This window comes from Odocoileus virginianus, chromosome X (assembly GCF_023699985.2).
Source record: "Odocoileus virginianus isolate 20LAN1187 ecotype Illinois chromosome X, Ovbor_1.2, whole genome shotgun sequence".
NCBI lineage: Eukaryota > Metazoa > Chordata > Mammalia > Artiodactyla > Cervidae > Odocoileus > Odocoileus virginianus.
The window spans coordinates 24,831,979-25,985,411 of record NC_069708.1 but is presented as its reverse complement, the minus strand read 5'-3'; the positions used below and the strand labels follow the sequence as shown (position 1 = coordinate 25,985,411).

General features: G+C 39.5%; 5 protein-coding genes, 2 long non-coding RNA genes, 2 other non-coding genes and 3 pseudogenes across 21 annotated transcripts; 3 read left to right on the top strand and 9 right to left on the bottom strand.

Moving 5' to 3' along the window:
• Nucleotides 1–19,828: 19,828 nt before the first annotated feature.
• EFNB1 (ephrin B1) lies at nucleotides 19,829–32,666 on the bottom strand. The gene is made up of 5 exons (XM_020876587.2): nucleotides 31,753–32,666; nucleotides 23,024–23,301; nucleotides 22,185–22,277; nucleotides 21,842–21,970; nucleotides 19,829–21,688 (listed from the first exon to the last, which is right to left on the bottom strand). The coding sequence occupies exons 1-5, from the start codon at nucleotides 31,878–31,880 to the stop codon at nucleotides 21,276–21,278; spliced, it is 1,041 nt and encodes a 346-aa protein (XP_020732246.1). The 5' UTR covers nucleotides 31,881–32,666; the 3' UTR covers nucleotides 19,829–21,275.
• Nucleotides 32,667–69,849: 37,183 nt separating this feature from the next.
• On the bottom strand, nucleotides 69,850–89,835 carry LOC139033097 (uncharacterized). Its single transcript, XR_011485721.1, has 2 exons — nucleotides 86,287–89,835; nucleotides 69,850–70,913 (listed from the first exon to the last, which is right to left on the bottom strand). It is a non-coding gene; the product is annotated as an uncharacterized lncRNA (long non-coding RNA).
• Nucleotides 89,836–108,465: 18,630 nt separating this feature from the next.
• STARD8 (StAR related lipid transfer domain containing 8) lies at nucleotides 108,466–186,963 on the bottom strand. Of its 6 annotated transcripts, XM_020876589.2 has the most exons (15): nucleotides 186,799–186,963; nucleotides 171,854–171,887; nucleotides 121,560–121,631; nucleotides 119,366–119,447; nucleotides 118,322–118,385; nucleotides 115,534–116,936; nucleotides 114,665–114,838; nucleotides 113,560–113,719; nucleotides 112,910–113,108; nucleotides 112,294–112,504; nucleotides 111,922–112,036; nucleotides 111,416–111,640; nucleotides 110,215–110,432; nucleotides 109,938–110,114; nucleotides 108,466–109,791 (listed from the first exon to the last, which is right to left on the bottom strand). In XM_020876589.2, exons 1-15 carry the CDS (start codon nucleotides 186,841–186,843, stop codon nucleotides 109,674–109,676), a joined length of 3,297 nt encoding a protein of 1,098 aa, XP_020732248.2. In that variant the 5' UTR covers nucleotides 186,844–186,963; the 3' UTR covers nucleotides 108,466–109,673. The 6 variants fall into 6 exon arrangements, with proteins under 6 accessions (XP_020732248.2, XP_070318122.1, XP_020732251.2 ...); XM_070462021.1 differs by lacking the exons at nucleotides 171,854–171,887; nucleotides 186,799–186,963 and adding an exon at nucleotides 148,423–148,437; XM_020876592.2 differs by lacking the exons at nucleotides 171,854–171,887; nucleotides 186,799–186,963 and adding an exon at nucleotides 141,468–141,502.
• A 112,748-nt stretch (nucleotides 186,964–299,711) lies between these two features.
• Nucleotides 299,712–333,203, bottom strand: YIPF6 (Yip1 domain family member 6). 2 transcript variants are annotated; one of them, XM_020876588.2, is made up of 7 exons: nucleotides 333,057–333,203; nucleotides 315,395–315,523; nucleotides 314,292–314,370; nucleotides 311,582–311,624; nucleotides 309,252–309,377; nucleotides 308,458–308,615; nucleotides 299,712–306,512 (listed from the first exon to the last, which is right to left on the bottom strand). In XM_020876588.2, the coding sequence occupies exons 1-7, from the start codon at nucleotides 333,111–333,113 to the stop codon at nucleotides 306,394–306,396; spliced, it is 711 nt and encodes a 236-aa protein (XP_020732247.1). In that variant the 5' UTR covers nucleotides 333,114–333,203; the 3' UTR covers nucleotides 299,712–306,393. The 2 variants fall into 2 exon arrangements, with proteins under 2 accessions (XP_020732247.1, XP_070318019.1); XM_070461918.1 differs by lacking the exon at nucleotides 309,252–309,377.
• A 35-nt stretch (nucleotides 333,204–333,238) lies between these two features.
• On the top strand, nucleotides 333,239–333,685 carry LOC139033151 (uncharacterized). The gene is made up of 2 exons (XR_011485762.1): nucleotides 333,239–333,326; nucleotides 333,416–333,685. It is a non-coding gene; the product is annotated as an uncharacterized lncRNA (long non-coding RNA).
• A 6,818-nt stretch (nucleotides 333,686–340,503) lies between these two features.
• On the bottom strand, nucleotides 340,504–340,606 carry LOC139033235 (U6 spliceosomal RNA). Its single transcript, XR_011485857.1, has one exon. It is a non-coding gene; the product is annotated as a U6 spliceosomal RNA (small nuclear RNA).
• A 27,410-nt stretch (nucleotides 340,607–368,016) lies between these two features.
• Nucleotides 368,017–368,088, top strand: TRNAE-CUC (transfer RNA glutamic acid (anticodon CUC)). Its single transcript has one exon. It is a non-coding gene; the product is annotated as a tRNA-Glu (tRNA).
• Nucleotides 368,089–389,136: 21,048 nt separating this feature from the next.
• OPHN1 (oligophrenin 1) lies at nucleotides 389,137–1,012,870 on the top strand. 7 transcript variants are annotated; one of them, XM_070461909.1, is made up of 25 exons: nucleotides 389,142–389,892; nucleotides 390,034–390,191; nucleotides 565,878–565,973; nucleotides 617,905–617,966; nucleotides 641,109–641,180; nucleotides 679,657–679,758; nucleotides 691,235–691,345; nucleotides 696,413–696,517; nucleotides 698,278–698,407; nucleotides 700,897–701,000; nucleotides 719,748–719,839; nucleotides 724,362–724,440; nucleotides 726,806–726,839; nucleotides 727,380–727,442; nucleotides 730,610–730,684; nucleotides 865,898–865,982; nucleotides 871,285–871,343; nucleotides 872,502–872,607; nucleotides 898,197–898,356; nucleotides 949,936–950,083; nucleotides 966,856–967,179; nucleotides 986,615–986,780; nucleotides 987,856–987,906; nucleotides 992,088–992,129; nucleotides 1,012,598–1,012,870. In XM_070461909.1, the coding sequence occupies exons 2-24, from the start codon at nucleotides 390,038–390,040 to the stop codon at nucleotides 992,119–992,121; spliced, it is 2,412 nt and encodes an 803-aa protein (XP_070318010.1). In that variant the 5' UTR covers nucleotides 389,142–389,892; nucleotides 390,034–390,037; the 3' UTR covers nucleotides 992,122–992,129; nucleotides 1,012,598–1,012,870. The 7 variants fall into 7 exon arrangements, with proteins under 7 accessions (XP_070318014.1, XP_070318013.1, XP_070318012.1 ...); XM_070461908.1 differs by lacking the exon at nucleotides 1,012,598–1,012,870 and adding an exon at nucleotides 993,353–997,557 and having other exon boundaries at nucleotides 389,142–389,417; XM_070461907.1 differs by lacking the exon at nucleotides 1,012,598–1,012,870 and adding an exon at nucleotides 993,353–997,557.
• LOC110126732 (large ribosomal subunit protein eL8 pseudogene) lies at nucleotides 422,711–423,616 on the bottom strand (annotated as a pseudogene).
• Nucleotides 423,974–424,814, bottom strand: LOC139033164 (large ribosomal subunit protein uL30 pseudogene; annotated as a pseudogene).
• Nucleotides 1,012,871–1,077,803: 64,933 nt separating the features above from the next.
• On the bottom strand, nucleotides 1,077,804–1,079,172 carry LOC110141529 (G2/mitotic-specific cyclin-B2 pseudogene; annotated as a pseudogene).
• Nucleotides 1,079,173–1,134,870: 55,698 nt separating this feature from the next.
• Nucleotides 1,134,871–1,136,490, bottom strand: LOC110130937 (endogenous retrovirus group K member 10 Gag polyprotein-like). The gene has a single exon (XM_020883227.2). It carries the CDS (start codon nucleotides 1,136,488–1,136,490, stop codon nucleotides 1,134,871–1,134,873), a length of 1,620 nt encoding a protein of 539 aa, XP_020738886.2.
• Nucleotides 1,136,491–1,153,433: the final 16,943 nt, after the last annotated feature.

Sequence of the window (1,153,433 nt, the reverse complement as noted above, 5' to 3'; positions counted from 1 at the left end):
ATTCTAAATCCTAAAAGATGATGCTGTGAAAGTGCTGCACTCAATATGCCAGCAAATTGGGAAAACTCAGCAGTGGCCACAGGACTGGAAAAGGTCAGTTTTCATTCCAATTCCTAAGAAAGGCAATGCCAAAGAATGCTCAAACTACCGCACAATTGCATTCATCTCACACGCTGGCAAATTAATGCTCAAAATTCTTCAAGCCAGGCTTCAACAGTACATGAACCATGAACTTCCAGATATTCAAGCTGGATTTAGAAAGGCAGAGGAACCAGAGATCAAAGTGCCAACATCCACTGGATCACTGAAAAAGCAAGAGACTTCCAGAAAAACATCTACTTCTGCTTTATTGACTATGCCAAAGCCTTTGACTGTGTGGATCACAACAAACTGTGGAAAATTCTTAAAGAGATGGGAATACCAGACCACCTGACCTGCCTCCTGAGAAATCTGTATGCAAGTCAAGAAGCAACAGTTAGAACTGGACATGGAACAACAGACTGGTTCCAAACCGGGAAAGGAGTACATCAAGGTTGTATATTGTCACCCTGCTTATTTAACTTACATGCAGAGTACATCAAGAAATGCTGGACTGGATGAAGCTGGAATCAAGATTGCTGGCAGAAATATCAATAACCTCAGATAAGCAGGTTACACCACCCTTATGGCAGAAAGCAAAGAAGAACTAAAGAGCCTCTTGATGAAAGTGAAAGAGGAGAGTAAAAAATTTGGCTTAAAGCTATTGTAAAGTAATTAGCCTCCAACTAATATAGATAAATGAAAAAAATTCAACATTCAGAAAACTAAGATCATGGCATCTGGTCCCATCACTTCATGGCAAATAGATGGGGAAGCAGTGACAAACTTTCTTTTTTGGGGCTCCAAAATCACTGCAGATGGTCACTGCAGCCATGACATTAAAAGATGCTTGCTCCTTGGAAGAAAAGTTATGACTGACCTAGACAGCATATTGAAAAGCAGAGACATTACTTTGCCAACAAAGGTCTGTCTAGTCAAAGCTATGGTTTTTCCAGTAGTCATGTATGGATGTGAGAGTTGGACCATAAAGAAAGCTGAGCGCCAGTGAATTGACGCTTTTGAACTGTGGTGTTGGAGAAGACTCTTGAGAATCCCTTGGACTGCAAAGAGATCCAAACAGCCCATCCTAAAGGAAATCAACCCTGAGTATTCATTGGAAGGACTGATGCTGGAGCTGAAACTCCAATACTTTGGCCACCTGATGTGAAGAACTGACTCACTGGAAAAGACTCTGATGCTGGGAAAGATTGAAAGCAGGAGGAGAAGGGGATGACAGAGGATGAGATGGTTGGATGGTATCACCGACTCAACGAACATAAGTTTGAGTAAACTCTGGGAGTTGGTGATGGACAGGGAGGCTTGGTGTGCTGCAGTCCATGGGGTCACAAAGAGACGGACATGACTGAGCAACTGAACTGAACTGAACTGATTGTATGTACAACTTACTTCCTTGGATGCAGGTATCCCCTCTATCCCTGTCCCTTCCTGTCACTCCCAGCTCTTCTGGCAAGCTAGATAGGCCCCTCACTTCCCTGCCAGGGCCCCCAGAGCATCTGTGTTGTAGGAGAGGAAGACAGGCCTGGACAGGAGTTGGCTTTCACCCTGCCCTGGGACTGGTCAGCCCCAGTGGAGCTCCCATATTCAGCAGAGGAAATGGACAGGGGACTCTAAGCCCCAAACTTCTGCTGCCCCAGATCCACTTCTAGGTATCTACTAGAAAACAGCTGTTGGGTCCCTGGAGCTTCTCCTCCTTCCATGGATGCCTCTCTACTGCCTTGCCAGGTGAACTCACCTGGGGAAGAAGGAACTTGTTCTACAGGTGCTGCAGACTGGAGGGAGGGGGTGAGGAGTGGAGCAGAATGGGCAAGAAGCCAAGGACGGCCATCACTCTATTGTCTCTTTTCTCTGAGAGGCTGTGGTGGGCAGGGGGTGCCCTAGACCAGCATAGGGGCAGGGGTGGGAAGATCTAAGATAGGCACTGGGTACCAGGTGGAAGACTGCCAGGCTTGGTGTCTGTCAGTGACCAACTGCAGTATGACCTCACCTCCCTGGATGTCAGTTTACTCATCTGGGAAGTGGGCGGGATCCCCATTCTTGAGGAGATCGGAAGAAGTTATGGGGGAGAAAGCCCTTTGCAGACTGTAAATTGCTGTGCCCTGAGCACATGCATACATGTACATGGAAGCAGGCACCCCAACATGCTTTGGGCCCCTCTCATCTGTCCTAAAGCTCATGCTTGAGCATGCATCAGAATTACCTGGAGGGCTTGTTAAAACACAGATGGCTGGGCCCCACCCTGACTGTCTGATTCAGTGTAACTAGGGTGGGGCCCAGGAATTTGCATTTCTGACAAGTTCCCAGGTGATGCCGAGGCTGCTGATCCTGAGACCACAGTTGGAGAACCATGTGCAAACGGTGTCTTCTATAAATGCTAACTGTGCATGTTCTCACTGTGTGTGTTGTTCTAAGTCATGGTTCATGTGAGCCACAGGCACCCCCATCCAGCTCCCACAGGGGCCTGCCAGGGAAATATCTCTTAGCTAGCTTGCCCTGTCCCCCAGGCAACCCCTGTGCAGAGCGTGAGTGAGCAATCAAGAGTTAGCCAGGAACCCCTCCTAACACACTTTCAAACATCTTCACACACACAACCATCATGTACACACACACTCATCTCACACCTGCATAAGCTAATGGCTAAATAACAAAGACTCTGAATGGAACTGCCCAAATCAGCCAGCTCCCTTGTTTCCTAATGTGTGACCTTGGACAAGTCACTTAACCTGCCTGTGCTTCAGTCTCCTCACCAATAAGAAGAGAGGTAAGAAGAGTGCTTCGTAGGGTTGTTGAGAGACTCAATGAGATAATGAGTGAAATTTTCTTGGAAGAATGTTAAATGTTAGCTATTTTTAGCAGTGGGCGCCAAGCCCCTAAAGGAAGCCTCGGTAGGAGAAAAAAATCCAGGGTAATCCATAACCATGAACAAACTCACTTGGGTCAAAGCAGTCTCCTGGCTCTACCTCAATCCACATGGGAGCTAGGAGACCTAGACCCCAAGGCCAGGTGTTTCTAAATCACTCAGTGTGTGCCTGTGAGTCAGTCTCTTGCCCTCCCTGGCCTCAGCATTCCCATCTGTCCCATAGGGGCTGAGCTGGATCATTTGTCAGAGCTTTCTTCCAGCTCTGCCACATGGTGGGTTCATGCCCAGTGGTGCATGGTAGAGGCAACAGCCGCAATGCCACAGGCCCAGCCCATGGCCCAGTTTCAGCCTTTCTGGAGCTGAGAGAAGCTGCTCACCCTCCCTGGAGCAAGAGACAGTCAGCAACTCTCCCACGGCTGTCTCTTCCACTGGCTCCTCAGGTGCAAAGAGCCTTGGGGTCACCAGAGGCCTGGGAAGGGACGCTGGAGAGAAGATTCGTGATAACCACTTTACTTCTGGGCCCTGCCTGTGTCAGACTACAAAGTACTGTTGTGCCCATCATGTCACGCAAGGCAAGGAGCACAGGAGAAAATGGAAATTCTGAGAGGTGGTTTCCTGCCCAGCATAACAGGACTTGAACCCAGGACTGCTAAAGCCCAAGTCCACTGGCCTGGGCAGTGAACGTCTGTGGGAATCAGACACAGAAAGAGTCCCCATATGACCTCTGCTTTCTGTCTTCACGTTTTTAGTGAAATATCACGTTCTCGATAAGGCCTGAAGCCAGCCCCACCATGACAATCTTGAACCTCCTAATTGTGCTCTATTTTCTCTTTTCCTATAACTCAAATCACCTTCTAATATAATATATAGATTACTTATTTATTATATCTAGTGTTTATTGTGTGTCTCCGAGGGCATAGACAACATTTGTCTATGTTGTTTACTGAGATCTCTCCAGTGCCCACAACGGTGCTTGGCACTTAATAGGTGCTCAATAAATATTGGCTGAGAGAGTGGCACATCTAATAAGTAGCTCAGAATGGGACAGTGGAAACTACATCTTAGCTGTTCTCCTCGCCTTGACCCCTTCCCCCTCTGCTCTGAGGATGTGGATGACTTTCTAAAACAACAAGCTGATCAGGTCCCTTCCCTGACTCTAACCTTTTCAGGACTCCTCATCAGTTCTGAAGTGAACTCCAAATGCCTTGACCCTTCATAATTTGGCCTCCTGACTCCTCTAGCTTCATCTCTTAGGCCACCTGAAATACCCTCTGCCTTCCAACCAGAATAGATTATTTGCAGCTTCTCCAAAGTGCCCTGGTCTCACCCACTTTTGTGCCTTTCCCATGTGATTCTGTCTGCCCTCTGGCACTTCTGTAGCCTAGCAAACTCTTAATCATCCTCTACCCTTAGCTCAACTCCTCATCTTGGAAGCATTTCTCAATGAGATGATGACTTAAATCATTTCCTGACTCTCACTGACTTCCTGCTCCCCATCCCTGGCTACCTTTTTACTTCCCAAACACTCTGGAGAGGCCTGGGTTTCAGCAATTGTACCGTGATTTCTAGTTGTCGTATATGTCTATCTCAGTGAGTCAGGAGCCCTTTGAGGATGGGGACCCATCATGCCTTATTTATGTCTGTGTCCCCAGTGCCCAGCCACAGAGTAGCTGCACAATGGATACACGCATGAATGAAGTGGGGTCCGCAAAGGTGTTAATGAACAGCCACGAGTATCTCAATTTTTGAAAGCTCTAAGGGAAAATTAACATTTCTTTATGGTAGGATTATTTAGGCTAAGACATCAAGTTCTTTTTGCATTGGGCTAGAATTATATCACCTCCATAAGGCAACCCTAGTTATCTTATGGAAAAACTAATCATATCTTTCATCTTACTGTCTGCCACCTATGCCTACCTTACCTGCCTATACCTATTTATCTAACCTGTCTTCTATACACATACATCCCATAGAAACCTGCCTACTTATCAGAGGCACACAGCAGAGTGATGGTATAGCTCTGGACTCAGACAGTAGAAATTGCTTCCCAGGTCTACCAAGCCGTGTGACCTAGAGTGAGTAACTTGGCCTTCTGAACCTCAGTTCTCTCACTTATGAAAGAGAAATGATAATAATTGTACCTTTCTGATAGGGTGATTGTGAGATTAAATAATTTAATTCTTGGTAAGCACTGGTAACAGAAAACGTTCAGCAAATGATGGTGCCTTTTAGAACATTAATTTATATCCCAAGTTATTCATCAAAAGATTTGGGACAGCTGAATAAATGTCATAAAATAGAAAATGATAAAATATGTACTTGAGAGAAATCAAGATAAAGAAAAATGAGGTAGGAAAATAGTAAAGCCGGAAGTAAAATTGCCACACGCACAAAATGCCTTCTCTAAAGTTCTATAGTTACTAGAGTCTGCATTTGGCTCTCAGCTCTCCTGGTAGCCACATTAAAGAGGCAAACATCATCAATTATGAGCTTCACAGCATCTGTAACATAAAAATAAACCAAGTGTTCCAGGGAAGCATGGCTTTCCCTGGTCAGAAAGGAAATCACATCTTTCCCTTAACCCTTCACAAAGAGGACCCTGAGAGAAGCTACCATGCAGTGTCTTCAGTAACATCCCTGCAGCTAGCAATGACCAGGCTGACCTTCTCACAATATTCCCTCCAGCTACCTGCTACAAGGACCCAGGGCAATTCTCCAAGAATAAAAATAAACAATAATAGCCACCATTTACTATGTGCCAGGCACAGATCCCCCCAAATCAACTCAGGAGGTGAGCATTATTTTTTATTGTTGTTATTAATTATTAATATGTTTCTTATTGGTTTTTATTATTGTTATTAATAGCTATTTCCCACTTTATAGATGAGGAAACTGAGCATCAGGTGAAATCACTTGCCCAAGGACACACAGGCCAAAAGTGGTAGGGCTAGATGCAAACCCAGGTCTCTCTGTTACCAGAACCAAACTAATAATCACTTTTCTGCCTCTGGCAAGACCACAGTGTTGCACTCCAAATACCCAGCTCACTGAGGAACTGCCTTAAACTAAGAATAATAAAAGACTCCAGGAGATAGGTGGAGAGTCTGCTTTGTAGACAGCCTACCATAAATATTAATTCTCTGGAATGAGCTCTTGATAAGGCTGGGGCATCAGGGGCTTCAAGGTTAAGTTATCCAGAGGGATCCCAGAGTGTCGCTGTGGTGAGTCACTGATGCTGGGCAGAGCCGTGTGCTTAACTGGAGAGCCTGGCAGAGGGGAGGGCTTCGATGGGTCAAGAGGGCCTAAGTGAAATTCTCACAGAAAGGCCCAGAAGGTTCCCATGGATGAGGACACCATTCCCCTGAAAAGAGTTCTGAATTCCCTCCAACATACAAAGTTCTCCACCATGGAGTCAGGCCTGCAGCCATCTCTGTCTGGAACATTTTCAAAGCGGGCGTTACCAATTGCCACTGTGGCCATTTAAAAACTCTCAAAAACTCTCAATAAAACACCCCAAGAACATCTAATTTAGGCAATATAGCTTCCTGGTGAACCCTCCAAAATGAATTGGTTGCAAATTGCACCCCCAGGTAACTGAATGATTTGACCTGTTGTATTAAATTGTTGGAGAGAAACCAATTGAATGCTGGGGGCTGTCCGCCAATGCTGATGATCTGAGTTTTCAGGTAGTTGATCTCAAGGACTGCTTTCTGACAATAATTGGGCAGTAGGATCAATTGCCTGTTGCAGTTAGTCCTAGACCATGACAATAAAATCACACCAACAGCAGAGAGAAAAAGACTGATCTTTCTTTTCTCATTTGCAGGGGCCCAGCCCCAGCAACTGGTTTGCCCAGAAGTCGCATCATGTCATTCAAACTCAAGTTCAGAAGAAGCAGGGTAGGGAGAGAAGGTAAAATCCATACACCTCTCAAATGTGGTATCTGATTTGCCAGGAGACCAGCCTTCCCTGCTGGTTCTGCTTTGTATTTTTCAAATGCAGTTTTTGATAGACAAGATCTTTAAAGCCTTTGGATTGAGCACAAGGGGAAGAGAAGAATGGGGAGGAATAATTAAAAAGGACAGTCCTAGGTGGTGAAATGGTTAAGAACCAGTGGCTCATGGCACCTCTAAGGTCTCATATAGCCTCATGAGGGTGGTCAAGCTTGAAATATCCCTCTAAACTTCCCCTCTCCCCCAAACCACCCCCCACCTCCACCCTCACCCCACACAAACATACACAAACCCCACCATTCCAGGTGTTTACTTTGAACCCATTGGCTTTGGAGATGAGTTAAACCTGGAGAGACTGGATTTGTATCTGTGTGGACATCCATGACTTCCCAGATGGCGCTAGTGGTAAAGAACCTGCCTGCCAGTGCAGGAGACATAAAAGACCAGGGTTCAGTCCCTGGGTCGGCAAGATCTCCTGGAGGATGGTATAGCAACCCACTGCAGTATTCTTGCCTGGAGAATCCCATGGACAGAGCAGCCTGGTGGGCTACAGTCCATAGGGTCACACAGAGTCAGACACAACTGAAGTGACTTAGCATGCACACACATGTGACATACAGGGACTTTGTGTGTGTGTGTGTGTGTGTGTGTGTGTGTGTGGTGATGGTGGGAAGAGGCCATTCCAAGTGGGGGAAACTGCCTAAACCGGGGCTTGGAAGCAAGTGAGTACCCTTGGTGTTCAGTTCTCAAGGTGATTTACAGTGTGTGTGTCGGGAGGAGAGCCTTGAGTGGCAGCTTAAAGAATTTAGACTTTATCCTGTAAGTACTGCGGAGGTATGGACTGTTTCTTAGGAGGCAAAATGGCTCAGTGGGTGAGGTCAAACTCTGGATTCAGACTACATGGGTTCAAATGCTTGCTTGACAGAGTACTAGCAAAGGTGAGCTTTGGCACATTGTATAACACCTGTGTACCTTAGCATATCCATCTTTGAAATGGGAATGATAGCACTTACCGTGGAAAACTGCACTAGAGATTAAATAAACTCTCATACGTGAAATGCTTAAAACAATGCCTGGCACAGAGCAACCCCTCACTTGGTATTAGCTTTTATCATTATTACCAGATTGGATGATGACAGGGGCTTCCTCCACTCCAGGAATGGTCCTACATGCTTTATGTGCATGCTCTCAGCTTGTCCTCACAGCCCTATGAGATAGACCTGATTTTTATTCCCACCTTAAGAGGAAGAAGCTGAGGCATAGAGACGCTCTGTTACTACCCTGGATCTGGAACTGAAGGTCAGGCTTCCCTCAGTGTAGAGGACAAAGGTAATGTCGGACCATGGAGGAGGCAGGAGTCTGAGATGAGAGGCTGGGGCGCTAGGGCACTAAGAGCAGAGGCAGGGAGATAGCAGAGATGGAGAGATGACATGGGCCCCTACTGCACAGGGAGGGCTCAAGATCTCTCAAGTCCCATCTGGGCCTCTATTAATCTTGAGTAGTTATGTCCCAGAAGCCTCACAACTCACAACAAAATACAGTAGGTCTCAGACCCCACCATGGGGCGGGATGTGAGGATGGACCCGCCCCAAGTGTTAGCCCTCTGGCCAGGACTGTCCAGCTGGGAGATGGAGGGGATGGAAAGAGCTCTTGGATCCTGGGGACAATGACTGAGTCAAAGCCTTAGTCAGTCACCTTATCCAAGGCCCTCGGTTTACCCAGTGATGAATTGGAAAGGTGGTTCCAGGGTGTTTCTGGACAGCAGGGAATGAAGGTGTATGCCAGGGGAGCTAAGAGAGAGGAGAGAGGCAGAGGAATGGGCCAGGTTAGGGAGCAAAGGGAAGGAGACATACTTCACTGGCCTGCCCCTCCTCAACAAAGTCAAACTGCTGTAAGGCACTTATCAAGCTTGCGTCCCACCACTGGGAAGGGGAACAGAAAATGGGTGTCCTGGACACCCCCAGGACTGCCCTTCCTCCTGGCTACTGAGAATCCACAGAAGAGGAGGAAGCAGCGACCAGAGGGCCACACAACTTTCCCTAAGGTAGGGCTGAATTCACTCAGTCGTTTCCGACTCTTTGCTACCCCATGGACTGTAGCCTACCAGGCTCCTCCATCCAGGGATTCTCCAGGCAAGAGTACTGGAGTGGGTTGCCATTTCCTTCTCCAGGGGATCTTCCTGACCCAGGGATAAACCCAGGTCTCCCACATTGCAGGCAGACACTTTACCATCTGAGCCACCTGGAAAGCCCAAGGTAGAGCTGGCTCAGGGCAAATCCTTTCTGTTCCCCAGTATCTATACCAACCCCGAGCCCTGCCAACCCCAACCCAGCTCTAGGCAGAGAACTCTTTCTGCCCAGCTCCCCAGTGAAGACTGAACAAACTCAAGCAGCTGTGCCCTATGCAAGTCTCTGCAGATAAGGTGGAAGGAAGGTGGCATCTAGCAGTCCCTTGCATGTAGCTGTGGTGCAAAAGCTGTCCACAAAATGACAAATGGAAGGGGTTTTCATCTGAGGGTTAGAAAACTTGGGGTCATGTCCCATATTCAGTGCTACCTTCCCACATGGATGTGGCCAAGTCTTTTCTCCTCTCTGGACTATGAAATTCAACTAAAAAAATCTCAGCTCATTTTTGCCTAAAAATCCATCACACTGATTATGCCCTATTTGTTGGTCACATCTCCATCTGGACATCCAGGGATGGACACTGTCCTCAGAAGATCAGGGGGAGGGGTGGAGAGAAGAGGACCCTTGGAAGCAGAAAGCCTTGCGTTTGAAACCCCAGTGCTGTCACTTAAAGCCTGTGACACTGGACAAGTCCTGTGGCTTCTCAGATGTACCACACCCCATCAATAAACAGGGATAACACCACCTCCTCGTAGGACGATGGTAATGAGGACTTGATGAGACGATACATTCGGAGAACCCGTAATCCCTCAGCAATGACCCTACCTGCTCAGCCTGCCACATCTCAGTGTAAAACACTCCTGGGCCAAAGAGCCAAGCTAGCAAAGCAGAAGCTGGTAATGGCCAGGAGGCTGCCCAAGACTGGGGAGGTGGGCAGAGGGCAAAGCACAGAGCTTGGATGGGGATCGAGAGGGGCAGACAGGCCTGGCGAGTGGGAGGTAGAGGAAAAGGGGAGCCTCTGAAGGAGAAGGAAAGGAAAAGGGGGGCAGGAGAAAGAGAGTTTATTATTCTTCCTGCAGACCAATCACGGAACTCCTGGAGTGTCGAATTCCAGCTCCTGCAGCCAGATGTGACCTGTTCCTGTTATCATGGAATATTAATCAGAGGGGCCCTTGGGTAATTGGGAAGTTTTGATTAGAGAAATAGCCCTTACAATAATAAGCAGGCAGAAGCCTAGGGAAACCCACCCCCACTCCTGGTCACCTACCTCTTAGGCTCCATACTTCAGAGGCTCAGGGACCAGCACTGAAGGGTTGGGGAGTTCAGGGAGGGGTACCAGGTACCAAAACTGGTCATGAGGACCAAGATTGGACCTGCCTGGTAGAGAGAGGGTATGCAAGGATAGGTGGCTACAAAGGGGACTAGAGACTGAGAGATCTGGGGCCTGGCACTGGCCTGGCTTCACTCACCTTCCCATCAATCATCACATTAGCTGTTCCTGGGGATTCCCCCTTCCCAGACCCCCTCCTAGTCAACCCTCAGCCAGCACCACTGCCTCAGGCTCTGGCCCCAGCTCTGTTGCAGGCTGCACATGGCCCCTGGGTTCTGTATATTTAGACAGTTAATGAATCTTCCTGTTTGACTGGGCCAGGCTAGAGCCTGAGATGGAGGAAATGAGGGCAAGAATGGGGAGGGGGGAGGGACTGCACAACTGCTCCAGTCCTGGAGATCCTCAGACCACAGGGACCCCAGACCCAAAGTACAGAAAAAAAAAACCCAGGCAGTTCAGCTCAAGGAATCTGGGTGGTTGCCCCAATCCCCACCTGTACCCCCAAGTCTCCAAGAGACCACAATTTGAAGACAGAAGACCTGAATTCTAGGCCCAACTCCTGACTTGCCCTCTCCTGGACCTCAGGTGCCTCTTCTTCATGTTGAGGGCTTTGTTCTTTTTACCAAACTCAGCATCTACTATGTGCCAAGCTCTATACTGGGCCCTGGAGATTCAGAAAGAAAAAAAAAAATAGAGCATAGTTCTTACCCTTCAAGAGATCGTATTCTAATGACAGAGGCAGTTATGCAACTATATCACACAGGGAGATAGTAATTGTAATAATAGTGTTGACTGAGTGGTCATGATATGTTCAGCCCTATGCTAAGGGCTTTCCATGTCTTATCTTCTCAATGTCTTTTCCATGTCTTCATCTTCTCAATGACCCAATGCCACTGGTAGTATCAGCAGCCCTATTTTACAGATGAGGAAACTGAGTTACTAAGAGGTGATGAACACAGTAAAAGGATAACGTTTTAGACGTCATATATATATATATATGTAAAAGGATAACAGTTTAGACTTTTGAGATACATATATATATATATGTAAGTGAGTAAGTGTTAGTCGCTCAGTTGTGCCCAACTCTTTGTGACCCCATGGACTGCAGCCCACCAGGCTGCTGCTCCTCTGTCCATGAGATTTTCCAGGCAAGGATACTGGAGTGGGTTGCCATTTCCTTCTGGGGGATCTTCCCAACCCAGGGATTGAACCCAGTTCTCCTGCACTGCAGGCAGATTCTTTACCGACTGAGCCACACACATAATTTTTATGTATGATGTATATCATATATTTGGGCTTCCCTGATAGCTCAGTTGGTAAAGAATCCACCTTCAATGCAGGAGACCCCTGCTCGATTCCTGGGTCAGGAAGATCCGCTGGAGAAGGGATAGGCTACCCACTCCAGTATTCTTGGGCTTCCCTTGTGGCTCAGCTGGTAAAAAATTCACCTACAATGCATGAGACCTGGGTTCAATCCCTGGGTTGGGAAGATCCCCTGGAGAAGTGAAAGGCTACCCACTCCGGTACTCTGGCCTGGAGAATTCCATTGACTGTATAGTCCATGGGGTCGCAAAGAGTCAGACACAACTGAACGACTTTGATGAATATCATATATCTGTCATATATGAATGATAAAATATGATATATAATTTACATATATACATATATATATTACCTAAGTAGCCTTCCAGAAAGGCTGTACTAGATTAAACATCACCAGCCTAATGACTGTAGAAAAAAAGCCATTTAGTATCGCATCTTTCTTTCCAACTGTACCTGGAAGCTCTGGTGTCTCTGCTTCAGATCTGGGCCTCTGGCTGCTGGAGCCTGGCTGAGGATGAGCATGGATTCTGGTGGGAGATACTCACTGATTCATGAGTTCACCAGCTTTTAACTGAGCACCAGGTTCACTGCCCTAAAGGAACACACATTCTGATGGGAAGTGATAGCTCCTTGCATTGAGGTATATTTGCTGCTTTTTACAAAGCAGTTTTGCTGACATCACTCCATTCTCAACAAATGAAGAAGAAACCCAAGCCTCAAGAGAAGAGATGACTTATTCAAGTATGAGTGCCAGAGTCAGGCCTCAAATGAAGGCCTTCCAACTCTGACTGCAAATTCCTCTGGGGGCACAGCAAACTGGGTGTTCCTCCCCTTGGGCTTTCAGGAGTCGAGATCAGGCCAGCCAAGCCCCGGGGCCTTGAGTTTGAGAGGGAAGTGATGAGGGTATGAATGGAGAGGAGGGGTAGCACAACTCTCATGGTTCTGAAGATCCACGTACTGAGCAATCACCAGGACCCTGTTCTTGGGGCTTCCTGTGTGCACATTCACTCTACCCTCATTGCAGTCTCATGAGATGACTGCTACTCTCAGCCCCACCTTATGGAAGAAAAAACCAGGAACACAGAGGGGGTTAAGTAACTTGTTCAAGAATTCATAGCTAGAAAGTGGCAAAGCTGGGATGTAACCCTGGCAGCCTGATCCCAGAGTGTGGGATCTGGAGCCCCGTAATAGGAGGCCTCTGAAGCCACATGGCTGACATCAAGGCTTCAGACTACAGGACTCCAGCTCACTCTCTCCCCATGCCGGCACTGCCACCTCACTCCTCTCAAGTGGCAAAGTACTTAAGCGTGTGGACTCTGGATTCTGGCTTCTTCATTTCAAACCCTGCTCTACAACTTCCTAGCCGTGTGCCCCCGAGCAAGGTACTTTCCCTGTCTGAGCCTCCATTTCCTCATCTGTAAGACAGGGCTAATCATGGTTCTACCTCAGATAGGGACCTCCCTGAGACCTCACTGAAACATAAGGTGCCCATGGAACAATGCATGTGACTAAGTGTTGAGCATGGTGCCTGGCCCGTAGTAAGTACTCAATAAATGTTTGCTTTTATTGTAGGGTAATATAATAAGGCATTGACTGCAGATTGGCTGGATAGTAATGTGAGCAGATAGAGAGGGCAGAGACAGCCCAGCCAAGCCCATTCAATTGGACAAATGTTTCAAAGTTTCATTGATATTGCTCTGTCCTCAGCTCTGTTCTGGGTCACACTTTAAATGAGACACAGAGACAAATGAGACACAGCTCCTGCTCTTCAGAAACTCAAAATATATTGGGGAAACAGACACAGGCTACATAGTGTAAGCAGAAGCACCACAGAAGCTGAGAAGAGAGTACCAACTTTGCCTGGATTTGGGGGTTGGGAGTGTACATGAAGGATGCATAGGAGTTGCAGGCCAGGAGCAAGGGGATGGGCATTTCTTGCTGATGGAAGTACGCATGGAAAGACTCAGAGGTTTAAGGGTCTCTGTCCTGCTCAGGGACCTGTGAATAGACTTGTGTTATTGGAATGTGAGGTGAATGCAGTGTGGAGGGGTTGAGGTGAGAAACAAGAGGTAGGCAGGGGCCAGATCACCCAGGGCCTCAACCGCCGTGCTACGGGGTTAAGGGATGATTGACAAACGTGAAATGTTGAAATGGAAACTGAAGTTGACAAGACAGGATAGAGTTTGGGAAAAATCACTTTGGCTGCTGTTTGCAAGAGAGAGGGCTAGATGGAGGCAGGGATTGTAGTTGCAAGGCGCCATAATCCATAATCCAGGCAGGAGAACCAGTGTGGCAGCATTGGGGGTGATAAGAAGTGAGCAGAGTTAAGAGATGCTGAAGAGGCAGAACTAAAGGATAACCCAGAAGTTTCTACTCAGACCCATCTGTGGCAAGACCTCATCTGAGCTGGGAACAGTCACCTGTGCTCTTATAAACTGGTCTCGTCCCCCTCTTTGGTGTTTATTTTCATTTCCTTGTAAAGTTCGATTCAGAAAATTCTGATCTTGTTTCAGCTGAACAGCAGAGAAAGGAGATTTTTCCATACCCTAGCTGGGATCTGGGTTCCCAGGGCCTCCCAGGGTCTTCCAGTGTCCAGGCTTTGCTGGTGGCAACTCCAGCAGCATGATGACACACAAAGCTTGGGAGATCTGTGGGGCTAGAGCCCAGGAAAAGGCTTGGCATGGCTTGGCAGGCCTGCTGTGGGGGACAAGAGCAGTTTGGCCAGGATCAGGGTACTGGAGGTGGGGCGTACACAGAGAGAGAAGTGAGCAAATCCTGCCTGTTGCCTGTTTGAAAGGAGAAAGTCTCCCTTCCCTGGGCGGTGCCCTAAGTCATGGGCACCTCTGGCCTTTTCTTTTCTAGATTCTATGCTCCCAGGCTCCACTGAGAGGGCCCTGGATGAGTGGCTGTGCTAAAGGGAGGGATCCCAGAGCCCACAATTAACAGCCGTGGGTGGGGGTGGGGTGGGAGAAGAGGGATTGGGAAGCTGTGCGGTGATATGAAGGGGCAATGGGCTGAAAGTCACAAGACCTGGGTGAGGGCCAGTCCTAGTAAACTCCCTGTGTGACTCTGGGCAATTCCTTCTTCCCTTCTCTGGACCTCAGTTTTCCCATCCATCCAACTAGGGGGCTGGACTAGTAGGTCTCTAAACGCCCAAACAGCTTGAAAGATTCCATTCTCTTCTCTGAATCTGCCCAGGGGGAGGCCTTGGGGGCTGGGGCACAGGCAGGGGCTGAGAATTCCATAGCAATTTGCATGTGAAAGCATGTTACTGCCATGGCTATTAGTGTGTGCAGGGGGCCTGAAGACAGGGCAAGGACAGCTAACAGTCAGGCTGTCCAGAAAGGCCTGTTGCCCAGGTAGGGGAGGGAGGGAGGGAGGTCCTAGAGGTGTGCAAGGGAGGTTGGACCACTGTCTTGGGTTCCCAGGGAAGGATGAATCCTGAGACATTTAGGGCCCCATGCAGCCTCGAGATGCCCAATCCTTGGTCTGGCCACTACAGAGACCTCCAGGCTGTCAGGCTGTCCTTGTCAAGGAGTGACTTCAGAGCTGCGTGAGGTGCCACAAGAGAGGGGCCCAGGGAGGGGGCAAACTGTTAGTGCATTTGCTTTTCCAGATCTGCTTTGACCAGGCATAAACCTCCCAGGGCCATATTTCCCTCAGGATTATGTGTCCTTTTGGTAATTGCCTTGTATAAACTTACATAGTTTGTCAATATAAATATTGTGTATATACAGGTTTGTTTGGTTCACTCAAATGGGCTCCTGGGGATTCAGGGAGAACAAAACAGCTGTGTGCAAAGAGGGCCCACAGCTGTAACCTGTGAGGGAAAAGAGGTGGCCCTATCAGCACTCTTCATAGGCCTCTCAGTAAGTCCCTTCTGGTATTCGGGTCTCAGTTTCCCCATGACACATTTGATCTAGAAAGGACTCTCAGGAAAGTCCTAGCTCTACCATTTCCTGGCCTCTGACCTCTCAGATTCTACTGAATAAGCATGAGGGCAGTGAGGGAGGCAACCCACCGGTCCCCCCAAGAACAAGGGCTCTGTCCATCAGAATCCAACCAGCAGACAGGCCCCAGTGCAGGGTGGCTCCCAGTCTCCTCGGCTGCTCCTGGTACCCTGGGAGCAAAGGAGCCACCTGGAGCTTCTCCCTAGGGCCCTGGCCAGAATCCAGGTATTTACCTACTGCTCCTGGGAAAGGCTGGTAGAGACTAGCCCATGGAGCCACAGCAGTAGGTAAGGGCTGAGGGCACACATCTTTTCTACTTTGGCTTTGGGACGTATTAATCATGGGTATATTTTGCTTAGCCCCCAGCCCAGGTGGGATTGGGGATAGGGGATGCAGATTGGGAGTGAGACCTCAAGATAACTTCTGATGATGATGTTTAGGAACTTTGCAAAAGGCCAGCTTTGGTCAATGAAGATGGGACTAGCCAGAGCTTGGGGGCCACTCTCAAAGCAAGAATGATCCCTGGGAAGCGCAGTCCTAGAGCTTAACTGGCCACTCCATGCCTCGTAGGAGAAGCAACAGCTACTCTTTATTGGTGCCAGGCATTCAATACTTGTTAAAAAATGGATGAATGAACACATGGAAGGCTAACTTTAGTACCCAAGCTTTTAATCTGTGTATCCTCCATTCTGCCTCTCACATCACCACAGAAGCACTTTAAGAGCTAACCAGACACTTAAAGGTCATTCTAGAATGTGAGGTCCTTGGGGGCAGAGATGACTATCCTGTTCATCACCGTACCCTAGTGCCCAGATTGCTGACTGGCATATAGTAGGTGCTCAGTAAATATTCTCTGAATAACTGAAGAAATGTAATCCCACTCCTCATTACCCAGACAGGGAAGTTGAGGCCCAAAGAGGCAGGGACCTGCTTGCCCCTAGTCAGAAAGAGTCATGGTAGATCTGGACAGGCCCTGGACTCCAGCCTCTCAGCTCAGGGCTCTTTCCCCTATATCAAAAGGCCCCAGGGCAAACTCTTCCTGCCCTTCCCTATCCATTCACACATTCCTTATCCCCGCCCCCCCCCCCCAGCTTTCCCTCTTTCCTTTCTCTTTGCCAGCTACATAATTAACCATTGGAAACAGAACCTATAATTACCATCTCCCCCATGCCCTTAAATTGCTTTCAGTTTGGGTTCTATGACCCCTGTCCTGGATGGGGGTTGGTTTCCCCCTCAGCAGCCTCCCAAAGGGGAGCCAACCTAACAAGCACCAGCTGAGGCCCTCACTCCCCAGATCTGATGGCCAGCTGTACAGGAGGCTGGCAGCAGATGGGCGAGGAGGGTCTCCCCAGCAGGCTGGGCCTGACTCAGCTAGGGTGTCAGTGGGACTGTGACGTGCCTGGGCAGGACAGGAGACCAGGCAGGCAGGCAGGCAGGCAGGCAGGCCGGATTTCCGAGAGTGATTGATGCCAGGTGGCCAAAGTGCCGCTTTCTCAGCAGGGCCCAACCTAGGATGGTCCCAGTAGAGCCGGGTCTTTTCTTGGGTCCTTTGGTTCATGCTCCTGTCCCTGCCTAGAGGGTGCCAGGCCATCCACATCCCTGGTGCCTCAGGGAGGCTGGGAGCTTAAAATGGACCAGTGCAGTAAGTCCCAAGAGCCCTGGCCTTTCAGCCCCACAAGGCCTAGCCATTAAGGGAAACTGAGGCCTGAATGGCACCTGCTCAGCTTGGCTTCATTGGTGATCTGGACTCAGCGTGTGGAGGAAGCCAAGCAGCCCCACCCTCACCTGGGAAGCATCCTCTATCCCTGACTCACCGGGAGGGAGTTTAGGCCCAGCTGGAACAGGAAGGAGAGCTGAGGGTGGGGCTGGTCTGGGGCCCTACCACAGAAAGCTCACACCCCCTGCCTCCAGCTAGCTAGGCATGGTCCCTCCCTGACCCACACAGACAGTAAGGGAATGAGGAGGGAATGGCTCCCCTTCTCCAAGAGCCACAAGGAAGCACACTTCCTCAGTGTCACCCAAGGAGGGCAAGGAGAGTGTGTGTGTGTGTGTGTGTAAGGGTGGGGTGGAGGAGAATCACCCTTTAGCAACTTCTGTTTGCTCACAGTATAGTAAAAAGACCTGGGCTTGAAGCCTCGCACTTGCGTTCACTTGATGTGTGTTCTTGCAATAGGTCTGTTTCCTCATTTCAAATATGAGGCCAAGAATTCTTCACCTCCTACCCTCACAGGGAAGTTTAGGAAATTCAATGAGATAACACGTGTAAAAGTGCATTTCTACCCTCACAGGGAAGTTTAGGAAATTCAATGAGATAACACGTGTAAAAGTGCATTTTTTTTTTCAGTGACAGGCATTGTCCAGGTGAAGGACACTCTGCTACAAAGGGCTACAGAGTGGTGCTGTGTGGCTGGCAAAGCACAGATGTGGAGTTCAGACCAACAGCAGCCTCGGCTCCCAGGCCAGAGCAACAGAGGTCACAAACCTTCTAGGCTGTTGGAGAAGCTGCCCCATACTTTGCTTCGCCCTCTCCCAGAGATTTTACTTCACATTCCCCACAGCTACTTCCAACAGGCCCCCAGAAACTCGATCCCCCACTGAGACGTTGGGGGTAGCCAGTGTCCCAGGCTGGGTGGTGAGGCACCCAAGGACACTCAGTTGGTGACGTGTGGGAAGGGCTCTACCCAATCCAGATCCCCCTCAGTTAGAGAAATCAATCTGGCCTAAACCAGCCTTGGGTAGAGACCCCTGGCCCAGGCAGGGGCCCTGCTCTGGGCAGGCAGTCAAGCAGCAGAGGCCCCATCTGATCCAGGCACTTCCTTTGGTTAATGAGAAACCAAATAAACAGCCTCTGCCCCAGCTGGCTTCAGGAGCACCCCAGCCAGGCCCAGCCCTGCCTGCTCCAGCCAGCCTCCCTCCCCTTCACCGTGCAGGTCCCGTGATTCTCCTCCCCTAGCCTTCTCTGTGCGCTTCCCACTTCCCTCACAGCCCTGCCTACTCCTTGGCTGGTGTGCTGGGGCTTCCTGCTCTGGATCACTAACGAACCCTCCCCTTCCTTCCTCCTCCTCCTTTCCTCTAGTTCCTTCTTACCCATTTTTAGCTGCTGGGATCCCACTTGTTCTCCTCTCCCGATATCTGTCTCAGCCATCTCGATAGCTAATCCCCTACCAAGAAGACTGTGGGCTGCTCCAGGCCCTGCCAGCCTGCGTCTCTGCTGTGGGACTGAAGCCAAACCCTATTCAGGGTACTCACTCCACTCTCAGACCCTCAGCCTGTGGGAGGGAGACTGGGTGCTCAGGGCTTTAACTGTCAGCCAGAACCCCCCAAGTATGCCATGCTGAGAACTCTGGTGTGCAGCAGAGAGAAGACTCTTCTGGCTAAGAAGCGAATGGGGAAGCCTAAAGCAGCCTCGTTACCCAGTGGGTCAAAGCTGAGACCCAGCTCTTGGGAAGTTAGTTCCATCCACCTCCAGGTGTCTTGAGGCAGGGCAGGGCTGGGCCTGTCAGCAGGTTCCAGATCTAGCCCCAGCCAGGTGGTGGCAGTACTTGTGGACACACCCAGGTCCCCATGGGAACAGCCCCTCCCCCATCTACTCTCTCAGTTCAGTTCAGTCGCTCAATCGTGTCCGACTCTTTGCAACCCCATGAATCGCAGCACACCAGGCCTCCCTGTCCATCACCAACTCCCAGAGTCTACCCAAACCCATGTCCATCGAGTCGGTGATGCCATCCAGCCATCTCATCCTCTGTCGTCCCCTTCTCCTTCTGCCCCCAATCCTTTCGAGCATTAGGCTGAGCCTAATGCCAGATTGGGCAGATGCCCGTGGCCTATGCCACAGTGGTGACAGGATGGAGAGGGAGATATGGTCACAGTATCTAGCAGAACAAGAGGGCAGAGGAACTTGTCATGAGGAAGGGCACAGAACACTTGCAGCATCTTGCTCCACTAGGATAGTCACCATCTTCCCACACCTGCCCAGATCACCAGTGTTTTGGTCAGGTGAAAATCATACACACACACACACACACACACACACACACACACACAACTCAATCTCTCTCTGTGTCTCATTCATATATGCACTCATACACTCACACTTCATTCCCCAAACATCACGACATCATTTAACACCCATTTCTCCATGTGTTTTTTTTTTTAGTTCTCATTTTTTTCTAAGAAAAAAGCAACAAGAAAATAATTCAGAGTTTATACAAAACATCTTTACATTATTTTTTTTTCAAAAAGACTAGTATTTACACAAATGGCAATAGAAACAAAAACAAAAAAACCCTTTTGACTGCCACCTGGAAGGGGCTGGCTGTTCTGCTCCCTCTCCCACCTGGCTCTGGAGTGGGCAGCTGGCCCGGAGGCAGTGTGGAGGTGGATGGTGGAAGGCCCAGCTCCTTCCATGGCCACTCTGGGAGTGCCTGCAAGGCGCTTGCAAGTGGCAGTCTGTTAGCAGCCGTGCTGGCAAGGAGCCGGGGTCAAAGTGCACGGCGTGCTGGCCCAGCCCTGGGCAAGCCTCTCCCTCTTTCTAAGCCCCAGACCAAGATAGGGGGGCTAGTGGGAGCTGGGTTAAGGGGACACCCACCTGTGATAGAGCCCAGAAAAGGAGCAGGCCACCTGGCCTTATACCCGCTTAGTTCTCCAGCCTGGGCTTCTGTTTCCCCACCAGGCCAAAGGATGCCAAAGGTGAGGGGAGAACAGGGCAGAGGGGAGAGGGGGGAACTCCCAGCTCTGCAGGGCAAATAGCCACCTGGGCACCTCACCTCCCTCCACCCCCCATGAGGTCATCTGCCTGCAGCAGCTCTCCTGTTCCCCAGGCAACAGCCAATTAAGACGTTAATTACCGTGAGAGTGAGGGAGGCAGGAGATGCCCAAGAATCCCACAAGGAAGGGATTTTTTTTTGGTGGAAGGGTGGCAGCCACTACCCCATTACCAAGATCAGCACTGTAGAAGGGAGGTCAGTGGGGGAGGGTAAGACACCTTGCCCAATGGCACTCTTGTCTTCCCTCATGGGCAAGAATAGCCCTGGCCTGCCTCCCCCGCCACCCCCCGCAAAAAAAAAAAAAAAAAATGTCAAGGAGTTTACAAAAGAAATGCCACCCTAGGCTTCCTGACTGGTCACAACCTGCCCCAGGCCCCTGATACTGGGGTAGGCCAGGCTCAAAAAACCTGGGGAGGGGCTGCCTTTTCCATTTTTCCATTTTTCTTAAAAAAAAAAAAAAACAGATGAAAATGAGTTGACAGCTAAAAAATGAACACAAAAACATTAAAAACAGTGATGATAGAGGACAAGCAGTCCTGGGAAGGGAGAAAGGGGGCAAAGTGGGGCAGGGCCGGGGGGGGCGTCTCCCTGCCTGCTGTCCATCAGCGTCCGACCCTGCCCTCCAAGAAGGGGCACCCCCGCAGAGCCCAGAGGCCTGGCCAGAGGGGGAAGGCACAAGAGCATGGGGGCTGGGGGCACAAGCACCCCCCTCCGAAGCCCAGAGGGTGCGGCAAAAGGGGGATTATAAAAGCCAAGAAACTACAAAACTAAATACAAAGGTGGGCACAGCTGGCAAAGGGAGGGATGTAGGTGAGGAAGGAGAGGTGCAGTCCCAGCCGACTGTCCCTCGGGACCGAGGCTGCTCAGGCCCTCAGACCTTGTAGTAGATGTTCGCTGGGCTCTGGGGCGGCATCTCCTGGACGATGTAGACGGGGTGCCCGTAGTCCCCACTCACCTTCTCGTAGTGGGGGCAGTAGTTGTTCTCTGTAGTCCGTAAGGGGATGATGATGTCGCTGGGTTCGGTGCCCGCTGTGCCACTGCCCCCCTTGGGACTGGCCAGGGTGCTGAGCGAGAGGGCGGGCGCCCGCTGCTGCGTGTGCTTGCGGTGCCGCTTGCGCAACTTCAGTAGCAGGATGGTCAGGAAGATGATGATGAGCAGGAAGATGACGCAGCCGGCGCCCACAGCTGCAAACAATGCCACCTTGGAGTTGAAGAAGCTGTCGGGGTCCCCGCTGCTGCCTCCATTCCCACCAGAGCCACTTTTCTCATCCTGGTTCACAGTCTCTGTGGATGGGGGAGGGAGGGGAGAAAGGTCAGCCAGGGGTCCCAGGGATACATGGCAGATCCTGGGCTATGCCCTGCCTTCCTTCAGAGCTAGCGCCTAAACGGGCAGCCAAGCGATGGCTTCTGCCCTCTGGGAAACTCCCATACGCTCACCATGCTTGCCGTCAGAGTCACCCATGGAACTCCGACCACCGGGGGCCTGCGTGGCCATCTTGATAGTGTTGTCTGCCTCCTTGCTGGGCCGGCTGGTAGTCAGCTGCTCAGGTGTCACAGCATTGGGGTCTGGAGGTGGGGAGAGGGCAAGTAAGCCAGGGAAACTCCAGAAGCACAGGTGCCTTGGTTATGTAGCACCTCCCAGCCAAGAATGGTCCGGATACTGGACCTCAGATACTCTATCCCTGCTACCCCCTCTGCCACTATTTTCCATGCCCCCACACCCAATCAGGAGCATCTGTTGCAAAAGCCCAGCTGGGGAGCCCTTGGCCTGGATGCTCACCTTGCCCAACTTTCATGACGATCTTCATGGTGCGTGTGCGGCACACACCTCCCTCCCGGTTCTCCAGTCCCTCCAGACTCCCATTGGATGTAGCTGCAGCGAGAGGCCAGAGCAGTCAGGGGGAGGAGGGGTCTGCCAGCATTACCTAGAAGCCCTAGAGATGCCTGAGTCCATAAGAATAGAACTGGGAACTTGGGAGTTACAAGCAGTCCCACCCACCTGTGAACCTTTCTACTTCACTCCCACTAGGAAGAGTCTGGGACCTAGCCCCTCCCACAAAGATGCTGCTCCTCTATCATGACCAGGCCTTGGCCCTTCTTTCTTAGTTGAAACTATGTGTGTCTTCTCACTGGGTGATGTGGCTCAGAGGCCAAGCAATTAGAACTCGCAAGGTGAGGGAGGCTTCTCTACAGACTGGAAGGAATCCTAGATTGGAGGTCAGGAGAACTAGATTGGAAACCCAATCCTCTCTCTCCCTGTGTGATCTAGAGCAAGAAGCCCCTTCACCTCTTGGGGCCTCAGTTCCCATAAAGAGAAAGGCTGAAGGTCTGCCAATTCTGCCATTCCCAAGATTAGATCTTAGGTGGGCAAAGAAAATAAGAGAGAGAGCACCATGGATCGGAGTCCTCTCCCAACTCTTAAGAGCCAGGGCGAGCTGGCAGCAGACTCCATGGTAATCGTTGGGGCCAGAATTCCAATACCAGGCTAGGAGGAGAACATGCCAGTCCTCAAGGGGACTGGATCAGGCTGGGCCTGAAATATGTGTAGTCTCCTTGCACTACTCAAAAGCTCCCACCACTACAGGACAAGACAGAACCACATGGTGGGTAGGGACTCACAGGTAATATAGTAGTCATGGTGCTTCTTGAACTCCAGGCCCATGTAGTTGGGGCTGAACTCCTGGAACTTGATGGTGAAGCGGATTTCCTGCTCTGGCCTATTGCAAGTGACTAGCACATTGGGGTCAAGCACGGTGCTACAGGCCGCTGCCTGCTCAGGCCGCACCAGGTACAGCTTGTAGTACTCATAGGGCCTCCCAGCTTCTGCTCGGGGGCAGATGATGTCCAGCTTGTCTCCAATCTTTGGGTAAATCACCAGCCCCTTCCCGCTCAGGAACCTGCCCAAAAAGAAAGAGAGATGGTTAGCCTTAAGATTGGGGGTCTCTGGCCATTCCCAGAACCAGGAGAGCCGACAATGAGGACCAGGCTAGGCCCACTGGATGGAGATGGAGAGGACAGACATTCTGTTCCTTCAACCTTATGCTGTGGGTGGGGAAAGAGAACCACACTGCCAGCAGGGCGTGGAAGGGGTGGCCCATGGGCAAGGCTGCCAGGCTTTGACTGTTTGGCAGGGTAGGGCACTACCTAGCTGGGAGAGCCCTTTGTCCTAATGTGGCATTTCCGCAGGGGGCTGACGTGGCAGATGGGCTGGGCACCAAGGTGTCGGGTTTGGGCTGCCTGGAGGTGGTGGCCCTGTCCTCCTCTCACCCGCAACACACTCACATTCCTTCATAGCCACTGCTACCAGCTCCTCAGCACACACACATGTGTATGCACTTATGTGCACAGAACACAGAAACACACACAGAACAAGCCCACGCATGCCCTAAAAACCACCCCCGCAGCTCCCAGTCAAAAGCTGGGGGTGCACAACCTATCTGAGACCCATGTCTTCTCCCCCATTGGTGCTAATCTTGGACATGATAAGGAGATAGGAACAAACCGTGCCTAGAGCCAAGGGATAATGGGCACAGTCTCCAGCCAGGTAAAGCTCCACACAGCTCTCTCCAATCCCTACTCCCACTGTCTGGCATCCTACCAGGACTCATCCCACCCCCATAATGCAAGAGCCAAAATCCCCAAATCTGACCAGTCTCACTGCTAAGAAGAACAGAGAAAGGGGAGAAGAGGACCAAGCAGGAATGATAGATGATATAGGACAGGGCCCCAAGAACCTTGCTCACCTGCCTTTTATTGACCACACACACACACACACACACACACACACACACTGCCTCTGCTCCCAATCCTGAGAGAAAATGGATAAATGCCTCCTGAGCCAGGTTCATCTTCTGATCCAGAAGGCCAGGCACTGGGAAATAGCAAGGGGATGGCAGCTGCCTGGGGCCACGGATTCATATCATCCTGTCTTTGCCTAAGCACACAGTAAGTTCTCTCAGCCATTTCTGAGCCTGGAAAATGTAGGAGAAAGAAGACATGCTTTGGAATCAGCCAGACAGTGGCCCTTACAAGCTCTGCGACCTTGGATGAGCTACCTGATCTCCTTAGGCTTCTGTGTCCTCTATAAACTGGGAGTGGTAAGAGTCCCACCTCTAAGGATGGTGGAGGGGAGACATGATGGCATGTACAGAGCACACAGTTGGCACTCAACCATTTGATTCCTGCTCAGAAATAGTCTGGTCTGCCAAGAGGTAGGAAACCAGACACTAACACCAAGGACCTATGAGCCCAGTCTTGTTTCTTGGGTGGGAAAGAGGAAAAGATGATACAGCTCCATCCACAAGGACTTTACTGTCTAATGTGGGTCGGAAAAATAAATGGTTCATGTGGCAGCAATGGACAGCACCAGGCTATCTGGAGGCTATATGCAAGGATGGTGGCTCAAAAGGCAAGGGCTGGATGCAGAGAGAGGAAGGAGACAGCTCATCTGACAGGACAGTCAGAAATGGTCCCACAGATGGCTTCTTGGCCTTTTGGCTAAGATGAAGTGTAGAAATGGTCCCACAGGGGAGGAATAAGAAGTCAACACCCAGCAAGAATAGACAGTAGTGGCTGGGACACAAAACCTAGGCCAGGGATTGTCCCAGTGATGGGTAGAGAAGAGCAGAAGAGGCAGAAAAGCTCAGCTGGGGTCAGACTGAAAGGCGAGGATTACAACAGTGTGGGTTTCATCCAGTTGGGGACAGACTCTCCAGCAGGAAGGGCAATGAAGAGCTGAAAGTAGTGCATCAACGGAATGAAGTTGATAGTGGAAAAACATGATTCCACTCCCCAAGGACCCATTCCACAGGGACTACAAGGGAGCTCAGTATCCTCAGTATCCTCACCTGATGGAGGGAAATGATATCCAAGGAGGTAAAGGAACTAGACCAAGCAGATGAAGTAGATGAAGAACAGCAGCCCTCTCTCCATGTCCAGGGAGGCTCCACTAAGCTGGAATCTGCCATCCTGCTATGCAGGAGGGTAAAAGTCACAACGAGAAGGTCTCCCCACTTAGTACCTGGCTTTATCAAACTCCAGAGGGCCAGCAAGGAAGCAGGCATGGGATGGAGGCTCACACAAACATTTGAGAGAAAATACCTCCAACTCCATACACCACAAAAAGCCAAGAAGTTTCACCAAAGTCTTCATAATTCCCAAGGCATTTTTCACTTTCTAATCCTCATACTGGTTCCAGCCAGGCAGTAGGATTAGATCTAACAACTAGAAGGAACCTTTGAGAGCCACTGAGTCCAAGCTCCTCATGTGAGGGAATGAGCAACCAGATGAATGTTCCTATTGAGGGGTGCTCAAAGCCAAGCCAGGGAGCCTAAACTCACCCAGGATGTTATTCCCCAGAGGTCTAAGAGTACCTGAAACATTGGCTGAATCCTTGTACAGCTTCTCCTCCACAAGACCCTACCTGGAGATGACAGCAGGTAGACAGAGAGCACATATAGGGGTACAGGCCAGCTCTCTTTTCTAACCACTTGGCCCGCCTTACCCATCAGGGGCTTTTGTTAGCTCTGAGCAGTCTCCCATCACCCCTTAGGTTCTGGAGCCCTGGAACCCAGACACAACCAAGGAAACAGATGTCTATATAGTGGGTAGGGGAATGGGAAAGAGAGAGGACTATTGCCCCCAGTACCCCCTCAGACTCTCATCAACCTCAGCGAACAGGATTCATGAATATGCATGAGTTTATTTGCATAGCAGCTGGCAGAGGGAAACTCACCTTCCCCTAAAGCGCAGAAGGGAGCAGAGCCTGATGAGACCTGCCTTCCCTGACCCTGGTGCACCACGATGGTGCCTTCTCAGCCTCTTTCTTCCCCACCACTGAGAAAAGTGCATCTGGGCCTGTGAGAAGCCCCAGAAAGTGGCAAGGGGCCATGAGGGGTGGTTATGCAGCCTGTGAGAGTGAAGCCTGAGGTCAGGTAATATGCTATGCATCCTCTACAGCAGGGACCCTGCAGGTCTCCCTTTATATCCACCAGGAGAAGGGGCTGAGAGGAAGAGGAAGAGAGTGCCTAGTTAAACTGTTTACCCTCCAGTTTTCAAAAACTAGTACTCCCTCCATCATCAAACCAAGCTTTTTTGTCTGGGGCCACCCCCAGACAAAGCCCTTTTCTGGAAAATAAGGGGATTGACATGGCCCAGCAGGAAGCCTGCAGCAGGTCACCATGGTAACCCCTGAGGCCTTCCCTCCTTAGCCTCTGATAGCCCCTGGGACCCCAGAGAGCCACTCCAGGGAGTAGAAGGACTTTCGGGAGGTGGTCTGAGCATTCAGGCTCCTATCTGTGGCCTGCCTCTTCCCCTCCACCCTAACCCGAGTCTCTTCCCCAGGCTGCCTACTGAGCTTAAAGAATTCTAGAAGGGGAGAAACCTGAGGGTCTGGCGCAGTAGTCAGTACTGGTCAGAGGCCAATTACCCCCTTGCTTCTTTGTCCAGCTAAGCCCCTATTCACCCAAAAACCAACAATCGACAGCAGGGAGAGTTTTGGATCTGTGGGGGTCGTGTCTAGAAACCTGCCCACATTCCACCAGCTCTACATTTCTGTCCCTCTCACCCTTCCCTCAGGCCCTAGGAACTTGTGGTCAGAGACTGGCCAAAAGGACAGTCCGGTCCTAGGCCACACCACCACAGGTTTGGTAGAAGACTCTAGCCACAGCTTTGATTCAGTGACTCCGGCACCCCCAAGGGTGGCAGGACCAGTGGAGGACAGACCCCAAGCCAGAGCTCAAGTCTACACTCATTCCAGCAAGGGTGGAGAGTCCCCAAATTAAAGGCTCCTCTTTCACTCCCCCAGCTCCACCCAGCCCCCGAGGCAGCAGGAGCAGGCCTGGCGTGTCCCAGCAGTGCCCGCCCAGGCGTGGGTGGGCAGGAACAGCAGCTGGGTCCTGGCACACACACAGTGCTGTCAGAGGCAGGGAAGCCAGGAGAGCCCCAGAGGAAGTCACCCCTCAAACACACACCTACACTAAACCATGCCTCCCCTCTGCCCCACCTGGCCAACACTAGGGCCCACTGGGGGCTCAACAGCCCTTTCCTTGTTGTCTGCTTTCTGTGGGGTCCCTAAAAGGCAGTGAGACTCCTGGCCCAGAGAGGAACTAAGGCTGCTGTTTAGAGCTCAGGAAGAAGTGTGCCAGTCATGGAGCAGCCTGCCCTCAGATGGTGGCCTAGGAAAGTCAAATGAGGAAGCTGGAGCACTGCTCATCCCACGTGGGCAGGGCCTGAGTCACAAGGACAGATGCACATACACCTGTGAAGTGAGAGGGGAAGCCGGCGGCTAGAGCCAGCGCCTCTTCCCAAACCCTGTCTCTCCCATACCCCAAGGCAGCAGGATGGTGTGGAAAGAACAGCACAAGGTGGCTCTCCCTGCTAGGAGCTGACTGGCTTGAAACAAGTCACTTTCCTTTTCTGGGCAAATGCCTCCTCATCTGCAAAATAGGGGCAATTCTAACTTCCCAGGGCTTTTGGGAACATCCGATGAGCTCACAAATGAAGATGCTTTGGAAGTAGCAAGGTACTGCCCAACTGTTAGTTAGCACACCAAATACCATTTAGAAGAAACTGAAGAAGCTTACTACACTCCTGACTGCCAGTGCCCCTACCCAAAATGACTACCATGAAAATCCACCCAGGAGGGGCTGTCACAGCGTCCAGGGCAATTAACCCCATATATGGCTGGTGAGCATCCCCCTACCTCAGCTCCCCTAATAATCATAGGGTGGATCCTCCCCCTAAACCTACTGTTCCCATGGCAACCAGCAGCCTCCTGGCTGGCCCACCCGCTCCATAATCCCAACACCAAAAAACAGTGATGCACAGTAGTATCCAGGGCCCACCCATCCCCACCCACCACAGTTGCTGAGGCAGTGGAGAGCCTGAGAGGAGAAAGGGAACCCTAGATTCAGCTCCTGGCCCAGCCTCACCAGGCCCTTCTTGCCCTGGCCTGAATGCCTGGGGATGCGGGAGGGAGGGAGGGGAACAGGGAACTTTAGGAGCTGCTGGGTTCCCATCGCTTTCAGGCCCCCACCTGTGGCCAATCAGCCACAGAGTAAAAGAGGTCAGGTCCCTAGCCGCCCCGGAAAGGGGCCCCCTGAGCTGGCCTCCCCAGGACTGTGAGCTGGAACAGCTGTGAGGGGGCTGGGACCAACACTTTGGCTTACAGCAGGCAAGCCTGGGTTGGGGTCTGCAGCTGCCCCCACCCATGCTGGATGGAGTCAAGGGTCCTGGATGCCAAGCTGAAACCCCCACCCCCACCCCTTGCAGGGAAGGTGTAATATGATCTCAGGCACATTCCCACTCCCTGGAGGTGGGGGAACCTGAGTGGGGGGCAGGAAAGGGTCAGAACGGGACTGAGAGACTGAACTGCAGCAGCTGGACTTGGCTGAGGACTCAAGTATGAGGCCTGCCGGCTGCCCCAAGCTCTCAGGGGAGGAGGCTGAGGGAGGGGGCTGCCCTGGGACCTTCCATCACAGCCCCCCACCCCCACCGATCCAAGCATGCTCACGCACTCTGGTTCCTCCCAACCTCTAGCGGGCCCAGACCCATCTTCTCACACTGCACTCATTGGGCAAATCTGACAAGAGGGGCCAAGGAGGCAGATGCTCTTGCTACCAGAGACTATCACCCTGGAAGGCCCCAGCACCAACTGGGGTAAGATGCTGAGAGTCTGGAGCCAGCCCTTCCAGCTCTCTTCTGGTCAGAGCTGGGGCTCCCTGTACCCTGGAACCTGGAAACATACCCCCAGCCCCACCACTTCTTTATTTTGATTTTTTTCCCAAGGAGGAAGCAATTAAGCAGGGTTTATAGGCACTGGGAGAATTTTTTTGGGGGGGAGGGGGGTTGCCAGCCCCTGACAGGACTGAGGAGAGAAACCAAAAGCCGGGAGGAAGAGGGGAGGGAAGAGAGAAAATGAGCCTGTGAGGGAGAGCACGGGCATGTGCGAGAAACAAAAGGACTTGAGAAAAAGAGGCAGAGAGTGACTAAGAGTGAGAGGGAGTGTGAGAAAGAGGGAGAGCCGGGCAAGTCGAGCTGGAGAGGGGAGGTGAACGCGGCTCACACAGGGTGTGAGAGGGTGAAACAACAAGGGCCTGAGACGGAGAAGTCAGGCAAGAGGCAAAGAGGGAGACACGGATAGAAAGAGACTGTTGATTTGAAAGACTGTGGGAGCTCAAGGCTTGGGCGCGGTGGCAGAGGCAGCCCCCAGAGCTCAGAGTGAAGCTGAGGGCAGTGCCTTCCTCTTGTCCTCCTGCACCCCGCCCCCCACAACCCGTGCCAACACACACAGACAGGCTGCATTCCAGACCCCGGAGTATAGACGGAACATGGATTGGGGGGGCTTAGGGGCACCAGGATCAGTCCCCCACTGTTCCTAGAATCTGCTCAATTACAGGATGGAATTCGTGCAGGTCCTACTGAGGCCCCAGCTACCACCCCCACCACCCCCAGGATGCCTGCCCTCAGCCTGAAGTGGATCTAGGAGGGGGGCAGATCTCAAAAACCTGTAAACTGGTCCAGAGCACTCAAGGCTCAAAACACAAAAAGGGTGAAGCTCAGGGAGATCTTGTTTCTCCCAGTTCCACCCCCCGCACTCTGCAGGAGGGCTTCCTTCCAGCTGTGGAGCAGCCTGCTATCTCTGGTTAGAGACCCGAGAGAGCAATTAGGTCACTCCCATGAGCCCCTATGATGGGATACCCCAGGCGGATTTCAGCTCTCCATACTCAAGAGAGCATTTCCAGCCTCCACCTTTACAGGACAGAACTGGAAGCTTCACAACCTTTCTCCTTGGGCTGAGCAGCCCCAGGCCCCAAGACCATTTTGAGTCCCTGCTGTTAGCAGAGCACTGTGCCCAGTTCGGCTTCTGAGTAAAGAAGAAATTCTTGTCAATCCCTTTCCTTGTACCCTGACCCTGGTTTAGACATCCCACTAACTGATAAATAGGACCCTACCTTAACTCAAGGAGAAGAGAACTAAATAAGCTGCCCTCTTCCACTCCAGAGCTGAGAGATGCAGTGCCCCTGGAACCTAAGAGGCCAAGGCAGACAGGAGCTCGGGAAGTTAGCGGGGAGCCCAGGAGAGTGGACAGAAAGAGATTCCAGATATAGGAATCATACAGATAGGGCAGGCTTAGGGACCCCAGTTTCCCACTAAGTGAGGTGTCCACACACTGCTGGGCCCTCCAGAAAACAGGAAGGAAAAGCAATTTTGACCCTGGGTTCCAACCTAAGTCCTGGATGCCAAAAGAGAAAAAGGTCCAGAGGTCACTACACAACCCAGCGACTCCCCACTAACAGCCCAGAAACCATTGAGCCACCGCCCTGAAAGGTGTGTGGTTGGGGGGGGGGGGGGTTGGGCGAGGATTGTGAAAGGGAAGAATAGAGAAAAGAAAGGATCTTCTCTACATAAACTGCCTCCCCAACCCCTTTGAGAAAGCTAAGCACAACTCCCCAATCTGAGGGACGGGGAAGATGGGGAGGAGCAATGGGACCAGCCTGGGCAGGAATCTTTCATTTGCCACCCACCTCCCTCGCCAGCTCGGCCGCCACACTCCACCCCGGCCAGCCCTGGAAGCTCTGCTGTCGGCTCCATTGGACCCCCGACGGGCGATGGATCGAACCCCCCCCCCCTCCAACAAAACCCCTTTCCCACTCCGCCCCTCTCCACCCGCCGCCTTTGTGAGCCTGGGAGCGGCGCCCGCCCTTCCACGGCCCCAGCAGGGAGAAAGGTGGCGGCGGGGGGGTGGGGGGGCGCGAGGGCTGGAAGAGGCAGCAAAACGAAAAGCCAGGGAGGCGAACTGGGAAGAAAGAAATGAAAATGGGAGAAGCCTGAATCAGGATACAGGCGCTGCCACCCGCTCAAAGCGCGAAGTCCCGCGCCGCGGTCCCTTCACTGCTAAACAAACGGGGAACCAGTGTTTTGGCCTCTTCCCCTGCCCAGGTCAAGCTCGCCCCCACTCCCCAACCCCGCCAGCGGCTCTCCGCGAAAACCGCCACGTTCCCAGGGGCCCTAAAGGGGGGCTGCTTTCTATCCCCCACCCAGCTCTCCGGTGCGCTCTAGAGCGCTCCGACTCCCAGCTCTGCCCGGCGCGACAATCTTGACTTGATTTGGGACGTGCGGAGGAGAGAGCCGAGAAGCCGAGGGGTCACAATCCAGCCAAGTGCCCCCACCCAACCCCGCCGCACCCTTCCCCGCCCGTCCGCAGGGAAACACACTCGAAAAAGCCAGAGACAAAATAGGGCGCCGCTCCTCCTCTGAACACCTTCCCACAGGCGCTCGGGGGCGCGCGGCCTCACCCCGAAGGAGTGCCTCCCACCCTCAGGGACCAGAAGAGATAAGTTACTCACTTGGGGTTGAGAGAGCTCCAGGACACGGGCTCCAGATTCTTGGCCAACGGCGTGGCGAGCCGGCATAGCGCCAACACGACCATCGCGACAAGCCACTTGCCGAGCCAACGCTGGCCAGGACGGGCCATCTTCCCGGGGGCAGGCTGCACTTCGGGATCCCCTGGCACCTCCTCAGCAAAGCTGGCCTCGCCTTCCCGTGCCGCGCTGCGCTCCGAACCTCTCAGGCGCCCATCCTCCGCAGCCGCCGGCCTTGAAGTGCTCCCCTCCCGCCGGCTTTGGTGTCTTTCTTCTCCGCCCCGCCGGCCAGGACTCACTGGGCAGCCGCCCCCAACTCCGGCATGAGCTGCGGCCTCCGAGGGCTCGCTCCCCTGGCCTCTCTGCCACACGAAGCACGACGGGGGCTCTGCCCCCCACCGGAGGATCCCTTTCGATTCCACTCGGCTCCCTGAGACCGTTTGGGACTGTGTGCCCTCTCCCCGACGGGGTCTCCCCGCTGGGGACTTGGTGGCCGCCCCGACGCCTCAACCGTCCTGGAATCGGCACCCCTGGGAAGAAGTGGGAGTCTCCCCACCACAAGAGCTCGATCCGGGGGCTCCCGACCGGGCCGCCCTTGCACGGGCTCCGTTCCTCCAGGCCACACTGGAACTCCGGGCTGGGCGCCCCCCGACAGCTTCGACTTCAGCGCGGGCCCCGCTTAGTGTATTTAGAAGAGCGGGGAGAAGCTGCCGAGCAAGCCAGTCCCATCAGTTTGCGCCTCTGAAGCCTAGGCGTTTGGCCTGGCAGCCCAGTCGCCGAGTCCTAGCTTCCCGGCGACTGCGCCCGAGGGTCTGCGTTCAGCGCGAGGCTCACACACCTCCCACTGCTGTCCAGCACGCATAGACTCCCTCCGCTGCTGCTGAGCTGTCTACTCCCCTGCTCAGGCGTACGCAAGGCCAACCCTACTCGTTTTAGCCAATAGCAAGCTCCGTAACGGGGTCCTTGCCCCGTACCACGCCCCTAGAAGAGGAAGGGGGCGGGGTTTCGGGAACTCTTAAGGACGCCGCACTCTAGATGGCACTAATCTGAGTGTGCGGCTCGTGCGGTTAGGGATGGGTCCCGCCTAGTCCTGTTCTCAGAGCGCTCTGCCCGTGGGAAGTTGGCGCTTCTCTAGAGCTGTTGGCCTGCTCTGCTCCCTGCGCGCCTGTTCAACACTCCGGCCCACTGCCCTGGGCCAGACAGGTCCTGTCACGAGCATCCCGGGAAAGTACTGCCATTCTTGTTACACACACGAGCCCTGAAGTTTTTGCTCCATGCCCACCACTGTGGCAAAGATGACTTGTTTACTGCCTGTCCCTTCTCTCACAGGACTCTGGTAGGCTTTCCTCCTTTCACCTTCGCAATGCAGTCGACACTTGCACATGGACCCGGAGTCCTGAACAAACAAATGGATATCGGTGGGTGCTGGAATCTCAGGGGGGTCAAGTAGGGGAAAGAGGAGGGTGGGGGAGAATTTCTTCGCTCCTGGGGACTAGGCCTTGGAAATCTCAACTTTGGAGAAGAGCCTTGTGGGACACTAGGAACCCAGATTTCGAGTCTTGTCCTGTCTGAAGGTATGGGCAAGGCCCCGAGATAGGCCAGCGGGAATGAGAGGGCACCTCTATAAAGAATGACGCAAAGAGGAAAGGTTATAGGGCAGAGGCACCTTTAGAAAATGCAAAAGCAGATGCCCTGGCCCCAGCACACCAGACTCCAGCGCCTCCCAGGCTCGCCATCTGGGTCTTTGTCTCCCAGCCCTGGCCTGTTCTCCCCGCCCCTCCTCGCTTCTTTGCTTATAACTTTGGCTCAATCCCATAGCTCAGACCCTCCAGGTCCGACCCACTCTCCCTCGTCGGACCTCAACAGATGTACCCACATGCTAATGTCTCCCCCTACTGGACTTTTATAACACTGCCGGCGCCTGGGACCGACTGAGAGTGCCCACTCCAACAGGAGCGTGGCACACACGAGCCTGGCACACGCGCTCTAGCGCAAGACCCAGGACAGGGTAGTGGCCTTGGCTAGAACCGCGGTCCCCTATGGGGAGGAAGAGAGAGCACTAGGAGGAAGATCTGAGTTTGAAGTTGGCTCAGGGATTGCCGAGGACTTAAAACCCCTTTGCTGCTGCTTTATGGAGATAATTAGCAACACTCCCGAAGTGCTCTGCCATTTACATAGTTTCCTGTCCTTCTCTCACTTAAAGAGAAGGCTGAGTTACTGACTTTCTCACTGGATCCTCTGATGACCTCTTTGGTTCATAGAGTGGACCTATATTTGGGGGAAACAAAGAGAGGGAAGTGGGTTATTCTCACTTCCAGGAGAGGAAGTGGGTTACTCTCACTTTCAGGAACAGGGCCTAGAGGATGAGAAGGATATGGGTAGAAATAGAAAAGAAGGAGCTGTTTAGGGTCTCTCACCTCCCTCCTGGATTCCTTATTAGGGTGTGAGCAAGGAGAGACAAGAACAAGGTGCAGGGACACACCAATAGACCAAGTTGGAGACTAGGATTGTCCAAAGGGCATGGAAGGACAGCAAAACCTGAGGATGGAAAACAACCTGCCACTTACTGAGTGCCTACTATGTTCTAGGAACCATGGTAGAGGCATTTACCTTCACAATCCTTTGAGATGAGTTCCACAATCCCTATTTTACGTAAGAGGGAAAACTAAGGCTCAAGGGGAAGTGACTCATTTGAGGTCATGGAGCTGATTGATGGTAGAAGCAGAATTTGGCCCCAGACTTCTCTGTCTCCTAAGCCTGTGCCCAGTTTCCTATACCATACTGAGTCACCACATTTCTAGCCCCTCTTCTTGCTTACTTGCTTACTTACTTCATTCCTGATTAAAAGCTGGTTCATGCCTGGAAAGCAAGAACCTTCAGGATGGCCAGGACTCCACTCTTCACTCACAGTCCTCTGAGGGGTTTCTAGGACTGGGGAAGTTCATCTATGTCCCTGGCCACATCCCCAAGTTCCCAGCTAAAGTCACCCACCGTCAATCCCAGAACCAGCCTCAGATTCCACTGCTAATATGCCCAGTGCCCTTCGGGAGGTGAGCCCAGGTGGGGGGCTGATCAGGTGGGGGATGGGGCAGATGAAGCTATGCTGCCAGACTTGGGAAGCCTGGGAAGACAGCAGCAGCTCCTGAGTGTGCTAACACCTCATCCTGGGTGGGGAGGGCACAGAGGAAAGAAGAGAGGACTCTGTGTCTAGGCCTGCTCCACACACTGGTCACCGCTGGTCATGGTGCAGCCTTTCTGCCTCAACCTGCCTATTGGAGCCTCAGTAGCAGGGCTGGGCCTATTCCATGCTGCAGCCAGGGCCAATGACTCCAGGATCCCAGCTCCTGCCCTACCCTAGCAGGGCCTCTTATGTAGTGATTCATGCCCCCTAAGGTAGGGAAAATTACTCCCCAGGGAAGCTGAAAAGGAAGTCAGGATCTGGGGGATGTGGACTCTCTTACCCAAGCTCACTGTCCTAGTGGCAGTCACACACCTTCCCAAGCCTCCCAGATCAATATTCCCGAACACACACACCCCTCAGGGTTAAAGTCAACCAGGGTTTCCTGAGCACTGATCCTGTGATTACCTCTGAGCTGAGATCCAAAGAGGAATCCCGCCAAGCCCTGCCTTCAAGAATCTCCAAGCAGATGGAAATCTGTGTGTAGGGGCCTTCTGAACCCAGGGGTGCCAAAAAACATCTGGCAGCTGCAGGAGGCCTCAGGTATCATAACAGCCCCCCCAAGAGAGCTTCAGAACTCAGCTTCCCACACCCATGGGAGGCATGGAGTTATGGACTTCAGAGCCATAGAGTTCACTGCTTATCAGTTGTATCTCCTTGGTCAAGTCGCTTCCCCTGTGTGCTTTAGGTAACTCTTCTGTAACCTGGAGATCATCTCTCCTTCATGGAACTGTGCTGAGTGGGGAGTGAGATAATGCACAGGAAGGTCTAAACATCACAGCCAGCCCACCATGGGGCTTACTAAATGGAAACTATTATTCCTCCACAGGGCCTCCCACAGAGACACCCTCATTCCCAGTCACACATGTTCTCACCCGTTCACACATGCTTTATGTGCCACACGCACATTTTTTAGCTCTTCTCATATTCTCACACATGTACATATTCATATATGAACTCACTGTCTTTCTTGCCTATCGATTCACACAGCACCAACTGACAGGCCTGGTTCCTACCCCTATGGGACATAGAGTCTAGCCTCCACATTTTTCTCATGGGGCTGTCCTGTCCATGTGCATGAACATTCACACCCCCTCTCTTATTACCATGGCCCTTGTCCTTGACCCTTCCTTGTCATTTTTGTACTCTGAGACAAGAGAAGTGAACTTCCTCACCTAAAGCCACACAACCAGGGAGAAGAGTCAGGATTCAAACCTGGGCCATAGAGTTGTGTAACTTGAGCTTAGACACATGACTCTACTCAGATACTCCAGGGCCCTGGAAAGGAATATGTGTCAAAGTGTGGACTTTGTACAGTGAAGGGTCAGAGGGCAGGAAGCTTGCCTTGAGGCCTGGGGCGATGCCAGCTGGGACTACTCCATGAGGCTAGCAGCCCTCTCTCCTGTCTACAGTCATCTCTGGCCTACCCTAATCCTCCTGTCTGTCCCCTTGAAGACCCACAGCCTCTGCCTGCATCTTCTTCACAGATATACACAACTGATCCCTACAGGGAGAGGGAGAGTTGTGTTTCTTGAACCCCATCTGTATGCCAGACACTGTAGCTGGGCACTCTCACCCTTGGTGCTATGCTATCTTTGTTTAATTCTCACAACATCCCTGAGATTGGTACTGATAGGCCTATTTTAGAGAAGAGAAAACTGAGGCTCCAGGCTCAATCAGGCTGCATCCCCTGCCCCTACCACCCTCAGCCTGCAGAGCTCTTTCTTACCTAGCCAACTTCTTTGTCCCACTAGCCGCTTCTCTCCTGGTCTTCCTCTGCCTTCACTGCCCTCTAGCAGAGACCACCTGGTGTCTGTGTTGAGCTCAGGCTGTCCTCCCTGCCAGGGTGGGAGCCTTCCTACTCTTCCTCCCACCCCTCTCCTGGCTGAACCACACCCCAAACCAAGTCCCAGGTGGGTAAGCCCTGCTAGTCTAGTTTCCCTGTAGCCATGGCAATTCCCAGTGGCTGGGGAAAGAGGAGGTGGTCCTAGAAGCCAAGAGTTCAACCAGACATTCAATCCCTGGTCCTTGCCCCAGCTTCAAGCCTGGTTTATGGGTGTGTGCACTGAGATTACCTTGATCTTCCAGGTGTCAGCCTGGCTCCAGATTATGCTGTTGGCAGGATGACACCAGAGATAAGAGACCTTCTCTTCCTGAGATGGGCCTACCCTCTCCCTCCCTCTCTCTTTATCCCCTCCTTGCACCTCATTATCCTACCTTGAACTCCTAGAAATCTGTCCAAAGCCCTTGGGCCCACACAGGCAAATGGCCTTCCCCTGTGCCTGAAAAGAGCCTAGAACAGGGGATCTGAGGGCCAGCGCATGGCTACGGGTGGCACGGCGGGGAGAACAGGCTCTGGACTGCAGCTGGAACCCTTGGCTCCTTAGAGGCCTCATCTTTGGATATACCTAACCTCCTGTGTGTTACTGATCTGGGTTCAGTTTACTCTAACAGTCCCTCCTGTCCTTGCTTTCTGGCCCCAGGGAGGGCAGCTATGGGGGAAACTGCAGCACTCCAGCCTGGCCCACCTGTCACTCCCTCACTCCAGTTACCTGGGGAATGTGCAAAGAGGGGCTGGGCCATTCATCACTGTCAGGGGCTCAGGAATTCAGGGTGGGGAGCAGCCATTGTCCCCATCTGTCACTAAGCAGCTTAGTTCCCCATCTCAGAGAACTAGTAAGCCCAGAGGAGGACAATGCTGGCTGCAGACATGGCATCTTTGCCCAATCCTGCTCCTGGCTCCTTAGAGAACACACTGGACTTGTCAGGCCCCATAAACACAGGGAATAAAATTCCCTTGGAGGAACACCCAAAGCAGAGCAAATATTTGAACAACCTGAGGAACCAAGGGAAGAGGCAGTGCTTCCTCCTCTCTCCAGCCCTCCTAGTTCTGACCCCTCACTAGCCTATGAACTAACTTCCTATCTCCCAACCTACCATAAAGGTTAAAGGGTCAGCAATACGTAATCATAGTTTTTCAGTGAAGTAAAAAAAAAATGGTTAAAGGGTCAGGTCTGAGCTTTCTTGACTGATAAACCCAAGCCTACTGGTAGAAAGGTCATGAGCCCATGGGCCATCCTGAGGCTAGATAAGGGACTGGACACAACTGGCCAGATAACCAAAGGCAAATATATGGCACCCAGGCCCACCGCCCTCCAGCTGCCCCTGAGCCAACCAAGCCAGGATCTCTGACATTGAAACCTCTGCTCCCCACTCTCTACTTAGTTCAGCTTGGTTTAGAGACCTTCCTTCTCATCTTTAATCATCAAGACCCCAGTGCCCAGGCTCAATGTACCTCCCAGGGAAGGTCCAATTTCTTTCTAAGCCTTTAGTCTCCCAACCAACCTCCCCCACCCCACCCCTACCATACCTCCACCTCCCAAGTGCTGACCAAGTTGGGGCTGGGTGAAGCCTCAGTTGACAAACCACCCACAATCTTCCTCACAGTGAAGCCACCCCCTCCTCAGAGGAACATAAATCTCCCTGGCCTGGCTTGTTTTTCTTTCACAGCTGCTCTCCTGGACACAAAGCAGAGACTATGGGAGCCCCAGGCCTTAGCCAGAAGAACTGGAGATGGGGGTAGGGATGTGGAGAGGAAGGGAATTTTCCTCCTTGGGTTGGTGTTCTGGGCAGGGGTGGGGAAGTCAGGAAGCTCTGGGGCTTCTGAACTAAGAGTGTCTCGGGGGATTAGGGCTCTATAGACAGCGGAGGAAGGAGGAGGGAATTTCAGAGGAAGGGAAATGAGATATTAGGCAGGTTGTTCAATCACAGAGGTAGTCTCTAAGGAAATCTCCTCTCCCAAGTAGCCTCCCTATTCCTCAATCTCTGTCGACCCCCAGTGGCCAGCCCAGTATTTGCAGTACTGGGCCTGGCCCCCAACAGCCTGAAGGAAGATGGAAGATACTGCCAGCTTTAGGTGCTGGCCTGGGCTGAGCTAAGCCAGGAACCCCTTTATTCTCTTCCCCTTCCTCTTCTAAGTACTAGAGATTCAATCTATCCAGGCCTACCATAGCACTTGCCTCCTCTGGGCAGCCTTCCTAGAAGCCCTGAGCCCGCAGATCTGTTCTCTCCTTTGATCTCCATATCCTGATTGTGTGCCTCTGATCAGCACTTGGATTTACAATATTACTGTGTATCTGAGCTCTCCCACTACATGCTAACCTGGGGCAGAAATCACTGACTGCTTTTCCTTTATCTTCTGCATCAAAGCCAAGCATCAGGACTGACATGCAGTGGGTGCACAATAAATTCTAATGGTTTTGGTGATGACGATAGTGGTGATGGTGGTGACAGGTACCATCTACTGAGCACCTACTACATTCCAGGTACTTTGTATCTAATCTCTCATTCAAAGTCATTTTATATTCCAGTGAGAAAACTGGCATTCTCAGAAATTAAGTGACCCAAACAGCATCTTATGTCTAGTATTTGACAGACCCTGAAGTTTGATGCAGATCTCTCTGGCTCAAAGCTACAGGTGCCTCCATCTCCTACATACTAGACACTGCCTTTATTCCTGTAAGGGACACAGGGATGACTATGGTGCAGTCCCTGACAACATGGCATGGTGTGGGCAGAGCAAAGATTGTAACTCTGTGGAACATGGAGAAACTGGCTTTGCATCTATCCTCCTTGTTCTCTCTCTTGTCTTGGGGGCACTTCTCCAGTTTGCTCATTTGGCAGAGGGACAGACAGCTCAGCCAAGATGGGCAATCTCTCAGCAACTGTCACCTAAGGAGCCTGGAGCCAACTAGGAGACTCCTATAGACACCCGAAAAAGTGAAGAAACCAGGCCCGCAGAAGGAGGGTCCATCAGAGGTTGCTATCTGTAAAATAGACCTTCTCAGGAACAAACATGGATCAGTCAGTTCACAAACACTGCTGGGCCCCTCCCCTGGGACCCTACAAGGTGCTAGAATCTGATAGCAAACCATCCCAGGTCAACACGCACCCTTGAGTAGAGGGCCCATCAACCTGAACCTTACTCTTGTCTGTGGCCTCCCTGAGCCATTTTGCCTTTCTCCAGCCTGGTGATGTTGGAAATCAAGGCACTCTATCCTCTTCCCTTCCCCACGTAAGCCACTCACCTGAGACTCTCTTTTAGTCACTTAGTTCTTAGTAGTCCTTGGTGTGAAGAATACCTGCCCAGACTGAAAAGGAAAAGAACCTATTGTGGGGGTCTGAGGTGATTCAACCCCCCTCCCTTACCTGCACCCACCACTAGGGTTCTCCCAAGGCCCTGACTTGGAACTGACAACTCTGGAAAGCAGATAGCCTATTCCATTTCCCAGGCACATTCTCCAAGGTGCAGAGCTTGCAGGTGTCTTCCAAGGGCCCTTCATGAGGGGATTATGACTAAAGTGGATTGGCAACACCTGCTTTTAAAATGGTCCAGACTGAAATGACTACAGCCAGGCAATAAGGTACAGGCTTCTATGACTCTGATTACCCATTTTCCTCATATTAGAGCTGAATAGAACTGCTTCCTGCAGGAAATCTCAGCCCTACCAGAAGAGCCTCCCAGGGCCCACTTCTGGGCAGAAGCACAGTGGTCTTCCTCTAGAAGCAGACATGCCCTCGCAAGGCAACCCACCCACCACTTGTCTACTTGGCACCCATATTCATCTCTAAACCATACTTAATCTCCAGATAAAGATAACAACAAGGCCATATTTCTGCCAACATAATACAACTATCCTGCCTACCACCCAAAGCGCACTGACCCCTTCTGCAGAGGAGGATATAAAGTTCTTGAAAGCTATTTACTCTTTTCCTTGATATCCCATTAATTAAATACTATAATAGGAAGTTAACAATACTTAAATACTGATACCCATATTTCCCTTTGCCTCTCTCTTATAAGAATACTTGTCATTGAATTTAGAATGTACCCATATAATCCAGGACGATCTCCTCATCTCAGGATCATTAAACTTAATCACATCTACAAAGATAGATCTTTTTTTCCAAATAAGACAATATTCATCGGTTCTAACTATTAGGACATGGACATGGTGGTGGCCACATTCAGCCCAGTACAGCGAATAAAGGGGTAGAAGGAATGCAGTAAGGAACAAGACAGAGAGAAGGTGCTAGAAGGGGCTGTCATGTTGTGTTTGTCTCAGGCACCATCATAAACATTTTTTGAGTAATTACCATATACCAAGCTCCATGCTAGGCCCTTTATGTATATTATCTCATTAAAGCAGCCCAACCCTCTGGTTGTTACTACTATTATCCCCATTTGCCAATAGGGAAGCTGCAGTACAGAGAAGTCAAGCAATTTGCCCACACTCACAGAACAAGGAAGTGGTGGTGCCTGCTTACTAGCTGTGTAACTTTACGGGATGGGGAACACATGTAAATCCATGGCTGATTCATGTCAGTGTATGGCAAAAACCACTACAATATTGTAAAGTAATTAGCCTCCAACTAATAAAAATAAATGAAAAAAAATACAGTATCCCTAACCACATCCATCAGCTTCTCCCTCAAACAGGCTTGTGAACTGGAATTCATGGTGTTTTAGTTGTTTTAGAAGCATCCTGATATGACTGTTGGGAGCCAGGCTTTGAGGTCAGTTAGGCTTGAGTTTCAATTCTGTTTCTGACCCATTACTTCTATAACTTCCCTAAGCTTCTGTTGGCCCTATGATGAATTGGGGAGAAACCATTAATTCGTTCCCAAGTGCCTATCATGTACCGAGAAACTATCACTTACCTATCAGGGTGCTGTGAAGCTTGAACTAGCTGATGAATATAAACCCCTGGCCCATATTACATGCTTGCCAAAAAGTGGCTATTATTATTGTGTAGTTGCAGTTGTTGAGTTTCCTAGGTAGCTCAGCTGATAAAGAATCTGCCCGCAATGCAGGAGACCTGGTTTGATTCCTGGGTCGGGAAGATCCCCTGGAGAAGGGATAGGCTACCCATTCCAGTATTCTTGGGCTTCCCTGGTGGCTCAGATGGTAAAAAATCCACCTGCAATGTGGGAGACCTGGGTTGGATCTCTGGGTTTGGAAGACCCCCTGGAGGAGGCGTGGCAACCCACTCCAATATTCTTGCCTGGAGAATCCCCAGGGACAGAGGAGCCTGGGGTGGCAAAGAGTCGGACATGACTGAGCGACTAAGCACAGCACAGTTACAGTTGTTAGAGAGAGAAAAAGGAAAACAACCAGGAGGTGTTCCATTTGGAGTGAGACCAGATGGAGTCCCCAAGACCTAGACTGATTCAAACGCCTGGGAGGCATTGGCATAGGCAGGGCAGAGAAAGGCTAGGATCCTTGGCCAGGTCAGCGAAAGAGGGCTCTGCCAGCAGGGCCTTAGGTTGTAATCTCAGGCTGAATTTATGTAAGGCGAACACACGAGGGCGTGCGCCCCTCATAATGCGGTGGTTCAGAGATTCCCAAATCCTGGGCTCCTGCTCCCTGTTTTCACCTCTAGGGCAGCCGGTCATAGCTGAAACTGAAAAGGAGGCTGAGGGAGGGAAGAGATATAGGAGATTAACAGGTTCCTCTCTGAGGCACAAAAGAGCAGATACCGGTGTTGACCCCCTGAAGAAAGTAAAAGGGGAAATAGAACAGACTCAGCAGATTTAAGGATTGGGTTGTGGGTAGAAGAAGTCACAATATAGGGATCAAAATGATCTCTTAGCCTGGGCACCAGGCAAGTAAAGAGCATCAGTCTGTTACTCTCTGTCTTTCTCTCTGTCTCTCTCTCACACAGGGTTTATGAGGGAGTCCCAGATTTAGAGAAAGGAGCCTGAGTGAGGCATGAGACTGTCCAGCCAGGAACATTTGGGGTCGGACATGATCTCAGTCTTCATGTAATGATTACAAAAAATAAAGACAGTAAACCTTGGTGTCTCTAAAGGGTCAGTTGATGGAAAAGGTTAACTTGATATCTCTAGTGAGATAGCTCCAATGAAATCAAGCCAATCCTGAAGTTAGGAATCTCAAAGCCTGAACAAGATAGTTTAAACTTCAGAATAATGGGAGAGCAAGAGATAAGAGCAAGGTGCACCAGTCTTGGTGTTAGGCACATTCACTACACACTTGCTGGCAGTGTGACGTTGGGCAAGTTACATAAACTCTCTGAGTTTGCTTCATCTTTCAAATTGGAATAATAATAGTAGTACTACTAGGCAAGAGGTAAGTAAGATACTGGGTATGGAAGTGTCTGGCACACAAAAGGTGCCGAGAAAATGTTGGTTAGATAGCTATTCATAAGGGTGTCTGAAGAACCAACTGAAGTGGGAAACTTTGGGGGCCTTGAGACAGGTTACCCTACCTGGGAGCAGCAACTTACTATCAGGAGATGAAACCCATGTAAGATTGCACCTGGACTAGAGAACCTTTAGGAAACTTCCACTCCTGACACTCTATGGTCTGTCAGTCAGAAAATGCAATATATAGGGCATTGTGGGAGATACAGAAAGATTCAAGTCAAATCTCAGCTCAATTGTCACTTCCTCAGAGAAATTTCTCCAACCATTCAGATGAAATTAGTGCCATTCCTCCAACCGTTTTCATCATCTTACCTTTTTTTTTTTTCCATTTATTTTTATTAGTTGGAGGCTAATTACTTTACAACATTGCAGTGGTTTTTGTCATACATTGAAATGAATTAGCCATGGATTTACATGTATTCCCCATCCCGGTCCCTCCTCCCACCTCCCTCTCCACCCGATCCCTCTGGGTCTTCCCAGTGCACCAGGTCCTAGCACTTGTCTCATGCATCCAGCCTGGGCTGGTGATCTGTTTCACCCTAGATAATATACATGTTTCGATGCTGTTCTCTCTAAACATCACACCCTCGCCTTCTCCCAGAGTCCAAAAGTCTGTTCTGTACATCTGTGTCTCTTTTTGTTTTGCATATAGGGTTATTGTTACCATCTTTCTAAATTCCATATATATCTGTTAGTATACTGTATTGGTCTGTATCTTTCTGGCTTACTTCACTCTGTATAATGGGCTCCAGTTTCATCCATCTCATTAGAACTGATTCAAATGAATTCTTTTTAATGGCTGAGTAATATTCCATGGTGTATATGTACCACAGCTTCCTTATCCATTCGTCTGCTGATGGGCGTCTAGGTTGCTTCCATGTCCTGGCTATTATAAATAGTGCTGTGATGAACATTGGGGTTCATAAAGCTGTAGGATACAAAATTAACACAAAATTGTGTTAATTTTGTATCCTACAGCTTTATGAATTCATTGATGAGCTTTAGTAGTTTTTGGTGGCATCTTTAGGATTTTCATGTAGAGTATCATCATCTGCAAATAGTGACAGTTTTACTTCTTCCTTTTCAATTTGGATCACATTTATTTCTTTTTCTTGTCTGATTACTGTGGCCAAGACTTCCAATACTATGTTGAATAAAAGTGATGAGAGTAGAATTAAAATTTTTTTAATTATTTAAAAAGTAAACAGACAAACAAAAAAAATGGTGACAGTGGGCATCCTTTTCTTGATCTGGATCACAGAGGAAGTGCTTTCAGCTTGTTATCATTGAGTGGAGAAGGAAATAACAACCCACTCCAGTACTCTTGCCTGGAAAATCCCATGGATGGAGGACACTGGTAGGCTTATAGTTCATGGGGTCACAAAGAGTTGGACACGACCGAGCGACTTCACTAGTTCACTATGCTGTTGCCTATAGACTTGTAATATATGGCCTTTATTATATTGATGTGTGTTCCCTCTTTTACCCACTATGTTGAGTTTTTTTTTTTTTTACCATAAATGAATGTTGAATTTTGTGAAATACTTTTTCTGCACCTATTGAGGTAATCGTATATTTTTATTCTTCAATTTTTAATGTGGTATATCATATTGATTGATTTGTGGATGTTGAACCAGGGATAAATACCACTTAATCATGGTTTATGATCATTTAAATGTATTGTTGAATTTGCTTTGTAACATTTTGTAGAGGATATTTGTATCTGTGTTCATCAGAGAGAGTGGCCTGTAATTTTCCTTTTTGTGTGTGGTATCTTTGTTAGGTTTTGGTATCAGGGTGATGCTGGCCTCAAAGTATGAGTTTGGAAGTGTTTCTTCCCCTGCAATTTTTTGAAATATTTTGAGAAGGATAGGTGTTAACACGTCTCTAAATGTTTGGTGGAATTTACCTGTGAAGCCATCTGGTCATAGACTTCTTTGTTGGTAATTTTTTTTTTGCTGTTGTTGTTTTGTTTGTTTGTTTTTAATGGTTCAGTTTCATTCCTGGGAATCAGTCTGTTCATATATTATATTTCTTCTTGACTCAGTCTTGAGGGAATATACATTTCTAGAAATTTGTCCATTTCTTCTAGGTTGTCCATTTTGTTGCTGTTTGTTGTTGTTTAGTCACTAAGTCATGTCCAGCTCTTTAGCAACCCCATGGACTGCAGCCTGCCAGTCTACTCAGGCAAGAATACTGGAGTGGGTTGCCATTTCCTTTGCCAGGGGATATTCCCAACCCAGGGACTGAACCTGCATCTCTGCGTTGGCAGGTGCATTCTTTACAGTCTGAGCAACCAGGGAAGCCCTATCCATTTTATTGGTGTATAATTTTTTTATAGAAATCTCTTATGATCTTTTGTATTTCTGTGGTGTCAGGTGTAACTCTTTTTTTATTTATGTTTTTATTTATTTGGGCCTTCTGTTTTTTTCCTGATGTTTCTGGATAAAAGTTTACGAATTTTTAAAATCTTTTTAAAAATGGACTCTTGGTTTCATTGATCTTTTATATTTTTTATTCTCTATTTTATTTATTTTTGCTCTAATCTTTATTATTTCTTTCCTTCTACTAAATTTGGTTTTGTTTGGTTTTTTAAATTTTATTTTTATTTATTTATTTAATTTGAGGCTAATTACTTTACAATATTGCGGTGGTTTTTGCCATACATTGACTTGAATCAGCCATGGGTATGCATGTGTCCCCCATCCTGAACCCCCCTCCCACCTCCCTCTCCATCCCATCCCTCAGGGTTGTCCCACTGCACCGACTTTGAGTGCCCTGTTTCATGCATCAAACTTAGATTGGTGATCTATTTCACATATGGTAATATACATGTTTTAATGCTATTCTCTAAAATCATCCCACCCTCGCCTTCTCCCACAGAGTCCAAAAGTCTGTTCTTTATATCTGTGTCTCTTTTGCTGTCTCACATATAGGAACATCATTAGCATCTTTCTAAATTGCATATATATGTGCTAATATACTGTATTGGTGTTTTTCTTTCTGACTGACTTCACTCTATATAGTAGGCTCCAGTTTCATCCACCTCATTAGAACTGATTCAAATGCATTCTTTTTAATAGCTGAGTAATATTCCATTGTGTACCACAGCTTTCTTATCCATTAGTCTGCTGATAGACATCTAGGTTGCTTCCATGTCCTAGCTATTGTAAATAGTGCTGCAATGAACATTGGGGTACACATGTCTCTTTCAATTCTGGTTTCCTCAGTGTGTATCCCCAGTAGTGGGATTCCTGGGTCATTTGGCAGTCCTGTTTCCAGTTTTCTAAGGAATCTCCACAGTGTTCTCGATAGTGGCTATACTACTTTGCATTCCCACCAACAGTGTAAGAGGGTTCCCTTTTCTCCTCACCCTTTCTAGCATTTACTCTTTGTAGACTTTTGGATAGCAGCCATCCTGACTGGTGTGTAATGGTACCTCACTGTGGTTTTGATTTGCATTTCTTTGATAATGAATGATGTTGAGCATCTTTTCATGTGTTTGTTAGCTATCTGTATGTCTTCTTTGGAGAAATGTCTGTTTAGTTCTTTGGCCCATTTTTTGATTGGGTCATTTATTTTTCTAGTATTGAGTTGCATGAGCTGCTTGTACATTTTTGAGATTAATTCTTTGTCAGTTGCTTCATTTGCTATTATTTTCTCCCATTGTGAAGGCTGTATTTTCACCTTGCTTATAGTTTCCTTCGTTGTGCAAAAGCTTTTAAGTTTAATTAGGTCCCATTTGTTTATTTTTGCTTTATTTCCATTACTCTGGGAGGTGGATCATAGCGGATCCTGCTGTGATTTATGTCAGAGAGTGTTTTGCCTGTTTTCCACTAGGAGTTTTATAGTTTCTGGTCTTACATTTAGATCTTTAATCCATTTTGAGTTTATTTTTGTGTATGGTGTTAGAAAGTGTTCTAGTTTCATTCTTTTACAAGTGGTTGACCAGTTTTCCCAGCACCACTTCTTAAAGAGATTGTCTTTTTTCCATTGTATATTCTTGCCTCCTTTGTCAAAGATAAGGTGTCCATAGGTGTGTGGATTTATCTCTGGGCTTTCTATTTTGTTCCATGGATCTATATTTCTGTCTTTGTACCAGTGCCATATTGTCTTGATGACTGTGGCTTTGTAGTATAGTCTGAAGTCAGGCAGGTTGATTCCTCCAGTTCCATTCTTCTTTCTCAAGATTGCTTTGGCTATTTGAGGTTTTTTGTATTTACATAAAAATTGTGAAATTATTTGTTCTAGTTCTGTGAAAAATACCGTTGGTAGCTTGATAGGGATTGCATTGAATCTATAGATTCCTTTGGGTAGTATACTCATTTTCACTGTATTGATTCTTCCAATCCATGAACACGGTATATTCCTTCATCTATTTGTGTCCTCTTTGATTTCTTTCACCAGTGTTTATAATTTTCTATATATAGGTCTTTTGTTTCTTTAGGTAGGTATATTCCTAAGTATTTTATTCTTTTCGTTGCAATGGTGAATGGAATTGTTTCCTTAATTTCTCTTTCTGTTTTCTCATTGTTAGTGTATAGGAATGCAAGGAATTTCTGTGTGTTAATTTTATATCCTGCAACTTTACTATATTCATTGATTAGCTCTAGTAATATTCTGGTGGAGTCTTTAGGATCTTTAGGACATGTAGAGATCTTTAGTCTTTAGGACATGTAGAGGATCATGTCATCTGCAAACAGTGAGAGTTTTACTTCTTCTTTTCCAATCTGGATTCCTTTTATTTCTTTTTCTGCTCTGATTGCTGTCACTAAAACTTCCAAAACTATGTTGAATAGTAGTGGTGAGAGTGGCACCCTTGTCTTGTTCCTGACTTTAGGGGGAAATGCTTTCAATTTTTCACCATTGAGGACAATGTTTGCTGTGGGTTTGTCACATATGGCTTTTAGTATGTCGAGGTATGTTCCTTCTATGCCTGCTTTCTGGAGGGTTTTTTAAATCATAAATGGATGTTGAATTTTGTCAAAGGCTTTCTCTGCACCTATTGAGATAATCATATGGTTTTTAATCTTTCAATTTGTTAATGTGGTGTATCACATTGATTGATTTGTGAATATTGAAGAATCCTTGCATCCCTGGGATAAAGCCCACTTGGTCATGATGTATGATCTTTTTAATATGTCGTTGAATTCTGTTTGCTAGAATTTTGTTGAGGATCTTTGCATCTATGTTCATCAGTGATATTGGCCTGTAGTTTTCTTTTTGTGGCATCTTTGTCTGGTTTTGGTATCAGAGTGATGGTGGCCTAATAGAATGAGTTTAGCAGTTTACCTTGCTCTGGAATTTTCTGGAAGAGTTTGAGTAGGATAGGTGTTAGCTCCTCTCTAAATTTTTGATAGAACTCACCTGTGAAGCCATCTGGTCCTGGGCTTTTTTTGTTGGAAATTTTTGATTTCAGTTTTGATTTCCATGCTTGTGATGTGTCTGTTAAGACTTTCTATTTCTTCCTGGTTCAGTTTTGGAAGGTTATACTTTTCTGAGAATTTGTCCATTTTGTTGTCATACAGTTGCTGATAGTAGCCTCTTATGATCCTTTGTATTTCTGTGTTGTTTGCTGTGATTTCTCCATTTTCATTTCTAATTTTGTTGATTTGATTCTTCTCCCTTTTTTTCTTGATGAGTCTGGCTAATAGTTTGTCTATTTTATTTATCTTCTCAAAGAACCAGCTTTTAGTTTTGTTGATTTTTGCTATAGTCTCCTTTGTTTCTTTTTCATTTATTTCTGCCCTACTTTTTATGATTTCATTCCTTCTACTAACCCTAGGGTTCTTAATTTCTTCTTTTCTAGTTGGCTTAGGTGTAAAGCTGGGTTATTTATTTGATTTTTCTCTTGTTTCTTGAGGTAAGCTTGTATTGCTCTGAACCTTCCCCTTAGCACTGCTTTTACTGAATCCCATAGGTTTTGTGGTGTCGTGTTTTTGTTTTCATTTTCATTTGTTTCTATGCATATTTTGATTTTTTTATTTTCTTTAAGTATAAAGTTAGGTTGTTGATTTGCGATTTCTCTTGATTACTGACATAGGCTTGTAGTGCTAAAAACTTTTCTCTTAGAACTACTTTTGCTGTGTCTCATAGATTTTTTAATTGTTGTATTTTTGTTTTCCTTTGCCTCCAGGTATTTTTTCATTTCTTTTTTGATTTCCTCAGTGATTCATTGATTGTTTAGCATTGTATTTTTTAGTTTCCATGTTTTTATGTTTTATACACTTTTTTCTTGTAGTTGATTTCTAGCCTTATAATCTTCTGGTCAGAATAGATGCTTGACATGATTTTAACCTTTTTTAATTTACTGAGACTTGTTTTGTGGCTTAACATGTGACAAAATCTTGAAGAATGTTCTTTGTGAACTTGCAATGATGTGTAGTTGCTGCTTTTGGATGGGATATATAGATATAGATATAGATATAGATATAGATATAGATAGATATAGATATTATGAGTATGTATGTTAAGGTTTTTTTAATCATGAAAGGGTGCTGGATTTTGTCAAAATCTTTCTCAGCATCAGTTGAGATGACTGTGTGGATTTTTTCCTTTGTTCCATTAATATAATTTATCATGTTGATTGCTTTTTATATGGTGAAACATCCTTGCACACTTGGCATAAATCACTTGATCTTGGTGTATAATACTTCTAATATACTGCTGATTTCAGTTTGCTGGTACTGTGTTGAGAAATTTGGGATATATATCCATAAATAATATTGATCTATGACTTTCTTTTAATGTGATATATTGGTCTACCTTTAGTATCAGGGTAATGGTGACCTCACAGAATGACTTACAAAGTGTTCTCTCATCTTCTTTGGGAAGATTTTGAGAATTGGTGTTAACTTATTGTTAGATGTTTGGCAGAATTGATCCTGACATTTTCTTGCCTGGAAATTTTTTGATTACTGATACAATCTCATTACTTGTTATTGCTCTAATCACATTTTCAATATAATATAACAATTATGAACACATGCACCCAACCAAAGATTCCCATAGATATGAAGCAAAAATTAACAGAATCAAAGGCAGGAATAAGCAATTCTATACTAATAGTTGGAGATTTCAATATCCTACTTTTAATAATGGAGAGAAAAATTAGATAGAAGATCATTGAGAAGACATAGAATTTAAATAACACTATAAACCAGCCAGACCTAACAGACATACACAGAGTTCTCTATAGAATTCAACAACAGTAGAATGCATATTTTTCTTCCAATTGCATATAGGACACTCTCCATAATAGAACATATGTTAGGCCACAAATCAGGTCTTAATAAGTTCAAAAAGATTGAAACCATATCAAAGATATGCTCTGAACACAAAGAAATGAAACTAGAAATCAATAACATTAGGAGAACTGGAAAGTTCCAAATATGTGGAAATAAAGCCATACCTTAAATAGCCAATGAGTGAAAGAGAAAAAATCAGAAAGGAAATCATAAAGTACTCTGATACAAATCAAAATGAAAACACAATATACCAAAACTTATAAGATGAAATGAAAGTCATGCTCAGATAGAGTTTTATAGCTATAAATAAGCAACTTATTGTCATACCTTAAGGAAGTAAAAAAAGAAAAGCAAATTCAACAAAAACTATCATAAAGGAATAAATAACAAAGATTAGAACTGAGGAAAATAAAATAGAAAATAAAAACATAATAGAGACAGTCAATGAAACCAAAAGCTCTTTCTTTTTAAAGATCATTAAAACTGACTAATATTTATCTATACTTACCAAAGAAAGAGAGGGAGAGAGAAAGAAGGGGAGGAAGACATAGATTTCTAAAATCACAAGTGAAAGTAGGGACGTTGCTATTATACCTTACACACACACACACACACACACACACACACACACAAACTTACAGGAAAATACTATGAAACATTGTATGCCAACAAATTAGATAACCTAGATGAAATAGATGAATTTTTAGATACACACAAACTACCAAAACTGACTAAAGAATAAATAAATTAACATCTTAAATTTGTACCAACTAGTTTGAAGTAATACCAGCTTAGCTTTATTAGTGTACAAAAACATTGCTGTTATGCAGCTCCAGCCCATGTTCCTTATAATGTTATTTTCACTAATAACATTTTTATACATTGTATACCTATTAACATAGATTTGTAACTATTGTTTTGTGTGTTTTTCTTTTAAATCGTATATGAAAAAAAAAGAATTTATGAAGCAGAAATCAATAACACTGGCTTTTATGTTTACCTATGCAGCTTTGTTCTTATTTCTTTATATGGCTTTGATTTACTATTTAATGTTCTTTTATTTCAGCCTGAATTACTACTGTTAACATTTCTCATAATACAGGTCTATCAGTGAAAAACTTCCTCAGCAGGAATGTCTGGGAATGTCTTAATTTCTCCTTCATTTTTGAATAGTTTTGTTGAGTATAAAATTCTTAGGTGACTTTTTTTTTCTGTCAACACTTTCAATATGTCATTCTACCATTTACTAGCTTCCATGATTTTTTTAATGAAAATATATATTCTTCTCAAGTACACCTGGAACAGTTTCTGTGATAGACTAGTAGGCCATAGAACAAACCTCAGCACATTTTAAAGAATAGAAATCACAGAAATTATTTTCACTCACCACAATGGATTGAATTAAGAAATCAAAATGGAAAGATATTTTGGGAACTCACAAATATGTGGAAATTAAAAAAAAAAACCCTAAATAACCATTTGGTGAAAGAAAAAAAATCAAAGGAAAAATTAGAAAATGCTGAAGACAAAGACAAAACATTACAAAAGTTAAGAAGTGGCTAAAGCAGTGTTTTGGGGGGAATTTATAGCTGTAAATACTTACATTATAAAAGAGGAAATATTCCAAATCAACAACCTAATATCCATCTTAAAGCTCTGGGGGGAAAAAAGCAAACTAAATATAAAACAAGCAGAAGGAAAGAAGCAATGAAATGCAGATTAATCAAATAGAGTAGAAAATAGAGAAAATCAATGACACCAAAAGCTGAATCTTTGAAATGATTAACAAAATTGACAAACTTATAGTTATATTCACAAAGAAAAAAAAAGCATAGATGACTCAAATTACTAAATCAGAAACTAAAAGAGAAGGCATTACTACAGATATTACAGAAGTACAAAAAGGAATACTAGGAATGATTGTGTCAATAAATTAGATAGTTCAGATTAAATGGAAAGATTCCTAGAAAGATACAGACCACCAAAGCTGATTAAATAGGAAATAGTAAGAATGTATCTATAACATGAATTGAATTGGTATTTTTTTTTAAAGCTACAAAGAAAGTATCAACACAGATGGATCCATTGGTGAATCACACAAACATTCAAAACAGAACTAATACCACTTCTTCAGACACTCTTCCAAAAAATAGAAAAGGAAGCAATATTTCCCAATATCCCAACTCATTCTTTGAGGCCAGTATTACCCTGATACTAAAATAAGACAAAGATATCTCAGGAAAAGAAACCTAAAGACTAGCATCTCATAGAAATAAAGATGCAAAAATCTTCAACAAGATATTAGAAAACAGACATCTATAGAACATTTCATCCAACAATAGAATATACATTCTTCCCAAAAGCATATGGAACTTTCTCCGTGACAGACTATAGGTTAAGCCATAAAAAAAAATACTAACAAATCAAATTCAGCAACATAAAATGATTTATACTCCATGGCCAAGTGTGATTTATCACAGAAAAGCAAGGATGGTTTAAAATCTGAAAAACAATTAATACACCATATCAATAGAATAGAAAATGAAAAGAAAATCATTTCAGTGGACACAGAAAAAAAATATTTGACAAAATATAACACCCTTTCATGACAAAAGCACTCAATGAATTAGGAATACAAAATAATTTTCTTAACTATATAGAAGACATATAAGCTATACCCACCTGCCAATGCAGGAGACATGGATTCAATCCCCCTGTTGAAAAGATCCCTTGGAAAAGGAAATGGCAACCCACTCCATCCAGTATTCTTGCCTGGGAAATTCCATGGACAGAGGAACTTGATGGGCTACAGGCCAGGGGGTCACAAAAAAGTTGAACACAACTTAGCAACTAAACAACAGCAAGATATACTCACATCTAACATTCACAAGATCAGTTACAAGACAAAAATATCTGTTCTTACCACTTCTGTTCAGCATGGTAGTAAAGGTTCCAGCCTGGGTAATTGGGCACCAAAAAAGCAATAAAAGGCATCCAAAATGGAAAGAAGAATAAACCCATTTTTATCCACAGATGACAAGATCTTATACAGAGATCATCCTAATAAATCCACTAAATACCTGTTAGAATTAATAAATTCAGTAAGGTTGCAAAATATAAGATGGATATTAAATGGTATTTCTATATACTTGCAATGAACAATCTAAAAATGAAATGAAATTAAGAAAACAATTGCATTTATAATAGCAGCAAAAAGAGTAAAATATTTAAGAATAACTAATAAAAGGAGTGTAAACCTTATACATGCTCTGAACATTACAAAATTTTGTTGGAAGAGATTAAAGGTCTAAATACACATAAAAACACCCTGTGTTCACAGATTAGAAGACTTAACATTTTTAAGATGGCAAAACTCCACAAATTGATCTACAGATTCAATGCAACTCCAATCAAAATCCTCGCTGCCTTGTTTGCAGAAATTGACAAACTAATCCTAACATTCATATGGAAATGGAAGGGACCCAGAATAGTCAAAACATTCTAGAAAAAAGAAGGAGGACTCACACTTTTTGATTTCAAAACTTACTACAAAGTTTTAGTATTAAGTTATAGTATTAAGAGCATATGGTACTGGCATAAGGGGGGACATATAGATCAATGGAATGGAACTGAACTCAGACATGAACTTATGTGTCTATGGTTAACTGGTTTTTCAACAAGTATGTCAAGGTCATTAAATGGTGAAAGAATAGTCTTTTCAATAAATTGTACCATGACAACTGAATAGACATATGCAAAAGAATGAAATGGAACACTTACCTCACACCATATACAAAAATTAACTCAAATGTATCAAAGACCTAACTATAAGAGCTAAAATTATAAAATGCTTTAAATAAAACATGGAGGTCAATCTGCTTGACCTTAGGTTTGGCAATAGAACCTCATATATGATACCAAAGCATGAGAAACACAATCAAATATATAAATTGAACTTTATCAAAATTAAAAATATCCATGCTTTAAAGAACACTATCAAAAAGTGGAGAGACAATCCCCATGATGTGAGAAATATTTTCAAATAACAGGGAACTTGTGTCTAGTATCCACAAACCACTCTTAAAACTTTTTGATTAGTAAAAGACAACCAAATTTTTAAAGCAGGCAAAGTATCTAAATAGACATTTCTCCAAAGAGGAAATACAAATAGTCAATAAGTACATGAAAAGATTCTCAAGGGAATGCATATCAAAACCAATGAAATGTCCACTTCACATCCAATAGGATCACTATAAACAAAAAGCTACATAATAACAAATGTTGACAAGTATGTGGAGAAATCGGAACTCTTATACACTACTGGAAGCAATGTAAATGGTGTAGCCACTTTGAAAACAGTTTGACAGTCCCTCACATGGTTAAACATAGAGCTATAAAGAGTCAAGCATGACTGAGCACACACACACACACACACACATCATATGACCCAGCAATTCCAATCCTAAGCATGTACCCAAAAGAAATTAAAACATAGATACACACAAAAACTTGTTCATGAAAGCTCACAGCAGCATTAATCAAAATAGCCAAAAGGTATAAACAACCCAAATATCTATCAACAAATAAATTAAATGTGCTATATCTGTACAGTGAAAATTTATCCCACAATAAAGGAAATGAAGTGCTAATACATGCTACAACATGGATACATCTTGAAAATATCACATGAAGTGAAAGAAGCAGTCATACAAAGTCATGTATAGTATGATCCCAATTATATGAAAGTTGATTAGTAGTTTCCAAGAGTTGGAGACAGCAGGGAAGGGGAATGCCTGCTAACATGTATAGGACATCTTCTTGAGGTAAAGAAATACTCAAAAGTTGACTGTGATAGCAGTTACACATACACTAAAAACCAGTGAATTGTATGCTTTAAATGGATAAATTGTATGTGAATTATATCTCAATAAAGTTGTTCTTTTTAAAAGAATCAACACTTCGAATATTTTTTTTTTTTTAGAAAAGAAGCTGTGATTTCCTCCTGTAAGAGCACCAAAATTGCAACTAACTGTTGAACAACCATTGACAGGAGGACACTGGAACCCACCAAAAAAAGATACCCTGTGTCCAAAGACAAAGAAGAAGCTGCAACAAGATGGTAGAAAGGTGCAATCACAATAAGTTCAAATCCCATACCTGCTGGGTAGGCAATCCACAAACTGAAGAACAATAATACCAAAGAAGTTCTCCCACTCTTGAGAAGGTTCTGAGCCCCACACCAGGCTTCTGAGCCTGAGAATCCAGCAAAGGGATTAGGAATCCTCAGGGAATCTGACCTTGAAGGCCAGCAGTATTTGATTGCAGGATTTCTGCAGGACTGGGGGAAACAAAGACTCTACTCTTGGAGGGTAAAAACAAAATCTAGTGTGCACCAAGACCCAGGAGAAAGGAACAGTAACCCCACAGAAGACTGAACCAGACCTACCTGCTAGTGTTGGAGGGTTTCCTGTGAAAGTGTGGGTCAGAAGTGGCTCACCACAGGGACGGGGGCACTGTCAACAGCAGTCCTGGAAGATTCCCCTTGGAGTAAGCCCTCTTGGAGGTCACCATTAACCCTACCATAGAGCCTGCAGACCCAGGGCTGGGTCACCTCAGGCCAAACAACTAACAGGGAGGAAGAGCAACCCCATCCATTAGCAGGTAATTGGGTTAAAGTTTTACTGAGCATGACTCTGCCCACCAGAGAAAGATTCCGTTTTTTCTTCCAATCCCTCCCATCAGGAAGCTTAGACAAGCCTCTTAGCCTCATCCACCAGAGGGCAGATAAAAGAAGCAAGAACCACAATCAGCTGCCAGAATGAAAACCATATCACAGAAAGTTAATCAGAAAAAGCAGAGAGTTTTGTCCCAGATGAAGTGACAAGATAAAGTCCCAGAAAGACAACTAAATGAAGTAGAGATCGGCAACTTTCCAGAAAAAAAGAATTTGGAAGAGTGATAGTGAAGATAATCCAGAATCTCTGAAAAAGAAGAGAGAAGTTTCAGGAAATGTTTACCAAAGACCTAGAAGAACTAAAGAACAAACAAACAGAGATGAACAATACACTAGAAGGAATTAATAGCAGAACAGCTGAGGCAGAAGAACAAATAACTGACCTAGAAGACCAAAAGGAAGGTGGAAATCACTGTCACAGAATAGACTATAGAAAAAAGAACGGGAAAAAAAATGAAGACCTCCTAAGAGACCTCTGGGACAACATTAAACCGACCAACATTCACATTATAAGGGTCCAGAGAGAGAGGAGTAGAGAAGGAAATGGTTACCCACTCCAGTATTCTTGCCTAGAGAATTCAGTGGACAGAGGAGCCTGGTGGGCTGTTGTCCATACGGTCGCACAGAGTCGGACATGACTTAAGTGACTTAGCATGCATGCATGCATTCAAGAAGGAAATGGCAATCCAGTCCAGTATTCTTGCCTGGAGAATCCCAGGGACAGAGGAGCTTGGTGGGCTGCCGTCTATGGGGTCACACAGAGTAGGACACGACTGAAGTGACTTAGCAGCAGCAGCAGCAGAGAGAGAGGAGAGAGAGAAAGGACTCGAGAAAATATCTGAAGAGAAATAGCTGAAAATTTCCCTAACATGGGAAAGGAAATGGTCAACCAAGTCCAGGAAGTGCAGAGAGTCCCAGGCAGGATAAACCCAAGGAGGAACACATTGAGACACATTCGAATTATAGGGGTCCCAGAAGAAGAAGAGGAAAAAGAAAGGGTATGAGAAAGTTTTTTAAGAGATTATAGTTGAAAATTTCCCAACATGGAAAAGGAAATAGTCAATGAAGTCTAAGAGGCACAAAGAGTCCCATACAGGATAAACCCAAGGAAAAACACATCAAGACACATATTAATCAAACTAACAAAGACTAAACACAAAGAAAGAATATTAAAGCAGCAAGAGAGAAGCAACAAGTAACATACAAGGGAAACTCCATACACTTAACAGCTGACCTTTCAGCAGAAACTCTGCAGGCCAGAAGGGAATAGCAGGATATATTTAAAGTACTGAAAGGGAAAAATCTACAACCAAGATTACTGTACCCAACAATGATCTCATTCAAAATTGATGGAGAAATAAAAAGCTTTTCAGACAGGCAAAAATTAAGAGAATTCAGTACCACCAAATCTGCTTTACAAGAAATGTTAAAGGGACTTATATAGTCAAGAAATACAAGAGAAGAAAAAAGATCTACAAAATCAACCACAAACAATTAAGAAAATGGTAATAGGAACATACATATAAATACTTACTTTAAATGGAAATGGATTAAATGCTCCAACCAAGAGACACAGACTGGCTGAATGGATACAAAAACAAGACCCACATATATGCTGTCTACAAGATACCCACTTCAGACCTCAAAACACATATAGACTGGAAGTGAGAGGATGGAAAAATATATTCCATGTAAATGGGAAGCAAAAGAAAGCTGGAGTCACAATCCTCATATCAGACAAAATAGACCTTAAAATAAAGATTACAAGAGATAAGGAAGGACACTACATAATGATCAAGGGATCAATCCAAGAGGAAGACATAACAATTGTTAATATCTATGCACCCAAGATAGGAGTACCTGACTACATAAGACAAACACTAACAGACATAAAAGGAGAAACTGACAGTAACACAATAACAGTAGGAGACTTTAACACCCCACTCATACCAATGGACAGATCATCAAAACAGAAAAATTAATAAGGAAATAGAAGTCTTAAATGATATATTAGATGAGATGGATCTCATTAATATCTTCAGTACATTCCATCCAAATGCAGAAGAATACACCTTTTTCTCAAGTGCACATGGAAAATTCTCCAGTATGGACCACATCTTGTGTCACAAATGAAACCTCAGTAAATTTAAGAAAATTGAAATGCTATCAAGCATCTTCTCTGATCACAATGATATGAGACTAGATATCAATTACAAGAAAAAAACGGTAAGAAACCCAAACACATGGAGATTAAACAACATGTTTCTAAATAACCAGCAGGTTACTGAAGAAATCAAAAGGGAAATGAAAAAATTTCTAGAGACAAATGACAATGAAAACACAACAACTCAAAAGCTATGGGATGCAGCAAAAGCAATTCTAAGTGGGAGGTTTATAGCAATACAATCTTACCTCAAGAAACAAGAAAAAGATCGAATAGACAACCTAAGTTTATGCCTAAAGCAATTGGAAAAATAAGAAAAAAAAACCCTAACATTAGTAGAAGGAAAGAAATCATAAAGATCTGAGCAGAAATAAATGAAAATGAAATGAAAGAAACAATAGTAAAGATTAATAAAACTAAAAGCTTGTTCTTTGAGAAGATAAACAAAATTGACAAACCTTTATCCAGACTCATCTAGAAGAAAAGAGAGAAGAATCAAATCAACAAAATTAGAAATGAAAAAGGAGAGGTTACAACAGACAATGCAGAAATACAAACGATTATAAGGGACTATTATGAACAACTATATGGCAATAAAATAGACAACCTGGAAGAAATGGACAGATTCTTAGAAATGCTCAATCTTCCAAAACTTAACCAGGAAGAAATAGAAATTATGAACAACCCAATTGCAAGCACTGAGATTGAAGCTGTGGTCAAAAATCTCCCCCCCCCCAAAAAAAACCCCAGGACCAGATGGCTTCAAAGGAGAATTCTATCAAACATTTAGAGAAGAGCTAATGCCTATCCTTCTAAAACTCTTTCAAAAAATTGCAGAGGAAGGAACACTTTCAAACTCCTTCTACACGAGGCCACCATCACCCTGATGCCAAAACCAGAAAAAGACAACACAAAAAAAGAAAACTACAGGCCAATATCACTGATGAACATAGATGCAAAAATCCTCAACAAAATTTTAGCTAACAGAGTTCAGCAACACATCAAAAAGCTCATACACCATGATCAAGTTGGGTTTATTCCAGGGATCCAAGGATTCTTCAATATATGGAAATCAATAAATGTGATACACCATATTAACAAATTGAAAGATAAAAACCATATGATAATCTCAATATATGCAGAAAAAGCCTTTGACAAAGTTCAGCACCCATTTATGATTAAAACTCTTCAAAAGATGGACATAGAAGGAACCTACCTCAACATAGTAAAGGCCATAAATGATAAGCCTACAGCACACATTATTCTCAGTGGTGGAAAACCTAAAAGCATTCCCCCTAAGATCAGGAACAAGACAAGGGTGTCCACTTTCACTACTATTATTCAATATAGTTCTGGAAGTCCTAGCTACAACAATCAGAGAAGAAAAAGAAATAAAAGGAACCCATATCAGAAAAGAAGCAGTAAAGCTCTCACTGTTTGCAGATGACATGATCCTGTATGTAGAAAACCCTAAAGATAGTATCAGAAAATTACTAGAGCTAATAACTGAATTTAGCAAAGTTGCAGGACACAAAATCAATACACAGAAATCACTTGCATTTCTACATACTAACAATGAAAAATCAGAAAGAGAAATTTAGGAATCAATCCTGTTCACCATTGCAACAAAAAGAATTAAATATCTAGGAATAAACCTACCTAAGGAGACAAAAGAACTGCACACAGAAAATTATAAGACAACAATGAAAGAAATCAAAGATGACATAAACAGATGGAGAGGTATTCCATGTTCCTGGGTAGGAAGAATCAATATTGTGAAAATGACTATACTACCAAATGCAATCTACAGATTCAACGTGATCCCTATCAAATTACCAATGGCATTTTTCACAGAACTAGAACAAAAAATTTCACAATTCATATGGACACAAAAGACCCTGAATAGCCAAAGCAGTCTTGAAAAAGAAGAATGGAGCTGGAGGACTCAACCTTCTTGACTTCAGATTATACTACAAAGCTACAGACATCAAGGCAGTATAGTACTGGCACAAAAACAGAAATATAGACCAACGGAGCAAGATAGAAACTCCAGAAATAAACCCATGCCCCTATGGGTACCTTATTTTTGACAAAGGAGGCAAGAATATACAATGGGGCAAAGACAGCCTCTTCAATAAATGGTGCTAGGAAACCTGGACAACTACATGTAAAAGAATGAAATCAGAACACTTTCTAACAAGAACACTTTCTAATACCATACACAAAGATAAACTCAAAGTGGATTAAAGACCTAAATGTAAGATCAGAAACTATAAAACTCTTAGAGGAAAACATAAGCAGAACACTCGATGACACAAATCAAAGCAAGATCCTTTATGATATACCTCCTAGAGTAATGGAAAAAAAAACAAAAGTAAACAGGTGAGGCCTGGTTAAACCTAAAAGTTTTTACACAGCAAAGGAAACTATAAGCAAGGTGAAAAGACAGCCCTCAGAATGGGAGAAAACAACAGCAAATGAAACAACTGACAAGGAATTACTTTCCAAAATATATAAGTGGCTTATACGACTCAATACCAGAAAAACAACAACCCAATCAAAAAGTGGGAAAAAGACACAAACAGACATTTCTCCAGGGAAGACATACAGATAGCTAACAAACACATGAAAAGATGCTCAACATCTGTCATTATTAGAGAAATGCAAATCAAAACTACAATGAGATATCACTTCACACCAGTCAGAATGGCCCTCATCAAAAAGTCTACAAACTAAATGCTGGAGAGGATGTGGAGAAAAGGGAATACTCTTGCACTGTTGGTGGGTATGTAAATTGATACAGCCACTATGGAAGACGGTATCAAGATTCCTTAAAAAACTAGGAATAAAACCACCATATGACACAGTAATCTCACTCCTAGGCATATATCCTGAGGAAACAAAAATTGAAAGAGACACATGTGTCCTATTGTTCATTGCAGCACTATTTACAATAGCTTGAACATGGAAGCAGCCTAGATGTCCATTGACAGATGAATGAATAAAGAAGTTGTGGTACATATACACAATGGAATATTACTCAGCCATAAAAAGGAACACATTTGAGTCAATTCTAATGAGGTGGATGAACCTAGAACTTATTGTACAAAGTGAAGTGAGCCAGAAAGACTAAAATAAATACCATATTCTAACACATATATATGGAATCTAGAAACACGGTACTGAAAAATTTATTTACAGGGCAACGATGGAGAAATAGACAAATGGACATGGGGAGAAGGGAGGAGAGTGTGAGATGTACAGAAAGAGTAACATAGAAATTTGCATTACCATGTGTAAAATAGATAACTAACAGGAATTTTCTGTATGGCTGAGGAAACTCAAATAGGGGCTCTGTATCAACCTAGAAGGGTGGGATGGGGAGGGAGATGAGACGGAGGTTCAAATGGGAGGGGATATATGTATACCTATGGCTTATTCACATTGAGGTTTGACAGAAAACAACAGAATTCTGTAAAGCAATATTCCTTCAATAAAAAATAAATTAATTTTAAAAAACTTAAAAAAAGAATAAATGGATCAACACACAGGGGGCATAGAAGAGTTTGGGGCTTATAATATTAATATTTTCAATTGATGTTAGATTTATTATTATTATCTCCACCTGGAAAATCTCAAAACTTGACCAATCAAGTTGATCAGAGGTACAGAATGAATATAGGAGCCTAGTGGGCTACAGTCCATGGGGTCACAAAGAGTCAGACACGACTGAGCAACTAAGCGTATTGCCTTGTGTTAAGTTGCAAAGAACACAGGAGGCTACTTCCTGGCTCCAGCCATGTTGAAAAATCTGGACAACTGTCCTTGAAGCCCAGTTCTGAGTTTCTCTTCACTGGACTTATATGGGGTGCATGTTCAAAATGTAAATTTCTGAGGTGGTCTTGTGGGACTGGTTTTCTGCTATTGGAAGAAGGGCAGCTGGGGGAAGAAGCAAATTTTTATCACACGTCCTTCATCTCCCGCCCTGGAGGCCACCCAGATCCCATATACAACCTCTGCTTGTGACCACACCTTCAAGATCTGAAGACAGAGACTATGTCCAGTTGAGTCTCGATTTTTAAGTAAAAGGAATATGGGAGCTTCACAAGATTCAGGAAGACAATGGTGCTGTTTGGAGGACACCTTATTCTACTATGAAGAAAAAGGACTAGTAAGAGACTATAAACTAAAACTATAGCAAGAGGAGTCAATGCTAGAGGTCAGACAGTAGGAAGAATTCTTGACAATAAAATTTCATCTCATTTTTGCAGAGGTTTATAGTTTATAGAGCTCTTTCGCATCTGTACTCTTCTTTAAGCATCTCACAACAATGTAAGGTGGATACAAATTGCTTCTATTTTACAGAGCTGGCAATTGGGGTTCAGAGAGGTTAGATAAGTTGTCCAAGATCACACAGCTACTGTTGTGTAGGAGAAATTTGACTCCAAGTGTCCTGCCCTGGGTGATAATTGCTAGCAATTCTGTGTGAATTGGATGAACTCTGGAACAGATTCTATGTCTCAGAGAGGCCACCAAGTAGGTTGGAGGCCCCGGGGGTTCCCCCACTCCCATTGTGATGCCTTCCCTCTCCCTAGGGAAAGTCTGGAAGAGATGGACCCTGTCCTTGTGGGTAATTAATCTTCCTTGCTCTTCATAGGGCTCCTGGCTCTCAGAAACTACTGTTTGAACAAGGATGTCAATCCCTAGGTGATCTCTAGACTGGCCAATAAAGCACCCATGTCTCTGCTCAAAGGAGATACTGTTGAAGAAGAAGATGCCTGTCTCCATTCTCCTCCAGTGGGCTGGTCCCAATAGCTCACCTAATACTTGCCAGGTGGCATTCACCCCAGTGAGAACACATGGGGGACAGAGGTCAGCCTAGTACAACCCATATTTTGAGGCAGGAATGCTAGAGTCAACTGAAGAGCAGCTCTGCTGGAGGAGTTTGGAAGAGAAGATTTCCTAACTCCTCTTTATGTCTTCATGGTAAGTGACTGCCCTTGGTGTTTGCTCAGTATCCCAGCATCCTTTTTATGCTAGAAAGAATCCACTCTATGCACTCAAGCACTAGCCTGGGATACAGAAGTACCAGGTTCTAGTCTGTCTCAGCTATGAGCTCACTGTGTGTGACCTTGACAATTTGCTTCCCCTCTCCCGGGTTTACATTCTAAGGACCTTTCTATTTATTAATAGTACCTCAAAATTCTCTGATCAGATGATTCTATGTCAAGAGTTAATGTGCATACCTGCAGTTAAAAATTCACTATGAGAAAGAAAATGACAGAAAAAAGAGTATGTATTAATTAGAAATATGCAGTTGTACTCAGACATATTTAGGGATATTTAGTTGGGGTGGAACAAAGAATAAGGTAATAGGAAGGAGGTGGGCAGACAAGTTGATGGCCTCACAAAGAAGAGGGAAGAGAGGTATGAACAAAGAGATCTGGTAGAAATGACAGGGCTTAGAGGTGAAAATGAGAGGGAGAATCTGAAGATGGGCAGGACAGAGCCACTAGAGGGAAATGTTGACACTCATGAGTCTCATTGTCTGCTGGATATCGCTCCTTGGATATCCCACAAGCACCTCAAAGCCACCATGGTTCTACCCCAGCTCAGCATCTCTCCCTTCCTAAAGCACCCTCTCCCCTCCCCTCTGGCCAACCAGTCCCCAGGTCTAGAGATTTTTCTCTCCTCCTTACCATTCAAGTTTGAGTCTGTCCCCACCTCCGTACCCACACTGCTACCATCATCATCTTTCACCACTCACTTGTCCATATTTTTTATTGAGGTATAATTAATTCATAATGTTGTGCTAATTTCAGGCATATAGCAAAGTGATTCATGTATATATATATATATTCATTTTCATATTCTTTTTCATTATAAGTTGTTACAAGATATTAAGTATAGTTTCTTGTGCTATAAGTATATCCTTGTTGTTTCCCTATTTTATATATTGTAGTGTATATATGTTAATCTCAAAGTCCTAATTTATCTCTCCCCACCCCCTCATTTGGAATAACACAGTGACTTCTGTTTCCCTGAGTTCATGCTTAACTCCTCCAACCCATGCTCCACACTCCCTGAAAAACCCTTCAGGGAGCTCTCTAGTGCCCCCTGGATAAAATCCAAACTCTTCTCCATGGTCTGTAAGGCCTTATGGAGTCTGGGGTCTGCTTCCTCTTCAGCCTCATCTCTTCCATTCCCCATGTATATGGGAACACTCCTGCCTTACAAAACAATTCTTGCCCATCTCCAGATTTTGGCATGTGCTGCCTCCTCTGCCTAAAACATTTTTTTTCTTCCTACTTCATCACTTGGCAAACTCCTTCCCATCCTTCAAACCTCATCCCATACCACCTCTCCTTCTGGGAGCCAGCCTGGGTTGAGGCTCTTCTTCTGGGCTCCCACAACTCTTGAGTGTTTCTTTGTCACTGAACTGATCACACAGACTAGTATTTATCTGCTTACATTCCAGACCCCCACTATACAATACAGACTCCCAATATACAATATACTAGACTGGGAGCTCCTTAATGACAGGAATCCTGTCTTTTTTGTCCTTGTATGTCATCTTATATATGGGTGCCTAATAATTGTGTGTTGAATGAATGTCAAAACAGCTTTGTACTTTGTGCTATAGTAAGCCAATGTTTATTGGCTTGAATTGTCATACAGGAAAAAAGCAGTAGGCGGGGATGTCAATGAAATTGGATGGGACTAGGGAAAAGTTTGAGGTAGTAGAGCAGAGTTTCAACTGGAATTTAAAGTACCTTTGAGGAAGGATTATGTGAGTTGAGAGAAGGGGAAGCTGGCCCAAGTCACAAAAAGTGTGGGTGGATGTGGGGCATGTGACACAGAGACTGGAGGAAGGACACCAGATTTAGCTGTTCAAGCAAACTAGGTGGTTCTCTGTAACAACAGTGCTCAGTCACCACTCTGTGGGCTGGGTGTGTGCTTGTGTGTACTGGGAGGTTTTGCAGGCTTGATGGTTGGCAGAGGATTTGTGAGACCTCATTCATTTCACAAATATTAGTTGAGCACCCATGCTGTGCCAAGCACTATTACAGAGACTGAGGAACTCAGCAGTGAATGTAAGAGGCAAACACATACAAAAATTCCTTCCCTCAGGAGCCCTCCTATACTGTTGGTGGGTAAACTGGTGTAGCCACTATGGAAAACAGTATGGAAGTTTCTTAGAAAACTAAAAGTTACCATATGATCCAGCAATCCCACTTTTGGGTGTATATCCAGAAAAGAGGAAAACTGTAATTAAAAAAGATACACACACCCCAGTGTTCATAGCAGCCCTACTTACAACAGCCAAGACATGGAAGCAACAAAAATGTCCATTGACAGATGAACGGACAGAGAAGACAAGGTATATATACACACACACACACAAATATATATGTAATGGAATATTACTGGAATAATATGTTTCTTTGTCACTGGATATGACACTGGAATGATAATACTGGAATTAATATTCCGTTAATAATATTAATGGAATAATATCTATACACACACACATAGAAATATGTATAATGGAATATTACTCAGCCTATATATATATGTATACACACACACACACAAATATATATAATGGAATGTTACTCAGCCTATATATATATATACATATATATATATATATATACACACACACACACACACATACAAATATATATAATGGAATATTACTCAGCCAAAAAAGAGTGAAGTAACGTTATTTGCAGCAGCATAACATAGATTGTCATAGAAATTATCATACTAAGTAAATTGAGACAGAGAAAGACAAATATATATCATATGTGGAATCTTAAAAATGTTACAAATGAATTTATTTACAAAATGAAAACAGATTGACAGACATAGAAAACAGATTTATGGCTACAAAGGGGAAAGAGGAGGGGAGAGATAGATTAGGAGCTTGGAATTAACAGATATAAAATTACTATACATAAAATAGATAAACAAGAATTTATTGTATAGCACAGGGAACTATATTCAATATCTTATAATAATCTAGAATAGAAAGAGGATCTGATCGGGCCTGGTACACTGGGAAGACCCAGAGGGATCGGGTGGAGAGGGAGGTGGGAGGGGGGACCGGGATGGGGAATACATGTAAATCCATGGCTAATTCATCTCAATGTATGACAAAAACCACTGCAATGATGTAAAGTAATTAGCCTCCAACTAATAAAAATAAATGGAAAAAAAAAGAAAGAGGATCTGAAAAAGTTACACTAGAATCTAGCACAACATTGTAAACCAACTATACTTCAATTGTAAAAAAAAAATCCTTCCTTCGTGGAACTCATGTTATAGTGAAGGGAGACAGACCAAAGGGAAACAAATAAAATTTATAGAATGCTAGATGGTTATAAATCTATTGAGAAAAATCAAGGAGGAAAGGGCATTAAGAAGTTGCTAGAAGGGATATATGTGTCAATTATAAATAGGGGAGTCACAGGACTCCAGGAGGTTAGAAGCCTTTTCTGTGGGGAGGGGACATTGTAGACGGGACTGGCAGTGTGGGTAGTGATAAGCTCCCAACCAGGCTTGCAAGTGGAGGGAAGCTATGATGAGGAGCAAGTGACCAAACGGGCACCCTGGAGTTTGGGTTGATCCTGGAATTTCATGGTGCCTGCAGTCCCATCTCTTCCCATGTCCCACTGAGCCCCCACCCTCACCACATACACACATAGAAATAGCACATCCATTGCCACAGTCCCAGAGCTGCTTCTTGGTGGCTTATGTGTCATGCTTCACCTTACTTCCTTTCAGCCCAGACTGGTGCTCTTCAGTGGTCTGACTAACAAGTCTGATTAACTAATGCAGATTATGTCTGATATTTCAGATCCCTGCACTTATTAGGATGGCAGGAATGTGTGTGAGTGAAACTGCTGCTAATGTACTCACAAGTATGCTCTGCTTTTTCTAATGTTGCTCATCCTTCAAAGCCCCAGTCAAGACCCAGCAACTACTGGAACTCATATCTCTTGGACAGAAGTGAGCCCTTGACTCAACAACTCCCACACTGGTCTCATAAGCTCTTTGACATGAGGGTCCATTTCTTATACATCACAACAACACATTTTACTGAGTTTATTTGTGTGTGTATGCCATAAAATCAACACATGAGAAAAATAGTGTGCATGTGTGTGTTGCAGTTGGGATTCCATGGGCAGCTTTGCTGACTCTGGACATTTCCCTCTCTGAGCCCCCCTTTAAATATGAAGCCCCTGACCTACTTCCCTTATGGGATTCAGTTCAGTTCGGTCGCTCAGCCATGTCCAACTCTGCAACTCCATGGACTGCAGCACGCCAGGCTTCCCTGTCCATCACCAACTCCCAGAGTTTAATCAAACTCATGTCCATTGAGTTGGTGATTCCATCCAACCGTCTCTTCCTCTGTCATCCCCTTCTCCTCCTGCCTTCAATCTTTCCCAGCATTAGGGTCTTTTCCAATGAGTCAGTTCTTCACATCAGGTGGCCAAAATATTGGAGTTTCAGCTTCAGCATCAGTCCTTCCAATGAATATTCAAGAATGATTTCCTTTAGGATGGACTGGTTGGACCTCCTTGCAGTCCAAGGGACTCTCAAGAGTCTTCTCCAACACCACAGTTCAAAAGCATCAATTCACCGGCGCTCAGCTTTCTTTATAGTCCAACTCTCACATCCATACATAACTACTGGAAAAACCATAGCTTTGACTAGACAGACCTTTGTTGGCAAAGTAATGTCTCTGCTTTTTAATATGCTGTCTAGGTCGGTCATAACTTTTCTTCCAATGAGCAAGTGTCGTTTAATTTCATGGCTGCAGTCGCCATCTTCAGAGATTTTGGAGCCCCCCAAAATAAAGTCTGTCACTGTTTCCACTGTTTTCCCATCTATTTGCCATGAAGTGATGGGATCAGATGCCATGATCTTAGTTTTCTGAATGTTGAGCTTTAAGCCAACTTTTTCACTTCCTCTTTCACTTTCATCAAGAGGCTCTTTAGTTCTTCAATTCCTGCCACAAGGGTGGTGTCATCTGCATATTTGAGATTATTGATATTTCTCTTGGCAATCTTGATTCCAGCTTGTGCTTCATCCAGCCCAGTATTTCTCATGATGTACTCTGCATATAAGTTTAATAAGCAGGGTGACAATATACAGCCTTGATGTACTCCTTTGCCGATTTGGAACCAGTCTGTTGTTCCATGTCAGGGTCTAACTGTTGCTTCTTTTTTTGGGGGGGGTTTATACTCAACAGTTTTATTTTTTTGTTGTTGTTTTTTTGTTTCTTTTTCATTTATTTTTATTAATTGGAGGCTAATTCCTTTACAGTATTGTAGTGGTTTTTGCCATACATTGACATGAATCAGCCATGGATTTACATGTGTTCCCCATCCCGATCCTCCCTCCTGCCTCCCTCCCCATCCCATCCCTTTGGGTCTTCCCAGTGCACCAGCCCTAAGCACTTGTCTCATGCATCCAACCTGGGCTGGTGATCTGTCTCACCCTTGATAGTATACTTGTTTCAATGCTATTTAACTGTTGCTTCTTGACCTGCATACAGATTTCTCAGGAGGAAGGTCAGGTGGTCTGGTATTCCCATACCTTGAAGAATTTTCCACAGTTTGTTGTGATCCACACAGTCAAAGACTTTGGCATAGTCAATGAAGCAGAAGTAGATGTTTTTCTAGAACTCTTTTGCTTTTTCGATGATCCAACGGATGCTGGCAATTTTATCTCTGGTTCCTTTGCCTTTTCTAAATCCAGCCTGAATATCTGGAAGTTCATGGTTCCTATACTATTGAAGCCTGGCTTGGAGAATTTTGAGCATTACTTTGCTGATGTGTGAGATGAGTGCAATTATGCGGTAGTTTGAGCATTCTTTGACATTGCCTTTCTTTGGGATTGGAATGAAAACTGACCTTTTCCAGTATATACATATATATATATATATAATACATGATATAATATGTGATATATAATATAATATTTGATATATGGTATAATATAATATATGAATGAAAGCCTGAAAAGAAATACACTAAAGTGTGTGCACTGATTACCCTGGATGGTGGAGTTAAATATGATTTTTAGTATCTTCTCTGAAGTGTCTACTCACCAAATTTTATCCATTAAGTATATGTAATATTGAAGTACCGATCCAAGCTACAACATGAAGGTATCTTGAAAACAACATTTGGGAGAGTGGCTATCAACAAACTACAAAGTAAATACTCAGCAAATCTCTACTGGGTACCTAGGGTGGAAGTAAATTATGAGTCCAGTGCCCCCAGCGGAGCTTGGAAGGGGAAGTGGAAAGCTTATTTGGTAGAGGAATGAGCCCAGTCCCAGCTCTGCCTTGAGATCCCTGAGTGATCTCGGGGGAAAGCACTTGAAAATCCCAAACACTCAGATCTGAAATGGGCTCTTAAATACCCTCTCTACTCATCCACAGCATATATCACTTGTCCAGTCATGGGACTCTTTATTCCTTAGTCCAGATGTCCTCAGAATCTGCCTCCAGACAGTGTTTCAGGTAGTCAGTGCTTATTGTGCACATTTTTATTCTCAATCTATAAAGGAGATATGGTATATATACAGAATGGAATACTACCTAGCCATTAAAAATGAAATCTCACCATTTTCAACAACATGGATGGACTTGGAGGGCATTATGCTAAGTGAAATAAGTCAGATAGACAAAGACAAAAACTGCATGCTATCACTTATATGTGGAATATAAAAATACAACAAACTCTTGAATATAACAAAAAGAAAGGAGACTCACAGACATAGAGAACAAACTAGTGGGTTCCAATGGGTGAGGAGGGGTAATAGAAGGGTAGGAGATTAAGAGGTACAAGCTATTAGATATAAAATAAGCTACAAGGATATATTATACATCACAAGGAATATAGCAAATATTTTGTAAGTGGAGTATTACCTTTAAAATTATGAATCACTACATTGTGCACTTGTAACTTATATAATATTGTACAGCAACTATACTTCAATTAAAAAAAATTTTATCTCCAATTTGATCTAATTCCCTCATTTTATATTTAAGGAGAAAAGTTTCTTGAAACCACAGAATGAGTAAGTAGTCACACCAGGACTTGTACCCAAGACTCCTGCCTCCCTGTCTAATGTGTGTTCCACTTACCGTCTGCCTTTCATGGTACTTCTCTACACAACTGGGTTTGGGACGCAAATAAGATAATTTATCTGAAAGCACTTCCCAAACCATTAAATGTAATACATATATGTGGGTAATGGATAACTGTTATTATAGAAATTGGGTAACTTAGCAGTCTGTATATATTTCAAGTGCCCAGGCTTGTAAGACTTTCTGGAGAATAAGAGAAAAATACAAAGAACACATAATTCCAGGAAAGAAGCTAGTGAGCAGAGGTGGCTAGTGAGAACAGATTCCATTCATGAAAATAAGAACCAGGTACAGGTCTAGGATCCGAAAGAAATCAGGTGGTAGGTGAAGATTTGCTGTGTCTCTGGTTTCTTCTTTGCTTCTGTCTCAGCTTTCCATGGTCATGGCTGCCACAAGCTGGGGACATTCTGGAATTCTGAAAGTATCTGCTATAGGAAATATATGCATAAATTATATACAAATTAATGTCTATATACTTGCAGAGAGATGAATACACAGTCCAACTAAACCACCAGACTTGAGGTTCCCACTCTGAGCCCTATACCCAAGGCCAGCCTCATTTCTCCTGGGCAGGATGCACCACTCCTTTATAAATTGTTTTGAAACATCTTTATCATTCATGACTAGTTGTCTGCATAGGGATCGTCAGTGATATTGTCGGTGGTGTCCACTCAGGAGTGTTTGGTAAGTGGCTGAACCCCAGGTGTGCTTCAAAGGCACATGCAGCCTTTAGGGAAACACTCACCAGACACAGTGGGCACCATCACCCATGCAAGTAGAGGGGGGGACCTTTTCTAGACCAAGACTCTGGCAAGTGGGAGGGCTTAGGCCCTTCTGTGATAATGGAACCACTTCTCCCACAATGTACTGGGGCCAGATTCCCAGGGTGGGAGCCTGAGCCTCAGGTTATCTCCTATTGTGTACCCTCCCTTCCATTACAAAGGCCTTGGCATTCTCATTTGGGACGGGGAATAGTGACACTGCCCCACAGGATAGTTGTGAAGGTCCAAAAGAAAAGCTATCTAGAAACAGAGTATGGAGCTGCCTGTGGAGAGGCTGCAATAATTGACCACTTCCTTACCTTTCTCCAGGGACAGAGCCACTCAAGGGCCTTTGCCTCCCTAACCTGTAGCCTCACTCTCTCAGACAGCCAACCAAATGGCCTGAGGAAACCAGCAAGTCACAGTCAGGTCTTGGTCAAGATATTTTACTTCCATTGCCAGAGGCCTTGGTTTTTTTTGTTCTTGTATTTTTATAAAATTTTCTTCTGAGTTTTTTTTTTTAGGAATGAATGTTGAATGTTTTCAAAGGTTTTTTCAGAACTATTAATGTATTAATATAGCAGCTTATATTAATAGATCTTTGGCTATTGAATCAACTTCCCATTTCTTCATAAACTTTTCTTGGTCATGATGTTTTCTTAACTTGCTGAAATCTGCTTAACTTAACTTGTTGAAATCTGCTCACTAAAATTTAATTTTGGAATTTTTTGTGTCAATATTCATAAGTGATATTCATCTGAAATTTAGTCCTTTTAAAATTATCTTTACCGTATTATAGCATGTACTGTGCTGTGCTTAGTTGCTCAGTCATGTCCAAATTTTTGCGACCTCATGAACTGTAGCTTGCCAGGCTCCTCTGTCCATGGGTATTCTCCAGGCAAGAACTGGAGTAGGTTGCTTTGCCCTCCTCCAGGGGATCTTCCCAACCAGGGGATCGAACCCTGGTCTCCCACATTGCAAGCGGATTCTTTACCATCCGAGCCACCAGGGAAACATATCATAGCATGTATCATATCATATTTAGATATTAGTGTTATACTCACTTTGTAAAAAGAATGTGGAAGTTTTCCTTTATTTTCTCTGAAGCAATTTATATAGCATTAAGGCTACCTGGTGTCTTTTGCAGGATTCCTCTATGATATCATCTGGGCCTACTGAATTTTGTGGGATAATTTCTTAATAATTTCCTTTAATTCTGTTAAAACTGCTCTGCTTATGCTTTCTATCAACATGTTAAAGTTTTATAAATTGTATTTTCCTATGAAATGATGCATTTCATATAGGTTTTCTAATTTATGTACATATATTTATACACAGTAGTCTTTTATTACTTCTTAAACATTTGTTGTGTATTACTAGTTATTTCTTTCCTGTCCTTTTATTTGTGCTTTTTCCTTTTTCAAAATTAAATTTGCTAGTGGTTCATTTCTTTTCTTGATTTGGTTCAAAAAACCAGGATTTTGACTTATTTAATCTACTGTTTTTCTATTTTCTGCAGAGGCCTTGTTTTTATTCACTGCCTCACTCAATCTCTCCAGCTGCCTTTGAGGCAAATGTTATCATTAGCTGCATATTAAGGATGAGATAGCTCAGCAAGGTGAAGTGACTTGCCCATGCCACAGCTATCACAGACAGCTCTGTCTGTCTTGGAAAGCCAAACTTGGTTCATGCTTCATGAGAGTCACAAGAGAGTTCCTGTTCAGTGAACTGCTATGTTCACAGTAGTGTGAATGGGGGTGATCAGGAAAGCCTTCCAGCAAGGCCCTGGATCCTATAGAATTTCAGATAGGTAAAATAAGGGAAAAGAAGTGAAAAGGCAGTTCAAAGATACATGGCTTGATGGGTTGAACACTGAATAAAGCATTAATCATGGATGGAGGCTGTAACTCTTGTCCTTATAGCTGTGTAACCAAGGAAGATTTATCTTTCTTCTCTGGTCTCAATTTCCTCATCTACAAAATGGGGCAGTTATCTGACCTTTGTATAGGGCTACTATGAGAATTTGATGAGTTAATACATGTAGAGCTCTTGAAAGAGTATACAGATGATACTTGAAATCTCAATAAATAGCAATTGTCACTAATATTTAATAGAAAAGGAAAGATCATTCCACTCTTAACTGGAAGCAAAAGCAACAGAATACAAAGGTTAAAGTAATAAATAAACCAGTCTAATATGGAGTCAGATTTATTCTTCCTTACTACCAGACCAGATGGGGAAGAGCCTGGAATTTCTGCCTGAGAAGTGAGGACTTTGTCCTGAAGGTGAAGGTGAGCCCTGGATGCATTTGTAGAGGCAGGGGGTGGTGTGGGTAGTACCTGCAGCATTTAGGAAGATGTGAGCTTCAACAAGGCCCCTCTCTCTGCCTGAGTCCTTGTCTAGTGGAGATGTGGAAAGGGAGTTGCTCTATGAAAGGCTGAGAGCTCCAGGTGAAGTGTCCAGAGCAAAGGTCCATCAGACACCCACACTAGACTTTAATTTCCTTGGGGACACCATCTGGGTCACTGACCACTCCAAAAATTGGGCTTTCAAGCTGGATATTCATTCTGCCTGGGCAGGCAGGCTTCCCTGCTGTCTTCTTCCATCTACGCAAGTGATCAGAGACACTTCAGTGCTCTCTCCACTTCAACACACTGCCTCCCCAGAGAAGCCTGCTCTTCTTGCCCCTCAGTGTCCTCTAACCCTCCTCTAGGGGCCTTATCAGCCACATGTCATTTCTAGGCCATACAACTTGAGGCTGAAAGGGAGTTCACAGATCATCTAAGATTGTGGTCTTCAATCCTGCTTGCATGTTAGAATCACCTGGATAGATTAAAAGGAATATTGATGCCAGAGTTCCATGTCCAGAGGCTCTGATATCATTGGTCTGGGGTGTGACCTGGGCATCTGATGATTCTGATGTGCAACCACGGCTAAGAAGCCCTGATCCGGGGTTTCTTAAACATCCCTGGTGATAAGAATCATTACCTGGGGTACTTGTTAAACATTCACATTTCGGGGTTCTACCCTATCTAGTTGGGCCTCTTTCTGACTGAATGTAGGATTAATGTTACTTCTCTCTGCTCCTTCTATTCTCCCCACTAGAGATGAGCCTCATGGAAAGCTCTGTGTGCAGGTTGTGGTGAAGAGCTGTTGTGGGGGCATCTCACAGAGCCATTTGCCCTGGACCATTATATGATAGAATGTTACTTGAGCAAGTAGCAGATATTCAAAGCCTTGACAACCATTAAGTATAGATGAGGCCTCAGCCCTGGGGGATGCTCCTTCTACTTTTTTAACAGCTGCTAATCCCAGAATAACCTGGGGAGAGAAATAGGAGAATGGAGTTGGAATGAACCTTCCAATAAGTCTAGCTTTCCCCTCATGCCTTGGAAGAGACAGTGCTGGGCAGACAAGCAAGAGTTTGGGTGTAGGGGTAGAGAAGCAAGGAAGAGGGAGTGGCAAGAGGACAGTTAGCTGTAAGGTGTGGGTTGGGCACTGGATTGTGTCCCCATAGGGCAGATATCGAAGACACAGAGCCACAGACACAAATGCCAGAGTCTGAATCTGTAACATATCTCTTTAATATCCAGTGCCACAGAGAATGGCAGAGCAGCAACTTTAAGGCCAGCCATAGTAGATTCTCAAAAAATATTAATTCAATAAATGAATATGCCAAGTTTCAGGGTTCTGAGGACACACCTCAGGGCCAGCTGTTGAGAGGCAGACTGGCTGAGCTGAGCAGGCACTCCCCCTTCACCAGAGGCCATCTGCTTTGATTTGCTTCATTTTTTTTTCCTGAGTTAGATTTCATTGGACCATAGGATTCTTTTAAGTGTAGAAACCGCAGATGTGTTCCAATGTTTTCATATTATAGATAAGAAGAAGTTGAAACTTAGGAGAAAGGACTTGCCTTGGTCATACACATGCATGCTGCATACTAAGTCGCTCCAGTCTTGTCTGACTTTGTGACCCTATGGACTGTAGCCCGCATGGTTCCTCTGTCCATGGGATTCTCCAAGCAGGAATACTGGAGTGGGTTGCCATGCCCTTCTACAGGGGATCTTCCTGACCCAGGGATCGAACCTTTGTCTCTTATGTCTCCTGCATTAGCAGGCGAGTTCTTTACCACTAGCGCCACCTGTGAGAGAACAGGCACTGGGGTCATGTCTGTGTGAGGCCTAGATTTCAGGCTCCCTAAAGTTGTCTGGGGGTGACCTTGAGCAGCTCAAGCTCCCTCACCCAAACCTCTGTTCCTCCACCTTCAGTCTACTTAGCCTGGAGATTGCGAAGAAAGCATAACGGAAAGGAAATAGGGGTAGAGGAGGAAAAGAAGGAAGAAAGAAAGGGTTTGCTGAACCGTATGTTCAGAAAGAAGGGAAATTTGGGAGTAGAGAATATTAGAAAAGCAGGGTTGCCTTGAAGAATAGCATATTTCTGGGAGAAACTTCCCAGAGTGTGGGGTGAGAGCGAATTAGCAAAAATGGCATTATCAGGCTCTCTCGCCCCAATCAAGTGTGTCTGCCGCTATGGCTGCTGCATCAGCCAGGAGAGAGGCTGAGTTATGGCTGCTGGCCAGCAGGAGAGAATAAATGTGTCTGCAGTTCCTACGGCTCCTTGAGTCTCCTTCCAGCCTCTTAGCTTGCACTTTCTCTACCATGGATTCAGCAAACAGTGCACACAGTGAGACACAGTGAGACAATTGATGCTGTGAGCAGGGTCAGCAATACACAGAGAAATACTGCTCTTTAAGGCTGGACTAGAGAGTGAAATAAGGTGAGACTCTCAAGAGAGAGGGAATATATATATATATATACACACGTAGCTGATACACTTTGTTGTATAGCAGAAACTAACACAACATTGTAAAGCAATTATACTCCAATAAAAATAAATTAAATTTTAAAAAATAAGGTGAGACTGAGAAAAAAAGAATCAAACTTAACCCCAAAGGGTCCCAGTCTGAACTCCATAATGGCTCAGGGCACTTGGTGGTGCCTCTCTTACAATGTGCCAGAGTCAGAAGCCTTGCACGTCTATGGTCAAATAAGTCCATCTACAGACACAGATAAATTGGACTTCATCAAAATTAAACACCTTTGCACTTCAAAGAACATTAACAGTTAAATGAACAGATATCTTACAGAATGGGAGAAATAGTTGCAAATCATATGTCTGATAACAGTTTCATACTCAAAATAGAATGCTTACAGCTCAAAGACAAAAAGTCAAATAAGCCAATTCAAAAATGGGCAAAGGACTTGAACAGATATGTCCCTAAAGAAGATACACAAAGGGCAAACAAGCACAGGAAAAGACATTCAACACCACCGATCACTAAAGAAATGCAAATCACTAAGGAAATACAAATCCACAGTAGCATACAAATTCCCACCCACTAGGATGACTATAATTTTTTTTAAAGAGGAAAACAGCACCTGTGACAAGCATGTGGAGAAATAGGAATCCCTGTACACACCATTGGTGGGAATGTAAAATGGTGCAGCCTCTATTGAAAACACCTTGCTGCTTCCTCAAAAAGTTAAACATAGAGTTAACATAAGACTCAGCAATTCCACTCCTAGATATATACCCAGAAGAGTTAAAGCCGGTTTTCAAATAAATACTTTTTCACAAATGTCCATGGCAGCACTATTCATAACAGGCAAAGGGTTGAAACAACTAGAGTATTTATTAATAGATAAAAGAATAAACAAGTTGTGGTCTATCCATACAATGAATTACTATTCAGAGATAATAATGGAATGAAGCACTGAGCTATCTATCTATCTAGGAAACTTGGATGAACTTTGAAAGCATAAGCTGAGTGAAAGAAGCCAGACTAAAAGTCACATAATTTATGGTTCCTTTTATATGAAACATCCAGAATAGGTAAATCCATAGAGACAGAAAATAGATTACTGGTTGTCAGAGAATGTAGGGAAGGGTGAATGAAGAGTGAATATTTAATGTATATGGGGTGTTCTTCTGGGGTGATAAAATTTTGAATTGACAGAGAGGTAGTGGTTGCACAACACTGTGAATGCATAAAATGATACTGAATTGTACATTTAAAGTGGTTAATTGTATATTATGTGAATTTCACTTCAATAAAAAAAATCATGATAGATCACAGCTGCCCTCTGTGAATAGGAGATATGCCATCTGAGCAGTAATTTCCTTAAATCTAGTATTGCATAGCCTTCTGAAGTCTGAGCAAAACATTTTCTACACACTTCAAACTTAGCTTGATAAGCAATAGCAGCTACAGATGCACATAGTGTTCCATAGTTAATCTATCTGGTTATATACAATTCAAAGTATGAAAACTAGGGCCATCCATACCTTTCTCTTTCTTATTGGAACCTTGATTTTGTTCACAGTACCTACATCCCTCTGCATGATCATATGCTTCAAGAGATGGGTCTGATTGGTCTAAACCTATCACACAGGTATCAACCCATGGCCTATGATTGGCTTAGCCATGGGCATGTGACATAGTTCAGACTAGTGAGATGCTTTGGGGAGCCTATGGAGGGCCCTTCTGGGATCTTCTTGCTTTATAACAGAGCAACATGGGAAAAGATGATCTCTCTTGTCTTCTGTAGGATGTTGTTCTACTGAAAAGGATATCCAAAGCAGTGCCAGCCATCTTGCAACAAGACTCAGCATGAAGCCACCATATGGATCAGAGAAGAGCCATAGAGAACCAAGAAACCACAGGGAGGTAAGTCCTGAAATCATCTTGATACATATCCTCATTCTCTGTTGTTCAGTCACTAAGTCTTGTCTGACTCTTTGCCACCCCATGGACTGCAGCATGCCAGCCTCCTCTGTCCTTCACTATCTCCCAGAGTTTGCTCAAATTCATGTCCATTGAATCAGTGATGATATATAATCTTTTTTTTTGCCTTCAATTTTTCCCAGCATCAGCATCAGGGTCTTTTCCAGTGAGTCAGTTCTTCACATCAGGTGGCCAAAGTATTGGAGCTTCAGCTTCAGCATCAGTACTTCCAATGAAGGACTGGATTCTGGGTTGATTTCCTTGAGGATTGACTGGTTTGATCTACTTTCAATCAAAGAGACTCTCAAGAGTATTCTATAGCAAGACAATTCAAAAGAATCAATTTTGGGGCTCTTAACCTTCTTTATGGTCCAACTCTCACATTCATACACGACAACTGGAAACTATATGGACTTTGTCAGCAAAGTGATGACTCTGCTTTATAATATGCTGTCTAGATTTGTCATAGCTTTCCTTCCAAGAAGCAAGTGTCTTTTAATTTCATGGCTGCAGTCCCTGTCCGCAGTGATTATGGAGCCCAAGGAAATAAAATCTGTCACTGTTTCCAATTTTTCCCCATCTGTTTGCCATGAAGTGATGGGACTGAATGCCATAATCTTAGTTTTCTGAATGTTGAGTTTTAAGCCAGTTTTTAAATTTTTCTCATTCACACTCATAAAGAGGTCCTTTAGTTTCTCTTCCTTTTCTGCCATTAGAGTGGTGCCATCTGCATATCTGAGGTTGTTGATATTTCTCCTGGCAGTCGTGATTCCAGATTGTGAGTCATCCAGCCATGCATTTCACATGAAGTACTCTGCATGTAAGTTAAATAAACAGGGTGACAATATACAGCCTTGTTGCACTCCTTTCCCGATTTTGAACCTGTCCGTTGTTCCATGTCTGGTTCTAACTGTTGCTTCTTGAACTGGCGTACAGATTTCTCAGGAGACAGGTAAGGTGGTCAGGTATTTCCATCTCTTTAAGAATTTTCCATAGTTTGTTGTGAAAAGTTTGTTGTTCCATAGTGTGTTGAAAAGTTCCAAAGTGTGAAAAGTTTGTTGTTCCATAGTGTGTTGTTTCCCACACAGTCAAAGGCTTTAGCATAGTCAGTGTAGCAGAAATAGATGTTTTTCTGAAATTCCCTTGCTTTCTCTGTGATCCATCAGATGTTGGCAATTTGATCTCCAGTTCCTTTGCCTTTTCTAAATCCAGCTTGTACATCTGGAATTTCCTGGTTCACAAACTGCTGAAGACTAACTTGAAGGGTTTTGAGCATAACCTTACTAGCATGTGAAATAAGGGCAAATGTATGGTAGTTTGAATATTCTTTGGCATTGCCCTTCTTTGGGATTGGAATGAAAACTGACTTTTCCTGTCCTCTGGCCACTGCTGTTCAGTTCAGTTGCTCAGTTGGGTCCGACTCTTTGTGACCCCATGGACTGCAGCATACCAGGCTTCCCTGTCCATCACCAACTCCTGGAGTTTATTCAAACACGTGTACATTGAGTTGGTGATGCCATCCAACCATCTCATCCACTGCTGCCCCCTTCTCCTTCCACCTTGAGTCTTTCCCAGCATCAGGCAGGGTCTTTTCAAATGAGTCAGCTCTTCACATCAGATGGCCAAATTATTGGAGTTTCAGCCTCAACATCAGTCTTTCAAATGAACGTTCAGGACTGATTTCCTTTAGGACTGATTGGTTGGACCTCCTTGCAGTTCAAGGGACTCTCAAGAGTCTTCTCCAACACCACAGTTCAAAAGTATCAATTCTTTGGTGCTCAGCTTTCTTTACAGTCCAACACTCACATCCATATATGACCACTGGAAAAACCATAGCCTTGACCAGACGGAACTTTGTTGGCAAAGTAATGTCTTTCCTTCTTAATAAGCTATCTAGGTTGGTCATCACTTTCCTTCCAAAGAGTAATTGTCTTTTAATTTCATGGCTTCAGTCACCATCTGCAGTGATTTTGGAGCCCAAAAAAATAAAGTCTGACTCTGTTTCCACTGTCTCCCCATCTATTTCCCATGAAGTGATGGGACCAGATGTCATGATCTTTGTTTTCTGAATGTTGAGCTTTAAGTCAACTTTTTCACTCTCCTCTTTCACTTTCATCGAGAGGCTCTTTAGTTCTTCTTTGCTTTCTGCCATAAGGGTGGTGACATCTGCATATCTGAGGTTATTGATATTTCTCCCGGCAATCTTGATTCCAGCTTGTGCTTCCTCCAGCCCAGCATTTCTCATGATGTACTCTGCATATAAGTTAAATAGCAGGGTGACAATATACAGCCTTGACATACTCCTTTCCAGATTGGGAACCAGTCTGTTTTTCCATGTCCAGTTCTAACTGTTGCTTCCTGAGCTGCATACAGGTTTCTCCAGAGGCAAGTCAGGTGGTCTGGTATTCCCATCTCTTTCAGAATTTTCCGCAGTTTATTGTGATCCACACAGTCAAAGGCTTTGGCATAGTCAATGAAGCAGAAGTAGATGCTTTTCTGGAACTCTCTTGCTTTTTTGATGATCCAGCAGATGTTGGCAATTTGATCTCTGGTTCCTCTGCCTTTTCTAAATCCAGCTTGAACATCCGGAAGTTCATGGTTCATGTATTGTTGAAGCCTGGCTTGAAGAATTTTGAGCATTACATTGCTAGCATGTGAAATGAGTGCAATTGTGCGATAGTTTGAGCATTCTTTGGCATTGCTTTTCTTTGGGATTGGAATGAAAACTACCTTTTCCAGTCCCGTGGCCACTGCTGAGTTTTCCAAATTTGCTGGCATATTGAGTGCAACACTTTTAGGATTTGAAATAGCTCAACTGGAATTCCTTCACCTCCACTAGCTTTGTTCATAGTGATGCTTCCTAAAGCCCACTTGACTTCGCATTCCAGGATGTCTGGCTATAGGTGAGTAATCAAACCATCGTGATTATCTGGGTCGTGAAGATATTTTTTTTCAATTGATGCTTTTTATTTATTTTTTCCCATTTATTAGTTGGAGGCTAATTACTTTACAATATTGCAGTGGTTTTTGCCATATATTGACATGAATCAACCATGGATTTACATGTGTCCCCCTTCCCTATCCCCCCTCCCACCTCCCTCTCCATCCCATCCCTCTGATCTTTTTTGTACAGTTCTTCCGTGTATTCTTGCCACCTCTTCTTAGTATCTTCTGCTTCTGTTAGGTCCCTACCATTTCTGTCTTTTATTGAGCCCATCTTTGCATGAAATATTCCCTTGGTATCTCTAATTTTCTTGAAGAGATCTCTAGTTTTTCCCATTCTATTGTTTTTCTCTATTTCTTTGCACTGATTGCTGAGGAAGGCTTTCTTATCTCTCCTTGCTATTCTTTGGAACTCTGCATTCAAATGGGTATATCTTTCCTTTTCTCCTTTGCTTTTGACTTCTCTTCTTTTCACAGCTATTTGTAAGGCCTCCTCAGACAGTCATTTTGCTTTCTTGCATTTCTTTTCCTTGGGGATGATCTTGCTCCCTGTCTCCTGTACAATGTCATGAACCTCCGTCCATAGTTCATCAGGCACTCTGTCTATCAGATCTAGTCCCTTAAATCTATTTCTCACTTCCACTCTATAATCGTTAGGGATTTGATTTAGGTCATACCCAAATGGTCTAGTAGTTTTCCCTACTTTCTTCAATTTAAGTCTGAATTTGGCAATAAGGAGCTCATGATCTGAGCCACAGTCAGCTCCCTGTCTTGTTTTTGCTGACTATATTGAGCTTCTCCATCTTCGGCTGCAAAGAATATAATCAGTCTGATTTCAGTATTGACCATCTGGTGATGTCCATGTGTAGAGTCTTCTCTTGTGTTGTTGGAAGAGGATGTTTGCTATGACCAGTGCGTTCTCTTGGCAGAACTCTATTAGCCTTTGCCCTGCTTCATTCTGTACTCCCAGGCCAAATTTGCATGTTACTCCAGGTGTTTCTTGACTTCTTACTTTTGCATTCCAGTCCCGTATAATGAAAAGGACATCTTTTTTGGGGTGTTAATTTTAGAAGGTCTTGTTGGTCTTCATAGACCAGTTTAACATCAGCTTCTTCAGCATTACCAGTTGGGGCATAGATTTGGATTACCGTGATATTGAATGGTTTGCCTTGGAAACGAACAGAGATCATTCTGTCATTTTTGAGACTGCATTTCAGACTCTTTTGTTGACTATGATGGCTACTCCATTTCTTCTAAGGGATTCTTGCCCACAGTAGTAGATATAATGGTTATCTGAGTTAAATTCACCCATCCCAGTCCATTTTAGTTCGCTGATTCCTAAAATGTCGATGTTCACTCTTGCCATCTCCTGGATGACCACTTCCAATTTGCCTTGATTCATGGACTTAACATTCTAGTTTCCTATGCAGTATTGCTCTTTACAGCATTGGACCTTGCTTCCATCACCAGTCACATCCACAACTGGGTACTGTTTTTGCTTTGGCTTCATCTCTTCATTCTTTCTGGAGTTATTTCTTCACTGACCTCCAGTAGCATATTGGGCACCCATTGACTTGGGGAGTTCATCTTTCAGTGTCCTATCTTTTTGCCTTTTCATACTGTTCATGAGGTTCTCAAGGCAGGAATACTGAAGTGGTTTGCCATTTCCTTCTCCAGTGGACCACATTTTGTCAGAATTTTTCAAATTGAGTTTTCCAAATTTGCTGGCCTATTTAGTGCAGCACTTTAACAGCATCATCTTTTAGGATTTTAAATAGCTCAGCTGGAATTCCATCACTTCCACTAGCTTTGTTCATAGTAATGCTTCCTAAAGCTCACTTGACTTCATACGCCAGGGTATCTGGCTCTAGGTGAGTGACCACACTATCGGGGTTATCTGGTCTTTAAGACCAGTTTTTGCATAATTCTTCTGTGTACTTTTGCCACCTCGTCTTAATCTCTTCTGCTTCTGTTAAGTCCTTACTGTTTCTGTCCTTTACTGTGCACATCCTTGCATGAAATATTCTCTTGATATCTCTTGAAGAGATCTCTGGTCTTTCCCATTCTATTCTTTTCCTCTGTTTCTTTGCATTGTTCATATAAGAAAAACTTCTTATCTCTCCTTGCTATTCTCTGGAACTCTGCATTCAGTTGGGTATATCTTTTCCTTTGTCCCTTGCCTTTCACTTCTCTTCTTTCCTCAGCTATTTGTAAAGCCTCCTCAGACAACCATTTTGCCTTCTTGCATTTCTTTTTCTTTGGGATGGTTTTGGTCACTGTCTCCTATAACAAATGTATGAACATCCATCCATAGTTCTTCAGGCACTTTGTCTACAGGATCTTAACCCTTGAATCTATTTGTAACCTTCCCTGTATAACCAAAAGGGATTTTATTTAGGTCATACTTGAATGGCCTAGTGATTTTCCCTACTTTCTTCAATTTCATCCTTTGTAGAAGATTCAATAATGGCCACCCACAGCTGTCTGGTCCTAACCAATAGGAAAAAAAAGAGCTCTGCAGATTAATTAAGTAAAGGATCTTGAGATGAGGTGATTACCCTGGATTATCCAGGTAGGCTCTAGATACAATAATATGTATAAGAGAAAGGCGTAGGCAGTTTTGAGAGATACACAGAGGAGAAAGCAATGTGGAAGCAGAGGCAGAGATTGGACTGATGAGGCTAAAAGCCAAGGAATGGCAACACTTGCCTACAAGTGACCAGAAGCTAGGAGAGAAACATGAACAATTCACCCCTGGAGACTCAGAAGGGAATGTGGCAATACAAACAGTTTAACACTTCTGTCTTACAGAGAATAAATTTCTGTTGGTTTAAGCAACTCAGCTTGTGGTAAATTATTATGGCAGCCCTAAGAAACTAGCAGACATCCCTTTATCCACTCCATGGGTTTCCCAAGTGGCACTAGTGGTAAAGAAGCTGCCTGCCATTTCAGGAGAAGCAAGAGATGTGCATTCAGTCCCTGGGTCAGGAAGATCCCTCAGAGGAGGTCATGACAACTCACTCCAGTATTCTTGCCTGGAGGATCCCATGGACAGAGGAGCCTGGCAGGCTATATAGTCCATAGGGTCAGAAAGAGTCAGACCTGACTGAAGCAACTTAATACGCATACATGCAATCATTCCATACACTTTTTACTTCCCTTGGGCTGATTCTCTATTGACTCATCCCAGCCTCAGTAGAGGTGGCACCCCCATCAATCAATTTCCCTGTGGTTGCCTCCCCCAGCTCCTGCAGTACATGTTGAGCTGGACTGTGTCTATCAGGGCCGATGAGGAGGATTTGGGTGAATTCTTCCTGCCCATTCTACCACGTTTAGCCAACCTACCAACCCAGGAGCCCCTAGTGGCCCCATCATTTTATGTATGTACACACACTCATAAAGGCCTGGTCTTCCATGGCCTCCCATTAACCTCCTGGCACCTGACCCATGGACTATTTCCTTATTCATTCCAAAAGGCCTGCTCCTCTGTTCTCTCCCTCTCCTCATCTTTTACCTCCCCAGAAACACACTTTACCAAATCCCATGCAATAAGTAACTTCCAACAGGAAGGGAGCCATAAGCTTAGCCTCATCCTCTCCCTGGAAGTAATAGTTTATCTTGTGTGTCAGCTTGACTGGGCCACAGGTTGCCCAGCTATGTGGTCAAACATTATTGTGGTGTGTCTGTGAGGGTGTGTTTGGATGAGATTAACATTTGAATCTGTAGACTGAGTAAAGCAGATTGCCTCCCTAATGTGGGTGGGCATCATCCAATCAGTTGAAGGTCTGAATAGACCAATAAGGCTGCCATGTCCCCTCCCCTGTGCTATAAATAAGAGGGAACTCCTGCTCAAATGCTTGAGCTGGGACATCAGTCTGTTCTGGCCTTCAGACTTGAACTGTAACACTGGCTCTTCTTGAGTCTAAAGCCTGCCAGCTTTCAGAGTGGCATTTACATCATCAGTCATCCTGATTCTCAGGCCTTTGGACTTAAACATTAGCTCTCTTGGGTCTCCACCTTGCTGATGGCAGGTCTTGGGACTTTTCAGCCTTCATAATTGTGTGACCTAATTCCTTATGATAAATCTATCTACCTATCTATCTATCTATCTATCTATCTATCTATGCTGTTGGTTCTGTTTCTCCAGAGACCCCTTACTAATATACCAAGTCACCCATTTCCTCCTAGACATTGAGCTCCTTCTACCTTGGGCATCCTAGGATTTAGAATCAGGAGACCTGGGTTCAGATTCTGACTCTACCACTGTTCTGCTATGGTCACTTGGACATTTGTCCATTGATGGCCTCTGTACATTGGTCTGTAAAGATGGGAATAATAATATCTGCCCTGCCACCTTGGTGGGCTACTGATGCAGTCAGCCATAAGACGATGGTGGATCCATAATGATTGGTTCCATGGAGCAATCTCCCAGAGACTTGGGCCCAGATATATTCAAGTTCCAGCTACAAGGACATGATTCTGCTCTGGGTTTGGTAAGCAGGCAGTTCTGACCCTGTTCTCCAAATCAATTCACCCCCCACCCCCGTCTCTCTCCCTTCATCTTTCCCTTCATCCCTCCCTCCTTCAACCTCAAATCTCTTCAGAGATTTGCTCAAGTCTGTCACTCAGAGTGGGCCAGGTTGTCCAGCCTCTTGACTCACAAACCTGTGAATGGAGAGCATTTCCAGGCAGCCTATTTGCATAGGCCTTTTTTGTAAGGTTGTTATTTGCTTCTGATTGCTAAGACTTCTTCCTGTTTCTTACTAAAGAGACATTATTTAACACTCAAAGGGATCTGGGTCCTAGGAGCCCTGCAAGTGTTTCTAAGACTTTGTCCTTCTCATCTTTCCATCTCTCTTCCCCTTTTCTCATTTTACTGGGCTCTCTTTTCTGTTTCTTATAAAAACTACCCTTGGCATCTGTTAAAAAAGAATAAGAAAGCCCAGATGGCTCAGGGTTAGCAGAGGAGGGAGACTCACCTTGGAGACCTCTCATTAATTATTGCTATATCTGGTCTCCCTGGACTTCATACTCACACTGGCAGGACCCAGTTAATGCTTTGGCCTGTGGGGGGACCTAGAACATTTTCCTTCGTTCTCTATCCTCAGTGTAGAAAGTATAGTTAAGGCTTTCCTACAGGTACATGAATAATAGGATAGAAATTTCATAAAATTGCATTATCTGGCTTACAAAAGAAGCTATTCCTGAGGCCCAGGCCAGTCCCATTCCAGCTCCTGGCCTGCCTGCCTTCACAATGCAGGTGCCACCCATGGCATCCATGGATCTGATAGGTCTACAGAGGTTATGTCTTACCAAAGGGCCGTCTCTAGCAGTTTGAGTTTCTGTATCTGGATCTGCCACTTCCCCAGATCAGTAACCCCAGAAGTGTCTTCTTTCTAGGAGAGAACATACCCACAGATGGAATGTCTGCAACATAGTAACCCACCATTCATATATTTGGCACACATTTGGCAGACGGAGATGCTTTTTTACATTTCTTTCCTTTTTCTTTCATCCCTCTCCTCATTGCCATCTTTCTCCTCAGTATAGACCTTGTTTCTTGCATCTCACCCAGAAGAACAAAATCATTCCTGCTTCTGCCTTCTGATGGCCCAGTGCTGGGGTGACAAAGCCTTTCAAAATGTCTTCTCTTGCCTTCAATGGGTGACTCAGTTCAGATGGTTGGCTTGCACCCCTTTCTCTAGAGTCACAGCTCTGCCCTGTTCAGCTGATATTACCAGTCATTTGCTCAAAAGCATGGCCTGAGCTCCCATCAGACCAGGCCCAGGCTAAATGCTGGGGATTTGAGGAACTGAGTCTCTGTCTTTTAATAATCCATAGTTGAGAAGACAGGCACACAAACAGGCCAGCGTCATGTGAAGGAAGCATGGGGAACGTACTCCAGAGTAGAGTTGGGGGGAAGACCAAAGAAGGCTTACAGGAGGAAATGAATTCTGACTTGAGAACTGAGTAAGGAATAAGAGTTAGCCAGGGAAAAGGGAAGAGAAAGGGCTTTCCAGGCAGAAGGACCTGCGTGATCAGAGCCTAGGAAATAAATGAAAGCATGACATATTCCAGGAACTGCAAGAGGTCAAGCATGGCCAGAGCAAAGAACATAAGGGAAAGTAGTGATGGAGGATGAGGCACATGAGCAGGGGCCAGTTGTGGGATAGTTGGTATGCCACATCAGAAATCCGAGATTTTATTCTGAAGGCTTGAGGGAACCACAGAAGGGCTAACATCATGAATCCTTGATTTTGATCCCAAGGCAGAGAAGGTGAGTGCCCCAGAGTTGCACACCTAGCTCACATGGCACAATAGCCTAGAGATGAAACACTAAGGCTCTGGAGCCAGACTGCCTGGATTGTAAACACTGTTCTGCCCCTTAATACATAAATGACCTTGGACAGGTTCTTAAATCTCTATAGACCTCAATTTCTTCATCTTTAAAATGGGGATAATTATAGTACCAACCTCAGAGTTCAGTTGTGAGGATGAAATGAAATAATACATGTAAAGTGCCAAATGCCTATGAAGTACTCGATGCATAGTAGCTATGAGTTTTCATTAACACACATAAATATACTCTCACTATGTGCCAGGCACCGTTCTAATTATTTACTAAATATTCCCTCAGTTAACCCTCACAACAACTCTATGACAGTTGACTAAAAGGAGCTACAAAAGCCTCTGGGAAAGTAAGATAAAACTGATAAGGTCAGAAGTTGGCCTGAAATTGAACAAAGTTCCCATAAGGATGGAAAGTCCCCTCAGAACAGTCCCCTGCCAACAGTCCCCTCAGAAGAGAAGGTCCCCTCAGAACAGAAGATTCTGGCTGGACCGGCATGATGCCTCTGTGTGTGTGTGTGTGTGTGTCTGTGTGTCTGTGTGTATGTGTGTGTGTCTGGGAATGGGGCTGTGGTGAGAGACAGTGCCATGTACCAGGCCAATCCCCTTCAGCTGTAGAGCCAGCTTGGCCTGTAAGTGATAGAACAGTTGTGAAGACTTTTAAGCTCTGGAAAGTAGAGGCCCCTTTCCTCTGTAATCTTGCTGGGTCTCACCCAAGTGAGAGATGAAAGCATATCACTAGCCCTGTCCCCTGTCAATGTAGTCTGTTTAGAAGGCCTGATCTGGGACCTGTCTGGACCAATACCTCATTCAGCCTGAAAAGTACTGCCCTCCTGTCTCCTTCCTCTACACAGTCCTGAGCTGGCCAGAGGCCCAGGCCCCCTCCATTCCCTTTCTCAGATAGGCTGCCTCCTTCCCTGACAGGCAAGTAGTTGCAGACAAGAATATTCCCTGGGCCCTGCAAGGGGCATGCAAAGCACCATCCAACATAAGCCTTGTCACCTCTGTTATCAGTACTGAACACGTATGATTTACTGCTGGGTGAGGGCTACAGGGTGGTCCGTGTCTGGGCCCAGGTCCAGGTCTCCAGCCCTCCTTCAGCCCCACCAGCTCCCAGACAAGCAGTTCATCCAGTATCCGCATTCTGAAGGGGTATAAGAGCTGGCCTGCCTCTGCTATTGCCCTGTGACTGATGTGCCCACCACATAATCTAATGCCAGCAGAGGCACAACAGGATACACCACAACCCAGGGTTGTATAACCCAGTACATGAGAAGGGAAAGGATGCATGTCAGAGACTCATGTGAATTTGTGCAGGGGTATGTGTCTCTCTGTGTGTGCACCTGTGTATCTTTGTGTCTGAAGTTGTTTTTCTGTGCCACTGTGTGAATACGTGCTTATGTTGCCCTGCATCTCCATGCATGGCCATAATCAGCGTATCTTTTCCTTTTTTTTCTCTCTTAAATATAGTTGATACAATGTTGTGCTAGTTTCAGGTGTACAGCAAAGTGACTCACATACACACAGACACATGCATATATATATGAATTATATATTCCTTTTCAGATTATTTTCCATTATAGGTTATTACAAGATATTGAGTATAGTTCCCTTTGCTATACCAAGTAGGGCCTTGTTTTTATCCATTTTAAATATAACAGTATGATCTCTAATCCGAAACTCCTAATTCATCCCTTCTCCCTTTCCCTGCTGGTAACCATAACATTATTTTCTATGTGTGTGAGTCTGTTTCTGTTTTGTAAATAAGTCCATTTGTGTAATTTTTTTAGATTCAACAAATAATGGATATATGATATTAATTTTTCTCTTTCTGACTTACTTCACTCTGTATGACAATGTCTAAGTCCATCCATGTTGCTGCAAATGGCATTATTTTGTTCTATTTATGGCTGTGTAGTATTCCATTCTGTATGTATACCTCATCTTTTACATCCATTCATCTGTTAATGAATACTTAGGTTGCTTCCATGTCTTGACTATCAAAAATGGTGATGCTATGAATATTGAGATGAATATATCTTTTTTCTTTCTTTGTTAAATTATGAAACTATGATAACGCATTTACAGGAGACTGAAAAATATAGAACAAAGTTGTATATAATTCCACTATATATTTTAACTATTTTTAAGTAGTTAAATTCATATTTTTAGTTGAAGTTTCAATATAAAATTCTCAAAAATTAATAGAATGAGTAGACAGAAAAGTAGAAGGATATAGTAGACCTGAAAAGCACTATGAACCAACTCAATGTAATTAAGATTTATACAAATTTCACATAGCAGTAGGATACAAATTCTATTCAAGTTCCCATAGATTATAAACCAGGAGACACTGAAACATATCCAGGGACATAACACAAGGTGCAAAAATTTCATAATCTAAAGGTACTGAAGTCCTAAGTCGGTTCTCTTATCACTGTGGAATTATGTTAGAAATCAATATCAAAAGATATTTGAAAATAACCCACATAATTTCAAGTGCAATGTGACATTTATCAACAAAGATCTTTGACTTTGCCACTGAAAGCCTCAGTAAAGTTGAAAGAATGAAGAAACACAGAGGGTGATTGCAGAGAACAAAGCATTTAAATCAGAAATCAATATCAAAATGAGAGATTAATATCAAAGATACTTTTAAAATCTAAATAAGGATGCAAGTGTCTTTTTGAATTAAAGTTTTCATCTTTTCCAGCTTCATATGGCTGGAAAGTTATATGAGAGCAAGGAGTGGGCTTGCCAGTTCATATAGTAACTATTTTTAGTTTCAGTTTTTTTTTTAAAGCACATTTTAACACACATTTTGAGGAACATTCTGCTGGAGCCATTGAACACATTATGCCCAGACAGCTGCTGGTTTACAACAAAAAAGCACTGTTTTTATCATCAGGCAATGGACTCTTCTGACATCCCTGATCCTCCCTTCACTCCTGAATTCCTTCATTAATCTCCATCACAGCTAGGGTCACCAATAAAGTGAGGTGAAGTGGGTAAGTTCGGGGATGCCCTTTTCTATTTTTTCTAGTAAAACATTAATGTGCATTTATTGCTATTTCTATAGTGCAGGGCCAAGACTTTTACTTGAAGCAAGACAGTTCCAGAAAAACATCTATTTCTGCTTTATTGACTATGCCAAAGCCTTTGACTGTGTGGATCACAATAAACTGTGGAAAATTCTGAAAGAGATGGGAATACCAGACCACCTGACTTGCCTCTTGAGAAACCTGTATGCAGGTCAGGAAGCAATAGTTAGAACTAGACATGAAACAACAGACTGGTTCCAAAGAGGAAAAGGAGTACATCAAGGCTGTATATTGTTACCCTGCTTATTTAACTTATGTTCAGTGTACATCATGAGAAATGCTGGGCTGGAAGAATCACAAGCTAGAATCAAGATGGCAGGGAGAAATATCAATAACCTCAGATATGCAGATGACACCACCCTTATGGCAGAACGTGAAGCAGAATTAAAGAGTCTCTTGATGAAAGTGAAAGAGGAGAGTGAAAAAGTTGGCTTAAAGCTTAACATTCAGAAAACTAAGATCATGGCATCTGGTCCCATCACTTCATGGTAAATAGATGGGGAAACAGTGGAAACAATGGCTGACTTTATTTTTCTGGGCTCCAAAATCACTGCAGATGGTGATTGCCACCATGACATTAAAAGATGCTTACTCCTTGGAAGGAAAGTTATGACCAACCTAGACAGCATATTAAAAAGCAGAGACATTACTTTTCCAACAAAGGTCTGTCTAGTCAAGGCAATGGTTTTTCCAGTGGTCATGTATGGATGTGAGAGTTGGACAGTAAAGAAAGGTGAGTGCTGAAGAACTGATGCTTTTGAACTGTGGTGTTGGAGAACACATTTGAGAGTCCCTCAGACTGCAAGGAGATCCAACCAGTCCATCCTAAAGGAGATCAGTCCTGGGTGTTCATTGGAAGGACTGATGTTGAAGCTGAAACTCCAATACTTTGGTCACCTGATGTGAAGAGCTGACTCATTTGAAAAGACCCTGATGCTGGGAAAGATTAAGGGCAGGAGGAGAAAGGATGACAGAGGATGAGATGTTTGGATGGCATCATCGACTCAATGGACATGGGTTTGGGTAGACTCTGGGAGTTGGTGATGGACAGGGAGGCCTGGCATGCTGCAATTCATGGGGTTGCAAAGAGTCAGACACAACTGAGCGACTGAACTGAACTGAACTGATGGATCTTTTTTGGTGTGCATAAAATACGTCCATAATGCATATTTTATGATTTCCAATTTTTTCAGTTTTATTGAGAAATAATTGACATACATCACTTTATAAGTTTAATGTATACAGCTTATGGTGTGATTTAATTATATTGTGAAATGTTTTCCACAATAGATTCAGCTATCATCCATTATCTCATGTTTTTGTTCAGTTGCACAGTCATGTCCAACTTTTTGTGACCCTATGGACTGCAACACACCAGACTTCCCTGTCCTTCACTATCTCCCGGAGCTTGTTCAAACTCATGTCCATTGAGTTGATGATGCCATCCAACCATCTCATCCTCTGTCACCCCCTTCTCCTGCCTTCAGTTTTCCCCAACATCAGGGTCTTTTACAATGAGTTGGCTCTTCACATCAGGTGGCCAAAGTATTGGAGCTTCAGCTTTAGTATCAGTACTTCCAATGAATATTAAGGGTTGATTTCTTTTAGGATGGACTGGTTTGATCTCCTTGCAGTCCAAGGGACCCTCAAAAGTCTTCTCCAGCACCATAGTTCGAAAGCATCAATTTTTCAGTGCTCAGCCTTCTTTATGATCCAATTCTCACATCCATACATGACTACTGGAAACACCATAGCTTTGACTATATGGACCTTTGTCAGCAAAGTAATGTCTATGCTTTTTAATATGCTGTCTAGGTTTGTCATAGCTTTTCTTCCAAGAAACAAGCATCTTAATTTCATGGCTACAGTTACTGTCTGCAGTGATTTTGAAGCCAAAGAAAATAAAATCTGTCACTGTTTCCATTTTTCCCCCATCTATTTGCCATGAAGTGAGGTCTTAGTTTTTTGAATGTTGAGTTTTAAACCAGCTTTTCACTCTCTTCTTTCACCTTCATCAAGTGGCTCTTTAATTCCTCTTCACTATCTGCCACTAGGTTGGTGTCATCTGCATATCTGAAGTTAATGATATTTCTCCTGGCAATCTTGATTCCAGCTTGAACTTCATCCAGCCTGGTATTTTGCATGATGTACTCTGCATATAAGTTAAATAAGCAGAGTGACAATATACAGCCTTAACGTATTCCTTTCCCAATTTTGAATCAGTTCGTTGTTCCATTTCCAGTTCTGACTGCTACTTTTGACCTGCATACAGGTTTCTTAGGAGGCAGGTAAGGTAGTCTGGTATTCTCATCTGTTTAAGAATTTTCCATAGTTTGTTGTGATCCACACAGTCAAAGGCTTCAGCACAGTCAATGAAGCAAAAATAGACAAGATGGACAGGTCATGGTGGAGAGTTCTGATGAAATATGTTCCACTGGAGGAGGAAATGGTAAATCACTTCAATATTCTTGCCTTAAGAACCCCATGAACAGTATGAAAAAGCAAAAAGATATGACACTGGAAGATGAACCCTCCAGGTTGGTAGGTGCCCAATATGCTACTAGAGAAGAGCAGAGAAACAGCTCCAGAAAGAATGAAGAGACCAAGCCAAAGCAGAAACAATGCCCAGTTGTGGATGTGTCTGGTGGTGAAAGTAAAGTCTGATGCTGTAAAGAACAATATTGCATAGGAAACTGGAATGTTAGGTCCATGAATCAAGGTAAATTGGAAGTGGTCAAACAGGAGATGGCAAGATTGAACATTGACATTTTAGGAATCAGTGAACAAAAATGGAAGGGAATGGGTGAATTTAATTCAAACGACCATTATATTTACTACTGTGGGCAAGGATCCCTTAGAAGAATTGGAGTACCCCTCAGAGTCAACAAAAGTCCCCAAAATGCACTACTTGTGTGCAATCTCAAAAACTCAAAAACTGAATTATCTCAGTTCATTTCCAAGGCAAACCATTCAATATCACAGTAATCCAAGTCTATGCCCCAACCACTAATGCCGAAGAAGCTGAAATTTTATACCAGTACTATAATATTTTGATGATTATAGCTTTACAGCACAACCTGAAACCAGGAAGTATGATGACTCTAACTGTGTTCTTTCTCGGGATTTCTTCAGCTGTTCAGGGTCTTTTGTGGTTCCATATAAATTTTAGGAGTGTTTTTTTTTTTTCTACTTCTGTAAATAGTGTCATTGGAATCTTGATAAATAAGCTTTGAATCTATAGGGTTTTTTTTTTTTTTTTGGCAGTTAGGTAGTATCAACATTTGTTTTTTGGTAGTATTGACATTTTAACAACATTGGTTCTTCCAATCCACGAACCCGGGATACTCTCCCATTTATTTGTGTCCTCTTCAGTTTCTTTCATCAATGTCTTACAGTTTTCAGAGTAGTGAGTGATCTTTCACTTTCTTGGTTAAATTTATTCCTAAGTATTTTGTTGTTTTCAATGTTATTGTAAATGAAATCAACTTCTTTTTCAGAAAATGTGTTTTGTATAGAAATGCTACTGATGTTAATTTTTTATCCTGCAGGGTTAGTGAATCCATCGATTTGATCTAATGGGTTTTTTTTTGGTGAGTCTTTAAGATTTTCTAAATATAAAATTATGTCATCTGTTCTCTTGAAACATCCCACCCTCGCCTTCTCCCAGAGTCCACAAGTCTGTTCTATACATCCCAGAGGGATCGGGTGGAGAGGGAGGTGGGAGGGGGGACTGGGATGGGGAATACATGTAAATCCATGGCTAATTCATTTCAATGTATGACAAAAACTACTGTAATGATGTAAAGTAATTAGCCTCCAACTAATAAAAATAAATGGAAAAAAAAAAGAAATCAGTGAAATAAAAAAAAATTATGTCATCTGCAAATAAACACAATTTTGCTTCTTCTTACACAATTCTAATAACTTTTATTTCTTTTTTTGCCTAATTACTCTAGCTAAGACTTCTTGCATTATGTTGAATATATGTTGAATTGAGTGGTGAGAGTGAACACACTTATCCTGTTCTTTTTTTTTCTTGTTCTTGATCCTAGAGGAAAAGCTCTCAACCTTTTACCATTTAGTAGAATGTTAGCTATGGGCTTTTCATATGTGCGTGCATGCTGAGTCACTTCAGTCGTATCCAATTCTTTGTGACCCTATGAGCTGTAGCCCTCCAGGTTCTTCTGTCTACGGGATTCTCCAGGCAAGGGCACTGGAGGGGAGGTTTCCATGCCCTTCTTCAGGGGAATCTTCCTGACCCAGGGATCAAACCTGTGTCTTTTATGTCTCTTGCATTAGCAGGTGGGATCTTAACCACTAGTGCTACCTGGGAAGCTCTGCAAGCTTTTCATGTACAGCCTTTATGATGTTGAGACTCACTCCTTCTATGCTTAATTTGTTAAAGATTTTTATTATGAATACATGTTGGATTTTGTCAAATGCTTTTTCTGCATCTTGAGATGATTATATGATTATTTCATTCTATTAACATGATGTATCACATTTATTGATTTGTGTATGTTGAGCCATTCTTGCATCCCAAGGATAAATCCCACTTGATCATGTTGCATGATCCTTTGATGTGTTGCTGAATTTGGTTTGCTAGTATTTTATTGAGAAGTTTTGCATCTATATTCATCAGGGGTATTGGCCTATAGTTTTCTTTCCTAGTAGTATCCTTTTCTGGTTTTGGTATTAGGATAATGTTGGCCTTATAAAAGGATTTGGGAAATATTTCTTCCTTTTTGTTTTTTGGGGAAAATTTGAAAAGGGTTAGGGTTAGGGTTAAGGACTAACTGACTGAAAAGGGTTGGTATTAATTCTTCTTTGTTTGGTAAAACTCACCAATGCAGCCATTTGATCCTGGGCTTTTTTCCTTCATTGGGAGATTTTTGATTACAGATTTAATCCCCTTACTAGTAATTAGTCTATTGAAATTTTCTAGTTCATTCTTATTCAATCTTGGTAAGTTATATATTTCTAAAACTTTTTCCATTTCTTTTAGGTTGACCAGTTTATTGGCATATTGCTGTTCATAGCAGCCTCCTATGATCCTTTGTATTTCTGTAATATTAGTTGTAATGTCTCCTTTTTATTTATAATTTTGTTGATTTGGGTCCTATCCCCTTTTTCCTTGATTGTTTAGCTAACAGCTTGTCAACTTTGTCTTTTCAAAGAATCAACTCTTAGTTTGGTTGATCTTTTTTGTTCCCTCTTTTATTTATTTCTTCTCTCATGTATATCAGTTCCTTTCTTCTGCTAACTTTTGGCTCAGTTTGTTTTTCTTTTTCTAGTTCCTTAAGGTGTAGTGTTAGGTTGCTTATGGAATCCTTCCTGTTTCTTAATGTAGATGTTTAATGCTATGAACATCCCTTTCAGAATTGTTTTTACTGCATCCCATAAATTCAGGTCTGTTGTGCTGCAGTTTCCATACATCTCAAGAGAGTCCTTCATTTCTACTTTAATGTCTTCTTTTTATCCCTTTGTTGTTCAGGAGGCTGTTGTTTTATTTCCATGTGTTCATGAATTTTCCAGTTTTCCTGTTAATAATTTCTAGTTTCATTCCACTGTGGTCAAAGAAGATAGTTGGTATGATTTCAATTTTCTTGAACTTGCTAAGAGTGGTTTTGTGGCCTAATATATGGTTTTTCCTCAAAAATTTTCTGTGAGCACTTGAGAAGAGTGCATTCTGATGTGGCTGACTAGAATTTTCTATATATGTATGCTAGATAAATTTTGTCTATAGTGCTGCTCAAATCTGCTTTTTCCTTATTGATTGTCTATCTGGAAGATCTATCCATTGTTGAGAGCAGGGTATTAAAGTCCCCAGTCATTGTTATATTGCTGTTTATTTCTCCTTTTAGCTCTGTTAGTTTTTGTTTTATATATTTAGGTGCTTTGATATGAGGCACATAAATATTTATAATTGTTACATCTTCTTGATGAATTTGACCCCTTTATCATTTTGTCATGACTTTGTCTCTTTTTACTATCTTTAGTTTAAAACCTATTTTGTCTGGTATAATTATAGATATCTTGATTTTTTTAAACTACCATTTATTTGAAGTGACTTTCTCCATCCATTCACTATGTCTATTTGCATCTTTAAGGCTAAAGAAAATTTCTTGTAGGCAGCATATCATTGGATCTTGTTTTTTTTAATCTATTTAGCCATTCTATGTCCTTTGATTGGAGAATTTAATCCATTTATATTTAAAGTAATTATTGATAGGTAAGGACTTACCATTATAATTTTTTAAAGAACTTACTGTTATTTTATTCATTGTTTTCTGGTTGTTTTGAAGATATACTCTTCCTTATTTCTTGTTCTGCTATCTCCTTTTCATGTTTTGATGTATTTTGGTATCAGTATGCTTTGATTTCTTTATCATGTGCTTCTGTTAAATGTTCTTTTTATGTAAAAATCTGTAGAAGTTTTCTTCTTACAGTTACCATGAGGCATACATAAACTATCTTAAAATTGTTACACCTTATTTTAAGCTAATAATAACTTATGGATAACAACTAGCTATGATTATACTTACTACATTCATTTTTTAACTTTTAAACTAGAGTTGTAAGAGAATTATTCACTACCATTACCAAATTACAGGATCTAACTTGGGATGTCCTATTCAAATAGAACTTGATAATAATCATCATTTTTAAGGTGAAAATTTAATGCTTTAATTTTAGGCCTTATAAAAACATCTGTGTCAAATTCACCCCATTAAAGCAGTCAGAACAAAATATTCCTGGTGTCCAAGTGAATTCATATAAGCAATCAAGTCAAGATGTTGTGTGTGTGTGTGTGTGTGTGTGTGTGTGTGTGTGTGTGTGTGTCTGAGTCTCTGAATGAGTATATGAGTGTCATTGGCTACATGTTCTTTTTGTGAACATTGGGCCAGTCCAGGCACCTGTAGGCTGGGGGCCTTGTTCAGTGTATGCAGTGTGTGTCCATGTGGAGAAAGGTGCCCATTGTTATTGCCTACAGCAATAGCCCATTAGAGTGTTCCCACACTTTACCAGGGTGTGGAACTGAGGTTAATCCATGGGAAGATGAGCTACTATTTGTACCTCCATCCTCACTGTTCAGCTAGCCTTCCAAAAATAATCCCTCTAGTGGGAGATCATAAAATGTTTCATAAAAGAGAAGGAAGCCTGGGGCCAGTCGTATTCATACTATAAATTCCATTAGGGAGAAATGGATTTGAGGACTGTGGGTGTTGTGGGAACCCAGTCTTTCAAGATTTTAAGATGGAGAGAAGCCAGAAACCCAACCTCCTCAACTGTCAGCACACTGGCATCCTAAGCAGTCTGGAGGAACTGAGGCTGGAAAGGTGGAATAGGACTGGTCAGGGAGAGTACAGGCAGACTTGAAGTGGGCCTGGCTGACCATGAGGGCTCAGTCCTGGGCTGTGGGCAAGCTTCAGGGCGCATGGACTGGGCCCAATTCAAAGATGAGGCTGGCTCTGATGTCATGAACCATCCCTGCTGTACCTTTGCTATGAGTGGGACTCTTAATTCTCCTGCCTTCATGATTACAGTTATCTCCCCTGATCTCCCTGCAGCTCTTCTTGCCCTCTCATGTCCACAACCCACACAAGCATCCAGAGTGAGCCTTCCAAAAAACAGGCCCAATCTTGTCACTCGCAACCTAAAACCCTCTGCTTGTTCCCTTGAGTCTATGGCAGCAGTCCCCAAATTATGTGGCTTGGGATGATCATTGGGATCTGGAGACAAAAAGGGTTCCAAGGGCAAATAGGTTAGGAAAATGCTTCATTCTTTATTATAGAGCAGATCAGCATCTGTACTATGCTAATATGTATGTCATCTATCCCGTATTTCTCATAGGACATAACACTCAGCAGAACCCAGTTTGAGAAACACTGGCTCTGAATGCCATTTACAATCTGGTGCTTGCTTACACCTCCAGTTCCCTTGTCTTTACTCATGCTGTCCCCTCAACTGTAATACCTTCCTTGGCCTTCCCATTGTCACCTAACTCATACTCACCTTTGAAGACATTTAGATTGTGCCTCCTCTATGAAACCTACTCTGGCTTCCCCCACCCACTCTTCGTCCTTTACTCTCCAGGCTGTGCCTATGTCTGACTTGTGAGTTATTGCCTTGTATTGAACAATTTCCATATTTGCCTCCTGCATGGGATTTTGAACTCCTTTAGGCAGTCTGGGCTTTATTCAACTCTGGGCCCAGAACCCAGTCTTGATGAATGCTAGATGGAGAGATGGGACAGAAAGAGCAATAAAGAAAGGAGAAAGAGAGCTTAAGAGGAGTAGAGAGAGGGAATGAGAGAGAAAAAGCAAATATATGAAAGCTTTGGTCAGGAAGCCCTTGTAGTGCCCCAGTTTCTATGTGCCAAGCTAATGGATTTGAAATAGAAGAACAGAACATTATATAAGATGCTCTATGCAGCTTTCTAGAAATGGTCGATGGCTCTTGGCTTATTGGCATCCAATAAGGCTGCAGCCCACACATGTTTCCACTCAAGCCAGCCCTCATGTGCCCTCCAGCACACCTGCTGCCCACGTAAGCCCTTGCCTCTGGTCTACTCTGGCTTTTGGGCCCTCTTTGGCACCCCTTTCCTGGTTTTTTCAGGACTTTGCCCTAGTGGCTATGAGTAGGTTTCTGTCCTTCTGGGGATGGGAGCAAGATGGAGGGGAGATAAGAAAAGGCTCAGTGAATGTTGGGAAAGGCAGTCTCCTGCAGCTGTCCACCCCCCTACCTGCACTGGGTCTTGTGCTTGGAATGCTGTGCTGGGCTTACAGCCTTGTGAGGGACTCTCTCTCCATTCCAGGCTTTATGTACTTTCCTTTGTTCTGCTTAATCCCCGACATCAGTGACCCTCAAGTATGCCCCCAACTTTCTGTATTTCAGCCCCTGGAGGCAGGGAGGGGAAGAATGGGGTTCTTCTACTGCAGCATGAAGTGTAGCACCTGTAGTCATGCTTCAGAACAGATCCTCCAGCCCTGGGGGACCCACGCTCTGCAAGGGACTGAATCTTGAGAACTCTTTCTCCTCTCTTGCTATAAGTAAAACCTGGCATGCCTGTCCTCTGTTGTCTTACCCTGGTGGCATTTATTTGCTTTTTAACCTTGGCTGCACAGCCTGAGCACCCCATGAACAATGACACGGAGAGACATCTCCATACATTGGTTGCTGGTTTTCACCCCCTGCGTGTAGGCAAACCAGGATAGCACAAGGCTGAGGTCTTGGCAAGAACCCCACTCAGAAAGAGACATCATCTCAGATGTTTACAAACTTCTTGGCCATGTTGTCAGGGCAACTCTGTGACACTTTCCTGGAGGCTGTCTAGGAGGAGGGCTGCAGTCCAAGAAAGGCTGACTGGAGGCCATGCTTCTGACTGTACCCCACCCTAGGGCTGGGCTTCCTGCCTCAGCAATAGCCACCTGCTGCACCCCCTTGCTGAGGTTCACTTCCTTGCAGAAGTCTTGATAGCAGTAAGCTCACCCAGCTGCTTCTGAAACTATCCTGGGGCTAAGATCCTTGCTTTCTGTAAGTTCTTGATCCTATCCATTCTTCTGTTCACATTTGCTTGAGCCAGGGAACAAAGAGTCTGGATTGTGTGTATGACTTTGTGTGTGCACACGTGAGTATGTGTGTGCAACACACATATCCATGGGCACATGTGTATATGCATAGGCCTATCCATACCCAGGAGAGGGCCAGGGGCTTCTTCTCAGGGAACAGGAGCCCAGAAGGCCCCACACCTACCCTCTGATGGAGAGTGTGGAGGGCATACCCTGGTTCAGCCTCCTAGATCCTGTGGGCTTAGAAAAAGAGCTGGTTGTGGAGGTCTTGCTCAGGGTCACATAGTTGAGAAGCAAAAGAGTTGAGTTGAGACCCCCCCACAACTTCATGGCTCCTGACTCATGGAGTAGGGTTTTTTCTACTACCCCAGAGGAGACAAAAGCACCTTCATCCTGCCTATCGCTGAAGCACTGATGAGAACCACAGAAGCCAGTGGACAGAGCAATGCATGCTGACGCTAAGTCACTTCAGTCGTGTCCAACTCTGTGCGACCCCATAGACAGCAGCCCACCAGGCTCCCCTGTCCCTGGGATTCTCCAGGCAAGAACATTGGAGGGGGTTGCCATTTCCTTCTCCAATGCATGAAAGTGAAAAATGGAAGTGAAGTCGCTCAGTTGTGTCCGACTCTTAGCGACCCCATGGACTGCAGCCTACCAGACTCCTCCGTCCATGGGATTTTCCAGGCAAGAGTATTGGAGTGGGGTGCCATTGCCTTCTCCAACAGCAATGCATAGTTGGATGTAAAGGATTGTGTGGCTGTGAGAGATGACTCTTAGATACTGTCCCTCCCTGGGTGTCTGGTGGAGTGTTAAACTCCTGGAGGGCACTCAATCTTGTCTATTTGCTTGCCACTGCCAAGGCACCAGCTTGACAAATCTCTCCTTACATCCTGCTACTTCTCTCTGCACCCAGCTGCCCAAGCTGCAGTGGCTGTGAGGGCTGCTTCTTCAGAGCTCCGAGAGCAGGGCTATGTGGTATTGTCAGTTCCCTGTAGCCCTTCTTTTCTTCCCCCTTTACCTTCTCATTCTTGATCTCCAGACTTCGGTCTTGGCCAGTTAACCCCAATCACAGTTGGAAGGCTTTGGGTTAGACCAGGGGTTCTCAGTCCTGGCACTATAGATGTTTGGGGGTGGGGAAATTCTTTGTTATGGAGCCTGTCCTGTGTTCTAAGCAGCAGCATCCCTGGCCTCTCTGCCATTCCGTGTGCCACTAGCACATGCCCCTCCCTCCCGCCCCCTAGTTGTGACAATCAAAAACATTTCCAGATATTGTCAAATGTCCCCTGGGAGGCAAGACTGCCTTCCATTGAGAAGAACTGGGTTAGACTGAAGGCAGCTACTGTGGTTCTGCTTCCCTTTCCTGGAAAGGCTGCCATGTGGTGGGCTAGTGCAGCTCCAAAGCTCCCAATACCTCTCTGATGGCTTTTCTCTACCACGTTCCTTTCCTGTTTCCACTAAAACCCATAACTCCAAGGCTAACACTTGTTGGCTAGGCCTGGACACTCCCATCCACACAAGACCTCAGGACTCAAGTGGCCTGAGGTGAGAGCTGGTGGGAGGGAAGGGGACAGAGGCTGGCAGAGGACACTGGGACTCACCAGTATATCGGTAGTAAAACTAGATTTTCAATGCCAAGTCTTAGGCCAATGCATCACTTACATTTTGTAACCCAGCTGCATCTTTTCAAGACTTTGCCTGTCTTGCTAGGTGTTCACACCATGGCTGAGCCCCAAGCTCCTAGCTTTCTCCTCTCGAAATTCCTAAAGAATTAAATGAAAAATCTCCCTCTGGGCATGTAGGGGCAAGCGTCTGCTCCAGATCCATCCCTACATGTGTGCTAAGTTGCTTCAGTCATGTCTGACTCTGTGCAACCCTATGGACTACAGTCTGCCAGACCCCTGTGTCCATGGGATTATCCAGGCAAGAATAGTGGAGTGGGTTGCCGTGCCCTCCTCTGGGGGATCTTCCCAACCCAGGGATAAAACCCAGGTCTCCCTCATTGCAGGCAGATTCTCTACCATCTGAGCCACCAGAGGTTTTGTGAGCATCTAATGAGTAAACAGATAGGCAAACTGTGTCAACTACACTGAAGAGGGGCTGGGTTTCATTTCTATGACTCCCCCTCCTTGCCCTGGGCCCTGTCTCCCTTCTCAGCACCCTGCCCCTTCACCCCCCATCTTTGTCTCCCCTCAACTCTGCTTCCCCTCCTCATAAAGCTGTCACAGGCCAGGACATGGCCATTTCCTCTGACTACACCATCAGTGCTTGTTTATGCTGATGTTTTTCTGTGACCTGGACAACATGTCCCACTCCAGGGACAAGCTGGAGCCACTGGTTCAGCTGAACTCCACCCCCTGGGGGAGCTTGTTGGAAGGAGGCCAGTCTTAGGCCAGGCTCAGTTCTTCCCCGGCCCCTCAGAGGAGAAGCTGGGAGCTGGGGGCCCTGCCTCCCATTCAGGAGCTTGGGGCCATAAATCACTGTCATCTGACAGCAAGGAGTTTGTCTGAGGTCATAGAAGCCAGTTAGAGGCCCTGACAGGAACTTGCTTGCCTCTCTGGACTAGGAAGTAAAGCTGGGGTAGAGCTGGGAAATGATAAGGGGTGTCCACATTCTTGTTCAATGCGCCCAAAGGGAAACGTAGAAATGGACACCCGGCTGTGCAGGCCTCAGGACCTCTCTCCCCCTGAGCGGAGGTGTTTTTACTCATTTATAGCTTCTGTGTTACCCTCTGCCAGGTCCAGCTTGTTATTAGTTTTGTAGGCCTAGCATCTAGGGCCCACGAAAAAATTTTAACTTTATTATCAGAAGAGAAAAATGAATATAATGCCAATGGATATATTTATAATGATTAGTCCAGCCCAGACAATATTTATCTTTATATCAATGCAATTTTAAAATATTGCTCAGGAAGGAAGGGCCTATGAAGACAAAAGTAGGCAGGGCCTTGAAAGTCCATATGCTGCCCCAGTCTCTGCTCAATCCCAGGCCTTTTCCATTAGCTTGAGGTAACATCCACCTGTCTAGAGGCTGCAGCAGCCCAAGGCCACCCTATGGCCCTTCTCGGGCAGGGCAGGAATCCTAGGGGCAGGCAGACCAACCGCCAGCAGCCTGTGGAAGTGGCCTGGGGCAGAGGAAAGTAACTTCCAGGACTAGTGTGCATCCATGCAGCCCTACCCCTCTGCCCTCCATTCTGGTTTCAGCTTTCCTCAAATGCTTTTCCCCTCCTTGTTCAATAGCTCTCATGCTTGTGACCACTCCTGGTTCCCTCTCCACCATTCTAGCAGACACACTGACACTACCACCAAGAGGTGGGAGCATCCTCTCACTTCACTCTCAGGGGGTAGTGGGAAGAAGACAACCTTGGGAATCTGGGTGGAAGTCCCAACTGAGCCACTTGCTTGCTGTGAACTCCAGGGTAAGTCTCCTTGCCTCTCAGACTCTCAGATCTCCATCCAGGAAAATGGGATGATAACAATGCACAGGGGACTTTTGAAGTTAAAGGATATCCTGTGTGGGCCTGGTATAGAGTCAGCAATCAGTATCCATGTGCTCCCTCCTGGGTGGAGGAAGTTTGTTGCCGTCCTTACTCAACCTCCCCCAGGTTCCTTCGAGCTCCAGGGCCCCTTCCCATTCCCACAACCCCAATTTCATGTTCTTTCATGTCTCCCTGCTCCTACACACAAACATTCAATTGCATTCAGCACATACTCCCTGAGCTCCCTGACGCTGGCTCTTCTAGACCAGACCCGGTGCTGGCCACTGGAACTACAGAGACACCTCTCACTTGGCCCCTATCCTGGATGTCATAACCTAGATGAAGAGATGAGTTTGTACATTTGAGGTCAGTTTTATGTGATAAAACTCCACTCAAAAAATACTTCATGAGCTCAGAGGCAGGCTGGTTGGGGGAAGCTAGCTGAGCCTGGAAGGGTGTAAACAAGAGAGGATAGAAGAGGGCAAACCAAGTTGCAGGGGGTGGGACTTGGACAGCAAGGCCTTGGAGTAAAGGAGCCTACACAGTAAACACAGGGAAGTGGTCCCTTTCTGCCTAGGACTATACTGGGCACTGTACTGGATATGTGGGTTCCTTGCAACACCCTAGAGAGGTAGGCATTCTTGAACCCATTTTACAGATGAGGCTCAGAGAGTCAAGTTCACACTGCTAACAAGTAGCAGAACCAGGACTTGATCCCACTTCTGTGTCTCCAGATGCCTTCCCTGGACCTCCCAGCTTCCTCAAGCTGGGCACTATGAAGGACTCAGAGATGAATCTCACCAGGATCTGGATCCCAGGTGCTCCCAAACTAATGGGGATACTGGCAACGTGACTGGTGCCCAAAGAATCCTAAGATGAGGCATCAGCAAGATGGAGGTCTTAGATGCAAAGGGCAATGATAACTCAGAGGAGGGACAGAACAAACCTTGCTGGAAGTTCTGGGAATGACTTTATTGTAGAGACATATTGGGCCTGAGTGTTTCCAGACTGGTGAGGTTGGAGGGTGAGAATACCTTGCAATAATCAACCTACCTTGCTAAGTAATTCACACATCTTTCTGAACCTCATTTTAGTTATGTATAGGGAAACTAGGGCCCTGAAAGATTAAATAATTTGTCCACAGCCCCCAGCTAAGAACTGGCAGAGATGAGACTTGAACCTGGGTCTACTGAGTCCAAGATAGTCCTATGTAAAGGAACTAAAGGAGCATGCCCAGGACATGGCTGGAGAACAGAAGTGAAGGGGGAAGAAACTTGGTGGACAGATCAAGGCTGCATTGTGGGGTCCTGAATGCCATAGTTTAGTAGTCAACTGGAGGGGGAGGGAAAGTGGAGGCATTGACAGTTTTTGAGTCAGAAAGATACTCGACTTTAGAAAGATTAACCTGGCACTGGGTATAGGTAGAAAAGGGTGCAAGAGGAGAGACAGGAGGTAAGGACCTCTGCTGAATATCCAGGTAGAAAGAAATGCACAGTGAACTGGGTTGTTGCAGACACTGGGGCAGGGGCTGGAAGGGGGAATGCCATGCAGCAAGACTCAACCAGATGTGGCTACTTCCTCATTAGGCCCACATGATCTGGCCCTACGTCTTTGATCCCACCTTCTCCCACTTTTCCCCACTCCCTGCACCCCTGCCACCCTGACCTGGAAATGTCAACTCTGTCTCCACCCTAAAGTCATGGTACTTGCTCAGTATTTCTTCTGCCCATAACTCTTTACCTTAAATCTTTGCATGGACCATTCCTTCTCCTCAGGTCTTGGCTTCCATATCACCTGCTCAAAAAGGCCCTCTGTGACAACCCTATTGGAGTAAGTGCTCAGTCACTATTACCTCAGCAGGTTTTAATGCCTTCATCACCATTATCATAGCTGAAGTTAGCTTGTCCACCTCCCTCCACCCATCCATCTACTACAATGGGCACTAAAGGCAGGTGAGAATCTTATCAGTCTTGCTAACTGATGTATTCTGTGTGCTTCAGCAGAGTCTGGCAAAAAACTGACATTCCACAACTACATGTCGAATGGCAGAATGGATGAGAATTTGAATGGATGGATGGATGCATTGGTTGAGAAAGAAGAAGGGATCATGGCTGATGTGGGGATCTGAGCTGGGCAGCCAGAAAGAGACAGCACCACAAGTTGAGACAGAGCAGGAAGCAGGGAGCAGACTGTGTGTGGGAAGATGGTGAGTTTGGCTTGCGCCTGTTATGTTTCATGTGCAGGTGGGGCCTCCAGGTGGAAAGTTCCATTTATACAGTGGGAAATACTGGCCAGAGCCAAAAGAAGTGATGGAGCTCTCAGTCATGATGGTAGGGGCATCTGCTCAGAGGTGTAAACTGAAACAATGGATGTTAGCGAGGTCCCTAATGAACAAGGTGATACAGAGAGAACAGGATAAGAAAGGAGGGCATGGAAGGATAAGCAAGAAGATCAGCCCATGGGGCCAAATTCTTCAGGAGGAAGTAGGGTGAAAAACCAATCAGTGGTTAGGATACAAAGAGATCACCAGGATATTTAGAGCCTGGTAAAGAGATGGGTATGCCCAGAATGGTGAAAGCCAAGGTTGTGGGGGTCTGAGAGTCAAAAGGGTAGGTGGGGTATTGGTGAAAGTCAGGAAATCATATGCATATGTAACCCACCCCCACCCAGCCACACACCCAGGCCCAAGCCCTCCACAGAGGTTGACTGGCAGGGAGGAGGCAGGGCAGGGGAGACTATGATTTATTCATGTCTGCCATGTCCTAGGCACTGTGTAGCCATATTCACATTCATTGGTTTACTTAACTATGACAACAACCTTACAAGACACAAACAATCATTAGCCTTGTCTTCTGTGAGGAAAATAAAATCAGAAAGGTTTCATGTGCCACTTAAAGTCACAGAACCTGGTGATGATAGATTTTGTCTGGGTTTGTCTACCATGTACCCTCAGCCACTCTGGCAACAGGGCACTGGAGACTATAGAAAATAAAAAATTGATGCTCACAGATAAGATTGTCCAGTTCCCATGTGGGATTCACCCACAGTCTGGTTTCATTGAAGTAGTGGGTCTGGGGAAGTATATGGGTTGGAAATTTGAAGATGAAAATTCTCTGGCACCAGGGAAAGGCCAACTCAAGGTGGATCAAGATACAAGACTGAGGGTTACAAATGGCCATGGGTGGTGCCTGCCATGTGTGGGAGCGGCCTGGGTGACCCTCATCATCATGACATCTACTCCCATGTCTATAAGCTATGGCAGTCCATTCACAGATTGCATGGTGGGCCAGGCAGAGACGCAGGGATGGAGGAATGGAAGCCTCTGCTTTACACAGGGGAATAACACTAAAGCCCAGAGAAGCTCCCCTGCTTGGTACTACCTCTCTCAGAAAGACAGACATGGAGGAGCCACACCAGGCAACTGGTCCAGGGCCTCAGAATCCAGAGCTGAAAGACTAGGAGAATTCTCTGGCCCTTCTAAGAGCCTCCTTTGTAACTCTTTTCTGTCTCCTAGTGGCCATCACCTGGGAGGTCAATTTCATGCCACCCATGAACAGCATGCTCAACCTCATTCTCTGTTACCATCACCGTGGCCTCCTTCCATGACCAAGTGGGGCAGCACTGTGCCAGAAGGTCCCCTAGCTGCCTGCCTGGAAAAGTACTGGCTTGGGCTTCACACCAGTTATTGCATAACACCAGAGCTGCTTGAGTGATCTCCTATCCTACCATCATACATGGGTTGCCTTATTGTTTTCCCAAAGTCAAGGGGCTAACAGGCCCTCTGCTCCACTCTCTTCCAGGTCTAGCCAAGACCCCCAGGCAGCAGCAGTGAGGAAAGGCCAATGAAATGTATGTATGGCTGAACCCAGAAGAGATTGGAAGAAGGTGACAGACAGAGAAAGGAACTTGACAAGTACCCTGATCTGTTCAAGCTGGGTAAAGGTACAGACTGGGATGGGCCATGTTGAACATTTACCGAGTCAGACTTGTGACAAGGTGATCACTGGCCTGTTTGGCCAAAGAGGAAGCCGAGGTTCCGAGAGAGAGAAGGGGAGAGAGAGAGAGAGAGAGAAACAGAGAGAGAGAGAGAGAGAGAGAGAAAGAGAGAGAGAGAGAGAGAGAGAGAGAGAGAGAGAAAGGACTGTTTTCTCCAGGCTGATCAACAGTATTCAAAGGGTGCAAATAGACTGGTTGGAAAGCCTATACTCTCTCCAGCTTCCCCTCAGAGCTTGGGAATTTTATGGCTACAGCAATGTGACCAAAAAAGTGCTTCCTACAGGAAGTCAATATGAGGAGGCCTCTCTTTGCAGGTCACTGGAGCCAAATCAGGGGCTGCCCTGAGGCACTGAGACATGTCTTGCGGGTAGAACAGGGTCCCCAAGCTTCCTGAGACTGGGTCATAGCTCTTTATCCATCAGCTTGAGCTGTGCGCAACAGAGGAAGAAAGGACAGCATAGCCAAAAGGCATCCCTCCATAAGGCTATCATTAGCATGCATGAGGTCATGCTTGGGAGCTGCTCAGATAGGGGACCTGGTCAAGTCAGGGAATAGGGTTTGTGGCTTCTACTGAAGCCCTGGCTTCTTGGAATCCTACCTCCCCCCAGCCCAAATCAACTCCCAAAGAGAAAGGCTGAGGACTTTCCCCATTTCTCCTGTGGCCTCCCCTGGTGTCCTCTGTTAATGTTCACAACATCTGAACCTGAGGTTGAACTGAACCTGCATCGTAACTTGTCCCTTGTCACTGGCCAATCATCTCTGCAAAGACAACCACACAGCCTAGAGTGCATCTCTAGGAATGCTTTATTGTTGCACTGGGGAGTATCACATGGACTGTGCTCTCCACCTCCCCTGTCTCATCTTAAGTGCCCTGCCCCCCGAGGCTTTCTAGACCTCTGCCCCCACCCACAAATTATGGTACACTCATGATAGAATATGTGTGTGTGTATATATCTATAGATAGATGTGTCTGTATAATATATATATATTTAACTATATGTACATAAACACATTTTTAATATTGATAAAATACTGACTGTACAGTATTTATAGGTACAAATAAAACAGATAGGTTTAAACATTACAACTGGTTGGCTGGAACCCATCCCACTCCAGTTTATTCAGCCAAAAATAACAAAGCACCAGTTGGCGTTTGGCATTTGACTTTGCACGTGAACCAACATGACTGGTAGGTAGGACAGGTCAGGTTTGGATCAAGTCCCAGTGGACTGAGATGACACTAAGCCCTTCCATCTGACAGGCTAGCTGCTTGAACCAGGGACCAGATCTCTGCTGCAGGAAGGGGCTGTCATATCAGCTTGCTACCACAGGCAAGAAGAGCAGGAAAAGTGATGCAAACGCAGATAGTGTCTCCTCGCCACCATCTGCTTTTATTCAGCCTGTGAGGTGTCTGTTTACTTCCTAGACATGGCATTGCATAGCCAATGGCTACATGGGACCCTAGGGAGTTGCAGATAAAGTATGGGGCCCAAGTCAGGGGAGACTGGTTCATTGGTCTCTTCAGATCTGAGAAAGGAAGGTTCTCCCCACTCTCACATCCCAAGCTATCCCAAATCGTCATGTCACCTACTGGGACCCGTCGTTGCCCCCTCCTTAAATCAGCCTCATAAAAATCAGCATCTTATTTATACAAATCAAACAGCTCATGGTGGGTGGGACTGCACTGTGCTCTGCCCCTGTGCCTGTCCACTCCAGTCCAATTTCTCTGCAACAGCCAGTTCAGGATCAATGCTGGGCCCAAAGGCAAGACCAGAACCTCCTGTCCAACCTCAAAGGGACCCTAGCAGCAAACAGGATGACTTAACCTCTCGGAATAGCAGAGAACTGGGAGCACACACTGCTCTCTGTCTCTTCAACCCACAGGCAAGAGAGCTGGGAAGACTTTAGACTGACTGGTCGCTCCATGGACCCAGAGGGTAGTAGCTGTCTTCCTGCTCTGAAAATGACTCCTTTCTCTCAGAAGAGCAGAACACAGGTTCAGGGGTGGAGGTGGAATGGAGACCAGACACTGAAATTCTCTTTTCCTCCCTTGTACATATGGAGGAACTTCAGGAAGTAAGGGGGACTGCATGGACTTGCCTCTACCCTTAGGAGCAGCATCCATCTGGGGGCTCTCTGCTCTCATCCCCCCTCACTGCCTTTGTGCCAGGGGGCCTGGGTAGTGGCATTCTGGGATCAGGCTAAGGCTCACAACTTTGTCTCAGGGCCAGCTGTCTGCAGGGTTGGGAAGGAATCCCGGATCTTTGCCACCTCCATGGCGCACAGGTGTCCGAAGACTTTGTTGTACCAGTCAGGAGAACGGCCCCTGAGGAGGTAGAAGCAGGAAGGCATGAGTTGTGGGTTCTTCCCTTGAGCCCCTGCCAGGGACAAGGAAGATAGGACTTGCCTCCTAGGATCAGGAGCATGGGGCGGGGCGGTGGGGGGGGTACCAGGGCTGAGGGGGCTTTGTACCTGAGGTCAGCACGGCAGATGTGAGTGAGCCGGGAGCGGCCCAGGCCACAGGGTTCCATGAGGTACTGGGACGTGAGCATCAGAGCCCGTACCCCTGACTCCGGCACAGGTTGCTCAGGATCCAGGGACTGAGACACGAGAAGGCAACCCCCACGGGGCAGGTCAGAGCGCCACATCCTGTGGGGAAGGGATGCACACATTCAGCTTCCTGGCATCGGTTTCCTCCCCACCTCCCCAGTCCCCCAAGCACGGAAGCGTGACAGTTCAAGCCCCTCACCGGAGCACCACAAAGTCGCGGCAGGGATGAGGTGCCATGCTGTCAGTGACGTAGTGGTACAGCTCCACACCCGGCATCAGGGCTTCCAACACCTGGGCCCGCAGAAGATCCTCATCCCAGAGGGCCCTCTCCCGCAGGACACGGTGTAGCACCACAGCTGGAGGGGCTGCCACTTCTGTGGATGCCTTCCACACACGCAGTGGGTGCCCGTCTGGTGCCTGTGAGCCACAAGAGTGGGGACAGGGGCAGCTGTCAGGGCTGGAGAACTCCCACTCCACCCCTGGGCACCGGCCTGCCCTCACTCCAGCCCCCAACAAGGGAAGGCTGCAGGGCTACTCTGCTAACCCCAGCCAGATCCAGACAGACCAGCCCTGTGTTTCCTGTCCTCTTTCTCCTTTCCAGATTTCTGCTCCTCTGCCTGCTCAAGAGCACAAAAAGATGACAGGACACATATTCTCCAAGGCCTACTAGGCTCTACCAAGCAATTGGGCACAGTGCTTGGAATTTCTGGAACCGAAGATGGTGGTCATCCTCAATGAACTCCCCCACCTAGCGTGGAAAGTGGAGCACGTGCAAAGCAACAAAAGCTGCCACTCCTGGTGCCTTTTGCATGTACCAGGCCCTATACAAGCCTCTTACCCTGATCCTGTGAGGGGGTTTTTACTATGACCATGGCAAACCTCGGACTTGTGGCCTTACTTATAATCAGAATTGGAGAAAGAACATGGCTCATGTAAAGAAGGACAGAGAAAAGTCACCTCCAGCCTGGAGCATGACTGGAGCCTTTGAGTGGAGGAGGGGGCATATCAAATTGGGGCTGAAAATGGCTGGGGAAATATAATGCTTGGGGCAAGTTCATCCTGGCAGAAGAACAGCAGCGGCAAGAAGCACTAAGGTGGAAATGTAAGGAGCTTGGCATGACTGCGGTGCAGGGAGGGATGGGAGTGAGGCTCTAAAAGTAGTGACCTGTCTGAAGCAGGCCTTTGGGAAGGTAATGCCAGCAGGTGCTCCCCAAGACAGAGCCCTGGTCTCGTTTGCTTCTCACTTCCTTACGGTGCTTGCTCTGCTGCCTGCCATTCTCCATTCTCCGTGCAGAAGCACAGTGAGAGGCGGGGCAGCTCCTTCCTTGGGGATCCTTGCACACAGTCTGTGCTCTGTCCCCTCCTGGTCCCATGGCCAGCCTGGGCAGCAAGGTCCTCACCTTCTTGCAAGCCAGCTCTGTGTGCTGGGGCCCCGGCATGCTCATCCAGCCCTTGAAGCGCTCAGCAGCATTGTGCAGTAGCTCCTGGATGCTCTCTTCCATATAGAGGCTCAGGCTTACACCAGCAGCCCGGGCCTGCCGCAGTTCAGCCAGGGCTGGGCCTGGAGGGCTGAGTTCAGCTGCACTGTAGGAGCCACACAGTTGCAGCACCATGTCTTGGGGCACCTGGGAGAGCATACACAGGCTGGGTTGGGGGCCATGGAGAGTGGCAGAGGGTCAGGGACCCCCAGTCCTAGAGCCTGTGGGGTCTGCCAGGTTCATTTTAAGGGAGCAGAGGTCTGGCTGCTGCAGGGTGGTAGATGAAAAACTGTAGGGGAAGAGCTGAAAGCAGGAGATTGAGGCATAGGTGGTCAAGATTGTCCCTATCCCTGATTTAGGGTGCAAAGGTCAGGTATGTTGGTTCTACTGGGTCTGGGAAGTAGGCACCATGGCCTAGAGTGACTCACCTGGAAAAGTTTCTTGCAGTCACTGATCATGTGTGATAGGCCCTGGGTGGCAGCCATGTTCTCATTCAAGTCCCTAGGGCCTGGCCGGCCAACTAGGCTGCGTTTGCTCTTGATCCTGGAGGGAAGGGCCACGAAGAGAGGATGGCACAAGGGCACAAGACAAGCTCCCCAGAAGCCTGCTTGCCAGTCCTGAACACAAAACAATCTGTTGCCCTTTTCAAGCCCCTGCTTCACAGCATCCAACCAGTCCCAGGCCCCTGAAGAGTCAGACTGACCCCTTGTGGTGGTGCTTGGGAACTGCAGTGCCAGCCAACCAGGGCCAAAAAGCCAATGAGCCCCAAACCCTCCCTGCCATGCCCTGCCCTGTTTCACCTGGGTGAGGGGTTATCCTTCTTGGAGACATTGAGGTGAAAGATAGAAGGTGCCAGGCACACTGCCAAGTTACCGGCTGTCATCTGGTTCTCCTCAGCAGAGGCAATGTCACTTAGGAAATAGAGCAGGGTCTGTAGTACCTCTCGGTTCTCATCGGGGAGCAGCAAGGTGGCGGCTTGTGTGGCTGCCAACCATTGATCCTTGGGGAGGACTGTGAGGAAGGCATGACAGAAGGGCTTCCTTACTCCCCAAGAGCCTCTGCATTCCAGGAATGTAGAAGGCACAGCAGTCCCAAAGTGAAATTGGTAAGGGGGAAGGTGGACTCTGGGGGTGGGGGGGTGGGGGTCTCTGGGTGCTAGATCAAGCCCAGGTCTAATATGAAGTGTACCCTTGTGGAAGTCCCTGCCTTTCTTCAGGGCCTCAGTCTATCCTTCCATATAATGGGTTTGGGGAATAGAATGTGGTCTTTAACAACCTTACAACTTGGCATAGAAAATCGTTCACTGAGCTCATGGGCATGGCTATACTTGCCTGCACAAGGTTTATCTTAGACAAACTCTAGGATTCAGGAAGGCTGAGAACCTGGCAAGTTACTGGGGATAGGTGGGTGACTCACGCTGGTAGATCTGCAGGAAAGTGGTAGTAAGCTTGCTGGTGAAGATGGGCTCGGGCAGGTCCCGGAAATACTGCTTCAGTAAGTCAGCCACATCATAGGCCGACTGGCCCTCATAGCAGACATTGTCAGGGGAGGTCTCATTCATTTGACGCAGGTTCTGGATCCTGGACTTCACCCCAGACTTGCGGAAGATGCCCACCTGGCCCGTGCAGGGGAGGGAAGGAGACTGTGAGGCCAGCCATAGACTGGGTGTCAGGAGTGTAGGCCACCCCAGAGACCCCCAAGCCTGGCAAGCTTCCTGCTAGGCAGGGTAGGAGAGAAGTGGAAAAATCAAAGAGATGGGTTTTTATAGCTTTGGGTTCAAGGAGAGAGATGGCCTTAGGGGAGATGTGTAGGAAAACAAGGTCCTAGCCTAAGGCAGGCTCCTGGTAGATGGGGGCTACTGCACTTGGGTGAGAAAAAAAGCTGGCCAAGAGCCAGGTGAAAGGGAGCTTGAGTCCATCCTTCTTTGGCCTTCATGAGTATAGGAAAAGTCTCCGTTGGGCCAGCCCAACCCAGGGGAAAGGCCAGAGTGGCTCCCCTCCCCAATCCCTCAGCCTTGGACATCTTTTCCATTGCCATCTCTTCTCATGCTCCCTGGAAGGCCTCACCTGGTCCAGGCACTGGCTACGCAGGTAGCGCATGGCTTGCTGAATGCTCTGGGGCAGTGGCTGGCCTGTGCGCTGCACATGAATGAGGGGCGGCACCCCAAATACCTGCTGGCCCCGGTAGTCCGGTGTCTTGTTCCTCTTCATGAACTTGGGGACTGACCTATTCAAGGGAGAGATAAAAGACCAGGAATGGGGACAGGGTAGGCCCAGACACAGCTTGGAGACTGTCTCCAGTCTTGGGGACTCAGGTGGGGTAAGAAACATGCCATCTGCCCAGAGTCAACATTCATTGAGCACCCACCCTAGACCCAGTCCTAGGGAGTCCCAGAGGAACACGAGGAGCTCTCAGTCTGGTCAAGGAGACGACTGCATTGACAGGCAGTGACAATACACATGGCCAGAAGTGAGCCAAGAACTTAAGGAAGACCCACAAGGGAGAGGAACTGTACCTAGCAGGTCAGGGAAGGCTTCATAGGGAAGGTAGAAATTCAGCCAGTTCTTGAGGTATAGGTAATCATTGTCCCAGAGGAGAAATAGGGAAAAGAAGACATTCCAGGCAGAGAGAAGAGCATGGCCAAAGGTAAAGAGGCAGGAACCAGATTCTACATTCAGAGAAGGGTGACTGGTCTGCTGGCCTGAATGGTGGTGTTGTTTGGGTGTGGTAGGGTAAAGACCCTGACAGATGAGGCAGGGTCGAAACGTGAAAGGATCATGATGGGAAGGAAACTGGACCTTGTTCTTTGACAATAGAGAGCCACAGCAGGGTTTTGTCAGGAAAATGACCACCAAAGCTTCATTTCAGGACATTCTCCTTGGTGGCAGCATGGAAATTGGGATAGAAGAGGTACCCCCTTCACCCCCTCCTCATTCATGGCACACACTCATGTAAATCCCACATGCATCTCCCACAGACATACATAAGGCACCCAGAGTCATGCTGGTCTCTCCAGTTTCCCAGCACATCCCACCAGTCCACTGACATAGGGGCTCTGCCTGCCTGACCCACCATCTGAGGGTGACCCTCACAGGACCATGGAGTGGGGCAGGGAGGGATCTAAGACCTGGATAAGCAGCTCAGTGCCCACTCTGGCCCAGGAGGACTCACCAGACCCAGCCCTGTTTATGGGGGATGGTGTACTTCTCCATGAAAGTGGTGAGCCGCAGCAGTGAGCCCTTGTGCAGGAGGTGTATCTGGCTGGCAAACTGCCGGTTGATCTCCAGTGACTCCGAGTTGAGGCTGGGCCTGTGAGAGTTCTGAAAGCTGTGCCAACGGAGCTTCCTAGTGAGGGGCGAGGGGGTAGAGAAGGCTGGAGGAGCAGGTTTCAGCAAACCTTAGGAAAAGTTGTGTTCTTCTGGTCCTTTTCCTCCCCCCGCCAAAGAGAAAATATACAAAGAGATGGGACCACTGTCAGCACTGCTGCAGGGCTCTAGGGTGGAGGAAGCTTAGTCTTGATTTCCAGGGCTGCTCAGAGGCCAAGATGTTGTCAGGGAGGGTGGTACAGAGATCAGGCCCATCTAGTGCCAGCAAGCAGTATGAGCCCCTCTTCCATTCAAGACTGCAGGGGAGGGGCTGCTCTGAGAAACCCAGAATAGTGAAGCTAGGGATCAGTGACCATCTCCTGCAATGCCCTTGATTTACACATGGGCTAACTAAAACCCAAAAGGAGCTACAGTTTGCACAGGCCATAGCAGAGGCAGGTCCTAAAGCTTACATTCTAGATTCCTGAGTCCCGTACTCTTTCGCTTTCTCTTCTGGGACTGGCTGCTGGCAGGCAATCACTCAGCCCCTAAGAACTTTCCCCTGCGCCTTGTGACTAAAAAATTGACAGCAGGAAGGGGGGATATGGAGGGGGGATAAGGAAGGGAGGGGAGAAAAGGGGTAAGGGAAGAGATGAGAGGAGGGGGAGGGAAAGGGAGAAGGGAGAAAGAGAGAGACAACAGAAGCCCTGCCCCACCCTTACCCTGAACTCCCACCTGCAGGGTCTGGTAAGTGAGGCCCCGACACCTGAATCTCGTCGCTCACGGGGTACTGATGTCTGGAGTCCAGTCGGGGACCCTGTAGCCTCAGCCTCGTTCATGGAGTTCCCGCTACTATCCAGCTCACTGGAGGAGGCCACAGTGTCGGAAATGTGTCCTTCTTCCACAGACAGGCTGGAGGAAGAGGTTGGTTCCCCCCCTGAATGTGTCTCCTCCTCATGATCCTGGGCAAAGCTTGGGGCCCCAGCCTCTGTCTGTGCCAGGAACTCAGCCTTGGCGGGGGTCTGAGGCTGAGCCAGGACTCCAAGTTGCACATCCACCTGGCCCAGGGCTAGGGACTCCCTGAGGGCTGGAGCCTCTCCCTGGGTCCGAGCCTCACTGGACTGGCCTTCCACTCCATCGGTGGCTATTTCTACTGTTGAAGTGGCCTCCTCCTCTACTTCCTCCTCCTCTTCTTCTTCCTTATCTCCAGGCCCCAGGTCTGGGCACATGGCCTGAGACCAGAGCTCTACCCGCTGCTGCAACCCCCACACGTGCTGAAGGATGTCATCCAGGTGAGTGTAGCTGTCCCCACCTTCCTCCTCCTCCTCTTCAGCCTCGGCCCCAGCCAGTACAGGCTCAGCTGGATACAGCTCCGGCATGTTGTCATAGATGCTGGTGTGGCTGCCTGTAGAGCCACAGGAGCCCCGGCGCCCTTCATAGCCCCAGTGCCTACCTGGCTGCCAATCTGCCAGGTGGTGTCCATCCTCAGGGCACAGGCTCTCAATGGACAAGGAGCGAGGGAATGTGCCTGGTTTGTGGTCTCTGGGCACATGCACCAGGCAATCACCCCGGCGTGCCCGCTGAGGATGCTGGAACATGGCCACAGGCCAGGCCTTCCAGGCCCTCTGAGTCTCAGCGTCACTGCCACTGGCTGAGGTGGCCGCCCGGTTCTTGGCCCGATAGAGGAAGCCATGGCGACTTCGGAAAGAGGAGGCTTTGGCAACCTTCTCTGAGGTGACTGAGCTGTGCTCCAGATCTGCTTGCCGGCCTCCACCCTTTTCTTTCCACCTCAGAGACTCAAGGTGCTTGAGGAAGCTCTGGGAACGGTGCTTCTTGGTTTTGTCCTGGGGGCCCTTCTGGCCCCGAGTGGGGCTGAGGAAGGGCCAGTGACTTGGGCTGGAAGAACGGCCTAGCAAGGGCAGATCCGCTGGCTCAGGTGGTAGGCTCACAGTGACAGCAGGCAGGGAGGTGGCACTAAGCTCAGTGAGGACGCCCTCACAGCCAGAGGTCACTGGCAGGCCAGGGCTTGGTGGGGCCGACAAGTCAGAGGAACCCACGCGAGACCACTGCTTACTTTCTCGCTCAAAGGTCCAGTGGTTGCTGATGGTACAGTGCTCTTCCTCCTCTGAGTCTTCATTCTGAGAAGGGCATCACAGGGTAGGGTCACAGGTGGCCAGTCCACAAGCCCTTTCTTGGGCTCCATTCTCTGCCTCCAAACTCTTTGGGGACTTGGGGGCAAAGGGCCCTGCTCTCTGACTGAGAACACATCCTCGGAGTGGGAGGCACTCCTCGGCACTCTGGGAGTGCTGGAAGAAGCCAGGAGTCGTGGAGAAAGCCTGGATGCAGGGCAGTGGTCATCTGATCAATCAAATCCCTACACATTTTACAGACAGGGAAACCCAAACAAATGAGAAGCTGCTTGCCCAAGGTCATACAATGTCACAGGAAGATCCTCTGGAGAAGGGCGTGGCAACCCTCTCCAGTATTCTTGCCTGGAGAATCCCATGGACAGAGGAGACTGGAGGGCTATATTCCATGGGGTTGCAAAGAGTCAGACATAACTGAGGGACTAACAATTTCACTTTCAAGTGAGTGACACAGCAGGGCTGGAATCCAAGCATCCTGACATCCTGTCCTCAGCAGCCTCCCAGCGAGTCTTGAGGCTATAGTCTTATATAAGAATCCCAGAATGCCAGAGCTAGAGAGGATATTTTACATTTTCTAGTTTTCTACTTTGCAAAGTGGGGAATCTGAGGCCCAGAGAGGGGAAGAGGCTTGTCTAAAGTCACTGAAAAGTCAGTGCAGAGCTGGGGCTAGGAGCCCAAGGTCTCCCATTTCCCTGGCGACCTGTTGACGGCAGGACTTTGGTGGAAAAATCTCCAGAGAAAACCCATTAAGTCTGACCTCAGGGAAGGACAGGTTCATTTCCCCACCTTCCAGGGCTACATGCAGACCCAGAGCCATCTTAGTTTCTGCAATCCCAGACTAGCAGAGTCAGAAAAGTTTTTGGAGGGTATTAATGCTGCCCTCAATTCATTGTAGAGCTGGAGAAAATGAGGCTTAGTGTGGTAAGACTTCAAGAAGTGAGACTGGACATCCTGACTTCTAAGATCTTCTAAGATCATATGGGCCATGATTTTCCATCACATTATTCTGTCTCTGCCCCCTAGTCAAGGAATTTTTGCCATCACAGAGAAGGCATATAGGCAGATAGACTTCCCTGAGGAATGGCCATCACTAGGTCAAGTTATTAGAAAATCCAGGAGGGAGTAGTGGGCTGATAAGGCTGAGTGATGCCACAGGTCAGGGTACTTTTTCTCACATCCCAACTTTGAGACCAGGCTAGCCGAAACCCAGCAGCCTCATAAAGCCCCCTACATTCTACTCCCAGGCTGGAGCAAGGCACCACACCAGACAGCCCAGACTCCTAGGACACTGGAACTAGTTTCATAAGTGGTTTGTGTATGTTCTGGGTTCCCCATGATGCCACAAGACCACAGACCCTATCCTTGCCCTAACTCACCTGCTTGCATTGAAAATGAACCTCCAGTTTCATCGAGGCACAACTGTTCAAGGTCATCAGCCTCCTGCAAGTAACGTAAAGCAGGGTTCACCCAAGGGTCACAAGCCACTGAGCCTGCAGGGACTAGCCTAGACACTAGGAAGATGCTGTCTACTGCTTCACATATTCAAGACATCAAAACATCTCCCAAGTCCCTGTGTTCATGAAGGTTTCAGTGCTAGACATGATGCTGTAGAGATTATGGGCTCTTGTCTTCTAGAAACTTATAGATGTGAGAAAAAAAAAACAACCACTACAGAGATGGGACACATTCAAGAACAGAATAGACAGAAGGCATAGAGGGCACACAGAGGGTGGGATGAGCAACTTCCATGAAGCAGGGGGGTGCAGTCAGAGATAAGTCTTGCTGGAGAACAGAAATGGGATTTGGATCGAGAGAGAGAAACAGAGACTCCTATCCCAGTCGTCAACCAAAGCCTGTGACAAGGTAGAGAGGGAAATGGTCAGTAAACAGACCAGTGCATGTGTGAGGGGAGGACTGAGGCTGATAAGGTTGGTCAGAACCATGTTGCAAAAGGCCTCAGGTGTCATGCTAAAAATCTTTAGACTTCTTTCTGCAGACAGCGACATATTTCAAGCAGAGGAGCACTCCCTGGGAAGCTGACTCTGGTGGCTCTTGTGGGGTTGGATCAGAGCAAGAAGGGGAACGCAGAGATGGAAGACAGGAAGGCCAGTTAGAAGGATGGATCCAAGAAGTCATGGTTTGGCCTCAAAAAGTAGAGGGGGACAAATTAGAGGAATGTTTGGAGGCTCTAACTGAAGGGAAAAAAGGCCAAAGACCTTGGCTTTCTAGTGCCTGGGGGTGGGTGGTGAGGATATCACAGGCACAGAGACAGAGTGAAGAGTGAAGAGCATGAGAGCAGCAGATGAGCTTTGTTAATAGGCAGGTTACTCTGTCAGGGGGGACAAGGATGGCTTTTTTCCCATGAGGAAGCCCCAAGCCAGGCCCATGACCTCCCAAGGCCTAGCCCTTAGCACCCCTACCTGCACAGGGCCCCCAAAGAGTCCTCGTCCAGAAAACTGTGGTCCTTCTTCACAGAGCCAATATCCACGGGAAACAAACCTTCTGTATGGCAGAGAAAAACAGATGAGTCGAGGGAAGCAGGTTAGAAACTCAGTGCCAGGGACCCTTCAGTGAGAAGAAGGGGGCCCAGGCAGCGGGGAGGCAGGCAGGCGAGAGCTGAGGAGGAAGAGAAAGGATGCAGTGAAGGAGGGACCCAGGGAGCTCATGGTTGGCCGCAGGGGGAAGATCAAGGAGAAGACAGAAAAGTCGAGCTGGACAAGAGGACCCATCAGTCAGTGAGGCAGGTCCATGCGGGAAGCTGCTCAAGACAGAGAACCTCCTCCCTGGCCCAAGGTGAACCAGGGGGACCAGAGAAAGAAGAAGGACACTGTGCAGTCAAACAATAGCTCCCTTTCCCTTCTGCTCAGAGCAAGAGCACCTGCTCTCTAGGGTTTGAGAAGGGAAAGGGAGTGAGGAAGGAGTGAAGGAAGAGGAGAGAATACCTGCAAAATCTCACAGTTCTCTGCCTATTAGCAAAACAAGTCCATGAACTCATTTACAAATGTTAATTGAGCACTAACTTTCTGCTAGGCACTGGACACAACAGTGAATGAGACAAAAATGATCCAAGCTTTCATGGAGTTTGCACTCTCACAGGGGCAACAGATGGTGAACAGTATGTGAGAGAAACAAACTATGCTGTTACAAATGCTAGCAAAGACATGAGCCAGGGTGACGGGGTAAAGAGAGCCCTTACTAAGGCAGTAACTTCTGAGCTGAGCCCTGAAGAGCAAGAAGGGGCCAACTGGGCAAAGAGTCTGGGAGAAAGTCTCCAGCAGGACCAAAACTAAGGTTCCAAGGAGGGCGAGAATCTGGTGTGAGCAAGTGGTAGAAACGAACCCAGAGAGTAGTGAGCAAAGTGGAGAGAAGCATGTGAAAAGTGGGTGATGCAGTTTTGTTGGCTGGAACAAAGGGCTGCCTCTCAGCTCATTTTGGGTGTGCCATGAAGCCCACGGAGGAGTAACAGAGTGGAGTGGGGTATACTGTGGTCAGGCCTGCACTCCTGGGGTATACGGTGGTCAGGCCTGCACTCCCTGGGTCACTCTAGCTGCTGAACATCAGAGTAGAGGACGTAGTGTAGAAAGGAGGCTGTAGCACTACGCTGGGCGAGGTCACACTAATGTGATAGTTAAGGTGGTATGAAGTGGATTGATTCAAGATATAGTCTGGAGGGAGCAGGGTCCTGCTAAAGGGTTAGATACAGGCACAAAGGAAAAGAGAACCAGAGGATGATGCTGGGATGTGAGGCTTAAGTGGTGGTGGCGCCATCAGGTGGTAACATCTGAGCTGTCAGACAGCTGAGTGAAGATACTGAATTGAGAGTTGAAGAGATAAATATGGAGTTTGGGCCTAAGGTCTGGACAGAGAGACATTGGGGAGTCATCAGAATATACATGGTGCTCAGAAAAGGATCTCCTCATAGATAAATGTCCAGAGAGAAGAAGGGCTAGGACAGAGCCCTGGGACATTCTAACAATGAGGAGCAGTTAGAGGAAGCTGAGCCAGCAAAGGAGACTGAGAGTGGCTGCAAGAAAGCTGGGAGAAGAGGGCAGTCCAGGAGCTGGAGTGGCCAACTGCACTGAACGCTATTGAGAGATTAAGTCAGGTCTGAGAAGTGGCCACTGAATTTGACCACATGTAGGTCCCTGGTGAACGTGACAAGGACTGTTTTGTTAGCGAGGTGGGAATGAAGCCAAGGTACAGGCGGGGATGTGGGAAGAATGGAAACAGCAAGTATGAACTAACTCTAGAGAAAAACAGAAAAACGAAGGAAAGCAGAGAAATAAGGCCATTGGGAGGGAAGGTGAAAGCAGTGTTGCTAGAGTGCACCCTCCATGTTACATCTACATAAATACCGTCCTTGGGAGCTGTGCAGTGCAGCGGCCCTGCTTAAGACAAGGCACTTTAACATATTGGAGACCCCAGAACTTGTGAGAGCTGATGAGCAGGCAGGAGAAAAGACAGGAAAGAGGTTGTAACTATGGGAGTAGGCCAGGATAAACAGCTTCTTGTGTGGTGGGAGAAAAAAATTCTTATGGGCCCCATGTTCCAACTGAAAAATGAGGGATAAGGCAACTCTGGGGTGGGGCAGGGGGAACCACTGAGTGACCTTACCTTCAAAAAGCTGAGCATACTTAGGGAATCCTGTTGCTCGGAGCCATCTGCATGCTTTTTTGGCCTCAGCTTCTAAAACAGATGAGAGGAAGAGAGACAAGCAGAGGAAGGTTAGCAGGTGCTGGCGGCAAGCCACCCGGGGTATGCACCCTTGAACCTCCAGCAGGGAGGCACCTATAGCTCTGGTGACCTGGAAATGACAACAGAAGCACAAAGGGGCTAGCACATTTACTCCATGTCACAGCTAGAATTTCCCCTCTGCTCCCCAAACCCTACTCCCTGGATGTGATGGGACACCTCTCTCATACTGTATTCTCTGCCCAAGAAAAGGACCACCACCAGCAACAACTCCAAGTGACATCTGGGGTCAAGGAATACTGCCAGGGGAAGAAAACACCATTGTGTCTACATCCCCTCCTTCCCCCACCACCAGGGAGGCATCCCCTTCCACAGCCCAGGTCCAGCTAGGGATACAAAATGTTCAACAGCATTATTCTGTTCTCCATCATCATACCTAATATTCCCCAGCATTCTGATAACAAATCTCATTAAACACACACCATAAGCTGTATTTTAATATGCTCATTGTACATATATCCAAACAGGTTCAGAAAGGAAGGGCTTATCTACAAGTCTCACACAATAAGGCAGTAGTGCAGAGGCCAGAGTCCAAGCTCAGTGTGACTCCTACTCAAGGTTCCGACCCCTTCTAACAAGGCAGCTCTTCCTCTCCCATCACCAAAGTCCAGGTGGGGATGCCTCTATCCCCATGGGGCTTCCCTGGACTGCTCCAGCCCTCCCCCATGGCTTGGCCTCTTTGTGGCACAACACAATGCTGACTGTCCAGCTGACAGTGCTGGCTTATGGGAGTCTTGGAGGGCAATGGTTGAGTTAGCCTCCCAACTCTGCCCTGGGAGTGTCTGGCACAGGGTGGGGTACCCCTGCTAGCCTCAGTGGAGACTTGCAGGTGGACTAAAGCCACAGTGGAGGGCCTCCTGGCCATGGCAGGCTGAGTACCTGCAGCAGAACCCTGGGACTGCCCAGTTCCCCACCCATGGTACCAGGTTGGGACCATGGGAGCTATCATTGATGTTGGGGCCACAGAGAGGCTGCTGCCTCTGCAGAGCTGTTCGGCCCATGGAGTCCTGCCCCCACATTTCTACCACTTCCTTAGAGACTATAACCAGGAGCCTCCAAGGAGACTGGCGGGGATTTTCCAAGACAGGAAGAGCTCTCTCGCCAGTGCTCTCCCACAGGGAAATCCAAGATGAGATTCTGGCAGCCAGGAATCATAAGGTAAAGGACACAAACATATTTCAGAGATGCTAGATGGGTAGACAAGGGAAGGAAGAATGTGGGAAGGTGGAAGTTGGTTGAAAAAAGATAGGCTCCCCAAGGGTCACTAATGAGGGGTTGTTGCAGAGAAGAAAAGGCTCTGTGGCTTCTGGAGCCCCTGAGGGCTTAATGGGCCAACAGGGAAGGGGTGGGGATGAACACCCTGCATTTCTGAAAGCGTGTGCATTAGCTGCTGCCGTCCCAGTATCTGTCTCTGCAAGTAACCGTAGCCAAGTTTGCTCATGTCTGTGATCCACACAGAACAGTGTGGGACCATGCACCTGGATACACTCCCCCTCAGGCGCCTCAGTCTGTACCCACACCTGCGTCTGTGTGCACAAGTGTTTTACGTCACCATAACCTTCTAACCTACGACAGAGATCTAAGAATCACAAGGACCTCTGAGAGGTACTGGAAAGTGTTTGCTCCCACAGAACCCAGCTAGCAGTACCTCAGCCCCTCTGGCAGGGGGCAATGCAAGACCAGAAAAGGATCTGGATCTCTAGGTCAGTGGTGATCTGGGGACACAGTGAGAACAGCCCTAAGGAACTTCACTCCAGCCCAGGCTGCATTTGACGGACATGGTTTTGCTGGTAGGACAGCTGAGTCAGCTGCCACAGCCACTTCCCTGTCTCTTGCTTCTACCAGCCCCTGGGGAAAAGGACACCCCAGGCAGGGGGACCACCCTTCAGGATCAGGTCTGAATGTCAGGAACACACACTCGAAGACCACTGTAGCCCCTGGTCACTCATGGCTAGAGACAGAACAAGGAGGAGGCGGCAGAGGAAGATGCATCCGGATGCCCTTCCTGAGCCTGGAGGAGGTGGAAGACGGCAGGAACAAAGTCCTGATCTTACACATCTGCACCTTTCACCTGAGTCACAAGGGCCCGTGGGAGAAGGGAAGGCTGCCCACTCCTCTAATGCTTAGCAGTAGCCCTGGCCAGGGTTGGTGGGAAGGGAACCAGCTCACTCAGGTGGGTGCCAAGACTTTTCATTCGTATGTAGAGCCCTCTGTGCTGTGTTGTGCTTAGTCGCTCGGTCTCATCCAACTCTTTCCGATCTCATGGACTGTAGCCCGCCAGGCTCCTCTGTACATGGGGATTCTCCGGGTAAGAATACTGGAGTGGGTTGCCATCCTCCTGGGGATCTTCCCAACCCTGGGATTGAACCCAGGTCTCCCGCATTGGGAAGCCCAAGAATACTGGAGTGGGTAGCCTAGCCCTTCTCCAGAGGATCTTCCTGACTCAGGAATCAAACCAGGGTCTCCTGCATTGCAGGCAGATTCTTTACCAGCTGAGCTACCAGGGAAGCCCTTAGAGCCCTCTAGCTTCCTGCTATTCAAAGTGTGATCATTGGACTAGCAGCATTGGCTTCACCTTGAAACTTGTTAGAAAGGCAGAATCTCAGACTTCCTGAAAGAGAATCTACATTTAAGTCCGTGTTGGGTGATCTGCATGCACATTAGAGTTTGGGAGGCACTGGCACAAATCACCTAGCTAAGGGATTTTCACCCTTGGATGCACATTAGAATCAACTAGGAAGCTTTGTAAAAATACCAATCCCTGGGAGTCCCACCCCCAGAGGCCAATTTAATTGATCTGTGGTTCAGTTCAGTTCAGTCACTCAGTTGTGTCTGACTCTTTGCGACCCCATGAATCGCAGCACGCCAGGCCTCCCTGTCCATCACAAACTGCCAGAGTTTACTCAAACTCATGCCCATCAAGTCGGTGATGCCATCCAGCCATCTCATCCTCTGTCGTCCCCTTCTCCTCCTGCCCCCAATCCCTCCCAGCATCAGGGTCTTTTCCAATGAGTCAACTCTTTGCATGAGGTGGCCAAAGTATTGGAGTTTCAGCTTCAGCATCAGCCCTTCCAATGAACATCCAGGACTTATCTCCCTCAGGATAGACTGGTTGGATCTCCTTGTAGTCCAAGGGACTCTCAAGAGTCTTCTCCAACACCACAGTTTAAAAGTGTCAATTTTTCGGCGCTCAGCTTTCTTCACAGTCCAACTCTCACATCCATACATGACCACTGGAAAAACCATAGCCTTGACCAGACAGACTTTGTTGGAAAAGTAATGTCTCTGCTTTTTAATATGCTATCTAGGTTGGTAATCACTTTCCTTCCAAGGAGTAAGCGTCTTTTAATTTCATGGCTGCAGTCACCATCTGCAGTGATTTTGGAGCCCAGAAAAGTAAAGTCTGACACTGTTTCCACTGTCTCCCCATCTATTTCCCATGAGGTGATGGGACCAGATGCCATGATCTTAGTTTTCTGAATGTTAAGCTTTAAGCCAACTTTTTCACTCTCCTCTTTCACTTTCATCAAGAGGCTTTTTAGTTCCTCTTCACTTTCTGCCGTAAGGGTGGTATCATCTGCATATCTGAGGTTATTGATATTTCTCTTGGCAATCTTGATTCCAGCTTGTGCTTCATCCAGCCCAATGTTTCTCATGATGTACTCTGCATATAAGTTAAATAAGCAGGGTGACAATATACAGCCTTGACATACTCCTTTTCTTATTTGGAACCAGTCTGTTGTTCCATGTCCAGTTCTAACTGTTGCTTCCTGACCTGCATACAGGTTTCTCAAGAGGCGGGTCAGGTGGTCTGGTATTCCCATCTCCAGAATTTTCCACAGTTTATTGTGACCCACACAGTCGAAGGCTTTGGCGTAGTCAAGAAAGCAGAAGTAGATGTTTTTCTGGAACTCTCTTGCTTTTTCGATGATCCAGCGGATGTTGGCAATTTGATCTCTGGTTCCTCTGCCTTTTCTGAAACCAGCTTGAACATCTGGAAGTTCTCAGTTCATGTATTGCTGAAGCCTGGCTTGGAGAATTTTGAGCATTACTTTACTAGCATGTGAGATGAGTGCAATTGTGCAGTAGTTTGAGCATTCTTTGGGATTGCCTTTCTTAGGGATTGGAATGAAAACTGACCTTTTCCAGTCCTGTGGCCACTGCTGAGTTTTCCAAATTTGCTAGCATATTGAGTGCAGCACTTTCACAGCATCATCTTAAGACTCTCCAAATCAGTACTTTTTAAAAGCTACAATTTGGACATACTGGAAATGGTCCAAGGGACTTTACCAAATCACACAGAATTAAGTGTCACAACTGAAATTACTACCATCTTTGAATTCCATGTCCTGTGCTCTTTCCATTGCATTATGGCACCTGCCTTCAGATGCCACATAAACAAAGGGCTTAGATTCAAAGGAACCAACTCCAGGTCCCCATACTTTTTTATGCCCTTCTGATCTAGTGGAGTGACAAGTCTGAGTTCAAATCCTGGTCAGTCACTTGCTCTCTGACTAAGCAGTCTGACTAGCCAATTCTCTAACTTTGGCCAAGTTGTTTAACCTCTCTATGACTCAGTATTCTTTTCTGTAAAATGACAAAAATAGAATCCACCTCTAACAGCTACTGAGAACATTAAATAAAATACCAGGGATAAAAATCACTGGCACATTGTACCGAGCATTCAGCAGAGAGTTCCTACCCAACACTGACAGAAGGGTCCCAAGGAAAAAGAGAAAATGGGAGGAAAAGACCCAACTAGTATTCTTTTCTGGGCCTGGATAGTGGCTGCATATATATCTCTGTCAGAATTGGAACTAGATGGCGCAAGGAAGTGAGATTAGGAGGCAGAATTATCAAAGAGGCCACAATAATTCCAAAAGACAAAGCAGCCAAGGAGTTAGAAGCAGGGTCTGAATGAATCCCCAGCAGCACCTCCTGACAGGAATCTAGAGAATGTAATGGCTTATTACCTGGTAGGATGTCAGGGACATGGGCTCCTGACAATAGACCACCTCACAGAGGCTTGAGAGGCCCTGAGGCTCCCTCCCAGATGGAGCGGTCAGGGACTTTTGTCTTAGTGATTAAGGGCTGAGCTAAGGTGCTTTGCTTTGTCCTTCTCACCAATCCTAGTCTGTCCAGGCTGGGGCCAGGAGTGACCACCCATCCCCAGTAGTCAGTCTCCCTGGGCTGGAGCCTAGGGAGCCCAGACCAAGGATTGCCTTATGTGCCTGGCAGGAAGAGTGACGCTGGGCAGGCTGAGATGAGTGATGGAGGAATGTCTGTGGCCCCTGGTCCTGCCTGTGTCCAGATGTGCAAATTCCAACAGTTTTAACTACTACATTCTGCAGGCTATTTTGCTGGCCAAGACTGGGGTAATATGCCAGGACAGGTCAGGGACAGCATCTGGCTGGCACAAGCTGGATTCCACTAAGATTTAAGCCGAGATTCCCTGGGGAGGGGCCCAGCCGAGCCCCTCAAGGGTTGGGGGAGAGGACATACTAGAATGCTCCAGAGTCAATCATCCCTCAGGGCCATGTTCACAGATCTCCCAGAGGGAATGACAAAGAAGAAATAGCCGAGCAGCAGTGTACTGTCTCAGGGTAAATGACAGTATCTACACCTATACTTCCACAGGCCACATCCAGGGATCCTCTTAGCCCGGCACATTTTTCTATACAGAGAAGGATACAATGAAAAGCAGGGCTTCTGTTTTAGAGAAACTCTACATGAACAAGGGAAGAGTTTATGTACTCAGGAAAAAGGCAGCACTATTTCCCACTGAGGAAATACAATAACACCCAAAGATGATAAATGAGTTGGAGAAAAAGCTTTGTCCAATCAAGCTGACTCTCCCACTTGCTGCCTAAATCATCATATGCAACTTGCTTTACTCTCTAAGCTTTGGTTTCCAAATCTACAATTTGGGGACTAACAACTTTACTGCCTACCTCTGAGGTTACTGTGTGCATCTGACTGAGTTCTGTCTGATTTTGAAAGAGGCTGTATGAAAGTTATCACCAGAGAGGGCTGCTTTTATTAAGACAACTTGAACTTTGTATCCACAGTGTCTTTAAAGTTCAGTTCACATTGTGTCCTAGGTATAAAGAAGTGAGAAAGTGAGCTAGGAGAAGAAAAGACAATCAGCAACTAAGCTGCCAGAGCTCAGGTCTCATCCAGCCACTCTCTTCACTCGCCAGTCGCCCCTCTTCACACCACTGTCGGGGAACTCAAGCCCTTTATGACTTTGGTTACCTTGTGGGCTGTGAGATAGCTGCTGCCCAAGTCCTGGTTCAGCCTTCTCCCTCCCAACCCAAAATCCAGCTCAGGCCTTGAGACTGGGCAAGATCCAGGGCCTAGGACAAGAAAGTGGTAGATGCCACAGAGGCCCAGATCAAAGTGTTATTGTTACTACCAGAGCAGTCCCCTCTCGATTTGGGCTACACATTATAATCTGGAGAACTTGAAAATGCCAGTGCCTGAGGCCCAATTAAATCATGACCAATTAAATCAGACTCTCTGGGGATAGAGTTAGTTTTGTTTTGTTTTCTTTTTGAGAGCTCTCCAGGTGATTTAAAAGCATACCCAGGATTAAGAACCACTGCTCAAAACAGACATAACCTGGTAAAAAGCCACAGCATAGGTGTTCAGAAAGATTCTATCCAGAGGCTACACTCAGGCCTGTTCTCATCACTGGCCCGTGCTCTCTTTGGGGCCAATGAACAGTGATGTGAATGCATGTGATAGACATCTGCGGGTGTCTGTGAAGGCAATTTATTCAGTTAGCTTACTTATTCCATGAGGCAGCTTTCAACAAACTTGGTTTCGTTTCTCTTACTTAGCTGCCTATTTGGAAGGGCATCTCCCCCGTGGCCCTCAATGCAGGATGAGTGATAGTCAGTCAGTCATGTCCGACTCTTTGCGACCCCATAGACTGTAACCCACCAGGCTCCTTTGTCCATGAAATTCTCCAGGCAAGAATACTGGAGTGGGTTGCCATTTCCTTCTCCAGGGTGAACACAGGATGGGTGTCTCCAAAACAAGATTTGTTTCAGCATGGTGTCTCCCACCTCCAGTAAGCCTAGGGGAAAGAGCCACTGTTCAGAGGGGTGAAGAAAGCCCTGGGAGGCTGCTGTCTATGTGACAATTCAAGTTTCCAGGGTGGACTCTGTGAGGCCAAGCTGGTCGCCAAAGTAGGAAGAGGGGCCACCGACCACTCGTCTTTGCTGTTGCACCTGGGAAACGCCAAGTCCCGGCAAAGAGCTTCTCAGATCATTTCTCCTGGTTGATGCACCTCTCAGTTCTTCTGCCTACCTCTACTCCTAGAGAGGGACCTCACTTGAGGAGGAAGTGTTGGCCTTCCAGCAGAGGGCTCAGATCTCAGCTGACCCCAAGTGCTCGTGACCTGCTCCTTCCACTCTCCTATAAGATTACACTAAGGGGCCTTGACCACGAGAAGCGTGTCCACTCAGCCCCGAGGCAGTACTTTATTTGAATTTGCACAAAGGGGTCTGTGGGACTTGCACTGACCCTGGCAAAGGTGCTGCAACAGGTGACCATCCAGATATGCACCTCTCTCTCTGGGAGACTGATGGAGAAGGGCCTTCACAAGGGCCAAGACCAAGAGTTGTCGCGGATGCAGTGACTGTCAAGATTTCCCCTCCTGAGCTTGCAGCAGACATGCCAGGGTCTACCATGCTCTGTCCACTGGGAGGTCAGGTGTACTGGTTGTCTCTCCTGCTCTTAGCTGGAATCACAACTCTAACTAGATTCTTCCAGGGGAGGGGGAAAGAGAGACTGATACCAAAATAGCTCTTAGCCCACATTCCAACCGTTGCAGGAGGGGTGCCACAGCAAGGACTGCTGATGTCAAGCAGCCGGGCTTGATAGTGCTAGACACTGACTGGCCTCTGGTGGCAGGGCAGAACTCGGGGCCCCTGCTGCACCTGCTCGGATGTGAGCCCTGGTCTCAGCTAGAGCTACTGTGGGACTGGGTGGCAACAAAATGAAGCCACGAAATCTACTTGCTGGCCAGTGGCAGGTTCACAGGTGCGGCCCTCCTTCTCTAACACTCCATGTCCATGCCATGGCCTCAGGGCCACAAGAATTCTCAATCAGAGACAATTTAACTCCCCACCCATCACCACCACAGGAGACCTTGGGCAATGTTGGGAGACATTTTTGGTCATCACAACTGGGGAAGGATGCTGCTAATATCTACTGACTAGAGGCCAGGGATGCTACTAAACATCCTACAATGCACAGGACACTTCCCATAATAAAAGAAAGCTTGACTCCAGACCTGAAGTGTAACAGACCAGGAACAACAACTTCCTTCCACCTTACCTGGGGGCCTCAAGCACCTCCAGGCAGCCCCAGCCCACCTTGGGGATGTCCTGAGAAGTGAGGTGAAGAATGAATGCAACGTTCACTGTAGGTCCCTTATCTCTGGACACTGTGGACCCCTTTCAGGGTCAGCCAGGGGAGGTGACAGTTCTCATTTTTGGAGTTTTTATAAATATGGAAGTGATACAAGGAATTTTCAACTGTATTCTGTCTCCACACACATACACAAAGCTATAGCCCAAGCTGCAGTATGCAGCCATTAAGTGGAGGAGGGCCATGAGGACCCTGTGGCTAACCCAGACTTCTGGCCTGCTGGGGCTGCTTGAGAATTCGGGTTCAGAATTGGCCCAGTCTGTGGTCTCCTAGGCAAGCACTTGATGCAGCAGAGCCAAAGCAGACAGCTGACATTTTGCCTGGCACAGGGCTTCCTTGTGAAAGTGAAGGTCAAAGCTGTCACCTGCTCTGCCACAGAGGCTCCATTAGCTTTCTTGCCCTCAGGGGATCCTGTCCCCTACCCCATCCCAGGTGCTCTGACAAGGTCACAGGAGACAAGGAAAGACAGGTGTTTTAATAATCCACGTGCTACTCTATCACTTCCAGTTCCCAGCCTGGAGGCAAGAGATGCCAGCCTAACTGGTATGGGGCAGATGGAACTGCCCTCTACTGTGGTATGGGTGGAAAGAGTACTGAATCCAAAGTCAGGAGAACTACATTCTGATCTTAGCTCCACTAGGAACCTGTCGGATGACCTTGGGCAAGCCAGTACCTCCATCTATCTTTCAATAGCCACTCACCAAAATCTAGACCCAGAACAGAAGTATGTGTGAGGGGAGCCTCCTCTTACATGCTCTCTTCTGGGAGACTCAAGAGAGAACCCTCAATGGGGACCAAGAACAAACCCATCTTTCCCTTCCAATTCAGCTCTCCTGATTTCCAGCCTCCAAAGGCACCAAACAATAAGGCTTAAACCTCCAGTCAGGCTGGTCTGTCCTCTTTCTGCTCATGTATTTAGGCACCAACTTCTGTCCTCTTTCTGCTCATGTATTTAGGCACCAACTTCCATCCATTTTTCCATCCAACAGCCACGATTTCCCATGCCCAATCGTGCTCCAGGTTCTCATGCCTGGATTATTTCAGCCCTGCAAGTTCCCAGCCTCCAGGCTCTCCTTCCAACAGGTCATCCTGCCAGCTTCTTCTCCCAAGAGCCCAACTCTGACCTGGCCACACTCCTAGTCTGCAACCTAATGGGCTCCCCACTGCCCACAGCTGGGGCAGACATCAGACTGATTACCACCTCCACACTCAAGACCCAGCCACACTTGAAGCTGCAAATTCCTATTATTTATCACGACGGAGGTCAGACACCCTATCCCATGAAGACTTCGTTCCCTGATCTCTCACCAACCCCCTACCACCCAGTTAAATTAAGTGCCCCCCGGAATATTTCCATTACCTTCTCGACAGCACATAACTGTGTCCCCCATTCCACTGGAGCTCCAGCAACTGGGTCCTTTGTATCTCAGTCTCCCCAGTGCTATGTGGTGTGGGCTACTGCATGTTCTGGCAACACCTAGATAGGAAGTCCTGTTTCCCAACTAAACATTGTGCAGACCTTCGACTTCACCCCCTCCTCTGGCATCTCCACAGTGAGGACACAGAACTGAGCATGCATCTGCAACTCAGCAGACTGGCTGACTGGCAGCCCACTTTGCCCCAGGGCAGAAACCATACATTCAAGAACCAAGGCCCAAAGATGTGAGAATAGAAGATAAACTGCATGAGGGTGGAGGCATTCTGCCTCAAGGAGCACTTAGCTCTCCCATCCCAAGCTCCTGTGAGCACACAAACTTACTTAAGAGAAGGGACATCCGCCATCTCCTGATTCCCTCTCCTGTTCTGCAAAATGTTGGTGCTCACCTGTTTTGACCCTGTACCACCACTTCTACATCCCGACCCCCCTTCCTAAACCCAACTTCCTTTTCCTCTTGCTGAGGCCAAATATAAACTTTTGGGCAGGAAATGCCTTGAAGGAGCTTGGCCCCACCCTGAGATCCAGAGAAAATTGTCTCTGACAGAAAGGAAATGGGCCTGAGAGAAGTAGCCTCTTCAGGCCAGGTCTGCTCTCCTCTGGAAGCAAACAGACACAAGCCTGCCTTGGAGCCCAGCAGTGGCCAAAGGGAGGGCCGGGACAAGGAGCACAAAGGAGAAGGTAGGGATAGGGGTAATGATGGGTATGCTCAGGCCATGGTGAGGTGAAGGGAAGGAAAACCCCAAAGAGTGGCCTGATGGCCATGTTAGGACTCCAGAGCATACAGGTTCTGCAGTATGGTGAGTGGGAAGAGTAACAAGCTAGCCATCTGAAGACCTGACTTTTAGTCCTAGTTCTGCTACTTCTCAGCTCTGGCTGTGATCATTATTGATAACAATTTTTATGATACTGAATGTAATGATGTTGTATATTAAGAATAATTCATGATAGACACTAATATTTACTTACTATGGGCCAGACCCTGAGCTAAGGACTTTATATAGATCATACTGGATAAAACTTTATTTCTCTATGCCACAGTGTCCTAATCTGTCAAATAGCATTACAATCATAGTGCTGACAACATGAGGTATTTGCAAATATAAAATGAGATAATAATCATAGCAGCCAAAGGGTAACAAGTCATCATTATTATCCCAGGCATTAGATTAGGTACTTTTTATATGATTTATGTTATTGAGCCTTCATAACAACCCTGTGAGGTTAGTGCTCTGATAATATCTCTATTTGATTAATGAGAAAACTGAGGCCCACAGCTACAGAGTAATTTCCCAAGGTCATCAGTGAAGAAATGGTGGTCCAAGATCCACATTGAGGCAGTCTGGCTCCAGAGTCAGAGCCACTACATTAGAATCCTCATTAAACAGGAGAAATCATCTTGGCCATAGACATAAAAAACATATACCAGTTTTTCTGCAGTATGAACCGTTAACATGAAGTAAGTTCTCAGTAGTGGAGAAGCACCTGATCATCCTGTATCTCTTTGGTCTCCACAACAGCCCTGTCCAAGGCAGGCCTGCTGCACAAAAGGGGAACCTAAGGCTATGAAATGTCAATTCAGTTCAGTTGCTCAGTTGTGTCCAACTCTTTGTGACCCCATGGACTACAGCATGCCAGGCTCCCTTGAAAGGTCAAATAGCTTCTATTGGACTACAGATGAAACCAGGAAACTGAGTAAATGCCCACAGACCTCCTGTTGATCTGTTCTCACATCAGCATCCCCAGGCTCTCCCCTCCAAATTCACTCCCCCTTGGTTGTGTATTTATTCAACCAATACTACCCGAGCACCTGCTCTGCACTGGGCCCTATGGTAGGCACCAAGGTCTGAAAACTGAACAAACATTGAACTCTCCTAGAGAACTTGGCCAGAGCTGGTACTAAGCCCTTCCTTCTCAGGGAGGCAGAGGCTAAGATTGACAGTCCTTGAAGCACCCCCTGGAGCTCATTTGGAGGCAAGTAAAGAGAATGAGCTTGAAAGTAATGGAGCTGGGAGCTGGTACAACCTGAGGGAAGGAAGCTCGTAGCACCCGAGAGCCCTGAGGTGGGAACACTGGAGGGAGGACTAGAGCATCTAGACAAAAGCCCCTCACATACATACCCAATTTTAGCATGTGCCATTTTTAGCATTCACAAAAGTGAATCCAGCCAGCCATATACCTGCCCCTAACCACCCACACCTTCTAAATAATACAACCTGGTTGTGAAGATAGCTCACTAAAATGTCTCTTCTCCTGATGCCACCTAGCAGCCTGCTCTCCACCCTCAGAGCTAGAAAGTGCTAATCAGGCAGGCCTGCCACCATCAGAACAATCCCCACTCCCTCCTGCACACCCTCCCCCACCTCAGTGCAGCTCTGCTTTAGAGCATGGATACCCAGCCCTCAGTGTTTGCACTCCTCTCCATCTGTCAACCCTGGGGGGTCTGGAACATGCAAGGACCTGGGGACTGTATGTACAGGAGTCAGTGATTGCTGGTGGGTGTGGGGAGCAGTCAGGCAGGGGTGGGAGACTTGAGATTTAGCTCTTGCCTCCCAGGCAGGCATCTGGGAAAGGGAAGGGGAAAGCATGACACAGTCGCTAAGGATGTGGGTGGTAGACTCAGACTGCCTGTGTCCTGATCCCAGCTCCATCACCCCTGAGCTGTGTGACCTTGGGGAAGTTCTTCTTTTAACCTCTGCCTGACTCAGTTTCTTCCTACTTAATATGGGGATGATTATAGCAGTATCCACCTTACTGAATTGTCATGGGAGCTAAGTAAATTCAAATGTGTCAAGAATTGAGAATTCACTATTGTTCTTGGTGTTATCATTGTTACTATGTCTCTTACAGAGTCATAAATGTCACTAAAGGTGCCTGGAGGAAGGGAGCCCTGGAGGCAGGCACAGTCAGAAAGAGCTTTCCAGGACGAGGCAGAACCTGAAATGACAGAAAAGTCCAGACTTATGCCCAAGAGGTGGCAGGTTTGAGCATAGCATGTCTCCAAGTCAGTGAGAAACAGCAGTGACAAGGTAGAAGAAAGTACTACTAAACAACAATAACAGTTAGAGTGCTATTTATACTATTGGATTTAATATTCAGCAACCCCTGAGGTAAGTACATACCTCCATCTCACAGCTGACAAAATGGAAGCTCACAGAGGTTACAGAATTTGTTTAAAGTCACCTAGTGCTGCATTATACCAGAGTCCCCACTCCTCACAGTGACACTCTCCTGCCCCAGGCATCATGTGTAGACTTCAGGGGGTGTTTTGCTTCAACTCCACTCTGGCCCCTCTCCCACATGATCTTCTCTGTTTGTCCCATTTAGAAGACACTGCTCAGGTGGGGGCTGCTCAGACCAGACGTTTGGGGGCAAGGTGCTTCCCAAGCTTGCTGCCCCTGCCCGCCTGACTTGACTTCAGCCTGGAGCAGAAAAGTTGGGTGCAAGTGCCTCTCTCGCACCTCAGACAGGCCTGCCTTTGGCCAGCCCAGATAAAGGACAGGAAATCCTCAGGCACCTCCCCTAGAGGTTCCTCCCTCTACCATGGGAACAGAACTACAGCCTGGGCAGAGGTTCCTCTGCAGTGGGGAAGCTGCCAAGTCAGCCCCAGCCGCCTTGGCTGCTGGGTGTGGTTTGGGGGAAACAGGGAAGGCTGAGGGTCAGAAGACATGGGTTCCAAATCCTCCCTCCCTGGAGGCTGAGCACTTCCTCTCTCTGGGCCTCAGGTGGGGATCAGCCAGGATCCTGCTGCAGGGATCACATGGTCTATCTGACTGGATTGCTCTGAGAACAGAATGGGATCATGGAACTGAAAGTCCCTTGGAAACTTTAAAGAAATGGTAGGACTCGTCACTGTCATCATCGTCAACTGCTAGAGGCGTGGCTGAGCTGGCGTTTCTCCCCATCTGATTCACACTTCTAGGCCCCACTGTGGGCATGGCTCAGACTCATTTCCAGCTTTGATGCTCCTTAAAATATCTCTTTCCCACACCCCCCACCAGCTCAAGAGACAAAAGCAAGTGGCAGAAAAGCAGGCTATATGGTCAGCCCCCACACAGTACAATGCAATCAGCCCATCCCAGTGAGCACCTCCTCTCCTCAGGCTTGCCCTCAGCTGTGGGGACACCGAGAAGGCCCTACCCTCCCAGGGCACCACAGTCATGGGAGCTGGCTGGACCAGAATGACGAACAAATCAGAGAGAATTGTATGAGGAGTTTGGACCCAGGACTCCTGAGGTTCAGAATTGACCTGCTGGAGTCATCATGAAAAAGTAATGGAGAAGTCTGGAAAAGTTGAGGGTACAAATAAATGGAAGTGAGTGAGGGGCTCCCCAGAGCCACAAATGGTAGAATGTGCAAAGGCCAGTAATGAGGCTGGAAAGTAGACTGGTCCCAGGTCCCCTGAGGAACATTTGGAGGATCTGAGGCTGTTTGGCCTGGGGGAAACACAGAAGGACTCGGGTACTGTCCTCAGACATCCACAGATCAGAGAGAACAGATAGAGCCTAGGTGGTCCCAGGGGGCAGAGCTGGGACCCAGGGGTAAAAGCCATAGGGAGACAGAGTTCAACTCAACATCGGAAAAAAAACTGGAGATTCCATGGATGTAAGCAACTGCCTTGAAACACTGTGCTCCCGCTTATTGAAAATGGGTGACAGGAACTGCTCGAATACTTGGAGGGGAAAACCCGAGCTCTGAAGGAGAGTTAGACTCAGTGCTTTCTAAAGGCCTTTCTTTCCTGAGCTCTGCCTGCTTCCTACCTCTAGTGTATGGCGGGAGAAGCATAAAGGTGACCAGAGCTGGTTAGGCCCTTGGCCGGTTCCCAAGAGACCTGGGATCTCAGGAGCACTGCGGGCTGGTACTACACAGCGGGGAGCAGGTCACTCATTAACTTGTGGCTGAATGGGTTGAGGGTGGCCACCTGGGGCAGATGCAAACATCAGGAGGGGCAAGAGAGCAAACTGCACAAAAGCCCATGCTCGAGGAAAACCCAAGCTGTGGTAGTTCAAGGCCCTGCCAACCCTAACTGACCAGCCAGCTGACAGTATTTAGTGACTAGGCATAGCACAATTTGAAACCAGTTCACCTTTGCTTTGTGGATAAGAAAACGTTCTTGACTGGGAACGCATAGTTTCATGCCTAGAAGGAAGCCTGGGAGACCACCAAGTCTATGCCATGGACCCGAGCTAGGCCCAGAGAAAGCAAATTGTCTTTTCTGAAGTCACTCATGGAGAGGTAGCTAGAGAGAGGCACAACCAGAAGCCAGGTTTCCTGACCCTATCGCAGGCCCATGGGGTTTGCTAAATGTTGGTTCCTTCTTGTCTCACTGAAACTGCAGAAAACTTGTGGCCTAGAGCAGTGGTCCCCAACCTTTTTGGCACCAGGGACCAGTTTTGTGGAAGACAATTTTTCTACAGATGGCGGGGGGAGGTTGGGGTTGGTTTCAGGATGATTCAAGTTCATTACATTTATTGTGTACCTTATTGCCATTATTATTACACTGTGATATATAATGAAATAATTATATGACTTACAATAACACAGAATCAGTGAGAGCCCTGAGATTGTTTTCCTGCAACTAGACAGGCCCATCTGGGGGTGATGGGAGAGTGATGGGGAGCAGCTGTAAAGACAAATGAAGCTTTGCTCACTCACCCACCACACCTCCTGCTGTGTGGCCCGGTTACTAATAGGCCACAGACTGCTCCCGATCTGTGGCCTAAAGGTTGGGAACCCCTGGTCTAGAGCTATCTATATTGGACATGGGTCCTAGCTTGATCCTTCCCAATTCCCACTGCTTGTCAAGATACAGGCTCTCTGAGGAATGCCTCCTCCTCCACTATGGAGGCCTCAGGTCTTATGTTTTAGTCTGGTGTGAAGGGACCCACAACTGGACTGAAAACAGACATACACAGCCCCACCCCACCCCCAGTAATGGCAAACCCTTTGAGTGGGCATTTCTTGCTCTTTTAGACTTTCAAATTGAGATCAGGGATTCAACTGCTCCTGGAAACACCCCTACCTCCTATGACTCTGATGCCTAAAAACAAACAAACAAAAAAACAAAAAACAAAAAAACCCTTACCCCACTGTCCATCTGAATTCCTATTAATTCAACTCCGTGCCTGTCTCTATAATACCATCCAAGATGCGCATGTATCCTTCAAGCAATGTGAATGACTATTTCTGTTTCCCCGAGTGAAAACACAGGGGCAGAAGCTTAATTGGCCCCAGAAGTTCTCATGCCTGAATGTTCATTAATGTCCCCTTGGGGGAAGGTAAGGGCTCAAAACGGGGTCCCTTTAAGGCCTGGGGCGGACAAAGAATTAGTTAATGGCCATCCCTAGAGGTGACTTTCCAAGGTGGTTATTACGTGGCTCAATCATTAACCACGCAGTGGCAGGACCCTGGGTTTGTTGGAAAGGAGCCACTCCTTTTCCAAGGACAGCCCAAGAGCAGGAGGCTCTGGGGTAGCAAGGCGTGGATGAGGGAAACTCTCCCTCAGCTACACAAGGGGGTGGAGGAGGGCTGGCCCGGATATGGAGGAAGTCAGCACACCCTTACTGGGGTGGGAGGGAAAAGCGAGACAGTGAGGGTTTTTATCATGAATGAGAGAGGAAGCTCCAAGCTGGGTCATGGTGATTAGATGACAAGCTGGGAAAGACGCTCATCCTGAATGCATCCTGTTTTGCTCTGAACTGGAACTGGCCTTGGGGGCCAGCGGCAGGGGAAGGCCAGGAGGAGAGAAGCCTCCCAAGAATTCTCCCAGGCCTGCTGACCTCAAGCTCCTGGGTGGCCCTGGAACTGGGGAGGCCAGCAAGAAAGTCAGAACTCTCATTTACCCCTACAGAACTAAGGCACGTACATACTTTCCACAAGAAGCATCCACAAGTCAACCTTGGGAGCCCAAGCCCCAGAGCTGAAGCCTCAGAGACAGCGGCAGGCACTTTAAAACAAGGGGGCTAGGGCGCCATAATCCCTCCAACTCAGACCATTCCTAGGCCTCTCGTTCAAGGTTCAGCTCAAATGTCATTGCCTCTGTCAGTCACCTTCCCATCGGTCAAAACTCACTGTTCCCCAGGTCAGTCTTCCCAGGGCAAAACATCCTCAATAACGGGAAATATGAACTGCTAGAATATTTGATGATATTAAGGAACTGTTTTCAGGTGAGATAGTGGTGCAGTATGTATCATTTGAATCTCTATCATTCATACATATATATGTAATATGACTATTTATAGATAAATTGATAAGGTGTCTGGGATTCATGTCAAAATAACAAGATAGTGAAGTATAAATAGGGAAGGATTGGCCATGTGTGGCTAATGGGACTTTACTCCATCAATCATCTCTACTTTTATGTATGTTAGAAATTCTTCATGATAATTTTTAAAAGCCCTCACCAAGGTAAAGACTTGGTGTGTCATGTATCATCCATGCCACTAACTCCCATCTACTAGATGGCAGATTGCCGGAAGGTGGGGGTTACACTTTGTGTCCTTCACAAGAACTAGTACCAAGAACTTAATGACTAATAATTTATACAGCACTTGGTAGTTTACCAAGCACTTAGCCATGGATCTTCTCATTTAATCTACTGAAGTGGAAAAAGCAGGGAGAAACCATGAATCTAAGAGATCGAATGGAACAGCAGAGACTGAATTAGAACCTCCATGTGTCCTGCTCCCAGTCCCCTGTTCTTCGCCTGACACCACGCTAGAGTCCTGAGGAACTTTACCTCCAGTTCTGCAGTTCCAGCAAGGTCAGGGTAAACAGGGACAGCAACAGTGGGGCATGCAAGTTCCAAAGTGGAAGGCTGGGCAGGAGGAGGCTCAACACACACAGCACTTCAGATTGGTGACAAGGGCCCAGACTGGGGCCTCCTGTCCAATGACTCAAATTTACTAGGACCTGTTCCCCCTTCATACACACACAAAAACCAAGGCCCCAAGTCACAGATGAACAAATAAACACTTGACACCAACAACTATGTGCCCAGCCCTGTGCTCAACTCCTCTGTTAACAGTTGCAGGGTGGAGGAGTTCACACATCCCATCCTAAAGCCCTTGCATCTTTCACATCCCCTCTTTACTTTATCTGATAACAGCCTCCCAAAGGCCATGACACTGGATCTTACCCAAACTGGGAGCCCAAGAAAAAAGTTATCTTTAATCTATTCAAGCCAGAGACAACTCCTCCTTCTAGTGAGAGACCCCATGGCCCACCTTCCCCAAGAAGTAGAGGCACACCCTGCCTTTGTTAAACCTGTCACCTGCTGAACCTTGACATCTGCCACAGCATCCCCATTATAGACTCCATCCTCTCCTCCTTTCGGGACTTTCTGGCTTTTAAGGAACAGAAATTCCAAATCTCAAATCCAGAACATAGTTGGACAAAGGTCAAATCCTGAAAATGAGGACCAGCCCAGAATGTCTAGCAACATGGTAGCTATAGCCTTCGGGTGAGAGTCCCCCACTCCCCAAAATCATCATTTCCATCACACTCTTCTGGGTTACGCTATCAACCACTCAGAAAGCACCTGTAGATGCCACCTCCTCTATTTCTCTGCACTCTTGTGTTGCCTCCTCTCATCCCCAGACAAGAATTGTCTTTTATTCCAGGAGGATGAAAGTGAAGGGAAAATTCAGAGAGCACTAAGAGATGATGGGTGGGGACATCAACCCCTAGAGTGGGGGCAGGAACAGATCCACAGTAGGAGTCAGGGTTTGAAAATAGCCCTTGGTATGATTCATCACCGTCTCCTCCAGCGACCCCCAACATGGGTGCTCTGAGTGAGATGACGACAAGCCAGGGCCCTCCAGCCCAACCTCTGGGGCCCAGGGCTGAGGGTTGGCCCCACTACTCTCCACCTTCGGTCTGGCTGCTGTCTTGGTTGCCTTTTCCAGCACCAATAGTTTTCCAGTTGGCTTAGCTGCATAATCACGACAAGGTTCTCCATCTGCATAGCTCCTGTCACCCCAAGCATCTCAGAAACAGCACTTTACCAGCCAGCTTAAGAGCTTGGGCCCAAGCAGCAAGTCACCAGATGTCAGGGTGGAAGAGACTGGCCCCTTATATACTGAAATCCAGCCCACTAACCAAGATGCAGTTGAAAACACTGGCCCACAGAAGTAGCATGACTCGCCTAAGGTCACATGAATTAGTGGCTGAACTTTGGTTTTCTGAGTTGTAACTCAGTACTTTAAAAAGTCTTGGGAGAACAGAAATGGAGGAGAGAACCTCATGCTATCTAAATGGGGAAATCCCCAAAACTTCCACTAAAAGGCTCACAGGCTCTCTAATCCAAAACCATCTTTGACTTCATGGGGTAAGGAAGCCCTGAAAGACGAGACTTATCCAAAAGATTTCGCTTGATCCCCACCGCTGTCTTAATATCAGGAAAGTCCAGGCGTTTCTCAGAAGGGAAGGCAGTGGCCTGAGGGGAAAGCCCAGGCCGCCCAACCAGGGGCTTCCTGGAAATGCGCTCAACAGAAGAGGAAGGAGAACAGGAGAGGAAAAGCGGCATGACTCGACCACAGAGCCCAAGCCCCGCCACCCCGCTCAGTTTCAGCCTGCCTCCGAAGCCCCAGAGCCACGGCTCTGGGCTCCAACCAGGCCCGGGGGTAATGCGCGGACAAGCTGCCTTCCACCACCCGACTCACGGGACTTTCTCGGGAGAATCGCGGCCGGCGGGCTCCAGGAGTCCCCCAATTTCGGCGACTCGGGCCTCAAATCCCGGGGACGCAAGTGGCTCGGCTCTCTCCTCTTGCGCCTCCTGTGGACGCCGCGCAGCCGAACCGCTAAGAGCGGGGCCGGAGCGCGCTGGAGAGGCGAGGCGAGGGATCCCTGGCGCCTCGCCGGTCCCGATCTCCTCCAGCCGTCGCCCTAACTCCCACCTGAAGGCCGCGTCCGTCGCTTTGGGTTCGAGACTTGACGCAGCTGCCAGAGGGCGGGAGGCACGCGCGGAGCCTGGGATCAGGCGCGGGTAACGGTGCCAGGCAGAAAAGCAGCTGCTGCGGCCGCTTAGCTGTTGTCAATCCGGAGCCACTCTCGGCGCAGGTGGGGACTGAGCAGCGGCGAGTCCGGCGGCGGGGACGCCCCGCCCACCTACGGGACCTTCAACCAATGAGGGCACAGTCCGGCCCACCGAGCTCCCCAGAAAGCGGCCCAAATTGTGGTGGGTGGGGCTCTGCCTTCAAGTTGTTCCAATCCCCGGGCAGCTGCCTCTACCTCTGGTCACACCGCTGAGGGAGAGCGGGGGGGGCACTGAGGGAAGGTACAAACCCTGGGCCAGCAACTAAGAGTGAAGAAGCGGGGTGACTGGCGCGCAGACTAATATCTATTGAGCTCTGTGTCTGGCACTCGTGTGGGGGATTTAAATACTTAGACCATGTGCTCCGGAAGGTTCAGTTGTTTGCTAAGGATAACTTACAGGGAGTTCGGAACACACAACTTTGGTGAGATCCCTGATTAGTTGGGGCAACCAAAAAGAACATTAGGTATTTGGGAAGGAAGTTGCCATTCCCACCTTGTTCAGGCCTCAGCATTCTGCAACTCCCCCACGATTCCCAGCTCTCTGCCCCGAGTCCAAACTCTATTTGTGCAGAGAAATGTAGGGAAATCTTGGGGTATCTGCATTAATCATGTTAAAAGTCCCTCACAGCTCAGTTGGTGAAGAATCTACCTGCAATGCAGGAGACCCCTGTTCGATTCCTGGGTCGGGAAGATCTGCTGGAGAAGGGATAGGCTACCCACTCCAGTATTCTTGGGCTTCCCTTGTGGCTCAGCCGGTAAAGAATCCTCCCACAATGCGGGAGACCTGGGTTTGATCCCTGGGTTGGGAAGATGCACTAATCATGAAACGAGAAGGCTCCCAAGAGTTGTGACAAGTACCACCAGAAAGCCTGTTTAAATTCAGTAAGAAACAGAGTGTAAAGTTTTGATTTCTCTCTTGCCTTTTCTCACAAGGATCCAATACAATTTCACACTTTGATTTCATGGCTGAATCAGGGACTCCTATTAGCCAAGGATGGGAGTACCCAAGACCCCATGCCATCCAATCACTATCCTCCACATTTACAAAATAGAAACTAAGAAGAAATGACTCACTCAGGTTTTCCCAGCAAATCCATGGCAGGAATAATACCTGCACACTAGTTATTTTCTCCTGATAGATGGGAGATTTCATACCTAACAAATGGGAGAAATGAAGCTGAAGTTTTTAGAAAGCAAGGACTGCATCCAACTTGTTGCCCAGAGTACACAACACAGAGGAGAGCAAAACTTAATGTTTTTTAGCACTGCAACTTTCTTAAAGTCGTCTGAGGCAATGGCAGAGCTAGACCTAGCCCCAGGTGCCCCCCTTTTGCCTGGCCTTCAGTATGCTAGGCCAAATTGGGATTCTTCCACCTTCCTTCCCTGCCAGCCCTGATGAGAATGAGGGGAGAAATGGTGAAGCAAGGTGTGTACATCTCTGTTCCTCTCAATGGCAATTCTGCACACAGCTGGCACTTTGTTCCAGATAAGCCATGTCCCCTTGGGTCTTGGGTGTGGATGAAGCCTGAATGCCACAACTTTGGTGAGATCCCTGATTAGTTGGGGCAACCAAAAAGGACATTAACTGAAGCAGATACGGTGGGTTCTGAGACACCCAATTCTTTAAAAAAAAAAAAAAAAAGTTATCAAACCAGAAAACTACAAAAGGGAAAACTACAGGAAGTGAAAAACTACAAAAAGTAGAAAAACTACAAAAGGAGCAATTACTATAAATAATTAGAACAAGAGCTTCACAATGCCTATCATAGACTAGGTACTCAATAAAAACATCTGGTCATGAGTGAACACAATAGTCAACAAAAGCTACAATCCTAATATTTGCGATGCCCATTGTGACATTCTGAAATGGCCCAAGCAGATGTCTAGGCTATTTCTGTGGGTCTTTTTTTTTTTTTAATCTCTTTCCCATGAGCTTCAGAAAAGCAAGGAAAGTTCAGTTTCCTTATAAAAACAAAGATAACTCATCTCCTTCAATCACCAGCATCCCTTGCTCCCCAAGATCCCCAACCTAAGCTAGAGTCTTGCATGAACAGATATTCAGCAACGGTTCCTGGAAGATGAGAACATGGTATCTTTTCACAGGTCTCTTTCTGGGCAGCATCTTGAATGACTTTGGAGATAATGGGAACCTCCAGATTCTTGCCATCCCTTTTCCTATAACCCCTGCCCCCACTTCCTGTGTGTCCTATAGTGCTGCTGCTGCCCTAGATGCCAGCTGAACCATCAGGCAGAGAAGAGTGGTCTTCATGAGGGTAGACTGAGGGCAGGTGACTAAGTCTCAGGGTGCATGCATGTGTTTCTATGCCTGAGGCATGGGGCTGCCCTCATTCTATCACTACCATAGCCCACTGTGTCGTACAAAAGGCAGGACAGTGGATTCTGGAGTCAGACAGCCTGGGTACAGAAATGCAACTCTGCTACTTACTAGCTGTGTCCCTTGGGCAAATTTACTTTCCAGCTTTCTGTGCCTCAGTCTCCTTATCTGTAAAGTGTGGACGATAATCACAGTCCTGACCTTACATTGCTGCTAAGCAGATCCACTAGACTAAATTACCTAGAACAGTGACTGGCACCTAGAATGTGCTTCTAAGTCAGATATGATGATAGAGGCACTGAGCAATGGTGGAGTGAGTCCTGGATCAGGAAGTAGGAGAGTTGGGTGCTAATATCTATGGCTTTCTGTCTGTGTCACCCAGGAAAAGTCATTGTGCCACTCCAACCATCAGTTTCCTCATCTGTAAAATAAGTAGAGAGCACAATCTCTAGTGGGCTGTAAAATGAGTGGAGAGCACAATCTCTAGTGGGCAAAGTTGAGATAATGGATGTGAGTACTGTAAAGGGTGACAGGATGGCACTGAAGGTGTTGCAGAGCTAAGCTTTTGCCAGAGCCAATCAACCCTTTCCTTCTAGGCAGTGGTAGAGAGAAACTCCATACGCTGTTACCCTGAGTCTTACTTTGAGACACTTGTGTCTCAATAAGTGCCTATCTGAGAAATTAACAACAGTCCCTACACCCCTCCCTGTCCAGATGGGAATTCCTCAGGCTGTTGCCGTCAGACCCATAGTCCTACTCCAGAATGGTCCAGGGTGACATCAGGAAAGAACCCAAAAAGCTCTTCCACTACTCTTTCCCATGCAGCTAAAGGAGCAGCAGCAAATAATTCCAGGGAACTCAGTAGGGAAGAAAATAAGGGGAGGAGGAGCTGTGAGGGAAAAATAAATTAGACCAGCCCCACCCAGCACATGACCATGGGTGCCTTGACACATGCACTCACACTTACACACACATTCAAACAGGCCTCATGGAAAGCCCACCAGTCAGGCCTGGGAGGGTAAAGGCCTGCTCCCTAGAGGTTTAGGGCCCCCCAGCCTCATGAAAGGGGGCTTTTGATCAGGTTGCCACAATGTGGGATTGTTACAGCTTGTTAAAAAAAATTCCTGAGGAGCCATGGCCACATCAGGGGGATTTGCACTCAGAGGGGCAGCTGGAGTAAGGCCAGATGTAGGGAGGTGGGAATGTAGTGGGGGGAGTGGCTTCCAAAGGTGAGGGGCACACAGGCACCTCACTGAGCACTGCCAAGTAGAGGTGGGGGACAGAGAGCTATGTCCTTGGAAGAGCACAAAGATCCCCAGGTCAGCCCCACAACCCAGGGGACCACCATGGCTATGCTCACCCCGCATGCCAGAGCACCCTGCAAGGGGGAGCTCTGTGCTGGGCTGGCTGAAAGGGGAGCTTGAGCACTGGCTGAGCCAAGCACAGGCTAGGGGAGTTTCAAGGGTCACTTGCCTTCTCTGAGCTAGGATATAGAGGTGGAGAGTGTTGGGGCAGCTCATGACTGCCTCCGGACACGTGGACTAGGCAACTGGAAGCAGAAAATTCAGGCCCACTTAGTCTCTGTCCTCAGCTCTTCCCCAGACATCCAAGAGCCTGCCCCATCCCAACCCTCAACACCTCCAAACACCAGATAAAAGTGTCAGCTTGAAGGCCTGCAGCATGCACACAACAGACCTAGCAATGAACCCGTTTCACATCCAGGCTGTGTCTCTGGCCTGGCTTTACAGGGCTGTCTCAAAGGAGCTAGAGGTTTTCTGCTGCAAGCCCCCCATCCCTGGCCCACAATACCCCCCCCCCACACTCAGTTCCCTTGGGGAGGTCTGTCTGCCTTGGGTCAAAAAAAAATAGGTGGATTCACACTGGGCACACACTCCCAGAGCAGGATGTCCACCCCCAGCCCCCACGGCCCACGCCATTCCTGTCCTTCAGAGGAAGGTCACAGTGTGCTGAAGGGAAATAAGCAAAAGAAAGCTCACTTCCAGCTAGAGACTGTCACCTTGCCCTGCACCTTCCCCATGCACACAAACAAGCAGTTGAGGTCAGAGGAACCTCCCTCTACCTTCCCCAACAGCCACCTCTGTCCAATCTAGCTTCAGTCCTCAAACTTGCTCCTTCCTGTCTAGGCTCAGTTTCCTCATCTGAAAAAACAGGGTTGGGTCCTGGTTTCTATGGTCCCTTCTTTCCAGATTATTCTCTACTCCTGTGAGTCTCTCCATGTGTTCCTGTGGGAGTAGGACTTCCAGAAAATTACATGCATGGAGCTTCTGTAAAGGAAGGGATGGTGGGGTGTGAGGGTCCTGAGGGCAGGGATTAGCAGGGGGATAGGCAAGAAAGAGCAGATGAAAGTGTGAAAAAAGAATGGGGGGCTGAGATGAAATTCAGAGAAAGGGAAGGGCTGAGGCCAAGCTGGCCCAGAGGACTGGAGACTCGGCCTCTGCCTCCAGTGCTGTCCTCAAGCTCATCCTGCTGCAGTGGACACCCAGAGCCTCTGAACTAAGCTCAAGATCCTGCCCCCTTGCCAGGACCCTTCCACATGTCCCTCCTGGGAAGCAGCTCCCAAGACAAACTCTGGGAGTGTGAGGAGGAGATGAAAGAGGAGGGGTTCTTCTTTTCCACCCACAGTCTCCACCATCAGCCCACCACAGCCTGACCTCATGATGCAGCCCACAAAGTTGGAGAGCTGCTGGGGTGAAGGAGTGAAAGGGGACAGAGAGTAGCTTTTACAGTTCCTGCCCACAGCCTGGCCCAGACCAACCCCGTGATTATGGGTCTCTGGGGTTTGGTAATCTCAACTCAGGCAGACAGTGCCAGACGTGTGGCCACCTATCCACCCTGTCTCCTTCCCTTGAAGGATATCCCTCAGAGGTCCCAGGATGGCATCAGAGAGGGCATGGGATGTGTGATGTGGCTCCAAGGTCACTCAGCAATGGCTTGAATTTTTGGCTTTGGACTCCTGTTTCATCTCAGTGTGCCCTTCAGCAAGCACAGCTCTCCCCCTTCCCCAGTATCCCTACACACACACACACACACACACACGCGCGCACACACACACACACACACACACACACACACACACACATTCTGATTCGACCCTAAGCCAGGGCCAGGGCTCTCCTACACATACACAACAACCTGTCAGTCAACATGGTGGGCATCCAGGCACCCTTAGGGGCTTGGGTAGGGAACAGGGTAGATAGGCCCAACAAGGGTCCCTGCATTCTTGGAACTACCACGCCAGTGCAGAAGGCAACAGCATCCCTAGATGGAGAATGCTCAACCCAGGCAGGCAGGCAGCCAGGTGAGGTCTCGAAGGACAGGGAGAGAAGAAAAGACAGCAAGGTTGGACACGTGATGAGTCTGAATCAAGCAGCCCCCCCTACAAGAAACACCAGGAAAGCTGCTCATGGGTTCCAGTGCCACCAAGACTCCTGGATCAGGGACCAGGACACTGCAACTCTGGCTTCTACTCTGTTTCTACCACAAGCATACTGTGTGACTAGGCTGAGAATCTTGCCCTCTCTGGTCTTCAGTGCCCACATAAGATGGTCTGATCTGAGGATCTCCACAGCCCCTATCCTTCAATGCATTCACACATTCCATGACAAATCTAAACCTGGTTTGCTATTCCTTATGTGGCATTTGAGTGGGAGCAAGGGGGGAAATTACCAGGGGAAAAGAACGGGCAGAACCTGAAAGGTTTTTTTCAGTGCTCAAAGAAATATATATATATATATATTTTCCGTTTTAAAAAAGACGAAGTGCCAGGCACTCTTGGAGACTTTCTGGAGAGGAAAGAGACCATGAGGATGGAGCTTTTAGGCTTTTCTAGCTGACTAAAAAGGTGCTGCCAGGATGGCTGGGCTGTGTCACACAACTATGGGACAGAGTGGGGAAGGAAAGTGCCCTTGGAGTGATAGAGAGTGTAGGGAGCTACGGGTTCGGTAGTAAGACATGGAGACAAAATATGGGATAGGATGGACAGACATTCGAATGAAGAGGTAAAAATACGTATAGTGGAACCGGAAGACATAAAGGAGGGTGCAAATGCCATGCCAGAGGCAGCGACAAAGTGCTAGAGGAATAGGGAGCCGGGAACATACTGTTTATTAAAACTGCCTACTATGTGTTAATAACCATAGTAGGCAGTTTTTGCTCTTTCTAAGAGTAGGATGCCCGCCCAAGGAGAGGTGGGGAGGGAAGAAACCAGACGACTATAGAGATCAAAGTATGGTGTACCCAGGGACAGAGCGAGAGATGGCTAGGAATTATAAGCAAGCAGACTGCAGGGGTGAAAGGTCTGAAACGGGGGTGGCGGGGGGAGGGGGCTGCCAGTCAGGCGCGGGGTTGAGATAGGACAGATGAGGTGGGAGGCGGCGAGGAGACCGGGAGTACGGAGCCGGCGGCGGGCGGCAGTACAGCCGAGCCCTGACTTCCCGCAGGGTCCGCTCGGCTCTGATCACCTGGTTTCCAGCTCTGCTTGTCTCAGCGGGTGCCCTTCATATCCCGCGGCGTCCAACTCCGGAGCTTCAGGATCCGCAAGTCCCGCCCCCAGCCCAGAGCTTGAGCCCTGAGTTCGCGGTGGCGCTTGCGCCTCCGGTGGCGGCAGGGGACTCTGCGCTAGGTTGGCGCCACCGAGGGTGGGAGGAGCCAAGCGAGCTCCGCCCCTCCAGGGGCGACTAAAAAGTTCCACGTCCCCACCGTGAGCAGAAACTCCCACTTCGCCGTCTTACACCGACTTTAAGTCACGTGGCTCCACCACGCTGCCTCGCCAACCGGCCATGTTGTAGTCCCCCTCTGGTCTTCTCCACCGGACCCCCTATTTAAGAAGTGTCTCACTACCACCACTTCTTCTACTCCAGTTCGAGATAGTGAAAGTCTTCTTTGTCAGCAAGTCAGCCCCTCCACCTCCTGTCTACCCCAGATCTCACATGTGGCATGTGGTATGACAGAAGACCTTGTGCAACAGCCAGATGGTCAAGGAAACAATGGCTCCCGCATTCTTGGCTGGCTGACTGACTCACTCCTCAGCCTACTCCACTCCCACACTTCTCACCACTCCTGTTTTCTGTCTGACAAGAGCAACTGGACCCTGGGTTCCGAAAGGTACCCCCTTGAAACTCTCCTAGTGCCAAGAATACCTTGGACCTTATGAGCAGGAGCATTCCTTAAAGACTGTTTTGTGTTACAGTCTCAAAACTGAGATCCAAGAATACAAATGACTCGGCCATCACCTAAGAAAGGAATGATAATCTCTATGTTGCAGGACAGTTATGAGAATCTAAAGGGGCTGATCATTGTACCTGGCGCAGAGTACAGTCTCCATAAAAAAAATTTGCTTTTATTCTCAAAAATATCAGCACTGGGCATCTACTACCAAAAAAAGCCTGGACCCAGGACCCTAAGTTACATAACCCATCCCTTACCTTTAACTTCTATCTACACAAGCAAACTTACATTACCTGATTGGGGATTGTGGGCAGTCCTATCAGCCTTTGTTTACAATGGAGGAAAGGCAGTAAGATGCCAACTCACAGACCTGGCCATTTCTATTCCACTTCTGGTGGTATCTAGTAAGGGGGTAGAGATTTTACCCTAACTGCAGCATAACCTGGGCCATTTTTCCTCTCTGAGCTTCAGTTTCCTCATCTGTAACATGAGGATAATAGTTCCAACATGAAGATAATAATTCCAACATGAGGACAGGTGGTAATAAGGATAAGATACAGACGTGAAGTTCACAGCCCCTCCTTCTACTATCTCTTTCCTTTGCGCCACAAGATGAGAGCTTAGCAAACCCATTTGTGAGGGACAGGCTGGGAAAAGGAAGAGGTTTGTGAATTGATTTGTGCTTATTTGTCTGAAATTTGCACCCATTTTTCGCAGCATCAGTGGCAGAGTTGGAAGGATTGAAAGATTAACATGTTGATGATCATCATGTCATTTGCCCTTTGCCAGGACAGAGCTGGCACAACAGTAGGTGTTCACAAATATTTATTGAATGAATATATTCTTCACATGGGGAAGAGAACTTGCCCAAGGTCACACAGTGAATTCATTTCAGAATTGAAACATCTCCTGTCTACTTTCACTAGGCCATTCTGCCTTGTGGAGTTCTTGTTTATCCCTTGTATGATCACAAATCAGTAAGGAGCCCACTTTTCTCTCCCAGCACCCACTGGCCTATTAGGAGTCCCCGTTCTGGAAAAACAGCCATCAGGAGGGCCCTGTCTGTGGCTAGCTTGGTGCTGCCAAGCCTTTGACTTTTGAGTTTCTGCAGCCCGTACACAGAGCCTGCCACAAGGGCAAGTTCCCTTCTGAGGAAAAGGAGGCCTTGGTCAGCTTCATCCAAGGACAAGAGTTTCCCTTTTGCTCTCTGGTGGGGTTGGCGTGCAGGCAATAGTCCCTTGCAGCAGCAGCCTAGAAGGAAGGATGGCAGCAGTCATTTCCTACCCTGCTAAGGCATCTCTCTCCCTGGCCAGTCCTTGCCCTATTTCCTGAGTTCCACTGCTTGGGCTCTGGCCAGAACAGTAATATGAAAGGGCTGCAAAGTTTAACTTGAATCACAGGACCTAGGGACTGGAAAGGAGCCCCAGAGATCATTTATTCCCATCTACATCCCATTGCAGGAATGCCCTCTGTTAATAAATAGGAGGGGGCATCTGACTTAACCTCTTACAGCTTCAACTTCCTGTCTCGACAAATGGACAGGATGACACCTACTTGACAGTGTTGTTGTGGGAGGAAATGTGAGAATGGATTTAATAAAAGCTAATGTGGGGCATCCCTGGGTTGCTCAGTGGTGAAGAGTCCACCTACCAATGCAGGAGGCATGGCTTTGATACCTGGTCCAGGAGGATCCCACATGCAGGGGGGCAACGAAGCCCATGTGCCACAATTATTGAACCTGTGCTCTAGAGCCTGGATGACTAGAGAAAAGCCTGTGCAACAGTGAAGACCCATCACAACCAAAAATAAATAAATAAATAAAATTTAAAAAACTAAATAGAAGCTAATGTGTATTAAGCACTAACTATAGGATTGGCCAAAAAGTTCTTTCAGTTTTTCTGTAACATCTTATGAATAGACCTGAGTGAACTTTTTGGCCAGCTCGATATATGCCTGGCATTGTTCTAAGTACATTTTGCGTATGAGTCTATTTTCTTACCATAACCAATAAAGCATTTAATTATCATCACCATCCCATTTTATAGATGAGGAAAGTGAGGGCCAACAAAGATAATGTAACTTGCTACGTTCACACAATTAAAAAGTGATGATGGCAGAATTTGAACCCTAAATCTCAGTTTTCACCCATGTGATGTGGAGATCACCCTTACCCCAGAGAATGATCCACTGTAAAAGTTCCATGAGCTCACTTTTGTTTAGCTGGAACTTTTGTACCCAAGGACCTGTAAGGCTGAGAGGGAAGAATGTGTAGAACTCCCAGGGGCTGAAGCTGAAACCCGAAGCTTTGTATCCAAGCAGGGAATGTCTTTAAAATCCCTGCTGTTAAACATCTTCTTGGATTTTCCAGTTAATTCCGGTGTACATCCATATTGTTTTCATATAAAAATGGTGCTTTAATCCTTTAAGCTTTTGAGGAAAGTTGACACTCCAGGAAGATGAGCCACATTGGTCCTGTGCATCCATATGCCTCTAAGCCCCTGCCTTAGACCCCAGGGATACCAAACGCCTGGCACATGGAAGGCCCTCAGTCACTGAGAATAGACAATATCATTTATGAAGCACTTGTTATGTGAGTCAAAGTTATAAATACTTTCCATGTATGATCACACTTGTGGCATTGTGATAGATCTGTGAGGAGGTCAAATTATTATCATTGCCCTCATTTTTGGTGGGAAAATTGGAGCACAAAGAGATTAAGTAATTTGCCCAAGACTACACAGTTGGGAAGTGACCACTGGGCTTTAAACCCAGACAAATCTTTCAGCTTTGGTTAGTAATCACTATACACACTGCCTCTCCAGCCACGACAGAATCTTTCACCCATGCATTGCCACAACTTCAAACCAGGAAAATTAAGTTGGCAGAAGCAGGCCTTATTCCAATGAGATGAGAAGCTCCTTGAGGGCAGAGATGTAGCGTCTTCTCCCCACAACCCAGCCAGGAGCTGGCTCTCCATTCATGTGTGGCAACTGACGGTTTCCTGGCTCCAGCAATCTCTTGGACCCAGCACCTGTTGGGCTGGTGAAAGAGCACTAGCATTTCACACAGGTGTCCTCTGCCAACCTCCATAGCAAAGATCCAGATTCATAAAGGGCTATCCATCACCTACAGGGACAAGTCCACACATCTAAGTTTGACATTTATAGTTCCACACAAGTTCATTCAGCCAAAGCAGCTGGCAGTCCCAGAACACACTAAACTTCATTAACTATCCTAATGTGTTACATGTGTTCTTCTCTCAACACACACACACACACACACACACACACACACACACACACACAAACACACACACACACAAAATGCTTATCCTTATTTCCTTCACTAATTTCACATTTACATGGTGCTTTCAATGTACTTGGCACTAGTGTAAGCTCTTTGTATATTTTAACTCATACAGTCATCACACTAACCCTGTAGGTATTATTATCCCATTTTACAGTTGAGGAAACTGAGGCATAAAGAGGTTAAGGTATTTGCCCTATCTCCTTCACTGGGCAAAGTCCCATAGACCCTGTAGCCCCTCTTATGAATAGAATAAGCCATCCCCTTTCCAGTCACTCCTCCAAGTCAGTTTCATCAGCAATAATTCTATATTGAATTATCTGTATATCTTCCTTGTCCAATAAGAGTTTGAATCATCTGAGGCCTGGGACTGTGTTTTTATTATTTATGGCATATACATTGATCAGGAAGGAGCTTGGCACAGAGTTGGTATTTAGGGAATATTTGTTCAAGGGCTGAATGAATGACTCAGAAGCAGCCTTGCCCAAACTCACTGGTGGCAGAAAGATTTGGGGTCTTCTCTCCCCAACATCACTAGGGTAGAGGAACATCAAGCTGGCTTGGTGACCAAACATGAAATGCAGCCATCTTTGGTGAGAGGAGAAGACAGAGAAGGCCTCTGCCTCCCTTCCTGCCCTTTGTGTGGTTAACTCAAACCTGGCACCCTGACCACAGAGCCATTTGAGCTGATGGGGCATCTACATCTAGCAAGTCATGAAAGCTGGCAGCTCTGGGTTCTGCTCCAGAGAACTGACCTCACTGGTTTCTGTGTTTCCCTCCCAAGGGCCCCACAACTGTCTGCAATTCAGAGGTTCATATGGAAAAGAGCTTAAATGTCATTCCCCCAGGGAGTTGGGGTTTGCTGCTTTAAGGCTCAAATGTTATGCTTCAGTCAACTTGCTCTATCCTTCCCACACTGGCCAAATGCACTCTGTGGACAAGTAGAGGGCAGTATGGGCACAACTCTGGCCTCAAGTGCTGGTTCCACCATTCAGTAGCTGTGTAACCTTTGGCTAGTTACTGAACTAGTTTCTTCATCTAGAAAATGGAAATAATATTTTCCTGCCCCACAGACATTTAGATAATGGATCTGAGAGCACTTTTAAATGGAAATGACCAGACATAGAATTGTGGTGGAGTACTTCTTGGATCAGTATTCTGCCTCCAACTGAAGGCAGAAAGGTGAAAGATGGAACCTGTCTTTCCTGTCTCCTCTAGGCTGTGTCTGACTATGGCCCAATCATTAGCCTTTTCTGGGCCTTAGTAAAATAGAAAGGATCATTCCTAGGTCCTGGAAGCCTAGTCTTATAAGAGTTACTGGATGGGCAGCAACAGTGTATAAGTTGCACAGATTTTATCAGCTCCAGAGAAGAGGTCCCTAAGAACTGCAACTCTCAAAGCAGCCTGGACTTTGAACATCAGCATCAATACTACTTACTAGATGACATGTCATATCACTTTTCTGGGCTTCAGTTTCATCACTATTAAAGGGAGATGTTAACACCTACTTGGACTGCAAGGAGATCAAACCAGTCAGTCCTAAAGGAAATCAGTCCTGAATATTCACTGGAAGGACTGATGCTGAAACTGAAGCTCCAATACTTTGGCCACCTGATGTGACTCATTGGTAAAGACCCTGATGATGGGAAAGATTGAAGGCAGGAGGAGAAGGGGACAACAGAGGATGAGATGGTTGGATGGCATCACCAACTCGATGGACATGAGTTTGAGCAAGCTCTGGGAGTTGGTGATGGACAGGAGGCCTGGTGTGCTGCAGTCCATGGGGTCACAAAGAGTCAGACACAACTGAGTTACTGAACTGAACTGAACTCAACTCAACTCCTACTTTCCCAAACTGTCATGTGACCCAAATGAGATATCATCAATAAGATAAGCTTGTCAGTGGCAAATCCACCCCTTAGCCCTTCACCTGCCTCCTTGCTCCCTTCCTGTACTTCCTTCCTTGTCAGCCTGTGTCATACAGGCTGATCAGTTTAGTGTCCACTAATTCTTTCTGCTTTATGTGGGAAGTAGCTATAGCACCTACCCACAGTTGCACCCACTCCCACTCCCCAACTTTATCACACACAATTTCACCCTGATGGAACTTGCAGACGCCCCTCCTTCTCTCCCCATTACCTGGCAAGATGCAGTACCACCAAACAGGAACAGGGAGCCTGCAGTCTGGCTCAGGAGTCCAGGACTCAGTCCATTTAAGCAGCTGGCCTTGCCATGAATGGCTTTTGTGTTAGGGAAAGAGTTTGCAGTTTGGCGAAGGGATGGGGAAGTCAGTCATCTACATCCTCACCTTTATGTGACTAGCCAGGAGGACTGGCAAGTCATGGCAGTAAACAGACTCTGATTGCATCCGTCACTAGGTGTGTTCTTTTGGGACTCCAGGCCAGTGCGTGAGAGAGCACCCAATGCGCCAGGGCCTCCACCGAAGCCCAGCATGGATTTGGTGTGCCCTCAGAAAGCATCTGCTCCACCCCCTCATTATACAGATGGAGATCCTAGGCCCATCCAGGGAGGGGCAAGCAACTCAGGGCCCTGTACCTAGGCTTTGTCCTTCAGTATTTGCCCTTGCTTTGTCCTGCCCTGCAGATTCTGTCATCCTCCTGAGGTCCTATGGGTCTGAGTGGTTCAAATGATCAGATCAGAAGGGATCCCACATTTCTCTGAGGGGTTGTTGAGTCACTAAACTATATCTGACTCTTTGTGACCACATTGACTGCAGCATGCCAGGCTTCCCTGTCCTTCTATATCTCCCAGAGTTTGCTCAAACTCGTGTCCATTGTGTCAATGAGGCCATCCAACCATCTCATCCTGTCTCCCCTACTCCTCCTGCTCTCAATTTTTCCCAGAATCAGGGTCTTTTCCAGTGAGTCAGCTGTTCACACCAGGTGGCCAAAGTATTGGAGCTTCAGCATCAGTCCTTCCAGTGATTATTCAGGACTGATTTTCTTTAGGATGGACTGGTTTGATCTCCTTGAAGTCTAAGGGACTCTCAAGAGTCTTCTCCAGCACCACAATTTGAAATCAATTTTTCAGTGCTCAACCTTCTTTATGGTCCAAATCTAACATCCATACATGACTGCTGGAAGAGCCATAGCTTTGACTGTATGGACTTTTGTCAGCAAAGTGATGTCTCCACTTTTTAATACATTGTCTAGGTTTGTCAGAGCTTTCCTTCCAAGGAGCAAGCATCTTTTAATTTCGTGGCTGCAGTCACCGTCCGCAATGGTTTTGAAACCCCCCAAAATAAAATTTGTCACTTTTTCCCCATCTATTTGCCATGAAGTGATGGGACCAGATGCCACTGTCTTAGTTTTTGAATGTTGAGTTTTAATCCAGCTTTTTCACTCTCCTCTTTCACCCTCATCAAGAGGCTTTTCAGTTCCTCTTTGCTTTCTGCCATTAGAGTGGTATCATCTGCATATCTGAGGATGTTCATATTTCTCCCAGCAAGCTTTATTTCAGCTTGTGAGTCATCCAGCCTGGCATTTTGCATGATGTATTCTGCATATAAATTAAATAAGCAGGATGACAATATACAGCCTTGACATACTCCTTTCCCAATTTTGAACCAGTCCATTGTTCCATGTCTGGTTCTAACTGTTGCTTCTTGGCCTGCATATGGGTTTCTCAGGAGGCAGGTAAGGTGGTCTGGTATTCCCATCTCTTTAAGAATTTCCCACAGTTTGTCATGATCAACACAGTCAAATGCTTTAGCATTGTCAGTGATGCAGAAGTATATGTTTTTTTTCTAGAATTCTCTTGCTTTTTCTATGATGCAATGGATGTTGGCAATTTGATCTCTGGATCCTCTGCTTTTTCTAAATCCAGCTTGTATATCTGGAAGTCCTCGGTTCATGTACTACCAAAGCTTAGTTTGAAGGATTTTGAGCATTATCTTCCTAGCATGTGAAAGTGAAAGTTGCTCAGTCGTGTCCAACTCTTTGTCCAACTCATAGAATTCTCCATGGAATTCTTGAGGTCAGAATACTAGAGTGGGTAACCTTTCCCTTCTCCAGGGGATCTTCCCAACCCAGGGATCAAATCCAGGTTTCCTGCATTGCAGACGGATTCTTTACCAACTGAGCTATCAGGGAAGCCCCTCCTAGCATGTGAAATGAGCACAATTGCATGATAGTTTGAAAATTCTTTGGCACAGCCCTTCTTTGAGATTGGAATGAAAACTGACATTTTCCAGTCCTGTGGCCACTGCTGAGTTTTCCTTATTTGCTGACATATTGAGTGCAACACTTTAACAGCATCATCTTTTAGGATTTTAAATAGCTGAGATGGAATTCTATCACTAGGCGGGAACATCTCTAAGGGGAACATCTGTAATTTCTCCTCTGTGTGGTATCCTCAGTTAACCCACGCCAAAGTCTGCAAACAAAAGCTGACAAGGTGCAGGTTGTCAGACAAACAATGGTGAGCCTTGAACACCACCTGCAACACAAGTGTAGCAGTGAAAGGAGTGGGAAGCCAGGCTGTCCCTTTGTACTTCCCCAACAACAGTGAGTTGGAAACCAGGCTGCTGTCCCAGAACCCTGAAGGAGGAAGCTCATGAAAATGCTCTCTCATGCCAAGAGTTCAGTCAGAAGGGCTAAATGGCAGGATTTAGCTCCCATGTCTGCTACATCTCCCCAGACTGGAGAGCTCAGGGACAGGGACCACATCCCTTGTCAGAACAAAACCCCAAACCCTGTGTAGTTAGAGGCTCTGTGAGGACAGGGCCTTGTCTTGTTGTCTTAAAGTCTGGGGTGGGCCCAGCCAGATATGAGGGTCCAGAGGGGCTGTTCACACTCAGGGCCCAGAGACAGGGTCTCTGGGTCAGCCTCCCCTCCCCTCCTACTCACTCCTCCTTTCCTGGCTCTTCTCCATCCAAGCCTAGATGGTCTATGTTCTAGTTTAATCAAGGAGGTTGTTCTCTTTGACCAGGTTATTATCCTTCAAGCCCATCTGTGTTCCCTTCAGCCTTTGACCTGCTATATAACCTTTGGGCAGGTTACTTGACCTTTCAGGTCTAATGATACCTTCATCTGATCATAAAAAGGTTAGATGGACTAGATCAGCAGGCTTGCAAATTGTGCCTCACAGTGGCTAGGAAGGAGCCTTAAGGCCTATCATGGGGATGTTGGGGGAAGGGAAAACAAAGGAAGGTTGAGCCTATCCCACCTTGCTTCAATCAGAGTCATGCTGCTTTTTGTTTTATACTTTGAGCTTCCACATAAGATTTAGTTTACACCTAAGAAAAAGCAAATGGACTAGACATGTCCTCACACTTGGGCCTCAGTGCCCTTCTGAGTGATCATTACAGGCCATAATACAAGTCAAACGTTTAGAGCAGTGCCCAGCATGTAACAATGGTGACAATGATAGCTGTTATTTATTAAGCACTGAGTGCCAGGCATTGTTTAAAGGTTGTACCAGAGTCAACTCATTTGCTCCTTCCAAATCTTCTCAAGTGGGTGCAATTGTTATCTTCATTTTACACATAGGACACTGATGCACTGAGAAGTTAAGCAACTTATCCAAGATTGCACAGCTAATGGATGGTGCAAATGGGATTTGAATATAGGCATTTTGACTCTAGGGCCCTCCTTGATCAGTACTAGTATTGGTTCTCAATACATATTTAGTTATTTTTGCCGTTCTTGTGGTTGTTTCCATTGTCATATTCTCTTATCCTTCATCTGCAAAATGGGCTGAGTTCCACCTCTCAGTGTGCCTGCAACCAGACCATAGCTGTAGAGCAGGTACATTCCTGCTCTGGCAGCCAGGCCAGGCTTCAGTATGCCCTCAGGCTAAATCTGCAGAGGTAAAGCCTATGGTTTGAGGCCACTTCCCCAAAAAGTGCACAAAGGGAAAAGGGTGAGTTTGCTAAGAAAATAAGTACTGGCTCACATGCTCAGAGCCTAGAGGAAACCAGAGAGCAGACCAGCGGAAACTTGTAAGGTGGTTGGATGTCCCACAGGCGACGAGGCTCTGCTGACATGCTCAGTTTAGCCCTTACTGACTCAGCACTCTAATTGCCCTCCATTTGCCCAGGTCAGCCTTCCTTCTTCCATTTCATCTCCTTTTCTGGCTTCCTCTGTTTTTCTCTTCCTCTCTCCTCCTTCTCCTTGCTCAGCAAGGCTCATAATAACTTGCCAAACCAGAACTCTCATATTTCTTATATTGCTGCTTGCCAGGGGAATTTCACAGCTGATCCTAACTTCTTCTCCTAAATGATCCCATTCTGGCCATATTCATCTCTTCTCGGGGCTCACTAACCTTCCCCAACTGGTTCCCTCAACTAGAACTCAGAACTCAAAGCCCAAAGCTTTGTCCCTCTGCCTACCTTTGGTTGACTGTCAGAGCCACTAATTCCCTGGGTGCATCCCTTCTCTTTTCTGGGTCTCAGTTTCTCCATCTGATAAAGGTTGAAGGGGAGGTGGTGATTTGACTAAATGATATCTGAGGAGTTTTCTAGCTCTAATTTACAACCATTTTATATCTGATCCATTTAGATAATTGAATTTTCTTGACCACTTCTCTCTCTCTCTCTCTCATTTGTATCTATGTATATGTCTACACACACACATACACACACACACACGTGTGTGTGTGTGTGTATGTGTGTGTGTATGTGTGTGTGTGCTGAGAACCCTGAAAACAGGACTTTGGGCCAGTATCAGAGGAACTGAGAGCTTTGCAAAGTGAATCAGCCTGTTAAAAGCCAAGTGACTTTACAAGTGATTTACAAGCAATAAATGCTGGAGAGGGTGTGGAGAAAAGGGAACCCTCTTACACTGTTGGTGGGAATGCAAACTAGTACAGCCGCTATGGAAAACAGTGTGGAGATTTCTTAAAAAACTGGAAATAGAACTGCCATATGACCCAGCAATCCCACTTCTGGGCATATACACCGGGGAAACCAGATCTGAAAGAGACACGTGCACCCCAGTGTTCATCACAGCACTGTTTATAATAGCCAGGACATGGAAGCAACCTAGATGCCCATCAGCAGACGAATGGATGAGGAAGCCGTGGTACATATACACCATGGAATATTACTCAGCCATTAAAAAGAATTCATTTGAATCCGTTCTAATGAGATGGATGAAACTGGAGCCCATTATACAGAGTGAAGTAAGCCAGAAAGATAAAGACCATTACAGTATACTAACACATATATATGGAATTTAGAAAGATGGTAACGATAACCCTATATGCAAAACAGAAAAAGAGACACAGATGTATAGAACAGACTTTTGGACTCTGTGGGAGAAGGCGAGGGTTGGATGTTTCAAGAGAACAGCATCAAAACATGTATATTATCTAGGGTGAAACAGATCACCAGCCCAGGTGGGATGCATGAGACAAGTGCTCGGACCTGGTGCACTGGGAAGACCCAGAGGGATCGGGTGGAGAGGGAGGTGGGAGGGGGGATCGGGATGGGGAATACATGTATATCTATGGCTGATTCATGTCAATGTATGACAAAAACCACTACAAAATAAAAAGAAAAAAAAATAAAAGCCAAGTGACTTTAGAGAATTGGTTTCCTTGTTTGAGGTTGAGTTTGATTTCCGAGGAAGCTCAGGGAAGTGTGTGTCAGAACCCGGGCAGGAGCAAAGCACCAACTCCTCTAGTTGTAGCACAGGCCCTGGGCTTGAGCTCCATGCCTGACCCCCGTCCCCTCCAAGAGAGACCCCCTGCTTGTTCCAGACAAGTTATCAGAACTAGGGGCAATGGGGACCCAACCCTGGATAGGCCAAGATTTCTGATCTCAATGTGCTGACAGTCAAGTTACAGAGACAAACACGGAGGTAAATAGAGCATCCTTTATAGTTGTCCAAACACTTTTATTTCTTTTGTCTCATTTGGTCCTTAGAACAATGCTGTGAGGTAACAGGAGAGGAACTGTTATCCCATTTTACAGAGCAAAGGACTGAGAGTCAAAGATAGGAGAGAATTCACCCTAGCTGAGTGGAGAGCTGAGAGACAAACCCAGGTGTTTAATCTTCAGAGCCAGTGCTCCCTCCAAAGCCTCATGCTCTCTCACATTTTCAATAACCTTGATAATAGAACCTTTCTGGGAAGCTACTAGAACAACTTCTTAATGGTGGCTAACTTGGAAATTGGGAGTGAAGATTAATGGGACTTTGGCTCTCTATTTCATATCCAGATATTCATTAAGGTTTTTCCTCTGAGAATGATTCTTAATCAGTATGTGAAGGAAATGGGCTTCCCTGGTAGCTCAGCTGGTAAAGACTCTGCCTGCAATGCAGGAGACCCCAGTTCTATTCCTGGGTTGGGAAGATCCCCTGGAGAAGGGATAGACTTCCCATTCCAGTATTCTTGGGCTTCCCTGGTGGCTCAGAAGGTAAAGAATCCACCTGCAATGCTGAAGGAGGGCATGGCAACCCACTCCAGTGTTCTTCCCTAAAGAATCCCCATGGATAGACGAGCCTAGTGGGCTATAGTCCATGGGGTCGCAAAGAGTTGGACATGACTGAGCAACTAAGCACAGCACAGCATGTGAAGGAAATACTCCCGTACAAGGCAGAACATGATTCATTCTCCAAGATAGATATACACGGTATGCAAGAGACTAAAAGGTTGGAGGACATACTATTTGAATTGAGTTTCAAAGAATGGCAAAGATCTGAACAGACTGAGATGGAAGTCTCTGAATCCCAGGGACCCCAGCAACACTCCAGCTCAGCAGCTGTCAGTAACTTCTGAGACAACCACACTGACTAGAAGGAATTCTTCCTGAACAATTAGGTACATAAAATGGGGCAAGATTTCCTGTTTTCTTTCCTTTCTTCATTTTATATTGTGAGGTGCCTAGTCCTGAGTCCCAGCCTTGGGAAACACCTGCTTCACCCACTTGCCCCTCACCTGGAACATGATCACGAATGGCTCTGGGGGTGGGCCAGTCCAGCCAGACCTGAGCAGAAGGAGCCATGGGTACCAGGAGGCTTTACATACAGAAGGGGGCCCAGCCAGGCCTCCCACGCTGCTTTTCCCTAAGGTCCAGGATCAGTGTCAAACTTTCAGATGATCAGATTGCTCACATTTTTGGAAAAACAAGGTCAAACACCTATTCAATTAAGTGTCACACAACCATAGTGTGTAGGAGATGGAAAGGCCTTAGTGGCCACTCTATCCAATTCCTTTATTTTAATGATTGGGAAGTCAGGGCCGAGAAGAAGATAGTTGCCCAAGGTCACAGAGCTGTTAGCCATCAAGCCATCATGCTTTACTGCAACTTTCACCCTACTGACAAATGACCCTTGTGAGCCAGGCCTCCAAGAGAGGCCTGTATGAGAAAGCAAGCTGGTATGAGAAAGCGAGCACATCTGGTCTTTGAAGACCGGGAGGTAAATAGAAGCACATCTGATACTTCCATCACTTTCCCCAAAGTTGCCCTTTGGCCTCTACACACTGGCTTCCTGGAGTGGGGGTGGGGCTCCACAGCAAAGAGTTAACCTGGGCCTTCCCTAACCCAGAGGCTCAGGGGCTCATTCCTGAGGTCTCAGCTCCTGCCTTCTTAATCTCAAATCAGACTTCTGGACTGGAGAAAACATCTCTCCCTTCCCCTACTCTCTTTCTTGGATTGGTCATCGTGGTAATTTTCATAATCAGTTAATAACTATTATTTGTGTATTGCCTGAGAGCAATCCCTGGTTCCAGAAGATCCCTGGAAAAGGGAATGGCTACTCACTCCAGTATTCTTTCCTGGAGAATCCCATAGACAGAGGAGCCTGGCAGGCTATACAGTCTATGGGGTCACAAAGAATCAGACACAACTGAGCGACTAGCACTTTCACTTTGGGATCTTATTGGGCTGTCTCACTCCCACTATCACACTTAGTTTCCACAACAAACCAAGAATTGGGTATTTGGATCTTTACTTTCAAACGGAGAAAACTGAGGCTCAGAAATGTGTTCATAGCTGATAAGTGACAGAGTCAGACATCAGACCCAGAGATGTCCAAATTCTTCAGAAACCAAGCCCTTTTCATCAACCTTAAACTACCTTCTTCACTGGCATCTTAGAAAGGATGCATAAGTGGCTGGGTGGATGGAAGGATGAAGCAAGTAGCTCTTGAACACTGTCTCTGTGGCTGGCTATGTATTCAGTTCAGTTCAGTTCAGTCACTCAGTCATGTCCAACTCTTTGCAACCCCATGGACTCCAGCACGCCAGGCCTCCCTGTCCATCACCAACTCCCGGAGCCTATTCAAACTCACATCCATTGAGTTAGTGATGCCATCCAACCATCTCATCCTCTCTTGTCCTCTTCTCCTCCTACCTTCAATCTTTCCCAGCATCAGGGTCTTTGCAAATGAATCAGTTCTTCGCATCAGGTGGCCAAAGTATTGGAGCTTTGGCTTCAGCATCAGTCCTTCCAATGAATATTCAGGACTGATTTCCTTTAGGATGGGCTGGTTGGATCTCCTTGCTGACCAAGGGACTCTGAAGAGTCTTATCCAACACCACAGTTCAAAAGCATCGATTCTTTGGTGCTCAGCTTTCTTTATAGTCCAACTCTCACATCCATACATGACTACTGGAAAAAACCATAGCTTTGACTAGATGGACCTTTGTTGTCAAAGTAATGTCTCTGCTTTTTAGTAAGGTGTCTAGGTTAGTCATAACTTTTCTTCCAAGGAGCAAGCGTCTTTTAATTTCATGGCTGCAGTCACCATTTGCAGTGATTTTGGAGCCCCCCCAAAATAAAGTCTGTCACTGTTTCCACTGTTTCCCCATCTATTTGCCATGAAGTGATGGGATCAGATGCCACGATCTTAGTTTTCTGAATGTTGAGTTTTAAGCCAACTTTTTCACTCTCCTCTTTCACTTTCATCAAGAGGCTCTTTAGTTCTTCTTTACTTTCTGCTATAAGGGTGGTGTCGTCTGCACATCTGAGGTTATTTATATTTGATATGATATGATATTCATATGATATCTGATATGGTCTCAGATATGATATCTATATCTGAGGCTATGTATTAGGCATGAGGATACAGAGGGGAAGAGACAAAGTTTCTACCCTCAGGGAACCTACCTGCTTAGTGAGTGCTTCTCAGACTTTTGCACCATAGTACCTCCAAACAACTGAACAGGATGAACTCATTCCCTGCACAGCCCCGAGGAGCCAGGGAAGCCCATGTAGCCAGTCACAAGTGAGAAATTTCCTGGACGTCTCTATGTTTATCTTAAAAATTTATGTGAATTTTGCATGCTATTCCATTACCTACATTTATGCTTGTTTTAATTTAAAAATGATGTTTCCTTCCCCTCAGATCTTTTAGGAATGAGCTATTCCAAGCAGATGCTCTTGGAAACATCTTCTGGGAAAAGCTGCTTACCTCTAGCCCAGGGGGACAGAGACACCATTGAAAAGCAACAGACAGTAGTAGGCTTTTGTGTGGTGAAGGTCAAGATTTTGGTAAGGAGGTCATGTGTGTGCCTGCATTCACACACATGACACATGCAGAAGCTCTGTAGCCAGAACTGTTTGCTTTGCAGGACCATGTTTCTTTGGCACCGAGGCGATCCACACTTCAACCCTGCCAACTGGCTGTGAACTAGGCATGTTCCTCAGCCCGGAAACCAGAACTGGAAAGGACACCAGGGATTCTCAAAGGTTTTTTACTTCCTAAATCATCTTTTGGTGACTGTGATTGGGAAACAAGATGGCATCCACATCCCAGGAACAGAGAGCTGAAAGGGGAGAAAATCAGGCAAGCTTACAGCTGCTTATGTAGGTTGATGAAGCAGTTATCCTGTGAGAGATATTTAGGGACTGGCAAAGTGCTTCCCTGTTTTTGGTGGCTTTCTCAAGACAAGAAGCATGTATTTCATAAAGCTTGAATGTTGTTCTGCAATTTGCATGTTCTGTTAATGGATTAATGAACTCATTACTCATTCTCCTTTTTTTCCTTTGTTTTAGAGAAAGGTTCTGAGTGCCAGCCTACTTTGATAATCCTCAAGGAAACAAGAAAAGGTACTTTGACTTTCTCTGGGGCCATAGGTTAAAGGGAGCAGGGCATCTCTGGGGCCCAGATGTGCTGATAACAGCAGTGAGGTCAAAGTATACAGCGCCAAGTGGCAGATGGGGTGGGGGGGAGTGTTGGATATTCTGAAACGATTTCTCCTCTACTCCTTAAGAGTCTCCTTTGGCCTTTTTCTTTTTCCAAACCTTGAAGGGCTTTATGTTTTGTTTTCAGTAAGGAGGTCATTCTCTTCCCTGGTGGAATGTATTCCCTGAAATACCCTGCTCCAGGGTACATGGACATAGAGTTGGAAGCCTCTGTTCTCAGGAACCCTACTTCCTATGTTTTCATTTTTCCTCTTGAAACATAAACCAAACCAACTCTTCCTGTTTCTGGTTTGGGGATGTGGAGAGTCACATAGCAGGGACCCTCTAGCAAACAGGTCAGAAGGGGCCTCTGAAACCTGCCCCTTGGCTGCCCTGCCATGGGAGGAGGGCTGTTGGGATGGAATTTTAGTCCCATGGAAAGAGGAGAACAGCATCCAGGCTGTGATGAGGAAGCAGCCAACTCTGGTTCTGATGCTTGTTTGGTTTGTTCTTCTTTGCCTTTGCCCTTACCCCAGGCTGACCAAAACCAGGTTCCCATGGAGGTTTAATCAGCTGAGCTACTAATCTTCAGCCCTTGGGTATTGTCAATCTGGAGCAAATTTAGGGGAGAATCATCAGGACTGTGAGAAATTGGGAGCTGGTGCTGTTCACTCTCTGGAAAGACAGATTCTAGTAGGACATTATACAAGAGTGGGGACTTGGGTTCTAGTCTCAGTTTTACTACTAAGTACCGTCTTATGTTTTGCAGATGACCTGCCTACTCTGAGCTTCAGTTTCACCAACTGCAGTGGGAGCATTAGACTGTATGCGCTACAAGGTTCCTTCCATCTCAGACTTTGGGAAATTCTAAGTGCCAGCAGATTGGTTATAGAGAGGAGGAATATAACAAATTCCATGAGACTGCAGGGGGTGAAAACAAGACCACTGGGTGGAAGTTGTGAGGAAGATTCTTGTTTCACATAAAGAAGGACTTTCAACTGAGTACAGAATGTAAAGGAATGCTTGACCATACCTGGAGTTTGGACTGAGCCTGAGTGGATACATAGCAGGAATGGTAAAAAGGAAGCCTGTTAGCAATTGACCACTGGACTAGAGCAGTGGTCACCAATATTTACTTTTATGTGAACAACTTCAGTCTCCAAATGAAACCTTTATGGAACCTCCAAGAGGTGAAGTAGATTTGGTTGAGTGAAGCAACCCTGCAGCTCTGTCCTCCCCTCATATCTCCCAGTGAATCTCTGGGAACTCTAGAGTTCCTCAGAACTCGGTTTGTAAGCCACCAATTAATATAAATATGGTCTTTAAGTGCCCTTCTTGCCTTGAGATATAGGCAACCTCCAAGTTTCAGGGGTTTGGTGGAAATGTGTTTTACATGGATCTATACTATTGACTGCAACTCTTAACCCCTCAAAACCCTGTCTCAAGACAATTTGTCATCTGGAGCCAGTGGGGGCTCTGTGTTAATCTGTAATAGCTAGTTCAGAGTTGAAAAGATAGGGAAGAATGTCTGCTGAGAAAGAAGTCACTAGTCTAATTACCAGCAGTTTCTTTCACTATGCCATCAAAAATAAATGGCAGTCCTTGCAGATTCATTGTTTATGTGAGGCCCTGTGCTTACTTAGTTCTGGGAATATAGAGGTCAGTCAGATGTAGCTCTTGTACACCAACAACTCATGATCCATGGGAGATACAGAAAAGAAAAGAAGCAAATGCAGAACAGCATGTTGTGTTATAATAGAGAGATGGTCAAGATGGGCTTGTCCAGAGAACCAGAAGATGGCTTGACAAGCCATGTAGGGGGCTGGCAAAGATACATGCAGTGGAGAGTCCAAAATGAGAGTTCATTGTATGCATGGGAAATACTGTCCCATGGGGCTCAGAAATGTGGGGCTATGGAGGGAGATGAAGAAAGAAAGATAGGTTATTAAGTTGTGAAGAACCTTAGTTGCCAATGCAAAATATCTGGATTTTTGACCAAAGGTAGGGAACAATAAAAGGTTTTTGAGCATGACCAAATTTTTCTTTTAAAGAGAGAACTCTGACAGCAGTATGGGAGGTGGACTGGAAGGGGAAGCAAGCTGTCAGGGAAACCAGTTAGGAACCATAGAAACCATCTATGACAGAGCTCCTAAGGGCCAAAATGGAGGACTATGACAGTGCGGGTGCAAAAGAAGGGACAGATTTGAGAAACATTACAGAGAAGTTTCATGGGCATGGTTTGGTGATTGGATGGTAGCCAGTGAGGGAGGAGCCCAGGCGATTTCCATGATTCTTGCTTGAGTTATAGGGTGGATGATAGTACATTAACCAAGAAAAAGAATCCTAGAGAAGGAGAAGGTTTCCAGGAGAATGATGAAGAACTATGACTTTTAGTGTTGAGTTTGAAGGATTCATGTGACTTCCTGGTGGAAGTTTCCAATAACACTTCTCAGGTCCTTTCCAGATCTGTCATTCCATTTGCAATTCCAATTCCTCCACCCAGCCTGTGGGTAGCTGTCCTGTGCCACACAGCCCTTATTCTGATCTTCTTGATTGGCCCAGGCTGCAAAAATGGTCAACTAAGCTGTGCCTCAGGACATTTGCCTGGCCCATCTGTAAGCCTGGCTTTCTATTTTGCATTCCTGAAGGCAAGCACTGGGGACCTGGAATTCCCATCCCCTTTTGACCCCCAAAGAAGCTATTAGACTCTCCTCTATGGGTCTGGAAATCCTTTCCCTATCCCAAAGAACATCTTGAAATTGCCCTTTCCTCTGACCCTGTCCCCGCCTCTCCCTCCTTTCAGTCTGACTCTGGCAGGAACAAGGGGTGGAGGATGACACAGAGTAGAGTACAGATGATCTTGAGACCTTCTAGTTCAACTTTCTTATTTTTCATACATGGCAATTGTGGCTCAGGAAGGGGAGACAACTAACTCAAGGTCACAGAAGGAGCTAATGTCAGATTTGGGATTAGATCTTGGAATTTTCAGTCCAGTGTTTTTTACCTTGGCTGAATTCACTGTAGACTACAGATGAAAGATTTCCTGTCTCAAATGATAATCAATTCCAGGAACCCTCTAACTCAGTCAATTTTTATACTATTCCAAGTTGCCGGGTAAAATATCTGTCAATTGCTAGATAAGCTATGGCCTGTGAATGTTCTTTATCAAAAGGCAAAAGTTAAATGGCCAGATCTGTCAAGAATTAGTTACAGTAATGATTTGGTCATTTTCAAAAAAGAGGAAGCTAATTATTATTATTATTATAATTTTCATAGGCTCAATGTTTCGGTATACTCTCCTCTTGAGTCTTAGAAGTGATGTTTAATAGCAACTTAAATAAATGCCTTTGTTTCTATTTTCTCCCTTTTAAACTAGTCTCTCTGCTCTCCCAGAGCTGGAGGGAAGGATCTGGAGCAGCTGATGGATGAAGTCTGGTGTGGCCAAACCTGCAGCCAGGCTGAAGCCAGGTGGGTTGGGGAGCCAGGACTTTTGTTACAGGCCAACTATTACCCCCACCCCCTCACCAGGTCACCTCAGCCACTTCAACAGGAGCTTGGAGAGAAGGCCTGAATGGCTACAGGCAACAAAAGAAGTCTTGTGCACTGGGAACAAGGGGCCTCAGGGAGGATTTGGTGTAGGGCAGTGGGAGGGAAGGTCAGCAGGCTTCTCACCTCTGTGGGCTGCTGGGAAGGGGAGCTAATGGGTTAAACAGAAGTATAGGCTCTATAAGTCAAGAAGTCATTGAATTTCATTCAGCGCGGCAAGATACCTTAGAGGTCATTTGGACCAAGCACTTCACTTTATAATTGGAAACACTAGGGCCGAGAGAGGGGAAGGGAAAGACCCATGGTCACACAACTGGTCAAAGACAGAGACAAAATGGGAACCTAGAACTTCTGGTACTCTGGTCAAGTGTTCTCACTTCAGTACTTTTGAGGCAGTTCAGAATGGTTCAGGTCAGAATTTGTTTGGCGGGAAGGGGCTCCTTTTAGGCTCCAGAACTTATTTCCATCTCGGGAGCAATTCATTCTTAAGTAATAGGAATAAGGAGTATGGAGTGCCATAGGGAGCCCGGGAGCATTCAGCAAGTCTTGGAGTGAGCCACAGAGGCCTAAAGGCCCGTTTGACCTGCCAGTTTGTGTAACCACTACCTGTGGTTTCCAATGCTTGGTATATATGCACGGGGTGATCTGGAGTGATACATCAATGTTTTGAATTATGATAGATGTATGTGAATTCATTATGTATTAGGAAAGCTGTAACCAGTACCTCAATCCCTCATTTCATAGGTATTTACAGCTTGGTAGTGGTTTAGTCACTAAGTCATTTCCAACTCTTTTGTGACCTTGTGGACCATAGCCCACCAGGTTCCTCTGTCCATAGGATTTTCCAGGCAAGAATACCGGACTGGGTTGCTGTTTCCTTTTCCAGGGGATCTTCCTGACCCAGGGATCCAGGGTCTCCTACACTGAAGTGAGGTTATAGTTTAAAATCAGGCTGAAGTAAAGAAACATAGTAAAAACATACTGCACAGGATGAAATGATGGCAAAAACTGTGAAGTTGGTTCACCAATAAATGAAATTTGGGGAACATTGTGTTAGTGGATGCTTGGACCATGATAGCAGGATCATCAAAGGTCATTCAAGCCATCCTCCTGGTTCTGGGCAGCATTATATATGTTGAAGCCAGTTAGATGTTCCTAATGTTCTCCTATGCAGATGGTGCCAAAGATTTGCTCCGTCCATGAAACCACTAGGAGAGAAGCAGTAGCATGACAGAGAAACCTTTGATTGACTAATCTTAATAGCAAGAAGATTACATATGCAAAGCATACTAAGTCATCAGCTTTGAGTCAATGTCTTGGCTTTTTCTTCTCTAAAAGGTCCCTGGTCAGCCCTCCCCTTCACCATTTCCATTCTACTCTGGTGGAAACTTGCAAGAATGACATATGAGAACACAACAGGCTCAGTGTACAGATAGAACATTGAGAGTCAGAGAGGGGAAGGTTCTTAAGATCCTTTAACCATGAGTTGTGCAGTCAAGACTAGATCCCAGGCTTCTTGATTCCCAAATGCTTATTCCACATTTCCTGCCCTGAAATTCCTTCTTCATTGCCCTCTATGCACATTCCCTTCAATCTAACCCCAAAGCAGGCTTCTATAGCCTCCACTGAAGTCCTGGCTAATACAGATCACTTTCTTTTAGACCTTCTAAACTCATCAAGGGCCAGGAAGCTGGTAACATTGGTCATATCAGAGAGGATTGCTGAGTGGTGAAGAGACAGGGGTGGGGAGATTTTGTATTTTCATATCTCTTGAATTTTAAAACAGGTGAAAGCATAACCTCATCCCCAAAAATCAATAATAAATCGAGTTCTCTCCCTCCCTGAGCTATATCTCAAAAATAATCACATTTGCTCAGCACTTTGACGTTTTCAATGCACCATTTCTTACAATCCATGCAAGAACCCCATGAAATAAGCTCCATTTTATAGACATGAACACTGGTCCAGAGAGAGGAAGTTCCATGCCTGGGCCCACACAGTGAATTGGTTTTGAAATTTGGACTACAGTCCAGGTCCTTTGATTTTTGGTATCTTGCTGCTTCCACTGCCATATCCACATAAACTCTTAATTTGTTCCAGATTGTCTTTCAATCAGCCTAAGGCAATGTGTTCACATTTGTCCTTAAATAGACATTTTCAAACTTTAACCTAGAGAAGCAGCACAAAAGTCAGTTCTAGCTCAGTTCTGTAGGTGGCAACCTCTTCTGCCTGGCCCTACCCTCTAAAAGACACTCCTCTTTCCTCTAGAAACCACAGACCACTCCAGCCACCTGGTGCCCACCCTCCCAGGATGCAGCCCTGGCAACTCAGCCTGGCAAAATCTAATGAGGCAACCTGGCAACTTCTGCCAGTGCTTTTTTCTGGGAGGGGTCATTATTTCAGGACCTGAGGGTTTCTTTTTAGCCTTTGCAGCTGGTGTCTCTGAAATAAAGAAGTTTATCCTTTCCCCATTATGGGCAGCCCACATATATTGTGCCCCCAGAAATCTCTGTTACAAAGTAGGAACTGTGTTCAGCAAGCAGCCCTGGAAAGAGATGGGGGAGGTTGGGGAGAGGAGGGCAATGGAGAGAAACAGATGTATGCTATATGCTGATCAAAGCAGTGTTCCTGCTCCAAAATGGGTCCCCTCTCATCTGCTGTCAGGGCAATGCAAATAAACACCTCTCCCTGCTGACTTTTCCTTTTGAGCAGCCACCACCAAAGAACTCAGGGTCCTAAGGTGGAAAAGCCCTTAGGAGGTCACCAGATCCCTTCTCTGCCTCCTTGTAATACCAGTGGCCTGGGGAGGTCCTCAGGAGCAAGGGCTCCAGTTGGCTATTCCAACATCTTACCAAGGTGCTCTGCACAGGCTCTTAGCATCCCAGTTCTTAATTGGTGCCTTTCTGTTTCCCTGAGCCCCAACCCTAACTGCCATCTAGCAGCCATGCTCATTCAAGTCCTGAGCTCATCCTGATGAAAAACTGTGGCCAGTGGAAATGGCTGAGGTCAGGTTGGAGCCAAGAGGATGACCTAGATGACCTCAGAGAAGCCCAGTTGATGCCAGGAGTCCAGGCTCTGGCAGCACATTCATTCCTGGCCAATATATTTCTTTCTCTTTCTCCCCAAAGCAGTCATCTCTAAACAACTGTGTCCTCTTCAGTGGAAGGTAGGTGCTCCAGAATGCCACCCACTTGTTCACACCTAAGTGGGACACCAGAGGCAGAAGACAGTTAAGCAATTTGCAGGAGAGGAAAGAGAGGGCTTTTTCTCCCTCAAGGCTATATATATCCCTTCAGTCTTAACTAACTCTCTTGGTAGATTTGCAAATAAAGTAAGCATTGGAAATATCACAGATACTGAACTCCAAATGCCAAGTCTCTTTCCTTCACCTCTTCTTACCTGTTCCCTTTCCCAACATATCTCCCATGACTGATATACTTTCTAGTGAAAAGAAAGCATCTGAGAAAAAGGGAAGCATATGGGTGGCTGCCACTTGCTGATAGCTCTATGGGGAGACCTTCCCCTGGTTCCCTGACTGGAGAAAACCGTCCATCTGAGAAATACAGAAGTTCTGCGTGCTCATTCACCTCAAAAGACCTCGGAAGTGGACCTCGGGAAAGGAGCTTGGGAAATGCCCACTGGAGGGAGACAAAGGACATCTCCAGCTTTGGCACTAGGACATCAGCTCCACAGCCCAGACACCTGATCAGCTAATCTGTGAGGATCTCTGAGAAGCTCAGTGCTATTGCATGCTACGTGTGAACCCCAGCTTACACACTTACCAGCATTCTTCCTCCCCTGCAGCAATGGGAAGCACTGTAAAAGAAAGAGAGAAGAAATTAATGCACTGCAGAACCCCACAAAATATTAGAATCAGAAGGAATCCTTGAAGTCAGCAAGTTCAATCTACCCATTTTACAGAAAAGCACATGGAGGCCCACAGAAAAGGAAAATGAGGTACATGTCAAGAGCAAAGTGGAGCTTAGAAGCTCAGACTCCTGACTGCCCACCCCACACTACTTTCTCCCACTCCACTGACTGACTCCTCTGGTTCATGTCATTCTCATAGAATAAGAGCACCTCCAAGTCAGGAGATTGGAGGCAGTCTGTGCAGGTCACAGTACTGTTCTAAGGCCTGACAATAAGAACTATCATAGAATCAGTCAGTATTTGCTTGGAACATACCATCCTTGGCATAGCATCAGCCAGGTTAGAAGTAAGGTATGTTGGTGGAAAAAGCACTATTTGGAATTGGAAAGCTCAAGTTCCAATAGGGCTCCCTTCCTCTATTTATTGATTATGTAACATTGGACATTACCCATAACTTTTCAAAACTCACTTTCTGTATCCATAAGCTTAGGATAGTAATGATCCCAAGTTCACATATTTTGTAAGAAATTGCAATACACAAAAATATTTTAAATGATAAAGAATATTAAAAATTAATTCATTCAAAATATTTATAGAGCACCCTCTCCTCCGTGGATCACAGTCTTGTCATGGTGAAGGGACTTGTGTAACTCAATGAAGCTATGAGCCATGCTATGCAGAGCCACCCAAGATGGATGGGTCATAGTGAAAAGTTCTGACAAAATGTGGTCTACTGGAGGAGGAAATGGTCACCCGCTGCAATATTCCTGCCAAGAGAACCCCATGAATAGTATGAAAAAGTAAAAAGACATGATACTGGAGGATGAGTCTCCCAGGTCAGAAGTCATCCAATATGCTACTGGGGAAGAGCAAAAAGTAATTATTAATAGCTCCAGAAAGAATGAAGCAGCTGGGCCAAAGCAGAAATGACACACAGTTGTGATATGTCTGGTGGTAAAAGTAAAGCCCGATGCTGTAAAGAACATTATTGCATAGGAACCTGGAATGTTAAGTCCATGAATCAAGGTAAATTTAACATGGTCAAGCAGGAGATGACAAGAGTGAACATCAACAGTGTAGGAATCAGTGAACTAAAATTGATGGGAATGGACGGCTTTAATTCAGATGACCATTATATTTACTACTAAGGGCAAGATTCTCTTAGAAGAAATGGAGTAACTCTTATAGCCAACAAAAGAGTCCAAAATGCAGTACTTGGTGCAATCTCAAAAATGACAGAAAGATCTCAGTTCATTTCCAAGGCAAACCATTCAACATCACAGTAATCCAAGTCTATGCCCCAACCACTGATGGTGAAGAAGTTGAAGTTGACCAGTTCTATGAAGACCCACCACACCTTCTAGAACTAACACACAAAAAAAGATGTCCTTTGCATCATCGGGGATTGGGATGCCAAAGTAGGAAGTCAAGAGATACCCAGGATAAAAGGCAAGTTTGGCCTTGGAGTACAAAATGAAGCAGAGCAAAGATTAACAGAGTTTTGTTAAGAGAACACGCTAGTCATAGCAAACACCCTTTTCCAACAACTCAAGATACGACTCTATATATGGACATCACCAGATGGTCAATATAGAAATCAGATTGATTATGTTATTTGCAGCTGAAGATAGAGAAGCTCTATACAGTCAGCAAAAACAAGACCAGGAGCTGACTGTGGCTCAGATCGTGAGCTACTTACTGAAAAATTCAGGCTTAAATTGAAGAAAGTAGGGAAAACCACTAGACCATTCAGGTATGACCTAAATCAAATCCTTTAAGATTATACAGTGGAAGTGATAAATAGATTCAAGGGATTAGATCTGATAGAGTGCCTGAATAACTATGGACTTAGTTTCATAACATCATATAGGAGGCAGTGACCAAAACCATCCCAAAGAAAGAAAAATGTAAAAAAAAAAAAAGAAAAGAAAAAAATGTAAGAAGGAAAAATGATTGTCTGAAGAGTGCTTGCAAATAGCTGAGGAAAGAAGAGAAGCAAAAAGCAAAGGAGAAAGGGAAAGATATAGCCAACTGAATGCAGAGTCCCAGAGAATAGCAAGGAGAGATAAGAAGGCCTTCTTAAATGAACAGTGCAAAGAAATAGGGGAAAACAATAGGATGCATAAGATGTGAGATCTCTTCGAGAAAACTGGAGACAGCAAAGGAACATTTCACGCAAGGATGGGCACAATAAAGGACAGAAATGGTAGAGACCTAACAGAGGCAGAAGAGATTAAGAAGAGATGGCAGGAAGACACAGAAGTATACAAGAAAGGTCTTAATGACCCAGATAACCATGATGGTGTGGTCACTCACCTAGAACCAGACATCCTGGAGTGTGAAGTCAAGTGGGCCTTAGGAAGCATTACTATGAACAAAGCTAGTGGAGATGATGGAATTCCAGCTGAGCTATTTCAAATCCTAAAAGATGATGCAATTTAAGTGCTACACTCAACGTGTCAGTAAATTTGGAAAACTCAGCAGTGGCCACAAGACTGGAAAAGGTCAGTTTTCATTCCAATTTCAAAGAAGGGCAATGCCAAAGAATGTTCAAACTACCATATAAATGTGCTCATTTTACATGCTAGCAAGGTTATGCTCAAAATTCTTCAACCAAGGCTTCAGCAGTACATGAACCAAAAACTTTCAAATATACAAGCTCCATTTAGAAAAAGTAGAGGAACGAGAGATCAAATTGCCAACATTCATTGGATCACAGAGAATGCAAGGGAATTCCAGGAAAACATCTGCTTCATTGCCTACACTAAAGCCTTTGACTGTATGGATCCCAACAAACTGCGGAAAATTCTTAAAAGAGATGGGAGTACTAGACCACCTTACCTGTCTCCTAGGAAACCTGTATGCGTGTCAAGAAGCAACAGTTAGAACTGGACATGGAACAATGGACTGATTCAAAATTGGGAAAGTAGTATGACAAGGCTGAATATTGTCACTTTGCTTATTTAACTTATATGCAGAGTACATCATGAGAAATGCTGGGCTGAATGAATCATAAGCTAGAATCAAGATTACCAGAAGAAATATCAACAACCTCAGATATGTAGATGATACCACTCTAATGGCAGAAAGTGAAGAGGAACTAAGGAGCCTCTTGATGATGGTAAAATGGCAGGATGAAAATATTGGCTTGAAACTCAACATCAAAAAACTAAGATCATGGCATCCAGTCCCATCATTTCATGGCAAATAGAAGGGGAAAAAGTGGAAGCAGTGACAGATTTTATTTTCTTGGGCTGCAAAATCACTGCAGAAATTCACTGCAGCCTTGGAAGGAAAGCTATGATAAACCTAGATAGCATATTAAAAAGCAGAGACATCAATTTGCTGACAGAAGTCTGTATGGTTCAAGTTAAGGTTTTTCCAGTAGTCATACAGATGTGAGAGTTGACCATAAATTAGGATGAGTGCCAAAAAATTGATGATTTCAAATTGTGGTGCTGGAGAAGACTCTTGAGAGTCCCTTAGACTGCAAGGAGATCAAACCAGTCAGTCCTAAAGGAAATCAGTCCCGAATATTCACTGGAAGGACTGATGATGAAGCTGAAGTTCTAATACTGATGATGAAGCTGAAGTTCTAATACTTTGGCCATCTGATGTGAAGAACTGACTCATTGGAAAAGACCCTGATGCTGGGAAAGATTGAGGGCAGGAAGAGAAGGGGGCGACAGAGGATGATATGGTTGGATGGCCTCATTGACTCAATGGACATGAGTTTGATCTCTGGGAGATAGAGAAGGACAGGGAAGCCTGGCATGCTGCAGTCCATGGGGTTGCAAAGAGTCAGCTACAACTTAGCAACTGAACAATAACAACAACATCAATGCCCTACTACACTATAATAGATGCTAAGGATATAGCATAGATTTAGATAGATAAGGTCCCTGTCCTCATGGAGCAGGGACAAATCATAAATAGGAAAATAAGTCAATAAGTAAATTATAGCTATCAGTAAGATCCAAGAAGGAGAAATCTTAAAACCAGGATGAGGTAGAGAGTGATAGGATAGATGGAATAGGCAGGGATTGCTTTAGAAAAGGTGACCAGAGAGTGTCCTCTCAGGGGTGCTGAACTTTGAGCAGAGGCTTGAATGACAAGAAGGAGCCAACAATGTGACAATCTGTGTACAGAACATTCCAAACAGAGGTTGAAAGAGTCAAGTGCCAAATTATGCAGGGTTTTTAAGGCCAGGGTGAGGATTTTGGCTTTGATTCAAATGATGTTAGGTAGCTATTGGAGGGCGTAGAACAAGAGACTGGCAATAGCTGACTTACATCATAGAGAGATCACTCTGGCTGCTGTGTGCAGAATGGATTGTGGAGATAAAGAGGAAGCAGGGAGTCTCTCTTAGAAGTCCTTTGCAGTAGTGCAGGTAAGCAATGTTGGTGGCTTAGGTTAAAATGATAGTGGTAAAGATGTGAATACAATAGTTAAGGAAATAAAGAAGGGTTCCTCTTAGAGATAGGAGAGATTTCTTGCCTATTCTCCTGCCTTCAAGTAGCTAGTCTCTAAGCCAACCAAAATCTTATAAGGAAATGAGCTTCCATAGTACTCTTCACCTCTCTTATCCCTGCACAGATTGCTATGCCAGGTACAGACACTTGACCACAATGATTTCTAGTCCCTGGAGATTAATATCAGCCCTAGAGACCCTGAAATGAAAACAGGTAGATCTACCTTTGTAGACTGAAAGGCAAAATCTGGTGAATGTCCAACCCACAATTGGCCACAGAAGAGAGTAGGGGTAAGAGGTGTCCCCCTTGAGTGTTCACTGGCAAAATCCTCAAGAGACATTAGTCTCAGGGAGATGGAAAGTTCTAGAATGAGATAGGTATAAAGAGAGGGAAAAGCCAAATTGAGAGAGACTAATGAAATTCTCCTACAAAGCTCCAAAGTGGACCCATGATTAAGCAAGTCAATATAATTTTCAGTGGTGGAATAAAGGGGAGTAAAAAAGAAGGTTGAAGGTGTGGGAGGGAAAGTGGAAGCAGGGCCCTGTGAGATCCTAAATGTGACAGTTCTGGAAAATTAGGAGATGAACTGGTGGGTAGGACATACTGTTACTCTGAAATCGTATTCTATTTATATTAAATTCCCTCCTCTCCTACCCTAACCCACTAAAGTTGTAAGAGAATTAAGGATCATTCAGGAGCTAATTAGGCTTTAAATTTACACAGATATTTGCAGGTTATAAATAAGTAAGCTATCACAAAGTAGACTGTCATAAACAAGGTAGATTTTCTTATGCTTATGTAACACATGAGGAAAATGAGGGCCAGAGAAGAGAAATTACTTATCCAAGGCCACAAAGCAGTAAATGGCAGAACCAAGTTTACAGTTTAGGCTGATGGGACTCCCAGTTTTATTTATCCTATTCTTTTCTCTCTGGGGTCCAGAATAACCTGGCCATGAAACCCACTCTGCTTTGGACCCTGATCCTGGCACTATTTTGGTAGCTGAGAGGCTTACAGGGGAAAATGGGGTATGAAATTTTACATTACAGAGTTTGCTACAGGATGAAAATTCTTTTTGTTTCTTGGTTGTAAAACATATTCTTTTACGTGGAGATTCTGGACAGAGGAACCAGGAGCCCAGCAGTTGTAGAGATAGGCACTCTGGAAGAAGACTCAGGATTGTTGGTAACAATTGGTTCCCATCCAGTTGGTTACCATCCAGTGATTCAGTTATTCATCCATTCATTTACTCACTATGAGCCTCTAAGGGCCAGGCCCTTTGATAGGTACCCAGGGCTTCAGATAAATTAGATATATTCCTTCCCCTTGAGGAATTCATGGTCAAGTGGGGGCAAGAGGTAGGCCACAAGTACAAATCATCACAATTCCATGTAAATACTGGAAAAAAATCATGACAGGAGGAACAGAAATAAAGTCAAGGAGGTGTGGAAGCATGAGATTTGAGGAACAGTGTATATCTGGCTTGAGAGCAGAGTACCAGACAGAGAGTAAGAACTGAGAGCAGTGTGGAGCAGTGGTCAGGGCCAAATCATGAAGAAACTTGTAGGTCAGTGTGTTATAACTTGAACTTTATCCAGAGCCCAGTGGGGAACTCTTGAAGGTGCCTAATCAGAGTTTATGTTTCAGAATGCTACTCTGTTGAGTGAGGAATTGGGAATCCGAGTGGGAGAGGTTAGGTAAAACTTGAGACAGGGAGGATGGAGAAGATTGGGTCAGTGGCCTTTGAGATCAGAAAAGAAGGGACTAATATATGAACTGTCTACATAGTGGGACCACAGTAAGTGACAGGATGTGGGAGGTAAAGAGAAGTTGAGGATGAGTCCAAAGTTTCTGGCCTGGGCAACCAGTTAATAGCACCAGGTGGAGGTGCTATTAACTGGGGTCAGTAACAGAGGGAAAGGCCTGATTGGGGTAAGTGGGAGGGTAATTTTCCTTTGTAATGAATCTCACTCTGAACCTCTCAGATTTGAAGCCTATGTGGAATATCTGCTCAGAACTGTACAGTAGGCCCAGCAGTGGACCTGCAGATACAAATTTACACAGAAGCAGACATGGTTCTTGTGTTTGAGGTGCTTGCCATTTAGTGGGAAACAGAGTATCTAGACAGAAAGAGACAGATACAGAGTTTTTGAGAGAAAAAGAGAATTTTGTTGAAAGAGTATAAAAAAAGAGAGCCAGAGCCCAAAAGGGGATGGATACAGGAAGCTGGTTGCTAAGTGACAAGTCAAGGGGTCTGAGAGAGGTAGTTTGGAGGCCATCCACAAAGGCTACTGACAGGCTTTGTCCAGACCTGAAGAGTTCTCAGCATCATTGGTGGATTCAGAGCTCACCATTCCAGCATCCTCTCTGCTGGGCCTGCAGGCTCTATGCCCAGTCCTTGCCCTGCTATCTGAAGGCAAGTCAGTGGGGACTTTTCGTCTTTTCCTTGCCTGGCTTCCCTGCTCCGCCTCAACCCCTGGCCAGCCCTGTGCCACAGGCCCCAGCCTAGGGCTGGTCATAAGAACACGTTCTTGACATTCCAGCCTCCCCCAGCCTTCTCAGCTGGACCACACAGAGCCCTATTCACAGTCTGAGCCCCCCTCCTTAGTAGGCTATCACCACCCTCAGGCCCAGACTGTGTGTTGCCAAGAAAGACTGTGGCCACTGTGGGAAGCAGACTCCCTGATCCCTCCATAGTTGATTCCTCTGTCTCTTGGGGTCTCTCTGTCAGGAGAGGGTTCAGTGGCATTGGTTACTTGTATGTGCATGAGAGTACATGTGTGTTCTATGCACTCAGCCAACTTCCTTTAGGCTGGGCCTAAAATAGAGGCTGTGTTGGGCTGGACACAGGGGTGGATAAGACACAGGTTGGATCCTTAAAGGAGTTCACAGTCCAGCATGGAGGTAGCTGGGTACATGGAGGGTGGTGTGTATGTGAGGGCTGGATTGAACCTGCCACCAGGTCTTCAGTTGGAGCACTGGTGTCATGGTGTCACTTTTAAACCCCATCCCAGTGGCCTGGGAACATGTGTTCATAGGTAGGGTGTGAAATCTGCTGGGTGTGAGATGGTGTGGTCCTTAGGGATGCCAATTTCTTCTCTGGAAAGAACAGAAGAGACATTTAAAGTGAGAGAGAGATTTAAAGTGGGACTGAGTGATAGCAGGCATTCTGGTCATGTGCCTTTGACCAGTTTTTTGCTAGACCTCAGACTTGTTGCCTATAATGATAGGTGGGTCCCTGATCATTCTAATCCTTTCATCACAAGGAAGAGGGTGAAGGACAGTTCCAGCTGGGAAAAGACACTGTAAGAAAGGATTTCAAGAAGGCCTTTGTAGAACTCAATCTGGGACAGCATTTTGAGGAATCCCAGAGTGTTCTTTTTTCCTTTCTCAGAGGGTGCAAGCTATCGCAGACTAGCTTGAAATGTGTGAGTCTCTCAGAAATTCTGACTCTCCTTTCCTACCCACCAGAACTACCGTGGTCTAATAACCCACCCACCCCTAAAAGGGGATCCAACCTGTAGCCTCAGGGATGCTGATCTGTATTTCATTTTCTAACTCATCCACTGACAGATATCCTGCTGCCTTGGGCTCTTTTTGCCTTAATTCCTTCCTGCCAGTCCTGGTGGAGTGTCTTTTGCTCGTTCCCCATTCTCCACTCCTCACTTGGCCTGCAAGGCCACTCCAGGTCTGGTTCCTTGCCTTTGGGCCTGTATCCCCCCAGGCTTCTCCAGCTTCATGACTTACTGCCCTCCCCACCTCCACAAGAGGCAGAGAGCCGGGCTGGATAGGAGAGACAGCGAGGGGAAAGAGAGAGAGCACAAACAGCTGCAACTCCCAGGGGTTCTCTGGACAATCTCAGGAATGTCACATCCCAAAGATTTGATTTTCCCACCAGCCAACAGGGACCCTCTTTCCTGCCCAGAGCTTGGGAGTCCCTCTGGGAGAGGGGCCTTAGACAGGGTAAGTGCAATAAGGGACTGGAGAGGGGAGATGCAATTGTACCACAGCAGAATGGGGCCTCTTTTCCAGATTCTGAACTAGTTTGACCCAGGGTGGAAGTAAGGGCAGAGATAGGAAGAGCGAGTGAAATGGCCTAAACAACTCACTTCCTGAGCCTGAGGGTAGTAATATCAGTGTCTCCTTCTGTCTTTTTATCTTCACAGTATGTCACCAATTCTAGGCTCTCTTTGGGCAGGTAGAATTTCACCCCATTCTATGGATAAGGAAACTGAGGGCCCAAGTTATGGGCCCAGGATCACAAGAGCAACCCATGAATTATCTTCAAATTTAAGTCAAATTTTCTAAGTACCTACTGTGCAGCAAGCCCTTTCACGTGTCACCTTTGCAATCAGTTTTGAAGTGGGAACTATTATCCCCATATTGTAGATGAGGAAACTGAGGCTCTGAAAGGGGAAGAAAAGGCAGAATCTGGGCTCGCAGTTCCATTTCCAGCAGCTACTACATTGTATCATTATACTGCATTCTTCTCTGAAGCTCCCAGGGGGACCCAGGCCAGATTAGCTTAAAAGGCCAGAGAATTTTAACTCACACCCATTTCCAGGGCCTCAAACCCCACTTCCCAAATGCAGAACTTCCTTTCCTCTGCCCCTTGGCAGTTGCAGCCTTGGAGCTGCTGGTCTAACTGGACTCCAAGGTCCCTAGTGGCAGAGGCTGCTCAGGGGTGGGCCAAAGGGATGGGATCAAGGAGTTCTACTCCCTAACTCCACTGTGAAACCTCTGACCCCACATCCCAGCACAGGCTGCCTGAGCTGTTGCTCCCTGTTATTGTTACTAGTGACTTGGAAATGCAAGCCAGGCCCTGGCTCCCAGAGCTTCTCAGGCTATCCTCCAGCCCTAGGGGCTGCTGGGAGGACTGGCCTCCAGGGCAGGCTCATTTGTCTGAGCCTGGGCTCAGTTCCACTCCCCAGGGAACTTGAGTGGAAATCACTGACATTTGGGGAGCAGATTTTTTTTCACATAGCTTAAAAGTTCAGAGAAGTATATATTGTCAACTTGAAAAAAAAATGCACAACCTAAAACTTTAGAATTACTTGAGAAATTCTCAAGAAAAAGTTGAGAATTTTATTTGACAGCCTTTCTGAGGGCTTCAAGCCCAGAAGACAACCTCTCAGATAGCTCTGAAGGACTGTCCCAAAGATGTAAAGGAAGAGCCAGTATATATGGGGCTTTCAAAGACCAGATAGTTGGAACATCAAAAGATTACTGTTAATTAAATAAAACCAGATATCTCAAGTTAATGAATGTAGCACTTTTCTATGTATGGGAAGATGCAAGAGTCTTGCTTTTTTTTTCAGTCAATGATAGTAAGTATAATGAGAGTATTGAAGCTGGAAGGACTTTCAGAGATAAACCAATCTAACTCTCTCATTTTATAGGTGGAAAAAAACTGAGGCAGAGATTACATAAACATAGTGGAAAGAACATGGATTTTGGACCTTGAGTACCTGGATTTAAAATCCCAAGTTTATCATTTAATAGCTGTGTGACCTTGGATAAATTTCCTAACTGTTCTGTATTTCAGTCAAATGAGAATGATGAGTGTAATAACACCCACCTTGTAGAGTTGATTGTGATAGTGAAATGAGTTAATATTTGTGAAGGACTTGGTACAGTGTCTACCATATACCATGTGCTCTATAAATATAGCTAATCACTTCTTTCTGCAGTGCTTTGGGCTGGGGCGGGGGTGGAGGCACAGTGTAGGGAACTGGAATTGCCAATCTGCAGGTTTTCCCACTTTCTTCTTCCTCCACCAGCCATATCATCAGGTATGTTCTCCACTCCCAATAACTCCCACTCATACTCTTTTTGGTACCAAAGAAGCTGAAGGCAAAGTAAGATGTGTCCAAAACATGAGTAAGAGTCAAAGCTTTGATTCCTATTCCCCATCTTACCTCCTTAGTGCCCATGGGCACTTCTCCCACTCCCCAGAACAAATACTGTCCAATCTCAGATGGTTCTTGAGCAAACTTCACCAACTGTGTTGAAATGAGGTAACTGGAGGAGAAGGGGCAAATTCTGGAGGTCCTCACCCCATCCCTCGATTTTTCCAGCTGTGCTGTTGCAGAAAGTACCCTGGTCTCCAGTTAAGCTTTTCCTTTGCCTTGAGAACTAGGTGGATTTGCACACACAGGAGGGGGTGCTTGAGAGTGTGTTCTTGCGTGAACTTAGGAGAGCCCTCGTGCACATCTGCACTCATAGGCCTGGCTATGTAAGTGTACAGTGACTGGGGAAACGCATGGCATTGTTTGTTGGACCAAAACTGGATGGCCAACCTTGACAAGCTTCCCAGTTTACAAGGGATTTTTCAGTCTGATTTGCTTTGCCTTCCATAGAAGCAGGTAGGTGGGATAAGGATATTACCACATGCGTTAATGTGCATGTGTGTGGCAGTCCTGCCAGAATTGCTGTTATATTCTACCAGAGACAAGCTGTGTTTGGATTTTGCCACAGAGCAAGTAGGAAGACTACAGACTATGTGTGGATCTGGCTGTGTCCTTACCCCATGTGTGACCTTGGGCACATCCCTTCCCCTCTTTGAGCCTCAGTTTCTTCATCCATAGTTTGAAGAGAGGAAAAGGCAGGGAGGAACAGATGACCTCACTGAACCTTGTAATCCTTGATATTGTGTGATAGCTATGTCTGTTCTAAGGGGAAAGAATTGAGGACCAGCAGGGAGTACTGATCCTCTCAAAGTCACCTAGATGTCATGGCTGATATGGAACTCCAGCTGTATTCTCCACCTCCCAGGTCAGTGCCATACAGGACCTAATAAGCTCACCTGATACAAAGAGAGTAACATAAGAGAGGATCCATGTCCTGGGCACTCATGATGTGCATCACACCATGCTTGGTGCTGGAATGGGGCAAAAGGACACATCAGAGAAATGGTCCTGTGTGTGTGCGTGTGAGTATGAGGCTGAGGGGACTCTCATGCATACATGGTGCTGTGTTGAGAGGTCATGGATACCTTCTCAACCTTCACTGGCCTCCAGGGAAGATGCATCAGACATGTATGGAACTATTTACACTGAGTTCATCTCACATCCAAACACCTTACCCCTTGGCTACTCCTAACTCCAGCACAGCTCGAGGCAGTCCTGGACCCTGACCTCTTCCCACCTTCCCAGTAACACTAACTTCTCAAGTATCACCCTTCAGCTCCCAAACAGGTTGTTTCTGGTCCTAGAGTCAGACAGGGCCAGAGGAGAGGGCTGAAGAGGAGTTGTGGCAAAGGAGCCGGTGAGATTTGAGTCCTTAACCCTGGAGTTGCCAAACATGGAATAACCTTTGTTCTTTGCTCTGATGCTCCCAGAGAATAGTTTGGAAATCTACTGCCAATGGGTCATGTGTGTTGACCACTTATTCCATACCAAGCACTTTAAAGACACAACCTTCCAAAATCCTTATAGCATCTCTGTGAGGCAGGCCCTGATTAGTGTTATTTTGTAGATAAGGAAACTGAGGCTCACAGAGGACTTGCTTAAAAGCACACAGCTCATGTGTGTGTGTGTGTGTGTGTGTGTGTGTGTGTGTATGTGTGATGGGGTGGGGGCTGGGATTCTGAGTTTCTTTGCTTCCTCCTTCTTCAACCATCCTCAGCTGATGGAGAGCTCCATGTGGTGCTGGATGCTAGGAGCTCAGTTTCCCGATCAGGACCACAAGAAGGTCAAATGAGACATCTGAGATGGCCCTTTCAGCTACAGCAGGTTCAGGCATGGCCATGCCCCTCCCTGTAGACAGCTTCTGCATCTGCCACAGCTCCCTCCCACACAGCTAAGCAATTGCTCACAAGGGGCCCAGCTCAGAGAGGCAGGGTGGCTCAGGGTGTCCCATACCCCTGACTGGGTTTACAAGCCCAGAAGTCCTGCCTATTTGACTGGGTCTGCAAAGCAGTAGTGCTGGAAAAGGAGACACAAAACTCAAGGTGTACGTAGGTCTGGCAGGCCGCCTCTTATTCTGAGATCTGTGTGTTGATTCATGTTTGCCACAACCCTGTGTGCACACGTGTGTCTTTACACTGTATGCATGCTTCTGTATGTCTCCATAATTATGAGTGTGCTTGCAAGCTCATGCATGGGAGAGTATCTGTTTGTGTGCATGCATGCCTACCTCTGTATGTGCATGTGTGCATGTGTGTGAGCCTACATGCTTGTGGATATGTACTATCTGTGTGTGCATGTGTGATTGTGCATGTATTTGCCTCTATGTGTGTATGTGTATGTGCACACACTTGAATGGTGTGTCTATGCATATGTGTGTGTAGCTGAGAGTATGCAGAAACACATGTATAGGCTCCATCTTTGTGGACATGCACATGAGTCAATGTGTGCATGTGTGCTAGTGTCTGGGACCAGGGGTAGAGGTCCCTGACCCCAACAGTCTCTAAGAGACTGGCATGGCTTGAGAGCATTTGCCTGGAGTCTGACAGATTAGGGTAATGAGTGCAGAGGGATTTAAATCCATGCCAAACACCCAGAATGGTTCTCCAGGGAGTGGACAGTCATACCAGTCTGGTGTCCAACCTCATAGGTACTTTCACTTCCCCCTTGCCCTATTCTTCTCATTAGATCCATCTCTCATCATCTCCTCCCCACTCCTTACTGCCATCGCACCCACCTTCCTATCTTTCACAACACTACTTGGGCCCACACCATTTCTGCCCAAGGCCATTGGAATGATTTTCCTAAAACTGTCCACTTAACTATATCCATACTTTACTGAACTCCTCCATCCCCTAAAACAACAGTCGCCAGATTTTGGAATTTCATGGATGAGGAAGGCAATATTTAAATAAATGAGGAAGGGAACAGTCAGAGGATTGGAAACTCTATTTTCCTGAGGACAGATATTTTAAAAATCTCACACTTCTATTTCATAAAAAGAAATCATTTGAACCCCGCCCCCATAAGAATAATAGTAATCTCTAAATAAAGAATAGTCCCTTTGACTTGAATTAATTTAGCTTTCTGAAAACTGCAATGCATTAGCCCTACCCTTCTCATGTTTTACTGTAGATGAGTGAAAAGCTCATTTGAGAAGATCACTAGGTAAGGGCCAGGAACCCACGGATCAATTCCAAATTCTATGGGAGGTAGACTCTGGTCCTCCATCTCCAGCTCCTCTCCTCAAACCCTGCAATAAGGCACATGATGAAACCAGCCCTTCCTCCAACCCATCACTGCCTCCAGACTCTTGCTGATGAAGTTCCCTCTGCCAGGCATGCCTGGAATGCCCTTCCCCCATTTGGACTGGCAACCTTCTCTTCCTTCAAACTTCAAGCTCGGCCCAAATGTGACCTCCTATGAATCCATTCCAAGCTCCTCCAAGGATGCCAGCTTGACTTTTATCCTGTCTTCTATGTAGTCAGGCTAGTTGTTGAAAGTTCTCCCTACTGGGTGCAGCTATGGGAAGCCATATAGTGTCAATAAGACTATGGACTTAGGAGTTCAGATCCCAACTCTGCCAATCATATCTGAATGATCTTGTAAATATTTCTTGATCATTCATAGTGTCCATTCCCCATCTATAAAAGCAGGAAAACAATGGTTTGCTTATGGTGAAAATCACCATCACAGTTGACAAACAGAAAGTGCCTATGTCTGACACATACCAGATATGAAATAAATATCAGTTCCCTGATTCTTTAAAGCAGAAATCATATCCTCTACATCCTCATGGGTCCTGCTGTGCTTGTGCATCCTGCATGTCCAAGATACTGCAAGCACTGAACAACTATTTATTGGCCAACTAACTATCTAGCATAGCGTCTGGCATATGTCTTAATAAAGATTTAACACTTTTCTTACCTCTTCTTTGAGGACAAAAGCTATTTGGTTTTTTGTGTAATTCCTATGGTGCCTAGCACAGAGTAGGTATTTAATATATGTTGAAGGAAATTAGTAGCAATAATCATAATAATAGTTACCATTACTTGTATGGTATGGATGCTACATGCCAGGCATCATGCTAGGCACTTTACACACATTGTTTCTTATATTTCCATACATTTAATATGTAAACAATAACACTGATCTCACCAGCCTATAAAGTTGGTGTCACTATTGTCTTTATTTTAAAGCTGAGGAAATGGAGGCTCAGAGAGGTTAAGAATCTTGTCTTTGTGGCAAAGCCAGGGAAGCAACAGAGGCAAGTTTTAGAAGAGCCAGCCAGCTGTCTTATTTCTGTGGGAAAGCAGTAGACGATCACAGCTGTTGTCAAAGGTAAGACTTGAACCGAAGCCTTTCTAGCTCCAAGGTAGTCTCAGAAGCCTATCTGCCTTCCAGCCAGCACTCAGTAGTCCCCAGCTGCCTCCTTCAAAGCAGAGCAGTGGAGTGGGCTGCGTCTGGGAAACCTCTTACCTTCACTTTCCTGAAGCAAGCCCAAAACACGTCCAACAGAGGCATGGTGGGGTGATAGGAACTGGCAGGGCCCAGCAGAACTCTGCTGGGCACAGGTCTCTCCCTCTCTGGGGACCAGGCTACCCAGGACCAGGGGCTCAGCCAGAGCTAGCTCTGATCCCGCGCTCCATCAGCAGCTCATCTCAGGAAGAGGCGGAGAGCAGTGGCCTGAGCTCAGCTCGCCTGCACTTTTCTCAGAGGGCCCGAGGGAGGGAAGGAGGGAGGGAGGGAGGAAGAGAGCCTAGCTGAGGAGGAGGGGCCAGGAGGCGGGTCGCTGATTCAAACTCGGCACCGTTAACCAGTTGGCTGGTACTGGACAGCAATGCCAATTGAAATTCCTCGAATTTCAGCTCCCAAGCTTGGAGCATCCAGCCTGCTGCAGCTTACCCGCCAATCCTGCCACCTGCACGCTGGCCTGCTTGGCTCCTGCCACCTGCAAATGACACACCAGCCCTTCCTGGGGGCCTCTGGGTAAAACTGAGACCACACAGGGACACTGGAAAGAGTGCCAAGGAAAAACACCCAGGGAGGAGAGCCCTTGACCTGAGCCGGAATCAGGTTTGTGTGAAGACACAGAATGGGAAAGGCCTTAGAAACCTTTTCTGACAGGAGGCTCTGGGCCCTGGGTCACAGGGTCATCCGCCTCACCCTGCTTTAACGTCAGGAATCATGACTCATGCTGGCATTTTGGGGAGGCCCCATCCTTTCTGGGCCTCAGTTTCCCGACTGTACAACGAGAGGCAGTCTCATAGGTCACTAAGTCTCAAGTCTGTTATATGGCTCCTGTTTGGAGTTAGGCACAGGGCCAGTCTGTGAGAAAATCCTTTCTGGTAATTACTACCCCTCTCAGAACCTCTGTGCTGCCCCTTGGCATCCATAGGAAGTCAGGGACTGCCCCAAAGAGAATCCCAGCTCTCAAAGATCATTTCCTCCATTCCCCTGCCTCAGGGCATCACAGCTTTCTCCCAACTCAGATATCCTGGCTATGTATCCTTTTCTGAACATCGAAGCAGATGACAATTTCCCTTCTTTATCCACTCCCATGCTCAGAACACTCCAGTTCCAGTTTAGCCTGGAATCTAGTCTTGAACGCTCTGGATGCACTGAAGTTAGCTCTTTCCATGGAAACAGAGTTAGCACTAGCCACTTCTAGAGGCTTTTTGGGCAGGAAGCCATTAAGAAATAGTGATTCCCCTCCCCTACTCCAAAGCTTCAGCAGGCAGGGTGCCATGGCTGATGGCCAGAGGGTCCCAGGGATTGACCCCAGACTTGGGTCTCTGGGGGGATATGTCATCACAAGTCCTAGAATAACTTACTCCCTCTGGTCTCACTTCCCTTTCTGAGATTCACGCTGGTCAGGCAAAGGGCCAAATCCTGGGGCCCGAGAAGATCTTAAGCCTATTTTGAGCAAGCCTTTGCCTATCTTTGAGGAATTTCCTCATCTATGGTTTGGTCCAGAGGTTTGTCTTGAGGGTCTCTAAGGATCCCTCCAGCCCTGCTTACAACTTACTCTGTGGCCCTCAGTTTCTTTATTTGTACTCTGGGGAGGTTGTGATAACAGATCTCTCACCTTCTCTGTAGCCTCTGGGCCATCTCAGATGTTTGTTCTGCTGGGCTCTGTCAGAAGGATATTCAGACACAAGGCAAATGGTTCCTTCCCACCCACCTCTAATTTTATGCATGCTCATGAGGGGAAGCCCCTTGCCTGGAGCAGGCAAGTAATACCAGAACCAAGAGTGGAGCAGTGTTTCCTCCTTTGAGTGTATCTCCTCTTCCCCCTCAGCCAGATGTTTGAGGATGGAGAGCCACGGAGGCTGTGCGGCAGGAGTGCAGGCCTCCCAGAATGACCCCCTTCATTAGATTCAGGCCCCTGGGTGGAGGTGCATCAGCTGTGCCTTTGGATATTCATTCAGGAGGCAACAGTGCACAGCATACTGACTTGAGAGACCAGGAGATTTCAGTTCTGGGCCTCTCACATTAGTTTAGTTTTGAGCTTGAGGATAGTAGCATTCAACCACTAAGTCTATGAACTGTGGCTCTGAACTGTCTGAATTCAAATCCAAGTTCTGTTACTAACTAGGTGACTTTGGGCTGCCTTAATTTCCTCATCTGTTAAATGGGGGATAATAATAGTATCTACCTGGTTGGGAGGTTTAAATTAAATGAGTTAGAGCATTTAGTACAAAGCCTGGCATACAGAAAGTTCTCAAGAAATCTTATTTGGTATTTATTGAAAAAGGGAAGGCTTTGGAATTCGACAGACTTAGATTTGAATACTGGTCTGCTGCCTTTTAGCAGTGTGCCCTCAGGAAAGTCACCTCAATTCTGTTTTCTCATCTGTAAACTGAGGATCCTCTGTTTACATGAGGGAACTACTGTTAGGAGTTGATGGAAGAGAACATGCATTTACACTCACCATGCTGGGCACATAGTAAGCATTCAATAGATGTGAGTTTCTTTGCTCCCTCTTCTTTTCCTGGGTGCTCCTGACTCTCCCTGCTCTTGGTAAAGCAGAATGTTAATTTGGCATTCTTTAGACCCAAATTCAAATCCAGGCCCAGCTACTTTGGGGCTATATAACTACCTTAGGCAAGTCATTTTCTCTCTGGGACCTCAGTTTCCCTGGCTGTAACATAGGATGCTGAAGCTGAAGCTCCAATACTTTGGCCACCTGATGCAAAGAGCCAATTCATTGGAAAAGACCCTGGCTGTGAAAGAGTGAAGGCAAAAGGAGAAGGGGGTGCAGAGGATGAGATGGTTAGATAGTATCATCAGCTTAATGTACATGAATTTGAGCAAACTCTGGCAGATAGTGCAGGACAGAGGAGCCTGGCATGCTACAGTCCATGGGGTCACAAACAGTTGGACACAACTTAGTGACTGAACAACAACAACAACAAACATGAAGATGAGGATAAAGATCACTACTTCCCTTCCAGACTTGTCATAAGAATCAACATGAAGAATCTGATGTACAGTGGTTTCTCTCAGTCAACACAGATTCTCCCTCCTTTCTTTCCTACTTCTGTCTTCCTTCCCCACCTCATGGGGGCTGTGAATCTGGGAGGGTCTCCCTTGCCTCATACCCAAGACCTCCCATAATGGGCATAACAGGCTGCTTTTGTTTGGTGGCCAGGGTCCAGAGGGGCCAATTATTGAGGGGGTGAAGAATAGGGCACGGAGAGTATAGCAATTAGGATAGGTGGACCCAGAGGGGCTGGGAACTTGTAGACAGACAAGCAGGGAGGCTATCACATTAACCCTCATGAGGCTAGCTGCTTTCTTCCTCCACTTAGGAACTGGCATTGCCTGCCATAGGGTGTCTTGTCTAAGGCCCAAGTCACCAGTCTGTGCCAAGAAACCCAGGTTAGGGAGATAGTATATTATCTAGTATAGCTTAGATCTGTGAATTTGGAAGAATGGCCTACCTCCCAAGGTCATTGTGTTCTTCCCTCTGTCAGATATTGAGCAGATCATACTTGGAACCACTAAAGTGAAAAGGCTTTATAGAATGAGACAGGAAGTCAGAGACCTTACTAGAACCTTCTTAAACTTTTTGCTCTCAAGATCTCTTTATACTATTAAAGATCTAGGCATTCTTATTTATGTGGGTTGTATCTATGGATATTTATGGTATTAGAAATTAAGACTAAGATGTTTAAAGAGGATTGATGGATTCATTCATTTTAAAAACATGCTTCAAAACTAGACATGTTCACATAACATATTTTATAACATATTTTTAATATATTTTGTGAAGAATAACAACGTTTCCTAAAAGAAATTTACTGAGAAGAGTGGCATGGTGTTACAGTTTCTTGCTGCTCTCTTTAATATCTGGCTTAACAGAAGATAGCTGAACTCTCATGGTTGCTTCTACGTTCAGTCTCTTGTGATAGGTTGTTTTGACTGAAGTATGTGAAGAAAATCCTGCCTCTCAAAGATGCATAATCATGTCAATGTATGACAAAACCCACTACAATATTGTAAAGTAATTAGCCTCCAACTAATAAAAATAAATGAAAAAAAAAGATGCATAATTTGAAAAGGGAGACCTCATTGATCATTGGAAAGGGTCTCAGGGACCTTTAGGGATTCTTGGGCCACACTTTGAGAACCACTGTATTACGAGATCCTAATTAGACCTCATTAGAGAATTCTGATGGGGAAGGCAATGGCACTCCACTCCAGTACTCTTGCCTGGAAAATCCCATGGACAGAAGAGCCTGGTGGGCTGCAGTCCATGGGGTCGCTAAGAGTTGGACACGACTGAGCGACTTCACTTTCACTTTTCACTTTCATGCATTGGAGAAGGAAATGGCAACCCACTCCAATGTTCTTGCCTGGAGAATCCCAGGGAGGGGGGAGCCTGGTGGGCTGCCATCTATGGGGTTGCACAGGGCCGGACACGACTGAAGTGACTTAGCAGCAGCAACAGCAGAGAATTCTCAAACATGTGTGCTGGAAGAGTCTTACAGAGCATTCAGTTTGAAATTTTTCATTGAGCAAAGAGGGAAAGTGAGGCCCACATAAGGAAAGGAACTACCCAACTTCACACAGCAAGCCAATGCTGGAGCTCATACTTGGACCCAGATCTCCTGCTTCCTAGGACAGTTCTTTTCCTACCAACTTTGTTAAATACAGGTTAGTCAGTAAAGAATCTGCCTGCAATGCAGGAAACCCAGGTTTAATTCCTGTGTTGGGAAGATTCCTTACAGAAGGGAATGGCTACCCACTCCAGTATTCCTGCCTGGAGAATCCCTGGACAGAGAGCCTGGTGAACAACAGTCCATGGGATCACAAAGAGTTGGACATGACTGAGCGGCTAACACTTGCTAAATGCAGCTTTATAGTTCCAAGTGTACTATAGTGGAGAGTCTGGGTTATAGGGAGGTTTGGGTTCTAATACTAGGTCTACATCATTGATGCAGCAGTCAAAGCTTTTCTAAGCATTCAAAGATTGTAGCATAGATCAAGGATGTAGTAAAGATTATGAAGTAGTGAGTTCCCCGTCATTAGATGTATACAAGGGAAAGTTGGCCCAACTAACTTCTCATGTTCCTAACATGAGAGCCTAACAGAGGTGACTGTAAATGGTACCTTGCACCAAAGTTCAGGCAGGATTCCTGTGGCAGGGCCTAATCAGTCCTTTTTCCAGGTTGAAACAGGAACATGGTAACCTGAAAGAAGTGTTTGAATAATTATTCCACACTTATTTTATTTAAAAAACTGTTTATGTGTTTATTTGTTTATATTCTACCTTTCATTCACTTATGTCCAGTCATTCATTCAACAAATATTTACTTGACACCTACTATACAGATATCGGCATTTGCATTTTTTTTTATTTTTTCCATTTATTTTTATTAATTGGAGGCTAATTACTTTACATCATTGCAGTGGTTTTTGTCATACATTGAAATGAATTAGCCATGGATTTACATGTATTCCCCATCCCGGTCCCCCCTCCCACCTCCCTCTCCACCCGATCCCTCTGGGTCTTCCCAGTGCACCAGGCCCGAGCACTTATCTCATGCATCCAACCTGGGCTGGTGATCTGTTTCACCCTAGATAATATACATGTTTCGATGCTGTTCTCTTGAAACATCCCACCCTCGCCTTCTCCCAGAGTCCGCAAGTCTGTTCTATAGATCTGAGTCTCTTTTTCTGTTTTGCATATAGGGTTATCATTACCATCTTTCTAAATTCCATATATATGTGTTAGTATACTGGAATGGTCTTTATCTTTCTGGCTTACTTCGCTCTGTATAATGGGCTCCAGTTTCATCCATCTCATTAGAACTGATTCAAATGAATTCTTTTTAATGGCTGAATAATATTCCATGGTGTATATGTACCACAGCTTCCTCATCCATTCGTCTGATGATGGGCATCTAGGTTGCTTCCATGTCCTGGCTATTATAAACAGTGCTGCAATGAACACTGGGGTGCACGTGTCTCTTTCAGATCTGGTTTCCTCGGTGTGTATGCCCAGGAGTGGGATTGCTGGGTCATATGGCAGTTCTATTTCTAGCTTTTTAAGAAATCTCCACACTATTTTCCATAGTGGCTGTACTAATTTGCATTCCCACCAACAGTGTAAGAGGGTTTCCTTTTCTCCACACCCTCTCCAGCATTTATTGCTTGTAGACTTTTGGATAGCAGCCATCCTGACTGGCATGTAATGGTACCTCATTGTGGTTTTGATTTGCATTTCTCTGATAATGAGTGATGTTGAGCATCTTTTCATGTGTTTTTTAGCCATCTGTATGTCTTCTTTGGAGAAATGTCTGTTTAGTTCTTTGGCCCATTTTTTGATTGGGTCATTTATTTTTCTGGAGTTGAGCTGGAGGAGTTGCTTGTGTATTTTTGAGATTAATCCTTTGTCTGTTGCTTCGTTTGCTATTATTTTCTCCCAATCTGAGGGCTGTCTTTTCACCTTGCTTATAGTTTCCTTTGTTGTGCGAAAGCTTTTAAGTTTCATTAGGTCCCGTTTGTTTATTTTTGCTTTTGTTTCTAAAATTCTGGGATGTGGGTCATAGAGGATCCTGCTGTGATTTATGTCGGAGAGTGTTTTGCCTATGTTCTCCTCTAGGAGTTTTATAGTTTCTGGTCTTACATTTAGATCTTTAATCCATTTTGAGTTTATTTTTGTGTATGGTGTTAGAAAGTGTTCGAGTTTCATTCTTTTACAGGTGGTTGACCAGTTTTCCCAGCACCACTTGTTAAAGACGTTGTCTTTTTTCCATTGTACATCCTTGCCTCCTTTGTCGAAGATAAGGTGACCATAGGTTCGTGGATTTATCTCTGGTCTTTCTATTCTGTTCCATTGATCTATATTTCTGTCTTTGTGCCAGTACCATACTGTCTTGATGACTGTGGCTTTGTAGTAGAGTCTGAAGTCAGGCAGGTTGATTCCTCCAGTTCCATTCTTCTTTCTCAAGATTACTTTGGCTATTCAAGGTTTTTTGTATTTCCATACAAATTGTGAAATTATTTGTTCTAGTTCTGTGAAAAATATCGTTGGTAGTTTGATAGGGATTGCATTGAATCTATAGATTCCTTTGGGTAGTATAGCCATTTTGACAATATTGATTCTTCCAATCCATGAACACGGTATATTTCTCCATCTGTTTGTGTCCTCTTTGATTTCTTTCATCAGTGTTTTATAGTTTTCTATGTATAGGTCTTTTGTTTCTTTAGGTAGATATACTCCTAAGTATTTTATTCTTTTTGTTGCAATGGTGAATGGTATTGTTTCCTTAATTTCTCTTTCTGTTTTCTCATTGTTAGTGTATAGGAATGCAAGAGATTTCTGTGTGTTAATTTTATATCCTGAAACTTTACTGTATTCGTTGATTAGCTCTAGTAATTTTCTGGTAGAGTCTTTAGGGTTTTCTATGTAGAGGATCATGTCATCTGCAAACAGAGAGAGTTTCACTTCTTCTTTTCCTATCTGGATTCCTTTTATTTCTTTTTCTGCCCTGATTGCTGTGGCCAAAACTTCCAAAACTATGTTGAATAGTAGTGGTGAGAGTGGGCACCCTTGTCTTGTTCCTGATTTCACGGGAAATGCTTTCAATTTTTCACCATTGAGGGTGATGCTTGCTGTGGGTTTGTCATATATAGGTTTTATTATGTTGAGATATGTTCCTTCTATTCCTGCTTTCTGGAGAGTTTTAATCATAAATGGATGTTGAATTTTGTCAAAGGCTTTTTCTGCATCTATTGAGATAATCATATGGTTTTTATCTTTCAATTTGTTAATGTGGTGTATTACATTGATTGATTTGCGGATATTAAAGAATCCTTGCATTCCTGGGATAAAGCCCACTTGGTCATGATGTATGATTTTTTTAATATGTTGTTGGATTCTGTTTGCTAGAATTTTGTTAAGGATTTTTGCATCTATGTTCATCAGTGATAGTGCCCTGTAGTTTTCTTTTTTTGTGGCATCTTTGTCTGGTTTTGGAATTAGGGTGATGGTGGCCTCATAGAATGAGTTTGGAAGTTTACCTTCTTCTGAAATTTTCTGGAAGAGTTTGTGTAAGATAGGTGTTAGCTATTCTCTAAATTTTTGGTAGAATTCAGCTGTGAAGCCACCTGGTCCTGGGCTTTTGTTTGCTGGAAGATTTCTGATTACAGTTTCAATTTCCTTGCTTGTGATGGGTTTGTTAAGATCTTCTATTTCTGTCTGGTTCAGTTTTGGAAAGTTATACTTCTCTAAGAACTTGTCCATTTCTTCCAAGTTGTCCATTTTATTGGCATAGAGCTGCTGGTAGTAGTCTCTTATGATCCTTTGTATTTCAGTGTTGTCTGTTGTGATCTCTCCATTTTCGTTTCTAATTTTGTTAATTTGGTTCTTCTCCCTTTGTTTCTTAATGAGTCTTGCTAATGGTTTGTCAATTTTGTTTATTTTTTCAAAAAACCAGCTTTTAGCTTTGTTAATTTTTGCTATGATCTCTTTAGTTTCTTTTGCATTTATTTCTGCCCTAATTTTTAAGATTTCTTTCCTTCTACTAACCCTGGGGTTCTTCATTTCTTCCTCCTCTAGTTGCTCAGCATTTGCATTTCATCTTTTTTCCCCCTTGGTCTCTAAATATTTACCAATGTTTCAATCAGTGAAATCTACTATAACAAAGGGAGAGAGCAAAGCCCAGTGGAAATCAAGTTTCCTAGCAGTCAATAGGCAGACAGGAATGGAGTGAAAGGCACAAGTCTAGATTTCCATTTCTAATAATCACAATAGAGAATGGAAGCATAGAAGTGTTTCTATGAGACAAATAGTTGCATTACAATCTCCAGACAATTGTTTACTCCCCTAGAGAGGAAGATGCTATTATATAAGCTCCTGGAGGACAGAAATTTTCTCCCAAGGGAATATGGTTTTCCAATGCTCGTGTATTTTTCAGTACAAAGCCACTCCCTTTGGCATCTAGCACTTTCCATCAGTGGGGCTCAGGATCTTATATCCATGCCTTTTATGCATGTATTCATTCAGTAGATCTTACTGATCACCACACTGTGCTTGGCCCCAAAGATATAAAGATGATGATGTATAACAATAGCTGCCATTTATTGAGCACTTTATGTATACTCACTCTGTTCTAAGCACTCTCAAAGATTTATCACATTTCGTTTTCACAGCAACTCTCTGTAAAAATTACTCTTATAATTCTCATTTTACAGATAAGAAAATGGAGTCTTAAAGAGGTGGAAAATCTTGCCCAAGTTCACACAGTCGGTAATTGGCAGTGCTAAAATTCAAGCAAAACCCATTTGACCTCAGGGCCCATGCCCATACACATTACTCTCTACTTAGATATGGTCCCTGTTCTGGTGGAGGGCTGGTTCATGCTCCATGGAAGAGTTAAGCCAATAGATAAAAGAACTCTGATCCAAGATAGAGCAGAGGAGGTGGAAATAGAGAGACAAGGAAAGTACTATCAAAGGATAGATCAAGGTCAGCTCAAAGGATAAGAATGTTTGAAAGAAGAGATATCTTCAGCTTGAAGAATGCACAGGATTTGGGGAAATAATCGATTGAGTATTCCAGACAGAGGGGCTAGCATAAGCAGAGGCCTAGCAGTAGAAATTCAGAAATTACCTATTAATTACATGTGACAAAGTTCATTCAGGTGGTCTGCTGTGTAGGTTGCATCAAGTTGCCACACTGAGGAAAATATAAATACAAGATGCTCTTAAATTTGGATTTCAAATCAACAATGAATAATTCCTTAGTACAAGTATGTCTGAAATTCAAATTTAACTGGTATCCTGAATCTTAGATATTTTCCATTTTATGCAGTCCTAAGGGGGTATAAATGAGATGCTAGAATAAGGAAAAGTAGATTAGAACCAGATCATAGACAGCCTTCAATGTCAGATTAGGTAGTTGCCATATGACCTTCAAAAATGCCTCACTGAGCTTCAGTTTCCCCATCTGCAATGTGAGGGCACTGAACTATACCAGTAACTCCTAAACCTGGCTACACATCTGATTTTAAAAAGACAGATTGCCAAGCTACTTTCCAGATATCCTGAATCAGAACCTTAAGGAGTAGGGTCCGGTTCTCTGGTGATTCTGATAAATAGCTGGGTTTGGAAACCAATGGGCCAAATGGCTCTAGGGGTCCTCTAGCTCCCATATTTATTATGACCAATCCAATAATTGATTATAATGGAGAAGCAGAATACATCTTTATACCTTTAAATCTCTGAGCTCCTTTGGTCTGATTTTCCTCACCAGGGAGGCCCGACACCAAAGACTTTAAGAATTCCCTATCCATTCCTCTCTCAGAGACAGAAGACTACCATTTTAAATGAGGAGTTCCAGCAGATGAAAAGCAGATAATCATTTCTACAAAATGCCCCTTGCCTTGGCAGGAATTTCCTCATGCCCAAGGGAGGGGCCCAGGTATGGTTGGAAAATGGGATGGAGACTAGGGTTCTGTATGTTACAGGACCATTAAGGCAAGCAGCCAGAGACTGAGGCAGGCCTGAATGTGATCTCCAGAAAAGACATGAGATGTCCCTTGGAGAAGTGAAATTCCTGCTTTTAGAAAGTCTGGTCTCCCAGTCCCCAGGGCCTCAGGTGGGAAATGCAGACTTTCCAGCTTAGGAATGCAGTGTCCCTGCCCACTGCCACAGTGGTTCTGCCCATAAGTAGGTCAGCTCAGCACCTTCTAGCTCCTGTGGCCCTTGGTCCAGCCAACTTGGTAGGCTGAGAGTCAGAGGCAGGGCAGGGGACATGAGATTCCTCAAGGATCAAGCTCTGCTACATTTCTTAGACAGGCCCAGCACCCCTCACCTTGGGCCAACCCACTCCACCTCTCTGGGGAGGCCTTGGGCTTCATTTCTAAGTGTGACAGCCCTGAGGGGTCACCACTGGCTTGGCCTCACAGGAGGTGGTGGTAACCGAAGGCTGAATCCCTTGAGCATCTGACAGCAGGATTGTTGGTCATTATCATCCCAGCACATGAGCAATTTCCTGCATGAAGCAGTGGCTCCAAATGCTCTGACAAAGGGGCTGCTGTCTCAGCCCTCACAGGCCAGAGACATCCTGGCAGGACTAAGTGCAGGGTGAGAAAGCTAGCCAGCAAAGGGGAAGGAAATGGAGACTGAGTCACAGCTGTGAGTAAGAGAACTGAGAAACAGGGCAGGAGAAAAGTGAACTAGCTTGGAACATGTTCTGGGCCAATGACACAGCGGGGACCTCCTCCTCGGACTCCAGAATGGCCTATGGGCATGACTCAGGGAGATTTTGGGTTAGGGTAGCAAATACTTTGGAACTTCTTTGCCAGGCTTGGTGGGTAGAATGAAATTCTTTGTCATAGGATAATGGCTTCAGGAAACCTGGATGCCCTGAGAGATGGGAAGATCTAGGCAGGCACTACAGGGTAAGCCTTGCTACATTTGCAGGAAGGCAGGCAGAATAGGCTCTCTGGAGAGCCGAGGTGACAACCAGGAGTGGGGATGCTCAGGGGAGTATGCATGCTAAGATGCTTCAGTCATGTCTGACTTTCTGCAATGCTATGGACTATAGCTCGCCAGGCTCCTCTGTCCATGGGATTCTCTAGGCAAGAATACTGGAATGGGGTGTCATTTCCTTTTCCAGGGGATTTTCCTGACTCAGAGGTGAAACCAAGGTCTCCTGCATTGCAGGCAGATTCTTTACCACTAGCGCCACCTGGGAAGCCCCATGGGGCAGTGCAGGTCTTCAGTCTCACAATGTCTTGGGGGAAAGTGTGGCAATTGACGAGTCCATGGACAGATAATGCCAAGTACTCTAGGGGGGGTTGGGGATGTGGCACCTGGAGGGTCTCTGTCTGTGGGTGGAAGGATTCCAGCAGGGGGAAAAGGGCCAGATTCTAGTCTATGAGGAGATCAGTAAGGGCAAAGCAGGACACTCAGGTCACCAAGGATGGAACTCGGAATCAAAGTGGGGACTTGGTCACCACTACTTGGTCACTGTTACCAGTCAGAGCCCTATGAACCAGGTTGCAGGGCCAGGGCCACGCCACAACAAGGTTCAGATGTTGAATACAGCAGATGGGCCTGGGCTGCCCAGTGTCAGGATGGATGCCAGAAATGGGGCTGGGCCAGTAGGTAGGATCAAAAGGTCTCAGCTATGTAGGAAAGAGATCAGCAGTAGCTGGGTTCTGGGCAATATTAGATAATAGACTCCACAGCACCAAGTTCAGTGCAGAAGTGTCTGTCTCCTTGAGCTTGACACTACTCAGCTTAAACAACTTGACTCAGTCTGCCACAGTGGCCAAAAGCCTCCCAAAAGGCCTAGACTCAGGAAAAATAAGCCTTGAGCTAAGAAGATGTGACCTTCTTGGTAATTTGGTGAACTCTGAGACAAGCCATTCCTGGGCTTTTGGGTCTTCATTTTTCTATCTACCATTCATCCTTAGGACTGGAGGAAGAAAAATACATACATGGAAGGAGAAGAAACCAAAAGAAGAGTAGTAATAACAGTGATGACAATGATGAAATAAAATATAAAACATTAAGAGGAAAGTATAATGATGAGTTCTGATAAAATAACCACAATCATAGCTAACATGCATTAAGCACTTACTTCGTGCGAGATGCCTCTCTAAATACTTTTCACGGATAGCTTCATTAACCCTCACAGAATTCCTGAGTGGTAGCTAGAAATGAGGAAATCAGTTGCTTTTGCCTGAGGTCCTAACAGTTGTCAAGTGGTAGAGCCAGCTTTCTAATCCTGGCAGGCTGGCTCCTGAGTCTGCATAAGTAACTCTCATACTCAATAGTCTCCAACAAGGAGGCTCATGGGGATAATAATAAAAACATCAACCCCAGTTCCTCCCTGTAGCCCATTTAGTAGGAGTGTCTCCACCAGTGGGCATGGCTTGGTTGTCCTCTATATCTATTTGTCAACAATAAACAAATAAACAAGTAAATAAATGTGCAATAAAATAAAGTGAAATGCCAGGTATTGACCAGAGCTATAAAAATACAACAGGAGAAGAAGATGAAAAATGAGGCCCAAAGGGCAAAAAGTGTTGCCTGGCTGGAACTGGAGCCTTGATCTCTCTATGCCAGGCTTCCTTGCATTGTCCTATTCTGTCTCCTCACCCTCCATCCCACATTTCACCATCTGCCTCATCAAAGCCTTAGACTTTGGCACATCCTACCAAGGCCAGGGCTCAATGCATGTGGTGGGCTGGTTCTTCCCATGGGCAATGGGGCTCCCCTCTCTAGTTATTAGGAAAAGTGAAAGTGAAAGTGTTAGCTGCTCAGTCGTGCCTGGCTCTTTGTGACTCCATGGACTGCAGCCCACCAGGCTCCTCTGTCCATGAGATTTTCCAGGCATGGATATGGGAGTGGTTTGCCATTTCCTTCTCTAGGGGATATTCCTGACCCAGGGATTGAACCCAGGTCTCCTGCACTGCAGGCAGATTCTTTCCTGAACAGAAACTCCAATTTGCCTTTGTCTTTCATTGCCTGCAATGCAGGAGACTTGGGTTCGATCCCTGGGTTGGGAAGATCCCCTGGAGAAGGGAACGGTTACCCATTCCAGTATTCTGGCCTGGAGAATTCCATGGACAAAGAAGCCTGGCAGGCTACAGTCCATGGAGTTGCAAAGAGTCCAACATGACTGGCAACTTTCACTCTCACTATTCACTTTTTCATCACCCTGGACTCTGAGCCCTGAACTCTGGGCTCATGAACATGGACTTAGGGGTAGTGCTGATCTCTGGTAGCAAGGCCGGGCAATGGGTAGAGAGGCTAGTGTTCTAAATTCCTGGAATTCACTAGCAGTGAGCTCCTCAGCTTACAGATAGTGGTGAATCTGTACACTATTCAGAAAGTCAGACAGTCAGCTCTTCTCTGAGCATCAGCCACCACGTGTTTACCCAAGATGAGAAAGACACAATCCTGCCCTCAAAGAGCTTGTCATCTAGTTTTGGGAACAAAACAGACATTTCTACTAGAAGGGAAGGAGCCCTAGACTGGGAGGAAGTAGACATACCTTATATTCCCAAAAAGCTGAGTAATCTTGGGTAAACCTCTGCATGACTCCATGCCTTGGTTTCCCCTTCTGAAAATCTGGATGACAATCTATCTTGCTAGGATTATTTTTAAGATTAAATGATAGGAGGGATGTGAAAGTATTGGGAATCTGTAAATTGAAGGGAGTATTTATCCTGGTCTGAAGAGCTAAGCTTGATGTGGCCAAAGTTAACTTAGACAAGGAGAGTGTTGTACTCTTCAACTCATTTACACTTTCTTTTTTTAAATTTTTTCATTTATTTTTATTATTTGGAGGTTAATTACTTTGACAATATTGTAGTGGTTTTTTGCCATACATTGACATGAATCAGCCATGGATTTACATGTGGTCCCCATCCTGAACCCCCCTCCCACCTCCCTCCTCATCCCATCCCTCTGGGTCATCCAAGTGCACCAGCCCCGAGCACTTATCTCATGCATCCAGCCTGGACTGGCGATCTGTTTCACTCTTGATAATATACATGTTTCGATGCTGTTCTCTCAGATTCCACCCTCGCCTTCTCCCATAGAGTCCAAAAGTCTATTCTATACATCTGTGTCTCTTTTTCTGTCTTGCATATAGGGTTATCGTTTCCATCTTTCTAAATTCCATATATATGCGTTAGTATACTGTATTGGTGTTTATCTTTCTGGCTTACTTCACTCTGTATAATGGGCTCCAGTTTCATCCACCTCATTAGAACTGATTCAAATGTATTCTTTTTACTGGCTGAATAATATTCCATTGTGTATATGTACCACAGCTTCCTTATCCATTCATCTGCTGATGGGCATCTAGGTTGCTTCCATGTCCTGGCTATTATAAACAGTGCTGCAATGAACATTGGGGTGCACGTGTCTCTTTCAGATCTGGTTTCCTCGGTGTGTATGCCCAGGAGTGGGATTGTTGGGTCATATGGCAGTTCTATTTCCAGTTTTTAAAGGAATCTCCACACTGTTCTCCATAGTGGCTGTACTAGTTTGCATTCCCACCAACAGTGTAAGAGGGTTCCCTTTTCTCCACACTCTCTCCAGCATTTATTGCTTGTAGACTTTTGGATAGCAGTCATTCTGACTGGCGTGTAATGGTACCTCATTGTGGTTTTGATTTGCATTTCTCTGATAATGAGTGATGTTGAGCATCTTTTCATGTGTTTTTTAGCCATCTGTATGTCTTCTTTGGAGAAATGTCTGTTTAGTTCTTTGGCTCATTTTTTGATTGGGTCATTTAGTTTTCTGGAATTGAGCTGCAGGAGTTGCTTGGATATTTTTGAGATTAATCCTTTGTCTGTTGCTTCATTTCCTATTATTTTCTCCCATTCTGAGGGCTATCTTTTCACCTTGTTTATAGTTTCCTTTGTTGTGCAAAAGCTTTTAAGTTTCATTAGGTCCCATTTGTTTATTTTTGCTTTTATTTCCAATATTCTGGGAGGTGGGTCATAGAGGATCCTGCTGTGATTTATGTCGGAGAGTGTTTTGCCTATGTTCTCCTCTAGGAGTTTTATAGTTTCTGGTCTTACATTTAGATCTTTAATCCATTTTGAGTTTATTTTTGTGTATGGTGTTAGAAAGTGTTCTAGTTTCATTCTTTTACAAGTGTTTGACCAGTTTTCCCAGCACCACTTTTTAAAGACGTTGTCTTTTTTCCATTGTATATTCTTGCCTCCTTTGTCAAAGATAAGGTGTCCATAGGTTTATGGATTTATCTCTGGTCTTTCTATTCTGTTCCATTGATCTATATTTCTGTCTTTGTGCCAGTACCATACTGTCTTGATGACTGTGGCTTTGTAGTATAGTCTGAAGTCAGGCAGGTTGATTCCTCCAGTTCCATTCTTCTTTCTCAAGATTACTTTGGCTATTCGAGGTTTTTTGTATTTCCATACAAATTGTGAAATTATTTTTTCTAGTTCTGTGAAAAATACCGTTGGTAGCTTGATAGGGATTGCATTGAATCTATAGATTCCTTTGGGTAGTATAGCCATTTTGACAATATTGATTCTTCCAATCCATGTACATGGTATATTTCTCCATCTGTTTGTGTCCTCTTTGATTTCTTTCATCAGCGTTTTATAGTTTTCTATATATAGGTCTTTTGTTTCTTTAGGTAGATATACTCCTAAGTATTTTACTCTTTTTGTTGCAAAGGTGAAGGCTATTGTTTCCTTAATTTCTCTTTCTGTTTTCTCATTGTTAGTGTATAGGAATGCAAGGGATTTCTGTGTGTTAATTTTATATCCTACAACTTTACTATATTCATTGATTAGCTCTAGTAATTTTCTGGTGGAGTCTTTAGGGTTTTCTATGTAGAGGATCATGTCATCTGCAAACAGTGAGAGTTTCACTTCTTATTTTCCAATCTGGATTCCTTTTATTTCTTTTTCTGCTCTGATTGCTGTGGCCAAAACTTCCAAAACTATGTTGAATAGTAGTGGTGAGAGTGGGCACCCTTGTCTTGTTCCTGATTTCACGGGAAATGCTTTCAATTGTTCACCATTGAGGATAATGTTTGCTGTGGGTTTGTCATAGATAGCTTTTATTATGTTGAGGTATGTTCCTTCTATTCCTGCTTTCTGGAGAGTTTTAATCATAAATGGGTGTTGAATTTTGTCAAAGGCTTTTTCTGCATCTATTGAGATAATCATATGGTTTTTATCTTTCAATTTGTTAATGTGGTGTATTACATTGATTGATTTGCAGATGTTAAGGAATCCTTTTATTCCTGGGATAAAGCCCACTTGGTCATGATGTATGATCTTTTTAATATGTTGTTGGATTCTGTTTGCTAGAATTTTGTTAAGGATTTTTGTATCTATGTTCATCAGTGATATTGGCCTGTAGTTTTCTTTTTTTGTGGCATCTTTGTCTGGTTTTGGAATTAGGGCAAACTCTTCCAGAAAATTACAGAAGAAGGTAAACTTCCAAACTCATTGTATGAGGCCACCATTTACACTTTCTTAAGAAGATAAAAATGGAACTCTTTATGAATGCAGATTGACTTTCACAGCAACCTCTACTAAGCTAAATATGTACATCAAATGCACAACTTACACATGATTTTTAAATACACAGATACAATTCCATACTTTTCTCACTGGTTTTCAACTGTTCTTAATCATTAAGATTAAACAAGTAATGCTTATGAAATATTCTTTGTAAATTGGAAAACGCAATGGAAATGTGTTACTACTACCAAATGTAGGCTCTGTTATATTTCCTTCTAGAATCCTCTAATTTTAAATATGGCATTCCAGTAGGGCCTAATTTATCTGGCTGCTGCTGCTAAGTTGCTTCAGTTGTGTCTGACTCTGTGCGACCCCATAGATGACAGCCCACCAGGCTCCCCCTACCCTGGGATTCTCCAGGCAAGAACACTGGAGTGGGTTGCCATTTCCTTCTCCAATGCGTGAAAGTGAAAAGTGAAAGTGAAGTCGCTCAGTCGTGTCCGACTCTTAGAGACCCCATGGACTGCAGCCCACCAGGCCCCTCCGTCCATGGGATTTTCCAGGCAAGTGTACTGGAGTGGGTTGCCATTGCCTTCTCTGATTTATTTGGCAGCTCAGGTCATTTTGGCATCAAAGGTGAGCACATCTCATAATGTTGGGATGGGATGGGTTCCTTGGACCCAGATGAGGTCCACAGAGCTGACCAAGCTGCAGTAGATTTGGCCACTGTGGGGAAAGGGACTGACTTCTTTCCCACAGACAGAAGCCCTCAGGAGGAGACCGATTTTGATCTGGTAGAATAAAGAATGTTAAGACCTTGACATTTGGAGTATAAAGACCAAAGACATAGGGGTAAAGACAGAACCAGCAGGCTTTAGAGACACCACACACTCTCCTGTGCACAGTTTTCTCTTTGGGGAAAAAGATGAGGCAGAAGTAGAAAGAGATAGGTGAAATCTCAGGAGCTCCAAGTCTTCAGGAACTCCTCATTTCCTGCTCTGTTCTCTCTGTTTGCAATTTCCTCACTTCTGAGAAATTCTCCACTCTCAATTTTTAAAAACTGAAATCTGCCTAATTAAAAATTAGATGATTCTAGAAGGAAATGTAAGGGAGTCTACGTTTGATAGCAATAACACATTTCTGTCATATTTTCCAATTTACAAAGAATATTCCACACGTATTAACTTGCTTAATCTTCACAATTAAGAATATCTGAAGGCAGTTCTATTTTCAGTTTTGTAAGGAATCTCCACACTGTTCTCCATAGTGGCTGTACTAATTTGCATTCCCACCAACAGTGTAAGAGGGTTCCTTTTTCTCCACACCCTCTCCAGCATTTATTGTTTATAGAATTTTTGATAGCAGCCATTCTGACCGGCATGAGACGGTACCTCATTGTGGTTTTGATTTGCATTTCTCTGATAATGAGTGATGTTGAGTATCTTTTCATGTGTATGTTAGCCATCTGTATGTCTTCCTTGGAGAAATGTCTGTTTTGTTCTTTGGCCCATTTTTTGATTGGGTCACTTATTTTTCTGGAACTAAGTTGCAGGAGTTACTTGTATATTTTTTAGATTAATTCTTTGTCAGTTGCTTCATTTGCTATTATTTTCTCCCATTCTGAAGGCTGTCTTTTCACCTTGCTTAGTTTCCTTCATTGTGCAAAAGTTTTTAAGTTTAATTCAGTCCTGAATATTCATTGGAAGGACTGATGCTGAAGCTGAAGCTCCAATACTTTGGCCACCTGATGCAAAGAGCCAACTCATTAGAAAAGACCCTGATGCTGGGAAAGACTGAAGGCAGGAGGAGAAGGGGAAGACAGAGGACAAGCTGGTTGAATGGCATCACCAACTCAATGTACATGAGTTTGAACAAGCTCTGGGAGATGGTGAAGGACTGGGAAACCTGTCATGCTGTAGTCTATGGGGTCGCAAAGAGTCGGACATGACTGAGGGACTGAACAACAACAACAAATCTAATTCTACCCTTCAACTTTACTATCCAGAGGGATTCACTCACTCTCAGGTTATGTGAGGCACAGAGGCCATGTTATCATGTGAAGAGGGCCAGTCTTCTGCAGGAGAAACTGAAGATGGCTTGCAGAGAGAAACTGATAGTGAGATAAATCTGGATTCAGGTCCTGGCAGTGTTCAAGGGCTCAGATCCAATGGTTCCTGAGGTCCTGCTATATTCCTATCTCTTGAGTTTGGTTGTTCAACCATACATTACACTAGTTTTGCCTAAGCTACTTTGAACTGAATTGGTCAATTTCTAACAAAATTCTCTATCCTTGGTTTTTCATCCTCAAATCTTTTATAGGCAGTACTGTCAAAGAGAGAAACTGAGGCAACTCATTTTTTGGTCATTTTCTTATTTGACATATTCACTATATTTGACTATTGATTACTTCCTCTCTCTTAAAACACTTCTCTTATGTTGAAGACTCTTCATTCTCCTTAATCTCCTCTTCTGTTTCTGATTCTGCCCTTCCCCATCTCCTTCAGGGAGACATATTTCTCTGCCTATTCCACAACCACTGCTTTTCTCTAAAGTTATATCCTAGGCACACTCTACTCTCCCTAAATGACCTCACTCATTTTCAAGATTTCAACCACATTTTATGTGCTGATGACTCCCAACTTTTGTTTTCAGGCCAGATCTCTCCTCAGCTTCAGACCCATGCATCCAGTTGTCTATTCAACACCTTTTGCTGAATGTGTCACAAGTACCTCAAATGCGACACATCCAACATTGAACTCCTCATTTTGTACTTTCGTTTATTCTTCACCTTAATGAACAGCACTCACACACATTCAGTAACCAAAACCAAAAACCTGGGAATCCTCCGGACTTCCTCTAATTTTCATTCACCATGTTCCGCTGTCCATCAGTCCCACTTGCTCTCTCAGTTTGTCAGTTGTTTTCCTTTACTTAGTGTTACTGGTAAGGGAGTTATTTGTAGCAAACTAGAATTAAAAATGGCTTCCCAAATGCCCTTCTCATTGACAAAATTGTAACGCTTTGTAATTATCTATCTGAGTTTTTATAACAACTAGTCAGTCTAGCAAACATACCACACACACCCAATTCTAGAATCTTCTCATCCTCTCAATCCCTACCATCCCTGGTCTGGATCAGGCCTCAGTTTCTGCCTAGGGTAGGTGTAAGGGTTCAGAATGCTCTGTGGAAGCATATCAGGCCACCATGAGAGGAGAGGGAAAGTGTCAGAAGCTAGGGCTCTAGACCCTACTCCTTCCTCAACAGTGCTTGTAGATGTGTTGATTCCTTGATTTATATACTGGAATACAGGATAATTTCATTGGAATAGACACTGTCTAACCCCTTTTACATATCTTCTGTCACTTGATCTTTACAACATCCCACAAGGCAGAAAATATTCATGTTTTGACAAGTAAATTAAGGCTCAGAAATGTTATGTGGTTTGCTTAAAATCACAACAGCTGAAAAGTAGTGGAGTCCAAATTTGAACCCATCTGTCTGCCTCTCAATTCTGCCTTTCCCCCATCATGCTATAATTCTTCCTCCCTTCTTTGCCTGGACATGCACATACCTCATTTTTCTAAGGTACTAGTTCAGTTTCAAGGACAGGGCATTCACATAATGCCTAGTCGGGGAGCTGTAGAAGGGAACAGGTAGGGAAGAAATGTCTCCTTATATCACATACCAAATGGAAGAACTGGAAGAGACCTCCTATTTTGTAAAAAAGAGACATACTTCTGAGAGGAAAAAGACAGGCTAAGCATGGGCCATAGACCCAGAAAGGACTCAAACTCTTTTAATTAGTTTCACCAGTGGTTTTACATCTACAGAGCATTTAAGACTGGACTGATTTTGAGAGAACTGAAATTGCTTCATTCTGTGGTCCTAAATTTTATGCATGTTAAGTCACTCAGTGGTGTCCGACTCTGTGACCCTATGGACCTTAGCCCGCCAGGCTCCTCTGTCCATAGGATTTTCTAGGCAAGAATACTGGAGTGGGTTGCCATTTCCTACTCCAGGGGATCTTCCTGAAACTGCATCTCTTGTGTCTCCTGCACTGGCTGGATTCTTTACCACTAGCGCCACTGCACTGGCATGGGTTCCTTACCACTAGTGCCAATGGGAAGCTGCTCTAAATTTTATATTCATTATCATTCCTTAAAGTATATCTACATAAATATTTTATGACCAGAAAAAATTTTTTTAAAGATTTAGTTTAACACCTTTTCCTGCCACTCCAATTTTATAAACAAGAAAATAGTGGCCCAGAGAGAACTGACTGGGCTGACAAAGTGAATTAATGACAGAGCTAGGGCTTAAATCCAGGTCACCTTATGGATTCAAGACATGGCTCACTCTAGAATTCCATTCTGATATCCTAGACATTCATTTTACATAACAAAAGAGGAGACCCCATCTATACTATAAGAAACAACTTTAAAAGTAGTCTTGTTCATTGCTCAGCATTAATTGGAAGAGAACACTGCTGAAAAGTTCTTGGCAGGAGGAGAGAAAGAAAGAGAAACACACTTCACAGAACCTTTCACTTTCCAACCCTTTGGAATTTTAAATCCATTTGAGCATGCTTCATTTTTATCATCATCTGGAATTTTCCAAAAGGGCATTACACATTGCAGTCAATTGTATCACATTTAATGCCACTTTGTATAACAATCAGACCATTCCATTTTGCCTACCTGTGGAGAAATGCTGACTCTTGGAGAGCTTGTAGCCTTCTTCCTTGATTTGTTTTTCATTCCTCCTTTTCTATCCTGCTTTCCTTCCCAGTGTGTAAGAGGCAGACCCAGAGTTGATCAAGGGAAAAGAGAAGGAAGGAGGAGGTATACAGATCCACAGACTCAACCTGGAACATTCTTACAGACCCAAGCCCCCTAATCTACATCATAGGATAAGAATTTTCAGATGGAGGAAGCAGCAGGGGCTCACAGGCAGCCGCACAGTATCAATCTCCCTCTAGTTCTGGAATTAAGTTCATATGGCCTTGGAAGTAATATCAGAGCTCTGCCACTCACATTCACCTCTCTGAGCTTCCATTTCATCATGTATAAAATACGAGTAAAAATGTGCATGGGGTTGCCATGTTGAGAAATGGTAATAGCATATGTGAAAAACTATGTAGTGAACAGCATAAAGGAGTCACACTTCTGTAAGATGTGCCACATCTCTTGGTGTATATGTATGTCTGCTCGCAGAGAAGTGGGATGGAACTCGGACAAGATTCAGTGAATCTCTTAGCCCTGTTCCAGGCTGACATAGATACGGAGCAGTACCCTGAAGCCTTACCTTACTGGGGTCGCTGCTGCCCCTAGGGGATCACTCCTAGTCCTCTGAACCAGCTCATCAGGGGTTTACATTTATATTTGGAGGGATGAAGGAGGGAAGGAGAGTCTAGTTAGGAATCCCAGAACCCATTCTGAAACAAACACATACTGAAAAAATGGAGATGGACATTCATTTGGCTAGGTTGAGGGCAAATGTGTGAGTTCTTTTATATCTCTCGGCAGCCTTCTTGTTTCAGGAATTCCTTACCACCCTTCTCCAATCCCCTTTAGGCAGGAAGGAAATAGCACAGGAGATAAGTATATAGAACAAAGTAGATATGATATAAATATTATCAACATGTCAATGTAAAAGTTAAAGTACAGAGAGCAAAGTTTGGAAGGAAATCTGAAGCCAACCATCCATCTCTATAAGAAAATTGATTTTCAGAACTGGTCAACCACCAGTAAAAGAATGAAACTAGAACACTTTCTAACACCATACACAAAAATAAACTCAAAATGGATTAAAGATCTAAATGTAAGACCAGAAACTATAAAACTCCTAGAGGAGAACATAGGCAAAACACTCTCCGACATAAATCACAGCAGGATCCTCTATGACCCACATCCCAGAATTTTAGAAATAAAAGCAAAAATAAACAAATGGGACCTAATGAAACTTAAAAGCTTTTGCACAACAAAGGAAACTATAAGCAAGGTGAAAAGACAGCCCTCAGATTGGGAGAAAATAATAGCAAACGAAGCAACAGACAAAGGATTAATCTCAAAAATACACAAGCAACTCTTGCAGCTCAACTCCAGAAAAATAAATGACCCAATCAAAAAATGGGCCAAAGAACTAAACAGACATTTCTCCAAAGAAGACATACAGATGGCTAAAAAACACATGAAAAGATGCTCAACATCACTCATTATCAGAGAAATGCAAATCAAAACCACAATGAGGTACCATTATACGCCAGTCAGGATGGCTGCTATCCAAAAGTCTACAAGCAATAAATGCTGGAGAGGGTGTGGAGAAAAGGGAACCCTCCTTACACTGTTGGTGGGAATGCAAATTAGTACAGCCCCTATGGAAAACTGTGGAGATTTCTTTAAAAACTGGAAATAGAACTGCCATATGACCCAGCAATCCCACGTCTGGGCATACACACCAAGGAAACCAGAGCTGAAAGAGACACGTGCACCCCAATGTTCATCGCAGCACTGTTTATCATAGCCAGGACATGGAAGCAACCTAGATGCCCATCAGCAGACGAATGGATAAGGAAGCTGTGGTACATATACACCATGGAATATTACTCAGCCATTAAAAAGAATTCATTTGAATCCGTTCTAATGAGATGGATGAAACTGGAGCCCATTATACAGAGCGAAGTAAGTCAGAAAGATAAAGACCATTACAGTATACTAACACATATATACGGAATTTAGAAAGATGGTAATGATAACCCTATATGCAAAAAAAGAAAGGGAGACTCAGATGTATAAAACAGACTTGTGGACTCTGGGAGAAGGCGAGGGTGGGATGTTTCAAGAGAACAGCATTGAAACATGTATATTATCTAGGGTGAAACAGATCACCAGCCCAGGTTGGGTGCATGAGACAAGGGCTCGGGCCTAGTGCACTGGGAAGACCCAGAGGGATCGGGTGGAGAGGGAGGTGGGAGGGGGGACCGGGATGGGGAATACATGTAAATCCATGGCTAATTCATTTCAATGTATGACAAAAACTACTGTAATGATGTAAAGTAATTAGCCTCCAACTAATTAAAAAAAAAAAAGAAAATTGATTTTCAGTAACAAATATGATAATAATGGCCAGAAAGGAGACATAGAGTGAAAGTTTTACTTAACTTTTATTAATAATCACAATGGTATCACTGTTTATTTAAAATACACAGTATGAATTGAGGAATAAACCATAGGAGTTGGAAACACAAACTTCACCTTAAGTGAGCTCAAGCAGCCCTGAATGGTTCTGAACCATTACAAACTTACTTTTGAAGAAATGCATGTGGCTGAACCTGCACGTTGTTGGGGGCTGTCTATGTAAATGGGAACTCCCAAAATTAACTTCCATGTACAACAAAATGTTTATTAAAGGTTAGGTAACAAAATCATGCTAATATGAAAAGTTGTAAAGCAATAAATTTCTTACATCATTGTTTCTTTGTAAATTTTGTTCACTGAAGTCAAGTAGTGTACTATAACACATTTTTTTCTTTATATAACTTTTTGTTTTATCCTAATGCTTGCAATTGACTTTATCTTTCCCTCACCTTTAAAAAACTTATTTTCATAATATTCTCAATTATTTTCTTCAAACTCTCTACCATATTAGGTATTCTAGCCAGTTCCTTTTTGTTCAGAGGTCTCCCCAGCAGAGGTTGTCCTCCTGTTTCTATCTGGGTTGTTTTGTCAGGACAAATGCACATTTCCTATCATCTTGGAACTTCAAGGTTTTCCTGGGGTATGATCTAATGTTTATACTTCCTTGATGTATTCCCACATTTGGTGGGACACATCCTCAAGGGATTTTCCAATAAAAAAGTGGGTGGAACTTCAATTTTATGAGTTCTTATGAGTATGAATTTCAATTCCTGGGTCGGCAAGATCCACTAGAGAAGGGATAAGCTACCCACTCTAGTATTCTTGGGCTTCCCTTGTGGTTTAGCTGGTAAAGAATCTGCTTGCAATTCAGAAGACCTGGGTTCAACCCCTGGGTTGGGAAGATCCCCTGAAGAAGGGAAGGCTACCCACTCTGGTATTCTGGCCTGGAGAATTCCATGGACTCTATAGTCCATGGGATCAGAAAGAGTCAGACACGACTGAGTGACTTTCACTTTATGTGTTTGAAGATCTTTTAAAAATTCTATTATAATACTTAATTTGCAGTTCTGTTAGGTGTAGAATTATTGGTTTAAAACATTGTGCCATAATTATTTCATGATATTGCTTAATTATCTTCTAAAATGCAAAGCTTTTTGATAAGAACCTTAAGGTTAGTCTGATTCTTATTTCTTTGTATGTGACCTGATTTTAACTACCTGAAAGCTTTAAGGATCTCCTTTTTCTCCTTAATATTCTGAAATGATTAGTCATCACAGTATGATATTAGGCTCCTTTTCATTCCTTGGGATAATATTCATTATGCCCTTTCAATTTAGACATTCATGTTTCTTGTTCCTGGGAAAATCTTTTGGGTTATTTCTCTGATGATTTTCTGCCTCTATACTTTCTTTTTTCTTTGTTTATGTTATCCCTAGTACTGGGACAATGAATCTCCTGGATTGATTCTCTTATATCTCTTATCATTTTCCTCCTATATTTTTTTACCTTTGTCTTTTTGTTTTCTTTGCTGGAAGATTTTCTTGATTTATCCACCAAGTCATCCATTGATTTAAAAGAATTTAAGGATAAGTATATTTTTAAATTCCAGTTCTCTTTTGTTCTCTGATTTTTTTTCCTTATCAATCTGCTTTTGTTTTCTAAATCCAGTCTTCTTTTATTTATTTATTTATTTATTTATTTATTTTTAATTTATTTTTATTAGTTGGAGGCTAATTACTTCACAATATTGTAGTGGCTTTTGTCATACATTGACATGAATCAGCCATGGATATACATGTATTCCCCATCCCGATCCACCCTCCCACCTCCCTCTCCACCCGATCCCTCTGGGTCTTCCCAGTGCACCAGGTCCGAGCACTTGTCTCATGCATCCAACCTGGGCTGGTGATCTGTTTCACCCTAGATAATATACATGTTTCGATGCTATTCTCTTGAAACATCCCACCCTCGTCTTCTCCCACAGAGTCCACAAGTCTGTTCTATACATCTGAGTCTCTTTTTCTGTTTTGCATGTAGGGTTATCGTTACCATCTTTCTAAATTCCATATATATGTGTTAGTATACTGTAATGGTCTTTACCTTTCTGGCTTACTTCACTCTGTATAATGGGCTCCAGTTTCATCCATCTCATTAGAACGGATTCAAATGAATTCTTTTTAATGGCTGAGTAATATTCCATGGTGTATATGTACCACAGCTTCCTTATCCATTCGTCTGCTGATGGGCATCTAGGTTGCTTCCATGTCCTGGCTATGATAAACAGTGCTGCGATGAACATTGGGGTGCACGTGTCTCTTTCAGCTCTGGTTTCCTCGGTGTGTATGCCCAGACGTGGGATTGCTGGGTTATATGGCAGTTCTATTTCCAGTTTTTTAAGAAATCTCCACAGTTTTCCATAGGGGCTGTACTAGTTTGCATTCCCACCAACAGTGTAAGAGGGTTCCCTTTTCTCCACACCCTCTCCAGCATTTATTGCTTGTAGACTTTTGGATAGCAGCCATCCTGACTGGCGTATAATGGTACCTCATTGTGGTTTTGATTTGCATTTCTCTGATAATGAGTGATGTTGAGCATCTTTTCATGTGTTTTTTAGCCATCTGTATGTCTTCCTTGGAGAAATGTCTGTTTAGTTCTTTGGCCCATTTTTTGATTGGGTCATTTATTTTTCTGGAGTTGAGCTAAATCCAGTCTTCTTGAGACAAATTAGACTTAATGCACTTCTATTCCCTGAATTTTTACTCTTTCTTCCAAATTAATCTCTTCTTTTATTTATCTGTTCTCTATATTTAGCATTGGAAACAATCACATATCTGGAGATCCTTGACTTTCAATTCATATTTTATTATGAGGCATTAAAATCTGGTTACGAACAAATAAAATCAACAAGGAAGAAGGGAAGCAAAAAATGAAACACAAACAGAAACAAATAAGCCTAACTATATTTCAAATGAATAGCATAACCTCACTGAAAAGAAAAATAAAGTACCTTTTAAACACAGCATTTCACCATATAGCCTCAAGCTAAAGGTAAAAACATATATATAAGCAAATATCAAACTCTAGTTAGTTGAGTTTTTTAAAAATAGAGGTATGATTTATCATTTCCAAAACTAGTTTCATATGTGTTCTAAGATTGAGCAAGAAGTAAATATTTTGCAGAAATGGGAACCATGACTTTCAGTTTTAAAAAAGGGAGTTGTAAAGTGAATCTTTCAGTCATGTCCAACTCTTTGCGACCCTGTAGACTGTATAGTCCACGCAATTCTCCAAGCCAGGATACTGGAGTGGGTAGCCTTTCCCTTCTCCAGGGTATCTTCCCAACCCAGGGATTGAACCCAGGTCTCCCACACTGCAGGCAGATTCTTTACCAGCTGAGCCACAAGGGAAGCCCAAGAATATTGGTGTGGGTAGCGTATCCCTTTTCCAGGGGGTCTTCCTGACCCAGGAATCAAACCGGGGTCTCCTGCATTGCAGGTGGATTCTTTACCAACTGAGCTATCAGGGAAGTTACTAATAGAGAAAAATGGTTAGAATGAACCATGTGGTGTTGGGTTGGAACTGGAAGTATCAGCATGGCTTTTAATATATGTTTATATCTGCATTTATTCTAGCTCATCCTCTGAGAGCTCCATCTGTATTGTTTTCTTGCCATTGCCCATTACAAATGAAGAAAGAGCTAGTTTCAGACTAAAGCTAAGAAAATACAAGATGAGCCTGGAAAATCTTGGTTTTCCAAAAAAATCATGCTAAAAGAATGTTGGGGACATGTCAAAAGTACACAAGAGCCAGTTTGAAGGGACTGAACCAATCAAATCTGGTACAATATGAGTATCAAAACAAAGAAAGTAAGAGACTATAACTCACAGAATAAATAAGAATTCCTGAGTCCATGCAGGTACACATAAATGAATAAATGCATAATGGAGAGAGAAAACACCTCTTTATAGTGGAATGCCAACTAATAAATGTAGAACAAATGCTGGAATTAAGAAATTACCATTTCTCAACCACCATAGTAATGATTGTTTCAGACAAGAATCATCCATGGATGCTAAAACTAATGAGTTAAAGTTTGATGAGAACTAGAATAGTTACACAGTCTCAAAGTATGTCCCTACGAGCCAGGTACTAATTACAAAGAAAATGTAGTAATGTTGTAGTGGATAGACTTGGCAAACAGGTGATTAAATCAGATGGTTAAAGTGAACTTAATCAGGTGAGTAAAGTGGACCTTACCAGTAATGGGACAAATGGATATCACATATCTGATGATATGATGCACTAAGAAAGATAAAGCATCACCTTCGTGAAGTGAAGTGAAGTCGCTCAGTCGTGTCCGACTCTTTGCGGCCCCATGGACTGTAGCCCACCAGGCCCCTCCATCCATGGAATTTTCTAGGCAAGAGTACTGGAGTGGGTTGCCCTTTCCTTCTTCAGGGGATCTTCCCAACGCAGGGATCGAACCCGGGTCTCCCACACTGCGGGCAGACACTTTACCGTCTGAGCCACCAACCTTTGTAGTATGCTTAATAAAAGTGCATAACCTAAATCTAATCCTGAGAAGACATTAGATAAACTCAAAGTGAGGAATATTGGTTCTATAAAATAAATGGCCTATACTCTCCTAAAATGCCAAGATCATGTCAGGAAAGAGAAAGACAGGAAGCATCTAGGTTAAAAGAAACCGGATTGAATTCTGAACTAGAAAAATAATTTATTTTGATTTTGCTATAAATATATTAGTGAGTCGATTGGTGAAATCTGAATAACGTTGATATTAGGTAACAGTTAAGTGTTAGTTGCTCAGTCATGTCCAACTCTTTGTGACACCATGGACTGTAGCCCACCAGTCTCCTCTCTCCATGGGATTTTCCAGCAAGAATATTGGAATGGGTTGCCATTCCCTTCTCCAGGGGATCTTCCTGACCCAGGGATTAAACCCTCATCTCCTGCATTGCAGGCAGATTCTTTACCATCTGAATATTAATTTTGTGATTTTGATATTTATATTGTGGTTATGTAAGAGAATGTCTTCATTATTAGGAAATTGACAGTGATGTATTTAAGAGTAAAGGGGCATCATGCCTGCAACTTCCTCTCGAATGATTTTAAAATAATATATATATAATGATATAGATAGATATAGATAAGTAAATTGAATGAGACAAGCAAATATTGTGAAATGTTAATACTGTTGGGCATGTAGGTGAAGGGTATACAGGAGTTCTTTTAATATTTTTGCAACTTTTCTGTCTTTATGAAGTAATTTAAAAACAAACATTTAAAAAATCTGGTTGGGAACCGGTGAGGGCTTATTGACTGGCAGACTTATTTTTAGGATGACTGGGTGGTAAGCTGGATGATATACTAGGACACTCCAAAGCATTAGAAAACGGGGGTATTTTCTGCAGAGTTTGTCATTTTTGTTTGAGAAAAATCCTTCAATTTTTTGGTCAAAGGATAGACAACTGACTGCTGAGAATGAGAGTGAAGAAGTTGTTAGAGGGTTGATAGGGTGGTTGGGTTCAAATACTAGGCCCTGTCTTCCCTGCCTAAGTTCTGAACAAACTGAGAAATGAGAAAAAGAAGAAAGTCCTATGGATAACAAAATGCAGTCCTTGTATCCATAAAGAATAAGAATACAGCGTATATTAAGACCAAATGGATTTCCTAATACTAAAGCCCAGAACTAGAATAGTTTATCCACTTGTCTGCAGTGCTAGAACATTCCAGGACTCTCCATAAGGCAGGGTGAGGTGTGTTCTGCTAAGGTGGTTGCATCCACTGAGAGTACACACTCTCTATGGGAAGACCACCCCCTCCCCATTCAAGGAGTAGAGAAGAAGGAGCTAGAATTACATGCTGGTTTCTCTTTCTAAACTCAGCAATTAGAGTTATGAGAAGAGGACAGTGTTTAGGAAATTCTTTCTTCCAGAAATCAGGAATGGAGAATTACTGTCTATAGAGAAGAGTTAGCACTTCTCTGCACAGACTTTCAACAACCCTGTCTTCAGTCTCACTTTCTACATCTGCCCAGCATCAAAACAGGCATTTCTAAACAACTACACTGAGGGACAGCAAGAGAAGATCCTAATGAGTACAGAGAATGCATATGCAGAGAAGTGGGAGGAAAGCTCATTAACATGAAGCTGTGCATGTGGCTCACAGAGGAATCAAGTGCCAAGAAAGAAGGAGTTGTCAACAATGTCATGTCAGTGAGAGGCTGTAGGAAGGTGAATATTGGAGAAAAGCCCTTGGATTATAAATCTAAACTAGGGTGTCAATGGCATGTGGAGAGAGGTGAAGGCACAAGTCCCATCGCAAGGGGTCAAAAGGGGTTGAACATTTCTCTCCTTGTGCTACAAAAACATCCTTAAAAATGACCTGCCTTCTCCCACCAAAGGTACAGACTTTTCTATCCTGGCCAGCACACAGTGTTTAGCTTTCCTCTCATTTCTGGCTCTGACTGTGTCCCAGTGTGATGATACAGAGGAAGAATGTGGTAAGAGGCTGGCTCTCACTTCAGTGCTAGTCACATGCCAGCTTTTCCCAGGCAGGATTATTCCCATCCTGAGTGCTAAGGAAACCTGAAAACTGCTTTACCCAAGCCAGGATACCATTCCCCCTCTTCCAGAGAGTCAGGTTTGAGTTCATAAGGATGTGCCATCCACCAATCCAATAGAGGCCACGTAGAAAAAAACAGGCCACATAGAAGTACAGGGCTTCCCAGGTGGCACTAGCAATAAAGAACCCACTTGCCGATGTAGGAGACCTAAGAGACACAGGTTCAATCCCTGGGTCAGGAAGATCCCCTGAAGGAGGGCATGGCAACCCACTCCAGTATTCTTGCCTGGAGAATCCCATGGACAGAGGAGCCTGGTGGGCTACAGTCCATAGGGTCACAGAGAGTTGGACACAACTGAAGGCAGCTTAGCATGGCACGGCAAAGTTAAGTTAAACTAATCTGAAGTGGATTGTCTTAAATTGAGATGTGAATTATAATCCCCATGGGGAAAAAGTAAGAAAACAACCAAAAACTACAGTAAAAAAGATTACAAAGAAATTAAAATAGTACACTGAAAATATATATTTAACGTAAAAGAAGCAATAGAGAACTATTAATGGAGGATAGCAGTTCATGGGGTCGCAGAGTCGGACACGACTGAGCAACTGAACTAAACTGAATGGAGGATAAGTAAAAGTCGCTCAGTCATGTCCAACTCTTTGCAGCCCCATGGACTGTAGCCCACCAGACTCCTCTGTATGTGGGGATTCTCCAGGAAAGAATACTGGACTAGGTTGCCATGCCCTCCTCCAAGGGATCTTCCCAACCCAGGGATCGAACCCAGGTCTCCTGCATTGCAGGCATATTCTTTACTGTCTGAGCCACCTGGTATCAGTACTCACATTGAATGCAAATGATTAAAGCACTACAATCAAAGGCAGAGATTTGAAGAATGGATATCATGTAAGTATGTGCTATTAATAAGAGATATTCTTTTTCTCAAAAACACAAATAAATTGAAAGCAAAATGATGGGAAAAGGGGACTTCCCTGGTGGTCCAGTGGCTAAGACTTCCTGCTTCCAATGCTGGAGGCCTGGGTTTGATCTCTTCTCAGGGAGCTAGATCCCACATGTTGCAACTAAGAGTTCACATGCCACAGCAAAGATGAAAGAGCCCTCATGCCACAATTAAGACCCAGCACAACCAAATAAATAATTTTTTTTAAAAAAATTCACTTCAGTTGGATTTTTCAACTCTGTCACTTCACTGAAAGCATTGTTTTAATACTAATAAATATAATAAAATACTGGGAAAAGATATACCATACAAACAGTAATCAAAAGAGAGCTGGAGTGGCTATATTAATATCAAACAAAATAGATAAGATAAAATTTGTTCAGTTCCGTTCAGCCACTCATTCGTGTCTGACTTTTTGCCACCCCATGGACCAGAGCATGCCAGGCCTCCCTGTCCATCACCAACTCCCAGAGTTTACTCAAGCTCATATCCATTGATTGGTGATGCCATTCAACCATCTCATCCTGTCATCCCCTTCTCCTCCTGCCTTCAATCTTTCCCCTCATCAGGGTCTTTGCAAATGAGTCTGCTCTTCGCATCAGGTGGCTAAAGTATTGGAGTTTCAGCTTCAGCATCAGTCCTTCCAATGAATATTCAGGACAGATTTCCTTTAGGATGGACTGGTTGGATCTCCTTGCAGTCCAAGGGACTCTCAAGAGTCTTCTCCAACATCACAGTTCAAAAGCATCAGTTCTTCGGTGCTCAGCTTTCTTTATAGTCCAACTCTCACATCCATACATGAGCACTGGAAAAACCATAGCTTTGACTAGAATTTGTTACTAAAGGCAAATATATTGTAATGATAGAAGAGTTATCTATCAAGAAGATATAATTATAAATGTATATGAACCAAAAAATGAAGCCCACAGAACACATGAAGTAAAAACAGAAATGAAGAAATAGACAATTCAACAATACTTGATGGAGACTTCAATGATTCCACTTTCAATTACACATAGAACAGCTAGATAGAAGATCAACAAGGCCTTAGAAGACTTGAACAATATTATATACCAACTATACAGCTCATAGAACACTCCATACAACAACAGCAGAATACAGGTTTACCTCAAGTACACATGGAACATTCACCAGGATAGATCATAATGTTATGATATAGGAAGTCTCAATCAATTTGAAAGCATAGAAATTATACATAGTATGTTCTACAACTACAATAGAATAAAATTAGTAATTGATAACAGAAAGAACTTTTGGAAATTCATAAATATGTGCAAATTAAGTAACATGATTGCAAATAACCAATGGACCAAAGAATAAATCATAAGAGAAATGAAAAAAAAAAACTTTGAGATGCATGAAAAAATACTAAACACAAAACTTATGAGATATCCTCTCTGGGGTTTCTTTTACAAGAACACTAATCTCATTCAGGAAGGCTTCACCCTCATGACCTAATTACCTCCCAAAGGACCCACATCTGAAGACCATCACATTGGGGGGTTAAGATTTCAACATATGCATTTTGAGGGGATACAAATACTTAGTCTGTAGCATGAAATGAAGCTAAAGTAGTGCTTAGAAGGAAATCTATAGCTGCACAAGTCTATATCTAAAAAATAACACAAATCAGTAATCTAAAGTTCTACTTTAGGAAACTAGAAAAAGAAGAGCAAACTAAGATCTGGCCAGCAGAAGAAGAAAATAAATATTTGATAGAAACTAAATGTTATAAAGAATAGAAAAACAATAGAAAAAAAATCAGTAAACCCTATAGTTGATCCTTTGCAAATGCCAAAAATATTCACAGACCTTTTACTAGACAGATGAGAGAGAGAAATTAAAATCATTAAAAATCAGAAATGAGTCTTGCATGTTATTTTTCACTTTTTCCTTGCTGCAAATGGGACCTAATTAAGCTTAAACACTTTTGCACAGCCAGGGAAACCATAAATAAGACAAAAAGACGATCCTAAGCATGGGAGAATATATTTGCAAATGGAGCAATGGACAAAGGATTAATCTCCCAAATATATAAACAGCTCATGCAGCTCAAAAAAAAAAAATGGGTACAGGACCTAAACAGACATCTCTCCAAGGAAGATATACAGAAGGTCAACAAACACAGGAAAAGATGCTCAACATCACTAATTATTAGAGAAATTCAAACCAAAGCTACAGCACCTCATGCTGGTCAGGATGAACTATGCATGTGTCAACATCACTAATTATTAGAGAAATTCAAACCAAAGCTACAGCACCTCATGCTGGTCAGGATGAACTATGCATGTGTGCTCAATTGTGTCTGGCTGTTCGTGACCCTATGAACTGTAGCCCACCAGGCTCCTGTGTCCATGGGATTTTCCCTGCAAGAATACTGGAGTGGGTTGCCATTTCCTACTCCTGGGGGTCTTCCCGACCTAGGGATTGGTCAGAATGGCCATCATCAAAAAGTCTACAAACAATAAATTCTGGAGAGGGTATGGAGAAAAGGGAACCCTCATGCACTGTTGGTGGGAATGTAAACTGATACAGCCACTGTGGAGAACAGTATGAGGTTCCTTAGAAAACTAAAATTAGAGTTACTGTATCACCTCCAAATCCTACTACTGGATATATACCCTGAGAAAATCATAATTCAAAAGGACACTTGTACCCCAATGTTCATTGAGGCACTATAATAGCCAGAACATGGAAACAACCTAAATGTCCATCAACAGATGAATGGATAAACAAGATGTGGTACATATATACAATGAACATTACTCAGCCATAAAAAGAAACACAATTGTGTCATTCTCAGAGACATGGATGGACCTAGAGACTGTCATGCAGAGTGAAGTAAGTCAGAAAGAGAAAAACAAATATTGTATGTTAAGGCATACATGTGGAATCTAGAAAAATGGTATATATGATCTTACTTGCAAAGCAGAAATAGAGACACAGACACAGAAAACAAACTTGTGGATACTACAGAGGAAGGAAGAGTGGGATGAATTAGGAGATAGGGATTGACATATATATACTACTATGTATAAAACAGATAATTAATGAGAATCTAGAAAAAATTATGCTTCTCCAACAAGAAACCAGAAGAGCAAAATAATTCCAAAACAGGGCAAAGTAAGGAACTAATAAAGAGTATAAATCAATGAAAATGAAAACAGAAAATCAATAGAGAAAATCAATGAAACTGTGCATGAATGCTCAGTTGTGTCCAACTCTTTGAGTCCCTATGGACTGTAGCCCCCCAGACTCCTGTGTCCATGGGGTTTTCCTGGCAAGAATACTGGAGTGAGTTGCCATTTCCACCTCCAGGGGATCTTTCTGACCCAGGGGTTGAACCCAGTTCTCCTGCATTGGCAGGAGGATTCTTTTTCCACTGAGCCATGGAGAAAGCCCAACAATGAAACCAAGAGCCGCTATATTTTAAGTCCAATACAATTATGAATACTTTGCTGAGACTGACAAAGGAAAAAACACACACACACAAATTACCAATATTAGGAATTGAACAGAGGGTATTAATACAAACCCTGGGACACCAAAAGGATAATAAAAGAACACTACAAGCAACTCTACACACATCAATTTGATAACTTAAGTGAAATTGACCAGTTGGAAAAGAAATTACTGCAACTCATCTAATATGAAATAGATAATTGGTTTTTCCAGTGGTCATGTATGGATGTGAGAGTTGGACTGTGAAGAAAGCTTAGCGCCGAAAAAATGATGCTTTTGAACTGTGGTGTTATAGAAGACTCTTGAGAGTCCCTTGGACTGCAAAGAGATCCAACCAGTCCATCCTAAAGGAGATAAGTCCTGGGTGTTCATTGGAAGGACTGATGCTGAAGCTGAAACTCCAATACTTTGGCCACCTGATGTGAAGAGTTGACTCGCTGGAAAAGACCCTGATGCTGGGAAGGATTGGGGGCAGGAGGAGAAGGGGACGCCAGAGGATGAGATGGCTGGATGGCATCACTGACTCAATGGACATGACTTTGAGTAAACTCTGGGAGTTGGTGATGGACAGGGAGGCCTGGCGTGCTGCGGTTCATGGGGTCGCAAAGAGTCGGACACGACTGAGCGACTGAACTGAACTGAACTGATAACTATTAAAGTAACTGAAATCATAATTTTAAAACTCAAGCTCAGATTGTTTAACTTGAGAATTCTACCAAATACTTAAAGAATTAACAAGTCTACACGACATCTTCCAATAAATAGAAAACAATTTCCAACTCATTTACGAGGGCAGCATTACCCTGAATACAAAACCAGACAAAGTACAAAAAGGAAAACTATAGACTGGTATCCCTCATAAACATATACACAAAAATTCTTAATAACATATTTGCAAATACAATTCAGTGGTATATAATAGAAATTATGCACCTTGACAATATGAAGTTTAATTAAGGGCCACAGGGATACAAGATTGGTTCAGTATTTGAAAATAAAATAATTTAATTCACCTCTTTAACAGGCTAAAGAAGAAAAATCACAGAATCTGAATAGCTGATGCATAAAAATCATTTGACAAAATTCAGCATGCATTCTTGATTTAAAAAAAAAACTCTCAGAAAAATAAGAATAAAGGGCAACTTCCTCAATTTGATACACATTTTCTGTAAAAAACCTAAAGCTAACATTATACTTAATGATGAGATCTTAAATGTTATCCCTCTAAGATCAGGAAAATTCTTACCACTTAGTCAACATAGTTCTAGAAGTCCTACCAATAAGGCAAGAAAGAAACAAAAGATGTACTGATTACCAAGGAGAAATTAAACTGTCCCTGTTTTCAGGTGGCATGATTGTCTACACAGAAAATCTCAAAGGATCTAAAAAAAAATTCCTAGAACTAATGAGTTCAGTATGGTCATAGGACACAAGATAAACATAAAAATCAGTTATGCATCTGTATACTTGCAATGAACACATGGAAACCAAAACTGAAAAATACAATACCATCTACAATTACTCAAAATATGAAATAAATAATCCAACAATGCATGCCTTTTGTATAATTTTTCCCCTATTCATCACATTATATAGATTTATCCATGTTGTTACATATAAAATTTCATTCTGTTTTGTTGTTGAGTAGTGTATTATTGTTCACTGTCTGTTAATCATTTCTCATGTTACAGACATATGGATTGTTTCCAGATTGGAGCTACTATGAATAAGGCTACTGTGAGCATTCATGTTCATGTCTTTGTGTGAATATGTTTCAATTCTTCTTGAATACATACTTAGGTGTGGAATTGTTGTGTCACAGGGAATGCATGTTTAAAAGAACTGCCTGTGTGTGCTAAATCGCTTCAGTTGATTTCAACTCTTTGCAACCCTAGGGACAGTAGCCCTCCAGCTCCTATGTCCATGGGATACTCCACGCAAGACTACTGCAGTGGGTTGCCATGCCCTCCTCCAGAGGAAAGAACTGCCTAACTGTTTTTAAGATGGTTATAACATTTTCACTACCCATTTATAAGATTTATGGTTGTTTTACATCCTTCAAAAGATTTGGTATTGCAGTGTTTTTAATAATAAATATTCTGGAGGGTATGTAAAGCTGTCTCGTTGTTGTTGTTTTTCTCTGAGACATAATTGACATATCTGGGGCCACTGGAGAAGGGAATGGCAAACCACTTCAGCATTCTTGCCTTGACAACGCCATGAACAGTATGAAAAGGCCAAAAGTTAGGACACTGAAAGATGAACCCCCCAGGTTGTTAGGGGTCAAATATGCTACTGGAGAAGAACAGAGAAATAGCTCCAGAAAGAATGAAGAGGCTGAGCCAAAGCAGAAATGACACACAGTTGTGGGTGTGTCTGATGGTGAATGTAAAGTCCGATGCTGCAAAGAACAATATTGCACAGGACTCTAGAATGTTAGATTCATGAATCAAGGTAAATTGGAAGTGGTCAAACAGTAGATGGCAAGAGTGAACATCGACATTTTAAGAATCAGTGAACTAAAATGGACCTGAATGGGCAAATTTAATTCAGATGATCATTATATCTACTACTGTGGGCAAGAATCCCTTAGAAGAAATGGAGTAGCCCTCATAGTCAACAAAAGAGTCCAAAATGCAGTACTTGGATGCAACTGCAAAAATGACAGAATGATCTGTTTGTTTCCAAGGCAAACAATTCAACATCACAGTAATCCAAGTCTATGCCCCATTCACGAATGCAGGAGAAGTTGAATGGTTCTATGAAGACCTACAATACCTTCTAGAATTAACACCAAAAGAAATGTCCTTCTCATCATAGGGGACTGGAATACATAAGTAGGAAGTCAAGCGATACCTGGAGTAACAGGCAAATTTGTCCTTGGAGTATAAAATGAAGCAGGGCAAAGGCTAACAGAGTTTTGCCAAGAAAATGCACTGGTTATAGAAAACACCCTCTTCCAACAACACAAGAGACAACTCTACACATGGACGTCACCAGATGGTCAATATCAAAATCAGAATGATTATATTCTTTCTCACTGAAGATGGAGAAGCTCTATACAGTCAGTAAGAACAAGACCCGGAGCTGACTGTGACTCAGATCATGAGCTCCTTATTGCAAAATTCAGATTTAAATTGAAGAAGTAGGGAAAACCACTAGGCCATTCAGGTATGACCTAAATCAAATCCCTTATGATTATACGGTGGAAGTGACAAATAGATTCAAAGGATTAGATCTGATAGACAGAGCGCCTGAAGAACAGAGGTTTATAACACTGTAGAGGAGGCAGTGATCAAAACCATCCCCAAGAAAAAGAAATGCAAAAGGGCAAAATGGTTATCTGAGGAGGCCTTACAAACAGCTGAGAATGAAAAATGCTGGCTTAAAACTCAACATTTAAAAAACTAAGATCAGGGGCTGTCCTAAGATAGCGGAGGAATAGGATGGGGAGACCACTTTCTCCCCCACAAATTCATTGAAAGAACGTTTGAACGCTGAGCAAATTCTACAAAACAACTTATGAATGCTGGCAGAGGACATCAGGCACCCAGAAAGGCAGCCCATCGTCTTTGAAAGGAGGTAGGAAAAAATATAAAAATAAAAAGAGAGACAAAAGAGGGAGGGAAGGAGATCCGTCCCGGGAAGGGAGTCTTAAAAAAGAGAGAAGATTCCAAACACCAGGAAACACTCCCACCTGCGAGTCTGTGGCAAGCCTTGGAACCTCAGAGGGCAACAAAACCAGGAGGAAAATAAATAAATAATTAAACCCCACAGATTATGTGCCTAACAGCAACTCCCAGCGGAGCAGCAGCCCAGACGCTCGCATCCTCGACTAGCAAGCAGGGGAGTGACAGGCAAGCGCGGGCTGCACTGCTTAGGGTAAGGACTGGGCAAATACCCCGAAGGCAATCTGAGGGCACTAATTTGAGATAGCAACCCAGATTGTGGGATAGCTATCCTGTGAAAAGCCCTAACCTAAGACACCGCCAGGCCGGCTCACAAAACAAAGGACTGAGCAGAGCTAGCCGGCTGCGGACCTGCCCATCCCCCGCCGGAGACAGGCAGGCGAGGGCAGTCAGAGCCGGAAGGGGACATTTGGCCCCAGAGAGGCACCCTACACCAAAATGCAAGCAGACTTCTCTGCTAACCAAGACTTCTTGGGACTCTGGATGGTCGACACCCGACAGGAGGGTCGCAGCCAGAGATCAGCTTCCCAGAATAGACACACGGCACACCTGGAAAACGGAGCGGCTGGGACGGGGGCGGGGGAGGGACGATAAGACGCATTCCCCAACTGGGGGCAACTGCCCTCGCCAAGCACCTGGTCACCTGAGCTGCTCGGACCTGGGAAAGGCACAAAACGCAGGGCCAACCGAGTCTGTGCCTTTGTGGAGTACCTGAGAACCTGAACCCGAGTGGCTTAGACCTGGGAAGTGCATGCAACCCAGGACCCACTGCAGACAGTTCCCCGCAGAGCAACCTAGAGCCTGAAGAGTGTAGACTGGGAAAGCACACACGACGTGAGTGGGGGCAAACCCAGTGTGGCCAAGACACTGTGAGCACTCCCTACACACACCAGTGATATTTGCTTGCAGTGTTCCTCCCTCCCCAGAGCATGACTGAACAAGTAAGCCTAAAAAACTGATCACCACCGCCCCCTTGTGTCAGGGTAGAAATTAGACACTGAAGAGACCAGCAAACAGAAGGCAGCTAAAATAAACAGAGGGAACTGCTTTGGAAGTGACAGGTGCAATAGATTAAAACCCTGCAGTTAGCACCAACTACATAGGAAGGGGCCTATAGATCTTGAGAAGTATAAGCTGGATCAAGGAACTATCTGAAAATGAACTGACCCCACACTGTCCACAACAACACCAGAGAAAGTCCTAGATATATTTTTACTATTATCATTTTTAAATTAATTTTTTTTATTTTTAAGTCCTCTACTAATTTAATTTTCGTTTTTATAGCCTACTATTACTTTACAAAAAAACTCCATTTTTAAAGCAAACTTCATATATATATATTATAATTTTTGTGACTTTGTTTTTTTCTTTAATATTGTATTTTTGAGAATCTAACCTCTACTCTAGATTTTTAATCTTTGCTTTTTGGTATTTGTTATCAATTTTGTACCCTTAAGAACCCAATCTTCAGTACCCATTTTTACTTGGGAGCGAGATTACTGGATTGATCACTCTCTCCCCTTTTTGACTCTCCTTTTTCTCTACCAGGTCGCCTCTATCTCCTTCCTTCCCCTTCTCTTCTCTACCCAACTCTGTGAATCTCTTTGTGTGTTCCGGGCTGTGGAGAACACTTAGGGAACTTATTACTGGTTAGATCTGTCTCTCTCCTTTTGATTCCCCCTTTTATCCTCTTGGCAACCTCTGTCTCCTTCCTCCCTCTTCTCTTCTCTGTGTAACTCCGTGAACCTCTCTGAGGGGTCCTTACTGTGGACAGCACACAGGGAAGTGATTACTGGCTAGCTTGCTCTCTCCCCTTTTGATTCCCCCTCTTCTGGTCACCTCTATCTCCTTCCTCCCTCTTCTCTGTTCCATGTAACTCTGTGTACCTCTCCAGGTGTCCCTCACTGTGAAGAAACTTTTCATCATTAACCTAGATGTTTTATCATCAGTGCTGTATAGGTAGAGAAGTCTTGAGGCTACTGGAAGAACAAGACTGAAATCCAGAGGCAGGAGGCTTAGGTCCAAATCCTGAGAACACCAGAGAACTCCTGACTCCAGTGAACATTAATCGATAGGAGCTCATCAAACACCTCTATACCTGCACTGAAACCAAGCACCACCCAAGGGCCAAGAAGTTCCAGAGCAAGACATACCATGCAAATTATCCAGCAACACAGGAACATAGCCCTGACCTTCAATATACAGGCTGCCTAAAGTCACACCAAATCCAGTGACATCTCAAAACTCATTACTGGACACTTCATTGCACTCCAGAGAGAAGAAATCCAGCTCCACCCACCAGAACACCTACACAAGCTTCCCTAACCAGGAAACCTTGACAAGCCACCCATCCAACCCCACCCACAGTGAGGAACCTCCACAATAAAGAGGAACCACAAACTGCCAGAATATGGAAAGGCCACCCCAAACACAGCAATATAAACAAAATTAAAAGGCAGAGAAATACCCAACAGGTAAAGGAACAGGATAAGTGCCCACCAAATCAAACAAAAAAGGAAGACATATGGGAATCTACCTGATAAAGAATTCTGAATAATGATAGTGAAAATGATCTAAAATCTTGAAAACGAAATGGAGTTACAGATAAATAGCCTGGAGACAAGGATCGAGAAGATGCAAGAAAGGTTTAACAAGGACCTAAAAGAAATAGAAAAGAGTCAGTATATAATGAATAATGCAATAAATGAGATCAAAACCACTCTGGAGGGAACCAACAGTAGAATAACAGAGGCAGAAGATAGGATAAGTGAGGTAGAAGACAGAATGGTAGAAATAAATGAAACAGAGAGGAAAAAGGAAAGAAGAGTTCAAAGAAATGAGGACAACCTCAGAGACCTCTGGAACAATGTTAAATGCCCCAATATTCGAATCATAGGAGTCTCAGAAGAAGACAAAAAGAAAGACCATGAGAAAATACCTGAGGAGATAATAGTTGAAAACTTCCCTAAAATGGGGAAGAAAATAATCACCCAAGTCCAAGAAACCCAGAGAGTCCCCAAAAAGATAAAACCAAGGTGAAACACTTCAAGACACATATTAATAAAGTTAACAAAGATCAAACACAAAGAAAAAATATTAAAAGCAGCAAGGGAAAGACAACAAATAACACACAAGGGGATTCCCATGAGGATAACAGCTGATCTTTCAATAGAAACTCTTCAGGCCAGAAGGGAATGGCAGGACATACTTAAAGCAATGAAAGAAAAAACCTACAGCCCAGATTACTGTACCCAGCAAGGATCTCATTCAAATATGAAGGAGAAATCAAAAGCTTTACAGACAAGCAAAAGCTGAGAGAATTCAGCACCACCAAACCAGCTCTCCAACAAATGCTAAAGGATCTTCTCTAGACAGGAAACACAGAAAGGGTGTATAAACTCGAACCCAAAACAATAAAGTAAATGGCAACAGGATCATACTTATCAATAATAACCTTAAATGTAAATGGGTTGAATGCCCCAACCAAAAGACAATGACTGGCTGAATGGATACAAAAACAAGATCCCTATATATGTTGTCTAGAAGAGACCCATCTCCAAACAAGGGACACACACAGACTGAAAGTGAAGGGCTGGAAAAAAATATTCCACGCAAATAGAGACCAAAAGAAAGCAGGAATAGCAATACTCATATCAGATAAAATAGACTTTAAAACAAAGGCTGTGAAAAGAGACAAAGACGGACACTACATAATGATCAAAGGATCAATCCAAGAAGAAGATATAACAATCATAAATATATATGCACCCAAAATAGGAGCACTGCAATATGTAAGACAAATGCTAACAAGTATGAAAGGGGAAATTAACAAAAACACAATAATAGCGAGAGACTTTAATACCCCACTCACACCTATGGATAGATCAACTAAACAGAAAACAAGGAAACACAAACTTTAAATGATACAATAGACCAGTTAGACCCAATTGATATCTATAGGACATTTCACCCCCCAAAAATGAATTTCACCTTCTTCTCAAGTGCACATGGAACCTTCTCCAGGATAGATCACATCCTGGGCCATAAATGTAGCCTTGGTAAATTCAAAAAAATTGATATCATTACAGGCATCTTTTCTGACCACAATGCAGTAAGATTAGATGCCAATTACAGGGGAAAAACTATTAAAAATTCCAAAATATGGAGGCTGAACAACACCCTGCTGAATAACCAAAAAATCACAGAATAAAAAAAGAAATCAAAATTTGCATAGAAATGAATGAAAATGAAAACTCAACAACTCAAAACCTATGGGACACTGTAAAAGCAGTGCTAAGGGGAAGGTTCATAGCAATAGAGGCTTACCTCAAGAAATAAGAAAAAAGTCAAATAAATAAACTAACTCTACACCTAAAGCAACTAGAAAAGGAAAAAATGAAGAACCCCAGGGTTAGTAGAAGGAAAGAAATCTTAAAAATTAGGGCAGAAATAAATGCAAAAGAAACAAAAGAGACCATAGCAAAAATCAACAAAGCCAAAAGCTGTTTCTTTGAGAAGATAAATTAAATTGACAAACCATTAGCCAGACTCATCAAGAAACAAAGGGATAAAAATCAAATCAACAAAATTAGAAATGAAAATGGAGAGATCACAACAGACAACATAGAAATACAAGGGATCATAAGAGACTACTATCAGCAACTATAAGCCAATAAAATGGACAACTTGGAAGACATGGACAAATTCTTGGAAAACTACAACTTTCCAAAACTGAACCAGGAAGAAATAGAAAATCTTAAGAGATCCATCACAAGCACAGAAATTGAAACTGTAATCAGAAATCTTCCAGCAAACAAAAGCCCAGGACCAGATGGCTTCACAGCCAAATTCTACCAAAAATTTAGAGAAGAGCTAACACCGATCCTACTCAAACTCTTCCAGAAAATTGCAGAGGAAGGTAAACTTCCAAACTCATTCTATGAGGCCACCATCACCCTGATACCAAAACCTGACAAAAAAAGAAAACTACAGGCCAATATAGCTGATGAACATAGATGCAAAAAATCCTGAACAAAATTCTAGCAAACAGAATCCAACAGCATATTGAAAAGATCATACATCATGACCAAGTGGGCTTCATCCCAGGGATGCAAGGATTCTTCAATATCCACAAATCAATCAACGTAATACACCACATTAACAAATTGAAAGATAAAAACCATATGATTATCTCAATAGATGCACAGAAAGCCTTTGACAAAATTCAACATACATTTATGATAAAAAAGAAACCCTCAAGAAAGCAGGAATAGAAGGAACATACCTCAACATAATAAAAGCTATCTATGACAAACCCACAGCAAACATTATCTTCAATGGTGAAAAGTTGGAAGCATTTCCCCTAAAGTCAGGAACAAGACAAGGATGCCCACTCTCACCACTACTATTCAACATAGTTTTGGAAGTTTTGGCCACAGCAATCAGAGAAGAAAAAGAAATAAAAAGAACCCAGACCAGAAAAGAAGAAGTAAAACACTCACTGTTTGCAGATGACATGATCCTCTACATAGAAAACCCTAAAGACTCCACCAGAAAAGTACTAGAGCTAATCAATGAATATAATAATGTTGCAGGATATAAAATCAACACACAGAAATCTCTTGCATTCCTATACACTGAAAATGAGAAAACAGAAAAATTAAGGAAACAATTCCATTCACCATTGTAATGAAAAGAATAAAATACTTAAGAATATATCTACCTAAAGAAACAAAAGACCTATATATAGAAAACTATAAAACACTGGTGAAAGAAATCAAAGAGGACACAAATAGATGGAGAAATATACAGTGTTCATGGATTGGAAGAATCAATATTATGAAAACGAGTATACTCCCCAAAGGAATCTATAGATTCAATGGAATCCCTATCAAGCTACCAAGAATATTTTTCACAGAACTAGAACAAATAATTTCAAAATTTGTATGGAAATACAAAATACCTCGAATAGCCAAAGCAATCTTGAGAAAAAAGAATGGAACTGGAGGAATCAACCTACCTGACTTTAGGCTCTACTACAAAGCCACAGTCATCAAGACAGTATGGTACTGGTACAAAGACAGAAATATAGATCCATGGAACACAATAGAAAGCCCAGGGATAAATGCACACACCTATGGTCACCTTATTTTCGACAAAGGAGGCAAGAATATACAATGGAGAAAAGATGATCTCTTTAACAAGTGGTGCTGGGAAAACTGGTCAACCACTTGTAAAAGAATGAAACTAAAACACTTTCTAACACCATACACAAAAATAAACTCAAAATGGATTAAAGATCTAAATGTAAGACCAGAAACTATAAAACTCCTAGAGGAGAATATAGGCAAAATACTCTCTGACATAAATCACAGCAGGATCCTCTATGACCCTCCTCTCAGAATACTGGAAATAAAAGCAAAAATAACAAATGTGACTTAATTAAAATTAAAAGCTTTTGCACAACAAAGGAAACTATAAGCCAGGTGAAAAGACAGCCTTCAGAATGGGAGAAAATAATAACAAACGAAGCAACTGACAAATAATTAATCTCAAAAATATACAAGCAACTCTTGCAGCTCAATTCCAGAAAAATAAGTGACCCAATCAAAAAATGGGCCAAAGAACTAAACAGACATTTCTGCAAGGAAGACATACAGATGGCTAACAAACACATGAAAAGATGCTCAACATCACTCATTATCAGAAAAATGCAAATCAAAACCACAATTAGGTACCATTTCACACCAGTCAGAATGATTGCTATCAAAAAGTCTACAAGCAATAAATGGTGGAGAGGGTGTGGAGAAAAGGGAACCCTCTTACACTGTTGGTGGGAATGCAAACTAGTACAGCCACTATGGAGAACAGTGTGGAGATTCCTTAAAAAACTGGAAATATAACTGCCATATGATCCAGCAATCCCACTCCTGGGCATACACACCGAGGAAACCAGAATTGAAAGAGACACGTGTACCCCAATGTTCATCATAGCACTGTTTATAATAGCCAGGACATGGAAGCAACCTGGATGTCCATCAGCAGACGAATGGATAAGAAAGCTGTGGTATATATACACAATGGAATATTACTTAGCCATTAAAAAGAATACATTTGAATCCATTTTAATGAGGTGGCTGAAATTGGAGCCTATTATACAGAGTGAAGTAAGCCAGAAATAAAAACCCCAATACAGTATACTAATGCATATATACGGAATTTAGAAAAATGGTAACGATTACCCTATATGTGAGACAATTAAAGAGACACAGATGTATAGAACAATCTTTTGGACTCTGTGGGAGAGGGCAAGGGTGGGATGATTTGGGAGAATGGCATTGTAACATGTATATTATCATATGTGAAATGGATCACCAGTCCATGTTCGATGCATGATGCAGGGTGCTTGGGGCTGGTGCACTGGGATTACCCAGAGGGATGGGATGGGGAGGGAGGTGGGAGGGGGGTTCAGGATGGGGAACACATGTACACCCGGGGCGGATTCATATCAATGTAGGGCAAAACCAATACAGTATTGTAAAGTAATTAGCCTCCAATTAAAATAAAAATATTTAAAAAAAAAAAACTAAGATCATGGCATCCAGTTCCATCACTTCATGGCAAATCGATGAGGAAACGATGGAAACAGTGACAGACTTTATTTTCTTGGACTCCAAAATCACTGTGGCTATTGACTGCAGCAATGAAATTAAAAGACGCTAGCTGCTTTATGACAAACCTTAGACAGCTTATTCAAAATCAAGGATTTCCCTTTGCTGACAAAGGTCCATATAGTCAAAGCCATAGTTTTTCCAGTAGTCATGTACAGATGTGAGAGTTGGAACATAAAGAAGGCTGAGCACTGAAGAACTGATGCTTTCCAACTGTGGTGCTGGAGAAGTCTCTTTAGAGTAATTTGGACTACAAGGAGATCAAACCCGTTAATCCTAAAGGAAATCAACCCTGAATATTCACTGATACTGAAGCTGAAACTCCAATACTTTGGCCACCTGATGCGAAGAGCCAACTCATAGGAAAAGACCCTGAAGCTGGGAAGGATTGAAAGCAAAAGGAGAAGGGGTTGACAGCGGATGAGATGGTTGGATGACATCACCAACTCAATGGAGCTGAGTCTGAGGAAACTCCAGGAGATTGTGAAGGACAGGGAAGCCTGGTGTGCTGTAGTCCATGGGGTCACTAAGAGTTGGACATGGCTGAGAAACTGAAAAACAACAATAATTGACATGATATAAAATTCACAGTCTTGAAGTTTGTACTTCATTGATTTTTAATGTATTCATTATGTGCAACTACCACCACCACTATATATACATAGAACATTTCTATTACCCCATACATGCTAGCAACTAGTCCCAATTTCTCCTCCCTATGTCCCTTGGAAACCACTAATCTGTTTTGTCTTTATGGATTTACCTGTTCTGAATGTTTCATTTGAATGGAATCAAATAATATGTGACCTTTGTAACTGGCTTCTTTTACCTGGCATAAAGTTTTCGGGATTCATCCATGTTGTAGAAAGTAATAATACTTGTTTTTTTTAATGGATGAATAATATTCCATTGTATGGATTTACCACATTTAGTTTATTCATTCATCAGTTCATGGACTTTTTGATTGTTTCCACTTTTTGGCCGTTATAAATATTGATGCTATTAACATTTAAATAAGTTTTGTTTGAGCATATATTTTAAATCCTCTTCATATATATCTAGGAGTGGAACTGTCGGGTCATAAGGTAATTCTGTATTTAATTTTTAAGGAATTGTGAAACTGTTTTACACAGTGACTACACTATTTTACATTCTTTCCAGCAATGTATCAGGGATCTAATTTCTCAGCATTTTCATCAGCATTTATTATTGTCTTTGTTTTTGATGATAGCTATCCTAATGGATATGAAGTAGTGTTTCATTGTGGTTTTTATTTGCATTTCCTTATTGGTTAATTATCTCAAGCACTTTTTAATGCACTTATTGGTCATTTATATATCTTCTTTGGAGAAATGTCTATTCAAATCCTTTACTTAGTTTTATATTGGATTGTCTTTTTATTTATTGTTGAGTTTTAAGTTTTCTTTATATATTTTGGTCACTTGATAATGATATATAATTTGAAAATATTTTCTCCCATTCTTTGGGTTGTCTTTTCACTTTCTCGATAGTTTGCTTTGACACACAAGTTTTTAATATCTATGAAATCTAATTTGTCTTTTTTCTTTGATTGCTTTTACTTTTGGAGGCATACATAAGAAGTAGTTGCCTCAAAGACAGAAATATAGATCAATGGAACAGAATAGAAAGCCCAGAGATAAGTCCACGAACCTATGGTCACCTTATCTTCGACAAAGGAGGCAAGGATATACAATGGAAAAAAGATAACCTCTTTAACAAGTGGTGCTGGGAAAACTGGTCAACCACCTGTAAAAGAATGAAACTAGAACACTTTCTAACACCATACACAAAAATAAACTCAAAATGGATTAAAGATCTAAATGTAAGACCAGAAACTATCAAACTCCTAGAGGAGAACATAGGCAAAACACTCTCCGACATAAATCACAGCAGGATCCTCTATGACCCACATCCCAGAGTTTCAGAAATAAAAGCAAAAATAAACAAATGGGACCTAATGAAACTTAAAAGCTTTTGCACAACAAAGGAAACTATAAGCAAGGTGAAAAGACAGCCCTCAGATTGGGAGAAAATAATAGCAAACGAAGCAACAGACAAAGGATTAATCTCAAAAATATACAAGCAACTCCTCCAGCTCAACTCCAGAAAAATAAATGACCCAATCAAAAAATGGGCCAAAGAACTCAACAGACATTTCTCCAAGGAAGACATACAGATGGCTAACAAACACATGAAAAGATGCTCAACATCACTCATTATCAGAGAAATGCAAATCAAAACCACAATGAGGTACCATTACATGCCAGTCAGGATGGCTGCTATCCAAAAGTCTACAAGCAATAAATGCTGGAGAGGGTGTGGAGAAAAGGGAACCCTCTTACACTGTTGGTGGGAATGCAAATTAGTACAGCCACTATGGAAAACAGTGTGGAGATTTCTTAAAAAGCTGGAAATAGAACTACCATATGACCCAGCAATCCCACTTCTGGGCATACACACCAAGGAAACCAGATCTGAAAGAGACACATGCACCCCAATGTTCATCGCAGCACTGTTTATAATAGCCAGGACATGGAAGCAACCCAGATGCCCATCAGCAGACGAATGGATGAGGAAGCTGTGGTACATATACACCATGGAATATTACTCAGCCATTAAAAAGAATTCATTTGAATCAGTTCTAATGAGATGGATGAAACTGGAGCCCATTATACAGAGTGAAGTAAGCCAGAAAGATAAAGACCATTACAGTATACTAACACATATATATGGACTTTAGAAAGATGGTAACGATAACCCTATATGCAAAACAGAAAAAGAGACTCAGATGTATGGAACAGACTTGTGGACTCTGGGAGAAGGCGAGGGTGGGATGTTTCAGGAGAACAGCATTGAAACATGTATATTATCTAGGGTGAAACGGATAACCAGCTCAGGTTGGGTACATGAGACAAGTGCTCGGGCCTGGTGCACTGGGAAGACCCAGAGGGATCGGGTGGAGAGGGAGGTGGGAGGGGGGACTGGGATGGGGAGTACATGTAAATCCATGGCTAATTCATATCAATGTATAACAAAAACTACTGTAATGATGTAAAGTAATTAGCCTCCAACTAATAAAAATTAAAAAAAAAAAAAGAAGTAGTTGCCTAATCCAAAGTCGCTCAGATTTACACCTATTTTTTAATCTAAGAGTTCTATAGTTTTAAATATTACATTTAGGTCTTTGATACATCATGGGTTAAATATATAGGATGTGAAGTAGGGAACAAAATTCATTCTGGTTATCCATAATATCCATTTTTGTCCACATCATTTGTTGAAAATACTATTCTTTCCCACTGATTGATCTTGGAACTCATTAAAAAAAATCAAAATTTATCTATTAAAGTCCTAACCTCCAGTACTTCAGAATGTGATTGAATTTGGGTTTTTAAAGAAGCAATTATGTTAAAATGAAGTCTAAGGGTGGGCCCTAGCCCAATATAACTGGTGCTCTTATAAGAGATCTGGATACAAACATACACAGCGAGAAGACCATGTGAGGAAATACATTGGAAGTGGCCATCTAAAAGCCAAGGAGAGCAGCCCAGAAGCAATCAATCCTGACAAAACCTTTATTTCAGATATCAAGCATCCATAATCATGAGGAAATAAACTTTAGTTGTTCAATCCATGCTGCTGTCTCTGGTACTTTATTATGGCAGACTAATATTACTATAAATATATTGATTTATTTACAGACTCTCAGTTTTATTTCACTGGTCTATATATATCTTTCTTTTTATTCCAGTACCACAGTCTTGATTATTACAGCTGTGTAGTAAGTCTTGAAATTGGTAAGTCAGAGTGCCTCAACTTTTCAAGATTGTTTGTCTATTTGAAATTCTTTGCTATTCCGTAAAATTTTAACTTTTACAATATTCTGTATATGAAACGTTTTCTTTCTCCATTTATCTGTCAATGGACACTTAGGTTGTTTGCACCTCTTAGTTATTGCCAATAATGCAGCAATGAATATGGAAGAAAAATATATTTAAAAGATCTTGTTTTCATTTCTTTTGGACAAATATGCAGATGGAAGATTGCTGGATCATGTGCTAGTTCTATTTTTATTTTCTTGAGAAGCCTCCATACTGTTTTCCATAGTAGCTGCACCATTTTACATCGCCCACCAACCAATTTCTCTATATCCACCAACACTCATTGTTTTCTGTTTTCTGGTTGTTGTTGTTGTTTTTTTAACATAATGGCCATCATAACAAGTGTGAGATGATATCTTATGGTTTTAATTTGCATTTTTCTAAAGATTAGTGGTATAGAATATTTTCATATAATTATGAAATTATTCATAATTTAAATAATTTCAAGAAATAATTTCATAATTTCAACAGTTATTCATTATTTCATAATTTGGCCATTTGTATATTTTCTTTGGAGAGATGTCTATTTAACTCCCTTGGCCGCTTTTTAATTGGGTTATTTTATTTTTGTGCTATTGAGTTGTAGGAGTTCTTTATATATTTCAGATACTAACCCCTTGTCAGATATATTGTTGCTGATTTTCAGTCGCTAAACTGTGTCGAACTCTTTGTGACCCTGTGGACTACAGCATGCCAGGCTTCTCTGTCCTCCACTATCTCCCAGAGTTTGCTCGAATTCATGTCCATTGAGTCAGTGATGCTATACAACCATCTCTGCTGTCCCCTTCTCCTTTTGCTTTCAATCTTTCCCAGCATCAGGGTCTTTTCCAATGAGTCAGCTCTTTGCATCAAGTGGTCAAAATATTGGAGCTTCTGCATCAGTCCTTCCAATGAATATTCAGGGTTTATTTCATTCAGGATTCACTGCTTTGATCTCCTTGCAGTCCAAAGGACTCTCAAGGGGCTTCTTCAGCACCACAACTCAAAAACATCAATTCTTTGGTGCTTAGAATTCTTTACGGTCCCACTCTCACATCCATACATGACTACTGGAAAAACAATAGCTTTGACTATATGGACCTTTGTCAGCAAAATGATGTCTCTTCCTTTTAATATACTGTCTATGTTTATCATAGCTTTCCTTCCCAGGAGCAAGTGTCTTTTAATTTCATGGCTGCAGTCAATGTCCGCAATGATTTTAGAGCCCAGGAAAATAAAATCTGTCACTGCATTCACTTTTTCCCCTTCTATTTGCCATAGAGTGATGGGATAGGATAGATACCATGATCTTAGTTTTTTTAATGTTGGGTTTCAAGCCAGTGTTTTCACTCTCTTCTTTTATTCTCATCAAAAGGATATGTCAGATATATAGTTGGCAAACGTTTTCTCTCATTTCATAGGTTGTCACTCTGTTGATTATTTTCTTTGCTGTGCAAAAGTTTTTTAATTTGATGTAATCCACTCACCTAACTTTTGCTTTTATCACCTGTGCTTCTCATATCATATCCAAGAAATAATTGCATTAGTAATTGTATTAACCAATGTGGTAGGGCTTTCTCCATTTATTTTAGAATTTTACAGTTTCAGGACTTATGTTTAAGTCTTTACCTCATTTTGAAATATGTCTTAGTCTGCTTGGGCTGCTATAACAAAATACTACAGGCTGGGTGGCTTATAAGTGAAAGTGAAAGTGTAGTCACTCAGTCGTGTCCGACTCTTTGTGACCCCCATGGACTGTAGCTTGCCAGGCTCCTCTGTCCATGGAATTCTCTGGGGTAGAATACTGGAGTGGATTGCCATTTCCTTCACCAAGGGATCTTCCTAGTCCTGGGATCGAACCTGGGTCTCCCACTTTGCAGATAGATTCTTTACCATCTGAGCCACAGGGAAGTCTGGGGTGGCTTATAAGCAACAGAAATTTATTTCTCACAGTTTTAAAGACTGGAAGTCCAAGATCATGGTTCCAGCACAGTCAGTGAAGGCCTCTTCTGGGTTGCAGACTTCTTGTATCCTTCCTGGTAGAAGAGGGCAAGGGAGCCCTCTCAGGCCTCTTTTCTAAGGACACTAATCCCATTCCTGAGGATTCTACACTCACAACCTGAGAACTTTCCAAGGCCCAACTTCCTAATACCATCACACTGGCTACTAAAATTTTAACATATAAATTTCGAGGGGAAACATTCAGTCCAATTATTCTGTTCCTGTTCCCCACCCTCTGCCTGTTCCCCACATGCCATCAATTCAAAACTGTAAATCCAAAGTCTCATCTAAAGCATCTAGAGGAGATATGGGTGAGACTTAAGGTAAAATCCATTCTAGGGGAAATTTCTATCTGGCTATGAACTTATAAAATCAAATAAGTTATGTGCTTTCAAAATACAATGATGAGAAAGGCATAGGATAGACATTCCTATTCTAAGAGGGAGACATAAGAAAGAAGAAAATGGAAACAGGTTCAAAGCAAGTCCAAAATTTTAATGACCACTCAAGTAGAGGAACCTTCTGGACACACTGGAGCAGTGGTCCTTCACAGTTTTTGGTGACCCTGCCCCTACAGCTTTGCTGGCCAAAGCTCATTCTGCAGCTCTAATGGGTTGGAGTCACATGCTTGCCACTCTCCCATGCTAGAATCACACACACACACACACACACACACACACACACACACACATCACCTGCCAGTCTGCAGTTGCAAGGATAGTCTGGCCCTAGAGTTCCATTAGGCATTGCCTTAGCAGAGTCTGTCCACATAGTCCTCTGACTGGGTCATGTATCTGTGGCTAAAAATGACACCATACTTCAAAATCTAGGTGAGGCCACTTCCCTGGTGATCCAGTGATTAAAAATCCACCTTCCAATGCAGGGGACATGAATTCAATCCCTACTCAGGGAACTAGGATCCCACATGCTGTAGGGAAACTAGGCCCTACAGCACAATTAGTGCCACAACTTTCTAGTGCCACAACTAGAGAGGCCCATGTGCTTCAACTAGAGAAAGTCTGCATGCCACAACAAAGACCCAGCAAAGCAAAAAAAAAAAATGGTGGAGGTAACCATGATCCCATGGCTTATGCACTCTACACTGGTAGAGAGAGCACTGCACCTATGCAGCCAAATTACACCATCTGTACCCTTCAGTGGAGAAGAAAATGGCAACCCAAGCCATTACTCTTGCCTGGAAAATCCCATGGATGGAGGAGCCTGGTAGGCTACAGTCCATAGGGTCACACAGAGTCGGACACAACTGAGGGACCTCACTACACTACCACTATGTACCCTTCAAAGGGGTAGATGATTTTAGTACAAGAATGCAAGGAGCAGAGTTGTGAACTCATTCTGCCCCTGGGGCCCTTTCACCATGGGCTTATGATGGGAGAGGCAACCCCAGTGGCCTCTGAAATGCCTTTGAGGACATTTTTTCCAATGTTTTAGACAACAATAAATCCCAATTTCTGTTTAGATGTCTGAGTAATCCCATCACTTTCTTAATGAATAGCACCTGACTTCCATTGATATGGTGATACATACTAATCTCCTTAACAAATTTGGCCTTTGTGTTTTCTCCTGACAAGCTTTCTAATTTCTTTCATCAGGAATAGAGAGATCAGTTTGGGGAGAACCAGCATCTTAACAATATTGAATCTTCCAATCCATAGATGTGGTATATATCACCACTTACTCAGGTCTTCCTTAAGTTTTCTTAGCCATGCCTTGTAGCTTTCAGAGTGAAGATCTTGTATGTTTCTTGCTAAATTTATTCCTAAGGATTTTATGTTTTTGATACTATTGTATAGTTTTGAATTTAATTTTCAAACCTGTACAACTAGTATATAAAATCACATCTGATGTTCTAACATTAAGCTTGCATCCTCCAAACTTGTTAAATTTATTTATTAAGTCTAGTAGTTCTTCTGCAAATTTCTTAGGATTTTCCTTGGAAACAATTATGTAATCTACAAATATAAATAGTTTATTTTTGTTTTATATAATTTTAGTCCCTTTATTTTTCCTGCCCTATTGTACAACACTCAGTTGTGGATGTGACTGGTGGTGGAAATAATGTCTGATGTTCTAAAGAGCAACATTGCATAGGAACCTGGCATGTTGGGTCCATGAATCAAGGCAAATTGGAAGTGGTCAACCAGGAGATGGCAAGAGTGAACATCGACATTTTAGGAATCAGTGAACTAAAATGGACTGGAATGGGTGAATTTAACTTAGACGACCTTATCTACTACTGGGCAAGAATCCCTTAGAAGAAATGGAGTAGCCATCATAGTCAACAAAAGAGTCCAAAATGCAGTACTTGGAAGTGGTCTCAAAAAACACAGAATGATCTCTATTCATTTCCAAGGCAAACCATTCAATATCACAGCAATACAAGTCTATGACCCAACAAGTAATGCTGAAGAAGCTGAAGTTGAACAGTTCAATGAAGAACTACAAGACCTTCTAGAACTAACATTGAAAAAAGATGTCCTTTTCATTATAGGGGATTGGAATGCAAAAGCAGGAAGTCCAGAAATACCTGGAGTAACATGTAAATTTGGCCTTGGAGTACAAAACGAAGCAAGATAAAGGCTAACAGAGTTTTGCAAAGAGAATGCACAGGTCATAGCAAACACCCTCTTCCACAAGAGAAGACTCTACACATGGGCATCACCGGATGGTCAATACTGAAATCAGATTGATTATATTCTTTGCAGCCAACGATGGAGAAGCTCTATACAGTACGGAAAAATAAGACCAGAAGCTGACTATGGCTCAGGTCATGAACTCCTTATTGCCAAATTCAGACTTAAATTGAAAAAAGTAGGGAAAACCACTAGACCATTCAGGTATGAACTAAGCCAAATCCCTTACGATTATACACTGGAAGTTACAAACAGATTCAAGGGATTAGATTTGATAGACAGAGTGCATGATGAACTATGGATAGAGGTCCATGACATTGTACAGGAGGGAGGGATTAAGATCATCCCCAAGAAAAAGAGATGAAAAAAGGGAAAATGTTTGCCTGAAGAAGCCTTACAAATAGTTGCAAAAAGAAGAGAAGTGAAAGGCAAAGGAGAAAAGGAAAGAGATACCCATTTGAATACAGAGTTCCAAAGAATACCAAGGAGCGATAAGAAAGCCTTCCTCAGTGATCAAGGCAAAGAAATAGAGGAAAACAATAGAATGGGAAAGACTAGAGATCTCTTCAAGAAAATTAGAGATACCAAGGGAACATTTCATGTAAAGATGGGCACAATAAAGGACAGAAATGCTGTGGACCTAACAGAAGCAGAAGAGATTAAGAAGAGGCAGCAAGAATACACAGAAAACTATACAAAAAAGATCTTTATGACCCAGATAATCATGATGGTGTGATCACTCACCTAGAGTCAGACATCCTGGAATGTGAAGTCAAGTGGGCCTTCTTAGGAAGCATCACTATAAACAAAGCTAGTGGAGCCGATGGAATTCCACTTGAGCTATTTCAGATCCTAAAAGATGATGCTGTGAAAGTGCTGCACTCAATATGTCAGCAAATTTGGAAAACTCAGCAGTGGCCACAGGACTGGAAATGGTCAGTTTTCATTCCAATCCCAAAGAAAAGCAATGCCAAAGAATGCTCAAACTACTGCACAATTGCACTCATCTCACATGCTAGTAAAGTAATGCTCAAAATTCTTCAAGCCAGGCTTCAAGAAGTATGTGAACCATGAACTTCCAGATGTCCAAGCTGGATTTAGAAACAGCAGAGGAACCAGAGATCAAACTGCCAACATCTGTTGGATCATAGAAAAAGCAAGAGAGTTCCAAAAAACCATCTATTTCTGCTTTATTGACTATGCCAAAGTCTTTGACTGTGTGGATCACAACAAACTGTGGAAAATTCTTAAAGAGATGGGAATACCAGACCACCTGACCTGCCTCCTGAGAAATCTGTATGCAGGTCAGGAAGCAACAGTTAGAACCAGACATGGGACAACATACTGTTTCCAAATAAGAAAAGGAGTATGTCAAGGCTGTATATTGTCACCCTGCTTATTTAACTTATATGCAGAGTACATCATGAGAAATGCTGGTCTGGATGAAGCACAAGCTGGAATCAAGATTGCCAGGAGAAATATCAATAACCTAAGATATGCAGATGACACCTTCCTTATGGCAGAAAGTGAAGAACTAAAGAGCCTCTTGATGAAAGTGAAAGAGGAGAGTGAAAAAGTTGGCTTAAAACTCAGCATTCAGAAAACCAAGATCATGGCATCTGGTCCCATCACTTCCTGGCAAATAGATGGGGAAACAATGGAAAGAGTGAGAGGCTATGTTTGGGCGGGGGGGACTCCAAAATCACTGCAGATGGTGACTGCAGCCATGAAATTAAAAGACCCTTGCTCCTTGGAAGAAAAGCTATGACCGACCTAGACAGCATATTAAAAAGCAGAGACATTACTTTGCCAACAAAGGTCAGGCAAGTCAAAACTATGGTTTTTTCAGTAGTCATGTATGGATGTGAGAGTTGGACTATAAAGAAAACTGAATGCTGGAGAATTGATGCTTTTTAACTGTGGCGTTGGAAAAGACTTTTGAGAGTCTCTTGGACTGCAAGGAGATAAAACCTAAAGGAAATCAACCCTGAATATTCATTGGAAGGAGTGATGCTGAAGCTGAAGCTCCAATACTTTGGCCACCTGATGTGAAGAACTGACTCATTGGAAAATATCTTGGTGCTGGGAAAGATTGAAGGCAGGAGGAGAAGGGGACGACAGAGGGTGAAATGGTTGCATGGCATCACTGACTGGATGGACATGAGTTTGAGCAAGCTCCAGGAGTTGGTAATGGACAGGGAATCCTGGCATGCTGCAGTCCATGGGGTCGCAAAGGGTCAGACACGACTGAGTGACTGAACTGATTGAGATTATTGTGGGGAGAGAGCAAATTAGCCAAGATAGTGTGTTCAGGCTCTCTCACCCCACATTTTGTAAATAATGACTATGTAACAGCTGAGATCCCTTATAGCACTTCGCATCATGAGTTATTTGTTTGGTCACGTGCTACTTTGTGTGGTATGCATATGTGTGAGCTCCATCCAAAAAAGCGGCGGCATTACTGCTGCATCATGGTTGTGTCTGCTGGGTTAGCCACGAGAGGAGAGAATGCATGAATACTGCTAGGGCTGTAGCATCAGCCAGGAAAGAACACTTATGGCTGCTGTGTCAGCCAGGAAAGAGGCTGTGTGTGGTCATGTTGTGTTATGTTATATCTGCTGCTACAGCTGCTGTGCCAGCCAGAAGAGAATAAACATGCCTGAAGTTCCTGTGGCTCCTCACATCTTCTTCTGGCCTCTTTCCTCATGCCTTGCCTATCCTGGCTTCAGCAAACAGTGCAGAGAGTGTGAACAGAGAGACAACTGATGTCAGGAACAGGATGAGAAGCAATACAATTGCCAAATGATTTTTATCTTTTGTTAATTTGTTAATATGGTGTATCACATTGATAGATTTGTATATATTAAAGATCTGTTGCATTCCTTGGATAAATCTGACTCAATCGTGGTGTATGATCCTTTTAAGGTGTTGCTGGGTTCTGTTTGCTAAAATTTTGTTGAGGATTTGAATTTCTGCATCTATGTTCATCAGTGATATTAGCCTGTAAGTTTGTTTTTCTGTGATGTCTCTCTCTGGTTTCAGGGTGATGGTGACCAAATCAACTATTCATGTTCGAGAGAGCTCTCACCCACCAAAATAAACTTTCTTGACTCTTAATTTTGTATTATGGAAAAAAATAAATGTATAAAAACATAGAATAGTGTAATAAACCTCCATGTAATCATTACCCAAAAGCCTGGGAGGAAAAGTTTGAAGAAAGAATGAGAGATAAGAAAGTAGAGCCAGACGGTACAGATAACTCTTCACCATAGGGAACAGCAGAGAATTGGAGAGTAGTTAGAAGTGGATATAGGAGGGAGGCAGAAGGGGGGATCGGGATGGGGAACACATGTAAATCCATGGCTGATTCATGTCAATGTATGGCAAAAACCACTACAATATTGTAAAGTAATTAGCCTCCAATGAATAAAAATAAATGGAAAAAAAATAAAGTAGAAAAAGAAAAAAAAAAGAAGTGGATATAGGGTAGAGAAGCATATTGGTAAGTGATGGAACTGATTCAATGGACAGGAAAATACTGATAATCATAGGAGAAAGAGAGGGTTTATTTACAGGAGAAAAGTCCTGAATAGCCTGGAAGGAATGAATTCCAGTTCACAGTGGAAGGATGGTCCTATGATAAAGGGATAGAGAATTCATCCTTTGTGTTAAGAAGGAAGGCATACAGTACGAGGATGGATGTCTGTAGAAAGACCAATTTGGTTGTGGGAAGGTCAGCTAATTGTCTTCGGATTGTTTCTGTATAGACAAAAAAATAAGAATTGAGGTTATTACTGAGAGTGGGGAGACAGAAAGATGTTGGAGATTTGAGGAGAGAAGAAAAGGTGTGAAATAGCTATCTAGAAGAATGAGAGAGTAAATGGCTAAGAAAATGTATGATTGTTACGAGATTAGGGGCTCAAGTATTGTGGTTATAAACTTAAAGTGATACTTGTCAACATAGTTTTGTTTTGTTTTTAAATTTTCCCTTCAGCCATGTTCAGATGTCTGAATGCAAGCATGGAGAAAGGGGAGAATTTGGTTGAACTAGGGCACAGTGGAGGTTTTATGGGGTCAGAGAGGGATGGGAGCTGGAGTTGGATTAGAGGGTGTACAGAGCCAAGAAAAGAGAATTGTGCAGGTGATAATGGGAAGCTTGAACTTCCTTCTTGTGGCAAATTAAACAGGAATGTAAGGCATGAGTGGTCTGATGGTCTTTTAAAGAGAATGTAACTCTGATCACTCTGACCTTCTTCCTGTTCATCACACACACCACACTTTTTCACATCTCAGGCTGTTTGGCTTGTTGTCCCCTCTCCTAGAACACTTTCTCCATGCCTTGCTACCTTACTGCATTCAGGACTTCATTCAAATGTGAGCATCTCAGAGAAGGCTTCCCTGACCACTCTTCCTAAAAGAGCAACCCCTCTCCTAGTCACTCTTTGTGATTTTACTCTGCTTAATTTTCTTTCCAGCACTTAAACATCCATCTGACACATTTTTGTTTAATGATTTGTTTATTGTATCTATCTCATTACCAGAGTTTCAGCTACATGAGAGATGAGAGAAGGACTTTTTTTTTTATCCACTGTGGTATCCCCAGTGCCTGGCACAGTATCTGCAAAATATTTGGTGCTCAATTAACATCTGTTGAATAAATAAATGATTTAATTCTTGCTATAGCCTCCTTTGGTTTGGTCCTTTGAGGTAGGTAGTATTGTGACAGCAATAAGCCAGGTACCTATCAGGAGCTTAAGGTATCTTGTGGACCACTTTATATCCTGCTGTGAGTAAGGCTGAGGCAGTAGTTCAGTTCAGTAGCTCAATTATGTCCGATTCTTTGCGACCCCATGGGCTGCAGGACGCCAGGCTTCCCTGTCCATCACCAACTCCTGGAGTTTGCTCAAACTCATGTCCATTGAGTCAGTGATGCCATCCTACCCTCTCATCCTTTGCCATCCCCTTCTCTTCTTGCCTTCAATCTTTCCCAGCATCGGGGTCTTTTCTGATGAGTCAGTTCTTCACATCAGGTGGCCAAAGTATTGGAGCTTCAGCTTCAGCATCGGTCCTTCCAATGAATATTCAGGACTGATTTCCTATAGAATAAACTGTTTTGATCTTCTTGCAGTCCAAGGGACTCTCAAGAGTCTTCTCCAACACCCCAGTTCAAAAGCATCAGAAATCTGTGATGGAGCCAGAAAAAAGTCTTCTAGTTTTTATTATGGTCGCTTTGGGAAACGTGAGGTAGGACATGGGACAGGAAGAAAGCAAGATCAGTTTTCTACCATACACCTTCCCCCCCATTCCAGTGAGCAGTATTACTGGTTATAGGCAACCTAGAGTTCTCAAAAACTATAACTTGGAAATACTGGGTGGTGCAGGAAAATAGCAGAGATTGTGTCTTTTTGCTACTTAAATGCTTAGGGGTTCTAGACAGAGGTAGAGATGTATAAGATGTCAAACTTGGTTATCAGGGAGGTCAGAGATCAAGAGTCCTGTGTGTGGAAGGCAGAATGCCAGAGCATATTTCAACTGACAATTTATCTGAAGGAGATGAGCAGTGGATAGGGAGAATAGCAGTTGAAAGCCCTGGGAAAGGCACAAGATAGATGGATTCTTGGTTTAAAAAAATATGGCAGTGCAAGTCAAGGAGTTGGAGTATGTCCTGCAGGCACCAATGAGGCAGCAGATAATGGCACTGAAGTGGCAGGTCAAGAAATAGAATATCTTATTTGGGGCATCTGCCCCATAGCAAATGTGGGATTGTAGCCATAGGAGGGGAGGGATAAAAGCATAAGATAAATCTCAGGCTTTCCTAGTCTATCCTTGGTCCTATATGTTGTTTTCTATGTGTGTCATTCAGAACACTGGGCGTTATGCAGGCCTTCCAAAAGCCTCAACAAACAAGTTGTTTGTCAGGCTGTCTGTCAGGGTAGCAGTAATGCCTCAGCAGAATACCCTTGCTGGGATCTCCCAAAGGCTGTGCTAGTGTAGATGTGCACTGTGAAGTCTGCCAAGGCAGAGTGCTTCTGAGGCTCTGCCAGACTCTGACCACCTCGAGCATTGAATCATTGCTGCTTCCTGATAGAGCCTGTCAGCACAGTAAGAGGTGGGGAATTCAAAATATCACTAAATGAAGAATTTCCTAAGGTGCAAGAGACAGTACCTGATTTCCCTTAGTTTTTTACTTGTACCAGGATTACTCAGCCCAGGGGCTCACTGGAAGCCAGCTTTGAGGGAAACAGTGTCTCAGAGATAGACAGCCACTCCCTGGTCCAAGAGGTCACAGAGGACAATAGCCTCAAGGCCCTAGAATTTGACTGGAGTACTTAACAGGCCAGAAAACATGTATTAATCACTAGCTGCAATAACAAACAACTCCTACATCTCAGGGGCTTAGCACAATGGAAGTTTATTTCTCTTTCAAGTCAATCTGTTGGAGAATCTGTGACACATCTCCAAGTGGTGACTCAATAATTCAGCTATTTCCATCTTGTAGCTCTATCCCACACTGTGGCTTCAAGGCCACCCTAATGTTCCAACAGTAGATAGAAAAATGAGAGTGAAGAATCACCCACTACTTAACCATATTGGCCCTGAAATGATACATATCACACCTACTTATTGTACTGATACGAACTAGTCAAATGGCCTTACCTAGAGGTAGGTGGGGCTGGGAAATGGCTGGGAAGCCTCCTCTCAGAAACAAGTCTACATCATGGAAGGGAAGCTTGGACCTTTGGTCACCAGTTAGTGCTCCCTGCACCAGGACAGCCCTCGGGTACTTGAATTGCCCCAGTTCAACTTAAAATGCTCTCTTTCCCTATTCCTTCTCTAGCATAAAAAGATAAATGGCCCACTGAGTTCAAATTTTGAAAATTCCTGAATCTGCTTGAACTGTTCAGCCGGATGCAATTAAACAGAAGTATTCAGCAAATCTGTCCTCTTCTATAAATAATGGGGGTGCCACCAGAAGAATCTGAGTGCCAGAGGACCCTACACAAAAGTTCTGCTTGATGTATTCCCAGAATCTCAAGATTCTAACTTTGAAACAATACTTCATTTTGCAAGGGTTCATGACCTTTAAGTGAGATCAATTACATTTTTGTGGTTACTGTGTGGAACAGCTATTCTCCATACCTCTCAGGCAGTTCTCTTACAGAATGTCTATTTGCTGGGTAAGGCAGACTGAATATGACCCACAGTTTGCCCTAGGTGAAGGACATGGCAGGGTCTTTCTGAGTCATGGGTGCATGAATGATTGACAGCACCCATGGCCCTGTATAGTCCCTATCCTGACCTGCAAGGGTAAATAGGGTTACATGGGCTCCTTCAAGCAGATTTCTATTTATCTCATCCATTCAGACTTACTGTAGTGTCAGGAAGGTTGCCTAGCTAAGTCTCTTGAAACAAGACTTCATTTAAAAAGTTGTGAAATACCACAGAATCCACCCTTGCCTAGATCCACAGGTGGGCCCCAGACAGAAGTATGCTGGTAAATGTGTAATAAACTGCCCTCCTAAAAAAAACTTTAATGATTTCCATGGTGCAAATATTCACTATGGATGTTTCCAAGCTATCAGTATTATACCACTGAATACAAAGTTGAGGAGAGATGTACAGTATGTCTAACACTAATATATATGTTTAGTATTTCTACCATACAGATTGCATGGATGTAAATAACTTGAGTGTAAATAACAGTAAAAGGTAGTAAAATCATTAGGAAGTGTTTAGTTTTGAGTATTTACTACCTATGTTTTAGTATAACATATTTAATTGTAAGTTTAATGTTTAATAATGGCTGTGATTAATAACCAGCAAGCAAGATTTCTGAAAATTTATCAATCAGCTCTTGTGAACTGGCTTAAGCACATCATTGATCTCAGTCCTCTCACCCCTGTACCATGGTTAACCAATCAGAATAGAGGGAAGAGAGGAAGAGTGAGCCTAGAAATGGACAATTTCTTCTCCCAGTGGACTGAGAAATTTCCCAGCAGTGAAAACAGGGTGCCCAGGACAAACCACATGATCTGTCACAGGGACAGACACAATTGTACATGTTGGTGGCATGTGTGTTTAAAAGCAGATTTTAGGTGGACCCAGCCTACATAGCTTTGTGAGCTCATTTGCAGCCTTGAAGGTGAGTCATGTAAAAGCCTGAGTCACAGGTTGTACTGAATAGCCGCCTATAAACACATTGAGTCACCAGTTTAGCTAGGCTTCCATCCTACTTGTGGAATGGCTTGGAAACTCCTAGGATTGTCCTCCACAGGAGTCATCATTCTAACACAGGAGCTATACTGGTTAATCTATGCCTTACCCTGGAAAAAGTAGAAAATAGATGTCTTGATGCCCTCTACCCAAGATAGCAGAAGTTTGGCCATCACATCCTTGTTCCCCATCACCTTCACACACACAGAACAGACAGAAAGTATATAGAATCTTTGAAGAAAGAGTTGCCAGTCTGCATAGACAGAAATGTCATCTGTCAATTCTGCCACTTGTTCATCCTCTGAAACAGCTGTGAGGCCTAGGTGTCCATGAAGCATTTCAATTGTATGAGAAAGCATGCTTCATTTAAAATCACTTGGGCAGAAGCAGAAAGGTTATGGTGGTAGTGTAGTACCATCTTAAGCATGTATAAGAATTATCCAATACTGCATGTTCTTCTATGCTTGTATAGAAGGTACCTTGGGAATTAAGGGCTCATTGTCTGGCACTCACTTCTTGCTTCTGCATTTTTGATAGTCTTCCATTCTAGCCCACCACCTAAACTCAAGCCCTGTATTAGTTATCTACTGAGTGAGTGAGTGAGTGAAGTAGCTCAATCATGTCCGACTCTTTGTGACTCCATGGACTGTAGCCTGCCGGGCTCCTCCATCCATGGGATTTTCCAGGCAAGAATACTGGAGTAGGTTGCCATTTCCTTCTCCAGCTATCTATCACTGGATAACAACTTACCACCAAAACAAGAAACAAATTGTTTCATGGTTTCTGTGGATCAGAAATTAAGGAGCAACTTATCTGATAACAGATCTGATTTTGCTGTTGACCATCTGGTGATGTCTACGTGTAGAGTCTTCTTTTGTGTTGTTGGAAGAGGGTGTTTGCTATGACAAATGCATTCTCTTGGCAAAACTCTATTAGCCTTTCCCCTGCTTCCTTCTGTACCCCAAGGACAAATTTGCCTGTTACTCCAGGTGTTTCTTGATTTCCTATTTTTGCATTCCAGTCCCCTATAATGAAAAAGACAACTTTTGGGGGTGTTAATTCTATAAGGTCTTGTAGATCTTTACAGAACCATTCAATTTCCACTTCTTCAGCATTACTGGTTGGGGCATAGACTTGTATTACTCTGATATTGAATGGTTTGACTTGGAAACAAACAGAGATCATTCTGTCATTTTTGAGACTGCATCCAAGTACTGTATTTTGGACTCTTTTGTTGACTATGATGGCTACTCCATTTCTTCTAAGGGATTCTTGCCCACAGTAGTAGATAAAATGGTCATCTGAGTTAAATTCACCCATTCCAGTCCATTTTACTTTGTTGATTCCTAAAATGTTGATGTTCATTCTTGCCATCTCCTGGTTGACCACTTCCAATTTGCCTTGATTCATGGACCTAACATTCCAGGTTCCTATGGAATATTGCTCTTTACAGCATTGGACCTTGCTTCCATCACCAGTCACATCCACAACTGGGTGTTGTTTTTGCTTTGGCTTCGTCTCTGTATACTTTCTGGAGTTATTTCTCCACTGATCTCCAGTAGCATATTGGGCACCTACTGACCTGGGGAGTTCATCTTTCACTGTCCTATCTTTTTGCCTTTTCATACTGTTCATGGGGTTCTCAAGGCAAGAATATTGAAGTGGTTTGCCATTCCCTTCTCCAGTGGACCACATTTTGTCAGAACTCCCCACCAAAGATGGAGAAGCCCTATACAGTCAGCAAAAACAAGACCAGGAGCTGACTGTGGCTCAGATCATGAACTTCTTATTGCCAAATTCAGACTTAAGTTGAAAAAAGTAGAGAAAAGCACTAAACCATTCAGGTATGACCTAAAACAAATCCCTTATGATTATACAGTGGCAGTGACAAATAGATTTAAGGGACTAGATCTGATAGACAGAATGCCTGAGAATTATGGATGGAGGCTTGTGACATTGTACAGGAGACAGATCAAGACCATCCCCAAGAAAAAGAAATGCAAAAAAGCAAAATGGTTATCTGAGGAGGCCTTACAAATAGCTGTGAAAAGAAGAGAAGTGAAAAGCAAAGGAGAAGAAGAAAGATATACCCATTTGAATGCAGTGTTCCAAAGAATAGCAAGGAGAGATAAGAAAGCCTTCCTCAGTGATCAGTGCAAAGAGATAGAGGAAACCAATAGAGTAGGAAAGACGAGAGATTGTTTCAAGAAAATTAGAGATACCAAGAGAACATTTCATGTAAAGATGGGCTCACTAAAGGACATAAATGGTATGGACCTAACAAAAGCAGATGATATTAAGAAGAGGTGGCAAGAAAACACAGAAGAATGGTACAAAAAAAAAGATCTTCATGATCCAGATAATCATGATGATGTGATGACTCACCTAGAACAAGACATCCTGGAATGTGAAGTCAAGCGGGCCTTCTTAGGAAGCATCACTAAGAACAAAGCTAGTGGAGCTGATGGAATTCCACTTGAGCTATTTCAGATCCTAAAAGATGATGCTGTGAAAGTGCTGCACTCAATATGCCAGCAAATTTGGAAAACTCAGCAGTGGCCACAGGACTGGAAAAGGTCAGTTTTCATTCCAATCCCTAAGAAAGGCAATGCCAAAGAATGCTCAAAATATCACATAGTTCCACTCATCTCACACGCTAGTAAAGTAATGCTCAAAATTCTCCAAGCCAGGCTTCAACAATACATGAACCATGAATTTCCAGATGTTCAAGCTGGATTTAGAAAAGGTAGAGGGACCAGAGATCAAATTGCCAACATCCACTGGATCATAGAAAAAGCAATAGAGTTCCAAAAAAAAAAAAAAAACACACATGTATTTCTGCTTTATTGACTATGCCAAAGTCTTTGACTGTGTGGATCACAATAAATTGTGGAAAATTCTTAAAGAGATGGGAATACCAGACCACCTGACCTGCCTCCTGAGAAATCTGTATGCAGGTCAGGAAGCAACAGTTAGAACCAGACATGGGACAACAGACTGTTTCCAAATAGGAAAAGGAGTATGTCAAGGCTGTATATTGTCACCCTGTTTATTTAACTTATATGCAGAGTACATCATGAGAAATGCTGGTCTGGATGAAGCACAAGCTGGAATCAAGATTGCCAGGAGAAATATCAATAACCTCAGATATGCAGATGACACCACCCTTATGGCAGAAAGCGAAGAGGAACTAAAAAGCCTCTTGATGAAAGTGAAAGAGGAGAGTGAAAAAGTTGGCTTAAAACTCAACATTCAGAAAACTAAGATCATGGCATCTGGTCCCATCATTTCATGGTAAATAGATGGGGAAACATTGGAAACAGTGACAGACTTTATTTTGGGGGGCTCCAAAATCATTGCAGATGGTGACTGCAGCCATGAAATTAAAAGACGCTTACTCCTTGGAAGGAAAGTTATGACCGACCTAGACAGCATATTAAAAAGCAGAGACATTACTTTGCCAGCAAGTCAAGGCAAACAAGCAACAAGCAAGGCATTACTTTGCCGTCTAGTCAAGGCTATGGTTTTTCCAGTAGTCATGTATGGATGTGAGAGTTGGACTATAAAGAAAGCTGAGTGCCGAAGAATTGATGCTTTTGAACTCAGATGTCGGAGAAGACCTTTGAGAGTCCCTTGGACTGCAAGGAGATCCAACCAGTCCATCCTAAAGGAAATCAGTTCTGAATATTCATTGGAAGGACTGATGCTGAAGCTAAAACTCCAATACTTTGGCCACCTGATGCGAAGAGCTGACTCATTTGCAAAGACCCTGATGCTTGGAGAGTTTGAAGGCAGGAGGAGAAGGGGACGACAGAGGATGAGATGGTTGGATGGCATCACTGACTCAATGGACATGAGTTTGAGTAAACTCTGCAAGTTGGTAATGGACAAGGAGGCCTGGCGTGCTGCAGTCCATGTAGTTGCAAAGAGTCAGACATGGCTTGAGCGACTGAACTGTACTGAACTCTCTGATAAGTTGTGTCTCAAGGTCTCTAATGTAGTTGCACTTAAGATATTGGCAGGGGTTTCAGTCATCTGAAGACTTGCGTAGGGCTGGAAGATTCACTTTTAGGATGGCTCAGTCACTTTGCTTTTGGCAGGAGTCCCCAGTTCCTCACCATGTGGGCCTCTCCATAGGCCATCTGAGTGCCATGAAAATATATCAGTTGACTTAATCCAAAATGAGTGATCCAATATACAAGGAGCTCAGGGGAAGGTACACTGACTTTTTATGACTAATATATGAAATGACACAGTTAATTCTGCTTTATTCTGTTCATTAGAAGCAACTCACTAATGAATACTCATCCTATTCATTGGAAGCAACACATTACTGGCACTTGACCCTTAAGGGGACAGGAATAGGGTCTGCCTTTGAAGGAAAGAGTAGCAAAGAATTGGTGGACATATTTCAAAATTGCCACAGTTTTCCCTCTGTCCACAAATTATTGATATTCCTCCCACATGCAAATTACACTCACCACTCCCAAGGATCCCCAAAGTCTTATCCAATTACAGCATCACCTTGAAGCCCAGAATATCGGGCATACACACCAAGGAAACCAGATCTGAAAGAGACACGTGCACCCCAATGTTCATCGCAGCACTGTTTATAATAGCCAGGACATGGAAGCAACCCAGATGCCCATCAGCAGACGAATGGATGAGGAAGCTGTGGTACATATACACCATGGAATATTACTCAGCCATTAAAAAGAATTCATTTGAATCAGTTCTAATGAGATGGATGAAACTGGAGCCCATTATACAGAGCGAAGTAAGCCAGAAAGATAAAGACCATTACAGTATACTAACACATATATATGGACTTTAGAAAGATGGTAATGATAACCCTATATGCAAAACAGAAAAAGAGACTCAGATATATAGAACAGACTTGTGGACTCTGGGAGAAGGCAAGGGTGGGATGTTTCAAGAGAACAGCGTTGAAAATGTATATTATCTAGGCTGAAACAGATCACCAGCCCAGGTTGGGTGCATGAGACAGGTGCTCGGGCCTGGTGCACTGGGAAGACCCAGAAGGATCGGGTGGAGAGGGAGGTGGGAGGGGGGACTGGGATGGGGAATACATGTAAATCCATGGCTGATTCATTTCAGTGTATGACAAAAACTACTGTAATGATGTAAAGTAATTAGCCTATTAAAAAAAATTAAAAAAAAAAAAGAAGCCCAGAATATCATCTAAATCAGATCTAGGTGTACTTGAAGCTCCCCTCTTGTAGTTCTTTAAATATAGTTTCTCAGTTACTGTTCCTCTCAACTTGGTGACCATGAACTACAGAGACAAACTATCTACCTTCATCCCTCCACCCCACTCCCATCACTCAACATACAATGGTTAGAAAGCACAGGATGACCTATAAAGATATTGCTCTTCAAAAAAGAGAGGAAATAGAAGGCACAAGGGAGTCACTGCTTCATAAGCAATTCTGAAATCTACCTGTGAAAATGTTGGAAGTTTCTTGATTCAGTCCTCCTCCTATCTGGGAATAATTCTCCATGGATCTTGGCTCTATCCCCCTGGAGTCTTGTTTCCACCTTCCAGGTAATCTTTCCTTTTCCTTGAAAGATAGTTTATGTTTACACTTGCAAAGTTTTCTCATATTTTTTCCTGCCAGAAGAGATTTGGGGGTCCAAATGTCTCATTTCATTTTGTACTGTTTCTGCCCCTTTCAGTCCAAACTAATAGTGTTTCTCTAAATACAATTCTGTTTAAAATTTTGCAAGTCTTCTGTGAATCTTATCAATGTTTACTCTATTACATCAAAGACTCTCCCCAAAATATCTGTGAATTAAGTTCTTCCTAGCATTGAACTTCTGAGAGTACTGAAGGAGGGTACCCTTAAGCTTCTTAGAAATTCTATTGCTTGACTGGCCGCTCTTTGAGCCGTGGCCTTGGATCTTTCTGAAGTCTTAATAAAGGACTTTACAGTCAAACTTTACTTAGGCCTTATCTCTAGAACATGCTATCCTGAGAAATTCCTGTTGTAAAGCCATTTCTTAATTTTAGCATTATTTATCACTTAGACAATTAGAAATCTTCAAGAGCAGCAAATCTGGACTCCTTTCACATTTCACTATAAGCAGCATGAAGAAACCATGCAGTGCTTCAATACTTTAGCTTGGAGTTTTCCTAGCTGGACCATCCAGTTCATTGTATAAATTTTCTACTTTCCAAATAAGTTAAGGTGAAAGTGTTGCTAAATTTTCTGCCACTACATAACAAGGATTCCCCCTGCCTTCATTTTTCAGTAACATTCTTTACTTCTATTTAAATTTACATTGGAAGCCTCCTCAAAGTTTTAGATTTCTATTAACAATTGGCCCCCAAAATATTAGCTTCTCCTTCCAGTTTTTGACTGATTCTCAAGTCATTCCCACATTTTTGGATATCTGTTATGTTGGCATCCCACTTCCAGGTATCAAAATCTGTGTTAGTTATCTAAAGCTGCACGACAAATTACTCCAAAACCCAATGACTTAAAACACACAGACACAAAATGTATTATCTTATAATTTCTATAGGTCAGGAATTTGGGGGTGGCTTATCTGAGAACATTGGCTCAGGGTCTTTCACGTGGCTGTAGTTAGGATATAAGCAAGGTTGCAGTTATATGAAGGTTTGAATGGTGACACAGGATTTACTTTGAAAATGATTCACTCACATAGCTGTTGACAAGAGGCCTCAGTTCCTCACCTCATGGGTCTCTTCTTAAGCTCTTTGAGCGTCCTCATGATGTAGCAACTAACTTCACCCAGTGATCGATCGATAAAAGAAAGCTCAGAAAAAGCCACAGTGCCTTTTGCGACCTAGTCTATGAAATGTGACACTGTTACCATTGCTTTACGCCTTTCATTAGGAGCAAATCCTAAAGGAAAGGGTACTTAGGCTTCATCTTTTGAAGAAAAGACTGTCAAAGAATTGTTGACACATTTTAAAATCATATTTTAAATCATCATAATCCTTTGTTCCCAGCGTGTCATGACTGAGACGGGTGGGCAGAATACTCTAACTTAAGCAAGAAAGAAGGAATACTCAGAGAAATTAAGTGTCTTGACTGATACTCCACCATAGTTCTCATTGAACACTCAGTCTAGATACTCAGAGAGACAGCCAAAATAGATGTAAATAAACAGGAATCAGAAAATTCTACATCTTCTGAGAATGATGCTGTATATTTCCTATCTTCTTAGCCAGAAAAATATCTCATCTTTACTATATGCCAGTCTCCATGATCAGTGCTGTACATGCATTAACTTAGTTAAGATTCACAAAACTCTATGAAGTAAACATTTTTATCATATCAGTTTAAAGGTATGAAATCTGTGGTTCAGGTTAAGGAAGAAGGAAGTAACATGACCGCAGAGCTAATGGCACAAAAGCCAAGAATCCAAAGGTTTGTCAAACAACTAGACTGCTTTAAGCAGTACACAAGATGAAAATTTTCCATCTTAAAGCTCCAAGAGAAGTAAAGATGAAGACTATCTGTGATTAGCCTGACTAGCAGTTGTATTATCAATGTATTTTAAGAAAATATGGCTTTAAAAGAATGAAAACTACCATTTATTGAGCACCTGTTATTCTCTAGACGCTTGATTCATGAAAGCTCATTTCATCTTCAAAACAGATGTGTGGGTAGAGTATAAGTAGCCCATTTTACAGAGGAGGAAACACTCTTTACAGATGAGAAAACACAAAGAGATGAAATTACTTGTTTTAAGTAGCACGAATATAGCCAGGTGTGTTTCCAAAGCCTGGGTCCATGACAGTGATTTTTTATGAACTCCATATAGGCTCAATATGGCCGCTAAGGTTTAATGAGGCTGGAAGGTGCTCAACAGAGCCGATTCTTTTGTTTTAATCTAGTTTACATAGTGAGCTTCTGTATATTTGAGTCAAGGGCATCTTGGTTTAAAAATAGGGAAAAAAAACCCACAAAGCCATTGTCAAGTACACCACAAAGCTTTTTTTTTGAGTCTACAGGTTTATGAAAACTTTATATTTATAGTTAATGCACTCTCATCACTTCTAACATCGTCTTTAGGTAGAATCGTGACAAGGTTTCCCAAAGGAAAGACAATAACATGAGTTTAAGGAAGCCTAGGTATTCAGGGAGTAATTCAGATGGTGGTTTGCCAGTAATTTAATAACTTTTAGTCTGTTTATGACATTGTAATAACCATCGTTCTGGAGGAGGAAATGGCAACCTGCTTCAGTATTCTTGCCCGGGAAATCCCATGGACAGAGGAGCCTGGCAAGCTACAGTCCACGGGGGTCACAAAGAGTTGGGCATGACTTAGCAACTGAACACACAATAACCATCACTGTCTATTTCTGAAATAAAATTAATTATTTTAAGTAAAAATCATCTTGAAAAGTAATAATTAGGAATTCTAGTTCTGGGTAAGCACATTTTACAATGTCTCTTCCACTGAATGCAGTTATAAGGCATGGTGGCATGAATGGAGCAGATAATTGAGGACTCTGAAAAGTAAACAGTAACAGGAGGATTGGAGGATTGGAAAAGAAAGTTGGAATTTGAAGTACCACTTCCACTGGCAGTGAGTTTACAGTTTTTTTCCCTTGAGCATTTCCTAACCTGAATTCAGTACAGCTCCAAACCCAGAAGTGGGCATTAGTGAAGATATAGTTCCAGGAAATCTCTAGTTTTAGTGTAAGGAGGTGAAAAGGGATCCCCCTAATGCTTAAAAACAGTGCAAAAATTCCCTATTTTCCTTTTGTGCTTTTTTCTCCATTCTCTTGTGCTCCAGTCTCCTGTTGCAGTACTGATAGTGGTGGTAACAGTAACAAACAGGAGGCAACATATACAGAGTGGGAAATATTCCTCAGGTGGACCCCCTTTGCATGTTTTCCTCTCTGTTCTCCTGTCACTTGGCCCTGGATATGGGCACAGTTGCTGAAAGTGCATGACAGAACAGAGTAACTAAAGCCCTAGTTTAATAGCTAGAGGACCAAAAAGAAGAGCTACAGAAGCAGAAAGTACCAGGAAGGATCATGGAGAGGGAGAAATTCAGAAAAGTGATCTTTAAAACTGTTTAATGAACTCCTAAGCTTGCATTTCCAATTGTATGTGCGTGGACCTGATCCAAAATAACATACATAGATTTTGAAAAGTAAGTTAAGGGATAAAATACTAGCAAAGTTCCAAATTGGTCATTGAGTAGAACACACTTGGGCAGATCTGATTAGAGCTGTAAAATCTTTGAACTAGCAAAAACTAAAATAATACAGCAGTACTAAACCGACTCTAAAATAAATATCAAAAAGTCTCCTTTAAATAGTGGGAGAAGGCGAGGGTGGGATGTTTCGAGAGAACAGCTTCAAAACATTTATATTATCTAGGGTGAAACAGATCACCAGCCCAGGTTGGATGTATGAGACAAGTGCTCGGGCCTGGTGCACTGGGAAGACCCAGAGGGACTGGGTAGAGAGGGAGGTGGGAGGGGGGATCGGGATGGGGAATACATGTAAATCCATGGCTGATTCATGTCAATGTATGACAAAAACCACTACAACATTGTAAAGTAATTAGCCTCCAACTAATAAAAATAAATGAAAAAAAAAAAAAGAAAAGAACCATCAATAGAAAATGTAAAACCACAATAGGAAAGGCTAATATATAAAAGAATTAAAAATCACTTAAATAAGTTAGCACATAGGTTAAAAAACAATGAAAAATTTGTAAAAGCAATTTACAGGAAAAGGATAAGCATGAAGATGTAAAAATAGGACATCAAAACATGTGGGAGGGGAGTATAAAAATGTAGATGTTTTAGAATAAGTTTGAACTTACATGACTATCACATTAAAGCTAGTAGATACAGTTATGGGTCAACATATTTGAATTCCATGGTAACCACAAATAAAAAGCACACAATAGATTCACAAAAACCAAAAAGAAAGGAACTCAAGAATACTACAAAAGAAAATCATCAAACATCAAACAGAAAAACAAAAAGAATTTAAAATGAGCAAAAGTAAATTATTAAAACAATTGGAAAACAAGGTTTAAGATGGAAATAAGTACATACCTATCAAAAATTATTTTAAATGTCAATGGATTGGGTGCTACAATCAAAGATATAGAGTGGCTGAATGGATACAAAAGCATGACCCAAAGGGCTTGCATAACTCAGTGAAGCTATGAGTCATGCCATGCAGGGCCATCCAAGATGAACAGTCATAATGAAGACTTCTGACAAAACATGGTCCACTGGAGAGGGAAATGGCAGCCCACTCCAGTATTCTTGCCTGAAGAATCCCATAGACAGCATGAAAAGGCAAAACGATATGACACGGGAAGATGAGCCCCCCGGGTCAGAAAGTGTCCAATATGCTACTGGGGAAGAGTAAGAGGGCAATTGCTAATAGCTCCAGAAAGAATGAAGCAGGAACAACACTCGGGTGAGGACATGTCTGGTGGTGAAAGTAAAGTCTGATGCTGTAAAGAACAATATTGCATAGGAACCTGGAATGTTAGGTTCACTGAATCAAGGTAAATTGGACATGGTCAAGCAGGAGATGGCAAGAGTGAACACTGACATCTTAGGAATCAGTGAACTAAAATGGACAGGAATGGGTGAATTTAATTCAGATGACCATTATATTTACTACTGTGGGCAAGAATCCCTTAGAAGAAATGGAGTAACCCTCATAGTCAACAGAAGAGTCCTAAATGCAGTACTTGGGTCTAATCCCCAAAACGACAGAATCATCTAGGTTTGTTTCCAAAATCCATTCAACATCACAGCAATCCAAGTCAATGCCCCAACCACTGATGCCAAAGAAGTTGAAGTTGAATGGTTCTATGAAGACTTACAAGACCTTCTAGAACTAACATCAAAGAAGATGTCCTTTTCATCATAAGGGTTTGGAATACAAGTAGGAAGTCGAGATACCCAGAATAACAGGGAAGTTTGGCCTTAGAATACAAAATGAAGCAGGGCAAAGGCTAACAAAGTTTTTGTCAGGAGAAACACACTGGTCAGAGCAAACAGTCTTTTCCGACAACCCAAGAGATGACATGGACATCACCAGATGAAGCAGGGTAAAGGCTAACAGAGTTTAAGTAGATACAGGGTAACAAGAGTTCTGTTGTTGCTGTTGAGTCACTCAAGTCGTGTCCAACTCTTTGAGACCAACTTGGACTGCAGCATGCCAGGCCTCCCTGTCCTTCACCATCTCCCAGAGTTTGCTGAAACTCATGTCCATTGAGTCGGAGATGCCATCTAACCATCTGGTCCTCTGTCACTCCATTCTCCTCCTATATTGAGTTCTATACTGAACTATATTCGAGACTGAAACAAATATTAAGGAAAAAATCTTCTCGGGCTTCTAGCAAGAGGGAAAAAGGAAACATTAAAAAAATAGCCATGGCACTCTGCACTTAGAAAGGCCTGCACTCAGGGGAAAATAGAGCCTGTTGGGGCATTATGAGGGCCCAATTGTCAGAGGGAAGGGAAATACCCAACTCCAGCCAACTGTAACCAACCTGTGCCACCAAAAGGGGGAGGAAAAAACTGAGAAACACTTGTGAAATACATAGTTCAGAGGCACAGGCTCACTTAAAGACTGAGACCTAATCATAGGACTACAGAATGCTTCCCCTCTTCCCTCACTTTCCCACATTACTAAAGGTCTATTTACAGCAATTCTTTTTTATACCTGTTACATCATGTCTGGCTATCAAGAAAAACATATAAGTACACCAAAAGGCAAAAACACAATATGAAGAGACAGCAAGCATGAGAGCCAGACATTGAGGGATGTTGAAATTATCAGATGAGTAATTTAAACAACTATGATTAATATGTTAAGGGTTACACAAAGAGACACATTTCCACTCCACTGATCTGATGCTTTCTACAGACTTGCCAAAGGAGTAAAAGTAACATGTGCCACTTCTAAGAATACTGTTTACCAGGAGCCACTGGGTGATTCATCCCACTTTATCTTTTCCCTTTCACACAAGACCAACAACATTCCACATAAGGAAAGCTCCTTCAGTCTGAGCCCCTAATTAAGATATAGTAGAGAAGTGCCACCAATGGCCTGCAAAGGATATAAGTGTGAGTGAGAAATAAACATTTTTGTGGTAAAAATATATATATTAAGGGTGCTAATGGATAAAATACATAACATGCAAGAACAGATTGGCAATGTAACCTGAGAGATGGAAGTCCTAACAGCCAAAAAGATATCCCAGAGATAAAAAAAAAATCAAAAACAAAAAACACTGTAACATAAATGAAGGATGACTTTTTCCCCCTAGATAATATACATGTTTTGATGCTGTTCTCTTGAAACAGATCACCAGCCCAGGCTGGATGCATGAGACAAGTGCTCGGGCCTGGTGCACTGGGAAGACCCAGAGGAATCAGGTGGAGAGGGAGGTGGGAGGGGGGATCGGGATGGGGAACACATGTAAATCTATGTCAATGTATGACAAAAACCACTACAATATTGTAAAGTAATTAGCCTCCAACTAATAAAAATAAATGGAAAAAAAAAAGAATGACTTTGAGGAACTTATTACTAAACTGGACATGGTTGAGGAAAGAATTTTCTGAGCTAAAGATATATCAATAGAATCCTCAAATACAGAAAAGCAAAGAGAACAAAGACTGACGGAAAAAAGAACAGACCGCCCGAAGACTGTGGGACAATTACAAAATGTGTAACATATGTGTAATGGGAATACCAGAAGGAGAAGAAAGGGGAACAGAAGAAATATTTGAAGCAATAATGCTGACAATTTCAACAAATTAATGCCAGACACCAAATCACAGATTCAGGAAGCTCAGAGAACCCAAGCAAGATAAATGCAATAAACAAGCAAACAAATTACACCTACGCATATCATTTTCAATTTACGGAAAATCAAAGACGAATTTTAAAATCCCAAAAGAAGCTAGAGGAAAAAACCAGCTTGACTACAGAACAAAGAATCATACACAACTTCTCCTCAAAAACCATGCAAGCAAGAAGAGAGTAAAACAAAATATTTAAATATTTAGAGATAAAAAAACACCAACCTATATTTCTGTACCCTGGAAAGCGATCCTTCAAAATGAAAGAAATAAAGGCTTTCTCAGACAAACAAAAATATGATGAAATTTGTTGCCAGGAGAAGTGCCATGCAAGAAATATTAGAAGTTATTTAGAAAGAAAGAAAATAACATAGGTCAGAAATTCAGACCTATGTAAAGAAAGAAAGCAAGCAAGTGTTAGTCGCTCAGTCATGCACGACTCTTGGCGACCCCATGGACTGTAGTCCTCCAGGCTCCTCTGTCCATGAGATTTTCCTGGCAAGGATACTGGAGTTGGTTGCCATTTCCTTCTCCAGGGGATCTTCCCAACCCAGAGATCGAACCCGGGTCTCCTGCACTGTAGGCAGATTCTTTACCGACTGAGCTACAAGGGAAGCCCATGTGACGAAAGGAAGAGCACTGAAAAGCAAAAAAATGACAGTTAAATAAAACTTTTATTTTTCTTATTTTTAATTGATCTAACAGATAACAATATGTTTAATATAATAATAGCAACAATATCCTCTATTATAGATACTGATGTATATGTCTCATGTACATGTACATACATTTATGTATGCTTATATATAATTGAGATAAATGACAGCAATGATACAAGAGATGGAAGAAATTAGGATTATTTTGTAATTCTATGGCATTCACACTACCAGTGAAGTGGTATAATGTTATTTGAAAGTGGAGTTGGATTAGGTATAAACGTATATTGCAAAATCTAGGGCAGTCACTAAGAAAAGTTTAAAAAAGAATTATAACTAATATATTAAGAGGGGAGAGAAAATGGAATCATATAAAATTCTTGATTAAAACCACACATACAAAACAAAACAGAAAAATAGTGTAAGCTAAAATTAAGGGGGGAAAGGGGAAACAAATAGAAAATGGTAATGAAAATGATAGACATTATTCCAACTACATAAATAATCACTTTGAATGTCAATGGTATAAATGCATCAGTTAAAAGATAGATTGTCAGAATAGATCAAAAACCCCAACCCAACCACAAACCCAACAGTTTAAATAAAGACACATACACATTGAAAGTAAATAGAGAAAAATATGCCACAGTAACACTAATCAAAAGAAAGCAGGAATAGCTATATTAATCTCAGGCAGAACACACTTCAAAGTAAGAAAAGTTATCAGGGATGAGAAGAGGCATTATGTAATGATAAAGGAGTCCACTCTCCAAGAACACATAAAATTCTTTACATGGATGTTCCTAACAACAGAACACCAAATTGTTGAGGAGAAAACTGGCAGAACTTCAAGGAGAAATAGATGAATCCACTATCGTAGTTGGATGCTTCAGTATCCTTCTCTCAGTAATGAACAGATACAGCAGACAAAAATCAGTAAGGACATAGTTGAACTCAACAATGAAGTGAAACTGACAGTCGTGTCTGACTCTTTGCAACCTCATGGACCATAAAGGCCATGGAATTCTCCAGGCCAGAATACTGCAGTGGGTAGCCTTTCCCTTCTCCAGGGGATGTTCCCAACCCAGAGATTGAACCCAGGTCTCCAACATTGAAGGAGGATTCTTTTTTTTTTTTAAATACCTATAAGAGAGTTGTTTCTGCAGGAGGATTCTTTACCAGCTGAGCCATAAAGAAGCCTAAGAATACTGGCGTGGGTGGCCTATCCCTTCTCCAGCAGATCTTCCTGACCCAGGAATCGAACCGGGGTCTCCTGCATTGCAGGCGGATTCTTTACCAACTGAGCTATGAATTCAAAAATACCATCAGTCAACTGGCTGTAACTGACATCTATTCACTACTTCATTCAATAACAGCAGAATATACATACTTCTCAAGCTTACATGGAACATTCACTAACACAGACCACAGTCAGTCAGTTCAGTCACTCAGGCATGTCCAACTTTTTGTGACCCCATGGGCTGCAGCACGCCAGGCCTCCCTGTCCATCACCAACTCCCGGAATTTACTCACACTCATGTCCTTTGAGTTGGTGATGCCATCTAACCATCTCATCCTCTATCGTCCCATTCTCCTCCCACCTTCCATCTTTCTAAGCATCAGAGTCTTTGCAAATGAGTCAGCTCTTTGCATCAGGTGGCCAAAGTATTGGAGTTTCAACTTCAGCATCAGTCCTTCCAATGAATATTCAAGACTGATTTCCTTTAGGATGGACTAGTTGGATCTCCTTGCAGTCCAAGGGACTCTCAAGAGTCTTCTCCAATTCAAAAGCATCAATTCTTCAGCACTCAGCTTGCTTTATAGCCCAACTCTCAAATCTGTACATGACTACTGGAAAAACCATAGCTTTGACTAGCCTGACCTTTGTTGGCTTTAATATGCTTTTTAATATGCTGTCTAGGTTGGTCATAACTTTTCTTCCAAGGAGCAAGTATCTTTTAATTTCATGGCTGCAGTCACCATCTGCAGTGATTTTGGCGCCCCCACCCCAAAAAATGTCTGTGACTGTTTCCATTGCTTCCTCATCTATTTGCCATGAAGTGATGGGACCAGATGCCATGATCTTAGTTTTCTGAATGTTGAGTTTTAAGCCAGCTTTTTCACTCTTCTCTTTCACCCTCATCAAGAGGCTTTTTAGTTCCTCTTCACTTTCTGCCATAAGGGTGGTGTCATCTGTGTATCTGAGGTTATTCATATTTCTCTTGGCAATCTTGATTCCAGCTTGTGCTTCATCCAGACCAGCATTTCTCATGATGTACTCTGCATACAAGTTAAATAAACAGGGTGACAATATACAGCCTTGACGTACTCCTTTCCCAATTTGGAACCAGTCTATTGTTCCACATCCAGTTCTAACTGTTGCTTCCTGACCTGCCTACAGGTTTTTCAGGAGGCAGGTCAGGTGGTCTGGTATTCCCATCTCTTTCAGAATTTTCCAGAATTTGTTGTGATCCACACAGTCAAAGGTTTTGGTGTAGTCAATAATGCAGAAGTCGATGTTTTTCTGGAACTCTCTTGCTTTTTCAATGATCCAAAGGATGATAGCAGTTTGATCTCTGGTTCCTCTGCCTTTTCTAAATCCAGCTTGAACATCTGGAAGTTCATGGTTTATGTACTGTTGAAGCTTGATTTGGAGAATTTTGTTTATTACTTTGCAAGCATGTGAGATGAGTGCAATTATGCAATAGTTTGAGCATTCTTTGGCATTGCTTTTCTTTGGGATTGGAATGAAAACTGACCTTTTCCAGTCCTGTAGCCACTACTGAGTTGTTCAAATTTGCTGACATATTGAGTGCAGCACTTTCACAGCATCATCTTTTAGAATTTGAAATAGCTCAACTGGAATTGCATCACCTCCACTAGCTTTCTTCACTGTGATACTTCCTAAGGCCCACTTGATTTCACATTCCAGGATGTCTGGCTCTAGGTGAGTGATCACAACATTGTGATTATCTGGGTCGTGAAGATCTTTTTTGTATAGTTTTCTGTGAATTCTTGCCACCTCTTCTTAATATCTTCTGTTTCTGTTAGGTCCATACAATTTCTGTTCTTTAGGGAGCCCATCTTTATGTGAAATGTTCCCTTGGTATCTCTAATTTTCTTGACGCAGTCTCTAGTTTTTCCTATTCTATTGTTTTCCTTTATTTCTTTCCACTGAGTCAGAGGAGAAACATTTAAAGCTGAGAGTGAAACAGCTGATCTGTGGCAGCCTGAATGCAGTGAGAATCAGACAGTCCTTGCCACAGCCATACATATGCAGGGCAGGAACACAAGTCTCCTGGAAGGGGCAGCAGCTAGGAGCTGGAGTTTAGGAATTGTGGAGCTATCCAAGGGCAAGGGCTGCTGTTGACTGTGGAGAGATGGATCGAGGGGATGTGAGGGAGGGGATTGTGGTAGGAAATGCCTGTGGAGGAAAGCCAGGCAGCCATGGAAGCAAGGCGATACTGCTGAGCCATGCATAGCGGGTGGAGCCATCACCATAGCCTCTCTCTCTCCACACACCAACAAAGGCAGCTGAACAATAGAGAGCTGGCCCATCAAATGCCTGACACACTGAACTACAGAGTAGGACCCCACCCAGGGTGCTCCTTTCAGTGACTGATATGCAGATCTATAGAGTAGGACCCCAGTCAGGAGGGCCACTCTATGTGCCTGACGCACCAAACAGAGAAGTACCCCAGGCAAGGGATTCCTCTAAGTGCCTGAATGTGTGGAGCTACGGAGAAAGACTGGCTAAAGAGGCCTGATAGCCAGCTACAAGAGGCTCGAAAAAAGACACTGATAGGGCCATAACTCCTGCTGTGGAGGAAGTCTGTGTCCCTGAACACTTGGCACCTCCAGGGTCCCCACAAGCCAAGCAGCTGCACCACCTTCACACTCAACTCTCACTGGGGCAGAGCTGCCATAGGCAAAGAAAAAAAGTCTTCCATTTAGGCACACAGTGTTGCTTCAGTCCTGTCTGACTCTTTGAGATTCTGTAGACTGTGGCCTGCCAGGCTTCTGTGTCAGAGAAGGGGTTCTCCAGGCAAGAATACTGGAGCGTATTGGCCAATACTGGTTGCCATACCCTTCTAGAGCAGTATATTTCCTGCTGCCCTACCCGCCAACCCCCCTGAATATCTGGTGCTGCCAGAAACCCTGAGACCAAAGCAGCTGCACTACTTCAACACCTGGCCCTCACAGGGGCAAACTCAAGCCCTCCGGGAAAGCCTCAGGAGCTAAACTCCAGTGGGATGACCCACATGTAGAGGTGGAAATAAAACCACAGTTGAAACCCATGGGCACTGTGGCTAAGGACGAAGACCCAAAACCTTCCCACAAGCTGTACAAACTGCAGATTAAATCCACACAATCGAATAAGACTCTGTGTCTATGGAATATATAAAAGGCCATTGAGAGCTCCCACAAAAGAAAATGCACTAGCTCTGACAGCTATGGACATTGGAAGCAAGAACACACAGGAGTAGGGCCAGATTAGAATCTAAGTAGCCCCCACAGCAGGTCTAGAGATCAGTAAAGTGTTGGAGGGCATCCTAGGGAGGTGAGGTGGACTGTGATTCCCAGTGAGGGAAAGTACTCTGACAGCAGTGACTCAAGAAAAACATTTATTATTCTAACTTTTTGACTTGTTCTGTAGATTCTTTTGGATTTTTTTCTTTTTTTCCCTTGCCCCCTCCCCCCCAGCTCTATTGTAGTCATCAATTTTATTGGCACTAAGAAATCCAATTAAACTTTTGAGCTTTTTATTTTTATTTTCATTTATTTTTATTAGTTGGAGGCTAATTACTTTACAATATTGTAGTGGTTTTTGCCATACATTGACATGAATCAGCCATGGATTTACATGTGTTCCCCATCCCAATTCCCCCTCCCGCCTCCCTCCCCATCCCATCCCTCTGGGTCTTCCCAGTGCACCAGCCCTGAGCACTTGTCTCATGCATTCAACCTGGGCTGGTGATCTGTTTCACCCTTGATCATGTACTTGTTTCAATGCTCTTCTCTCAGAACTTCATTTTTCTTCACTCACTCTTTTTTATTGTCATAAATCTGTGCCTCTACATTGGGCTTTTGCAGTTCTGTGGAGTTTTCCTCTTTTCTTTTCTCTTTTGTAAATTTTAATATTTTAAACCTATTATTATTTTTCTACATTTATTCCTTTGTTTGCTTTTCCTACCATTCTTTTCCCCTTGCAGTTAATCTTTCACATATATAAATCTTCTTTATCTACCTCTATTTAACTTTGCATATCTATTTTTCTTTTCTTTTTCTCCTTTCCTCTCAACATATTTGTTAGTTTTATTTTCATTGCTTTATTCCCCAATTGGCACCTTGCTTTAGTTTTGTTTTCCAGTTTGTGCTTTAATTAGTTTTGTTCTGGTAGATATAATTTTTGGTTTCCTTTGTTTGCTGGGTCAATCTATTGTACTTAATTTTTGTTGGACTGTTTTGATTTTGCTTATGGGTGTATATGTATATGTGTATATTCAGTCACACTTTCTATTGTTGTTATAAACCTCTGCCTCTACATTGGGCTTTTGAAGTCCTGTGGAGTTTTCCTTTTTTTCCCTTTCTTCTTTATTCTTCTGTTTTTTTTTCTCTTTTATCTTTTTTATAATTATAATTTTTAATTTTTAAAAATCTGTTATATTTTTCTACATTTACTCCTTTGTTTTCCTTTCCTACTGTTCTTTTTCCCTTGCAGTTAATCTTTAATGTATATAAATCTTCTTCATCTTCCTCTATTTAACTTTGCATATCTATTCTTTCTTTCTTTTCTTTCTTTCCCTTCCTTGCAACATATTTGTTAGTTTTGTTTTCATTGCTTTATTTCCCAGTTGGTACCTTGCTTTAGTTTTCTTTTCCATTTTGTACTTAAGTTAGTTTTGTTCTTAACTGGTAAATACAATTTTTGATTTCCTTTGTTTGCCAGATTAATCTACTGTACTTTATTTTTGTTGGGCTGTTTTCACTTTGCTCGTGGGTGTATATGTATATGTGCATATTCCACTATTTTAATTATTATTTGCCTGATTTTGTAACCACCATTTATCTGGGGTTCAACTTTGGTTTCTCGTTTTTGGATATTTGCTTTACTCTCCATTAATGCCATAAAAAAACCAGTTGTGGAATCTTTGTTCCTGACCATAGATCAAACCTTGAGCCTTTGGAGTGGAGCACTGACTCCAAGACACTAGACTACAGATAACTCCTAACCCTAGGGAGTATCAAATAGTGAGAAATCCCACAGAGTAAATCACTTGAATATACAAGACACTGCATTACCCAACCACCAGTAGCACCCTGTGCAGGATGCCTCATCTAAACAACAAACAAAACAAAAATACAAAACCAATCATCAGCAGACAGGAGTACCACCACACTCAGCCTTGCCTATCACAGGAAAAACAAACAAACAAAAACTCAGCACAAATCTCACCCTATATGAAGCTCACACAAACCACTGAACCAGACTTAGGAGGGCAGAAACCAAAAGGAAGAAAGAATTCAACCTTCTTCAAGGAAACAATTCAATTTTCCTTGAAACCTGGGAAAAGGAGACTTCAAACACAATAACTTAATGAAAAGGCACAGAAATACTGCACAAATGAAGGAACAAACTAGAAACACAGAAGTCCAAATAAATGAAGAGGAAATAGGAAAATTACCTGGAAAAGAATTCATAATAATGATAGTAATGATGATCAAAAACCTTGAAAACAAAATGGAGAAAATGCAAGAATCAACGAAAAAAGACCTAGAAGAATTAAAGAATAAGCATACAGAAACAAGACAAATACTGAAATTAAAAATACTCTAGAAAGAATCAAAAGCAGAATATCTGGAGCAGAAGAACGAATCAGTGAGCTGGAAGATAAAATGGTGGAAATAACTTCTGAAGAGCAGAATAAAGTAAAAAGAATGAAAAGAGCAGAGGACAGTCTCAGAGACCTCTGGGACCATGTCAAATGCACCAACATTCGAATTATGGGGGGCCCAGAAGAAGAAGAGAAAAAGAAAGCATATGAGAAAATTTTTGAAGAGATTACAGTTGAAAATTTCCTCAACATGGGAAAGGAAACAGCCAATCAAGTCCAAGAAGCACAAAGAGTCCCATACAGGATAAACCCAAGGAAAAACATGCTTACACACACTAATCAAACTAACAAAGACTAAACACAATAAAAGCAGCAAGGGAAAAGGAACAAGTAACATACAAGGAAAACCCCATCAGTTTAACAGCTGATCTTTCAGCAGAAACTCTGCAGGCCAGAAGGGAATGGCAGGATATATTTAAAGTACTAAAAGGGAAAAATCTACAACCAAGATTACTGTACCCAGCAAGGATCTCATTCCAAATTGATGGAGAAATAAAAAGCTTTTTTGACAAGCAAAAGTTAAGAGAATTCAGTACCACCAAACCTGCTTTACAACAAAAGTTACACAGACTTATATAGTTAAGAAATACAAGAGAAGAAAAAAGATCTACAAAATCAACTGTAAACAATTAAGAAAATGGTGATAGGAACATATATATCAATAATTCTTTAAATGGAAATGGATTAAATGCTCCAACCAAAAGACACAGACTGGCTGAATGGATACAAAAACAAGACCCATATATATGCTGTCTATAAGAAACCCACTTCAGAACTCAAGACACATAGACTGAAAGTGAGAGGATGGAAAAATACATTCCATGCAAATGGGAAGCAAAAGAAAGCAAGAGTAGCAATCCTCTATCAGACAAAATACACCTTAACATAAAGAAGATTACAAGAGATACGGAAGGACACTACATAATGATCAAGGGATCAATCCAAGAGGAAGACAAAACAATTGTAAAAAATCTATGCACCCAACATAGGAGGACCTCACTATATAAGACAAACACTAACAGACATAAAAGGAGAAATTGACAATAACACAATAATAGTAGGAGACTTTAACACCCCACTCACACCAATGGACAGATCATCAAAACAGAAGATTAATAAGGAAACACAAGTCTTAAATGATACATTAGATGAGATGGATCTCATTGATATGTTCAGGACATTCCATCCAAATGTAGAAGAATACACCTTCTTCTCGAGTGCACATGGAACATTCTCCAGGATAGACCATATATTGGGTCACAAATCAAACCTCAGTAAATCTAAGAAAATTGAAATTTTATCAAGCATCTTCTCTGACCACAACGCTATGAGACTAGATATCAATTACAAGAAAAAAAAAAACCTGTAAGAAACCCAAACACATGGAGATTAAACAACATGTTTCTAAATAACAAACAGATTACTGAAGAAATCAAAAGGGAAATAAAAAAATTTCTAGAAACAAATGAAAACACAACAACCCAAAACCTATGGGATGCAGCAAAAGCTGTTCTAAGAGGGAAGTTTATAGCAATACAATCCTACCTCAAGAAACAAGATCAGATAGACAACCTAACTTCACACCTGAAGCAACTGGAAAAAGAAGAACAACAACAACAACAAAAAACAACATTAGTAGAAGTAAAGAAATCATAAAGATCAGGGAAGAAATAAATGAAAAAGAAATTAAAGAAACAATAGTAAAGATTGATAAAACTAAAAGCTGGTTGTTTGAGAAGATAAACAAAATTGACAAAACGTTAGCCAGACTCATCAAGAAAAAAAGAGAGAAGAATCAAATCAACAAAATTAGAAATGAAAAAGGAGAGGTTACAACAGACAATGCAGAAATACCAAGGATTATAAGAGACTACTATGAACAATTATATGGGAATAAAATAGATAATCTGGAAGAAATGAACAGATTCTTAGAAAAGTTCAATCTTCCAAGACTGAACCAGGAAGAAATAGAAATTATTAACAACCCAATTACAAGCACTGAAATTGAAGCTGTGGTCAAAAATCTCCCAGAAAACAAAAGCCCAGGACCAGATGGCTTCACAGGAAAATTCATTCAAACATTTAGAGAAGAGCTAGTGTCTATCCTTCTAAAACTCTTTCAAAAAATTGCAGAGGAAGGAACACTTCCAAACTCATTCTATAAGGCCACCACTAACCTGATACCAAAACCGGACAAAGACAACACCAGAAAAGAAAACTAAAGGCCAATATCACTGATGAACATAGATGCAAATATCCTAAACAAAATTTTAGCTGCAAATATTCTAAACAAAATTTTAGCTAACAGAATTCAGCACCACATCAAAAAGCTCATATGCCATGATCAAGTTGGGTTTATTCCGGGGATGTAAGGATTCTTCAATGTACGCAAATCAATCAATGTGATACACCATATTAACAAATTGAAAGATAAAAACCATATGATAATCTCAATAGATGCAGAAAAAGCCTTTGACAAAATTCAGCACCTATTTATGATTAAAACTCTTCAAAAAATGGGCATAGAAGGAATCTACCTTAACATAGTTAAGGCCATATATGATAAGCCTACAGCAAACATTATTCTCAATGGTGAAAAGCTGAAAGCATTTCTCCTAAGATCAGGAACAAGACAAGAGTGTCCACTTTCACTACTATCATTCAACATAGTTCTGAAAGTCCTAGCTATAGCAATCAGAGAAGAAAAAGAAATAAAAGGAATCCAGATGGGAACAGAAGTAAAGATCTCATTGTTTGCAGATGACATGATACTGTACATAGAAAATCCTAAAGATAGTATCAGAAAATTACTAGAGCTAATCAGAGAATTTATCAAAGTTGCAGGATACAAAATCAATACACAGAAATCACTTGCATTTCTATATACTAACAATGAAAAGTCAATTAAGGAATCAATCCCATTCACTACTGCAATAAAAAGAGTTAAATATCTAGGCATAAATTTACCTATGGAGATGAAAGAATTGTACACAGAAAATTATAAGGCACTAATGAAAGAAATCAAAGATGACATAAATGGGTGGAGATATGTTCCATGTTCCTGGGTAGGAAGAATCAATATTGTGAAAATGACTATACTACCAAATGCAATCTACAGATTTAATGCAATCCATATCAAATTACCAATGGCATTTTTCACAGAACTAGAACAAAGAATTTCACAATTCATAGGGAAATACAAAAGACCCCAATAGCCAAAGCAGTCTTGAGAAAGAAGAATGGAGCTGGAGGAATCAAGCTTCATGATTTCGGGTTATACTCCAAAAAAGCTATAGTCATCAACACAGTATGGTACTGGCATGAAAACAGAAATATGGACCAACAGAACAAGTACCCATGTACCTATGGGTATCTTATTTTGGACAAAGGAGGCAAGAATATACAATGGGGCAAAGACAGCCTCTTCAATAAGTGGTGCTAGGAAACCTGGACAGCTACATATAAAAGAATGAAGTTAGAACACTTCCTAACACCATACACAAAGTTAAACTCAAAATCGGTTAAATACCTAAATGTAAGATCAGAAACTATAAAACTCTTAGAGGAAAACCTAGGCAGAACACTCTATGACATTAATCAAAGCAACTAGAGAGAAAGCCCACAAGGCAGCAATGGAGACCCAGCACAACCAAAAATAAATAAAGATTTTAAAACATTATAAAAAAGACTAGTAAACAGAAATCCTCAAGAATATAAAAGAGCTGAATAACATTATCAATCTGCATTTGTTTATTAGCTCAAATAAATTTTTGCTGATTCCTTGTAGTTTCACTTCTTTGATTTCAATCTGGATGTCTTTTCTCTTTTTCTTGCCTAGATTTCCCTGATAGAACCTCCGTACAATGTTGAATAGAAGTGGCAAGAGAAGGGACTTCCCTGGCTTGTCCAGTGGTTAAGATGCCAAGCTTCCAATCCAAGGGTCTCGGGGGTCAATCCCTGACTGGGGGACTAAGATCCTGCATGCTGTGGGTGTGGCCAAAGAAAGTGGCAAGAGCAGAAATCTTTGTTTTGTTCCTAATCTCTAGGGCGGGGAGATGGGAGGGGGCATTCAGTCTTTTATCAGTAAGTAAGAGGCTGGATGGCATCACCAACTCGATGGACATGAGTTTGAGTAAGCTCTGGGAGTTGGTGATGGACAGGGAGGCCTGGTGTGCTGCGATTCATGGGGTCGCAAAGAGTCAGACACAACTGAGCAACTGAACTGAACTGAACTGAACAGGGTAACAGGCAGGAGGGCTAGGGGTCCCCAAACGGAGGAAATAGGCTGCAAGTGTCAGACATTTTTAATCTCTCTTAAGCAGCAAGAGAAAACAAACTACAAGTGTCAGATTTTTTTCCTTTCTCTATACAAATTCAAAAGGGGGTTTCTTTTAAAATTCTGTGTTGCCATGATGACATCTGAACTTTTCTCAAACCTTGGGCTAAGCAATGCATTTTTCTTATGGAAGTGTTCTTCTTAAGCTATGTTAATGAACTACATATTTACCTTAGACTCTGTCTTTCTTCAAGTTGGTCCTGCCTAAGATTCAGAGCTGGCTTGACAAACCAGTATGTTTTACTCAACAAATCAGTATGTTTTACTCACGCAAATGTTCTCTTAAGCTATGTTAATGAGACTATGTATTAGCTTGGAAAACTGCTTTTCTTCAAGATTCATGTCAATCGTTTTATGACCTGAGATGACTCACCTTGTGCCAATGTTATCTCAAAATGCATGTTGTGGGTGTGGAGCCTGGTGCCACTCTCTGAGTTTTGAGACATTTCCTTTCTCTAATTAACAGCATGCTAGTAGGTATATAACCTCCCACTAAAAACTAACAGGGGACACTCTTTCTGCCCCCTTCTGATGTCTATGTCAGAAGCCTTCTCTATCTCTTTTATATTTTAATAAAACTTTATTAAGCAAAAGCTCCTAGTGATCAGGCCTCATCACTGGACACAGATTGAATTCCTCCCCTCTGGAGGTGACACCAAGAATCATGGTGTCTTTCATGGCTCAGCAACAACCTTTCATCTTGGGGGCTCATCCGGAATTCTTCAGGACAAGGTAAGGATGCTTGGAGCTCTAGTTCTTTGTTCTCCTAGTGAACACGTTTTCTGCTGTACTTTAGTAACTCTATGGTGTGCTTGTGTGTGTGATTGAAAGAGACACACATGTGTCAACCAAGTGAAAGTCGTGTCTGACTCTTTGCAACCCCCTGGACTATACAGTCCATGGAATTCTCCATGCCAGAATACTGGAGTGGGTAGCCTTTCCCTTCTCCAGGGGATCTTCCCAAGCCAGGGATCAAACTCAGGTCTCCTGCATTGCAGGCGGATTCTTTACCAGCTGAGCCACAAGGGAAGCCCTGTAGCTGTGTCCTAATCTGGGGTTCAGAGGTGACCTCATATGGCTTATGGCAGAAACCCTGTCGGGGGATTATACCGACCTGATAATGTCAGGAGGTACCCAATGTCACCTCCAGGGGAGTGGCCAGAGATGGACGAAGTGTGTGGACCAACTCTCCTTTCTCAGTCAAACTTTCCAGTCTCTTTGACCATTTCATAACTTTCTGGGAATTAGAACTACTAACCTAATCTGTCAGATCATAGACTTTGAAGGGACTTGTGATCTATGCTGTTACTGTGTACTGTTACTTAGGCCCCAAACTAGATTGGTAGTGAGGAAGCACGTAGCCTCACTAGGAGCTGAAAGTTCCGAAGCTAGATGGAGGTCTAGCTCCAACAGCATCTCTCAGGTTAAAGTTTACTCAGATAGGAAGTACAGCGGGCTTCTTCCTTTAGTAACACTAGCTCTTAGTAGACCAGAGGAGGCTCTACAGTGGTTTTGTCCCAACTCCTTAGATATTGTTTCTGTGGAATTTGTGGGAATGAACTGGAAGGACTGACCCTAATAACTTGAGGACCAATATCACTTTTTCCTCACTGGCCAGCCCTTCACTGTTTCTTTTGCTATCACTTATACTGGTGTAGTAATGCTCAGAAGGAACTTCTATGCTTTATGTTTGTCTCTTTATGATTTACTGGTCTTATTGTGGTCAGGAATATACTCAAGGTTGTGCACAGGCACTCAAGAGACAAATGTTTCACTTAGTGGTCTTAGTTTGGGAGACATTCTGAAAGGTTACTCTGATTGCAACTGGGGTGGCCTCAGAGGCAAGCAAAGGTTTTAATGATGAGGAACTGGACATTAGTCTGGGATGCCATCAGGTCTACCCCTGATGCATCTCCACCCCACCCCGGTGGTATAATGGGGAGGGACAGTAGTGGCATACCTGTGTCAGTAAGAGACAGGTTAACTCTGGCCAGGGAAGGAAGCTTAGGTGGAAGACCTGTCTCCACCCCCATCTAGAGCAGGGAGGGATGACTCCAATAGAAAGATGGCACTGGTCCCTTTTTTTTCTCTCTTACAGATGGGAGCTAACAATTACAGCCTCACTCCTTTGAATTGAATCCTGAAAAACTGGGATAGATTTGATCACCAGAGCTTTAAGAAGACACACTTGATCTTCCTATGTGAAACTGTATGGCCACAGTATTCACTGGAAGATGGCAAACAGTGGCCGGTTGGAGGGTCTCTTAAATATAATACTGTTTTATAATTAGACAGGTTCTGTAGAAAACAAGGGAAATGGGTAGAAGTAGCATATATGTTGCCCTTTTTCTCTCTGTGAGACAAGCCAGATTTACGTCCTAAGGGTATAGATTTGGGTATGAAACTTTCAGCTCCCTACTCTGCTTTATGATCTTACTTGGAGAGAAGTGATGCATATCCTGGGACAGACACTAACTCCTGACTCAAAAAAATCAAATTTGGGGGAAAGCTGTTGCCTATGAAGATGAATGGTTTGGTAATAAATCAGTAGGAAAGAGGGAGGATGAGATAGCCGCCCTCCACCCTGGGAATAAGGTGGTCCCAACTATAGAACCAGATTGGGACAATACCATGGTGAAACGAAGATGGGATCAGAGTCATTTTGTCAGATGTGTTATTGAAAGACTCAGGCAAGCATGTGCTAAGACATTATGCCAAAGTGGCAAACATAGAACAGGAAGAGAAGGAAGCTCCTGATAAATTCCTAGATAGCCTGCTGTTGCTGCTAAGTCACTTCAATTGTTTCTGACTCTGTGTGATCCCATAGGCAGCAACATACCAGGCTCCTCTCTCCCTGGGATTCTCCAGGCAAAAACACTGGAGTGGGTTGCCATTTCCTTCTCCAATGTGTGAAAGTGAAGTCACTTAGTCGTGTCTGACTCTTCGTGACCCCATGGACTGCAGCCTACCAGGCTCCTCTGTCCATGGGATTTTCCAGGCAAGAGTACTGGAGTGGGTTGCCGTTGCCTTCTCCAAGATAGCCTGAGGGAAGCCCTTTGCAGATTCACTGAGACTGATTCCAAAAGTTAAGAGGGAAGAGTGATCTTCAAAGATAGATTTCTCACTCAGTCGGCTCCAGATATCTGCCGTAAGCTACTAAAACGGGCTTATGGACCAAATCAGTCTCTAAATAATCTGCTGCAACTGACTCAGACAGTCTATTACAGCAGGGAATATGAGGAAAAGAAAGAAAGGCAGAGAAAGACCAAGAACAGGCGGAAGCCCTTGTAATGGCGGTCAGAATTGTTCTTAAACAGCCTGAGAAAAAAGGCAGGAGGGACCTAGGTGAAAAGGGATGAGCTTACTATTACTGTGGAAAAGGGGCACTTCAAGTGGGATTGCCCTCAGGCATTTAAGCCGCCACTGGCTCCATGTCCAGTTTGCAAGGGACCACCCTGGATGAGAGACTGTCCCCAGAGGCATAGGTCCTAGGGATTGGACTCTCAAGACAATCAGAACTGAAGGTGCCTGGGGATCCCCACACAAGCTCCTACCCTAATTACACCTGAGGAACCCCAGGTATTAATGACTATGGGGGGGGGGGGCAATCTGTTGATTTCCTTTTGAACACTGGGGCAATTTACTCTGTGCTTACTGGAGCCCCTGGCCCACTTTCTCCCTGATCTGCTTCCATAAGGGGACTGTCTGGGTGAGCCAAACATTATTATGTCAGTCATCCTCTAAGCTGCAACTGGGACTCTGTGCTATTTTTCACACGAGTTTCTGATCTTGCCAGAGTCTCCCTCACCCCTTTTGGGGAGGAATATACTGAGCAAGGTCCATGTCTCTGTTTTCATGAATATGAAACCTTCCCTTTCTCTCTCATTAATTGAACAAAATGTAAATCTTAGAGCATGGGCTAATGAAAAAACTGTGGGCCGAGCACAAAATGCTATTCCTGTAGTTGTCAAGCTCAAAGACCCACACTTATTTAGGCATCAAAAGCAGTATCCTCTGAAACCCGAGGTTAAGGAAGGGTTGAAACCCATCATTGATCATTTAAAGGAGCAGGGGCTATTAATACCCTGTAACAGTCCATGCAACACTCCTATTTTGGGTGTAAAGAAGTCAAATGATAAATGGAGGCTAGTTCAAGATTTACAAATAATAAACGAGGCTGTAGTTCCTTTACACTCAATGGTGCCTAATCCTTATACTCTATTTTCTAAAATTCCTGAATGACCCAAATATTTCTCAGTAATTGATTTAAAAGATGCCTTCTATTCTGTACCATTGGCAGAGGAAAGTCGATTTTTATTTGCCTTTGAAGATCCTACTCAGCCAGCTTCTCAGTTAACCTGGACAGTTTTGTCCCAGGTATTTCAAGACAGCCCCCACCTATTTGGGCAAAGTTTGTCATGGATCTACAAAAGTTTAAAAGTTCCAAGGCAGTGGTGCTACAATATGCAGATGATATTCTGCTCTGTGCTGAGACAGAGGAATCTTGCTCACAAGCCTCAGAAGACTTCCTAAACTTTTTGGCTGGCTGAAGTTAAAAAAGGCTCAGCATTGTCAACAATCTGTTAAATATCTGGGCCTGATCATATCAGAAGGGACTAGGGTCATAGGCCCGAGAGAACTAAACCTATACTAGGTCATCCTCTACTTATGATTCTGAGACCATTGAGAGGGATTTTGGGAGTCACGGGCTACTGCTGCATTTGGATTCTGCGTTATGGAGAAATTGCCTGGTCTTTATATAAACTTATAACTGAAATTCACCAAGCCCAAACTGACAAACTGGTTTGGTCTCCAGATACTCAAAAGGCTCTTGAAGGCTTTTCAGACTGCTCTCCTGCAAGCTCCTGCTTTGAGCTTGCCCATAGGGTCAGAATTTAATTTGTCACTAAAAGAAAAGGTATGGTCTTGGGAGTTTTGACACAACCTCAAGGGCCTCACCAGCAGCCTATTTCCTCTATTTGGGGGTCCTTAGTCTTCCTGCCCAATTGCACTCATCTCACATGCTATTAAAGTAATGCTCAAAATTCTCCAAGCCAGGCTTCAGCAATATGTGAACCGTGAACTTCCAGATGTGCAAGCTGGTTTTAGAAAAGGCAGAGGAACCAGAGATCAAATTGCCAACATCTGCTGGATCATTGAAAAAGCAAGAGAGTTCCAGAAAAACATCTATTTCTGCTTTATTGACTATGCCAAAGCCTTTGACTGTGTGGATCACAATAAACTGTGGAACATTCTGGAAGAGATGGGAATACCAGACCACCTTATCTACCTCTTGAGAAGCCTGTATGCAGGTCAGGAAGCAACAGTTAGAACTGGACATGGAACAACAGGCTGGTTCCAAATAGAAAAAGGAGTATGTTAAGGCTGTATATTGTCACCCTGTTTATTTAACTTATATGCAGAGTACATCATGAGAAATGCTGGGCTGGAAGAAGCACAAGCTGGAATCAAGATTGCCAGGAGAAATATCAATAGCCTCAGATATGCAGATGACACCACCCTTATGGCAGAAAGTGAAGAGGAACTAAAGAGCCTCTTTATGAAAGTGAAAGAGGAGAGTGAAAAAGTTGGCTTAAAGCTCAACATTCAGAAAACTAAGATCATGGCATCTGGTCCCATCACTTCATGGAAAATAGATGGGGAAACAGTGGAAACAGTGGCTGACTTTATTTTTCTGGGATCCAAACTCACTGCAGATGGTGATTGCAGCCATGAAATTAAAAGACACTTACTCCTTAGAAGGAAAGTTATGACCAACCTAGACAGCATATTCAAAAGCAGAGACATTACTTTGCCAACAAAGGTCCATCTAGTCAAAGCTATGGTTTTTCCAGTGGTCATGTATGGATGTGAGAGTTGGACTGTGAAGAAAGCTGAGCACCGAAAAATTGATGCATTAGAACTGTGGTGTTGGAGAAGACTCTTGAGAGTCCCTTGGACTGCAAGGAGATCCAACCAGTTCATCCTAAAGAAGATCAGTTCTGGGTGTTCATTGGAAGGACTGTGACTGAAGCTGAAACTCCAATACTTTGGCCACCTCATGCGAAGAGTTGACTCATTGGAAAAGACTCTGATGCTGGGAGGGATTGGGGGCAGGAGGAGAAGGGGACGACAGAGGATTATATGGCTGGATGGCATCACTGACTCGATGGACATGAGTTTGAGTAAACTCTGGGAGTTGGTGATGGACAGGGAGGCCTGGCGTGCTGTGATTCATGGGGTCGCAAAGAGTCGGACATGACTGAGCAACTGAACTGAACTGAACTGAGTCTTCCTGCCTGTTACCCTCTCATGCATATGGTATTAGCTGTGGATTTCCTGTATATGCCCTTTATCAGGTTGGGGATGTTCCCTTCTACTCCTCATTTATTGGGTTATATTTTTCTTAATCATGGAGTGTTGGGTATGTTTATTGAAATGATTTTTGTTCTTTATTCTTTTAATATGGTACAGTACATTGACTTTTGTATGTTGAATCAACTTGACTGGGATAAATCCCACTTGGTCATGGTCACTCTCCTTAATTTGAGGGTTAAAGTCATGAAATTTGTGTTGTATTAGCAAAAGGAAAGTCACAAAAATCAACAGTACTAAAGTGAGTCCAGAAATAGATGACAGAAATATGGCTGATTAATTTTTGATGAAGTTATAACAGCAATTCCATAAAAGGTAGTCCTTTCAATAAATATATGGAACTATTAGGTATCCATATGCAAAAAACTGAAAATTGACTTAAACTGCCACCTTGTACAAAGTTAATTAACAATTTATAGCCAAATAAAGCTGGGTAAAACAAAATTAACTCAAAATCTATCATAGATATAAATCAAAATTTCGTGAACCACACAAAATTGCTCCTGATTAAGAACCACTGATACAGATATAAAATGTAAAGCAGAAAATACAGGAGTAAATATTCATGACCTGGGGTTATCCAAATAGATCTTAGACATGTCACCAAAAGTATAATCCATAAAATTAAAATCTGATAATTTGGACTTCGTGAAAATTAAAAACCTTTGCTCTGTGAAAAATACTAATAGAATAAAAAAACAGGCTAGAGATCATGATGTAATATTTGCAAATCCTATCAGACAAATGACCTTTGTCTGGTGTATATAAAAAACTCTCAAAACCGAACAGAAAAAAATACAAACACTCCAACTAGAAAATGGGCAAAATACATAAAAAGACATTTCACAGAAGATATATGAGTGGTAAATAACCACATGAAAAGATGTTAAACATCATTTGCTCTTAATGAAATGCAAACAAAGTCACACATGAACTGTAACTACAAACTTACTAGAATGTCTGAAATTCAAAAAATACTGACAACACAGGGTGTTGATAGCATGCAAAGCAACTAGAAATCTCCTATATTGCTGGTCAGAATGCACAATTTTATAGCCATTTTGGAAAACAGTCCAGCAGTTTCTTATAAACTAAACCATACATTTACCATATGATTCATCAATCACTTTCCTACGTAATGCTATAGAATTTAAAACTTATGTTCACATAAAGATTTGCACAGGGATATTCATAGCAGCTCTATTTATAATAGCACAAAACTGGAAACCAACACAAATGTCTTTCATGTGGTGGCTGGATAAACTGTTGTATAGTACTTGCAATGAGGTGGTACTCCACAATGAAAAGGACACATTCACAAAACTTAGATGAATCTAAAATGTATCAATATTATGTTAACACTGATAGAAGTCAGTTTCAAAAGATGATAGGTTGTATGATCCCGTTTACATACTATTCTCTGTAAGACAAACTGTAGCAACAGAAAACAGCTCAGTAGTTGCCAATGTTTGGGTGGGGGGAGGGTATCATAGGCTATAAATGCACAGCACTATGGGGATATATTTTGGTTGAAGGAAATATTCTATATTCTGATAACACAAATTTATTTCTATGTTTACTCATAGAACTGTATACTCCACAAAAAGATCAATTATTACTGTGAGTGAAAAAAAACAAAACAAAACAAATCTGGCAACTGTGAAATATCTGCTCCCATTGTCAAATATCCTAGACAAAGCAATACACTCCAAAATTACATCACAGTTTATTATAAAGTGCTTTCACATAATATAGTCCACTTAACCCTCATGATGAATTCAGAAACAGGGATATTATATTCCCATTTCACATAAGGGGAATATGTGATTTAGTGGAATTGACACCCTCCAAGTTGTTTATATAGTATATATATCTATAATACAATAATATAAACAATTATATATATGTATATATATAGCCAGTCTATATATCAAATATATGTGTGTATACATATACATATATATATATATGTGTGTGTGTGTGTGTACATATACATATATATATGTGTGTGTGTGTATACATATATATATATGACATAGTCAGTGGCCAAAGCCAGGGTGAAATTCAAATCCAGTTTATCTGATCCATAGTCCAGAGCTTTGTCCACTTTTCATGCTGCCTCTTCCAACTCAGACTTCTAACCTTTTAGGTGTGTAATACAGGGCACATCACTTCACCTTAGTGTCTTAATTTGTAAAATGAAGATGATAATGCTTACTTGACATATATGAAGTGATGTCTATTATGTTTTTGATTCCTCACGTCTCTTTCTATTGGGGACCTGTCCCTCATCCACTGTGTGATTGCCGATAGTTATCAATGTGCAGGAGTCCATCTCCACCACCACAGAGAGAGACACTTAAAACAATTAATTGGATTGCTCTATTCCCCTGGACACAGTGTTCCAAGGGAGTGCAAGTTACCCAGGCCAGCTTCATCCTTGTTGCTATGAGAGAAAACACCCGTCCTTCAAAGAGCTTGATTTGGGCCCTAAGGACCATGTACATTGTGAGCAGTTGAAGGCCATATTTGAAATTACACACCGCAGATGGTGATTGCAGCCATGAAATTAAAAGATGCTTACTCCTTGGAAGGAAAGTTATGACCAACCTAGATAGCATATTAAAAAGCAGAGACATTACTTTGTCAACAAAGGTCCATCTAGTCAAGGCTATGGTTTTTCCAGTGGTCACGTATGGATGTGAGAGTTAGACTATAAAGAAAGCTGAGTGCTGAAGAATTGATGCTTTTGAACTGTGGTGTTGAAGACTCTTGAGAGTCCCTTGGACTGCAAGGAGATCCAACCAGTCCATCATAAAGGAAAGCAGTCCTGAATATTCATTGGAAAGACTGATGTTGAAGCTGAAACTCCAATAATTTGGCCACCTGATGCGAAGAGTTGACTCATTTGAAAAGACCCTGATGCTAGGAAAGATTGAGGGCAGGAGAAGAGGACGACAGAGGATGAGATGGTTGGATGGCATCACCAACTCAATGGACATGGGTTTGGGTGGACTCCGGGAGTTGGTGATGGACAGGGAGGCCTGGCATGCTGTGGTTCATGGGGTCGCAAAGAGTTGGACACAACTGAGCAACTGAATTGAACTGAATAGTCATCAGAGAATGAAGCCAATCCCCAGGGCTGACAGATGGGTGAAGACACACAACAAGTCTTAAAGACATTGTTTGAACATGTGGATGATTCAGTTGTGCCAGAAGTTAGACCAGCCCTCTGGACTTCCAGGTAAGTGAATATGTATATAGATTAAGTTAGTTGATTTTCTGTTACTTGCAACCAGTTTATGAATATTGTAAAATCAAAGAGATTATATATATATATATATATAAAATGTCTAGTCCAGTGTCTGGCACATAGCCACCATTGAATAAACATTAATACTGTTATTTAAATCTTCATCCACCCCAACCACCTCCCTATTTTTAAATATACTAAATTAATAAATATAGATCAAATACTATGGAATTTTTTTCTCTTGCTATTCAGCTCATCTGAAGACCATATTTTGCTTATTTTCCCAGCATTCCTGCATGGATTTAGATGAAAGCCTCAAAAAAAAAGGAGGGGGGAGACATGGCAGAGCACGGCAGGTCTTCAGATTCTTGTCCTACCAGGGACCCATTTCCTACAAAAAAATTGCCAACTATTTACTTCATAGAGAGCCAAGGATTTACATATTCTGGATATTTCATGTAAATGGCATCATAATATATTATCTTTTGTGCCTGTTTTCTGTTATTTCATATAACATTTTAAAGTACATGTTCTACCATGTAACAGTACTTCTTTCCTTTCCATGACTGAATAATGTTTCTATTTTTATTTGAGAGTCTTATCTTAGTTATATACTTGTTCATTTACATCTCCATTTATTTAGCATTCCTTACACCATTAATTTCATTCCTTTTTCTACCTAATGACTTAATATTTTTTCTCACGTCTTCCATTCTAGTGCTAGGCATCTCAGATAGTGGAAAAAGCACAGGCTTTTTACTCAGACATGTCTAGGGTCAAACTGTGGTTATGTAAGGGATAAGAAGATGGTAGTCAATGAAACACTGCTACACAAGCACTAGGATAGCTAAAATTATTAACACCAAGTTTATAAAATGAGAAATACCAAGTGTTCAGGAGGATGTAGAACAATGGAACTCTCACACACCCACTTGGGTAAACTACTTGGCAATATTTTACAAAGTTAAAAATACATACACTTACCATGTAACTCAATAATTTCCTTCCTAGGTATTTATCCAAGGTAATTGAAAGAACAGCTCATAAAACAACATGAACAAAAATGATCATAGCTACCCTATTCAAAATAGCCAAACACTGAAAGTCATGGGTGCAAGTCTGAGTCTTCTGATAGGGCTGGGTAAAATGTGCTAGATATGTATCAGGGAAAATCCCAAGAGAAAAAATGAGGACAGAGTTAAGGGAGATTAGAAGAGCCATCAGGTCATCATGCAGGTCTGATATTGACTAAAGAAGAGAGAGAAGGAAAGTTGGCTGAAAGCATTTTTGACTATAGTGCTGTTCTAAGAACAGTATAGTGAGCCAGTCCAGGAGTCCTTAAACCAAAATAGCCCATCAGAAAAATCCCATCGTCCAGGAATGAACCTGTCTTGGTATTCATATCACACTCTCATTGCAGGAAGCACCCTGTGGGAAATGTGGCTTTGGTGACAAATTATAGAGCGCAGATGAAATGTTCCTTAACAGGAGAATGGACTTTACTTATTTTTAATTTGAAAAAAATTTCCACATACAAGAAAGTTCTCTATTTTTTCTATATATGCTAGCTTTTATTATTATTATTTTATTGGAGTATAGTTGTCCAAGTGGATAGTACTGTTGTTTAGTTTCTACTGTACAGCAAAGTGAATCAGTCATACATAAACTTATTGGGTTGACCAAAAAGTTCCTTTGGTTTTTAAGTAAAAATAAGACACATTTTTTTTCATTTTCACCAAGAACTTTATTGAACAACATATTCACCATTTTGTTCCACTACCGTTTGCCATTTTTCAGGCAACTTGATAATTCCATCTTCACAAAACTTTTTATCTTTGTGAGCAAAGAAATGTTCCAGGTGCCTTTTACAGTCTCCCAGGGAGTTGAAATTTTTTCCATTAAGAAAATTTTGTAAAGATCAAAATAAATGGAAATCTGAAGGTGCAATGTCCAGTGAATACAGCAGATGAATCAGTACTTCCCAGACAAGCTTTATCAGTTTTTGCCTGGTCATCAAAGAAACATGAGGTCTTGCATTATCCTCATGGAAGATTATGTGTTTTCTGTTGGCTACCTCCAGACACTTTTCGTCAAGTGCTGCTTTCAGCTGGTCTAATTGCGAGCAGTACTTGTTGCAAATCATCCTTTGGGTTTCTGGAAGGAACTCATAATAGAGGACTCTCTTCCAATCCCACCATGTACACAAATCACTTTCTTTGGATGAAGACCCGTCTTTGGTTCATTTGTCCCACAATCTCTTCTGTTCCACATTATTGTACAGTATCCACTTTTTGTCACCATTTGCTTTTTAGTTACATTTCGGTAGGGAATCGCATTTGGAAGTATGGTAAAGAAGTTTTGTTTTGTTTTTTTCTGCTTATGTGGAACCCAGACATCAAAGTGATTGACATAACCAAGCTGGTGGAAATTACTTCAATGCTTGATTTGGATATTCTGAATATGCCAGTGATCTCCTGCATGACATAACATTGACTGTTCTCGATTAATGTCTTGATCACTATCAACTTCAACTGACCTTCCCAGCCATGGAAAATTGTCACACAAGAAATCTCAGCACAAAACGACATGTTCAATCATACAGAGCACCTTCTCCATACACGGCACATCTTTTTGTGTGTTTCACTTGCATTTTTAACTTTCTTGATATAGTAAAGCATAATATGCCAAAAATGTTGCTTTTTCCTTCCATCTTCAATATTAAATTCACTAAATTTTGTAACTTTTTAAATGCATGGTGACATAACAGCTGCATTCTAACAAAATTGTTAGAATGTTAAAACCAACTAAGCCATACAAGAGACATATTACCAAAAAAAGAGAATGAACTTCTTGGCCTTCTAGAACTCTTTTTTTTTTTTTTTTTAAGATTTCCTTCCCATTTAGGTCACCACAGAGCACCAAGTGATTTATAGTAGGTTCCCTGTGCTTTACAGTAGGTTCTCATTAGTTATCTATTTTATACATAGTAGCTTATATATGTCAATCCCAATCTCCCAGTTCATCTCCACCCTCCCCCCTTTACCCTTGGTATCCATACATTTATCCTTGATGTCTGTGTCTCTATTTATGCTTTGCAAATAAGTTCATCTATACCATTTTTCTAGATTCTACATGTATGGATTAATATAGGATATTTATCTCCTTCTGACTTACCTCATTGTGTATGACACTCCCTAAGTTCACCTATGTCTCTGCAAATGACACGATTTCATTCCTTTTTATGGATGAGTAATATACCATTGTGTATATGTACCACATCTTCTTTATCCATTCCTCTGTTGATGGATACTTAGGTTGCTTCTATGTCCTGGCTATTGGAAATAGTGCTGCACTGAACACTAGGGTGCATGCATCCTTTTGAATTATGGTTTTCTCTAGGTATATGTCAAGCAGTGGGAATCCTAGATGATATGGTAGTTCTTTTTAAGGAACCTACATGATGTTCTCCATAGTGACTCTATCAATTTATACAATTTGTATTCCCATCAACAGTATAAGAAGGTTCCCTTTTCTCCACAACCTCTCCAGCATTTATTTTTTGTAGATATTTTGATGATGGCCACTCTGGCCCATGGATACATCATTGAAATTTTGATTTATATTTCTCTAAAAATTAGTGATGTTGAGCTTTTCATGTGCCTCTTTGCCATCTGTATATCTTCTTTGGAGAGATATCTGCTTATGTCTTCCACCCATTTTTTTGATTGTGTTGTTTGTTTTTTTGGATATTAAGCTGTGTGAACTCTTTGCATATTTTAGAGATTAATCCCTTGTCAGTTGCTTCATCTGTAAATATTTTCTCCCATTCTGAGGGTTGTCTTTTTGTGTTGTTTATGGTTTCTTTTGCTGTGCAAAAGGTTTTGAGTTTTATTAGTTTTGTATTTATCTCATTTGTTTATTTTTGCTATTCTCATTACTCTAGGAGGTGGGTCAAAAAAAGATCTTTATGTGATTTATCAAAGATATTTATCAAAGATTTATCAACACTCTTGCAAATAGTATTCTGCCTATGTTTTCCTTTAAGAGTTTTAGTGTCTGGCCTTCCATTTAGGCCTTTAATCCATTTTGAGTCTATTTTTTTATATGGTGCTAGGGAATGTTCTAATTTCATTCTTCTATATGTAGCTATCTAGTTTTCGCAGCACCACTTATTGAAGACACTCTTTTCTCCATTGTATGTTCTTGCATCCTTTGCTGTAGATTAACTGACTATAGGTGTGTGGGTTCATCTCTGGACTTTATATCCTGTTCCACTGATCTATATATCTGTTTTTGTGCCAGGGCTATACTGTCTTGGTTACTGTAGCTTTGCAGTATAGTCTGAAGTCAGGGAGCCTGATTCTTCCAGCTCTGTTTTTCTTTCTCAACATTGCTTTGGTTATTTGGGGTCTTCACTATTTCCATACAAATTGCAAAAATTTTTTATTCTAATTCTGCGAAAAATGCCATTGGTAATTTGATAGGGATTGCACTGAATCTGTAGATTCCTTTGAGTAGTACAGTCATTTTCACAATATTGATTCTTCTAATCCAAGAAGATGGCATATATCTCCATTTGTTTGTGTCATCTTTTATTTCTTTCATCAGTATCTTCCACTTTTCAGAGTACAGGTATTTTGTCTCCTTAGGTAGGTTTATTTGGAGGTGTTTTATTCTTTTTGTTGTGGTGGTAAATGGGATTGTTTTTTTAATTTGTCTTTCTGACCTCTTGTTGCTAGTGTATAGGAATGCAAGAGATTTCTGAGTTTTAATTTTGTATCCTGCAACTTTACTATATTCAGTGATTAGCTCTAGTAGTTTTCTGGTGGCATCTTTAGGATTTTCTATGTATAGTATCATGCCATCTGCAATCAGTGACAGTTTTACTTCTTCTGTGCCAACTTGGATTCTTTTTCTTTCTTTTTCTTCTCTGTTGTGGCTAAGACTTCCAAGACTATGTTGAATAGTAGAGGTGAGAGTGGACACCCTTGTCTTGCTCCTGATCTTAGAGGAAATGCTTTTAGCTTTTTAACACCGAGAATAATGTTTGCTGTGATTTTCTCATATAAGGCTTTTATTATGTTGAGATAGGTTCCTTCTATGTCCACTTTCTGGAGAGATTTTTTTTTAAAATCATAAATAGGTATTGAATATTGTCAAAAGCTTACCTATTAAAGTGATCATATGGATTTTATTCTTTAATTTGTTAATAAAGTGTATCACATTGATCAATTTGTGTATATTGAAGAATCTTTGCATTCCTGGGATAAATCTCATTTGATCATGGTGTATGATCTTTTTAATGTGTTGCCGGATTCTGTTTGCTAGTATTTTGTTGAGGATTTTTGCATTTATGTTCATCAGTGATATTGGCCTATAATTTGTGATATATTTGTCTAGTTTGGTATCAGGGTGATGGTGTCCTCATAGAATAAGTGTGGGAGTGTCCTTGCTGTAATTTTTTGGGAAGAGTTTGAGGATAGGTAGGTGTTAACTCTTTTCTAAATTTTTGATAGAATTAGCCTGTGAAGTCATCTGGTCCTAGACTTTACTTTGTTGGGAGTTTTTTAATGATGGTTTCAACTTCATTACTTGTGATTGGTCTGTTCATATTTTTTATTTCTTCCTGGTTCAGTCTTAGAAGGTTATACTTTTGTAAGAATTTGCCCAGTTCTTTCATACTGTCCATTTTATTGGCATGTAGTTGTTTGTAGTAGTCTCTTATGATCACTTGTATTTCTGTGATGACAGTTGTAACTTCTCCTTTTTCATTTTTAAGTTTATTGATTTGAGTTTTCTCCCTTTTTTTTTCTTGATGAGTCTAGCTAAAGGTTTATCCATCTTGTTAATCTTCTCAAAGAACTAGCTTTTAGTTTCATTGATCTTTGCTATTGTTTTGTTTTTACTTCATTTATTTCTGTTCTAATTTTTAAGATTTCTTTCCTTCTACTAACTTTGGGTCTTTTGTTCCTCTCTAGTTGATTTAGGTGTAAGGTTGGGTTGTTTATTTTTCTTGTTTCTTGAGGTAGGATTAGATTACTATAAACTAAGAAATGCTTTTGCTGCATCCCATAGGTTTTTAGGTCATTATGTATTGGTTGTCATTTGTTGCTAGGTATTTTTTTATTTCCTTTTTGATTTCATCAACAATCCATTGATTATTTAGTAGCACACCATTTAGCTTCCAAGCATTCCTGTTTTCTATTTTTTTTCCTATAATGTACTTCTAATCTCATTGTACTGTGCTCAGAAAAGATGCTGGATATGATTTCAATTTTCTTATTTTTACCAAGGCTTGATTTGTGACCCAAGATGTGATATATCCTGGAGAATGTTCCATGTTCACTGAAGAAACTATATTCTGCTAATTTTGGATAAAATGTCCTATAAATAGCAATTAAATCTATGGTGTAATGTGTCATTTATGGCTTGTGTTTCCTTACTGGGGCTTCCCTGGTTACTCAATGGTAAAGAATCTGCCTGCAATGCATTTTCTGTCTGAAAGTTCTATCCATTGGAAAATGGGATGTTAAAATCCCCCACTATTGAGTTACTGTCGATTTCCCCTTTTATGGCTGTTACCATTTGCTTTATGTACTGAGGCACTCCTACATTGGGTGGATGAATATTTACTATTATCTTTTTCTTGGATTGAGCCCTTGATGGCTATGCAGTGTTCTTCCTTGCCTATTACAATAGTCTTTAAAGTCTATTTTGCCTGATACAAGTATTGTTACTCCTGCTTTCTTTTGCCCAGAATATCTTTCTATTCCTCCACTTTCAAGCTGTATGTGTCCCTAGGTCTGAAGTGGGTTTCTTGTAGACAGCATATATACTGATGTTGTTTTTGTATCCATTCAGCCAGTCTGTTTCTTTTGGTTGGGGCATGTAATCCACTTACATTTATCAATATGTATGTTGTGATTACCATTTTCTTAATTGTTTTTGGTTTGTTTTTGTATATCCTTTTGTGTTACCTACCTATAGAAGTTCCTTTAACATTTGTTGTAAAGCTGGTTTGGTGGTACTGAATTCTCCGAGCCTTTGCTTGTCTGTAAAGCTTTTGATTTTTCTGTCAAATCTGAATGAGATCCTTGCTGGGTAGAGAATTATTGGTTGTTGGTTTTTACCTTTCATCACTTTAAATACATCAGGCCACTCCCTTCTGGCCTACAGAATTTCTGCTAAAAAAATCTGCTGATAACCTTATTGGGATGGCTTTGTATGTTATTTGTTGCTTTTCTCTTGTTGCTTTTTATGTTTATTCTTTATATTTAACTTTTGATAGTTTGATTTGTGTCTCAGTGTGTTTCCCCTTGGCTTTATCCTGTATAGGACTTTCCTGAACTTGGGTGACTATTTCCTTTCCCATGTTAGTTGTCAACTATAATCTATTCAAATATTTTCTCAGACCATTTCTCTTTCTTTTCTGTTTCTGGGAACCCTATACTTCAAATGTTGGTATATTTAATATTGTCTTATATGTCTCTGAGACTGTCATTTCTTTTCACTCTGTTTATTCTTCTCATCTGCAGTTATTTACACCATTCTATCTTAAAACTCACCTATTTGTTCTTTCTCCTCATTTATTCTCCTACTAATTCCTTCTAGTGTATTTTTCATTTCAGTTATTGTTTGTTCTCTAGTTCTTCTAGATCCTTGTCCCTTTAGGTTTATTGGATCATCTTGATCCATACATCCATTTTATTTCCAAGGTCTTGAGTCATCTTTACTCTCATTACTTTGAATTCTTTTTCAGTTATATTATTTATTTCACCTTCATTTACTTTTTTCTTGTGGGTTTTTACCTTGCTCCTTCATCTGAAACATATTTCTCTGCCATCTTATTTTGTCTAACCTACTGTTCATGATATCCTTTCTGCAAGCTGTAGGGTCATAGTTCCTCTTGCTTCTGTTGTCTGCCCCCTGGTGGGTAAGGTTGGTCCAGAGGCTTGGGTAGGTTTCCTGGTGGGAGGGACTGGTGCCTGCACTCTGGGGGACAGGGCTGCATCAGGTGGTGTTGTGTTCCGGGGTGTCTGTGAGCTTACTACAACTTTAGGTAGCCTGTCTGCTAATGGTTGGGACTGTGTTATTATCTCTATGGTTGCTTGCAGTGAGGTGTCCAGGACTAGGACCTGCAGGCAGTTGGAGCTGGGTGGTGATGTCAAGATAAATACCTCCAGGGAGCACATGCCAATTAATATTCCCTGAGTCAGGGAATTCTCCAGCACTCCAGTATCTTAGACTCAGTGCTCCCACCCTGGAGACCAAGGCCCAACTCCTGTCTGGGGAACCAAGAGCCTGCAAGCTGCATGGCATGGTTAGAGAAAAGGGAAAAAAGTAAATAAAGAAACAAAGCCCAAGACAAATTATAAAAACAATCCCAAACAAACAGAAAAACTCAGCAAACAAACAAAAAAAAAACAACAAGAAAAAACCCAAGAGAACAACCAAAAAAATGACCTCCAAAATGAAAACAATCAATAAAGACTAAGTTAATAAAAACAAAAAATAAAAACATAAAATAACAAAAAAGTAAAAAGAAACATAAAAGACACATTTTAAAAAGACATATTAAATATCTTTAAAAGAATAAATAAGAATAAAACAACTGAATAAGATCAAACAATTGTAAAAGAATAGTAATAATATTTTCCTGTGGCTTCCACTATCAGTGTCCTTGCTCCCTTAGTGAGTCACAGCCAACCCTCATCTCCCCAGGAGGCTCTCCAATACCTCCATCTAGTTCTCTGGACCTGTTGTGGGTATTGTGGGGTAGCTCAGACTCTGAGCCCTAGGCTTATCTTTGGTTTTGGCCTCACCTCTGCATGTGCACTACCCTCAAGTGTCTGTTCCCCATTCAGCTGAGAGGGAGTAAAACCAGGGGCTGATTGGGGCACACTTACTTACTCAGGAGGGGCATGGTACCCACAATTGGGGTATGCACATAGTGCCTATGGCAGCAGACAGCAGCATGCAGTTGCAACAGACTGGGGCATGGTCTCTCTGGTGGAAGTCTCTCCCAGAGCCCACAGAGGCAGGAGCTGGCATGTGGGGGTGGTGGTGGTCTCACTCTTTGTGCACCACTCAACAACAGCTCCTTGTTTCCTAGGCAGACCACACTTCCTCTAGGAGCATTCCTGGCCACGGAGCCCCTCATTCCTGTTCCCTCTGTTTTATCCATGCAGCCAACAGCAGTCTTTTCCCCAGATCTGATCTCCTAACCCCACACTTCAGCACTCAGTCCCCTCCAGCATTGGCTGAGTTTCCCAGGGCTGATCTCTGAGACGTCTTTGGCATGGGTGGTACTCAGGACCTTAGAGCCTACATGGGTAGAGGCCTTGGCTTGAGGGGTGGGTGACTCTGCTCAGATGAGTGCCCTTCCCAGTGCCTGTAGAGGCAGAAGCCAGCAGGTGGGAAAGGGGGTTGCAATGGTGGCTCCAACCCTTGCATGCCACTCAACAATGATGCCTTGGCTCGACGGTGTTCCAGGCATCTTCCACAAACTTCTCCTGTTGTGGAGCTCCTCACTCCTGTCCCTGCAGGCTGTCTTTTCACACCCAACAGTTGTCCCCTCTCTGGATCTGCACTCCCAATCCCACTTTCCAGCACCCAGTCCCCCTCCATAAGAGAAGACACATAACTCAGTCTGGGGTGTGCTGGGCTGTGACCCAGACCATGCACACAGTCCTTACTTTGTTCTGCCTTCCACATACCATTTACTGCATTCCCCTTCAGTCCCCCAAAAGGTCCCAGCAGATTTCCCCACTGTGAGGGAGTTTTTCTGAGTGCAGGGACCTCTCCTCACCTTCAGCTTCCTGCCAGGCATGCTGGTCCCTTCCCAATTCTTTTCTTTTTTTCTTTCATCCTATCTGGTTGCAAAGGGATTTTTCTTATTCTTTGAGGTGTCTGAAGTCTTATGTTAATGTTTAGCAGGTGCTCTGTGAGAATTGTTCCATTTGTATATGTATTCTTGATGTATTTGTAAGGAGAGCTGAATACTGCATCCTTCTATTCTGCCATCTTGACTGAGAATGGGTTTTTAAAACCGTAGGATATTTATACCATATAATACTCTTCAGCCATAAAAAGGAACAGACTATGGATACATATAACAAAAAGAATCAACTTATAAAACATGCAGAGTGAAAGAAATCAGACACAAAAGACTACATGAAATTCTATTCAGTTGGCCAAAAAGTTCACTCAGGTCTTTCCCAAATGAACTTTTTGGCCAACCCAATAGAATGGGAAAAACTAAAGTGACAGCAAATCACTGATTGTCTGGGGCGAGGGATTGGAGGACATTGCTTACAAGGGGACACAAAAGGTCTTTTACAAATGATAAAAAGTATTTAATATTTTGATTGTGGTGCTGATTATACAACTACTTACACTTGTCAAAACTCATCAGCTTGCACATTTAAAATGAGCACTTTATTATATGTAAATTATTCCTAAAATGTACTGAAACAATATTTTTACAGAGACTGCTTGGTGCACTCAATGCCTAGTCCCTCTTTTTCTTTAATAGCAATAGTCCACCTTTATTTGGGGCAGCAAATTCACTTAGCTGAAAGAGTGAATTTCTCCAACCCCCCACCCCCACCCCAGCTATATACGCCTGATATAAGTTTCCTAGCAAGGAGATATAAGCAGAAGTGCTGTGTGTAACTTCCCAGAAGATAGCTTAAAGGGAGCTGATTTGCCTGGGGAAAAAAAAATTACTCTTTTGTTTTCCCCTACTTCTAATTGCTACCTGGTATGCATATATAATAGACTAGGCTCAGCAGCTGTCTTAGACCATGAGGTAACCTCCAGGAAGGAAACTAATACTGAGGATGGTGGCACCAAGAAATTGGAGCTTAGGTCCTAGGTGATGCCAGGGAATCACCATACCAACTCCAGGCCTCCCACCTCTAGACTTTTTTATATAAGAGGGAAATAAATCTCTATCTTATTTAATACATTCTTATCTGGCATTTTTTTCTACTATGTGCAGTTGAACCTAATAATAACTGATTATGCTGTTTAGAATCAGACTTGGGCTCAAGTCTCAGCTCTGCCACTTACTGTGTGGCCTTGGATAAATAATTTAACTTCTGAGTCTCTGCTTTCTCATTAGTAAAATGGTACTAATTATACACAATTTGCAGGGCTAGTGTGAGGGAGGACTCAATGAAAGCATACACTGAACGTCAGCATATAATCTCTCCATTATAGTAGAGCAGCAGGCTTTCCCCTTTCCAGAAAAGATTGCTAACCATACAGAATGAATAGCCTCATGGGTCACCAACTACTTCAATACACTGCATAAAAACACATCTCTGGGCTCCCATAGCCTCTACTAACATGCTTCCCACATTGTAGTCAAATTTATCCCTTTATCTCTCTCTCCAGTCTCTCTTTCCCTGTGCCCCCTGGGATCAGACCTAACCCTACTCCTGTTTCCCTCCTACCCGTCTTATGAAACGACCCTCCTCAGTCTAAATCAACCAACAAATATTGAGTGTCTATCATGTACCAGTTTCCTGGCCAGGTTCTAAGGATAAAAAGTTAAATTAGCCATGATTTTTGTCCTTTTATATCTCATGATCTAGCAGAAAAGTCAAACAGGTGAGTATAATTCAACTTAATTCAGTGTAAAGTGCAGTGACTGATATGAACTTTACCACAAGGCAAGAAAATGTTACCTCCATGAAAGGAGAGGCTATCTTGTTCACTTTAATCAGCACTCATGATGATGGAATGAAGGGTATTATGGTAGCACAGAAGACAATACCTAAACCAGGTGGAATAGGGCAGGAGTTAGAAACTTCCCAGGAGGAGGGCAGTTAACTTCCTGAAGAAGTAAGGCCTGGCTGATTTTTAAAGGAAAAGGCGGGTATGGAGAGGAGAGGAGACAGCATGAGCAATGGCACAGAGGTGAGAAACAGCACAGTGGGTATTTGGGAACAAGTAGATCATTGTTGCAAGAGCACAGAATTTAAGGCCAGGAACTGAAGCTAGAGAGGAAAGCTGGGTCAGATAACAGAAGGCCTTGTAATCCATGCTATAAAGACTTTCAGCTTTAGCCTAGAGAAGATGGGGAGGCAGTGGAGAGATTTAAACTGAGGAGTTGTTGTTCAGTTGCTCAGTCTTATCCGACTCTGCAACCCCATGAACTGCAGCATGCCAGGCTTCCCTGTTCTTCACTATCTCCCGGAGTTTGCTCAAACCCATGTCCATTGACTCGGTGATGCCATCCAACCATCTCATCCTGTCCTCCCCTTCTCCTCCTGCCTTCAATCTTTCCCAGCATCAGGGTCTTTTCCAGTGACTCAGCTCTTAGCATCAGGTTGCCAAAGTATTGGGGCTTCAGCTTCAGCACCAGTCCTTCCAATGAATATTCAGGGTTGATTTCCTTTAGGATTGACTGGTTTGATCTCCTTGTTGTCCAAGGGACTCTCAAGAGTCTTCTCTAGCACCACAGTTCAAAGGCATCAATTCTTTGGCACTCAGCCTTTTTAAAAAATACATATATTTTATTGAAGTATAGTTGACTTACAATGTTTCAGGTGCACAGCAAGGTGATTCAACTATATAAATATACATATATTATTTTTGAAATTATTTTCCATCATAGGTCATTGCAATGTATTGACTACAGTTCCCTATGCTATACAGCAAACCTTTGTTGTTTATTGCATATCTATTTTTCAATTAGAAATCTAGCATTCTATTCATACTAAGTCAAACAAGTGGAATCAAATGTCATAATTTTTTAGTTAGGCAAAAATTCATAAGTTTTCTAAAATATATATTATACATATTTATATCTATGTATACAAAAGCTTTTTTACTACACTTGATAAAGGCTTGAAAAAGAACATCAAAAAAAGAGATGGAGAAATTGGAGAACATAAACTAAATGAAATGGGAGCACTGAATACAAAATAACAAATGTGAAACAAACTAGATAAAAGTAAAAGATCATCATATAGTCCAGTTGTTTTTAAACATGACTATTCAGAAACAACTGAGTGACTGAACTAACTAACTCACTAATTTATTAGAAACATATCTGGAACTCTGGAGGAAAAAAAGCCTTTTTTATTGCCCTGCTCTCACATCTGTACATGATTACTGGGAAAACCATAGCTTAGACTACATGGACCTTTATAGACAAAGTAACATCTCTGCTTTTTAATAAGCTGTCTAGGTTTGTCATTGCTTTTCTTCCAAGGAGCAAGCATCTTTTAAATTCATGGCTGCAGTCACCATCCACAGTGATTTTGGAGCCCAAGAAAATAAAGCCTGTCACTGTTTCCATTGTTTCCCCATCTATTTGCAGGAGAGCTGTGGTCAAATCTATAAAGGAGGTAACTCTGACAACAGTATGACAAATAGACTTGAGCAGGTCATCTACATAGAGGTTCCTTGTTATAGTCCAAACAAGAGAAAATGAGGACTGAAACCAAACTGTAAGTGAGGATAGAGAGGAAGAGATGGAGTTGAGCTGAGTTCAGTGAGTAAAACTAGCAATATTGTTGAGAATAAATATAGGGAAGTAGGAAGAAGTTTAGGGCAAATTTTTAGATTTTTAACTTGGGTAACTGGATATAATGGCAATGATGTTCTCTACAATAAGGAACATAGGAGGAGGAGCAGGCTTTTGGGGGGCCAGTCAAATCCAGTTAAGATATGACAAGCTTAGAGACCATATGGGACTTTCAAGTGACCATCCAGCAGGCAATTATTTCTATGTCATGTTAGATATCATACGTCAAAGTTCTGGATAAGATTTCAAATTTATCAGAGTTCTTCAAACTAATTATTGGCTCATCCATCCAGGAGTAGAGCTTGCTGTGTTTGGACACAGCTAGATTCAGGGCTCAAGCCTCCTGAAGTCTTCCTCAGTTGTCAGATTCTCTTTCTATAACTCATATTCTTTTGCTGTCTTCCTCCAGGTGGAGAAAAAGTTGGCCACTGACCACCCTAGGCCTGTATCTTTACAACTCACTATCCAAAAGGAAGACAGTCTTTCCTACTATTTCTAGCAGAAAAGACTAAGGAGGCCTCTGATTAGGCCAACTTGGACAGATACTCATCCTTTCATTAATTACTGTGTTGAAGAAAAGGAAATAACATGATTGGCTTAATTGGGGCTTCCTAGGTGGTGCTGGTGGTAAAGAATCTGCTTGCCAATGAAGGAGACATAAGAGATGTAGGTTCCATCGTGGGTCAGGAAGATCCCCTGTAGGGTATGGTAACCCACTCCAGTATTCTTGCCTGAAGAATCCCATGGACAGAGGAGCCTGGAGGGCTATAGTCCACAGGGTTACAAAGAGTTGGACACAATTGAAGTGACTTAGCATGTGCACGCAGGTCTCATGTCTACTTCTGTGGCAGGGAGGATATGAGCACCAAAGATGACACCTCACAGTACCAGTAAGGGAGCAATTCTTCAAAAGAACTAGAAAGAGGATGGAAACACACATTGAACAGGCAATAGCCTACTGTAGCAGTTGAAATTATGAGAGTAGATTTCACTGCGTAGGGAGTTTGTAGATTGAGAAGAGCAGGAGGCAGAAAGGAAGAGGAGCCCATTAGTAAGAAATAGATGATTATGAGAACCAGCAGTTTGATATCATGGACAAAAAGAGGAAATTATTTCCAGGAGAAATTAGGAGTGATAGTGTCAATGCAGAATAGTAATGTAAGGACTTGGCAATTAGGAATGAGAACACTAAAGTGAGCATAAAAGCCAGACTGCAGTTAGTTGAGGTGTTAGTTACATGTGAGTGTAGACAAGTTTTTTTGAGAAGTTTGTATGACAAGCTCTAAAGCTTAACCTATCAACTATATTCTGAATCAAAGTCCCTTTCATCTTTGGGGTGTTACTCCCTCAATAAACTCTTTTCCTTGGAGCCTATAACTCTCATGTGCTCCTTGCTATTTCAATGTTAAATACGCACCTATCCATTGACCAAATAAAGTGATGGTTGCCTTTTTTCTTTCTTTTTTGGTATCAGGTTACAGTCCTATTTAGGTATTCTACTCTCTGATGTTATAGAAAGAACAGATGACCAAAAGCAAAGAAAACCAGGTTATATTCTGATTCCTTTCAGTAACGTTGGATAAGTAACTTTCCCTCTCTGGGACTTAGCTTTTCATTGGTAAAATGAGCAAACTGAATCAAAATGAGCAAATTGAATCAGTTACCTCTTAAATTCCTTTCATGTCTAATGTTCTGTGCCTGAAAAGACTCTTCCTTCCTTCTCATCATTCTTTTTGCAGCCCTGCCCTCTATCAACTATGCTTGTCACCAAGAATGAGACAACGCATTCTCTCAACATGCATCACATCTGTCAGCTCAAACCTACGTATCTGTGATTTGTACAACTCTCCAGACTCCTATTTCCAGTTGTCTTTAGGATATAACCATTTTGATAGCCAAACTTGGCACCTCTACAACTGTTCTCAGAAACATGGCATTTCCCCAAACATACAGAAGAGCATCTTTCTTGCTCCTGGCACTTCTTTCTCCCAATCCAATTTCACGTGTTCTCACTTATTCCTTCAAAGTCACTCTCATCAAGACATTACCGTTTCAGAACATTTGGAGATGCCGGATTTCTTACCATGAGACCTAGCTTATGATTTCCTACTTTTCAATACTTTCAATAATTTGGTCTCACCTTATTCCACTAACTTCATTTCCCAAATTCAGTTGAATTCACTTCATTATGTGAGTTATTAGAAAAATCACTGTATTAACAACTTTCCAATTGTGTTCTTAAGAGACTGGCTGGCTTTGTAACCCAAGGCGTACTACTTCATTTCCCAAGCCTATTTCCTTAACTACAAAATAAGCTTAGTTTTACCTACCTCACAGAGTGAAGGAAGATGTATAAAGACAGCTAGAAAACTGTCACAAAGCACTGTGATTGTGTACAGGACAATGTGCCACACTCACACGTGCACACAGATGGCTTTACAGGCTTGCCTGCTCCCGCTCACCTTTGCTCATCAGTATTCTCTGCCATCTGGAATGCTCTTCCTCCTCTCCTCTTGGATGAAATATTCTCAATATTTCAAAGACTTTCTCCTAGTCTTACTGATGACTATGACATCTTATGTGGTACCAAAAATAAGAATCACCATGTATTTCAACTATTATGTGTCAGTGGAGTAAGGACTATAGTTTCTCCACACAGACTGTATACTGAGGGGGGATAGTCTACAGCACAAAGCTGAAAGCTGTTTCTCACCACACTCTTTTAAGCTGCATGACTGATCTGGTTTAGCTTCATTTAAGTGGGTAAGCATGATTTTAGTTTGGCAAGAAACTGATATAGGGGACTATGGAGTCATAAAACATGAGTTTCAATCCTGATTGCACCATTATGTCCCTTTGGGCAACTTTTTTAACCTCCTTGAGTCCCAGTTTCCTCAACTGTGAGATTAACGATAATTCCATCAACCTCAAAAGATTGCTGTGATTAAAGATACTGTTGCAGCAGGCAGGTAGCTAGATATGAGCAGAGAAATGGGGGCAGGAACCAGGGTGCAAAAGATCATGCAGCTTGTAAACAGCAGGGGTCCATGGACAGACAAAGTAAAGCAGACTGACAGGAAACCATACCTTTTGGGTGATAAGTGTTGGAGAAGAAAAGGAAGGTGGGGAATCTCCTATGTTCAAATGTGACCTGTTGCTCATTAGGCTCTCATTACAATAAAATTGGCCTTATATATAAGGACCCATCATGAACCAACACCATGACAATTACAAGCTAAATAAGGACAAAAATCCCTCCTGCCCTCTGAAAGATGAAGCTGGGATGAAAATCAGGGACTACTATCCCGAAACCCCTCCTTCCCCAGTAATTATTCCATCCCTTCATTTTTTTTCCATCCCTGCATTTGTATACCTCTCATAACGGGCTTGCCAAAGAAATCCACAGCAATAGCTCTGTCTGCCCACTCTTCTCCTGAGAGAGTATTCTTGCTCAAAGTCACTTTACTTTCTTAACTTCTCTGCTTGTCTCCTAATTCTTTTGCAATGAGGTAAGAACCTTAACTTCACTGGGAACAATAGTGATTATAAAATAACTATTATGGAACTTTCCTGGTGGTCCAGTGGTTAAGACTCCATGCTTCTAATGCAGGGAACATTGGTTTCATCCCTAGTCAGGGAACTAAAGTCCCACATGCCTGCGGAGTGGCAAAAACATTTAAAAACAAAACAAAACAAAACAACAGCACCTGGTAAATATTCTTTGCTCAGTAAATGTGACTTCCTTTCTAACTTGCTGGCTGTGCAATCCTACACAGCATTCGATATTTTCTGATGACAGTATATCTGAAAATACTATGCAGCAAATATCCCCCTGCCTTTCAGCACAAGAAAGGCAAATGCAAATTCTTTTTCCAGTGTTTTTTATTTGTACATTTAATATTCACAAATCATTTTACAGATTTTTTCTTTTCACAGGTTCTTTATAGGAAAGATGAGGATTAAAACAGCATATTGAAGAGGACCAAGAAATACCAGCAGTGATGATGCAGAGTACAAATGCTCTGAAAGAGAACAGAGTGAACAAGAGCAGCATGTGGCCACTTCCTAAGAGGCTGGAACACTAAATTCATTAAGGCAAAACCTTTATTTACTGTGTTATTTCTCCCTCCCACCTAGTTTACCCAAGTAGAAAAGCATTCTATTCTCATACTACTGCTCTCTGAGGTCTTAGGAATATAGCTGGTACTATATGTGACCAGCGGCATCACTTGACTATAAACACCTGAATAGACAAGTTAAATTTTGATGTGTTAACTATCCCTCTAGAAAAAATAAAACAAAGAGGCAGAAGCTGCTTGATTATTAAGACCTGATTCTTAAGATTCTTAAGATCCCTTAAGGGGGATGGAATGTGTGTCTGGTGGTGTAAGGAGGGGAGGGGCTCAAGGAGTGAGGGCAGCAAACCTAACTTCCCAATGTACAACTGCTCTTGTGTTTTTCTCAGATGCTGCTAAGTGTACTGCTCTAGTACTCAGAAAAAAAAAAGAACAGGTTATTGACCACCTACAGCTGTAGGTTGTAATGGCTAATAATGGGGAACATACCCTGGGGAGGGTTTATTTCATATGCATAACAATGCAATTCAAAACTATTGTCCTACTATGATCTCAGATAATGTGTTTTCCTATTTTAAATCAATTTACTGTGTGACCTCAGATGATTTAATTAATCTTTCTGTGCCTCAATTTTCTACCAGTAAAATGAGGATTTTGGAAAAGACCCTGATGCTGGGAAAGATTGAAGGCAGAAGAAGAGGGCGACTGAGGATGAGATGGCTGGATGGCATCACCAATTCAATGGACATGAACTTGGGCAAACTCCAGGAGACGGTGAGGGACAGGGAAGCCTGGCATGCTGCAGTCCATGGGGTCATGAAGAGTCGAATACTATTTGGTGACTGAACAACAACAACAAAATGAGGATTGTACCACTTTATGTTGAAGATTGGAGGAGATGCACTGGCCAAATCAACAGACACAGAAAGAAGACTGATGGCTGCCAGGGGGTGGGGAAAAGGGGAAAAGGGAGTGACTGCTAATGGATATGGGGTTTCTTTGTGGAATAATAGAATGTTCTAAAATGAGATAATGGTGATAGGTGCACTATTATGTAAATATACTGAAAAATCACTGAACTGTACATTACTTTAAAAGGGTGAATTTTGTGGTAAAGTGTATCCCAATAAAGATGTTATAAAAATTCTTAAAAAAATAGAAGTGTCTGGTACACAGTAAGTGCTCAATAAATGTTAGCTATTATTAGTAGTAATATTATTGTTACATTATTATTTAGCCATCCTATGGCCTAAGTAAATCCCTAGAAATTATTTTTAATAAAAGCCCACAGAATCCAGAAAAGTATTTCTATTTTACATATATGATATATGGATTAACATTCACACATTTATTTCTATCCAAATTGAGAAATGAACAGTTTAAGAATCACAATTTCAGTATTCTAATCTGGAATAAAACAACCGCATGCAATGGATGTCTGATCATATCAGGATAGGTTTTAGGTAAATTTCAATGACTTGATGCTACCCAAGAATCTGAAATGATGGGAGATTTTCATTTTCATCTCCAGGAATAAACAAGAAGTCCAAACACAGTAAGTGCTTAGATTATGCAGTGTACACAGTTAAACTTTCAAATATATGCTTACTAGCCTTCTAATCACTTTTTGGGGGACACTTTATAAAAAAACAACTAAACAGTAAAATGTTTACCATGCCCTGTGATCCCCCTCACCTTGCACAAAAGAAACTCCCCAACACAACAAAAAGATACAACTCAACTCAAGCAATAAGTCACTTAAGAGGCAAAAGGCAAAAGATCTGACAATTAGTGACTGAATTTTAACACTACTGCATAAAGATATTTGCATCAATTGAGTTTTTTATAATCTGAACAGCAATTAAATCCAGTCTTCAACTTTCCTATTGCTAGAAGAATATGACAACAGTCAATCTCAGAAGTAGGAGCAGCAAGTGATAAACCACAATGGCAGTAATGCACCACATTAGGCAATGATGCTCACATGCTTGAATTTCATCTAAAACATGAAACCTTCCAATTCTTGGAACAGAGTTTCCTTTGTTTGAGTCCTTTTCCCTTCTGGTCTTGCTTTCTATAATTAGCCATGTGCCTCTGCAGCAAATCAGGGAAAGTTGTTTTGAGGGTTACGACTTCCAGATACTCAGATCTTCTGTGCCAGAAAGCAATGCACTTTTTTGCATATATTAATATTTATTTATGCCCTCAAACTGACCATTCATTTTCAGAAAGATAATTTCAAATAAAACTATTCCTAAGTCACCCAAAACCAACAGATTAAAACAGAACAAGTTACCTTAACACCCAATATGTGTAATACCCTCCCTCTACCCCCAACCACACACAGACTCCCACCAAAGTTGTAGCCTTAGGAATTTCTGATCAAATATTTAGCCTGAGTAAAATTCAGTAAAGATTTAATTCCCTTTTAAGAAGCATGATTATTTCTTTCATTTTACATTATAATCATTGGGACAGATTACAAAACAACTTTGGAAGAGAGTGTGTTTTGTGAGACGTTAGAAAATTTCAGACAGTGGAAACGGATGACATGTTAGGACCAATTTCAAACTTAGAACCAGTTTCAAAATATTTCAAAATATAAATATTTACCAGTTCAAGAATGAAATATTGGCTCTGTCCTAACAGGATTCATTTTGAAATTGTAAAGGGAAATTGAAACAAATACATAACCAAAATATCTGGACAAGACTGGGACAGAGAGACCCACTTTGCAATGCTCTGTAATTGAATATCATTCCAAGGACTCATTTGTCCTAGTACTGTTCACTTGGTCTTGGTTAATCCAGGGATGGGGAAAATATACTTTTAAAATTACATATCAATGTGTAGGTCATCTTCAAATACAAATGAATAAATATTTAAATTTCATGATAAAGAAAAACGTGGAATAAGAAATTGCTATATTTGTAAGTAACTATATTTACAATGTTTTCTGCCTGACTCCTAATTTTTGTCTATTAAGAGTTCTTCACTGTGCAATTTACAGAAGTCAGCAGCTCATATTAACTTAAAGGAGCCCCAATTAGCTCAGAATCAGCCTGTCTCAGACACTCTGCTCCCTTCAGACTTGTGTGCATAAACAGCTGAGAATACAAGTAGGTGCACATGTGCAAAAAAGTAGCTGTCTAAAAGAAATCTAACTGGCTTTACAAATAGAAGTTTAAAACCAAGAAAATAAACTATTTCCCAACCTGAAAAACGCACCTAATCAAAAAACTGCTAAGCCCATTAGTAGAAAAGGTGGCAGCTGTAAACTCAACTCATCCTATGTAATGCTTTAAGCATGGAGCTGTTCTGTCAATCAGCCATCAGAACACTAAATCCCTCCACGTTCACATGGTTGAATGCAGCCTTCTGATTTAGCTTTACTTTCTAGTTAAGAGGCCAGACTACACAGAACAGCAAGAAATTCCTTCGAGTTATATGTCATTCTACCCTGAATAGAAGGTGCCCACATGATAATATGCATCAGGGACCTACCAATCTAAATTTCTGAGGTCTTCTACTTGGGTAAGTTCAAGCATTGGTCCACTAAGAGCTTCAGTCGAAGAAAAATTACATGTTCACTGCTAATATCTTAGCTTGCAAACGCAGAACTTGGGAGTAAGATTAAAATTAAAGTGTCACTGAGAAAATTAAAGTGTCACTGAGCTGCTATTAAACATGGCAGAGAGGTGACTATACAGAAAGACTAAAAAACCTTATGCTTTAGATGTCCTTTGATTTTTTTTAGGCAACAAGTGCAGAATTGTCTCTAATCAAAATCTGAATTTTGGTTAGTGCATATTTTCTCCTCCCACATCTATGAACCCCCTTCCCAACCTCTGTCATTGTCTTTTTAAGCTTAACAGAAATAAAATAGACAGGCTATCCCTTCTTATTTATGAAAAGAGAGGAATATTCTAATAGTCATAAGGCAATATGTTTAAGAGCTGCACCTGAACTGGTATTCTCAAAACTGAAAATATAGTTACCAACTCTATTCAACTTGCAGAATGAATCCATGTTGCTTTCCAAGTCATTGGCTGTCACCCAAATGAACCACAGTGATCCCATCATGCCTTAGGAAGCATTATATTGTGTGTACTATGCACACATATTTTAAAGAAGTAACATTAAGAGGGAAAGGACAGCTTTTCAAACAGTTCCTTACATAAATGGTGACGGTGCTTTATGGCTCCCTTTTAATCACCTCACACACCCAGTTACCAAGTAACTCCAAAACAGACAAAAGAAGACCAGAGGCAAAGCTTCATGGTGAACTGCATCTTTGAGATGAGTTTTGAATTCCCTGGTTTTTAATTTCCATTTACTGAGGAGTGAAGGTGAGAATCATCCAACTGATGACAAAATAAAACAAGAAAACAGGATAAACGGCAAGGGCTTTGCGGTTTGGAGGCTGGCTATCAGCAAGAAAAGCTGTAGAAGCTAAACAAAACAAAACAAAAGGAATATTTAATACAATACAAGTGTCACAACTATTAACATTTACTAAACTTGAATGTGCTTGGTATAGTCTGGGACACAGACTTATATACTACAAGTTCAGTTATATTTGTGACCTTAAAACTGCATTTGGCAGCAGCTGAGAGCTGCTTGGTTCAAGCATGGAAAGCTTCTTTCCAACCATTTTAGATAGAAACCTTTCTAAAAAGGGGTTTCTTACACTTTTCTGAGAAGCTACTGAACTATGCTAAAAAGGCTTACAAAGCTCCTATGCCAAATGGTCTCACACTGTTGTATTTTTTGAGTAACTGTTCTTATTATCAACTCTTCTATTATTTATCTATTTCTCTGGCTGTGCCAGGTCTTAACTGCAGCACACTGGATCTTCACTGCCACATGTGGGATCTTCACTGTAGCATGTGGGCTCTTTAGTTACGCCATGCAGGCTCTAAGTTGTGGGATGTGGAATTTTGTTCTTTGACCAGGGATCAAACCCCAAGCTCCCTGCATATGGAGCATGGAGTCTTAACCACTGGACCACTAGGGAGGTCCCTATCAGCTCTTTTAGATGCCAACCCTCTTGACCACTCAGGAAATACCTACTCACCTTTTTATTCAATAATGATCCTTCAAGGAAATCTTTCCTGAACAACCATCTGGCATCCTACCACCCCAGGCAGAACCGCCCACTTACCTCTTCTGTGTCCCCACTATACCTGGCACAGACTTCCATTGCCCACCTGGAACACTTCATGGCCCTTAAGTGTTTACATGCCTAAATTGTGAACTCAGAGGATAGACACCATGCCTAGCACAATGCCTGACACATAGTTTGTGCTTAATACACATTAGCTGAATTACAAGTACCTCTCTCTCTTCTAAGATTCTACTTGCTGAACCTCGGTGGGCCTGGACACTGGACAACTAAGCTATTTAGAACTACATGTACAGTAAATTATCAGACTCTAAGTGAGGAAATGAGGGGTTTTTCCATAGGCAGTTGAAGTGCTCAAACTTAATAGTCTTTGGGACAGCAGTTCTGGCATTCTCAAACCTTAGTTTGGATCACTTCTTGGCTTTTAACCATTTTCTAAAACAAAGAGATGTTACTGCACACAAAAATATTGGGCAGCCTATCTATCCCATTAAAAAGAAGCTAGTGAACACTTACAGTTTAAGGTGGGATTTCAAGAGAATTTTAGGGATGTACAAATAATGAATAAATAGCATTCATCGCCACTGCTACAGGCTCTCCTTAATCTTTAGCATAATTTTCTACTGAAGCAGAAACGTACTATGTAATGATATATAACAACCTATACTGGGTGGTGCTATAGTACAGTTCTAAAAAGGTATGTGATCTACTTGGGTTTGACACTTGACTCCCCTATTCTCTAGTTATGTGTCCTAGGGCAAGTTGCTTAACCTCTCTCTGTCTGTTTCTCATCTATAAATATGGGACCAATAATAACACAGTTTTTATTTATTACAGTTGTTGTGAGGGTTAAATGAGATGACATAAATCAAGTACTTATGACAGTTCCTGGCCTATAATAAGTAATCAGTAAATGCTAACTATTATCATGATTAATTTGTCTGGAAAAGGCTCAAGTTATTTCTCAAGTCACCTATGCCTCCTATATGCCAGGACTAAGTTAGTTCTAGTGTAATGTCCTTTCCCAACCCTATCCATTATTTAAAGATTGAAGAAACGAGAAAGATGTGACTCCACATCTCAGAAGTCCAGATAGCCAACTCAGATAAAATGGACGTTATCCCTACTGAGAGCAGATGGTTCTATGGATGACATTAGCAAGAATCATATCATTAATGTGACTTATAAGTTACACTTCTCCTCACCTGGTCTTCATCTCTAACCCATATTTTCAGTCTGCTCTGCTACCACAGACATTAAGTACATTCTTACCTACTATAGACCAGGCAAACATGATGATCACCACAAAAAGCCGGACCATGAAGTTTACTGGTCCTGGCTCAGCCAAAAGTACCAGCCGGCAAACCAGCATTGCCATTGTCAGGGGAAGTATACAGTATCCCAGCACACAAAGGCTCTGAAAAAAAGATCTAGAAAACAACATATATCCATAAAGATCATAAATATAGTTGATCTATATCATGATGCAATTTATTATACAGATTTCTATGTATCATGGATCATTACTTTCCTCCAGATAGATATTACCTATACCCTAATGTTCATTTTATGATAGGCCTCTGTATTAAACATATGCCTTAGTTTTTCTTTCCCCATACTCTCCTCCTCTCCACTTTAACGCCTTAACAGTCAGCCATTTAGGATCTAGATGATCTACTCTAATTCCTAGAGACCTCTTTCTCCCAGTAAACTGCTAAGATTTTGTTTCTTAATCTTTTCTGGTTTATAGACCTATTTGAGCATTTGTTGAAAGCTATGGGGCACTGTTCCCAAAGACAAATGTAATCTTCTAACACAAAATGTTCTGCACATAATTTCAGGGGCTGGAGAGAGAATATCTGAAGCTTATCAAAGGATCCCAGATAATTTAACATAATTTAATTCAACTAGGTTATTTCTGTTCAGTGTCTTTAAGAGAACTTTCTTTTTGCTCTCATTTATTGTGATTTTTCTTTTTGAAAAATACATAACAAGCCAGACTTCCTTAAAAAATCTAAGATATGCAACCTGGAAATGGAAAAAGAATGCATTTTAATAATACTCACATGTTTCCTCCAAGAAGTTTTGAGTTGAGGGTGATGGTAACTGCACCAAACCAGACAATGACAAACACTTCTGCAAACTGGGGCCCTCCATCTTTTTCGCTATCTACAGAGCCTCTTTGAAGCATTCTGTGACAAGGAAATGGCATGAGAATTGCCTAACCTTATTTAGAGCAACACAGTTAAGGTATGGGTTCTCAAACTTTGAATCAGGGTGCTGCTCTATATCTTGCCTGACGATCTCTTATAGGTTGTACAAAAGGAAAATGCCACAAGTATATAGCAAGGCTATAAGGGATGCCCCCTTTGATGCTGTGGGAATGTTTAAATGGATTACTGAAGACCTTTTTTGGTTAAGCAGAGGATATAAACTGAAGGCCTAAGTGTGATTTACGGACACGAGATTGCTGGTCCATATAATACTTTTAAAAGGTCTTAAATTCAAGTTGATGTTATTTTAAAATTGGGAGATTTCACATAAAAATATGTATTTATGGATTTTCTTAAAAAATCAGAAGAGTTTCTATCACCGGGCCTGCATTTCTACATGGCAACAATCAGGTGCAGTTGACACAGCAGCAGATTCCTTCACAAGGGCTTTTGGTCACCAATTTGCAATGCATGCATATACACATTTGATTTTGTAATTCTTGGGTTAAGGTTCTAGTTCTGGCATTTAAAAATGCAAACAGCCTATCTATTTAGTTGTTGATCTTTTAAAAATCAAAACATACAGATTACCACTAAAAGGCTTTCTTTGAAACTGAGTAATTTAACAGTCACTTAAATCTTAAGAATTTAAAACATAAATAAACTGTTTTGAATTTTGGACTTACACTTGTACTCTGTGTCATTATTTTCAGTAACAGAATAAATAACATCACCTCAAAACTTCTTTTTTAACAACCTCTTCTTATTACAAAGTATAGACAAATCACACCGTAAGTCTTGCGCTGCTATGCTATTTGCCAGCACAGGCTTTTGTATTCTGTGGTTCTGCATACTCCATTCCGAGTCCTGACAATTTGATGAGAAGAATGCTAGCCCTGATCACTTGTTCTCTGGAACTCCTATTACTTCAGCATGGTATGATAGAAAGAGGATTAACTGGCCTGGAAGGCAGGAGACACAGATATTGATCCTAATTCTGTCACCAGATATGTAAACTAGAGCAAATCACTTGATGTCTAGGGACTCCGATTTTCTCTGCAAATAAGCAGGATTAAATTCCATAATCTCTAATCTTTCAAAACTGAAAAAGTATATGCTCAGAGCTTTTAATATAAACACTTACATCAAGGCACTGGATTATGTCCCTTGATATGGTTATTAAAAGCACAAGATAGAGCACTCCATGTTTTTACCTAAATTACCAGGCACTTGACTTTACATTTAAAAAGAGTTAGAGAAGCCAATAAGAAATTTGAATCTACAATCACAATAGGTTAGACCTGGAAAGGACCCTCAACCATCTACTTTTATAGATATGGAAAAGGAAACCCAGAGAGGTTAGGTAGGAAGAGATGTGTAATAATCACAGAGGTAGAGAATGGGCAGTCAAGGAAACCTGAAGTGGAATTTCAGCTCTACCACTGATTGATTATGTGGCGTTTAGTTCAGTCCTCAATCTCTTTGAACCTGAGCTTGTCTGTCAAAAGAGGAAAATAATATTCACTTCTTGTTAAGGGTATAAGAGAAGGTATTTAAAAGTTTTTTTCAGAGGTCCAAAGTTACTCTGCTGATAGCAAAGTTAGTATTAGAACCCAGAAATGGATCCTAGTGTAGTATTTTTTCCACTCTACCAGTGGTTTTATTACCCTCTCCAGCAGATCTTTTGCTTTCCTTTTTCTGTCCTCTTCCCCTTTACATACAATGAGTATGAAAAATATAACACTTTGTGAAACATGATCTTGCTTTGAACTCAACCACTTCTAGTTTAATCTCACTTATAGTTTTAGTAAAATTTTAAAAGAATTATGTTTGCAAATAAATACTACTTTAATTGTTTAGTACTTAAACCTTTAAGATACTTAATTCACTTAGCTTAATGATGGGGAGGTAAATGAGTGTGAATAAATATTGAATAGAAATGACTAAAACAGGGTAAGAACTCACTGATAAATGAGGGTGGGCATAATTTTCATATCTTTAATTTCATCACTTTTTGAATTGATCTAGAAAGCTACTTGACTTTTTAGATTTAAATGCATAAGGAGTATAATTTGTCAAAGTCCAAAATGAAAAACTCAGTCAAAATCCCCTTCAGTTTTGAAACTCCATGAAAAAAGCTTAGCCTATCTCAAATGACAAAGAAAGGAAATATAAGTACTTACAATGCAAGCGTCACACAAAGGATCAAAGGGCCCCATAAATCCCCTACAAGAAAAGAAAAGACAGAAAATTGTTAAGACACAGGCATATAGCATTTTCTGTCTTTTATTCTGCCATTCTTGGCATTCAGACATTAAGGCTTTCTCTGTCTGCCCAAAGCTTCCACCTCTCCTATCCCTCTATTGGCCTTCTCTGCTCCCCTATTCTGAATGCCCTTCTTCATATATCCTTTAAACTTTGCTCATTTCATACAACACAAAGCACCCCTCTCCCCAGCTACTATGGTAAAGAATCTGCCTGCAATGCAGGAGACCAGGGTTCAATCCCTGGGTCAGGAAGATCCTCTGGAGAAGAGAATGGCAATTCACTCCAGTATTCTTGCCTGGATAATCCCATGGACAGAGGAGCCTGGTGAGCTACAGTCCATGGGGTTGCAAAGAGTCAGACACGACTGAGTGACTAACACACACACCACATACTAAGCCACATTCCAGCAAGCTATCATTAAAGACCAATAGGCAAGGAGTCAGAAAACTTAAATGCCCCACCCTGCACAGTTGGGAAAAAGACTAAAGCCAAGTCACTTCACCAATCTGAGAGTACGTTAGACAAGGCAAGTATAATCAGGCTCACCTCAAAAATATGAAAAATGAAGTGGAGAAGAAGTGATGTGCCCAAGTTAATATAAACACTTAAGTGTGGGGGTAGGACCAGAACCTAGAAACAAAACCAGAATCTTCTGATTCCTACTACAAAGTCCTTTCTACTCTACAACACAGCTTCCCTTTCATAATTACTACACTGAACTAGTACAGAACTGCTGTTCTCATAAAGTGAGAAAACAGCCCAACATTGGTAATTTCAAAGGGTTAAATGTTAACAAATAACATGAAAACTTTTTGAAAACTATAAAGGCTCTGCCGATATCAGATCTAAGCATGGTGGTTCTCAACCAATAGCTGTTGGATGAGTAATACACCAATAGTTCAGTAACATAAAGCTTAAAGCACAATTATCTTCCTCAAATAATATGAATAAGGGTACATACTACTTCTAACTTTAACTTCACTTGTACATAACTTTACCTGAAAGAGTAATTTTGACACCACTGTGGAATGTTTGTAAAAGATGTAAAAAAAAAAAAAAAAAATCACAATCCTAACACTCTAATAGACTATGTTTACTAGGTAAACAATAAAATTTTCATCTCCCAAACTGAAACTCCAACCTGTTAAACAATAACTTCCCAATACCCCCTCAGTCCCTGACAACCATTTCTATAAATCTCACTATTTTAGGTACCTAACCTAAGCAGAATAATACATATTCTTTTGTGTCTGGCTTATTTTACTTAGCATAAAGTCTTCCAAGGTTCATCAATGTTGTAGCATGTATCAGAATTTCACTCTTTTTAAAGGATAAGTAATATTCCATTCATATATGGTATATACCATGGTGTATATAACATACTTCATTTACTCATCCATCCACTGATGGACGTTTGAGTTGTTTTCATCTGCTGCTATGAACATGGGTATACAAATATCTCTTTGAGTCCCTGCTTTCTATTCTTTTGGGTATATACCCAGAGGTGAATCATGTGGTAATTCTCTACACATTTTTCCAAGGAACCACCATGCTGTTTTTCAGTGGCTGCACCATTTTACATCCCCACCAACAATGCACAAGGGTTCCAATTTCTCTACATCCTTACCAATATTTGTTATTCTCTATTTCTTTGAAAGAGCCATCCTAATGGATCTGAAGTGGCATCTCATTGGATAAGACAGCTTTTATGAGGAAGAAACTTGAACCTCAGAAAAGTTAACTGTCTTATCCAGGACCACACAGCTTGTGATGGAACCACTATCCAAAATCACACAGCTAGTGACGGAATCACTATTCAAAACCCAGATTTGTCCATGCTCTTTCCATTATATACGAGCTGTAGCAAATCATGTGTTAGCTTCAACCCACAATGTACTTTGCTAAAAAAGTATTCTGACACTGCAGCCAATCACCACACAGTGATGGCACATTTGCCACATATTTGACATCCCTATGTTACAGCAGAAATGCTGCCAAAATAGAAGGTACATGCATATCCAACATCATTGTTACTATTCTCAAACAAATGAGTAATTTTTTTTGATAAATGGTACTAAGAAAAACCAAGAATGTTTGAAAAAAAAACTAAAAGTCTAACAATTTTGAGAATAAATTCTAAACAATAGCATAATTTTCTGCAAAAACTGTTTTGAAACTCTTAAACCAGTCAACAATGATCGTTCTGAAAATAGAAATGTCAATAAAGTACTATTAACTTGTTAATCCTTAGTGGGTATTAGCTATTACTCTAATGTAACATTTTAATATTTTGTCTTTCCCTTGGAGATCATTTAAGTTTCTTGGCTGAACAAAGTCACTACTTGTTTGCCATTTACAGAAATACTTTTTGCAGTGTCTATTACAGCAGGTGAAAATATACAGTCTATATTTATTGATGAAGACAATATATTAAGCAAAATCTTCCAATCTCTGAAATTTCATCCTCAATTTTTAACTTTGTTCAAAAACTTCATCTATAATATATTCATTTACATATTTTTCATCCTGCGAAATGTTATCAGTTTTATTACCACAAAGTCTTATAAATGCTTATGATAAGGTATGATGAAAAACAGCAAAGCCTCAAAAACCACACATACTTACAATCTCTCAAAAGAGTATTACTTTTCCTTGGGTACAAAACATGCATGAATTTTTTCCCAACAGCTTTTAGATCACGCATCTGAAAGATAAAAACAATATGCTGTACTGTAATAACCAAGGCTGCTAAGTAGCCCCTTCAATTTGCTCAATTTTTTAATTTCAATCCCCCTAGGAGCCCTTCACTGAATTTTAGAGCCATAACTCCAGCCTAACTCCTTCACCATTCAAACCAGAGAGGTGGGGTTTTTGTATTAACTACTTTTTCTATTAACTTTTCCTTTAACTCCTAAAGCCAACATCTAACTCTACTACATTCATTAGTTCTGCTGATTTTGATTTTTTAAACTCTGCAAAAGAGAAATATAGCCCTCCTAATATGCTACTTAAAGAAATGAAAATAATAGCACTAGTAAAATCTGTTCTGCAAAACACATCATCTAACTTTCAGTTCACACATGATAAGGTCACAAGAGCCAAAGGGCCTGCTCCTAAGCTACCACACTCTTCACAATATGTAAAATCAATTAATTTTCAACATTCCCATTCATTTTGGCAAAAGAATCCTAGAAGTCAGATTTTAAAAAATCAAGACATTTGAAGAAGGGAACAGTCATTTAACGTCTCAAAATATAGTTGAGGTAATTCTGTCCTAATTTTTTCACCTAGAAATTTCTTCACGTCATTAATAGCTCTTTGAAAACATGATTTTTAATGGTTGTTTACCATTCTATCACATAGATGTAACATAATCTACTTAGCCGATTACTCTTCTGTTCAACTTTTCCCCACTATAAAGACTGCTGTAACAAACATCTTTGTATAAATATTTTTCTTTTAAAATTATCTCTGTATTGAATTTTTTCTCCTTGTACTATACAGAATTATCACCTTAAAAAATGTGAACATTTTAAGTTCTTTAATATCCATTACAGCCAAACTGATTTCCAAAAAGGCTGTACCAAATTATTCTCTAGGGGAGAATCTTAAATTTCAATAAATAAAATACACTGAAAATTAGTGAACCAAACAAAAATATTACAAAGTGCTATTAGTTATTTAGCGTATGACACTGAACAGAAATTCTTTCAACTCATCTAACTTACAATGGTATTCTGAACAGACTCATTTAATGTGGAGTTGTCAAATTCCCGAACGCGCGATCTCACAGGAATGGTGATTTCTCCTTCCACAGGGATGTCTTGTGGGATAGATATATCAGAAAGGCCTGCAAACTGAGAAGAGTTAGGGAAAAAAAATTTAAAGTCTGTGAAATACTGCAGGATTCCCCCAAAGACATCATTTCTCAGTGAGCAGGACTATATCTTTTTACAGGGTTTTATACAGTTTTTAAAGTAAGGTGTTAGTTCACCAAGCATTGAACAATACAGTTAATTAAAATTCTCAAATACTTGTTTCTTTTAAAGAAGGAGATGAAATATGATGAAAAAAATTATCAAGTGGCATAGATATTTTATGGGCTTTCCTAGTGGTGCAGTACGTAAAGAATCTGTCTGCCAATGCAGGAGACACAGGTTTGATTCCTCAGTCAGGAAGATACCCTGGAGAAGGAAATGGCAACCCATTCCAGTATTCTTGCCTGAGTAATCCCATGGACAAAGGAACCTGGTAGGGGGTCAGTCCACGGGGCCACAAAAGAATCAGACAAGACTTAGCAACTAAAACAACAACAATAGATATTTTCTTGGCCTCAAATAGTTTCTTTCAAGCATGAAATCTTAACAGGACATAGCTAGTAAGATTGTAGAACTATTGAAAAAAAGTGACCTTTCAGTGATCACATCTTAGCACTGTCATGATTCTTTTACACTTCTGCTCTTTAGTTAGCTCTAGTGGCCTCTGCTGACTAAGAAGGAACATTATGTAAAATCTAAAAGAAAATTGGGAAGAACATAGAAACAGTAAAGCACATTATTTATCTTGTTTTTTAACAAGATTATTGGCAACCACAGATCAAATAACATTTCCAAAGTGAACTGCAAGACTGCAAACTTTTAAACTCTTACATTCATATGCCAAATTTGATTATTGCGATTGAAACCCTAGAATCTTCAAGTTTCTAAGAAAACAGAAGCAAACCCTACTCATATGGCTCTTGGTCCAATGGGTCTAATGTTTAGTGTACAACAGTTGCAGGTAAATGAAAAACAGTACAGTAAAATTCTAGAATGAATGAGGTTGTTCAAAAAATTTATAAAAAAACAACTTTTTGATCACAGTTTTATTAAACGTACTTGAAAATTCTTCACCCATTAGACTGGCAAAAATCCAAGTTTGACAACACACTCTGCAAGTAAAGCTGAGGGGAAAGAGCACTCATGGTTGGTGGGAAGGCAAAATGGTACTAGGCTCTACTGAAGATGAATCTGGCAGTATCTAGCAAATTTACATATGGATTGCTCACCACTTTTAGGAGTCTAAAGCGGTAAATATACAAAAAGACATATATACAAGGCTCCTCATTACAATACTACCTGTAAAAGCAAAAAAACAAAAACCCTGAGAATAGCCCAAATGTCCATCAACAGAGAATTAGTTGAATAAAGCATGGTATGTCATAATGGAATGCTATGCAGCTGTAAGAGGAATGAGGATATCTCTAAAGAACCATCTGGTTGGCCAAAAAGTTCCTTCAGTCTTAAAGTAAAAATAAAAGACACATTTTTCATCTTCACCAAGAACTTTACTGAACAACGTACTCACCATTTGTTCCACTACCTTCTGCGATTCTTCAGGCAACTACGTAATTCCATCTTCCCAAAACTTTTTATCTTTTTGAGCAAATAACTATTCTAGGTGCCTTTTACAATCTCCTAGGGAATTGAATTTTTTTCCCATTAAGAGAATTTTATAAAGACCAAAATAAATGGAAATCTGAAGGTGCAATGTCTGGTGAATACAATGGATGAATCAGAAATTCCCAGCCAAACAATTATGTTTTTGTCAGGTCATCAAAGAAACCTGAGGTCTTGTGTTACCCTGAGGAAGATTATGCATTTTCTGTTGACTAATTCCGGACACTTCGCCAAGTGCTGCTTTCAGTTGGTCTCACTGGGAGCAGTACTTGTTGGAAGTAATCCGTTGGTTTTCCACAAGGAGCTCATAATAGAGGACTCCCTTCCAATCCCACCATGTACACACTGTCTTCTTTGGATGAAGATGCATTTGGTGTGGTTGGTGGTGGTTCATCTCACTTGCCCCATGATCTCTTCTGTTCCACACTGCTGCACAGTATCCACTTTTCATTGCCCAACACAATTTTTTATTTTTTATTTATTTTTTCATTTATATTAGTTGGAGGCTAATTACTTTACAGTATTGTAGTGGTTTTCGCCATACATTGATATGAATCAGCCATGGATTTACATGTGTTCCCCATCGTGAACCCCCATCCCACCTCCCTCCCCATCCCATCCCTCTGGGTCATCCTAGTACACCAGCCCTGAGTACTTGTCTCATGCATCAAACCTGAACTGGCGATCTATTTCACAATTGATAATATACATGTTTCAATGCTATTCTCACAGATCATCCCACCCTCACCTTCTCTCACAGAGTCCAAAAGTCTGTTCTATACATCTGTGTCTCTTTTTCTGTCTTGCATAAAGGGTTATCGTTACCATCTTTCTAAATTCCATATATATGCGTTAGTGTACTGTATTGGTGTTTATCTTTCTGGCTTACTTCACTCTGTATAATGGGCTCCAATTTCATCCGCCTCATTAGAACTGATTCAAAGGCATTAGTTTTACTGGCTGAGTAACATCCCATTGTGTATATGTACCACAGCTTTCTTATCCATTAATCTGCGGATGGGCATCTAGGTTGCTTCCATGTCCTGGCTATGATAAACAGTGTTGCGATGAACATTGGGGTACACGTGTCTCTTTCAGATCTGGTTTCCTCGGTGTGTATGCCCAGGAGTGGGATTGCTGGGTCATATGGCAGTTCTATTTCCAGATTTTTAAGGAATCTCCACACTGTTCTCCATAGTGGCTGTACTAGTTTGCATTCCCACTAACAGTGTAAGAGGGTTTGCTTTTCTCCGCACCCTCTCCAGCATTTATTGCTTGCAGACTTTTGGATAGCTGCCATTCTGACTGGCATGAGATGGCACCTCATTGTGGTTTTGATTTGCATTTCTCTAATAATGAGTGATGTTGCACATTTTTCATGTGTTGGTCAGCCATCTGTACGTCTTCTTTGGAGAAATGTCTGTTTAGTTCTTTGGCCCACTTTTTGACTGGGACATTTATGGACGTTTCTGGAATTGAGCTGCAGGAGTTGCTTGTATATTTTTGAGATTAATCCTTTGTCTGTTGCTTTGTTTGCTATTATTTTCTCCAATTCTGAAGGCTGTCTTTTCACCTTGCTTATAGTTTCCTTTGTTGTGCAAATCTTTTAAGTTTCATTAGGTCCCATTTATTTATTTTTGCTTTTATTACCAATATTCTGGGAGGTGGGTCATAGAGGATCTTGCTGTGATTTATGTCAGAGAGTGTTTTGCCTATGTTTTCCTCTGGTCTTACATTTAGATCTTTAATCCATTTTGAGTTTATTTTTGTGTATGCTGTCAGAAAGTGTTCTAGCTTCATTCTTTTACAAGTGGTTGACCAGTTTTCCTAGCACCACTTATTAAAGAGGTTGTCTTTTCTCCATTGTATATTCTTGCCTCCTTTGTCAAAGATAAGGTGTCCATAGGTATGTGGATTTATCTCTGGGATTTCTATTTTGTTCCATTGATCTATGTTTCTGTCTTTGTGCCAGGACCACACTGTCTTGATGACTGTTGCTATGTAGGATAGCCTGAAGTCAGGTAGGTTGATTCCTCCAGTTCCATTCTTCTTTCTCAAGATTGCTTTGGCTATTTGAGGTTTTTTTGTATTTCCATACAAATTGTGAAATTATTTGTTCTAGTTTTGTGAAAAATAGCATTGGTAGCTTGATAGGGATAGCTGAATCTATAGATTCCTTTGGGTAGTATACTCATGTTCACTATACTGATTCTTTCAATCCATGAACACGGTATATTTCTCCATCTATTTGTGTCCCCTTTGATTTCTTTCATCAGTGTTTTATAATTTTCTATATATAGGTCTTTTGTGTCTTTAGGTAGATATACTCCTAAGTATTTTACTCTTTTCATTGCAATGGTGAATGGAATTGTTTCCTTAATTTCTCTTTCTGTTTTCTCATTGTTAGTGTATAGGAATGCAAGGGATTTCTGTGTGGTAATTTTATATCCTGCAACTTTACTATATTCGTTGATTAGCTCTAGTCATTTTCTGGTAGAGTCTTTAGGGTTTTCTATGTAGAGGATCATGTCATCTGCAAACAGTGAGAGTTTCACTTCTTATTTTCCAATCTGGATTCCTTTTATTTCTTTTTCTGCTCTGATTGCTATGGCCAAAACTTCCAAAACTATGTTGAATAGTAGTGGTGAGTGTGGGCACCCTAGTCTTGTTCCTGATTTTAGGGCAAATGCTTCCAATTTTTCACCATTGAGGATAATGTTTGCTGTGGGTTTGTCATAGATAGCTTTTATTATGTTGAGGTATGTTCCTTCTATTCCTGCTTTCTGGAGAGTCTTTATCATAAATGGATGTTGAATTTTGTCAAAGGCTTTTTCTGCATCTATTGAGATAATCATATGGTTTTTATCTTTCAATTTGTGGTGTATTACATTGATTGATTTGCAGATGTTAAGGAATCCTTGCATTCCTGGGATAAAGCCCACTTGGTCATGATGTATGATCTTTTTAATATGTTGTTGGATTCTGTTTGCTAGAATTTTGTTAAGGATTTTTGCATCTATGTTCATCAGTGATATTGGCCTGTAGTTTTCCTTTTTTGTGGCATCTTTGCCTGGTTTTGGTATTAGGGTGATGGTGGCCTCATAGAATGAGTTTGGAAGTTTACCTTCTTCTGCAATTTTCTGGAAGAGTTTGAGTAAGATAGGTGTTAGCTCTTCTCTAAATTTTTGGTTGAATTCAGCTGTGAAGCCATCTGGTCCTGGGCTTTTGTTTGCTGGAAGATTTCTGATTACAGTTTCAATTTCCGTGCTTGTGATGGGTCTGTTAAGATCTTCTATTTCTTCCTGGTTCAGTTTTAGAAAGTTATACTTTTCTAAGAGAATTTTGTTAAGGATTTTTGCATCTATGTTCATCAGTGATATTGGCCTGTAGTTTTCTTTTTTTGTGGCATCTTTGTCTGGTTTTGGTATTAGGGTGATGGTGGCCTCATAGAATGAGTTTGGAAGTTTACCTTCTGCAATTTTCTGGAAGAGTTTGAGTAAGATAGGTGTTAGCTCTTCTCTAAATTTTTGGTAGAATTCAGCTGTGAAGCCATCCGGTCCTGGGCTTTTGTTTGCTGGAAGATTTCTGATTACAGTTTTAATTTCCGTGCTTGTGATGGGTCTGTTAAGACCTTCTATTTCTTCCTGGTTCAGTTTTGGAAAGTTATACTTTTCTAAGAATTTGTCCATTTCTTCCAAGTTGTCCATTTTATTGGCATATAGCTGCTGGTGGTAGTCTCTTATGATCCTTTGAATTTCTGTGTTGTCTGTTGAGATCTCCCCATTTTCATTTCTAATTTTGTTGATTTGATTTTTCTCCCTTTGTTTCTTGATGAGTCTGGCTAATAGTTTGTCAAAATTTGTTTTTAAAAATGGAATGTTTTCATTATGTTTTAGTAGACAATCACATGTGGAAATATGGTCAACAAGTTTGGGGTTTTTTTCTGCTTAACTTATGTGGAACCCAAACATAAATTAACATAACCAAGCTGGTGGAAATGATTTTCAATGCTTGATATGAATATTTAGAGTAGGTCAGTGCTTTCCCACCTGATAATATAACTTTGATTGCTCTCAATTAATGTCTTGATTTGATCACTTTTGACTTCAAATGTTCTACCCAACCATGGAGCATCAACCAGCGCACGAAACTTCCCAAACCACTTTTGACGTGTTCTATCAGTCACAGCACTTTCTCCATATATGGCACAAATCTTTTTGTGTTTCAGTTGTGTTTTTACCCTTCTTGAAATAATAAAGAATGATATGCCAAAAATGTTGCTTTTTCCCTCCCATCTTCAATTATTAAAATGGCTATACAAAAATTCACCATTTTGGTAAGTTTTTACAAAATGAATGTGATACGACAGCAGTCACAAGCTAACAAAATTGGTTCAAATGAAGTTAAAGACAACTAAGCATTTCTTCTCAGCAATCATCCTCTCTGTTTTTCTTTTTTTTCAGTCTAACCTTATTGAATCTTTTGATGGCTAAGTCTAAGTAATCTCTCTTGGTAAATGTCACAATGCACTTGAAAAATGTGGATTATTTTCAAATATCCTTTGATATTGATTTCTAACATAATTCCACAGTGAATGAAAATGGCAACCCACTCCAGTACTCTTGCCTGGAAAATTCCATGGACAGAGGAGCCTGGAGAGTCCATAGGGTTGCAAAGAGTCAGCCACAACTAAGGGAGCACAAGAGAACAGATTCTGTATAATTTCAATACCTTTAGACCATGAAAATTTTGCACTTTATGTCCCTGATATGTTCCAGTGTCTCTGAGTCTACAGTCTATGGGAATGTGAATAGAATTTGTATCCTACTGTTGTGTGAACTGGTTCACAGTACTTTTCAGATCTACTATATCCTTCTAATTCTCTTACATTCGTTTTTTAATTTTTGAGAGTTTGATATTGAAACTCCAAATAAAAATTGTAGTTTACTTAAAAATAATTGTAATATACAGTGGAACTATATGCCACCTTGTTCTGTATTTTCCAAGTCTCCTATAAATGTGTTATCATACTTTCATAATTAAAAAAATAAAAATGAAAAAAGACAATGAAGCACTCCTTGGGGCCATTTTACAGATAAAACCAAACAAACTTTTTCACCACCTCAATATTATGGCGTGTTAAAGAAGAACGTGAAGAAAAGTTTGTATACATGCTACATCTAAGAAAGGAAGGGATACATACACACACACATATCTGAATGTTACCTTTTAAAAATAAGAAATAAATCATGTAACATGACTTAGAAATGATCCCTTAAAGTATAGTCTTCCCTCGTGGCTCAGACGGTAAAGAATCCGCCTACAATGCAAGAGATCTGGGTTTAATCCCTGGGTTGGAAAGATCCCTTGAAGGAGGAAATGGCAACCCACTCCAGTATTCTCACCTGGAGAAACTCATGGACAGAGGAGCTTGGTAGGCTACAGTCCATGGGATCACAACGAGTCAGAATGACTGAGAGACTGAGCATGAACACACAAAGTGACTTAAGTCACATGTAATGTAAGTAGTATTTATAGATTTTTTTTTAAAGCTTCCTATTTCAGAAAGGAGGGGAAAAGGTGGAGGAAACAAGGAGACAAGTTAGGCTTCTTAGAATACACACTGTTCTGTATTTATGACTTGAAATCATATAGCTACTTCACAAAATTATTAAACAAAATTAAAATTTAAAAGTAGTCCCTAAAACTGAAAGAAAAATGGAACAATGAACCTGATAAATTAAATACATAGCCACACAAAGAGCAACTATCCCAAGTGAGCTTACAACACTGTAGTTTGATTTCTAATCAGGATATAGAAAGCTGGAATAAGCATTCCATCCACTAGAACAATGAGAAAAAGCCAGATTAATTACAAAATCATAATTTTCCTTGAACCCATCTGAGCTGAAGTTTTAGGGCAACTAAGTAGCATGAAAGAAATCTAAGCAAAGACAGGCACTTCCAAGGAGATGGGACATGAACACTGGCTCATCTGCAGCAAAGCATGAGAACAACACTGGGCAACACAGATGGCACTCAGCTTTCTTTATAGTCCAACTCTCACATCCATACCATGACCACTGGAAAAACCATAGCCTTGACTAGATGGACCTTTGTTGGCAAAGTAATGTCTCTGCTTTTTAATATGTTATCTAGGTTGGTCATAACTTTCCTCCCAAGGAATAAGTGTTTTTTAATTTCATTGCTGCAATTACCATCCTGCAGTGATTTTGGAGCCTAGAAAAATAAAGTCAGCCACTGTTTCCACTGTTTCTCCATCTATTTCTCATGAAGTGATGGGACCAGATGCCATGATCTTAGTTTTCTGAATGTTGAGCTTTAAGCCAACTTTTTCACTCTCCTCTTTCACTTTTATCAAGAAACTCTTTAGTTCTTCTTCACTTTCTACCATAAGGGTGGTGTCATCTGCATATCTGAGGTTATTGATCTTTCTCCCGGCAATCTTGATTCCTGACTGTGCTTCTTCCAGCCCAGCATTTCTTATGATGTACTCTGCATATAAGTTAAATAAGCAGGGTGACAATATACAGCCTTGATGTACTTCCTTTTCCTATTTGGAACCAGTCTGTTGGTCCATGTCCAGTTCTAACTGTTGCTTCCTGACCTGCATACAGGCTTCTCAAGAGGCACATCAGGTGGTCTGGTATTCCCATCTCTTCCAGAATTTTCCACAGTTTATTGTGATCCACACAGTCAAAGGCTTTGGCATAGTCAATAAAGCAGAAATAGATGTTTTTCTGGAACTCTCTTGCTTTTTTGATGATCGGGCGGATGTTGGCAATTTGATCTCTGGTTCCTCTGCCTTTTCTAAAACCAGCTTGCACATGTGGAAGTTCACGGTTCACATATTGCTGAAGCCTGGCTTGGAGAATTTTGAGCATTACTTTGCTGGTGTGTGAGATGAGTGCAATTATGTGGTAGTTTGAGCATTCTTTGACATTTCCTTTCTCTGGGGCTGGAATGAAAACTGAACTTTTCCAGTCCTGTGGCCACTGCTGAGTTTTCCAAATTTGCTGGCATATTTAGTGCAGCACTTTCACAGCATCATCTTTCAGGATTTGAAAAAGCTCAACTGGAATTTCATCACCTCCACTAGCTTTGTTCATAGTGATACTTCCTAAGGCCCACTTGACTTCACATTCCAGGATGTCTGGCTCTAAGTGAGTGATCACACCATCATTATTATCTGGGTCGTGAAGATCTTTTTTGTAAATTTCTCCTGTGTATTCTTGCCACCTCTTCTTAATATCTTTTGCTTCTGTTAGGTCCCTACCATTTCTGTAAGAGTCAAATGGCAATGCTAGAAATAAAAGAACACAGTAACAGACTCAACAAGGTCAAATAAAGAAATCAGTGATAGGTCAGTGAAAATTATCTAAACAGAAACAAGAGCTGGAAAAGAAAAAAAAAACATATATCAAGTCATTCTATTGTATACCTTAAATTTATACAATGTTATATGTCAATATTTCAATAAAACAGGAAAAAAAACATAAGACCACCCCAAACAGAATACAGCATGCAAGAACTGTGGGGTTGATATTAATCTAATTTGTATATTATTGAAATCCCACGAGAGAGATAATGGATCTGAAAACATATCTGAAAAGGTAAAGGTTGAATTGTTTTCCAGAATGACGAAGACCTCAAATGATAGATCCAAGTCCAGAAAACCCCAATCAAGATAAATACCTAAAGACAAAACAAAAGCAAAAATCCACAAACCTAGACACATTCACACTACTGAAAACCAAAGATAAAGAGGAAAACCTTAGAGGTAACCAGAAAAAAAAAAGACATTGCGATCAAGAGAAAGACACAATAGACATCTCACTCAAAACAATGCAAGAAAGAAGACAAACACACCTTTAGAGTGCTGAATGAATAAAACTTTCAACCCACAATTCAAAAAACAAGAATAGCTATTAAAAATGAAAGGTAATACATGTTTCAGGTTCATAGGAGACCACCAGCCACATCCATGGACTAAGGGCTCTATGCAAGACATATCTGCCTGTGCCTTTGGCCTCTCCTCCAGAAAGAGGAAAAAAAATGGAGCAGAGGGAAAAGGCCCTGAGGTCATCCATACTAAACTCAAAGGCCCAGAAACTTGGAGCCTTCCAGAATATCCTTGACTTCCTGTTTTTGATGTCCTGTCCCAAGTAACAGGACATCAGTGAAAGTTGAAATGACAGCTGTCTTTTCAGGCATATGTGATTTTGCCATGCAAAGGAACCAGAATCACAGATAACAAAGATGCTTCTCAGGACTGCAAACTCCAAACACTTTTATTCATTCTCCCAGTATGATCTCAGAAACAAGTATGTTTTGAAAACCATCTACATACTTAAAATGGGTGATTTTTACTGAACAGGCATTATACTGGAGTAACATTGATTGAATTAAAAAGCCATTTAAAGAGGGACTAGTTCTAACTTTGAAACGACAATGCTGCCGTAAAGCAATAATTGACTATTTCCTGCCTTGGATGAGGGATAACTGCTTTCCCTGTTCTCAAAGAAAACTGTAAACCTCTCCTGCTCCCTAAAATAAAATGAAATAAAATTAAAGTTTAACAGTATCAAAACATGAATTATGACTTTATACACTTAAAACATATTCTAACCAACTCTCAAGGTAACACTATCTTTGCTGAATAAAAGTCTTACAATAACCCCCTCCCAAAAAAGGGCAGCAAAATAATGACTTTTCTCAGATGAGCAAAAAGCTGAAACATGCATTCCAAGAAATGTTAAACAATAATCTTCAGAAAGGAATATGATATTAGAAGAAGGTTTGTATTTCCACAAGGAAATGAAGATCTCCAGAAGCAGTTTAAATGAAAGTCAATATAAAATGCATTGTTTCTTATTTTTAATCATTCTAAAAGATAACTGCCTAAAGCAGAGGTCACCAAACTTTTTCTATGAAAGATCCAAATGTAAATATTTTAGGTTTTGAGAGCTAAATGGTTTCTGTTGGAACTACTCAACTCTGCTTCTGTAGCATGAAAGAAGTCAAGACAATACATAAAAAAATGAAGTGCAGCTGTGTTCCAATGAAGCTTTATTTATAAAAATAGGTGGTGGGTCAGATTTTAAATTCTAAAAATACAACATTTAGGAGAGAGCTGGAAGTTTGAACACTGACAAGATATTTGATATTAGGGAAGTACTGATTTTTTACATGTGCTAATGATATTGTGGTTATGTTCTTTAAAAACAGAATTCTTATCTTTTAAAGATACATATTAAATATTTATTAATGTAACGATGCTTGGGATTTGTTTTAAAGTAGTATAGAAGGGAGGTGGGTAGGGCTACAGAAGAAAGAAGACTGGCCATAAACTAATAATTATTATTGAAGGTTGGGTACACAAGAGTGCACTTTACTATTCTACTTTTGTGTATGTTTGAAGCTTTTCTCAACAGAAAGTTAAAAAATAAACAAAAAAATCCTAATTTTAGGGGCCACCTAAGTTTGTTTTTCTTTCTGCCTCCCCTACCCAAGCCAAAATGAACCTAAATATAAACAAATCTCTAGATCTTAAGAGTTTACAGGAAATATGTGGACAGAGGCACCTACTAAAAACACAAGGATACAATAGGCCAAATACAGAAAGTGGAGAATTCTATAAGACAAATGACTTTAAACAAATACATTACATCAAAAAGAGGACACATATATTAAAAGAGATTTATTATTCAAATGCAATTTGACCTTGTTTGGATCCTGATTTGCACAAATTGTAAAAACACATTTTTTTTTTAGAAAGTTGGTAGGTTAACTGAGATTAGATGATATTAAGGAGTGATTATTATTATGTTATGTGTGATAACCAAAGAAAACAAACAGTCCTTACCTATTAGAGAAACATACTGAAGTATTTATGGGTAAAGGGATACATCTGGGATTTGCTTTAAAATACTCATAAAAGATCATGAAAGACAAGGAAATACTGAAGAACCATTACAAACTGAAGAAAACTAAAGAAAAATAACAATTAAATGCAATGTGAGATCCTGGACAAGATCCTGGAACAAAAAAGGGCATTTGTGGAAATCCTGATAAAATTCAAATAAGAACTATAGTTTAATAGTGTTGTATAAACATTAGCTTCCTGGTTCTGATCTTTGTACTATGGTTATATACAATGTTACCACTAGAGGAAGCTGAGTGAGGGGTATACAGGAACTCTCTGTGCCATTTTTGCAATTTTTCTATGTCTAAAATTAGCTCAAAATAAAAAGGTTATTTTAGAAAAAATATGGTAAAGGAATAAATGAAATAATAGCAGAATGCTGAAAGTTATATGAGATTTATTATACTACTCTTTATTTTATTTAAATGTTTGAGGAACTCTCCTGGTGGTCCAGTGGCTAAGACTCCCCAAATAGGGAACCCAGCATTCCATTCCTGGTCAGGGAATTAGATCCCACATGCCACAACTAAGACCTGTCACAGCCAAATAAACAAATAAGTAAGCAAATAAACATTTTTAAAAATAAAAGTAAATATATGAAAGCTCACATAATAAAATGGTAAAATATTTCACTTTCTTGCTTCTGTTAGCACCTCAAACTGCTCTCCTTCCTCTCCTCTTCTCTGATCAAACTGCTCTTCACTCTTACTTGCTTAATCCTTTGTAATCTGTACTGGTCTTCCCATAACTTTAGTGACACTGCTAATAGTGACCTCACAATCAAGAAGTATATGAATCCTGGGATTTCCCTGGCAGTCAAGAGGACTCTGTGCTTCCAATGCATGAGGCATGGATTTGATCCCTGGTCAGGGAACTAAGATTCTACACACTACAGGTTGTGGCCAAAATAAATAAATAAACAAAATCTGCAATTAAAAAAAGGGAAATATAAGAATCCTTTCTCAGTTTCGTCTTCTGAATATTCTTCAGCACTTAATGTGTAAACCACCCCATTTTGAAGTCATTATTCTCTCTTCACTACTATGACACCGTCCTTTCAAACTCCAGGATTTCGTGTTTTGAGTTTTCTTGTTGCCTGCTACAGCTAGGGTAGGCAGGGCAGAGCAGAACGAATGGGCTTTGAAGCCGAATGGCCCTTCCTTGGAAACAACATTGCTATAAGAATTAGGTAACACCTGCAAGTCATCTAGCACAAAATCAATGCTCAACATGTGGCATGTGGACAGACTTGGTTAAGGGTGCAATTCTCCTGGAGGCTGCAAGAGTTCAAATCCTAACTTCTTCATTTACTACCCGTGTGACAATGAGCAGGTTCCTTTTCCTCTCTGTGCCTCAGTTTCCTCATCTGTAAAATTGAGATTATGGTACCATCATCACAAGGTTGTCCTGAGGAAGAAATACACTAATAGAAGTAAAGCACTTAAGTAGCAGGCTCACAGCAAGGACTAAATAAACATTAGGAGCTCAGGGTCCCAGGGAGTCAATTCAGGTTCTGTCACTGTTGTAGAATAAAGTATTTGGCTAACCTTTGTTTCCTGTTCCTGGAAGGCAGACTCTAAACTCTTGGGTTTTCCTAAAGGATAGTAATGTTTTCGTTATTCATAATGAGCCTTAACGGTTTAGCTAACAAGTGAGTCCTGGTAGATCCTTACTTTATGCTAATGGATGACTCAGCATAGGGGCTAACCACTCCTAAAAGATCAAATGTAAGATTAGAGGACTGAGGTTAAGTTTGAGTACTGTGAGGACTTCCCTGGTGGCTGAGATGGTAAAGTGTCTGCCTGTAATGTGGGAGACCTGGGTTCGATCCCTGGGTTGGGAAGATCCCCTGGAGAAGGAAATGGCAACCCACTCCAGTACTCTTGCCTGGAAAATTCCATGGATTGAGGAGCCTGGTAGGCTTCAGTCCATGGGGTCACAAAGAGTTGGACACGACTGAGCGGCTTCACTTGAGTACTGTGATACAAACCTGGTCTCTTGGGAGTGGAAGAAAAAACGATCCAGTCAATCACACCTATGTAATGAAACCTCAATAAAAACTCTAGGTATGTGGGTGAGCTTCCCTGGTTGGCAATATTCTACCTACTGTCTGTCATACATCAACGTATCAGGAGGGTGACAAGGTCCTGCCTTTACTCCCCAGAGAGAAGACAAGGAAGCTTTGTGTTACAAACTATCTCAGACCTCAACCTACACATCCCCATCTCTTGCTGGTTTGGATTGTACCGTTTTGCTGTAATAAAAGTGTAATTTTAAGTATACCATTGTCCTGAGTTCTGTGAGTCATTCTAGTGAATTACAGAGCCTGACCATAGGAACCCTTGAACTTGTAGGCAGTAGTTCAGAAGTGAGGGTGGTCCTGGGAACCTCCAAACCTGTGGCTGGTATACGAAGTGGCCAATCTTTTGGAAGACTGGGCCCTTAACTGGGGAAGTTTGGCCTAACTCCAGTTACTTGGTTTTGGAAGTGACTGTAGTCACAAAAGTGCCATGTGATTTCCACTCACCCCTCATCCCAACCCTTCCTCAATATCTCTTCTCCAGCAAATCAGTAACATTGCTCAGTGAACTGAGCCAGGATATGAAGCTCTCCAGCCCCATATGAGACAGTGCTACCAGGCCCCCAGCTACCGGACCTTGCTCTCTGACTAGCCCCTTGGTGAGGATGAAAGGTGACTTGGACCTCAGGTCCTTCCCCTTCCTCTGTGCTGGCAGGCTTGTGCACATACATACATATGTGTATAAACACATGTGCACACTTTGCTGCCTGGCTTGGGCCAATGAGGGGAGCAAGTAAAGGCAGGGCCAAAAACACACAATAAATGTGGGGACTGCAGCCTTAAGAAAGCAGTTGGGAGGAGATGGGTCATACTACTGGACAAAATTCTGAAGAGAAAAAGAAGTCAACAAGGTCAACAAGTGGGCTGGGGCGGATGAAATCAAGCAGGAAACAACTTGGTCCAAGTAGGCGGAAAGGGGCTTAGTGGCATGGTCCACCTGGGACCAACATCCTTCCAGACCCTAGGCTACAGTGATTATTATGGCTCTTTTTTCTGCTCCTTAAACAGATAGGCAATAGATAAGCATTACCCAAGATTCTATATTCTCAACTCTATACAGATGATTCCAAATCAGTCTCTCTAGTCCTGACCTCTTGTGAGCCCTGAAGTCCAGATTTTAGTGTCCAACTACCTGCTGGATATCTATTGGATGGTCTGCCAATATCTGGAACTAAACACTTCCAAAAGTGAATGAATCAACATTTAAGGCCCTCATCCTCTTCTGTATTTCTGTTTAGGGTATCACTTTCCTCCCATTTATCTATAGTCTTGTTTTTCAAAATGTGATATTGGGAGCAGCAGCACCATCTGGGAGCTTATTAGAAACGCAGAATCTTAGGCCTCATCTCAGACCTACTAAAAGAGAATCTGCAATTTAATAAGATTCCCTAGATGATTGCTAGCATGTTAAAGTTTGAAAAACACTAAGACACATTCTCCCTAGCACTGCAAATCCTCGAGGATTCTGCCTTTCTCAAATCTTCACATCTACCGCTGCTATAATCCAGGTAGCCATCACTTCATCCCAGAACTACTGCAACAATTGCACTGGTATTCTAGATTCCACACATTTCCCATGGTAACTTTTTCTTTGTTATGCTGTCAAATTCATGATTTAAAACCCTTCCCTCCTCAAAAATTTCCACTGACTCATTGCCTGTTAAACCTCCCAGCATAGTAATCAATAAAAGGAAATAACACTTATTGCATGATTATTATGTGCCAGGCACTCTACTAAGTGTTTTATGTGTATTAACTTATTCAATCCACAGAACAACCCTGTATTACTTTATCTCCATTTTACAGATAGGGAAACTGAGACATGGAGAGATTTTGGTAATTTCCCCAATATCCCACAGCTAGTTAAATAACAGAGCATAGAACCAAACCTAGACAATTTGACTCCCAGAGCACACAAAGCCACTGTTCTATACTGCTTCTCTACTTCAGTAGCTTTATCTTTTAAGGCTTCTTTTCTAATACTTCCCTGTGCTTCAACTAAAGTAACCTCTCTGTTGTTCTACAAATACATTAGTATCTCCTAACCTCTGTATCTTCGATGAGAGTCTGTGTAGCATCAATAGTAATAGTCTTGGTTTCAGAAGCAGACCCAGGTTCAAATTTCAGCCTGGTCACCCTAGGGAAATCAAATCTCTCTGAATCTCATCTCCTCACGTACAAGTAAAACATAGTCTAAAAACCACCTAACTGAAATAGTTGCTATAAAGTTTATAAAATATGCAAAGGATGTCTAGCACAATCCTGGCACATATCAGGTAGTCAATCATTCATAGCTCTTATGCTCACATCCTACCCATCCTTTGAAGCTCCCTCAAATATAACTTCTACCATGTTGCCTGCTTCATCACCTCAACAAGACATGATAGCATCTTTTAAATTATGTTAAAATGTTATTTGTAACTTTCTTACATACTGTCTTATGTTAGCATTGTATGTTTGTCTTATGTCTAAAATCAGACTGTAAGCACCATAAGGACAGGCCATTTGTATTTCTTAAAGCAACTAGCATAGTGTATTACACTTTGTGGGAGTTCAACAAACACTGCTGAATAGAAGTGTATTAAATACTGAGTAATGAGTAATCAGAACCACTAAAATTAATTGGGGGAAAGCTTCATAAAAGAGAAGTGGGGCAGTTTAGATGAAAAACAGGAACTAAAAACATCTAAACACCTGTAACTATGGCATACCATACCCTATGCTTATATTAGTTCATTCAGTACTCTGACTCTGTGGTGACTTACTATCATTTTCCAAAAGGCAAAACGGGTTCAGAGTGATTTCCTCAAGGTCACAAGTACTCCATGAGAACTTGGACCTACTCACTCTCTTTCACTGTTGTATCCACCATGTCTAAAAGAGTGCCTGGATCATAGTGGATGCTCAATAAATATTTGTCAAAAGAATGAAGAGATGAACAAATAAAGCTAGTAAGCAGAACCATAACCAGAATCAGTTTCACCTGACTCCCAGGTCAGTCCTCTACTATGTTGACAATTTAAAAAAGAGAAAAGGAATGTACCATTTATTGAGCACCTACTCATAAACACTATTTGGGACATGACTAAACGTTGTTTGGGAGGTGGGATGGGGGGTAGAATGTTGAGTTGACACTACTCAGTTATGGTACTAACTTTATTAGACACTTCACATAAATTATGTCATTTCAACTTCCTAAAAACACTTTGAGGCAGGTATTTTTATCTCCATTTTACACATGAAGAAATACTCTCCATTAAATGACTTGCCCAAATTCACACAAGTGCCAGAATGGGTGATTCCAGGCCAAGTAACTTTAACTCCAAACCCTGTGTTCTTAAATACATGTCCAGGCTTTGGACTTGTAGTACTTGCAATAGAAATTCTGTCCTCTGCAAAGACAGGCGCAAGAGATCATCATGAAGAGGACTGCAAGGAGCTGTGACAAGGGAGGGTAGGGATTAAAACAGGACGATTGGGGTTCATTGAGCAAATAAATAATCAAGTTATAATGTCCCATGAGAATCAATCTCTCATTAATCTTAGAATGCTGCTACTCCATCGAGGACTAGTGACAAGTCTCGATAAAATAGGGGACAGCAGATGCAAATACTTAAATCGCCTAAAGCTCAGCATTTAACAAAATGAAGGGGAGGAGGACAAGTGGTGAGAGCCTGCGAAAGGAAAGTGAATGAGAGTTTCACAAGAAGGCGTGTAAAGAAGGAGAGGGGCGGCGGCGAGGGGGATGGGGGGGCAGTTAGCCCAAAGAACAGGTAGAGGGTTGGGACTGGATCTGGCATCTGATACACGAAGGGCCTGTCGGGAGGAAGAATTGCAGTACTCTCAAGTACAAGCCCGTCATCCTACTTCCTTAAGGGGCACTTTGCCTCACCCTCGGTCCCCTTTGTCGCAGATCCCAAGCTCACCAGGGGCCTGGGCGTTGTTGTTCCCGGGTCTCCTGGAGACTCCACCGCTTCTGCCATCCTGGCCCTCCTACCGGTCGCTCCCACAGGCCTTTGCGGAACCTGAGACGTGGAATTCCGTGGCCCGTCACCAAGTCTGCGCGCGGCGGCTGCGTCACCAAAAAGCGCCTAACAGCTGCTGACGGCCCTGGCACTGGTCTCTCGTCTTCTGGGTGTCGGACAGGCGGTTCGTGTCGCCTCAGTTCCATTCTTCGGGGCCAAGAGTGTCGCTAAGTACGCTCCCTTTTTAACATTCAACCCTGATTTTCAGCTGGCTCCGTATGCCAAAAGACTGCTGCTTCCTTCTCTCACTCCTCCCCCAGCTCAGCGCCACTCCCCCTCCAGCGCCTGCTTCCGGCTCTCAGGCGGAGGCTCGGTGTGCCGCCCCCAACCTCACACCACAACTGCACTTTAGGGAAAAACCCTGCCCCTCCCCCAGCGGCTGGGCGGCTGTTTCCCAGCTGCTGAATAAAAGGATGAAGCTTTCCCTACCAACTGCTCCTTCTACTGTTGGCCCTAAGCGATCTGGGGCAAATACTGAAGATGTTCCAGGCTGAAAGAGGGTGAATATTAAAGTAACTTTTTAAAGAATACACCTACATGTCCCTATCTCTTTTTCTGTCTCATCTCGGGATTTTCTCAGTGTTTCAGACTCCAGTTCACCTCGCCCCAGGCTAAAATGAGATCAGGCATCCATTGTTGATGTGAGCAATACGCTAGAGTGCCTCTTGGGGCAAGTAAATACTAGTTTTCCACTTTTAACAAACAGGGTAGGGGATGATGTGAAATAGGGAGTTTTATTTTGGGGGGGCCATCTAGGAAAGCACACAAGTAGTAAACATAAAAGAATGTGGCTGTAGTGTGATGAAATTCCCAAACTAATGAGGGGTGTGTGTGTTGTTCTGTTTTGTTTAAATATTCTTATAATTCACCTTGTAGGACCAAGCACATTTTCAGTACTTGGGCAAATACTGATGGGAATAATATTAAAAATTAGGCCAGTAGATATGAAACTTTAAAAAAATGTTACAAGAGAATATTATGTACAATTCCCCAGGCCCAGCTTCAGCCTCCCATACCTCCTCCACCATCCCTGCCAGTACCATTCTCACTCCCAATGCCATCCCTACCCTGTCCTGACCTCAGCACTCTTATCAGGTTACCAAGTCCCTTCTGGCTTCCCTGAGGCCTTTAATAACCTTTTCTGTTTCCTTGCCAACCTCCAAAGTTAGTTATCTCTCCCCAACTGAAAACCACAACTATAACACCTAACCTTATCTCTCGGCCTCTTTGCCACTGATTTCAAGATGGCCTTGGTTCTGGCTTAAGAGGAGGACAGGCCATACAACAATTGTTGAGAAAGTCAGTGTTTGGCTTACCTAGGTGTTATTTCAGTCTAAAAATGCCAGTGTTCCTCATTTAACTAATAGGGTACAAGTTGAATGTGAGATAATATGCAATGAAGAGAGAAATTCAGGAAAGAAAGTTGAAGAGGAAGGGGGTGGCATAGGGCTACACTCCCAAAATAGTAATTGTTTTATCTTCTTAATTGCAACTATATCTTAACAAAATTTCCAAACTGATTCATTACTCTTTAATATGCTACATTCATTACCCTCTGTTACACTGTGAACATTTACCCTACATCAGGAGTCACAGGACTTGGCCCAAATTGCTTAGAAACTTTCTAAGTGGTGGAAGTGGGATTAACAGACCAATGGGTATGAAGAACTTTGTTAGTTGTTCTAACTCTGAAAACAACTGGAAAATATTGAGGAAACAGGCAGTTTCCTGAAGAAATGGTCAAAATTAACTCAAAAAGGAAGCAGCTTATTTCATTAGGACAAAATTTTGGAAGAAAATAAATTTTAATATTAAAAAACAAGGTGCAGAACAGTTTACATGGTATGCTATCATCTCTGTAAAAAAATAGAAGGGAATGTATATCCATGTATTTGAATATTCAGACTATGTCCCAATGGCTACAAAGAAACTGGTAACAGTGGTTGCCTCTGAGGGAGAAACTGGTGGATTGGCAATAAAGTGGGAGGGATTGTTTATTGACTTTCAAGGGAAGGCTATTCATTGTATGAACTTTCATCCAGTTTGAAATTTTTACTATATACATGTGTTATGTGTTACTTAAAAAAAAAGAGTTGACAAAGAGCTATCCTCCCCTCCCACCCCCAAGGTACTGAATGGATTTGAAGGCTACTGTCAGGGAGGAAGAAATTTTCCTCTATTCATCTACATTCTTCTGGCTTATCTAAGAATTAAATTGACAGGAGAAAGATTAACAGGAGAAAATCAAACAAGGTTTAATAACATTTCTGGGAAGAGACCCAGAAAAACTGGTAACTCACCAAAATGGCCAAAACCATCACCTTAAATATCATCCTCAGCTAAAGACAAAATAGGATTTTGAGGGTGGGGAGAGTCAGTTTTGGGAGGTTACCAGGAAAAGCAACAGTAAACAAGGGTGATTAAGGAAGATTTAAGTAATTCATATTTATGACCATGGTCAGAACAAGTATGATTGGTTGTCCAAGTGAAGGCCTCCAATCTAGCAATATCAAAAGTGGCTCAAACAGAAATATAACTTATTTCTTCTAGAGTAATTTTTCTAAGGGTTGTCCAATTAGAGCCTTGGAGAAACGCACCAAGAAGTTCTTGATGTAGGTAATTGACCATAAATCCAACAATTGGATTAATTTTTAAAATCTACATGGGACTTGTGCCCCTGATAGAAAAACATTTGAGTTATGTGCAAAAGTCAAAGAAATGAAAAAAAAACACTATAAATAATCATGTGGGTCAGATCCAGCATCTGGGCAAAGCTATCTTCTTCTAATGTCTTCTTCTTATCCTGGGGTGGAAGTAGTTTCTCCTCTGAGTATTATTTTAAGGTGAGTTTGAGGTCAGCAGTCCTCTCTATTGACAAGTCCAGTGCAGGGTCCCTTTCTAAGTGGGAAATAGGAATCCAAGAATCAATTCTCTTCAGTTATGCTGTGCATAACTGGGGCTTCCCTGGTGGCTCAGATGATAAAGTGTCTGCCTGCAATGTGGGAGACCTGGGTTCTACCCCTGGGTCAGGAAGATCCCCTGGAGAAGGAAATGACAACGCACTCCAGTACTCTTGCCTGGAAAATCCCATGAACAGAGGAGCCTGGTAGGCTACAGTCCATGGGGTCACATAGAGTCAGACAGGACTGAGCCACTACTTAAGTAAATAAGTAAGTAAGGCTGTGCAAGAGTTAATTAAGAGAATCTGACAAGGGTCCTTTAATCTAGGTTGGAAAGAGTCATTTCAATGATCTCTTTTATATTATACATTATCTCCTGGGTGTAGGCCATAGGTCACCCAGTCTTCATTCAAAAATAGATCCATGTGATAAGCTTCAGAAACAATCTTAGTATATCTTTTTAATAACTGGACTAAACTTTTGTCACAATGCAACATAGTAACAAGGATATCCATGAAGTGAGTCTTGGGCAGTAAATACAAAACCTCAAAGACAATTAACAACATTAGAACTCAGAATTCACAGAAACAATCATTTTCTCTCTAAAATTACCTTCATTTCTGCAAAATATACCCAAATGAAATGAAGACTAACTTGTTTGCAAAAGAAGTCTGGTTTCAGTAAATTTTGCCTGATTATTTGCATAACTAATCATGCAGGCTTTTTTAAGTTGGCTCTGCTGGAACCTTCCATAAGGAATCTCAGATTGAATTTTAATAAAAGGCCTCTCAAGATCAGAAAAGTCATACCAAAGACTTGTCATCAGATCTGCCTGTACTATTTATATGTGTATATATATATATATATATATACATATACATATAGATCAGGTGAATACCCCTCTGCTTGGGGTCCTCAAAATATTTTGAGGTTCTTGGCCTTCAAGGAAGTAACCTTTCTTATTTACCTGGTAAGGCTGCTGGGCCCCCTGTAAGTAAGGTAACAGGTTGTTTTTCCAAAGGGCTTTGTTATGGTTGTTGTTCAGTCACTCAGTCGTGTTCAACTCTTTGCAACCCCATAGACTGCAGCACACCAGGCTTCCCTGTCCTTCACCATCTCCCGGAGTTTGTTCAAACTCATGTCCATTGAGTCACTGATGCCATCCAACTATCTCATCCTCTGTTGCCCTCTTCTCCTGCCCTCAATCTTTCCCAGAATCAGGGTCATTTCCAGTGAGTCAACTTTTCACAGCAGGTGGCCTAAGCATTGGAGCTTCAGCTTCAGCATCAGTCTTTCCAATGAATATTCAGGGTTGACTTCCCTTAGGATTGACTGGTTCAATCTCCCTGCAGTCCAAGGGACTTACAAGAGTCTTCCCCAGTACCACAATTCAAAAGCATCAATTCTTTGACACTAAGCATTTTCCACAGTCCAACTCTCACGTCCCACTGGAAAAAAAGCACATGACCACTGGAAAAAGCACAGCTTTGACCATATGGTCATACTCATTGTTTTTTTCCAGTGAGTTGACCCTTTGCATTGGATGGCTGGCATGTTGGAGCTTCAGCTTTAGCAGTAATCCTTCCAATGAATATTTAGGATTGATTTCTTTTAGGATTGACTGCTTTGCTCTCCTTGAAGTCCAAGGGAATCTCAAGAGTTCCAACACCACAATTAGGGGCATCAATTATTCAGTGTTCAGCCTTCTTTGTGGTCTGGCTCTCACATCTGTACATGACGACTGGAGGAACCACAGCTTTGACTTTTTGGACGTTTGTCAGCGGGGTGATGTCTCTGCTGTCCAGGGAATATAGCTGAAGATGTCAAAGAAATTAGAAGAGTGTGAAAAGAAGTGGAAACAATTTTTTAAATGTGTAGATTGAAACTTTATATAAAAATTTTTAAGTATAATGTGAATTAGCAAACAATAATGGGAATCCTTGTACACTGTTGATGGGAATGTAAATTGGTGCAGCCACTATGGAACACAGTTTGCAGTTTCCTCAAAAGAGGAAAAATGGAACAACCTTATGATCCAGGAAGCCATTCCTGGGTATATATCTAAAGAAAATAAAAACAAATATAAAAAGATATCTGTACTCCCATGTTCATTGTGTGTTCACAACAGCTAACAGAGATTCATAGGTGTAGCAGTGCTGAACTTTCTCTGCTTTCAGTGTAGCAACTTATCTGATTCATAATCCTCAAGATGGCAGAGTAGAAGGATGTGCACTCACCTTCTGTGAGAACACCAAAATTGAAACTAGCTGCTGAACAACCATCAACAAGAGGGTGCTGGAACCCACACAAAAAAAGGACAAAGGAGAAGCCACAATGAGATTGTAGGAGGGGTGCAATCATGTTAAAATCAAATCTCATATCTGCTGGGTGGTAACCCACAAACTGGAGAACAATAATACCAAAGAAGTTCTTGCACTGTTGAGAAAGTTCTAGGCCCCACACTTCAGACTTCCCAACCTGGGGGTCTGGCAAAGGGACTGGGAATCCCCAGGGAACCTGACTTTGATGTACAGTGGAATTTGATTACAGAACTTCCACAGGACTGGGGGAAGCAGAGACTCTTGGAAGGCAAAAACAAAACCTTGTGTTCACCAGGACCCAGGGGAAAGGAACAGTGACTCCACAGGAAACTGAGCCAGACATGCCTGTGAGTGTTTGAGGGTCTCCTGCAAAGGTGTAGGTCAGACTTGGCCTGCTGCAGGGACAGGAACTCTGGCAGCCACAGTCCAGAAAGGTGCATGTTGGCATAAGTCCTTTTGGAATTTGCCTTTAGCCCTACCATAGAGCCTGTCAACTCCAGTACTGGGCACCTCAGCCAAACAACTAACTGGGAGGGAGCACAGCTCCACCCATCAACAGAAAACTGAATTAAAGATTTACTGAACATGGCCCTGCCCACCAGAGCAAGACCCAGTCTTCCCCACAGCCAGTCCCTCCTGTCAGCAAGCTTGCACAATTCTCTTACCTTCTTCTTTCATCAGAGGGCAAACAGAAGAAGCAAGAACTACTGTCCTAATGGGCTTCATGGCTCCATAAAGTTCACCTTAGTTCTTTAAAGCTACCTGGTCATATCTGATTTTATGGATTTTCTCAAATATGACATTCCAGTCAAAACCATGGTAATATAACCCCAATGTTTCCAGTATGTCCTGTTCTAAGAACAGATTCTTATCAAATTTATGCAAATAATTATATTGCCATAAAAATAAGAATCCTCACTAAGAGTTTCTAAATTCTGTAGGAATTTAGACAGAAAAGATGAATGTTACAGTTCTGCTTACAAAGTTAGAATGTATCAATTGCTGTAAGTCCTAGTTAACTTAAGGGGAACAGTTTCCTTATATTTGGACAACAAAGATTAAAAGCTAGTAATATTTCAGACAAAAAGTCATACACACTAACATTCAGCCTATGTAATTAATTCTTGTTGATCATGATCTTCTGTTAACAGTTTTATGAAGTCATCAGTTTCCATTATAATTATTTAATTTCTTAACTAGCTCACTGGTATGAGCTGAAAGTTATCAGAAACCTGATGTGTCAAAAGTTCCTTTCTATGAATATTTTTGAAATGAAGCATTTTTGCAAAAGCATCAGAGTACAAAAATGACTATCTATTGAAGACAAAAGACTTAAAAAGCAAGGTTAAAAACATGTTTACAATGAAATTGTCAAAGAAATTTGCTATTGTAGTGGCATATAATATTAAAATAATAGCTAGAATTATGATTGATGACATCACACTGGGACATATTTAAATTTTAGAAATTTCATTTGATTTCTAGAACATTTATATTAATGACATTTATCTATACAATGCAACCTAAGAAGGTTTATCACTATTCATTTAACAATGCTTCCCATGTAATTTAACTTACCAAATAGGTCTTAATTAGTTTAATGTCTTTCTTTGATAAGCAGAGAAAACATCTTGAAGTGTTCCAGGGGTGTTCTAGAAAACCTCAAAGTTAGCTAGAGGTAAAAAAAAACTTCATTTAGAATTTGATTTGGAGGAAGTTTGTCAATTATATTAAAAGTGTTAAAACAATCAAATAGGGTCATAGGTCACTATGTAACAGTACTTAGTTATCCACCCAAAAGTTATGAAAGATTTCAAATGCAAATACAGAAATTACAACAGTTTACTCAAAAGGTAACAAACAAACAAAAGAAAACTTTACAATCGATTATCAAGAGCATATCAATATCTGTTATCAGTTCAGTCACCCAGTTGTCTCTCTCTCTCTCTCTCTATATATATATATATATATACACACACACACACACACACACACACACACACATACATTCTTTTACATGTTCTTTTTCATTATGGTTTATCACAGGATATTGAATATAGTTCTCTATACTAGACAGTAGGACCCTGTTGTTTACCATTCTATGTATAATAGTTTGCATCTGTTAATAAAAATATAGAATGCTTCTGAAATTTGTTTGTCATCGTTACACAGGGGTCATGCTAATCTTCTCTGTGTGATTCCAATTTTAGTATATGTGCTGCCAAAGCCCGCACTCTCTCTTTCTATTTTAAAACTACCTTTAGGAACTAAACAGATATTTCTCCAAAGAAGACATACAGATGGCTAACAAACACATGAAAAAATGTTCAACATCACTCATTATCAGAGAAATGCAAATCAAAACCACAATGAGGTACCATTACACGCCAGTCAGGATGGCTGCTATCCAAAAGTCTACAAGCAATAAATGCTGGAGAGGGTGTGGAGAAAAGGGAACCCTCTTACACTGTTGGTGGGAATGCAAACTAGTACAGCCGCTATGGAAAACAGTGTGGAGATTTCTTAAAAAACTGGAATTAGAACTGCCATATGACCCAGCAATCCCACTTCTGGGCGTACACACCAAGGAAACCAGATTTGAAAGAGACACGTGCACCCCAATGTTCATCACAGCACTTTTTATAATAGGCAGGACGTGGAAGCAACCTAGATGCCCATCAGCAGATGAATGGATAAGGAAGCTGTGGTACATATACACCATGGAATATTACTCAGCCCTTAAAAAGAATTCATTTGAATCAGTTCTAATGAGATGGATGAAACTGGAGCCCATTATACAGAGTGAAGTAGGCCAGAAAGATAAAGACCAATACAGTATACTAACGCATATATATGGAATTTAGAAAGATGGTAATGATAACCCTATATGCAAAACAGAGAAATAGACTCAGATGTACAGAACAGACTTTTGGACTCTGTGGGAGAAGGTGAGGGTGGGATGTTTCAAGAGAACAGCATTGAAACATGTATATTATCTAGGGTGAAACAGATCACCAGCCCAGGCTGGATGCATGAGACAAGTGCTCAGGCCTAGTGCACTGGGAAGACCCAGAGGAATCGGGTGGAGAGGGAGGTGGGAGGGGGGATCGGAACAGGGAATACGTGTAACTCCATGGCTGATTCATGTCAATATATGACAAAAACCACTACAATATTGTAAAGTAATTAGCCTCCAACTAATACAAATAAATGGGGGAAGAAAAAACTACCTTTAGGACAAAATTACTTTATCTTCCCAGAAATAAATGTGCTTCCATTCCTCATATCTTCTTTTTTCTTGAAAGCAAAAACATTTTCTTTATTAATTTTAGTGGTTATAATAACATATTTTAATTAGAATTCTCAACTCTTAAAAACCTTCATTTCTAACAAAAACTAAGAAGTAAGCCATTATGAATCTTTGCATTCTGTAGATTGGCAAACTTCTAAATACTACTTATGATTTTTTAAAACTATGTGCTTTTTTTATAGAAGATATCTCCATGTGGCACCAAACATATTTACTAAATAGTCCTCAATATCTTTAGTTTCTCTGTAAAAGGAAGCTTATGTTTAGTAATTAATGTTACAGTATCTTATTAGGGGATGATCTAGATAGTCAATAAATTTCTGTCATTTACCTTAAATTAGCAAAACTCTAAAGTTTGAAGTTGCCAAAAAGATTTAGAGAAACTCTTAAGTAGACACACCATAAAACATGATTACTCTTAAAGAGTTTGCTTAAAAACTCTGAACACACACTTAATTTACTATTAAAAATTTTATTATACTAAGTCATTTTTCTGGCTGACAAATTTTCAACAGATTTAATAAGATCTTATTTAACTTCTTATAAATCTAGGTACAACAAAAGTATTATATTTAATGCTGATAACTCTAAAGACATGTCTATATTAATAAAGAACTAAACTATCTAATACCAAACATTAATTCAATACTGAACATTTCCCAAATCTTGTGAAACCGAAATTCATTTTAGTTTTTTTATATTTCTGAGAATTTATTTAAGTGCTTAATTTTCTTTAAACCAACCAAATAGGACTCTTTTACAAATTAATTTTGACTATACCACACATCTACAACATACACATATATGTAGATACACACAAATAGAGATCCCTTTGTTCCAATTCCAAATTTTCAGCCTTGTCAGGTACAATAAAACAATACCCATTCGTTATAGAAAAGGTCAGATTTGAATTGGGTTTCTGGCAGATGGTCACTTATTTAGGTGGCTAAACACCCCCCCCCTTTTTTTTTTTACTAATATTTATTGAGAAGACACTGAAGACTTATATTTGTCCTTGACAAGTCAAGTTCCAAATGACCTATCCCCCTATTCGTTTTCTTTCCATAAAAATTACATTCCTGAAATTTGCACTTTAAAAAGATGGCCTAGATAAAACTTTCTGGAGAAGACCAAGTTTTACATCTCAAAGGCTCAGGGAGAGAAATGCAAGATCCTTCTAGGAGGGCTTTGTTCCCATAAGGCCAGAATTTTTTTTTCTTTTAATACTTACAAATCTCTGAAGATAAATAGGGGAAATTTGGGTTAATTAGTGTTGGTTGTTGCTCCAACCCTTTGTGTCCAACCCTTTGCGATCCCACGGACTGTAGATCACCAGGCTCCTCTACGCATGGCATTCTCCAGGCAAGAATACTGAAATGGGTTGCCATTCCCTTCTCCAGGGGATCTTCCCAACCCAGGAATCAAACCCACGTATCCTGCATTGCAGACCGATTTTTTTTTTTTTTTTTTTACCATCTGAGCCACCAGGGAAGACTAGGGGATGTTTGAGGGAGAGAAAACAAAAACAAACAAACAAAAAAAGATTGATGGGCTTTGAATTGTTTCTCAAGCCTTACCTCTGGTTCTGAAAAGAGTATATCTGTAAATTTGAGTACTGCTGTACTCAAGGAATTGAGTGCATGCATCCTTTGCCCAGCCACTTCAGTTGTATCTGACTCTTTGCAACCCTATGGACTGTAGCCCACCAGGCTCCTCTGTCCATGGGATTCTCTAGGCAAGAATACTGGAGTGGGATGCCATGCCCTCCTGCAGTGGACCTTCTCAACCCGAATCTGCCTGCATCTGCCTGCATCTCCTGCACTGCAGGCAAATTCTTTACCACTGATCCACCTGGAAAGCCCATCAAGGAATTGAGTAGCCACATCCTTAGTGGCTCAGCTGGTAAAGAATCTGCCTACAAATGAGGGAGATTGGATTTGATCCCTGGGTTGGGAAGATCCCCTGGAGAAGGGCACGGCTACCCACTCCAGTATTCTGGCCTGGAGAATGCTATGGACTGTATAATTCATGGGATTGCAAAGAGTCAGACACAACTGAGCAATTTTCACTCACTTTCATAAACATCAAAGGATGGACATACCCGTCCACCTATGTTGGGATGCTTTTCTTTCCCTCTGGGTATGTTTAGCTTGGAGAAGGCCAAAAAGTTCCTTATCAGGCTGTGAATATCAGCTGTGTTCACTAGTTTAATCAGACCAGTGGCCTCCCCTCAAGGGAATCCATTTACAAAAACTTTTGAGGATCCTCTCTGCATTTAAGGAATTCTTTAACTATGGCCCTCAGTTCACCCCTTGACCCAAAGAGGATTGCCTACAGCCTCAAGTGGTCCCATTTCTGACGGTAACTGCTTAACAGTCTCTTCAGAGTGGAAAAGCAATTCACACAGAAGATTATAAGAATGAGTACTCAGATAAAGGAGGATAGAGGGGAGTAGGAGCTATGTCAATCTTGCAGTCTTTTGTTTTAGATACTTTTTATATCTTTAATCATTCATTAGCCTTATACCCACAAATCCTTCAAAGAAGCTGTTTTGGAAATTAGAAGTCTTTGGGGACTTTGCATACCAGTTAAAATAGGTACAAGTGTTTAAGATGAGCACTTTCTAAAATTTTAACAATTTTAAAGTTTTTCAAATTCTGAGGATCCTGTTGTCTATTGATGTTGTTCAGTCAGTAAGTCATGCATGCCAGGCTTCCCTGTCCTTCACTATCTCCCGGAATTTGTTCAATTTCATGTCCATTTAGTTGGTGATGCTATCTAACCATCTCATCCTCTGCCACCCTCTTGTCCTTTTGCCTTCAATCTTTCCCAGCATCAGGAAAATGAATTTTCCATTGAGTTGGCTCTTTGCATCAGGTGGCCAAAGTATTGGAGTTTCAGCTTCAGCATCAGTCCTTCCAATAAACTTTCATGGTTGAGTTCCTTCAGGATTGACTGGTTTGATCTCCTTGCAGTCTAAGGGACTTTCAAGAGTCTTCTCCAGCACCACAAATCAAAAACATCAATTCTTCAGTGCTCAGACTTCTTTATGGTCAAACTTTCATATCCACACCTGACTACTGGAAAATTCATTAACTGTGACTGTACAGACCTTTGTTGGCAAAGTGATGTCTGTTGGAGTAGGATCTTAATAGCGACTCAACTCAATAAGCCTTTTTGTAGCTAAACCAAGTATGTAAGAGGCTTCCTGCAAGAGATCACAAAGGATGCAGCCCTCACAAGATGCAGACATTTCACTCCCAAGGATGTTCTAAGAAAGTAAAGACCTTCATTGTACAAATGGAAACAACAAAATTTGAGATGACAAAGGTTGCTTATGGACTGAGATCCCTTATGACAAACTCCCCTGAGAGCTGACTCTGTCAGACAAAGAATTTCTCAGTTTGGAATTCCAGTATACTGAGTGACTTCCAAATGTACATGCACCTTCTGTATGTTAGAGACAAGTCTTCAGGATATATAACAAGATTAAAGGAAAACCTAATCAGACCAATAATTTTCCTCCATATGACCAAAGACACAAAAGACAGAAACAAAACAAGAAAACCTGACTGTCTGGGAGGAAAAGGATTAACAAACCTAGAATACTCTTCCACATTTCAAACCAAAAGTCACTGAATCCAAGGAGCTAACTCTACAAAAATTTATTCCCACTAACATAATTTTAGAAAAGAGAACTCTTACTACTCTAATTTCCAGCAAACCCTGCAGGCAGAGGTCAAAGAAACTGACAGATATGGTAAGAATTTTTGCCTTCTGCCAGCTTTCTCTAACTGTATGCATAGAAACTAAATTTGGAATGTCAAACGAGTCTCATCTTGGCCATTTCAGGGCAAGAGTTCCTTTAATTCACAGTGTAAAAGGACTTGTGAATGTAAATTCTCTAAACTGGGAAAACCCTCTTCAGTGTCTGTTAACTGAGGAGTCAGGTACCTTTTTATTCACAGCCAAATAAAACTCAGGATTGTCAACCAATAATTGGTAGATCTGAGAATAAGAGACGCTTATTCAATTTCATCTGCACATACATAAACCTGGTTGGGGTATTAAATCAGAGGTTTTCTGACTCCCATCATTTCACTGTTTAGGAAACTCTTACCCACTTTAAAGTTGGTTTGTTGGAATGAAATTGTTAATGAAATTATATGGTGAACCCGTGTGCTGTCTGTGAGTTGAACTCCTCTAGATGTCACCCTAGAGTCTTTTCAGCTGTTTTATGTGTCTCAGCTTCTCCCTCACTCAGTCTAAAGCCACCATGGGGTGCTTAGAGTACTGCTTGGTCAACTTTTACATTATGTGTCACTAGGTGAGCAAGTTTTTAATTAATGAGTAGTTTTACCCATTGGACCACTGCATGGTATGAGGACTTGCCTTCACCAGTCCCATAAATCTCTCAATTTCTGAGAAAACCATAATTGGCCAGAAAGAGCTGTGTCCCTTTTCCTTTTTTTTTTTTTAAAGCAGAGAACTCTCATATGGTGTCTTCACTTTAATTCTGACAAATTCTATTAAGGTAGTCAAATTGAGAAAAGATGTTAGACCTGTCTCCTACCTAATCACCAAGTCCAAACTACTCAGTGTCTTTCAACTGAGCAAATCTTCCCAGTGTTTCTCAACTACGCACTTTTTCCAGTGTCTCTAAACTGGGAAAATCCTCACTGGTCTGGACTTGCTGAGAAGGAGGATGAACATAGGACCAGGGCTCCTAGTATAATATAGTTCAGGTGGGAAGTATGCCTTGGGTCCCTTCATGGTTACCAAAATCATCAACAACCAAAAATCCCCAAACAATGTGAGAACTATAAATTTCAGTTTTATTTTGGAACTTAACTGAGTACTATAGCCTGGGAGAGACAGCCTCCCAGATAGCTGTGAGGAACTGCTCCAAAGAATTAGGGGAGGAGCCAGTATATATATATGATTTGGGGGGAAGGCTGAGAAATGCACATAGCTGTGGTTGTCTGAGGAGGACTTACAAATAGGTGAGAAAAGAAGCGACATGAAAAACAAGGGAGAAAGGGAAAGATATACCCAACTGAATGCAGAGGTTCAGAGAATGCAAGGAGAGATAAGAAAGTTTTCTTAAGTGAACAATGCAAAGAACTAGAAGAAAGCAATGGAATGGAAAAGATGAAAGATCTCTTCAAGAAAATTGGAGATATCAAGGGAACATTTCATGCAAGTCTGGGCATGATAAAGGAAAGAAACAGTAAGAGCCTAACAGGGGCAGAAGAGATTAAGAAGAGGTGGCAAGAATAAACAGAAGAACTATATAAGAAAGATTTTAATGAACCAGATAACCACAATGATGTGGTCAACTTATCTAGAACTGGACATTATAGAGTGTGAAGTCAAGTGGGCCTTAGGAAGCATTGCTATGAGCAAAGCTAGTGGAGGTGATGGAATTTTAGCTGAGGTATTGAAAGTCCTAAATGATGATGCTGTTAAAGTGCTACACATATTGTCATCAAATTTGGAAAACTCAGCAGTGCCCAAAGTACTAGAAAAGGTCAGTTTTCATTCCTATCACAAAGGAGGGCAATGCCAAAAAATGTTCAAACTACCATACAATGTTGCTCATTTTACATGCTAGCAAGATTATACTCAAAAACCTTCATGCTAGTCTTCAACATTACATGAACCAAGAACTTCCAGATGTACAAACTGGGTTTAGAAAAGGCAGAGGAACCAGAGATCAAATTGCCAACATTCGCTGGATCATAGCAAAAGCAACGGAATTCCAAGGAAAATCTAATTCTGCTTCATTGACTATGCTAAATCCTTTGATTGTGTGGATTACAACAAACTGTGGAAAATTCTTCAAGAGATGGGAATACCAGAGCACCTTGCCTGTCTCCCGAGAAACCAGTATGTAGGACAAGAAGCAACAGTTAGAACTGGATGTGTAACAATGGACTGGTTCCAAATTGGGAAAGGAGTACATCAAGGCTTTACATTGTCATCCTGCTCTTTTTTGCAGAGTACATCATGTGAAATGCTGGGCTAGTTGAATCACAAACTGGAATCAAGATTGCTGGGAGAAATAATCAACAACTTCAAAAAAGCAGATGATACCACTCTGGCAGAAAACAAAGAACTAAAAAGCCTCTTGATGAGGGTGAAAGAGGAGAGTGAAGAAGCTGGCTTGAAGCCCAACATTCAAAGAATGAAGATCATGGCATCCAGTCCCATCACTTCATGGCAAATAGATGGGGAAACGATGGAAACAGTGACAGATTTTATTTTCTTGGGCTCCAACATCACTGCAGATGGTGACTGTAGCTACGAAATTAAAAAGACACTTGTTCCTTGTCAGAAAAGCTATGACAAACCGATAGAGTGTATTAAAAAGCAGAGACAATTACTTTGCTGACAAAGGTCCATATAGTTGAAGCTATAGTTTTTCTAGTAGTCATGTATGGATGTGAGAGTTGGACCATAAAAAAGGTTGAGTGCTGAAGAATTGATGCTTTTGAATTGGGGTGCTGGAGAAGACTGTTGGGAGTCCCTTGGGCAGCAAGGAGATGAAACCAGTCAATCTTAAAGGAAATCAACCCTGAATGTTCATTGGAAGGACTGATGCTGATGCTGAAGTGCTGATATTTTGGGCACCTGATGTGAAGGGCTGAATCATTTGAAAAGTCCCTGATGCTGGAAAATTTGAGGTCAAGAGGAGAAGAGGGCAGCATTTGATGAAATGGTTAGATATCACTGACTCAGTGGACGTGAGTTTGAGCAAGTTCTGGGAGAAAAAGAAAGATGGGAAAGCCTGGCATACTGCAGTTCATAGGGTTGCAAAGAGTTGGTCACAACTTAGTGACTGAACTACGAAGCATACAGCTCAGTAAAATGTTACTTCTAGTCGTGAAGTTCAGGTATTTCAATTATTTTAGTGCTTTTTTATGTATGGGAATATTCAAGAATCTGGGGTCAATGAAATTCTTCCTTAGATATGCATTGCATCTTAACTATCTAGGGGCCCATATATGCAAAACACAGAATACTTCATCCTAAATTCCTTTCAGTGTGTGCTGTAAGTCAGTGACTGCAACAGCTAATGACTTGGTACTTGATAACTTGAATGGCGGGTGATTTTCTTTCTTTTTTTTTTCACAAATTAAGTATATTAATAAAGTATGAATAGAAGTGTGCTTACTTAACATGGTAAAGAAATCTGTATCAAACCAAAAGCAACCTCTTGCTATACATGGCATTCCCATGAAACACAAGAACAGGAGAAGAATGCTTATTATCACAACTATTTGATACTGTTCTGGAAGTACTAGGCAATGCAATTAGACTTTCCTCACTTTGGGGCCAAAGCCAGCCTTGCTCATTCTCTCTGAGGCAATTGGTCCCCATGGACATCCTCATCCATTAACCACATCTTAACCCTCTCTCTCTAATGTACAAGCAACCTTCCAGCTCTATAAACTTTAGGCATGTTTCCCACTTTCAGTATTTTCCTTTCTTGGCACTTGCCTCTTCCAAAGTATAGCATTTCTCTGTATAAACACTCCACCCTTCCTAGTGTAAATATAGTTTCTCTTTTCTTCTGTTGTAAAAAATTAGTGATAAACCTTCCCTAACCTCTCTATTTACCTCCACCTCTTTCCCTGTTGCTGTCTTGCCCCAGCCCTTCCCTTATTCCATTCTCTAATCCTTTCCCTCTTCCCTGAGGTTTTTATAACTTCTATCTCTACTCAGTCTCCAAAATAAGTTATCTCTCTAACTTCTCCACCGTATACTTTATCCCTGAGCTTTCCAAGAGCTTCTGACAACTGGGCTAGGAAGAGGTCAGGTTAATAGTGCAGTTGTAGATTTAGTCAGTATTCAGGTTACCTGGCGGGGAAGGAAATGCTACCCCACTCCAGTACTCTTGCCTGGAAAATCCTATGGACGGAGGAGCCTGGTGGGCTGCCGTCTATGGGGTCGCATAGAGTCGGACACAACTGAAGTGACTTAGCAGCAGCAGCAGCAGGTTACCTGGATGCCTTTTCAGGATACACACACCTGTTCCCTGTTTAACAAATATGGTAGAAGACTGGTATAGGTGAAGTGGAGTACTTTATGTTTTTGGATAGGTGATCCTTAAAAAATCCACAGTTACTCTTAAGATAAAAAGTTGTGAAAACATGAACAAACTCATGAAACAGTAATTGACATACTTTTTCAGATAGGAGTATATCTAGCAAAATTTATAATTGTGTATACCTATATTATTTATTTTATTTTATTTTTTTAATTGTGTATACCTATATTAATTATTCTGTTTCAAACCATGTTACTTTTATTAGAACAGTTGATACGTTAATTCTTTAATCCATAAAATTACATTCAGATACTTAGTGTGTGTCTTAGTTGTAATTTTTTTTTTGTAATTTTATATCAAAAGAGATTGTTTCCAATTTATTTTTCATACTTACACATTTTTATATATTATTATTTTTGACTAATACTTTCCCCAGCATTTTACTATGAATATATTCAAATATATAAACATGTTCAAAGCATAATAGAGTAAAATGTGAAAAAATAGTACAGTGAGCAACCATATACACACCACCTGGGTTCTACAATTCACATTTAGCTGTATCTACTTTATCAGATCTCTATCCATATATCCATTTATCAATCCATTCATGCATCATTTATTTATCATATGCTTCAAAGTATGTTTCAGACATTAGTATATTTCATGCCTAAACATTTCTGCTTGCAGTTTTGAAAGGATAAGATGGTTGTTTGTGTATACATGTTTGTGTATATCATGGACATATAAAGATGTCCATGATACAGTAAATTGGAAAAAAAACAGCTTATAAAAAACACTGTTTATGTTAAATGCAAGGATTATGTAGACATAAGAATTTAATTGTCTGAAGAATAGACATTTACACCTTATTCCTTCTTATCAGAACTTCACTTTTGTTCAGTGTGGCAATGTGTCCAGGCCCAAATATTGAATCATCATTGATTCAAGTCAATCATGGCAATCTTATTTTCTAATTTTCCAGCTTCTTTCTTGACAGAGATAGCCATATGATCCAGTTCTGGCCAATGAGAGCAAAAATGGAGTCATCCAGGGAACCTTTTTGGAAAGTGTTTGCTTGATTAGATAAAAGAGGGAAATTCGACTTGCGTGGCTTTCCCCCTTCCCAATAATCTTCTTGCCTTGAATGTAGGCATCATATCTAGAGGTGCAATAACCATCTTGCAACCATGAGAAGAAAAAGATGAGGACAAAAGCCCATGAATGAAGGATAGTCTTCTCATGTTTTCTGTGTAATTTTAAAAATAATCACTCACATACATTATTGTAATATATGAAAAAGAATGTCTTCATTAAAATGGGGATACAATATCAGCACTAACTTAATTCAAAGCCAATTTTAGAGTTTTAACTGAGAAAGTGTGTGAAAAAGTAGTGAAGTGTGAAAAATAAAGTTAACTACATTTTATTGGATTAGTAGTTGGTCTAATCCTGATAAAACAGAGCCTGAGACAAGGACTTTCATATATGTTGATGTTGGGAGGTGGCTGCAAGCAACAGGAGTAGGAAAACAGGAAGAATGAAGCAGAAATGGTAAGAAAGTCATTGTTGTTGTTCAGTTGCTCAGTCATGTCTGACTCTTTGTGACTCCATGGACTGCAGCACGCCAGGCTTCCCTGTCCTTCACTATCTCCCAGAGCTTGTGTTCTGTGTCCTTTGAGTCAGTGATGCCATCCAACTATCTCATCCTCTGTCATCCCTTTCTCCTGGCTTCAATCTTTCCCAGCATCAAGATCTTTTCTAATGAGCTGCCTCGTCTCATCAGGTGGCCAAAATATTGGAGCTTAGAAGGTTATGTTTTCAAGCTGTAAAACTGAGGATAGATCTCACTGAGGAACCACACAGAATGTACATGCAGAATCATCTTTTGGAGGGACAGAAGACTGTAATGTTTCTCTACAACTCCCATATCTCATTGTTCAAGGGTCACTACATAGAGCATTCAACTCATTGCACTTCCAAACCTTTGCATGCTTCAAAATGGCAGAACAGATTCCTACAGGCCTATGACAGAAAGTGAGATACATCACAGAATAGACAAGTGATATCAGGTTTGACATGCTTGTAGAATGTTAGGGTTAGGAGGATGTGAGGCAGGGCATGAAATGTGTTTGATGCCCAGTCCACACACATGATGATAGAGATCTGAAAAATAGTGGTGGCACTGGGAGTGCCAGGGAAGCAAATTTTCTTTCATTTTTCTTTACATTTATAAAAAGAGAGGCAACTTTGTGAAGTGAATAGGCACACGAATTTTGGACCAGAATACCTGCATATGAAACTCAACTCCACCATTTACTTCTCACTTGACTTTTGTCAAGTTACAAAACTTCTCTGTGCCTCAGTTTCATTATTTGTAAAACAGAGACAATAAGAATACCTTCCTTATAGAGTTGTGAGGACTACAGTTAAATGTTAGCTACTAATACTTATAACAGAAATACAGATTTGCTATAAAGAATCAGAATATATAAATATATAAAATACAAAGTTGTGTCCTTTATTTGTTCTGTTGTTTTCAAGTAAGAGAAAATCTACCTACACTGCCACTGAAGCATTGGAGATAAAAAGTCCTATAAATGGGATATTGAGATGGGAGGCTTTGGGCTCACACAGTTGAAGGGGGACATAAAACTATTCTGTCAGCAAAGTCAGGTCAAATGGCCAAGGGAGACTGAGGTGTGAAATGGAACTCAGATAAACTAAATGGTGAATGTTAGTATTTGGCTAGCCAAGGGGAGGTGCTCCTTTCCTTACCTCCTTCTTTTTTTACTTCTGCCTCTTTTTCTGGCACTTTACTATCTTGCTTTTTAGCAGCAATACCTCCTCTTTTGTAACTAGGAAATGGGAGAATATGGGGCTGCTGTAGAAGAATTATTTTGGCTCAGTTGACAAAAAGAACTAAACAAATATGATATCTAGTCAATGTTTGCTCTGAATAAATTCATCTGAAAAGTGCACTTTTGAAAAGAAAACAAAATCTATGCAATTAGATTGTCATTAAAATTACATCGGAACAAAATGTGCCTGTAGGTCTCTGCATTTCTTCCCGCATTTCCCTAACATCTCATTTTAGAAAGGAAGATTGTGAATGAGGAAATGAGGAAGGATAGAAAGGGATACACTGAGGAACAAAAAATAGCACCTCTCCTCTTACTCTAAGTAATCTACAATATGAAAAGCACCATATAGGAATTATTTTAAAGTAAGTTTCCTCTATCAATAAGGTTGGGAAAAGAGAACAGTGTGAGAGGACATAACAAAGGTGGGCAGAGGGCACTAAATTTCCTATACTTTGTTGTCCCTTAGGATGAGTACATGATTAACTAATATCTGAGTTACTTGTGTGTAAATTTAGTCCAGCTCTCCAAATTATTTTCTACCTGTTTGTGTATGAATTATTGTAAAACCTCACTTCTTTAATATATATGAAATGAGTAAGAAATTAAAGCTCAGAAAGAAACAAGACCACCTCACTTCTATGTTTTGATCCTCTTGGGACATAAAATTCATTGATCTACCAATATTTTACTGACTGGCCTTCATCCAACTGATGTCCTCCCTTCCCTCCTTATTCAGTTTAAATTACATTGATAATTGCTAGCCACTCCTTTGCAACACTCTCAACTCACTTGCCCCACTTTTACTTTAACATTGCTGTTGTTGTTCAGTCACTAAGTCATGTCTGACTCTTTGCAACCCCACGAATTGTAGCTCACCAGGCTCCTCGGTCCTCCACTATCTCCCAGAGTTTGCTTAAACTCATGTGAATTGATTTGGTGGTGCTAACTAACCATCCCATCTTCTGCTTGAAAGATTGAAAGATTGAAATCTTTCCCAGCATTAGGGCCTTTTCCAATGAGTGGGCATATAGCATCAGCTGGCCAAAGTATTATTGTAGCTTCAGCTTCAGTAACAGTCCTTCAAAATGAATACTGAGGGGGGATTCAGGAAGATGGCGGAGGAATAGGATGGGGAGACCACTTTCTTCCCCACAGATTCATCAAAAGGTCATTTGAACGCTGAGCAAATACCACAAAACAACTTCTGAAGGCTGGCGGAGGACACCAGGCACCCAGAAAGGCAGCCCATTGTCTTCGAAAGGAGGTAGGACAAAATATAAAAGATAAAAAGAGAGACAAAAGAGTTAGGGATGGAGACCCGTCCCGGGGAGGGAGTCTTAGAAGTTTTCAAACGCCAGGAGGCCCTCTTGCTGGCGGGTCTGTGGGGAGTTTTGGAATTTCAGAGGGCAACATAGCTGGGAGGGATAAATAAATAAATAAAACCCACAGATTATGGGTCTAACTACAACTCCCAGAGGAGAAGAAGTCTAGACACTCGTATCTGTCACCAGCAAGTGGGGGCTGAACAGGGAGACCTATACATAGAAAACTATAAAATACTGATGAAGGAAATGAAAAATGACTCAAATAGATGGAGAAATATACCATGTTCATGGATTGTAAGAATCAATATACTGAAAATGAGTATATTACTGAAAGGAATCTATAGATTCAATGCAATCCCTAGCAAGCTACCAATGGTATTTTTCAAAAAACTAGAACAAATAATTTCACAATTTGTATGGAATTACAAAAAACCTCGAATAGCCAAAGCAATCTTAGAAAGAAGAAGGGACCTGGAGGAATCAACCTACCTGACTTCAGGCTATCCTACATAGCAACAGTCATCAAGATAGTATGGTACTGGCACAAAGACAGAAACATAGATCAATGGAACAAAATAGAAATCCCAGAGATAAATCCACGTACTTATGGACACCTTATCTTTGACAAAGGAGGTAAGAATATACAATGGAGAAAAGACAATCTCTTTAACAAGTGGTGCTGGGAAAACTGGTCAACCACTTGTAAAAGAATGAAACTAGAACACTTTCTAACAGCATACAGAAAAATAAACTCAAAATGGATTAAAGATCTAAATGTAAGACCAGAAACTATAAAACTCCTAGAGGAGAACATAGGCAAACCACTCTGATGTAAATCACAGCAGGATCCTCTATGATCCACCTCCCAGAATATTGGAAATAAAAGCAAAAATATACAAATGGGACCTAATTAAATTTAAAAGTTTTTGTACAACGAAGGAAACTATAAGCAAGGTGAAAAGACAGCCTTCAGAATGGGAGAAAATAATAGCAAACAAAGCAACTGACAAAGGATTAATCTCAATAATATACAAGCAACTCATGCAGCTCAGTTACAGAAAAATAAGCGACCCAATTAAAAAATAGGCCAAAGAACTAAACAGACATTTCTCCAAAGAAGACATACAAATGGCTAGCAAACATATGGAAAAATGCTCACGTTCACTTATTGTCAGAGAAATGCAAATCAAAATCACAATGTGTTACCATCTCTCACTAGTCAGAATGGCTGTTATCCAAAAGTCTACAAATAATAAATGCTGGAGAGGGTGTGGAGAAAAAGGAACCCTCTTACACTGTTGGTGGGAATGCAAATTAGTACAGCCACTCTGGAGAACAGTGTGGAGATTCCTTAAAAACCTGGAAATATAACTGTCATACGACCCAGCAATCCCACTGCTGGGCATACACAGAATTGAAAGAGACACATGTACCCCAATGTTTATTGCTGCACTGTTTACAATAGCCAGGACATGGAAGCAACCTAGATGTCCATCAGCAGACGAATGGATGGGAACGTTGTGGTACATATACACAGTGGAATATTACTCAGCTATTAAAAAGAATGTATTTGAATCAGTTCTGATGAGGTGGATGAAACTGAAGCCTATTATACAGAGCGAAGTAAGTCAGAAAGAAAAGCACCAATACAGTATATTAACACACATATGTGAAATTTATAAAGATGATAACGATGATCCTATATGTGAGACAGCAAAAGAGACACAGATGTAAAGGACAGACTTTTGGACTCTGTGGGAGAAGGTGAGGGTGAGATGATTTAATAGCACTGAAACATGTATATTATCATATGTGAAATAGATCGCCAGTCCAGGTACGATGCATGAGGCAGGGTGCTCAGGGCTGGTGCACTTGGATAACCCTGAGAGATGGGCTGGGGAGGAAAGTGGGAGGGAGGGTCAGGATGGGGAACACATTTACACCCATGGCAGATTCATGTCAATGTATGGCAAGACAAATACAATATTGTAATTAGCCTCCAATTAAAATAAAAATTAAAAAAATTAATACTGAAGGCTTATTTCCTTTAAAATTGACTTGTTTGATCTTCCTGTCCAAGGGACTCTCAAGAATCTTCTCCAGCATCACAGTTCAAAAGCATCAATTATTCAGCACTCAGCCTTCTCTATTGTCCAATTCTCACATCCACACATGACTACTGGAAAAACCATAGCTTTGACTATATGGACATTTGTCAGCAAAATGTCTTTGCTTTTAATAAACTGTCTAGGTTTGTCATAGCTTTCCTTCCAAGAAGCAAGCATCTTTTGATTTCATGGCTGCAGTCACCATATGCAGTAATTTTGGAGCCCAAGAAAATTGACCGAGAGATCAGTCTAAAAAAAAAATTTTCCTGAGATTTTTTATTTATTTATTTATTTATTTTCATTTATTTTTATTAGTTGGAGGCTAATTACTTTACATCATTGCAGTGGTTTTTGTCATACATTGAAATGAATTAGCCATGGATTTACATGTATTCCCCATCCCGGTCCCCCCTCCCACCTCCCTCTCCACCTGATCCCTCTGGGTCTTCCTAGTGCACCAGGCCCGAGCACTTGTCTCATGCACCCAACCTGGGCTGGTGATCTGTTTCATGAGATTTTTGAAACCTTGAATCAAAGCCTGTGTGTTTGAAGCAGAGTCTTGAATTTCTCTCATATGGGCACATGACTACTGCAAAAACCATAGTTTTGACTAACAGACCTTTGTCGATAAAGTGATATCGCTGTTCTTTGTACAGTGTCTAAGTTTGTCTTAGCTTTCCTTCCAAGGGGCAATTGTCTTTTAATCTCATGGCTGCAGTCATTGTCCACAGTAATTTTGGAGCCCAAGAAAAGAAAACCTTTCACTGCTTCCTCTTTTTTCCCCTTCTATTTGCCATGAAGTGATTGGACCAGATGCCATGATCTTAGTTTTTTTTTAATGTTGTATCTCAAGCCGGCTTTTTCACTCTCTTCTTTCTCACTCATTAGGAGGCTATTTAGTTCCTCTTCACTTTCGGTCATTAGAGTGGTGTCACCTCTATATCTGATATTGTTGTTATTTCTCCCAGCAATGTTGAATTCAGCTTGTGGTTCATCCATTTTTATTCAGCCATATATTAGCATTTTGCATAATATACTCTGCATATATGTTAAATCAGCAGGGTGACAATATATAGCCTTGTCATACTCTTTTCCCAATTTTGAACCAGTCAGTTGTTCCATGTCTGGTTCTAACTGTTGCTTATCGACCTGCATACAGGTTTCTCAGAAGACAGGTAAGGTGGTCTAGTACTCCCATCTCTTTAAGAATTTTCCACAGTTTGTTGTGATCCACACAGTCAAAGGCTTTAGTGTAGTCAATGAAACAGAAGTAGATGTTTTTTTTGGAACTCCCTTGCTTTCTCCATGATCAAATGAATGTTATCAAATTTATTTCTGTCTGGTTCCCCCGCCTCTTCAAAACTCAGCTTGTCCATCTGGAAGTACTATGTTCACGTATTTTTGAAGCCTAGCTTGAAGGTTTTTGAGCATAACCTTGATAGCATGTAAAATGAGCACAGTTGTATGGTAGTTTGAACATTATTTGGCATTGCTCATCTTTGGTATTGGAATGAAAATTGACCTTTTCTATTCCTGTGGCCACTGTTGTGTTTTCCAAATTTGCTGGCATATTGAGTGCAGCACTTTCACAGCATCATCTTTTAGGATTTTTCAATAGCTCAACTGGAATTCTGTCCCCTCCACTAGCTTTGTTCAAACTAATGCTTCCTAAGGCCCACTTGACTTCATACTCCAGGAGGTCCAACTGTAGGTGAGTAATCACACCATCATGGTTATCTGGTTCATTAAGTCTTTCTTGTATAGTTCTGTGTATTCTTGCCACCTCTTCTTAATCTCTTCTGCCTGTGTTAGATCCTTATTGTTTCTGTCCTTTATCATGCCCAGCCTTGCATGAAATGTCCCCTTGATATCTCCAATTTTCTTGAAGAGATCTCTTGTCTTTTCCATTTTATTGTTTCCTTCCATTTCTTTGCATTGTTCACTTAAGAAGGCCTTCTTATCTCTCCTTGCTCTTCTCTGGACCTCTACATTCAGTTGGGTATATCTTTCCCTTTCTCTCTAACCTTTTGCTTCTCTTCTTTCCTCAGCTATTTGTAAAGCCTCCTCAGATAACCGCTTTGCCTACTTGCATTTCTTTTTCTTTGGTGTGGTTTTGATCACTGCCTCCTATACAATGTTACAAATCTCTAGTCCATAGTTCTTCAGGCAGTCTGTCTACCAGATCAAGTCCCTTGAATCTATTCATCACCTCCACTGTATAATCATAAGGGGTTTAATTTAGATTAATGTTCAATCTTGACATCTCTTGCTTGACCACATCCAATTTACCTTGATTCATGGACCAAGCATTCCAGGTTCCTATGCAATATTGTTTTTTACAGCATTGGACTTTACTTTAGCAACAGACACATCCACAGTTGAGCGCCATTTCTGCTTTGGCCCAGCTGCTTCATTCTTTCTGGAGTTATTATTAATCACCTTCTGCTCTTCCCAGTAGCATATTGGACACCTTCAGACCTAGGGGGGAAGGGCTCACCTTCTGGCTTCATATATTTTTGCCTTTTTGCACTGTCCATGGTGTTCTCCACCCAAGAAAACTGGAGTGGGTTGTCATTTCCTTCTCCAATGGACCACATTTTGTCAGAACTCTTCACTATGACCTGTCCATCATGGACAGCATTTGCATAGCATGGCCCATAACTTCATTGAATTATACAAGCCCCTTCACTATGACAAGGCAGTGATCCATGAAAAGGTTGCTTTGTCATTCTTACTTGCAAAAGTCCAATCCTAGTTAAGCCCAACACTGGCACAGTAGGCTAATTATGATTAAAGTAAAGCCTAATTGTGCTTTCTGGTCGCACTTGAAATGGCTTCAAAGCTTTATGGACCCTTAATGCTGCCTGGTGATCACACATATTTCACATGTCCAGTCACCCACCCATCACGTAGATCAGACCTTTCTCCTCAAGACTTGACATTTCATTTTCAGTCCTAAATTTCAGATGATGACTTTGCCTTCGACTTGACTGAGAACATGATACCAATCAAAAGAGAACTACAAATTTTCACCACCGTGTCTACCCATTGTGAACATGTGTAATAACATTCTCTGCCTCTGCTCATCCCAGTTGTCTTTACTAAGACTATCACCATCACTTGTGTACAAGGTCCAATCCCTTAACTCAAGAAAAGTCATTATTAGAAGGAAACGTCCACAAAAATAAAATGACCTGATATTAAAACAACCTAGCAAATTAAAAAATAACTATCATCTGCATGCTGCTGGGGCTGCTGCTGCTAAGTCGCTTCAGTCATGTCCAACTCTATGTGACCCCCATAGACGGCAGCCTACCAGGCTCCTCCATCCCTGGGATTATCCAGGCAAGAACACTGGAGTGGGTTGCCATTTCCTTCTCCTCATCTGCATGAGTCCTACTATTTACAAACCAATTTTACATACATTGCATCAGATTCTCACAAAAAGTCTGTTAAGTAAGGTTTAATTATTATTTCCATTTTATAAGAAAATGAGACTCAAACAAGGTAAGTGACTTGCCCCAATTGCCCAGAAATTTTGTTACTGGTAAAGGTGGAATTAAAATTTAGGCCAAGAGTAATAATGAAAAAAAAAATTAAAATTACATAAGAGTACTATGTATGAATCTATGTAGCAAGTTTGAAAACATCAAGGAGTTGGACAAATTCTTAGGAAAATATAAATGATCGAAAACCTCATTAGAACAATAACTGTGTACAAACATATTTTAAACTGTCAGAAAACCACTCCTTTGAACTAGACGTTGAGAACTATTTTCTGTAAGAGGACAGATACCTGTTATCTCTATTGCATATTCAAAAATAATAAAAGTTTTGTTGTTCTTTTTCCTAGTCTTTTAAAAATGTAGTGTCAGTGCATTTGGACTGCTTTAACAAAATACAGTAGACTGGATAGCTTATAAACAACAGGAATTTATTTCTCACAGTTCTGAAGTCTTGAAGTCCAAGATCTGTGCATCAACATGGTTGCAGTGTCTGGTAAAGTCTTCTTTCTGGTTGAAAGCTGGTTCCTTCTCACTATGTCCTCATATATTGGAAGGGACCAGGGAGCTCTGTGGGTTCTCTTTTCTAAGAACACTGAATCATACATGAGGGCTTTACTCTCATGAACTAATCACCTGCCAAAGGGCCCAACAGCTAATCTGATCATCTTTGGAATTAAGGTTTCAATACTTGAAATTGGGGGTGGACACAAATATTCAGAATATACCAAGTAGAAAACATTCTCAACTCAATGGCAATACAGGAGAAGGCTGAATTTTGCTTTCAGGTTGTAGTTTGTCAATCCCTGCTCTACATCAAACTATTAGTTTACAAGAAATACAGAAGACAAAGGGACATATTCTGTGACACCATGGGGATGCAGTGAACAAAATACAAACTGTGAGAAACTAAAGTACAACCATGTTTGTGGAATATCTTCAAAGGGTCAACATTTCCTCTCCAGTTTTGACTTTGCAAATATATTGCAAGGGGGAAGTTTTGACAATAAATTGCAAGGATGAAAATCAATTGAAGAGTACAAATTTTATTTGGACCTTGATCCAAAAAGACAAACAGTTAAAAAAAGTTAAACCAAAACCACATTTGAGACAATCTGGATAATTTGAATACTGATGGTATATTTAATGATATTAAAGAATGGCTTTGTTTCATTTTGGTTTTGGTATAATAACAGCTTGTTTATATCTATAAAATCTGCTGGAATTTTGATTGGAATTGCAGTTAATCTATATTAATCAATTTGGGAAGGGCTGACACTTTAACAATATTGAGGTTTCCAACACCTGAATATACAGTACATATCTATTTATTTATATCTTTGATTTCTTTCATCAATGTTATACAATTTTCAGCAAAATTTATACACAGTTTTTAGACTTATACTTCAATATTTTTAGTTGAAAGTGCTATTGTACATAGTATTTTTTAAATTTCACATTCCACCCCTGCTTGTTAGTATGTATATTCACCTTTTATCTTGCAGTCATTTTTTTTTTCAATTTATCTATTTTTAGTTGAAGGATAATTGCTTTACAATATTGTGTTGGTTTCTACCTTATATCAACATGAATCAGTCATAGGTATATGTATGCCTCCTCCCTCTTGGACCCTCCCTCCCACCTCCCAACCCTTCCCACCCTTCCGGTTGTCACAGAGTACCGGATTTGAGCTCCCTGTGTCATAGAGTAAATTTCCACTGGCTATCTAATTTAACATATTATTATGTATATGCTTCAGTGAAACTCTCTCAATTTGTCCCACCCTCTCCTTCCCCCTTTGTGTCCACAAGTCTGTTCTCAATGTCTGTGTCCCCACGGCTGCCCTGTCGATCAGTACCATCTTTCTAGATTTCATGTATATGTGTTAACAGGCGATACTTGTCTTTCTCTTTTTGACTTACTTCATTCTATATAATAGGCTCTAGGTTCACCTACCTTATAAGAACTGAGTCGAATGTGTTCCCAATTATGACTGAGTAATATTCCACTGTGTATATGTATCACAACTTCTTTATACATTCATAGACATGTAGGTTGCTTCCATGTCCTAGCTATTGTATTATTGATAATAAATAGTACTGCAATGAACATTGGGGAGTATGTGTCTTTTTCAATTGTGGTTTTCTCAGGGTATATGCCCAGTACTGGGATTTTTGGGTCATATGACTGGTTTATTCCTAGTTTTTAAAGGAATCTCCATACTGTTCTCCATAGTGGCTATATCAATTTGCATTCCCACCAACAGTGCAAGAGGTTTCCCTTTCCCCCCTACTCTCTCTCTAGTATTTATTGTTTGTAGATTTTTTGATGATGGTCATTCTGACCCATGTGAGGTGAAACCTTATTGTACTTTTGATTTTCTTTTCCCCAATAATGAGTGATGTTGAGCATCATGTGTTTATTAGCCATCTGTATGTCTTTGTTGGAGAAATGTCTGTTTAGGTCTTCTGCCCACTTTTTAACTGGGTTGCTTGTTTTTCTGGTATTGAGCTGAATGAGCTGCTTGAATATTCTGGAGATTTAATCACTTGTCAGTTGTTTGCTTTGCTATTATTTTCTTCCATGCTGAGGGTTGTCTTTTCACCTTGTTTATAGTTTCCTTCACTGTGCAAAAGCTTTTACATTTAAGTAAGCCCCGTTTGTTTATTTTTTTAAATTTCCATTACTCTAGGAAGTGGGTCAAAGAGGATCTTGCTGTCATTTATGTCAAAAAGTATACTGCCTGTCTATGTTTTCTTCTAAAAGCTTTATAGTTTCTGGCCTTACATTTACGTCTTTAATCCATTTTGAATTTTTTTTGGTATGGTGTTATGAAGTATTCTAGTTTTATTCTTTTACATGTATCTGTCCAGGTGCCCGTATGTGCATGGGTTTATCTCTGGGCTTTCTATCTTGCTCCATTGGTCTACATTTCTGCTTTTGGCCAGTACCATACAGTCTTGATGACTGTAGCTTTGCAGTATAGTCTGAAGTCAGGTAAGTTGATTCTTCCAGCTCCATTTTTCTTTCTCAAGATTTCTTTGGCTATTTGGTGTCTTTTGTGTTTCCATACAAATTGTGAATTTTTTTGTTCTAGTTCTGTGAAAAATACCATTGGTAGTTTGATAGGGATTGCATTGAATCTATAGATCTTCTCTGTTCATTTCTTCTTTTTATTTTCCCTTGTGGTTTGATGATTTATTTTTTTATTAACATGCTCATTTTATTTTCAGAGAAGGCAATGGCAACCCACCCCAGTACTCTTGCCTGCAAAATCCCATGGATGGAGGAGCCTGGTGGGCTGCAGTCCATGGCGTCGCTAAGAGTCGGACATGAGCGACTTCACTTTCACTTTTCACTTTCATGCATTGGAGAAGGAAATAGCAACCCACTCCAGTGTTCTTGCTTTGAGAATCCTAGGGTAGGGGGAGCCTGGTGGGCTGCCGTCTATGGGGTTGCACAGAGTCGGACACGACAGAAGCGACTTAGCAGCAGCAGCAGCAGCAGCATTTTCTTTTCTTCTTAGATTTTGTGTTCTATTATAGTTTTTTATTTGTGCTTACCACAGAGTTCATATATGTTGACCCATAGCTATATCTAGGTTTAAATTGGTAGTCATTTAAGCTAAAATATTTTCTAAAAGATCTATACTTTTTACTTCCTTCATACACATCTTGTGTTTTCAATGTCTTATTTTATATCTTCATGTTTATCACTCCATTGTTTATTCTAGTTATGGTTACAATGACAACTTTCTGTTTTTCGAGCTTTGTACTAGTTTAAGTGGTTGATCCTCAGATTTTACTATATATTTGTCTTTCTTGGTGGTATTTTTCCTTTCCTATGGATTTTTACTTCTTGTTATAACAATATCTTTTCCACTTAAAGAAGATCCTTTAACATTTCATTTAGGGTAGGTTTAGTATTGCTTAATTGTTTTAGTTTTTGCTCATTTGAGAATTTCTTTATCTCACCAATTCTAAATAATACTCTTGCTGGGTAAAGTAACCTAGTTTGCAGTGTTTTTTTTTTTTTTCCTTTTCATCACTTTGAATATATCATGTGACTCCCTTCTGGCCTGAAAATTTTCTGCTGAAAAATCAGCACATAGTCTTATGGAGGTTCCCTTGTATATGACCTTGTTTTTCTTTTCCTGCCTTTATAATTTCTTTTTATCTGTAACTTTTGCCATTATTATGATTTATCTTTGGGTGAGTCTGTTTGGGTTCATCTTGTTTGGGTTCTCTGTGTTTCTGTATCTGGATATGTTTCATTCCTCAAGTTTGGGAAGTTTATAGCCATAATTTCATCCAGTACTTTTGACCCTCCTTTCTCTCTCTTTTCTTTCTGGGACCCCTATAATGTGAATGGTTGTATGCTGCACGTTATCCTAAAGATCTGTTAACTGCTCTCAATTTTTAAAGTTTGTTTTTATTCTTGCTTTACTGATTGGGTAAAATTTTCTACTATTCTATCTTATAGATCACATATGTGTTCTTCTGTGTCACTTAGTTTGCTATTAATTCATACATGACCACTGGAAAAACCATAGCCTTGACTAGACGGACCTTTGTTGCCAAAGTAATGTCTCTGTTTTTTAATATGCTATCTAGGTTGGTCATAACTTTCCTTCCAAGGAGTAAGCGTCTTTTAATTTCATGGCTGCAATCACTATCTGCAGTGATTTTGGAGCCCAAAAAATAGTCTGACACTGTTTCCACTGTTTCCCCACCTATTTGCCATGAAGTGATGGGCCCAGATGCCTTGATCTTAGTTTTATGAATGTTGAGCTTTAAGCCAACTTTTTCACTCTCCTCGTTCATTTTCATCAAGAGGCTTTTTAGTTCCTCTTCACTTTCTGCCATAAGGGTGGTGTCATCTGCATATCTGAGGTTATTGATATTTCTCCTGGCAATCTTGATTCCAGCTTGTGCTTCTTCCAACCCAGCGTTTCTCATGATGTACTCTGCATGTAAGTTAAATAAGCAGGGTGACAATATACAGCCTTGACGTGCTCCTTTTCCTATTTGGAACCAATCTGTTTTTCCATGTCCAGTTCTAACTGTTGCTTCCTGACTTGTGTCCATTTTGTTTAGTTCCTTTTCTTAGCATTTGTCTTTAGCTCTCATTTGGAACATATTGTTTTGTCTCCTCATTTTGCCTAACTCTGTTTCCATGTATAAGGTTTCTGTGTATCTATTTATCTTAGCCTTGAAGGAGTGGCCTTATGTAGAATGTTTCCTGTGTGGTCCAGAAAAGCAGTCTCTTCTGGTCACCAGAGCCAGGCTCTCCCAGTATATCACCTGTGTAGACTGCATGTACCTTCCTATTGTGCTAATCCCACAGTTGCTGCAGGTGCATTTGTGAGTGGGGCTGACAACCAAGCCAGCTGGATGTGAGACTAAACCATGACTATTGTGGATGGACTTGTGGGTGTTACTGCCTCTTGTTTGGAGGGCTTTCTGGCCTGGCCAACAACAGTGCAGGTGTGCTGGTTGGCTGGGCTGGCTCCCTGGGTGGGAACCACTTTGGATGTACACAATTCAAGCTGACTCTGCCCTCCAGGTGTTACAGAGTGAAAGCCACTCTTAGGGGTCACTAGTCTTGGCTGAGTTCACCCAGTAAGTGTGGCATGGTGGGAGTTGCTTTGGGAGTGTGCCATAACTCTTGAGGCTATTCGCTGGGTGCGGTAGCATGAGAGCCTCTTTGAACCCAAATGTGGCTGCCCACCAGGTTTGCTATTATGGTAGCCAATTTGAGAGAGGAGGCGCTGGACCTGACTGAGACTGCTCAGCAAGTGTAGTGAGGTGGGAGCTGCTTTGGAGAAGTATGGGTCCCTATTGAGGCTAACCACCAAATGTGCCAAGGTAGGGATGTTTTGTGCTTTTTAATGTGCTTGTTTCTCATTTCTATATTTGCATTTATAAGTTATCTGTTAAAATATTTTGCATATTTTTATTTAGGTTGTTTTTACTTTATTATTGAGGTTATTACTTCCTTACATAGTCCAGATATCATTCCTTTGTAAGTTTTATGTTTTGTATATATTTTCCCTAGTCTGTGGTTTGTCTTTTTAACTTTCTAATATCTTTTGATGATACCTCTTTATTTTCACTGTAATGACTCTTGTTAATTATTTATTTATTTGTCCTATTTTAGGTTTGTGGGGCCTCCTGAATCTGTTCATTGAATAGTCATCAGTTCTAGTAGATCTCTATTATTATGTCTTTATTGTCGCATTCTGTGTCTTTTCCACTTGTCATCCAATTAAGCATGAGCTAGACATTCTCATTGAGTTCTCCATTCTCTTACTTTCCCTTCTGTCTGACACTTTGGCTCAAATGGTAAAGAATCTGCCTGCAATGCAGGAGACCCAGGTTGGATCCTTGGGTCTAGAAGATCCCCTGGAGAAGGGAATGGCAACCCACTCCAGTATTCTTGTTTGGAGAATTCCGTGGACAGAAGAGCCTGGCATGCTACAGTCAGTCCATGGTGTTGCAAAGAGTCAAACAGGACTGAATGACTAACAATTTTCTGTATCATTTCTTCTAACTTCTCTTCTGGATTACTAATTTTTTCTTAACTCCTTAATCAGTTGTTAAATCTGTTCATGGAGTTATTTTTTCCCTTTCCTTTTTATTTTGAAACAATCTCAATCTCACGTGAAACTTGAAATTACAGTACAAAGATGTTTTTTCTAACCTATTTGAGATCAAGTTGCCAACAAGATGCTTTACCAGCTCTCAATACTTTAATGTGTTTTCATAAAAGCAAAGGGCATTCTTTTATACAAGTACCATTAAAATTAGGGAATCATCTTTAATACATTAATCCTCAGATCCAATTCAAATTTCTCCAGGTTCCTAATATCTTTCTTTAGAGCAAAATGACCCAGTGCAGTATCATGTGCTGAATTATTGGTTTCCTGAGATTTTTTTTTCTGTCTGGAATAGTTTCCCAGTCTCTCCTTGACTTTCATAAGCTTGCTGTATTTGAAGATTAATGAATGGTTATGGTGTAGAATGTTCCCTGATTTGGATTTTTCTATTTTCTTCATGATTAGGTATATATTATGCACCTTTGACAGTAATATCACAGAGATGATGCTGTATTCTGATTGAATCCTATCAGGTGTCACTCAATTTTACTTAACCAAAAATAGAGTTATCCTATGAGCCAACAATCCTACTCCTGGGCATGTATCCTGAAGAGATTAAAACTCTAATTCAAAAAGAGATGAATGGTTGTTGCTGAACCTTGAAAAGATGCCAGGATTCTTGGCCTCCGGAAGAGAAGAATTCAATCTGGGGCCAGAGACGAGGCTTGATGGCTCAGAGCTTTTGTGTAATAAATTTTTATTAAAGTATAAAGGAGATAGAGAAAGCTTCTGACATAGACATCGGAAGGGGACAGAAAGAGTACCCCCTTATTTAGGTTGTTTTTTACTTTATTATTGAGGTTATTACTTCCTTACATAGTCCAGATATCATTCGTTGCTTGTTAGCAATGGAGTTATATACTCTCCAATGAATCCAAAGAGTGTCTGGAGGTTGTAAAGACCTCACCAGACCTACTTTAATAATTTACATTTTAAGATAACAAGATTAGCCAGAAGGTTGAATCCAGAGACTGTCTTCAGGCAGGATACATTATTGTTATATAATCCTTGTAAAGACCAGACCTACTCCCATAATTTACATTTTAAGATAACTGGATTAGCCAGAAGGTTTACTCCAGAGACTATCCTCAGGCAGGATGCATTATTGTTATATAATCCTAAGGAATGTAGAGGAAAGAAAAAAAAAGTTTGTCCTTTCTTCCTCCTTGAGAATTCCAGACCCCTCTCTCCTTGGGGACCCCTAGACTTATCAACCTGCCTAGGAAATGACTCAGATACATATATCCCAATGTTCATTGCAGCATTGTTTACAGTAGCCAAGACACAGAAGTCACCTAAATGTCCATTGACAAGAAGAATGGATAAAGAAGATGTGGTACACATATACAATAGAATAGTACTCAGCCATAAATAATGAAATAATGCCATTTATAGAAACATGGATGGACCTAGAGATTGTCATACTGAATGAAGTAAGCCAGATAGAGAAAGACAAATATATGTTACCACTTATAGGTGGAATCTAAAAACTGATACCAAATGAACTTATTCATGAAACAGAAATAGACTCACAGACATACAAAACAAACTCATGGTTAACAAAGGGGATAATGGTAGTGGGGGAGAGATAAATCAGCAGTTTGGGGTTAACATATACAAACTACTATATATAAAGTAGGTAATCAGCAAGGACCTACTCAATACCTTGTCACAATTTATAATGGAAAAGAATCTGAAAAATCATATATATATATATGTATATATATACATGTAAACGTATGACCGAATTACTTTGTTGTACACTTGAAACTAAGATAACATAGTAAATTAACTATAATTTAAAAATGATACCAGGACTTCCCTGGTGGTCCAGTGGCTAAGACTCTGCACTCTCAATGCAGGGGCCTAGGTTCAATGCCTGGTCAGGGAACTAGAATCCACATGCTGTAATTAAAGATCCTGCATTCATCTATGAAGGCCCAGTGTAGCCAAATAAATAAACAGATAAAAATAAATATAAAAAACTACAAAAAACTTACAAAACTCTCCTAGTATCTCTAATAACTAGTTGTACGTTCTTCAAGATTTGTCTTATAGAGACAAATCATATGAAAATAATGACAGTTTTATGTATTCTTCTGTGCTGTGGTTGTGCTTAGTTGCTCAGTCATGTCTGACTCTTTGCGACCCCATGGACTGTAGCCTGCCAGGCTCCTCTGTCCATGGGGATTCTCCAGGCAAGAATACTAGAGTGGGTTGCCATGCCCTCCTCCTTGGGAAAATTCCCAACTCAGGGATCGAACCCAGGTCTCCCCCATTGCAGGAAGATTCTTTACTGCCTGAGCCACCAGGGAAGCCCTTAGCAAATCATTAACTTTTCTTGTTTTTTGCTGATTTAAACTATGAATAGGAAATGGTGACTGTGGGTCTGTCTCACTGCCTTTTTCTAATTTTAGAGATAATGCTTCCAACATTTCCTCTTTTAAGACACTGTTGTATGATTTTTGTTGTTTCCCTTTTTTCAGATTAAGGAAGTTCCCTTCCAGTCACAGTTTGCTAAAAGTTTTCAATTGAAAAAAAGTTGACTTTTTGTCAAATACTCTTGTATTTATAGTGATAATCTTACGGCTTTTTTCATTTATTCTAATAAGTAGTAAATGTCATGGAGAGATTTCCTACTATGAAATTACCTGCATTGATGGAATAAACCCTGCTTGACAATGGCATATTGGACTTTAGGACACTGTAAGATTTAGTTTTCTACAACTTTGTTTAGACTTGATGTATCTATATTCATAAGTTAAATGGGCTTTTCCTTTTCCTTTCTTGTACTGTTCCTTTGTGCTGTTGATATCAAAACTAGTCTCATAAAATGAGTAACTGGAAGATTTTGCACAAAATTGGAATATTTTCCTGAAGTATTTGGAAGAACTCTTCTATAAAATTATCTGGTTTTGGAAGCACAGAGAAGATGGTGGAGGAGTAAGACAGGGAGATTGCCAGCCTCCCCCAAATACATCAAAAACTCATCAAGATATGGAACAACTTTTAAAATCAACCTCTAGGCGACAGCAGAAGACCGCAGGCCTCCGGGGGGACGGGCTAAGCTCCCTGAAATGAGGTAGGAGAGATGAGGGAGACATAAAAAGGGAAAAGATGGAGAACTTTTGGGCAGTAGCTTGTGCCTCAAGAGAGGGAAGGAACCTTGAAACAGGAGTTCCCACACACAGGGAAACTCCCTAACAGGTAGGCCCAAAGGGGAGCTGGGAAGTCTTTCAAAACCAGGCAAAGCAGGGACTTGAAGGGCAGTAAACAGAGAAAGCTGTACTTCTCAGCCCGTTAACAGCTCATGGACTGTGGCCCCAAACAGACAGTGGGTTCGGGCTCCCGGAACCGAGTGATGTGGCATACAAACCCAACCAGCGCGCACAATCCTTGCAGCACAGAGGGCAGGCCCAGGTAGCCGAGTGTGATGGGGCAGATAACCCTAGCCAGCGCGCACAACCCTTGCAGCACAGAGGGTGGGCCCAGGTAGCCGGCAGACAAACACAGCCAACACAAAGAGTGGGATTGGGGTGCCGATAAGAGGGGAGACATACAAACTTGGGCAGCACACACAACCCTCCCTGCACAGCCGAAAGAAGAACAAATAACCCCCGCGACAAAGAGTGCAGGCAGTGAGACGAAACAAATGCACATAAACCCCGTGATGCAGAGGGCCAGCATGGGGAGCCGAAACAAGTCCACACTAGCCCAGCGATGCAGAGGGTGGACCTCAGGAACTGAGAGTCAAATGCACATAGCCCTGCGATGCAGACGGTGAGCTTAGGGGGCCGAGGGAAGCCCACACAAGTTGCCATGATACCGAAGGATCCACACAAGCCCCTACCTAGCAAGTTTCAGCCAGCAGCACAGGACAGGACAGGGAAACAGAACCAATGGCAATGATCCCAGGAACAAGTAGGGAACTGGTGGCACTGCAGTTATCCTGAGAGAGCCACTTTGAAGCAGCTGCAGAAATAGACTTGCCTAATAACATGAAAGCTAGAACAACTGCCCAAAGGCATGCTGAACCCACAGACACTCCAAAACCTACTACTGGACACTGCGCTGCCCTTCAAGAGATGAGATCCAGCTCCATCAACCAGAATACAGGCACAAGCTCCACCAACCAGGAAAACAACACAAGACACTAACCCAACCCCATCCACAGAGGCAGACTCCACAACCAAGAATTATGACCTTGAAAACCGTTTAAAATTTTTTCCCTTTTTTTCTTTTTTTCTCTTATAAATCATACTGTTTATTCCCCCAACATATCTCCACCTTCACACTAGCATTTAGCTGTGCTGTGGAGTTTTCCTCTTTGTTTCTCTTATATATAAAAAAATTCACTTTAAGATTCTTTCTTCTTATAACTCACACTGCTTATTCCCCAACATATTTCCACCATCACATTAGATTTTTGTGGTGCTGTGGAGTTTTCCTCGTTAAAAAAAAAAAAAATTCATTTAAAGATTTTTTTCTCTTTTTTTCTGATAAATCACACGGTTTATCCCCCCTACATGTTTCCACCTCCATATTAGCCTTTGCAGTGCTGTGGAGTTTTCCTCTTTGTGTTTATTGTCAAAAAAAAAAAAAAAAGGCAAGAAAAAAATTCATATTAGGTTTTTCTTCTTATTTTTTTCTCCTCATTTTCTTTTTCTTTTTCCTTGAGTTTTTTTTATTTTGTTTTGGATATATTCAACTACTTTCCCTACTGTTCTTACCAGCTGTAGCTATTTCTGAATATATAGAAACCCTTTGCACACACATCTATTCATCTTTGCTTTTGTATTTTTCTTTTTCTCTCTCTATTTTTAATTTTTTAATCCTCTTCTCCACCCCTTCCTTTTCTCTTTTCCCTCCCTTCTCCTCTTTCCTTTCTCTCTCTCTTTTTTTATTCTCCTCTTTTCCCTTTATTCTTTCTTCTTTCACCAAGTAAGTTAATTATTGAGCTCTTTATGTTATATTACCCAGTTGGCCTTCTGCTAATGCTCAGATATCCAGATTGAGCATTAGCTAACTCTGCTTTCAAATGGTTGATATCACCTCTGGTTTCCCTTGCTCATCAAGTCAGTCTCCTGTACTCTTTTCTTTAGAATGCTTTGGTTATAACTGTATGTGTGGAAGTGTGTGTGTATATGTCCCAGTATTTCTGTAATTACCTGCTTGATCTCCTCCCACTAGAACACAGGCACAAGTCACCCCCAACAAGAAATCAGCACAAACCCAACCAACATTTCCCTCCAAGGGCAAAAATCAAAAGGAATAAGTAATACAACCCTAAAACCTGGGAAAAGGAGACTTCAGGTGAGGCAGGTTAGAAACAAAAGATGATGAAAAGACAGAGAAATACAACACAAATGAAAGAGCGAGGTATAAACTCACAAGACCAAATAAATGAAGAGGAAATAAGTAATCTCCTTGAAAGAGAATTCAGAATAATGATAGTAAAGATGCTCTGAAGACTTGAAAATAGAATGGAGAAAATGCAAGAAGCATTTAACACAGTTAATACAATCAACAAGGACATAGAAGAAATAAAGAATAAGCAAACAGAGATGAATAACACAATTACTGAAGTTAAAAATACTCTAGAAGGAACCAATAGCAGAACAACTGAAGCAAAGGATCAGAAAAATGAGCTGGAGGATAGAATGGTAGAAATAACTGTTGAAGAGCAAAATAAAGGGAAAGGAATGAAAAGAAATTAGGAAAGCCTCAGAGACCTTTGGGACAATCTTAAATGAACCAATATTCGAGTCATAGGGGTCCCAGAGGAAGAAGAGAAAAAGAAAGGCACTGAGAACATTTTTGAAGATATTATAGTTGAAAACTTTCCAGCATGGGAAAGGAAATAGTCAATCAAGTTCAAGAAGCACAGAGAGTCCACTACAGGATAAATCCAAGGAGAAATTCATTGAAACACATATTAATCAAGCTAACAGAGATTAAATATAAAGAAAGAATATTAAAAGCAACAAAGGACATACAAGGGAAAACCCACACAATCAACAGTGGATCTTTCAGCAGAAACTCTGCAGGCCAGAGAATGGTAGGATATATTTAAAGTACTGAAAGGGAAAAACTGACATCCATGATTACTATACCAGGCAAAGATTTCATTCAAAATTGACAAAGAAATCAAAAGCTTCATGGACAAGAAGAAATTAAGAGAATTCAGCACCAACAAATCAGCCTTGCAACAAATGCTAAGGGACTTACATAGCCAGTAAACACAAGAGAAAGGAAAGACCTACAAAAACAAACCCAAAACAATCAAGAAAATGCCAATAGGAACATATGTATCAATAATTACCTTAAATGTAAATGGATTAAATGCACCAACCAAAAGATACAGACTGACTGAATGGATACAAAAAGAAGACCCATATATATGCTGCCTACAGGAGACCCACTTTAGACCTAGAGACACATACAGACTGAAAGTGAAAGAATGGAAAAAGACACTCCATGTGAATGGAAACCAAAAGAAAGCTGGAGTGGGAATCCTTATTTCAGACAAAGCAGACTTTAAAATAAAGAATGTCATAAGAGATGAAGAAGGACTTTACATAATGATCAAGGGATTAATCCAAGAAAAAGATATAACAATTGTAAATGTCTATACATCCAACATAGGAGCACCTCAATACATAAGGCAAACACTAACAGGCATAAGAGGAAAAATTGACTGCAACACTATAATAGTAGGGGACTTTAACATTCCACTGTCATCAATAGATGGATCATCAAAACAGAGAATCAATTAAACACAAACCTTAAATGAAACATTAGACCAAAGGGACCTAATGATATCTTCAGGACTTTCCATCCAAATGCAGAAGAATAAACTCTCTTCTCAAGCGCACATGGAACATCCTCCAAGATAGACCACATCTTGGGCGACAAGTCAAGCCTCAGTAAATTTAAGAAAATTGAAATTGTATCACATATCTTCTCTGACCACAATGCTATGAGACTAGATATCAACTACAGGGGAAAAAAAAAACAGCAAAACCCACAAAACTCATGGAGATTAAACAATACATTACTGAATAACAAAGAGGTTACTGAAAAAATAAAAAAAGAAATCAAAAGATTCCCAGAATCAAATGACAATGAAAACACGATGATGCAAAGCCTATGGGTCTCAGCAAAAGCAGTTCTAAGAGGGAGGTTTATAGTGATACAATCATACCTCAAGAAGCAAGAAAAGCATCAAATAGACAGCCTAACTCTACATCTAAAGTAACTGGAAAAGGAAGAACAAAAAAACCCTAAAGTCAGCAGAAGGAAGGTGATCATAAAAATCAGAGCAGAAATAAATGAAAAAGAAATGAAGGAAACAATAACAAAGATAAATAAAACTAAAAGCTGGTTCTTTGAGATTAACAAAATTGACAAACCACTAGCCAGACTCATCAAGCAAAAGAGGGAGAAAAATCAAATCAGTAAAATTAGAAATGAAAAAGGAGAGGTTACGACAGACAACACAGAAATACAAAGGATCATAAGAGAATATTATGAGCAACTATATGCTGGTAAAACTGACAGCCTAGAGGAAATGAACAGATACTTAGAAAAGATCAGCCTCCCAAGACTGAATCAGGAAGAAATAGAAAATATGAACAACCCAATTACAAACACTGAAACTGAAACAGTGATCAACAATCTCCCCCAAAACAAAAGCCCAGGGCCAGATGGCTTCACAGGGAATTCTATCAAACATTCAGAGAAGAGCTAATGTCTGTTTTTCTGAAACTCTTCTAAAATATTGCAGAGGAATGGAACACTTGCTAACTCATTCTTCAATGCCACAATCACCCTGATATCAAAACCAGGAAAAATCACGGAAAAAGAAAATTATGGGCAATATCACTGGTGAACATAGATGCAAAACCCCTCAGCAAAATTCTAGCAAACAGAATCAAACAACACGTTAAAAAGCTCATAGTCATATCTGACTCTTTGCGACCCCATAGACTGTAGCCTGCCACGTTCTTCTGTCCACGGGATTTTCCAGGCAAGAGTGCTGGAGTAGGCTGCCATTTCCTTCTCCAGAGGATCTTTCTGACCCAGGGATCGAACCCGGGTCCTGCATTGTAAGCAGACACTTTACTGTCTGAGCCACCAGGGAAGTCCTACACCATGATCAAGTTGGGTATATTCCAGGGATGCAAGGATTCTTCAATATATGCAAATCAATCAACATGATACACCATATCAACAAATTGAAAGATAAAAACCATATGATCATCTCAATAGATGCAGAAAAAGCCTTTGACAAAATCCAGCATCCATTTATGATAAAAACACTTCAAAAAATGGGCATAGAAGGAACCTACTTCAACATAGTAAAGACCATATATGAAAAGCCCACAGCAAACATTATTCTCAATGGTGAAAAACTAAAAGCTTTCCCTCTAAGATCAGGAACAAGACAAGAGTGTCCACTCTCACCACTATTATTCAACATAGTTTTGGAAGTCCTAGCTACAACAATTAGAGAAGAAAAAGAAATAAAAGGAATCCAGATCAGAAAAGAAGAAGTAAAACTCTCACTATTTGCAGATGACATGATACTATACATAGAAAACCAAAAAGAAACTATCAGAAAATTACTAGAGCTAATCAGTGAATTCAGAAAAGTCACAGGATATAAGGTCCATATGCAGAAATCACTTGAATTCTTATATACTAATAATGAAAAATCAGAAAAAGAAATTAAGGAATCAATGACATTCACCAATGCAACAAAAATAATTAAATATCTAGCAATAAACCTAAGGAAACAAAAGACCTGTATACAGAATATTATAAGACACTAATGAAAGAAATCAAAGATAACATAAACAGAGAGACATTCCATGTTCCTGGGCTGGAAGAATCAATATTGTGAAAATGACTATACTACCAAAGGCAATCTATAGATTCAATGCAAGCACTATCAAATTGCCAATGGCATTTTTCACAAAACTAGAACAAAAAATTTCACAATTCATATGGAAACACAAAAGACTCCAAATAGCCAAAGGAGTCTTGAGAAAGAAGAATGGAGCTGAGGGAATCATGCTTCCTGACTTCAGGTTATATTACACAGCTACAGTCATCAAGACAGTATGGTACTGGTACAAAAACAGAAATATAGACCAATGGAACAAGATAGAAAGCCCAGAAATAAACCCACGTACCTATGGGTACCTTATTTTTGACAAAGGAGGCAAGAATATACAATGAGGCAAAGACAGCCTCTTCAATAAGTGGTGCTGGGGAAACTGGACAGCTATGTGAAAAAGAATGAAATTAGATCACTATCTAATGCCATACACAAAAATAAAATCAAAATGGATTAAAGACCTAAATGTAAGACCAGAAACTATTAAACACTCAGAGGAGAACAAAAGCAGAACACTCAATGACATAAATCAAAGCAAGATCTTCTATGACCCACCTCCTAGAGTAATGGAAATTAACATGAAAATAAACAAGTGGGACCTAATTAAACTTAAAGCTTTTGCACAGCAAAGGAAACTACAAACTGGGCAGATCTTTGGTCTTCTTTTAGTGGAAAGATGTGCATATATTAGGAATTCAGAGATCTACATTTCTAATAATGAGAGATGTTGAGCAACTTTTCATGTGTTTGTTAGCCAACTGTATGTCTTCTTTGGAGAAATATCACTTTAGGCATTCTGCACATTTTTTTAAAATTGATTGTTTGTTTTTCTGATTTTGAACTACATGAACTGCTTGTATATTTTGGAGATTAACCTTTGTCAGTTACTTCATTTGCAGTTATTTTCTCCCATTCTGAAGGTTGTCTCTTCATCTTGTTTACAGCTTTCTTTGCTGTTCAAAAGCTTTTAAGTTTAATTAAAACTTCAAGGTCCTATTTGTTTAATTTTGCTTTTATTTCCATTACTCTAGGATGTGGGTCAAAGAGGAATTTGCTGTGATTTATTTATGTCAAAGAGTGTTCTGCCTATGTTTTCATCTAAGAGTTTTATAGTGTTTGGCCTTAGATTTAGGCCTTTAATCCATTTTGAGTTTATTTTTGTGTGTGGTGTTAGACTTGAAGTGTTCTAATCTCATTCTTTTACATGTAGCTATCCAGTTTTCCCAGCGCGATTTACTGAAGATGCTGTCTTTTCTCCACTGTATATTATTGCCTGCTTTGTTAAAGATAGGGTACCCATAGGTAGATTTATCTCTAGGATTTTTATCTTGTTCCATTGGTCTATGTTTCTGTTTTTGTTTCAGTACCATACTGTCTTGGTGACTGTAATTTTGTAGTATAGTCTGAAGTCAGGAAGGTTGATTCCTCCAGCTCCATTTTTCTTTCTCAAGATTGCTTTGTCTATTCAAGGTCTTTTGTGCTTCCATCCAAATTGTGAAATAGTTTGTTCTAGTTCTGTGAAAAATGCTACTGACAATTTGATGGTGAAACTTGCTTGTAAAAGAATATGAACCTAGAGATTTATGAGGGAAAATTTTTACTACTGCTTCTTTGTCTGTATAAGTTATCTTTCTTTTTGTTCCAATTTTGGCATTTTATAGATATATATTTGGTTATCTACTTCATTTATGTTTTCAAATCTATTAGCATATATTACATTTTATTGTTTTTAATCTCTATTGCGTCTTATTTAATCTTCACCTCATTTACCTTATCCTAATCCTTTAAAATATTAATTAGTTTTGCCAATTTCTATCTTCTTTTTTGAGAACCAGTTTTCATTTTGTAAATCTTATCTATTGTCCTTTCTCTTCTCTATTTCATTTTCTCTCATTCTTATTCTTTCTTTACACTTTCTTTATGCACTTTTTTCCAGTTTATGAATTGAATGTTTAACTTTTTTTGTTTTTACCATTTCTTGTTTCCTGATCAACTAATACCATAAATTTTGACCTATATGCCTGTATAACATTTCTGAGTGTGGTCCCCAAATTCTGGCATGTGTAGCTTTATTATCTTTCTATTCTAGCACTTTTAATTTTTTTTACATTTCCTTTTTAAACAATGGGATTATTTTTTAAATTAATTTCTGTTGAAGTATGGTTGATTTACAATGTTGTGTTTCTGCTGTATGGCAAAGTGAATCAGTTACACATATACCCACTTTTTAAAAACTTCTTTTCCCATATGGGTCATTACAGGATGTTGAGCAGAATTCCCTATGCTATACAGTGGATTCTTGTACATTATCTATTTTAAATATGGTAGTGTGTACATGTCAAATACAAATTCCCAATCTATCCTTCCCCTCATGTTTCCCATAACAAAGGAGTTATTTATCAATATGTAAATTCATTCCCAAATATATGTGAAGCTGTTAGCTGTCCTTTTTTTTTCTTAACTAATTTCTCACCTTACTGAATGCATTTTCATAGCAGCCTTCCTCATAATAATCCCAAAGAGGAAGCAATCCAAATGACCATCAACTCATGAATGGAAAAACAAAATGTGATGTATTTATACAATGGACTTTTATTTGGCAAAGAAAAAGGAATAAAATGATGATACATACTATAAAATGGATGCACCTTGAAAACATTATGCTATGTGAAAGAGGTGAGACACAAAAGTTCACATAGTTCATGATTTTACTTATAGGCAATGTCTGGGGTAGGCAAACCTATAGAAGCATGGTAGATTTATGGATGATGGAGGCTGTGAAGTGGTGGGTTTGGAGGATATTTTTTTTGAGATGGTGAAAATATTCTAAAATTTATTGTGATGACAGCTGCTCAATTTTGTGAATATACTGAAATACATTGAATTGTACATTATAAATGTATGGTATGAGAGCAGTGAAAGTGAAAGTCACTCAGTCGTGTCCGACTCTTTGCAACCCCTCTTTGGACTATACAGAATTCTCTAGGCCAGAATACTGGAGTGGGTAGCCTTTCCCTTCTCCAGGGGATCTTCCCGACCCTGGCATCAAACACAGGTCTCCCACATTTCAGGCAGATTCTTTACCATCTGAGACAACCAGGAAGCTGAAACCAAAACTAAAAACAAAAACAAAAACAACCCCCCCCACCCACCCCAAGCTTCCCTAGTGGCTCAGATGGTAAACAATCTGCCTGCAATGCAGGAGACCTATGTTTGATCCCCGGGTCGGGAAAGTCCCCTGGAGAAGGGATTGGCTCCCCACTCCAGTATTCTTGCCCAGAGAATCCCATGGACAGAGGAGCCTGGCAGGCTACAGTCCGTGGAGTTGCCAAGAGTCAGATGCAAATAACACTTTCACTTTTCATGAAATCATTTAAGTGAGTAGTGACAAAAATTTTTAAAACAATGAAATAAAGTAGAATAGGAAATAGTAGGACACAGTTTATGCTGTATTTTGTGAAACTTGTTTTCGTTATTTATATGCATATTCTGATCTCTGATGTACTGTATTTCTTACTGTGTTCATCATAAAAAAAGTTCTAATTGTATTGAATTAAATGATGCTCCTTGAGATTTTGTTTTTCTTTTTTGTCTTAATTTCATTCTTAACGAGATATGCTCATAGTAACAATTCAAACTGTTCAGAAGGGTGTAAAATGAAAGGTCCTCTTTCTCTTGACCCCATTTCCACTTTCACAGATCAAGACCATTAAAATTATTTGTGAATAAATACATATACAAATGTACCCAGTCCCATTTTTATTGATCCAATTTATATATATTACCAATTATAATATATAATATAAAACACACAAAATGATAATCCTTAGATACTAATATGAAACTAGTTTTCACTTTCATTCAGTTATATGCCTTGAACCATACTAAATAAATATTTTTATGTGTGCACAATCTCCCATTGCATGGGTGTACATCTTTTGTATATTCAATTCCATAATTGTCATTTCAGGGATTTCCCAATTAGCTACTACAAAATAACGCTATATTGAATGTGTTTGTCCATATCTTTTCATACTTTGATGAAATCTATAGCACAAATTCCTAAAAGTAGAACTACTTGGTCAAGGGGAATATGCATTTAGAATTGTGGTGGATATTACCAAATTGCTTTCCAAAACATTCATACCAGTTTAAATTTCCACAATCTGTCTGTGAGACCTCTTGTCTCTCCTTGTCAGCATCAGTGTTCTGCAAGACTTTAAAGCTTGCCCAGTGTAATGAAAATGATATCTCAGCACAGATGCAGGCTAGCATAATAGTTAAGAGTGAGGTCCTGGGGTCCCAGCAACTAGATTTAATTCCCAGGTCAACCACTTCCAAGCTGTGTGACTTTGGATGAATTAGTTCATTTTTCTAAGCTTCAGTTTCCTCATCTGGAGAATGAGGAATGGCACTACTACTTCAAAGGATGATTGCTGTTACAATGGTTAGGTAGGTATCTTGGATGGAGAAGGCAATGGCAACCCACTCCAGTACTCTTGCCTGGAAAATCCCATGGATGGAGGAGCCTGGTAGGCTGCAGTCCATGGGGTCATGAAGAGTTGGACACGACTGAGCGACTTCACTTTCACTTTTCACATTCATGCATTGGAGAAGGAAATGGCAACCCACTCCGGTGTTCTTGCCTGGAGAATCCCAGGGATGGTGGAGCCTGATGGGCTGCCATCTATGGGGTCACACAGAGTTGGACATGACTGAAGTGACTTACCAGCAGCAGCAGCAGGTATCTTGGATATAATAAATGTTAATGCTTTCCTCTACCTTTCAGTAATTCACATTAACTTAAAATTCAAAGTTGTTCTTAAGACTAAAAGTAGAGTAGCATAGTGGCCTCATTAAGACTTTTGGAAATTGAAATGTGAATTCACCCACAATTCATTTTTAGTAAGTTTTTGAAACCACTTTCCTTCCTGTGGTAATGTTGGTTTAACAAAGAGAGAAAAAATGATTAGCCTGTACTGGGTCCTTGCTGAGCATTGCCAACATACTGTTGCCTTCTTTAGACAACCATCTTGGTGTCCACTGTGTGCAGTGTCCATTTATAAAATCACTAATATTACATTATTGCTAATTTTTGGAAAAGGACAAATTTATATTGTTTTTGAATACTTTATTATTTTACTTTAAGTATGAATGCATATTCATTTGCAGTCACTGAGAGATTATTCTGAACATTTGTATACTACTTCTTTTTTGATGATAAGATAAGAGATAGAAACATTCAAAAGTATTGCGTGTTTTATCTCACATTGTTTGCTTAAAGAGAAACTAAAAGAACTTTGCTAGGCTTGATTTTCTGAAGGCTTCTTCATGGCATATAACACTTGAGACCAGAAACCTGTTGAAAAAATATTTTAATTGTTTTATTTTTCCTAATTTATCATTCTAGCAATTCTGTTAAAAAGTATGTAACATGCTATGTGCTATGAGCAAAACTGACCACATATAAAATGTTACACAAATACAAGGATCTTACACAAATGCCATAGTTATTTAATCACATTAACTTAAGCATTAGCTTAGAATCAGATGTAAGTGGAATTAGTGTGGAAGCTGGAAAACCTAACTGTTGCCAAAATGTGGAGTAGAAACTTGTACTCATGTTATTAATCAAAATCATTATTGTATGAGGACTCTCATTTCTCAACCAGTGTTTAATAGATAAAACCCCATATCAATGCATAAGATTGGATGACTGTATGTGGACTGCCTGCATCAGAATCAACTGTGGTACTTGTTTAAAATTAAGATTTCTCAAAGATTCACTTATTCCCCCCCCCCCATTTTCTTATTCCTTATTGTTTCTAGGCCTCAGTCTGTATTACCTGGCCTTAGCCCATACCTGAATCTGTATCATGTCATCAGATTCACTGTGAGAGAGGTATAGGAAAATCTACATTTTCAACAAGTACCATAGGTGATTCTTATGCAAGCCAAAATTCAAGGATCTTTAGTAGAACCTTATGATTTAGGTTCCACTATGCGCTAGTCATAGCAAACACCCTCTTCCAACAACACAAGAGAAGATTCTACACATGGACATCATCAAGTGGTCAATACTGAAATTAGATTGATCATATTCTTTGCAGCCAAAGATGGAGAAGCTCTATACAGTCAGCAAAAACAAGACTGGGAGCTGACTGTGGCTCAGATCATAAACTCCTTATTGCCAAATTCAGACTTAAATTGAAGAAAGTAAGGAAAACCACTAGACCATTCAGTTATGACCTAAATCAAATCACTTATGATTATATAGTGGAAGTGACAAATAGAATCAAGGGATTAGATCTGATAGACAGAGTGCCTGAAGAACTATGGATGGAGGCTTGTGACATTGTACAGGAGACAGTGATCAAGACCATTTTCAAGAAAAAGAAATGCAAAAAGGCAAAATGGTTGTTTGAGGAGGCCTTACAAATAGCTGAGAAAAGAAGATAAGTGAAAGGAAAAGGAGAAAAAGAAAGATATACCCATTTGAATGCAGAGTTCCAAAGAACAGCACGGAGAGATAAGAAAGCCTTCCTCAGAGATCAATGCAGAGAAATAGCAGAAAACAATAGAATGGGAAGGACTATAGTTCTCTTTAAGAAAATTAGAGATACCAAGGGAATATTTCTTGTAAAGATGGACACGATAAAGGACAGAAGTGGTAAGGACCTAACAGAAGCAGAAGATATCAAGAAGAGGTGGTAACAATACACGGAAGAACTATACCAAAAAGATCTTCACAACCCAGATAGCCACGATGGTGCGATCACTCACCTAGAGACAGACATCTTGGAATGCAAAGTCAAGTGGGCCTTAGGAAGCATTACTACAAACAAAGCTAGTGGAGGTGATGGAATTCCAGCTGAGCTATTTCAAATCCTAAAGATGATGCTGTTAAAGTGCTGTACTAAATATGCCAGAAAATTTGGAAAATTCAGCAGTGGCCACAGGATTGGAAATGGTCAGTTTTCATTCCAATCCCAAAGAAAGTCAATGCTAAAGAATATTCAATCTACCACACAATTGCACTCATCTCACACACTAGCAAAGTAATGCTCAAAATTCTCCAAGTGAGGCTTCAACAGTACGTGAACAGTGAGCTTCCAGATGTTCAAGCTGGATTTAGAAAAGGTAGTGGAACCAGAGATCAAATTGCCAACACCTGTTGGATCATCAAAAAAGTAAGAGTTCCAGAAAAACATCTACTTCTGCTTTATTGACTACCAAAACCTCTGACTAGTGAATCACAAAATAACTGTGGAAAATTCTTCAAGAGATGGGAATATCAGACCACCTGAGCTGCCTCCTGATAAATCTGTATACAGGTCAAGAATCAACAGTTAGATCTGTACATGGAACAACAGACTGGTTCCAAATCGGGAAAAGGGTACATCAAGGCTGTATATTGTCACCCTGCTTATTTAAGATATGCAGATGACACCACCCTTATGGCAGAAAGTGAAGCAGAACTAAAGGGCCTCTTGATGAATGTGAAAGAGGAGAGTGAATAAGTTGGCTTATTCAACATTCAGAAAACTAAAATCATGGCAAATAGATGGGGTAATAATGGAAACAGTGAGAGACTTTATTTTATCGGGTTTCAAAATCACTGCAGATGGTGACTGCAGCCATGAAATTAAAAGTCACTGCTCCTTGAAAGAAAATCTATGACCAACCTAGACAGCATATTAAAAAGCAGAGACATTTGCCAACAAAGTCAGGCTAGTCAAAGCTATGTTTTTTCCAGTAGTCATGTATGGATGTAAGAGTTGGACTATAAACAAAGCTGAGCACCAAAGAATTGGTGCTTTTCAACTGTGGTGTTAGAGACTACTGAGAGGCCCTTGGAGTTCAAGGATATCAAATCAGACAATCCCAAAAGACATCAGTCCTGAATATTCATTGAAAAGACTGATGCTGAAACTTCAACACTTCACAACCACCTGATGTGAAGAACTCACTCATTTGAGAAGACCCTGATGCTGGGAAAGATTGAAAGCAGGAGAAGGGGTAGACAGAGAATGAGATGGTTGGATGACATCACTGACTCAAGGGACATGAGTTTGAATAAGCTCCGAGAGTTGGCGATGGACAGGGAAGCCTGGCCTGCTGCAGTCCGTGGGGTTGCAAATAATCGGGCATGACTGAGTGACTAAACTGAACTGAGACAATTTTCAAAAGAACTCATTTCACTTTTTCATATGTGGAGAAAAGTAAATGATTAACAAGCATTGTAAAGAAATATTTTAATGAATCTAGCTATGGTCCCACATGGGAGAGATGAAACAGAAACTGGAATATTAAGTTAATACTGGATATTTATTTTGCTTTCTTGGGCAAGTACATTGCCTTTCCTAAAAATCTATAACATCTAATTTCTTTACTTTCCCTTTCTTCTGATTCCCTCTGGTTCTGATTCCAGCATGAAGGATGGACAGACAGACACATCAAACTAATAAGCTCTTATCCTGGATGACCTGAACTGAACATTGTTGGTCCTTACAGCTGTCCTGCAACTCCAGCTTTTGTTATCCACTAAAATGATTAACTCAATTTCATGTTCTAGTTCTTAAACTGTGAGAGTCTTTGCAATGTTACAAAGCTGCAGACCCTGTCAATGTCCTGAAAGTTGAGATAGCATATTAATTACATCACAGATCAGATTAGACTTTCTATGTGAGTTGAAATGTTAATTACTCTGAATGTGCCTCTTTAGTTTCTTATGATGATGATGAACAGGGATAAAGTTCTGTTATTTTACATATGTATACACACACACACACACACACACACACACACACATATATATATATATATAGAGAGAGAGAGATATGTTTTCTAGGAATATCATTGTGAATAATGACTCCTCCCTGCCTCTGATGCTATCCATCAGAGCAAGAACAATGAAGAAGCATTGAATTCAACCAACATTTATAAAGGAGTTATTATGTGCCAGGGACTTCCATATACATTACCATGGTTAATCTTTAGAAGAAGATACTATTCCTAGGACAGTTTACATGAGTTGTTCAAGGTCACAGCATTTCTAAAGAGTGGAGTCAGATTTAACTTCAGGCCTCTGTTACTTGTATTTCTTCAAACTCAGTATTCTTTCTACAGCATCACAGCTGAAATAGGATGATTCTTTAGAGATGAGGTATTGGTTGTGAATTAACACTGTGGAGGTGTTGTTACTTTGACACACAAGATGCATGGGAAATAGGATTTCTGTCCCCTCCACAAAAGTTTAAAGACTTTATTTTTAGGGCAGCTTTAGGGTCACAAAAATTGAGAGGGAGGTACAGAGATTTCCTCTATATTGTTGCCACCAACATATGCATAACTTCCCCTCATTATCAACATCCTCCACCAGAGTGGCACATTTGATGAACTTACATTGAAACTACATCATAATCACTCAAAGTCCAAATTTTACACTAGGGTTCACTCTTGGTGTTGTACATTCTATGGGTTTGGACAAATGCATAATGAAATGTATCCACCATTATGATATCATACACAGCATTTTTACTGCTATAAAAATCCTCTGGTATTCTACCTATTCCTTTCTCTCTCCCCTCCTCACAATCCTGGCAAGAACCGATCTTTTTACTGTCTCAGTTCAGTTGCTCAGTCGTGTCCGACTCTTTGTGACCCCATGAATCGCAGCACGCCAGGCCTCCCTGTCCATCACCAACTCCCGGAGCTTACTCAAACTCATGCCTATCAAGTCGGTGATGCGATCCAGCCATGTCATCCTCTGTCGTCCCCTTCTCCTGCTGCCCCCAATCCCTCCCAGCATCAGGGTCTTTTCCAATGAGTCAACTCTTCACATGAGGTGGCCAAAGTACTGGAGTTTCAGCTTCAGCATCAGTCCTTCCAATGTCTCTGTAGTTTTGCCATTTTCAGAATATCACATAGTTGGCATCATTTAGTATGTAGTCTTTTCAGATTGACTTCTTTCACTTAGTAATATGTGCATGTGTTTCCTCCATGTTTTTTCATGTCTTAATAGCTCATTTCATTTTTTAAAAATTTTTATTGGAGTATAGTTGATTTACATTGCTGTGTTAATTTCTGCTGTACAGCAAAATGGATCAGTTATACATATACATCCACTCTTTTTTATAGATTATTTTCCCATATAAGCTATTACAGAGTACTGATTAGAGTTCCCTGTGCTATATTACATATCCCAGGACAAGTTCTCTGCCCTTATTTTATATATAGTGGTATGTATATGTCAATCCCAATCTTCCAGTTTATTCCCCCTCCTACTTTTCACCCCACCCCTGTAACCATGTTTGTTTTCTACATCTGTGACTCTATTTCTGTTTTGTAAATAAGTTCATTTTTATCATTTTTTTAGATTCCGCATATAAGTGATATCATGATAGCACATTTCTTTTTAGCCCTGAATGATATTCCATTCCATGGATGTATCATAGTTTATTTATCCATTTACAAATTATGAATAAAGTTGAAAGGGGAACAATTTTCAAGTCACTAAATTCATTTAGTACTATTTGCTAAATGATGTTTGCTCAATATTTGCTAAAAATGATTTACCTTTCCCACTTCTTTTCCCCACCTCTTTTTCCCAGTCTTTAAAAAGAAAAGCATACCTTTCAAATGTCAGGAGTCTTACTGTGATACTTTGACTCAGGCTGTATAAACCCTTGGGGCTAAGTAAAACAACAATTCAAATATTCACATCCAGGAATCTTCTTTAACTCAAGACCCTGTAACTTACCTCTTCCTCATCCATCTCTCTAACAGATGCATTTCAAATAAAATTTTATATTTTATGTTTAATAATAATCATGATGTATAATAGCTTCATGCTATTTTTACCTATTATGTATGTATAACAATTGCAACTATAACTCAATCTAGAAGACTTTTTATAATTAGACACTTATGGCTATAAAGAAATAAAAATAATTCAATTTCTATTTATGTACCTATTTTGTTGCAGAAAAATTCAATATGGAGTTCAGTAGAGGACTTTCAACTATAAAAATATATTATGATAGGCTATGATTCTGTAGGAAGAATGTAATGGATATTTGATTTCAAGGAGAAAACAGAAACAATGTATTTTTCCTGATGGTTAAAGAAAAGTTTACACTTTCAAGTTTAATGTTTGATGATAGACATCAATTGCCCTGGTTTCTAGAATCCAATGAATATCTTTAAATATGTAATATAAGTTTTATTTTAAATTGTCAATATCTATAGTATGCTAGAAATTATACCTTTTTCAACTGTTTAAACATGATGAAAAAATTTAGATGTTAACTTAGAAATGAGTGAGGGAGTAAATAGCTTCTCAAAAAACTTTTAGGAATTATGTGAACAAACATTTGAAGATCCCAATACTATACGGGGTGTTGTCAGGTTTAGGTTTAGTGTGTGCAAAGCATATAGAATAAGAATTAATACTGCTATTAACTGAAGGATTAAGTTTTAATTTTAACCCTCTTTCTTCTTCCTTGGTATTCAGTCTAGGACACTTTTATTTCTCTGCACTTTAGCTTCATTGTCTAGGTAAAGGATAACACAGATGACTGTAAAACACTTTGAGTGCAGGGATTAGATGATAGCTAAACATTAGTAATGTTAATGATAATTTTCATCATGATGAAAATATAGGCCTAGGCTCTATAAATCAAGAAATAAAGCAGGTGTTCAATAAATGTTTGTTGAATTAGTTGATGAATGTTATAGGGAATCTTCCTACAATGAAAGACCATTTACCCATTCCTTGGGCATCTTCCCTTAGTATCTGCATTGGTGTTTTTAAAGAAAATGGACGTTTTCTCATAAAGAAAAATGAGTAGGAGATAAAATCCTTTCCTGGGACGTGGCTACCTATTAATTCTCAGAAAGTTTCCTCATTGGACTTTTGTCCATTACTGTGATATAGTGTAGTGGTTAACAGCAAGGTAGGCTCCACATGTAGTACAGATGGCTAGTGGGAAGCTGCTATATAGCACAGGAAGTTCAGTTCGGTGCTCTGTGATGGCCTACAGGGGTGAGATGGGTGATAGGAGGGAAGCTCAAGAGGGAGGGAGTTCAAGAAGGAGTATATATATGTATACATATAGCTGATTCACATTGTTGTACAGCAGAACTGTATACTTGGCACTCTAAAGCAATTATACTCCAATTGAAAAAAATAAATTTTTTTAAAAAAGCAGGGTAGGCTCACATTTAAACTAGCTGAGGTTAAGTCACTTAACGTCTCTTCAACTCAGCTGTGTCATCTTTAAATGGGTATAATAATAATAATAATAACTTCATAAGATTGTTTTGAGGATTCATGAAGTGGGTTATGGGCTTCCCAGGTGGCTCTAGTGGTAAAGAATCTGCCTGCTGATGCAGGAGATGCACGTTTGGTCCCTGGGTGGGGAAGATCCCCTGGAGTAGGAAATGGCAACCCACTCCAGTATTCTTGCCTGGAAAATTCCATGGACAGAGGAGTTTAGTGGGTTACAGTCTATGGGGTCCCAGAGAGTTGGAAACGGCTGAGCCACTGAGCATGCACACCCCCGTACATGTGCAAATTGGGTTATGGAATTATAGACTGTGTGGAAGGTAAAGAATATTTCTCCCATAGACATCAATGTCACAATCCCTAGAATGTGTGACTGTATTGTCTTACATGACAAAAGGACTTTGCAGGCTTGTTAAGTATCTTGAGATGGGGAGATTATCTTGGGTTATTGGTGGGTCCTTAGAAGAGAAAGAGGGAGGCAGGCAGGTCAGTGTCAAAGTGATGCAGTGGGAGAGAGACTTGACTGGCCACTACTGGCTTTAAAGATGGAGGAAGGGGGCTATGAGCCAGGGTATGTGGACAGCTTACAGAGGCTGGAAAAGGCAAGGAAATGGATTCTCTCTTACAGTCTCCAGAAAGGAACACAGCCTATTTGACATCTTGATTTGGCCTACAGAGTTCTATTTTTAATTTCTGACTTTCAAAAGTGTAAGATAATAAATTTTTGCTATTTCAAGTCATCAAGGTTGTGATAATTTGTTACAGCAGCAATAAGATACTAATACAGGTAGGGAAGCTGTTACTACTCTATTTACAATCTCCTTCAGTTCTGGCTTTCTTGGCTTTCTTCACAAGGCAATGTAATCTAAACACTTTCCCAAAATTAAATTCAATCTTTTTGCTTATGTACACACTATTTTCCAGCCCCTAGCTACTGTTAGTCTAAAGGCAGCCACCTGTAAGAGTAGCCCTAATTCTCCTACAATAGACAATGGACAAGAGGCCTCTCAGGGAAGCTGCAAGACAGTTTATAATATCCTCTTTATAGCTTTTCTACTTACACATGGAAAATCACATGCTTTAATCAACAGCCAATGCAATGAGTTGGATCACAAAAACCACACTTTGTGGTCCAATTCAGGAAAAAATGAATTCCTAATTATGGCCTCCTTTTCTCTGGCAGGGGGTTCTGAGCTTAACACAGAGATCCCAGAGCAGAAGTCAACCCTTCAGGTAGAAGGCACATGGGAATTAGAGCTCATAGAAATGGGAAAGGGAGGAGAAATAGAAGTGGGTCAGTCAGAGGGAAGCTGGAAAAAGGAAGGAAAAAAACAACAAACAATCCAGCCAAATAAAGAGAAGTGAGAGACATCATCCCACAGTTGATCTCTCCTGGGTTCTCACTGTCTCCCATTTTGGAAGCTTTCCAGGTATACTCTAGGGGTTTCCCAGGTGGCTTAGTGGTAAAGAATCTGCCTGCTGATGCAGGAGATGGTGGGGAAGATCCTCTGAAAAAGGAAATGGCAACCCACTCCGGTATTCTTGCCTGGGAAAGCCCATGGACAGTGGAGCCTGGTGGGCTACAGTCCATTGAGTCGCAAGGGATTCCCACACGGCTTGGCGACTGAAAAACAACAACTAGTGTGGGCGCACCTGCCCCTGGAGGCTGTGCTAAGACAGCTATTAGCTGGGGTGGGCTGGGAATACTCTTTGTGAGAGCCGGCGCCCTGGCGGGGTAATGCGGAGATCGCAGGAAGGAGTCACAGGGCGCGAAACGGAAAGACTACATCTCCCAAGCCGCCACGCTTTCCAGCTGGAGTCTAGGGAGCTGACTGCTCCCCAGTTTCCGTAGGGAAGCGCCGGGCTACCGCAGCTATTGTGCGTCGCGCTGTTGCCCTCCTCTTCCCGTTCGGGCGTCTTAGGAGGAAGGCTACGTTTCATTGTCGCCCGGCTTAACACCTCTGGCGCTTAGCAGGACAACAGGCCGCTCCCTCGGACCAGGAAGAACTTTAGGAGACGGCAGATTCTGGTAAAGAGACCCTAGGGTGCAAGTAAGATACAGTTTAAGGAACCTGAGTACCCTGCTTCGGTACATGGGCTTTGCCCGGGAAGGGCGGAGGCGCTGGCTTTAAGAAGGGGGAGGGGACAGTGCACTCCGGGTTACCCGCGGAGCTCGGCAAAGGAAATTTTCTGCTGGCTCGGCAGCTGGGAGCAAGGAGAGGCACCTCCCACCCTCAGTGCTCACCCCCGCCTACACCCTGGGCGGGCCGAAGTGTCACGTTTGCAGTTGCTCGGGAAGGATCAGGCCGCTCTCTGGAGAAGAGACGAGTTGGTTTCTGCTGCCTGTCAGGGGAGCGATGACTAGGGGGCATGTTGCTTGTTAAGCAGCACCCCGCTGGGCTCCAACTGCGTTAGTTAGCTCTCCCCGTCACCTGAAGCAATCGCCGGGCCGCCCGTTTCCGGTACAGACCAGCCAGCTGTCCCCAGGAATCTCTTCTGAACAGGTATCTGCCCTCTAAAAGGAGGGAGGCTACAGCTTCCTAAATGGGTCCTGCACTCTGCGCAACCCATCTTTTCCTCGTACTGTGCCACTGATGCTCTTGGTCTTTGTGTCTTTCCTTTCTCCTTCCAATCCCTGTCATCAGAACCATGGGGCATCCCCCGCTGGAGTTCAGCGACTGCTACCTGGACAGTCCTGATTTCCGCGAGAGGCTCAAGTGTTATGAGCAGGAACTGGAGAGGACCAATAAATTCATCAAAGATGTGATCAAAGACGGCAACGCGCTTATCAGCGCAATGAGAAGTAAGTGGAAGACTTCGATGAACAGTTTCTGTGAACCGGTGGCTCTGGCCTTTGGAGATCTTCCACACCCCAGCCCAAGTGTCTGAGGCTCATGGTTTTCCGGATATTTTGGAAGTGGGGTCAGTAGAAGTGGAAGTTGGTGGCTACAACTAGAATTGGGGTTTTCCCCTTTGGTGGTTTTGGTTTTATGAGACAGGATCTGTAGCTGAGGGACTGTCTTGTTCGGCAGCTATCCTTTCTTGTCAGACTCCTGTTCTAAAGGGACAGGCCACTTGTACTGTTGGACATGTTTATACCCATGTATGAAAGGGACATCTAAGCTGACCAAGGAACTGCCCCACAACCTCCTAAAGAATTGGGAATTCAGGCCAGCAGCTTGAGTCAGGGTTTTGTTTCTGCTTGGCCTCTGGTTGCTGCAGATAAATATGGGGGTAGTAAGAAATTGCCAATGGCAAGTTATTTTCTAAGGAAAGCACCTTTGCCTTAGTGTTTTTTTTCTCTTTAAGTTACTGAGTTATGGTTGTGTTCAAGGTTGGTCTAAGTTCAGAATTATTAAATGACCTCATGTGCCACTGAATTCTCCTTGCAGGTGGAACAAAGACCTGCCTAGTCCTTAGAAGGAGGAGCCCAGCTCCCTGGGAGCATAGTAGAGAGCTCAGGTTGGGAGTCACCAGGCTGAAGGAACCTCACCTAGCTTGGCTTTCCAGGTCCTCAGAACTAAGAACTCTTGGACCCTCCCCCGCTTACCCACTGTGTATAGATTTTTTACTTCTGCTAGTTGGCAGAAGGTTTGGAGTAAGAGAAAGAATAATAAACATCCCCAACAAGAGTGCAGGCAGATCAATCCATTGTGCCAAAGTATATACTCAGAAAAATGGAAAATAGGGAATGGGTGGTGATAATTCATTTTTTCTCTTCTTGGTTGAAGGATGATTATGAAAAATAAAGTCAAAGTCACTGGCAAATATATTCTGTATACCTGTAATATTTTTTTTCTGAGTGGATTTATCCCACAAATAGTGTGTCTGGTCCATTGTGGGGACCTTCTTAAGGCAAATACAGCCAACTAAGAGCAAGGAGAAAGACTTGCCAGCCGCAGTGCAGTGGTGTTTGTTGTGTAGCTCTCCTGATTTTCCCCTTGGAGTCTGGGCTTTCCCTGTATATGTTGTCTGCCTACTTTGGTCATAAATGTTGCAAGTTCCTACTTGTTGTTTCATTGAATTGGATCATGTGATGGTGTGTCTTATTTTGGTCTGAACAAGAGTAAACTCTTGGTAGCATCTTAAAGATGGGGTATTTGAAATGCTGATCCTTAGAGACCTTAGCCCAGGGTTTGGGGTGTGTTGCCACTTAATAGACTTCATTGAGAGGTTAAAGATATGCTGGTTGTGCTACCAAAGTAGTTAGAAAGGTGAGGGTTCCTGAAAGGAAAAGCGGGAAATGTTTGGATTTTCTTTTTGTTTACTTGCTCCAGTAAACTACTTAGTGGAATAGTTAAATGAAGCTCATCTAAGCCCCCAGAAGGGACTGACTTTGTGAAGTGTAGGATAAGCTGAAAGTATTTGTGCTAAAAAATGAGTTGTTAAGGCGTATCAGAGAGATTAAGATCCTTAAGAAAAAAATACAGTTCAATAAAATGGTTGAGGAAGGGTGAAAGTTTTCTAGGCAAGTGGTAATTTACGGTTTTTATTCTTTCCTTTTGGGGGATTAAAAGTGGTGAGAGTCGACAATTATGAAGGTTTAAACCTTTGCATATGGGCAGAAGATCCAAGAGTTATTTTGGCTCAGGGGGTTCTTGGTATTTATGGTGGTTTTCCTTTCCTGAGTGTACACAGAAAGCCAAAAATAGGACAGTTAGGAAATAAAACCCAGCAGCTAACCCAGACTCCATTTCTTTTCTTTAAGTTACATGATTCTAAAAACATGATTTGCTAGAGGCAAAGACAGGATGTTTCCCTCTGTCTTGACCACAGTAATGTTTATACTCCCACTCTGCTTCCTCAAAATGGGCTAGCTGGGCAACTTTTTCAGAATATGTGAGGTAGACGCAAAACAAAGGTATACTTTTGCTTTGTATGGAGGAAAAAGGAAGAGAGAACACTGGATTTAGATTAGAAGACCTGTGTTACAATCTTGGCTTCACAATTTTGGGATAGGAAGGCACATATCATATATTTCAGATATAAAATGGGGGTAATTATATGCGCCTCACAGAGTTGCTTTGAGGTTCAAAGGAGTTAATGGATTGTGAAAGTATTTTGTAAGTAGAAATGGCTAAATATTTTAAGTTGTTGATAATACATCTTCAGGTTAATAACATACTGGCTGAATATACTTTTTGGTAGGTTTCTAAAGGGAAATCCATAAACAAAAGTAGTTGGAAACATTTTTTTGCTGTCATCTTGTTGGAAAGTTCATTCCCTATATTGGCGTGGCTCAGTGATTAATTTTGTATATGTGTGTGGATTCATTTTGTCATTTGGAATCTGGCATTAAAAGTAAAGAATTATTGGCACTTTTTCATTTAATTTATTAAATTGACCATCAAATCAACTGGTTAGTGTTTCTAGTAACCAACAAACCTGTTGCTTCATGCTGCAAAAATCAGCTGCAGTTTTTGTTTAAGTTGTTAAGCTAGTTGGAACTTGATTTCCTGCTTGTGTTTGATTTTGTACAGAGCTCTAGATAAGGTTTTAGTCACAGCTGTGTGTGATAATTAGTTTATCAAATATGGATCCTATTTGAATATCTAGATTTCCTTAGATCTGTGCTCAGAGGTAATTGATGTTATGAATGATATTCAGTATGTCTTCTTTGGGAAAGTGACTGATTTGCCCCCTCCCCTTCAATGTGATCTATTCATAATCGTTGGAGTAAAAAATGGTGATTATAATTTAAATCAATGACAAAAACATTGGCGCTCTGAGAGGTGAATATATTGCCCACTTTTCTTTTTGTTCTTTTTCAAAAAATATTTATTTATTTGGTTGCACTGGGCATGTGGGATCTTTTGTTGTGGCTTGCAGGCTCCCCCATGGCATGTGGAATCCTAGTTCCCCCACCATTGTGGAACCCCCACCATGTCCCCTGCATTGCAAGGTGGATTGTTAACCACTGGATCACTAGGGAAGTCCCTGTTCTTTGTTTTTATATTGGCAGCTTTGGTCCCTAATGTTGTATGAGTATTTTCTGTGCACTTAGGCTAGGTATTTACAACAAGTGAACATGATAGACCAAATAAATGTTATATAATTCAGTGAACATGTATCATTCATTCAGTAAATGCTCATTCACGTACTAAATTCAAGCCATTGTTCTCAGGGTTGTTACAAATGTTACAGAGAAAGTCACAGATGGGATCCTGCCCTCAAGGAGGTCCTAGACTGGTAGGGGAGATAAGGTATGTGTAGAGATCACTAAAGTATAAGGTAGTAGATATGGATCAGAGCCATAGAGTGGGACAGGTGGATACCATGGTATACAACATGACAGAGAGGTCATTTCCCTGTGGAAGGATAAGGGAAAGCAAAGGAGAAAGTAGCATTGTAGTTGGGCAGAATTGACTTATCACTTATTTAGCTGTTCCTATATGTTGTTCTTGTTCAGTTGCTCAGCCGTGTCCGACTCTTTGCAATCTCATGGACTGCAGCAGGCCAGGCTTCCCTGTCCTCCACCATCTCCTGGAGCTTGCTCAAACTTGTGTCCATTGAGTCAGTGATGCCATCCAACCATCTCCTCCTCTGTCATTCCCTTCTCCTGCCTTCAATCTTTCCCAGTGTCAGGGTCTTTTCCAATGAGTTGGCTCTTTGCATCAGGTGGCCAAAGTATTGGAGCTTCAGCTTCAGCGACCATTCTTCCGATTAATATTTCCTTTAGGATTGACTGGTTTGATCTTCTTGCAGCCCAAGGAACTCTCAAGAGTCGTCTCCAACACCACAGTTCAAAAGCATCAATTCTTTGGTGCTCAGCCTTCTTTATGGTCCAACTCTCACATCCATACATGACTACTAGAAAAACCATAGCTTTGACTATGTAGACCTTTGTTAACAAAGTAATGTCTCTGCTTTTTAATGTTCCTGTATGCCAAGAATTAAAATCTTATAACAGACTTATGAGGCAAGGATTATTATTTCCACTCTCTATGTGAGAAAACTGAAGTTCAGAGGGATTAAGTAACTTTCTCAGCTGATAGGGGCAGGAGTCTGAATTAGAGCCCAGATCTGACTCTGAGGTCCCTGAATTGCACTATATTCAGGACAGGGAATTTCATGTAGTAGGAATGACATAGAGAATGTAAAGGGAGGGCAAATAATTCAGGCCATCTGGGTTATATGGTGTAAGAAGAGAAGTTTGGGAGATGACCTTGGAATGGAAGGCTGAGGGCCTTGACTGTGCATGACCTGTTAGGTATTTTCGGCTTTTCTTTACAGTCAGGGAGTATTAAAAACATTTTTGGTAGCAGAGAGGCATGGTCTGAACTGTGTTTTAGGAAGATTCATCTGAGAGTGATATAAGATGTTCCAATTCTAAACAAATATTTGTGACTTTTCTGCAGATTATTAGGAACTTTAAATTTTCTTTGATATCACCCAGGGGTCAGCAGACCTCTTCTGTAAAGGGCAATATTTTAGGCTTTGAGGGCATGTAGTCTCTGTGGCAGTTACTTAATTGCCATTGTTGCGAGAAAGCAGCTATAGATAATACGCACATGAAATGAGAGTGGCTGTGTTCTAATAAAACTTTATTTATTGACATTGAAAAGTAAATTTCCCATAATTTTCATGTCACAAAATATTATCTTCCTTTGAATTTTTCAGCTGTTTAAAAATATAAAAACCATTTTCAGCTTAGCTAGAACAGGGGCATACAGAAATAGCTGTGGGCTGGGTTTGATTCAGTGGTTGTAGTTTGCAGAACTTTAATATGACTAGTTAACCTAAGTGGATTTTTTTTATTGGTAAGGCAGTGAATATAGTTATTGGTAAAACACAATGCCATATTTAATATTTTCCATTAGTTTATTTAGTTTAGTTTATTTTAATTTGGTGTGCTGTTAATTATGCCTGCACTGGATTCAGGGTTCACAGGTTCCAGTGCTGTCTTTGTGGCCAAGGAGAAAACAGAAAAGTATGAAGCTATTGGAAGTGGGTTAATAGGACTGGAGTGATTGGGATAAAATGCAGCAGCTTCATCTCATTACAAAAGCCTTCACTTTCTTTAAAACTGTGATAGCTAAATGAAATGTATTCACAGGCTGGATTCAATCAGGTTGCAATTCCTGAGCTAGATGATCTACTTCTAACAGTCTAGGAGTCTTGGAAATGGGCTAAGAAAATGAAAGGTGATAGTCTCCAGAAAGAGATTTCTCTGGGAAAGCCCCACTAGACACTGCAAATGAAGAGAGGCATAATGATGGTATAGTGGGAAAAAACCCTAGATGTGATGGGTATGGTGATGGTTCTGCTACTAATAGGATCTGTGACCTTGGTAAGTCATTTTGCCTTGGTCTGCAGCTTTACATAATTGAGGATGGAGAGGGGATATGTAAGCCCACTTTCAGATCTAACATTCCATGACTTTTTCATTGCATATTATAATTTAATCATTTGGGAAGGGAATGAGTAACTTAATTATAGGATCTTATTTTATACCTACATAAATTTTCACATTATATTAGTATACTGACAGTATTTAATTAAATACAAAAAAATTAACATAAATTTAAAGTAATCATTCAAAAACCAAGGATAACATACTTTATATGTATAAAACAGATGTCAGAAAAAAGAATTATATCATTAAGATCACTCATATACATGCACAAACCACAAACACATAGGCTGTATAGGACTAATGGAAACTTAGGTTTTAAAAGAATGCAAAAATGTCAATTTCTTACATTCTGTACTTTTAAAGATAAAGAGTTTTAGATGTTTACATTAAGGTGACTTTTTGGGGTACCTGTTCAGCTCTTGCTTTGGTCACTGGGACACCTATTTGGTAAGTTTTTGTTTTCCTGAAAGGATGGGTCAGTTCCATCTTTGAGGCAAATTTCGTATTGAATATACTTCGTGGAACCATCTCTAGCTTTACACACAGAGAACCTGGGGGCTGGTTCCAACTGTGCCACCTCCTAGCTGTATGACTCTGAGTAAGTCTTTAGTTTCATGAACCTGAGTTTTCCCATTTCTAAAATTAGAGTTTTGGTCAGTGAGCTTTAGGGTTCCTCCTGGTTTCCTCATTCTGTTTTCTGGGCTGCCACTGTATTGCACAGTCAAGCAACCTAAATTGATTCCATTGTAAACTTTGGAGCAAATTCGCCTTTCCTCTGAGAGAACAGACAAAAGGAAAATCGAACTGATATGTTTGATGTGAATAAATGACATGAATCATGCTAGCCTATTTGGTTATTCTCTCGATGAATGCTTCTTGAGAAGTGCCAACCTGGTGCCTTTCGGTTCTGTCCTGAACAGCCCTATACTGAGGGAGACCAAAACTTTTAATCCCTTTGGAGTGGGTGTAGTGCTATGGTGTGCAGGGAGGAGTTGGTGATGTAAGATACACATTCTCAGTCAGCAGATGTCCTGTCATTATCCTGGTGATAGTTAAAATCAGTGCCTTGGAGGACATGGTGTTGCAGTCGGCTCTGTATCTGCAAGTTTTGCCTCTCTGGATTCAACCAACTGGGGATAGAAAATATTTGGAAAAAAATTCCAGAAAGTTCCCCAAAGCAAAACTTGATTTGCCACATGCTAGCAACTATTTACATAGCATTTACATGAGATATTATAAGTAATAGGAGGATGTGTGTAGATTATATGTAAATACTATTGTATATAAGAGACTTGAATGTTTTGTAGATTTTGGTATCCACAGGGGTTCTGGAACCAATTCCCCACAGATACTGAGGGAAGGACTGTATTTTAGATATTCTGAAGAGTAGCTAAGATCAATGTAATGAATATGTTATATGGTATTGCTCTTAGTAGGTATGAAGCAAAGTCAAATGGAATTTCATAGAAGGCCCTCGGAAGACCACATTCCAAAGTAGCCAGACTGGAGTGCTGTGGGGCTAGGGTAAAAAAGTGAACCAAGCCAGCCTTTCAGTGTGTGACCATTTACAGGAAGCATTTTTTTTTTTAAAATGGATGGTGAATGGTACAGGGAAGATTATGCCTTGATTTGCTTATTAAGAAAAGTTTTTCAGAGTTTAAAGTGATGAAGGAAAATTACTTTTCAACTTCATTTTTACAGCCTTGTTTTGTAAAGCATAATCCAAACCTTTTGTTTAATCTGCCATCTGTTTCTCTAATCAGTTACTATAGAAATTTCCTAAAAGTCCATAATGATCTGGAAAGATACATGCTTTTCCAGAGGAGTTTCCTGGAAATCTTGAGCTGAATTTTTCACCTCCTACCTCCATTGGGTGGAGGGCACTCATGATGCTTTACTGGGCTTGTATCAAGTGCTAAAGCCTTACACAATGTAAAGGTAATTAATTTCAATTCAAAAAGGATTTACAAAGCACCCACTATGTGTCCAGCAACTGGGCAACTGGAGATACAATGGTGAATAAGGCTGATATGGGCTTTGCCCTCTTGGAGCATACATTAAATGTCTGATTACTCACTTACACAATTTAATTACAGTTGTGAGAAGAGCTATGAAGAATTTCAGGATATGATATATATTCTATCACATATTACAAAAGTGGATCATTGTAGGGGAGAAATGAGCTAGACCATGGGGATACAACTGTCCATAGCAAAAATGAATAAACTGAAGGGAAAGAATTCTTAAGTCAAAGATATCTGCTCTACTGCTGTGGTAGTTAATGGTCCTAATAATGAGCAAGACTCTTTAAGTGAATGAAGAGTGCCTCTTAAACTCTCAATAGGGTGCAGTATTATCTCATAGTGTTTTTGGTCACACTGCATGGCTTGTGGGATTTCAGTTCCCTGATCAGGGATTGAACCTGGTCCACAGCAGTGAAAGCATAGAATCCTAACCACTAAGCCACTAGGGAACTCCCCTCCTTCTCCTTTTATAATTATATTAAAAATGTTTTTTGAGTAAGTAACACATGAACATGGTAAAAATTTCAAAAGGTACAAAAGGGTAAGCCTTTTCTTGCCTCCTGTGTCCCAGTTTCCCAGTTCTTCACACTAGAGGTAACAACTGGCAATTTTTTGCTTACCTTTTGTAAAGACTTTTCCTGGTGCTTTTTTCAGCTTCCACCTACTCAGGAATGTGTTCATTGTAGGCAAGTTGTTTGTCATATTGGAGCAAGATTTCTTTAGGATTGTACTTGGAGGGAATGGTAAATTAAAGACCTCATAAAATCAGCCCCTCCATAAAAACAAAAAGGACACTGGCAAAAATTGTTAGAACCAACTTTTTCAGAACTCTGTAAATGAACCAAAAGGCTCATGACAATCTGAAGAGTGTTTATTGATGGAAACACATTGAGCCTTAGTGGCAGCAGATTTTGTGGCATTTTAATTTAACCCTGCCTCTCATTCCCTTCTCCAGAGCTTTGTGATAGCCTTGAAAACTAACAGCCCTTTGACCACAGTAGCTATGGAAACCAGTAACCTTTTAACATCTTAGTGGGGAGACTGGGTTTGTAGTTCCTCAAAAACTCACAAACCTATAGTCTTGTCATTGATGACAAGATGACATATTGTCATCTAATATGTCTTTAAAGCTAGCTAGAGAAGCTTCATTCACACAGCTTCTCATTACTTCACCTGACTTAGAGCTAGCTCAGTGGGAAAAGTTCTATCCCCAAGATGTTTAACATCACAGGTGATTTAGCCTACCTGAAACTAAGTAGGGCAAAGAAAAACCTGGCCAAAACATAAAAGGGGAATGAAACATATACTGGGGGCTTTGAAAAGATTGGACATATTCCTGGGATCTAGATGGCCACATGCATGCCCTGGGCTGTGCATGTACCTAGAAAAGACCCGAGAAGGCCTTTTAATAATTTCTCTCTTATGGCTGAAATTGAGGTGGTTATAAACTGTTTGGCTAAATGTTGAAGAAATGATCCAACATGCAACACAGAGCACCTCAGGAAAAAGTATAAGACTTAATGGTTCAAGACATTTAAGGAGATCTGTGAACAGTTATTAGCTGGCCACTTATCTAACCAGGCAGAGATTTCAGGGGCCACACACTACAAGGAATACAAATATTATAGAATCTGTTTAAGAAATATGTCTAAACAAACAGTGACAATGACAGTGACAAAAACAATAACAACAAAACCTGGGGGAAATCTGATTTCCAGAAGAACCATATTATATTGTCTGTCTAAAACGTCCCATTTTCTACAAAAAATGATCAGATATGCAAAGATACAGAAAAGTATGGTCCATACACAGGAAAAAAGCTGTCAGTAGAAACTGTCCCTGTTGGAGTCTAAATGTTGGAATTTAGACAGAAAAATGAAATCAGCTAATATGTGTGTTAGTCTCTCAGTCATGTCTGACTCTTTGTGACCCCACGGACTCTAGTAACCTGCCAGGCTCCTCTGTCCATGGAGTTCTTCAGGCAAGAATACTGGAGTGGGTAGCCCATTCCCTTCTCCAGGGGATCTTCCTGACCCAGGGATCAAACCCAGGTTGCCTGCATTGCAGGCATATTCTTTGTCATCTGAATCACGAGGGAAAGAACTAAAGGAAACCATGTCTTAAGATTTAAAGAAAAGCCTGAGAACAGTGTTTCACCAAAGAGACAAGGAAAGCCTGAGAACAGTGTTTCACTGATACAATATAAAGAGATGAAAATAATAAGGAAGAGTCAGATAAAAATTCTAGAGTTGAAAAATAAAATAGCTAAAATGAAAAATCCATTAGAGAGGTTCAACAGCGAATTTGAACTAGCAGAAGAGAGTCATAGAACTTGAAGATAATCTAGTCTGAGATTATCCAATCTAAGCAAAAGAAAGAAAAGATGAAAAGAAAATGAACAGAACCCCAGAAATTATGTGACACCATCAGGTGTATCAACATATGTATAATGAGAATCTCATAAGAATATAGAAAAAAAACAGAATATTTGAAGAAATAATGGCCAAAACTCTCCAAATTTGATGAACAACACTAATATCCAGATCCAAGAAGCTCAAAAAACCCAAGTAGGATAAACTCAAGAAGATCCATACCTAAGATACATTATAGTCAAATTGATGAAAACCAAAGGCAAAGAGAGAATCTTAAAAGAAGCAAGAGAAAAATAACTCATCGGGTGAAAAGCACCCTCAATAGGATGGAGAGCTGATTTCCCATTAGCAACCATGGAGACAGGAAGGCAGTGGCTTGGCATATTCAAAATGCTGAAAGAAAAATGATGTAAACTAAGAATTCTTTATCAAAACTATTCTTTTAAAATAAGGGAGAACATTCAGAAAAACATGTACTTCTGCTTTATTGACTATGCCAAAGCCTTTGACTGTGTGGATCACAATAAACTGGAAAATTCTTAAAGAGATGGGAATACCAGACCACCTTACCTGCCTCCTGAGAAATCTGTATGCAGGTCAAGAAGCAACAGTTAGAACCAAACATGGAACTAGGGACTGGTTCCAAATTGGAAAGGAGTATGTCAAGGCTGTCTATTGTCACCCTTCTAATTTAACTTCTATGCAGAGTACATCATGAGAAATGCTGGGCTGGATGAAGGACAAGCTGGAATCAAGACTGCTGGGAGAAATATCAATAGCCTCAGATATGCAGATGACACCACCCTTATGGCAGAAAGCAAAGAGGAAGGAAAGAGCCTCTTGATGAAACTGAAAGAGGAGAGAGAAAAAGCTGACTTAAAACTCAACAGTCAAAAAACTAGGATCATGGCATCTGGTCCCATCACTTCATGGCAAATAGATGAGGAAACAATGGAAACAGTGACAGACTTTATTTTTTTGGGCTCCAAAATCACTGCAGATGATGACTGTAGCCATGAAATTAAAAGACACCTGCTCCTTGGAAGAAAAGTTATGACAAACCTTAACAGCATAGTAACAAGCAGAGACATCACTTTGCTGACAAAGATCCATATAGTCAAAGCCATGGTTTTTAGTCATGTATGGATGTGAGAGTTGGACCATAAGGAATGCTGAATGACGAAGAATTGATGCTTTTGACCTGTGGTGTTGGAGACGACTCTTGAGAGTCTCTTGGACTGCAAGGAGATCAAGCCAGTCCACCCTAAAGGGAATCAGTCCTGAATATTCGTTCGAAGAACTGATACTAAAGCTGAAACTCCAATACTTTGGCCACCTGATGCGAAGAACTAACTCATTTGAAAAGAGCCTGATGCTGGGAAAGTTTGAAGGCAGGAGGAGAAGGGGATGACAGAGGATGAGATGGTTGGATGACATCACTGACTCAATGGACATGAGTTTGAGCAAGCTCTGGGAGATGGTGAAGGACAGGGAGGCCTGACGTGCTGCAGTCCATGGGGTCGCAAAGAGTTGGACAGGACTGAGTGACTGAACTGAACTGAAGACATGCTCAGAACAACAGAAACCAAAACTGAGCTAGCAGAACTGCCTTACAGGAAATACTAATGGGAGTCCTTCAGGATGGATTAAACAATGATGTGTGGTAATTTAAATCTGCACAAAGTAAGAAGAGTATCAGTAAATATAACTACATAGGAATATATGAAAGGCAGTATAACTGTCTTATTTTTTTTTAGTAACTCCTTTCTTCTCCATCTAGTTTAAATGACAACTGCCTTGTGCAGTAGTTAGAAAACTGTTAATCAGCTTACAATATATAAAAACGCAACATGCACAAAGAAGGGGGATTAAACAATTATATTGTAGTAACATTTCTGTTGGGTTCCTCCCTGTAGCTCAGATGGTAAAGAATCTACTCGCAATCGGGGAGATCCCAGTTCAATCTCTGGGTGGGGAAGATCACCTGGAAAAGGGAATGGTAACCCACTCCAGTATCATTGCCTGGAGAATTCCATGGAGAGAGGATCCTGGGGAACTACAGTCCATGGGGTTGCAGAGTCAGACACGAATGAGCGACTAACACTTACTTATGTAACATTTCTGTATGTTTTCTAAGTTAAGTTAAAATTAATTAAACAATATTGTAATTTTAATTCTGAAGTTAGCCACTAAGAAAATAAAAAAATACAGTGAAAGTAGTAATGAGAATCAAAATAGTACAGTAGACAATATTTAACACAAAGTTAATAATGGGAAAGTAGAGGAAAAAAGATGACATATAGAAGACAAACTAAATGGTAGACATAAATCTTATCAGGAAGATAAAATGTAAATGAAATACACACTTTTAGTAGAAAGGTACAGATTGGCAAATTGGATAAACTGATCAAAAATGGATTAATTGATTGAAATACATGCTGTCTTTTAAGATACACATTTTGTGTTCAAAGATACAAATAGGGGGAAAGAAAAAGGATGGAAAAATGTACCAGGGAAACAGTAACCAAAGAGAATTAGAATAACTATATAAACATCAGACAAAATATATTTTAAGACAAAATTTTCATGATATACAGACAAGACATTTTATAATGGTAAAACCATAAATATATCAGGAGGGTATCACTTATAAACATATGTACCTAACAATAGTGCCCCAAAATTCATGTAGCAAAAGTGGACAGAAGTGAAGGGAGAAGTAGATAGTCTAACAGTAATAGTTGGAGACTTCAATACTGTACTTTCAGTAATGGATAGAACTACTAGACAGAGCTCAATGAGTAAATAGAGGAATTGAACAACACTATAAACAAAGTAGATCTTCTATAGACATCTGTAGAATATTTGTACAGCAGCAGAATACACATTTTTCTTAAGAGCACATGAAGTATTTTCCAACACAGACCATCTGATAGGCCATAAAACTTGCCTGAATATATTTCTTTATACAAATTATGTTCTGTAGCCACAGTGGGATGAAATTAGAAATCAATAACAGAAGAACATTTATGCAGTTCATAAATATGTGCAAATTAAATATCACACTCCTGAGTAACCAGTCGGTCAAGGAGGCTATCACAAGGGAAATTAGAAAATATTTTGGAATGAATAAAAAACGAAAATTCAATGTGCCAAAACTGATGGAATGCAGCTAAGCAATGCTTCGGGGAAACTTTTATAGCTTTAAACAACTATATTAGGAAAGAAAAAAGATCATAATTCAATAACCTGACCATTAAGAAACTAGAGAAAAAAAATATGAAAGCAAGTAGAAGGAAAGAAATGATAAAATTACAGCAGAACTAAATGAAATAAAGATTAGGAAGATCTCTTTTCTCTATTTAAAACCAAAAAATTTAAAAATCAATACTTGGTTTTTAAAAACAACAACACTGAGAAACCATTAACTAGACTGACAAGAGAGAAAAGACTCAAAATATTAAAAGCATAAATGAAGGAGACACTATTACCAAACTAAAAAAATAAAAATAAAAAAGAAAAAATGGGAATAGTATAAATAGCGGTATGCTAATAAATTATATAATTTAGATAGAATGGGCAAATTTCTAGGAGGACCCAAACCACCAAAATTGACTCCACAATAAGTGGAAAGTCTGTATAGACTATAACAACTGTAAAAATTAGTGGGTAGTATTTTGAATCAGTAATCAAAATACTACCCACAAAGAAAAGCCCAGGCTTAGATGGCTTCACTGATGAATTTTTCCAACCATTTAAAGGAAAATTAATACCCCATTCTTCTCAAACTTCCAAAAGTTAGCAGTTTCTTAACACATTCTTTGAGGCCACTCTAATCAGGATACCAAAAACTAAAGACATCACAAATAAACTATTGACCTAATTCCCTTAAGAATATATCAGCAGACTTCCCTGGTGGTCCAGTGATTGAGAGTCCAGCTGCTGGTGCAGGAGACATGGATTGAGTCCTTGGTCCAGGAGGATTCCACATGCCATGGGGCAACTGGGCCCAGGCACAACTACCGAGCCTGCACTCTAGGGCCTACCAGCTGCAATTACTGAGACTGTGTGCCACAGCTACTAGAGCCCTTGTGCCCTGGAGCCAGTGCTCTACAACAAGAGGAGCCATAGCAGTGAGAAGCCCACCCACCACAACGAAGAGTAACCCCTGCTCACCACCATTAGAGAAAACTCGAATGCAGCAGTGAAGACCCAGCTCAGTCAAAAATAAATAAATTAAAAAAATATTCAAAAGAATATAGATGCAAAAACTCTCAACAAAATACTAGCCAAACCAAATCCAGCAACATATAAAAAGAATTATACATCATAAGCAAGTTAAATTTATTCTAGGAATGCAAAGTTAGTTTAATATCTGAAAATCTGTGGGTATAATAGTGTAATATTTATATCATACAAAATAACTGGAATAAGGGGAAAACATCATCATATCAACAGATGCAGATATTTTTAAAAGTCCACTACCTTATTATGCTAAAAACATTAAATGAACTATGTATGTTAAGTGACTGGTTGTCTCGGGCTGAGAGAGAGGGTTAGGATTATTTTGACTACTAATGGATAAAGGATTTCTTTTGGGGATTGTGAAATTTTTCTAAAATTAGATTGTGATGATAGTTGCACAACTCTGCGAGTATACTAAAAACCACTTAATTGTACACTGTAATACATGAATTTTATGGTATGTGAGTCATATCTCAAAGCCATTTTTTTTTTAAAGACTGCTTGGAGAAACAGAGGTCCTTGGCTTATGTACCTACATCTTCCTTTGGCTCTTCTTTATAGAACAAAAGACCTGGGAAGTTGCTTAGAAAGCCTCACAACCATTCTGTTGAGTTTATATCTAGAGAAAGGAAGCAAAGAGAGAACTGCCAGGGATCTAGAGCTAGAGTATGAATTGGGACCAGAATCAGGTTTTCTGGTTTCCCATTCCAAGGCTCTTACTGTACTGTACTCTAAAGTAGGTTCAGTTCAGTTGCTCAGTCGTGTCCAACTCTGTGCGACCCCATGAATCGCAGCACGCCAGGCCTCCCTGTCCATCACAAACTCCCAGAGTTTACTCAAACCCATGTCCATCAAGTCAGTGATGTGATCCAGCCATCTTATCCTCTGTCATCCCCTTCTCCTCCTGCCCCCAGTCCCTCTCAGCATCACAGTCTTTTCCAACGAGTCAACTCTTCGCATGAGGTGGCCAAAGTATTGGAGTTTCAGCTTCAGCATCAGTCCTTCCAGTGAACACCCAGGACTGATCTCCTTCAGGATGGACTGGTTGGATCTCCTTGCAGTCCAAGGGACTCTCAAGAGTCTTCTCCAACACCATAGTTCAAAAGCATCAATTTTTCAGCACTCAGTTTTCTTCACAGTCCAACTCTCACATCCATGCATGACCACTGGAAAAACCAGAGCCTTGACCAAATGGACCTTTTTGGCAAAGTAATGTCTCTGCTTTTTAATATGCTATCTAGGTTGGTCATAACTTTCCTTCCAAAGAGTAAGCGTCTTTTAACTTCATGGCTGCAGTCACCATCTGCAGTGATTTTGGAGCCAAAAAGAATGAAGTCTGACACTGTTTCCACTGTCTCCCCATCTATTTCCCATGAGGTGATGGGACCAGATGCCATGATCATAGTTTTCTGAATGTTGAGCTTTAAGCCAACTTTTTCACTCTCCTCTTTCACTTTCATCAAGAGGCTTTTTAGTTCCTCTTCACTCTCTGCCATAAGGTTGGTGTCATCTGCATGTCTGAGGTTATTGATATTTCTCCTGGCCATCTTGATTCCAGCTTGTGCTTCTTTCAGCCCAGCGTTTCTCATGATGTACTCTGCATATAAGTTAAATAAGCAGGGTGACAATATATAGCCTTGATGTACTCCTTTTCTATTTGGAACCAGTCTGTTGTTCCATGTCCAGTTCTAACTGTTGCTTCGTGACCTGCATACAGGTTTCTCAAGAGGCAGATCAGGTGGTCTGGTATTCCCATCTCCTTCAGAATTTTCCAGTTTATTGTGATCCACACAGTCAAGGACTTTGGCGTAGTCAATAAAGCAGAAATAGATGTTTTTCTGGAACTCTCTTGCTTTTTCTATCATCCAGCAGATATTGGCAATTTGATCTCTGGTTCCTCTCCCTTTTCTAAAACCAGCTTGAACATCTGGAAGTTCTCGGTTCATGTATTGCTGAAGCCTGGCTTGGAGAATTTTGAGCATTACTTTACTAGCGTGTGAGATGAGTGCGATTGTGCAGTAGTTTGAGCATTCTTTGGCATTGCCTTTCTTAGGGATTGGAATGAAAACTGACCTTTTCCAGTCCTGTGGCCACTGCTGAGTTTTCCAAATTTGCTGACATATTGAGTGCAGCACTTTCACAGCATCATCTTTCAGGGGTTTGAAATAGCTCACCTGGAATTCCATCACATCCACTAGTATTGATTGTAGTGATTTTTTCCAAGGCCCACTTGACTTCACATTCCAGGATGTCTGGCTATAGGTGAGTGATCACACCATTGTGATTATCTGGGTTGTGAAGATCTTTTTCGTACAGTTCTACTGTGTATTCTTGCCACCTATTCTTTTTTTTTTTTAATAAGAATATAATCATCTATTTGCAGTTCTTTTCATTTATTTTTATTAGTTGGAGGCTAATTACTTTACAATATTGTAGTGGGTTTTGTCATACATTGACATGAATCAGCCATGGAGTTACATGTAATCCCCATCCTGGTCCCCCCTCCCACCTCCCTCTCCACCCGATCCCTCTGGGTCTTCCCAGTGCACCAGGCCCAAGCACTTGTCTCATGCATCCAACCTGGGCTGGTGATCTGTTTCACCATAGATAATATACATGTTTTGATGCTATTCTCTCAAAACATCCCACCCTCGCCTTCTCCCACAGAGTCCAAAAGTCTGTTCTGTACATCTGTGTCTCTTTTTCTGTTTTGCATATAGGGTTATCATTACCATCTTTCTAAATTCCATATATATGTGTTAGTATGCTGTAATGTTCTTTATCTTTCTGGCTTACTTCACTCAGTATAATGGGCTCCAGTTTCATCCATCTCATTAGAACTGATTCAAATGAATTCTTTTTAATGGCTGAGTAATATTCCATGGTGTATATGTACCACAGCTTCCTTATCCATTCGTCTGCTGATAGGTATCTAGGTTGCTTCCATGTCCTGGCTATTATAAACAGTGTTGCGATGAACATTGGGGTGCACGTGTCTCTTTCAGATCTGGTTTCCTTGGTGTGTATGCCCAGAAGTGGGATTGCTGGGTCATATGGCAGTTCTATTTCCAGTTTTTTTAAGGAATCTCCACACTGTTCTCCATAGCGGCTGTACTAGTTTGCATTCCCACCAACAGTGTAAGAGGGTTCCCTTTTCTCCATACCCTCTCCAGCATTTATTGCTTGTAGACTTTTGGATAGCAGACATCCTGACTGGCATGTAATGGTTCCTCGTTGTGGTTCTGATTTGCATTTCTCTGATAATGAGTGATGTTGAGCATCTTTTCATGTGTTTGTTAGCCATCTGTATGTCTTCTTTGGAGAAATGTCTGTTTATTTCTTTGGCCCATTTTTTGATTGGGTCATTATTTTTCTGGAATTGAGCTGCAGGAGTTGCTTGTATATTTTTGAGATTAATCCTTTGTCTGTTGCTTCATTTGCTATTATTTTCTCCCAATCTGAGGGCTGTCTTTTCACCTTGCTTATAGTTTCCTTTGTTGTGCAAAAGCCACCTATTCTTAATATCATCTGCTTCTGCTAGGTCCGTACCATTTCTGTCCTTTATTGAGCCCATTTTTGCATGAAATGTTCCCTTGGTATCTCTAATTTTCTTGAAGAGATCTCTATCTTTCCCATTCTGTTGTTTTCCTCTATTTCTTTGCAGTGATCGCTGAGGAAGGCTTTCTTATCTCTCTTGGCTATTCTTTGGAACTCTGCATTCAAATGGGAATACATTGCATTAAAACTCTGGATGTTCTTTATTGGGGCTGGGGGTGCTTTTATTTGAAGTGACCCAGTTGGCAGTGAAGAACTGTGCTAGTGGAAAGTTTCCTTTCATTTTTTCCCCCTCCATTATCATGGCTGTGATCAGGTGGTGTCCCTGTTGAGCAATCTAGCCCCAATTTAATTAGGGCCTGGTTATGTTTTCTTTTTGTGCCATAAGAATGGCAGTATATTACATCTTGGTGGTGTGCCACCTGTCCCCTTTATTTCCTGCTCCAAGAGCCTATACCAGCTGGTTGGGCAGTTCCAGAGGCCTCTCATCTTCTCTGTTCATCTGTTGGCTTTTTACAGCAAATGCAGCTGCTCTTCATGTAGAACATAGTGTATATTGGGAAGTGTGTGGCGTTACTAAAGGGTGACAAAGTCCTCCCCCCACGTTATTTTTATCCCTAGGCTGCATGGAATTTCTCATGAGAGGCAAGCAGTAGGTCCAGCCCTATAGTACCATATTAGGAATTTCAAGGCAGTTCTTTGCAAAAGGTTTTCATTAAGGACTTCCCAGAAGCAGGAGAGCCACATTTCAGCTTCCAACTCTTTCCAGAGTCAGGCTGTTGTGGAAAGAGCCTTTCCCTGTGATTGAAAAAATATGTATTATGCATGTGGCAGTTGACAGCTGGAGACTAATCCTGAACTCATCCATCCTGAATTCATTAGGTGGGGGGAGGAGGGTGGATAACAAGCCATTGAGGTATTTTATAGCTGCCCCTTACAACTTTTGCTTAGAGCAGGAAAACAAAAAACAAAAAACTTAAAAGAGAGTTCTTAAGAGAATGTCTCTGCCACCATTATCACTATGCTGAATTTCTCTTGCTCTTAACATTGGAAATATTGATATCTTTTCATATTTGGTTTATCTGGAATGATTTGTCTTCTAGATTCTAAGCCCAGTGTTCCAGGGTTTGTGGAAGTGATTGTTCTGTTGTGGTACTAAATGGGAAAGCAGTTGGGTAACAACTCAGTCAGGGAGTATATGGCTGAATCAGCAGAATGAAAGGGGAGGGAAATCTGGGGTTTCTTGGCATTTTGTTTGCATTTCCTTTGTGAAAAGCAGATGTTGTGTAACTGTTCCGTTTTCTTTCTGATTAATGGGCAGTATCTTGCTGGAAATGGACTCATAGAATTCTAAGGGAATTAAGAGAACATTTCGTAGTGTATATGTACCACAGCTTCCTTAACCATTCGTCTGCTGATGGGCATCTAGGTTGCTTCCATGTCCTGGCTATTATAAACAGGGCTGTGATGAACATTGGGGTACACGTGTCTCTTTCAGATCTGGTTTCCTCGGTGTGTATGCCCAGAAGTGGGATTGCTGGGTCATATGGCAGTTCTATTTCCAGTTTTTTTAAGGAATCTCCACACTGTTCTCCATAGCGGCTGTACTAGTTTGCATTCCCACCAACAGTGTAAGAGGGTTCCCTTTTCTCCACACCCTCTCCAGCATTTATTGCTTGTAGACTTTTGGATAGCAGCCATCCTGACTGGCATGTAATGGTTCCTCATTGTGGTTCTGATTTGCATTTCTCTGACAATGAGTGATGTTGAGCATCTTTTCATGTGTTTGTTAGCCATCTGTATGTCTTCTTTGGAGAAATGTCTGTTTAGTTCTTTGGCCCATTTTTTGATTGGGTCATTTATTTTTCTGAAATTGAGGTGCTTGTTTTGTAATTGAGTTGCTTGTATATTTTTGAGATTAATCCAATATTACTCAGCCATTAAAAAGAATTCATTTGAATCAGTTCTAATGAGATGGATGAAACTGAAGCCCATTATACAGAGTGAAGTAGGCCAGAAAGATAAGGACCAATATAGTATACTAATGCATATATATGGAATTTTAAAAGATGGTAATGATAACCCTATATGCAAAACAGAAAAAGAGACACAGATGTACAGAACAGAATTTTAGAGTCTGTGGGAGAAGGTGAGGGTGGGATGTTCTGAGAGAGCAGCACTGAAACAAGTATACTATCAAGGGTGAAACAGATCACGATCCCAGGTTGGATGCATGAGACAAGTGCTCAGGGCTGGTGCGCTGGGAAGTCCCAGAGGGATGGGATGGAGAGGGAGGCGGGAGGGGGGATCGGGATGGAGAACATATGTAAATCCATGGCTGATTCATGTCAATGTATGGCAAAAACCACTACAATATTGTAATTATCCTCCAACTAATAAAAATAAATGGAAAAAAAATTAACAGTGAACATTTCTTGCATGTAAAAAAAAAGAGAACATTTCGTTTAACTCTTCCATATTTCAGATGAGGAAACAAACCTAGGAGGGGATGTTCCTTGTCTAAGGTCACTGAGACAGTTAATCACAAAGTCAGTATGGGAACCCAATTATCAGTTCCACTCTTGGGTTCTGTACAGTGTCACTGTGCCTTTCGAAAACAGTCTCTACCCTTCACCAACCTCCTTTTTGCCGAGGCTGTGATTTTTTTTTTCAGAATCAATTTCAACTTGTGAAAGAAAATAATTATTTCCTCTTCACTGCTTCTTGCCAAGAATGCACCTCCAGTGTTGATCTGAAGGCAGCCAAGCATTTCACAGACCTGCAGGAATGGAGTAGGGGAAGCTCAGGAAATCTGAAGTCACTGATGTACTTTTTCTGGTTCGCCCTTGCTTAGTAGGAATTTGATGAAATAGAAGATAAAAGATAGAACATTTACCCCTAGATATGTGGAATTTAGAGAATCCAATTACAAATGAGGAAGAAGCAACTCTTATACAAATTGAGTTGAGATTTAGGATTGGTCATGTTTGTACTGGGCAACAGCAAGGCCTAGATCCATGAACCTGATCTCACTCAGGTCTACCAATTACCTGGATGTGGGCAATAGATAGAGATATGGGCATAAGCTAATATTTGCAGAGCACTTTATAATGTAGAAGCTACTTCAATATACATTTAACTTAATCTGGGAAGAAAAGTGTTACCTCTGTTTTATAGATGAGGAAACTAAGGCTTACAGAGTTTAAGAACTTCATGCTGCTAGTCAGTAGTAGAACTAAGATTTTCTGAATATTTGCACTGTTCCATTTTTATTTTATTTCCTTTAATAATGAAAGAGAATATAAGTGCTGTTCAGAGGAACATGTGGTTCAGAAAGTAGAGTTATGAAGACGAGACATAAGGCCTTCTGTAGAGAAATGGGAGCAGCCATTAGTACACACCTCTACAGGAAGGCCATTAGGATAGGCTTGGAAGCTGGAGAACAGCAGTAGGTGAATGGTAGTGAACAGGACCAATAGACCAGAGCTTGTGGTAGTTTCTGGCATCATCAAACTTGGGCTATTCTGTGAAGGTTCCTGCCGAGAAGACTGTCTAGAACAAAGTAGAGGCCTTTAAAGGAGAATTCTCTGAAGTTAGTGGAGGTGGTTAAAAGAAATTAGGGAAGCTTCATACTGGATGAGGGAGAGAGTGATTCTAGGCTTTTTTGATTACATCTTTAGGATGGAATATAAACCTAAAATTGTAAATTAGTTAACAAGGAAGAAAAATAGGGACATATTTAATAGGCTGTTTGGTTTTTGATTCTGAAAGTTTCATAGGTGGTACAGACATTTTTTTAGCCAAAGTTATCTGTGAATATTGGATTTTGGGGCTAATATACATCTTGTTTAAAACCAGCTTAATTCTTATGTGAAGTTATTTGTTTGAACTGTTACAATAATTAATGACATTTCATAAAAATAATAAAAGTATATAACATCTTTCTTAATATTTTTCAGTTCACCAAACAGTTTGATCTCTACAACAACCCTGTGAACCAATCAGGCAGGGTACTGTTAATGTTCTTTTTATATAGATAAATTAACAAAGGGAAGATAATGGTTTCACAGTTTTATAGATAAGGAAATTGAAATTCAGGGTAGTTAAGTGATTTGTTTAGAGCTACTCAGCAGTGTGTGGCAAATAAGATCAAAACCCAGATATTCTGGCTCCTAAGGGATGCAAATTTTCTACTATGCTCTGATGTGTGCTCTGTAGAAAGGGGTCAGTACTTATACCTTACAGGATGTGTATGGGAAATTTGTGTCTCTGGCCTTTCCTGTATGGTGCATTCCTGTAATAGTTACCTTGTTGCAGGAACAGAGACCCCTTCCAGGGCTTGAGAGTGCATTCTTGTCTAACACTTGGCAATGAATTGTCTGGGGATGCACATGTGCTGACAAAGCAGGAGACTTTATTGGGAAGGGGTGCCCTGGCAGAGAGTAGTAGGTTAAGGAAATCCTGGAGACTACTCTGTCATGTGGGTCACAGTCTCAGGTTTTTATTTTTTTCCATTTATTTTTATTAGTTGGAGGCTAATTACTTTACAACATTGCAGTGGTTTTTGTCATACATTGAAATGAATTAGCCATGGATTTACATGTATTCCCCATCCCGGTCCCCCCTCCCACCTCCCTCTCCACCCGATCCCTCTGGGTCTTCCCAGTGCACCAGGCCCGAGCACTTGTCTCATGCATCCAACCTGGGCTGGTGATCTGTTTCACCGTAGATAATATACATGTTTCGATGCTGTTCTCTTGAAACATCCCACGCTCGCCTTCTCCCACAGAGTCCACAAGTCTGTTCTATACATCTGAGTCTCTTTTTCTGTTTTGCATATAGGGTTATCGTTACCATCTTTCTAAATTCCATATATATGTGTTAGTATACTGTAATGGTCTTTATCTTTCTGGCTTACTTCACTCTGTATAATGGGCTCCAGTTTCATCCATCTCATTAGAACTGAGTCAAATGAATTCTTTTTAACGGCTGAGTAATATTACATGGTGTATATGTACCACAGCTTCCTCATCCATTCGTCTGCTGATGGGCATCTAGGTTGCTTCCATGTCCTGGCTATGATAAACAGTGCTGTGATGAACATTGGGGTGCACGTGTCTCTTTCAGCTCTGGTTTCCTCGGTGTGTATGCCCAGAAGTGGGATTGCTGGGTCATATGGCAGTTCTATTTCCAGCTTTTTAAGAAATCTCCACACTGTTTTCCATAGTGGCTATACTAATTTGCATTCCCACCAACAGTGTAAGAGGGTTCCCTTTTCTCCACACCCTCTCCAGCATTTATTGCTTGTAGACTTTTGGATAGCAGCCATCCTGACTGGCGTATAATGGTACCTCATTGTGGTTTTGATTTGCATTTCTCTGATAATGAGTGATGTTGAGCATCTTTTCATGTGTTTTTTTGCCATCTGTGTGTCTTCCTTGGAGAAATGTCTGTTTAGTTCTTTGGCCCATTTTTGATTGGGTCATTTATTTTTCTGGAGTTGAGCTGGAGGAGTTGCTTGTATATTTTTGAGATTAATCCTTTGTCTGTTGCTTCATTTGCTATTATTTTCTCCCAATCTGAGGGCTGTCTTTTCACCTTGCTTATAGTTTCCTTTGTTGTGCAAAAGCTTTTAAGTTTCATTAGGTCCCATTTGTTTATTTTTGCTTTTGTTTCTAAAATTCTGGGATGTGGGTCATAGAGGATCCTGCTGTGATTTATGTTGGAGAGTGTTTTGCCTATGTTCTCCTCTAGGAGTTTTATAGTTTCTGGTCTTACATTTAGATCTTTAACCCATTTTGAGTTTATTTTTGTGTATGGTGTTAGAAAGTGTTCTAGTTTCATTCTTTTACAGGTGGTTGACCAGTTTTCCCAGCACCACTTGTTAAAGAGATTGTCTTTTTTCCATTGTATATCCTTGCCTCCTTTGTCGAAGATAAGGTGACTATAGGTTCGTGGATTTATCTCTGGGCTTTCTATTCTGTTCCATTGATCTATATTTCTGTCTTTGTGCCAGTACCGTACTGTCTTGATGACAGTCTCAGATTTTGTGGTGATGGGATTAGTTTCCCGGTTGTCTCTGGCCAATCATTCTGACTCAGGGTCCTTTCTGGTGGCACATGGCTCACTCAGCCAATATCGATGCCAGCGAGGGGGATTCTGGGAGGTAGTAGGACACATGGCATCTCCTTTTGACCTTTCCTGAATTCTTCCATTTGGTGGTGCCTTGTTAGTTCTGTGTTCCTTACCAGGACCTCTTGCCATGAAATAACTCACACAAATGGTTACTGTGGTACCTGGTCAGGGTGGGCGGTTTTAGTCAGTGTGTTCCAGTAACAACTTACCCTTGAGAGACTTCATACTCAGGATACTTCTTGGGAATTGGGGTGGAGGTTTCTTTCATCTGTAACTACTTTCAGCTAAGAGTGGTTGTAGTTCTGCCTAGTAGAGCAGAAGTCTCCCTCTACCTGATCTAAATCAAGGTGTTCTGTGCCTGAAACCAGTATTTACCCTCGTAGTAACAGCAATTTAGTCTGAAACTATTGGACCCTGTCAGAGATGAAACAGGGGCCAAACAGGAGGCCTAACAGGACAGTCATCACCAGGCCTAGAAAAGGAAGACAAAATTTGGAGTGAGGGATGCAGGATATGTGACTTTGTTCTGATTGGTTGGTGGTGAGGTAGCAGGGTAGTACTCCAGGAATCTTGTACTCAGCCTGGTTACCATACTCCACTTGGGTGGGGACTCCAGTTCTGCAATGAAATCAAAGGTATTGCTATGGATATTCCTTGAATAGGAACCAGGACCTTGCCCCAAGGCTGTACCACCACTTTACTGCTCCTCCCCTGTTCCTGTATCCCCTTCCTTCACTGACCAGCAGTGGTTTGAATCTGCCCTTTGGAACTCAGGGAAGGTCAGGAGGTTGAATGAAGCCTATATCCTACAAAAAAAAACTGGGGACACAGAAAGGATTTGTAGTCCAGAGCCCCAGAGTCTTGCTCAGTTTTAATTCGGGGAACTGGACAACTTTGGCTCTGAAAGCTTCCTGTCAAAATGGGGGCATAGTGCTGCCTTCAGTTTGGAGAATAGACACTGAATTGGAAGTATTCGAGTTCCAAGTCCTGGATGTGTGTCTTGTATGATTAAAACCTCAATCCCTTGGTGTGCCATTTTGTTGTAACAGACCCAATTAGAAGTAGTCGGAGGAGCAACAACTAGAATTTTAATAGACAAAATAAATCTCATTTCTTTTCAGAAGAATAAGCCTGAAACCCAGTCTGGACCTGGCATTTTGGGGGGACTTATAGCCAGGTAGCCAGTTGTTTAGTTTTATCTAAGTAGGTTTTAACGTTTAAGGTAGTATTGACATACAGATAACAGGTGCTATTGGTCATCATACATGTCTCTTCTTTTTGTCAATGTATGATCTAAAGCAATTTCCTTGTCCAGAAATGTAATACAAGAAGAAACCTTGAAAAAGTAAGGTTGCAGTTACTGGCTGCCAGCAGACATGGTTTGAGAATATCCAGGGATATCTGGTGGGATCCGCAAGGCGGACACAACTCAGAAAACTCAAGTTCCTGTAAAGAGCTTGTCTGAATTATACCCATAATGTCACCTAGTTATTTCCTTGGACGTCTGAACCATAACTACTCCATTTTTACTTCAATTGTCCTTAGTAGCCAAAGCAGATGTCACCATTAACAATGTTAGTGTTTCTCTAGGTATGAGAAGATGCAAGAATTGGGACTCATCAAATCTCCTGAAAATATCTAACTATCTTAAGGCCTGTTCTGCCAGTATTTCCCAGAGCACAGAGTGCCTCATTTCTGATCTCCACCCTGAACTTCTTTCAGGGAGTGTTGCAGGTCCGAAGCTGCAGTGGGCATGGTCTAATCTTTGTAGAGGTAGGTGGCAAGTGCTAGTTTCCAATTGGCAGGGCTTATTCATGGTCATAAATTTGATCATGGTTTGGGTAGTGCATTTCATGACCATTTCATCCCATGATGCTGGGAATGCTCATTCTCAGGTCTGGCAGAGATTTTGCTGATAGGCTACTCAATATGCTATCACTGGATTAGGCCCTAAAACAGTATCCAAAAATTCTCTGGACCACCTCTCTATATTAGCCTTTTATGTATGAGGAAAATAAGAGTGGGCTCTTGTCTAACATTCAGAAATGATTTGTTCAAGGTGACACATGGGCTGACAAAGCAGGAGACTTTATTGGAAAGGGGCACCTGGGTGGAGAGCAGCAGGGTAAGGAATCCCAGGAGAACTGCTTTGCCACAAGGCTCACAGTCTTGGGTTTTATGATGATGGGATTAGTTTCTGGCCAATCATTTTGATTTATGGATCCTTCTTGGTGGTGCACACATTGTTCAGACAAGATGGATCCCAGCGAGGAGGATTCTGGGAGGTGGTAGGACATATGGCGTCTCTTCTCGACCTTTCCCAAATTCTTCCATTTGGTGGTGCCTTGTTAGTTCTGTGTTCCTTACCAGGAACTCTTGTCATTAAATAACTCATATAGATGGTTACTATGGTGCCAGGGTGGGCGGTTTTAGTCAGTATGTTTCCCCTAACAATCTGATTCTTCCCGATGTCTGTCTCAGCTCTGACTTGGCTTTGCATCCAGCCTTCTGCTGTTCCTTGAACCTTTCCTCCTAACACCATCTCCTATGTAACTCATTCTCTGTAAAACCCTCAGTGTCACCTGTTGCCAGCTGCCATTTCCTTCTCCCTCCCTTTCAGAGACCTTGACTTAATGTTCCTTGTTTTTATGTCTGGTTACCTGTCCTTACTCTGATGTGTCACCTGCCAACCTCCAAATTGTGATTTAAATTCTACTGGACCCTCGCATGCCACATGTTAGCCCCCTTTCAAAGGAGCTCAAAAATATTGGTGTGCTTTGGTGCTATTTAGGACCGATCCTTTTGCCTTTCTTTTAACCCTGTGCCTTTAATCAGCTTCTGCTTCCCTGGCAGTATGGGGATAATTGGCATATTTCTTAGTCAGAGCCCATTGTATAGATTTCTTTGACAGCAGGCAATTTTGCCCTAGTCCATATCTGGCATTGAGTGAAAGTCACTCAATCGTGTCCGCCTCTTTGCGAACACATGGACTATACAGTCCATGGAATTCTCCAGGCCAGAATACTGGAGTGAGTAGCCTCCCTTCTCCAGGAGATCTTCCCAACCCAGGGATCGAACCCAGGTCTCCCACATTGCAGGCGGATTCTTTACAAGCTGAGCCACCAGAGAAGCCCATATCTGGCATTATTACCAATAATTACCATTATTATTGCTATTGTTTTGTTTTATCAAGTCTAATAAGTCCAGCAGGTCTGGCTGATTGAAACATTGCAAGGAGGCACTTGCTTGGCAAGTCTCTCCAGAGAGAATTCTTTTCTTCTGGTAGTGGTCTCACCCTCAAGGAGTTAGTAGCCCCCTTCGGGACTCACTTTCTCAAAGTGTGGCCCTCTAGGAATTTCTAGGTGTTCTGAAGGCTGCTGGCAAGCTGTAGCTTTGATGTTTCTTATGGGATGTTGTCTGAATTTCTGCATCAGGTCGGAATTACTAACATGATATTTAATAAAATCTATGTGTCCTCCCATTGGCACACCAGAGAAGGTAACTTTGATCTGTCCATTGGACCAGAGAAGGTTTTAATTTTCTAATGGTGACAAATACAATTAAGTAGAATGGATACTCACAGGCCTTGTTTACTTTGAAGTATTTTATAGCCTCTAACTTTGAGAATAACTGATTGAGGAACTTTCTAGCCTTGCACCTTTGCTCTTTGTTCCTTCTCAGGAGTTCTGGGCACAAGGGCGAGGGAAAAACAAAGAGTAACTTGATTTCTCAAAGAGGTCTCCTTGCTTAATTTGCACTAAAGCAGGGGTCAGCATACTAGGGCCCGTGAACCAATTCTGCTCACTACCTGTTTCTGTAAATAATGTCTATTTTTGTAATAACATTTTATCAGCACGTAGCCATACTCACTTGTTTACATATTGTCTACAGCTGCTTTTCCTCTAGAATGGCAGAATTGAGGGCCATTATAGTTCTCAAAGACTAAATTAAGCTGTGAATTTATTGGCTATTGTTGTATAGGGCAGGACATTGAGTTTGTTGAGTGTTTCCTGGACCTTCTTATTGTTCTCCATCTTGAGCTGAGTATGTGAAGAGATATATGCAAGGAAGTGGTTTTGGAAATAGCCTACTTCCTCGTAAATAATGAAGATTTTTAGAATCCATATGATATTACTAGGTGTTTTCCTGTTTGAATGGGCAAAATCTCCATTATCAGTGATGCATTCCTAGTACCTACCCCAGGGCCACACAATCTCAGCTCTGGTATCAATAAGCTATCATCCAGGGGTTCTGTTTTCCCCAGTGGCCAATCAGAAACATACTACTTCTCTAGTGTAGAAACAGTTTGCTCTTTTTTGATTGTTGTTATTTCGTCATGATCCCCTATTTCTTTCCCATTATAGACAGTCATTGGATTTTTTACAAAGGCCCTGAATAGCTTGTATACATTTATTGATTTTGAATTTTAAACTGGTCTATTAAATATTAAGCCCTAAGATACATGGTGTATGTATGTGTTACTAGCTCAGTCGTGTTTGACCATTTATGACTCCATTAACTGTAGCCCGCCAGGTTCCTGTGTCCATGGAATTCTACAGGCAAGAATACTGGAGTGAGTAGCCATTCCCTTCTTCAGGAGAACTTCCAGACCTGCGGACTGAGCCCAGGTTTCCCACATTGCAGGCAGATTTTTTACCATCTGAGCCACCAGGGAAGCCCAAGGTATATGAAAGTGAAAGTGAAAGCACTCAGTCAGTGTCTGACTCTTTGTGACCCCATGAACTATATACTCCATGGCATTCTCCAGGCCAGAATACTAGAGTGGGTAGCCTTTCCCTTCTCCAGAGGATCTTCCCCACCCAGGGATCGAACCCAGGTCTCCTGCATTGCAGGCAGATAGATTCTTTACCAGCTGAGCCACAAGGGAAGCCCAGTATATGGTACAACTAAATAATATATAAATAATGTATGGCTCTGCTGGAAGGGAAACCTGTGATTTATGATGTATTATTTATCATAAGAGATAAATTAGATGACAGGAATCTCCTTCTCTCTCTGACAAATTTGGAAATTGCTGGTTCATTAAAGGGGCTAGACCAGCATTTCCCTTTATAGTTAACAATGATGTAATATACCAAGTAGTGAAGGTGACAGGACAGGAACCACAAAAGTCATGTTTTGTGACTAGGGCATGTTGCCTAGTCAGACTTTCTCCACTGGTCAGATAATATTTCACTGAGGTCTAAAGAAATGAAATGCTCTGAACAGGAGTACCTCTCAGTTTCCATGGTATTTATTATCCCTTGTGATTGGTATGATTATGGTATTTTGCTGTGATTATTCTGATATGATTTAAAAGGAATTTTTAAAATGTGACAGTTGCTGGATGCAATTTCATGTTATTGGTGGTACTTTACTAAAATGGACCAATTGGGCATCTAAAACCTGGTTGATTAGACTAACCTATATTTTATTCTCTTACATAAATAGGGCAGAGAGAATAAGAGCTATAGTATTGGGGTGGGGGTCTGGGAGTTCATGGAGTCCACTGGAGTGGGATTACTTTGTTTTCCAGGCATCAAAACCAACCAACATAGGCAAGAGCTAGAGAAGGAATTAGATTGTTGCCTTTGTGGTGTTTTTCATCGTTAATTTCTGTCCTTTGGGAGCACTAGAAACTAGTTTGTTAGGGAAAATATAACTTTTGGGCCCCAGGGATTTATAATTAACTTCTTTTTTTTCAATCTAACATAAATGACATTTGGGACTAAGTGGTCAAAGATACAGTTTTGGTTGAAGTTATGTTACTGAGTTTAGGTATTTCAGCATATTCTCTATCTAGGAAAGAGAGCTAGCTCATCGTAAGGCAGCATGGTGAGGCTTAGCACAGTGGTTGCTCCTGTGGGAGTATTGTCACTGAAGGAACACAGACCTATGTTTGTATTCCATATCTGCCATGGACTAGTTGGGTGACATTTGGCAAGCTACCAACCTCTTAAAGTCTCAGTTTCCTCAACTGTAAATGGAGACAGTAATACCAACATTGGGTCATTGAGTGTATTAATAAAACAACATTTAAAAGTAGCATGCCTTTAATAAATGTTAGTCTCTGTTAGCTAAGAATTTTCTTAAAAAACATTTTTTATTGAAGTGTAGTTGATTTACAATATCATGTTAGTTTCGGGTGAAAAACACAGCAACTCAGTTTTGTACACACACACACACACACACACACACACACACACACACATATTCCTTTTCAGAGTCTTTTTCCTTATATGTTATTGCAAAATATTGAGTATAGTTCTCTGTGTTATACAGTTAAAAAACATTTATGGTTTTATTTGTGGCATAAATAAACTTTAATTTAATTAGCAACTTGGTTGGAGTTTGGATATAGGTCATTTCTCCAGAATTCAAAAACATGTTTTACAAAGAGAAGAGCAAAAAATGTGAGTCATAAATAGCTCTGCAGTTACTTTAGTGACAGTAAAGTAGGGACTGATCAGAAAACCTTCTAGGCTGGCTTATAAAAGCAACTTCATTCACAAAGAAAGTATAGGTATGCCTGGTCTTGGTCTCTTTTTCTATAATAACCATTTGAGTAAGATTAACATTGTTATTTGTAGTGCCCTTGAGTGTGATGTTATATAATACCTTTGCTTTGACTGAGAAAGAGAACACTTGGTAGGTCTGGTCAAAGTGCCTAATCCTTAGTACTCTCTAAATGTTTTATTTGAATTGAATAGTGAGACCTTATTTTACAGCAGATGAATTGAGACACAGGACAGTTAAATGGCTTATCCAGGAATTAACACACAGAGACTGTGGCCTTGTCCATATGGGACCTGGTTTCCTGCCCTGGTTTCTTAACACAAATCCTTCCGTTTCCAGCCTGTCTTTCCTCTTGCTCAAAGCATATTTTGCGGTATAAAGACTTCCTTCCCCTTTCCAGTTGGTGATTTGCTTTTACCTAAATTAGGAGAGTGGGTTAAAAATGCAGACAGAGTGCATATGGCAATTCAAATGTTTTATATAGGATTTTGCAGTTGAAATCACAACAAATAGGGACAACTCTTTTTGTCTGTTTCATCAGAGCTGAGGTTGAACAAAGGGTCTTGGGCGGGGCTGTGGAAAAGGATGGGTGGTCATGGCATAGATTTGTATAGACAGATGGTGTTGGCTTGGAAGAAAAACTAACAATGGTGTGTGTGGGGGGTTATAGAGAGTGTATCTCCTCCTACAGCCTGAATCTTTGAACCTGATTACATTCCCCAGGGACTTCACATTGATTTACTTAAAGTTGCTTATTCTGATAGAGAAAGTCATAGGAGGAAGGCTAATGTACACTAATGGGGCTGTGTGTAGAAATCCTCTCTTTCAATATGCAGACATCCTCTGTCTCTAGAAAACTGGCCTCTGTTTGAACTTATCACTATGCTCCAGTTGTTGCAGAAGTAATTTAGAAGCCCTAGAAGAAATACATAAACGAGGGCACCAGGCTTAAGTTAGAGAGGAATAGTTTCACATTTAATGGCAGACTGTTTGGCCTGTTTGTCTTTCCTCTCCCTTTGCTTCCTGTCTGATGTTGAGTCATTGCAACAGCTCTTTATGATTGTAGGGAGCCTTGGCCAAGGAGGGAATGGAAACCAGGCATTTTGATTTCTGATCTGATATCTGGACTACCTTCAGAATGCTCCTGGAACTTGTATAAATGAAGAAATGCTTTTAGGGTTAATACTAGACAAAAAATTAAATACTTCTATATGAAAAGCCAGCCTTCATTGCTTAGTTGTTTTCTTTCCCTTTCAGGTCCCAAGTACACAGCTGAGATGGGCTTACTATCTTTCTCATGTACTGTTTTAGACAAATTCTTCTCTGTTCATAGAAGCTCCTTCTGATTGTCAGTATGCCTTACAAGGTCAGGAAGGAGATATGTTTAATAGAGTCTGATGAATAATTTAATATTATTTTTAATTATGGTAAAATATACATAACATAAAATTTACCAGTATAACCATTTTAAGTGTTCAATTCAGTGGTTTTAAATAAATTCATATTGTGCAACCATGACCACCATCCATCTCCAAATTAATTTCATCTTTCAAACCTGAAAGTCTATCCTATTAAATAAGAATTCCCATTCCCCTTTGCCTCAGCTCCTGGTAACCATCATTCTGCTTTCTGTCTCTGTGAATTTGACTCTTCTAGGTACTCCATATTATGAACTCACACTATTTGTCTTTTTGTGACTGGCTTATTTCACTTAGCACAATGTCCTTAAGGTTTATTTGTGTTGTAGCATGTATCAGAATTCCCTTTCTTTTTTAAAATTGAAGAATAATTGACTTACAATATTATATTACTTTCAGATATACAGCACAATTATTCAATATTTTTTACACATTACAAAATGATCAGCATAATAAGTCTAGTTGCCATCTGTCACCATAAAAAGTTATCACAATACTATTGACCATATTCCCTATGCAAAACAATAATTACTTCTCTGTGATTTATTTTATAAGTGAAACTTTCTGCTTCTTAATTTCCCTCACCTATTTCACTCATCCTACCCACCCCACTCTCTTCTGTCAACTGCCAGTTTGCTCCATGTATCTATTAATCTTTTGTGTTGTTTTATTATGTTTGTTCATTAGTTTTGTTTTTGAGATTTCTTTTTTTTTTTTTTTTTGCTTGATACCAGCTGAAGCAGCCTTTTTATTACTTTTATGTACAGAAAACTCAATAGTGTACACTCAGCCCAGCTTGGTGGCCAGTTCTTTGGCCTTAGCCTTTTCCAGCTTGGCGATGCGAGCCACTGACTTCGGCCCCAGGACATTGCCTCCCCAGTGATGGCGGATCTCATCGTATCTGTCGTTGTAATTGGTTCTGATGGCTTCCACCAGCTTAGCCAGGGCACTCTTGTCCTCCGAGTTGACTTGTGTGAAGGCTACGGTGGTACATGTCTTCCTGTGGACCAGGCGCCCCAGCCGGGCCTTACCCTTGATGATGCAGTAGGGAACCCCCATCTTGCGGCACAGGGCAGGCAGGAAGACCACGAGCTCGATGGGATCCACATCGTGAGCGATCACCACCAGCTGAGCTTTCTTGTTCTCCACCAGGGTGGTGACAGTGTTGACCCCTGCTCTAAGGACAGGTGGCCTCTTGGTGGGGACGTTGCCTTTGCCGGCGGCTTTCTTCTCAGCGCGGGCCAGCAGCCTCTGCTTCTTCTCCTGCTTTGTCTCTGGTCTGTACTTGTGGGCCAGTTTAAGCAGTTGAGTAGCTGTTTGTCGGTCCAAGGCCTGGGTGAATTGATTAATTGCAGGAGGCACTTTCAGCCGCTTATAGAGAATAGCCCTTTGCCGCTGCAGCCGGATGTAGCGGGGCCATTTGACAAAGCGGGTGAGGTCCCTCTTGGGTTGGATGTCCTGTCCAATGCCAAAATTCTTGGGCCTCTTCTCGAACAGGGGGTTGACCACCTTCTTGGCCTCCTGCTTCTTCACCACGGCCGGGGCCGGGGCCACCTTCTTCCCCTTGGCCTTCTTTCCCTTCGGCATCTTGAAAGGCTGGCGTAGAGAGCTAGTTTTGTTTTTGAGATTTCAACTGTAAGTGAAATCATGTGGTGTTTGTCCTTGTCTGCTTGACTTATTCCACTTAGTATAATACCCTCTGGACCATCCATGTTGTTGCAAATAGCAAAATTTCATTCATATTTATGACTGAGTAATGCTCCACCATATGTATTTATGTATGTATGTTGTTCAGTCATTCAGTCATGTCCGACTCTTCACAACCCCATGGACTGTAGCATGTGTGTATGTATGTATGGATAAAGATATCTTCTTTATCCATTTGTCTGTTGATTGGCACTTGGGTTGCTTCCATATCTTGGCTATTGTAAATAATGCTGCAATAAATAAGGGGTGCATGTAGCTTTTTATTTTTTTTATTTTTTTTTTATTTTTTTTTCAATTTGTTTCAATTGTTTATTAACGGACCAGATTACAAAAATAATCCTGGTAGATACCTTAGTTCATCCTTCTAATAAGCCTGTTGATCTGGTCTTCCCTGTTGCCAGCATCTCCACCTTCTACAAAATGGGTGGTCTTTTTCTTCATTCCACCTCGTGGAGAAGAAAATTTAAAGGGCCACAGGAAGTTGCTTGCTTCTTTGAAACGTTTTCCAACAGTATAGATCTCATGAATCAGATCCTCCATGCAGATGATTCCGTATTTCCCAAGAGATCGAGCAATCAATGCATTGTCTGTCAGGGCAATTCACTTTTTGTTGATTTTGCCATAACCACGCTTGTAAATCAATTCATTTACAGACTTCAGATTTGGGTACCCCCATGCAATGTATGGCTCCACAATTCTCAGCATGTTAATTGATGCCTTGTTGAGCTTCACAAAGGTGCCATTGAAGATCTGCCGGAGGAGAAGGAGCTGCAGCACCTTTCGAACCTTTGGGCTCACACCGTTGATACCTCTGATCCTGATGACAAATGCCAATTTGGGTTCCGCGGGTACATAGAAGTTGCCAGCTTTTCGTGCCATCCTAGCCATTCGAATTTCAGTTCTGTACATCTGCCTGTATTCCTTGTGGTAATGCTTAGCTTTTTCATAAATAAGCTTCCTCCTTGCCTTTCGAAGCATCTTTTGGGCAAACTTCTTTCTCAGGCGCTTGATCTTAAGCTCTGCGAAATTCTTCCGCTTTTTCTTAAGGGTTTATGGCACAGCAGGAACCTTCTTTTTCTTCTCTTCTGCACCCTCCATGGTTCCAGCTGGGAAAGAGGACGCATGTAGCTTTTTAAAAAAATAAATTTATTCATTTTAATTGGAGGCTAATTACTTTACAATATTGTAGTGGTTTTGCCATACATGAATCAGCCACAGGTGTATATGTGTTCCCCATCCTGGATCCCCTCCCACCTCCCTCCCCATCCCATCCCTCTGGGTCATCCCAGTGCACCAGCCCCAAGCACTCTGTCCCATGTATCGAACCTGGGCTGGCGATCCATTTCACATATGATAATATACATGTTTCAATGCCATTCTCCCAAGTCATCCCATCCTCGCCCTCCTCCACAGAGTCCAAAAGACTGTTCTATATATCTGTGTCTCTTTTGCTATCTTGCACATAGGGTTATCGTTACTATCTTTCTAAATTCCATATATATGTGTTAGTATACTGTATTGATGTTTTTCTTTCTGGCTTACTTCACTCTGTATAATGGCTCCAGTTTCATTCACCTCATTAGAAATGATACAAATGTATTCTTTTTAATGACTGACTAATATTCCATTGTGTATATGTACCACAGCTTTCTTATTCATTCATCTGCTGACAGACATCTAGGTTGCTTCCATGTCCTGGCTATTATAAACAGTGCTGTGATGAACATCAGGGTACATGTGTCTCTTTCAATTCTGGTTTCCTTGGTGTGTATGCCCAGCAGTGGGATTGCTGGGTTATATGGCATTTCTATTTCCAGTTATTTAATGAAACTTCACACAGTTCTCCATAGTGGCTGTACTAGTTTGGATTCCCAACAGTGTAAGAGGGTTCCCTTTTCTCCACACCCTCTCCAGCATTTATTGTTTGTAGACTTTTGGATAGCAGCCATTCTGACTGGCGTGAAATGGTACCTCATTGTGGTTTTTATTTGCCTTTCTATGATAATGAGTGATGTTGAGCATCTTGTCATGTGTTTGTTAGCCATCTGCATGTCTTATTTGGAGAAATGTCTGTTTAGATCTTTGGCCCATTTTTTGATTGGGTCATTTATTTTTCTGGAATTGAGCTGCAGGAGTTGCTTGTATATTTTTGAGATTAATTCTTTGTCAGTTTTTTTTGTTTGCTGTTATTTTCTCCCATTCTGAAGGCTGTCTGTTCACCTTGCTTATAGTTTCCTTTGTTGTGCAAAAGCTTTTACATTTCATTAGGTCCCATTTGTTTATTTTTGCTTTTATTTCCTTTACTCTGGGAGGTGGGTCATAGAGGATCCTTCTGTGATTTATGTCATATGTCAGAGAGTGTTTTGCCTATGTTTTCCTCTAGGAGTTTTATAGTTTCTGGTCTAACGTTTAGATCTTTAGTCAATTTTGAGTTTATTTTTGTGTATGGTGTTAGAAAGTGTTCTAGTTTCATTCTTTTACAGGTGGTTGACCAGTTCTCCCAGCACCACTTGTTAAAGAGATTGTCTTTTCTCCGTTGTATATTCTTGCCTCCTTTGTTAAAGATAAGGTGACCATAGGTTCGTGGATTTATCTCTGGGCTTTCTATTCTGTTCCATTGATCTATATTTCTGTCTTTGTGCCAGTACCATACTGTCTTGATGACTGTGGCTTTGTAGTAGAGCCTGAAGTCAGGCAGGTTGATTCCTCCAGTTCCATTCTTCTTTCTCAAGACTGCTTTGGCTATTCGAGGTTTTTTGTATTTCCATACAAATTGTGAAATTATTTGTTCTAGTTTTGTGAAAAATACTGTTGGTAGCTTGATAGGGATTGCATTGAATCTATAGACTGCTTTGGGTAGTATACTCATATTCACTATATTGACTCTTCCAATCCATGAACATGGTGTATTTTTCCATCTGTTTGTGTCCTCTTTGATTTCTTTCATCAGTGTTTTGTAGTTTTCTATACATAGGTCTTTTGTGTCTTTAGGTACATATATTCCTAAGTATTTTATTCTTTTCGTTGCAATGGTGAATGGAATTGTTTCCTTAATTTCTCTTTCTGTTTTCTCATTGTTAGTATATAGGAATGCAAGGAATTTCTGTGTTTTAATTTTATATCCTGCAACATTACTATATTCATTGATTAGCTCTAGTAATTTTCTGGTGGAGTCTTTAGGGTTTTTTGTGTAGAGGATCATGTCATCTTAAAGTTTCACTTCTTCTTTTCCAATCTGGATTCCTTTTATTTCTTTTTCTGCTCTGATTGCTGTGGCCAAAACTTCCAAAACTATGTTGAATAGTAGTGGTGAGAGTGGGCACCCTTGTCTTGTTCCTGACTTTAGGGGAAATGCTTTCAATTTTTCACCATTGAGGATAATGTTTGCTGTGGGTTTGTCATATATAGCTTTTATTATGTTGAGGTATGTTCCTTCTATTCTGCTTTCTGGAGGGTTTTAAATCACAAATTATGTTGAATTTCATCAAAGGCTTTTTCTGCATCTATTGAGATAATCATATGGTTTTTATCTTTCAATTTGTTAATATGTTGTATTATGTTTATTGATTTACTGATATTGAAGAATCCTTGCATCCCTGGGATGAAGCCCACTTGGTCATGATGTATGATCTTTTTAATATGTTATTGGATTCTCTTTGCTAGAATTTTGTTAAGGATTTTTGAATCTGTGTTCATCAGTGATGCCTGTAATTTTCTTTTTTTGTGGCATCTTTCTCTGGTTTTGGTATTAGGGTGATGGTGGCCTCATAGAATGAATTTGAAAGTTTACCTTCCTCTGCAATTTTCCGGAAGAGTTTGAGTAGGATAGGTGTTAACTCTTCTCTAAATTTTTGGTAGAATTCAACTGTGAAGTCGTCTGCTCCTGGCTTTTGTTTGCTGGAAGATTTTTGATTACAGTTTCAATTTCCATGCTTGTGATGGGTTTGTTAAGATTTTCTATTTCTTCCTGGTTCAGTTTTGGAAAGTTATACTTTTCTAAGAATTTGTCCATTTCTTCCAAGGTGTCCATTTTATTGGCATATAATTGCTGTCTCTTATGATCCTTTGTATTTCTGTGTTGTCTGTTGTGATTTCTGCATTTTCATTTCTAATTTTGTTGATCTGATTTTTCTCCCTTTGTTTCTTGATGAGTCTGGCTAATAGTTTGTCTATTGTATTTATACTCTCAAAGAACCAGCTTTCAACTTTGTTGATTTTTGCTATGGTCTCTCTTGTTTCTTTTGCATTTATTTCTGCCCTAATTTTTGTGATTTCTTTTCATCTACTAAGCCTGGGTTCTTCTTTCTTCCTTTCTAGTTGCTATAGGTGTAGCGTTAGGTTATTTATTTGATTTCTCTCCAGTTTTTCGAGGTAGGCTTGTATTGCTATGAACCTTCCCCTTAGCACTGCTTTTACAGCGTCGATAGGTTTTTGGTTGTTGTGTTTTCATTTTCATTTATTTCTATGCATATTTTGATTTCCTCTGTGATTTGTTGATTTTTCAGCAGTGTGTTGTTCAGCCTCCATATGTTGGAAGTTTTAATAGTTTTTCTCCTGTAATTGGCATCTAATCTTACTGCATTTTGGTCAGAAAAGATGCTTGGAATGATTTCAGTTTTTTTGAATTTACCAAGGCTAGATTTATGGCCCAGGATGTGATCTATCCTGGAGAAGGTTCCATATGCACTTGAGAAAAAGGTGAAATTCATTGTTTTGGGGTGAAATGTCCTATAGATTATCAATTAGGTCCAGCTGGTCTATTGTATCATTTAAAGTCTCTGTTTCCTTGTTAATTTTCTGTTTAGTTGATCTATCCTTAGGTGTGAGTGGGGTATTAAAGTCTCCCACTTTTGAAATTAGTGGTTTTTGTTTTTTTTAAAATATTCAGGAATTTCTATATAGTATGGTAGTGCATTTTTAAATTTTTGAGGACTCTCTATATTATTTTCCATAGTGGTTGCGCCAGTTTACATTTCTATTAAAAGTACACGAGGGTTCCTTTTCCAGCACATCCTTGCCAGTACTTGTTTTTTTGTTTTTTGTTGATAGCCCTTCTGACAGGTGTGAGGTGGTATCTCATTGTGGTGTTGAATTGCATTTTGCTGATAATTAGTGATGTTGAGCATTGTTACATGTGTTTGTTGGAAATCTGTATATCTTCCTTGGATAAATGTCTATTCAGGTCCTCTGCCCATTTTTTAATCGTGTTATTTGCAGGTTTGTTGTTGAGTTGTGTTTTTTGTTTATTTTGCATATTATCCCCCATCAGAGTTATTGTCTTCAAATTTCTTCTTCCATTCACTAGGTCAGCTTTTCATTTTGTTATTTCCTTCAATGTGCAAAAACTCTTTAGTTTGGTGTAGTCTCATGTATTTATTTTTGTTTTTGTGTCCTTGCTTGAGGTTTCAGATGTAAAAAAAATTCCTAAGAATGATATAACAAAGTACCCATGCTTTCTTTTAGTTTTATAGTCTCAAGGCTTAAGTTTTTAATCCATTTTGAGTTAGTTTTATAAAGTTGTATTTTATGTATGGTGTAAGATGGTGGTCCAGATTAGTTTTTTTACATGTAGGTATCCATTTTCCCCAACATCATTTTATTGAAGACACTGCCTTTTCCCATTGTATATTCCCGTTTCCTGCGTTACAGATTGACCATATGTGTGAGTGTGTGTAATTTGGGGCTATTTTGTTCCACTGCTACGTGTGGAACAAAATGTGTGTTTTCCCGCCAGTATCATAGTGTTTTCATTATTATAACTTTGCAGTACAGTTTGAAGTGATTCCTCCAGTTTTGTTCTTTCTCAAAATTGCTTTGACTATTCAAGGTTTTTTTTTTTGTGTGTGGTTCTATACAAATTTAGGATTATTTGTTCCAGTTCTGTGAAAAATGCTGTTAGTATTTTGATAGGGATCACATTGAATCTGCAGATTGCTTTGGGCAATATGGACATAATAAAAATATTAATGCTTCTAGTTCATGTGCATGGGATATCTTTTCATTTCTTTGTATCTTCTTTAATTTCTTTCATCAGTATCTTACAGGTTTCAGAGTAAAGGTCTTTAAAAAAAGATGTTAGTCACTCAGTCATGTCCAACTTTTTGCGACTGTAGCCTTCCAGGCTCCTCTGTCCATGGAATTTTCCAGGAAAGAATACTGGAGTGGGTAGCCATTCTCTTCTCCAGAAGAGCTTCCTGACCCAGGGATCTAACTCAGATCTCCTGTATTACTTACTGTCTGAGACATCTCTTCAGTTAAAGAGATTCCTAGGTATATTATCCTTTTTGATGTAATTGTAAATGAATTGCCTTCTTAATTTCTGTTTCTGATAGTTTACTGTTAGTATATAGAAATGCAATAGATTTCTGTATGTTAATTTTATATCCTACAGTTTTACCAAGTTCATTGATGAGTTCTAGTAGTCTTTTTGTGGTATATTTAGGATTTTCTATGTATAGTGTCATCTTCAAACAGAGACAGTTTTACTTCTCCTTTTCCAATTTGGATTTCTCTTTTTCTTGTCTGACTGCCGTGTTTGATTCCAATACTTCCAATACTGTGTTGAATAAAAAGAGTGGTCATCCTTGTCTTATTCTTGATTTTAGAGGACATACTTTCTTCAGTTTTCACTATTGAGTATGAGGTTGGCTGTAGGTTTGTCATATATGGCTTTTATTATGTTGAGATATGTTTCTTCTATACCAATTTTTAAAGAACATTTGTCATGAAAAAGTACTAAATTTTGTCAAATGTTTTATTATGCATCTATCAATAGGATCATGTGATTTTTATCCCCTATTCTATTAATGTGCTAGGTTAGGTTCATTGATTTGCAGGTGTTGAGCCATCCCTGGAATAAATCTTACTTGCTCATCGTGTATGATCCTGTTAATGTGTTGCTCAATTTGTTTTGCTTATCATTTGTTGAGGACTTTTGCATCTATGTTCATCAGGGCTTGCTTGTAATTTTCTTGTAGTAATTGGCCTGTGATGTCCTCGTCTGGTTTTGGTTTGGGTCAGGGTAATGCTGGTGTCATAAAATAAGTTTGGAAGTATTCCCTTCTCTTTAATTTTTTGAAAGAGTTTGAGAAGGACTGGTGTTTTTTCTTCTATAAATGCTTGTTAGAATTCACCAGTGAAGCCACCTGATTCTGCACTTTTGTTTGCTGGGAGATTTTCGATTGCTGATTCAATCTCCTTACTAGTAATCAGTCTATTTAGATTTGCTATTTCTTCAAGATTCAGTCTTGGAAGGTCCTGTGTCTAGGAACTTAAGACACTTTTTTCGGGTTGTCTAATTTTTTGTTATATAATTGTTCATAGTATTCTCTTACTATTTGTGTATTTCTGTAGTGTCAGTTTTTAATGTCTCCTCTTTGATTTCTGACTTTATTTATTTGAGCTATATCTTGATTTCTTGGTGAGTCTACCCAATGGTTTGTCAGCTTTGCTTATCTTTCAGGTCTTGGTTTCATTGATATTTTCTGTTGTCTCTTTAGTCTGTATTTCATTTATTTCCACTCTGTTCTTTTTATTTCCTTCCTTCTACTGACTTTGGGTTTTATTTGTTCTTCTTTTTCTATCCTGGAGGTGTAAAGTTAGCTGTTTAGTTGAACTTTTTTCTTACTTCTTGATGTAGGCATGTATCACTGTGAACTTTGTTCTTAGAACTGCTTGTGTTGTATCCCATAAAATTTTGTATATTTCCATTTTCATTATTCTGAAGATATTTTTTGATTTCCTTGTTGACCCATAGTTTGTTTAGCAGTGTTTTGTTTTGCTCTATGTGTTTCTATTTCTTCCATTTCTCTTATTTTTTTTTAAATGATTTTTAAATTTATTTTTGGTTGTGCTGGGTCTTCGTTGCTACACAGGCTTTTCTCTAGTTGCAGTGAGTGGAGGTTACTCTCTAGTTTCAGTGCACTGGCTTCTTATTGCAGTGGCTTCTCTTGTTGTGGAACAAAGGCTCTAGGATGTGTGGGCTTCAGTAGTTGGGGAAAGTGGGCTCAGTAGTTATGGTTCCTGGGCCTGAGAGCACAAGCTCAGTAGTTGTGGTGCATCAAACCCGGGTCTCCTGCTTGGCAGGCAGAGCCACCAGGGAACCCCCATTAGGTCTGTTAATACTTGTCATATTTAGGTGCTCCTATGTTGGGTGCATATAGAATTGTTAGATTTTCTTCTTGGATTGATACTTTTATCATCATGTAATGTTCCTCCTTGTCTCTTGTTACAGTCTTTGTTTTGAAATTTGTTTTGTCTCATATAAATATAGTGATCCCAACTTTCCTTTAGTTTCCATTTGCATGGCATATCTTTTTTTCCATCCCTTTACTTCATTCTTTGTTTGTCCTTACATCTGAGGTGAGTCTCTGTAAGCAGCATATAGATGGGTCGTTTTTTTATCCATTCAGTCACTATGTCTCTCTCAATTGAAGGATTTTGTTCATTTTCACTTGAAGTAATTTATTGATACACATGTGTGTATTGCTTCCTGGCTGTTTTATAGTTTCTTTCTTTTATTTTCTTCTTCTCTTGTTCCCTTCCTTTGTGGTTTGATGATTTTCTTTAGTGGTATGCTTAGATTCTTTTCTCATGTTTTTTATATGTACTATAGAGTTTGTTTTGTGGTTTTCATAAAGCTTACATATAACAATCTATTTTTATAGCTGCCTGTTTTAAGTTGATAAAATTACATTTGAACACATTCTGAAACTACATTTTTACTTCCCCCAACATATTATGTTTGTGATGTCACATTTTACATCTTTTTATCTTGTGTATCCTTTATTGTACCTGTAGTTATCTTTACTACTTTTGTCCTTTAAAGCTTCATGTGTTGTGCTTAGTCACTCAGTCGTGTCCGACTCTTTGTGACCTCATGAACTGTAGCCTACCAGGCTCCTATGTCAATGGGGATTCTCCAGGCAAGAATACTGGAGTGGGTTGCCATGCCCTCTTCCAGGGGATCTTCCCAAACCAGAGATTGAACCCAGGTCTCCCACATTACTGGAAGATTCTTTATTGTGTGAGCCACCCGGGAAGCACTTAAACCTTCATATTTGGTTTATAAATGATTAATCCACTACTGTGACTATGTTTATCTTTACCAGAGAGATTTATACTTTCATATATTTTCTTGTTAGTAATTAGCACCCCTTTTTCATCTTAAAGGAGTCCCTTTAACATTTCTTATAAGGCCAGTTTAGTGGTGATGAAATCCTTTAGCTTGCTTCTACCATTTGACTATTGTGAATAACACTGCTGTGAACATGGATATACAAATATCTCTTGGAGACCACACTTTCAGTTCTTTTGGACATACACCCCAAAGTGGAATTTCAGAATTATATGATAGTTCTATTTTTATTTTTTGAGGAACTTGATAAATAATTTAAGATTTTTCTTCAGGATCTGTAATATTTGCATGAACTAGTCATAAAAGCATTAGTTACACTGCTTTGATTCAGACCCATGATGTGTTCAACCCAAGGTTTATGGACATTGGACATTTGTTTTGATTTAAACCCATTATAGATGGTTTATGGGCAGAGTGACATCACCTCACAGAGTTATCAGATACTAAAAAAATCTAATTTCTCTGTCTTGATTCCATATTAATTTTTCTTTTAATTGCATTCCACATAACTTGGAGTAAAGAATTCCCTGAGTCTACCACATGAAAATATTACATGAAAATCCTTAAATTGATTATTTGAAGCTTCAACAGGATACCTCCTTAACTTTTGTGTTTTTAGACTTGCTTAAAAAATATATTAACATTTCCTTACCTTGTGTGACTCTAAAGTTTTCTATTTTCAGTCATTAGCCCCTAACTTTTCAGACAAAAGAATTGTAATTTTTCTATTTGCACCTCATTTTAAAATATATTAGTTTCTTGGCCAGTGTTTTTTGGGTCCTATCTCTGGATCATCTCTAGCTCTCATATGACATTCTGAACATTGTCCTTAGCATTCCAGCTCATTGCCATGCCTTGGAAAAATATTTTAGCCTGCAAAGTATATAATCCTCTGCCTGGTGATGATCACCATTTAGTTTGGCTTGTATTTTGGGGGAAGGAGTCCATACCTCCTCTTTTCTAGGACTGTAGCTGATAAAATGTTTTTCAGAGATAACTGCACTTATGGAGATGCTCCAGAGTGCCCATCAGAGTCAGCAGAATGAGCACTGGCCTTGGTTTCCTAGAACCAGAAATCAAGTCCCAAATCTTTGGTAACCAGTTCTTAGGTACAGCTAATCTTTTAGAATCTCAGTTTCCTTATGTGTGAAATGGGATTAAAAACACTTGCACTGTTCACCCCACAAGATTATCCTGAGAATCTAGTGAGATCATAGAAGTTAGAGTATTTTCTTATTAAGTGCTTGTAAGAAATGTTGAATAATTGAGACTTAAATACTGTGTTGTTTAATTGCTAAGTTGTATCTGACTCTTCTGTGGCCCCATGGACAGTAACCTGCCAGGTTCCTCTGTCTATGGGAATTTCCAGGCAAGAATACTGGAGTGGGTTGCCATTTCCTTCTCCAGGGGATCCTCCCAAACTAGGGACTGAACCTGCATCTCTTAGTCTCCTGCATTGGCAGGTGGTTCTTTACCACTAGTGCAGCCTGGGGAGCCCCCTAAAATACTGGAAGGTGTATCAGATAGTTTTGCTTCCCTGGCTTAATTTATTCTGGTCCATGGGCCAGTTGCTAAGAATAACCAGCTTAACACTGATCTCATTGCTTCATTACAGTAATAGCACTATGCATTTGGACGTCATTATTCTAACCTTAACATCTAGAATATAACTGGTACTCTATAGCAGTTAGCCCCCAAAGGCCTCAAATACATAAAGTAATTTTCAATTGGCACTCTAATTCATGGTAGAGGATGTGTTTTCCTACTCCTGGGAAATTTAGAAGTAGAAACTAGGGATGTGAATGTGAAGTGGGAAGAAGTCTAGAAACAGAACTTTGATATGAAAAGTTATTGGCTCCAGTTTCATCCATCTCAGTAGAACTGATTAAAATGAATTCTTTTTAATGGCTGAGTAATATTCCATGGTGTATATGTACCACAGCTTCCTCATCCATTCGTCTGCTGATGGGCATCTAGGTTGCTTCCATGTCCTGGGATGTTTCAAGAGAACAGCATCGAAACATGTATATTATCTATGGTGAAACAGATTACCAGCCCAGGTTGGATGCATGAGACAAGTGTTCGGGTCTGGTGCACTGGGAAGACCCAGAGGGATCGGGTGGAGAGGGAGGTGGGAGGGGGGACCGGGATGGGGAATACATGTAAATCCATGGCTAATTCATTTCAATGTATGACAAAAACCACTGCAATGATGTAAAGTAATTAGCCTCCAACTAATAAAAATAAATGGAAAAAAAAAAAGAAAAATTATTGGCAATTGAAGTGAAATTCAGAAAGAGACTAGAAATATCTGAAAAACAGATATAAAGTCTCTAAATCATTGTGCTTTGGGCACATTTTGTGTAGGAGTCTGTAGTTCTACATACTTGAACACTCAACAAGTGTATGACAAATTCAAATTAATTGTTGATGTCATTATGATGAAATTGAGTTGTGTAAAATGCATTTAAGAAGATAGGAAAGTATTAAATGTTAGCTTCCCATTAAAATGGTTAAAATAAAAAAAATCTCAAAAAAATTCTCAGTGCTTAAAAGGATAAGCTTTATTTATATCAATAATTAGTTTTAAGTTTATTATTTCATAATGCTAAATAAATAGGATATCATTGTATTAATATTTTATTAGTCATTATATTATATGAGTATTTTTATTTCTTACTGTTGGATAATTTTGTATTGTTATCCCTAATGTATAGGTAGAGGGCATTGACAGGGTATTATTATGCCAAACTTATAGCATCACTTGGAGAGGAGAGGAATACATGGTTCTTTCTTCTGGTATATTACCAAGCTCTATAAATTATAAATTCTATAGAACTTTCCTATAGGCATAGTCTCATTTTACCTCCATCGTGATCCATTGAGGTACATGTTGCCACCTCTGTTTTACAAATGAGAATGCTGAGGTTTCTAGGATCAATACAGTCTGATCATATATATGGTAAAGCACTGGATTTAAATTTTGTCTTTGACTCTTAGCTCTTGTTTTTTACCAACTCTTCCATGGGTATCATCTTTTGCTTTGTGTTTTAGAACACTTCTGGAAAGGAAGTTAGGACTTATAGGCATCATTACTCTTATTTTATTGTCTGAGGAGATTGAATGGGAAGATCAATCCATGTGAATTGCCAAGGGTCACATGATGGCTAGAATCCAGGTCTACTGATTTCTGGGACATTAGCTATTTAAAAAATAGTTTATTTTGAATTATCAGTACTTTCAAACTTACAGTAAAGTTTAAAAATAATACAAAGAACTTCAGTACATCATTCATTCAGATTCACTGATTGTTAACATGTTGCTAATTCTGTCTCTGAATATTTCCATATTATTATTTTTTTCTGAACCATTTGAGAATAAGTTGCATACATCATTAGCCTTTCCCTTGAATATTTCAGCATGTATTTCCTAATAACAAGGATGTTTAGAAGGGAATCAAGATGGTGGAGGAGTTGTTGGGTATGGAGTTCATCTCTCTCCATGGGTGCATTACAAATATATCTACAGATATAACAGTTCTCCATAACACTGGCTGAATACTAGTGGGAGTCCCTGACGACTGGAAAGGATTATATGAATCCACGCATGGCTGGATAGGACAAAAGAAAGAAGGAAGAAGGAGGAGGAGAGCAAGTAGGACTGGACTTGCACTTTGGGGTGGGGGAGCTGAAGTAGGGGAGAGACTCCCATAATCAGGGCAATTGGTTGGGACAGAAGCATTTAAGGCTATCAGAGGAAGGTGAAGCAGCTGATCTGTGACGGTCTGAATAGAGTGAGAATCACACAGATAATCTGTGCCATGGTCCTATACACCTCAGACAGAGTTGTGGGTCTACTGATGTATGCAGGGGCTGGGAGCTGGAGTGTGGGGTTTGGAGAGAAATCCTGGGGCAAAGACTGCTGTTGACCTTGGGGAGATGGCTTAAGGGGACTGGAGGGAGGAAATCCGCAACAGGGAATGCCTTTGGAGAGAAACTGGGTAGCCATGGAAGCAGGGAGCTACTTCTGAGTCATATGCAAGGGGTAGATCCACCACTGTAGCCTCTTTCTGTCTACATGCAGGCACCATTAGCTGCGAAATAGAGAAGGATCCCAGCAAGGGAAACCCTTTGAGTGCCTGGAGGCTAGAAAAGGCTCCTAAAAGAGTCATATCTCTTGTGCCTATGGCCACTGGCTTCCCGTGCACCTGGCCTTGCTGAGTTCTCTGCAATTCTAGCAGGCATGCCACCTCCTTGCTGTACCTTCACTACAGCAGACCCAAGTTCTCCAGGGCAGCCTCTTGGAGCAGACTCCTGTGGGTGGTCCACACACAGAGGTGGAGATAAAACCACAATGAGCTCCAGGGGTGGAGCAACTAAGGAAGAGGATTGAAAACTTTTCTATCAGCTGCACAAACTGCAGATTAAATCCACATGATTAACTAGGTAGACTGTATCTATGGAATATATGAAAGGACAATGAGTGTTCCTCAAAAGAAAACACTCTAGCTCTGGAAGCTGTGGATAATGGAGGCAAACACATGTGGAAGTAGGGCCAGATTAGAGTCTGGCTGTCTGTCCCCATGCCTGGAGACCAGCCCTTCCCAGCACTGGAAGGACTCCTAGGGAGACAGAGGTGGGCTATGGGCTCACAGCAGGAGCAAGGACATTGAAAGCTGGGACCTTAGGAAAATACATATTAGTATTTTTTGATTCATTCTGTTGTTGGCTCTTTTTTTTTCTCTTTTTCCTCTGTTGTTCTGGTTGTTGTTTTTATTATTATTATTTAGGCTTTTGGGGTTTTTTAAAAATCATACTTTTTATTTCCTTTATATATTTCTACAACTTTGGCTTTCTGCTGTTCTGGTCTTTAATATATATATATATATATATATATATATATCTATATATCTATATATATATATCTTTTTAAAATATACTTCTGTTTTAACTTTGCTTTTCTATTTGTTTGTTTGCTTGTTTGTTTTTTTTACCATTTTTATCTTTTTGTCTTGTTTGCTTTATTCCTCAGCTGGCACTCTGGTTAGGTTTTGTTTTCTAACTTGTGCTTTAGTAAGATTAGTGTTTAATCACTTGATTTTGTTTTTGGTTTCTTTTGTTCTCCAGGTCTCTCTCTTGTAATTTGTTTTCTTTGGTCTGTTTTGGTTTCTTTTGTGTGTGTATGTTCCTTCATTTTTGTTTCTGTCTGTCTGGTTTTGTTTTTACCATTTGTCTGGGTTTTGTTTTTTTTGTGTGTGTTTTTGGGTTTTTTTTTTTAATATTCTTTATTGAAATGACAAACGGCTGGTGGGGTCTTGGTTCCCTGACCAGAAGTTGGGCCTGAGCCTCTGGTGTGGGAGAACCGAGTCCAGAACTCCTCACCCCAGGGGGTAATGATCACTGAGAACTCCCATGAAGGCCTCCATCCAAATCTAAGACCCAGCACTACCCACCTGCCAGCAGCACCCGGCACTGGATGCCTCACTCAAACAACAAAGAAGACAGCAACACAAACCCAACCATCAGCAAGCGGACAGACTGTCCAGATACGCCAAAACACAGCATGTCACAGGGCTCTGCCCATCAGACAGAAAAAACTCACTTTCACCCACCAGAATGCAGAAAAAAGTCCCTCTCAACATGAACCTACACAAGTCACTGAAACACACTCCTCCACTGGGGCAGAGGCCAGAAACAAGAACTACAACCCTACGGCCTGGGAAAAAGATACCTCACACATAGTAAGTTAGTAAAAATGAAAAGTCAGAGAAATATGATGCAGATGAAAGAACAGGGTAAAAACTAACATGACCAAATAAATGAAGAGGAAATATGCAAATTACCTGAATAAGAATTCAGAGTAATGACAGTAAAGATCATCTAAAATCTTGAAAATAGAATGGAGAAAATGCAAGAAATATTCAACACATTTATCAAGGACCTAGAAGAAATAATGAACAAACAGTGATGAAAAACACACAGTTACTGAAATTAAAAATATTCTAGAAGGAATCAATAGCAGAATAACTGAGTCAGAAGAACAGATAAGTGAGCTGGACGATAGAATGGTGGAAATAACTGCTGAAGAGCAAAATAAAGAAAAAATAATGAAAAGAACTGAGGACAGGCTTAGAGACCTCTAGGACAATATTAAACACACCAGCAGTTGAATTATAAGGATCCCAGAAGAAAAGAAAGAGAAAGGGTTTGAGAGAATATTTGAAGAGATTATAGTCAAAAACTTTCCTAACATGGGAAAGGAAATAGTCAAAGTCCAGGAAGAGCAGAAAGTCCTGATAAACCCAAAGAGAAACACACTGAGACACTTATTTATCAAACTAAGGACATTTATTAAAAACCCACAGTGTATCTATTAAAATCAGGATATTTAACACTGATATAATACTGCTATCTAATATAAAGTGTACACTCAAATTTCACTAATGTTCTAACAATGACCTTTATGGCTGTTTGTCCAGGTCCTAGTATAGGATTATGAATTGCTTTTATTTCTCACTGGATTATTACTCTTTATATAATACCTTGTTGTTCCCCTTAGCCCATTTTCTCCTAAAACTTTATGAAACATTTCTTGGATGAAAGATGTACATAAAATGAATTAAAAGACAATAATGGGAACGTGGACACACTTTACTTTGTACTCACCTCAGGTTGCTTGCATCCTCTCTGAACCTCATCTACCACCTAGATCTGATGAAGATGTTTGTGACATCCCCCCAGTGTTTTTGAGATGTGATTATGGCACTTCTCTTTTAGAATTTTCCTTGATCCTATGTGGTACAGCTGTATCCTTTGTTTAAGAAATGCTCTACTAATCAGGCATTGTTTCTGATACAGTTCCTGATGTCATAGAGGTCAGAATGCTGCTTCAGTTGAGACTTATCACTTCTCCTTTGCATTGTGCTCTTGAGCCTAGGATTGCATAGAGGGCATATATGAGGAAGCTGCCAATTGGCACAGCTCTTTCAGTGATAGGGAGTTTTCCATTTTTAGAGTTAAAAGGCACAATTGGTTTTTGATTTAGCTGCTGAGCACTTAATCTCTCTTTAGATTTTTACAGATTTAAAGCAGATACCATTTCAACATAAATTTCTCCAAATATAACACACTTCTGCACTCATGCAAAATGATTGCTGATCTCTAGAGATGAGTGACAGTTTAAAAAAAAAAAAGCAAATAATTTTTATATTTCAATTGTAACAATAAACACTATCATTTTCTCTAGGATATTTCCTATCAGGAGTTGTTTCTCCCTGATTTGAATTTTTAAAATTTGGTTTCCATTTTATTTGGTGCCTTTTCCTCTTTCCATAAGGATCATCTCAGTAATCTATTGTGTTAAAGTTAAAGGCATTTGACTGTGTTTTTTTTTATTTTTAAACTGGGCTCTGATGCAGTGGTGTGAAAGCTCCTATCATAAGACCTCTGAGTTACAGATTCCTGAATAAAGTGTCCTTTTGGAGTCTGCAAACTTAAAATATTTGGCATTGTTCTTTTCCTATTAAGCACACACGGACAGTTGGCAGCTGGAATTGTGTCTTAATTCTCTGTCCTAGGCTTTGTTTCCTTCATCATCTTTCCAGTTCACCCACTTCATGCTGGCCTGTTCAAGTTCTGTCTTCTAGGAAGTTATCATTTTTTCTAGGCAGAGTATCAAAAGGTTGAATTTTTATTTCAAATACTTCTGTATAACTCTTTGTAGAGTTTTGTGGAAATTCATTTCAATTTTATATTTTAATGTGTGAGTAAGTGCTAATGTATGTTTTTCTCAGGGAACAAGTCTATAGTGTTCAATTCCCAAAGTTTAAAAACTGCTGGCCATATTCAGAAGTGAGTGGTATGATATATGTAAGTGATGAGAGAAAAAACATACAACCAAGAATATGTACCTGGCAAGGTTTTCATTCACTTTTGAAAAAGAAATCAAAAGTTTTACAGGCAAGCTAACATTTTTTTTTTTTTTAGTTTTTTAGAATACTTTATTTATTTTTTTTTAATTTTTATTAGTTGGAGGCTAATTACTTTACATCATTACAGTAGTTTTTGTTATACATTGATATGAATTAGCCATGGATTTACATGTACTCCCCATCCCAGTCCCCCCTCCCACCTCCCTCTCCACCCGATCCCTCTGGGTCTTCCCAGTGCACCAGGCCCGAGCACTTGTCTCATGTACCCAACCTGAGCTGGTTATCCGTTTCACCCTAGATAATATACATGTTTCAATGCTGTTCTCCTGAAACATCCCACCCTCGCCTTCTCCCAGAGTCCACAAGTCTGTTCCATACATCTGAGTCTCTTTTTCTGTTTTGCATATAGGGTTATCGTTACCATCTTTCTAAAGTCCATATATATGTGTTACTATACTGTAATGGTCTTTATCTTTCTGGCTTAGGCCAGTACCATAAGCAGTTTTATAAGAAATGTGAAAGAAATTTTTCTAAGTAGAAATGAAAAGGCCACAACTAGAAATATGAAAATTACAAAAGGAAAAATCTCATTGGTAAAGGCAAATATACAGTAAAGGTAGGACATCAATCACTTGTAAGGGTAGAAGGAAGGTTAAAAGACAAAATTGGTAAAGTCATCTATATCCACAATAAGAAGTTAAGGGATTTATAAAACAGAAAGATGTAAAATATAATGTAAAAAATGTTAAATGTGGTTGAGGGTTGTAAAAATGTAGGGTTATTAAAATGCATTCAAACTTAAGAGATCAGCAACTTAAAATAATCACATATATATAGATTGGTATATGTAAACCTTATGGTAATCATAAACCAAAAATTTATAGTAGATACATATGCATAAAAAGAATAAGGTTTTTAAGTGTAACACTAAAGATAGTCATGAAATCACAAGGGAAGAGAGCAAAAGAAGAAAAAAGGAACAAAAAAGTATCAAAATAATCCTCAAACATAATAAGATGCCAATAAATACATACCTATCAATATTTACTTTAAATGTAAATAGACTAAATGCTATAATCAAAGGACATGTATTCACTGCTATACTTTAAATGGATAACCAGCAATGACCCAGCACAGGAAACTCTGCTAAGTGTTACGTGGCATCCTGGTTGGAAAGGGAGTTTGAAGAAGAAAGGATACATGTATATGTATGGCTGAGTACCTTTGCTCTCCACCTGAAATGACCACAACATTGTTATTTGCCTATACAGCAACATAAAATAAAAAATTTAAAAAAAAAATAGAGTGGCTGAATGGATAAAAAAGCAAGATCCATCTATATGCTGCCTACAAGAGACTTACTTTAGGGCCAAGATACATACAGATTGAAGTAAAGGGATGGAAAAAGACATTCCATGTAAATGCAACTAGAAGAATGTTGGGTTACCATTACTTATATAAGACAAAATGGACTTTTAAACAAAGACCGTAACAAGAGACAAAGAGGGTCACTATAAAACACTAAAAGGATCAATCTTAGAAGATATAACAATTGTAAATATATGTGCACCCAATGTCAGTTCAGTTCAGTTGCTCAGTCGTGTCCGACTCTTTGCGACCCCATGAATTGCAGCATGCCAGGCCTCCCTGTCCACCACCAACTCCCGGAGTTTACTCAAACTCATGCTCATCGAGTCGGTGATGCCATCCAGCCATCTCATCCTCTGTCGTTCCCTCCTCCTCCTGCCTCCAATCCCTCCAAGCATCAGGGTCTTTTCCAATGAGTCAACTCTTCGCATGAGGTGGCCAAAGTACTGGAGTTTCAGCTTCAGCATCAGTCCTTCCAATGAACACCCAGGACTGATCTCCTTCAGGATGGACTTGTTGGATCTCCTTGCAGTCCAAGGGACTCTCAAGAGTCTTCTCCAACACCACAGTTCAAAAGCATCAATGCTTTAGCGCTCAGGTTTCTGCACAGTCCAACTGTCATATCCATACATGACCACTGGAAAAACCATAGCCTTGACCTTACGGACCTTTGTTGGCAAAGTAATGTCTCTGCTTTTTAATATGCTATCTAGGTTAGTCATAACTTTCCTTCCAAGGAGTAAGGGTCTTTTAATTTCATGGCTGCAGTCACAATCTGCAGTGATTTTTGGATTCCCAACAAATAAAGTCTGACACTGTTTCCACTGTCTCCCCATCTATTTCCCATGAGGTGATGGGACCAGATGCCATGATCTTAGTTTTCTGAATGTTGAGCTTTAAGCCAACTTTTTCACTCTCCTCTTTTACTTTCATCAACAGGGTTTTTAGTTCCTCTTCACTCTCTGCCATAAGGATGGTGTCATCTGCACCCAATATAGGAGCACTTAAATGCATAGAACAGCTATTAGTAGATATAAAGGGAGAAAATAAGAGTAACAATAATAGTAGTGGGCTTTAATATTCCACTTACATCAATGGACAGATCATCCAGCTAGAAAATCAGTAGAGAAGTACTGGCCTTAAATGATACACTAGATGAGATAGAATACACAGACACACACACACACACACACACACATAATATTCCATCCCAAAGCAGCAGAATGTACATTCTTTTCAAGTGCACATTGAACTTTCTCAAGGATAGATCACATGCGAGGCCACAAAACAGGGCTCAGTACATTTAAGAGATTGAAATTATATCAAACATCTTTTCTGAACCCAATGTTGTGAGACTAGAAATCAATTATAAGAAAAAACTTGCAAAAATACAAACTTGGAGGCTAAAATATATGCTATTAAACATCCAGTGGGTCACTGAAGAAATCAAAGAAGAAATAAAAAATACATGTAGACAAAAAACAAAATGATCCAACATCTATGGGATGCAGCAAAATCAGCTCTGAAAGGAAAGTTTATGATGATAGTAGCCTAACTCAGAAAAGAAGAAAAAATCCAAATAAAAAACCTAAAGTTACATCTAAAGGAACTAGAAAAAGAAGAACAAAGGAAACCCAAAATTAGTGGAAGGAAATAAATAATAAGATCACAGCAGAAAAAAATGAAATAGAGACTAAAAAAAAGTAAAATCAATGAAACTAAGAGCTTGTTCTTTGAAAGGTAAAATTGAAAGTATTTAATCAGACTTATCAAGGAAAAAAAGAGAGGGCTCAAATCATACTTCAGATGGTATATTTGACAATAGGTTAGCATTCAACATATACAAAAATCTCATATAACTCAACGTTAGAAAACAAGCAACCCAATTAAAAATGGACAGAAGAATTGAACAAACAGTAAATCATTTAGTAAATCCAAATAATTATCACAGGAAGAAATACTTTTTTTCCATTTTAATTTTCTATCTCTATGAAATGATCGATAGTCATTAAACTCATTAAACTTATTATGGTTATCATTTCATGATGTATAAGTCAAATCATTATGCTGTACTGTTAAGCTTATACAGTGCTGCATATCAATTACATTTCTTTAAAACTGGATGAAAATACCATAATAGCAAAAAAAAACAAAACAACAAAACAAAAAAACAAAACCTCCTGGCTATATTTTGAACCTGTCTTGGCTTTTTCATTATGAAAATGTGTGGATTATTTGAAAACTTGATTTTATAAGAACTCATCTGAGTATCTTATCAGGGTTTATTTCTTTGGTCTCTAGTTCTTGGTATAGCACTATATATAACTCTTATTGGGTTTGAAGTTTGAAGAGAATGGATCACGATACCTGTCAAAATAAGATATGCAACAGGATTATTTATACCTGGTTTTTAATGCTTTGATTTATGCTGACATTTAGTTAGCATTTACTTTGTCTTTGTTCTGAGTCAAACCCAGCTATGCATTTTCCCCACATCCTGCTGACTTCCTTATTTGATTCATGGTGTCCCCAATTGTGTGAGTTGGCCAGACTCGAAACCTCAAAGACAGCATCTCTTTCTTTGTGCCAAGAACCTCACATCCAATAAATGGCAAAGCCTGGGAAATTTACCTCCAGCAATGTCTTTTGCATATCGCTCTATCTTTCTTTCGCCTTCCCCCTCACACTGCATTTCAGCCAACCCTTTTTCTTTTTGCCTGAGCAAAAAATGTTCCCCAACTATTCCTCTCTTTTTCATTTAGTTCATCATTTACTAATTCCAGATGAAGTATTCCAAACCAAAGCATCCATAATACCCCTTCCTATGTAGAGAGGCTAAGTGGCTTATCATTCGGTGAACCTCTTTTTTTTTTTTTTAAAGAAATATTCAGCCTGACCTTCAGGAATTTCCAGATTATGCACTCAGCTGTCTTTCTCCGTCTTGTTTTCTGCCACTTCCATTTCTGCCCTTTGCTTCCAAGCTAAATTCGATTCCTCAGTGTTCTCCAAAACTGTGCTCAGCTTTGTTCCACTTCAGTCCTTTTTACTCAAGCCATTTCTTTTTCCTGGAATGCTGTTACCTCCACCCATCTCTGTTTGTTGTAATCCTTCCATCTTGCAAGGCCCATCTCAAATCTCAACTTCTTGTATTCCTCCCAGGTACTCTCAATTGAATGTGATTTCTTCCTCATTTGAATTGTTATCTGTGTCACATGATGCTTGTGTAAGCTTTGGTGTTAGATATTTATACACTCATCTTCACTGCTACATTGGATGCTGTCTTTGGAAGACAAGAGATGTTCCTTAATAATCTTCATGTTATTGAACAATATGAGGCCTCAAACCTTGGGACTATCCAGTTTTCAGTTTATTTGCACAACTGAGTTGTTTTCTTTAGTTTTTTTTTATTGCTCCAAGTTTATTTTGAGTCTTTATAGACCAGTCCCAAATACCACCTTCTGAGTTAGAATTACCACTCCCCACTTGATTGTGACTTATATGTTGTTTATATAGCCATCTATCTTATTAGTCATATTTGTGAATATCTTCCCTACCTTCATGGGAGAGGCATTTGTTCTGACTAATCTTTGTATATCTCATGCCACTTATCACAGTACCTGGCTCACAGAAAACATTCAGTTACCTTTAGATGAGTTGAGTAACTCTTTCAATCTTAAAGTTTCTATGTTGTTTTCACTTTTTTCCAAGGTAGGTATTCTTGTAACCAATGAATTCAGTTGAAAGAGTTATTTATTGTGGTCTTGGTGGTTTGCGCTTAGGTGGGAGCATCGCTATGCAGACTGCACATGCTAGTGCCTATGGTGGGAGAGCTGTATTTGATGAGCACACAAGTCATGTCTTTCTTCAGGGTGTGCTGACAGCTATCACCTTTGTAGGGTGTGGGGCTGAAGATGGAGGGACTATAGCTGGATCTTGGTGTGAAGTGTGATCTCCTCCTCTCTTCTCAGTGACTGTCACCACCCTAGTGGAAGTGCACTATAATCCCAGGTTGCTGGAGCAGTAGTCCTGAGTGGGCTCAGTTTCCTTTACGTGTGTGATTTCTCTGTCTCAGCCCTGGAACTTTTGCCCTAAAGTGAGCAGTGCTGAAGCAAAGGGGACCCAGGTGGGTTCTCCACTTATGTTGTCTGTAGACAGAATTTTGAGATATCTCTGATGTTTTGCCTGTGTAGGCACCAGCAGTTGTTCCCCTCACTCTGTTCAGATTCAGCCTTGAGTCAAAGTTCCCTTTGTCCCTCATGGCCAATCATTGTCCTCAGTTCCTGTCATCCCTGCCCTGTTTTGGAGCCAAACCACAAGGCAGGCAGGTCCTGCGTGGACTCTGGGTATTTAATGGGTCATGAACTGAGGTGACAGGCCACAGCCAGTGTTCTGGGCTATTGTTAGCACTGTTTGAGTATGTGCCAACAATGGCGGCTGCCTCCCCACCCAGATGCTGCCCCAGTACTGACTCGCTCCTGCTTTCAACAGCTGAGATTTTTGCTCAGTCATTGCAGTCTTAGTTCCAGTGTTACGCTGTCTTGTTAAGTAAGTGGGGATGTGTTATTCGCTGGGGTGTGCAGTGAGGCAGTCACAGGTACCCTGGCAGCCAGTAGAGCAGTCTTCAATCTGCCCTCTATGCTCTTCATGGGGAAAGCTAGCATGTGCATGCTCCTCACAAGTGGAGTCCAGTCTTCCACAGCCCTTCTGGTGGTCCCAGTGACTCTTCATCTTCCCTGTGTAGGACCACAGGACTGGGATGCCCAGTTACACCCTAGGGTGTGTCTCTACCTTTTTCTCCCTTTTCCTCCGAGATCCCCCCAGACGGAGTTGCCAACTTGATCACTTTCTTTCTTTTTTTTTTAACTTGATCACTTTCTCTTCCTACCTGATTATGTGTGGATTTTTCTTACAGCCTTGGTTGTACAGGAGTCCTTCTGCCAGTTTCCAGTTAGTTTTCAGTGAGAATTGTTCCACATGTAGATGTATTTTTGATGTGTTTGTGGAGGGAAGTGAGTTCCATATTCTCTTACTCCACTGTTCTTGATAAATCTCCTCAAAGGTTTATTTATATTTTTATTATCATGCATGTCCTTGGAGGTTTGGCTGGGCACTCTACTTATCATAGATTCTCAGACTAAGGTTCATGGTGCTTCATTTTTATGCATGCTTTCATGATCACTGGGGAAGGGGAAAAATAACATGAGGGATTTCTTTGTGGCTCTTAAAGCTTTTATTAGAAATGACACATATCACTTCTGGTCATACTACATTTGCTAAAGTAAGTCACCTGGCCATAGCTGCATTTATAGGAGGTGGGGAGGTGCAACCCTAGTAGATGCCTTGATGGAAGAATCAGCAATATTTGGTGAGCAGCACTAATATTTACCTCGGCTTCCCAGCTGACTCAGTGGGTAAAGAATCTGCCTGCAATGCAGGAGGTACAGGAGCTGCAGGTTCGATCCCTGGGCTGGGAAGATCTGCTGGAGGAGGGCATGGCAACCCACTCCAGTATTCTTGCCTGGAGAATCCCATGGACAGAGGAACCTGGTGGGCTACAGTCCATAGGGTCACAAAGAGTCAGACATGACTGAAGTGACTGAGTATAGCACAGCACAGCCCACTAATATCTACCGCACATGATAGTAACTTCATGAAAGGAATATATCAGCAATCAAATTCAGAATGCTTAGAAAGGGTATGCAAGAGGAATAAGGAAGTGTTCAGCTCAATCAGAACTCAAGTCCTTAAGAAGTAGTTAGCAATCACCATTTATATACTAGACACTGGATAGTGTGGTGAACAAGACTAACATGGTCTCTGCCTTCAGGGAATTTATATTCCAGAGGCAGGCAAACAACAAGTAAGCAGACAAATAAAATGATTATAAGTTGTGATAAAATTATGAGGGGAATAACAAAGCCTGAGAGAATAACAGAGGGAGGGTTTCTTTTGGTAGTGTGGTTACGAAAGTCTTCTTAAAAGAGGTGATATTTCATTTGAGAACTGAATGATAAGAAGGTACCAAACATAAAGATCTAGGTAGGATATTAGGAAGAACATTCCCAGCATAGGGAACAGTGATGCAGAGACCCTAAGCTTGGTTCCCCCCCTTCAAGATACTAAAAGAAGAGCAGTATGGTTGGAAGGTATTGAGTAGTATTGACCAGCAACTGCCTGGTCATTTGGGGCCTATAGGCCTGATAGGGAGATACAGTATGAACCCATCAGAGCATTTAAAGCAGGAATGTTTAAGTGATGTGATTGATATTTTGAGCTTACTCTGGCTGCACTGTGGAGAATTACTTCAGGATGGGCATTAGGTGGTAGCTGCAGTAGAGAGATGATGATGGCTTAGACAAGAAATGGAAAAAAAAAGCATGTTAGAGATATATTTATGAGTTTAAATCAATGGGATTTGGTGATGGATTAGATATGGAAGGTGATGGAGAGAGAGATATCATGGATGATTACCTGGTTTCTAGATGGATGGTGGGACTATTCTATGAGACGAGAGATTCCTGGAGAGGACCAGTTGTGTGAGGGAAGATTGGATGTTTCATTTATATATATTGAAGAGTCTTCAAAACTCGCAGTCTGAGTAAGCATGCTGCCTCTTGGTCAGTGCTTTAGCTCACTGATTCTGTGTAAATGTTACCCTCATTTAAGGCAGAAGTACCAGAGCAAGTGATGTCTTCCTTTTTTTAAAAAGAAAATTATTTATTTTTTAATGGAAAGATAATTGCTTTACAGAATTTGTTTTCAGTCCAACCTCAACATGAATCAGCCATAGGTATACATATATCCCTTCCCTTTTGAAACTGCCTCCCATCTCCCTCCCCATCCCACCCCTCTAGGTTGATACAGAGCCCCTGTTTGAGTTTCCTAAGACATACAGCAAATTCCCATTGCCTGTCTATTTTACATATGGTAATATAAGTTTCCATGTTAGTCTCAACATACATCTCACCCTCTCCTCCCCTCTCCCCATGTCCACAAGTTTATTCTCTATGTCTGTTTCTCCATTGCTGCCCTGCAAATAAATTCTTTGGTGCCATTTTTCTAGATTCCATATATGTGCATTAGTCTATGATATTTATCTTTTGCTTTTTGACTTACTTCACTCTGTATAATAGGCTCTAGGATCATCCACCTCATTAGAACTGACTCAAATGGATTCATTTTTATGGCTGAGTAATATTCCATTGTGTGTATGTACCACAACTTCCTTATCCATTCATCTGTTGATGGACATCTAGGTTGCTTCCATGTTCTATCTATTGTAAATAGTACTGCAGTGAACAATGGGATATATGTGTCTTTTTCAATTTTGGTTTCCTCAGGGTATATGCCTAGGAGTGGGATGGCTGGGTCATATGGTAGTAGGAGACTTTAACACCCCACTCACACCAATGGATACATCATCAAAACAGAAAATTAATAAGGAAGCACAAGTCTTAAATGATACATTAGATGAGATGGCTCTCACTGATATCTTCAGGACATTCCATCCAAATGCAGAATAATACACCTTTTTTCTCAAGTGAACATGGAACATTCTCCAGGATAGACCACATCTTGGGTCACAAATCGAACCTCAGAAACTTTAAGAAAATTGAAATTGTATCAAGCATCTTTTCTGACCACAATGCTATGATAGCAGATATCAATTACAAGAAAAAAAGAGTAAGAAATACAAACACATAGATATTAAACAATACATTTCTAAGTCACCAACAGGTCACTGAAGAAATCAAAAGGGAAATTAAAAAGTTTCTAGAAACAAATGACAATGAAAACATGACAACTCAAAACCTATGGGATGCAGCAAAAGCAGTTCTAAGAGGAAAGCATATAGCATTACAATCCTATCTTAAGAGACAAGAAAAATGTCGAATAAGCAACCTAACTTTATACCTAAAACAACTGGAAAAAAGAAGAACAAAAACCCCCCAAAATTAGGAGAAGGAAAGAAATCATAAAGATCCAAGCAGAAATAAATGGAAAAGAAATGAAAGAAACAATAGTAAAGATTAATAAAACTAAAAGCTGGTTCTTTGAGAAGATAAACAAAATTGACACTTAGCTAGACTCATCAAGAAAAAAAGAGAAGAATCAAATCAACAAAATTAGAAATGAAAAAGGAGAGGTTGCAACAGACAATGCAGGAATACAAAGGATTATAACAGACTATTATGAACAATTATATGGTAATAAAATGGATAACCTGGAAGAAATAGACAGGTTCTTAGAGAAGTTCAATCTTCCAAGAATGAACCAGCAAGAAATAGAAATTATGAACAACACAATTACATGCACTGAAATCGAAACTGTGATCAAAAGTCTCCCAAAAGGCAAAAGTCCAGGACCAGATGGCTTCACAGGAGAATTCTATCAAACATTTAAAGAAGAGCTAATACCTGTCCTTCTAAAACTCTTTCCAAAAATTGCAGAAGAAGGAACACTCCCAAACTCATTCTATGAGGCCACCATCACACTGATACCAAAACCAGACAACACAAAAGAAGACTACAGGCCATTATTACTGATGAACAAGGATGCAAAAATCCTCAACAAAATTTAGCAAACAGAATTCAGCAACACATTGAAAAGCTCATACACCATGATCAAGTTGGGTTTATCCCAGGGATGCAGGGATTCTTCAATATATGCAAATCAATTAGTGTGATACACCATATTAACAAATTGAAAGATAAAAACCATATGATCATCTCAATAGATACAGAAAAAGCCTTTGACAAAATTTAGCAAGTGACTTCTTTACAAGCCTGGCAGCTCTGTGTTCCTATGTGGTTTCTTTTCTGCCATTAAATGCATGGTCAAAAGTGTTGGAGACATTTTTGTGGGTTTGAAAATTTCAAGTGAAAAATGTCTTGGCTTGAAATCTTTGGAAACCATTCCGTAGTGTTGTTATAGGTACAGCTGACATCAATTAATGGAACAGCAAATGAAAATCCAAAACATCCAAAGATTATTCAAATGCTGGGGCACTGTTGAAGAGGATAATCTTTAAGTGGACCTTTCTCCCACTGTATAGAGCATAAGAAGAATGTATACACATGCAGTCATGAGAAACTATTAAAGTGCCTCATAAGAATAATAGCAAATGAAAGCTAGTAAATGGAGGTGGAGAGAAAACATAGGAGGCAACATAAGATCAAAATCAGCTCTGGTTTCTTCGAAGTACCTTGTGTCCCAGTCTGGTAATTTTCCTCCACATGCTCTGGTCTGGATAACAGCTTGCTTCTCTGTCTTTCTTTGAATCCCACTTCCCCCTGCAGCCCCAAACAAAATCATGAAATTCTATTTTTGTTAATGTTACAGGATGGAATAGGAAAGAGCCAGATCTGAGAAGGAAAAAAAAAAATAGCAAGGAGGAACAATGTTAGATATGCCAGTGCTAAAAGAAAGCTGGTGGTAATAATGAAAAAAGTCCTGGGAATTAAGAAAGGGTTAACTAGTTAATCTAACAGAAAAATAAAAAGCCAAAAGAAACAGGCCCTAGGGCTGTGTTGAGGTCACAGTGTGGAGACTGTTCCAGCTACCTGAAAATCTGCAGGTTTGCAGTGAAATGTAATTGGCTTCACTGATAAGAGGCTGGGATACTGGGAGAAGCCTATTTTGTAAGCTTGTTGGGAATCTTTTAGGAAACACCTGTGGTCCCTAGTTTATAGCCAATTAGAAGTTAGGAGCAAATAAAAAAAAAAGAAGCGAAAGGTTGTTATCCTTGCTATCAGTTCAGTTCATTTCAGTCGCTCAGTCGTGTCCAACTCTTGGCGACCCCATGGACTGCAGCATGCCAGGCCTCCCTGTCCATCACCAACTCCCAGAATCCACCCAAACCCATGTCCATTGAGTCAATGATGCCATCCAACCATCTCCTCCTCTGTTGTCCCCTTCTCCTCCTGCTTTCAATCTTTTCCAGCATCAGGTTCCAATGAGTCAGTTCTTTGCATCAGGTGGCCAAAGTATTGCAGTTTCAGCTTCAACATCAGTCCTTCCAATGAACACCCAGGACTGATCTCCTTTAGGATGGACTGGTTGGATCTCTTCGCAGTCCAGGAGACTCTCAAGAGTCTTCTCCAACACCACAGTTCAGAAACATAAATTCTTCTACACTCAGCTTTCTTTATAGTCCAACTCTCACATCCATACATGACCACTGGAAAAACCATAGCCTTGACTAGATGGACCTTTGTTGGCAAAGTAATGTCTCTGCTTTTATGTTGTCTAGGTTGGCCATAACTTTCCTTTCAAGGAGCAAGCGTCTTTTAATTTCATGGCTGCAATCACCATCTGCAGTGATTTTGGAGCCCAGAAAAATAAAGTCAATCACTGTTTCCCCATCTATTTGCCATGAAGTGATGGGATCAGATGCCATGATCTTAGTTTTCTGAATGTTGAACTTTAGGCCAACTTTTTCACTCTCCCCTTTCACTTTCATCAAGAGGCTCTTTAGTTCTTCTTCACTTTCTGCCATAAGGGTGGTGTCATTTGCATGTCTGAGGTTATTGATATTTCTCCCAGCAATCTTGATTCCAGCTTGTGTTTCCTCCAGCCCAGTATTTCTCATGATGTACTCTACATGTAAGTTAAATAAGTAGAGTGACAATATACAGCCTTTACGTACTCCTTTTCCTATTTGGAACCAGTCTGTTGTTCCATTTTATCTAAATAGAACTTACATTGCAGGCTGAAAGGACATTAAAGACAATTGTGTTGAACTGTGCTGGAGGCTATTTCCACACAGCTCCTGCTTAGCAGTCCCAAGGTGAGAGCTATTTACCATGGGGAGATAGTTTTTATTAGCTGCACAGGGAAGATTAGCCCTTCAATCTAGAGACAGCCACATACTTCTGGGGGCAATCTCCTCTGAGAGGGTGGGGAGTGATGCATGACTTTCTAACCAGTTACTACTGACTGGGGCTCAACCTGCAAATAAGAGTATTCATTAGTATTGAGTCAGGAACTCCCTAGCAATGTCAAACTAAGTTTCAAGCCCTAGATATAGGGAGAAGGCATGTGGCTTTACTTAGCTTCCCCAACCTTGATGCTTATTGTCTGTACAGGGAAGTCCTGCCTTGTTCTGTTTCAGGGAGGAGTGGCTGAGAGTCCTACCAGCCAACCTCCACCGTCAGTAATCTCTTGGTCTGAATATGTAAAATGCCTTTGAAGAAGGACCCTAGACTCCTCCAGTATCCTGAAATCATGCTGAAATTGCCTTCATGTAAAATAGTAACAGAACATATAATGGAAAAATGACCCCATTTAATTAGCAACAGAAGAGAGAAATACCTAAGAATAAACAACTAATATACAAGTTGTACATGAAGGAGAGTAAGTATTAGTGAGGAACACCAAAGAAGACTTAGACTAATAGAAAGACACTTCATATTCTTAAATGGAAAGATAATATAAAAATATCAATTCACCTAAGAGTAGGATAAATTAAACTTAGTTCAAATAAAGATACATTTTTTTAAATTAATCTGGTTGTAAAATTCATATGTATAAACAGGGAAGCATGGGACTTCCCTGGTGGTCCAGTGGTTAAGATTCCACACTCCCACTGCAGGGGTCCCCAAGTTTGATCTCTTGTTGGTGAACTAGATCCCACATTCTGCAACTAAGAGTTTGTGTGCTGCAACTAGAAGACCCCACATGCCTCAACTAGAAGATCTCGCATGCCACGACTAAAACAATAATAATAAAAACAAGCAGGCCTGAAAACCCAGAGAAATTAGGAAACGGAATAGTTAGGGGAAATTCGTTTCAGCGGAGATTAAAAGTAAAATGTCATTAAGCTGCAGTAGTTAAAACAGTGTGGTACAGATACATCTGATAAAGATGGCAAAGCAGATTATTGGGGAAAAATGAATTATTTAACAAAGTGGTTGGGACAACTTCTTCAGGAGGAACAGTTATTTCCATACTTCATACTTAACACCCAAGTAAATTACAGATAAATCAAATAATTAAATGTAAATGTAAATCAAATAATTAAATGTAAAATATAGGGCCATTAAACTTCTACAAATAGTGGGAGTGTTTAAAATTAGAGTATGGAAGGATTTTAAAAATAGGACATAAAATTAGGAAGTAATAAAATGAAAAGTTGATATCTCTGAGACCATAAACTCAAACTTCTGCATGGAAAAAGAACATCATATGAAGTCAAAATTGAAATGAGTGTTGTTCATACATTGCTGTAGTAGAAATTGGCAGAACCTCTGTGGAGGGAGTTCAGCAGTTTAAGTCAAAATTTTAAAATGCACATATCTTAACCCAGGAATTCTACTTCTTTGATTTTATTCTATAACTATACCCAATATGTCCATACATGTTCAAAAAGATATATGTGCAGTGATGATCTTCATTGCCAGTGTAATAAATTACCACAAATTTAGTGGACTGAAACAACACAAATTTATTCTCTTATAATTTTGGAGGTCATAAGTCCAAAATCAGTTTCACTTGGCTAAAATCAAGATATAAGCAGGGCTGGATTCTTCTGGAGACTCTGAGGGGAGACTCTGCTTCTTTGCCTTTTTCAACTTCTAAGGCTGCCTGTATTCCTTGGCTTGTGTCCCCTACCTCCATCTTTAAAGAGCATCACTCCAGTCTCTACTTCTGTTGTCACATTGCTCCCTTCTCTCCCATTAACACTCCTGCCTCCCTCTTGTAAAGACCCTTGTGATTGCATCTGGACTTATCCAGACTATTGGTGATAAATGCCCTATCCCCACATCATTGAATTAATCACATCTGTGACATCCGTTTAGGAATGTAAGGTAAGATAATAATAGGTTCTGGGGATTAGGACATGACTATCTTTGAGAGAACTTATGCAGCCTACCATAGACATGTTCTTGTATACCCTATCTCTAGAAGAATAAGAAATTGCTAATGATAAATGTTTTTTGGACAGAGAAACCTGGAGGCTGAGGGACAAGGGACAAAGGACAAAGGGACAAAGGACAAAGACACTACTGCAAACCTCTTGTGCTTTTTGTTTATGTATCTGTAATCTCTGGAGAAGGCAATGGCACCCCACTCCAGTACTCTTGCCTGGAAAATCCCATGGACGGAGGAGCCTGGTAGGCTGCGGTCCATGGGGTCGCTAAGAGTTGGGCACGACTGAGCGACTTCACTTTCACTTTTCACTTTCATGCATTGGAGAAGGAAATGGCAACCCACTCCAGTGTTATTGCCTGGAGAATCCCATGGATGGGGGAGCCTGGTGGGCTGACGTCTGTGGGGTCACACAGAGTCAGACACGACTGAAGTGACTTAGCAGCAGCAGCAGTCTCTATTTTTAAAAATGTGATATATGCTCATTGTAGAAATTTTAGAAATTGCAAAAAAGAAATGTGTAGAATATTAATCATATGTTCTTGGTATATTTCCTTCTATCATTTTTTTCTATTCATAATTATGTTTGTCCAAACCCTAATCTCCAGAATCTGTGAACATGCTGCCACACATGGTTAAAAGGACTTTTGTAATGTAAGTGAGGATTGTGAGATAGGGAGATAATCCTGGATTATCTGGGTGGACTCAATGTAATCACAAGGATCCTTATAAAATGGGGTTGCAAGAAGGTGAGAGAAGGAGAGCAAGTGATGTGTAAAGGAAACTAGTGGTACAGTTATGCAACAAAGAGCCAAGGTTAAGTACAGCCATTAGTAGATGAAAAATGGAATGGCTGAATTCTTGGACTTCTGTCCTCTAGAATTGTAAGAGAATAAACATGTCATTTAAAAATATTGACTGTTTGGTAATTTGTTACATTTAGGAAACTAATGCAATGTCTTTAAATGATAAATATTTCCCCATGTTCTTTAAGATTTTTTGTGCATACTATAATGATCCCTTACTTAATATTATTATTTATGTATTTGCTTTCTCTTCTAGACACTAAATTATACAAGGTCAGGGACCATTTATGTCTTTTCCCCCAACTTTATTAAGATATTATTAACATATATGTATGTTTAGGGTGCACAACATGATGATTTGATATGTGTATATGCATGCATCCTGTCACTTCAGTCATGTCTGACTCTGTGCCACCCCATGGACAGCAGCCCACCAGGTTCCTCTGTCCACAGAATTCTCAGGAAAGAATACTGGAGTGGGTTGCCATTTCCTTCTCCAGATATGTGCATATATTTTGAAATTATTACTGCAATAAGGTTAGTTAACACCTTTGTCTTATCACATACTTATATTGGGTATGTGATGATGACATTTAAGACCTATTCTCCTCAAAACTTTCAACTATCAATATGTAATACTGTACTGTTGCATTCCCACCAACAATGTACTAGGGTTCCCTTTGCTTCACATTCTCACCAACATTTATTATTTGTTGTCTTTTTGACAATAGCCATTCTGACAAATGTGAGGTGATATCTCATTGTGGTATTGATTTGTTTTTTCCTTATGATTTGTGATGTTGAGCATCTTTTCATGTGCCTGTTAGTAATCTGTGTTTATTCTTCAGGGAAATGTCTATTCAGGTCCTTTGCCCATTTTTTAATTGTGTTGCTTGTGTGTGTGTGTTTTCATTTTGAGCTGTATGAGCTCTTTATTTTGGACAAAAGTGAAAGTGTTAGTTGCTTAGTCATGTCTGACTCTTTGTAACCCCATAGACTGTAGCCCACCAGGCTCCTCTGTCCATGGAGTTCTCCAGGCAAGAATACTGGAGTGGGTAGCCATTTCCTCCTTCAGGGTATTCCCGAACCAGGGGTCGAACTCGGGTCTCCTGCATTGCAGGCAGATTCTTTACCATCTGGGCCACCAGGGAAGCCAGCTCTTTAGACATATCACTAGTAAATATTTTCTCTCATTCAGCAGGTTGTCTTTTCATTTGTCAATGGTTTTCTTTACTATGCAATAGCATTTATATTTCTTAGGTTCTGTTTATTTTTGTTTGAATTGACTGAGGAGACAGATCCGAAAAATATATTGATAAAACTTAAGGTCAAACGAGTGTGCTGCCTACATTTTCTTCTATTAATTTTATTGTTTCTGGTCTTATATTTAGATCTTTAATCCATTTTGAATTTCTTTTAGATATGGTGTGAAAAAATGTTGTAATTTCATTTTTTTAAATATAGCTGTTCAGTTTTCCGAACAAAACTTATTGAAGAAAATGTCTTTTCCCCATTGTATATTTTTGCTTCCACTGCCATAGATTAATTGATCATGTATGTATGGATATATTTCTGGACTCTCTATTCTGTTCCATTTGTGTTTCCTAGGTATTTTATTCTTTTGATGTGATTTTAAATGGGATTGTTTTCTTGCTTTCTCTTCCTGATTAGTATATAGAAAAACAACAGATTTCTATATATTAATCTTATATCCTGTAACCTTACTGACTTTATTAGTTCTAATAGAGTCTTTTTGGTGGATACTTTAGGGTTATATAATTGAAATGAATAAGTACTTGCAGATGACATGATGCCTTTTATTTTTCTTTTATGATTGCTGTGGCTAGGACTTCCAATACTGTATTGAATAGAAGTGATGAAAATGGACATTCTTGTCTTGTTCCTGATATTAGAGGAAAAGTTTTCATCTTGTTACCATTGAGTATGATGTTAGCTGTGGGTTTATCATAAATGGTCTTTAGTATGTTGAGGTTATGCATTTTCTGCATTTATTGAGATTGTCTGTGATTTTATTTTGTCTTATCTTTCCTTTTGTTAATATGGTACATCATATTGATTTGTGAATATTGAACCATCCTTAAGTCCCTGGAATAAATCTCATGATCATGGTATATGATTCCTTTTATATATTGTTGAAATTGGTTTGATAAAAGATTTTGTGAAGATTTTTGCTTCTATAGTCATCAGAGATGTGTGTGTGCTGAGTCACTCAATGTGTCCTACTCTTTGTGACTCCATGGACTGCAGCCCGCCAGGCTGCTCTATCCATGGAGTTTTCCAGGCAAGAATACTGGAAATACTCCAGGGGATCTTCTGACCCAGGGAGCGAACCTGCATCTCTTGTATCTCCTGTATTGGCAGGTGAATTCTTTACCACTCTACAATCTGGGAAGCTCCTCCATTCATCAGAGATATTGGCCTAATTTTCTTTTTTGGTAATATCTTTGGTTTTGGTGTCACAGTGATAGTGGCCTCAAAAAATGAATTTGGTAATGTTTCCTCTTCAGGTTTTTTTTTTTTTTTTGGCAGTAGTTTGGGAAGGAGAAGTATTATGTTTTCTTTGTATGCTTGGTATTCAATCGAATTCTCCCATGAAGACTTAATGGTCCTGTACTTTTTTGCGGGGGTGTTCTTTGATTACTGATTCAATTTCAATCCTAGTATTGGTCTGTTCAGGTTATGTCTTTCTTTTTGATTCAGTTTTGGAAGGTTGTATGTTTCTAGTAATTTATCCATATCTTCTTGGTTGTCCAATTTGTTGGCATATAACTGTTTATAGTATTCTCTTATGATTGTATCTCTGTGATATCTGTGGTGAATTCTCCTGTTCCATTTATTATTTTGTTTATTTGGTTCCTTGCTTTTTTCTTATTGAGCCTGGTTAAAGGCTTACCAATTTTGTTTTCAAAAAACCAGTTCTTGGTTTCATTGATCTTTTTTTGTTGTCGTTCTCTATTTCACTTATTTCCACTCTGATGTTTATCATTTCGTTTTTTCTGCTGACTTTGAGTTTTGTTCTTTGTTGCTGATTCCTTTGGATGGTAGTTTAGGTTGTGTATTTGAGATAGGCATGTGCTTACTGCTATTTTGTTACTTGTTTTCTCATTTTTGTAGTTCTCTGTTTTTCTTATTCTTTAGGTGTTGGTCCCCTGTGGTTTGATGATTTTTCTTTGTGTTTTATTGGTGTTCCTTTCTAGTTTTTGTGTATCTATTGTACATTTTTCATTTGTGTTTTAAATTGATAATCCCTTAAGTTCAAACACATTCTAAAAATCTACATTGTTCAGTTTTGCCTCGCATTTTGTGTTTTGGAGGTTGTATTTTACATCCTCATGTCTACCCCTTACCTATTTATTGTAGTTATAGTTGATTTCACAATTTTTGTCTTTTAATCTTTGTACTAGCTTACTTAAGTGATTGGTCCACAGTTCTTTACTATATATTTGCCCTTGCTTATGGGTTATTCCTTTTCTTATAATTTATTTCTTGTAGCCTTTTTCACCCGGAGAAGGCAATGGCACCCTACTCCTGTACTCTTGCCTGGAAAATCACATGGACTGAGGAGCCTTTCACTTTTCACTTTCACTTTTCACTTTCATGCATTGGAGAAAGAAAAGGCAACCCACTCCAGTGTTCTTGCCTGGAGAATCCCAGGGATGGGGGAGCCTGGTGGGCTGCCGTGTATGGGGTCGCACAGAGTCGGACACGACTGCAGCAACTTAGCAGCAACAGCAGCAGCAGCCTTTTTCACTTAATGAAGATCCTTTAACATTTCTTATGAGATGGTTTAGTGTTGATGAACTCTTTTAGTATTTGCTTATCTGAGAAGCTCTTTATCTTTTTCAATTCTAAATGATAACCTTGCTGGGTAGACTGCCCTAGGTTGTAGACTTTTTCCCATTCAGCAGTGAAAATAAATCATGCACTCTCTCTGGCCTGTAAAATTTCTGCTGAAAATTCAGCTGATAGACTTATGAGGATTCTCTTGTATGTGGTTTTTTGTGTTTCTCTTGCTGCCTTTAAAATTCTCCCTTCACTTTTTGCCATTAACATTATGATACTTCTTGGTGTCGGTCTCTTTGTGTTCATCTTGTTTTGGACTGTCTGAATATCTGTACCTGAATATCTGTTTCCTTCTTCCTGTTTGGGAAGTATCCAGCCATAATTTCATTAAATATATTTTCTATCCCTTTCTCTCATCTCCTTCTGGGAATTCTATAATATGAATGTTATTATGCTTGATGTTGTCCCAGAGGTCCCTTAAACTATCCTTTTACAATTATTTTTCCTTTTTAATGTTTTGATTGGGTTATTTCAAATATTCTATCTTCCAGTTCTTTATGCATTATTTGCTATCACCTAATCTGTTAATTCCTTCTAGCGAATTTTAAAATTCAGGTGTTGTATTCTTCAGCTCTGACTGGTTCTTTGCATATTTTCTAGTTTGTTGTTGAAATTCTCACTGTGTTCATCTATTCTTTTCTCAGTTCATTTAGCGTTTTTATTACTATTGCTTTGAACTCTTTATCAGGTAGATTATCTGTATCATTAGGGTTTTTTCAGATATGGCCTTGTTCTTTTGTTTGAAACACATTCCTCTGTCTTTTCCTTTGGTTTAACTTTCTCTGTCTCTATGATGTTAGGTGAAACAGTGACCTATCCTAGTCTTGAAAGGTGTTCTTGTGTGGTAGCTCCCTTACTGCAGTCTACATGTGTCCAGCGGCTTTCATGGGAGAGCTGGATATTAAGTGGGCAATGGCTGCATCTTTGCTTGGGGTGCACTGGCAGCCACCACCTTGGTGGGAGGTAGGGCTGGAGTTGAAGCAGCCAGAGCCAGAGATAGAGCCATGTGTGAGCCAGAGCTTCTCCTATTCTCAGTGGCCATTATTGCCATAATGGGGAAAGTGACAGGACGTGAGAGACTGGAACAGGAGTCCTGAGGGAGTTGGGTTCTCCTGGGTGTAATGGTATTCTTTGCCTTGGTTGGGATCCTGGTTGGGGTTTGGGACTGCAGTTTTGTGCTGGTTTCATTCTGTTGTGTGCATGCCTTGGTTAGAGACTGGTTTGGGGCTAGAGAGGTTGGTACCACACTAATGAGAGGCTTTCCTTCCTGCTGTAGATGGTGGTCTCTACTCTGGAGCTAGGTTTGTTCCTCTGTAATCTTGGTATGGACACGTACACTGGCAGTGACTTCCTCAGCCCTGTTTAGAGGCAAGGCTGTAGTCCAAGCTAGCTCCATTTCCTCTAAGTGTGAGCACACTCATTGACAAAAGCAGCCTCTGCCTTAGTGGGCAGCAGCACTGGAGAAAGAGGAGCTGGAGCAGGATCCTGGTACTGGCTGGGTGTGTGTGGTGGAGCAGTCCTACCAAGCTGGCTAGAGCCCCAGGCAGCTTTGAATATGCTGCCTCTGTATTTGCATTCTTGAAGAGTGGAGTCTTATTTTCTTCCAGGTTTCTGGGAAACCCGACTTATTTTCAAACCAGGTAAGGGGGCTCACCCTCCCAATGTGGAATCATAGGACTGGGGTACCTAATATGTGGCTCAGACTCCTCACTTCCCAGGGAGGATCACAGACTCTTTGATATCTCCTTTCTTTTCTGGGTCTTCCAACATGGGTGCATGACCTGACTAGATCACTTCTCTTTCCTTCCTGTCATACTCTGTGTGGATCTTCCTTTACAGTCTTGGTTGTGAAAGAGCTGTTCTGCCAGGTTATTTTCACATGCAGTTGTGTTTTGGATGTGTTTGTGAGGGGAGGTGAGCTCAGCCTCCTCCTGCTCAGCTATATTTATCTCTCTCCCCTACTCTCTAAATTTATCTTTTTTTTAGATTCTATATATTAAAGGAGAATATATAGAATTTGTTTTCCTTTCTGACTTATTTCACTTAGCATAATGCCTTCATGGTCCATCCATATTGCTGCAAAATGCAGGATTTCATTCTTTTTAAATGGCTGATTAATATATTATGTTATATTTATCCAGGCAACATTATGTTGTTTCCGTGTCTTGGTTATTGTGAATGCAGCAAACATGGGGATATAGGTATCTCTTTCAGACAGAGATTTCATTTCCTTTGGAAAAATGTCTGGCAGTCAAATTGCTGGATTGTATGGTAGTTCTATTTTTAATGTTTTGACAAATTTAAATACTATTTTCCTTAGTGGCTGCACCAATTTACATTCCTATAAACAGTGCACAGGGGTTCTTTTCTCTACATCTCCTCACTAACATTTATTGTATTAAATTTTTTATCCATTCTAATAGGTATGAGGTGATATTTTATTGTGGTATTGATTTCATTTCATGATTAGAGATATGCATTTTTTTCATGAACATGTTGGGCATTTGTATGTCTTCTTTGGAAAAATATATGTTCTGGTCCTTTGCTAATTTTTAAATCAGGTTACATTTTGGCTATTGAGTTGTTTGAATGAATTATATATTTTGGATAATGTCTTATCAGATGTCTAGTTTGCAGATATTTTCTACCATTCTGTATGTTGTCTCGTCACTCTTTTGATTGTTTCTCATGCTTTGCAAAACTTTATTAGTTTGATTTGGTTACATTTGTCTATTTTGCTTTCACTTTTATTGTCATATCAAAAAAATGTTTTAAAGACCAATGTCAAGGAGCTTTTCTCATCTGTTTTCTTCTAGCAGTTTTACACTTTGAAGTCTTACATTCAAATCTTTAAGCCATTTTGAGTTAATTTTTTTTTCAAATTTTAACATGGTAAATATTTTTTGGGTGTTTTTTAAAAATTAATTTATTTTTTATTGAAGGATAATTGCTTTACAGAATTTTGCTGTTTTCTGAGTTAATTTTTGTGAGTGGTTATAAGATACAGGCCCAGTTTCATTCCATTGAATGTGTGTATTTAGTTTTTCCAACACCATTTATTGAAGAGGCTATCCTTTCCCATTGAGTATTGACTCCTTTGTCAAATATTAGTTGACTGTGTATATACATGGGTTTATTTCTGGAGTCTTAATTCTTTTCCATTGTTCTATATGTCTGTTTTTATGCCAGTACCATTCTGATCTGATTACTATAGCTTTGTAATAAAGTTTGAAATCAGGTATTATGATTCCTCCAGCTTTTTTTCTTTTAGCTCAGGTTGCTTTGGCTATGTGGGTCTTTTGTTGTTCCACATGAATTTTAGGATTTTTTTTTCTATTTTTTCTAATATGCCATTGGAATTTTGGTAGAGATTGCATTGATTCTGTCTATGACTTTAGGTAATAATGGATATTTCATAATACTAATTCTTGCAATCTCTGAACAGGAGATATCTTTCTATTTATTTGTGTTTGTCAGTTTTTTCATCAATGTTTATAATTTTCAGTGTATAGATCTTTCATCTTTTTGGTTAAATTTATTTCTAGGTATTTCATTCCTTTTGATGCTATTGTAAATGGGATTGCTTTCTTTATCTTTCTCATTAGTTCATTGTTATTATATATAGATGTAGCTGATTTTTATATAGTGGTGCTATATAAGAAGGTATAACTGCCTTCTCTTTATGTCTTGACCAGTATTAGAATTCCACTGTCTTTTTCACAGTGGGCTCTTACTGGCTACTTATTTAATGTCAATGAATTTTCAATTTGCAATTCTATTATTGCAATTACTATTATTTCATTTTAGATATTAAGATATTAGATATTTCCCCAATGCTTTGCTTTTTTTTAAGTAGCTTTAGCCAAATATAGCTGATACTGCTATTGATATTCCTACTGCTACTACTACTAAGCTCTTAAGTGCTGTAATTACTTTATTTCAACTTAATCTTTATGAAAACCTCATGGGATTGGATGCTGTTATACTCTCCCTTTTTCTGGGTCACAGTAAGTGGCAGAAACCTAGTTCTGTCAGATCTAGCACCAAACTGATTGCTCCATTCTACTGTTGACCCACAAATTGGATCATATTGTATATGCTAATTTTGATAACTTGCTTTTTTACTAAATTAAACATCATAAATATCTCCTCATATGATTGCAAAATTTTTCTATCATATAAAAATGTTGCTTAATGTTCCATTGTATGTATCTATTCTTAATTTATAGGTCCAAGATCTTATTACTAAATATTTTAGATTATTTCCATTGCACATGTAATTAAATTTGTTTCCAGTTTTAACATGGAAAATTTAAATATGCACAAAAGTAGAGAAGATAATATAAAGAGCAGTTATGTACCTATCGTTCAGCTTCAATAATTGTTAATGTATGGCCTATCTGTTTTATCTATAATCCTCATGGAGTATTTTTCCCCTGGGCCTGGATTACTTTGAATCAAAATTTGCAGACTGTCATTTCATCTGTAAATGCTTTATCATTGAACACACTTTTTATACTCTACAGTTATAGTGATAGTATCCTAGCAGCGTACTAATTCAAGTAACCCTAGAAATGAGTATTCAGAGACAACCTGGTAGAGCTAATATCTCACTTTGGTTGGAAAAAGCACAGTTGGATGTCTATCATCCATGATCTGCAAATGAAAATTTTGGGTATTCCAAGAGGGGAAAAAGTTCAGATCTATGGTTCTTAATCTTGGGTGAACATTGGAAATACCTGAGGTTCTTTAAAGGTAGTGATCTCACTCCCAGAGATTCTGATGGAATTGGTCTAGGATGGGGGACTGATAATTTTTTTGTTATTCTGGTAGAATATACATAATATAAAGTGTATCTTTTAAACCATATTTAAGTATACAATTCAGTGGCATTTAATATATTCACAATGTCATACAACCATCACCACCCCACATTTCCAGAACTTTCATTATCTCAAACAGAAACTCTGTACCCATGAAATAATTCCCTGTTTCCCTGTTCCCTCAGCCCCTTGCAATCACCATTATTCTTTTTGTTTGTATGGATTTTCTATTTTAGATATCTAATATAAAGTGGGATCATATTGTATTTGTCCATTTGTGTTAGGCTTCTTTCACTTAGCATAAAATTTTCAAGCCTCATCCATATTGTAGCATGCATCAGAATTTCATTTTTTTTGAGGTGGAGTAATATTGCATTTATGTATCACCATATTTTCTGTATCTGTCAATCTGTTGATAGACATTTACATTTTTTCTGCCCTTTGGTTTGTTGTGAATAATGCTGCTGTGAATGTTGGTGCTTGAATATTGATTATCTGCTTGAATTACTGCTTTCAGTTCTTTTGAGTATAAATCCAGAGTGGAATTATTGCTGGATCATATGGTAGTTCAATATTTAGTTTTTAGAGGACTCTCATCCTGTTTTCTACAGTAGCTGCACCATTTAATTTTACCACCAGCAATACACAAAAGTTCTAATTTCTCCACATCCCTGACAATGCTTTTTCTTTTCTTTTTTTATAGTAACCATCTTAATGGGTGTGAAGTGGTATCTCCTAGTTTTGATTTATGTTTTCCTAAATGGCTAGTGATGTTCAGAGTCTTTTCATTTAGTTATTGACAATTTCTATATGGGAGAAATATCTATTCAAGTCCTATGCCCATTTATGAATTGGATTGTTGTTTTTTGGAAAAATTTTTATTGGAGTATAGTTGATTTACAATGTTGTGTTAGTTTAAGGTGTACAGAAAAGTGAATCAGTTACATATATACGTATATCCATTGTTCTTTTTTTAGGTTATTTTCCCATATCAGCCATTACATAGTATTGAGCAGAGGTCCAGTAGGTTCTTATTAATTATGTATTTTATATATTGTAGTGTGTATATGTCAATCTCATTCTCACAATTTATTCTTTCCCCCCTTATCTCCTGGTAACCATAAGATGGTTTTCTACATCTACATTTGGTTGACTCAAATTCTGTGTTGTAAATTAGTTCATTTGTACCCATTTTTTAGATTCCACATAGAAGTGATATCATATGCAATGGCTTTCTGTGTCTGACTTACTTCACTTGGTATGGCAATCTCTAGGTCCATCCATGTTGCTGCAGATAGCATTATTTCATTCTTTTTAATGGCTGGGTAATATTCCATTGAATATATGTACCACACTTCTATATCCCTTCATCTGTCATTAGACATTTCAGTTGTTTCCATGTCCTGGCTGTTGTAAACAGTGCTGCAGTGAACACTGGGGTGCATGTATCTTTTTGAATTATGGTTTTCTCCAGGTGTATGCCTAGAGGTGGGATTGCTGGATCATATGGTAGTTCTATTTTTAGTTTTTTAAGGAACCTTGATATAGTTCTCCATAGTCTCTATTATCAATTTACATTCCCACCAACAGTGTAGGAGGGTTCCATTTCTCCACACCCTCTCCTGAATTGATTGGTTGTACATTGTTTGATGATGGCCATTCTGCCTGGTGGGAGGTGATACTTCATTGTAGTTTTGATTTGAACTTCTCTAATAATTAGTGATGTTGAACATCTTTTCATGTGCTTTTTGGACATATGTTTGTCTTCTTTTGGAGAAGGAAATGGCAACTCTTTCCAGTATTCTTGCTTGGGAAATCCCATGGACAGAGAAGCCTGGCAGGCTACCATGGGGTCACAAAGAGCTGGACACAGCTAAGCGACTAACACACATGCACACACACACATACACACACCCCTTCTTTGGAGAAATGCCTGTTTAGCTCTTCTATCCATTTTTGATTTGGTTGTTTTCTGATATTGAGCTGCTCTTTTTATATTTGGACATTTTATATTTTGGAGATTTTATTTAAATTTTAATCCATTTTGAGTTTATTTTTGTGTATGGTGTTAGGAAGTGTTTTGATTTCATTCTTTTGAAGTAGCTGTCCAGTTTTCCCACCACCACTAATTGAAGAGAGTATTTTTTCTCCATTGTATATTCTTGTCTCTTTTGTCAGAGATAATGTGCCCATAGGTGTGTGTTTATCTCTGGGCTTTCTATCCTATCCCATTGATTGATCTATATTTCTGTTTTCATGTCAATACTATACTGTCTTGATTGCTGTAGCTTTGTTGTATCATCTGAAGTCAGGGAGCCTGATTCTTCCAGCTCTTTTCTTTTTCAGGATGGCTTTGGATTTTTGAGGTCTTTTGTGTTTCCATAGATATCATAAAATTTTTTGTTTTAATTGTGTAAAAAATCTCATTGGTAATTTGATTAGGATGCACTGAATCTGTTAATTGCTTTGGGCAGTATAGTCATTTGCACAATATTGATTCTTCAAGTCTAAGAATGTGGTATATCTGTTTGTGTCATCTTTGATTTCTTTCATTAGTATCATATATTTTTCTGAGTACAGTTTTGCCTCCTTAGGTAGGTTTATTCCTAGGTTTTTATTCTTTCCATTGCAATGGTAAATGGGATTGTTTCCTTAATTTCTCTTTTTGATCTTATGTTGTTAGTGTAGGGGCATGCAAGAGATTTCTATGTATTGTCTGTATCCTGTGACTTTACTAAATTCATTGATTAGCTCTAGTAGTTTTCTGGTGGCATCTTTAGGATTTTCTGTGTATAGTATCATGATATCTACAAACCGTGACAGTTTTACTTCTTTTCCAGTTTCAATTCCTTTTATTTCTTTTTCTTCTCTGGTTGCTGTGGCTAGGACTTTAGAACTATGGTGAATAATAGTGGCAACAGTGGACACCCTTGTCTTGTTCCTGATTTTAGAGGAAATGCTTTCAGTTTTTCACTATTTAGAACAATGTTTCCTATGGATTTGTCATATAGGGCCTTATTATGTTGAGCTGGGCTCCCTGTATGCCCACTTTCTGGAGAGTTTTTATCATAAATGGGTGTTGTTTTCCCTTGCTGCTTTTAATGTTTGTTCTTTGTGTTTGATCATCATTAATTTGATTAATATATTTCTTGGGTTGTTTCTCCTTCAGTTTATCCTGTTTGGGACTCTCTAGGTTTCTTGGACTTGGATGGCTATTTCCTTCCCCATTTTAGGGAAGTTTTCAACTATTATCTCCTCAAGTATTTTCTCATGGCCTTTCTTTTTGTCTTCTTCTTCTGGAACTCCTATGATTCGAATGTTGTGGTGTTTAACATTGTCCCAGAGGTCTCTGAGATTGTCCTCATTTCTTTTAATTTTTTTTTCTCTCTGCTTCATTTCCACCATTATATCTTCCACTTCACTTATCCTCTCTTCTCCCTCAGTTATTTTACTGTTGGTTCCCTCCAGAGTGTTTTTATTCTCAGTTATTGCATTATTCATTATTGACTGACTCTTTTGTATTTCTTCTAGGTCCTTGTTAAACATTTCTTGTATATTCTTAATCCTTGTCTCCAGTCTATTTATCTGTAACTCTGTTTTGTTTTCAAGATTTTGGATCATCTTTACTATCATCATTATTAATTCTTTCTCAGGTAGACTCCCTATCTCCTTCTCTTTTTTTGGTTTGGTGGGCCATTTATCATGGTTTGGTGGGCATTTCTTTACGTGTTGAATATTTCTCTGCCTTTTCATTTTGTTTAGATTGCTGTATTTGAGGTGGCCTTTCTGTAGGCTGGAAGTTTGTGGTTTCTCTTTATTGTGGAGGTTGTTCCCTGTGGGTGGGCTTGTACTAGTGGTTTTTCAAGGTTTCCTGGTTAGGGAAGCTTGCGCCTGTGTTCTGGTGGGTGGAGCTGGATCTCTTCTCTCTGGAGTGCAATGAAGTGTCCAGTAGTGAGTTTTGTGGTGTCTATGGGTTTGGCATGGCTTTTGGCCACCTGTATTTTAATGCTCAGGGTTGTGTTCCTGCATTGCTGGAGAATTAGCATTGTATGTCTTGCTCTGGAACTTGTTGGCTCTTGGGTGGAGTTTGGTTTCAGTGTAGGTATGGAGGCTTTTGGATGAGCTCTTGTTAATTAATGTTCCCTGGAATCAGGAGCTTTCTGGTGTTCTCAAGTTTTGGATTTAAACCTTCTGCCTCTGGCTTTCAGTCTTGTTCTTACAGTAGCCTCAAGACTTTGCCATCCATGCTGCACCGATGATAAAGCATCTAGGTTAATGGTAAAAAGATTCTCCACATTGAAGGTCACCCAGAGAAGTTCACAGAGTTACATGGAGAAGAGAAGAGGAAGGAGGGAGATAGAGGTGACCAGGAGGAGAAGAGGGGGAGTCAAAAGGGGAGAGACCAGTCTAGCCACTAATCAATTCCCTAAGTGTTCTCCACAGCCCAGGACACCCAGAGAGAGTCACAGAGTTAAGTAGAGAAGAGAAGGGGGAAGGAGGAGATAGAGGTGACCTGGGGGAGAAATGGAAGAGTCAAAACAGGAGAGAGCAATCAAGCCAGTGATCACACCCCTAAGTGAAAATGTATACTGGAGATTAGATTCTTACGGGTACAAAATTGATAACAAATACCAAAAAGCAAAATTTAAAAATCTAGACTAGAGGTTAGACTCTCAAAAATAGAATATTGAAAATACAAAACACAATCAAGCACAAAAGTTATAAACAATATTATATATGAAATTTGCTTTAAAAATAGGGTCTTTTCAACCTCTTTAACAAGTGGTGCTGGGAAAACTGGTCAACCACCTGTAAAAGAATGAAACTAGAACACTTTCTAACACCATACACAAAAATAAACTCAAAATGGATTAAAGATCTAAATGTAAGACCAGAAACTATAAAACTCCTAGAGGAGAACATAGGCAAAACACTCTCCGACATAAATCACAGCAGGATCCTCTATGACCCACATCCCAGAATTTTAGAAACAAAAGCAAAAATAAACAAATGGGACCTAATGAAACTTAAAAGCTTTTGTACAACAAAGGAAACTATAAGCAAGGTGAAAAGACAGCCCTCAGATTGGGAGAAAATAATAGCAAATGAAGCAACAGACAAAGGATTAATTTCAAAAATATACAAGCAACTCCTCCAGCTCAACTCCAGAAAAATAAATGACCCAATCAAAAAATGGGCCAAAGAACTAAACAGACATTTCTCCAAGGAAGACATACAGATGGCTAAAAAACACATGAAAAGATGCTCAACATCACTCATTATCAGAGAAATGCAAATCAAAACCACAATGAGGTACCATTACACACCAATCAGGATGGCTGCTATCCAAAAGTCTACAAGCAATAAATGCTGGAGAGGGTGTGGAGAAAAGGGAACCCTCTTACACTGTTGGTGGGAATGCAAATTAGTATAGCCACTATGGAAAACAGTGTGGAGATTTCTTAAAAAACTGGAAATAGAACTGCCATATGACCCAGCAATACCACTTCTAGGCATATACACCAAGGAAACCAGATCTGAAAGAGACACGTGCACCCCAATGTTTATCGCAGCACTGTTTATAATTGCCAGGACATGGAAGCAACCTAGATGCCCATCAGCAGATGAATGGATGAGGAAGCTGTGGTACATATACACCACGGAATATTACTCAGCCGTTAAAAAGAATTCATTTGAATCAGTTCTAATGAGATGGGTGAAACTGGAGCCCATTATACAGAGCGAAGTAAGCCAGAAAGATAAAGACCATTACAGTATACTAACACATATATATGGAATTTAGAAAGATGGTAACGATAACCCTATATGCAAAAAGAGAAAAAGAGACTCAGATGTATAGAACAGACTTGTGGACTCTATGGGAGAACCTGGGGGTGGGATGTTTCAAGAGAACAGCATTGAAACATGTATATCTAGGGTGAAACAGATCACCAGCCCAGGTTGGATGCATGAGACAAGTGCTCAGGCCTGGTGCACTGGGAGGACCCAGAGGGATGGGGTGGAGAGGGAGGTGGGAGGGGGGACTGGGATGGAGAATACATGTAAATCCATGGCTAATTCAATGTATGACAAAAACCACTGCAATGATGTAAAGTAATTAGCCTCCAACTAATAAAAATAAATGGAAAAAAAAATAGGGTCTTTTTTGGTAAGGTAATAGTAGCTTATAAAAGTGAAAATTAAAGGCATAATAAAGAACTTAAAAATAAAAAAATAAATTGAAAATGATAATAGTAAAAATATATCTAGGAATTTCTCTGGAGCTGTTGTGGGCAGTGTGGGATCAGATAGTTCCTTGTTCCAGCTTGTATTTCTCCAGGTCTATAGGCCCCTTCCCAGAGAAGGCAATGGCACCCCACTCCAGTACTCTTGCCTGGAAAATCCCTTGGATGGATGAGCCTGGTAGGCTGTCGTCCATGGGGTCACATGGAGTCGGACATGACTGAAGTGACTTAGCAGCAGCACAGGCCCCTTCCAATGCTTCATCGATGTTAAGTACAGGGTTTTAATCTGTTGCTCCTGTCACTTCCAGAGTGGTTCCCTCTTCTTTATTTATTTTAGCTTCCTCTGTTTGAAAGTCTCTTCAGTGTTTAATTTCCACCCTGACACAAGGGGGTGAAGGTGGTCACTTATTTAGGCTCACTTGTTCAGTTGTGGTGTGGGGAGGGAGGAACACTGCAAAGAAATATCACTGGCGTGTGTGAAGAGTGCTCACAGTGTATGGACCATATTGGGTTTGCCCCTGCTCATGGTGTTGTGTGCTTTCTGGATCTACACTGCTCAGGCTCCAGGGTGCTCTGCAGGGGTACTGTCCAAAGCGGTCACTGCGTTTTGTGCACTTCCAAGGTCTAAGCTGTTCAGGTTGATTCTTGGGTACTCTGCAAGGGCACAGACTTGATTGGGCATGCGTTTTTTGCTCTTCCCAGGTCTGAGCAGCTCAGGTGACCAGGTGCTTAGTGAGTTCACTGTCCCAGGTGGGCTGTGCATCTTAATCACAACCCTGGTCCCGGCCGCTTGGTTTCCCAGGTGCACCGCAAGAGCACCGTCTCCAGTACGCCCTGTGTCTCTGGGGAGATGATCTCAGGCCGCGACCCTCCTGGCAGATGTAAACCATTCAGGATCCAAGGAAGACTTGGTTATCAACTGGGAGCCTGCTCACAGTTTGGTGAAGGATGCTGGTCTCTGGGGCCAAGATTGCCCTTTGCCTTCTGGCTCTGGCTGTGGCATGCGTGCCTCTGTGCCTCTGGCAGGGGGGAGTGGCCTGTACACAGCTGGCTACCTCTCCTTTGGTGTTTGCTCAATCCTTTGTGCTGTGAGCGGGCCAGGCTGTGGAAAAGTTCGGTTTTTTTTTTTTTTCTCCCTCTGGCTATCCCTCAGTTTGAGTTGCTATCTCCCATTAGCTCCCTCAGATTGTCCTCAGGGCATTCAGGCCTGGTCCTTACCCTAAGCACTGATGATGCAGCCCACGTCTCCCTGTTCAGCACCCCTTGCTGGTGGTGGATGTGAGCATCTGGGCTACTTCTCTGCTGCGAGTTGCGGTTAAGGACGTATTCTCTGTTTTGTTTTTGTTTTTTTTTTCTCCTGGTTATGTTGCCCTCTGAGATTCCAAAATTCCCCACAGACCTGCCGGTAAGAGGGTTTCCTGCTGTTTGGAAACTTCTCCTTCATGACTTCCTCCTCAGGACAGATCTTTACCCTAACTCTTTTGCCTCTCTTTTTGTCTGTTATATTTTGTCCTACCTCCTTCAAAGAGAATTGGCTGCCTTTCTAGGTGCCTGGTGTCCTCTACCAGCATTCAGAAGTTGTTTTGTGGTAGTTTCTCATTCAAATGATCTTTTGATAAATTTGTGGGGGAGAAATTGATCTCCCCGTCCTATTCCTCTGCCGTCTTGGGACTGTTTTTGTAGGTCTTTTGAGTTTGTTTTTGTAGGTCTTTTTCTTCCCCTGCGTTCTGTGTCTGGAGAAATTCCTTTAGCATTTGTTGTAATGCTGGTTTTGTGTTGCTGAATTTTCTTAGCTGTTGTTTTTCTATGAAGCTTTTGATTTCTCAGCCAAATCTGAATGAGATCCTTCCTGTGTAGAATAATCTTGCTTGTAAGTTTTTCCCTTTTATCACTTTAAATATTTAAAGGGATCTTGCCACTCCCTTCTTGCCTGAAGATTTTCTGCTGAGAGATCAGCTGTTAACTTTATGGGATTCCCTTGTATGTTATTTGTTGCTTTCCCTTTACTGCTTTTAATACTTTTTCTTTGTGTTCACTTTTTTGTTACATTGATTTACATGCATCTCTGCATGTTTTTCATTGGGTTTATCCTGTATCGGACTCTCTGAGCTTCCTGGACTGGGCGACTATTTCTTTTCCCATGTTAGGTAAGTTTTCAAATATAATCTTTTCAAATATTTTTCAGAACCTTTCTCTTTGTCTTCTTCTTCCGGGACCACAATAATTTGAATGTTTGTGTGTTTAATGTTGTCCCAGAGGTCTCTGAGACTATCTTCACTTCTTTTCATTTTTTTTTTCTTTTTTCTGGTCTCTGGTATTTATTTCCACCATTCTATCTTCCAGCTCACTTAGCTTATCTTCTGCATCAGTTATTCTGCTTTTGATTCCTTCTAGTGTATTTTTAATTTTAATTATTATGTTGTACATCATTCTTTGTTTCTTCTTTAGTCCTTCTAGTTCCCTGTTAAATGTTTCTTGTATATTTGCCATTCTATTTTCAGTATTTTATATCATCTTTACTATCATTACTTTGAATTCTTTCTCAGGCAGATTGCCTATTCCCTTCTCATTTATTTGGCCTTAAGCATTTTTTTTTTTACCTTGCTCCTCAGAAGCATTGCATTTCTGTGTCTTTTCATTTTTTTTAACTTACTGGATTTGGGATCTCCTTTCCACAGGCTGCAGGTTCTTAGTTCCTCTTTCTTCTGTTGTGTCTTCCCCCAATTGGTAACATTGGTCCAGTGGTTTGGGTAGGCTTCCTGTTGGAGGTCACTGGTGCCTGCATTCTGGTGGCTAGAGATTGATCTTGTCCCTCTGATGGGCAGGGTCATGTCAGGTGGTGTGTCTTGGGTATCTCTGAGCTTTGTATGACTTTAGACAGCCTGTCTGCTAATGCATGGGGTTTTGTTTCTGTCTCACTAGTTGACTGGTGTGAGGCATCCAGCAGTGGAGCTTGCTGCCAGTTGCGTGAGGCTGTGTCTTGGTATTGATATGGAAACCTCTGGGAAATCTCTTGCTGATTAATAGTCCCTGGTGCTGGGAGTTTGCTGGCAGTACAGGGTCTTGCACTTGGCTCGAACAGCTCAGAGGCTCAGGCATGACCTCTGGTCAGAGAACCAAGACCCTGCAAGCATCAAAGCATGCAAGAGGAAGAAAATAATCATTAAAGAAAAAGAAAAAGAAAGCCAACAGACAAGTCCCCCAAGATAAGTGGTAAAAGTAAAACCAAAGAAACAAAAACAAACAAACACCCACAGACACCCAAACTGACAAAAAAGAAAGAAAAAAAGGAAACAAAGAGAGTAAACAAATAAATGAACCCAAAGCCAAAAACAAGCAATAAAAACTACAGTAAGAAAAACAAAGCAGCAAGAAAATTAATTAAAAAAAGATAAAATCAGAACAAATGAAAGAAGGAAACAGCTGCAAAACACAAAACAAAAAAAATGTAAAACTGGAATATTATAGAATATTGTTTAAAAAGGTGATAAAAACAAAAGAAAAAAATGAAAATAAGGAAAAACTGCCATATAGAAAGAAGTAAAGTAGAAAATAAAACAAAATATATATTTTAAAAGTAGAAGCATAAAAAGAAAACATAAATAAAAATAAAAGAATAATAAAGGAAAACAACAGAACAGAATGAAACAAAAAATAGTACTACTACTATTAATATTATTGCCCTCAGTTGTCAGTTTCCTCATCCTCACATTGAGCCACAGCCAATCTTCACCTCCCCAGGAAGTCCTCTGATACTTCTAGGTAGGTCTCTCAACATACTGTGGACACTGTGGTACCAGTTCAGAATCTGACCTAGCCCAATTCCCTCATGTCAGTTAAGTTCAGTCACTCAGTCATGTCCGACTCTTTGCAGCCCTATGAATTGCAGCACGCCAGGCCTCCCTGTCCATCACAAACTCCCAGAGTTTACTCAAACTCATGCCCATCGAGTCGGTGATGCCATCCAGCCATCTCATCCTCTATCGTCCCCTTCTCCTCCTGCCCCCAACCCCTCCAAGCATCAGGGTCTTTTCCAATGAGTCAACTCTTTGCATGAGGTGGCCAAAGTACTGGAGTTTCAGCTTCAGCATCAGTCCTTCCAATGAACACCCAGGACTGATCTCCTTCAGGATGGACTGGTTGGATCTCCTTGCAGTCCAAGGGACAGAGTCTTCTCCAACACCGCAGTTCAAAAGCATCAATTTTTTAGTGCTCAGCTTTCTTTATAGTCCAACTGTCATATCCATACATGTCCACTGGAAAAACCATAGTCTTGACCAGACGAACCTTTGTTGGCAAAGTAATGTCTCTGCTTTTTAATATGCTATCTAGGTTGGTCATAACTTTCCTTCCAAGGAGTAAGCGTCTTTTAATTTCATGGCTGCAGTCACCATCTGCAGTGATTTTGGAGCCCCCCAAAATAAAGTCTGACACTGTTTCCACTGTCTCCCCATCTATTTCCCATGAGGTGATGGGACCAGATGCCATTATCTTAGTTTTCTGAATGTTGAGCTTTAAGCCAACTTTTTCACTCTCTTCTTTCACTTTCATCAAGAGGCTTTTTAGTTCCTCTTCACTTTCTGCCATAAGGTTGGTGTCATCTGCAGATCTAAGGTTACTGATATTTCTCCCAGCAATCTTGATTCCAGCTTGTGCTTCTTCCAGCCCAGCATTTCTCATGATGTACTCTGCATATAAGTTAAATAAGCAGGGTGACAATATACAGCCTTGATGTACTCCTTTTCCTATTTGGAACCAGTCTGTTGTTCCATGTTCAGTTCTAACTGTTGCTTCCTGACCTGCATACAGGTTTCTCAAGAGGCAGATCAGGTGGTCTGGTATTCCCATCTCCTTCAGAATTTTCCACAGTTTATTGTGATCCACAGAGTCGAAGACTTTGGCATAGTCAATAAAGCAGAAATAGATGTTTTTCTGGAACTCTCTTGCTTTTTCAATGATCCCGCAGATATTGGCAATTTGATCTCTGGTTCCTCTGCCTTTTCTAAAACCAGCGTGAACATCTGGAAGTTCTTGTTTCATGTATTGCTGAAGGCTGGCTTGGGGAATTTTGAGCATTACTTTACTAGCGTGTGAGATGAGTGCAATTGTGTGGTAGTTTGAGCATTCTTTTGGATTGCCTTTCTTAGGGATTGGGATGAAAACTGACCATTTCCAGTCCTGTGGCCACTGCTGAGTTTTCCAAATTTGCTGGCATATTAAGTGCAGCACTTTCACAGCATCATCATTTAGGATTTGAAATAGCTCAACTGGAATTCTATCACATCCACTAGCTTTCTTTGTAGTGATGCTTTCCAAGGCCCACTTGACTTCACATTCCTGGATGTTTGGCTCTAGGTGAGTGATCACACCATTGTGATTATCTGGGTCATGGAGATCTTTTTGGTAGAGTTCTTCTTTGTATTCTTGCCACCTGTTCTTAATATCTTCTGCTTCTGTTAGGTGCATACCATTTCTGTCCTTTATTGAGCCCATTTTTGCATGAAATGTTCCCTTGGTATCTCTAATTTTCTTGAAGAGATCTCTAGCCTTTCCCATTCTGTTGTTTTCCTCTATTTCTTTGCATTGATTGCTGAGGAAGGCTTTCTTATCTCTCCTGGCTATTCTTTGGAACTCTGCTTTCAAATGGGAATATCTTTCCTTTTCTCCTTTGCTTTTCACTTCTCTTCTTTTCACAGCTATTTGTAAGGCCCCCTCAGAGAACCATTTTGCCTTTTTGCATTTCTTTTCCATGGGGATGGTCTTGAGCCCTGTCTCCTGTACAATGTCACGAATCTCCATCCATAGTTCATCAGGCTCTCTATCAGATCTAGTCCCTTAAATCTATTTCTCACTTCCACTGTTTTTTTCATGAGGGATTTGATTTAGGTCATACCTGAATGGTCTAGTGGTTATCCCTGCTCTCTTCAGTTTAAGTTTGAATTTGGCAATAAGGAGTTCATGATCTGAGCCACAGTCAGCTCCTGGTCTTGTTTTTGCTGACTGTATAGAGCTTCTCCATCTTTGGCTGCAAAGAATAAAATTAATCTGATTTCGATGTTGGCCATCTGGTGATGTCCATGTGTACTTTCCCCCAAAGTCCACAGTTTTTAACACTCGACCAGCCTCAAATTGTGGGAGCCTTCATTTGTTCATATAGTCCACAGGTGCAGGGTTTATTAAGCTAACTGTGAGGATTTAATCTACTGCACTTGCTGTTCCTGCGCTCTCTTCTCACCGAGAGAATTCCTCCTTTTCTTTGGTTGTACCATCCCTGGGGCTCAGCAGGATGTTTCAGGCACACTTACGCAGGCTGGGTTTAGGGATGGATATGGCAGCCACAGTTGGGATGTGTGGGGAGTGCCTGCAAACCTTTAGAGGATGGCAGGAATTTGCAACAGTCTGGGGCATGCCATGTACTCTCCCGGGGATGATGTCCCTGGATTATGGGACCCTTGGCAGTGGCAGACTGCAAACGCTCCCAGTAAGGTGTAAGCATTGTCTTGTGCTTGCTCACAGGACCCTTGATGGAACTGGTGGCAGCAATAGCAATCCCTATCTTCATTCTTTTGTATGTGGATGTCTAGTTTACCTAGCATCACATGTTGAAAACCGTGTTAGTTCCCCATTGAATGATATTGGCATTTATATTGAAAATCAATTGATCATATATGCAAAGGTTTATTTCTGGGATCTCTATCTATTCCATTGTCCTGTATGTCTGTCCTTATGCCAATACAACATGGTTTTGATGACTATACCTTTGTAGTAAGGTTTGGAATCAAATTATGAGTCCTCCAACTTTATTCTTCTATTTCAAAATTGCTTTGGCCATTTTGGGGTCCAAATTGAGGCCATTCAGATTCCTTATGGGGCTTTTCTGTTTCTGCAGAAACTGTTATTGGCATTTTTATAGGGCTTGCATTTAATCTGTTGAATACTTTGAATAGTATTGTCATTTTAGCGATATTAAGTTTTTCAATCCATGAGCATTGTTATTGGTCTTTAATCTCTTTCAGGAAATTTTAGTTTTCACTGTGGAAATCTTTCACCTCCTTGGTTAGATTTATTCCTAAGTTTTATTATTATTATTATTTCTGATGTTATTGTAAGTGGAATTGTTTTCTTAACTTCCTTTTTGTTTTGTTTATTACTAGTATTTAGAAGTACAACTGAGTTTTGCATGTAGATTTTGTATCCTGCCACTTTGGTGAATTTGTTTATTAAGTTTAACATTTTCTTGTGTGAAATCTTTAGGATTTTCTAGACATAAGATCATGTCGTCTGTGAACAAAGATAATTTTACTTTTCCAGTTTGGATGCTTTTAATTTCTTATTATTCCTTTAATGCTCTGGCTTGAACTTCCAGTATTATGTTGAATGAAGGTAGTGAAAGCAGACATCCTGGTCTTGTTCCTGGTCTTAGAGGAAAAGCTTTTGTGTTTCACCATTTAGTATGATGCTAGATATTGTTCATGGTGAAAGAATACTGAAGTGGTTTGCCATTCCTTTCTCCAGTAGACCACGTTTTGTCAGAACTCTCCATCATGACCCGTCTGTCTTGGGTGGCCCTACATGGCATGGTTCATTGTTTCATTGAGTTAGACAAGGCTGTGATCCATGTGATCAATACATTAGCCATCGTTAATTTTGTTGGAGGTCTGGTTATACATTAGGTAATGCAAGAGGCAACAATCTTATTTTTTTTTCCCATTTATTTTTATTAGTTGGAGGCTAATTACTTTACATCATTGCAGTGGTTTTTGTCATACATTGAATTAGCCATGGATTTACATGTATTCCCCATCCCGGTCCCCCCTCCCACCTCCCTCTCCACCCCATCCCTCTGGGTCCTCCCAGTGCACCAGGCCTGAGCACTTGTCTCATGCATCCAACCTGGGCTGGTGATCTGTTTCACCCTAGATATACATGTTTCGATGCTGTTCTCTTGAAACATCCCACCCCCGGGTTCTCCCATAGAGTCCACAAGTCTGTTCTATACATCTGAGTCTCTTTTTCTTTTTTTGCATATAGGGTTATCGTTACCATCTTTCTAAATTCCATATATATGTGTTAGTATACTGTAATGGTCTTTATCTTTCTGGCTTACTTCGCTCTGTATAATGGGCTCCAGTTTCACCCATCTCATTAGAACTGATTCAAATGAATTCTTTTTAACGGCTGAGTAATATTCCATGGTGTATATGTACCACAGCTTCCTCATCCATTCATCTGCTGATGGGCATCTAGGTTGCTTCCATGTCCTGGCAATTATAAACAGTGCTGCGATGAACATTGGGGTGCACGTGTCTCTTTCAGATCTGGTTTCCTTGGTGTATATGCCTAGAAGTGGTATTGCTGGGTCATATGGCAGTTCTATTTCCAGTTTTTTAAGAAATCTCCACACTGTTTTCCATAGCGGCTGTACTAGTTTGCATTCCCACCAACAGTGTAAGAGGGTTCCCTTTTCTCCACACCCTCTCCAGCATTTATTGCTTGTAGACTTTTGGATAGCAGCCATCCTGACTGGCGTGTAATGGTACCTCATTGTGGTTTTGATTTGCATTTCTCTGATAATGAGTGATGTTGAGCATCTTTTCATGTGTTTTTTTGCCATCCGTATGTCTTCCTTGGAGAAATGTCTGTTTAGTTCTTTGGCCCATTTTTTGATTGGGTCATTTATTTTTCTGGAGTTGAGCTGGAGGAGTTGCTTGTATATTTTTGAAATTAATCCTTTGTCTGTAAGAGGCAACAATCTTAGAAAATAGATATAGGTCATATAGCCAGTAACATTAATAAGATTATCATACAGCAGAGAGACACAAAGCATAAATAATTTGAAAACGACGAAAAGATAACAAATTTTCAATAACTGCTATAGTTAGTTGTAATTTGGTCACAAAGAGTTCCAAAGAGTTGGACATGACTGAGTGACTGAACTGATTATGTTAGATGTGCACTTTTCATATATGACCTATATAATGATGAGAAAGTTTTTGTCTACTCCTATTTCTTTGAATATTTTTATCATGAAAGTGTGCTGAATTTTGTCAAATTTTTTTTGCATTGATTAAGATAATCATGTTTCTATTTATTCTTTCATTGCATTGATTGATTAATTTGTGTGTGTGAGTTTAAATATCCTTTTATTCCAGGAATAAAACTTATTTGGTCATGGTCTATAATCCTTTTAATATGCTGTTGAATTTGGTTTGCTTGTATTTTGTTGAAGAGTTTTGCATCAATATTCATAATGGATATTGGCCTATGGTTTTCTTGTAGTCTTTTTTTAAAAATAATAATTTATTTATTTTAATTGGAGACTAATTACTTTATAATATTGTGATGGTTTTTACCGTGAAGCAGGGCACTCAAAACTGGTGCTCTGGGACAACCCAGAGGGATGGGTTGGAGAGGGAGGTGAAAGGGGACTTCTTGTAGTATTTTTATCTGGGTTTGTATCAGGCTAATGTTGGCGTCATAAAATCAGCTAGGAAGTGTTATCTCCTTTTTTGTTTTTGAAGAGCTTAAAACTGATTGGTCAATGACAATTTTTAAAGCTCCCCAGGTGATTCTATTTGGCAGGCAGCGTTGATAGCCATTGCTCAGCCAAGTGTGATTCCTGTGCCAGCTGCAATGACATCACATGGGGGCTTATTAGAAATGTAGAATATTGGGTTTCTCCCCACACCTACTGACACAGAATCAGCATTTTAAATAAGATCCCTAGTTGACTCCTATACACATTAAATTTTGGGACATGTTGGTTTATATTAGAATTGTGACAAGTGACTGAGATTACTTGATAAGGTTTATCTGGGGTAATTGTTTCCCAGGCTCAGATAAGATCCACTGACTCAAACTCTGGAGGGGAGGAGCCTGTTAAGCTCTCTTGTAAAAAAAAAAAAAAATTACAAGTACCCTAGGCAGTTCTTATTTTCTGTGAAAGTTTTCGAAAACTGCCTAGGAGATGGAGCCAAATAGTGCAGTGATTCTCAACTTTGGGCATTCTGGAGCAAAGGGACCTAGTTGAACAGCAGGGTGGTAGGGGGTCATGGGGGAATGGTTGTAGTCCTTGATGCAGGAGATAGGACAAGAGACTATTTTTAACTCATACCCTTCTGTACAGGTTGAGTTTTTTTTCTCTCACAAACATGTATTGTTTTCAAAGTTAAAAAAAAAAAAAAAGAAATCCTAAAAGGTGATGTTTTTTTATTTACATTCTGAGCGATTTAGATTTACTAGTTCTGGGGTGGGGCTAGGAATCCACGATGTTTAAAAAAAGTCTCCCAGCTGAATTGGTAGCAGCTGCGCTTCCCTTGTGGCTTAACTGGTAAAGGATCTGCTTGCAATGTGGGAGACCTGGGTTCGATCCCCGGGTTGGAAAGATCCCCTGGCAATGGGAAAGGCTACCCACTCCAGTATTCTGGCCTGGAGAATTCCATGGACTGTATAGTCCGTGTAGTCACAAAGAATCAGACACGACTGAGTGACTTTCAATTGCTTTGCCTCTGTCCAGTTTGTTCCCTATTTTAGTGCACTCGTGCCCCTATTGCCTGGGTTATCTTCCTAAAAAACAGATCTGATCAGTAGATATTGCTTGGATGGATGAATCCCTTTTACTCTTTGCTTGTAGTTGACTCAGCCCCCCCGCCCCTGTCTAATGCCAAACTTCTTAATAAGACATGTTTAAGATCCTTTACAATCTGACTGCAGCCCATATCTTCAAGCTTCTTTTTCTATCATTTTCTTCTCTCTATATATGTATATTCTCTATTCCACATACCAAACTAATTACTATTTTTTGAACATAGCTGGAAGTCTTGTGCCCATATCCTTGCTTAAGATGGCATTCTTTGCCTGTGCTGTTTGCTTTGCCTGCCATGCCCTTCACAGATTTTCTCAGTGTGGAAAATGCACTCACTCTTCAGGTTCCAATTCAACTTTATTCTCACCCATGAAGCTTTATGCATCTCACCCAAACATGGTCAGGAGATTACTCTATATTATTCCAGTGACTTTCAGTGATCTATCATTTTTTTAAATTGCATTCACAGCATTGTATTGTAATTATTTAATGTTAAAATCCATCCTATGACTTTTCTGGGTCATGGACTGTATCTTCTCTGTCTCCATTGCACATAACACCTAGCAGAGTTTTGTCAGATAAGGGCTCACTGACAGTTTATTGAATAGTCATTTATTTGTTCATTCTGAAAATATTTATTAAACATATGCTGTATGCCAGGAACAGTTCTAGGTGTTATAGATACAGTAATGAAAGAGACAGACCAAGTCCTTTCTCTATGGATCTTGAATTGGGGAGAGTCATAAAATTCACTAGTAAGCAAGATATTTTCTGATAGTTATTAGTTCTATGAAGAAAACATAACAAGATAACAGGATAGAGAATATTATGTATATTGTATTTTTAAAAGAGAATTCTGGCTTCTGCAAGTTTAATGGATTATAGGAGTAAGGGTGAAAGCAGGGAAGTTATAAGTCTATTGCAATAATCTGGGCAAGAGATGATGATGGCCTGGACTAACATGGTGATGGAGGTGATGAGAAGCACCTTGGGATTCAGGATATACTTAGAAAGTGGAGCCATCATTGCTTATTACTTGTCAATGTATTAGATGGGGGGCGGGGAGGAGAAGGGAGAAAAATCAAGTATGAGTCATAAGTTTATTTGGCTTGAGCACCTGGATCGTGTGTGTGTGTGTGTGTGTGTGTGTGTGTGAGAGAGAGAGAGAGACAGAGACAGAGACAGAGACAGAGACAGAGAGATATTGAGAGTTCTGTTTGGACATAATATTGGATTAACCAAAAGATTCCTTTAGTTTTTAAGTAAAAATAAAAGACATATGTTTTATTTTCAACAAGAACTTTATTGAACAATGTACTCACCATTTGGTTCCATTACCTTCTACCATTTTCCAGACAACTTTCTTAATTCCATCTTCCCAAAACTTTTTATCTTTCTGAGCAAAGAACTGTTCCAGGTGCCTTTTACAGTCTTCTAGGGAATTGAATTTTTTTCCATTCATGAGAATTTTGTAAAGACCAAAATAAATGGAAATTCAAAGGTGCCAGTGTCTGGTGAATATGGTGGATGAATGAGAACTTCACAGCCAATCTGTAACGGTTTTTGTCTGGTCATCAAAGAAACTTGAGGTCGTTATCCTGATGGAAGATTATGTGTTTTCTGTTGATTTATTCCAGTTGACTAATTCCAGATACTTTTCATCAAGTGCTGCTTTCAGCTAGTCTAATTGGGAGCAGTACTTGCTGGAAGTAATCCTTTGGTTATCTGGAAGGAGCTCATAATAGAGGACTCCCTTCCAATCCCACCGTGTACACATCACCTTCTTTGGATGAAGGCCTTTGTGTGGTTGGTGATTTATTTCACTTGCTTCACGATCTCTTCTGTTTCATGTTTTTGTACAGTATCTACTTTTCATCTCCCATCACAATTTGTTTTAAAGGTGGAACATTTTTGTTATGTTTCAGTAGAGAATCACTTGTGGAAATATGGTCAAGAAGTTTTTTTTTTTTTTTTTTTTTTTTTTTTGCTTAAATTACGTGGAACCCAAACATCAAAGTGATGAACACAACCAAGTTGGTGTAAATGATTTTCAGTGCTTGACTTGGAAATTTTCAGTATGTCGGCTATCTCCCATGTAATATAAAAGTTGATTGTTCTCAATTAATGTCTCGATTTGATCCCTATCAATTTCAACTGGTCTATCTGACTGTGGAGCATTTTCCCGTGAAAAATCACTGGCACAAAACTTCCCAAACCACTTTTGGCATGTTCGATCAGTCACAGCACCTTCTCTATACTCCGCACAACATTTTTTTTTTTTTCCTTTTCAGTTGAGTTTTTATCTTTCTTGAGATAATAAAGCATAATATGCTGAAAATCTTTTTTCTTCCATCTTCAGTATTAAAATGGCTACATAAAAATTCACCAATTTTGATAAGTTTCTAATGCATACTGATATGACAGCTATTACAACACAATCTAACAAAATTGTTTCGAATGAAGTTTAAAGACAACTGAGCACTATTATAGGCATCTTACAGAAAAAAAATGGATGAACTTTTGGGCTACCCAATAAAATTTGAGATGCCTATTTGATATGAATAAAGCAAGATTACCTTTCTTCAGTCTAAAATTTCTGAAAATCATTTTGCTGAGGCATGCAAGTTGCTAGAATTTACCCAGGTTTCTTTAATATTGTACACTTTGCAAATGTTAGATGGAGACAAGATGTTGTTTTCCCCTCTCCTTCCTTATTCAGTTTACAAAATAACCTCACTGACACAACTAGCCTTTAACAAGGGCTATGTAGGTCTATATAGGTTGTGGGTAGAATTGGCCAGGATAGGTTAACTTGTCAATGGCAGGGGAAATAGCTGAGTTGTCAGAATCAAATATGGGCATTAGTTTCCCCAGAATAGATGAGAATTTACTGGTAGCAAAATATTCTTAGATGTAAGACACTGCTAAACAGTAAGGATTATTGTTCAGCATTGGGTTTGACCTTATTTGAAACATTAGACCCTAGAGTTTGAACAGCAGCCTCGTGAGGCCACTGGCAAAAACTACTAGCACAGTTTAGGATTTTTATATTTCTGGAATTTGAGGCTACGTTGTAGGAGACTGCTGCCAAGATGGGGCTGGCCATAGAGGTCTGCTTTTTCTCCCAAAGAAAATTACTGCTGTTTGAAATACACCCTTAAAAGGAAAGGGCTTTTTCACTATAGCCACTTGTCTGGTTTTAGGAAAGGGTTAAATTTGGCTTAGATAAGCAGTGGGTTTGGATGGAATTATTACAATTTGTGTCCAGAGAAATCAGAAGAGTAATTTTTTTTCTCAAAGCCATCTTCTCAAAAGATTCTATTTAACAGTTGACCCTTCATTGGGGTGTGAAAGGCTTTGATTTTTTCTCTCTGGCTGCTGGTATTGTATCAGTGAGTTAACTGCCGATTTATAAGTTTGTGGTTAAAACCATGGGATTAGAATTTTTATTCCAACTGATTTACTTTCTGATTGACAAGTAGTAGACACAAAGAGTTCATTGTTTATTATCCATAAGGCAGAGTATACCATGCAGATTTGTGGGAAGAATTTCAGAGCATACATTAAAAATAGGAAATTATATTAATAAGCAAAACCTTTTCAACTCCATCCTCGTAACTCTTGGGATGCAGCTGATAAAGAAGCACTCATGCTTTATTTTTATTTTATTGGGCTGAAACATATGAATCCAGAAGGGTGAACATTTTGCTGTTTTATGAATTCTTTTCCAAACTTCTCTTACTTGCCCCTAACTCAGACTTACTTGGATTTCAAATGTGAACAACAGCCTAGTGGAATTCACTGTTTGTGTTTTTTTTTTTTTTTAACAAATGGTTGTTAAAGAACATCTGGTTACAGTTAATAAAGTTACTTGTGTATGTGTGTGACTGTGTGTAATATGTCTCCAGTTGTAAGGTTCATTTCATTCCCAGATTTAGATCTTCTTATTGCTCTGGGTTCTAGAAAAGATTTTGTTAATTACACGTTTTGTGAAGTTGCTCAGTTGTGTCCGACTCTTTGCAATCCCATGGACTGTAGCCTACTAGGCTTCTCCATCCATGGAATTTTCCAGGCGAGAGTACTGGAGTGGGTTGCCATTTCCTTCTCCAATTTACACGTTTTAGAGCATGATTAAATTCAGGGTAAACTTTTCTATTTTTGACCAAGCAAAAGATGACTGATGTTTCCCCGCTCTTCCGAATTAATAGGACAGTCACAATGTAGCAGTTTTCCTTGGCCGATGGAGTGAAAGATTTTAAGGGCTGATGAGATCTTAATTATTTTATCCAGTTATTTCTGGGAGGGACAAGTAATGTACTCGACATTTTGAGCAGCAGATTCTTCACTGTTTGTCTGTGTTCTGGACATTGCTAGCTCTCTCTCCCTCCCCTGCAAAAAATGCCAGTAGTGTTCTCTGAGTCGTGCCAAACTAAACCACCTGCACACCTTTCCCGATGCCCCATGGAGTAATACTACTTTGAGATTGAGAACTACTGCTTTACTTTAAACCCCTCATCTTTCAGAGGAGGAAAGTGAGGACCAGAGAGACCTGCTCAAGGCATAGAACTATTGAAAAAACTGAAATGAAACCCAGCTCCCTTGAATCTTTGCCTAGTGTCCTTTCTTGCACTTTATTTTGAAGGGCTTATTTAAATACTTCATACTGGTACCTTTAGTGGTTTTAGGGACTTTTTTTTTTTCAACTGCTGGTAAGGTATTCTTAGCATTCATATGGTGAAAGGACAGTAGAGTGGAATTTAATTAAAGAACAGTATGTTGTTGTTCAGTCTCTAAGTTGTGTCTCTGTGACCCCATGGACTGTAGCACACCAGGCCACCCTTTCTTGCACTATCTCCCAGAGTTTGCTCAAATTCATGTCCATTGAATCAGTGATGCCATCCAGCAATCTCATCCTCTGTCATCCCGTTCTCCTCCTGTCCTCAGTCTTTCCCTGTATCAGGGTCTTTACCAATGAGTTGGTGTTCGCATCAGGTGGCCAAAGTATTGGAGCTTCAGCTTCAGCATCAGTCCTTCCAATGAATATTAAGCATTGATTTCCTTTAAGATTGATTGGTTTGATCTCCCTGCACTCCAAGGGCCTCTTCTCCAGCACCACAGTCCATGCAAGGATGGACATGATAAAGGACAGAAATGATTAGGACCTAACTGAAGCAGAAGAGGTTAAGAAGAGGTGGCAAGAATATACAGAACTATCCAAAAAAGATCTTAATGACCCGGATAACTATGATGATGTGGCCATTCACCCAAAGGTAGACATCCTGGAGTGTGAAGTCAAGTGGGCCTTAGGAAGCATTACTATGCACAAAGCTAGTGGAGGTGAAGGAATTCCAGCTGAACTATTTAAAATCCTAAAAGATGATGCTGTTAAAGTGCTGCATGCAGTATGTCAACAAATTTGGGAAACTCAGTAGTGGCCACAGGAGTGGAAAATGTCAACTTTCATTCCAGTCCAAAAGAAGGGCAATGCCAAAGAATGTTCAAACTACTGTACAGCTGTGCTCATTTCACATTCTAGCAAGGTAATGCTGGAAATCCTTCAAGCTAGTCTTCAACAGTGTGTAAACAGAGAACTTCCAGATATACAAGCTGGCTTTAGAAAAGTCAAAGGGACCAGAGATCAAAGAATAGTATATTCTAATCTTATTCAACCAAGAAATTTTGTGCATGTCTGTTGTGTGACAGTTGGAAAAAATGGACCTCTAATTAGCCTCTACTCTTGACATAATATAAATGGAAATGGATGGTGATATGAAAGAAATTCCTTAAGTATCTAGAGAGTGATCTATTTTAAGTTGATATGCAATGAAATGCTTACAATCCATTTTCTCTTTTCCTCTCTATAGTTCCTTCCCAGTATTCAGTAGGAATCACCAGCAGCATTTTTTTCTTCAGTCACTCCTCCTCCATAAGTTGTAGATGATGTACAGATTTCTTCTCATTTTCTAGTTGTTTTGTCCAGATCAGAGTGTAAACTAATCCGGTGCATGGAAAAGACTGTTACTTCTGGGTCTTGGCTTTGTCACCAGTAAAACTAAGGCAAAAGAGAGAAGAAATTGAAAGCACAAATTGGAGCTGTCTGCGGATCCTTGTGCCTTATCCCCTTCTGGATAGCCTATTGTTTTTCCATTTGTTTTTCCCTTGTTTCCATGTTGAGCTTCCCTTTGGAGGACTTTCCCCCAACACTTCTGTTTAGTTACTTTTTGATCATGGCAAAACTTTTTCTGAGTGGACCTTTCCAGTCTGTAGCTGATCTTTTTAAAAATCCTCTTATTAGGGTCTTTCATAGAACAAAATTTTTTACTTTTATAGAGTCCCATTTATTAAAATTTCTTTATAAATCATGCTTATGGAGTAATGTGTAAGATGTCACATAACCCTATGTCACTAAGATATTTTATTTTTTGTAGAAGTTTTATAATTTTAGGTTTTATATTTAGATATATGATCTATTTTTGAGTTTATTTTTGTATAAGTTTGTTGTTCAGTCTCTCAGTTGTGTCTGACTCTTGAGGACTCTATGGACTGCAACACACCAGGCCTCCCTGTTCTTCACCATCTCGTGGAGTTTGCTCAAACTCATGTCCATTGAGTCAATGATGCCATCCAACTATCTCATTCTCTGTTGTCTCCTTCTCCTCCTGCCTTCAGTCTTTCCCAACATCAGGATCTTTTCCAATGAGTCAGCTGTTCACATCAGGTGGCCAAAGTATTAGAGTTTTAGCTTCAGCAGCAGTCCTTCCAGTGAATGTTCATGGTTGATTTCCTTAAGGATTGACTGGTTTGATCTCCTTGCTGTCCAAGGGACTTTCAAAGAGTCTTCTCCAGCACCTCATTTTGAAGGCATCAGTTCTCTGGCTCAGCTTTTTTTATTGTCCAGCTCTCACATTCGTACATGACTACTGGAAAACCATAGCTTTGACTGCGTGAATCTTTGTAGGCAAACTAATGTCTCTGCTTTTTAATACGCTGCCTAGGTTCATCATCATTTTTCTTCCAAGGAGCAAGCTTCTTTTATTTTTAAATTTTTTTTCATTTATTTTTATTAGTTGGAGGCTAATTACTTTACAACATTGCAGTGGTTTTTGTCATACATTGAAATGAATTAGCCATGGATTTACATGTATTCCCCATCCCGGTCCCCCCTCCAACCTCCGTCTCCACCCGATCCCTCTGGGTCTTCCCAGTGCACCAGGTCCGGGCACTTGTCTCATGCATCCAACCTGGGCTGGTGATCTGTTTCACCCTAGATAATATACATGTTTCGATGCTGTTCTCTTGAAACATCCCACCCTCGCCTTCTCCCACAGAGTCCAAAAGTCTGTTCTGTACATCTGAGTCTCTTTTTCTGTTTTGCATATAGGGTTATCGTTACCATCTTTTTAAATTCCATATATATGTGTTAGTATACTGTAATGGTCTTTATCTTTCTGGCTTACTTCACTCTGTATAATGGGCTCCAGTTTCTTCCATCTCATTAGAACTGATTCAAATGAATTCTTTTTAATGGCTGAGTAATATTCCATGGTGTATATGTACCACAGCTTCCTCATCCATTCGTCTGCTGATGGGCATCTAGGTTGCTTCCATGTCCTGGCTATTATAAACATTGCTGCGATGAACATTGCAGTGCATGTGTCTCTTTCAGCTCTGGTTTCCTCGGTGTGTATGCCCAGAAGTGGGATTGCTGGGTCATATGGCAGTTCTATTTCCAGTTTTCTAAGAAATCTCCACACTGTTTTCCATAGCGGCTGTACTAGTTTGCATTACCACCAACAGTGTAAGAGGGTTCCCTTTTCTCCACACCCTCTCCAGCATTTGTTGCTTGTAGACTTTTGGATAGCAGCCATCCTGACTGGCGTGTAATGGTACCTGATTGTGGTTTTGATTTGCATTTCTCTGATAATGAGTGATGTTGAGCATCTTTTCATGTGTTTGTTAGCCATCTGTATGTCTTCTTTGGAGAAATGTCTGTTTAGTTCTTTGGACCATTTTTTGATTGGGTCATTTAATTTTCTGGAGTTGAGCTGCAGGAGTTGCTTGTATATTTTTGAGATTAATCCTTTGTCTGTTGCTTCGTTTGCTATTATTTTCTCCCAATCTGAGGGCTGTCTTTTCACCTTGCTTATAGTTTCCTTTGTTGTGCAAAAGCTTTTACGTTTCATTAGGTCCCAGTTGTTTATTTTTGCTTTTGTTTCTAATAATCTGGGATGTGGGTCATAGAGGATCCTGCTGTGATTTATGTCAGAGAGTGTTTTGCCTATGTTCTCCTCTAGGAGTTTTATAGTTTCTGGTCTTATGTTTAGATCTTTAATCCATTTTGAGTTTATTTTTGTGTATGGTGTTAGAAAGTGTTCTAGTTTCATTCTTTTACAGGTGGTTGACCTGTTTTCCCAGCACCACTTGTTAAAGAGTTTGTCTTTTTTCCATTGTATATCCTTGCCTCCTTTGTCGAAGATAAGGTGACCATAGGTTCGTGGATTTATCTCTGGGCTTTCTATTCTGTTCCATTGATCTATATTTCTGTCTTTGTGCCAGTACCATACTGACTTGATGACTGTGGCTTTGTAGTATAGTCTGAAGTCAGGCAGGTTGATTCCTCCAGTTCCATTCTTCTTTCCCAAGATTACTTTGGCTATTCCAGGATTTTTGTATTTCCATACAAATTGTGAAATTATTTGTTCTAGTTCTGTGAAAAATACCGTTGGTAGCTTGGTAGGGATTGCATTGAATCTATAGATTGCTTTGGGTAGTATAGCCATTTTGACAATATTGATTCTTCCAGTCCATGAACACGGTATATTTCTCCATCTGTTTGTGTCCTCTTTGATTTCTTTCATCAGGGATTTATAGTTTTCTATGTATAAATCTTTTGTTTCTTTAGGTAGATATACTCCTAAGTATTTTATTCTTTTTGTTGCAATGGTGAATGGTATTGTTTCCTTAATTTCTCTTTCTGTTTGCTCATTGCTAGTGTATAGGAATGCAAGAGATTTCTGTGTGTTAATTTTATATCCTGCTACTTTACTATATTTGTTGATTAGCTCTAGTAATTTTATGGTAGAGTCTTTAGGGTTTTCTATGTAGAGGATCATGTCATCTGGAAACAGAGTTTCACTTCTTCTTTTCCTATCTGGATTCCTTTTGCTTCTTTTTCTGCCCTGATTGCTGTGGCCAACACTTCCAAAACTATGTTGAATAGTAGTGGTGAGAGTGGGCACCAGGAAGAAATAGAAGATCTTAACAAACTCATCACAAGCAAGGAAATCGAAACTGTAATCAGAAATCTTCCAGCAAGCAAAAGCCCAGGACCAGATGGCTTCACAGCTGAATTCTACCAAAAATTTAGAGAAGATCTAACACCTGTCTTACTCAAACTCTTCCAGAAAATTGCAGAAGAAGGTAAACTTCCAAACTCATTCTATGAGGCCACTGTCACCCTAATTCCAAAACCAGACAAAGATGCCACAAAAAAAGAAAACTACAGGCCAATATCACTGATGAACATAGATGCAAAAATCCTTAACAAAATTCCAGCAAACAGAATCCAACAACCTAGTAAAAAAAATCATACACCATGACCAAGTGGGCTTTATCCCAGGAATGCAAGGATTCTTTAATATCTGCAAATCAATCAATGTGATACACCACATTAACAAATTGAAAGATAAAAACCATATGATTATCTCAATAGATGCAGAAAAAGCCTTCGACAAAATTCAACATCCATTTATGATTAAAACTCTCCAGAAAGCAGGAATAGCAGGAACATACCTCAACATAATAAAAGCTATATATGACAAACCCACAGCAAGCATCACCCTCAATGGTGAAAAATTGAAAGCATTTCCCCTGAAATCAGGAACAAGACAAGGGTGCCCACTCTCACCACTACTATTCAACATAGTTTTGGAAGTGTTGGCAAGCTTCTTTTAATTTCATGACTGCAGTCACCATCGGCAGTGATTTTGGAGCCCAAGAAAATAAAGTCTGTCACTATTTCCATTTTTTCCCCATTTATTTGCCATGAAGTGATGGGGCTGGATGCCATGATCTTAATTTTTTTGAATGTTGAGGTTTAAGTCAGCTTTTTCATTCTCCTCTTTCACCTTCATCAAGAGGGTCTTTCCTCTTTACTTTCTGCCAAAAGGGTGGTATTCTCTACATATCTGAAGTACAAGGTACAAGGCTTAAGTTGAGCTTTTTTAAAAATTTATTTGGGCTTTTTTTTACCTATGGATGTCCAATTGTTCCACACTATTTTTTGAAAATCTCTGCCACTTCTTAAGTGTAATACCTTGGGAAATGACTTAACCTCTCATGGATTCAGCTTTCTCAAAACTGAGGATACTAATAGGTCCTACCTCCTAAGATTGCAGTGAGGATTTCAGACTATATGTTTGTTTCAGACTATATGTAAACACCTAGTACACAGTAGATAATAGTAGCCATTATATTTATTTTATAGAATTTCAAATTTTGAGATTTTGCTTTATGATTTATAAAATTTGAGAATATATGGTACATTATTCCTTTTAATCCCTTCCAAGGATGTTAGGGTGTATGGATAAGTGCTGAGGTGGTGTTCTGATGGGTTCTATTGAGATGATGACTGAAATCATTTATAGTCAGGAAGTGATAGCAGTTTCCAGTTGGGAAGGGAGCTGATGCCAAGGCCAGTTCAATAAGGCAAGAGTGTGTAGCCAAAAACAGGAAATGAAAAGTGAATTCAGATGCTGTGGAAGTCAAGAAGAATTCAAGAAATTCTTCCTTATTAAATAGGTGAAGACAAAAGAGTTTTGGAGCTCACGTATGACCAAAGTAGAATATTGAGGTATATGGAGTACTTGCCTCATAGCTTTGTTTTATGTATTGGCCTTGGTTTTTCACTTTAGGATGGATTGCACTAGCTGTGTATGAAGTGTTTTGCTCTCTGTTCTCCAAACAGATCTAGTCCAAGACTGTTTTGCTGTGAGCACTGTTGTTTTGGTGCCAATAGCCTGGGGATGTGCCAGGTTTCCTTTGGGTAGTGTTTCTAAAACATACTGCTCAGGAGAGCTGAAAAGGCTGAAGAACCCTCTCAGGAAGCTGATTATGCCTGTGGTAGGTCTTCATCTGGGAACCATTTCACAAGCTGAATATCACTGCCATTTTGTTGTTCCTTACTACCCTCTCTGGCATTTCATGCTGTGTTGGCTCCCCTGGAAGTCTCCTTAGAAAGAGAGAAACAGCTAGCACCTTCAATGTGTGTGTGTGTATTTTACTTCCTTTCTGATCAATGTTATGAGATCCTTAGGTGAATTAATCTTTTGTGACAAGCATGTGTAAGATACCTTAAAAGGCATCTTGTGCTCTTAAATGGAAAAGTTGTAGTCACAACCAGTCTGACCAGAGATCCTTATCAGGCTGGTCAAGTGTAAAGTTTTACCACTTGGAGTGTTGTCGTTGGAAACTTAGAATGCTGTTGAAATTGCCTGAGCTGCAGGATATGACAAAACACGTATGTTTTATTGCACAGTGCTAAAAAGCGACTTAATGTTGTAGTTTAGATATAAATCTTCAAGATAATAATGGCACTTGACTTCAACTCTTTGTAGTTTAGAAATCCCTGTGCTATTCTTTGTTTAATTTGATTCTTACAAAAGTATGAGGGAGAGAGTACAAGAATTATTATTTATATTTTACAGATATAGTGCTGTCAGTGTGTTTCAACTGGCAGGGCCTGGAATATCATCCATGGTAGTCAAGAGCACAGGCTCTGAGGCAGATTGTTTACTTAAAACATTTATTTTCAATTTTGAACAGAAGTGTACAGTTCAGTGGCATTAATTGCATCTGACATGTTGTATAACTATCACCTGTTTCCAATTTTTTTCATCACCTCAAACAGAAACTCTGTAACCATTAAATAATTTCCCATTGCTTTCTCCCCTCAACCAATAATAACCTCTGATATACTTACTGTCTGTATTAATTTTCCTGTTCCAGGTATTTCCTATATGTGGAATCATATGCTATTTGTTTTTTTAATCTGGCTTATTTCACTTAGCATAATGTTTTTAGGGTTCATCCATTTTGTAGCACATATCTTCTTATTGCCAAATAATGGATATTTTATACACACATAACTCACACACCACATTGTTTATTCATTCATCTATTGATAGGTATTTCACATTCTGGCTATTGTGAATGAATAGTGCTTCTATAAACAATCATGTACAAGTTTTTATTTGAATATGTTTTAAGTCCCTTTGGGTATATACCTAGGAGTATATTTGCTGGGTCATATGATAATTCTATGTTTTGCTTTTTTGAGGAAGTTTCAAACTGTTTTCTAAACAGCTCTAACATTTTACACCCCCCAGCAATGTATAAGGTTTCCAACTTCTCAATATTCTCACCAACACTTGTTATTTATTTATTTTATAATAATTGCATTAGTTACACAGGGGGTATATTGTTATAGTTTTAATTTCAGTTTCCTTAATGATTAAAGATGAGTGTTTTTTCATGTTTATTGGCCATTTGTATATGTTTTTTGGAGAAATGTCTATTCAAGTCCTTTGCCCATTTTATTGCAAAATGGAGTTATTTACCTATTTGTTATTGAGTTGTAAGAGTTCTTTATGTATTTTGGATATTAACTGTTACCAGAAACATGATTTCCAAATATTTTCTCCCATTCTGTAGGGGACTTAGTGTACCTATATCCACTCTTTTTTAGATTTCCTTCCTATTTAGGTCACCACAGAGCATTGAGGAGAGTTCCCTGTGCTTAACAGTAGGTTCTTATTAGTTATCTATTTTGTATATAGTAGTGTATATATCTCAACCCCAATCTCCCTGTCCATCCCACCCTCTTTATCACCTTGTTAACCATAAGTTTTTCTCCATCTGCGACTCTATTTCTGATTTGCAAATAACTTCATCTATACTACTTTTCTACATCCCATATATAAGCAATATTAAATGGTGTTTGTCTTTCTCTTTCTAACTTAACCTCACTCTGATGATGTCTAGGTCCAGTCGTGTTGCTGCAAATGGCATTATTCCATCCCTTGTTATGGCTGAGTAATATTCCATTGTATATATGTGCCACATCTTCTTTATTCATTCCTCTGCTGATGGATATTTAAGTTGCTTCCATGTCATGGCTATTGTAAATAGAGATGTAGTGTACATCAGGGTCCATGCATTCTTTCAAATTATGGTTTTCTTTGGATATATGCCCAGGAGTGGTATTCTTGGACCATGGTGGCTCTATTTTAGTTTCTTAAGGAACCTCCATAGTATTTTCCATAGTGACTCTTACCAATTTACATTACCACTGACAGTGTAGGAGAATTCCCTTTTCTCCATACCCTCTCCTGCATTTATCATTTGTATGATGACCATTCTGATTTGTGTGAGGTGATACCTCATTGTAGTTTGGATTTGCATTACACTAATAACTAGTGATGTTGATCATCTTTTCATGCTTTTTTGCTATCTGTATCTTGTTTGGAGAAATGTCTATTTAGGTCTACTGCTATTTTTTTTTTTTTTTGATTGGCTTGTTTGTTTTTTTATATTGAGCTGCATGAGCTGTTTAATCCCTTGTAAGCTGCTTCATTTGCAAATATTTTTCCCATTCTGAGGGTTATCTTTTTGTTTTGCTTATGGTTTACCTTTGCTGTGCAAAAGCTTTTAAGTCCCATTTATTTTTGTTTTTATTTTCAGTACTCAAGGCAGTGGGTCAGAAAAGATTTCGCTGTGATTTAAGTCAAAGAGTGTTCTGCCTATGTTTTCCCCTAAGAGTCTTATAGTATCTGGCCTTACATTTATGTTTTTAATCAATTTTAACACCCAAAATGGTGTTAGGTGTTATGGTGTTAGGGAGTGTTCTAACTTTATTCTTTTACATGTAGTTGTCCAGTTTTTCCAGCATCACTTATTGAAGAGATTGTCTTTCTTCCATTGTATATTTTTGCCTCCTTTGTCATAGATTAGGAAGGCAAGATGCATTGGTTTATCTCTGAACTTTCTATCCTGTTCCACTGATCTATATTTCTGTTTCTGTGCCAGTGCCATACTGTTTTGATTACCAAAGCTTTAAATTGTGAAGTCAGATAGCCTGATTCCTCCAGTTTTGTTTTTCTTTCTCAAAATTGCTTTGGATTATGGGGGTCTTTTGTGTTTTCATATGAATCATAAAAGGGTTTGTTCTAATTGTGTGAGAAATTCCACTGATAGTTTGATAGGAATTGCATTGAATCTGTAGATTGTTTTGGGATAGTATAGTCATTTTCACAATATTGATTCTTCCAATCCAAGAACATGGTATATCTCTCCATCTGTTTGTGTCATCTTTGATTCCTTTAATTCCTTTGATTAGTATCCTACATTAATAGTTTACTGAGTACATGTCTTTTATCTTTTTAGGTAGATTTATTATTAGGTATTGTATTCTTTCTGATGTGATTGTAAATGGAATTGTTTTATAATTTCTCATTCTGATCTTTCATTGTTAGTGTACAGGAATGCAATAGATTTTTGTATATTAATTTTGTATCCTGCAACTTCATCAAATTCATTGATGAGCTCTAGTAGTTTTCTGGTGGTATCTTTAGGATTTTCTGTGTAAGAGTCATGTCATCTGCAACCACTGACAGTTTTATTTCTCTTCCAATTTGGATTCCTTTTAGAGGGTTCTTTTAGCTCTTCACCACTGAGTATGACGTTAGCTGTAGATTTGTCATATATATCCTGTATTTTTATGTTAAGGTTACTTTCCTTTAAGCCTACTTTCTGAAGACTTTAAAAAAAAATCATAAGTAGGTGTTGAATTTTGTCAAAAACTTTTTCTGCCTTTATTGAGATGATCATACAGTTTTTAATCTTCAATTTGTTAATGTCATGGATCACATTGATTGGGCTTCCTCAGTGGCTCAGTGGTAAAGAATCTTCCTGCAATGCAGGAGCCACAGGAGAAGAGACCTTGATCTCTTTGTCATGAGGATCTCCTGGAGGAGGTCATGGCAATCCACTCCAGTATTCTTGCCTAGAGGATCCCATGGACAGAGGAGCCTGGCAGGTTACAGTCCGTGGAGTCACAAAGAGATGGACATGACTGAGCGACCCAGCATAGCAAAGCACTCACAGTATAAATTGTAGCCCTGGTGATATTATTTCTTTGCATAGAGGTTAGGCCTGTGAGAAATGCATGCATAGCAAATTAGTGGGCTCTGCTGATTATCTGAAGAATGCAATGGCACTCCACTCCATTACTCTTGCCTGGAAAAATCCCATGAACGGAGGAGGAGGAGATATTCCCATTTGAATGCAGAGTTCCAAAGAATAGCCAGGAGACATAAGAAAGCCTTCCTCAGCGATCAATGCAAAGAAATAGAGGAAAACAACAGAATGGGACAGACTAGAGATCTCTTAAAGAAAATTAGAGATAACAAGGGAACATTTCAGGGAAAGATGGGTTAGATAAAGGACAGAAATGGTATGCAACAAACAGAAGCAGAAGATATTAAGAAGCGGTGGCAAGAATACACAGAAGAACTGTACAAAAAAGATCTTCAGAACCCAGATAATTACAATGGTGTGAACACTCACCTAGAGCCAGACATCCAGGAATGTGAAGTCAAGTGGGCCTTGGAAAGCATCACTACAAAGAAAGCTAGTGGATGTGATGGAATTCCAGCTGAGCTATTTCAAATCCTGAAAGATGATGCTATGAATGTGCTGCACTCAATATGCCAGCAAATTTGGAAAACTCAGCAGTGGCCACAGGACTGGAAACGGTCTGTTTTCATTCCAATCCCAAAGAAAGGCAATCCCAAAGAATGCTCAAACTACCCCAAAATTGCACTCATCTCAGACGCTAGTGATGTAATGCTTAAAATTCTCCAAGCCAGGCTTCAGCAATACGTGAACCGTGAACTTCCAGATGTTTACGCTGATTTTAGAAAAGGCAGAGGAACCAGAGATCAAATTGCCAATATCTGCTGGAACATCGAAAAAGCAAGAGAGTTCCAGAAAAACATCTATTTCTGCTTTATTGACTATGTCAAAGCCTTCAACTCTGTGGATCACAATAAACTGTGGAAAATTCTGAAAGAGATGTGAATAGCAGAGCACCTGACCTGCCTCTCGAGAAACCTGTATGCAGGTCAGGAAGCAACAGTTAGAACTGGACATGGAGCAACAGACTGGTTCCAAATAGGAAATGGATTACGTCAAGGCTGTATATTGTCACCCTGCTTATTTAACTTACATGCAGAGTACCTCATGAGAAATGCTGGGCTGGAAGAAGCACAAGCTGGAATCAAATTTGCCACGAGAAATATCAATAACCTTAGATCTGCAGATGACACCACCCTTATGGCAGAAAGTGAAGAGGAACTAAAAAGTCTTTTGATGAAAGTGACAGGGGAGAGTGAAAAAGTTGCTTTAAAGCTCAACATTCAGAAAACTAAGATCATGGCATCTGGTCCCATCACTTCATGGGAAATAGATGGGGGACAGTGGAAACAGTGTCAGACTTTACTTTTTTGGGCTCCAAAATCACTGCGGATCGTGACTGCAGTCATGAAATTAAAGGACGCTTACTCCTTGGAAGGAAAGTTATGACCAACCTAGACAGCATATTAAAAAGCAGAGACATTACTTTGCCAACAAAGGTCCATCTGGTCAAGACTATGGTTTTTCCAGTGGTCATCTATGGATGTGAGATTTGGACTGTGAAGAAAGCTGAGCACTGAAAAATGGATGCTTTTGAACTGTGGTGTTGGAGAAGACTCTTGAGAGTCCCTTGGACTGCAAGGAGATCCAACCAGTCCATCCTAAAGGAGATCGGTCCTGGGTGTTCATTGGAAGGACTGATGCTGAAGCTGAAACTCCATTACTTTGGCCACCTCATGCCAAGAGTTGACTCATTGGAAACGACCGTGATGCTGGGAGGGATTGGGGGCAGGAAGAGAAGGGGACGACAGAGGATGAGATGGCTGGATGGTATCACTGACTCGATGGGCATGAATTTGAGTAACCTCCGGGAGTTTGTGATGGACAGGGCGGCCTGGCGTGCTGCGATTCATGGGGTTGCAGAGTCGGACATGACTGAGCGATTGAACTGAACTGAATAACTAATTAGAGACTATATAATTCCATTGCTAACACTAGCAAGGGGGTACTCTCTCTGCCCCCTTCTGATGCCTATGTCAGAAGCTTTCTCTATCTCTTTTATACTTTAATAAAACTTTGTTACACAGAAGCTCTGAGCACTCAAGCCTTGTCTCTGGCCCAAGATTGAATTCTTTTCCTCTGGAGGTTAAGAATCCCCGCGTCTGTGTGTGCTCAACAACAACCTTCAGAATCCGCCTGCAGTGCAGGACACCTGGGTTCGATCTCTGGGTTGTGAAGATCTCCTGGAGAAAGGAAAGGCTACTGACTCCAGTATTCTGGTCTGAAGAATTCCACTGACTGTATAGTCCTTGAGGTTGCAAATAGTCAGACATGACTGAGTGACTAATTTTCACTTTAATCCATAAATGCTGTTTTTGGTTCACTAACAAATCTAGTACTGCAGTGTAACAAACATTTTACATTTCAGGGATATAAAAATATGAACTTTAAAATCTGAACTGTATAGTATGTATATTAATATTTGTACCATTAAACTAGGAATACACTCAAGTCTATGAAGAACTGCATTATAAATAGCAATTTTTTTTCAATCTGTAGTTTGAGCTAATACAATATAATGTTTACTTGGCTAGTGAGGGTTGGAAGGGGATGAGGTGGTTTCACATGATGGGATGCACAGTGTTGGCTGGGTCACATGACTACATGCATGCCACACAACAGAACAAGCCTTTAGTACCTGGACCAACCTGGCACAGATGAATGACAAACACTATTGCTTTACAAAGGCAGCTCAGATTCTCCATTGTCTGAAATCAACACTCCCTTCCAATCACTTCTCAATAGCTTCTTGAGGATCTCTTGAGGGTTGGAGATCAAAGCACCTGTGATGTACCCAACAGGCACAAGAGAGTCTCTTTATCTTTGAAATTACAGCCAGATATAAATCATTAGTTTTTGAAACCTCTCCTATGCCAAAATACTCGCCCTCTTGTTTGTGTTTGTAGCCCTATACCTGTCAGAGTTCCTGACACAAAATAGACGCTGACTAAATCAGCATTTGCATGAGGGTTTTTCTTTTCCCATTATAATAATAATAGTATTTAGTCACTAAGAAAATTTAAAAAATACAGAGGAGTATAAATAAGAAAGTAACACTCATGGACAGTCTCAGTGAAAACCAATTTTTTGACATTTTCCTCCAGTCTTTTTCTCTATGCATAGCATATATTTTGTAGACTGTTGGTGATTGATTTGGTAATGTTTAATAAACTGTTCCTTCTATTCTTTCTTTTCAGTCTCATGTTTCATTATTCCTGTAATAGATTTCTTGCTCTGGTGCTGTTCATGCGGCTACTATGTTTCCTCTCCATCATCCACTTTCACAGTTGCTAGTTCCCTTTTCAAAACTTGATTAGATGCTCTTCTCTCTGCCAGATATGCCCTCCAGTTATAAAACTGCATATAAAGCCAACACTCAGAATATGAGTTTTGCATGACTGAATGCATCTGCTTCTATACTTTGTTTTTTTTTTTTTTTTTGTATTTTATTTTATTTTTGTTTTTAATTTTTATTAGTTGGAGGCTAATTACTTTACATCATTACAGTAGTTTTTGTTATACATTGATATGAATTAGCCCTGGATTTACATGTATTCCCCATCCCAGTCCCCCCTCCCACCTCCCTCTCCACCCGATCCCTCTGGGTCTTCCCAGTGCACCAGGCCCGAGCACTTGTCTCATGTACCCAACCTGAGCTGGTTAACTGGAGCCCATTATACAGAGCGAAGTAAGCCAGAAAGATAAAGACCATTACAATATACTAACACATATATATGGACTTTAGAAAGATGGTAACGATAACCCTATATGCAAAACAGAAAAAGAGACTCAGATGTATGGAACAGACTTGTATACTTTGTTTTAATAGACAAAACGTTTGAATGTTTAAGTTGGAAAAAGTCTTCGGGAAAGTAGTTCTCCCTTGTCATTTTATGTAACTCATATGCCTGGCACATAGTAGATGCTCTGTCAATGTTACTGCCCTCCCTAACCCTAGCCTCTTGTTCCTATTAAAGTCACACAGCTTGTAATTGGCAGCCTCAGAAGTAGACTCCAGATCTACCAATTCCCGGGCCAATGTGTATTTCTTGACAGATTACTCTGTTAAACTGTTGTTTAAGATCTATTTTATCTCTAAATTCACGTCTTCTCCCTCACAAAAATTCTTGCACAATTAGTATTCCTTATATCATAGTTTGGCTGCAAAGAATATAATCAATCTGATTTCAGTGTTGACTATCTGGTGATGTCCATGTGTAAAGTCTTCTCTTGTGTTGTTGGAAGAGGGTGTTTGCTATGACCAGTGCGTTCTCTTGGCAAAACTCTATTAGCCTTTGCCCTGCTTCATTCTGTACTCCAAGGCCAAATTTGCCTGTTATTCCAGGTGTTTCTTGACTTCCTACTTTTGCATTCTAGTCCCCTATAATGAAAAGGACATCTTTTTTGGGTGCTAGTTCTAAAAGGTCTTGTAGGTCTTCATGGAACCATTCAACTTCAGCTTTTTCAGTGTTATTGGTTAGGGCATAGGCTAGGATTACCGTGATATTAAATGGCTTGCCTTGGAAACGAACAGACATCATTCTGTCGTTTTTGAGACTGCATCCAAGTATAGCATTTTGGACTCTTTTGTTGACCATGATGGCTACTCCATTTCTTCTAAGGGATTCCTGCCCACAGTAGTAGATATAATGGTCATCTGAGTTAAATTCACCCATTCCAGTCCATTTTAGTTCACTGATTCCTAGAATGTCGACATTTGCTCTTTCCCTCTCCTGGTTGACCTCTTCTGATTTGCCTTGATTCATGGACCTAACATTCCAGGTTCCTATGTGATATTGCTCTTTACAGCATCAGACCTTGCTTCTATCACCAGTCACATCCACAATTGGGTATTGTTTTTGCTTTGGCTCTATCCCTTCATTCTTTCTGGAGTTATTTCTCCACTGAGCTCCAGTAGCATATTGGGCACCTACTGACCTGGGGAGTTCCTCTTTCAGTTTCCTATCATTTTGCCTTCTCATACTGTTCATGGGGTTCTCAAGGCACAAATACTGAAGTGGTTTGTGATTCCCTTCTCCAGTGGACCACATTCTGTCAGACCTCTCTACCATGACCCGACCTTCATGGGTGGCCCCACATGGCATGGCTTAGTTTCTTTGAGTTAGATACGACTGTGGTCCTGTGATCAAATTGGCTAGTTTTCTGTGATTATGGTTTTAGTGTGTCTGCCCTCTGATGCCCTCTCACAACACCTACTGTCCCAATTGAATTTCTCTTACCTCGGATGTGGGGTATCTCTTCACGGCTGCTCCAGCAAAGTGCAGCCACTGCTCCTTACCTTGGACGATGGGTATCTTCTCACAGCCACCCCTCCTGACCTTGAACATGGAGTAGCTCCTCTCGGCCCTCCTGCGCCAAAAACAAGACCTGGAGCGGACTGTGGCTCAGATCATGAACTCCTTTTGCCAAATTGAGACTTAAATTGAAGAAAGTAGGGAAAACCACTTGACTATTCAGGTATGACCTAAATCAAATCCCTTATGACTATACAGTGGAAGTGAGAAATAGATTTAAGGGACTAGATCTGATAGACAGAGAGCCTGATGAACTATGGACGTAGGTTTGTGACATTGTACAGGAGACAGGGATCAAGACCATCCCCATGGAAAAGAAATGCAAAAAGGCAAAATGGTTTTCTGAGGAGGCCTTACAAATAGCTGTGAAACGAAAAGAAGTGAAAAGCAAAGGAGAAAAGGAAAGATATTCCCATTTGAATGCAGAGTTCCAAGGAAAAACCAGGAGAGATGAGAAAGCCTTCCTCAGCGATCAATGCAAAGAAATAGAGGAAAACAACAGAATGGGACAGACTAGAGATCTCTTCAAGAAAATTAGAGATACCATGGGAACATTTCGGGCAAAGATGGGTTCGAAAAAGGATAGAAATGGTATGGACCTAACAGAAGCAGAAGATATTAAGAGGCGGCAAGAATACACAGAAGAACTGTACAAAAAAGATCTTCACGACCCAGATAATCACAATGGTGTGATCACTCATCTAGAGCCAGACATACTGGTATGTGAAGTTAAGTGGGCCTTGGAAAGCATCACTATGAACAAACCTAGTGGGTGTGATGGAATTCCAGTTGAGCTATTTCAAATCCTGAAAGATGATGCTGTGAAAGTGCTGCACTCAGCACTGTTTATAATAGCCAGGACATGGAAGCAACCTAGATGCCCATCAGCAGACGAATGGATAAGGAAGGTGTGGTACATATACACCATGGAATATTACTCAGCCATTAAAAAGAATTCATTTGAATCAGTTCTAATGAGATGGATGAAACTGGAGCCCATTATACAGAGTGAAGTAAGTCAGAAAGATAAAGAACATTACAGCATACTAACACATATATATGGAATTTAGAAAGATGGTAATGATAACCCTATATGCAAAACAGAAAAAGAGACACAGATGTACAGAACAGACTTGTGGACTCTGTGGGAGAAGGCGAGGGTGGGATGTTTTGAAAGAGCAGCATGTATATTTTCTAGGGTGAAACAGATCACCAGCCCAGGTTGGATGCATGAGACAAGTGCTCGGGCCTGGTGCACTGGGAAAACCCAGAGGAATCCGGTGGAGAGGGAGGTGAAAGGGGGGATCGGGATGGGGAATACATGTAACTCCATAGCTGATTCATGTCAATGTATGACAAAACCCACTGGAATGTTGTAAAATAATTAGCCTCCAACTAATAAAAATAAATGAAGAAATAAAAAAAAAAAGAAACTGCTGCACTCAATATGCCAGCAAATTTGGAAAACTCAGCAGTGGCCACAGGACTGGAAAAGGTCCGTTTTCATTCCATTCCCTAAGAAAGGCAATCCCAAAGAATGCTCAAAGTACCGCACAATTACACTCATCTCACATACTAGTAAAGTAATGCTCAAAATTCTCCAAGCCAGGTTTAAGCAATACATGAACTGCGAACTTCCAGATGTTCACGCTGGTTTTAGAAAAGGCAGAAGAACCAGAGATCAAATTGCCAATATCTGCGGGATCATTGAAAAAGCAAGAGAGTTCCAGAAAAACATCTATTTCTGCTTTATTGACTATGCCACAGCCTTCAGCTGTGTGTATCATAATAAACTGGGCAATTCTGAAAGAGATGGGAATACCAGACCACCTGACCTGCCTCTTGAGAAACCTGTATGCAGGTCAGGAAGCAACAGTTAGAACTGAACATCCAACAGGAGACTAGTTCCAAATAGGAAATGGAGTACGTCAAGACTGTATCTTGTCACCCTGCTTATTTAACTTACATGCAGAGTACATCATGAGAAATGCTGGGCTGGAAGAAGCACAAGCTGGAGTCAAATTTGCCACGAGAAATATCAATAACCTCAAATATGCAGATGACACCACCCTTATGGCAGAAAGTGAAGAGGAACTAAAAAGCCTTTTGATGAAAGTGACAGGGGAGAGTGAAAAAGTTGCTGTAAAGCTTAACATTCAGAAAACTAAGATCATGGCATCTGGTCCCATCACTTCATGGGAAATAGATGGGGAGACAGTGGATACAGTGTCAGACTTTACTTTTTTGGGCTCCAAAATCACTGCAGATCATGACTGCAGTCATGAGATTAAAGGACGCTTACTCCTTGGAAGGAAAGTTATGACCAACCTAGACAGCATATTAAAAAGCAGAGACATTACTTTGCCAACAAAGGTCCATCTGGTCAAGGCTATGGTTTTTCCAGTGGACATGTATGGATGTGAGAGTTGGACTGTGAAGAAAGCCGAGTGCCGAAAAATTGATGCTTTTGAACTGTGGTGTTGGAGAAGACTCTTGAGAGTCCCTTGGACTGTAAGAAGATTCAACCAGTCCATCCTAAAGGAGATAAGTCCTGGGTGTTCTTTGGAAGGACTGATGCTGAAGCTGAAACTCCAATACTTTGGCCACCTCATGTGAAGAGTTCACTCATTGGAAAAGACCCTGATGCTGGGAGGGATTGGGGGCAGGGGGAGAAGGGGACGACAGTGGATTAGATGTTTGGATGGCATCACTGACTCAATGCACATGGGTTTGAGTAGAATCCGGGAGTTTTTGACGGACAGGGAGTCCTTGCATGCTGTGATTCTTGGGGTCGCAAAGATTTGGACATGACTGAGCGACTGAACTGAACTGAACGAAACTGATATCATAGCTTGACTGATCCACTGACCCACGTTAGAATGGCTCCTTCCTTTGGTACATACTCAGGCACATCCAGAGAACTTTTTAGCATAGTTAGTGATAAAATCAATAATTTTGGGCTCTTATGTTTTGAATTTAGACCATTGGACCAACTGGGTTCCCAGAGGAGAGTTCCTATTTTTCTCATTAGGAAATACACATTTGAATATATTCAATATGTTCAAACTCTATATAGGTGTTAGGAGTTTGGTTATGGCAGTGTTAAGTTAGTTTTCACGATATCATAGTATGTTAAATGTGGGAGAGACCTTTGAAGTCTTCTCACTGTAGCCCCCTCATTTACTGATGAAGGAAATTGGATGCAAGATTACTTAGCTGTGAATAGCTGAGACAGTAGTAGGAGATCAGCCTCCTGTCATTTGTTCTAAAAGACACTAGAGGATATGCCAAGTAGGAGCCAGGGGATAGGTGAAAGATATGGGCTTTGGATATGTGTCCTTCCTCTGACATATTATAACAAGTATCATACTGACAAATGTTAAGTGGTCTACAGTTCTGCACTTGCTTCTTATACTCTGGTCCTGTCTTGTATATACATATGAGAGATTATTGAAGGTAGTTAAAGAAATTGGATTGTTTTCCCAGAAGTATTCTCTGGAGAGCAATTGAGATTACACTGCCTGATTTTTTACAATGAACACAATTTGGAATATAATGGTTTGGAAGCTTTTGATTTCCCTTGTAAAAAATAGTAACATTCTAAGCATACAGAGCTTTGAAGAAAACAGTTGGTGTTTGTTGAAAGAGATCTGACCTGGTATTAATTATTAGAACACATTAAGCCAGACCTCTTTGTGGACTTTTCACAAGGTCTTTCTCCTTTTCTTGTCCTAGGTTTCCAACTGTGTAAAATCATAGGTTACGTTGGTTCCTCTCATGGGTCTTCCTGTACTGATATTCTAGGTTCTAGGGGCATTTTTAGCATTCTCCTGAAGCAGCCACTTCTCTCAACCACCTGCTGTATTCCAGGAAGTGTCCCCTTATTGCCTAATTAGATTGTTTCATGTTATAGACTAATGAATATGTTGTGCTTGTCATTTCTTCAGATCTCTTTGTCTTCTCTTGAATCACTGTTGTTTCTTTTCTTGCTCATTTCTCTTCGGACTCTATTGTACTCCTATTAATAATGGTTTGTCTTCTTGGTCACATCTCTGTTCAGGTCTTCAGTTCTGAGATTACACCTTTCATTTAGTGCTCAGGGTACTCCACTCCTTTATTGTTTCAGCTGGTTTGGCTCCAACTATAACAGTATGTGTGTTTCAAGGTCATGCAGTTGGCACTTCTGCTAATAATGGTCTCTATAGCTTCTTTAAAAGAGGTATTTATTTACTATTAAAATACTCTTGTAATAACAGTGAAAATGAATTTTACCCATAAGGTAAGCTTTAAAAAATTTTTATGCACTTATTTTACTCATATGTGTTTATGTATTTGTTTTTGAATTTTTCCCCCCAAATAAGTCAGTGCTGCAACATAAAAGTCGTTGAAATAAAGAAGAGGTAAAGAAATCACCTCAGAATGCCACCACTCTAATTTTCTTGTTAATTAATAACATAATGTTTTATTTACTTCTGATTTTCCCTCCTTCTTTCTTTCATTTTTTTAATTAAGTATTTTAATTGGAGAATGATTATTTTACAATACTGTAGTGGTTTTTTTCATAGATGGACATGAATCAGCCATCGGTGCACATGTGTCCCTCCCATCCTGAAACCCACTCCCACCTCCCTCCCCACGCCACCCCTCTGGGTTGTCCCAGAACACTGGCTTTGGGTGCCCTGCTTCATGCGTCGAACTTGAACTGGACTTCTATTTCACATATGGTAATATATATGTTGCTATACTATTCTCTCAAATCATCTCACCCTCACCTTCTCCCACAGAGTTCAAAAGTCAGTTCTTTACATCTGTGTCTCTTTTGCTGCCTTTCATAAAGGATCCTTGTTACCATCTTTCTAAATTCCATATATATGTGTTAATATACTTTGTTGATGTTTCTCTTTCTGACTTACTTCACTCTGTATAATAGGCTCCAGTTTCATCTACCTCATTAAAACTGATTCAAATGCATTCTTTTTAATAGCTGAGTAACATTCCATTGTGTTTGTACTACAACTTTCTTATCCATTCATTTGCCAATGGACATCTAGTTTGCTTCCATGTCCTAGCTATTGTAAACAGTGCTGCAACGAATATTTGGGTATACTTGTCTCTTTCAATTCTGGTTTCCTTGGTGTGTATGCCCAGCAGTGGGATTTCTGGGTCATATGGCAGTTCTATTTCCAGTTTTTTTTTTTATTTTAAGGAATCTCCACACTGTTTTCCCACAGTGGCTGTACTAGTTTGCATTCCCACCAACAGTGTAAGAAGGTTCCCTTTTCTCCACACCCTCTCCAGCATTTATTGTTTGTAGACTTTTTGGTGCTGGCCATTTTGACTGGTGTGAGACGGTACCTCATTGTGGTTTTGATTTACGTTTCTCTGATAATGAGTGATGTTGAACATCTTTTCATGCGTTTGTTAGCCATCTGTATGTCTTCTTTGGAGAAATGTCTGTTTAGTTCGTTGGCCCACTTTTTGATTGAGTTGTTCATTTTTCTGGTATTGAGCTGTATGAGCTGCTTGTAAATTTTGGAAATTAGTTGTTTCATTTGCTATTATTTTCTCCCATTCTGAAGGTTGCCTTTTCACCTTGCTTATAGTTTCCTTCCTTGTGCAAAAGCTTTTAAGTTTCATTAGGTCCCATTTATTTATTTTTGTTTTTATTTCCACTATTCTGGGAAGTGACTCATAGAGGATCTTGCTATGATTTATGTCAGAGGGTATTCTGTGTATGTTTTCTTCTAAGAGTTTCATAGTTTCTGGTCTTACATTTAGATCTTTAATCCATTTTGAGTTTATTTTTGTGTATGGTGTTAGAAAGTGTTCTAGTTTCATTCCTTTACATGTGATTGACCAGTTTTCCCAGCACCACTTGTTAAAGAGATTGTCTTTTCTCCATTGTATATTCTTGCCTCCTTTGTCAAAGATAAGCTTTCCATAGGTGCATGGATTTGTCTCTGGGCTTTCTATTTTTTGTTTCATTGATCTATATTTCTATATTTGTGCTAGTACCATACTGTCTTGATGACTGTAGCTTTGTAGTATATTCTGAAGTCAGGAAGGTTGATTCCTCAAGTACCATTTTCTTTCTCAAGATTGCTTTGGCTATTCAAGGTTTTTGTGTGTTTCCATACAAACTGTACAATTATTTCCTGTAATTTTGTGAAAAAATACTGCTGGTAGCTTGATAGCAATTGTGTTGACTCTATAGATTGCTTTGGGTAGTATACTCATTTTCTCTACATTTATTCTTCCAATCTAAGAACATGGTATATTTCTACATTTATTTGTGTCATCTTTGCTTTCTTGCATCAGTGTTTTATAGTTTTCTATAGATAGGTCTTTTGTTTCTGTAGGTAAATTTATTCCTAAGTATTTTATTCTTTTTGTTGCAATGGCGAATGAGATTGTTTCCTTTATTTCTCTTTCTGTTTTTCTTTGTTAGTGTATAGGAATGCAAGGGATTCCTGTGCCTTAATTTTATATCCTGCAACTTTACTATATTCATTGATTAACTCTAGTAGTTTTCTGGTGGTATCTGTTGGGTTTTCTATGTAGAGGATCATATCACCTGCAAACTGTGAGAATTTTATTTCTTTCACATCTGAATTCCTCTTATTTCTTTTTCTTCTCTAATTGCTGTAGGTAAGACTTCGAAAACTATGTTGAATAGTAGTGGTGAGAGTGGACACCCTTGTCCTCTTCTGATTTCAGAGGAAATGCTTTCCCTTTTTTGCCATTAAGGATAAAGTTTGTTGTGGGTTTGTCATATATGGCTTTTTTAATGTTCTGGTATGTTCCTTCTATGCCTGCTTTCTGGAGAGTTTTTTAAATCATAAATAGGTGTTGAATGTTGTAAAAATCTTTTTCTGTATCTATCTATCTATCTGAGGTTTCTAGGAATTTTTTGATTTCCCTTTTGATTTCTTCAGCAAGCTATTCATTATTTAGAAATGTATTGTTTAATCTCCCCGTGTTTGTGTTTTTTTACAGTTTTTTTACTTGTCATGAAAATCTAATCCCATAACATCATAACATTGTGGCCATAAAAATGCTTGATATGATTTCAATTTTCTTAAATTTACTGAGGTTTGAGTTGTGCCCCAAGATGTGGTCTTTCCTGGAGAATGCACTTGAGAAGAAGGTGTGTTCTGCATTTAGGTGGAATGTTCTGAAGATATCAATGAGATTCATCTGGTCTAATATATCATTTAAGACTTGTGTTTCCTTATTAATTTTCTGTTTTGATGATCTGCCCATTGTTGTAAGTGGGATGTTAAAGTCTCCTACTATTATTGTGTTACTGTCAGTTTCTCCTTTTATGTCTGTTAGTGTTTGTCTTATGTATTGATGTGTTTCTGATAGCTTATGGTGAACGATGTTGGATTCGTGATCTCTGAAGAAGATTTAGCTTCAGTACCAGGGACCAGGCTTGATCACTCAAGAGCTTTTGTGTAGCAGAATTTTATTAAAGTTTAAAAAAGGACAGAGAAAGCTTCTGACATAGTTATCAGAACTGGGATGGAGAGTGCCCCCTCTATAATGTTAGCAAAAGAGTTATATACTTTTTCTATTGGTTATTGACAATAAATCAAGAGAATGTCTCAAGGTTGTAAAGGTCTTTTGGACCCACTCTCACAACTTACATTTTGTGATGATGGGAGTAGACATAACAATAGAAAGATCTTACTAGTCCTACTCCCACAATATACATATTAAGATGACAGGATTAGTCAGAAAGTTCTTAAGAAGAATAAATATGTCCTAGAGCAGGATACATTGTTGTTATATAATCATTGGTACAGAGTTTAAGGAAAACCATATCCTTGAGCAAGATGAGTTGTTTTGTTGTGTAATCATTAGCTCTGAGCTTAAAGACAAAAACCTTTTATGTGACTAAGAGGAGGGAGTGTAGAAAAAATGTTTGTCCTTTTCTCCTCCTCAAGAGCCCCACACCCCTTTCTCCTCCTTGGGGATCCCGGACTTCTTATCAACCTACCTAAGCATTAAGTCTCATATTCCTCCCATTCCTTTTAGAAGTATGTTGCCAAGGGTTGGCATTTTCATTCTATAACTGCTTCCTGCTGGGATGTGGTGCTGTCCCTAAATTGTTAAGGCAAGATATTTTCCTAACCCTCATATTGAGGGTTTCTGATCCAGGGGCCTCAAGTAATAGTTGGAGAAGGCTGTGGCATTCGTAGAAACCTGGACAACCATTTGGAACTTAAAGCTTTTGGATGGTTCAAAACAAACCCAGTTACACAGTTACAGATGAAGGGAGCAAACAGTTAAAACAGAACAATTAGAATTATTATGATTAAGATAGTTTTCCACCATGGGGAGTTAGTCAATGTTTACCAAAGTGAGGTAACTGAGGTTTCAGGAGTATCTATAGCCTGAATCATCTTGTTCATGTGTTTAGTAAAATGAGTAACACTTGTGCTCATATCTGGTATATATATATACAACATTGCGTATGAATAATGACACAAGTTCCTCCTTGTGCAGCCATTAGAATATCTAAGGTCAATCTGTTTTGTAAAACCACCTTTCTAATTTGTATTTGTTTAGCATTAAGGGCTGAACTAGCTTTTTGAGAATCTTGTAAAGCCTGTTGAGTAAAGTTAGTCAGAGTATCAACTCTGTATAGCATAATATCTGTAGTTCCTAGAGAGGGAGTGAATATTTTGAAATACAGACCTTGCCCAATGAGTTTTAAAGTGTGACACATTAGCAGCCTTCTCTGGAAGCTTTGAAAATATTAGGCCATGAGTAAAAGCTAGACCTAGGGTGGATCTCCCTATCCAGCCAGGGGGAAGCCATGCCCATAGGTAAAAGCCACACATCCAGTAGGTCCTGTTTGGAGCAAGCCAGACTGAGGGATCCAGTCCCAATCAGTGTCTGGCCAGCCAAAAGGAGGAACTGAACTGGGATTGGAAAACAGGAATGATTACATTGCTTATTTCCTGGCAAAAATCTCAATTGCTTCCTGTCATAATTAAGTTGTTGGCTAACTTCTGGGAATGGCTCTATTTGTTCCTAGTATATGGGGGTGATAGATAGTAGGTGTAACTTTTCAGGAGTTAGCCATATGACCTCATCTCTTATTTGATAAACATCAGGTAGAAAACCACCAGATCTAGACCCGTTTACCTTCTTATATGTAGCAAAATAGTCATTAAACCAAGATAATGTATAATTAAAGTTCAAAGTCACATTAAATCCATAGTTAAGGTACAATATGTTATACCAGTCCATCTTAGAATTGTTAGATGTCATCACAGAGTTGAGAAAATTCTTTTCCTTGAAGTAAAGAAACCCACCATGGGAAGCTTTCAACTGATGAAGAGGGGGATGCTCCACAGACCCAGCAACTAGACCAATTGTGGACTGTGGAGTAAGAATGAGCCCAGGACAGGAAGGTGTTGTCTTGAGGGTCAAACGGCAGACTCAGGACTTTTGGAGTCAGTGGAAGCAAGCTCGTATATGTTATCAGACCCATCTCTGTTCCTGGCTCAAACAATGGCTTGTTTGACTTAGCAGCTGGGTCAAGAGTCACCTCCTGGAGTTCCTGTAATGTCTGTTGAAAAGCTAAAAGCTGAGTCACATAGTTATTTTTGAGGCTTCAGGATCTATAACAATATCTGTGCATAAAAACAGTCTGTCACAGAGACAGTCCCTTCTTAGGGGCAGTTCAAGCCCTCATTAAAACTATGGGTAAAACTTTACACCAACTGTCTTGGGTTTCCTTTGTTAGCTTATGCAGATGCCTCTTAATAATGTCATTAACCTTTTCAAGCTTTCCTTAATATTGGCGTCTTCAGGAATAGTGTAAGTGATAATCTGTTCCTAGAGTTTTGACACCCCTTGAGTTACAGCAGCTTTAAAGGCAGAGCCATTGTCACTCTGAACTTTAGAGTTTAAGATTCTGCTCACATGATGAGAAGTCAGAACAATGAGATTTCTCCTGTTAGTAAACTTAAGAGCTTCAGGCACTAGCCTGCCAATAGAAGCTACAGGTTGTCGGTGAGGGCCTTGGGGTTGTGTCATAACTTTTGTTTCAGTAACAAACAGATTAAACTCTGACTCTGTGGGCAGGTTTAAAGCAACCTAGGTCGTCTTTACTATCATTATTCTGAATTATTTTTCAAGTAGTTTGCCTAGTTCATCTTCATTCATTTGGACTTGTGTATTTCTATGTTGTTCCTTCATTTGTGCGGTGTTTCTTTGCCTTTTCATGATTTTTAAAAAACTTATTGTGTTTGAGCTGTCCTGTTCCAGGGTTTGAAGTTGAATTCTTTCTTCCTTTTGGTTTCTGCTCTTGGTGGGTAGGTTGGTCCAGTGGTTTGTGTAAGTTTCTCATGGAATGTGACTTCCTCTGGTGGGAGTAAGTGAGTTTTTTTTCCCCTCTGATGGGCAGGGCTGAGTGAGGTGGTAATATTGTCTACTGATGACTGAGTTTGTAGTTTTGTCTTGTTTGTTGTTTGGATGAGGCATCCTGCACAGGGTGCTACTGGCGGTTGGGTGATGCTGGGTCTTGTATGCAAGTGGTTGCCTTTGTGGGAGTTCTCACTGTTGGATACTTCCTAGGGTTAAGAGTTCTCTGGTAGTCTAGGGCCTTGGAGCCAGTGCTCCCACTCCAAAGGCTCACAGCTTGATCTCTGGTTGTGAATGGAGATTCCACAGGTGGTGTTATGGCATTAAATGAGATTAAAACAAAGACCCAAAAATGAGAAACAATAGACTCACCCCAGACAAATGGCAATTACAAAATCAGGCAAATAATAAGTAAAATAATGGAATATACACAGATACATATACACCCACAAGCGAAATCAAAACAGATAAAAAAAAAAGTACAATAGATTGACCTGGCAAATAAAGGAAACCAAAAATGATATCCACCAGTTAAGAACAAAACTATCTAAAGCACAGATTGTAAAACAAACTAAAGCAATGTGCCAAATGGGGAATAAAGCAACAAAAACAAAACAAACTAACAAATATGGTGAGAAAGACAAAGGAAATAAAGAAAAGAAAGAATAGAAATGCAAAGTTAAATAGAGGTAGATAAGGAAGATTTATATATATTAAAGATTATCTGCAAGGGGAAAAGAACAGTAGTAAAATGAAACAAAGTATTAAATGTAGAAAATTAATAACTTTAAAAATTTAAAAATTAAAATTAAAAAGAGAGAAAAAAAGAAAAAAAAAAGGAAAATTCCACAGAACTTCAAAAGGCCAACTAGAAATAAAAAGTGTGATTGAAAAAAAAAATCTCTAAAGCTCAATTAGACTTGATAATACTAATAAATTCAACAACCACAACAACAGAGGGGGGAAAAATCCAGAATAAATTACAGAACAAGTCAAAATAGAAAAATAATAAATGTTTTTCTTGAGTCTTTGCTGTCAGCATCATTTTCCTTGCTGGGAGTTACAGTCCACCTCATCTCCTTAGAATGCCCTCCAAACTTCTCTGGTCTCTGGATCTACTGTGGGGGCAGCTCAGACTCTAATCTGGTCCTACTCCTGTGTATTCTTGCCTCCAATGTCCACAGTTGTCACCAACTAGTGTGTTTTCTTTTGTGAGAACTCTCATTGTCCTTTTATATATCCCATAGACACAGAGTCTGCCTAGTTGATCGTTTGGATTTAATCTGCAGCTTGTACAGCTGATGGAAAGGTTTTGGATCCTCTTCCTTAGCCACACTGCCCCTGAGTTTCAATTGTGGTTTTATCTCCACCTCTGCATGTGGGTCATCCACAGGGGTTTGCTCCTGAAGCTGCCCTGGAAGACTTGGTTCTGCCCCAGAGAGTGCCAGGTGTGGAGATGGTGCAGCTGCTTGGGTAGTAGGGGCTCTGGCAGCACCAGGTACTCAGGGGAGTTGGTGGCTAGGGCAGCAGGAAATTTGGTTGCTCTAGAAGGATATGGCTACCCATGCCAGTATTGCTGCCTGGAGAATCTGCCAGACAGAGAAGCCTGGCAGACCGTAGTCCACAGGGTTGCAAAGAGTTGGATATGAGCAAAGCAACGCAGAATGCACATAACTTTTTCTCGCCTGAGTCAGCTCTGTCCCAGTGAGGATTGAGTGTGAGGGCGGTGCAGCTGCTTGGGTCATGGGGACCTTGGTGGTGCCAAGTGTGTGGGGACACGGACTGCCTCAGCCACAGGAGCTGTGACCTTATCAGAGTCTTTTTCTAGCCTCTGGCAGCTGGAGATCAGAGGGTCTGTTTGGCTAGTCCTCCATTGTTCTGCCCATTCAGGCATTTAGAGGGCTCCCCTCCCTGCGATCCTTCTCTGTTGCTCAGCACATGAGGCACATAAAGGGGCCCCCTGGTTGGGGTCCTACTCCGCTGGTGTTTGACAAGTCAGGCACTAAAAAGTCTCCCCTGACTGGGGTCCTTCTCTGTGGTTTGGTGCGTCAGGCACTTAAAGGGGCACCCTGGCTGGTGTCCTACTCTGTTGCTTGGGACATGTCAGATGCTTGAATAGTCAGCCTCTGTTGTTCAGCTGTGGATGCTGGTGTGTGAGGAGAGGAGGCTATGGTGATAACTCCACCCCATATGCATAACTCAGTAATATCACCTTGCTTCCTTGGCTGCCTGACTTTCCTCTGTAGGCATTATCTACCACAATCACCTTCCTCATGTCCCCTCAGGCTGTCTTCCTTCAGTCAACAGCAGACCTCACCCTTGGATTTCTCTACAGTCCCTATGCTCCAGCTCCCAATTGATATGCCTTGTATGGGACCTGTGTCCCTGTCCAGGGCATGTATGACTGTGGCAAGGATAGTCTGTGTTATTCTCATTCCGTTTAGGTTGCCACAGATCAGGTGCTTCATTTTCAGCCTCAAATGTTTCTGCTCTGACCAAAACAGTTGCCCCGATGTGGGGATAGGACCCCTGCTTCAGTTCCCCAACCCACCAAGGGCAGGTCCAGTCCTGCTAACTATTTTGTTTTTCCTCCTAATTCCTTCCTCCTACCCAGTTTTAAAAGTGAAAGTTGCTCACTTGTGTCCACCTCTTTGCAATCCCATGGACTATACAGTCCATGGAATTCTCCAGGCCAGAATACTGGAGTGGGTAGCCTATCCCTTCTCCAGCGGATCTTCCTGACCCAGGAATTGAACTGGAGTCTCCAGCATTCCAGGTGGGTTCTTTACCAACTGAGCTATTAGGGAAGCCCACCAAGTTTTGCATGGTTCTATATATTATTTTCTGGTGGCCAGGTACTCCTGACCACTCCCAGCTGGTGTTCTGCAACTTCTGTGTCAGAAGGTGTATTCCTGATGTATCCATGGAAAGAAATGTATTCCACATCCACCTACTCCTCTGCCATCTTGTTCCTCTCCAACTTTTATTCATGAATTGTTTATTTCTCCCTTCAATTTAGTCACTATTTGCTCCATGCATTTTGATGACTCTATTGTTAGGTACACATAGGTTTATAGTTTTTATAACTTCATGATGGATTAGGCCTTTTATCATTGTGTAGTGTTTTTCTGTATTTCCAATATCATTTTTTATGCTTTGAGATATGTTTTATCTGATACTTATATAGCCACTAAAACTTTGGTGTATCTATTGCATCTTTTTACTTTTGACATATTTGTATCTTTGAATGTGATATGTGTGTCCTGTAAAGAGCATATAGATTATTTTTTTTAAATCCATTTTGTCACTCATTATCTTTTATTTTATTTATTGATGTATAGTTGATTTACAATGTTGTGCCTATCTCTGCAGTACAGCAAAGTGACTCAGATATACACATATAAGATGTCCTCTTTTTATATGTCACTCACTCTCTTTTGATTCAGTTATTTAATCAATTTACACTTAATGCTGTTATTGAAATAGTTGGATTTCTATCTGCCATTTTACTTGTTAAATATATTTCATATCTTTTTTGTTCATGTATTTCTCACTTACTGGTTTTTTCTGTTTTAAATGCCATTTTTGATATATGTGTTACATCTGTATGTGTAGAAAACTAAAAATACATGTTATTATTACCTTTTAATTGAGAGAAGAAAAGAGAATAGCCATACATTTATGGAGTTTGCTATATTGACTTTCTTGGGTGTAATTTCTTGTTCTCTTCATTTTTTTTTTAAATTAACATTTTGTGTCACACTCTATTAAAGCTTTGCTTTCACATTCCTTTTCTGTGATTATATTCTAAAAAATATGTTTTTGTATGTTACAGTCCCCGAAATGCAGTCACATGCATAGTTTTATGCAAATGCCTTTCATATAAGTTAAGAGAAGAAAGGAGAAGATATGCATCATAGTTATTGTTTATTTATAAACATTTATAATTGCAAAATTACTATTGCAGGCAATCAGTTTTTCACGTGAATGTTTTTTTTTTCTTTTATTTGTATTAGTTGGAGGCTAATTACTTTACAGTATTGTAGTGGTTTTTGTCATACGCTGATATGAATCAGCCATGGATTTACATGAGTTCCCCATCCTGAACCCCCCTCCCATCTCCCTCCCCATCCCATCCCTCTGGGTCATCCCAGTGCACCAGCCCTGAGCATTTGTCTCATGCATCAAACCTGGACTGGTGATCTGTTTCACAATTGATAATGTACATGTTTCAGTGCTATTCTCTCAGATCATCCCACCCCCGCCTTCTCCCACAGAGTCCAAAAGTCTGTTCTATACATCTGTGTCTCTTTTTCTCTCTTGCATATAGGATTATCATTGCCATCTTTCTAAATTCGATATATATGAGTTAATATACTGTATTGGTTGGAGAAGGAAATGGCAACCCACTCCAGTATTCTTGCCTGGAGAATCCCATGGACGGAGGAGCCTGGTGGGCTACAGTCCACGGGGTTGCAAAGAGTCGAACATGACTGAGCAACTTAACTTTCACTTTCACTGTATTGGTGTTTTTCTTTCTGGCTTACTTCACTCTGTATAATGGGCTCCAGTTTCATCCACCTCATTAGAACTGATTCAAATGTATTCTTTTTAAAGGCTGAGTGATATTCCATTGTGTATATATACCACAGCTTTCTTATCCATTCGTCTGCTGATGGGCATCTAGGTTGCTTCCATGTCCTGGCTATTATAAACAGCGATGCGATGAACACTAGGGTACACGTTTCTCTTTCAGTCCTGGTTTCCTTGGTGTGTATGCCCAGGAGTGAGATTGCTGGGTCATATGGCAGTTCTACTTCCAGTTTTTAAGGAATCTCCACACTGTTCTCCATAGTGGCTGTACTAGTTTTGCATTCCCACCAACAGTGTAAGAGGGTTCCCTTTTCTCCACACCCTCTCCAGCATTTATTGCTTGTAGACTTTTGGATAGCAGCCATTCTGACTGGCGTGAAATGGTACCTCATTGTGGTTTTGATTTGCATTTCTCTGATAAGGAGTGATGTGGAGCATCTTTTCATGTGTTTGTTAGCCATCTGTATGTCTTCTTTGGAGAAATGTCTGTTTAGTTCGTTGGCCCATTTTTTGATTGGGTCATTTATTTTTCTGGAATTGAGCTGCAGGAGTTGCTGGTATATTTTTGAGGTTAATCCTTTGTTGCTACATTTGCTATTATTTTCTCCCATTCTGAAGGCTGTCTTTTCACCTTGCTTACAGTTTCCTTAGTTGTGCAAAAGCTTTTAAGTTTAATTAAGTCCCATTTGTTTATTTTTGCTTTTATTTCCAATATTCTGGGAGGTGGGTCATAGAGGTTCTTGCTGTGATTTATGTTGGAGAGTGTTTTGCCTATGTTCTCCTTTAGGAGTTTTATAGTTTCTGGTCTTACATTTAGATCTTTAATCCATTTTGAGTTTATTTTTGTGTATGGTGTTAGAAAGTGTTCTAGTTTCATTCTTTTACAAGTGGTTTAGATCTTTAATCCATTTTGGGTTTATTTTTGAATTTGGATTACTCTCAATTGTCTATTGTTTTTTTAAATTTTATTTTCTAAAATTCATCTGAAGATGTGTATATATATATTTTTTTCTTCTGGTTTTATTGAGATATAGCACTCTATAAATTTAATGTGTACAGCATAAAATGTGTACATCACTTGCACACATCATGATGTGATGGTCACAGCATGTTTGGTGAATATTTATCATATCATATAGAGGCAAAATTAAATAGTAGAAATCTTTTTTCCTTGTAATGAAAATTCCCAGGATTTGCTCTTTTAACTACTTTCATATATAACATACAGCAGTGTTAATTATATTTATCATCCCACACTTTACATCTCTGGTACTTATTTGTGTGCGTGTGTGTGTTAGTAATTAAAACTTTACTTGTAAAACCATGATTGTTTTATTAATATTACAGTGACAGAGCATGCAGTAAATCGTATTAATTATAGACTAAACATAAAGTATTAGTACTCAGATATAAAATGTCTCCTTGACATATTGTGGAAACTGGCCATGAATCACTTCCCATGGACATAAAAAAATAAGCTCACATTCTTTTATTTTTATTAATTTTATTGGAGTATAGTTGATTTACAATTTTGTATTACTTTTTGCTGTTTAACAAAGTTAATCAGTTATACATATACTCTTTTTATGGCTTGTTTCTCCATATGATCATTATAATGTATTGAGTACAATTCCCTGTGCTATACAGTGGATCCTTACTAGTTTATTTATTTTGTGTGTTTGTGTGTGTGTGTGTGTGTGTGTGTGTGTGTGTGTGTGCTTAGTCACTCAGTAGTGTCTGACTCTTTATGACCCATGGACTATAGCCTGCCAGGCTCCTCTGTCCATGGAGTTTTCCAATTGAGAATACTGGAGTGGGTTGCCATCTCCTACTCCAGTGGGTCATCTTGATCCAGGGATCAAACCCACATCTCTAGCATCTCCTGTATTGGCAGGCAGATTCTTTACCACTGCACCACCTGGGTAGTCTATATATATTAGTGTGTATATGTTGGGATCTCAATCTCCCATTTATCTCTCCCTCCACCTTCCCCTTGGTAAGCATAAGATTGTTTTCTGCATCTTTATTTCTGTTTTATAAATATGTTCATTTGTACCGCTTTTTAAGATTTAACATATAAGTGATATCATGCAATATTTGTCCTTCACTGTATCACTTACTTCACTGAGTACGACAGTCTCTAGGTCCATCTATGTTACTGCAAATGGCATTATTTCATTCTTTTTTTTTTTTTTTTAATGGCTGAGTAATACTGGGCTTCCCTGGTGGCTCAGTAGTAAAGAATGTGCCTGACAATGCAGGAGATGTGGGTTTGATCCCTAGGTTGGAAAGATACCCTGAAGACAGAAATGGCAACCCACTCCAGTATTCTTGCCTGGGAAATCTCATGGACAGAAGAGCCGGGGTCTCAAAAGAGTCAGAGATGACTTAGTGACTAAACAATAACAGCATGTACATTTATAATAATATATGTTTTATATATATATATATATATATATATATGTTGTTCAGCCATAAAATATTACTCCACCATAGAAAAATAATAAAATATTGCCATTTGTAGTAACATGTATGAATTTAGAGATTGTCATACTGAGTGAAATGTCAGACAGAGAAGGACAAATATCATGTGGTAACATATATATATATATATATATATTTATATACTACATCTTTATCTATTTCTCTGTCAATGAACATTTAATTTGCTTCCATGTCCTGGAGATTACAAATACTGCCACAATGAACAGTGGGGCACATATATCTTTTCAAATTGTGGTTTACTCTGGGTATATGCCCAGGACTGAGATTGCTGAATCATAAGGTAACTCTATTTTTAGTTTCTTAAGAATATCCGTACTCTTCTCCATAGTGACTGTATCAATTTCCATTTCCACAAGCAGTGTAGAAGTGGCAACCACTTTTTTGTTCTCTGAATGTATGCCTGTTTCTGTTTTGTAATTTCATTTGTTTTATAGATTCCACATACTGATGAAATCGTATAATATTTGGGTCTCTGCCAAACTTATTTAGTATAATACTTTCCAGGTATATGCATGTTACTGCAAATTGCAAGACTTCATTGTTTTTGTGGCTGAGTAGTGTTCCATTGGATGTATATCCCACATCTTCTTTATCAGTTTACTTAGTGATGGGCACTTAGGTTGCTTCTTTATCTGGGCTATTGTAAATAATGCTTCAGTGAACATAGGGTTGCATATATCTTTTTGAATTAGTGTTTTTGTTTTCTTCAAATAAATTCCCATGATTAGAATTAGATCATATGCTACTTTCATTTTTTGAGGAATACCCATACTTTTTCCATAATGACTGCACCAGTTTACATTCCTACTAAGTTCATGAGACTTCCATTTTTTTCCCACATCATTGCTGACATTTGTTGTTTTTTTGAAAATAGTCATTCTGACAGGTGTGAGGTGTAAGGTGATATCTCAGTTTGGGTTTGAATTGAATTTCCTTAATGATTAGTTATGTTGGGCATCTTTTCATGTGCCTGTTGCCCACCTATATGACTTTGTTAAAATGTCTACTCTTCTGTTTTTAAAATTGGGTAGTATTTTTTTTTTTTTGAGTTGTATGAGTTCTCTGTGTATTTAAGATGTTAGCCCTCAGATTGGTGAGAATGGGGATCTTTGTCTTGATCTTGGAGGAAATGCTTTCAACTTGAATCATTCTTTATGTTGTTATTTGTGGGCATATCATATATGGTCTTTGTTGCATTGCTATATGTTCCTTCTATACCCATTTTGTTGAGAGTTTTTTTTTTTAATCATAAATGAATATTGAATTTTGTCAAAAACTCTTTCAGTGTCTATTGAGATGTTGATATAATTTTTATTCTTCAATTTGTTAATGTGATGTATCACATTTTAATTCGTGGACATTGAACCATCCTTGCATCCTTGGGATAAATCCCGATTTATCATGTTGTATGATCCTCTTAATGTATTGTTGAATTCAGTTTGCTAATATTTTGTTGAGGATTTTGTGCATATGTTCATCAGTGATTTTGACCCCTAAATTTCTTTTTATGTAATATCTTTGTCTGACTTTGATATCAGGATGATGCTGGCTTCATGGAATGATTTCATGAACACTCCTTCCTATGCTTTTTTTGGTAATAATTTCAGATAGGTGTTAACTCTCCTCTAAATGTTTGGTTGAAATTATCTGTATTGAAATTGAGTCAGTAATAAAAACAACTCCCAGCAGACAATAGTGAAAAGTCCTGCACTTTTGCTTGCTGGGAGTTGTTTCATATTACTGTTTCAGCTTCATTACTGGAAATAGGTTATGTTCATATTTTCTGTTTTTCCTGGTTCAGTCTTGGGCTATTGGACATTTCTAGAAATTTGTCCATGTCTTCTATGTTGTCCATTTCGTAGGCCTATAAGTATTGGTAGTTATTGATTATGACCTTATGTATTTATGTGGTGTCGGTTGTAACGTCTCCTTTTTCATTTCTGATTTTACTTATTTGGGCTTTCTCATGTTTTTAGCCCAAAGTTTATTAATTTTGTTTACATTAAAAAAAAAACCACCAGCTTTTAACTTCATTGTTCTTTTCTATTATTTTTTTAGCCTCTATTTTATTTATTTTTATTCTGGCCTTTATGATTTTTTTCCATCTACTGACTTGTGGTTTTGTTAGTTCTTTTTTTCCCCTTGTTCCTTTAGTTATAAGGTTAGATTGTTTATTTCAGCTTTTTCTTGTTTCTTGTGGTAGCCATGGTTTCCTATAAACTATCTTAGAAATAGTTTTTCTGTATCCCATCGATTTTGGACCACTGTGTGTTCCCTTTCACTTGTCTCTAGATATTTTAACTTTTTAATTTCTTCAGTGATCATCAGTTGATTAGTAGCATATTGTTCAACCTCCACATGTTTGTGTTTTCTGCAGATTTTTTCTTCTTGTTGTGTTCTAGTCTCATAAGATTATGGTCAAAGAATATACTTCGTGTGCTTTCAGTTTTCTTAAATTTGTGGAGACTTGTTTTTGGGCATACCATGTGATCTGTTTTGGAAAATGACCCATGTACATTTGAAACGAATGTAAATTCTGCTACTTTTGTATGGAATCTCCTACATATATCTATTGAGTCCAATGGTGTAATGTGTTGTTAGTGAGTTTTTTGTTGTTAATGTTTCATTGTTCATCTTCCGTCTGGATTACCTGTCCATTTGCTATAAGGGGGATGTTAAAATCTCCTATTATGATTTTGTTTCTATAAATATCTCCCTTAGTATCTATTAATATGTGCTTTATGTATTTAGGTGCTTCTATGATGCGTGCATATGTATTTATAATTGTATTTTTTTCTTTGATTAATCCCTTGATTATTATGTAATGCCCTTCTTTTGCTCTTGTTACCTTCTTTGTTTAGAAGTCTTTCTTTATGATAGCATTGTTGCTACTCTGGCTTTATTTTTATTTCCAGTTGCATGTAATTTATTTTTCTATTTTCTCACTTTTAGTCTGTGTGTGTTGTTAGATCTGAAATGAGATTCTTGTAGACAGCATATATAGGAGTCTTGTTTTTGTATCCATATAGATGGACCTTGTTTTTTTATATCCATTCAAGTACTCTTTATCTTTTGATTTGAACATTTAGTCAATTTACATTTAAGGTTGTTTTTCTTATTGCCGTTTTGTTGTTTTCAGTTGCTTTTGAGTTTCTTTTTTGTTTCTTTCTCCTTCTTTCACTATCTTCCCTTATGATTTGATGACTGTCTTTAGTGTTATGGTAGAATTCCTTTCTACCATATTTGTGTATGTATCTGATATGGATTTTTGGTTTATGGGTTTCATGAGGTTTATGTATAACAATCTATAAGTATATCTATACCTATATATGTGATTATTTTAAATTGCTGATATTTTAAAGTCAACTACATATTAATAACTATATCTTTTTGCTCCCCCACCCTGTTTACTTGCCTTACCCAGTGACTCAGTGGTAAAGAATCTGCCTGCTTGTGCAGGAGATGTGAGTTCAACCCCTGGATCAGGAAGGTCCCCCGGAGAAGAAAATGGGAACCCACTCCAATATTCTTGCCTGGGAAATCCAATTGACAGAAGAGCCTGGCAGGCTAGAGTCTATAGGGTTGCATGAGAGTCAAACATGGCTTAGAGACTAAATAACAGCAACCCCATTTACTGTTTTTGACATCATGTTTCGTACCTTTTTCTTTTAGGTTTCCTTTATACATTTATCCTGGATATAGGTTATTTTACTGCTTTTGCTTGTAACTGTCTTACTCGCTTTATACATCCATGATTTACAAACTTTACTGTGTATCTGCCTTTATTAATGAGATTTTTTATTTCATAATTTTCATATTTCAAGTTATGGCTTTTCTATTGCTTGTAGAAATCCCTTTAACGTTTCTTGTAAGGCTGGTATGGTGGTGCTGAAGTCTTTTAACTTTCACTTGTCTGTAAAATTTTTTAATGTCTCCATCAAATGTGAATGAAAGCCTTGCTGGGTAGAGTATTCTCAGTTGTAAATTTCCCCCTTTCATTCCTTTACATATATTGTGTTACTCCCTTCTGAACTGCAGAGTTTCTTTTTAAAAGTTATTGTTGTTCTGTCAATAAGATATGTCCAACTTTTTGTACCCCCATGAATGCAGCATGCCAGGCTTCCCTGCTCTTCACCACCTCTTGAAGTTTGCTCAAACTCATGTCCATTGAGTCAGTGATACTATCTAACCATCTCACCCTCTGTTGCCCCCTTACTCTCTTGCCTTCCATCTTTCCCAGCATCAAGGTCTTTTCCAATGAGTCTGTTCTTTGCATCAGGTGGCCAAAGTATTGGAGCTTGAGCTTCATGCATCAGTCCTTGCAATGAATATTCAGGGTTGATTTCCTTTAGAATTGACTGGTTTGATCTCCTTGGTGTTGAGGGACCCTCAAGAGTCTTCTCCAGCACCACTGTTGGAAAACATCAATTTGTCAGTGCTCAGCCTTCTTTATGGTCTAATTCTCACATCCATACATGACTACTGGAAAAACCATAGCTTTGAATATATGGACATTTGTCACCAAGGTGATGTCTCTGCTTTTCAATACACTGTCTAGGTTTGTCATAACATTCCTCCCAAAGAGCAAGTGTCCTTTAATTTCATGGTTGCAGTCACTATGCTCAGTGATTTTGGAGCCTAAGAAAAGAAATCTGTCACTGTTTCCACTTTTGCCCCATCTATTTGCCATGAAGTGATGGGACCAGAGTCATGATCTTAGTTTGTTGAGTTTTAAGCCAGCTTTTTCACTCTCCTCTTTCAGCCTCATTAAGAAGCTCTCTTCCATATATGTGTATTCATATATGTTATTTATCTTTCTCTTTCTGACTTACTTCACTCTGTATAATAGGCTCTAGGTTAATCCACCTCATTAGAAGTAACTCAAATGCATTCCTTTTTATGGCTGAGTAATATTCCATGGTGAGAAGTCAAGTGGGCTTTAGGAAGCATCACTACGAACAAAGCTAGTGGAGGTGATGGAATTCCAGTTATGCTATTTTAAATCCTAAAAGTGCTACACTCAATATGCCAGCCAATTTGGAAAACTCATCAGTGGCCCCAGGACTGGAAAATGTCATTTTTCATTCTAATCTCAAAGAAGGGCAATGCCAAAGAATGTTCAGACTACCATACACTTGCACTCATTTCACATGCCAGGAAAGTAATGCTCAAAATTCTCCAAGCTAGGCTTCGACAGTACATGAATTGAGAACTTCCAGATGTTCAAGCTGAATTTAGAAAAGGGAGAACCAGAGATCAAATTGCCAACATCCATTGGATCATAGTAAAATCAAGAGAATTCCAGAAGAACATCTACTTCTGCTTCATGACTACACTAAATCCTTTGATTATGTGGATCAGAACCAACTGCGGAGAATTTTTAAAGACATGGGGACTACCGGACCACCTTATCTGCCTCCTGAAAAACCTGTTTACAGGTCAAGAAACAGAACCAGACATGGAAAAATGGACTGGCTCAAAATTGGGAAAGGAGTACATTAGGGCTGTATGTTGTCACCCTGCTTATTTAGCTTATATGCAGAATGCATCATGCAAAATGCCATGCTGGATGAAACACAAGCTGGAATCAAGATTGCAGGGAGAAATATCAATAAGCTCAGATATGCAAAAGACACCATCCTTATGACAGATAGCAAAGAGGAACTAAAGAGTCTCTTGATGAAGGTGAAAGAAGAGAGTGAAAGAACTGGCTTAAAAGTCAACTCTCAAAAAACTAACATAATGGCATCTGATCCCATCACTTCATGGCAAAGAGATGTGGAAAAAATGGAGACAGTGACAGGCTTTATTGTCTTGGGTTTCAAAATCACTGCAGATGGTGACTGTAGCCATGAAGTTAAAAGATGCCTGCTCCTTGAAAGAAAAACTATGACCAATCTAGACAGCATATTAAAAAGCAGAGACATTACTTTGCAGACAAAGGTCCATCTAGCCCAAGCTATGGTTTTTCCAGTAGTCATGAATGGATGTGAGAGTTGTACCATAGGGAAGCTATGCACCAAGAAATTGATGGTTTTGAAGTGCGGTGTTGGGGAAGACTTTTGAGAGTCCCTTGGACTGCAGAGGAGATCTAACCAGGCAATTCTAAAGAAAATCAGTCCTCAATACTCACTGGAAGGACTGATACTGAAGCTCCAATACTTTGGCCACCTGATGTGAAGAGCCAACTCTTAGGAAAAGATCTGATGCTGGGAAAGATTGAAGGCAGGAGGAGAAAGGGATGACAGAGGACAAGATGGTTGGATGCCATCACTGACTCAATGGACATGTGTTTGAGCAAACTCTGGGAGATGTTGAAGGACAGGGAAACCTGGCCTGATATAGTCCATGGGGTTGCAGAGTCGGACACGATTGAGCAAACTGAATAACAATGATATTCCATTTTATATGTAGCAAAGCTTCTTTGTCCATTCATCTGTTGATGGACATCTAGGTTGCTTCCATGTACTACCTATTGTAAATAGTGCTGCATTGAACACTGGTGTATATGTATCTTTTTCAGGTTTGGTTTCCTCAGAATCTCTGTAATGTGTCCATAGTGGCTGTATCAATTTACTTATGCACTAGCAGTACAAGAGGTTCCCTTTTCTCCACACCATCTCTAGCATTTATTATTTGTAGACTTTTAATGTCTGATGTGAGGTGATATTTGATTGTAGTTTTGATGTGCATTTCTGACTGGTGTGAGGTGATATTTGATTGTAGTTTTGATGTGCATTTCTCTAAAAATGAGCAATGTTGAACAACTTTTCATGTGTTTGTTAGCTATCTGTATGTCTTCTTTGGAGAAGTATCTGTTTAGGTCTTTTCCCCACTCTTTGATATGGTTGTTTGCTTTTCTGGTATTGACTTGTATGAGCTGCTTGTATATTTTGGAAATTAATCTGTTGTCAGTTGTTTCATTTCCTATTATTTTCTCCCATTCTGAGGACTGTCTTTTAACCTTGTTTATAGTTTCTTTTACTGTGCCAAAGCTTTTAAGTTTAATTAGGTCCCACTTGTTTATTTCTCCTTTTATTTCCATTACTCTAGGAGGTAGATCATAGAGGATCTTGCTTTGGTTTATGTCATCGTGTGTTCTGGCTATGTTTTCCTCTTAGAATTCTATAGTTTCTGGTCTTACATTTAGGTCTTAATCTATTTTGAGTTCATCTTTGGGTATGATGTTAGAAAGTGTTTTAATTTCATTCTTTTACATGTAGCTGTTTAGTTTTCCTAGCACCACTTATTGAAGAGTCTATCTTTTCCCCATTTTATATTCTTGCCTCTATTTTCAAAAATAAGGTACTCATAGGTGTACGGGTTTATCTCTGGGCTTTCTATCTTGTTCCTTTGGTGTATATTTCTGTTTTTGTGCCAGTACCATACTGTCTTGATGACTGTAGCTTTGTAATATAGTCTGAAGTCAGGAAGGTTAATTCCTCCAGGATCATTCTTCTTTCTCAAGTGTGCTTTGGTTTCTCTGGGTCTTTCATGTATCCATATGAACTGTGAATTTTTTTGTTCTAGTTATGTGAAAAATGTCATTGGTAATTTGATAGGAAACACATTGAATCTGTAGATTGAAATTGGTAGTATAGTCATTTTGACAATATTGATTCTTCTAGCCTAGGAACATGGAATATCTTTTTATGTTATCTTTGATTTCTTTCATTAGTGTCTTATAATTTTCTTTCATACAGTTCTTTCATCTACTTAGGTAGATTTATTCCTAGATATTTTATTATTGTTGCACTGGTGAATGGGATTGATTTTTCATTGTTAGTATATAGGAATACAAGTGATTTCTGTGTATTGAGTTTGTATCCTGCAACTTTCCTAAACACCACAAATATTTTGTATTGGAGTGTAGCCAGTTAACACTGTTGTGATAGTTTCAGTGAACAGTGAAGGTACTCAGTATGGCTGAGGTTGTTGATATTTATGGTTGAGGTTGTTGACTCCATCTTACGATTCATCCATTCTGGCATTTCAAATGATGTACTCAGCAATCAGAGCAAATAAATAGAGGAAAACAATACAATGGGAAAGACTAGAGATCACTTCATGAAAATTAGAGATACCAAGGGAACATTTCGTGCAAAGATGGGCCCAATAAAGGACAGAAATGGTATGGACCTAACAGAAGCAGAAGAGATTAAGAAGAGGTGGCAAGAATACAAAGAAGAACTGTACAAAAAAGATCTTCACAACCCAGATAATCATGATGGTGTGATCACTCACACTCCCCTACAGTCAGACATCTTGGAATAAGAAGTAAAGTGAGCCTTAGGAAGAATCATTATGAACAAAGCTAGTGGGGGTGATTGAATTCCAGTTGAGCTATTTCAAATCCTGAAAGACGATGCTGTGAAAGTGCTGCACTCAATATGCCATCAAATTTGGAAAACTCAACAGTGGCCACAGGACTGGAAAAGGTTAGTTTTCATCCCAATCCCAAAGAAAGACAATGCCAAAGAATGCTCAAACTACTACACAATTGCACTCATCTCACATGCTAGTAAAGTAATGCTTAAAATTCTCCAAGCCAGGCTTCAGCAATATGTGAACCATGAAATTCCAGATGTTCAAGCTGGTTTTAGAAAAGGCAGAGGAACCAGAGATCAAATTGGCAACATCTGCTGGATCATCGAAAGAGCAGGAGAGTTTCAGAAAAACATCTATTTCTGCTTTATTGACTATACCAAAGCCTTTGACTGCGTGGATCACAATAAACTGTGGAACATTCTGGAAGAGATGGGAATACCAGACCACCTGACCTGCCTCTTCAGAAACCTGTATGCAGCTCAGGAAGCAACAGTTAGAACTGGACATGGAACAACAGACTGGTTCCAAATAGGAAAAGGAGTACATTAAGGCTGTATATTGTCACCCTGCTTATTAACTTATATGCAGAGTACATCATGAGAAATGCTGGGCTGGAAGAAGCACAATCTGGAATCAAATTTGCCACGAGAAATATCAATAACCTCAAATATGCAGATGACACCACCCTTATGGCAGAAAGTGAAGAGGAACTAAAAAGCCTCTTGATGAAAGTGAAAGAGGAGAGTGAAAAAGTTGGCTTAAAGCTTAACATTCAGAAAACTAAGATCATGGCATCTGGTCCCATCATTTCATGGCAAATAGATGGAAACAGTGGAAACAGTGGCTGACTTTATTTTTTTAGACTCCCAAATCACTGCAGATAGTGAATGCAGCCATGAAATTAAAAGACAATTACTCCTTGTAAGGAAAGTTATGACCAACCTAGACAGGGTATTAAAAAGCAGAGACATTACTTTGTCAACAAAGGTCCATCTTGTCAAGGCTTTGGTTTTTCCAGTGGTCATGTATGGATGTGAGAGTTGGACTCTAAAGAAAGCTGAGTGCCGAAGAACTGATTCTTTTGAACTGTGGTGTTGGAGAAAACTCTTGAGAGTCCCTTGGACTGCAAGCAGATCCAACCAGTCCATCCTAAAGGAGATCAGTCCTGGGTGTTCATTGGAAGGACTGATGCTGAAGCTGAAACTCCAATACTTTGGCCATATGATGTGAAGAGCTGACTCATTTGAAAAGACCCTGATTCTGGGAAAGATTGAGGGCAGGAAGAGAAGGGGACGACAGAGGATGAGATGGTTGCATGGTATCACTGACTCAATGGGCATGGGTTTGGGTAGACTCTGGGAGTTGGTGATGTACAGGGAGGCCTGGCATGCTGTGGTTCATGGGGTTGCAAAGTGTCAGACACGACTGAGTGACTGAACTGAACTGAACTCTGCATAGATGTTAAATAAGCAGGGTGACAGTATACAACCTTGACATATCTCCCTTTCCCAATTGAACCTGTCCATTATTCCTTGCCCAGTTTTACCTTTTGCTTGTTGACCTGCATACAGGTTCCTCACAAGATAGGTAATATGGGTTGGTATTGCATTCTCTTTTTAAAATTTTTCCACAAATTTTTGTTATCTGCTCATTCAGAAATAGATGCTTTTTTTTTTGTTTTTTTTTGTTGTTTGTTTTTTTTCCCCCTGAAACTCCCTTGCTTTTCCTTTGATTCAACAAATGTTGGCAATTTAATCTCTGGTTCCTCTGCCTTTGCTACATCTATCTTTTACATCTGTAAGTTCTTGGTTCACATACTGTTAAAGTCTGGCTTGAAGGATTTTGAGGATTACCTTGGTAGCATGTGAAAATAACTGCTATTGTATGCTAGATTGGACATTCTTTGGCATCATCTTTCTTTGGGATTGGAATGAAAAATGACATTTTCCATTCCTGTGGACACTATTTAGTTTTCCAAATTTGCTGAAATATTGAGTTCAGCACTGTAAAATTATCAACTTGTACATTTTAGATAGCTCAGCTGGAATTCCATCACCTCCACTAGCTTTGTTTGTTGTAATGCTTCCTAAGGCCCACTTGACTTCACACTCTAGGATGTCTAGGTGAGTGACCACACCATCATGGTTATCTCGGTCAGTAAGACCTTTTTTGGATAGTTCTACTGTGTATTCTTGCCACTTCTTCTTAATCTCTTTTGTTTTTGTTACATCCTTTCCATTTCTGTCCTTTATTGTGCCCATGTTTCCATGAAATTTTCCGTTGATGTCTCTAGTTTTCTTGAAGAGATCTCTACTCTTTCACATTCTAATTTTTTTTCTATATTTCTTTGTATTGTTCACTTAAGAGGGCTATCATATCTCTCCTTGCTATTCTTTATAACTCTGTATTGAATTGAGTATATCTTTATCTTTCTCCTTTGCCTTTTGTTACTCTTCTTTTCTCAGCTATTTTTCAGGCTTCCTCAGAATGCCACTTTCTCTTCTTACATTTTTTTTTTCCTGGGGAATGGTTTTGGTCACCACCTCTTGTACAATGTTATGAACCTCTGAGATTTGTTCTTTTTTAAAATTAATTTACATAATTGAAGGCTAATTACTTTACAGTATTGTGGTGGTTTGACATACATTGACATGAATCAGCCACGGGTGTACATGTGTCTCCCATCCTGAAACCCCCTCCCACTCCCTTTCCCATGCCATCCCTCCGGTTGTCCCGGTTCACAGTCTTTGAGTGCCCTGTTTTATACATCAAACTTGGACTGGTTGGTTATTTCACATATGGTAATGTACAGGTTTCAATGCTATTCACTCAAATCATCCCACCCTCCCCTACTCCTACAGAGTCCAAATATCTGTTCTTTATATCTGTGTCTCTTTTGTTGTCTCACATATAGGGTTATCTTTACCATGTTTCTTTTTTTTCATATTAAAATTTTAATTGGAGGCTAATTACTTTACTATATTGGAGTGGTTTTTGCCATATATTGACATGAATCAGCCATGGGTTTACATGTGTTACCATCTTTCTAAATTCCAAATATATGTGTTAGTATACTGTATTGGTATTTTTTCTTTCTAACTTACTTTACTCTGTATTCATAGGCTCCAGTTTCACCCACCTCATTAGAACTGATTTAAATGTGGTCTTTTTAATAGCTAAGTAATGTTCCACTGTGTATTTATACTACAACTTATCGACTCATCTGCCAGTAGACATTTAGCTTGCTTCCATGTCCTAGCTGTTGTAAACAGTGCTGTGATGAACATTGTGGTACACAAATCTCTTTCAGTTCTTGTTACCTTTGTGTGTATGCCCAGCAGTGGGATTGCTGGGTTGTATGGCCATTCTAGTTCCAGTTTTTTAAGGAATCTCCATACTGTTCTCCATCATGGTTGTACTAGTTTGCATTCCCACCAATACCCTCTCCAGAATTTATTGTTTCTAGACTTTTGGATAGCAGCCATTCTGACCGGTGTGAGATGGTACCTCATTGTGGTTTCAATTTGCATTTCTATGATAATGAGTGATGTTGAGCATCTTTCCATGTGTTTGTTAGCCATCTGTATGTCTTCTTTGGAGAAATGTCTGTTTAGTTCTTTGGCCCATTTTTTGATTGGGTCATTTATTTTTCTGGTATTGAGCTGCATTAGCTGCTTGCATATTTTTGAGATAAATTCTTTTTCAGTTGCTTCATTTGCTATAATGTTCTCCTGTTCTTAAGGCTGTTTTTCACTTTGCTTATAGTTTCCTTCATTGTGCAAAACTTTTTAAGTTTAATTAGGCCCCAGTTGTTTATTTTTGCTTTCATTTCCATGAGTCTGGGAGGTGGGTCATGGAGGATACTGCATTGATTTATGTGAGAGAGTGTTTTGCCTATGTTTTCCTCTAGGAGTTTTATAGTTTCTGGTGTTACATTTAGATCTTTAATCCATTTTGAGTTTATTTTTGTGTATGGTGTTAGAAAATGTTCTAGTTTCATTCTTTTACAAGTGATTGACCAGTTTTCCCAGCACCACTTGTTTTTTTTTTTTTTCTGTTTTCATTTATTTTTATTAGTTGGAGGCTAATTAGTTTACAGTATTGTAGTGGGTTTTGTCATACATTGACATGAATCAGCCATGGATTTACATGTATTCCCCTTCCCGGACCCCCCCCCCACCTCCCTCTCTACCCAATCCCTCTGAGTCTTCCCAGTGCACCAGGCCCAAGCACTTGTCTCATGCATCCAACCTGGACTGATGATCTGTTTCACCTTAGATAATATACATGTTTCGATGCTATTCTCTTGAAACATCCCACCCTCGCCTTCTCCCACAGAGTTCAAAAGTCTGTTCTGTACATCTGTGTCTCTTTTTCTGTTTTGCATATAGGGTTATCATTACCATCTTTCTAAACCAGCACCACTTGTTAAAGAGATTGTCTTTTCTCTTGTGTATATTTCTGTAGGACAAGGTGTCCATAGGTGCATCAGTTTAACTCTGGGCTTTCTATTTTTTCCACTGATCTATATTTCTGTCTTTGTGCCAGTACCATACTGTATTAATGACTGTAGCTTTGTAGTATAATCTGAAATCAGGCAGGTTGATTCCTCCAGTTCTATTCTTTCTCAAGATTGCTTTGGCTATTCAACATTTTTTTTTTTTGTTTTTCCATACAAATTGTGAAATTATTTGTTCTAGTTCTGTGAAAAATACTGTTGGTAGCTTGACAGGGATTGCATTGAATCTGTAGATTGCTTTGGGTTGTATACTCATTTCGCTGTATTGATTTTTCCAGTCCATGAACATGGTATATTTCTCCATCTATTTGAGTCTTCTTTGATTTCTTTCAGCAGTGTTTTATAGTTTTCTATATATAGGTCTTTTGTTTCTTTAGGCAGATATATTCCTAAGTATTTTATTCTTTTCGCTGCAGTGGTGAATTGAAATGTTTCTTTAATTTCTCTTTTTTTTAAAATTATTTTTAGTGTATAGGAATGCAAGGGATTTCTGTTTATTAATTTCATGTCCTGCAATTTTACTATATTCATTGACTAGCTCTAATAATTTTCTAGTTGTGTCTTTAAGGTTTCCTATGTCTAAGATCATGTCATTTGCAAACACTGAGAGTTTTGCTTCTTTACCAATTTGGATTACTTTTATTTCTTTTCCTTCTCTTATTGCTATACCTAAAACTTCCAAAACTATGTTGAATAGTAGTGATGAGAGTGGGCACTTTTGTCTCGTTCCTGACTTTTGGGAAATGCTTTCAATTTTTCAACATTGAGGAGAATGTTTGCTGCAGGTTTTCATATATAACTTTTAGTATGTTGAGGTAGTTTCCTTCTATGCCTGCTTTCTAGAGTTTTGATCATAAATGGTTGTTGAATTTTGTCAATGGCTTTTTATGCATCTATTGAGATAATCATTTTTTTTATGTTTCAATTTGTTGTTGTGTTGTATCACATTGATACAACAATGTTTGGAAATACTGAAGAATCCTTGAATCCCTCAGAAGCCCACTTGATAATGATGTATGATCTTTTTATTGTGTTGTTGGATTCTGTTTGCTAGAATTTTGTTTAGGATTTTTGCGTCTATGTTCATCAGTGATATTGGCCTGTAGTTTTCTCTTTTTGTCTCATCTTTGTCTGGTCTTGGTATTAGGGTGATGGGGGCCTTGTAGAATGAGTTTGGAAGTTTATCTTCCTCTGCAATTTTCTGGAAGAGTTTGAGTAGAATAGATATTAGCTCTTCTCTAAATTTTTGGTACAATTCACCTGTGAAGCCATCTGGTACTGGGCTTTGGTTTACTGTAAGATTTTTGATTACAGTTTGACTTCTGTGCTTGTAATGTGTCTGTTAAGATTTTCTATTTCTTCCTGGTTCAATTTTGGAAGGTTATACTTTTCTAAGAATTCATCCATATCTTCCAAGCTGTTCATTTTATTGTCATATAGTTGTTGTTAGTAGTTTCTTATGATCCTTTCTATTTCTATTTTTTCTGTTTTGATTTTCTAATTTTTATTAGAAAATTTCTAATTTTCATTTCTAATTTTGTTGATTTGATTCTTCTCCCTCTTTTATTTTTTTGATGAGTCTGGCTACTGGTTTGTCTATTTTATTTATCTTCTCAAAGAATCTGCTTTTAATTTTTGTTGATATTTGCTATAGTCTCCTTTGTTTCTTTTTCATTTATTTGCTTTAATTTTTATGATTTCTTACCTTCTGCTAACCCTACGGTTCTTCATTTCTTCTTTTTCTAGTAGCCTCAGGTGTAAAGTTAGGTTATTTATTTGATTTTCCTCTTGTTTCTTGAGGTAAGCATGTATTGCTCTGAACCTTCCCCTTATTACTGCTTTTTCTGAATCCCATAGGTTTTGGGTTGTCGTGTTTTCATTTTTGTTTGTTTCTATGCATATTTTAATTTCCTTTCAGATTTCCTCTGTGATTTGTTGGTTATTCAGAAGCATGTTGTTTAGCCTCCATATCTTTGTATTTTTAATAGTTTTTTTCCTGTTGTTGACATCTAATCTTACTGCATTGTGATCAGAAAAGATACTTGAAATTATTTCATTTTTTTGAAATTTCCAAGGCTAGATTTATGGCCCAGCATGTGGTTTATCCTGAATAATATTCAGTGTGCACTTGAGAAAAAGGTTAAATTCATTGTTTTGTGGTGAAATGTGCTATAGATATCATTTACATCTAACTGGTCCATTGTATCATTTAATGTTTGTGGTTCCTTGCTAATTTTCTGTTTGGTTGACCTATCCATAGTGTGAGTGCGGTATTAAAACCTCCCACTATTGTGTTTCTGTTAATTTCCCCTTTCATACTTTTTAGCATGTGCCTTGCATATTGTGGTGCTCCTATTTTGGGTGCATATATATTTATAATTGTTATAACTTCTGCTTTGATTGATCCTTTGGTCGTGATGTAGTGTCCCTCTTTGTTTCTTTTCATGACCTTTATTTCACAGCCTGTTTTTGTCTGATATGAATATTGCTACTCCTGATTTCTTTTGGTCTCCATTTCCATGAAATATATTTTTCCAGCTCTTCGCTTTAGGTCTGTGTGTGTCCCAAGGTTTGAGATTGGTGTCTTGTAGACAGCATATATAAAGGTCTTGTTTTTGTATTCATTCAGCCAGTCTTTGTCTTTTAGTTGGGGCATTCAGTCCATTTACATTTAAGGTAATTATTGATAAGTATGATCCCATTGCCATTTATTTGTTGTTTTGGGTTCGAGTTTATAAACCGTTTCTGTGTTTCCTGTCTAGAGGATTCTTTTTTTTTTTTTTTTTAAGAGGATTCTTTAGGAATTGTTGAAGAGCTGGTTTGGTGGTGCTGAATTCTCTGAGCTTTTGCTTGTCTGTAAAGCTTTTGATTTCTTCTTCATATTTGAGTGAGATCCTTGCTGGGTTTAGTAATCTGGGTTGTAGGTTTTTCTCTTTCATCACTTTACATATAGCCTGCCATTCCCTTCTGGCCTGAGGAGTCTCTATTGAAAGATCAACTGTTATTTTTATGAGGCTCCCCCTCTGTGTTATTTGTTGCTTTTCCCTTACTGCTTTTGTTTATTTATTTATTTTTCCATTTATTTTTATTAGTTGAAATTAGTTAAATTAGTTAATTTGATTAGTTAAAATTAGTTAAATTTCTAATTAGTTCTAATTAGTTACATTAGTTAAAAGCTAATTACTTTACAATGTTGTAGTGGTTTTTGCCATACATTGACATGAATCAGCCATGGATTTACATCTGTTCCCCATCCCGATCCCCCCTCCTGCCTCCCTCACCATCCCATCCCTCTGGGTCTTCCCAGTGCACCAGCCCTGAGCACTTGTCTCATGCATCCAACCTGGGCTGGTGATCTGTCTCACCCTTGATAGTATACTTGTTTCAATGCTATTCTCTCAGAACATCCCACCCTCGCCTTCTCCCACAGAGTCCCAAAGTCTGTTCTGTACATCTGTGTCTCTTTTTCTGTTTTGCATATAGGGTTATCATTGCCATTTTTAAAAATTCCATATCTATGCATTAGTATACTGTATTGGTCTTTATCTTTCTGGCCTACTTCACTCTGTATAATGGGCTCCAGTTTCATCCATCTCATTAGAACAGATTCAAATGAATTCTTTTTAATGGCTGAGTAATATTCCATTGTGTGTATGTACCATAGCTTCCTTATCCATTCATCTGCTGATGGGCATCTAGGTTGCTTCCATGTCCTGGAAATTATAAACAGTGCCCTTACTGCTTTTAATATTTGCTCTTGGACTTGATCTTCATTAGTTTGATTAATATGTGTCTTGTGGTTCTTGAGAGGGACACCCAGCGAGGGACATCCAGAGAGGTTCACGGAATTACATGGAGATCAGAAGAGGGAGGAGGAAGATAGAGGTGTCCAGGAGGAGAAGAGGGAGATTCAAAAGGGGAGAGACCAATCGAGCCAGTAATCAGTTCCCTAAGTGTTCTTCACCACCCAGAACACCCAGAGAGATACACAGAATTAAGTAAAGAAGAGAAGTGGGAGGGAGGAGATAGAGGTGACCTGGGGGAGAAATGGGAGAGTCAAAAGGGGATAGAGCAATCAATTCAGCAATCACACTCCTAAGTGAAATGGATACTGAAAATTCGATTCTTGAAGGTACAAAATTGATAACAAATACTAAAAATCAAAGATTGAAAATCTAGAGTAGAGGTTTGGCACTCAAAGAAAAATATTAAAAATTCAAAACAAAATCAACCACAAAATTTATTAAAAAAGAATATATATATGAAATTTGCTTAAAAATAGGGTCTTTTTTTTGCAAGGCAATAATAGGTTGTCAAAATGAAAATTAAAGGAGTAATAAAGAACATAAAAAATTAAAAAGTGTTAATAGTAAAAATATACCTAGGAATTTCTGTGGAGCTGTTGTGGGCAGTGTGGGGTCAGTTCAGCTTCAGATAGTTCCTTGTTCCTGCTTGTTCTTGTTCTCAAGGTCTATAGGCCCCCTCCAATGCTTAGTCAATGTTAACTACAGGGTTTTTATCTGTTGCACCTGTCACTTCCAGAGCAGTTCCCTCTCCTTTGTTTACTTTGGCTTCCTCTGTTTGCAGTTCTCTTCAGGGTCTAATTTCAACCCTGACACAAGGGAGCAAAGTGGTCACTTATTTAGCCTCACTTTTTCAGCTGTGTTGGGAGGAGAGAGGGACACTTCAAACAAATATTGCTGGCATGTGTGACGTGTGCTCACAGTGTATGGATCACACTGGGTTTGCCCCAGCTCAAGGTAACTTGTGTTTCCTAGGTATACATTGCTCAGGCTCCAGCGTGCTCTGCAGGGGCACTGCCCAAAATGGCCCTGCATTTTGTGCACTACACAGGTTTAAGCCACTCATGTTCTAGGGTACTTCACAAGGACACAGACTCAGTTGGGCATGCGTTTTGTGCCCTCCCAGGTCTGAACACAACAACAGAACACAAAAGAAGACTCTACACATGGACATCACCAGATGGTCGACACCAAAATCAGATTGATTATATTCTTTGCAGCCAGAGATGGAGAAGCTCCATACAGTCAGCAAAAACAAGACCGGGAGCTGACTTTGGCTTGGATCATGAAATCCTTATTGCTAAATTCATGCTGAAATTGAAGAAAGTGGAGAAAACCACTAGACCATTCAGATATGACCTAAATCAAATCCCTTATGACTATATAGTGGAAGTGAGAAATAGATTTAAGGGACTTGATCTGACAGACAGAGTGCCTGATGAACTATGGATTGAGGTTCATGACATTGTACAGGAGACAGGAATCAAGACCATCCCTAAGAAAAAGAAATGCAAAGAAGCAAAATGGCTGTCTGAGGAGGCCTTACAAATAGCTGTTAAAAGACGGGTAGCGAAAAGCAAAGGAGAAAAGGAAAGATATACCCATTTGAATGCAGCGTCCCAAAGAATAGCAAGGAGAGATAAGAAAGCCTTCCTCAGTGATCAATGCGAAGAAATAGAGGAAAACCATACAATGGGAAAGACTAGAGATCTCTTCAAGAAAATTAGAGATACCAAGGGAACGTTTCATGCAAAGATAGGCTCAATAAGGGACAGAAATGGTAGGGACTTAACAGAAGCAGGAGATATTAAGAAGAGGTGGCAAGAATACACAGAACGCTACAAAGAATCTTCACGACCCAGATAATCACGATGGTGTGATCACTCACCTAGAGCCAGACATCCTGGAATGTGAAGTCAAGTGGGCCTTAGGAAGCATCACTATGAACAAAGCTAGTGGAGGTGATAGAATTCCAGTTGAGCTATCTCAAATCCTGAAAGATGATTCTGTGAAAGTGCTGCACTCAATATGCCAGCAAGTTTGGAAAACTCAGCAGTGGACAGAGGACTGGAAAACGTCATTTTTCATTCCAATCCCAAAGATAGAGAATGCCAAAGAATGCTCAAACTACTGCACAATTGCACTCATCTCACACGCTAGTAAAGTAATGCTTAAAATTCTCCAGGCCAGGCTTTAGCAATACGTGAATTGTGAACTTCCAGATGTTCAAGCTGGTTTTAGAAAAGCCAGAGGAACCAGAGATTAAATTGCCAGCATCTGATGGATGATTGAAAAAGCAAGAGAGTTCCAGAGAAAGATCTATTTCTGCCTTATTGCCTATGCCAAAGCCTTTGACTCTGTGGATCACAATAAACTGTGGAAAATTCTGAAAGAGATGGGCATATCAGACTACCTGACCTGCCTCTTGAGAAACCTATATGAAGGTCAGGAAGCAACAGTTAGAACTGGACATGGAACAACAGACTGGTTCCAAATAGGCAAAGGAGTACATCAAGGCTGTATATTGTCACCCTGCTTATTTAACTTATATGCAGATTACATCGTGAGAAATGCTGGGCTGGAGGAACCACAAGCTGGAATCAAGATTGCTGGGAGAAATATCAATAACCTCAGATATGCTGATGGCACCACCTTTATGGCAGAAAGTGAAGAGGAACTAAAGAGCCTCTTGATGGAAGTGAAAGCGGAGAGTGAAAAAGTTGGCTTACAGCTCAACATTCAGAAAACTAAGATCATGGCATCTGGTCCTATCACTTCATAGCACATACATGGGGAAATAGCAGAAACAGTGGCTGAGTTTGTTTTTTTTTTAGCTCCAAAATCACTGCAGATGGTGATTGCAGCAATGAAATTAAAAGACAATTACTCTTTGGAAGGAAAGTTATGACCAATCTAGAAAGCATATTAAAAAGCAGAGACATTACTTCGTCAACAAAGGTCCATCTACTCAAGGCTGTGGTTTTTCCAGTGGTCATGTATGGATGTGAGAGTTGGACTGTAAAGAAAGTTGAGCACCAAAGAACCGATGGTTTTGAATTGTGGTGTTGGAGAAGACTCTTGAGATCCAACCAGTCCATCCAAAGGAGATCAGTCCTGGGTGTTTATTGGATAGACTGATGTTGAAGCTGAAACTGCACTACTTTGGCCACCTGATGCGAAGTTCTGGCTCATTGGAAAAGACCCTGATGCTGAGAAAGATTGAGGGCAGGAGGAGAAGGGTACAACAGAGGATTAGATGTTTGCATGGCATCATCGACTTGATGGACATGGGTTTGCTCAGACTCTGGGAGTTGGTGACGGACAGAGAGGCCTGGCATGCTGCGGTTCATGGGGTCTCAAAGAGTCAGACTCGGCAGAGCGACTGAACTGAACTGAACTGAAATGAACAGGTCCTAGCACTCTGGCGACTAGGTATTTGGTGAGTTCACGCTCCCAGTTGGACTGTTACTCTTAATCACTTCCCTGGTCCCAGCCACTCAGTTTCTGGGGTGCACCATGAGAGCACTGCCTCATGTGTGCTGTTGTCTCCTCTGGGGAGGTGATTTTAGACTGCGACCCTCCTGGTGGATGTCAACTGTTCAGGATCCCAGGAATACCTGATTAGGAGATGGGAGTCTGCTCAGAGTTTGGTGGAGGATGCTGGTCTCTGGGGCCGAGATTGGAGCAGCCCCTTGTCTTTTGGCTTTAGCTGTGGGGTGCCTGCCTCTGTGCCCCTGGTGGGGTGAGTTGTGCTGTATGGAGTCAGCTACTTCTCCTTCGGTATTTGATGAATCCTTTGTTCTGGTGAGCAGGCGAGGCTGTGCGTTAGAGCCTTTAGTGGGTAAGTTCTGTCTCTCTTTTTTTTTGTCTTTGGCAATCCCACAGTTTGGGTTGTTATCTCATGTTAGCTCCCTCTGATTGTTCTCAGGGCATTCAGGCCCGGTCCTTACCCTAAGGACCGATAATGCAGCCCATTCCTCCTTGTCCAACCCCCACTTGCTGGTGGCAGATGTAAGCGTCTGGGCCACTTCTCCATTGGCAGTTGTGGTTAGGCACATATTTTGTATTGTTGTGTTTTTCTCCTGGTTACGTTGCCCTCTGAGATTCCAAAACTCCCCAAAGTCCCATCTGTGAGAGGGTTTCCTACTGTTTGGAAACTTCTTCATGACTCCACCCCCAGCACAGGTCTCTATCCCTATCTCTTTTTGTCTTTTATATTTTGTCCTACCTCCTTTAAACCCCGAATGCCTTTCTGGGTGCCTGGTGTCCTCTGCCAGCATTCAGAAGTTATTTTATGGAAGTTGCTCAGCATTCAAATGATCTTTTGGTGAATTTGTGGGGGAAAAAGTGGTCTTCCTGTCCTACTCCTCCACCATCTTCTCTACATCTGTCCATTGTTCTTCAGGCAGTCTGTCTACCAAATCTAATCCTTTGAATCTTTTCATCACCTCTATTGTATAATCATAAGAGATTTAATTTAGGTCATATCTGAAAGGTCTAGTAGTGTTCTCTAATTTCTTCAATTTAAGGCAGACTTTTTCAGTATGGAGCTCATGATCTGTGCCACAGCTTAAAAGTTAGCTGATAGCTTAATAAGAGTTTTTTTTGTATTTAATGTGCTGCTTTTCCTTTGCTAATTTTAATATTTTCCCTTTCTCTTTATTGTTTTCAATTTTAATTAAAATGTGTTTTGATTTGGTCACCATTAGCCTGATCCTGTTTTGGACTCTCTAATTTTCTTGCAATTGGATACCTGTTTCCTTTCTCATGTTGGGTACTTTTTTGGCTACTGTGTTTCAAGTATGTTCTTTGCCCCCTTCTTTTTCTGGAACTCTTATAATGCAAATGTTAGCACACTTGATGTTGTCACTGAAGTCTTTTTTATTGTCCTTATTTCTTTTCATTCTTTTTTTCTTTTTCTTTTTCAGCTTCAGTAATTTCCACTACTTTGTTTTCTAGGTTGCTGTTTACTTCCTGTGTCTCATTTAAATGCTGTTTTTTTTCTAGGTTTTTTTTTTTTTAATTTCCATGATTATATTCTTCATCTCTGTTTGGTTCCTCTTTATATTTTTAGCTCTTTGTTAAAACTTCTAACTTCTCCTCTTTTCACCCTGTCTTTTTCACCCTGTCTTCTTCTGAATTCTTTGGATATCTTTATTTTCATGAGTTTGTACTGTATCAGATTGATTACCTATCCCCAGTTCACTTGGTTCTTCTTAAAGGGTTTTATTTTATTCGTTGCTTTTGACATATTCTTTTGTCAATTCATTTTGACAAATTTGTTGTTTTTATTTTTATCTATCTGGTTGTTTGGTTGCATTTTCCACTTTGGAGAAATGGCCTTTTATAGGAGATATCCTGTGTATCCCAGCAGTGCATTTCCCACTCATCACCTGAACTAGATGCTCTAGTGGTGACTTTTATGACATCTGTGTGGATCCTTTGGTTGCGGGGCACTGCCTACTGTGGGCTGTCTAGTAGATGTGATTGGCCCCTGGTATAGTTGATGCCAGGCCCTACCTTGTGTGGAGGCTGAAGGCTACTGGTTGGTCGGATAGGTCATAAACTTTCTTATTGTGAATTCCTTGGTGGGGTAGTGCTGGTCCAGTTTGGGGTGGAGCTGGGTTCTTGGGTGGGTGATTGTGGGTTTGGGGGTTCCAGGACTACTGTCACCCCGCTAGTAAGCAGGCCAATTCCTGATACCACTGATTGTGGTGTTCAGTGTTTCCCAAAACTCATGAGTGCTGTTGGATCCAGGGGCAGCTGACTGAGGGTTCCAGGGTGTTTCACAGTTGATGTTGGCCTGCTAATGCATAGTGCTGGTTTCTGGGACCAGTGACTGAGGGGCCCAAGGTCCAGAGTGTTTCTCTGGTGATTGGTAGTTCCTAGTCTTGGTGAGTCCCTGGGCTGATGCCTGGAGGATGCTGATCCACAGTTCATTGGATCCTGGTGCTGATGCCCATCCAGTGTTATGTAAAGCTGGCCCTGGGGCTCATGTCAGCCAACATTTGGGTAGAGTCAGGTCCTGGGGTCTCTCGTTGCAGGACCCTTGGTTTCCTGGAGTTGTTGCCAGTCTACTTTTGGGTGAGTCCATGTCCCAGTATCTGCCTGCAGATCCTAGGTAGTTGCAGGGATACTGATGGTGCACTGCTGTGTGGACCTCGGTCCTGGGCCTTCTGATCAACAGTGCTAGCTCCTGGTATGACTGTAGGCTGAAAAGGTGTTCAGGCTGGTGGACTGATGGAGAGTTGGGCTGTGTCCCTCTCTGGATAGCTGCTTGAACTCAGGCAGCCAAAGACTCATGTTGAGACACTAGTATGTAGGCCTTTTTCTTTTTCTAATAAGCTAGAGAGAAGTTTTCAAAATAGTGATTGCCAGCACCAGTGTTCTCATGGTAGAATGTGCTACCTCAAATGGCTGCCATCAGTGTCTCTGTTCCCAGGGTTAGCTTCAGTTTCTACCTGCTTATTCAGGAGCCTCTCCAAATCAGCAGTATGTTCCTTTCACATGGCTGCTTTTACCAGGGGGTCCCAGAGTGTGTGAGTTTCTGGCACTCCTTAAGAGGGGAATCTCTATTTCCCACTATCTTTGACATCTCCCAGAAGTATGCCTTGCTGGCCTTGAAAGCAAAATCTCCTGGGTGTTTATCTTTCCCATGCAGAACACCTGAATTAGGGAGCCTGACATGGGATTTGGATCCCTTGCTTCTCGGGGAGAACCTCTGTAATTTAGTTATACTTCCAATTGTTGGTAACCTACCCAGGGTTGTGTGTCTTGAGTATACCTGTCTCTGCCCCTCTTATTCATATCCTTTTGGTTCTTTCTTTTCATCTTTAGTTGCAGAAGGTATTTTTTGCTAGTCTTCAGGTCTTTCTCATGGATAGTTTCTCTGCAAGTCTAATTTTGGTATGCACTATTGTTTCTCATGACTGTTCTTCCTTTGTCTCACATCTCCTACCTTCCCTACTGTTTGAAACTGCCCCTTGGAATTCAGGGTAGGTCATGGAGGCTGTATGAAGCCCATTTTCTGTAATCAAAGAAATGAGGGACAAAGGAATGCTGCTTTTGTGCCTGGGAGCCCCACAGGGTTCTGCTTGGTATCAATATCCCTTTGTAGAATATTGATATTAAGCCTGTATGCATATGTAAGACATCACAGTGAACAAAGGAAACTACAATTTTTGAGCATGTATTCTGAGAAACTGTATATGTTATCTCATTTAGTCCCTAACTATTTTATAAGTAGTGATAGAATAAGTTAGCAACCTATTTTCCAACTCTATTGGAATACAAACATTGAAATCCAACATTAAAAACCAATTATATAAAAATCCAACTACAATGAAATCCATAACTAAATAAAAATTCGATTATATAAAAATCCAATATGAGAGATAGATGAGGCATGGTGTTTATTAAGGGTGTTAATAAGAGCATTTTATTACACTCCTCTACCTCTTCACCAAGAAAAGCACACAATTGTGACTTGTCTTATCATTAGCTAGAGTCTGTTAAAAATTTAGCTATCATACTACACAAATTATGTTTTTAATTTAGGGGAAATCATGCTTCCTTCCTGTACTTCAGTCTTTTCATTTTAAAATAAGCTGTTTTACCAAAAACTCTTTAAAATATCCTTTTTAATTTCATCTGTTAGTTTAAGATGTGCTAAGGTGTGAAATTTAGTGATTATTAAAAGCTATAAGAACTTTTTTCATAGTGAACTTTGAGAATTAGAGAAGCAAGTATCTTTCTGGTATGGATTAACTATCAGCATCAATATCATATTAAGATTTATTGGATTGTATTGGACTGAAGTAGAAAATGACAGCTGAATTAGGGAAAATTTCCTTGTCAAAATTGGGCCTTAGAGTATGATTAGAGGCTCTTACAAGTGAGAGATAAGCCTGAAATTAATGATACTAATTTCATTAATGAATTTAATGATACAGAGTTCAGTAGGTTCAGTCAGTTCAGTTGCCCAGTCTTTTCTGACTCTTTGCGACCCCAGCACTCCAGGCTTCCCTGGCCATCACCAGCTCCTGGAGTTTGCTCAAACTCATGTCCATTGAGTCGGATGACAACATTCTCTGTTGTCCCCTTCTCCTCCTGCCTTCAATCTTTCCCAGCCTCAGGGTCTTTTTCAATAAGTCAGTTCTTCTCAAGAGGTGGCCAAAGTACTGGAGCTTCAACCTCAGCATCAGTCCTTCCAGTGAATATTCAGGACTGATTTCCTTTAGGATGGACTGGTTGGATCTCCTTGCAGTCCAAAGGACTCTCAAGAGGCTTCTCCAACACCACAGTTCAAAAGTATCAATTCTTTGGTGCTGAACTTTCTTTATAGTCCAACTCTCACATTCATACATGACTACTGGAAAAATCATAGCTTTGAGTAGACAGATCTTTGTCAGCAAAGTAATGTCTCTGCTTTTTGATGCGTTGTCTAGGTTCATCATAGCTTTTCTTCCAAGGAGCAAACATCTTTTAATTTCATGGCTGCAGTCACCATCTACAGTGATTCCGGAGCCCAAGAAAATAAAGTCTGTCATGGTTTCCATAGTCTACCCATCTATTTGCCGTGAAGTGATGGGACTGGATGCCATGATCTTTGTTATTTGAATGTTGAGTTTTAAGCCAGCTTTTTCACTCTCCTCTTTCACCATCATCAAGAGGCTGTTTAGTTCCTCTTCACTTCCTACCATAAGGGTGGTATCATCTGCATATCTGAGGATATTGTATTTCTCCCAGCAATCTTGATTCCAGCTTGTGCCTTATCCAGCCTGTTGTCTCACATTATGTACTCTGCATATAAGTTAAATAAACACGGTGACAGTATACTGTCTTGACATACTCCTTTCCCAATTTTGAACCAATTCATTGTTTCATGTCCAGTTCTAACTGTTGCTTCTTGACCTGTATGCAGATTTTCGTGAGGCAGGTGAGGTGGCCTGGTATTCCCATCTCTTGAAGAATTTTCCACAGTGTGTTGTGATCCAAACAGTTAACTGCTTTGTCATAGTCAATAAAACACAAGTAGATGTTTATCTGGAAATCTCTTGCTTTTTCTATGATCCAATGGATAAAGAGTTACTTTTTGTGTGACGAGTTACTGTCAGTGTGATGCTGCTCATTTTCTATATTTTATCACAGCCCTTTGATATATAGGTTGTGTGTATGTGTGTACATGTATATAGATGCTTTGAAGTACCAGTATTATTGGCTGTATATTATAACATTATATGTAGTATTTATATACATTTCTTGGTCACCATTATATATATGGACTGTAATATTGCTTTAATGGGGGCTAGAGTGTGAACTTGGAGCTGCAGCATTTTGGTTCTCTGTAAGTTTGAATAGGCTAGAAACTAGCTGATTGATACAGTAGTCAATCTCTGAAGAAACTGTTTTCCTGTGGTAAAGAAACAAATTGGCCCCTAAGGGACATTTGCTATTGTCCCTGCATTCAGGCAGCAGAATCTGTTCACTTTACCTCCTGTAGCAACAGCCTATGTTTTTATGGTTTGAAGACTTTAATCTTTCTGCTTAAAATAAATTCTACAAATGAAAAGTTAGAGCAGGAAAAATATTGGAGTGGTTATAAAGATTATAAAGATTTCCCCTCTATCCTCTTTGGCCCAGAATTCTCCTCTTTTGTTTTCTCAAAAACGGAATCTTTTGCAGAAGCTTTGCCAAGCAGAATTGGAGTTTTCCCTTGGGAATCAGGAAAGGCGTAGTACTCAGCAAATTTGAAGAAAGAAAAGCTTTTCAAATGTTAATGAGTCTAAGCAGGACCCAGGACTCTTTGTATTCTAGGGGGCAGATTAAATACATAAGCAGTATAACCTTTCCCTGGTGTATAGCCATGTTCTTAGTATTGTTGGTTATAACTGCAGTAAAGGATTACGAAGGTAGAAATCCCCCAGATGGCATCACTCCGAACTTGGAATTCAGTACAACTCCCAAAAGTCACAGTGAGTGAAAAAGTACTGACAATACCAGGCAACTTTTTGGGTGCCAAGTTTTCACATTTTCTTTGGTTTTCTCTATGACCCTAACCTTGGCTGTTAGTGACTGCTGAACTGCCAACTGCTGCCACAAGCATTGTATAGGAAACTTTAGGGGAAAAACTCTGCTTTGGAGAGAGCACAGGAGCTCAGGGAAAACCCAGTTACTTGTGTTATTATTATGATTGCTACTTATACTATTGATGCAAATTTAAAAGCACAAAGAATCATATAAATAAAGGTTTTTGGATCTACCCCTGAAGATGAACACTTTGTCATGTTTGCTTCATTGCTCTCTTTCTCTCAACAAAACATTACAGAGATAGTGAAATATGCTTTTAACTCTATCACCAGTATTCAATAAAAGGAACCACAACCCTGAATTGTGTGTTTATGCTTCTTGGTCATATTCTAGGGGATATATATATATTATATTATATAATATATAATATAATATATATATATTTCTAGGATATACACACATATGTCTAGGATTTCTTTATATATATATTTTTTCCTCATACAACAGGTACCATTGAACTTAATTTTTTTACTTAGCATTATTCCTTTTAGATATTTAGATATTTTAACATTGAGATACATACATACATATATATATATATATACATACATATATATACACACATATATAATCCATTTTCTTTTTATATAATGAAAATAAAACTGTTATGAATGCTCCTGGGGAAAATTAAAAATAAAATTTTCTTCCAATCCAGGAAGTATTTTCATAGATGTAGAAAAGAAAGAAAACCATTTTATGATTAAATAAGCATTAAACCATAAAGAAGAGTTGAACCATGAAGAAGGCTGAGCAGCAAAGAATTGATACTTTCAGACTGTGGTTTTGGAGAAGACTCTTGAGAGTCCCTAACCAGTCAATCGTAAAGGAAATCAACCCTGAATATTTATTGGAAGGTCTGATGCTGAAGCTCAAGCTCCAATACTTTGGCCATCTGATGCAAAGGTGCCAACTCATTAGAAAAGACCCTGGTGCTGGGAAAGATTGAAGTGAGGAGGAGAAGGGAATGACAGAGGATGAGATGGTTGGATGGTATCACTGACTTAGTGCACCTGAGTGTGAGCAAAGTCTGGGAGATGGTGAAGGACAGGGAAGCCTTGCATGCTACAGTCCATTGGGTCACAAAGAGTTGGACATGACTGAGTGACTGAACAACAACAAAACATTAAGCCAAACTGGGTTGCAAGTGACAGGCAATCCAAGAAGACTGCAATGATAAGAAAAAATCTTAACCCTATTAAATAGCTAACCAAATATAATCCATTATGTAGATTTTCCAAGATAAACCATAAACTGACCTCAAGTAAAATGACTTGACAGCACTATTTGCTGCACAGAGTTTAACCAAAGTGCATCTGGCTATTGGGGTGGCCATAAATTAGTTAATTCCCTTTGTCCAAAGGAAGGAAAAAAATGAAACTTTTCTTATCTCTATGATAAGCAGGCAATTAAGATTTAACTAGGGGCCTAGGCGAAGCTTCCAGATTATAGGGAAATAGGACCTGTCTTCCTTGTTGTCACTGTTCAGTCGCTAAGTCATATCCGACTCTTTGTGATCCCATGGATTGCAGTATGGCAGGTTTTCCTGTCCTTCCCTATCTCCCGGAGTTTGCTAAAGTTCATGTCCATTCAGTTGGTGATGCTATCTAGCCATTTCATCCTCTGCCGCTCCCTTCTCCTTTTGCCTTCAATCTTTCCCACCCTCAATGTGTTTTCCAATGACTCGGCTCTTTGCTTCAGGTGGCCAAAGTACTGGAGCTTCAACTTCAGCATCAGTCTTTCCAATGATTATTCAGGGTTGATTTCCTTCAGGATTGAATGGTTTGATCTCCTTGCTGTCCACGGGACTCAGGAGAGTCTTATCCAGCACCACAATTGGGAAGCATCAATTCTGCAATGCTCCATATTCTCTATGGCCCAACTTTCATATCTGTACATGACTCCTGGAAAAACTATAGCTTAGAGCCTGTAGACATATATTGGAAAAGTGATGTTTCTGCTTTTTAATATGCTCTATAGTTTTGTCATAGCTTTCCTTCCAAGAAGCAAGTGTCTTTTAATCTCATGGCAGCAGGTACCATCTGCAGTGATTTTGGAGCCCAAGAAAATAAAATCTGTCACCATTTATACTTTTTCCCCTTCTATTTGACGAGAAATGATGGGACTAGATACCATGATCTTAGAGTTTTGAATGCTGAGTTTTAAGCCAGCTTTTTCACTCTCCTCTTTCACCCTCATCAAAAAGCTCTTTGGTTCCTCTTCACTTTCTGTCATTAGAGTGGTATCATCTGCGTATCTGTGGTTATTGATATTTCTCTCAGCAATCTTGATTCCACCCTGTGCTTCATCCAGCCTGGAATTTCATATGATATACTCTACATAGAAGTTAAATAATCAGGGTGATAGTATGCAGCCTTGTCATACTCCTTTCTCAATTTTGAACCAGTCTGTTTTTCCATGTCTGGTTGTACATGTTGCTTTTTAATCAACATACAAGTTTCTCAGGAGACAGGTACGATGCTCTGATATTGCCATCTCTGTAAGAACTTCCCACAGTTTGTTGTGATCCACACAGTCAAAGGCTGTAGCTGATGAAGCAGAAGTATGTGTTTTTCTAGAATTCCCTTGATTTCTCTATGATCCAGTGAATGTTGGCAATTTGATCTCTGGTTCCTCTGCCTTTTCTAAATCTAGCTTGTACATACTGTCTTGATGACTTGATATCTTGATAAATGTAGCTTTGTAGTATAGCCTGAAGTCAGGAACCTTGATTCCTCCAGCTCTGTTTTTCTTTTTCAATGTTGCTTTGGCTGTTTGGTGACTTTTTGTTTTCATACAAATTGTAAAATTTTTTGTTGTGGTTCTCTGAAAAATGCCATTGTTAATTTGATAGGAATTGTATTGAATCTGTAGATTGCTCTGGGTAGTATAGTCATTTACATGATATTGATTCTCCCAATCCAAGAACAAGGTGTATCTCTCCATCTGTTTATGTTGTCTTTGATTTTTTTCATCAGTATCATACAGTTTTCTGCATGCAGGTCTTTTGTCTCTTTTGGTAGGTTTATTCCTAGGTATTTTATTCTTTTTGTTGTAATTTTGAATGAGATTGCTGTCTTAGTTTCTCTTTCTGATTTTTCATTGTTAGTGTATAGAAATATAAGTGATTTCTATGTATTAATTTTATATCTTGCAACTTTACTATATTCACTGATTGGCTCTATTTTCTGGTGGCTTCTTTAGGGTTTTCTATATATTGTATCATGTTGTCTGCAAATAGTGTGAGTTTTGCTTCTTCTTTTCCAATCTGTATGCCTTTTATTTCTATTTCTTCTCTGATTGCCATGGCTTGGACTTCCAAAACTATGTTGAATGATAGTGGCAAGAGTGGGCACCCTTGGCTGTTCCTGATCTTAGAGGAAATGATTTCAGTTTTTCAACATTGAGAGTAAAGTTTGCTGTGATCTTGTCATATGTGGCCTTTATTATGTTAAGGTAAGTTCCTTCTGCACCAATATTCTGTAGAGTTTTTTTTATCATACATGTGTGCTGAATTTTGTCCAAAGCTTTTATCTGCATCTATTGATATGATCATATGGTTTTTATATCTCACTTTGTTAATGTGGTGTATCACATGTATTAATTTTTGTATATTGAAGAATTAGTACATCTCTGGAATAAATCCCACCAGCCACATGACACAGAAGAGAATGAAAAAGAAACAAAAAGAATGAACAGACAAAACTCCAGGAGAAATGGTAAAAGTAAAACTAAGCAGACAAAAGCACAGAAAGAAGTTCACACACTCACACTCAGTAAAAGACAAGAACTGAAAAAAAAGAGAGAAAAGGAAAAGCACAAAAGGGGAAACAAAAGAGAAGAGAGCAATCAAGCCAATAAGGAAACCCATAAATGAAACAAACACTAAAAACTATAGTAGCAAAAAAACAAATCTGAAATTTAAAGAAATGCAGAAAGCCAACTAAAAAATTTCAGGGAAAGCATAAAACAAAGGCATCAATACAATGATAAGGAAAAATATAGAAATAAAAGAGGGATGAAAACAAAAGGAAAAAGTGTAAAACATCAAAGAATTAAAGATAGCAAAATATAAACTATAGTTAGATAAAAAAGGAAAAAAAAGCAAAAACAGAAAAAATGCAATGTAACAAATATACTGTGGAGTTAAGAAATAAAGTAAATTTATTTAAAAATAAAAGCATAAAAACTGAAAAGGTAAATAAGAAAAATTAAAGAATAATACAACAAAAAAAAGACAATGAAACAAAGGGAACAAAAATGTATATATATAGTGGGCTTCTCTCATAGCTAAGTTGATAAAGAGTCTGCCTGCAATGCAGGAGACCTGGGTTTGATTCCTGGGATGGGAAGATCCCCTGGAGAAGGAAATGACAATCCACTCCAGTATTCTTGCCTGGAAAATCCCATGGACAGAGGAGCCTGGCGCGCTACAGTCCATGGGGTCACAAGAGTCAGACATGACTTAGTGACTAAACCACCACCAAAGTGGTAGTAAAATATTTTCCTATTGCCTCTGTTGTCAGTGTCCTCACCACCACAGTGAGCTCCAGCTAATCTGCCTTCTCAGAGAGTCCTCCAACATTTCTAGGGAAGTCTCTGGACCTGCTGTGAGCACCTTGGGACCAACTCAGACTCAGATCTGACCTTAGGCTTGATTGTAGTTGCTAAGTCCACAATTGCCCCCAATGTCCACAGCCTCAATGTGGGAACCCTCATTATTTATTCTGACAATTCACAGATGCAGGGTTAGGAAGCCAACTGCAGAGATTTAATCTGCTACTCCTGTGGCTACACAAATCAAATTCCTTTCTGTTCTTTGGTCATACAGCTCCTGGTGCTTAGCTTCGGTTTTGGCAGTCTCTTTTTGTATGTTGCCCTCTGGTGTCTGTTTCCCACCCCTCCACCCAGACAAAAGGGGGCTAATGCAGTGGGTGATTAAAGTTTACTTGCTTACTTGGACCAGGGAGAGGGAAGAATATGGTGGACACATGTGGGATGTTTTGGGAGGAATGTCTGTTTCAGTAGAGGCCTGCAGGAATTTGCTATAGACTAGAACGGATTGTGTGCTCTCCCAGGGGAACTGGCCCCGGGTCATGGGTCCCTCAGCAATGTCAGGCTGCACAGGCTCCTAGGTGGGTATGGGCAGTGACCTGTGCTTACTCACCACTCAGTGGGAGTGGCAGGGCTGTTGCTCCCACCTCTAGGTCAGAGACCACAGCCATGGGTCATTCCACATCTGGCACTCTGGAAATCAGTGCCCTGCCATCTGTGAGTGCACAGAGTTAGAACATCCCTGGCTGACCCGCCTTTCTTGCCTACCTGGCATTGAGATCTCTTGCATCTCTGGCACCCCCAGACTTTTTTCAGCACCCTCTCAGCTGTTTCATAATACCCCCTCAGACAGTCTTCATGGCAGTCAACCTTAGTCTTCTCCCTGAGGTCTAACCTCTGAAGCCTGAGCCTCAGGACCGATCCCCCACCAGCCCTGGTGCGCATGCAGACAGTTGTTTCAGAGTGGGGAGTGCTAGTCTGGCACTGGTCTCTGTGCAAAATTCTCTCTGCTTTACCTTCTGCACACATGTTACTGCACTCTCCTCTGAGGTTCTGAAGCTCCTCCATGAGTGGGTTTCCAAGTGTCAGAAAATTTTCCTCTTTCACAGTTCCCTCCCAGGGGTGCAGGTCCCATCCTGATTTATTTGTATTTTTTTCTTATTTCTTTTGCCCTACTCCATTGTGTGGAGATTAGCTTACCTTTTTGGAATTCTGGGGTCTTCTGCCAGCATTCAGTAGGTGTTCTGTAGGAGTTGTTCCACATGCAGATGTATTTTTGATGTATTTGTTGGGGGAAGTTGATCTCCACATCCTACTCCTCTGCCATCTTGAAGGTCCTCCTCTCTTTTTTTTTTTTTTTTACATGTGTTAAAGTTTTGCTTTCCACATTTAGGTTAGAATCCATCTAGTTTTACTTTTGTGTATGATATGAATAGGTATCTAAATTTTTGTATGGATAGATAATTGTCCTAATATATTTTATGTAATAACATATCACTTTTGCACTGGTTTGTCATGTCCTCCATGTCATATACTGTTTTTCCATATATATGTGGATCTGTTTCTGGGATTTCTATTTCTACTCCATCTAGTTATTGCCTCTCCTTGCACTTATACTGTCTTGATTATTATAGCTTATAACAAGTTTAGCTTATTGATAGGGAGAGTCTGACTAACTTGTTCTTAAATATTCTCCTGACTGTTACTGGTTTGGGACTTCTCTATTGAATGAATGCATTTATCAAGTTCAATAAAAATTCTACTCATTATAATTGCATTAAGCTTATAGACTGACCCCTTATTATATCACGTTTCCCCATGTTTGGAAATGGATAATTATTTCCCCAATCAGGGGGCATTTATGTCTTTCAATATTGTTAAAAATTTTTTACATGAAATTCATGCACATCTTGCTTAGATGTATTTCAAGGTAGCTAATTTTTTTAGTTGTTATAATCAATTCCTTTAAATCATGTTTTCTAATAGTTCATTTTTGACATATAGGAATTCTATTGAGTTTTCATGTTTATTTTTAAAATTTCTATTGAAATACAGTTGATTTACAATATTATATTAGTTTCAGGTATACTGCATAGTGATTCAAGTTTTTTTTTTTTTATTTTTAGTTTGTACACCACTAAACATTATCATAAGATCATGGCTGTAATTCCTTGTACTATATAATATACAGTATCTGTAGGTTTTATCTCTTCATATCATGCCTCTAATGGGCCCCTCCAGCTTTCCCTCTTCCTACTGGTAACCCCTAGTATGTTTTCTATAACTGTGAATCTGATTCTGTTTTACTATATATTCATTTTATTATTTTTTATATTCCATGTGTAAGTGGTATCATACAGTATTTGTCTTCTCTGTCTGATTTATTTCATTAAGCATATTGCCTAGGTTCATCCTCATTGCTGCAAATGGCAGAATTTCTTTTTTCTGACTGAGTAATATTTCATTGTGCATATGAATTTTTATACCTACCATATCTTCTGTATAGGTTAGCTTGTTGATGGGCACTTAGATGCTTCCATATCTTGGTTGTTGCTGCTATGTTGTGCATGTGTCTTTTTGAGTTGGTATTTTAGTTTCTTCCAGATATATACCCAGAAGTAGAATTGCTGGGTCATGTGGTACTTCTATTTTTAGTTTTTTTGAGGAACCTCCATACTGTTTTTCATAGGGGCTGTGCCAATTTGCATTCCTACCAACAGTGTACAAGGGTTCCCTTTTCTCCACATCCTCTCCAACATTTGTTATTTGTATATATTTGTAGCCATTCTGACAGGGATGATGTGATATTATTGTTTGGATTTGTATTTCTCTACTAATTAGCAGTGTTAATCATCTTTACATGTGCCTGTTAGCCATCTGTGTGCCTTCTTTGAAAAAGTGTCTGTTCAGGTCTTCTGCCCATTTAATTTGGCTGTTTAGGATTTCTTGGATATTGAATTGTGTGAACTGTTTATATATTTTATATACTAACCCCTTGCCAGGTACATCATTTGTAAATATTTTCTCCCATTCAGTATGTTGTTTTTTTATTTTTTCAGTGGTTTCCTTTGCTGTGCAAAAGCTTTGAATTTTAATTAGGTCCCATTTGTTTATTTTTCTTTGTTCCTTTTGTCTTAGGACACAGATTAAAAAAACATTGCTACCATTTATGTCAGACAGTTCTGCTTATATTCTCTTCAAGGAGTTTTATGGTTTCAGGTATTACATTTACATGTTTAATCCATTTTGAGTGCATATGTGTATATAGTGTGAAGAATGTTCTAATCTTATTCTTTTACACAGAGGTGTCCAGTTTTCCCAGCAGTACTTACTGAAGAGACTATCTTTTCTCAATTGTATATTCTTTTTTCCTTTGTTGTAGTAGACTAGTTGACTAATAGATGCATGACATTATTTCTGGGTTCTCTATTCTGTTCCATTGATGTATGTGTCTGTCTTTGGGCCAGTACTGTGCTGTTTTGATTACTGTAGCTTTGTCATATAGTCTGAAGTTTGGGATTTGTCACATATCTAGATTTTTTCTTTTTTTCTGAAGATTGCCTTGTCAATTGGGGTTTTTAGTGTTTCCATAAGAATTTTAGGATTGTTTGCTCTAGTTCTGTGAAAAATGTCATGGGTACTTTGAAAATGATTGCATTGTCTGTAGATGGCTTTGGGTATTAGGGCTGTTTTAACAGTATTCTTCCAATTCAGGGGCACAGGTTATCTTTTAACTTCTTTGTATCATCTTTAATTTCCTTCATCAGTGTTTTATAGTTTTCAGAGAATTGGTCTTTCTGTTCATTGGTTAAGTTTATTCCTAGATATTTTACTCTTTGATGAATTTTAACTGATATTTTCTTAACTTTCCCTTGCTGATATTGAATTATTAGTGTTTAGAAACAACAGATTTCTGTATGTTAATCTTGTATCCTGTAACCTTCCTGAATTTATTAGTTCTAATTGTTTTTTGGTGGACATTTAGGGTTCTTCATATAATATATCACGTTCTCCTCAAATAGTGAGAATTATTCTTCTTCCCTTCCAATTTGGATAACATTTATTACCTTCTTTACTTTGCTATAGGTAGGACTTCTAATTAATATGAATTTTTCTTGGTTCAACCTTTGCTTGGTTGTTTAACTCAGATGACCATTATATCTATTACTGTGGGCAGGAATCCCTTAGAAGAAATGGAGTAGCCATCATGGTAAACAACAGAGTCTGAAATGCAGTACTTGGATGCAATCTCAAAAATGACAGAATGATCTCTGTTCGTTTTCAAGGCAAACCATTCAATATCACAGGAATCCAAGCCTATGCCCCAACCAGTAATGCTGAAGAAGCTGAATTTGAATGGTTCTATGAAGACCTACAAGACCTTTTAGAACTAGCATCCAAAAAAGATGTCCTTTTCATTATAGGGGACTGTAATTCAAAGTAAGAAACACCTGGAGTAACAGGCAAATATGGCCTTGGAGTATGGAATGAAGCAGGGCAAAGTCTAAAAGAGTTTTGCCAAGACAACGCACTGGTCATAGCAAACACCCTCTTCCAACAACACAAGAAAAGACTCTACACATGGACATCACCAGATGGTCGACACCAAAATCAGATTGATTATATTCTTTGCATCCAAAGATGGAGAAGCTCTATACAGTCAGCAAAAACAAGACCAGGAGCTGACTGTGGCTCAGATCATGAACTCCTTATTGCCAAATTCAGATTGAAATTGAAGAAAGTAGGGAAAACCACTAGACCATTCAGGTATGACCTAAATCAAATCCCTTATGACTATACAGTGGAAGTGAGAAATAGATTTAAGGGACTTGATCTGACAGACAGAGCGCCTGATGAACTATGGATGGAGGTTCATGACATTGTACAGGAGACAGAGATCAAGACCATCCCCATGGAAAAAAAAATGCATAAAGGCAAAATGGTTGTCTGAGGAGGCATTACAAATAGCTGTGAAAAGAAGAGAAGTGAAAAGCAAAGGAGAAAGGAAAGTTATTCCCACTTGAATGCAGACTTGCAAAGAATAGCCAGGAGAGATAAGAAAGCCATCCTCAGAGATCAATGCAAAGAAATAGAGGAAAAGAACAAAATGGGAAAAACTAGAGATCTCTTCAAGAAAATTAGAGATACCAAGGGAGCATTTCATGCAAAAATGGGTTCGATAAAGGACAGAAATGGTATGGACCTAACAGAAGCAGAAGACATTAAGAAGAGGTGGCAAGAATACACAGAAGAACTGTCTGAAAAAGATCTTCACGACCCAGATAATCACAATGGTGTGATCACTCACGTAGAGCCAGACATCCTGGAATGTGAAGTCAGGTGGGCCTTGGAAAGCATTACTGTGAACAAAGCTAGTGGATGTGATGGAATTCCAGTTGAGCTATTTCAAATCCTGAAAGACGATGCTGTGAAAGTGCTGCACTCAATATGCCAGCAAATTTGGAAAACTCAGCAGTGGCTACAGGACTGGAAAAGGTCAGTTTTCATTACAATCCCAAAGAAAGGCAATCCCAAAGAATGCTCAAACTACCACACAGTTGCACTCATCTCACATGCCAGCAAAGTAATGCTCAAAATTCTCCAAGCCAGACTTCAGCAATACGTGAACCATGAACTTCCAGATGTTCAAGCTGGTTTTAGAAAAGGAAGAGAAACCAGAGATGAAATTGCCAAGATCCACTGGATCATTGAAAAAGTAAGAGATTTCCAGGAAAACATTTTTTTCTGCTTTATTGATTATGCCAGAGCCTTTGACTGTGTGGATCACAATAAACTGTGGAAAATTCTGAAAGAGATGGGAATACCAGACCATCTTGAGAAACCTATATGCAGGCCAGGAAGCAACAGTTAGAACTGAACATGGACCAACAGACTGGTTCCAAATTGGAAAAGGAGTACGTCAAGGCTGTATACTGTCACCCTGCTTATTTAACTTATATTCAGAGTACATCATGAGAAATGCTGGGCTGGAAGAAGCACAAGCTCGAATCAGGATAGCCAGGAGAAATATCAATAACCTCAAATATGCATATAATACCAGCCTTATGGTAGAAAGTGAAGAGGAACTAAAAAGCCTCTTGATGAAATTGAAAGAAGAGAGTGAAAAAGTTGGGTTAAAGCTCAACACTCAGAAAACTAAGATCATGGCATCTGGTCCTGTCACTTCATGGGAAATAGATGGGGAAACAATGGAAACAGTGTCAGACTTTATTTTTTTGGGCTCCAAAATCACGGCAGATGGTGACTGCAGCCATGAAATTAAAAGACGCTTACTCCTTGGAAGAAAAGTTATGACTAACCTAGACAGCATATTAAAAAGCAGAGATATTACTTTGTCAACAAAGGTCCGTCTAGTCAAGGCTATGGTTTTTCCAGTGGTCATGTATGGATGTGAGAGTTGGACTGTGAAGAAAGCTGAGTGTTGAAGTATTGATGCTTTTGAACTGTGATGTTGGAGAAGACCCTTGAGCATTTCTTGGACTGCAAGGAGATCCAACCAATTCATCCTAAAGGAGATCAGCCCTGGGTGTTCATTGGAAGGACTGATGCTGAAGCTGAAACTCCAATACTTTGGCCACCTCATGCGAAGAGTTGACTCATTGGAAAAGACCCTGATGCTGGGAGGGATTGGGGACAGGAGCGTTTGGGGATGACTGAGGATGAGATGGCTGGATGGCATCACCGACTCAATGGACATGAGTTTGAGTAAACTCCGGGAGTTGGTGATGGACAGGGAGGCCTGGTGTCGGGCAATTCATGGGGTCACAAAGAGTCAGACACGACTGAGCGACTGAACTGAACTGAACTACATAAACCTTTGACTGTTTCTCAGAGCTTCTACACAGTTGTTTTAGACAGCTTCTGTTTGTTTTTGTTTGTTGGTTTGTTTTGAAGTTCCTCTGGTGGACTAAAACCCTGGAGTTTCCCAGCCTGTCATTTTGTGACCTCTACCCCCATCCCTTTTCCTCTCTTCTTTTGTTATTATTATTAGGGCCTCTGGTCTTTCTGCCTCTTTAATTTTCTTTTATATATTCTTAATGTTTAATTTTCTATGCTGTACTGGGGGTGATATTCGCAGATTTGTTTTCCAGTTCATACCAGTATGTTGATTGTTATTTTCCTTATCATGTTAATAATACTTCATTTTATTATTTTTATTTGTTATTGCTGATGAGAAATGGTATGTTTGATTATTGTCCCTTCTGAGATAATCTGCACATGGATTCTATTTTTTACTTTATCTCTGAATATTATAAATATACCTATTAAAATACCTTTTAGATTGTACTGTAATTCTGGTTGTCTCAGACAATAGTATTCTGATTTATTTTGGCTCTCATGTTAGTTTCCTTGTATCAGTTGTAATTTTTAACTACTGAATTCTCCTGGGTGGGAGTTTGAAATTTCCTCTTGTACCCTGGATTCTTGAGGCATCTTTAATGGGACAGTTATCCTTTTATTTCTTGGAGCTTGCTGGTGCAGGTTCATGATCAATTTTAAAGTTAATTTCTTTTAACCTATTTGCAAAGTACAAATTTGAATCTCAACCAACAAAAAGGTTGTGGTTCTAGATCACTGTTTATTTTACCTCAGTGTTAGACTGACTGTCTGCTGTATTCCCTGCAACATTTTAGGCCAGTGGGTTTCATGCAGAAACTTCATTCTAGCTTTCACCTCCTAAAGAATATTACCCCTGCTTGTTGATAAAATCCCAACTCCCACATACAGTCACTTCTTTTTTTCATGGTAATTATCTTTTTAAAGTCATTAGAAACACTGACTTTGTGGATACTGAAGCATTGCCCCTTGAGGAATTAGAGGTTTCTTTAATCTTCTTGTCACAACATATTTATCAAATGATCAATACATACCTTGCTTTTTGTGTGTTTCCTTTTAAAAAGGTTGAACTCATGACTGCTAACACTCAAACTCATGTCTGATATAAGCTTATCTAATGTGTGAAATTCCTCTGTAAGGCACATCACAACCTTCTTATTTTTACAAAGCTGAGACTACATTTAAGCACTATATTTAGGTGCAAAATTAAACAGCTCAATCACCAAGAAAAAGCAGAAAAAAACATGAAAAGCATGCCAATAAACAGACCACAAAAAGGATACTTGTTTATGATATGAGTGTTGAACAAGAAAGAAGTGTTGACTTTCATGATCTCTGCCAGGAATTGTATGTCAGTAAGTAGGCAAATATGCATTTAGAGAATCTGCAAAAGATGAGAATCAACTGTATCTAGTTCTCATACCCTTCCACTTGCTACTTGGCCTCAGCTTCTGTTCTATGCTGTGGTTCTGAATTTCCTCTTTATTTCTACTATTTGAGAGTTTCTTTTTCTTGCTTTTTAGGTCTATTGGTTATTTTAAAAGACACACAGAGACACTCACTTGTTGCATTTTACTCAGCATTTTTATGTGTTTAGATTAGGAACAGGATTTATTAGTCAACTCATAGAGGATCCTGCTGTGATTTATGTCAGAGAGTGTTTTAGCAAATGAAGCAACAGACAAAGGATAAATCTCAAAAATATACAAGCAACTCCTCCAGCTCAACTCCAGAAAAATAAATGACCCAATCAAAAAATGGGCCAACGAACTAAACAGACATTTCTCCAAAGAAGACATATAGATGGCTAACAAACACATGAAAAGATGCTCAACATCACTCATTATCAGAGAAATGCAAATCAAAACCACAATGAGGTACCATTACACGCCAGTCAGGATGGCTGCTATCCAAAAGTCTACAAGCAATAAATGCTGGAGAGGGTGTGGATTAAAGGGAACCCTCTTACACTGTTGGTGGGAATGCAAACTAGTACAGTCACTATGGAGAACAGTGTGGAGATTTCTAAAAAAACTGGAAATAGAACTGCCATATGACCCAGCAATACCACTTCTGGGCATATACACCAAGGAAACCAGATCTGAAAGAGACTCGTGCACCCCAATGTTCATCACAGCACTGTTTATAATAGCCAGGACATGGAAGCAACCTAGATGCCCATCAGCAGACGAATGGATAAGGAAGCTGTGGTACATATACACCATGGAATATTACTCAGCCATTAAAAAGAATTCATTTGAATCATTTGGGTCATTTGAATCATTTGGATCATTTTATTTTTAATTTATAAATCCATTTTACCACTTCCTGAATTTGGAATTTTTACTACATTCATGTTTAATTTAATATTGACAAGGTGGGATTTACATCTACCATTTGGTACTTATTTTTGCTGTACGTTTCTTATTCTTCTATTCTTTCACTATTGTCTTCTTTTGTGGAAAAAAAATTCCTAGTACACTATTTTAGTTAGTTTGTTGTTCATTATACTATATATTTTCAGCTGTTTACTTATGGGTTGTCCTGGGATATACAATTGCTATCTTAACAATGCAGTATTGATAAATACTAATTCTTTAATCTATAAAAACTTTTCTCCAAAATAGCTATGTTATCTTCTTTTTCTTTTGTACTAGTATTTTCATATAAATTGCAATTTATACATTATAATTACTTCAACATTGTTTTATAATTATTATTATACACAGTTTTATTTTGATTCATACACAAAAAGACAACAGTTACAAACAAAATGCACTTACTCTGTCTTCTATATTTTCATATATTTCCTTTCCAGGTGCCATTTACTGTTTCATATGGATCAAATTACTGTTTAGTGTTCTTTGATTTTCACCTGGAAGACTCCCATTAACACTTATTGTAAGGCTCTTTTGCTTGCAACAGATTCTTTCAGTTTTTGTTAATATGGGAATATCTTAATTTTCTCTTAATTTTTGAAGGTTAATTCTGGTAGACATAGAATATTTTTTGATAGTTTTTTTCCCCAGAACTTTGATTATGTCACTTCACTCTTTGGGAGCCTTCATGATTTTTGATGAAAAGTCAGCTCTTAGTCTTATGGAGGCTCTCTCTTGTGCATGATAAGTAATTTTTTCTTGATTCTTTTTAAACTTCCCTTTCTTCCTCTTTCATTAGTTTGGGTGTGATGTTTCTAGATGTGTATATCTTTAAGTTCATCTTCCTTCAAATGTGGTGAGCTTGTTGGGAGTACAGATTAATAATTTTCATCAAATGTGGCAAATGTTCTTTCTCTCCCTTTCTCTCTCTCCTCTTCTGGGATTCATACTATGTATGTAGTGTCATGCTGGTTGGTGTTACATAGGTCTCTGAGGCTTTGCTGATTTTTCTTCATATTCTTTTCCTTCCCCCAGTTTCCATAAACTGGGTTATCTCACTTGACCTGTCTTCAAGTTCATTGACCCTTTCTTCAGCTCAAATTTAATCTTGAGCCTTTGTAGTAAAATTTTTATTTCAGTTATTGTAGTTTTTAGGTACAGAAATTGTAATTAGTTCTTATAAAATTATCTCCAACTCTCTATTGATATTGTCTATTTGCTAACACATCATTCTCGTTCTTTCCTTTAATTATTTAGGCATGATTTCCTTTAATTCTTTGAATATATTTAAAATAGCTAATTTAAATTCTTTGCTTTTTAGTAAGTCCAATATCTGGGCTTCCTCATAGATAATTTCCCTTGATAACATTATTTTCTTTAAGTACAGGCCAGTGTTCTCTGTGTGTCTAAATTTGAACAGACTTGTGGACTCTGTGGGAGAAGGTGAGGGTGGGATGTTTCAAGAGAACAGCATCGAAATATGTATATTATCTAGGGTGAAACAGATCACCAGCCCAGGTTGGATGCATGAGACAAGTGCTTGGACCTGGTGCACTGGGAAGACCCAGAGGGATCGGGTGGAGAGGGAGGTGGGAGGGGGGATCGGGATGGGGAATACATGTAAATCCATGGCTAATTCATTTCAATGTATGACAAAAACCACTGCAATGTTGTAAAGTAATTAGCCTCCAACTAATTTAAAAAAAATAAATTTTGTGTTGGAAAGGATACATTTAAAGTAATATAGTGTGACAACTCTGAAAGTTAGATCATATCCCAATCCCCAGGGTTTGTTGTAAGTGACTGTTGTTATTTGTTTGTGTTTTGGACTCCTGGACTAATTCTGTGTTCAAGTCTGTAGTTTTTGTTGTGCAAAGCCATTGAAGCCTCTGATAGGTTAACTTAGTGTTCAGCTTATGTTTGGGCAGTGAATTTATGAAATAATTTGAACCTGTAAGTCTCCAGGCTCTGCTGAAGGGCTTTCTGTATGTGTTGAGGCATTTCTTAAATATTCAGCCAGTAAATTTACAACTCTGTCTTACCACTCTCTTCCTGCTTATATAGGGCCTCAAATTCAGGCAGAAGAGAAAGAGAATTCTTCCATGAGCAAACACACAACCCAGAGTGTGCATATTTTTCTTTGCATGAATGTGTCTTTCTAGACTTCTAGAAAGAATTTGCATCTTTGTAAAGACCCCTTTGGATATGTCATTCTCTAATCTGTTACTCCCCATCCCCCCCCTTATTTAACTGTTTTCGTCCGTCTCTTTATCACTCCAATTGTACATTGTCCTAGATCACCATAGTCTTAAACAATTTCAGATGATTGTTTTTGATAAATGCTCCAATGGCAGCATTGTTTACAGAGAATAAACTTTGGATTAAGCCAAGCAAAGATAAACTCTAAGAATGGAGCTTTCTATACCTGTCAAATTGGACAATTAGTGATAGTTTTCTGAGACTGGGGCCTTGTGAACCTCTAACACCCTTCTGCCTTCTCCAGTGGCTGCTAAAACTGTTGATTTCATAGCTACTATAGTTATGAGGCTGTTGGTTTTGAGTCGTTATTACAGAGCTGGAAAGAAGGTGATTTGATTAGAGTAACTTTATATACCAAAAAGTTCACTCGTTTTTTAAATAAAAATTCACTCATTTTTCTTCAATAGACAGTCCTCAGATTGTTAAAACTTGAGTTAATTTAGATAGTATCTGAGATACATATATATGTGTGTGTGTGTGTGTGCGTGTGTACAAAAAACTTATATCCAGAATATATAAAGAAATCTTATAGCTCAATAATAAAACAAGAAACATAAAACAGGCACAAGTTTGAACAGACCCTTCATGAAAAAAATATGACAAATGCTCAATAAGTACATGATAAGATACTCAGCACCATTAGTCATCAGGAAAATGCAAAGTAAAACTTGTTAAATACCACTATATACCCATTAGAATAACTAAAATTAAAATGCAGACGTAACCAGATGCTGGAAAGTATGTGGATCAACTGAAATTCTCATATGTTGTTAATAGGAATACAAAATGGTACAGTTGTTTTTGAAGACAGTTTGACCTTTTCTTGTATAGTTTAATTAATAGGCACTTACCAATTAAGCATTCATTGTGCTCCTAGAGTGCACTCCTTGGGAGAATTGTAAGCATATGAACCAGAAAGACTTTTACATGAGCATTTATAACAGTTTTTATTCACAATTATGAAAAGCTAGAAACACTGCAAATGTCCCTGAATAGGTGAATGAATGAACTATTGTATATTTATACAATGTGATATGACTTAGCAACAAAAAGAATGAATTACTGATTAATAAATTACCAAGACATTGTGCAGACTTAAATAAGTTAGAAATAAAAGAAAATGCTCTGTATCATTCTGTAGAAAAGTATAGTGATAAACAAGTTGTAATCTAACATGAATTAATTATTAACTAATCAATCCCATTTATGTTCTACCTCATTCCCACAAAACTTCAGTTGCCTCATAGGCACTATTCAACTACATTCCTAAATGAATTAGAAAAAGATGAGGGGAAAACATTATAGAAAACACATGAATAAATAAGTAGTTGATGAAGAGAGAACCGACAAAGATAGTTTGAAAAAGAGTGGCTTTGTGTGTGGGGATGGGGAATTATCAGGGAGGATATAAGGGTGAGTTTACATGGTTTGCAGTGATACAGTGAACTTTAGAACAATAAGAAAATAAATGTCCTTTCCATGACAAGCCTTTCTAGGTTATCTGTTGATTTTTTGTAGCCAAGAACTTTCCCAACACTTTTATCTAAAATATACGAGTCTTTCCTGGCACTTCCCTCAGTACAGAGGCCAAATAAATGAGACACTGTTTTCATGAAGAGCTGTTAATTTATGTTTGTATTTTTGTGCATGTGACTTGCTGCATTGTCTCATTTTCTGGGTTTGTTTATAAGGTGAGGATGGTAATACCAATCTTTAGATACTTGGGGACGGTAAATGAAAGGTATCTGTGCAAAGCCTTTCATAAACATTTTCAAGCTCTGTGCAGATGTAAGGGTAATGTTTTGAAGTCCCAGAAATCTGGAGAAGAGTGTTGATGCAAATAATGAAAAGGGGAATGAATGTAACTCCTTTCTCACTCCATGCCTTTACTTACAAAATACTGTAAATGTTGAAAATTATAATATTTGTGGTTTCTGAAATGTTCATATAATTCTAAATGAGAAGTCATTTATAACTGTACTTAGTTTTGTTCAATGTATGAAATCCTGGTATTTATGAAAGAGCAATATAATGAATGTTTTACTTAATTTCCCAGAGTCAAGCAGAGTGCATGGGAACTTCTGGGGTTGCTATTTTTTTTTTTTTTTTTTTTTTTGCTGCTGGCCAAAGAGGCCAAAGAAAAGGTTTTCAGATATGGAACCAGTTTTGTTTTCCCTTTGCTGATGAAATGTGGAAGGCAGTGTATGCATACTCCTCTCATATTTATGTGGGCTGGATTTGAAGTGGAAATGTGATTCTAAAATGTGGAAATTTTAAATGGCATGGTAACCTGGTCTGCGGTCTCCAATCTCTGTGAAGTATTTTTCTTTTTTATTGTTACTGCCATTGATATGTTCAAAGGATCAAGGTTCTAAATAATGAAAATAAGAACTTCTGAAAACAGGACGTAGACAAGATAATAAAACTCTTTGCAGGTTTATCTGTTACAGACAAATGCTTGAGCATGTTTTATTGTGTTTAACCATGATAGTCTAACCATGATAGATTTTCACTGAAAGGGATAGGTACTGTTGTTTGTATTGTCTCTCTTTCTGTTAGGGTGAAAACAAAAACTTTCTGTAGTTTGTATATCTGATAGATAAGAAGCTGGAGGATGGTGAAACTAAGGAGTCAAAGAAGAAATAGGAAAGGGGGAACAAAAATTACAAGAAGCTTGATATTTCCTGGAATATGATCTTAATGTGTTACTTTAGTTGGTGAGAGCAGTGCTCTTCAAACTCTAAAGAGCATGTGAATCCCCTAGGGATTATATAAAAATGCAGTTTCTGATTCAGCAAGTCTGGGGTGTGACCTGGGAATGTGTATTTCCATTAAGCTCCCAAATGATGATGATACTGGTGGCCTGAGAACCACTCTTAGAGTAACAAAGTTGGAGGTTTGACTGGAGATATTTGTGAAGGTGATATTTTAAAATTTTCAATAAGGATAATTTGTCATAATGGTAGCTAATTGTGTTTAATTTTACATCATCAATAAACTTTTATATAATGAAATTTAAAATCATTGACCAAAAATCACATACATATGTCTGGCATACCACCCTCAATTTTTCATCAACTATTTCCTTATTTTAGATCCCTTAGTAAATACTCAGTGAGGAAGTTAAATTTGTGTTTCTGCCAGGTAGTACCTTCACCAAAGCTGCCATCTGATTAATGTGTAAAATGTTAAAGTGTTGTTTATGTGGTCATAGGAAAGGCCCCAGAAAGGCAGACAGACCCCTAGGCTTCTAGTTCCAGCTCTCCCAGCTAGCTCTGGAGCCTGGAGCTATTTTTTTTTTTTCTTTGTAAAATGATTGTGAATATTTGTTTAGTAGACTTGAGAAAGTATCTAGTCCATTGTTCATAATAGGCACTCAAAAAAGCTTAAGGAGACTCTTAAGAGTAGAACTAAGCAGCTTTAGGTCTTACAGGTCACACAGGACAGGGACTGAGGATAAAGCATTGTCCAATAACTTAAATGGAGGACTTCACTAAGCTGCCCTACTTCATCTTTAATGTGTGATTTTAGTTGCTCAAATCTTCCGTAGAAGGTCTGATCTTTTCTTTAACATCTTCCAATGCAATTTGCTACTTGCTGGGAGCACTTCCCTTTGTTTTTCTCCTGTCTGTCCTAACAGAGATAAGGAAATCAGGCAAAAGGCTGCAGCGTTGACCATTTCTCCCATTTCCCTTCCTTTGCAGATTATTCCTCTGCTGTTCAGAAATTTTCTCAGACATTGCAGTCCTTTCAGTTTGATTTCATTGGAGATACTCTGACTGATGACGAGATTAACATTGGTAAGTCTTCAGCTATTTGTGGCCATGTGACTCTCAAAGCAGGTCTGAGAAAAAACAGCCTCCTTGGTGAATATAGAGAACTTGGGCATCTTTTACCCCCCTTTGTCACCTGTTGTCCCAAGTTCCTGGGAGATTGCTCAAGAAATATAAAGTAACATTCCCTCCTAGTCCCATTTCCTCCTCATACAAAATCAATCAAAAGATATCTCTTTGGACTTCCCTGGTGGTACAGTGGATATGAATATGCCTGCCAATGCAGGGAATATGGGTTCAATCCCTGGTCCCAGAAGATTCCACAAGCCTTGGAGCAACAGGGCCATGTGCCACGACTACTGAGCCCATGTTCTAGAGCCTGTGAGCCACAACTACTGAACCCATGTGCTGTACCTACTGAAGCCTGTGCTCCTAGAGCCTGTGCTCCACAACAAGAGAAACCCCCACAATGAGAAACCCATGTACCACAATGAAGAATAGCCCTTGCTCACCACAATGAGAGAAAGCACATACACAGAAAGACCTAGCACAACCAAAAATAAATAAATAAATAAATAAATAAAATATATTTAAAAAATATCCTTTAAGCCTCCATTTAGATCTTTGACTCAGTCTGCAGGCAAATTTTTCTTTAAAAAGATCTAAAACATGAAAATGGGGTTTGCCAGATGGCACAGTGGTAAAGAACCCACTTGCCAAAGCAGGAGATGCAGGTTTGATCCCTGAATCAAGAATATCCCCTGAAGAAGGAAATGTTAAACCATTCCAGTATTCTTACCTGAAAAATGCCATGGACAGAGGAGCCTGGTGGGCTACAGTTCATGGGGTCGCAAAACATTAGATATGACTGAGCAAAATCCATGAAAATAGATATTTTTCGGTGAAGAATGAAAATTAATTTTTTGGTTTATTTTCCAAAATATTTCAGAATAAGGTTCTTCTAAGGAACAAATCCCCTAGAAAGTTTAATATTAGCATTTATGTATGTATGCTTTTCAGGCAACAGGAGATTTGATATCTCCCTTGGGAACTGAATTTAACAACTTGCCTTAGTGTTCTCCTCTGTAAAATGTGGTTAATATGTATCTCTCAAAGATGTTATAATTAGGAAATTGAACAGTGGAAATAGAAAGAGCTTTGTGTTTGTGTCGGTTATGAAGTTAAGTAGTATCAGCAAAGTATAAGTCTTGCCTGGTAAAGAATCTGTAAAGAATCTGCCTGCAATGCAGGAGACTGCCATCATCGGAGATGCAGGTTCAATCCCTGGGTCAGGAAGATCCCTTGGAGAAGGAAATGGCAACCTACTCTAGTATTCTTACTAGAATACTGGAAAATCCCATGGACAGAAGAGCCTGGTGGGCTACAGTCCATGGGGGAAAATATGGCCCACAGATTTAACTGAAACACAGTTAAATATTGTCTATGGGTGGTTTTGTATTATAACAGCATTGAGTAGTAGTTGCAGAGACTACATGGTTTTCAGAGCCTCAAATATTTGCTGTCTGGCCATTTAAAAAAAGTTTTGTAACAACTGAGTTAAAGAGTTACTGTAAAGCATTTGCTAGATGAGAGCACAGAACTATTATGAATGATCTAATGTCACTGAAATAATTATGTGTATGAACCCAAGAAATAAAATATAAAAATGTATTATTATTATATTAGATGCTTGTGCAGTAAGTATGAATAATATATAAGTGTATAAAATATGAAATTAAAGGTATTCCAACATAGAACTGTTTTGTGTGGATGTAATTTAGTTCATACTAAATACATACTTTTATCTAATTTTAACCTAGCATTTCATCAAGCATTTTCTCATATCATTTAAAAATCTTTGAATGCTTCATGGGACTGTGGGACAAGGACATTGTTTTGTTCATTTGTATTTCCCTAGCATGTAGAGGATTACCTAGCATATAGTAGATACTCAATACATGTTTGTTGAATGAATGAGTAATGGATACATTTGAGATTCATTATTACAGGAGCTATACTTTACATGCTGTTCAACTATTGTTAGAAATTTGGCTTATTTCTAATTTTTCATGATTATAAATAACACTGCAATGAATATTTTTATGAGGTTGATGACTAATGTTTTGGATAAATATGGCAGTATAACTAGTGAGGCAGACATTTGTATTTGGATGATTTCTTTACTCATGCCACATCATTCTGCTTCTCCATATCTATATTGGTCTGAGGGCATGGCTTATTTAAAGGTTAATATTGTGAGGGTTAGATAGCCCAAGTTTGAACTCTAGTTTCTCAACGTATTAGCTATGTAATCTTGGCAAGTAACTTCACCTCTATGAGTGTAACATTTCTCATCTGTAAGATGGGAGTGAGGTAATCAATGCCAAGTGTTCACAGTGTCTAAATAAATGTTAGCTATTTAATCATAGTTATTAATATAAGGTTTGATTACTTTATACTTTTTAATGAACTGAATGTTTTTGTATCTCCACAAATTCATATGTTGAAATTCTAACCTCCAATGTGACAGTAGTAGGAGGTGGGTTCTTTGGGAGTTAATTAGGTAATGAAGATGAAGCCGTCATGAGTGGTATTAGTATCCTTATCTCTGTGACAATCTAGGAGGGTGGGATGGGGAGGGGAATGGGAGGGGGGTTTTGGGAGGGAGGGGACATGGGTGTACAGATGGCTGATTCTTGTTGATGTATGACAGAAAACCACAAAATTCTGTAAAGCAATTATCCTTCAATTAATTTTTTTAAAAAAGAGCAAAAAGAAAACGGATTCCAGAGCACTTTCTCACCCAATTTCCATCATGTAAGGATAGAGTGAGAAGCTGGTAGTCTGCAGCCTGGAAGAGAATGCTCATGAGAACCTGACTTTGATCTCAGACTTCTAACCTCCAGAACTGTGTGAAATAAATAAGCCCACCCAGTCAATGGTATTTCCCTACAGCATCCTGAACTAAACAAACAAACAAACAGGAATTTATACTGAGATTTGGAGGGTGCTGCTATAATTAACACCTGAAAATGTGGAAGTGACTTTGGAACTGCATAATGGACAGAGGCTGGGAAAGTTTTGAGGTGCATGATATAGGAAGCCTAGATTGCTGTGAATAGAATTTTAAAGGTGATTCTGGAGAGAACTCTGAAAGAAGAGAGAGGGTAGAGAAAGCTTCAATATTCTTAGAGAATACCTAAGTAATCATGCATGAAATATTGGTAGAATATAGATAGTAGGGTCCATTTTGATGAAGTCTCAGACAAAAATGAGGAACATGTTATTGGACAATGGAGAAAAGTGATCCTTGTTATCAAGAGGCAAATACTAGGCTAAATTGTTTGTTTTCTAGTGTTCTGTGAAAGGCAAAACTTGTAAGCAATGAAACTGAAAATTTGGCTTATGCAATTTCTAAGCAAGTGTTAAAAGAGAGGTTTGGTTTCCCCTGGCTACTTATACTAAAATGTGAGAGGAAAGAAATGAAGAGAAGGTAAAATTTTTAAGCAGAATGTAACCATAGCTTAAAGATTTGTCCATATTACAAAAATTGAGGAAGTTTATTTGGAATAAAGCACTACTGCACTTCCCAGGTTGTGCAGTGGTAAAGAATCTGCCTGTCAATGCAAGAGTCCTGGGTTTGATCCTTGAGTCAGGAAGATTCCATGGGGTATAAAATGGCATCTCATGCCAATATTCTTGCCTGGAAAATTAAATAGACAGAGTGGCCTGGAGGGCTACAGTTCATGGGGTCACAAAGAGTTAGACACTACTGAGCAATTAACTGAGCACACATAAACATGGTTCAGTGCAGTTCAGTTCAGTTCAGTCACTCAGTCGTGTCTGACTCTTTGGGACCCCATGGATTGCAGCATACCAGGCCTCCCTGTCCATCACCAACTCCCGGAGCTTACTCCAACTCATGTCCATCGAGTTGGTGATGCCATACAACCATCTCATCCTCTGTTGTCCCCTTATCCTCCAGCCTTCAATATTTCCCAGCATCAGGGTCTTTTCCAATGAGTAAGTTCTTCACATCAGATGGCCAAAGTATTGGAGTTTCAGCTTCAGCATTAGTCCTTCCAATGAATATTCAGTACTGCTTTCCTTTAGGATGAACTGGTTGGATCTCCTTACAGTCCAAGTGACTCTCAAGAGTCTTCTCCAACACCACAGTTCTAAAGCATAAATTCTTTGGTGCTCAGCTTTCTTTATAGTCCAAATCTCACATCCATACATGACTACTGGAAAAACCATAGGTTTGACTAGATGGACCCTTGCTGGCAAAGTAATGTCTCAGCTTTTTAATATGCAGTCTAGGTTGGTCATAGCTTTTCTTCCAAGGAGCAATCGTCTTTTAATTTCATGGCTGCAATCACCATCTGCAGTGATTTTGGAGCCCAAGAAAATGAAGTCTGTCAATGTTTCCATTTTTCCCCATCTATTTGCCTTGAAATGATGGGACTGGATGCCATGATCTTACTTTTCTGAATGGTGAGTATCCAATACTTTGGACACCTGATGCGAAGAACTGACTCATTTGAAAAGACCCTGATACTGGGAAAGATTGAAGGCGGGAGGAGACGGGGATGACAGAGGATGAGATGTTTGGATGGCATCACCGAATCAATGGACATGAGTTTGAGTAAACTCTGGGAGTTGGTGATGGACAAGGAAGCCTAGTGTGCTGCAATCGATGGGATCACAAGGAGTTGGACAAAACTGAGCGACTGAACTGAACTGAACTTTCAGTCTCCTCTATCATTTTCATCAAGAGGTCCTTTAGTTCTTCTTCACATTCTGTCATAAGATGGTGTCATCTGCATATCTGAGGTTATTGATATTTCTCCCAGCAATCTTGATTTCAGTTTGTGCTTCCTTCAGCCCAGCATGTCTCATGATGTACTCTGCATGTAAGTTAAGTAAGCTGGGTGACAATATACAGCCTTGATGTACTCCTTTCCCAATTTGGAAGCAGTCTGTTGTTCCATGTCCGTTGCTAACTGTTGCTTCTTGACCTGGATGCAGATTTCTCAGGAGGCAGGTCAGGTGTTCTGGTATTCCCATCTCTTTAAGAATTTTCCATAATTTGTTGTGATACACACAGTCAAAGGCTTTGGCGTAGTCAATAAAGTAAAAGTAGATATTTTTCTGGAACTATTTTGCTTTTTTGATGATACAACGTATGTTGGCAATTTGATCTCTGGTTCCTCTAGCTGGCACTAATGGTAGACATATCATTTGATAAGGAGATTATTGTGGGTGTGAACAATGGATTTAATCAACCATTTCAACAAAAACTAGGATGGGGATGGAATTATCCCAGCAGAAATTGTTCCAGCTAGGATGAAAGGAAATAGGGGAAACAGGAAAAAATGGAGGAAAACGTTTTTGGTCCTATAAGTCCAGTCCACTGAGGAATGTGAACCTGCACTATTCTTCAAAACAAGGGAAGAAGGACTCTGAAGGTGATTCAGAGACCATCAGGACTGCCACTCCTACTGCAGCCTAAGAGTATATAGACTCTGGTGGTGCAGGGCTTCATCCACCTAGATTTCAAAGGACAAAGCCAATACCTAGGGAGCCATAGGGATAGGCATGGGGCCATTTTGCAGAACACTGAGGGTACAATATACATCCCACCCCCGCACCAAATACCTCCTTCAGAGAGAGAACCCAAGCATTGGTGAGGCCACTGTAGGGAGCCACAGTGTGGGTTGCCCTCCACTAAAGTGTGGGGGTGGGATTCCCTGTTGGCTCAGACAGTGAAAAATCCACCTGCAATGCAGGAGACGTGGGTTCAATTGCTGGGTTAGGAAGATACCGTGGAGGAGGGCATGGAAATGCATTACAGAATTGTGACCTGGAGAATCCCCATGGACATGGGAGCCTGGCGGGCTACACTCCATGGAGTCACAAACAGTTGGACATGACTGAGCAACTAAGCACAGCAAGCTATGGCGGCATTGTTGCTACTTCAGTGTCTAGAAGGCTGCACTGCTGTCTCTGTGGGTTTAGAAAGCAGAACATTGGGGGCAGTCCTAAGATGGTGAAGGAATAGGACGGGGAGACCACTTTTTCTCCCACAAGTTCATCAAGAGATCATTTGAACGCCCAGGAAATACCACAAAACAACTTCTATACGCTGCTGGTGGACACCAGGTACCCAGAAAGGCAGCCCATTGTCTTTGAAAGGAGGTAGGACAAAATATAAAAGATAAGAGAGACAAAAGAGTTAGGGACAGAGACCCATCCCAGGGAGGGAATCGTAAAGGAGGAGAAGTTTCCAAACACCAGAAAACCCTCTCACTGGCGGGTCTGTGGGGAGTTTTGGAATCTCAGAGGGCAACATAAACCGGGAGGAAAAACATAAATAAGTAAAACCCACAGATTACATGCCTAACTGCAACTCCCTTCAGAGAAGTAGCCCAGGCGCTCACTTTGGCCACCAGCAAGTGGGAGCTGAACAGGGAGGCTTGGGCTGCATTGCTTAGGGTAAGGACTGGGCCTGAATGCTCTGAGGGCAATCTGAGGGAGCTAACATGAGATAGCAACACAAACTGTGGAATAGCCAGAGGGAGAAAAAAGAGGAAAGAGAGAGAGAGAGAGAATTTCCCCACAACAGCTCTAACCTAAGTCACTACCAGGCCCGCTCACAGAACAAAGGACAGCGCAAATACCAGAGGAGAGCTAGCCATCAGTGGACTGGCCCATTCCCCGCCAGAGTCAGGGATGCAGAGGGGTGACAGCCAAAACTGGAAGTCAAGGGGGAAACTCGGCCCCAGAGATGGCATCCTCTACCAAAATGCAAGCAGCCTCCCAGTTGCTAACCAAGTCTTCCTGGGATCCTGAACAGTTGACATCCACCAGTTGGGTCACAGCCAGAGATCAGCTCCCCAGAGGAGACACACTGCACACCTGAGATGGTGCTCCTGCTGCACAACCAGGAATTCGAGCGGCTGGGACCGGAAAGATCATAAGATGCACCACCCCACCTGGGAAGAGTGCACTTGCCAAGCACCTCGTCGCCTGAGCTGCTTGGACATGGGTAGGGCACAAAATCGAGTCTGTGCCTTTCTGGAGTACCTGAGAACCTGAACCTGAGCAGCTCAGACCTAGGAAGTGCATTCAACCCAGGGCCCGGTTTAAACAGTTCCCCTGCAGAGCAACCTGGAGCCTGAGCAGTGTAGACTGGGAAAACACACACACTGTGAGTGGGGGCAAACCCAGTGTGGCCCAGACAATGCAAGCACTCCCTACACACGCCAGTGATATTTGTCTGCAGGGTTCCTCACTTTCCACAGCACAATTGAACAAGTGAGCTTAAATAAATGACCACCTTCGCCCCCTTGTGTCAGAGTGGAAGTTAGATACTGAAGAGACTTGAAAATAGAGGAAGCCAAAATAAACAAAGAAGAGGGAACCACTTTGGAAGTGACAGGTCCAACAGATTAAAATCCTGTAGTCAGCATTGGCTACATTGGAAGGGACCTATAGACCTTGAGAAGTATAAGCTGGAACAAGGAACTATCTGAAACTGAACTGATGCCACACTGCCCTCAACAGCTCCAGAGAAATTTCTAGATATATTTTACTATTATCATTTTTTAATTTTTTTAATGTTTTCTAATTTTAAGTTCTTTATTACTCCTTTAATTTTCATTTTTAAAGCCTACTAATACTTTTTAAAAAAAGACCCTATTTTTAAAGCAAATTTCATATGTATTTTTTATAACTTTTGTGATTTTTTTTAAATATTGTAATTTGAGAGTCTAACTTCTACTCTAGATTTTTAATCTTTGCTTCTTGGTATTTGTTATCAATTTTGTACCTTTAAGAATCCAATCTTCAGTGCCCATTTTTACTTAGGAGTGTAATTACTGGTTTGATTGCTCTCTCCCCTTTTGACTCTGCTTTTTCTCCCCCAGGTCATCTCTATCTCCTCCCTCCCCCATTTGTTCTCTACTTAACCCTGTGAATCTCTTTGGGTGTGCCAGGCTGTGGAGGACACTTAGGGAACTGACCACTGGCTAGTTTCGTCTTTCTCCTTTTGACTCCCCCTCCTCTCCTCCTGGTCACCTTTATCTCCTTCCTCCCTCTTCTCTATGGAATTCCATGAACCTCTCTGAGTGTTGCAGACTGTGGAGAGCAAATAGGGAATTGGTTACTGTCTAGACTGCTCTCTCCCCTTTTGATTCCCCCTCTTATCCTCCTGGTCACCTCTATCTCCCTCCTCCCGCTTCTCTTCTCCATGTAACTCTGTGAACCTCTCTGGATGTCCCTCATTGTGAAGAATCTTTTCACCATTAACCTAGATTGTTTATCATCAGTGCTGTATGGATGGAGAAGTCTTGAGGCTACTATAAGAATAAGACTGAACGCCAGAGGCAGGAGGCTTAAATCCAAAACTTGAGAACACCAAAAAACTCCTGACTCCAGGGAACATTAATCGACAAGAGCTCATGCAAAAGCCTCCATACTTACACTGAAACCAAGCTCCACCCGAGTCAACAAACTTCTGAGCAAGACATACCAAGCTAATTCTCCAACAATGCAGGAACGTAACCCTGAGCACAAAAATACAGGCTGCCAAAAGTCACACCAAATCCATAGACATCTCAAAACTCACTACTGCACACTTCATTGCACCCCAGAGAGAAGAGATCCAGCTCCACCCACCAGAACACCGATGCAAGCTTCCCTAACCAAGAAACCTTGAAAAGCCACTCATCCAACCTCACCCACAGGGAGGAACTTCCACAATAAAGAGGAACCACAAACTTCCAGCTTACAGAAAGGCCACCCCAAACACAGCAACGTAAACAAGATGAAAAGGCAGAGAAATATTCAGCAGGTAAAGGAGCATGATAAAAGCCCACCATACCAAACAAAAGAGGAGGAGATAGGGAGTCTACCTGAAAAATAATTCAGAATACTGATAGTAAAAATTATCCAAAATCTTGAAAACAAAATGGAGTTACAGATAAATTGTCTGGAGACAAAGATTGAGAAGATGCAAGAAAAGTTTAACAAGGATGTAGAAGAAATAAAGAACAGTCAATCAATAATGAATAATGCAATAACTGAGATCAAAAGCACTCTGGAGGGAAGCAACAGGAGAATAACGGAGGTAGAAGATAGGATAAGTGAGGTGCAAGATAGAATGGTGGAAATAAATAAAGCAGAGAGGAAAACAGAGAAAATAATTTTAAAAAATGATGACAACCTGAGACCTTTGGGACAATGTTAAACGTCCCAACATTTAAATCATAGGAGTCCAAGAAGAAGACAAAATGAAAGGCCATGAGAAAATACTTGAAGAGATACTAGTTGAAAACGTCCCTAAAATGGGGAAGGAAATAGCCACCCAAGTCCAAGAAACCTAGAGAGCCCCAAAGAGGATAAACTCAAGACGAAACACCCCAAGACACATATTCATCAAATTAACAAAGATCAAACAAAAAGAGCAAGTATTAAAATCAGCAAGGGAAAATCAACAAATAACTCACAAGAGGATTCCTATGAGGATAACAGCTGATATTTCAATAGAAACTCTTCAGGTCAAAAGGGAATGTCAGGACATACTTAAAGTGATGAAAGAGAAAAACCTACAACCCAGATTACTGTACCCAGCATGGATCTCATTCACATATGAAGGAGAAATCAAAAGCTTTACAGAGAAGCAACAGCTCAGAGAATTCAGCACCACTAAACCAGCTCTTTAACAAATGCTAAAGGATCTTCTCTAGACAGGAAACACAGAAAATGTGTATAAACTCGAACCCAAAGCAAAAAGTAAATGGCAAGGGATCATACTTATCAATAATTACCTCAAATATGAATGGGTTGAATGCTCCAACCAAAAGACAAAGACTGGCTGAATGGATGCAAAAACAAGACCCCTGTATATGCTGTCTACAAGAGACCCAACTCAAACCTAGGGTCCCATACAGACTGAAAGTAAAGGGCTGGAAAAAGATATTTCACACAAATGGAGACCAAAGGAAAGCAGGAGTAGCAATACTCAGATAAAATAGACTTTGAAATAAAGGCCGTGAAAAGAGACAAAGAAGGACACTACACAATGATCAAAGGATCAATCCAAGTAGAAGATATAACAATTATATATGTACCCAACATAGGAGCACTGCAATATGTAAGGCAAATAATAAGCAGTATGAAACAGGAAATTAACAGGAACACACTAATAGTGGGAGACGTTAATACCCCACTCACACCTATGGATAGATCAACTAAATAGAAAATGAGCAAGGAAACACAAACTTTAATTGATACAATGGACCAGTTAGACCTAATTGATATCTATAGGACAATTCACCATAAAACAATGAATGTCACCTTTTGCTCAAGGGCAGACAGAACGTTCTCCAGGATAGATCACATCCTGGGCCATAAATCTAGCCTTGGTAAATTCAAAAAAATTGAAACCATCTCAGGCATCTTTTCTGATCACAATGCAGTAAGATTAGATGTTAAGTACAGGAAAAGAAACTATTAAAAATACAAACATATAGAGGCTAAACAACACACTTCTGAATAACTGACAAATCACAGAAGAAATCAAAACAGAAATCAAAATATGCATAGAAACGAATGAAAATTAAAACAAACAACCCAACATCTATGGGATTCAGTAAAAGCAGTGCTAAGGGGAAGGTTCATAGCAATACAAGCTTACCTGAAGAAACGGGAGAAAAATCAAATAAATAATGTAACTGTACACCTAAAGCATCTAGAAAAAGAAGAAATGAAGTACCCCAGGGTTAGTATAAGGGGAGAAATCATAAAAATTAGGGCAGAAATAAATGCAATAGAAACAAAGGAGGCCATGGCCAAAATGAAGAAAGTTAAATGCTGGTTCTTTGAGAAGATAAATAAAATTGACAAACCATTAGCCAGAGTTATCAAGATAGAAAGGGCGAAGAATCAAATCAACAAAATTAGAAATGAAAATGGAGAAATCACAAGAGACAACGCAGAAATACAAAGGAATATAAGAGACTGCTATCAGCAACTATATGCTAATAAAATGGACAACTTGGAAGAAATGGACAAATTCTTAGAACAGTAAAACTTTCCAAAACTGAACCAGGAAGAATTAGAAAATCTTAACAGACCTATCACAAGCCCAGAAATCGAATCTGTAATCAGAAATCTTACAACAAACACAAGCCCAGGACCAGATGGCTTCATAGCTGAATTCTACCAAAAATTTAGAGAAGCGCTAACACCTATCCTACTCAAACTCTTACAGAAAATTGCAGAAGAAGGTAAACTTCCAAACTCATTCTATGAGGCCACCATCACCCTAATTCCCAAACAAGAAAAAGGTACCACAAAAAAAGGAATCTACAGGTGAATATCACTGATGAACTTAGATGCAAAAATCCTTAACAGAATTCTAGCAAACAGAATCCAACAGCATATTAAAAAGATCATACACCATGACCAAGTGGGCTTTATCCCAGGGATGCAAGGATTCTTCAATATTTGCAAGTCAATCAATGTGATACAGCATATTAACAAATTAAAAGATAAAAACCATATGATTATCTCAATAGATGCAGAGAAAGCCTTTGACAAAATTCAATATCCATTTATGATAAAAACCCTCCAGAAAGCAGGAATAGAAGGAGCATACCTCAACATAATAAAAGGTATATATGAGAAACTCACAGCAAACATTATCCTCAATGGTGAAAAATTGAAAGCATTTCCCATAAACTCAGGAACAAAACAAGGGTGCGCACTCTCACCACTACTATTCAACATAGTTTTGGAAGTTTTAGCCACAGCAGTCAGAGAAGAAAAAGAATTGAATCCAGATTAGAAAAGAAGAAGTAAAACTCTCACTTTGCAGATGACATGATCCTTTACGTAGAAAACCCTGAAGACTCCACGAGAAAATTACTAGAGCTTATCAATGAATGTAGTAAATTTTCAGGATATAAAATTAATGCAGAAAAATCCCTTGCATTCCTATACATTAACAGTGAGAAAACAGAAAGAGAAATTAAGGAAACAATTCCATTCACCATTGCAATGAAAAGAATAAAATACTTAGACATAAATCTACCTAGAGAAACAAAAGACCTATATAGAAAAAAATATAAAACACTGATGGAAGAAATCAAAGATGACACAACCAGATGGAGAAATATACCATGTTCATTGATTGGAAGAATCAATATCGTGCAAATGAGTATACTACCCAAAGCAATCTATAGATTCAATGCACTCCCTATCAAGCTACCAACGGTATTTTTCAGAGAACTAGAACAAATAATTTCACAATTTGTATGGAAATACAAAAAACCTCGAATAGCCAAAGCAATCGTGAGAAAGAAGAATGACACTGGAGGGACCAACCTACCCTACTTAAGGCTATAGTACAAAGCTACAGTCATCAAGCCAGTATGGTACTGGCACAAAGACAGAAACATAGATCAATGGAACAAAATCGAAAGCCCAGCGATAAATCAATGCACCTATGGACACCTTATCTTTGACAAAGGAAGCAAGAATATACAATGGAGAAAAGACAATCTCTAACAAGTGATGCTGGGAAAACTGGTCAACCACTTGTAAAATAATGAGACTAGAACACTTTCTAACACCATATACAAAAATAAACTCAAAATCGATTAAGGGTCTAAATATGAGTCCAGAAACTGTAAAACTCCTAGAGGAAAACATAGGCAAGAACTCCGACATAAACCACAGCAGGGTCCTCTATGACCCACCCTCCCAGAATAATGGAAATGAAAGCAAAAATAAACAAATGGGACCTAGATGAACTTGATAGCTTTTGCACAATGAAGGAAACTATAAGCAAGGCGAAAAGACAGCCTTCAGAATGGGAGAAAATAATAGCAAGCGAAGCAACAGACAAAGGATTAATCTCAAAAACATACAAGCAACACCTGCAGCTCAGTTGCAGAAACATAAGTGACCCAATCAAAAAATGGGCCAAAGAACTAAACAGACATTTCTCCAAAGAAGACATACAGATGGCTAACAAACACATGAAAAAATGCTCAACATCACTCATTATCAGAAAAATGCAAATCTATACCATAATGAGGTAGCATCTCACGCTGGTCAGAATGGCTGCTATCCAAAAGTTTAAAAAAAATAAATGCTGGGAGGGTGTGGAGAAAAAGGAACCCTCTTACATTGTTGGTGGGAATGCAAACTAGTGTAGCCACTATGGAGAACAGTGTGTAGATTCCTTCAAAAACTGGAAGTAGAAATGCCATAGGACCCATCAACCCTACTGCTGGGTATACACACCCAGGAAACAAGAATTGGGAGGAGCCAAGATGGTGTAGGAATAGGACGGGGAGACCACTTTCTCCCCTACAAATTCATCGAAAGAACAATTGAACGCAGAGTAAACTTCACAAAACAAGTTCTGATCGCTAGCTGAGGTCATCAGGCGCCCAGAAAAGCAGCCCATCGTCTTTGAAAGGAGTCCTCTATTACTCCTCTACTATATCTTAATTTTCATTTTCATTTCACTATAATCTTGCAAAAAAAAAAAAAAAAGAGAGAGAGAAGCCCTATTTTTAAACCAAACTTCATATATATTTGTAAAGTTTTTTTGTGTTTTTGTTTTTAATATTGTATTTTTAAGAATCTAACCTCTACTCTAGATTTTTAATCTTTGTTTTTCAGTATGTGATATAAATTTTGGACATTTAAGAATCCAATATTCAGTTCCCATTTTTATTCAGGAGTGTGTTGATTACTCTCTCCCAATTTTGACTGTCCGTTTTCTACCTCAGAACACCTCTATTTCCTCCTTTCCCCTTCTCTTCCCAATCCAATTCTGTGAATTTTTGTGGGTATCTGGGCTACGGAGAACATTCTGGGAGCAGACAACTGTGTAGATCTGTCTCTCTCCTCTTGAGTCCCCCCTTTTCTCCTCCTGCTCATCTCTATCTCACTCCTCCCTCTCCGCGTTTTCATGTAACTCTGTGAACCTCTCCAGGTGTCTCTTACGGGGGAGAATCTTTTCACCATTAACCTAGAAGTTTTATTATCAGTGCTATTTAGTTGGAGAAGTCTTAGACTACTGGAAGAATAAAACTGAAATCCAGAAGCAGGAGACTTAAGCCCAAAACCTGAGAACACCATAAAACTCCTAACTACAAGAAACATTAAGGAATAAGAGACCATCCAAAAGCCTCCATACCTACACTGAAACCAACCACGACCCAAGAGTCAATAAGTTTCAGAGCAAGACATACCACGCAAATTCTCCGGCAATGCAGGAACATAGCCCTGAGCTTCCACATACAGGCTGCCCAAAGTCACACCTAACACATAGACCCATCTCAAATCTCATTACTGGGCACTCCATTGCACTCCAGAGAGAAGAAATCTAGTTCCACACACCAGAACACTGACACAAGATTCCCAAGCCAGGAAACCTTGACAAGCCAGTCGTCCAACCCCACCCACTGGGTAAAACCTCCACAATAAAAAGGAACCACAGACCTCCAGAATACAGAAAGCTCACTCCAGACACAGCAATCTAAACAAGGTGAAAAGGCAGAGAAGTACCCAACAGATAAAGGAACATGAAAAATGCCCACCAAGTCAAACAAAAGAGGAAGAGATAGGGAATATACCTGAAAAAAAATTTCGAATAATGATAATAAAAATGATCCAAAATCTTGAAAACAAAATGGAGTTACAGATAAATAGCCTGGAGACAAAGATTGAGAAGATGCAAGAAATGTTTAATAAAGACCTAGAAGAAATAAAAAAGAGTCAACTAAAAATGAATAATGCAATAAATGATATCAAAAACACTCTGGAGGGAACCAAGAGTAGAATAACAGAGACAGAAGATAGGATAAGTGAGGTAGAAGATAAAATGGTGGAAATAAATGAAGCAGAGAGGAAAAAAGAAAAAAAGAATCAAAAGAAATGAGGACAACCTCAGGGACCTCTGGGACATTGTGAAACGCCCCAACATTCGAATCATAGGAGTCCCAGAAGAAGAAGACAAAAAGAAAGGCCATGAGAAAATACTCGAGGAGATAATAGCTGAAAACTTCCCTAAAATGGGGAAGGAAATAGCCACCCAAGTCCAAGAAACCCAGAGAGTCCCAAACAGGATAAACCCTAGGTGAAACACCCCAAGACACATATTAATCAAATTAACAAATATTAAAAGCAGCATGGGAGAAACAACAAATAACACACAAAGGGATTCCCATAAGGATAACAGCTGATCTATCAATAGAAACCCTCCAGGCCAGAAGGGAATGGCAGGACATACTTAAAGTAATGAAAGAGAATAACCTACAACCCAGATTACTGTACCCAGCAAGGATCTCATTCAGATATGAAGGAGAATTCAAAAGCTTTACAGACAAGCAAATGCTGAGAGAATTCAGCACCACCAAACCAGCTCTTCAACAAATGCTAAAGGATCTTCTCTAGACAGGAAACACAGAAAGGTTGTATAAATGAAAACTCAAAACAACAAAGCAAATGGCAACGGGACCATACCTATCAATAATTACCTTAAATGTAAATGGGTTGAATGCCCCAACCAAAAGACAAAGACTGGGTGAATGGATACAAAAACAAGACCCCTATATATGCTGTCTAGAAGAGACCCACCTCAAAACAAGAGACACATACAGACTAAAAGTGAAGGTCTGGAAAAAAATGTTTCACGCAAACGGAGACCAAAAGAAAGCAGGAGTCGCAATACTCATATCAGATAAAATAGACTTTCAAATAAAGGATGTGAAAAGAGACAAAGAAGGACACTACTTAATGATCAAAGGATCAATCCAAGAAGAAGATATAACAATTATAAATATATATGCACCCAACATAGGAGCACCGCAATATGTATGGCAAACGCTAACGAGTATGAAAGAGGAAATTAATAGTAACACAATAATAGCGGGAGACTTTAATACCCCACTCAAAACTATGGATAGATCAACTAAACAGAAAATTAACAAGGAAACACAAGCTTTAAATGACACAATGGACCAGCTAGACCTAATTGATATCTATAGGACATTTCACCCCAAAACAATCAACTTCACCTTTTTCTCAAGTGCACACGGAACCTTCTCCAGAATAGATCACATCCTGGGCCATAAATCTAGTCTTGGAAAATTCAAAAAAATTGAAATCATTCCAGTCATTTTTTTCTGACCACAGTGCAGTAAGATTAGATCTCAATTATAGGAAAAAAAATTATTAAAAATTCAAACATATGGAGGCTAAATAACACGCTCCTGAATAACCAATAAATCATAGAAGAAATAAAAAAATAGATCAAAATATGCATAGAAATGAATGAAAATGAAAACACAACAACCCAAAACCTATGGGACACTGTAAAATCAGTGCTAAGGGGAAGGTTCATAGCATTACAGGCTTACCTCAGGAAACAAGAAAAAAGTCAAATAAATAACCTAACTAAATAACCTAACTCTACATCTAAAGCAATTAAAGAAGGAAGAAATGAAGAACCCCAGGGTTAGTAGAAGGAAAGAAATCTTAAAAATTAGGGCAGAAATAAATGCAAAAGAAACTAAAGAGACCATACCAAAAATCAACAAAGCTAAAAGCTGGTTTTTTGAAAAAATAAACAAAATTGACAAACCATTAGCAAGACTCATTAAGAAACAAAGAGAGAAGAACCAAATTAAGAAAATTAGAAATGAAAATGGAGAGATCACAACAGACAACACTGAAATACAAAGGATTATAAGAGACTACTACCAGCAGCTCTATGCCAATAAAATGGACAACTTGGAAGAAATGGACAAATTCTTAGAAAAGTATAACTTTCCAAAACTGAACCAGGAAGAAATAGAAGATCTTAACAGATCCATCACAAGCAAGGAAATCGAAACTGTAACCAGAAACCTTTCAGCAAACAAAATCCCAGGACCAGATGGCTTCACAGCTGAATTATACCAAAAATTTAGAGAAGAGCTAACACCTATCTTACTCAAACTCTTCCAGAAAATTGCAGAAGAAGTTAAACTTCCAAACTCGTTCTATGAGGCCACCATCACCCTAATTCCAGAACCAGACAAAGATGCCAAAAACCGAAAACTACAGGCCAATATCACTGATGAACATAGATGCAAAACTCCTTAACAAAATTCTAGCAAACAGAATCCAACAACATAGTAAAAAAATCATACACCATGACCAAGTGGGCTTTATCCCAGGAATGCAAGGATTCTTTAATATCTGCAAATCAATCAATGTAATACACCACATTCACAAATTGAAAGATAAAAACCGTATGGTTATCTCAATAGATGCAGAGAAAGCCTTTGACAAAATTCAACACCCATTTATGGTTAAAACTCTCTAGAAAGCAGGAATAGAAGTAACATAGCTCAACCTAATAAAAGCTGTATGTGACAAACCCACAGCAAGCATCACCCTCAATCGTGAAAAATTGAAAGCATTTCCCCTGAAATCAGGAACAAGACAAGGGTGCCCACTCTCACCACTACTATTTAACATAGTTTTGGAAGTTTTGGCCAAAGCAATCAGAGCAGAAAAAGAAGTAAATGGCATCCACATAGGAAAAGAAGAAGTGAAACTCTCGCTGTTTGCAGATGACATGATCCTCTACATAGAAAACCCTAAAGACTCTACCAGAAAATGACTAGAGCTAATCAACGAATACAGTAAAGTTGCAGGATATAAAATTAACACACAGAAATCCCTTGCATTCCTATACACTAACAAAGAGAAAACAGAAAGAGAAATTAAGGAAACAGTACCATTCACCATTGCAACAAAAAGAATAAAATACTTAGGAGTATATCGACCTAAAGAAACAAAAGACCTATACATAGAAAACTACAAAACACTGATGAAAGAAATCAAAGAGGACACAAACAGATGGAGAAATATACCGTGTTCATGGATTGGAAGAATCAATATTGTCAAAATGGCTATACTACCCAAAGCAATCTATAGATTCAGTGAAATCCCTATCAAACTACCAACGGTATTTTTCACAGAACTAGAACAAATAATTTCACAATTTGTATGGAAATACAAAAAACCTCGAATCGCCAAAGTAATCTTGAGAAAGAAGAATGGAACTGGAGGAATCAACCTGCCTGACTTCAGACTATACTACAAAGCCACAGTCATCAAGACAGTATGGTACTGGCACAAAGACAGAAATATAGATCAATGGAACAGAATAGAAAGCCCAGAGATAAATCTACGAACCTATGGTCACCTTATCTTTGACAAAGGAGGCAAGGATATACAATGGAAAAAAGACAACGTCTTTAACAAGTGGTGCTGGGAAAACTGGTCAAACACTTGTAAAAGAATGAAACTAGAACACTTTCTAACACCATACACAAAAATAAACTCAAAATGGATTAAAGATCTAAATGTAACAGCAGAAACTATAATATTCCTAGAGGAAAACATAGGCAAACACTCTCCGACATGAATCACAGCAGGATCCTCTATGACCCACCTCCCAGAATATTGGAAATAAAAGCAAAAATAAACAAATGGGACCTAATGAAACTTAAAAGCTTTTGCACAACAAAGGAAACTATAAGCAAGGTGAAAAGAGAGCCCTCAGATTGGGAGAAAATAATAGCAAACGAAGCAACAGACAAAGGATTAATCTCAAAAATATCCAAGCAACTCCTGCAGCTCAATTCCAGAAAAATAAATGACCCTATCAAAAAAATGGGCCAAAGAACTAAACAGACATTTCTCCAAGGAAGACATACTGATGGCTAACAAACACATGAAAAGATGCTCAACATCACTCATTATCAAAGAAATGCAAATCAAAACCACAATGAGGTACCATTGCACGCCAGTCAGGATTACTGCTTTGCAAAAGTTTAGAAGCAATAAATGCTGGAGAGGGTGTGGAGAAAAGGGAATCCTCTTACACTGTTGGTGGGAATGCAAACTAGTATAGCCACTATCTAGAACAGTGTGGAGATTTCTTAAAAAACTGGAAATAGAACTGCCATATGACCCAGCAATCCCACTTCTGGGCATACACACCGAGGAAACCAGATCTGAAAGAGACAGGTGCACTCCAATGTTCATCGCAGCACTGTTTATAATAGCCAGGACATGGAAACAACCTAGATGCCCATCAGCAGATGAATGGATAAGGAAGCTGTGGTACATATACGGCATGGAATATTACCCAACCATTGAAAAGAATTCATTTGAATCAGTTCTAATGAGATGGATGAAACTGGAGCCCATTATACAGAGTGAAATAAGCCAGAAAGATAAAGAACATTACAGGATACTAACACATATATATGGAATTTAGAAAGATGGTAATGATAACCCTATATGCAAAACAGAAAAAGAGACGCAGATGTACAGAACAGAATTTTGGACTCTGTGAGAAGGTGAGGGTGGGATGTTTCGAGAGAACAGCATCAAAACATGTATTTTATCTATAGTAAAGCAGATCACCAGCCCCGGTTGGATTCATGAGAGAAGTGCTCAGGCCTGGTGCACTGGGAAGACCCAGAGAAATTGGGTGGAGACGGAGGTGGGAGGGGGGATCGGGATGGGGAATACATGTAACTCCATGGCTGATTCATGTCAATGTATGACAAAACCCACTTCAATATTGTAAAGTAATTAAGACTCCAACTAATAAAAGTAAATGAAAAAAAAAAAAAAGAATTGGAAAAGACATGTGTACCCCAATGTTCATTGCAGCACTAGTTATAATAGCCAGGACATGGAAGCATCCTAGATGTCCATCAGCAGACAAATGTAGAAGAAAGCTGTGTGCATATACACAGTGGAATATTACTCAGCTATGAAAAAGAATGCATTTGACTCAGTTCTAATGAGGTGGATGATACATGAATCTATTATACAGAGTGAAGTACGTCAGAAATGAAAACAGCAATACAGTAGATTAATGTATATATATATATATATATATATATATATATATATATATATATGTATATGGAATTTAGGAAGATGGTAACGGTGACCCTATATGCGAGACAGTTAAAGAGATACAGATGTTAAGAACAGACTTTTGGACTCTGTGGGAGAAGGCAAGGGTGGGATGATTTGAGATAATAGCATTGAAACATGAATATTATCATATGTGAAATAGATCACCAGTCCAGGTTCTATGCATGAGATAAGTTGTGCAGGCCAGGTGCCCTGGGATAACCCGAGGGATGGGATGGGTAGGGAAGTGGGAGGGAGGTTCAGGATGGGGAACACCCGTACTCCCATGGCTGATTCATGTGCATGTATGGCAAAAACCATTAAAGTATTGTAAAGTAATTAGCCTCCAATTAAAATAAAAAAGAAAAAAGAAAACGAAAGCCAAAGAGTCTTATTCTCAAAACTTGAGATCACATGAAATTTGCCTTCTAGATTTTGGGCTTGCTTGGGACCTGTCACTCCGTCCTTCTTTCTTTTTTCCCCTTTGTAGTGGTAATGTCTATCTTATGCATGTCCCATAATTGTATTTTGGAAGCATGTAACTTGTTTGTTTTTACAAGTTGACAGCTAGACAGCAATTTTGCATCTATATAATTTGTACCTTGAGTCTCACCCATATTTGCTTTAAATATTTAGATAAAAGTTTGAACTTTTGACCTTAGAGTTAATGCTGGAATGAGTTAAGACTTATAGAGTTGTGGTAATTTAATTAATATATTTTGCATATAAGAAGGATTTGGATTTTGTCAAGCAGAGGATCAGATGCAAAAGCTGAATGTAACTCCCCCCAAATTCATTTTGAAGCTTATCCTCAATGTGAATTTACCAAGAAGTAGAGCCTTTCAGAAGTGATTAAATCATGAGGGTGGAGCCCTCATGAATTGGATTCAGTTCTGTTCAGTTCATTTGCTCAGTTGCGTCCAACTCTTTGTGACCCCATGAATCGCAGCACTCTAGGCCTCCCCGTCCATCACCAACTCCCGGAGTTTACTCAAATTCATGTCCATTGAGTCGATGATGCCATCCAGCCATCTCATCGTCTGTCATCCCCTTCTCCTCCTGCCCCCAATCTCACCCAGCATCAGGGTATTTTCAAATGAGTCAGCACTTCGCATCAGGTGGCCAAAGTATTGGGGTTTCAGCTTCAGCATCAGTCCTTCTAATGAACACCCAGAATTGACTTCCTTTAGGATGGACTGGTCAAATCTCCTTGCAGTCCAAGGGATTCTCAAGAGTCTTCTCCAACACCACAGTAATCAGTAGCATTAACCCCATTGTAGATAAATCTTAGCAACGGAGCTTAGCAACGGAGATGGTAATTTCTAGGGAAAGTCTAAAGCTTCTCTGAAAAGTTTCTTCTTTTGATGATCAACTTTTAGGTCTTACAGTCTATATATAACAGGAAAAAGTAAGAGGAAGTGTCTGACTGCCCTGACTATGACATTTGTTACTGCTCTAGAGTATGACATCTGTACTTTCAACTGGCATCGGCTGATATTTTCTCTACCTCTATGGGCCAGTAACTAGAGGAAATTCTAAGTATTTAGGTAGTGTGTGTCTGCTTCAGGTTTGAGGTTTAGTTATTGGCTATGAAGTCTTGAAAAAATTACTTGAGTCTCTGTTTTCCTCATTTGTAAAGTAGAGAGTATAATCTACTTCCCAGAATTGTGAGGAATATATTATATAAATAAATATATCAGAGAGTTTATATAAATCCTTGTTCTCAGTGTCTGGTGATCCTACTAGGAAGGTGGAGAACCTAATTTTTGGAGAAGGATGTTAGTTTGAAATTATTGCCTGAGTTAACTACAAAATGAAAAGGTAAAAAAAGTCAATGTTTAAAGGAATCTTAGAAAGCATCTAGTTCAGTTAATCTTAATATAGCTTCGTATCAGAATTACCTGGAAAGCATGTTGATCCAGAGTCTCTGGACCCATCTTAGGTGAAATGAATCAGTTTGTTTATTTATGCCTGGAGAAAGAAAAAGCAGTGTTTTCAAGTCTCAGAGTGCAAATCAAATTTATAATCTCGTCATTGTAATATATTTGACAACAGTCCTTTGTAGACCAAGCAGATTGATTAAAAATCAAACTTGCAAGTATAAGTTCCATCAGCCACCCATTACTGCTTTATAGGAGCAGAGGACTCAGGAAGTTCTACATTGTCTATTCCCCCTTGCCCCCACACTTATATTCAACGTGAATATTATTAATTGCTATCAACTCACAGGTAATCATAAACCTGATTGGGATAAAGCAGGGCTTAGGAAATAGTCTCTTCATGACGTTTGTTAATGTTTTTCTATAAAATTAGAACATCATTTTAGATTGTAAAGGTCAGTTGTTTTAGGGTCCTGAAATTCAGGTATCTTAAAAGAAGAGGGATGCCCTAAATGGAAAAGAAAAATATTAATATAAAAGTTAAAATAATTTAAATTTAAATTTTATTGAAGTATAGTTGATTTACAATGTTGTATTAATTTCTGGTATACAGCAAAGGATTGTGTCATGTATTGTGTATATATATAATCTTTTTCATATTATTTTCCATTATGGTTTATTATAAGAAATTGAATATATTAATAGTTCCCTGTTGTATACAGTAGGACCTTGTTTAATGCAAGAAGACGTGTATTGAAACCCGAGGGTCCAGTGATTTCTAAACGGTCAGTAGTAGAAATTTATTTTTGATTACATAGTGTCACTCATTGGAGTTTCTTGAAGCTCTCAAGGTAGGATGCTAGTCCTCTAGGTGACATTGTCCACAGTCTTGGCAATCTTTCCTATAAGGGCATATATGAATTGAACATTTTACCAGACTTCCTTAATTCAAATAGTGGTTTGTCCAGGGAAAATTTTAGCCCAGAGCATGGTCTGCTATGGTGGCAAGCCCTTAGATTTATATCAAGTCATCATATTTTAGTTCATAGATATTCTTCAGATTTTGCAGAAAGGGTCAATTGCATGGTGACCTGGAATCCTTATAGGGATCTGGATCATCAAGTCTTTGGTCTCTCTGATTCCAGGTCAGGTGAGAAGGGGAAATTTAGGATTGCTAATTTGGAGGATTATAACTAGATTTTGGAAGAAATAGAAGGGATTGAAGATTTGCTAAATATTTATAAATTGGGTAAAGTAACAGGATCCAGTTCAATTTACAGATGGATACCAAAACTGTTGTTTTTTTTTTACAGAAGGGGAGCAAGTCATTTATATCTCAACCAGACAAGACTGAGTGTGCATCCTTATGGGTTACCCTCCACTAACAAGAGGTGCAAATGTTCAGCTAGTTCAAAGACAAAGAATAGGGCAAACCTCTGATAATCCAAAAGGATGTGATCTAGACAATGCATCATTTTCCACTGAAACAAAGGTTCTCTCTTTTGATGAAAGTTAATCTCAAAGAAAAAATATTCTTGATTGAAAAATAAGGCTGGTCTCATTAGATTTGGCCTAATTATTTGTAGTTGCAACAAAGATAATCATTTGCTATATTGGCCTGTTTAAGTTTGCATTACTGAAAGTTTTCAAGAATTGTAGATTGGATTTTTTAAAACTTGGCTGAGAAGTCCAGCTAAGAATTGTCCACCAGATTTCACCTGCAGAACCTAAAAATTTGAGTGAGTTCTTCTCTAGATGGGCAAAATATCCTGAAGTTTTCAGTTCCTCCAGGAAGAGACGTTGCTTACTAAACTATAAGGCCAGGAACTCTGCAAGCCAGGTATTAACCTGGTTTTCCCAAGAGGGCTTTGTAATCATTGTTGGCCCCATAGTCAACCTTGCTCATTAAAAGTATCTGGTCATATCTGCTTCAGTGAACATCATTTCAGATATGTCATTGCAGGTAAGGGCTTGGTTGCATAAACTAATGTTTCCAATAATTTCCTAATAGTAAAGAGGACAGACCTTAACTTAACCTATGTAAATAATTATACTGTTGTGAAAGTGAGAGTATTTAATTTCAGTTTCTGAATCCTGGAGGGGATTTTGCAGAGATAATTTGACTTACAAATGTAATTTACATTTCATTCTCACTTACAATAGCATAATCTAAATTGTTATGAGTTATAATATTTGTAACTTACCAAATCTTTATCTGTAGTTACAGAATAAGAGAAATGGGTTCCTTTATATATCCAAAAATAAAACTCCATAGCATCAGTATTCCCATGGACAGAGGAGCCTGGTGAGCTACAGCCCCATGGGATCACAAGTATGAGACATGACTTAGCAACTAGGTCACAGCCACATCAGTAATATTACAGATGAAACCCTCAATCATCCTTCATTAATTCATTCAGTCCTATGTAGTTCTTGTTTTACTAGACCTTGCATTAGCAAACCCATAAATTCATCTGATCCTCAATTAGAGTTCTCAGAATCCTGACTCAGTTCAGTGGTATGATCTCAAAGTTTTTTAAAGGGTTCTATCAGAAGCCTCAGTTCAGTGGTATGATCTCAAAGTTTTTTTTAAAGGGTTCTATCAGAAGCCTGTACACAAAAGGATTGGTATAGTCTTTTTCTCTGTGGTTCTGAGAAAGTCCTTCCTTGTTAACAGTGAAGTACCCTGGCCTGTAAACAATTGCAAGTGCTTTCAGGGATGCATTAGATTAAAATATAAAGTTCTATCTATAGATGAGGAAAAGGTTCTCATAGCTGTGGCTAACTTTTCACTAGGCATTTTCAAAAGTGAGAGATATGATGAGAGTTCATTATAAGAATAATAATGCAACAGACAAGGACTTGTGGCTATTTCAGTAGTTATATAGAACAAATAAGGTCAATCCAAAAAAAAGTTTTGGTCAAAAGATTTATGAATGTAATGATTTCTATCTCCAAGGGAGAGTGGGTGTTACATCTAATTTATAAAATGGGTGAATATAATCTTTAGAAAAAATATTCAGGTACAAGGTAATAATAATGGCATAATATACCAACCATATAGTTAGAATATACCACAAATACATTAAAAATATCATGTAAAGAGAATCAATAATCTGGGGTAGTCCAAAGCATCTCTATATTAATAAGATTCCAACAGTAAGAGAAATGAGTCCCCAATTAAAACCACTGATTTGAAGACACTAAATTCAAATTAAAGAACATTACATTCAAGTTAACATTAAAAAAATAAATTACAGCTGATAAGATTATACTGTTTTCGAGTATCAGGCAGGGAGAAGGAAATAGCAATCCACTCCAGTATTCTTGCCTGGAGAATCCTGTGGACAGAGAAGCCTGGAGGGCTGCTGTCCATAGGGTCGCATGGAGTCGAACATGACTGAAGCGACTTAGTGTGCATGCCTGCATTGGAGAAGGAAATGGCAACCCACTCCAGTATTCTTGCCTAGAGAATCCCAGGGACGAAGGAGCCTGGTGGGCTGCCGTCTTTGGGGTCACACAGTGTCGGACACGACTGAAGCAACTTAGCAGCAGCAGCAGTATCAGGCAAGGAAGTGCCAAGAAATGTATCATGGGCAATGAGAGCATTGACAATTTTCTAGGAACTTCCTGTACAGCATATAATGTCTGAAATATGTGTATTAAAACATTTTACCCACACACATTTAACCTAGGGAAGGCTAGGCATTTCTTTGATTTGACAGTGCTTCCTATGCAACACAAACGATAAAATCAAAAGTACCCAAACTGTGCACTGGCCAGTTTAAGAAGGTGGTTGCATGCAAACTCTTGTCATAGGGAAAAGCTTCATTAATGAGGAACATTTTAAAGAAAAGGAAGGATACTTGGGAGTATTGTAGAGGCAGGTAAACAAGAAAGTCATCTGTGAGTCTTATGGTAGTCATGAGGAAAGATGGAGATAGGTCTTGTATGTGAGGACAGGATGGTCCTTTGTAATCTGTTGTTTTTCAGAACATGAAAGGGTATTTCTTTTTTCTTTTTCCATTTATTTTTATTAGTTGGAAGCTAATTACTTTACATCATTACAGTAGTTTTTGTCATACATTGAAATGAATTAGCCATGGATTTACATGTATTCCCCATCCCAGTCCCCCCTCCCACCTCCCTCTCCACCCGATCCCTCTGGGTCTTCCCAGTGCACCAGGCCCGAGCACTTGTCTCATGTACCCAACCTGGGCTGGTTATCTGTTTCACCCTAGATAATATACATGTTTCAATGCTGTTCTAAAGAGAACAGCATTGAAAGGGTATTTCTTAATAGTCTCTGCTGTCCTGGAGCCCAGAGTTCAAAATAAGTTCAATGTTGTCTGTGTTCTAGGATTCACAGTGCAGGGCATAAACCAGAGTGCTTTCAAAGGGAAGTGCCAGCTCTCAAGGCCCTCTTAATTCCCATGGTGGTGTTGACTGAAGATGACACCTTTGCAGAACGAGGAGACTGCAAAGCATGAGTGTCACCCTCTTCAATTCTCATGCTATGCTTCTCACCTGACTTATCTATAGACTGCTGTTTAGGTGACAGTTAGGGGTGAGTAAGTGGTCTAAAATAATCCCAACATATCACCGGTTTTGGATGGGGAGATCAGGTGAAGACAAAGTCAGTTTCTCAGGAACATCCTTCAAGAGGCTCAGGCTTCAGGCCTGTCTGCCATTCACTCCTGCCTCATCATAAAAGTCACATAGACTTTTAAAAAATATTTATTTATTTATTTATTTTGCTGCATTGGGTCTTAATTGCAGCATGCAGGACGATCATTGCATCATGTGGGATCTTTCTTTGTGGTGAGCAGGCTCGGTAGTTGTGGTGCATTGGCTTAGTTGCTCTGCAGCATGTGGTACTTTAGTTCCCTGACCAGGGATCAAACCCACATCCCTTGCATTGCAAGGTGGATTCTTAACCACACAACCACCAAGGAAGTCCCCACATAGACTCTTGTAATTGCACACTCTCAACTTTCCTCTCTATCCTGTGCTTGCCACCATCTTATGTCCTTGGTAATAACACTTCTAACACCTTGGCTCACTGGTTCTCAATGGGGAGTTGATAAGAGTTAGGCATATGGGTAAAGACATCCAGCCTTTAGTTGGCTGGATATGGGTAAATATTTTGACCTATCCATTTATTAACTATGTGACCTTAGTTTTCATTTAAAAAATGAAGATTGAATTTACTGGAATTTGTGTATTATAATAGAAATATGGAAATAGAGAAAATTGAATATTAAATGCTTCATTTGCTGAGTACCTACTGTGTATAAAAAGGTTTGCATACATTATCTGATTTTCAGAGCAATTCTTAAGAGATTGAGACTAAGTTAAGGAAATATTTTCGGATGACATGATACTATATGTTGAAAGATGCCACCAGTAAACTACTAGAGCTCATCAAAGAATTTGGTAAACTTGAAGGATACAAAAGTAATATACAGAAATCTGTTATGTTTCCATATACTAACAAACAATTATCAGAAAGAGAAATGAAGGAAATAATCCTACTGAAACCATTGCATCAAAAATAATAAAATACCTAGGGATATAAACCTGTCTAAGGAGGTAAAATTCCTGTACATGGAAGACTCTAAGACACTGATGAAAGAAAATGAAGATGGCATAAACAATTGAAAAGATATGGATTGGAAAAATTAAATAATCAAAATAAGCATAATACCCAAGGCAATCTATAGATTCAATGACATTGCTATTAAAATACCAGGGACATTTTTCAAAGAACTAGAATAAATAATTTTAAAATTTGTATGGAAACACAAAAGATCCCAAATAACCAAAGGAATCTTGAGAAAGAACAAAACTGAAGGAATTGCACTCTCAGACTTCAGACTATATAAAAAACCAGAAGATTGTAGTGCTGCAGTTCATGTGGTCGGAGAGTTGGACATGACTTGATGACTGACCAACAAAAACAGTTATCTGAAAAAAATATGATATTGCACAAAAACAAGCAACTAGATCAACGGACCAGTATAGAGCACCTTGAAACACACACACACACACACACACACACACACACACACTTACGATCAATGAATGTTGTCAAAGAAGGCCAGATATAAAATGAAGAAAAGAAAATCTCTTTACTAAATGGTGCTGGGAAAACTGGACAGCTTCATGTAGATTAATGAAATTCTCTAACACCATGTATAAAAATAGACTCAAAATGGATTAAAGACATAAATGTAAGACAGAAAACATAAAACTACTTGTTCAGTCACTAAGTCTTTTCTGCCTCTTTGAAACCCCATGAACTGCAGCACATCATACTTCCTTGTCCTTTACTATCTCCCAGAGTTTGCTCAGATTCATGTCCATTGAGTCAGTGTTGCCATCGAACTGTCTCATCCTCTGTCGCCCTCTTCTCCTCGGGCCCTCAATCCTTTCCAGCATCAGGGTCTTTACCAAAGAGTCGGCTCTTTACATCAGAAGAACAAAGTATTGGAGCTTCATCATAATTTCAGTTCCGTTCAGTCAGTCAGTCGTGTCCAACTCTTTGAGACCGCATGCACTGCAGCATGCCAGGCCTAGCTGTCACCAACTCCCAGAGCATTTTCAAACTCATGTCCATCGAGTCAGTGATGCCATCCAACCATCTCATACTCTGTCGTCCCTCTCTCCTCCTGCCTTCAATCTTTCCTAGCAGCAGGGTCTTTTCCGATGAATCCGTTCTTCACATCAGGTGGTCAAAGTACTGGCGCTTCAGTTTCAGCATCACTTTCCAATGAATATTCAAGGTTGATTTCTTTTAGGATTGACTGATTTGATCTCCTGGCAGTCCAAGGGACTCTCGAAAGTCTTCTCCAACACCAGAGTTTAAAAGCATCAATTCTTTGGCACTCAGCTTTCTTTATAGTCCAATTTTCACATCCATACATGATTACTGGAAAAACCATAGCTTTGACTAGACAGACTTTTGTCAGCAAAGTAATGTCTCTGCTTTTCATATGCTGTCTCAGATCGTCATAGCTTTTCTTCCAAGCAGCAAGCATCTTTTAATTTCATGGCTGCAGTCACCATCTGCAGTTATTTTGGAGCCCAAGAAATAAAGTCTCTCGCTGTTTCCATTGTTTCCCCATATATTTGCCATGAAGTGATGGGACCGGATGCCATGATCTTAGTTTTTTGAATGTTGTGTTTTAAACCAACATTTTCACTCTCCTCTTTCACTTTCATCAAGAGGGTCTTTAGTTCCTCTTCACTTTCTGTCATAAGGGTGGTGTCATCTGCATATCTGAGGTTATTGATATTTCTCCTGGCAATCTTGATTTCAGCTTGTCCTTCATTCAGCCCGGCATTTCACATGATGTAGTCTACATATAAGTTAAATAAGCAGAGTGACAATGTATAGCCTTGATGTACTCCTTTCCCAATTTTGAACCAGTCTGTTGTTCCATGTCTGGTTCTAAATGTTGCTTCTTGACCTGCATACAGATTTCTCAGGGACAGGTAAGGTGATCTGGTATTCCTATCTCTTGAAGAATTTTTCACAGTTTGTCATGATCTACACAGTCAAAGGCTTTGGTATAGTCAATAAAGCAGAAGTTGATGTTTTTCTGGAACTCTCTTGCTTTTTCAGTGATCCAATGGAAGTTGGCAATTTTATCTCTGGTTCCTCTGCTTTTTCTAAATCCAACTTGAACATCTGGAAGTTCTCGGTTCACGTACTTTTGAAGCCTCACTTGGAGAATTTTGAGCATTATTTTGCTAGCTTGTGAGATGAGTGCAATTGTGCAGTAGTTTGAACATTCTTTGGGATTGGAATGAGAACTGACCTTTTCCAGTCCTATGGCCACTGCTGAGATTTCAAAATTTGCTGGCATATTGAGTGCAGCACTTTATCAGCATCATCTTTTAGGATTTTAAATAGCTCAACTGGAATTCTATCATCACTTCCACTAACTGTGTTCATAGTGATGCTTCCTAATGCCCACTTGACTTCTCATTCCAGGATGTCTGGTTCTAGGTGAGTGATCACACCATCGTGGTTATCTGGGTCATAAAGATCGTTTTTGTATAGATCTTTGGTGTATTCTTTCCACCTCTTCTTAATATCTTCTGCTTCTGTTAGATCCTGACCATTTCTGTCCTTTATTGTGCCCATCTTTACATGAAATTTTCCCTTGATATCTCTAATTTTCTTGAAGAGATCTTTCGTCTTTCCCATTCTATTGTTTTCCTCTATTTCTTTTCTTTGATCACTGAGGAAGGCTTTCTTATCTCTCCTTGCTATTCTTTGGAACTCTGCATTCAGTTGAGTATATCTTTCCTTTTATCCTTTGCCTTTAGATTCTCTTTTTTTCTCAGCTATTTGTATGGTCTCCTTAGATAACCATTTTACCTTTCTTTTTCTTCAGTATCACATCTTCCAGTTCAGGGTTATTTTCCTTTAGGATTGACTGGTTTGATCTCCTGGATGCCCAAGGAACTCTCAAGACTATTCTCCAACACAACGGTTTCAAAGCATCAATTCTTCAGCACTCAATCTTCTTTATGGTCCAACTTCCATGCCCGTACATGATTACTGGAAAAACTGTAGCTTTGACTACATGTACTTTTGTTGGCAAAGTGACTTCTCCGGTTTTAATGTTCTGTATAGGTTTGTCAAAACTTTTCTTCCAAGATCAAGTGTCTTAATTTCATGGCTGCACTCACTGTCCACAGTCATTTTGAAGCCCATTAAAATAAAATTTGTTACTCTTTCTACTTTTTCTCCATCTATTTGCCTTGACGTGATGGGACCAGATGCCACGATCTTAGTGTTTTGAATGTTGAGTTTTATGCCAACTTTTTCACTCTCCTGTTTGACCCTCATCAAGAGACTCCTTAGTTCATCTTCATTTTCTGCCATTAGATTGGTATCATCTGCATATCCTAGGTTTTTGATATTTTTCCCAACAGTCTTGATTGCAGTTTGTGATTCATCCAGCCTGGCCTTTCACATGATGTGCTCTGCAAATAAGTTAAATAAGCAGCCTGACAATATACAGCCTTAATGTATTCCTTTCCCAACTTTGAACCAGTCTGCTGTTCCATGTCCAGTTCTAACTGTGCTTCTTGACCTGCATACAGGTTTCTCATGAGACAGGTAAGGTGATCTGGTATTCCCATCTCTCGAAGAATTTTCTGCAGATTCATTTGCTCCACACTGTTGAAGGCTTTTATGTAGTCAATGAAGCAGAAGTAGATGTTTTCATACAATTCCTTGCTTTTTGTATGATCCAACAAATGTTGGCAATTTGATCGCTGGTTCTTCTGTCCTTTGTAGATCTAGCTTGTATATATGGAAGTTCTCAGTTCACATAATGCTGAAGCCTAGCTTGAAGCATTTTGAGAATTACCTTAGCATGTGAAATGAGTGAAATTGTATGTACTTTGAACATTCTTTGGCATTGCCCTTCTTTGAGATTGGAATAAAAACTGACCTTTTCCATTACTGTGGCCCCTGCTGAGTTTTCCAAATTTGCTGACATATTGAGTGCAGCATTTGAACACTAAGTTTTTTTAGGATTTTAAATAATTGAGCTGGAATTCCATCAGTTCCACTAAATTTGTTCATAGGAATGCTTCCTAAGACCCACTTGACTTTACAGTCCAGAATGTTTGGCTCTATGTGAGTGACCACATCATTGTCATTAAGACCCTTTTTGTTTAGTTCTTCTGTATATTCCTGCCACGTTTTTGAAATCTCTTCTGCTTCTGTTAGGTCCTACTTGTTTCTGTCCTTTATCGTGCCCATCTTTGCACGAAATGTTCCTTTGGTATCTCCGGTTTTCTTGAAGAGATCTCTGGTCTTTCCCATCCTATTGTATTCTTTTATTTCTTTGCATTGTTCACTTAAGTAGGCTTTCCTATCTCTCCTTGCTATTCTCTGGAACTCTGTATTCAGTTGGGTATCTTTCCCTTTCTCCTTTGCCTTTCAATTTTCTTCTTTTCTCACCTATTTGAAAGGCCTTCTCCAACAACCACTTTTCTGTCTTGCATTTCTTTTTCTTTCAGATGGTTTTGGTTACCACACGAACCTCCATCCATAGTTCTTCAGGCACTTTGTCTACCAAATCTAATCCTTTGAATCTATTTTTTACCTCCTCTTTATAATCATAAGGGATTTTATTTTGGTCATACATGGATGGTCTAGTGGTTTTCCCTACTTTCTTCAATTTAAGTCTGAATTTTACAATAAGGAACTCATGATCTGAGCCACAGTCAGCTCCTAGTCTTGTTTTTGCTGATTGTGTAGAGCTTCTCCATCTTCACCTGCAAAGAATATAATCAATCTGATATTTGTATTGACCATCTGGTGGTGTCCATGTATAGAGTCATCTTTTGTGTTGTTGGAAGATGGTGTTTATTTTCTTCAGATTCTTTTCTGATATAGATTATTGCAGTTTATTGAGTAGAGTCCTTGTGCTATACCATAGGTCCTTGTTGATTATTTTACATAGAATAGTGTATATATGTTAATCTCAACCTCCTGTTTTATTCCTCCCCAACTTTCCACTTTGGTAACCATACATACTTTTTTTTCCCCTACGTTTGTGATTCTGTTTCTGTTTTTAAGATAAATTCATTTATATTTTTGGATTCCACATAAGTCACAATGTGGGAGACCTAGGTTCGATTTCTGGGCCGGGAAGATCTGGAGAAGGAAATGGCAATCCACTCCAGTACTCTTGCCTGGAAAATCCAATGGACAGAGGAGCATGGTAGGCTACAGTCCATAGGGTCACAAAGAGTCAGAAACGACTGAGAGACTTAACTAAGTCACATCATATGATATTTGTCTCTCTGTGTCAGATTGCTTCACTTAGTATGATAGTCCCTATGTCCATCCATGCTGCTACAAATGGAAATATTTCATATTTTTATGGCTGAGTAATATTACATTGTATACATATATATACTACATATATAGATAGCATCTCAGACTCAGTGAACATGAATTTGAGAAAACCGTAGGAGATAGTGAAGGACAGGGGAGCCTGGCATGCTGCTGTTTCTGGGGTTGCAAAGAGTCAGTCATGACTTAGCGATTGAACAAAAACAACATTTATGTACCAGATATTCATTATCCATTCATCTGTTGATGGATATCTTGGCTATTGTAAATAGTGTTGAAATGAACATTTTTACACATGTGTCTTTTCAAATTGTGGGGTTTTTTTTTGAATATTTGCTGAAGAATAGGATTGCTGGATCATGTACTGTGCACATTTGTCTACAAAGTCTGCATCTCCATTGCTACTCTGCAGATTGATTCATCACTGCATCTTTCTAGATTCCATATGCATGTGTTAATATACAATATTTGTCTTTCTCTTTCCGACTTGCTTCACCTCATTAAGACTACTCAAATGTGTTCTTTTTTATAGCTGAGTTATATTCCATTATATATATATATATATATCCTATATATATACACACACATACATATATATATTATCCATTCATCTATAAATGGACATTTAGGTTGGTTTCATGTTCTAGCTGTTATAAAAAATGCTTCAACAAACATTTTGGTACATGTGTCTCTTTATGTTATGGTTTTCTCAGAGTATATGCCTTGTAGTGCGATTGTTGCCTTATATGGTAGTTCTAGTCTTAGTTTTTTAGGGAATCTCCATACTGTTCTCCAGAATGGCTGTATCAATTTACATTAAGAAAACTATAAGACACTGATGAAAGAAATCAGAGATGACACAAATGGTGAGATATATCATATTCTTGAATAGGAAGAATCAATATTGTGAAAATTACTATACTGCCCAAAGTAATCTACAGATTCAATGCAGTCTCTATCAATCTATCAATTGTATTTTTCACAGAACTAGAACAATAAATTTCACAATTTTTATGGAAAAACAAAGAGCCTGCATAGCAAAAGCACTTTGAAAAGGGAGAATGGAGCTGGAGGTATCAAGCTTCCTGACTTCAGACTATACTACAAAGCCACAGTCATTAAGACAAAGCCAAAGTGCTTTAAAAAAGAAGAATGGAGCTGGATGAGTCAACCTCCCTTCAGTTCAGTTCAGTTCAGTCGCTCAGTCATGTCCGACTCTTTGCGACCCCATGGACTGCAGCATGCCAGGCCTCCCTATCCATCACCAACTTGCAGAGTTTACTCAGACTAATGTTCATTGAATCAGTGATGCCATCCAACCATCTCCTCCTCTGTTGTCCCCTTCTCCTCCCATCTTAAATCTTTCTCAGCTTCATTGAATCAGTGATGCCATCCAACCATCTCCTCCTCTGTTGTCCCCTTCTCCTCCCATCTTAAATCTTTCTCAGCATTAGCGTCTTTTCCAGTGAGTCAGTTCTTTGAATCAGGTGGCCAAAGTACTGGAGTTTCAGCTTTAGCATCAGTCCTTCCAATGAATATTCAGGACTGATTTCTTTCAGGATGGACTGGTTGAATCTCCTTGAAGTCCAAGGAACTCTCAAGAGTCTTCTCCAACACCACAGTTTAAAAACATCAGTTCTTTGGCACTCAGCTTTCTTTATAGTCCAACTCTCACATCCATACATTACTACTGGAAAAACCATAGCTTTGACTAGATGGACCTTTACTTGCCAACAACTTCTCTTACTTCAGACTATGCTACAAACTACAGTCATTAAGACAGCATGGTATTGACGTAAAACGGAAATATAGAGCAATGGAACAACTTAGAAAGCACCTATGGGCACTTTATCGTTGACAAGGGAGGCAAGAATACACAATGTAGAAAAGACCACATCTTCAATAAGTGGTGCTGGGAAAACTGTACAGCTACATGTTAAAGAATAAAACTAGAATACTTTCTAACACCATACACAGAAATAAACACAAAAGGGTTAAAAGATTTAAATGTGAGACCAGAAATGATCAGACTCTGAGAGGAAATCATGGGCAGTACACTCTTTGACATACATCATGGCAAGATCCTCACTTAGAGTAATGAGACTAAAAAGAAAAGTGTGTAAATGAGACTTAATTAAGCTTAAAAGCTTTTGCATAGCAAAGAAAATAATAAACAAGTTTAAAATACAACCCTCAGATTGGGAGAAAATAATTGCAAGCAAAACAGCTGACAGTGGATTAATTTCCAAAATATACACACAGCTCATGTTGCTCAATACCAGAAAAACAAACAGCCCAATCAAAAATAATGAGTGGAAAACCCAAACAGACATATTCCCAAAGAAGACATACAGAAGGCCAACAAACATGTGAAAAGATGCTCAACATTGCTTGTTACTAGAGAAATGCACATCAAAACTACAACAAGGTATCACATCACACCAGTCAGAATGGCCATCATTTAAAAATCTACAAAAAATTAATGCTGGAGAGGATGTGCAGAAAAGAAAACCTTTTTTCATTGTTGGTGGGAATCCATCATTTATTGTTTGTAGACTTTTTTTGGTGGGTATTCTGACCAATATGAGGTGATATCTCACTGCAGTTTAGATTTTCATTTCTTTAGTAATTAGAGATGTTGTGCATCTTTTCATGTGCTTTTTGGCTATCTGTATGTAGCTCTATTTTTAGTTTCTTAAGTAAACTCCATACCAATTTATATTCCCACCAAGAGTGTAGGAGAGTTCCCTTTTCTCCATATGCTCTCCATCATTGTTATAGACTTTTTGATGATTGCCATTCTGACCAGTGTGAGGTGATACCTCATTGCAAGTTAAATTTGCATTTTTCTAGTAATTAGTGACATTAAACATCTGTTCATGTGTTTTTGGCCATCTGTATGTGTTATTTTGAGAAATGTCTATTGAAATATTCTGCCCATTTTTTGACTGGTTTATTTATTTTTTGATATTTTGCTGCATGAACAGTTTATATATTTTGGACATTAATTCCTTGTGTTGTTTGCAAATCTTTTCTCCCATTCTTTGGGATGTATTTTAACTTTGTTTATGGTTTTCTTTTCTGTGCAACAGCTTTTAAGTTTAATTAGGTTCGATTTGTTTATTTCTTTGCATGGTGTTCGGTTGCTCAGTCATGTCTTACTCTGCGACCCCATGGACTGCAGCACATCAGGCCTCCCTGTCCATCACCAACTCCTGGAGTTTACTCAAACTCATGTCCATTGAGTCGGTGATGCCATCCAACCATTTCATCCTCTGTTGTCCCCTCCTTCTCCTACCATCAATTTTTTCCCAGCATCAGGGTCTTTTCCATTGAGTCAGTTCTTTGCATCCGGTGGCCAAAGTATTGGAGTTTCAGCTTCAGCATCAGTCCTTCCAATGAATATTCAGTATTGATTTTCTTTAGGATTGACTGGTTTTATCTCCCTGCAGTCCAAGGGATTCTCAAGAGTCTTCTCCAACACCATAGTTCAAAAGCATCAATTGAACTTTGAACTGTATGGTGTTAGAATGTCTTAATTTCTTTTACATGTGGCTCTCCAGTTTTCCCAGCACCAATAATGGACAATCCTGTCAATTTTCAATTGTATATTTCTGCCTTCTTTATCTTCGACGAATTGACTAAAGGTATCTGGGTTTCTTTCTGGGCTTTCTATCTTGTTCCATTGATACAGAAGCCTATCTTTGTGCCACTATCATATGTTTTGATTCCTGATTCCTCCAGGCCTGTTTTTTTTTTTTCCTTCTAAATTGCTTTGGCTATTTGGTGTCTTACATGTTTTCATATAAATTTTAAGAATTTTTTCTTCTAGATCAGCAAAAAAATGTTATTTTGATAAGGGTTTCATTCAACCAATAGATTACCTTGGGTATTATAGTCATTTTGACTAAATCAGTTCTTCCAATCGAAGAAAATGGTATATCTTTCCAAATCTGATTGTGTCATCTTCAGTTTCCTTCATTACAGTTTTTGGAGTACTTATGTTTGTCCTCCTTAGGTAAGTTTATGCCTAGGTATTTTATTTTGTTGCTGATGTGATGATTTGGGGTTATTTCCTTAGTTTTTCTTTCTGATGTTTTGTTGTTAGTGTATAGATACTCAACAGATTTTTTTTTGTATTAATTTTGTATCCTGCTATTGTACTGAATTCACTAATGAGCTCTAGTAGTTTTTTGGTAGCATCTTTAGGCTTTTTATTTATAGCATCGTATCATCTGTAGCAGTGAGAGTTTTACTTTTTCTTTTACAATTTAGATTGCTTTATTTCTTTTTCTTTAATTACTGTGGCTAGGACTTCCAGACTATGTTGAATAACAGTGTGAGAATTCAGAGTGGACATCCTTGTATTGTTTCTATTCTTAGAGGAATGTTTTCAGGTTTTTTCTATTAAATTTCTTACAATATTGCTTCTGTTTTGTTTTGGTTTTTTGGTCATGAAGCATGTGGGATCTTAGCTCCCCAGCAAGAGATCAAACTCACAAACCTTAATTGAAAGACAGAGCCTTAACTGGATTGCCAGGGAAATACTGTGGAGAGTTTTGTTTGTTTGTTTTATCATATATGGGTAGTTAATTTTGTCAAAAGATTTTTCTACATCTATTGAGATGATCATATGGTTATTATTCCTCAGTTTGTTGCTGGGGTGTACTGCAGTAATTGATTTGTGGATATTGAAAAAATTTTGTATCCCTGAAATATATCCCATGTGATCATGGTGTATGATCCTTTTAATGTATTTTTGAATTCAGTTTACTATTATTTTGTTGAACATTTTTGCATCTATAGTCATCAGTGATATTGGCCTTTAATATTCTTTTTTGTGGTATATTTTTCTGGTTGTGGTATCAGGGTGATGGTGGACTCATAGAATGAGTTTGACAGTGTTCCTTCCTTTGCAATTTTTTGGCATTGCATTCTGAAAAGAATAGGTTTTAAATCGTCTATAAATATTTGATAGAATTTGCCTGTGAAGCCATCTTGTCTGGACTTTTGACTGTTGGGAGCTTTTAAGTCACAGTTTGAATTTAATTTCTTGTGATTGATTTGTTCTTTTTCTTTTTTTTTATTTATTCCTTCCTGGTTCAGTCTTGGAAGCTTGTACTTTCTAAGAATTTGTCTATTTCTTCCTGGTTTTCCATCTTAATGTCATACAGTTGCTTTTTGTAGTCTTTAATGATTCTTTGCAGTTCTGTGTTGTCAGTTGTAACTTGTTTTTCAATTCTGAATTTACTGACTTGGGCCCTCCTTTTTTTGTGATTCTGGGTAAAGTTTACCCATTTTGTTTATAGTTTCATTGATCTTTACTGTTGTTTTCTTCATCTCTATTTCATTTATTTCTGCTTTGTTCTTTATGATTTATTTCCTTCAACTAACTTTGAGGTATTTTTTTGTTGTTCCTTTAGATATAAAGTGAGTTTGTTTATTTGAAAATTTTCTTGTTTTCTTAGGTAAGGTATTATTGCTATACACTTCCCTCTTAAAACTGCTGTTCCTGTTTGCACAAGTTTTGCATCATCATGTTTTCATTGCTATTTGTCTCTAGATATAGTTTGATTTCCTCTTTGATATCTTCAGCGATACATTCATTGTTTAGTAGAATATTTCTTAGCCTGCACATGTTGATGTTTTTTACAGTTATTTCCTTCTTGTAGTTAATTTCCGGTATCACAGTGCTGTGGTCTGAAAAAATATTTGATATTTCAGTTTTCTTAAGTTTACTGAGGCCTACTTTTTGGCCCAGCATAAGATCTATCCTGTCGAATGTTTCATATGCACTTGAAAAGAATGTGTATTCTGTTGCTTTTGGATGAATAAATATCAATTAAGTCTAATGTGTCATTTAAGGCCTGTTTCCTTATTGATTTTCTGTCTAGATGATCTGTCCATTGCTGCAAGTGAAATGTTAAAGTCCCTCACTATCATTGTGCTACTGTTTCTCCTTTTATGGCTGTTAGCATTTGCATTATGTATTGAGGTGCTCCTTTGTTGAGTGCATGTATATGCTGTGCTAAGTCACTTCAGTCATGTTCCAAGGTGGCACGAGTGGTAAAGAACCTGCCTGCCAATGCAGGAGACATAAGAAATGCAGATTTGATCCCTGGGTCAGGAAGATCCCCTGGAGGAAGAAATGACAACCGACTCCAGTATTCCTGTCTAGAGAATCCCATGGACAGAGGAGCCTGGTGGGCTATAGTCCATGGAGTTGCAAAGAGTACATATATATTTATAATTTTTATACCTTCTCCTTATTGGATTGATCTTGATCATTATGTAGTATCCTTCTTTGTCTCTTTTAACAATCTATTAAGGCCTATTTTATCAGAGATGAATATTGCTACTCCATCTTTGTTTTGATTAAAGATTTCCTGGAATACCCTTTTCCATCCCCTTACTTTCAGTATGTGCCCCTAGATGTGAAATTAATCTCTCTGACAGCATACATACAGGTCTTGTTTTTGTGTTTGTTCAGTCAGTCCATGTCTTTTGGCTGGAACATTTGATCCTGTAACATTTAAGTTAATTACCAGTATGTATGTTCTTATTGCCATTTTGTTAATTGTTTTGGATTGTTTTTTGTAGGTCTATTTTCTTTCTTTTCTCTTTTGTTCTCTTCTCTTAGTTTTTATGACTATCCGTAGTGTTGTGTTTGGATCACTTTTGTGTGTGTGTATATATCTGTTATAGACTTTTGGTTTGCAGTTACCATTAGGTTTTTATATTGCAATCAACATATATATACAAGATTGTTCTAAGTTGCTGGCCTCTTAATTTCAAATGCATTACCAATATCCCGCATTTGTACTCTCCTCAGATTATGTTGTTTGGTTTTGATATCTTATTTGTGTGTGTATGGTTTCCTAACTTTATGTTTACTTTTACTAATGAGCTTTCCCATTCATAATTTTCTTTTTTCTAGTTGTGACCTTTTCTTTTTTGCCTAGAGATGTTCCTTTAGCATTTGTTGTAAAGTTGGTTACCAAACCAACTGAATTCTGTTAGCTGTGCTGAATTCTGTTAGGTTTTGCTTCTCTGTAAGTTTTTTATTTGTCCGTTGAAATTGAATGAGAGCCTTGCTGGATAGAGTATTCTTTGTTGAAGGTCCTTCCATTTTATCACTTTTGTTTAATTATTTATGTTTGCCATGCCATGCAGCATGTGGGAGCCTAGTTCCCTGATGAGAGATTGAATCCATGCCCCCTGCATTGGAAGCACAGAGTCTTAATCACTGAATGACCAGGAAAGTCCCTCATCCTTTTAAATATATCATTCTATTCCTTCTGGCTTGCCAAGTTTCTGATAAAAATCAGCTAATAACTTTATGGAAATTCCCATGTGTTATTTGTTGCTTTTCTCTTGTTTCTTTTAATATTTTCACCTTGTTTTTGTCAATTTGATTACTATGTGTCTGTCTTCCACTTTGTTCTTCTTTCTCAGGACTACTTTGGCTATTAGAGGTCTTTTGTGGTTCCATACAAAGTTTAGAATTATTTTTCTATTACTGAAAACAATGGCAATGGGATCTTGATAGGGATTATATTGTATATACAGATGTCTTTAGGTATTATTGTCATTTTAACAATATTAATTCTTCTAATCGATGAAGAGAAGATATTAGGCCATTTGTAAGTCTTCATTTTCTCTTGAAGGGTTTTTTTTTTTTTTTTTAGTTTTCAGCCTAGCATTTTTTTTGCCTTCCCAGTTAAATTTATTTCTATATATTTTATTGTTTGCTGTTATTGTAAATGGGATCATTTTCTTTCTTTTTCAGCTAATTCACTGTTAGTATATAGAAATTTTTCTGAAGTTTGTATTTTGATTTGTATCCAGTAACTTTATTGGATTTGTTGATTATATATCAGTTTTTTGGTGGAATCATTAGGATTTTTCTGTATACAAAATTATGTTCATAAAGACAATTTAAATTCCTCCTTTCTAATTCTGTTGCATTTTATTTCTTTTTCTTGTCTGATTGCTCTGGCTAGGAATTTTAGTACTCTGTTTAATAAGAGTGTTGAGAATGGGCACACTTGTTCCTCATCCTAGAGGAAAAGCTTTCAGCCTTTTTCCTTGGAGCATGACATTAGCTATAGGCATGTCATATATAGCCTTTATTATGTTCAGGTAAGTTCCTTGTGTACCTAATTTTTTGAGAGTTTTAATGACAAAACAGATTTTTTTTAATGCTTTCCCAACATCTATTAAGATGATCATATAATTTTTATTTTCCATTCTATTAATGTGACATATCACACTTATTGATATGCTTATGTTAAACTCTCTTGGCATCCCAGAGGTGTATCCTACTTGATCATGATGTATGATCCATTTAATGTTCTGCGGAATTCTTCTTACTAGTATATTTTTGAGAATTTTCGCATCTATGTACATCAAGGATATTTGCCTGAAATTTTCTGAGAGTTCTTTTATATCTAATTCATTTAATCCTCACAGTCACCCTTAGGAGTAGCTAGAATTACTTTCATTTCATAGATAAGCAAAGATTGCGGGAGTAATAATGGATATGCTTTCTAAAGGAAAATGGTACAATAATCCTGAGAATTGAGTTTAGTTCCCCACAGTACTCACTGATCTAGAGAAATTTCTCTCAATTTAGCCCTTTCATGCCTCAATTTCCTTGCCCATAAAACAAAGATATTACTAATCTTTACTTCATAGTCATTATAAAAATGGAATGAAACAATTAGTTTCTAACAATTTTTGTAAAACATTGTGTCATTTTTCCTGTGTTAGAAGCACTGTGGTTGAATAGAAAGCACATATGAATTACTAACTCGGTGACCTTTGGCAAGTTACTCAAATTCTCTGAGACCCACGTTTGTTACCTAGAAATAATAATTCCCGTCTCATAGAGTTACTTCATGTTTGTGTTCAATGTGTTAGTCATCCAGTGGTGTCCACTCTTTGCAACTTCTTGAAACCATAGCTTTCTAAGTTCTTCTGTCCATGGGAGTTTTCAAACAAGAACAGTGGAGTGGGTTGCCATTTCCTTCTCCAGGGGATCTTTCCAATCCAGGGATTGAACTCAGTCTCCTGTATTGTAGGTGAATCCTTTAGCATTTGAGCCACCAGGGAAGCTTTGTGATTAAATAAGATAATATATGCATAACTCCAGGTACCCACAAAATTCTTTTTAAAATGTTAGTTTTGCTTCTTCTAGAATGTAAGGCAGATACTCAACCCTGGCTATATGTTAAAATAATCTAGGGAGCAATACTTCATCTTTCCTCATAATAGTTATACCTAGACTCATCTGCTAAGTTTCAAAAAGCCTAGTTTGTGTGAAACAATAGAGAAGTAGAGGTGAGCACCCACAGGTTGAGCCAGGAAATAAAGCTTAGTTACCTGACAGTGTGTTCTTATATTGAAACAAAAAAATGATTGAACAAAATAAAATGACAGCAACAATAAAACTCTATTCTTGTAGTACAGAGAACCATAAATCCCAGGTGGTCTCTTGTTCTTTCTGTGTTTGTTTTTTAATTTTTAACTTTAATTAAAAAAAAGATTACTGATATTTGTCTTTTTCTTATTATACTTAACTATCAACTCCTTGACCCAGTTCTATCAGAATTTGAACAATAGGTCCAAAACAAACCAATATAAATAGTAACAGAGTCTGTCCACAGTAACAATGAGGACTCAGTGGTCTTATTTCTTTTTTTAGTTTATTTTTTAAATTAATTAATTTATTTTAATTGGAGGCTAATTACTTTACAATATTGTAGTGGTTTTTGCCATACATTCACATGAATCAGCCATGGGTGTATATGTGTTCCCCACTCAGATGGTTTTATGTAGCTCTTCATGCAACATCCATTAACAGCCATCCTGATCACACACCTCTAGTGATAATAGTGGTAACAAACTTCTCTAGGTGTTCCCAGGACTATCACAGTTATAAAACTGAGCAACCCACATCTGCGGAAAACCTCTAGTGACAGTTTGACTAGGACAGCTAACCCACCCTTACTGACAAGGTCACATTCTCTCCTGAGGCAGGCCATTTCTCACTTTCAGCATGACTTCACTAAAAGCCCGTTCCTTCATATTAAACCTAAAACCATCTTCCTGCATTCTGCTTTTGTTTTTCCTTGGGTTCCTAAAGAGCTCTTTTGGGACTGTAGATCCAAAAGGCATGTGGTGTGTTAGAAAGAACAAATAGATGTGGTAAGAGATGTGGTAAAAATCAGAGACATTACTTTGCCAACTAAGGTCCATCTAGTCAAAGCTATGGTTTTTCCAGTAGTCATGTATGGATGTGAGAGTTGGACTATAAAGAAAGCTGAGCCCTGAAGAATTGATGCTTTCGAACTGTGGTGTTGGAGAAGACTCTTGAGAGTCCCTTGGACTGCAAGGAGATCCAACCAGTCCATCCTAAAGGAAAGCAGTCCTGAATATTCATTGGAAGGACTGATGCTGAAGCTGAAACTCCAATACTTTGGCCACCTGATGCAAAGAAGTGACTCACTGGAAAAGACCCTGACACTGGGAAAGACTGAAGGCAGGAGGAGGAGGGGAAGACAGAGGATGAGATGATTGGATGGCGTCACTGACTCTATGAACATGAGTTTGAATAAGCTCCAGGAGTTGGTGATGGACAGGGAAGCCTGGTGTGTTGCAGTCCATGGGGTCTCAAAGAGTCGGACATAACTGAGCTACTGCACTGAACTGAAGAGATGAGGAGGATTCTAAGTTAGGGGACAAGATAGAGAAATAGAAGATAAAAACCCAGATAAGTTCAAGACATCAAACAATGGCATTTCTCTATTTTCAGGCTTAAGTTGCTGCACACACCTAAGGAAGTCACCAATGTAAATATGAAAAATTAAATCTCAAGCTGAGCATTAAGAAGAATACGCTAGTCAGAAAGAATAAATAGGAAAAATGAAAATATTCACTGATCTCCTGTATCCAAATACTTTATATTACAAAAGGAATCAGAGAGATATTTTTTTATTCTGGCACTTTTCAAGGGAAGATCAGTTTGCCTACAGAGGAAATGTAGTTATTATCTTTAATATTGGAACATTTAAAGGAAAATTGTAATTTCCTGAAAGGTAATTGTGTCAAGCCATTTGATTCAGAGTTTAATCCCCACAATGAATTTATTAGGTACATGTAACTATCCCTGATTTGAGTGGAAGAAAAGTAAGACTCAGAGAGGCTAAGCAACTTGTTCAAGGGCACAGAAAATAAATGGTAGAACTAGGTTTCAAATTCAGATCCATCTTGCTGCAGAACTAAGTTCTTGCCACTCTCACAATGTCTGCACTGCACCTCCAGGTGGAAATAACCGAAAAATGGCTTACTACATACTATTTGAAGAGATGATTGAAAAGAGTTGGGAGGAGCTGCTACTATCAGTAGCTAGGCTTTTAAAATGAATAAGGCTTCATTATTCATGAATAAAAACTTCAAAATTCAGCCATACTAAGGATGCCTATAAATGAGCTTTGGCTAAATGATTATTTTATAGATCAAGATATTATTTACAAAAAAATGTTCTATTTAAAAGTGTGTAGCTCAATAACTTTTAATATCTGAAGAAAGTTGTACAAACATCATTGTCATAGAATTCCAAATCATTTTCATCACTGCCAAAAGAAGCCACAAACCCTTAGTATCAATCCCCATTACCACCTTCCCCCTACATTCAATGAACCACTGATCTGCTTCCTGTCTCTATGAAGTTGCCTATTCTAGACATTTTATTTAAACAAAAATAATATAATATGTGGCTTTTTCTGACTGACTTCTTTGACCAAGCGTGTTTTCAAGGTTATTTCATGTTATATTGAGTGTCAATCCTTTGTTTCTTTTTACTGCTTCAAATTGTTCCATTGTATAGCTGTGTCACAGCTGTGTAACCATTCAGCTATTGATGAATACTTTCATTCTTTCCATTTACTGGCTATTATGAACAGTGTTCAAACTACCTTATAATTGTGTTCATTTCACATGCTAGCATCTTATGCTCAAAATCCTTCAAGTTAAACTTCAACAGTACGTGAATTCAGAAATTCCAGATGTACAAACTGGATTTAGAAAAGGCAGAAGATCCAGAGATCAAACTGCCAACATTTATTTGATCACAGAGGAAGCAAGGGCGTTCCAAAAAAACGTCTACTTCCGCTTTATTGACTACACTAAAGCCTTTGACTGTGTGGCTGACAGTTCAGTTCAGTTCAGTTGCTCAGTCATGTCCGACTCTTGGAAACCCATGGACTGCAGCATGCCAGGCTTCCCTGTCCATTAACAACTCCTGGAGCTTACTCAAACTCATGTCCATTGAGTTGGTGATGCCATCCAACCATCTCATCCTCTGTCGTCCCCTTCTCCTCCTTCCTTCAATCTTTCCCAGCATCAGGGTCTTTTCCAATGAGTCAGTTCTTCACATCACATGGCCGAAATATTGGCGTTTCAGCTTCAGCATTAGTCCTTCCAATGAATATTTAGGATTGATTTCGTTTAGGATTGATTGGTTTGATCTCCTTTCAGTCCAAGGGACTCTCAAGAGTCTTCACCAACACCACAGTTCAAAAGCATCAATTTTTCAGGGCTCAGCTTTCTTTATAGTCCAACTCTCACATCCATTCCCTTCTCCAGTGGACCACATTCTGTCAGACCTCTCCACCATGACCCGTCCGTCTTGGGTGGCCCCACACAGCATGGCTTACGACTTCAATGTTCTTGCCTTGAGAACCCCATGAACAGTATGAAAAGGCAAAATGATAGGATACTGAAAGAGGAACTTCCCAGGTTGGTAGATGCCCAATATGCTGCTGGAGAGCAGTGGCGAAATAACTCCAGAAAGAATGAATGGATGGAGCCAAAGCAAAAACAATATCCAGTTGTGGATGTGACTGGTGATAGAAGCAAGGTCTGATGCTGTAAAGAGCAATATTGCATAGGAACCTGGAACGTTAGGTCCATGAATCAAGGCAAATTGGAAGTGGTCAACCAAGTGATGGAAAGAGTGAATGTCGACATTCTAGGAACAGCGAACTAAAATGGACTGGAATGGGTGAACTTAACTAAGATGACTATTATATCACTACTGTGGGCAGGAATCCCTTAGAAGAAATGGAGTAGCCATCATGGTCAACAGAAGAGTCTGAAATTCAGTACTTGGATGCAATCTCAAAAATGACAGAATGATCTCTGTTCGTTTCCAAGGCAAACCATTCAATATCACCATAATCCAAGCCTATGCCCCAAGGAGTAATGCTGAAGAAGCTGAAGTTGAATGGTTCTGTGAAGACCTACAAGACCTTTTAGAACTAACACCCAAAAAAGATGTCCTTTTCATTATGGGGGACTGGAATGCAAAAGTAGGAAATCAAGAAACACTTGGAGTAACAGGCAATTTGGCATTGGAGTATGGAATAAAGTAGTGCAAAGGCTAATAGAGTTTTGCCAAGAGAACGCACTGGTCATAGCAAACACCTTCTTCCAACAACACAAGGGAAGACTACATATGGATATCACCTGATGGTCAACACCAAAATCACATTGATTATATTCTTTGCAGCCAAAGATGGAGAAGCTCTATACAGTCAGCAAAAACAAGACCAGGAACTGACTGTTGTTCAGATAATAAACTCCTTATTGCCAAATTGAGAATTAAATTGAAGAAAGTATAGAAAACCACTAGACCATTCAGGTATGACCTAAATCAAATCCCTTATGACTATACAGTGGAAGTGAGAAATAGATTTAAGGGACTAGGTCTGATAGAGTGTCTGATGAACTATGGATGGAGGTTCGTGACATTGTGCAGGAGACAGGGATCAAGACCATCCCCATGGAAAAGAAATGCAAAAAGGCAAAATGGTCGTCTGAGGAGGCCTTACAAATAGCTGTGGAAAGAAGCAAAAAGTAAAGGAGAAAAGGAAAGATATTCCCATTTTAATGCAGAGTTCCAAAGAATAGCCAGGGGAGATAAAAAAGCCTTCCTCAGTGACCAATGCAAAGAAATAGAGGAAAACAACAGAATGGAAAAGAGTAGAGATCTCTTCAAGAAAATTAGAGATACCAAGGGAACATTTCATGCAAAGATGGGTTTGATAAAGGACATTGTATGGACTTAATGAGAAGATATTAAGAAGAGGTGGCAAGAGTACACAGAAGAACTGTATAAAAAAGATCTTCACACCCCAAATAATCACGATGGTGTGATCACTCATCTAGAGCCAGGCATCCTGGAATGTGAAGTCAAGTGCGCCTTAGGAAGCATCACTATGAACAAAGCTAGTGGATGGAGTGATGGAATTCCAGTTGAGCTATTTCAAATCCTGAAAGATGGTGCTGTGAAAGTGCTGCACTCAATATGCCAGCAAATTTGGAAAACTAAGCAGTGGCCACAGGACTGGAAAAGGTCAGTGTTCATTCCAATCGCAAAGAAAGACAATGCCAAAGAATGCTCAAACTACCGCATAATTGCACTCATCTCACACACTCGTAAAATAATGCTCAAAATTCTCCAAGCTAGGCTTCAGCAATACGTGAACCGTGAACTTCCAAATGTTCACGCTGGTTTTAGAAAAGGCAGAGGAACCAAAGATCAAACTGCCAACATCCGCTGGATCATCGAAAAAGCAAGAGAGTTCCAGAAAAACATCTATTTCTGCTTTATTGACTACGCCAAACCCTTTGACTGTGTGGATCACAATAAACTGTGGAAAATTCTGAAAGAGATGGGAATATCAGACCACCAGACCTGCCTCTTGAGAAACCTATGTGGTGTTTGGGAAGCAACAGTTAGAACTGGACATAGAACAACAGACTGGTTCCAAATAGGAAAAGGAGTACGTATATTGTCACCCTGCTTATTTAACTTATATGCAGAGGACATCATGAGAAACGCTGGGCTGGAAGAAGCACAAGCTGGGAATCAAGACTGCCGGGAGAAATGTCAATAACCTCAGATCTGCAGATGACACCACCTTTATGGCAGAAAGTGAAGAAGAACTAAAAAGTCTCTTGAGTAAAGTGAAAGATGAGAGTGAAAAAGTTGACTTAGAGCTCAGCATTCAGAAAACTAAGATCATGGTATCTGGTCCCAACATTTCATGGGAAATAGATGGGGAAACAGTGGAAACAGTGTCAGACTTTATTTTTTTGGACTCCAAAATCACTGCAGATGGTGATTGTATCCATGAAATTAAAAGATGCTTACTCCTTGGCAGGAAAGTGATGAACAACCTAGATAGCATGTTAAAAAGCAGAGACATTACATTGCCAACAAAGATCTGTTTACTCAAGGCTATGGTTTTTCCAGTGGTCATGAATGGATGTGAGAGTTGGACTGTGTAGAAACCTGAGCGCCAAAGAATTGATGCTTTTGAACTGTGGTGTTGGAGAAGACTCTTGAGAGTCCCTTCGACTGCAAAAAGATCCAACAAGTCCATCCTAAAGGAAGTCAGTACTGGGTGTTCATTGAAAGGACCGATGCTGAAGCTGAAACTCCAATTCTTTGGCCACCTTATGTGAAGAGTTGACTCATTGGAAAAGACCCTGATGCTGGGAGAAATTGAGGCAGGAGGAGAAGGGGACGGCAGAGGATGAGATGGCTGGATGGCATCACCAAGTCGATGGAGATGAGTTTGAGTGAACTCCGGGAGTTGGTGATGGACAGGGAGACCTGGTGTGCTGTGATTCTTGGGGTTGCAAAGAGTCGGTCACGATTGAGTGAATGAACTGAACTGAACTGAACTGACATCCAAACCTGACTATTGGATAAAACATAGGTTTGACTAGATGGACCTTTGTCAGCAAAGTAATATCTCTGCTTTTTAATATGCTGTCTAGGTGGGTCATGGATTTTCTTCCAAGGAGCAAGTGGCTTTTAATTTCATGGCTGCAGTCACCATCTGCAGTGATTTTTGAGCTGAAGAAAAGAAAGTCTGTCACTTTTTCCATTGTTTCCCCATCTATTTGTGATGAAGTGATGGGACTAGATACCATGGTTTTAGTTTTAGAATGTTGAGTTTTAAGCTAACTATTTCACTCTCCTTTTTCACTTTCATCAAGAGGATCTCCAGTTCCTCTTTAATTTCTGCAGTAAGGATAGTGTCATCTGTGTATCTGAGGTTACTGATGTTTCTTCTGGCAATCTTGATTCCAACTTGTGCTTCATTCAACCTGCCATTTCACATGATATGCTCTGCATAGAAGATAAATAAGCAGGTTGACCATATACAGCCTTAACGTACTCCTTTCCCAATTTGGAACTAGTCTGTTGTTCCATGGCCATTTCCAACTGTTGCTTCTTGACCTGCATACAGATTTCTCAGGAAGTTGATGAGGTGGCCTGGTATTCCCATCTCTTGAAGAATTTTCCACAGTTTTTTGTGATCTACACAGTCAAAGGATTTGGTATATTCAATAAAGCAGAAGTAGATATTTTTCTGTGATTCTCTTGCTTTTTTTATGATCCAAAGGATGGTGGCATTTTGATTTCTTGTTCCTCTGCCTTTTCTAAATCCATTGAACATCTGGAAGTTCATGGTTCGCATACTGTTGAAGCCTAGCTTGGAGAGTTTTGAGCATTACTTTGCTAGCGTGTGAGCTGAGTGTAATTGTGTGGTAGTTTGAACATTCTTTGGCATTGCCATTCTTTGGGATTGGAATGAAAAGTGACCATTTTAATTTCTGTCGCCACTGTTGAGTTTTCCAAATTTGCTAGCGTATTGAGTGCAGCACTTTAACAGCATCATCTTTCAGGATTTGAAATAGCTCAACTGGAAATCCATCACCTCCACTAGCTTTGTTCATAGCGATGCTTCCTAAGGCCCACTTGACTTTGCATTCCAGGATGTCTAGCTCTAGGTGAGTGATCACACCATCATGCTTATCTGGGTCATTGAAGATCTTTTTTGTATAGTTCTCTGTCTATTCTTGCCACATCTTTAATATTTCCTGCTTCTGTTAGGTCCATACCATTTCTGTCCTTTACTGTGCCCATCTTTGCATGAAATGTTCCCTTGGTATCTCTATTTTCTTGATGCATCCTCTAGTCTTTCCCATTCTATTGTTTTCCTCTACTTTCTTTGCACTGATCACAGAGAAGGCTTTTTTCTCTCTCCTTTTTATTCTTCGGAACTGTGCATTCAAATGGGTATATCTTTCCTTTTCTCCTTTTCCTTTACCTTCTCTTATTTTCTCAGCTATTTTAAGGTCTCCTCAGACAACTGTTTTGCCTTTTTGCATTTGTTTTTCTTATGGATGGTCTTGATCACGGCCTCCTGTACAATGTCACGAACCTCTGTTCATAGTTCTTCAGGCACTCTCTATCAGATCTAATCCCTTGAATCTATTTATCTCTTCCAGTGTATAATCGTAAGGGATTTGGTTTAGGTCATAGCTGAATGGTCTAGTGGTTTTCCCTCCTTTCTTCAATATAAGTCTGAATTTTCCAAAAAGTAGTTCGTAATCTGAGCCATAGTCAGCTCGTGATATTGTTTTGCTGACTGTGTAGAGTTTTTCCGTTTGGCCACAAAGAGTGTAATCAGTCTGATTTCAGTGTTGACCATCTGGTGATGTCCATGTGTAGAGTCTTCTCTTGTGTTGTTGGAAGAGATTGTTTGCTATGACCAGTGCATTCTCTTGGCAAGACTCTGTTAGCCTTTGCCCTGCTTCATTTTTTACTGGTGCATTTTGTGGATCACAAAAAACTGAAAAATTTTTAAAGAGATGGAAATACTAACCACTTTAGCTGCCTTCTGCGAAACCTGCATGCAGATTAAGAATCAACAGTTAGAAACAGACAAGGAGAAGCCGACTGGTTTCTAATTAGGAAAGGAGTATGTCAAGGCTGTGTATTTTTCACCCTGCTTATTTAACTTTTATGCAGAATGCATCATGTGAAATGTTAGGCTGCATGAATCACAAGCTGGTATCAAGATTGCAGAAAATCATATCAATAACTTCAGATATGCCGATGATACCATTCTAATGATAGAAAATGAAGAGGAACTTAAAAGCCTCTTGATGGTGGTGAAAAAGGAGAGTGCCAAAGGTCGCTTAAACTCAGCATTCAAAATCTAAGATCATGGCATCTGGTTCCATCACTTCATGGCAAATAGTTGGGGAAAAAATGGAAACTGGTAGATTTTATTTTCTTGTGCTCCAGAATCACTGTGGATGGTGAGTGAAGCCATGAAATTAAAAGACATTTGCTCCTCAGAAGAAAAACTATGACAAACCGAGACAGCATGTTAAAAAGCAGCGACATCACTTTGTTGACAGTGGTCGTATAGTCAAAGCTTTGTTTTTTTCCAGTAATCATGTAAGGATGTTAGATTTGGAACATAAAGAAGGCTGAATGCTTAAGGTTTGATGCTTTCAATCTTTGCTACTGATGAAGACTCTTGAGAGTTCCTTGGATAGCAAGGACATCAAACCAGTCAATCCTAAAGGAAATCAACCCTGACTTTTTATCAGTAGGAATGAAGCTGAAGCTCTAGTACTTTGGCCACTTGATGAGAAGAGCCATCTCATTGAAAAGACCCCGATGTTAGTCAAAATTGAAGAGAAAAGAAAAAGAGGGCCTGGATGAGGTGGTTGAACAACATCATCGACTCAATGGACACGAGCTAGAGCAAACTCCGGGAGTGAGTAAAGGCCAGGGAAGCTTGATGTGCTGCAGTCCATGGTGTTGCAAAGAGTCGGACATACTGAAGGACTGAGCAACAAACAGCAGTGAATAAAACAGTCAACAATATTTGTATAGAAATGTTTGTCTGGATATGTTTTCAGTTCTTTTGCAAATATACACAGGAATGTAATTGCTGAATCATACGGTAACTATATGTTTAACTTTTATTTATTTTTTTTAGCACTTGTCAAAGTCACTTTAAACTTACAGAATGTTATGTATCAATTGTATATCAATAAAACTGGAGGGAAAAGCTGAGGTAGGAGCATTCCTCCAAGAAAAGAGAAGAAAAAAGAAATCAATATTGAATTGATTAGGTACTGAAGTTTTTTTCTTTTGTCCTTAGATTTGACACTTTCCTGTAGTGGTGCCATTGGGTTGTGGCACTGGTTTCTACCTCTTTTCCCTTAGACCTCTGCTTACTTGCCCATCAAATACCATAATTAATTTGGTTTATCTTTTATTCTGTTCTTTCAGCTGAATCCTTCAAAGAATTTGCTGAATTGCTCAACGAAGTAGAAAACGAGAGGATGATGATGGTAGGTCATTAACACTTGGCCTGGAGCGAAGATCATGGCTGACTTTGGGGATTTTTTTTCTGTCCTCATTGTTTGGAGTGATACTTTTTGTTTGAGTTTCTGTCTCATTACTACCTGAGTACTATAAAGACTGGAAATTGATTTGGTTGTTCTATCTCAAGTTCCCATTCTGAGAGTTTAAAGGGAAATCACTATTCATTTCAGTGAGATAAGACTTGAGAGGACATTATATTTGGCTGTTGAACATATTGACAAAAATTGTGGTCTTCAGTGTTCTTAAACAAATTATCTATTTGTGTATTTATCTGCTTTTATAAATAGTGAGTTTATATTTATATGTTTATATTTAAACATGTGATACTTTAATTTATATCTATGTGATAACATTCCCCCTTACATTTAAAATCTAATTGATTAATATTAGTAGACTGTGATATTTAGCGTTTTGGTTCTGTAGAAAAATTGAGTGAAAATACAAAGAGATTTCATATACAGTTGCCCTTTGAACATGTGTTTGAACTCTGTGAGTCCACTTATATGTGGGTACTTTTCAATGAATACTACAGTACTACATGATCTGAGTTTGGTTGAATCTATGGGTCCAGAACCTCAGATACTGGAGGATTGACTGTGAGGCTATATGCAGACTTTTGACAGCACAGGGTTGGGACTTATGCCCTTCACACTTGCACTGTTCAAAGGTAAATTGTATTCCCTTTCTCCTTGCCACCACTCCCCATACAGTTTCCCTTATTATTAACATCTTGCCTGTGTGGTTTCCCTTATTATTAACAACTTGCAGTTGTTCCAATTAATGAACCTATATGAACACAATATTATTTACTAAAGTCCATAGCTACTTTAGGGTTCAATTTCTGTGTTGAATATTTTATCACTTTTGACAAATTCTTAATGACACATATACAACATCAAAGTTTCATCATACAGAATGTTTTCACTGCCCTAAAAATCTCCTGTGATTCTACCTACCTTCTCTGACACTCAAACTCCTGACAAACACTTATCTTTTTTTACTGTGTTTTGCCTCTTCTAGAATGTTATATAATTGGAGTCGTATAGAATATAGCTGTTTCAGATTGACTTCTTTGACTTAGCAACATGCATTTAAAGTTCCTCTATATCTTCTCATGGCTTCATAACTCATTTCTTTTTGTCAGTGAATAATTATGTATGCATATATTATAGTATATATTCCATTTTATGGATAGTGCCATTTCTTCACCATTTCACCTTATGAAGGATATATTGGTTACTTCCAAGTTTTGGCAATTATGAAAAAAACTTCCATACATATCTGTGTACAAATTTTTAAGTAGATGTAAATTTTCAGCTGTTTTCAGTAAATTCTAAGGGATACAATTTCTAGATTGTGTGATGAGTAGGTCTAGATTTGTAAAAAACTGCCAAACTGTCTTCCAAAGTGGCTGTATGATTTTGCAATCTCACCAGCCATGAATGACAGTTCTTTTTTTTTTTCATTTATTTTTGCTAGTTGGAGGCTAATTACTTTACAACATTGCAGTGGTTTTTGTCATACATTGAAATGAATTAGCCATGGATTTACATGTATTCCCCATCCCGGTCCCCCCTCCCACCTCCCTCTCCACTCAATCCCTCTGGGTATTCCCAGTGCACCAGGCCCGAGCACTTGTCTCATTCATCCAACCTGGGCTGGTGATCTGTTTCACCCTAGATAATATACATGTTTTGATGCTGTTCTCTTGAAACATCCCACCCTCACCTTCTCCCACAGAGTCCACAAGTCTGTTCTATACATCTGTGTCTCTTTTTCTGTTTTGCATATAGGGTTATCATTACCATCTTTCTAAATTCCATATATATGTGTTAGTATACTGGAATGGTCTTTATCATTCTGGCTTACTTCACTCTGTATAATGGGCTCCAGTTTCATCCATCTCATTAGAACTGATTCAAATGAATTCTTTTTAATGGCTGAGTAATAGTCCATGGTGTATATGTACCATAGCTTCCTTATCCATTCATCTGCTGATGGGCATCTAGGTTGCTTCCATGTCCTGGCTATTATAAACAGTGCTGCGATGAACATTGGGGTGCACGTGTCTCTTTCAGATCTGGTTTCCTCGGTGTGTATGCCCAGAAGTGGGATTGCTGGGTCATATGGCAGTTCTATTTCCAGTTTTTTAAGAAATCTCCACACTGTTTTCCATAGTGGCTGTACTAGTTTGCATTCCCACCAACAGTGTAAGAGGGTTCCCTTTTCTCCACACCCTCTCCAGCATTTATTGCTTGTAGACTTTTGGATAGCAGCCATCCTGACTGGCGTGTAATGCTACCTCATTGTGGTTTTGATTTGCATTTCTCTGATAATGAGTGATGTTGAGCATCTTTTCATGTGTTTGTTAGCCATCTGTATGTCTTCCTTGGAGAAATGTCTGTTTAGTTCTTTGGCCCACTTTTTGATTGGGTCATTTATTTTTCTGGAGTTGAGCTGGAGGAGTTGCTTGTATATTTTTGAGATTAATCCTTTGTCTGTTGCTTCGTTTGCTATTATTTTCTCCCAATCTGAGGGCTGTCTTTTCACCTTGCTTATAGTTTCCTTTGTTGTGCAAAAGCTTTTAAGTTTCATTAGGTCCCATTTGTTTATTTTTGCTTTTGTTTCTAATATTCTGGGATGTGGGTCATAGAGGATCCTGCTGTGATTTATGTTGGAGAGTGTTTTGCCTATGTTCTCCTCTAGGAGTTTTATAGTTTCTGGTCTTACATTTAGATCTTTAATCCATTTTGAGTTTATTTTTGTGTATGGTGTTGGAAAGTGTTCTAATTTCATTCTTTTACAGGTGGTTGACCAGTTTTCCCAACACCACTTGTTAAAGAGGTTGTCTTTTTTCCATTGTATATCCTTGCCTCCTTTGTCGAAGATAAGGTGACCATAGGTTCGTGGATTTATCTCTGGGCTTTCTATTCTGTTCCATTGATCTATATTTCTGTCTTTGTGCCAGTACCATACTGTCTTCATGACTGTGGCTTTGTAGTATAGTCTGAAGTCAGGCAGGTTGATTCCTCCAGTTCTATTCTTCTTTCTCAAGATTACTTTGGCTATTAGAGGCTTTTTGTATTTCCATACAAATTGTGAAATTATTTGTTCTAGTTCTGTGAAAAATACCGTTGGTAGCTTGATAGGGATTGCATTGAATCTATAGATTGCTTTGGGTAGTATAGCCATTTTGACAATATTGATTCGTCCAATCCATGAACACGGTATATTTCTCCATCTGTTTGTGTCCTCTTTGATTTCTTTCATCAGTGTTTTGTAGTTTTCTATGTATAGGTCTTTTGTTTCTTTAGGTTGATGTACTCCTAAGTATTTTATTCTTTTTGTTGCAAAGGTGAATGATATTGTTTCCTTAATTTCTCTTTCTGTTTTCTCATTGTTAGTGTATAGGAATGCAAGAGATTTCTGTTTGTTAATTTTATATCCTGCAACTTTACTGTATTCATTGATTAGCTCTTGTAATTTTCTGGTAGAGTCTTTAGGGTTTTCTATGTAGAGGATCATGTCATCTGCAAACAGCGAGAGTTTCACTTATTCTTTTCCTATGTGGATGCCATTTACTTCTTTTTCTGCTCTGATTGCTTTGGCCAACACTTCCAAAACTATGTTGAATAGTAGTGGTGAGAGTGGGCACCAGGAAGAGATAGAAGATCTTAACAAACCCATCACAAGCAAGGAAATCAAAATTGTAATCAGAAATCTTCCAGCAAACAAAAGCCCAGGACCAGATGGCTTCACAGCTGAATTCTACCAAAAATTTAGAGAAGCGCTAACACCTATCTTACTCAAATTCTTCCAGAAAATTGCAGAAGAAGGTAAACTTCCAAACTCATTCTATGAGGCCACCATCACCCTAATTCCAAAACCAGACAAAGATGCCACAAAAAAAGAAAACTACAGGCCAATATCACTGATGAACATAGATGCAAAAATCCTGAACAAAATTCTAGCAAACAGAATCCAACAACATAGTAAAAAAATCATGACCAAGTGGGCTTTATCCCAGGAATGCAAGGATTCTTTAATATCCGCAAATTAATCAATGTAATACACCACATTAACAAATTGAAAGATAAAAACCATATGATTATCTCAATAGATGCAGAAAAAGCCTTTGACAAAATTCAACATCGATTTATGATTAAAACTCTCCAGAAAGCAGGGATAGAAGGAACATACCTCAACATAATGAAAGCTATATATTACAAACCCACAGCAAGCATCACCCTCAATGGTGAAAAATTATAAGCATTTCCCCTGAATGACAGTTCTTGTTGCTGCACATTGTCGCAAGCTTTTGATGATGGCTGTGATTTGGATTTCGCCCAGTCCAATATGTGTTTTTGCTGTTGTTTGGTTGCTAAGTCATGTTCAGCTCTTTGCATCTCCATGGGCTGCAGCGTGCCAGACTTCCCTGTGCCTTACTATCTCCTGGAGTTTGCCCAAACTCATGTCCATTGAGTCGATGATGCTATCTTATGATCTCATCCTCTGTTGCTCCCTTCTTCTCCTGCCTTCAAAATTTCCTAGCATTAAGTTATTTTCCAATAAGTTGGCTCTTTGCATCAGGTGGCCAAAGTATTGGAGCTTGAACTTCAGACTCAGTCTTTCCAATGAGTAATCAGGGTTGATTTCCTTTATGATTAACTGCAAGGTTTGATCTCCTTGCAGCTGAAAGGATTCTGAAGAGTCTTCTCCAGGACTAGAATTTGAAGGTATCAATTCTTCAACACTTGTCCTTCTTTATGGTCCAGCTCTCATATCTGTACGTGAGTACTGGAAAAACCATAGCTTTGGCTATACAGATTTCTGTTGGCAAAGTGAAATTGCTGATTTTTAGTACACTGTCTAAGTTTATCATAGCTTTCTTTCCAAGGACCAAGTGTCTTTTAATTTCATGGCTGCAATCACCACCCACAGTTATTTTGGAGCGAAAGAAAGTAAAATCTGTCACTGCTACTTTTCTCTCTTCTATTTGCCAGCAAGAGATGGGACCAGATGCCATGATCTTAGTGTTTTGAATGTTGAGTTCTAAGCCAGCTTTTCACTCTCCTCTTTCACCCACATCAGGAATCTCTTTAATTCCTCTTCAGTTTTTGCCATTGGTGGTATCATCTGCATATCTGAGGTCATTTATATTTCTCCCAGCAATCTTGATTCTAATTTGTGTTTTATCCCGTCTAGCATTTTGCATGAAGTAGTCTGCATACACGTTAAATAAGCAGGGTGACAATATACAGCCTTGAGGTACTCTTTTCCCAATGTTGAACCAGTCCATTTTTCTATGTTCAGTTCTATTTGTTGCTTTTTGACCTGAATGCTGGTTTCTCATGAGACAGGTTAGATGGTCTGGTATTCCCATCTCTTTAAGAATTTTCCACGGTTTATTGTTGTCCACTCAGTCAAAGACTTTTGTGTAGTCAGTGAAGAAGAAGTAGGTATTCTTCTGGACTTCCCTTGCTTTCTTTATGATCCAGCAAATGTTGACAATTCAATCTGTGGTTCCTCTGCCTTTCGTAAATCCAGTTTGTACATCTGGAAGTTCTTGGTTCACATATTGCTCTAACTTAGCTTGAAGGATTTTGATCATTACATAGCTATAATGTGAAATGAGTGTAATTGTACATTAGTTTGAACATTCTTTAGCATTGCCCTTCTTTGCAGTTGGAATGAAAACTGACCTTCTCCAGTAGTCCTGTGGCCACTGGTAGGTTTTCCAGATTTGCTGATATACTGAATGCAGCACTTTAACAGCATCATTTTTCAGGATGTGAGATAGCTCAGCTGTAATTCCATTGCTTCCTCTAGGATTGTTCGTAGTAATGCTTCCTGAGGCCACTTGATTTCACACTCCAAGATATGTGGCTCTGAGTGAGTGACCACGCCATCGTGGTTATCTGGGTCATTAAGACCTTTTTTTGTATAGTTCTTCTGTGTATTCTTGTCACATCTTCTTAATGTCTTCTGCTTCTGTTAGTTACTTACCGTTTCTGTTGTTTATTATGCCCATCCTTATATGAAATGTTCCTTTGTGTATAATGGTATATGTTTGCTGTTGTAATCTGCTTTTTCCTGATGGCATTTGATTTGGAACATATTTCCATATACTTATTTGCTGTCTATACATCATCTTTCATGAGGGATGTGTTCACGTCTTTTGCCTACTTCTTGAAAGTGAAAGTCTCTCAGTTGTGCTTGACTCTTTGTCTTAATTGGTTCTTTTTACCTATTGTTAAGTTTTAAGATTTCTTTGTATATTTCAGATGCCAGTCCTTTATCAGAAATGTTCTTTGCACAAAATATTCCAGTCTGTGACTTATCTTTTTATTTTTTAAGAAAGTCTTTTGTAGAGCAGAAGTTTTGAATTTGAATGAAGTTCATTTTACCAGGTCTTTAATCAATCATGCTTTTGGGGTTATATCTAAAAAGGCATTACCAAACAAAACTTATCTATATGGCTTCATATGTTATTTTGTAAGGCTTCCCTAAGGCTCAGTGGGTAGAGTATCTGCCTGCAATACAGGAAATACAGGAGATGCATGTTCAATCCCTGGGTTGGGAAATTCCCCTGGAGGAGGAAATGGTAACCCTCGCCAATATTCTTGCCTGAAAAACCCCACGTGTTGAGGAGCCTCATGGGCTACAATCCAAAGGGTCACAGAGAATTGGACACACTTATGCACTGGCACAAGATCTTGTAGGAGTTTTATAATTATGTTATACATTTAGGTCTATGATGCCTTTAGAACTAATTCTTTTTTTGTTTGTTTTCTTTTTAAAAAATTATTTATTTTTAATTGACGGGTCTTTTTTTATATAATTTTATTTTCTGTTAAACATTAACAAGAATCAGCCATAAGTATACCCATGTCCCCTCCCTCACAGATGTCCCTCCCATCTCCCTCCCAATCCCACCCTTCTAGATTGTTATGGAGACCCTGTTTGAGTTCCCTGAGCCATACAGCAAATTCCCATTGCTATCTATTTTACATATGGTATTGTAAGTTTCCATGTTACTGTCTCTATAAAATCTCACCTCTCCCGCATCCTCTCCCCTCATGTCCATAAGTATGTTCTCTATGTCTGCTTCTACATTGCTGCCCTGCAAATAAATTCATCAGTACCATCTTTCTAGATTCCATATTTATGCCTTAGTATGTGATATTTATATTTCTCTTTCTGACTTACTTCACTCTGCTTAATAGGCTCTAGGTATCTCCATATTATTAGAACTGACTCAAATGCATTCCTTTTTATGGCTGAGTAATATTCCATTGTATATATGTACCACAGCTTCTTTATCCTTTCATCTGTCAGTGGATATCTAGGTTGCTTCTATGTTCTAGCTATTGTAAATAGTGGTGCATTTGACATTGGGATACATGTGTCTTCTTCAATTTTGGTTTCCTCAGGGTGTATGCCTTTTAATGGGATTGCTGGGTCATGTGGTGGTTTTATTCCTGTTTTTTAAAGGAATCTCCATACTGTCTTCCATAGTGGCTGTATCAATCTACATTTCTCCACACCCTCTCCAGCATTTATTGTTTATAGACTTTTTGATGATGGCTATTCTGACTGGTGTGAGGTGGTATCTCATTGTTGTTTTGATTTGCATTTCTCTAATAATGAGTGATGTTAAGAATCTTTTCATGTCTTTATTAGCTGTCTGTATGTCTTCTTTGGAGAAATGTCTGTTTAGGTCTTTTTCCCACTTTTTGATTGGGCTGTTTGTTTTTCTGGTATTGAGTTATATGAGAGGCTTGTATATTTTAGAAATTAATTCTTTGTCAGTTGTTTCTTTTGCTATTATTTTCTCCCATTTTGAAGGGTTGTCTTTTCACCTTGTTTTTAACTTCCTTTCCTTTACCAAAGCTTTTACATTTCATTAGGTCCCACTTGTTTACCTTTATTTTTATTTCTGTTCCTCTAGATCCTCATAGAGGATCTTGCTTTGATCATGTTGTCGAGTATTCTGCCTGTGTTTTCCTCTAGGAGTTTTATAGTTTCTGGTCTTATGTTTAGGTGTTTAATCCATTTTGAGTTTATCTTTGTGTATGACACTCAAAAGTGTTCTAACTTCATTGTTTTACATGTAGCTGTCCAGTTTTCCCAGCACCACTTATTGAAGAGGCTATCTTTGCCCCATTGTATATTCTTGCCTCCTTTGTCAAAAATAAGATACCCATTGGTGCATGGGTTATCTCTGGGCTATCTATCTTGTTCCATTGTTACATATTTCTGCTTTTATGTCAGTGCCTTTTATGTCTTGATGACTGTAGCTTTGTAGTATAGTCTGAAGTCAGAAAAGGTGATTGCTCTAGGTCCCTTCTTTCTCAAGACTGCTTTGGGTATTTGGGCTTTTTTGTGTTCCCGTATGAATTGTGAACTTTTTTGTTCTAGTTCTGTGAAAAATGCCATTGGTAATTTGGTAGGAAACACATTAAATTTGTAGATTGAATTTGGTAGTATAGTCATTTTCACAATGTAGATCTTCTTACCCTGGAACATGGCATATCTCTGCATCTGTTTATGTCATCTTTGATTTCATTCATCAATATCTTATAATGTTTGATTTACAGTTCTTGTGTCTCCTTAGGTAGGTTTATTCTTAGATATTTTATTCTTTTTGTTGCAATGGTGAATGGGTTTGATTCCTTAATTTCTCTCTCTCATTTTTCATTGTTACTATATAGGAATGCAGGTGATTTCTGTGTATTGACCATGTATCCCACGACTTTGCTACATTTACTGATTGGCTCTAGTAATTTTCTGATCATTTCTTTTGGCTTTTCTATGTATTGTATCATGTCATCTGTAAACAGTGAGAGCTTTGCCTCTTCTTTTCTGATCTGGATTCCTTTTATTTCTATTTTTTCTCTAATTGCCATAGCTAGGAAAAATTATGTTGAATAATAGTGGTGAGAATGGACACCCTTGTCTTGTTCCTGATCTTAGAGGGAATGCTTTCAGTTTTTCATCATTGAGAATGTTTCCTGGTGGCTTATCATATGTGATCTTTACTATGTGGAGGTAGGTTCTTTCTTTGCCCATTTTTGATGCATTTTTATCATAAATTGGTGCTGAATTTTGTCAGACATTTTATGCATCTATTGAGATTATCATTTGGTTTTTTTATCTTTCAGTTTTTTTATATAGTGGATCACATTGATTGATTTGTGTATATTGAAGAATCCTTGCATCCCTGGAATAAACCTGACTTGATCTTGGTGTATGAGCTTTTTAATGTGTTGTTGAATTCTGTTTGCTAGAATTTTGTTGAGGAGTTTTGGGTCTATGTTCATCAGTGATATTGGTCTGTAGTGTTCTTTTTTTCTTTTTTCTTCTGTTGTCTTTGCCTGATTTTGTTATCAGGGTGATTTTGGCCTTGTAGAATGAGTTTGGATGTGTTCCTTCCTCTGCAATTTTTTGGAATAGCTTCAGAAAAATAGGCATTAGTGCTTCTTTAAATGTATGATAGAATTCTCCCGTGAAGCCATCTGCCCCTGGGTTTTTGTTTCCTGGGAGAGTTTGTTTGTTTGTTTGTTTTGCTTGTTTGGTTTTTTTTTCATTTTTATTAGTTGAAAGCTAATTACTTTACAATGTTTTAGTGGTTTTTGCCATACATTGACATGAATCAGCCATGGATTTACATGTGTCCAAAATTCTGTTCTTTACATCTGTGTCTCTTTTTCTGTTTTACTTATAGGGTTATCATTATCATCTTTTAAAATTCCATATATATGCGTTAGTATACAGTATTGGTCTTTATCTTTCTGGCTTACTTCACTCTGTATAATAGGCTCCAGTTTTATCCATCTCTTTAGAACTGACTCAAATGTATTCTTTTTAATGGCTGAGTAATATTCCATTGTGTATATGTACCATAGCTTCCTTATCCATTCATCTGCTGATGGGCATCTAGGTTGCTTCCATGTCCTGGCAATTATAAACAGTGCTGTGATGAACATTGGGGTGCACGTGTCTCTTTCCGATCTGGTTTCCTCGGTGTGTATGCCCAGAAGTGGGATTGCTGGGTCATATGGCAGTTCTATTTCCAGTTTTTTAAGGAATCTCCACACTGTTCTCCATAGTGGCTGTACTAGTTTGCATTCCCACCAACAGTGTAAGAGGGTTCCATTTTCTCCATACCCTCTTCCTGGGAGAGTTTTGATCACAGTTTTGATTTCAGTATTTGTAATTTCCATGTTCATAATTTGTATTTTTTTCTGATTCAGTCTTGGGAGGTTAAACTGTTCTGATTATCTGTCCATTTTCTCTAGGTTGTCCATTTTATTAGCATATAATTGCTCATAATATTCTCTTATGATCCTTTGTCTTTCTGTGTTGTCTGTTGTAACCTCTCCTTTTCATTTCTATTTTTTAATTTGATTTTTCTCCCTGTTTTTCTTAATGAGTCTGGCTAGTAAATTGTCAATTTTGTTTATCTTCTCAAAGAACCAGCTTTTAGTTGTATTAACCTTTGCTTGTTTCCTTCATTTCTTTGTCATTTATTTCTGCTCTAATCTTTATTATTTCTTTCCTTTTGATTAATTTGGGGTTTCTTCTTATTTTTCCAGCAGCTTTTGATGTAGAGTTAGGTTGTCTATTCAGTGCTTTTCTTGTTTCTTAAGGTAGGATTCTATTACTATAAACTTCCCTCTTAGACCTGATTTTGCTGAACCCCATAGTTTTTGGCTTGTCATGTTTTCGTTTCCATGTGTTCTAGGAATCTTTTGATTTCCATTCTTATTTCTTCAGTAACATCTTCGTTACTTAGTACTCTATTGTTTAATCTCCATGAGTTTGTGTTTTTTGCAGGTTTTTTTTTTCTTCTGTAGTTGATATCTAGTCTCAGCATTGTGGACAGAGAAGATACTTGATACAATTTCAATTTTCATAAATTTACTGAGGCTTTATTTGTGGTCCAAGATATGGTCTATCCTGAGAAATGTGCCATATGCACTTGAGAAGAAAGTGCATTCTACATTTGGATGTAAAATCCTGAAGATATCAATTGGGTCCATTTGGTCTAATGTTTCATTTACGGTGTGTGTTTCCTTATTGATTCTCTGTTTTGATGATCTGTCCATGGGTGTAAGTGAGGTGTTTAAGTCCCCTACTATCACTGTGTTGCTGTCAAATTCCCCTCTTATGCCTGTTAGTGTTTGCCTTCTGTATTGAGGTGCTCCTGTGTTGGGCGCATCAGTTCAGTTCAGTCCCTCAGTTGTGTCTGACTCTTTGTGACCCCATGAATCACAGCACACCAGGCCTCCCTGTCCATCACAAACTCCCAGAATTTACTCAAACTCATGTCTGTCGAGTCAGTGATGCCATCCAGCCATCTCATCCTCTGTCATCCCCTTCTGCTCCTGCCCCCAATCCCTCCCAGCATCAGGGTCTTTTCCAATGCATCAACTCTTCGCATGAGGCAGCCAAAGTATTGGAGTTTCAGCTTCAGCATCAGTCCTTCCAATGAAAACCCAGGACTGACTTCCTTTAGGATGGACTTGTTGGATCTTTTTGCAGTCCAAGGGACTCTCAAAAATCTTCTCCAACACCACAGTTCAAAAGCATCCACTTTTCGTCACTCAGCTTTCTTCACAGTCCAACTCTCACATCCATACATACATATTTACAATTGCTATATCTTCTTCTTGGATTGATCCCTTTATCATTATATCCTTGATCATTATGTCTTTCTTTGCTTCTTGTAGTAAGTCTGTTTTGTTTGAATTAAGGATTTTCACTCCATCTTTCTTTTGGTTTCCATTCTCATGGGGTATCTTTTTTCATCCTTTTATTTTCATCCTTTTACTTTAGGTCTGAAGTGGTTCTCTTGTAGATAGCATATATATGACTCTTGTTTCTATATCCATTCAATCATTCTGTATTTTTTGGTTTGTGCATTATATGTTCCTATTGGCATTTTCTTAATTGTTTTGGGTTTGTTTTTGTAGGTCTTTCCTTTCTCTTGTGTTTGCTGGCTATGTAAGTCCCTTTAGTATTTGTTGTAAGGCTGGTTTGGTGGTGCTAAACTGTCTTAACTTTGGCTTGTCTGTGAAGCTTTTGGTTTCTCCATCAATTTTGAATGAGATCTTTTCCAGTTATAGTAATCTTGGTTGTAGATTTTTTTTTCTTTCATTACTTTAAATATATCCTGCCATACCCTTCTGGCCTACAGAGTTTCTGCTAAATGATCCACAGTTTATCATATGGGTTTTCCCTTGTATGTTGCTTTTCCCTTGGTGCATTTAATATTCTTTCTTTGTGTTTAATCTCTGTTAGCTTGATTGATATGTGTCTTGATGTGTTTCTCTTTGGGTTTATCCTCTAAGGGACTCTCTGTGATTCTTGGACTTGATGGACTATTTCCTTTCCCATGTTGGGGAAGTTTTCAACTATAATTTCTTCAAAAATATTTCTCAGTGCCTTTCTTTTTTTCCTTCTTACTCTGGGACACCTATATTTTCAATATTGTCCCTGAGACAACAATTGTATGTCTCTGAGAACATCCTCAATTCTTTTCATTCTTTTTTCTTTATTCTGCTCTTCAGTAGTTATTTCCACCATTCTGTCCTCCAGCTCACTTATCCATTCTTCTGCCTTAGTTATTCTGCTATTGATTCCTTCTAGAATATTTTAACTTTAGTAATCATGTTATTTATTATCTGTTTGTTTATTCTTTATTTTTTTCTGCGTCCTTGGTGATTGTATTAACTGTGTTGTTCCTTCCATTTTCTCCATTCTATTTTCAAGTCTTTGGAACATCTTTACTGTCATTGTTCTGAATTCCCTTCCAAGTAGATTGCCTATTTACTCTTCATTTATTTGTTCTTGTGAGTTTCTACCTTATTCTTTCATTTGTTCTCTATTTCTCTGTCTTTCCATGATTTTTTCTAACTGGCTCCACTTCAAGTCTCCTTTCACAGGTTTTAGAACTGTATTCCTTCTTCCCTTTGGTTTTTGCCCTTGGAGAGAAAGGTCGGTTGAGTGGTTTGCATTGACTTTTTGTTAGGGATTACTTGTGCCTGTGTTCTAGTTGGAGGCGATTAAGCAGATCAAGCAGGTAATTACAGAAATAATGGGACACATTCACATACTTCCACACACAGAGTTATAACCAAAATATTCTAAAGAAAAGAGTACAGGTTTCATTGCTGTTCTCTTGAAACATCCCACCCTCGGGATGGGGAATACATGTAAAACCATGGCTGATTCTTGTCAATGTATGACAAAAACCACTACAATATTGTAAAGTAATTAGCCTCCAACTAATAAAAAAAAAAAAAGAAAAGAGTACAGGTGACTGACTTGGAGAACAAGGGAATCTAAATTTGACAATGACCAATTAAAAGCAGAGCTCACTCATGCTCAGTATTTAAAGCTGAGCCTGGGCAGAGTGCCAACTGGGTAATATAGCAAAGATAGGACAACAATTTAAATTACATGATGATAAAAGAAAGAATGAAGGATGGAAAAGACAGAGAAGAGAAAGAGAAAAGAAAGAGGAGATGGGTGAGAAAAGAGAAAAAGAAGGGCATGGAAGAGAGGGTAAAAAATAAAAAAAATAACAAAGCGAAGATAAATAGACACATGTGACAAAGGTTTTTATATATTCAGGAATAGCTACAACCGGTAATGAAGTTTAAGAAAAGCAGTCAAATATATGAAAAACAAAATCAGAAAATTCACAAAAAGTGGTGAAAAGAATCTTAAAAAGAATTTTTTTAAACAAGAAAAAGAGGAAAACTCCACAGCACTGCAAAAGGGTAATGTGAACATGGAAGTATGTAGGGGGAATAAACAGTGTGATTAATAAGAAAAAAACAAAAGTTCTCAAGATCGTAGTTCTTCTTGGTTGTGGAGTCTGCCCCCTTGGATGGGGTTGGATTAGTGTCCTGTGATGTTTTCCTGGTTGGGGGAGCTTGTGCCTGTGTTCTGGTTGATGGAGCTGGATCTCCTCTCTCTGAAGGGCGGTGTAGTGTACATTGATCGGTTTGGGGGGTGTCTGTCAGTTCAGTATGCCTTTGGACAATCCTTCTGGCTTTGTCAGTGTTGCTGCTGCTGCTGCTGCTGCTAAATCACTTCAGTCGTGTCCGACTCTGTGCGCCCCATAGACGTCAGTCCACCAGGCTCCCCCATCCCTGGGATTTTCCAGGCAAGAATACTGGAGTGGGTTGCCATTTCCTTCTCCAATGCATGAAAGTGAAAAGTGAAAGTGAAGTCGCTCAGTCGTCAGTGTTAGACACATCTATTTCCACAGCCATTTCGAAGTGGCCCTCTCAGGATATCTTTACTGTCACCAGCCCCCTACTTGTCCCTGGAATCTTTGCTGGTGCTTCTGTACACTGGTCTTGCCTTGTATTGCAGACCAAAGCTTGCTAGGTCAGGGCTTGTATGGATCTTTTCTCTGCTCCCTGACCCTTCCCTTTGCATCACGGTTGTGTGGGCTTCCCTCAGTCCCCTGAGGTCACCCTATATGTCACAGGGCTTGTGTGCATTTGCTTGGTTCACTGGACCCACCCTCTATGTCGCTGGTTTTGTGTGCACTTGTCTCGGGGCCGCTCTCTGCGTGGAGGGGATGAGAGGCGGACCTGTGTGCACTTCTCCCGTCTCACTGGGCCTGCCCTCTAGGTCGCAGGGCTTGTGTGTTCTTCTTTTGGCTCCCCGGGCTAGGCTGTGAGGTTTGTGTGTTCTACAAAGGTTTGTATGTCATGCCTCTCTTGGCACCCTGGGCCCGCACTCTGCACCACAGGGCTTCTGTGGGCTTGTTTCAGTTCCCCGAGCCCGCTGTCTGGTTGGGGCAACAGTCTGTGAGCTGTCTACGGGCTGAGAAGTACAGCCTTCTCTGTTCTCTGACCTCCAAGTCTCTGCTTTGCCCAGCCTTCTGAGATTGTGCAGATACCCCTCCCCACAATGAGGTTGCCTCCCAGTGCATGGGTACTGCCCCTGTTTCAGGATTTCCTCCCTCCCTCTTTCGGTGCACAAGCTCCCGTCCAGATGTTCTTTGCCTTTTCCCTTTTTATGTCTCCATCTTCTCTCCTACCTCATTCCAGGGAGCCTAGCCTTCTCCCTGGAGGCCTGGGGTCTCCTGCTGTCGCCTAGAAGTTGCTTTGTAGGAATTGTTCCATATCTTATTGAGTTTTTGATGTATTTGTGGGGAGGTTGACGATCTCCCTATCTCCTGCTGTCGCCTAGAAGTTGCTTTGTAGGAATTGTTCCATATCTTATTGAGTTTTCGATGTATTTGTGGGGAGATTGACGATCTCCCTATCTTACTCCTCTGCCATCTTCTACCGGCCTTTTCCCCCTTTTGAGTTAATTCTTGAGAAACTGTAAGGATTCTCTCCAGATTTTTTTTGTTTTTAATGTGGATATCTGGTTGTTTCATCACTATTTCTGAAAAAACTGTCCTTTCTCTATTGAATTACTTTAGCTTCTTTGGCAAAGATCAATGGATTATTTTTGTGTGACTCTATATCTGGGCTCTGTTCTCTTCCATTGATCTATTTGTCTATTTCTTCAGCAATATTATACTTTTTTTTGCAAAATTAAAAAAATATTGAAATATAGTTAATTTAAATATTGTGTCAGATATATGTTGCTCTTTTTTAGTCACTTAGTCATGTCTGAATCTTTTGTGACCCCATGGACTGTATCCTGTCAAGCTCCTTTGTCCATGGGATTTCCCATGCAGGAATACTGGAGTGTATTGTTATTTCCTTCTCCAGGGGATCTTCCTGAATCAGGGACTGAACCCATGTCTTCTGTATTGCAGGTGGATTCTCTACTCCCAAGTCACTGGGGAAGCCCATGATTCAGATACATATATATTAAAATTATTTTCCATTATCAGATATTACAAGATGTTGAGTATAGTTCCCTGTGCTATACAGTAAATCCTCATTGCTTACCTATTTTAGGTATAGTAGTTTGTGTGTGTTAATCTTATATTCCTAATTTTTCCCTCCTCCCCTCCTGTTCCCCTTTGGTAACTATAAATTTACTTTTTATGTCTGTGAGTGTGTTTCTGTTTTGTATATAGATTAACTTGTATTATTTTTTAGCTTCCACATGTACATGATATTATATTATATTTGTCTGACTTATTTCACTTAGTATGGCTATCTCTAGGTCCATCCCTGTTGCTGCAAATGGCAATATTCCATGCTTTTTTATGGCTAATATTCCGTTGTATGAATGTATGCTTATATATATATAAGTGTGTATATGTTTATATATACATATATGATATATATATACCTATATTATAGGTGTATATATATATACACACACACACCACATGTGTATGAGCTTCCCCGGTGGCTTAGACAGTAAAGAATCCAACTGCAATGTGGGAGGCCTGAGTTCAATGCTGAGTTGGGAAGAACCCTTGGAGGAGGGCATGGCAACCCACTCCACTATTCTTGCCTGGAAAATCCCCATGGACAGAGAAGCCTGGTGGGCTACAGTCCATGGGTTTGCAAAGGGTCGGACATGATTTAGAGACTAAGCACAGAATGAAAATATATCTCTATGTATCTATATATAGATATATATACACATATATATGTGATATGTGTAAGATGTTATATATATATATATATATATATATATATATATCTCACATCTTCTTAAGCCAAACATGTTGATGGGCACTTGGTTGTTTCTGTGTCTTGGCTGTTGTAATAGTACTGCTATGTACATTGGGGTACATGTATCTTTTGGAATTCAATTCTCATTTTTTCTGGATATATCCACAGGAGTGTGATTTCTAGATCATATGGTAGCTGTAGTTTTAGTTTTTTAAGGAACCTCCATATTGTTTTCCATAGTGAATGCACCACTTTACATTCCCACAAACTGTGTAAGGGTTCCTTTTTCTCTGTATTTTCTCTAGTATTTATTATTTGTAGAATTTTTAATGATGACCATTCTGACCAATGTGAGGTGATGTTGTTCACTTGCCCCGTTGTGTCTGACTCTTTGTGACCCCATGGACTGCAGCACACCAAGCCCACTGGTCCCTCACCATCTCCCAAAATCTGCCCAAGTTCATGTCCATTACATTGGTGATGCCATCCAGCCATCTCATCCTCTGATGCCCTTTTCTCCTTCTGCCCTCAGTCTTTCCCAGCATCAGGGACTTTTCCAATGAGTCAGCTGTTCACATCAGATAACCAAATTACTGAAGTTTCAACTTCAACATCAGTCCTTCTAAATGAGTATTCAGGGTTGATTTCCCTTAAGATTAACTAGTTTGATCTCCTTGCTGTCCAAGGAACTTTCAAGAGTCTTCTCCAGCACCATAGTTGGAAGGCATCAATTCTTCAGTGCTCTGCCATCTTTATGGTCCACCTCTCATAAGCATATGTGACCACTGGGAAGACCATAGCCTTGACTATATGGACCTTTGTCAGCAAAATAATGTCTCTGCTTTTCAACACACTGTCTAGGTTTGCCATTGCTTTCCTGCCAAGAAGCAAACACCTTCTGATTTCATGGCTACAGTCACCATCTGCAGTGATTTTAGAGCCCAAGAAGAGGAAATCTGTCACTACTTCCACCTTTTCCCCTTCTATTTACCATGAAGTAATGGAGCTGGATGCTGTGATCTTAGTTTTTTTAATATTTAGTTTTAAGCCAGCTCTTTCACTCTCCTCCTTCACGCTCATCAAGAGACTCTTTAGTTCCTCTTTGCTTTCTACCATTAGAATGGTATCATCCGGATGTCTGAGGTAGTTGATCTTTCTCCCGCCTATCTTGATCCAGCTTGGCATTTCTCATGATGTGCTCAGCATATGGATTAAACAAGCAGGATGACAACAGACAGCCCTGTTGTACTCCTTTCTAAATCTTGAACCAACCAGTTGTTCCATTCAGAGTTCTAACTGTTGCTTATTGACTTGCATACAGGTTTCTCAGGAGACAGGTAAGATGGTCTGATATTCCCATCTCTTTAAGAGCTTCCCATAGTTTATTATGATCCACATAGTCAAAGGCTTTTGTGTAGTCGATGAAACAGAGGTAGATGTTTTTCTGGCATTCCCTAGCTTTCTCTATGATCCAGCGAATGTGTGAGGTGATAGCTCATGGTTTTGATTTTCATTTCTCTAATTATTTGGTGATATTTAGTACCTTTTCATGTGACTGTTGACCATCTATAGTTCTTTGGAAAAATGTCTATTTAGGTCTTGTATAGTTTTTAATTTTTTAATATTAAATTGTGTGAACTGTTTGTATATTTTGTCTATTAACTCCTTGTTATTCACATGGCTTGCAAATAATTTCTTCTATTCTGTAGGTTGTTTTTCCAGTTTGATGATTTCTTTGCTGTACAAGAGCTTATAAGTTTCAAGTCTCATGTTTATTTTTCTTTTTATTTATTTTGCTTCCAGAGACTGAGCTAAGAAAACATTGCTGATTTATGTCAGAGAATGCTTTGCCTATGTTCTCTTCTAGAATTTTTATGGTTCCATGTCTTATATTTAGATCTTTTGCCATTTTGAGTTCATTTTTATATAGAGTGTGAGGGGCATTCTAATTTCATTGATTTACATGTAACTTTCCAGCTTTTCCAACACCACTTGTTGAAGAGACTATATTTTATCCACTGTATATTCTTCTTGTATCCTTTGTTATAGTTTAATTGACTGTGTGTCTGTAGATTTATTTCTGGGCTCTCTATTCTTTTCTTGTTTTTGTTGTTCAGTGGCTAAGTTGTATCTGACTCTTTGTGACCCCTGTGAACTGCAGCATGCCAGACTTCCCTGTGCTTCACTGTGTCCTGGAGTTTGCTGAATCTCATGTCCATTGAGTCAGTGATGCCATCCAACATCTCATCCTCTGTCACCTCCTTCTACTCCTGCCTTCAGTCTTTCCCAGCATTAAGGTCTTTTCCAATGAGTTGGCTGCTTGCATCAGGTGTCCAAAGTATTGAAGCATCAGCTTCAGTATCAGTCCTTCCAATGAATTGATATTCCTTTCTATTGATCTGCATTTGTGCCAATACCATGCTGTTTGGCTAACTGTAGGTTTGTAATGTTGTCTTAAGTCTGGGTGAGTTATGTCCCTAGCTTTGTTCTTTTTCCTCAGGATTGTTTTGGAAATTCTGAAACTTTTGTCTATTATATGTTCTAGCTCTGTGAAAAATGTTATGGACCAACACCACACTATCTTGATTTAATGTAACTTTGTAAATAAATTGTGAAGTAGGGTAGGAACTTTAGAATCTATTTATCAATATCCACAAAATAAATTGCTCAGATTTTGGTATTATGTTGGATCTATAGATTAAGTTGAGGCAAGCAACATCTTAAAAATATTGTCTTACTATTCATGAGCATGAATTATCTCTTCATTATTTATACCTTCTTTGATTTCTTTCAACAGAGTTTTATAGTTCCCTCCTATAGATCTTGTGCATATTTTTTTAGATATATTTTTTGTGAAATATTTTAACAGTTTAGAAAAAAAAATTTTTTTCTGTGATTCCTATGCCCATACCAGCAGTGTCACCTGGAAAAACTGGTAAAAATGCATGTCTTTAGCTACACTCCAAAGTTATTTGAGACTTAAATATGGAAGTACCTATGTTGTTCAATATTTATTTTTATTAAGAGCATGTGGTTGAATTGGAAGCCATGTAAAGGACCACAAAATGGTCTGTCTTCCCTTTCTGTCGTTAGATGACTTTCTATTGGCAGCTCAGTTTTGTTAAACCCATTTATTCTGATAGCAAGAGCTCTTTAATCTTCCTGCTTCAACAGGAAGTAATCACTCTTCCTTTTCAACAATGTGGTTTCTCAGAATACTGCTACCATTTTATCTCGGCTCCTGGAGAGTTAGGATTGAAGGCAGGTCCTTTAAGCAGGGAAATAATTGCTGTGCCAATAACTTGGTTGTTGACTTCACACTAATCACTTTATTTCTTCTAGTCTCCCTTTTTTTTTATATGTAGAATGAGAAAATACTTCCCACCTCCCAAGTTTGTTGTATATACTCCAAATGATAAAATGAATATGGAAGTGTTGCATAAATAGAAAAAAAAAACACTGATCATATAAATGTTTCTAGTTATCTTTTGTTGCCTAAAAGATTAGGCTTGTGGAAATTTTACTTTGGGAATTTTCTTCATTTAAGAAATTTGCTTTTAAAAATATACTTAAGAGTCCAATATGGGCAGTCTTCCCAGAGCCTATTAGATGCCCTGCTAGTTTAATGTTTTCTTCTATCACAAGAGTTTTTGGACTGCTACAAATTTGATCTCAAAGGCATTCACCCCCATTTCATTCAGATGCCACTAGAAATGTCATCTGTACAGCTCTTAAGCCCTATTTGTTTCTTGATCTCTTTTATTTACCCCAAAGCTCTAAAATATGCACCTTTTGAGATGTTTTCCTCACCATTCTTCTGGCTATTTTCCACAGGACTAATTTTTTTCTGTCTTTAATTATAGTGTGCTCCCTCAATTCTTCAATCATATATTGAGTGTTGGCTTCCCATTTCCCATTTAATTCCAGGAATGCTGCTGTGAAGGTAGAGCTGAATGAAGGCCTTTTACAACATGCCAGGAATTTATTGCTTGACTGCATCTCTTTCATCTCCTGGAAGTGTAGTGAAAGTGCTTGTATACCTCAGTATGGTAGCTGTTAAAGAACTTTTTATCATTTCTCTAAGAGGAGGCCAAAAAACGCTTTAGTAGAAGAGGGAGGAAGATCACAGCCCTAGCATGTGACAACTGCAAATATCTAGTCATTCTCATAAATAAGTTTTAAAGTGTAGAGGAAACTATGGAGAAAATAAACAAAGAGAAGCTTTGCAGCCTTTACTTCTTAACAAGTACAGTGGAGGTGGTAGTAGTACCTCTGAAAGTGTCCTTTAAAAATCTGGATAACAGACTTTCTCTATAATTAAAGATAGGAGGCTTGCCTAGGTGCCAAACTGACTCTGAAGGGAACTCTATTGGCAATGGTAAGGTCTGTTTTTGAGGACTGCCAGAAATGAATTTAAACAGTATACTTTCAATGCCTTCTTTTTGTAATATGTTAACCATCAAAGACTCATTTACTAATGATTTATTGCTACATAACACCTTATTCTAAAACTTATCAAGTTAAACTAAAACTATTTAATTTTATTTCATGTTTTTTTGGGGTCAGGAATTCAGGCAGGGGTCACCTGGGAGATTGGTCTGCTCTATGTGGTGGTATTCACTTGGGATATAGGGTGGTATGGAAGATAAAAAGTAGCTTCACTTACATATCTGACGCCTTAGTGAGATGACTGTAAGCCTGAGTTCAGCTGGACTACTAACAAGAATGTCCACATTTGACCCCTCTAGCTTGGTAGTGGCAGGATATTTCAACTTCTTATACTGTGGCTCAGGTCTTATGAGGACTGTTGCAAGGCAACCAGGTGGAAGTTACTGGCTTTTTATTACCTAGCCTGACATGTCATGTAGTATCACTTCCACTGTATTTTGTTGGTTCAGAACAGGAACAAACTCACTTGTATTCAAGGTAGAGGGAATAGAGGCCTTTCTTCTCAGTGGGAGGAGTATCATAGAATTGGTAGTCATGCTTTAAAACTTCCACAGTAGTAAAAAAAAAAAAATTACTCCCTGTATGTGGTCTATGACACCAATGACTTAGTTTATTTCCAGGTGGGTACACAAAGTTGATAGCACATAATTCACAATCCATAGAAAAGTAGCATGTATTAGGCAAGAGAGACAGGCTGGTACTTTTAGTAAGAAAATTATTGTTTTCAATTGAAGATAGTCATGGAGCCTTGATTGGATGAGAGTTTGCCCATTTATTTGAACCTTAAATCATACCTGGATGCAAAATAAGAGGTCCTGCTTGTAGGACCTGAATGCAATATGTGTTAATGCCTCAACTTGCCTTGTGCTTTGTTGATAGTTTAAAAATTGCTTCTTAGTTTGGAAAATAAGGGGTTCCCTGATAGCTCAGTTGGTGAAGAATCTGCCTGCAATGAAGGAGACCTGGGTTTGATCTCTGGGTTGGGAAGATCCCCTGGAGAAGGGAAAGGCTACCACTCTAGAATTCTGGCCTGGAGAATTCCATGGACTGTATAGTCCATGGGGTTGCAAAGAGTTGGACACGACTGAGCAACTTTCACTTTTGGAAAATATAGGACTGGTCAAAACTGGCTTTCTACTCTGTCTTCTGTTTTTGTTATAGAGACATTTCTTGTCTTACTGACACTTCAGTCTCATCAGATAAGGAAGCCAGTCCCTTATTTTTTTCTTGTCTTGTAATAGATCAGAATTAAAGCATAGCTAACTTGCACCTTTGAAAAAACAAACCCTGCTTGTTGCTTTGGATAGATGAAAACTCCCAAGAGGTTTATATGAAAAACAAAACTTTGTATATCTCTGCCTTCCCAGTGCACAAGGGCTCCAGTTTGACTATGATATTCTTAATTTCCAAAACCAATATTGCCAATATTCTTATATTCTTTATTGCCAATATTTTTAGTATGTGGAAAGGCTGTTTCTGTCAGGTTCTGAGTTACATCTTTTGAAGGCCTGGTCTAGTATTCTCTGTGATGCTGTAATAGATTCCTAGTTCTGAGAGAAATGTTCTGGCTTTATGACAAACCAGGGCAGGGCTAGAAACAATTTATACTGGGATTTTTCCCGGTGCTATTACTGTTAACTCATTTGCTTCCCATGAAATGATTTGTACTTGGTGCAATTGTCCTTTTCATGTTTTTTTGCATTCCCCCTTTCTTCTCTTTTCCATACATAATTCAGGCTTCCTGTGTCTGTTTCTGGTCATGACTCTGGATATTTATCAATTAAAAACTCAGATCATACTACCAGCAAAGTTACAGAGAAAGGCCCCTAATATTTCTTCTCTCATTTTTTCTGAAAGCATTTGATTTTAAAAGACCAACATGGGAAAACAGTAACAAAACCCAACAAACCAGCAAACTAGTTAACATTTTGCACTAATACACATTGATGGTGTATTATAAGGAAATATCCTAGTAGCAATGAATCTTGAATCTGAACCTTGCTAATTTGAAAGTTATTTTGTGTGTTTTTTCTTTTTCTCTAGGTACACAATGCTAGTGATTTGCTGATCAAACCCCTGGAAAATTTCCGGAAGGAACAAATAGGCTTCACAAAGGTACATTTTCTCTACGTGTGTAGATATTTTTTAATAGTATGTGGATAGTTGTTTGGGCTACCACCCTTCACCTTTCAAGCTTGAGGAGGATTCATCTCTATAAGAAAACTTCTTATCAGAAAGTGAGAAAGTCTGGATTTGGCTCCTGACTGTGCTTCCAGCTAGCTCTGTAACTGTGGACAAGATACTTCTCCTTTTGGAGCTTCACATTCTCCACTTGGGAAATGGGGAACTTGATAATAATAAATATTATGTAAAGATGACTTACTATGTGCTGAGCCCTGGGCTAGGTGTTTTACATTCATTCTCTTAATCACAATAAACATGTGAGGTTCTTTTATTATCCCCATTTTAGAAATAAGGAAACTAAAGTTTGAACAAGATAAAGGACATGACCAAAATTATCGTGATGTAGTTAGTAACTGACAGTCACTAAGATTTAAAACTGAGTATCTATTTAGTTTCAAATCCCACATTCTTTCCATTAAACTATACTGTCTAGATCTGTGGTATCCAATATGGTAGCCAAAAACTATATAAAGAAAATAAAATTCCATATATATGTGTTAGTATACTATAATGGTCTTTATCTTTCTGGCTTACTTCGCTCTGTATAATGGGCTCCAGTTTCATCCATCTCATTAGAACTGATTCAAATGAATTCTTTTTAATGGCTGAGTAATAGTCCATGGTGTATATGTACCACAGCTTCCTCATCCATTCGTCTGCTGATGGGCATCTAGGTTGCTTCCATGTCCTGTCTATTATAAACAGGGCTGCGATGAACATTGGGGTGCACGTGTCTCTTTCGGATCTGGTCTCCTCAGTGTGTATGCCTAGAAGTGGTATTGCTGGGTCATATGGCAGTTCTATTTCCAGCTTTTTAAGAAATCTCCGTACTGTTTTCCATAGTGGCTGTACTAATTTACATTCCCACCAACAGTGTAAGAGGGTTCCCTTTTCTCCACACCCTCTCCAGCATTTATTGCTTGTAGACTTTTGGATAGCAGCCATCCTGACTGGCGTGTAATGGTACCTCATTGTGGTTTTGATTTGCATTTCTCTGATAATGAGTGATGTTGAGCATCTTTTCATTTGTTTTTGTGCCATCTGTATGTCTTCCTTGGAGAAATGTCTGTTTAGTTCTTTGGCCCACTTTTTGATTGGGTCATTTATTTTTCTGGAGTTGAGCTGGAGGAGTTGCTTGTATATTTTTGAGATTAATCCTTTGTCTGTTGCTTCGTTTGCTATTATTTTCTCCCAATCTGAGAGCTGTCTTTTCACCTTGCTTATAGTTTCCTTTGTTGTGCAAAAGCTTTTAAGTTTCATTAGGTCCCATTTGTTTATTTTTGCCTTTGTTTCTAAAATTCTGGGATGTGGATCATAGAGGATCCTGCTGTGATTTATGTCGGAAAGTGTTTTGCCTATGTTCTCCTCTAGGAGTTTTATAGTTTCTGGCCTTCCATTTAGATCTTTAATCCATTTTGAGTTTATTTTTGTGTAGTCTTTGCTTTTTAATATGCTGTCTAGATTGGTCATAACTTTCTTTCCAAGGAGTAACTGAATACATGGTAAAATTCATATTGCTTTAGTCATGAGAATAAATGAACTAGAGATATTGTACAGCACAGTGATTGAATCCAACAGATACAGGGTTAACAGAGGGGGAAAGTCAGTCACAAAATATTACTTGCTGCATGAGTCCATTTCTGTAAAGTTCAAAACCAGATAACTAAGTGATGGTATTAGAAGTCAGGATAAGTGTTACCTCAGAGTGGGGTAATAGTGACAAAAAATAGCACAAGTGGGGTCTTTATCAGTGTTGGTAATTTTTTTTTTATCTGAAAGCTGATTACACAAATGTGCTCAGTTGGTGAACATTTATTGAGATTTATGCAGAGTATTTTTCAGTGTATATGTTATAATTTTTTTAAATTAAAATAATTTAAGATAGTAGTATTTTCTTATAGCGTATTTTCCACTGACAGTCTGGTGTGTATGTACATATAAGGATGCAGTGGTTGAGAGAAGCTCTGGATTTATCCTCCTAATTATCTCTACATATGGACCTTCCTACTCTATTATGACTTTCCTTCCCTTTTCCTACATGTTAATTTCTCGAAGCAAGACATAGTATTATTTTATATAGTGTAGTGATTCTACTATATACTACAAGTAAAACTACCTGGGTTTGTATCCCGGCTCTTCAATTTACTGGCTCTTGAGCTTAGGAAAGTCACTTATCTTCTCTGGGCCTTAGTTTCCTTAACTATATGGGGTAAGTAATAGTACCTACCTTATAGAATTTCCCTCAGAACAGAGATTGAAAGCCAGTGACCCCATGTATCTTGGTTGTCTGGGCAGTTGCTTAATTGTGCCATCTCCCTTTTCCTAATTTTTCATGAATTTAAAGATGATACTTTAAAAATGTATTGAAGGCTCAAATGTAAGGCCAGAAATTATAAAACTCTTAGATGAAAACATAGACTGTATACTCTTTGACATAAGTCACAGTAAGATTCTCTTTGACCCACCTCCTAGAGTAATGAAAATAAAAACAAAAAATAAACAATTGAGACCCAATTAAAAGCTTTTGCACAGCAAAGGGAGCAATAAACAGCATTAATATTAAAAGACAACCCTCTGAATGAGAGAAAATAATTGCAAAGTAAACAACTGACAAAGGATTAATCTCCAAAATATGCAAGCAGCTCATACAATTCAATATAAGAAAAATAAACAGCCCAAACAAAAAATGAGCAGAAGACCTAAATATACATTTCTCCAAAGAAGACATACAGATGGCCAATAACCCATGAAAAGATCCTCAACATTGTTCATTACTATAGAAATGTAAATCACAATTACAATGAAGTATCACCTCACACCAATCAGAATGACCATCATCAAAAAACTACAAACAAATAATGTAATAGATGTGGAGAAAAGAGAACCCTCCTTCATGTTGATTGAAATGTGGATTGGTACAGCCACTATGGAGAACAGTATGGAGATTCCTCAGGAAACTAGGAATAATATTACCATATGACCCAGCAGTCCCATTACTGGGCATATACCCTGGGAAAACCACAATTCAAAAAGACATATGTACCCTAATGTTCATTGCAGCATTATTTGCAACAACCAGGATCTGGAGGCAACCTACAAGTCAAGCAACAGATGAATGGATAAAGAAATAATGGTACATATATACAATGGAATATTATTCAGCCATAAAAAGGAATGAATTTGTGTCAGTTGTAATGAAGTGGTTAAACCTAGAGACTGTTATAGAGTGAAGTAACTCAGAAAAAGAAAAACAAATATCATATATTAGCACATATATATGGAATCTAGAAAAATAGTACTGATAAACCTATTTACAGAGGAGAAATGGAGACGCAGACATAGAGAATGGACTTGTGGGCACAGTGTGGGAAGGGGAGTCTAGGAGAAATAAGAAAGTAGCATTGACATATATACACTCTCATGTGTAAAACAGTTAAGTAGGAAGCTGCTATATAACACAAGGAGCCAAATCTGGCACTCTGTGATGAAAAAGAAAGATGGAATGGGGTTGGGGGAATGGAGGCTCAGTAGGGAAACTAATATATGTATTGTGCTGTGCTTAGTCACTCAGTTGTTTCTGACTCTTTGCAATACCATGGACTGTAGCCCACCAGGTTCCTCTGTCCATAGGGATTCTTGAGGCAAGAATAGTGGAGTGGGTTGCCATTCCCTTCTCCAGGGAATCTTCCCAATCCAGGGATTGAACCCAGGTCTCCCACATTACTGGTGCATTCTTTACAGTCTGAGCCACCAGGGAAGCCCAAGAATACTGGAGTGGGTAGCCTATCCCTTCTCCAGGGAATCTTCTCAACTCAGGAATCAAACCAGGGTCTCCTGCTGCATTGCAGGCAGATTCTTTACCAGCTGAGCTACCAGGGAAGCACCCCCCACAACACACACGCACACACACACACACACACATACACACACACACACACACACACACGGAGTCATGACTAAATCAGTTTGATGTATGGCAAAGACTACCACAACTTTATAAAGCAATTATCCTACAATTAAAAAAAAAATGATACTGAATCTGAACTTTATATATAGTGTTAAAAGTGAATCTTATAGTTTTAAGTTGTTTAAATTGTTATATTTATTATTTCTTCCCTGAACTCCCCAGAAAGATATTGTTAAATCTTTGCTGCTGCCCTTGTATAGAAGGGCCTGAGTATGTTGCTAAATGCCAGAGTCCCATGTTCTGTGAACAGAATCATCATCCTTCTTTACAAGGATTAATACACTCTACACATAAAGCTCCCAGCCCTGTGTTTGCTGCATGTTGGGATCCTCAGGGATTGGTGCAAGTAGGTGGAGGAGGTTATATAACTTAACATCCCTTTCCAAGTGGGAGGAGGAGATGGTCAACAGCTGCCAGTTCCACAGTTTTTCTTGCCAGCCCAAGTGATCCCAGACTTATTTGGCCAGAGGAGCTTCCTCAGCATTTAGAGGGGAGATTTGCTGAATGAGAAACAGTGTCTTAAACCTTTGGCGATTTATGTTAACTTCCTCCAGCTAGGAAAGAAGATTATTTTGCATACCTTCAACTTTGCTGAATACAGTTATTGGTTATTGTGACTTTCCAGTGAATCTTGGGATTTTGTATATATAGAATCATGCCATCTATGAATTGGCTTCTCTGGTGGCTCAGTCAGTAAAGAATCTGCATGCAATGCAGGACACCCGGGTTCAATCCCTGGGTTGGAAACATCCCCTGAGTAGGAAATGCCAACCCACTCCAGTATTCTTGCCTGGGAAATCCCATGAATAGAGGATCTTGATGGGCTCTAGTCCATGGAGGTCACAAGAATCAGACATGACTTAGTGACTAAATCACCAACCACCACCATCTATGAATCTAATTTTACTTTTTCCTTTGCAATATGGATGCATTTTTAATTCTTTTTCCTGCCTAATTGCTCTGGTTAGAACTTCCAATACAATGTTGAATAACAGTGGTGAAGCCAGGCATCCTTGCCTTGTTCCTGACCTTAGGGGGATATTTTCAGCTTTTTGTCATTTAGTACAATGCTAGCTATGCATTTTTTAGAATTGCCCTTTTATTATGTTGAAGAAGTTCCTCTCTGTTTCTAGTTTTCAGAGTGTTTTTACAATCACCTATTTTGGATTTTGTTCAATGACTTTTCTGCATTAATTGAAACGATAATATGGCTTTTCCCCCTTCATTCTATTAGTGTGGTATACTACCTTGATTTTCTTATGCAGAACCACCCTCACATTTCTGAGGAAAAACTCACTTGGTCATGGTGTATAATGCTTTTAATATTCTCTTAAATTTAGTTTGTTAGTATATTACTGAGGATTTTTTAAATCTATATTCATATCTGATATCAGTCTGTAACTATTTTCTTGTGGTGTCTTTATCTGACTTTAGTATCAGGGTAATGTTGGCCTTGGGGCTTCCCTGGTGGCTTAGTGGTTAAGAAGCCACCTGCCAATAAAGGAGAAACAGGTTCCCTTGGAGAAGGAAATGGGAACCCACTCCAGCACTCTTGACTGGGAAATCCCATGGACAGAGGACCCTGGCATGCTACAGGCCATGGGGTCGCAAAGAGTTGTACAGGACTTCTCGACTAAACAGCAATGTTGACCTCAGACGATGAAGTAGACTTTAGCAGTGAAGGCCTTGATTTTTCTTTGTTGGGAGGTTTGTGATTACTGATTCAATCTTTGCACTTCTTATAGGTGTGTTAATATTTTCCATTGCTTCCTGAGGTGGCTTGTGTAATTTGGGTGTTTCTTGCAATCTGTCCATTTCATCCAGGTTGCCTAATTTGTTGGCATTTAATTTTTCACAATATTCTTTTATAATCCTTTTTATTTCTTTAAAAGTTGGTAGTAATGTCACTAATTTAACTTTTTATTTTAGTTCATCTCTTTTCTATTTTTTTGTCCATTTGCTTAAAGATTTGTCAATTTTTTCCAAGGAATGCACTTTTGTCTTTTTTTATTCTATTATTCTTCCTGTTATTTTATTCTGTTTGCTCTAAGTTTTATTCCTACATTCTGCTAGCTTTGGGCTAACTTTGCTCTTCTTGTTCTAATTCCTCAAGGTATATATGAGGGTTATTTTTCAATGAATGGGGAGATGTGTTAAATGTACATGTTAGAATTTTAAGGTATTTTAATATACAGCAATTTGTAGATTGATGCAGTTAGAGTTTTTTTTCCCTACAGTTTTATCGAGATATAATTGACATATAGACTTTAAGTTGAAGTGTAGAACATACTCATTTGACTTATATACATCATGAGATGATTATCACAATAAATTTAGTGAACATGTATAATCTCATGTAGATAGAAAAATAAATAGAAAATTTTTTCTTTTAATGAAAATTCTTAGGATTTTCTCTCCTATCAACTTTCATATAAAACATACAGTAGTGTTAATTATATTTAACATGTCCTTTAATTGTGTTCCCAGTACTTATTTATCTCATAACTGCAGCTTCATACCTTTTGACTACCTCCATTCAATCACCCCTCTCCTCACCCCATGCATCTGGTAGCTACGAATCAGATATCTTTTTGATGACTTTGTTTGTTTTTGAAGTATAATAACTTCCTAGTGAACAACATAGTGATTCAATATTTCTGTAGAGTTCAAAATGATCATCACCATATGTCTAGTTACAATATGTCATCATACAAAGACATTACATAGTCATTAACTGTCTTCTCCACCTTGTTTTTTTTGTACCTGTGAATTATTTATTTCACAAGAAAGTTTATGCCTCTTAATCTCATCAACTGTTTCTTTCCACACCTCACTCCCTTACTCTCTGGCAACAACTGTTTGTTCTCTGAATTAATAACTCTGCTTATGTTAATTGTTCATTTATTTTGTTATATTGATTTCACATATAAGCAAAATCCTGCATTATTTCACTTTGTCTTATTTTACTTAGCATAATACTGTCTAGGTATATCCATGTTTTTGCAAATAGCAATTTTTTTAAAGCTAAGGAATAGTTTGTGTGTGTGTGTGTGTGTGTGTGTACTTTATCCATTCATCTATTGCTAGGCACTTAGGTTGCTTCTGTATATTGGCCATTGTAAATAATGCTGTTGTGAACATCAGTTCAGTTTAGTCGCTCAGTCATGTCTCACTCTTTGCAACCCCATGTACTGCAGCACGTCAGGCCTCCCTGTCCATCACCAGCTCCTGGAATTTACCCAAACTCATATCCATTGAGTCAATGATCCCATCCAACCATCTCATCCTCTGTTGTCCCATTCTTCTCCTGCCTTCAATCTTTCCCAGCATCAGGGTCTTTTCAAATGAGTCAGTCCTTCACATCAGGTGGCCAAAGTATTGGAGTTTTAGCTTCAACACCTATCCTTCCAATGAATATTCAGGACTGATTTCCTTTAGGATGGACTGGTTGGATCTCCTTGCAGTCCCAGGGACTCTGCAGAGTCTTCTCCAACACCACAGTTCTGAAGCATCAATTCTTTGGCACTCAGCTTTCTTTATAGTCCAACTCTCACATCCATACATGACTACTGGAAATGCCACATCCTTGACTAGATGGACCTTTGTTGGAAAATTAATGTCTCTGCTTTTTAATATGCTATCTAGGTTGGTCATAACTTTCCTCCCAAGGAGTAAGCATCTTTTCATTTCATGGCTGCAATCACCATCTGTAGAGATTTTGGAGACCAAAAACAAAAAAAGGTCCGTCACTGTTTTCTACTGTTTCCCCATCTATTTGCCATGAAGTGATGGGATCAGATGCCATGATCTTAGTTTTCTGAATGTTGAGGTTTAAGCTAACTTTTTCACCCTCCTCTTTCACTTACATTAAGAGGCTCTTTAATTCTTCTTCACTTTCTGCCATAAGGGTGGTGCCGTCTACATATTTGAGATTATTGATATTTCTCCAGGCAATCTTGATTCCAGCTTATGCTTCATCCAGCCTAGCATTTCTCATGATGTACTCTGCATAGAAGTTAAATAAGCAGGGTAACAATATACTGCCTTGATGTACTCCTTTTTCTATTTGGAACCAGTCTGTTGTTCCATGTCCAGTTCTAATTGTTCCTTCCTGACCTGGGTGCGTATATTTTCTTTTTTCCATTTATTTTTATTAGTTGGAGGCTAATTACTTTACAACATTGCAGTGGTTTTTGTCCTACATTGAAATGAATTAGCCATGGATTTACATGTATTCCCCATCCTGGTCCCCCTCCCACCTCCCTCTCCACCCCATCCCTCTGGGTCTTCCCAGTGCACCAGGCCTGAGCACTTGTCTCATGCATCCAACCTGGGCTGGTGATCTGTTTCACCCTAGATATACATGTTTCGATGCTGTTCTCTTGAAACATTCCACCCTCACCTTCTCCCACAGAGTCCACAAGTATGTTTTCTAACTAGTGTTTTTATTTTCTTCTGGCAAACACCCAGGAGTGGAATTGCTGATTCATATGGAAGCTCTATTTTTCAATTGTTTAGGAATCTCCACCAAAAATGCGTTGGGGTTCACTTTTCTTCAAACCTTCATTTACCATTTCTTATCTTCTTGGTCACAGTCATTCTGACAGATGTGAAGTCGTTTTGATTTTTGATTTGCATTTTCCAGGTGATGATTTGTGATGTTGAGCATCGTTTCATGTGCCTGTAGGCATCTTTATGTTTTCTTTGGAAAAATATCTTTTCATATCCTCAACCTATTTTTCAATTGGAATTTTTTTATGTTCATTGTATGACTCTTTTTATATTTTGAATATTAACCATTTATTGGATTTATTGAATGAAAAGTACGTAGCTTTTCATTTTGTTGATAGTTTCCTTTTCTTTGAACACCCTTTTTAGTTTGATGTAGTTCCACTTGTCTATTTTTGCTTTTGTCTTCCTTATCTGAGGAAACATACAACATATTACCAAGACCAATGTCAAATAATTTACTCCTATGTCTTCTGGAAGTTGTATTGTTGCAAGTCTGACCTTTAAGTCTTTAAGCCATTTTCATTTTATTTTTGTGCATATTGATAGAGCATTCTAGTTTAATTCTGTTGGTTATAGCTGTCCAGTTTTCTGATCACCGTTTACTAAAGAGGATGTCTTATCCCTGTTGTATCTTCTTACCTCCTTTGTTGTAGATTAATTGCCCATATAATTGTGATATCATTTCTGGGCTCTCTGTTCCATTCCATTGATCTTATGTATCTGGATTTTTTTTTTGCCCTCGTCATACTCTTTCCATTGCTGTAACTTGGTAGGATAGCTTGATATCAGCAAGCATGATACCATCAGCTTTGTTCTTCTTTCTTAAGATTGGTTTAGCTTTTCAGGGTATTTTGTGTTTCCATATACATTTGCAAATAATTTGTTCTAATTCTATGAAAATGTGTCATTGATATTTTAATAGGGATTGCATTGACTCTGTAGATTGGCTTGGGTAGCATGGCCATTTAAACAATAATAATTCTTCTAATCCATGGTGTATTTTTCCATCTTTTAACTCCTTAGTTAGATTTATTCTTAGGTATATTGTTTTCCTTTTGATGCAATTTTAAAAAGACTTTGTTAATTTCTCTTTCTGAAAGTTGGTTCTTAATGTATAGAAATGCAACAGGTTTCTACTTTATTTTGCATCCTACAGCTTCACCAAGTTCATTGATAAGTTCTAGCAGTTATTTTGGTGGCACTTTTATGACTTTCCTGTGTATAGTATCATGTCACCTGCAAACAATAACAGTTTTACTACTTCCTTTATTTCCACTTTGGATTCCTTTTATTTCTTTTTCTGGTCTGATTGTGGTGGCTAGAACTTCCAATACTATGTTGAATAATGATGGTGACCATGAGCATTCTTGTTCTTAATATAGTATTGTCCTCCTGGTAGGTAGGGCCAGTTCCCAAGGCAGCTGAGTGAAGGACCCAAAGTCTCTGAGAGCTGGTATTGGCCTGATGCTGTATAGATCTGGGGCCCAAGGAGACCTGGGGCTACAGCTGCCTACTGGTGTGTTATCTTGTTCCTAACAACACTGGCTGTGGATCTAAGGTGGTCCTGGGGCTGTTGTCTGCCTGCTGTTGGTTGGGCTAGGGCCCAGGAGATTTCAGGACTGGTGTCCACCCACTGGTGGGTGGGAGTTCAGTATTGGGAACTTTGTCTGTATGGCCTGGGTATCCTGGAGTTGGTATTTCTTCTCACTGGTAGTTGGGGGGTAGGGCTCAGGGGGTTCTGTCAATGGTGCCTACCCACTGGTGGGTAAGACTGGCCCAGGTGCTGGTTCCAGAATACTGGTATGAAGGGCAGTATCCTATGCCATCTGGTGGACAGGGCTGGATCCCGGGGTGACTGTGAGCTCAGCGCTTCTTTGGCAGCCAACCTGTTGGTGGGTTTTGGCTATTTTCCTACCCTGCTCTCTGCTTGGCCTGAGCTATCCCAGTACTGTTGCCTAAAGGCTCATGGGCAGGTTTGTGTTCTGGTGCTAATAAGCTAGATAGAGTATTTCAAAATGGCACTTGCCAACATTAATGTCCTTGTGATTGAGGAAGCTCCCTAAAATCATTGCCTCCAGTGTATATGTCCTCAGGATAAGGTCCTGCCTTTCTGACAGGCACTCTAAGATTAGAAGGTGGGTATGATCCAGACTGCTTTCAAATTGCTGATTCTGCCCTGGTTCTTAGAGTATGTGAGTTTTTGTTAGCCCTTAGAGAGTGGAATCTCTATTTCCCTAGCTCTCTGGATCTCCCAGAAGTAAACCTCACTGGCCTTCAAAGCCAAACATTCTGGGGACTTGTCCTTCCAATACAAGACTCCCAGACTGGGGAGTCTGGTATGTAGGGTTGAGACCCTTCACTCCTTGGGGATAACCTTTGTGATTTAATTATCTTACTGTTTGTGAGTCACCAGTAGTATGGATCTTGACTATACTGCATCTCTGTCCTTCACCCCTCCTACTTGTCTCATTGTGGTTGCTTCTTTATATCTTCAGTTGTAGAAAACCTTATCTGCTAGTCTTCTGGTATTTCTCATCAATAATTGCTCTGTGAATAGTTGTAATTTTGCTGTGTCAATGGGAGAAAGTGAGCTCACATTCTTGACCACTTCTATGACAGCTATTGGTTTTGCATCTTTCTTCTTTTTTAATATGTACATTTTCAGTTTAAAATTCCCCCTGAACATTGCCTTTGTTGCATCCCATACATTTTGTATGGTGCATTTTCATTTTTACTTATCTCTAGAAAGAAAAGAAAGTAGAAAGTGTCAGTTGCTCAGTCATGTTTGAGTCTTTGCGACTCCATGGTCTGTCCATGGAATTCTCTAGGCAAGAGTTCAGAGTGGTTGCAATTTCCTTCTCCAGGAGATCTTCCCTACCCAGGGATCAAACCGAGTTCTCCTGCATTCCAAGTAGATTCTTTACTATCTGAGCTATCAGGGAAGCCCCTTACTCATCTCTAAGTATTTTCTTATTCCCCTTGTGATTTCTTTTTTGTCCCATTGATTGTTTGGGAGAGTGTTGACTGATTTCCACATATTTGTGAATTTTCCTGCTTCCTATTTGTTACTGATTTTGAGCTTCACTCCATTGTGGTTGGAAAAGATATTTTGAGTAATTTTAAAGTTTAAAAATTTATGTAGACTTATTTTGTTTTCTAGCATGTCATCTATCCTGGAAAATATTCTGTGTATACTTGAGAAGAACATGCTTTCTGCCATTGTTGGTAGGGTATTTAATATATCTATGTAGATGGTTTATAGTGTTCAAATATTCCATTTTGTTATTGATCTTCTGTCTAGATGAGTTATGCATTATTGAAAATGGGTATTCAAGTCTTCAACTATTATTGTAGAGTTGTTTATTTCTTCTTTCAATTTTTTAAACAATTTTTTAATTTTTAAAATTTTTTATTTCTTTTATATCAATATTTGCTTTATATATTTGAGGGCTCTTTTGTTTGGTACCTAATTCTTAGTAATTTTTATATTTTCTCTATGAATAACCCTTTTATTAATGTATAATATTCTTATTTGTCTGTTATACCAGTTTTTTACTTTAAGTTTGTTTTTATCAGACATTCTACCCGATAAAGCCACCTCCGTTTGTTTTTGGTTTTTATTTGCATGGTGTATCTTTTTCCACTTGTTCACTTCCAAACTATTTGTGTTTTTGAATCTGAATTGAGTCTCTGATAGATAGCACATAGTGGATCATGTTTTTAAATTTATTCAGACAATCCATACCCTTTGATTGGATATTTTAGTCAATTAACATTTAAAGTAGTTAATGACATGAAAGGACTTACTTCTGTCATTTTGCTATTTTTTTCCTATATCTCATGTCTTTTTGTTTATTTCCTTATTACTATATTACTTTGTGTTTGTTTGAATTTTGCAGTGAACCATTTTGATTCTCTTGTCATTACCTTTTGTGTTTATGCAAGCATATTTCAGAGATACTGCAGGTTTGGTTCCAGACCACCACAATAAAGTGAATATCACAATAAAATGATTTATACAATTTTTTTTTGTTTTCTAGTTCATAGAAAAGTTATGTTTACAGTATATTTACTCTTTTATGTGTGCAATTGTATTATGTCTAAAACATTGAGGTACACACCTTAAATTTAAAATACTTTATTGCTAAACATACTAATCATCATCTGGAAGCTTCAATGAATCATGGTTTTTTTGCAATAGTTGCATCAATGATCACTGAACACACATCACTATAACAAAAATAAATGGTGAAAAAGTTTGAAATACTGAGAGAATTGCCAAAATGTGACATGGAAGCATGTAAGTGAGCAAATGCTGGTGGAAAAATAGCACTGCTGGACTTCTTCAATGCAGGGTTGCCACAAACCTTTAATTTGTGAAAAAAAAAAGCAGTATCTGTGAAGAACAATAAATCAAAGTGCATAAAATGAGGTATATTTGTATTTTGGATATTTTATTTGTGGTTGCCATGGGGATTACCTTTAATATGCTAAATTTATAAAAACTAAATTTGAGTTCTTGCTCACTTAACTTAAGTAACATACAAATACTTTGCACCTTCTCCTTGTATTGTCATGTTTAAAAATTACATTTTTTACATTGTGTGTGCAATAACATAGATTTATAGTTATTTTATGCATTTGTCTTCTAAATGATGTAGTAAATGAATAAGCAGAATTACCAAACAAAACACTAATCTTTTCTATGCATATATAGTTATTTTTACTGGCAAATTTAATGTCTTCATATGGGTTAGAATTTTTGTCTAGTGCTGGCCCATTGTTTCTTGCAGGGCTGGTCTACTGATAATGAATTTTCTCAGCTTTTATTTGATAGGCGAAGTTTTAATTTTCAATAGTTTTTGAAGGGCATTTTTTCTGTATATTGAATTCTTGGTTGTCAGGGATTTTTGTTTTGTTTTTAGCACTTTAATATGCCATCCCTATGCTTTCTGGCCTCCATGGTTTCTGAGAAAATAATGACTCTTAATCTTACTGAAGATTTTTTTTTACATGACAGATTGCTTCCTTTTTGCTGCATTCAAGAATGTCCCTCTGGTTTTAGGCTTCAAAAAAAAGATGTTAAGTGTGTTACCAGTGTATATGTCTTTGAATTTATCCTATTGGAATTTGTTGAGATTCTTGGAGGCATAGACTCATGTCTTTCATCAAATTTGGGGTTTGTACCTTGAGTTCTACATTAGGTGAAACAGAGAAAAGTGCTTTCATTAGTCGTTCAGGTAGTGCCCAGACAGTTTAGAATATACATACATAATAATTTGTAAATAATGCCTGCTCTGCTCCTTCCCTAACCAGGGACACCAGTACATGAGTGGGAATGTGGTCTAACATCTTCAAAATAATCATGAAGCTAACTAACTACTGTGTGAACAATGCACAGTAGTAGGGCTAAAGTGCTATCAACTATGCCAGTTGGGAAGCTACTGTAGTCATCCAGGTGAAAGATGAGTGAGGTCTTGACTTGAGTGCCAGTAGTAGAGATGTTGATAATCATAGCTCTCTATCACTGTAGATGAGAAGTGAGTCTATACTGCCTACAATAACTTGGTGACTTAGAAGTCTGTCTGCTCACTTCTTCCTGCTTTCACTCAAAACTCTTACTTTGAGGCAACTATCCCTATTATTAATACCTATTGCTGGAGGTTTTATATCATCTAATCAAATTGCTCTGTTGAGATGTATGGACACAAAATATTTTAAAACTTATTCCATATTTCCTTTTAAAGAAATTTTTGTTTTTTTAATGAATTATATGTACTCATCATTTAAAGAATGAGGCATATAGTATACTAGAAAATATAAATCAAGGAAAATCCTTTGGCTGGAAATTACCTAGAGATAAACAGGCTAACATTTTGATGAACCTCTGTTTAAGCCTGCCCCCTCACCCCCTTTCTTTCAGTGCCCACTCCTCAGTTGCTTTTGCTTGTTTCTGCTTTCTACCTGATACCTAATGTTAACATCAGATATATATGTATACATATACACACAAATGCTGATATATGTGCCTTGTTGTTGTTGTTCAGTCACTAAATCATGTCCAGCTCTTTGTGACCCCATGGACTGCAGCACGCTAGGCTTCCCTGTCCCTCACCATCTCCTGGAGTTCACCCAACTTCATGTCCACTGAATCAGTGATGCTATCCAAGCATCTCATCCTCTGCCACCCACTTTTCCTCTTGCTTTCAATCTTTCCCATCATCTGTATGTTTTCCAATGTGTTGTCTGTTCACATCAGGTGACCAAAGTATTGGCGCTTCAGCTTCAGCATCAGTCCTTCCAATGACTGTTTAAGGTTGGCTTCCTTTAGGATTAACTGTTTTCATCTCCTTGCTGTCCAAGGACTCTCAAGAGTCTTCTGCACCACCACAATTCAAAACCATCAATTCTTCAGTTCTCAGCCTTCTTTATGATCCAACTCACATCTGTACATGAATACTGTAAAGACCATAGTTTTGACTATACGGACCTTTGTTGGAAAAATGATGCCTTTGCTTTTTAATATGCTGTCTAGGTTTGTCAGAGCCCTCCTAAGAAGCAAGTGTCTTCTAATTTCATGGCTGCAGTCACCATCCACAGTGATTTTGGAGCCCAGGAAGAGAAAATCCGTCACTTCTTCCACTTTCCTCCTTCCCATTTGCCATGAAGGAATGGGACTGGATACCATTATCTTAGGTTTTTGAATGTTGAGTTATAAGTCAGCTTTTTCACTCTCCTCCTTCACCCTCCTCAACAGGTTCTATATTTCCTCTTCACTTTCTTCCATTAGAGTGATGTCATCTGTATATCTGAGGTTATTGATATTTCTCCCAGCAATCTTCATTTCAGATTGTAACTCATCCAGTCTGCATTTCGCATGATGTAACTTGCATATAACTTAAATAAACAGGGTGACAATATACAGCCTCGTCATACTCCTTTCCCAATTTTTAGCTAGTCATTTGTTCCACGGATGGATCTAACTTGCTTCTTGACCGACATACCAGTTTCTCAGGAGATAGGTTAGATGGTCTGGTTTTCCTATCTCTTTAAGAATTTTCCACAGTTTGTTGTGATCCACACTGTCAAAAGACTTTCACATAGTCAATGACACAGAAGTAGATTTTTTTTTTTTTCTGGAATTCTCTTGCTTTCTCTATAATCCAACGAATGTTGGCAATTTGATCTCTTATTCCTCTGCCTTTTCTAAACCCATTTTGTACATCTGGAAGTTCTTGATTCAAGTACCCCTGAAGCCTAGCTTGAAGGATTTTGAGCATAAACTTACTAGCAATTATCTGGTAGTTTGCACATTCTTTTTCATTGCCCTTCTTTGGTATTGGGTAAAAACTGACCTTTTCCAACCCTGTGGCCACTACTGGGTTTTCCAAATTTGACATATTGAGTGCAGCACTTTAACAGCATCATCTTTATTTTAAATGCTAAAATATATAAGCTGAAATTCCATCACTTCACTAGCTTTATTGCTAGTAATGATTCTTAAGACTCACTTAACTTCACACTCTAGAATGTTTGGCTTGATGTGAGTAACCACACTATCATGGGTATTTGGGTTGTAAAGAGCTTTTTTTGTACAGTTCTTCTGTGTTTTCTTTCTACTTCTTTTTAATCTCTTCTGTCTCTCTTAAGTCTTATTGTTTCTGTCCTTTATCATGTGTATCCTTGCCTCAAATATTCCTTTGATATCGTCAACTTTCTTTCTTTTTCCATTTATTTTTATTAGTTGGAGGCTAATTACTTTACAATATTGTAGTGGCTTTTGTCATATTCACTGAGGAAACCAGATCTGAAGGAGACACGTGCACCCCAATGTTCATCACAGCTCTGTTTATAATAGCCAGGACATGGAAGCAAACTAGATGCCCATCAGCAGACGAATGGATAAGGAAGCTGTGGTACATATACACCATGGAATATTACTCGTCAACATGCTTGAAGAGATCTCTAGTCTCCCATTCTATTGTTTTTCTGTATTTCTTTGCATTGTTCATTGAAGAAGGCCTTCTTATCTCAACTTGCTATTCTCTGGAACTCTGAATTCAGTTGAAGTCTGAATCCAGAACTCTGAATCTTTTCCCTTCTTACTTGCTTTTCACTTCTTTTCTCAGCTATTTGTAATGCCTCTTCTTTGCCTTCTTGCATTTCTTTTCCTTTGGGATGGTTTTGTTCACTGCCTTTTGTACAGCGTTACGAACCTGTCTATAGTTCTTCAGGCACTCTACCAGATCTAATCCCTTGAAGCTATTTGTCACCTCCCTTGTGTAATCATAAAGGATTTGACTTAGGTCATACCTGAGTGGCCAATGGTTTTCCCCACTTTCTTTAGTTTTAAGCCTGAATTTTGCTATAAGGAGCTGATGATCTTGAGCACAGTCAGCTCCAGGTCTTGTTTTTGCTGACTGTGTAGAGCTTTTCCATCTTCAGCTGCAAAGAATGTAATCAATGTGATTTTAGTGCATCTATCTGTGTGTATGTATATATGCATAATTATACATAATTTTACATTATTGGAATCATATGCCATGCTGATTTGTAGCTTTTGTATTCTACTTACCATGGCCATCACTCTATGTCAATAAATATAAATGACATGATTTTTAATAACTCATGATGTTCTCTTATGTAAATAAATTATAATTTAGGAAATATGCTGTCTTTAGGTTTTGTTTGATTTTTCTCTTACTAGTAATTTAATAAGACATCCTCATGATAAATTAAATTAATGAAGTAGTTAAAGCAGTAATTGTGTTGGATGATTTTATGTGCCTCACAGAAATCAATTGTAATAGAGCAAAATAAGCAGCAATACCAAAGTCTTAATGAAACATTAATCTTGAGATATTCAAAATACAAAGAGGATAAACAGAAGATATATATTCTTTTTGAGAATACAGGGAACATTTGCAAAAGTGAAGTATATATTAGGCTATATAGGAAGCCTCTCATATCCCAAGGAATCAATATCATATAGACTGTGTTCTCCAACCATGATAATAAAACTGAAAATTAATTATACATATTAAAATATTCTATGTTTGGAAAATATCATAATGTTTAATATTCTTTGAGCTATAAAAGGAAATAAATTTTAAATGGAATAATGAAATTACGATACATCAGCATTTGTGAAACACTATTTATGCTTGAAATATACTGGCCATCAAGTATTGGTTAAAAACAAATGTGATGAGCATTTAATTGAATGCATTGGAAATAGCAGAGAATACCTAATGTAACAAGACAGACTCTTAACATACAAGAATTAAGGGTAGAAATTAAATAAATTAAAAGATTACTAGAATCACAATAAAAATAGTAGAGATTATTAACAAGTCAAAATTGAAAGACTGAAAAGTTTAGCAAGATAAACCACCTGTTATACTCACGAAGGAAAGAGAAGATGTAAAGAAAAAAATATACAGAATATAGAATAAAATAAATGGAATGTTATAGATACAACAGATTTTTTAAAAGACAAAAGAATTATCAATAGCAATATGATAACACATTTCAAGGATTACATTTCTAGAAAATATAAAAATACAAAAAGGGCACGAGAAAAAAAATAAAGACTCAGTAGACCAATACATTTTAATTCTCTTATTTACTTACTTATTTTATTTATTTTTTACTATAAATTTATTTTAAATGGAGGTTAATTACATTACAATATTGTAGTGGTTTTGCCATACATTGACATGAATCTTCCACGGGTGTACATGTGTTCCCCATCCTGAACCCCCCTCTCACTTCCCTCCCCATCCCATCCCATCCCTCTGGGTCATCCCAGTGCACCAGCCCCGAGCATCCTGTCTCATGCATCAAACCTGGACTGGCGATCATTTCACATATAATATACTTGTTTCAATGCCATTCTCCCAAATCATCCCACCTTTGCCCTCTACCCCAGAGTCCAAAAGACTGTTTTATACATCTGTGTCTCGTTTGTTATCTTGCATATACGGTTATCATTACCATCTTTCTTAATTTCATATATATGCGTTAATATACTGTATTGGTGTTTTTCTTTCTGGCTTACTTCAATCTGTATAATAAGCTCTGGTTTCATCCACCTCATTAGAACTGATTGAAATGTATTCTTTTTAATGGCTGAGTAATATTCCACTGGGTATATGTACCACAGCTTCCTTATCCATTCCTCTGCTGATGGACATCTAGATTGCTTCCATGTCTTGGCTTTTATAAACAGTGCTGCAATGAACATTTGGGTACACGTGCCTCTTTCAGTTCTGGTATCCTCGGTGTGTATGCCCAGGAGTGGGATTGCTGGGCCATATGGAAGTTCTATTTCAAGTTTTTTTAAAGGAATCTCCACACTGTTCTCCATAGTGGCTGTACTAGTTTGCATTCCCAACAATAGTGTAAGAGGGTTCCCTTTTCTCCACACTCTCTCCAGCATTTATTGCTTGTAGACTTTTGGATAGCAGCCATTCTGACTGGCATGAGATGGTACCTCATTGTGGTTTTGATTTACATTTCTCTGATAATGAGTGATGTTGAACATGTTTTCATGTGTTTGTTAGCCATCTGCATGTCTTCTCTGGAGAAATGTCTGTTTAGTTCTTTGGCCCACTTTTTGATTGGGTTGTTTATTTTTCTAGAATTGAGCTGCAGGGGTTGCTTGTATATTTGTGAGATTAATTCTTTGCCAGTTGCTTCGTTTGCTGTTATTTTCTCCCATTCTGAAGGCTCTCTTTTCACCTTGCTTATAGTTTCCTTTGTTGTGCAAATGCTTTTAAGTTTAATTATGTCCCATTTGTATATTTTTGTTTTTATTTCCAATATTCTGGGAGGTGGGTCATAGAGGATCCTGCTGTGATTTATGTCAGAGAGTGTGTTGCCTATGTTTTCCTCTAGGAGTTTTATACTTTCTGGTCTTACATTTAGATCTTTAATCCATTTTGAGTTTATTTTTGTGTATGGTGTTAGAAAGTATTCTAGTTTCATTCTTTTACAAGTGCCTGACCAGTTTTCCCAGCACCAGTTGTTAAAGAGAATGTCTTTTCTCTACTGTGTATTCTTGCCTCCTTTGTCAAAGATAAGGTGTCCATAGGTGTGTGGATTTATCTCTGGGCTTTCTATTTTGTTCCATGGATCTATATGGATCGTTGTGACAGTACCATACTGTCTTGATGACTGTAGCTTTGTAGTGGAGCCTGAAGTCAGGCAGGTTGATTCCTCCAGTTCCATTCTTCCTTCTCCATATCGCTTTGGCTATTTGACATCTTTTGTATTTCCATACAAATTGTGAAATTATTTGTTTTAGTTCTCTGAAAAATACCGTTGGTAGCTTGATAGGGATTGCATTGAATCTATAGATTACTTTGTATAGTATACTCATCTTACTATATTGATTCTTTCAATCCATGAACATGGTGTATTTCTCCATCTATTTGTGTCCTCTTTGATTTTTTCATCATTGTTTTATAGTTTTCTACATATAGGTCTTTTATTTCTTTAAGTAGCTATATTCATATTTTATTCTTTTCGTTGCAGTGATGAATGGAATTGTTTTCTTAATTTCTCTTTCTGCTTTCTCATTGTTAGTGTATAGGAATGCAAGGGATCTCTGTGTGTTAATTTTATATCCTGCATATTTACTATATTAATTGATTAGCTCTAGTAATTTTCTGGTGGTCTTTAGGGTCTTCTATGTAGAGGATCATGTCATCTGCAAACAGTGAGAGTTTTACTTCTTCTTTTCCTATCTGGATTCCTTTTATTTCTTTTTCTGCTCTGATTGTGGTGGCCAACTCTTCCAAAACTATGTTGAATAGTAGTGATGAGAGTGGGCACCCTTGTCTTGCTCCTGACTTTAGGGGAAATGCTTTCAATTTTTCACCATTGAGGATAATGTTTGCTGTGGCTTTGTCATATATAGCTTTTTCTTTTATGTTGAGGTATGTTCCTTCTATTCCTGCTTTCTGGAGGTTTTTTTTTTTTATTATCATAAATGGATATTGAATTCTGTCAAAGGCTTTCTCTGCATCTATTGATATAATCATATGATTTTTATGTTTCAATTTGTTAATATGGTGTATTACATTGATTTATATGTGGATATTGAAGAATCCTTGCATCCCTGGGATAAAGACCACTTGGTCGTGATGTATGATCTTTTTAATATGTCGTTGGATTCTGTTTGCTAGAATTTTGGTAAGGATTTTTGCATCTAAGTTCATCAGTGATATTGGCCTGTAGTTTTCTCTTTTTTTTTTTTTTTTTGGCATCTTTGTCTGGTTTTGGCATTAGGGTGATGGTGGCCTCATAAGAATGAGTTTGGAAGTTTACCTTCCTCTGCAATTTTCTGGAAGAGTTTGAGTAGGATAGTTGTTAACTCTTCTTAAATTTTTGGTAGAATTCAGCTGTGAAGCCATCTGGTCCTGAGTTTTTGTTTGCTGGAAGATTTCTGATTACAGTTTCAATTTCTGTGCTTGTGATGGGTCTGTTAAGATTTTCTGTTTCTTCTTGGTTCAGTTTTGGAAAATTGTACTTTTCCAAGAATTTTTCCATTTCCTCTAAGTTGTCCATTTTATTGACATATAGTCACTGATAGTAGTCTCTTATGATCCTTTGTATTTCTGTGTTGTCTGTTTTGATTTCTGCATTTTCATTTCTAATTTTGTTGATTTGATTCTCTTTGTTTCTTGATGAGTCTGGCTAATCGTTTGTTAATTTTGTTTATCTTCTCAAAGAACCAGCTTTCAGCTTTGTTGATTTTTGATATGGTTTCTTTTATTTCTTTGCATTTATTTCTGCCGTCATTTTAAAGGTTTCTTTCCTTCTACTAACCCTGGGGTTCTTCATTTCTTCCTTTTTTAGTTGCTTAAGTATAGAATTACTTGAGGTAAGCCTGTATTCTTATGAACCTTCTCCTTAGTACTGCTTTTACAGTGTTCCATAGGTTATTGGTTGTTTTGTTTTTATTTTCATTTGCTTCTATGCATATTTTGATTTCTTTTTTGATTACTTCTGTGATTTGTTGGTTTTCAGCAGTGTGTTTTTCAGCCTCCATATGTTGGAATTTTTAATGGTTTTTCTCCTGTAATTTACACCTAATCTTACTGCATTGTGGTCAGAAAAGATGCTTGGAATGATTTCAGGCTTTTTTTTTTTTTTTTAAATTTACCAAGGCTAGATTTATGGTGCATAATTCATTGTTTTGGGGTGAAATGTCTTATAGATATCAATTAGGTCTAACTGGTCTATTGTATCATTTAAAGTTTGTGTTTCCTTGTTAATTTTCTGTTTATTTGATCTATCCATAGGTGTGAGTGGGGTATTAAAGTCTCCCACTATTATTGTGTTATTGTTAATTTCCCATTTCATACTTGTTAGCATTTGTCTTGCATATTGCAGGCGCTCCTATGTTGGGTGCATATATATTTATAATTGTTATATTTTTTTCTTGGTTTGATTCTTTGATCATTATGTAGTGTCTGTCCTTCTTTGTCTCTTTTCACAGCCTTTATTTTAAAGGCTATTTTATTTGATATGAGTATTGCTACTCCTGCTTTCTTTTGGTCTCTATTTGCATGGAATATCTTTTTCAAGCCCTTCACTTTCAGTCTGTATGTATCCCTTGTTTCAAGGTGGGTCTTTGTAGACAACATATATAGAGTTCTTATTTTTTTATCCATTCAGCCAGTCTTTGTCTTTTGGTTGGGGTATTCAACCCATCTACTTTTAAGGTAATTATTGAAAAGTATGATCCTGTTGCCATTTACTTTGTTGTTTTGTGTTCGAATTTATACACCCTTTCTGTTTTTCCTGTCTAGAGAAAATCCTTAAGCATGTGTTCGAGAGCTGGTTTGGTGGTGTTGAATTCTCTCAGCTTTTGCTCGTCTGTAAAGCTTTTGATTTCTCCTTCATACTTGAATGAGATCCTTGCTGGGTCCAATAATCTGGGTTGTAGGTTTTTTTCTTTCATCAGTTTAAGTACGTCCTGCCATTCCCTTCTGGCCTGAAGAGTTTCTATTGAAAGATCAGCTGTTATCCTCATGGGAATCCCCTTTTGTGTTATTTGCTGTTTTTCCCTTGCTGCTTTTAATATTTGTTCTTTGTGTTTGATCTTTGTCAACTTTATTAATATGTGTTTTGGGGTCTTTCACCTTGGATTTATCCTGGTTGTGACTCTCTGGGTTTCTTGGACTTGGGCGACTATTTCTGCCCCCATTTTAGGCAAGTTTTCTTTCTTTTTGTCTTCTTCTTCTTGGCCTCCTATGATTCGAATGTTGGGGCATTTAACATTGTCCCAGAGTTCTCTGAGGTTGTCCTCATTTCTTTTAATTCTTTTTTCTTCTCTGCTTCATTTTTTTCTATCATTCTATTTTCTACCTCACTTAGCCTATTTTCTGCCTTTGTTATTCTACTCTTGGTTCCCTCCAGAGTGTTTTTGATCTCATTTATTGCACTATTCATTATATATTGACTCTTTTTTATTTCTGCTGGGTCCTTGTTAAACATTTCTTGCATCTTCTCAATCCTTGTGTCCAGTGCATTTATCTGTATCTCCATTTTGTTTCCAAGATTTTGGATCATTTTCACTTTAATTATTCTGAATGCTTTATCAGGTAGATTCCCTATCTGTTCCTCTTTTTTTTTTTTTGGTTTGGTGGGCATTTGTCCTGTTCCTTTACCTGCTTGGTATTTCTCTGCCTTTTCATCTTGTTTGTATTGTGTGTTTGCAGTGGCCTTTCCATATTCTGTCAGGTTGTGGTTCCTCTTTATTTTGGAGTTTCTTCACTGTGGATGGTGTTGGATGGGTGGCTTCTCAAGGTTTCCTGGTTAGTGAAGCTTGTGTCTGTGTTCTGGTGAGTGGAGCTGGATTTCTTCTTTCTGGATTGCAATGAAGTGTCCAGTAGTGAGTGTTGAAATGTCAATGGGTTTGGTGTGACTTTAGGCAGCCTGTATATTGAAGGTCAGGTTTATGTTCCTGTTTTGCTGGAGAATTTGCATTGTATGTCTTGGTCTGGAACTTGCTGGCTCTTGGATAGTGCTTGGTTTCAGTGTAGGTATGGAGTGTTTTGATGAGCTCTTTTCGATTAATGTTCCCTGGAGTCAGGAGTTCTCTGGTGTTCTCAGGTTTTGGACTTAAGCCTCCTGTCTCTGGGTTTCAGTTTATTCTTACAGTAGCCTCAAGACTTCTCCATATACAGCACTGATGATAAAACATCTAGGTTAATAATGAAAAGTTTCTCCACAGCATAGGACACTGGGAGAGTTTCACAGAGTTACATGGAGAAGAGAAGAGGGAGGAGGGAGATAGAAGTGACCAGGAGGAGAAGAGGGAAAATCAAAAGGGGAGAAAGCAAACTAGCCAGCAATCACTTCCCTATGTGCTCATCACAGTCTGGGCCCCTCAGATATGTTCACGGAGTTACACAGAGAGGAGAAGAGGGAGGAAGGAGACATAGGTGGCTAGGAGAAGAAAAGGGGGAATCAACAGAAAAGAGACAGATCCAAGCATTAATCAGTTCTCTAAGTGTGCTCCACAGCCAGGGACACACGAAGAGATTCACAGAGTTGGGTAGAGAAGAGAAGAGGGGAGGGAGGAGAGAGAGGCGACCTGGTGGAGAAAAAGGAGAGTCAAAAGGGGGATAGAGCAATCAAGCCAGTAATCTCACTCCCACGTAAAAATGGGTAGTGAAGATTGCATTCTTAAATGTACAGAATTGATAGGAAATACCAAAAAGCAAAGATTAAAAATCTAGAGTAGATGTTAGCTTCTCAAAAATATAATATTAAAAAAACGAAGCAAAGTCACAAGAAGTATAAAGTATATATATGAAGTTTGCTTTAAAAGTAGGTTTTTTTGGGAAGGTAATATTAGGTCATAAAAATGAAAATTAAAGGAGTAATATAGGACTTAAAAATAAAAAAAAAAATAAAAAAATGATAATAGTAAAAATACATCTAGGAATTTCTCTGGAGCTGTTGCAGATAGTGTGGGGTTAGTTCATTTTCAGATAGTTCCTTGATTTGGCTTATACTTCTCAAGAACTATAGGCCCCTTCCTATGTGGTTGGTGCTAACTACAGGGTTTTAATTTGTTGCACCTGTCACTTCCAAAGCAGTTCCCTGTTTATTCTAGCTGCTTCTGTTTGCAGGTCTCTTCAGTGTCTAATTTCCACCATGACACAAGGGGGCGAAGGTGGTCACTTTTTTTAGGCTCACTTGTTCAGTTGTGCTGCGGGGAGGGAGGAACACTGCAAACAAATATCACTGGCTTGTGTTGGGAGTGCTCGCAGTGTTTCAGCTGCACTGGGCTTGACTCCACTCATGGCTTGGGTGCTTTCATGGTCTACACTTCTCAGGCTCTAGGTTGCTCTGCTGGGAACTGTCTGAGGTAGGCCCTGGTTTGCGTGCACTTCCCAGGCCTGAGCTGCTCAGGTTCACGTTCTTGAGTACTCCACAAAGATGCAGACTTGGTTGGGCCTGTGTTTTGTGCGCTTCCCAGGTCTCAGCAGCTCAGGTGAGCAGGTGCTTGGCCAGTGCAGTCACCCCCAGGTGGGGGGTTCGTCTTATCACCTCCCCCGTCCCAGCCGCTGGGTTTTCTGGGTGTACAATGGGCACACCTTCTCAAGTGTGCCCTGTGTCTCTTCTGGCGAGCTGATCTTGGCTGCGACTCTCCCGGCAGATGTCAGCCACCCAGAATCCCAAGAAGTCTTGATTAGCAATGAAGCCTGCTTGCAGTTTGGTAGAGGATGCCTCTCTGGGGCCACGATTGCTCCCTTCGGGCTCTGGCTGCTTCCGCCTGCCTGTCTCCGGCAGGGAATGGGCCAGTCTGCAGCCTGCTAGCTCTGCTCAGTCCTTTGCTCTGTGAGCGGGCCTGGCGGTGTCTTAGGTTAGGGCTTTTCATGGTATAGTTCTCTCTCTCTCTCTCTTTTTTTCCTCTCTCTCTCTCTCTGGCTCTCCCACAGTCTGGGTTGCTAACTCATGTTAGTTCCCTCAGATTGCCCTTGGGGCATTCAGGCCTGGTCCTTACCCTAAGCAATGCAGCCCATGCCTCCCTGTCCAGCCCCCGCTTGCTAGTGGTGGATGCGAGCGTCTGGGCTGCTTCTCTGCTGGGAGTTGCTGTTAGGCACGTAATCTGTGGGTTTTAATTATTTATTTATTTATTTTTCCTCCCAGTTATGTTGCCCTCTGAGATTCCAAGACTCACCACAGACCCGCTGGTGAGAGTGTTTCCTGGTGTTTGGAAACTTCTCTCTTTTTTAAGACTCCCTTCCCGGGACAGATCTCCGTCCCTACCTCTTTTGTCTCTCTTTTTATCTTTTATAGTTTGTCCTACCTCCTTTCGAAGACAATGGGCTGCTTTTCTGGATGCCTGATGTCCTCTGCCAGCATTCAGAAGTTGTTTTGTGTTATTTGCTCACTGCTCAAATGTTCTTTTGATGAATTTGTGGAGGAGAAAGTGGTTTCCCCATCCTATTCCTCTGCCATCTTAAGACCGCCTAGACTAATACATTTTAAAGAAATTTAAATAGAAGACAAAGATGTCCTCTTCTCTTTTATCATCAACAAAAAGTGGTCCCAGTTGGCTTTGCTAGTGAGTTGTAGCATACAATTAAGATAACAGTTAATTGTTATTTATATATAAATTATTCCAAGGGATAACATAAGAATTAAAGCTCTCAGAATAATTTATAATAGTATCATGATTTTGATTGCAAAAATGAGATAAGGAAAATAGAGAATAAGCATCATCCCTTTTTGCTTATGAACACAGATGAACTCTGAAGAATGAAATTAAAAAAGCAAAACAGAGACATAATGTTAAGATGTAAGTTCTTTCCTACTTTGATATACAGATTCAGTACAATCCAAATCAAATTCCTGGCAAGTTATTTTGTGGTTATCAGCAAAATTAAAGTTTATATGGAAAGACAAATATACCTAGTAGCCAACGCAACATTTGTGATTTTGTTGTTCAGTTGCTCAGTCATGTCTGACTCTTTGCGACCCCATGGACTGCAGCATGCCAGGCTTCCCTGTCCTTCATCATATCCTGGTGCTTGCTCAAAGTCATGTTCGTTGAGTTGGTGATGCCACCTAACCATTTGGTCTTCTGTCAGCTCATTCTCCTCCGGCCTTCAATCTTTCCCAGCATCAGAGTATTTTCCAGTGAGTCAGCTCTTCACATCAGGTGTCCAAGGTATTGGAATTTTATTTGTGGTTTAGAAATTGGAAGACTAACACTATCTGAGAAGGGGATGACAGAGGATGAGATGATTGGGTGGCATCACTGACTCACTGGATATGAGTTTGAGTAAACACCAGGAGTTGGTGATGGACAGGTAGGTCTGGTGTGCTGCAGTCCAAGGGGTCGCAATGAGTCGGACATGACTGAGTGACTGAACTGAACTGAACACTCTCTGACTATAAGACTTAATATAAAACTATTGTAATCAAGACACTGTGGTATTGGTGAAAGAATAGATCAATGGAACAACCTAGAAAGCCCAGAAATAACACATATAAATATGGTCAACTGATCTTTGACATCATGGCATCTGGTCCCATCATTTCATGGCAAATAGATGGGAAAACAATGGAAACAGAGACTTTATTTTGTTTTTGGGCTCCAAATACAGATGGTGACTGCAGCCATGAAATTAAAAGGTGCTTGCTCTTTGGAAGAAAAGCTATGAGCAACCTAGACAGCATATTAAAAAGCAGAGACATTATTTTACCAACAAAGATCTGTCTAATCAAAGCTACAGTTTTCCCAGTAGTCATGTATGGATATGAGAGTTGGACTATAAAGAAAGCTGAGTGCCAAAGAATTGATGCTTTTGAACTGTGGTGTTGGGAAAGACTCTTGAGAGTCCCTTGGACAGCAAGGAGATCCAACTAGTCCATCCTAAAGGAGCTCAGTCTTGAATACTCATTGGAAGAAGTGATGCTGAAGCTGAAACTCCAATACTTTGGCCACCTGATGCAAAGAATCAGCTCATTGGAAAAGACCCAGATGCTGGGAAAGATTGAAGGCAGGAGGAGAAGGGGACGACAGAGGATGAGATGGTTGGATGGCATCACCGACACAATGGACATGAGTTTTAGTAGGCTGTTGGTGATGTACAGGGAAGCCTGGCATGCTTCAGTCCATGGGATTGCAGAGTCAGACACGACTGAGTGGCTGAAGTGAACTGAACTGACCTTTGATAATGGAGCAAAGAAAACACAATGAAGCAAAGATAATCTTTTCCACAGATGATGCTGGAGTTTCATGATATTCACAAAAAACAAACAAATAAAAAAGAATCCACATGCAAACCTTACCACTTCACAAAAATTGACTCAAAATAGGTCATAGGCCTAAGCATAAAGTGCAGAATTATGGAACTCCTAAAAGATAAAATAGGCAAAAAACTAGATGATTTGGGGGATGATGATGACTTTTCAGATACAATATCAAAGGCGTAAATCATGAAAGAATTGTTAATGTAGACTTCATTAAAATGAAAAAACTTCTACACCATTAAAAACATTGTCAAGTGAGTGAGAAGACAAGCCAAAGACTGTGCGAAAATATTTGCAAAATACATGTGATCAAGATATATATGGACAACTCTTAAATATCAACAAGAAGAAAGCAAACAACTGGATTAAATATGGGCTAAAGAACTTAATAGACACCTCGCCAAAGAAGATATACCTATTGAAAATAACCATATGAAAAGATTTTCTGCATCATGACAGGCATTATTAAAACACAAATGATATATTGATGAGGGTGTGAAGCAATGGGACTTTTATTTACTGGTGATGGGAATGTAGAATGGTACAGCTACTTTGGCTTCTCAGGTGAGGCTAGTGGTAAAGAACCTGCCTGCCAATGCAGGAAACATCAGAGATTCAGGTTCAATCTCTGGGTCAGGAAGATCCCCTGAAGAAGGGCATGACAACTCACTCCAGTATTCTTGCCTGGAGAATCCCATGGAGAGAGGAGCCTGGTGGGCTACAGTCCGTACGGTCCAGTCAGACATGACTGAAGCGACTTAGCAGGCACAGGTACTTTTGAAGACAATTTGGCAGTTTCTTAGCAAACTAAACATACTTTTATGAACCAGCACTCCTTGCACTCCTTGAAGGTGTTGAAAACTTATATTCACTTAAAAACCTCCACATATGTGTTTATAGCAGCTTTATTCATAATTGCCAAAATCTGGAAGCAAATAGGATTCTCTTCAGTAGGTGAATGAGTACATAAACTGTGGTACATAGAGGCAATGCAATAGTATACACCACTGAAAATTAAGCTATCAAGCCATGAAAAGAAATGATGGAAACTTAAGTGCATATTGCTAGGTGAAAGAAACCAATATTCAAAGGCTATGTACTCTGTGGTTTCAATTCTGTGACGTTGTGGAAAATACAAAACTATGAAGATAGTAAAAAGAGCAGGAGTTGGTGGGGGAAGTCATGAATAAGTGGAGTATAGAGGATTTTTAGGGCAGTGAAAATATTCTGTATTTTACCACCATAATGATGGAAATATGTCATTATGCACATGTCCAAACCCATGGACTATACTACACCAAGTGTGAACACAAATGTTAGCTATGGAATTTGGGTGATTATGTGTCAATGTAGATTCATCAGTGGTAAGAAATGTACCACTTTTAAGGGAGATGTTGTTATTGGGGAAGGCTATACTTATATATTGGCAGGGAGTAGGTGGGAACTTCTGTAGGTTCTTCTTAGTTTTGCTGTGAACCTAAAACTAGTTTGAATAAATAAATTCTTTGAAAAAAAAACAAATACTTTTTTTTTTCATTTATTTTTCTTAGTTGGAGGCTAATTACTTTACAACATGGCAGTGGGTTTTGTCATACATTGACAGGAATCATCCATGGAGTTACATGTATTCCCCATCCCGATCCCCCCTCCCACCTCCCTCTCCACCCAATTCCTCTGGGTCTTCCCAGTGCACCAGGCCCGAGCACTTGTCTCATGCATCCCACCTGGGCTGCTGATCTGTTTCACTATAGATAATATACATGCTGTTCTCTCGAAACATCCCACCCTTGCCTTCTCCCACAGAGTCCAAAAGTCTGTTCTGTACATCTGTGTCTCTTTTTCTGTTTTACATATAGGGTTATCATTACCATCTTTCTAAATTCCATATATATATGTGTTAGTATGCTGTAATGTTCTTTATCTTTCTGGCTTACTTCACTCTGTATAATGGGCTCCAGTTTCATCCATCTCTTTATAACTGATTCAAATAAATTCTTTTTAACGGCTGAGTAATATTCCATGGTGTATATGAACCACAGCTTCCTTATCCATTCATCTGCTGATGGGCATCTAGGTTGCTTCCATGTCCTGGCTATTATAAACAGTGCTGCGATGGACATTCAGGTGCACATGTCTCTTTCAGATCTGGTTTCCTTGGTGTGTATTCCCAGAAGTGGTATTGTGGGTCATATGGCAGTTCTATTTCCAGTTGAAAAAAACAAAGACTTCTTTTACTTAATGAAAATAGAATGCTGAAGTATTAGCTAACTGAATACAACAATAAAATACCCACACAGACGTACAACCACACACTCACACATTGAAGATATTGTGGTTCCAGATCCTTAAAATGAGTATTGCAATAAAGTGAGTCACATGATTTCTTGTTGTTTCCCACTGCATATAAGTTACACCTACAGTATACTGTAGTCTACTAAGTATGCAGTAGGTTTATGTCTAAAAAAAAATGTATATAGCTTAATTTAAAAATAATGCTGTTAGAGAAATGATGCCAGTAAACTTACTTAACGTGGGGTTGTCACAAACCTTTAACCTGCAAAAAACACAATCTGTGAAGTTAAATAAAGCATAATAATAAAGCAAGGTATGCATACATATGTGTATATATATATATATATATATATATACACCAGGAATCCAAAGAAATCATCTTTAGAAATCAGTCATTGTAATTCACTTCATTTTTAGTGTAAAGGAGAAAAATTTTATGCTTATCTTCATCTAGAATTGAAGGGAAAATTCTTAACTTGATAATGGTTATACAGATATTCCCCAACTTAGCAATGACTTTCAGCTTTACAGTGGTTCAATACTCAGTCAGTAGAAGCCATACTTCAAATTTTGATTTTTTTTAAATTTTTTTTTATTAGTTGGAGGCTAATTCCTTTAAAATATTTTAGTGGGTTTTGTCATACATTGACATGAATCAGCCATGGATTTACATGTGTTCCCCATCCTGATCCCCCCTCCCACCTCCCTCTCCGCCCAATCCCTCTGGGTCTTGTTTTCCCTGGCTAGCTATATGTCAAACAGTACTCTCTTTTAATGCTGGCAAGCTTCAGCTCCCAGTCAGCTATATATATATTCATGACAGTAAACAACTGATACACTTAACATCCATTCTGTACCCACACAGCCATTCTGTTTTTCACTTTTAGTATAGTACTTGATAAATTGCATGAGATATTCAACACTTTATTAGAAAACAGGTTTTGTGTTTGATGATTTTGCCTAACTGTAGGCTAATGTCATTGTCCTGGGCACATTTAAGGTAGGCTAAGCTAAGCTATGATGTTGGTAGTTTAGATGTATTAAATGCATTTTTAACTTTTGATATTTTCAACTTATGATGAGTTCATTGTATGTTGAGGAAGATACGTCTAATGAAAACTTATAGCAAACTTTATACTTAACAGGGAAACTTTATATTCCTCTTAAGATGAGGAACAAGGCAAGGATGCCAATCACCTCATACTTTTAGCCTAATTCAGGAGGGCTTGACCAGTTTTAAAAGAATGAAAATTAAATAAATGTATAAAGACATGAAGAAAAGATGTACAATTGGCTTTAATTGAAGATGATACAATGATCTTAACTACAGAAATCAATAAAAAACTTATTAGGCCTAATAAGAAATTCAGCCAAAATGGTAATTACCAGTAGTTGTTATTTAGTTTCTAAGTTTGTATCCGACCCTTTGCAACTCCATGGACTGTGACCTCCCAGCGTCCGCTGTCCATAGGATTTCCCAAGCAAAAATACTGGATTGGGTTTCCATTTCTTTCTCCAGGCAGTCTTCCCAATCCAGGGATATAACCTGATTCTCCTGCATTGGCAGGTGGATTCTTTACCACTGAGCCACCAGGGAAGCTGGTAATTACCAGAGTAATATACAAAAATCAATATTATATTCAACATGAAAAAACAATCCAGTAAATGTAAGTTAAAATAGCATTCATATTAGCAACAAAAACTATGAAATAAGAACAAGTTACTTTAAACAGGAATACATAAAAACATTATATTAAGAAAGAAAATAAACTCTAGTGAAGGCCATAGAAGAAAACAGAATCTGAATAAATTTGAGACATTTCATGCTCTCTAATGTGTTTCTTTGGGTCTTCCCTGATCGTTCAGTTGGTAAAGTATCTGCCTGCAATGCAGAAGACCCCAGTTCAACTCCTGGATTGGGAAGATCCTCTGTAAAATTGATAGGCCACCCACACCAGTATTCTTGGGCTTCCCTGGTGGCTCAGCTGGTAAAGAATCTGTCTGCAATTCAGGAGACCTAGGTTCAATCCCAGAGTTGGGAATATCCCCCAGGGAAGGGAAAGGCTACCCACTCCAGTATTCTGGCCTGGAAAATTCCATGGGGTCCATGGGGTCCATTGGGTCGCAGAGTCAGACATGATTAAGTGACTTTCACTCACTTACTCACTGTGTTTCTTTAATGTTCAGTTCAGTTCAGTCCAGTTCAGTCACTCAGTTATGTCGAACTCTTTGTGAGCATATAGACTGCAGCACGCCAGCACTCCCTGTCCATCACCAACTCCCGGAGTTTACTCAAACTAATCTCCATTGAGTGGGTGATGCCATCCAATTACCTCATCCTCTGTTGGCCCCTTCTCCTCCTGCCTTCATTCTTTCTCAGCATCAGGGTCTTTTCGAATGAGTCGGTTCTTTGCATCAGGTGGCCAAAGTATTGGTGTTTCAGTTTCAGCATCGTTCCTTCCAATGAACACCCAGGACTGAGCTCCTTTAGGATGGACTGGTTGGATCTCCTTGCAGTCCAAGGGACTCTCAAGAGTCTTCCCCAACACCACAGTTCAAAAGCATCAATTCTTCAGTGCTCAGTCTTCTTTCGGTCCAACTCTCACATCTGTTGCCAACAAATTTGGAAAACTCAACAGTGGCCACAGGACTGGAAAAGATCAGTTTTCATTCCAATCCCAAAGAAAGGCAGTCCCAAAGAATGCTCCAACTGCTGCACAATTGCACTCGTCTTACACACTAGTAAAGTAATGCTCAAAATTCTCCAAGCCAGACTTCAGCAATACGTGAACCGTGAACTTCCAGATGTTCAAGCTGGTTTTAGAAAAGGCAGAGGAATCAGAACTCAAATTGCCAACATTTGCTGGATCATCAAAAAGCAAGAAAGTTCCAGAAACACATCTATTTCTGCTTTATTGACTATGCCAAAGACTTTGACTCTGTGGATCACAATACACTGTGGAAAATTCTGAAAGAGATGGGAATCCCAGGCCACCTGACCTGCCTCTTGAGACATCTGTATGCAGGTCAGGAAGCAACAGTTAGAACTGGACATGTAACAACAGACTGGTTCCAAATTGGAAAAGGAATACATGAAGGCTGTGTATTGTCACCCTGCTTACTTAAGTTATACACAGATTATATCATGTGAAATGTCAGGCTGGATGAAGCACAAGCTGGAATCAAGATTTCCAGGAGAAATATCAATAACCTCAGATATGCAGATGACACCACCCTTATGGCAGAAAGCAAAGAACACCTAAAGAGACTCTTGATGAAAGTGAAAGAGGAGAGTGAAAAAGTTGACTTAAAACTCAACATTCATAAAACTAAAATCATGGCATCTGGTCCCATCACTTCATGTAAATTAGTTGTGGAAACAGTGACAGACTTTATTCTTTTGGGTTCCAGAATCACTGCAGATGGTGACTTCAGCCATTAAATTAAAAGGCACTTGCTCCTGAAGAAAAAGTATGACCAACCTAGACAGCATATTAAAAAGCAAAAACATTACTTTGCTAACAAAGGTTCCGTGTAGTCAAAGCTATGGCTTTTCCAGTAGTCATGTATGGATGTGAGAGCTGGACTACAAAGAAAGCTGAGCATCAAAGAATTTATGCTTTTGAACTGTGGTGTTGGAGAAGACTCTGGAGAGTCCCTTGGACTGCAAGGAGATCCAACCATTCCATCCTAAAGGAAATCAGTCCTGAATATTCATTGGAAGGGCTTGATGGTGAAGCTGAAACTCCAATACTCTGGCCACCTGATGTGAAGAACTGACTCATTGGAAAAGACCCTGATGCTGGGAAAGATTGAATGTGGGAGTAGGGGAAGACAGAGGGTGAGGCTGCTGGATGGCATCACCAGTCAATGGACATACATTTCAGTAAACTCCAGGAGTTGGTGATGGACAGGGAAGCCTGGTGTGTCCATGGGATCACAAGTAGTGAGACGTGACTGAGTGACTGAAATGAACTGAGGAAATATGAGAAAGAGGACTAAGGATTGCTTATTGTCTTAATGTCCTACATGGAACTAGATGAATATTTGAATAATGAAAACTTTAATAAATAGTCCTAACCATGAATACTGATGTGGTTATGTTAGCATTATGAGTGTGATGATTCAGTCAAGTTCCTAGGCTCCATTTCCTCTCTTCGATCTGCCATTCTGTATAAATTTCTATTCAATAATAAAATTTGAAAATAAACCTAACATTCAGAGTTGATATGAATATTTCAATTAAATAACATTATTAAAGTGTCTCACATTGTGCTTGGCAAATGTGTCTTCTGAACGTAGGATTTCTTTCCTTTATCCATCAATCCAGTAGTATCTTTATGTAGCACTTTGACCTTAGGATAAAAAGTGACTCTTGATTAGAGCCTGTGTTGCATTTGGCACTTGCATTCAAACTGACACTGAGGTTGTCTTTTTTCCATTGTATATCCTTGCCTCCTTTGTCGAAGATAAGGTGACCATAGGTTCGTGGATTTATCTCTGGGCTTTCTATTCTGTTCCATTGATCTATATTTCTGTCTTTGTGCCAGTACCATACTGTCTTGATGACTGTGGCTTTGTATTATAGTCTGAAGTCAGGCAGGTTGATTCCTCCAGTTCCATTCTTCTTTCTCAAGGTTACTTTGGCTATTCGAGGTTTTTTGTATTTCCATACAAATTGTGAAATTATTTGTTCTAATTCTGTGAAAAATACCGTTGGTAGTTTGATAGGGATTGCATTGAATCTATAGATTGCTTTGGGTAGTATAGCCATTTTGACAATATTGGTTCTTCCAATCCATGAACACGGTATATTTCTCCATCTGTTTGTGTCCTCTTTGATTTCTTTATCAGTGTTTTATAGTTTTCTATATATAGGTCTTTTGTTTCTTTAGGTAGATATACTCCTAAGTATTTTATTCTTTTTGTTGCAATGGTGAATGGTATCGTTTCCTTAATTTCTCTTTCTGTTTTTTCATTGTTAGTGTATAGGAATGCAAGAGATTTCTGTGTGTTAATTTTATATCCTGCAACTTTACTGTATTCGTTGATTAGCTCTAGTAATTTTCTGGTAGAGTCTTTAGGGTTTTCTATGTAGAGGATCTTGTCATCTGCAAACAGAGAGAGTTTCACTTCTTCTTTTCCTATCTGGATTCCTTTTACTTCTTTTTCTGTCCTGATTGCTGTGGCCAACACTTCCAAAACTATGTTGAATAGTAGTGGTGAGAATGGGCACCCTTGTCTTGCTCCTGATTTCAGGGGAAATGCTTTCAGTTTTTCACCCTTGAGGGTGATGCTTGCTGTGGGTTTGTCATATATAGCTTTTATTATGTTGAGGTATGTTCCTTCTATTCCTGCTTTCTGGAGAGTTTTAATCATAAATGGATGTTGAATTTTGTCAAAGGCTTTTTCTGCATCTATTGAGATAATCTTATGGTTTTTATCTTTCAATTTGTTAATGTGGTGTATTACATTGATTGATTTGCAGATATTAAAGAATCCTTGCATTCCTGGGATAAAGCCCACTTGGTCATGATTTTTTTACTATGTTGTTGGATTCTGTTTGCTAGAATTTTGTTCAGGATTTTTGCATCTATGTTCATCAGTGATATTGGCCTGTAGTTTTCTTTTTTTGTGGCATCTTTGTCTGGTTTTGGAATTAGGGTGACAGTGGCCTCATAGAATGAGTTTGGAAGTTTACCTTCTTCTGCAATTTTCTGGAAGAGTTTGAGTAAGATAGGTGTTAGCTCTTCTCTAAATTTTTGATAGAATTCAGCTGTGAATTCTGGTCCTGGGCTTTTGTTTGCTGGAAGATTTCTGATTACAGTTTCGATTTCCTTTCTTGTGATGGGTTTGTTAAGATCTTCTATTTCTTCCTGGTGCCCACTCTCACCACTACTATTCATGGTTGCTTCCATGTTTTAGCTATTGTAAATAGTGCTGCAGTGAACAATGGGATGCATGTGTCTTTTTTCAATTTTGGTTTTCTCAGGGTATATGCCTAGGAGTGGAATTGCTGGGTCATATGGTGGTATCATTCTTAGTTTTTTTTTTTTTTTAAATTAACTTATTTTTCATTGAAAGGTAATTGCTTTACAGAATTTTGCTGTTTTCTGTCAAACCTCAATATGAATCAGCCATAGGTATACATGTATCTCCTTCCTTTTGATCCTCCCTCCCATCTCCCTCCCCATCCCACCCCTCTAGGTTGATACAGAGCCCCTGTTTGAGTTTCCTGAGCCATACAGCAAATTCCCATTGGCTATCTATTTTACATATGGTAATTTAAGTTTCCATGTTACTCTTTCCATACATCTCACCCTCTCCTCCCCTCTCCCCATGTCCATAAGTCTATTCTCTATGTCTGTTTCTCCACTGCTGCCCTGTAAGTAAATTCTTCAGTACCATTTTTCTAGATTCCATATATATGTGTTAGAATACGGTGTTTATCTTTTTCTTTTTGACTCACTTCACTCTGTTCTAGGTTCATCTACCACATCAAAAGTGACTCAAATGTGTTCCTTTTTATGGATTAGTAATATTCCATTGTGTATATATACCACGACTTCTTTATCCATTCATCTGTCGATGGACACCTAGGTTGCTTCCATGTTCTAGCTGTTGTAAATAGTACTACAATGAACAATGGAATACATGTGTCTCTTTTAGTTTTGGTTTCCTCAGAGTATATGCCTAGGAGTGGGATTGCTGGGTCATATGGTAGTTTTATTTCTAGTTTTTTAAGGAATCTCCATACCATCTTCCATAGTGGCTGTATCAATTTACATTCCCACCAACAATGCAAGAGCGTTCCCTTTTCTCCACACACTCTCCAGCATTTATTGTTTGTAGACCTTTTGATGATGGCCATTCTGGCTGGTGTGAGATGATATCTCATTATAGTTTTGATTTGCATTTCTCTAATAATGAACAATGTTGAACATCTTTTCATGTGTTTGCTAGCCTTCTGTCTGTCTTCTTTGGAGAAATGTCTGCTTAGGTCTCTTCCCCACTTTTTGATTGAATTGTTTGTTTTTCTGGTATTGAGTTGTATGAGCTGCTTGTATATTTTGAAAATTAATCCTTTGTCAGTTGTTTTATTGATTTCCTCCCATTCTGAGTATTGTCTTTTCACCTTGCTTACAGTTTCCTTTGCTGGGCAAAAGCTTTTAAGTTTAATTAGGTCCCACTTGTTTACTTTTGTTTTTATTTCCATTACTCTAGGAGGCAGATCATAGAGGATCTTACTTTGATTTATGTTATCTTAGTGTTCTGCCTATATTTTCCTCTGAGAGTTTTATATTTTCTGGTCTTACATTTAGGTCTTTAATCCATTTTGAGTTTATGTAAAAAGCACATTCTTGACAGGTAAGAGGTCACTCAGTTTTGCCCTGACTTCCTGCCCAGCAATAGATTGCCTCTAGAAATAAACCTTGGCTGAGGTATATTTTTTCCTGTGTGTCACTTGCTTTGCCTCATCTAATACTTGGCACACTTTAGGTACTCAGTGAGTTTAGATTTCCTATGTGACAACACAAGCCTTTTACATGAATTTCCCAATGTGGTGCTGAGAGGATTGCAGGATGTCAGCATTAGTCTGTGACAAGCTAGCATTCTTAGTGCTCATTTGGAAACTGTGATTTCTATTAATTGTTGTGTTGAGAGGCAGAGAGCTTAATGCAAATAACGACTGAGTCTTCCATCCGTCATAAGGCTTTTCAACTCCTGATTTTCAGTTAAGCCTTGCAGGATTTTTCCATATCTTTAACATCATATTTTAATATGTAGTACTGAAATGCTTAAACAGTATCAAAGAACTTATAATTTACAGTCAGTCTTAGATTCCAATTTTCTTGGAAATGTTTTACTTATTATTAGACTGTCTAACTGCATTGTAGATTAACATTTGAAAGGCATATTCACTGTTGACTATTGTGTTCCTTCTTCTTTTCAAAAATTAAGGCTAATTCATGTCAATGTATGACAAAAACCACTACAATATTGTAAAGTAATTAGCCTCCAACTAATAAAAATAAATGAAAAAAAAAGAAAACTAAAAAAAAATTAATGTAGTCAATGAATGTGAAAAATATTAAGGGGAAAAAATTAACTGGTATACAGGTGCATTTTAAATGCTATTGTCTGAGCATTAGCTCCCAGAGCCTTTAGCTATACAAATAGGAACCCTTTGTGTAGGTGAAGTTGTTAAAGGTTATATTTGAAGAAGTTGAAACTGCTGAGGCAAAATCCTGACTTGCTTTTCTGACACTGTGTTGTTCGTTCTCATTTCTGAGCAGACTGAATTAAAATCACAGACATCTTACTCTTTACTTTCTCTCCCACCTCTAGGAGAGGAAAAAGAAATTTGAAAAGGATGGAGAGAGGTTTTACTCCTTGCTGGATCGGCACTTACATCTGTCTTCCAAAAAGAAAGAATCTCAGTTACAAGAGGTATGTTCAAAAAGCCTGTCCCTGCCTTCTATTGCCAGGTATGCCTTGGAAGCTTCCTATTGCAAGGGTTTTCTCTTACTGTGCCTTAGCAGAGAACCATGTATAATGGTTGTGCTTGCAGATTAAACCATGGCCAGGGTCTCAGGACTCCTGAGTTCTCAAGTCAACTCCTCCACAAACTCACAGTGTGACTTTGGATAAGATATTTCTTTCTTGGCCTCAGTTTCTCTGTCAAAGGAAGTGTGGTACTACTCACAGATCCCTTCCAGTTCTAAGTTACTGATTCCAGATGAGGATATAGAGTTAAACTAGCATTGTAGGATGGAAGAAGATGGTGGAGGAGTAAGATGGGAAGATCACCGGCCTCCCCACAAATACATAAAAAATTGATCAGAATGTGGAACAAGTCCTGCAGAACAACTAAGTGACAGCAGAAGACCCCAAACCTCCAAAAAGGAAAGCAAATCTTCTTAGAATGAGGTAGGACAAAGGATAAACACCCACCCCCACACACAAAGACAAAAGACTTCAGGACGGGAGCTTGTGTCCCAAGGGAGGGAGGGAGTCATGAAGGAAGAAAAATTTCTGAGCACTTGTAAAACCCCTCACAGGCGAGACCAAGGGGGAAACTGTGAAACTTCAGAGTGCTGTGCAACAGCAGTAACTCAGAAGGCAAAATACTGAGAAAGCTGCCTAACACTTCTCAGCCCATAAGCAGCTCACAAACCCCAACCTGGAATGGGGGAGTGGTGGTTCAGGGAGCCAAGGCTCCAACGAAGATCCCAGGGAGAGGTATGGGGCTGGTGGCCATGATGATGTGTGCTGAGAGTGCTACTTTGACAAGGCTGTGGAATTAGACATGACTGCCACTGTTAAAGCCAGGAAAGGTGCTGGAAGCAACAGACAAAACACTGTTGATGTGTTCCCAATCACAGAGGTTGCAGCTAGCACCAGGCCATGAGCAGGCACAGGTTACTGCCCACACCTTGCAGGGAGCTTAAACAGTTTGGCTCTTTCTAGAGACCCATGAATTGGGTCTCTAGAACCCTAGACCCCAGTTTTCTCTGGGAAAATTAACAAGCTGCCTTAGACTGTAATAGCATCCAAGAGCTTACTACTTTCACAGGCATTCCCCTGTACAACTCTTATGTGGCTGCCATATCCTCCTCTCTCCCCAGCCTAAGAGAGCAAGTGAGTCTTAATGAGCCTCAGCCTTCACTCTCTTGTGTCCAGGTAGGGAACAGACTGTGGACTCTAGGAGAAACAGTAAACTTTAGGAGCGGCTATAAACTGAAATGAGGCCAGATGTGAGACTGACTCCATGCTGCCCACAAGTTTCAGAGACCTTCCTAGAAGTATTAGAAGACCTTGGTGTAGGTTTCACTGAGTATTTTGGGCTACTGAGTGTTGCCTTCACCACGAGTTTTGGGAACTTGTCTTTTGCGTTGTGTGGCTTGTGAGTTCTTGGAGCTTCAATAGGCAATGAGCCTGAACCCCTGAGGTAGAGACGGAAGCCCAAGGCTTTGAACCACTAGAGTACACCTGACCCTTGGGAACATTAATAGATGAGAGATCGCCAAAAGGCCTCCATCTGAATACCAAAGCCAAGCCCACCCAAAGGACAGCAAGCACCAATACCCAGATACCCCATGCTAATCCTTCAAGAAAACAGAAACACAACATTGCACACTAGCAGACAGGCTGTGCAAAGCCACACTGAACCCATAGACACCCCAAAACCTGTTACTGGACATGCTACTACCCATCAGAGAGATGAGATCCAGCTTCATCAACCAGAACACAGGCACAAGTCCCCCCAACCAGGAAACCTTTACATGGCACTGGTCCAACCTCATTCATGGGGGACTGACTCCACAACTAAGAATAATGACCTTGAGACTTTTTCTTTTTTAAAAAATCACAATCTTCATTTCCACTATATACTTCTACCTCTGCACTGGCCTTCTGTGGTGCTGTGGATTTTTTTTTCCTTTATGATTTTTTTGTTTTTCCTCTTTTTTTTTTTGTTCTTTTCCTGCTGTAGTTATTGTTTAATATATTTAAATCATTTTTTACATATTTTTATTTAATCTTACTTTTCTTTTTTCTTCTTTTCTTCCTTTTCTTTTTCTTTTTTTCCCCTTATTTTATTCTTTCTTTTTTCACCATGTTTGTTAATTTGTTTTGTTTTCTTTGCTTTATTCCCCAATTGGCACCCTGCTTTGGTTCTGTTTTCCAGTTTAAGTTTTAATTGGCTCTGTTTTTAATTGGTTGATATCATTTTTGGTTTCATTTGCTTACCAAGTCAGTCTCTGTACTTTCATTTCTTTGGAATATTTCTGTTATGTTTGTGTGTGTGTAAGCATATGTATATGTTCCACTGTTTTTGTAATTGTCTGTCTGATTTGTATTTACCATATGTCTGGGTTGGCCTTTTGTTTCTTTCAATGTTTTGCTTTTTATCTCCCTGTGTTTGTTTTAATCCCATTTAATGCCATAACAAGCAACTCGAGGAATCTCAGTCCCTTGACCAGGGATTGGGCCTGAGTCTTTGGAGTGGCAGTACTGAATCCATGGAAAAGAAATGCAAAAAGGCAAAATGGTTGTCTGAAGAGGCCTTACAAATGGCTGTGAAAAGAAGAGAAGTGAAAAGCAAAGGAGAAAAGGAAAGATATTCCCATTTGAATGCAGAGTTCCAAAGAATAGCAAGGAGAGATAAGAAAGCCTTTCTCAGTGATCAATGCAAAGAAATAGAGGAAAACAACAGAATGGGAAAGACTAGAGATCTCTTCATGAAAATTAGAGATACCAAGGGAACATTCCGTGCAAAGATGGGTTTGATAAAGGACAGAAATGGTATGGACCTAATGGAAGCAGAATACATTAAAAAGAGGTGGCAAGAATACACAGAATAACTGTACAAAAAAGGTCTCCATGACCCAGATAATCACGATGGCATGATCACTCACCTAGAGTGAGACATCCTGGAATTTGAAGTCAAGTGGGCCTTAGAAAATATCACTACAAACAAAGCTAGTGGAGGTGATGGAATTCCAGTTGAACTATTTCAAATCCTGAAATATGATGCTGTGAAGGTGCTGCACTGAATATGCCAGCAAATTTGGAAAACTCAGCATTGGCCACAGGACTGGAAAATGTCAGTTTTCATTCCAATCCCTAAGAAAGGCAATCCAAAAGAATGCTCAAACTACCACACAATTGCCCTCATCTCACACTCTAGCAGAGTAATTCTCAAAATTTTCCAAGCCAGGCTTCAGCAATATGTGAACTGTGAACTTCCAGATGTTCAAACTGGTTTTAGAAAAGGCAGAAGAACCAGAGATCAAATTGTCAACATCTGCTGGATCATCGAAAAAGCAAGAGAGTTCCAGAAAAACATCTATTTCTGCTTTACTGACTATGCCAAAGCCTTGACTGTATGGATCACAAAAACTGCGGAAAATTCTGAAAGAGATGGGAATACCAGACCACCTGACCTGTCTCTTGAGAAACCTATATGCAGGTCAGGAAGCAACAGTTAGAATTGGACGTGGAACAACAGACTGGTTCCAAATAGGAAAAGGAGTACATCAAGGGTGTATATTGTGACCCTGCTTATTTTGTATATGCAGAATACACCATGAGAAACGCTGGGCTGGAAGAAGCACAAGCTGGAATTAAGATTGCTGGGAGAAATATCAATAATGTCAGATGTGCAGATGATACCGCCCTTATGATAGAAAGTGAAGAGGAACTAAAAAGCCTCTTGATGAAAGTGAAAGAGGAGAGTGAAAACGTTGGCCCAAAGCTCAACATTCAGAAAACCAAGATGATGGCATCTGGTACCATCACTTCATGGGAATTAGATGGCAAAACAGTGGAAACAGTGTCAGACTTTATTTTTTTGGACTCCAAAATCACTGCAGATGGTGATTGCAGTCATGAAATTAAAAGACGCTTACTCCTTGGAAGGAAAGTTATGACCAACCTAGATAGCATATTAAAAAGCAGAGACATTACTTTGCCACCAAAGTCCATCTAGTCAAGGCTATGGTTTTTCCAGTGGTCATGTGTGGATGTGAGAGTTGGACTGTGAAGGAAGCTGAGGACCGAAAAATTGATGCTTTTGAACTGTGGTGTTGTAGAAGACTCTTGAGAGTTCCTTGGACTGCAAGGAGATCCAACCAGTCCATCCTAAGGGAGGTCAGTCCTGGGTGTTCATTGGAAGGACTGATGCTGAAGCTGAAACTAGAATACTTTGGCCACCTCATGTGAAGCGTTGACTCATTGGAAAAGACCCTGATGCTGGGAGGGATTGGGGCAGGAGGAGAAGGGGATGACAGAGGATGCGATGGCTGGATGGCATCACCGACTTGATGGACATGAGTTTGAGTAAACTCTGGGAGTTCATGATGGACAGGGAGGCCTGGTGTGCTGCAATGCATGGGATCACAAAGAGCGACTGAACTGAACTGAATCCAGGACCTCAGAGTGCCAGAGAACTCATAATCCCAGGGAGTATTAATTAGTGAGAAATTCCATGAAGGCCTACACCTGTATACAGAATCTAGTATCACACAGCTGCTCATGGCACCCAGTTCAGGATGTCTCACCCAAGCAACAAGCAAGACAAAAACACAAAAACTATCATCAGCAGACAGGATTCCCTCAGACACTCGAAAATATACCACCTCACACAACCCTGCCTATCAGAGGGGTGAAAATGCGGGCGCAAGTCACCCCCAACACGAAGGCAACACAAAGCACTAGACCAACCTTAACTATTGAGGGTGGAACCCCAAAGGAAGAAGAAATACAACCATAAATCCTTGGAAAAGAAGACTTCAACCACATTAAGTTAGAGAAAAATGAAAAGACACAGACATATAGCACAAATGAAGGAACAAGGTAGAATTTCACAAGACCAAATAAATGAAGAGGAAATAGGCAAACTATCTGAAAAAGAATTCAAAGTAATGGCATTAAAGATGTACCAAGGCCTCAAAAATAGAATGGAGAAAATGCAAGAATAAATTAATACAATTAACAAGGACCTAGTGGAAATAAATAGACGAATAGCACAATTACTGGAATTAAAAGTACTCTGGAAGGAATCAATAGTAGAATAACTGAGGCAGAACGGTTAACTGAGCTGGAAAATAGAGTGGTGGAAATAACTGCTGAAGAGCAGAATAAAGGAGTGGAATTGAAATAATTAAGGATAACCTCAGAGATATCTGGGACAATGTTAAATGTACCAACATTCTAATTATAGTGGTCTCAGATGAAGAAGAGAAAAATAAGGGGTCTGAGAAAATTTTTGAAAAGGCTATGGTAAATAAAAACAAAAACTTCCCCAATATGGGAAAGAAAATAGTAATCAAGTCCAAGAAGCACAGAGAGTTCCATACAGGATAAACCCAAGGAGAAACATGTCAAGGCACATACTAATCAAAATAACAAATAGTAAATACAAAGAAAAAATATTAAAAGCAGCAAGGGAAAAGGAACAAGTAATGCACAAGGGGAAACCTATATGATTAAGAGCTGATCTTTCAGCAGAAACTCTGCAGGCCAGAAGGAAATGGCAGGATATATTTGATGTATTGAAAGAAAAAAATCTATAACCAAGATTGCACTACCTGGCAAGGATGTTATTCAAAACTGATAGAGAAATCAAAAGTGTTCCAGATAAGCAAAATTTAAGTGAGTTTAGCACCACTAAACCAGCTTTACAACAAATGTTAAAGGTATTATTATAGGCAAGAAACACAAGAGAAAGAAGAGACCTACAAAAACAAACCAAAACAATTATGAAAATGCCAGTAGGAACATATATAAAAATAATTACTTTAAATGTAAATGGATTAAACACCACAATTAATAAACACAGGCTGGCTGAATGGATATAAAAGCAAGACCCATATATATGATGTCTACAAGAAACCCACTTTAAGACTGAAAGAGGATGGAAAAAGATATTCTATGCAAATGGAAATCAAAAGAAAGCCAGAGTGGCAATTCTCATATCAGACAAAACAGACTTTAAAATTAAAAAAAAATATTACAAGAAAGAAAAAGGACACTATATAATGATCAAGGGATCAATCCAAGAAGACATAAAAATTTTAAATATTTATGCACCCAATATTGGAACACCTCAGTACATAAGGCAAACTCTAACAGACATAAAAGTGGAAATTGACAGTAACACAATAATAGTAGGCAACTGTAACATCTCACTGACACCACAGGACATATCATCAAATGAGAAAATTGGTAAGGAAACACAAACCTTAATCGAAACTTTAGACAATATGGACCTAATTGATATATTCAGGACATTCCATCCAAATGCAGAAAAATACACTTTCTTCTCAAGTGAACGTGGAACATTCTCCAGGATAGACCACCTCTTGGATCACAAATCAAGCCTAAGTGAATTGAAGAAAATTGGAATCATATCAAGCGTCTTTCCTGACCAGGCTAGATATCAACTACAGAAGAAAAAAGACTATGAAAGCACACACATGGAGATTAAACAATACATTTCTGAGTAACAAATAGGTTACTGAAGGAAGAAGGGAAGTTAAAATATTCCTAGGAAAAAAATGACAGGAAAATTATGAAAACCCAAAGCCTGTGAGATGCAGGAAAAGCAGTTCTAAGAAGGAAGTTTATAGCAATACAATCTTACCTCAAAAAATAAGAAAAAGATTGAATAGACAAACTAACTTTACACTTCAAATAACAGCTGGAAAAAGAATAACAAAAAATCCCAAAGTTAAAAGGGAGGAAATCATAATGATCAGAACAAAAATAAATGAAAAGAAATGAAGGAAACAATAGTAAAGATTAATAAAACTAAAAGCTGGTTCTCTGAGAACATAAACAATACTGAAAAAAACCATTGTCCAGACTCATCAAGGAAAAAAGGGAGGAAAATCAAATGAGCAAAATTAGGAATGAAAAAGGAGAGGTTACAACAGGCAATGCAGAAACACAAAGGCTCAGAAGAGACAGTTATGAGCAACTATATGCCAAATATGGACAACCTGGAGGAAATGGATAGATTCTTTGAAAAGTTCAGCCTCCCAAGGCTGAACCAGGAAGAAATAGAAATTATGAACAAGCCAATCACAAACACTGAAATCGAAACTGTGATAAAAAGTCTCCCCAAAAAACAAAAGCCCAGGGCCAAATGGCTTCACAGAATTCTGTCAAACATTTAGAGAAGAGCTAATGCCTATTCTTCTAAAACTCTTCCAAAAAATTGCAGAGAAAGGAACACTTCCGAATACATTCTGTGAGGTCATCATCACCCTGATACCAAAATCAGACAAAGACATTACACAAAAAAAGAAAATTACAGGCCAATATCACTGATGAACATAGATACAAACACCCTCAACAAAATTCTAACAAACAGAATTCAACAACAGACTAAAACATCATACACCATGATCAAGTCAGGTTTATCCCAGTTAGGCAAGGGTTCTTCAATATACACAAGTCAATCAATGGGAGACATCATATTAATAAATAGAGAGATAAAATCCATATGAAAATCGCAATAGATGCAGAAAAAACTTTGACAGAAATCAACACCCATTTATGATAAAACTCTTCAAATATTGGACATAAAAGGAGCTTAACATAATAAAGGTAATATACAGGAAACCCACAGCAAACATTGTTCTCAATGGTGGAAAACTGAAAGCGTTCCCTCTAAGATCAGGAGCAAGACAAGCCTGCATGCTCTCACCAGTATTATTTAACATAGTTTTGGAATTCTCAGCTATGGCAATCAGAGAAGAATGAGAAATAAAGGAAATCCAGATCAGAAAGGTGACTGAGATTGGAAAGGAAGAAGTAAAACTCTATTTACAGATGACATGATATTGTGTGTAGAAAATCCTAAAGATACTATAACAAAATTATTAGAGCTAACAAAATTATTAGAGCTAATCAGCAAATTTAGTATCACAGAATACAAGATCAATACACAGAATGCCCACCATCAAAAAATCCACAAACCAGTGCTGGGGAGGATGTGGAGAAAAGGGAATGCTCTTGCACTGTTGGTGGGAGTGTAAATTGATACAGCCACTATGGAGGACACTATGGAGATTCCTTATGAAACTAGTAATAAATCTACTATATGACCCAGCAATACCACTTCTAGGCATATACCGTGAGGAAACCAAAATTGAAAAAGACACATGTACCCCAATGTTCACTGAAGCACTATTTACACTAGCTGAAACTTAGAAGCAACCTAGATATCCATTGACAGATGAATGGATAAAGAAGCTGTGGTACTGATGAACCTATTAGCAGGGAAGAAATGAAGACACAGAGATAGTGATGGGCTTATGGACACGGTGGAGGGGAAGAAAGAGAGGGTAAGACAAATGGAGACAGTAGCATGAAAGCATGTATGCTATGACTTGTAAAATGGATAGCCATTGGAAATTTCCTGTATGACTCAGTGAACTCAAACTAGGGGTCTGTAACAACCTAGAGGGGTTGGAAAGTGTGGGAAGTGGGAAGGAAGCTCAAGAGTGCAGGGACATATGTATACTTATGGCTAATTCATGTTGATGTTTGACAGAAAGCAAATCAATTTTGTAAAGTAATTATTCCTCAATTTAAAAAAAATTAAAAGTAACTAACATTGCATTTGATAGGTCAGGAATAGATATAATTTTTTCTATGAGGTTTTCCAACAGTAAGTTTTTTATTTTAGGTTCTGCACTAGGTCTGCAATCACAGAAAACTAAAGAAACTGACCATATGGATTGCAACCTTGGCTAACTCAATGAAACTATGAGTGGTGCTGTGTAGGGCCACTCAAGACAGATGGGATATTGTGGAGAGTTCTGATAAAACATGTTGGACTGGAGAAGGGAATGGCAAATCACTTCAGCATTCTTGGCATGAGAACCCCATGAATAGTATGAAAAGACAAAAAGATGTGACAATGAAAGCTGAACTCCCCAGGTTGGTAGGTGCCCAATATGCTACTGGGGAAGAGCAGAGAAATAGCTCCAGAAGGAATGAAGAGGCTGAACAAAAGCAGAAACAGTGCCCAGTTGTGCATGTGTCTGGTGGTGAAAGTAAAGTCCTATGTTGTACAGAACGATATTGCCTAAGAACTTTGGATGCTAGGTCAGTAAATCAAGGTAAATTGGAAGTGTTCAAACAGGAGAAGGCAAGAATGAACATAGGTGTTTTAGGAATCAGTGAACTAAAATGGATGGGAATGGTACATTTAATTTAGATGACCATTTTATTACTACTGTGGGCAAAAATCCCTTAGAAGAAATGGAGTGGTCCTCACAGTCAAGAGAAGAGTCTGAAATGCAGTACTTGGGTGCAATCTCAAAAACAATAGAAAGATTTAAGTTTGCTTTCAAGGCAAACCATACATCACAGTAATCAAATCTATGCCCTAACCACTAATGCCAAAGAAATTGAACAGAACAGTTCTGTGAAGAACTGCCACACCGTTTAGAACTAACAACAAAAAAGATGTCCTTCTCATCTTAGGGGACTGGAATGCAAATGTAGGAAGTCAAGAGATACCTGCAGGAAACTTTGACCTTGGAGTACAAAATGAAGCAGGGCAAAGCTAACAGAGATTTGCCAAGAGAACGCATTGGTCATAACAAACACCCTCTTCCAACAAAACAACAGATGACTGTAAACATGGACATCACCAGATGGTCAATACCAAAATCAGATTGATTATATTCTTTGCAGCTGAAGATGAAGAAATTCTATTCAGTCAGAAAAAAACAAGACCTGGAGCTGACTGTGACTCAGATCATGAACTCCATATTGGAAAATTCAGACTTAAAGTGAAGAAAGTAGGGAAAACCACTTGACCATTCAGGTATGACCTAAATCAAATCCCTTATGATTATACAGTGGAAGTGACAAATAGATTCAGGGGATTAGATCTGATAGAGAGAGTACCCTAAGAACTATGAATGGAGGTTCATAACATTGTATAGGAAGTGGTGATCAAAACCATCCCAAGAAAAAGAGATGCAAAATAGCAAAATGGTTGTCTGAGGAGGACTTACAAATAGTTGAGAAAAGAAGAGTTTCAAAAAGCAAAGGAGAAAAGGAAAGATATACCCATCTGAATACAGAGTTCCAAAGAATAGCATTACTTTGCCAATGTCTTAGAAGTGTTCCTTTTGTCTTAGAAGTGTTCCATGTGAGTAAAATCAGATTGTGTGAGCTCCACAGAACTATTAGAGTCCCACATTACTTTGCCAACAAAGGTCTGACTAGTCAAGCCTATGGTTTTTCCGGTAGTCATGGATGGATGTGAGAGTTGGACTATAAAGAAAGCTGAGTGCTGACGAATTGATGGTTTTGAACGGTGGTGTTGGAGAAGATTCTTGAGAGTCCCTTGGATTGCCAGGAGATCCAACCAGTCCATCCTAAAGGAGATCAGTCCTAAGTGTTCACTGGTAGGAGTGATGTTGAAGCTGAAACTCCAATACTTTGGCCACCTGATGTGAAGGGCTGACTCATTTGAAAAGACCCTGATCCTGGGGAAGACTGAAGGCGAGAGGAGATGGGGATGACAGAGGATGAGGTGGTTGGATGGTATCACCGACTCAATGGATATGAGTTTGGGTAAACTTCAGGAGTTGGTGATGGACAGGGAGGCCTGGTGTGCTGCAGTCCATGGGGTCACAAAGAGTTGGACACGACTGAGCAACTGAGCTGAAGTGAATTGATGCTGCTACTTCAGACTGTGTTTGTTGGTTTATTTCACTTTTTTTGTACCCTTTGTAGCATTTTGTTGAATGCTGAACATGATGCCCTGGGTGAAAGGAACTGATATAAAAAGATGTTATTATGTGTTTTTATACTTATCTGACTAGGATTTAGGCTGTGCTTAATTTGCTATAACCGCTCTTGCTAGAGGCAAAAATCTCCTCTGGTATCTTTGTGTTTTGCCTTCCCTATTATCTTTGGATTTTTTAAGAGATCTGTTCTTAAATAAGGTCTGACACTGGTTGTGGCAACAGGCTTCTGCGTCTGGGCTTCTGCTCTGGTAATCTCGGATTCTCTGTATTCAACTATCTATCCATTTGTTTTGGATACTATCTGTTTGTTTGGATACATTTTTTTTGGAGACAGTTGTTTTTCCTTTGACTTCAGTGGTCTGTTGGTTCTAAGGAGAGTGGTTGATTCTCAGTTTAGCTTTTCCTTGTATGAGGATGAGCACAATAACTTCCAAGCTTCTTATTTGTTAGGCCAGAAACTGGATATCCTGCATCAGTCACTTTTTCTATCTTGACTTCATGTTCCCTATTTGTAAAATAAAGGGATAAGATCACTGCTTGGTAGCATGATTCTCTTCCAGCCCTAGCATTCTGTTGAATCCATAAACACTGACTAGCATGAATGACTATGCCAATATGTGACATTTATTACCCTTCTTCTACAGGCAGACCTCCAGGTGGACAAGGAGAGGCGCAATTTCTTTGAGTCATCCCTTGATTATGTTTATCAAATCCAGGAAGTTCAAGAGTCTAAGAAGTTCAATATTGTGGAGCCAGTAAGTTCTAATGATGAATGGTCTAAAAATATTTACCAAATGTCAAGTAAGTGTAGAGAACTTTGATGATAAAATTGGAGTCTCTAAGAATATGAATATACTCAATGCTTAATAATGAATGTCAATGAAATAGACACACTGGCTTGTGCTATTCTTGCTCTCTAACGGATGTTCTCTCTCTCACTCTTCCTCACTCTTCCCCACCTTCCTTCCTCCTGATTTCTCTCTATAGCTATAATTTTTCTTTATATTTCTTTTCCTCCTCTCCTTTCTCGTGTTCCTTGATTTTTCTGTCACCCTTCATTTTACCTTGTTCTCCTCCCTTCCTCTCACACTTTCATAAGGTTTCTGAAAATACCCATCATATATCAGACACTGTTCTAAGAATGCATTTTTCTTGCATTCAGTGACTTCCCATTCTATTTTTACTTCTATCCTTTGAATATTTTTCTAATTAAATATCCTTAATATATTATAGAAGATGATGTACTGTGGTTTGATAAGTGTTTTGATTTTTAGCAACTTTCTTTTTTATTATAAAAACAATGTAAAAACAGTTGCAACAGTTGCAGAAAAAGCTAGAAAAAATTTATTAATATATGTAAAGCAAATACAACATATCCCCCATACAGAGATTATCACTGTTAATATTGTGGTGTTTGCCTCCTAAATTCTGTGTGTCTGTTATATTCTTTTGTCTATCTATTTTGCCTATGTACTTGTTGGTGTGGGTGTGTGTACACATGTGCATATATGTGTACACATATTACACATAAGCATGTATATCTGTGTACCTGTTATCTGTGATCACAGTTGTATGTATCTGTATGTGTACATTTGCAAACAAATATTTATTCATTTATCTGATAAGCATTTATTGAGTCTCTGTTATATGCAGGCACTGTGCTAAACACGGTATCATATAGTGAAAAATACAGACTCAGTTTCTGTCTTTGTGAAGATTACACTTTCATGGGGTGGAAAGAAGGATATACATAAATAAAGTAATTTGAGTTATGGTAATGGCTAAAACAAAGAACAGGAGCAGACAGCTACTTTAGGTCAAATGGTCAAGGGGAGATCTCTGAAAGTGTCATTTAAGATGAGATCTAAAGAAAGAAAAGATAAGGTAATGTGAATAATGGGAAGAGAACTTTTCAGGCACAGAAAAAAACACATGTACATAGTCCTTAAGTTAGTAAAGAATGGTGAGTATCACTGATGAGAGAAAAGGAGGGTGGCAGGAAATAATATCTGATAAGAAGGCATAGGACCTGTAGGCATGGTGAGGGGTTAGATTTTAGTCTGAATTGTAGTAGAAAAATCACTGATGTATATCAAATAGGATATGACATAGCTGATTTTGTTGTGTGGAGAATAGCTTGGAAGAGGGCAACAGCGGAAATGAGGAAACGAGTTAGGCTATTCCAGTGGTCTAGGCAAGTGAAAATGTTGCTTTGGGTTAGGGTGGTGGTAGTAGAAATAGAAAAGAATGATTGGATTAGAGATATATTTTGGAAGCAAAACTGGCAGGGCTTACTGATTGATTAGACTAAGCTGTGAGTGAAAGAAACCAGAATTCTTTGCTTTTTGGCTTGATTAACTAAGTAAGTAGGTGTTGGTGTCATTTCTTGGGATGGGAAAATTTTGAAAGAAAAAGGAAGGGTGTCTACATAACTGTGTGTGTGATACATACACTCATGTGCATTTATATATATGTTTGTACATGTACACATATATAACTGTATGTATATTTAGGAGTTTCCTGGTAGCTCAGTTGGTGAAGAATCTGCCTGCAGTGCAGGAGACTCGGGATTGATCCCTGGGTCAGGAAGATCTCCTGGAGAAGGAAATGGCAATCCACCCCAGTATTCTTGCCTGGGAAATCCCCTGGACAGAGGAGACTGGTGGGCCACAGTCCATGAGGTCACAAAAGTCGGACACGAAGTAGTGACTAAACCATCACCACCACCATGTGTATATATATGTGTATATATATATATATATATATATATACACACATATATATACACACACATGTGTATAGTACATACGTATGTACATAGTTTTTAATATGTTTATGTATATATACATATATTGGGTTAGCCAGAAGATTTATTCAAGTTTTCCCATAATAACATCTTACAGAAAAATCCAAATAAACTTTTTGGCTAACCCAATATATTTAGTTTGTGTTTGTGTGTTTTTGTGTGTGTCAGTCACTCAGTCATGTCTGACTCTTTGCTATCTCATGGACGATAGCCCACCAGGCTCCACTGTCCATAGGATTCTCTAGTCAAGAATACTGGAGTGGGTTGCCATTACTTTCTCCAGGGGATCTTCCCTACTACGGCATCAAACTTGGGTCTCCCACATTGCAGTCAGATTCTTTACCATCTGAGCCACTGGGGAAACCCATAGTCTGTGGTTATCTACATATATATTTGGCAAATTTGGAAAACTCAGCAGTGGCCACAGGACTGGAAAAGGCCGGTTTTCATTCCAATCCCAATGAAAGGCAATACCAAAGAATGTTCAAACTACCACACAATTGCATTCATCTCACATGCTAGCAAAGTAATGCTCAGAATTCTCAAAGTCAGGCTTCAGCAGTATATGAAAGGTGAAATTCGAAATGTTCAAGCTGAATTTACAAAAGGCAGAAGAACCAGAGATCAAATTGTCAACACCATTGGATCATCAAAAAAGCAAGAGAGTTTCAGAAAACCATCTATTTCTGCTTTATTGACTCTGCCAAAGGCTTTTGACTGTGTGAATCACAAGAAACTGTGGAAAAAGTCTTCAAGAGATGGGAATACCAGACCACCTGACCTACCTCCTGAGAACTCTGTATGCAGGTCAAGAAGCAACAGTTAGAACTGGACTTGGAACAACAGACTGGTTCCAAATCAGGAAAGGAGTATGTCAGGGCTGTATATTGTCACCCTGCTTATTTAACTTATATGCAGAGTACATCATGAGAAATGCTGGACTGGAGGAAGCACAAGCTGGAATCAAGATTGCTGAGAGAAATATCAATAACCTCAGATATGACACCGCCCTTATGGCAGAAAGTGAAGAAGAACCAAAGAGCCTCTTGATGAACATGAAAGAGGAGAGTAAAAAATTTGGCTTAAAGTTCAACATTCAGAAAACTAAGATCATGGCATCCGGTCTCATCGCTTTACGGCACATAGATGGGAAAATAATGGAAACAGTGAGAGACTTGATTTTTCTAGGTTTAAAATCACTGCAGATGGTGACTGCAGCCCTGAAATTAAAAGACACTTGCTCCTTGGAAGAAAAGCTAAAACCAACCTAGACAGCATATTAAAAAGCAGAGAGATTACTTTGCCAACAGAAGTCCATCTAGCCAAAGGTATGGTTTTTCCAGTAGTCATGTATGGATGTGAGAGTTGGACTATAAAGAAAGCTGAGTGCCAAAGAATTGATGCTTTTGAACTGTGGTGTTGGAGAAGGCTCTTGAGAGTCCCTTGGACTGAAAGGAGTTCCAATCAGTCAATCCTTAAGGAAATCAGTTCTGAATATTCATCAGAAGGACTAATGCTAAAGCTGAAACTCCAATACTTTGGCCACCTGATGTGAAGAACTGACTCATTGGAAAAGACCCTGATGCTGGGAAAGATTGAAGGCAGGAGGAGAAAGGAATGACAGAGGATGAGATGGTTGGATGGCATCACCGACTCGATAGATATGAGTTTGAGTAAGCTCTGGGAGTTGGTGATGGACAGGGAAGCCTGGTGTGCTGCAGTCCATGGGGTCGCAAAGAGTTGGACATGAATGAGTCACTGAACTGTACATATATATTAATACACACATATAGATGTGTTTGTATATATATAGCATGTAAGTGCATATTTATATGTGCTTCACTGTTTACTTTCTAAAAAGAATAGAGCAGTTTTTACTACTTCCTGTTACACTCTACCCCCTGGTGGCTTAGATGGTAAACAGTCCTCCTATAGTGCAGGAGACCTGGGTTTTATCCCTGGATCAGGAAGATCCCCTGGAGAAGGGAACGGCTACTCACTCCAGTATTCTTGCCTGGGAAATCCCATGGACAGAGGATCCTAGCAGTCTCCAGCCTATGTGGTCGCAAAGAATCTGACCCAACTGAGCAACCAACACACACACAGACACACACACACACACACACACACACACACACACACACACAATTACACTTTACTATTGCCAGCACTGAGCATTGATTTTTAATATGTTTGTATTTCACAGACGAAATTTTTATTCTGTTGTTATTTGTTTATATTTGATTTTTATTGGAGTGAACATTTGAGGCATTAAAATATATTTTATTGATCATTTCAATGTCTTCTGCAATGTCCAACCCCCTCCCCAATATATTTTTAATTTAAAAATTATTTTTCAAAGAAAGATCCTTGGATATTTTAGCATTATGATATTGTTCATTATGATCATTTATCCATTTTTACTTATTGTTTTTATCAACAAATATTTGAGTCTCCTTCCCCAGTGGTTCAGCATTAAAGAATCTGCCTGCAATGCTGGAGACACAGGAGACAGTGATTCAATCCTTGGGTCTGGAAGATCCCCTGGAGGAGGGAATGGCAACCCACTCCAGTATTCTTGCCTGAACAATCCCATGGACAGAGGAGCCTGACAGACTACAGTCCATGGGATCACAAAGAATCTGACACTACTGAAGTGACTGAACATGCATGTATTTATAAGTACTTTACTCTGTGCCAGTCCTGAAGATATAAAGGCAGTCTATTCCCACATTATGTTCATCCTGTCCACATTTGATTGGTTTCATATGCTATCTGAAAAGGGTATTGTTGAATAAATTTGTTAGTAGTTCTTATTTTCTGGATTTGAGTCCAGTGTGAATGTTTAACCTAATGAAAGAATAACTATGTGTAGATCTATTTATGTTGCATTACTGCTCTTAACACTATACTGGTTAAACACTGTGTGAAGTTTCTTTTTTGTATATCTTGTTTCCCTTTATTTGATTAATGAGAAGATGGTGGTGATAAAGTTATTTTTATACATTTTCTCTAGGTCTTGGCCTTTCTTCATAGCCTCTTCATTTCCAACAGCTTGACTGTGGAACTAACACAGGATTTCCTCCCATATAAACAACAGCTTCAGCTCAGTTTACAGAATGTGAGTTTTCATGTGGGTTTCTTCGCCAGTCTTTGCATTGCAATTGGATTTCAGTCTCAATATCTTGACTTTGGAATTTTAGGTTATTATATCCCAGCTAATTTGTGAGAACCAATTGGTGTGGATCACAAATATTTTAGTGTAATAGATTGTTTTTACTCTTCCAGTTTCAACTATTCCCTGTCTTTGAGGCTGACTGTTGTTCAAACCCACCCTTCCACCCACTAACACATCTATCTATCCAATATTTATTAAATGTTGCTAATTTGCTATATCTCTCCCAGATTAGAACCCATCTATGGGCTTATTTAAGTACAGATCAGTTCTTATGCTAATTAGTCAAGATACTCTCTTTGTAGGTTTTATTAATATGAATGCCCATTCTTCCCTTCCTTTTCTCATTTCTTTTCTCATTACATTAGTATAGTTAAAAAATTATCTTGAAGGATGATCTCAACCTTCTTTCCCATGCTTTTCTTATAGATGGACATAAGCACAGCCTTCCCTTCCTTGTCGCATATCATTTTTCTCATTTTGTTATTTAACCCACATTTAACAATTACTTAGGTATATAATGAACATATAATATACATTGTGCCAGGCATTGTAAAATGCACTGAACATACCATAATGAGGCACGTTAGTTTTTGTCTTCAGGGATTATTCAGTCTCTTAGAGCTGAGAGAGATAAACAGAGATACAGCATGATTACTTATGCAAAGTGCTAAAATAGAGTTAAGACCAAAAAAGTTAAAAAAGCACAGAGTATAGAATAATTGTCTGATACAGTAAAAGAAGGCACCACTGAGGTAGTGATTTTGGACTTGTTACATTGCATAAAATTTATAGATGAATTTTTGGATGAAAACAAAAATTTGTTGTTTAGGAAATTCCTGATTTATACTTGTTTCTTTCTGGGTACTCTCTTTCACCAGAATGTGAGAATTCCTATCTTCTGCCAATTTACAAAATATTCCTATACCTAGGTCAATTGCTTAATCTTCCTCCAAATATATCTTGAAAAGTCTGAGTTTAGCAACAAATATTTTTCTATATCTATATCTATATATCTGTATATATATATATATATACATACTAGGTAGGACAGCCTATATCACCTTTTTCAATGACATCATGTGACAATCTTGAGACTGAACAGTGAAGACCTATTTCTAGTGATGATACACACATTTCAAACTGTGTTTTGCCATTGATTTTTAATCATGTACTTTTAAAGATACTACTTCTTAATATTAGCTTTTTTTATTCATGAGCATGAAAATGTAGGTTTTCTGTTGACCTATGTTCAAAGAGAGCACACTTTCATATCCTTTATTCTAATGGCCAGGATTTGATTCAGTGTCAAGTAAGCAGTAACTTTACCTGAGACAGAATGTAGAAGTTGCCATGATAATATTATCCTAGGGAACCTTCTTTATAGCCTTCCTTTTTGTAAGGCAGAGTTCAGTGTGATGCTCAGAATTCTTAGAGCTTTTATTTCTTGGAATCTTTTGTGATTTCTATTAGAAAATGTCTCCCAGATACATTATTATTTACATTTCTCTCTCCCTTTTAGCCTTTAGTACTGTTAAACTACACTAAATTGTTTTCTAGTTACTATGCCATTCAGCACTTGTTTTTTGCTATGTTGTATCAAATGATAAGAGCTGAGAAAACTCTGCACTGAATCTCTGACCATTGAATGCTTCTTCATGATGATGGTGCTGATGATAATGATTATGATGATAATATCTTGACAGACAAGAAATCATTTCTCCAGTACCCGAGAAGAGATGGAAGAACTTAAGAAAAGGATGAAAGAAGCTCCACAGACATGCAAACTTCCAGGACAGCCAACCATCGAAGGCTATCTCTATACACAAGAGAAATGTGTGTGGGAATACAGGGATAGCCACTGGGTTTAAGTAGGCTGATAACCACTGCCACTTGGCCTCTCCAAACTCCAGGCACCCATATAGTTCATAGACCCCTTCCAGTTATACCACTTTGGAAACCAGCATGAGAACAGAGAAAATAAAAAGGAGGGAAAAATTAAAGGGGGAGGTTAAGGATTTGTATTACAAAGGCTATGGGATGATAAAACTTAAGGTTTTCTCTGAGATTCAAAATGGGGATTGTTAATTGCTTAATGCTTTCAATGACTCTGACTTAGGCTAAAAGGAAGGTAGGAGAGAGGAGGCATAAAATAACATTTATTATACCTATTATGAGCCAGGCATGGTGTTAAGTGCTTTAAACATACTGCTTCATGTAACCTTTGAAAGCACTTTACCATACCCGTATTCGCATGAAACCACGGAGGCTTAGAGAGATCACTATCTGGAAGTCACCTAACTATCAAGTAACAAGGCTAAGTGTAAAGTCAGGTTTGTGAAATGCCAAAACGTATGCTCTTACAACTGTACCCTATACCTTCCATTGCCTTAAGATCACAAGGTTGCCTTTAAAGCACTACCCAACCATTGTGATTTCAGTGAAAAATACATTGTTCATTACTAACTAAGGGAAATGGGTTATCTTATTCAGTCACTGAATATTTCAGAGGTTTAAGCTTTTCTGCCTTCTAATGTTATGTAAACCTGTATGTGCTATTTGATTTCCTTTTGAACTGTGATACAATGTCTCCAAAGCCTGTGACTTCAGTCTCTGACCTAGTGAGTAGGTAGAAGAGACTATTCAGAGGTTACCAGTGGCAAAACCCACTGAAATCCACAAACCATGGTATTTCAGCATTAGTATTATCATACTTTTCCTCCCTTAGAGCAGTCCACTTTGATGGTTTTCAAAGATGTGTTCTCTTTGTCAGGTTCAGTTCTTCACCTCTCCTTTGCAAGATCTCTCAATCTAAGTGCTATTGATTGACATTTCAGGTTGGGTAATTCTCTGTTTTGAGAGGTCGTCCTATGCATTATAGGCTGTTTTGAAGCATCTATAGCCTCTCCCCACTTTATCCTGATAGTACTTCCCAACTCTGATAACCTAAGATGTCTCTCAGCATTGCCAAATGTCCTCTGGGAGGCAAAACTGCTCCTAGTTGAGAAACACTGCTATGTTATACAAGGGGCAGAGTAATGAGTATGTTGTCTTGACTCTAATATCAACTATGTGATCCTTCTACTCCCCAGTTTTTAAATTTTTCAAATGGATATGATATTCCTAGTCAGTTGAATGCATGTTTACTAAAAATCCTTTTTGCCAGACAATGTGTAATGAACTGGGGGTACAAAAAATGGATCAAATTTAGTTTTTGACCTCAAGAAGTTTACAGTCTAATGAAGACACAAGTATATTAAGAATTATAATGAAATGTGTTGAGCATTGCATTTGGAGAATATATGTACGGGCTTCACTGAGGAAGTGATATATGAAGTGAAATGTGAATTAAGAGTGGGGGTTTGACAGGTTAAAAAAAAAAGCAAAGAAAATTCCAGGTGTATACCACTGCATGAGTCAAGGCACAGAGGTATGTGAGAGTGTATTTTATTTGTAGGGTCTTAGTTATCCAGGAAGTCTTGGTTTATACTTGTCCATATACAATTGTTAACTGTGCACTGTTCACTATTAAATATGTCCTGAATTTGGTCTATCAATTATATCACCAACTATTTATTTGATAACTGAATGTAATTCAATGAGTCAGGGGCATAGAGGTGAGGGGGGCAAAAAGCCAAGTTGAAAAGCTAAATACAATCACATTATTAAAGGCTTTGTGAGCCAACCTAAGGAATTTGGAGAGAATGGGAAATCCATAGGTGGTTTATAATAAGAGGAATGATACAAATAAAGATATATATTTTAAAAATATTCTCTAACAAAAGAGTAGAGAATAGGCTAGAAAGGAGTGATCAGAGAAGGCCACTGAAATCATTAATTGGAGAAATAGTAAATTTTTCTTTTTCTTGGAATGTCTTATAAAACATTTTTTGGCAAACATCAGAAATAGAGTCCTGAATGAATTCAGCTATAAAAGGAGTGCAAGAAGAGACATGTAGGGGATAGGATGAGCAGAACCCTACCACCAGTCAAATAGGGCAGATTATAGGAAAGGAAAAGCAGAAGATTACAGATGTTCCTAGCTCATACAATATAATGTATAATGGGAACATTCACAGGGAACACAGTAAGGAGGGTGGTTTGGAGCAAGCCAGAGCAGATGTGGAAAGTAGTTGATGAGGATTACAATAACCATATGTGTACTGGGCTGGTGGCACTTCATAGCTGGACCTCAGGGGAAAGGTAGGACTAGATCTGGATCATGACCATGAAAAGTAAACTGTGCATGGGTTCTGTCTTACAGGTAAACTGACCATGCAGCCAAAATACTTATTCTATCAGCTCACTGTTGCCTGTCTTTGTAGGGGCTTTGGGAATATCCTGGGTGAAATACTACTGCCAATATGAGAAAGAGACCAAAACACTCACTATGACGCCTATGGATCAGAAGCCAGGTGCTAAGCAGCAGGTCAGTTCTTTGATGGACCACATTTTTTTGAAATGCAAGTGTGACTGAATCACAGAAAAGAATATATATTGACATCATGTCAAAGAATTGAGTCTATCACTATCACATGAACCCATGTCTTCATATGTTTTTCTTGGCCTAAGTTTGCATTGGCCCAGATACTACTCAGTTGAGTGAAGAATCTCTGCTAATGATTCCAGGACTTCTGAAAGTGCCTTTACTCTTTTGGATCATTGTTGCAAGTGTCTATCACATTGTACAAAGAAAATTTACAAAAAAATATGGATAAATTGAAGGAGGAGAGTATTACTTGCTTTTAAGAAGGCTCTACTATGGATTCTTTTAAATAGTGTTTAAAAAGAAGCATTTTCCAAAATTCCTTTTTTAAAGGAGTATTCTGTCATCTAAATTTGAAATAACCTATACATTACATTTTATGCAATGCTCAAATATCTTTAAGCAGTTAATTCCTCTTTCAGCCTCCAGACTTTCCTCTACTCCCCAAAATAGCAAGATGAGTTTGACACACTGACATGATAGTTCACTTACTATCATGAGGAGGAACTTGATACTATTTATATTATATTATATTATAAATTTTATACTACTTTATGTGTGACCATCCAGCTAAAAAATTAGTCTGTCATCTCACTTTTTTCCATCTTTGTAGGGACTTTGGGAACATACATACATAGAACCCTGAAGTTTTCTTAAGATAAAAGCTGATAGACTGACTATTCATTTTCTAAAGGTAGTATCCTTTTAACTGTCTTTCAGACAGGGCCTTAGGGCATAATTTATAAAAGTTTCCATTATTTACAAATTGCTTGCAAAATAAAACAAGGTTTAGTTGTTAGCACTGAAAGTTGTGATGCATGGAGACCCAATTTCCATAGGCAGAAATTTGGAGAATTTTGGGGCCAATTTTTTTCCATTGCTGGTGATTTCCATGGAAGATCGCTCTTGTGTGGCTTGTTCATAGGACTATACTACAAAGCTACAATCAACAAGACAGTATGGTACTGGCACAAAGACAGAATTATAGATCAATGGAACAAAATAGAAAGTCCAGAGATAAATCCACACACCTAGAGACACATTATCTATGACAAAGGAGGCAAAAATATACAATGGACAAGAGCCAGTCTCTTCAACAAGTTGTACTGAGAAAACTGGCCAACTATATGCAAAAGAATGAAACTAGAAAAATTTCTAACACTAAACACAAAAATAAACTCAAAATGGATTTTAAGACCTAAATGTAAGGTGAGAAACTGTAACACTCTTAGAGGAAAAGCTGCTTTTCTTTTTTTGTCATTAACAAGAAATTTTGTGATTCTGCTTTGAATGTGGGTTAGACATGGGATGCACCTCTCACAGAGCATACAAAATGGGGTTTTCACAGTCTTCACCCATATTTATATGTAGGTCAAGTTGCTCACTCATGACTCCAGTACTCTTTAGTTTCTGGTCTGCCAATTGCTGAGGAACTTTTTTAAATGTGGTTCCAGTAAAGTGTGTTGTCACACAGAATTTGTTCCTTTTCTGTGAGAAGTTAGCTTAAGTATTAATTAATACTTGACTAACAAATGCTTTTAAGCAACCTGTAATCTCTTTCTTCTCTTTTTCTACATGCATTACTTTCCAAACCTTGGACTTCAAAATTGCTTTCTTAGGTCCTACAACAAAGATCAAGCCACAGGCAGCAGATATTAATACTACTTTCATACTTTTTTAATATCATCTGCTTCTGTTAGGTGCATACATTTTCTGTCATTTATTGTGCCCATTTCTGCATGAAATATTCCCTTGGTATATCTAATTTTTTAAAGAGATCTCTAGTCATTCCCATTTTATTGTTTTCCTCTATTTCTTTGCACTGTTCACTTAAGAAGGCTTTCTTATCTCTTTGTGCTATTCCTTGGAACTCTCCATTGAGATGGGTATATTTTTTTCCTTTTCTCCTTTGCCTTTCACTTCTCTTCTATTCTCAGCTATTTATAAGGTCTCTGAAGACAACCATTTTGCCTTTCTGCATTTCTTTTTCTTGGGCATGGTTTTGTTGACTGCCTCCTATGCAGTGTTATGAACCTCTGTCCATAATTAGAGATGCCAAGGGAACGTTTCATGAAAGATGGGCATAATAAAGGAGATAAATGGTATGAACCTAATGGAAGCAAAAGATATTAACAAGAGGTGGCAAGACTACACAGAAGAACTATACAAAAAAAGGTCTTAATGACCCAGACAACCACAATTGTGTGGTCATTCACCTAGAGCCAGCCTACCTGGAGTGTGAAGTCAAGTACACTTTCAGAAGCATTACTACCAACAAAGCTAGTGGAGGTGATGGAAATCCAGCTGAGCTATTCAAGTCCTAAAAGATGATGCTGTTAAAGAGCTGCACTCAATATGCCAGCACATTTGGAAAACTCAGTAGTGGCCACAGGATTGGAAAGGTCAGTTTTCATTCCAGTTCCAAAGAAGGGCAATACCAAAGAATGTTCAAACTACCTCACAGTTGTGCCCATTTCATGTGCTAGCAAGGTAATGCTCAAAATCCTTCAAGCCAGGCTCCAACAATACATGAATTGAGGACTTCCAGTTGTACAAGCTGGATGTAGAAAGGTCAGAGGAACCAAAATCAAATTGCCAACCATTCGATCGTAGAAAAAGCAAAGGGATTCCAGAAAAGCATAGAAAAGCAAAGAGATTCCAGAAAAACAACTACTTCTGCTTCATTGAATACACTAAAGCCTTTGTGTGAATCACAGCAAACTGGAAAATTATTATAGAGATGGGAATACCAGAACACCTTACCTGCCTCCTGAGAAAACTGTATGCAGGTAAAGCAGCAACAGTTAGAACTGGGCATGGAACAACAGACTGGTTTAAAATTGGGAAAGGAGTATGTCAAGGTTATATTGTCACCATGTTTATTTAACTTCTATGCAGAGTGCATCATGTGAAATGCTGGGCTGGATGAAGCACAAGCTGGAATCAACATATACAGGAGAAATATCAATGACCTCAGATAGGCAGATGACACCACCTTAATGGCAGAAAGTGAAGAGGAACTAAAGAGTCTCTTGATGAAGGTGAAAGAGTAGAGTGAAAAAGCTAGGTTAAAACTCAACATTCAAAAAACAAATATCATGGAATCTGGTCCTATCACTTCATGGCAAATAGATGGATAAACAATAGAAACAATGACATACTTTATTACCTTTGGCTCAAAAATCACTGTGGTTTGTGACTGCAGACAAGAAATTTAAATGCACTTGCTCCTTGGAAGAAAAACTAGACAACATATTTGCTGGTATATTGAGTGCAGAACTTTCACAGCATCATCCTTTAGGATTTGAAATAGCTCAAGTGGAATTCCATCACCTCAACTAGCTTTGTTCATAGTGATGCTTCCTAAAGCCCATTTGACTTCTCATTCCAGGATGTCTGGCTCTAGGTGAGTGATCACACCACTGTGGTTATCTGGGTCATGAAGATCTTTTTCGCATAGTTCTTCTGTGCATTCTTGCCAACTCTTCTTAATATCTTCTGCTTCTTTTAGGTCCATACTATTTCTGTCCTTTATTGTGCACAACTTTGCATGAAGTGTTCCCTTGGTATCTCTAATTTTCTTGAAGAGATCTGTAGTCTTTCCCATTCTTTTGTTTTCCTCTATTTCTTTGCATTGATCACTGAGGAAGGCTTTTTTTTTTTTTAATCTCTCCTGGCTATTCTTTGGAACTCTGCATTCAAATGGGTATATCTCTCCTTTTCTCCTTTGCCTTTCACTTCTTGTCTCAGCTATTTGTAAGGCCTCCTCAGACAACCATTTAGCCTTTTTGCATTTCTTTTTCTTTTCTTTTTTTTTGCATTTCTTTTTCTTAGGGATGGTCTTGGTCATTGCCTCCTGTACAGTGTCACAAACCTCCATCCATAGTTCTTCAGGCACTCTGTCTTACAGATCTAATCCCTTGACTCTATTTGTCACTTCCACTGTATAATCGTAAGGGATTTGATTTAGGTCATTCCTGAATGGTCTAGTAGTTTTTCCAACTTTCTTCAATTTAAGTCTGAATTTGGCAATAAGGAATCCATGATCTGAGCCACAGTTAGCTCCCGGTCTTGTTTTTGCTGACTGTATAGCTCTTCTCCATCTTTGGCTACAAAGAACATAATCTATCTGATTTTGGAATTGACCATCTGGTGATGTCCATGTGTAGAGTCTTCTCTTCTGTTGTTGGAAGAGGGTATTTACTATGACCAGTGTGTTCTCTTGACAAAACTCTATTGGCCTTTTCATTGCTTCGTTTTGTAATCCAAGGCCAATTTTGCCTGTTCTCCAGGTATCTCTTGACTTCCTACTTTTGCATTCCAATCCTCTATAATGAAAAGAACATCTTTTTTGGGTATTAGTCCTAGAAGGTCTTGTAGGTCTTCATGGAACTGTTCAACTTCAGCTTCTTCAGCATTATTGGTCAGGGTATAGACTCGGATTACTGTGATATTGAATGGTTTGCCTTAGAAACGAATAGAGTTCATTCTGTCATTTTTTAGATTGCATCCAACTACTGCGTTTTGGACTCTTCTGTTGACTATGATGGCTATTCCATCTCTTCTAAGGGGTTCTTGCCCACAGTAGTAGATATAATGGTCATCTGAGTTAAATTTACCCATTCCAGTCCATTTTAGTTCACTGATTCCTAAAATGTCAGTGTTCACTCTTGCCATCTCCTGTTTGACCTCTTCCAATTTGACTTAATTCATGTATCTAACATTCCAGGTTCCTATTCAATATTGCTCTTTACAGCCTCGGATTTTACTTCCATCTCCAGTCACATCCACATCTGGGTAATGTTTTTGTTTTGGCTCTGTCACTTCATTCTTTCTGAAATTATTTCTCTACAGATCTCCAGTAATATATTGGGCATGTACTGACCTAGAGAGCACATCTTTCAGTGTCCTACATTTAGTTCAAATACTAAAAGACAATGCTGTGAAAGTGCTGCACTCAATATGCCAGCAAATTTGGAAAACTCAGCAGTGGCCACAGGACTGGAAAAGGTCAGTTTTCATTCCAATACCAAAGAAAGGCAATGACAAACAGTGTTCAAACTACTACATGATTACACTCATCTCAGATGCTAGCAAAGTAATGCTTAAAATTCTCCAAGCCAGGCTTCAGCAATGCATGAAGCATGAACTTTCATATGTTTAAGATGAACTTAGTAAAGGTAGAGGAACCAGAGATTAAATTGCCAACAGCCATTGGACCATCAAAAAAGCAAGAGAGTTTCAGAAAAACATCTGCTTTATTGACTCTGCCTAACCCTTTGACTGTGTGGATTGCAACAAACAGTGGAAAATTCTTCAAGAGATGGGAACACCAGACCAACTGACCTGACTCTTGAGAAATTTGTATGCAGGTCAAGAAGTAACAATTAGAATGGTACATGGAAGAACAGACTGTTTCCAAGTCGGGAAAGGAGTATGTCAAGGCTGTATAATATCACCCTGCTTATTTAATTTATATGCAGAGTACACCATGCGAAATGCTGGGCTGGATGAAGCACAAGGCGGAATGAAGTTTGCCAGGAGAAATATCAAGAACCTCAGATATTCAGAGGACACCACCATTATGGCTGAAAGCAGAGAACTAAAGAGCATCTTGAGGAAAGTGAAAGAGGAGAGTGGAAAAGTTTGCTTAAAACTCAACATTACAAAAACTAAGATCGTGGCATCCAGTTCCATCAGTTCATGGCAAATAGATGGGAAACACTGGAAACAGTGACAAACTTTATTTTTGGGGGCTCCAAAATTACTGCAGATGGTGACTGCAGCCATGAAATTAAAAGACCCTTGCTTCTTGATAGAAAAGCTATGATTAACCTAGATGACATATTAAAAAACAGAGACATTACTCTGCCACCAAAAGTCCATCTAGTCAAAGTTATGGTTTTTCCAGTAGTCATGTGTAGATATGAGAGTTAGACTATAAAGAAAGCTGAGCACTGGAGAATTGATGCTTTTGAACTGTGGTGCTGGAGAAGACTCTTGAGAGTCCCTTGGGCTGCAAGGAGATCCAACAAGTGCATCCTAAAGGAAATCAGTCCTGTATATTCACTGGAATAACTAATGCTGAAGCTGAAATTCCAATATTTTGGCCATCTTATGTGAAGAACTGACTCATTGTAAAAGACCCTAATGCTGGGAAATACTGAAGGTGGAAAGAGAAGAGGTAGACAGGGGATGAGATGATGGATGGTATCACCGACTCCATGGACATGAGTTTGAGTAAGCTCCGGGAGTTGGTAGTGGACAGGGAAGCCTGGTATGCTGCAGTCCATGGGGTCAAAAAGAGTCAGACACGACTGAGCTACTGAACTCAACTGAACTGAGAGAGCATATTGAAAAGCTGAGACATTTATTTGCTTGCAAAGGTCCCTATAGTCAAAGCTATTGTTTTTCCAATGGTCGTGTACAGATGTGAGAGTTGAACCATGAAGAAGGCTGAAAACTGAGTTTTATGATTTCAAACTGTTGCTGGTGAAGACTCTTGAGAGTCTCTTGGAATTCAAAGAGATCAAAGTGGTCAATCCTTAGAGAATGAACTCTGAATATTCATTCGAAGGAGTGATGTTAAGCTGAAGCTCCAGTACTTTGGCCACCTGATGGGAAGAGTCAGCTCAATTGAAAAGACCTTGATGCTAGGAAATATTGAGGGCAGAAGGAGAATGGGGTGACAGTGGATGAGATATTTCGATGGCATCATCAACTCAGTGGATGTGAGTTTGAGTTAAATCCAGGAGATAATGAAGGACAGGGAAGCCTAGTGTGCTGCAGTCCATGTGGTTGCCAAGAGTTGGATACGTGAGTGACTGAACAACAACAGCATAGCTTCTTAGCAGATTAGAGCAAGCCCTTCTTTTACTTGTTCTTTCCCTCTGCCCTTTTAATTGAGTGATTTGTGTTCCTTTTAAGGATAGTCATTCAGACAAATGTGAGGTGAAAGCTCACTCTGGTGAAAGCTCATTCACCCAATGCTTAGTGATACTGAACATCTTTTAGTGTTCCTGTTGGCCATTTGTTTGTTTGTTTGTTTTAATAGTTCCCTTGTGCATTCTTTAATATTTTCTTGATTTTGATTTTATGAGTTTCCTGTATATTTTTCATATTTACCCTTTATCAGGTATATCATTTACAAATATTGTCTCCCATTTAGAAGGTGGCTTTTTCATTTCGTTGCCTTCCTTTGCCTTGCAAAAGCTTTTTAGGTTGAAGAAATCCCATTTGATTATTTTTGCTGTTGTTACTTTTTCCTAAGAAGATAAAAAAAAAAAGACAACTGGGTTGACCCTGAGGGATGGGATGGGGAGGGAAGTGGGAGGGGGGTTCAGGATGCGGAACACATGTACACCCATGGCTTATTCATGTCAATGTACAGCAAAAACCACTACAATATGGTAAATAATTAGCCTCCAATTAAAATAAATAAATTAATTAATAAAACAAAAATATTGCTAAGCCTAATGTCAAAGAGAACTGCCTATGTTTTCCTCTAGGAATTTTATGCTTTCAAATTCTCCATCTGAGTCTTTAATTCATTTAATTCTGTTTACAGTGTGAAAAATAGTCCAGTTTAATTATTTTGCATGTAGCTGTCCAGGTTTCCAACACCATTTACTAAAGAGAATATTTATTTCCCATTGTATATTCTTGCATTCTTTGTCACAGTATAATTGGACTGTATAAGTGTGGGTTCATTTTTGTTCTCTGTGTTCTGTTGCATTGATTTATGTGTCTGTTTTTGTGCCAGAAAAAATATCGTTTTGATTATTCTGCATGCATTCTTAGTTGCTCAGTTGTGTTCGGCCCTTTGCATCCCCATGTACTGTAGCCCACCAGGCTCCTCTATCCATGGGATTTTCCAGACAGAAATACTGTAGTGGGTTGCCATTTATCTTTTTTTTTTGCCATTTATCTTTATAGTGTAGTTTGAAATCAGGGAGTATGTTAACTTCAGCTTTGTTCTTCCTTCTCAAAATTGTTCTTGCTATTCAAGGTCTTTGCATGTGCATACAAATTTTAGAATGACTTGTTGTAGTTATGTGAAAAATGGCATTGCTATTTTGATAGTGATTACATGCAATCTGTAAATTACCTTGGATAGTATGGTCATTTTAATAATATTAATTCTTCTAAGCCACGAATATGGAGTATCTTTCCATTTGTTTGTATCATCTTCATTTCCTTTCATTAGTGCCTTATACTTCTCTAAGTACAGGTATTTTACCTCCTTAGATTATCTCTAGGATTTTTATTCTTTTTTATGTGATTGTAAATTGTTTTATTAGTTTCTCTTTCTGACAGTTTGTTTTCAGTGTGCATAAATGCCACAGATTTCATTTTAAATTATTTATTTATTTATTTATTTATTTTTATTGTTTTTTTTCATTTATTTTTATTTGATGGAGGCTAATTACTTTACAATATTGTAGTGGTTTTTGCCATACATTGACATGAATCAGCCATGAATTTACATGTGTTCCCCATCCCGATCCCCTCCTCCCGCCTCCCTCTCCATCCCATCCCTCTGGTTCTTCCCAGTGCATCAGCCCTGAGCACTTGTGTCATGCATCCAACCTGGGCTCGTGATCTGTTTCACCCTTGATAATATACTTGTTTCAATGCTATTCTCTGAGAACATCCCACTCTCGCCTTCTCCCACAGAGTCCAAAAGTCTGTTCTGTACATCTGTGTCTCTTTTTCTGTTTTGCATATAGGGTTATCATTACCATTCTTTAAATTCCATATATATGCATTAGTATACTGTATTGGTCTTTATCTTTCTGGCTTACTTCACTCTGTATAATGGGCTCCAGTTTCATACATCTCATTAGAACTGATTCAAATGAATTCTTTTTAATGGCTGAGTAATATTCCATAGTGTATATGTACCATAGCTTCCTCATCCATTCGTCTGCTGATGGGCATCTAGGTTGCTTCCATGTCCTGGCAATTATAAACAGTGCTGCGATGAACATTGGGGTGCACGTGTCTCTTTCAGATCTTGTTTCTTCAGTGTGTATGCCCAGGAGTGGGATTGCTGGGTCATATGGCAGTTCTATTTCCAGTTTTTTAAGGAATCTCCACACTGTTCTCCATAGTGGCTGTACTTTTAATTGGAGGATAATTGCTTCACAATTTTATGTTGGTTTCTGCCATACATCAACATGAATCACCCATAGGTATACCTATGTTCCCTCCGTCTTGAACTCCCTCCAAGCTCCCACCCATTCCAACCCTCCAGGTTATCACAGAGCACCCATTTGAGGTCCTAGAATCATAGAGCAAATTCCCACTGACAATCTATTTTACAAGACCTTATAGAACTAACACCCAGAAAAGATGTCCTTTTCCTTATAGCGGACTGGAATGCAAAAATAGAAAGTCAAGGGATACCTGGAATAACAGAAATATTTGGTCTTGGAGTACAAAATGAAGCAGGGCAAAGGCTAACACAGTTTTGTGAAAAGAACACACTGGTCATAACAAACACCCTCTTCCAACAACAGAAGAGAAGATTCTACACCTGGACATCACTAGATGGTCAATACCAAAGACAGACTGGTTATATTCTTTGTAGCCAAAGATGGAGAAGCTCTATGCAGTCAGAAAAAACAAGACTGGGAGCTAACTGTGGCTTAGATCATGGATTCCTTATTGCCAAATTCAGACTTAAATTGAAGAAAGTAGAGAAAACCACTAGACCATTAAGGTATGACCTAAATCAAATCCCTTATGATTATACAATGGAAGTGACAAATAGATTCGAGCAATTAGATCTGATAGACAGAGTTCCTGAAGAACTATGGACAGAGGTTCATGACATTGTACAGGAGGCAGTGATTAAGACCATCCCCAAGAAAAAGAAATGCAAAAAGTCTAAATGGTTGTCTGAGGAGGCCTTAAAATAGCTGAGAAAAGAAGAGAAGTGAAAGGCAAAGGAGAAAAAGAAAGATATACCCATTTGAATGCAGAGTCCCAAAGAAAGCCTTCCTCAGTGATCATGCAAAGAAATAGAGAAAAACAATAGAATGGGAAGGACTAGAAATCTCTTCAAGAAAATTAGAGATACCAAGGGAATATTTCATGCAAAGATGTGCACAATATAGGACAGAAATAGTATGGACCTAACAGAAGCAGAAAACTAAGATCATGGCATCTGGTCCCATCACTTCATGGGAAATAGATGGGGACACAGTGGAAACAGTGTCAGACTTTATTTTCTGGGGCTCCAAAATCACTGCAGATGGTGATTGCAGCCATGAAATTAAAAGACGCTTACTCCTTGGAAGGAAAGTTATGACCAACCTAGACATCATATAAAAAGCAGAGATATTACTTTGTCAACAAAGGTCCGTCTAGTCAAGGCTATGGTTTTTCCAGTGGTCATGTATGGATGTGAGAGTTGGACTGTGAAGGAAGCTGAGTGCTGAAGTATTGATGCTTTTGAACTGTGGTGTTGGAGAAGACCGTTGAGAGTCCCTTGGACTGAAAGGAGATCCAACCAGTCCATCCTAAAGGAGATCAGTCCTGGGTGTTCATTGGAAGGACTGATGCTGAAGCTGAAACTCCAATACTTTGGCCACCTCATGTGAAGAGTTGACTCATTGGAAAAACCCCTGATGCTGGGAGGGATTGCGGACAGGAATAAAAGGGGATGACAGAGGATTAGATGGCTGGATAGCATCACAGACTCGATGTACATGAGTTTGAGTGAACTCCGGGAGTTGGTGATGGACAGGGAGGCCTGGCGTGCTGCGATTCATGGGGTCGCAGAGTCAGACACGACTGAGTGACTGAACTCTACTGAACTGAACAGAAGCAGAGATGTTAAGAAGAGGTGGCAAGAGTACACAGAAGGACTATACAAAAAATATCATCATCACCCAGATAACCACAGTGGTGTGATCGCTCACCTAGAGCCAGACATCCTTGAATGTGAAGTCAAGTGGGCCTTAGGAAGCATCATTATGAACAAAGCTAGTAGAGGTGATGGAATTCAAATTGAGTTGTGACAAATGCTAAAAGATGATGCTGTGAAAGTGCTACATTAAATATGCCAGCAAATTTGGAAAACTCAGCAGGGGCCACAGGACTGGAAAACGTCAGTTTTCATTCCAATCCCAAAGAAAAACAATGCCAAAGAATGCTCAAACTACTGCACAGTTTCACTCTTCTCACATGCTAGCAAATAAATAGTCAAAATTCTCCAAGCCAGGGTTCAACAGTACGTGAACCATGAACTTCCAGATATTCAAGCTGGATGTGAAAAAGACAGAGGAACCAGAGATCAAATTGCCAACATCCGTTGGATAATTGAAAAAGCACGAGGGTTCCAGAGAAACATCTAATTCTGCTTTATTGAGTATGCCAAAGCCTTTGACTTTGTGGATCACAACAAAGTATGAAAATACTTAAACAGATGGAAATACCAAACCACCTGAGCTGCCTCCTGAGAAATCTGTATGCAGGTCAAGAAGCAACAGTTAGAACTGGACATGGCACCAGAGACTGGTTCCAAATCAGGAAAGGAATGCGTCAAGACTGTATATTGTCTCCCTGCTTTTTTTAACTTATATGCAGGGTACATCATGTGAAGTGCTGTCCTGGATGAAGCACATGCTGGAATCAAGATTGCCAGGAGAAATATCAATAACCTCAGATGATACCACCCTTATGGCAGAAAGCAAAGAACTAAAAATCCTTATGATGAAAGTAAAAGAGGAGAATAAAAAAGTTGACTTAAAACTCAACATTCAGAAAACTAAGATCTTGGCATCTGGTCCCATCACTTCATAGCAGAAAAATGGGGAAACAGTGGAAACAGTGACAGACTTTATTCTTTTAGGCTCCAAATTCACTGCAGATCATGGCTGCAGCCATGAAATTAGAATGTGCTTGCTCTTTGGACGAAAAGCTATGACTAACCTAGACAGTATATTAAAATACAGAGATATTACTTTGCCAACGAAGTTACATCTAGCCAAATCTATGGTTTTTCCAGTAGTCATGCATGTATGTGAGAGTTGAAGTATAAAGAAAACTAAGTGCCAAAGAATTGATGCTTTGGAATTGTGGTATTGGAGAGGACTCTTGAAAGTCCCTTCGTCAGTAAGGAGATCAAACCAGTCCATCCTAACAGAAATCAGACTTGAATATTCATTGGAAAGAATGATGCTGAAGCTGAATCTCCAATCCTTTGGCCACTGATGTGAGGAACTGACTCATTGGAAAAGACCCTGATTCTGGGAAAGATTGAAGGCACGAGGAGAAGAGGACAACAGAGGATGGTATGGTTGGATGGCATTACTGACTCTATGGAGATGAGTTTGAGTAAACTCCAAGAGTTGGTGATGGACAGGGAAACCTGGCCTGCTGGAGTCCATGGGATCACAGAGCCAGACAGGACTGAGCAATTTAACTGAACTTAACTGGTCTATTTAACATATGGTAGTGTATATGTTTCCATGCTTCTGTCTCCATTTGTCCCATTCTCTCCTCCCCGCCCCCCGTGTCCTCAAGTCTGTTCCTTTGTCTGTGTCTCTGTTGGTACCCTGCAAATAGTTTCATCAGTACCATCTTTCTAGTTTCCACATATACTCATTAATATACAGTAGTTATTTTTTCGCTTCTGACTTATTTCACTCTCTATAATAGGCTCTAGATTCATCCACCTCATTAGAACTGAGTGAAATCTGTTCCTTTCTATGTCTGAATAATATTCCATTGTGTATATATACCACTGCTTCTTTATTCATTCACTTGTTGATGGGCATCTAAGTTCCTTCCATGTCCCAAGTATTATAAATAGTGCTGCAGTTAACATTGGGGTACCTGTGTCTTTTTCCTTCATAATTTTCTCTGGGTGTAAGTCCAGTAGTGGGATTGTTGGATCATATGGTAGGTTTATTCCACCCTTATTAAGGAAACTCTATTCTGTTTACCATAGTGGCTGTATCAATTTACATTCCCACCAATGGTGCAAGAAGTTTCCCTTTTCTTCACACCCTCTCCAGTATTGATTGTTTCCTAACTTTTTTGTATATTAATTTTTTCTGTATATTAATTTTGTATCATGCAACTTTACTAAATTCATTGATGAGTTCTAATAGATTTTTGGTGATTTTGTTAGGATTTTGTATTTGTGATATAATGTCATCTGCAAATACTCACACTTTATTGCTTCTTTTCCAATTGGGATTTGGTTTATTTATTTATTTTTTTCTTCTCTGATTGCTGTCATCTAGAATTCCAATACTGTGTTCACTAATAGTAGCAAGAATTGGTATCCTTGTCTTTTTCCTGCTCTTAAAGGAGATGCTTTTAGCTTTTCACCATTGACTGATGTTAGTTTTGGCCTCATCATATTTGGCTTTTAATAATAAAGGCATGTTTAGGTACGTTCCCTGCATATCATAACTTTGTTAAGAATTTATTTTATCATAATGGATGTCACATTTTGACAAAAGTTCTTTTTGCATCTATTGAGGTGATGGAATAATTTTTAGTCTTTAGTTTATTACTGTGCTGTATCACATTGATTTGCAGATATTGACCCATATTTGCATTCCTAGGATAAATCCCAGTTGATCATGGTGTATAATCTTTTTAATGTTAAATTGGATTTGCCAAAGTTTTGTCGAGGATATTTTCATGTATGTGCATCAGTATTATTAGCATGTAATTTTCTGTTTTTGTAGTATCTTTATCTGGTTTTGGCCTTTTTGAATGAGTTTAGAAATATATTACCACTGAATTTTTTGAAATGGTTGGAAAAGAACAGGTGTTAGTCTTCTTTAAATGATTGATGTAATTCACCTGTGGAGCCATCTGGTCATGAACTTTTGTATGTTGGGATTTTTTGTTGTTTATTTTTTTTTAAAATTACTGATTCAGTTTCATTACTGGTAGTTGGTCTGTTTGCATATCTGTTTCTTTTTTATTCCATTTTGGAAGATTATACATTTACCCATAGGCATTTCTCCTAGGTCGTCCATTTTTTTGGTATGTGAGTGGTTATAGTAATCTCTTATGACCCGATATACTTCTGTGTTGTTTGTTGTAATTTCTCCTTTTTTATTTCTGATTTTATTGATTTGGGCCCTCTTTTTTTCTTGATGACTCTGAGGAAATATTTATCAATTTTGTTTATGTTTTTTTTTTTTTTTAAAAACAAAAGTTTAGACTTTATTTTACTACTCAGATGCTATTGTTGTTTCCCAGGAATTGTTAATGAGCCTTGCTGGTGATGCTAAGATTTTTAAGTGTTTATGAGCTCTTAGTTTCATCAATCTTTTATGTTTTTTGTTAATTTTTGTCCATATTTCATTTATTTCAGCTCTAGCTTATTATTTCTTTTTTTTTTTGTAGTGACTAGCTTTTGTTTATTCTCTCTTGTTACTTTATGTGTAAGATTAGTTTGTTTGGGATTTGTCTCATTTTATGAGTTAGGCTTATATTGCTGTAGCATTCCATTTTTGAATTGCTTTTGCTGCATTCCATAAAACTTGGATTGTTGTGTTTTCATTTTCATTTGTCTCTAGATATTTTTGATTTCCTCTTTGATTTCTTCAGTGATCCTTTTGGTTGTTCAACTGTTTATCCTCTATATGTTTAAGTTTTTTGCAGTTTTTTTTCTTATAGTTGATTTCTAGTTATAATGTCATGATTAGAAAAGATACTTAGTGTGATTTCTATCTCCTTCAATTTACTGACACTTGTTTTGTGCCTTAGCTTGTGATCTATCCTTGAAAATGGCTCATGTATATTTGAAAAGAATGTATATTCTGCAGCAAGCTTTTGAATAGAATGTTTTGTATATAAAAGTATGCTCCTGTTTTGTTGGGGCCTACTGTTGTGGGCACACTGGTGAGCATGGACTGACCCCTCCACCTGATTGTTTACCTACTGCTGAAACTGCTGCCTGCTGATGGGCCAGTCTGAGTTCTATTGCAGTTGGTGGTGGTGCCTAAGGAGCCCTGGTACTGGTTATTGCCCCTTGATAGTTTAGGCTGTGTCCTGGTCCTGGCCCACTGGTGGGCTTGGTTGGGCGCTGGTTAGCTTCTTGGGAGGCCTAAAGGAAGTGTCCCAGAATGGTTGTCAGGCTGCTGCTGGATCAAGCTGGGGCCTGGGGCTTGTATCAGCCTGTTTGGTGGGTCTGCATCTTGGGTAAGCTGGTTGTAGGACATGATGTATCTCAAAACTGGTTTCAGCACATTAGTGGGCAGTGTTGGGGCCCAATATGTTCTAGGGCTGTTACCTGTCTGCTGCAGAGTAAACGAGTTCCTGGGACTCATGCCAGCTTACTGTTGGGTGGGGCTGGGTCCTGGAGTTTCTGGGTAGTCCAAGGGGACCTATTGCTGCCTCTAGCCTGCTGGTGGATACAGCTATATCCCTGTATGGCTCCTAGGGCTCGTGCCAACTGGCTGGTGGATAGGGCCATGTCCAACATTAATAAGCTACAGGGAGTACTCCAAAATGGTGCTTTCTAGCATCTTTTTCCTCATGGTAGAATTACAACCTCAAAATGGTTGCCTCCAGCTTCTATGTCCCCAGGGTGAGTTCCACTTGTCTCCTGTCTCTCTGTATGGCTCTCTACTATCAGCAGGTCAATATGACCCAGGCATCTTCCACCTTGCTTTTGTCCTGGTTCTCAGAGCATGTGAGATTTTGTGTGCAACCTTTAAGAATAGAATACCTCTTTCCTGTACACCTCTGGCTCTCCTTAAAGCAAGCCCTGCTGGCTTTCAAAGCCAGATGTTCTGAGGCCTTGTCTTCTTGGTTCAGGACCCCTTGACTAGGAATCTAATATGGGGATCAAACCCCTTGCTCCTTGGGGATAAACTCTACGATTGTAACTATCCTCTTATTTGTGGGTCACCTGTTTAGGGGTGTAGGCCTTGACTATATCATGCATGTGCCCCTCCTACCTGTCTAGTTGTGATTCTTTCCTCATATCTGTAGTTGTAGATCTTTCGTGCTAGACTTCAGGTCATTCTCACCATTGATTGTTGCTCTGTAAAATAGTTGTAATATTACCGAACAGGGTTCTTGACCTTCCCCAATCAATAGAAATTGACTACAGGCCAGACAAGAAGTTCAGGGAAGGCTTTATTGTGGCCCCTGATGCAGTAGGGGCAGCAAGAACAGGTAACAGGTTCCCTTACTTGATCACCTCCTAAAGCAGGGCAAGATTGTTCCTTATAGGGGTGAGGATAGAAATGTGTCCATGGGTCGGAGCAAAGGGGTAGCTTAGGTGTTTTGACCACATCATAGGTGGTGGTGTGTGTAGGGGGCATGCACAATACTTTGCTTTTGCTCCCATCCCCCTGCTTTTGCTCCAGGCTCTTCAAAAGTGGCAGGTTTTTTTGGTCTCTTTGTATCTTTTGTCCATAATTTGTCCCAACTGGGCATGCATGCAGTTATTTTTAGCCCCATACAATATTTTTTGTATTTTGTTGCTGGAAGAGTGGTGTGGCCAAGTGCAAGCATTGCAACACTGCAGTAAAGGGTCTGAGGTCTGTCTGTCTCAGTAAGTTTGATGGGCCCATGGGAGGAGGTAAGCTCAGGTTCTTCCTACTCCACCATCTTGGACACTCTTGTTTCAAGAACTAGTCTTAAATCCTAGTTGCAAGGCCTAATAAATTGTGATCTTGAGTAAATCAGTTATGGTTGCTCACTATCATTTTTATCATCAGAAAAAATGGCAAGGATGATAGTATAGTTTATAAATATTTACTGAACACTAACTTTTTACTAGGTGCTAGAGATATAAAGATAAATAAGACACTGCCAACATCCTTGAGTTCTTAGTCAAGTGGAGGAATCAGACGTGAAAAAGAGAGGTTTTAATACAATGCAGAAAACACAGACATTATATATACTGGGGAAAGATTTTTGAGGAAATGAAAGCTGAACTGCAGGTTGTAGCACAAGTAAGAGTTTGTCAGTCAAAGACTATAGATAAAGTCATTTTCAGTGGAGGAAACAATATATGCAAAGTTGGAATCATGAAAGAGGATGATACATGTGTGAAATAGTACTTTTACACTTATGGGACATCATAAATTAGATGAGGGTGGCTGAAAGTGAACCTGGAGTGGTGGGCAGGATGTTGTCCCCTGAGCTGTGATGTCATCTTACCAAATCTAATAGAGTTGAGAGTTTAAAAGGGAATGTGAGCACATGATGCAGTTAATTACTGTTTTCTTGTAAGGCTGAGAATGCCTGATATCCCAAGTGTTGGAATTTTAGAAGACAAATTAAAAGATGAATATAGAACTTTGTTTCTATAGTGCAGGAGCAAGAAAAAGGATAGACATGCAAAGGGCTTGAGTGTGACAGTGAAAGGGAATTTATTTGATGATCACCTGTATGGGCTGGTTAGGACAGTATAGTGCTTAGGTACAGACCTGGCACTTTGGGCAGAAACACAAATTCAGTGTTTCTGAATTTGAGACAGCAAGGTTGGTCGTATTATTCCCATTTAATAGATTATGAGGTTTATATTCAGAGAGGAAAAATTATTTACCTTGGGCCACATACTTAGTAAAAGTCATAACTGAGATAAGACCCCAGCTTTTAAACTTCTTAGTTTATTGATATTTCTATTATACTGACTTGGGTGACTTTGGGTGAGCCATTTTACCTCTCTGAGCTTCACTTCCCTCTGAGGGCTATTATGAAGAAAAGTGGTTTAAAAATACCTAGCGTAATACGTGGCATGTATTAGTAATCAATAAATGTTACTTCTCTTTTCTATACCACATTGCCTCTGTTGTAAAGTGAACTAGGTGGGATTTGAGGAATTTTATTCTGTGAACACGGGCTTCCCTTGTGGTTCAGTAGTAAATAATCTGCCTGCAGTGCAGAAGCCACAGGGAACACAGGTTCAATCCTTGGGTCAGGAAGGTACCCTGGAGAACATGGCAACCCACTCCAGTATTCTTGCATGGAGAATCCCATGGACAGAGGAGCATGGCAGGCTATAGTCCATGGGATGGCAAAGAGTTGAACATGACTGAAGCAACTTAACACACACTCAACCTGTGAACTCAATGGATTCCTATGGCCTTGTTAAGTGCCCACAAGACTAATGTGGGACACATTGTCCTGCACACATGAAATACCAAATTCCACCTTGACTATCACAGAAATATCCTTATTTTCCTTACTCCTGCCTTATCTTTGGAGAGACTGCTTTTGTAATTCCCATCATATTTAAAGTTCTGGAAGTGGGGAACCAAAAATGTTTTTCCTCCTATCTTCTATCTGCTACTGTAATGGAAGGGACATTGCAGAAAACCAGTTACCCAGTGCAATCTCCCTATCTAGAAGTCTCATGGAATTTTATTTTGTATACTTAATACCATTTGTGCACCCCATTTCTCCTACATCCCCCTTATGAGTTTCCTATTTAATATACCACACTTGGAAAAGAACACTGGTTTATCCTGAGCAGTTTCTTCTGAACTCAGTCATTGATTTTTAGGACAGAGAAAAACCATCTGCCACCTTGCTGCAACTACCCTTTGAGGGGACAAGGTCCTCAGTGAGGCTAAACATTGTTCCTGCTGCTGTAACAGATGCCTTCCAAGTGACATTAAGGACACAGCAATAAGCAGAAGAAGCTTCTGTGTATTTTTTACAAACTAGCTATTACTCCTTCTGTTATTTCAGGGGCCCTTGGACTTAACGCTGAAGTACTGTGTGAGAAGGAAGACAGAGTCTATCGATAAGAGATTCTGTTTCGATATAGAAACAAATGAAAGGTAAGGATGTGAACTGGCAGTGTCCCATGTGCCAGTTTCTGAGCCTGGGTAGGTATTTTATTTTCATCTGTCATCTCTTTTTGATAAAAATGAGCAAAACTGTTCATGACACCATTGTCTTGGCTCTTTTGGCTGCGCCTCCCAGGGATCCCTGGACCAGAGCTGGTTCTGTCTATTCAAGGTTCAGTCATCTTTGTCTTACTTGCTGTAGGCAGAAGTTACTCCTAGGGTTTAATTAGCTATGATATATGCAAAAGGTCAGTATTTGGTGATGCTGCAAAATAACAGGGTAACAAAACTCATTCTTTTTTATCTCAATATACAAGAACAAATTACTTGAAACACATATTTAAGGGGACATATATTGGATGGAGGGTGGTGGTAGTATTGGGGATTCTTTTTTCCCTCATTTGGTGCAAATGATGTGGACTTTTCCTACCTTTCAGATATTTACATAAAATGTAAATAGTTTAATTATCAACTTTCTGATTTCAGTAAGCTTGCAATCTTTGGACTCGGTTGCATTTGTTCCTATCTAATTCTCTCTTTTCGTCTTTTCAACCTGGACAATTTATTGGTAGGGAGTTTTAACTTTTACTTTTAAATTTTAAAATAAGAGCATTTGGAATTACTTTGGAAAAAGACATGTTATGTAGTTGGGAAGTTGGTCCAGAATTTAGTGAGTAAATGTGTTTCTATATTTTATTTCCATCCATTATTCCTATATATTAGGCATTAAGTATTATAATAGAATTTAACAAAAGATCAGATTGCTAGAAAGGAACTTGGTTGAATTACAATATCATATGAGCAAAACTATTAGTAGCTAGAATCATATAGATCAGATTAAGAAAATAAGGCATTTTTTTGTCTTGGAATAAGTAGCTATTAGTTCTCTTTCCCATTTTCAGTTTATGTTTGTTAATCTATATGCTTTTTTTGTTCAGAATGGATGGTCCCAATCAAAGATGGCTGTATTAGTAAACAGTGTTAGTGATAATCATGAGATTGTCACTCATTTCCACCCCACAACTTTGAGCTCAGTAGGAAGGGGAAAGCAACTGTTGGCTGTGGCTTCCTTTTTATGAAGCTTCAGTGTCTTTGGGTGTGCTGAATTAATATACTTAAAGTTAAATTTTTCTGTGTCTAATTCCATTCTGATTCACTTTTCAGCTTAAATTTGCAAGCCACTTGCAAGTATTATTCTCATAGACTCAAAGCATTTGCAAACAGTTTGGCCCTGAGGTTAAGGGCAAGGATCAATATATATTTGTAAGGATCTATCTATCTATCTATCTATATTGCATCTAGTGCTATGTATGGCTCATGGTAGATACTGAATCTGGTATTCATTTTTAAATTTTTTTCCCTACCCAAGAATACTGGGGAATTCTTAGACTAGAACCCAGGATTAAAGTTTTGATATAGCTGTGATTTTACTTACCACATATTGGGCATTTAAAAAATATTCCTGCACTGAACTCCACCCTCATTTTACAGGTGAGGAGACTGGGACTTGTATGTGTTTAACTGCCTTGCCTAATCAAAGTTACATAGTGGCAATGTTGAGCTCAAACTATGGTTTGTAGGTCTCCAAACCCCATGTTCTTTTAAATTTTATTCCATTGTCTATTATAAGGGAATACATGTAAATCCATGGCTTCTTCATGTCAACATATGGCAAAAACCACTACAATATTGTAAAGTAATTAGCCTCCAACTAATAAAAATAAATGGAAAAAAAATAAGCAGAATAAATATGTTGTGAAATAGAGGGTCAAATATAATAATGCACAGAGGCTGAGGTGCCTCTGTGCATGTGGAGTTTTCTGAGTAAAATGACATCTGCATCTGCTTTCCTGGCAGGTCAGTCTGATATAAGGGGCAGAGGCAGGCCTCTCAGTAGACATCAAGCATTTGTACTCATGTTCCCTGCTGAATTGAACAGATAACTCTTTGAATCCCTTTTTCTATTTCTGGAATAGAGGATATTTTTTTTATTATTGTCCCTAGTAATATTTGGAGCTGCAGTCTCATAGCCCATCAAAACTTGATGGACAATAATTATAGTAATAATAATAATAACTGATGATGACGATGACAGCAACAACTGCTAACATTCACTGAGTACCTCTATGTGCTAGGCACCATTCTCAGCCTTTATTTTATTGTTTTCCTTTGCTTTTTTAATTATTTTAATTGGAATCTAATTGCTTTACAATATTGTGGTGGTTTTTGCCATACATCAACATGAATCAGCCAGGGTGTACATGTGTCCCCCCATCCTGAACCCCTCCTACCTCCCTCCCCACCCCATTCCTCTTGGTTATCCCAGAGCACCAGCTTTGAGTGCCCTGCTTCATGCGTCAAACCTGCACTGGTCATCTATTTTACATATGGTAATATACATGTTTCAATGCTATTCTCTCAAATCATCCCACCCTCGCCTTCTCTGTGAGGGTTCTTTACATTTGTGTCTCTTTTGCTGTCTTCCATATGGGGTTGTCATCACCGTCTTTCTAAATTCCATATATATGCATTAATATACTGTATTGGTGTTTCTCTTTCTGACTTACTTCACCTCATTTTAAGTGTATAATTTCCTTTAGTCTTCATCACAGTCACATGAAGTGGGCGGTGTTTCTATCCCAATCTCACAAAGATAAGGAGACAGAGAGAAGTTAAGCACTTAGATTAGGCAAACTAGTACATGTTAGAGCTAGGATCCAAATCCAGGCATACTAATTTCCAAGCTCACATTCTTAACCACTGAGCTCTACTACAAATATGTTATTTATGCCTTTCTGTTTTAGAGGAGTGACTGAGACCTCAGGGTGGGCACAGGATTTGTCTAAAATCATGATGGAGAAGCCTGGCCTAGAAGTCAGTACTCTTTCTACTTTGTCATTTTGTTCTTAACAATATTGTTCTTTGGATTTGACTTTTAGTAGCACCCAGGAATCTCCAAATGCTTCCTGAATAGTCACTTATTTATTCTTTCAGCTTCTCTGTATGATCAAGAGAGGATACATACCAGCTTTCTGATTTCCTAAACAGGAAAACTGTGTCTGTAATAGGTTTAACTTCATATCTAGTCTACAGCATCTGCTTTATGTTTTTTGCCCATTTTGTTGCTTTCCTTCTTTCTAGCTTCAGGATCCAGCTGGGTAATTATTTTTATAGAGATTTGTAGACTTTCTAGCCCCATAAGATATGTCTAAAATGTTGGATATTTCCTAGAGAAAGGTAAACTTGAAAGAGTCCAGTACTGAAAGCCAAGTCCTAGTTTTCAATTGATTCTGGCTTAAAGATCATTTGGGGGCCTTATTTATTAAGGAGTACTTTAATGTAGTAAGAGACAGAAGGACAGGTAGGATAGGAATCCCATGGTATCAGAACTAAAAAGGACCTACCAATTCGTCAGATTCAAATTTTTTATGGCTAAAGAAATTGAGGCACAGTGACTTTCCCACTGAACTCTCTTGTCATTACTCTGTTATGTTTAATGACTCAGAGAGGTCTCATCTTAACATGGAAGAATTAAGAGGAACAAATATCTCTAGTGGCACAACTAGGCAGAGAGTGGGAGAGACCTTATGCCTGCAAGTAGTATGATTAATCCCCAAATTCCAGTTTGGTTTTGAAGGTCTGAGAAGAACAGTGTATACCAAATTGGGATACATCTGGGTATATAGTTGCAGTTACTGCAAATAAATAAAATAAAATTGGATTTCAAGTTGTATGTCGTGAAGAAGAGGCCTTATAATGTATTAACTAAGAAAGAACATGGCTGCTGGACTAAAATTCCTAAATCAGCACCCTGGCTCTATACTTACCACAGACTCAGGTAACCTCTCTGTGCCTCAGTTTCCCCTTCTGTAAAATAGGGATTTCTATAGTCCCCGCTTTATAGGCTTCTTGTGTAGATTAAGTGAATCAATACTTATAAAGTGCTTATAGTACTATGGCACTTACTGAGCATTCAGTAACTAGTAGTTGTTGTCATTATTTATAAGATTGCTTAAATCAGCCAGAAGGCCTCCCTGTGCATGTTGTTGACTTCTTTCCAACCGAAATGCTCCTTGGACATCCTAGGTGGTAGAAGTAGCAAAGCCATTTTCCTGGTATATGTACTTACATTTAAGATGCTCAGAACCACTTGAACTCAGATCAAATGACTAGTTTCTAAGAACGAGAGGCAGGGAGAGCTTCAGTTTGTTTTAAGCACACAATGGGGTCAATTTAAGTCTGTATTATGGTGAGGTGTCAGCATCTGCCTTCATATTTCCTTGCCTGACCGTGGCATTAAGCCACCAAGATACTACCTCCACCAATGTTTCCAAAGTTACTGTTCTCTAAATTCCATTGTTTTTCTGAGTAGAAAAGGATTTTGAAAAATTGGAAATCTATATTCCTGTGTCTGCTCAGTGTCATAACTCCCAGGGCTGAGAGGAACCCTAGATTATAAGACTCCACTCTTTCAGTTAACTTTTCTGCTCTCAACTTGTCATTTATTCCTTAGACCAGGAACCATCACTCTGCAAGCTCTTTCAGAAGCTAACAGAAGACTATGGATGGAGGCTATGGATGGGAAAGAACCTGTAAGTTACCCTGGGGAAACTTCAGTAACATAGGCCAGTATATGAGTGTGCTCTAGTGGTAGCAGTGAGTCCAGGACAATTAAATGGTGATAGATAATTCATACTCAAAAGTTTAGAGTTAGAAGAAAATGCTGAATAACATTTCTTGTTTAACAAGTTAGGCAACTTGAGTTTCAGAGATGGTAAAGACTTCTCTAGAATTAGCATCAGAAAGGCATCGTAATTGACCTAGAAACTAGGTCTCTCAGCTTCTTTCTTCTTATTCAGCTATGCCCACAAGGTTTTCTTAAGAAAGAAAGTTAAGCCTTTTTTGTAGTTTATAGCATTAATATGTGTTCATATATAAGGATGAAAAATAATTTTCATGACTGTGAACAAGCATTTATTAAGATTTTATTCAGAATGGTTTTACTGCCTCTCCCTTACATTCCTAAGTCAACTTATTCTCTTTAAGGGCAGGAGATGGCATTGCCATCCTATATCCCAAAATGCACCATTCCATTTAGAACACTGTTACATAGGATTACAAGCAATACTTTTACAGGGCTAACAGTTATCATAAAAAGACCAATGTGAACAGTCTGGTCACCAAAAAGCATTATTCTTCTCCAGTATCTTCTGTGTAGGTTTCTTCTTATGGTATATGACATAATGTCAGCTTCTTAGTTTTGGAATCCCTAAAGCTTACATTTGGGTTTGGTTCTGCTATTCAATGATTGTGTGACCTTGAGCTACTTATTTAATTTTTCTGAGATTCTTCTCTTCAGTAAAACGGTTTTAGTAATTTCTGTTCTACCTATCTCACAGAGTTGCTTTGAAAGAAATAAATTGAAAGCCAGTTTGTCAACCATAATATGCTATGTCAGTTTGAAGTTCTCACTGGTCTGAAGGCTTGGTGCAAAGCTACTGAAATTCAGTAGTATTTGGGTACAATCTAATCTTCTTGCTTTATGCAAGGCAAAAACTTGCTAAAATGGAGAATATATTACAGGGATTTCTTTCTGTGTGTTTCTAGTGCCTTGAAGACTAGTGAGGAAGGCCCAGCTATAAGATTACATGTATAGCAACCAATAAGATAGCAGGAGAGAAGCGGTGTTGTAAGGACTGTCATCCAGAAAATAGGCCAGGGCCTTTCTCTGTTCCCTTCTCTCACAGAAACTTGGAGCTTAACTGTTACATGCCTGTGATATTTTTCTAGCAGGATACTAGCAAGCCCAGCAAGACATTTTATTCTTTTTTGTTGTTGTTCATATTTATTTCTTATTTTTTAATAAAAATATAGTTAATTTACAATGTTGTAAGTCATTTTACTCTTAATTCCCTCTCCTCAGTTTATTCTCCCTTTAAAGTTTTAAAAATCAAAAGGTGCAGATGCCTTTTTGTGAAGAATGATGTTAGCACATGGGCCCTCTGAATGTGGATCCTTATCAACTTGACCTGTCTCACTGACCTATCCATAGGCATACACATATAGGCAGAAAATTTTATTATAAAAAGAGAGATTGTTAAAGCAGATTATACAGATGGCATGTAGAGGACTTATTTCCTGCATTACTAATGTTGCTTCTGCTCTATTAACAACTCCCCTCTCCAATTCACTAATATTATACATAGTAAGAAGATCAGTTCTTGAAGGAACATCTACTGCAACACTGATCATTTTAGAGATATGAATTTTGAAGTCTAGAGAATGAATGGGACATGCCTAAGTTTCATAATGATGTAGCCATAAAGCCAAGACTAGGCTTCAAGAGTCAAGGATCTCCTCTTGTTTCTCACATGGCTATCACAATGCATACTTTAAGATGACTCAGAGAAAGTTTGGTGAATACATGGCTCTCTTTCAGATGGGCACTTGTTTTTCTACCCATATGGGTAGAAAATACCCACTAACACCTTTGGGTAAGGAGATTGGTATTGTAATATTTAAATTTTACCATCAGCTATTCAACACTGCAGTCTCTTACCCAGATCATTGAAGGTTTGTTTGGTGAGGCTTATTACAGCAAGATCTAACTCTGCTTTCTTCTGCCAATAACCTGGAGAAAACCACTTCTTTCTGTCATACTCTCTTGCTCCATCAGGAAAATTCTCTAAGTTTTACATAAGTAAATGTCTAAGATGGGTAGGCTACCACTGCAGTGAGCTGTGTGAAATCCAATGTAATCTTCAGGGATTATTAATCCTACTGTTTCTAGTGACCTAGGCAAAGATGATTCTGTTTAGCCCATTTTATTACTTGTTAAACTTTTAAAGTCACTAATGCTTTTGATGGCTTATTTGAGGAAAGATATTTAGTATTTGCTGTACTTACCTATAGTGATTCACAATATCCGTGGCTCTTTCTGTCTCTTTTTTTTTGTAGATCTACCACAGCCCTATAACAAAACAGGAAGAAAGTAAGTCAGATTTCTGATCTACTGGTATTATAAACTGTTAGCTATCCTAATCACAGTAAATGCTATCATCAATTATTTGTAATATTGATGCAACTGTATTTATGGATACCTTTGTGTGAAATGAAATTCAGACCTCTTTTTTAAGAAGGTGTCTTTTGATTGAACTAAGGAAGTCACTTTATCTTAGCTTATTGGTGGGGTAGTTGTAGTAATATAGAGAAACACTAATTATATTCTTCTTGTTCTAGACACACAATAGAAATTAGGCATTTCCAGCCTAATTTTTCACATTTGCTGTAGCTCATGCCTCAAGCAGATATAATACAAAAAGGGTCAAGTAAAAACATTTTTTGTTATTAGAGTAAAAACTTTAGCCACGTCTCTCCCCCAAATGAAGAGTTTTTCCATTTAAAGGTGACTGAAGGAGAGAGACCAAACCCCTAATTCTCTCACTGTAGTCTCTTAACCATATCCCTGAAGGTTTGTTAGGTGAGGCTTATTACAGCAGGATCTAACTCTTCTTTCTTTTACTTGAAACAGTGGAACTGAATGAAGTGGGGTTCAAGTTTGTTAGGAAGTGCATCAATGTAATTGAGACCAAAGGTAAGATATGAGCCATAGCCTTGGCATCGTTTGAATCTGATTATTCTTTTTTAATGATTTTTAAAATTTATTTAATTTTTATTGACGTATAGTTGATGTGCAATATTAGGATCACAGCCTTGTCATGGCAAAGAGGCTTGCATAACTCAATAAAGCTATGAGTCATACCATGCAGGGCCATCCAAGATAGATGGGTCATAGTGAAGAGTTCTAACAAAACAAAAATCTCCAGTGACCCATTGGAGGAGGAAATGGCAAACTGTGTCAGTATACTTGCCTGGAGAACCTCATGGACAGTATGAAAAGACAAAAACATGTGGAACTGGAAGATGAGTCCCCCAGGTTAAAAGGTGTCCAATGTGCTACTGCAGAAGATCTGAGGGCAATTACTAATATTTTAGAAAGAATGAAGCAGCTGGGCCAAAGTAGAAATGATGCTCAGTTATAGATGGTGGTGAAAGTAAAGTCCAATGTTGTAAAGAACAATATTTTATAGGAACCTGAAATGTTAGGCCCATGAATGAAAGCAAATTGGACATGGTCAAGCAGAAGATGGAGAGCGTGAACATCAAAATTTTAGGAATCATTGAACTAAAATGGACAAGAATGGGTGAATTTAATTCAGATAACCATTTTATATATATATATATGTGTGTGTGTGTGTGTGTATAATATCTACTACTATGGGCAAGAATCCCTTAGAAGAAATGGAATAGAACTCATAGTCAACAAAGGAGTCCAAAATGAAGTATTTGGGTGCAACCTCAAAAAGGGCACAAACAGTTCATTTTCAAGGCAAACCATTCAACTTCACAGTAATCGGTCTATACCCCAATCACTAGTGTTAGAAAAGCTGAAGTTGAACAGTTCTATGAAAACTTACAAGACCTTCTAAAACTAACACCAAAAAAGATGTCCTTTCCACCATAGGGGATTGGAATGCAAAAGTAGGAAATCAATAGATACCCAGAATAACTGGCGAGTTTGGCCTTGGAGTAAAAAATGAAGCAGGGGAAAGTCTAACAGAGTTTTGACAAGAGAACATGCTGGTTATAGCAAACACCATTTTCCACAACCCAAGAGACAATTCTACACATGGACATCACTCAATGGTCAATACCAAACTCAGATTGATTATATTCTTTTTAGCCAAAGATGGAGAAGCTCTATACAGTCAGCAAAAATAAAACCTGGAGCTGACTGTGGCTCAGATCATGAGCTCCTTATTACAAAATTCAGGCTTAACTTGAAGAAAGTAGGGAAAACCACTAGGCCATTAGGTATGACCTAAATCAAATCCCTAATGATTATACAGCTGTGTTGAATGTATTCAAGGGATTAGATTTGGGAGACAGAATGTCTAAGGAACTATATATGGAGGTTTGTAACATTGTCTAGGAGGCAGTGACCAAAGCCATTCCAAAGAAAAAGAAATACAAGGAGGCCATGTGGTTGTCTGAGGAAGCATTACAAATAGCTGAGGAATGAAGAAAAGCAAAGACAGGGGAGAAAGGGAAAGACATACCAAACAGAAAGCAGAGTTCCAGAGAATGGCAAAAAGAGAAAAGAAGTCCTACTTAAACCAACAATGCAAAGACACAGAGGAGAACAATACAATGGGAAATGCTGGAGATCTCTTCAAGAACATTGAAGATATCATGGGAACATTTCATGCAAGGACGGGCATGATAAAGGACAGAAACAGTAAGGACATAACAGAAGCAGAAGATATTAAGAAGAGGTGGCAAGAATACACAGAACTATACAAGAAAGGTCTTAATGACCCAGATAACCACCATGGCTTGTGGTCACTCATCTAGAACCAGACATCCTGGAGTTTGAAGTCAAGTGCAGCTTAGGAAGCATTACTACAAACAAAGCTAGTGGAGGGGACAGAATGCCAGCTGAGATATTTAAAATCCTAAAAGAGGATGCTTAAAGTGTTGCACTCAATAAGTCAGCAAATTTGGAAAATTCAGCCATGTCCACAGGACTGGAAAAGGTCAGTTTTTATTCCAATCCCAGAGAAGGGCAGTGCCAAAGAATGTTGAAACTACTGTACAATCGTGTTCATTTCACATGCAAATAAGTTTATACTCAAAATCCTTCAAGCTAGGCTTTAACAGTGTGTGAACTGAGCTTCCAGATGTACAGGCTGGGTTTCAAAGAGGCAGAGGAACCAGAAATCAAATTGCCAACATTCTTAGGATTATGGAAAAAGCAAAGGAGTTCCAAAAACACGTTTACTTCTGTTTCATTGACTATGCTAAAGCCTTTGACTGTGTGGATCCCAACAAACTGTGGAGAATTCTTAAAAAGATGGGAATACCAGACCACCTTACCTTTCTCCTGAGAAAACTGTATGCTTGTCAAGAAGCAACACTTAGAACCAAATATGAATAATTTGTGGTTTCCTGCTTTTAGTGATAAATAACTTCAAATGTCATATAAAATATTTTAAAATACTATCTGGCACTTTTCAAGCAGTGTTAGGATAGTTCCACCCTAAATAAAAAAGAGTTCAGTTTCTGCCACAAAACATATTGATTTAAAAATTGTTGAGGGCAAACTTAAAATCCAGAAAATGTGGCATTAATATTTTTCCAGGTTGGTGATACTTTCTTATTTCTGAGAATATTTTGAACATAGGCAAGAGTAGTGTATAAGCCAGGGCTCTCCCCCCCCCCACCCCGCCCCCGGAAATGTTGTTTCAATCTTTATCAGTACACAAAATGTTTATTTGCTTCACACCTGCCATACTGTAGCTCTCTCTTACTTCATATCCCTGTTCAGGGACAACTTGAAGGTTGATATCTCCTCCTTTTGCAACTAAACCCAAGCTTCTTTCCAAAATGATGACACTGTGCTCTGTTATCCGCTGCTACTCACATAAGCATTTTTTTTTCTATTTACTATAGAATGTGTTCTTTTCTAGTCATGTTATTGAGGGCTTGGTACAATCCAAATGAAAGTATGGAAAGAATAATTTGCAGAGATGTTTCAGGACTGTTCCCCTATTGTAGAGGAGGGCTGGAGAGATTGGAGACAGTAGGGAGATCCTTTCTTGTTTGAACTGAGTCCATTGTGTAAGTACCCACTTTCTCTACCTTAAGGGAGATGAAAGTTCTAGCTATATTAATAAAACTGACCTGGTTTTCTTTCTCTAGGAATCAAGACAGAGGGATTGTACCGTACCGTGGGCAGCAATATTCAGGTTCAGAAGCTGCTGAATGCCTTTTTTGGTAACAATTTTAATTTCATAATTCTTTTGGGGAGTTGTTTGTATATTAGAAAGAAACGTGACTATAAGAGAAAGGAGACATTGATAAATGTTGTAGAATATATTTTTAAATATAAAATGTACACTTACTTGCCTATGCTGAATCTGAGACACCTTTCCTTGAAACAATGATTAGCATCTCTCCTTCTCAAATCTGGATTCTACCCCAACCTCTCCATGGGAACTACTCTGGTCAGGCATAGAAGGTATATTCTTGTGAAATTCAATGAACTCTTTTCAGTTTCTATCTTACTTGATATCCTTATTGACCACTCCCTCCTTTTGAAACTTTATCTCTACATGACATTTATGATTCAACAGTCTCTTAATTCTTCTAACATCATGTATTATTCCTTTCAAGTGACTTTTGTCAGGTCCTTTTTCTTCTTATCTTTTGAATTTTGTCTGGGTATTTCCCAGCCTTCTATCTTTGCCCCCCTTCACTTCTTCTACATGTTTTCCTCATAATTAGATTTTTATCCTAGTTATGGATCATATTTTTCTTTTTTTTTACATAAGTCTGGTAAATTTTACATTCTGTACATCGTGACTTGAGTGTTGCAGTTTTGGTGATTTCTTTTTTAGTGTGTTGAATTTTATTTTGTAGTCAGTTATTTGTGTATCAGCTTGCTTTGTTTGAGGATTATTTTTAATCTTATTAGGACCGATATAAAGTATTCTTTCCTGGCTAGTTTAGCCTTACAGCTAAGGTCCAATTTCTTTTGTCTCTTCATTTTTAGTAGTTGAAACTTAAACAGTTGCCAGCTCTGTGTGAGTTCTGGGTATTCTTCAGAATAAAGCTTCTTGACATTTCTTTGTCTGGCCTCATGGATTTTCATCCTAGGCACTTGTGGTTTTGTATTCAGTGACAGACTCAAGTGGACCCACAGCTAAGGGTTTTTCAGTTCTTTTTCTACATAAATCCCTCTTCTCTGGTACTCTGACCTGCAAAGTTTACTTTGACCTTCTAGTTTACTCACCTTTCTGACCTCTGATCTTTGTCTCTTCAACTGAGCAAGACGTCCATACTCAGCTTGAGCTTTCACTCCCCATGCTACCATCCAGAAAATGTTTTCAGGTAGCAAACTGGCAATGATAAGGCTTATCTTGCTTTTCCCCCTGTCTCAGGGTTCTATACTGTGTATTGTTCAAGTACTACAAAGAGCTATTTCATATATTGTGTCCCAGATTCTAATTGTTACCACAGGAAAGAAAGTCTGGTTCTAGTTACTTCAACTCTCTTTGGTTTTTACTAGCACCTCTGTGATGTCAACACACCAAAATCACTAATCCAGACATCATATCATGAGTTCTAAACTAATGGATCCAATTTCCCACTGGACCTGTGCTTTTCAAACATATTTAGGTCATGGTGCACATTGGGCTTCCCTGGTAACTCGGTGGTAAAGAATCCACCTGCCAAAGCAGGAGATGCGGGTTTGACCCCTCGATCAGAAAGATCCCCTAGAGAAGGAAATGACAACCCACTTCAATATTTTTGTGTAGGAAATCCCATGGATAGAGGAAGCTGGCGGGCTACAGTCCATGGGGTCGCAAAAGAGTCAGACATGACTTAGTAACTAAACAACAGCAACACACTAGAATGATCATATCTGTGTAACACACTGGTGAATGGATAAAACTGATCATGACTGAGACAGTAATCCCCAAAGACTGAGGAAATCAGTACTAGAATTTTTGCACAAGATCTCTGTACATAGATATTCCACAGGTACATATGATTTACATGCCCAAAACTAAACTCATTTTTTATGTCTTCCTGCAAACCTGCTCTTCTTCCTTTTGTGAATGGTGATGAGTTATCTGATAAGCTCAGTTCTCATAGTTTCATAGAATAAGTTGAGTGTGGAAAGTTGCAGTTTGGATAAAGCGTATATTTTTAGTCTTTTCTGTGGTGCATAGCTTAACTTCCACAACCTTACAGACCTGACATCTCAAACTGTTAGCACTTGAGGGTACTATAGCATCCAGTAATAACAGTAATGTAGATTTTGCATTGCAGATTACATAACTGATGCCTCAGTATATTTCTTTGTTTATCACTTTACACTGTTGACTTTTAAAAATGCATGTTCTGTTTTCCTGGCCAATTGACATTTCATTTTATAAGCTAAAGGACACTTCATATATAAAACAATTGACAGCATGGCCCAGGATATTTAGTCTCTGAAAAATTATTTAGTCTCATAAATTATTTGGAATTCTATTTCCAGTATCACTACATTCTTCTACCTGATGTATAATAAGCTAAAACAAAATGTCATACTACTCATCCTACTGATTCTGTTATAGGGTTCAATAGGACTGAAATGGTTCATTCAAATCACACATGACAGTACGATTCAGTTGGTATAGTGCATCTGTGCACATCAACCTCCAAATAGGAATATCTAAAGAATAGACAAAGAAGTTCTGAATATAAATATTTATAAATATAATGTAAAATAGTGTTAATTTACTCATGTATGCATAAAACTGGTAAACCTTGATCCCTGGCCCATTATCTAAGTAATTCTAGATCTGGTGATGATCCTAATTCATTTATTCATTAATTTTAGCAAATACTTGAGTACCTGCAAAGGGCCAGGCATTACACTCAGGGCTATAGATTAAACATTGAACACCCTACTTGTATTTCCTATCTTTGTGGGACTTACATTCTATGGAGAAGACTCAGCTAGCACATAATCTATACTTATGTACGGAGACCTCCCTTCAAAGCTTCTCTCATATTATGTCTTCTGGAGATTCTCACTGGGATACTCAATTTCCCTGCTTCTTTTGACCTATCCTGATCTTTCCCCACACCACTATGAATTCGCTGCCCTGGCTTCATGTAGTCTCACCATAATTTATCCAGGAAGAAAAGCGTTCATTTTCTTTTGCCAGCATGATAGCTTGTCCTTAATTTTTTCTTTATGTCTCATGCTCTTTTCCAGCTATTTTTTTACCCCTAATCTGTATACTGTAGACTACCTTCTATGACATCTCCTTTAACACTTAACTGTAGGCTTTCTTCTGTTGTTTACTAGAGCCTTTCATACTTCCTATACCTGAAAATCTGTCTTTTTGGCAAATAAAATGTAACAATCAAAAGGGATATATCCACAATTAGTAATTATTTTTCAATCAGTTTGTTGTTTGACTAGTCACATTTCTTCCCTACCCTAGATTGTTGCATGATACCCTATATTAATAGATCCTACAAACTGTGAGGAATAGAGTCTACACTTGTACTAGATCCATCAGAAACTAACTTGGTTACAGAGAAACTAATTTGCTTACCTCCGAGATAGCTTGTACCTCATCTAACTGTTCTGCTTTTTCACCCTTTACCAAGTCATAGGCATCTTATCAATGATAATGCCTACTGCTATCATTATAATCTTGATAATCAAAATTACGCTCTTGATAATGCCATGTACTTGGTCCACTGTGTTCACTCAGTAAATGTTCCTTCAATGAAGCTCTGAAATCAAGTTGTGATTCAGAGACTAAGTGTTTGACAATGATGGGAGTAGATAGGGGGAATGAGGCATAAAGAGTGAAGAGACTGGATATATTAGCTGAAGTCTTTGATGAAATTGAACCTGGCTAGGAAACCATTGCCAACAAAGGTCCGTCTAGCCAAGGCTATGGTTTTTTCAGTAGTCATGTATGGATGTGAGAGTTGGACTACAAAGAAAGCTGAGTGCCTAAGAATTGATGCTTTTGAACTGTGGTGTTGGAGAAGACTCCTGAGAGTCCCTTGGACTGCAAGGAGATCCAGCCAGTCCATCCTAAAGCAGATCAGTCCTGAGTGTTCACTGGAAGAACTGATGTTGAATCTGAAACTCCAATACTTTGGCCACCCGATGTGAAGAACTGACTCAAATGAAAAGACCCTGATGCTGGGAAAGATTGAGGCAGGAGGAGAAGGGGACAACAGAGGATGAGATGGTTGGATGGCATCACCGACTCAATGGACATGAATTTGGGTAAACTCTGGGAGTTGGTAATGGACAGGGAGGCCTGGCATGCTGCAGTCCTTGGGGTCGCAAAGAGTCAGACATGACAGAGAATGAACTGAACTGAACTGTGGAAACCACACACAGAAAAGCATTGTTCCTATAATACTGTTACAATGCCAGAGGACTACTGAGCTAAGCAAAAGAGATGTTGGCATGGTGAGTGAAGTAACTAATCGCTAAGATATTACTTATTTAGGTATTTAAATTTCTCCTTTCACATTCATACTATTAGAAGAAAGTGCATTTTATTTTCAGAAACCAAGTGGATACCACCTAATATAATCATATATAGAGTTAGAAATGTGCATACATGGATGACAATAGACATTTTTATTTCCGTACTTAATGCAAAGTAGTCAACATCTGAAAAGTTAATTTTAGTATTAAGCTCACATATAATAAGTATATATTAAACAGAAGTAGCTTCAAATTACATGAGCTGTTTGGCTGAAGGAGCAAGAAGTCCACTTGAAAATAAAATAAAATCATGTCACATTCTACTTCAGGAGTTGCAGAACTTTGTGAACTAATCTTTAAAAGAATTCTATATGGTAATAATCTTTATTATACTCTAGTATAATGGGGAGCTTTAGCTTTCAATATATATCAAAATACTTTTATTCCTAAGTTCAGATCTTAGATCTTGCATGAATATATTTTAAAAATTCATGTAGGTTCAAAACATTAATCATGTAACCATGACTATACTTACTAACCTAGATACATTGATTAGTCTCAGATCATACTTGATTTGAACCAATGCTACTGGAGGCTGAAATAATTTATCATCTATATGTAATGTTGTCCTTAAAATTATTTTCTATTTTTCTTTAGTTTTGAACTGGCTTAAGAAACTTTTAGAAGTATAATTAGTAGACTGAGCATTTTTTCTATTGTTTTCTCAAGATCTGAATAGCTGATGTCAAATTGGTCTTTAGTTTCCAATCAACATATTGCCATTTACTGGGGATTCCTGTTAATATGTGAAAGATGGGACAAGAATTTTTTTTCATAGATATCTTAAGTTACAAAAAATAAATGAAAGCTGACATATGAATCTAGCAAAACCCTCACCCAACTTACTCCATGGTGCTGGGTTTCTGATATAGGGACATTCTGTCACTTATCTTGTCATGAAAAAGCAACCAGGAAATTCTTCACGTTAGTGTCCTATGGCTTCTGTAACAGATTGCCACAAACATAGTGGCTCAAGATAACACAATTTGTTCTCTTAAAGTTTAGGATGTCAAAGGTTTACAGTCAGTCTTACGGAGTTAAAATCAAGATATTGGCAGGATTACATTCCTTCTGGAGGCTCTGGAAGAGAATCTGTTTCCTTACCTTCTGCAGCTTCTAGAAGAGGTCCATCTTTTTGCCTCCTATGTGCTAAGCATTATATTAGATGGTCAGCACATAACAGACAGCAAGGCAGACAAAAATTCCTTTCCTCAGAGCTTAGAGTCTAGCAGCAGCTGTAGTTTATGAACAGAGTCATACATTTTCCTCTCAGAGTAACCTTTGGAATATTCCAGATCCATGCCCCTGTTGATCTCTACTGGCAGAACAAGGACATAAAACAGAAAAGAAATCACAGCATTCCCTTTGGAATAAAATAGCCTGTTTCCTGAATGAAGATATTTTGTAATATTTATGTGATGCATGTAAGGAAAACATATTAGGGATAACGTAAAATTGCCCCCTCCCCCATGATGTGGCACATGTACATCATTGACTCTGTCTGAACTCCATTTGTTTTCATTTTCTTTCAGGTCTTATTGTTGTTGCCTGCCTCCTTCTCTCTTGACATATAAACATTTTTCTCCTTGAAACCAGTCTTATAATTCTATCTCATTCATTGATATACCCAGTGTTTATTGAATGCCTACTAGTAATAGACATTGGTGTTTATGACTACTGTTTATCTCTCTGTTCTTTTATCCCATTCTTCACATATCCCTTACTTTCCATTCTAATGTACTATGACTACTGATTCACTTCCATAAAATCTCTCCTATTGGGTCATATTGGAAACCCTTCCAGATACAAGTAACAATCAAAGTAATCAGAAATGAAAGACTAGTATTCCATATATCAAACATAGTTATCATCTGAGAAAATTGCATTTACTTAATTCCCAGTAGACAGTACATGCTCAAGCGTTTCTCTTATCTGTATTTCTTCATCAGATGCCTGGATCTAGGAATCTAGTACACAGCACGGTGGCTGACACAGAAAATATTTGTGGAATGAATGAGTGCTTTGGTGAATTAACTAATGATATTTCAAAACTAATGACATAATGCAGACCACAGCAAAATCTACCTACAATTCCATATTTGTGTAATCCCCATCTATCCCTAAAAATTGTACAAGTAATTGATTGGCAGTTACATTGAGCAAAGTTCCACGAACTTTGTCAATTAAAAACAAAGCAAAAATTTGAAACCAACACATTTGTATTATAAGAATCCTCAGTAAGTCCCACTATAATGTGAATACATGTTCTAAATTGATTTCATGAGTTTACCAGCCTATACTTGCACTCACAATTTCATATCCCATGGAATGTATATCTACTGTCAAAAGATAAACTGAGGCAAATTAAAAATTTTAAGACTCTATTTGAGCAAAAATTGATTTGAATAAGGTAGCACCCAATCTAGCAGACAGAAAGGAGCTCTGAGGTGCTATACAAAAATGAAGACTTCTATAGGCAATGGGGAGCAGGAATAAGGAAATAATACTGATATAAAAGTGGATTGGTTATTGCAATATTAATTTCCCTTAGGGGATAACAGGGATCTACCAGGTAGATTAACTAATTAGTTTTGATCATGTGATTCTTGACTGACTAGATTAAGATTGCATTTCTGGGAGAGCAGAAATTGTAATTATGTCTTGGTTTGATGACGTGTGGCTTAGCCTAAAAGACTCCATTTTGAGTCTGCTGTCTTGTTTTTTTAGTACTACAAGATGCTATAGAGTATTGAGAAGAGAACACATAAGTTATCACTGAAAGCATGAAACCCATAAGTAATGGACAAATTTAACAATAAGGATTTTTTCTACCTCAAAATTAAAGCAATAAATGTTTCACTCTTTTCGACCAACTACACATCTTTTTTTTTTCTCTTTCATTTATTTTTATTAGTTGGAGGCTAATTACTTTGCAATATTGTAGTGGTTTTTGTCATACATTGACATGAATCAGCCATAGATTTACATGTATTCCTCATCCTGATCCCCCCTCCCACCTCCCTCTCTACCCGATCCCTCTGGGTCTTCCCAGTGCTCCAGGCCCGAGCACATCTTGAACACGTTTTTTGTATCAATGCCTATCACCTATAATGTTGTATTGAAATTAATTTTTTGAATGCCTTCATTTATTCATTTTTTTGGAGCTCTTTATTTGTGCTATGATAAAGTATACATACTATGAAAGTTACCATTTAAACCATTCAGGGACATTAAGTATACTTCCATTAATGTGCAATCATCTCCATTGGCCATCTACAGAACACTTCATACCTAACTTCATTTCTGTTACTTTAAAATAGTTAGTCCCACTCTCACCTTTCCCATAGTCTATATTTTTGACTACTCTATTTACCTCATGTAAGCAGATTCATCCTATATTTGTCTTTGTAGCATGGCTTATTTTGTTTAGCAAAATATTTTCTAGATTGACCTACATTGTATGTCAGAGATTTTCTTTCTTTTTAAAATTGAACAACATTATGCTGAATGAATATACCACATTTTGTTCACCCATTCATTCATGGATGAAAATTTGGGTTGTTTACACCTTTAGGATCTTGTAGGTAATAATACTAAGAAAATTGTTCAAATATCTACTAACTTTACTGCATCAGTTCTTTTGAGAATAGATGTAGAAGGTGATTCTATACTTGATTTGTTTCTTATTGTAATATGTTTTTTAACTCACATAGATGTGATATATTATTTTAAGGCATAAAACATTGTGATTTAGTATTTTATAGATTATTCTCCATTAAAGTTATTAAAAACTATGGGTTATATTTCCTGTTTGGGTAATATATCATTGTAGCTTAATTTATACGTAGTTTTTTTTTTCTTTTACGAAAAATTTTAGTTGTTGCTCAGATGCTAAGTCATGTCCGATTCTTTGTAGCCCCACGGACTGAAGCACTCCAGACTTCCCCATCCCTCACTATCTCCCGGAGTTTGCTCAGATTCATGTCCTTTGAGTCGGTGATGCTATTTAAACATTACATCTTCTGCCACTTCCTTATCCTTTTGCCTTCAGTCTTTCTCATTTTCAGGGTCTTTACCAATGAGTTGGCCACATCAGGAAGCCAAAGTATTGGATCTTCAGCTTAAGCATCAGTCTTCCCAATGAATATTAAGGTTGATTTTCTTTAGGATTATCTGGTTTGATCTCCTTGCAGCCCAAGGGACTCTCAAGAATCTTCTGCAGCACTACAATTCAAAAGCATCAATTCTTCAGTGCTTAGCCTTTATGGTCCAACTCTCACATCCATACATGACTACTGAAAAAACCATAGCTTTGACTATACAGACCTTTGTTGACAAAATGATGTCTCTGATTTTCAATAGGCTGTCTAGGTTTGTCATAGCTTTCCTTCCAAGGAGCAAGCATCTTTTAATTTCATGGCAGCAGCTACTGTTCACAGTGATTTTAGGGTCGAAGAGAATAAAATCTGTCAGTTTCCATTTTTTCCCCTTCTATTTGCCATGAAGTGATGGGACTGGGTAACATAATCTTAGTTTTTTCAATGTTGAGTTTTAATTGGTGAAAAATCACTTTACGATGTGCTGGTTTCTGCCATACAACAGTGTGAAATAGTATATATATGTGTGTGTGTGTGTGTATGTATATATATAATCTCCCCTCCTTGAGCCTCCCTCTTCCCCCATACCACCACTCTAGGTCATCACAGAACACGTGGCTGCACTCCCTATGTTACATAGTAACCTTCCACTATCTGTTTTACACATGATCATGTATATATGTCAATGCTGCTTTCTCACATCTTCCAACTGCAACTTCCCCTGCTTTGTCTACAAGTCCATTAGAGAATGGTTCATCAGTGCCCTTCTTCTAGACGCCATATGTGTTAATATATATTTGTGTTTTCTCTTTCTGACTTCACTCTGTAAGAGGCTCTAGGTTCATCCACCTCACTGCAACTAACTCAACTTTGTTCCTTTTTATGGCTGAGTAATATTCTATTATCTACCAAATTTTCATTATCCATTCGTCTGTCCATGGACATCTAGGTTGCTTCCATAACCTGGCTATTGTAACTATTGCTGCAATGAACATTGGCATACAAGTGTCTTTTTTTTAAATTAATTAATTAAATTATTTTACTTTATAACATTGTATTGGTTTTGCCATACATTTACTTGAATCCGCCATGGGTGTACATGTGTTCCCCATTCTGAACCCCCCTCCCACCTCCCTCCCCTCCTATCCCGTCCCAGTGCACCAGCATCCTGTATCATGCATCGAAACTAAACTGGTGACTCATTTCATATACGATAATTTACATGTTTCAATGCCATTCTCCCATATCATCCTGCCCTCGCCCTCTCCCACAGAGTCCAAAAGACTGTTCAATACATCTGTGTCTCTCTTGCTGTCTTGCATACAGGTTTATCATTACTATCTTTATAAATTCCATATAATTGTGATTTTCTCAGGGTATATGCCCAGTAGTGGGATTGCTGGGGTCATATGATAGATTTGTTACTAAAGAATCTCCATACTGTTATCCATAGTGGCTGCATCAATTTACCTTCCCACCAACAGTTCTGAAGAGTTCCCTTTTCTCCACATCCTCTCCATCATTTATCATTTGTGTATTTTTTGATGATGGCCACTCAGATTGGTGTGAAGTGATATCTCATTGTAGTTTTCTTTTGCATTTCTCTAGTAATGAGCAATGTTTATGATCTTTTCATATATTTATTTGCCATCTGTATGTCCACTTCAGAGAAATGTCTGTTTATGTCTTCTGCCCATTTTTTGTTTGGAGTGTTTGTTTTTATGATATTGAGCTGTATGTGCTGCTTACATATTTTGGAAACTAACCAGTTGTTAGTTACTTCATTTGTAATTATTTTTTTCCCATTCTGATGGTTATCTTTTCATCTCATTTATAGATTCCTTTGCTGTGTAAAAACTTTTAAGTTTCATTAGGTACCATTTGTTTATTTTTGTCTTTATCTCCATAAATCCAGGAGGTGAGTCAGAAGGAATCTTGCTGTCATTTATATCCAAGAGTACACTGCATATGTTTTCCATAGAGAGCATTATAGCATCTGGCCTTCCATTTAAGTCTTTAATCCATTTTGAGTTTGTTTTCATGTATGGTGTTAGGTAGTGTTCTAATTTCATTCTTTCACATGTAACTGTCCAGTATTCCCACTGAAACTTGTTGAAGACTGTCTTTTTGCCATTGTATATTCTTGCCTCCTTTGTCAAAAATAAGGTGCCCATAGGTGCATGGGTTTACCTCTGGACTGCTCTATCTTGTTCCATTCATCTCTGTTGCTGTTTTTGGGTCAATACCATTCTGTTTTGATGACTGTAACTTTGTAGTATAGTCTGAAGTCAGGGAAATTGATTCTTCCAGCTCTGATTTCTTTCTCAAGATTGCTTTGGCTATTTGGGATCTTTTGTATTTCCATACAAATTATAGATTTTTTTTGTAGTTCTGTGAAAAATGCTATTGTTTATTTGATAGTAATTGCATTGAATCTGTAGATTCATTTGATTAGTATAGTCATTTTTACAATGTTGATTTTTCCAGTTCAAGAATATGGTATATCTCTCTATCTGAGTCATCATTGATTTCTTTTGTTAGTGTCTTATAGTTTTCTGCATATAGGTCCTTTGTCTCTTAAGGTAGGTTTAGTCATAGGTATTTTATTCATTTTGTTATGGTGGAGACTGAGACTGTTTCCTTAATTTCTCTTTCTGAGTTTTCATTGTTAGTGTATAGGAATACAAGGGATTTTTGTGTATTAATTTTATATCCTGCAACTTTATTAAATTCATTGAAAAACTCTTGAAATTTTTGGTGGCAGTTATAGAATTTTCTATCTATAGTATAATGTCATCTACAAACAGTAGAGTTTTACTTATTTTTTCATCTGGATTCCTTTTATTTATAGTTCTTCTCTAATTGCTGTGTCTCAACTTCTAAAACTATGTTTAGTAATAGTGGCCAGAGTAGGTACCATTGTCTTGTTCCTGATCTTTGAGAAAATGCTTTCAATTTTTCACCATTGAGAGTAATGTTTGCTGTGGGTTGGTCATATATGGCCTGTATTGTGTTGAGGTGGGTTCCTTCTATGACAATTTTCTGGAGATTTTTTTTAATCTTTTTTTTAATCAATGTGTGTTGAATTTTTTCTATTGCTTCCTGTGCATTTTTTGAGAGAACTGTTTTTTTTCTTTTGATTTGTTAATGTGGTGTATCACATTGATTGATTGGCATATATTGAAGAATCTTTTCATCCCTGAGATAAATCCCACTTTCTTTTATTTATTTTTCTTTTTCTTTTATTTCTATTAGTTGGAGGCTAATTACTTTACAATATTGTAGTGGTTTTTGCCATACATTGACATGAATCAGCCATGGATTTACCCACTTTCTTTTAATATATTGTTGGATTCTGTTTGCTAGAACTTTTAAAGGATTTTTACATCTATGTTCGTCAGTGATACTGGCTTGTAATTTTCTATTTTTGTGATATCTTTGTCTGCTTTTGGTATCAGGGTGATAGTGGCCTCACAGAATGAATTTGGGGGATTTCCTCCCTCTGAAATTGTTTGGAAGAGTATAAGCAGGATAGATGTTAGCTTTTCTCTAAACATTTGATAGAATTTGCATGTGAAGCTATCTGGGTTTTGCTTGCTGAAAATTTTTTTTTAAATCACAGTTTCAATTTCAGTGCTTATGATTGGTCTCTTCATATTTTCTAATTTTTCCTGGTTCAGTCTTGGAAGGTTATACTTTTCTAAGAATATGTGCATTTTCCCCAAGTTGTCCATTTTATTGCATGCAGTTGCTCATAATAGTCTGTTATAACACTTTGTATTTCTGTCTTGTCAGTTGTGACTTTTCCTTTAAAATTTTAATGATTAGATTCTTCTCCTTTTTTCATGATGTGTCTAGTTAATGGCTTCTAATTTTTTTATCTTCTCAAAGAACCAGTTTTTAGTGTTATTGATCTTTTCTATTGATTCCTTAATTTCTCTTTCATTTATTCATGCTCTGATCTTTATGATTTCTTTCTTTCTACTAAGTTTGGGATTTTTTTTCTTCTTTTTCCCATCACTTTAGGTATAAGTTTAGATTGTTCATTTGAAGTTTTTCTTGTTTTCTGAGCTGGCTTGTATTGCTCTAAACTTACCTCTTAACACTGCTTTTACTAGTTGTCATGTTTCTATTGTCATTTGTTTCTAGGTATTTTTTAAAATTTCCTCTTTGATTTCTAAAGTGACCTCTTGGCTATTTAAAATCATATTGTTTTGTCTCTATGTGTTTGTGTTTTTAATGGTTATTTGTTGAGTCCAGCACGACAGCACAGGTTCCCGAAAGCACAGCACAGTGAAAGAATGAGAAACATTCAAGAAAGTTACAGCAGGGATCAGGGGACCAATACCAACATGAGGTGAAGGTGCCCAAACTGATGTCAAGTCTGCTTTATTATACCTTTTGAGACTTGCTTGTACATGTTTACATGAGCATAGCAGTTCAGGTGGCCTTCAATGATAATCCTGTGCCATTAACATTTAACAATTTTGTATCCCTGTTTTTCTGCCTCAAGGACATAGACCCAGTTAATCTTTATGTGCCGCCCAGGCACCAAAGATAGAAACAGTCTGTTGTTGATGGCTTTTCATCTCCAGGCGTTGGAGAAGGTGATGGCAACCCACTCCAGCACTCTTGCCTGGAAAATCCCATGGACGGAGGAACCTGGTAGGCTGCGGTCCATGGGGTCGCTAAGACTCGGACATGACTGAGCGACTTCACTTTCACTTTTCACTTTCATGCATTGGAGAAGGAAATGGCAACCCACTCCAGTGTTCTTGCCTGGAAAATCCCAGGGATGGGGGATCCTGATGGGCTGTAGTCTATGGGGTCGCACAGAGTCGGACACAACTGAAGCAACTTAGCAGCAGCAGCGGCAGCAGCATCCCCAGGCTTACATCCTGCTTTCAAGATGTTTTTTGTTCCTTCTTGAATTCCTTCAGGAGTCACATAGTGGAGTCCTGTCCTCTAAGCAAGATTGTTTAATTCTTTTGCCAGGCCTTTTAGTAGGCCTGTCTCCTACAGTTATTGTTCTGTAATTAATATGTAATGTTATAACATTATGTCAAAAAATTCTTGATCCAAATTTGAATTTTGTTAAGTTTACCAAGGCTTGATATGCGACCCAAGATGTGATCTATCCTGGTGATGTTATAGATACACTTGAGAAAAAAGTATACTCTGCTGTTTTTGGTTTGAATGTCTTGTAGTCATCAATTAGGTCTATCTCATCCAATGTGTCTTTTAAGTCTTGTATTTCCTTATTAATTTTCTGTCTGGATGATCTGTCCATTCATGTGGGTAGGGTGTTAATGTTTCCACTATCACTGTGACCCCTATAATTTGAATGTTAGTGTGCTTAATGTTGTCCTAGAGATCTCTGAAACTCTCAATTGTTTTAATTATTTTTTTCTTTATTCTGCTGTGCTTCAGTTATTTCCATCATTGTATCTTGCATCTCACTTATCTGTTCTTCTGCCTCAGTTATTCCATTATTCCTTCCTCCTTGCATATTTTTTTATTTCAGTTATGTTGTTGATTGTCATTTATTTCTTCTAGGTCTTTGTTAAATATTTCTTGTGTCTTCTCAATCCATGGCCCCGTTTGATTTATCTGTGCCTCCATTTCATTTCCACGGTTTGGGATCATCTTTACTATCATTACTCTGAATGCTTTTTCAGGTAGACTGCCTAGTTCTTCTTCATTTGTTTGGTCTGGTGGGTTTTTACCATTCTCCTTCCTCAGTTGCATGTTTTATGTCTTTTCATTTTGTTTCATTTACTATGTTTGGTGTCTCCTTTACACAGGCTGCCACATCATAGCTCCTCTTATTTAGGGTTTCTGCCTCCAGTGCTGTGGTTTTTGCAGTGCCTTGTGAAGTTTTCCTGGTGAGGGGGACTGATGCTTATATTTTGATGGGTACAGCTGGATCTTGTCTTTCTGAATGTCAGTGTCATGCCCAGTGATGCATTATTGGGTGTCTGTGAGCTTGGTATGACTTTGGGTAGCCTGTCTGCTAATGGGTAGGGTTGTGTTCCTGCTTTGCTAGTTGTTTAATATGATTCATTTGCCTACTCTGTGAAAGTGCCAGAAATTGCTACAGTCTGAGGCGGGTTGTGTGCTTTCTTAGAGGCATTTGTTCTGGTCCCTTGGATGAGCCAAGCTACATAGTCTCCCAAGATGTTGTGGGTAGTGAATTGTGCCTGCTCACAGATTGGCAGCCACTGCGACAACAATCATGCCCACCTCTGGAGTCACAGCCCTGTCTTTCCCCCCACCTTTGGCACTCATGCCAGCCTTGGCAGCAGCAGGTCCATAATCATATCCACCTCTGGGGTCATAGACCACAGCTAGCTCATCCCACCTATGGCACTTTCGAAGGTGGGTACCTGCCATCTGTGAGTGCATGGAGTTAGAGGATCCCTGCAACAATGATCTTGTCTCTCTGATGGGCTTGGCTTTTCCCCTAGATTCCCTTGTCTGTGTTGTACTGACCCCCTCAGAGTATCTTCACAGCAGTCAACTCTGGTCCTATCCCTGGGGTTTGACCCCTAGTTTCTGAGCCTCCACACCAGACCGCATTTACCACAGTGGGTGTGCAAACCACTTCTTGGCTGGGAGGTGATGGTCAACAGTGATCACTGTGGTGAATTCTCTCCATTTTGTCTTCCAAGTACCTACTGTGTCATTTCCCTCTGAGATTCCAAAGCTCCCCCTGTCCCCACCTGTAAGGGGGTTTCCAAGTATGCAGAAGCTATTCCTCCTACATAGCTCCCTCTTTGAGGTGCAGGACCTGTCTGGTTTCTTCTCATTTTTTTTCTCAATGCTATTTCCTTACTGCTTTATGTGGAGATTAGCTTGTCTTTTTGGAAGTCTGAAATCTTCTGCCAACATTCAATAGGTGATCTGTAGGAACTTTTTTCACATGCAGCTGTATTTTTGATGCATTTGTAGGGAGATGATCTTCATGTCTTACTCCTCCGCCATCTTCAACCCCTCCTCTTGACATTATTTCTTGAGGCATGCCTCTCCCAGGATATTTTTTTTTCTCAGAAGCAGGAACCATTCCATATATGGCTTGGAGTGCTGTGCTCAGTTGCTCAGTTGTGTCTGACTCTTTGGGGCCCCATGGACTATAGTCTGCCAGGCTCCTTTGCCTGTGGAATTTTCTAGGCAAGAATACTGGAGTGGGGTGCCATTTCCTATTCCAGGAGCTATCTCCAACCCAGAGATCGAACCTGTGTCTCTTTCGACTCCTGCATGGCCAGGCAGATTCTTTTCCACTAGGACCACGTGGGAAGCTTGTACTTCATACTGTTGCACACGTTCCTACCTTGTATAGTTTCACAAAATAAAGCTGCTATGAACCACTACAGGTAGCATCAAGTTATTTGAACTGACATGTAATTAATATGTTGGAATAAGAGTAATTAGCAAGTCATTAGTTTTTTTTTTTTTTTCTGTATGGGGCCTAGAATTTTCAAAGATAACTAAATTCCAATCAGATGCAATTCTTCATTTAAACTATATAGAGGATAATGGGCAAAGGGAAATTGCAGCTGTTTTCTCTGTTTGAAGGCATCTTTTATTTGTTCTTCCTATTGTCCTCATCATTCCCTCATTTGCTGGCCAGATGATCACATCCAGGTTTCCTGTTGACTCTTCTTACCTGGGTAGTTGATTCAGTTTTGATATTTCTCTCTATCCCAGTCATGTTTTTTTTCAATTCCATTTTTAGACATGTTGTGGTCTCCTTCTAGTGGAGAAACGGTGGTCTCGGATAAAAGGGAAAGAAACCAATGCAGTCTAAATCAGGCTGTTTCGTCATTTGGTCATTCATGCTTCCACATTTGTCCACCATGTGAATTCTTGTTCATCAGATTTCTCTTTTGATATTGTATCATTTGAAGCCAAAACTCATCTTACTAAAAGAGTTAATCACTTCCTTTTCTCTACCAGTTCTAAACTTTGCACTGTTTCTATTATTGTGTATTTCTTGCTGTGATATAATTACATCTGGGTTTATCTGACCTGCGCACCATGAGTGCACAGGAAGAGGGACTATTGCTTAATCTTGAGGAAGAAAGACTAGTCTTGAGGAAGAGGGACTGTTTCTTAATCTTGGTTGAGAATCATGTGTACGTAGGTCTCCAGAACTTCTAGACTTTTAATTTAGTGGAATATGACTACAGGTCTTTAATCAACTCCTTTTAATTTCCCTCTGAAATTCCTGGAAATGTCTAAAATTTGGGACACTTTTACCACCAAATTACCTGAATAATATTTAGATATAATATATCAGCAGTAGAGATGACAAAGCTTCTTAGCAGGGCCTCTTGTTTCAATATCAACTTCAGTTCTTATAAGGACCCTTTAGAATAGTGTTTTCTGTCGCACAGTCCCAGTTGGGTGCTTGTATCTCTGTTTACTTTTTGGACATAAAATGCTTGCGACACCTAGAATTCCAAAAATTTCAGAGAGCATCCTGCTTTTCTCTTCTCCCAGTGAGCCCCTCCTTTTCCTCTTCCCCCTCTCCCTTCTTCCTTTTTTTCTTCTCAAGACCAAGTTTCTCTTTCTTTTATCCTTTTCATATGTGAGTCCTTCTATCTTAGGATGCCTTTATTCCCAAGCACTCAGTTACCCCCAAACCTTTTATTTCCCTAGACATATTCAGGATAGGACCCTCTCAGTGGATATTGGTTGTTGCACACATGGAGACTCCCCAGTGGAGAAACCTCTACCTTAGGAAAAGAAACCACAGCCCTTCTTATTAAGTTCATCCTAAGGTTTTATAAAACTGTAATTGTTTGCATATCTATAATCTGTTTTTTACTCTTGAGCCTAAGGTGAAACAATTACCCTATATCTGTGTGCATTTGCCAGTGTTCTGGGAGATCAGCCCTCTCTTAAGCCCACCTGCTTAGCTAAATAATTGCCTTCTACAGAGACTAATTACCTGCTAGTGTCTCTAGTCATCCAGCCACTGGTCAAGGTACTAGACATGGGATTTTTTTACCCCATGGACTGAAATTCAGATTTGACATGTGAGTGGAAAATGGCCCTAAGATAAGAATGAAAAAAAAATATATATATATATCTCCAGTAAAATTCCAATTTCTGATCAATAGATTTGGGACATACTTATATTTAAAAAAATAACCATTGTTTATGTGAAATTCGAGTTGAACTAGGCATCCTGTATTTTATTTGCCAATCTCAGTCTGGGGCTTTGTCTGCAGGACCTCATCAGTCATATTAAGAATTTTGTTCTAGAATCTAATGACCCATAAGTAAGTAAGTGTTAGTCACCCAGTCATGCCAGACTCTTTGCAACCCCACGGACTGCAGCCCACCAGGCTCCTCTGTCCGTGAGATTTTCCAGGCAAGGATACTGGAGTGGGTTGCCATTTCCTTTTCCAGGGGATCTTCCCAACCCAGGAATCGAACCCGGGTCTCCTGCACTGCAGGAAGATTCTTTACCAACTGAGCTACAATGACCCATATGCCATACGTATGTGCAATAATTTTCCATTGAAACATAAAATGTCTCTATAGAGTCCTCCCCCCTTTTAGATTCTTGTTTAGAAAATTTTAGGGTCATTAAATTTTGATTGATTATTTACATAAGCACAGCAAGAATTGTAATTGACTACATAGGCCTTTTTAAGTTTGCTTTGCTGGAACTTTCTGTAAAGAATTTCAGATTATGTGGATATCATTTTCCTAGTGCCATTTGTTGAAGACTGACATTCCCCATTGAATGGTCTTGATACCCTTGTCAAAAATCATTTCATAACATGTGAGAGGATATATTTCTGGGTTCTCTATTCTTTTCCTTTAGTCTACATCTGTCTTTATGTAGTACTATACTGTTTTTTCCCCATAGTTTTTTTTTTATATTTCTGATGAGAGCTTCTTTTTAAAATTTTTATTTATTCTTTTAAATTTATTTATTTTTAAAAAATTTATTTATTTTGCTTTACAACATTGTATTGGTTTTGCCATACATTGATATGGTACAGGATGCTTGGGACTGGTGCACTGGGATGACCCAGAGGGATGGGATGGGGAGGGAGGTGGGAAGGAGTTTCAGGATGGGGAACACATGTACACCCGTGGTGGATTCAAGTCAATGATGAGAACTTCTAAGATCTACTCTCTTAGTACCACACTTTTTGATTATGGTAGCATTGTGAAAGACAAATGCACGAGACAATTAAGAAAATAGTTTTATTCAGTCTTTTGCAATAGCCAGAACATTTATTAATGGCGAGCATCTCAAATACCTATCATAGAAAAGGAAGGAAATTTGGGGTGTGTAGAAGTATTATTTTATGTATTATGCAGTATTACTCAACCATAAAAAATATTGCATTTGAGTCAGTTCTAGTGAGTTAGCTGAACCTAGCACCTATTTTGGGCTTCCCTGGTAGCTCAGTGCTAAAGAATCTGCCCGCAGTGCAGGAGACCTGAGTTTAATCCCTGGGTCGGTAAGATCCCCTGGAGGAGGGCATGGCAACCCACTCCAGTACTATTGCCTAGAGAATTCCATGAACAGAGGAGCCTGACAGGCTGCAGTTCATAGGGTTGCACACAGTCGGAAACAACTGAAGTGATTAAATAGCATCAGTACCTGTTTTACAGAGTGAAGTAAATCAGAAAAACAAATATAGTGTATTAACACATATATATAGAATCTATAAAAATGGTATGGATGAACCTATTTGCAGGGAAGGAATGGAGACACAGGTCTAGAGAATGGACTTGTGGACATGGGGAAGGTAAGGGTGGGATGAGTGATTAAAGTAGCATCACATGTATACACTACCAAGTGTAAAACAGAGAGCTATATGAAATATATGACTGGAGTTGCTACTGTGTATGCCACTTGGGATGCTTTAAATTCAACACCTAGAAATCTTCTCAACTAGTTGTCCTACTGCTAAATCACAGTAGATGGTTCAGCTGGTCCCTAATGAACAAAAAAGTGACTGTATGGGAAATGGACTTACATCGTTCAAAGGAAAATGCCTATTGTATTGCATAATAGATAAGCAAGGGAGTCACCATGAGTTTTATGTAGGTCATGTGGAGAACAGATATGTGTCTTATATTCAAGGGCAGGGTGGTCCTTTGAAGTTAGTTCTTCTGGACACAAAAATAATGAGTGTGATTTCTTAATCATCCCTGTTTCCTTGGAGCATAGGGTTCAGGTAAAGTTCAACATTGTCACTATACTTAAGTTGACCCCTTTTCTTTGACAGAATTAGGATTAAAATATTAATACTATCCTGGATTTTGAACAGAAAATGATTCACTTTTTAAAGATATTTATTTAGATGTTTGAATAGGAAAAAATTTGCTTTGACTTAAATAGTTACATTCCTTTTTAAATCATGCTATAATTTATTTTTTCCAACTAAATACATTAAGCATACAACCAATTATGTACTCAAATAACTTTGTGTGCCTTGCAAAATAATATTCTGTGTGTGACTCAGAAGATACTTTGATTTTTTTAATGTACTTAGATGACATAATTATTAAATTTGTCCCAAAACCTCTATCTCCATTTTAATTGTTGAGATAATCTCACAAATAATGATGTGTAAAAGTAAAAGTGATGCAGTTGTTTCCAACTCTTTGTGACCCCATGGACTATACAGTCCATGGAATTTTCTAGGCCAGAATACTGGAGTGCGTACCCTTTCCCTTCTCCCGGGAATCTTCCCAACCCAGGGATCAAACCCAGGTCTCCCACATTGTGGGTAGATTCTTTACCAGCTGAGCCACAAGGGAAGCCCAGGAATACTGGAGTGGGTAGCCTATCTCTTCCCCAGTGGATCTTCCTGACTCAGGAATCAAACTGAGGTCTCCTGCATTGAAGGTGGATTCTTTACCAACTGAGTTATCATCCTGTCATTTAAATTGTTCTTGGGCTTTTCCTTATGTGTTATGAAGATTACTTTTTTACTTACTCTAAAAATAGAACTTTAATATTTGGGATGAGAAAAAATCAAAACCAGTCTCATTAGGAATGATTCATCTAAAACCAAAGGAGCTATAAAACATCCATAATTATGTGAAAAAATTAGAAATTTTGATTTTTTTTATAGTTTCTTGGGTTTTAGATGAATCATTCCTAAAAAGACTGGTTTTGATTTTCCTCCTATTAAAGCTCTATTTTTAAAGTTAGTCCAAAAATAATCTTTATAACACATAAGGAAAAGTCCAAGAATACTTTAAATGACACGGCTATAACAAAAGAATATGAATGCATAGTTAGGAAGTGTGCCTTTAATAGGAAGAAAAGAGTCAGCCACTTCTGATAATAAAAAATGTCCAAGAACAATTTTAATGACAGGGCTACAACAAAAGAATATAGCTGCATAGTTAGAAAATGTGTCTTTAATAGGGAAAAAAAAGAGCCACTTCTGATAGTAAGAATATTTTTCAATGTTTCAAGGATAGGCTTTTGGCTTTTATTTACCATTTTTTTTTTATTTTATTTGCTTGACTATCTGTTTTGTTGGGGTGAGGTGCATCACAAAGATGATGTAAACAAAACAAAACAAAACAAAAAAGGGACAAAGTCCAAGAAACAAAAATAAAAACAGAAACCCACCCAATAAATGTCACATGGCAAAGATGCTTGCTCCTTAGAAAAGCTATGACAAACCTAGGCAAAGTACTAAAAAGCAGAGACATCATTTTGCAGGCAAAGGTCCATATAAGCAAAGCTATGGTTTTAAAATTGAGGTAAAATTATTGGACAGGGATATACATGGATCTTAAATGTATATTTTTAATAGACACTTTAAACTGTATATTGGAATATAGCCAATTAATAATGTTGTGACAGGTGACCAGCAAAGGGACTCAGTCATACATGAACATATATACATTCTCCCCAATCTCCCATGCCATCCAAACTGCCACATAATATTCAGCAGTTCCCTATGCTATACAGTTGGACCTTGTTGGATATTCATTTTGCTTGCAATGTTATGTTGGTTTCTTCCATATAACAACACAAATCAGCCCTAATTAAACATATATCACCTCCCCCTTGAGCCTCCCTCCCCTCCCCCTATCCCACTCCTCTAGGTTATCACAGTGCACCAGGCTAGACTTCCTGTGCTATATAGCAGCTTTTCACCAGGTATTTATTATACACATGGTAGTGTATATATGTTGATGCTACATATATACATTTTTCCCACTCTTTCCTTCCCTTACTGTGCTGTGTCTATGAGTCCATTCTTTATATCATTTTTCTAGATTCCACATGTATCTGTTAATGTACTATATTTGTTTTTCTCTTTCTAACTTACTTCACCTGTTAAACAGGTGCTAGTTTCATCCAACTCACTAGAACTGACTCGATGTGTTCTTTTTTATGGTTGAGTAATATTTCATTGTGTATATGCACTTCATCTTTATTTATCTGTCGGTGGACATCTAGGTTGTTTCCATGTCCTAGATATTGTAAATAGTGCCACTATGAACATTGGGGTGTATGTCTTTTTCAGTTATGGTTTTCTCAGTGTATATGCCCAGTAGTGGGATTGCTGAATCATGTGGTAGTTTTATTCCTAGGTTTTTGAGAAATCTCCATACTGTGCTCCATAGTGGCTACACCAATTTATGTTCCCACCAACAGTACAATAGGGTACCCTTTTCTCTATATCCTCTGCAGCATTTATTGTTTGTATATTTATTGATGATGGCCATTCTGACTATTGTGAGGTGATACCTCATTGTAGTGTTGATTTGCATTCTCTAATAGTTAGTGTTGTTGAAGGCAATGGCAACCCACCCCAGTACTCTTGCCTGGAAAATCCCATGGATGGAGGAGCCTGGTAGGCTGCAGTTCATGGGGTCGCTACGAGTCAAACACGACTGAGCAATTTCTCTTTCACTTTTCACTTTCATGCATTGGAGAAGGAAATGGCAACCCCCTCCAGTGTTCTTGCCTGGAGAATGCCAGGGATGGGGAAGCCTGGTGGGCTGCTGTCTGTGGGGTCGCACAGAGTTGCACATGACTGAAGCAACTCAGCAGCAGCAGCAGAACATCTTTCAATGTGTTTATTGCCCATCTGAATGTATCCTTTGGAAAATTCTCTTTAGGTCTTCTGCACATTTTTTTGATTGAGCTGTTTGTTTTTCTGATATTGAACTCTATGAGCTATTTATTCACATTGGGGATTAATCCTTTTTTCAGTTGTTTCATTTGGAATTGTTTTCTCCCATTCTGAGGGCTGTCTTTTAACCTTATTTGTGGTTTCTTTTGCTATGTAAAAGCTTTTAAATTTGATTATGTCTGATTTGTTTAGTTTTGTTTTTATTTCCATTACTCTAGGAGGTAGGTCAAAGAGGATCTTGCTTTCATTTATGTTAGAGTCTACTACCTATGTTTCCTTTAAGAGGTTTATAGTTTCTGGCCTTATATTTAAGTCTTTTGTCCATTTTGAGTTTGTTTTTGTGTATGGTGTTAGGAAGTGTTCTACTTTGGTTCTTTTACATGTAGCTGTCCCAGTAGTTTTCCCAGTGTCACTTATTGAAGAGGCTTTTCTCCATTGTGTATTCTTGCCTCTTTTGTCAAAGGTAAGGTGCCCATAGGTGTTTGGGTTTGTCTCTGGGCTTTCTATCTTGTCCCATTGGTCTATATACTTCTGTTTTTGTGCCAGTACTGTACTGTCTTGAGGGCTGTGGCTTTGCAATTTAGTCTGAAATCAGGAAGGTTGATTACTCCAGCTCTGTTTTTCTTTGTCAAGTTTCCTTTGGCTATTTGGGATCTCTTGTTTTCCCATATAAATTGTCAAACTTTTGGTTCTAGTTCTACAAAAAATACCATTGGTAGTTTGTTAGGGATTGCATTGAATCTGTTTATTGCTTTGGGTAGTATAGTAATTTTTGCAATATTGATTCTTCCAATCGAAGAACATGGTATTTCTTTCCATCAGTTTGTGTCATCTTAGATTTCTTACTTAATTATCTTATAATTTTCTGCATACAGGTCCTTTGTTTCTTTAGGTTGGTTTATTCATAGGTATTTTATTCTTTCTGTTACAGCAGTGAATGGGACTGTTTCCTTAATTTCTCCTTCTGATTTTTCATTGTTAGTGTATGGGGATGAAAGGGGTTTTTGTGTATGAATGTTATATCCTTCGACTTTACTATATTCATTGATTAGCTCTAATAATTTTCTGGTCACATCTTTAGGGTTTTCTATGTATAGTATCATATTATCTGAAGACAGTGAGAGTTTTAACTGTTCTTTTCCAATCTGGATCCCTTTTATTTATTTTTAATTCTCTGTTTGCTGTGCCTAGGACTTCTAAAACTACCGTGAATAATAGCAGACAGAGTGGGTACCCTTGTCTTGTTCCTGATCTTAGAGGAAATGCTTTCAGTTTTTTGTCATTGAGAGTAATGTTTACCATGGGTTTGTTGTATATGGCCTATACTATCTATTTTTTAAAGAGAACACTTATATTTCTTTTATTTAAATATTTTTATCCTTAGTTTGTGTAATACTTTTTAAGAAACTAATTTATTTATTTTAATTGGAGGCTAATTACTTCACAATATTTTAGTGATTTTTGCCATACATTGACATGAACCAGCCATGGGTGTACATGTGTCCCCCCATCCTGGACCCCCCCTCCTACCTCCCTCCCCATCTTATCCCTCAGGGTCGTCCCAGTGCACTAGCCCTGAGCACCTTGTCTTATGCATTGAACCTGGACTGGCGATCTATTTCTCATATGGCGTGTACATGTTTCAATGCTATTTTCTCAAATCATCCCACCCTCAACTTCTCCCACAGAGTCCAAAAGTCTGTTCTTTACATCTATGTCTCTTTTGCTGTCTTGCATATAGGGTCATCATTGCCATCTTTCTAAATTCCATATATATGTGTTAATATACTATATTTCTCTGATAATGAGTGATGTTGAGCATCTTTTCATGTGTTTGTTAGCCATCTGTATGTCTTCTTTGGAGAATTGTCTGTTTAGTTCTCTGTCCCACTTTTTGATTGGGTCATTTGTTTTTCTGATATTGAGTTGCATGAGTTGCTTGTATATTTTTGAGATTAATTCTTTGTCAGTTGCTTCACTTACTATTATTTTCTCCCATTCTGAAGGCTGTCTTTTCACCTTGCTTATAATTTCCTTCATTGTGCAAAAGCTTTTACATTTAATTAGGTCCCATTTGTTTATTTTTGCTTTTATTTCCATTACTCTGGGAGGTGGGCCATGGAGGATCCTGCTGTGATTTATGTCAAAGAGTGTTTTGCCTATGCTTTCCTATAGGAGTTTAATAGTTTCTGGTCTTACGTTTAGATCTTTAATCCATTTTGAGTTTATTTTTATGTATGGTGTTAGAAAGTGTTCTAGTTTCATTCTTTTACAAGTGGTTGACCAGTTTTCCCAGCACCACTTGTTAAATAGGTTCTTTTCTCCATTGTATATTCTTGCCTCCTTTGTCAAAGATAAGGTGTCCATAGGTGCATGGATTTATCTCTGGGCTTTCTATTTTGTTCCATTGATCTAAGTTTCTGTCTTTGTGCCAGTACCATACTGTCTTAATGACTGTTGCTTTGTAGTATAGTCTGAAGTCAGGCAGGTTGATTCCACCAGTTCCATTCTTCCTTCTCCAGATTGCTTTGGCTATTTGAGGTTTTTTTGTATTTCCATACAAACTGTGAATTATTTGTTCTAGTTCTCTAAAAAATGCAGTTGGTAGCTTGATAGGGATTGCATTGAATCTATAGATTCCTTTGGGTAGTATACTCATTTTCACTATACTGATTCTTCCAACCCATGAACATGGTATATTTCTCCATCTATTTGTGTCATCTTTGATTTCTTTCATCAGTGTTTTATAGTTTTCTATATATAGGTCTTTTGTTTCTTTAGTTATGGCCTTTACTATATTGAGGTATGCTCCTTCTTTTCCTACTTTCTGGAGAGTTTATATCATAAGTGGGTAGTGAATTTTGTCAAAAGCTTTCTCTGCATCTACTGAGATAATCATATGGTTTTTATCTTTCATTTTATTAATTCTGTGTATCACATCAATTGTTTTGCATATATTGAAGAATCATTCCATCCCTGTGATCAGACCCGTTTGATCATGATGTATGATTCTTTTAATGTATTGTTGGATTCTCTTTGCTAGAATTTTTTTGATGATTTTTGCATCTATGTTCACCAGTGATATTAGCTTGTAATTTTCTTTTTATATGATATCTTTGTCTGGTTTTGATATCTGGGTGATGGTGGCCTTATAGAATGGGTTTGGGAGTTTTCCTTCCTCTGCAATTATCTGGAAGAGGTTAAGCAGAATAGGTGTTAACTCTTCTTTAAATTTTTGGTAGGATTTACATGTGAAGGCATATCTGGTCCTGGGCTTTTGTTTGTTGGAAGATATATTTTTTTAATTACAGTTTCAATTTTGATTCTTTTAATTGGTCTGTTCATATTTTCTCTTTCTTTTCTTCCCAGTTCAGTTTTGGAAGATTATATTTTTCTAAAAAGTTGTCCATTTCTTCCAGTTTGTCCTTTTTTTTTTTTTTTTTGAAATATTGTTGCTCATAGTAGTCTCTTATGACTCTGTATTTCTGCATTTTCTGTTGTAATTTCTCATTTTTCATTTCTAATTTTATTGATTTTAACCTTCTCCCCCTTTTTTATGAGTCTGACTAATGGTTTGTTTGTTTTAAGTATCTTGTTTTAGTTTTATTGATCTGTGGTATTTTCTCCTTCATTTCATTTTTCATTTATTTCTGCTCTGATGTTTATGATTTCTTTCCTTTTATTCACTTTTGGGCTTTTCTTTCTTTTTTCGTTTTATAGTTGCTTTATGTGTAAAGTTAGATTGTTTATTTGTTGTTTGTCTTGTTTCTTGAGGTAGGCTTGTATTGCTATAAACTTCCCTCTTAGCACTGCTTTTGCTGTTTCCCATAGGTTTTAAGTTAGTGTGTTTTCATTTTCAGTTGTTTCTAGGTATTTTTGGATTTCTTCTTTGATTTACTCAATGTCCTGTTGATTATTCATAAGTGTGTTTTTGCATTTTTATTTATAGTTTTTTTTTTTTGTCAGTTCAGTTCAGTTGCTTAGTCATGTCCGACTCTTTGTGACCCCATGGACTGCAGCACGCCAGGCTTCCCTGTCCATCACCAACTCTACGAGCTTGCCCAAACTCATGTTCATCAAGTCAGTGATGCCATCCTGCCATCTCATCCTCTGTCTTCCCCTTTTCCTCCTGCCTTCAATATTTCCCAGCATCAGGGTCTTTGTCAATAAGTCAGTTCTTCGCATCAGATTGCCAGAGAACTGGAGTTTCAGCTTCAGTGTCAGTATTTCCAATGAATATTCAGGACTGATTTCCTTTAGGATGGACTGGTTGGATCCCCTTGCAGTCCAAGGCACTCTCAAGTCTTTTCCAACATCACAGTTCAAAAGCATGAATTCATTGGTGTTCAGCCTTCTTTATGGTCAACTTCTCACATCCCTATGTGATTACTGGAAAAACCATAGGTTTGACTATATGGACCTTTGTCAACAAAATAATGTCTCTGCTTTTTAATATGTGGTTTAGGTTGGTCATAGCTTTTCTTCCAAGGAGGAAGCATCTTTTAAATTCCTAGGTGCAGTCACTGTCTGTAGTGATTTTGGAGGAACATAAACTAAAGTTTCTGAGTTTCCATTTTTTCCCCATCTATTTGCCATGAAGTGATGGGACTGGATGCCATGATCTTAGTTTTCTGAATGTCAAGTTTTAAGCCAGATTTTTCACTCTCCTCTTTTACCTTCATCAAGAGGCTTTTTAGTTCTTCTTTGCTTTCTGCAATAATGGTGGTGTCATCTGCATACCTGAAGTTATTGACATTTCTCCTGGCAATCTTGACTCCAGCTTGTGCTTCATCTAGCCTGGCATTTTACATGATGCACTCTTCATATATGTTAAATAAGCATGGTGACAATATATAGCCTTGATGTACTCCTTTCCCATCTTTGAACCAGTTCATGGTTCCATATCTATTTCTAACTGTTACTTCTTGACCAGAGTACAGATTTTTCAGGAGGCAGGTAAGGTGGTCTGTTATTCCCATCTCTTTAAGAATTTTCCACAGTTCATTGTGATCCACACTGTCAAAGTCTTTAGCATAGTCAATGAAGCAGATGTTGGTACCTAGGAGAAGAATTGCTATATCATGTAATGAATTAGTAAATTTCTATTGAGCTTTTTGAGAAACTCTTCCAACCTCTGTGCGTGACCCAGTTCCTAAGCAACTTCCATACTTTTATATGTTTGTTGCAATAACATCTGACTCTTCTTACCAATTTCTGTCATAATTAGTTTGCATTCCTATAATAAAAATGTTATATTCTCGGTGTCTTAAAGAGCAAGCACATACTTTCTCACATTTCTAGAGGCTGATATGTCCAAGATCAAGGTGCTTGTAGATGGGTTGTCTGGTGAGGGCCCACTTCCTGATTCATAGATACCTATCTGACTGTGGTGAAAAGAAAGAGTTCTCTGGAATCTCTTTAATTATGGACACTAATCCCATTCCTGAAAGCTCCACCTTCATGACTTAAAAGCATTCCAAAGCCGCCCCCCCCCCCCCTTTCTAATACTGTTACTCTGAGGGTTAGGAGTTGACGATAACAATTTCAGGGGGAACACAAACCTTCAGTCCCTAACAGTTTTTCAATCCAATCTCAGTTTAAGTAGATCTCGTTAAGTTCTTGTAACAAAGTTTGGTAGTTTTCAGTGTGTTAGTCGTGTTAGTCGTGTGGTCCTTTTGGTAAATTAGTTTCTAAATATTTCTCTCTTTTTGATGCTAGTTTAAATATAGTTGCATTATTCATTTTATTTTCATGTTGTCCATTATTCTTATATAGAAATACAGCTGGTTTTCGGATATTGGTCTTGTTTCTTTTTATGTTGATTTTTTTTTATGTTGAACTCATATGTTAGCTCTGATAGTTTTTATATGGTAGATTCCTTGGGATATTCCTGTGTATATACAACTGTGAAATTTGTAAAAAAATGATTTTACTTCTTCCTTTATAATCCAGATAACTTTCACTTCTATTTCTTGCTGAATTTCACTGGCTAGCCCTTCCTGTGCTATGGTAAATGGAAGAGTTAAGAGTAGATATCCCCATCTTTTTTCCAGTTTGAGAAAACATTTAGTCTTTAACCATTTCTCTTTTATCAGTTTGGCACAGTTTCCTTCTAAATTTATTAATAACTTTTATTATGAATGGATGTTGAATTGTTTCAAATGCTGATGATCATGTATTTTTTATCTGATGAATGTGATTTGTTAATCAATTTTCAAATGTTCAACAAATCTTGCATTGTTGGGGTAAATCCCTCTTGGTCACAATGTATAATCTTTTTTTTAAATTTTTTTTTTTACATTTTAGTGCTTTTTTAATGAAGTAGAAAATATTCATAATATTTTTACTTTTGTTTCAAAGATAAGAGTTTCATGCTGAATATACTAAGTAAATTTTATATTTAATTCTATTCCTGCTTTCTGGAGAGTTTTAATCATAAATGAGTGTTGAATTTTGTCAAAGGCTTTCTCTGCATCTATTGAGATAATCATATGGTTTTTATCTTTCAATTTGTTAATGTGGTGTATTACACTGATTGATTTTCGGATATTAATCCTTGCATTCCTGGGATAAAGCCCACTTGGTCATGGTGTATGATTTTTTTAATATGTTGTTGGATTCTGTTTGCTAGAATTTTGTTAAGGATTTTTGCCTCTATGTTCATCAGTGATATTGGCCTGTAGTTTTCTTGTTTTGTGGCATCTTTGTCTGGTTTTGGAATTAGGGTGATGGTGCCCTCATAGAATGAGTTTGGAAGTTTACCTTCTTCTGCAATATTCCAGAAGAGTTTGAGTAGGATAGATGTTAGTTCTTCTCTAAGTTTTTGGTATAATTCAGCTGTGAAGCCATCTGGTCCTGGGCTTTTGTTTGCTGGAAGATTTCTGATTACAGTTTCGATTTCCTTGCTTGTGATGGCTCTGTTAAGATCTTCTATTTCTTCTTGGTTCAGTTTTGGAAAGTTATACTTTTCTAAGAATTTGTCCATTTCATCCAAGTTGTCCATTTTATTGGCATAGAGCTGCTGGTAGTAGTCTCTTATGATCCTTTGTATTTCAGTGTTGTCTGTTGGGATCTCTCCATTTTCATTTCTAATTTTGTTAATTTGGTTCTTCTCTCTTTGTTTCTTAATGAGTCTTGCTAATGGTTTGTCAATTTTGTTTGTTTTTTCAAAAAACCAGCTTTTAGCTTTGTTGATTTTTGCTATGGTCTCTTTAGTTTCTTTTGCATTTATTTCTGACCTAATTTTTAAGATTTCTTTCCTTCTACTAACCCTGGGGTTCTTCATTTCTTCCTTCTCTCGTTGCTTTAGGTGTAGAGTTAGGTTATTTATTTGAGTTTTTTCTTGTTTCTTGAGGTAAGCCTGTAATGCTATGAACCTTCCCCTTAGCACTGCTTTTACAGTGTCCCATAGGCTTTGGGTTGCTGTGTTATCATTTTCATTCATTTCTATGCATATTTTGATTTGTTTTTTGATTTCTTCTATGATTTGTTGGTTATTCAGAAGCGTGTTATTTAGCCTCTATATGTTTGAATTTTTAACAATTTTTTTCCTGTAATTGAGATCTAATCTTAGTGCACTGTGGTCAGGAAAGATGACTGGAATGATTTCAATTTTTCTGAATTTTCCAAGACCAGATTTATGGCCCAGGATGTGATCTATTCTGGAGAAGGTTCCGTGTGCACTTGAGAAAAAGGTGAAGTTGATTGTTTTGGGGTGAAATGTCCTATAGATATCAATTAGGTCTAGCTGGTCCATTGTGTCATTTAAGGTTTGTGTTTCCTTGTTAATTTTCTGTTTAGTTGATCTATCCATAGTTGTGAGTGGGGTATTAAAGTCTCCCACTATTATTGTGTTACTATTAATTTCCTCTTTCATACTCGTTAACGTTTGCCATATATATTGCGGTGCTCCTATGTTGGGTGCATATATATTTATAACTGTTATATCTTCTTCTTGGATTGATCCTTTGATCATTATGTAGTGTCCTTCTTTGTCTGTTTTCACATCTTTTATTTCAAAGTCTATTTTATCTGATATGAGTATTGCGACTCCTGCTTTCTTTTGGTCTCTGTTTGAGTTAAATATTTTTTTCCAGCCCTTCACTTTTAGTCTGTATGTGTCTCTTGTTTTGAGGTGGGTCTCTTCTAGACAGCATATACAGGGGTCTTGTTTTTGTATCCATTTAGCCACTCATTGTCTTTTGGTTGGGGCATTCAACCCATTAACATTTAAGGTAATTATTGATAGGTGTGGTCCCGTTGGCATTTACTTTGTTGTTTTGGGTTCGCGTTTATACAACCTTTCTGCACTTCCTGTCTAGAGATGATCCTTTAGCATTTGTTGAAGATCTGGTTTGGTGGTGCTGAATTCTCTCAGCGTTTGCTTGTCTGTAAAGCTTTTGAATTCTCCTTCATATCTGAATGAGATCCTTGCTGGGTACAGTAATCTGGGTTGTAGGTTATTCTCTTTCATTACTTTAAGTATGTCCTGCCATTCCCTTCTGGCCTGGAGGGTTTCTATTGATAGATCAGCAGTTATCCTTATGGGAATCCCTTTGTGTGTTATTTGTTGTTTCTACCTTGCTGGTTTTAATATTTGTTCTTTGTGTTTGATCTTTGTTAATTGGATAATGTATAATCTTTCAAAAATGTTTTAGATTTCTTTTCTTAATAATGTCCTGAAGACATTTGCATCCATGTTTATAAATACTTTGGGTTTTTTTTTTTCTTTATGCTGGTATAGGTTTGTTTTGTTTTGTTTTGTTTTCTTATGATAGTGTCCTTATAGAAAGATTATGGAAATGTTCTATACTCTATTTTCTGGAAAAACTTCTGTAGTATTGGCATTAATTCTTCATATGTTTGATAAAAGTCAACAGTGAAACCATCTGTGCCTGGGGTTTTGCTTTGTGGCAAAATTCTGAATTACTAATTAAATTTATAATATTTTTAAGTTCTTATGGCTCAGTAGTGTTTTCTCATCTTTCCTTTATTTTATTGTAATATGTGTCTTCTCTCTTTGTTCCTCATGTAATCTACCTAAGGATGTTTCAGTGCCGTTTTCCCAAATCATTCCACCCTCGCCCTCTCCCCCAGAGTCCAAAAGACTGTTCTATATATCTGTGTATCTTTTGCTCTTAACCGTCACATATAGGGTTATCATTACCATCTTTCTAAACTCCATATATATGCATTAGTATACAGTATTGGTGCTTTTCTTTCTGGCTTACTTCAATCTGTATAATAGGCTCCAGTTTCATCCACTTCATTAGAACTCAGTCAAATATACTCTTTTAATGGCTGAGTAATATTCCATTGTGTATATGTACCACTGCTTTCTTATCCATTCATCTGCTGATGGACATCTATGTTGCTTCCATGTCCTGGCTATTACTAAACAGTGCTGTGATGAACATTGGGGTACACGTGTCTCTTTCAATTCTGGTTTCCTTGTTGTGTATGCCCAGCAGTGGTATTGCTGGGTCATATGGCCGTTGTATTTCCAGTTTTTTTAAGGAATCTCCACACTTTTCACCATAGGGACTATACTACTTTGCATTCCCACCAACAGTGTAAGAGGGTTCCCTTTTCTCCACACCCTATCCAGCATTTATTATTTGTAGACTTTTTGATAGAAGCCATTCTGACTGGCGTGAAATGGTGCCTCATTGTGGTTTTGATTTGCATTTATCTAATAATGAGTGATGTTGAGCATCTTTTCTTGTTTTTGTTAGCCATCTGTGTGTTTTTGGAGAAATCTCTGTTTAGTTCTTTGGCCCATTTTTTGATTGGGTCATTTATTTTTGTGGAATTGAGCTTCAGGTGTTGCTTGTATATTTTTGAGGTTAATTCTTTGTCAGTTGTCTTTCAGACATTCTGAAGGCTGTCTTTTCACCTTACTTATAGTTTCGTTTCTTGTTCAAAAGCTTTTAAGTTTCATTAGGCTCCATTTGTTTATTTTTGCTTTTATTTCCATTACACTAGGAGGTGAGTCATAGACGATCCTGCTGTGATTTATGTCAGAGAATGTTTTGCTCTATGTTTCCCTCTAGGACTTTTATAGATTCTGGTCTTGTGTTTAGATCTTTAATCCATTTTGAGTTTATTTTTGTGTATGGTGTTAGAAAGTGTACTAGTTTCATTCTTTTACAAGTGGTTGACCAGTTTTCTCAGCACCACTTGTTAAAGAGATTGTCTTTTCTCCATTGTATATTCTTGCCTCCTTTGTCAAAGATAAGGTGTCCATGTGTGTGTGGATTTATCTCTGGCCTTTCTATTTTGTTCCAATGATCTATATTTCTTTGTGCCATTACCATACCGTTTTGATGACTTTAGCTTTGTAGTGTAGTCTGAAGTCTAGCAGATTGATTCCTCCAGTTCAATACTTCTTTCTCAAGATTGCTTTGGCTATTCAAGGTTTTTTTTGTATTTCCATACAAATTGTGAAATTGTTTCTTCTAGTTCTGTGAAAAATATTGTTGGCAGCTTCATAAGGATTGCATTGAATCTATAGATTCCTTTGGGTAGTATACTCATTCTCACTTTATTGATTCTTCCAACCCATGAAAATTGTATATCTCTCTATTGGTTTGTGCCTTCTTTGATTACTTTCATTACTTTCATATATATATATATATATATGTCTTTTGTTTCTTCAGGTAGACTTATTTTTAAATATTTTATTATTTTTGTTGCAATAGTAAATGGACTTATTTGCTTAATTTCTCTTTCTGTTTTCTCATTGTTAATGTACAGGAATGCAAGGGATTTCTGGGTGTCAGTTTTATATCCTGCAACTTTACTATATTCATTGATTAGCTGTAGTAATTTTTTTTTTTTTTGTGGAGTCTTTAAGTTTTCTATGTACATGATCTTGTCATCTGCAAACAGTGAGAGTTTTACTTCTTCTTTGCCAATCTGGATTCCTTTTATTTATTTTTCTTCTCTGATTGCTGTGGCCAAAACTTCCAAAACTATGTTGAATAGTAGTGGTGAGAGTGGGCACCCTTGTCTTGTTCCTGACTTTAGGGGAAATGATTTCAATTTTTCACCATTGAGGATAATGTTTGCTGTGAGTCTGTCATATATGGCTTTTATTATGTTGAGGCATGGTCCTTCTGTTCCTGCTTTCTGGAGCATTTTTATCATAAATGAATGTTGAATTTTGTCAAACACTTTCTCTGTATCTATTGAGATAATCATATGGCTTTTATCTTTCAATTTCTTAATGTGGCATATTACATGATTGATTTGTGGATATTGAAGAATCCTTGCATGCCTGGGATAAAGCCCACTTAGTAGTGATGTATGACCTTTTTAATATGTTGTTGGATTCTGTTTGCTAGGATTTGTTTAGGATTTTTACATCTGTGTTCATCAGAGATATTGGCCTGTAGTTTTCTTTTTCTGTGGCATCTTTGTCTGGTTTTGGTATTAGGGTGATGGTGGCCTCATAGAATGAGTTTGGAAGTTTACCTTCCTCTGTTTTCTGGAAGAGTTTGAGTTAGCTCTTCTCTGAGTGTATGGCAGAATTTAGCTGTGAAGCCGTCTGGTCCTGGGCTTTTGTTTGCTGAAAGATTTCTGATTACAGTTTCAAGTTCCGTGCTTGTGATGGGTCTGTTAAGATTTTCTATTTCTTCCTGGTTTAGTTTTGGAAAGTTATACTTTTCTAAGAATTTGTCCATTTCTCCAAGTTGTCCATTTTATTGGCATATAGTTGCTGATAATAGTCTGTTATGATGCTTTCTATTTTTGTGTTGTCTGTTGTGATTTTTTCCATTTTCATTTCTAATTTTGTTGATTTGATTCTTCCTTTTTATCTTGATGAGTCTGCTCATGTTTTCTCAATTTTATTTATCTTCTCAAGGAACCAGCTTTTAGCTTTGTTGATATTTGCTATGGTCTCTTTTGTTTCTTCTGCATTTATTTCTGCCCTAATTTTTAAGATTTCTTACCTTCTACTAACCCTGGGATTCTTAATTTCTTCCTTTCATAGTTGCTTTAGGTATAGAGCTAGGTTATTTATTTGATTCTTTCCTTGTTTCTTGAGGTAAGGCTGTATTGCTATGAACATTTCCCTTAGCACTGATTTTACAGTGTCCCATTGGAATTGGGTTGTTGTGTTTTCATTTTCATTCACTTTTGCGCGTATTTTGATTTTTTAATTTCTTCTGTGATTTGTTTTTTATTCAGAAATGTGTTGTTCAGCCTCCATATGTTCAAGTTTTTAATAGTTTTTCTCCTGTAATTGGCATCTAATCTTACTGTGTTGTTGTCAGAAAAGATGCTTGGAATGATTTCAATTTTTTTGAATTTTCCACAGCTAGATTTATGACCCAGGATGTGATCTTTCCTGGAGAAGGTTTGGTGTGCACTTGAGAAAAAGGTGAAATTCATTGATTTGGGGTGAAATGTCCTATAGAAATCAATTAGGTCTAACTGGTCTATTGTATCTTTTAAAGTTTGTGTTGCCTTGTTAATTTTCTGTTTAGTTGATCTATTCATAAGTGTGAGTTGTGTATTAAAGTCTCCCACTATTATTGTGTTCCTGTTTATTTCCCCTTTCATACTTCTTAGCATTTGCCTTACATATTGCGGTGCTCCTATGTTGGGCATGTATATGTTTATAGTTATTATATCTTCTTCTTGGATTGATTCTTTGATAATTATGTAGTGTCCTTCTTTGTCTCTTTTCACAGTCTTTATTTTAAAGTCTATTTTATCTGATATAAGCCTTGCTTCTCCTGCTTTCTTTTGGTCTCTATTTGCATGCAATATCTTTTTCCAGCCCTTCACATTCAGTCTGTATGTGTCCCTTGTTTTGATGTGGGTCTTTTGTACACAGCATATACAGGCGTCTTGTTTTTGTATCCATTCAGCCAGTCTTTCTGTTTTGGTTGGGGCATTCAAGCCATTTACATTTAAAGTGATTATTGATAAGTATTATCTTGTTGCCATTTACTTTGTTGTTTTGGGTTTGTGCTTATACAGCTTTTATGTGTTTTCTGTCTAGAGAAGATCCTTTAGCATTTGTTGAAGAGCTGGTTTGGTGGTGCTGAATTCTCTCGGCTTTTGCTTGTCTGTAAAGCTCTTGATTTCTCCTTCATATGTCAATGACATCCTTGCTGGGTATAGTAATCTGGGTTGTAGGTTTTTCTCTTTCATCACTCTTAAGTATGTCCTGCCATTCCCTTCTGGCCTGAAGAGTTTCTATTGAAAGATCAGCTGCTATCCTTATGGGAATCCCCTTTTGTGTTATTTGTTGTTTTTCTCTTGCTGCTTTTAATATTTGTTCTTTATGTCTTATCTTTGTTAATTTGATTAATATGTGTCTTGAGGTGTTTCCCCTTAGGTTTATCCTGTTTGGGACTCTCTGGGTTTCTTGGACTTGGGTGACTATTTCTGTCCCCATTTTAAGGAAGTTTTCATCTATTATCTCCTCAAACATTTTCTCACGGCCTTTCTTTTTGTCTTCTTCTTCTAGGACTCCTATTATTCGAATGTTGGAGCATTTAACAATGTCTCAGAGGTCTCTGAGGTTGTCCTCATTTATTTTAATTCTTTTTTCTTTTTTTCTCTCTGCTTCATTCATTTCTAACATTGTATATTCTACCTCACTTATCCTATCTTCAATCTCCATTATCCTACTGTTGGTTCCCTCCAGACTGTTTTTTATCTCATTTATTGCATTATTCACTATTGACTGACTCTTTTTCATTTCTTCTAGGTCCTTGTTAGACATTTCTTGCATCTTCTCCATCCTTGTCTCCAGGCTATTTATCTGTAATTCCATTTTGCTTTCAATATTTTGAATCACTTTTACTATCATTATTCTGAATTGTTTCTCAGGTAGACTCCTGATCTCCTCCTCTTTTGTTTGGTTTGGTGGACATATATCCTGTTCCTTTACCTGCTGTGTATTTCTCTGCCTTTTCATCTTGTTTAGATTGCTGTATTTGGGGTGGCCTTTCTGTATTCTGTCAATTTGTGGTTCCTCTTTATTGTGGAGATTCCTCTCTGTTGGTGGGATTGGCCGGCTGGCTTATCAAGGTTTACTGGTTAGGGAAGCTTGTGTCAGTGTTTTGGTGGGTGGAGCTGGATTTCTTCTCTCTGGAGTGCAATAAAATGTCTAATAGCTAGTTTTAAGGTGTCTATGGTTTTGGTGTGACTTTGGGCAGCCTGTATGTTGAAGCTCAGGGCTATGTTCCTATATTTCTGGAGAATTTGTGTGGTATGTCTTGCTCTGGATTGTTGGCTCTTGGGTAGTTCTTTGTCTCAGTGTAGGTATGGAGTGTTTTGGATGAGCTCTTATCGATTAATGTTTTCTGGAGTCAGGAGATCTCTGGTGTTCTCAGGTTTTGGGCTTAAGCCTCCTGCCTGGTTTTCAGTCTTATTCTTATAGTAGCTTCAAGACTTCTCCATCTATATAGCACTGATGATAAAACATCTAGGTTAATGATGAAAAGCTTCTCTACAGTGAGGGAGACCCAGATAAATTCACAGAGTTACATGGAGAAGAGACGAGGGAGGAGGGAGATAGAGGGGATCAGGTGGAGAAGAGGGGGAATCAAAAGAGGAGAGCACTAGGTAGCCAGTAGTGAATTCACTATATCCTCTCCACAGTCTGGACTCCTCAGAGAGATTCACGGAGTTACACAGAGAAGAGAAGAGGGAGAAAGGAGACAGAGGTGACCAGAAGGAGAAAAGGGAGAATCAAAATGAGAGAGACAGATCCAGCCAGTAATAAGTTTCCTAAGTGTTCTCCACAGCCCAGAACACAAAGAGATTCACAGAGTTGGGTAGAGAAGATAAGGGGGAGGGAGGAGATAGAGGCGACCTGGGGGAGGAAAAGGAGAATCAAAAGGGAGAGACAGCAATCAAGCCAGTAATCATACTCCCAGGTAAAAATGGACACTGAAGATTGGGTTCTTAAAGATACAAAATTGATAACAAATACCAAAAAAACAAAGATTAAAAATGTAGAGTAGAGGTTAGACACTCGAAAGTACAATATTAAAAAAAAAATCTCAAAAATTATTATATATATATATGAAGTTAGGTTTAAAAATAGGGTCTTTTTTTTACAAGGTAATAGTAGGTTATAAAAATGAAAATTAAAGGAATAATAGAGGACTTAAAAATTTAAAAAGTTAAAAAAATTTAAAAATGATAATAGTAAAAATATCTGGGAATTTCTCTGGAGGTGTTGTGGCCAGTGTGGGGTCAGTTCAGTTTCAGATAGTTCCTTGATCCGGCTTATACTTCTCAGAATCTATCAGTTCAGTTCAGTCACTCAGTCGTGTCCGACTTTTTGCGATCCCATGAACCGCAGCAGGCCAGGCCCCCCTGTCCATCAGCAACTCCCAGAGTTTACTCAAACTCATGCCCATCGAGTTGGCGATGCCATCCAGCCACCTCATCCTCTTTCGTCCCCTTCTCCTCCTGCCCCCAATCCCTCCCAGCATTAGGGTCTTTTCTCATGAGTCAACTCTTCACATGAGGTGGACAAAGTACTGGAGTTTCAGCTTTAGCATCAGTCCTTCCAATGCATACCCAGGACTGATCTCCTTTAGGATGGACTGGTTGGATCTCCTTGCAGTCCAAGGGACTCTCAAGAGTCTTCTCCAACACCACAGTTCAAAAGCATCAATTTCTCAAGATCTCTAGCCCCCTTCCAATGTAGTCGGTGCTAACTACAGCATTTTAATCTGTTGCACCTGTCACTTCCAAAGCTGTTCCCTCTGTTTATTTTAGCTTCTTTTGTTTGCAGGTCTCTTCAGTGTCTAATTTCTGCCCTGACACAAGGAGGCGAAGGTGGTCACTTAATTAGGCTCACTCGTTCAGTTGTGCTGTGGGGAGGGAGGAACACTGCAAACAATTTATCACTATTGTGTGTGGGGAGTGCTCACAGTGTCTTGACCACACTGGTTTGCCCCTGCTCACAGCACGTGCGCTTTCCCAGTCTATACTTCTCAGGCTCTAGGTTACTCTTCCAGGGAACTGTCTGAGGCGGGCCCTGGGTTGCCTGCACTTCCCAGGTCTAAGCCGCTCAGGATCAGTTTCTGGGATACTCCACAGTGGCTTAGACTTGGTTGAGCCTGGGTTTTGTGCCCTCTCCAGGTCCAAGCAGTTCAGGCGACCAGGTGCTTCGTGACTGCAGTTTCCCCAGGTGGGGAGTGCATCTTATCACCTCCCCGGTCCCAGCTGCTCGGTTTCCTGGGTGTCAGCAGGTGCCCCTGTCTCAGGTGTGCCGTGTGTCTCTCCTGGGGAGTGAGCTCTGGCTGCAACCCTCCCAGCGGATGTCAACCATCCGGAATCCCAGGAAGTCTTGGTTAGGCAGTGGGAGCCTCCTTGCAGTTTGGTAGAGGATGCCTCTCTGGGGCTGAGATTTCCCTTTCTATTTGTCTGCCCCCGCCTGCCTCCCTGTCTCTGGTGGTTGATGGGCCCGTCTGCAGCCGGCTAGCTCTCCTGTGGTATTTGCTCAGTCTGTTGTTCTGTGAGCGGCCCCACAGTGCCTTAGGTTAGGTCTTTCATGGGATAGCTCTCTCTCTGTCTCCCTCTCTTTCTCTCTCTCTGGCTATCCCACAACTTGGGTTGCTATCTCAAGTTAATTCCCTCAGATTGCCCTCAGGGCATTCAGGCCTTACCCTAAGCAATGCAGCCCATACCTCCCTGTTCAGCCCCTGCTTGCTGGTGGCAGATGCAATTGCTGGGAGTTGCAGTTAGGCATGTAATCTGTGGGGTTTATCTGTTTCTTTCTTTATTTTTCCTCCCAGTTATGTTGCCCTCTGAGGGTCCAAAACTCCCCGTAGACCCGCCGGTGAGAGCATTTCCTGGTGTTTGAAAACGTCTCCTCTTTTAAGACTCCCTTCCAGGGACAGATCTCCGTCCTTACCTCTTTTGCCTCTCTTTTTATCTTTTATATTTCATCATACCTCCTTTCAAAGACAATGGGCTGCCTTTCTGGGTGCCTAATTTCCTCTTCCAGCATTCAGAAGTTGTTTTCTGGAATTTGCTCAGCGTTCAAATGTTTTTTCAATGAATCTGTGGGGGGAGAAAATGCTTTCCCCATCCTATTCCTCTGCCATCTTAGGACCGCCTCTATACCATACCTTCTTTATCCATTTATCCATCAATGAACACTTAGGTTGTTTCCATATCTTGGCTGTTGTTAATCATACTGAAATGAATATAAGGATATATATATATTTTTTTTCAAATTAGTGTTTTTGTGTCATTTGGATGCATATCCAAAAGTGGAATAATTGGATTGTATGGTAGTCCTATCCTTAATTTTTTGAGGACTCTCTATACTGTTTTACATACTACACCAATTTATATTCCCACCAATCAAGTACAAGGGTTCCCTCTTCTCTCCATCTTTTCCAACATTTGTTATTCCTTGTCTTTTTTTATAATATCTATACTAGTACCTGGAGTAAGCAAGGGAAACCCACTCCAGTATTATTGCCTGGAAAATTCCATGGGCAGAGGAGCCTGGTTGGCTACAGTCCATGGGGTTGCTAAGAGTCAGATACCACTGAGCTACTGAACACACACACAGACACACATGCACATACTAACAGTTATGAGGTGATAAGTCATTGTGGCTTTCTTTCACATTTCCCTTTTAAATAGTGATGTTGATCATCTTTCCATGTGCCTGTGGGTCTTCTGTGTGTCTTCTTTGGAAAAATGTCTATTCAGTTCTTTTGTCCATTTTTCAGTCATGTTGTTTGTTTCTTTGCTGTTGAGTTGTATGATTTCATTGTTTTTTTTTTTTTTAATTGGGGGGGATATTAACCCCTTATCATATATAAGATTTGAAAATGCCTTTTACCATTCAGTAAGTAACCCTTTTGCTTTGATGATGTTTTCATTCATTGTTTTGAAGCTTTTTAGTTTAGTGTAGTCTTGTTTGTTTATTTTTGCCTTTGTTTCCTTTGCGTTTGGAGTCGAATCCACAGAAACATTGCTGTTACTGGTTTGTCAGGCTACTGCCTAAAGTTTCTTTTAGGAATTCTGTGGTTTCAGGTCTCACATTAAGTAATTCACTTTGAGTTAGTTTTTGTGTATCATGTAAGATAGTGTTCTAGGTTTGTTCTTTTTCATGTGTCTATCCAGTTTTCCCAACACCATTTATTGTACTGAAGAGACTATTATTTCTCCATTGTATTTTTTGCTCCATTGTTGTGTATTATTTGTGGGCTCTAAATTCTACATCCTTGATCTGTGTGTTTGGCTTTCTACTGGTACCATACTGTTTTTTTTTTTTTTAATCACGTATTACATTTTATTAAGGAAATAATATATACATTGTCCTGATGGAAAATTTCAAATGTTATGTCAATTATTCATATAACATTATACAGTATTATCACATTTTTAAAGTTTTTTTAAACAATTTTCTCTTATAATGGAGCATAGTTGATTAACAGCATTGTATAAATTTTAGGTGCACAGCAAGGTGATTCAGTGATACATATACATGTATCTATTCTTCTTCAAATTATTTAACCATTTAAATTATTACAAAATATTGAGTAGAGTTCCCTGTGCTATATAGTAGTTCCTTATTTGTTATCTATTTTAACTGTAGCAATGTGAACCTGTCAATCCCAAACTCCCAATCTATCTGCCCCTCAATTCTTCCCTCCCCATCATGATTGTTCTCTAAGGCTGTTACTATGTTTCTGTTTTCTAAATGAATTTATTTGTATCATTTTTGAAAGTGAAAGTGAAAGTTGCTCAATCCTGTCAGACTCTTTGCAACCCCATGGACTATACAGTCCTATACAGTCCTACAGAATTCTCTAGGCTAGAATACTGGGGTGGGTATCCTTTCCCTTCTCCAGGGGGTCTTCCTAACCCAGGGATCAAACCCAGGTCTCTCACATTGCAAGTGGATTTTTTTACCAGCTGAGTCACAAGGGAAGCCTGAGAATACTGGAGTGGATAGCCTATCCCTTCTCCAGTGGATCTTCTCGACCCAGGAATCCAACTGGAGTTTCCTGCATTGCAGGTGGATTCTTTACCAACTGAGCTATCAGGGAAGTCACTTATTTTTTTTAAGATTCCACATATAAGCGATGTCACATGTTATTTGACTTACCTCACTCAGTGTGACAGTCTCTAGTTTCATCTGTGTTGCTACAAATAGCATTATCTGACTCCATCTTTGGATGAGTAACAACTTATTATATATGTATATATCTCAGATTCTTGATCCATTCCTCTGTCAGTGGACATTTAGGTTCCATGTCTTAGCTATTAAGTAGTCCTACAGTGAACATTGGGGTGCATGTATCTTTTCAAATTACAATTTTCTCTGGATATATGCCCAGGAATGGAATTGCAGAATTGTATGATTGTTAACTATTTTTAGTTTTATAAAGGACTTCCACACTGTTCTCCATTGTGGCTGTACCAATTTACGTTCCTATTGCCAGTGTAGAAGGGTTCCCTTTTCTCCACATTCTCGCCAGCATTTATTGTTTGTAGACTTTTTAATGATGGCCATTCTAACTAGTGTTATGTGATAACTCATTGTAGGCTTGATTCACAATTCTCTAGTATTCAGTGATGTTTAGCATCTTTTCACGTGCATTTTGGCCATCTGTATGTCTTCTTTTAGATCTTCTGCCCTTTTTATTTCATTTTTATCTATCTTTTGTTTCAATTAAAATAAATTTTATTGGAGTGTAGTTGATTTACAATATTATGTTAATTTCAGTTGTACAGAGTGAAGTAAGTCAGACAGTAATACAAATATATGAAATAATTTATGTGTGGAATCTAAAAGTAGGAATCAAATGAACTTATCTACAAAACAGAAATAGAATTGCAGATGTAGAAAACAAGTTTATGGTTCTCACAGGATAAGTTGGGGTGTATAATTTGGAAGATTGGGACTGGCATATACATACTACTAAAGGTAAAGTAGATAATTGATAATGATCAACTATATACCTCAGGGAACTCTACTCATTACTTTGTAATGACCTATATGGGAGAAGAATCTACAAACAAGTGGATACATGGATATCTGCCTAATTTTTTTTTTTAATTGAGCTGCATGTGGTGTTTGTATATTTTGAACATTAAATCCATGTTGGTTGTTGTGGTAGTAAATAAATTCTCCCATTCTGGGAATTGTTTTTTCATTTTCTTTTTTAAATTTTGGGGGGATATCATTGATTTACAATGTTGTGATAGTTTCAGGTTCTTGCTTTTCCTCTGTTGCTTTTAATATTTGTTCCTTGCTTTTAATTTATGTCAGCTTGATTAATATGTGTCTTGGCATGTTCCTCCTTGGCTTTATCCTGTATGGGGCTCTCTGTCCTTTCTGGACTTGGGTGACTGTTTCTTTTCCCATGTTAGTGAAGTTTTTGGCTATAATCTCTTCAACTATTTCTTTCTCTTCTTCTTCTGGAACCTCTATAATGTGAATACAGATGTGTTTAATGTTGTCCCAGAAGTTTCTGATGCTGTACTAATTTCTTTTCATTCATTTTTCTTTTTTCTTTTTTCATTTATTTTTATTAGTTGGAGGCTAATTATTCCACAACATTGCAGTGGGTTTTGTCATACAATGACATGAATCAGCCATGGAGTTACATGTATTCCCCATCCTGATCCTCCCTCCCACCTCCCTCTCTACCCAATCCCTCTGGGTCTTTCCAGTGCACCAGGCCTGAGCAATTGTCTCATGCGTCCAACCTGGGCTGGTGATCTGTTTCACTATAAATAATATACATGTTTCGATGCTGTTCTCTCGAAACATCCCACCCTCGCCTTCTCCCACAGAGTCCAAAAGTTTGTTCTGTACATCTGTGTCTCTTTTTCTGTTTTGCATATAGGATTATCATTACCATCTTTCTAAATTCCATATATATGTGTTAGTATGCTGTAATGTTCTTTATCTTTCTGGCTTACTTCACTCTGTATAATGGGCTCCAGTTTCATCCATCTCATTAGAACTGATTCAAATGAATTCTTTTTAATGGCTGAGTAATATTCCATGGTGTATATGTACCACAGTTTCCTCATCCATTCGTCTGCTGATGGGCATCTAGGTTGCTTCCATGTCCTAGCTATTATAAACTGCTGTGATGAACATTGGGGTGCACATGTCTCTTTCAGATCTGGTTTCCTCGGTGTATATGTCCAGAAGTGGTATTGCTGGGAACACCTCTATTTCCTCCTTTCCCCTTCTCTTCCCAATCCAATTCTGTGAATCTTTGTTGGTGTCTGGGCTATGGAGAACACTTTGGGAACAGACAACTGCGTAGATCTGTCTCTCTCCTCTTGAGTCCCCCCTTTTTCTCCTCTTGCTCATCTCTATCTCCCTCCTCCCTCTCCTCTTTTTCATGTAACTCTGTGAGCCTCTCCGGGTGTCTCTTATGGCAGAGAATCTTTTCACCATTAACCTAGAAGTTTTATTATCAGTGCTGTATAGCTGGAGAAGCCTCGAGAATACTGGAAGAATAAAACTGAAATCCAGAGACAGGAGACTTAAGCCCAAAACCTGAAAACACCAGAAAACTACTGACTACACGGAACATTAAGTAATAAGAGACCATCCAAAAGCCTCCATACCTACACTGAAACCAACCACCACCCAAGAGCCAGTAAGTTTCAGGGCAAGACGTACCACACAAATTCTCCAGCAATGCAGGAACATAGCCCTGAGCGTCAACTTACAGGCTGCCCAAAGTCACACATAACACATAGACCCATCTCAAAACTCATTACTGGGCACTCCATTGCACTCCAGAGAGAAGAAATCCAGTTCCATGCACCAGAACACTGATGCAAGCTTCCCTAACCAGGAAACCTTGACAAGCCAATCATTTTTCTTTATTTTGTTCTGTGGCAGTGATTTCTATCAATCACTGTTTTCCTGCTCACTTCTCTGTTCTACAGCCTCAATTATTCTGCTATTGTTTCCTTCTTGTGTATTTTTCATTTTAGTTGTTGTTTTGTTTATCTGTTTGTTTGTTCTTTAAGTATTCTATCTCTTTGTCAAACATTTCTTGTATCTGTGTCTGTGCAACTATTCTTTTTCCAAGATTTTGAATCATCTTTACTATTATCACTTTGAAATTTTTTAGGTATCTTGCCCAGCTTCTCTTTGTTTGGTTGTTCTTGTGGATTTTTATCTTGTTCCTTCATCTGCTACTTGTTTCTTTGTTGTCTTATTTTGTCTTTCTGCATTTGTGGTTTCCTTTCTACAAGCTGTAGGATCATAGTTCCTCTTGCTTCTGGTGTCTGTCTCCTAGTGGATGAGATATGTCCAGGAGCTTGTGCTGAATTCTTGGATAGAGTCATGCCTTCCCTTTGGTGGGTGTAGCTGGATTTGATCCCTCTCATGGGCAGGGCTGTGTCAAGGGGTGTGTTTTGAAATGGCTGTGCTGCCCAACATGACTTTAGGCAACCTGTCTGTTTACAGGTGGGGTTGTGGGTTGTTTTCCTATCTTGCTGATTGTTTGTCCTAAGGCATTCCAGCAGTATAGCATGTAAGCCATTGTATGGAGCTGGGTCTTGTTTCCAAAATCGGGACTTTCTGGATAGCTCATGTCAATAAATATTTCCTGGTTCTCCTGCTACCAATGTCCTTGCTCCCACAGTAAGCTGCAGCTAATCCCTGTATTCTCCAGAGACCCTCCAAACATCCTAGGTAGATTTAGCCTAGGTTCCTGTAGAGGTACTTCTTTGTGCTGGGTCCCAGTGCCCTTGAGATCGTGTGTGCATCCTCCCAGAGTGGAGTCTCTATGTTCCCCAGCCCTGTGGAATACCTACACTCAAACCCTGCTTGCCTTTGTCAACATAAAAAGATGTAAAAGTTAAGAGTTTTTCATTCAGTGGAAATTTGTAGGACTTTAAGCCTGGGAGACAGCATCTCAAGTGACTCTGGGAGAATTGCTTCAAGGAGGCAGGGGAAAGAGTCAGGTTATATACAAGTTTACAAAAAAGGGCAAGTAGTCTGAATATCAAAAGTATTTTTGTTAATTAAAGAAAACCAGACATCCCAAGCTAAAGAATTTAGCACTTTTCTATGCATGGGAAAATGCAAGAATCTGGGCTCACTGAAATCATTTCTTTAATATGTATCTCAGCTATCTGGGGCCTGTGTCCTCTGTTTCTTACATCCTGAGTCCCTTGGTGCTCACCATAGGGTGTGGCTGCCGCCTGATGGCTGCCAGATCACAGGTATTGTTCTTCTTCGTGGGTGCCCTCAGGGCTCAGAAATTCACATTTGGAGGGCCTGAGTTACTGATGACTGTGACATCCTTGCTTACTGATATGGGAGGAAATACTCCATTTCTCATCTTCAAGACTAGATACCATGGGAGTTCTTCCTAATGCCAGACCCTCAGACTGTCTTAGAGGGCTATTTTTATGTGGGAATATCCTTGTGTAGCCTGCATGCTTTAATATTTTTTAGTGAGAGTGCTATTTTTAGTATGGATGTCTACCACCTCCTTCCTCAGTGTATGCTGGCCATTAATATCTTGATCAGTGTAGCTGATATTGTAGTGACCAGAGCCCACCCTGGATATTGAGCTGGGCTAGCCCTTTGCTCTGTGGTTTTCATTGCACTGTTCAGGATGGAGTCTACTCCCTAATTGTTGGAGCACAGGCCATGGGATCTGTTTCTGTGTTGTGTTTCTGATCTGTAGTGTAAGGTACACGGGATTGGAACATTCCCACTGGGACAGTAGCCTCTGAGTATTCTTCCTCTGGTTCTGCTCACCTGTGAGTGTACTCTGTTCTGTCATCTTTCACAAGTTGTGCAAATTCCACTGTTTTTGTAATTGTTCTCAGCCCCACCTTAACTCTCAGTGTGCTGTCAATTTGTACTAGTGCCTCTCAGGTGTTGTTTTCACCAGGCCACCAGCATAGATCCACTGATGTCATGTCCCTGTACTGTAGTAATCATGGACCAGTACATGCTGTGGGCACTATGGGAGCAGCTCAGACTCTGGCCTCTTCCACCCCTATATGTATGTACCCACAAAGCCTACAGCTGTTAAAGCTAGACCTGTCTCAGATGTGGAGGCACTCATGGTTTGTTCAGATGTTCCACAGACACTGATTTTCCAAAGGCAACAGCAGGTGTGCATGTCTGTGTTTTGCACAACTGTGAGGAGAGATTTTAGCTCTTCTTCCTTAGTTTCACAGCCCCTGGGACTCTGCTGTTGTTTTAGCCCTACCTTTGCATGTGAGCCACCCACCAACATCTGGTCCTGAGGCTACCCTAGAGTGCAGGAGCCTACTCTGGTGGGACTGGGGTAGGGGTGGTGCTTGACCAGGGCACATGAGCCTACCCTGAAGGGGGGTCTAGTTATATGTTATGTAGTAAAAATAAAATACAGTATCCTCTAGCCTAAAAAGTAAATTTTATTATTTACTGACCACATGAATTGTTTTTTTTTTTCAAGAGAAATAACTGGCATATACAATCAATTATGTGATCAACTTCTTTGTATTCTAGTAATAGTTATGACACAGTTCCAATTTGATTAAGGAATATAATTATCAGATTCACAGTATAAAACACATTTCTAAAATCATTTTTCCTGTAAAAAGTTGAAAAGTTATTATTTCCCATAAAATGACAGTTGAATTTACACTTTGGAAGGTGTAATTTTAAACTATATAGCTATATTTTATTTTTTATTTATTTTTTTCATTTATTTTTATTAGTTGGTGGCTAATTACTTCACAACATTGCAGTGGGTTTTGTCATACATTGACATGAATCAGCTATGGAGTTACATGTATTCCCCATCCCGATCCCCCCTCCCACCTCCCTCTCCACCCAATTCCTCTGGGTCTTCCGAATGCACCAGGGCCGAGCACTTGTCTCATGCATCCCACCTGGGCTGCTGATCTGTTTCACTATAGATAATATACATGCTGTTCTCTTGAAACATCCCACCCTTGCCTTCTCCCTCAGAGTCCAAAAGTCTGTTCTGCACATCTGTGTTTCTTTTTCTGTTTTGCATATAGGATTATCATTACCATCTTTCTGACTTCCATATATATAGGTGTTAGTATGCTGTAATGTTCTTTATCTTTCTGGCTTACTTCACTCTGTATAATGGGCTCCAGTTTCATCCATCTCATTAGAATTGATTCAAATGAATTCTTTTTAATGGCTGAGTAATATTCCATGGTGTATATGTACCACACACCATGACCAAGTGGGCTTTATCCAAGGAATGCAAGGATTCTTTAATATCTGTAAATCAATCTAATACACCATATTAACAAATTGAAAGATAAAAACCATATGATTATCTCAATAGATGCAGAGAAAGCCTTTGACAAAATTCAACACCATTTATGATTAAAACTCTCCAGAAAGCAGGAATAGAAAGAACATTCCTCAACATAATAAAAGCTCTATTTGACAAACCCACAGCAAGCATTACCCTCAGTGGTGAAAAATTGAAAGCATTTCCCCTGAAATCAGGAACAAGACAAGGGTGCCCACTCTCACCACTACTATTCAACATAGTTTCGGAAGTGTTGGCCACAGCAATCAGGGCAGAAAAAGAAGTAAAAGGAATCCAGACAGGAAAAGAAGAAGTGAAACTCTCTCTGTTTGCAGATGATATGATACTCTACATAGAAAACCCTAAAGACTCTACCAGAAAATTACTAGAGCTAATCAACGAATATAGTAAAGTTGCAGGATATAAAATTAACACACAGAAATCCCTTGCATTCCTGTACACTAACAATGAGAAAACAGAAAGAGAAATTAAGGAAACAATACCATTCACCATTGCAACAAAAAGAATAAAATACTTAGGAGTATATCTACCTAAAGAAACAAATGACCTATACATAGAAAACTATAAAACTGATGAAAGAAATCAATGAGGACACAAAAAGATGGAGAAACATGCCGTGTTCATGGATTGGAGGAATCAATATTGTCAAAATGGCTATACTACCCAAAGCAATCTATAGATTCAATGCAATCCCTATCAAGCTACCAACGGTATTTTTCACAGAACTAGAACAAATAATTTCACAATTTGTATGGAAATACAAAAAACCTCGAATAGCCAAAGTAATCTTGAGAAAGAAGAATGGAACTGGAGGAATCAACCTGCCTGACTTCAGACTCTACTACAAAGCCACAGTCATCAAGACAGTATGGTACTGGCACAAAGACAGAAATATAGATAATGGAACAGAATAGAAAGCCCAGAGATAAATCCACGAACCTATGGACAACTTATCTTCAACAAAGTAGGCAAGGATATACAATGGAAAAAAGACAACGTCTTTAACAAGTGGTGTTGGGAAAACTGGTCAACCAGTTGTAAAAGAGTGAAACTAGAACACTTTCTAACACCTTACACAAAAATAAACTCAAAATGGATTAAAGATCTAAATATGAGACCAGAAACTATAAAATTCCTAGAGGAGAACATAGGCAAAACACTCTCCGACATAAATCACAGCAGGATCCTCTATGACCCACCTCCCAGAATATTGGAAATAAAAGCAAAAATAAACAAATGGGACCTAATAAAACATAAAAGCTTTTTCACAACAAAGGAAATGATAATAAGGTGAAAAGACAGTCGTCAGATTGGGAGAAAATAATAGCAAATGAAGCAACAAAGGATTAATCTCAAAAATATACAAGCAACTCCTCCAGCTCAACTCCAGAAAAATCAATGACCCAATCAAAAAATGGGCCAAAGAACTAAATAGACATTTCTCCAAAGAAGACATACAGATGGCTTACAAACACATGAAAAGATGCTCAACATCACTCATTATCAGAGAAATGCAAATCAAAACCACAATGAGGTACCATTACACGCCAGTCAGGATGGCTGCTATCCAAAAGTCTACAAGCAATAAATGCTGGAGAGGGTGTGGAGAAAAGGGAACCCTCTTACACTGTTGGTGGGAATGCAAACTAGTACAGCCACTATGGAGAACAGTGTGGAGATTTCTTTAAAAACTGGAAATAGAACTGCCATATGACCCAGCAATCCCACTTCTGGGCATACACACTGAGGAAACGAGATCTGAAAGAGACACGTGCACCCCAATGTTCATCACAGCACTGTTTATAATAGCCAGGACATGGAAGCAACCTAGATGCCCATCAGCAGACGAGTGGATATAGCTATATTTTAGATTCTTGGCAATTAAAGAGGGATAATTTTGGTAAGTAATTCTTCCATTCTCCTCAGCTTATATTCTAAGATCATTTCTTTTTCTATTTTAACAGTCCTGATAATACTTTTTATACTGTCAACTAAAAAAAAATTCACAACCTAAAAGTTGAGAATTATGCTCTATTCAGTGGGAATTTTTAGGACTTCACGCTTGGGAGACAGCATCTCAAGTAACCCTGAGAGAAGTGCTTCAAGTAGGTGAGGAGCCAGATCATATAGAACTTTTCCAACAAAGGGCAGGTAGTCTGAACATCAAAAGGTTATTTTTAATAAAGAAAACCAAATATCCTAAGTCAAATTTATCACGTTTTTACGTGTGGGAAGATGCAAGAGTCTGGGCTCACTGGAAACATTTCTTTCAGTATCCAAGCCAGCATCCTGTGTTTTTCACATCCTGAGCTCCGTTGGGGCTCACCTAAGGCTCACCTGATGGCTGCTAATTCAGAGATATTTTTCTCCTTCCTGAGTACCCTTAAGGCTTACCAGCTCGCATTGGAGGACTGCAATCACTGAAGACTGTTACATCCTTGTTTAGTGATATGGCAAGAAATGCTCAATTTCTCAATACCATTGAAAGGCTTTGACTGTTTGGCCTTTAAACACATGCATATTGAATGCTCAATCATATTCTTGAATAAAATTTTATTCTGTTATTTTATCAACAATTTTTATGAAATTTGGTTTGGATAAAGAACTTTAGAAACATACAAAGTGTAATAAATAATGTAGTGAGCATGCAAGAACTGAGATTAAAAAAAGAGAACATTACTATAGAGTGAAAACTCCCCACATATACCTCACAGATCACGTTCTTTTCTTATGTATTAGTAGATATCTAGCATCTGGAATTTCATACTTACTATTTTCTTACTTTGAAAATATTTTATTGGAATATAGTTGATTTACAATGTATTAATTTCAGGTATACAGCAAAGTGAATCAATTATACATATACATATATCTACTCTTTTTTTAATTATTTTCCCATATTGTCCATTACTCGAGTAGAATTTGCTGTGCTATACAATAGGTTCATATTAGTTATTTATTTTACATATAGTACTGTGTATATGTCAATCCAAATCCTCCAATTTATCCCCTACTTTCCCTCTTGGTTACCATAAATTTGTTTTCTACATCTATTACTCTATTTCTGTTTTGTAAATAAGTTCAGTTTTTTTTAGATTCCACATATCAGTGATATCACATAATATTGTCTTTCTTTGTCTGACTTACTTCACTTAGTATAATAATGTCTAGGTTCTTCCATGTTGCTACAAACATCATATCACATACACACAGACCTGTTTTTGCACATTGTATAAAGGCTCTAGTGTAGTATTTTCCCTCCACTTGATTTTTTCCTCAATTTTATATGCTATTTAGATGTAGCCATGTTGCTGTGAAAATTCTTGTTTAATTCATTTTTGCTGATATATAGTATTTCATTATGTGAGTATTCCACCGTACTTCTTTATTAATTCTCTTGTTAATACATGTTTATTGTTGCTTCTAGCAGTTTTACTTTTTTACTTTTGTTTCACTTTTATCAATAATGCTGCTATACTCTTTGCAAATGTCCTCACCAGATTCTACATTTACAGAAAATATATATTGTATATTTACAGAAAACACATTTAAGAAGTTACAGAGAATTAGAGAATGCATCCATTCAATATTTATAGACAGTAGTAATGTTTCCAAATTAGTAGACCACTAGTATACTCTTACCATAGTGTAAAGAGTGTTCCTTTAGACTCCCCTTACCAATATTTTTGTCATTTTCAAATTTTTAATTTTCCATATATAGTAGATATAGCATGTTTTCTACCTGAGGTTTTAATTTGCATTTCTTCATTTTTTAACAAAACAATGAAGTAAAACTTTATTGCATTTATTTTCCATTCGTTTTTCCTCCATGTGTAGTACCTGCTCATTGTCTGCTTATGGTATTAAGGTAATACAGGCTTCATAACATTAATGGGAAAGTATTTGCTCTTTTACAATTTTTGGGAGAGTTTTTGGGAGATTTGTAGTCATTCTTCATGTATGGTAAATTTACCTACTAAGTATATGGTAGCATTCACCAAATTATTAATTTTAACTTATAATTCAGTCCCTTTACTCATTACGGAATTATTCAGATTTTTCTATTTTATTTTTTGTTGATTTCAGTAGTTTGTATATTATCTAGGAATTCGTCAATTTCATCTAGTTTATCTAATTTTGTGTCATACAATTGTTCATACTATGCCTTTGTAATCCTTTTGACTTTTCTAAGGTCAGTAATACTAACCCCTCTTTCACTCCTAGTTTTATTAACATATTTATTTTACCTTGGTCAGTATAGCTAGGGATTTGTCAATTTTGTTGAACATTTAAAAGATCAAACTTTTCATTGATTATGTTTTTCTATTCTGTTTCAATAATTTCCTCTAAAATATTTCTTATTTATTTCCATATCTTTGCATTTGGGTTTGATTTTTCTCTCTTCCCTGTCTTAAGCTAGAAGGTAAGGCTATTCATTTGAGATCTTCCTTCTTTTGTAAGATTGACACTTAGCTCCGAATGCTGCTTTAGCTGTACCTGAGATGTTTTTATGTGTTTTGTTTTAATTTTCATTCCCTGTCAAATTTTTTCAAACTTTTTGTGTATTTGTTCTTTGATTCATTGATTTCTTAGGAGTGTGTTGTCTACACATACTGTGAAGTTTCAGAATTTCTTTGTTATTGATTTTTAACTTTATTCTGTTTAAGTCATAGTATATACTTTGTGTATTCTCAGTTCTTTAAAGTTTCTTGAGGTTTGTTTTATGCCCTGGCTTCTGGTCTACTCAGGTGAATGTTCCAGGTGGTTTTGAGAAAACTATAATTTGCTGATTTTGGTTGGAGCGTTCTATGTTTATCTTTTATGTCTGATTGGTTTATAATGTTGTTCAAGCTTTCTGTTTCCTTGTTGATATTCTGGTTAGTTGTTTTATCCACTATTTAAGGTGGAGTATTGCAGTATGCAACTGAATACCAGGTCACCTTACCTGTCTCCTGAAAACTTGTATGCAGGTCAAGAAGCAATAGTTAAAACTGGGCCTGGTACTGCAGACTGGTTCAAAATTGGCAAAAGAATACAAAAAGGCTGTATATTGTCACCCTGTTTATTTAACTCATATGCAGGGTACATCTTGCGAAATGCTGGGCTGGGTGAAGCACAAGCTGGAATCAAGATTGCTGGAAGAAATATCAATAACCTTGGATATGCAGATAACACCAAACTAATGGCAGACAGTTAAGAGGAAGTAAAGAGCCTCTTGATGAAGGTAAAAGAGAACAGTGAAAAAGCAGGCTTGAAAGTCAACATTAAAAAAACAACAACAACTAACATCGTGGCATTTGGTCCCATCCTTTCATGGCAAATAGATGGAGAGAAAAATGGAAACAGTGGCAGATTTTATTTTCTTGGTCTCCAAATTCACTGTGGATGATGACTGCATCCATGAAATTAAAAGACACTTGCTCCTTGGAAGAAAAGCTATGACAAAACTAGACAGCATATTAAAATGCAGAGACATTACTTTGTTGACAAAGGTCTATATAGTCGATGTGACGGTTTTTCCAGTAGTCATGTACAGATGTGAGAGTTGAACCATAAATAAGGCTAAACACTGGAGAATTGATGCTTTCAAACTGTGGTGCTGGAGAAGACTCTTGAGAGTCTTTTGGACAGCAAGGAGATCAAACCAGTCAATCCTAAAGGAAATCAACCCTGAATGTTCATTGGAAGGACTGATGCTGAAGCTCCAATACTTTGGCCACCTGATGCAAAGAGCCAATTCATTGAAAAAGACCCTGACCCTGGCAGTTTGAGAGCAGGAGGAGAAGAGGGTGATAGAGGATGAGATAATTAAAATAGTGTCACTGAATCAGTGGACATGAATTTGAGCAAACTCTGGAGACACTGGAGGACAGAGGAGCCTGGTGTGCTGCAGTCCATGGGTTTGCAAAGAGTTGCACACAACTGAGCAACTGAACAAGATGTTATTGTTGAATTATCTATTTCTCCTTTCAATTCTGTCAGTTTACTTTATGTATTTTAGTATTCTGATTTAGGTGTGTGTGTGTGTGTGTGTGTGTGTATGTATAATTTTTGTATCTTCCAGATGTATTGATCTTTTATTCTTAAAAAATGTCCCATGTTAATCTCTAGAAATATTTTTCTTTAAAATGTATTTTGCCTGACATTGGTATTGCATGCAACTTACTTTTAGTTGTTATTTCTGTGATATAGCTTTTCCAGTATTTCATATATATATATATATATATATATATGTATTTTTAATTGAAGTCTAATTGGCATATAGCATTATAGGATTCCATCTTTATACTGCGAATCTAACTGTATCTTAGAATTTAAAGTGTATTCTTTAAAGAGCCTATTGTTGTATTCTTTTTTACATTCAGTTTGAAAATATTTGCCTTTTGATAAATTTGCTTAATCAGTTTTCATATCGTTTTATTACTGATGTTGTGTTTATATCTATCATTTTTATTTTTGTTTTCTATATACCTCTTATTTCTTTGCTTTTCTGTTAATCTTACTGCTTTCTTTTGCCTTAAGTGATTATTTCCTAGTATAACATTTTAATCCTTAAATGATGTTTTTCTCTATATATTTTATTAAAACTGTTACTAAAGAACTTACAATATACATTTGAATTCACCAGAGTCTATTTGAGATTTATATTAACTTAATTCCTTTGAGATATAGAAATCAGTCAGTCGGTCAGACACTCAGTCATGTCCGACTCTTTGCGATTCCATGGACTGCAGCACTGCCAGTCTTCCCTGTCCATCATCAACTCCCAGAACTTACTCAAACTCATGTCCATTGAATCGGTGATGCCATCCAACCATCACTGTCACCCCCCTTCTCCTCCCACCTTCAGTCTTTCCCAGCATCACGGTCTTCTAGAGTGAGTCAGTTATTCACATCAGCTGGCCAAAGTATTGGAGTTTCAGCTTTCAGCATTAGTCCTTGCAATGAATATTCAGGACTGATTTCCTTTAGGATAGACTCGATGGATCTCCTTACAGTCCAATGGACTCTCATGAGTCTTCTCCAACACCACAGTTCAAATGCACCAATTCTTCAGATCTCAGCTTTCTTTATAATCCAACTCTCACATCCATATATAACTACTGGAAAAACCATAGCTTTCACTAGGCGGATCTTTGTTTGCAAAGTACTGTCTCTGCTTTTTAATGTGCTGTATGAATTGGTCATAGCTTTTCTTCCAAGGAGCGTGCGTCTTTTAATTTCATGGCTGCAGTCACCATCTGCAGTGATTTTGGAGCCCTCAACAATAAAGTCTCTCAATGTTTCCATTATTTCCCCATCTGTGCAATGAAGTGATGGGGCCAGATGCCATGATCTTAATTTTCTGAAGGTTGAGCTTTAAACCAACTTTTTCACTCTTCTTTTGCACTTTCATCAAGAGGCTCTTTAGTTCTTTGCTTTCTGGCATAAGAGTGGTTTCATCTGCACATCTGAGGTTATTGATATTTCTGCCGGCAATCTTGATTCCAGCTTCGGGTTCATCCAGCCCAGCTATTCGCAGGATGTACTTTGCATATAAGCTAAATAAGCAGGGTGACAATATACAGCCTTGATGTACTCCTTTTCCTATTTGGAACCAGTCTGTTGTTCCAAGTCCAGTTCTAACTGTTGCTTCCTGACCTGATATAGATTTTTCAGGAAGCAGGTCAGGTGGTCCGTTATTCCCATCTTGAAGAATTTTCCACAATATGTTGTGATACACAAGTCAAAGGCTTTGGTCAAGAAAACAAAAGTAGCAAATGTATTGACTGGTCGATAAAGCAAAAGTAGATGTTTTTCTGGAACTCTTGCTTTTTTGATGATCTAACAGATGTTGGTAATTTGATCTCTGGTTCCTCTGTCTTTTCTAAATCCATCTGAAACATGTGGAAGTTCATGGTTCATGTACTGTTGAAGCATGGCTTGGACAAGTTTGAGCATTACTTTGCTAGCAGGTGAGATGAGTGCAATTGTGTGGTAGTTTGAACATTCTTTGGCCTTGCATTTCTTTGGGATTGGAGTGAAAACTGACCTTTACCAGTCCTGTGGCCATCGTTGAGTTTTCCAAATTTGCTGCATATTTAGTGGAGCACTTTCACAACATCATCTTTTAGGATTTGAAATAGCTCAACTGGAAATCTGTCACCTCCACTAGCTTTGTAGTGATTCTTCCTAAGGCCCACTTGATTTCACATTCCAGGATGTCTGACTCTAGATGAGTGATGACACCATGGTGGTTATCTGTATCATGAAGATCTTCTTTTTTTTTTTTTTTTGTATAATTCTTCTGTGGATTCTTTCCACTTCTTCATAATATCTTATTCTTCTCTTAGTTTCATACCATTTCTTCCCTTAATTGTACCCATCTTTGAATGTAATGTTCCCTTGGTATCTCTAACTTTCTTGAAGAGATCTATAGTCTTTCCCATCCTATTGTTTTCCTCTTTTTCTTTGCATTGATCGCTGAGGAAGGCTTTCTTATCTCTCCTTGCTATTCTTTGGAACTCTTTATTCAAATGGTATATCTTTCATTTTCTCCTTTGACTTTAGCTTCTCTTCTTTTCTCAGCTATTTTAAGGCCTCCTCAGACAAACATTTTGCCTTTTTGAATTTCTTTTACTTGGGGATGGTCTTGATCACTGCCTCCTGCATGATGTCATGAACCTCTATCCATAGTTCTTCAAGCTCTCTGTCTATCAGATTGAATCCCTTGAATCTATTTGTCACTTCCACTATATAGACATAAGTGATTTGATTTAGGTCATACCTGAATGGTCTAGTGGTTTTCCCTACTTTCTTCAATTTACTCCTGAATTTGGCAATAAGCAGTTCATGATCTGAGCCACAGTCAGCTCCTGGTCTTATTTCTGCTGACTGTATAGAGCTTCTCCACCAGTGGCTGTAAAGAATATAATCAATCTGCTTTCGGTATTGAACATCTGTTGATGTCCATGTGTAGAGTCTTCTCTTGTGTTGTTGGAAGAGGTTGTTTGCTATGACCAGTGTGTTCTCTTTGCAAAACTCTGTTAGCCTTTACTCTGCTTCATTTTGTACTCCAAGGCCAAATCTACCTGTTTCTCCCGGTATCTCTTGACTTCCTACTTTTGCATTCCAGCCCCCTATAATGAAAAGGATAACTTTACTGGGTGTTAGCTCTAGAAGGTCTTGTAGATCTTCATCAAACCGTTCAACTTCACCTTCTTAACCATTACTGGTCGGGAGATAGACTTCATTTACTGTGATATTGAATGATTTGCCTTGGAAATGAACAGAGATCATTCTGTCATTTTTGAGATTGCATCGAGGTACTGCATTTTGGACTCTTTTCTTGACTGTGATGGCTACTCCATTTCTTCTAAGGGATTCTTGCACACAGTAGTAGATATAAAGGTCATGTGAGCTAAATTCACCAATTCCAGTCCCTCTTAGTTTGCTGATTCCTTCAATGTTGATATTCACTCTTGCCATCTCCTGTTTTACCACTTCCATTTTGCCTTGATTCATGGACCTAACATTCCAGGTTCCTATGCAATATTGCTCTTTACAGCTTCAGATGTTACTTCCATCACCAGTCACATCCACAATTGGCTGTTGTTTTTGCTTTGTATTTGCTTCATTATTTCTGGAGTTATTTCTCCCCCAGTCTCTAGTAGCATACTGGGCTCCTACCGAGCTGGGGAGTTCATCTTTCAGTATCCTATCTTTTTGCCCATAAACACTATGAGAAGGCAAAAAGATAGGACACTAAAAAAGATATAGAAAAGGCCACCCCTATTCCCCTATTCCATGTATTCCTATTTCTTCTTCCTTTTTTGGTCAAATATTATTATAATACCCTTTTTGCCAAAATCCAATACAGCTTTGTACGAAGTGCATCCTTGGGCTGTTGTTGTCAAGTATATTGTGTTCTACCTGTTATAGACCTCCAAATATAATCACAGATATTTTAAAGAGTTGATTTTCGCATCTATGAGAAAATACAAAAATTGCAGTGACACTGCTTTGTTTTTCACAATTTTTGAAACTTTTTAAAAAATTATTTTAATTAGAGGTTAATAACTGTACAGTATTGTGGTGGCTTTTGCCATACATTGACATGAATCAGCCATGTATTCATGTATTCCCCATCTGGACCCTCCTTCCCACCTCCTTCCCCACCCCATGCCTTAGGGTCATTCCAGTGCACCAGCCCTGAGCACCCTGTCTCATGTATCGAACCTGGACTGGTGATATATTTCTCATATGATAATATACATGTTTCAATGCTATTCTCTCAAATCATCCCACACTTGACTTCTCCCACATAGTCCAAAAGTGTATTCTTTACGTCTGTGTCTCTTTTGCTGTCTCGCATATAGGGCCATCATTAACATCTTTCTAAATTCCATACATATGTGTTAATACACTGTATTGGTGTTTTTTGTTCTGAATTACCTCTCTCTGTATTATAGGCTCCAGTTTCATCCACCTAATTAGACTGATTCAAATGCATTCTTTTTAATAGCTGAGTAATATACCATTGTGTATATGTACCACAGCTTTCTTATTCATTTGTCTGCCGATGGACATCTAGGTTGCTTCCATGTCCTGGCTATTGTAAACAGTGCTGTGGTGAACATTGGGGTACACGTGTCTCTTTCAATTCTGGTTTCTTCGGTGTGTATGCTCAGCAGTGGGATTTCTGGGTCATATGACAGTTTTATTTCAGTTTTTTAAGGAATTTCCACACTTTTCTCCATAGTGGCTGTACTAGTTTGCATTCCCATCAACAATGTAAGAGGGTTCCTTTTTTTCCGCACCCTCTCCAGCATTTATTGTTTATAGACTTTTTGGTAGCAGCCACTGTGATCTGTATGAGATGGTACCTCACTGAGGTTTTGATTTGCATTTCTCTGATAATGAGAGATGTTGAGCATCTTTTCATGTGTTTGTTAACCATCTGTGTATATTTGGAAAAATCTCTGTTTAGTTCTTTGGCCTATTTTTTGATTGGGTCACTTATTTTTCTGAAATTGAGCTGCAGGAGTTGCTTGTATATTTTTGAGATTAATTCTTTGTCAGTTGCTTAATTTGCTATTATTTTCTCCCATTCTGAAGGCTGTCTTTTCACCTTGCTTATACTTTCTTTCATTGTGCAAAAATTTTTAACTTTAATTAGGTCCCATTTGTTTATTTTTGCTTTTATTTCCATTACTCTGGGAGGTGGGTCATAGAGGATCCTGCTATGATTTATGTCAGAGTGTTTTGCCTATATTTTCCTCTAGGAGTTTATAGTTTCTGGTCTTACATTTAGATCTTTAATCCATTTTGAGTTTATTTTCGTGTATGGTGTTAGAAAGTGTTCTAGTTTCATTCTTTTACAAGTTGTTGACCAATTTTCCCAGTAACACTTGTTAAAGAGATTGTCTTTTCTCCATTGTATATTCTTGCATCCTTTTCAAAGGTAAGGTTTCCATATGTGTGTGTATTTAGCTCTTGGCTTTCTATGTTGTTCCATTGATCTATGTTTTTGTCTTTGTGCCAGTACCAGAATCTCTTGATGCCTGTTGCTTTGCAGGATAGCCTGACGTCAGGCAGGTGGTTTCCTCCAGTTCCATTCTTCCTTCTCAAGACTGCTTTGACTATTCAAGGTTTTTTGTATTTCCAAGCAAATTGTGAAATTATTTGTTCTAGTTCTCTGAAAACTACCGGTGGTAGCTTGTTAGGGATTGCATTGAATCTATAGATTGCTTTGTGTAGTATACCCATTTTCACTGTATTGATTCTGCCGATCTATGAAGATTGTATATTTCTCCATCGATTTGTGTCCTTTTTGATTTCTTTCATCAGTGTTTTATAGTTTTCTATATATGTGTCTTTTGTTTCTTTAGGTAGATTTATTTTTAAGTATTTTAGTTTTTTCTTTGCAATGGTGAATGAACTTGTTCCCTTAATTTCTCTTTCTGTTTTCTCATTGATAGTGTATAGGAATGCAAGGGATTTCTGCATTGTAATTTTATATCCTGAAATTTTACTATATTCATTGATTAGCTCTAGTAATTTTCTGGTGGAGTCTTTAGTGTTTCTGTGTAGAGGATCATGTCATCTGCAAACAGTGAGAGTTTTACTTTAATGTTTGCTGTGGGTTTACCATATATGGCTTTTATTATGTTGAGATATGTTCCTTCTATTCCTGCTTTCTGGAGGGTTTTTATCATAAAAGGAATTTGAATTTTGTCAAGGCTTTCTCTGCATCTATTGAGATAATCCTATGGTTTTTATCTTTCAATTTGTTAATGTGATGTATCACACTGATTGACTTACAAATATTGAAGAATCTTTGCATCCCTTGGATAAAGCCCACGTGGTCATGATGTATGATGTTTTTAATATCTTGTTGGATTCTGTTCACTAGAATTTTGTTAAGGATTTTTGCATCTATGTTCATTAGTGATATTGGCCTGTAGTTTTCTTTTTTTGTGTGTCATCATTTTCTAGTTTTGGTATTAGGGTGATGGTGGCCTCATAGAATGAGTTTGGAAGTTTACCTTCCTCTGCAATTTTCTGTAAGAGTTAGAATAGGATAGGTATTAGCTCTTCTCTAAATTTTTCTTAGAATTCACCTGTGAAGGCATCTGGTCCTGGGCTTTTGTTTTTTGGAAGATTTTGGATTACAGTTTCAGTTTCTGTGCTTGTGATGGGTCTGCTAAGATTTTCTATTTCTTCTTGGTTCAGTTTTGGAAAGTTGTACTTTTCCAAGAATTTTTCCATTTCTTCCAAGGTGTCCATTTTATTGGCATATAGTCGCTGATAGTAGTCTCTTATGATCATTTGTATTTCTGTGTTGTCTGCCATGATTTCCCCATTTTCATTCTAATTTTGTTGATTTGATTTTTCTCCCTTTTTATCTTGATGAGTCTGGCTAATGGTTGTGTCAATTTTATTTATCTTCTCAAAGAACCAGCTTTTAGATTTGTTGATTTTGGCTATGGTCTCCTTTCTTTCTTTCTTTCTTTTTTTTTTTTAAAGAGAACCAGCTGTTCATATTTTATTACATGTAATTTTGAAGCATCAATAGATTTTTTTCAATACAAAATGTTTAATCTATTCAACCTGCTGTGAGTCTTTCTAAAATTAGCATCCAATAACTTTATGCTTTGGATCAGAGATACAGTTGTGAAACAAGAGAGTATAAATGAATGAGTGATACAGTCTCCTTTGTTTCTTTTGCATTTATTTCTGCCCTAATTTTTATGATTTCTTTCCTTCTATTAACCCTGCAGTGCTTCATTTCTTCCTTTTCTAGTTGCTTTAAGTGTAGAGTTAGGTTATTTATTTTATTTCTCTCCTGTTTCTTGAGGTAAGCTTGTATTGCTATGAATCATTCCCTTAGTACTGCTTTTACTGAATCCCATAGGTTTTGGGTTGTTGTGTTTTCATTTTCATTTGTTTCTATGTATATTTTGATTTCTTTTTTGATTTCTTCTGTAATTTGTTGGTTATTCCAAAATGTGTTGTTTAGCCTCCATATGTTTGTATTTTCAATAGTGTTTTCTTTGTAGTTGACATCTAATATTATCACATTGTGATCAGGAAAGATGCTTGAGACGATTTCAATTTTTTTGTATTTACCAAGGCTAGATTTATGGCCCAGGATGGGTCTGTTCTGGAGAAGGTTCTGCTTTTGAGAAAAAGTTGATATTCATTGTTTTGGGATTCAATGTCCTATAGTTATCAGTTATGTCTAACTGGTCCATTTTTTCATTTAAAATTTGTGTTTCCTTAATAATTTTCTGTTTATTTCATCTATCCATAGATGTGAGTGGTGTATTAAAGTCTCTCACTATTACTGTGTTCCTGTTAATTTCTCCTTTCATACTTGTTAGCGTTTGCCTTAAATGTTGCTGTGCTCCTATGTTGGGTGCATATATATTGTTATATCTTCTTCTTGGATTGATCCTTTGATCATTATGTAGTGTCCTTATTTGTCTCTTTGCATGGCCTTTATTTCAAAGTCTATTTTATCTGATATGAGTATTGCTACTCCTGCTTTCTGTTGGTCTTCATTTGTGTGAAATATCTTTTTCAGCCCTTCACTTTCAGTCTGTGTGTGTCTCTTAGTTTGAGGTGGGTTCTTGTAGATAACATATATAGGGGTCTTGTTTTTGTATCCATTCAGCTAGTCTTTGGCTTTGTGTTTGGGTATTCAACCCATTCACATTTTTTTTTTTTTTAAATTTTTATTAGTTGGAGGCTAATTACTTTACATCATTACAGTAGTTTTTGTTATACATTGATATGAATTAGCCATGGATTTACATAAGGTAATTATTGTTAAGTAAGATCCCATTGCCATTACCTTTTGTGGGTTCGAGTTTATACACCTCTTCTGTGTTTCCTGTCTAGGGAAGATCCTTTATCATTTGTTGAAGAGCTGGTTTGGTGGTGCTGAATTCTCTCAGCTTTTGCTTGTCTGTAAAGCTTTTGATTTCTCCTTCATATCTGAATGAGATCCTTGCTGGGTTCAGTAATCTGGGTTGTGGATTTTTCTCTTTCATCACTTTAAGGATGTCCTGTCATTCCCTTCTGGCTTGAAGAGTTTCCATTGAGATATCAGCTGTTATCCTCATGGGGATCCCCTTGTTAGTTATTTCTTGTTTTTCCTTTGGTGCTCTTAATGTTTTTTCTTTGTGTTTCATCTTGTTAATTTGATTAATATGTGTCTTGGGGTGTTTCACCTTGGGTTTATCCTGTTTGGGTTGTCTGGTTTTCTTGGACTTGAGTTGCTATTTCCTTCCCTATTGTAGGGAAGTTTTCAACTATTATCTCCTCAAGTATTTTCTCATGGCCTTTCTTTTTGTCTTCTTCTGGGACTCCTATGATGTGAATGTTGGGTCATTTAACATTATCCCAGAGGTCTCTGAAGTTGTCCTCATTTATTTTCATTCTTTTTTCTGTTTTCCTCTCTGCTTCATTTATTTCCACTATTCTCTCTTCCACCTCAGTTATCCTATCTTCTGCCTCAGTTGTTCTCCTGTTGGTTCCCTTCAGAGTGCTTTTATTCTCATTGATTGCATTATTCATTATTGATTGACTCCTTTTTATTTCTTCTAGTTCCTTGTTAAACTTCTCTTGCATCTTCTCAATCCTTGTCTCCAGAGTATTTATATGTAACTTCATTTTGTTTTTGTGATTTTGGATCATTTTTACTATCATTATTCTGAATTATTTTTCAGGTAGACTCCCTATGTACTCCTCTTTTGTTTGGTTGGGTGGACTTTTATCATGTTCCTTTACCTGCTGCATATTTATCTGCCTTTTAATCTTGTTTAGAATTCTGTGCTTGGGGTGGCCTTTCTGTATGCTGGTAGTTTGTCAAGTTCCTCCTTATTGCGGATGTTCTTCCCTGTGGGTGGTGTTGGACGAGTGGCTTGTCAACATTTCCTGGTTAGGGAAGCTTGTGTCAGTGTTCTAGTGTGTGGAGATGGGTTTCATCTCTCTTGAGTGCAAGGAAGTGTATAATAATGAGTTTTGAGGTGTCTATGGGTTTGGTATTACTTTTGGCTGCCTGTACTTTTGCTCTTAGGGTTATGTTCCTGTGTTGTTGGAGAATTAGCTTGGTATGTCTTGCTCTGAAACTTGTTGGCTCTTGAGTGGAGCTTGGTTTCAGTGTAGGTTTGGAGGCTGTGGATGAGCTCTTCTCGATTAATGTTCCTTGGAGTCAGGAGTTTTCTGGTGTTCTCAAGCTTTGTATTTAAGCCTCCTGCCTCTGGCTTTCAGTCTTATTCTTGCAGTATCCTAAAGATTTTCTATCCATACAGCACCAATGATAAAACATCTAGGTTAATGGTGAAGAGATTCGCCACAGTTGGGGACACCCAGAGAGGTTCACAGAGTTACATGAAGAAGAGAAGAGAGAATAGGGAGATAGAGACACCCAGGAGGCTAAGAGGGGAAATCAAAAGGGGAGAGAGCAATCTAGCCAGCAATCAATTCCCTATTTGCTCTCCACAGTCTGGAACACTCAGAGAGGTTCACGGATTTCCTTAGAGAAGAGAAGGAGGAGGAAGGATATAGAGGTGACCTGGAGGAGAGGAAGGGGAGTCAAAATGAGAGAGACTAATTTCGCCTGAGATCAGTTCCCTAAGTGTTTTCCACAGCCCAGAACACCCAAAGAGATTCACAGAGTTACGTAGAGAAGAAAAGGGGGAAGGAGGAGATAGAGGTGACCTGGGGGAGAAAAAGGAGATTCAAAAGAGGAGAGAGCAATCTAGCCAGTAATCACACTCTTAAGTAAAAATGGTTATATAAGATTGGATTCTTTTTTTTTTTTTTTTTAAGATTGGATTCTTAAAGGTACAGAGTTGATAACAAATACCAGAAAGCAAAGATTAAAAATCTAGAGGATAGACTCTCAAAAATACAATATTAAAAAAAAAAAGAACAAAATCGCAAAAGTTATTAAAAATTATGAAATTTGCTTTAAAAATATGGTGTTATTTTTTCCAAGGTAATAGTAGGTTTTAAAAATGAAAATTTAAAGCGTAATAAAGAACTTAAAATTAAAAAATATTCAAAAATGATAATAGTAAAGTATATCTAGAAATTTCTCTGAAGCTGTTGAAGGCAGTGTGGGATCAGTTCACTTTCAGATAGTCCCTTGTTCCAGCTTATACTCTTCTCAAGGTCTATGGTTCCCTTCCAATGAAGCCAGTGCTAACTACAGGGTTTTAATCTGTTGCATCTGTCACTTCCAAAGCGTTTCCCTCTTCTTTGTTTGTCTTGACTTCCTCTATTAGCAAGTCTCTTCAGTATCTAGCTTCTGCCCTGACAGAAGGGGCACATTTATTTAAGCTCACTTGTTCAATTGTGCTGTGGGGAGTGAGGAACCCTGCAAACAAATATCACTGTCATGTGTAGGGAGTGCTCGCAGTGTCTGGGCCACACTGGGTTTGCCCCTGCTCATGGCGTGTGTGCTTTTGCAGTCTACACTGCTCAGGCTCCAGATTTCTCTGCAGGGGAACTAAGGCGGGCCCTGGGTGGCGTGCACTTCCCAGGTCTTAGCCACTCAGGTTCAGGTTCTTAGGTACTCCACAAAGGGGGAGGCTCAGTTGGGCCTGTGTTTTCTGCCTTTCCCAGGTCCAAGTAGCTCAGGTGACCAGGTGTTTGTCAAGCACACACTCTGCAGGTGGGGCGGTCCATCTTATCACCTCCCCCGTCCCAGCTGCTCAGTTTCCTGGGTGTGCAGCAGGAGTGGCATCTCAGGTGTGCCCTCTATTTCCTTTGGGGAGCTGATCTCTGGCTGTGACCCTCCTAGTGGGTATCAATCATCCAGGATCTCAGGAAGACTTGGTTAGCAACTGGGAGCCTGCTTGGAGTTTGATAGAGGATGCCATCTCTTGAGCCAAGTTGCTCCTTGCCTTCCAGCTCTGGCTGTCACCAGCTTGCCTCCCTGCCTCCGGTTGGGGATGGGCTGGTCCACTGCCGACTAGCTCTCCTCTGGTATTCTCTCTGTCTCTTGTTCTGTGAGCAGCCTGGCAGTGCTTTAGGTTAGAGCTTTTCACGGGAAAGTTCTGTCTCTCTCTTTCCTCTTTTTTTTTTTTTTTCCTCTCTCTGGCTATCCCATGGTTTGGGTTGCTATCTCATGTTAGCTCCCTCAGATTGTCCTCAAGGCATTCAGGCCCAGTCCTGACCCTAAATAATGCAACCTGTGCCTCCCAGTTCAGCCCCTGCTTGCTGGTGGCAGACATGAGCTTCTGGGCTACTTCTTCGCTAGAAGTTGCAGTTACATGTGCAATCTGTGGGTTTCATTTATTTATTTTTTCCTCCCGGTTATGTTGCCTTCTGAGATTCCAAAACTCCCCAGACAGGCTGGTGCGAGTGTTTCCTGGTGTTTAGAAACTTCTCCTCTTTTACGACTCCATCCCTGGGACGGGTCTCCATCCCTAACTCTTTTGTCTCTCTTTTAATCTTTTATATTTTGTCCTACCTCCTTTTGAAGACAATGGGCTGCCTTTCTGGGTGTCTGGTGTCCTCCACCAGCTTTCAGAAGTTGTTTTGTGGTATTTACTCAGTGTTCAAATGATCTTTTGATGAATTTGTAGGGGAGAAAGTGATCTCCCTGTCCTATTCCTCTGCCATCTCACACTGCTTTTTATAATTGCCTGAAAGTGACAATTGCTCAGTCGTGTCCAACTCTTTGCTACCTCATGAAGTATACAGTCCATGGAATTCTACAAGGCAGAATACTGGAGTGGGTAACCATTCCCTCTCCAGGGGATCTTCCCAACCCTCAGATCGAACCCAGGTTTCCCACACTGCAGGTGGATTATTTACTAGCTGAGCCACTTGTGAATCCCTTTATAATTGCCTAATTATCCTTATTGGTGTGTGTGTGTGTGTGTGTGTGTGTGTGTGTGTGTACTCAAATTATTGTTTTGCACTTTTGTTAGTCTCAGTAGCTTTCTTTACCATTTCTTGAAAATTCAATCTGTTGGTAAAAGAATTCTTTCAGTTTTTTAAAGATCCTGAAATGTCATTATTCCATCTTTCCTCTCAGAAAACAGTTTTACACAATATAACATTTGTGATTGATTTCTTTTTAAATTTCTTTTTTAAATCAGGCTCCATCATCTCCTTGCTTTCTGTCCTCCATTATTCCTAAGGTGATGTCGGCTGTTGATCTTTTTAGGATCCCTTTGTACATGACAAGTCATTTTTCCCTTGCTGCTTTCAAGATGTTCTTTTCCTTTGTCTCGTGGCATGTTTGCTGTAATGCGTCTAGGTGTTAGTGTTAGTTGCTCAGTTGTGTATGACTCTTTGTGACCCAATGGATTGTAACCTGCCAGGCTCCTTTGTCCATGGAATTCTCCAGGCAAGAATACTGGAGTGGGTAACCATTCGCTTCTCCAGGGGATCTTCCTGACCCAGGGATCGAACTCCGGTCTCCTGCATTACAGGCTGATTCTTTGCCATCTGAGTCACCAGGGAAGCCTGGGTCTAAGTGTACATCTTTTTCAAATTATCCTACTTCAATCTCACTAGGCTTCTTGGATATGTAGATTAATAATTTTAATCAAATATGGGATATTTTCAACCATTATTTTAAAATATATTTTGTATACTATTCTCTCGTTTTTTTGGTACTGCCATTTCATATATACTGGTGTGCTTAACGGTGTCTTACATTTCTTTGAATCTGTTTATTTGTCTTTATATTTTATCTTCATTATATTTTTGCTCTTCTTCAGATTGCATAATGTCTATCCATCTGTCTTCAGTTTCCTAATTTTTCCTTCTGCCAATTGAAGTCTACTATTGAGCCCCTCTTCCTTGGTGGCTCAGTGGTAAAGAATTCACCTGCTAATGCAGGAGATGCAGATTTGATCCCTGGGTTGGGAATTTCCCTTGGAGAAGGAAATGGCAATCCACTCCAGTACTCACACTTGGGAAATCTCATGGACAGAGGAGCCTGGCGGACTACAGTCCATGGAATTGCAAGATTCAGATATAACTTAGCAACTAAACAAAATCAACAAGATAATTTTTTTAAATTTCATTTTTGGTACGATTCACCTACCAAATTTGAAATTATCTTTAAAATAACTTGTTTAGGGAGGTGGGAAAGGGGATCAGGATGGGGAACGCATATAAATCCATGGCTTATTCATGTCAATGTATGGCAAAAACCACTACAATACTATAAAGTAATTAGCCTCCAACTAATAAAAATCAATGAAAAAAAATAAAAAATAAAAACGAAAAATAAAAACATGTTTTGCTTTATTGGCATTCATTATTTGCAGAGGCATTGTTCTCATACCTTCCTTTACTTTTTTAAAGCAGGTTTTTCTTTCGTTCTTTGAAAATATTAAAAATATTTTTTCTGCAAGTTCAATACCCAGGCCTTTTCAAAGGCTATTTTCCATGTGATTCAGCCATACTTTTTTTTCTTTGCATATCTTACAGTTTTTTGGTCTGTAACTGGACATGTTAGATTATATATATATATATATATATATATATATATATATATGTAGATACACACACACATATATTATAGCAACTCCAATTTCTGATTTACCATCCCCTCTGTAAACTGAAGGGCTTCCCTGGTAGCTCAGAAAGTAAAGCCTCTGCCTACAATGTGGGAGACCCGGGTTCAGTCCCTGGGTTGGGAAGATCCCCTGGAGAAGGAAATGGCAACCCACTCCAGTATTCATGCCCAGAAAATCCCATGGACCCAGGAGCCTGGGGGGCTACAGTCCATGAGGTTGCAAAGAGTCGGACATGACTGAGCGACTTCAGCTCAGCTCAGCTGTAAACTGAGAGCTTAGTGGCTTTATTTTGCTGTTTCTTGGTTTGTTACTTGTTACTTGTCTGGACTCTGTAAACAAAGACCATTTTCCCTGTAGTGTACAGCCTCTGATGTTGCTCCTCGAATAGCACTGCCTTGGGCATGTGCTTGTTCACTCTGACATGACAATAGTTTTACCAAGGCTGTCTTTAACTATCTCTCTGATCTCTACGTTAAATCATTTGCTTTGTTTGATATCAAACTGAGCTGTTAGCCCTGAATAATTATTAGCTGATCACTGCATTGACTTTAAAAATACCCAGGGACATAAATTGTTTCACAGTGATTCAATTAAATTTGGGTCCCTTCCCAGATAACTCAGTTGGTAAGGAATCCGCCTGCAATGCAGGAGACCCCAGTTCAATTTCTGGGTTGGGAAGAACCCCTGGAGAAGGGAAAGTCTATCCACTCTAGTATTCTGGCCTGGAGAATTCCATGGACTGTATGTATAGTCCATGGGGTTGCAAAGAGTCAGACATGGCTGAGCAACTTTCACTTCACTTACAGAGGGAGTCTTTGAGGCCATTGTTTTAGGCCTGGTCTATCTTTTCTTGGGCTATTCTTAGCTATCCATTTCCTTGTTTCTTTCTGTTAAACTGGCTGTCCTGTGGTTTAGAGAGCTCATGAAGATACCGTGCATGCATGTGTGTTAAGTCACTTCAGTTGTGTCCAACTCTTAGCGACCCTATTGACTGTAGCCTACCAGGCTCTTCTGTCGGTGGGATTCTCCAGGCAAATATACTAGAGTGAGTGTCCATGCCCTCCTCCCAGGGAGCTTTCTGACCTAGGGATCGAACCTGTGTCTCTTACTTCTCCTGCATTGGCAGGCAGGTTCTTTATCACTAGCGCCTCCTGGGAAGCCCCATGAAGATACCACCTTCCTCTTAATTGGTTAACATAAAAAATTCAGTTATATTTGAGAGTACCCTTAGGCGTGAACTATCTCATATGCTCTTTTAAATAAAGTCAGTCTCTTTGGGGATAGATTTTGCCTGCCCCTCCCCCTGGATAGAACCTCTACACAAATGAACTTGGAGGTGGGGATGGGGACAGTGACATACTTCTCTCAGAATTACACTCATGCTCTATGATTCTGCTTCAGTAGAAGCAGAATCTCTTGCTCTTCTCAGTTTCTCTCTCCCTGCATGCAACCATTTCCCTGTGAGTGAGCAGTCACAGATAATTTAGACCCATTATTCTAGTCTTGCTATTTCTAGAATCAAGATTATGCCATATGAGTGGAGACTGTGTTGAGGAAGAGAGCTCCAGATTTTTTTGACATGCTTCTGGATAGAACTTCTGCAACCTGGCACTAAGGGTAATGATAGAAATGTTGAAGACTTTCTTGGGGAGAGAGAGACCTGTCTTTTGGCTGCATCTTGCAGGAGCAGGGTTTCTGTCTTGCTGAACTGGCAGGAGAAGATTGAAAGTGGCAGATTTTGGGGCTCAAATACCATGGACTCTCATTGTTCTCAGAGATAATTATTAGATTTTGCTAAATGTATTTATCCATTTATGACATTGGGGGAGTTTCTAGAGATTATAAATGGGTATATTTTTGTTTAAATGATTTTCTCTAAACACAGAAATGGTTGCTTCACTGGGATGAGGATCCATGGAGTACCTCTTGCTGCCATTTGGAGAATGGAGAATCATTTGACATATGAAAAATGTACTTTATTAATAAGATAACAAAGCTTTCTAAGCACCATTAAGGTTTCTGCCCCCAAATCTGTATTTCCTACACTATTTTTTCTCAATCTTTTATATGTCACTGTCTGCTAGCCACAATAGCTGCCATGCTCTATTTAGAAGCTTGCCCAGCCTATAGTTGCTTCAGGCCTTTGCTCTGGCTATTTTGCCTTTCTACAGTGCTTTTATCTCATATATTTATAAGGCTTACTCTGCATTTTCTTCAGTTCTCTACACAAACCTCATTGAGATTTCCCCAGACCATTCTATCTAAAACAGCATCTCATCTTCTCTTTCTTGTTCCCTCACATTTTTTCCATTTTATCACCATTTAATATATTCTGTGTAATATATTTTATTTATCTTCTCTTTCCCATCATTAGCACTTAAACTCTGTAGTGGTAGAAATTTTGCCTGTTTTGTGTATTAAAGTATCTCTAGTACCTAGAGTGGACTTCCCTGGCGGCTCAGTAGTTAAAAAAATCCACCTGCCAATGCAGGGGATGCAGGTTTGATCCTTGGGTCTGGGAAATCCCTTGGAGAAGTAAATGGCAACCCACTCCAGTATTCTTGTCTGGGAAATCCCATAGATATAGGAGCCTTGTGGGCTACAGTACATGGGGTCACAAAACAGACACAGCTTAGCGACTAAACACAACAGTACCTAGAGCAGTGTCTTTTACATAGTAGACTTTTCATTATTATTATTTGAAGGAATGAATGAATCATACTATGACAGTTCTTTGTATCTTTAGAGCAGCATTGTCTAATAGAATTTTCTGTGATGGTGGACATGTCCTCTGTCTGCATTGTCCAATAAATAGCTGCTAGCTAGGTTTGGCCATTGAAGACTTGATGTGTGGCTAGTGCAACTGTAGAAGTATATTTTAAATTTTAGTTTATTTAATTTAGATTAAAATAACCAAATGTGGGTACAGTTGCTTCACAACCCAGGTTCAGAAAGTCGTATGTCTTGCCATAGAATCTTTTCATGGCTTATTTTTAATTTTTTTTTATTTTCATTCATATTGTTAATTCTACCATTCCTGACCCTGCTATCATTTATCCTGTATACTCTGTATGGTGTAAGCTTCTTAGGTCTTTACAGAAACTCCCTTTGGTTATAATAGCTATTAATAAACAAAGTTGGGAATTCTGGAATGTTGTCTACAAATGAAATCAAATCCTCAGCTTTGCTTGATTTTGAAAATCAACATCTAATTTTATCCCCATCACTCATTTCATATGAAATAATTAGTATTTAAGATACACATTTTTGTGTGTACATTTAATGCAATATTTTCTGAAAATAAATAGGATAAATTACTGATACATGTTACAACATGGATAGACCTTGAAAACATACTGATTGAAAAAAGGCAATAATAAAAGACCATATGTTATAAGATTACTTTTATATAAAATTTCTTTAATATACGTATTCATAGAGAATGAAAGTAGATTAATTTTTGCATAGGGTGGTAGGGGGAAGAGGAAAGAAGAAAAATGGGTAGTGTCTGCTAAAAGTATGGGCTTTCTTCTACAAATGGTAAAACTATTTAATAGATTATTGTGGTGATGTTTGTACAACTTTGTGAATTCTATCTAAAGGTAAGTGAATTGTATAGTTAAATATCTATTTACGTGTGTGCATAAGTGTACTTATATGCTTTCTTTCTTGGCTTCTTCCCATAGATAATTCTGATTCAGTAGACCTAAGATGGGAGTCTACATTTTAAACAATTCAGTTTTAACCCAGATGACCAAAACTTATTTGAGAAATACTGTCTTAGGATAGAATGCTTATTCCTTATTTTACTTTTTTTTTAAAAAAAAAGAAGTCTGTGATGAAGTAAGGGGGGTGTACATCTTTATTCTTGGTATATACTAATACCTCGGCCTCCTTGGCTATATTTTGCACTAATTCAGATCTGGGTGATGTTGACACATTTTCTCTATATGACAGGTCACTGCTACTTTAGGCAGACCATGACAGTTGCTGTGGGGTACTTAAATGGCTTTTATCTTCTCAGTTGAAATTTCTTTTTCTTTGCTTTTCCTTTCAAAACGAAAATTGATATTTTTTATAGTATATCCTCTACAATACGTTTCAAAGTAATTGTAAAAGCACTTTTTCTACATTATCCTGTGTGCTTAGTTGCTCAGTCAGGTCTGACTCTTTGCAACCCCATAGACATAGCCTGCCAGGCCATGGAATTCTCTAGGGAAGAACACTGAAGTGGGTAGCCTGTCTCTCCTCCAGGGGATCTTTCCAACCCAGGAATTGAACTGTGGTCTCCTTCATTGCATGTGGGTTCTTTACCAGCTGAGCGACCAGGGAAGCCCAATCTTCCTATTTCGTTATATGTATCTCAGATGGTGGGTTGGGTTATCTACTGAGATATTTGCAAGATAGCCTACATAGACCAGTGCATATCTACATGTGGTGGTAGGCCACTGTTTCTGAATTATCTAGAATGTTTGTTAAACTTCCCAGAACCAAAGATTCAAAGTCTCCAAAGGCGGAGCCTAGAAATCTGCATAAATATTGTACATACTAAAGTTTGAGAACCACTGACTTATGTAATGATCTTTGTGTTTGAATTTTCTAATATACAACTTGAGAATAGTGTTAAATTTCTTCGAATTTTTCTTGTATTATTTATTATATTTGCTTTTTCTAGGAAGGGTCGACTTTTCCTTCCATGCTTGAACCTCTTGAGTTTTATTTGTTTGTTTTTACTTCATCTTGCTGTTTTAATAAAAACTGTACTTTTGCCATTTTTATGTCTAGTTATGCCTTTAGTCCTGCCCACTTCCCAGCTCTGATTTCCCCACTAATTAACTTTGTCAGTATGTAATTCATCTTGCTCTGTGGACAAAAATTATTGTGTGTGTGTGTACAGTATTATTGATGCCAAATTTTTGCTCATCTTTGGTTATTTTTTTAATAGGTGAAAGAAAATAAGACAGGCTGTGGAATCAGACTGTGTACCTTTAAATTCTGACCCTACCTATTGCTAGTTATGCTGCTAGTTAACTAATAATTCTGAGCATCTATTCCTCCATAGATAAAAGGAGAAAAGTAATAGTGCTCACATCATATAGTTATATTGAGGAATAAACCCATGTGAAGCATTTAACACAATGCCCAGAATATAATAAGTAAACAATACATGTTAGCTGATATTTTTAAAGTAGGAATTTAAATTCATATTTTGAACTCTGTACAATGCATCAGATAAATATTACTATTAAAAGTGAGTGAAGGGCTCTACATACAGTGTCTCATTTAATCATCAGAAATTCATTAATCCTATCAATTTTATAGACAAGGACACTGAGTTTCATAATGATTACAAAATTTGACAAAGACTAATAGGTAGTAAATGGCAGTGTGGACATCAGGCACCTGGTTTGCCTTAAAGAAAATCCTGTGCTGTTTTTTTCTTCCAGTTCTTTTAGATATAATCAACATACAGCATCTTATAAGTTTAAGGTGAATAGTGTAATCATTTGACTTACATACATCATGAAGTGATTATCACAGTGTTTGTTGAACATCTGTCATCTCATACAGATACAAAAATTTAAGAAATAGAAAAAATATTTTACTTGTGATGAGAATTTTAAAGATTCACTCTTGAAAACTTTTATCTGTAATGTACAGCAGCATTTATTACATTTATCATGTTGTACATTATATCCCTAGTACTTATTTATATAGTATTCCCAGCCCCATTTGTTTAAGAGACTACCCTTTGCCTATTGGGTATTCTTGACTCTTTTGTTGCAGATCAGTTGACCCTATATATGTGGGTTTATTTCTGAGCTCTCTGTCCTCTTCTTTTAATCTATATGTATAACTTTATGCCAATACCATACTGTTTTAATTACTGTAGATTTGTAATGTATTTTGAAATCAGGAAGTTTGATGCCTCCAGCTTTGTTTTTCTCAAGATTATTTTTGCTATTTGGTGTATTTTATGGTCCCATATGAATTTCATGATTTTTAAAAATATTTGTTTAGATATTGCCAGTGAGAGTTTGATGAGGATGACATTGAATCTGTAGATCACATTGGGCAATATGAATATTTTAACAATATTAAGTCTTCAAATAAATGAAAACAAAATGCCTTTCCACATATTTGTGGCTTTAATTATTCATTAATATTTTGTAATTTTATGTGTACAAGTCTTTTACTTCTTTTGTTAAGTTTATTCCTAGGTACTTTAAATATTTTTTTTGATGGTATAGTAAAGGAGATTGTTTTCTTTAGTTTTTGAAGTATAGTAGCTATACAGTATTATGCAAGTTACAGGTGCACAATATAGTGACTCACAATTTATAAAGGTTATACTACATTTATAGTTATAGCATATTGGCTATATTCCCCATGTTGCATGCTTGTAGCTTATTTTATACATAATAGTTTGTACCTTTTACTCCCCAACCATTTTATTGCCCCTCCCACTTCTCTCTCCCCATTGATAACCACTAGTTTGTTCTCTATATCTGTGTCTGCTTTTTTTTGTTATATTAAGTAGAGGGTTTTTTTTTTTTTTTGTATTTTGTTGATTCCACATATACATAGTATCATACAGTATTTTTCTTCTCTGTCTAACTTATTTTACTCAGCATGCATGCTCAGTTACTCAGTCATGTCTGACTCTTTGTGACCCCATGGACTATAGCCTGCTGGGCTACTCTGTCCATTGAATTCTCCCAGCAAAAATACCGGAATGGGTTGCTATATCCTCCTCCAGGGAATCTTCCCTACAAATGGATCAAACCTGGCGTCTCCTGCATCTCCTTCATTGACAGGAGGATTCTTTACCACTGTGCCACCTGGGAAGCCCTCACTTAGCACAATGTCCTCCAATTCCATCCATGTTACTGCAAATAGCAAAATTTTGTTCTTTTTTATGGTTGAATAGCATTCCATTTAATCTCTATCACCATCTGTAGCTACATGCCACATCTTCTTTATCCATTCATCTGTTTTTGGACACTTAGGTTGCTTCCATATTCTGGAAATTGCAGATAATGCTGCTATGAACATTAGGGTGCATGTATCATTTCAAATTGCTATTTTTTAAGTTTTTTAAATTTATACCCAGAAGTCGAATTGCTGGGTCATATGTTAGTTCTATTTTTATATTTTTGAGAAACCTCCATACTGTTTCCCACAGAGGCTGCATACCAATTTACATTTCTATCAACAATATATAAGGATTCCCTGTTCACCACATGCTTACCAATGTTTGTTATTTGTGCTCTTTCTGATGATAGCCATTCTGACAGGTGTGAGATGATATCTCATTGTGGTTTTGATTTGCATTTCCCTGACAATCAGTGATGTTCAGCACCTTTGCATGTGTATGTTGGTCATCTGCATTTCCCATTTGGAAAAATATCTGTTTAATTCTTCTGTCCATTTTTAACTTCAATTTTGTGGGATTTTTCTGATGTTGAATTCTATGAGCTGTTTATATAGGTTGAATATGAATCCTTCATCAGTCATATAATTTTCAAATATTTTCTCTCATTCTGAGGCTTGTGTTTTTGTTTTGTTTATGATTTCCTTTCCTGTGCAAAAGCTTTTAAGTTTAATTATGTCCCAATTGTTTATTTTTGTTTTTATTTTCATTACTCTAGGAGGTGGGTCAAAAAAGATCTTGCTGTAATTTATGTCAAGAAGTGTTCTGCCTATGTTTCCCTCTAAGAGTTTTACAATGTCCAGCCTTACATTTAGGTATTTAATACGTTTTGAGTTTATTTTTGTGTATGGTGTTACAGAATATTCTAGTTTCATTCTTTTACATGTAACTGTCCAATTTTCCCAGTGCCACTTATTGAAGAGACTGTCTTTTCTCCATTTTATATTATTGCATCCTTCATCTTCGGTACCATAATGTTTTGATTATTGTAGCTTTGTAGTATAGTCTGAAGTCAGTGATCATGATTCCTCCAGCTCTGTTCTCCTTTCTTAAGAATTGCGTGGCTATTCAGGGTCTTTTGTGTTTCCATACAAATTTAAATTATTTGTTCTATCTCTGTAAAAATGCCATTTGTTCTGATAGGAATTGCATTGAATCTGTAGATTTCCTTGGGCAGTATAGTCATTTTAACATTATTGCTTCTTCCAGTCCAAGAACATGGTATATCTTTCTGTTTGTGTTGTATTCAATTTCTTTCATCAGTGTCATATAGTTTTCCAAATATAGGTCTCTTGCCTCCTTAAGTATGTTTATTTCTAAGTATTTTATTCTCTTTGATGTGATGGTAAATGGGATGGTTTCCTTAGTTTCTTTTTTTTTCCCATTTATTTTTATTAGTTTGAGGCTAATTACCTTACTTTCTTTTTCTGATCTTTCATTGTTAATGTATAGGAATGAACAGATTTCTGTATATTAATTTTATATCCCATAACATTACTGAATTCATCGATGAGCTCTAGTAGTTTTCTGGCAGCATCTTTAGGATTTTCTATGCACAGTATCCTGTCACTTGTTAACTGTGACAGTTAAAGGAGATTGTTTTCTTAAATTCTTTTACAGGTAGTTCCTTGTTAGTCTAGAGAAATTCAGTTGATATGTTGATTTATATGTTTATTTTCTATCATGCAACTTCACTGAATTAGTTTTTAGTTCTAAAAATTGATTATCAGCACATAAGATTGTATCATCTGCAGAGACAATTCTCCTACTTCCTTTCTGCTTTGAATGCTATGAATTTTTTTCTCGCCTAATTGATCACTTCAAACTTTCAGTACTATTTTGAATAGAAATGGTAAGAGTTAGTATCTTTATTTTTTTCCAGATTTAGATAAAAAGCTTTCACGTTTTCTCCATTGAGGATGTTTGCTGTGGGGCTTTCCTATATGGCCTTTATCATGTTGAGTTAATTTCTTTCTATACCTAGTTTGTTGAGAGCTTTAAATCATTGAATTGTCTTGAGTTTTGTTCAATGCTTTTTTATGCAGGTGTTGAAATGATCATATGATATTTATCTTTTGGTTTTTTTTAACATGGTGTATCATATTTATTAATTTGCATATTTTGAACTATCCTTGCATCCCAAGGATAAATCTGACTTCCATCACAACTTGAAGGAACAAGCTGCATTCACATAGAATCTCAGAAAAATTCCGCTGGTGGAAAATTCTGAGCCTTCAGTTCAATGGCTTTATACCTGCTATGAACAATATGCCTGGAGGTTACTTTAATATGTGTTGGCTACAACTTGGTATAGCTTCTCGTAAATTGGTTTCTTCTATATTCATTCATTCATTCTCATAAATTCGTTTCTTCTATATCCTGCCACTCAATGGTGCAATAATATTTTGACAGTTGCAAGGGATTTAGAAAGGTAAGTGTATGTGGTGATTTTTTTTCTTTTGGTTTAATCAGTTATTTCAATTGCATGGGTTTCAAGGCTGCAGCTGCAAGACCAAGGAATTACTTAGTGGAGTGATTAAGACTGGCAGGGTCTGATTCATCAAAACGTCAAGTGTCGCTTTGTTAGTCTTCATAATACTATTCCTAAATTTGGGCACTTTCACAAAGCATCTGCAGGACCAAATTATGTTTTCCAAAGGTTATATGCTCTTTCTCTTTAATAAGCCTCTTCTTCCATTAAAGTTCTATTCTATGACTGTTTTAGTATCAAGACAAATATTTTGCAGACTGGATTATATTGATATTTTATTTTCATTTTAAAATAAATTGAAACATTTCATGGGCCTCTAAAGATATCATGGGCCCTAGACATAAAACTTATTATTGTGTGTAGTGGATGTCAACCTTGGATATATGGACACATTCTTCATGATATATTATTGCCCTTTGTGATCTTATTGTCATTGACTTATGAATACTGTGATTACTTGCTTGTAATATTAATACTTTTCTTTACAATTGAATGTGTGAGTGTGTGTATGTGTGTGTGTGTGTGTGTGTGAGTCACTCAGTCTTGTCTGACTCTTTGTGACCCCGTGGACTTAGTCTGCCAAGGTCCTCTGTCTATGGAATTCTCCAGTCAAGAATACTGGAGTGGGTTACCATTCCCTTCTCCAGGGGATCTTCATGATCCAGGGATCAAATCTATGTCTCCTGCATTGCTGACAGATGCTTTACCATTTGTTTGAGCCACCAGGGAAGCCCCCTTAAAACTATGTTGAAACTATGATGAAATATTTTTTCATCAGTTTCATTATGGGTTAAAAACTATTTTAGAGTCTCAGCTTTTTCCATCGCATTTTAATTTTCTATTTCATATCCTGCCATTTTTGCAATATTACCATTTGAACTCTCAGATGTTGGGAAGCGCTTCTCAGATCAAGCCTTTGGTTCAGTATATTATTTTTTGTTTAAATATATTTCAAAGGATCAAGTTCAGTGTCCATTTGATGGCAGCACTGGGGAGACAGGACAACACAGGCTGGGAAAGAAAAATTCACACAAGTGAGGGTTTTTTAAATTGTGAAAAAATGGAAGAAATAAAAATCAGCATGTTATAAATTCACACAATGAAATACTACACAGTGATTACAGTGAACGAACTCTTACAAGAGTTGGCAAATTCTATAAAGAGCCAAACAGTAAATAGTTTAATTATTTATGGCTGTATGGTCTTTGTCTCAACTACTTTATTATGCTGCTCTAGTTAGAAAGCAGCTGTAAACAATATGTCAGCTAATGAGAGTGGCTATGTTCCAATAAAGTTTTATTTACAAAAATGGGCAGTAGACTGTTTTTGGCCCAATGATAATAATTTGCAGGCCCTTAAACTAAAGCAGAATATATCAGCATGTATAAGTATCAGACATGTAATTTATTAGAAAGATTCATACATTTTATTGCCATTTGGGAAAGTTTAAATACCTGCAAAGTATATGTTTATGTATATGTGTGTGTGAGTGTGCATACTTACACTTGTGTGTGTGCACGTGTGCAAGGGGATGATGAACACTGTATTCATGATAGCTATTATTTAGTAGAGTGAGTAAATTTAATTTCTTTATAAAGCTATCTGATAGAAATATGGCATCATCTTAAAATATGATTAGTATATGAGTGCTTTATTTTTTCTTTGTACCTTCATGTTTGAAATATTTTACAATAAAATCTACACTGGCAAAGCCAATCAAAACATATTTCCAGGCTGAATTTGACTCAGATGCCATCACTTTGCCACCTCTGCTGTTTATGCATCCAAGCATTCTAAAGGATACCAACATCATGGAAAATAATGAGACTTTATGTTAACAGGTTGGAATCTATTCCATATGTGTCTGGAGGTTTTAATGTGTTAACAGTCATTGACAGGTGATCTGGATATTAACCAGAATGTAAGCTACTTTCCGATGGACATGAGTTTGAGTAAACTCCGGGAGTTGGTGATGGACAGGGAGGCCTGTCGTGCTGTGATTCATGGGGTCTCAAAGAGTCAGACACGACTAAGGGACTGAACTGAACTGAAGCTACTTTTCATCAATATGACCTTTCTCTTTCTTTGCAAAACCGTTACATAAGTTCTTGACAACATATATATCATAGTTACCTTTTTATGATTTTATTTGCTAGCTTTCCATTTCCTCTGTCATTTTGTGGATTCTTAGACTCAGCTTGTTCTAGTTAGAACTAAGTATTTAAAAATCCAATTAACTACCTCTCCTCGTCATGGAAGCCTTTTCTCAGACTTGCCTCTAGACATCCCAGCACTATCCTAGAAAATTTGGAAAGCATTGTGCCTTTTTAACAATATGATGTTCTATAACCTTTGTTTTTCTTGGTCCAGTTGAAAGTTTGTTGCTGAACCTAGAAAAGACGCTGGGATTCTTGGCCTCTGGAGGAGAAGAATTCCAGAGACAAGGCTTGATCGCTCAGAGCTTTTGTGTAATAAAGTTTTATTAAAGTATAAAGGAGATAGAGAAAGCTTCTGACATAGATATCAGAAGGGGGTAGAAAGAGTACCGGCTTGCTAGTGTTAGCAATGGAGTTATATACTCTCCAATGAATCCAAAGAATGTCTGTAGGTTGTAAAGACCTCACCAAACCTACTCCCATAATTTACATTTTAAGATAACAGGATTAGCCAGAAGGTTTAATCCAGAGACTGTCCTCAGGCAGGATACATTATTGTTATATAATCCTAAGGAATGTAGAGGGAAAAAAAGTCTGTCCTTTCTTCCTCCTTTAGAATTCCAGACCCCTGTCTTCTTGGGGATCCCTAGACTTCTTATCAACCTGCCTAGGAAATGACTCTCACAGTATCAAGGCTGGGTAGCATTTTTTTGGCTTTGAACCTGTTAAGAGTCATGAAGTGATCCATATATTGAGCTCTATTAGGGTAGAGATTTTGCTTTACTTCCTGCTATCTTCTTATTCATATGTGTGTATATATCAGATTGTATAGAATATGCTACATGTTGCTTCATTCAATTTCATGTGTTGTATATGTTTTATAAACCTAAACATGCAAATGCCAACTTGTGGTTTCTGAACTGAAATTTGATTTTGTAACTATGCCAATTTTCTTTATACTTAATATTTATATCTGTGATGTAATCATTTCCATGATATTTTAGTACATTACTCTCTATACTTGCCACCCTTTATGGTACAGTGCAACTAGTCAGTGTCACTTGAGTTATTAAAGACTGAAAAGGAAATTTTATCTCTTCTTAAACTAGTCCTGAAAATGTACTACCTATATGTATTGGGGGTCTCAAAAACTACCCCCAGGTTTGTTATTTGCTAAAAGGAGTCAGAATTCATCATATAGTCATACTCATAGCTATGATTTTTTTATAGTCAAACGATATAAAGGAAAATTAACAAAGGGTAAAGGCACATGGGGTAATATCTATTGGAAACTTGGCAGAAGTTTCCAAGAGTTCTCCTTCAGTGGAGCGACACAGTGTGCACTTGATTTCTCCAGCACTGACAATATATGTGAAGTATTGTCTACCACAGGATCTCATTAGGTTTTTATTGGTAGCTGGTCATGAAGACAGCTTCATCCCAGCATTTACCAGAATTCTAGACTGCCAGCAGAAAGCAGGTGTTCAGCATAAACCATGGTGTTTGTACAGCCAGTCTAGGCACAATGAGCCACTTTTTTTCAGTTCTGGAAATGATGGAAACACTTCTAAAATTCGAAGTTCCCAGATACCAGCCAAGGACATACCTTGAGAGGAGGACTTTCTAAGGATAGCAGTCTCAGGTCTGTTACGTTAGCTTCTTTCTGGGCATAATATGAATATAATTCTATATGAATTTCCCTAAGTGATTAGCTTAATATAGGAAGCCTATTTTGGCATACTGCCTATCAGTGAAAGGGAGAAGATAGAAGTTCATAACACATAAAAAATGTTTGTAAGTTAAATGAATATTAAATATCATTGATTGGTTTGTTAGATTATGAATCTATCCAGGTCCTTTTCCCCATGTTTTAAAATTTCAGAAGTGGTGATTATCTGTTAGCCTCCAGTAACAGAAGATATAGGTATACCTTCATTTGGACTACACCAATTATCCCATTTAGATGCTGTCAGTATGATCCCAGAAATGGTATGTCTGCTGACTTTTTGAGTATTCACTATCTCCTCACTTAGCCTCACTATCTTAGCTGCAGATGGGCCCTTGTTATTACCAAGCGCCAGTTTCCTAAAGATGAAGAAATCAAACTTCATTTTGTTGTCACTTAAGGTCTTTTCCTTTTTCTCCCCCTAGATAGTTTCAACTCTATGCCTTTACCACTAAGCATAACTTCAAACTTCCTCTAATGAGTTTCTCTCTTTAACTAATGTGAAGATTCCTTTTCCTACATTCTATCTCAGAATGCAGCTTGTTGGTTTTATATTTAGCATACTGTTATACATATAACATGTTTTTTAGGAAGTTTCCATTGAAGCCCAGTGCTGAGCAGTCTTGTTATGTGCCAGACATAGGGTGTGATTCCACAAAGTATTAGCATACCTTGATTTCTGTAGGTACTTTTTGGGCTTCCAGAATATTCACTGATAGCCCAGTATTCCTTAGGAAAAGAGGAGGTTTTCACATTTGAATCCAAGATAAAGGAACTTATGGAGAAAGCTTGTCCTATATGACACTTAGTATAGAAGATAACAGGCCACAAACCATATCAATTGACTAATATGGGGAAACTAAGCAACTGAAATCAGACAAGATGGAACGATCTTTGCAGGAAAATATGTACCAAGAACAGTGGCTAAATTTTCATCCAAGTTTTTGAACTCGAATGTATGATTTCCATCTGGCAATTTAATTTTTATGGAATAAATCTGATAGTAGATTTTCATTAAAGAAAAAGAAACATAGCCACAGTTCAAGTGCTGGTCATACTCCATCCTAGCAAAATTTTCACACATATATTACATCTCGAATATTCCCAATATTGTAAATAATTCCTAGTCATTTTTCTTAACTTTCCAGTGGTAAAGTCAAACATAAAAGAGACTAGGGCAATGTATAAAGTAAAACTTTGATAAGTCCTATTTCCTGGCGGTTCAGACAGTAAAGAATTCGCTTGCAAGACAGGAGACCTGGGTTCTATCCCTGGGTTGAAAGATACCTTGGAGAAGGGAAAGGCTACTGAGTCCAGTATTCTGTCCTGGAGAATTCTATGGATAGAGGAGCCTGGCAGGCTAGAGTCCATGGGATCACAAAGAGTCAGACACGACTGAGTGACTGACACTCACTGACATTAGTTGCAAGGTCCAGACTTTTACCTAATTTCCCTACTTCCTAATTGTACTCCTTTTTTATGTTCTTCACCACAGATTATCGAGTAGAATATGGATAATTTATCTCAAGATTTTATTTCATAAATCTCTAAAATAATGATGCGATTTACCAATAAATATTCATCCTCCCCCAAATTAAAGCCAATCGGGAAAATGTTTCATTCCTTTTAACTATTAATTACATACTTGTCCCTATCTCATTTTATTATAATGCTTTATTTTCATTATGACTCCTACACTACACTATATGTTCTTTAAGACTTTGGATAATCCTTTCTCATTTTCATTTGTGTAACACCTAAACACCTTTATAAAACTCAGCATGTTTTTGCAGGAATTTCTCAGAGTATTCGTGGCCTGGAAGATTGCTGTTTGTGTCGTAAGTCCTGTGTCAGCGCCATCAAAACATGGGCTAGGCACTCTTAGACTTCAGTCAGCTGAATAGATGCTTAACCAACATTTGAAAGACCATGGAGGAGAATTAGGGGAAGGGGACAATATTGGAACCCCAGGGCCTGTTTGCCAGGGGCTTAGTCATGGGCATCATCCCCAGGACTGTCCAGACTCTGTCTGGCAACTGTCCAGGCAACTGTCTCATTTTTAACTCTTATGCACTTGCCTCTCTAATTCCTTTTTTTCTGAGCAGCATCACATTTTCTGCTATTAAATTGTCACCAACTTCATTTTCTCTCCCATTTTTGGCTTTTCCTTTCCTGGCCAGAATGTACTTCCGGTTTCTTCTAGGGACTTTCTTGTCCAGAAATCTCAGACTTCTGACCCTTTTTCTGAAATACTATATTCCCAGTGGGAATGAATCAGTCCAAACAACTATAAACCTCATGTTTCATTGATTCTAGGAATTACACTTTTTTTTCACATTTTACTTCTGTTAAACTTGAATTCAATCTCATAATTTTTCATATGTCACAGTATAGTTGGCAGAGTTTTTTTCTTTCTTAGTAGTATAAAAATGAAGGTGGAAATTACAATTAAAGCCATGTTAGATTTGAAGTAGCCATGATTAAAAAAAATACACAAAGTTACACCAGTAACCTGCACACACAAATTTTGCTTGCATGTAATTTCTCTTTTCTTCCCTGACCTCACCACATTGCTTCATGCTGGCCTTTTAAATCAGAATGACAAACAGCCTTCACTCTGGTCTGAGTCTTCCCTGTTATATATGTCTCTCTTGAGTCTGTCAGTTTAATGTTTACTGAATATTTGCTATGAGCCAAGCATGGTGGTAAGGACAGGAAGATGGGAAAAATCAGAAATAGTTTTTGCTGTTTTGATTATAGACTCTTTTAAGATAGTGTTATTGATTAGAATTTTAAATTGATCTGATAATAGGCCAGATCATTCACCTGTTCCAGCAGTACATAGATTCCTCAATCTTTCCATCTTTCACAAGGAAGAAACTATTCTGGGTGATCATTTTGTACTTGTGTCCAATGAACCTGTAAAGATATGGCAACAGTTTGACTTGCCCACTTCAAGTTGATTTATCTCTTTCATGAAATCATCAGTTATCTCTCTAAGGTTTTCTTCCTAATGTGCAGATCGAGTCTGTTTCAAAGGAACTATAGCAAGTCCAAATAGAATTTCCTCATGGATTGATTTTTCTCTTTACTCATAATAATAATTTTAAATAGTTCCAAGGAGCATTGCCCAGCGAATGTGTCAGCTAGCACTTGCTCTGCCCTACAGGGGAGCTGTTACTTAAGTTATTCTCAAGAGGTCAGTGTCCATATAGATATATCTCGGTGCCCTACCTGTTTTCTTAGTTTTCTATGCTTTATGTATAACCAACTTCCATTGATACAGCAAGTACCCAATATGCACTCTCTTGATATGTGCCTGCCCATGATGAGGTTTTTTTTCTTTTTAAACTTTTTTATTGAGATGTAACTGACAAATTTTGAACATATATTAAATCTCTCTACCCAGCTCCTTTCTTCAGCATGTATCAACAAGTAGTTAGTTTTGTTTCAGTTATACCATCACCCACTTTCTCCTCCACTTACTGCATTATTTATTTTTCCTTTTAAAAAAATTATTGAAGTATAGTTGATTTACAATGTTATTTTAGTTTTAGATGTACAGCAAAGTGATTCAGTTGTTGTACTTAGTCACTCAGTTGTGTCTGACACTTTGCGAGCCCGTGGACTGTAGCTCGCGAGTCTCCTCTATCCATGGAGATTCTCCAGGAAAGAATACTCAAGCGGGTTGCTATGCCATCCTCCAAGGGTTCTTCCCACCCTAGGGATCAAACACAGGTCACCTGCATTGCAGGCAGATTCTTTACCAGCTGAGCGGGAATTCCCTGGTAGCTCAAAGGGTAAAGAGTCTGCCTGCAATGTGGGAGACCCGGATTAGATCCCTGGGATATGAAGATCCCCTGGAGAAGGAAATGGCAAACCACTCCAATATTCTTTTTTGTTTTTATTTTTTTAAATAAATTATTTATTTTACTTTACAATATTGTATTGGTTTTGCCATACATTGACTCGAATCTGCAATGGGTGTACATGTATTCCCCATCCCGAACCCCCCTCCCACCTCCCTCCCCATGCTATCCCTCTGGGTCATCCCAGTGCACCAGCCCCAAGCAGCCTGTATCATGCATCAAACATGGACTGGCGATTCGTTTCACATATAATAATTTTCATGTTTAAATGCCATTCTCCCATATCATCCCACCCTCGCCCTCTCCCACAAAGTCCAAAAGACTGTTCAATATATCTGTGTCTCTTTTGCTGTCTCGCATACAGGATTATCATTACCATCTTTTTAAATTCCATATATATGCATTAGTATACTGTATTGGTGTTTTTCTTTCTGGCTTACTTCACTCTGTATAAGGCTCCAGTTTCATCCACCTCATTAGAACTGATTCAAATGTATTATTTTTAATGGCTGAGTAATATTTCATTGTGTATATGTACCACAGTTTTCTTATCCATTCATCTGCTGATGGACATCTAGGATGCTTGCATTTCCTGGTTATTATAAACAGTGCTGCAATGAACATTGGGGTACACATGTCTCTTTCCATTTTGATTTCCTCAGTGTGTATGCCCAGCTGTGGGATTGCTGGGTCATATGTCAGTTCTATTTCCAGTTTTTTAAGAAATCTCCACACTATTCTCCATAGTGGCTGTACTAGTTTGCATTCCCATCAACAGTGTAAGAGGGTTCCCTTTTCTCCACACTCTCTCCAGCATTTATTGCTTGTAGATTTGGATACCAGCCATTCTGACTGGCGTGAAATAGTACCTCATTGTGGTTTTGATTTGCATTTCTCTGATAAGGAGTGATGTGGAGCATCTTTTCCTGTGTCTGTTAGCCATTTGTATGTCTTCCTTGGAGAAATGTCTGTTTAGTTCTTTGGCCCACTTTTTGATTGGGTCTTATATTTCTCTGGAATTGAACTGCAGGAGTCTCTTGTATATTTCTGAGATTAATTCTTTGTCCGTTGCTTCATTTGCTATTATTTTCTCCCATTCTGAAGGCTGTCTTTTCACCTTGCTTATAGCTTCCTTTGTTGTGCAGAAGCTTTTAGGTTTAATTAGATCCCATTTGTTTATTTTTGCTTTCATTTCCATTACTCTGGGAGGTGGGTCATAGAGGAACCTGCTGTGGTTTATGTCGGAGAGTGTTTTACCTATGTTTTCCTCTAGGAATTTAATAGCTTCTGGTCTTACGTTTAGATCTTTAGTCCATTTTGAGTTTATTTTTGTGTATGGTGTTAGAAAGTGTTCTAGTTTCATTCTTTTACAAGTGGTTGACCAGTTTTCCCAGCACCACTTCTTAAAGAGATTGTCTTTTCTCCATTGTATATTCTTGTCTCCTTTGTCAAAGATAAGGTGTCCATAGGTGCATGGGTTTATCTCTTGGATTTCTATTTTGTTCCATTGATCTATCTTTCTGTCTTTGTACCAGTACCATACTTTCTTGTTGACTGTGGCTTTGTAGTATAGTCTGAAGTCAGGCAGGTTGATTCCTCCAGTTCCATTCTTCTTTCTCAAGATTGCTTTGGCTCTTCGAGGTTTTTTTTGTGTTTCCATACAAATGTGTGATTATCTGTTCCAGTTCTGTGGAAAAATACTGTTGATAGTTTGATAGGGATTGCATTGATCTATAAATTGCTTTGGGTACTATACTCATTTTCACTGTATTGATTCTTCCAATCCATGAACATGGTATATTTCTCCATCTATTTGTGTCCTTTTTGATTTCTGTCACTAGTGTTTTATAATTTTCTATATATAGGTCTTGTTTCTTTAGGCAGATATATTCATAAATATTTTATTATTTTCGCTGCAATGGTGAGTGGGATTGTTTCCTTAATTTCTCTTTCTGTTTTCTCATTGTTAGTGTATAGGAATGCAAGGGATTTCTGGGTATTAATTTTATATCCTGAAACTTTACTGTATTCATGGATTAGCTCTAGTAATTTTCTGGTGGAGTCCTTAGGGTTTTCTTTGTAGAGGATCATGTCGTCTGCAAACAATGAGAGTTTCACTTCTTCTTTTCCAATCTGGATTCCTTTTATTTCTTTTTCTGCTCTTATTGCTGTGGCCAAAACTTCTAAAACTATGTTGAATAGTAGTGGTGAGAGTGCGCACCCTTGTCTTGTTCCTGACTTTAGGGGAAATGCTTTCAATTTTTCACCATTGAGGATAATGTTAGCTGTGGGTTTGTCATATAAAGCTTATATTATGTTGAGGTATGTTCCTTCTATGCCTGCTTTCTGGAGGGTTTTTATCATAAATGGATGTGGAATTTTGTCAAGGCTTTTTCTGCATCTGTCGAGATAATCATGTGGTTCTTACTTTTCTATTTGTTAATGTGGTATATTACATTGATTTGTGGATATTAAAGAATCCTTGCATTCCTGGGATAAAGCCCACTTGGTCATGATTTATGATCTTTTTAATATGTTGTTGGATTCTGTTTGTTAGAATTTTGTTAAGGATTTTTGCATCTATGTCCATCAGTGATATTGGCCTGTAGTTTTCTTTTTTTGTGGCATCTTTGCCAGGTTTTGGAATTAGGGTGAAGGTTGCCTCATAGAATGAATTTGGAAGTTTACCCTCCTCTGCAATTTTCTTGAAGATTTTGCGTAGGCTAGGTGTTAGTTCTTCTCTAAACTTTTGGTAGAATTCAGCTGTGAAGCCATCTGGTCCTGGCATTTTGTTAGAAGATTTCTGATTACAGTTTCAATTTTCGTGCTTGTAATGGGTCTGTTAAGATTTTCTATTTCTTCCTGGTTCATTTTTGTAAAGTTATACTTTTCTAAGAATTTGTCCATTTCTTCCAAGTTGTCCATTTTATTGGTCCATAGTTGCTGATAATAGTCTCTTATGGCCCTTTGTATTTCTGTATTGACTGTTGTGATCTCTCCATTTTCATTTCTAATTTTGTTGATTTGATTCTTCTCCCTTTTTATGTTGATGAGTCTGGCTAATGGTTTGTCAATTTTATATATCTTCTCAAAGAGCCATCTTTTAGTTTTGTTGATTTTTGCTCTGGTCTCTTTTATATTTATTTCTGCCCTAATTTTTCAGATTTCTTTCCTTCTACTAATCCTGGGGTTCTTCATTTCTTCCTTTTCTAGTTCCTTTAGGTGTAGGGTTAGGTTATTTATTTGACTTTTTTCTTGTTTCTTGAGGTAAGCCTGTATTGCTATGAACGTTTCCCTTAGCACTGCTTTTACAGTGTCCCATAGGTTTTGGATTGTTGTGTTTTCATTTTCATTCATTTCTATGCATATTTTTATTTCTTTTTTGATTTCTTCTGTGATTTGTTGGTTATTCAGAAACGTGTAGTTCAGCCTCCATATGTTGGAATTTTTAATAGTTTTTCTCCTGTAATTGACATCTAATCTTACTGCATTGTGGTCAGAAAAGATTCTTGGAATGTTTCAGTTTTTTTGAATTTACCAAGGCTAGATTTATGGCCCAGGAATTGATCTATCCTGGAGAAGGTTCGTGTGCGCTTGAGAAAAAGGTGAAATTCATTGTTCTGTGGTGAAATGTCCTATAGATATCAATTAGGTTTAACTGATCTGTTGTATCACTTAAAGTTTGTGTTTCTTTGTTCATTTTCTGATTATTTGATGTATCCATAGGTGTGATTGGGATATTAAAGTCTCCACTATTATTGTGTTATTGTTAATTTCCCCTTTCATACTTGTTAGCATTTGTCTTACATATTGTGGTGCTCCTATGTTGGGTGCATATATATTTATGATTGTTATATCTTCTTCTTGGATTGATCCTTTGATCATTATGTAGTGTCCATCTTTGTCTGTTTTCACAGCCTCTGTTTTAAAGTCTATTTTATCTGATATGAGTATTGATACTCCTGCTTTGTTTTGGTCTCTGTTTGCATGGAATATCTTTTTCCAGCCCTTCACTTTCAGTCTGTATGTGTCCCTTGTTTCCAGTTCGGTCTCTTGTAGACAACATATATAGGGGTCTTGTTTTTGTATTCATTCAGCCAGTCTTTGTCTTTTGGTTGGGGCATTCAACCTATTTACTTTTAAAGTAATTATTGATAAGTATGATCCCATTGCCATTAACTTTATTGTTTCAAGTTCGAGTTTATACACTGTTTCTGTGTTTCCTGTCTAGAGAAGATCCTTTAGCATTTGTTGGAGTGCTGGTTTGATGGTGCTGAATTCTCTCAGCTCTTGCTTGTCTGTAAAGCTTTTGAGTTCTCCTTCATATTTGAATGAGATCCTTCCTGGGTACAGTCATCTGCATTGTAGGTTTTGATCTTTCATCACTTTAAGTATGTCCTTCCAGTCCTTTCTGGCCTGAGCATTTCTATCGAAAGATCAGCTGTTATCCTCATGGGAATCCCCATGTGTATTATTTGTTGTTTTTCCCTTGTGCTTTTAATATTTGTTCTTTATGTTTGATCTTGTTAATTTGATTAATATGTCTCTTGGGGTGTTTCACCTTGGGTTTATCCTGTTTGGGACTCTCTGGGTTTCTTGGACTTTGGTGTCTATTTCCTTCCCCATTTTAGGGAAGTTTTCAACTATTATCACCTCTAGTATCTTCTCATGACCTTTCTTTTTGTCTTCTTCTGGGACTCCTATGATTCAAATGTTGGTGCGTTTTACATTGTCCCAGAGGTCTCTGAGGTTGTCCTCATTTCTTTTAATCTTTTTTCTTTTTTCCTTTCTACTTCATTTTTTTCTACCATTCTATCTTCTACCTCACTTATCCTATCTTTTGCCTCAGTTATTCTCCTGCTGGTTCCCTCCAGAGTGTTTATTATCTCATTTATCACATTATTCATTATTGATTCACTCTTTTTTATTTCTTCCATGTCCTTGTTAAACATTTCTTTCATCTTCTTGATCCTTGTCTCCAGGCTATTTACTTGTTACTCCAATTTGTTTTCAAGATTTTGGATAATTTTCACTATCATTTGGAATTCTTTATCTGGTAGACTCCCTATCTCTTCCTCTTTGGTTTGGTTTGGTGGGCATTTATCCTGTTCCTATACCTTCTGGGTATTTCTCTGCCTTTTCATCTTGTTTAGATTGCTGTGTTTGGGGTGGCCTTTCTGTGTTCTGGCAGTTGGTGGTTCCTCTTTATTGTGGAGGTTCCTCACTGTGGATGGGGTTGGACAGGTGGCTTGTCAAGGTTTCCTGGTTAGGGAAGCTTGTGTCGATGTTTTGGTGGGTGGACCTGGATTTCTTCTCTCTGGAGTGCAATGAAGTGTCTAGTAATGAGTTTTGAATGCACCGGCCATAACAAACACCCTCTTCCAACAACACAAGGAAGACTCTACACATGGACTTCAACCAGATGGCCAACACCGAAATCAGACTGATTATATTCTTTGAACCAAAAATGCAGAAGCTCTATACAGTCAGCAAAAACAAGACCTGGAGCTGAGTGTGGCTCAGATCATGAACTCCTTATTGCCAAATTCAGACTTAAACTGAAGAGAGTAGGGGTAACCACTAGACCATTCAGGTATGATCTAGATCAAATCCCTTATGAATATGCAGTGAAAGTGAGAAATAGATTAAAGGGACTAGATCTGATAGAGAGCCTGATGAACTATGGATGGAGGTCCATGACATTTCACAGGAGACAGGTATCAAGATCATCCCCATGGAAAAGAAGTGCAAAAAGGCAAAATGGTTGTCTGAGGAGGCCTTACAAATAGCTGTGAAAAGAAGAGAAGCAATTAGTAAAGGAGAAAAGGGAAGATATTCCCATTTGAATGCAGATTTCCAAAGAATAGCCAGGAGAGATAAGAAAGCCTTCCTCAGCTATCAATGCAAAGAAATAAAGGAAAACAACAGAATGCTGAAGACTAGAGATCTCTTCAAGAAAATTAGATACTAAGGGAACATTTCTTGCAAAAATGGGCTCAATAAAGGATAGAAATGGTATGGACCTAACAGAAGCAGAAGATGTTAAGAAGAGGTGGCAAGAATACACAGAAGAACTGTACAAAAAAGATCTTCATGACCCAGATAATCATGATGGTGTGATCACTCACCTAGAGCCAGATATCCTGGAATGTGAAGTCAAGGGGGGCCTTAGAAAACATCACTGCGAACAAAGCTAGTGGATGTGATGAAATTCCAGTTGAGATATTTCAAATCCTAAAAGATGATGCTGTGAAAGTGCTGCACTCAATATTCCAGCAAATTTGGAGAACTCAGCAGTGGCCACAGAACTGGAAAAGGTCAGTTTTCATTCCAGTCCCTAAGAAAGGCAATCCCAAAGAATGCTCAAACTACCACACAATTGCACTCATCTCACACGCTAGTAAAGTAATGCTCAAAATTCTCCAAGCCAGGCTTTAGCAATACATGAACCGAGAACTTCCAGATGTTCAAGCTGGTTTTAGAAAAGGCAGAGGATCCAGAGATCAGATTGCCAATATCCAATGGATCATCAAAAAAGCAAGGGAGTTCCAATAAAATATCCATTTCTGCTTTGTTGACTATGCCAAACCCTTCAACTGTGTGGATCACAATAAACTCTGGAATATTCTGAAGGAGATGGGAATACCAGACCACCTGACCTGCCTCTTGAGAAACCTGTATGCAGGTCAGGAAGCAACAGTTAGAACTGGACATGGAACAACAGTCTGGTTCCAAATAGGAAAAGGAGTACGTCAAGGGTGTATATTGTCACCCTGCTTATTTAAATTACATGCACAGTACATCATGAGAGACGCTGGGCTGGAAGAAGCACAGGCTAGAATGAAGATTGCCAGGAGAAATATCAATAACCTCAGATATGCAGATGACAGTACCCTTATGGCAGAAAGTGAATTGGAACTAAAAAGCCTCTTGATCAAATTGAAAGAGGAGATTGAAAAAGTTGGCTTAAAGCTCAACATTCAGAGAACTAAAGTCATGGCATCTGGTCCCATACCTCATGGGAAATAGATGGGGAGACAGTGGAAACAGTGTCAGACTTTATTTTTTTTTGGTGGGGGTGCTCCAAAATCACTGCAGATTGTGACTGCAGCCATGAAATTAAAAGACGCTTACTCCTTGGAAGGGAAATTATGACCAACCTAGATAGCATATTAAAAAGCAAAGACATTTCTTTGCCAACAAAGGTCCATCTGGTCAAGGCTATGGTTTTTCCAGTGGTCATGTATGGATATGAGAGTTGGACTGTTAAGAAAGCTGAGCACCGAAAAACTAATGCTTTGGAACTGCGGTGTTGGAGAGGACTCTTGAGAGTCCCTTGGACTGCAAGGAGATCCAACCAGTCCATCCTGAAGGAGATAAGTCCTGGGTGTTCATTGGAAGGACTGATGCTGAAGCTGAAACTCCAATACTTCGGCCACCTCATGTGAAGAGTTGACTGATTGGAAAAGACCCTGATGCTGGGAGGGATTGGGTGCAGGAGGAGAAGGGGACGACAGAGGATGAGATGGCTGGATGGCATTACCGACTCAATAGGCATGAGTTTGAGTGGTCTCTGGGAGTTCGTAATGGACAGGGAGGTCTGGCGTGCTGCGATTCATGGAGTCGAAAGAGTCGGAGACGACTGAGCTACTGAACTGATTAATGAGTTTTGAGATGTCAGTGGGTTTGGTGTGTCTTTGGGAAGCCTGTCTATTGAGGCTCAAGGTTATGTTCCTGTGTTACTGGAGAATTTGCATCGTATGTCTTCCTCTGGAGTTTGTTGGCCCTTTGGTGGTGCTTGGTTTTGGTGTAGGTATGGAGGCATTTGATGAGCTCCTATCGATTAATGTTCCCTAGATTCAGGAGTTCTCTGGTGTTCTCAGGATTTTGACTTAAGCCTCCTGCTTCTGGTTTTCAGTCCCTCCTGCCTCTGGTTTTCAGTCTTATTCTTACAGTAGCCTCAAGACTTCTCCATCTATACAGCACTGATGATAAAACATCTAGGTTAATGAGGAAAAGTTTCTCCACAGCAGAGGACACCCAGAGAGGTCCACAGAGTTACATGGAGAAGAGAAGAGGGAGGAGGGAGATAGAGGTGACCAGCAGGCGAAGAAGGGGCATCAAAAGGGGAGAAAGCAAGCTAGCCAGTATTCACTTCCCTATGTGCTCTCTACACTCTGGACCCATGACAGATTTTCACAGAGTTACATAGAGAAGAGAAGAGGGAGGAAGGAGACAGAGGTGGCCAGGAGGCTAAAAGGGGGAATCAAAAGGAGAGAGACAGATCCAGCCAGTAATCAGTTCCCTAAATGTTCTCCATAGCCCAGAACACACAAAGAGACTCACCGAGTTGGGTAGAGAAGAAGAGGTGGAGGGGGGAGATAGAGGCAACCTGATGGAGAAAAAGGAGCGTCTAAAGGGGGAGAGAGCAATCAGGCCAGTGATCTTACTCCCAAGTAAAAGTGGGTTCTTAAATGTACAAAGTTTGTAACAAATACCAAAAAGCAAGGATTATAAATCTAGAGTAGAGGTTAGATTCTCAAAAATACAATAAAAAAGTCACAAATATATATATATATATATATATATATATATATATATATATATATATATATAAGTTTGCTTTAAAAAGAGGGTCTTTTTTTTTTGCAAGGTAATATTAGGTTATAAAAATGAAAATTAAAAGAGTAATGGGGACTTAAAAATTACATTTTTTTATTTAAAGTAAATGATAATAGTGGAAACATATCTAAGACTTTCTCTGTAGCTGTTGCGAACAGTGTGGGATCAGTTCATTTTCAGATAGTTTTTTGGTCCAGCTTGTACGTGTCAAGGTCTATAGGCCCCTTCCTATGTAGTCGGTGCTATCTACAGGGTTTTAATCTATTGCACCTGTCACTTCCAAAGCAGTTCCCTCTGTATATTAGCTTCTTCCTTTTGCTGGTCTCTTCAGTGTCTAATTTCCGCCCTGACACAAGGGGCATGGTGGTGGTCACTTTTTTTTTTTTTTTTTAAAGGCTTGCTTGTTCAGATGTGCTTTGGGGAGGGAGGAACACTGCAAACAAATATTACTGGTGTGTACTCACAGTGATTCAGCCACACTGGGTTTGCCCCCGCATACAGCATTTGTGTTTTCCCAGTCTACACTGCTTGGACTCCAGGTTGCTCTGCTGGGAACTGTCTGAAGCAGGCCCTGTTTTGCATGCACTTCCCAGGTCTAAGCCACTCAGGTTCAGGTTCTTGGGTACTCCACAAAGGCACAGACTTGGTTGGGCCTGTGTTTTATGCCCATCACAGGTCCGAGCAGCTCAGGTGACTAGGTGCTTTGCACGCATAGTCGCCCCCAGTTGAAGGCTGTGACATATCCCCACCCCCGTCCCAGCTGCTTGGTTTTCTGGGTGTACAATGGTCGCACTTTCTCAGGTGTGCCGTATGTCTTTTCTGAGGAGCTGATCTCTGGCTGTGACCCTCCTGGCAGATGCCAACCGTCCAGAATCCCAAGGTCTTGGTTAGCAAGAAGTCTGCTTGCAGTTTAGTATAGGATGCCTCTCTGGAGCCGGGATTGCCCCCTTCCAGCTCTGGCTGCCTCTGCCTGCCTGTCTCTGGTGGGGGATGGGCTGGTCTCCAGCTGGCTAGCTGTGCTCAGTCCTTTGCTCTGTGAGCGCCTGGTGGTGTCTTAGGTTAGGGCTTTTCTATCCCACAGTCTGGGTTGCTACCTGAAGCTAGTTCCCTCAGATTGCCCTCGGGGCATTCAGGCCTGGTCCTTACCCTAAGCAATGCAGCCTGCTTCTCCTTGTCACTCCCCGCCACTTGCTAGTGGAGGATGCGAACATCTGGGCTGCTGCTCCGCTGGGAGTTGCTGTTAGGCAGGTAATCTGTGGGTTTTAATTATTTATTTATTTTTCCTCCTGGTTATTTTGCCCTCTGAGATTCCAAGGCTTGCCACAGACCCCCCGGAGAGAATGTTTCCTGGTGTTTGGAAACTTCTCTCTTTTTTAAGACTCCCTTCCAGGGATGGATCTCTGTCCCTACCTCTTTTGTCTCTCTTTTTATCTTTTATATTTTGTCCTGCCTCCTTTCGAAGACAATGGGCTGCCTTTCTGGGTGCCTGATGTCCTCTGCCAGCATTCAGAAGTTGTTCTGTGGAATTTGCTCAGCGTTCAAATGTTCTTTCGATGAATTTGTGGGGGAGAAAGTGGTCTCCCTGTCCTATTCCTCCGCCATCTTAAGACCACCTCCCCACTCCAGTATTCTTGCCTGGAAAATCCCATGAACAGAGGAGCTTGGCAGGCTACAGTCCATGGGGTTGCAAAGAGTCGGACATTACTGAGTGACTTAACTTTCATTTTCATATATATATATATATATATATACACACACACACACACACACACACACACACACATATATATTTCATATTAGTTTCCATTACATGTTATTACAAGATACTGGATATAGTTCCCTGTTCATGAGTGCTAAGTCACCTCAGACGTGCCCAACACCCTATGACCCCATGGACTGCAACCCCCAGGGCCCACCCCACGTCCTGTCATCCATGGTATTCCTCAGGCAAGAACACTAGAGTGGGCTGCCACACCTGGCTGTTTTTTCTTTCTTTTGATTTATTTATGTAAATAAACTGGACTGTTTATCCTGTAGAATATTCCACATTTTTCTAATTTCATCACCAGATACAGTCTCTCTGTCACCAAATACAACCTGTGTTCTATAAGCTGCTATTTTGATTTAGAGATTTGATCAGTGTGGTAGGTTCTATTTATGACACATACTTTATAGGCAGTGTTATGTGTCTATATTCAGTTTTAATATTATAGATAAATAAGGCAAATTTCCTGTTTTTGTTTTATTTTGTTTTGTTTTTTTACAACATTTTGATTAACTGCATGGACTATGTAATCAAATTGCCTGAGTTTGTATCCAAGTGTCATAGCTTAATTGCTGTATAATTTTGTACAAGTAATTCCACCTCTCATTGCACTTTTTCTCACCTATAGATTCGGGGTAGTAATAGCACCTAATTTATGTTTTTGTGAGGAATAACAAAGTTAAATATGTGTACTGCATTTTGAATAGTGCCTTGACACATGATAGGTGTTAATGCATATTAACTATTATGCTGTTATATTTTTATTTCTGTATCATATGGTATAGCCAGAATTTCCATATTACCAAACTCCAGGGATCACCATCTATGTCTTGGCATTGTGAATGATGTTCATCTGGTAGAGTATACATTGAACAGTCTGTGTGGCCATATGTGGCAACCCAGATGTAGCCTCACATCATTCGGCTTTTATATTTTTTCAGCAATATTTTGTAAGCAGGATTTAGTCCCCATGTGAATTTCTTCTTAGAAAACATATATATCAACTTCTTGTTTATTTCTATCCTCCTCTTCCTTGAAATGTGTATGTATATGCACCCATACGTACATATACCTTTAAAATCAGAGCTAAACAATACTACTCATACAACCTCTCTCCCAACCTTGTGATGTTAAGATCAAGTGTCTTTGGTGTATTCCATTTAGCATTCCATAGCATACATCCATGGAGAGTTGAGGTTTTCAGTCACATACCAGCAAGTTAGGCATCTTTATTCCTAGTTACCCATGTAAACATGTTCAGCAATCTCATGTTTTTTTTTTTTTTTTTTCTGTATCTGCCCTTAAACTATGGCCAAGAGCCCTTACTATTCTAAGCAATGCAAGATAGATGCCTTCAGAATGAGGACCCTGTGGAGTGGCCTATAGAAATCTGGACATCTTAATTGTTGCCAAGCTTAATAGTCCCTCTGGGAGCAATTTACTTTTCTGTTTTTCCTCAGTTTTAGCATGGGAGCCATTACTGGAAAAGTACATCTTTCTAGATTGCACTCAAGAGGGCAAGTGAGAGGGGAGAAGGAATCAGTCACTAATAAAATGTTCCTTGTATCCTTTCTAATTTAATAAAAAGACAATATAATTTCCACAGATGTGGCGCGAGAGAATTAAGAAATGCAAAATCCTCATTTTTGAAGTTTTCTAACTCACAGCTAATTCACTCATGTACACACACACATACATACTTACATGCCCAACTACATAAATAAAATATAGTTACAATAACCCGTTCATTAAAAGTCAGCTGTGGGCTTAGTTGAAGCAATAGCAAATTTAGCTTATTGGGTGGTTTAGATGGAATGTGCCCAGCAAGGTCCTATTACACAGAACAGTTAGGAAGAGCCCAAGAAAACTCCCTGGTGATTTAATTATTCTGTTCTGGATAATTACCATTAACCATCAATCAGTTTCAGATTGAACAAGAATATGCTTGATATTGAAGTAGGGGTTGATTTGATAATCTATATTCTTTAAGGTCACCATTCTGTTGACTAAGGTCTGCTTATGGGTCATGAACCAGTCAAGTCTTTACCCAAGCTTATCCATGTAAAAAAATGCAAATTCAAATTCTAATATGTTCTTTATAAATCAGTCTTTCTTGTCTTCCTTTCCCATGATTTATTTCACTTTTTAGTGATATAGGCTTAGTTAGTATTACCTATAACCATTCAATCTACTAAAGATATGCTGTCGTGCTTTGACAATACAGTGGAAATTGAGAGTTAGCCCTGGCAAATATAGAAATCACTGTAATGTATTGATTCATCCTGCCTCATGTTATATCACCCCCCAGTAAGACACCTGCACATCTTCATAAATGTATTATTATTCAATAATTTTTATATAGTGCATATTTTACACATATTTACTTATTCATCATAGCAGTGACACTGGTACACACATAGACAATATATTGAAAAACTGTGAGCCTTCTTCAAGACATTGGCTTGAAGGACTTTCCTGGTGGACCAGTAGTTAAGACCCTGAGCTCCCAATGCAGGGGGCACTGGTTCAGTCCCTGGTCAGGGAACTAAGATCCTACATGCCACATAGTATGGCCAGAAAAAAAAGAAAGGACACTGGCTTGAAATCTTCCAAGCACATGTTTCTCAAAATGTTTTGTAAAACATTTATTTATTCGTACTCTTTGCCTTGACTCAAGTTCAGTTGTTGGCCTCTAGTGATATATTCCAAATAGAATCAACCAATTTGTCACTGTGATTTAACAACACAAAGAAATATCATTGATTTGGCAGTTACTATATGCAATGATATGTGCTAAGCGTTTTGTAAATATAAATTCATTTAAACCTCACATCATGTCAATGAACCAGATTTTTTATTATTATCTCATTTTGCAGATGAAGTAACTTAAGGTACAAAATTTAAGTAGATTCCAAAAGTTAGAACCAGGATTTGAACCCAAACTTTCTGTGTCTAGTGTCCATGATTTTAAAACTACCCTATGTAATACACTGCCACTTTTGCTTCTAAAATTGTGACTTGTTAGGCTTGCCTTTATTTCTTTCTGTTGCAACTTGGTGGATCTAGTACAGCATGGTCCAAAAGAAATTTCCTGCTGATGGAAGTAGTTTTTTTCTGTACTGTCCAATATCGAAGCCAGCAGGCATAAGATGTTATTAAGATTTTGAAATATGACTAGTGAGAATAACAAACTGAACATTTAGCATGCCATATGTGGCTAGTGGTGACCGTAATGAATATTACAGGTTTTAGCACAATACCTGGCATAGGGATGACATGAAGTATTTGTTGGATGAAGGAATGACTCAGATTTATTTCTCCAGCCCAGATCTCCCCCCTGAACTTCTTATTTGGAGCACCTCCAAACTTATTATGTCTAAAGTGAACTACTAATTTGCCCCTCCAAATCTATTGTTTCCACAGATTTGTCAATTTCAGTTTTTTTTTTTTTTTAACTCGCTCAAGCTAAAAGTTCAGCTCAGTTCAGTCACTCGGTCATGTCCAACTCTTTGCAACCCCATGGACTGCAGCATGCCAGGCCTCCCTGTCCATCACCAACTCCTGGAGCTTACTCAAACTCATGTCCATCGAGTCGATAATGCTGTCCAACCATCTCATCTGTCGTCCTCTTCTTCTCCTGTCTTCAATCTTCCCCATCATCAGGGTCTTTTCCAATGAGTCAGTTCTTCGCATCAGGTGGCCAAAGTTTTGGAGTTTCAGCTTCAGCATCAGTCCTTCCAATGAATATTCAAGACTGATTTCCTTTAGGATCTACTGGTTGGATCTCCTTGCAGTCCCAGGGACTCTCAAGAGTCTTTTCCAACACCACAGTTCAAAAGCATAAATTCTTTGGTGCTCAGTTTTCTTTAGAGTTCAACTTTCACATCCATACACGACTACTGGAAAACACATAGCTTTGGCTAGATGGACCTTTGTTGGCCAAGAAATGTCTCTGCTTTTTAATATGCTGTCTAGGTTGGTCATAGCTTTTCTTCCAAGGAGCAAGCGTCTTTTAATCTCATGGCTGCAGTCATTTTGCAGTGATTTTGGAGCACCCAAAATAGGTTGGTCATGGCTTTTCTTCCAAGGAGCAAGCGTCTTTTAATCTCATGACTGCAGTCATTTTGCAGTGATTTTGGAGCCCTGCAATATAAAGTCTGTCACTGTTTCCATTGTTTCCCCATCTATATGCCATGAAGTGATGGGAGTGGTTGCCATGATCTTAGTTTTCTGAAAGTTGAGTTAAAAACTGTAGAGTTACCTTTAACTTCACTTTTTCTTCTCACAACTATGCATGAACAAATTCTACAGCTCTTTCTTCAAAATGTTTCTATATAATCTTACCATTTCTAACTATCTCCATTTTGTATGGCTGAATAATATTCAACCGTATACCCACATTTTACTTATCTGCAGATCAGTTGAGGAACATTTGGTTTGTTTCCACATTTTACCTCTTATGAATAGTGCTGCTATGAAGCCAACCACGATTTTGAAAAGGATCACATTGAATCTGTATATCAATTTGTGAAATGGTGTCATCTTAACTATATTGTTTTCCAATTGATGAACATGGCCTATCTGTCCATTTGTTTGAGTCTTCTCTTCTGACAATGTTTTGCAGTTTTCAGAAAAGAGTTTGGTGCTTTTTATATTAAATTTATTCCTAAATATTTTATTTTTTATGCTATCATAAATGAAATTGTTCTCTTAACTTTATTTCAGTTTAATAGTCACTTTTAACATTAAAATTATGTTTACATTTTAAAGTCTTGAAAGAGTCTAGATTTCCAAAACAACCTATATTTTTCCTGAAAATTGATATATGATTCTTTTATGTGTTTTAAAGGAATCCTTTAATACCTTAATTACTTAAGGAATTTCTACCATTTTTTTCAATAAGTTGCTTTCTTGTATTATTTTTTCTTCTTTCTCACCTTTTGTTGGCTTCATAAAATCTGTGTTCCATTTTCTTTTCCACTAAAGATTTGAAAATTTTACATAATATTCTATTCTGTTAGTTGTTGTTCCATTGCTCAGTTGTGTCTGACTCTTTGTGACCCCATGGATTGCAGCATGCCAGGCTTCCCTATTCTTCACTGCCTCATGCAGTTTGCTCAAACTCATGTCCTTTGAGTTGATGATGCCATCCAACCATCTCATCCTCTGTTGCCCCCTTCTCCTGACCTCAGTCTTGCCCAGCATCAGGGTATTTTCCAGTGAATCAGCTCTTCACATCAGATGACCAAAGTATTGGAGTTTCAGCTTCACCATCAATATTCCCAATGAATATTCAAGGTTGATTTCCTTTAGGATTGACTGGTTTGATCTCCTTGCTGTACAAGGAACTCTCAAGAGTCTACTCCAGCATGACAGTTTGAAAGCATCAATTCTTCAGTGCTCAGCCTTCTTTATGGTCCAGCTGTCACATCCGTACCTGACTACTGGAGAAACCATAGCTTTAACTAGACAGACCTTTGTAGGCTAAGTGATGTCTCTGCTCTGTTAGTGGGTACCCTCATTTTTCCCCTCATATTTGATTATAATGATTGACATTTTGCCACATTTGCAAGTGTTCTCTGTCTCTGTCATGACATCTGTCTCTATCTGTATTATTTATATATCTTTATCTTATCTTATATTAGAGACAGGGAGAGAGAATACACACACACACACACCCCACTCCCAAATGTGTCAACATGGAACTCCTAAGAATAACTCTTAAATGTAACCATAATATTATTAGCCTAAACAGTTATTTCTATAAGATTATCTGATATTAATTCATAGTCAGATTTATCCCATTTTAAAATAATTTTTGTTACATCTTTAATCTCTTTTAATCTAGAATAGTCCCTCAACCTTTTTTTCTATGATGTTGACTTTTGGCAGAGTCCTATCCAGTATTCTCGGAGAATATCCCATGTTCTAGATTTGTCTCATGTTTTGATCAATTCATCATTTTATTTAATTTGTTCTTCTATCACCCATGTTTCCTACAAATTGGAAGTTGGGTCTAAAAGACTAAAAAGATATAGTCTAAAAGACTATATCAGCATAAACATTTTTGCAAGAATGCTTAATGGATGAGATTGCATACTTTTCATTGTATCACATCAAGAGAAACCTTCTTTTACCAGTGTTAGTGATACAGTTTGAACCCCTGCATGAGCTGGTGATTGCCAGTTATCCCTAATATAAAAGTGCATTTCTCTTTTGTATTTGGTAATTAATTATCAAGTGATACTCTGGCATCATTTGAATAGTCTGCTTCCCAACAACCTTATTTGCAATGGCCTTACAATCTATTCATGATCCTGCCTGCCTGAATCAATTATCATATTGAGTGTGGCCCTTATGTATTCTTAACCCATATACTTAAACATATTTTTGATAGGTTTCAATGAATATTAAGTAATTTTACCTAAATTACTCTTGCTTATATTTAAAAATTAACTTATTCATAAGGAGTCAGTTAACTTGACCTGTGATTTGTTGATTACATTGATATATGTTTTTTACTTAAAAGAAAGTGAAAGTGTTAGTCACTCAGCTGTGTCCAACTCTTTGCAACCCCCTGGAGTCTAGCCCACCAGGCTCCTCTGTCCATGGAATTCTCCAAGCAAGAACACTAGAGTAGGTTGCCATTCCATTCTCCAGGGTATCATTTTGACCCAGGGATTGAACTCGGGTCTCCCACATCACAAGCAGAGTCTTTACCATCTGAGCCACCCCTTGAATCAGCAGTGTACCATTATGCTTGAGAGTGAAGGCATATTCAAATCATAGCTCCTCTGCTTACTAATTGTGTGTCCTTAGCAGGTTTCTCAATGCCCGTTTCTTTATGTATAAAATGAGACATTTAAGATTACTTGTTTCATAGAGTTTCAAGGATTTAATAAGATAATCTATGTAAAATGCTCAGCAAATTTTCTATCATATAGCTAAACACTCCATATCTGTTAGTTATTAAAAATTAATGGTTGTTAGCATTATGATTTGGATTATAATGAACATTGTAACTCCCTCCTGATCTTCTCTGGCTTGTTTATAATCTTTCCTTTCCCAAAACAAGAATACTTTTTCTTTCTTTTTCTTAGAAATGCATCTACCTTTTCTTTCTGTTTTAGGTCCTAGAGATGTCTCTTAGATATTTTGAGCTTCTTTAACCTCTGATTTATTGTAGTGATCCAGAATATAGTATAAATTTTACAATGTGAAGATTCTGTTGCTAATTCCAGTACTTACTCCAATGACCTCCCTGGGGTGCTGGCAATGTAGACAAGACAAGTCTGCTTTTTAGTATCTTAGAAAAGTTTACTGACTTCTTTCATGTCTTTCAGAAAGGCTTATAGAAGCTATACATCTATCTTTATTACAGTAACTTTTCCAGTTCTCTCTCAATTCAAACCCATCTGGCATCATAAGCAGTAGCAAAATAAATGGGGCTGGAGAGATGCTGACATCTTTCTTGAGATTCCTCTTATAGACTTCTGATATCTTGTGGTATAAGTCATCTGCAGTTAGTACTAACAAATGGAACTAAATTCTTCTCAATCTAAGTGCCTAAGGACTTATTAAATTCATGTGTGTCCTGCATGCAGATATGAGAATGAAGAGTGCCAAAGGACAATAATTTTGCCAAGAAATTAGTGAAAGAAGCACCCTAGGTTTAACTATCTAAACAGAATCTAACAAGGAACCTGAAAAAATATGCTAAGGCAAGATAGATTGTAAGGTCAAGATGGTGAAATAAGAAGATATGGAGTTTTCCTTTCCCCAAAAGTACATCAAAAATACATGTACAAATGGAACAATTCTCACAGAGCACCTGCTGATCACTAGCAGAGGATCTCAGGCACCTCAAAGTACAAGAAAACCTCTCATGTAATAGGATAGGATAAATAAGAAAAGAAATGAGACAAAGTCTGCATCCCTGGGTTGGTGAGCTAAAGGAGAAGACAGGTTCCCACACTCAGGGAAGCCCTTCTACCAATGGGGAGCTCAGCTAGGACAGAGAAGGAGTTTCAAGGGATCAAAGGAGAGCACAGGAAGGGATCTGTGCCAGGCAGGACATAGTAAGACCTACATAGATGATCTGTGCCACAGTCCTGTGTGCCCCAGCCTGAGATAGGTGTCTCCTAGTGTGCAAGAATTCTAGGTGCTGGAATGTGCAGTCTGGGGAATGGACAAGGGAGGGGACAATGGTTTGTGAAGAGACAGACTGAAGGGATAGGACTAAGGAGCTCTACAACTGGGAAAGACTGTGGAAGAAGCCACCATAGGAGCAGTCACCACTGTTCAGTGGTGCAAAAGGGGAGGGGCCTCCATTGCACCCCTTTTCCCCATATGCCAGCCCCTACCTCCATGGGCACTAGGAGGGGCACCCATCTTGAGCAGGCTTCCTTGCCCTTCAAACCAAAGCCTTCTCTACCCATGCTGGCAGAGCTGCCTGTGCACTCCTCCCTGCCAAAGCTTCCTCTGACTATGCCAGCCCCAAGGGCTGCCTTTACCTCCTTCTTCCTAGTTGGGTGCCCGTGCTCTGGGGCAATCTTGGGAGCAGACATTGGTGAAAGGAACACACACAGAGGCGGAGCTCAAACCACAGCTGAGCCCCTGGGACAATGCAACTAAGGAAGAAGAATTGAAATCTCTCCTCATGGCTGAGGGAACCACGGATTCACACCCCAACTGCAGACTTTGTAAACCCAGTACCTGTAGAATGTCTGAATGGATGAGTGCTCCTGCAGCTCAGATAGGTCTAGCTTTACCAGTGGTGGACTTTGTGGGCACATGTTGGTAAGGATTGAGTCAGATCATAATTGAGCTGCCTCAAAAGCTCACACAGTAGTTTCAGGTAAACAGTTAATGCAGTTCTGGGACTTGACTTTGGTAGATTTGCACTGGTGGCCTGGTGAAAACAGCACTGAAAGACATGAGGATCAAGTCTTATTGCCAGCATACCCTTATTAAGGTGGAGCTGAGATTAGATTCAACGATGATATTTATGAGCCAGCATGATGGGTGTAAAGTGACATGAGAGCACACTCACAGTTCCAGGGGAGGAATACTCAGAAGCTTCTCTCCAAGTGGTAGTGTTCAAATCCCACCTACCTCACGTGGAAGATCAGAAACACAGCTTTGAAACAGATATGGGAGCCTCTATCCAAACAGCTAAAGAGTAGACCCTGCTCCTGGCAGGACAGTAGCAACCACAGAGAAAAGGGGAGGACCTGCTTAATATGCAGGGGAGGCCAAGTCACCACATCATCAGTTCCTCCACCTTCAATCAAGGGGATAATGGCTAGCGTAAACTGAGGAAAGAGGTGGCAGACATCCATACTAAAAGCAGCTCTCATACTCAAAAATATGGAACACATAGGGAATACACAGGGATATTCCCACATAAAAATATCCCTCCAAGACAGTCTGAGGGTCAGGTATCGGGAAGAAGAACTCCCAGAGCATTTGCTTTGAAGGCTACTGGGGCCTGAGTGCAAGAGAGCCATAGGGCTGGTAGAAAAAGAGACTCCACTCTTGGAAAGTGCACATAAGACCATACATGCATTAGGAGCTAGCATAAAACAATACCTTCATACAAACCAGGGATACACCTGACTATGGGTCTGGGAGGGCCTCCTGGGGAGGTGGGGATAGACTGGAGTTCTGTCTGGGGCCACGGACATTGGTGGTGGAGGTCCCAGATAACATTAATTGGTGTGAGCTCTCACGAAGTTCCCTGTTTTTGTGCCAAGACCCAGCCATACCCAAAAACCTACAGGCTTCAGAGCTGGAACATCTCATGCCAAACAACCAGCAAGACAGGAACACAGCCCCATCCAACAGCAGACAGGCTACCTAAAGTCATACTGGGCTCACAGTTACCTTAAACACAGGCTTGACACAGCCTTTCCATCAGAGGAACATGACCCAGCTCCACTCAGCAGAGGGCAGGAACCAGTTCATCCAACCAGAAAGCCATCATGGGCCCCTTGACCAACCTCATCCAACAGGGGACAGACAAAAGAAGCCAGAGGAGCTGCAGTCCTGCATCCTACAGAAAGGAGACCACACACAGGAAATTAGACAAAATGAAATAACAGAAAAATATGTTGCAAACAAAGGAACAATACAAAAACCCACAAGAACAACTAAATGAAGTAGAGATAGGCAATCTGCCTGAAAAAGAATTCAGAGTAATGATAGTAAAACTGATCCAAAATTTGCAGAAAAGAATAGATGCATGGATCAAGAAGGTATAAGAAATTTATTAACCAAGAGCTAAAAAATTTAAAAAACAAACAGAAATGAAGCAAACAATAACTGAAATGAAAAATTGCCCTAGAAGGAATCAATAACAGAATAACTGAGGCAGAGGAATGGATAAGTAAGCTAGGAGACAGAGTGCTGGAAATCACTGCCATGGAATAAGGAAAAGAGAGTGAGAAGAAATAAGGACACTCCAAAAGACCTCCGGAACAACATTAAATTTACCAACATTCACATTATAGGGGTCCCATCAGAGAAAGACAAAAGGTCTGAGAAAATGCTTAAAGATATTATAGCCAAAAATTCCCCTAACATGAGAAATGAAACACTCCAATTCAGGAAGCACAGAGAACCCCATACAGGATAAATCCAAGGAGGAACATGCTGAGGCGTATATTATTCAAACCAACAAAAATGAAAAGATAAGGAAAAAAATTAAATAACAAGAGAAAAGCAACAAATAACATACAAGGAAATCCCCATAAGGTTATCAGCTGAATTTTAAGCAGAAAATTTGTAGGCCAGAAGGGAGTGGCATAGTATATTTCAAGTGAGGAAATAAAAATAACCTACAATCCAGAATACTCTCTCCAGTCATGCTCTGATTCAGAAACGATGGAGAAATCAAAAACTTTATGAACAAGCAAAAGCTAAGAGAATTCAGCACCACCAAACTAGCTTTAAAACAAATGTTAAAGGAATTTCTCTAGGTGGGAAAGAGACCAGCAACTCAAAACAATCTTGTACACACACAAACGTCTTTATCAGAATTTCATGGGAAAAGCAAATGAAAGAAACTGCAACAAATACACATACAAAAAAGAAAATGCAACCAAAACATGACACCAAAAATAGTTATCAAACCACAAGAGAACAAAAGAGGAAGGGAAGAAAAAGAGCTGCAAAAACAAACACCAAACAAACAAGAAAATGGCAATAGGAACATACATATCAATAACTACCATAAATGTAAATGAATTAAATGCTCCAACAAAAAGACATAGCCTCACTGAATGGATACAAAAACAAGACCGATGTAAATGCTGTCTACAAGAGATTCACTTCAGATCTAATGATAGAGAAGTGAGAAGATGGGAAAAAAAAAAGCTTCCATGTAAATGGAGACCAAAAACCAAAATGATGGAGTAGCAATACTCAGAGAAAATAGACTTCAAAATAAAGACTGTTACAAGAGACAAAGAAGGACACAATATAATGATCAAAGGGTCAACTCAAGAAGAAGATATAACAATTTTAAATATATATGTGCCCAACATACAAGCACATATAAGTATATAAGCCAAATGCTAACAGCCATAAAAAATGAAATAGGCAGTAACACATGATGGTGGGGTTGGAATTTAACACCCCACTTACTCCAATGGACATATCATAGAGACAGAAAAACAATGAGACAAAAGCCTTAAATGACACATTAGAGCAGATAGACTTAATTGATATTTATAGGAGATTTTATGTGAAAGCAGCAGAATACACTTTATTCTCAACTGCAGGTGGAACATTCTTCATAGTATATTGCATCTTGGACCACAAATTAAGCCTTGGTAAATTTAAGAAAATTGAAATCATATCAAGCATCTTTTCTGATGGCAACACTATGAGTCCAGAAATCACTTGCAGGGGAAAACTGTAAAAACACAAAAAAACAGGGAGGCTAAACAATAGGTTTGTTGTTCAGTCACTAAGTTGTGTCAAAATCTTTGCGTCCCCGTAGACTGTAGCATGCCAGGCTCCTCTGTCCACTGTCTCCCAGAATTTGCTCAAAGTCATGTCCCTTGGGTTCCTGATGCTATCTAACCATTCCATACTCTGTTGCCTACTTCTCCTTTTGCCTTTAATCTTTCCCAGAATCACTTTGCCAATGAGTCTGCTCTTTGCAACAGGTGGCCAAAGTATTGAAGCTTCAGCATCAGTGCTTCCAATGAGTATTAAGGGTTGATTTCTTTTAGGATCAACTGGTTTGACTTCCTTGCAGTCCTAGGGACTCTCAAGAGTCTTCTCTCTAACACCACAGATTTGAAAGTATCAGTTCTTCAGCACTCAACCTTCTTTATGGTCCATCTTTCACATCTCTACATAACTACTTCCCTGGTTCCTCAGATGGTAAAGCATCTGCCTACAATGCAGGAGACCCAGGTTTGATCCCTGGGTCGGGAAGATCTCCTGGAGAAGGAAATGGAAACACACTCCATTGTTCTTGCCTGGAAAATCCTATGAACAGAGGAGCCTGGTAGGCTACAATCCATGGGATCACAAAGAGTCGGACATGACTGAGTGACTTTACTTTCACTGGAAAAAACATAACTTTGACTATATGGAATTTTGTCAGCAAAGTGATGTCTCTGCTTTATAATATGCTGTCTATGTTGGTCATAGCTTTCCTTCTAAGCAGCAAGTGTCTTTTAATTTCATGGCTGCAGTCACCATTGACAATAATTTTGGAGCCCAGGAAAATAAAATCTGTCAACATTTCCAGTTTTTCCCCTTTTCTTTGCCATGAATGATGGGACCGGCTGCCATGATCTTCACTTTTTGAATGTTGAGTTTTAAGTCAGCTTTTCCACTCTCCTCTTTCACTCTCATCATCAGGCTCTTCAGTTCCTTTTCACTTTCTGGCATTAGAGTGGTATTATTTGCATAACTAGGTTGTTGATACTTCTGCCAGCAATCTTGATTCCAGCTTATGATTCATCCAGCTCAGTATTTCACAGTTTATATTCTTTGCAGCCAAAGATGGAGAATCTCTATACAGTCAGCAAAAACAAGACCAGAACCTGATTGTGGCCCAGATCATGAGCTCCTTATTGCAAAATTCAGGCTTAAATTGAGGAAAGTAGGCAAAACCAGTAGGGCATTCAGGTATGACTTAAATCAAATCCCTTATGATTATACAGTGAAGATGACCAATAGATTCAAGGGATTAGATTGAAGAGACAGAATGCCTGAAGAACTATGGAGGAAGGTTTGTAACATTATACTGGAGGCAGTGACCAAAACAATCTCAAAGAAAAAGTTATACAGACAGGTGAAGTGGTTGTCTGAGGAGGCTTTACAAATAATTGAGGAATGAAGAAGAGTGAAAGACAAAAGAAAAATGGAAAGATACGGAAAACTGAATGCAGAATTTCAGTGAATAGCAAGGAGATAAGAAGACTTTCTTAAATGAACAGTATAAAGAAATAGAGGAAAACAATAGAATGGAAAAGACTAGCAATCTCTTCAAGAAAATTGGAGGTATCAAGGGAATATATCATGCAAGTATGAGTATGATAAAGGACTGAAACGGTGGGGACATAACAGAAGCAGAAGGTATTAAGAAACTTTGGCATGAACACACAGGATAACTATATTCAAAACTGAGCGACTGAACTGACCTGAATGACCTGGATAACCAGGGTGGTGTGGTCACTCACCTAGAGCCAGACATCCTGGAGTATGAATCAAGTGGACTTTATGAAGCATTTCTAGTAATTAGCCTCCAACTAATAAAATTAAATGGAAAAAAAAAAGCTAGTAGACATGATGGAATTCCAGCTGAGCTATTTAAAACACTAAAAGATGATGCTGTTAGAGTGCTACACTCAATATGTCAGCAAATTTGGAAAACTCAGCAGTGGTGATAAAACTGGAAAAGGTCATTTTTCATTCCAGTCACCAATGAGGGCGATGTCAAGGAGTATGCAAAGTATCACACAGTTGCTTTCATTTCACATGCTAGCAAGGTTATGCTCAAAATCCTTCAAGCTAGGCTTCGCCAGTATGTGAAATGAAAATACCAGAGGCACAGGCTGGATTCAAGATGCAGAGGAACCAGAGATATAATTGTTAACATTCGTTGACAATAGAGGAAGGAAGGGAATTCCAGAAAAAAAAAAATCTACTTCTGCTTCATTGACTATGCAAAAGACTTTGACTCTGTTCAGTTGAATTCAGTCAATCAGTCATATCCGACTCTTCATCATGACTCCATGGACTGCAGCATGCCGGGCTTCCCTGTCAATCACCAACTGCCAGAGCTTGCTCAAACTCGTGACCATCAAGCAGGAGATGCCATCCAACCATCTCGTCCTCTGTTGTCCCCTTCTCCTCTTGCTTCAGTCTTTCCCAACATCAGAATCTTTTCCAATGAGTCAGTTCTTTGCATCACTTGACCAAAGAATTGGAGCTTCAGCTTCACCATCAATCCTTCCAATTAATAGTCAAGACTGATTGCCTTTAGGAAGGACTGATTGGATCTCCTTGCAGTCCAAGGGACTCTCCAGAGTCTTCTCCAACACCACGGCTCAAAAGCATCAATTCTTCAGCACTCAGCTTTCTTTATGATCCAACTCTCACATTCATACATGACTACTGGAAAAACCACAGCCTTGACTAGATGGACTTTGTTGGCCATATAATGTCTCTGCTTTATAACATGCTGTCTAGGTTGGTCATAGCTTTCCTTCCAAGGAACAAGTGTCTTTTAATTTAATGGCTGCACTCACCATCTGCAGCAATTTTGGAAACCCCAAAATAAAGTCTGTCACTCTTTCCATTGTTTCCCCATCTATTTGCCATGAAGTGATGGGATTGGATGCCATAATCTTAGTTTTCTGAATGTTGACTTTTAAGCCAGGTTTTTCACTCTCCTCTTTCACTTTCAACAAAGGCTCTTCAGTTCCTCTTTGTTTTCTGTGATAAGGGTGGTGTCATTTGCATATCTGAGGATATTGATATTTCTCCCAGCAATCTTGATTCCAGCTTGTGTTTCATACAGCCCAGCATTTCGCATGATGTACTCTGTATATAAGTTAAATAAACAAGGTGAAAATATATAACCTTGATGTACTCCTTTCCCAATTTGGAACCAGTCTGTTGTTCCATGTTGGGTTCTTACTGTTGCTTCATGACATGCACACAGATTTGTCAGGAGGCAGGTAAAGTGGTTTAGTATTCCCATCTCTTGAAGAATTTTCCACAGTTTTTTGTGATTTACACAGTCAATGGATTTGGCAGAGTCAATAAGGCAGAAGTAGATGTTTTTCTGGAACCCTCTTGCTTTTTCTATGATCCAACGAATGTTGGCAATTTGATCTCCGGTTCCTCTGCCTTTTCTAAATCCAGCTTGAAAATATGGATGTTCTCAATTCACGTACTTTTGAAGTCTGGCTTGGAGAATTTTGAGCATTACTCTGGCAGCATGTAAGATGAGTGCAGGTGTGTGGTAGTTTGAACATTCTTTGACATTGCTTTCTTTGGGATTAGAATGAAAACTGACCTTTTCCAGTTTGTCCACTGCTGAGTTTTCCATTTGATGGCATGTTGAGTGTAGCACTTTCACAGTGTCATCTTTTAAGACTTGAAATAGCTCTGCTGGATTACCTCCACTAACTTTTTTTGTAGTGATGCTTCCCAAGGCCCACTTGATTTCACATTACAGGATGTCTGGCTCTAGGTGAGTGATCACACCATTGTGGTTATCTGTGTCATGAAGATCTTTCTTGTATAATTCTTCTGTGTATTCTTGCCACCTTTGCTTAACCTGGGCAGTTCATTTTTCAGTGGCATTTCTTTTTGCCTTTTCATACTGTTAATGGGATTCTCAAGGGAAGAATACTGAAGTGGTTTGCCATCCCTTTCTCTCCCTTTCTCTAGTGGACCACATTCTTTCAGACTTTGTGGATCATAGCAAACTGTGCAAAATTCTTAAAGAGATGGGAATACCAGACCACCTTACATGTCTCCTGAGAAACCTACATGCAGATCAAGAAGCAACAGTTAGAACCAGACATGGAACAATTTACTGGTTCAAATATGGGGAAAGAACATGTCAAGGCTCTATACTGTCACCATGCTTATTTAACGTATTTGCCATATATGTGTTAAATATTTCCTCTCAGTGTCAATTTTCTGTTAGTATAATTTATAATAGTTTTGGCCCATATTTAAAAGCTTTTTAGGTAGTGAATTATATCAGTATTCTATGTTATTGCACCTAGATTTATAGTCATAGTTAGAAAGACTTTCTCTACATGCAAGATCTGAGTTTTCTCCTAGCACTTCTGTGGTTTCATGTTTTACATTTATATCTCAAATGTATTTAAGAGTTTATTGGATGAGTGGCCAAGATGGGAGGACTCTAAGCTCACCTCCTATCATAGAAACACCAAAGTGCAATTATTTACTGAGCAGTCATCAATGAGAAAGAACAGAAGACTAGCATAAATGTTATTCTACAGAAAAACATATTTATATAAAGAGGAAACCACAGTGAGATTTTAGCAGGAGTAAAGATGCAGTATATTCAATATTCATACCCCCAAATGGGCAACCCACAAATGGGAAGATAAGTAAAATTGCAGCGGTTCTTCCCAAGGACAAAGGAGTCTGAGCCACCCATTGAGCTCCTCAGTCAGGTATCCTGTGCCAGGAAGATGAGCCCTTAGAATGTTTGGCTTTGAAAACCTGGAGAGGGGGGTTACTTTTGGGAGAGCCAGTGGGCTGTGGGAATTTGAGACTCCATTCTCAAAGGGCACACACAAAATCTTATATGTACTACATGACCCAGGGAAGAAGCAGTAATTTGAAAAGCCTGGGTCAGACTGACCTGATCTTAGCCTCCTGGAGAAGCAGAAGGCAACTGGAGCTCACCTTGGGGACATAGTCATGCATAGCAGACCTTTGTGGAAGCTTGTTCTATCACAAAAACACTGTGCTAGCAAGTTCCATTTTGGAACCCTCCCTCTAGCTTATTATTTCTGGAACCAAACCTCACCCACCAGCCTGTCTTACCAGTACTGGGATGCCTTAGGACAAGCATCTAGCCAGCTGGAGACTCAGGCTCATCCACCAGCAGGCTGGTTGTCTTAAGATACCCTGAGTCCACAGCCATCCTGGGTCCTGAACTTGTCCAGGTATGACCCAGCCTTTCATACCAGTGCACTGGCACTAGTCCCTGGATTCCCAGGGCCTGACAGCCAGTGACCCCATGATCCAGCTCTGCCCACCAGTGGGTAGGAATGAGCCCTGCCACCCACCTGCAGGGCCCTTGCCCCATCACCAGGAGGCTGATACCAGCTCTGGGAGCCCCCAGCCGCACCCACCCACCAGTAAACCAGCACGTGCTCTGGAATATCTTGGACCCCTCAGCAAGTTCCCCTATAATTCAGTCCCACTCATCAGACAGCCAGCACCAATTTTGAGAAACCATGGACCTGGCAGCCAACCATGTCAGAAACCAGCCCTATCCACTGACATTAGACCCAGTAACCCCAGCCCCACAACCACCCACCCAATATTCTAGCTCTGCACATAGTGGGCCAGCACTACCTGCCATGACCCTACAGGGCCCTGAAGCCAGCTTCCTTGTGACTCAGCCCCACCCTCCAGTGGCCAGCAGGCTCCACAAAAGATGGCCTGGTGTCAACTGGAGTGGGGAACAGCCACACTTATGAGTCTGCCCATAGCAGTCAGCCAGCTACAGGAGGACAAATGCCACCCATTAGAGGGTATGCAAGAGCACATGGCTCTGTTGACCAAATGGATATGTACTGGTGGAATCCATAAGACATCCACAAAAGGCAACTTCACTAAAATTGAGAATTGTAAGCCAACCTACCAAATACATAGCAGTGAAAAGAGCAATTTAGGCAAAGTAAGACTACAAAGGAATATGTTCCAAACCAAAGATCAGAATAAAATCCCAGAGAAAATATGTGAAGTTAAGATAGGCAATCTACCAGACAAGGCATTCAAGGTAATGATCATAAAGATGTTCAGAGAATTCAGGAGAAGATTGGATGAACAGACTGAGAAGTTAGAGAACTTTCTAGCAAGGAGAAATTGTAAAGAAGAAAGAGAGTTTAAGAATGCAATAACTGAAATGAAAAATACACTAGACTGAATTGACTATAGATTAGATGATACAGAGGAACAGATCAACAAGCTGGAAGACATACTGCTGGAAATACTGATACTGAACAGAAAACAGAACAGATGAAAAGGAAATGAGGACAGTTTGAGATCTCTTCAACTATATCAAGCATACTAAAATTTTCATTATAGTGTCTGAGACCACCATAAAACGGGCAGAGAACATAATTTAAGACATAATAGCTGAACACCTCCCTAACCTGGGAAGTAGAGAGAGTCCCAAATAGGATCAAACCAAAGAGGACCACATCCAGGCATGCTGTAAGTAAAATGGCAAAAAAAAAAAAAAAAAAAAAAAAAATTAAAGATAAAGAGATAATATTAAAAGCAAGCAAGGGAAAAGCAACAGGTTACATACAAGGGAACTCCTGTAAGACTATCAGCTGACTTCTTGCAGAAGCTATGCATGCCATAGAAAAGTAACACCAGATATTTAAAGTGATAAAAGAGAAAAAACTACAGTAAAAAATGCTCTATCAGGCAAGGATTCCATTCATGTTTGATGGAGAAATCAAAAGTTTTACAGATATGCAAAAGCTAAAAGAGTTTTGCACCACCAAACCAGCTTTAAAAGAAATGTCTAAAGGACTTTTCTCAGTGAAAATGAAGCCACAACTAGAAACAGGAAAATTATGAAAGGAAACACCTCATTGGTAAAGCCAAATACATAGTAAAAGTAGTAAATCAATCACATATAAAGCTATTAGGAAGGTTAAAAGAGAAAAGTAATTAAGGGAGGCACAAAGAAAAGATGTAAAATATGTTGTCAAGAACAGTAAATGTGGAGGGGTGGAGTAAAAATTCAGTGATGTTCAAATGTATTTGAATTTATACACACACACCCTTCGTTGTAACCACAAATCAAAAATCTCTAATGGATATACCAAAAAAAAAACCAAAGGAATCCAATGATAACACATTTTTCCAAAGACATTCCTTACTGAATGCTTCAATTGTTTTAACTTTCTCATTTGTTCTATAGATTTTTTAAGGTATACGCTCATCCTGTCTGCAAATAAAAATAATGTGCCTTCTGTTTTCCAGTTCTTAGGCATTTCTCTCTCTTAGTGTGTGTGTGTGTGTGTGTGTGTGTGTGTGTGTGTGTGTGTATTTTATCATGTTAAGAATTCTAATCTATCAATTTCTAACTGTAATCTTTTTTAAAGTCAGGAAATTTTGTTTTGAATTTTGTTGAAGGTGTTTTCAATATCTTTGGGAATAATCATGATTTTCCTTTAAGCCTATTAAAATGGCATATGAGCCAATTTCCCAATATTGAACCACCCTATATTTCTAGATGCAATTCTACATTTTTGCAATAAATCCAGTTTGAAGTGAAGTGAGGTTGCTCAGTCGTGTCCAACTCTTTGCAACCCCATGGACTGTAGCCTACCAGGCTCCTCAGTCCATGGAATTTTCCAGGCAAGAATACTGGCGTGGATTGCCATTTCCTTCTCCAGGGGATCTTCCCGACCCAGGGCTCGAACTGGGGTCTTCCACATTGCAGGCAGACGCTTTACCATCTGAGCCACAATGGAAGCCAAAATCCAGTTTAGCTATGGTATATTATTTCCTTGATATGGTATTGGATACTGTTCACTAATAATTTATTTTAGATTTAGCATAATTATTTATAGGTTATATTGTTCTGTAAGTTTCTGGTACTATCTTTATTAGATTTTATTATGAATATTATACTTATTTGGAGAAGGTAGTGGCACCCCACTCCAGTACTCTTGCCTGGAAAATCCCATGGATGGAGGAGCCTGATGGGCTGTAGTCCATGGGGTCGCTAAGAGTTGGACACGACTGAAGCGACTTAGCAGCAGCAGCAGCAGCATTATACTTATTTATACAAAAGTGTGGAGACTTTTTCTTTCTTTTCAATGTCCCAAAATGATTTATGAATCATTGGAACTCTCTGTTCTATGTTTAGTAGAATTTCCTCTGTAAGTGTGCATGTGTGTGTGTCTCCACATTAGTTCAGTGATAACTTTCTCTATTGCCACTGTGAAAAATTATCTTTTAAAGCTATCTGCTTCTAATGGGATCAACCTTGGTAAAATTTCATCTAGCTTTAATGTTTATTAGCAATGAGTTCTGAGTCTCTTATGACTTTTAAAATTTCTTCCATTTCAGTGATTTTTTTTTTCTTTTTTGCATATGTGTGCTTTTTGGATATTTCTTCTTTTTTGATAAAGCTATGCTATGGTTTGTCTGTTTTGTAATGTTTTTTCAAAAAAAAAAAGGATTTAAATTTATTAATTAGGTCAACTGTTTTTCTATTCCCCACCTCATTAATTTTGACTTTTTTGTTGTTTCTTTTCTTACTTTTGATTTGGTTTGCCATTCTTTCTTTAGCATTTTGAGCTGACAATTTATTTTTACTCTTTCACTTTATTGATAAATGCATTTAAATTAGTGACCTTTCCTCCTTATCATTTCATTAAATATGTCTCATAGGTTTTCACATATAGTGTTTTCATTATCACGGTATTTTTTTTTTCAGAATTTTTGTGATTTTAACTTTACGCAAGGACTATTGAAAGTAAAAGTTTCCAGGTAGATTAGACTTATCATTTCTAGTTTTATTGCATTGTGATTAAAAAATGTTTACATTTCAACTTTGTGGAACTTACTGATGTTATCTTTGTGATCTAGTATGTGGTTAGTTTTTGTGTTTTACATGCACTTGAGAGGAAGTGTATTCTCTATTATCAGGGTATATAATTTAATATACGTCTATAATAACAACCATATTGATTATGTTATTTAGCCTCTGTATTTTAACTTGTTGTTTGTCCACTTGATTTATTGTGTGATAGAACTGGTATGTTTAAAGTCTTTTAGTGTTTCTAATGACATCTCCTTGTATCTCTTGTATTTTTGCTTTATAAAGTTGGTTGCTGTATTATCTGATGCACCAATATTTATAGCTATTCTGTTTTTTTTTCCATTTTGAGTATGGCTGTTAGTATTTTAAAATATCCTTTGTTCCATTTAATTTCTCTTTCTGTTTTCTCATTGTTAGTGTATAGGAATGCAAGGGATTTCTGTGTGTTAATTTTATATCCTGCAACTTTACTATATTCGTTGATTTTGGCTTGGAATTTACTTTGTCTGATATTGATTCCATTTGCCTGGTAGATCTTTGCCCATTTCTAAAATTTCCTCCTTTGTTTCACTTTCTTTTGTCCGTTCAACCTTCTAAGGTTGTTTTTCCTTACTTTTTGCCTCCCTCTTTCTTTAGAAGCAATACCTTTCAAAGACTGCCTTTTGAATACTGCTTAGAACACCTTTCCCTAAGTGCTCTGATCTACCCTGACTGTTTTTCAGTATTTTCATACTTTGTATAGACTGTCTTTCTGGTGCTGGCTTTAAACTAATCTTAGGCCTCTAGCCCTCTTTCTTTCTCCTGAATGAACTTCTACCAGGATTGCCCTTGCTTCCTGCAAAGATTTGTGGACAGAGACTGAGTGATTATCTCACTAGGATTTAATGTTCACTTTCCAGTTAACTTGGAATTTGGGTGTTTTCTGTGTTTTTATGTGGAGGGCATGGCTTTGTGTACTTTTAGGTATTTCTAGTGCTTCTATGTTGTTTTATGGAAGATGTGTAGGGAGATTTAGATTTTTCATGACCACCATTACCTTGACATAAGCATTTCCCATATGATTAAAAATTACTTAAAAATATTTAATGGCTACATAATATTATGATAGATAAAATAACCAAAATTTATCAGATAATGTCCTTCTTATTGAGCATTTCATTTGTCTTCTTTTTTGTGATTATGTAATTTGTGGATGAGTTAATTCTAATGTATACTTTGCATAGATTTGCCAAAGTAGAATTAGTGCCTCAAGGTTATAAATATTTTTAGCAATCTTGATATAATTTGAATCCAGGGAGAACCAATAGGCCACATATGGAGTTATTTTAATCTGCTAAGTTAGCTTCTACCTTTTCTTCAGATAACATCCCTCTCTTCTATATATATAGCAGGAACCAGGTCTGAAATAGCTGAGATGCATCAGTCTGGCTATTTCTGATGTTTACAGCCAGCACCTCTGCTTATTGATGGAACCATAAGCCATTAATAGTTATTAAATATTTGAAGGTCTACTGCAGCCATAGTTTATAGCATTTGTTTTCCTATGGTTGTATTGTCTTTTATCACTGTACTTGAGACACACACATATAGCAACAACAAAAGAAAAAGTGACCTTTATTTCAGCTATCCTTTAGTCTGTCATCCCTGGGTTTTATAACTAAAGAAGGGGGATAAGCAAGAGCATGAGCTGGCAAGAGTCTAACTTGGTGAAATTGATCAATCTTCACATTAGTCATTACTGCATTTACCACTTGTGTCAGAGCCCCATAGGTTATTTTTCTGTCCACTTTTTGTTAGTCACTTATCTTTTCTTCCTGTCACTCTGTCAGTTTCATCAATTGCAAGTAATCCCAGCTTATCTTACTATTAATGCAACCAGAATTTTCATAGTAATATCATGTTACTAATATTTTCTTCATTAATTGTTATACTCTGGCGTGACTCTGGTGTTTTAGAGGAACCACTGTAACCTTTTTGTTATTTGGGGGGGGGTGTGTTTTTGTTCTTGTGTTTTTGTTTGGGGATTTTTACCTCTAAATGTGAGGGGAAAAATCATTATGCCCTCATTTGGAGTGGTTTTTATAACCTTGACCAAGATATGATTGTTTATATTCCCAATCTTATTATCTTTCATATTGTTGTTGCTTTTGTTGTTGTTTAGTCATTGTTGTGTCTGACTCTTTTTGACCCCATGGACTGTAGCCCACCAGGCTCCTCTGTCCATGGGATTTCCCAGGAAAGAATACTAGAGTGGGTTGCTGTTTCCTTCTCCAGGGGATCTTCCCAACCCAGGGATTGAACCCATGTCTCCTGTATTGAGAGGCAGATTATTTACTGCTGAGCCACCAGGGAAGCCCTGTCTATCATATTACACAATAGGAAAGCAGGCTCATCCTAGAATCACATGTGAAAAGTTGTTATTAAAAATCAAAACAAAACCTTTCAGGCTTAATCCTTGACCTGATGAAAAAATCTCTTGTCTTGAGATACAGGAATCTGTATTTCACAAAGCTTCCCAAATGACTCTGATGCAGTTTTTCACCTGACTATAGGCTCATTTTGGGGATGCATAGTTTCAGTAAAAGTTCTTCATCAAATCATGACCCATTATATCTCTCAAGTGGTCATTTCTGTGTCAATTTCTAGACCTTGCCAACTTTGCAGTATATTCATGACATGCTCCAGGGTGCATACAAAACTTAATTTTCTAACATACTCAGAGTGAAGTGAAGTCACTCAGTCATGTCCATCGCTTTGCGACCCCATGAACTGTAGTCTTTCAGGCTTCTCCATCCATGGGGTTCTCTAGGCAAGAATACTGGACTGGGTTGCCATTTCCTTCTCCCGGGGATCTTCCCCACCCAGGGATCAAACCTAGGTCTCCTGCATTGCAGGCAGATGCTTTACCCTCTGAGCCACCAGGAAAGCACCTGAAACAGGGTAAGGGGTTCTGCAATAGCAGGATGGGAGTGAGACATACTCAGAATGCCGTTCCAAAGCCAAGAGCCTGTAAAAATTCATTTGTGTTTTCTGTGAATTGAATGATCGTTTTTATTTTATTTTTTTACATTTTAAGTCTTCTGTTAATTGGAAATTAACTATATTGTTTGACTGTAAAATAGGAATCTAACTTAATTTTTTTCCAAATTGTTAATTTTCTATGCTCCATTTATTGAACATCTCTTCTTTATTCAATAATTTATAATGTTTTATTGTGTATTATTGAAGGTGGGAGGAGAAGGGGACGATAGAGGATGAGATGCTTGGATGGCATTACTGAAGTAATGAACATGGATTTGAGTAGGCTATGGGAGTTGATGATGGGCAGGGAAGCCTGAAATGCTGAAGTCCATGGGGTCACAGAGTCGGACATGACTGAATGACTGAACTTATTGTGTATTAAGTTCTTATATTTACATGGTGATCTTTTCATGAGCTCTTCACTTTTTCCACTTGTTCTTGTACTAGTATGACCTTGTTACTGTTGGAGCATCATTAATCATTTTCTTATCAAGTAGCACAAATTCTCCTTACATATTATTCTTCAAAAAAATGTTTCAGCCATTTTTGCCCACTGATTGTCCCACATAAACTTTTTATCATGTTCCAGAAAACAGAAGCTTTTTGACATTTTTATTTGAATCATGTTAAATCTTAAACTTAATTGGAGTCAAGTTGATAACTTTTCAATATTTAGTCTGTATGTCCAAAATCACAGTATTTGTTTTCATTTATGTAGTTTTCTTTTTATATTTTGGACTTTTATCTAGATAAGTCCTAAATGCATATGCATATTTATTCCTAGGCTTGATTGTATAAATAACACACATACATGTACAGTGTGCCATTTTTCCTAATAAACTTTTGAATTGATTACTGCTAGTATTTAAGATGCTTATAATTCTCATATCTTTACTTTCTGACCAGGGATTTTAACAAGGTTTCCTGTGAATTTTAACAACTTTTCTTTATTGTTTATCTTGGGTTTTTCAGAGAGAAACTTATATCTTAGATAAATAAATGTTACTCTGTCTCCTTTCCAACAGCTTTAATTTCCCTTTCTTGTTTAATTGCATTACACATCCTAGGTATTCACTCTCTTTGCCATTCATTAAAATCATCTGGAGACTTTAGGAAACAACCAAGACTCACCTCCTGAGATTCTGATTAATTTACATAGATTGGAACCTGGGCATTCTTTTTTTAAAAGCTTCTTGAGAAATTTCTAGAAGCTAGATTTGAGAATCATTGTTCAAAACACTCTGACCCAGTGATAAGTAGTAATGATAAAAGAAGGTTGAGATGGTTGGATGGCATCGCCGATTCAATGGATGTGAACTTTTGTGAACTCTGGGAAAGGGAGAGGGATACCTGGCATGCTACAGCCTATGGGGTTGCAAAGAGTTAGATGTGATCTAGTGACTGAACAACAAAGAAGGGTTCCTTTCTGGCTTCTGACCTTAAGCTTTAACTGTGATATCAACTGATCATTCGGGACAGATTCAGTGGTGTACTGGATGAGCACATACTGGCTCATGAGACCTGATTGTGCACATTATTTCTCAAATTTATTGAAATTACGTGGTAACTTGGAATTGGCCCCACACCACAGAAGTAGATATATGTTGCAAATCAAGGCTCGCCTCCTTCCCCAGGCAACTCGGTCATTAAACATTTACCAGCACATCATTGTAAATCTTTATTTATCTTCTATCCCTAGGCTAAGAATAATTTTTATCTTCATTAGTATCTGATTTTTATTGAAGTCACCTTCCATCATATTGACAACTTCTCACCAAAATTTTAAAACTTTCTATTTCTTACAATTTTTTTTTTTTTCAGAGGAATCCTTGTATTCTGATTTTTCAGAGTGGTGTCTCCCTTCTTTTGAACTACATTGGCTTTTACTAGATCTAATAACTTTTCAGTTTGTTGCTTTGATTGCATTATAGACATGGAGGAGTCAAATTTGAGTTTGTAAGATATTGGTTTAAATTCTTGCTCAAAATTTTCAGGTCCAAATGAGTAGAAAAGAGAAGAATTACTCCAACCATCACTGCTGTGGTTAACCACAGATTCAGAGGGTAGTTTGGATAGAAAGGAAAATTTCAGTCACTTGAGTATCTTGACTGCATGTTTCTCTAATAATTCTCTGTAAATACTACCTGGTCACAAAGTTATTTATAAAAATTAGCTGATATAAAGCTGAAATTGTCATTCTCTGAGAAGTAATTGGAATGCAGAAATCATAACCATGTCAGTTACATGCAGATGCACATGCTTTACAATCAAATGAGCTGAAATTGGGATTGATAGATTCTTATGAAAATTAAGGAGCCTGAATAGGACACATGGCTAAATTGGTGGTCACTTTACTTTCACTGAGAATGGACAGGTCTTGGACAGGGCCAAGATTTTACATGAATAAAGCTGCAGTAAGCTTCGGAATAGACCAGTTACCAATTTATACAGGAAGATATTTTCATTCAAGCAATTGAAGTATTGATTCTGTAGCCAGGAATTTTTTGCCTTTACTTAGTGCAAAAGAATGAAGCTTACCTACTATATGCCAGACACCCCTCTGAGAGAAGAGGATTATATCAGGAAAAGCATAGACACAGGCTTGAAGTGGTTGCCCCTCTGGAGGGCACAGGCACTAAACTTTGTGTTCACCAATGCAAGTGCCAGCATGCAGAGTGCAAGAGCTGTGGAGATATGACTACTTCCACATGCATGTTGGTAGATGGAGACAAAGGACTATTGTGAAGGCATGGCCACCAGAGATTTCCCCCACTGGTCCAATGCCCAGTGGTGCTGTGGGGATGGGGCTGCCTCCATTACTCCAGTCTTGTAAAACCACATGTATGCAGTTCCAGCCTTGGAGAGTCACCTGCCCTGAACTCTGACCCAAGAGAGCTGCTGAATAGTCTCTGCCAACCAAACCATGGGAGCAGGGCTGTCCAAAGCCTTGGGGACCTGACCACTACCAAATATGTCTAGAAGGTAGGATCCCCACTCAAACTGGCCTTAAGATTTGGGACTTGATCAATACTAGTACCCCCTTTCAATTTTTCTATTTCTGTCTTTTAGAGTAAGAGTGTTTGTTCTATGCCCATCCCATATTTCTATTTTGGAAGCTCCTAACTTGTTTTCATAGGTTGCCAGATGGGGAGCACGTTGCCTCAGGATGAATTATCTTACCCATATCTGATTTAGATGATATGTAGCTGAGGCATTCAACTTAGACATTTTTAAAATCATTAACTTTTATTTAACCATCTAAAAGTCTGTGATTTTAAGAATGTCTAAGTTGAATGCCTCAGCTACTCATGGGGTTGCAAAGAGTCAGACACGACTGAGCGACTGAACTGAACTGAATATGTAATATAATAAATTATTAATTAAGTAGTTTGCATGATAATTTGTACTAATTGTTTAAATATGGTGTCTATTTCATACATAAATAATATCTCAATTCAAAATAACTATTTTTCCTTCCATTTTTATTGAGATATAATTGACTTTGAGTGTTTGAGTGTCTCCTGCAGAGATATGGGTGAGCAGGGGCCTTCTGTGGGGACAGGGGCTCTGGCTGCAGCAGACCTGGGAGGCATAGCCTGTGAGCGCCACCATAGCACCACTGAGCAGATAACCTACAAACTGGAGAACAATTATACCAAAGAAGTAACAGTGACTCCACAACAGACTGAGCCAGACTTGCCTGTGAGTGTCCAGGAATCTCCAACAGAGATGTGGGTCAACATGGCCTGCCATGGAGTCAGAGATACTGAATACAATGGTCCTGGCATAAGTCCTTTTGAAGGAGGTCGAGATTAACACCACTACCCCTACGGCAATTGGGCCTGAGGCCAAACTATAGGGAGGAAGCACAGCCCCACACATCAACAGAATATTGGATCAGAGCAAGACCAATATTCCCCCACAGCCAGCCTCTCCCATAAGGAAGCTTCCACAAGCCTCTTATCCTTACCCATCAGAGGGCAAACAAAATGGAAACCACAATTACAGAAAACTGACCCAATTGATCACTTGGATCACAGCCATGTCTAACTCAATGAAACTATGAGCAATGCCATGTAGGGTCACCCAAGATGGAGGGGTCATGGTGGAGAGTTCTGACAAAACGTGGTCCACTGGAGAAAGGAATGGCAAACTACTTCAGTATTCTTGCTTTGAGAACCCCATGAACAGTATAAAAAGACAAAAAGATGACACTGAAAGATGAACTCCCCAGGTCAGTAGGTGTGTGATATTCTGCTGGAGAACAGAGGAGAAATAGCTCTGGAAAGAATGAAGAGGCTGAGACAAAGTGAAAACAATGCCCAGTTTGTGGATGTGACTGTTGATGGAAGTAAAGTCCAATGCTGAAAAGAACAGTATTGTATAAGAACCTTAAATGTTAGGTCCATGAATCAAGGTAAATTGGAAGTGGTCAAATAGAGATGATAAGAGTGAATATCCACATTTTAGGAATGCATGAAATAAAATGGACCAGAATGGGTGAATTTAATTCAGATGACCATTATATCTACTACTGTTGTCAAGAATCCCTTAGAAGAAGTGGAGTAGCCCTCATAGTAAACAAGAGTCCAAAATGCAGTACTTGGGTGCAATCTCAAAAATGACAGAATGATCTCTGTTCATTTGCAAGACAAGCCATTCAATATCACATAATCCAAGTCTATCCACCAACCACTAATGCCGAAGAAACTGAAGCTGAATGGTTCAATGAAGATTTACAAGAACTTCTAGAACTAACATCAAAAAAAGGTGTCCTTTTCATCATAGGGGACTGGAATGCAAAAGTAGGAAGTCAAGAGATACCTGGAGTAACAAGCAACTTTGGCCTTGGAGTAAAAAATGAAGCAGAGCAAAAGCTAACAGAGTCTTGCCAAGAGAATGCACTGGTCATAGCAAACACCCTCTTCCAACAACACAGAGACAACTCTACACATGGACAAAACCAGATGGTCAATATAGAAATCAGACTGATCATATTCTTTGCAGCTGAAGATGGAAAAGCTCTATAGAGTCAGCAAAATCAAGGCCAGGAGCTGCCTGTGGCTCAGATCATGAACTCCTTTTTGAAAATTCAGACATAAATTGAAGAAAGTAGGGAAAACAACTAGGCCATTCAGGTGTGACCTAAATCAAATCCCTTATGATTATACAGTGGAAGTGACAAATAGATTCAAGGGATTAGATCTGATAGACAGTGTGCCTGAAGAACTATGAACAGAAGTTCATATCATTGTACAGGAGGTAGTGATATTGTAAAGTAATTAGCCTCCAACTAATAAAAATAAATGAAAAAAAAAATCCCCAAGAAGAAGAAATGTAAAAAGACAAATGGTTGTCTGAGGAGGCCTTACAATTATCTGAGAAAAGAAGAGAAGCAAAAGACAGAGGAGAAAAGGAAAGATATAAATAACTGAATGCAGAGTTCCAAGGAATAGCAAGGGGAGATAAGAAAGCCTTCCACAGGGATCAATGGAAAGAAATAGAGGAAAACAATAGGATGGGAAAGGCAAGAGGTTTCTTCAAGAAAATTGGAGATATCAAGGGAATATTTCATGCAAAGATGGGCACACTAAAAGACAAAAATGGTATGGACCTAACAGAAGGAGAAGATATTTAGAAAAAGTGGCAAGAATACACAGAAGAACTATACAAAAAAAAATCTTAATGACCCAGATAACCGTGAAGCTGTGGTCACTCACCCAGAGTCTGATATACTGGAATGTGAAGTCGATTTACGTTAGGAAGCATTACTACGAACAAAGCTAGTGGAGGTGGTAAAATTCCAGCTGACCTATTTCAAATCCTAAAAGATGAAGCTGTGAAAGTGCTGTACTGAAAATGCCAGCAAATTTAGAAAACTCAGCAGAGACCACATGAAATTAGCCATGAAATTAAGAGATGCTTGCTCCTTGGAAGAAAATCTATTGCAAACCTTGATAGCATATTAAATGGCAAGACATTACTAACAAAGGTCCATCTAGTTAAAGCTATGGTTTTTCCAATAGTCATGTATGGATGTGAGAATTGGGCCATAAAAAAACCTGAGTGCTGAGGAATTGCTGTTATTTAACTATGGTATTGGTGAAGGTTCTTGAGAGTCACTTGGACAGCAAGGAGATCAAATCAGTCAATCCTAAAAGAAATCAGTCCTGAATATTCATTGGAAGGACTGATGCTGAAGCTGTAACTCCAATACTTTGGCCACCTAATGTGAAAAACTGACTCATTGGAAAAGACCCTGATGTTGGGAAAGGCTGAAGGCAGGAGGAGAAGAGGACAACAGAGGATGAGATGGTTGAATGGCATCACTGACTCGATGGACATGAGTTTGAGCAAGCTCTGGGAGTTGGTGATGGACAGGAAAGCTGGCGTGCTGCAGTCCATGGGGCACAAAGAGTCTGACATGACTGAACGACTGAAATGAAGTTTAAGGTATACAGAATAATGATTTAACTTAAATACTCGGCCACTTCAGTCACGTCCCACTCTTTTGCAACCCCATGAAGTGTGGCCTGCCAAGCTCCTGTATCCATGGGATTCTCCTTGCAAGCATACTAGAATAGGTTGCCATGACTTCCTCCAGGGGATCTTCTTAACCCAGGGAATGAACTTGCATCTCTTATGTCTCCTGCATTGGCAGGCAGGTTCTTTACCACTTGCGCCACCTGGGAAGCCTGATTTGACTTACTTATATCGTGAAGTGATTGCCACAATAAGGTTAGTAAAAATCCAGTCTCATTTAAATACAGCGTAAAAGAAGTAGAAAATAAAATTTCTTCTCTTAACAACTTTCATATATAACATACAGCAGAGTTAATTATCTTTGTCATGTTTTAAATTACATATTGAGTACTTATCAATCTTCTAACTAGATGTTTATAGCTTTAACCACCTTCATCTAGTTCCCCCTTTCCCCCATGCCCTGTCTCTGGTGACCATAAGGCTGATTTCTTTTTCTCTGAATTTGTGTGTTTTTGAAGTACAGTTGACCTACAACACTGTATGAGTTCCTGGTACATAAAATAGTAATTCAATATTTCTTTACATTTCAAAGTGATCACCAGATAAGTACAGTTTTCATCTGTCAGCTTACAAAGATATTATATAATTATTAACTATATTCCCCATACTATACATTTCATAATGTATCTGGCAGTTTAATCTCCCTTACCTATGTCTCTCGTCCCCTCAACTGCTACTCCACTGATAAATGACCTCTTTGTTTGGTTATATTGTTGCATTTTTTTTATTCCACATATAAGTGAAATCATATAGTATTTGTGTTTCTTTGTCTTACTTATATCACTTAACATAATACCCTCTAGGTCCATCCAAGTTGTGACAAATAGGAAGATTTCATTCTTTTTATGTCTGAGTAGTATTTCACTGTATATATATATACCACTTATTCTTTATCCATTCATCCATCTATAGACACTTAGGTTGAACTTCCATATCTTGGCTATTGTAGATAAAGCTGCACATATGATCCATATATTTTTTTGAATTAGTATTTTCATTTTTTTTCACATAAATATTCAGAGTGGAATTTCTGGATTGTAAGGTAGTTTTTTTATTTTTTAGGGGATCTCCATATTGTTTTCTAGAGCCTACACTAGTATACATTCCTACCAACAGTTAATGAGGGTTCTTTACTCCATGTCTTCACCAACACTTGTTATTTCTTGTCTTTTTGGTAATAGCCATTCTGACAGATGTGTGGTGTTAGCTCACTGTAGCTCGTTTGAGTTACATTTCCCTAATGATCAGTGATGTTGAACATCTTTTCATGTGCCTGTGGCTATCTGTATATATTCTTTGGAAAAATCTCTATTCATGTCCTCTGTCATTTTTTAAATTGAGTTGTTGATCTTTTTAAAGTCAAATGTATGATTTCTTTTTCTATTTTGAATATAAAAGTATTATATAATAGATATATACTATCCTTGTTGGATATATCCTTGTTGTGTATGTGAAAATATATGTATATAATATATATATATATATATATTTGTGCATATATATATATATATATATATATATAGTTTTGTTTTTGTTTAGTCGCTGAGTCATGTCTGACTCTTTTGTACCCCATGGACTATAGTCTGCCAGGTTTCTCTATCCAAGTGATTTCCCAGGCAAGAATACTGGAGTGTATTGCCATTTCCTTCACCAGTGGATCTTCCTGATCCAGGGATCAAACTTGGGTCTCCTTCCCAGGTGGTGCAGTGGTAAAGAACCCGTCTGCCTATACAGGAGACGTAAGAGATGCAGGTTCAATTCTTGGGTCAGAAAGATCCCATTCTTCATTTCTGCTATGGTGTTTTTGATTTCTAAAATTTCCTTTTGATTCTTTCTTAAAGTTTCTATCTCTCCACTTACATTAATCCAATTCATTGTTTTATGTTATCCACTTTATTCATTATGATCCTTAGTGTACTAATCATAGTTATTTAAATTCCCAGTTTGATAATTCTAAAGTGTCTACCATATCTGATTCTGATGTTTTCTGTGTTTCTTTTTTTTTCTTTTACTGTTTTTTTTTAGCTTTTATTTTTTTAATTTATTTATTTTAATTGTAAGCTAATTACTTTAAAATACTGTAGTGGGTTTTGCCATACATGGACATGAATCAGCCATGGGTGTACATGTGTTCCCCATCCTGACCCTAGAAGCAGTGAAAGGTTTTCTTTTCTTGGGCTCCAAAGTCACTGTGGACAATGACTGCAGCCATGAGATTAAAAGACAATTGCTCCTTGGAAGGAAAGCTAAGACAGACCTAGACAGTGTATTAAAAAGCACTTGGTCAACAAAGGTCCGTATAGTCAAAACTATGGTTTTTGCAGTAGTCAGGTACCTATATGAGAGTTGGACCATAAAGTAGGCTGAGTGCCGAAGAATTGATGCTTTTGAACTGTGATGCTGGAGAAGACTCAAGAGTCTCTTGGACATGAAGGAGATGAACCAAGTCAATTTTAAGGAAATCAACCCTCAGTATTCATTTTTTTAAATTTTTATTTTCATTGGAAACTAATTACTTTACACTATTTTGGTGGTTTTGCCATACATTCACATGAATCAGCCATGGGTATACATGTGTTCCCCATCCTGACCCTCCCTCCCCATCCCATCTCTCAGGGTCATCCCAGTGCACCAGCCCTGAGCACCCTGTCTCATGCATCGAACCTGGACTGTCAATCAATTTCTCATATGATAATATGCATGTTTCAATGTTATTCTCTCAAATCATCCCATCCTCACCTTCTCCCACAGAGCCCAATAGTCTGTTCTTTACACCTCTGTCTCTTTTGCTGTCTCGTATATAGGGTCATGGTTACCATCTTTCTAAACTCCATATATATGTGTTAATATACTGTATTGGTGTTTTTAGTTCTGAATTACCTCACTCTGTATAACAGGCTCCAGTTTCAGCTTTTGCTTGTCTGTAAAGCTTTTGATTTCTCCTTCATATTTGAATGAGATCCTTCCTGGGTACAGTAATCTGGGTTGTAGGTTTTTCTCTTTCATCACTTTAAGTATGTCCTTCTATTCCCTTCTGGCCTGAACATTTCTATTGAAAGATCAGCTGTTATCCTTATGAGAATCCCCATGTGTGTTATTTGTTGTTTTTCCCTTGTGCTTTTAATATTTGTTCTTTATGTTTGATCTTTGTTAATTTGATTAATATATGTCTTGGGGTGTTTCACCTTGGGTTTATCCTGTTTGGGACACTCTGAGTTTCTTGGACCTTGGTGTCTATTTCCTTCCCCATTTTAGGGAAGTTTTCAACTATTATCACCTCAAGTATCTTCTCATGGCCTTTCTTTTTGTCTTCTTCTTCTGAGACTCCTATGATTCGAATGTTGGTGCGTTTTACATTGTCCCAGAGGTCTCTGAGGTTGTCCTCATTTCTTTTAATGTTTTTTTTTTCTTTTTTCCTTTCTACTTCATTTATTTCTACCATTCTATCTTCTACCTCACTTATCCTATCTTTTGCCTCAGTTATTCTCCTGCTGGTTCCCTCCAGAGAGTTTATCTCATTTATCGCATTATTCATTATTTATTCACTCTTTTTTATTTCTTCCAGGTCCTTGTTAAACATTTCTTTCATCCTCTCAATCCACGTCTCCAGGCCAGTTATCTGGACCTCCATTTTGTTTTCAAGATTTCAGATCATTTTTACTATCATTATTCTGAATTCTTTTCAGGTAGACTCTCTATCTCCTCCTCTTTTATTTGGTTTTGTAGGCATTTATCATGTTCCTTTACCTGCTGAGTATTTCTCTGCCTTTTCATCTTGTTTAGATTGCTGTGTTTGGGGTGGCCTTTCTGTATTCTGGCAGTTTGTGGTTCCTCTTTATTGTGGAGGGTCCTCCCTGTGGGTGTGGTTGGATGAGTAGCTTGTCAAACTTTCCTGGTTAGGGAAGCTTGCATCAGTGTTCTAGTGGGTGGATCTGGATTTCTTCTCTCTGGAGTGCAATGAAATGTCCAGTAGTGAGTTTTGAGATATCTGTGGGTTTGGTGTGACTTTGGGCAACCTGTATATTGAAGCTCAGGGCTATGTTCCTGAGTTGCTGGAGAATTTGTATGGTATGTCTTACTCTGGAACTTGTTGGCTCTTGTGTGGTGCTTGGTTTCAGTGTAGATATGGAGGCTTTTGGATGAGCTCTTATTAATTAATGTTCCCTGGAGTCAGGAGTTCTCTGGTGTTCTCAGGTTTTGGACTTAAGCCTCCTGCCTCTGGTTTTCAGTCTTATTCTTACAGTAGCCTCAAGACTTCTCCATCTATACAGCACTGATGATAAAACATATAAGTTAATGGAGAAAAGATTCTCTACAGTGAGGGACACCCAGAAAGGTTCGCTGAGTTACATGGAGAGGAGAAATGGGAGAAGGGAGGTAGAGGTGACGAGGCAGAGAAGAGGGCAAATCAAAAGAGGAGAGAACAGTCTAGCCAGTAATCAAACCCCTATGTGCTCTGCACAGCCTGGAACACCCAGAGATGTTCACGGAGTTACATAGAGAAGAGAAGAGGGAGGAAGGAGATAGAGGTGACCGAGAGGAGAAGTCAGTTCAGTCACTCAGTTGTGTCTGACTCTTTGCGACCCCATGAACTGCAGCATGTCAGGCCTCCCTGTCCATCACCAACTCCCAGAATCCACCCAAACCCATGTCCATTGAGTTAGTGATGCCATCAAACCATCTCATCCTCTGTCGTCCCCTTCTCCTCCTGCCCTCAATCTTTCCCAGCATCAGGGTCTTTTCCAAGTCAGCTCTTCGCATCAGGTGGCCAAAGTATGGGACATTCAGCTACAACATCAGTCCTTCCCATGAACACCCAGGACTGATTTCCTTTAGGAAATCAGTTGGATCTCCTTGCAGTCCAAGGGACTCTCAAGAGTCTTCTTCAGCACCACAGTTCAAAAGCATCAGTTCTTCAGCACTAAGTTTTCTTTATAGTCCAACTCTCGCATCCATACATGACTACTGGAAAACCCATAGCCTTGACTAGATGGACCTTTGTTGACAAAGTAATGTCTCTGCGTTTTAATATGCTGTCTAGGTTGGTCATAGCTTTCCTTCCAGGGAGTAAGCGTCTTTTAATTTCATGACTGCAATCATCATCTGCAGTGATTTTGGAGCCCAGAAAAATAAAATCAGCCACTGTTTCCACTATTTCCCCATCTATTTACCATGAAGTGATTGGACCAGATGCCATGATCTTAGTTTTCTAAATGTTGAGCTTTAAGCCAACTTTTTCACTCTCCTCTTTCACTTTCATCAAGATGCTCTTTAGCTCTTCTTCACTTTCTGCCATAAGGGTGGTGTCATCTGCATATCTGAGATTATTGATATTTCTCCCAGCAATCTTGATTCTAGCTTGTGCTGCATCCAGCCTATTGTTTCTCATGATGTACTCTGCATATAAGTTAAGTAAGCAGAGTGACAATATAAAGCTTTGACTTCTCCTTTTCCTATTTGGAGCCAGTCTGTTGTTCCATATCCTGTTCTAACTGTTGCTTCCTGACCTGCATACAGGTTTCTCAAGAGGCAGGAAAGGTGGTCTGGTATTCCCATATCTTTCAGAAGAAGGGGTGTCAAAAAGAGAGAGACAGACCTAGCCAGTGTTCAGTTCCCTAAGTTTTCTCCGCAGTCCAGAATACTGAAAGAGGTTCACAGAGTTGGGTAGTGAAGAGAAGGGGCAGGGTGGAGATAGAGGTGACCTAGGGGAGAAAAAGGAGAGTCAAAAGGGGGAGAGGGCAATCAAGCCAGTAATCACACTCCTAAGTAAAAATGGGTACTGAAGATTGGATTCTTAAAGATACAAAATTGATAACAAATACCAAAAAGCAAAGATTAAAAATGTAGAGTAGAGGTTAGACTGTAAAAAGTACATTAAAAACAAAATAAAACAAAACCACAAAGATTATAAAAAATATATATGAAGTTTGCTTTAAACATAGAGCCTTTTTTTTGCAAAGTAATAGTAGATTATAACAATGAAAATTAAAGGAGTAATAGAGGACTTAAAAATAAAAACATTAGAAAAATTTAAATGATAATAGTAAAAATACATCTAGGAATTTCTCTGGAGCTGTTGCAGGCAGTGTGGGGTTTGTTCAGTTTAAGACAGTTCCTTGTTCTAGCTTATACTTCTCAAGATCTATAGGCCCCTTCCAATGTAGTCGGTGCTAATTACAGGGTTTTTATCTGTTGTACCTGTCACTTCCAAAGCGGTTCCCTCTGTTTATTTTGGCTTCTTCTGTTTGCAAATCTCTTCAGAGTCTAATTTCTGCCCTGGCAGAAGGGGGCAAAGGTGGTCACTTAATTAGGCTCACTTGTTCAGTCATGCTGTGGGGAGGGAGGAACACTGCAAACAAATATCACTGGCGTGTGTGGGGAGTGCTTGCAGTGTCTCGGCCACACTGGGTTTGCCCCCGCTCAAGGTGTGTGTGTTTTCCCAGTCTATATTGCTTAGGCTCCAGTTTACTCTGCAGGGGAATTATCTAATGCGGGCCCTGGGTTGCGTGCATTTCCCAGGTCTAAGCCACTCAGGTTCCGGTTCTTGGGTAGTCCGCAAAGGTGCAGACTTGGTTGGACCTTCGTTTTGTGCCCTTCCCTGGCCTGAGCGGCTCAGGCGACCAGGTGCTTGGTGAGAGCACTCTCCTTATGTGCAGTGCATCTTATCACCTCCCCTGTCCCAGCTGCTCGGTTTCCTGGGTGTGCCCTCAGGTGTGCTGTGTGTCTCTTCCGGAGAGCTGATCTCTGGCTGCAATCCTCCCAGTGGATGTCATCCGTCCAGGATCCCAGGAAGACTTGGTTGGCCACTGGGAGCCTCTCAGTTTGGTGGAGGATGCCATCTTTGGGACTGTGTTTGCCCCTTTCCAGCTCTGGCTGCCATCCACCTGCCTCTGGCAGGGCATGGGCTAGTCTGCTTCCAGCTAGCTCTCCTCTGGTATTCTCTCAGTCCTTTGTTCTGTGAGGGGGCCTGGCAGTGCTTTATGTTAGGGCTTTTCATGGGAAAGTTCTCTCACACTGTCTCTCTCTTTCTTTTCTCTCTCTCTCTGGCTATCCCACAGTTTGGGTTGCTGTTTCACATTGACTCCCTCAGATTGCCCTCAGGGCATTCAGTCTGGTCCTTACTCTAAGCAATGCAGCCCGTGCCTCCCTGTTCATCCCCTGCTTGCTGGTGGCCAATGCAAGTGTCTTGGCTATTTCTCCACTGGGAATTTCCATTGGGCACATAATCTGTGGGTTTTATTTATTTATTTATTTTTCCTCCCAGTTATTTTGCCCTCTGAGATTCCAAAACTGCCCACAGACCAACTGCTGAGAGGGTTTCCTAGTGTTTGGAAACTTCTCCTCTTTTATGACTCCCTCCCCAGGATGGATCTCTGTGCCTAACTCTTTTGTCTCTCTTTTTATCTTCTATATTTTGTCCTACCTCCTTTCGAAGACAGTGGGTTGCCTTTCTGGGTGTCCTCTGCCAGCATTCAGAAGGTTTTTTTTTTTTTGGAATTTGCTCAGCGTTCAAATGTTCTTTCAATGAATTTGTGGGGGAGAAAGTGGTCTCCCTGTCCTATTCCTCCACCATCTTAAGACTGCCCTCGTCTTTCAATGTTTTCTAACAATTTTCGTTCCAAGCTAGACATGGTGGATAAAAGGAACTGAGATAAGCAGGTTTTAGTGAGAGGTTTTATTTATCTGATGAGAGTTTAGTCTCTGTTTTTTGTTTGCTTTTACTGTACATGTCAGAAGCTCAACTTACCTCTGGTGTTCTTCTTTTTATTATATTGATTGTCTTTTGTTTTCCTTAGAGTCTTCTTAAATATTTTTGAGAATAGTTCTTTTAGTCACATTCCTGTGTTATTATCCAGGAAGTCTGTTGATGTGGTGGTAAATTGTGAGGAGGTAGCATTCTATAATTCTACAATCATGTCTCAGTACTTTATTTTATTTTTTAATTAATTAATTTATTTTAATTGGAGGATAATTACTTTACAGTACTGTGATGATTTTTGCCATTTATCAATATGAATCGGCCACAGGCATACATATGTACCCCCATCCTGAACTTCCCTCCCACATCCAATCCTGCCCTATCCCTCTGGGTTGTCTGAGAGCACTGTCTTTGGGTGCCCTGCTCATGCATCGAACTTGTACTGGTCATGTATTTTACATATGGTAATATACATGTTTCAATGCTATTCTCTCAAATCATCCCACCCTCACTTTCTCCCACAGAGTCCAAAAGTCTCTTCTTTACATCTGTGTCTCTTTTGCTCTCTTGCATATAAGGTTGTCATTACCATCTTTCTAAATTCCATATATATGCATTAATATACTGTATTGGTGTTTCTCTTTCTGACTTACTTCACTCGTAGGATAGGCTCCAGGTTCATATACCTCATTAGAACTTACTCAAATGCATTCCTTTTAATGGTCAAGTAATGGTCCTTTGTGTATATGTACCACAACTTACTTATCCATTCATCTGCCGATGGACATCTAGGTTGCTTCCATGTCCCAGGTATTGTAAATAGTGCTTCAGTGAACATCAAGGTGTATGTGTCTCTTTCAATTCTGGTTTCCTTCGGGTGAATGCTCAGTATTTTAGTGAGCCTGTGTTTCTGGCTTATGATCTTCACAAATATTGTTCAGTTGTGTTTCAGTTTCCCCCCTTAGAAGAGACAAGGAGTCATTCTAGTTCTGGAGTTGTGAATTTCCCCTTTCCCAGGTCAATCAAACTCTGGTTAAATAGTTTCTCTTGAGGGTAGGCCTTATTAAGAGGAATGAAATGCTCTGTGCATATTTTTAAATGGCTAATTTTCTTGGCTTTTCAGAATTACAGTAACATGATGGAATTTTTCTCAGATCTTCACTGTGAGTAAGGCTCTTGTAGGTAAAACTCCTAAAAGCTTGGGAGTCCCCTAGGACTGGGCCTACTTAAAATTTTTAACTCTCAAGCCTGTTCACACTGAACCTCTAGCAATTTGCCAATTATCGATTAGGTTGTCATAGCCCTGCACTGGTTCCCAAGGACTTTTCCGCTCTTGGGCTTCTGCCCTATATGTTTTGATTCTCTGTGTCTGCTTGTCTGTTTCTTCAGCTTTCCCTATGACCTCAGTTCTCTGATGGAGCTAAGAGGAGTTGATTTTCAGGTTGTTCCATTTTTTTTTTTCTTCTTATGTGAATGAAAGAGTTGACTTCCAAGCTCCTTTCATGCTTAACTGGAATCCAAGGGAATTTTTTGAGACCTAAAAGACATGTTTGTTGTAAAGTTTTCATTTTTTGAAACTGGTTAGAGTAACTATCTTTTAATTAACATACTTTATTTTTCTTTTAAAGGGGTAAAATCTAGTATCTTGTGAAAAATTAAATTTTTTCATTTTTTTTCTTCTTGAATAGATCCAAAATGCCCAGGAGATGTTGATTTTCATAATAGTGACTGGGACATTAAGACAATCACCAGCTCCTTGAAATTCTACCTCAGGTATGTCTGATATGCTTTGGAACGTTGCTTTTCAGAATTGATGAAATTTGTCTGTATGGAGATGGAGTTAATGTGGTCCCAATTTTTGGAGGTTAGATAGAATTGCTAAAGAAAAAAAAATGAAAGGGATTTTTGTTAAAGAAAAATGTGCATTAGGAACCTTTTTTTTAAATTGGGAATTTAAGCAAGGGAAACATCAAAATAATAGAATTATTATTAAAATGTGGGTTTCTGAAGAAAATTTGCTTTAAAAACAATTATTTAAAAATCATGCCCTTAAATAATTGAAGTTTTGCCTCTGTGCACAGATAGAGTGATATCACAATGGGCTCACCAGCAAACTCAGGAGTTGTGAAATTCAAGGTTGTTAACCTGTATTGTTGGATAATAATAATTTTGAAATATTAAATTGCATTTACACAGTCATAATTTGTGTATTTATATGTCTTTTTAAATAATGTGAATTAAAAAACAAAAAAAATACAAATATAGAAAAGTTAGAACTGAAAAAGAAAAAAAAAATGTTAGAACTTAATGAAGTGATGGCAGTAGAAAAAAATTAACTCATGAGCGAAATTTGGGGATGCACAATGACAGTTTATTGGCATAACTTTATATTGCATAAAATTATTTATGACATATATGTTTTTAAACTCTTTTATTTCTTACCATTTTCTATGTTCTATAGTATGCACCATACTTTATGTGCTAAAATGTCTTTTCAATTATTGTACTCTTTAGTCATTAAGATAACTATTTATGATATGAGAAATGTCATTAATCCAAATAGATTGGGTCCCAGATATTGTTATTAAATGACCTTCTGCTATTGCATCATCTTAGAACTTTAAGTAAATATGAATGTTCTTTCCAGGAGTATTTCTCTTGCATTTGTCAACAAAGAAAATCACTGTTCTTGGAGGGTTTATTCTGTGCTAGGCAATGTTCTACTTGCTTATGTTAACAATATCATTGTTTTTTTCTCACAATAATCTTATGAAGTAGGTGTTACCATACTTATTTTACAGATGAAGAAATACAACATACTTTCTCCCTCATTAAGTAATATTCATGATCACAACTCATATTATTTGAACATAAGTATCTCTAACTTGTAAAGCCACTGGTATTAGAGCATCTTATTTCCCTATTCTCCAAATTCCAGAGGCTGTGACCTTCTTGGGGTTGCTTGGGTATTTTAGTAAAGACAGAGCAATCTGCTATGCACACTTTCAGGAGACTCATGATGATGATAATAGTGCAAGTAAATGACTCTGTGTCTCTAGCCTCTTTAAAAGGGGTTAGTTTTTTCAGAGATTTATGTGGGGTAAGTCCCTCCCACATTTTATCTTTCCCAGCTCATTGCATAATAAGCAGTGAAGCCCATTTGAAAGATGAACCTGAAACTTTGAATGGCCAGCACCTCCAATAAGAGATATTTATTGTTGAGAGTCTTATGAGCCTTTAATATGTACTAGCCAGTTAACACCTTTTCAATTTCTTTTTTTTTAATTGTGTCAGTATCTTCAAAATGAACTTGCTTCATCTGTGTTTTAGACACCTAATTCACCCCGTGTCTCCAACATTTCTAGACAATTACTCTAAAAACCATCCCTTCTCTCTTCTGCATCTTTAACCTTTCTCATTTAATGGATTCTTTCCTCTGAGCATACAAATAGGAAGACCACAACCACATAAAACTAACCAAAATGATCACATGGATCACAGCTTTGTGTAACTCAGTAAAATTATGAGCCATGCCATGTAAGGCCTGCCAAGACAGATGGGTCATAGTGGAGAGTTCTGGCAAAATGTGGTCCACTGGAGAGGGGGATGGCAAACCACTTCAGCACTCTTGCCTTGAGAACCCCATGAACAAATATGATCCAGCATTGCACATCTCTCTAACCTTGTGTTTTGTTTCATTCATTCATTTATACCACCATTCACTAAACCATTCAATAAACATTTCCTGAGTACCTACTCAGTGCCTAGCATACTATCTGGCAGTTGGTATACAGTCGTGAGTAGATATGACCTTAAAAAGTTTATAGTTGGGACTTCCCTGGTGGTCCACTGGTTAAGGATCTGCCTGCCAATGCAAGGGTCACCGATTCAATCCCTAGTCAGGGGAGATACCATATGCCACAGCACAAGTCTGTGTGCTGCAACTACATTTGAGGGATATGACAGTAAATAGTAGCCCCCACTCTGCAACTACAGAAAAGCCCGTACACAACAATGAAGACTACGCACAGCCAAAAACAAATAAATAAAACATTAAAAAAAAGTTATAGTAAAGTGAAATGGACAGACAAAAAACAATTATACAAATATAATAAACTGTAATGAGTGCTCTGAAGGAAAACTGCAAAGTGCTATGCAATCATATAATAAGAAAGCCTGATTTGTTCTGGTTTTCATTTTGAAATGAAGTTTGAATTATAACTTGGAGTCAACTGGCAAGGGGAGGCAGTTCCATACAGAAATAACTTCATATGCAAAGACCTTAAAGCACAAAGAAGACCCTTTTAAGGAACTACATGTACCAGTATATGTGGAGTATTGAGTGTAGAGGGAGGGAGAGATATGTAGGGCCAGATCATTCAAGGCCTTTTAGGATATTTTTAGAATTGGAGTATGACTATATATTAAAAGCAATGGGAATATATTGAAAGATTTTAAGCAGGAGGTTGTATGATATTTGCATTTTGAAAAAATTTAGAGAGATGAGATTAGAGAGAGGCAAAATAAGTAGAGGTGGAAACCAATTAGCGAGCTATTGCTGTGGTCCTGGAAAGAGATGATGCTCTGTGGGACTAGGGAGTAGCATTGGGAATAGATAGAAATAAGCATAGTCAAGAGATTTAGGAAATAAACTTGGATATGAAGATGGAGGAGAGGGAGATAAAAGAATGATTTCCACATCTCCAGCCATGCAACCAAATGTTGGTCATACAGTTACTGATTTGGGAAACCTTAAAAAAAAATTACCTCATTTGAGAGAGATGACAAATTAGGTTTTTGATATGTCAAATCTAGGTGTCTTTGTAGAAACTAGGGCAATAATTTTAAGTAGGCAATCTGATATATAGGAAATATATAGGCATGTAACTCAGAGAATTCTGGGCTTGAGTTAAAAAATTGGAGATCATCAACAGTGCAGATGATAATAGGAGGCAGGGGCTTAGATGAAATTGCCTAGTGAGATATTTCACCCTTTCCCAATCTAGCTCCAGTGTATGAAGTAATACACACTCCCACCTTTACTTTAAATCTCTGTTTACTTTTTAACCCACTGCAATCTGACTCACCCCCTCTCCTCTAGGAAGCTGCTCTTGCCAACGTCACCAGTGATTCCCTCAATGCTAAACACAGTGGATGATTGTCAACCTTTACCTTATTTGATCTCTTTATAGCATTTGAAGCTGTTAACAAGCCCTCCTTGAAAGTTTTTCTTCTTTTGGATTCTGCTAATCTATGACTTTTGGATTTTCTCTCACCTCTTTGATAAATTTTCGAAGTCCCTTTTATGGACTTTCAACCTGGTATTCCCCAGGGCTTTCTTCTCATTTTGCTACATTGGAGAAGAGGAAAATACAAATATTTACAGGAATAAGGACATGAAAATGACTGAAGGACTACTTTCATATTAAACTTGTTGCCTATAAAACCCTTAATTGCATGGCAATCCCTTTGTTTATATATAAACAGCAATATTCTTTACTCCCACAAACAACCATAGGAGCCCAATATAGACAGATTTTTCCATTTTTCAATAGAGGCAGACAATATTCATCTTGTATGTGAAAACTCAATTTTCTTCATGTTATGATGACTGATTCAATTCCATTTCTTTTTTACACACTATTCTGGACTGGAAAAAATGTTGAAAGACCTCCTGTAACTGTTGGCTGCCAGTTTGCCATCTCTCCTTGAGCCATGGTATTTGTTCTTATGGTTCTCATAAGCCCTGCTTCTCAGATCTGGAAAAGCACTTCGTCCATCTTCCTAATAAACACCTGCCTTTGCTATCCGAGAAACCCCTCAGACATAGCATCTCTACTTCCCTCTGAATCAATTTCTAATATCTTCAGTCCCAAACCAGACTACTCTGGTTTTGTGTACCCAAACCAGATTACTCTGTCCCTCATCAACATTAATCTCTCCCTTATAACTATTGAAGGAGCTGTCTTTAATGTCTTTCAAATAACTCTCCTCACCTTTTCTTTCTACCCCTAATGGCACTATTTTCATTTAGGCTTTTATTATCTCTTGCCTGTATTACTGCAATAAGAGCAGTGGCAAGCAGTATAACATAATGATAAAGAACATGGACTTGAGACAGACTGCTTACTTCCGCCACTTACTAACTATGTGGCTTAGGATGAACTATTTAACTTTTCTGAAGCTCAGTTTCCTTATCTAAAACATGGAGATAATATTAGCATCTACCTTACAGGGTTGTCATGAGAATTAAATAGGCAAATATATGTTAAACACTTAGAACAGTGACGAGTTTGCTATTATTACTATTATTAGTGGATTGCTTCCTTCTTCTGGGCCACGTACTACCCACTTTTATCATTATACTTGTTACCTTACATTGCAAAGTTTGTATATGGTACTCTCCCCAACTAGACTGTTAGCTCCTTGAAAGTTTAGACTACATCTAATTCATCTGGATCCCCAATATCTGGCACAATGCCAGTCACAAGTAGGTGGTCTCTATGTATTTAGACCACACCACGCAGCATATGGGATCTTAGTTCCTTGACCAGGGGTCAAACTCTTGCCCCTTGAAGTGGAATTACAGAATTTTAACCACTGGATCACTAGGGAAGTCATTCAACCAGTATTTTTTTGACTAAATAAACCTATCTGAGCCTCAATTTCCTTCTCCATTAAACAGGGATTTGAATTACTTCTTCACAGGAATTTTGGAGGGGTCAAATGGCAGGACAGATGTAAAAGAACTTGGAAACTAAGGAAGTAACAAACTGTAAGGACTCCATAGTAGTAATCATAGTGGGTACACTTTGGAATTTTGCAGGGCTGGGTTGTGCCTCTTTTCACTTTGGGGAACTAGTTGGAGACTCTGCTCGAGGTCTCGGCTCATACTTTCTTCTATTGAATTATGAGCAACGAGGATTCCTCTGACAAGTTTTCAGATGAACAAAAAATGCATATAGTCATGTCAGTCTGTGAGCTCAGAAACTTCAGCTTTGCTTCTCACAGAACTGAGATTCTAAGGCCTCACTACTCCCTCCCCAAAGGAACTTACAGTCTTCATTAATTTCAGGAATCTTTCTGAACCTGTCATGACCTATAGACTTCACAAAGAGCTGGTCTCTGCTGCCAGTAAGTATTTATGTTACTTAGTTAATTGTGTTTTCCTGGCTTCTAACTAATAATTAGAAAAATAAGCCTAGAAGACTGCTTGAGGGAAAGCAAGGGATAAAACAAATATACTTACAGGTTTTGTCCACTGTCAAATGAGAATATTCTTACTTGCTAACTCATGTGCTGTATTAGTTTTCATAAATCAGTGTTAGTTGAATAAATTGGAGAAAATTGGATAATTTGAGGGATGCAACAGTTCTGAGGACTTGATTGATTGATTGTGCCTTATATCAGAACAAGCATATTGGCTCACATTGCCAGGAAACAGCAAAATGGTTCCATTACAGTTATTGTTTCAGCTTTTTTTCAACACTTTGCCCTTTCAAATGCTCTTCAATTGTGTTGTGAATTATTACTCTTAATTTTTTAGTGCTAGCTTCACAATGTTTAGATTATGAGACCAATGGTGAGACTGGAGGGGTACATAGGAAATAAGGTATATAGAATCACTCAAAAAGTCGGCAGCTGAAGAAGCATTAAAAGTTTTGGCTGAGGCAACTGTATGAACTGTATGAGTATCCCTCCCTACCTCCATGTGACTCTTCTTTTTGTGCCCTGTATGGTATTGAGATAAAAGATGCAAGGGATTTATCCTCATAATGAATATTTGTTGAGGCAAGAGAGCCTTGATTTTTACTCTGGGCTCTCTCAGTAATTTTCATAGGAACCCAGAGGCAGCAGCATACCTCCCAGTTCCACAAGGAAATTTACTGGGCAAGCGTTTCCAGCTAGAAGTTTACGTGTGGAACTTTAAGAGCAACATGCTGTATTTAGAATTCTGACTTGTTCTGATACAGTCTTCTCTTCTCTGTTCTGTTTTTTCTTCTCTCTTCTATATTCTTCTCCTTTCTAGACCAATTTATTTGTTTTTAATCAATGTTTTTACCTTTTAGTCAGTCTCTCTCTTCCCCCTTCAGTGTCTTTATTTTTTGGTCTCTTTCTGTCATTTTGCCCCTGTGTCTATATATCTCTCTCTTTTCATCTCTCAGACTCGCTATGTGTCTCTGATTGTCTCTGCATGTGCACATGCATGGGTGTGTGTATGTGTGTCTGTGTATGAGAATTTGCTTAATCCAATTGCCCAGAAGGCAAAACTATCTCTCTGTTCTCTCTCAGAGTCTGACAACCTGGATTATCGATTGGGAGCTATTCACTCCCTGGTATATAAGCTACCAGAAAAGAACCGAGAGATGCTGGAACTTCTTATAAGACATTTGGTCAAGTAAGTAACTTCTAGGTTTTCAGGAAGAGTTCCTGTTAGAAGAATGAACCACATGATAGCACTACAGATAAACCTTCTTTAAGCTCATTAAGTCCCAACCCCCAATTGCTTCATCCTAGGCAATCTGAATGCTCAGTGAGAAACATGATTTTGCCTTTACCCTTGTGGTGTATCTTATCCAGGTCATCGTGCATCTTATTTGAGGATTTTTCTCAGTTTAGGCATTCATACCAGATAGAATGGGTTAAGCACAAGCTTTGCTGTCAGATAAATCTGATTTCAAATACAAGTTCTACTGCTTATTTAGCTTTATAATCTTAGGAAAACCTCTCTTAGCCTCTGTTTGGTCATCTTTAAAATAAGAGTAGTATTGTCTGCCCCTTAAAACTGTTGTGTGGATTTGAATGAACACAGGTAAAGTGCCTGGGACATAGGAAGTTCTCAAGACATGGGAGTTATGATTATAGTCACCTTCTTTGCTTGGGTAAGGCAGGTAGGAAGCGATAGCAGCATTTCAGAATAGATCTGGTGATAGGCTCTAAGATGGGTGGATATAAGGGGCATGTGTGTCCCACTGTGGTGCTTCCTGACCAGAGGGTTCAAAGTTGTGAATACAGATAAATTTACTTGACTCTTAAAAGGCTGGTCTAAGGAAACAATATGGAACAGCAAAAAGTACTGTAGCCAGGAGTGAGCAAACCTGGGTTCCAGCATCAGTTCTGCTACTTGCTTTCTTGATAACCATTGACAGGTCACTCTTAAGCTGCTCATACTGTGTTAAAAAGTAAAAAAGTTAGACAACAAGCTTAGAAAAATTGTGATGCATTCTAAGTCTATGTAACAAAATTAAGCTATCAGTACACTCATAAAAATGCATCTGGAAATCACTTCAAAAATAACATTCGTATTTCTTCATTCTTTTTCATTCCTGTATAATGCCATATTGTTTGAATACACCATTATTTACATAAGTAGTCACTTATTGTTGGAGAATATCTCAAACCCCTAGGGGATAGGTGGTGAATAGGGTGGAAGGGATAGACATGAATGCTAGACTCCTCTGAGTCCACCTCCTTTTGACTTTTGTGCCATATTAATATTTTATGTATCCAAATAGTAAAGTTAAATCAAAAGGAAAATATTACAAACTCTAAAATGGAATGCAAAAAAAGAAAATGATTCTAAATATCAAATTCATAACATATTAACACAGAGAAAACAGTTATTTCATCAAATGTGTCAATACAGCCACTAATTCATGTTAATAAAATATGTTCTGAAAACAATAAAAGCCATGAAAAAGTTATAATCATCACCCAGTAAGATTATAAGTATTATTATTAGTACGAGTTTTGCCAAGAGACTGCACTGGTTATAGCAAACACTCTCTTACAACAACATAAGAGACAACTACATATGGACATCATCAGATGGTCACTACTGAAATCAGATTGATTATAATCTTTGCAGCTGAAGATGGAGAAGCTCTATACAGTCAGCAAAAACAAGACCTGGAGCTAACTGTGGCTCACATCATGAACTCCTTATTGAAAAATTCAGACTAAAATTGAAGAAAGTAGGGCAAACCACTAGGCCATTCAGGTATGAGCTAAATAAAGTCTCTTATGATTATACAGTGCAAGTGAGAAATAGATTCAAGGGATTAGATCTAATAGGCAGAGTGCCTGAAGAACTATGGATGGAGGTTCATAACATTGTACAGGAGATGGTGACCAAAACAATCCACAAGAAAAAGAAAAGCAACAAAGCAAAACGGTTGTCTGAGGAGGGCTATTTGTTGTCTCACAAATAGCTGAGAAAAGAAGAGAAACTAAAGGCAAAGGAGAAAAGAAAAGATATACCTATCTGAATGCAGAGTTCCAAAGAATAGCAAGGAAAGATAAGAAAGCCTTCTTAAGTGAAAATGCAAAGAACTGGAGGAAAACAGTAGAATGGGAGTGGCTAGAGATCTATTCAAGAAAATTAGATGCCAAGGGAACATTTCATTCAGAGATGGGCACAGTAAATGACAGAAGTGGTATGGACTTAACAGAAGCACAAGGGACTAAGAACAGGTGGCAAGAATATACACAGAACTATACAAAAAAGATCTTAATGACCCGGATAATCATAATGGTGTGATCACTCACCTAGAGCCAGACATCCTGCAATGTAAATTCAAGTGGGCCTTAGGAAGCATTGCTATAAGCAAAATTACTGGAGGCGATGGAATTCAATCTGAGCTACTTCAAGTCCAAAAAGTTGATACTGTTAAAGTGCTGTTCTCAATATGCCAGCAAATTTGGAATACTTACAGTGGCCTCAGGAATAGAAAAGGTAAGTTTTCATTCCAATCCCAAAGAAGCACAATGCCAAAGAACGTTCAAGCTACTGCACAATTGTACTCATTTCACATGCTAGGAAAGTAATGCTCAAAATCCTTCAAGCTAGGCCTCAACAGTACATGAACCAAGAACTTCCCTATGTATATGCTGGATTTAGAAAAGGCAGAAGAACCAGAGATCAAATTGCCAACATCCGTCGGATCATAAACAAAGCAAAGGAATTCCAGAAAAACATCTACTTCTGATTCATTGACTACATAAAATCATTTGACTGTGTGGATCACAACAAACTGTGGAAAATTCTTAAAGAGTTGGGAATACCATACCACCTTACCTGCTTCCTATTAAACTTGTATTTGATCAAGAAGCAACAGTTAGAACCAGACATGGAACAATGAACTGGTTCAAAATTGGGAAAGGAGAATCACAAGGCTGTATATTGTCTCTGCTTATTTCAACTTATATGCAGAGTGCCTGTGTGCGTGCTCAGTAGCTTTAGTATTGTCCAAATCTTTGCGACTCTGTGGACGGTTGCCTATCAGGGTCCTCTCTCCATGAGATTCTCCAGGCAAGAATACTGAAGTAGATTGTTGGGCCCTCATCCAGGGGATCTTCCCCACCCAGGCATCGAACCTGAGTCTCCTGCATCTTCCATATTGCATCATGTGAAATGCAGGGCTGGAGGAAGCACAAGCTGGAATCAAGATTGCCAGGATAAATATCAATAACCTCAGATATGCAGATGACACGACCCTTATGGCAGAAAGTGAAGAAGAACTAAAGAGCCACTTGATCAAAGTGAAAGAGGAGAGTGAAAAAGTTGGCTTAAAGCTCAACATTCAGAAAACTAAGATCATGGCATCTGGTCCCATCACTTCATGGGAAATAGATGGGGAGACAGTGGAAAAAGTGTCAGACTTTATTTTGGGGGGTTCCAAAATGAGTGCAGATCGTGATTGCAGCCTTGAAGTTAAAAGATGGTTACTCTTTGGAAGGAAAGTTATGACCAACCTAGATAGCATATTAAAAAGCAGAGACATTCCTTTGCCAACAAAGGTTCGTCTAGTCAAGGCTATGGTTTTTCCAGGGGTCATGTATGGATATGAGAGTTGGACTGTGAAGAAAGCTGAGCACCGGCGAATTGATGCTTTTGAACTGTGGTGTTGGAGAAGACTCCTGAGAGTCCCTTGGACTGCAAGGAAATCCAACCAGTCCATCCTAAAGGAAATCAGCCCTGGGTGTTCATTGCAAGGACTGATGCTGAAGCTGAAACTCCAGTGCTTTGGGCACCTCATGCGAAGAGTTGACTCATTGGAAAAGACCCTGATGCTGGGAGGGGTTGGGGGCAGGAGGAGAAGGGGATGACAGAGGATGAGATGGCTGGATGGCATCACCGACTCAATGGACGTGAGTTTAAGTGGACTCTGGGAGTTGGTGATGGGCAGGGAGGCCTGGCATGCTGTGATTCTTGGGGTCGCAAAATGTTGGACACGACTGAGCGAGTGAATTGAACTGAACTGCTCCTTGGAAGTAAAGCTATGACAAACCTAGACAGTATATTAAAAAGCAGAGACATTACTTTGCCAACAAAGGTCCATGTAGTCGGAGATGTGGTTCTTCCAGTAGCCATGTACAGATGTGGTAATTGGACCATAAAGACGGCCAAACAACAAATAATTGATGCTTTTGTACTATGTTGTTGGAGAAGACTCTTGAGAATCCCTTGGACTGCAAGGTGATCAAAGCAGTCAATGCTAAAAAAAAAATCAACCCTGAATATTCATTGGAAGGACTGATGCTGAAACTGAAGCTCCAAAAGTTTGACTACCTGATGGAAAGAGCTGACTCACTTGAAAAGACACTGATGCTGGGAAAGGTTGAGAGCAGGAGGAGAAGGGGGTGACAGAGGATGAAATGGCTGGATGGCATCACTGACTCGATGGACATGAATTTGAGTAACTTCCAGGAGTTTGTGATGGACAGTGTGGTCTCTCATGCTGCAGTCCATGAGTTCCCAAAAAGTTGGTCATGATTGAGAGACCGAGCAGCAACAACAGTCTACAGAAAAATAAGTTCAAAATAGATTAAAGACCTAAATATAAGGCCTGATACTGTAAGTCTTAGAGGGAAACATAAATAAGCCACTCTTTGACATAAATTTTATCAATTTTTTTTAGATCTGTTTCCGAAGGCAAAGTAAGCCAAAGCAAATGAAAAGTGAGACCTAATTAAACATAAAACCTTTCTAACAGCAGAGGAAGCCATTAACAAAATGAAAAGGCATTCTTCTGAATTGGAGAAAATTTTAGTAAATGATATGACTAATAAGAGTTTAATATCTAAAATATGTAATCAACTCATGCAACTAAATATCAAAAAAGTGAACAACCTGATTAAAAAACAGAAAAAAGAATAACATTTTTCCAAAGATGAGATACGATGATCACCAGGCACATGAAAATATCCAACACTACTAATAATCAACGAAAGCAAAAAAAAATAGCACTCAGATATCACCTCATGAACATGTCAGAATGACTATCATTAGTGGGGATCTCCATATATAAGTTGGTCATAACTTTCCTTCCAAAGAGTAAGCATATATATGTGTGTGCACACACACACACACTACTATGTATAAAATAGATAGCTAATGAGAACCTACTATATAGCAAAGGGAACTCTACTCAATGCTCCAAGGTGATCTATATGTGAAGGATATCTCAAAAAAGTAAACATATATATATATATATATATATATATATATATCTGGTATACTTTGCATCATAGCAGAAACTAACACAACATTGTAAAGCAACTCTACTCCAAGAAAAATTAATTGAAAAAAAACAAAGAAACAAACAGACAAGACCATGCACCTATGGTAAATTTATCTGTGAAAAAGGAGACAAGACAACCCAACGTTAGAAAGAAGCTTTTCAACAAATGGTGCTAGGAAAAGTAGATAGCCACGTGTGAAAGAATATTTTAGATTTTTCCTTGACTCCATACACAAAAATAAACTCAAAATGTATTTAAAGACCTAAATGTGTGACTAGACACTATAAAACTCCTCAAGGAAAGCATTGGCAGAACACTCTCTGACATGAATCACAGCAACATCTTTATTGATCCATCTCCTAGAATAATGGAAATAAAAACAAAAATAAATGGAAGCTACTTAAAAGCTTTTGCACAGCAAAGGAAACAAGAAACAAAACGAAAAGACAACCCAGGTATTGGGAGAAAATATTTGCAAATGATGTGACCAATAGGAAATTAGTCTCCAAAATTTGCAAACAGCTTGTAAGGCTTAATTGCATCAAAACAAACAACCCACTCAAAAAATGAGCAGAAGACCTGAATAGACATTTCTCCAAAGAGGTCATACAGATGGCCAAGAGGCACATGAAAAGATATTCAACATCAAAGAAATAAAAATCAATATTATAAAGAGATATCACTTTACTACAATCAGAGTGACTATCATCATCAAAAAATCCACAAACAGCAAACTTTGAAGACAGTGTTGAGAGAAGGGAACCCTCCTACACTCTTAGTAGGAATATAAATTGGTACAGTCTCTATGGAGAATAGTATGGAGGTTCCTAAAACAACTAAAAATAGACCTACCATATGACCCTGAAATACCACTCCTGGGCATATATCTGGGGCGGGGGGCATAATCTGAAAGGATACATTCACCCCAATGTTCATCTTAGCCAAGATGTGGAAGCAATCTAAATGTCCATCAACAAAGGAATGGATAAAGAAAAAGTGGTACATATATGGAATGGAATATTACTCAGCCATCAACAAGAATGAAGGACTGTCATTTCCAGTAACATGGATGAACCTAGAGAGTGTCATACTGAGTAAGTTAGACAGAGAAGGAGAAATATCGTATGACATCTCTTATATGTGAAATCTAAAAAGAAATGATGCAAATGAACTTAACTTACAAAACAGAAAGAGACTTACAGACTTAGAAAATGAACTTATGGTTCCCTGGGGGGGGGGGGGGGCAGAGAGAGTTAGGGACTTTGGGAACATCATATACACACTGCTATATTTAAAATGGATAGCCAACAAAGACCTATTGATAGCACATGGAAATTTGCTCAATGTTATATGGCAGGGGAGTGGGGTGTGGGGGAGAATGAATACAAGTATATGTATGGCTGAGTCCCTTTGCTGTTCACCTGAAACTGCCAAAACATTGCTAATCAGCTATACAGGGTTAGTAGAAGAAAAGAAATCATAAAAATTAGCACAGAAATAAACACAAAAGAAACAAAAGAGACCATAGCAAAAATCAACAAAACTAAAAGCTGGTTCTTTGAGACGATAAGTTAAATTGGCAAACCATGAGCCAGACTCATCAAGAAACAAAGAGAGAAGAATCAAATCAACAAAATTAGAAATGAAAATGGAGAAATCACACAGACAACACAGAAATACAAATGATCATAAGAGACTACTATCAGCAACTGTATGCAAATAAAATGGACAACTTGGAAGACATGGACAAATTATAAGAAAAGTATAACTTTCCAAAACGGAACCAGGAAAATCTTAACAGACCCATCACAAGCACAGAAATTGAAACTATAATCAGAAATCGTCCAGCATACAAAAGCCCAGGACCAGATGGCTTCACAGCTGAATTATACCAAAAATTTAGAGAAGAACTAACATCTATCCTACTCAAACTCTTCCGGAAAATTGCAGAGGAAGATAAATTTCCAAACTCATTCTATGAGGCCACCACACCCTAATACCAAAACCAGACAAAGATGCCACCAAAAAAAAAAAAAAAAATGAAAACTACAGGCCAATATCACTGATGAACATAGATGCAAAAATCCTTAACAAAATTGTAGCAAACAGAATCCAACAACATATTAAAAAGATCATACATCATGACCAAGTGGTCTTTATCCCAGGGATGCAAGGGTTCCTCAATATCTGCAAATAAATCAATATGATACACCACATTAACAAATTGAAAGATGAAAACCATATGATTACCTCAATAGATGCAGAGAAAGACTTTCACAAAATTCAACATCCATTTATGGCATAGAAGGAACATACCTCAACATAATAAGAGCGATATATGACAAACCCACAGCAAACATTATCCTCAATGGTGAAAAATTGAAAGCATTTCCCCTAAAGTCAGGAACAAGACAAGGGTGCGCACTCTCACCACTACTATTCAACATAGTTTTGGAAATTTTAGCCACAGCAATCAGAGAAGAAATGAAATAAAAGGAATCCAGATTGGAAAAGAAGTAAAACGCTCACTGTTTGCAGATGACATGATCCTCTACATAGAAATCCTAATGACTCCACCGGAAAATTACTAGAGCTAATCAATGAATATAGTAAAGTTGCAGGATATAAAATTAACGCACAGAAATCCCTTGCATTCCTATACACTAACAATGAGAAAATAGAAAGAGAAATTAAGGAAATAATTCCATTTGCCATTGCAACGAAAAGAATAAAATACTTAGGACTAAATCAACCTAAAGAAACAAAAGACCTATATATAGAAAACTATAAAACACTGATGAGATAAATCAAAGATGACACAAATAGATAGAGAAATATACCATGTTCATGGATCAGAAGAATCAACCTAGTGAAAATGAGTATATAACCCAAAGCAATGTATAGATTCAATGCAATCCCTATCAAGCTATCAATGGTATTTTTCAGAGAACTAGAACAAATAATTTCACACTATGTATGGAAGTGTACCCCAATCCAAAACAAAACGTTTAAAATTTCGGGAAAAAAACATAGACAACAGCAACTTTTTTGATGTTGGTAAGGACAAAGTGTCATGCAATATTTTAAGAGAAAGGTACTCATTGAAAAAGCAAGGGTGTAAGGTTGAGTAAGAGAAAAATGATTTTTAATTGATAGCTCAGAAAAGTATTACTTTTATAATATGCTTTGTTTTCTTGTTTCTTTTTTTTTTCATATAATGCAGATTTTATTTTTTTCCCATCTATTTTTATTAGTTGGAGGCTAATTACTTTACAATATTGTAGCAGTTTTTGCCATACATTGACATGAATCAGCCATGGATTTACATGTATTCCCCAACCCAATCCCCCCTCCCGCTTCCCTCCCGATCCCATCCCTCTGGGTCTTCCCAGTGCACCAGCCCTGAGCACTTCTCTCATGCATCCAACCTGGGCTGGTGATCTGTTTCACCCTTGACAGTATACTTCCTTCAATGCTGTTCTCTCAGACAATTCCACTCTCGCCTTCTCCCACAGAGTCTAAAAGTCTGTTCTGTACAGCTGTGTCTCTTTTTTCAGTATTGCATACAGGGTTATAGTTACCATCTTTTTAAATTCCATATATATGCGTTAGTATACTGTAATGGTCTTTGTCTTTCTGGCTTACTTCACTCTGTATAATGGGCTCCAGTTTCATCCATCTCATTAGAACTGATTCAAATGAATTCTTTTTAATGCCTGAGTAATATTCCATTGTGTATATGTAACACAGCTTCCTTATGCATTTGTCTGCTGGTGGGCATCTAGGTTGCTTCCATGTCCTGGCTATTATAAACAGGGCTGCGATGAACATTAGAGTACACGTGTCTCTTTCAGATCTGGTTTCCTCAGTGTGTATGCCGAAGTGTGGGTTTGCTGGGTCATATGGCAGTTCTATTTCCAGTTTTTTAAGGAATATCCACACTGTTCTCCACAATGGCTGTATTAGTTTGCATTCCCACCAACAGTGTAAGAGGGTTCCCTTTTCTCCACACCCTCTCCAGCATTTGTTGCTTATAGACTTTTCGATAGCAGCCATCCTGACTGGTATGTAATGGTACCTCGTTGTGGTTTTGATTTGCATTTCTCTGATAATGAGTGATGTTGAGCATCTTTTCATGTGTTTGTTAGCCATCTGTATGTCTTCTTTGGAGAAATGCCTGTTTAGGTCTTTTGCTCATTTTTTGATTGGGTCATTTATTTTTCTGGAATTGAGCTTCAGGAGTTGTTTGTATATTTTTGAGATTAATCCTTTACTGTTTCTTCATTTGCTATTATTTTCTCCCATTCTGAAGGCTTTCTTTTCACCTTGCTTATAGTTTCCTTTGTTATGCAAAAGTTTTTAAGTTTAATTAGGTCCCATTTTTTTTTTATTTTTGCTTTTATTTCCAATATTCTTGGAGGTGGGTCATAGAGGATCTTGCTGTGATTTATGTCGGAGAGTGTTTTGCCTATGTTCTCCTCTAGGACTTTTATAGTCTCTGGTCTTACATTCAGGTCTTTAATCCATTTCGAGTATATTTTTGTGTATGGTGTTAGAAAGTGTTCTAGTTTCATTCTTTTAGAAGTGTTTGACCGGTTTTCCCAGCACCACTTGTTAAAGAGGTTGTCTTTTTTCCATTGTATATTCTTGCCTCCTTTGTTGAAGATAAGGTATCCGTAGGTATGTGAATTTATCTCTGGGCTTTCTATTTTGTTCCATTGATCTATATTTCTGTCTTTGTGCCAGTACCATACTGTCTTGATGACTGTGGCTTTGTAGTAGAGCCTGAAGTCAGGCAGGTTGATTCCTCCAGTTCCATTCTTCTTTCTCAAGATTGCTTTGGCTATTCTAGGTTTTTTGTATTTCCATACAAATTGTGAAATTATTTGTTCTAATTCCGTGAAGATAACCGTTGGTAGCTTGATAGGGATTGCATTGAACATATAGATTGCTTTGCATATTATACTCATTTTGACATTATTGATTCTTCTAATCCATCAACTCCGTATATTTCTCCATCTATTTGTGTCCTCTTTGATTTCTTTCATCAGTGTTTTCTAGTTTTCTATGTATAGGTCTTTTGTTTCTTTAGGTAGATATGCTCCTAAATATTTTATTCTTTTTGTTGCAATGGTGAATGATATTGTTTCCTTAATTTCTCTTTCTGTTTTCTCATTGTTAGCTTATTGGAATGCAAGGGATTTCTGTGTGTTAATTTTATATCCTGCAACTTTACTATATTCATAGATTAGCTCTAGTAATTTTCTGGTAGAGTCTTTAGGGTTTTCTATGTAGAGTATCATATCATCTGCAAAGAATGAGAGTTTCACTTCTTCTTTTCCTATCTGGATTCCTTTTACTTCTTTTTCTGCTTTGATTGCTGTGGCCAAAAACTTCCAAAACTGTGTTGAATAGTAGTGGTGAAAATGGGCACCCTTGTCTTGTTCCTGATTTTAGGGGAAATGCTTTAAATTTTTCACCTTTGAGGATAATATTTGCTGTGGGTTTGTCATATACAGCTTTTATTGTGTTGAGGTATGTTCCTTCTGTGCCTGCTTTCTGGAGAGTTTTTATCATAAATGGATGTTGAATTTTGTTAAAGGTTTTTTCTGCATCTATTGAGATACTCATATGGTTTTTATCTTTCAATTTGTTAATGTGGTGTATTACATTGATTGATTTGTAGATATTAAAGAATTCTTGCATTCCTGGGATAAAGCCCACTTTGTCATTATGTATGATCTTTTTAATATGTTGTTGAATTCTGTTTGCTAGAATTTTTTAAAGGATTTTTCCATCCATGTTCATCAGTGATATTGGCCTGTAGTTTTCTTGTTTTGTGGCATCTTTGTCTGGTTTTGGAATTAGGGTGATGGTGCCCTCATAGAATGAGTTTGGAAGTTTACCTTCTTCTGCAATTTTCCAGAAGAGTTTGAGTAGGATAGGTGTTAGTTCTTCTCTAAATTTTTGGTATAATTCAGCTGTGAAGCCATCTGGTCCTGGGCTTTTGTTTGCTGGAAGATTTCTGATTATAGTTTCAATTTCTGTGCTTGTGATGGGTCTGTTAAGATCTTCTATTTCTTCCTGGTTCAGTTTTGGAAATTTACACTTTTCTAGGCATTTGTCCATTTCTTCCAAGTTGTCCATTTTATTGGCATAGAGCTGCTGGTAGTAATCTGTTATGATCCTTTGTATTTCAGTGTTGTCTGTTGTGATCTCTCCATTTTCATTTCTAATTTTATTGATTTGGTTCTTCTCTCTTTGTTTCTTAATGAGTCGTGCTAATGGTTTGTCAATTTTGTTTATCTTTTCAGAAAACCAGCTTTTAGCTTTGTTGATTTTTGCTATGGTCTCTTTTGTTTCTTTTGCATTTATTTCTGCCCTAATTTTTCAGATTTCTTTCCTTCTACTAACCCTGGGGTTCTTCATTTCTTCCTTCTCTCGTTGCTTTAGGTGTAGAGCTAGGTTATTTATTTGAATTTTTTCTTGTTTCCTTGGATAAGCCTGTAATGCTATCAACCTTCCCCTTAGCACTGCTTCTACAGTGTCCCATAGGTTTTGGGTTGTTGTGTTTTCATTCTCATTCATTTCTATGCATATTTTGATTTCTTTTTTGATGTGTTCTATTATTCGTTGGTTATTCAGAAGCATGTTGTTTAGCCTCCATATGTTTGAATTTTCAATAATTTTTTTCCTGCAATTGAGATCTGGTCTTACTGCATTGTGGTCAGAAAAGATGACTGGAATGATTTCAATTATTTTGAATTTACCAAGGCTAGATTTATGACCCAGGATGTGATCTATTCTGGAGAAGGTTCCGTGTACACTTGAGGAAAAGGTGAAATTGATTGTTTTGAGGTGAAATGTCCTTTAGATATCAATTAGGTCTAACTGGTCCATTGTGTCATTTAAAGTTTTTGTTTCCTTGTTAATTTTCTTTTTAGTTGATCTATCCCTAGGTGTGAGTGGAGTATTAAAGACTCTCATTGTTATTGTGTTATTGTTAATTTCCTGTTTCATACTCATTAGCATTTGCCTTACATATCACAGTCCTCTTATGTTGGGTGCATATATATTTATAATTGTTATATCTTCTTCTTGGATTGATCCTTTAATCATTATGTAGTGTCCTTCTTTGTCTCTCTTCACAGCCTTTATTTTAGGTTTATTTTATCTGATATGAGTATTGTGACTCCTGCTTTCTTTTTATAATATGTTTTGAATCAGTGAAATCGACACATTTTAACCTACTGCACTTTTCATACAGAGAAGGTAGAATTTGGCCGAGTTTAAAAATTAAAATTCAGCTTTTATGGAAAAATAAATTAGGCTTTGGATATGAGTGTATGCTTGATATCACTAATTATTTTTGAGGAGAATTAATAAAAACGAATTCCATATGAATGCTCCAGTTCCTACGTGATTTGTAACTTTCTCGCCTGTGTTCAACAGTGTATCATAAGAATAGCTGGAAACATCCTGGATCTAATGGATGCTTTTTTTTCTTTATTATTATTTTTCTTATTATTTTTTTTTTGAATTGAAGGATAACTACGATGTTGTGTTGGTTTCTGCCATACATCAACATGGATCAGCCATAGGTATATATATGTCCCCTCCCTCTTGAGACTTCCTCCCACCCCATCCCATCTGTCTAGGTAGTTACGGAGCCCTGGTTTGAGTTCCCTGAGTCATACAGCAAATTCCCAGTGATTATCTGTTTTACATATGGCAGTGTATATGTTTCCATGCTACTCTTTCCATTCATCCCACCCTCTCCTTTCTATGCCCCCATGTGTCCATAAGTCTGTTCTCTATGTCTGCATCTCCATTGCTGTGCTGCAAATAGGTTGATCAGTACAATCTTTCTAGATTCCATATATATGTGTTAATATCCAGTATTTGTTTTTCTGTTTCTGACTTACTTCACTCTGTATTATAGGTTTTAGGTTCATCCACCTCTTTAGCACCGACTCAAATTCATTCCTTTTTATGGCTGAGTAACATGACATTGTATTTATGTACCACAGCTTCTTTATCCATTCATCAGTCGATGAACATCTAGGTTGCTTCCATGTCCTTCTTATTGTAAATAGTGCTGCAGTGAACATGGGATTATTGTTGTTCAGTTGCTAGGTCATGTCTGACTCTTTGTGACCTCATAAACTGCAGCATTCCAGGCTTCCCTGTCCTTCACCATCTCCTGGAGTTCTCTCAAATTCATGTCCATTGAATCAGGGATGCCATCCAACCATCTCATACTCTGTCACCCCCTTCTCCTCTTGCCCTCAATCTTTATGAACATAGGGTCTTTTCCAAAGCGTCACCTCTTCCCATCTTGTGGCTAAAGTATTGGAGCTTCAGCTTCAGCATCAGTCCTTCCAATGATCATTCAGGGTTGATTTCTTTAGGATTGACTGCTTTGATCACCTTACTGTCCAAGAAACTCTTAAGAGTCTTCTCCAGTGTTCATAACCATGTCAATTACAAATGCCAAGATGTGGAAGCAACCTAAGTATCCATCAACAGATGAATTAATAAAGCAGCCATGGTATATATACATACAATGGAATACCACTAAGCCACAAGAGGAATGAAATTTTGTCATCTGCAACAACATGGATAGACTTGGAGGGTATTATGCTAAGTGAAATAAGTCAGATAGAGAAAGACAAATACTGCTTGTTGTCATTTATATGTGGAATTTAAAAAAAATTAAATGGATGTACATAGCAAAACCACAACAGACTCACAGATATAAAAAAAACAAACTAGTGGTTACCAGTGGATAGAGGGAAAGGGGGAAGGGTAAGATAGTGGTAGGGGACTAAAGTACAAAGTATGTGCTTGCTAAGTCACTTCAGTCCTGTCCAACTCTGTGTGACCCTATGGACTGTAGCCTCCTGGGCTCCTCTGCCCATGGGAATTTTCCAGACAGGAATACTGGAGTGGGTTGCCATGCCCTCCTCCAGGGGATCTTCCTGACCCAGGAATTGAGCCTGCCTCTCATGTCTATATATATTACAATTATTTTTTTCAGTAGAAAAATTAAGATTTTTAGTTGCAGTTTCAATATCAAACTCTTAAAATTAATAGAATAAATATACAGAGGAGTAGAAGGATATAGAAGACTTGAAAAGCACCATGAACCAATTCAACATAATTAAGATTTATACAGTTTTCACACAACAGTAGAATAAAATTCTATTCCAAAATGGCAACCCACGTCAGTGTTCTTGCCTGGAGAATCCCAGGGATGGCGGAGCCTGGTGGGCTGCCGTCTATGGGGTTGCACAGAATCAGACAAGACTGAAGTGACTTAGCAGCAGCAGCAAGTTCCCATAGACTGTAAACTAGGACTGTAAACTTCTAATCTTGATGAGCTTCTCTGGTCTCTTTAAACTTGCCTCAGGTAGTTACTTGGATGATCCTCACTTGATTAGCAATTGTTCAAATCTGCCCTTTGAATACAAGGAAAGTCATGAAGGCTGGAGTTTGTCTATAAGTAATGAGTGACAAAAAAGGCTTCCATTCCTGGGATCCCCACAGGGTCTTGCTTGGTTTCAAGGACTGCTCACTTAGTGACAGACACTGACTCAATCTCACTCAGTTAAAAACTGAATAATATAATTCAATATTTCAGGTATATGCAATATTCAATACAGATAATATTCAAACATAAGAAACAGAAGGAATAGTACAAGGAACTTTCTCTCATATGCCTACTACCCATATTCAACAATTATCAACATGTAGCAAATCTTGTTTCATTTATATCCCTATTATTTATTATTTTCCCCTCCTCTATTTTATTTTGAAGGAAGTCTAAGACATTATATTATCCATAAGTATTTCAGTATGTATATTTAAGATTAAAATTCTTTGTACATATAAATTCAATATAATTTATCATATTTGAAAATAAATTGTTAGCAATTACTTAGTAGTATTAAATATTCTGTGATCAATTTTCCAGTAGTCTCAAATTTGTCATATGTTTTTTCTTTGAATCAGGATCCAAATAGCATCCACACATAGAAATCTTTTCTAATATTTTTTAAGTCTCTTAATCTCTAGCAGAACTCAGCAAGCACTTTCTGGAAAGGATTAGATAATGCATATTGAAGGTTTTGTGAGGTATATAAATAGCCATTAAAATATGTGGATGAATGGGCATAACTATTCTCCAGTAAAACTTTATCTACAAAAACAGACTGGATTTGGCTGAAGGGCCACAGTTTGGTGATTCCTTATCTATAGCAGTAGTTCTCAAACTTTTGTGTGTATCAGAGTCACTTGTGTGTGTATTAGTCACTTAGTCCGTCTCTTTGCAACCCCATGGACTCTAGCCTGCCAGGCTTTTCTGTCCAGCCATTGCCTTCTCCAGAGGATCTTCCCAAGCCAGGGATTAAACCCCAGTCTCCTGAACTGCAGGCAGTTCACCTGTGGCCATCTGAGCCACAAGGGAAGCCCATCACAATCACTTGGAGGGTTAGTAAAGAACACAGAGGCCAAGGTTTAATAGGATAGAGTCTCCAAGATTTTTTGTCATGTTCCTAATCTATAAGTTCCTTCTTTTGAATGAAATTATTTATTTATTTTTGGCTGTGCTGAGTCTTTTTTGCAACATGCAGTCTTGCTAGTTGCGGCAAATGGGGGCTACTCTCTAGTCACAGTACATGGACTTCTCATTGTGGTGGCTTCTCATCACAGAACACAAGCTCCAGAGTGAATAGCTTTCTGTAGTTATGCAGCATGTGAAATCTTCCGGGACTAAGAAATGAACCCTGCACATATGTCCCCTGCAGTGGCAGATTCTTTACTGCTATGTTTCAAGAGAGTGGATGAGTTGTGACTGGATGGTCATGTCCCACGCCTCAGGCAAGTCCCTGAGATGGCCACCAAGTGTGGGTTCTTGGCTTTGCACAGGAAAGAATTCAAGATCAAGACATAATAAAGAAAAAGAAAGTTTATTCAGGGAGATACACACTCCATAGACCCATAGACAGAGTGTGGGCCATCTTAGAAGGCAAGAGGAAAGAGAGAGAAAGTACAAGGTTGACAGTTTTTATAGGACTGGGTAATTTACAGGCTAATGAGTGGGAGGATTATTCCAGCTATTTTGGAAAGAGGTGGGGATATCTGGGAGTTGGCCTCTGCCCACTTTTTGAACTTTCATGGTCAGCCTCAGGACTGTCCTGGTGCCTGTGGTATGTCATGTAGCTTGCTGGTGTATTACAATGGGACTTCCCAGGTTGCTTGGTGGTAAAGAATATGCCTGCCAATGATGTAGATGTGGGTTCAATCCCAGGGTCAGGTTCGATCCCTGGAGGAGGAAATGGTAACCCATATCAGTTTTCTTGCCTGAAAAATCCCATGGACAGAGGAGCCTGGTGGACTGGAGTCCATAGGCTCACAAAGAGTCAGACATGCCTAAGTGACAGAGCACACATATATTACGATGAGCATATACTAAGGCTCAAGTTCTAGTGGAGGTCGACTTCCCACCATCTTGGACATACTTAGTTCCAGCCAATCTGCAGTGTCTTTGGACTATGTCATTCCTTCCTGCCCCATTCTTGTCTCCACTGGACCAATTTTGTTGTTGAGTCACTAAGTGGTGTCTGACTTTTTTGTGTACCCATGAATTATAGCTATCCAGGTTTCTCTGTCCATGAAATTCTCCAGGAAAGAATACTGGGTGGGTTCCCATTTCTTTCTCCAGGGGATCTTCCTGGCCCAGGGATCAAACTGGAGTTTCCTTCATTGCCAGGAGAATTGTTTACCAGTAAGTCACCAAGGAAGCCCCTCAGTTCAGTTCAGTTCAGTTCAGTCGCTCAGTTGTGTCCGACTCTTTGCGACCCCATGAACTTCAGCACGCCAGGCCTCCCTGTCTATCACCAACTCCCGGAGTCCAACCAAACCCATGTCCATTGAGTCAGTGGTGCCATCCAACCATCTCATCCTTCGTCCTCACCTTCTCCTCCCGCCCTCATTACTTCCCAGCATCAGGGTCTTTTCCAATGAGTCAGCTCTTCCCATCAAGTGGCCAAAGTATTGGAGATTCAGCTTCAACATCAGTGCTTCTGATGAACACCCAGGACTGATCTCCTTTAGGATGGACTGATTGGATCTCCTTGCAGTCCAAGGGACTCTCAAGAGTCTTCTCCAACACCACAGTTCAAAAGCATCAGTTCTTTGGTGCTCAGCTTTCTTTGTATTCCAACTCTCACATCCATACATGACCACTGGAAAAACCATAGCCTTGACTAGACGGAACTTTATTGACAAAGTAATGTCTCTGCTTTTTAATATGCTGTCTAGGTTGGTCATAACTTTCCTTCCAGGGAGTAAGCATCTTTTAATTTCTGCAGTCACCATCTGCAGTGATTTTGGAGCCCAGAAAAATAGTCAGCCACTGTTTCCACTCTTTCCCCATCTATTTGCCATGAAGTGATGGGAACGGATGCCATGATTAGTTTTTTGAATGGTGAGCTTTAAGCCAACTTTTTCACTCTCCTCTTTCACTTTCATCAAGAGGCTCTTTAGTTCTTCTTCACTTTCTGCCATAAGGGTGGTGTCATCTGCTTATCTGAGATTATTGATATTTCTCCCAGCAATCTTGATTCTAGTTTGTGCTTCCTCCAGCCCAGCATTTCTCATGATGTACTCTGCATATACGTTAAATAAGCAGAGTGACAATATACAGCCTTGACATACTCCATGTTGTTCCATGTCCAGCTCTAACTGTTGCTTCCTGACCTGCATACAGGTTTCTCAAGAGGAAGATCAGGTGGTCTGGTATTCCCATCTCTTTCAGAATGTTCCACAGTTGATTGTGATCCACAGAGTCAAAGGCTTTGGCGTAGTCAATAAAGCAGAAATATATGTTTTTCTGGAACTCGCTTGCTTTTTCGATTATCCAGCAGATGTTGGCAATTTGATCTCTAGTTCCTCTGCCTTTTCTAAAACCAGCTTGAACATCTGGAAGTTCACAGTTCACGTATTGCTGAAGCCTGGCTTGAAGAATTTTAAGCATTATTTTATTAACGTGTGAGATGAGTGCAATTGTGTGGTAGTTTGAGCATTCTTTTGGATTGCCTTTCATTGGGATTGGAATAAAAACTGACCTTTTCTAGTCCTGTGGCCACTGCTGAGTTTTCCAAATTTGCTGGCATATTGAGTGCAGCACTTTCACAGCATCGCCTTCCAGAATTTGAAATAGCTCAACTGGAATTCCATCACCTCCACTAGCTTTGTTTGTTTTGATGCTTCCTAAGGCCCACTTGACTTCACATTCCAGGATGTCTGGCTCTAGGCGAGTGATCACACCATCGTGGTTATCTGGGTCATGAAGATCTTTTTTGTACAGTTCTTCTGTGTATTCTTGCCACTTCTTCTTATCTTCTGCTTCTGTTAGGTCCCTACCATTTCTGTCCTTTCTTGAGCCCATCAGAAGTACTATTAGTTCCTTCTTCATATTTTTCTTTTTTCTTATAAATTTTTGTTAAAGAAAGCAGGTAATTTGTTCTTTAACATTTGTGATAATTGAATCAAGAGGCTTGCTCTGATTCAAGTTCTTTTTATTTGTTTTTTGAACGATTTGAATTTTTGTTTGTTTTTTCTTGTTGTTGTTGCTATTTTGGATTTTCCTTGAGAGGGTGTTTCGAGTAGGGAGGGCAAACATAATAAATGGTTCTATGTTCTTCCAACAGTAGATACATAATGTGTGGCTGTCTTTTTTTTTTTTTCTAATTATTTTCCAGAGAAGGACACTCTTAGAGTCTCTGAATGGCAGAGCCAAAAGGCTTTTTAAATTACACAATAATCTTCTTATTTTTGAGGTGAAGGAACAGATACCTAGGGATGGAAAAAGATATGCCCAAAGTCATATAACACATTACTGATGGAACCAGTTTAATGAAGTTATTCAGGTTTTGCTTTATTTTTTCATATTTGTTGAGGTATAATTGACAAATAAAAGTTGTATAATTTTTTTTATAACTTAAATACCATAATGATATTTGGTATATGTATATTCTATGAAATAGTTGCCATAATCTAATTATATGCCATGTTTGATCCCTGGTTTGTGAGGATTCCCTGGAGAAAGAAATGGCCACTCACTCCAGTTTTCTTGCCTGGGAAATTCCATGAATAGAAGAGCCTGACAGGCTATAATCCATGTAGTTGCAAAAGAGCTGGACACGACTAAGTGACTAAATAACAACATAACCTCATATAGTCACCATTTTATATCTTCCCTTCTTTCCATCCTCCTTTCCTTCCTCCCTTCTTCGTTTTCTTTCTTTTTAGTAAGAACACTTATGATATACCCTGTTAGTAAATTTCAAGAGCAAAATACAATATTGTTAACTGCATTCATATTGATATATATTAGATCTCCAAACTTACTCATCTTATATACCTGAAACTTTGTACTTCTTGACCAACATCTCCCCATTTTCCCACCACACTCCTCAGTCCCTGGCAACTACCATTCCCCTCTCTGTGTCTGGCTTATTTCACTTATCATAATGTCTTCCATGTTGATCTATGTTGTTGCAAATGGCAGGATTTCCTTCTTTTTAAAGGTGTATTGATAAGCCATTGTATGTATATCCTTATCTGTTTGTCCATCTAAAAACACAGGCTATTGTGACTAATGCTGCAATGAACATAGGAATACAGATATTCTCTTTGAGATTTTGATTTCATTTCCTTTGGATATGTACCTAGAACTGGGATTGCTGGATAATAAGGTAGTAATTTTGATTAGGTGATTTAGATCAGAGGTTATAAATTAAAATGTCTATAAAAACAAATCTTATGACCTCTTATCTAAACCATCCAATCAAAATTATTTTTTCTTAAACTGGAGGCTTCTTAAGCGCTGTGATTAGTCATTCAGTCATGTCCAACTCTTTGCAACCCCATGGACTGTAGCCCACCAGGCACTTCTGTCCATGGGGATTCCCCAGGCAGGAATATTGAAATGGGTTGCCATGCCTTCCTCCAGGGGATCTTCCCAAACTGGAATCAAACCCAGGTCTCTTGCATTACAGTCAGATTTTTTACTGTTTGAGTCACCAGTGAAGCCCTTCTTATAACCTCCCTATAATACCTGTTTCTTTGTTTTAAATTTGATGTTCAAGTATTTGTACCCATTTTTTCTAGTCTAAGTGAACTAGAGAATTTAAGATTTCTTTGCTCTCAATTCATGTTATCAACTCCTACCTAATTCACTACTCATGATGCCCTTATTTTTGGTTTCATTCATCTTATTAACCAAAAATTATGCCTTTTAATGGTTTTCAAAATGTATAATAAAAGGAGAGATATCAAATGGAAAGAAATCTCCCCAGAAAATAGAATAACTTTCAAATCTCATAAGAAAACCAAGAAGGAAAAGAATGTCCTAAATGAAATACCAAGAACATACATTAGAGAAATATAAGGTAGCTTTAGCTTAAAGAGGATCCCATAGGGGCTGATTTCTTGACAGGAACTGGATACTAGATAAGGAGGCAGTGGGATGCAATGAGATGACTTTAAGACTTGGAGCCCAACAGATATGGGTTTGAATCCCTGTATTGCCATGTACTCACAAATTGACCTTGACTAAGTGCTTTTCCCTCTGTGAAACTAGGCTTTAGAGATAAAACACTCTGCCTTTTGGAGTTATGGGATTAGGTGAACTGCATATTCAACCAAAGTAACTTTCTTTCAAAACTCTAAGAAGGAGATAAGCATTCATACATGCTGGAGGCTGTTGTCTCACTAGTGTCCTTGATTTGTTACTAGTGGTTTAGCCATTCTGGATACCTTGGTGGCAGAATGGAGGTGCTTTTCTGTTTTAACATCTAAACTATTCTGTCACTGAAGAATAAGGGTTAATTAATTGTGTAAGTATTTAAGGTTAAAAGGGATCCATCACCAGTCCAGCAATATCAAAGGCCAGTGAATAGTTATTGTTCATTATCATCTGAATGGTACCCAGCCTTGGGATTAACAGACTTCATTAGGATTTGTTTAAGGATTCAGTCCCTCTCAATTACCTACTCAGTGACTAGAGCCTGCCTCTTGATGCCAGTGAGTCTTTCAAGGGCCTTGATCTGGACAGGATTTTCAATTTGGTTTTCAGTGAGCTGTTCCACTCCCTCATCCCCCCAACTCACAACCAAAGTGACCAAAGGCCAAACAGCTTTTACTTGGCTGGCTTAACTACTACATGAAAGAGCACTAGAGTCCCTCAGTTCTATTAAAATAATTAATTAGTATCTGCTCTGTGTGAAGCACACACATACTTGGAAGTTATTTACCAACTAGTAGGAAAGGCAGATAGGATACCAAAAATTGCAACATGCTTGACTTACCAATGATGTCAATCAAGATGAGGACAGTGGGCTAAGAGAGCCCTGAAGAAGATGTCACCTAAAGTGAATCTCAAAGGATAAATAGATATTCTTTGGATATAGGAGGATGGAGATATTAGAAACAGAGGAAATAGCATGAAGCAAAGATATGGAGATCTGACATAACATAATATATCCAGAAAACCTTATCTAGGAAGTGTAGTATATGTGTCAACATTTTAGGATTCAGTAAATTAAAATGGACAGTTAGGGGTAAATTTAATTCAGATGACCATTATGACTATTTGGGGGCACAAATCCCTTAGAAGAAATGGAGTAGCCCTCATAGTCAGCAAAAGAGTCCAAAATGCAGTACTTGAGTGCAGTCTCAAAAATGACAGAATGATCTTGGTATATTTCCAAGCAAACCATTCAACATCACATTAGTCCAAGTGTATGCCCCAACCACTAATGCCGAAGAAACTGAGGTTGAACGGTTCTATGAAGACCTACAAGACCTTCTAGAACTAGCACCAAACAAGGATTTCCTTTTCAGCATAGGGGACTGGAATGCAAAAATATGGAGTCAAGAGATACCTGGAGCAACAGGCAAGTTTGGCCTTGGAGTACAAAATGAAGCAGGGCAAAAGCTAACAGAGTTTTGCCAAGAGAACGTACTGATCATAACAAATACCCTCTTCCAACAACACAAGAGACAACTCTACACATGGACATCACCAGATAATCAATACTGAAATCAGATTGATTATGTTCCTCCCAGCCAAAGATGGAGAAGTTCTATATAGTCAACAAAAACAAGACCTGGGGCTGACTGTGGCTCAGCTCATGAACTCCTTATTGAAAACTTCAGACTAAAATTGAAGAAAGTAGGGAAAAGCACTAGGCCATTCAACTATGACCTAAATGAAATCCCTTATGATAATACAGTGACAAATAGATTCAAGGGATTAGATCTGGTAGACAGAGTGCCTGAAGAAATGTGGATGGAGGTTTGTAACAATAAACAAGAGGTGGTGACCAAAACCATCCCAAAGAAAAATAAATGCAACAAGGCAAAATGTTGTCTGAGGAGGCCTTACAAATAGCTGAGGAAAGAAGAGAAGCAAACGGCAAAGGATAAAGGCAAAGATACACCCATCTGAATGCAGAGGTGCAGAAAATAGCAAGGAGAAAAAAGAAGGCCTTTTTAAATGATCAATGGAAGGAAGTAGAGGAAAGCAGTAAAATGGGAAAAAAACTAGCGATCTCTTCAAGAAACTTAGAGATATCAAGGGAACATTTCATGCAGAGATGGGCACAATAAAGGACAGAAACTGCAAGGAACTAACAGAAGCAGAAGTGGTTAAGAAGACATGACAAGAATACACAGAATAGCTTTACAAAAAGTGGTCTTAATGATTTGGATTACCACAATGGTGTGGTCACTCACCTAGAGCCAGACATACTGGAGTGTGAAGTCAAGAGGACCTTAAGAGGCATTACTATGAACAAAGCTAGTGGAGGTGATGGAATTTCAGCTGAGCTTTTCCAAATCCTAAAGGTGATGCTGTTAAAGTGCTTCACTTAATGTGCTAGCAAATTTGGAAAACTCAGCAGTGGCCACGGGCCTGGAAAAGGTTGGTTTTCTTTCCAATCCCAAAGAAGGGCAATGCTAAAGAATGTTCAAACAACCTCACAGTTACACTCCTTTCACATGCTAGGAAGGTAATGCTCAAAATCCTTCAAGCTAGTCTTCAGCAGTACATGAACCAAGAACTTCCAGATGTACAAGCTGGATTAAGAAAATGCAGAACAGTGATCATATTGTCAAAAACTGTTGGATCGTAGAAAAGGCAAGAAAATTCCAGAAAAACATCTTCTGCTTCATTGACTACTTGAAAGCATTTGACTGTATGGATCACATCAAATTGTCTAAAATTCTTAAAGAGATGGATGTACTCTGGTATACACACCTTACCTGCCTCTTGAGAAATTTGTATGCAGGTCAAGAAGCACCAGTTAAAACTGAACATGGAACAATGGATTGGGTCATAATTGGAAAATGAGTACATCAGGATGTATATTGCCATCCTGCTTATTTAACTTATATGCAGGGTATATCATATGAAATGCTGGGCTGAATGAATCATAAACTAGAATCAAGATTGCTAGGATTAATATCAACAACCTCACATATGCAGATGATACCGCCCTTATGGCAGAAAATGAAGAGGAACTAAAGAGCCTCTAGATGAGGTTGAAAGAGGAGAGTGAAAAGGCTGGCTTAAAACTCAACATTCAAAAATTAATATCATGACACTTGGTCCCATCTCTTCATGGCAAATAGATGAGGAAAAAATGGAAACAGCAGTGGATTTTATTTTCTTGGTCTCCAAGATCACTTTGGATGGTGACTGCAGCCTTGAAATTAAGACAGTTGCTCCTTGGAAAAAAAGCTGTGACAAACCTAGACAGCATCTTAAAAAGCAGAGTCCGTATGTCCACGCTATGGTTTTTCCATTAGTCATGTACAGATGTGACAGTTGTACCATAAAGAAGGCTGAGTACTAAAAAACTGATGCTTTCAAACTGTGGTGCTGGAGAAGACTCTTGAGAGTCTCTTGAATGGCAAGGATATCAAGCCAGTCAATCCTAAAGGAAATCAACCCTGAATATTCATTGAAAGGACTGATGCTGAAGCTGAAGCTCCAATACTTTGGCCACTTGAAGGGAGGAGCTTACTCATTAATAAAGACCTTGATTCTGGGGAAAATTGAGGGCAGGAGGAAAAGCAGGTGACAGAGAATGAGATGATTGGTTGGCATCACTGATTCAATTAACATAAATCTAAGCAAACTACAGGAGATAGTGAAGGACAGAGAAGCCAGACTTACTGTAGTCCACTGTAGCCTACCATAGACTGTAGCCTACAGGCTTCTCCATCCATGGGATTTTCCAGGCAAGAGTACTGGAGTGGGTTGCCATTTCCTTCCCCAGGGGATCTTCCCAACCCAGGGATCGAACCCAGGTCTCCCACATTGCAGGCAGATGCTTTACCCTCCGAGCCATCAGGGAAGCCCAGTTACTACAGTCCATGGGGTTGCAAAGAGTCAGATACCACTTAGAGACTGAACAATAACAACATATGGGTGTTATATGTCTGCATTTTTTAGATGGAGCCTCCTGGAGAGGTCATTATAATAGTAAATCCTTCTAATTAAATATTTCCAGGATACCTTTCTAACACAAGTTAGCTCTATTTCACAACCCTCTGAGATGGATACTATGTTCATAGTGGGGAAGCTTAAGCCCAGAGAGGTTTGGTCACCAATACTCACTGTTGCACATCTAATGGGTGACAGTGCTGGGATTAAAACCCAGGTCAGCTTCAGAGCCCAGACTGTGCATTGAGATTGGAAGTAGGTGTCAAGTTACTGAAGAGTTTAATTGCTACTTTAAGGACAATTGGCAGTGTCCTATAAGTAATAGGAAGCCACTAAAGGTAATTTAAGTAAAGAACATAATTAAGGACCAGAAAATTTTGGATTACAGGCCCTTCAGTAATCAAGCTAACTGATTATGGCTTCAGCCAAATCTCTTTCATTCATTGGATCTCTATTTTCTCGTCTATAAAGTAAGGGCAATGCAAAAGTGCTGTTCTTAAGGATCTCTTTTGGTTCTTAGAGCTCTTTGCCTCTTAGCTAGAGCTGAGGAAGAGACTAGATTCTTGACTGATAAGAGGGATAGGCACTTTCTCTCTGTGCTTTTTAATTATATATGTTTTGTACATACTGTAACTCTTGCTCTGGAGTGCCATCTTGCTTCTCACCTGTCTTTCCAAACACTATAGCCATCTACTCCCCTTCTCATGACTTGTACAGTGCTATGAACTAAGTTAGCTATGTTTCACTTTGGCCCCTAATTATATACTATCTTGTATTCTTTGCTAGTTGCTTTCTTTGTAATCTTTTCTTACCATTTATATTTTGGAACTCTCCTTTTCTTTTGCTTTGTAGTTTCTCTTACACCCTAAAGCATCTAACACAGTTTTAGTTACAAGAGAGTCTTGGAAAAAATCTTATTAATCATTTTCTTTCTCTTCTGGCAGTGTGTGTGAACACAGCAAAGAGAATCTTATGACCCCCTCTAACATGGGGGTGATCTTTGGGCCCACTCTCATGAGAGCTCAGGAGGACACTGTGGCTGCCATGATGAACATCAAATTCCAGAATATTGTGGTGGAAATCCTAATTGAGCACTGTGTCAAGGTATGTATTTCCTGTCCTCACCATCATTCCTCCAAACATGTGACACTTTCCCCTAGCCAGTTTTTAAAGCTGTGTCTTCTCTCTGGCTCAAGTTACTATGGAAGAAAATTCCATATGATACAGTGACATTTACTAGCATTGCTGACCTTGTGAAATTCATTTATTCAACAAACATTGCTTGAGCATTCAACTATTTTGTTGTCACGCTCCATGCAAGAATGTATAGAAGAAGAAAAGCATCACTGTTCACACCTTTAAGGAATTGATAGTATAATATAGAGACAATTATGTAAACAAAGGAAAGTGATAGGTGTAAAAATGGTATGTGTACAATCAATTAAACCATAAAGAAAGCAATATTTATGCTTATTTAAATCTAATCACATTCTGAAAGAATTTAAGGTGTTATATTTTATGGTATGTAAAATATGAGGTAGTGTACATTATAATTAGGTCAAATCAAAAATGAAAAATAATGATACAAACAGAAAATAAACCCAAGGATGAAGCTAGACAAGAAATACTTATTGACAAGTCATATACACTTGCTATGAATGACCCTACATTTGACTCTTAGCTTTCTAGCACCCAGTACCTTCTTAGCAGAGCACAATTCAATAAAAAAGTTTCTTTATGGGGAGGGGACTGGAGATACAGTCCAGGCGGTATGTACAGTTCAAATCCAAGCTCTTAGGATAGGATACATTAGGTAAGATACATAGATTAAGCTGCTAAGACACCATAACAGTTTTAAGACATTTATTTATTGGTTCTATAATGGTTCAGCAAGTTGGTCCAGGCCTGATATGGTGATTTGACAAGGACTATAACCCAGGTTACTTCTTTGTTGTCCTGTCATCCCTAAGGTGCTGCTCCATGTACATGAACAAATACCTTCTACATTATATCAACTGAGAGGGCTGAAAGAAAGGAAGTGGAGTATATAGCTGTTTCCTTTAAGGCAATGACCTGGAAGTCTCACATATTACTTTCATTTACATACCATTTATCAGAACTTAATCTCATGGTCACATCTAGCTATAAGAGAAGCAGGGAAATTTAGTTTTTATTTGGGGCAGCCTTGTGTCCAGCTAAGACTTTAGTTTTTGTTTTGGTTTTTTTTTTTTTGGTTTTTTTTTTACTAAAAGAAATAGAGAATGGATTTTGGAGAACAATTGATATTCTCTGCCATATTATCTTTGTTACATTAAACAATGTAACTTCTCTGGTAGTCATTTTTTTTTCAGCTGAAATGTGAAGGTGATAATAAACACATGCTGTGTGATAGTTGGGCTTCCCAGGTGGCTCAATAGTAAAGAATCTACCTGCCAATGCGAAGCTGCAGGAGACTCTGGTTCAGTTCCTTAGTCAGGAAGATCCCCTGGAGGAGGAAATGGCAACCCACTCCAGTGTTCTTGCCTGGAGAATCCCATGGATGGAGGGGCCTGGTGGGCTGCAGTCTAGCAAAGAGTTGGACATGACTAAGCAACACACACACAGGGGTTCAGGAGGTATGGGGTGGTAATGATGCAATAATGACAATAGTTCAGCAGGAATGAGAGAGAAACAACTCTTTGAATATATATATATTTTTTTATTTTTTTTTTGCATCAGTCAATTCAGTTGCTCAGTCGTGTCTGACTCTTTGCAACCCCATGGACTGCAGCACGCCAGGCTTCCCTATCCATCACCAACTCCTGGAGCTTACTCAAACTCATGTCCATAGAGTCAGTGATGCCATCCAACAATCTCATCTTCTGTTGTCCCCTTCTCCTCACGCCTTCAATCTTTCCCAGCATCAGGGTCTTTTCCAATGAGTCAGTTCTTCACATCAGGCGGCCAAAGTACTGGAGTTTCAGCCTCAGCATCAGTCCTTCCAATGAATATTCAGGACTGATTTCCTTTAGGATGGACTGGTTGGATCTCCTTGCAGTCCCAGGGACTCTCAAGAATCTTCTCCAACACCGCAATTCAAAAGCATCTGTTCTTTGGCGCTCAGCTTTCTTTCTTTTTTTTTTTTTTTTTTATTAGTTGGCGGCTAATCACTTTACAATATTGTAGTGATTTTTGTCATACATTGACCTGAATCAGCCATGGTTTTACATGTATTCCCCATCCCGATCCCCCCTCCCACCTCGCTCTCCACCCGATCCCTCTGGGTCTTCCCAGTGCACCAGGTCCGAGCACTTGTCTCATGCATCCAACCTGGGCTGGTGATCTGTTTCACCCTAGATAATATACATGTTTTGATGCTGTTCTCTTGAAACATCCCACCCTCGCCTTCTCCCACAGAGTACAAAAGTCTGTTCTATACATCTGTGTCACTTTTTCTGTTTTGCATATAGGGTTACTGTTACCATCTTTCTAAATTCCATATATATGTGTTAGTATACTGTATTGGTGTTTATCTTTCTGGCTTACTTCACTCTGTATAATGGGCTCCAGTTTCATCCATCTCATTAGAACTGATTAAAATGAATTCTTTTTAATGGTTGAGTAATATTCCATGGTGTATATGTACCATAGCTTCTTTATAGTCCAGCTCTCACATCCATACATGACTACTGGAAAAACCATAGCCTTAACTAGAAGGACCTTTGTTGGCAAAGTAATGTCTCTGCTTTTTAATATGCTCTCTAGGTTGGTCATAACCTTTCTTCCAAGGAGCAAGTGTCTTTTAATTTCATGACTGCGCTCACCATCTACAGTGATTTCGGAGCCCCCCAAAATAAAGTTTGACACTGTTTCCACTGTCTCCCCATCTATTTCCCATGAGGTGATGGGACCAGATGCCATAATCTTAGTTTTCTGAATGTTGAGCTTTAAGCCAACTTTTTCACTCTCCTCTTTCACTTTCATCAAGAGGCTTTTCAGGTCCTCTTCACTCTCTGCCATAAGGGTGGTGTCATCTGTATATCTGAGGTTATTGATATTTCTCCTGGCAATCTTGATTCCAGCTTGTGCTTCTTCCAGCCCAGCGTTTCTCATGATGTACTCTGCATATAAGTTAAATAAGCAGGGTGACAATATACAGCCTTGAGGTACTCCTTTTCCTATTTGGAACCAGTCTATTGTTCCATGTCCAGTTCTAACTGTTGCTTCTTGACCCAAATTTCTCTGGAGACAGGTCAGGTGGTCTGGTATTCCCATCTCTTTAAGAATTTTCCACAGTTTGTTGAGATCGACACAGTTAAAGGCTTTGGTGTAATCAGTAAGCAAAAGTAGATAGTTTTCTGGAACTCTCTTGCTCTTTTGATGATCCAACGAATGTTGGAATTTTTTTTTTTTTTTGCATAGGTCTAACTTATGAAATCATAGTATTGTTTCATGTACTCAAACTAAATAAATAAAAAAAATCAACCTGACAGTTGGAAGAACCCAAAGTGAAGCACAAAAAGTAACAAATCAACCTAATTATATTACAAATGAGGAACATAGCTATACAGAAAAGAATGGGAAGAACTAGACAAATTAATTTTGGAAAGCAGGATTTCTACTGTATATTTTAGGACTAAAGATGAAAAAGAACTTTATACAAGCACAGCCCTGATTGGTAAATATATCCCTCACAGGGATATGAGTTAGTAAGTCTGAAACTAATATACTTACATTGTGGGTTTAAATAAATAAGTAAATATATTATGAATAATGAAAACTAGATTTCTTGCTATTGAAGAATAACATTTCAAATGAGCAAAGAAGAAATGCTAAAATTATCACTGTAGTATTGAATTGGAATCAAAGCTGTCTGTTTTTAAAACTCATGTTTTACAAATGTACAGATAGATACAAAAGTAAATATAGGTAAATATTTGTGTGTTCATAGAATACCTAGAAGCAATGCCAGTCTAGTAACAATGAACTCACTTAGAACACAGGCCTTGCTTTCTAAATAACATTCTCCTATAAAATAAACTATGTTTCTTGGAAAAATAGCAAATTCCAGGGATGTGAAAGGGAAAAATATGAGACTGGAATATATTATGTGCCAAAAAGTAAGGGAGTACTAAAAAAAATTACAGAAATATGATAAAAGAACATGGGAGCCAACACGAAACTGATCCCAGTGGTCAAAGTGGGAATACTTGAGCAACAAGACAAATAAGGATATTCCTGGACCATAGCCCATAGAATAGAATAAGTATCTATGATCCTATACTGATATAAACTAACAAATGCACACACACAATGGAGAAAGAATAGCTTGCTCTTACAATAAACTATCATTTAAAACAAGACATGAGCAAAGTGGAAAATTACTACAATATATGCAACAGTCATTTGTGGGTGTGCATCATCAACAAAGACTAAAAATAGCGGGTGAAAATGTGGCAAGAATCACGATGTATGCATAGCCTCGAATATCTCACTTCAAGATATCTATTAATGATAATGGGAAAAATAATGTCTTTACAGTAGATAATATCTTTACTGGCATCACCAGTAGTAAGATATAGCAACATCTTATAATATTAGTATGATTCACTGAGAGGTGTTCAGCATCACTTCTTCCCCAAAATGTTTAACCTAAATATATTCATGAGAAGACATCAGAAAAACCCAAGTTGAGTGAATCCTATAAAATAACTGACAAGTTGTATGTATCTTACCATGTAATTTAACATTTTTATAGGTTTGGTGGTACTAAGATGTGGACATCTTTAGGGTCATTATTCTGTCTGCTACAGTTCACTCTCTGGCCTCAAAAGATTTACATCAATTTTATTTCAACTTCTCCCAAATTCTTAACTGACTATAGCATCAATTCAAGTCCAAAATTTCACCTAATTATCATCTGCTCAAAAGTCCCAAATCTCATCATCTGAATCATCCAAGTTGGGTATGATAAGTCTCTTGCTATGATTCATTGTAGGGTAAAATTCCTTACTCTCTATTCACCTGTGAATCTAAAAAACAACCTATTTGCTCCCAAAATACAGTAATAGGATAGGTTCAGTTCAGTTCAGTCTCTCAGTCTTGTCTAATTCTTTGCAACCCCATGAATTGCAGCACACCAGGCCTCCCTGTCCATCACCAACTCCTGGAGTTTACCCAAACTCATGTCCATCGAATCAGTGATGCCATCCAGCCGTCTCATCCTGTCATCCCCTTCTCCTCCTGCCCCCAATCCTTCCCAGCATCAGGGTCTTCCAATGAGTCAACTCTTCGCATGAGGTAGCCAAAGTATTGGAGTTTCAGCTTCAGCATCAGTCCTTCCAATGAACACGCAGGACTGATCTTCTTGAGGATGGTATAGGATAACAAGCACAAAAATAAACTCAAAATGGATTAAAGATCTAAATGTAAGAACAGAAACTATAAAACTCCTAGAGGAGAACGTAAGCAAAACACTGTCCAACATAAATCACAGCAGGATCCTCTATGACCCACCTTCCAGAATATTGGAAATAAAAGCAAAAATAAGCAAATGGGACCTAATTAAACTTAAAAACTTTTGCACAACAAATGAAACCATACACAAGGTGAAAAGACAGCCTTCAGAATGGGAGAAAATAATAGCAAACGAAGCAACAGACAAAGGATTAATCTCAAAAATATACAAGAAACTCCTGCAGCTCAATGCCAGAAAAATAAATGACCCAATCAAAAAATGGGCCAAAGAACTAAACAGACATTTCTCCAAAGAAGACATACAGATGGCTAACAAACACATGAAAAGATGCTCAACATCACTCATTATCAGAGAAATGCAAATCAACACCACAATGAGGTACCATTACATGCCAGTCAGGATGGCTGCTATCCAACAAGTCTACAAGCAATAAATGCTGGAGAGGGTGTGGAGAAAAGGGAACCCTCTTACACTGTTGGTGGGAATGCAAACTAGTACAGTCACTATGGAGAACAGTGTGAAGATTTCTTAAAAAACTGAAAATAGAACTGCCATATGACCCAGCAATCCCACTCCTGGGCATACACACAGAGGAAACCAGATCTGAAAGAGACACGTGCACCCCAATGTTCATCATAGCACTGTTTATAATAGCCAGGACATGGAAGCAACCTAGATGCCCATCAGCGGATGAATGGATAAGGAAGCTGTGTTACATATACACCATGGAATATTACTCAGCCATTAAAAAGAATTCATTTGAATCAGTTCTAATGAGATGGATTAAACTGGAGCCCATAATACAGAGTGAAGTAAGCCAGAAAGATAAACACCAATACAGTATACTAACACATATATATGGAATTTAAAGAGATGTTAACGATAACCCTATATGCAAAACAGAAAAAGAGAGACAGATGTATAGAACAGACTTTTGGACTCTGTGGGAGAAGGCAAGAGTGGGATGTTCTGAGAGAATAACATAGAAGCAAGTATACTCTCAAGGGTGAAACAGATCACCAGCCCAGTTTGGATGCATGAGATAAGTGCTCAGGGCTGGTGCACTGGGAAGATCCAGAGGGATGGGATGGGGAGGGAGGCGGGAGGGGGGATCGGGATGGGGAACACATGTAAATCCATGGCTGATTCATGTCAATGCATGGCAAAAACTACTACAGTATTGTAAAGTAATTAGCCTCCAACTAATAAAAATAAATGAAAAAAAAAAAGATATTCCCATTCCAAAAGGGAGAAAATGGAAGGGAAAAAAAATGAGTCACCAGTATCAAGTAATCTTGAGGTCTAGTGGGCAAATTCCTTTAGATCTCAAGGCCTGGAATAACCCTCTGTGAATGTGGCTTAATCCTTTCAGCTTGCAGCTCCTCCCTCTTAGTCATCCTTCTTATTTTGTGAAAGTAGCTGTGTGTTTGAGGCTGAGTAGTTTTATCAGCCTGCTTCTTGCTTGTAGAATTATGGGGGTCTGAGAGCCTTCTTTTTATTTCATCTTATCTCTGTCCCTTTTTGGCAAGCTGGCAGTGTTTATATTGGTATAACATCCTCGACATTTTGTGGGTCCCCCAAGTATGTCATTGAGATTCATTCAATTTGGCAAGAGGATCCTCCACAAGTCATTCTTAAATAATTGCCTTAACTGTCCATCCCCTCTCTAATTATGGTTTCTACTAAGATAGCTGAAGGGGTCCATGAGTCATGTCAACTTTAAAAAAAGATTCACTATGTGAGAGTTGTGAATTAAGTTTTATCTGGAGGCAAAATGATCACTGCAGTCCGAGAGACAGCACCTCAGATCACTCTGAGAAACTGCTCCAAAGAGGTAGGGGAAGGGATGTCAATATATGTGATTTTGGTGAAGGGGAAATTCATACAATCAAACATTTATCTTACAAAAGTTTTTCTGCTAGTCACGAAGAGCTAATGTCACCATGAAAGGATTTAATGTTTTTCTAGATATGAGGAGATGCGAGGATTGGCTTCATAAACTCAGTTCCTGAAAATATCTAACCATCTATAAACCAGTTCTACCAGTTTTCCTGGAACACAAAGTGCCCATTCTTGTTATTCAGCCTGAACTTCCTTCAGGGTGTGTGGAAGGTGAACAGCTTCAACAGCACAGGATTCAGTCTTCTCAGAGGCAGATGGCAAATGCTCTTGGCAAGCACCAATTGACAGTCACATACCTCATCTCTTTAAAGAGCCCCCTAGACCCCCTGGAGGAGGGCACAACAACCCACTCCAGTATTCTTGCATGGAGTATCCCATGGAGATAGGGGCCTGGTGGGCTATGGTCCATAGGGCTGGAAAGAGTTGGACATGACTGAAGCAACTTAGCATGCACACATGAATTGTATAACTGAATACTGCAATCTTTTGACACTCTGAACCACTAGCAAAAGACTGTCCAGCGCCACCCTTTGCTTTCTCTCAGAACATGCCTTCCTGACAATAAATCTCCTGATTTTGGCGTTTTTTGCAGTCTGCATAGGCTGAGAATTTCCTAATAGTCCTAGAAGTCCTAGTTCCTTTTTGCTTAAAAGTCCTTGCCTCAGTTTATCTCCTCACACATTTTACTATATGCAGCAAGAAGAAGCCAAGCAATACCTGTAATACTTTTCTTGGAAATCTCAGCTAAATAGCCAAGTTAATGGCTTACAAGTTCTGCTTCCCACCTAACTGTACAACACAATTAAACTAAGTTTTCTGCTGTATATAACAAGGATCCCCTTTCCCCTCAGTTTCTAATAACATGTTCATTATTTCCTTCTGAGTCTTCAACAGCAGCACTGTTAACATCCATATTTCTATGAAGAGTCTGCTTATAATAATTTGAGTGTTCCCTTAGGGGCTTCCCAAGTGGTTTAGTGGTAAAGCATCCACCAGCCAATGCAGGAGATGTGGGTTCGATATCTGGGTCAGGAAGATCCCCTGGAGGAAAAAGTGGCAGCCCACTCCAGTATTCTCACCAGAAAAATCTCATGGACAGAGTAGCCTGGTGGTCTACAATCCATAGGGTCACAAAGAGTCAGATACAACTGAGCATATGTTACGTCAGTATATATTTTTCTCTATTGTGCTCCTCACTTACTTCTGAGCCCTCACTAGCAGAATTGTTAATATGCACCTTTTAACAGTTTGTTCAAAGCAGTCAAGACTGTTTCTGACATGCTCCTCTAAATTCTTCCAGCATCTTCTCACTGCCCATTACAAAGCAACTTCCACATGTTTTTCAGTTTTTATTTTATTTTTAATTGGAGGATAATTGCTTTACAATATTGTGTTGGTTTCTGCCACACATCAACATGAATCAGCCATAGGTATATATATATATCCCCTCCCTCTTGAACATCCCTCCCACCTCCCACTTCATCCCACCCCTCTAGGTTGTCACAGAGCACTGGATTTTAGCTTCTTCGTCATACATCAAGTTCCCACTGGCTATCAATTTTACATATGGTTATGTATATATTTCGGTGCTACTCTCTCAATTCATTCCACCCTCCCCTTCCCCCAGTGTGTCCACAAGTCTGTTCTTTATGTCTATGTCTCCTCTGTTGCCTGCAAATAAGTTCATCAGTATTGTCTTTTTAGATTCCATATATATATATATATTTTTTTTTTCTTTCTTTCTGACTTACTTCACTCTATATAGTAGGTTCTAGGTTCATCCACCTCATTAGAACTGACTCAAATGGATTCCTTTTTATGGCTGAGTAACATTCCATTGTATATATACCACAACTTCTTTATCAATTCATCTGTCGATGGACATCTAGGTTGTTTCCATGCCCTAGCTACTGTAAATAGTCCTGTGATGAACATTGGGGCACGTGTGTCTTTTTCAATTATGGTTTCCTAAAGCCAATAGGGAAGCCCCCAAAGATGCTCAACATCACTAATTATTAGGGAAATACAAATCAAAACTACAATGAGGTATCACTTCATACGGGTCAGAATGGTCATCATCAAAGTGTCTACAAACAATACATGTTGGAGAGGGTGTGGAGAAAAGAGAATCCTTTTGTACTGTTGGTGGGAATGTAAATTGATATAGCCAGTATGGAGAGTCTTTTTTTAAAGTTTTGACTTCCATAGTTTTAAGTATTCTTTTTACAAAAGCATACTACTTCCAGGCATCAAAATTTATATTAATTTCCTATTGCTGTTGTAACAAATTAGTACAAAATTTGTGACTTCAGTTCAGTTCAGTAATTCAGTTGTGTCCGACTCTTTGTGACCCCATGGACTGCAGCACACCAGGCCTCCCTGTCCATCACCAACTCCCGGAGTTTGCTCAAACTCATGTCCATAGAGTCGGTGATGCCATCCAACAATCTCATCCTCTGTTGTCCCCTTCTCCTTCAACCTTCAATCTTTCCCAACATCAGAGTCTTTTCCAATGAGTCAGTTCTTCGCATCAGGTGGCCAAAGTATTGCAGTTTCAGCTTCAGCACCAGTCCTTCCAATAAATATTCAGGACTGATTTCATCCCTTTAGAATTGAATGGTTTGATCTCCTTGTAGTCCAAGGGGCTCTCAAGAGTCTTCTCCAACACCACAGTTCAAAAGCATCAATTCTTTGGCACTCAGCTTTCTTTATAGTCCAACTCTCACATCCATACATGACTACTGGAAAAACCATAGCTTTGACTAGATGGACATTTGTTGGCAAAGTAATGTCTCTGCTTTTTAATAAGCTGTCTAGGTTGGTCATAACTTTTCTTCCAAGGAGCAAGCGTCTTTTAATTTCATGGCTGCAGTCACCATCTGCAGTGATTTTGGAGCCCCCCAAAATAATTTGTTGTAACTTAAAACAGATCCATTATCTTAATACTTCTGGATGTCAGAAGGATAAACTTTGTTCATGGTGCTGTGTCTCTCTTTCCTATCCTTTTCATCTTCTGGAAGCCTCCTGCATTCTTTGGTTTGTAGACCTGTCCTTGATCTTCAAAGCATATAATTTCTCTCTCCCTCATTTTTATTCCCACTATTACTCTTACTGTCTCACTCACTTATTTTTGCCTCTGTCATCACATCTGATGATACCTGATGATATTTTCTCTCTGAATCTCCTGCATCTCTCTTATAAGTACCCTGTTATTGTAATGGGCCTATCCAGATAATCCAAGATAATATTCCCACCTCAAAATCCTTATCTTATTCATATCTACAAAGTCTCTTTTTCTATGTAAGGTAACATACTAACAGGTACCGGGGATTAACACATGATCATCTTGAGTATCATTATTCTGTGTACCACACCAGTACTCTTAGAAAGTCTTAGTCGTGAAAGACAGAGAGGCTGAGGAACTACCACAGACTGGAGAAGACAAAGGTAACATGACAATTTAATGCTTTATGGGGGCTTGGATTATATCCTAAACCATAAAAGAATGACATTAATGTGAAAACTAACAAAATTCAAATAAAATCTGTGGATTAGATAATATTATTGTACTAATATTAATGTCTTGGTTTTGATAATTGCACAATGGTTATGTAAGATGTTGACTTTAAAGGAATTTGTATAAAGGTTATACAGAAACTGTAATATTTTACAATTTTTCTATAAGTCTAAAATCATTTCAAATTAAAACATTTAAAAAAGATTTTATTGATGTGTCCTGGCACCATCCTGTTTCCTCACATAATTGATAAACTTGGTTATTCCCAAATATTTTAATATCATTCAGCTCATAAGTGAATAATTATATTTCATTTAAAAAAAGATTTTTAAATTATAGATTAAATTTAATATCTTTTCATACATTTATTGGTTGTTTTATTAATTCACTAGGGCTATAGTAACAAAATGCCACATATAATATAGCTTAAATGACATAATTTGTAAGTCAAGATGCTGGGATGACTGGTTTCTCCTCAGGCTTCTCTCATTGGTTGCTTTCTCACTGTGTCCTCATGCAGACTCATCCACATGTATGTGTCTCTCTAGTGTCTCTTCTTTATCTTAAAAGGACACCAGTCATATTGGCTGGGGCTCAACCTATATGACCTTAAGGTAATTTGGAGCCCCTATCTCCAAATACAGTCACATTAAGGGTAAAGCCTTTAAGATATGAATTTTGAGGGGATACATTTCAGGCCTTAACAACTGTCCATTTCAGTTGAGAGATGGTGTGACACATTGTTTTTATTGGATTGACATTTGAATGTATGCCTTTCCTTCTTGTGCACTCATTTAACCCTCAATCACTGAAAACTCTACTTTACAATAGTGGTTACCTCTGTGAGAGTAAAGGGAGTACAACTGGTAAATGTTGTTGCTCTTAAAGTGAGTGGTGGTTTCACAAAATATTTTAATCTTATCTACATAGAATATTTCATATTCATTTAAAATATTTAATGAGAGATGAGGAAATGAAGGGAATGGCAAACCAGTATTCTTGCCTTGAGAACCCCATGAACAGTAGGAAAAGGCAAAAAGATAGGATACTGAAAGATGAACTCCCCAGGTTGGTAGGTGCCAAATATGCTATTAGAGCTCAGTGGAAAAATAACTCCAGAAAGAATGAAGAGACAGAGCCAAAGCAAAAACAACACCCTGCTGTGGATGTGACAGGTGATGGAAGTAAACTCTGATGCTTTAAACAGCAGTATTGCATAGGAGCCTGGAATGTTAGATTCATGAATCAAGGCAAATTGGAAGTGGTCAAACAGAAAATGGCAAGAGTGAACATCAACATTTTAGGAATCAGTGAACTAAAATGGACTGGAATGGGTGAATTTAACTTAGATGACCATTATATCTACTACTGGGGGCAAGAATCCCTTAGAAGAAATGGAGTAGCCACCATAGTCAACAAAAGAGTCTGGAATGCAGTATTTGGATGCAATCTCAAAAATGACATAATGATCTCTGTTCATTTCCAAGGCAAATCATTCAACATCAGAGTAATACAAGTCTATATCCTGACCAGTAATGCTGAAGAAGCTGAAGTTGAGCAGTTCTATGATGACCTACAAGACCGTATAGAACTACCCCCCACAAAAGACATCCTTTTCATTATAGGGGACTGGAATGCAAAAGTAAGAAATGAAGAGATACCTGGAGTAACAGGTAAATTTGGCCTTGGAGTACAAAACAAAGCAGTTCAAAGGCTAACAGAGTTTTGCCAAGAGAATGCACTGGTCACAGGATACACTCTTCCAACAAGACAAGAGAAGACTCTACACATGAACATCATCAGATGGTCAATACTGAAATCATATTGATTATATTCTTTGCAGCCAAAGTTGGAAAAGCTTTATACATTCAGCAAAACCAAGACCGGTATCTCCATATTCCCAAATTCAGACTTAAATTGAAGAAAGTAGGGAAAACCACTAGACCATTCAGGTATGACCTAAATCAAATCGCTTAGGATTATACAGGGAAGCGAGAAATAGATTCAAGGGATTAGATCTCATAGACAGAGTGCCTGAAGAACTCTGGACAGAGGTCTGTGACATTGTACAGGAGGCAGGGATCAAGACGATTCCCAAGAAAAAGAAATGCATAAAGGCAAAATGGTTGTCTGAGGAAGTCTTATAAATAGCTGAGAAAGGAAAAGACATTAAAAGCAAAGGAGAAAAGGTAAGTTATACCAATTTGAATGCAGAGTTCCACAGAATAGACAGGAGAGATAAGAAAGCCTTCCTCAGTGATCAATGCAAAGAAATAGAGGAAAACACTAGAGTGGGAAAGACTAGAGATCTCTTCAAGAAAATTAGAGATACCAAGGGAACATATCATGCAAAGAAGGGCACAATAAAGGAGAGAAATGGTATGGAACTAACAGAAACAGAAGATATTAAGAAGAGGTGGCAAGAATACACAGAAAAACTATACAAAAAAAATATCTTCATGACCCAGATAACCACGATGGTGTAATCAGTCGCATAGAGCCAGACATCTTGGAATGAGAAGTCAAGTGGGCCTTTGGAAACACCACTACGAACAAAGCTAGTGGAAGTGATGGAATTCCAGTTGAGATATTTCGAATCCTAAAAGATGATGCTGTGAAAGTGCTGCACTCAATATGCCAGCAAATTTGGAAAAACTCAGCAGTGGCCACAGGACTGGAAAAGGTCAGTTTTCATTTCAGTCCCAAAGAAAGGCAATGCCAAAGAATGTTCAAACTATCACACAATTGCACTCATCTCACACGCTAGCAAAGTAATGCTCAAAATTCTCCAAGGCAGGCTTCAGCAGTACCATGAACTTCCATATGTTCAAGGTGGAGTTAGAAAAGGCAGAGGAACCAGAGATCAAATTGCCAACATCCGCTGGATCATCAAAAAAGCAAGAGAGTTCCAGAAAAACATCTGCTTTATTGACCATGCCAAAGCCTTTGATCGTGTGGATCACAACAAACTGTGGAAAATTCTTCAAGAGATGGGAATACCAAGCAACCTGAACTGCTTCCTGAGAAATCTGTATGTGGATCAAGAAGCAACAGTTAGAACTGGACATGGAACAACAGACTGGTTCCAAATCAAGAAAGGTGTATATCATGGCTTTATGGCTCTATATTGTCACCCTGCTTATTCAAATTATATGCAGAGTACATCATGGGAAATGCTGGGCTGGATGAAGCACAAGCTGGAATTAAGATTGCTGAGAGAAATATCAATAACCTCAGATATGCAGATGACACCACCCTTAAGGCAGACAGTGAAGAAGAATTAAAGAGCTTCTTGATGAAAGTGAAAAAAGAGAGTAAAAATGTTGGCTTAAAACTCAACAGTCAGAAAACTAAGATCATGGCATCCAGTCCCATCACTTTATGGCGAATAGATAGAGAAATAGTGGAAACAGTGACAGACTTTATTTTTTGGAGTGCCAAAATCACTGCTGATGATGAATGCACCCATGAAATTTAAAGACGCTTGCTACTTGGAAGAAAAGTTATGACCAACCTAGACAGTATATTTTGTCAACAAAGATCTGTCTAGTCAAAGCTATGGTTTTTCCAGTAGTCATGTAAGGATATGAGAGTTGGACTATAAAGAAAACTGAGTGCCAAAGAATTGATGCTTTTGAACTGTGGTGTTGTAGAAGACTCTTGAGAGTCCCTTGGACTGCAGGGAGATCCAACCAGCCCATCCTAAAGGAAATCAGTCCTGAATATTCATTGGAAGGACGGATGCTGAAGCTGAAGCTTCAATATTTTGGCCAACTGATGCGAAAAACTGTCATGTTGGAAGAGATGCTGGGAAAGATTGAAGGCGGGAAGAGAAGGGGACAGCAGAGGATGAGATTGTTGGATGGCATCACTGACCCTATTGGCATGAGTTTGAGCAAGGTCAACGAGTTGGTGACGGATAGTGAGGCCTGGCGTGTTACAGTCCATGGGGTCAGAAAGAGTTGGACATGATTGAATGACTGAACTGAACTGAACTGAGGAAATTAATATCAAGCAGTTTGCTTGTAAAAGGAAAGAAGAATTAGGGGCAATGACTATAGAGGCCTTGATTCAAGAGAGAATTTTTATAAGGCTGGGAAACATGTAAATATTCCCAGGGACAGTGAAGCTCCTATGGAGGAAGAGATTGAAGATCCAAGTGAGAGAGAAAATAATTGATGGAGGGAAGCCCCTAATAAGCTTTGAGCATATGACCTCTAGGTTACTTTATTACCTTTCAGGGAGAGAGAGGAAAATAGAATTGGATTCATATAAGTCTGTAAGCTCTAGGCATGAGGAAGCAATGTCTGAACATTGAGGGACATAATGTTTACTGCACTTCATTTTCTCAATTAAAATGTAAGTTTTTCATACTTGCTGAGAGTAAAAGAAAGTGGATGTAGGGCTCGATGCTTGAGGAGAGTAAAAAGATTTAGAAAATTTTGTGAAGGGAATGGAAAGAGAAGTAACCAAGGGCATGTTAAAGGGCTGTTATTAAAGGAAAATGCACACCGTAATCTAGAGTGGTATCATCCCATGGGCCTCTTACATCCCCTAAAACACTGCTCAAAACCAGTGTGTAAGTGTTTTCTCCCATTCTTTGTGTTGTTTTTTGTTTGTTTTATGGTTTGCTTTAGTGTGTAAAAGTTTTTAAGTTTAATTAGGCCCCACTTGTTTTTTTTTTTTTTTAATTTTTTTCTTTTCCATTTATTTTTATTAGTTGGAGGCTAATTGCTTTACAGCATTGCAGTGGTTTTTGTCATACATTGAAATGAATTAGCCATGGATTTACATGTATTCCCCATCCCGGTCCCCCCTCCCACCTCCCTCTCCACCCCATCCCTCTGGGTCTTCCCAGTGCACCAGGCCTGAGCACTTGTCTCATGCATCCAACCTGGGCTGGTGATCTGTTTCACCCTAGATATACATGTTTCGATGCTGTTCTCTGAAACATCCCACCCTCGCCTTCTCCCACAGAGTCCACAAGTCTATTCTATACATCTGAGTCTCTTTTTCTTTTTTTTTTTTTTTTTGCATATAGGGTTATCGTTACCATCTTTCTAAATTCCATATATATGTGTTAGTATACTGTAATGATCTTTCTCTTTCTGGTTTACTTCGCTCTGTATAATGGGCTCCAGTTTCACCCATCTCATTAGAACTGATTCAAATGAATTCTTTTTAATGGCTGAGTAATATTCCATGGTGTATATGTACCACAGCTTCCTCATCCATTCGTCTGCTGACGGGCATCTAGGTTGCTTCCATGTCCTGGCAATTATAAACAGTGCTGCGATGAACATAGGGGTGCACGTGTCTCTTTCGGATCTGGTTTCCTCAGTGTGTATGCCTAGAAGTGGTACCATATGATTATCTCAATAGATGCAGAAAAAGCCTTTGACAAAATTCAACATCCATTTATGATTAAAACTCTCCAGAAAGCAGGAATAGAAGGAACATACCTCAACATAATAAAAGCTATATATGACAAACCCACAGCAAGCATCACCCTCAATGGTGAAAAATTGAAAGCATTTCCCCTGAAATCAGGAACAAGACAAGGGTGCCCACTCTCACCACTACTATTCAACATAGTTTTGGAAGTGTTGGCCACAGCAATCAGGGCAGAAAAAGAAGTAAAAGGAATCCAGATAGGAAAAGAAGAAGTAAAACTCTCTCTGTTTGCAGATGACATGATCCTCTACATAGAAAACCCTAAAGACTCTACCAGAAAATGACTAGAGCTAATCAATGAATACAGTAAAGTTGCAGGATATAAAATTAACACACAGAAATCTCTTGCATTCCTATACACTAACAATGAGAAAACAGAAAGAGAAATTAAGGAAACGATACCATTCACCATTGCAACAAAAAGAATAAAATACTTAGGAGTATATCTACCTAAAGAAACAAAAGACCTATACATAGAAAACTATAAAACACTGATGAAAGAAATCAAAGAGGACACAAACAGATGGAGAAATATACCGTGTTCATGGATTGGAAGAATCAATATTGTCAAAATGGCTATACTACCCAAAGCAATTTATAGATTCAATGCAATCCCTATCAAACTACCAACGGTATTTTTCACAGAACTAGAACAAATAATTTCACAATTTGTATGGAAATACAAAAAACCTCGAATAACCAAAGGTCCCACTTGTTTATTTTTGCTTTTATTTTCATTACTCTAGGAGATTGATCAGAAGAGATCTTTCTGCAATTTATGTTAGAGACTGTTCTTCCTATGTTTTCCTCTAAAAGTTTTATACCATCAGGTCTTACATTTAGGTCTTTAGTCCATTTTGAGTTTATTTTTATGTGTGGTGTTAGAGAATGTTTTAGTTTCATTCTTTTATATGGAGCTGACCAGTTTTCCCAGAACCATTTATTGAAGAGAATGTCTTTTCTACATTATATATTCTTGACTCCTTTGTCATATATTAGGTGACCACAGGTACATGGGTTTATCTCTAGGTTTACTATCCTTTTCCATTCATCTGTATTTATATTTTTGTGCCAGTGTCATACTGTCTTGATTACTGTAGCTTTGTATTATAGTCCAAAGTCAGGGAGCATAAATCCCCCACTTCTGTTTTTCTTTCTCAAGATTGTTTGGCTTTTCAGGGACTTTTGTGTTTCCATACAAATTGTAAATTTTTTTTTTTGTTCTAATTCAGTGAAAAATGCCATTGGTAGTTTGACAGGGATTGCATTGAATCTAGAATGCTTTCAGTAGTGTAGTCACTTTGACAGTATTGATTCTTCCATTCCAAGAACCTGGGATATCTCTCCATCTGTTTGTATCATTCTTTATTTCTTTCATCAGTATCTTATATTTTTTTATGTACAGGTCTTTTGCTTCCATACATAGATTTATTCATAGATATTTTATTCTTTTTGTTGCAATGGTAAATGTGATTATTTTCTTAATTTCTCTTTCTGAACCTTCCTTGTTGGTGTATAGGAATGTAAGAGATTTCTGTGTATCACTTGTTTATCCTGCAGTGTTACTAAATTCATTGATGAGCTATAGCAGTTTCCTGGTATTTAGGACTTTCTATGTATATTGTCATGCCATCTACAAACAGTGACAGTTTTGCTTCTTTTCCAATTTGGATTTCTGTTATTTCTTTTCCTTCTCTGATTTCTATGATTAGAACTTTCATAATTATGTTGAATAAATGATGAGAGTGGACATCCTTGACTTGTTCCTGATCTTAGAGGAAATGTTTCTAGCTTTTTACCATTGAGTATGACGTTAGCTGTAAGTTTGTCATATATGGCCTTTATTATGTTGAGTATGTTCCCTTACTGTTCACTTCCTGGAAAATTTTTTATCATAAATGGGTGTTGAGTTTTTCCACAATTTTTTGACATCTTTTAAGATGATCATTCCATAGCTTTGACTATACAGACCTTTGTCAGCAAAGTGATGTCTCTCCATAATAATACACTGTCTATGTTTGTCATAATTTTTCTTCCAAGGAGCAAGCATCTTTTAATTTCATGGCAGCAATTACTATCCACAGTAATTTTGGAGCCCAAGAAAATAAAATCTGTCACTGTTTCCGTGTTTTCCCCCATCTATTAGACATGAAGTGATGGGCCCAGATGCCATGATCTTAGTTTCTTGAATGTTGAGTTTTAAGCCAGTTCTTTTCATTCTCCTCTTTCACCTTCATCAAGAGGCTCTTTAGTACCTCTTCACTTTCTGCCATTAGAATGATATCAGTTTGTTGATATTTCTCATAGTAAAATTGATTCCAGCTTGTGATACATACAGCCCAGCATCTTGCATGATGTATGCTACATAAGTTAAATACATAGGGTGAAAACAAACAGCCTTGACATACTCTTTTCCCAATTATGAACAAGTCCATTGTTGCATGTCTGGCTCTAATTGTTGCTTCTTGACCTGCATATAGGTTACTCAAGAGACCAGTAAGGTGGCCTGGTATTCCTATTTCTTTAATAATTTTAAACAGTTTGTTGTGATCTGAACAGTCCAAGATTTTCACATAGTCAATGAAGCAGAAGTAAATGTTTTTCTGGAATTTCCTTACTTTTTCTATTATCCAGTGGATTTTTTCAATTTGATTTCTGATTCCTCTGAAATCCAGCCTGTATATCTGGAAGTTCTCAGTTCACATGATGTTGAAGCCTAGCTTGAAGGATTTTGAGCATTACTTTGCTAGCATGTGAAATGAGTGCAATAGTACAGTAGCTTGAACATTCTTTGGCATTGCCTTTCTAGGGATTGGAATGAAAACTGACCTTTTCCAGTCCTGTGGCCACTGCTGTTCCATTCACTTCAGTTCGGTAGCTCAGTTTTGTCCGACTCTATGTGACCCCATGGACTGCAGCACACCAGGCCTCCCTGTCCATCACCAACTCCCGGAGTCTACTCAAACTCATGCCCGTTGAGTCGGTGATGTGATCCAACCATCTCACCCTCAGTTGTCCCCTTCTCTTCCTGCCTTTAATCTTCCCAGCATCAGGGTCTTTTCAAATGAGTCAGCTCTTCACATCACGTGGCCAGAGTACTGGAGTTTCAGCTTCAACATCAGTCCTTCCAATGAATATTCAGGACTGCTTTCCTTTAGGGTAGACCGGTTGGATCTCTTTGCAGTCCCAGGGACTCTCAAGAGTCTTCTCCAACACCACAGTTCAAAAGTATCCATTTTTTGGCGCTCAACTTTCTTTACAGTCCAACTCTTCACATCCATACATGACTATTGGAAAAATCATAGCCTTGACTAGATGGACCTTTGTTGGCAAAGCAATGTCTCTGCTTTTTAATATGCTGTCAAGGTTAGTCATAACTTTTTCTTCCAAGGAGCAAGCATCTTTTAATTTCATGGCTGCAGTCCACATCTTCAGTAATTTTGGAGCCCCCCAAAATAAAGTTTATCACTGTTTCCAATGTTTCTCCATCTACTTGCCATGAAGTGCTGGGACTGGATGCCATGATCTTTGTTTTCTGAAAGTTGAGCTTTAAGTCAACAATTTCACTCTCCTCTTTCACTTTCATCAAGAGGCTCCTTAGTTCTTCACTTTCTGCCATAAGGGTGGTGTCATCTGCATATCTGAGGTTATTGATATTTCTCTCAGCAATCTTGATTCTGGCTTGTGCTTCATCCAGCCTAGCATTTCTCATGATGTACTCTGCATATAATTAAAATAAGCATGGTAACAATATACAGCCTTGACATGCTCCTTTTCCTATTTGGAACAAGTCTGTTGTTCCATGTCCAGTTCTAGCTGTTGCTTCCTGACCTGCAAACAGATTTCTCAGGAGGCAGGTCAGGTGGTCTGGTATTCCCATCTCTTTCAGAATTTTCCATGGTTTATTGTGATCCACACAGTCAAAGGCTTTGGCATAGTCAATAAAGCAGAAATAGATGTTTTTCTGGAACTCTCTTGCTTTATTGATGACCCAGCGAATGTTGACAATTTGATCTCTGGTTCCTTTGCCTTTTCTAAAACCAGCTTGAACATTTGGAAGCTCATGGTTCACATATTTTTGAAGCCTTTCTTGGAGAATCTTGAGCATTACTTTACTAGCATGTGAGATGCATGCAATTGTGTGATAGTTTGAACATTCTTTGGCGTTGCCTTTCTTTGGGACTGAAATGAAAACTAACCTTTACCAGTCCTGTGGCCACCGCTATGTTTTCCAAATTTGCTGACATATTGAGTGCAGCACTTTCACAGCAACATCTTTTAGGATTTGAAATAGCTCAACTGGAATTCCATCACCGCCACTAGCTTTGTTCATAGTGATGCTTCCTAAGGCCCACGGGACTTCACATTCCAGGATGTCTGGCTCTAGGTGAGTGATCATAGCATCATGATTATCTGAGTCGTGAAGATCTGTTTTGTACAGTTCTTCTCCATATTCTTGCCACCGCTTCCTAATATCTGCTGAGTTTTCCAAATTTGTTGGCATATCGAGTGCAGCACATTCACAGCATCACTTTTTAGGATTTGAAATAGCTCAACTGGAATTCCATCACCTCCACTTGTTTTTTTCATAGTAATGCTTCCTGGTTTTAGAAAAGGCAGAGGAACGAGAGATCAAATTGCCAATATCCGCTGGATGATCAAAAAAGCAAGAGAGTTCCAGAAAACTATCTACTTTTGCTTATTGATTACAGCAAAGCCTTTAACTGTGTTGATCTCAACAAACTGTGGAAAATTCTTAAAGAGATGGAAATACCAGACCACCTGACCTGTCTCCAGAGAAATTTGCGTCAAGAAGCAACAGTTAGAACTGGACATGGAACAACAGACTGGTTTCAAATAGGAAAAGGAGTACCTCAAGGCTGTATTTTGTCACCCTGCTTATTTAACTTATATGCAGAGTACATCATGAGAAACGCTGGGCTGGAAGAAGCACAAGCTGGAATCAAGATTGCCAGGAGAAATATCAATAACCTCAGATATGCAGATGACACCACCCTTATGGCAGAGAGTGAAGAGGACCTGAAAAGCCTCTTGATGAAAGTGAAAGAGGAGAGTGAAAAAGTTGGCTTAAAGCTCAACATTCAGAAAACTAAGATCATGGCATCTGGTCCCATCACCTCATGGGAAATAGATGGGGAGACAGTGGAAACAGTGTCAGACTTTATTTTGGGGGGCTCCAAAATCACTGCAGATGGTGAGTGCAGTCATGAAATTAAAAGACACTTGCTCCGTGGAAGAAAGGTTATGACCAACCTAGAGAGCATATTAAAAAGCAGAGACATTACTTTGCCAACAAAGGTCCTTCTAGTTAAAGCTATGGTTTTTCCAGTAGTCATGTATGGATGTGAGAGTTGGACCATAAAGAAGACTGAGCGCCAAAGAATTGATGCTTTTGAATTGCGGTGTTGGAGAAGACTCTTGAGAGTCCCTGGGACTGCAAGGAGATCCAACCAGTCCATCCTAAAGGAGATCAGTCCTGGGTGTTCATTGGAAGGACTGATGCTGAAGCTGAAACTCCAATATTTTGACCACTTCATGCAAAGAGTTGACTCATTGGAAAAGACCCTGATGCTGGGAGGGATTGGGGGCAGGAGGAGAAGTGGACGACAGAGGATGAGATGGCTGGATGGCATCACTGACTCGATGGGCATGAGTTTGAGTAAACTCCGGGAGATGGTGATGGAGAGGGAGGCCTGGCGTGCTGCGATTCATGGGGTCTCAAAGAGTCGGACACGACTGAGTGACTGAACTGAACTGAACTGAACTGAATGCTTCCTAAAATCCACTTGACTTCACAATCCAGGATGTCTGGCTCTAGGGGAATGACCACATCATCATGGTAATCCAGATAATTAAGACCTTTTTTTGTATAGTTCTGTGTATTATTGCCACCTCTTATTAACCTTTCCTCTTGTGTTATGTCCTTGCCATTGCTGTTCCTTTATTGTGCCCATCTTTGCATGAAATGTGCCCTTGAAATCTCCGATTTCCTTGGAGGTTATTCTAGTCTTTTCCATCCTATTGTTTTCTTCTATTTTTTTTACATGGTTCCCTTTAGAAAACTTTCTTATTTCTCCTTGCTGTTATCTGGAAATCTTCATTCAGTTACAGTTGTATTTCCCTTTCTTTACCTTTCATTTCTCTTCTTTTCTCAACTATTCATAAGGCCTCCTCTGACAACTGCTCTGCCTTCTTTTATTTCTTTTTCTTAAGGATTATTTTGATCAGAGCCTCCTGTAGAGTGTTATTAACTTCTATCCATAGTTCTTCAGGCATTCTATCAGATCTAATCCCTTGAATCTACTTGTCATCTCCACTGTAAAATAATGCCCATCAGCAGGTGAATGGATAAGGAAGCTGTGGTATATACACACCATGGAATATTACTCAGCCATTAAAAAGAATTCATTTGAATCAGTTTTAATGAGATGGATGAAACTGGAGCCCATTATACAAAGTGAAGTAAGCCAGAAAAATAAAGACCAATACAGCATACTAACACATATATATGGAATTTAAAAAAATGGTAATGATAACCCTATATGCAAAACAGAAAAACAGACACAGATGTATAGAACAGACTTTTGGACTCTGTGGGAGAAGGTGAGGGTGGGATGTTTCAAGAGAACAGCATTAAAACATGTATATTATCTAGGGTGAAAGAGATCATCAGCCCAGGCTGGATGCATGAGACAAGTGCTCGGGCCTGATGCACTGGGAAGACCCAGAGGAATCGGTTGGAGAGGGAGGTGGGAGGGGGGGACCGGGGTGGGGAATACATGTAAATCCATGGCTGATTCATGTCAATATATGACAAAAACCACTACAATATTGTAAAGTAATTAGCCTCCAACTAACAGAAATAAATGAAAAAAAAAAACAATAATAAGGGATTTGATTTAGGTCCCACCTAAATGGCCTAGTGGTTTTCCTACTGTCTTCAATTTGAGCCTGAATTTTGAAATAGGGAGCTCATGATCTAGCCCACAGTCAGCTCCAGGTCTTGTTTTTATTGACTATGTAGAGCTTCTCCAACTTTTTCTGCAATGAATATAATCAATCTCATTATATATATATCAGTCAATGGTGACTGTCTGGTGATATCCATATTTAGAGTCATCTCATGTGTTGTTGGTAAAGGATGTTTGCTATCACCAATGTGTTTTTTTGACAGAACTCTGTTAGCCTTTGCTCTGCTTCATTTTGTACTCCAAGGCCAAACTTGCCTGTTACTCCAGGTATCTCTCTCTTTTTTTAAGTGGACATTTTTTTTTTCATTTTAAAAAATTAATTAATTTTAATTGGAGGCTAATTACTTTATATTATTGTAGTGATTTTTGCCATACATTGACATGAATCAGCCATGGGTGTACAAGTGTTCCCCATCCTGAACCCCCCCTCCCACCTCCCTCCCCATCCCATCCCTCAAGTATCTCTTGACTTCTGACTTTTGCATTCCAGTCCCCTATGATCAAAATTACATCTTGATCAAAATTACCTTGACTCATGGACCTAACACTCCAGGTTCCTATCCAATATTGTTCTTTACAGCACTGAACTTTACTCTCACCACCACATGTATCCACAACTGAGCATCGTTTCCACTTTGGCTCAGCTGCTTTGTTCTTTCTGGAGCTATTTCTCTGCTTTTCCACAGTAGCATATTGAACACAAACTGACCTGGGGCCTCACCTTCCAGTGTCATATCTTCTTACCATTTCATACTTATCATGTTGTAATTGAGGCAAGAATACTGAAGTGGTTTGCCATTCCCTTCTCTAATGAACCATGTTTTGTCAGAACTCTCCACCATTACCCATCTGTCTTGGGTGGCCCTGAACAGCATTGCTCATAACTTCATTGAGTTACACAAGCCTGTGATCTATGTGATAATTTTGATTAGTTTTCTTTGATTGTGGTTTTCATTCTGCCTGTCCTCTGATGGATGAGGATGAGGCTTGTGCAAGCTTCCTGATGGGAGGGACTGGCTTTGGAGAAAACTGTTTCTTGTTCTGGTGGGCAGGAACATGCACAGCAAATTTTTCATCCAATTGCCTGTTGATGGTTGAGGCTGTGCTCTCTTCCTGTTCATCATTTGACATGAGACAGCCCAATCCTGGAGTCTGCAGGCTTTGTTAGGCCTATTGAAAGTGAAAGTGAAGTCACTCAGTCATGTCTGACTCTTTGTGACCCCATGGACTGTAGCCTGACAGGTTTCTCCATCCATGGGATTCTCCAGGCAAGAATACTGGAGTGGGTTGTCATTTCTTTCTCCAGGGGATCTTCCCGACCCAGGGCTTGAACCCAGGTCTCCTGCATTGTAGGCAGACCCTTTTACCATCTGAGAGTTAGGTCTATTGGCTACCTCTAAAAGGACTTATGCCAACATGAGACTCCCAGGACTGCTGCTGCTAGTCCCTCTGTCCCCATGGCAGGCCTCTGCTGTCCCACATCTCTGCAGGAGACCCTGAAACACTCACAGACAAGCCTGGCTCCATCTCTTATGGGGTCACTGCTCCTTTCCCCTGGGTTCTGGTGTGACTAGGTTTTGTTTGTGCCCTCCAATAGTCTCTGTTTCTCCCATTCCTGTTAAATTTCTGCAATCAAATCCTGCTGTCCTTAAAAGTCAGATGCCCTAGGGATTCCCAATCCTTTTGCTGAATCTCAAGGTTGGGAAATCTGATATGGGGCCTCGAACCTTCACAACACTGCAAGAACTTCTTTGGTATCATTGTTCTCCAATTTCTGTATCACCCACCCAGTGAGTATGGAATTTGATTTTATCATGATTGCTCCCCTCCTGCCACCTCATTGTGGCTTCCCCTTTGTCCTTATATGTGGGGTATCTTTTTCGGTGGGTTCTGCATCTTCCTGTCGATAGTTGTTGAAAAGCTAGCTGAAATTTTGGTGTTCTCACAAGAGAAGAAGAGTGTATGTCTTTCTATTCTGCCACCTTGGATTACAAAATCTTTTTTGTGAACTTAGGATGTAGCCTGTCTGCTGATGCATATGGCTGTATTCTTATCTTGATGACTGTTTGGCCTGAGGCATCCACCAGTGGAGTTTGTACACAGTTGGGTGGAGCCCTATTTTGGTGCTGAAATGGGGATCTAGGGGAGAGCTCATGCCAGTTAATATTCCCTTAGCCAAGAATTCTCTGACCATCCAGCATTGAAGACTCGGTGCTGTTACCACAGGGGCTCAGTTTTGACCCCTGGCTGGGGAACTAAGACTCTATAAGCCATGTGGTGTAGTCAAAAAAACAGGGAAAAGAATAAAGATAGACAAGCAAAAATGAAGACAAACAACATAAACATAACTAAACAAAACAAATGAAGAAGAAAAAACAGAGAAAACAGAAAAAAAAAAGAAAGCATCCAAACAATTAACCCCAAAACCAAAATAAACAGTAGAAACAAAATTAACACAGTAAAAAAGAAAAGCAAAACTAAAACAAAAAAAGCATAGAAAATAGAAATTAATTCACAAAATTACTGCAAAACAAAAACCAAAATAAGGAAAAGAGGCAAAAATCCAAGGCAAAGAGCATAAATATAATCAAACAAGAACATAAAAAAACAAACAAAAAAAAACCAAAGAAAACATTAAAAAATCAAAACACTTCAAAACTAAAAGAATGAAAACAAAAATCCAAACTAGAACAAAGAAAACAAACAAAGCAAAAAACATAAAAATAAACTCATGAAATGACAACAAAGCAAAAACTAAAAAGGGAAAAGAAAGCAAATAAAAAGCAAGACAAACAATAAAAAATCCAAACATACAAAAACAAAAACAAAATCCAGAGAACAAAAAACACAAAGAAAACAAAAAAAGAAGAAAACAACCAATCAAACAAAAATACCCAAAACCCAAAACAATGAAAACTAATTATAGGAGGATCCTTTTGTCTTTTTAGGTGTCTGTGGTCCTCTGCTAGTGTTCAATAGGTCCTCTGAGTGAATTGTTACACCTGTAGATGTATCCTTGATGTACTTGTGAGAAGAACTTAACCCTAGATTTTCCTATTCCACCATCTTGACTGCTTCATCTTCAAACTGACAGATGTTCCTGGGTGCAAATAGGGCTTTAGCTGGTGAGGTCCCTCCCAAGAATGGTGGCCTTGTGGCTGTGGGCAGCATTAGGGGTTGTACTGCTCTCCTCTCAGGTTCTTGGACAGCTTAGTGACAACAGAGAGAAAAGACACTGAGCCAGGATTTTTAGCCTTGCAGGGACCAGGGCTCCAAGCCTGGCAGCAGGGGCGGGGCCACTTGGCCCTTAGTCATTAGGAAAGGGATGTGGGGGCACCTGGGAGGAAGCCCCCGAGAGCACATTGCAGTGCCTTGCCTCAAGGGGCATCATGGAGGGGCGTTCCAGGCATAGGGGTGAGGCCACCCTCTGTGACAACAGCCCCAGCCAAACAATACCTAAATGTCACATTTCGGAGCTGAGAAAGGCTTATTGCAAAGCCATGCAAAGAGATGGTTGGCTTATGCACCCTAAAACACCTTTGTTGTTATTCTTTACAATTTTTTAGGTGAATTGCCAACTTCAGTTTTTTCCAGAAAATCCATTTTTCAATAAATGAGCTCATCCTTATTGAGTTTCTGAAACTGTTATTTTTCTATGATTTTGACCAAGATATCAAAAGTGTATTCTGTTGGGTGATTTGCAGAGCAATTAAAGTGCTAGTTACCTGTTATTGCTCTGACCTAATACGAGATTATTTCTGTTAACCAGTGGTCAACTTTTAAGTGAAGTTGTTACACCCTTATAACCTATAAATATGTATTGAATGATTGAAGTTCTGACCTTCATATGATACTAGAGATGAACTCTGATCATATTTTCCAAATGAAGACATGGTAATCAAAGATTTTTCTGATTTATGAGTTTATTCATATGAAGATATAAATATGAAGATATATGGAGATATAAAAAGTACCAATTTAACAAACATTTATCAAATTCCATTTTTTGAAAAAGAGCAAAATGAAATGTGGGTGAGATTGTTTCAGAAATCCTGGACTTTATGTATGTGTAACCTCATAGGATGGTTGTGGAGATTAAAAGAGAAGAGTTATGCTTCTTTACAAATATCAGGGATTATATGTTCCTGCCACATTGTTCTGTTAATGGGATATGACTTTTCAGTTGACATATATTATAACTTCAGTAATGTGGGTTTTTTTCCATTTATACTTGATCTTTACTAGAAAAATGCTTAAACACATTGATTTTAAGTTTCTTTGTCATTCTCTTCCTTTTGCCTCTCTTTTAAGAATATCTATGTTCTGTAAATAAAATTTGAGTGTATTAAAAAGGATTGATACTTAAAGGAGTGCATTCTTAAGTCTTTTAAAAAGAGTATTTGAAGACAATTTGAATCATCATCTTTAAATTACTTATTTTCTGAGTTGGTAGGTAGGTAAGTTACAGGGCAAGAAAATCCACCTCTACACTGATCCCTCAATGGTGTCAATGATTCTTAAGTTCTTTCACTCCCAATCTCACTGAACAGTATCTATCAGAGTGCCCAAACCTAATGCTGATGCTTTGAGACACAGAAGCCATTTAGATGGACAGAAGAATGTTGACTTCTGTTTTCTGAAAATTTTGTTTTGGGGAAATGTGGTGAATTACAGGGGAATAGAGAGGTCAGTCCTGAAGGCAGTTCTTAGCAAATTTTTTGGAGGACAATTATTTATTTTAAACTTATGGGGACAAAATGTGGAATAGAACCATTTGAATATTAGAACTATAAAGGGACCTTGAAAACCTTCTGGTACAGGCTTTTCATTTTACAAAAGTCCTTTTGTGCATGCTGCAGTAGTGGTAGCAAATTTTTATTCTTCTAACTCCATTCCTACTCATCTACTCTTTGGAACTTTAGTTCACCCCCACTAACCTAGCCCCACAGTTCCTCTTCTCTCACTTGTGCTTTGCAAACTCATTGTCTTACTTGTACAATCTGGCACTGGGCATTTCCTTCCTTTATTATTGCTGGAATCATTGTATTGGGGCTAGGAACCTTTTAAATTTAGACTTGTATTCAGGGAACATGAAATCAGGCTATGTGCCATATATGGGGCAATGTACTTTTATCTCATTCAGTCATTATTCTAACTCCGTGAATGATGGATATTATTATTTCTTTTTTTATTGTTGATTAGAAAACAGAGGCACAGAATGTTTTAAGTGGCCAAGTTGAGACTTAACTCTAGGTCTGTTGGGTTAAGGCTGAACTTCAGGGAATGGGGACTTGTTTAACATGAGATGTTAAAGGCAACAGCGACTTGTACTTCTCTTTTCATCAATGAAGTTGACTTAGCTCCTATAACCTTAACTCTTCTCTTGAGTTCCTTTCTAATTTCTAATTTTTCTCTTTTACTGGGTGGTAAGCTGCTTTTCTGGGCTTTTCTAGTGGCTCAGATGGTAAAGAATATGCCTGCAATTCAGGAGACCTGGGTTCAATTCCTGGGTCAGGAAAATCCCTGGAGAAGGGAATAGCTACCCATTCCAGTATTCTTGCCTGGATAATTCCATGGACAGAGAAGCCTGGCAGGTTATACAGTCCATGGGGTTGCAAAGAGTCACACAAGACTGAACGACTAACATTTTTACTTTCACTTTTCAAGCTGCTTTTTTTTTTTTCATTTATTTTTATTAGTTGGAGGCTAATTACTTTACACCATTGCAGTGGTTTTTGTCATACATTGACATGAATTAGCCATGGATTTACATGTATTCCCCATCCCAGTCCCCCCTCCCACCTCCCTCTCCAACCGATCCCTTTGGCTCTTCCCAGTGCACCAGGTCCGAGCACTTGTCTCATGCATCCAACCTGGGCTGATGATCTGTTTCACCCTAGATAATATACATGTTTTGATGCTGTTCTCTTGAAACATCCCACCCTCGCCTTCTCCCACAGAGTCCAAAAGTCTGTTCTATACATCTGTGTCTCTTTTTCTGTTTTGCATATAGGGTTATCATTACCATCTTTCTAAATTCCATGTATATGTGTTAGTATACTGTAATGGTCTTTATCTTTCTGGCTTACTTCACTTTGTATAATGGGTTCCAGTTTCATCCATCTCATTAGAACTGATTCAAATGAATTCTTTTTAATGGCTGAGTAATATTCCATGGTGTATATGTACCACAGCTTCCTTATCCATTCATCTGCTGATGGGCATCTAGGTTGCTTCCATGTCCTGGCTATGATAAACAGTGCTGCGATGAACATTGGGGTGCATGTGTCTTTCAGATCTGGTTTCCTCGGTGTGTATGCCCAGAAGTGGGATTGCTGGGTCATATGGCAGTTCTATTTCCAGCTTTTTAAGAAATCTCCACACTGTTTTCCATAGTGGCTGTACTAGTTTGCATTCCCACCAACAGTGTAAGAGGGTTCCCTTTTCTCCACACCCTCTCCAGCATTTATTGCTTGTAGACTTTTGGATAGCAGCCATCCTGCCTGGTGTGTAATGGTACCTCATTGTGGTTTTGATTTGCATTTCTCTGATAATGAGCGATGTTGAGCAACTTTTCATGTGTTTGTTAGCCATCTGTATGTCTTCTTTGGAGAAATGTCTGGAAGACCAGAAACTATAAAACTCCTAGAGGAGAACATAGGCAAAACACTCTCCGACATAAATCACAGCAGGATCCTCTATGACCCACATCCCAGAATATTAGAAACAAAAGCAAAAATAAACAAATGGGACCTAATGAAACTTAAAAGCTTTTGCACAACAAAGGAAACTATAAGCAAGGTGAAAAGACAGCCCTCAGATTGGGAGAAAATAATAGCAAACGAAGCAACAGACAAAGGATTAATCTCAAAAATATACAAGCAACTCCTCCAGCTCAACTCAAGCTGCTTTTTAATCCAACAAGTTCCTTCTTTACTGCCTTATGTACAGTTTTCTGGGTGAATAAATTTTCAAAGTAATTAGAAAATCTATTATCAATGTATGTGAAAATTGATTTTATTTTTGTGTCTAAAAATGTATGGTTAGAAACCATGGTTGAGGGAACTGAATGGTACAATCTTTGCTGAAGATATAGATGGTTAAGAAAAATTATTCCTATAAATTGGCCACAAAAAGTTGGGCTGTTCTCAATGCAGAGTTTGTGGGAAATCAATTGCTGCCAATGTTCCCAAATGGCCAAATGGAATCTTGTCCAGAAAAAAACCCAACATTATAGCAACGTAATGGATTTAGGGAGGCAAACAAGAGCCCCCTTTTAAGGACCCGATGCGAAGAGCTGACTCATTTGAAAAAAACCCTGATGCTGGGAAACATTGAGGGCAGGAGGAGAAGGGGACGACAGAGGATGAGATAGTTGGATGGCATCACCGACTCGATGGACATGGGTTTGGGTGAACTCCGGGAGTTGGCAATGGACAGGGAAGCCTGGCGTGCTGCCGTTCATGGGGTCGCAAAGAGTCGGACACGACTGAGCGACTGAACTGAACTGAACTGATTTATGTTATTCTTCAGACACCCAGTCTAGCAACCTAGAGGAAACTGATTCTTCTAGTCCTAGCCTATGCCTCCTGTCTCTCTCAAATATGGCTTCTGTCAATTTTGTTCTGCCACCAGAGGGCAGCAAAGGAATAGATGAATAATTCCTTCTACCTTTTGCTTTCTGGAATGATAGGTAAGTAGATTGGTAGGGAGAGAGTTGTTTTAAAATATGTGTAAATATAAATATAAATTTGTATTTTATATATCTTAAAATATGTCTTTATGTATCTATCTACACATATACATATAGATACAAAACACACATGTACGCACATTGAGAGAGAGAATCTAATTAAGCCAGGTTTATACGTCATTACCTTTAAATTCTGAAATGATAGAGTTAAGCTAAAAGTTATTAAAAATAACATTTGTATTATTCTGTACATATGAGGACAGTATAAAGAGTATAAAAAGAGACAGTATATGAGAGTATAAAATGCACTTAACTAGGGATTTGGCGAACATTTTCAAATGAATCTTCAGGAAAAAAATACTTTAAGTAGTGAATATTAAAAGCAAAGTATAACCTGAACAAAAATATCTTTGAGCAAAGAATTATTAGATTGAGAAATTTCAAATATGTTTATCAGTCATAGTGAATCTTTGATAACACAGCTTTAAGTTTTTTCAGTTCTTACTAAATCAAGAAGATCTTCACACATTTCCCAAAAGCCTAATTCTCTTAGCTTTGAAATGAGGTCAGGACCTGTTTGAAGTGAATAAGCATGTCCAAACCTGATGAGATAGTGTGATAAGTGTAGGATACAGCTGTAAGCTGGGGTTTACCTCTCAGTGTTCAGAGAGCTGAAACCTTCATCATGAGTCATCCTTTAATAGTTGGCATTTATCTACATTTTGCTACTAGTGCCACTAGGTGTGCTGAAATTTTGGCATTCAACATCTTCAGTGTCTCATTGAATTCTCATAACTTTTAGGAGGTATTTCCTTATTTTGCTTATAGGTAACTGAGACCTAGAGGGATTAAATTTGTAACAGATTTCAAAGTCAATTATCTGTTTTTATTGTATTTTTGGTGGCTTCTGATTTGCTTGTGTGTGTGTGTGTGTGTGTGTGTGTGTGAGAGAGAGAGAGAGAGAGAGAGAGAGAATTAATATATATATCATAATATATAATATATATATATAATATATTATATATATATAATATATTATATATATAATATATTATATTATATATTAATATATAATCAGAGATTTCTGAGAATTTAATAAGATCTTCCAAAATCAGATAGCCCATTCCCCTCAGTGGCCAATGATTTTCCCATATCATATACTTTTGTCTTTGCTATTCTCCTTTGGGTAGTCTGAATCTCAGGTTTGAACATCAGAGTCTGAATAAGACTGGGGCCACTGTGCTAGAGGGTCAGATAGGTATACTTTGGCAGCTAGACATGAAGCAGACCAAGGTTTCTCAGTCTGGTGACACTACCTGTAAGAATTTCAGAAGTCAGGTATCAGTGAAAGAGCACTGAGATTGGGTGAACTTTTCCTTTGTTCTGAGATTTTGGAATTAATGGCTGTCACTGCTATTTTGGGATTAAGACTGAAAACTAAAAATGCCTAGCCCACATCTATAGGTTTTCCAAATAACCCTAGAGATGAGAATATTATGGAAATAATGGAAAATAATTTTGGAAGCAGATGACCCTGAGGCTGAAGCCCAGCTCCATTATTTGCTAGCCAGGTAGTCTTCAACAAGCCAGTCTACCTCCCTGAAACTTCTTTCCTTCATTTTAAAATTGGGACTAATGATTAAACTTATCTCACTCAGTTGTTGGGAGGGTTCAATGAGATAAATATATCAAGTATTTTGTACATAGTGTTGCCCACCAAATGTTAATGGGTTAGCCAAAAACTTTCTTTGGGCTTTTCCCTCATATCTAACAGAAAAGCTCAAATGAACTTTATAGCCAACCCAATAATATCTTCCCATCCCTTTACTATATTGATAGGAAATTAACTTTATCTCAGTGATGACATTCTTCCATAATCTATGGTGTATACTGAGTCTTTGTAGTCAAAGTGGTACTTTTTAGAAGTCCTTAGATCATTGTCTAAGTTGTCTAGGTTGGTCATAACTTTTCTTCCAAGGGGCAAGCATCTTTTAATTTCATGGCTGTAGTCACCATCTGCAGAGATTTTCGAGTCAAAAAAATAAAGTCTGTCACTGTTTCTACTGTTTCCCCATCTATTTGCCAAGGAATGATGGGACCAGATGCCATGATCTTAGCTTTCTGAATGTTGAATTTTAAGCCAACTTTTTCACTCACCTCTTTCACTTTCACCAAGAGGCTCTCTAGTTCTTCACTTTCTGCCGTAAGGGTGGTGTCATCTGCATATCTGAGGTTACTGATATTTCTTTCAGCAATCTTGATTCCAGCTTGTGCTTCATCCAGCCCAGCATTTCTCATGATGTACTCTGCATATAAATAAATAAGCAGGGTGACAATATACAGCCTTGACGTACTCCTTTTCCTATTTGGAACAAGTCTGTTGTTCCATGTCCAGTTCTAACTACTGCTTTCTGACCTGCACTCAGATTTCTCAAGAGGCAGGTCACGTGGTCTGGTATTCCCATCTCTTTAAGAATTTTCCACAGTTTGTTGTGATCCACACAGTCAAAGGCTTTGGCATAGTCAATAAAGCAGAAATAGATGTTTTTTTTCCGAAACTCTTTTGCTTTTTCGATGATCCAATGGATGTTGGCAATTTGATCTTTGGTTCCTCTGCCTTTTCTAAATCCAGCTTGAATATCTGGAAGTTCATGGTTCATGTACTGTTGAAGCCTAGACAGTATATTAAAAGCAGAGACATTACTTTGCCAACAAAGGTCCATCTAGTCAAAGCTATGGTTTTTCCAGTAGTCATGTATGGATGTGAGAGTTGGACTATAAAGAAAGCTGAGCGCCTAAGAATTGATGCTTTTGAACTGTGGTGTTGGAGAAGACTCTTGAGAGTCCCTTGGACTGCAAGGAGATCCAACCAGTCCATCCTAAAGGAAATCAGTCCTGGGTGTTCATTGGAAGGACTGATGCTGAAGCTGAAACTCCAAATCTTTGGTCACCTGATGTGAAGAACTGACTCATTTGTAAAGTCCCTGATGATGGGAAAGATTCAAGGCAGGAGGAGAAGGGGACGACAGAGGATGAGATGGTTGAATGGTGTCACCAACTCAATGGACCCGAGTTTGAGTAAACTCTGGGAGTTGGTGATAGACAGGGAGGCCTGGCATGCTGCGGTCCATGGGGTCGCAAAGAGTTGGACACAACTGGGTGACTGAACTGAACTGAACTGAGATCATTGTTAATTTGTAGCTGTTTAATGATGCAGAACTCTTCACTTCCTGAGTCTGAAGGTAATGTAAGTAGGTCTTAAGAGAAAACTCCACTTGAAATCTGCCAATGCATTCTTAGTAGAACACATAAATCCTTGCCAAGTGCATGGAGGTGTCATTAGCAAATTCTGACTTCATTCTTTCCTAAGTATCCTCTTCCCAAGGCAACTGGGAGGGGAATGGGCTGACAGAGCATGGATTATAGACATGTTAGATACAATCAGCAGAAGTATAAAAAAGTTTCACAAAGAAGGTACTGTGTTTTAAGGGGATAAGGCACTAGATTGAGGATTAGAATTTTGGAGTTCTAATCAAAGTTTGAAGAAGGAAATGGCAACCCACTCCAGTATTCTTGCCTGGAGAATCCCATGGACAGAGGAGCCTGGTGGGCTACATACCGTCCACGGGGTCGCAAAGAGTCAGACACGACTGAGCGACTTCACTTTTTCACTAATCAAAGTTTTACCACCTACTAGCTTTGGAGACATGAGCAAACTGCTTCCTCTCTTTGGACATCAGTTTTACCTTAAGTATGTTGTATGGGTCATGTGTCATGTAGAAGAACCTTAAAGTCTATATGTTGCAGAGACCAAAGACAAGCCTGGTGACAGCCTTCTTTAAAAATTTTTGGCTCTTAGTAACAACAGACATGATATTTTCAAAGTTCTGTCCAAACTCTGAGAGAAACTTGGTGACACACTTGATGTTTAAAGTGGTCTCTGCCAAATGTTAAGAGTTCATTATTTTTTAGTCAATCACCACCTTTGTTTCTAATGAACTTCAGAATGCAGTTTTTGCTAGTGTAACCAGACCTTAGAAAGTGCAACACAGCCTCAGCCAGAGTGTAAATGGAGGTTCAGTAGAAAGCTGAGCTTCATCAGGGCCAAGTCTTATATCTTTGATTTATAGAAGACAAGATGCTTTTTATACAATCTAATATTTGCAACCTGAAGCAGCATCTGGGGAGAATCTGGATAAGTTACTGAGTTCTGTAAAAATTTCCAAGAGTTCAGATGACTGTGGATCTTATTGCTTTTGGCAGTTAAAAAATGATTATCTTATGTTAAATTTCTCCTATCTTTCATGCCTAAAGACATGACAGAGAAGAAACTTGGAGGGGATTAATATGTTATCAAATTCAGGCAAGGGTTTCATTAACTCCCTCCCCAGTGAAGGTGATACCTCTCCTGTCTGTGCCTCAAAGCCCAACAAATGTTATCATTCAGCTTTAGCCCTCAGGAGGCTTCAGAAAAAGGATTTCCAGGAGTTGGACTCATGACCACCCCAGACAATAACCAAGGCCCAACAGAGTGAAATAATATCCCTTATATATTGATTTCTCTTAGATTGAGTCTTTAGAATTCAACTCAGCTAACATTCAGGGCCAGCCATGTGCCCAGAAAACAAATATCACTGGCTTGCTCCCAGACTCTGTACTGGTTATTCTCTGGACTTTTCCCAAAGTCACTATTAAAGACCTAGGTGTTCTTAACCAGTTTGCAGAAAGCCAAATCAGTTCACCCTCTTTCAGGAGTTTTGCAAGGTGGGAAAATAAGTTTGGCCTGATACTGTTCCCATCGAAAGAATTATTTTTAAACTTAAAATGTTTTCTTCTATGTTATATAGCGGAAAGAATATTAAACTTGATGTCAGACAAATCTAAGTTCATATCATAGCCCTGCCATTTAGGCCTTCTCCTGCTACTGCTATCACTTCCCCTTTTCAAAGATTGCATGAGATACAGAGGAGCTAGTTTTGCATCCTGTGCCACCTGGTATTTCACTCCATTCACTCCTATAAGAAAGTCCCACACATTATGATTTTCCCATTCTTTTAGAATTTATTTTTTCAATCTTCAGAGGGTATATTGTGATTCCTCTCTTGGAACATATTTTTCATGGATACTAAAGAAGTCAATAGGGAATTGAGTAAAACAGAGTTTCTTTTCTTGGGCCTTTCTTAACATTAAAATTGAGTTGTCAAAATTAAGTTCAGAGATCTTGGGCCCATCATCTCTTCTTCCTCTCTTAAGAGAAACTATGGATATTTGCCAGGTTTTCATTCCCAAGATACTAGTTATATCTGTAGTTTGTAGTCCTCCTTCAAAGAACTAATGATACAAGTTAAATTTCATAAATACTAAATTCTTATCATATACCAGACAAAGTTCTCAGCAGTGAAGATAGATATACTTGTGAACAAAACAAAGGCCTTTATTTCATGGGTCTTGTATTCTATTGGGAAGGGACAGATGATAAACAATTTAATATATTTGTCAGGTGGTGATAAGTGCTCTGAATAACAAAGTAAAGGATGGTTATCTGTGGTTATCTTGTAGGAGGTGATATTACTATGATTCTTAGGCAGAAAACTGAATAAAGTAAGAGTATTAGCCATGGTGGATAGACTGGGGAAGAGCAAGTCCAAGAACAGTAAACAGTGAATGCAAAGTTCATGAGACAGAATTGTCCTTGGCATGTTGAACAGCAATGAGGCCAAGATGGCTGAAGTTGAATGAGCAAGGAGGGCAAGTTTACTCCATTTCTTTTACCAAAGGGAATAGCAGTGACACATAGGTTAAAGCTCATCATTTAAAAATAGATCTCATGTAGGGCTTTTCGAGGGCCCACAGAACAGAGAGAGAGGTAAATGGATTCTTCCTACCATAGTAATTGCCAGTATTTCCACATTAAAGCTTGGCTTCAAGGTTTACATCTGTAGGCCAGCCTTGGGGAGAATGTTGCAATCCATGTTGACTCTAGGTTTATTCAGGCCATGTTTTAATTTTAGAAAGGACACACAACAGGAAGTATCCCCTCGGCTTTTCTAGACTTTTCTCATTTAGAAAGACTGGGTTTGTTTTTTTTTTTTTCATTTATTTTTATTAGTTGGAGGCTAATTACTTTACATCATTGCAGTGTTTTTTGTCATACATTGAAATGAATTAGCCATGGATTTACATGTATTCCCCACCCCGGTCCCCCCTCCCACCTCCTTCTCCACCTGATCCCTCTGGGTCTTCCCAGTGCACCAGGCCCGAGCACTTGTCTCATGCATCCAACCTGGGCTGGTGATCTGTTTCACCCTAGATAATATACATGTTTCGATGCTGTTCTCTTGAAACATCCCACCCTCGCCTTCTCCCACAGAGTCCACAAGTCTGTTCTATACATCTGTGTCTCTTTTTCTGTTTTGCATATAGGGTTATCGTTACCATCTTTCTAAATTCCATATATATGTGTTAGTATACTGTAATGGTCTTTATCTTTCTGGCTTATTTCACTCTGTATAATGGGTTCCAGTTTCATCCATCTCATTAGAACTGATTCAAATGAATTCTTTTTAATGGCTGAGTAATATTCCATGGTGTATATGTACCACAGCTTCCTCATCCGTTCGTCTGCTGATGGGCATCTAGGTTGCTTCCATGTCCTGGCTATGATAAACAGTGCTGCGATGAACATTGTGGTGCACGTGTCTCTTTCAGCTCTGGTTTCCTCGGTGTGTATGCCCAGAAGTGGGATTGCTGGGTCATATGGTAGTTCTATTTCCAGCTTTTTAAGAAATCTCCACACTGTTTTCCATAGTGGCTGTACTAGTTTGCATTCCCACCAACAGTGTAAGAGGGTTCCCTTTTCTCCACACCCTCTCCAGCCTTTATTGCTTGTAGACTTTTGGATAGCAGCCATCCTGACTGGCATGTAATGGTACCTCATTGTGGTTTTGATTTGCATTTCTCTGATAATGAGTGATGTTGAGCATCTTTTCATGTGTTTGTTAGCCATCTGTATGTCTTCCTTGGAGAAATGTCTGTTTAGTTCTTTGGCCCATTTTTTGATTGGGTCATTTATTTTTCTGGAATTGAGCTAGAGGAGTTGCTTGTATATTTTTGAGATTAATCCTTTGTCTGTTGCTTTGTTTGCTATTATTTTCTCCCAATCTGAGGGCTGTCTTTTCACGTTGCTTATAGTTTCCTTTGTTTTGCAAAAGTTTTTAAGTTTCATTAGGTCCCATTTGTTTATTTTTGCTTTTGTTTCTAATATTCTGGGATGTGGGTCATAGAGGATCCTGCTGTGATTTATGTCGGAGAGTGTTTTGCCTATGTTCTCCTCTAGGAGTTTTATTGTTTCTGGTCTTACGTTTAGATCTTTAATCCATTTTGAGTTTATTTTTGTGTATGGTGTTAGAAAGTGTTCTAGTTTCATTCTTTTACAGGTGGTTGACCAGTTTTCCCAGCACCACTTGTTAAAGAGGTTGTCTTTTTTCCATTGTATATCCTTGCCTCCTTTGTCGAAGATAAGGTGTCCATAGGTTCATGGATTTATCTCTGGGCTTTCTATTCTGTTCCATTGATCTATATTTCTGTCTTTGTGGCAGTACCATACTGTCTCACAACAGCCCAAAACCTATGGGACACTGTAAAAGTAGTGCTAAGGGGAAGGTTCATAGCATTACAGGTTTACCTCAAGAAAGAAGAAAAATCTCAAATAAATAACCCAACTCTACACCTAAAGCAATGAGAGAAGGAAGAAATGAAGAACCCCAGGGTGAGTAGAAGGAAAGAAATCTTAAAAATTAGGTCAGAAATAAATGCAAAAGAAACTAAAGAGACCATAGCAAAAATCAACAAAGCTAAAAGCTGGTTTTTTGAAAAAATAAACAAAATTGACAAACCATTAGCAAGACTCATTAAGAAACAAAGGGAGAAGAATCAAATTAACAAAATTAGAAATGAAAATGGAGAGATCACAACAGACAACACTGAAATACAAAGGATCATAAGAGACTACTACTAGCAGCTCTATGCCAATAAAATGGACAACTTGGAAGAAAGACTGGTTTTAAGCCTACTGAGCAACTTCTCTGAGCCCAGCCCATGGGCACATTGGCAGAACTTGTCTCAAAACGTTCCCAACCAATGTCTCAGTCTACCTGGAGGAGACAGAGCCTATAGATAGCAGCCTGTCCAGGTGGATTTGCTGACTTTCATTGCAAACCCTAAAAAGGAGTGATCCCATATCCTTCTTGGGGTCTGGGTAGCTCTTTGAAGATGAGCAGGCTGTGAGGAAAGAGTTTTGCCAATGAAAAACAAATAACTGCTATAACTAGAGGAAATAAATAAAATAACTTAATCTGGCAGAGACCTCAAAGAGCCATCAAGTCCACAACTTCTGGTTTGCATAGCCATAACCACTTCATCCCTTATTGCTTTAGTCTCAACCTCCATCTGTCCCCTATTCCTTCCCCCCTCCATCTCACCTCTCCATCCCTCTTTCCCTGCTTCTCTCCAAGGAAACATGAGTTTAAGTCATTTTTAGGGTTGCGGTAGTTACCATTTATAGAGTGCTTAATATGATCCAGACTAGGCTCTTTACATATATTTTCTCATTCAGTCATCACAACAACCATATGAGGTAGGTGGTTATAGTGATTATTATCACTATTTAGGAAATTGAGGTTTGCAAAATGCAAACTGGACTTCACGTTTGAGGCACATATAGTTTAAGTACGTTTCCTGAGGTTGCATAGTTAGCAAGTGGTAAAGTGTTTACACAGCTGATTCTTGCTCAAAGTTAGTTCTTTAATCCCTGTCTTATACTCTCTTTCCCCATTTCCAGTTGGAGAAGGAACAAGTGAGAGAAGTCTCTATTATTTAAAAGGCCTTGAGGGCCCTGGCAGCCAAAACCCATCCATTCATTATAAAAACTGTCACTGAACTGCTTTCTTTTATCTGGTGTCCTAATAAGGCTCTAGCTTGAATGAGATAAAAGTCTCTACTGTCAGGGAGCTCATGATACTGAAAGGGAATTGGGGGAGGGGGTAATCAGCACTCAGGATACAGTGTAATAGCTAATATGAAGAACTACATCAGATGCTACGGGAGCAAGTGGAAGTAGAACATATCTCTGGCCTCGGAATCAGCTAAGGCTTCCCATAGTGTTAGTACCTGAGTTGAGACACAAAAGTTAAAAGGGAATGAATGAATTAAAGTACTGTTTAACTTCCTGTAATACAAAGAAGAGCAAATTCAGTGACTTAAATAATAGACAAGTTAATTTTGCTTTCCTGTAAAAGTCCAGAGATAAACAGTCCAAAATTGGTGGAGTAGCTCTGCTATCCTTACTGCTTGGCCTTAATCCTTGGGTCCAACTTACCTGTTCCATTGGTCTTCATGAAAGATAAGGGGTAAAGATAATGGAATGCAGGCAAATTATTTATAAAAACATGATCCAGAAGTTTGTATAAATCACTTCCACTTGTATTTTATTGTTTAAAACTTAAGTGCATGGCCTTACCTAGCTTTAAGGGAAGCTGGGACATGTAAGCATGGGTAGTCAGCTAAAATTCAATGACTTCTACGAATATTAGTAAAAGGAAGAAGGGTGGATGGATATCATAGTATAAAGTGAAGGTAAGAATAGAGGAAGATGAGATTGGAGATTGTAGTCAGGGGCCAGATTATAGAGCACCTTGTGTACTAACTACAGAGTTTCGACTTTGTCTCAAATAAAGTGAGGAGTCACTAAAATATAAGCAGAGGGGTAAGAAAACTATGTTTTGAGTTTAGGAAGGTCCCTCTATTCATACTTTCATAGACAGATTAAATACAAGAGTGACATGAGGCACAGAGAATAGTTAGAAAACCACTGTAGTAATATTAGAGAGACATTATGAAACTCTGAACTGAGGCAGTGGTATTGAATAGAGAGAATAGATTAGAGAGATATTAAGGAAGTATAACTGATGGAACTTGGTGACTAAATGGATATGGGATGTGAGACAGAGGGAGGATGCTAGGATAAAAATGCCCAGATTTCTGGCTTGGACATTAGCATTGTTTTAATAAATAAACAATTAAAAGAAAATAATTAAATAGTTTAATTTCAGAAATGTTGAAGTTGAGATGCCTCTGGGATATCCAGATGTCAGTATTGAGTAAGCAATTATATATATATATATATATATATATATATATGGAATCCAGGTGAAGGATTATAACACCTGGTGAAGCAAAGAAATAAGAAAAGACACAATGAGGAAGAAAGATAGAGTCACCTGTCTTTCATCCCTCTCCCAAGTTTCAGCCCAGTGTGGAGAATGACAGTCTTCTTGGGAGAGGAGAATGAAGTGAGCACTTGATTTCACTGTTAAATCCCAGTACCAGCCCACATCAGCATCAGACCAACTCCTGCAGACAGATGTCTTTCATGGCCCCAGGCTCCCAGTGGTGTCACACAAACCCAGGCCCTTGCCCCATGCTGTTATCCACCAGCTTCTGTGGCCCCAGGCATTTCCTAAAGTCCAAGATAGCTCCTGTAGCACCATGCTACCAGAAGGTTCCTGCAAACTCAAGCTCTCAAAACACTCAACGTTGCCTAGCGCCTATATCCCCAGGCAGCTCCCAAGACATATGTGTGCTCCCACAAACCCAGGTTCCTGACTGACCCCACTGTCAGCCAGCTCTGTCACCAGGCTTCTAGTGGATTCCTGTGAATGCAGATTCCTGGCCCATTTCAGAATGGGTGAGCTCCCACAGACCTAACCTCTAGGCCAGCTCACATAGCTGAGGCACCCAGCCTACCTCAATGCCAGGATTGCTCCTATGTCTCAGGGTCCAGACAGGTTCCTGTGGACCCAAGCTTCTGGCCAACCTCAGTGCCAGACAAGCATTTGTAGCCTCAGATTATAGGCTGGCTTCCAGAGAACCAGACTCCTGGCCAGCACCAGTAACAAGCTCAACCCAATAGACTTAATCTCTAGGCTGGACCTTGAGGCCCCAGATTACAGGCCGTCTTCCATGGCCCTAGGCTCCCAGTGTGCTCAAGTTCAGTTCAGTGCAGTCGCTCAGTCATGTCCGACTCTTTGCGACCCCATGAATCAAAGCACACCAGGCCTCCCTGTCCATCACAAACTCCCGGAGTTTCCTCAAACTCATGCCCATCGAGTTGGTGATGCCATCTAGCCATCTCATCCTCTGTCGTTCCCTTCTCCTCCTGCACCCAATCCCTCCCAGTATCAGGGTCTTCTCCAAGAGTCAACTCTCCACATGAGGTGGCCAAAGTATTGGAGTTTCAGCTTCTGCATCAGTCCTTCCAATGAACACCCAGGACTTATCTCCTTCAGGATGGACTGGTTGGATCTTCTTGCAGTCCAAGGGACTCTCAAGAGTCTTCTCCAACACCACAGTTCAAAAGCATCAATTTTTCGGTGCTCAGCTTTCTTCACAGTCCAACTCTCACATCCATACATGACCACTGAGAAAACCATAGCCTGACCAGACGGACCTTTGTTGGCAAAGTAATGTCTCTGTTTTTTAATATGCTATCTAGGTTGGTCATAACTTTCCTTCCAAGGAGTAAGAGTCTTTTAATTTCATGGCTGCAGTCACCATCTGCAGTGATTTTGGAGCCCAAAAACATAAAGTCTGACACTGTTTCCACTGTCTCCCCATTTATTTCCCATGAGGTGATGGGACCAGATGCCATGATCTTAGTTTTCTGAATGTTGAGCTTTAAGCCAACTTTTTCAATCTCCTCTTTCACTTTCACCAAGAGGCTTTTTAGTTCCTCTTCACTTTCTGCCATAAGGGTGGTGTCATCTGCATATCTGAGGTTATTGATATTTCTCCCGGCAATCTTAATTCCAGCTTGTGCTTCTTCCAGCCCAGCGTTTCTCATGATGTACTCTGCATATAAGTTAAATAAGCAGGGTGACAATATACAGCCTTGACGTACTCCTTTTCCTATTTGGAACCAGTCTGTTGTTCCATGTCCGGTTCTAACTGTTGCTTCCGGACCTGCATACAGGTTTCTCAAGAAGCAGGTCAGGTGGTCTGGTATTCCCATCTCCTTTAGAATGTTCCACAGTTTATTGTGATCCACACAGTCGAAGGCTTTGGTGTAGTCAGTAAAGCAGAACAGACCAACTCCATTGCACTAGGTTCTAGCCCAGTTCCTATGAAATCAAGTTCCTGGCCCATCCAGCACCAGAATAGTCCCTGTGGACTATTGTAGGCCCATCCCAGTGATTCCTTATCTTGATCAGCCCCCATGGACCCAGGTCCAGATTCATTCACATGAACCCAAATCGTAGGCCTATCACTGCAAACTCAAGTGTTAGGCCTATCCCAGTGAATCCAAGCCCCAGTGCATACACTTGGACCCAGGCACCAGGCTTTCCCTGGTGGATCCAAACACCAAGCTTGCCCACCTGATGACCAAGGCACCAAATTTGTCCAAAGAACTCAAGCAGCAAGTCTCCCCCAGACACCACCTAGAATCTCAGGATGAGAATGTGAAGAAAAGGGACAAACCCTAGTACATTGCTGGTGGGAATGCAAGGTGGTGCAGCCAATATGGAAGGTAGTGTGGATGTTCCCTAAAAAACTGAAAATAAAATTACCATATGATTCAGCAAGTCCACTCCTGGGTATATATCTGAAAGAAATGAAAACATTAATTTGAAAGGATATATATACCCCAATATTCATCACCACATTATTTACAATAGCCAAGATATGAAAGCAACCTAAATGTCCATCGCTGATGAATAAAACAGCTGTGTGTGGACTATTAGCCATAAAAAAGAATGAAAATTTTGCCATTTGCAGCATCATGAATAATTTAGAAAGTATTATCCTAAATGAAATGTCAGAAAAAAACAGTGTATGTTACCACTTATATATGGAATCTAAAAGCTAAAACAATTGAATAAAATAGAACAGAAACAGACTCAGATATAGAGAACAAAAAATGGTTATCAATGTGGTGAGGGATAGAAGGAAGAACAGTATGGGGTAGGGGATTAAGATATATGGATATATATTCTTTATATAAAATAAATAAGCTATAAGGATATATTGTATAGCACAGAGAATATAATCAATATCTTATAAGTACTTTAGAATATAATCTATAAAAATATTGAATCACTGTGTTGTATACTTGAAACTAATATAATATTGTAAATCAACTATGCTTTAATTAAAAATGATATTCAGTGAACTATAAGAAAACAAAGATAAACAACTAAATGAAATTAGGGACAAAATGCATGAACAAAATAACCTCAACAAATAAACATAAATCATTAAAAAACAAAACAGAAATCCTAGAGTACAAAGAACAATGACTGAACTGAAGAATACAATAGAGAGCTTCAATATTACTCTATCCAAAAGAAGAAAGAGTTAGTGAATTAGAAGACAGGTTATTTGAGATCATCTATTCACGGGAGCCTAGATGGGGAAAAAGTGGAAATGGTGACAGACTATTTTCTTTGGATCCAAAATCACTGCAGATAGTGACTGCAGCCATGGAATTGAATTATAAAATGCTCGCTCCTTGGAAGAAAAGTTATGACAAACCTGGAGAGCATATTAAAAAGTAGATACATCATTTTTCCAACAAAGGTCTGTATAGTCAAAGCTATGGCTTTTCCAATAGCTATGTGCGGGTGTGAGAGTTGGATCATAAAGAAGGCTGAGCACTGAAGAATTGATGCTTTTGAGCTGTTCTGAATAAGACTCTTGAAAATCCTTTGGACAGCAAGAAGGTAAAACCAGTCAATCCTAAATGAAATAAACCCTGAATATTCCCTGGAAGGACTGAGGCTGAAGTTAAAGCTCCAATATTTCGGCCACCTGATGTAAAGAGCCAAATCACTGGAAAAAAATCCTAATGTTGGGAAAGATTGAGGGCAGGAGGAGAAGGGGGCAAGAGAGGATGAGATAGTTGGATGGCATCATCAACTCAATGGACATGAGTTTGGGCAAACTCGGGGAGATAGTGAAGGACAGGGAAGCCTGGCATGCTGCATGCAGTCCATGGGGTTGCAAAGAGTTGGACATGGCTGAGGGACTGAACAGCAATAACAATATTCAGGGTAGCAAAAAGAAGAAAGAATGAAAAAGAATGAGTATAGTCTATATGAATTATGGGGTCCATTAAAAGAAACAATTTATGAATTGTTGGAGTCTCAGAAGTCCCAGAAGGAGAAGAATGAGAGAAAAGTTTTTAAAGAAGTAATTCCTGAGAATTCAAATCTAGGGATAAATTTATGAAGCCAACAGTTATCTCAAAATGTCAACCCAAAACAGTCTTTTCCAAGACACATTATAACGAAACAGTTTAAAAATCAAAGAAAGAATGTTAAAAGCAGCAAGAGAAAAAAAAAAAATACCCTCATATATACAGCTATCAGAAGATTTCTCAGCAGACCCCTTGCAGACCAGAAGAGAGTTGGATGGTATATGCAAAATGCTGGAAAAAAAATTCCAACCATGAATATTTTACCCAGCAAAGTCATCTTTCAGAAATGAAGGAAAGATAAAGACTTTACCAAACAAATAAAAGCTGAGGGAATTTGTCCACACTAGCCCTGCCTTTCAAGAAAACTGAAAGTTCTTCAAGATGAAATAAAAGGATACTAGTTAGCAATGCAAAAATATATGAAAGTATAAAACCTACTGATAAGATAAATATATTGTCAAATTCAGAATACTCTCATACTGCAATATGACATTGTGTTAATTATGTAACTCTAATATAAAGGTTAAAGGACAAATATGATAACTTAGCTACAGTAATTTGTTAATGGATATACAATATAAAATTGGGTAAGTTGTGATGTCAAAAACATAAAATATAGAGGGAGATGTAAAATTGTAGGGTCTTGGTATATAATCAACAATAAGCTGTTATCGGGTTTAAATAGTCTTTTATATCTATAGTTCTGTTAATATAAGCCTCTTAGTAACCACAAATGCAAAAACCTGTAATAAATAAAAGATAGAGAGAAGGAAATCAAAGCATGACATTACAGAAAATGATAAATTCACAAGAATAAAGACAACAAGTGATGAGGAAAGAAATAAGGGAATTTCAAAATAGCCGGAAAATAATTAAGCTGGAATTAATAAATCCTTGCCTATCAATAATTACTTTGAATGTAAATGAATTAAATATCTAATCAAAAAGCAGAGGGGCTGAATGGATTGAAAATAGGACCCTACAATATGCTGCCTAAAAGAAACACTTAAAATTTAAGGACACACATAGGCTCAAAGTTAAGAGTTGGAAAAGTTATTTCCTGCAGATGGAACCCAACCCAATGGTTCCTGATGGATCCCAAAGCAGGGATATTTGTATCATACAAAATAAACTTTAAATCAAAAACTGATTTAAGGTGATGAAGAAGGCCATAATCTAATGATAATGTGGTCTAGTCATCAAGAGTATATAACAGTTGCACATATATGTGCACTTAGCATTGCAGCACCTAAATATATTAAGCAAATACTTACAGTGCTGAAGGGAGAAATAAACAATAAAATAACGAAAGACTTTAATATTCTACTTTCAAAAATGCATAGATCATTCAGACAGAAATTCAATTAAAGAAACATTGTACCTGAACTATACCTTAGACCAAATGAACTTGAATGACATATACAGAACATTTTACCCACCAACAGCAGAATACTCATTCTTCTCAAGTGGACATGGAACTTTCTCTAGAATAGATAACATCAGGTCATAAAATAAACAAATGTATGAAGATTGAAATTTTATCAAGTACTTTCTGGTCACAACGGTATGAAACTAGAAATCAATAACTGGAAGAAAAAAATTTCAAATATGTGGTAGACAATGTACTTTTGAACAACCAAAGGGTCAAGCAAGAAATCAAAAGAGAGAAAGCAAGAAATCAAAAAATATCTTGAAATACATGACAATAGAAAAACAACCAATCAAAACTTCTGAAATGGAGAACACACAATTCTAAGAGGGGACTTTTACACAAATAAAACACTATATTTACATTACACTACATTTACATTACATTACATTACACTACATTTACACTACATTACATTAAGACAAAAGAAAGATCACAAATAACCTAACTTAACATCTCAAACAATTGGTAAAAGAACAAACTCAGCCCAAAGTTTGCAGAAGGAAGGAAATAACAAAGATCAGAGAAAAAAAAGAAAGAAATCAATGAAGTAGAGAACAGGAAACCAATAGAAAAGATAAATGAAATTACATTGAGTTTTTAAAAAGATAAATAAAACTGAAAACCTTTAACTAGACTAAGAAATAAAGAAATAAGACCTGAATAAATAAAACCAGAAATAAACAAGGATACACTACAGAATAAAAGGGATAATAAGAGACTACTATAAATAAACATATGCCAAAAAATTGGATAACCTAGAAAAATTGGTAAGTTCCTAGAAATGCATAACCTAGTGAAACTGAATCATGAAGAAATAGAAAATCTGAACAAACAGTGAGTGAGGAGCTTGAATCAGTATTCAGAAATCTTCCGAAGAAGAAAAGCTCAGGTCCAGATTGTTTCACTGGTGAATTCTACCAAACATTAAAAGAAGAATTGATGTCAATTATTCTCAATTAATAATGTTGAAAGAGAGAGAACACTCCCAAACTCATTTTATGAGGCCAACATTACCATGATGCCAAAGCCAGTTTAGGACTCTATTAAAAAAACAGAAGGAAGAGGAGGATGGGGAAAGAGGAAGGAGGAAAAGAAAGCTATAGGCCACAGGCCAACATACCTGATGAATACAGAAAGCATAAATTCTCTACAGAATACTAGCATACTTAATTGAGCAACACTTTAAAAGATTCATAGACTATTATCAATTGGAATTCATCCCTGGGATGCAAGGATGCTTCAACATATGCAAATCAATAAATGTGATATACCACATTATTAGAATGAAAAAAAATCTCAATAGATACATAAAGTACATTTGCCAAAATTCAATATCCTTTCATGATAAATACTCAACAAATTTCGTATGGAAAGAAGAGACCTCAACATTACTAAGACCATATAGGAAAAGCCCATGGCTAACATCATCAGTTCAGTTCAGTCTCTCAGTCATGTCCAACTCTTTGTGACCCCAATAATTTTTTATCAGACATAAGACATTAATTTTACCTTCTTGAATTCTGGCTATTTTTTAGTTACTATAGGTCATATTCTTGAGCTTTTTCTGGGGTGCAATTGTTACCCAAATACAGCTTGATATTTACAAGTATTTCTTTTAAACTTAAGCAGAAATAGTATTTAGTCATGTTAATTTTTCTTCGTGAATGAGGCAAAACTTGTCTGTGTACTCTATTCAGTGCTCTGTGAATTATTTAATAGTTCACTGTGGCTGGTGAGAACAGGAACTCTTCCAGCCACTGTGTTTCCCTCTAATTTTGTCCTGTGGTTCTTGCCTTACACATATGCATTGATCAGTATGCAGCTAAATTCTTAAAGAGGATGCCTGAAGATCTCCAGAGTTCTCTGTGCAGATCTTCTGTCTGGTACTCTGCCCTGAAAACTCTCATTTCCTTGCTCTTCTCATACTTACAACTCAGTGTCTTCAGCTTATGGAGACTGTTGGGCTCTTCTGGGTTCCTTGTCCTGGAGTATGGCCTGAAGAATCTTTCCAGGCTTTATGCTGGAAAAATCATGGAGTTCACTTCATTTATTTTTCCTCTTTCATGGATCACTGTCCTTCATTGCCAGATTTCAAATGCCCTAATAATGATCAGAATCATTATTACATTTTCCCTAGCTTTTTAATTGTTCCATGCTGATGATATAAATCTAGGCCCTTTTACCCTATTTTGGCTGGAAGGGAAAGTGGCTGCCATGTTATTTTCAGAGGACAATTTGGCCTTTTATATCAGAATTTTAAATTTGTTAGTTTTTTGGCCCAGCAATTCTAGTCACTCTTCTAACTACTGGAGATATAACAGTGAATATGATGATATACTTTAGTCTAGTATACAATCAAGTAGAGAGACAGATAACCAAAAGCTAAATAAGTAAAATATATGATGTTAAAAGACCCTGATGCTGGAAAAGATTCAAGGTGAAAGGAGAAGAGGGAGGCAGATGATGAGATGGTTAGATAGCATCACCAACTCAATGCACATGAACTTGACCAAACTCCGGGAGATAGTGGAGGACAGGAAAGCCTGGTGTGCTGCAGTCGATGGGGTTGCAAACAGGCGGACATGACTTAGCAACTGAAAAATAGCAATAGCAGTGTTAGAAAGTGATAAGAAAATAAGTTAAATAGAGATGGGGGATAGGAAGCACAGCAGAGGGAAGCATGTCAAAATTTTGATACAATTATCTGCAAAGACTCACTGAGAGGAGTGTATTTGATCATTAATCCTACTGAAATCAAGAGCACGAGCTATGGATATGGTTACCTGGAAGAAACTCACTCCAGGTAGATGAAACATTCAGTGCGAAGTCCCTGGTGCATTTGATAAATAACAAGGAACATCTTTTCATGTATTTGTTAGCCATCTGTATGTCTTACACTGTTGGTGGGAATGCAAACTAGTACAGCTGCTATGGAGAACAGTGTGGAGATTTCTTTAAAAAACTGGAAATAGAACTGCCATATGACCAGCAATCCCACTTCTGGGCATACACACCGAGGAAACCAGATCTGAAAGAGAGACGTGCACCCCAGTGTTCATTGCAGCACTGTTTATAATAACCAGGACATGGAAGCAACCTAGATGCCCATCAGCAGACAAATGGATAAGGAAACTGTAGTACATATACACCATGGAATATTACTCAGCCATTAAAAATAATTCATTTGAATCAGTTCTAATGAGATGGATGAAACTGGAGCCCATCATACAAAGTGAAGTAAGCCAGAAAGACAAAAACCAATACAGTATACTAACGCATATATATGGAATTTAGAAAGATGGTAACGATAACCCTATATGCAAAACAGAAAAACAGACACAGATATACAGAACAGGCGTTTGGACTCTGTGGGAGAAGGTGAGGGTGGGATGTTTTAAGAGAACAGTATTGAAACATGTATATTGTCAAGGGTGAAGCAGATCACCAACCCAGGTTGGATGCATGAGACAAGTGCTCAGGCCTGGTGCACTGGGAAGACCCAGAGGGATGGGGTGGGGAGGGAGGTGGGAGGGGAGATTGGGATGGGGAATACATGTAAATCCATGGCTGATTCATGTCAATGTATGGCAAAAAACCACTACAATATTGTAAAGTAATTAGCCTCCAACTAATAAAAATAAATGGAAAAAAAATAAATAACAAGGAATATTTGTAACAACTACTACATCTGCTTAAGATGCTCACAAAATGGTAGCTATTTAGAATATTATTACTAATGATGACACCAGAAATATGACCTAAAAGTATATGGCCTCAAAGCTCATCTGCTTGCTACTATGTCATATTCTTTTTTCCCTATTCCATGAGATACTGAAACATGTACTGCCTTATGATTCTTATTACTTTGTTCTCTATCATTGTGCAGCTTTCACACAGGCTTGCCTTGTGTTCCCAATCATGTAAGTTCTGTGTCTATGCAAACTGTGTTGATTCTTGCCTGATAGAATGTTGGGCTATGACATTATTTTGCACAAATCATTGGGATTGATTTCATTATTGCAATGGAACCAGTTCCCTTCCTCCATCATCACATATGTGTGTCTTTCCAAACTGTGTTCACTCTGGCCAAAAGGTCATTCTCCCCAGGGATAGGAAGATCCTTAAGTACATATGAGACACTATATACAAATTCTAATCACAGCTCCTCCCTCACTTATCCAGCAATTATCATAACTTCCAAAGAACTTTGTTTTCGTCCTTTCTCTTTTGAATAAGTAATGCATACATGGCTTGAAAATTTTTTAAATCAAAATGATATAGAAGTGAAAAATAAGTTTCCTCCATCCTTCCCTGAGCCACTCATTATTCCTGTCTTGTGCAAACAATGTAATCAGTTTCTTGGTATCTTTTCAGAAATATTGAATGCATGTGGGTGTTTTTAATCATTCTTCACACCCCACCTCTACCCATACAATGTCCTTTAACTAACTTCCCTCTTGGTTCTCACCACATCCTGTGATAGGTTGTGCTCCCTGCAATTTACAGATGAAGAAGCTAAGGCTCAGAGATGGGAGGTGAATATTTAATGAGTTTTGCTTCAAAACCTTTTTTTACAGTTTTTGTTGGGAAAAGCTTTTTTACAGTTTCCCAGGCATTAAGTGGAAAATTCAGGACTGGTGTTGCACAATTTTTTAAAATAATAATTTAATTGGTTTTGTTCAGTGAATATGTGTCACACAGCAATCCCATCTAGCATATAGAAGAGTACACTCCTGATGTTGCCATTTTTGTTTGCATTCTTTTCTCTGCACTGAGAAATCCCAGGTCCTGCACTCAAACTTGGTGGGAAATCTCTACTTGCTGGTGGTTAGAGTGTTTAGGAAAAATATCCCTAATTCCTTTAGTAATATTAGAATTTCTCTGGCAGACACTAGATGTAATGCTGATGGGCATCAACTGGTAGTTAGCATTAGGAATACAAAAAGTTGATCTAATTGTTTTCTGGAAATACTCCCCTTCTACAGATCTATTCAGGTCCACCTGAGGAAAGTACTGCACCCCCAGTGCCTCCACCTCGAGTAACAGCAAGAAGACACAAACCAATTACAATTTCAAAGCGCTTGCTGAGGGAAAGGACAGTTGTCTATACTTCTTCCCTGGATGAAACTGAAGGTCAGTACTAAAGTTTTACCCTTATCATCTTAATTGTGACTGGAGATAAAAAGTAGATTGAAAAGCAGAAGTGGATGCATAATAATTTTTTCCATGTAAAGACAGACTCTTTCTGGGTCCTGAGCCAGGCAAGGCAAGGTTTGTAAAATTTGTGCCCAAAGAGTGAATTAGTCTCTTGATGAACCCATCCTAATCAATTTACAGATGAACCTGTAAAATCATTTTCCCTTAGCAGGTCAGTGGGAGATACAAGGTGTTCTTAAATCTGTACCTCAATACATTGACATAGGTGAGCAATGTGTTTTCTGAATATTCTGAGATTTTAAATAAAATTCTGCTAACACAGGGGACTGATGGCTTAATAGGAGTTTCTAGTGCTTGTCCCTTCACAGTAACATGAATGAATTCAAACAACTATCTGTGCAAGAAAAGTCCTTAAATGAGAGCTATGGAATCCATATGAGAGATAAGAATACCTGGGTGGAGTACAGAAATAAGAAAAAAGTGCATTGCAGATGCTAGAAAGGACACTTTCATATTACCCATGTCATCCTTCCCCAAAGCTCACACTATGTAGTCCAGGGAGAGATCCCCTCCACATGGAGAAAGAAGAGTGAGGGGAGCAATCAACTTTACCTTGGACTGCAGCACCAGGCCCACCCCAGTAAACCCAAGCAACTCATCCCCCATTTTTCCAGCCTCCAGGCCAGCCTCTACCAAGCTAGGCTCTAGACCTGCTCCAGTACTAGGCCATTCTGTGCAGTCTTTAAGCGTGCCCCTAAAGACCCAGAATCCAGGGCCAACAATGCCAAGCTGGCCCTGTGACTCTAATCACCAAGATGTAACCACAGCTCAGCTTCCAGTCCAGTCTTCTGTGAACCAAGCCTCCAGGTCTCTCTCAGTGCCAGGCTAGCCCCCTGGGCCTAGGCTTCAAGATCCAGGCTGATCCCCTGCAGATCCAGGCTGAAAGCTTGCCCGTTCACTGACCCAGGCACCAGATCAGCCTACTCAAGGACTCCAGCAGCAAGCTCACCTGTGGAGCCTGCCAGGTGTCCTACACATAATCTATGGTGGTGCTGATGGATAAGAGGCTTTCCTCACCAAAGCCAATCTATAAAGATGGGAAGATGTGCCTAGTTCTTCAAATAGGGAAACACCAACTAAAGGCCACTAGGCTGAGGATTAATCAGGGAAACATGACACCACCAAAAGAACAAAATAAGGCACCATGAACTGGTCCTAATGAAATGGATATCTATGAACTATCTGAAAAGGAATTCCAAATAACCATTTAAAGAAGCCCAGTGAGCTACAAGAGAACTCAGACAACTAAACAAAATCAGGAAAATGATGCATGAGAAGTTCAAGAAAGTGAAGAAATCATAAAAAAGAACCAAAAAGAAATTCTGGAACTGAGGAGAAGAAAGAACCACTGCATTCAAAGACAGGTCACTTAAAATTACCCAGTCAGAGGAACAAAAGGAAAAAAGATTATAAAAGAGACTTATGGGACACCATACACAAACCAATATACACATATGGGAGGGAGTCACAGAAGGAGCACAGAAAGTAAAAGGGGCACAAAGCTTATTTAAAGAAATAATGACAAAAAAATTCCTTAATCTGGAGGAGGAAATGAAAACCTGGATCCTTGAAGCCCAAAGAAATGCACATAACCTAAACATAAAGAGATTTTAGCCAAGACACATTTTTATAAAATTCTCAAAATTCCAAGACAAAGAGAATTTTGAACATACCACGAGAAAAGCAAATCAACAAATAAAAGGGAACTCCGATAATACTATGAGCAGTTTCCTCATCTAAAACCTTGCAGTCCAGAAGAAAGTGGGATGGTATCTTCAAGGTACTAAAAGGAAATAACTTCCAATCAGGAATACCATATTAGACAAAGTAATCCTTCAGAAATGAGGAGAGAGAAAACTTTTCCAGACAAACAAACTTGAAGGAATTGATCACCAATAGACTTGGTTCAAAAGAAATATTAAAAGATAGCATACTAAGTGAAGTAAGCCAGACAGGGAAAGACAAATGTCATATGAAATTTGCTTATATGTAAAAATCTCAAAAAAGAAACAGATGCAAATGAACATAATTACAAAACAGAAATAGACCCACAGACATAGAAAACAAACCTATGATAACCAAAAGGGAAAGTGGGGGAGGGATAAATTAGGAAGTTGGAATTAACACATACACATTCAGTTCAGTTCAGTTCAGTCGCTCAGTCGTGTCCAACTCTTTGCGATCCCATTAATCGCAGCACGCCAGGCCTCTCTGTCCATCACCAACTCCCGGAGTTTACTCAAACTCATGCCGATCGAGTCTGTGATGCCATCCAGCCATCTCATCCTCTGTCGTCCCCTTCTCCTCCTGCCCCCAATCCCTCCCAGCATTAGGGTCTTTTCCAATGAGTCAACTCTTCACATGAGGTGGTTTTAGAAAAGGCAGAGGAACCAGAGATCAAATTGCCAATATCCGCTGGATCATCAAAAAAGCAAGAGAGTTCCAGAAAAATATCTATTTCTGCTTTATTGACTACTCCAAAGCCTTTGACTGTGTGGATCACAATAAACTGGAAAATTCTGAAAGAGATGGGAATACCAGAACACATACACATTATTATATATAAAATAGATATATATGTTGATGTATGGCCAAAAAATCACGATGTTGTAATTATCCTTTAATTAAAATAAATAGCCAGTGAGGACCTACTGTATAACACAAGAAAGTGCACTCAGTCTTTTTAATAACCTATAAGGGAAAAGAATCTAATAGAGGTGTGTGTATATGTGTATAAACATATATATATATATATATATATATATATATATATAGAGAGAGAGAGAGAGAGAGAGAAGAGTCAAGATGGTGGAATAAAAGGATGCAGAATTCATGTCTCTTCACAAGTACATCAGGAATACATATACAAATGTAAAAGTTCTCACAGAGCACCTGCTAAACACTAGTGGAAGACTGTGGACAACTAAAAGAAAAGAAAACTGTCCTTGCAACTGGATAGACTGAAAGAAGTGAAAAAAGAAAAGAGGAATCAAAAAGGGACCAGTAACTCTGGCAGGAATCTGAAGTTGAGGAAAATAAGCCAAAAAGGAAAAACAAATATCATATATTAATGCATATACACAGAATCCAGAAATATGGTATAGTTGATCTTTTTGCAGAACAGAAATAAAGACACTAACTTATAAAACAAATGTATGGGAGGAGGAAAAGGGAAGTAGGGTGAATTGGGGGACTGGGATTGACATACATACACTGCTATGTGTAAAACAGATAACTAATGAAAATCTGCTGTATAGCACAGGGAACTCCACTCATTGCTCTGTGATAACCTAACTAGGAAGGACATTTTAACAAAGAGGGGATATGTGTAAACATTTGGCAGATTCACTTTGCTGTACAGCAGAAACTGATGCAGCAGTGTAAAGGAACTATACTCCAATAAAAAAGAATATATGTAACTGAATCACAGTGCTGTACATCTGAAACTTACATGACATTGTAGATCAACTGTACTTCAATAAAATAAGTAAATAAATAAGTAAGACATGCTAAAAGAGGGTCAGTACAGTTCAGTTAAGTCATTCATTTGTGTCCAAATCTTTGCAACCCCATGAACTGCAGCACACCCAGCCTCCCTGTCCATTACCAACTCCTGGAGCTTACTCAAACTCATGGCCATTGAGTGGGTGATGCCATCTACCATCTCATCCTCTGTCGTCCCCTTCTCCTCCTGCCTTCAATTTTTCCCAGCATCAGGGTCTTTTCAGATGAGTCAGTTCTCTGCATCAGGTGGCCAAAGTATTGGAGTTTCAGTTTCAGCATCAGACCTTCCAATAAATATTCAGGACTGATTTCCTTTCAGATGGACCAGTTGGATCTCCTTGAAGTCCCAGGGACTCTCCAGAGTCTTCTCCAACACCACAGTTCAAAAGCATCAATTAAAATAAAAAAGCATCAATTCTTCGATGTTCAGCTTTCTTTATAGTCCAACTCTCATATACATGACTACTGGAAAAGCCATAGCTTTGACTAGACAGAACTTTGTTGGGAAAGTAATGTCTCTGCTTTTTAACATGCTGTCTACGTTGGTCATAACTTTTCTATCTAGGTGCAAGTGTCTTTTAATTTCATGGCTGCAGTCACCATCTGCAATGATTTTGGAGCCCCCCAAAATAAAGTCTGTCACTATTTCCATTGCTTCCCCATCTATTTGCTGTGAAGTGATGGGACCAGATGCCATGATATTAGTCTTCTGAATTTTGAGTTTTAAGCCAACTTTTTCACTCTCCTCTTTCACTATCATCAAGAGGCTTTTTAATTCTTCTTTGCTTTCTGCCATAAGGGTCATGTCATCTGCATATCTGAAGTTATTGATATTTCTTCAGGCAATCTTAATTCCAGCTTGTGCTTCATCCAGCCCAGTGTTTCTCATGATGTATTCTGCATATAAGTTAAATAAGCATGATGACAATATACAGCCTTCATGCACTACTTTCCTGATTTGGAACGAGCCTGTTTTTCCATGTCCAGTTCTAACTGTTGTTTCCTGACCTGCATACAGATTTCTCAAGAAGCAGGTCAGGTGGCCTGGCATTCCCATCTCTTTCAGACTGTTCCACAGTTTGTTGTGATCCACACAGTCAAAGGCATTGGCATAGTCAATAAAGCAGAAGTAGATATTTTTCTGGAACTCTCTCACTTTCTCAATGATCCAACGGATATTGGCAATTTGTTCTCTGGTTCCTCTGCCTTTTCTAAATACAGCTTGAACAACTGGAAGTTCATGGTTCATATACTGTTGAAGGCTGGTTTGGAGAAGTTTGAGCATTACTTTGCAAGCGTGTGAATTGAGTGCAACTGTGCACTAGTTTGAGCATTCTTTGGCATTGCCTTTCTTTGAGACTGGAATGAAAACTGACCTTTTCCAGTCCTGTGGCCACTGCTGAGTTTTCCAAATTTGCTGGCATATTGAGTGCAGCACTTTCACAGCATCATCTTTTAGGATTTGAAGTAGCTCAACTGGAATTCCAACACCTCCACTAGCTTTGTTCGTAGTGATGCTTCTTAAGGTCCACTTGACTTCACATTCAAAGATATCTGGCTCTAGGTGAGTGATCATACCATCGTGATTATCTGGGTCATGAAGATCTTTTTTATATAGTTCTGTGTAAACTTGTCACCTCTTCTTAATATCTTCTGCTTTTGTTAGGCCCATACCATTTCTGTCCTTTATTGTGCCCATCTTTGCATGAAATGTTCCCTTGGTATCTCTAATTTTCTTGAAGAGACCTCTAGTCTTTCCCATTCTGTTGTTTTCCTCTATTTCTTTGCATTGATCACTGAGGAAGGCTTTCTTATCTCACCTTGGTATTCTTTGGAACATTGCATTCAAATTGGTATATCTTCCCTTTCCTCCTTTGCCTTTCACTTCTCTTCTTTTCACAGCTGTTTGTAAGGCCTCCTCAGACAGCCATTTTGCCTTTTTGCATTTCTTTTTCTTGGGAATGGTCTTAATCCCTGCCTCCTGTATAATGTCACAAACCTCCATCCATAGTTCTTCAGGCACCCTGTCTATCAGATCCAATCCCCTGAATCTATTTCTCACTTTCACTGTATAACCCTAAGCGATTTGATTTAGGTCATACCTGAATGATCTAGTGGTTTTCCCTACTTTCTTCAATTTAAGTCTGAATTTGGCAATAAGCGGTTCATGATTTGAGCCACAGTCAGCTCCCAGTCTTGGTTTTGCTGATTATATAGAGCTTCTCCATTTTTGCCTGCAAAGAATATGATCAATCTGATTCTGGTTATGTCAACGTGTAGAGTCTTCTTTTCTGTTGTTGGAAGAGGGTGTTTGCTATGACCATTACATTCTCTTGGCAAAACATATTAACCTTTGTTCTGCTTCATTCCGTACTCCAAGGCCAAATTTGCCTGTTACTCCAGGTACTTCTTGACTTCCTACTTTTGCATTCCAGTCCCCTATAATGAAAAGGACTTCTTTTGGGGGTGTTAGTTCTAGAAGGTCTTGTAGATCTTATAGAACCATTCAACTTCAGCTTCTTCAGCATTACTGGTCAGGGAAGACTTGATTACTGTGATATTGAATGGTTTGCCTTAGAAACAAACAGAGATCATTCTGTCATTTTTGAGATTGCATCCAAGTACTGTATTTCAGACTCTTTTGTTGACTATAATGGGTATTCAAGTTGAAATTAGTGGACATAAACAATATGAAAACCTGAAAGTATAATCCAAATTTTTAAAGATGAGAATATAACCCAATTCACAATATTCTACTTTAATAGTGATGTGTAAATCACTTTTAACTCTAGTATGAAAGTGAAAATACAAAGGTATTTAAAATTACTTTATGTACAATAATTTATTAATGGATACATAATGTAAAAATCTATAAATTATGGCATCAATAACATAAAATGGAGGGGTAGGAAAGAGTAAAATGTACAGTTATTGTATATAGTCAATGTTACTTTGCTAGTTTCAAACAGACTGTTATGCTTTATATAAACTTCAATAAAAAGACCCCAAATATGCAAAGCAATGTTGAGAAAGAAGAGCAAATTTGAAGATATCACACTTTCTGATTTAAAATATAATATGAAACTATAGTAACCTACACAGTATAGTTCTGGCATAAAAGAAGACATATAGACCAATGAAATAGAATAATGAGCCTAGAAAAAGTACACACATTTATGGTCAGTTAACCTTTGACAATGGGGTCAAGATCACACAATGGGAAAGTATAGTCTTTTCAATACATGGCATTGGGGAAAATGGATATCCACATGCAGAGAAACTGGATCCCTATCTCACACAGTGTACAAAGATCAACTCAAAATGGATTAAAGACACAGATGTAAGACCTATAGATGTAAAACTACAAGAAGAAAGTGTAGGGGGAAAGCTACTTAGAATTGTCTCATCTGCACAGTGATTTGTTTGGATATAACTCAAAAAGTACAAGCAATGAAAGCAGAATAGACAAATGTGATTGCAGAATGCTAAACAGCTTCTTCACAGCAAAGGAAACAAGCAGGAAAGTGAAGAGACAACCTACAGAATTACATGAATATATTTGCAAACCATATATCTAATAAGGGATTAATGTCCAAAATAAATAAGAAACTCATACTACTCAAGAATTAACCCAAATTTTAAAGGTCAAAGTACCTAAACAGACATTTCTTAAAACATGACATATAAATGGTCAACAGATATATGGAAAGTTGCTTAACATCACTGATCACCAGGGAAATGCAAATCAAAACAACAATGAGATATCACCTCACACCTCTTAGGATGACAAAACATCATAAGTGTTGAGAAGAACTTGGAGAAAAGGTAACTCCTTTACATTGTTGGTAGTAATGCAAATTAGTGCAGCTATTATGGAAAACAGTATGTAGCTTTCTCAAAAAATTAAAAATAAACTACCATATAAATTTGTCAACTGCCTGGTTGAGTGTCCAAAGTATGCTCAAACATTCATACAAAGCCCCTTTTCAAAGACTTGGAGTCATATTTGTGCTTGGTGTTTTAAAGTAATCTCTGCCTAATCATTAGCTAACCAAAAAGCTAACTAAGCAGTGTCTTTGGTGGCCACACTCGACAAATGATAAAGATTTAACAGAAATGGGTGGAAAAAGTCAGTAAACAAACTAACAACAATAACTAAAACAAATAGCAACAACAACAAATTGGGGAGGAGAGAGAATCTGATTTCCAGAAATGCTATATTACTTAAACTATCCAGTTCTCAATAAAAAATATGAGATATGTAAAGAAACAAGAAAGCATGACCCATACACAAGAAGAAAAACAAAAAGCAGTCAGAACATGGTTTCACAAAGACTAACATTTGAATATTTATATCAGCTTTGTACATACAAGCCAAAAGCTGTAAACAACCTAAATGTTTGTTAACTGACAAATGAACAAACAGACTGTGGTATATACATACAATGGAGTACTACTCAGCAATAACACACAGGAATGAACCACTGATACATAAATCTTCCCTATCCTCCAGGTATATCAGGTTCTTTCAAGACCTCTAGCATGCCCTCATAACCCAGGCCTCTGCACTTGCTATTCCCTTTGCTGGACACTTTCCCCTGTACCTTTACATGACTGGGTCATTCTAATGCTTCAGGTCCTGAGACCTTGTCCAGATAAATGCTACCTCCCCAAAAGACCCTCCTTAGCTACACCCAAAGTGGCTCTCCTTGGTTGTTTGTCTTTGCCCTTAGTTTGTTTCACTCATGCCACTTACTAATAATTCTTCACATTTTGTGATCATGCTACTTCTTTTTGGTTGCCTATAGGATAATATTTACCAACTGTGTCAATTTAAAAAAAACACTACCAGTAATTCTATTTCTGAATATATATCCAAAGGAAATTAAATTAGTATATCAAAAAGATATCTGCCCTGTCATGTTCATTGCAGCATTATTTACAATAGCCAAGGATATGGAAATATCAAAGTGAATTATCAACAAGTGAATGGATAAAGAAAATGTGAGAGGTACACAGATACTTACCCAGAAATAGACAGACTCACACACACACACAATGGAATATTATTCAGCTTAGATAAAAAGAAGGAAAGTGTGTAATTTGTGACAACATGGATGAACCTGAAGGACTTTATGCTAAATGAAATGAACCAAGGACAGAAAGACAAATGCTGCATGATCTCACTTATATGTGAAATCTAAAAATGTCAAACTCATAGAAGCAGAAAATAGAATGGTGGTTGCCAGAGACTTAGAGAAGAGTGAAATGGGGAGGTGTTGATCAAACAGTACAAAGGTTCAGTTGTGCAGGATGAATACATTCTGGAAATATGATACAACACTGTGTTTGTCATTAATAATACTATATTGTATACTTGAAGTTTATGAAAAGAGTAGATCTTCACTGTTCTTATCACACATAAAAAATGGAAACTATGTGAGGTAATTGATATGTTAATTAGATTGAGTGTGGTACTCATTTAACAATATATTCATATATCAAAATATCATATTGGATACCACAAACATATACAATGTTTGTCAATTTTATCCCAATAAATTTGGAGAGAAAATCAGCTCACATGGATTGAGTAAGTACTGTGTTAGGTGAAATTGAGACACCATCCCTGGCCTCAAGGAATTTATACGCTAAATGGAAATAGATGACAGATAGATAAATAAATGCCATTGAGTAGAATTTAGTATGGGACCTGCACCAATTCTAAATGGGTCTTTCTCCTCAGTACTCTTTGGAGACCATTTTTTTTGTCAAGATAACCAGCAATCTCCATGTGCTACTCCACTATTCTTACCATACTCAGCTTGTGAGCAGCATTTCAGTTTACTTCTTCCTTCTTAAAATTCTTCCTTCTTGAAACATTTTATTCATTTTGCTTTCAGGACACCAAACTCTCCTTGTACCTCACTAGACATTCCATCTCAGTCTCCTCTTGGTTTTCCTTCTCTTCTCAATTTCCGCATGTTGGAAGGTCCCAGAGTTTTGTTTTGTATTTCTCAGTCTGCCTTTCTGTCTATATTTGTTTCCTGCATGATTGCATTGTCTCACAGCTTTAAATATCTTTTAAATATGAGGATGATTTCCAAATTTGCATATCTGGGAGTATTAGCTTCCTTCTTCCCATCTTAAACTCACTGCACAACAGTTCTCCTTAGATGACTCAAGGAAATCTCAAATTTAAAATGTACAAATACCCTAGATTCCCTATTCCTCCTCAATCTGGTTTTCCTCTGGTCTCCCTCTTCTAAGTAATTGGTAACGTTTTTGTTGTTGTTCAGTCACTAAGTCATGCCCAATTCTTCGTGACCCTGTGGACTGTGGTATGCCAGGTTCCTCTGTCCTCCACTGCCTCTGGAGTATGCTCAAATTCATGTCCATTGAGTAGGTGACACTATCTTAACTATCTCATCCTCTGCCACCCCATTCTCCTTTTGCCTCCAGTCTTTCCCAGCATCAGGGTCTTTTCCAATGAGTCAGCTCTTCACATCAGGTGGCCAAAATATTGGAGCTTCAGCTTCAGCAATAGTCCTTCCAATGGATAATCAGGGTTGATTTCCTTTCGGACTGACTGGTTTGATCTCTTTGCAGTCCAAGGGACTCTCAAGGTTTCTTCTCCAGCACCACAACTTGAAAATATCAGGTCTTTGACACTCAACCTTCTTTATGGCCCAACTCTCACATCCATACATGACTACTGGAAAAGCCATAGCTTTGCCTATATGGACCTTTGTCAGCAAAGTGATGTCTCTGCTTTTTAATATGCTGTCTAGGTTGGTCATAGCTTTCCTTCCAAGGAGCAAACATCTTTTAATTTCATGGCTGCAGTCATCAGCAACTGCAGTGATTTTGGAGCCCCCCAAAATAAAATCTGCCACTGTTTCCATTTTTCCCCATCTATTTGCCACGAAATGATGGGACAAGATGCCATGATCTTAGTTTTTTGAATGTTGAGTTTTAAGCCAGCTTTTTCACTCTCCTCTTTCACCTGCATCAATAGGCTGTTTATTTCCTCTTCATTTTCTCCCATTAAAGTGGTATCATTTGCATATATGAGGTTGTTGATATTTCTCCCAGCAACCTTGATTCCAGATTGTGATTCACTCAGCCCAAATGAATTGACAATACCAGTCACCTAGTTGGTAAGGTCAAAAACTTTCGGATCATCTTTGAATATTCTCTTTGCTTTTTCCCTCATACCTAATTCATCAGCAATTCCTGTTAGCTCTATGTGCACATTATATGCTGAACCTACTAATTCCTACTGCTACCTTACTAGTTGAGCCAGCATCATCTTTTACTTGAGTGGCTACAAAAGCTTTCAAACTCTTATCTTTACTTTTCTTCTTGCCTGACAACAGTCTGTTCTCTGAGGCAGCCAGTAAGATATACAATCTTTTAAAACTTTAAATCATATCATATCATTCCCTCTGATCTAAATTTCCAGTGACTTCTCTTAATCTTAGAAGAAAATTTACATTTTATTTTGCATTATATGGTCTGCACATATGTTTTTTATCTCATTTCTGAACTTCACTATCTCTCTGTATCCTTTGTTCTCTACTCTGATCTCACTGGTTTTGCTGTTTCTTATAGATGTCAAACTTACCCAAGGGCCTTTTCACTTGCTGTTTTCTTGGTCCTAAATAGTCTTCCTCCAGAATTATGCAATTTCACTCATTCATTCAGATCTCTGCTAAATGACATCTCTTCATAGAGACCTTCACTGAGTACTTTATTTAAATAGATCTTTCTCCTCCTTCATTACTCTCTGTCCTTTAAACTGCTTTATTTTATTCATATCACTTGCTGCCATTAATATTTAATCACATGTTTATTGTCTGTCTTTCTCAATAAAATGTCAGATCCACTTTCATCACCAGCCTCTAGAACAATTCCTATATATTGCATGTGTTCAGTAAATACTTGTAGAATAAATGAGCGGTTGTAGAGGGAATAATGAAGAGAAAAAGATCACCCAGCTTAAGGGATCACCTCCTTAGGAGATGATATAGCATTTAGGGAAAAGTGAAAGGGAACATTCAATGCTTACCCTGTTGTTCCATAATCTCATTTTAATTGGATGAACTCACTTATTTGTCTATTCACAATCTCCCCAAATACACATCAGAAAATATAATTTCTATGCCAGCAGAAAATTTTCACTCTGTATCCCATAGTATATATGGCATGTCATATGTCCTCAATAAATATGTGTAATTAATGAATGAACTAGGTGTTGGTAGACCTGAGGTAAACTTCATCTTGGCTCCTAGCTTGCTGAATAACTTGGTCTAGTCATTTCCTTATTCTGGGTCTTAATTTGCCCCTCTGTGTGATGAGGTCTTTGTGCCATAAGTTCACCAATGGGATCACCTACCCTAGCCATACCTTTTTTTTTTAACTGAGATATAATTCATATGACATAAAAATTCACCCTTTTAAAGGGTAGGTCAGTGCGTTTAGAATATTCATAAGCTTGTGCAACAGTCTAATTCCAGAACATCTTCATCATCCAAAGAGAGCCTTGTACCTCCCAATACTCCCCTCCTCCCTCATTCCTGATAATCACTAATTCAATTTCTGTCTCTATGGATTGCCTATTCTGAGAAAATTTCATATAAATGGAATCATACAATCTGTGGTCTTTCTGTGGCTGGCTTCTTAGGATAATGATTTCAAGGTTCATCCATTATGAAGCATGTATCAATACTTCATTCCCTTTTATGAATGAGCAATATTATATTATATGGATATAACACATTTTGTTTATCATTCATCATTTGCTGGATACTTGGATTGTTTCCACTTTTTGCTATAATACTGCTATGAACATTTATGCACAGATTTTTATGTGGATGTATGTTTTCAGTGATTCTTGGTGTATATATAGGAGTGGAATTTCTGGGTCATATAATCACTGTATATTTTATCTTCGAGGAATCACTTTGAAGCTATTTTTAAAATCAGGTGCACCATTTTACTTTCCCACCAATAAGGTATGACAGTTCCAATTTCTCTGCATTTTTGCCAGCATTGTCTTTTGTGTCTTGATTTAGTAAAATTGTATATGTTCAAGTTACACAAAGTGATGATTTAATACATATATACATAGTGAATTGATTATTACAGTCAAACTAATAGACATGTATTTTTTTTTTGGATGGCAGTACCTGAAATCCACTTTCTTTGCAAGTTTCCATTATTCAATGCAGTATTGTTAGCTAAACTCGTTATGGTAAACATTATATTTCTAGACTTATTTATCCCATATAACTGCAACTCTGTATCCTTTGGCCAACATCTCCCCATTTTCTCTATCCTCTTGCTCCTGGTAACCACTATGCTCTCTGCTTCTAAGTATTTGACTTTTAAGCATTCCACATATAAATGAAATTATGTAATTTTTTTCTTTATTTGCCTGACTTATTTCACTTAGCATAATATCTTCTAATTTCATTCATATTACAGCAAATGAATGGCAAGAGATCTTTCTTTTTTAAGGCTGAAACAAACAAAGTCTTTATTCATCTACTGATGGATACTTAGATTGTTTCCATATCTTGTTATCTTTTAATTCTAGCCATCCTAAATGGGTGTGAATTCATATTCATTTAATCCTCATCACTTCTCATAGAGAAAGCACTGGAGGCTTAAAGAGGGTGTGTAGTTTGCCTAATTCACACAGCTAATGAATGACGGAAAAGCAACTTGCATTCGTCTTATTCCAGAGCTCATTTATCTACTGTAATATTGTACTTCCTATAACTTCTTTGAACGCTGTTCTGAGAAAGAACAAATCCCTCTACTCACCACTGTTCTTTGCCAGTAGCATTTCATTATCTTACCTCTAAACTTGTTATTCCCCTCATATATTGTATTATAATGACTCCTTTCACTATCATCATGGACTCCCTCACACCTCCATATCTAAGCCCTGTGCCTTCCACTCCGTTAATATCCCTTGAATCTGTCTGTCTTTGCTGCTGCTGCTGCTCCAGTTTAGATCCAGCAGCCCCCATTTGGTCTCCCTACCTCCAGTCTCCTCCAGTCTCTCTGGTTCAGTCTACTCTTCGTCATGAAGCTAAGGGCATATTCAAAAAACACATGTGATAGTGCCACATTCCTGTGAGAAAAAGTCATGGTCCTCTGCAGCCCAATGATAAAATTCATATTCCTGAACATGGCATTCATGATATAGCCCCACCCTACCTTAATAACTCTTCTCCAACTACTCACACTTTTTATCTAAAATTGGTTCCTATGCTCAAACCATGCTAAATATTTTCTTTTACATTTTCTTAAACAAACCATGAACTTTCATTCTTTCAAGTTGCTCTCTCTTTGAAATTCCCTTTCCCTCTTTTTCCATCTTTTGCAATCCTTCAAGGCCTAGCTCAAAATTACCTCTTTCACAAAATTTTCTTCAACACCACCAGAAAGAACTAGAACTGTCATTCTCATAGTGCTTATTTGCATGATTCTACTTGCTTTATAATAATTGATCTATTTCTCCTGCTGGACTAGTGTGCAACCTCTTAAAGCTATTCCCCATCACTTGCCTACACTTAGAAGAGAGGCCTCTAGTTGGCCACTTGCCTATTTATGAGGCCTCCTTTCCTAATACTTATTCACTCTTAGTTCTCTGCAGTTTCTGAAGCTGGCTTTTGTCTTTTTCCCTTGGAAATAGATGGCTGGTTAGAGAAAGGGGATGATGCTGAGCTTTATTACCCAACAGGAGCAATGAACTCTTGTCTTCAGAAAGAGTATGTACTCTGAAAACAGATTTCAAGCTCTGAAAACTGGCTCTACCATATTAGTTTTGTGACACTGAGACTTTTAGGGCCTTTGATTTCTTATCTGTAAAATGGGACTAATAACAGTTTACAGAGTAGTTTTGAAGATTATGAGAGATAATCCTTGTAAAGCACTTAGAACAGGCCCTGACACAAAGTGTTTACATAATGGTATCTGTTATCATTATTATTATCATTGTCATTATTATAATTATTACCATTTATCATTATTATTCAGCATATCCCAGAGCCTTGAAATGTTTTTCCTGGCAGAATGGCCTAGTTCCAAATCCCTATTGCTGCTATCATCATATGCCCTATTTCCAAGCCAGGAAAAGATCCTTTCCAATGTGGAAGGTAGTGGCCTGAGACTGTGTTTGTGGATCATCTTTAAGAGATTGGACCTTCTTTTACTGTATTGAGATGGTGATGATACCATAGAGCATGACCAATCCCTGTTGTTTTCCCTAAATGAGAACAGGGATGGAATTTCCTAGAGTCTCTTCACCAAAAGAAAGCATTCAGATAGAAACATGTAACTGAGACGTTAGACTCAAAGCATGTGGGAGAATGAATTTATATCACTTCATGTGTGACATAAGAATTTGCTTCATACTTTATAGAAGGTACATGTGCTTGAAGTTAATCCTAAGTGCTGGTGGTTAGATGGCGTCTGCCACAAGGCATCTTCTGGAAGCATGTGATCTAATTACATGGCACTTTTGAGCTATGTCAATAGTATTATTATTAATGAGTCTTTGATATTTTTTGTTTGACTAGTCTGATGGCAGTTGTACTAGGATTAATAAAAGCAGGGTTATATATCTACCCTGCGACCAAAGTAGGGGAACTATAGAGGAACTCCTTGGCTCTAACCCTTATGGTGGTAGCAGCAGTGCAGTGATCAATAAATAGCTCCCAAGAAAAAGAAAACTCTTGGGGAAAAATTCTTTGAAACAAGACTTACTCTTTCTTTCCCCATGGAAACTCTTGACCCACTGCCTACTGAGAACATAATAGTATAAATAATAACTAACAATTATTGAATGTTTATTATGTACCAGGCACTGAAATAAGTATACTACCTCATGTAATCATCACCACAACCTCATGAGGTAGGTACTATTATTATTTCTACTTTACTGAGGAGAAAATTTTAGATATAGAGAGATTATGAACTTGCCCAAGATCTCACAGTTGGTAAGTAGGACAACTGGCTCCAGAACCTGCAGTCCTTTTAAAATTTTATTGTGGAGAGTTTCAAATGTAAAAGGAAATTGTATATTTGATAAAAAATATACAGGATAACATACAGCATAACATATTCCATATGTCCATATTGCCCAGCTTCAACATTTACAACTACATGCCCAATCTTGTTTCATTTATACCCTTACCCATTTCCCTAAAACAGACATCATGTCATTTCGTCCATAAATGATTCAGTATGTACCTGTAAAAGATGAAAACTCTTTTTTTAACCAAAATCTCAATACCATTATCATACATAAAAGAAAAAAAAACTAAACAAAATAGTAATTCCTTAAAAGCAATAACTATTTGGTCAGTGTCCTAATTTTCCTTCTTACATTAAAAAAAATTAATCAGGAACCAAATAGGACCCTTGTGTTTTAATTGCTTGACATATCTCTCAGGTCTCATTTAGCTGACTAGAACCTCTGTTCTTAACCACTACACTCAGATCTAGGTTTTCTATTACCAAGGAAGGTGACAATTTCCATATAGCAGGAGTTCTCAATTAGGGGTTCATTAACTGATTCAGGGGGATCTATGAATCTCTTAAAATTGGTTTTCAAAATTTTACATGTATTTGTGTAGGTTAATTTTTCTAGGGAGAATATCCTTGGCTCTCATTAGAGTCTCAAAGCTTTAATTAAGACATAAGACAACTGAAAAGAATATGCTTTTGTCACAGGAAATTGTAAACAATAGCTAGGGGAAGACCATAAAGTGGCTAGTTGAGGATGGAAAAAGAAGTTAAATTCTGTTTAGCACATTACACTGAAATATTGGAGATATTTATAAATAACTTTTGAGATAAATAGAAATAGTTAAGGATTAACTGATGTCTGTATTTGAAAGTAATATAATCTTGGCATATTGTGGTTTTGCTGAATTGTGCTTGTGAAAATAATCAGATCTTTAATTGAATTCCTTGTGTTATGAGACCTGTGTCTCCACATGAAGTGGGGTAAGTAGAGATTGATTTTTGTGGGATATCATTGGTTTGTTCCATAACAATAGCTCCTTTGAATATGTATATAATTTTACAATCTTATGTCTACATGTCTAAAATGAAAAGGTGATAAATGTTGTCATTAATCTTTCCTCTACACCAACTTTTCCTAGATGAAATTCAACATAGAACACCCAATGGTACTATCATCAGCAGCATAGAATCCCCCAAGCCACCACAATACCCCAAAATGCCTATGCAAAAAAGTGTGGAAGCAGATCCTGAGAGGAAGTCCCCAAGCAGGCTTGTTTCAGATGTCAAGTTGGAGTCCTGCCTCGAGGTGGATGTGGGGAAGTTGGTGTCTAGGCTGCAGGATGGAGGGACCAAGGCCATACCAAAGGCCAGCAATGGACCTGTGCCAGGCCCTGGGACCACTAAGGCCCCCTCTTTCCACATAAAGAGATCAGCACCTCGGCCCCTGGCTCACCACAAGGAGGGTAAGTGCTTGGGAATTCCATGAGGAAGAGAAATGACCTCAACTACTTTGCACCTTGAAACACTTATGAGGTTGTAGGTATTTAAGTAGAAATCTGTCCTGGTTTATTATTACTAATGTTGAAATCCTCTTTGTGACCCTATGGACTGTAGCCTGCCAGGCTCCTCTATCCATGGGAATTCTCCAGGCAAGAATACTGGAGTGGGTTGCCATGCCCTCCTCCAGAGGATCTTCCCAACCCAGGGATTGAACCCAGGTCTCCCACATTGTGGGCAGATTCTTTACCAGCTGAGCCATCCGGGAAGCCCAAGAATACTACAGTAGGTAACCTATTCCCTTCTCTAGGGGATCTTCCTGACCCAGGAATCAAACCAGGGTCTCCTGCACTGCAGGTGGATTCTTTACTAGCTGAGCTACCAGGGGAGCCCAAGAATATAAAAACCATTCACAATAATCACTAGAATGTATGCTTTATAAGGGAGGGATTTTTGGCTGTTTTATTTACTTCTATATCCCAAGTACTTAGAACAATGCCTGACTGTCACATAGTAGGTACTCATTATTTGTGGAATAAATTAATAATAATTATATTATTTTTCCTTTATAGGTTATTACAGGATATTGAATATAGTTCCTTGTGCTATATAGTATGACCTTGTTCATCCATTCAATATATAATAGTATGTATCTGCTAATCCCATATTCCCAATCCATCCATCCTCCACATGACTCCCCCTTGGCAGCCACAAGGCTGTTCTCTATGTCTATGACTCTTTAAGGTTTCATAAAATAAGTTCATTTGTGTCATATTTTAGATTCCATGAATATTAGTGATACCATGTTTGTCTTTCTCTTTCTGACTTACTTTACTTAGTATGATAATCTCTAGATCTATCCATGTTTCTTCAAATGACATTAGTTCATTCTATTTTTATGTTTGAGTAGTATTCCATACAATGTATCCGTATACACACACACACACAACACACACACACACACACACACACACAGAGTGAGAGAGGATTCCCAGGTGGCCCTAGTGGTAAAGAATCTGCTTGCCAATGCAGGAGATGCAAGAGACTCAAGTTTGATCACTGGGTTGGGAAGATCCCCGGGAATAGGTAATAGCAACCCATTCCAGTATTCTTATCTGAAAAATTCCATGAACAGAAGAGCCTGGCAAGCTACAGTCCATGGGGTCTCAAAGAGTCAGACACAACTGAGTAACTGAGCATGCGCACACACACACACACATATTGCATCTTCTTTATCCATTCATCTCTCGATGGACATTTAGGTTGCTTCCATATGTCTTGGCAATATAAATAATGCTGCTGTGAACAGTGGCATGCATGTATCTTTTTGAATTGATATTATTTATTAATATAATTTTTGCTGTTATTGCCATTTATTTATTTCTACTTCTGTATGCATTATGGCATGCTCACCACCAAGAATTTACTTTCTATCCATCACCATACCGTTTATTCCTTTTACTCATTTCACCCCCTCCCTCCCCTCTGGTAACCATTGCTCTGTTCTTTGTATTTGCATGTTTGTTTTGTTTTAGTTTCATTTGTTCATTTATTTTGTTTTTTTGTTCATTGATTATTTTTTGTCTTTTTTCCACATAAATGAAATCATACAGTATTTGTTTTTCTCTTCTTTCACTTAGCATAATATGATTAAGGTTCACCCATGTTGTTGTGAATGACAGTATTTCATCTTTTTGTGGCACAGTACTATTCCTTTCTATATATCACATCTTTACTTATTCATCCATTGTTGGGCACTTAGGTTTTTCCCCATATCTTAGCTATTATAAATAATGGTGTGATGAACATAGAGTTGCATATATTTTTTTGCATATTTTTTTGAATTAGTATTTTCATGTTATTTGTATAATATCCAGAAGTGGGATAGCTGTATCATATGGTAGTTCTATTCTTAATTTTTGAGGAATCTCCATATTGTGTTCTATAGTGGCTATACCAAGTTACATTCCTACCAACAGTATAAGAGGGTTCACTTTTCTCCACACTCTTTTCCAAAATTTGTTACTGTCTTTTAAGAAATAGCCATTCTGATGGGCATGATGTGATATCTCACTGGGGCTTTGATTTGGATTGCCCTAATAATTAATGATCTTGGACACATTTTAATATTCCCGTTGGCCATCATTATGTCTTTTTTGGAAAAACATCCATATAGTTCTTCTCTCCATTTTTAAAGTAAGTTGTTTAGGGTTTTTTTGTTGTTGAGTTACATGAGTTCTTTAAATGGTTTGGACATTAACCCCTTATAAGATATATGATTCGAAAATATTTTCTCTCATTCAGTAGATTGTCTTTTCATTTTGTGGAAGGTTTCCTTTGCTGTGCAGAAGTTTGATATAGTCCTATTTAGTTTGATATAATCTTATTAGCTTATTTTTGCTTTTGTTTCCCTTGCCTGAGGAAAATATTCAAAAAAATATTGCTAAAATAAATGTCAAAGAGTGTACTGCATATGTTTTCTTCTAGGAGTGTTACGGTTTCAGGCATTACATTCGTCTTTATTTTGAGATGATTTTTTTGTATGTTGTGAGATAGTAGTCTAGTTTGTTTCTTTTTCTGTGGCTGTGCAGTTTTCCTAGCACCATTTATTGAAGAAAATATCTTTGTCCATTCTAAGATCTTTGATTGATCCTTTGTCATAAATTAATTTTCCATATATTTGTGGGTTTATTTCAGAGGTCTCAATTGTGTTTTATTGATATATGTGTCTGTTTTTCTATCAACACCATGCTGTTTAATTACAAGAATTTTATAATATAGATTAGAATCAGGGATTATAATACCTACAACTTTGTTCTTTTTTTTTCCTCAAAATTGCTTTGACTTTTTGGCTTCTTTTATCGTTACATATATTTTAGAATTGTTTGTTCTATTTCTATTAAAGCTGTCATTGGGATTTTGATAAGGATTGCACTAAACCTGTAGATGGCTTTTAGTAATATGATCATTTTATTATTTTTTATTTATTTTTTAAACTTTTATTTTGAATTGTGGTATAGATGGTTAGCAATGTTATGATCATTTCAAGTGAACAAAAAAGCGACTCAGCCATACATATACATGTATCCATTCTTCCCCAAATTCCTCTCCCATCCAGGTTGCCACATAGCATTGATAAGAATTTCAAAAGCCTTTGACAAAATTCAACATCCATTTATGATTAAAACTCTCCAGAAAGCAGGAATAGAAGGAACATACCTCAACATAATAAAAGCTATATATGACAAACCCACAGCAAGCATCACTCTCAATGGTGAAAAATTGAAAGCATTTCCCCTGAAATCAGGAAAAAGACAAGGGTGCCCACTCTCACCACTACTATTCAACATAGTTTTGGAAGTGTTGGCCACAGCAATCAGGGCAGAAAAAGAAGTAAAAGGAATCCAGATAGGAAAAGAAAAAGTGAAACTCTCTCTGTTTGCAGATGACATGATCCTCTACATAGAAAACCCTAAAGACTCTACCAGAAAATTACTAGAGCTAATCAACGAATACAGTAAACTTGCAGGATATAAAATTAACACACAGAAATCTTTGCATTCCTATATGCTAACAATGAGAAAACAGAAAGAGAAATTAAGGAAACAATACCATTCACCATTGCAACAAATAGAATAAAATACTTAGGAGTATATCTACCTAAAGAAACAAAAGACCTATACATAGAAAACTATAAAACACTGATGAAAGAAATCAAAGAGGACACAAACAGATGGAGAAATATACCGTGTTCATGGATTGGAAGAATCCATATTGTCAAAATGGCTATACTACCCAAAGCAATCTATAGATTCAATGCAATCCCTATCAAACTACCAACGGTATTTTTCACAGAACTAGAACAAATAATTTCACAATTTGTATGGAAATACAAAAAACCTCGAATAGCCAAAGTAATCCTGAGAAAGAAGAATGGAACTGGAGGAATCAACCTGCCTGACTTACTATACTACAAAGCCACAGTCATCAAGACAGTATGGTACTGGCACAAAGACAGAAATATAGATCAATGGAACAGAATAGAAAGCCCAGAGATAGATCCACGAACCTATGGACACCTTATCTTCGACAAAGGAGGCAAGGATATACAATGGAAAAAAGACAACCTCTTTAACAAGTGGTGCTGGGAAAACTGGTCAACCACTTGTAAAAGAATGAAACTCGAACACTTTCTAACACCATACACAAAAATAAACTCAAAATGGATTAAAAATCTAAATGTAAGACCAGAAACTATAAAACTCCTAGAGGAGAACATAGGCAAAACACTCTCCGACATAAATCACAGCAGGATCCTCTATGACCCACCTCCCAGAATTTTAGAAATAAAAGCAAAAATAAACAAATGGGACCTAATGAAACTTAAAAGCTTTTGCACAACAAAGGAAACTATAAGCAAGGTGAAAAGACAGCCCTCAGATTGGGAGAAAATAATAGCAAACAAAGCAACAGACAAAGGATTAATCTCAAAAATATACAAGCAACTCCTCCAGCTCAACTCCAGAAAAATAAATGACCCAATCAAAAAATGGGCCAAATAACTAAACAGACATTTCTCCAAGGAAGACATACAGATGGCTAACAAACACATGAAAAGATGCTCACCATCACTCATTATCAGAAAAATGCAAATCAACACCACAATGAGGTACCATTATACGACAGTCAGGATGGCTGCTATCCAAGAGTCTACAAGCAATAAATGCTGGAGAGGGTGTGGAGAAAAGGGAACCCTCTTACACTGTTGGTGGAAATGCAAATTAGTACAGCCACTATGGAAAACAGTGTGGAGATTTCTTAAAAAGCTGGAAATAGAACTGCCATATGACCCAGCAATCCCACTTCTGGGCATACACACCGAGGAAACCAGATCTGAAAGAGACACGTGCACCCCAATGTTCATCGCAGCACTGTTTATAATAGCCAGGACATGGAAGCAACCTAGATGCCCATCAGCAGACGAATGGATGAGGAAGCTGTGGTACATATACACCATGGAATATTACTCAGCCATTAAAAAGAATTCATTTGAATCAGTTCTAATGAGATGGATGAAACTGGAGCCATTATACAGAGCGAAGTAAGCCAGAAAGAGAAAGATCATTACAGTATACTAACACATATATATGGAATTTAGAAAGATGGTAACGATAACCCTATATGCAAAACAGAAACTGAAACTCAGATGTATAGAACAGATTTGTGGACTCTGGGAGAAGGCGAGGGTGGGATGTTTCAAGAGAACAGCATCGAAACATGTATATTATCTAGAGTGAAACAGATCACCCTCCCAGGTTGGGTGCATGAGACAAGTGCTCGGGCCTGGTGCACTGGGAAGACCCAGAGGGATCGGGTGGAGAGAGAGGTGGGAGGGCGGACCGGGATGGGGTATACATGTAAATCCATGGCTAATTCATTTCAATGTATGACAAAAACCACTGCAATGATGTAAAGTAATTAGCCTCCAACTAATAAAAATAAATGAAAAAAAAAAAAAGCAGTACACTGACCCTTTATATATAACCTCATTTTGCCTCTGAACTTTCTGCCCTTTAGTATATAAATTCCTACAGATAAAATTATTCTATTACAAACCTAACATCTTTTAATTAATAAAACCTCATGTTCAGTAATAAAAAAAAGAAAAGAATTTCATGTGCTATACAGTTGGTCCTTGTTGGTTATCCACTTTAAATATAGCAAAGTGTACATGTCCATCACAAAGTTCTCCCCATCCCTCCCACCAGCAACCATAAATTAATTCTCTCAGTCTATGAGTCTCTTTCTTTGTTGTAAGTTCACCTGTATCATTTCTTCTTAGAATCCACATATAATGGATGTCATATGGTATTTCTCCTTCTCTATCTGACTTACTTCACTCAGTATGACTCTCTCTAAATCCATTCATGTTGCTGCAAATGGCACTTTCATTCTTTTTAATGGCTGAGTAATATTCCATTGAATATATGTACCATATCTTTATCCCTTTTTCTATGGGTGGACATTTAGGTTGCTTTCATGTTTTGGCTATTGTAAGCAGTGCTGCAATATTAGGGTGCATGTATACTTTTGAATCATATTTTTCTCTGGATGTATGCCCAGGAGTTGGATTTCAGAGTCATATGGTAGCTCAATTCTTAGTTTTTTAAAGAACCTCCATACCATTCTCCATAGTGGCTTTTCCAATTTAAATTCATTCCAACCGTGCAAGAGGGTTCCCGTCTCTCCACACCCTCTCTAGCATTTATTATTTGTGGATTTTTTGATGACAGCCATTCTGGCTGGTGTGAGGTGATAACTCATGGTAGTTTTGATTTGCATTACTCTAATAAACAGCAACGTTGAACATCTTTTCGTGTGCCTCTTGACCATTTGTATGTACTCTGTGAAGAAATGTCTACTTAGGTCTTCTATCCATTTGTTGATTGGGTTGTTTGTTTTGATGCTGTTAAGTGTCATGAGCTGTTTGTAAATGTTGGAGTCTAACCCCTTGTCAGTCACATCATTTGCAAATATTTTCTCCCAACCTGTGGATTGTCTTTTCGTTTTGTATTGTTTCCATTGCTATGCAAAATCTTTTAAGTAGGTCCCATTTGTTTATTTTTGTTTTAATTTCCATTATTTTGGGAGTTGGATTAAAAAAGATATTGCTGCAATTTATGTCAGAAAGTGTTCTGCCTATGTTTTCCCCTAGGAGTTTTATAGTGTCTGATTTCACATTGAGATCTTTAATAAATTTTGAGCCTTCTTTGTTTATGGTGTTAAAGAATGATCTAATTTCATTTTTGCATGTACCTCTCCAGTTTTCCCAGCACCATTTGTTGAAGAGAGTTTCTTTCAAGCATTGTGTAGTCCTGCCTCCTTTGTCATAAATTAATTGACCACAGATACAAGGGTTTATTTCTGAGTTTTCTATCCTGTTCCTTGGACTATATTTCTATTTTTGTGCCAGTACCATGCTGTTTTGATAACAGTAACTTTATAGTATAGTCTGAAGTCAGAGAACCTGATTCCTCCAGCTCTTTCTCAAGATTTCTTTGGCTATTCAGGGTCTTTCCTGTCTACATAAATATCTTGAGATTTTCTGTTCTAGCTCTGTGAAAAAATATCATTGGTAATTTGATAGGGATTATGTTGAGTCTGTAGATTGCCTTGAGTAGTATAGTCATTTTGACAAAGTGAGTTTTCCAATCCATGAGCATGGAATATCTTTCCATCTGTGTGTGTCTTATTCAATTTCTTTCATCAGCATCTTACAGTTTTTGGAGTACAAGTCTTTTTACTCCTTAGGTAGATTTATTCCTAGTTATTTTGATCTTTTTGATGTGATGGTAAATGGAATTGTTTCTTGAATTTCTCTTTCTGATCTTTCCTTGTTAGTGTATAGAAATGTGAAAGATTTCTGTGATTAATTTTGTAAACTGAAATTTTACCAAATTCATTGATTAGCTCTAGTAGTTTTCTGGTGTCATCTTTAGGGTATTCTATTTATAGTATCATGTCATCTGCAAAGAGTGGTGATTTAACTTCTTTTCCAATTTGAATTCCCTTTACTTCTTTTTCTTCTCTGATTTCTGTATCCAGGACTTTCAAAACTGTTGAATAAAAGTGGTGAGAGTGAACTTCCTTGTCTTGGCCCTGACTTAGAGAAAATGCCTGCAGCATTTCACCTTTAAGTATGATGTTAGCTGTAGGTTCGTCATATATAGCCTTTATTATGTTGAGGTATGTTCTTTCTGTGCCAACTTTCTGCAACTATTTTTATCATAAATGGGTGCTGTAATTTGTCAAAAGTTTTTCCTGCATTTATTGAGATGATCATATGGTTTTTATTCCTCAATTTGTTGATGTGGTTTATCACATTTATTGATTTGCAGATATTGAAAATTCTGCACCCCTGGGATGAAACCCACTTGATGATGTTGTATGATCTTTTTAATGTATTGTTGAATTCAGATTGCTAGTATTGCTAGTTTAGAATTTTTGCATCTATGTTTATCAGTGATGCATGTGTGCATGGTAAGTTGCTTCAGTTGTGTCCAACTGTTTTTGATCCTATGGACCATAGCCCACCAGGCTCCTCTGTCCATGGGATTCCCCAGACAAGAATGCTGGAAGGTTGCCATGCCCTCTTCCCAGGGATCTTCCTGAACCAGGGATCAGACCCACATCTCTTAGGTCTCCTGCATTGGCAGATGGGTTCTTTTCCACTAGAGCTATCAGTGATATTGGCCTGTAATTTAATTTTTTTGGTGTATGTTTTTCTGATTTTGATATCAGGGTGATGATGGCCTCATTGAATGAATTTGGAAGTTTCCTATCTTCTGCATTCTTTTTTTTTTTTTTTTTGATGTTTGAGAAGGATAGGTTTTAACCCTTCTCTAGATGTTTGATATAATTCACCTGATGTGAAGCCCTTAGGTCCTGGACTTTTGTTGAGAGTTTTTCAATCATAGTTTCAATTTCAGTACTTGTGATTCATCTGTCCATATTTTCTATCTCTTCTTGGTTCAATCTTGGGAGATTGTACCTTTCTAAAAATGTGTCCATTTCTTCAAGGTTGTCCATTTTATAGGCATACAGTTTCTCATAGTAGTCTCTTATGATCCTTGATATTTCTGTGGATCAATTGTAACTACTCCGTTTTCATTTCAAATTTTGTTGATTTGAGTCCTCTCCCTTTTTTTCTTGATGAGTCTGACTAAAAGTTTATCAATTTTGTTTATCTTTTCAAGGAACAAGATTTTAGTTTCATTGACCTTTTCAGTTGTTTTCTTTGTCTCTACTTCATTTATTTCTGCTCTGATCTTTATGGTTTCTTTCCTTCTATTAACTGTAGGGTTTTCTGTTCTTTTTTCTCTAGTTGTTTTAGGTGTGAGGTTAGGTTGTTTGAGATTTTTCTTGTTTCTTGAGGTAAGAACTGCTTTTGCTGCACCCCATAGGTTTTGGGCAGTTACACTTTCATTTTCATATGTCTCTATGTATTTTTAATTTCCTCTTTGATTCCTTCAGTGACTCATTTGTTGTTGTTTAACTGCCATGTGTTTTAGTTTTTTATAATTTTTTCCTTGCAGTTTATTTCTAATCTCCTAGTGTTTTGATCTATAAAGATGCTTGATATCATTTCAAGTTTTTTTTTAATTTGCCAAAGCTCATCTTTTTTTATTTTCATTTTATTGCTTTTTGTTTGTCAATGAAAATAGCTCTTTGATGGAATCTTTAGAATTTTCTTTAGATAAAACAATATCATCCTCAAATAGTGGTAGTTTTACTTTTCCCTTTCCAATTTAGATGCATTTTATTTATTTTTCTTGCCTAATTGCTCTGGCTAAGACTTCCAATTTTATGTTTAATAACAGTGATGAGAGTGGGCATCCTTGTCTTACTCCTTTTTTTGAAGGGATAGCTTTCAGTTTTTTCACCATTGAGTATGATGTTAGCTACATATATATAATATGTAGTCTACGACCTTCACTATGTTTTTTTTTCCAATTATTTTTATTAGTTGGAGGCTAATTACTTTACAATATTATAGTGGTTTTTACCATACATTGACATGAATCAGCCATGGATTTACATGTGTTCCCTATCCTGAACCCCCCTCCCACCTCAGAAAAAGAGACACAGATGTATAGAACAGACTTTTGGACTCTATGGGAGAAGGCGAGAGTGGGATGATCTGAAAGAACAGCATCAAAACATATATATTATCAAGTGTGAAACAGATCGCCAGTCCAGGTTGGATGCATGAGACAAGTGCTCAGGGCTGGTGCACTGGGATGACCTTCACTATGTTGAAGTACTTCCTTCTATACCCATTTTGTTGAGAATTTTTATCATCTGTGAGTATTGAATCTTGTCAAATACTTTTTCTGCCTCTACTGAGATATTTTTTATTTTTCATTTTGTTAATGTGATGTAAACATTGATTGATTTGCACATAATGAACTATCCTTGCATCCCTGAAGTAAATCTCACTGGATCATGTTGTTTGATATTTTTAATGTATTGTATTTGATTTGCTAATATTTTATCGAGAATTTTTACATCCATGTTTATAAGGGATAATGGCCTGTAAGAGTGTGTGTGTGTGTGTGTGTGTGTGTGTTGTCCTTGTTTGGTTTTGGTATCAGGATAATGTTTGCCTTGTGAAATAAGTTAGGAGGTATTTCCTCCTCTTTAATTTTTTTGAAAAACTTGAGGAAAATACATGTTAGATCGCTTTTGAATGCTTGGTATAAACCACCTGGGAAGCTGTCTGGTCATGAACTTTTTTTTTCCATTTATTTTTATTAGTTGGAGGCTAACTACTTTAAAATATTGTAGTGGTTTTTGTCATACATTGACATGAATCAGCAATGGATTTGCATGTAATCCCCATCCCGATCCCCCCTCCCACCTCCTTCTCCACCCGATCCCTCTGGGTCTTCCCAGTGCACCAGGCCCGAGCACTTGTCTCATGAATCCTTGATTATTAGAGGTTTTGTTTACTGTTTTAATCTCTGTGTTAGTGATCAGTCTATTCAGATTTTTCTATTTATTCATGACTTAGTCTTGGAAGATTGGGATTCAAAGAGTTTGTCCATTTCTTCTAGGTTGGGCAATTTGTTGACATATACATTTAGCTGTTCATATCATTGCCTTACAATTATCTGTACTTCTGTGGTATCTGTTATTATTTCTGTTCTTTCATTTCTAATTTTATTTATTGGAGGCATTTCTCTTTTTTCTTAGTGTCCAGCTAAAGGTTTGTTAATTTTTTTTTTTTTTATTATTTCAAAGAACCAGCTCTTAGTCTCTTTGACCTTTTTGGTCTCTGTTTCAATTTACTTCCACTCTGCTCTTTATTATTTATTTTCTTGTATTGACTTTAGGCTTCATTTTTCCCTTTTTTTTTTCTAGTTCATTTATGTGTAAGGTTAGATAGTTTCTCTGAGATTTATTATTTCTGTTTTTAAAAGTTTCTTTCTTTCTTTATTATTTATTTTTGGTTGTGCTCAGTCTTCATTGCTATGTGGACATTTCTCTAGTTGCAGCAAGACAGGACTACTCTCCCGTTGCAGTGTACAGGTTTCTCATTGCAGTGGCTTTGCCTGTTGCTGACATGGGCTCTAGGGCATTCAAGCTTCAGTAGTTGCAGCACTTGAGCTCAGTAGTTGTGGTTCCTGGGCTTTAAAGCACAGGTGCAATAGTTGTGATGAATGGGCTTAGTTGCTCTCTGGCATGTGGGATCTTTCTAGACCAGAGATCAAACCTGTGTCCCTGCATTGGCAGGCAGATTCTTTACCACTGAACCACAAGGGAAGCCCTAAACTTATATCTTGGGGTAGCCTCTATTGCTATAAACTTCTCTCTAGTACCACTTTTGCTGCAGATAATATATTTAAGTATGCCACGTTTTCACTTTTAGTTGTCTTCAGGTGATTTTCAATTTCTACTTTGAGTTCTTTGTTATCTCAATAGTTGTTCAGCAGTATGTTGTTCATTGTCCACATATTTATAATTCTTAAAGATTCTTGTAATTGATTACTAGTTTCATTCCACTATGATTGGAAAAGTTGCCTGATAAGATTTCAATTTTCTTAAATTTATTGAGACTTGTTTTTTGTCCCAACATATAGTCTTTCCTTGAGAATGTTCCATGTGAACTTGAGAGGAACATATATTCTGCTACATTAAGATGGAATGTTGTGTATGAACCTATTAAGTCAATCTGGTCTACTGTTTCATTTAAGACTTCTATTTCCTTGTTGACTTTCTGTATGGATGATCTATTCATTGATATAATTGAGGAGTTAAAGTCCCTTACAATTACTGTGTTGCTATCAATTTCTCACTTTGTTGTTGTTGTTCAGTCACTAAGTCATGTCCAACCTTTTGCAACACCATGGACTGCAGCATGCCAGCCTTCCCTGTCCTTCACTATTTCCTGGAGTTTGCTCAAACTCATGTCCATTGAGTCAGTGATACCATCCAACTGGTTACCTCTTTCAATTTAAGCCTGAATTTTTCAATAAGGAGCTCATGATCTGAGCCACAGTCAGCTCCAGGTCTTGTTTTTGCTGGGTATATAGAGCCTCTCCATCTTCAGATGCAAAGAATATAATCAATCTGATTTATGTATTGACCATCCGATGATGTCAATGTGTAGTGTCTTCTCTTGTGCTATTGAAAAAGGGTGTTTGCTGTGACTAGTGTGTTCTCTTGGCAAAACTCTGTTAGCCTTTGCCCTGCTTCATTTTGTACTCTAAAGCCAAACTTGCTTGTTACTCCAGGTATCTCTTGACATCCTCCTTTTGCATTCCAGTTCCCTCTGATGAAAGGGACATCACTTTTTGGTGTTAGTTTCAGAAGGTCTTGAAGGTCTTAATAGAACTGTTTGACTTCAGCTTATCCATCATTAGTGGTTGGGACATAGACTTGGATTATTGTGATGTTGACCACAAAGGATGAGATGGCTGGATGGCATCACTGACACAATGGACATTAGTTTGAGCAAACTCTGGGAGATGGTGAAGGGCAGAGAAGCCTGTAGTGCTGCAGTCCATGGGGTCACAAAGTTCAGACACACCTGAGCGGCTGTACAACAGCAACTGTGATGTTGAATGGTTTACCTTGACAGTGAACCAAGCTTATTCTGTCATTTCTGACATTGCACCCATGTACTGCATTTCAGACTCTTTTGTTGATAATGAGGGCTACTCAAGTCCTAAGAAATCTATAAATGTGATGATTCTTTAGTTATGGTCATTTGATAGAGAATGGGGAGGGAGGGAACAAGTTGAGCTGGAGAGGCAGATCAAATTTATAGTAAAAGTCATGTTAAAGTCCAAGGTTAAACATAAATTACAAGGAAGTACAATTTGGTATAAATACCACTAAGCTGAAAAGGCTTAGTGAAGTCTCAGGTGTGACTTAGGCTCCAGAGTCTCTGATACGTGAGTTAGAATCCTGGTCCTGCTTCATCCTAGTTGTGGGACCTTGGAGAAGTCACAGCCTCTCTGAGCCCAGTTTTCCAACTTGTAAAATTAAGATATTATGTGTATAGGATTGCTATAATGATGAAATGAGATACTATATAGTTAGCACTTAAGGAGTACTCAGTTTAAGGTAGCATTTGTTTTGATTTTACAGGAATCCAGTTACTAACTACATGATCTTAATCAGGTAAACTTCACTTCTCTGAGCCAGTTTTCTCAACTGTAAGTGAAGACAATGCCTATATTGCAAGCAAGAATTTGTGTGTGTGTGTGTGTGTGTGTGTGTGTGTGTGTGTGTGTTTAAGTAAGATTAGGTATACAGAACATCTGGTAATATAAGAGAAGTTCAAAAAATGATAATGCTACTGATTGGGTAACAGCCTCTTAGGAAATGGCAGGCATGGAAGATGGTAGATGTTTACTCTTCTATATTCTAGAGCTGATGAGAAGCCTCAAGCTCTAAATGTAGAGGTTATAAAAGAGCTCAGAGCTACTTTTTCCGCCCTCAGTCTATCTATGACCATGTCAAACACTCAGAAATATGAGAACCATTGATAAGGGGAAGGGGCAAGGAAGGCCTCTTAGCGATCTTCCTCAAAGTCCAGCCTTTTGACAATCCTGCCCCAGGGAAGTCTCCCTTAACTCATTTCTTTTGGCACCCAAGTTTGACTCTTTTGTGCAGATGCTGACTTACAATATTCATGCTTATTTTCCATGAGTATGACTCATTCTTCAACTCAGTTTTAAGCCCCTGGATGGCAAAAGTGAGTGAAGTCGCTCAGTTGAGTCCAACTCTTTGTGATCCCATGGACTGGGGCCTATCAAGCTTCTCCATCCATGGGATTTTCCAGGCAAGAATACTGGAGTGGGTTGCCATTTCCTTCTCCAGGAGATCTCTCTGACCCAGGGATTGAACCTGGGTCTCCCGCATTGTAGGCAGACGCTTTTTACCCTCTGAGCCACCAGGGAAGTCCCTGGATGGCAAAGTCTATGTCAAATAATTTGTTTGCATATCTTGTGATAGCATAAGGCTGGGCACAAAACCCCTCAATAAACACTCAATAAACTGAATACCTTTCAGTTTATATTTTAGAATAACCCTCAAATTTGGGTATATCATGTTTGTGTGTGTCACAGATGGCACAAATGGGGACTTCAAAAAGAAAAGCTTTTCCCGTTGTCCTTCTAATGGACTGAGATATATTTTTTTCTTTTCTCAATGAGTATTAAATAACATCTACATGCAAGGCAGTGTACTTGGGCCCTTGCTGAATACAGAGAGGAATCTCACCTAGATCTAACTCTCAGGTTGCTCTATCTTAATCGGGGAGGTAGAGCCAACAAAACAAAGAGCCCTGAATCAAAGTACAAGGTGATTAGTGCTGTAAGAGTGACAGAAAGGAATTTGCAGCTTATTAGACTTCCAAAAGATATGAAACTTAAGTTGAATCTTGATGGATGATGCAAATTGCAGTATATAAGAATGGGTAGAGGGCATCTGAGAAAGAGATTATTAATTGTAGGATGTATACATGGAGCAAGAAGTAATGCTATTTGTGTGGACTATAGGATATGTGAAGAGGAATGGTGGAAAGGTAGACCAGAATGATCAGTTGAATTGAGACTGAAGAAGGTAATGAATTCCAGGTTTAAAAATGCTTGCACTATAGATTCAAGTCAATGTATGACAAAACCAATACAATGTTGTAAAGTAAAATAAATAAATTAATTAATTAAAAAAATGCTTGTGCTTAAACTGCAGATAACAGGGAGCTATGAGATCTAACTATTATCTATCTACCTATCCAGCTATCTGGAGATTTTTTTTTTTTCAAACTGGTTAGGTACATGATCAGAACAGGCTTTTAGAGTAGCCTATCAAGGTCAGCAGGGAAAGATATAGGCTTATAGACTTATATCATGGACCCATTGATCTGTAAAGCATTCCAAGTCCACATTGTAAAGGTAGGGAAATGATCCATTCAAGGTCACACAAGAAGTTAGTTTTAGTATTAATACTGGAATCTAGGTCTCTTGACTCACGGGTATTATTACTCTTCCATCCCTGCCTCAGTTTGACTTATCGCTTTGCTGTGGCACTTTAGAGGTAGGAGAGAACATCACTGGGGTCTTTCAACCAAGAAAGCCCTTTGCTACTACTTCAAAGTTCGACTTATAATGAAACATCAATTTGTAGCTCCCAATAAAGAGTCTGGCAGCTGAGCTGGTAAAGAATCTGCCTGCAATGCAGGACACCATGATTCAATTCCTGGGTGGGGGATATCCCCTTGAGAAGGGATAGGCTCCCCACTCCAGTATTCTCAGGCTTCCCTGGTGGCTCAGATGGTAAAGAATCCACCTGCAATGTGGGAGATCTGGCTTTGATCCCAGAATTGGGAAAATCCCCTGGAGAAGGGAGTGGCTACTCACTCCCTTATTCTGGCCTGGAGAATTCCATGGACAGAGGAGCCTGGCAGACTACAGTCAATGGGGTCACAAAGAGTCGGACATGAATTAGTGACTTTCACTTCCATAAAGAGCCTAGGAAGATGCAAGTCTAATGACATTTGTTTTCCAAGGCCTTGGGTTGATGTCTATTTGCATGTGCCTGCAACTGGTAAATGAATGGGTTTCATGTTTCAGGGAGTGTCATTCAGTTCTCTCATCAAAGGAAATAATAGCCTTAGTGTGGATACAGCTTCAGGTAGAAATGTTTTCTGACTCTGACTGAAGTGTATGCTTCCTATCCAGTACTCACTCCAGCAACCAGTAGAAATGGAACAGTGTTGTCAGCTGTTATAATCTGATCTGCAGGTGAGCAAGCACCATCATGTGGCTAGAGGTTCTCAACTATGCCTATACATAGCATCACTTGGGGAACTTTTAGAAAATATCCATACCCAGGTCCTACCCTAATCAATTAAACTGGTATCTCTGGTGATTGGGTCCCCAGTACTATATAATTTCAATGTTCTCTATGTTTAGCCAGGGTTGAAAACCACTGGTACTTGTGAGTACTTGGGCTTTGGAAAGTAGATAGGCCAGAATCTATTGCCAATGAACTATGAGGTTACTTCTCATCTCTCTGTTTGTTCAGCTGTAGAACAGGTATAATACTTTTTATCTGTCAGGGTTATGGCTAGTGTTAAATGAGAATATGTGCATAAAGCACTGAGTATAGTATCATAGCATCTAGAACAGAGCAAGTGCTCAATAAAAAAAGTTAGCTAAATTTTTACCATTTATTTTATCATTATTTATTTATCATTTATCATTATCATTATTGTTATCATTTATAGCATTTTCCTTTTTAATTTATTTTTATTGAAGGATAATTTCTTTACAGAATTTTGTTGTTTTCTATCAAACCTCAGCATGAATCAGCCATAGGTATACATATACCCCCTCCCATTTGAACATTCCCCCCCATCTCCCTCCCCATCCCACCCCTGTTTGAGTCCCCTAAACCACACAGCAAATTCCCGTTGGATATCTATTTTACATATGGTAATGTAAGTTTCCATGTTATTCTTTCCATACATCTCACCCTCTCCTCCCTTCTCCCCATGTCCATAGTCTATGTCTGTTTCTCCATTGCTGCCCTGTAAATAAATTCTTCAGTACCATTTTTCTAGATTCCATGTATGTGCATTAAAATACAATATTTATCTTTCTCTTTCTGACTCACTTCACTTTTACTACTACTACTAACAACAAAACAGCAAACACTAGGAAGAACAGTGGATGCAGAAAAAGGAGTTATAAGTCTTAGTCCTCTCTCTACCACTTACCTAATTATGTGATTGTGGATGAGTGAGTTCACCTTTCTAAACCTTAGTTTACTTCTCTGTAAAATGGAGAAGATAAGACCTATCTACTATTCTTTCCTTACAAGCTTATTGTGAACATCAATAGTTATCTGGAAGAGTACTTTGAATGGTATAACATTTTAGAAAAATTAGATGATGATTATTATTATTATTTTGGTCATTATTTAGCTACAATTCTGTGTACATGACCTGGTGCTAAGGGGAATGGTGTGTCCAGAAATGTAAGATACAGCCTAGATGGGGAGACAGAATTTCTCTGTGTGTGACTGACTAGTACTTGACTCATATCACCATTAAAGCACCAATCATACTATATTATCATTATCATTTTTTTCATATCTGTCTCCCTCACCAGAATGACTAGCTAGAGGAATGAAAAAACCCTACAGAGCAATATATGTAGTTTATGAGTATTTACATGGATGGAAATTACCTATGCCAGGTGGAATGTTCAGAGGATTGAGATTTGAGCTGAGTGTTTAGGGGTGGTTTCAGTACAGATCAGGCTTCCCTGGTGGCTCAGAGGGTCCCTGGTTGCGTCTGCCTGCAACATGGGACACCCAGGTTTGATACCTGGATCAGGAAGATCCCCTGGAGAAGGAAATGGCAACCCACTTCAGTATTCTTGCCTGGAGAATCCCATGGACAGAGGAGCCTACAGTCCACAATAGGCTACAGTCCACGGGGTCGCAAAGAGTCAGACACGACTAAGCAACTTCACTTTCTTTCTTTTCTTTTTCTTTCAATACAGATCAAACATGAAAACAGGGGTATATATCAGACAAGAAGCAGGGCAGAGTCTAACGCTTACTTATCCCAGCTGTCAGCTAGGTGCTCTCTGTCAACCATCTAATTTAGTTCTTACAACTACCATGTGAGGAGGGGTTATTATACCCATTTCTCAGATGAATACCTTGGTAGTCAAAGAGTTGAAATAACTGTCTAGGGTCTCACAGCTTAGAAGTAGCAGAACAAGGCCTGAAAACCAGATCTGCCCAACTCAAGACTCTGTACTTTCCACACTGTATCATACTATCTCATCTAGAAATAAGAACCAGGGGATTGCTTTGATAGGGCCACTGAGGAGACTGATTTAACAAAAGTAGAGCTGGAGTTAAAGTCCAGTGTTAGTGCCTGGGATAATAATTTGGGACCAACTCATAGAGGGCCTTGAATTTTTGCTAGGGAGTTTGAACTTTATCCTGTACATTTTATAGCCACTGAGAAAACCTTTAAGGAGAAGAAAAACAATTTGCAAATACTTAAGGATTATGGATGAAAGTTGATATTTTTTACATTTACCTTAAAAAGTTTTATAGAAGAAAAAATGATTATCAAGGTTTACTGACAAAAATTGAGTGAATATCAAAATCTGCTAATACCCTTGCATAGTTGCACATGTGTCTATTTCCAGATGCTGTTCATCAGGCCATGAATATTTCTGTGGCCTTTTCTTCAGTTAATAGTATTTTATATGAATACATTCTTCACCTAGCCCAAATCCTTGTTAGTTCATGCATAGTATGTATTGGTTAAATGCTTGTAAGAATTTAATTATTTGCCTCTGTGCTTGAGTCTGACTTTTTGCTATTAAGAAGCATGTTTTGTGCTGATTGCTTATTTTTTCCTCTTGGGTTAATTTCTTTGGGTCTGGTCTTCAAAGTGGATCACCTGGATCAATGAGCATGAACTGTCTCATATATATTATTTTTCATTACATCCACATTGTTCCAGAATTCCTGATGTCAGACAATCTAGATAGAGAAAGCCCAATGTATAGTGCCACGAGCAATGTGTGCATGCATCTGTTTCAATATACTCCTGCCAGAACTGTTTTATTAAAAAAATTATGTGTATTTAGTTTGTGCTGAGTCACATGGAGACTAGAGACATAGAGGTAGAAAGTTCAGTTAGGAGATTGCTACAATAGTCAAGGTTTAAGTGAAAAGAACCTGATTTTTTGGTGATGATGACTATAACAAATTCACCATCAGATATTGACTAAGCACATGGTATGTGTCAGTCACAATACTAAACATGTTAGTACCTAAGTAAATTCTCTCAATGCCTCTGTAAGATAATGTATTGGTCTTAATTATATAGTTGAAGAAACTGAGACTGAGCAAATTGATACCCTCAGTTCAGTTCAGTTCAGTTCAGTCACTCAGTCGTGTCCAACTCTTTGCGACCCCAAGGACTGCAGCATGCCAGGCTTCCCTGTCTGTCACCAACTCCTGGAACTTGCTCAAACTCATGTCCATCCAGTCAGTGATCAGATATTGACTAAGCACCTGTTATGTGTATTATTGGTCTTTATATAGTTGAAGAAACTGAGACTGAGCAAATTGATATCCTAGGTGACACAAATATGAAGTTCCAGAGCTGGAGTTCAAACATAGACTATCTGAAGGGATAGCTGCTAGAATAACTTTTTTAATCCAGAGTTGTTAGTGACCAAAAAGAAATGGGGACCAAGAGATGTGGCCAATATCACTGCAATATTGGGTATCTCCTGAGGAGTAGTGTTCCATTTGACCAACTGTCCAAGTTCTTCTTGTTCTCTCTTCTAGGAGACTCTGACAATTTCGGCAAAGTGCGGCCTCCAGGAGAAAAGCCAACCATCATCCGACCCCCAGTGAGGCCTCCAGACCCTCCCTGCCGGGCAGCTACTACCCAGAAACCAGAACCAAAGCCAGATGTTATGGCTGGCAATGCAGGGGAAATCCCATCATCTGTGTAAGTCGGGCTTTTTTTCAACCTTGACCTAAAGCCCACCTTAGATCACTAAGAATGCTTTTAAGATTATCATTATGGTTGTAAAGGGTGTACAATGCCCTGGGGCATCATTCACTTCATAGTGAAGGGAACTGTCACAGACCAGCCCTGTTCAGAGTTTTCTACTCAACACTTAAGGCTGGGAGAGTTTTCCTAAGCTGAAGTGTTTAAAACTTAATGCATGATAGGAGACCCATTTTTCTTAGTCACCCTGATCTCTGTAGGGTAATAAGATTACCTGCTGCTTCCATGCTTCCTTGGCTCTAGAAATTTTTTATCTTATTATTACTACTTGTTTTAAAAGTAATTTAATGAAAAGATTTGTTCATTTTACTTGTACTTTAAGACTTTTTTTTAAAAAAGAGAAAGTATGATTTAAAAATTTTTCCAAAATGACTCATTCTCCAGAGAGCATCTTACAGGATAAGAACAGAACTGATATCCAGCAGGCCTTCCTGAGGCTGTTTTGCAAGCCAAGAAACCAGGGATAGAGCAGCTAAGATGGGGCCACAGCATCTCTCAGGGACCAGCCTTGTTTGGTCACAAAACTAGCCTGGCTGGCCTCTCCTTAGCCAGTGCCTGGGACCCCTCTAAGTATACTGCCTCCTGGTTTTCCTTTTTCTTGTGTTTATTGTCTCATAATTGTAAAATTGAGGAAGTAAGAAAATAAAAGCCTCTACCACTTGGACTGATTAGCTAAGTGTATTTACAAAATGCCAAAAGCTATACTCTGAAACCAAGAACTTGTTTCACTTATTTCTCCCAAGAGTAGCCTGAATGCATATCATACTTAGACCATTCTGAACCAAGGGGAAACAGAGGGTATCAGCCATAGCCTTGGGGGTGTCTATGGTGTCTAAGCCATTTCACATTCTGATATGCAGATTTTCCCTCAGACACAGATCCTTTGCAAGCTAAGGCAGAGCGTGGTATTGGTGGCCTGTCTGGTTCATATTTTATTCTCCTTTCCATTGGCCATTGGTTCTCACACATATTTCAGAGCAGTTCATGGGACTTGGTTGGCTTCTGTTTGCAGAGTGGCTTCCAGGACCAGATTCTTTGAAACAGCTTCCCGGAAAACAGGAAGGTAAGAGATGCAGGTGACAGAACTAAAACCAAATCACTTTTTAATAAATGCATCATGAGTGTGTCATTTACTCTCTTAACATTCTCCTTTTCTATTTATCTGTAGCTCTGTCTCTGTCTGACTGTGTTTGTTCCTTTCCCTCCCCCAACACTGTCTTTCTGTCTCCCCAATCTTAACTTGTGTTTCTGTCTTTTCCCTATACCTGTGTGTCTCTCTGCCTTAGTCACACTTACCTATTTGCTTCTTTTTTTTTTTACCTATTTGCTTCTTTTACACTATTTCTTTCTCTGTCTCTGTAATTCTCAGTCTCTTTCTCTCTTTTTGTGCTTTTCTGCTTGTCTCTGTTTCTTTGTCTCTCAGTTTCCCTATCTCTTTGACTCTTTTTCTGTCTCTCTCTCTCTCCATGTCTCTCTTTCTTTGTCTATCTCTGTATTTGTTGTCTTTGCCTCTCTGACTCTGTTTTTCAATCTCTCTCTCTCTCTCTCTCTCTCACACACACACACACACACACACACATGAGTATTCACATGCCAAGTGGTATTGCAAAAATTTTATGCTCATTGTAGGCCCTTTTTTGTTAGTTTGCTTATTTAGATCCCATTTTATTCTAAAAGGGCAACTGATAGAAATATATAGAGTGCAATATTCTAACATAAACAGCCTTAGAATAAACGTAGTCCTGATTTCAGAGGTAAGCATTAGACTTAAGTGGTTGTTTTCAAACTGGCTGCACATATAAATCACCTGGAAAATTTTGAGGGAAAAGAAAATGAACACAGATTCCTGCCTTCCACTCTAGACTCATTAAAACAGAATCTCCAGGAGTAGGGCCTGGGAATCTAGGTTTTTACATTTCTTTCCTTTCTTCCTTCCAATTAATTTGTTTTTAAATTCTTCAAGTGCTGGTATAGACTTTTCAAGGCCTATCATTTGGGACCCTTTAGATTGGAACAGCTGGAGAAATGATTGCTTATCCTTCATGGACTCGACTCTTCTGTGAGTTTACTTAGTGTTGCTTATCAGAGAGTTCAAAATTGTGTTTCCTGGTGGGAGATAGCAGTGTAACTCTTCTGGGTGTTCAGTTAAAAGCAGAGTAATATGCCTTTACCAGCACTGGAGCTGGGATAGGTTAGACATCATTTTAGTTAAAACTGTGGGCCCTGACTCACCAGGACATGATTCTGAATAGCAGGCCACTCAAATTCTGCTTGGCAGTCAGTCACACGGAACTCTAGTCTAGACCAAATTCTCCTTAGACAATAATTTACCATTTATTCTACCATAACAGATGAAAGTGAGATCAAAGCCCTAGATTTCTCTTACTGATATAATGAAGATAAAGTTTTTTTAAAAAAACAAAAGAAGATAAAGTTTTTGAAGCAGGCTTAATCAGATAGGCTTGGGGGGGGGGAAGGAAAAACAGAATGAGACACCTTAATATTCTTAAAGCATCTGCCTATAAGCAGGACTATTTACTACCTCTGGGTAGTCCTTCCTCCCTCCCTAGGATAAGCCATATGATAAATAAATACCAGGAAAATAGAATAAAACAATCTTGAATTAACAGAGTGAACTGGGCATATCTAAAGGAAAGCTTTTTAGAGGTAGTGGAATCGAGATGGAGCTTGAAAGATGGGTAGAATACACTGAAAATGAGAAGGATTGTTCTGTAGCCTTGAACAGGGACCCAAGGCGTTGAGCTGTATATGTACTAGGCATGAACAAAGTCCAGTAGAATCTTTAAGGCAGCTTGATTGCTAATAGGGAAACTATAGCCAAACTGGTGTTGAAAATGTGGAAAGATTGGTAACCATTGCCTAGGTTGCCATATTTGTCATAGTGCTCAGAGAAGTCTTGGACCAACTGCAACATAGGGTACTATGGCCAAAGCAGGCACTTCAGGATGGAGGATGACCCTACCAGTCCTATGTTCAAGCCTCTGGAACCTAAATTTAATCCTCTTCCTTATCTCCAGATTCTATCTTGGCAGGAGTGTGTGTAAGACCAAGGTGGGTACACCAGTTCTCCAATATGTCATGAGTCACCCTCCTAGGTACCTACAGATTCCTCCTACTCAGCATCCACATGACAAAAGCACTCCTTCCGTCTAGACCCATTTTTTTAAATTAATTAATTTATTTTAATTGTAGGCTAATTACTTTACAATATTGTGGTGGGTTTTGCCATACACTGACATGAATCAGTCACGGATGTACATATGTCCCCCCATCCTGAAACCCCTCTCCCTTCTCCTTCCCCATCCCATCCCTCTGGGTTTTCCCAGTGCACCGGCTTTGAGTGCCCTGTTTCATGCATTTAACTTGGACTGGTCATCTATTTCACATATGGTAATATACATGTTTCAATATTATTCTCTCAAATCATCTCACCCTTATCTTCTCCCACAGAGTCCAAAAGTCTCTTCTTTATATCTGTGTCTCTCTTGCTGTCTTGCATATAGGGCCATCATTACCATCTTTCTAAATTCCATATATATGTGTTAATATACTGTATTGGTGTTTTTCTTTCTGACCCCAGTTTTGCAACCACCATTTTCATCAGTACATCTACATGCTGGCTGCTGGTCAAAATTCTTAGACTAGCCACAGTCAATCTCATCTCATCTCTAATGAAAATGATAATCTATTTAACCTTTGCTGTGCCCCTTTTCGCCTCCAATTTGTACACCTGACTATATGTAATCTGATATTTGAATGACCTCACTTCTCATTTATCTCCCTTATATAACAATTTAAAAATTAAAAACTCAAAAGAAGAGAAAAGAGGGGAAAGTATTTCAGTAAGGCAGAACTGCTTGTGCAATGCAGGTTTACAAAGTGATTAGTGTTCCACTTTAGCTGGAATGTGGGGGTGAGGGGAAGGAAGCTCAGCTGGAAGTGAGGCCAGGAAGATGGATTGGGGCCAGATTGTAAAGGCCTTATATAACATACCAAGGAGTTCAGTCTTTATTCTTTAGTCATTACGGAGAACTTAAAAGTTTAAAAACATGACAATGCATATTCTAATCTGCATGAATTATTTTGAAATACACACACATTTTGTTGGTAATGAGGAAGATAGGAGAGTAAAACCTGAAGGCAGTGAGACCAATTAGGAGGCTAATCATCCTAGCATGAGTTGATGAGGTCCTGATATATGGCATTGTTAGCAGGAATAGAATGAAAGGATAGATTTGAGGTAGACTCAGTAAGACCTTAATGACTTTTCAAATATGGAACATTGGAGAAGGATTAAGAGAGAAAAAATCTAACTTGGACAGCTGGGTAGATGGTAGCAATAGTTAATCATGGTGAAACAGGTTTTGTGGAAAACTTTCTCTGCTCAGTTTTGGACACAGTGTGTATGAAGATTCTGTGGGACACCTAGATAGTAATGACCGATGGGTAGCTACAACTTAGACTAGTAATTGGTACTGGACCTACATACGTTTAGGGGTAGAATTATTGAGTAGAGCCACTGTACAAATTTATTCACATATACTGCAATATGAATAGTAGACTTTGGGGTGGGGGTGTCTCAGTGCTTGATGGGGATTGAAATCATGAATGGGAATAAGATCACTCAGGGAGTAGGTATAAATAGACTCAAGAGAGAATAGAAAAACAATGTTGAGAACATAGCCCTGGGACCAGCTGTTGTCTGGGATTTTTTGCCCACATTATATGGACCTTAATTCTCCAGGATTTTCTCTTTCCTCCAACTATCTCTAGACAAGGTGACCGTAGGACTGATCTAAAGACATCAAGAGGCCAGGCAAAGCTTGTTTGGTCTCTGAGGCAAAAGAAGATTCATATTTCATAGAAGGCATTTGCCTTCCCTCATTGCCCTTCTGTCATTGGAGATAATCATAGAATGTAGTCTTTGGTCTTAGGCCAATTTCTCTGGTCTCCCCTAGCCTCCCATTGTATGACACTCAAAGGATCGTGGTAGCACCTGAAAGATGTTTTTGGGTCTGGGACACTGGGCTGTCTAAATCTGCTAGAGAGATAGCCTAACCTATAAGCATGGAGTGAGATGTTTTGAAATACTGGGACGGAATCACTTCCTAATTTTTCAAATAGCCTGATTGGCACTGTCTCAGAAAGTGTTTGCCACTTGTTTGCCTTTCCAGTTCTGATTTCTAGAGTCTTAGTGAAATGTCTTTCATCCTTTACCCACAGTTCTCAAGGCAGACTTCCTGGAGATGAGAGTTGAGGCCTCAGGTATGTAGTATCCTCTTCTGATTACAAAACCTTGTTACACACATGCCTTCTTTATGAGATCTGAGTTTTTGAGAACTGGAATGCCATGTAGGTCCAGAGCCTGGGAATTCACCTCCGTGGCTCAGTTTACTACTTTGTAATTACATGACCCTTATACTTACTGTTGTTTAATACTGAGGTTCTCTATGTTTTTAAGTTTCCTTTCTCTTTCCTTTCTTTCTCTCTCAACCAAACTACAGTATAATTTTATGAATTGCCTTTGAATCAAAGTCATTAGGAATCCTAGATTGTGATATGTGGGGCAATTACATTTCCTTTCCTGGGCCTCAATTTCCTAATATGTAAAATGAAATGTTTGGAACCTTTTAATTCTGACATCCTTTGGGTCTGTAAGAATATCAGTAAACACTCATTTGATACTTTGGTAGGTCCCAAGAGTCTACCTTAGTATTTGTAGAGGGATTTCATTCCTTCAGCCCAAATCACTATTTCATACTCCTTGAACCTTCATCCGTAGTTCTTTATATGTGTCAAATGCAAAGCACTTTCACATCCATTAACTCATTTAGTCCATATCAAATGTCAGAAATAAGGAAGATAATATGTACTTTCACTAAACATATAAAGAAACTGAGGTTCACAGGGGATACATAACTTACTAAGATCACCAGAGCCATGGAGATCATGGAAATTTCTTTCTCTGCCTAGAAGTTCTGATTGACAATCAGATTGTTGGCATGCTATAAACCAATACATGCATAAACAAGATCCAAGTATCTGGAGCAGAGCTTTCCATGTACTCCCCTTCCTTCCTTTTATTCCTATCACTGCCAGTCCTCAGAGGTCTGTGGGTAGATAAGCTTTTTCTTATCAGCTCTCATGAAGGTAAAGTCCCAGTTAAAGGAAATCTGGAGTTATTGTAGGGCCATAGAGGCAGTGACCATTCTGCAAGGGGCGGGGGGTAATCTCAGAGATATCAGGCTTCTATATCCCTTATAGACTTTTTGAGGATTAGAGTTCAAGCTAAAGACACAGGGTTTCCAGCCCTGATTATAGCACCATATTGGGACTGGTCTATGGAATCTGAGTTATAAGGGCTTTTTCCTAGCCAGCTGCTGTTGCTGAGCAGATTTGCTACCTACCACGAGAGGCCCTACTGCCCAGTGGCTATTAAGTGCTTAACCAATCATAGCTAATTCCTTACTCTCTTCTTTCCCTTTCAGGTTGTAAAATCCTTGGCCTCAGGGGACCCTTTCCAGGTTCTAGAAGGGTCTTCTTCAAATCCTTGTGTGCTGAAGAGCAGATTCTTCCTGTCCCTGCACCTTCAGGCTCTGGGAGGCTATAAAATAAGGGGCACATGTCCTATACACGTTTATTTCTCCTTTGTATTCTGTCTTCATTCCCCTAGAAGGTCTATCTAGAGCTCCTATAAGACTGTGAATGGCTGAACTCCCTCAAGCCAGACTGCAGAAACCAAGCTATCCACTGACCTGAGTTGAAGAGAGGAGCTCAGTTTTCAACTGTTCTCTGAACTTCCTGCCTCCTCAAAAGGCCATCTATCTCTGAAAGATTTGGGGCTAAAGATTGATCTTAGAAGTCTTACCCTGAACTAAAAGTTACTTGAGTTGGGGCCATTGCTTACCCTGGAAGTAGGGGAGTAGGAATATTTGCTGAACTTCGGAGGCTCTTACCATGTCTCTTACTGAAGATATGGACCCTAGTGCCAGTTTGGAGCTCTGGCATGGTACTACATTGCCAAGAATGCATCTGCTCCTATGGGCCAGACAGAATGAGTGACACCTCTACAATCCCTCCAATGTGGACTCAGGAAGGTGGCCTTCCTGCTTTTGCATACAGCCACTTAGGACAAATCTGCAAAGCATGTTTTGCATGTCAAAGCCTATGTCTGTTTGAATTATTCTTCTTCCTGCTTTGTCCTAACAGCTTCCTTTCCAAGCAATCAGAAAGAAACAAAAGCTTAAAACAGTTCTTTTTTTTTTTTTTTTTTTAAAGGCAGACTGTGTGTGTTCTGTAGGAGTTCCATTTTGGGATCAAATGCTGGGGAAAATTGTTAAAATGGATAAAAAGGCCAGGTAGTTGTCACTGTTGTTTCATGTTTGCTTTTTGAAGATAAGCTCTTTTATCATCTGAAAGAAACAGTTCTTAACCCAGTATCTATGGACTCAGGAACTTCATAAAGCCTCTGAAATGGTATGCAGACTTCCACAACAATGTGTCTTTTCTGAGGAAATGGTCCATAACATTCTAGTGAATTTCAAATTGGACCTGTGACATAATAAAGATTAAGAACCGCAGCCCTTGAGACAAAATTTTGACTCTTTTTACAATTCCTAAAATAATTGATTAGAAAGGGCTTTTAGTATTATTTAGTCAAACTGCTTAGTTTACTATTGGGTAAACTCAGGCAGGGCAAGTTAGCAGCCGTGCCTAAACAAGATCCAAGGTTCTTTCAATTATACCATGCTTACCAAGCAAAGGACCTCATGACTGGTAGCTTTAGGGGCCACCATTTTGATAGTTTGACTTTTACCCTCTTTCTTGAGCCACATATACTTGCCACCAAGTGGGACTTCCAGAACTAAGCTCCCGGTCTTCCTCATTTGATGTTTCAATCATTGGAAAGGAACTAAAACACAATTAATTAGTGAATTGAGTCAGAAATCTGACAAGTAGACATTTCTGATTCCTATTTGTTGAAGAGAAGCTGCTGAAAAAAGTGTCACCACTTGTTTCCACACAGGTGCCTTGATTTAAGGGTAGGTTTTAAGATAGCCTGTCTTTAGGATCTGTGTAATTATTGGGTTGGCCAAAAATTCATTCAGGTTTTTCCATATGATGGTACAGAAAAACCCAAATGAACTTTTTGATCAACCCAATATAATGTGGTCCAGTATGAGAGAAAGGACTTTCCTACTAGACTCTTCTAGCAAGGCCCTGCTAGTGCACTTACAATAGTACCAAGAAGAAGCATAGACATGGAGAAAAGAGGAGGCGAGAGGAGGTGATGAGAAGAGAATGCATGCATGCAGTAACCAACTCTGAGATGCCTTTGGAACAGTGTTACTGAAAGGCAATAGCTACTTTCAAGATTTAACTCTAAATATGGCTTATTGATGAGTTAGTGACATGTTATCTGACATAAACACACTGAGAGCCTTTGTGGAAGTAATTTAGTAGAAATTTGACAACATTCTTAATGAAGGTGTGCCCAAGTGGCCATATTGAACTCTCAGCTCTACCCAGTCTCAAAGGCCAAGTTGCTAAGAAACCAGAAGCAAGCAAGCCAAGTGGCCACCATTCTACCTGCTGCTCACCCCCAAACAGAATCTCTGTGAGGCCTGGTGGACTCAGTCAGGAAATACTCATTGAGCCCTAATCTCACAGCTGCGGACTCTCTGCTCTGTCCCATTAGATGACTAACTAAACCAAGCAGGTATGCAGATTTTAGCCACAGAAGCAGTGTCCATTCGAGCCTTGGTACTTTTGAAGATATTAGAGACATGGTTTCACTGTGGTTTCCTTGGGGGGAAATTTGTATTCCACCACAAATATTGAGAGATTATTGGGAACCAGAGAAAGTGAAAGTCACTCAGTTGTGTCCAACTGTTTGCGACCCCATGGACTGTAGTCCATGGAATTCTCCAGGCCAGAATACTAGAATGGCTAGCCTTTCCCTTCTCCAGGGGATCTTCCCAACCCAGGGATTGAACCCAGGTCTCCTGCATTGCAAGCGGATTCTTTACCAGCTGAGCCACAAGGGAAGTCCGAGAACCAGAGAAAGATACCACAATTCCAGTGGAATATGTGTCCCCAAAATGTGGCTGTGAGATTGCTATGTGTTTCCTGGGACACAGATCAAGAACCTGGTCTAAAGAGTTGGGACCACCAGTCTGGCTGGAAGCCAAGAGCAGTGACTGTTCCTGCCCTGGGCTATACTCAAAGAACTACAAAGAATGAACCTCAGCATCTACCCTTTTGTTCTTTGATTTAAAGAGAAAAAGCTTCTGTGAAATGAGATTGACTTGACTTGGGGTTGATGGATAGTCATTCAGAAGAGGCTATGGCAAAGGGTTGATAATTGTAGTGTGTCAATTATAGGAAATTATCTGCATACCTCAGTCAGCAGGCTAGAGAAACTGGCAATGGATGAACTTGAACTGACAGTGATAGCATTTATTAAGCACCTACTAAGTGCTAGGTGCTTCATATATATTAAATCCTTTAGCCCTACAACAATCATACAAGTGGGTGCTATCCTCATCTTTCAGGTAAAGGATTTATGGCCCAGCAGGCTAAAATAACTGGCGCAAGGTCACACAAGTAAACAGAACTGTTATTCTAATCCAGGTCTCTCTGATTCTGCATCCCATGTTGTTTTCCTTTTGTAATATAAAGGCCATATTACTGGAGCTGACTTGATTCTCTGACTCTTGCCTGATTAACAAAATATTAAAAGGCAAGCATTTGAGGGGAAGGAGGGAATGCAGGTCCAATTTACTGGGGAAGAAAAAACTGGGCTGAAAGCGATTTCTGTTATGTTTCCTCCTCCCATTCAGTATGACCATTTGTTAAGGTTTTAAAAAGGATCATTTGCTTTTACCTTGTGACACAAAGGATTTATTTTTTGTTGGTAGTTGTCAAATCCTTGGCTTAGCTGCTTTTCAAAGAAAAAAAGGCCCTTCTATATGTCTGTTACTTCCCCAAAGTTCTAGCATGTGCAGTGTCACCCTGAGACTGGTGGTATCCACACATGTAGTTTGAGAAGATGAAACGATCTTGGTGCTTCTGCAATACTTGATGCCTTGGGATCAAATCCCTATTAAGGGTTTTCTGTGATGACAGCAAAAGTTAAGAAATGATTTAGAATAAAAAATATTATTGAATTTTTTGTTTAAAAAATATGAGGGATATTGTCCAGCCACTGAGGGGCAAAATTCAGCATCCAAGTTGAGTAATAAGTGGTGTTATGTAGACTATTTCTAAAATAAGTTGCTATTGTACGAAAGAATCCTTTCCTTTTCAAGAAGTTCTTTAATTCTGTAATAACTAGAATAAATAAAGTAACAAAAAAGTGCTTCTGTGACTAGAAAAAATTGCTTTTGAGAGAATGTAGATCAATGATACTATGTTTAATGTACCTGCCTCTAATGGCCTTGACACATTACAATCCCAGAAAAAGCTTCAGAAGCATTTAAAAAATGCAGAGAAAAGCAAGATACCTTGAAGAGATGTTTTTGATGAAGAAAAGCCTCCATTTTCATAAGGAAAAGAATCATTTGATACCAAGGACATTAATAGATCCTAGAAAGATGCCTTTATGAAATACATATGTAACATCAGAAGAAAAAGAATTAAATCCTGGAGTACATTCACATGACTTTTAATAAAGTATACAGACTGTCCAGTATTAATGGCCTCTATCTGCAGTTTTGTCATGGAAACAATCTTTGAGCATATTATGCATGATCCAATCATTGTTCCTATTGTCTTCTGTATTTCTAAGGAAATATAGGGCCCAGAATCTGTTTGTACCCAGGGATCTCCATCTACAGTCTATTTTGCACCAAGTCCAGTTATTCCTTAAGGCCTCACAACATCACTGTGTGAAAATGACAGCCCCGTTCTACAGATAAGAAAACTTGAGACTCAGGAAGATGAGAAATAATTTGCCCAATGTCATACAGTTAGGGACTGATTAAAAACCCAGCACTAAAAGCCACAGGAGCATTCCTGTTTCTAATATAGCACACTACTCCAAGTGGTAAAGGAATTCTGACAGTAAATGGAGATGATGTTTAGAAATGAGACTAACAACATCTGCAAGTCTTGCTACTCAAAATATGGTCCATAATCAGCCTCAGCATCAGTATTACCTGGGAGCTTATGAGAAATACAGATTCCTGGGCCCCATCCCAGACATCTGAAATCAAAATTTGTATTTTAATAAGATATCCAGGAGATAACTATGCACATTAAAATTTGAGAAGCACAGACTGTAAGCCAAAATAGGTTGAGGAAGTAGATATCTTGGTGAGGTAAAGACCAAAAATGGTAGAGAAAACCAATCTGGTATGTTGGAAATGTTTACAAAGTTTGTGTCCATAGCTGCCTGCTTCTTACATTGCTTTGTACATGGTCTTATACTTTGATGAAATATAAATGAAGTTTTTCTACTTCCAAGAATAGTGAAACCACCTTAAGACTGAAAGTTATCTGAGTTTCAAATCTCTGAGCATTAAAAGCAATAGAAAGGCAGCATGGAGTATTGTAAAGAGTTCATTCAGGAGTGTTGGGGGTCCAGACTCACTCCTTGCTGCCTGTCTGTAATGCTGAGCAAGTCTCCCCTAAATTGTCTCCCTTTAAACCAGGTAGTCTCAAAAGGTATTTTCAGTTTTGACATTCAGTTATTCTCAACTGTGGATTTTAACTACAGTCAACCTTGTAATGAAAGCATGGACAATTCTACTGGGTTTTGTCTGCCTAGAGATTAGTATCTTAGTTCACATGAGAAGGAGTATTCTGAGAGGAAATACCACAGTCATGACAAAGCTACATTAATGGAAATTGCAAGAAACTGGGAGAAGCATGACTCTAGTTAACTGATTTGAAATTGGCAAGTATTTTAATTAATGTATAACCAAGGCACCCATATTTTGGGAACCAGCTGCTTCAAACCACATACTTGGAAATCAACTCTTATATCCTGAATAGGGCATACTTAACAAAATTTAATAAAATTCCTCTAATGTGGGATTTGGGGGGTAGTTTATTGGGGGTAGGAGAGACTTGTAAAAAAGAGAAGACTCTTGCTCATCCTCCAGCTTGTATCTCTCCAGGTGATTCTGATGCTCATTAGCTGAAAACAACTAGTTATAATCTAACCTCTTAAAAATGGAGAAACAGAGAGGAGAAGGAACTGATCTAAGGTCACATGCCAAAGCCAATGGCAGAAAACAGGTGCTCAGTGTACCACCCCAAGGGTCTTTCAACTCTGCTTTCTTTGGGTGACTAGTTTACCAGAATCAAGATATCTGCTTCCAGCAGTAAGGCACACACTGGGAAGGATGAATATGCCTTCCATCTGAATACTTTGCTTCCATCACATGTTCACACTCATTTCTTTATTGAGGCTCAGAGAGATAACGTAACTTACTTGCCCAAGGTCACACAGATAGGAAATAGACTTGTACCTAGGTTTTCTGATTTCAGCTATGCTGCACTAGTTCTCTAGGAGAGAAGCAGTCCTCCAAACCCTCAGCACTTCTCCTGAGAAATGTCAGGAGCTGTAAGCTTTTAATTGCTTTAATACAGTTGTTTCAAAACAGATCAATATTTTCCCTACTGGAGAATATCCTAACAACTTTATAACTTGTAACTCTGCAGAGCACACTTAGGTCCATCATTTTGTTCTCAGACCCATAAAGTAGGTAAGACAAGGTATTAAGCCCTCATTTGACACATACAAAGTGAGGCACAAAACCACTGTATTAATTTTCTATTGCTGCTGTAAAAAACGATGACAAACTTAGTAGCCCATCATGCTCCTTTGTCCATGGAATTCTTCAGGCAAGAATACTGAAGTGGTGAGTCATTTGCTTCTCTAAGGGATCTTCCTAACCCAATGCATGTCTCCTGCATTGCAGGCAGATTCGTTACTGTGTGAGCCACCATCTGCTATATGCCAAATGTGAGTCTTAGTGCTTTGCATGAGTTTACTAAATTTGTCCAGATAATATTCCTATGAGGTAAGTACTGGCATTAGCCTCATTTTACAGGTGAGAAAACTGAGGAACAGAATAGTTACATAATTTCCCCACATTCCCTCAGCCAGAAAAGGGTGACTTCAGGATTCAAATTCAGATTTTGTGCATGTGTGCTAAGTTGCTTCACTCAAGTCCGACTCTATGCAACCCTATGGACTGTAGCCTGTCAGGCTCCTCTGTCCATGGGATTCTCCAGGCAAGAATACTGGAACAGGTTGCCATGCCCTCCTCCAGGGAATCTTCCCAACCCAGGATCAAACCCACATCACTTACGTCTCCTGCAGTGGCAGGTGGTTTCTTTACCACTAGCGCCACCTGGGAAGCCCACAAACTGAGACCATTCCCAATTCTCCTAGAGGAGACATAAAAGTCAAATCAATGTCCCTTGCACCTTTGATGCTCTAAGCTTGCCCTCAGAGCCCTGGCATTCTGATAACCCAAGTCAGCACAGCTGAATATCCTGAAGGAGTCAGAGACTTGCTGTGTTTTATGGGGTCAGTGGGGGGCTTTCCCATTGGCCCAACAGTAAAGAATCTTCCTGCAGTGCAGTAGATGCAGGTTCAATCCCTGGGCCAGGAAGATCCCTGGAGGAGGGTATGGCAACCCACTCCAGTATTCTTGCCTGGAGAATCCCATGGACAGAGGAGCCTGGCAGGCTACAGTCCATAGGGTCACAAAGAATTGGACACAACTGAAGCAAATGAGCATGCATGCACACATGGGGCCAATGGAGTGCAAAGTGAAGGTGCCCAACATTTTCTCAGAGCCTGGAAGGAAAGGAGCGTGTCAGTCCAGGTAGGTTGGGTCTAGATGGGTTGGTCCAGGGACTTCCCTGATAGCTCAGTGGTAAAGAAATCACCTGCAAATGCAGGAGACATGGGCTCAACCCCTGATCTGGGAAGATCCTACATGCCACAGATCAACTAAGCCTGTGCACCACAACTACTGAGCCTGTGCTCTAGAGCCTGGGAGCCACAACTACTGAGCCCATGCACCACAGCTACTAAAGGCTGCACTCACTATAGCCTGTGCTTCACAACAAGAGCGGCCACCACAATGAGAGGCCTGTGTACTGCAGCTAGAGAGTTGTCTCTGCTTACCACAACTAGGGAAAAACCTTTGCAGAAACAAATACCCAGTACAGCAAAAATAATGTTGTTTTTTTTTTAAGATGGACCGTTACTACATGCAAGGCAGCAAAAGAGACAAAGATATAAAGAATAAACTTTTGAATTCTGTGGGAGAAAGCAATGGTAGGATAATTTGAGAGAATAGCATTGAAATGTATATATTACCATATGTAAAATAGATGACCAGTTCCAAGTTCCATTCATGAAGCAGGGCACTCAAAACCAGTGCTCCGGGATAACCCAGAGGGATGGGGTGGGGAGGGAGGTGGGAGCAGGCTTCAGGATGGGGGTACACATGTGTACCCATGGCTGATTCATGTCAATGTATAGCAAAACCATCACAATATTGTAAAGTAATTATTCTCCAATTAAAATAAATTATTTTTTAAAAAAAGATGGGTCAGCCCCAGGAATACCCTCTGCAGAGTAATATTTCCACTGATTCCCCATGAGACAGGTGGGCCTCCCTCTTGTGGTTTGCATTCAAGTTGTATCATTTCCTCTGAAACTCTATGAGGCCCATTTCTTGAAGCCCCAGGCCCTGAGCATGCCCCCAAAAAGTGCCTGAATTAAGGCTGCAACAAAGAGTTTTCCTGATTCTGGAGAACAGGGCTACACAACGACTTTCACTATACCTTACATTTCCCAGCATTTGACAAGACTGTGGGAACTAAGTTTCCACTCGTATTGTCAGCCCCGGATTTATTCCTCTTCTTTCTACTTCCTCAGTTATTTCCATCTAGGTACCATGATGCTGGCAGGTGCTGCTCTACTGTAATTTCCAGAGCTATCATGATGTGAAGGCAGGTAGGGTATGGACAACCTCAGTCCTGTCACTCACCTCTTCTCCACCCCTGCTACCATCCCTTAATACTCAGAATTCTGTCTCCTTTCTGAGCTTGAGATCTAGAAGGACTCAGTAGAAGTTGAGATCCTCTATTCTCCATGTCTCCTTTGCTAGCCCTGGCCTCTAAACCCCCTGAAAGGAACTCAAATTCCATTATCCGTATTCATGCCTCAATCACGACTGGCAAGTTACTTTACCAAAATAACCATGGTTGGCCCTTAAATAATGCTCAATTAATATTAACCAGTGGTGGTATTAGTAGCAGCAGCAGCAACAACAATAGCAGTGGCTGCCTTAGTTGCTATGTAAGAATGGATTCTTCTCTATACCTATTCAAGTCTAGTGGACCATGCTCTGCCATTCAAAATCTTCCCAAATGTTAACTATCTATCACTTGATTCTTGAATTCTTCAGTATAGTGAAATGATTGTCTGGAAACAGTCATGTTCATTGGCCCTATACCTAGCTACCCTGATTCCCATCACCCTGTGGAACCTGTCCTCATGCATGGTTCAGTTTCCCCCAAATACTTATTCTCTTATGCCAGAGTTTCTTGTAAATACTCGAGGCCCACTACTCTGGCCTGTGCAGTTTCCAACAGTCAGGTCTATGAAGCATTACTGAAGCATTCCTATGACTTGAGGAATAGAGACTTCTTCCTCCTATGGCCATTAAACTTATGGTTATGTGGCTTAGGTACCTTCACCCTCATGAAGATGCCTGATACTCTTCTGGGGAGCAGCTGTTTTTCCCACACTCCTTATTCTCTGTTCCTCTACATTTTTTTACTCTTATTGTCATTACAATAATGTTTATTGTGTTTCCTCAAATGTCTTCAGTGAGCAAGTGGGTAGGTCTTGAAGGAGATATAGAAGAAAAGCACTATCCTGCTGCTGGTTGATTTCACACTTAATTAGAAATTAATCTTGCCTCTTGGCTGTCCAGGGTACGTTCATATCCAGCAAAAAATCACATTATTTTCCCTGAAGTGAATAAGGCATCACAAAATACCTTTGGATATGGGTGTAAAGATTCTTTCAATGAATTTGAAGAGCTCTGGGAAAGAAACAGGCAGCTAAGTAGCCAAACTGGTTCCACTGTGACAAAGCAGAAAACGGACTTAGTCCTGACCACAAGTAAACAGTTTATAAGAATCTGATCCAGAACCTTTGCATAATGTGTCCTTCTAGAATTCAGAGCCTGGGGAGTTGAAACAAGCCCCATAATGGAACTGGGTGTCCCCTGGGACCAAGGGAAGGAAATAAACTTGTTCAACATTTGTGTGTCAAACATAGCTGGGAGAGGCCTGAATCCTTGAGCCTTCCCAGTAGATCTGGCAAAAGAGTTAGGGTGGTAATTGGGTTAAAAAATGTACTACAATTGGACAGGCACATTGCATATATTTTCTATACATTGTCTCATTTGAACCTTTTAACCACCTCATTTTAGTTCCATTTTATCTATAAAGACTTGAAATACAGAAAGATTGTTACTTGCTCAAAGTTTCATAGAGAGCAAAAGGTAAAAGTCTAGATAGGAATGGACTCCTAAGCCTATACAAAACATATTTTCATTACTAAAACATTCTCTAACACAGAAGACTCCAGTACCTAGTGTTGAACCTGTTTTCAAGAAAGAACTTTTCATTGCTTTTGCTGCGATGCTGGAGGTGGAGCAAGGAAGAGTAAATAAGATTGTGGCCAGTACCTGAAGCAAGTTGTGGTAGGAAAGGTGAAGGACCACTTATAGCTTATATGGAGACTGTGTGAATTAGGCAAAAGCACCCCTTGCTCAAAATACTTTATAACCATCTGCCAGAAAATTGTAACAAATACATAAATCTCTGATTAAGATGTGAGAGACACCACTAGATGTGGCCATATCAACCACATTCAATAGCCCCAAGGAGGTGAAATAATCATGGGGATAACTGAAGCATTAATGAGTGTGCCTCAGATCCATGTAAGGACTAGATGGTCATTCTACAGCTTATAGCCTTAGCAATTCTAAATGAGAAGAGATTATGGAGCTTAGTTCGTGGGAAGGATGGGCTTTGAATTTATAGAATTAACTTACATTTTCAAAGCCCTGAAAATTTTAGGATGCTGATTGGGAGCTGAGAGAAAGAATTGGGCAATGGGGGAGAGAAAGGCCCTCTGCTAAAACTTTTACACTTTTTTATGTACTCCTCAAAACAGTCAAGGGAAAGATAGTATTATCTTAATTTTAGATGTGAGAGAACTGAGGCTCTAAGTTTAAAAACTTACCTTAGATCACACAGATATTAATTGGTGGTCCTAGGATTTGCCCCCAGGTGTGTCTAACACAAGAAATAGTACTTTTCTTCCTTTGCAATGCAACTAATGGGCATTTAGGTGTGCATTCAATCAGTCAGAAGCATTATGTTGGTGGCAGCCTTAGAGAATAAAGAAGCTCCACAAATCATATTCAGAAGTGCATGATCCTTGACTGAGCAAAGGGTAATAACCAATACCCAGACTATAATGATGGAAATCATACCTGTACAAGGCAGTGAGAGTCTCCCTAGTGATCATCAGCTTTACCCTACTCACAGAAGGGTTTTCAGTGGTAAGTGGAGATCATACTTTCCTCCCTTACCACCCCAGATTTCCAGAAAACCCTAAGGTATCCATAGACATATACACATCTATGAATGATATATACCTTTATCAGTTCTGGGTCAAGAAGGTATGGCCATGGAAATTTCTTCCCTTGCTAATTTGACTCTAGTGTGAAGGAATCTGAAACATATGTAAGTTTCTGGGGTATTTTTGAGCCAGATAGTGTTATGATTCTCAAGCCCTGCTTTCATAATCTACAAAGTTCCAATCCTCCAGATGACTATCTCTATTCTTGCCATCATCTCAGCAGCCATTTCCAGATATGAAGGTAAAATGGAGGTCAGAGAGAGCTAGCTAAGCAATATCAAGCTGCAGTGAGGGAACAAGGGAGGGTGGGCACAAAAATTCACAAGACAGAGAAACCACATACTTTCTCTCAAGCTTTACAGATTGGTTCTCTCTAGTTCAGCTATTAACCTTAGTCTTTCTCCAGGTTTAGGAGAAAAAGCTGATTTCCTTCTGGGAGAGTCTGCCTCCTGATCTAGTTCCTTTCTTTTCTTTTCTTTGCTTCTCCAGGCCCAAGAATGGAAGAATCAAGAGATTTTAAAGGAATAGAAATGGCTCCATATTTTAAAAATATATGACATTGACTCTGTGTCAGACATTCTCAGTGCTTTACAATATTAATACATTTAATCCTACAACAATACTATGAGGCAGATACTATTGAGACACAGAAAGGTTATACATGACTTGCTCATGGTCATATAGCTAAGAAGTGAAGGAACCAGGATTCAAAACCAAGTTTTCAATTCTGAGGGGTTTTTTTTCCCATTTATTTTTTTATTAGTTGGAGGCTAATTACTTTACAATATTGTAGTGTTTTTTGTCATACATTAACGTGAATCAGCCATGGATTTACATGTATTCCCCACCCCAATCCCCCCTCCCACCTCCCTCTCCACCCGGTCCCTCTGGGTCTTCCTGGTGCACCAGGCCCGAACACTTGTCCCATGCATCCAACCTGGGCTGGTGATCTGTTTTAACCAGTATTTTGTACTGCTCATGTAATACAGTAGGAAAAATATTGGCTTTAAAAGTCAAGTACCTTCTGAATTCCAATGCTTATTCCGACACATCTTAGCTACTTTACACCCTGGGAAATCATTTCCCCTAAACCTTAGTTTCCTCACCTGTAACATGAGGATGATGGCACATGCCTTTCAGGGTTGTAGTAAGGAATAAATGGAAAGTGTTCAGCCCAGAGTAGGTATTCCAAGTTGATTCTTCTTTTCATTTTCCTAAGACTTGATACTAGACTGATTTAATATCCAAACTCAATAGCCACATCAACTTAGACTGTGCCAGAGTTAAACTAAGCAAACACTGGTTAGCACTATAGGTGGCATTCACTTCTGCTGGAGTGCTATATTTCCACCAGAAGAGCTGATATAACTGGCATTTCTAAAGACAGAATTCTATCAGAATTATTTAGCTATATGGTTCTGTTTATGCACAGACATGGGGAAGACATGGCCAGCAGAGAGATATTTGCAGGAAATGAAGGCATTGTGCCCAACCAAGAAGTCTCATTCACACTCCTGCATGTACCCCGCAAGGTACCACCAGCACCTTTAGTTAATGGATGGACCAATGAACCTAGGTGGAGATACCTTTCTTATCCCATAGAGTATGAAGTTGTAGAGCTGAAAGACACTCTAAAGGTCATATAGACTAATTTATCATCCAACTTGGTCTAGTGAAGCACCCAAATGCTAGACTTAGGCAGGCACATGTTCAAATCTTCCTTTCCTACTCATTAGCAATCTAGTAGGCAAGTTATTTCTCTTTTCTGAGACTTAGTTTTTTCACTTGTAAAATTGAGATCAATAAGTGCTCACCTTTAAGAGTTGTGAAGATTCAATGAGATAATAAAGATAAAATGTCTGGCACACGTAAAATATTCAGTAAATTGTAGATCTTAATTCTGGTCTCATCTGTGTAACAAATCAACAAACTTCAGGAGTTCCCAGTTGAGAACAAAGTTGGTTCATAAAGGCTCTTCATGACCTACTCACAAAGTCTTTCATGAAAAGAGTCATACAAGACTCTGCCATGTAGACTCTGCCTCATCTTCTTCCTGTTTTCCCCAGTCACACACTTTAAATTCTGTGAAAACTGGACCTGTGAATGTTCTCAGTTACATTTGCAATGGTCCTGCAGGAATTAAATTGATAATTTTCAAAACTGTGGGCAGGGTTAGTGGTATCAACAAGACATGGTGAAGCATTCAAGGTCTAAGAATGACAGGAAGCCATTACACTTTTAAACTGGAGGAGTAAATAAATGGGAAAGTATTACCAGCACCTAGAGAGAGCTGGAGCTGTGAAGAAATTCCTAGTAGGAACTATAATCAGGAAAAATTCCAGACAGTGTCAGAAATGAGAACTAGAGCAGTAAAGTAGTGAGGAAGAAATAGCAAGACCTCTTCTCCTCCCACTCTTGACCTGTCAGTGCCTCTTGTTAGCCAAACCCAGCCAGAAGACATCAGACAAGTTAATACAATCATAAGATTAGCCTCTTGGAACACAGAGGAGGGAAGATAATGGCAGAGAATGGATCTGGAGGTGGCAGATGACAGCCAAAGAATAACTACTAAGTAAGCTCAGCTTTCCTACCTCCATTCCTTTCATATTTGGTTCCCTAAAACTGTAATGATATTTTGTGAACCAATGAATTCCTGTTCATCTTAAGGTCCTGCTCACCTTCTTCATTTCATTATAGTCACTCCTTCTCCATTTCATTATAAAAATATAATGGGCTTTATTTCATGAGTCTTTCCCTGATAGCTCAGTTAGTAAAGAATCTGCCTGCAATGCAGGAGACCCCGGTTCTATTCCTGGGTCAGGAAGATCCCCTGGAGAAGGGATAGGCTACCCACTCCAGTATTCTTGGGCTTCCTTCATTGCTGGTAAAAAATCTGCCTGCAATACGGGAGACCTGGGTTTGATCCCTGGGTTGGGAAGATCCCCTGGAGAAGGGAAAGATTACCCACTCCAGTATTCTGGCCTGGAGAATTCCATGGATTGTATAGTCTGTGGGGTCACAAAGAGTTGGACATGACTGAGCCACTTTCGCTTTCATTTCAGTATTGAAAAAAAGCCTTTTCCATTTCATTATAGTCACTCCTTCTCCAATCATACTGATTTTAGTGCTGATAATACTATGTATTATACTATGTATACTATGTATTTTTGCCTGATTTCCTGAAGAGAATATAAACTTTTCAGGGGTATGAGCTTAGTTTTATTCAACTCTGTATTTCAAGCTCTTTGCACAAGGTATGGCCCAAATGTACCCCAATTAAATGGGTTAAACTGACCAAATCAACTCCACCCTAGAAGCTTTACCATAGGACAGTGTCTTCAAGACATCCAGACACCAAATTAATTTTCATTAACATCCTTTAGATTCCTGTCCCTGGAGTAGCCTTTCCTAACTAGCCAGTTGCTATAGAACAAGCAGCATTCTTTAGCGTTAGTTTCATTTGGAGGCCTCACAGAAACTATCTCTTGACAGTTAACAAAAGCTTTTAAAACAAATTTTACCCAAATAGAATATTCTCATTATATGCCATTTGGAAATATTATGGGAAAAGCAAAATTCTCTGAAACAGGCAATTACATTTTTCACCAAATTCCAAATATTGCTTTAGGCTTCACCTCCTGGAGAAGGACATGGTAACCCACGCCAGTATTCTGGAGAATCCTATAGACAGAGGAGTCTTAGCAGGCTATAGTCCATAGGGTCTCAAAGAGTTGGATATGACTGAAGCTACTGAGCATGCACACACTTAGGCCTCTCCTAGTGTTTTTTATCCAAGCCTAGGGAGCCAAATAAGGGCAGTGTGTGTAACAGGCAGTGGTAACAGAACATCAGTTCAATTAGTCTTCTTCAGATGGGAGCAGTACTTTTCAGATGGCCTCCTGAGTGCCTGCAAGCCCCTCAGACATTTCATTTAAGGATAATGACTGGACGGTGTGGATAGAACTGAAGAAGCTAAAAAGGATAAGAATATGTCCTATGAGTTGCTTTTCATCTGTGTCAACATGGTTAAAGATTCATTGCTCTTAGACAAGGCCAAAGTCAAGGGCTACTTCCTTTAAGAATGTTCCAACCCAGACTTTTTTAAAGCTCAACTTAACTTAATTATCCTTTTCTCCAGAGCCTTCAATACTTTCTGCTCTCTGTAGCAGCTTCCATGAAGAAAAGTATGAAAAGAATGGTGGGAATTTAGGCTCTAGCTCTGCCACTCACTTGCTGTGGAACTTAGATGTCTCCTTCTTTTCTATGGATTTCAGTTTTGTTATTTGCAAAAATGAGGAAAAAGACAGTTATGTACATTGGAGAAAGTAAGAAGAGATCAATAAATCTGCCAAATAGGGAAGGGAGACCCAGAGAAATATGATGTTCAAATTGGCTAGATGTCCTAGGCATGGAGGTAAGAATGAGAATGGCAAATGGAAGGACTAGCAAGTTACCTGATACAGATGCAGCTGATGTGTGGAAAGCAATGCATGGAGGGGAGTGGCACAAAATGAGACATAAAAGGAAGCTTTAGGTCTGTTTATAAAGGGTCTTGAATTCTTGAAGGCCATTAAAGCTTAAGAACCAGGTAGATGACATGGGTAGTATAGGGGAATTGTTCTCAAATGTTTTGATCTCAGTATCATTTATAATCTTAAAAATTACTGAGGACTTCAAAGAAGCTTTGATGTTGTGGGAGATATCTATTAATGTTTACCATATTGCAAATTAAAACTGGGAAATTTAAAAAATTTTATTGCTTCATTGAAAAAATAATAATACAATTATACTCCAATAAAAACAATACTAAACCAATATATATTAACATATTTTTATTTAAAAATATGTTTTCTTGTTTCATTTTAAAAAACTTTATTGTAATATAGTTGATTGACAATGTTGTGTTAGTTTCAGGTGTACAGCAAAGTGACTCTGTTATGCAGATACATATATCCACTCTTTTACAGATTCTTTTCCAGATTCTTTTCCCATATAGGCCATTACTAAGTATTGAGTAGAGAGTTCTCTGTGCTATACAGCAGGTTATTATTAGTATTTTATGTATAGTAGTGTGCATATGTCAATCCCAACATCCCAATTTATCCTTCCTTCTCTTACCTCCTGGTGACTATAAGTGTTTTCTACATCTGTAACTCACTTCTATTTTATAAATAAGCTGATTTGTACCAATTTTTTAGATTCTGCATGTAAGTGATATCCTATGATGTTTGTTTTTGTTTTACTTCACTCAGTATGACAATCTCTAAGCCCACCCATGTTGCTGTAAATGGTATTATTTCATTATTTTAAATGACTTGAGTAATATTCCACTGTATATATGTACCACATCTTCTTTATCCATTCCTCTGTTTAATGTACATTTAGGTTGCTTCCATGTCTTGGCTATTGTAAATAGTGATTCAATGAACACTGGGGTGTATATATCTTTTTTTTAATCTACTTAAAAATATAATTTACTAAATTGTTGTAAGCCATAATGATAAAAAAGGATTCATAGAAAGGAATATTAGACAAGTATACATTTCTGATAAATTTCAGAGTATGTATCTTTTTGAATTATGGTTTTCTCCAGTTTATGCCCAGGAGTGAGATTGCTGGCTCATATGAATAATGCTGTATTGTTAGCTTTTTAAGGAACCTCCATAATATTCTCTTCATTCCTACCAACAATATATTAATAGGAAGATTTCCTTTTCTCCACGCCCTCTCAAACTTTTATAGTTGGTAGATTTTTTTATGATAGCCACTCTGCCAGGTGTGAGATGATTGGATTGGGTTATTTGTTGTTGTTGTTTTTCATATTGAGCTGCATGAGCTATTTTTATGTTTTAGAGATTAATCCCTTGTCAGTTGCTTCATTTGCAAATATTTTCTCCCATTCTGAGGGCTGTCTTTTTGTTTTGTTTACGGCTTCCTTTTCCGTGCAAAAGCTGCATATATTTTCCAAAAATAAAACACATTGAGAAGAATGGTATCATTTCAGATTTTCCCTGAAACTCTTTTTCTATGGTTTAGTAGAAGACAGCCAGATTCTAGTGGCTGTTTCTGCATTTAGTCTATTATGATGTGATTTTATTTGAAGGAAATAAAGAAAATCTGGCCTCACTCAGGTATGTGGATAATCTTTGTGCATGCATGCTCCGTTGTGTCCAGCGCTTTGTGACCCTATGGACTGTAGACTGTTAAAATGCTATACCAAAACTCCACAAGTATAGTTTTTTAAACTTTAGTTACAATGTGGATCCAAAAACTATCTTAATGAACTTTGCATATTCTATGACATTGCAATCCATTGATCTGTATTGCACTTTGAATGAATAATTTACCCAGGAATGATTTTGGAGCACCACGTCTTGGTCATTTGGAAAACTTTTAGTACACTTATTAACACAAATCCTGCATGTACATTTCATTATACACTAATTCTAAAAGACTGTGTTAACTGAAAGAGACACGTGCACCCCAATGTTCATCGCAGCACTGTTTATAATAGCCAGGACATGGAAGCAACCTAGATGCCCATCAGCAGACGAATGGATGAGGAAGCTGTGGTACATATACACCATGGAATATTACTCAGCCATTAAAAAGAATTCATTTTAATCAGTTCTAATGAGATGGATGAAACTGGAGCCCATTATACAGAGCGAAGTAAGCCAGAAAGATAAAGACCATTACAGTATATTAACACATATATATGGAATTTAGAAAGATGGTAACAATAACCCTATATGCAAAACAGAAAAAGAGACTCAGATGTATAGAACAGACTTGTGGACTCTGTGGGAGAAGGCGAGGGTGGGATGTTTCAAGAGAACAGCATCGAAACATGTATATCTAGAGTGAAACAGATCACCAGCCCAGGTTGGATGCATGAGACAAGTGCTCGGGCCTGGTGCACTGGGAAGACCCAGAGGGATGGGGTGGAGAGGGAGGTGGGAGGGGGGACTGGGATGGGGTATACATGTAAATCCATGGCTAATTCATTTCAATGTATGACAAAAACCACTGCAATGTTGTAAAGTAATTAGCCTCCAACTAATACAAATAAATGGGGGAAAAAAAATTTCCTCAACTCTTAAAAAAAAGAAAATTAAGACTACCAACCTAATAGAAAAATGAGAAAAAAATACTAATAGTAGTTCATGCAAAGAAAATTCAAATCTCTTAACTATTAATAATAAAGCAAATTAAAATAGAAAAAAAATAAAAGACTGTGTTAATAATACCATTGATCTTATAAAAAATGTTGTGGGAAACTCTCAAGCTCATGGTGGAAGATAAAATTTTTTTCTAAAATTCCAATTTTTACTTGAAAAGTCAAATGTCATCATTGACAACAAATATTGTCACTTGTTTTCCTTAAAGTGACAAGTTCACATCATTCATTTTAAAGAAAATATTTGCCAAATACCCGTCTGACTAAGCATAGTATATCTCTCAGTTGCCCTGTCAATTAAAAATTATGTTCTATGAAAAAAGCAGCTAGTTCAGCCCACCATTCACAAGTGCTTTCCCTGAGACAACCATCATATTTTGTTGTATTTGTTTTATTTTTAATTTCCATTTTATCACATAGAATATTAGAAAGTTACATACTCTAGGATTGAGGTTTTAAAAAATTAATATTTTTGCTGCTTAATCAAGGACATTTTAAAAGTGAAAATGTCTTATTTTTTTCTGGGAGTTAGTGGTTGTGAAGAATCTAGTGACCACTTAATTTAATGAAATTCTTATGCATGCTAAGGTGCCAGCCATGCAAATATCCACACAATGAAAAAGGTAAATGACTTTCATACAAAAATACTAAAAACTTAGTATGATTATGAAAATAGTTTTGACCTCAAAGTGAAAGTGAAGGTGTTAATCACTCAGTCATGTCCTACTCTTTTTGACCCATGGAAAGTAGCCTGCCAGGCTCCTCTGTCCATGGACGTCTCTAGGCAAGAATACTGGAGTGGGTTGCCATTCCCTTCTTCTCGACCCAAAGACTGAACCTGGGTCTCCTGCATTTCAGGCAGATCCTTCATCAACTGAGACACCAGGGAAGAATGGACACCCTAAAATTATCTCAGGAACCTCCATGAGACCACAATTCTCTTCTCTGAGAACTCCTTATAGAGATGTGTTTTGAACGAATGGAATACTGGAAACAAGAAGACCAGTTAGGAGATGGTTGCAGATAATACAAGTGAGAAATTATAAGAACTTCAACTAAGGCAATCTCAATATGAATGGTGTGGCAAGTATTAATGCAAAAAAATTAAAATATTCAATCAGTGTGACTGCATTCCTTCTGTTATATTTTCAGTAGCTTCCTCTAAACTGACCACTTACTGAAGTCCTATCAGTTCAGTTCAGTTCAGTCGCTCAGTCGCGTCCAACTCTTTGTGACCCCATGAATCGCAGCATGCCAGGTCTCTCCATCACCAACTCCCGGAGTTTACTCAAACCCATGTCCATCGAGTCGTTGGTGCCATCCAGCCATCTCATCCACTGTCGTCCCCTTCTCCTCCTGCCCCCAATCCCTCCCAGCATCACGGTCTTTTCCAATGAGTCAACTGTTCGCATGAAGTGGCCAAAGTATTGGAGTATGAGTTTCAGCATCAGTCCTTCCAATGAACACCCAGGACTGATCTCCTCTACGATGGACTGGTTGGATTTCCTTGCAGTCCAATGGACTCTAAAGAGTCTTCTCCAACACCATGGTTCAAAAACATAAATTCTTCGGTGCTCAGCTTTCTTCACAGTGCAACTCTCACATCCATACATGACCACTGGAAAAAATATAGCTTTGACTAGGTAGACCTTTGTTGGCAAAGTAATGTCTCTGCTTTTTAATATGCTATCTAGGTTGGTCACAAATTTCCTTCCAAGGAGTAAGTGTCTTTTAATTTCATGGCAGCAATCACCAACTGCAGTGATTCTGGAGCCCCCCCAAAAATAAAGTCTGACACTGTTTCTACTGTCTCCCCATCTATTTCCCATGAAGTGATGGGACCAGATGCCATGATCTTAGTTTTCTGAATGTTGAGCTTTAAGCCAACTTTTTCACTCTCCTCTTTCACTTTCATCAAGAGGCTTTTCAGTTCCTCTTCACTTTCTGCCCTAATGGTGGTGTCATCTGCATATCTGAGGTTACTGATATTTCTCCTGGCAATCTTGATTCCAGCTTGTGCTTCTTCCAGCCCAGTGTTTCTCATGATGTACTCTGCATATAAGTTAAATAAGCAGGGTGACAATATACAGCCTTGACATACTCCTTTTCCTATTTGGAATCAGTCTGTTGTTCCATGTCCAGTTCTAACTGTTGCTTCCTGACCTGCATACAGGTTTCTCAAGAGGCAGGTCAGGTGGTCTGGTATTCCCATCTCCTTCAGAATGTTCCACAGTTTATTGTGATCCACACAGTCGAAGGCTTTGGCATTATCTATAAAGCAGAAATAGACGTTTTTCTGGAACTCTTGCTTTTTCGATGATCCAGTGGAAGTTGGCAATTTGATCTCTTGTTCCTATTCCTTTTCTATAACTAGCTTGAACATCTGGAAGTTCACGGTTTACATATTGCTGAAGCCTGGCTTGGAGAATTTTGAGCATTACTTTACTAGCATGTGAGATGCGAGCAATTGTGAGGTAGTTTGAGCATTCTTTGGGATTGCCTTTCTTTGGGACTGGAATGAAACTGGAAATTTTCCAGTCCTGTGGCCACTGCTGAGTTTTCCAAATTTGCTGGCATATTGAGTGCAGCACTTTCACAGTGTCATCTTTAAGGATTTGAAATAGCTCAACTGGAATTCTGTCACCTCCACTAGCTTTGTTCATAGTGATGCTTTCTAAGGCCCACTTGACTTCACATACCAGGATGTCTGGCTCTAGGTGAGTGATCACACCATCATGATTTTCTGGGTCGTGAAGATCTTTCTTGTACAGTTCTTCTGTGTATTCTTGCTGCCTCTTCTTAATACCTTCTGCTTCTTTTAGGTCCATACCATTTCTGTCCTTTATCGAACCCATCTTTGCATGAAATGTTCCCTTGGTATCTCTAATTTTCTTGAAGAGATCTCTAGTCTTTCCCATTCTGTTGTTTTCCTCTTGCATTGATCGTTGAGGAAGGCTTTCTTATCTCTCCTGTTCATTCTTTGGAACTCTGCATTCAAATGGGAATATGTTTCTTTTTCTCCTTTGCTTTTCACTTCTCTTCTTTTCACAGCTATTTGTAAGGCCTCCTCAGAAAACCATTTTACCGTTTTGCATTTCTTTTCCATGGGGATGGTCTTGATCCCTGTCTCCTGTACAATATCACGAACCTCCGTCCATAGTTCATCAAGCACTCTGTCTATCAGATCTAGTCCCTTAAATCTATTTCTCACTTCCACTGTATAGTCATAAGGGATTTGATTTAGGTCATACCTGAATGGTCTAGTGGTTTTCCCTACTTTCTTCAAGTCTGAATTTGGCACTAAGGAGTTCATGATTTGAGCCACAGTCAGATCCCGGTCTTGTTTTTCCTGACTGTATAGAGATTCTCTATCTTTGGCTGCAAGGAATATAATCAGTCTGATTTCGGTGTTGACCATCTGGGGATGTCCATGTGTAGAGTCTTCTCTTGTGTTGTTGGAAGAGGGTGTTTGCTATGACTAGTGCATTCTCTTGGCCAAACTCTTAGCCTTTGCCCTGCTTCATTCCGTACTCCAAGGCCAAATTTGCCTGTTACTCCAGGTGTTTGTTGACTTCCTACTTTTGAATTCCAGTCCCCTATAATGAAAAGGACATCCTTTTTGGGTGTTAATTCTAAAAGGTCTTGTAGGTCTTCATAGAACCGTTCAACTTCAGGTTCTTCAGTGTTACTCATTGGGGCATAGACTTGGATTATCGTGATATTGAATGGTTTGCCTTGGAAACGAACAGAGATCATTCTGTCATTTTTTAGACTGCATCCAAGTACTGCATTTTTGACCCTTTTGTTGACCATGATGGCTACTCCATTCCTTCTAAGGGATTCCTGCCCACAGTAGTAGATATAACGGTCATCTGAGTTAAATTCTCCCATTCCAGTCCATTTTAGCTTGCTGATTCCTAGAATGTCGATGTTGACTCTTGCCATCTCCTCTTTGACCACTTTCAATTTGCCTTGATTCATGGACCTAACATTCCAGGTTCCTATGCAGTATTGCTCTTTACAGCTTCAGACCTTACTTCTATCACCAGTCACATCCACAGCTGGGTATTGTTTTTGCTTTGGCTCCATCCCTTCATTCTTTCTGGAGTTATTTCTCCACTGATCTCCAGTAGCATATTGGGCACCTACCGACCTGGGGAGTTCCTCTTTCAGTATCCTATCATTTTGCCTTTTCATACTGTTCATGGGGTTCTCATGGCAAGAATACTGAAGTAGTCTGCCATTCCCTTCTCCGGTGGACCACATTCTGTCAGACCTCTCCACCATGACCCGTCCATCTTGGGTGGCCCCACATGGCATGGCTTAGTTTCATTGAGTTAGACAAAACTGTGGTCCGTGTGATCAGATTGGCTAGTTTTCTGCTTTTATTGTTTTAGTGTGTCTGCCCTCTGATACCCTCTTGCAACACCTACCATCTTACTTGTGTTTCTGTTACCTTAGACGTTGGGTTTCTCTTTATAGCTGCTCCAGCAAAGTGCAGCCGCTGCTCCTTACCTTGGAAGAGGGGTATCTCCTCACTGAAGTCCTATAAACATACTCAAATATCTTCTATCTTAATAAAAATTCTCCCTCAACCAATATTTCCTTCTCATCCTCTTCTCTCTTTAGCTACTTCTAGTTCCTGCTCTATTTTTCTCCTGTACATAGCCAACCAAGGCTTTTGAAAGAAAGTGAAAGAAAGTGAAATCACTCAGTCTTGTCTGCCTCTTTGCTACCCCATGGACTGTAGCCTACCAGGCTCCTCTGTCCATGGGATTTTCCAGGCAAGAATACTGGAGTGGGTGGTCATTTCCTTCTCCAGGAGGTCTTCCTCACCCAGAGGTCAAACCAGGTCTCCTGCATTGTAGGCAGACGCTTTTACCATCTGAGCCAAAAGGGAAGGCTTTTGAGAGACTTGATTATTCTCAAAGTCTCAAATTCCTTACCTTCTCTCACATCTCAACCTGCTACTATATGGCTTCCCTTCCTACCACTTAACAAAAATTGTTCTTGCCGAGGTCACCAAGTACCTCAGTGATATTAAAACCAATAACACTTTTCAGTGCTGATTCTATTTTTCCTTGTTACATTTGACGCCAGTGTCCAGTCTTAACTCATTGAAATTCTTCCCAGGGCAATATTTTAGTTCTCCTTCTGCCTCTTGGCTCTTTGTTCTTCATCTCCTCTATTGGTTATTAGTGGACTTTCCTTAGAGATCAGTCTTAAGCCCTTTCCGTCTCCTATACATGTTCTTCCCTGGAGATTCATACATGCTCATGGCTTTAAACAGCATCTTTTTGTCAAAAAATTTCAAATCTCTCTCTTCAGCCCATACATATATTCTGAGCTCCAGATTTACTAACCCAGCTACTCATTTAACATCTCTGAAAGACTCTGGCATTTCAAAATAAACATGTTTAAAACCAAGCACTTGATTTATTTCCTATCTCAGTCTAAATATGTTCTTCCTTCTATTAATAAATATTAGCTCCATCTATTAATACAATTGCTCATGTCAAAGATCCTTTCTCTCACTCACCACCCAAATGCGTCAGTTGTTGTTGTTGTTCAGTCACTAAGTCATGTCTGACTCATTGGAGCCCCTTGGGCTGGAGCACACCAGGCTCCTCTGTCCTTCACTATATCCCCAAACTTGCTCAAACTCATATACATTGAGTTGATGATGCCATCTAAGCATCTCATCCTCTGTCACCCCCTTCTCCTCCTGCCCGAAATCTTTCCCAGCATCAGAGTATTTTCCAATGAGTCGGCTCTACACAGGAGGTGGCCAAAGTACTGGAGCTTCAACTTCAGCACCAATCCCTTCAATGAATATTCAGGATTGATTCCTTAAGGTTTGACTGGTTTGATCTCCTTGCATTCCAAGGGACTCTCAAGAGTCTTCTCCAGCACCACATTTAAAAAGCATCAATGCTTTGGTACTCAGCCTTTTTTATGGTCCAACTCTCACATCCATATATGACTACTGGAAAAACCATAGCTTTGACTATATGAAACTTTAGTCGAAGTAAAGTTATGTCTCTATTTTAAAATTTTCCATCTAGGTTTGTCATAGCTTTTCTTCCAAGGAGCAAGAATCTTTCAATTTCATGGCTGCAGTCACTGTCTGCAGTAATTTTGGAGCCCAAGAAAATAAAATCTGCCACTATTTCCACCTTTTCCCCATCTATTTGTCATGAAGTGATGGGACCAGATTCCATTCCATTTTTTTGAAAGTTGAGTTTTAAGCCGGCTTCTTAATTCTCCTCTTTCAACTTCATCTAAAGGCTTGTTTTCTTTTTTTTTTTTTCTTTTTGCTTTCTGCCATTAGAGTGGTATCATCTACATATCTGGGTTTGTTGATATTTCTTCTGGAAATGTTGATTCCAGTTTGTGATTCATCCAGCCTGGCATTTCACATGATGTACTCTGCATATACGTTAAATAACCAGGGTGATGATGTACAGCCTTAACATAATTCTTTCCCAATTTTGAACCAGTCCATTGTTCTATGTCCAGTTCTAACTGTTGCTTATTGACCCACATACAGGTTTCTCAGTAGACAGGTAAGGTGGTCTTGTGTTCCCATCTCTTTAAGAATCTTCCACAGTTTATTGCAATCCACACAGTGAAAGGCTTTAGCACAGTCAATAAAGTAGAAGTAGATGTTTTCCTGGAATCCCTTTGCTTTTTCCCATAGCCTCCAGAATGAAAAACACTATCACAGAAAGCTAAAAAACATTAACACATGGACCACAATCTTGTGTAATTCATAAAGCTATGAGCCATGTCATGCAGGGCCACGCAAGACAGATGTATTGTGGTGGAGAGTTCTGACAAAACGTCCACTGAAGAATGGAATGACAAACCACTGCAGTATTCTTGTCTCGATTACCCCACTATGAACAGAATGAGTAAGAGGGCTGATATTCTGAAATATCTGGAAACTTCTAACACAAGTTATGTTAGACAGGTATAGCCTGTCTATAGACAGGTATAAGCCTGCTATCCATATAAGAAATGGTATCCTAGTAGAGCACAGTTTGTATTGAGAGCATAAATATAATTTATTATCATAGGGGTGATGAATTTTTCTTCCTTGAAATGCACAGATACTTTGAGTGGAATCAAATCATTTATTTAAAGCGGACTGAAGTGCCTCTGAAGAGAACAAAATGACTATCATAGCCAAGATACCCTCCTAATATATAAGCCTATTTCTGATTGACTAGGCCTTGCTGATAGGATTATAATGACCTTCACATTTTGCTGACATGAAGTCAGTTTAATTTTTATAAGACTGAAGGTTTGGATAAAGTGATTAGCCTCCAACTAATAAAAATAAATGAAAAAAAAAAATAAAGGGACTTTTAAAAGGAAGTTGTCTCTTGAAAGATTTAAAGGAACCGCCATTAAATGTTTGATATAGAATTCGGGTGAGAGGTGTTTAGTAGTTATCATCTGGGGAAAACGTATAAGAGAATTTTGAGTCCTCTTCAATGATAGGAAACCATAAGGATCAGAAATAATGGGATAATGATAAGGAAGATCAGGAGATCATCTTAGTGGTTTAGTTAATCAATCCCTCAAAGTGGATTAATAGGCAGATTAGTAGTAGAGTAAAGGGACAGGTAGTGTTGAAGAATCATAAAACTAAACTGTTCCACTGTCTTGAACCAAGGAACAGAGGGAAGCTGTCCCTATTGGATGTGATAGGCTCCAGGGAATTTGTAAGAATCCTGTTTAGATTTTAGTTAGAATAGATATTCAGTAGTCAGGAAGGAGGAATGTAGCTATTCTGAGCTGGGAAATATGCATGTAAAGATCTATAACTTCAGGTTTTATTTCTGTGTCAGTTGTTAGCAGTATCTGATAAGGTCCTTTTCCACAAGCCTAAAGGGCAGTGTTTTTTCCAAAAGATTAAATCTCAGGTTTGAAGATCATATAAAGATTTATTTTTGTGTATGTTTTAGAAATGGAGTGTCTTGAGTGTCACATGAGTCACATGAGTCTCTTGAGATAATTAATCATATCTGCTTGCAATATAAAATTCTTGAGGTGGTCTATTGCTATTTTATAAGGAGATAAACTTCAGATCCCAGAGAGAGTTGGTCTTCCATGCATTAAAGGTAATAGCATTGCTTTAGTATATGAAAGTTCAAGAATTTCTGAGAATGTTTTTAATTTTAGTTTTAAAATTCTGTTAGTTTTCTTTTCTCCCTAATGACTGTGGGGAAAAAGACACTTGATTATTTTGGCTAAAAGTTGAAATTTTACATATTTCCCTGATAATATACTGGTAAAATTAGAATCTATGTTGATAGAGAGATAAATAGGAATTCCCTGGGTTGGATAAAGGAATCATTGAGATTGGGGACTGTTTACAGTGTTGTAGCTTTACCGTAAGGAAAGCTTTAACCCACTTTAAGAATAAATAAAAATTAACTGGAAAATATCATAGCCTGTAGCATAAAGTATTTGTATGAAATCCATTTGAAGGTGCTTAAAGGGCTTTTAAGGCTTTGGTTTCTGCCCACCTCCTACCTTCCCAGTTTTGCCAGGATTGATTTGTTGGCAAGTAGGACAGGTTTTGGGTCATCCTCTGCAATACCTCTAAAATTACTCCACCAATGATGGTTTAATATTGTTGCCAGTTTATCTCTGCAATTGTGAATAATGACATGAAACAGTTTTACTAAATTCCATTTTAAATTGTTTGATGCTATCAGTTGGCAATCCAGAGAGTGCCAATTATTCAGTTCAGTTCAGTTCAGTCGATCAGCCTCATCCAACTCTTTGTTACCCCATGGACTGCAGCACGCCAGGTATCCCTGTCCATCATCAACTCCTGGAGCTTGCTCAAACTCAGGTCCATTGAGTTGGTGATACTATCCAAACATCTCATCCTCTGTCATCCCCTTCTCCTCCTGCCTTCAATCTTTCCCAGCATGAGGGTCTTTTCCAGTGAGTCAATTCTTAGCATCAGATGGCCAAAGTATTGGACCTTAAGCTTCAGCATCCATCCTTCCAATGAATACTCAGGACTGATTTCATTTAGGATTGACTGGCTTGATCTCCTTGCAGTACATATTCTTCTGCAAAACCACAGTTCAAAAGCATCAATTCCTCAGCACTCAGCTTTCTTTATGGTTCAACTCTGACATCCATACATAACTACTGGAAAAATAATAACTTTGACTATACAGACTTTTGTAGGTAAAAGAACATCCCTCCTTTTCAATATGTTGTCTAGATTTGCCTTAGATTTTCTTCCAAGGTGTAAATCATCTTTTAATTTCATGGCTGCAGTCACCATCTGCAGTGATTTTGAAGCCCCCCAAAATAAAATCTGTCATTCTTTCCATTGTTTTCCCATCTATTTGCAATGAACTTATGGGACCAGATGCCATGATCTTCATTTTTTGAATGTTGAGTTCTCAGCCAGCTTTTTCACTCTCCTCTTTCACTTTCATTAAGAAACTCTTTAGTTCCTCTCAGCTTTCTGCCATAATGGTGGTGTCATCTGCGTATCTGAGGTTATTGATATTTCTCCCTGAAATATTGACTCCAGCTTGTTCTTCCTCCAACCCAGCATTTCATATGATGTACTCTGTGTATTCTTGACACCTCTTCTTAAAATCTTGTGCTTCTGTTAGGTCCATATCATTTCTATCCTTTATTGTGCCCATCTCTGCATGAAATGTTCCCTTGGTATCTCTAATTTTCTTGAAGAGATCTCTAGTCTTTCCCATTCTATTGTTTTTCTCTATTTCTTTGCATTGATCACTTGTTTTCTCTCTCTCTCCTTGCTATCCTTTTGAACTCTGCATTCAGATGGATATGTCTTTCCTTTTCCCCCTTGTTTTTTTTTTTCCTTCTTCTCTTCTTTTCTCAGCTATTTGTAAGGCCTTCTCAGACAACCATTTTGTCTTTTTGCATTTCTTTTTCTTGGGGATGGTTTTGATCACTGTCTCCTGAACAATGTCATGAACCTCTGTCCATAGATCTTCAGGCACTCTACCAATCAGATCTAATCCCTTGAATCTAGTTGTCACTTCCACTGTATAATCATAAAGGATTTGATGTAGGTTATACCTGAATTGTCTAGTGGTTTTCCCTGCTATCTTCAATTTAAGCCTGAATTTTGCAATACGGAGTTCATGATCTGAGCCACAGTTTGCTCCGTCTTTTTTTTTTTTTGGCTGACTATATAGAGCTTCATTATCTTTGAATGCAAAGAATATAATCAATCTGATTTCAGTATTGACCATCTGGTGAGGTCCATGTGTAGAGTCGTCTCTTGTGTTGTTGAAAGAGGGTGTTTGCTATGGCTAGTGTATTCCCTTGGCAAGACTCTGTTAGCCTTTGCCCTGCTTCATTTTGTACTCCAAGGTCCCATGTGCCTGTTACTCCAGGTATCTCTCGACTTCCTACTTTTGCATTCCAGTCCCCTATCATGAAAAGGACTTTTTCTTTTGGCTTTAGCTCTAGACAGTCCTGTAGGCCTTCATAGAACTGTTCAGCTTCAGATTCTTCAGCATTAGTGTTTGGCACGTAGACTTGTATTACTGTGGTATTGAAAGGTTTGCCCTGGAAACAAAGAGAGATCATTCTGCGTCTCTATTTCTGCCCTGTAAATAGATTAATCAGTACCATTTTTCTAGATAACATATATATGTGTTTACCCACGGTATTTGTTTTTCTCATTCTGATTTACTTCATCTTGTAGAACGGGCTCCAGGTTCACCCACATCAATTCAACTGACTCACATTTTTTCTTCTGTATGGCTGAGTGATATTCCACTGTATCATAGTTTCTTTATCTATTCATCTGTACCATAGTTTCTTTATCTATTCATCTGTTGATGGACACCTAGTTTGCTTCCATGTCCAGGCTATTGTAGATACTGCTCCAATAAGCACTGGGGTACATGTATCTTTTTGAATTATGCTTTTCTCAGAGTATGCTGTCCTTGTTAGTATAGTGGTGAGTATCCCCACCTGTCACGTGGGAAACTAGGGTTTGATTCCCTGACAGGAATGCAACACACCCTTTTGGGTTTCCCTCATAACTCAGTCAGTAAAGAATCTGCCTGCAATGCAGGAGACACGGGTTCAATTCCTGGGTCAGAAAGATCCCCTGGAGAAGGAAATTGCAATCCACTCCAGTATTATTGCCTGGAAAATCCCATGGACAGAGGAGCCTGGAGGGCTACAGTCCATGGCATCACAAGGGTTGGACACATCCATGTTGCTGCAGATGGCATTATTTCATTCTTTTTCATGGTTGAGTAATATTCCATTGTATATGTGTAACACATCTTCTTTATCCATTCCTCTGTTGATGGACGTTTAGGTTGCTTCCATGTCTTGTCTATTGTGAACAGTGCTGAAATGAATATTGCGGTGCATGTAATACTTTTGGATCATGTTTTTCTCTGAATATATGCCCAGGTGTGGGATTTCAGGGCCATATGGTAGCTCTGGGCTTCCCTGATAGCTCAGTTGGTAGAGAATCCACCTGCAATGCAGGAGACCCCAGTTCAATTCCTGGATCAGGCAGATCCCCTGGAGAAAGGAACGGCTACCCACTCCAGTATTCTGGCCTGGAGAATTCCATGGACTGTATAGGTCCATAGGGTTGCAAATAGTCAGACATGACTGAGCCACTTTCACTTTTATGGTAACTCTATTTTTAATTTTTAAAGGCACCTTCATACTGTTCTCCATAGTGAATTTCTTGAATTTATTTTTCTGATCTTTTGTTATTATTGTATAGAAATGCAACAGTAGAAATTCCATATATTAATTTCACAATTTTCAACTTTACCAAATTCATTGATTCACCCTAGTAGTTTTCTTGTAGCATCTTTAGGGTTCTCTATGTATAGTATCATGTTATCTGCAAACAGTGACAGTTTAGTTTTTTTTTTTTTTCAATTTGAATTCTCTTTACTTCTTTTTCTTCTCTGATTGCTGTATTTAGGACTTCTAAAACTATGTTGAGTAAAAGTGGTGAGAGTGGATGTACTTGTGTTGTTCCTGCTCATAGAGGGAATGCTTTCAGCTTTTCACCATTGAGTATGATGCTAGCTATAGGTTTGTTATATATGGCCCTTGTTATGTTGAGGTATGTACCCTCTATTCCCACTTTATAGAGAGTTTTGTTTTTATCATAAATGGGTACTGAATTTTGTCAAAAGCTTTTTCTGTATCTATTGAGATCATATGGTTTTTATTCTTCAATTTGTTGATGTGGTGTAGCACATTGATTTGTGGATGCTGAAAAATACTTGTATCCCTGGGATGAATCCCACTTGATCATGGTGTATGATCTTTTTAATGTGTTGTTTGATAGAGATTACTAGCATTTTGTTGAGAATTTTTGCATCTATGTTCATCAGTGATATTAGCCTGTAATTTTCTTTTTTTGTGGTATCTTTTTGTTATCAGGGTGATGGTGACCTTATAAAACAAGTTTGGAAGATTTCCTTCCTCTACAATTTTTTGGACCAGTTTCATAAGGATAGGTGTTAACTGTTCTCTAAATGTTTGCTAAAATTCACCTTTGAAGCTGTCAGGTCCTGGAGTTTTGTTTGTTGGAGGTTTTAATCACAGATTCAACTTCAGTACTCTATTTCTTCCTGGTTCTGTCTGGGGAGACTTTACCTTTAAAAAAAAAAAGAATTTGTCCATATCTTACAGGTTGTTCATTTTATTGGCATACAGTTGTTCATAGTAGTTTCTTATGATCCTTGATATTTCTGTGGAGTCAGTTGTAGCTTCTTTTTCGTTTTTAATTTTATTGATTTAAATTTTCTTTCTCGGTGAGTCTGGCTAAAGGTTTATCATTTTTTTAATCTTTTCAAAGAATCAGCTTTTAGTTTCCTTGATCTTTGCAATTGTCTTCCTTGTCTTTATTTTATGATTTCCTGCTTTCTACTAACTTTAGGTTTTGTTTTTCTTTTTCTAGTTGCTTTAGGTGTAAGGTTGGGTTGTTTCCTTTCCCAGTGGATCTTCCCAACCCAGGGATCAAACCTGTGTCTCCTGCACTGAAGGTGGTTCCCTTCATTGCAGGCAGATTCTTTATTGACTGAGCCACAAGGGAAGCCATTTATGGCAGATTCTTTATTGACTGAGCCACCAGGGAAGCCATTTATCGTGTTTCTTGAAGTATGATTGTATTCTTTCTTAGAAATGCTTTTGTTGCATCCCATATGTTCTGGACCATTGTGCTTTTATTTTCATTTGCCTTTGCTGCTGCTAAGTCGCTTCAGTCGTGTCTGACTCTGTGTGACCCCATAGACGGCAGCCCACCAAGCCCCCCATTCCTGGGATTCTCCAGGCAAGAACACTGGAGTGGGTTGCCATTTCCTTCTCCAATGCATGAAAGTGAAAAGTGAAAGTGAAGTTGCTCAGTCGTGTCTGACTCTTAGTGACCCCATGGACTGCAGCCTACCAGGCTGTTCCATCCATGGGATTTTCCAGGCAAGAGTACTGGAGTGGGGTGCCATTGCCTTCTCTGTCATTTGTCTCTAGGTATTTTTTTTAATTTCCCCTTAGATTTCCTCAGTGATTCAATGGTTGTTGAGTAGCATTTTGTTTTACTGCCATGTGTTTGTGGTTTTTAAAGGTTTTTTTCATCTAGTTTATTTCTAATTGCATAGCGTTGTGATCAGAAAAGATGTTTGATATAATCTTGATCTTAATTTACCAAGGCTCGCCTTATGGCCCAGCACGTGGTCAATCCTGGATAATGTTCTGCCTGCACTTGAGAAGAATGCATAATCTGCTGCTTTGGAGTGCAATGTTCTATAAGTATCTATTAAGTCCAACAGGTTTAAAATGTCATTTAAGGCCTGTGTTTCCTTATTAATTTTCTGTCCAGATGATCTGTCCATTGATGAAAGTGGAGTATTAAATTCCTCCACTATTATTGTATTACTGTTGATTTCTCCCTTTATGGTTGTTAATATTTGCTTTACATATTGAAGTGTTCCTATGTTGGGTGTATATATATTTACTTGTCATATCTTCTTGGATTGAACCCTTGATCATTATGTATTGTATGTTGTCCTTCCTTGTGTCTTGTAATATTCTTTATTTGAAAGTCTATTTTGTCTGACATGAGAATTGCTACTCTGGCTTTCTTTGGCATCCATTTCCGTTGTTTCGGTCTGTATATGTCCCTAGGTCTGCAGTGGCTCTCTTGTAGATAACATATATTGGAGTCTTATTTTTGTATCCACTCAGAATGTCTATGCCTTTTGGTTGGAGCATTTAATCCATTTACACTTAAAGTAATTATACACACACACTCACACACACACACACACGTGTGTGTGTGTCTGTATGTGTGTTTACACATGCGTGCGTGTGTGTTATTTGTGTGGGTTCCTGCTGGCATTCCCTCAATAGTTTTGGGTTCATTTTTGTGGTTCTTTTTATTCTCATGTATTTCCCACTAGAATAGTCCTTGTAGCATTTGTTTTAATGCCACTTTGGTGGTGCTAAATTCTCTTAACTCTTTCTTCTTTAGCATTAAAATGTCTAATACTTATTAAAAGTGTGTTAATTCTCACTCCCCCATATATATTACTCACATTAAAGCACACAGATTAGATTCATGTAGATAAATTTATTGTCCATGAGTTATCTTATAGTCAGTGAGAATGGAAGCTTCAACTCTTTCTTCCCCAATAGGGGTTAGCTTAAATTCTATACCAACACCTGTGTCTTGAGCGTTTTGTGATATCCCCTTGGAATATATTTCACATTTTTAAAAATGTTCAGTTCAATATTACAGATATCTAGGGATTTAGTAGTTAAGGACTTTGAATGTACATGTATTGTAGATTCATGATTTTTCTGACCAATATCTTGAACACCTGTACCAGAATGCATTCAGCTGACTGTTTTGCCATCCAGAAACTAAGGTATTAAAGGACATATAAAAGTGGGATTGGAGGCAGTGATTTTTTTTTATTCCATTGGCAGCAAAAATGTGGAGAAATTTTGGATATATACTAACTGGTTATAATATTTTGTCTGTGTGCATACTTTATTTGTAGTTTAACAGTTGTTTCTTATAAGAAATGGAGCAAAATAATTTCTAGTTGCTACCAGAGTGACCTTTCATGACCACCTTAATCATTTACACTGTTTCTTTTTTTGTCCATTTATTTTTATTAGTTGGAGGCTAATTACTTTACAATATTGTAGTGGTATTTGCCATACATTGACATGAATCAGCCATGGAGTTACATGTATTCCCCATCCTGATCCACCCCTCCTACCTCCCTCCCTACCCAATCCCTCTGGGCCTTCCCAGTGCACCAGCCCCGAGCCCTTGTCTCATGCATCCAACCTGGGCTGGTGATCTGTTTCACTCTTGATAATATACATGTTTCGATACTGTTCTCTCAAAACATCCCACCCTCGCCTTCTCCCACAGAGTCCAAATGTCTATTCTGTACATCTGTGTCTCTTTTTATGTTTTCCATATAGGGTTATCATTACCATCTTTCTAAATTCCATATATATGCATTAGTATACTGTATTGGTCTTTATCTTTCTGGTTTACTTCACTCTGTATAATGGGCTCAAGTTTCATCCATCTCATTAGAACTGATTCAAATGAATTCTTTTTAATGGCTGAGTAATATTCCATGGTGTATATGTACCACAGCTTCCTTATCCATTCATCCGCTGATGGGCATCTAGGTTGCTTCCATGTCCTGGCTATTATAAACAGTGCTGCGATGAACATAGGGGTGCATGTGTCTCTTTCAGATCTGGTGCCCAGAAGTGAGATTGCTGGGTCTTATGGCAGTTCTATTTCCAGTTTTTTAAGAAATCTCCAAGCTGTTCTCCATAGTGGCTGTACTAGTTTGCATTCCCACCAACAGTGTAAGAGGGTTCCCTTTTCTCCACACCCTCTCTAGCATTTACTGCTTGTAGACTTTGAGATAGCAGCCATCCTGACTGGTGTGTAATGGTACCTCATTGTGGTGTTAATTTGTATTTCTCTGATAATGAGTGATGTTGAACATCTTTTCATGTGTTTGTTAGCCATTTGTATATCTTCTTTGAAGAAATATCTGTTTAGTTCTTTGGCCCATTTTTTGATTGGGTCATTTATTTTTCTAGAATTGAGCTGCAGGAGTTGCTTGTATATTTTTGAGATTAATCCTTTGTTGCTTCATTTGCTAATATTTTCTCCCATTCTGAGGGCTGTCTTTTCACCTTGCTTATAGCTTCCTTTGTTGTGCAAAAGCTTTTAAGTCTAATTAAACTTAAAAACTTTTGTACACTGTTTCTTTAACTAGATTGTAAGCTCTAGGAAAGTATGAATGGGTTTCTATTTCTCACCGTTATATACACTATTGCCCCATGGTTGATGCTAAATTGTTATGTTGAATAAAAAGAATGAATATCAGAGTGCTCTCACGTTTACTGCAGTATGTCTCTCCTTCTCAGTGAAACATTGCTGCCATCACCATACTGATGTTCATTTATTCATTTGTTGGAATAATTTTATTCCATGTAAAATGCCTAACTTTTTTTCCTGCTAGAAATGGTTTTATTTGGTTTCTCAACATCTTTTCAGGATATTCTAATGATTACCAGTTTGGTTTCTGCACTGATGTTCTGTGATGACCTACAAGAGTGGGATAGGGGGAGGAGAGGGAGGTGATATATGTACAATTATGTTTAGCTTGCATTGTTGCATGGTAGTAACCAGCACAACATTGTAAAGCAATTTTCTGCCAATTAAAAGACAAATTAAAGGAGGCAAGGATATACAATGGAAAAAAGACAACCTCTTTAACAAGTGGTGCTGGGAAAACTGGTCAACCACCTGTAAAAGAATGAAACTAGAACACTTTCTAACACCATACACAAAAATAAACTCAAAATGGATTAAAGATCTAAATGTAAGACCAGAAACTATCAAACTCCTAGAGGAGAACATAGGCAAAACACTCTCCGACATAAATCACAGCAGGATCCTCTATGACCCACATCCCAGAATTTTAGAAACAAAAGCAAAAATAAACAAATGGGACCTAATGAAACTTAAAAGCTTCTGCACAACAAAGGAAACTATAAGCAAGGTGAAAAGACAGCCCTCAGATTGGGAGACAATAATAGCAAATGAAGCAACAGACAAAGGATTAATCTCAAAAATATACAAGCAACTCCTGCAGCTCAATTCCAGAAAAATAAATGACCCAATCAAAAAATGGGCCAAAGAGTTAAACAGACATTTCTCCAAGGAAGACATACAGATGGCAAAAAAACACATGAAAAGATGCTCAACATCACTCATTATCAGAGAAATGCAAATCAAAATGACAATGAGGTACCATTACACACCAGTCAGGATGGCTGCTATCCAAAAGTCTACAAGCAGTAAATGCTGGAGAGGGTGTGGAGAAAAGGGAACCCTCTTACACTGTTGGTGGGAATGCAAACTAGTACAGCCGCTATGGAAAACAGTGTGGAGATTTCTTAAAAAGCTGGAAATAGAACTGCCATATGACCCAACAATACCACTTCTGGGCATACACACTGAGGAAACCAGATCTGAAAGAGACACGTGCACCCCAATGTTCATCGCAGCACTGTTTATAATAGCCAGGACATGGAAGCAACCTAGATGCCCATCAGCAGACGAATGGATAAGGAAGCTGTGGTACATATACACCATGGAATATTACTCAGCCATTAAAAAGAATTCATTTGAATCAGTTCTAATGAGATGGGTGAAACTGGAGCCCATTATACAGAGCAAAGTAAGCCAGAAAGAGAAAGATCATTACAGTATACTAACACATATATATGGAATTTAGAAAGATGGTAACGATAACCCTATATGCAAAAAAGAAAAAGAGACTCAGATGTATAGAACAAACTTGTGGACTCTGGGAGAAGGCGAGGGTGGGATGTTTCAAGAGAACAGCATCGAAACATGTATATCTAGGGTGAAACAGATCACCAGCCCAGGCTGGATGCATGAGACAAGTGCTCAGGCCTGGTGCACTGGGAAGACCCAGAGGGATGGGGTGGAGAGGGAGGTGGGAAGGGGGGCCGGGATGGGGAATACATGTAAATCCATGGCTAATTCATTTCAATGTATGACAAAAACCACTGCAATGGTGTAAAGTAATTAGCCTCCAACTAATAAAAATAAATGGAAAAGAAAAAAAAAATAAAAGACAAATTAAAAAATAAAGGAGCAGAGAAAGTTATAAACCATGGTTTAAAGATTTCTGAAAAATTAAACAATATTACAGATCTCTTAACTTTTACTTGTCTGTAGAGCTTTTCATTTCTCCATTGATTTTCAATAATATCCTAGGTGCAGAGTAATCTTGGTTTTAGGCTTTTTCTCTTCATTACTTTATATCCTGTCCCTCTGCAGAGGGGCCTTTAGAGTTTCTCTTGAAATATCAGCTGTTAATGTTATGGAAATTCACTTCTATGTTACCTGTTACTTTTCCCTTGCTGCTTTTAATACTCTTCTTTGCATTTAATTTTTTTTATTTGATTAATATATATCTCAGCATGTTTTGCCTTGAGTTTATCCTATATGGGACTCCCTGCACTTTCTAGAGTTGATGACTATTTCCTTTCTCATATTATGGAAGTTTTCAATTATAATCTCTTCAGATATTTTCTCAGAACCTTCTCTTTCTCTTCTTCTTCTGGGACTCCTAAAAAATTTGAATGTTGATGTATTTGACATTGTCTTAGATGTCTCTGAGACTGTCCTTAATTCTTTTTATTATTTTTCTTTATTCTACTCTTCAGCAGTTATTTCCACTATTCTATCTTCCATCTCACTTATCCATTCTTCTTAATATATTTTAATTGGAGGATAATTAATTTACAATGTTATGATGGTTTTGCCATACATCAATATGAATCAGCCACAGGTATACATGTGTCCCCTCCTTCCTGAACCCTCCTCCTACCTCCCTCCCCACCCTGTCCCTCTGGGTTGTCCCAGAGCACTGGCTTGAGTGCCCTGCTTTATGCATCACACTTGTACTGGTCATCTATTTTACATATGGTAATGTACATGTTTCAAAGCTATTCTGTCAAATCATCCCACCCTTGCCTTCTCTTACTGAGTCCAAAAGTCTGTTCTTTATATTTGTGTCTCATTTACTGCCCTGCATGTAGGATTGTCAATACCATCTTTCTAAATTCCATATATATGTGTCCTTCAGCCTCAGTTATTCTGCTATTGATTCCTTCTAGAGTATTTTTAATTTCAGTAATTGTGTAGTTTGTCACTGTTTGTTTATTCATTTATTCTATGTCCTTGCTAAATGTATTAAATGATTGTTGCATTATCTCCATTCTATTTTTAAGCTTTGGGATGATCTTTACTATCATTACTCCAAGTTCTTTTTCAGGTAATTTCCTTTTTCCTCTTTGTTTCTTTGGTCTTATGGGTTTTAATATTATTCATTTATCTGCATGATGTTTCTCTATCTTTTCATTTTGTATAACTTACTGTGTTTGAGTTCTCCTTTCCCCAGCCTATTGGGTCATAGTTCTACTTGAGTCTGGTCTCTGTCCTCAGTGAGCAAGGTTGGTTCAATGGCTTGTGTAGGCTTCATGGTGTAAGGGACTTTTGCCTGTGTTCTGATGGGAGGAGGTGAGCTTTTTTCCTTCTGATGGACAGAACTGTGTGAGGTGATGTATTTTGGGGTATCTGCGGGCTGTCTGTCTGCTGATGGCTGTGCTTGTGTTCCTGTCTTGTTTGTTGTTTGGTTGAAGTGTCCAGTGCTGTGGTCTTATATGTTGTTTGGTGATGCCAGGTCTTGGGTTCAGGTAGAGGCCTTGTTGGGGGTATTTACTGATTAATACTCCCTGGAGTGAGGGGTTCTGTCACAGACTAGTGCCCTGGACTCTATGCTCCCACCCCAGAGGCTCAGATCCATCTCCTCTTCAGGGAACCAAGACCTCACAAGCCATGTGTCATGACAATAAAATGGATTTAACAAAACAAAACAAAACAAAAAACACTAAAAAGCAAAAAATGAAAAACAGACAAATGATAAAAGCAAAATCAGACAAACAGAAACAAAAAGAAAGGAACACACACATACACACAAATGCACATGCACAAGAAACCCAAAGAGAGAAAAGAAAGCAAAGTACAAGAGAGTGACCTGGTGCACACAAGAAACCAAAAATGAAATCAACTAATTAAAAACAAAATCAACTAAAACAAAAAACAAAACCAAAGCAGAGTGCCAACTGAGAAATAAAGCACAGAAACACAAAAGAAACAAAAATGGTGAAAAAATAGAAAATCAAATTTAAATAGAAGTATATAAAAATTATCTATGTATATTAAAAAAACAAAGTAAGACAACCAAAAAACTAAACAGATTTATAAAAAACAAAAACACAACAGCAAAAAGCCAAAGAAGAATTATAAATATTTAAATGAATTAAAATACATTATTTTTAAAAATCCCAAGAGTCTAAATAGAAGTAATAATAATAATAATAATAATAAAAATCACAACAGTAGAGAAAAACAAAACCAAAACAAGCAAACAAAAACTGAACCAACAACAGAACCAATCAAAATATAAAATCATAATAAAGGTTTTTTTAGGATCTCAGCTGTCAGCATCTTTGCCCCTGCTGAGCCACACGGCACAACCTCTGCCTCCCTAGTAGGCTCTCCAATGTCAGGGAGGGCTTGTCTCTGAACCTGTTGTCAGGAGAGAGCTCAGACTCTAGTTTGACCATATGCTTGTGTTTTGCTTGCTTCCAATGTCCACAGCTGTCAGAGGTAGAGCATTTTCTTTTGTGGAAACACTCATTGTCCTTTAATATATTCCATAGCATACATATTCCTTAGCATACATGCATGTGTGCTAAGATGCTTCATTCGTATCTGACTCTTTGTGACCCATGGGCTGTAGCCCACCAGGCTCCTCTGTCCATGGGATTCTCCAGGCAAAAATACTAGAGTGGGTTGTCATTCCCTTCTTCAAGGGATCTTCCTGACCCAGGGATCAAAACTGAGTCTACTGCATCTCTTGCATTGCAGGTGGATACTTTACCGCTAAGCCACTGGGGAAGCCCATTCCATAGATACAGATTACCTATTTGATTTTGTGGATTTAATTTGCAACATTTGCAACTGATGGAAAGGTTTTTGTTCCTCTTCCTTACTTGCTCTGCCCCTGGAGCTCAATTGTGATTTTATCCCCACCTCTGCATATGGACCATCCACAGGAGCCTGACCTCAAGGCTGCCCTGTAGGACTTGGGTCTGTTCCAGTGAGGACAGGGCATGGAGGTGGCATGGCTACTTGGATTTCGGGGACCCTGGCAGTACCAGATATGCAGGGAAGCCAGTGACGTTGGGTGCCGGAGATATGGCTCTATTAGGAGTCTTTTCAAGCCTCTGGCAGCTGGCAATCAAAGAGCCGCCCTGCCTGGTGCTCCTCTATTGCTAGGCACATCAGGCAGTCCAAGGGGCATCCTTGCTGAGGTCCTTACTACTGTTCAGCTGCCAGCAGCAGGTGTGTAGGGAGAGAGAAATTAAAGTGGTACCCACTGTGTGTGAATCAGCAGTAGTGTCCCGCTTCATTGACAACCCAGTTTTCCTTCAAAAGCATTCCCTGCTGCACATTTCCTATCCCCCATTCCCTCTGGCCATCTCCTGACAGTCAACAATAGTCATCACCCCAGGGTTGCTCTCTAATCTCCATGCTCCTGCTTCTAGCTCTATCCACACCAGTGGAGATGGATCCCTGTCTGAGGTATGTAGAGCCATGGCATTGATTGTCAGTGTGGTTCTCACTCTTTTCAGATTGCCATACGATCTGACAGACTCAAATTCTCCCCGTGTCCCAACGGATTTCCCCAGTTGTGGGGTCTCTCCTCTTTTTTGGCTCTCCCGCAACCCAGGGTTAGGTCCAGTTCTGCTAGTCTCCTCCCCACTTTCCCCCTCTTTCTTTTGCTTTACCTAGTTATGTGTGTCTCCTTATAATCCTTTCCAGTGGTCAGGGACTCCTGCTAGTATTCAGGCCGTGTTCTGTGAGAACTGTTGCATCTATAGATGTATTCTTGATACATCCGTGGAGAGAGATGTACTCCATGTCCACATACTCCAACACTATCTTTGCTGCTCCTGAATGAATTTTAGTAACTTTTAAAATAAACAAACATAAAATCAAATTTACTTTTCTGTTCACATACCTCTGACTTTGCAATTACTGTACCTCGCAAAATTGTCTACATTCACTAATATCTTTAATTAAGGTAAACAATTTGCTCTTTTTTGCTCAAGACACAAAACTTCCTAAGGAAAGTTAAAAGCCATTTAGTTATTTGTTTTTCAGCTTCATTTATATCATTTAAACAATTTGAAGATCAAAAACAGACATAGACAAATTATTAATCTAAACTATTTGCATATTTTAAAATCTCCTGACATAATAAGACATGAGAAAAAATAAAATTTAAGCTTAGTAACCAGTATTTTGTGATGATTTTCTTTTTAGAAACTGTTCAAACATTCAGAGACTTTATTTATGAACTTCAGTTCACTTCAGTTCATTTCAGTCACTCAGTCATATCTGACTCTTTGCAACTGCATGGACTGCAGCATGCCAGGCATCCCTGTCCATCACCAACTCCCGGAGCTTGCTCAAACTCATGTCGATCAAGTCAGTGATGCCATCCAGCCATCTCATCCTCTGTCAACCCTTTCTCCCCCTATCTTCAATTTGTTCAAGCCTCAGGGTCTGTTCTGATGAGTCAGTACTTCGCATCAGGTGGCCAAAGTATTGGAGCTTCAGCTTCAGCATCAGTCCTTCCAAAGAATGTTCAGGACTGATTTCCTTTAGAATTACTGGTTTGAATGCCTTACAGTCCAAGGGACTCGCAAGAGTCTTCCCCAACACCACAGTTCAAAAGCATCAATTCTTCGGTTCTCAGCCTTCTTTATGGTCCAACATTCACATCCATACACGACTACTGGAAAAACCATAGCTTTGACTAGACGGACCTTTTGTCAGCAAAGTAATGTCTCTGCTTTTTAATATGCTGTCTATGTTGGTCATAGCTTTTCTTCCAAGGAACAAGCGTCTTTTAATTTCATGATTGCAGTCAACATCTGCAGTGATTTTGGAGCCCTGGAAAATAAAGTCTGTCACTGTTTCTATTGTTTCCCCATTGATTGGCCATGAAGTGATGGGACCTGATGCCATGATCTTTGTTTTTTGAATGTTGAGTTTTAAGCCATGTTTTTCACTCTCCTCTTTCAATTTCAAGAGGCTCTTTAGTTCCTCTTCACTTTCTGCCATAAGGGTGGTGTCATCTGCAAATCTGAGGTTATTGATACTTCTCCTGGCAATCTTTTTTTAAATTAATTGATTATTTTAATTGGAGGCTAATTACTTTACAATATTTTTGTAGCAGCTTTAGGCATATATTGACATTAATCAGGCATGGGTGCAGATGTGTCCCCCCATCTTGAACACTCCTCCCACCTCCCTTCACACCTCATCCTTCTGGGTTGTCCAGAGCACCAGCTTTGAGTGCCCTGCTTCATCCATCAAACTTGCCCTGGTCATATATATTACATATGTTAATATACATGTCTCAATGCTATTCTCTCAAATTGTCCCACCCTCGTCTTCTCCCACATAGTCCAAAACTCTATTGTTTACATCTTTATCTCGTTTTTCTGTCTTACATACAGGATCATTGTTACCATCTTTCTAAATTCCAAATATATGTGTTAATATACTGTATTGCTGTTTCTCTTTCTGACTCACTTCACTATGTAAAATAGACACCAGTCTCATCCATCTCATTAGAACCAACTGAAATGTATTCCTTTTTATATCTGAGCAATATTCCATTGTGTATATGTACCACAATTAATTACTCATTTGTCTGCCAATGGACGTCTAGGTGGCTTCCATGTCCTAGCTTTTGTAAACAGTGCTGCAATGAACTTTTGGGTACATGTGTCTCTCTCAATTTGGTTTTCTTGGTGTGTATGCCCAGCAGTGGGATTGCTGGGTCTTGTGGCAATTCTATTTCCAGTTTTTAAAGGAATCTCCACACTGTTCTCCATAGTGGCTGTACTAGTTTGCATTCACACCAACAGTGTAAGAGGGTTCCCTTTTCTCCACACCCTCTCCAGCATTTACTGTTTGAAGACATTTTGATGGCAGCCATTCTGACTAGAGTGAGATGGTACCTCATTGTGGTTTTGATTTGCATTTCTCTGATAATGAGTGATGTGGACCATCTTTTCATTTGTTTGTTAGCCATCTATAGGTCTTTTTTTGGAAATGTATGTTAGTTCTTTGGCCCATTTTTTTGATTGGGTCTTTCATTTTTCTGGTATTGGGCTGCATGAGCTAGTTCTATGTTTTGGAGATTGATTCTTTGTCAGTTGTTTCATTTGCTATTATTTTCTCTCTCTCTGAAGGCTGTCTTTCACCTTGCTTATAGTTTCCTTCATTGTGAAAAAGCTTTTAAGCTTAATTAGGTCCCATTTGGTTATTTTTAAAATTTTATTTCCATTACTCTGGGAGGTGGGTCATAGAGGATCTTGCTGTGATTTATGTCTGAGAGTGTTCTGTCTATGATTTCCTCTAAGAGTTCTAAAGTTTCTGGTCTTACATTTTAGATCGTTAATCCATTTTGAGTTTATTTTTGTGTATGGTGTTAGAAAGTGTTGTAGTTTCATTCTTTTACAGGTGGTTGACAAGTTTTCCCAGCACCACTTGTTAAAGAGATTGTCTTTTTTCCATTGTATATTTTTGTCTTCTTTGTCAAAGATAAGGTGTCCATAGGAGCATGGATTTATCTCTGGGCTTTCTACTTTGTTCCATTGATCTGTATATCTGTCATGTGCTAGTACCATACTGTCTTGATGACTGTATTTTGGAGTATAGTCTGAAGTCAGGCAGGTTGATTCCTCCTCTTCCATTCTTCTTTCTCAATATTGCTTTGGCTATTCGAGGTTTTTTTTGTGCTTCCATACAAATTGTGAAATTATTTGTTCCAGTTTTGTGAAAAATACCATTGGTAGCTTGATAGGCAGAGAAGGCAATGGCAACCCACTCTGGTACTCTTGCCTGGGAAATCCCATGGATAGAGGAGCCTGGTAGGGTGCAGTCCATGGGGTTGCTAAGAGTTGGACACGATTGAGTGACTTCATTTTCACTTTTCACTTTCATGCATTGGAGAAGGAAATGGCAACCCACTCCAGTGTTCTTGCCTGGAGAATCCCAGGGACAGGGAAGCCTGGTGGGCTGCCATTTATGAGGTTGCATGGAGTCGGACACGACTGAAGCGACTTAGCTGCAGCAGCAGCAGCAGCAGCAGCAGCTTTATAGTGATTTCTATGAATGTATAGTTTGCTTTGGGTAGTATACTCATTTTCACTGTACTGATTCTCCCAATCATGAACAAGGCATATTTGTCCATCTATTTGTGTCATTTTTTATTTCTTTCATCAGTGTTTTACAGTTTTCTATATATAGGTATTTTGTTTCTTTAGGTAAATATATTCCTAAGTATTTTATTCTTTTTGATGCAATGGTTAATGGAATTGTTCCTTAATTTCTCTTTCTGTTTATTATTGTTATTGTATAGGAATGCAAGGGATTTCTGTGTATTAATTTTATGTCCTGCAAATTTGCTATATTAAGTGATTAGCCCTAGTAATTTTCTGGTGGTATCTTTAAGGTTTTCTATTAGAGGATCATGTCATCTGCAAACAGAGTTTTACTTCTTCTTTTCCAATCTGGATTCGTCTTATTTCTTTTTCTTCTCTAATTGCTGTGGCTAGGACTTCTGAAGCCATGTTGAATAGTAGGGGTGAGAATAGGCACCCTTCTCTTGTTCCTGATATCAGGGGAAATGCTTTCAGTTTTTCACCATTGAGGATAGTGTTTGCTGTGAGTTTGTCGTGTATGCCTTTTATTATGTTGAGGTATGTTCCTTATATGCCTGCTTTCTGGAGAGTTGTTTTTTTTTTTAATCATAAATGGATGTTGAATTTTGTCAAAGGCTGTCTCTGCATCTATTGAGATAATCATATGTTTTTTATCTTTCAGTTTGTTAATATGGTGTATCATGTTGATTGATTAGTGAATATTTTTGAAAACTCCTTGCATCCTGAGGATAAAGCCCACTTGTTCATGGTGTATGATCTTTGTAATATGTTGTTGGGTTCTATTTGCCAGGATTTTGTTGAGGATTATTATATCTATGTTCATCAGTGATATTTGACTTTAGATTTCTTTTTTGGTGACATCTTTCTTTGGTTTTGGTATCAGGGTGATGGTGGTCTCATAGAATGAGTTTGGGAGTTTACTTTCCTCTGCAATTTTCTGGAAGAGTTTGAGTAGGATAGGTGTTAGCCCTTCTCTAAATTTTTGGTGGAATTCAACTGTGAAGGCCTCTGGTCCTGGGTTTTTGTTTCTTGGAAGTTTTTTTCTTTGTTGTTAAAACTTTGATTTCTGTACTTGTGATGGGTTTGTTAAGATTTTCTATTTCTTCCTTGTTCAGTTTTGGAAGTTTCTACTTTTCTAAGGATTTGTCCATTTCTCACAAGTCACCCATTTTATTGGCATATAATTGCTTATAATAGTCTCCTCTGATTTTCTGTATTTCTGTGTTGTCTGTTGTGATTTCTCCATTTTTATTTTTAATTTTATTGATTTCCTTCTTCTTCCTTTTTTCTTGATGAATCTGGCTAATGGTTTTTCTATTGTATTTATCTTCTCAAAGAACAAGATTTTAGTTTTGTTGATTTTTGCTATAGTCTGCTTTGTTTCTTTTTATTTACTTCTACTCTTATTTTTATGATTTCTTTCCTTCTACTAACTTTGGGGTTCTTCTTTTCTTCTTTAGTTGGTTTAGGTGTAAAGTTAGGTTGTTTATTTTATGTTCCTCTAGGTTCTTTAAGTAGGTTTGTATTGCTATGAATACTCCCTCTTAGCACAGGTTTTACTGAATCCCATAGGCTTTGGGTTGTCGTATTTTCATTTTCATTTATTTCTATGCATTTTAAAAATTTCTTCTGTGATCTGTTGATTATTCAGAAGCATGTTATTTAGCCTCCATATGTTTGTGTTTTTAATACCTTTTCCTCTGTAGTTGACATCTAATCTTACCACACTGTTATTGAGAAAGATGCTGGAAATTATTTAATTTTTTAAAAATTTACCAAGGCTAGATTTATGGCCCACGATGTTATCTATTTTGGAGAATGTTCCATATGCACTTGAGAAAAAGGTGAATTCCATTGCTTTGGGGTTAAGTGCCCTATAGATATCAATTAAGTCTAACAGGTCCATTGTATAATTTAGAGCTTGTGTTTCCTTGCTAATGTTCTATTTGGCTGATCTAGCCATAGGTGAAGGTAGGGTGTTAAATCCCCCACTATTATTGTGTTACTGTTGATTTCCCCTTTCATATTTGTTAGCATTTGCCTTATGTATTGAGATGTCCTATGTTGGGTGCATATTTGTTTATAATTGTTATAAACAATTGGGGGTGATCCTTTGATCATTATTTAGTGTTCTTCTTTGTCTCTTATTATGGTCTTTATTTCAAAGTCTATTTTATCATATATGAGTATTGCTACTCCTACTTTCTTTTGGTCCCTATTTGCATTAATTTTTTTTTTCCCTCAGCGCTTCACTTTACTGTGTGTGTGTCCCAAGGTTTGAGATCAGTGTCTTGTAGACAACATATAGAGGGGTCTTGTTTCTGTATCCATTCACCCAGTCTTTCTTTTGGTTAGAGCATTTAAACCATTCACATTTAAGGTAATTATTGATAAGTATGACCTCGTTACCATTTTCTTTGTTATTTTGGGTTCAATTTTATAAATCTTTACTGTGTTTCCTATCTAGAGAAGATCCTTTAGCATTTTCTGTAAAGTTGGTTTGTTGGTGCTGAATTCTCTCAGCTTTTGCTTGTCTGTAAATCTTTTGATTTCTCCTTCATATCTGAATGAGATCCTTGCTGTATAGAGTAATCTTCACTGTAGGTTCTTCTCTTTCATCACTTTAAGTATGTCCTGCTATTCCTTTCTGGCCTGAAGAGTTTCTATTGAAAGGTCAGTTGTTATCCTTATAGGAATACCTTTATGTGTTATTTGTTGCTTTTCCTTTGCTGCTTTTCATGTTTGCTCCTTGTGTTTGATCTTTGATTAATGTGTGTCTTGGGGTGTTTCACCTTGGGTTTATACTGTTTGGGACTTTCTGGGTTTCTTGGACTTGGGTGGATATTTCCTTTCCCATATTGGGGGAGGTTTTGAGTATTATATCCTCAAGTATTTTCTCATGGCCTTTCTTTTTGTCTTCTTCTGAGACACCTATGATTTGAATGACAATGTTAACATTGTCACAGAGGTCTCTGAGGTTGTCTTCATTTCTCTTAAGTCCTTTATCTTTTCTCCTCTCTGCTTCATTTATTTCCACCCTTCTATCTTCCACCTTATGTATCCTCTTTTCTGCCTCAGTTATTCTACTGTTGGTTCCTTCCAGAGTGATTTTGATCTAAGTTATTGCATTATTCATTACTGATTGAATCTTTTTTATTTCTTCTAGGTCCTTGTTAAGCATTTCTTGCATCTTCTCAATCCTTGTCTCCAGACTATTTATCTGTAGTTCCATTTTGTTTTCAAATTTTGGTATTATCTTTACTATCATTATTCTGAATTCCTTTTCAGGCAGGTTCTATATCTCCTCTTTTTTGTTTGGTTTGGTGGGCTTTTATCACACTTCTTCACCTGATGAATATTTCTCTGCCTTTTCATTTTGTTTAAATTGCTGTGTTTGGGGTGCCCTTTCTGCAGGCTGGAAGTTTGTGGTTCCTCTTAACTGTCAAGTCTTCTCCCTGTGGGTTGGGTTGGAGTAATGTCTTGTCAAAATTTCCTGTTTGGGGGAGCTTGTGTCTGTGTTCTGGTGGGTGGAACTGGGTCTCTTCTTTCTGGAATACAATGAGGTGTCCAGTAGTGAGTTTTGGGGGGTGTCTGTGGGTTTGGCATGGTTTGGGCACCCCATCTTTTAATGTTCAGTGTTGTGTTCCTGTTTTGTTGGAGAATTAGCATCTTGTGTCTTTCACTGGAACTTGTTGGCTCTTGCGTGGAGTTTGTTTCAGTGTAGGTGTGGAGACTTTCGGGTGAGCTCTTGTTTATTAATATTCCCTGGAGTCAGGAGTTCTCTGATGTTCTAACATGTTATAGTTAAACCTCCTGCTTCTGGCTTTCAGTCCTTCTCTTATAGTAGCCTCATGACTTCTCCGTCCACACAGCATAGAAGATAAAACCCCTAGGTTATTGGTGAAACAATTCTCCACAGCCAGGAACACCCAGAGAGATTCACAGAGGCATATAGAGAAGATAAGAGGGATGTGGGAGACAGAGGTAACCAGGAGGAGAAAAGGGGGTGTCAAAAAGGGAAAGAGCAATCAATCCAGTAATCAAATCCCTGAGTGAAAATGGATTCTGAAAAGTTGATTCTTAGAGGTACAAAATTGAAAACAAATATCAAAAAAACAAAGATTAAAAACCTGCAATAGAGATTAGACTCTCAAAAATACAATATAAAAAATACAAAACATAATCACAAAATTTAAATATATATATATGTGTATATAATACACACACACACACACACACACACACACACACACACACATATATATATATATATTTAAGTCATAGTAGTAAAAATATATCTAGGAATTTCTCTGGAGCTGTTGTGGGCAGTGTGGGGTCAGTTCAGTGTCAGATAGTCCCTTGTTCTGGCTTGTACTTGTTCTCAAGGTCTATAGGTGCCCCTCAAATGCACAGTCTCCAGTATTAAATGCAGGTTTTAATCTGTTGCACTTGTCAACAGATGCAGTTTCGCCCTTCCTTGTTTAGTTTGTCTTCCTCTGTCTGCAGATCTCTTCAGTGTCTACTTTCTGCCCTGACACAAGGGGGTGAAGGTGGCCACTTATTTAGGCTCACTTGTTCAGTTGAGTTGTTGAGAGGGAGGGACACTGCAAACAAATGCCACTGGCATGTGTGGGGAGTGCTCACAATGGATGGACCACACCGGGTTTGCAACAACACAAGGTGGCATGTACTTCCCAGGTTTATACTGCTCAGGCTTCAGGGTACTCTGCAGGGACACTGTCCCAAGTGGGCCCTGTGTTTCATGGAGTTCCCAGAACTAGGGCACTCAGGTTCTCAGATGCTCTGCAGGTGCACAGACTCATATGAGCTGTGCATTTTGTGCTCTTCCCAGGTCCAAGCCACTCAGGTTACCAGGTGCCTGGCAAGTACACTGTCCCAGGTGGGCCGTGTGTCTTATTCACCTCCCCAGTCCTGGCCACTGGATTTCCCAGGTGTGCCATGAATGTACAGTCCCAGGTGTGCCATGTGTCTCCTCTGTGGAGCTGATCTCAGGCTGTGACACACCTGGCAGATGTCAACTGTCCAGGATGCCAGGAAGATGGGTGTAGCAACAGGGAACATGCTTACAGTTTGGTTGAAGATGCAGTCTCTGGGGCCAAGACTGTAGCAGCCCCTTGCATTCAGGCTTTGGCTGTAACATACCTGCATCTATGCCTCCAGAGAGAGAAGGTCCTATTTGGTAGCAAGCTTGCTCTCCTTTGCTATTCACTCAGTCCATTGTTGTGTGAGCATGCCAGGGGTCACAGCGAGGCATCAGAGCCTTTTGCAGGAAACGTCTCTCTCTCTTTTTGTCTCTCTGGCAATCCCACATTAGCTATCTCACATTAGCTCCGTCAGATTGTCCTCAAGGCACTCAGGCCCAGTTCTTACCTTATGGACTGATGATGCATGCCACGTCTCCCTGCCAAGCCCACACTCGCTGGTGGCAGATGGGAACATCTGGGTCACTTCTTCACTGGCAGTTGCAGTTAGGGGCTTATTCTGTGCTTATTTATTTATTTTTTTCTCCCAGCTATGTTGCCCACTGAGATTCCAAATCTCCCCAAAGATATGCCTGTGAGAGGGTTTCCTACTTTTTAGAAACTTCTCCTCCTTCACAACTCCATCCTTAGGATGGGTCTCCATCCCTAAATCTTTTGTCCCTGCTTTTGTCTTTTATATTTTGTCCTACATCCTTTTGGAGAGATTGGCCCATTTTTCTGGATGCCTGTTTTCCTCCACCAGGCTTCAGAAGTTGTTTTGCTGAAGTTGCTCAACATTCAAATGATCTTTTGGTGAAACTGTGGGGGAGAAAGTGGTCTCCCTGTTCTATTCCTCTGTCATCTTGGTACTGCCCCACCTCCTGGCAAAACAGATTCTAGCTTGTGTTTCATCCAGCCCTGCATTTTGCATGATGCATGTAAGTTAAATAAGCAGGGTGACAATATAGAGACTTGACATACTCCTTTCCCAATTTGGAAATCTGTTGTTCTATGCCTGGTTCTAACTATTGCTTCTTGACTTGCATACTGATTTCTCAGAAGGCAGATAAAGTGGTCTGGTATTTCCATATCTTTAAGAATTTTCCAGTTTGCTGTGATCCACACAGTCAAAGGCTTTGGCATAGTCAATAAAGCAGAAGTAAATGTTTTTCTGGAATTCTCTTGCTTTTTCTTTGATCCCATGGATGTTGGCAATGTGATCTCTGGTTCCTTTGCCTTTTCTAAATCCAGTTTGAACATCTGCAAGTTCCGGGTTGACATACTGTTGAAGCTTAGCTTGGAGAATTTTGAGCATTACTTTGCTAGTGTGTGAGATGAGCACAATTGTGTCATAGTGTGAACATTCTTTGGCATTACCTTTCTTTGGGATTGAGTTGAAAACTGACTTTTTCCAGTCCTGTGGTTACTGCTGAGTTTTCCAAATTTGCTGGCATGTTGAGTGCAGCACCTTAACAGCATCATCATTTAGGATTTGAAAGAGCTCAGCTGAAATTCCATTATTTCCACTAGCTTTGTTCATAGTGGTGTTTCCCAAGGCCCACTTGACTTCGCATTCCAGAATGTCTAGCTCTATCATGACTATTTGGGTCATGAAGATCTTTTTTGTACAGTTCTTCCGTGCATTCTTGCCAACTCTTCTTAATTTCTTCTGCTTCTGTTAGGTCCATACCATTTCTGTCCTTTACTGTGCCCATCTTTGCATGAAATGTTCCTTTGAAATCTAATTTTCTTGAAGAGATCTCTAGTCTTTCCCATTCTATTATTTTCCTCTATTTCTTTGCATTATTCCTGTAGGAAGTCTTTGTTATCTCTCCTTGTTATTCTTTTTTTTTCCATTTATTTTTATTGGTTGGAGGCTAATTACTTTACAACATTGCAGTGGTTTTTGTCATACATTGAAATGAATTAGCCATGGATTTACATGTATTCCCCATCCCGGTCCCCCCTCCCCCCTCCCTCTCCACCCCATCCCTCTGGGTCTTCCCAGTGCACCAGGCCCGAGCACTTGTCTCATGCATCCAACCTGGGCTGGTGATCTGTTTCACCCTAGATATACATGTTTCGATGCTGTTCTCTTGAAACATCCCACCCTCGCCTTCTCCCACAGAGTCCACAAGTCTGTTCTATACATCTGAGTGTTGCATTCACATGGATATATATTTTTTCCTTTTCTCTATTGCCTTTCATGTTTCTTCTTTTCTCAGCTATTTGTAAGACCTCCTCAGACAACCATTTTGTCTTTTTGCATTTCTTTCTTGGGGATGGTTTTGATCACTGCCTCCTGAACAATGTCACGAACCTCCATCCATAGTTATTCAGGCACTTCATCAAATATAATCCTTTGAATCTATTTGAGTGAAGCAGGTAAAAGGCTAACAGAGTTTTGCCAAGAGAATGCACTGGTCATAGCAAACACTTGCTTTCAACAGCACAAGAGATGACTATACACATGGAAATCACCAGGTGATTAACACCGTAATCAGATTGATTATATTCTTTTTAGCCAAAGATGGAGATGCTCTATACAGTCAGCAAAAACAAGACCAGGAGCTGACTGTGGCTCAGATCATGAACTCGTTGCAAAATTCAGACTTAAATTGAAGAGCATAGGGAAATCCACTAGATCATTCAGGTATGCCCTAAATCAAAGCCTTACAATTTATTAACTTAATAAGGCTAATTAATCTAGAAATTACAATTTAGTTATCACACTGAATCTTTCTAAATTGTAGCATTTAAAAACTAAACGCTTAAAAAGACATTCACTATAATTATTTTTAATTAAATATAATTTTTAAATTATAAAAGTTATGGAAACAGTGAAATATTATTTAATTCATACAAGTAGTTTTAGGCTTTTTGGACATTTAAATCATGAGAAATTTACCGTTGGTTCTGAACAAATTAAAATGTTATAGTAACATCTTATTTTTGGTAAACTAATTGTTAATAATTGAATCATGTGAAAGCTTATCTTTTATCTTGAAATGCAAGATTTTTCATATTATTCCATAACTATAGTTAAAGTGGTTATTATAAAAAAAATCTTTTTAGTGTCCACAAAAAAGTATAATCATTTTGTTAATAATTTTTAGACAAGTTTGAGTGCTTATCTGAACTAAGTATTCTGAGAGTGTGTATATAACAATGAAATAATTTTTAATCAGTTAATCTTAAAGTCTCATAATAGAGTGAAAGAAGAGAGGCAATGGCCCAGGGAAAATGAACAGGAGCCAGATTTAGACAAATAGCTATGATTTCTCTGTAAAGAAAAGGAAGTTTAAATGTAGAGAAAAGATATTTTTACATGTACACATAATAGAACATCATGCAATTTTTATATAATTTGGATTCTTGAGAATTTTATCAAGTTGTATAATTAAAAAGGCTGCACTTATTAATCCACAGTGAATGGAAACAAATGAGATACCTCTCCTGTTAAGCAAAATGATCTTTTAGACAAACACATTTCTTACAGACTTTTTCCTTTCTGATATGTAAATTTTCCTTAAAATATTTAGCCAATTGTTGACATTCATGCAACAGAATGACTTTACTGTCAAGCTTTTATTTCTTACATATTGTATCTGCAATTTCAAGCTTTAAATAATTAACAAAAATATAAAGAACAATAGAAATGTCAACATCAGAAACTAATCCTAAATACTGTTTAGGAGACAATTTCTCCTATTTTTGAACAGCTTTAGCTAAATAATATTTTAAGTAAGCAATTTTTAAGTCTGAATTGTATTTAGAAGCATCTTCATACCAATTAAAGAAAGTAGATTATTTGATGAGGTTTATTTCCTTTTGTTTTAAGACATTTTGACTCAGATGTATAGAACAGACTTGTGGACTCTGTGGGAGAAGGCGAGGGTGGGATGTTTCAAGAGAACAGCATCGAAACATGTATATTATCTATGGTGAAACAGATCACCAGCCCAGGCTGGATGCATGAGACAAGTGCTCGGGCCTGGTGCACTGGGAAGACCCAGAGGGATGGGGTGGAGAGGGAGGTGGAAGGGGGGACTGGGATGGGGAATACAGGTAAATCCATGGCTAATTCACTTCAATGTATGACAAAAACCACTGCAATGTTGTAAAGTAATTAGCCTTCAACTAATAAAAATAAATGGAAAAAATAAATAAATAAAAACTATCTGTCCATATCAAAGTTTCCCCGAAGTTACCACTATAATTCCAAACTTTCCTTGGTGAGACTGTGACAGTTTGAAAGCTATGCATATTAACATTCTAGTTAGAAAGCAAATGAAGCAGGTGTTTGACCTGAAGGAAGCAGATTTAGATGGAAAAGACTCTACAAAACTACACTATGTCCATAAAAAGGTATTTCTATGACCAGTAGTCATTGATCAAGAGGTGGATAAAACCTCCCAATTCTGGGAAGACTGAACTAAATATCAGAAATTCTCAAGAACACAAAAACAAGACTGAAAAAGTCCTTTTTAGGTTTTGTTATGGTGACCTAGGACAAAGTTTGTCCTAAGGAAGAAAAAAAGATTTCTAGGAAAAATTTTTTTCTGAATTTCACAGCTCCTAAGGTTAGTGTGAGGACAGACTTATTGAACAAGTGCTCCTCCTCTCTCTATAGACTTTTCCTCTGATAAATAAGCAACAATCAAGACATTATACAAGAATATAGACAGAAAAGGCATTAGAGAGTGGGTGTTAGATGCTAGAAAATATTTCATCAAACAGTGCAAATCTGATCAATAACCAAAATCTCAAAGAGGGATTTATTCTTAGGAAAGCAAAAATTTAACTCAATCCTAAAAGGCTTCTGTGAAATGGTGGAGCCGATTCAGCATGGATTTATTGCTCAGTCAATAGCATGTGAAACTTTGTTCATATAGAGACACAAGGGATCTCAAATGTGCACAGTGTTATATACTAAAGTTCTCAGTCCAAGGGAATGAGTTTCTCTGGGAAATCTTTATTGCTACCTCAAATTCTGTCAATACACGTCAACCAAAGACCACCAGGGACATCTTGTAATTAAAGTTGAGTTTATTACTCATTGCAGCAAGAGAGAACACACATCATGTAGAAACATGGGGTATCTCAGTAAAAAAAAATGTTAATTAGAAAGAAACTGTTATAAGATTTGGGCTTTTGTGTGATTTTAGAGAGAGTCTAAGAGAGTGGAGGTTTGCTTTAGGAGCTGTTGAAAATATGGGGGGGGCAATTTTAAGATTGGATATGCTATAAGTGACACAGTAACGTTGATTTTGTCTCTGTTGTTGCTGTTTAGTCTACAAGTCATCTCCAACTCTGCAACCCCATGGACTACAGCACACCAGGCTTCCCTGTCCTCCACTATCTCCTGGAGTTTGCTCAAACTCATGTCCATTTAGTTGGTAATGCTATCTAACCATCTCATCCTCCGTCACCCCCTTCTCCTGCCCTCAATCTTTCCCAGTATCAGAGTCTTTTCCAATGAACTGGCTTTTGTGTCTGCTTAGACAAAATTATGAATAAACCTTGTTTTGCTTCACTTTGACTTGGTTTCAGAGTAATATTGCCTGGGGTGGTATTCTATGAGATATTTTCTGTCCAACAGGAGAAGAAAATAGCCTGGCTGTGAGTGTCTGACCAGCGTGTAATAATACAGAGTTTGAATCATAAATACAAGATCAGTTGTGGACTTCAGGGGAGATTTTTGTCTTGATCAGTGCCAAATATTATTCAATGCGCTGGTGTACAGAGGTTAAAAACAAAGAAACAAACAAACTCCCAAGTTCTATTTTCTTGGAGCCCTAATTCCAGTTGTGGGGATAGGGAGAAAAATAATGCTGGGTAAAGGGAAGAGAGAATGATAAGCTTGGTATACTATGTTAAACAAGGTAGTCAAGAATGGACTATTTAACAAGGCTACATTTGAGCAGAGATGTCAAGTAGTTGAATAAATGAGACATTATATATTAAAGATGATTCCAGGCAGAAGGAAAATGGAATGATCGAGGCGAAGGTTCTGAGAAGGACACATGCTTGGTGAGGAAGAGAAAACATGCCAATGTGACTGGAGCACAGTGAGGGGGGAAATAGTAAGAGATGAGGTCAAAGAGTTTTTATGGACATTTAAATGACTTTGACTTTTCTCATTGAGTTTGGAAGCCATTCATGTTTCTGAGCAGAGGAGTGGCATGACCTTTGTGTGTAAAAGAATGGAAGGCACTTGATTTTTTTTATAGAGTGAGGGAAAGAAATAAATGGAGAGAAAGGTTGGGGATAAAGAAGAGATAGAATGGGAGAGAGAAAAAGTGAGAGGTTGTGGAATTTTCATAGATCATTTTTTTTTCCAAGTGAGGCTATTTCTTTATATTCCTAGTGTATTAAATGTTTCTACCATAATAACCTGACAGACTTTGTCAAATGTTTTATCTGCATGTATGGAGGTGATAATATGGTTTTTGTTTATTATTCTATTGATATGATATATATATATATATTACATTATATATATATATACATATATATTACAATATATATATTACATTAATTGATTTTGGGGGGATGTTGAAACAACCTTGCATTTCTGAGATAAATCCCATTTGGTCATTTTGTGTAGGTTTTTTAATGTTTCTCGATTGGGATTATTAGTATTTTTTCATTTATATTTGAAGGATATATTGATCTTAGTTTTCTTATCTTGTGATGTCTTTGCTTTGATATCAGGTAATGCTGGGCTCATAGAAATTGGAAAGTTTTCCTGCCATGTCTATTTTCTGGAAATTTATATATATTATTTTAAAACTTTTGATAGAACTGAATGGTAAGCTATCTAGGCCCAGGCTTTCCCTCGTAGGTAATTTTTGATTATTACCAATTCAGTCTCTCTACTTGTTATAGATCTATTCATAATTTTTATTTCTTCCTGAATGAATGTTGCTAGTTTCTGTCTTTTCAGGAATTTATCCATTTCATTTATTTTCTAATTTATTGGCACACGTTTTTTCATAGCATTCCTACCTTTAATTTCTATAAGGACATTAGTAACCTCCTTTCTTTAATTTCTGGTTCCAGTAATTTGAGTCTTCTCACTATTTTCTTTATCAATTTAACTAAAGGTTTCTCATTTTTAAAATTTTTTTTCAAAGAAACAGTTTTATTTCATTATTTTTCTCTATATTTTTACATGTTCCATTTCGTTAATTTCTTCTTTAATCTGTATTATTTTGTCCATCACTGTGCCTTAGGCTTAATTTTTACCATTATTTTTCCAGTGTTTTATGGTGGAAAATGAGATTCTTGATTTGAAATAAACTTTCTTTTTTTCCCCCCATTTATTTTTATTAGTTGGAGGCTAATTACTTTACAGTATTTTAGTGATTTTTGTCATACATGAATCAGCCATGGATTTACATGTATTCCCCATCCCGGTCCCCCCTCCCACCTCCCTCTCCAACCGATTCCTCTGGGTCTTCCCAGTGCACCAGGACCGAGCACTTGTCTCATGCATCCAGCCTGGGCTGGTGATCTGTTTCACCATAGATAATATACATGTTTTGATGTTGTTCTCTCTAAACATCCCACCCTCGCCTTCTCCCACAGAGTCCAAAATTCTGTTCTGTACATCTGTGTTTCTTTTTCTGTTTTGCATATAGGGTTATCGTTACCATCTTTCTAAATTCCATATATATGCGTTAGTATACTGTATTGGTCTGATATTACTGTAGTCACATCAGTTTTCTTATGATTGCCATTTGTGTGATATTTCTTTCTCTAGTCTTTGACTTTCACTATATTTCATTTTTATAAACCTCTAGTGTTTTTTTGTAAACAGCATAAATTAGATCTTTTCTTAATCCATTTTGATAATTTTAGTGTTTTGAGTGGATTATTTAATCCATTCCCATTTACAGATATTATAAATATACATGGATTTACACCTGTCATTTTACTTGTTTCTTTCTTTTTTTTTTTTAACATTTTTAATATAGGTCCTTAATGATAATTTTTTGTTTTGGAGAAAGAAATTTTATTATTAAAAAATATGATTTGTCAGGAAGCATTCAACAGGAGGCTTCCCTTGTGCTGTTATGGATCTGTCAGGAAACCTTTGGCCCTTATTAATTCCTGAATATTCAAGGCATTCCTGAATATGAAAGGCATGTCTTTCCCAGGGCTGAGGAATTCAGGCATTTCCTTTGTTAGTTTCTCATTATGGTGATAAGTACCCTCTTCTCTCTTTAATAGTGATTGCCTTGTATTTTGTAAATCTGGAACTTTAATATTTATCTTTGCTGAGAATAACTACCTTGTAAGACAGTACATATGTCCATGCCCTGTTGATTAAAGCACCTTTGCTCCATCAGAGTTTTGGTCCCCGTGTCTTTCTTTGTTTCTCTTCCTCTCTTTCTCTTTATCTCTTTATTTCTGGCTGATTCCCTGGAGTGCAAAAGCTGGCTGCATAACCCAGGGAATATTAGTCTCTTTCCTTCTTTCACTTTCTCATCGTTGACTCTGGACCACCAGGTTCCAGTCCATTAAAGGACCAACAATGATTAACTTATTATCCTAGTCCTATTTATTAAATAGCTTATGCTTTCTTCCATTGATTTGCAATAATATTTATCCCCTTCATCACTTATCAAGTTTTCATACACACATAATGAGTTTGAGGGCTTCCTCTTCTATTTCTTTGGTTTATATCTCTACAATAAGCTAATACCATATACTCGTAGTTATTCTTACTTTATTGTCAATCTTCATGTTAAAAGAGTAAGTTCCTTAACCTTGTGACTTTTAAATATTGTTTTGGTTTTTCTTGGTCCTTTGTTCTTCCATGTAGATGTTATATCAACCTGTCAAGTTACCTGCAAATTCTATTGTGATGTTAGAAAATATAAATCAATACACATGTTTAATTAATAGAAGAGGGAAGAATTGGTATTAAAAAATATTTATGATAATGTATTCTCACCCATGATCACGGTATATCTTGTCATCTTTTATGACCTTTAGTATTATCCATGAGGGCATGATAATTAGACAGGGTTTTCCACTTGGATTTGGAAAAAAATGAGAAATAAAAGAGTAGTACTTTTTTAAAAAATTTATTTATTTATTTATTTATTTATTTTACTTTACAACATTGTATTGATTTGGCCATACATTGACTTGAATCCGCCATGGGTGTTTCCCATTCTGAATAGCCCTCCCACCTCCCTCTCCATCCCATCCCTCTGGGTCATCCAAGTGCACCAGCCCCGAGCATCCTTTATCATGCATCGAACCTGGACTGGCAATTCGTTTCACATATGATAATTTACATGTTTCAGTGACATTCTCCCATATCATCCCACCCTTGCACTCACCCACAGAGTCCAAAAGACTGTTCAGTACATCTGTGTCTCTTTTGCTGTCTCCCATACAGGGTTATCATTACCATATTTCTAAATTCCATATATATGCATTAGTATACTGTATTGGTGTTTTTCTTTCTGGCTTACTTCACTCTGTATAACAGGCTCCAGTTTCATCCATCTCATTAGAACTGATTCAAATGTATTCTTTTTAATGGCTGACTAATATTCCATTGTGTATATGTACCACCACTTTCTTATCCATTCGTCTGCTGATGGGCATCTAGGTTGCTTCCATGTCCTGGCTATTATAAACAGTGCTGCGATGAACATTGGGGTGCACGTGTCTCTTTCAGATCTGGTTTCCTCAGTGTGTATGCCCAGAAGTGGTATTGTTGGGTCATATGGCAGTTCTATTTCCAGCTTTTTAAGAAATCTCCACACTGTTTTCCATAGCGGCTGTACTAGTTTGCATTCCCACCAACAGTGTAAGAGGGTTCCCTTTTCTCCACACCCTCTCCAGCATTTACTGCTTGTAGACTTTTGGATAGCAGCCATCCTGACTGGTGTGTAATGGTACCTCATTGTCATTTTGATTTGCATTTCTCTGATAATGAGTGATGTTGAGCATCTTTTCATGTGTTTGTTAGCCATCTGTATGTCTTCTTTGGAGAAATGTCTATTTAGTTCTTTGGCCCACTTTTTGATTGAGTCTTTTATTTTTCTGGAATTGAGCTGCAGGTGTTGCTTGTATATTCTTCAGATCAAGCCCTTGTTCATTGTTTCATTTGCTATTATTTTCTCCCATTCTGAAGGCTGTCTTTTCACCTTGCTTATAGTTTCCTTTGTTGTGCAGAAACTTTTAATTTTAATTAGGTCCCATTTGTTTATTTTTGCTTTTATTACCAATATTCTGAGAGGTGGGTCATGGAGGATCCTGCTGTGGTTTATGTCAAGAGTGTTTTGCCTATGTTCTCCTCTAGGAGTTTTATAGTTTCTGGTCTTACATTTAGATATTTAACCCATTTTGAATTTATTTTTGTATATGATGTTAGAAAGTGTTCTAGTTTGATTCTTTTACAAGTGGTTGACCAGTTTTCACAGCACCACTTGTTAAAGAGGTTGTCTTTTCTTTATTGTATATTCTTGCATCCTTTGTCAAAGATGAGGTATACATAGGTTTGTGGATTAATCTCTGGGCTTTCTATTTTGTTCCATTGATCTATATTTCTGTCTTTGTGCCAGTATCACACTGTCTTGATGATTGTGGCTTTGTAGTAGAGCCTGAAGTCAGGCAGGTTGGTTCCTCCAGTTCCATTCTTCTTTCTCAAGATTACTTTGGCTATTCGAACCTTTTCTGACCACAGTGCAGTAAGATTAGATCTCAATTACAGGAAAAAAATTATTAAAAATTCAAACATATGGAGGCTAAACAACACGCTTCTGAATAACCAACAAATCATAGAAGAAATCAAAAAAGAAATCAAAACATGCATAGAAATGAATGAAAATGAAAACACAACAACCCAAAACCTATGGGACACTGTAAAAGCAGTGCTAAGGGGAAGATTCATAGCATTACAGGCCTACCTCAAGAAACAAGAAAAAAGTCAAATAAATAACCTAACTCTACACCTAAAGCAAATAGAGAAGGAAGAAATGAAGAACCCCAGGGTAAGTAGAAGGAAAGAAATCTTAAAAATTAGGGCAGAAATAAATGCAAAAGAAACTAAAGAGACCATAGCAAAAATCAACAAAGCTAAAAGCTGGTTTTTTGAAAAAATAAACAAAATTGACAAACCATTAGCAAGACTCATTAAGAAACAAAGGGAGAAGAACCAAATTAACAAAATTAGAAATGAAAATGGAGAGATCACAACAGACAACACTGAAATACAAAGGATCATAAGAGACTACTACCAGCAGCTCTATGCCAATAAAATGGACAACTTGGAAGAAATGGACAAGTTCTTAGAGAAGTATAACTTTCCAAAACTGAACCAGGAAGAAATAGAAGATCTTAACAAACCCATCACAAGCAAGGAAATCGAAACTGTAATCAGAAATCTTCCAGCAAACAAAAGTCCAGGACCAGATGGCTTCACAGCTGAATTCTACCAAAAATTTAGGGAAGAGCTAACACCTATCTTACTCAAACTCTTCCAGAAAATTGCAGAAGAAGGTAAACTTCCAAACTCATTCTATGAGGCCACCATCACCCTAATTCCAAAACCAGACAAAGATGCCACCAAAAAAGAGAACTACAGGCCAATATCACTGATGAACATAGACGCAAAAATCCTTAACAAAATTCTAGCAAACAGAATCCAACAACATATTAAAAAAATCATACACCATGACCAAGTGGGCTTTATCCCAGGAATGCAAGGATTCTTTAATATCCGCAAATCAATCAATGTAATACACCACATTAACAAATTGATAGATAAAAACCATATGATTATCTCAATAGATGCAGAAAAAGCCTTTGACAAAATTCAACATCCATTTATGATTAAAACTCTCCAGAAAGCAGGAATAGAAGGAACATACCTCAACATAATAAAAGCTATATATGACAAACCCATAGCAAGCATCACCCTCAATGGTGAAAAATTGAAAGCATTTCCCCTGAAATCAGGAACAAGACAAGGGTGCCACCTCTCACCACTACTATTCAACATAGTTTTGGAAGTGTTGGCCACAGCAATCAGGGCAGAAAAAGAAGTAAAAGGAATCCAGATAGGAAAAGAAGAAGTGAAACTCTCTCTGTTTGCAGACGACATGATCCTCTACATAGAAAACCCTAAAGACTCTACCAGAAAGTTACTAGAGCTAATCAATGAATACAGTAAAGTTGCAGGATATAAAATTAACACACAGAAATCTCTTGCATTCCTATACACTAACAATGAGAAAACAGAAAGAGAAATTAAGGAAACGATACCATTCACCATTGCAACAAAAAGAATAAAATACTTAGGAGTATATCTACCTAAAGAAACAAAAGACCTATACATAGAAAACTATAAAACACTGATGAAAGAAATCAAAGAGGACACAAACAGATGGAGAAATATACCGTGTTCATGGATTGGAAGAATCAATATTGTCAAAATGGCTATACTACCCAAAGTAATCTATAGATTCAATGCAATCCCTATCAAGCTACCAACGGTATTTTTCACAGAACTAGAACAAATAATCTCACAATTTGTATGGAAATACAAAAAACCTCGAATAGCCAAAGTAACCTTGAGAAAGAAGAATGGAACTGGAGGAATCAATCTGCCTGACTTCAGACTATACTACAAAGCCACAGTCATCAAGACAGTATGGTACTGGCACAAAGACAGAAGTATAGATCAATGGAACAGAATAGAAAGCCCAGAGATAAATCCACGAACCTATGGTCACCTTATCTTCGACAAAGGAGGCAAGGATATACAATGGAAAAAAGACAACCTCTTTAACAAGTGGTGCTGGGAAAACTGGTCAACCACCTGTAAAAGAATGAAACTAGAACACTTTCTAACACCATACACAAAAATAAACTCAAAATGGATTAAAGATCTAAATGTAAGACCAGAAACTATCAAACTCCTAGAGGAGAACATAGGCAAAACACTCTCCGACATAAATCACAGCAGGATCCTCTATGACCCACATCCCAGAATTTTAGAAACAAAAGCAAAAATAAACAAATGGGACCTAATGAAACTTAAAAGCTTTTGTACAACAAAGGAAACTATAAGCAAGGTGAAAAGACAGCCCTCAGATTGGGAGAAAATAATAGCAAATGAAGCAACAGACAAAGGATTAATTTCAAAAATATACAAGCAACTCCTCCAGCTCAACTCCAGAAAAATAAATGACCCAATCAAAAAATGGGCCAAAGAACTAAACAGACATTTCTCCAAAGAAGACATACGGATGGCTAAAAAACACATGAAAAGATGCTCAACATCACTCATTATCAGAGAAATGCAAATCAAAACCACAATGAGGTACCATTACATGCCAGTCAGGATGGCTGCTATCCAAAAGTCTACAAGCAATAAATGTTGGAGAGGGTGTGGAGAAAAGGGAACCCTCTTACACTGTTGGTGGGAATGCAAACTAGTACAGCCGCTATGGAAAACAGTGTGGAGATTTCTTAAAAAACTGGAAATAGAACTGCCATATGACCCAGCAATACCACTTCTAGGCATATACACCAAGGAAACCAGATCTGAAAGAGACACGTGCACCCCAATGTTCATCGCCGCACTGTTTATAATTGCCAGGACATGGAAGCAACCTAGATGCCCATCAGCAGATGAATGGATGAGGAAGCTGTGGTACATATACACCATGGAATATTACTCAGCCGTTAAAAAGAATTTATTTGAATCAGTTCTAATGAGATGGGTGAAACTGGAGCCCATTATACAGAGTGAAGTAAGCCAGAAAGATAAAGACCATTACAGTATACTAACACATATATATGGAATTTAGAAAGATGGTAATGATAACCCTATATGCAAAAAAAGAAAAAGAGACTCAGATGTATAGAACAGACTTGTGGACTCTATGGGAGAACCCGGGGGTGGGATGTTTCAAGAGAACAGCATTGAAACATGTATCTCTAGGGTGAAACAGATCACCAGCCCAGGTTGGATGCATGAGACAAGTGCTCAGGCCTGGTGCACTGAGAGGACCCAGAGGGATGGGGTGGAGAGGGAGGTGGGAGGGGGGACCGGGATGGGGAATACATATAAATCCACGGCTAATTCAATGTATGACAAAAACCACTGCAATGCTGTAAAGTAATTAGCCTCCAACTAATAAAAATAAATGGAAAAAAAAAAAAGAAAAGAAAAATCACAACTAGATTAACTCACATGGTATTGGTAACAAGGGAAATGGTGTTTATTTTGTGCCTTGTTAGTATATTATTTTATATCTCACTCTTTGTTAGCAGTGAGCTAACCAGTATTTCTCCAGTGCAATAAACAACTCAAAGAAGAAAAAAAAAAAAAAAAAAGATTACTTTGGCTATTCGAGGTTTCTTGTATTTCCATACAAATTATGAAATTATTTTTTCTAGTTCTCTGAAAAATAGCATTGGTAGCTTGATAGGGATTTCATTGAATCTATACATTGCTTTAGGTAGTATATTCATTTTCACTATATTGATTCTTTCAATCCATAAACATGGTATATTTGTCCATCTATTTGTTTCATTTTTTATTTCTTTCAACAGTGTTTTATAGTTTTCTATATATAAGTCTTTTGTTTTTTTAGGTAGATTTACTCCTAAGTATTTTATTCTTTTCGTTGCAATGGTGAATGGAATTGTTTCCTTAATTTCTATTTCTGTTTTCTCATTGTTACTGTATAGGAATGCAAAGGATTTCTGTGTGTTAATTCTATATCCTGCAGCTTTTCTATATTCACTGATTAGCTCTAGTAATTTTCTGGTGGAGTCCTTAGGGTTTTCTATGTAGAGGATCATGTCATCTGCAAACAGTGAACATTTTACTTCTTTTCCAATTTGGATTCCTTTTATTTATTTTTCTGTTCTGATTGCTATGGCCTACAATTCCAAAACTATATTGAATAGTAGTAGTGAGAGTGGGCACCCTTGTCTTGTTCCTGACTTTAGGGGAAATTCTTTCAATTTTTCACCATTGAGGATAATGTTTGCTGAGGGTTTGTCATATATGGCTTTTTTTATGTTGAGGTATGGTCCTTCTATTCCTACTTTCTGGAGGTTTCTTTTTTTTTTTATCATAAATGGGTGCTGAATTTTGTCAAAGGCTTTCTCTGCATCTATTGAGATAATCATATGGTTTTATTTTTCAATTTTTTTATGTGGTGTATTATGTTGATTGATTTGCTGATATTGAAGAATCCTTGCATCCCTGGGATAAAGCCCACTTGGTCATGATGTATGATCTTTTTAATATGTTGTTGGATTCTGTTTGCTAGAATTTTGTTAAGGATTTTTGCATCTATGTTCATCAGTGACATTGGCCTATAGTTTTCTTTTTATGTGGCATCTTTGTCAGGTTTTGGTATTAAGGTGATGGTGAACTCATAGAATGAGTTTGGAGGTTTACCTTCTTCTGCAATTTTCTGGAAGAGTTTGACTAGGATATGTGTTAGTTCTTCTCTAAATTTTTGGGAGAGTTCAGCTGTGAAGCTATCTGGTCCTTGGCTTTTATTGTTTGGAAGATTTCTGATTACAGTTCCAATTTCCGTGCTTGTAATGGGTCTGTTAATATTTTCTATTTCTTCCTGGCTCAATTTTGGAAAGTTATACTGTTCTAAGAATTTGTCCATTTCTTCTAAGTTGTCCATTTTATTGGCCTATAGTTGCTGATAATAGTCTCTTATGATCCTTTATATTTCTGTGTTGTCTGTTGTGATCTCTCCATTTTCGTTTCTAATTTTGTTGATTTGATTTTTTTCTCCCTTTGTTTCTTGATGAGTTTGGCTAATGGCTTGTCCATTTTATTTACCTCCTCAAAGAATCAGCTTTTGGTTTTGTTAATTTTAGCTATGGTCTCTTTTGCTTCTTTTCCATTATTTCTGCCCTAATTTTACAATTTCTTTCTTTCTACTAACTCTGGGGTTCATATGTTCTTCCTTTTCATGTTGCTTTAGGTATAGAGTTAGGTTATTTATTTGACTTTTTTCTTGTTTCTTCAGGTAAGCCTCTATTGCTATGAACCTTCCCCTTAGCACTGCTTTTACAGTGCCCCATAGGTTTTGGGTTGTTGTGTTTTCATTTTCATTCATTTCTATGCATATTTTTCTTTTTTGATTTCTTCTGTGATTTGTTTTTCAGCAGCGTGTGTTCAGCCTCCATATGTTGAAATTTTTAATAGTTTTTCTCCTACAACTGACATCTAATCTTACTGCATTGTGGACAGAAAAGATGCTTGGAGTGATTTCAATTTTTTTGAATTTACCAAGGCTAAATTTATGGCCCAGGAAGTGATCTATCCTGGAGAAGGTTCCGTGTGTGCTTGAGAAAAAGGTGAAATTCATTGTTTTGGGGTGAAGTGTCTTATAGATATCAATTAGGTCGAATTGGTCTATTGTATCATTGAAAGTTTGCATTTCCTTGTTAATTTTGTTTAGTTGATCTATCCATAGGTGTGAGTAGAGTATTAAAGTCTCCCACTATTATTGTTTTATTGTTAATTTCCCCTTTCATACTTGTTAGCATTTGTCTTACATATTGTGGTGTTCTTATGTTGGGTGCTTATATATTTATGATTGTTATATCTTCTTCTTAGATTGAGTGTCCATCTTTGTCTCTTTTTACAGCCTTTTTTTTAAAGTCTATTTTATCTGATAAGAGTATTGCTGCTCCTGCTTTCTTTTGGTCTCTATTTGCATGGAATAACTTTTTTCCCAGCCCTTCACTTTCACTCTGTATGAGTCCCTTGTTTTGAGATGGGTCTCCTGTAGACAACATATATAGGGGTCTTGTTTTAGTATCCATTCAGCCAGTCTTTGTCTTTTGGTTGGGGCATTCAACATATTTCCATTTAAGGTAATTATTGATAAGTGACTGTTAGGTCCATGAATCAAGGCAAATTGAAAGTTGTCAAACAGGCGATGACAAGAGTGAATGTGGACATTCTAGGAATCAGCGAACTAAAACGGACTGGAATGGGTGAATTTAACTCAGGTGACCATTATATCTACTACTGTGGGCAGGAATCCCTTAGAAGAAATGGAGTAGCCATCATGGTCAACAGAAGAGTCCAAAATACATACTTGGATGCAATCTCAAAAATGACAGAATGATCTCTGTTCGTTTCCAAGGCAAACCATTCAATATCACGGTAATCCAAGCCTATGCCCCAACCATTAATGCTGAAGAAGCTGAAGTTGAATGGTTCTCTGAAGACCTACAAGACTTTATAGAACTAACACCCCCCCCCCCAAAAAAAAAAGATGTCCTTTTCATTATAGAGGACTGGAATGCAAAGGTAGGAAGTCAAGAAACACCTGGAGTAACAGGCAAATTTAGCCTTGGAGTACAGAATGAAGCAGGGCAAAGACTAATAGAGTTTGGCCAAGAGAATTCACTGGTCATAGCAAACACCCTCCTCCAACAACACAAGGAAGACTCTACACATGGATATCACCAGATGGTCAACACCAAAATCAGATTGATGATATTCTTTGAAGCCAAAGATGGAGAAGCTCTGTACAGTCAGCAAAAACAAGACTGGGAGCTTACTGTGGCTCAGGTCATGAACTCCTTATTGCCAAATTCAGATTGAAATTGAAGAAAGTAGGGAAAACCACTAGACCATTCAGGTATGACCTAAATCAAATCCCTTATGACTATACAGTGGAAGTGAGAAATAGATTTAAGGACTAGATCTGATAGACAGAGGGCCTGATGAACTATGGATGGAGGTTCGTGACATTGTACAGGAGACAGGGATCAAGACAATCCCTATGGAAAAAAATGCAAAAAGTCAAAATGGTTGTCTGAGGAGGCCTTAAAAGTAGCTGTGGAAAGAAGAGAAGAATAAAGCAAAGTAGAAAAGGAAAAATATACACATTTGAATGCAGAGTTCCAAAGAATAGCAAGGAGAGATAAAAAGCCTTCCTCGGTGATCAATGCAAAGAAATAGAGGAAAAAAACAGAATGGGGAAGACTAGAGATCTCTTCAAGAAAATTAGAGATACCAAGGGAACATTTCATGCAAGGACGGGATTGATAAAGCACAGAAATGGCATGGACCTAACAGAAACAGAAGATATTAAGAAGAGGTGGCAAGAATACACATAAGAACTGTACAAAAAAGATCTTCATGACCCAGATAATCACAATGGTGTGATCACTCACCTAGAGCCAGACATCCTGGAATGTGAAGTCGAGTGGGCCTTAGAAAGCATCACTACAAACAAAGCTAGTGGAGGTGATGGAATTCCTGTAGAGCTATTTCAAATCCTGAAAGATGATGCTGTGAAAGTGCTGCACTCAATATGCCAGCAAATTTGGAAAACTCAGAGTGGCCACAGGACTGGAAAAGGTCACTTTTCATTCCAATCCCTAAGAAAGCTCAAACTACCGCACAATTGCACACATCTCACACGCTAGTAAAGTAATGCTGAAAATTCTCCAATCCAGGCTTCAGCAATACATGAACCGAGAACTTCCAGGTGTTCTAGCTGGTTTTAGAAAAGTCAGAGGAACCAAAGATCAAATTGCCAACATCCGCTGGATCATTGAAAAAGCAAGAGAGTTCCAGGAAAAAACATCTATTTCTTCTTTATTGACTATACCAAAGCGTTTGACTATGTGGATCACAATAAACTGTGGAAAATTCTGAAAGAGATGGGAATACCAGACCACCTGACCTGCCTCTTGAGAAACCTGTATGCAGGTCAGGAAGCAACAGTGAGAACTGGACGTGGACCAACAGACTGATTGCAAATAGGAAAAGGAGTACGTCAAGGCTGTATATTGTCACCCTGCTTATTTAACTTATATGCAGAGTACATCATGAGAAATGCTGGGCTGGAAGAAGCACAAATTGGAATCAAGATTGCCAGATGAAATATCAATAACTTCAGATACGCAGATGACTCCACCCTTATGGCAGAAAGTGAAGAGGAACTACAAAACCTCTTGATGAAAGTGAAAGAGGAGAGTGAAAAATTTGGTTCAAACTTAACATTCAGAAAACTAAGATCATGGTATCTGGTCCCATCGCTTCATGGGAAATAGATGGGGAAACAGTGGAAACTGTGTCAGACTTTAATTTTCGGGGCTCCAATACCACAGCAGATCGTGATTGCAGCCATGAAATTAAAAGACACTTACTCTTTGGAAGGAAAGTTATGACCAACCTAGATAGCATATTAAATAGCAGAGACATTACTTTGCCAACAAAGTTCTGTCTGGTCAAGGCTACGGTTTTTCCAGTGGTCATGTATGGATGTGAGAGTTGGACTGTGAAGAAAGCTGAGTGCCGAAAAATTGATGCTTTTGAACTTTGGTGTTGTAGAAGACTCTTGAGAGTCTCTTGCAATTCAAGGAGATCAACCAGTCCATCCTAAGGGAGATCAGTCTTGGGTATTCATTGGAAGGCCTGATGCTGAAGCTGAAACTCCAGTACTTTGGCCACCTCATGCGAAGAGTTGACTCATTGGAAAAGACCCTGATGCTGGCACCGATTGGGGGCAGGAAGAGAAGGGGACGACAGAGAATGAGATGGTTGAATGGCATCACCGACTCAATGGACATGAGTTTGAGTAATCTCTGGGTGTTGGTGATGGACAGGGAGGTCTATCATGCTGCGATTCATGGGGTCGCAAAAAGTTGGACACTATTGAGGACTGAACTGAATTGAACTGAACTGAACTGATGATCCCGTTGCCATTTACTTTATTGTTTTGGATTCACGTTTATACAACCTTTCTGTGTTTCCTGTCTAGATTAGATCCTTTAGCATTTGTTGGAGATTTGGTTTGCTGGTGCTAAATTCTCTCAGTCTTTGTCTGTAAAGCTTTTGACTTCTCCTTCATATTTGAATGAGATCCTTGCTGGGTACAGTAATCTGGGCTGTAGGTTACTTTATTTCATCACTTTACATTTGTCCTGCCATTCCCTTCTGGCCTGAAGAGTTTCTATTGAAAGATCAGCTGTTATCCTTATGGCAATCCCCTTGTGTGTTATTTGTTGTTTCTGCCATGCTGCTTTTAATATTTGTTCTTTTTGTTTGATCTTTGTTAGCTTGATTAATATGTGTCTTGGGGTGTTTCACCTTGGGTTTATCTTGTGTGGGACTCTCTGGGTTTCTTGGCCTTGGGTGATTATTTCCTTCCCCATTTTAGGGAAGTTTTCAACTATTATCTCCTCAAGTATTTTCTCAAGGTCTTTCTTTTTGTCCTCTTCTTCTTGGACTCCAATGATTCGAATGTTGGGGCATTTAACATTGTCCCAGAGGTCTCTGAGGTAGTCCTCGTTTCTTTTAATTTTTTTCTTTTTTCCTCTCTGTTTCATTTATTTCTACTGTTCTATCTTTTACCTCACTTATCCTATCTTCAGCCTCCTTTATTCTACTGTTGTTTCCCTCTGGAGAGTTTTTGGTCTCATTTATTCCATTATTCATTTTTAATTGACTCTTTTTTTATTTCTTCTAGGTTTTTGTTAAACCTTTCTTGCATCTTCTTGATCCTCGTCTCCAGGCTATTTACCTGTAACTCCAATTTGTTTTCAAGATTTTGGATCATTTCCACCATCATTATTCAGAATTCTTTATCAGGTAGATTCCTTATCTCTTCCTCTTTGGTTTGGTGGGCATTTATCCTATTCCTTTACCTGCTGGGTATTTCTCTGGGTTTTCATCTTGTTTATATTGCTATGTTTGGGGTGGCCTTTCTGCATTTTGGCAGTTGGTGGTTCCTCTTTATTGTGGAGGTTCCTCACTGCAGGTGGGGTTGGATCAGTGGCTTGTTAAGGTTTTCTGGTTAGGGAAGCTGTGTCGGTATTCTGGTGGGGGGAGCTGGGTTTCTTTTCTCTGAAATGCAATAATAAGTGTCCAGTAATGAGTTTTGAGTTGTCACTGGGTTTGGTGTGACTTTAGTCAGCCTGTATATTGAGGCTCAGGGTTATATTCCTGTGTTGCTTGATAATTTGCGTGGTATGTCTTGCTCTGGAGCTTGTTGGCCCTTGGGTAGTGCTTGGTTTCAGTGTAGGTATGGAGGCGTTTGATGAGCTCCTATCATTTAATGTTCCCTGGATTCGGGAGTTCTCTGGTGTTCTCAGGACTTGGACTTAAGTCTCACTGGCCTGATTTATCTCTCCCCCTTTTGACTCTCCTTTTTCTTCACCAGGTGGCCAGTGATCTCACTCCCAAGTAAAAATGGGTACTGAAGATTGGGTTCTTAAAGGTACAAAGTTGATAAAAAATGCCAAAAATCAAAGATTAAAAATCTTGAGTAGAAGTTAGATTCCCCAAAATACAATATTTTAAAAAAAGAATAAAAAAATAAATAAATAAAAGTGAAGTCACAGTTTGCTTTAAAAATAGGATCTTTTTTTTGCAAGGTAATAATAGGTTATAAAAAATGAAAATTAAAGGAGTAATGGGGACTTAAAAATAAATAAAATTTAAAAAATTTTTAATGTTTTTTAAATTTAAAAAATGATAATAGTAAAAATATATCTAAGACTTTCTCAGGAGCTGTTACAGACAGTGTGGGGTCGGTTCATCTTCGGGTAGTTCCTTGGTCTGGCTTGTACTTCTCAAGGTCTATAGGCCCCTTCCTATGCAGTCGGTGCTAACTACAGGGTTTTAATCTATTGCACCTGTCACTTCCAAAGCAGTTCCCTCAGTTTATTTTAGCTTCTGTTTGCTGGTCTCTTCAGTGTCTGATTTCCACCCTACCACAAGGAGGGCGGTGGTGGTTACTTTTTTTTTGCTTTTTTTAGGTTCGCTTGTTCAGTCGTGCTTTGGGGAGGGAGGAACACTGCGAACAAATATCACTGGCGGTGCTCACAGTGATTCAGCCACACTGGGTTTGCCCCCGCTCACGGCGTGTGTGCTTCCCCAGTCTACACTGCTCAGACTCTAGGTTGCTCTGCCGGGAACTGTCTGATGCAGGCTCTGGTTTACATGCACTTCCGAGGTCTAAGCTGCTCAGGTTCACGTTCTCGGGTACTCCACAAAGGCGCAGACTTTGTTGGTCCTGCGTTTTGTGCCCGTCCCAGGTCCGAGCAGCTGAGGTGACCAGGTGCTTGGCACGCGTATTCACCCCCAGTTGGAGGCTGCGGCTTATCCCCTCCCCCATCCCAGCTGCTTGGTTTTCTGGGTGTACAACAAACACGCCTTCTTAGGTGTGCCGTGTGTCTATTCTGGGGAGCTGGTCTCTGGCTGTGACCCTCCCGGCAGATGTTGATTGTCCAGAATCCCAAGAAGTCTTGGTTAGCAAAGAAGTCTGCTTGCAGTTTGGTATAGGGTGCCTCTCTGGGGCGATTGCCCCCTTCCGACTCTGACTGCCCTTACCTGCCTGTCTCCCGCAGGGGGTGGGCTGGTCCTCAGCCAGCTAGCTCTGCTGAGTCCTTTGTTCTGTGAGAGTGCCTGGCGGTGTCTTAGGTTAGGGCTTTTTGCCTTGGATACCTATCCCACAGTCTGTGTTGCTATCCCAAGCTAGTTCCCTCAGATTGCCCTCAGGGTATTCAGGCCGGGTCCTAACCCTAAGCAATGCAGCCCGCTCCTCCCTATCCCTCCCTACTTGCTCGTGGGGGATGTGAGCATCTGGGCTGCTGCTCTGCTAGGAGTTGCTGTTGGGCATGTAATCTGTGGGTTTTAATTATTTATTTATTTTTAATTATTTATTTATTTTGCCCTCTGAGATTCCAAGGCTTGCCACAGATCCGCAGGAGAGAGTGTTTCCTGGTGTTTGGAAACTTACTTCTTTTTTAAGACTCCCTTCCCAGGACAGACCTCTGTCCCTACCTCTTTTGTCTCTCTTTTTATCTTTCATCTTTTGTCCTACCTCCTTTCGAAGAAAATGGGCTGCATTTCTGGGTGCCTGATGTGCTCTGCCAGCATTCAGAAATTGTTCTGTGGAATTTGCTCGGCATTCAAATGTTCCTTTGATGAATTTGTGGGAGAGAAAGTGGTCTCCCTGTCCTATTCCTCTGCCATCTTAGCCCATCTCCCTACTTGTTGTTTCTATGTCACATATCATTTTTCTTCCTCTTTTCCTCCTTTACTGCTTTCTTTTGAATTAAGTGAATATTTCCTAATGTATCATTTTAATTTCTTTAATGATGTTTATATTGTTGGATTATTTCCCTAGTGGTTGCACTAGAGCTTACCATGCACATACTGATCAGAATCAGCTTCAGCTTTATGTTATTAATATCTCCATTCCAGTGTGATATAGAAATACACACACACACACACACATACACACACACACACACACACATATTCCTCACTCTCCTTCTTTTATGGTGTTATTATTATATATATTACATGTATAAATGTTTCAAATTCAATAATACATTGCAACAATTATTACTTTATATAATTTTATGTCTTTTAAGAAATTGAAAGAAGAACAGAGAACAAGGATATCTTTTTATCTGTCTTATATTAATACTCTTACTTACTATTTTTGGTTCCCTTCACTTATTCTTGTGTTTGAGTTGTCATATAGCCCCATTTAATTAGCAAAATGTACCTTTTTCTTCACACTCAACCTTCTTTGTGCTGCAATTGGCAAATATGTTACATTTTGTTATGTTATAGGCCCCCCAAATACAATATATACATAATATTTTACACAGCTGTTTCTTAAATCAGCAAAGAGGAGACATTATGTTAATTTATATTATCTTTTATAATTACAAAGTTTCCTTTACCAGTGTTTTTCATTTTTTGTTTGTGAATTTCAATTACTATCTGGGATCACTCATTTTTAGCCTAAAGAATTTGATTCAGTAATTTTTGAAAAGCTGATTATTAGTAAAAAATTATCAGTTTTTTGTTTATCTGGGAGTATCTTTATTTTGCCTTCAGTTTCAGAGGGTAGTTTTGCCTGGGTAGATTTCTTGATTGACCAGTTTTTTATTTCCCTTTTCTACTTTGAATGTGTTATGCCACTGCATTTTGGCTTCTATTGTTTCTGCTGGGAAATCAGCTGCTAATCTTACTGAGATTCCCTACACATTTGGGAAGCTCAACAACTCAAGTAGGGTAAACATAAAGATACCCACAAATAGACACACCATAGTAAAAATGCTGAAAGTAAGAACCAAGGAGATAATCTTAAGAGCAGTAAGAGAAAACTGTATTTTTTAATGAAGTCTTCTTTTACATATGGATATCTATCTTTGACATCATGTTCAAAGGACCCTCAGCTAAACTCATCAAATTCATTCTTAAATTTTGGTGTTATATTTTGCAGTTTTAACGTTTTCTTATGACTCTTTTGTGAATTTCAAATATCTGAAGAAATTCTTTCTCTTTTATCTATTTTATTTACCTATTACTTGTTTTGAACTTAATGATTGTAATCATTTTAGGCTTCTTGTCAATTAACCCTAATATTTAGACCATCTTTGGGCATATCTTTAATGCCTATTCTCTTCACTTTTCATCAAGTGGCCCTTGTTTTAGCTCAACACAATTCTTTTTCAGTGAATGTCAGATATGGTATAACAATTTTGCTAAGTCAAATTAGGATTATCTTCTTTCAGAAAAGCTTTAGTCTTCACTCTATTAGGTAGACATTAGGTAGATAGCATCGTGGGTGACGACCTTATTCCAATCAAGAACTGCTGAGTTACCTCTGGGTTGCACTTCTCCTGGTAAGGCTCAATATTTATCTGGTTTGCTGTAGGATTTTCAAGGTGTTCAACTCAGTTCTAGTGTAATTTGTGTGGCCAGTCTTCTAGTGGATCTTTAATTTTTGATTAATATTAGTGTCATAACTTTAGTGCTCTAATTTTCAGAGTCTCATAGGATTTGTCTCCTACTCCAAGTATTCCTAGTGTCTACCAATTATATGAGAGGATACAAGCCATATATTTGAGGTGTCTCCACCTCCACCAAAAGCTCTGCTGGTTCTATGATCCACAGCAGCAGCCCACACTACTGACAATACTGGATTACCAAGTCCTTACCCATACCTAGAACAGGCAAATTCTACCGAGGTAGAAGTGGCTACAAAATTTTGCTCACCTGTTTAAGGTAATATTATCTCTATATTGTTATCTTCTCTATATCCTGTTGTCTCAATAGTTCTCTATTACATTCAAATAGAATATTTTGTTTTATCCAGCTTTTCTGATCATTCTAGATAGAAGTACTAGATTCTATCATCTGTTGTATGCAGTTATGAACATGACCCAGTATCTGCTCCATTCTTTTCTCTGTATCTTTTCTTCACTGCTAATTTTGCTCCCTAATATACTCTATTCTCTCCTAACTATGGCTTGCAGTTACCTTATAATGGGCTTCCCTGGTGGCTCAGACACTAAAGAAGCTGACTACAATACAGGAGACCCAAATTCAACCCTTGGGTTAGAACGATCCCCTGGAGAAGGGAATGGCAACCCACTCCATTATTCTTGCCAAGAAAATTCCATGGACAGAGGAGCCTGGTGGGCTACAAGCCATGGGGTTGCAAAGAGTTGGACATGACTGAATGACTAGCACATCTAGCCTGTAATAACACTTCATGATTCTTCCAGTATTTCTTCAACATGATCTTTCAGCTTTAGCGACTGCTGTTAACTGATTTCTTTTCTTGGAACATACTAATTCAAATTTCTGTGAGAGAACTTAATTGGCTTATGTCAACGTTTGATGTCAGATTACACCTGTAATTGGGTAGCCTATGTAAAGTCTTTTTTTCCCCTTAGTTAGGTGGTCACCTTGTTTCAGTTAGTAATGGCTAAGTTGGGGAGGGGGCACATCACGTGACCCAAAGCATGGCTTCCTAAGGATGGCCCTAATAGGGCTTTGGAAGGGCATCTTCCCTTAGAAAACACTGTGCATATGTGACAGATATCACAGTTGACACATCTAGGACAGAGCCCTAGCTTGCCAAGTCATTCTAGATACCAATATCCAGAGAAAAGGAAGCATCATAATTTTCCTTTTGAAGTATCCTGATACCAAGACTACAGGGCAGCTGCCATGTCAACAAGAGGATCTAGTTGCAGGGATGTTAACAACTCTGTGTAGGCTGGGCTAGATGTGGGAGAAAGGCTAGAGACTAAGCTGTCTTCTGTTGCTCTTGACTGTCAGATTACTGGTCTTGTCAAATACTAATGCTCAGTCATCAGACTTGTGTGGGTGAGGAAAGAAGATAAACATGATTAATTTATTCATTCAACAAACACATATTAAGCACCTACTGTGTTCCAAGAACTGTTCAGGTGCTGGGAAACAACAGTGAATGAAGCAGATCAAATTTTTCTATACTTATAGAATTTATATTCCATTATAAACTTTAAAAGTACATATGGAGAATGAGAACAGTAACAATAATTGAGCACTTATTATGTATTTGTTATCATAAATATGTACACCTATTAATTCATTTAAGTCTCTCATCAGGTAGCTACTAGTATTATCATCATAATTATTATCCCAGTTTTATAGTTGAAAAAAAGCAGTAAGCAGCAGGATTAGAATTGACATTCAGATGTGGTGGCTACAGATGCTCTTCCTTAAGCACAAGGCTCAACTGGCTGAATAATAAACTAGAAAAGCCTGCATCTAGAAGTTCCCCAACTCTTGTCTATGATGGAGAGGTAAATACTATGTATTTATTTCTTCAGTCATTATTTGCCAAATGTTTATAAGCCCCATTTCATTTGGCTCCCACAACAACCCCAAGGAATGTACTATAATTCTAATTGTATAAACCTAGAAGTGAAGGCTTAATGTCTGGCCCAAGATCACACAGCTAGTAAGGAACAGAATTTAGATTTGAGCTGAAATCCTATTATTCAAAGCCAACCTTCCTCTTTTCACTAAACAGTGCTACCTTCTATAGCTGTCATTTTACCTGAGAGACACTGGAAATTAAAACTTTCTAAATTAAATTGAAGCATGTATTGGAATTGGTTGAGTTTATCAAGAGGACGGGTGGGAAAAGGATATGTGCTAATTATTCTGAAAACAAAAAGGATGTGATGTGTTGTAGAGTGGTTTTGCATCATGAATATACACAGATGTGCTTAAGCCATATTTTTAGGCCAACAAAAGGAGAATCTTTTGGTCTGTTTCTCTATGGCCACAGAATGTAGGTAGGGAGGGCACAAAGTATTCTGAATCACATTGACTGCTCTCAGCCACAAGTTCCCTTTCATTTCCTTCCGACAGGCCCTAAGGACTCGGCTTGCTTTTCTCTCCTCTAAACTGCCCCTACTATTCTGTTCCTCAAGACCCCACTCTCCACAGAGTTGGGATTGAAGTGAGCTTTCCCCTCCTTTGCTGCTCTCCCTTAGAAAAACCCTTTGTGTTTGTAGAATTTTACAGTAATTCATCTCAAGTGTGTGTGTGTGTGTGTGTGTGTGTGTGTGGTTGGGAAATAGAGGCTCAGAATTGGAGGACACCATGAGGTGAGGAAAGAAAGAACACTGCAAGGAAATCAGAAGGGAAATGTAAAGAGGGCCACAGCTTCAAGAATCTAATTACCTTATTTTAACTGGGAGCTCTGCTTTACTCTCCTTGACCCCTTTGCAATACTCATGGGTGCTTCTTTGCATTCGAGCCCTTTTAAAAAAGTGTCTCTGAGGGCTAGTTCACCACCCCATCCCTTCCATCTTCCAAAATTTAGGTTAATGTCAATCTCTTTCTCTATGAAAAAAAGGAGAATGGATGAAAGAGAACCAGTATTTATTGAGACTATATCAAGTGCTCAGTCATTTGATTCTATTAGAGGAAATTAAAGCTCAAAGAATTAAACTTTCCTAATATCCTATAGCTAGTAAGTGATAAAGTCAGGATTTTGATTCAGGACTTTCTTACTCTAAAGTCTCGAGTGTCTTCCTAGAGTGCCACAAGTCCTCTCATGTGCTCAAGTCTCAGCATTTAGACCTCCAAATACATACAGGATAGAAGGAAGATTGTCAACTAGATGATAGAAATAGCCACCTTACAAAAATTTCTCACACCTTGTGTGAGATGTGAGTGGTCTCACTGGTCTTATTGGCAGAGTAAGGAGACAAACTTCTGGTCCCTATATGTGTTGTTTTTGCTGTTGTTCAGTCACTAAGTCGTGCCTGAATCTTTGTGACACCATAGGCTGCAACACACCAGGTTCCTCTATCCTCCACTATCTCCTAGAATTTGCTCAAATTCATGTCTATTGTATCAAGGATGCTATCTAATCATCTCATCCTCTGATACTTCTACTTTTGCTTTCAATCATTCCCAGCATTAGGGTCTTTTTGAATGAGTCAGGTCTTTGCGTCAGGTAGCCAAAGTACTGGAGCTTCAGCATCAGTCTTTCAAATGAATATTCAGGATTGATTTTCTTTAGGATTGACTGGTTTGATTTCCTTGCTGTCCAAGGGACTCTCAGGAGTTTTCTCCAGCACCACAATTTGAAAGCATCAGTTCTTTGGCACTCAGTCTCTTTATGGTCTAACTCTCACATCCATACCTGACTACTGGAAAAATCATGTTGCTGTTCAGTCACTTAGTCGTGTCTGACTCTTTGTGACCCCATGAACTGCAGCACGCCAGGAGCCCCTGTCCTTCACCATCTCCCAGAGCTTACTCAAACTCATGTTCATTGAAATGATGACACCATCCAACCTTCTCATTTTCTGTCATCCTCTTCTCCTCCTGCCCTCAATCTTTCCCAGTATCAGGGCCTTTTTTAATGAGTTGGCTCTTTACATCAGGTGGCCAAAGTATTGGAGTTTCAGCTTCAGCATCAGTCCTTCCAATTAATATTCAGGATGATTTCCTTTAGGATTGACTGGTTACATCTCCTTGCAGTCCAAGGGACTCTCGAGTCTTCTCCAACACCACAGTTCAAAAGCAACAATGCTTTGGTGTTCAGCCTTCTTTATGGTCCTACTCTCATATGCATACCTGACTACTAGAAAAACCATAGCTTTGGCTATATGGAACTTTGTTGGCAAAGTAATGTCTCTGCTTTTTAATGAGCTGTTCTAGGTTTCTCATAGCTTTTCTTCCAAGGAGCAAGCGTCTTTTAATGTCATGGCTGCAGTTGCCATCAGTAGTGATTTTGGAGCCCAAGAAAATAAAGTCTGTCACTCTTCCCATTGTTTACCCCATCTATTTGCTGTGAAGTGATGAGACCAGATGACATGATCTTCATTTTTTGAATGTTGAGTTTTAAGCCAGCTTTTTCACTCTCCTCTTTCACCTTCATCAAGTGGCTCTTTAGCTCCCCTTTGCTTTCTGCCATAAAAGTGGTGCCATCTGCATTTCTGAGTTTGTTGATATTTCTGTAAGCAATCTTGATTCCAACCAATGCTTCATCCATCCTGACATTTAGCATGATGTACTCTGCATATACTTTAAATAAGCAAGGTGGCAATATACAGCCTGGACATACTCCAAATTGGGAACAATTTGGAACCAGTCTGTTGTTCCATGTCCAGTTCTAACTGTTGCTTCTTGACCTGCATACAAGTTTCACAGGAGTCAGGTAAGGTGTCTGGTATTCCCATCTCTTTAGAATTTTCAAGCTCGTTGTGATCCACACAGTCAAAGGCTTTGGCATAGTCAGTGAAGCAGAAGTAGATGTTTTTCCGGAATTCTCTTGTTTTTTTTCTATGATCCAACAAATGTTGGCATTTGATCTCTTGTTCCACTGCCTTTACTAAATCCAGCTTGAACACCTGTACGATCTCAGTTCTCATACTTTTGGAGCCTTTCCTGGAGAATTTTGATCATACTTTGCTAGGGTGCGAGATGAGTGCAATTGTGCAACAGTTGGAACATTCTTTGGGATTGCCTTTCTTTGCGATTGGAATGAAAATTGACTTATTCCAGTCCTGTGGCCATTGCTGAGTTTTCCAAATTTCCTGGCATACTGAGTGCAGCACTTTAACAGCATCATCATTTAAAATTTGAAATAGCTCAACTGGGATTCCATCACCTCCGTTAGCTTCGTTATTAGTGATGCTTCCTAAGGTCCACTTGACTTCACATTCTGAAATATCTGGCTATAGATGAGTGATCAGAACATCGCGATTATCTGGGTCATTAGGATCTTTTTAAAAAACATCTTCTGTGTATTCTTGCCACCTCTTAATATTTTCTGCTTCTGTTAGGTCCATATGGATCTGTCCTTTACTGTGACCATCTTTTTTTTCTTTTTTGCTTGTTTTTTCTGTTTTTACTTTTATTATTATTATTATTTTTCATTTATTTTTGTTAGTTGGAGGCTAATTACTTTACAATATTGTAGTGGTTTTTGCCATACATTGGCATGAATCAGCCATGGATTTACATCTTTACGTGAAATGTTCCCTGGGAGTCTCTAATTTTCCTGAAGAGATCTCTAGTCTTGAAGAGATCTAATTTTCTTGAAGAGATCTCTAGATCTCCCATTCTATTGTTGTCCCCTAGTTCTTTGCATTGTTCACTTAGGAAGGCTTTCTTTTCTTTTCTTCTTCTTTTTTTTTTTTTAGGAAGGCTTTCTTATCTCTCCTTGCTATTCTTTGGAACTCTGTGTTCAGATGGGTTTATCTTTCTTTTTCTCCCTTGCCTTTTGCCAAATCATAGCTTTGACTATATAGACTTTTGTCAGCAAAGTGATATCTCTGCTTTTTAATATGCTGTCTAGGTTTGTCATAGCTTTCCTTCCAGGAGCAAGCATCTTTTAATGGCTGCAGTCACCATCCACAGAGATTTTGGAGCTCAAGAAAATAAAATCTATTGCTGCTTTCAGTTTTTCCCCTTCAGGGCTATTGTCTTTAGAACTCAGCATTCACAAACCTGATTGGTGGAGAGTAGGTGGGTGCAGTGCATTGAGTCAGAATCTGTTAAAAACCAGCCTCCTGGGGATAGAACAAGTGTTGTTGGACCCAGTCATAGCTATTAGGCATAGAGGTGTTGTCAAGTGGTTACAGGAAGGAAGACTGAAATACATATCAATGATACTTGTTCAACTTTGCTTTTCCATTATATTTATATTTTTTATATGAGTAAACTGAGGCTCAGAGTAGTTAAATCACTTACTCATAGGCATACAACTTGTTAATGGCATAGCCAAATTTTTAACTCAGCTCTTTCTGACTCTAAGGGTATACAGACACTGCTATACTGTACCAGGGAATGTGAGGTAGGAAAGATTCAGAAGTCTAAGTCTGTTCTACAGATCATTGGTCATTTTATAAGTGGGCCAGGCCCCAGGCAAACTTATCTAAAGTTAAACCCTTATAACACAATTCATCTGAAAAGTAAAAGGAAATGAATCTGACAAGAAGTATGCTCTCTTACCTTGCAGAAATTGATCGCCAATGGTGAAAAGGGCCAGAGCAGGTGCTGGAGTCATCAAAATATGGAAAAAAAGTAAAAAGCAATGGAGAGGAGGCACTACTAGGAATTGAGTTATTCCTTAGAACCAAATTAAGGTGATTCTTTGCTTTATGACCTTGTAGGGATATATGATGTGTAGGTAGGATGGCTCAGATTAAAGGGCTCAGAGAAGAAAAGACATATTCCCATCCTACCCTTCACTCTCACTCCATTCTTCTGGAAATCATATTTGGGGTATCACTAAATTTGCTTAGTAGGAAGTTTTAACATTTTTCCGTGAGTTACTGAGTTGGGAATTGGCAATTCACTCTCTTACCCATATCCATGGAACTGGAGATTGGTGCAGACCATGAGGCTCAAGGAAATTAAATCCCTCCACAACATGGTCCAGAGTCTGATATTATGTTTATGGGGCTGTGTGTGGCAATGTGGAGTAAAAGTCAAGCCCCTGTTGGGTTAGGCAAAGGAAAAAATGATGGAAGATGGGATGAATTAGTTAGATATCTAGATCTGAGAACTACATGTTTGAGGACTTCTGAAAACTTTGTTGCTATTGTTCAGTCACTAAGTCATGCCTGATTGTTTGTGACTTCATGGACTGTAGCACACCAAACTCTTCTGTTTTCCACTATCTCCTGGAGTTTGCTCAAATTCATGTCTATTGAGTCAGTGATGCTGCTAACCATCTTATCCTCTGCTCTCCCTTGTCCTTTTGTTTTCAACCTTTCCCAACATTAAGGTATTTTCCAACAATTCAGCTCTTTGCATCACATGGCTTAAATATTGGAGCTTCAACCTCAGCAACAGGAGATCTTCCTGACCCAGGGATTGAACTCATATCTCCTGTTTGGCAGGCAGATTCTTTACTTAACACTGAACCACTTGGGAAGCCCTTTGAAAACTTTACACAACCCTAAATAGTGAGTCTCTATGTTTGCCTTGAGAAAGAATTTTGGTTAAAGGAGAATAGCCAACTATCCTAGGTAAATTTTTCAGTGGAAAAGTAGATGAGTTCAAGATTATGTCTGTAGGAGGTGTAGCAGATGTTAATTTCCATGCAGCTAGCTGTCAATTTCTACATGGTGAGCTCTGGACATGTGGAACAAGAAGTGGTGAGGATGAGTATAAGTGAAGAGAAATCACAAACCCTAGGATATATATTGAGAAGTAAATAAATCTTTAGAAGAAGAGAATGGTGCTGGCACAAGCAAATGGGAGTCTAATGCAGGAGCTAAAAAGAATAATTAGGATAAGATGTCCACCACCATCAGGATGGCATCATGACCTTTGTGTGTGCTAAGTTGCTTCAGTCATGTCCGACTCTTTGTGACGCCATGGACTGTAGCCTTCAGACTCCTCTCTCCATGGAATTCTCCATGCAAGAATACTGGGGGTGGGTTGCCATTTCCTTCTCCAAGGGATCTTCCCAACCCAAGGATCAAACCTGTGTCTCTTATGTTTTCTGCATCCACAGGCAGGTTCTTTACCACTAGCACCACCTGGGAAGTCCATCATGACTTTAGGCAGGTTGTAAATTCATATTTAAGTTAGTCTCAAGGCTTTCAAAAGTTTGAGTTTCAGGGGCCAGAGTAATAAACTTTTGAGTTTGTCAGATGTTGCCAGTGCTAAGTGAATGAGACTCCAATAGTCTCCTTTGAACTATAGTTAGGGCTTTGAAGGAGTGGACTAGGCATTTTAATCTCCCAACTTTGTTAATAAAGCAATGAGATTCAACTAAATTACATGCTGTAGAAATGTAAATGACAACACTTAAATTCAAATAATCAATTGCTCAAGGACCAGGATGTGTAAGAGACCTGGTTTAGTAGTAGCAGATGTGAAAGACTTTGAGCTTTCTTTGACTATAGTTATAGTTTCTTTAACTTATAAGCTCATTGAGTGTTCTGTGGGAAAGTATGTCAAAAAGCCACTGCCAACCTAACCTGCATTAGTAGAAAAATAAAATCTAGAGCCAAGGAGAAGATGGTTCTGTTTCTGTGCCCTGTGCCTTGCTAAGACCAAAGTAGAATATATGTCAAATTCTAGGCTGTCTGAATTTCCCAATTAATTTGTGTTTTCTTTTGAGGTAACAGGGATGCCAAAACAAAGGCAAAGGCAGGATAAAAATTTGTGTGGGAAAATCAAAGTACAGAAAGCCAGGAGTGTTCTCAAACTGAAAGTATACATGAGAGGCAAAGTTTGGAATTGGGAAACCAGGACTAATATGATGTAATTATGCACAAAGGAGGCAGGAACAATGTCCATTGATTTTTTTATTGATTGACTGAGACTTAGCAACTGGGTTATTTGACCTAATTAATTTCTAAACTACAATAGTCACTAAGTTGGACTAATTTAGGGAACAGATTGAAAAAGTTAAGTTGAATAGGTAGAAATACATTGTAAGTGTAAAAGCAGAAGACAGAGGCCATGTACATGCCAAGTCTCTTCAGTTGTGTCTGACTCTGTGAACCTATGGACTATAGCCTGCTAGGCTCCTCTGTCCATGGGGTTCTCCAGGTAAGAATACTGGAGTGGGTTGTCATGCCCTCCTCCAGGGGATCTTCCCTACCCAGGGATCAAACCCACGGCTCCTGCCACTCCTGCATTGCAGGCAGATTCTTTGCTGCTGAGCCACCAGGGAAGCACGGACAGAGCCCAAAGAGAAAAAAGGAAGAGGCTAATGTAGGCACACATGACTGGCTTTGGGAAATATCCCAGGAACTCCAGGTTTAGCTGGATGTTAGTATTTGGGGACTATGTAGGAGCCTGGTGCCCACCATTGTGTAAAAAGATCCCAGTCTCAGGGGGGAGCTTGGGAAACTGGGTAGGAAAGATCAGTGGGCCCAGAAGTTAGGAATCTGGAAAAGTCTGCCTTTATGCAGGGATAATAAAGTTAGTTGTGAAGTTAACCCAGTGCTCCTTTCTATACCTCCAAAAGGTGGATATTTGTAAACCCAATACGGACTGTGTGTGTGCTTAGTTGCTCAGTCGTGTCCAATTCTTTGTGACCCCCATAGACTGTAGCCTGCTAGGCTCCTCTGTCCATGTAATTTTCCAGGCAAGAATACTGAAACAGGTTGCCATTTCTTACTCCAGGGGAACTTCTAAACCCAGGGATTGAACCCGCATCTCTTTTGTCTCCTGTATTGGCAGATGGATTCTTTACCACTGCACTTCCTGGGAACCCATCCAACACAAACTATGAGTGAGTTTCTCAAATGAGTGAGGAGTATCCTGAGCTTTTTATTCTGGAAAGCAGACACTCCAGGAGGCTGGGATCTTAAACCCAGGACCTTTTGCATATATCTTTTGGAATCCTGGGACAATTAGGAGCCTATTTGAGAGCATTTGGGGCTCAAAATAAGAATTTTGGGACTTTATTCCTCTGACCATTTGCATGAAATCAGAAAGTTAAGAGGAAGTAAATGTATCTGCCAAGGGCTTGTCCTGAGTGCTCTGGCTCATTCAGTTGCAAGGGAGATGAAAGTGTGTGTTTTGCATGTATTTCAAGAGGAGGGCTTGAGTAGAACAGGGACCACAATAACAGAGAGATAATCACAATGATGACAACAAGGATATATGCACACTTAAGGCTAATTTTGAGGAGACCACACAGAGATGCATATGACCTTTATAATGTATAGCAACAACTCCCACTAGTGAATATGACAATCGATGTCATAGGCTTCTTTCATTGATATTAGTATTACCTCCTCTTAGAGGAAGAGAGGGAGCAGAGGGGTAAGACAAGGGTGGAAGAAACTTTTCCTCTACACTGTACTCTTGTCACTATTCAATGCTTAAGCATACCAGTGTTCAGAGAGATTATATAAGTTTCTAAGAATAGTTTGTAGGCATAGTTAGTTGTCAAACATAGGTCTGTGTTATTCTAGACCAGTCTTTAATGCAATGCTATATTTCTTTTAATGGGTCTGAGGGTGTCAGATAAAATGGGCAAGTGCTGAGAAATTCAGTGGACAGCCAAGATTTGCAGTTAGATCAGTAAGGGGAGGGGAAGAGATTATTAGACCAGAAAACAGTCTAAGAGGTACTAAGGGGGTTGCATATGTTATTTTTAAGTTTTGTTGCAAGACAACAAGGTAGTTGTTAGCTACGATAACTAGCTCTTCTGATGTGCCTAGGATTTATCTGTTTTTAGTGCTAAAATTCCTATGTCCAAGAAACCCCTCAGCCTCAGGCAAACTTAGACTGTCATTTTGTTAGCTCACTTTACAAATGAAGACCATGAGTCTTTTTTTTTTACCTTAAGAAAATCAATAGCTTTATTTTTCCTCAATATACATTTAGAAAACTGGCCTAAGAGGTTTCATGAGATAGACCAGATGACTATATACAAACTCAGGAATTCCAGATCAGCAAGACAAAGTGAACAGATGACACACTCTTCCCCAGGGCCCTGGAGCCTAGGACCGTCCCAGCAGAGGTGAGGCAAGCTCCTGGATGGCTTTTGAGTTCAACTGAGGAATCGTGCTGATCTTCAGGAGTTTGCTGCTTGCATACTTATTCTTGATGGTGGTGAACTTGGTCATGCTCTCGTTGACATGCACGACATTTTTGGCCATGTGCTGCATGACCTCCAGCACCTCACTCTCTGTGTAGCCAGTGTAATACTGCTGCTTTAAGTTCCATTTTCCTTGGCCTAGAACCTTCTGGGACAGGCAGGAAGTGGCTGCCGCCACCTTGGAAGGGTGATAGTGCACCATGTCATTAGCAACGAGAGTCGGCTCCATCAAGTATTTGGCTAAAGTGTGCTGTTCAACATCGACCTCCCCAGCTTTCGATGCCCGCCTTAAGAAATGTAGTGGTAACGGTCGACCCAGCTCAAATTTCAGTTCCTTCAAAACCAGGGTTTCCATTTCTCAAATTTGAGAACTGGTATAAGCATTGTCAGTGATGTAAACAAAGTCTTCGATGTTTGGAGAAAACATTTCCTCATACTTGGAAGCCAAGAGCAGTGCCATAATGCCAACCAGCTGAAGCTTCTTAGGAGAGACTGGCTGAACCTTTAAATATTGGTCCATGATTGCAACACACATGTACAGCGTTTCCTGCAGCAGCCTGAACTTGGAGTGCACTTGCACCAGCCAGTCCACCAGGATGGCACACATACGGCCATTTATATCTCTCCCATCTAGGAAATGTGTGTTTATGGACTGCAACACCTCAAGCTGCCTTAGATACTGGTAGATATCCTTCACATAGTCACTGCAGAGCTGAGGGTTCTCCCAGTCCTCAGTGTCAGTATCCTCAATTTTGCAGAGCAAGGCATCAGAAAAAGCTTGGCAGAGGTTTTCTTCCTTCATGGAGATGTCTTGAGGTGTGGGAGAAGGACCTTTTGGAGCCATCACATCCATTTGCACTGGTTTCACAGAAGCAGTCGGTTTCGGGTGCTTGTTGACATTTGTTGTTTTGGTGGGTGGAATAGGTACTTTAGTGTTCTGGGCTTTCTTAGCTACTTGTATGACTCGGGTTGTAACCTGATTTCCAATTTCTTCTAAAAATGCTCGCCTGATAGTCACATGACTTTTAGGTTTAGAATTAACTCCTGTGTCATTATTCTCTAAATCGGTGGACACCGTTGGGTGTCAGAGCAGGGCCATGAGAAAACGGACAGGCAAGAGTGGCAGCCCTGCCCAGGGAAGGACGCGGACTGGACACAGAGCACTAGCTTCCGCCGCGCTGTTAGGACTGTGCTCTGGGCCCGCAAGCTGGGGATCTTCCGACCATGAGTCTTATAAAGGTGAATAACTCATTCAATGCCCTGAAATTAGCAAGAAACATAGAAAAGGCAAGAAACATAGAAATGACAACAAACTCCAACAGCCAAATCTTTCAGTTTCACATGCTATATCCATGCTGTCTCTCCAGCAGCTCAAGAGGGCTAAGGAGGTGGCCTGGTAGTTTGGAAGGCTTTAGCTTTGATATCATCTATTCATTTAGTAAACATTCATTAAATGTCAATCATTATGAAAAGTTCTGGGAATGGCTTCAGGGGACAGACAAACTGAAAAATGGCTTCAGTGGAGAGTATAATGATTATATGAACCAGGCACTCTAGCAACACAGAGGCAAAGTCTGTATTCTTCCTGGAGGGATCAGAAAAAGGCTTCTCAGAGGAAGTGATATTTTAAGTGAGTCTTGAATGATAACTAGGAACTTATCAGGAAGGCAATTTTGTCTAAGCAAAGACAAAAAAAGAGCATGGATAGTTCTGGGATTTTAACAAAATTGAGAGCAGGATGGGAAAGGGAGTGATAAGAGAAGAAATTGGAGATGTAGAAAAGGATAATTTGCCCACCCTACAAATATTTATAGAATATTTATTGTGTTCCATACACTATTGTGAGTACTAGGAATATAGTAGTGAGCAAGACTACTCACTAGGCATTAGTGAGTTCATAGGCAAAGTCCATAGGCAAATAGTCCATTAGGCTAAGTCCCTAATGTTACAGAGCTTACTGTCTAGTATAAGAAGACAAGCAATCAACAAACAAGAAAATATCAGATAGTTATAAGTGCTGTGCAAAAACCAAAATAAGGTGATTTGATAGATTCACTGGGTGGATCTTAATTTGAGTGGTCCAGGAAGGCCCCTCTAAGAAGATGGCATTTAAGCTGAGATCTAAATGATGAGAAGAAACTAGGCATGAGACGTTAAGAAAGAAGAGCATTTGGGGCAGCAGAAATTGCTTCAGGAATACCCTAAGATGGGAATGAACTTGATATGTTTGAAGAACAGAAATCAGAGGTGAAGGTTTAGCAGGGGGTAGGAACATATTATTTAGAGTCTAATATGTCATTTTCTTTGAATAAAATAGTATCTCATTGGAGATACTGAGCAGATGAACACCATGGTTTAATTTGGATTTCTAAAGGACTACTATTGCTGTCATGTGGGCTTCCCAGGTCGCTTAGTGGGTAAAGATTCTGCCTGCTAATGCAGGAGATATAGGTTCAATCCTTGGGTCAGGAAGATTCCCTGGAGGAAGGCATGGCAACTTATTCCAGTACTCTTGCCTAGAGAATCCCATGGACAGAGGAGCTTGATGGGCTACAGTTGATAAAGTCAGAAAGAGTTGAACATGACTGAAGCGACTGAGCATGCATGCACACATGGCTGTCATGTGGAGAGTAGGCTGTAGGGAAGCAAGAGTGAAGCAGTTAGAAGGTTATTGTAACAGGGATTCTCTAAATGACAGAGGTTATGGTGGATCAGCCAAGTGTGATAGCTATAAATGTAGTGAAAATGTAGAGCAAAGTGTACAGATTCAAGATGTGTTTTAGAGGTCCATGTAGACAGAAGTTGCTAATGGACAAAGAATAAAGGAAAGAGAGAAAGCAAGGATGACTATAAGGCTTTGGCATAAGCAACTGTGTGGTATAACAAAGTACCCCATGTTCCATGTTGAGTTTGAACTTCTTTCTAAAGACAGTAGGAGTTTTGATGTTAAAGAAAGGAAACAATACAGTCAAATTTGTGTTATAGAACAGCTATTACAACTAAGTGAAGAATGGATTGAAGAGGCAAGAGACTAGAAGCCAAGAACTCTTTTCTGGCATATGCAACAGGCAATTGCAATAGTCCAGAAGATAAATTATGAATCTGAATTAAGACAGTGGCTATGGAAATAGAGAAAGGGATTGATTGTATATCTCCTAGCCAAGTGGAAACCAGAAGACTAGTGGTAGGGGGCTTCTCAGGTGGCACTAGTGGTAAAGAATCTGCCTGCCAATGCAGGAGACATAAGAGATGTGGGTTTTATCTCTGTGTTAGGAAGATCCCCTGGAGGAGGTTATGACAATCCACTCCAGTATTCTTGCCTTGAGAATCCCATGGACAGAGGAGCCTGGTGAGCTACAGTCCATAGGGTCTTATAGAGTCAGACATAACTGAAGCAACTTAGCACACAATGATAAAGGGTTGCTGAGTAAGGAAGAAAAGGGTTTGAGTTCCAGATCCACCAATTACCAGTGTGTGAATCTATGTGTTGAATAAATGATGAAGGAATAATTATGATTACAGGAAAACTTTACCTCTCTTGCCTTAGTTTTCTACCTGTAAAGTAAGGATATGCTACATCAATCTGTTGTTATGAGAATTAAATTTATCTATGAACTGAAACAAAATAAAGTGAGCCTCTTGTAGGCAACATATAGTTGAAAAATCTTTTGTGACGCCCCCTTTATCCCCCACCTATGAGCCTCATACATAGCAGGCACTCATAAATATCTATCCATTGTGAGGCAGGCTTATGCAGACAACTTATGAGGAGCTCAGCATCTATGGGATACATAACACAAAGGGAGGGGCAGGTCATGAATTTGGGATGATTATTTAATGACCATGAGCTGTCCCTCATATATGTCCCTTACCAATCTTTCATGATGTTGCTTGATTGGGACTTGCAGACTGAAATCCTTACCTAGTATATTTATCCTTTGGATAAGCCAACCACAGGTGTGCTCATAGAGAGGTGGTTATAGAGAGCTTCTGCTACCTAATAAAAACATGTTAAGATTAGATTGGCCCTCAAAAATCTTTAAGCAAGTTGTTAAAAATGTTTTTTACTAGTCAATCCTTTTTTTTTTTTTTTTCCCAATGAAGCTTTAGTTTGGAGTCTCCTTATACTACAGACAGAAAAAACAGCAGAATTGCTCTGGTTGAAGTGAAGTGTGATAGGCCCAAACAACTATAGATCACAATTAGAAAACCATTTAATCAGAACTTGTTACTATTAATAAATCCCTCTTCTCTATTTATCATTTAAGGAAGGTAAGTTCCAGTGAAGTTAAGTGACTTAATTAGCTAAGATCATAGATCTAGAAAGCGATATAGTAAAATCTATTTACTTACTCCTCTACCAGCTTACTATTTCTCATTAACATAAAACTTAGCTTGGCCCTTAGTTTAGCCAGCTTCCTCTCTGAGCCCTAGAAAGCAGATATCTGCCACTAGAGGGCTGACTTTTAGGGGTAAGGAAAGATATGGAGGCTAAGGCACTAAGTAGGAAGGGAGAACTAGAATCTTAGCATTTGTTCTAATCCTTGGGATGGTCTCAGAAAGGCAGAAATCCCTATTCAAGATAGGAGTTTTTTTTTTTCTTAACATGTTTCTGTTGTGAGAGAGAGAGAATGTGAGTGAGAGACAAGAGAGGAGAGGAAAGGAGACAGGACAAAAGGAGGAGAGAGTCCAGATACAAGACTCTAAAATCCTGTCCTCAATCAGTCTATGAGGTCCAGAAGTAAATTGCAGAGGGAGCAGTGTGAAAAAAGGAAGACTTGATGACCAAATCTTACTGTGGAGCTCTAGTCCTGTTGAGATAGGCTAGATCTCATAGAGCCAGGAGGGCTCTACTTTTTTCCCTGGTAGGCAAATCTAAGGCCTCTTTGCTAGTTCCCATCTGGCTTTCTAAAAGATAGGAAAAGCAACAAATCCTCAAAGTAAACTGCTATATGTTTTTTGAAATGAGAAGCTGCAAAGCTGAAAGAGTGAAACTTGATGGGCATTTCAAGCAGTATTTCTCAACAGCTGATCTGCAGATTCTCCTTAAAATGATGACATGTGCTTTAAGTCTCTCACATTTTTGATTCTGTGGGGACAATAGAAATTTCTCTAGATTAGCAATGAAACCAAGGCCTTGGATGATAGAACTACTCAGTTGAAATACCTATCACATTTGGAGAGAACATCACTTTCACGTGAATCAGAGCAGAGTCTCAGATTCAACAAGTAACTGGATTAAAAACTGTCAAAACCAAAGCAGGAAGGAAGAGTAATCCCACACTCCAAACTGCTTATTGAATTTTCCACCCCAGTTCCAGAATTAGGTGAGTAGGCAGAAGGAATTCATGACTTTAGCTAGAAGAGGCTGGGGGAGGGTAGAATCTCACAGCTACCAGGATTTGATGTTCTCCCTCAAAGCATTCATGCTGTATACTCTGACTGCATTTACTCTGGGACTTTGATCTTGATTGTTTTGCCAAGCGTGTTTTCCCACTGAGAAGTGAATAAGCTGACATGAATACTCAACTTGTTCAGGACTGATATTACTCACTGAAAATTAATAAATAGAATCTGATTTATAAATTAGTCTTTTGTGGCTCAATGAGTGTAAATCAGTTTCTTGGGGTCCAATTCAACCTCAGGAAAGCTGTTGTAACGGTGCTTATTAATCTGTAAGTTTTATTTTTTTATTTTTCAAATTTTTTTATTATTATTTTTACTTTATGATATTGTATTGGTTTTGCCATACATTGACATGAATCCACCATGGGTGTACATGTGTTCCCCATCCTGAACACCCCTCCCACCTCCCTCCCCATCCCATCCCTCTGGGTCATCCCAGTGCACCAGCCCTGAGCACCCTGTATCATGCATTGAACCTGGACTGGCAACTCATTTCACATATGATAATTTACATGTTTCAGTGCCATTCTCCCAAATCATCCTACCCTTGTCCTCTCCCACAGAGTCCAAAAGACTGTTCTATACATCTGTGTCTCTTTTGCTATCTCACATAGAGGGTTATCCTTACCATCTTTCTAAATTCCATATATATGCATTAGTATACTGTATTGGTGTTTTTCTTTCTGGTTCATTTCACTCTGTATAATAGGCTCCAGTTTCATCCTCCTCATTAGAACTGATTCAAATGTATTCTTTTTAATAGCTGAGTATTGTTCCATTGTGTATACATACCAATCTGTAAGTTTTAAATGGGATCTCTCAGAATGGAATGAGCTATTCAAATGTAAAGTAGCTTAGGGTCAGTTCAGCCATGGCTTGACTGGCGGAACAATACGAAATTCTTAACATATAGCTAATGGGAGGACTACAAAGAGAAGGAAGAGAATATGGAACAGAAAAGTTATTTGAAGCCTAGTAGCCACTGTCAGAAGGCAATGGCAACCTACTCCAATGCTCTTGCCTGGAAAATCCCATGGACGGATGAGCCTGGTAGGCTGCAGTTCATGGGTCATGAAGAGTCGGACACGACTGAGCAACTTCACTTTCACTTTCATTCGTTAGAGAAGGAAATGGCAACCCACTCCAGTGTTCTTGCCTGGAGAATCCCAGGGACGGCAGAGCCTGGTGGGCTGCCATCTGTGGGTTGCACAGAGTTGGACAAGACTGAAGTGACTTAGCAGCAGCAGCAGCCACTGTCAAACTTTCCTGCATTACCAACCCCGTGTGTGCTTAGTTGCTCAGTCCTGTCTGACTCTTTGCAACCCCATGGAATGTAGTCTGCCAGGCTCCTCTGTCCTTGGGAATTCTCCAAACCAGAATACTGGAGTGGGTTGCCATGCTCTCCTCCAGGAGATCTTCCCAAGCCAGGAATCAAACCCAGGTTTCCCGCATTGCAGGCGGATTCTTTATCAGCTGAGCTACTCAGAAAGCCCTTATGTGAAGAACAAATGGCTGACAACTCACACAATTTGGCAAAGGAAATCAAGTTACAGATTCATTCACCACATCAGAACCCAAAGAAGATAGATATGAAGAAACTACACTTGAACACATAAGAGGCAATCTTCTAGAAATGAAAGATAAAAAGAAATCTAGAAAATAGCCAATTCTAAATAATAACTTATATATGGGACAATTATATATGGAAAAATTTAAATACATGAAACAATTCAAATCATAATATTCAGAATTCATGAAGTCCAGAGGAGAGTGGAGGAGTATCATTAAAGTGCTGAAAGAAAAACTTATCAGTTTAGAGTTCTACATCTAATAAAAATAACCTTCAAGAATGGAGGTAAAATTAAGATATTCTCAGATAAAGGAATTCTGAAATAACTCATTTCCACTAGATCTAGACTATACAAAAACTAAATAGGATTCTTTAGGTTGTAGAAAAATCGTGCTAGAGGGAAACCCAGATCTTTGGGACTAAATGAAAAGCATCAAAAATATAAATATCTGGGTGAATATAAAAAAGTATTTTTTCTCTTACTTTCTTTAAAACATGACTTACTGTATATGTGTGTGAGTAAGATTGACTTAAGTTTATAATGTATGTAGATTAGTATACATAGTTATATGTATTAAATATTGCATAAAAGATTGAGTATTGCTGTAATAATAAATGTACGTGTTGCCAGATTTATATTTTCTATGAAGTGGAAAACTTTAAACTCCAAACACAAGGTGAAAAGTTAGGTATGTATGCTATGATCTGTAGGATAACCACTTAAAATGCAAATAAGATTAGCTAAAAAGCCAATAGATAAAATGAATATCTAAAAGATGTTTACAATGAAAAAAATTAGCAAATCCAAAAGAAGACAGGAAAAGGAAATAGTAGGACAAAAGCTAGAAGATTTCTGATTACAGTTTCGATTTCCTTGCTTGTGATCGTTTTGTTAAGATCTTCTATTTCTTCCTGGTTCAGTTTTGGAAAGTTATACTTCTCTAAGAACTTGTCCATTTCTTCCAAGTTGTCCATCTTATTGGCATAGAGCTGCTGGTAGTAGTCTCTTATGATCCTTTGTATTTCAGTGTTGTCTGTTGTGATCTCTCAGTCCATGGCTAATTCATTTCAATGTATGACAAAAACCACTGCAATGATGTAAAGTAATTAGCCTCCAACTAATAAAAATAAATGGAAAAAAAATTAAAAAAAAAAGCTAGAAGAGACAAATAGGAAAAAAAAGAATAAAATAATATTCTTAAGTCCAATGATTTCAATTAATTGCATTAAATGTTAATAGACTAAGTGCCCTAACAGAAAGGTAGGGATTATCAAAATGCACTAAAAAAGCAAACCAAACTATATGTTATCTACAAGAAGCACACTATAAATGTAAAGACTCAGAGAGGTTGAAAGAAAATTGATTCAAATGGCTATGCCTGGCAAATAATCATATGAAGTCTGAAATGGCTATATTAATAACATAAAATAGATTTCATAATAAGAAATATTACCCCAAAAGATTGCTATTTCATAAATGCAAAATGACATTCATCAGGAATAAAACTCATAAACACGAATATGATTAATAAAAAAGCCTCAAAGTACATAAAGCAGAAACTAGCAGAGCTAATGGGACAAATAGGCAATTGAGCCATTGTAGTAAGAGGTTTTAACACCTTTCTCTCAGAAATTTATAGAAAAAGAAAACAAAAAGTCAGTAAAGATATAGAGGATCCAAACAATACAATCAAACACTTTGACGTTTAAATTTATAGAAAAGACCATGCAAAATCTTCTGACTGCATACTCTTTTCAAGTGCTCATTGTACATTCACCAAGAGACCATAAAACAAGTTCCCCAAGAGACTGGTTCATAAAACAAGTTGCAATAAATTGAGAAATTTAAATCATATAGAGAATGAAATCATATTGAGAATGTTCTACGACCCTAATAGTGTTAAACTACAAATGTTGCAAGATAGCTAGAAAAACAATAAGTAGTTAGAAATTAATCAACAAACATAAATAAAGAAGAAATCACAAAGGAAATTAGAACATAGTTTGAATGGAACAATAAAAATACAACATATCAAAATGTGTGGGATCCAGCTAAAAGCAGTGCTTGTATGGCAATTTATAACTTTATATGCTTAAATTGGAAAATAAGAAATGTTTTAAGTTAATGAAGTAAAGCTTAATTTTGAGAATCTAGGAAAAATAAAGTATGCTTAAACTAAGAAAAAGATATAAAAAATAAAGATAGAGGCAGAAATAAATGAAATATAAAAATGCAAATGATAGAACAAATTAAGAAGGACACAAGTTAGTTCCTTTAAAAAATTCAATAAATAGTGACTTCCTTCGTGGTCCAGTGGCTAAGACTCCAAGTTCCCAATGCAGGGAGGCCAGGCTTGAAGCCTGGTCAGAGAACTAGTTCCCACATGTCACAGCTAAGTGTTCGCATTGCACAACTAAAGATTCCACATGCTACAAGTAAAGCTCCCACATGCAGCAATGAAGGTTGAAGATCTTGCAGGCCATGATTAAGACCCAGCACAGCCAAATAAAGAAATATTTTTTAAAAGCTCAACAAATAAAAAAACTTAACAAACTGATAATACCCTAGCAAGACTAAACAAGGAAAACAAATCAACAATGAAAGCAGCGTTACCACTACATTTCATTTCTTTTTAAAAAATTTTTTCCAATTATTTTTATTAGTTGGAGACTAGTTACTTTACAATATTGTAGTAGTTTTTGCCACACATTGACATGAATCAGCCATGGATTTAATGTTTTTCCCACCCTGTTCAGGATGGGGGACCACTACATTTCTTACAAACACTAGTATACAATAATACGGACAACTCTATTCCAAAATTTCAGCAATTTAGATGAAATGAAGAAATTTATTTTTTAAAAAATTTTACCAAAATTCTTTCAACATTAAACAGAAAATCTGAATAGTTTTATGTCTATTAAAGAAATTGCAGTTATCATTAATAGCTTTTTCTTTTTTTTCTATTTATTTTTATTAGTTGGAGGCTAATTACTTTACAATATTGTAGTGTTTTTTGTCATACATTGACATGAATCAGCCATGGATTTACATGTATTCCCCATTCCCAATCCCCCCTCCCACCTCCCTCTCCACTTGATTCCTCTGGGTCTTCCCTGTGCACCAGGCCCATAATAGCTCTTTCATAAAGAAAAATTGCAAGGCCATTCATATATTTTACTGTTGAATTCTATCAAACATTACAAGAATGAATAATACTAATTTATAACACAAAAATTTTTCAGAGAATAGAAGATGAAGGAAGATTTCCCAATTCATTTTAATAGACCAGCATAACCTCAATACCAAAAGCTGATAAAGACATTAGAAAAGAAAAACAAACAAACAAACAAAAAAGGCTTCCAGTTCAAGATGGTGAGAAAGAAGGATATACATTCATCTCCTCCTGCCAGAGCACCAGCTGTAGAACAACTATTGAAAAGAGGACACTGGAACTTACCAAAAAAAAAAAAAAGATAACTCAAGCCAAAAGACAAGCCACAGTAAGACAATAGGAGGGGCACAATCACAGTAAAATAAAATCCCATACCTGCCAGGTGGGTGGCCGACAACCTGGAGAACAATAATACCATGAAGTTCTCCCACTGTTGTGAAGGTTCTGAACCCCACATAAGGCTTCACAGCCTGAGGACTCAAAAAAGGGACAGGAAATTCCCAGGGAATCTGACCTTGAAGGTCAACGGGTTTTTTTTTTTTTTTAATTGAAGGACAATTGCTTTATAGAATTTTGCTGTTTTCTGTCAAACCTCAACATGAAAAAGCCATAGGTATACATATATCACCTCCCTTTTGAACCTCCCTCCCATCTCCCTCCCATCCCACCCCTCTAGGTTTATACAAAGCCCCTGTTTGAGTTTCCTGAGCCATACAACAAATTCCCACTGGCTATCTATTTTACATATGATAATGTAAGTTTCCATGTTACTCTTTCCATCCATCTCACCCTTTTCTCCCCTCTCCCCATGTCCATAAGTCTATTCTCTATGTCTGTTTCTCCACTGCTGCCCTTTAAATAGCTTCTTCAGTACCATTCTTCTAGATTCCGAATATATGTGTTAGAATATGATATTTATCTTTCTCTTTCTGACACACTTTACTCTGTATAATAGGTCCTAGGTTCATTCACCTCATCAGAACTGACTCAAATATGTTCCTTTTTATGGCTGAGTAATATTCCATCATGTATATGTATCACAACCTCTTTATCCATTCATCTGTTGATGGACATCTAGGTTGCTTCCATGTTCTAGCTATTGTAAATGGTGCTGCAATGAACAATGGGATACATGTGTCTTTTTAAATTTTTATTTCCTCAGGGTACATGCCTGGCAGTGGGATAGCTGGATCATATGGTGCTTTTATTCCTAGTTTTTAAAGGAATCTCCATACCGTCTTCCATAGTGGCTATATCAATTTACATTCCCACCAGCAGTGCAAAAGCATTCCCTTTTTTCCACATCCTCTCCAGCATTTATCATTTGTAGACTTTTTGATGATGGCCATTCTGACCTGTGTGAGGTGATATCTCATCATAGACTTGATTTGCATTTCTTTAATAATGTGCAGTGTTGAGCATCTTTTCATATGTTAGTCATCTGTATGTCTTCTTTGGAGAGATGTCTGTTTAGGTCTTTTTCCTACTTTTTGATTAGGTTGTTTGTTTTTCTAGTATTGAGTTGTATGAGCTGCTTGTATATCTAGGAAATTAATCCTTTCTCAGTTGTTTCACTTGCTATTATTTTCTCCCATTCTTAGGGTTGTCTTTTCATCTTGCTTACTGTTTCCTTTGCTGTGGAAAAGCTTTTAAGTTAGTCAGGTCCCACTTGTTTACTTTTGTTTTTATTTCCATTACTCTAGGAGGTGGTTCATAGGGGATCTTGCTTTGATTTATGTCATCAAGTGTTCTGCCTATGTTTCCCTCTAAGAGTTTTATAGTTTCTGGCCTTACATGTAGGTCTTTAATCCATTTTGAGTTTATCTTTGTATATGGTGTTAGAAAGTATTCTAATTTCATTCTTGATATATAGCTGTTCAGTTTTCACAGAACCTCTTATTGAAGATGCTTACTTTGCCCCATTGCATATTCTTGCTTCCTTTGTAAAAAATAAGGTACCTATAGGTGCATAGGTTTATTTCTGGGGTTCTATCTTGTTTAGTTGGTCTATATTTCTGTTTTTGTGCCAGTACCATACTGTCTTGATGACCGTAGCTTTGTAGTAAAATCTGAAGTCAGGAAGGTTGAGTCCTCCAGCTGCATTCTTCTTTCTCAAGACTGCTTTGGCTATTCTGGGTCTTTTGTGTTTCCATATGAATTGTGCATTTTTTTTGTTCCAGTTCTGTGAAAAATGCCTTTGGTATCTTGATAGGGATCACATTGAATCTGTAGATTGCATTTGGTTGTATAGTCATTTTCACAATATTGATTCTTCCTACCCGGGAGCATGCAATATCTCTCCACCTGTTTATGACATCTTTGATTTATTTCATTAGTGTCTTATAATTTTCCTTGTACAATTCTTTTGCCTCCTTAGGTAAGTTTATTCCTAGGTATTTAATTCTTTTTGTTGCAATGGTGGATGGGATTGATTCTTTAATTGCTCTTTCTGATTTTTCATTGTTAGTATACAAAAATGCAAGTCATTTCTGTGTATTGATTTTGTATCCTACAACTTTGCTAAATTCACTGATTAACTCTAGTAATTTTCTGATACTATCTTTAGGGTTTTCTACTTACAATACCGTGTAATCTTCAAACAGTTAGAGCTTTACTTCTTTTTTTTTTTTTTCTGATCTGAATAGCTTTTATTTCATTTTCTTCTCTGATTGCTATAGCTAGGACTTCCAGAACTATGTTGAATAATAGTGGTGAAAGTGAACACCATTGTTTTGTTCCTGATCTTAGGGGGAATGCTTTCAGTTTTTCACCATTGAGAATAAAGTTTGCTGTAGGCTGGTCACATATAGCCTTTACTATGTTGAGGTAGGTTCCTTCTATGCCCATTTTTGAAGAGTTATAACCATAAATGGGTGCTGAAATTTCTCAAAGGCTTTTTCTGCATCTATTTAGATTATCATATGATTTTTATCTTTCAATTTGTTAATAAGGTGTATCCTATTAATTGATTTGTATGTATTTAAGAATCCTTGCATTTCTGGAATAAAACCAACTTGATTATGGTGTATGAGCTTTTTGATGTGTTGCTGAATTCTGTTTGCTAAAATTTTCTAGAGGATTTTTGCATCTATGTTCATCAGTGATATTGGCCTGTAGTTTTCTTTTTTGTGTTGTCTTTGTCTGATTTTGGTATCAGGGTGATGGTAACCTCATAGAATGAGTTTGGAAGTGTTCCTTCCTCTGCAATTTTTTGAAAGAGTTTTAGAAGGACAGGAATTAGCTCTTCTCTAAATGTTTGTTAGAATTCTCCTGTGAAGCCATCTGGTCCTGGACTTTTGATTTTGTGGAGATTTTTTTAATCACGGCTTCAATTTCAGTGCTTGTAATTGGATTGTTCATAATTTCTATTTCTTCCTGGTTCAGTCTTGGAAGATTGAACTTTTCTAAGAATCTGTCCATTTCTTCCAGGTTATTCATTTTATTGCCATATACTTGTTCATAATAGTCTCTTATTATCCTTTGTATTTCTGCATTGCCTATTGTAACCTTTCCTTTTACATTTCTAATTTTTAAATTTTATTCTTCTCTCTTTTTTTCCTTGATGAGTCTGGCCAAATGTTTGTCAATTTTATCTTTGCAAAGAAACAGCTTTTAGTTGTATTAATCTTTACTATTGTTTCTTTCATTTCTTTTTCATTCATTTTTGCTTGGATCTTTATGATTTCTTTCCTTCTACTAATTTTGGTGTTTTTTTTTTTGTTCGTCTTTTTCCAGTTGTTTTAAGTGTAATGTTAGGTTGTCTATTCAATGTTTTTCTTGTTTCTTGAGGTAGGATTGTATTGCTATAAACTTCCCTCTTAGAACTGCTTTTGCTGCATCCCATAAGTTTTGAGTTTTCGTGTTTTCATAGTCATTTGTTTCTAGAAATTTATTTGATTTCCCTTTTGATTTCTTCAGTAACCTGTTGGCTATTTAGAAACGTATTGTTTAATCTCCATATGTGTGTGTTTCTTACAGCTTTTTTCTTGTAATTGATATCTAGTCTCAAAGCATTGTGGTTGGAGAAGATGCTTGATATGATTTCAGTTTTCTTAAATTTACTGAGGTTTGATTTGTGGCCCAAGATATGGTCTATCCTGGAGAATGTTCCATGTGCACTTGAAAAGAAGGTGTACACTTCTGCATTTGGATGGAATGTTCTGAAGATATCAATGAGATGCCTCTCATCTAATGTATCATTTAAGACTTGTGTTTCAGTATTAATTTTCTGTTTTGATGATCTGTCCATTGGTGTGAGTGCAGTGTTAAAATCTCCTACTATTATTTTATTACTATCAATTTCTCCTTTTATGTCTGTCCATGTTGTCTTATATAGTGAGGTGCTCCTATTTTTGGTGCATAGATATTTACAATTTTTATGTCTTCCTCTTGGATTGATCCATTGATTATTATGTAGCATCCTTCCTTATCTCTTGTAATCTTCTTTATTTTAAGGTCTATTTTGTCTGATATGAGGATTGCGACTTCAGCTTTCTTTTGCTTCCCATTTGCATGGAATATATTTTTCCATCCTCTTACTTTCAGTCTAAAAGTGTCTTTAGGTCTGAAATGGGATTTTTGTAGACAGTATATATATGGGTCTTGTTTTTGTGTCCATCCAGCCAATCTGTGTATTTTGGTTACAGCATTTAATCCACCTACATTTAAAGTACTTATTGATATATATGTTCCTATTTCCATTTTCTTAATTGTTTGTAGTTTATTTTGTAGACCTTTTTTCTTCTCTTGTATTTCTTGACATATAAGTCCTTTTAACATTTGATATAAAACTGGTTTGGTGGTACTGAATTCTCAACTTTTGCTTATCTGAAAAGCTTTTTATTTCTCCATCAATTTTGAATGAGATCCTTGCTGGGTACAATAATCTTCATTGTAGATTTTTCCCTTTCAGTACTTTAAATATATCATGCCATTCCCTTCTGGCCTGCAGAGTTTCTGCTGAAAGATAAGCTGTGAAGCCTATGGAGTTTCCATTGTATGTTACTTGTTGCTTCCCTTGCTGCTATTAATATTCTTTGTGTTTAGTGTTTGTTAGTTTGATTAGTACGTGTCTTGGCGTGTTTCTCCTTGGGTTTATCCTGTATGGGACTCTGTGCCTCTTGGACTTCATTGACTGCTTCCTTTTCCATGTATGGGAAATTTTCAACTATTACCTCTTCAAAAATTTTCTCATACCCTTTCTTTTTCTCTTCTTCTTCTGAGACCCCTATAATTTGAATATTGGTGCATTTGATATTGTCCCAGAGGTCTCTGAGGCTATCCTAAGTTCTTTTCATTCTTTTTATTTTATTCTGCTCTTCAGAAGTTATTTCCACCATTTTATCTTCCAGCTCACTGATTCGTTCTTGTGCTTCACATATTCTGCTATTGATTCCTTCTAGAGTATTTTTAATTTCATTAATTGTGCTGTTTATCTCTGTATGTTTATTCTCTAATTCTTCTAGGTCTCTGTTAATTGATTCTTGCATCTTCTCCATTTTGTTTTCAAGGTTTTTGATCATCTTTACTATCATTTTTTCTGAATTCTTTTTCAGGTAGTTTTCCTGTTTGCTCTTCATTTATTTGGACCTCTGTGTTTCTAGTTTGTTCCTTCATTTGTGTAGTATTTCTCTGCCTTTTCATCCTTTTTTAAACTTATTGCATTTGAGGTCTGCTTTCCCCAGGCTTCAAGGAAAGTTGAGTTCTTTCCTTGAAGAACATTGAATTGTCTCTTCCTTTTGGTTTCTTCCCTCCTAAGGTTAGTCCAGTGGTTTGTGTGAGCTTCATATAGGGTGAGATTTGTGCTGAGCTTTTGCTTGTTTGTTTATTTTTCCTCTGATGGGCAAGGCTGAGTGAGGTGGTACTCCTGTCTGCTGATGATTTGGTTTGTATTTTTGTTTTGTTTGTTGTTTAGATGAAGCATCCTGCACAGGGTGCTACTGATGGTTGGGTGATGCTGGGTCTTGAATTCAAGTGGTTTCCTTTGTGTGAGTTCTCACTACTTGATACTCCCTAGGGTCAGTTCTCTAGTAGTCTAGGGGCTTGGAGTCAGTGCTCCAACTCCAAAGGCTTAGAGCTTGATCTCTAGTCAGGAACAAAGATTCCACAAGTGGTTTGTTATGGCATTAAGTGAGATTAAAACAAGTATCCAGAAAACAAGAAACCAAAGATTAACCCCAGACAAATAGTGGTTACAAAACCAGACAAATAATAATTAAAATCATGGAATATACACATATACATATACACCTATGAGTAAAGTCAAAACAGTCCAACAGAAATAAAGATTGACCAGGCGAATAAAGGAAATAAAAAAAAATATATTTATAAGTTAAGAACAAAACTAACTAAAGCACAAACTGGAAAAAAAATTAAAGCAAGGTGCCAAGTGGGGAATAAAGCAATGAAAACAAAACTAACAAATATGTTGAGGGGAAAGGAAAGAAAAAATAAATAGATATGCAAAATTAAATAGAGGTAGATGAGGAAGACTTATATACATTAAGATTAACTGCAAGGTGAAAAGAACAGTAGGAAAGCTATACAAAGGAATAAATGTAGAAAAAATATAATAGGTTTAAAAAATTAAAATTATAAAAAAAGAAAATAAGAAAAAAATAGAGGAAGGAAGAAAAAGGTGGGGGTGGGGAACTCCACAGAACTGCAAAAGCTCAATGTAGAGGCAGAGGTTTATAACAACAGCAAAAAATGTGACTGAGAAAAAAAAAAAAAAACTTAACTGGATTTCATAGTGCCAATAAAATCAACAACTACAACAGAGTGAGGGAAAAGGAAAAAAAGAAAAAAAGAAAAATATTCAAAAGAATCTACAAAACAAGTTAAAACATAAGAGTAATAAATGTTTTTTCTTGAGTCGCTGCTATCAGAGTCCTTTCCCTCGCTGGGAGTCACAGTCCACCTCACCTCTCTAGGATGCCCTCCAACACTGTGCTGACCTCTGGACCTGCTGTGTGGGAAACTCAGATTCTAACCTGGTCCTACTCCTGTGTGTTCTTGCCTCCAATGTCCACAGTTATCAGAACTAGTGTGTTTTCTTTTGTGGGAGCTCTCAAGGACCTTTTTATATATTCCATAGACACAGAGTCTGCCTAGTTGATCGTGTGGATTTAATCTTCACCTTGTACAGCTGGCAAGAAGGTTTTGGGTCTTCTTCCTTAGCCACACTGCCCCTGGGTTTCCAATTATGGTTTTATTTCAACCTCTGCATGTGCGTTGTCCACTGGGATTTGCTCCTGAGGCGGCCCTGGAGGACTTTGGTTTGCCCCTGTGAGGGCCAGGTGTGGAGGTGGTGCAGTTGCTTGGGTTGCAGGGGTTCTGGGAGCACCAGGTATTCAGCGGGGTTGGTGGCTAAGGAAGCAGGAAATATAGTGCTCTAAAAGGGTTCAGTTCAGTTCAGTTCAGTCTCTCAGTCGTGTCCAACTCTTTGCGACCCCATGAATCGCAGCACACCAGGCCTCCCTGTCCATCACCAATTCCCAGAGTTTACTCAGACACATGCCCATTGAATCAGTGATGCCATCCAGCCATCTCATCCTCTGTCATCCCGTTCTCCTCCTGCCCCCAATCCCTCCCAGCATCAGGGTCTTTTCCAATGAGTCAACTCTTCTCATGAGGTGGCCAAAGTATTGGAGTTTCAGCTTCAGCATCAGTCCTTCCAATGAACACCCAGGACTAATCTCCTTTAGGATGGACTGGTTGGATCTCCTTGCAGTCCAAGGGACTCTCAAGAGCTGCCTCTTGAGAAACCTGTATGCAGGACAGGAAGCAACAGTTAGAACTGGACACGGAACAACAGACTGGTTCCAAATAGGAAAAGGAGTATGTCAAGGCTGTATATTGTCACCCTGCTTATTTAACTTATATGCAGAGTACATCATGAGAAGCGCTGGGCTGGAAGAAGCACAAGCTAGAATCAAGATTGCTGGGAGTAATATCAATAACCTCAGATATGCAGATGACACCACCCTTATGGCAGAAAGTGAAGAAGAACTGAAAAGCCTCTTGATGAAAGTGAAAGATGAGATTGAAAAGTTGGCTTAAAGCTCAACATTCAGAAAACTAAGATCATGGCATCTGGTCCCATCACTTCATGGGAAATAGATGGGGAGACAGTGAAAATAGTGACAGACTTTATTTTTTTGGGCTCCAGAATCACTGCTGATGGTGATTGCAGCCATGAAATTAAAAGACACTCACTCCTTGGAAGGAAAGTTATGACCAACCTAGATAGCATATTAAAAAGCAGAGACTTTACTTTGCCAACAAAGGTCCGTCTAGTCAAGGCTATGGTTTTTCCAGTGGTCATGTATGGATGTGAGAGTTGGACTGTGAGGAAAGCTGAGCACCAAAAAAATGATGCTTTTGAACTATGGTATTGGCGAAGAACCTGAAAGGGTAGGGCAACCAGTATTGGCCAGTATGCTCCAGTATTCTTGCCTCGAGAACTCCCCTCACTGATAGAGAAGGCTGGTAGGCCACAGTCTACAGGGTTGCAAAGAGTCAGACACTACTAAAGCAACCATGTACGCATAGACACAAGACCTTTTTTGCCTGAGGCAGCTCTGCCCCAGTAAGAGTTGAGCATGAAAGTGGTGCAGTTGCTTGGCTTGCTGGAACCCTGGTTGCACCAAGTGTGCAGGGACACAGACTGCCTCTGTGGCAGGAGTTATGGCCCTATCAGAGTCTTTTTTCAAGCCTCTTGTAGCTGGTGGGCAGAGGCCTCTTTGATCAGTCTTTCTCTGTAACTCCCTCCATTCAGGTACTTAGAGGGCTCCCTTGCCTGGGGTCCTTCTCTGTAATTTGGTGCGTCAGGCACGTAGAGGGGGCCCCCTGGCTGGGGTCCTACTCTGTAGATTGGCTCATCAGACACTTAAAGGGGCAGGTTGGGTGGGGTCCTACTCTGTAGTTCAGTGCATCAGGCGTTTGATGGGCTAGCCTCTCTATTGTTCAGCTGCAGATGGTGGCCTGTGGGGAGAGAGAGGCTATGGTGATGGATCCACCCCTATGCATGACTCAGCAGTATCCCCTTGCTTTCATGGCTGCCTGGCTTTCCTCCACAGCCATTTCCCACCACAATCTCCTCCCTCACAGCCCCTCAATCCATCTCTCCACAGTCAACAGCAGCCCTCACCCTGGGATTGCTCCATAATCCCTAAACTCCAGCTCCCAGCTGCTGTGCCTTCCAGGGGACCTGCATCCCTATCCAGGGTATGTATGACTGCTCAAGGACTGTCTGATTCTCATTCCATTTAGGCTGCCACAAATCAGCTGTTTCACTCTTAGCTTTAAATGTTTCTCCTCTGACTCAGACAATTGCCCAAATATGGGGATTGGACGCCTGTGGCAGTTCCCCCACCAGCTGAGGGCAGGTCCAGTCCTACTAACACACCTGTTTTTTACCCCCTAGTTCCTTTGTCCTATGGAGTTTTGGGTGGTTCTATGTATTCTTTCCCACTGGTCAGGTACTCCTGTTAGCTCTCAGCTGGTGTTCTGCATGCTCTTCTGTGTCTGAAGCTGTATTCCTGATGTATCCATGAAGAGAGATGTACTCCACGTCCACCTACTCCTCTGCCATCTTGTTCTCTCCAAAACTTATGAATTTTTGCCTAACTGAAATTTATGACATTTTGATTCTATTTGTTTGAGTTAATGTAAATAGAATGCTAGATTTCTAATTTAAAAAGATAGATGTGCAATAACCAACAAAAGTTGATTGTATAGCACAGGAATTATACTCAATATCTTGTAATAACCTATAATGGAAAATAATTTCAAAAATAATACATGTGTCTATTTATAACTGAATCACACAAAAAAAGAATTCTACTCTTTGAAATTTCATTAAGTTTTTCTTTTTGCCAGTTTTTCTAAATGTCCTATGGACATCTAACAATGTATGAGATACAAAATTTTAAATATAGTTGTATAGGATATACAATTAATAAAGTTAAATATAAACCTATTATTTTTAAATTATTAATATGACAACATTTAATATACTCCTCTTCTTATTTTTTCTGCACTTGATAAAATATTCAGAGAAATATTAATATGTCCCACTATTATTATATATATTTTATTTTCCCTTATATATCTTTTGATTTTTGCTTTATATATCTTTGTTGTTAGGTGTCTAATGTTTTGTAATGTCTATATTCTTTGTGAATTGTACCTTTTTTCATTAAAGATATTTATCTTTATTTCATTTAAAATAAATAAATATAAAAGAAAAAAGAGGAGAAGAAGGAGGAGGGGTAGAAAAAACGGGTTGGGGAAATAAGATTATAGATCAGTAAAATTCATGAATATAGATCCAAACATCCTTAAGAAAATATTAGCAAGTCAAGTCAAACAATGTACATAAAGGCAATACACAGTGACCAAGTGGGGCTTATCCCAGAAATGCAAGATTGGTTTTGCATTTGAAAATTAAGTGTAATTCACCATATCCGAAGAATAATGAGAAAGAAATAAATATCATTTTAATAGGTGCAGAAATACTATTTGACAAAATTCAGGGCTCTTTCATGATTAAAATCCGTCTGAAGCTGAAACTCTAATAATACTTTGGCCACCTGATGCAAAGAGCCGACTCATTGGTAAAGACCTTAATGTGGGGAAAAATTGAGGGCAGAAAGAGAAGGGGGCAACAGAGGATGAGATGATTGGATGGCATCATCAACTCAATGGACATGAGTTTCAGCAAACACCAGAAGATAGTGAAGGACAAGGAAGCCTGGCGTGCTGCAGTTCATGGGGTCACACAGAGTCAGACATGACTTAGCAAGTGAAAAACAATTCATGATTAAAATCCCTCAGGAAAATAAGAATAGGTATAACTTCTCCAATATGAGGAAACTGTGAGTAAAACTACAGCTTAAATTATTTATAATGATGAAATATTGAGGACTTCCCTCTTAATATCAGAAAAATAAAACAATTCCTACCCTCACCACTTCTATTCAAGATTGTACTGGTGATCCTACTCATCATAATAGTGAAGTGGACAAAAAGGCATAAACTTTAGAAAGGAACAAGTAAATCTCACATTTTTATATAATCATGTTAAATATTTTGAAAATGAATTATTAAAAAAAATTAAAATAGCACTAAAACCACAATACACTTAGGATTAAATACTTACTAAAAGTGTGCTATGTTGCTGAGATTAATAAATGAAGGACTAAATAAATGTGTAGATATATTATATTTATGAATTGAAGGCCTCAAAATTATTAATATGTCAAGTCTTGTTAAACTGTTTTACAGATTCAACATAATTTAAATAGGAATTTTAGCACATTTTTAAAATAATTGGCAAGATGATTCTAAAAGTTCTATGGCAATGCAAATAAAAGAATGATTTTTTAAAAATATGGGACATAATTGCTTTGCAAGTTGTGTTACTTTCTGCTGTACAATGAAATTAATCAGCTGTATGTATACATATATCCTCTCCCTCTTGAACTTCCCTCTCACCCCACCCCAGTTCCACCCATCTAGATCAATACAGAGCACTGAGGCTTTCTGTACTATACAGCATTTGCAGTAGCTGTCTCTTTTACACATAGCAGTGCACATATGTCAGTCCCAATCTCCTAATTCATCCCACGCTCTTCCTCCACCATGTCCACATGTCCATTTATGCCAGCGTCTCTATTCCTGCCCTGCACATAGGTTCATCTGTACCATTTTTCTAGATTCCATATATATGTGTTAACATATGATATTTGTTTTTCTCTTTTTGATTTATTTCACAATGTACAATAGACTTTAGGTCCATCCACATCTCTACATATGACCCAATTTTGTCCCTTTTTATGTCCGAGCAATATTCCATTATATATGTACCATATCTTTATCTATTCCTCTGTTGATGGACATTGAAGGTTGCTTCCTTGTCCTGGCTATTATAAATAGTGCTGCTATGAACATTGGGGTGTATGTATCATTTAAATTTATGGTTTTCTCAGTAGTGGAGATGCTGGGTTATATGGTAGTTCTATTTTTAGTTGTTTCTTTTTTTTTTAACTCTATACTGCTCTCCATACTGGCTATTTCAATTTATACTCCCACCAACATTACAAGAGGGTTCCCTTTTCTCCATACTCTCTCCAGCATTTATTGTTTGTAGATTATTTGATGATGGCCACTCTGATCGTTATAAGGTGATATCTCACTGTAGCTGTTATTTGAGTTTCTTTAATAATGGGTGATGCTGAGCATCTTTTCATGTATCTGTTGGACATTTATATATCTTCTTAGGAGATATGTCTATTTAGGTCTTCCACCCAATTTTTGATTAGGTTGCTTATTTTTTTGATTCAAGCTACATGAGCTGTTGTATATTTTGGAGATTAATCCCTCATCAGATGCCTTATTTGCAAATATTTTATCCCATTCTGAGGGTTGTCTATATTTTATATTTATGGTTTTCTTTTCTGTGCAAAATATTTTAAATTTAATTAGGTCCTGTTTATTTATATTTGCTTTTATATTCATTATATATGAATATCTACTCATTAATCTGGAAGGTGGGTAAAAAAAATTCTTGTGATTTATGTCAAAGAGTGATCTGCCTATGTTTTCCTCTGAGTTTATAGTGTCTGACCTTAAATACAGGTCTTTAATCCATTTTGAATTTATTTTTGTGTATGGTGTTACACTGCTGCTGCTGCTAAGTTGCTGCAGTCATGTCCAACTCTGTGCGACCCCATAGACAGAAGCCCACCAGGCTCCCCCATCCCTGGGATTCTCCAGGCAAGATCACTGGAGTGGGCTGCCGTTTCCTTCTCCTATGCATGAAAGTGAAAAGTGAAAGTGAAGTCACTCAGTCGTGTCCGACTTGTAGCAACCCCACAGACTGCAGCCTACCAGGCTCCTCCATCCATGGGATTTTCCAGGCAAGAGTACTGGAGTGGGGTGATATTGCCTTCTCCGGCATGGTGTTATAGAGTATTATAATTTCATTCTTTTACATGTAGCTGTCCAGTTTTCCCAGCACCACTTATTGAAGAGACTTTCTTTTCTCTACTGTATATTAGAGCCCCCTTTGATGTAAGTTAGGTGACCATAGGTTTATGGGTTTATCCTTGGGCTTTCTATCCTGTTCTGTTGATCTATGTTTCTGTTTATGTGCCAGTACAATACTGTCTTGATGACTATCTTTGTAGCTTACTCTGAAGTAGGGAGTCTGATTCCTTCACTTCCATGTCTCTTAAGATTTCCTTGCCCTGCATGGGAAAACCATCTAAGGGTTGGTATCTGCAATATCTGCTCACTTTAACCAGTCCTGGACTTCATTACTGACTCCCTCAGGTTTGTCTTAAGTCGGAGATTCTGTCAGCAACCGAGGCCTTCTGTTCAATGATGGGTTTTACTTCCAATTCCAGGGCTTTTGTCTGTGTAATCTGCAGTGTTCAATACATTGCTCCATTAAAAGCTCTGCCTATTGTAATTTTATATCAACAATCATTTATTAAAATCTCTGCCTATTATAGTTTCAATAATCATAACATTGGTTTTAAATGTTAATAAAACAGTATATCTTAAAAAAAAAAGATTTCTTTGGTTATTCAGGGTCTTTGTGTTTCCATACAAATTGTAATTGTTTTTTGTTCTAATCTGTGGAAACTGCCATCGATAATGTGACAGGAATTGCATTGAATTTGTAGATTGCTTCTTGGTGGCTTCCCAGGTGACAATAGTGGTAAAAACAAACAAACAAGAAAAAAACACGCCTGCTATTTCAGAACACATAAGAAACAGAGATTCAATCCCTGGGTCAGGAAGATTCCCTGGAGAAGGGCATGGCAACCCACTCCAGTAGTCTTGTCTGGAGAATCCCATGGACAGAAGAGCCTGGCAGGCTAAAGTCCATAAGGTCACAAAGAGTCGGATACAAATGAAACAACTTAGCCCACAAGTACAAATTGTAAAAATTTTTGTCCTAAGTCTGTGAAAAATGCCATTGGTAATTTGACAGTGATTGCATTGAATTTGTAGACTGCTTTGGGTAGTATTGTAATTTTTATCATATTGATTCTTCTTATCCAAGAATATGGCATATCTCTCCATATCTTTGTGTCATCTTTGATTTCTTTCATCAGTGTCTTACAGTTTTCTGAGTACAGGTCTTTTATCTCCTTAAGTAGGTTTTGTTGTTATTGTTCAGTAGCTAGGTCATGTCCAACTTTTTGTGACCCCATGGGCTCCAGCATGCTGGGCTCCTCTGTCCTTCACTATCTCCTGAAGTTTGCTCAGATTCCTGTTCATTGAGTCAGTGATGCTATCTAACCATCTCATCTTCTGCTGCTCTCTTTTCCTTTTGCTTTCAATCTTTTCCAGCATCAGGGTCTTCTCCAATGAGTTGGCTCTTTGCATCAGATAACCAAAGTATTGGAGAGTCAGCTTCAGCATCAGTCCTTCCAATGAATATTCAAGACTGATTTCCTTTAGGGTTGATTGGTTTGGTCTCCTTTCAGTCCAAGAGACTCTCAAGAGTCTTCTCCAGTGCCAGAGTTCAAAAGCATCAGTTCTTCAGCGTCAGCTTTCTTTACAGACCAACTCACACACCCATACCTGACTACTGGAGAAAACCATAGTTTTGGCTATATGGGCCTTTGAGGGCATTTTAATATAATGTCTAGGTTGGTCATAGCTTTTCTTCCAAGGAGCAAGCACCTTTTAATTTCATGGCTCTATCCACCTGGTAAAGGTGTCAACCCAAACCAGTACGTTTTGATGTCCCTTAGCTTTTGGCATATGAGTGAAGTCTATCTGCCAGTCCTCTCCAGGATATCTTCCTGTACACTGTAAGCCTGGGAGAACTGAGTGGTTGTTACAGGGGTTATTCTTTTGACAGCCTTTTCATCCTTTAACAATCTGGCTTATAAAAACAAGATTAGTAAAAACTTATTAATCCTTTTCCCTTGAAAAGACTCTTAGAAGTTGGTAAGTATTTTCAATTCCCAAATGGAAAGTTTGGTGTAGAGTTTTAAGAATTTTCCATTGGGTGCTAGAGGATAACACAAGTTTGTCCTCTTCTGTTTGAAGTCATTCAGAGGGGGGTAGATAATCTTCACAAGAAAAAGAGTATTGAAGTTCCTCAGGAGAATACTTGAGTTTTATGTCAGTGGGGATCGTATCACAGAGGAGGGAAGCCTGAGTATTAAAAGAGTGGGTGGCTGCCTTTTTTGCTTGTCAGTTGGCTCTCTTATTTCCCTCCATTATGTTAGAATCATCCCTTTGATGGCCCCGGCAGTTTATTACTGCCACATCTTTAGGTAGCTTAAGTGCATCTAAGAGGTGCATAATTTCTTGGTAGTATTTAACGGTGCTGACATTTAAGGTTGTAAAGTTTCTTTAATTCCAGATGGCACCGTGAGCATGATGGATTAAGTAAGCATATTTAGAGTCAGAATAGGTGTTCACTCTCTTGTCAGTCCCCAGCTCTAAGGCTCGGCTTAAAGCAATCAATTCAGCTAACTGAACACTAGTTCCAGGGAGTCAGGGATTACTTTCTAAAATTTTAGATAATGTGACCACTGCAAATCCTGCCTTCAGTGCAGTTCAGTTCAGTTCAGTCACTCAATTGTGTCTGACTCTTTGCGACCTCATGAATCACAGTACGCCAGGCCTCCTTGTCCATCACCAACTCCCGGAGTTTACTCAAACTCATGCCCATCGAGTCAGTGATGCCATCCAGCCATCTCATCCTCTGCCGTCCCCTTCTCCTTCTGCCCCCAATCCCTCCCAGCATCAGGGTCTTTTCCAATGAGCCAGCTCTTCCCATGAGGTGGCCAAAGTATTGGAGTTTCAGCTTCAGCATCAGTCTTTCAATTGAACACCCAGGACTGATCTCCTTTAGGATGGACTGGTTGGATCTCCTTGCAGTCCAAGGGACTCTCAAGAGTCTTCTCCAACACCACAGTTCAAAAGCATCAATTCTTCGGCACTCAGCTTTCTTTACAGTCCAACTCTCACATCCATACATGACCACTGGGAAAAATATAGCCTTGACTAGACAGACCTTTGTTGGCAAAGTATTGTCTCTGCTTTTAAATATGCTATCTAGGTTGGTCATAACTTTCCTTCCAAGGAGTAAGTGTCTTTTAATTTCATGGCAGCAATCACCATCTGCAGTGATTCTGGAGCCCCAAAAATGAAGCCTGTCACTGTTTCCACTGTTTCCCCATCTACTCGCCATGAAGTGATGGGACCAGATGCCATGATCTTAGTTTTCTGAATGTTGAACTTTAAGCCAACTTTTTCGCCCTCCTCTTTCACTTTCATCAAGAGGCTTTTCAGTTCCTCTTCACTTTCTGCCATAAGGGTAGTGTCATCAGCATATCTGAGGTCATTGATATTTCTCCCGGTAATCTTGATTCTAGCTTGTGCTTCTTCCAGCCCAGCATTTCTCATGATGTACTCTGTATATAAGTTAAATAAACAGGGTGACAATATACAGCCTTGATGTACTCCTTTTCCTATTTGGAACAAGTCTATTGTTCCATGTCCAGTTCTAACTGCTGCTTCCTGACCTGCATATAGGGTTCTCAAGAGACAGATCAGGTGGTCTTGTATTCCCATCTCTTTCAGAATTTTTCACAGTTTATTGTGATCCACATAGTCAAACGCTTTGGCATAGTCAATAAAGCAGAAATAGATGTTTTTCTGGAACTCTCTTGCTTCTTAAATGATCTAGCGGATATTGGCAATTTGATCTCTGGTTCCTCTGCCTTTTTTAAAACCAGCTTGAATATCTGGAAGTTCACGGTTCACGTACTGCTGAAGCCTGGCTTGGAGAATTTAAACATTACTTTACTAGCGTGTGAGATGTGTGCAATTGTGCAGTAGTTTGAGCATTCTTTAGTGTTGTCTTTCTTTGAGGTTAGAATGAAAACGGAACTTTTCCCGTCCTGTGGCCACTGCCGAGTTTTCCAAATTTGCTGGCATATTGAGTGCAGCAGTTTCAAAGCACTGGCTTTCAGGATTTGAAATAGCTCAACTGGAATTCCATCACCTCTACTAGCTTTGTTTGTAGTGATGCTTCCTAAGGCCCACTTGGCTGCACATTCCAGGATGTCTGGCTCTAGGTGAGTGATCACACCATCGTGATTATCTGGGTCATGAAGATATTTTTTTGAACAGTTCTTCTGTGTATTCTTGCCACCTCTTCTTAATACCTTCTGCTTCTTTTAGGTCCATAACATTTTTGCCCTTTATCGAGCCCATCTTTGCATGAAATGTTCCCTTGGTATCTCGAATTTTCTTGAAGAGATCTCTAGTCTTTCCCATTCTGTTGTTTTCCTCTATTTCTTTGCATTAATTGCTGAGGAAGGCTTTCATATTTCTTCTTGCTTTTCTTTGTAACTCTGCATTCAAATGGGTATATCTTTCCTCTTCTACCTTGCTTTAGGCTTCTCTTCTTTTCACAGATATTTGTAAGGCCTCCTCAGACAGCAATTTTGGTTTTTTGCATTTCTTTTCCATGGGGATGGTCTTGATCCCTGTCTCCTGTACAATGTCACTAACCTCCATCCATAGTTCATCAGGCACTCTGTCTATCATATCTAGTCCCTTAAATATATTTCTCACTTTCACTGTATAGTCACAAGGGATTTGATTTAGGTCATACCTGAATGGTCTAGTGGTTTTCCTTACTTTCTTCAATTTAAGTCTGAATTTGGCAATAAGGAGTTCATGATCTGAACCACAGTAAGCCCCCGGTCTTGTTTTTGCTGACTGTATAGAGCTTCTCCATCTTTGGCTTCAAAGAATATCATCAATCTGATTTCAGTGTTGACCATCTGGAGATGTCCATGTGTAGAGTCTTCTCTTGTGTTGTTGGAAGAGGGTGTTTGCTATGACCAGTGCGTTCTTCTTGACCAAACTCTATTAGCTTTTGCCCTGCTTCATTCCATACACCAAGGCCAAATTTGCCTGTTACTCCAGGTGTTTCTTGACTTCCTACTTTTGCATTCCAGTCCCCTATAATAAAAAGGACATCTTTTTTGGGTGTTAGTTCTAAAAGGTTTTGTAGGTCTTTATAGAACCGTTCAACTTCAGCTTTTTCAGTGTTACTGGTTGGGGCATAGGCTTGGATTACCATGATATTGAATGGTTTGCCTTGGAAAAGAACAGAGATCATTCTGTCATTTTTGAGATTACATCCAAGTACTGCATTTTGGACTCTTTTGTTGACCATGATGGTGACTCCATTTCTTCTAAGGGATTCTTGCCCACAGTAGTAGATATAATGGTCATCTGAGTTAAATTCTCCCATTCCAGTGCATTTTAGTTCGCTGATTCCTAGAATGTCAACGTTGACTCTTGCCATCTCCTGTTTGACCACTTCCAATTTGCCTTGATTCATGGACCTAACATTCCAGGTTCCTATGCAGTATTGCTCTTTGCAGCATCGGACCTTGCTTCTATCACCAGTCACATCCACAACTGGGTATTGTTTTTGCTTTGACTCCATCCCTTCATTCTTTCTGGAGTTATTTCTCCACTGATCTCCCGTAGCATATTGGGCACCTACCGACCTGGGGAATTCCTCTTTCAGTACCCTATCATTTTGCCTTTTCATACTGTTCATGGGATTCTCAAGGCACGAATACTGAAGCGGTTTGTGATTCCCTTCTCCAGTGGACCACATTCTGTCAGACCTCTCCACCATGACCCATCCGTCTTGGGTGGCCCCACATGGCATGGCTTAGTTTTATTGAGTTAGACAAGACTGTGGTCCATGTGATCAGATTGGCTAGTTTTCTGTGATTATGGTTTCAGTGTGTCTGCCCTCTGATGCTCTCTCGCAATACCTACAATCTTACTTCGGTTTCTTTTACCTTGGATGTAGGGTATCTCTTCACGGCTTCTCCAGCAAAGTGAAGCCGCTGCTCCTTACCTTGGATGAGGGATATCTCCTCATGGCCATCCCTCCTGACCTTGAACGTGGAGTAGCTCCTCTCAACCCTCCTCTGCCTGTGCAACTGCCGCTCCTTGAGCTGCCATCTGTAAACATAGTTTCATCAGGATTTTCTGAAAGTTTATCTTTTAAGCCCTCCCTGGCTGAGTAATGTAGAGCTAGGACTTGATGGCAATTGTGTTCCGGCTTCTTATCTAATGACTCAGGAAGGAATGTTGCTGGGTTTAAAGCTGAACAAGTTTTTAGCTGAATTATGATTCCTTCTAAGAGCAGAGATTGGTATCTGAGAAGCCGATTGTCAGATAACCATAGCCCTACCTTAGAGTTTAAAATTCCAGAGATATCATGTGAAGTATAGACTATCAGATATTGGCCTATAATTAACTTAACACCTTCAGGAATTAATAGAGCTACTGAGGCCGCTATTCATAGACAACTTGGCCATCCTTGTGCTATAGAATCGAACTCTTTTCTTAAAGAAGAAACAGGTTGTTGTGAGCTTCCTTTGGGCTGAGTTAGAAGTCCCAGTGCTATTCCTGATTTCTCTGTTACAAAACTATTAAAAACATCTCCTCCAGTCAGGCTGAGAGCAGGAGCCTGAAGAAAAGCCTGTTATTCTCCAGTTTCCCATTGTAATATCTTTTGTCCTGATTGTTGAATCTCTTTTAGTAACTTGTATAAAAGTTGAGCCAGCTCTTCATATCTGGGAATCCAAATCCAGCAGTAGCCAGTTATGTCAAGGAAATCGTGGAGTTGTCTAAGAGTATTAGGGAGAGGATGTTTTAAAATGGATTGCATTATTTCTTTGCTCCATGGGAGAGTTTGAATCCTAAATGTCTGATTTCTTGTTGGCACATTTGAGCTTTGGATTTTGATATCTTGTAGCCACATCCAGCTAGACAGTTAAGAAGGTCACAGGTGGCTTGGTTACATTTTTTTTTTCTGTGTCAGCACAAAGGAGACTATCATCTATATATTGAATGAGTTTCATAGATTCAGTTGCCCCCAAATCAGCTAGGTCTTTGGCTGAAGCCTGCCTGAATAAATGAGGGCTATCTCTAAATCCTTGAGACAATACTGCCCAAGTTAACTGAGTAGAGGAATCAGTTGGATCCTCAAAAGGAAGCAAAATTTGTGAACTTTGAGCTAAGGGTATGCAAAAAAGGAAGGCATCCTTCTAATCTAAAGTGGTAAAAATAAGTGGCTCTTTCTGGGATTTGGAAGAGTAGAGTATAGGGGTTAGGCATGCCAGGATGTAATGGAATTACTGCTTCATTAATGGGACAGAGGTCCTGAATTAGACACCATTCCCCATTAGGCTTTTGGACTCCCAGAATAAGTATATTACACGGGCTGTTACATTTGATTAAGAGCCCCTGCCCTTTGAGATTTTTAATCAAGGGAATGAGTCCCTGTTTCCCCTCTGACTTTAGAGGGTATTGTTTTTGGTGAGGAAAGTTATTAGGATTTTTAAGTAGTTATCTGTACTGGTTGAGCTGAGATGGCTCTTCCTATCTTTCCTCCGGTTGCCCAGACTTCGGGATTAATTTCTACTTCTGTCAGGGATAAGCATAAATTTTCTGTAGATTCCACTTCCATATGAATGGAAGCATGAATTTTACATAGAATACCTCTTCCTAGGATGGGGGTTGGGCTTTCTGGTATTATTAGAAAGGCATGAGAAAAAAGAATGACATCCCAGTTACAACTCAACTGCTGTGTAAAGAATGTTGTAAATGGCTTTCCAGAAATGCCACCTATTAGCAGCTGACTGAATAGAAGAAAAACCCAGATTAGAGAGGAGGGCTGAAAAAATGGCTCATGTATTGAGTAGGAAGTTAACAGGATGGCCTCTTACAGTTAGAGTCACCCGAGGCACCTGTAGCAGTGATGAGGACAGAAGCCAAAATGGGAAGACCTGGGCTCCATCAGTCTTGATCTTGGGTCTGAGTTTCTGAGCCCTGAAATCTACATCCCCGGGGACAGTTACTCTTCCAGTTATCTCCTTTGCAAGTGGGGCAAGGCCACGGTGGTGGTCTCTGCTAGCCTTTGGGGCATTGTCCCTTAAAGTTTCCATCCTTGCCACAACAGAAACAGACTCCAGGTTTTTGCTTGTGTCCTCCCACCTTTGTAGCCCTAAAGTTAACTCCCTGTAGGGCCATAAAGAGAGCTTCATATTTTCTGTTTTATCTCCTCTCTTTTTCCCTATGCTCCTCTTGATATCTTTTAAAGAATATTGATGTGGCAGCTCTTAGGAGGCACTCTAAATCCATATTGGGGCCGAAGGCCAATTTTTGGAGTTTCCTCCAAATAATTGGAGCCAATTGAGTAATAAATTAGTCTTTAGGAATAAGTTGGCCCCCTGGGGAATCTCACACACTAGCAAAGTAATGCTCAAAATTCTCCAAGCCAGGCTTCAACAGTATGTGAACCAAGAAATTCCAGATGTTCAAACTGGATTTAGAAAAGGCAGAGGAACCAGAGATCAAATTGCCAACATCCATTGGATCATGGAAAATGCAAGAGGGTTCCAGAAAAGCATCTACTTCTGCTTTATTGACTATGTCAAAGACTTGACTGTATGGATCACAACAAACAGTGGAAAATTCTTGAAAAGATGGAGATACCAGACTGCCTTATCTGCCTCCTGAGAAATCTGTATGCAGGTCAAGAAGCAAAAGATGAAACAATGGACTGGTTCCAAATTGGGAAAGGAATATGTCAATGCCATATATTGTATGCAGAATACATCAGGTGAAACACTGGGCTGGAGGAAGCAGAAGCTGCAATCAAGATTGCCAGGAAAAATATTAATAACCTCATATATGCAGATGACATCACCTTTATAACAGAAAGTGAAGAAGAACTAAAGAGCCTCTCGACGAAAGAAGAGAGTGAAAAGTTGTCAATAGTCAAAAAGTGAAGATCATGGCATCCAGTCCCATCACTTCATGGCAAATAGATGGGGAAGCATCTATAGATGCCCAATAGATGGGCTCCAGAATCACTGCAGATGGTGACTGCAACCATGAAATTAAAAGACACTTGCTCCTTGGAAGAAAAGCTATGACCAAACTTGACAGCATATTAAAAAGCAGAGACATTACTTTGCCCACAAAGGTACATATTAGTCAAAACTATGGTTTTTCCCAGTAGTAATGTATTGATGTGAGAGTTGGTCCATAAAGATTGGGCATTGAAAAATTGATGCTTTTGAATTGTGGTGTTGGAGACGACTCTTGGGAGTCCCTTGGACTGCAAGGAGAGCAAACCATTCAATCCTAAAGGAAATCAGTCCTGAGTATTCATTGGGAGGACTGATGCTGAAGCTCCAATACTTTTGCCATCTGATGCAAAGAACTGACTCACTGGAAAACACCCTGATGCTGGGAAAGATTAAGGGTAGGAAGGGAAGGGTATGACGAAGGATGAGATGGTTGGATGACATCATCGACTCGGTGGACATGAGTTTGAGCAAGCTCCAGGAATTGTTGATGGACAGAGAAGCCTGGTGTGCTGCAGTACATGGGGTCACAAAAAGTCAGACATGACTGAGTGACTGAACTGAAGAGAACTGAACTGGGGAATCCGGGTCCAAATAAGTGTGGTTTCTCAATGACTCCCTGAGCCTTTCCAGAAAAGCTATGCAATTTTCCTCCTTTACCTGAGTCATTCCAGATAGGTTGGAGTAGTTTAAGGACTTAGCTCACAATTTTTAAAAGCCTTAATGCAAGTAGTGAAGTGAACTCTCCTCCAGTCATCACTGTCTTTGTCGTGTGCCCAATTAGGATCAGCTATGAGCACTGCCTGGAGTCCTGTAGGTAACCAGGATGATTCACTGTCAGCTCTCCCTTGCATGTTAGTAGAATATCATTCGTTTCCCTATTCCAGGCATTTTTAATTACTCTACTTCTTTCGTTGTCAGTAAGGGTACTAGTCAAGATTAGCATAACATCTTTCCATGCCATTTCAAAAGATTAGCTTAGACTCTGGAAAACCCATATAATTGTCAGGATCTTCAGTAAAGCTTCCCAGGTCTAATTTAATTTGTCTTAAATCTTGGAGAGGGAAAAGGACATGGATTCACATGGGTCCCAAGTCCCCACTAGGAAGGATATAGCCTAGAGATCACCAGAGTTGGTTAGGAGCCACTGGTGTAGGAGCTGCTGTTGGTCCCAGAGGTGTTGCCAGAAATTTTGGTGGCTCCTCTTGGCTAGGATTGGGCAGCCCTGGATAAGGGGGAGAGTTTGAACCCAAGGGTTTGGGATAAGTTATAGGCAACATAGAAGGGACAAGCCCACAACTCCTGCATAAGAGGGTGTTTTCTCTCAAGACAAAGAAAACCTATATATATATGGGACTTCTGAATATTTTCCTTCTCCTCTACAAAGAGGTCTATTTGGAGGATGGCATTATAATTAAGTGAGCCTTCAGGGGGCCATTTTTCACCATCAAGTAGATCATATTGAGGCCACGCCTCAGTGCAGAAAAAAAATCATACACATCTTTAACAGGGTCTGATGGTCAAACTTCTTCCAGTTCTTCAGTATACATGTCAAAGGCATCTACTTTGGGCCAGGTAGGGGACTCAAAGAAGTTTCTTCCATCTGAAAGAGAGAAGACCAGCATCCAGCACTCTTTGTCTTTTCTTTGGTTCCTCCAATAGAGGGTATCCCCTACTTGAGGAGGGGGAGCAAAGAGGCACCAACAATGTACACTTCCCTCAACTTTGGTGTGCCCCTGGGATTGACTACCCTTATCTAGGTGCCCTGGGCCTTTGTCCTCTTCCTGTATCTATCTTCCGTTCCACCTAGAGATAGGTAGAGTGAGAGTCTAGCTTGGTGGACTTCCTGTGCTCTTGAACATTGGGTATGCCTGAAGTGGTGTTTCCCTTAAGCAAACTATGCAGTGCACAAGGTTTGTAGCATTTACACACACTCCAAAATGATACTACATTAAGTGAAAAATCTCATAACCTCTAAATGTTAGGAAAGAGAAATGGTAGATGTCCTGTGGTTCTCACTGAGGCAGCAGCTTAGCAGAGATTTTGCTCAGCACCCCCGTCAATCTGCTGGCTAATACCGAGACCTGAGGCCACTGTCTACTAACTGTCTGCCTCGGAACTCATGCAGGCTTGTGAAACAAAGAGTGGCTCAAGAGACTGTGCAGTTAGATTAGGTAATGAGAGGTGAATGACAGTGTTGAGTGTGAGTGTCTGTGCTTATCTTGAGTATGCATTGAGAAATCCTTGATGAGCCCACAAAAGATGAGACAGGAATCCGAGTTCTTGTCCATGGAGCTGAAGAATGGAATCCATGAACATGCAAAAACTCATTCTAGCAAATAAACAGAATTTATTAAAGATGAGGCAAGTACAAAGCTCTCAGCATAGACAATGGGAGGGGGTAAAGAGTGCCCTCAAGGTGGCACTTAAAGCAGTTTTTGTATCCTTACTTAAGTCACATTATTTCTAACCAGTCAATTTAAGGTCAAGATACTTAACATCTTTCTGGCTTCCCTTGATTCTTGGATTAAGTTACCACCCTTTTTCATGCCCTCTGGCCATTTTACCATAGACCAGATGCCTGGGCTTAAGATTAATGATCTCCAATTGTTTTTCCCTCAGGCATATGGAACTGAATTTAATTACTGCTCTTCCCTGGATCTGAGTGCTGATAATTTATCAGACTAAAGACACATTCCAGGAATTCAGGACAATGGAGCAGGATAAATGGATACTTACTGCAAACAAGACCCAGGTTTCAGAATTCTACACTGACTGCCTAGTAATTTCTACCTCAGTGAGGCCCTGATGACCTGCACCTCCACAGGAGACACTCTGACACTAGCAGGTAGTTTTGGTTCAGTCTCCTGTGGGGTCACTACTCCTTTCCTCTGGGTCTTAGTGTGTGCAATATTTTGTTTGTGCCCTCCAATACTGGAGTCTCTGTTTCCCACAGTCCTGTGGAAGTCCTGTAATCAAATTCCATTGAGCTAGATTCCCTGGGTATTCCCAGTCCTTTTGTCAGATCCCCAGGCTGGGAAGACTGACATGGTGTTCAGAACCTTCACAACAGTGGGAGAGCCTCTTTAGTATTATTATTCTCCAGCTTGTGACTCACCCACCAGAAGGGTATAGGACTTGATTTTATCATGATTGCACCCCTCCTACCATCTTGCTGCAGTTTCTTTGTCTTTGGACATGGGGTATCTGTTTTCGGTGGGTTCCAGTGTCCTCCTGTTGATGGTTGTTCAATAGCTAGTTGCAATTTTGGTATCCTTACAGGAGGAGATGAACACATCCTTCTACTCTGCTTGAATTGCAACATCACATCAAACATTTTTGAAAATGCTTCTTATACATGCTTCTTTATATACAAATATTTATCTTTTAGTCTTTCAAAAGTGGCATTACTTCATTGAATGGTACATACAATTTTTTTATTTTAATGAACACTACCTGCTTTCCACAAAGGTCTGTATGAATTTATATTTTCATCAAAAATATATGAGAATATTTTCCTCTTCACCTTCATCAGTATTTTATATTATCATCATTTAAAATTCTTGTTAGCTTGATGGGTGAACAGATCTCATTTTAATTAGATTAGAATCACCAATATTATAAGTGATCTTTGAGCATCATTTAATTTGGTTTTTAGCCTTTTGGATTCCCTATTATGTGAATTGCTTTTCTTATTTCTCCATTTCCAATTGAATTGTTTCTCTTTTCTGTCTTGGTTTGTAAGTGTTCTTTTTATATTCCAGATATTAGTTCCATGAAGATAATTTTCTAATTCTATTAGTTTTAATTTATATTTGTTTTGTTTTAGAAATTTTTTGCATTTTGATTTCAAATTTATAAATCTCTTCCTCTAAAATTTGAATTTTTAAGCTTATATAAGAATTTCATACTCCAAATTTACAAATATTTGCTAAAATTGATAACTGTTTTCTACATTTAGCTGTTTAATTAATGTGAAATTATGTACTTTTGTAAATAGTACCAGATGGGGATTTCTTTCTTTTTTCTAATAATATGACCAATTGTTTACAATCTATTTGGTAAATTCAACCGTTCTTTCAACACTAATGTAAAATACCATCTTTGTCACATATCAGTTCACATCTTTATCTATGTTTATGGCTATAAATCTATAGTCTGTTCCTGGACTCCATTTTGTTCTATTGATTTGTCTGTTCTTCTGCTGATTATACTTTTTCAATAATTAAACCTTCGTAACATGTTTTGATATCTGATGGGAAAAATTTTAATGTTACTTTTATTTTCAAAAATATTTTACATATATAGGTGCATTTCTTCTTCAGAACAGATTTTAAAAGGAGGTTATTAATTTCTACTTAAATAAGACATATTAGATTTTATTGAGATCTCTTTAAATGTACAGAACAATTTTGAGAGAATCATCATCTCTTTAATATTTTCTTTCTGTCTTTGAAATGGACATGTCTCTCTACTTATTTGTGATTTTTATATTGCTAAGTAATGTTTTATTGGTTTTTATTTCATATACGTCTTACACATTTCTTGTTATGTTTATTCCTAGATTGGAGAAGGAAATGGAAACCCACTCCAGTACCCTTGCCTAGAAAATCCCATGGACAGAGGAGCTTGGTATGCTACAGTCCATGGGGTCACAAAGAGTCAGACATGACCGAGTGAATTCACTCACTCATTCACTTTATTCCTAGATATTTTGTAGTTCTGGTTGGAATTATAATCATTATATTTTTGTCTGTAACATTTCCTAATTGATAACTACCAATGTATAATTATTTTGTGTCTGAGCTCTGTTATTACACAGTGGCTGATCAGGTCTATGTTACTCAATTTCTTATGTCCTCACATACGCCTCACATACTTGGGTGAGTGATGTTTTATTATCAACTGGCAGGCCAAAATCCTGGCTGAGCTCCTTTTAGCCCTCTTCTTTAGTTGGCTGCATGCAGTTCTCTTTCTTGTGTAAATTAAAGTAAATTTTGGTTTATTCTGAGAATGATCAATGGCCAATAATATCCTCTTTATACCCTCATTCATTTAGCATTTTACCTTCACTGGATCCTTTTAGATCCCAATGCCTATTGTATTTAATGGAAGTTCACTGCCTTGGATTGTTTAATACTGGTCTTTTTCTGGGAAGTAGATGTGGCCACTGCTGCTATGGTGTTATGTTCTCTGTCTCATCCTTACCTGGAATACTCTCAGCTCATTCCATCATGCTGTATGTCTAAAGTTCTTGATACAAAATAGATGCTCTGGAAATGTTAGTTCTATTTATGCTAAAAATAAAGTAAAATATAATACTAAAGGACACTCAAATACCCAAATGAAGCAGATTCCCAAGTTTCCTGTCTTATAAGACTTCTACATTATGTGAAGAGCAATAGTGGGATTCTCTAACCCCTTGGGGGAGTCCAAAGTTTCTCCTATTCTCCTCTCTCCTTTTTTAACCAAAGAGACAACAACAAAACAGATTCATTTAAGATATAAAAATGAGGTCACTGGATTCATGAAATCAAGCATTAAACATAGGCTTTTTCTTTGGGCTCACTGTTCAGGGGCACCACTAGCAATTATGCCAATTAGATCCAGAAAACCATGATCTCTGTAAAATTCTAAGGGCTTGTTGAAGAAGGAGGGCATAGGGAAAGCTGCTTAGCCCTGTATCTGGTCCCTGACAGCCCAACCTGATTCACCCTGATCTTAGTGATAGGAAACAACCTTGGGGTTTGGGTCTAGACCCCTGACATGGAATAAAAACTCTATGTTGGCCTAGACTGTCAGCTTGTCGTTTAAGCGTTATGTTCTTTGTGGATTTAGTATGATGGTCTGCAGCTGGTAAATCAGAGTTTCAGGGTCCTAGCCAACATCTCTTCCCATAAGAGACACAACTAGAGTCAGAGCCAGTATCTCTTCTAATTGTTGGCTGATGTGAGCAGACATTCATTTTATTTTAGTGTTTAACTTGAAGTTCTGAAATGTGAAATGTGTTCACTGTAGCTTGGAAAGTGTAACAGATATTGAGAATTCACTTCTTCAGATCCTAGTCCAGTTCATAATATGTTTCCCAACCTCACACTTGCTCTAACCTTTGTTTCTCCACTGCCCATGGACAGACATTCAAGATGTTGCCTGGATCTCTCAATAAATTCTATTCCAGGCCTCTCCATCACTGTACTCCATATGTCCATTGCTAACTGCAGGATATTTTGGAATTTATTGATCATTTGGGTCATCACCTATTGCTATTCTCTGTATTTCCTGGGTATCATGTACTCTGAAGAATTAGATTTTCTGTTAGTACTTGAAACAGAGAGGGAGAAAAAAAAAAGAATAGACTGAGAGTTAGATCGACCTCAGTTTAATTATTTGTTCTGTTAGTTCAAAAATACATATTTTATGATTTTGGGATATATTTACTACATGGGAAATTTTTTAAGAACAGAAATTGCAGGAAAAATAGAACAAACATCTCTATTAATCATGCAGAATTGGAAATTAATATTTAAATAAGTAATGCTGCTATTTTCCATTTTATCATATTTGTTTCAAGTTTTTTAATCTAAGTACATTATTATAGGTAAAGCTAAATCTCCCTTTTTTTTTCCTATCCTCATTCCCATTTTACTCTTTTTTCCCTCTAAGCAGTTGTGATCATTAATTTAATGCATGCTTTCCTCTTTTTTACATATTCCTATATCCATGAACAATATATAGTAATGTTCTGTGTGTGCTTTAAAAATGCACATCAGTAGTATTATTTGATATTATATTATAGGGATCAATTGATATTTATAAGTTTCTATGTTGACTGGTTATATGTTTTTACAAACATATAATGCATTACTTTTTCTATATAGTCTATAATGTACATATGTTGTTGTTCAGTCATTCGGTAGTGTATGACTCTTTGTGACCCCATGGTCTGCAGCACGCCAGGTTTCCCTCTCCTTCACCATCTCCCAGAGCTTGCTCAAACTCATGTCCTTTGAGTCGGTGATGCCATCCAACCATCTTGTCCTCTGTCGTCCCTTTCTCTTCCTGCCTTCAATCTTTCCCAACATCAGGGTCTTTTCTAATAAGTTTGTTCTTTGCATCAAATGGCCAAAGTATTGGTGCTTCAGCTTCAGCATCAGCCTCCCAAAGAATACTCAGGACTGATTTCCTTTAGGATTGACTGGTTCAATCTACTTGCAGTCCAAGGGACTCTCAAGAGTCTTCTCCAACTCCACATTTCAAAAGCATCAATTCTTCAATTGCTGAAAGAAAACTCAGCCTTCTTTGTGGTCCAAATCTCACATCCATAAATGACTACTGGAAAAACCATAGCTTTGACTATACGGACCTTTGTCAGTGAAGTAATGTCTCTGCTTTTTAATAAGCTGTCTAGGTTGGTCATAGCTTTTCTTCCAAGGAGCAAGTGTCTTTTAATTTCTTGACCACAGTCACCATCTCCAATGATTATGGAGAAAAAGAAAATAGAGTTTCTAACTGTTTCCATCGTTTCTCCATCTATTTGCCATGAAATGATGGGACTGGATGCCATGAGCTTTGTTATTTGAATGTTGAATTTTTAAGCCAGTTTTTTCACTCTCCTCTTTCATTTTCAAGAGGCTCTTTAGTTCTTCGCTTTCTTCCATAAGGGTGGTGTCATCTGCATATCTGAGGTTATTGATCTCTCTCCCAGCAATCTTGATTCCAGCTTTTGCTTCATCCAGCCTGACATTTCACATGATATACTCTGCATAGAAGTCAAATAAACAGGGTGACAATATACAGCCTTGATGTATTCTTTTCCCAATTTGAAACCAGTCCACGTTGTTCCATGTCCAGTTCTAACTGTTGCTTTTTGACCTGCATACAGTTTTCTCAAGAGTACATATATATCAAGCACATATACATCATATATATATGTACACACATATATGTACATGTATATATTGTACATATACCACAGATAAAGAATGAATATTTAGGTTTTCCCCAACTGTTTTCTAATACGAATGTTACTGCAATAAACATCCTTCTACATGTGTCCTTATATGTACAAGAGTTTAACTAGAGATCAAAGAAATACATTTGCTGGATCCTAGGTTATGTGAGCTTTCAATTTTTCCATTTACAGTCAAATAGATTTCTTAAGTGATTAGAGCAATTCTCATCTCCACCAGCAGTGTAAGAAGGTTTCTATTTACTCACCTTCTTGCCAAGATATAAAATGATAGCTTTCATATTTGTCAATCTAATGGGTGAGAAGTAAAACTTATTGTCTTAGTTTAATTTACATATTCCTGACTACTAATGAAGTTGAGTATTTTCTATATGTTCATTAGACATATAGATTTCTCTTCTGTAAATTGGTGATTCATTTCCTTTGGTAACTTCTTTCCTACTTAAAATATTTTGTTTTATTTACTATTGGATATAACTTAAAACTTTTAATTTACTTCACTTTTTGAAAAGTAGATGAACAGAGTAAAGCAAAATCACGTGACATAAAATGATATACAATTAAAATTAATTCTGACTTTCTTCCTCTGATCCCAGTCACCCAGTTCCCCTTTCTTAATGCAACTGTTACCCAATTTTGTGTATCTTTTCAGAGATCTATGTATTCATACATACAGTATTTTTTCTTCACAAGTATTAATTTGTTAAAGTTACACCTTGTAACTTTAACTTAATGTGTTGAAACCCTTTCCATGTAGTGCTGACTTGTTCTTTTATAAATTTAATTTTATGTTTTTAAATTAATTTTATATTTTTAGATTAATTTTTGTTGGAGTGTAGTTGTTTTCCCAGGTGATGCACTTGATAAAGAATCTGTCTGCCAATGCAGGAGACACAGGAGACATGGGTTCAATGCTTGGGTTGAGAAGATCCCCTGGAAAAGGAAATGGAAACCCACTCCAGTATTGTTGCTGAAAATTCCCATGGACAGAGGAGCCTGGCAGGCTACAGTTCATGGGGTCACAGAGAGTCAGACATGATTGAGGATGCACATTATTTTTATAGTTGATTTAAAATGTTGTGTTAGTTTCTGCTGTACAGCAAAGTGAATCAGTTATACATATACATATATCCACCCTTTTTAAGATTCTGCTCCAAAATAGATCATCACAGAATATTGAGTAGAGTTCCCTATGCTATACAATAGTTTCCTATTAGTTATCCATTTCATATATAGTAGTGTATATATATCCTTCCCAATCTCCAAATTTATCCCATCCCACTTTCTCCCCTTTGGTAACCATAAGTTTGTTTTTTACAACTGTGCTTCTGTTTCTGTTTTGTAAATAGATTCATTTGTACCATTGTTTAGATTCCACATATAAGCAATATCATATGATATTTGTCTTTCTCTGACATCTCATTGAGTATAACCATCTCTTAGATTCATCCATGTTGCTGAAAATGGTATTATTTCCTTCTCTCTTATGTCTGAGTAGTATATATGTACCAAATATATATGTAGTAGTATATATGTACCATTGTATATGTGTACCACATCTTCTTTATCCATTCCTCTGTCAATGGGCACTTAGGTTGCTTCCATGTCCTGGCTATTGTGAATAGTGCTGCAATCAACATTTGGATACATGAATCTTTTTGAATTATGGTCTTTATCCTGATATATGCCTAAGGGTGGGATTGCTGGATCATATATTAATTCCATTTTAGTTTTTAAGGAACCTTCATACTGCTTGTTTTCCATAATGGCTCAGCCAATTTTCACTCCCATCAACAGTGTAGGACAGTTTCCCTTTTCTCCGCATCTTCTCCAGTATGTATTGTTTGTAGATTTTTTTATGGTGGCCATTCTGACCAGTGTAAGATGATATCTCATTGTAGTTTTGATTTGCATTTCTTTGACAATTAGCGATATTGAGCATCTTTTCATATGCCTACTGACCATCTATATGTCTTCTTTGTAGAAATATCTAGATTTGCCCACTTTTTGATTGGATTTTCCTTTTAATATTGAGCTGCTTGAGGTCTTTGTATTGGACGTTAATTTCTTGTCAGTAGCTTTGTTTGCTAATATTTTCTCCCATTCTGTGGGTTGTCTTTTCTTTTTGTCTATGGTTTCCTTTGCTTTTTATTTAAATTTAATTAGGTCTCATTTATTTATTTTTATTTTCATTACTCTAGGAGGAGGATTAAAATGGCTTTGTTCTTTTGTTAGCTATTGCATTGTATTTTGTCATATGGTGTGAAGGCATTTTAAATTAATTTTCCAATTAATAGATAACTATAAGGCATATTTATGTACTAATAAGGTACTTGAATACATAAAATCAAATTTCTGTAGAGGTACAAACTTACAGAAATACACCTGTATTGTGAAATTTTAATATAATACAATTTTTGAAGGGTCAAGTAGCCAAATATTAAGGCTACAAGGCTTTTGAAACATGGAATTATTAATAACTATATTGAACTTTTTACCCTATAAAACATAGACTGAATCTTACTTTCCAGTGTTCATTAAACATTTACAAAATTTGTACAGTTATCAAGTTTCAAAATTTTCAGAGCAAGTAGTCTATGTATGAAATGGTTTGCAACAACTAACAAATATTATATAATTTAAATATAGAATAACTTTACAATACCTAGTTTGCCATTCATTTTCTTAAGAAAATTTATTTGTGTATAATTGGTTTACAGTGCTGTATTCCTTCTGTACAGCAAAGTGAATCAGTTATACATGTACATATTGCACTTTTAAAAGATTCTTTTCCCATATAGTAGGTTACCATTCATGAATATGGTCTAGCTCTCTGTTTATTTGGGTCATCTTTAGATGATCAGTGAAATTTCACATTTTTCTCTACAATGGCCATGAATATTTCTTCTTATGCTTATTGCTAAGTTCTTTACGTTTATGTTGTTATTGTGATTATAAGTTATATAACTCACATTTTTAATTGACAATAAATGATTTGTAGGAAGGCTATTATTTTTTTATATCTTGTAGCTACATATTTTCTTAATATATGTAATATAAAATTAAAAGATCCTTGCTCCTTTGAAGAAATGCTATGACAAAACTAGACTGTACTAAAAAGCAGAGATATCACTTTGCCAACAAATGTCTCTATAGTCAAATGTATGGTTTTTCCAGTAGTCATGTATGAATGTGAGAGTTGGACCATAAAGAAGACTGAGTTCTGAAAAAGTGATGCTTCCAAATTGTGGTGTTGGAAAAGACTCTTGAGAGTCCCTTGGACTGCAAGGAGGTCAAACTAGTCAACCCTAAAAGAAATCACTCTGAATATTCATTGGAAGGACTGATGCTGAAACTGAAACTCCAATACTTTGGCAAACTGATGCAAAGTGCTGACTCACTGGAAAACACTCTAATGCTGGGAAAAATTGAGGGCAGTAGGAGGAGGGGGTGACAGGGATGAGATGGTTGGATGTCATCACTGAGTCAATGCACATGAGTTTGAGCAAACTCTGAGAGATAGTGAAGGACAGGGAAGCCTGGTGTGCTGCAGTTCACGGGGTTGCAATAAATTGAACACAACTTAGCAACTGAACAACAATTTTCCTAATATGATAGTTGTTCCTCTTTGGAAACATCTTTATTTTTTGTTGTAGGTTTACCTGGATATTTTTATGGTTTTGATAAAAATGATTTTATTTCAACTTTATGCTTCATATGTCCTGCAAGTTTCTTGAAGGACTTATTTTCAACTTATGGGAGTTCTGTTATATGTTAGCTTGCCAAGGTTTTTTTCTGTGAAATAATGGATGTGAGATTTTTACCAACTACTTTATCCACATCTGTTGAGATGACCATGTAATATTTTGTCCTTTAATTTGTTGAAGATAGAATTCCCGATTTTCTGTCCTTGCATTTCTGAGACAAACTTCACTTGGCTATGCTTTATTATTTTCCTAATATGCTGTTGGACTTAATTTGCCAATGTTTTATTTAAAATTTTTCATTTGTGTTAATAACCAGCATTATTGCATATTTGTTAGAAACATGGACCCTGTAGTGAAAATATCTGAATTTGAATTATGGCTTAATCATTTATTAGCCCTGTGATCTTAGAGAAATTACTTATTTCCTTTCACCATTTGTAAAATAAGGATAATAATTGTATTTATTCTCTATGGTTATTAAAATGATTAAATGTATTCATATGCATTCTAGTTATCTCTTACTGTATAAAAGATGCACTGAGTATTTGTCTGCATTGGTTAAAATCCATTTCAAATGACAATTTCTGTTCCTGTTCTTCTGTTACATAACAAATAAACAAATATAGTGGCTTAAGACAATGATTATTCTTATTATGTCTTGTAATTATCTGGGATTACTAAGGTGTCAATCAGCTGGGAGCTCAGTGGTGCTGGAATGTCCAAGATGGATCACTTGTATGACTGGCAGTTGATGCTACAGATGAGGTTGTCTTTGGGGATGCCTACATTTTTCTAACTATGTGGTTTGACTTTTTCACAGCTTAGAGCCTGGATCTTAGAGAACATTGCAAAAGAACCAGATGAAAGTTGAAAGGCTTCTTATAATTTAGCTTTTGAGGTCTCGTAATACCACTTCCACTGGAGCTCAAGAAATTCTTCCAAGCTCATGGAGGATACAGGCAAAATTTATTTCTTGTGGTTGTAGAACTGAGTATCCATATTCTTGCTGTCAACTGGAGAGGGAAGGATTTTTCTCTATTCCTAGATGCCACTCTCAAGCCTAAGCCATGTGGCCCTCTGATAACATGACAGTGTACTTCTGCAAAAAATCCTTTTTCATTATACTATTTCAAGGGCTTATACATAATTGTGACATTGACTATCTCATCACCTTTGTAAAATAGTGTAACCTAATAGCAACTCTCCCATCATATTCATAAGTCCCACCCACACTCTAGTGAAGGACATGCTCACCAAGTACTGAGAATCTTGAGTTTTCATTTTAGAAATTTTCCTATCATAAAGGGCAAAAGGCATGATTAGGGAAACTACAAGAAATAGAAATTGCATTAAAGACCTGAAAAATAATAGTAATAAAATAAGAGCAATTAAAATGTTGCCATTGTCCCCTTTGTCATATTGGTAAAAAGACTGATAGCTCAATATTGGGCAGGATGTGAAGAATTTGCCATTTTTACCTACTGACATGATAGCTTACATCCTTGATGGCTCAGCAGGTAAAGAATCCACCTGCAATGCAGGAGACACAGGTTTAATCCCTGGTTCAGGAAGATCCCCTGGAGAAGGATATGGCAACCCACTCCAGTATTCTTGCCTGGGAAACCCCATGGCCATAGGAGCCTGGCATGCTACAGTCCAAAGGGCCACAGAAAGTTGGACACAACACAGTGGTGAAGAGAGAGAATCTTTCATAAGATCAGCTTGAAGATAAAAAATATTATTACTTATATTTTTATAGTTTGAAATTCATCAAAGCACTCTTTGTAATAGCAAAGAAATTAAAAAGCACCTAAGTGTAACAATAATGTGGGATTAGTTAATTAAATCAGATCTTCAAATAGACTTTGCAACCATATTTAATTACTGAGGGAAATCTTCATAAAAACAAATAAAATGGTACTGAAGAATTTATCTGCAGGGCAGCAATGGAGAAACAAACATAGAGAATAGACTTATGGACATGGGGAGAAGGGATGAGAGGGTGAAATGTATGGAGAGAGTAACATGGAAACTTACATTACCATATGTAAAATAGATAGCCAATGGGAATTTGCTATATGTCTCAGGAAACCCAAACATGGGCTCTGTATCAAATTAGAGGGGTGGGATGTGGAGGGAGATTGAAGGGAGGCTCAAAAGGGAGGGGATATATGTATACGTATGGCTGATTCATGTTTAGGTTACACAGAAAACAACAAAATTCTGTAAGGCAATTATCTTCAATTAAGAAATAAATAATATTTAAAAAAACAAAAATGTCCAGAATTATCTCATTAAAAAAAAAAAACTTTCCCATTTGCTGTGTTAAGGGCTCCTTGGGGTTGGGAGTGGTCAAACACAAGGATATTTCACTTCACATAAGAAGCCATTCTTCCACACTTTACCATTCATTCTTTGAGTGTAAGGTTACGTGAGGTGTATGTTAAGAAGTTTAAGTGAAGTGGTAGTAGTAGGCATCATATCATATAGTACCAGATGAATGTAATGCTTCAAGGGAACTCAGAACTATACTCGCTTTCTACATGAAGAAGCAGTGTGGAACACTAGAAAGAGTACAGGATTAGGAATAAGAAGACTTATACTTGAGTTTATTTCACTCACTTTTTATGACATCTTTGACATTTCTTTTCACCTTTGTGAGCCTCAGTTTGCTGACATGCAATGAAAAGATTGGACTATACCAGTGCTTCTCAACCTTGACTGCACATTAGAATTATTTATGAATTTTTAAAAACAATGATGCCTGAGGCCCCAGTCATGACTAATTAAATATGAATTTCTAGGGATAAAGCTGAAAGGACTGATATTTTTGTAAAGGTTCACCTCTCTCATTGAAAATTCTGATGTTAATAGCCATGATTGAGAGCCATTCAACTAGCTAACTTCTATAGACAGATCCTCCCAAGTTTGATAGTTGAGATTCCACAATACTTTGAGAGACCAAGACTTGACATTGAGGTGGTTCTGTCAGTTCAACAACCCCCCCCCCCACACACAACAAAAGGACACACATGGGGTCCAAGGATCATAGGATTCAAGGAGAGAGCTATACAGCCAACTCCCAACAACTAATTGGAGAGCAAACACTGGATAGAATGGAACATACTTTAATAGCTGTGCCAAACTTTACCTCTTCTGGATTTTCACCTTCTCTGCCAAAGTTCACTAAATTTTTTAAGATGCTAAACTTAGAAAACTTTGTCCACATTTGATCTCACCCATCTCTTTAGTGTTGAAGTGTGACCAAATCCTTTTCCCTTTATCTTAGCTACAAGTGAGTGGGAATGTTTGAAAGACTTCTCCTGAGAAATCTGTATGCAGGTCAAGAAGCAATAGTTAGAACCAGACATGGAAGAATGTCGATGGAACATGGTTCCAAATCGGGAACATGGCTCCAAATTGGGAAAGGAGTATGTCAAGGCTGTATATTGTCACCCTGTTTATTTAACTTCTCTGCAGAGTCTAGAAGTCACTCAGACATGACTGAGTGACTGAACAACAAGAGAAGAATTACTCAACAAGAAAACAGTAAACAATAGAAAAGATGAACAAAACTAAGATTAAAAACATGAACATATTTGACAACTCTTAGCTAGACTTATCAAGGAAAAAAAGAGGACTCAAGTCAACAAAACTATAATTGAAAAAGGAGGCATCATACCTGACACCACAGAAATAAAAGGGAGCCTATGAGGATACTATCTATCTATCTATCTCTATATTAGTGATCTTAGTGAAGTCGCTCAGTAGTGTCCGACTCATTGTGACCCCATGGACTGTAGCCCACCAGGCTTCTCAGTCCATGGAATTTTCCAGGCAAGAGTACTGGAGTGGGTTGCCATTTCCTTCTCCAGGGGATTTCCCAACCCAGGGATCGAACCTGGGTCTTCCGCACAGCAGGTAGATGCTTTACCATCTGAGCCACCAGGGAACACCAGGGAAGTCCATATATATATATATATATATATATATATATATATATATATATATATATACAGTAACAACCTGGAGAGCCTAGAAGAAATGGAATCACTCCTAGAAACATAAAATCTACCAAGACTGAACTAGAAAGAAATAGAAAAGTCTGAACAGACCAAATGTTTGTAAGGAGAGTAAATCAGTAGTCAAGAATTTCCCAGTGAAGAAAAACCCTGGACCAGATGGCTTCACCAGTGAATTTTAACCAAATTTTTAAAGAATCAATATCAATCCTTCTCACGCTCTTCATAAAAGTTGAACACGGGGTAACACTTCCCAACTCATTTTACAAGGCTAACATTATCCTGATACCAAAGCCAGAAAAGAGCACAAGAATAGAGATCTACAGGACAATATTCATGATTAATATAGATGTAAAAATTCTGTATAAAATACTAGCAAATGAATTTAGCTGAACATTAAAAGGATAATTCACTACCATCAAATAGGATTTATTACTGGGATGTAAGAATGGTTCAGCATGTGCAAATCAATAAATGTGATACATTGTATTCATAGAATGAAAGAAAAATCACATGATCATTTCAATAGAGAAAAAAAATTTGGTGAAATTCAATATCAGTTCATGATAAAAAAAAATTAGAGAAGGAACATAACTCAGTGTAATAAAGGCTATATATCAGAAACCCACAGTTAACATCATATTCCATGGTGAAAGGTTGAAAGCTTTTCCTTTGAGATCAAGAACAAGACAAGAGTGCCCACTTCCATTACTCCTATTCAACATAGTTCTAGAAGATCTAGTCACAGCAATCAGGCAAGAAAAAGACATAAAAGACATCACAATTAGAAAGGAGGACGTAAAATCTGCTATTTGTGGATGATATAATTTTACATATAGAAAATCTTGAAGACTCCACCAAAAAAAAGCTGTTAGATCTGATCAGCAAATTCAGTGAATTCACAGCAAACAAAATTAACATACAAAAATCAGTAGTGTATAACAAATTATTTGAAAGATAAAGGAAATATACATTTGCAGTATCACCAAAAACAATAAAATATTTAGGGATAAATTTAACCAAAAGAGAACTACAAGATACTGATGAAAGAAATCCAAGAAGACACAAACAAATGAAAAGGTATCTTATGTTCATGGGTCGAAAAATTGATATTTTTAAAAAGCCAGCATTGGAGAGGGTGTGGAGAAAAGGGAACCCTCTTACACTGTTGGTGAGAACGCAAACTAGTACAGCTGCTATGGAAAACAGTGTGGAGATTTCTTAAAAAACTGGAAATAGAACTGCCATATGACCCAGCAATCCCACTTCTGGGCATACACACTGAGGAAACCAGATCTGAAAGAGACACCTGCACCCCAATGTTCATCGCAGCACTGTTTATAATAGCCAGGACATGGAAACAACCTAGATGCCCATCAGCAGACGAGTGGATAAGGAAGCTGTGGTACATATACACCATGGAATATTACTCAGCCCTTAAAAAGAATTCATTTGAATCAGTTCTAATGAGATGGATGAAACTGGAGCCCATTATACAGAGTGAAGTAAGCAAGAAAGATAAAGACCATTACAGTATACTAACACATATATACGGAATTTAGAAAGATGATAATGATAACCCTACGTGCAAAACAGAAGAAGAGACACAGATGTATAGAACAGACTTTTGGACTCTGTGGGAGAAGGCGAGGGTGGGATGTTTCAAGAGAACAGCATCGAAACATGTATATTATCAAGGGTGAAACAGATCACCAACCCAGGTTGGATGCATGAGACAAGTGCTCGGACCTGGTGCACTGGGAAGACCCAGAGGGATCGGGTGGAGAGAGAGGTGGGAGGGGGGGATTGGGATGGGGAATACATGTAAATCCATGGCTGATTCGTGTCAATGTATGACAAGGGCCACTACAGTATTGTGGAGTAGTTGGCCTCCAACTAGTGAAAGTAAATGAAAAAAAAATAAATAAATAAAATGCTGACCATAAAAAAAAATAATAATAAAATAATAAATCAGAAAAAAAAGCCAGCATTGACAAAAGAAACATACAGATTCAGTTCGATGCAATCTCTGTAAAGATACCAACAATATTTTTTTACAGAAATAGAAAAAATTCTAAAATTTAGATTGAACCACAAAAGAATCCATATATTCAAAACAATACTGAAAAAGAGGAGCAAAGTGGGATTACATATACTTTCTAATTTCAAGCTTTGTTAGAAAACTATAGTAATTGAAACAGTATGGTATTGGCATAAAAGCAAACACATAGACCCATGGAACAGAACAGAGAGCTCAGAAATAAACCTATTCACATCTGGTCAATCAATAATTGATGGGGGAACCCATAATACTCAATGGAGAAAAGACAGTCTCTTCAATAAATAGTGCTGGGAAAATTGGATATTCACACAAAAAGGAATGGAACTAGACCCCATCTTATGCCACTCACATAAGTTAACTCAAAATCATTTAAATACATAAATGTAATATATTAAACCATAGAACTCCTAAAGAAAACACAGGGAAAAAAACTCCTTGACATGGTTCTTGGCAATTACTTTTTTGGAAGTGATACTCAAAGTACAGCAAACAAAATAGAAGACAAACAAGAAGGATTTCAACAACCTAAAAGGCTTCTGCACAGTAAAAGAAATGAAGAAAAAATGAAAGGAAAAACACTATGACATGGAAAAGAATTATTTGCAAGCCATTTATCTAATGGGAGTTAATATCCAAAATATGTAAAGAACTCATACAACTCAATAGCAAAGAAAGCCACACAATACAGTTAAAAATGTGCAAAGGACCCAGTCATTTTTTGAAGAAGATATACAAGCAGTCAAGGTGTTCAACTAATAATTAAGGAAATGCAAATCAAATACACAAAGAGATATCACCTCATGTCTGCTGGAATGGCTATAATAAAAAAGACCAGAGATAATGTAGGCAAGGTTTTTTTTTTTAATTTTTTTGTTTATTTATTTATTTGGCAAGGTTTTAAAGGAAAGGGAATCCTCTGACATATTAGCAAAATTGTATTTTTTTTTCAGTTTTATTTATTTATTTATTTTCTTAGTTTACAATATTGTATTGGTTTTGCCATACATTGACATGAATCCGCCATGGGTGTACATGTCTTCCCCATCCTGAATGCCCCTCCCACCTCCCTACCCATCCCACCCCTTTGAGTCATCCCAGTGCACCAGCCCCGAGCACCCTGTATCATGCATTGAACCTGGACTGGCAATTCGTTTCACATATGTTAATTTACATGTTCCAATGCCATTCTCCTATATCATCCTGCCCTCGCCCTCTCCCACAGAGTCCAAAAGACTGTTCTATACATCTGTGTCTCTTTTGCTGTGCCACATACAGGGTTATTGTTACTATCTTTCTAAATTCCATATATATGCATTAGTATACTGTATTGGTGTTTTCTTTCTGGCTTACTTCACTCTGTATAATAGGCTCCAGTTTCATCCACCTTATTAGAACTGATTCAAATGTATTCTTTTTAATGGCTGAGTAATATTTCACTGTGCATATGTACCACAGCTTTCTTATCTATTCATCTGCTGATGGACATCTAGATTGCTTCCATGTCCTGGCTATTATAAACAGTGCTGCAATGAACATTGGGGTACATGTGTCTCTTTCAATTCTGGTTTCCTCAGTGTGTATGCCCAGAAGTGGGATTGCTGGGTCGTATAGCAGTTTTATTTCCATTTTTTTAAAGGAATCTCCACACTGTTCTTCATAGCGGCTGTACTAGTTTGCATTCCCACCAACAGTGTAAGAGGGTTCCCTTTTCTCCACACCCTCTCCAGCATTTATTGCTTGTAGACTTTTGGATAGCAGCCATCCTGACTGGCGTGTAATGGTACCTCATTGTGGTTTTGATTTGTATTTCTCTGATAATGAGTGATGTTGAGCATCTTTTCATGTGTTTGTTAGCCATCTGTATGTCTTCTTTGGAGAAATGTCTGTTTAATTCTTTGGCCAACTTTTTGATCGGGTCGTTTATTTTTCTGGAATTGAGCTGCAGGAGTTGTTTGTATATTTTTTAGATAACTATTTGTCAATTGTTTCATTTGCTATTATTTTCTCACATCCTGAAAGCTGTCTTTTCACCTTGCTTATAGTTTCCTTTGTTGTGCAAATCTTTTAAGTTTAATTAGGTCCCATTTGTTTATTTTTGCTTTTATTTCCAATATTCTGGGAGGTGGGTCATAGAGGATCCTGCTGTGATTTATGTTTGAGAGTGTTTTGCCTATGTTTTCCTCTAGGAGTTTATAGTTTCTGGTCTCAAAGTGGTCTTTAATCCACTTTGAGTTTATTTTTGTGTATGATGTTAGAAAGTGTTCTAGTTTCATTCTTTTACAAGTGGATGATTGTAAATTGGCACATCAACTGTAGAAATCTGTATAGTGGTTCTTCAAAAAATTAAAAATAGAACTACCATATGATTCACCAATTCCGCTTCTGGGAATATATCTAATGGATACAAAAATAATACTGGAGAGCTATTTTATAAATTGAAGCATATTCATAGAAACATATAATCATTATTTGTAATAGCTGAGACATGGAAACTAATTAAGTGTGCATGGATGGATGAATGTATAAAGAAGTTGTATATATATACATATACAGTGTTTATATATATATATATATATATACAGTATATATATATATATATTTATATATATATAAAATCAGTGTTGTGTATATATATATATATTTGAGGAAGGCAGAGATAAATCCCTTTTCAGACAATCAAAAACTTGATGAGAGTGAACAAGATTTTGGATGTGAGAACAGTCAGCACATGGCTTAAAAATACTACATAATGATTTCTTTTCTTCTCTTTTTTTATGTGAGAAGGGAGAGTAACATCAGTTATTCCATCTTGGATGGTAAGATCTAAGAGCAGAGAGTCTCTTGCTGTGTATCTAGTAGGCATATTTATGAAACCACAGCTCTTGAATAAGTTCTTTTTTGAATGAATATAACTACAGAGATTCACACCAAGGAGCCTGAAAATTTTAATTTAACGGAATAATAAAATTACAGGGGTATAGCATGTCAGAGTAGGAAGGACACTTAGACTAAAAATTTAGAAAATTCTATCTCTTATCTGGGTAGATGAGCCATGGTGATATTTGAACTGATCTTTTAGTTCAGTTCCTCCAGAAACATCTGTTGTATCCCTGAAATGTGACAGGAATGTGCCAGAATTGGGTATATATGTGTGAATACAAAATATCTCTCCCTTTATGGATTTTAGTAGCCCGGAAGGGAGGACAGAGAACATACAAGTAAATAAATAAATAAATAAAAACATATACACACAACTTGAAATGCTATAAAAATAAACAAGTACTAAGAGAATAATCATGTTGTGGAAGACAGGAAATTTATTAACCTTGTTGGTAGATTGTTTGTTCAGGAGAAACCTCAGACAAGATTTAACTTTTAAGCTGAGACCTGAAGGACAAAAAAGTAGTAAACCTTCTGAGAAAGCACATCAAGAAAGGGTAGCAGCATGTTCAAAACTGCTAAAGCTAGGAAGTGTTCCAAGAGCTAAAGACCAGTGGAGCAGGAAGAAAATTAGGGGGGAGTATAAAATTAAGTTGGAGAGGTAAGCATGGGTTAAATGATGAAAGACCTTGTAAGCCAAGATACAGAATTTGGATTTTATTCCAAGTGCAGTGGGAAATAATTGTGAGGTTAAAGCAGATGAGTGCTATCCGATTTAAATTTGCAAAAGTATACTCTGTCTATCTTGTAGCAATTAAGTGGAGAGAGCAGTAAAGGAAATAGGACCAACAAGTTCAGCAAGACATGATGGCAGCTTGGAATGAGGTAGTGGTGGTGGATATGGAGACAAGAGCATGGGTACAACATACATTTTGCAAGTAGAATAAAAAAAAATTACTCAAGAAAATTTAAAGCCCAGAGAAGGAGAAGTCAACGAGTATTCCCAAATTGCTGCTTTGAGTAACTGATGGATAGTTGTATCATTTACTGAGATTCATAAGATAATGGAGCTTTGAAGGGGTAGTGGAAATCAAGAAATCCTTTTTGGAATATATTAAGATTAAAACATTTGCAAATTTTTCAATTTGAGGTGTTAGATGGGCAATTGGATATACAATTCCAGAAAAGAAGTATGGGCTAGAGATTTAAACACAGGAGTCATCTACCTACAGGTAGCATTTATAAGGCTATTGGATGAATGGGAGCAACTGGGAAGATCATGTGAAAATAAAATAGAAGAAGCCATCAGTTCAGTTCAGTTCAGTCGCTCAGTTGTGTCCGACTCTTTGCGACCCCATGAATTGCAGCACACCAGGCCTCCCTGTCCATCACCAACTGCCGGAGTTTACCTAAACCCATGCCCATTGAGTCAGTGATGCCATCAAGCCATCTCATCATCTGTCGTCCCCTTCTCCTGCAGCCAATCCCTCCCAGCATCAGGGTCTTTTCCAATGAGTCAACTCTTCGCATGAGGTGGCCAAAGTACTGGAGTTTCAGCTTCAGCATCAGTCCTTCCAATGAACACCCAGGATTGATCTCCTTTAGGATGGACTGGTTGAAACTCCTTGCAGTCCAAGGGACTCTCAAGAGACTTCTCCAACACAATAGTTCAAAAGCATTCATTTTTTGGCTCTCAGCTTTCTTCAGAAGAAGCCATAGTAGGAAATTAAGTGCAAAGGAACCCTGGGGAGAAGAGTCAGAAAAGGTGTTGATAATAAGCGACCAGAGTATGGATCACAACAAACTGCGGAAAATTCTAAAAGAGGTGGGGATACCAAACCACCTCACCTACCTTTTGAGAAACCTGTAGATAAAGAAGCAATACTTAGAAACAGGCATGGAACAATGGATTTCTTCAAAACTGGGAAAGGAGCATGTCAAGGCTGTATATTGTCACCCTGCTAATTTAACTTCTATGCAGAGTATGTAATGTGAAATGCTGGGCTAGATGAAACCCAAGTAGAATCAAGATTGCCAGAGAAATATCAATAACTCAAATATGCAGATGACACCACCTTTATGGCAGAAAGTGAAGAGGAACTAAAAAACCTCTTGATGAAAGTGAAGGAGGAGAGTGAAAACATTGGCTTAAAGCTCAACATTCAGAAAACTAAGATCATGACATCTGGTTCCATCACTTCATGGGAAATAGATGGGGAAACAGTGGAAACAGTCTCAGACTTTATTTTTTGGGCTATAAAATCACTGCAGATGGTGATTGCAGACATCAAATTAAAAGACGCTTACTCCTTGGAAGGAAAGTTATGACCTGCCGGAGCCTGCCGGCAAACGAACCGGTCACGGGCGCAATCGCCGAAATACCTGAGAAATAAACGAAAGGACTAGGAAAGAAAAGACTAGAAAAGAATGGGGTTGAGAGGGACAGAGTCTGCTTGCGTCTGACTCTGCCAACTTTATTGAAGAATACCACACCTATATATATGCTAACAGGAGTTGCTAATAGATCAAAGGTTTGCATATGTGCAGAGCTACAGGCACAGGTGTTTTAAATTCCTCCACTTAAGATCAGTAAAGCATCACCCTAGCACCCAACTGAAATCAATAGAACATTAACTGGATAGAAAACAGGCTTCAATCATGACGAGTTTATCAGCAACAGGTGAACAGGTGAAAGATCGCTACAGCAATTTCCTTGATGGAGGTGAGAAAGGCCAACCTGTGCTTTAATAAATCAGGGGTGGCGGGACAGAGAGGGATCTCTTGATCTCTCTCAGAGCCAAGAAGGAGCCTGAGCAGTCAGGCTGGCTCCCCGCATCTCCCCCTTTTCTTTTGACTAATGGCCTTTATATCTCCCTCAAAGGAAATGGCTGCGTTTGCAAATGGGAAAACATCAACAATCTTTTATATATCATTTCAGATAGGCATTGACAAATGCAAGAACCAAAGGTTGTATTCACAAATCCATCAAGTGTTATTTGGGGCTACGCATCTTATACTAGGACTATTGTTCCAGTCTGACCCAGGCCACACAAAGGACTTATTAGTATCAAACGTCACATCTATCACAATTTTACATTTGTAGGAAAGTAACAGTCCCATATGTTTCATCAGGTTTCCTGGGAGTGTTCAGCCTTCAAATGTTGGTATATGAGTCTTTTGCTCCCAGCAAATGTCGGCAGGGGTCAGTAGCTGTCCTTTTTCAGGGGTCATCCAGAAATATTCATCCCAAACTTGATAATAATCACCTTCAAATCGATCAGGAGCACTGGGGGAAAGCTTGATTAATTACTGCACATGCTAATGTAAGAACAATATAGGCCAGAGCAGATCTGGGTTGAGCAGTGTCAGCGGCCATCCTTCTTGCTTGTAAGATGAACTCATGCATCTGCTGAGCTGTCGGGAATGCATTTCTCTGCTGTAGAGACAGCCGACTCATTTGCTGGTTCAGTGATCTTCTCCGTCTGGCGTACCAGCCTTTCCAGGAGCCAGTGCGGTGTTTTGGCATCCTGTGGAAAAACACATACATAACCCCTCCCCCAAATTAATACTGGATCTGGGCCATGCCAATTATTATCTAGCGGGTCTTTCCATAAGACCATCGGTTTCTTACTAGAGATTTGAGGGTCCCAAAATCTCTGCGCGGCTGAATGTCCTTCTTTATCTAAAATTAAAAAGTTTAGAATGTATAAAGCGTGATTAAGGTAATTTCTAGGTAGAAGGTATGCTGAAGGCAAAACGCTGACAATCATCAGGATGGAGTGGAATAGTATAGAAACAATTCTTTAAATCTATAATTATCTTAAACGTTTTACGAGGGATCCCTGCAGGCGAGGGCAGGCCAAGTTGTAAGGGTCCCATGACAATCATAGTTTCATTTACTTTGCGGAGGTCCTGCAAAAGCCTCCATTTTCCAGATTTCTTCTTTATAACAAATATTGGTGAATTCCAAGGGGAATTGGAAGGCTCAATATGTCCTAAGCTCAATTGTTCCTGCACCAATTGTTCAGCTGCTGAAATTTTTTCTTTGGTCAGGGGCCACTGATCAACCCAGACAGGTTCATCAGTTTTCCAACTGATTGGGTCTGAAGTGCCCCATGACATTGCTCTGGGGTCTGAGGCTGGCCCCTCACCCAGTTTCCCGAGACAGGAGGCAGAGGTTTACCTTCTATGTCAGTCTTAGAACGACAGTCTCTGGCCCAATGTTTTCCCTTTTTACATCTAGGGCAGACATTAGGATTTTTTGCCGAATCAGGGTTATTGTTCCTTTTTGGGCATTGAGCCATACGATGTCCCATTTGTCCACATGAAAAACAGCTTCCTGGTGGCCCGCTTCTTTTTATATTTCCCTTATTCCTTGCTTGTTGGTACAAAACCTCTTTAATAGACTTTCCTTGAATAGCTGCGGCCATAGAAAGCCCTTGAAGGTAAGAAGGGCCAATATCAGCACAAATTCTAACATAATCTGTTAAATTTCCCTTTTTCCTGTAAGGTCGCAGAGCGGCTTGGCACGCAGCATTTGCATTCTCATAGGCCATCTGTTTTGTTAAAATAAGACCTGCCTCTTCATCTCCTATAATCTTAGATATTGCATCTAATAGACGAGCAACAAAATCCTGATAAGGCTCGTCAGGCCCTTGCCGAATTTTCGAAAGATCTTCAGTCTTTCTATTAGAAACGGGAAGTTTCTTCCAGGCTTTTAATGCAGCTTCACTAATCTGAAGGTAAGCTTGTTCTGGATAATTTAGTTGTGCATCAAGAGCCCTAAAGACTCCTTCTCCCATTAGCATGTCAAAATTAATTTGTAACCCATTACGGCGATTACGATCTTCAATAAGACCACAAACTTCTCCATACTCGGAGCACCAGAGCAAATAATCGCCTCCAGAAAGGCAGGCGCGTGTAATAGCTTTCCAATCGTTGGGTGGCAGATATTGGGCTCCGAGGCTCTCAATTATAGCTAATGTAAAAGGTGCCGTGGGTCCATACTGGGCACAAGCCTGCTTAAGCTCCTTTAACTGTTTAAATGGAACAGGCTCATAATGCCTGCAGCGGTTAGCGTCTTCAAAAACTGGAAAAATCATGGAATATCCCTCAAGGCTTTCTCCTTGGTCTCTAGCATGTTTAACAGCCATTTGAAGTGGGGAAAGGACGGGTTTTTCAAATTTCAAAGGAGAATATACAGGAGCTGTAGGTATTAAGGGAGCCTCAACCAAAGGAGGAGGCATAGGAGGAATTGGAATGGGATCCAATCCTGCCACAACAGACTGTGTATTGAAGTGCTGCGGCTTGGGACCCGAAGGAAACAGTAACTCTAATTGCTCCACTCTCTGTGATATAGATGTTAACATTTCTTTAAGTTCCAAAAAGGGGGATGCTTTGTCCTTCCCTTTTGTAACAGTAAAAGCATCCCAATTCTCTCTATTGTACTCATCTAGTTCTCCTTGATCCTCATGAGAGAGTTCAGACTCTGAGTCAGATGTTAAAGCAACAGCCTCCTTTTTACTAGATTTTGGGTCTTCCGGGAAATTGCAAATATGTTCAACTGTCCCGGAGGTAGGTTGCAGATTTTTAGGAGTTATAAACTTTAGAGCAGTTAACATCATTTTTAACGTAGAAACAAAGAACTGTTTACTACTACTTTGACCCATGATTTTTACTCTCAACTATACCCTCTCCACCCACAACACCTGCAACTTTAAACGCTGCCCGCGGGATTACTTGTTTTTGGGTGGCTGTAGTCCGGGATCCGCTCGTGTCCCTGTTCGGGCGCCACTTGCCGGAGCCTGCCGGCAAACGAACCGGTCACGGGCGCAATCGCCGAAATACCTGAGAAATAAACGAAAGGACTAGGAAAGAAAAGACTAGAAAAGAATGGGGTTGAGAGGGACAGAGTCTGCTTGCGTCTGACTCTGCCAACTTTATTGAAGAATACCACACCTATATATATGCTAACAGGAGTTGCTAATAGATCAAAGGTTTGCATATGTGCAGAGCTACAGGCACAGGTGTTTTAAATTCCTCCACTTAAGATCAGTAAAGCATCACCCTAGCACCCAACTGAAATCAATAGAACATTAACTGGATAGAAAACAGGCTTCAATCATGACGAGTTTATCAGCAACAGGTGAACAGGTGAAAGATCGCTACAGCAATTTCCTTGATGGAGGTGAGAAAGGCCAACCTGTGCTTTAATAAATCAGGGGTGGCGGGACAGAGAGGGATCTCTTGATCTCTCTCAGAGCCAAGAAGGAGCCTGAGCAGTCAAGCTGGCTCCCCGCAATGACCCACCTAGACATCATATTAAAAAACAGAGACATTACTTTGCAAACAAAGGTCAATCTAGTCAAGGCTATGTTTTTTTCCAGTGGTCTTGTATGGATGCGATTGTTGGACTGTGAAGAAAGCTGAGCACTGAAAAATTGATGCTTTTGAACTGTGGTGTTGGAGAAGACTCTTGAGAGTCCCTGGGACTGCAAGGAGATCCAACCAGTCCATCATAAAGGAGATCAGTCCTGGGTGTTCACTGGAAGGGCTGATGTTGAAGCTGAAACTCCAATACTTTGGCCACCTCATGCGAAGAGTTGACTGATTGGAAAAGACCCTGATGCTGGGAGGGATTGGGGGCAGGAGAAGGGGATGACAGAGGAAGAGATGGCTGGATGGTATCACTGACTCGATGGGCATGGGTTTGGGTAGACTCTGGAAGTTGGTGATGGACAGGGAGGCCTGACATGCTGCTATTCATGGGGTTGCAAAGAGTCGGACACGACTGAGTGACTGAACTGAACTGAACTGAACTGAACACCTATCCTACTCAAATTCTTCCAGAAAATTACGGAGGAAGGCAAATTTCCAAACTCATTCTATGAGGCCACCATAACCCTAATACCAAAACCAGACAAAGACAACACAAAAAAAGAAAATTACAGGCCAATATCACTTATAAACATAGATGCAAAAATCCTTAACAAAATTCTAACAAACAGAATCCAACAACGTATTAAAAATATCATACATTTTGACCAAGTGGGCTTTATCCCAGGGATGCAAGGTATCTTCAATATTTGCAAGTCAATCAATGTGATACACCACATTAGCAAATTGAAAGATGAAAACCATATGATTATCTCAATAGATGCAGAGAAAGACTTTGACAAAATTCAACATCCATTTATGACAAAAAATTCTCCAGAAAGCAGGCTTAGAAGGAACATACTTCAACATAATAAAAGCCATACGTGATAAACCCACAGCAAACATTATCCTCAGTGGTGAAAAATTGAAAGCATTTCCCCTAAAGTCAGGAACAAGACAAGGGTGCCCACTTTCACCACTACTATTCAACATAGTTTTGGAAATTTTAACCACAGCAATCAGAGCAGAAAAGGAAATAAAAGCAATCCAGATAGGAAAAGAAGAAGTGAAACTCTTGCTGTTTGCAGATGACATGAACCTGTACATAGAAAACCCTAAAGACACCAGCAGAAAATTATTAGAGCTAATCAATGAATATAGTAAAGTTGCAGGATATAAAATTAACACACAGAAATCCTTTGCACTTCTATACACTAACAATGAGAAAACAGAAAGAGAAATTAAGGAAACAATTCCATTCACCATTGCAACGAAAAGAAAAAAAAAATTAGGGATAACTCTACCTAAAGAAACAAAAGACCTATATATAGAGAACTATAAAACACTGATGGAAGAAATCAAAGAGGACACAAATAGATGGAAAAATATACCGTGTTCATGGATCAGAAGAATCAATAGAGTGCAAATCAGTATACGACCCGAAGCAGTGTATAGATTCAATGCAATCCCTATCAAGCTACCACGGTATTTTTCAGAGAACTAGAATAAATATTTTCACAATTTGTATGGGTTTACAATAAACCTCGAATAGCCAAAGCAGTCATGAGAAAGAAGAATGGAACTGGGGTAATCAATCTGCCTGACTTCAGGCTATACTACAAAGCTACAGTCATCAGGACAGTGTGGTACTGGCACAAAGACAGAAATATAGATCAGTGGGACAAAATAGAAAACCCAGAGATAAGTCCATGCTTCTATGGACACCTTATCTTTGACATAGGAGTCAACAATTATATAATGGGGAAAAGAAAATCTCCTTAACAAGTTGTGCTGGGAAAACTGGTCAACCACTTGTAAAAGAACGAAACTAGAACACTTTCTAACACCATACAGAAAAATAAACTTAAAATGGATTAAAGATTTTAAATGTAAGACCAGATACTATAAAACTCCTAGAGGAAAACATAGGCAAAACACTCTCTAATGTAAATCATAGGAGGATCCTCTATGACCCACCTCCCAGAGTAATGGAAATAAAAGCAAAAGTAAAGAAATGGGACCTAATTAAACTTAAAAGCTTTTGCACAATGAAGGAAACTATAAGCAAGGTGAAAAGACAGCCTTCAGAATGGAGAGAAAATAATAGCAAATGAAGCAACTGACAAGCAATTAATCTCAAAAATATACAAGCAGTTCCTGAAGCTCAATTCCAGAAAGATAAATGACCCAATAAAAAAAAAATGGGCCAAAGAACTAAACAGACATTTCTGCAAAGAAGACATACAGATGGCTAATAAACACATGAAAAGATACTCAACGTCACTCATTATCAAAGAAATGCAAATCAAAACTGCAATGAGGTATCATCTCACACTGGTCAGAATTGCTGCTGTTCAAAAGTCTACAAATAAATGCTGGAGAGGGTGTGGAGAAAAGGGAACCCTCTTACACTGTTGGTGGGAATGCAAACTTGTACCGCCACTATGGAGGACAGTGTAGAGATTTCTTAAAAAAACTGCAAACAGAACTGCCACATGACCCAGCAATCCCACTGCTGGGCATACACACCGAGCAAACCAAAATTGAAAGAGATACTTGTACACCAATGTTCATCGCAGCGCTGTTTACAGTAGCCGGGACGTGGAAGCAACCTAGATGTTCGTCAGAGATGAATGGATAAGAAAGCTGTGGTATATATACCCAATGGAATATTACTGAGGTATTAAAAAGAATGTATTTGAATCAGTTTTAATGAGGTGGATGAAACTGGAGCCTATTATACAGAGCGAAGTAAGTCAGAAAGAAAAACACCAATACAGTATATTAACATATATATATGGAATTTAGAAATAAGGTAATGGCGACCCTATATGTGAGACAGCAAAAGAGACATAGATGTAAAGAACAGACTTTTGGACTCTGTGGGAGAAGGCGAGGGTGGGATGATTTGAGAGAATTTAAACATGTATATTATCATATATGAAATACATCGCCAGTCCAGGTTAGATGCATTAGACAGGGTACTCAGCACTGATGCACTGGGATGACCCTGAGGGATGGGATGGGGAGGGAAGTGGGAGAGGGGTTCAGGATGGGGAACACATGTACACCCATGGCTGACTCATGTCAATGTATGGCAAAAATCACTACAATATTGTAATTAGCCTCCAATTAAAATAAATAAATTTTTTAAAATAAAAATAAACTAATAATTAATTCAACAAATATTTATTGTATGGTATGTGCTACTCACTATTCCAAAAGCTCAAATTCATCAGTGTACAAGAAAAAACAATCTCTGCCTTTATGGAGCTTACATTCTAGTGTATGAAGAGAAACAAAAATAATAAACTGAATCAATCAGTCAAACAATCACATATGCTTATATGCAATGAAAAACATAGAACAGGGTAAGGGATACCAGGAGTTCTGAGAGAAGGAAGATTGTAATTTGAATAAGGTGTTTGAGATAGATCTCACTAAGTAAATGAAATTTGAGGAATGAGAAGGAAGTGTGGAAGGTGGACATGACATTTTCTAAAGGAAGAGCCTTTCAGACACAGGGAATAGTCCATGCTGAGTTCTAAAAGCTACAATATGCCTGATGTGTCTGAAAGATGGCAAGGAGATCAGTGTTACTGAAGCAAAGGGGGCCAGGGAGAGAGAATAGGAGAGGAACAAGATTATGTAGACCCTTAACAACCATAGTAAGTCACTTGGTTTTTCCTCTGAATAAAATGGAAATCCACTGGAGAGATTTTAGCAGTCCTCCTGGACTTTCTAATTTACCCCTTTGGGTGCTTATGAAAAAGCAATATTTCCCTGTGTCTGGCCTCCATTTCATCAATTGCTCCTGTCTATTACCTCTGTGTCTTGCTCTTTGGAAATGGAAAGCAACTGGTCCTCCTCAGCTGTATAGCCAGCCTTCAGCTCCTCCAGGTACTGTGGGATGCAGGAGGACCCTCCTAGTTGAGGTAATAAATGAGAATTTCACTACTCCCACTGTTTTTTATGACCTAATTTGGGCCTTGTAACTGGATCTATCAACTGTTCTGTTGTGGTTTGAGTTTCCAAAGAGAAATGATCCCTTACCTTGGAAATGTCTGCTGGGCCCATGTACTCCAAAGTTTCCCCTCATTCAGAAATGTATGAATCTTACACCACATACTTGACTGTATAAGAACTATTATATATACTTGAAATGAAACCTCTCTGGGGTGATGGGAAATTCACCCCCAATGCTAGAAAGACCCCTTCTCCTCCCAAAGGTCTCACAAAAATCCAGAAAGGTTTGGTGGTATCTATAAAATGGGAGAAAACATTACAGTCTTCAATCCATCATTGCTGGCAAATCTTCTTGCTCTAAGCTCACAAAGTCCCTATGCCAGATAGATTGTGTCAAACCTTACTGAGGCTGAGCATCCTTATATATAAGGTCCATATTTCCAGAGTGCTTCATGCCACCACTCACTTACGTTCTGCAATAATTGTAAGGCTCAGCCAGTTATCAAGGTATGGAAGCTCTCTATCTATGGGAAAACAGATTTAATCCCTTTCCTAATCTATGAAAATTTCTCTTTCTTAGTGCTTTTACTCTCACACAGAAGTCACTTATCTCACACCTCACTTCCTCTACCCAAATCTTTCCCCACCTCAAAACATTTAGGATGATGAAAACCAGTAAAGTGAGTTCTCTGCAATTTCTTTTTGTTCAGGAACACAAACTTCCTTTGACACGAGGGAACACATGCTTATGATACTTCTTGGAGAGTATTCAGACTGTAGCTAATCTTCAATATCAATTCTTCCATTTTCCCTTTGTTAATAGAATCCCCAAATTTAAGCTGGGCAAACGGCCACCCAATATAAATAATACTTTTTCCAGGCTTCTTTTCAGCTGTGTGTAGCTCTCTGGCCAACAGACTGTGATCCAAATCAATATGTGCAACCACCAGTTCGTCTCTTAAGGGTAAAGAATATTCTCCTTCTTTCTCTTTCCCCTTCCTGGTGGTTGAAATGCAGGAGTGATAATGGAAGCTGGAACAATCATTGAATATTTGGGCATTTTTAAGAATAGCATAATAATTATATAGAAAGGGCCTCAGTCTTCAAATGTCCATAATTCAAATGCTCAACACTATTAAGTATCCATCAATTCAGTTCAGTTCAGTTCAGTTCAGTCGCTCAGTAGTGTCCGACTCTTTGCGACCCCATGAATCGCAGCACGCCAGGCCTCCTTGTCCATCACCAACTCCCGGAGTTTACTCAAACTCACATCCATCAAGTCAGTGGTGCCATCCAGCCATCTAATCTTCTGTCATCCCCTTCTCCTGCTCCCAATCCCTCCCAGCATCAGGGTCTTTTCCAATGGGTCAGCTCTTCGCATGAGGTGGCAAAAGTATTGGAGTTTCAGCTTCAGCATCAGTCCTTCCAATGAACACCCAGGGCTGATCTCCTTTAGGATGGACTGGTTGGATCTCTTTGCAGTCCAAGGGACTCTCAAGAGTCTTCTCCAACACCACAATTCAAAAGCATAAATTTTTCAGCACTCAGCTTTCTTCACAGTCCAACTCTCACATCCATACATGAACACTGGAATAACCATGGCCTTGACTAGATGGACTTTTGTTGGCAAAGTAATGTCTCTGCTTTTTAATACGCTATCTAGGTTGGTTATATCTTTCCTTCCAAGGAGCAAGGTCTTTTAATTTGATGTCTGCAATCACCATCTGCAGTGATTTTGGAGCCCCCCAAAATAAAGTCTGACAGTTTCCACTGTTTCCCCATCTATTTGCCATGAAGTGATGGGACCAGATGCCATGATCTTAGTTCCTCTTTCACTTTCATCAAGAGGCTTTTTAGTTCATCTTCACTTTCTGCCATAAGGGTAGTATACTAGCCCTGAACTTCTGATCTGAATTTATAAGAATTAAGATTCTATTTCAAGGCATTATATTTTAGGGTGACTTTCTGTTAAATCAACCTACCATGTATACTCATTAACAGAATTTGTTACCAGAATTGAAATACTATCACAGTATTAATTATGAGTAGCACACATAGAAAACACAAACAGTGCAAGCTAGAAAGCTAATAACCCTAGTCATATCATGGCAAAACACTTATGAATTATATTACAACTGATTCTTGTAAAACAAATCACATTCTAACAGAGCCTCTAGCTGTAGTGGTACGGGTTGCAAAATGTCATGATATAATGTGTTAACTGCTTCTTGCCACTGTTAGAAAAGTCTTGTGAAAGAGACACACTTAAGCTGATTTAAATGGTAACTTTGAAGAAGCAGCTTCAGCAGGAAATAATCAAGTGGCCCTCAAACTTTCTCAAGCCAGCCCTTTTGAAAAATTTCAGTCAGACAGTGGTAGTCAGCCCAGCACCAAAGACCAGGTTGTTTCAGATAGCTTCAAGGTAACTGCCATTAAGATAAGATAGAGGGGGCATAAGCAATACAGATGCAAACACATAAATAATTAAAGTTTTAAAGTGTAAAAACTATTTCTTGGATGTTGAGAAAAGTTAAATATTAGGTATCTCCAAAAACTTTCTGCTCAAAACAACAACAACAACAACAACAACAACAAAATCAATGAAAAACTCTCAAAATTTTCAACTTCATGTTTTCCAGAATTCTGGAAATTAAATGTTTGTATAGCCTGGGGATGGACTATAAAGGTGGTTCAGTGGTAAAGACACAGTCGACCTGGAAAGTACCATGAGCCAACTCAGCACATTTAAAATACAACAGTAGGATACAAGTGCTATTCAAGTTCCCACAGACTATAAACTAAGAGACACTGGAGAATATCCAGGGACATAAACAAGGTGCAAAAATTTCATGGCCTAAAGATATTGAAATCACACAGAGTCTGTTCGCTTATCACTGTGGAAATACGTTATAAACCATTGTCAAAAGATATTTGAAAATAAACCACATATTTTCAAGTGCTATGTGACACTTACCAAGAGAAATCTTTGACTTAGCCATGGAAACCTTCAATAAAGTTAGAAGGCTGAAGAAAACATAGTGGGTAATTGCAGAGAAGAGAACATTTAAATGAGAAATTAATATCAAAATGAGAAATTAATATCAAAAATAATATTAAAGATACTTTAAAGAAAATCCCATGTATTTGGCAATTAAATTGCTATTCAGTTCATAAGTCATGTCCCACTCTTCACAACTCCATTGACTGCAGCACACCAGGATTCCCTGTCTTTCACTATCTCCCAGAGTTTGCTCAAATTCATATCCACTGAGTCAGTGATGCTCTCTAACCATCTCATCACTTTTATTTTGTTATTTTTTTTTAGTAGAGAGTGGAACAGTGTTTATTTTATTTTTTAATTTATTTATTTTAATTGGAGGTGAGTTACTTTACAATATTGTAGTGGTTTTGTCATACATTGGCATGAATCAGCCATGGGTATACATGTGTTCCTCATCCCAAACACCCTTCCCATTTCCCTCCCCATCCCATCGCTCAGGGTCATCCCAGTACATCAGCCCTGAGCAACCTGTCTCATGCATTTAACCTGGACTGGCGATCTGTTTCACATATGGTAATGGACATGTTTCAATGCTATCATCTCAAATCATCCCACCCTCGCTTTTTCCCATAGAGTCCAAAAGTCTGTTCTGTACATCTGTGTCTCTTTTTCTGTTTTGTATATAGGGTTATTGTTACCATCTTTCTAAATTCCATACATATGCATTAGTATACTGTATTGGTGTTTATCTTTCTGGCTTACTTCACTCTGTATAATGGCCTTCAGTTTCATCCATCTCATTAGAACTGATTCAAATGAATTCTTTTTTAATGGCTGAGTAATATTCCATGGTGTATATGTATCACAGCTTCCTTATCCATTCGTCTGCTGATAGGCATCTAGGTTGTTTCCATGTCCTGGCTATTGTAAACAGTGCTGCAATGAACACTGGGGTGTACGTGTCTCTTTCAGATCTAGTTTCCTTGGTGTGCATTCCCAGGAGTGGGACTGCTGGGTCATATGGAAGTTCTATTTCCAGTTTTTTAAGGAATCTCCACAATGTTCTCCATAGCGGCTATATTAGTTTGCATTCCCACCAACAGTGTAAGAGGGTTCCTTTTTCTCCACACCCTTTACAGCATTCATTATTTGAAGACTTTTGGATAGCAGCCATTCTGACCGGCATGAGATGGTTCCTCATTATGGTTTTGATTTGCATTTCTCTAATAATGAGTGATGTTGAGCATCTTTTCATGTATCTGTTAGCCAGACTCCGCCAGAAAATTACTAGAGCTAATCAATGAATATAGTAAAGTTGCAGGATATAAAATGAACACACAGAAATCCTTTGCATCCCTATATACTAACAATGAGAAAACAGAAAGAGAAATTAAGGAAACAATTCCATTCACCATTGCAACGAAAAGAATAAAATACTTAGGAATAACTCTACCTAAAGAAACAAAAGCCATATATATATAGAGAGAGAGAGCTATAAAACACCAATGAAAGAAATCAAAGAGGACACAAATAGATGGAGAAGTATACCGTGATCATGGATTGGAAGAATCAATATAGTGAAAATGAGTATACTACGCAATCTATAGACTCAATGGAATCCCTAGCAAACTACCAATGGTATTTTTCAGAGAACTAGAACAAATAATTTCACAATTTGTACGGGTTTACACAAAATCTCGAATAGCCAAAGCAATCATGAGAAAGAAGAACAGAACTGGAGGAACCAACCTGCCTGACTTCAGGCTATACTACAAAGCTAAGGTCATCAAGACAGTATGGTACTGGCACAAAGACAGAAATATAGATCAGTGGGACAAAATAGAAAGCCCAGAGATAAATCCACGCAAGTATGGACACCTTATCTTTGAAAAAGGAGGCAAGAATATAGAATGGAATAAAAGACAATCTCTTTAACAAGTTGAGCTGGGAAAACTGGTCAACCACTTGTAAAAGAATGAAACTAGCACACTTTCTAACACCACACACAAAAATAAACTCAAAATGGATCAAAGATCTAAATGTAAGACCAGAAACTATAAAACTCCTAGAGGAAAGCATAGTCAAAACACTGTCTGACATAAATCACAGCAGGATCCTCTATGACCCACCTCTCAGAGTAATGGAAATAACAGCAAAAATAAACAAATGGGGCCTAATTAAACTAAAAGCTTTTGCACAGCAAAGGAAACTATAAGCAAGGTGAAAAGACAACCTTCAGAATGGGAGAAAATAATAGCAAATGAAGCAATTGACAAATAATTAATCTAAAAAATATATAAGCAACTCCTGCAGCTCAATTCCAGAAAAATAAACAACCCAATCAAAAAATGGGACAAAGAACAAAACAGACATTTCTCCATCTCATCACTTTTAATTGATGGGTGTATCTAAGAAGCAATAATGAAGAAAATTAGGCAATATTTTTAATGGAATAAAAATGAAAAGATAATTTACTAGGTTTGTTGCATGCAGCTAAAGCTGCTCAATGCAACTAAATACAATGTGGAGTCTTGAATAAGGTATCAAAACGAATAATAGACACTAGCATAACATTTTATGAAATTTCAACAAAGTTAGTTAGCAATATTGCAACACAAGTTGATTTCCTGTTTTTCTTAAAATAGTATCTCTTTATACTTTCAAAATTGGGTTAGAGATGTCAAGTCTCATTCAATTTTTTTGTATCACTAAGATAATACACTTTCTAGACTTTTAGCAGTAATGCTAGATGCCAAACTACATGAAACTATATCAAATTTTTGATCTAATATAAATTAGAAATCTATTAATAGCATTCTATTCATACAAAATCAAATAAGTGGAATCAAAATATAAATTTTAGCTAGGCAAAAATTCATAAATTTTCTAAAATATATATTATACATTATATATATATATATGTATACACACAAAAGTTTTTCTACTATGCTTAAGAAAGAACAAAAGCAACAAAATGAAAAGGAGAAACTGTAAAACATACTAAATGAAATGAGAACATTGAATATGAAAAAGAAAAACTGAAACAAATGATAAAAGTGAAAGATCATCACATAGTCCAGTAGTTTTTAAACATGGTTGCTCATTAGAAACACATCTGGAGCTTTGGCGGAAAAAAGCAATACCTGGTCGTTTGTATTTTTGAAATAATTCCAAGATAATTCTGATATGCCTCTGGATTTTAAAAAGTGATTACAGGGTTTTATAGTAAATGGTAGGTTTAGTGACATACTATTTTCTGTTGACCAACCATGAAAAAATAGTATTATGCAAAGGTGTGTGTGTGTGTTTGTGTGTTAGTTGCTCAGTCATATCCAACTCTTTGCTACCCCATGAACTGTAGCCCACCAGGCTCCTCTGTCCATGGGGTTTTCCAAGCTAGAATATTGGAACAGGTTGCCATTTTCTTCTCTAGGAGATCTTTCTGACCCAAGAATTAAACCCAGATCTCTTGTATTGCAGGCAGATTCTTTACCATCCGAGCCTCTAGGGAAGCCTGGCTAAGTAATATTCCATAGTGGGCCTCCCAGATAGCACCAGTGGTAAAGAACCCACCTACCAATGCAGAAGACATAAGAGAAGTGGGTTGATCCCTGGGTCAGGAAGATCCCTTGGAGGAGGAAATAGTAACCCACTGCAGTATTCTTGTCTGGGAAATTCCATGGACAGAGAAGCCTGGTGGGCTAGAGTCCATAGGGTCTCAAAGAGTCGAACATGACTGAATGACTTAGCTAGCACATGCATGCAATTTGTTGTTCAGTTGCTCAGTGATGTCTTACTCCGCAACCCCCTGGACTACAGAACGTCAGGCTTCCTTGTCCTTCACCGTCTCCCGAAGTTTGCTCAAATTTATTTCTGTTGAACCAGTGATACCATCCAACCATCCTGTCCTCTGTCACCCCCTTCTCCGTCTGCCTTCAGTTTTTCCCAGCATCAGGGTCTTTTCTAGTGAGTCAGCTCTTTGCATCAGGTGCCAAAGTATTGGAGCTTCAGTTTCAGCATCAGTCCTTCAGTGAATATTCAGAGTTGACTTTATTTAGGATTGACTGGTTTGTTCTTCTTGCAATCCAAGGGACTATCAAGAGTCTTCTCCAACGCCACAGTTCAAATGCATCAATTCTTTGAACTCAGCCTTCTTTATTGTCCAACTGTCACATATTCCATATATAAAACACATCTTTTTTTTTTTTTTTACCTATTCCTCTGTTCATGGACACTAAGGTTGCATCTATGTCCTGACTATTGAAAATAGTGCTTCAGTGAACATTAGGAATCATGTGTCTTTTTTAAATTGGAGTATAATTGCTCTACAATGTTGTGTTAGTTTCTGCTGTACAACATAAAGGTGTGTGTGTGTATATCTATATCTATATCTATATATCTCCTTATTGGACCTGCCTCCCATGGCCACCCATCACTCATCTGGGTTTTCACAGAGCACTGAGCTAGGTACCCAGTGATATATAACAGATTTCCACTAGCTATTTATTTTGTACATGGTAGTGTAGGTATCTCTCCCAATCTCCCAATTCATCTCTCTCCCCCCATGTCCTACTGTGTCCACAAGTCCATGTCCAGGGCATCTCTATTTCTGCCCTGCAAATAGATCCATCAATACCATTTACCTTGATTCCAGATATATACATTAATATATACTATTTGTTTTTCTCTTCCTGACTTAACATTGGACGATAGACTCTAGGTCCATCCACGTCTCAACAAATGTCCCAATTTTGTTCCTTCTTATGTGTGTGTAATATACGAAGAGAAGCTAAAAGCAAAGGAGAAAAGGAAAGATATTCCCATTTGAATGCAGAGTTCCAAAGAATAGCCAGGAGACATAAGAAAGCCTTCCTCAGTGATCAATGCAAAGAAATAGAGGAAAACAACAGAATGGAAAAGACTAGAGATCTCTTCAAGAAAATTAGAGATACCAAGGGAAAATTTCATGCAAAGATGGGAAATTTTCATGCAAAGATGGGCTCAATAAAGGACAGAAATGGTATAGACCTAACAGAAGCATAACATATTAAGAAGAGGTGGCAAGAATACACAGAAGAACTGTACAAAAAAGATCTTCATGACCCAGATAATCACGATGGTGTGATTACTCACCTAGAGCCAGACATCCTGGTATGTGAAGTCAAGTGGGCCTTAGAAAGCATCACTACGAACAAAGCTAGTGGATGTGATGGAATTCCAGTTGAGCTATTTCAAATCCTGAAAGATGATGCTGTGAAAGTACTGCACTCAATATGTCAGCAAATTTGGAAAACTCAGCAGTGGCCACAGGACTGGAAGAGTTCCATTTTCATTCCAATCCCTAAGAAAGGCAATCCCAAATAATGCTCAAACTACCATACAATTGCACTTATCTCACACGCTAGTAAAATAATGCTCAAAATTCTCCAGGCCAGGCTTCAGCAATACGTGAACCGAGAACTTCCAGCTGTTCAAGCTGGTTTTAGAAAAGGCAGAGGAACCAGAGATCAAATTGCCAATATCTGCTGGATCATCGAAAAAGCAAGAGAGTTCCAGAAAAACATCTACTTCTGCTTTATTGACTACGCCAAAGCCTTCGACTGTATGGATCACAATAAACTGTGGAAAATTCTGAAGGAGATGGGAATACTAGACCACCTGACCTGCCTCTTGAGAAACCTGTATGCAGGTAGGAAGCAACAGTTAGAACTGGACGTGGAGCAACAGACTGGTTCCAAATAGGAAAAGGAGTACGTCAAGGCTGTATATTGTCACCCTGCATATTTAACTTATATGCAGAGTACATCATGAGAAACGCTGGGCTGGAAGAAGCACAAGCTGGAATCAAGATTGCCAGGAGAAATATCAATAACCTCAGATATGCAGATGACACCACCCTTATGGCAGAAAGTGAAGAGGAACTAAAAAGCCTCTTGATGAAAGTGAAAGAGGAGAGTGAAAAAGTTGGCTTAAAGCTTAACATTCAGAAAACTTAGATCATGGCAACTGGTCCCATTACCTCATGGGAAATAGATGGGGAGACAGTAGAAACAGAGTCAGACTTTATTTTTTTTTGGCTCCAAAATCACTGCAGATGGTGATTGCAGCCATGAAATTAAAAGGCGCTTACTCCTTGAAAGGAAAGTGATGCCCAACCTAGAGAGCATATTAAGAAGCAGAGACATTACTTTGCCAACAAAGATCTGTCTGGTCAAGGCTATGGTTTTTCCAGTGGTCATGTATGGATGTGAGAGTTGGACTTTGAAGAAAGCTGAGAGCCAAAAAATTGATCCTTTTGGACTGTTGTGTTGGAGAGGACTCTTGAGAGTCCCCGGGACTGCAAGGAGATCCAACCAGTCCATCCTGAAGGAGATCAGCCCTGGGTGTTCATTGGAAGGACTGATGCTGAAGCTGAAACTCCAGTACTTTGGCCACCCCATGGGAAGAGTTGACTCATTGGAAAAGACCCTGATGCTGGGAGGGATTGGGGGCAGGAGGAGAAGGGGACTACAGAGGATGAGATGGTTGGATGGCCTCACTGACTCCATGGGCATGAGTTTGAGTAAACTCCGGGAGTTTGTAATGGACAGGGAGGACTGGCGTGCTGCGATTTATGGAGTTGCAAAGAGTCGGACACGACTGAGTGACTGAACTGAACTAAATATTCCATTGTATATATATATATATATATATATATATATATACCATATATTCTTTATCCATTCCTCTGTTGATGAACAGTTGCACTGCTTACAAGTCCTGGCTATTATAAATAATGTTGCTATGAACTTTGGAGTGCATGTGTTAAAGTTATGGTTTTCTCAGGATATATACCCGGTAGTGGGATTACTGGGTCATATGGTATTTTTTTACTGGTATTTTATTACTGGGTCATATTTTTAATTTTTTAAGAAACCTCCATACTAGTCTCTATAGTGGCTTTATCAATATACATTGCTACCAATAGTGTAAGAAGGTTCTCTTTTCTCCACTCTCTCCCCAGCATTTGTTGTTTGTATTTTGTTTTTTTCTTTGATGATGACCATTCTGATTGGTGTGAGGTGATAACTCCTTGCAGTTCTTTTTTCATTTTTCTGATAATTAGTGATGTCAAGCATCTTTTCATGTGCTTTTTAACCATCTGTATGTCTTCTTTTGAGAATGTCTATTTATCTCTTCTGCCCATTTTTACATTGGGTTGTTCACTTTTTTGATATTTAGCTGCATGTGCTACTTGTATATTTTGGACTTTAATCCTTTGTTAGTTGTTTCATTTGCAAATATCTTCTCCCATTTTAAGGATTGTGTTTTCATTCTGTGCATGGTCTTCCTTTTCTGTGCAAAAAGTTTTGAGTTTAATTAGGTTTTTTGCTTATTTTTGTTTTTATTTTCATTAGTCTAGGAGGTGGATCAAAAAAGATATTCCTGTGATTTATGTCAAAGACTGTTATGCTTATTTTTTCCTCTATATTTGTATACTGTCTAGCCTTACATTTAGTTTTTTAATCCATTTTAAATTTGTGTTTGTGTATGATATTGGAGAGCATTCTAATTTCATTATTTTACATGTAGTTGCTCAGTTTTTCCAGCACCACTTATTGGAAAGACTTTCTTCAACATATGTTCTTTCCTCCTTTATCATACATTAGGTGACCATAGGTAATGGACTTATCTCTGGGATTTCTACCTTGTTCCCTTGATCTATATTTCTGTTTTGTGCCAGTAACATGCTATCTTGACTACTGTAGCTTTGTAGTATAGTCTGAATTCAGAAAGCCTGATTCGGCCAGCTCCTTTTTTCTTTCTCAAGATTTCTTTTGCTATTTGGGGTCTTCTGTGTTTCTGTACAAATCATAAAATATTCTATTCAAATTCTATTAAAATTTATTGGTAATCACAGCATGCCAGACCTCCCTGCCCATCACCAACTCCCAGAGTTTACTCAAACTCATGTCCATCAAGTTGGTGATGCCATCCAGCCATCTTATTCTCTGTCGTCCCCTTCTTCTCCTGCCCCCAATCCTTCCCAGAATCAGGGTCTTTTCCAATGAGTCAACTCTTCGCATGAGGTGGCCAAAGTATTGGAGTTTCAGCTTCAGCATCAGTCCTTTATGAGTTTGAGTAAACTCCGGGAGTTGATGATGGGGAGGGAGGCCTGGCGTGCTGCGATTCATGGGGTCACAAAGAGTAGGACACGACTGAGGGACTGAACTGAACTGAATCTGATATATATGCATTAAATTTGCAGTTTCTTTGGGTAGTATATTGATTTTCACATTGCTGATTCTTCCAAGAATACCTGTTTGTTTTATCTTCCATTTCTTTAATCAGGATCATGTAGTTTTCTGAGTACAGGTATTTTGCCTCCTTAGATAGGTTCATTCCTAGATATTTAATTCATTTTGATCCAGTGTTTAATGGTATTGTTTCCTTGATTTCTCCTTCTGGATCTTTCTTTGTTAGTGTATGGGGATGCAAGAGTTTTGTGTGTATTAATTTTGGATCCTACAACTTCCCCAAGTTTATAGATAAACTCTAGTTGTTTTATGGTGGCATCTTTAGGATTTTCTATGTAAACTATCATGTTATCTGCAAACTGTGACAGTTTTACTTATTATTTCCAAGTTGGATTCCCATTATTTATTTTTCTTCTCCATTGTGTATAGGGTTTCCAAAATGATGTTCAATAATAGTGGTGAGAGTGGACAACCTTGCCTTGTTCCTGATCTCAGAGTAAATGCTTTCATGTTTTTGACTGTTGAGAATGATGTTTGCTGTGAATTTGTCATGTGTGCCCTCTGTTATGGTGAGTTAAGCCCTCTACACACACTTTCTGGAGAATTTTTAATCAAAATTTTATGTTTAATATTATCAAAAGCTTTTTTTGCATATATTGAGATGATCATCTTTTTTGTTTGTTTGTTTGATTTGTTGAAGTGCTGTATCACATTGATTGACTTGTATATGTTGAAGAAAACTTGAATCCCTAGGATAAATTCCACTTGATCATAGTGTCTGATTCTTTTAATGCATTGTTGGATTTCGTTTGCTACTATTTTGTTGAGGATTTTTGCATATATGTTCATCAATGATATTGGCCTGTAATTTTCTTTAATTGTGACATCTTTGTCTGACTTTGTTATCAGTGTAATGGTTCCCTCATAGAATGACTTTGTTCGTGTTCCTCACTCTGTTATTTTTTGGAAGATTTTGAGATAGATAGATATTAAGTGTTCTCTAAATGTTTGATAGGATTAACCATTGAAGGCA

What these genes read in the sequence shown, in the direction of transcription:
- EFNB1 (XM_020876587.2), bottom strand. Translation starts at nt 31,880, where the DNA reads ATGGCCCGTCCTGGCCAGCGTTGGCTCGGCAAGTGGCTTGTCGCGATG. An exon ending in TGGAGCTCTCTCAACCCCAA is followed by an intron (nt 23,302 to 31,752) that starts GTGAGTAACTTA and finishes CTTTTTGGGCAG; the next exon opens with GTTCCTGAGCGGGAAGGGGC. An exon ending in CGTCATGAAAGTTGGGCAAG is followed by an intron (nt 21,971 to 22,184) that starts GTGAGCATCCAG and finishes CCCCACCTCCAG; the next exon opens with ACCCCAATGCTGTGACACCT.
- STARD8 (XM_020876589.2), bottom strand. Translation starts at nt 186,843, where the DNA reads ATGCCTCTGTTGGACGTGTTTTGGGCTTGCTTCAGGAAAGTGAAG. An exon ending in CTTGCTTCAGGAAAGTGAAG is followed by an intron (nt 171,888 to 186,798) that starts GTAAGAGGTTTC and finishes TTTCTTTTACAG; the next exon opens with TGCTTCCCATTGCTGCAGGG. An exon ending in GTATGCTCAGCTTTTTGAAG is followed by an intron (nt 119,448 to 121,559) that starts GTAAGGTCACTC and finishes TCTGCCATACAG; the next exon opens with AAGGTTTGTTTCCCGTGGAT.
- YIPF6 (XM_020876588.2), bottom strand. Translation starts at nt 333,113, where the DNA reads ATGGCAGAAGCGGTGGAGTCTCCAGGAGACCCGGGAACAACAACGCCC. An exon ending in CAACAACGCCCAGGCCCCTG is followed by an intron (nt 315,524 to 333,056) that starts GTGAGCTTGGGA and finishes AACTCTTCTCAG; the next exon opens with TTTGCAGGCCTTTCTGATAT. An exon ending in TAATACTCTTTTGAGAGATT is followed by an intron (nt 311,625 to 314,291) that starts GTAAGTATGTGT and finishes CTTTTCTTGTAG; the next exon opens with GGGATTTATGGGGCCCTTTG.
- OPHN1 (XM_070461909.1), top strand. Translation starts at nt 390,038, where the DNA reads ATGGGGCATCCCCCGCTGGAGTTCAGCGACTGCTACCTGGACAGTCCT. An exon ending in TTCAGCTCAGTTTACAGAAT is followed by an intron (nt 696,518 to 698,277) that starts GTGAGTTTTCAT and finishes ATATCTTGACAG; the next exon opens with ACAAGAAATCATTTCTCCAG. An exon ending in TTCCCTGGATGAAACTGAAG is followed by an intron (nt 950,084 to 966,855) that starts GTCAGTACTAAA and finishes AACTTTTCCTAG; the next exon opens with ATGAAATTCAACATAGAACA.
- LOC110130937 (XM_020883227.2), bottom strand. Translation starts at nt 1,136,490, where the DNA reads ATGGGTCAAAGTAGTAGTAAACAGTTCTTTGTTTCTACGTTAAAAATG.